The sequence below is a fragment of the Sceloporus occidentalis genome, unplaced genomic scaffold (genome assembly GCF_023333645.1).
Source record: "Sceloporus occidentalis isolate IW3139 unplaced genomic scaffold, rSceOcc1.0.p SCAF_17, whole genome shotgun sequence".
In the NCBI taxonomy this organism is placed as follows: Eukaryota; Metazoa; Chordata; class Lepidosauria; order Squamata; family Phrynosomatidae; genus Sceloporus; species Sceloporus occidentalis.
Window position 1 is genome coordinate 5264724 of NW_028316997.1, and position 980277 is coordinate 6245000.

Sequence of the window (980277 nt, forward strand, 5' to 3'; positions counted from 1 at the left end):
AGTGTAATTCTTAAAGATCCCACATATATTAAATTTACAGTATTTTACTTAAATCTTTACTAACCCAAAGATTTTGCATCTTCAAGGCCATCAAGTTCTTGGGAGCCAACACAGTCACAGGCTGCTCCTGGAACAGCTGGAGGGTCACCGATTTACCAACATTCATATACTTCTGTCAATATTTTGCTTTAGTTTTATATCATTTTAGTGTATTTGTCTAGAAAAGGTATACCTCTCTATGAACAAGTTATATAAAAAAAGTATTTGATTCTTTAGACACCAACCTGAAAATGGTTTTATAGATTTCTGTACCAATGTGCCTTCATAAAGATTAAAAAATTTATTTGGTTACTAAGCACATACGATCCATAAAACAAAGCAAGAATTCAGTGCATACCCAGCTAATACTAGTCAAGAAACACATAAGGCATACATTTAGGGCATTCCGTTACACTACACGGCCATATATTGCCGAGTCTGGCACTATGTCAAATTACCCCAACCATAAGGCTTGACCAGAACCTGCAAATATTCACAGCTCACAAAAATATGCTTTTAATGCTTCTGTATATTTTTTTTTGCTGTGTGTATGTGCAGGTTCTGATCAAACCTTAGGTGCTCCCTCCTGCCACACAGGTGCCTCATTTATGGTGTCAAGAGAAGGCATTAAATTGATAAGTCTCTTTTGGGTTAAAATGCAATGCAGTCACTGATTCAGCTCCTTAGGAGATAGACAGGACTCCCTAAACTTGGGGTACTTTGACATAGTGGCAGGCTAAACAATATACGGCCATACAGTGTGAAAACTGACCAGAAGACCCACTTTATCCCAGAGACTCTGGGTCAAGCCAGGAGAGGCCCCAGATACAGCCATAATATAGGACTCTGTCCACACAATAAAATATCCAGCTAGCCTAATGCGGCATTGTGCGGATAGGAATCTTATATTCTTGATCTATGAAGAATGTGTAAAAATATATGTAATATAGCTATATCCCAAAGTAACAATTAACAAATTCGGCAAATGATTTATCCTATATTTCTTTAGTAATCTTCATTGACTAATTTGAAGAATGTTTTAATTAACCTTTTTTAGTTAACTTTTCAACCCTTCTATTCTGAAATAAATCTATAGCTGCAATTATTCAATTGATGATAGCTTATGCTGGATTTTTCCAATAAAGCTTTGCCCTTTTCCATGGTGCTCGATATACGAGAATGACCTAATTTCATGAACTCGTGCCCAGTGTCTGGACTTTGAGGCTAATGCATTTTTAGCCTTTGAGGTAAAGATGACACTGTCTGCTACATTGTTTGCTAAGGCTGATACGCATTTGTAGAGAGCGAGAGAGAGGGATTGTGACTGTGGAAAGATATCAAAGATGTGCAAAATGCTTGATTTCTGAATATAGAGAAAGCAGTAGGAAAGAGTTAAAAAGAGAGAGAGAGAGAGAGAGGGAGAGGGAGAGGGAGAGGGGGAGAGAGAGAGGGAGAGGGGGAGAGAGAGAGGGAGAGGGGGAGAGAGAGAGGGAGAGGGGGAGAGAGAGAGGGAGAGGGGGAGAGAGAGAGGGAGAGGGAGAGGGGGAGAGAGAGGGAGAGGGGGAGAGAGAGAGGGAGAGGGGGAGAGAGAGAGGGAGAGGGGGAGAGAGAGAGGGAGAGGGGGAGAGAGAGTGAAAGAGAGATAACTGTGTACCCAATCACTAAACCACCCATTACCAATAAAATGTGTTTAAAAAAAACAAAAACACATTAAGGAAAAAGTGTGGGCCCCCCTTTTTATGAAAATAAAAATGTCTACCCCTGGAAATAAACTGGTTATTTTTAAATCACCCATCGCTTGCTTATTTTTAAAGACAAGTTCAGTTTAATGCAATTTAGTATTTAAAATAATTCACAAAAAATGAGGTTGAGAAATCATGTACTTGTGCTTTCTACTGCAGTCTCTGCCTGGCTGCATATGATTAGGTCTTCATTTATTTTGTTATGTAAGTTCTACATAGCTGGGCCTTTCCACTACACCAGATTCCCGCTAATTCCACATCAGGTTCCCTTCTTCTTGAATCGTCAAGGCTTTTGTACATATAAGTGATTTTTTCCTTCTCGAGGGGTTGTCCCTCCTGTTTCTGCTATGTGTATCAAGTTGTTTCCTACAATATCCACAGAAGTAATTAATGCTGATTGATAAACTTAAACACAAGCAGGGAATACTAATTGTATTTTTATTTATAATTAATTCAGAGCTTAATGATATATAGACTCAAACAAACCTAAAAATACATACCACAAGTATGTGACAATGTAACAATGGGTCAACTTGAGCTATCCTTCTACCTCCTATTGTGATTAAAGCAAAAAGTTCAAAGCAAAAGAGCAAAGGCATGCAAGATGGATTTTGTTAGAATGATCAACTATAATGAGGAGGCACAATAAAAGCAGCCTTACTGAATGTCAACATGTACCTTGTGCCAAGCCATTTTAACTCTTCAGGCAGCATATACATTTTCTATGTGCAACAAACATTTGCTGTACGCTGTATATATGCTGGATATTTGTTACAAAATGTATTTTAACACTATAAAGTAATTGATGTAAGGACAGATTGAACACTAATGTTTAAGAATTAGCTTGAGGGCATCCTATGCTTAAACAACAGAATGACTGAATAAGAAAAAAATCAAGGTGTTGCAATGAGTCCAGACCTCAACTCAATTAAAATGCGGCGGCCGGAGCTTAAGAGAGCTGTGCATAAACAAATGCTTGCAAATCTTAATGAACTGAAGCAACATTGTAAACTTCCTCCGCAACGATGTGACAGACTGATAAAGTCATACAGAAAACTTCAAGTTATTGCTGCTAAAAGGGGTTCTCTACAAGCTATGGAATCATAAGGTGTACTTAGTTGTTCACACATGGCTTCTCCATTTTGGCTTTATTTTGGTGGAATAAAGCATCACACGACGTGTTCTGAGGTTGTATTTACCTACTTTTTACACCTGCTAAGGAACAGATGATTGTTATTATGTCCTGATATGTAAAACCATAGAATTCAAAGAGGGTGTACTTTCACTTCCACATGACTATATTCATTTAAACATAACTATTTCACACATCATTAAAATGTCTAACTGGCAATGATACCTGTTTTCAATAAATACAAAGTTATAACAATTATTTAGATTTTTTTGCCCTTGACTGTGTATGTGCATATATATATATATATATATATATATATATATATATATATATATATATATATATAATTGATATAGGGGTGTTTAGCATCACCCTTTTATGCATCATGCTTAGAAAATTGAGTTATGGATTATAGAACATCCTAAGGATCATGGTCAGATTCCACAGGACCTAAAAAAATACATGTATCACATAAAGGACAAAAAAAGGAAATAGTAGGCTGGATCTGATTGGTTGCAGGTTCCTTGTAAACTTTTAGCATCAATCTAAATACTGTGGTCTCAAAGCTGATGTTGCATTTAGAAGCGATGCAGTGAGGTACCATAACATATCCTATTTAATTATTAAATCACGTCTATGCATATTGTATAAAAGATTATGTAACCTATAAGCAAATGCAGTAGTGCAAACATCTTGATTCATTTATGAAGAATACAAGTCTTTAGCCCTAGTTTATCAGGTCAGTTGCTTCCCCAAGTGATGTTTTATTAGGTTATTTATTAAACTGCAAGAATGTCTTAAAATGAAATTATTTGTAAAATAAATTAAAATTATATATGTTGTTGTATGTGTTGCAAATAAATGAATGTTATTCTTATTGAGTAGAAGTAGGTCACTTCAGACATCGTTTGTGTATCCACCTAAAAGGTGACACACAGCTACTGGAGGTTTTAATATATCTCAGCTGACCCCATAATCTGCATTTAAGTTAAATTGGTGAGAGCTTTGGAATCCTCTTGTTTTTTTCTGATCCACAGATAGTGGGAAAAGCCATGGGTGGTTTTAAATAATTCTCTCCTTTGATTCTAATGACTGATGGATTTGTCTGTTATGTCACAGACCATGAAATACCTAAATAAGATATCTAAATGTTCACAGCCTCTTAACAATTACTAAACACAGATAGGTCTGTGATCTACACAATAAGGTATGACTGCATATGAAAACTTCAAATCTTATTTTATAATTGGGTCATTTGTTCTCCTTTAAGAGGTGTGTGCTATATCTGCACAGTAACTGCTGACTGTCCCGGACAAAAATAGCTTAAAAGTTTTCTCAAAGTTACACACTATACATATCTGTCAACGTTCAAATATATTTGTGTTCTTTCACCGAAATGTTCGATTTCTAGCTTAGAAAAAAACAAAACAAAACAATGCCTAATGCTCATAGTCAGTCTCAATTATAGTTATTTTAATGGGAATTATTTTTCAGCTAGCAGTGACAGCATTTGAATATCTTTTCTCTGTTTTGTCACCATGGAAGTATAAACTATAATTATCTATTCTTTTAGCAGGTTTAAAGGCTTTATAAAATGCTGATGCTTATCAACAAGCCAGTGAAAGGCTTGGTCTTCTACTGGACCGTGAAAAATCTAAAAAGACATAGCACTCACAAATAGGTTTTCCAAGGCCAAATAATGTGAACATACTGGATCAATGTAAAAGGCTATAAGGGAACATGACAACACGTCAAATAAAAACACAGCGCACCACCAATTCTTTGAAATGCTGCCTACCTACCTACCTACACAGTATATTATTCTAGCTTTTCACACCTTCTACAACTACTGGTCCACTTTGAGCTACAATTATAACTAGGACTCTTGGCATCTGGTGGAAAGTTGGAAGTCCCACCCAGTGCTGACGTCTTATCCGCTGAAGTAACATCTGGGGTAATCCTACTGGGTGGCTTCCTATGCGTTCCTCACCTTGCAGCTGCTCCTCTCACCCCACAAAAGGTATGATCTTGCTTCCAACAACATATTCATGGTTCCATATTAAAAGATTGTAACATATAATTTAACAGTATATAAGAACTATTTGGCCTATCTAGTCCACCTATTTTTCCTGATGTAAAGGCTCTTAAAACTTTTAATCAGTCATTGGTCTCATCTTAGATTCATGATAGCTTTGTGCCAACGAAATGTATGTTTAAATTCTCTACCATGTCTGCTGGGAGGCTATTCCGCTTACAGTACCTAACTCTAAGCCTCTGACCCTCTAGACTTATATTATGATTTCTACTTCTAACATTTCTCCTCCTTTGAAATAAACTTCAATCCTTTACTTTTTTTAAGTTTTTAAACGTTTCTATCATATCTCATCTCTCCTCCAAGCTATACATATTGAGATCTTCCATAAGCGGACCAGCCTGTCAGAAATTCTCAAATCTCTCTCCTCTTTAAGATCTCCAAAAATATCAGCCACCTAGTATTTCACACCCACATATTCAGTTGTATTTATTTCCTTTGCATTTGTTTTACAATTAATTTGTTTATTCTTCTTGGCAAAATATTTTCTGAATAAATAAATAAACTATCATTGTTTGAGGATACACAAAATCTCCAAACTCATCCAACCATGTGCTTATGGACGTTGCTTTGTGCACTGGGGCTCAGTCATGCTGGAGTACAAAAATGCCTTCCCCAAACTGTTCCCACAAAGTTAGAAGCATACAATTGTCCAAAATGTCTTGCTGTGCTCAAACATTAAGATTTTTCTTCACTGGAAGGGGCCTTGACTATTCCCTAAAAAAACAGCCCCCAAACTTTACAATTGGCACAATGCAGTCAGACAGGCCATGTTCTCCTGGCATCCGCCAAACCCAGACTCGTCATCAGATTGCCAAACAGAGAAGCGTGAATTGTCACTCCAGAGTCCATTGGCGGTGGGCTTTACACCACTCTATCAAGCGCTTGGCATCCTACTTGGTGATGTGAGGCTTGCATGCAGCTACTCGACTGTGGAAACCCATTCCGTAAAGCTCCTGCCTCACAGTATTTGTGCTGATATTAATTGCAGACTGCATGGATAGGAGCTCGATGGGTCTGATTGAAACACCTGAATTCAGTAATTAAGAGTTTGTCCAAATACTGTTGTCCATGTACTTTATATTAGAAGCAGTAATATGATAGCTAAAAATACAGTGTCAGTATCAATAGTTTAAAATACAACAAGAATCATTTGTCGCTGTTTGGTTCGTGATTGATAATATTGCAGATTCGCTTGGTTGGAATAATATAAATGGGCATGTGTAATTATTTTGTGTCTGTAAGAATCACAAAAAATGACTAGTGTTGAAACATGTAGTCTGAAAAACAATTCACTAACTTGGGCAAGCGTGTGTACAATGCAAAGGATTAATGAGGGCAGCTTAGTTATCTATCCTTTCCATGTGGCTACTGAGTAGGCTGAACAGAGAATGAACCCACTTACAGCTGGTCTTCAAAAACAACTCTGGGAACTTCATTCTGGAAATGGACATTTCAGACTCAAGTCTTTGTAACGGCTGCTTTTAAAAATCTGCAATACAATAGCCAGCCTGTGTTAGCAGCACCGCTCATTAGCAATTCCTGTTGGAATACAGATTCATTTTGGTGTCTATAGGAGAATCAGCAACTTACCTGTTCTCTCATCCAGAAGTAATTTGCCATTGTCGTTAATACAAGAACATTTAGCGGTGTTAAAAACTTTGACCCATCAAATGTGACCTTATTTATCTTGTGGTCCTTTATTTTTTCATAGGAAGTCTTTGTACAGAATATGATAAGGGTTTGATGATCCCTATAACTTTGGTGTAGGGTTGCAAATGTTAATTTCTCATGTGACCATACAATAAAACGAGTAATCATCCTATTAAATATTTTAATTTATAAGAATATAGACATAACTCATGTTAATTCTGTCTAAAGATTCAGGAATTATTTTAAAATAATGCCATATTATTGTTACCTTGTTCGTTTTTAATGCAAACCCTTAGGATCTTTTCTCACTAGGATTAATCATTATTTTATTATATTATTTTATATTTTAGTATGAAAACCCTGAGCACCTGTGTTAGTGGCCACTGATGTTGGGGACACCTTTTTAAATCTAGCCCTGCAGCACGTCGGTCCTTCTAATGCTTATCTGTTTTTTGCAAACTTTAACAGGCTACCTGCTGAGCACATCACCTGCAAGATGGCAACCTGTATCACCAAGTGCTGATTTATTACTAAAACCAGCTTTAATTATACTTTGAGTTCTTCTTTCGTACCTTAATCCTCCTACGCACATAACGATATGGCCCATTTTATTTTCTGGTCCCCTCTTAGATTCCCAAATGTGGTCCTCAGGACATTTTATTAAAGTAATGTTTATAGGAGGTCCACACAGGGACAGGTGCTCAAATAAGCGTGTCAAACTTCTACTAATGAATCCTTCACAGTTTATGGCTCTTGTGAAAATGTAGCCTTCCATGTTATCCTATACCCTTCATCCCACTCTTGCTTTGCATCAAGTGTCTGTTGTCCCTTCTGTTTAACATGGAAAACAATCGCAGCTGCTATAATGAATCCTAGTTGCAAACTACATATTTTAATTTGTATTAATGTTTAAACTATAACATTTAACCTACAATATAATTAGATTTCTGTGGCTTAATAGCAATAAACAACAAGGTTTCAAGTACTACTACTTTTTGCTATTTATTTTAGCTCCTTGTAAAATCAGATTTTTCATTTACCCATCTATACGGAGAAAAAAAATAGATTATTTTTATTAATATTATTATTAATAATAATGATAAAATACATCCATGTCCTTGATATCTAAATACATGTTATTTGTTTTCTGGTGGGCTATAGAAGAAACATATAACAAGTGTACAAGAACATAGTGTCCAGATACCACCGTTGCAGCCCTGAATTCAGATAATGTCGTCTTTGGTGGTTGAAGCTAATGTTTATCATTAGGGAATAGTTTTGTGGAACATTTTTGATGCCGTGGGATATGTACAGAGAAAATGTGTAAGTGCAAGTAAAGTAATACATAATGATTGAATTAGACTGTGTAAACGGTACTGAGCCAATACATTAGCTGAATATTGATTTCCAACTCCCAGTAAAGCAGGCAGAACAGCAGTAAATAAGCACTCTAATAGATGGCAACATAGCTTTCTTTTTCAAATCAAACTACGGTGATCATAGGAACAAAAGATAAAATAACTTCCTCACAATTAAATATGACCATAACCAAACCTTCCCTCAAGGTTTGTAAACGTTGGGATTATCCCTCCGTTCTCCATTAGTGTGCAATACCCGTTACCCAGTGTAACAGGTATTATTACAAAGCAAGGTTACATTATATCAAGCCAGCCGTGGTAACATTACAGAGATAAATGGTGGCTAACACATCAGCATTTGCAATCAGTTTAATTAAAATCAAATAGCAAATTAATTAAATTAATAAAGTGAGGTTCACATTAAATATCAGATGCAGCATCATTTACATGTTTTCAAATAAAGAATGCTTACTTTTTTAGCGATAGACTCTAGTTAAGAGATAAAGCCAAGTTTTCAACCCACGCCAATAGGCACTTTTAAAAATCTTCTGTTCTAAAAGGCTGTGTACAGTGCCGTTCACACTGTGCTTCGAGTCCCTGGGTACGCTCTCCCTCTTCTAAAGACATTCTGTGGTAAGGACATAAACATGCTGGATTTTTGGTGTCTATTCTCCAACAAACACATTCCTAAAACATGGGGAGGGTAAAACAAAACCCCTCTTGCTTTGAGGCAGTCTTTTAACTTTGAGATCTCAACCGTGGGACAGATGAGATTATTAGCAGAGGTTCCTACTGCACATCTGACACATCTGAGAAAAATACAATATCCTGTAATTCTGTACATTACCAGTTTGCACCCTTTATATTCTACTATACAATGCCCCATTAAACATACTTCTAAAAGGGAATTTGTTAATTATTTTTGAATAGTAGATGATCATATTCTCTCAAAATACTTTTCCAATTGTTAGTGGTTTCAAGGAAAATATTAAATAGATATTTTTAAACTCTTCTACTCGTCATTATCCGTAGACATTAAATCCTTCATTAATGCATGTTAGTTAATTATTAATTAATCTGCAGTCTTCACATGTTAGGGAGAATCCCATGCAATGGCAATCCATGGGAGCAGATGCCGAGCCCCCCATGTCAGACATCTCATGTCATTTTGGGCAGGTGAGAGTCTTCCTGTAGGTATGGATACCTTGTGTTTACACCAAACATTGAGGCTCCAAGTGTAAGGGAAGAGAATGTTGCTAATTGGTCAGTAACATCATCAGCATATCACAGTATTAAAAAACAAAAAACCGGATACTTTCTAAAGGCAAGGATTTAGGTTCAAAATACCTGAAAATTGTGTTAGAAGAACGTTGATATTTTTTGCTCATCAATTTTATTATGAATTTCAGAACCCAAACCACTGCACTCACAGTAAATATTAGAAATACTCATGGTTATATAAAAATACTCATTTTGATGCAAAGTTTGAAAAGGCTTCTTATTATCATAGCAACCAACGTGGTACTCCAGCAGGTTAGAACAGCCCACTGGTTGCCATTTTCAAACTACATCAGAGTCAGAAGCAACTTGTCTTTCTTTGAAATTAGACATAAATCTTAAAGTGTAACAGTTCCAACATTCAGCATGGCATTCACAAAAGAAGTTAAGATCATCAACTTGTTCCCGAACATCGATGGGAAAAGCTGCAGGGTACAAAGTCCGAAGCCTCTCTACTCAGATCTCAGAAGCAATCTCATTGACATGACAAGTAGTAAAAGTGACACTATGAAATTCACAACCTTGCTCACAAACTGTTAAGACGGCATGCTTGAAAGTACTTTCTATGATGTGCTTAATGAGATGCATATCACTTCTCATCCAATCTGAGGAGATGGCCAGCTCCTGTCTGACAACATCTGCTCAACCACTACATGCTAAAAACAAAAAACAAATGTGAATTCTATGAAAATGTGAGTTCCTCTTGATATTTGAGTATTTTTTTTTCCAGTTTGAAATATAATTCAAATTTGCAAAACATTTTTTTTAAAAGCAAGTTTTTAATATTAGTTTTCATAGACATTAATTTTTTTTTTGCAATTTTGCTAACAATTTCTTGTACACAGTAGGAGCCACTGATGAACATTGACCCAAATTTATGTTCAGCAACATTCTCCTGATTACAGACATACCCCACATACATTGAAGGGAATGTTGATTTTGTGATCGTTCCTTATGTAACAATGTACCGGTGCTCAGGCCATTGCACACAATCAGTTGTCAGGATGCTGGCTTCTGCTGACAGGGGGAGTCCGGGCTGTCGATAGACAACCTGATCTCCCATGCAGAGGCAGGACATCTCCGGTGAGAAACGCATGATGTACAGGTACGTCCTAAAGGTTCTTCTTCCGCTCCACTTTTGGACGTATCTGTACGTCTTTAGGGTAATAAGGGCTATATCCCAAAATACTGGCTCAGCATCAAAGATATTACCGTGAAATGTTGTTGGATTGAAGGAAATTATAGTCTGATAAATAGAATAAGCGAACATTTCTGCTTTTTAATGCACATTTAGAAAATGAAATTTATTTATGAAATGCTTAGTTAAAAGGACACCATTGAATACCTGAAAACCACTGTGATCATGGCATAATTCTGGTATGTTTGGCTTCAAACTGGGTCATGCTAGCTGTCAAACTTGCTATTTATCCTCCATATGAGAAATCTCTTGGTTTCTTCCAAACCACACAACTTGGTCAACAGTGGAACTTTAAAGCAACCTTCCCTACATAAATAGAATTCATGTAGGCAGCAATGTACTAGTTATCTTTAATATTGTTGACAGAAAACCATTACTATCAGCAGGATGATTGTTCCATGCTACCGCTAGTTACATGTTTGGCCATCTAGATATACAGACAGATCACATGAGGGATGTACACAACATGGCAGCCTGCTGCAAGATGTTTAGCAAGAATTCCAGCTGGTTCTTATAACCAGCTGCTGAAAAGATCTCTACAACTGGCATTTATCCAATGATGATTGTAATCATAGGTCTTTACTATTTGCTATTCAATGTTTCAAAAATACATACCAAATGTGCTCCCATTAACTCCTAAGGATTTGGTTCAGTTACAAGGACATGATAATTCTTTTCAGAAATAACGATTTACAAAGCAGATAAAAGCTATTAGCACATATTCTGCCCATTACTACTATATGTTTTGCCACCTCAAACTTGGCCTTGTCATATCTTCAAAATAACCTTATCTCGTATGTGCTTAAACTACCTCATGGTATTATAGCCTCTGCCGCCAATAAAATAGGCCCTGTCAGTTTCTAAAATCCACCATTTCAGACATATTCTTAGTAATTTAAAATACTCTCTATAAATGTATTAAAAAAAAACTGTAGGTCAGCGATATCTACGCCCCAACCCAGTATTTTACTATTTTTCCTGCCCTCTGGTTTAAGCTTTAGGGGAAGAGATGAGGATACAGTTAGGTGAGTTCAGAAGCCATTGAACGACCTTGAGATAAGAGTCCATCATATTTAGCATATGTCTTAAAATTCTGAAATGTCTGTAAAGCTAGTCTAGGGAACATGTTCACTTTAGGTTCAAACTATTCCTTTTTTCAAAAAAATTACTTACAAAAAAAATAAAATTACAAACAAATGTTTGCATTGATTATTTATAGATGGTTTCCAGGAAAGAACACAAATATTATTGAATAAATGAAAATCGGTAGTATGACAAAAAAGAGTGGTTCCCACATGAGTTTTATGACACATCTAATTAACATGAAATTAACCAATTTCCTTTGTGCAACACTTAAATAGATAAAAGGGTGAAGTGGGGACTGTTATACTACTCAGCATGTGGAAATTTAGCTGGGGTTGCCAGACATACTCCCTTTTAAGTCCCGTGTTCATAGGAAGTGCTCATAGTGCTTTTTACAGAGTAGGTCTCTTCTTGTGTCTCGCTCATCTCCCTTTGTATCCAGTAACTATACTAGTTTTTGTGTACTGTATGTATGTATGTATGTATGTATGTATATGTATGTAGTAGCCACTGACAAAATATAATCCAAATCTACTAATATATGCCAGACTGCATTGAACATTCACCATTCAAAAAGGAATTCACGTTCACTGTAATCAAGATCATAATAAAAATATTATGTTGTCATGTATATTTATGCATATCCCAAAATAGCGTTAATGTTGTATTTATAATCTATCAGAGATAAATAAACTAACAGAAAAATGTTCATCCAACAAAGGACTCAAATTGTGTGTTTTCTCAGTTGCTTCTCTGCTGATTGACAAGATGTATACATACACATCTAGCCACTGATAACACATATAGGATAACACACATTAAAAAAAAAAAAAGACAGAATAGATATACAATAGAATGGATAACTATGAAACCAATTGTACATGTAGAGACTTCTGTGAACAGCCGTTACTGAAACACGGTAATTTTATATCACAGTAACGATATCAAGTTTTGGTCTTTCCTCCTGCCATTGTTTGCAAATAATACTATTGGAGATTCCCCAGATGAATTGTTCAAGCGATAGTAGATAAATAAATCTGAGCGTCATCTTTGTGGAGTGATTGTGATCAGTGGGTATGGATTATGAAGTCGGATTTCTTTTTGTTGGGAACAGAAGCTTTTGAATGTTATGTTGCAGAAATATAAAATGTCAAATGCGTTGCTGAAAAGCTGCACGTAATAGGATGAATTATACGTAGTTCTTCTGGGAACGCATATCACAAATCACTTTAGCATCACATCCTACTCTGTATGATCATAATAGCTTACAAATGGGATTTAGAAGTCTCTCAAGAATAAAACATAATCAATAAGTAAGCTTTGCTGGATGTGCTGTTTACTGAACATTGTCTATAGCTGTTGGACGAAAAACCTCTGACGCTGAGTCCATGGCCTGAATGACAGATCAGAGGAGACAGTCGGAAAAACAAAGAACCCACAAATGTGTCTAGCTAGAGTAGCATTGCCTCAAATCAGCATTTCTCCTGGGACAGTAAGGTTTAATACTGAGCAGTACACCATATAAAACTGGTGGATCATTTGTCATTGGGAATTGAAGACCAACCTTATTAAACCTATGATATAATAACGTAGGCATTGTGTTTTTTTCAAAAAGGCTGTAAGGTCAACCTAATCCCTTCTGGGCATAAATATTTGTCATAAATCTTAAATCAGACCATCTGCTTTATAACATGCACTTTCACCCCATATAGCCCATGCCTTAGCAAACCTAATCCTGAACTTAATAATTGTATAATAATGGTAGGAAAACATTTAACTTAAACGTTACACTTATATAACCAATATTTAATGTTGAGAAACAAGAATTAAAAAGAGTACATTAAAAAAGTGCATTTTAGCATCAACTGCACCTGCTTGAAACAGACAAAATTTGAATCAGACAAGGTGCTAGAACGTAAACTAAAATCAGCATGCAGTTAAACAGAAATGATAGCAATAACACAAAGTAGGCCTATTGTCGATACCACATTTGTTCAGTATGCCACTTAGCAAAAAGCTCATAAAACTCCAGTAAGATAATGTCATCCATTTGAAGTCCTTCAAGAGAGGGCACATGAGATGCCACAGGATGATTGTGAAAGCAGTTCATTTCCCTCAGATGTCTAAACAATATGATGGATTATACCCAAAACAACTGCCTCTTCTTTGCATTTTCCTACTGGAGCTTTCAAAGCCAACGTCCTATTGTTTTTCTGTAAAGGGTTTTGGAAATGAAGGGAGGTCAGCATAAAAGCTACAGATAAATGTAACAGTGAATGCCTTTGGGGGAGTTTTGTGCCTCCTGAAAGCATGTGTCAACACAAGGCCAGAGACAAGATAAGCATTGGTGTATAAGAACTGTAGGAAACCAGCTACAAATGTTACCATCCCTTCCAGTACGCAAACAGTGACACTAACACAACCAATACCGATAGTAAAGGATTTGCAAAAATGTTTAGAACTTTTAAGAAAAACACAACTGGACAGAATTCCTCTACAACAAAACAAAAAAAAAACATTTCCTTGCCAAGAAACAGATGTTTAATATTCAGCTTGTACATTGCTTCAGAACGTGGAAAATGGAAATGGGTGCATATCTACTCTATACAAGCAAGATATGAACAAAATAGGCAACAAAGTTACAACATTTAGAGAATAAGCAGACAGCATAAATATCTTAGCTTGGGTTAACCTAACAAAAAAAGGAGAAAACTAGCCCAGAGTATACTCTCTCGCATTTAGGTTAGCACAATTAAACAAGCCAAATGATTAGTAATTACCATGTAAAAAGTGATCATCTTCGCAGTCAGTGGAAAAGCTGGAAACCTGATGAAAGTGAGTCTTCACGTAATCCCTGCTGACAAGACTCTAGCTGATCCCTGCTGTTACCCGAGTGAGAGCAATAACATGCAGGGAAAAGAAAGCTTCCAGCAGCCAATCAGGAGGCACTCAGACCTCCCAGACTTCTCCTACTGATCATTTCATGCTTCATGCTAATACAATAGGGGTTTCACATCTTCTGTGTTTTTATTTAATACAACATATCAAGGGATGCTCGGCTAACAAGATCACATTAGAGAAGACACAATACAAAAATGTATCTGGCTTAAAAAAAATGAGGTACTGTTACCAATATTTAAGACTATTCCACATAGATACATACATAGATAATGCAGTGAGATATAGACATATAGCTTGATATATCTCTTGTGTTGATATCTCTCTTTCATTATGATAATTACTTTAATGGATGATCTCGATCTCTTGACTATGGGCACCTTTAAAATTTTTACAATTGTCCAATGTAGCTTCTGACAGCTGTGTTGCGACATTCTTTTGTGTTGGCAGACTATCACTTTGTAGCTAAGGGAGATGAAACATTTACATTTAGCTGGTCAAAAGCTCTACTTTTCCAAACCAACTCATTACTACAATCCTTCATGAAACTATAGGTTTAAGATGCTTGGCTTGAAATTCAACTTCCTTTCCAAATACAAATATTTGGTCACAAAATATAGACTGCTACTGCTAAGTAAATACCAAGTTTAATCAATTCAATGTTGTGTGCTGTGTTTGAGAAACTTAAATGGAAATATTTTGGCTTTCCTCCCATCAACAAATATTTAGATTGGTCTAACAAAATTTAACAAATTACAGAAACCTGAAATAAATAAGTTTTCTATAAGGAGTCAATGTACTCAACCCTTTTATGGGGTACATTAGAGAGGCGTAACCATAGTCAACAAAAACTTCAGTGAAGCATTATGGTCTTTTTTACAGCTAGAAGCTAGACTGATCTTAATATGACCAGAGACAAACTTTAACTACAAGTACCCAACTCTCAAACATCTGAAATAAGCAACATATAATGCTATCCAACATATGTTATTATTCTTTTGTTAAATGAGCAACTTAACATATAATAAGACTGGGGGCGACTAGTTCTTAAGCTACACCAATGTATAATAGTATGTCTGTAGGAAAGGGCACTGTCCCAATGACAGCACAATAATGCCTGGGTTTATCCATTATTGCAAAACCAAAAACTCATACACTGCTAATGTAACCAGCACTCACCTGCTGAATCATCAGTTTTTCTTCTTTTTTGTACTCAATGCAAACATGACAGCCACTGTTGGTTGTATTTTAAAGGGGGATACTGTGATTATCAGCTTGTTTGAAGTTCACGAAGAGGACCTGTGCCTTTTAGATGAGCAAATACTACAGAGCATAGGCAACGTGTACAGCTTGTATAGGGTGGCACAGAGAAAGGAATCAGGCCCTTCTGATTATACTGCTTGATTGACCAAGTCTAATCAGAATTATTTCTGCACACTGCTTCACTACGGCAGCAGACCTATTAAACACTTACTGCTTCTAGAGATCCATTCCTTCGGAGCCTCCTACTGAGATTTATTGCTCCTAAAAACACTAGCTCTCCAGAAGCCTACTCAAAACACAAAAAAATAGAATCTACACATTCAACGGATGTGTCAAAACCGAAGTGAAATGTTTCACTTTATGGCCATCATGACAGTTATCATAACAAAACATTCTCTTTAAGAAAAAAACCCTTTCTAGAAAGCCAATTTATCTGAAATAAAAGAATGTCAACAAGAATTTGCCCTAAGAATCAGAATGAAATAATGATGTGTGTAAGAAGAAATTATACACACTTTTTTGCAGGAAGGGGAAGGAATAATTTCTTATTTCTTACAGTATGAAAGGCTTGGCTTGTGCAGAGCTTGCACCAGTCAGCTCACCTGCCTCTAGTGGATAGCGATAATGTACCCCAATCACTCACTCCACCTGTACCAAAGTTCCTTAACATCAGTCTTCACATTCTCAAAACAAGCCTTAAGGATCCCCTTACATAAAAACTGGAGAAGTGTCTTAGTGTTTCAGACAGACACACCTGCAATAGAAAGTGACATGTGCTAACATGAGTGGGTCCTCTTTCTTAACCTAATTCAAGACGAACCAGAAAAGTTTTAAATTAAAAGGTCGGCCTGTTAAATGTAATTGAGGGCATCACCAATGAATTGTTTATGATTAATTTCTTTGGTATCAACTTATTGGAAGCTGAATTAGCCAAGAGGCATATCAGTCCAATGAAACAGCTGAACAGATAAAAGCAGCTATGTATATCTGGCCCACCTTGTACAGAAAACCCATATGTAAAAAACGTATTTCCTTTCTTGTGGCCGAATTTGCATTGGCAATGAAGCACCACCCATTGAATTACATATAATCTAATTCTTTAGACCTTTTATTTTATTTTTGTCAGTAAGAATGAAATGACTGATAATTTTGTAAAAATAATTACTTCTCCGTCAACCACTTCCTGGGAATTAACCACAGTAGGCTTTGTTAGGTAATTGTATTTCTCCAGGAATGACACAATAGGAAACAGTCGGAGCTGATCCAGTTTGATTTTTAAAGGTCAAGTGAAGCAGTTTCAGATAACATCTGGGAGCTGCATGGCAATTAGTTTGTTGAAGCTAAGAGTTATGTCATGTAATGGTTTTTGAAATTTGTTGCATTCTTGGTTTAACACGCTGGCCCTCCTTCAGATTTTTTCTCATAATGTTAAAAAGATGAGCTAGGCGTTCTATCCCCTTTTTATATATAAGATCCCAAATAAGGTGTTTTTTCCTGATAAACAACATGCTTGCAAACTAAAATACAACTGTGAACAGCTAATGTAAACTAATAATAGCATTTAACCTTTTAACGCGAAACATCTTTCCATATGATAGCTTCTGTAGTCAATTTCAATTTTTGTATTGTGTCCCGCTTGAAACTCTATGGGTTTGCCCCTTCCCCAGCTATTTTCTGTGCATGATATACACTCGCCACATCTCAGCCCAAACTCCTATGCCATTGATTTGTGGAACAATATATTCTGAAAGTGAAGTAAAGTGAAGTTTAAGTATGGTTATTTTATGGATACTACCATAGCTTGTGCTTTGTTTGTCACAGTAATTGGTTTGGATATATATGTACTGCAAAAGTTCTCCTTACGGAAGCGGAGATAGGCAGCAGTCTGTGGCAGGGCCAGCATTATGGATTTTCCGTCCAAACCTTACAAATGGCTCCTGAACAAAAATTACGAGCTAAGCAACACTTCAGAGGAGTATAGTTAATGGGAAAGAATAATCAAACATAAGATTGTAAAACTATGGTATTTGTATAAGGTATGGTTATAATAAGCACACATAGCTTATTTTAATATAGAAACACCATTTGTTCAGGGCCAAACTGGGAATAAGGAGGCAGCGTACTTTAAGGCAGATGGCTGCCTAATCGCGAAAACAGGAGTGACCTCTGGATATGACAGGGCCAACTTTATGTTCTCATGGTCACGTAGCATGCAACTTGGCATATCCAACCAGTGGGTGAAGTGGTAGATCGGATGGAGTGGCGTCAGGAAGTGGCCAGTCCAGGCCTGGGTTTGTATATAGAACATAGATGTAAAATGTAGGATTTGGAAAGTGACACATGCTACAAATCTGAGGTTGCAGAGAGTACATGAGGCATATGTATTTAACAAAATAAACCTGGCTAGTAGCATTTGTTTGATTAACTTGCCATGAACAAACCAAATGTATTTGCTTAAACACAGTGCTAGCAGAAAAAAAGTGTTAAGGCTCAGGACAGGCTCAGCAGGTGCTTGGGTCCTGGGGTACCTGAAGAGCTAGAACACAATGAATTATTAATAGAACTGCCAAATTAAATGTGTTCTGCAAAAACAATGATTTAGGTTTCTTAGTGTCAGCCGGCATTCCCCTGTTCCTTAAGATCCAGTGTTTAGCAGTCACCTTATAATCAAGGTTGCCTGTCTGAACAAATACAATAGATGGCTAGCAGCATTGTCTATGTACTCCAGAGCATTCAAGTACATCTTCTATGGTCTCACCAGTAGAAATATTCCAGATACTAATGCACTCAGATCAGCCAGTATAGGTGACATCTGCCAATATTACTCAATTGAGTCATCCTGCTTTTAAAAAAACCCACAAAACTAGCAAATCTGGCAACTGCGGTACAACGATTTTATGATGCATTTTAGAATATTCCAACGCAGACATTGCACAGCAATATTAAAGGTTAAGAGGTTTAAGAAGGCTTCAAAAGCATTGGATGAGAATAAGAGAATGTCAGGAAACAAAATGTTATTCTGATTTTGCCGTATAGCCTAGCTTTGCTTAAGTGAAATAAACCCTTGCATTTAAAACAAATGTTTTTGATTTCGCTGACCAAACGCAAACTTTACCTTATAGAATGAATGTACGCCACAGTGTATATTTAAACATATGTTGATGACAGACCTGTATATCCCCTTGATGACAATTGCCGGTCCGGGCACGTCACGGAAAAACATGTCGTGCCAGGACCGTCATTTGTTAAAACGGGTAAAAAAAAAACAAAACGATCCGTGATCGATTTTTTTACCCAGACGGCGTTGCTGTAATGCCTCGACCTCGAGGCATTCAGCAACGCCATGATCGGAATCAGGGGCCATGTCTGGCCCCTCCCCGGGGCGTCAACATCCGCCATACAATGTATGGCGGCGGCCGGCCGTTTTAAAAGCGTTTAGGAGGCGATCAACGATCACCTCCTAAACTTAAATGGTGTCGCTGGAATGCCTCGATCAGGAGGCATCCAGCGACACCAAACACTTACCTCTTTATGGACTGTGACCGCTCCGGAGAGCGGTCACAGCCGCAGCTGCCGGTGATCTTCGCCATCAGCAAGATGGCGGCGGCCCGGGAAAAAAAATAATAAAGATGAAAAGGTTCGCTAGACGGTCTCCAGACCCTCTAGAGAACCCTGGCTCCACTTGCAGGTTGAATACAGGTACTGCATTCAACCATGCAAGTCAATGGAGCTCAGCTTTCTAATCACAGTGTGATTAGAAAAAATACATCAAAAATAAAATAAAATTAATAATAATTAGAAAAAAAATAGTAAAAAACCAGTAAAATTTAAAAATTATTTCCCTCTGATGTCACTATCAGGGGAACCTTCAAAAATGTTTCAAAAAAGGCAAAAAAAATTAAAATATATATATAAAAAATATATTTTTGTGAGCAAGTCCTAAAATTAGCACATTAGCTTAAAACAATTCTCGCATGGAAAGAGTTAAAATACTGGAGTTAAAAAATGTATGATTTGATGGGGTAAATTGAATTGGCCGGATTCAACAATGTCCCAATTAACACGGGGGGGAAGGATGGCCACACATCTAATTTCCAATTAAAAAAAATGCACACGTACCAAATGTGGCCTTTTAGTTCCCCCCAAAAATGACAAACCCATGCATGTGGGTTATCACTGTACTCAGGAGATGTTGCTGAACACATACTGGGGTGTCGTGTGACAGCGGCATATACCAGGAGCTGTAAATTCATACATAAAGTAGGTGTGTGTGGGAAAAATACACACACAAAAATACTACTGCAAACTTTGAAAAAATGCTGGTGGTAAAATGTGTGCATGCAAAGAGTTAAAATACCAGCATTTAAAATACCCTATGGTGTCTAGTTTTCAAAAATATATGGTTTTGTTGGGCACACTGAAATGGCCCGGCTCAAAGATGTACCAAATAGGGCATGGGCAGTGGATCCCCAAATGCCAAAGTTCAACATTGAAAAATGTGCATGCCCCAAATGTGGCCTTTTTGCCCCCAAACAGCCAGGCAAAATCATTCATGTGGGGTATCACTGCGCTCATGAGATGTTGCTGAACACATATTGGGGTGTTTTGTGATAGTGACATATACGAGAACTTTTTAATTGATACCTGAAGTAAAATGTGTGTGAAAAAACAATTGCAAAAAAATATCTAATGTGTGTGGGTTCAGTAAATGGGAAAGAAGAAAATTACAACTAAACACGAGCAGCGCAGAAATGTTAAAACGGCCATTGTCACGAAGGGTACAAAAAGTAAAATCAGCCTTTGTCACGAAGGGGTTAAATATATATAATACAGCTGTACTCGTTCTATTTGCTTTTTCCCCATTATCAACAGTGTATACGCTAAAGATGTACATATAGACGTTTTCACAAAGTTTCTTTCACAGCATATAATAAAACCATGGAAACCAGAAAGGAGAGAATTGCTGTTTACCGTGCCAAGTTGTTAATCTATAATCATAGTCAATCCATGAGCAATGCGCACTAACAAGCAGAACAACTAAATTACTGCATTTCAAAGAAATAACCTCATTTTAGGAAAGTATAGCATTGTCGGAATGTAATCTCAGAGGCGTCAGGCACAAAAACACATTTTTATAGGAAACAACGTTAGCTTTCCGTAAGAAGTTTTCTACCTTTTTATCAGTAATCAATAAATTATCCATGCTGCACTTTGCTTCCGCTTACGACAAAAACTGCTCACGGAGTGCAAAAATACAAAAGCTGCTCAGTTTATAACTATGCTTTTTGGGGCAGGAACTTTTTTCCCTGAACGTATTCATACTTACGTACTGATCAATAAGGTGTATTGGACTACTGTACTTATTTTTTTACTACATTGTATGTCCTCTTTATTATACTGTAAACTGTAAAGCACTAAGTACATCTGTTTAATGGTAACTAAAGAAAAAAATTAACATGCAAAAATATACATAAATATCAGCAGCCCCATATAAATCTCCAAATGTAATCCTGCACTACCTGATCTAGATTTTGATCATCTGTACTTTTTCTTAAGGTATTTGTCTCAACAACTACATTACACAACGCTTGGTTTACTTATGTGCCATTGTGATATCTGGCCTTTAAGAAACTTCACACATTGGCATGTTTTATTGCACGTTTTCTTTCCATTTGGCTTAAGACTATTCCACCTGCCCAAGTAAGTAAAATAGATGTGCTGTAAAAGCATGCCCTATTCTAAATGAAATTAATATCAAGAGGTAACAATATTTTCCATCGGGTTGAACGCCCATTTACATTGTGTTGCACTTTTCTTTGTGGGCATGAGTATATTAGGTGTGTGTGGATATGATGTTTCCTGTACAGAGCAGCACCCGTTTGGAATGACTTATGTTTTTCATAAGGGCGCCAGCTCATTTTTTCCCCCAAAAGCATTTATTTATGAGCCCTTTCAGGAAGATCCCAGCTGTACATTGCCTTGAAATTAGGAACATTTCATCTTGATTTATGTCAGAGTTTTTATTCTATTGTTTAGTAATACATACTTGTAAAATAAATTGAGGAAATTCAATTTTCAACGGCAAAGATAAGAGAGGATTCCACTGCCTCTGGGCTATACGGCTCAGCTGCATGGTATTTAGGGGTTTTATTGGCATGAAATCCTTGACAAAATGGCTTCCCATGAAATATGAGATTGTGTACCACAGAAGAACATTCATGTTCAAAATAAAGAAGCCATTTATTTTAAACTTGGACACTTTTAGTAATTGCAATGAATGGTTTTGGTCTTAGGAACTTGGATCTGCCTTGCCCAAAATCATCATTACTCTAATGTGTATTACTTGCTGATGCCGGTTGAAAAGAATCATTTTTTATTAACTGATTAAGATCATTGCCTATAAAAAGTTAAACATTCTTACTACCACCTTTGCTTTTAAATAACTCCTTCAGGCTATGGTTCTGTGTGCTAATTTCAGCCAAGCTCATCACTATGCTCAGAGCTTCACATCCAGTGTAAAGTCCCAAAACAAACTACGCCAAGTATCCTGTGACAAGTGTATCGCAACAAACGTATCCCTACTTAACGTACACTAGATAGCAGTGGTGCCATCGACTAGGAGGTCAACATTAAGATTAAATCCTAAAGATAGATGAACACATATAATGTAATATTTACATTAGAGCAAGCTAGCTGTGGTGTTGATACAAAAAGCTTTTCCTCCAATGAAAGCATTGTTTAAGGGCCTTTCCTTACTGTTATGTTCCGGATATATTAGAGGCATTTTTAATTGATCAAAAATAACGCTGAATCAACAGGATAATCCCTAATGGCCTAAATTGTAAATGGTCTTTCCCGTGTATAGATACTAAAAGCTTTATATGAAAAGGTACACAAACAAAGCACTTTGTCAGTTTATTGTTATACATTATTCATAAAGTCTTAAGATTTTGAAAGTATCATGCAATGAGAATATTAATCAATCTTTAACACCACAAGGTTAAAACACGAATGAAAAAGTCAATGCTTTAAGTGGCTTAAGTAAATTAAATCAGTCACATTAGATGAAGTGTCTGACTATATCCACTTTGGAATGGATGGCGCCATATTGAGATATCAAGGCCCATATTGAGTCACTAAGAACATGCCAATGAAAAGTAATCTAATATGCTCCCAGGTAAAGTATATAACTATATAACTGGGCTCAACAACACCCTCCAAGGTTTTTGCAGGACAAGGGGGTAAAAACTGGTCAGGGCTGTCATTGTGAATGCACACCCTAGGCTTTCCTGCGGGGGGTGGTGAAGCCCATTATGTGTCCCTGCCTTTATGTGACGCTGCCTCTCAGCAGCCTCTTCACCGCGCCTTCGCAGAAGAGCGTAGGGTGCCAGATTCATGATGGCGAAGGATAGGCAGCAGTATGGCAGATCTCCAAGTGGTGAGAGGGTTTCATTCAGAGTAGTCACGGGAAAGCTCTTTCAATTTAAGTGATCATCCTAATATAGCTAAATTTGTTAGATGATACATTTCATAGTGCCAAAATGGAAAATTTGTTGAGCCACACAAACCTATACTCTCTTTAGCTACCAAATAAGTAAGAAGGTGCACCTTATTAAGTGAACCATGCTTGTGTCAGGTGTGGTTTTTTTCTCACCATGGTTCAGTTTATTCTCTGTGCTTCAAGTTCTTCCACCATACCATTTTCTAATGACAGGTGTATGAATCTGCACCATTGTGTAATCTATACAATAAACAAAAAGCTTGGGTCAGCCCCTATGGGAGGCAGGAGAACAGGTAACCTCACATGTGAGAAGGGTCCAAGACAGACTCCAGGTAAGTATATGAGTAAGTGAGATAGCATTTGTGTCAGTGTATATCAAACCTTTTCTGATTCTTGAACAAAACAAATCCATAGAACTAAATTGAATGTTAGACTTTTCAATAGTATAACGTTAAATGGGAATGGGTGGCGCTAAGTAATCCTGCACATAGAAACTCTGTGCAGTCTATGGGGAGGCAGAAATTAACTTCACATTAAAGGCACAGTTCTGTTCAAAATAATCACAAGACTATTCCTTTAAAAGTTACTCCACCTTTGGACTGTTCACTATTTCCCACATTATTTACCACTTCATGACCAAGGGCTTTACTCCAATAAGTGACCAGAGATTTTTTGCTATTTTTAGCATTCCTTTGTTCAACCATGATTCCCCATTTCCATGTTTAGTGTATCCACACAAATTACCAGTACCTGACTTAGCTGTGTGCTACTGGCCAAGGAGGATACTGCACCTTCTGTCTCCATTTGGGGCTGCCCACTGAAAACACTCAGGGCTATAAAGTGGATATAAAAAGTCTACACACTCCTGTTAAAATCCCAGGTTCTTGTGATGTTAAAGAATAAAGATAAATCATGTCAGAACTTTTTCCACCTTTAATGTGACCTATAACGTGAACAATTAAATTGCAAAACAAACTGAAATCTTTGAGGGAGAAAAAAACCTCACAATAACCTGGTTGCATAAGTGTGCACACCCTCTTATAACTGGGACTGTGGCTGTGTTCAGAATAAACCAATCACATTTAAACTTGTGTTAAATAGAAGTCATTACAAACCTGCCATCATTTAAAGTGACTCTGATTAATCACAAATAAAGTTCAGCTGTTCTTGTAGGATTTACCTGACATTGGCTTAGTTGCATCTCAGAGAAAAAGCCATGGTCCGCAGAGAGCTTCCAAAGCATCAGAGGGATCTCATTGTTGAAAGATATCAGTCAGGGGAAAGGGTACAAAAGAATTTCCAAAGCATCATGCTTTGGGGCTGTTTTTCTTCAGCTGGAACCGGGGCCTTAGTCAGGGTGGAGGGAATTATGAACAATTCCAAATACCAGGCAATTCTGGCACAAAACCTTTAAGCGTCCGTTAGGAAGCTGAAGATGAAATTCACCTTTCAGCACGACAATGACCCAAAGCACACATCCAAATCCACAAAAGCATGGCTTCACCAGAAGGAGATTAACGTTTTGGAATGACCCATCCAGATCCCAGACCTGAATCCAACTGAACATCTGTGGGGTGATCTGAAGAGGGCTGTGCACAGGAGATATCCTCGCAATCTGACAGATTTGGAGCGCTTTTGCAAAGAAGAGTGGGCAAATATTGCCACTTCAAGATGTGCCATGCTAATAGACTCCTACCCAAAAAGAATGATTGCTGTAATAAAACCAAAAGGTGCTTCAACAAAGTATTAGTTTAAGGGCGTGCACACTTGTGCAACCAGGTTATTGTAAGTATTTTGAGTATCCAATATATATATATATATATATGTAATGCTAATAAGGAGAAAATATATTTCTTTTTTAGGAAGTTCTGCTGTATTTGCTTTTACTATCTCACTATAATTTGTGTTTTAGTGTGGCAGAATTTGCATTGCCTGAAGCACCGTGCATACTGTAAAAGCCTTGAGGTGTGACTGGAGGCATTTATAAATAATAATCTTCATGTTCCACCACACATTGCTTTATGTTCTGTTTTTGCTAGGGCCCAGAGCAGGACAGTGTGATGCCACTATGGGCCACAATGAAAAACAAGAGAAGATGCATGGCCTTAAAATCACCCTCTGCAAAGTTACAGGGGAGTAAAATGCAAAGTTCACAAACCTCATAACACTGACCAGCTCTGTGAAATGAACCATTTTAAGAAAAGGTCACATCAAATACATATGGAAATTACCATACAGCATACACACATCATCACTTAGTAATGGAAGATAATTTACCCTATAATTTAGCTACTAAAACCAATAAATTACTTCTATCACATCCCCAAAGGACTTAGTGGTATTTACTTCTTCAAACAATGGGTGCATTTGGGTGTACAATGGGAATGCACACTGAGGAATCCAATACCGTGCATGGACACTCAAGGTCCCTGTATTGTTGGTGGCCACTTCTGTCCAACCTAGAGAGATGATAAGCGCCACAAAGTGGTAATCGGATGTTACCTATCTTTTTTTATTGAATTTATTTTAGATAACAAATGTCCAAACCTTACTTTTAATATAAGTATTTTGTGTTTACTAAACCACACACACACACTCAAACATACATGCACACAATGTATTTACTGTTGCAATGATGACCTCAAAGACTGTTAAACAGTTGCATCTATCTGAGAAGGAAAAGTAACATATATATATATACCGTATATTCCGGCGTATAAGACGACCCCCAACTTTTCCAGTTAAAATATAGAGTTTGGGCTATACTCGCCGTATAAGACTACCCCTCTACCCAGTATACAACAACAACAACCAGCCAATCACGGCAAGCGATGTACCTTACCGGTTGTTGTATACAAAGCCTGCTTGGATTGGGTGGGTCAGCTCTCCCTAACATATGCCTGTCCACACACACATGTATAGACATACACTGCCCTCACACAACCCTTCCTTTACACACATATACACATACACTGCCCTTACACACACCTGCCCTTACACACACACATATATATATATATATATATATATATATATATATATATATATATCTCTACACATACTAACATACGCCTGTCCATACATACACATTTATACACTGCCCTCACACACCTGCCTTTACACACACACACTTGTATGTATATATATATATATATATATATATATATATATATATATATATATATATATATACACACATACATATACACACACACACACCAGCTTACAAACACACAAATACCTACACTGCTCTTACACACACCTGACCATACACATACGCTGACCTTACACACACATATATATACACATACACTGCAGTTACACCCCTTTCTCCCCATCTCTTACCTTTCTCATCTTCTATCTTCCATCCAGTTATGGGAGCGTGAGGTCTGTCATTTCAGACCTCCGCTTTACTGCTCCCTCATCACTACGCGCCGGCAATTGATGCCGAGCACTGGGATATGACCTCATCCCCGTGCTCGGCATCAATAGCCGGCGTGTAGTGATTAGGGAGCAGGGAAGCAGAGGTCTAAAGTGCCAGACCTCAAGCTCCCTAATGTTGGGCTAGTTAGAGGGAGGTCGTGATCTCCCCAACCAGCCCTGCTCATCCGGCGCCTGCTGATCAGGGCTAGTTGGGGAGATCACAATCTTGCACCTACCTCGCGCGGCCCTGAAGACCGGCCCAGGGGAGGCGGCTTCTCCGCTCACCCCTCCCCTAGAGATATGTGGCTTCGTGGGGAATCATGATTCTACGGCTCGGTAAGTTTCAGTACCCGGCGTATAAGACGAACCCCGACTTTTGAGAAGATTTTTACAGGTTAAAAAGTCGTCTTATACGCCGGAAAATACGGTATATATGGGTGAGCCGAGACAAACAAAACATCTTTTAATGTCTGGGCTATTATATCTATGAATAAAAGACAGTTAAAGAGGTTACAATAGTTATAACAAACAATACATTAGGGCTGCAACAACTAATCGATAAAATCGATAATAATCGATAATGAAATTCGTTGGCAACGAATTTCATTATCGATTAGTTGAATCGATTATTATCGATTATAAAATGAGGGTTTTTTCAGAGCAAACGCTCTGAAAAATCCCCCTCATTATATAATCCGTTTAGTCTGACTCACCGTCTCACAGCAGCAGCTCCTACTTACTCCCCCTCCCTGTAATCACTGTGACAACTGGCCCCGCCCCTTCCTTCTCCAGGCCAGAACCAGATGGCTGTGACACTCATCTAACTGTAAGTATATGTATATATATATATATATATATATATATATATATATAATGTGTACATATATATATATATATATATATATATATATATATATATATATTTGGGCTACTGAAAGTTAGGGGAGGTGGGGGTTAATTTAGGGGCAGTTATGGTTAGTGGGGTGTTTAGGGTTAATTTAGGGGCAGTTATGGTTAATTGGGTGTTTAGGGTTAATTTAGGGGCAGTTATGTTAATAGGGTGTTTAGGGTTAATTTAGGAGCAGCTGTGGTTAATTGGGTGTTTGGGGTTAATTTGAGGCAGTTGTGGTTAATGGTGTGTTTAGGGTTAATTTAGGGGATGCTGTGGTTGATGGGGTCTTTAGGGTTAATTTAGGGGATGCTGTGGTTAAGGGGGTGTTAAGGGTTAATTTAGGGGCAGTTATGGTTAATGGGGAGTTTAGGGTTAATTTAGGGGAATCTAAATCCTGGGGGCAGTGAAGTGACATATCTGGGGGTATAAGGCATATACAGTATATAAGGCATATGTGGGGAGGGCAGTGTGGCATGTCTGGGGAGGACGGAGTGGTGTATCAGGGTGTATAAGGCATATCTGGGGGTAGAGTGGCATATCTGGGGGTAGAGAAGTGGCATGTCTGGGAGGCAGGGTGGCATGTCTGGGGAGGATGGAGTGGGGATATAAGGCGTATCAGGCACAGTGGCAGATGTGGGAGGCAGCGTGGAGTGGCAGATGTGGGAGGCAGCGTGGCATATGTGGGAGGCATTGTGGAGTGGCAGATGTGGGAGGCAGCATGGCGTGGCATATGTGGGGAGGGCAGGGTGGCATGTCTGGGGAGGATGGAGTGGTGTTTCAGGGGGTATAAGGCGTATCAGGCACAGTGGCATGTGGGGGGTAGAGTGGAGTGGCAGATGTGGGAGGCAGCGTGGAGTGGCAGATGTGGGAGGCAGCGTGGTGTGGTATATGTGGGAGGCAGCGTGGAGTGCTGTGGTAGGCAGCGTGGCATATGTGGGGGGGCAGCATGGCATGTCTGGGAGGCAGCGTAGCAAGCCTGGGCTCAAATGTGCATATATTGGGGGGCTGGTTGGGAAATAAAGACAAGAAATGTATTATCAAAGTTTTTTTATTCTGCTGTTTGTATTTAACATCATTTGTTTAGTAAATTATTTTAAATAAATGAAAAATTTACATTCATTTTTTTTATCCGATTAATCGATTAATCGAAAAAATAATCGGCCAACTAATCGATTATTAAAATAATCGTTAGTTGCAGCCCTACAATACATGCATGCTGAGTCTGGTACAATATGCCGATTGTCTTTACATTTAACTCTAAATGTCCGTTAGTTTGGAAGAGAGGTTCATATTTAGGAATAGAATTGACATTTTTATATTTAGGTTATTATAAGCCTGTTTAATTGCCAACAAAAACATAAATATTTAGTTTACTTTCAGATGTCCTCATTTTTACAGTATGCTTAAAAGCCACAGATCTCTTCAACTGAAATATCACAACACCACAGCTGCAACTGCAAACAAGCTACATTTTGGTTTAGTTCCTGGCATAAGGACAACAGACTACAAAATGCTGAGGCTGAGATTGCGCTGGGCGAAACAGACAAAAAAATCTTTATCTAAGCAAGTTTTACTATGACACGGTTAGGCTAAATGGTCTGACCAAAACAAGAATGAAGAGTTAAAGGGTGGCCCATAGGCATTCTTTTTTTATGGTCTATACAGGTTATATTGCGACAATGTGCCTTTACTGGTATGTTTTATGGAATGGGAATGCTCATGTTTGGATTACATCTACGACTCAATGTCAAGAACTATGGTCTCCTTAAATGAAGCATGCAAAAGATTTGAAACTCAAAAAGGAATGGAGTCATTATTTCAAAGAGGGTCAGTGCTTTCAAATGCAAGTGGGTGAACAATGAGGTTTTATGCGTCCATAAACGTCTTGAAAAATGCAACTACAAAAGGGAACATTCCCATAGACTCTGCAAAAGGGAAGCCCCTTTGATTTTTTGCCCAAAATCCTGTTTACTTGTAAATGATTTGAATCTGACAATATGCAATTTAGCAGGTCATCGGATGAATAGAGCAAGAAAAAGACTTCACTAACTTTATGACCACCTGCAGTCTCCTATTAATTACCACTGCCTCGCATGTCATAAGAACACTGGTCGCTGTGTAAAGGGCACTTGAACATACACAATAAAGTTTGAAATACCTAGTACGGATTATCAGATATATGAAAGACTTATATTATCCACGTGCAAGAAGGTAGACAGCAGCATCACTGCCTATGTTCGATGAGCTTGACTTCACTCAATGAGACTGATCTGAAAAGTCACCTAAACATTTATTATGAATAAATGTTTTGATATATTAATATATTGATCTAACCAAGGACATCTAATCACCAAGTCTTGTCCAGTCACCAGTGAATTTATCATTTTTTTAATTCACAAAACACAAAGAATAATAAGACGAGCATTTTTGTGCATGTTAATAACTGCAAAAGCAAAAGGATTAAGGACTTATTTTCTGGGCACCATGGCAATAAGGATAGTCATATCCTGCACATATTACTCCAAAAGACTCAAAGGTCCTTCAAACTAGATAATTTTAGTAAGCAAAACAATGTAAGATTCAATGTATCCTATAAGGAGCACACCTCCATCGCTCCAAATTGACGGTGTCCCCTAATGCTGTCCATGCCCTGTCGGTTAGATTGGCTAATATTTTGCCCCTAAAAAATTCCTATGGACACCCATGCATATTGGCGGGTGTCCATTATTTTGGAAGCATGATCACCAGAGTGTCTGTGTCCAATACGGTTCAACTCAGGATTAATACAAGTATAATTGTTTGTCACTTGAATGCCACTGTTGTCTGTGATGGATATGCATTATGAAGAAATCATTTGTGACTGAGGTTTATCTAGAGAGATTTATTTTTATTCAAGCTGGATATACATTTCTGTTGTGGGTAACGTTAGAGAGATAACCAGACAGATATGTATTAGTCCAGTGGTGGAAAAAAACTACTTCACAATTCTACCCTGTTGGTAAAGGCACGTAGTACATTTGGCAGTGAATGAACAGCAAACAAGAAGGTTTTTCAAATTCCTATGTCTAACAGCAAAGCAGTCATGGTCCAAGGCATTATTTAGTCCACAGGGAGCGTCATTTAACTATAGGTACAGAGTTATTTAATTAACATGCTTTCAGACATTTACACCTGTAAATGTATTAAAACTATATATTTAAACTTGTTTAAACTATATGTAACTCTAAAGGCCAGCAAAACCAGTAACGTTGCACATTGTGCAGACCTGAATTATGGTGCAAAACCAAGAAAAATATATTTTAACTATATGATGGAAATTTGATTTGTATTTTCACAAGGACTATAGAAAGCCCTTTCTTTATTAGCATGTCTATTAGTTAAACAATTTAATCACAGTGTGCAGCTAGAAGCACAGTTTGTCATGCCAGGATTTAAATCCGCAGCCTTTTTATACATGTCCAATTGATTATATATAATCAGTGTGACGAAAGCTTTTTATTCTAGACACAATGAATATCTGGTAAACTGAACCCTGAGTCATGACCTTTTTTCTCCAGAGAAACATTCTAGCACTCAAGCCCCTTGCAGGTGAAAAGTGAAGGTTGGTTGAGTGAACCAGGTTTTGGTTAACCCCCAAACTGCGTGTTCTTTAGGGTATGTTTCGTGAACAAAACACAATCTTTCCACACTGTTCTGGAGAGACTGTAGCTTGTTAGATGCTTATCAATTCGACTTGGGCGCTAGCCAAGTGTTCGTCACGTGTTCTTTTCCAATAAATATTCGTGTACGTTCTTAGTGTTTGTTTTTTTCCTTTGTTTTTTTGCCGGTTTTCAAGCAGGGGTTAATACGGGGTAAAAGCGGCAGGGGCCTCCTCTGGCATCAACCAATGAAGGGCAGCTGCTCTTCATTGGTTGATGCCAAATGGGCCCCCCTGCGGCGACCAATAAAGTCACTCTTACGGACCTTTTAACTCCTAGTGTCGAAGCCATTAGTCTCCCCAGGCCAAGTTGCTCCGAGGTGTGCTTTGCCCTGCCCTTTGCCATGGGGACTCAGATCCCCGTCCTCAAGGCCAAGTTGCTCAGAGTGGTTGCCTCAGACTCATACAACCGTTCTGAGCAACTTGGTCATGAGGAACGGGAGATTTGAGTTCCCCTGGCAAAGGGCACAGGAAGGTACACTTTGAAGCAACATCGCCTCTGAAGCGACCAATGGCTTTGGCGCCAGGATTTTAATTTTAAAGGTCCATAACAGCAACTCTATTGGTCCCCGGCAAGGATCTCCTCTGGCATCAACCAATGAAGGGCAGCTGCCCTTACATACAAATTTGTATAAAACTGATTATGCATTTCCATTACATATAACAATTCCTAATCTCTTTCTAGCAGTGGTTGGCTATGTGGTTGATAGGTCTTATATTTTCTAAAAAAAAACAAAAAACTGCATTGTAAACATGGAATTTGACGGCAGATAAGAAATAAGAACAGTCGTGTGCATCCAGTTTGCCCATTTTGTCTGACAGAAACTCAGACCTAAATCAGTCCATGGTCTTGTCTTAGATTCAGGATAGGCATGTTTAAACGTAATATCAGAAAACATTTATCAGAAAATGAATCTTTTTTAAAAACTATTAAAAAATAAGCCAAAGGGTTAGAAATCATAAACACAATAAGCCACATAGTGTTAATAATATTAATATACTTACAAGCACCAATGACTTTCTCAAAGCAAACTGGAGAATGCTGCTGACATACACAATGTTGGACCTGCAAAATACAGGAGTTTTTAAAACTGCGCATTTCACTTTTACATTTTGAAAGAAATGTAACAAACAGATGCTGTAATTATAAAAATACATGTGTTTCATTCTTTGAGCCTCTTGCACCCACTAGTGATGGGAAGTTCGGATCATTAAAGTGAATCGGATCATTTCGATTCGTTCACTGAAATGATCCGATTCATGATCCGGATCTTCGGATCACTCAGTGTGTCTGCACGGAGTTACTGTTTTCCAGTAACTCCGTGCAGGCACACTAACGATTGGCCCCGCCCCTTTCATTATGAATCCTCCCCCCTGCCTCCAGTGATGTCAATGAAGGCAGAGAGTCGTTCAAAGATTCGGATCTTACAGGGATCCGAATCTTACAGTGATCCGGATCACTGTAAGATCCGGATCATTGTAAGATCCGGATCTTTGAACGACTCTCTGCCTTCATTGGCATTCTAATCATTCAGAGAATGTCACCACACTGTTATAAATAATACATTAATAATCACTGCCCCCAGGATTTACATTCCCCTTTACCTGCAACTGCACCTTAAGCTAACTTTATTAAATTAATTAAATTAACCCTCACCATTAAATTAACCCTTAACACCCCATCAACCATGACTGCCCCTAAAATTAACCCTTAACACCCCATTAACCATAACTGCCCCCAAATTAACCCTAAACACCCCATTAAGCATAACTGCCCCTAAATTAACCCTAAACACCCCATTAAGCATAACTGCCCCCAAATTAACCCTAAACACCCCATTAAGCATAACTGCCCCCAAATTAACACTAAAGACCCCATTAAGCACAACTGCCCCCAAATTAACACTAAAGACCCCATTAAGCACAACTGCCCCCAAATTAACACTAAAGACCCCATTAAGCACAACTGCCCCCAAATTAACACTAAAGACCCCATTAAGCATAACTGCCCCCAAATTAACACTAAAGACCCCATTAAGCATAACTGCCCCCAAATTAACCCTAAACACCCCATTAAGCATAACTGCCCCCAAATTAACCCTAAACACCTCATTAAGCATAAATGCCCCTAAATTAACACTAAAAACCCCATTAAGCATAACTGCCCCCAAATTAACCCTAAACACCTCATTAAGCATAACTGCCCCTAAATTAACACTAAAGACCCCATTAAGCATAACTACCCCAAATTAACCCTAAACACCTCATTAAGCATAACTGCCCCTAAATTAACACTAAAGACCCATTAAGCATAACTTCCCCCAAATTATCCCTAAACACCCCATTAAGCATAACTGCCCCCAAATTAACACTAAAGACCCCATCAACCATACCAATTTATTAGGTAATTTATCTGGAGTACATGCAATTAATTTAGGGGCAGTTATGGTTAATGGAGTATTTAGTGTTAATTTCAGGGGCCGTTATGGTTAATGGGGTCTTTAGGGTTAATTTCAGGGGCCGTTATGGTTAATGGGATCTTTACGGTTAATTTCAGGGGCAGTTATGGTTGATGGGGTATAAGGGTTAATTTTATGCTGATGACTGAGGGTTAATTTAATTAATTTAATAAAGTTAACTGTAGGTGCAGTTATAGGTAAAGGGGGGCAAACTCAGGGGAATCTAAATCCTGGGGGCAGTGTGAACATTATTAATGTATTTATTTATAAAAGTATGGTATCAGTGATATTCTCTGAATGATTCGAATCTCTGTAAGATTCGGATCCTTGTAAGATCCGGATCCCTGTAAGATTCGAATCATTCGACTCTTCGGTTCATTCGACTCTTCGGTTCATTCGACTCTTCGGTTCATTCGACTCTTCGGTTCATTCGACTCTTCGGATCATTCGACTCTTCGGATCATTCGACTCTTCGGATCATTCGACTCTTCGGATCATTCGACTCTTTGAACGACTCTCTGACTCTATGAGTCATCGTTCCTGTGTGAATTAATGAGCTGTAACCTGACCCCAGAGTGCTCTGCAGATGACTCACAGCTCTAGGATCAGGTTACAGCTGCATGATTCACAGACTGAACCGCTACAAACGAATCGTTCAGTCTAGTGAACCGACTCATCCGGATCACTAAAAAGAACCGGATCAAATGAACGATTCGTTCATGATCCGGACATCACTAGCACCCACTGTGCTGCTGAAACGTCAGAGTGAGGTTACTGGTCATTTAACTCACTTCCTGCTACTAACCACAATGCAACAGGCTATGCTTCATATAACCTTTCCTATTAGAGGCACACATCACATGTATGTTATAACATGCAAGGCAGAATGACCATGAGTCTCGTATAACCAAAGGGGCTAATAAAATGTATTATACGGTGCAGCAATGCGTTTTATGCTTTCCTGCATCTCCATTTACACAGCAGTTTGATTATTCTACTATAAGTGGAGTAGTCCAGTATGAAGGCAGTTAAAATGAGAATTGCAATGTCCCAAAAATGTGGCTATATTTTAATTATTAACAAACACCAAAAAGAACCTATGTACATTTTTTAATATATACAAGAAATGCTATTATGTCTTAAGTTCCCATACTGCAGGGGTGTCCAACCTGCGGCCCTCCAGCTGCTGCGGGACTACATCTCCCATACTCCTCAGCCAGTCCCTTAGCTCAAATATTTCCATCAGGTCTCCTTCTAGTGACACACAACTAGTCACTTGTAATATTGGCCTGACCCAAACTGGTTTCCCCTTCTCAATAAACAGAATATTGAGTAGGGCCCAGTGTGGTACTCTGAAACACATATAACCCATGCTCTGTTTTAAGCAGGTTTCTCCATTTAAAGCAGGTCTCTCAATCAAACATAATACATATAGCAGGTCAAAGCACAAACTTTATTGCCCTTTATAGTATTTCTTCTTCAAAGTTTTATTTCAACATCAGGAATACAGATATAAATGCAATTTCTCTGCTTACATTTAAGAAGAGACAAAACCCAATTTCACATACATGCTTTCACCCATGGAGGGTAGGACTTAAGTCAATCTCCTTGAGAACAAGATGGACTTAGTAGTCACGATAATTAAACTTTTTGTGTATCGGTAAAGTGCTAAGCGTCAGAGCCGGCCTTAGGTGTTCTGGCACCCTGTGCGGACTACTCCTCTGGCGCCCCCCCATCCCAAAAAAAGAAAGGAATAAAAACAAAACCCCAATCACTATATACTATGCCAAACATTGATGTGGTCTAGGCCTACCACTTAATTGTCTGGCTTAGTAGTAGGGATGCACCGAAACGAATTCTGGACTGAAACCGAAAGTGCAGCATTTACCTGGCCAAAACCGAATATGACCCCCCCCCAACAACATGAAAAATCTAACACTTTTATTTAAAGTAAGTAACACACCAAAATAGGAGAAAACAATTAAATAATATTATATATATAGTCCAAAAATAGTTACCGGCACTCCAGGGACTTTCCAAATAACCACACAAACAACTTCGGTTTTCAAGTCTATATATATATCATATATATATATGATTAACAGCAATCACATTCCTATCATGCCCAGGCATACCCAGATTCCAGGATTTACTCGCAGACTTGGCATGATAGGAGTATGATTGCCCTATCTACCCCTTCTCACTCTCTTCTGCCGTATCTACCCCTTCTCACTCCCTTCTCCCTATCTACCCCCTTTCCCCTGTCTCACTCCCTTCTCCCTATATACGCCCTCCTAACTATCTACCCTTTCCCTCTTTGAAGTTCACTTACCTTTCAGGAGTCCTGCGGTGGGGGTGCAAGGCCTCTGCCTCCCAGCTCTGCCACTGTATGGAACAGTATAGAATGATGGGAGTTATGATGTACTTTTAGAGCATAATTAGATCATGAAAAAGACATTGGAAATGGTACAGCATAACACCCATCACTCTCACACACTTACCAATCCACATGCATACCAATCCACACGTATACCAATCCACACGTATACCAATCCACACGTATACCAATCCACACGTATACACTAATCCACACGTATACACTAATCCACACTTACCAATCCACACATATATACCAATCCACACGTATACCAATCCACACGTATACCAATCCACACGTATACCAATCCACACGTATACCAATCCACACGTATACACTAATCCACACGTATACACTAATCCACACTTACCAATCCACACATATATACCAATCCACACGTATACCAATCCACACATATATACCAAACCACACATATATACCAATCCACACATATATACCAATCCACACACATATACCAATCCACACACATATACCAATCCACACACATATACCAATCCACACATATATACCAATCCACACACATATACCAATCCACACACATATACCAATCCACACACACATATACCAATCCACACACATATACCAATCCACACACATATACCAATCCACACACATATACCAATCCACACACATATACCAATCCACACATACATACCAATCCACTCTCACTGAATGCTTTCCTACCTTTCCTCTTTTCTCCTTACAGCTCCTTTTCCTCCTCTTCGTTCTTCTTCTTTAGTTCTTCTTCCGGGTCAGAGGGCACGGACAGCGGTGGGCGCGGCTTCAGTGTTGTGCGCCGGGATCTGACAACAAACCCCGGCGCACAGCAGCTGTTGCCGCGCGGATCACAAGGGAGCGGTATCGGAGGTCTTTAACAGACCTCCGGCTCCCTTGAGTGATGTTAAGCCGGGTTCAAGGGAGATCCTTGAACCGGCTTAAAATCACTCAAGGGAGCCGGAGGTCTGTTAAAGACCTCCGATACCGCTCCCTTGCGAGCCTGCTCCTCCAGCGGCGGACATTACTGTCCGTCTCTGGAGGGGTGCCGGGTGCCCCCCTGATGAGCGGTACCGGGTGCCGCTCGCCCCCCCGCTAGGTACGCTGCTGACGGCAGCGGTACGCTACGGTGGCGCCCCCTGGAGTGTGGCGCCCTGTGCAGTCGCACAGGTCGCACACCCCAAAGGCCGGCCCTGCTAAGCGTCCAACAGTACTAAGCACGATCCTAAAATGCATTTTCATCCTGAATCAGGAAAATTCAAATCATTTGAGGAGGTCACGCAAAATCAAGCTGATTTTTCCAGCATGTTGGCTTCAAGTTGATTTTATGAAGAATTGGTGGCACTGAAAAAGGGTCTTGCTTTATCTTGTCTCTTTTCATTTGAAATCCAGTTGTATTTTTGGCACTGCTGTCACACTGTGTCAATTTATTTGAGCTGAGCAATATTACTCTCTGCCAAGATTCTTGGTAATCTACCTTACAGATACCCAGAAGTCTGGTCAGAACTTTGTTATATGTTTCAGATCTATGTACGGTATTTTAAACTCAATGGTCTAATTAGTGGTTATGATCTGCAGTCACAAATTAATTAAATGCTTCCTGTAACTCATAACATGTGACATATTCCATTAAAAACATAGCATATTGAATGTTATTTAATAAAAATGTATCCAACTGTAGCATCACAATTAGTTTATGTACATAAAATAGATGTTTTGGAATGTGCCATTTTTGCCAACATTTTCATTTTGTATACGCAAGTACAGCAAGAGTCTGAATTTTTTTCTTCATATCATAATAAAAGGCTATTATCTTTAAGAAGTACTAGTATTGTATTATATATTAATATTAATTATTTCTCAACCTCTCAATTCTACCTTACACAGCACAAGTACTCTTCTAAGTATGATTTATTCAGGACACTGAGGCCTGAGAGGGATCAAAGTGCCTCTTTTTTTCCCAGCCGCTTGCCGCACTTAATTATGTGGCTATCTTAGGCCTTGACCTTTTCAGCTTTTTCACGATCATCTCAGTATTGCTTTAAGGATCCTGAATATAAGACAAGCCTAAGGACCAATTAAGGTTTGACTTTTTTCCAACAGAAATAAACAAGCAGGAAAGATGGGCTGAATAGTTCTTATCTGTTAAATTCTATGTTCGTCCAACACTCAAAACGGGATTGCTTTAAAGATATCTGAGTACTCAGTAAAAGATTATGACCCATGTCATCATCACAGATTTGCTGTGGCCCTGCTGGTTGAGGTTTATGGACCTACATTGAATATGACCATAAAAGCCTAATTAAATATATACACACAAACTGCTTTCCATATATTTAGAAAGGTAAGTATCTCCCTTCCAATGCCCACACTATTAGATGTCTGACACTGTTAATTTAGCCCTACGGGTGCCAAACGCATAAAGAACAGTTCAATACATGCTGGAACTATATTCTATAGTTACTTTATATGTTGCAACACCAAGACTACAGATCTCTTTAAATGGCAATAGACAGGCTACAGAGAAATCCAACGAATAACAGTGATATTTATCTTCTTCTGACTTCTTCTCGTGACCTGGAAGCTTCCTAGAGCTTGGAAGACTGCCGCAATGATCTTGCACGGAATGTAGACTACAACTTTGCCAAACATATGCCTACTCAGCATACCAGGTACACTACCAACAACACAGCAAGGGGAATAATCTACTTTTTTAAGGATTAGCTAGTAAAAAAAGTTATGTTTGAGTTTAAAACATACGATACACTAGAAAAGTGCAAAAGAGTAGGGGGACTGCATGGAACAATATGGCATACTGTGATGAATGGGTAATTGTATGTGTTTTCTCAGAACATGTTAGGGAGGTTAGATGAAGAGGCTGATGAAGAGTTATATTCACATCAGCTTTCTGTATAGAATTTTATACAAACTCAAACTATCAGCAGTGTCCAAAACAATAAAGTATATCACATGCATTAACATTTGTGCTTGAAATAAGCAGTGCTCAGACAGAATCTAATACCAAACTACTGTTCAAAATAAGCATTTTGTATCAGTTGATAATTCAGCTGTCTAAAAATTCTATGTATTTTACATCAATATTTTCTCCTTTGATCGTATAATTCACACGTCTCATCGTTCTTTTTTGATAGAGGTCAAATAACTTATTATATGCAGCTGTACAGATATGCGTTTTTTGTGCTTAAATATATAATTATCTTTTAATTACAGTGCAACAGGGTTGTAACAGCTGGGAAAACAACAAAATGGATTGATTGCATTAAGCACCAGTTAAAGGCAATACATCATTAAAATGTTCCACACTTATTTATGTAGGTGTATGGCTACTGCAGATAAATAATACTCAATTCAAAAGAAAAGGCAAGAAGAAGATATTATAAAAGCAAGAAATGATCTGAATATATGTGATGTTGATCATGATCTTTTCTATTAGTATTTATTGGTCTTTCATGAAATATATTGTTTATAATAACAAAGGGAAAGTAGCCTGTAACACACAAGGGTGGACATGATGGATTTGTGATTTATTTCACCCTGAATTACTATGTTAACAGAAAAAAAGGGCTGCATGGTCACAATGATAATGTACGTTGGCTGGAATTTGTGTTACATTTATGAACATCTTTCCACTTTTCTGTTAAGACATGCGCACTTGTTTTTGATCTTCTTTTGTTACGGCTATGACATCACAAACAACATCCTGCCAATATTACAAAACCATGGAGTAAGATTGGGAGATAGTAGTTTAGTGAAAGGGAAGTTGGAAAATAATTAACAATTAACACAGGTCTATTATCATATACCTAATAACAGTGCTCACTTTGTTATATTTAATTCTTTTTTATGGCTTATCCATGTCCTTGACAAGTTTACGTTGGTCACAAAAGCTTTACTTAATTTGTCATTGCACGACCTATGAGACAACATTTCATCTTGAGGTTTGTGTTAAAAACTGGAGTCAGTATTAATTATTAATGATCCAGCCAGAACTGTAGGCAAAAATATTGCAGATTACAGCTGAATGTTATGAAAGTTGAAGAGTCATGAGTATTGCTGCTAATACCAATTACACATATCCCCATAAAACATCATTAAAAATGCACCAGCCAATATATTGCATTTATCATCTGAGCCTGCATGGCCTATATGGAGATATATATCATTGAGGTAATAAAAAAAATGTAGATACAATCAATTGGTTAGCAGAAAATAGCATCAACCTGTCAAGGACAGTCTCATCAAATATTGTTTGTTCAGTATAGCTCTGTTAATGATCACCAATTATTTTATTTTATTCTTAATATGTTTTTGGGGTTCTTTTGTGTACATTTAGCAAAAATCAGGCTGTTGATTCTGCAGGAAAAAAACAGGAGAAGAATATTAAATATATATGTCCTTTATCACCTAAGTGTAATAAATTGCTTTTAAACATACATCCATCCATTGCTAAAATAAAGTATGGATTTGTGGAGCCGTTTTGCTTTGTTAAAAATCATTCAGCCAACATTTAAAGGTATCTGTTGAATTTGATATGTGTACAACATCTTTTTGCTGCTTTAAGTACAGTCTTTTTTAGTGAAGAGGTCATCAGAGCGGTTTGTATTGTCCTATTATGTATTTCTATTATGAAATCATATCTCTACTAAGATTACTTTTACCTAATGTAAATAGATATGTTTTCTTGTCTTTCTTCATAACTAAGGTGTTCAATTTCTCTTATTAATTCTGTTGCTTATCTCTGTTCTTTCAATTTATATATGGGTTTTTTTTAGAACAGGTGCCTAGACTTGAACTGCATATACAAGGTGAGGTTTTCCCAATGACTTATACAAAAGGCAAATTTATATTTTCCTTATGTGAGTCAATACCCCTAAACATTGTGAATGAAGTTTACATAGGAAGTAAGGGATCCAACAATGAATATAACAAAAAAGTACACAAAAGCGTAAGACCACCAGTGACAGGTGAGATCGGTTAAGATAATACATTTTTGAAGTTTTTCATTCTAAACAAAGCCATGCAGGTGGTAAACCTGTTTTTTTCAACTCCAATTCTTCTCCCAGTCTTTCCCACAATTTAAAGGTCATCTAATATCTTTGGATTCCTTTTAGACAAGTCAATTAAACACACTGCCAAAGGAACACGAAAAACAAATACAAAACAAATCTTGAAAAAGGAACAAATACGTAAGAAAACTGACTAGGATTCTACATTATAAAATTACAGCAGAAATGTTAAAGAATACAACAGACTCACTTCTTTTTATATATTACCTTTGAGTGCAAAGATGTGTCAGTCCGAGGGTTTTATTTGCTAAACAAAACAAAAAAAACAACTCTTTAACAATTATACCAAACAGGTGCTAATAATCAACTTAATATGTAGGTCGAACCACAATCATTAACTGAAACAGTTGTGTAAGATGAATAAAGCTGGGTGGGGGACCATTAAACTTACTAACAAGTAGTGCTGCAACAACTAATCAATAAAATCGATAGTAATCGATAATGAAAATCGTTGCCAACGAATTTCATGATCGATTAGTTGAATCGATTTTTATTGATTATAAAATGAGGTTTTTTTCAGAGCAAACACTCTGAAAAATACCTCATTATATAAACCGTTTAGTCTGACTCACAGCAGCAGCTCCTACTTACCAGTCCCTCCCTGTAATCACTGTGACAACTGGCCCCGCCCCCTTCCTTCTCCCAGAAGGCCAGAACCACATGGCTGTGACACTCATCTAACTGTAAGTATAACATTAATATTTGGGCTGCTGAAAGTTAGGGGAGGTGGGGGTTAATTTAGGGGCAGTTATGGTTAATGGGGTGTTTAGGGTTAATTTGGGGAAGTTGTGGTTGATGGGGTCTTTAGGGTTAATTTAGGGGCAGTTGTGGTTGATGGGGTCTTTAGGGTTGATTTAGGGGATGCTGTGGTTGATGTGGTCTTTAGGGTTAATTTAGGGGATGCTGTGGTTAATGGGGTGTTTAGGGTTAATTTAGGGGTAGTTATGGTTAATGGGGTGTTTAGGGTTAATTTAATGATGAGGACTGAGTGTTTAATTAATTTAATAAAGTTAACTTAAGGTGCAGTTAGAGGTAAACGGGGGCAAACTGAGGGGAATCTAAATCCTGGGGGCAGTGAAGATTAACCCAGTACTTATTTATAAAAGTATGGTGTCAGTGTGATGCGAACGGGTTTGTGAGTCTATGAGGGGACTATGAGATATCTGGGGGGTATAAGGCATATCTGGGGAGGACGGAGTGACATATCTGGGGGTATAAGGCATATAGGGTATATAAGGCATATGTGGGGAGGGCAGTGTGGACGGATTGGTGTATCATGGTGTATAAGGCATATCTGAGGCCACAGTGGCATATCTGGGGGTAGAGTGGAGTGGCATATGTGGGGAAGGCAGCGTAGCATGTCTGGGAGGCAGTGTGGCATGTCTGGGGAGGATGGAGTGGTGTATCAGGGGGTATAAGGCATATCAGGGGCCACAGTGGCATATGTGGGGGTAGAGCGGAGTGGCATATGTGGGAGGCAGCGTGGCATATGTGGGAGGCAGCGTGGCATATGTGGGAGGCAGCGTGGCAAGCTCAAATGTGCATAAATTGGGGGGGGGCTGGTTAGGAAATAAAGACAAGAAGCATTTTATCAAAGTTTTTTTTATTCTGCTGTTTGTATTTAACATCATTTGTTTATTAAATTATTTTAAATAAATGAAAAATTCACATTCATTTTTTTATCCGATTAATCGAAACAATAATCGGCCAACTAATCGATTATGAAATTAATCGTTAGTTGCAGCCCTACTAACAAGGGGCAGTTGCAGAAGACAGTTTAATGTCAAAAGTCATACACTGTGAGCAAGACTCCCAAGCAGTTTAAGGCAGACAGGGGTTTCCAGATGTTCTGTCCACGCTAGGAAGCAGTCCAGCAGATGAAAGACACATCATGCTTACTTCCCAATCGGAAGAAGTCCAATGGTGCCATTTTCTCAGCATGGTTTATTTCTTGTTCAAGTTAGTGATAATGGAGGCTTTGATCCTATAAAAACAGCTACACTCCAACATACTATACCATACCGAGATATGCAGAACATGTAACATTTCCTTTTAACTGGATAAAAGAGGTAAGCACTCTAATGAGACATAAAGGGGTTAATTGTATTGTATGTCTATTTCCAGCTTATTGTTCATGGCAGCGTCCAGTTGTTGAATGTATACATCAGAATCTAGTTTCACAGCCTACCTCACTGGATGAGTAGTTGGCTATTGATTTGAATTTACATTATATTAAAAAAACTACTTTTTTGTCTCTGTTCTGGAAATATTTTAGCTCTAGATGCTAAAACAGCAAAGGCTCTTATGGCAGTAAGCTGCTTAGTTTACTCTACAAGGCAGTTTTGCCACATACGAGATTCTTATGTCTTTATACTGTCCTCTTACATTAGTTCAGCTTTACTGGAAATCAGTAACTACAAATGGGGCAAAACAACTTTAGATTTCATGTCCTGTTTACCCTTTGTACAACACTGTGGAATATGATGGTGCTATGCAAAACAATAAATAGTAATAATGCCATATCATTATTGTATCCTTCCTGTTGCTCTGCATAGATGTACATAATCTCTAGCACTAAAACAACTCATATTTAATATTCTGGCTATGCACACTGGAGTCTGATGTTGTGTCCTAGATAGGAAAGATAACCTAATGTGATAACCTAAAAATGGGACGTAAGTGACGTGTGGGACTGCCCCACACAAGCATGCAATCCAAATCTGCATTTCCACTGCTTTTTGCCAACTACAATTTTGTCTTCATCTACCGCAACTGTGTAGACCATCAGGTCATAAAACAAGCTTAAAAAATGGTCAACCATTTTAATTCAAGAAAATTATATAACTGTGTAGAAGAATTGCATTAACAATTGCAGAATTAGGTCAGATTTCTAGTACTTTGGGCAGAAATACTTCTAAGGGAATTAGCACCCAGCTGCTTGCTTTGACCTAAAAATTATCTTTCAAAAAAAATATTAATTTTGTTTAAACAGGTTTTCCCTCTACTGATTAAGAAAATTAAATCAATTTACATAATATTTCTGCTCCAAAAATAAGGGGTTTTTTGTGCAAGGGTTTTATTTTATACAGAATTAAAGGTATTAAAAATGGGCAATAGTACAGTGTACTATGCAAAGTTATTATAAAAGTTCACAGAAGTCAAAAAAAATGTAGGTGATCAAAATGTCTGTTTTATTTAAATATCCCTCTCTTGGTGAACAAATCTCAGCAAATAAAACATACCGAGCGGAGGCGGCAATATTGGAGAGGTAATTCCAATAATAAATGGAGTTGAAAGCACATTTGGAAGACAACATACCTAAAATCTACTATTTAGTCTCATTCAAACAAAGCAAATACATTAAAAACGTATAAACGTAGTACAGAGAGTAATCAGACAACGAGTAAATCTTCCCTAGAGCCCTGGGGGCTGTAAGTGGAATTGCAGGGAAACACATAATATGAAAAAACCCTGTGTAAATAGCACAGGGTTACATGTGGTTGTTGGGGAAGCTAAGGATGTGAAGGGGTTAAGTCTGCAGGGGTCAGGCAAAGGACAGCCTGGTTTGTGTTTTGCATGCGCTCGCGCCGCTCAGTTTTGCCCGCCTTTTTTGAAAAGAATGTTCTGGTGGCGGCTCGCGCCGCTCAGTTTGCCTCGCGCCGCTTAGTTTTCCTCGCGCTGCTGCTTTTTGTTGCGCTCGCGGACAGCTCGCGCTATGGTTTGGGCGGGATTTTGCACTATATAAACGCTGTGCCTGAGGCGTTTGTTTCACTACCCCAGGCTGCGTTAACCGACTGCACTGACCTTTATTGCGTCTGGTGAGCAGCGGTTTTCAGCACGGCTTCGGGGGGCAGCATGGAAGAGCTGCTGAATTGTCGCCCGCCCCCCCTCCCTTTTTTATTTTACGTATATGTATTTTTATTTAAAAAAAAAAAAAGAAAAGTATATGTCATGTCGTGGCTTTTATTGGGGTTAAGTTGCTTTCTGTAAAGAGAGTGAACATAGGGGTTGTTTCAGTGGTAGGCCGACCGGCTTTGGGGCAGTCGGCCTTGTTTTAATTTATTAACTCTGTGGTTTGGGCCAAGAGTTGTGGTTATTTATGAAGTTGATACTAAGTTATTGGTTGAGTGTTTATATGGTAAATTTGTTATAAGCTAAATAAAAGACCACGGCCTTTGTTCATCCAAAGAAATTGTATCTGTGTTTTATTTATTATCTGGTTACATTGTAATACACCATACAACCACATGTATCCGGCAGGGGACAAAAGACTTTAAATCAGAGCAGGCGAGGGGGGAACCCACGATGAGACACTAAATGACTAAAAGTATGTGGACACCCTTCCTAATTATTGAGTTTAGATATTTCAGACACACCTATTGCTAACAGGTGTATAACATCAAGCACATAGACATGCTATCTCCACAGACAAACTCTGGCAGTAGAATGGGTGGTACTTTGCGCAGTACCACCCATTGTTGTGCAGTTTGTGAAAAATGATTGTCCTGCTAAATCTGGCCAGTTGACTGTAAGTGCTATTATAGTGAAGAGGAAGCATCTAGGAGTAACAACAGCTTAGCCATGAAGCAGTGGTGTAATCACAGAGCGGGGTTGCCGAGCGGTGACCTGTGTAACATCACTCGCTACAAAGTTCCAAACTGTCCCTGGAAGCAAAATCATCCCAAGCACTTTGCATCTGGAACTTGATGAAATGAGTTACAATGGAACAGTAGCTGCACGCAATCCAAAGATCAGTATGTGCAATGCCAATTGTCGGCTGGAGTAGAGTAAAGCACGCACTAATAGACTCTTAAGTACTGGAAACATGCTCTCTAAAGTCTAATGGATGAATCTGGGTTTGGTGGATGCCAGGAGACTGCTACCTACTGCAAAGCGTAGTGCTACTGTAAAGGTTGCTGGAGGTAGGATAATAGTTTGGGGCCATTTATCAGTGTTTCTGCTAAACCCCTTAATTCCAGCAATTAAACCATGGTATGCTTCCAACTTGTGGGAACAGTTTGGAGAAGGCCCAAGCATTGCAGCTTAACTGTGCCCAAAAGGAAGGTCCCTGGTTGGATGAGTTTGGTGTGGAGGAACTCGAGTGACCCAAACAGAGCCCTGACCTCAACACCATCGAACCCAGCTGGAATGAACTGGAAAGCAGATTGCGAGCCAGGTCTTCTCGTCCAACATGAGTGCCTAACCTCACAAATGCTATTTTGGCAGAATGGGCAAACACTCCAAAATTTTGTGGAAAGCCTTTCCAGAAGAGAGATGTTCAAAAAGCTAAAAGAGATGTGATCATAGTGTCAACATACACTAAGGAGAAAAAACTGAAAACGTAGTCAGACTGGCTAGAGTTCACGGCTGCCAGCAGGGTTTAAAAATAGTTAAAAAAGGTAGGTTGGGTGCCAGGAGATCAGTCCATACAAAAGGCCAGAGACAATAAGTGCAACAAAGTAGGGAAGAAGGGGCAAGCTGGGTTTTATATGTCCATGAATCGGTCACATGACTGTGTGTATCCCCCCCTTTATGTAGCATGCCGCATGAAATAGGCTGTAAATTTGCAAAAACAGAACCCTGTTCATCAATATGTCTTGTGTTTTTCCATGTTAGTGCTAATTTTGTATACTGCTTAATTTGAATCCTCCATCATTGTAACAGCACTAGTGAATCTGCTAGTGCTCTATAAATAAAATGTAACGCAAATACAAATTACTATGTAGTTTTATTTTTCATCCTCAGATGGTATTACTAATATACTTTATTTATATAGTGCCAACAATTTACGCAGCACTTCTTACAATAAATAAATTCAAGGTGAATGACGAGACTACAATTGATAGGCTAAGGCAAACCAATGCATTAGGTAAATAGGGCCCTGCTTGCAAAGTTACAACTAGGCTTTTAAGTGTTGTAAAACCTTTCAGCATATATATATATATATATATATATATATATATATATATATATATATATATATATATATATAAAAAATAATGGCATCAGAATGCTGCTTACTGTAAACCCTGCTTCCTGTAGACTAAAACAGTACAAATCCAGTCAGGCGCATACTGGCATTTTGTGACAGACAATTACAGTAATTCTACTAATCGCCTGAACAAAGGGAGATGTACAATCTGTCAGGACATAAACAATGACCCGAGGATTCACAAAGGGGCTCGCTGCTGAATCTGAAAAGGCATGTTGCAAACAATGTCCAAAAAAACATTTCAACAGTCAGCACTACAAGCATGTGCTACAAGAAAATGATGCTTAAACAAACAAGAGCATCGTCCTCTCATGTAATCTCCACCAAAGGTCTTCAATGGGCCATTGGCAATTTTTGCATTTTCCTCTGAAATCACAAAAGCCAGATGGTTACTAAAATACAGCATGAGCTCAATTTAGAGCAAAGGAAAAATATCATCCCTTCTATCACATTGTAAGGTATGGTATCCTCTGTTGCCTCAAGCACATCCTATAAAGATACTATAGGAGGTGCATGCTCAATAAGGCATCATTATTAATAGGGTATAGTTTCACCCATCAAGACAACAGCATATATACCATATCTCAGAAAATACAAGTGATTAAATAGTTACACAAGTACATCAACATTTGTATGATTGCTTCAGATCTTAAAATACCTTAATTTTTATTTAGTTCTAGTTAGAGTTCTACTACAGAAGAACGTTCAGCATACTTGATGACTTCTTAGGAAGCCCTTCGTCTTTTCAAAATGTTTGCCCATGGAGGCAGCTACAGAAGATATTTCAAACCGACATATTATCTAAAAGGAGCATCTAATTTATTCATAGAGGCCCACCAGTTAACGTTTTATACATTTATTCCGCATCATGGGGCACTCTGGCTAACACAACTGAAATCAACCACTTAATGCAAATGGCTGCTCACAAGGGTTATGGTAAAACTGCAACTTGTTACTATATACACTGAAAATAACGCTGCTTTTAGACAGAGTTAAATCTTTGCTTCAGGATTTAATCATGCTGCATTTCAAAACCACATTCAAAAAGCGTACAGACCTGAACCCCCGGGATAAAAATGACATCAAAGACCAGCTTAGTACAATGTCCATTTGATTTTACAATCAATCTCACTTGAAATGAGCAGAACACAAAGTAATTCACAATCCTCAAGTTTCCCTGGGAGTAGTGTTACCCCAGAACAAGGATGTTAACATCTCCGCTTTCCCTTCTAGGGAGTGGCAGACGTACGGCATTCAATTTGAGGGAGCTAACGAAATGACACGGTCACACGAACCTGCATCACGGTCACCTGCGATTGTTCCTTCCGTAGCATGGTCTATACAATTGGGTAATAGAAGCATGTAATCAAAATGACAAAGCATAGCTACTACACGGGGGAAGGCTGGTGTGCAACGTATAACATTTGTACACACAGACAGCCCTTTAGTAGTTTTAACACTGATATAGTTTAATCACTCATATACTTTATATTGCATCCACTTAAATGAATGTACTCCTATTTCCAGGGCGATGTCCAATCTATACTTCTGAATTTCAAAAAATTGTAACTAAATGCAGAACTAAAACCACCATTCTTTGGATAAATGCCCAAACCCTTCCCAGAGATAATCATGTAATCATGTAAAATGTTGTCTCATTTACACTTTGTGCTTGGTTCAGTTGTTCAATTGTTGTGTGACATAAAAGTGTTTACTGACGGCATGTTGCCATAGAAACTAAAAAAAACCAAAAAAAACCCCCAACATCTTGGATGTTTGGGATGTGTTTTTTTCATTAGATTGGATTTTAAAAGGAAACTATAAAATGACGAAATTGAAAGTGTTGTTTGCTTAAGATACAAGAGTGTAGTCAATGTTTTGTCCAAGTGGAACAGCAGCTTTAATATTACATACCTTAACCCCTGCTTGCATGAATTTAGTTTGAGTTATAACACTTGTTACGCTGAATGCTGATAACTGATATGCTATATCCATTTTTCACAAAATGTCTCAATTGGAATGCCAGGAGAAAATGAAACCTTCAATGTATGTTTGTTATTTTTGTTAGATTTAATAAAGAACAAAAAGTGTGCTTTCATGGACAAAAACAATGCTAAAAATTATAAAGGATGTCGATGATACTTCATGATGCGAAACAAAACATTTAAACGGTTAAAAGGAGAGCCTAATCAAAAAATCGATTTCATCCAAAACTACTTCTGTATGAATCTCGCTGTAATCTGATTCTCAGGGTGTAGGACCAAAGGCTTGTTTAAATGCTTTAGCCTGGCAATCTCCCAGAGATTAGTCAAAACACCTGCAAACATTCCTTTATTCTAAATCCACTTAACCATTCTTTAAAACAAATACATTCATTGCAGGGATATAGACACCCGGATACTAAACAATTAGAGTATTGTTGGGGGGGCATGGGAGGAAAACAAAAAGAAGATAAAGAAAGACAAAATCAGGGAAGGTTAATGGAAACTTATCAAAACAAGTACTGTAACGTTAGCATCAATTAACAAAAGGGGTAGCAGCGCCGTCTTTAATGTGGGGTAAAAGGTGCACCTGCCCGGAGTCCAGTCACAGCGCAAAAGCAGTGGTCGGTAAAGTGTCCGCACATCCCGTGGCCTGGTCTCTCTAAACTGCGTGCCAAAAAGTGATGTCGTTTCCAGGCGAGCAGTGCATTGAGAGAGATACCAAATACAGATACAACCAGTACTCACTAGTGTAAATGTGATTGGCAGATGCAACTCCCATCGCCTCGAATGGAAGCTCTACCGAGCATGTGCACAAAGACTAGACGCCAATTCTTTCTTTTTTAGTAGCTGGCGGCTGGGAAGAGTTACAGTATCTCACAAAAGTAAGTACACCACTCACATTTTTGTAAATATTTTATTATATCTTTTCATGTGACAACACTGAAGAAATGACACTCTGCTACAATGTAAAGTAGTGTGTGTGTACAGCCTGTATAACAGTGTAAATTTGCTGTTCCCTTAAAAATAACTCAACACACAGCCATTAATGTCTAAACCTTGGCAACAATAGTACACCCTAAGGGGAAATGTCTAAGTTGGGCCCAATTAGCCATTTACCCTCCCAGGTGTCATGTGACTCATTCGTGTTACAAGGTCTCAGGCGTGAATGGGGAGCAGGTGTGTTAAATTTGGTGTTATGGCTCTCACACTCTCTCAACATGGCACCTCATGGCAAAGAACTCTCTGAGGATCTGAAAAAAAGAATTGTTGCTCTACATAAAGATGGCCTAGGCTATAAGAAGATTGCCATGACCCTAAAACTGAGTTGCAGCACGGTGGGCAAGACCATACAGCGGTTTCACAGGACAGGTTCCACTCAGAACAGGCCTCGCCATGGTTGACCAAAGAAGTTGAGTGCACATGCTCAGCATCATATCCAGAGGTTGTCTTTGGGAAACGGACATATGAGTTCTGCCAGCATTGCTGCAGAGGTTGAAGGGACGGGGGGGGTCAGCCTCTCAGTGCTCAGACCATACGCCACACACTGCATCAAATTGGTCTGCATGGCTGTTGTCCTAGAAGGAAGCCTCTTCTAAAGATTATGCACAAGAAAGCCCGCAGTTTGCTGCTGACAAGCAGACTAAGGACATGGATTACTGGAACCATGTCCTGTGGTCCGATGAGACCAAGATAAACTTATTTGGTTCAGATGGCGTGAAGCATGTGTGGCGGCAACCAGGTGAGGAGTACAAAGACAAGTGTGTCTTGCCTACAGTCAATCATGGTGGTGGGAGTGTCATGGTCTGGGCCTGCATGAGAGCTGCCGGCACTGGGAAGCTACAGTTCATTGAGGGAACCACGAATGTCAGCACGTACTTGTGACATACTGAAGCAGAGCATGATCCCCTCCCTTCGAAGACTGGGCCGCAGGGCAGTATTCCAACATAATAACGACTCCAAACACGACCTCCAAGACGACCACTGCCTTGCTAAAGAAGCTGAGGGTAAAGGTGATGGACTGGCCAAACATGTCTTCAGACCTAAACCCTATAGAGCATCTGTGGGGCATCCTCAAATGGAAGGTCTCTAACATCAACCAGCTCTGTGATGTCATCATGGAGGAGTGGAATAGGACTCCAGTGGCAACCTGTGAACTCCATGCCCAAGAGGGTTAAGGCAGTGCTGGAAAATAATGGTGGCCACACAAAATGGACACTTTGGGCCCAATTTGGGAACAGCAAATTTACACTGTTATACAGGCTGTACACTCACTACTTTACATTGTAGCAGAGTGTCATTTATTCAGTGTTGTCACATGAAAAGATATAATAAAATATATACCTTTTTTATATATTTTGTGAGATACTGTATTTAGTGAGATACTGTAGAAGTCTAATTTTCGAACCTCTATAGTAAAATAACGCCTGCACCAGTTTACATGCAATGAATGCACTGCGGATCGTGCAAAATGATCTCTAATATGTATTTACCATTAAAATGTGGCTGCAGTAGAGCATTGATATTAAACAGTTACCCAAAATATCCAGTATAGTGCTGTAGTACAGCAATATAAAAACTAATGGCCAGGACATGCTTCGCCTACACAATGACAACTTTGTAAACAATAGCAATTGCCATGAAATTGTAGGTTCTATACACTGCAGCATTCTGCACCTTGCAGGCTCTTTCAAGTTCTGACATTAGGGGATTTTTTCTGGAAGTATTTTTGTTTTCTTTTTTTCTTGTTGAAAAGCATACGAGATAAGATGTTTACCAACTAAAGCTCATCACAGTATAAACTCATTTGGAACCGAAAGATCAAGTAAGCCGTACTGTACATCTCCGCAGTGCCATCTGTCACCTCAAATACTCACAGATCAAAAAAAAAAATCCTGTGAACACACTCTTACTCAAATTGTATAATTCAGATTTCAACAGTCAAGCTTGAATGTCTTTTCAGTGTTCTTCAACTTTGACCCAGCACTACCCTTCCTCCAGTGAAAAGGGAAAAAAGACAAAAAAGACAACAGCCCAGCAAGTGGGACACAGAAAAACAGACAGTCTTTGTTTGGTTTTTTTTTTTCTTTCCTGGCCTTTTTTTCCTTTGACGTAAAAATAACTGAAAAGGCGTAAATGCAGCCTTTAAGGAACTTGCAAAAAGCTACAGATCTCTTTAGATCCACCTTACAGTGTGACAAACCTTTATATTAGAAAGTATATCCGCCATAAACATAAGCACGTTAGTTCAGTTAATCACAAGGACCATAGTGAAAACTTGCCACTCGACATAAGAGGAATTGGCGATAGGAGTCAGCTTGATATATAAGGAGGAATATCACTTTGCTAAGGGATAATCCACTACTCACTGGGTGAGCTCTTCTGCGCTCACACTACAAATTCTTGTTTGCTTACCCATCTTCTCAAGCATATGAAGTTGAAGGGATGGTGAACCTTTCTTGCCTGATAAAACATAGTTTTTATAAAGTAATAATAACTAAACAATGCAATTATACGGCTGTGACAATTTCTCACATGGTATTGCATTTTACACTTAACAAGAAGCACATTTTAGCAAGCCAGTAGTTTGATGCAGGTGCCTGCATTGCTCTGATAAGAGTAACTCCAAGCATGGCTAAAAAGGATGAAATTGAGAGTGTAATTAAAGCAAATTGTTTGTATCTTTGAGCAGGGAAATGGTCTTTGGTGTGGCTAACGATATGAAAAACCCCATGACAGTCTGGGAAAAATGATGTATTCTGCATTGTTTGAATGCCGAGCCCACTAAAGGATTTCAGATTCATGACATCTTTCATAGCTCTTGATCTCCCACAGTATTCTCCCGGCTTTCAATCACTGGGATTTATTGTGCTTTCACTTCAGCACGGCCATTCAGACAGCTTTTATAATGGGCCACATACGAAAGCACTAAGTAATGCAAAACTAAAATGAAAATACCTTGTTTCCTATCAGGTTGATAGACATTGTTCCAGGAATGGAGCTATTAACTAAAAGAGGGACTTGAACAATAGCAATAAACTCCCTCTATTAAGAACAGAAGTTTATATTTTTTAATGTCTCAATTTGCACTTTGAATATTGGCTTACTTCTAATTCTTAGTCTTTAAATTAAAAAAAATAAGAACGTCAAAGAGATTTAGAAAATAAGTCCTCGGTCTTGTGCTTTAAAATGTTTGAGATAAAATGGCTTTATAATTTTCAGGAAAAAAAAATAGAAATTATAATCCTTTAGTGGGCTTGTTATTAGTAAACTAGACATTTAAAAGTTGGCAGAAACATTCTCAAAGGAGAGGAGAGACTTTTTCGAGCATATAGTTAAATAGCATCCGTTAAGTTTAATCTGACAAGCTCATAATACATCAGTAGAATCTGCATAGCATTCAAAAGTTGATCTTGTTTTTATTTTCCCCGGGAAAAACTTTTGCACTCTGCCGTCGGCCTTTTCTTTGCAAATTGGGGAACACTGGATACATTTATATGCAAATCCCTTCAGTATTGGCCGTTAACCAATTAACTGCTAGGTCATCAGTCCCTCATCAGATCTTTTTTGAAAAATGAACTACATATTTAGTCTTTAAAAATAAAATATTCTTTGTACTTTTGCAAACATGTTTTGGACCCCGTCAGGCTTTGGCATAGTTTCACTAATTCAGCATATTATTATCGTGTAGGTTTTCGTTATTCCCCAGAAACATCCTAAGTGTACCACAATGGCACTGCTATAAATGCTAATGTCTGATCTTGGTGCAGCCGTGTGCTTTATACTCCAAAAACACACATGCTTGCCACGGTAAGGGCTGGTTCAATAAACGGTTTGAAGTTTGCAGACTATGGTCTCGATAAGTCTGTGTTGGAATGTTAACAGATTGTTGCACTCTGGTGAAAAACAATAACCCAAAAAGTCAGTATTTAGAAACCACCGACATCTTTTTTTCAAATGAACACAACATTTAAAGTTTTCTTTTCTCTATTTTTGATTTAAACATGCATGTTTCAATGTGAAAGCTCGGCTCACATGAATAGTGAAGAGTAGCTTGTATTATTCAACTGTGTAGTCAGTAAGTAAACAAGAAAAATACTAATACATGACTGCATAGTGCATGCCATGGTGGAATAAAATTGTCTATCTGTTAGTGCAACACACTATATGTCTAAAGAAACTAACTACATGAAGCTGTTATTTATTTCAGCATTCTGGAAACAAAAATCTTTATTCATTTTAATCTGATGTCAGTGTTTCTGTGATTCATACTCATTGAGCATATAAGGCTTTCCTCACATCAAAGGTCATGTATGAAAGGAACAAAATCCTAAATAACATTTCCAGTGGCTGTTAGACGTCTGCCTTTTCTTTAATCCCCCAAAGTAACGTGGTTCTGAGAGAATGATGCCTATCGGCGTTTTGTGCCAGTCAGCACACTGGGGCACGCAGAGACCATGTATCTCTCTGCTTCTTCTAAGCAACTGTGATGTATCTTGCCCAAGTCTTACTTTTAATTGTATGTGTGTGAATCTTTACTACAAAAGTCCAAAAATATAAAGCAAGTGTGATGTGAATTTATCATTTTATTAAAAAGCACACAATTATAAACAATCACCACTGCCTTTAGTTGAGGGTGATACCTTTTATTGGACGAACATATATATATTAAGGCTGCAACTAACGATTATTTTCATAATCGATTAGTTGGCCGATTATTTTTTCGATTAATCGATTAATCGGATAAAACATGTAAATTTTTCATTTATTTAAAATAATTTAATAAAGTAACGTAGGATGTAAAAAAAAACAAACTGCAGAATAAAAATAACTTTGATAACTTTGTTTTTATAACTGCCCCTAACTTTCAGCAGCCCAAATATAAATTTTATACTCACCAGTTAGATGAGTTCTTGAGCCATGTAGACAGTATATGAAATGGGCGGGGCCAATCGTCACTTTGGCCCGCCCCTTTCTTTCTCCCTGTCCCTCCCTGCAGTCACTGCTGATTGGCTGCAAGGAGGGACAGGGAGAAAGGGGCGGGGCCAATCGGCAGTGACTGCAGGGAGGGACTGGAAGAAGGAAGTGGGTGGGCCAATCGGCAGTGACTGCAGGGAGGAACTGGAAGAAGGAAGTGGGTGGGCCAATCGGCAGTGACTGCAGGGAGGAACTGGAAGAAGGAAGTGGGTGGGCCAATCGGCAGTGACTACAGGGAGGAACTGTAAGTAGGAGCTGCTGCTGTGAGTCAGACTAAACGGATTATAAAACGAGGGGTATTTTTCAGAGCATTTGCTCTGAAAAAACCCTCATTTTACAATCGATAAAAATCGATTCAACTATCGATTACTTGTTGCAGCCCTAATATATATTAGGGACTTCAAATGTCTCTTCTTCAGACTCCAGAGATCCCAACAGCTTATGGGAATCTACATTTGTTTCTACGCTTACCCACTAAAAGGTATCACCAGGAACAAAATATCCCATCTTTGTCTATTATGGTTATTTCCATCTTCCTGTTTTGGATGGCATAACAGGCATCGAACACTTCTGAAACTGCTGATATGCTAGTGTTCTTTTGTGTTCCTGATGTCAAAACCAATGGAATACATTTAATTACACATTATTATTATCTTTTATTTATATAGCGCCAACAATCTACGCAGCGCTTAATACAATACATATATTCAAAGGGTATGACAAGACGAGAATTGACAGACTAAGACAAACTGATACATTAGGTAGAGAGAGCCCTGCTCGTTTGTGTGTGAACACAAAGAGTATTTGTTTTGTCTGTTTTGTGGTATTTAATGTATACCAGTTTTGTGGATTATTTTGACCCTTCTATTGAATTGAAGACAGTAGTTAGTTTAGTCTGGAATTCATGGTTGGAGGAAGTACTGTATATTAGCTCAGTTATCCAAAGTTATCAAACAATCATTTTAAACTTGGATAGCCTTCCCCAGACATAAATTTTCTCTACATGAAGTTGTGCTTTTTCCACAGCTGAATACAACATTAGCAGCTAGTATGGAGATGGTTTATGTAGACTTCTGTGGTCATACGAGTTCATGTTGATTAATATGTTATTTGACTATGTAGAAATATTATCAAATAACCCACCTGTAATATATATCCAATGGTCCAGTTTTTTAAACTAATAAATAAATGTACAACAATGTAGGAACTATCTTTCTTTGTCGACCAACATCAAATGTGCATATAATCTGTTTGCCATTGGCCTTTCAGGAATGAGAAATATTTCTCGAATTTTTTATTCTTTTAACACAATGTTTTACAGTGAAAAAATGTACACTGTATTGTACTTTATAAACATATGTATTTTTGTTTTTGTGTGTACAACACAGGTGCAAACGTCAATGGTCTTCTCAAATGACACAAAAAAACATATTGGGATATTTACAGAACTGAAAAACATTCTTACAAAAAAATCTGTGTCTACTCAATTGACCATCCCTGCTTAGCATTATCTGACCTTTAGTTAAAACGGAGAGTCAGTGTTAATAGTCTGTATTTCCTCGGTTTACTGTATTTTCCAACCACTCGCTTGTGCTTCATACTTTCTATCTGGCTGGGTGGTGCTACAACTGCCATAATGCTCAGACAACATCTAGTACAAGTCCATGTTAATAAAACATTAGTTACATTTTTAAGCAAAAAAATAAGCATTGAGAGGGACACTCCACTGCCCCATGTAGCAGCAAAGCACTGGTAGGAAGGGGCTTCGGTTACACTTTGAGTGCATGAAGGGTCTTGTTAGCCCCCTGAAGCCAGTGCTGGAGCTGGCTGGCTGAGAGTATAACGCATGTGTACCCAGGCAATCAGATGCGTATGACCAAATGCATCTCCTGCAAGCCATGCAAATTCATAGGGGGGGGGTTCTGATGAATGGGGAAAATGTTAACTTAAACAGGACACTGCAAAAGGACATTAAAGTATATACTGTATGATGGCTTTGTGTCATTTAATAAAGCAAATGTATATAAAAAAAAAATCTAAAAATAAATAAATAACAATTAAAACAACATTATATATAAGATGAATATTTACAATACTTTATGAAACCATTTTAGCAAAACTGATGGTAAATGTAAATTGTCAAACAGGTAAGAAAACCAATTACATATACAAATATTTTCTTGAAATTCACTGATACAGAAACCAGACATACTATATAGCGCACCCCTTCAGCGATGCGAAGCTGTCTTTTGAGCCCAAGCTTACTTTAAGCCGTTTTTGCGTATCTCACTCTGATGTCCATCAGTGCTTTAAGCTGTTCTTGAGCATCTCACTTTGCTTGTCACGATTGTCACTGTATGCGTTCCTGTCTCTTTTGCTCTCACGCTCACTTACCATTTCTCACTATTTTCGGATGTGATATGTACACTTGACATAAATCTTCTTAGTAATTCTCTCTCGAGCGGAACAAAGTTCAGTATGCTTCCACGTATTTACAACTGTGTGCGTAAATATTACAAATGGCAGCTTGCCACGACAGCTGTGGTGTCAATAAACTGCAGGTATTGGAATGTCCGTCTTTAGCTAACAACATTTGAGAGAGAGTTGCACATCCTGGAAACTACTCTTAGAAAGTCTTATATGGGAAAGGCACAGAAAGTGAGGACATTTCATAAAAAAACAGGTGCACATACAATTTATATCAGCATCGCTGTGTCTATTTCATCAGTTCAGGGAATTGAAATCCATTTTTCAGTTGTACGCAAAACCTGCATTACTGTTTACCTCCTCGATTCCCATGTTGCTCATTCACATTCAACAAGAGTAACTTAACAAAGGGAATAATCATTCAGAGAACAGGAAATCATGACAACCTCTTCCTGTAATACATACATCAGATCGGTTCCACACACATCACGCTAATTTAAATCCCTAGGCACTTCATGATAGCATGGATGTCTGTGACACATGAGTAAAGATTATGTCAACTTTCCCATCTGAGTTTGTCTCCATGGTGATATAACAACAGCAACCAGATAATATATGTCAACCTGGGCTGTAGAAGGCATTCTATGTAACAAATAACATGGAAATCCCAAAGCGAAATAAATATGCCGGTTGATCAAAATATCAATAACATTGTAAGGATGGTTTGAAAATATAAATACCCTGCTGACTCCTACGCAACTTCCACACCGGCACTTGAGGTGTACAATGGCAAAGTATCTCACATAGGTTACCAACCAGAGAACAAGATGTCCTAGCAGTTTAGAAATAAAGCAGGTGCCCAACTATCCAGGCATTTTATCAGCCCTTCACCGGGATCAAACGGTTAGACCACACTCATAATTATGATCCTGAATTGAAGAATGGATGAGTCAACCGCAAATTCTCTTCTAAGTCATCTTTATCACATTTTAGTTTCCCTGTGCCTGGTTACAAACAGTAGAGCGCTGACTGTCAACAGCATATTTCACCAAACTAGCGTGCACTGGTCAAAAGGATCCATCAAACTTCACTTAGATTTGACACAAGCAAAGCAGAGAGAGAGAGAGAGACGACTTCTAGTCTGTGAAAATCATATATATCACATTTTGTTTCCATAGGACAAACCGATTCATCAAAAGCTGTGTGTCACATAAGAAGCCAAGATAAGACTTGTGGACAAACCGGAGAATTAAGATCTGATGGCAAGATACAATACGGAGTGTTCCAAATTACAAAAGAAAACTGAAAATGAATAGGATATGCAACACACAATACAAAAACACCATTGTCTGTAAAATGTCAATGTAAAAACCGGCATAAAAATGAGGAAAGTTACTTTGAATCTCCAGTTTTTCTTTTTAAGCAATATAACTCACTCTTGCACTTCGGTAAATACGAACGCGGATAGGCTGATAACCGCCCTTATGGCAGTAAATATGTAGAAAATCTTTAATATGAAACACAGGCGTATCACTACCTCATCGCCTAAAGCAACAACAATAACCTTTACAAATCCATAAACAAAGAGGCGAAAATAAATGAAAAGAAAATAGATCTCCCAAGAGGCAAGGGTAATGAACACAAGCAAACATACAATACAAACAACGTGTTGTTTACGCATGTCTCCAACCTTCATGAAGTCCGCTTCCAGTAACACCCAATACCTTCTAGTACGGCCATTTTGGTGTGTAGGTATATATATGTGTGTGTATGTATGTATATATATATGTGTGTGTGTGTCTTCAAGAGCCACAGGTATGGGTTGCTAGTGCCACATTAACCATCAATGATGTGTGACAATTATTAAAATCCCTGAAAATCCTGAATTTTATTGGCTGTGTCACATGACTCTAGGGCTCTCTAACCATAAGGTCCGTGCGGAAATGCCACTAATATCCTGCCCTGTGTGGGCAAGCGGGTTACCCAGCAGTGACAGGTACTGTAGCTGGATGGCTGCCATTAGATAACACTGGCACGCCACTCAATGCCATAAACCAGACCATCACTAATGCAAGTCGATCTCCCCCAGGAAACCCCCATATGATCTGAGAGCAAAGCAAGTTTGCCTAATCGATCTGCTCGTTATTAATATTCACAGCCTCCTATGGAATAAAATCCTAGACCCGGGAGCTGCCATCACTGCGCTCCCCGGGCGACAAATTATTGACACATCTGCACTAGGAACAAAATAAGAAATGATCAATGTAATTAACTCGGATTTTTAACCCTCTGTGAAGAAGAGGGGTGAGCAATACTCTAAGGCTTAAGAGCTAGATGGTCATCTCCTGGGCCAAGGCCGGCACTGCAGTCACCAGAGGGGTCATTAAACTTCCTAAGGGATGGTTTTCCTACCAGAGACGAAAGGCGGGTAGAATAAATAAGGTGGCAATAAATAAGGTGGCAGACATATAGCTATAGCACAGGCTTAACATGACTGCCTCATCACCAGCACATGAGTAAAACCGATTACTCCTGTCTGCAGAACGCATCTGTTGCCTTTGCAGCACATCTAGCCCATAGGTAAAGGCTCTGAGCGCCGCTGACAGCGTAACTCCCCACCCACAGACTAATGCCGACCGCAGGCAGGAACAAGAAGCCGGTGCGCACTCCCGCCTTACCTCCCGGGTGCTTTAATGCCGTTTCGGGTGCTTGGAGACGGTGCAGGGTGTAGATGCTGTTCTGTCCTCGGGAGCTGGACGCACACAGAGCCGCCTCTGCAGCTTCAGCTCAGACCAGCAGCATCCTCCACACGGAGCGCGCCTCAGATACCCGGCTCTAAAGACAGGGGACGCGCAGCAGTACGGGGCTCTGCCAGGCTCGTACCCTGCGCGCGCGTCCCTGCTCCCGCCCGGCCACCTCAATCGATGGGCTCGTGCCCGTGAAGAGCGCGCTCCAGACGATTAGGGATAAGCGTGAACTGCGCGCTCCCCAGCACCTGCTTTATAATGCGGCTGCATTTGTACAGAAAGTATCATTAATTTATTAAGTAAAAGCTATTGCAGTCTGAATGGTAAAACCACCCAGATTCATCAATTTTTCCGTCTGTTGCAAAGCAGAACACTTTGATCTACACAACATTAATAATAATCATTATAATAAATGCAGTTGCAATATTGATGTTATCAGGCCTAATGATATGGTGAGGGTGATGTATATGCTCATAATAATTTATACTGGTGCCTCCTAAAAACATTTTAAACATTTTGTGTAACAAAAACTAACACAAACACACACTAACATACCCAGACTAATACAAATGTTCACACATTAACACAGCCAGACACACAACATGTTAACATACATGCACGCAAACAAGAATACCCATGCACACATGGGACAAACATGTTCACATACTCACAGACACATACACTCTGACATACCCAGACAAAGACACATATTCACACACTAACATAGCCAGACACACACTTTCACTAACACACGCTAACATACTCACAGACCCAGCTACACACTAACACACACACTAACATACCCAGAAAACATGCCAACATTCCCGCCGAAACATGTTCACACACTAACATACCCCACCACAAACACACACAAACATACCCAAACACTTATTCACACACAAGATACATGTTCACATACAAACATACCCAGACACACACAAAATAACATACCCAAAAATAAGTTCACACACTAACATACCCAAAGACACATGTTCAAATACTAACATACCCACACACACTGTCATGAACATACCTAAACATATGCAGACACCAACACTAACATACCCAAAGACTAATGTTCATATACATACCCTCTTTGACTAACATACCCAGACACACATGCTGGCATACCCAGACATACACTAAAACACCCATATACACAAACATACCCACAAACATACCCAGACAAAGACACATTGTTCACATAATAACACACCCAGACACACACACTAACATACCCAGACACATACACTAGCTTACCCAGATACACACACACTAACATACCCAGACACACACACTAGCTTACCCAGATACACACAAACTAACATACCCAGACACACACATTAACATACCCAGACACACACACACACACACACACACAAGCGACTCACTTACTCCTTAAAAGCCCCAGTCTGTGTTTGATGCAGCATGCAGAAATGGGACTCCATCAGGTATTTCTTGGCCTACATATATGAGTTACCAAGCAGACCACAGCTGAAGCTGAAGCCAAATCAAATTGTAGCCCTTCTTGAGGAACCTTAACACAGTTGAGACTAGGAAATGCAATACATATGTCCAATTGTATGTTTCTTTGAAAATAAAATACACCACAATGAATTTACAGTGTAATGTATTGGGGATTATGTATAAAACATTATTCTGTGACAATGTTTGAAATATGGTCTTATCACGATAGATACAACTAAAATGGGAAAATCAGCAGGAAGATTACACTGGAGTCCCATGTCAACAGAAGCCAGCATTGCTTACAACATAAATGCCCGATCATAAATACACCATAAATACCTGATCACGCGAACAGTGTGATCAGGCATGGCGTCAATGCTGACAGCCTGTCATCAATGCTGCCAGAAGGTCTCTGGAGGAGAGAAGAGACACAGCAGTCTGATTGCTCCCCCTGCTGGCTGATCGCACACAATTTGATCAGCAAAGTAAATCTATGGAGCCCTGCTTGCTGATTATAGTGTGACCAGTGGGAAGAGAGAGAAAAAACATCACTACCTCCAAATCACAAAAGCCAGTAGTATTAAAAATAGTACACTATAGGATAATTATAATATGTCAACGATGGATGACCCTTCCTAAAACCTTATTAACCCAAAATATGTATGTGGGGTATTACTGTAATAAGGGGATGTTGCCAAACATAAATTGAGTAAGTGTTTAATATGTAGGATTTTTACACATTAGCATATTAGTTTTTGTATGTTTCTATGCAGCAGCGTACCTAGAGTATGTGGCACCCCCCCCTACAAAAAATGAATGTTGGCAAGAATATTTATTTCACAAATTTGTAAACTGTATGTAAACTGGAAAAAAATAGAAATGTGGAAAAATAAATTATAAACTTATAAATTAAATGCGTTTAAATAAATAACATTTACTGAACAGATATGGTACAGCATAACTCCTATCACTAGCCAGACATTGATGGTGGTACAGAGTAACTCCCATCACTATACACCGAGCCAGACATTGACAGTAGTGCAGCATAACCCCTAACACTATACGCTAAGCCAGACATTGACATGGTAGGCCTTTACCCCTAAAACAGCCTGCCTGTGCCACCACTGCCCCTAGGACAGCTTGCCTGTGCCACCTGCCTGTACCACCTCTGCCCCTGAAGCAGCCTGCCTGTGCCAACTTTGCCCCTGGAACAGGCTGCCTGTGCCCATTCCGCCCCTTTAGCAGCCTGCCTGTGCCACATCTGCCCCTTAAGCAGCCTGCTCATGCCACCCCTGCCCCTGAAGCAGCCTGCCAGTGCCAACTATGCCCCTGAAACAGGCTGCCTGTGCAAATTCTGCCCCTTTAACAGCCTGTCTGTGCCACCTTGGCCCCTGAAGCAGCCTGCCTGTGCCACCTCTGTCCCTGAAGAAGCCTGCCTGTGTCACCTCTGCCACAAACCCTTACCTCTCTTGCTGATATCACTGGTCCAGGGGAAGCAGGCACCCCCCTGATGAGTTGCACCCCGGGGTGAACCCCCCCTTTAGGTACACTACTGTTTCTATGGTCAACTACTAAAAAGATGAATTTCGATTAAACCAAAATGGCAACAACAAAAAAATAGTGTACTAAAAACTGGTACTGTAGAGGGGGTAAAAACATGTCCGAAGAGTAATTTTTTGTAGGCTCTCTAAATTAACGTTTAATCTTTTATTTATTTATAAAGTACATTTTTCATCTTGCAATCACTTACCCCGATATACCGCTATCTCTTTATACCCCTCCTTTTGTCTCTGTTCCCCCATATAATTTCATTTAAAATGTAAGATCATGAACAGGGTCATCATAAGCTTACCATTTGTGCCAGGAACTTTGTATGAAAGTGCCATAAAGCTACACTGGAAGCTAACAGACAGGGTCCATGTAAAAATTATACAGTGTTACAGAATATGTTAGCACCTACCAAATAAAGAATAATCATAATAATAATTTCACACACATGGATATATCACTCACATGGTTCCTCTGCTGCATCAATATTTTCAAAATTTTGAAATAGACTTATACTGAGCAATTTTAAATACTAGAAGACAAATAGCTAAACCTGCTGCGATGAACCATCCTGAAGCAAGACCCGCACATGAGTCGATGCAGCTCAAGTTGTTCAAAGATTCCAACTTTGCATGATGGTACATTAGTGAGAGAGATAAGAAAATATTGAAATGAATGTAGTACAGAGTTAAGACTCTCTGTAGCCATTGGGTGCATGTACACACACACAATTACCTATCAAGTACATAGCTCCACTCCAACTTTAACCCCACAGGACCTGCTATCCTTGTACTGCTAAGTGCCTGCACCTCCTAGGTACAGTATCCTGCACAGTCCAGCTACTACTATGTGACTGTTGACTTTAAGCTCTTTGCTGCAATTATTCCATGGCTGCTGTCATTATGGTAGTGTGGATAATTGCAGGTCGCTTGTGAACACATCTAAACTCATAATTTCAGTACTTGATACATTTAAATGGTGCACACTTCTATGGGGAAATTCAGCAAAACTGTCTTTTCTACAGACGATGTGGCTACCTAAAATAAATTTAACATTTTGTAAGGATTGGTCCCAAAACACCCACACATTGCTTCTTGCATTTTGCAACTGATAATAAGTATTATTAACAGTGTATTTAGTCACCACAGGGATTCAAAAAAAGAATCAGAGAAAGGTCTGAGCTGAAGTCAGGTGTTTCATTCATCCTTTTTCATAACCTTTCATACATTGTCCAGACTACATGATTCAGCACAAAGGCTAGCTCCCCATTTCAGTCCCGCTGCACTCAATCATTTCCTGCTATGCCTGTCATTTTTAATAGCTTCTCAAAGAACTTGTTTTTGGCCTTCTTTAAATTCTCAGTCTGCCTTTCTCAATAGGAGACTGATGTCTAGATACTACAGAGTATATTTAGAATGGGTACACATTGTTGGTGCACAGCAGTTTTATTATGAAGGGGTGTTGAAAACAAATTGGGAAGAGGAATACTATGAAAGGTAAAGGTAATGATTTTGTACTCATGTACAGGTCTCTGTGCACATTAACATCAAAAAGCATGTATTCCTGTTGTGGCACAAGACAAACATTTTACAGTACACAGTGTGTTATTCTTACAAATTAATGTGCAATCAACTCAATGTCCTAACCACAGGTGAGGGCAGGGGCATAACTAGAAACCATGAAAAGTTGCCCTGGGCCCCCCAACTTCAACAGCTACTCTGTGCCATTATTGCCCCCGCGCAACTGGCCTGTACCTTCTTTGCCCCTTGCCCCCTTCCAACATACAACATATTTATACAAATTACAATTACTTACTCATACTCACTAACACACACTCCAACTCACCCCACTTACACAATTACATGCTCACACACACAAATAAGTACACATGCATGCTCAAGCACACACACAAAAGTACACATGCATATATATATATATGCAAACATATGTACAAATATTCCACCTCCTGCGCCCGCTTGCCTCTCACCGCTCCTACACGTTAAGTCACATGACCTCCGATACGCTCCTGGGCCAGTTCAAAATAGTTTAGATAGGGCCCTTCCGACATGGATCAGTGCAGTCCAGGTTGGAAGGACCCTTTCTAAACTATTTTGAACCGGTACGAGGAGACAGGAAGAAGGGGTCGCAGGGGTCAGACAGTGCCCAGAGTCTAGAGGCACGGGCCCCTGTTGTTATGCCTGCGGGTGAGGGTGGACTTGTAGTTTGCTGCCCTGTGCCATGAATTTGTACTTAAGTTTAAAAATTAGACTTTCTCTTTACAGCACTTAAATACATACGCCAGCTGCTTGTTCTCTTGAAATGCACTTGGTGTCCACCTTGTACATATATCCCTCTTATGCATTTGGCCCTTTTCCCACCCCTCAGGTATTTTCCATGCAAGAGATGTGTTTTTGCTCCATGCACAATGATATACTTACCGCCTGTCAGTTCCAGCTGTGGCTTGGTTCAGATCCCCTGCACAAATGCAGATAGCAACCCTATTGATTTCAAAGAAAACGCTTTCCTGACACTGATTAGCTGATCTGTTGGACCAACAGAGAGCGAGGGAGAGCTGGAGTTCTACCTTAGGTAAGACTTTTTTTGAGGTGGGGTTAAAGAATGCATAATAAAATATGATATATAATAAAGTACTATAATGCACATTCTTCATCAATAAACTGTCCCTTTAAACTATGCATGCATACAAGAGAAAAATATTTACTAAATATTCTAGATCTACAACAATAGATAAAACAATAATTAACAGTTGTCCATTTGGTATCATTTATTGAGTTATAGTTATATAGCCAAATTCAATCTGCCCAATACATCTCTAGATTAAGCCAGATGAAGATAATCAGAACAAATGGCCTTATTGTGTTTACGGCAATTATAAAATGGGCTAAACACATTCTAATGACTCCAAGGGCAAGCAGAATAATCCTCAAACTAATCTTTCTTTTAATTAAAATGTCCGGCATGATTAAATTTTCCCCTTTTTATATGCTATATTTTACCACAGGCAATATCTCACTATAATTGTTTTTTTGTCTTTTAACAGATAATCGTTGAGTATAATTGGGAGTGTTTGGGTGTTAAAATAGTTGAATGGTTATGGTTGATCAATAGGCTAGGTTGTAGTTAATGGTGTATATTCAGAGTAAGGTTTTGTTAATAGTGGGGAGCTAATGTGCTTTTTAATATTTTATTAGAAACAATACAAAAGGTCATAATGGTAAGGAATGTCTTTTTTGTGCAAATATAAAAAGGTCTGCAACAGGGGAGACATTTCGGGTGGAACAAACCAAAATGGCAAGTGATTTAGTTAAACTATAAAAAATAGTTGAGAATGTGGCAGCTGCAGTTTACTGTTGATAAATGTCAAATAATGCACTTGGAAGGTAAAAACATCAGTCTAAGGCTAGGTTTCCACTTGGGTATTTTTCCTGCGTTATTTTCTTGCTACTGCATTTTCCTGCGTTTTTTCTGGCGTTTTTCCTGGCGTTTTAGCCTTTCTGTGGAAATTGTTTTTTTGAAAGGTAGTTTTTTCACCCAGCTAAAAGGGATTCGGATAAATGGCAAGTATCTGCCCTCTCCTGATGTCATTTCCTTGGTAGAGCTCTACTTAAACACGCCCCGGCGGACCCTTTTGTCTCTTTTCTGTGGTTTGTAAGGCATGCTTTATTCCGAATGTCTGCTCCTCTAAGAAGATTGGCCCCAAATGATGGTGCAAATTGCAAGGGATACTCACTAGTTGAATAAGCATGGACACATCAAAGACAATTCTGGATGCCATGCTGCTAATAAATTACACAGAGACAGCACACAGTGTACAAGCAGATAAAAGTTTTACCACAGTACTGGGAAAATGGCAGCTCTTCCTCTTCCTGGGTCCTGCCCCTGTTTTGTAACTGTGGAAAAAAACGCCATAAAAAACCCACATGGCTTTTTCATGGCGTTTTTTCTCTCCCATAGACTTCTATTGGAGAAAAACGCCAAGATTTCCTTGCAAAAAAACGCCAGAGTGTCAACATGCTGCGATTTTGAAAAACTGCCACAGAGCCCAAAAAAGCAGTAAAACACCAGAGGATTGAAAAAACGCCAAACAGAAAAACGCCAAGTGGATATGGCATTGTGCGATTTCCTATTGAAGAACAGCTAACATCTGGCCGCAGCGTTTTTTCACTAATAAAACGCAGTGTGGCTGAATTGGCGTTTTTATGGGCGTTTTTGCAAAAAATACCCAAGTGGAAACCTAGCCTAAGGCATCTCAATATTTTTACCTTGGAAACATTTAAATGAAGGTTTTTAAAAAGGGAGGTTTATTTCAGAGGAGAAATGTTACAAGAGGCCATAATCTAAAACTGGAGGGCCAGTGGCTTAGATGTCATATATGGACATTTTACTTTACAGAGAGGGTGAGAGATAAATGCAACATCTACCCAGCAGAAGTGGTAGAGGCTAATACAATGAGGGCATTTAAACATTTATGGGTTAGGCGTTAGCTATCTTGAATCTAAGTCTCTACATCAGGAAAACTGGGCAGACTAAATTAGCTGAATGGTTCTTATCTACCTTCAATTTCTATGCTTCTAAGTCATAATAAAGAATGTTCTTGTTGGTAGGTATGTGGTTAATACATTATATGCTTGTCTTGATTCATGCAATAATTTCATCTGCAGAAAATCAGAATCACCAATTATATTAATGTATTGACCTGTATCCTAATAGCTTCAACTGGAAGCATTTTAGGTTATTGCCACTAGACCAAAATGCTGTTAGATATTTGTAATAATAAGAACAAGTTTCTCTTTTGCTTGCATAGGATAGGTTTTAGACAAACCGTACATTACAACAGCTAAAAGTTTTAGCCAAAGAAGGTCTTTGTTGCAGGTGAGCTTAAACATTGCAGAGCGGGCATTAAATAGAAGTAGGATAAATATTAGGGAAACCCTTTTAGAATACTTGATTGGACATTATTGTTTTTTAGTATTATAAAGATTTCCTGTTCATAAAGATGCAGCGCCACTAATGCTTCATTACGTTTCCATTTAATTTACGTTGTTGGAAGACCCAACAGGTTGGCATATCTGGGAACCTGTTTTGATACGGAGTCTCCATATGTCTCTGAGTCATCTTCCACTTTGCATGGTATTTGAACTCATCTACTATATTATTATTTACATTTATTGAGAGGCATTACTAAAGCCCACTACTTTTTGTGGTCTGACAATCTACATTATGTCGGCTGTAAACTTGCTGGTTTTATGTTTAATTCTTCTCATCGTTTTCACGTAACATACAGATACATATTCAATAGGAAAATATTTCTTGGGAGGTAAACTTTAAAACAAAAAAAAAAAAAAGCACTACTGTGTTCTGAATAAGGTTGAATTAATTTGAGAGACTCAGGGCTGAAATGTACATAGGCACCAGAGTCTCCAGAACTTTTTTTTTTCTCATGGATTGTATGCACATTAACCTCCATTAACTTTTATCTTTGAAGTTAAGTTGCTGCTTGTAACTGATTGGTTCAGGCAGCCTTTGTAAACGTGGATGAGGAGATAGATATATTATTAGTGTTGGAATACCAACATGAGACAATGATTTCAGCACCCTTACTCAAACAACATGTATCAAAAAATATAAGCTAAGGGCATTGTTAATTAATTTAGTAATCCTAAAAGCTGTGACATCACCAGATTGTGTTTCAATAGCTCTATTTATAGATAGCAGTTGTAACCTGTATTATGGAGAATATGTAAAAACTCATTAGTATATTGTGTACTTTTTAATACAGTCAGTATGTTTACTGGTAGGTTTGAATAACTATTATAAAAGCATAATCAATGGCAGCTTATATGTACCTCCGAAAAGTCCTGTTTTTTGTAGGACAGGCATGGTAGCCATGTCAGGCATATTTTATAATTAGACTCTGTACTTCATATTGAAGTGTCTTCTGTTAAGCATAATGCATGTATTGATTTGTGAATCATTTACAATTTACAACAATCCAAGGAGAGTGCTGCATGGAGCAGCGACAACAAGTTAGCTAGAATTATATATTTTTAAAACATTTTTACTTGACAATTCTTCGTAAAGTTTCATGCCTTTCTAACACCTGACTCAAGAGTTCCTCAGGCATTTGTACATTCAGGACCTCGCCGACTCCATTTTTTTGCTATGGTTTTCAGTTATACATTTTTTTTTTCCCATGGAACAAAAAATTAACATTAACTTTAAAATTCTAGACAACCTAAAAAAAAAAAAAAAAAAAAAAAAAAAAAAAAATGCAGTATATAGGCCAACATAAACTCAAAAGAAAATGAAGAAAATACAAATAGGTATCATAATATTTCGACATTTGAATATATTTAGTACATGGAAAACTTTCAGTGTAAGATCAATTTGTAATATGTAATCCATGCAGAAACAAAGGAATGCGTGCAAAGATGGTCATGTAAATCATGTACTTTTGGAAGAAGAACTTTTTTTTTTAATGCGCCACACGGTAGTCCTTTAGGAAATGTTAAAAAAAAATTTTTTTTATTGTGCTGGATTTAACGAAATAATTGAGATAATTTGTGAGCTGGGGTTGGCTTAAACATATAAGTATACTCAGCTCCTTAAGATATTTATTTCAATTTAGTATTCCTAAATATTTTTTTTTTATATAATTATGTGATATTAAACCGTAATTACTTTTGTCAACAAAAAATAAAATGTACTTTGGTGAAACAAAATAAAGTTGCAAACATGTTATCAGTATATCAGTGCACCAATGATATTCGCCCTCTAAAAAAAGAAAGCTGTGTATGAAGTAGCAGAGATTTCCATGCATAACGAGGAAAGAAAGACCGAGAATAAGAAGAAAGGGAGAGAGGGGAAAACACTGCACATTGTTTCATGTTTAAACATTTAAGATATATTTTAAGAGCACATCTTGTTTAGGTATAAATACGATTAGTGAGGACGGAATATGTTGTTCTTGATAACTGCTAAGTGATGCTTCAAGCTTTAATTGATAGTGTGCCCTAAATAAATAATCAGATGTAAGGTTGCATCCAATGAGTTCACTTGGCCAATAAAAACAGAATAAAAATCAGGATAATATTCACAATATTTACATTCCATTGTCAAAATATAATGTTTAACAGATCAAACTGTTTTCAATAATACACATCTCTTTCAGTGGAAAGATTTCCTCGTCTTTCAGACCATCCTGGAATAAATACAGTGTCTATAATAATCCCTTTAACTCTTGCTACCAAAGAGGCGTAAAATGCAACACAGGTATGTGTGTTAGAGATCAAAAGTGTAAAACTTTCTTATAAACCATATTGTCAAAGTTACAGTTTTGAAAAGGGTGGAAGGCCGTCATACATGTCTCTTTTTAATTTAACCCAGTCACAGATCTGTTGTACTGTTGTTTTTTCTAACGCCAATACTTTAGCAGCTTTCTTCAATTTTTCTTCGTTTCTCTGTAAATAAAGCATGCCATCCATCTGTAGTTGAGCGAGTTTTTCTTTGCGGTTTTCATCCAGCATTATGTCTTCAGTCATTACAGGATTGAAGCGGAAATAAGTATCTGGTGGCAACAGGGCATCAAGTGTTTTGTGAACCTCTATAGTCATGGGGAAAAAAATACAGAAGTTGCTTATTTATATCAATCACAGCACATATACACTTATTTAATCCTGTTATGTATCTAGATAGGGACTATATTTTCAAGAGTTTTTTTGTTTGTTTGTTTGTTTTTTTAATGTTGCCATTTTGAAAATTATTCGACATGCACGGATCATGCGCTCAGCACAGAAGAATGAACACAGTTAGTGCTAATGCTGCAAAGATGTGCAGAGACACAGCTGTGTACAACACATTTGCATCTTTTGGCTTGTATTGCTAAATGAATATACAGGCATACCCCGCTTTAAAGATACTCGCAAGTAAGGACATAATAGAATAGCTGCGCTGCAACCGTTTACAAATGCTTGCTTCGTAAGAGTGGACATTGCCTGTATTGCCTAAGATCCTTTTTGCTATTCCAGTAGCTCAAAGTTATCCAAAGAGATCACACAAAAGTCAGGATCATAGCATTAGTTTGGATAGGACCAAAGGTTTCTGGAAAGAGTCCCATGATTTAAAGACAGAGCTACTGTATCTGGTGGACTCATACACACACACACACACATATATATATATATATATATATATATATAATACACACACACACACACACACACACACACACACACACACATTAAAAATGTTTACCCTGGGTCAGAGGGGTGCTAGAACTTTCACAAGTTGTCCCAGTTAGAATTGCTTTTAATGCCATCTATTGTGGCACTTGAGGAGTTTTGGCATACATGTGAAGACAATTGTTTGTCTTCCAAGTCCGAACCACATAGTTAATGCCCTTCATCTTGGAGTTCTAATACACCTTCTCTATATACATTATTCCTTCCATATAAGGGGGCATCAAAACTACAATATTCAGAATTTAATAATAGCTGTGCTCTAGCTCAAGAAACATCTATTCTGATTTTACTTCATTGGTAGCTTATGCCATACAATCGTTAAAAATGTTGTAACGCCTATGTGAAATCTAGGCTTCAGGAGTTGCAAAGATGAAGACTCAATTGCTCAAATATGGTTATTTTGTAGGTTCCAAACTTCCCTGCACTAGCTTAATCATATTTGGGGATATTTTCCCCTATGGTAAGAGGCCAATCCACTGGATATGACAAACAACCCAAATGTAAAATGACCTAAGCTCTGCAATGCGCATCAGGGTGAGGTTTTATTTGAATTAGCTACCATCAATGCTTAGTACAGCATTCCATTCACTTCAGCGCATGCTGAGCAAGCAGAGAAAGAAAATCAGTAGAATAAAAATAGCCTCAACACAATCCCCATTGTCACAAGATATAGTGAATGAGAAGTTGTAGAAGCAAAAACAATGTCATAGGAAGAACATTTTAATGACTGATAAATGTGGGTATTGGTATTTTAGATGTACCAAGTCTATCATTTAAATTGACTAAATGTACAAAAGATAATTGAACTGTGCTAATGCTGGGTAGCCACCATGTGCCCAGAAGAATGCTTATGTCTTGGTATATGCATTTCATATTACACCAGGCAGTTGGTAAAACTGAGTAAAAAAAAAACAGTGTATTTGAGATAAACAGATAAAAGTACTAAACACAGATACATTAAAAATATCTGAACAACAAGTTTTGGACAACAAAGGAATACACAGTAATTACAAGAATAAAGGAACACAGAGTCAGGTTGGTACATGCCTTACATCTAATTCTCTCTCAATATTGTGGATGGGATAACTAATGAAGCTTTGTAAGCAGCAATGCAGATATATGAGGTCAAAATTACGACGCACCTTGTGTTCATTCAGGGAAGAGTCTTAGCCACTGCAGGCAAATGCTACTGTATACATAAAAGTGCCTTATTAAACATGTTCCCTGTGTAACTAAAATTAAGAAATAAATACAAAGTAACTCTTGGCTCAGATGGGTTCTCACCTTCCGTGTCTGTTGCACTGCTGATCACATTCGTGATTTTTGCTTTCAGGCTTGTGTGCGTCGCATTACTTTTCCCAGCACTTTCATAACGTCCCGTACCAAGTGACACCACACATTGCAGCGGCACATTTGGCCAAAGACACTTACATTCATGAAGTGCCAGTGCAGATGGGTTATTTATAAGTAAACCCCCGTCCTGGAAGAAAAAGAAAATGATGTCATTAGACACGTTACAAATAATAAGACATTGATTCTAATGCGCAAGGTATATTCTCCTTAGATTTCACTCAATGTCTCCAATCATTAGCCTGCATCCCGTGCCTGTTGAGCTGCTTTCATTTTTTATATAGGGAATTGAAATGTGAACTCTATTTGTTTCACTGTTTGGACACCAAATAAACAGTTTGTCCACAATGAAGACAACAAGAGTACTTCAATATTTGTCCTCTGTATGACTAGCCCCTGGCGTTTACTTATCTTTAACAAGATGGCCAACATTACCATACAATATATATATATATATATATATATATATATATATATATATATATAATATAGTATGGTAATGTTGGCCATCTTGTTTATATATATATATATATATTACTGAAAACACTGTTTTAGCTGAAAAAAAACGATACATATTTTATAGGCTTAATGCTCAATTTTTTTTGGTATATTACAACTAATCAAGGTACATTCCAGCCTCATATGTACTTTAATGAGACAGACCACTGAATTTTCTTCATACATTTATAAATTCTCTATACACCCGGGATACTCAGAGCCAGCCAGCTTCAGCAATTCCAGAGGGTCTAACGCGACTTTTGGCACACGCGCCACAACTTGTACAAAACACTTACACCGGAAGGACATTTCGGCAAAGAACTTTTTTTTCTTCTTTAAACAAAAACAATGAATAATGGAGTATCTACTAAGCAGCGTAATAAGCATTTTTTATTGGCGGGACAATACTTCTTATTTAAATCAGAAAATGACAAACAAAGTTCTCTAGAGGTTATCTTATGCATGTTAGATTTTTGTTCTAATTCTAGCAGTAGATAATTGAAGGGATTTCATTCAATCCTCAAATCTCTTGTATTCTGCTCATTTTCAGTATATGAAAAGAGGCAAATATTTTTTTCTCCTATTCTGTCCCTCCAGATCAGGTTTCTGCTTTTGATTTCTTGTGAAGGGAACCTTAACGAGAGTTTGTTCAATTATTTAACACTGATTCACACCGGGAGAAATCTCATTTTACTACAGCTGCACCCGATAAAGAAGTGATGTTAAATTGCGCAGAGGAATAATGAAGCATCGTGGCAATATTTTCTATTTGTCTGTAGAAATGATGTTAGAAAAAGTAGTCCGAACGTTGTTTTATTAAACAATCCTTAAAGTGCAGTTCACGCAGTCCTGACGTGAGGTTTCAAAAAAATAGGCATGTGACGTTCTTACAAACCGGCAATAGAAATTTGTTCAAAGTAACTACATGCAATATCAGACAATTGCAAATAAATCACCGGTTGTTGAGCTTCTTGTGTACTATTTGACTCCGATTACCCTAATACATTTTGCTTTAAAAGTCATTTACAAGCAATCAAGATCCATGAAAACCTACTTATTTTTAAACGACATGCAATACATTCACAAGAGGCAAGTTGTATTTTATCTTACCAAGTAGTTTTTGCCCAATTTCTCTCACTGCAGAATTCATATTTTAACACCTACTCAGTATAATTTGACATGGTATCAATAGCAACATGTTGTCTACAGTTGCTTGTTGATGCATTATGCAGACACGTTGGTAAAAGCCTTTCCAGTAAGCAATATGCTTGCTCAGAAATGGTTGGAGAACTGACAATATTTAAATACATTAATACAATCTTAAAAGGATATTTTATTAAAAATACTTTAGCATTTGTTTGCTTGTTTTTTTCCTTCCAGGGTCCTGCCATCCACAGTGATGCAAGGAGCTAATTTGTGACTCCCTCTACATGATCAGGCAAGCCGATAGCACAGACAGGTTGTAGTTGGTAGCCCAACTTATGCTTGTTTAGCTGAAATTAAGTTACCTAGCACATGGTATTAAACAAGCACAAACCTTTAGTCCAAATTTCTCACTGCAACACTCTATACATTACCAAGTCGGACAAAACAATGTAACGAAAATAAATACTGCAAATTTGCAAGGAGGCAGAAACAGCAAACCAGTGGCAGCAAATTAAGATCAACTTAATTGAACAATTAGGCTCAATTAAGCTAAACTAGCTGTGAAAACGTGTTTATATTCCCTTGGAAGACAACAAAATATTGTATCCATGTAGGGTACAAGAGGGCTTTCGCCAATCATTAAGATTTACCTGTCAGGGCTTCATGCCAGAATTGTGTAAATGTGAGTTTGTAAAACCATTTGTAATTTGCATGGATGCACCGCAGGAAGTAAACAACAAAAACATGCAACAACGGGGAAATAGGGTTTTTTTTAAAATAATCCTTGGAATGCTGGTAGCTTCCTAAATTGTGTATTTTGATATTTAATTTGTAGGTTTTTTTTTTGCCTTAATCAGATATCCTTTGTTGCAGTTAAGTTTTATTAAGCAGTGGTATTAGTATTAGTCATTTTTTTTAACTAAAAACAATTCTTAACTACGGTTTACATCAACTACACTTCTGTATGGTTTTGCAATTCTGGCACCTTTAATTTCATCTGGTAATAAAAGGGTAAATTTGGGTTAAAATGCATTGCGACTCCACTTGCACAAGCCGAGTATTAGTTCTACCTTCTAACAGCACATTAATTGCGTTTAGGCCCGTCTCCAAATTTGTAGATGTAGTTTTTGATGGTCTAAAAAAGAACCTAGGCAGTCCCATCACAGTTGGCATTTTTACTAAAAGACAAGAAGGAGTAAGATTTCACACCATGGCTTACATCCGCCATGTGAGATGCCAAGAATTAACATGGTTTTCCAACTGGTGGAAATGTACCAATTTTTTGCAATAATGAAAGCACAATTTGTCATTTTTTCCCCTCTCACAATAACGGTTCACATACAGTGTGAATACATTATCCTTTAGAATTACAAAACCACACTAGATGAAAAATTGCAATTGTTGAAAAAGCTTTTAGCGCGTATCCCCTTGGACTTATAACTAGGTACAGGTCCATTGAGTGAAATTGCTGGAAGATATATAACTTGGCACGTCGTGCACTAATATTTGGGAGCGAAGTCTTCAGACTCCATAGTAACCATTTCAACTTGCTGCGCTGAAAGACATGCTTTGCATTACTAGTTCCTTTCACTGCTTGCATGCTTTGTTGGCCAGCAATAAATGTAACAAACAGTGAATCATCTGCCAACGCGTATTCCTTTTTTACTAAACATTTTTATTGCTATTACATAACAATGAAACCTTAAATATTTTTGGTTCAAGGGATATAACTATAAAAAGGTATTTGAATATAGATGATAAAAGCGGATGGGACAAGTTAAAAATTATAATTCTAGTAGTCATATATTTAAAAAAAATCAAATAAATTGGTAATTAAAGAAGTGGCTTTTTCATACAGACCATAAATGCACCCGACGGCTCACGTTTAGGTAAACACAGGAAAACATAGAATTTAGCCCACCTAGTCTGCCCAATTTTGATGTAAAGACCATAAACCTTATTCAGTCCTTGGCCTTTTTTCAGGACGTCCTTAGGTATATTCCATGTCTACTAGTATTCCCTCACTATATTAACCCTTACCATTTTTATTGGGAGAATGTTCCACTTATGTATCACCCTCTTACCTTTACACTTATCTCTTGTATATATGCAAATGTTCTATCACATCTACTGTCTCGTCTCTCAGTTATACCGAGATCCTAGTCTTTTTTATATCTTGCAAACTATTTACAATTTAAGTAGCTTCCCTTTATACTCTCTGTAGAGTCTCAATATCATTCTACAGATGGTCTCCAGAACTGTACACAACACTCTAAGCAAGGGCTGAGGAACATAACCATCTCCTATTTTGCACTTATAAAGTCTCTAGCTATACAACCCAACACCCTACTTGCTCCCCCAAAAAATGTTGCATTCATTGCCAACCTTTAACTCAGACTTAAATACCCCCCAATGTCCATTGTTGTCACTAACAGCGTTGTACCCCAAATGCTATATTTTGCCTTGGATGTTTGTGTCACAACTGCATTATTTTAGTTTATTAACACTGAATAGTATAGTACAGGCAGAATATGTGAACAGGCTTACAAAGCTGGCTTGTTTCTTATAGCAGATTTTATTAGAGGCATTGCTGGCAGATTCCATCCATTTAAATTCAGTTTAGATTTTTTTAGCTTCATGGACACAAGGTCAATCATGTAGTCTGAAGATGGAACACGACAAAGAGGATGTTCTTAACAAGATTAACAGCCAAACCTCCAGGCATTCAGGAAAATGTAGTCGACTGAAGACATTATGATATAATTCAGCAGTTCACATCCACACGGTTCAGCTACAGAAGCCTGTCTCACTGTGTGCAAGCGTCTATACTCATAAATAGACGCGTTCCCCTCAGCACTTTCTCTAGACCTGTAATGAGGCGTCTACTGCATGGCAGAGCACCCTGCAGAATAGAACTTAGTGCCTTGAGAAATACAAGAAACGCTTATTAACCCAGGATTCAGAATTACGCAGGTGGCAGCAGTAATCAGTGTTCAGACAAAGGTTATTGGGCTAACAAAGAAAAATATGTAGAGTCACACAAATGTTTGGGACCTTAGGGCTCTCTCGTTGATCCTGGAGAATGGACCTCTGAAGTCTACACATCTTATGTAACTGTATTTTTACCTTTATTGACCCAATAAAAAGGTATCATCATCTTCCACTAAGCATCAAGTAACATGGCACTGTTGAGGTTAGCACTATATAAACTTACCTGGTGCAAGTCGTTTCCTAGAACATATTCCTGGAAGTATCCAGGAGCAGCAGAGGAAGCTCTTATAGCTTGCCATAGATTATACTGACATCCTCCCATGTAATGGGGACTTAACACCTGGAAAATGGTTGTAGTTCCTGAAAACATATGCTTTTAGCGGTAATCCTCTGTTCACAATAGTGCTCACTGCCGAAACCTATAGAAAAGGAGAGAAAGGTTTGTAAAGCATATGGTAAACCAGTAAAAGAGCTATAAAACTGTCCATTACATAAAGTGGTCTGATTATCACAGAAAGAAAGTGTTCCTGCTGAACTCCATTTGTTGTGAAGGTATATGTAAAAATTGAATCACTTTTTATATATAATTCTACTGTATGGAAAAAAAATTATATAAATTATAGCTATCATACAATTTACAGGAAGGGAACTCTTGCTACATATGCCAACATCCACAACATGTTCAAACACGTTAAAATAGATACTCCAAAGACCCGTACAGCCTCGACAATGAAGGCTGTACTCTTAAGGTATTCAATGGGCATTCTTTGCTTGTAACAAAGAAGAAACCCTTACCCGGTGATAATATATCGCTAATCACATGCATTAGTTAACTGCATACGACGGCTGGTACGTCCCTTTAACGGCACCTTGCCAATAACTACATCTCTCATCTGTGCGGCTGCCATGCAGAGATGGTCACACAGCCCGAGACGGGAAATGCTATTCAGCATGTGGATTATGAGTATAGAGCACCAGTCACATATAGTCACACATCTTTAACAATGGCAAGTGTCTTCAAGGGCTTTTCCAGCGATACACAGGACGTCTGACATTCACGGAAACGGGACGTCTGCTGTTTGAGTCAATTGCGTTTCTACTTTGCAATAATATATAAAGTAGCCTTTGTGTTTTTTTACAGAAGCCAAAGAAATGACATCAGGACTCGATAAAGCAGAACAATAAACTCCCCAGCCCACAGATGTATTATAATAACTGCATAATTGACTCACATAATGGTAAGTGATGCTTTTCAAAGCACGGAAACAACTCAAAGAGCCTATTATTATGAAACAGTAAAGGAACACAAATAGTCCGTTATCGTATTTTTCGTTTAGGTAATAGGTCGGTATTTTGCGTAACAATTTAAGTAAAATCCAGATTTAGGTGTCGTAAGGAATTCATCAGCGCAGAAGAGATAACTAACTTAATGGGCTGGGGGGGGGGGGGGACTAGTTTGAGTCTGAGAATGAGGAAGACCCTGGCAGGATTCTCTTTTGACAAGGGTATTTCTGATCCATCATACCACAGTTGATGTAGCAAGATTAATTTTTCATCTGACGTAAACTGAACACTAAATTTGCCTTTATGAGAAAAGGTGAGAGTTGACACTTTGTGGATGAAAGCAGTCTCCACAACAAAGTAAAATATCGGTGGAATATGGTCTCATATTTAAGGATTTGAACAATTTACGTTCACATATAAACATTTTTCCGCATAAAGAAATAAAGAAAAAAAACACCAAAACATATGAACTGGTGAAAATAATGCATCACAAAAAAGTAAATACTTATTATACATATGGTAGGGAAATGGTTACACTATGACAATAGGGTTGAGAACAAACACTTACTTTAGGGCACAAAGGATTTCTCGCTGTCTCAATTAAAAGATCCGAACCCATTCTTTCCCTTTGGAAGAATAAAAAGCATAGATTTTACACAAACAGGAAGCAAGAGAGCAGACTGCTGCAATGAAAACAATAAGGGAACAAAAACATGGCAACTTTTTGACTCATCTCATTAATCTGGGATTTGAGATAATTTTTCTCTCTGGCAGAAACCAGGCTGTATGCCCGATTCTCTGACAAAGTAGCACACACTGCAAAAGACCTCACATGGTCGGGCTGGCCTGATTTCTATGGTATTCAAATAAAAAGGTACCTTTTTATTGCTATGCCAGCTGCTGGGATTTATTACTACTGCTGATCTAATCTAGGAACCTTTATGAGCAGGGTTCAAAGTAAAAGGTTACTAACAGCGAATAATATGCTCAGATTAGCATGAAAAGATAAAGAAGGTATGTTGCGCAATATTCCCTCATTCTATCACCAAGGCTTTTGCCTGGTGAGCTAGCCTGTTTAAACCAAATTATTACCGTATTGGCTCGGATATAGGCCGCACCCTAAAAGTTTGGTGCTTTTTTAAAGAAAGTTTTTTTTCTTTAAAAAAGCACCAAAAAAAAAAGCTGCCGGGACATCTGCACGATGTGCCGGCAGCGGAGGCGGTTTACCCGCATCGCCACAGCCGGTGACCGTCCGCACGCTGCGCTTAGACAACCTCCCGTGCTGGCACCCCCCCCCCCTGTGGAAAGTGCTGGCAGGGGAGGCTGTCTGAGCATATCGGAGAGTAGGATACGGGTCCCCTGCACCACTGCGGGGGATCTGTATCCTAACCTCGCTGCCTGCCCGGGACTGCATGTCCCGGGCGTCGGGCGCTAGACCCCGAATATAGGCCGCACCCCCACTTTAAAGACAAAGTGGGGGAAAAAAGTGCGGCCTATATTCGAGCCAATACGGTATATACTAAAACCGTTGGAGGAACATGTTGCATGTGCTTCTGGTTCTTACTAATAAACAGTACTATGGAAGTACATGGAAAACACACTTACTTTAGCATTTTCTCCCACATCTCACTGTCATAGTAGGCATGGTTCCAGCCCATTTTAACAGTTCCAAGAATAACGTTCTGTTTGAACACATCCTTTCCCAGGTTACGATACAGCTCTTCACACTCATCAAGTGGAATACGAAACAGTCCCAACATAAATCCAAGAATAGCACCTGCAAAAGGGAAAACAAGCCGTTACATTGCACATTCCACCATCCCAACTAAATCACTAATATATATATATATATATATATATATATATATATATATATATATATATATATATATATATATATATATATATATATATATACACACGATGTCAAAAAATAGACTCTGAGACTCAGACTCTCAGGAAAGAAAAACATTTGAGATGAAAATGATTACACATTTTAACACCATAAAAGAGGGACTTAATGTGGATTCTGGTTTCCTTACACACTACCAGAACTTCATATGAACTTCATCTAGTCATCCAATGTCTAATTGCTGTTATCTTTGATGTTTTACTGTGGTTATTGGTTCCCTAAGTTTATTTATTCTGTCCCTGGGTTATCTCTCCACCTCTCTGCATTTCTCACCTCCAGACCTATTATTTACGACACCCCACTCAACCCCCCCCCCCCCCCCTTATACCATCACTTGTTTTAAGTTGTAACCTCTATCATGTTGATTAGTATTGCTTCGGACCTGATGAAGGGAGGATAACTCTCGAAAGCTTGTCTTTTTAATATTATGTTAGTCCAATAAAAAAGGTATTACCGCATACTCTGCAATACTCTATTTTTTGACATCGTGTCTGCTGGACTAATACGGCTTCACCCTTTTACATTATATATATATATATATATATATATATATATATATATATATATATATATAACACAGATTAACAATCTCCTAGCTTCTCATCTCACTATGATGGAATAGATTCATAAAACATACGCAATGGAAAGATTAAGAATTTATGTACAAGAGAAATGTCAATTCTACAAAACTAGTAAAAATGTCCCTGCAGCGCCCTCTAGTGTGCACATGCATTACAATCAATAACATAATGGAAACGTTCATCAGTTACAGGAAAAGGCTTGCACTTGCAGGAGATGCATCTTTAATCCCACTTTGTTGTTCGTATCACTACATCTAGACCCAGTGTGGGAACGTACATATAAGTCAAAGTGCATAAACTGTTTGTGGCAGCTGCTTTGCCTTCCAAGATGAAACACATTTTGATAGCGCTGGTCTAATATGCAAAGGCTTCAATGGACTAATAAAAAAAAGAAAATAGGATCCAGACGCTGATATATTCAAAGATATCATCATAAATCTTTAAACAATGTCTACCTGACTCATATGATTTGTTCAAACCCGCCTTTTACTTTCACAAAAGAACTGATGAATTGTATGTTCTGCCAACTTGTTGACTCGCATATGCTTTCTGAACCAGACCTGTAGGTACTAATGGGCACGGCTGCCTTCGTACAAATAACACAAGCAGCTATTTCAAGCTCTTTCATGTACTGTTTGCAATCATGCTAAAGAGCAGTGCAAAAAAAAAAAAAAAAAAAATCTAGACTCCGCAATACTAATTTCTCCTGATTTAGATACTTATTTTAACTATAAACATATACCATGTAGGTATAAAGGCCAACACATGAGGGGGCCAATATATATATTTTCCTGAACTTTACAATATTCTTCTTTTAAACATTAAAATGGAGCTTATTTAAATTTGCCCTCCCTTAGTTTCCCTGTCAATACTTGGCATACACTGGATATGGTTAATTTGTACAGCCCATGTCAATATTTATGCTAATTGTAAGATCTGTTTCTCAATTGGCACCATTTAGTGATCACCGTCTCGATATCCAGTCATAGGGCCCAACAGAGAGACCTATGCTACAATAAACTTGTTTTATAGGACTTTACACTGCAAATTAACAGAGACAGACATATCGTAACGCTTAGTATTGAGTGATAACAGTCCTAATGGATAAATGAATTCCTTATTATGGCAAGCTCTCTGCAGGCTTACACTAAAAATGACACACGTTTACCTGTGCTAACGCCACAAATATAATCAAAAAGGTGATGAATAGGTTTTCCAGTTAATTCTTCCAGTTTATGAAGAGTCTGTAGAGCTACAATTCCTCTGAAACAGTTTAAAAAGGAGAAAAACAATTATACATTTAATACGTCTTGGCTTTACGAAACAAAAAGCACAAAATGTTGCATAGCATCTCACTTAGAAGTGGTGTAATTAATGTTTCTAGTATATTGTGCGTCTCTAAACTGTTCTTAAACAGAGTTCATCCTACTCAAAGCGTGCTTACCAAACATCACACAGAAAAAAGTTTAAGCTTTTCTGTTGAATATATTTAAAAAGGTACAGTTAGATCTTCTTATGGATCTTACAAAAACGACTTTACATTACATTTGTGATTTGTCATTCTCTTTCTTATTTTTATTACAAATTAGACATTCGGATTCATACGAATTGCAATTTTTATGAAATCTGCCCATTTCGGCAATTCATATAAGTCTCCAAAAACGAGGAGAGCAAAGAGCTCCAAATTTTTGGTTGAGTTTCGTTGGTGCTTTCACTCTCACACTCAACCTCTATTACTCAAGCTCTCTCAAAATGCCTCCCCATCTTCTGTGCAGACGTCTTCAGTTTCCCGGTCTCTGTGCAGCTTCTTATCTTGCATCTTCTTTTTCCTCTATCTTTCTTCGTCCGCTGCTCCAAAGCGGCTTCTTTCTTAGTCCACTTCTCTGTGACAACAGGACATGACCTCCCAGTGACCTTTTCGAAAATGGTGGCGCTTCCTCCCCTGATCGGAGAAGTTTAGCGTGAGGTTATGATGGGCAGAAGGGCGATGTGCCGAGAAGCTCCACCATTTTGAAGAAGTTCACCGTGAGGATACTTCTGGCAATAGGGCATAGAAAAGAGGAACCGGGATTGGAGGAACAAGGGAGAGGATGTGCCAGGAAGCTCTGGCTCTTTGCGGAAGTTCATGGGAGGTCATGTGCACAGAGAAGCAGACAAAGAAAGAAGACTAAAGTACAAGACAATCAGGAAGATGAAGAGTAGAAGCGGAGCTGTGCAGCACGGAGCCAGGGACATGAAAGCGGTCTGCAGAGAAGGTAGGGAGACATTCTGAGAGAGCGTGGGAGAGATTGAATGAGAGCATGAGAGAGCCTGAAAGAGCATGAGAGAGTAAATGAGGGTGACTGACAACAAATTTCATTTCCCAATCTAAAAAGCCCCCCCCATAGTCATCCGAAACAATTGAAAAGGAAACAGAATTTGTTGTCAGATAACAAATAGAGCAAAACCGAAAAATTTTAATCATTTTTGGCTCATACGCACAAGTCTCTTAAAAATGTACTTTACACTGACACGGTACCATCTTTTCACTTTAGCTTTTGGAAGGTAATGACATAATTTTAAACCATAACAAAAAGAAATGTTAAAACCTCATACATCTCATGCTCTTCATACCTAGTTCCCCCTCCATCAATGGTTAGAACTCGAATCCCTCTTCCCTTCACAGGGTCATTATAACCGACCAAGGCTAGAGCTTCTCTCACAACAGCCTGAAGGGTTTCATCGTGAGCTTGTCGAAGTCGCAACAAACTAGGAATCACTCGTTCCTGCAATGAAAAAGAAGCAACTTACCCATGAAAAAAAGGTTTTTACACTTTTAGTACATCCACTTTATTTCTGATGCACCTAAATACATGGTCTGAATATGCATTGAGGTCTTCATGGATCTTGACTTTATAGTAACATTTAGGTGAATACACACTCACTACAATTACTACAGACTTTATACAGCAAAATAAATGAATTTGTACGATTGTGCTGGTCGGATGCGGGCAGGGTTCAATCATGATCCCTGCTGTTATTGAGAATAGCACCAGCAGATGTGATATGGGGTTGGCAAGGCAGACCCCCAGTAGGCCACCAACTTACTTCATTTTGGAAGTTTACTCCTACTGCACGAGTAGTCCCCAATGAGGTGTCATTATTATTGTCAATTTTGGATGTTTTATGTTTTGCTGTGTGGCCTCATTGAACATTTGTTTTCCCCCTTACAAATGCATGGAGGGATAGTGAAGAACCCCCAATGCATCTTACTTTTTTTTTTTTTTTTTTTTACTTCACATAAGCAACTTGTCCTGCAGGAGATGATTTTGGCCAAACATGCGTCCTGCTGCCTGTGCGCACGCATTCTCCACATGTTACCACCAGGTCCAGCGCTGGCTTGTGTGAGAGTTCCAAGGGGTGTATGGAGAACCCCATGCGCATGCCCAGGATCTGCTCCCACTGATTTCAATAGTAGTATGTTGCAGCATATATTGTAATATGCACTCTGTTTTTTTAATACATGAACCAAACCTACTCTACAAACTTCAAAATCATCTTACTGCGTGTAGCAAATACAAAAGGTGCTATTTTTAATAGGTATTGTTCTTTTTCTTATCAAGTGAACTCAAATTTAACATACTGCTACAACAATGTTTGGTGTGTTAAAAAAAAAATAAAAATAAAAAAAAAAAAGGAAGAAGAAGAAGGGAGCTGTGAGCAAGACAAACTATAAAATAAATAAAAATAAAAAAAACACAAACAATACTAAACACTGATGGTTGGAATTTAACACTAGGCTGAGTAAGCAACTAAAATCTCCAAGCCGGTCATACCAAAAACCAGCATCTCTGCACCACAGCACGTAGATGTGACAAGTAAATGAAATGACAATTACCAAAACTAAATTTCCAGGTGGTTTTCTCAAGAAACAAGCTTTTAAACAAAAAAATAAATTACAAAAATGTTTTACACTCTTTCAAACATTTACTAATGCAGCAAGTGATTCACAAATATAGTTTTATATATATTCTCTACCTTTACAGCAACGCCTCTGGTTTCAGGGAACTCTAGAAGGTGACAACTCAACTCTTCCACTCGGCTGATACACAGCCGACGGTCGGTGGCTCTATGCAGGGACTGCACTAAAGCTCTGGTCCGGTTATCAACACTCACCCGGGCAATAATCTGAATTACATATAAAGAAAATGTCACAACTATGAAAAAAAAAGGCATCCTAAATTGTCATTAGAACAACAAACATCATGGTAGATCAAGTTAATTATTAATTATGAATTTTACTTGATTAAGGAACAGATTCTGGGAAGACATGACAATTAAGTGTCCCCAGCTAAAATTATGAATGAGACAAAACCTAACTGATTAAGTAACTATTTTTAAATGGGTTTGGGGATTCGGCAACATTAACAATTATATTTTTATTGCTCAATTTAGTTACAAACATGTTACCTTTAGCACAGGTGGTAGAACACTTTACAAAGTATACCTGTCCTATAACACTAAACATGCATTTAACAAAACAAATAACCGCCGCTTTTCAGCAGTATAATTATTTTGACTGGTCTCTGGTTTAAACGATTAGGCATAAATATTTACACCTATCTGCTATCTACACACTTTGGTCAGAGTTCTAAGTCTATTTAACTCTGCCTCCAGATAATGGCACTTTAGACTTTTTTGTCTGTTATTTCTTGCAAGCTTGTTTGAACAGACCGTCATCAATGTTTGTTTCTGTAAACCCCAAAAAAGTGATGCCTTATAGACTTTGATGATGCTAGGTATTCAATAAGTAACAATGTGCTTTAGATATTGCTTTTCTGAGGGCATTTTACACATTCACCTAATTCGCAAACACAAGATGTGGTCCAACGATATTACCAAGGATGATGTACCAACCTTTTCCCTTTGTAAAGACAGTCTCTTTGCCCTCTCATCTGCTCCCTTATTTTCTTTCGTTGCATCTTGTTCAGCTTTGTTCTCAGGTGCATTACATTCTAGTTCTTTTGCGTTCTCGTCTAAAATGCTGCTTTTTGGTTCGGATCTCAGCTTTGGCACCAACCCGCCTAAGTAGCTTCCCACAAAAGCATGGACATTATTTGATTGGTTGCTTAAAAAGTTTGAGATGCTCCTCTTTGGGGAAGGTGGGGCGCACTCTTCAACAACTACCCCTGAAGTAATGCCTTCTTTGTTTGAAGCTACACTAGGTTCCTGTGTAATTTTATTCTTCTCCATACTTGTTTCACCAAAGTAATACCAGTTTATGTGATTAGCTACAAAGTTGTAGGTCTCCCCGAAGCTACTAGCAAAGTAGTTTGCATGGAACAGGTTTGTTTTTGGATCAGTGCTCTCTTTTGTAGGGTCCTGAGAAACGTCCTGCTCGAGACAGGGTTTTGACTGTGCAGTATTTTTTGGATCCGACACAATAAGCTTTTGTTGGACGCTTTCCTGAGCTTTTGGAGTAGGGAGATCAGGCTGTGGTGCATCACTCTGGTCTACCTGGGCATTTTCTTCTTTACCCCCACTGGCCGGATTTGGCTTGGGACGTACAATACGCGATATTAACTCGTTATGTGTGCTAGAGACAGCCTTGGAGACAGAGTCAAAAGTGTTCTTAATTCGTGACATAGACTTCTTTGCTATTGTTAGTCCCTTTGAAGTAGTAGTGCTTAGTTTAGCAATTCTTGAAAAATCTCCAGACAGGTGTTTAGTAATAACTGTTCTTTCCCCACCTTTGTTGCAAAGTGGTTTGTGTTGCTGGGAAGAAAGGAAGAGCCTTGGAAAAATGTGAACTTGATTACTATAACAATATAGAAACCTGAAATTTGGGCTCCTCCAATTGCACCGCCTAGAAGTGAGTAAATAAAGATAGGTATCCAAAAGCATCAATACTGACATTACTTAGTAGAATATTTCCTTTTCTATACATAAGATCCACGCATCAAATTTCATATCTGAAATGACAAGAGCATAAAAGTGATCAATATAGTTGCTAATAAACCATGTTACACTTCATAGAGACTATAACAAAATCTTTGTGTTCTAACACACAAAAGTACAACAAAAATGTCTCTCGTAAGAAACTTAGTTTTAATATATTTTTCCCTAACTGAAAATGAATGTAATGCATGCAATCAGCCAGCAAGGGAAGCCCTGTTCTCCCGTGACCTTCCAAGTGGGTGTCAGCAGTAATGCCTACCAGAAAGGAATGCCTAATCGCAAATCGGGCATTCCTCATGTAACAGCGTACCAGCAATCGCACGGAGCGCCGTTATACACAGTCAGCAGGCTACTAACGAGTCAGGACATACCTGTACCTCTTAATGAGCTTCTTAGCACAGCTTTAAAAGGACGTACCGGTACATCCATATGGTCAAGGAGTTAATGGCCGCAGTTTTTGGATACCACAGCTTGAGCAAAGGCATCCCCAGTTAATCACTCACTAAACATCTTGTCTTTAGGCAGGGATACACAGAATTACTGGCCTGTTTATAGCACCATAGGATCAGAGTTCTGCAGTCTTGGGATATATTTTTTAGATAATTTTTTTTTTTTTTTTAAAGATCAACATTATTTTGAATTAAAACATTTCTACAAACATTCTTTCATATTTATAAAACAAGCGAACAGCTTTCACTATTGATCTGATCATATTTCTCTTACATGCAAAACTTACAATACAAACATACAAAATTTTAAATGTATATTACAAAACTTTTAAATATGTCCACAAAGCAACAGGTTTAATTAACTATTAACTATCTTAAAACAGTACCCTACTGATTTTACTATTTTCTATTATCATTTTTATCACACTGTGTAAAAGCATACATTTTATATTTTAGAAGTTTTGGCCTACAATTTGTAAATAAAGTGGATTTTGCCATTCTGGTCTCGTAGAAGACGTTGTAAAAGTATGTTTAGAAGCTTGTTATATACCGGTATAAAAAAGACACACAAACACATGCCACAACGAAACATGCGCTTTTCATGATTGTAAAAAGACATACGCACATCAGAACACAGGCATACACATAGTGATATACACATTGCCATAATCACCAGCGAAGTTCTCCAACTTCTTCTGCACTGAACTTAACCCCTTAAGGACCGGGCTATTTTTTTCTTTTTGTACCCTGTGGGACCAAGGCTGTTTTAACACTTTTGTGGTGCTTGTGTTCAGCTGTAATTTTCTCCTCACCCATTTAGTGTACCCACATAAGTTATATATTGTTTTTTTCAGGACAAGATGGGCTTTCTTCAGATACCATTATTTTGATCATATCTTATTTACTATTAAAAAAAACAAACAAAAAAAAACATGGTGAAAAATTGAAAAAAAAAAAATTTATGACTTATTTGAAAAATCTTTTACTCACTTAAAAAAGCAAGTAAAAAAACTAGCTAAATAGATTCTTCTACTTGTCCTGAGTTTAGAAATACCCAATGTTTTTATGTTTTTTTGCTGTTTTTTGTAAGTTATAGGGCAATAAGTAGAAGCAGCGTTTTATGATTTCCAAACCTTTTTTAACAAATCTGGTCAGTCTGCCTCCATCTCCTCTTTGGAACATCTTTGAAGCCAGTTAACTCAATTTAACCCATTCAAACCATATATTTTTGAAAACTATACACCCCAGGGTATTTCAAGTGTTGTATTTTAACCCTTTCCATGCACCAATTATACAACCACACTTTGCCAAACTTTGTAATAGTAATTCTTTTTAAAAAAAATTCCACACAAATTGTAATTTAGTTATAAATATACAGGTTCTGGTATATGTCACTGTCAAACAACCCCCCAATATGTGTTCAGCAACATCTCCCGAGTACAGCGATACCCCACATGCATGGGTTTGTCAGATTGTTTGGCTGGTAAAAGGCTACTTTTGGGGCACGCATAATTCAGGTTTTCAACACAGACTTTTAGCATCTGGTCATTCTGCCTCCATCTCCTCTTTGGAATATCTTTGAAGCCGGTTAACTCAATTTAACCCATTCAAACCATATATTTTTGAAAACTAGACACCCCAGGGTATTTCAAATGCTGTTATTTTAACCCTTTCCATGCAACAATTACTCAACTACACTTTGTCAAACTTTGTAATAGTAATTTTTTTAAAAAACATTTCCACACAAATTGTAATTTAGTTATAGATATACAGGTCCTGGTATATGTCACTGTCAAACAACACCCCAATGTGTTCTCAGGAACATCTCCTGAGTACAGCGATACCCCACATGCATGGGTTTGTCAGATTGTTTGGCTGGTAAAAGGCTACTTTTGGGGCAACACAGACATTTAGCATCTGGTCATTCTGCCTCCATCTCCTCTTTGGAATATCTTTGAAGCCGGTTAACTCAATTTAACCCCATCAAACCATATATTTTTGAAAACTAGACACCCCAGGGTATTCCAAATGCTGTTATTTTAACCCTTTCCATGCACCGATTATACAACCACACTTTGTCAAACTTTGAAATAGTAATCTTAATTTTTTTTTCCACACAAATTGTACTTTAGTTATAGATATACAGGTTCTGGTATATGTCACTGTCAAACAACACCCCAATGTGTGTTCAGGAACATCTCCTGAGTGCAGTGATACCCCACATGCATGGGTTTGTCGTGTTGTTTGAGATTTAAAATGCCACATTTGGGAAGTGCGCTTTTTTTCTCCATTTTGGTCAGTCTGTACCTATGGCGGATGTTGACGCCCCGGGGAGGGGCCAGACATGGCCCCCGATGCCGATCTCGGCGTCACTGAATGCCTCGACATTGAGGCATTACAGCAACGCCGTTGAAGCGAAGAAAGTGATCGTTGACCACTTTCTAAGCTTATTTTATTTAGTGACGGTTCAGGACCGTCAAAGGTCGTTAAGTGACCTTTTTTGCGTGACAGTCCTGAATCGGCAAAGGTTGCGAAGGGGTTAAGGGATACCATGCAATCACAGCAACCCCTACCCACGATACCCTGCGCGCCTGCAAACGGCCCTGATTAGACCCTCTATTACAGGTGTTATTCTTCCAAGAACCAGCGAGGGATAAGTCATAGAGCGCAAGCAAAAAGGCATATAGTATTCCGGAATTCTACCTATTCTGTTAGGTATAACTAAATATAGGTATTGTAAACATCGTCCACACAGCATCTGAAAAAACTCTGTGTTAATAATTCCACAATCAGATTAAAGCTGGCCAGCTATCTTGAAAAGTATTATGATTGCTCCAAAGGTCTGTTTTTGACTGCTCTCTTAGATTAGGCATTCAGTCCGGATTCAGAGTAAAAGAGCAAAATAAAACAGCTATGTTGCACGGTTACATACCAGAAAATCCACCTTGTTCAAACATTTCAAGCCTTAATTTTGTATTAAAACATGCAAATTGCCAAATAAATACTGTCACTAAACAACTATAAAAAGGACTATATTTACCTGGTCAACACCAGAGTATGTAGCAGACTACAGCATTAGGCGTGATCGCTATAGAATCCAGCGCAATGTTTGCCGTAATGTATGCAACCATACTAATAAATAAATCCTGCTTTATCCAAACACTAGGATAGTTTCGAAATCCCACAGCAGGAGTTATAAACATAGGATACCATGATCTCTACAATAAGAATCTCCCATACTAAGCTTGATTACACAAATAGGGGAACAGGCAAGGAAATCAAGCTTATTGATGCTTACCCTGCATCAAGAGGTCTTAACCAGGTTATGAGAAACAGATGATGGGCCCTGGATCTCTGAATATTTCTTTTCAAAAGTTGTTAGATCACAATCTAATCTGTTTTGTTAAATGACCTTTTGTTACAAGGGAGTGTCTTTTTTGGAATAATATTTCTCAGATACTGTTACTTCATTAAAAAAAAATATTTTTCTATTTGAAATGTGTTTATTTTTGACATTGTAACTTGCATTTTTATATAGATACGCTAAAATACTAGCTGTCAATATGTAAAGTAAAACCAAGCTATTGACATCTTTTGAAGTCATACTGGTACTGTCAGATATTTTATGATAGAAAACATGTATTCCATATATTCTATATTTTACATGAAATCAAAATGGAGTCAGATCCATTTTATTTTACTTAATCATGTAGTGATGATTTCTTTTTGTCCTTGTTCCCTCTATAATAGAGAACAAAGGAGTATTCATGTATAATGATGTTTCAGCGTATGTATGATACAATTAATGTTATCTTCCATGTGAAGTTAAGGAGTAGACGCTGCATATCTTTAGAAATGTAACTTGGAATGGGGGATACATGGTAAGACTACCAAGGCCTGAGTTACTATCTAGGAGGTAACACCTGGCGATTAGGGTAACCAAGGATAAATTCCAAACACATATTTAATGGTTTTAAGTTAATTCTTAGACCAGAGCGTCTCTCACAGGTAAATTAAGAAATTACAACGGTGTAAATATGAGTAGAAATCCTAATTTTAATGGGTAAAACCCACCGTTATGATTGGAGAATTCCAATCAAGAGGTGGAGGCTATGATAATAAGCTCTGTTTTTAAGCTTATGTCTTGGATAATTAAAAAAAAGACGGACCTTAAAAAAGACAGACCCGGACGGACTTATTCACCAAATTTACCCCAGAGAATTGGAATCTTAAGATTCTGGCACCATATTTCACTCTTGAAGTTACTTTGAGTTCTAACCTATATAACTGGTAGAAAGTTATATTCTTTTCCACTTAATTTCTTGCCAATGAACCTGGATTAACTTCTACAAGTACCAGTTGGACAACAGCAACAAGTGGTGGTAATTATAATTGTTTTATTATTCTGAATAGAGATGAATTTTGTCTTCTTCGTATAGAATTCCCTGTTTCTGGGAAGTACTATATTGCATTATTGTATATGGCGGCTTGTGAGACTGCAGCTTATAACCCGTGATAATAACAATAATGAAAAGGTATTTTTACCTATAGATGAAGTTTGACATCATTTGCATCTATTAGGAATTTCACTAATACTCGTAGACATTATTAAATTATTTTTAATTTGTCATAGTAGGGACACAATATGTATATAGGTTGAACTTGATGGACTTTGGTCTTTTTTCAACCTTATGAACTATGTTACTATGTTACTATATTAGTTTAACTAATATAAGAGAAATAGTGATATTTTTATTACTGCCCTGATTATTATCAATTTTTGGTTGCTGAGTGGACTGGAAATTAATTGTGTGTTAGACTCATAAAGTACTAATTCATATTGATAACTATCGATAATATATTGTATTTGAATTGATTCATTTTTGACATGTTTTAAGAACGTTGTGTTTTATATTATGCACTGTGTGACTCATACATAGATTTTATAAATTGTATTCACAATAAATAAATATTTTTGATTGACTACCGTGGCGATATCTATCTAATTTGAATTATAATTTTCGGCGATCTGAAAGAATTTAGGATCGGAGATAAAATATAGGGTATCTCCTTAAATTCATATTGTGGATGTGGTACTACAATATTTGATAGCGTCGTTATTTTGCGTATGTGATAAAATATTGGTTTTGCCTATTTTGTCTCATTAATATCCTTAACAGTACCTAAATAAGGGCTACCAATGATTATTTTGGCATACTAGGGTATATGGGGACACATTGGGCAATCCACTGCAGTCTGGAACCCGAAAAAAAGGTTAGCGGAACCCCTGCTCTAGACCATCCCTCAAGGAGGAAGACATAACTGCAAAGTCTAAGCTGGCCCTGCCCAAAGCAAATGTTGACCGATTACCACGAGGAAATCGGATTGCTTTAGCTTTGCAAAATGCAGACCAGTTCACCTCTGTGTGCCTCTCAACGGGCCTGGTCCATTATTTTGTTTAGTGAGCTCTGCCACAAACTGCTGCTTTAGTCAATAAACCCAACGTTCATTGCGGTCTTCTCACCGGCACAGCTATCTACTGCTCGGTCAAAGCTCTGTAATGTAAGCTGGGAAAAAGCAGAATGTGGAACAATAACCCAAAAGCCTTCCATCTACCTATAGAACAATAACTGCTATAGTGGGAACCTGTTTAACCTTGACTAATTAAAAAAAGGAAAATACTGCCACGTACACACGCAGAGATTTACTGTTTGCTGAGCATGTATAGTTATTGTGAAGAGCATTTCACATGACGCACAGGCTAACAATAGCCCTCATTTGGCATTCATTCAGAAAAAAAATACTATACGACTACTAGACTGCTTACACATTACAGCCGTTACGCCACGTGCATTCAGAACCTGACCAGCACCGACAAGCAGCAACCAATTACAAAAAATAATATACTTGAACCCTTCTCAAAAGTATACGCAACCAATAAAGAGCAATTCGGACGCAAAGTGGTAAAAAAACAAACCCATTATTATAAATGTTTCCTTAACATGCCGCATTTTAAGAATGTTCTTGACTACAATTTGAGCGTACATGACTTAACTGCATACCAAATCCCACACACGTTAATGTTATTTACCATAGGAGTTCTCATCCGGAACATGTATTCTCTTAAATAGCCATTTTGTTAAAGTGGATTATAGATGCACAGAAAATGATGTCAATCATATGGTTATTCTGAATCCGTATTCTGAATTGTGTACGACTATGTGTCTGCTGTGAGTTTCTCCGCACCCTTACTCTGTATTCATTAAACTGACCCATCCTAAAACTTTGGGAATCAATCATGGATGACTTTTAATGTTAGTACTAATATCGTTCAGGCACTTATATAGATATCACCAGATGGAAATCATCTAGAATTGCCATACCTGTTTCTATACAATGTCTTAATTACTCTCCTAGTTCCCCATTAGAAGAGAAACTCGCCCTATTTATTAGCAAATTCCCATTCTACTTCCTCAAAACACATCATTATATCTATGTAAATTAAAGCGTATGGTGTGATCCATCCTGTCGCTATTTGCTTAATACATTAAATACTTCCTGTATGGCAGAACAGTCATTCCTGATGTGACATATTTCATTTACTTTCCTATAATAAAAAAATGCATATTCAAAAAAACAAAGTAATAAAAAAGTACTTGAATTTGCATTGTTCTTTTGTGGTCTGTAGGAATTAGACTGCTCCTTCAAGTATCGATAGCACAATGTTGTCCTCAAGAAGCATTACAAGTGCTAGATGTGTCAGTGAACGGATTTCTATGATCACTGGGCTATAAAAGTTTATGTTCTATAGCTTTGTGATATGTTAGCTGAAGAAACTAACAAATATAGTGAAGAGGATATCTTCGTTTACTAACTGAATTCTATCAGAGGGCAAGAGCTACACAATCATACAGCCGGGACGGAAACTGCGAATATAATGTATATGCCGTCAGAGACAGAAACATAGCGTGAAGTAAGATTACATTATCATCACCTTAATTCACACTGTATATGTCTTACTCCGAGTGTCTGCATGTTACTATATAAACGTATGAGCAATCCCAGCTTCAACTGTATTGTACGACTACATCACACTATTATTCAAAGGTTTGGGGTCACTTAGAAATGTCCTTTTTGAAAGAAAAGCAAAATGTGTCCATTAAAATAACATAAAATGGATCATAAATACAGTGTAGACAGCGTTAATGTTGTAAACGAGTATTGTAGCTCCAAACGGCTGATATTTAATGGAATACTTTCATAGCTGTTAAGAGGCGTTTTATCACTCCCATCTCTCCAATGGCAGGTTGTGTTCACAAATTATTATTGCCTTTTAGTTATTATTTGTATCTTTATTTATTAAGCACTGTACAATTGAATTGAGGCAGTTAACACATACATAACAAATATACATTAATACAGACACATCAGGAGGTGAGAACCCTGCCAGTGAGTTTGCCATCTAGCCTTAAGTGCCTGGTTTCAGATGGTGCTTCGCTAATCCAAGGTTAAGTTTAAAAAGCTAATTTATCATTAGAAATCCTTTTGTAAATATGTTAAAGCTAGAAATGTCCTTTTTTTCCCATGGCCCCAAACTTTTGAATGCTAGTAATCTAATGCAATTCAGTTCAAAGGTATCATTATTATGGAATGTGTCCATTACAGATACTGGCATATATATATATATTTATTATCTATCTATGTATCTATCTCATGGTGTTATTTTCGGTGTAATGCGTATTTGTGACTTTTGAAACATATAAAGCGCTGCGTGTAAAAATCACAGATAAACTCAAGTAACCCTGTGTTGAGTAGCATTATTTGACAGCACACACAGATGGAATGTAACTAGAAACCCGCGTGAGGATCCCTGTCCCTGAACACACCACCGACTACTCCCAATCATAAACCAGAACACGGTCAACACCTCCGGCATCTGACAGCGTTACTGCACACACACACACAAATAAACCGCAGTGACATCATCACCATTCTGAACCAATGACTGCATCAGAGGATACAAGCAACGATGTGACAAATATATTAGCAATACTTTTTGGGGTGTTTAAGAAAAAGCTGTTCATTTCTTAACACGGCTTCTTTGGCTTAATTTAACCATACTTGCAGCATATACATTTTTGGGGGCAGCTGCCCACTAAAAACCCCAAAACAATAAAATAACCACTTTTAATTCTAAATTAATTGTAAGCAAAGGGGTGAATTATGAAGAAGAGAATTAACAAAATAATTTTTACTTATGCTTTATATTTAATGACATTTTATTCAACTAATAAAACCCAAGAAATGGACCCCAGTCAGTGTGTTTATAACTCATCAATTGGGAGGATTATATCCATTACACACTCTATTACAATTCTACTAACTTCAAAGCACCTTTAAATCTACTTTCTAATAGCTAGATGGCCTCTAATTAGACAAGTGAAACGGCCACCCAGCAGAAATGGTAGAAGCTAATATAGTGAGGGGATTACGCAGGGTAAGTTTTGGGCTACACAACAGATCTAGCTGGTACCATAGCTTCCATTATTCCATTTGTGAGTTCACATGATGCTACAGATGTCAGCTTATCACAGCATCCATCCCCTGACAGATCCCTACCCCACGAAGGCCCAATAGTCAGTTCATGGCCCTTCGCGGCTCCTGTACCGGAGTCCCGGCTCGAACCGAAGGCATATTATCACGCTGCAGCGTATATAGGCACATATACATTGAATAAAAATGCTTTTCGCGCTTTGACATACCCAGAGTTTACAGCAAACAGACGAACGAGAGTTAAAACCTCTATAAGATGCAGTATACACATATATATATATATATATATATATACACACACACACACACATATCAAGCCAGGCGGCCAACAAGATGGCGAAAAAGAAAGGCGCGGCACTCACACGACTTACTGTCGGGATGTACGGGATCAGAATACTCAAAGCCAGCCACACAAAATCCTCGCTCCGGTGCCTGTCAAAACTGCCCAATGTATACGGCTGTTTTCTTTATTGAAATGTCACGTGACGTGCCTCAATCCAGGAACTACGGGGAGCCGAGAGGAACACAATGCATCAAATAACCTATTCGCTCACGTTACTAGGCTCACCGTATTTTTTCCGTAGGTTAATTTGAATGACGGTGCGTGCAAAGCGTCTGCGTCGTTGCATAGGATGATATTTAACAAGAACGTGGTGCCTAAACTTTCTATAGCTCTCGATAACTACATGATTATGCTTCTAAACACATTACTTAATGATCTAAATAGTTTATGGTAGGTCACAAAAAAACCTTGACAAAAAACCCTTACCCCTAAGAACACCTCTACCTGCACTCCAAAGCCCCCACTTTGGCCATAAAAAGGGTATGTTTGTGTACACCTGCACATTCAATTTGGGCAATCCTGCTGGCCTCTCCCATTGCTCCCTCTGCTGGCTGATTGCAGATATTGCAATGCACAGGCAGATCAGGAGGAGGAGATGGAAAAACAAGGTCTCTCCCCTTACAAAAAAAGAATAAATATTTGAAAAATGAAATAAATAACATTTTGTGGGAGTCCAGTAATGTCACCATGGGGCATCCATATAAACAGAAGAAAAATAGAACAAAAGGGTAATCAGTATGAGCAACGTTTGGCCTTTTAATGTGTGTATGGTAAATAAACAGGTTCGTTGTATAGTCAAAAAGACATCAAAATGCGATGTCAAATTAAACTAACAGAACGCATGTATGTTACCAAAAATGTATGTTGCTATAAGTAAATGGTTTGGGATCTTAATGTACTGATATCATTAGTTGCTACAAAAGATGATGAACAAGAGGTACCCAGACATCTAAAACAGTCTCATTCATGGAGTGGCTGACGCAGAAGTGAACCAATGCACTACATCAATATAAAGGAAACCTCTTTGTATACCGCTGCAGAGCACAGATGCTTCTGTTGGTAACCTAGAGAAACAAGGTTTGCTATCCATAATCAGATGTAAACATCAATGCAAGGGTCATTTCATTTATATACCAGAATGAATCCTATGGAGACTGCTAATTGAAATTGGTGGAAAATGTACACAAGATAATGCATCTAAGGGAAATTGCATTCCAAAGGAACATGAACTGATTTACCGGATTAAAATACGGTAGTTACAAGGCTGTAGTTGGCTTTTTATTCAACCAGCTTCTTTTACCTTAACTTCGTATTTTGCCAGCTTCTTATTCAAAACAGAAAATATTACCGGTATGTATTATAAATCAATATCAAAATAATATTTTTGCACAAAACAGATACTACAGCCACATCCACGATCCATAGACATTGCAAACATGTCTGAAATCATTGGTATGTACAAATAAAAATGTGGCACACAGTATAAATTTACATAAGGTTTAACCCCTTCGTGACAAAGGCTGATTTTACTTTTTGTACCCTTCATGACAATGGCCTTTTTAACATTTCTGCGCTGCTCGTGTTTAGCTGTAATTTTCTTCTTTCCCGTTTACTGAACCCACACACATTAGATATTGTTTTTTTCAGGACAAGAAGGGCTTTCTTTAGATGACATTGTTTTGATTGTATCATATTATTTAGTATTAAAAAAAAGTATAAAATATGGTGAAACATTTAGAAAAAAATGACTTTCTAACTTTTAGTTGAAAAAACTTTTACTCATCTATAGAAGGTAATAAAAAAACCTGCTAAATAGATTCTACTATTTGTCCTGAGTTTAGAAATACCCAATGTTTTCATGTTTTTTTGCTTTTTTCTACACATTATGGGGCAATAAGTACAGGTAGCGTTTTGCTATTTCAAAGCCATTTTTTCCAAATCTGGTAATTCTTCCCCCATGTGCCATTTCGGGTATCTTTGAACCCGGCCAATGCAATTTACCCCATCAAGTCATATATTTTTGAAAACTAGACAGCCCAGGGTATTCCAAATGCTAGTATTTTAACCCTTTCCAAGCACTTATTCTATCATCAGCCTTTGTCAAACTTTATGGTAGTAATTTTTTTGCATTTGTTTTTTCACACACATTTTACTTCAGGTAAACACCCCAATATTAGTAACATCTCCTGAGTACAGCGATACCTCACATGAATGATTTTGCCTGGCTGTTTGGGGGCAAAAGGGCCACATTTGGGGCATGCACATTTTTCAATGTTGAACTTTGGCATTTGGGGATCCACTGCCCATGCCCTATTTGGTACATCTTTGAGCCGGGCCATTTCAGTGTGCCCAATAAAGCCATATATTTTTGAAAACTAAACACCCCAGGGTATTTCAAATGCTAATATTTTAACTCTTTCCATGCACCATATCTACCACCAGTCTTTGTCAAACTTTGTGGTAGTCATTTTTTTGCATTTGTTTTTTCACACACATTTTAATTCAGGTATGAATTAAAAAATTCTCGTATATGTCACTATCACAAAACACCCCAATATGTGTTCAGCAACATCTCATGAGCGCAGTGATACCACACATGAATTATTTTGACTGGCTGTTTGGGGGCAAAAGGGCCACATTTGGGGCATGCACATTTTTCAATGTTGAACTTTGGCATTTGGGGATCCACTGCCCATGCCCTATTTGGTACATCTTTGAGCCGGGCCATTTCAGTGTGCCCAACAAAAACATATTTTTGAAAACTAAACACCACAGGGTATTTTAAATGCTGGTATTTTAACTCTTTGCATGCACACATTTTACCACCAGCATTTTTTCAAAGTTTGCAGTAGTATTTTTGTGTGTGTATTTTTCCCACACACACCTACTTTATGTATGAATTTACAGCTCCTGGTATATGCCTCTGTCACACGACACCCCAATATGTGTTCAGCAACATCTCCTGAGTACAGTGATACCCCACATGCATGGGTTTGTCATTTTTGGGGGGAACTAAAAGGCCACATTTGGTACGTGTGCATTTTTCTAATTGGAAATTAGATGTGTGGCCATCCTTCCCCCCGTGTTAATTGGGACCTTGTTGAACCCGGCCAATTCAATTTACCCCATCGAATCATACATTTTTTAAAAGTAGACACCCCATGGGCATTTAATATGCCAGTATTTTAACTCTTTCCATGCGAGAATTGTTTTAAGCTAATATGCTAATTTTAGGACTTGCTCACAAAAATATATATTTTATATATATATATATTTTTTTTTGCCTTTTTTAAAAAAAAAATTTGACATTTTTTTTCAACTTGAAGGTTCCCCTGATAGTGACATCAGTGGGAAATTATTTTTACATTTTACTGGTTTTTTACTATTTTTTTCTAATTATTATTAATTTTATTTTATTTTTAATGTATTTTTACTAATCACACTGTGATTAGAAAGCTGAGCTCCATTGACTTGCATGGTTGAATGCAGTACCTGCAAGTGGAGCCAGAGTTCTCTAGAGGGCTGGAGACCCTCTACCGAACTTTTTCGTCTTTATTGTTTTTTTTCCTGGGCCGCCGCCATCTTGCTGATGGCGAAGATCACCGGCAGCTGCTGCTGTGACCGCTCTCCGGAGCGGTCACAGTCCATCCCCAGGTAAGTGTTTGGTGTCGCTGGATGCCTCCTGATCGAGGCATTCCAGCGACACCATTTAAGTTTAGGAGGCGATCAACAATCGCCTCCTAAACGCTTTTAAAACGGGCGTCCGCCGCTATACAAAGTATGGCCGGGGAGGGGCCAGAGATGGCCCCTTTGTGCCGATCATGGCGTTGCTGAATGCCTCGAGGTCGAGGCATTACAGCAACGCCGTTTCGGAGCAGAAAGCGAAAATAGATCGCTTTCTGCACCCGTTTAAAGACATGCCGGTCCTGGCACGTCAATTGTCTTTAACGACTTGAATTCCGGTGACGTGCCCGGATCGGCAATTGTCATCAAGGGGTTAAATAAGAAATTAAAGATTATGAGAGGTTTAAATCTATTTCAATTCATTGCGTACCTATGGATACAAACAGTCCACTACCAAGCTGACCCATTTTGAATAAGTAACTGAGGCCATTAGGCCACAAATACGACCGGTCCCCTCCCCTACATAAAACTCAGGTTATTTCACCCTGGCCCAAACATTGTTTTGCCCACTAAGCAATTGATGAGGGCTTAAATCCATTAGGCCACCAACATTAGGTAACAGAAATGACCAGTCCCCAAAATAAAACCCAGCTGCTCTCAGTCTGGCCCAAACACAGGTTTGCCCATAAAAAGGGTGCCCACCCAGTGTGCCAACACCTAAATTGTTAGCATTTTGAATAAGTGACTAATTTAAGAGTTTAAAACCCAGATTACCATTAGTATATGAAGGGCTCAATGCCCTCCATAAAACCCAGCTGATTCCAGCCAGGTCCAGAGGCTGCTTTGCCCTTAAAGGGTGTCCAGTGTTCCAACCGCTAGGGTTGTAAGCATTTTAAATAAACAACTGGGGATTTAAAGAGCAACTTTTTAATGCAAAAACTGTGTTGTCACTCAGCAATGTTGACTGTCTCATGTTTCACACTCAACACACATTAACATAGCAGTGCCAGTTGCAACAGTAGCCAACTAGCCACGCTGTTAACCTGGCGTGACTGCTTGTGCTAGGTTGTGGTTGAATCATATATAAAATTAAAACTTCTGGGAGGGATTATCCACAGAAGTAGACCGTATCAAAATATCCAACACAATGTGGTTTAACTGGCAAAAGACATTAGACAGACTAACCATTCCCGGTTTTACAACAACAAACACTTTGTTCAAGACCACAAATAATTGTATTTTATGTTTAGAATTTTACACTGTTTGTGGATTGCAGTGATGACTTAAAGAACTAGGTTTGACTGTAGAACAAAGTGCAAGTTTGGGTCTTCGTAGGATAACCAGCCCCATTCATGCCATTGTTTAATTAATCTGGTACTTGCTCTTTTGGTTGGTAGAGCATCATAGGTTTACTAGCGCAGTCTGTTTCAATTCAAATTAGAAATCAATTTCAGGTGATGCCAAAGTGAGACATCATTCCAGACTCCTATTTAGCCTGTGGTCTGATGGTGTCTGCAGATAATGTAGTGCTTTAATTCTGATAACATCTCACGAATACATCTGAGCTTTATCCATTACAAGGAAGTACATCTAACACTGAAGAGATGTAAGCTTTTGACAATGATGTATTTTAAGTCTTCAGAACTGAACATCAAGACTAAAACCTAGTAAACAGAATGTTGTGCCTAAGATACCAAATAGCTTAAAAAGCAACAAATGCTAAATATAAAGCTCATTATCTGAATACAGCGTCCTCTTTAATTTACAGCTGAAGCTGATGGTTCTGCAACATACAGATCCTTCCTAAAAAGACACACGAGCCCCATATTTTGTGGTGTCCTCTTGCAAATGCATGAGGGAATTTTGCAGAAGCCCCCCATATTAATTCCCCCCTTTGCCCGTTCCCCCAGCTACGTTCTTTGCAGGAGATGTGTACAGCCGCACGCGTCTTCCTGCTCGTGATATACTTTCTGCTAGTTAGCTCCATCATTGCCTCGGTGAACATTGTATGAGCGTGCATGGGTGGAAAGCATCTCCACCAATCTCAACTGGAGCACTTTCCTCCTCAGACCATGGAGAAGGATAGCAGCTACAGATCTATATCAGGAAAGTGCTTTCATTATTTTTTTTTATTTTGGAAGAATGGATATTAAAATACTGACAGAGCACATAGAAATCATTTTTTTGGAGGGGCCATAGGGTGTCAGGAAAGCATCAACCTTCTGACACAATGCATGATGGTGCAGTTCCCTCTTATGTTCTTTCAAGCACATAGATTACTGTCTGTCCAGTATGGAATACACATTTTGATGATATACAGAAATGGAATACACATTTTGATGATATACAGAAATGGAATACACATTTTGATGATATATAGAAGTACACTAGATGTCCTCCATTCAGGAGACCTTAACATCACTTTGGAAGACCTGTGAAGGTTGCAATATTATGCGCATGCATCTCTACCAACATGTCATGATATACGGTAATCTCTGAAAAAATGATACCATAATATTTAACCTAGACTACAAGATATAGCACTTTGTATAAATTTAATACCTTTAAAAATGAGTTCATGAAGGTGAAAGTCTTCATTATAAGGCTTAGGTTAGATGTAACTTACAGCATCATACATTGAGAAATCATTTGTGGCTCACTAGAATGTAGTAAATTTGTTCTAAGTATTCCTGGTCTTTAAATGCTTTAACAATCTATGACGTCTTCTAATAGGATGTAAAGGTCTGTGTGGCTGCTGGGAAACATAAGTGGCTACAGTGCCGTGGCAAAAAAAAGCATTATGGTCATATAATTAGTGTTTTACATTGAACATGCTGACATATTTGTTGCAAGAGAATTTTAGAGAATATAATTAATTTCCCAGAAATCATTACAACAGATGGTTTAAAAGAAGCAATTCCAAGTAGTGATTTTATTTTAATTGCCTCATTCTGCGTACATTACATTCTACCTTCTATGAAATAGATATAAAATCAAAGAACATTTCCTTTTCTTTCCAAAAAGCCAGACTCATGAATAATACGGCTTGCCATAGTGTAAAATTTATAATGCAAACAAGAAAAAAATTAAGATAAATACTATTTATTTTATTATATGTTTTTTAATGGTTTGAGCGTGTCTCCAAATGAAAAAGGGAGGATAAAAGAATGATTTTGAAATGAACCAACAAACAAAACGGACATGGCCCTAAACAAAAATACTTAAGGGACTTAATGCATATGCTAGCTGAGTGTTCCCGTTACATTTCTGCAGAATCCTCCCATATGCATTTGCTCCGGTCCCTATCTCCACTAGCTATTTTCTGGGCAGGTAATGTGTTCAGCAGAACACATCTTCCTTCATGTGATATATTTACTGTCAGCTCCAGCACTGGTTTGTGAACACTGAGGACAAGGGTCTATCAAGGCATGCTGAAAGATTTTCCATTGACTTCAATGGGAATGCTTCCTGGCCACAGACTAACTGCTTGAACCAAAAATCAGTGTCTCAAACTATTGGGGCACAGATGAGGCGTTGTGCTGCAGCTTTGGCCATAGTAATAATCTGGTCAATAATAGTGTGCTTTTTCCTTAACCAGAATAACTATACTATATATATATATATATATATATATATATATATATATATATATAGACACACACACACACTGGTCAGTTTATTAGGTACAGCTGTTCAAATAGCTAATCAGCCAATCACGTGGCAGCAACTCAATGCATTAAGGCATGTAGAAGTGGTCAAGACAACTTGCTGAAGTTCAAACCGAGCATCAGAATGGGGAAGAAAGGGGATTTAAGTTACTTTGAACAAGGCATGGTTATTGGTGCCAGTCGGGCTGGTCTGAGTGTTTCAGGAACTGCTGATCTACTGGGATTTTCGCGCGCAACCATCACTAGGGTTTACAGAGAATGGTCCCAAAAAGCAAAAATATCCAGTGACCGGCAGTTGTGTGGACAAAAATGCCTTGTTGATGTCAGGGATCAGAGGAAAATGGGCAGACTGGTTTGAGATGACAGAAAGGCAACAGTAACTCAAATAACCACTCGTTACAACCAAGGTATGCAGAATACCATCTCTGACTGCACAACACATCGAACCTTGAAGCAGATGGACCTTGAAGACCACACCAGGTACCACTCCTGTCCAGGGCCGGCCCAACAATGGAGCCGAGTGGGGCAACCGCTCCAGGCACTTTGCCGCCCCAAGCCCCTCCCTTTTTTTTTTTTTTTTAAAGCGAAAGAGAGAGAAAAGGGCGCCGAGTGGTTTTCGCTTACCAAGCTGTCAGTACCCGCTCAGTGCCCCTCTCTCTCTCCTCTGCGGCAAGTCTCCCTGTTCGGTCTCGGTGCCGGCTTGTAATGCTGAGTGCCGGAAGATTATCTAATTTCCGACGCACAGCATAACAAGCCGGCAACAAGACGAACAGGGAGACTCGCCGCAGGACTGCTGAAAGGTAAGTACAAGGGGGGGTAAGGGTAGATAATAGGGAGGGAGTGAGAAGAAGGGTAGACAATGGGGGGGCGGCAGGGACGGAGGGAGAAGAAGGGTAGATAAGGGGGGGGCGGCATTTTAAAATTCGCCCCAGGCGGCATTTTGCCTTGGGCCGGCCCTGCTCCTGTCAGCTAAGAACAGGAAACTGAGGCTACAATTCACCAAAATTGGTCACAGGGCCGGCCTTTGGGGTGTGCGACCTGTGCGACCGCACAGGGCGCCACACTACAGGGGGCGCCGCCACGGGGTCCGACGCCGCCGTAGCGTACCGCTGCCGCCAGTAGCGTACCTAGCGGGGGGGGCGGTCCGCACCGGGTGCCGCTCATCAGGGGGGCACCCGGCACCCCTCCAGAGACGGACAGTAATGTCCGCCGCTGGAGGAGCAGCTTTGCAAGGGAGCGGTATCGGAGGTCTTTAACAGACCTCCGGCTCCCTTGAGTGATTTTAGGCTGGTTCAAGGATCTCCCTTGAACCTGGCTTAAAATCACCCAAGGGAGCCGGAGGTCTGTTAAAGACCTCCGATACCGCTCCCTTGTGATCCGGGCGGCAACAGCTGCTGTGCGCCGGGATTTGTTGTCAGATCCTGGCGCACAACACTGAAGCCGCACCCACCGCTGTCCGTGCCCTCTGACCCGGAAGAAGACAGAAGAACTGAAGAAGAGGAGCGAAGAGAAGGAAAAGGAGCTGTAAGGAGAAAAGAGAAAAGGTAGGAAAGCATTCAGTGAGAGTGGATTGGTATATGTGTGGATTGGTATATGTGTGGATTGGTATATGTGTGGATTGGTGTATGTGTGGATTAGTGTATGTGTGGATTAGTGTATGTGTGGATTGGTATATGTGTGGATTAGTGTATGTGTGGATTAGTGTATGTGTGGATTGGTATATGTGTGGATTGGTATATGTGTGGATTGTTATGTGTGTGGATTGGTATATATGTGTGGATTGGTATGTGTGTGGATTGGTAAATGTGTGGATTGGTATATATGTGTGGATTGGTATACGTGTGGATTGGTATGCGTGGGGATTGGTATATGTGTGGATTGGTAAATGTGTGGATTGGTAAGTGTGTGGATTGGTGTAAATGTGTGGATTGGTAAGTGTGTGGATTGGTATATATGTGTGGATTGGTATGCGTGTGGATTGGTATATGTGTGGATTAGTATATGTGTGGATTGGTAAATGTGTGAGAGTGATGGGTTTTATGCTGTACCATTTCCAATGTCTTTTTCATGATCTAATTATGCTCTAAAAGTACATTATAACTCCCATCACTCTATACTGTTCCATACAGTGGCAGAGCTGGGAGGCAGAGGCCTTGCACCTTCAAAGAGGGAAAGGGTAGATATTCTAAAAGGCATATCATGGGGCACAGTGGCATATAGGGGGTATAAGGCATTTCTGGGGCAGATGTGCATAACTGGGGGGCAGGTTGGAAAATAGAAGTAAATAAAAACCAAAATATTTTTCTCAATCATAGCTTTTATTAAAAAAAAATAGTTTATATGAATTAACATTTACTGGTAAAACTTTTTTCCTATAGGGTCGACTTATAATCGAGCAAATACGGTAAATTTCATCAACTTATTGTTATATGTTTAATATATTCTGTAAACACTTTCATATGTATAATTCCGCATCTGATGCGCCATTGTAAATTGTATTATTTGCATAGATCTAACCGCATTACAAAATAAGATTGCTTGTATTTGTACTTCAAAAAGAAAACATAATTTGTAATGTAATGCCCATTTTAATGCAAACGCCATTGCGAAACCCCTTGTATGCTTCACTGCAGCCAGTTATTCTATCTTTTTTTACTAAGTATTCAAGTGGAATTGGTATTATCTTACTCCAAATATTCAGATCAACAGTGACAGTATATAATATACAGAAGGAAAATTTTAAATGAAATATCAATCATTATTACATTTTTTTATTTGTTTTGGCTTACAACTACACTTGGCATTTTATATAATGTAGCTCCAAATGATTCTGGGCAGAACAGATATTGTTTTTTCCACATATTTTCTGTTGTAGGACAGCCAAAATTAGTTATATCCTTAATCTAGGAATAATTATATTCACAGGAGATCACTGGTAGTTTTTGTGAACTGAAACATGAATGTGTAAGTATAAGTGTGTCTCTTAGCATGAGGGTGTAGGTGTGTGTGTTAGAACGAATGGCTGTTAGCAAGAGTGTGTATGTGTAAATATGTGTGTAAGCATGATGTATATATGTATGTGTATTAGCATTATTTTGTGTGTGTCATAGGGAGTGTGTATGTTAGCATTAGTGTACATATGTACATATGTGCTAGATTAAGTGTGTTAATGTGTGTAGCATGAATATGTATGTGTGTGTAAGTATGTGTTAGTGTGAGATTGTGTGTGTAAATATGTGTGTCATGTAGGGGATGGAATTTATGGTGGGGAGGCATGATGATGGTGGGATTATGAATATGGTGGTTTGGGATAATGATTGTGGTGGGGGATGGGAATAATTTATGATGTGGGTGGCTATGGTGATGGACAGAGGCAGCTCTACACATCCATATATACATACACATGCACCACCACTAACACCTTTCACATACATACTTACATACACACACACACACACAGTCACTCTAACACCATACACTTACACATTCATCCCACCCCCACTCTAACAGCACACACTTACACATACATACACACATGGTCTCTCTGATCATCTATGGAGCTTATATACTTCCCCTCCCTCTTACATTTTTAGCTCTACATTTTTAGGAGAGCTTATATGTTTATTTGCCTGTTTATTATTTACTGTACAAGGGATTTCTGTGTTTTAAAGAAATATGTATTCAGTAATTTATTGAAATACATTTGAAAAAGATTAATAGATTTTTATTCATACTATACCTGTGCCCTCCCAGTTGGTCCCAAGCCATTATATGATGTCATTAGGCACAGAAAAATTAAGACTATGCAGGGGTGTACCTAGCATATTTAGCACCTGGGGCAGATCCTGTATGTGCCCCCCCCAAAAAAACCTGAATGTTGGCAAGAATATTTTTTTCACAAATTTGTAAACTGCATGTCAACTGGAAAAAACTGGAAAAAATAGAAATAAGATTTACTGAACAGATATGGTACAGCTTAACTCCTATCACTAAATACTGTGCCAGACATTGATGGTGGTATAGCATAACTCCCATCACTATACGCTAGACCAGACAGAAGCCTGTCTGTGGTACCTTCACCCCTGTAGCAGCCTGTCTGTGCCAACTTTGCCCCTGAAACAGCCTCCCTGTGCCAACATTGCCACTGAAACAGCCTACCTGTGTCAACTTTGCCCCTAAAAGAGCCTGCCTGGGCCACCTCTGCCCCTGAAACAGTCTGCCTGGGCTACTTTTGCCCCTGAAGAAGCCTGTCTGTGCTACCTTCACCCCTGTAGCAGCCTGTCTGTGCCAACTTTGCCCCTGAAACAGCCTCCCTGTGCCAACATTGCTACTGAAACAGCCTGCCTGTGCCAACTTTGCCCCTGAAACAGCCTGCCTGTGCCATCACTGCCCCTTTACCAACCTGCCTGTGCCATGTTTGTCCCTAAACACCTCTGCCCCATTACCTGCCTGCTTGTGTCACCTCTGGCCACCCTAAACAGCCTACCTGTAATATTGCTTCCCCCTAAATACTCACTCACCAATTCATTAATTCACCCATTCACTCTCCCACACCTCTTTACCTCTATTGCAGATTTCACTGGTCCTGGGGCCGGCCGAGCATCACTGGGGCTGCAAAGATGTCTGTGTAGCCTAACGGCCACCTAACTCAGGCCCACAGCTTACCGCAGTGGCGCCTGCACACTGTGTGAGGAAACTCTCTTTTCCTGCCCAGGGAAGCAGGAGAAGAGAATTTCCTCGCACAATGCGCAAGCCCCACATTGGTAAGCTACGGGTCTGTGTTAGGTGGCCGTTAGGTGGCCATCAGGGTACACAGACATCTGCGCATCCCATTAAAGTATTCTGATAATACAAAGATGGTACATTTCCAATTACTTCTCAATATATGGTACACAATGTGCAGAATACTCAAGAGTGCTAAAAATGTTAACCATAACTGTATTACTGCTTCAAGTAATAGCAAAAACTACCTTTCCCTATTAACTAACCTATAATTATCCAGGTGTCTGCCATACCCTGCATATTGTTTGTATTTGCAAGCAATAAAGATACAATGACTTAAGTTATGGTGTTCTGATTTTAGCTTTATTTCCTAGTGCATTAGGGTTGTCATTTATGTTAATTAATTCTTCCTATTTCACTTTGCCTGTTTTATTTTTTATTTTAATTGTTGGATCAGGAGATAATTCTAAAGCAAAGTAAATGAGAGCTGAACAAAGCTAATAAAACTGACAAGGAGGAGGAGCAGAGAGAATCAGAGCTTTCAATCAACACGCACGACCACCGCTGCAGATTCATTTATATCAAGAGGTTTCCTGCGTCTTGCTCTTTGCATTAAGACTGTTGCCTGTAACTGCTCGTGTAAAGGCACCATCGTTAAACAGACTTGGAAGGCATCAGTTACGCTGCCTCTCTTTTTTCAGACATGAAGAATTTTTCATTACCTTGGCAAGAAAAGGCATATCAGACAGAAAGCATTTTTCAGGACAGTAAGTCAAATATGAGTAATAAAACTAATTTTATTAGCAGGTCTGAGCGAGATGAACAGTTAGCTCATACAGAGATTTCTGTTCTGAGTGTCATATTCCTAGCAGCGTCTGTTGGAAACATCACTCTTATTTTGGTTTTGTGGCAAAGAAGGAAAAAGTTGTCTCGGATGTATGTTTTTATGCTTCATTTAAGCTTAGCTGATTTAGTTGTGGCATTTTTTCAAGTTCTCCCACAACTGATTTGGGATATTACGGATGTCTTCATTGGCCCAGACCCTGTATGTAGGATCATTAAATATTTGCAACTGGTTGGCATGTTTGCCTCTACATATATGATAGTTACCATGACAGTGGACAGGTTTCAAGCAATATGCTACCCCATGGTTAGTTTCCAGAAGAAGAGAGCTCTGTGGAATGCTTCAATCTGTACAAGTTGGTCTATTTCTCTGATCTTCAGTATCCCTCAGGTATTTATCTTCTCAAAGGTGGAAATTACTCCAGGTGTTTTTGAATGTTGGGCTGAATTTATTCTACCTTGGGGTCCAAAGGCATATGTGACCTGGATTTTTGTAGTGATCTTTTTCATTCCAGTTGCTATACTTACTGCATGCCAAATACAAATATGCTACACTATTAAAATGAACATATATGTGAAGCAACACAATGGTCTGGAACTTAGAGATCAACATCAAACATTGGCATCCAGAACGAGTAGTATTAACTGTATCTCCAAGGCTATGATAAAGACTGTGAAGATGACAGTGGTTACAGTATGTGCATACATTTTGTGTTGGACACCTTTCTTCACTGTGCAGCTGTGGGCTGCTTGGTCTCCCAGCGGTGTGACAGAAGGTAAGATTATTTCCCGTTCCATGCCGTTACGGTGCATTGTAATGTACTACTGATATTAAATATTCTATGGTAAAAGAGGAGGAAAAAATACAGATCTTCAAAGACTCTGGATTTTACAGTATAACTTGATAAATATAATATTTTGAAAATGTTTTACATTTTGTTTTAAAGCGAAAGAGAAAAAAAGAAATAGTAGCAATACCAAAACTTAACTAATTTTTGGTAATGCAAATATAAGGAGAGAATATTGCACCTATGTTTGGTCGATAAAACTGAGATCATAATGAATCCTATTAATAAATATTATCATATTGCATAAATTGCATAAATCACTTCTGCAAATTAAAATCTAAATAGATTTTGGGTCATTACTGTCTACTTAAATTGGTATTAATATCCCAAAGAAACCAACTATACATGATATGCTCCCATAAGATAGTGTTCAAATCTTTTTTTTATTAGTAATGAATATGTCACAAACTGTAGAAATAAAAAAAATGTATATAGCAATAATGTGACATATTAATTTTTTTTTACATAGCTACATAGGCTGAAAAAAGACATGCGTCCATCAAGTTCAGCCTTTCCTATATCTGTTAATTTGTTGCTGTTGATCCAAAAGAAGGCTCTTTCCATATAATTGATCTACTTAATGCTCTTATGTTAGAAACATTTGTATAGATAGATATACTTTCCTTACATTACTTATATGCTATTAATTATAATGACACAACATAAAAATAAACACAAAACAGTATCAATATAGGCACAACTATCTACATTACGATAGCTTAGTGTTGAGTTGGGGTTATACCTTAATCTCAGACTTAATATATAGATTTCTTTGATACAATACATATATGCTGATGATTAAATCCAAGAAGCCCAAGTATTCCTATAGTATTTTATTGGCATAGAAACCATTTTCCATTATACAATTTGTACTCTATATGTAATGAAACATGCAAAAATGAGGTCCCATTTATGAAACGTCTAGTATGATCGGATTCATCATTAGGCAAAAGCACAATTTAAGTCTCTGATGGAAGCTGCACTTCAATCACAGTAGGAATATCACACGTTTTCCCATACATAATAGAATGCAAAATAGTGACAGACTTAATCAACACAATAGAAAAGTAGAAAACCCAAATACAATACTGCAAATAGCTGCTTGTGGTACTTGAATAAATATATCAATGTCTCAACCTGCTCTGTCATAAAAAGGCTTGATATAAGAACTTATTATGTCTTCTCCTGGGTCTCAGAATGTATATCTGTTTAGTTTTGTTTAGCTAATTTAAGAAGGAAAGCAGAATAATAGAGTGGGACTGACTTTTTTTTGTCAGCCTACATTCTTTAACATACATTTGTATATTTGGCTTTATCCAATATAAAAATACAAATACAATATTGTACAAATATGGTACCATCTACAGAACTATCTGTCCTAATATGCTACAAAGATCACCTATTGACAATGAACAAATCCAACATATTATAGTCATAAAATTGTATATCCACTGAAACATATATATATATATATATATATATATATATATATATATATATACGTATTATCATAGGCTGCTTTTACAAGATTTGTATCTCGGCAAGAGCATTTACGCAGATATAGATTATGTGTCTATTGTCTTGAAGTTGGGATATAGAGTGGACAGAGCATAGATAACAAAAGAAAAAAAGATAAGGCTACCATTCAGCACACACGTGCCTTCATTACAAAGAACACAGTGATACCCACTCACATCCACCAAACATTATGAGCTCCTTGAACAAGTACACATCAGGGGAGGAAAAACATACAGGCAGGTTTGAGTCTCAATTGCCAGGAATGCAGCCTGTGAACAGCAAAGGAATACCAAAATAGTATTTACCATATTCACAAATAAAGCTAATTTGTCCACGTAAACATTATATATATATATATATATATATATATATATATATTATATCTTATTCTTAATGATAATTACCATATTTGTCTTAAATTATATTAAACATATTTTTTTTAAAAATACTTCACATACTGTATGACAATCATTTCAAATACTACTAAAAGGCAATAATACAATGTGAGAGCCATATACTGAATTCAATTTGATTCCAGATATTTATTATTTTCGTAATCTTTTTTCCCCCCAGGTCCTGTCTTCACCATTCTAATGCTACTTGGAAACCTGAACAGTTGTGCCAACCCTTGGATATACATGTATTTTTGTAGTCACATCCCGTATTGTATAAATAAACCAAAAAATCTTTCTGGGCAAGAAGAATCTGCAATTACTGCCAGCATCAATTTGGGAGAAAAAGGTTGTGAAGAAAGAGGCACTTTTGTGTAATTTCTTTATTGTAATATAATAAGGATAATTTATCTCTCTCTGAACAGATGTATTAGTGTGGCAGTATAGGAAAGTTTACTTTTATCTTGATTACCTCTTATAATGAAGTACATACTAACACATATCAAACCCAATCCAATCCAATCCATTACAGTCTTATTAAAGTAATCAAAACTTCTGAAATACTTACATTATTGAACTGTCGCGTATTATTATTTATTATTTATTGTTTTATATAGCACCATCAAATTCCGTAGCGCTGTACAATGGGTGTAGGAAAATGTCCACCCCACTGCAATACAAGATTTCCACAAAACATCGAAAACTGGAGGACATCTACTGAAGTAGAAGCCAAATTGGCAGAAAATGTTCCAAGAAGAACAGCGACACAATCAAAGAGTTCTTGTGTTCCCTACTTTCCTGTCCTCGTTTCAAACTGCTGTCCCCCTTTATTTTTATCCCCATAAACATTTGATTTTACTCAATTTCTTAAAATGTGCTCCTTACAATTGTTTCTCTGTGTCTTTAAAATGCCTTGCGGGATAACTGGAAAATTGACATTGGGGGAGATGACCCCTTGTTCCTCTGACTGTGGATGCGCACAAATGCGACTACACTTCCTAGAGCCAGAAACCTTATGATCGTCTTATTTTCTATAGATTTTCTGGAAATCTAATTTAGACATGTAATGTTTTGGATGGTAATGTAGTCATGCCCTTTCACAGAAGACATATTATATGCCATTATATCACACAACTATAAAGCAGATCTATAAAAATATGATATGCTTTATAACCAGACTGATATACTTGTACACTTATATTGAAAATACTCTATTTAAAAGGGATGCTCCACTTATGCAACACATTAATTGCACTCTTTAGTTAGGCAAATGTAGATCTGCCATTTCATTCGTACCTCTGATCAAATAAAAATAACAGAAACCTTTAAGAGTTTTTCTTTTTACATTGCTATGGCAACAACCTATCAGTATCTGCTTTTGTCTTTACAATTACGTTTTCCTGGCAAATAAGGAAATATTTTGCTTCTTTAAAGAACTATTTCTGTTTGGCCATTCAACGGTATTTGGAATGATGTTTCTAATGCAGCATTTTCTTACAAAAATATTAACTTCAGTAAATGGAACAGCACCTTTAACCAAGAAGGATGAATATTTTGGGCACAGGGCCAACAATCTCATTGAACAAGATTATGTTCCAGAATGTTTGTGTTCTTGTCGCTAGTTTATTATTAATATTAGTTCATTTGGTATAGTTCTTGTGGGTGTTTACTATTGCCTTATAGAATGCATGCAATTTGTATTTGTAAATATTTAATTCATAAAATAAATAAATAAATGTGTAATAAAATGTTGTATTTCTTGACCTGATCAAGAACTATGAGAATGGTTTTGACTGAATAATGAAACTTACATTTTCCATTGTATAAAGAACATTTTTAAAATACCACAATTACATGACTGAATAGCAAAAGTAAGTTATCTCTAAAGCATCTTGCTTGATATGGTTCATTAATACAACAGTATTAGAAGGATTTATCCTTAATATAATAAACACTGTTTAAGGTATGTATGCTTTTTACAGAAATAAACAAAGTAAAAAAAATATTTTATTAATTGAAAATAATCCGCTTGATCTCATATGAAGCAGAGATACTGGAGGTACATACAGCATGTGGCTTTGAAGAAAGTAGTACAAGGGTATGTAACTGTCTATTAGCCTTGGAAATATAAGAGGGACTAGGGTACAGGGGGCGTGTCTAGCCGCCGAGGAAGATGGCCGCATAGTCTCCCAGCTCCGCCGCTACTCGCCCTTTTTCAGCCTGAAACCTGCCTTTACTCGTCTCTATTCTCACCATGGGACGCAATAGGAAGCAGCCCGCGGATCCTTCTACCCCGGGTGCCCGCTCCCGCTCGACTTCGGCTTCCCTGCGGGAGTTTTTCCGCACCCCGGCTGATTTGGCCACGCAGGCCTCTGGGGACCACGAGGCCCGGTCTCCGGCCAGCTCGTCTTCCTTTGAGGATGGCGCCACTGCACCACCCCCTCCTCCTCTACCTGTTACGCCTGAGGTCCGTCAACTGTTCTCCTCCGCTCCCTGGCGTACGGACTTTTCGACGCTGATTCTCGAACTTAAGCAGGTGGTGAGGGACGAGGTTTCCGCGTTGCGGACAGACTTAACTTCCCTGGAGAGCAGGGTGGTTGCTCTGGAAGCCGCCTCATCGACTCAACACGAGGCTACCCGCCGGACTCAGCAGGATACTCACCAGTTTCTCCGGTACCTGGGCACTCTTCGTCGTCGGGTTGAGGACCTGGATAACAGAGGTCGCCGTCATAATATTCGGATCCGGGGTGTTCCTGAGTCTGATGCCTCTGAGGACCTGCCTGTGCTGCTGTCATCCCTAATCTCCGGCCTTCTGGGACGCCCGTTTGATGCTGCTGGGGCTCTGGATCGTGTTCATCGGGCCCTGCGGCCCAGAGGTAACCCGTCCGGCCCTCCGAGAGACATAGTCTGCCACTTCACGGACTATGCCCTCAAGGAATCTGTTATGGTGCGTGCTAGAGAGGTGGGCTCGTGGCCTTGGCAGGGGCATCAGATCACGTTCTACCATGATGTCTCCGACCTCACCCTCCAGGTGCGGCGGGCCCTACGGCCATTGACGTCTGAGCTGCAGCGTCTGCGTATCCCCTACCGGTGGGGGCACCCCTTTGCCCTGGTGATCCGCCATGCCAACGCCTCCCTTGCGCTTCGGTATTATCATGAGCTCCCTGATGTTCTGCACGCGCTTGGACTGTCTACCCTGCACGTCCCCGACTGGACTTTCCTGGGCCTCGAGCCTGATGGCGGGTCTTCGCTATCCTCCCGCCCGCGTGGGACCCCGCGCCCTCGTCCTAGGGGAACCCCGCTGGACTCCGCTGCGATCCCGGGAGCGTTGCCTTCCTCGCGGGCACGGTCTGCTGAGGAATAATCATGTACGTTCCTGCCTCATATGTTGCTTCCATGCTGGGTATAGGACAATGTTGTTGTGTTTTTTTTTTGTTTGGTTTTTTTTGTTTTTTGTTTTGTTTATTTTTTGTTTTTTTTTGTTTTTTTTTTTAGGTGCTCTGTGCCACACCCCCTATGACACTCTGAACCTGTCCCCTTTAATGGGTTTATTTGAGTCCAACTGGACACGGGGTAAAAGCTTTGCTACGGACAGGAGCTCTTAAGCAGACACGAGTGCTTCTCTACGGGAAATATCCCATGCTGTAGAACGACACCACTGGTTGCCTCCTATTCGACAGGCTTCGCTAACTTTCTTACACCTGTTGCTGTATATGATTGTGCAACACCGAGTACAAACTTCTGGCTTTACATAACGAGGTTCACCTTTGGGGCTCAATTTGTTGCTTCAATTGACGTCACAACGGTCTGGGCATGCAAGATACCATAGCCAGTTACTGTCTTGTTGTCTGTTTCACCACTTTGCAAATTTTGACAGATTACCACACATGCTTTGGGATGTTCCCTTGGCCGCCTAGTTGTTGGTGACTGAACCCCGAGTGATCTGGTTTGATGGTACCTCCATCTTGTTTGGTTTGCTTATATTGAGGCGGAATCAGTGTCTGTGGTGCTATATTCTTTCTTATGATTCTAAATTTATTTTTCATTCATGCTGTGTTTTGCGACATTTTAGCTCAAAAGGAAAGGAAGATTGGTATTAGCACCCTCTATTGTATGTTACCGGAGGGGCTCATGCTCTGGAGAGGTTTAGCTGTATCTTTCTCGATTGCCCTCGCGTGCCAGCGCCTTGGCGCGGTCTGGCTGCCAGCTCCCATGCACACACACTTGTCTGTACACACGAGGTTTTTTTTTGTTTTTTTTTTTCTTTTTCTTTTCTTATATACATATACTCTCTTTTCCGCGCATGCTCCTCGGCGCAGGTTGCCATGCGCTTACAGGGTGGCCCGTTCCTTCACGGGGCTGCCTGCTCTCACGCACACACACATTTGTTTCTATATGCATATTGAGGCCCTGACGCCTTGCGGTACCTACTTGCGCCCTCTCTCCCGGTGCTCTGCATGATGCACTCGCGCGTCTCCCACTGCCTCATGGGAGCTTCTGTGTGCTGTTCCACCACTCGGTGGTCTGTTTTATGTACATTGTGACTGTACCCATGGATGTTTTTTCACTTATGCCTATGCTGTTCTGTATTCTCAGGTTATTTTGTGTTTCGTTCCGCTCAGGTTTCCTTTCCGCACGCATATGTTCGCGTGTGGCGGCGGGAAGGGTCTCTCTTCCTTGTTTGGTTGTTCACCTCCCCGCACGTATCGCCTTTTTTTTGCCGACTCGGCCCCACCTTCCCTCTTTTGGGGGTGGTTCCTTTTTTGCCGTCTCGGCAGGCGTTGGGTGTGTTTCAGTCCCCTACCTGGGGCTCCTGGTCCTTCCATCTCCCCCCCCTTTTTTCTCCTCCCTCCCTTTCCTCTCCTTCCTCTCTCTCTGCTAACCCCCCTTCCCCCCTTTTTTTTTTTTTTCTCTCTCCCCCTCCCCAGTATACTGTCCCCACTGCTGCGATGCAGGCTCTCACACTTCTCTCTATTAACGCTCGGGGTCTTAATATCCCGGAGAAACGTTCCCACCTGCTACGCGATTTACGTAGGGAAAAGGTGGATATAGCCTTTATTCAGGAAACGCACTTCTGCAAAAGTCGAGCCCCTAAGCTTTCTGACCGGTTCTACCCTACTGGTTTCTTTAGCTCTAACCCTGCCGCGAAGTCGAAAGGAGTTGCTATCCTTCTCTCTAAATCTCTCCCCTTTCAGGAATTGGGTGTTTGTGCTGATCCGGGCGGGCGTTATCTGTTTGTCAAGGGGACTCTGGCGTCACAGACCTATACTTTCGCCAACCTTTACCTCCCTAACCGGAGTCAACATGTGGCTCTGAGACAGATCCTAGCTTGGCTGCGGGACTTTGCGGAAGGGGTGCTGGTGTTGGGAGGTGACTTTAATGTGGCTCTACACCCCTCTGTGGACACCTCCTCTGGCCACTCCCGTGTCCCTCACCGTGTCCTGCGCTCCCTTCTCTCTCAGCTTTCCGCGTACCGCCTTGTTGACTGTTGGAGGGCTCTTCACCCTTCTGATAGGGACTACACTTTCTTCTCCACCCCCCACAACTCCTATTCCCGTATTGACTACTTCTTCGTCCCCTATCACCATGCTGACCTTCTGCGCCGGGCTGATATTGGACTGACGACGTGGTCCGACCATGCCCCTGTGATGTTATCCCTGTCCTCGCCTCTGACTCGCCCTGTGGAGCGCTCCTGGCGTTTGAACGACGCAATCCTTTCCGATGAGGTGGTGGGCGCCGAGACCGCTCAAGCTTTATCCCTTTACTTTGATGAAAATGCGTCCCCCGAGGTCCCAGCGCTTACAGTCTGGGAAGCCCATAAAAGTGTGATCAGGGGTCACTACATCCGGCTCTGCTCCCAGCGAAAGAAGGCGGCGGGGGGGGAGATCAGCTCCTTATGTGCGCGCATCGCGGTGCTAGAACAGGCCCATAAGGCCTCTCTGTCCGGGGACGTCTTGCAGCAACTCACGCTTCTTCGTGGGAAGCTGGCCACGATCCTTAACGATAAGCATCACTGCTCTTACTTACGGAACAAAGCGCTGTTCCGCGAACACGGGGACAAGCCTGGCAAGTATTTAGCTCGTGCTCTCCGTGGCTCCCGCCGCCTCACCTATATCCCTAGCGTTCGTTCGGCTACTGGCCGTCTCCACCTCCACTCTGATATCTCGAGGAGTTTCCTTGATTACTACACGGGCCTTTATAATCTCCCGTCTTTGGATGGCGACCCCTCCCCGTCCGGCGGCCATTCGGGGTTGAAGGACTATTTAGACCGTACCATCCATACGGGCATCCCCGCGGCCGCTGCGGAGGCGCTGGATGCTCCTATCTCTCTGCCTGAGTTTGTTCACGCTGTGAAATCCTCTAAAACGGGGAAGTGCCCGGGGCCTGATGGTTTGCCTTTGCGGTATTATTCTAGATTTCGGGACACACTTGGCCCTTTTTTTGTTTCGGCCTTCAACTCCATCCTGGAGGGCGGCCAGATTCACGCGCATACTTTGTCGGCTTCCATCTCCCTTATCCCTAAAGAGGGTAAAGATCCGGAGCAGTGTGGCAGCTACCGCCCCATTTCGCTCCTCAACTCCGATCTGAAGCTGTTTGCGAAGATCCTCGCTACGCGCCTAAAACCGTTGCTGCCCACTCTGGTCCATCCGGACCAGACCGGTTTCGTGCCGGGCCGGGAGGCCCGGGACAGCACCATTCGTGCTCTTAATATATTGCACTATGCGCGAGTCACCTCTACGCCTACGGTCTTTCTCTCGACTGATGCGGAGAAGGCTTTTGATAGAGTTGACTGGTCATTTCTACTGGCTACTCTCCGCCGTATGGGTTTTGGTCCGGGGTTCCTCGCTTGGGTCGGCTCCCTCTACACGTTCCCCTCCGCGCGTCTCCGCATCAACGGTTCTCTTTCTGACGCCTTTCCTATCCGCAATGGGACCCGCCAGGGTTGCCCTCTCTCGCCGATGTTATTTGTGCTCTCCCTGGAGCCTTTGCTGCAAGCGATACGGTTGAACCCTGATATTAAGGGCCTTCAGGTGGGTCATACCTCTCATAAGCTGTTGGGATACGCGGACGATCTCCTTTTTACGGTCTCTCAGCCTCGGATTTCTCTTCCTTCTATATTGCGGGAGCTTCAGTTGTATGGCGCACTCTCCCACTTTAAGATAAACATGTCCAAGTCGGAGATCCTTAATGTCAACTTGCCTCCACGGGATTGTAGTGCTTTGAGTGCTGTTTTTCCTTTCAAGTAGTGTGCCTCGAAGTTGCGCTACCTGGGAATCTGGTTGTCTGCTGACCTCACTCAGCTTTATGCTCTCAATTTCCTACCCCTGCTGGCGTCTCTGAGATCTGATCTGCGACGGTGGTCTGGGCTTGCGATCTCTTGGCTTGGGCGTGTTAATACCTTGAAAATGACTGTTATGCCCCGACTCCTATACTTGTTTCAAACCCTCCCCATACATATCCCTCTTTCGTTCTTTGCTGCTGTCCGCTCTGCTTTTCTTGGATTCGTGTGGGGCCGCCGTTCCCCTCGCGTTAGCTTTAGTACGTTGATCCTCCCCAAGTCGAGAGGGGGCCTCGCGCTCCCCTGCCCTCGCACTTATTATAGAGCCTGCCACCTTCTTCGAGTCTTGGAGTGGGTGCATCGCCCGCCTCAGAAGTTGTGGATTGGAGTGGAGGAGGCTCTTTTGGGCTCCCCTGCCCGGTCCCTGCCCTGGCTGGCGATTCACGCGGCTAACGGGCGGGCTTCCCATCATCCGTTTCTCAGGGCGACACTTCGTATCTGGCACTCCTTGCTGCGAAGCACTACGCTGTCTACCATCCCTTCGCCGCTCACCCCAGTGCGGGATAATCCGGATTTCCCGCCTGGTATGGGTGTTGACCTTTTTCCCGCGGCCGTTGCGGTGCGGGGCTCTGGTATACGTGCCTACCTGTCTCGTACTGGTCTTGCGCCTTTGGGGGACCTGGTGGCCCCTGGTCCTCCGACCCTCTTGGCCCGGTTCCGTTATTCGCAGCTTCTTCACTTTTTTCGGTCCTTGAGTCGGCCCCATCATGTCCTCAGGGACCTTACCACGTTTGAGCGCTTCTGCGTTACTGCCTCGCTCCCTGCACATGGCGTCTCCCTTCTCTACGGTCTCCTCCTGACAGTCTTACATCCCACTCCTCCCCCCTTTATGGGCAAGTGGGAGTCGTCTCTGCACGTTGTTTTCTCGGAGGGTCAGTGGGAGAAGATGTGTATCCTTACGCACCGCTGCTCCATCAGTAATAGGGACCAGGAAATGTGCTACAAACTGCTTGCTCAGTGGTATCGATCTCCTGCTTCTACTGCACGCTACAATCCTGCTATGTCGGACGCGTGTTGGCGGTGTGGCTTTTCGCCTTGTACCATCCTCCACCTCTGGTGGGACTGCCCTGTTCTACGCCCTTTCTGGACGACTGTGCACTCGTACTTGCAGACTCTATCGGACGACACGATTCCCTTTACCCCGGAGTTTTTGCTCCTTCATCACATGTCCTACCCGATTTCTTGGTATAAAGCCTCTGTGATCCGCCACTTAGTGACTGCAGCGAAGGCCCTGATCCCCTTGCACTGGGGAGATTCTGCCCCCCCTACGATACGGGAGTGGTTTCAGCGTGTTGAGAGGACGCGAACCCTTGATGAGCTGGTGTGCTTCGCCTCGGATGCAGTAGATAAACACCTGCGCACTTGGTTCTATTGGATGCGGCTCCTTTCTGATTCTCCGGTCAACTCCTTATTTGATTCTCCCCCCGTGTGAACTCGCCAGCTCCTAACTGGGCCCCCCCCCCTTTTTTTCTTTTTTCTTTTTTTTGTTCTTCCCTCTTTTCCCTTCCCGTCCTTCCTCTTTTCCCCTCCCCCTCCTCCTTCTTTTCCCTTCCCCCTCTCCTTCTGGGAACCACGCACCTCCATGTTATGCCCCGTTTTTGCAACCGTATGTCCTACTTTTTGTGCATTGTATGCCGTACCATTTCGAGTGGTCTGCTCCTGAGCTGTGAGGTCTATGTATGGGTTTGGCATTCCTCCCTTACTGTACTGCTATTCTCTGCTGCTCGTGGGGGTCGCACCCACGTGTATCTGTATTTCCCACACTTGTGGGCGTCATGGGTTATTATGCGCATGTATGCTACCTACTGTAACCTCTGGCATGTTGTATTGCTGCCTGTGTTCCCTTCCCCCTCTCCTTCTGGGAACCACGCACCTCCATGTTATGCCCCACTTTTGCCTTCGTATGTCCTGCTTTTTGTGCATTATATGCCGTACCCCTCCCGGTGGTCTGCTCCTGGGCTGTGAGGTCTGTGTATGGGTTTGGGATTTCTCCCTTACTGTACTGCTATTATCTGCCGCTCGTCTGGACCGCGCCCTCATGTCTATGCTTCTTTGGGATGCCTCAAATGTATTTCCCACACTTGTGGGCGTCATGGGTTATTATGCGCATGTATGCTACCTGCTGTAACCTTTGGCATAATGTATTGCTGCCTGTGTTCCCTTGTTTTCCTTTCCCTTCCCTGATTTTTCCTTTCTGTACCCCTGATTCCTTCGAAAATCTCAATAAATATTGATTTACCCTAAGAGGGACTAGGGTAAGCTAATAACCTTACAACCTCACTTTATGGTTGTTCTAGTTTTGGTGAGACTATCCCAAAGTAAGTCTTCATGTTGCCGTTACATCAAAGATGAGCAGCCCTACATATATCTGATGGCATCTGTAAGTGCATTAATACAAGTAATTAGTTGAAGAGAGACGTTTAATGACCCCTGTCCTTTGTAGATGGTACAAAAGATATCATTATTTTGTCCCCAGTGGAGAGATTATTGTTTTGTTCTAACTGCACATTGGTTACGGATTCAGTTACGGATATTCAGTGCAAAGGCATCACGTCCCTCATTAAACACCAGCAACAATGTGCCTTATTACTTTAGGGAAATAAAATGCAAAATAAAGCTGGATATTACACAATATATGATTGTGATTATTAGATCCCATTATGCATCATTGCTTACTGTAAAAAGAGCACATTCAGTACGTATTATTATGGAGCAAAGACTGAAAAACATGAAGGATACTTTACATGTTCATGTGATAAAATGACCTGAAGGCATTATTCTTAAAAAGAAAATGTATTTGGTAATGATAATGTTGCTTTGGGGTGTGAAGTTTTTTTTATACCTACTCATTGTGAAACTGAGATAGAAAATATTTTAACCACCTTCATATTCTAATACACTAAGTTTGTGTAAGAATGGCACAAAGAAAAAACTTTTTTCCCTGCATTCTTTATAATGGCCGTCTACTTTTTTTTTCCTTCTAATTCTTTGGCCTTGAAAAGTTAAGGTTATGGACATCCGTATGGTGTCCAAAAACCCCCAAACAAAAAAACAATAGTCAATTGCAATTCCTAGAAGTGATTTTTTTTTAATAAAGTCTAGATAAATTCACTAGAAATTTATTTTGCTGTTGGGCTTAGAAGGCTTTATCTATATATGTTTACATTAACAGGGCTATATCTAGTATGAACATATATTATAAAACATATACTCACTGGCCACTTTATTAGGTACACCTTGTTAGTACCAGGTTGGACCCCCTTTGCCATCAGAACTGCCTTCATTCTTCGTAGCATACTTTCTACAAGGTGCTGGAAACATTCCTCAGAGATTTTGGGCCATATGGACATGATGGCATCACACAGTTGCTGCAGATTTGTTGGCTGCACATCCATGATATGAATCTCCCATTCCACCACATCCCAAAAGTGCTCTATTGGACTGAGATATGGTGACTGTGAAGGCCATTGAAGTACAGTGAACTCATTGTCATGTTCAAGAAACCAGTTTGAGATTATGTGAGCTTTGTGATATGGTGCATTATCCTGGAAGTAGCCATCAGAAGATCATAAAGGGATGGACATGGTCGGGAACAATACTCAGGTAGGCTGTTGGGTTAAAATGTGCTCAGTTGGTAGTAAGGGGCCCAACATACGCCAGGAAAATGTCCCCCGCACCATTACACCACAACACCAGCCTGAACTGTTGATACCATGCTTTCATGTGTGAGTGTCACAGCTGGAATCGAGAGTCATCAGATCAGGCAACATTCTTCCAGCCTTCCATTGTCCAATTTTGGTGAGCCTTTGTGAATTGTAGCCTCAGTTTCCTGTTCTTAGCTGACAGGAGTGACCTCCGGGGTAATCTCCTGCTGCTGTAGCCCATCTGCTTCAAGGTTCGAGGTGTGCATTCAGAGATGGTATTCTGCATACCTTGGCTGTGATAAGTGGTTATTTGAGTTACTGTTGCCTTTCTGTCATCTGGAACCATTCTCCTTTGACCTCTGACATAAACAAAGCATTTTTGTCCACACAGCTGCTGCTGGATATTTTCTCTTTTGCAGACCATTCTCTGTAAACCCTAGAGATAGTTGTGCGTGAAAATCCCAGTAGACCAGCAGTTTCTGAAATACTCAGACCAGCCCATCTGGCACCAACAACCATACCACGTTCAAAGTCACTTAAATCCCCTTTCTTTCCCATTCTGATGCTTGGTTTGAACTTCAGAAAGTTGTCTTGACCACGTCTACATGCGTAAATCCATTGAGTTGCTGCTATGTGATTGGCTGATTAGCTATTTGTGTTAACAAGCAATTGAACAGGTGTACCTAATAAAGTGGCTAGTGCGTGTATGTCAAACAATACCTCAAACAAGGAATCCCTCAATACAGTTTTTAACTTATAGCTTCTTTATAGTAAATTGGTGCTGCTCAGGTCCTACATCTTTCATAAACCTTGGTCAGTCCAATGCATGATAGGAATAATAGTTTAAATACAGAAAGTAGTCTGTTTTTGATAAGCAATGACTTAACTTCCTGGGCAAAGGGCAACATTCTTAAATAACTTGAATTATGGTTGAAAAGTGCTATACAGATATTTATTAGCATTAAGTGGAATACAAAAAAAGAAAAAAGGATTAGAACATGTTTCAAAATCATTTTTGTGTACCATAAACACAAATATGGTCTCAGTGTACATAATCTTTCTATGACTTAAACCTACTTGATGTAAAACAGGAGAGAAGGTAAACCTAAAGGTTGCGCAATGTGAATTGTATATTTATAGACGACTACGTGTAGCTATGTGATACTAGCTTCCTCCAGCAGTTACTATAAATGAGTTAACAGGGAAAAGAAAAAATGTCGGTGCGCTAAGCTAGTCTCAGGCTCAAATAATACAAATGTATAATATGAGGCCTACCAAACAGTGTGAGCATGCTGCAAATACAGTGTGTTGGCTGTACAATGTATACAAAAAACAAAATACTGTCTGCGCTTCTCACCCTAATAAAGTTGGCAACAAATATATAAACATAATATAAATGAGAGGTTTTGGTTATATGAATTGGCCAAAGCATAATTAAGCTCACCCGCCACGTCAAGGCACACTCTCAATAGGGTGAGAACCTACTCTCACCTCCTACATAGTGGGCACACAAAGCAGTTTATACTGCTACCAAAACCAGATTAATGTATTGGGGGAGGTGCAATTAAACCTCCTCCCATTTAACCCCTGGACAGCAAGCTGCAACCAGACTGATGAGGAGCCAACAACCTCAAATATGTGCAAACAGGGAAAAGAAAAAATGTCGGTGCGCTAAGCTAGTCTCAGGCTCAAATAATACAAATGTATAATATGAGGCCTACCAAACAGTGTGAGCATGCTGCAAATACAGTGTTTAATTGCACCTCCCCCAATACATTAATCTGGTTTTGGTAGCAGTATAAACTGCTTTGTGTGCCCACTATGTAGGAGGTGAGCGTAGGTTCTCACCCTATTGAGAGTGTGCCTTGACGTGGCGGGTGAGCTTAATTATGCTTTGGCCAATTCATATAACCAAAACCTCTCATTTATATTATGTTTATATATTTGTTGCCAACTTTATTAGGGTGAGAAGCGCAGACAGTATTTTGTTTTTTGTATAAATGAGTTAAAGCCGAACTACAGGAGCAGGTAGAGCCTTTCTTTACCTAAAGTGCTTTAACAAAGGTCTAATTAGTAGGAGCATGAACGTCTAAGAATCAATATTTAGCCTACAGGTTTTTCCCTAAGATATAAAGATAAATAAAACCTTATAATAATACTTAGAAAAATATACAGTAACAAAAGAAGCAAATCGATCACTCAGCTCTCAGTGTCACTAGCTAAACCTTTACTGATTTTTTTATACCTAATAACAGGAGCTTTTTTTGCTATTTTAACCATAATGTCCTTTATTGTGGCTAGAATTATATGATGGCAATGGCATTATCCCTCCTGTACCGGAAGTGAAATTTCCTTGCTGGTGCAAAATATATAGGCCATATGATTGTCCTAAGCATACCTTAGGAGGTAATAGTATCCTAACATTCTGAAATTTGACATGATCAAGGTTTTTCATACCTTATTCGAAGCTTTTTTTTTTTTTTGCCATTGTTCCATCTCTTTGTTCAACTATGATTTCCCTTTTATGTGTTTAGTGCACCTAATCACAGGATACTTGTTTATTTGAAACAGTGAGCTTTCAAAAAAAAAAAAAAACTACTTTGGATTTTCTTTTCACTGCCAGGAAAAAACAATGTTTTTTTAATAGTTTTTTTAATTTTTTTATTATTATTTTACTTCTACTACCATCTTTCTTGTATCTAGGGGGTACTCTCGATGAAGTCATGGTGACATCACTAGGGTCCCTAAAATAATGTTATTTTTCCTTTTTATTGTAACTTTTTTTACTTTCATTTGTTTTCTTTTATTATTGTTTTCATTTTTGGAAGAAGGAAAAACATATACCGTATTTGCTCGATTATAAGACAACCCTGATTATGATGACCCTAGTCATATACCCCCTATATGCCACTCTGCCTCCCTGATATTCCTTTTAACCCCCTATATGCCATTCTGCCTCCCTGATATTCCGTTTATCCCCCTATATGCCACTCTGCCTCGGCGCTATTCCTTTTAACCCCCTATATGCCATGTGACGGCGGCGCTCAGTCATAGAAGCCCCGGCAGAAGCGCAGGTTGTCTGCGCGCATCGCACAGACCTCCACCAGCTGCCGGAGAGGAGGATCCAGGTGCCCTGCAGCGCTGCAGGGGATCTGGATCTTAGTCTTGTAGTCAGACCTCTATTTGAGGTTTGATCAGAAAACGACCTCGAATATAAGACTATTTTTTTTTCAGAGCATTTGTCTTATAATTGAGCAAATAGGGTAACTTTGTCCTAAGGGTCTTCATGGCTCTTTTTAAGTGGATGTGATATTATGTCAATAGGGTACTTAAGGAGTTATTAACCATTGCTTATATGTTGGCATGGAAGCCTGGGTGAATTAGTTAAATTTCTATATAATTAATACTAACTGATTGCAAATTTCACAGTGAAACCATTTATTGATTTGAGAAGCTGCATGGATGCTGAAATTATTTTATTACAGCTTAAATACCCCGCTTTATCCCTTTTCTTCGAACCTTTTGGCTTGTTTTATATATACTGGAGCTCCATCTACTGTTAACACAATGTTAGTGTAGACAGATGAGTTTTTTAGCATCCTTTAAAAAAAATTGCAGAAATTTAACAGTAGTTTGAGGGCTTCTTGATAAATTGAGCCATAATAATCACCATTTGCACACCACCCTGTTGCAGTCCAGCTTCCATAAATTAATTAAAGGGAGACGCCAGCCTTTATATGCACTTAAATGCACATCATAGCTGAGCGATTCCTTATAAATTACGTTTTTTTTTATTGGAATCCCATTTCCTCGATTCCCTAAAAGAACACGTTGTCTCCACAGTAATGCTCTTGTGTAGGATACTCACCGTCAGCCAGCTCTAGAAACCCTCAGGCGCATGCTCAGTTTACTTATCAATTTCAATAGAAGTACTTTCCTGCCATTTATGAATACAAGGAAACTACTGCTATATATGTAAGAAATTAAGGGTGCCTTTAAAATGGGACATTACATTTATTGCATAATGTTTTGGGGACGATTTGGGTTTCTATAAGGTGAGATATCTGGTTTTACAATGTAAGGTAATTTGCATAGTAATGCATTACAAAGGGTTTGGAACAAAGGCTCCAACAGAGGTGGGATACCCCACAGGGGGTCAGACAACTGAAGCCGATGTATATTAACATAACTGTGTGCATGTTTGCATAGACTACCTGTCTCCTCCATAATTGGGTCATACAGGAAATGTCTGAAAAGAGGGGTTGGGTGAACCACTTTCTGGGAGGTACAAGGAATTCTGGGATGACTAGTTAGGGGCTGCAGGAGAAAGAGCAGTCTGAGAAAAGGAGAGTCTGAGAGAAAGAAGAGTCGGAGAAAGAAGAGTAAGAGAGAAAGGAGAGTCGGAGAAAGAAGAGACAGAGAAAGAGCGCAGTGAACAGAAGTGTCCTGGGTCAGGAGACTCAGAACAAAGCTGCGCAAGATGGCGTTCGGGAGAAGCCTGTGAGCTGAGAGAGGTTTCCCAAGAATGTGCTTAAGTATCCCTTTTGTTTTGTATTATTATCAAACGTTTTCTGTATGTTATATGTTTTATAACCGGTAACAGTAGCCTAATTCAATATCAATATACATTTTTCTATACGTTTGTATTTGTGCTTTATTCGTCACACATTCCCTAAAAGAATATCCCTGGGTAAGAGGGTCATAATTTCTTACATATTGGCGAGCCAGGTAGGAGGGATTTAGTGTGATTTATGAGTATATTTATAAGTGTATATATTGTGTGTTGAATTGGGATAGTGTTCGGGTTTTGCATATACAAATTTCAGTGAATTCTGCTTTGTTAATGATGGAGGGTTTATTGAAAAAGGTTGCTAGGGCCACAAACCCCGATGGTATTATTCAGTATATAGTAGGAACCTCAGATCCATGGTTCCAAGCTCAGGAGTATGTGGCCAAGGCAATTTATGAAAAGAAATTATCCAAATCAAAGGGGAAAACTGTTCTGGATTTTGCTGCCCGTTGGATAGCGGAGCAGTACAAATCAATGAAAGAGCAAAAAGAACTTTTGGAAGCAAAAGTTGTAAGTGTGAACATTGAACTTGAAAAGTGTAAGATTTTTGCACAGAATGCTGCAGCTTTATGTGTAAGCAACCAGCAGACTTTGCAGGAAAATGAGGAATTGCGTAGTGCAAATGAGCGGCTTACTCAGAGGCTAAGGGATGCAGAGGGGGAGATTAGGACCCTGGCAGCTTGCGGTAAGAGGGAGGCTGATCGTGTGCATTGCACAGCTAATGGTAACACCTTAAATGTACAGCTACAGAAAAGAAATGATGTTGTGGCTGCAGTCAAAGTGTTAAAAAATGATGATGTGAATGAAATAGATGGGCAAGGTTTAGATGAGAAGCACAATAATGCTAATCATAAAGTCATCCGAAATCACAGCAAAACCATTGCAAAGCCTGTGTCTATATTAAGCCCCTCGCTTCAGAGACAGTTATATCAAAGCAGGCTCCAAAACAATCAAGGACCCATAGGTAAAAGGGAAGCCTTTAAATGTTTTGCTTGTGGTAAAGTAGGGCATTTTGCCAGAAATTGCCACTCTCGCTCTGCCAAAGAACACCATGTTCAGGAAAGAGCCATGGTTGATAATTGGAGGCAGGGAGATAAGATTTGTTTTAATTATACTAGGTGGGGATCTCAGGGAAGAGGTAATGGTGTTAGAAAAGACTACATGAAGCCCTGGGTTCCTTACAAGGTTATTAAGGCACACAAAGAAAGAGTAGAAAAAGAGAAAAATGAGCTACAGTGTAAAGTAACAGAGTATATGAAGGAACTGGACACTGTAAAGACAGAAGTGTCCAGAATAAAAGAAATGCTAGGAAACAAAAAGATAGCTAAATCAGAAGAAAACTAGTGTGCTCTTCTAGATTTGTTGTAACATATGATGCTAATTTATTTGTTTAAAGTTTTGTTTTTCAGACAAAGAGACGATACTAAATGAAAAAGGAAAAAAGAAAGGAGACAAACCTGTGAGGAGATCGGGACATTAACACGTGTGATTTCTTGCAGGAAATTCAAAATATTAATAGAGGACCTTAATATCTATTTTTATTTTTCTTAAGGATAAGCCTCTAAATTTGTTCAGTACAGTCAGGTGGGCAAAATTTCAAATGATTTTTGTTTTATTAGTTTAGGACGCCTGCACTGCCAGCTACAGATACCTTAATTTTTGTTTGTTGCTGGATTAAATACATTTAAAATCATAGATTAGGTGAATTGTTGCCAATATGGGGTTTATGTTTTGATCACAGTGGAGAGATGTGATTATGTAACATTATTGTTGGTCTTCAGCAGTATATATTTTTGCTGCTCTAGATTTTTGTTTTGTTTTAATTTTTGGTTACAAACAAAATATAGCCTCAATCTGATTTTTATTCATATTTCTGAATGGCAACAGACTTTTTATATTTTATTTTATATAGATTGCATTCTGCCAAGACATTGTGAATGTAATGGTAGCATTCAGTTACCTTTTTGTTCTCTCTCCATCTTCGTAGGGATTGGTTAAAATTAACATTCTCAAAGTGGATGCCGAAGACACCACAAGGTTACTGTTATGGGAAGTCTTAGTATTTTAGTATCTGTTATGTACTGTATGTATGTTTTGTGTATTTTATGTGTTTACAATGTTTTAGATCTGTAAAACCAGATATTAATGCTGAGACAAGAAGGATAAGAGAACCACTAGTAATTTGGGCAAGATAACAATACACACTTTCTGTGTAGAGTATCTTTTAATTTCCAGAAGCCATGGGCAAAGTATCAAACACCTTCAAGGGCTGAAGCACAAACCCACTCCAGCTATACAGGTTTCAGTAAACGTGCGCAAACACCTTCACGAGTATTACCACTACACACATTCAATAAACCGAGTTTCTCTCTGGTGTGGTCTCTTCGATACACTGTGTAAGTGAACAGCAAAGGGAATGCTGTTGGTGTGAAAATACACCAGATGTCACGGTGGGCAGAGGTCAGAGGCCTAGAACAAGGCATGCAATTTGAGGGTTAAAGGAAGCTATGGTGGGAGCAGCGTTGGTGGCACAGGTACCTGAGAGTGATGGGAGTGAACACAAATGGTTGCAGTGATGCCAAGTCTGTGAGGGTAATGGAAAGTTAAAGATATGGCTGAAGGAATTCAAACTATTAGTGAAAAATGATAACTGTGAGTGCCTCTATGATTTGGATAAAATATGCCTTACAGTACCCTAAATTTTAAATATCTGTGGTTGTCAGGTCACTCGTGTCTCAGTGAAAACATACAATCTTCAAAGCACACGTGGTAAATGTACTCATTTATTTGAGAGGGCTCATTTTCTATGGGAGTCATTCGCCCTCTAGGTGGGGACTGTAAGAAATTAAGGGTGCCTTTAAAATGGGACATTACATTTATTGCATAATGTTTTGGGGACGATTTGGGTTTCTATAAGGTGAGATATCTGGTTTTACAATGTAAGGTAATTTGCATAGTAATGCATTACAAAGGGTTTGGAACAAAGGCTCCAACAGAGGTGGGATACCCCACAGGGGGTCAGACAACTGAAGCCGATGTATATTAACATAACTGTGTGCATGTTTGCATAGACTACCTGTCTCCTCCATAATTGGGTCATACAGGAAATGTCTGAAAAGAGGGGTTGGGTGAACCACTTTCTGGGAGGTACAAGGAATTCTGGGATGACTAGTTAGGGGCTGCAGGAGAAAGAGCAGTCTGAGAAAAGGAGAGTCTGAGAGAAAGAAGAGTCGGAGAAAGAAGAGTAAGAGAGAAAGGAGAGTCGGAGAAAGAAGAGACAGAGAAAGAGCGCAGTGAACAGAAGTGTCCTGGGTCAGGAGACTCAGAACAAAGCTGCGCAAGATGGCGTTCGGGAGAAGCCTGTGAGCTGAGAGAGGTTTCCCAAGAATGTGCTTAAGTATCCCTTTTGTTTTGTATTATTATCAAACGTTTTCTGTATGTTATATGTTTTATAACCGGTAACAGTAGCCTAATTCAATATCAATATACATTTTTCTATACGTTTGTATTTGTGCTTTATTCGTCACACATTCCCTAAAAGAATATCCCTGGGTAAGAGGGTCATAATTTCTTACATATATTATTCCAATTAAAGGGTTAAAGAAAACCCCTAACTCTTTCCTATACCAGACATACGTATGCGGTGCATGAAGGAACATAAGCCACTTTGATTATGAATAGCAGGGTGTTTACCTGGAAAATGATGCGTTTCCCTAGGGATACAGCTGATTGTAAGAGCCTGAGGCAATTATTGCATATGAAAAAAGAAAACAACACACACACACACATATATATATATATATATATATATATATATATATACAGCTACAATTTTATTCACCTGTAATTACTATTGATGTCAACGAGACAACATAAAAACAGTTGTGATCCTTTTATACTGTTATGGTAAATGTGTTACACACATTATTTTATTAGCTATTTGCACCGATTTCAATGGACAAGCTGAGGAAGGTAAACACTTTTGAAGTTGCTCTGGCTTGAGCCGCACATAATAAAACATCACATAGGCCGGTACTGCTTGTTTCCATGACATAAGAAATAATGTCACATCAAGGCAAGAGTCTCTTAAGGACAGCAGGTCCCAAATGATGCAAGTATGGCCGTACATTGCGTTCTGTACTCTTGTATTATGTGGTCGAGTGTATCCCAACAGTATTTAAGTATGTTGCCCTTTGCCCAGTGTGCCAGATGACCAGTCCAGGCCTTGGAAGATTGGTGCAAAAGTAAAATAAATATAATAAAAGTTGTGATTTTTAAAAGGGTTTTTTTTTTCTTAGGCATATATGAACTTCCCAGTTTTAACTATGTGAACCTATTTCTAAGTGCTACATGTTGTGACATCTCGACTGGGTCGAAAGCAATATTCCACTAACTGATTGGGTAATTCTCCTGATTTAAAGCCCCATCCAATGCTGTTTCGATAGAAATGTTCCATGTAGACAAAACATTAATTGCGCTAGTATGGTAAGTAAATAAACCTTGTCATATTATGGTTTCGTCTGAAACTTTAATCAGGTGAAATTCAGAACCTTTTAGAAAGCTTTGCAGTTTATATGGCAACAACCTATCACTGCCTACTTTTGGGTCACATGACATAAAATCAGAAAACCAGGGCATGCGATTCAAACTGAAAACGATGTCTTGGTTCTAAGTACTTCACACACACATTAAGTAGGCAAAGTTCGGTCACTGCTACTGAATGGGACCTGCAAAGTAGGCCCTCTTGCCTTGATGCAAATAAGTCTGTCCCTTCTTCGCTACGTTTCTGTCTTAACCCCAAAAAAATAACTATTGCATAAAAGTCTATGCACACTCACTATGTGACATAAAGACTTTCAGGAAAGAAATGACACAAATATGTCTGATAAACTTATTTATTAGAGGTATTTTAAGAAAAATGACAACAGGACTGATGTAAAATGAATAATTAAAAATGTTGTTATGAGATCATAAATGTTCCAAAATGCAAACAGACTTAGGATGTTAAAATACAGAAAGATAACACAGGCACAACTTTTAGAAAATGTCGGCAATGCTTTGGTCTAATCACACAAAGAACATCACTGAAAGCATTACACATAAAACATTCTTTATCTAGAAGTAGAAAAGTTGGATATGATATGAATAACATTTCATGAATGTGTAGGGAAACCACAAATATTGCATCTAATCAATGCACACACACTTCTTACAAAGGTTGGTCTCTAGTACCATAGGCTTCATTGCAGATCTGCTGGGCAAATTCTATAGGTGCCTTGCATGACCAATCAGATTTACTGCTGAACACCCTGTCAGACACCATACTGCATACAAACATGTGGGCTGTGCCAATAGAAGATGGCAGTTTCAGTGGAAACAAAATACGCCGGAATCCCGTGAACAGGAGGGTTCATTCATTAAAGGGAGCTTTGTGATCTGAATGAATTTCACTCTTCATTATGAACTCTAGCATGTTTATCCAGCAAGAAGGGTTAAGCTTGCCTATAATGAACGATACAATGTGTATATAGACTGATTTCACTATACATGTCAGAGGCACAGCCAAGCACTTCCTGCACCCGGACATTAAGCCTATTGTAGAACACCATTTACAGAGCAGTGAACACTTTGTATCATTAACTGAACACTGCTGTGTAATTATTCACCTGCTTTGAATATTAAATTAACAGAAATAATTACATTTTAGACACTGTCCCCAGGTCAGTAGGTGTCTGCTACTGATGGCTGCATCAATACAGGAGTGCAACTGAAACCACATTTTATGTGAGTCCACACCATTAACTGTCCAATAACACACTGATGAGGGCAGTCCAACAAAGGGACATTCCTTGAGCACAGGTGTGGGTCCCCCAACTTATTTAAATTGTGTATATACTGTAAAATCATAACTTTGCCCTTCCTAATGCATAAACTTTAATAGCAGAACCCTGTAATACATTTTAATGAAAAATTCTAAATTAAACGATAGATGCAAATTGGCTGAAAAATGCCCATTTCACGTTTGTCAGAAAACCATTATACGTCAATGCATTTGTATTCATATATCACACACTCGTAGCTTGCATAGAATTGTGTATCACTTATCAAAATCACACAGAAAGGTCATATGGCTATTAACAAATTCATGTGAAGAATATAAAAAAAAATGGTTTTGTTCAACATTAACACACATACATCTACAATCTTTAGCAAACAGGCTACCCTTTGGTCAATGCTAAATGTCAACTATTTTAAGTTTAGATTCCTTTATTGATCGGTATTATAGTGTGACATTGTAAGGATCATGATGAGGGTCAAGCTTTGGTCATCTCGATGAAGTAAGTCTATTGTGAAATCTATTTTCAATCATATTTATCAATAATGTCATTCTTTGTATTTGGATGTAGTTCAGTGCACTCATGTTTTAGTAGGTAAGGCGGTCTTAATACTGAACTTAAATACTGCATTTAAATCTTCAGTGCATAGGACTAATTGATCCATTGAGTTAAGAAGAAGCAACCCTGTACTGTAAACTATACTATAGCAATATCTAAGCTACCGAAACACTTTTCAACTATTTTCAACTTTTCGGCAGATAGCGAGTTTTCCTTCTTTAATTGTTTAATGAAAGTTTCAAGTGATTTTAGGCGGGACAAAGTAGTATTTTCCTGTACTTCAAGCAGTGCAATTTTGGATTTCAGCTGGGCAATTGTGTCCCGGAGCTGATCCCTGCTTAATTCCTGCCTGCAATATGAATGTTCACTTTCTAAAATTCCAGCACTTTCTAAATCAGGCTGTGCAGTATTTGTGTAATGATGATCATTAGCAATAACCGAAAGAGTGGAAGGAGGCGGCTGATCAGAAGCCTCTCCTTGTACGACAATTGAGACCACAGATCCTTCAGGTGCACCAAGCTGCTCAATGGTCTGGCTGACAGAATCAAGATGTTCATATTCAAAGGCTTCTTGTGCATTTCTATGGGGATCTCTTTGGAGCAGAGTCAGAGTGTCTATCATGAAACCATCTTGTTCTGATGTCTGATTCTCCAAGCCTACGTTGTCGTGCTCAGAGATCAAACAGGGTATTGGGCTAGTGGTTGCATGATACGTTTCCAAATTCATTCTCTGGCAAATGGGCACCTGATGTATTTTTCCTGACTGTTGACAATGTACCTCTTTTGATCCAAGGTTCAATACTGTATTGTTGTTTGTCAAGTTTAACAGGTGAGGCTGTTTAATGTTAGCATCGTTAGATACAGTCGGTAAAACAATTTGAGTCTGTGTGCGATGTGCTCATTTTTGGCTGGCAAAACTTAACTGACTCTTTCTTATCTCCTATTGTTCCTTCCTCCGAGCTCGCGTTCAGGTTCAAATGAATCTGATCCTTGGGAGAGAAGAAACAGAGTTGTGAAAATATAAAGTCCCTGTTTCATTCAATTCTATTTCTTCCTTCGTAGCATTTGTTTTAGTTTAAACGATTGTTCACATTCAGTTTGAATAATAATAATATAATGCTTCCACATGGGTATGTACAGTGAACATTTTCAACATAAAAATTGTACAGAAGAAACAAATTATTTTAATTTATAGCTTTACACACAGAAACCAATGAATCCCATACTCTTCAACGACTCTTAATTTTCTTTAAATGTGAACTAAGGTCTTTTAAAATATGGATAACAGTAAAACAAGAAACAGTGACAACTATGACTTTCTACCTCTGAATTCTGAGGCATATATTCAACAGCCTGGTAGTCTGCAGGACAAACATTTCATACGACTGGCTAAATTCTGCAATGATCAAACCCGCTGAGTTCCTGTAAGAATGGCTAAGCTTGCCCTGCGTAATCTGTAAATGGCCATTCTGGCCATATATTTATGCGGTCCATTTGGCATGAGTTTTGCTACATGCCTAGGCCCCCATTGACTTAAAGGATGTACTGGAACTATACTTAACTATCCTTCCTACTTACATATCCTGGCTTCAGTAAATGAAAATGTCATGGGGGGGGGTAGCAACCGGGTGAAAAGGATGCAAAGGGATAGACGGTGAGTCTGTGTGCCCTGCTGCGAGGACGATGGGCCTCCAAACCATCTGCATGCACCCACCTGAGTGTTTGTGTGTGGGTGGAGGGGGGGGGGGGTCGCAAGCGGTACCCTGGATGAGTTTGAGAGAAGATGTTTCAACTGGGAAGGCCTCTGGTGGGAGGGTAAGCAGTTTTTACTCTGCTTGCTTGCTTAGTTAGCTAACAGATTCACTGTTTTTTCATTAAATATAGAAAATGTCACATAAATGCTTACCTGGAAACTAAAAATAGTTGGAATAGCATTGTGTTTTAAATATCGAACACCCCATCTGATATTGAATGAGTCTGGGGTAAAATGGTCACTGCATAGAACCTGGTGCTTGGTAGGATACCACTTGCCTTGTTTCATATTCCGCAACCATTCCTGTAGTCTTCTTTTGTCATGAAGCGGAAATCTATACAAAAGCGAAAATATCAAAAAATCAACAGCACTGAAACACCAAATTCATAATGAAATTAATAAAGGGAAATAAGGCATAAAAACATGAATAGTGTCTTGACCAAAAAGGTTTCCAAGTTCAAAAAATATGCAATTTTGCTGGCGTTTTGCAGTTTGGTGGATTCAGAAGAGTACAGCTCAATAGCAGATAACTTGTTTTATACATTAACCTATTTATTTGCCGCTCAAATAACTGGATAGCTTTAAAAACTCCCTACATTACATATGACAAGAGTGAAACGTATTTACAGTTAAAGGACCGGTCAGTTGAAGGACTTTACTAGTATGAGTTATGCACCTGATTAAAGAATTTAGAAGAGTAACAAATCTAAACTATTTCCTGAACAACCATGTTCTCTGCTCCTTATATACACTATTGTGACTATTAAGGATGTAGGACACTGATACGCGACTACAAAAGAACATTAGGTGAGGAAAAAGGGACAGAGGAATTTGGGTCCTAAAATAGGACAGTATATAGTAAATTGGGACACCCAAGAAGTATGTAGTTGGAAGAAGACAACAGCGGAGCAGTCAATCAGTAAATGGAAAGAGCCCCAAATGAAATCAATTGAGGCCCTTTTTATGCATGCTCGGGGGGGGGGGTGTTTGAACTCCAACCTGCAGCTTTCCCCCATCCAGCCCTGAACGGAGGTGAGTATATCACATGCAGGGAGATGTGTTGGGCATTTAGTTGGGGGGTGGGAAAGGGGGAAATTATCATATTCATTAAAGTGCATAGGAAGCCTGCAGTGCCCCTCTAATTGGTATTGGATAGCTAAGTCTTACTTGGTCTTTTACTAGCAGTACCCCAATAGAACAATGGAGTCAGTAGATGAGTTATTTCCAAGGTTATAGCAAGGACAGAGTACACTTTAATTATTTATATGTCAGCAATTTACAATACATAGGTATTTTCAAGGGGTATGACAAGACAAGAATTGACAGACTAAGACAAACCGATACATTAGGTGTAGAAAGCCCTGCTCACAAGCTTACAATCTTGACTTTAACACGACTTTCTGTTAAAATAGAGGTATTTACAACTTATTGTTTGAAAGCGTTGGTCTCATTTTTATTTTAAAAAGCAGAAATGATCAATAAAGTGGAGGGCTGCGTGGAGTCGTCACATCAGGCATTGCTGCTGATCAGCGGATATAAAGTACTACCTTCTGGCATGTGGGCTGAAGAATGTCCTGGGAAAATATGGCAAATCTAGCCAATCAGCGCCAGTCTAATCAGTACAAAATGTTAGCATTAGCCGTAGAAAGAATTAATTTGGTAAAGATCATCGCTAAAGTATAATAGATTGCAAGCTGTCTAGACTAATACACCCGAAGAAGAGACCTACATAGTCTGGAAAACTTGCAATCACTTAGCTGAAAAAAGGCATCACCTTTATAAATGTACTTAATATTTACTAGGCTGAAGGGGAGCTTTGGAAGTGAGTGAGAAGGCTACCATGTTCATAGAAAAATGTGGAGTCACTTTTGCTTTCAAGACCTCAGAGGTCCCTTCTTCATATACCATCTACAGTAGAAGAGGCGCTGGCATACCCAGGATACCTGCACTGTACATATCTGTGGGGGCACCCACGACACGACTTTCCGTCCTGGGGGATCAAACTCACGGATAATGGGACACTCTGCGTTGTACGCCAAGCACCCGCCCTCCCCGGTTTCTGCAGAATGAAGCCGAGCAGTACCGAGTCATGATTACACATCACCTTTCAACCACAGGGACTGCTTTCTGGCATGATTCCGCATCCGGGCCCCCGAAGTGTGTGTCACTGGCAGTGGCGAAACTTAAGGACTAGTCTGCCATGTTGGATCGCCTGTGGAAAGTACTATCAAATACAGTGCGGGAGGGTGGAAGTCATGTACTGTGCTATTACACTATTTTATTTAAACTAAGCTTCGCCAAAGAACACACTCTGAATACTTAAAAGACCAGTCATGTAAACCGGTGCCCGATTAAGACATGGCCGCCGTAAGCGCATCTTTGGTAAGTGACGTCAGCGCAAAGCTTTGCACTTCGCACTCTTTTCTAGAAGGCATGCGGGTGCTCGTGCTTTCGCAATACACCCTTCAGATTAGACTCGAAGACCAATTTAGTGTCCACGGAATGGCTTCCCCAATAAAACGCCAGTCTCAGCACCATACAATTAAACGTATAACTTCATTCCACTCCGGTGATTAGAACTCATTACCAATTTACCTCTGCGAGACTAGGTAAGGACATGTCAAACGGAAATGACGTTTCTGCCTGTTCGAAGTAACAACAGCTTTCCACGTGCGCTTAAGGTCACGTGCTGCTTTCCACCCAATGGCCGAGCGTGTCGTGTAGCAGAGCTGCTGGCGCGGGTGCAGGCTGTGGAGTGGGCGGGGTGGCAGCAGCAGTACAGATAAGTCCTTGCTTCGGGGCAAGCTGCGGATAACGGGTGACAGGTGAGTACATGTGGAGTGCTGTTGGCTGAGGGCGCGTGTTGGCATATGTTGCTAGGGGCTTTGTGAGTGAAGTGCGTATTATTTAGATACCTGCAAGCCGGTTTTAGCAGGCCTTGTAAGCCCCCTGACTTTGATATTAAGTATGTTTTTGAGGTTTATTCCCTAAAGGCAAAGTTGTGTTCTTAAACGCCCTCGCTTCGCTATTCCTTACGGAGCTAGCAGGCTTGTCCAGCAAGAAGACTTATAACGTATAATTCAGTGTGTGAGAAGACTTTTAAGAACCCTTGGTGGTTTCACAATTCATTCTGCCGAGGTAGCCAAGCTCTTCCTGCTTTAGGAGCTCACTGTGGTTGTCCCTTCCTAATGTATAATGAAGTCAAAAAGCTGAAACACAACTCTTCCTTTATTGAATAGCCCCCTCTGTTTGCTGAAACTTTGTCTGTACTTGGCTTGTAGTGTGTGTATGTATGTATGTGTATATATATTGTGTGTATGTATGAGTAGAGGTTGTAGCCGTATTAGTCCAGTGGTGTCAATATCAAATAACAGATGACATAAGTATCTTGTGGTAATAACTTTTTTATAGGACTAGCAGAATTTTGGAATGACAAGCTTTCGGGAGCGTTTCTCCCTTTCTCAAGTCTAAAACATTTCTCGTGGTTTCTCAATGTTTTAGACTTGAGAAAGGGAGAAGAGCTCCCGAAAGCTTGTCATTCCAAAATTCTGTTAGTCCAATAAAGAAGGCATTATCACAAGATACTTATGTCATCTGTTATTTGATACATACACACACGCACACACTACTGTTGGGAAAAAAAAATGGGGTCACTTAGTGTCCTTGATTTTGACGGAAAAGCGGATTTTGTCCATTTTAAATCATTTAACATAAAATGGATCATAAATACGGTGTAGATGTTAATGTTGTAAATAACTATTGTAGCTGGTAACGGCTGATTTTTTTAATAGAATATCTTCATAAGAGTACAGATGCCCTTTATCAGCAGCCATCACTCCTGTGTTCCAATGGCACGTTGTGTTCATTAATCCAAGTTTAAGTTTGAAAGGCTAATTGATCATTAGAAACCCCTTTTGCAATTGTTATAGGTAGAAATTTCCATGCTTTCCCTAAAAACAGCAAGTGACTCCAAACTTTCGAGCAGCAGAGTGTGTGTGTGTGTGTGTCTGTCACACATATGCACCGAGTGTTGTCCGTTGCTATGATTTTGGCTTTAGAGTGACGTGTTGCACCCCGTTGTTTAACATTCCTCCGCATACCATTGCTGTTGTGACAGCTATCGTAATTATGTTAATTCTCAAGGATTCAGCAGCTTTTGTGTGTTGCAAGTACATATCTAGCAAATCTGCGTTAGTTGTATGACCCAGATAATAAACAACTACACTGCCCGTGGTTGGAGTGGATAGGATTGCGTGTTCTTGTGTTTTAATTGATTTGGGAATAAATGGCACAAGATTCTCTTCTTTGCAACTCTGATGCAACTTTAGTCATCCAGGTGCTAATTGCCTTAAAGTGAATATATATGATTTACAACAAGGAGTTCTAGCATGAAAAAAGAACTGTCACTAACAGTATTGAGAATTTGAGCTATATATATAGGAAAGTCAGAAATGACTGAACCGTTGACTTTATTTGAAAAAGAGAGATTGTTAATTTAAAGACCTGGAGTGCTGACCATCTTTTGAAAGTGCTTATATATATATATATATATATATATATATATATAATTACACTTGATAATACCTCATATGTAATGAGAGCTACTTGGCAATATAACTAGCCTATGATAGGTATTCATTTTCTGGTTTGGTGTGAGAATAATACCAATCTTATTGTAGCGACATGTGAATGTCGCTTATCGAGCGGCTATAAAGCGTAGCATATGACCTCACTTTATTGGGTCATTAACCAGAAGGAATGCAGGTTGTAAAACCGCACTCACCTTAGCTGTTGCTGATTATGTATTGGAAAGCCTCTAACAATATTTTGGACTTTTGTAAAGAAAGGGTCAATCACGGAGCATTTCTTAGTATGTGATTCAATAGAATTCAGTAGCAGTAGTGTTTAAGAACACAGGTTAGCTCTAATAGTGCTTGTAGCACATGTATAAAAATGCTAAATCACAAATGGTGGCATCCATTTGTTTTGAACTTCCGTTTTATGTATGAATGTAGAGACAATGCTAGACTGTTAATGGGTACAGGAGTCCATAAACAACTTGGTAACTTATTATCCAGGTATCTACCACTCTGCATAAGTATATATTCATGATCAAATGTCAAGGGACCATACATGCTTAAACTGTGTACCTCAGTTGTCTCCCCCATCATTTACACTTTAAAGATTAACATCCAACTGTGGTTCTTGATGTGAATTTCTGAAGCGTTTTTATTTTCCTTTAATTGCAGTATCCCCAGACATGGCATCCACGCAGTCTGTGATCACGTTTGCAGTTTGCATCCTGTTGATCTCTGAAGTAATACTTGCAAAAAAGACTTATTATGACATATTAGGGGTTCCTAAAAATGCCTCGGAGCGACAGATCAAAAAAGCTTTTCACAAACTTGCAATGAAATACCACCCTGACAAAAATAAAAGTCCGGATGCCGAAGCAAAGTTTCGTGAAATAGCTGAGGGTAAGTGAAATGTTTGTACTGTTAGTTAAGATGCTATCTGTCTTCTGTTGTGTCACCTCAATGGGGACATCAGATGTGAAACAGCAAGATCCCTGTAAAGTATGTCAAAGCGACACCATGTTTTATTCTAGTAAATGGGGTATTGTAGTATTTCCTTTAAAAATAAACATTGGTATTCAAACGAGTTCACATTCTTGCTGTAACACCTCTCCTGCCCTAGTAAGCCATGGTCCACTGGTACTGGCAGAGGGTTTCCTTCCTCGCCTTTGCCTTCATTTCTGTATATCCTGTTATTGTCTTTAAGATTAATAACTATAATATATTTTAGTGCTAATTATGATGTATGTCACTTTATATGAATTTAATAAAAATGAAATATGGTATTACAATCTATTGTTAGTTTTCTTCTGTAGGTGAACACTAAAAAAAAAAAAAACAGATTTAAAATTCTAAAATGTAACGTTCTCCTAAATTACTTTTCTCAGTTTTAGGATACGAGTATACTATTCTATTAGGTTATAATGGTTTTCATTGTAAATGCACTGCTATGTAATTAAGTCTCATGTAAACATATTTTGCAGCATATGAGACGCTTTCTGATGAAAATAAAAGGAAGGAGTATGACCAGTTTGGACACGATGCTTTCACCAGTGGTGGAAGGTCAAGTAATGATCAACATTTCCATCAGCATTTCAACTTCAACTTTGATGACCTCTTCAAAGACTTTGATTTTTTTGGTGAGAGTCAAAACTCTAGATCGAAGAGGCACTTTGACAGCCATTTTAGGAATCATCAAGAATCTCACAACAGGCACAAGCGCCACTTTGAAGACTTTTCTTTTGGCGGAGGACTGTTTAACGATATGTTTGAAGATATGGAGAAAATGTTCACATTTGGTGGCTTTGATGGTTCCCAAAGACACAATGTTAGAACAAACAGTGGATTTCATGGGTCCAGCAAACACTGCAAAACAGTTACCCAACGCAGAGGGAATATGGTTACCACCTACACAGATTGTTCAGGCCAATAAACTGCTTTTCTTGGTACCAGAGCTTAGTTTCCACAAAACAAAAGTTGAGTTCCTGTGAATGTTTTGCTATAAAAGGTTTATTCTAGAATATAAAAGTGCTAAGGTGTGCTAGCAAGGATACTATATTTATAGCAAAATACAGGAAAGCATTGATTACAACCAGCAGTCCACCATGGAACTTAAATATTAATAGAATGCAAGAGCCTATTAGGGTGCTAAATATTTTCAGAATGGCTATTTATTTCAAGATCTGTCTAATCGGCTGAATGTGTGTGGGTTTTATTTTAAATAATGCAATAGGTTTGATAATCCCCAACATGTTTTCAATGTAGGCAATAATTTAAACCATTTGTGGTTAAATACACATCTCTAGAAAACTATGCAAAGTAATTCTCACTTTGATGGCTAACCCCCAATGTTTGATGGACAGAATGAGGGTTCTCATTAGTGGACTTATACTTCCATGAAAATGCTGTTGGCCGGCCAGCCTTTGTCCCTTACTAATGCCTTTCTGCCCTATAAGCATGACTAAAATATATATATCTATTTCAGTTAAGCACTTTGTCTTTGTGTGACATTAATTAAATGATCGTACTTCCTCCTCACACTACCCCCCTAAACATTCACTTTGCATGGAGAGGCTACAGCCAAATTACAGTAAATAACCTTTGATTCCTGCAGCGCCTGCATTTTGTTAACAAGGTAACCCATTTTAGTTTGTCCAAAAAGATAGCTTATTTCTGTTGGGACATACTTGGGTAATGATTTCACTAAGTGTTGGATAGATATTTCACTGCCCAGAACGTTTTAGCATCTTGGGCTCACAGGTTCACTATGTTTTATGAAGGGTGACGCGTGGTAAGTTTCTATTGCAAGAAGTATGTGGTTGGCTGTATAGTATATAACTGATCATATCAGTATGATCTTGAAATTCACCTTGCCAATTAACAATACCTTATGCATTGTTAGTCCCTCATAGTGCATTAAGAAGTCGGTGAGTTGAAATTGCATCTCAGCAGCGAAGCTCCCTCTTTAGTCAATAAACCCTAGCGGGTCCTCCCAAATGTAAAAGTGTCTAACTCTTAATGCCTGCTTAAACACCCACTGCTTTCCAAGAGTATCTGGTGATCACATTACTTCAGATGTTTTAGTAACAACTAACATGAAGATGTAACTGGTGTACACCTCACTTCTTGGTGGTGTATTGTAACACTTGTAGACTAGCTTCACAGAAAGTGATTTTTCTCTGATCTGTGAACAGATGGAGAGAGTAAGCTGCAGTGCTTCTCCCTACAGATAGTTCTGTGTATAGCGGGTTATGTGAAGCCCTGTTCTTGAAATGCATCTAGAAAGTGCTTCCATCTAATGGAAATGTAATCTGTCAATTTTTTAATTTTTTTTTCCCCTTTAGTTGCCAGGGATGTACGACCTCGAAACCGAACAAATATGTAAACTGTGTAATTACAAGAATACTAATTTAATAGCTGTTCTTTTGAAATGTTTGTGATTTTATTATATTGATGACTTATTTCTGGTTTTCTTCCTTCGTGTAATTCTTACATCTGAGTGTAATGGAGGGAGCACGCACTCCAGTAAAGTTCTTGTATTACATACTTACATCCTACACTGAAACCCATATTGATTCTGCCTGGCTCTTCACTGAAGTACTTCAGGTGTTTTTAATTATTGTAGGGTAAATGGCTTCCATTATAATGAAGAATGGTGTTTTTATTATTATTATTTGCCTATTAACATGGAAAGTTACAATGTGCAATATTTTTTCAATACTTGCTTTTCTTGTATGTCTGCACAATGTGATCAAATGATCTGTTTGTTGCTTTTTGTGTTCAGTGTTTTTAATACTTCTGCACTTTCTTCTGCCATACTCCATATGAGTATTATTCCTATGGATGTATAAACAAAACCCACTTGTTATAGCTCATGTAATATGAGGTGAAATAAACATGAAATGCTTAACTGTTTTTAGTGTGACTTTCTAACGGTTTGGGTTGTTATCCTTTCCCTGTGGAAGCCTGGATTGTGTGACTTTATGCAATTACATGCTTTAAATTCACATGGAAGGGTTATTTGTTTTCACTAATTTATTCAGAAATGGCACAGGAGAAGATATCCTCTTTTGGCATACGAACACATGAGTTAAGTATTCCTCAAGTATTGTTATCCCTTTTATTGCCAACGTTGACAAAACCTAATGTGTCCGGTATGTTCGCTTTCCAGGAACACATTATTTTTATCCATCAATAATTGTCCCCTCAAGTCTCGATGGCATCTATTGAGTAAACTGTGTGTTTAAACACTTTAGTGGGATTGGGAAATTGAACCCTTCGTAACATTATCCTATAGAAAGTCCTTTAGTTGGCCCAGATAATCTATTCTATAGTTAACTGATATTTCTTGGATATTATGCTATATTCAATATTGAGAGGAATGTCTTCACACTTCATAATGCACCACAAAGCTGGAAAGGTGAAAGGTTTCATTTCCCTTATACGAATAACATTAGTAAATAAACACGTGTTCATTGATATAGTTTACCCATTTTGCCTGATTTATTTTATAACTTTATTTTTCTGGTTGGGTGGTGTGGGTGTATTTTTCTTCTTAATTATATTTCCCATGCTCCCCTCCAGTGGTCTATTTGTCGTTTTTTTTTTTTTTTTTTTTGTGTGAATATATTCTTCCTTGACCTAAAGACTAATGGTTTACCATGACGGCAACTGCATTCTTCAAAAGAAGCGGCACCGTTTGAGAAAGCAGCTTTTGTGTGTGTGTTTTGAAGTTACTTTCTGCTTCCATATTTCTGCCATGGTGACCTTTTCTGCAGCTTCAAAAATTAACATTTCTTTCCATACAAGTGGTAAAGAATAGATGATTAAATTATTCTTTAGAAAAAAAATTCACATGAAAAACCATACTCACCATTAAGGGATTATCGTTAATTCCAGGATATATGGGCAGAGGTAACTTTGTCTATAGCAATTCAACTTGCAAGAACGGGACAAAGAAGCTTCTTTCAGCTTAATTCATGTAAACCTCTCTAGCAGTGAGAGTCACCTTTTTTATATATACTGAGTAGAGACCGTTACTAGTCGACTTGGTTCTCAATTAAGCAACCATGAAGTAGTGAGCTTGCTACTCTGACGCACTAGATGGAAACTAGACTTGTGCATTCGTCTTCGGGCAAACATGAAAACGAACACGAAGAGTGCGTTTTCGTGTTCGTTCCGAAGACACACCGAAGAGAAGACATCGGCGGTAAAACGTAGGCGAAGACGAAGACACACACCACGAAGATCTTCGTGATAGTCTTCGTCTACCATTCCCCCTCCCCCTTCTAACTTACCTTGTCATCACGGCAGTTCACGGAAGTGGAAATCCGCAGGTTCGCCGTCACGGGTTACAGGGCAGTGCGAATGAGCCTATTGGTCGCCTAGAGGGACCTCCTCTGGCATCAACCAATTGGTTGATGCCAGAGGAAGACCCTGCAGGTGACCAATAGGGTCACTTGCACGGCCTTTGTAAGTTGTAACCCCTGATGGCGAACCTATGGATTTCCGCTCCCGTTAACCCCTTCGATGAGCGGAAATCCGTAGGTTAAAGGGCCGTGCAAGCGTCCAATAGGCTCACTCGCACGGCCCCTTAACCCTTTAAAAAAAAAAAAAAGTTAACCCCTAATAAAAGTTAACCCCAATGCTGCAACTTACCCAGCAGATCCCACTGGTCTCCCTGTTCTATCAGTTAAATGTCCGTACAAGTGACTTTATTGGTCGCTCGTACGGACATTTAACTGATAGAACAGGGAGGCCAGTGGGATCTGCAGGGTAAGTTGCAGCATTGGGGTTTTAAAAGTCTGCACGAGCGACTGTTGGTCGCTCGTACAGACTTTTAAAACCCCAATGCTGCAACTTACCCTGCAGATCCCACTGGCCTCCCTGTTCTAAGTTACGGCACCAGGAGTTTAACAGTCTGTACAAGCAACCCTATTGGTCGCCAGCAGGGGGCTCGTCTGCCATCAACCAATGGCAGACGAGCCCCCTACTGACGACCAATAGAGTTGCTCATACGTACATTTAAACTCCTGGCGCCAGAGCTGCGTTAACCCCGTATTAACCCCTTAACCGGAAAAAACGAAGAAAAACCGAACACGAAGAATGTCCACGAATATTCGCCCGAAGAGAAGACAGGAACGGGCAAATATTCGCGGAATGCGAAGATTTTTTTCCCCCCGAAGACGAGCACGAAGACGAACGCGAAGAGCCCCCTGGTGCCCAAGTCTAATGGAAACCTTCGACCATAATTTCCCTCTTTATCAATAAGTGACTTATCTTTATGAATAAAAGCGTGATTTTGAAAAGAGAAATTGTTCACAAATACAGAAAATGTCATTGCTTTGCCTTGATTTGAAAACCACCATATGATGAAGATGGAATTGGGATACATAATCCTTGCAATGCCAGTAACAAAAAAAAGAGGTATTAATTTAATCCTGCAATGAAAGGGTTAAAATAATGTCTGTCTCTGGATTCCTTTGTGCATATGCTGCTTAATTGTACGTTAAATGAGTTTACACCTGTCTGCAAATTTCTTGACCTGGTATGTTGTGTAATAAGGGTATGTTGCTAAAGATAAATTGGAATGTTGTTCATGAATTACTCAGTGTAGAAGTTTTTTTTTTTAGTATTGGTTTTAAATATACTAGCCTTTATTTGTTGTTTGTGTGTTTCTATGGCTTAAAAATAACCTTTTTTATTCTGGAGAATAAAAAGTTATATAATTTGGGTGGGTACATCAAACAGGGAAAGGGGAAATCAATATATGGTAAAAATGTCAAAAAAGTACAGTGTTTAGGGTACATAAAACAAGTCTTTACATAAAATGCCATCGAAACCCCACTTTATATACACTGCTCAAAATAATAAAGGGAACACTTAAACAACACAATGTAACTCGAAGTCAATCACACTTCTGTGAAATCACACTGTCCACTCAGGAAGCAACACTGATGGACAATCAATTTCACATCCTGTTCTGCAAATGGAACAGACAACAGGTGGAAATTATAGGCAATTAGCAAGACACCCCCAATAAAGGAGTGGTTCTGCAGGTGGTGACCGCAGACCACGTCTCAGTTCCTATGCTTCCTGGCTGATGTTTTGGTCACTTTTGAATGCTGGCGGTGCTTTCACTCTAGTGGTAGCATGAGATGGAGTCTACAACCCACACAAGTGGCTCAGGTAGTGCAGCTCATCCAGGATGGCTCATCAATGCGAGCTGAGGCAAGAAGGTTTGCTGTGTCTGTCAGCGTAGTGTCCAGAGCATGGAGGCACTACGAAGTGACAGGCCAGTACATCAGGAGACGTGGAGGAGGCTGTAGGAGGGCAACAACCCAGCAGCAGGACCGATACCTCCGCCTTTGTGCAAGGAGGAGCAGGAGGAGCACTGCCAGAGCCCTGCAAAATGACCTCCAGCAGGCCACAAATGTGCATGTGTCCACTCAAATGGTCAGAAACAGACTCCATGAGGGTGGTATGAGGGCCCGACGTCCACAGGTGGGGGTTGTGCTTACAGCCCAACACCGTGCAGGACGTTTGGCATTTGCCAGAGAACACCAGGATTGGCATATTCGCCACTGGCGCCCTGTGCTCTTCACAGATGAAAGCAGGTTCACACTGAGCACATGTGACAGACGTGACAGAGTCTGGAGACGCCGTGGAGAACGTTCTGCTGCCTGCAACATCCTCCAGCATGACCGGTTTGGCGATGGGTCAGTAATAGTGTTGGGTGGCATTTCTTTGGGGGGCCCCACAGCTCTCCATGTGCTTGCCAGAGGTAGCCTGACTGCTATTAGGTACCGAGATGAGATCCTCAGACCCCTTGTGAGACCATATGCTGGTGCGGTTGGCCCTGGGTTCCTCCTAATGCAAGACAATGCTAGACCTCATGTGGCTGGAGTGTGTCAGCAGTTCCTGCAAGAGGAAGGAATTGATGCTATGGACTGGCCCGTCCGTTCCCCAGACCTGAATCCGATTGAGCACATCTGGGACATCATGTCTCGCTCCATCCACCAACGCCACGTTGCACCACAGACTGTCCAGGAGTTGGCGGATGCTTTAGTCCAGGTCTAGGAGGACATCCCTAATGAGAACATCCGCAACCTCATCAGGGGCATGCCCAGGCGTTGTAGGGAGGTCATACGGGCACATGGAGGCCACACAAACTACTGAGCCTCATTGTGACTTGTTTTAAGGACATTACATCAAAGTTGGATCAGCCTGTAGTGTGGTTTTCAATTTTGATTTTGAGTGTGACTCCATATCCAGACCTCCATGGGTTGATAAATTTGATTTCCATTGAGAATTTTTGTGTGATTTTGTTGTCAGCACATTCAACTATGTAAAGATGAAAGTATGTCATACGATTAGTTCATTCATTCAGATCTAGGATGTGTAATCTTAGTGTTCCCTTTATTATTTTGAGCAGTGTATGTAAAGGGGGAAAGTTCCCCCTGGAAACCATCATATACATACACCCAAACAGAATAGAATTTGTCTATATTTAGGTACTGTGTGAATTGTCTTTTCTTTGGAACCTCACACAAACCTTGACCGTATAAGTATTCCTCTGATTAATAATAGGTTGTCAAGCTGTCATTAAGGAGCCCCACTGTGGTTATGTTTATGTCCGAATATAAATTCATGCTGGTGGAACAGTTCTAAATATTAGGCAGTGAATACTTCATGATGTCTTACCCCACTGAACATCCAATAAATTGTCAAATGCTGCGCCATTAAATATTTCGAACACATTATTTATACACATAAAGTAGACTGGCTCAGCGTCTGGATTGCACACTTAATTCATGGTTATTATTGCATTTGATCTAATACTACTTTGTGCCAGCAATACAGCAGGTGTATTTTATTTATTTTTATTCACACTACAAATTATTTATTCTAGTAAATGGCTGACTGCCAGTGTCAAGTTGTAAAACACCATGAAATAACATCTGCCATGCTGGAAATGATTAATATGTAATAGCTAGAATATGAATTAGTTTATTGATTGTAAATATATCTAAATGTGTCAGCAGCTAGATGCCCATATACTGTACGTGAATCTTTAACAATGCAAACTTGGAGAATTTAGGTTTGCAATATCGTAAGAACTGGTGTTTAGTCTGTATGAGCGGTTGTAAAGCTTCTGGTATACGTCACTGCCAAACAACACCCCAACATGTGTTCAGCAACATCTCCTGAGTAAAGTGATACCCCCAATCCATGGCCTTGTCGGGTTGTTTGGGAGCTAAAAGGCCACATTTGGGACATGCGCAATTCAGTTTTTCAACTTAGAATATCGACACATGGTTATTCTTCCCTCAAGTCCAATTTGGAGCATCTTTGAAGCTGGTCAGTTAAATTTACCCCCCTCAAACTATATATTTCAAGTGCTGGTATTTTTAACTTTTTCTGTGCACTAATTCTATCACCACATGGTAGCTGTTTTTTTGTTTGTTTTCACACGGCTTTTATACTTTAGGTATGAGTTTACAGCTCCTGGTATATGTGATAGCCAAACAACACCCCAATTTGTGTTCAGCAGCAAACCCTTAAAAACAGTAATACCACAGATGCATAGGTTTCTTGGGTTGTTTAGGGGATAAAAGGCCACATTTGGGAGGTGGGCATTTTTCATTTTTGAATTTTGAGATCTGGTCATCCTGCCCCATACCCTATTTGGGACATCTTTGACCCAGGTTAATTCAATTTACCCCATCAAACCATATATTTTTGAAAACTAGACACCCCAGGGTATTTCAAATGCTGGTATTTTAATTATTGCTAGAATAATGCTAGAATTTTTGGGAAGATACAGCACTAATATTAGCACTTGCTGGCAAAAATAAAGAGCAGTATCTTTTTAAAAAGGATTGGTGGCACTAAATTGTGGCTTCAGGCATCCCATGTATGATGACTTTTTTTTAGTGTACTGATGTACTCCCAATCCCATCACATTACATCAATACTCGTTAGAAAATCAGGAAAAGATGGACATGGATGGTTGGCGGATTTGGTGGTGCAATGGGCCACTTGACTAGATTTGCCCCCCAGACCTTAGGCTGCCAGGCCTCCCCTGCAGCCACTAACAGTGTGACTATGGAAAGTTTATGGAGGAAAAAAATGATTACAATTGCCATAAGAAATCAATTCAGTGTGGTCTTTCAACCGGGAAAGTCAATCCAAATATCACATGACTGACATCTATGGCAGCCCCCAGGTCTGCAAATAAATGACATTTATAATGTCATAATAAAACCTGATAAAAAATTACTTTATACAGTGTACATATATATATATATATATATTCTATATATGTATATACACACAGGGGACGGGAGTGTCATGGTCTGGGCCTGCATGAGTGCTGCCGGCACTGGGAAGCTACAGTTCATTGAGGGAACCATGAATGCCAACATGTACTGTGACATACTGAAGCAGAGCATGATCCCCTCCCTTCGAAGACTGGGCCGCAGGGCAGTATTCCAACATGATAACGACCCGAAATACACCTCCAAGACGACCACTGCCTTGCTAAAAAAGCTGAGGGTAAAGGTGATGGACTGGCCAAGCATGTCTTCAGACCTATATCCAATTGAGCATCTGTGGGGCATCCTCAAATGGAAGGTGGGGGAGCGCAAGGTCTCTAACATCCACCAGCTCCGTGATGTTGTCATGGAGGAGTGGAGGAGGACTCCAGTGGCAACCTGTGAAGCTTTGGTGAACTCCATGCCCAAGAGGGTTAAGGCAGTGCTGGAAAATAATGGTGGCCACTCAAAATATTGACACTTTGGGCCCAATTGGGACATTTCCACTTAGGAGTGTACTCACTTTTGTTGCCAAAGTTTAGACGTTAACGGCTGTGTGTTGAGTTATTTTGAGGGGACAGCAAATTTACACTGTTATACAGGCTGCGCACTCACTACTTTACATTGTAGCAGAGTATCATTTCTTCAGTGTTGTCACATGAAAAGATGTAATAAAATATTTACAAAAATGGGAGGGATGTACCTACTTTTGTGAGATACTGTATGTATAATATACACATAAGCAGGGTTTCTAATTTAGCTACCTAGCTGATTTTCAGCTGTATAAATGATTATCCCATTCAAGACCAGGACGTACCTGGTACTTCCTGGTCAAAGGTCACCGGCAGACCGGGACGTACCAGGTATGTCATCGATGATGCGCGATCCAACGTTGCTTTAAACGCTGGGATCGTGACGGGCGGCTGCTACTCACCGCTGGGTGTCCCCAGCTATCCGTAGCAGCCACTCCCCCTCAATTCCGTGCACGTGATCGCTTTGAAGCGAATCACGAGCACGTAATTTAAATATTTTAAAAAAAACTGCAGTTTTCAAGGTCCTGAAGGGGTTATACATACATTAATTTAATGACATCTGTCCTATGAAACACAAAATCCTCCATTTAGGTTTAAATATCAGTGATCAGCACAATTTTCAATTTCATGTTGCATTTCTAACATTATTATGTATTTATTTGCAATCCAATAATGTAATATCTACAATACACTCTCTCTATCTTGGGTTACATATTATTTTCTTTTCCAGGATTCAGTGATGTTCTGAAACACTACAAATCTCAGAAAGCACTATAACAGTGGCTGTTTATCACAATGATCTAACTCGGTGCTACATCTATAGCTATTACTCAGAGATAGCAGACAAGCAGGACGTAGCCACATGCCCAGATGGTACCTTTCAGATACATACATTTTCCACAGCTTGACATCTGAGACCAACAGCAGTTAGATGCTACATACATTTTTATTTTATGACACAGCCAAAGAGACCATGGAATTTCAACAGCATCCCACAAGCAGTGCAGCCTTAACAAAATAGTATGAAAACAATCTTCCAAAAAAAATAATAATAAAAAGCCCATAGCAACTGTTAGATGTTCGGGTGCATTGCTAACACTAGTTGGTGTGCCATTCTTTTTACTATTGTCAGAATAACATACACAAGCTAAACTGCTGGACTCCATTTTTGCTATAGCTGGAAATGCAGTTCCAAGTAGACTTGTGCATTCGTCTCCGGGCGAATATGAAAACGAACACGAAGAGTGCGTTTTCGTGTTCGTTCCGAAGACAAGCCGAAGAGAAGACAGCGGCGGTAAAACGTAGACGAAGACACACACCACGAAGATCTTCGTGATCGTCTTCGTCTTCGTCTACCATTCTCCCCCCCTTCTAACTTACCTTGTCTTCGCGGCATCGCGGTGTCGCGGAAGTTCACGGAAGTGGAAATCCGCAGGTTCGCCGTCACGGGTTACAGGGCAGTGCGAATGAGCCTATTGGTCGCCTACAGGAACCTCTTCTGGCATCAACCAGATGCCAGAGAAAGACCCTGCAGGTGACCAATAGGCTCACTCGCACGGCCTTTGTAAGTTGTAACCCCTGACAGCGAACCTATGGATTTCCGCTCCTGTTAACCCCTTCAATGCTGCGTTAGATAACGGGAGCGGAAATCCGTAGGTTAAAGGGCCGTGCAAGCGACCAATAGGCTCACTCGCACTACCCCTTAACCCTTTAAAAAAAAAAGTAAACTTAAAAGGGGTAGGATAAAAGCGCTAAAAGCAACAACAACCAAAAAAAAAAAAAAAAGGTCCTTTTTAAGTTATTGTAGATGATGATGTAGCAGCAGAACCACTTCCCAAGGTTTCCTCTTCTTGGCTTAGACAGGTAGAGTAGTTCACAAGGGGGTTAGTGGCTGCGCTCTCACGGATATATATGAAATATATAAAAGAAAGAAAAATACAATAGTGCAATATGTCTCAAAGCTTATTTTTGTTTGAAATGAAGGCCACAAAGGGCTACTCACATTTGGTGGGGGGCTTCTTCAGTTAGCCCCAAAGTATACGCTTGGGCGATATAATCCTCGCCTTAAAGATTTCTTTGGCAGCACTATGTAATATGGGCTTCTTCAGTTAGCCTCAAGATGTGCATTTAGGTGGTATAGTCCTTGCCTTGGAATATCTTTAGCCTCAGCCTTTGAAGCAGTCTGGAGTGTCCACAGTTCCTTTTTGGTGAGCAATGATAGAATTACTTACTCCTCAGCGCATAGGTGGTAAAATCCCCACCACGGACATTTATCTGATAGAACAGGGACGCCAGTGGGATCTGCCGGGTAAGTTGCAGCATTGGGGTTTTAAAAGTCTGCACGAGCGACTCTGTTGGTCGCTCGTACAGACTTTTAAAACCCCAATGCTGCAACTTACCCTGCAGATCCCACTGGTCTCCCTCCCTGTTCTATCAGTTAAATGTCCGTACGAGCGACCAATAAAGTCGCTTGTACGGACATTTAACTGATAGAACAGGGAGACCAGTGGGATCTGCCGGGTAAGTTGCAGCATTGAGGTTTTAAAAGTCTGCACGAGCGACTCTGTTGGTCGCTCGTACAGACTTTTAAAACCCCAATGCTGCAACTTACCCTGCAGATGCCACTGGTCTCCCTCCCTGTTCAATTAGTTAAATGTCCGTACGAGCGACTTTATTGGTCGCTCGTACGGACATTTAACTAATTGAACAGGGAGGCCAGTGGGATCTCCAGGGTAAGTTACGGCACCAGGAGTTTAACAGTCTGTACGAGCGACCCTATTGGTCGCCAGCAGGGGACTCGTCTGCCATCAACCAATGGCAGACGAGCCCCCTGCTGACGACCAATAGAGTTGCTCATACGTACATTTAAACTCCTGGCGCCAGAGCTGCGTTATCCCCGTATTAACCCCTTAACCGGAAGAAAACAAAGAAAAACCGAACACGAAGAATGTCCACGAATATTCGCCCGAAGAGAAGACAGGAACAGGCGAATATTCGCAGAATACAAAGATTTTTTTTCTCCCGAAGACGAGCACGAAGACGAACACGAAGAGCCCCCTGGTGCCCAAGTCTAGTTCCAAGTAACATTCTGGAGAAGGCAAAGCCAAGCTTAGCTGAGCCTTTAATCTATTTATTGATGCGTTTGGATTTTAATTATCTGTTCCTGCTTAAGACCCTATAATAAAACATAGGAGTGCATGATTCCAGGAACACAAGACCAACTTCTATCACATGAGACCAGAGCAAATCCTAAGGAACAGCTGTCACAGGTTTTGGAGAGATTCTCCAGTTCCCACTTAGTGTCTGGTACTTTGGTAGGAGTGAAACTAAAAGTGATAAGTGGACACTTAACAAAGGAAATGAAATAGTGACACTGTCTTATAAACTGTTCAAGAATTACACAGAAGCATAAACTTTGACAGGAGATAACAACCATTCAACTCATCTAGTCTAACGTTTTTTCTTGCCATAAAGACCCAAACCTTAATCAGTTCTCGATCTCATCTGTGATTCAGAATAGCCAAATGCATATAACATTCTTGTTTAAATCTCCTTACTGTAATAATTAGGTACAGATTGGCATGATGTTCATACGTGGAGGTGCTGAAAACCTGCATTGAATTGATTTAGTATTTAGATTACTTTAAAGTGGGTTTATTTGCCAAAGCAGGAGATCATCCTAATACATTCTATGGCAGTAAAGGAGTGTTTTCTACTTCCAAAGTTTGCAATGCATCATAAAAGTTCACCCACGGCTCATTTTATCTGCAAGAAGGGCCATGTAGACCCTGCAAAATGCGCAGGTCAGTAAGCCAGGTCATCTTTTTATAGATAAACCAGCTACAGGCAGAATTTTTTTCTATAAAAGAAGTTGGATGAGCAAAAATCAAAAATGTTTCTGGGAATATAGCCAGGAACATATAAAAATAAGTTAAGGTAAGGTTTCCTATTCTACTCACACAACAGGAAGTTTTATTTATTTATGTTCAAGTGGTTATAAAAAATGAAAATTGCTTACAGAGGTAGAAATAACTTTTAGAAATGTTCAAAAATCCTATTTGAAAATGTAGCAAGCATTTTATAAGGATGTACAAGCAATTGCATAAAATAGGGTACTTGAAGAAATAACTATACTGTAGGAAAGCTGGCAGATAACGAAATTAATAGAATAAAAACTACAATTATGGCCAAACAGAATAACTCCAAGTTTTGTCAACAAGCAGTGATGAGCCAAGATAAACTTATGGAACTTAAATTTAGCAGCGGCGTTTCCTGAGTTGCAGAGAAATACCATAACCAAAGTGTAACCAAACTAAAAATTGGCCATCAATTCTAAGCAGAGTCTGAGCTAACATTAGACAAGTTTAAAAAACATAACACAGTCAAAACAAAGATTTAAAAAATAACTCTTGCAGTGCTTGCACTTTTTTTGGTTGGTGGATTATAATATTTAATTAAACTGTCAAATGCCTTTTGCTTTAATGTCAACTTTACTCATGTAATCAAATATACATATCACATATTAAAGATACTGTTCCACATAGACATTTGTTCCCAACATTCATAGATTTTTGTGTTATTATGTACTAATATGGAATGCATCTTAAATAAGCTTATTCCATTATTTAAATAACATACCATTTTGTTGTATTTTCATCATTGTTAGGGCTGCCTATCTCTGACATCACAGAAGAGGCATTAGCTTTAAGTTCTTCTAATTACTATCATCACCTCTCATGTCTATTACACAGAACACCTTACTCAATCACACTCACTAGCCATCACTGTGTAAATGTGTATCTGTAAACTTTTGCTGTTGCACATGCAGGGCCATTAAATGGCAAGTGAAATGTCATTTAAAACCTAGGTGATCCACTGAATTGTGCCCATTGAGAGTAGATCAACAGGGATCCCAAGTAAAATAATAACAAAATAACTGCTTTTTAGCTGCCAATGACTTATTGTGCAAATCAATAACATAAACAGCTACAAAATAGAAAACTCTTAAGATTGTTAAGGTTAACTCCATGAAACAAAGATATTTTACAGCTGATTATAACCATTCAGTCCTTGTATTTTGTCCATTATTCCTCCTCTGGTCTTTTTTATATTCAGGATAGCCATATGGCTAAATCAAGTTAAACATGTGAGTATTTAAAATCTGGACTATTTTTCTCTTACCTGTAGAATAATTTTAATTCCATTGCTCCAAATACATTTTCAGAGATGATGAGATAAGCATGTTGTTAACTTAACAAACTGTATGCTAGAAAACTTAGCCTATAAAAGGTAATCAGAATGGTCCTAATTTAATAATAGAGCAATTATTGTACAAGTTTTGCATAAGAAACATTTACATATTGTAAAAAATATTTAAATGTCATCCTTCTATTCGAATAAAACATTTTCATATATAATGTGTAAGTGAAAAATAAGCATTTTAAATTTCTCTTGTATTGTTGAGGGTATGGGCAACAGGTATCTCTCCACCCATATAATTTTAGCTGCAACTCAAAAGATCCATAGTCAACATGAATACTACCAACTCCTGGCAATGGAGTTTAAGCTCAAAGCTCCTGTGTAGTTATTGTCTAGTTATTGGCTAGCCCTAGATAAACTAAGAGGTTGTAGTTGTTAGAACAATAGGTCATTGTCTAAAACTAGGTTGTCAGAACTTTAGATGTAATGTAATTACATTTTATTTTACTGTGAGGGGGGTAGATAATTGTACAGCGCTACAGAATTTGATGGCGCTATATAAAACAATAAATAATAATAATAATGAAGATAAACAAAACAGCTTCCCATCAGAAGTTGTAGAGGCTAATAAAGCAAGGGAAATTAAAGATGCGTGGGATATACATAAAGCAATTCTGAATCTAAGATACGATCAAGAACTGATCATCCTTATAGCCTTGTAGTATTAAGTGGTTAATCAATCAAGCAAGTAGAGTTAAATTTATTTTTCTTCAGTTGCTTTCCTGTGACAATAAGGCACTGAGAAAAATAACTATTTATTTTAATAAAACAAGGCACAAAATGTAAGTTATTATTGCTCTGAAATAATGATTGTGCCAAAGGGACTGCTTAAAACATAGGCAATTGGGATACCCAGTAGCTGTTTTTAATTGGCAGAAAAGATGGAATCTGATAACTGTTGGCAAGAAATTAAAATGATAAATATGTTGAGATGTGTTTGGAACAAATTCAAAAACAATAACATTGCAAGAATTTAGAAGCAAAGCAGCTTTAGTGAAATTAAAGGAGCACATACGGTTTTTCTACTGGAGGAAGGCAAAAGCAACAAATAAAAACAAAACTAGAATATAAATACTGGCACACCCTGATGGCAAATGCTATAACAATACCATATCTTGCTCAGAGAAATAATCTGATTAAAATTACAATTCCATTCATGGTTCTAAAATATGAAGCTTATTGCAGTGACAAATTCCTATGCTTAGCTAGATCTCTGGTCACTTCTCTACCACACCTGGGACCTTCAAAGGGTTGTCCCAACCTTCTTCTTCCTTTGGAATGGGAGTGAATGGAACCAAATACAACTCCCCCACCAACTGGTTAAATGCTGTCCCCAAGGCTTTGTAATTAGATCTGATTCATGTGGGATCTGGGTTAAGCCTGGGGCTTTCACAGGTACGCTCCCAATATATAAATAAGATAATGTGAATATATTTCATGAGAAATTAGATATATATTTTTTTGCTTTGACTGATGTAAAAGGCTGACACGATAGGACTCATCATGTGTCTTCAAATGAAATCTAAATCTTTGTTTTAAAATTAATAATGTCCTGAGGATATTTATCAATTCAAGTGCTAGGCATACAGTTGTCCAGAAAAGAAGAATAAGCCAAGGAAAACACTCATAAAGTATTAGTGCTTCCAACTCTTTTCTTTATAATATGTGCAGTTCCACCAACCAAAACCAGAGATAGTATGTATGAAGAGACACCTCCACCAAACAAATTATGTATTCCTGGCTATATATATCTAATAGTATACTATAATATACTGCCATTTATCACAGTGGCACCTATTGTAAACTGTCACTTTCATTTTCTGTTCGCATGATATATTCTAATAAATAATACTATAAAGTATGTACTCTGAAATATGTATAATACATATGATTAATTTGTAACTAACATTTTATTAAAAAATTATATCTAGGCCATGTTATTTTTTACTTATGCATAATATGATAATGAACATAAATCATCATTCTCATGTACCTAATTTTTGCATGCAATCCACAAGCTAAAAATTATTTCAAAAATGATTAGAGGGAATGCATGGATTTTGAGGTCTATGTAGCTGAACAGCACTTAGAGCATGTACTAAATATTATGTAATCATTAACATATAGGACCACATTTATTTTAATGTGTTACCTGTGCCATGAATTTTAAAATATTGCATTGGAATACAAATGTGTATGTGTATCTATCTGTATAAAACATAAGTATACTGGAAATCATATTTTGCGAGAACTGCTGTGCATTCAGACACTAGATGGAGCAGTTGGTTCAAAATGATTTTTGACAAATCTATGTAAAATGTTTTACTTATTATACTGCTTTTGCAATATATTTTCTGTGTATTTTCCTGTAGACAAATGATTTGTTGCCTTATACAGCAAAACAAAACACTATCTATTGATTTTTTTATTCAAGTAAGTTATAGCTATAACACTGGCTAACTTTCCCAAAAGTGCTGGTATACTATTCCTAAAATTTGTGTTTTTAATTTTCTTCAGAGTAAAGTTTACTAGTTAGGGACATTTTTAAAGGCATTTTTATCCTTTATATGATCATATCTAAAATAAAAGAGCCTTTTAATAAAAAATAAGATTTTTAGATTTCTCTTGTATTGTAGAGAAGGGTATGGGAAACAGATAATTCTTCAGACATATAATTTTAGCTGCAACTCAAAAAATTCATAGTCAACATGAACATGAATACTAACAACTGCTGGCAATGGAGTTTAAATTCAAAGTGCCTGCTTAACTGCTTATTGGCTAGCCCTAAGTAGACCAAGAGGTCATAGTCTAAAACTACAGGGTTTTAGATGAACCTTTGTAATGAAGTTTTACTTTACTAAGAGGGCAATAGATAAATGGAACAGCTTCTTGTCAGAAGTGGTAGAGGGTAATAGAGTAAGGGAACCTAAACATGCATGGGATATGCAAAATGAAATCCTGAATCTAAGACAAGATCAAGAATTAAGACCTAACACACATATCAGGAACAATGGACGGACTAGATGGGCCAAACGGTTCTTATCTTCCATCAAAATCTATGTTTCTATGTTTCAATATATAATGGTGAAACAGTTCAAGTTTGCTTAGGATATTTTACATCTTTCTAGACAATGTTTTAGAAAAGCAATGACAGATCCAAAAAGCAGACGCAGATATTGTGAAATTTATTAAATCTGAGCTGTAAAGTATCCTTCGTTGGCATTTAGGCTGCTTAAATTACTCTCATCTTGTTGCTCGTTCTCACCACTAATTGTCAAGAATAGTTTATACTAAATGAGCAGTTAATAGCAAGCAGCATTTAAGTGAATATTATAAACACATATGTTTATCTGTTATTAAGATATATTAGGAAGTAGCAAACCATTGAAAAAGGTCAATATTTTTTACAAAAACATTATTTATAAAAGTGAAAAAAAATATTTACCAGAGATGATACTTTTAAGTGAAGTTTTAAAAATAATTGTCCAAGATATAGTTCCTAACAAGAGTTACAAATAAGTGCATAGAGATAAAGCACTCATTGTAGAATGTATATTGTAAATGCAACAATGCAACATGTAAATTGGGGATTTTCTTTCCTTTGGCAGCTCCTCCACATAGTCTAAAGTTGGAAGTAAACTGTTGGAAGTAGCTCAGGGATTATGGATGTTATAGAGAGTTGGATCTGACAGCATTTCAGGATGAGAGGTTCCTTTGCAATTGAATGTAAGCCAGTTGAAATTACATTATCGTTTGTTGGACAGTACTTATCCGTATGTACTTCTGGTTACCATTCAGTGGTACCTTTTATGAGACATCAGAACATTCTCACAAACAAAGCGAATGTCTTATAGCACCTAATATTAAAATATAGTGCCTATTGTAATACCAGTGTTTGGGATTTTAAGAATTCATATGTTTCTTTGTAAGAAATATAAAGATTGATTTACATCTTGGCTTATATGAATGGTGAATTGATAACATGTTTTAATTTAAGTAGACACTGCTTAGTAAGAACACAAATGATAAAGTAAGAACATGTGTTGTAGATGCCTGTCCAGCAGGACCTGAGGATCCCAAAGCTTTTAGGGAAAAGCCATACACTTATTGTGAATCCTTTTGGGTAAATTATACATTATCCTAACAAATCACTTGTCAGAATATTATTGTATCAGTAAAACACTATTAACTGTTAGTCCCAGCTGGAATGAATCTAGCCTTTGCTGTTTGTCTAAACATTCCGACATTATAACTAAAGGACTATAAAATGTTCTTGTCTTCCCAGCTGGAAATGCAGACACAGCATATTAACAAGATAACAAGTATCTACTACAGTTATTATTATCCTACAAGGTAAAATATGCATAATATTCTTCAAATGGCTTCATTTCTATGCATTCCTGTGTCATTTTTTATTGTTCAAATGCTTTCATTTCCATCCATTCCTGTGTCATTTTGGTTTAATCTCTGTCTTTCCATTTAAAGCATTTTTAATTTAATAAGTGGCTCAGCTCCTAAACATACTAGCTCCAAAACCTATTACAATTCTAAACATTTACATATTTATTTCTATTTCCATGCCCCAGAGTCCAATATATATTTATATGCTTCTAGTATGTATTAATAACTCTATAATGTTCAGTGTGGTGAAATCTGTCACAGGGAATATCAATAGGTAAACAACAGACAGATTTATTTATATTCATTATCTTCTAATCTATTAATTAAGGAATTGTATATTGAAATATTTATCATGCTCCAGGACAATTCAAAACAAATTCCTTGTCTTTCTTATTACGAGTTTTTTAAACTTTGCCCTAGAATTCTTTCCTGCCAATAAATTTAGAGGCATCTTGACAGAGCAGCTTTTACCAACCCTAGTATCAGACTATTAAAACATGGGTAATATCATTCTTGACAGATCAGCCAACACACCATGAATTCTATGATTTTTCTGACCTTCTTTCATGATACTTTATTATGTACATATAAAATTACTATATACTAAATACTCCTGATGGGAAAAAAACCTAACAGCAATTTATACGACATTGATGTCACAAGAGGCAGACAGCTTTTTTCCAAATGATATGAATCTGAATTTTTAATTAAGAATGGAAATGCTTAATGATGCAGGTGCACCTGCTCCTAATTAACAAACTTGCGTCTGATGAGGAGATAATACCATCTTAAAAGTTTGTATAGAAGGATTATTCTGAATACCTAGATTTTGAATATATCATGCCCTCCGTGTGTTACACCATCTATCTGAGTTTAACCATTATCAATAAAGCTATATTTAATAGGGTGCGATCAATAAATGAAAAACTAAGAAACTATAGTTGTATAAAATAAACGCTCCCTTTTAGTTTAATACTGGAATGCAAAAAAAATAATCAAATTTTCTTCATTAAAATAACATGAAATCAGCCGTTGTTAAGGTTCTAAATGACTATTGTAGCTGGAAACGGCTGATTTCATCTTATTTTAATGGAGAAAATTTTATTATTTTTTTCAAAAACAAGGACATTTCTAAATGACCCCAAACATTTTAAGGGTAGTGTTGGTGTGCTGGTCAGGTGTCTATAAGATGTAAGTCACTTTTACTGTTTTCCAGAGATCCCCAGTTACATTGATCTAGACGAAGGTTAAATAAAATTAAAATCTGTACCCATGAATATTGTGATATATTTTCTCAGCCGCCGTCTACCTATGAAGATACACGGTGCCCAGGGAACAGCATGCTATGGAGGCTCTGCCAGCTCAGCACAGTCCTCTATAGTGCAAAGGGCTGGCTGGGGAGATGAAGAGATCTCCCTTACATTCAGCTCATTGAACAGCAAAATAGTAAATAATTATAACTTTATACGGATTTTTTATAAAATGAGAAGTTAATTGTGTTTGATTGTGTTTGTAATTTTAATGTAGTGGTTTTACATTAGTGCTTTACTTGCTGCACCACTAAAATTGAATAAAACACCTAATCTTTTTGTAAAGTGTTTTTCACACTTAATTATTAAATGTCTTAATTGCACTAAACTTATTATTACAATCAATAAATAACCCTGTTATAGTTTCTTATGAATGGGTCCAGAACCAGCAACCCAGAGACCGAGAGGTCATTCCCTGGCCTGTTTCCCCTCTCAAAAGCTCTGCCGTTGCATAGTTTTCGTTCTCCTCCATGTTCTCTGTCATGTACATCTCGGGTTCCTGGGACACCTGCTGCTTATTCACTAACCAAAGGTGCATGTCCATTACACAGAAATCTATGAAGCGACATACACCAGAATCACAATGAGGTTATCCAGACTGTCAGCAGACATCTGGTATCAAAGCTGACGTTCTCATTTATATATATACTGCAAGTTTCGGATAAATTGTATTGTATTTTAATTGGATTCAATTCATTTTATTGATTGACGAGAGTTATAGGAATTGAAGCCATTGGTTTCCATGATGCCTGCTGCTCATAGAATGCTAATGATGTCATAATTAGAAAGGTAGCCATGGCATTGAATCTTCACAGGGTTCACAAAGCAGCTTACAAGTACATCTCAGGCACAGTTCACAGTGTTTACCGGGTCATAGGTACCTAGATCCCAAAATCTGAAAGTATTACAATTTCAGTGATTGTGTGGACTGCGGTATCAATGGCCATAGACAGGCATTAGACCAGGCTGTTTGAGGAGGACTTTTTAGAAGAAGAAGATGTGTTCCTAATGGCTGCCCAGAGCAATAATACCTGCTCTTTATTATCATCTGGCACGCCCATGAAGCAGAGTGTTGGTGCAATCTTGAAGAAGCAGCTGCTGGAGGCTGAACAAGACATCAGCTGCCAACTAGCTGCGCCTGATCCCAGCAGTGTACCATCAAACTGGGAGTTGGAGCAGAATGCCACCAACAAGCTTCTTCAATGGTTTGGCAGGTTCATCTACCAGAGGTGCTTCCACATAATATTTTTGACACCTGAGGAGCCCATCTCCTGGATAAGAAGTGTGGATGTCTTCATTCTTGAAACATGGAAGACAGAGCCTTTCCTAATTCCATCAAACATCATCTTCCTCTTCATGATTTGCAGAAAGGTTATCTCCTCCAAACTGAACAACAAGAAGGACTTACGGGATAGGCTAATGATGTGTTTGTATGTCGCATATTCATATTCGGGTCCTGAGACCGGGTATCCCGTGAATTTCTTCTGTGCAGACGGCCGGAAGAAGGATTTCTATAGCAAGTGTGTTGCTATAATTTTTGCAATAAGCGGCAGAATGATGCGCATCAACAATGACCCCACATATTATGCCCAGACCTTTGGACACCTGAAGGCCATAGGTGACTGTTAAACCAGATCAAATCAGAGCACAACCATTAGAGAACATCACGCTGCCTATCTCAGCGACTTATGATACTGTAAAAAAGCATTCCCTTTACCTTTTACCCTTTAATGATAAATTTATTAAAAAAAAACAACAACCTTTTTTTGTATATTTGTGTATATCTGCAGGTTTTGACAAGACTTTAGGGTCACTTTAAAATAGAAAAAAATGACATTTCTAGCTGTAACATAATTGCAGGGTTTTCTTCTTTTAAACTTAAACTTGGATTAGTGAACACAACGTGCCATTTGAACACAGGAGTGATGGTTGCTGATAAAGGGCCTCTGTACGCCTATGAAGATATTCTATTACAAATAAGCCGTTTCAAGCTACAATAGTTATTCATAACATTACCACATTTGCGCTGTATTCCTCATCCATTTCGAGTTATTTTAATGGACAAAATGTAATTTCTTAAATTAAATTCAAAACAATGACTCCAAACATTTTGAACCTTGGTATATACTGCATATATATATATATGGACTAAAATATTGAGGCATCTCATATTAATATGAAGTTGGTCCACTCTTCAATTCTTCTGGGAAGGGTTTCTACAAGATTTACACTAGGATTGTTTTCTACAAAAAATGGTTCTTTCTTATTTCATATATGTTTACTTATACTTTTGGTATTATTATTATTAGTATTATTAAACATCAAATTTCCTCAATCACAGATCAACTACGCTAGGTTCCATGATGTACACAGATGAGCACAAGTTGATCAAATAGTGTTGATCAAGCACAGGTTTTAATGAGAAATGAGAACAGATTGGCTGGTACTGTATATAATCTAATGCTAGGGGATTCTTAGGAGATTAGTTTTGAGCACTTTCTAAAGCTATTGGACTTTTCTATATAGCATTACTAAATGTTTAATCAATAAAAAGGGATAAACTATAACACAAAAGAAATGAAACAATACTACTTATTGGCAGCATAGTTGAATTTATTAAAAGTATATCTTGAAAATGCAAAAACCTTTTTTAATGAGCCAAGAATAACATGTTGTGGTAGATATAAGTATCAAAGAAACAGTTATAGAAATCCTGGATATACACCAGTTACAATATTTTAATCACAACTTGGATAAATAGATTTTGGCAGTTCTTTTCTATGAAGGAAGCATGGCAGCTGTTTCCCACCATCTGACACTTTATCATAAATCTAGGATTGCTGTGTGGTGAATAACGTCAGTGATAGGCAACTGGACTCAGTGGGCGTCTTGTCACTGAGGATTCTTGCAACTGAAAGCCAGCTGGAAAGTTAACATTAAATTATCCTTAAACCGTATTTTTTTTGTTTTTTTGTTTGTACAGTTGGTTAATTATATATAACCTGCAGGATGCCTAATATGTCTAGCAAACATGGCCCAGTGGGTATTATGAAATAATGTTTTGAATTCATGGCAAATGAGTCCAGAAGGGTAGCTTGCTCCTCACGCATAAAAACCTGTTTTTGTAAAGTTATAGCAAAAGCAATCCAGAAGGAAAGCCAGTTCATCGGGCCTACAAATGTTTTTTTTTAATTAAAGATTTTTACCCTCAAATTAGATGGTAGAATATTCTCAATTTGGTAACACATTAAACTTTATTGGTAACACTAATTTTATATAGTATATTTCATTTTAAAAAAGGAATATATGATGATGCTATTTATGTGATGATATATTTCAAAATGAATAATATATATAATGCTGACAATTCAATTTCAAACAGATTGTTATTGGTGTAGAAGACAGGATCCCTATTTACACCAACATTCCAGATATGCACGTTAGCGTAAGAAAAGAGAGAATTGGGCTCCAAATCTGTCCAGAACAAAGAAAGTTATGTTTTCTCTTTTTGAGAAATAAATTATCCTGCAATGAAAAATGCATACCTTTTGTGCATTGTACCTTATGTGCCTTTGTTCTAGCAAAGTACATCCAAGTGCTCATGTAGGGAGGAATCATGGGTATTTTTTATGTTTTCTACATAGTGAATTGGTTACTCAATTTTTTTTATTAATGCATATCAAAATGGGGTAGTGACTACCAGCTGTGAATATAGGGCCTCAGCTCGGTTAGAATGTAACCACATGGAGCAACAGGTCAATTAGTGCATTCATTGCTTTTACCCTATTTATTAATGGGATCCTCAGTTCTTATGTTAACCATGAGAAACTTTATAAATGGCATTTAAGTGGGATTTTAACAGATTTAACTTGAGCAACCATGTCCAATAGGATCAGTGTAGCAGTCTCATGAACATGGTGGCCAGCAAGGTTGTATACACAGATTTTCACCTTGCTTGCTCATGGCTGATCGGTATATGATATCAACCAAAATATCCTAAAAAAGTGAGATTGTATAGAAATTACTCACAATATTATAAATACTTGACTATTTGTATTAATGATTACAAAGTCCAAGTTACGTGAAGCCATTTTCCACAGTTGCAGATTTATACAGTACCGTTTTTACCTACACATACTTGTAGTACTCAGTTCATTAACACAGTTATTACAATTTAAAAACCGACTAGTGACCCACGATACAAAAAAACCTTACTTTTTGTTCAGTTTCAATTAGAGTCTCATAATATGGAATCATGGTTGCCCACAACTGCTGATGCAGCACAAATGCAATTGATTTTAAATGTACATGAAATTTTGCTACACAAAGAGCTTCTATTAAGATGGAAATTGATCTCGCTTGCTTCAGATGATAGGTTAAGATAATGTAGAATCTAATAGTAAAACAAAATGATTTTTTTAATGCTCCTGTACAGCTGGCACAGCCAATGATTCTCCATAGAACAGTATAATAACAGTATAATATAATAAAAAAAAATAATTTATAGAATGAAACAAAAATCTGATAAAAATTATGAAAGTATGAAAGTAACACTGTACATTAATGTACTTAATGCTTCAGCTGAAATCTCCATAAGTAAGTTTTCTTAACAATTACCTACTAAAAACACATTATTATGCATTACAGTAGGTATGGAATGCCGATTGTAAGTCGCAAAAGGTGTGTGTGTGTTTGTGTGGGACAACTTCATATTAAAGTTTGAAGGTTTTTAAAAGGGACGTGCAACAACCTTATACAGGTGTGACAGTCATTAGTTCACATATGTTTGGCCATATAGTGTACATAAAATAAATGTTATTCTATATAAAAATCCTGACAAGGCATTAAAGGTGTTGATGTGGAGGAAAGGGGTGGGGATAAGGCATTGCTTGTTTCAGATGGGTAGGACTGGTCATGGGTACTCTAAATAATTAAACTTGTAAAGGTTTAAATCACTTATGGTGTATTTTTTTTCTTATTGTATTTGCTTTATTTGTGGACCTAGAGCGGTTAAGACATGTCATCTTTTATGTTAGATAAATATCCTCATTGAACCATCATTGGATTGCCAAATTACTTAAATAGGTCCAATCAAGCCTATGGACAACATTCAAGTCAATAGGGCGCATTCAATTCAATGGAGGATGCAATGCATATGCAAGTGTGTGTGAGATTGGAGTGTGTGTTAGCAGGCGTGGTGGGAGAGGGAGTGTGTCTGTTAGAATAAATGTCTTAGTAAGTGTAAGTAAGTGTGTGTGTTATCATGCGTAATTTGTGTAAGTGTGTTTACATATATGTGCCATAATTTATGTTAGGGGGCAAGGGGCAAAGGAGGCACAGACAAGCTGTTGGAGGGCAATGATAGCACAGACCAACCGTTTGGGGCAAAGATTGCACAAATAAGCTGTTTGGGGGCTCTTACAAGCTGGGAGCAAAAAATGGCACGAGCAGGGTTTTTGGATGGCACTGATAAGCTGCTTTAGGAAAAAGGCACTCACAAGCTGTTTAGTGCAAAGGTGGCACTGTGGAAATGTTGATTGGTGACGTTGGGGGGCCCCCGGGCAATTTTCGTACCAGCTCCCTGTGGTTTATTGTGCCTTAGTTTGTACTAGATTTTCCATAATTTTACACCCCTCCATAGGCTCTGTTTCTGTTATCAGAATTAATACTCTGTTTTCCATCCAATATATCTAATTATAAATGATTAGTAATTAAGAGGTGATTAGTCAATTTTGAAACAACTACTAAAATTATACTAATGCTTCATACATCAACTTGTTCTAAAAATAACTTTGCTTTACTTAGATTAATGGAAATGGTTGATAGGAATACATTATTATTTCCCTTTATAATGTTATGAATGTTTCATGTTTAACTTTTGTTTCTTATGTATGTTTTTGCATCATTGTGGATGTATTGGACAGTCTTGGGGGTACTTTTGTAATGGTATTTTAGACAATGTACATATTTTGGCCCCAGTTTTTCTTTATTTTCATCAATTACATTAACATCAAGCTGATTGTGATAAATATACAGTTGTTACTATTTTCTCTTTAACATGGTGTTATTCACTCCAATACTGTAGTAGGGTCATGGCAGACAGCAAATGTTTCCAGTTCAATTATATCATTGACTTTCAACGCCACTTTTCTGGGGATTCATTTTTTCTCATTAGTATAAATCGTACATCACAGTAGACAGACATAAAGGATCATTGGCAAATGTATGCAATTATACAAGCAATTTTTCATTATTAACAAATATTAATTCAAAGGTTTTCACCATTCTGACACTGCCAGCCAGATCTGTAGAGTCTCATAAACATTAAGGGCAAGCATGCTAATCAGCATGTACATCAACAGGCAGACACTAACATACCTAGGCAGACACACGCATATACCCAGACACACACAAACATACCCACACAGACACACACACACATACAAGCCGGCAAATGCAGAATTGCATGGGAGCAGTGAGACAGAGGTCTGAACAGACACTGCTCATTTTATTTAAGGCCTGTTATAGGGAGATCCATGATCACCCCATCTGGCCCTGCTCCTTCAGTGGATCTGCATGGGGGCGCCTTCTTTGCAGAGGACTGGACTGCCCATCCAGCCCACCTCACAGCAGACACCCCCATGCAGATCTGCGCTCTAGGTCTGTGCCTACCTTGCTTATAGGTAGTGTCGGGCATGGGCGTTAGCTCTCCACTGATCCAAAAAGTGGGAAGGGGGTGGCTGCTGCACTGCCCAGCCAAGAAACCTCATTGGTTCTAGATAAGTAGCATCTATAGAGTCTCCCTCATGCTATAGGTACACAGCTGCCTTTGCTGTTAGAGTCATTTTGTAATCCAAAATCATCTTTATAATAGCCTTCTCTGTTGCTGCTCTTAATAACTTGTTATTGTCTAAATCAGGGACCTTTCAAGACAGCATAAAGTATGACTGACAGAATGACTTAACTCTTTCTTTGTTAATTAGATTAAGTAGTTTTTAACAACTGTAACATAATGTTTACAAGTAAGGATGCTGCAAAGGGGGTGAATTATAAAATGACTCATTTCTGTAACAAACAGCTAGTGACAAAATGAATGGTAAATTAATTATGTTAGCAAGCTGACATTCTCAGTACATATTGGTAAAACTGTAAATATAATTTAGTGCATTAAAACTTTTTCAGAGTTTCTTTCAACGATTGGACTAAAGTAATGCACCAAATAAAAAGTCTTGTTTTTTTCCTAATTAAGGAATAACATAAGTTCCCCTGGGCCTCTCTGAGGTACTAGAGGTTTTGAATCTTATGTAATTTCTGTTTATAACATCTTTATATTTTATTAATTTGCCTAAGGCACAAATTTAATTTGCAGGCATTAACATTTTGGCAGAATATACATAAAATATCTTTGCTAATAAACAACTTTGTGTTTTTCCTTTTAATACATGACACCTGATTATGAGACTCATCAACACTTTAAAATACTTTTAATAAGTTTGCCAGAAAATACATGTTCTTTTCAAATCAAGGTCATAGTTTTAACTGGAGAACTTACTGATCCAGATAGTGCCACATATTAATTCATAAAGGCCAAATGTCCTATGCAAGAATATTCGGTTACTTGTCTTCCTCTGTGGTTGCACTGCAACTTCTGTCATTCGATTAGGCATACGTCTAAAAGAGTTGGTGGTCTACAATTCCCCAAGCGCGTCCTATATGAATGCCATGGTACTGAAATATCTAAAAAAAAGTTCTATTAAATAAATGTATTCTCTAATTCTAATAACACCTTTTTTTGTTATTGCAGTAGATTTATAAAAAAATTGTAACTGGTAGCTAAAATTAGGATAAAATACTTGCTCTTTCAATTTTGGTTTCATGAATCATAATAAAAATGGTCCAGCACTTACTAATGAAAACCTGAATTACAGGAAAATAGATTTATAATACAAAAATAAAATGCGCTGTGGAGGAGAATTTCTTATGTCTGAGCAACCTACAAATATAGCTTGAAACATAGTATGAAGCTGCATTACTTCACCACAGTGGATGTTATGGTGTTTCGGGTACATAACAGTGTTATTGGCAAATGCCAACACCAAATAGCTTTGCTATACACATACTTCCAAAGGAACTGTTCTTACTGGGTTATATCAGTTAGGCCTTATGGACATTAAAACTCACCCACACATTTTTTTTTTAAGCCTACTAAACATGTAGATGATCCTTGCATCCTACCAAGTTAACTCTACTGTTGTTTCATAAGCTTCACAAGTTGGTTTTGAGTTTATGATTGACCAAAAAATATAAGATTACTAACCAAAACTTGGCGACATTCTGGAGTAGACATATTAAACATTCAACATTAAATCTCTTGCAAACCCATACAGGCTTAGTTTCAAATTGATAGGATTCAATTAAAGCAGAAATATTAACTAAATTACATATTAAAACAGAGGAAATTATGTCTCGTTTAAAACAGAAATGGTATTGCAGTAACAACCGAATCTCTCGAGATTTAACAAATAAACTCAAAGCTCAAAATCAAAATCACAGGATTAAACAAATATGCTTTAAAGATAAAACCTGTCTGTCCCCGTCCCAAATTGGAGACGCCTTCAAAAATTACTATGAATCACTGTATAATCTGGAAGATTTAAATAAAACAGATGCACAAATATTTTCCTACTTGAAGAAGTTAGATCTTCCTCAATTAACAACAGAGCAATTGAATACATTAAACCAAACATTCTCTATCACAGAAATGGAGGAAGCCATAAATAGTTTGAAAGCAGGGAAAGCACCAGGCCCGGGTGGATTTTCAGCATTATTTTATAAAATCCTGAGCACGGAGCTATTACAGATTTTTAAACGACTCTTTGAAGAAATAGGAGAAACAGGTAAATTTCCAACTGAAATGTTGGAAGCGATAATAACTCCAATACCAAAACCAGGGAAAGATACATCAATAGTGACAAACTATAGACCAATTTCCCTTATAAATGTAGGTGTAAAAATCTTCTCCAAAATATTAGCTCAGAGACTTAAATTAGTTATACCAGATCTTATTCATCCTGATCAAACAGGTTTTATTTCAGGCAGATCGGGAGAAGACAACACCCGTAGACTCTTTGATATATTAGATGAAGTCCATAGTAAGAATATTCCCTCAGCTTTTCTAGCATTAGATGCAGAAAAAGCTTTTGACAGAGTCAACTGGAAATTTATGAAAGCAACCTTTCAAATATTTGGATTAAATGAAAGATTTTTAAGTTACATTATGGCACTATATTCATCTCCTACGGCTAAAATAAAAGGACTTGCTTTTGAATTTAAATCTTTTACAATTCGAAATGGCACCCGCCAAGGTTGTCCTTTAGCACCATTGATATATGCCCTGGTCATGGAACCTCTAGCAGCATCAATTAGAAATTCACAAAAGATTCACGGGATAAAAATAGGTTTTCAAGAACATGCAATTATATTATATGCGGATGATGTACTTTTAACATTGTCACTTCCAGAGCAGTCATTTCCTTCTGTGTTAGAGGAAATAAAGAAATATGCATCTTTTTCTAATTATAAATAAAATTTCTCAAAGACAAATATATTTGAATGAGAATCAACATAGATTTTTCACAGAAGGAAATTACGTAATCAAATCTCAGAATATAATTGAATATCTGGGCGTTAAAATTAGTAAAAATCCTTTAGCTATAGTTTCTCTAAATTATAATGTGCTGCTAGAGGAAATGAAAGAACTAACTTTAAAATGGAAAAAAAAATAACTATCATGGTAAGGAAGCATAAATATAGTTAAAGCATATTTAATACCAAAAATATTGTACTTGTTTAGAACTATACCATATAAGGTTCCTAAGAAAGTATTAGATGAATTTTCTATATTTGTATGGTCAGCAAAAAAACCTAGGATTTCAAAAAATATTTTAAGGAGGAGCATCTCTCAGGGGGGGTTAGGTTATCCAGACCTAAACAGGCTCTACGAGGCTTCCTTCATATTTCATATGATGGCCTGGGGTCAGAAAAACAAATATAATTTAGGTTGGTATAACATAGAAAAAAATTTAAGTAATATTAATGACCCATTCAATTTAATATGGTTGGATAGGAAAACAACGAAGGACCTAAAAATAGCTAGCCCTTTACTGAGAGATATCCTAAATATAAAATCCAAAGTTGGGAAAAAATATGGCCTATTAGCAGGTATATCTGATTTGACACCTATAGAAACCCTGAGTATTTATATTAAAGATTTAAACATCTGTGGTTGGAAACACAGTGGTATCTTAAACATCAGAGATATTATGGATGGACAACTGGTGAGGTCATTTGTTGATATTCAATTAAAATTTAATTTACCAAATAAAGAACTTTTTACGTACCTACGTATCAAACAGTTTTTGATACAAATCCACCAAGAAAACATGATATATTAGACGAACTTTATTTAGAAATTCCTCAATTGAATATAATTTCGAGGGTATTAAAAACGTTAACAAATTTGTTACCTCAGGAAAAATCCAAAACACTCTCCTTATGGGAAAGGGATCTCCAAAAAGAGTTTCAGCTGCAAGAGTGGTATAAAGCATGGCTGTACACCAGAAAAGCTGTTCACTGCCTAAATTTACATGAACAGTACTTTAAATTATTACATCGTTGGTATTAAGTAAAATGTACAATACTAATAACGGTCTTTGTTGGCAGTGTCATGAAGCCACTGGAACACATCTTCATATCTGGTGGGAGTGTCAAAATCTTAAAATTATTAAGGAAAAAGTAAGTCTCCTATTTTCATTAATTATTGGTAATAAAATCTGCCTGATGCCTCAGACCTTCTTATTCCACTTAAACTTACCACAAATTCCTAAATTTAACAAAATATTACTGATTAATATACTATTAGCATGTAAAATTTGTATCGCTCGACATTGGAAGAGTCAAAATATCCCAACGTGGGACGAAATTCTTAATCAAATTAAAACTCAGGCAGTGTCAGAGAGATACTTTTTCCGAAGTAATTTAGACTGTTATAATAAAATCTGGTCTAGTTGGAATTCTTATGCGATCGGGATCTCTTAAGTGAGTTTATCCCTAGTTTACTCCACCAGCGACACAAATTCCTCTCCTTTAAGACCTAAAGCTTCAACTCATTAGGATTAGTTATCATAGAGCATTGTTTATTGATTTTTTAGTAATTTATGTTAGTCATTAACAACGACTATTGTTTGTTGCCTATGTTAAGTTTGACTTATATATTGATTTGTAATATATGGTCATTTGTGTGTTATAATTTTCCTTTTTAAATAATCTAATAAAGAATAAAAAAAAAAAAAAAAAGAAAACTGACAAAACTCACCCACACATTTAATCACTGTTTAATGGCACAAGTATCAGCTGTGGCACCAGTCTGTAATTATGTTTGTTTCCTTCATATGACTAGTTAAAAAGTTTTAGTTCTACTCTTAGTATGTTTGGACAAGATTGATCAAATACATGACATTAAAAATCTGTTTTAGTTTTGATTGCTATCAAAACTAAAAATAACATGTTTTCTTCTGTGGAGGTATGGACTTTATTAGCATTGACATACAAAATTGGAAATTATTCTAGCCTAGGTGCACAAATAATTATAATTTTAATAAAGACATTTTGCATATCTTCCTTTACTCTCACAGTAGCAGCAAAGAAAGAGTTAACAAGATAAGTCAAAACAACCAATAGAAAACAGTACATAGGTGGTATATAAACCCCTAAACCATCCTCCTCTTCCTCTTTCGTCGCTGTGAACCGGACTGAAGAAAACGACCTCCAAACCGATCGATAGCGTAGAACCGACTACAACACTGAACAGAACTGGAACCGGAACCAGCATCCTCTTGGAACAGGTAGAGTCGCACCGAATTCAGCCAACAGAGCTCAAAAACGGGTAGCCGAGTCACGAACACGCAGTGATGACATCACGCTGAAACAAAGCGAAAGAACATAACAGGACCAGATCCTTCCAAACACGTAAAATGCCACATAAACACGGAAAAAAACAGGCATACCCGCAAGAAAATGACAAAAAGAGCATACATGAATATTAGAAAACATGCAAAAATAAAACCCATTCAAATTACCCAACACGGGAGGGACGGGTGGGAAAATACTCGCCTCCTGTCTTTATTAAAATTATAATTATTCGTGCACCTAGGCTAGAATAATTTCCAATTTTAAGACAGGAGGCTTCCTATTTTGCATTTTTAACGCCCGAAATTAATGCCACCGCCGCGGAAGATACCGGGCGAAAGTAAAACTCCCTAAAAGTGGAGGCCTGGGACCAATCGGCCGCCTTGAGAATGTCGTCCAAGGCAGCCCCGGACCGAAGGACTGCACGATGCAACAGCCCCCCGAACTCTGGTGGTATGGTGGCCTGTACGAAGCTTGTGCCTGAGGGAAGTTCCGGGAGCCTTGGGATGAAGGTCGTCCAGCCCTCCCAGAAAAACGGGGGTTTGGTTGAAAAACCCTCCTCATAGAAAGCTTGGCTTTATTCCAAGATGTCATCAGCGATAGGTGACGATTCAGTTCTTTGACAAATGAGTCTCCGAAAAGTAGGCCATTGGCGGCAGCTCCTAAATCTTTGGTGCCCAATTTAGCCAGGCGGGGGTCCATGCGTAGCAAAGCTGCCTTGCGTCGCTCTGTAGCTATTGAAACGTTTGCGTTTCCCAGCAGACAAACTACTCGAAGTGCCCAATCACGAATAATTTTGTCAAGGGGGGTGTTTTGTAAAAACGCCCTGTCCGCCAGGGATAATATCTGGGTGATCGGCCCCACTAGATCCAGGAGTTTATCCTGTGCCGACTTAAGGCCTTGCTCTAGCCCCTTTCTAGGATCCTTCCTATTAACAGATAACAGAGCGACCACATTAGGATCGAATTCCGGAGTGAGGGCCACTTTATTAGGGATGCACGGCCATGGGCATTCGGCCCTAAGCTTATGTGACGCATGGTAGTGGGGTCAAACAGAGAAGACTCTGTAGGGTCAAGGACCGGGAGGTCAGTGGATGTGGAAGCCGTATGGGTTTGTTGGGGATCAGCAAGGTGGGGCTCATCCACCAAGTACTCACGGACGAACCCAGAGTCTAAATCTCTGGACGAGACCAAATTTGCTGACACATCAGATGAATCTGCCCGCCATTCATCCACTATGGACAGTGGGTCATTAATAGGAGTGCCAAAGGTTTTGGGGCGTTTTGCGGGTGCTTTGCCCTTGCCAGCTGAAATGCTACTGCCCTTCCAGGGTCGCTTAGTGCCGGAAACTTCCCCTTCGGATTTGTTCTGACCCAGATGGAACCGTAGTGGGGCCCGGGGGGACAGGCGGTTGAGCCTGGGGGCATATTAGCCGACATTTTGGAGAAGAACGACTCAACTGAATTAGAAAATTTGGCTTCAAGCCAGGCCATAAAGGCATCTCGAGAGGGCAAATTATCTTGAGACATATTGTCTGTAGAGAGAAAAAAGAGAGAGGGTAATGAAAAAGGGGGGCAGTAGCAACAAGGCACACTATAATAAATTGTTTGTATCCACAGGGACTCAGCCTGGGAGATATATAGCCGATAAATGCCCAAATTAAATCAGTGAGAGAGTAATGCAGGGACTCAGCCTGCCTGATTATTGTCAAACAGGGGCTCAGCTTGTATAAAAAACCAATGGAGAAGGTGCCAAACACGGACACAACCTGTGGAAGCCAATGCAAATAGACAGGGACTCACCTGATGTGTAACAAATGAAGAAATGAATAAATTCGCAAAATTGCCGCTCTAATACGCAAAATCGCCTCTGTAATTGGAGAAAAAAACAAATGATCGTAGAGAAACACAGCAAAAATGTCGACCGGAACTCACAGGAGTTCCCAAGATGGCCGCGGTTAAGCCACGCCAGGAGAGGACACCAATATGTCCGCCGAGAGCGTGCGAAACAGGGAAAGAAAGATGGCTGCGAGGTCTCGCGTTACGAGACCCTGCCAAAAAATAGAAACCAAGGCAGAGGTGCCGGACCGTGAAAACGAAGCTCCCGCGAATGCGGGAGGATACGGAAGAGAGAAGATCGAGGGAGATAGCCAGAACGAGACCAGTAAGTATGGAGAAGCACTGATTGTCACAGACAAACGCAGGATCCACTGCAAATAAAATGAAGGTGGTCACCAGGAACCAGGAAAGGGGAAAAGGGAAGGGGGGAGGGGGAAAAGGGAGATAAAGGGAGACCCCAAGGATGGGGAGAAGAACCCCCCCCCACGGACCGGTAGCGTCCGGGGAGAAAACCCCTATACCAATTCAATCAGACAAAAAACGTATAGAATAAGAATACAATAAAATAATATCAAATAATATCAGACAATATACGGTATAGGTTAAATAATACCATACAGGTAATAAAGAGGAAGAGGACTAACCTGCAGCTACGGTGAGCAGCAAAGAAAGAGGAAGAGGAGGATGGTTTAGGGGTTTATATACCACCTATGTACTGTTTTCTATTGGTTGTTTTCACTTATCTTGTTAACTCTTTATTTGCTGCTACTGTGAGAGTAAAGGAAGATATGCAAAATAGGAAGCCTCCTGTCTTGCCTTGAAATTAGCTTGGCAATGTGTTTGAGTGAGCAAAGTCACTCAAAAATCACACAACAATGGTGGCCTCATAGTAGAAAAAAGGAAGTTTATTGGAACAAACAAATAAAACCAAGTTTTTTTCAATGCTAACCTACATTACTATATACATCACTATTTTATGCTCAAGAAGAATTTTTTTCATGAAACTTGCCCTTTAAAAAAGAGTCTACATTTGTTAAGTGTATACATGCCATTAAATGACTGTAGTAAATACATTAAACTGAAAATAAGTCTGCTTTTTTTATCATGGCCACCAAACCATCAATTGGGGATTTTTTTTATTTCTTTCAATCAGGACGAGAGAACAGAGTTTCTCAAAACTAACATATTGGAGAGCTTGTGAACACCTTCACTTCTTTACATATCTGTTTCTCTAATTAATGTTAACATTGTTGAGGATAAGTGTATTAGTCCAGTGGCAAAAATGCAACATAAAATGCAGTTTATGGTTAATATCTATTTTTATTGGAGTAGCCTATCCTCCTGTATACAAGCATGCTTTATTAGCCTTTACTGTGGCTGAATTGATAATGCTACTTATTAAAAGTTATACATTTACATACAGGGCACACCGAATGAATAGCATTTTTACCTTGAGCCCTGCCCTAGATCTGGGAAGCGCCTTTTCTCTAGCTGCAGCCTTCACTGCGGAGCGTCAGGATGTGATGTCATATGCCATCGCTCGGTGACTTAAAGGCATGCCAGGCCATTTAAAGTATTTTAAAGAGGTTCTGTGCCAGCTTGTCAGAACCTCCTAGGATAAATGGGCTGGTTGGGAAGATCAGAGATCTCCCTTGTACCCAGCCCATTGAACAGCAACAGAGCAGGGAGCCTGATCGGTTTTGCCGCAGGCAGATTGCGCTCCACTGGACCTGCCACCCTAGACAAGAATAAGTCGCTGCAGACATCTCTAACTGACGCTTTGTAGTACTATGATCATGTGCCAGACCAAAAAAATCATAGAACAGAGACTCTATGTTTTTTGCAATTTGCCTCATGCATCATTTTATTCCCATTGTTTGATTATAGGATTAAGGATTTTGCAGTCCATCATTTAAACACCGGTACATGTAAGAATGAGAATTCATATAATTGTATGTGTGAATTGGTATCTATGTATTATCTGTTCTCCGGCTAAATTGGTGCTAGCTGTCACATTGTATTCCTTGTTACTTCTCTTGCTGAATGCAGGTTTGCAGGTTTTCCTTATGGGAAAACAGAGTAAGGAAATGAGTACAGTTACTTAGTAACAATTAAACTGAAAAGTTTTACTTACCATGAACAATCTCTTGGCAGTATAATTGACACATCACATTAAAATGAGCATATCCCATCTGTTCCTGCGTGTGATTATAAATGCAAAAAAGAATGTGTTATAATTATGTCACTTAAATGTAAGAAAGGTATTATTTGAATGACTTTTATTCACATCAGCTTATGCAGTATGTGATGACCTGTCACTCAATTTGGTTGCACATCAGAAAAAATATATTTGGCAAAATTTTAACTATGGAAATTATGCCCTCAGTAATCAAACATAATGAAGGGTTCTTGAGTGGTCTTTAATTTTTAGGAAAAGGAACAGTCATGTAACAAAAAATAAAGGAGGGCATAACTTAGACAACATACCTTAACCGAAAAGAGGTGTGAGAGGTCAAAGCGAGGCATACATTAAAATATAAAATATATTCTTCAATTACCTGCAATTGTGCACAGTTGTAGCATACCAAGTTCTTTTCCGTTCCAAAACTTTAACACAAACTTTAACAGCAGACACTCTATCTGTGATTTTCACTACAGTATAGATTATTTTAGGATTATCTAGGACAATGTTATAGATATTTATCAGCTGCGATCTATTTATCTCATACACTGGCATCTTCAGAACCAAATACTTCTCAATGCTTTTAAATCTGGTTAAAGGAGACATTGGGTATGTTTGTGATCATCTACAATGGCTTGTGCATTAAAAATGTAAAAAATGTTGATTTTAATGCATTAGGAAATGAAGCACTTTGGATGCTAGTACATATGCACTTCAGCTCATTGAAGCTATGCATACATGTGAAATAGCAGTTATTTATTAGGAAGCTTCTAATGTATAATGAAAAAAACATTCAATTGGTGAATCCTTTTAGTTGCCATGTCAGAAATTCTGCCCAGGCCTCATAATATGTTTATATGGGTCCGTAAAGGAACTTTACATTTTATGTTAAATCTTTAAAATAGATTTTATTAATTTCTAATTCATTTGTGAGAATGAGGGGCAGGCCTAATATTATATATACAGTATGTGATTTGCAATTTTCAGTATTTGGGAATTTATATACAATAAAGAGCATATTTTTTTTAACAGTTAAATAGCAATTGTTATAGCTATAGGGAGATGGCAATACTTATTCAACTGACACATATGTTTAGGTGTCCACGGATGTTTATTTACCTAAGTGAAAAAGATGTCTATAATGGTATGGAAAGAAACACACGTACAGTATACTCACCATGTATATCTGATATAAGCACTCATTATGGGTTTTTTCACTAACAAGTTGTTTTGTTTGGGACGTTTATTCACTTATTTTTGGGCAAAGTGAGTGAGCACTTGCAAGGCATGCCTGTCCTTTACTTTGTCAGAAAGTGCTGACATTTCATTTGTTACAAATCTGCTGAGCAGAATTAAATTACTAAATCTGCTACAGTGCAAGTGAACTTGTACTCACCTTGTCCAAAAGAAAATTAAGATCTTGCCAGTGGCTGTCTTGCATCGCTATCTCTTTTTTGTTTCTTTGGAGGATTGGATTTTAAAGGACTTATATAAATAGCATATAAATCCATATATCTGTCCCTTGCCCATAACCTTCCCATTTTACCCTCAACAATCATGTAAATCCCTGGCCGCTCTGTAGCAACATTATTATATATCTTGGTTGGTTAGTCTCTCCAGGGCCAGCCAGGCAGGGGTCCACTATATTTTCGTCTTGGACAAAAAAGTTTGATCAATGGGCTACCAATTAAGCATGCCGCTGTTTTAAATGTCAAAGAAGAGCTACCAGAGATGGCGGAGTTTATAAACTAAAGTGAGAGAGAAATCACAGAAGAGTTATGGTTTCAACTCTCCATCATTATTGCATATTAGGAATGTCCATCCCCGGTGAATGTTTCCTGCAGGATGCCCTTGTCAGGCCTTGTATAATGTATAGTGAAATCACTGTGATTTCTCTTAAGTCATCTCATCTGCAAACTCTTACTTTAGTGAATAAACCCCTTCATGAAGAACCCACCTTTTTTAAATCACACTTTCAATGACAGCTTAAGATTTAGATCTCAATATAAAAATTGATGGATAAAAAAAATCTTTACGAAAAATGTTATTGCCTGTTGAAAATAACATACAAAAAACTGAAATAGGGACCTTGCCTTCAACAAAAATATAGGTTTATAGCTTTTTTGTGAAGTAACATTATATTTGTATATTTGTTGGCTAGTATTTCATGGCTGAATTCCTTCTTAATATAGAACCTGACTGCAGGAGTGAGTGACAAAGCACTGAGATATTGGTATATTTTTTTTACTTTATAACGTTTCTAGTGGAAACTGGAGTTTAGCACAGTAATACATGTGTGTTAAGTATAGTTAAAAATGGCTGTATACTGGCCATCTGGCACACAGAGAAAATGCCAATATGGCCACATGCATGCAAATACTGCCTTTCCAGTGGCCGATGAGGCCCCGCAGTGTGAGGCTGCTATCTGACTACATGCAGCTGCAAGCTTCTCGAACTGAAAAATGTACCGTGTGACTGCGTGTATCCAGCTAGTGGGCGATGACCTTAAAGTTTTTGCTTGTACTCATTTCCAGTATAGGAAGACATCTCTTGAATTACAATGGTGTAGTTTAGCCAAATATGAGGATTTAGTTTAGTTTCAAACCCCATTAACTATCTACTACACAGACAGGCCTTAATGTAATCAATCATGTAGGAGCAGGGCCCAATTCTCACCTCCATTCAGCACATGTGCACATAAAGGCAAGTGGGATTAAGACACCCAGAGTGTATTGATTTAAAATCAAGATTTTTTGTCTGCCGTGGCAGCTATATAGGTATTTAAGGCTCTCTAATCTAGGCCATAACATCTACAGGGTAAGAGGGGCAGCTGTCCCAGGTGGCACAAAGTGAGCAGGACAATGCCCCACATTTCTTTACACTACCCTCTGCTTCTGTAAATTGATGTGACCTCAACACAGGGCACAATCTCTGACCTCACCCCTAATTAACGCACCTGTCCAAAGAAAATATTTTAGAGTAACATCTCTAAAAAGAAACATAATAGTAAACAAGTTTAAGGAATTCAACACAAATAATATTATTATTAATTGTTTTATATAGCGCCATCAAATTCCATAGCTCTGTACAATGGGTGGACAGGACATAACAAGTAGTATGTAACATAACAATTAAACTTACAGAGACAACAGGTGAGGAGGGCCCTGCTTACAATCTAGAGGGATTTAGGGTGTATTACACAATAGGTAAAAGTGCCGCTGTTAGGGATAGACCAGTCACACTATTAAAAATATTGCAGGAGAGGGACTAGGAAAAGATTCATTTCAAAATCCTGACTTACTTAGGTAAGGAAAGGAAAGCTAAAGAAATATGGGAGGGTGTTAATGTGCAATGGTGTAAGCATCCTTAAAGAAGTGGGTCTTGAGAGATTTTTTGAAGGAATAAAGGCAGTGATAGGCCGGGGGAGAGCATTCCAGAGGATATGGGCAGCCCTTGAGAAATCTTGTAGGCGCGCATGAGAGCTAGAAATCAGAGGAGAGGATAGAAGGAGAACATTGGATGAGTGGAGAGAGTGTATTTAGAGATGAGTGAGGAGATGTAGGTAGGGGAACTGCTGTGAAGAGCTTTGAAAGTAAGAGTCAGGATTTTGAAATGAATCCTGAAGCGCACAGGCAGCCAGTGAAGACTGACGGAGGGGAGAGGTGTTAGTGAAGCAATGGGAGAGGAAGATAAATCTGGCAGCAGCATTCATATTATAATAAATCTGTGTAACATTGCACATGTCTTGTGCCTCCATATTCTGATATAAGCCCCATAAATCAACTGGGATCTTAAGTAGGCACTTTACTTATATGATTAGCACCACTTATATCTACTTCTTATCTTTGTCACAGGACTGTGCTATATGCTCTAAACTTTTTCATCCAAGTAAACAAGTCCTTAATAACTTGTTGCCTAACGTGGCCTTCTGGTAGAAGCATTCATTATGGCTGGTGCCCCTAGTGGCCTTGTTTAGGAACATTGAAATCTCTGAAACTCCCTGTCCTTGTACTGGACCAGCAGCCTTTGGTTTAGCAATAGATGCATAAGCTGCTTACGTGAAACCTCCTGCCTGATTTGCAGACATGAAGACACTCTTTTATTAGATTTGTTCTTTTATGTGTGGCTATTGTATACCCACTTACCTCAGATTATTGTGACTCATGGTGTTTTGCACTGGCCCAAATATACTATGATTTCCTACATTTAGAAAGAATAATGAAGGTTACAAGAATTATTAACACAAAAAGGAACTGCTTTTGTCACAGCTTTTCTGTTTCTTTGTCAGCTAATCATACGACATGCCTGGTATTGCTCTACTGAAACAGTTTTCAACAAGCTAACTTGTATTTCAAGATAAATAGAATGATAACAAAATAATAATAGAGTCCCTTAAAAGCTTGGCAATATCGCTGTGCCATTACATTTATAGATAAATACCATTTGTTGTCCCACATAAGTGCACTGTATTATTTTTGGGATCTGATCATTGATTTTCTTTTTTGAAGAATCTTCTGAAGCTGAGAACCTATAATTCTGAACAGGGTAATAAAGCCTCTGTTTATTGTCATTTTGTTAACCTTTCCAAATGTGGAAATATAACATTTTTATCATTTTCGCAAGCATTTCATATCTCTTTTTTTTAATACTATGGATTATGATTTATACATAATGATTTTGAGTTTCTTGGTGCAATGTTCATTTTCTTTTCACAAGAGGGCAGTGATGCACTAAGTAGTTAATTGATAGTAGAACAAATATGGATAAAAGATTGATGCCTTGCATTGTAGTCTAATCCATTGTATGAAACGTGTTATGATATTTTGCATAATTATAACTAAATAAAGGGAGGGGGGATGAAAAGGAATTTCTAAGCTCTGGCTTCCACAGCCATATTGCCAATATAAGAAATCTCCAAGTGTAAAAAAAGGATCATAGCATATAGTTCTTAACAAGTTCCCAATAAGAGAAAGTAAAACAAATGTTTATACTTAATTGAAAAATAGATATGTATTTACAGTATATTAGTAAAATAACTGTGCTCTTGATACTGAAATGTATCATACTCATTAGGTTGACATACTAATGAAATCAAGGCAACATCATGAATATGAAACAATACCATAGAAATAATAGGCTATATCAGAATGCATAAACATATATTCAAAAGGGAATAAATAGTCCACCCGAAAGCTTGTCACTCCAGAAAAAAGTGAACAGAATGTCTGAACTGGTCCTCCCAATAGCTATATTTTATATATACAAAAAATAATGAACATTCATTGGTCATATAGTGCCAAATTTCATCTAAGTTGAATAAGGACTACACATAGTGTAAATCACAAAAATATTTTTTTAAAAAGATACTGTGTAGTAACAGATGAGATGAATATCTTTCTCTTTAAGCTTGCTAATTCAATTTTTAACTACATAAAAAAACACAACTTTAATACAGGTGCTTTATACACTATTCATCTCACTGTACCCACTTATACAACACAGCAATAAACTTTTGTGGTAAAACAATCATGATCCTACGTCAGCAACTCAATTTACAATGTTGCCAATATTAATCCATAAAATTCACTTTACACTTATACATAAATAACACTTAGACAAATACCCGTTTCAATGTTTGTACTTGTATACACCCGACTTTACTGTCTTTCTGTTAGAATAGTAGTGTTGTATTTGAAAACCTTTATCTGATGTGTTCTAGCAAAAACACCATTGTGTAAAAAACTTCAAAACAGGTTCTCTAAAGTTATACATGTAAAAAGATACAAAAAGATACAAAAAATGTTTTGTAGACAGGGGACTACTTCCTATCCATTTTAGCTTAATGCTGCACGCAACAAAATAGATTATGAGAGATAAAGCTAGAATCAGAACGGTTGGACATTTTCTCAAAACTCACTAGAACAAGGCCTCTAAAAATAATGCTTTATGGAACTACCTAGTGTAGAGTATGTTCATTAGCCCTTCAAAATATATTGGATTTGACTCAATGAGCAGTCTAAACATTAATTGCTTTTAATGGAGGGGAAAAATCATGGTTAGTGATTCAATGACCTGTATAAAAAGAGGTTTTTAGCTGTAGAGTCTAGACTCTTACCGCTACGGTTAATGCTAGCGCAAATATTTCCACTCATAATTCAATGAAGTTTTGGAAAGTTAGAACATGTTTCATCTTGATACAATTTAGTCAGAATTTCTAGATGGCCAAAAACTAAGCATAGAAATCTGAACTAATTTAATGCATTGATAAAATATATTTGTATAAAAATACACAGCACAGTACAGAGTCTAAAGACACTTTAACACCAAAAAACCCTTTTTGTTTCCCGGTGAAATTTAATGTGTCAGCGTTTTAAAGCAATACATGTTAGTGTAGTATATAGTGGGTAGGGGTTGCTTCAATTTAATTAATTAAATAGGTTGCAGTTTTTCAAGGGTTATTTTTAAAACTATATTTTTTCTAAAAAAAAGATATTTCTCAGCAACTTGCATCCAATGTGGCATTTATTTAATGTCTTCTTGCATTAGTGTCCCTTTTCTTAGTTATTCATGCATTAATTCATTGCTCAATTGAACCCTAATATTTACTTGTTAGGTAGACATATAGTAGGTTGATAGTGGTTGGTGAGTGGACATGGGCAAAACTACTTCATTGCCCAAAGAAAAAGTAAACTAACCATAAAACAATGGGAAGCACCGGAGACTCCAGGTAAAACCAGGATAGTTCTCAGATATGCAGGTAAACACTACTGGAACACTGTCCATCCAAAGCAATCTGATCCCAGAATTGCTTAAGTTATTGTTAGAAAGTATTTCAGGGTGCTAATAAGATCAGTCCACTCAGAGTCATATTAAGAGGGAATATATCACCAATAGTTGCTATGAAGCACACTGCCTATTATAAAGTTCTAGCTTTGCTGATAATTGATTCATGTAATGATTGTATAACACACATGAAATGAGAAAAACATAAAAAGTAGGGAAAATTTAACTAGCAAAAATTTCATAAGTAATATGCTGAAATTAATACGTAAACAACATTTGTAAGTGTGACCTGTATGAAAACAAATCACATAAGAAATATGTTCTACTATTCATGTAATAAAACATGATAAAAATCCTACTGCAACGTATGTTTTTAAAAATATAACATAAACATGTTATGCATATGTAATTAAAATGCCCCTGAAGATATCATAAGCAAACTATGTAGAAACACACTTCTGGAATGTACTTATTTGGAGCTCATCTACAGGGATCTGACTTACTGTAGTTCCAAGTTTATTACTAGTATATATGAGTCAGCCATTAATTAGAGGGTAGCCTGTGAGGATTGGAACTCACTGTAAGGGTTTTAAGTATTTTTATTAAGTATTATTTATTTAAGTATTTTTATTAAGTATTATTCTTTTATCTACTAAATATTGGTATATGAAATAAAAGTTAAGTTTTATATTTGCATGATTTATACTACTAGTGTCTATAGTGTGCTGCATCAGGGTGTAATTACCACATTGGAATCCTATTGATATTTGATTAGTCAGCCTTTTTCTGTCCATTAACACTTATATAATAATAATTATCTCAAAAATTATGAATATGGGAACATTTTACATCATTAGACTCCAGCAATTAGCCAATCCAGCCAACTCTCAGCTTATATTTTATGCATTGTTTGCACAAAAATGCTCATAGGGATTCCTCAGTATCATCTCTGTACATTTGCAGTATATATGTAAGGACCTACAAGGGGCTGATGCTGTGAAAGGGAGCCCATTATGCAGAGGGGTTGCAGCAGTAGTCATTCAGTACAAGAACACGATAAATGCAAGCTATAATGACAGGATCCATGTTCAGGCCTGGTCTGATGGTACAGATGCCGAGGCAGGCATCACAAACCGAAGAGAAGAACATGGATACAGGCAAGCAGAAAAAAAAAAAAAAAAAAAAAAGATACTAAAGAAACATACAGGCTAGCTCTAGTAAAAAAACATTTAGTTGATCAATTTGCCATAAAATGGAACTTGCCCCCACTTTATGGAACTTCACATCAAGCAAGTCCTAATACTATATACAATACAAAATACTTCAGATGGGAGCAACAGGTAATTTTGTTTTGGCTCAGCTTAATTGGAAGCTGACAGTGCTCCGTCTAGGGTGATCCCAGAAGACACATGAAATATTGTCCAAAAAGTAAACGTAACAGGCGCTAATATTATCTTATGAAAAAGCTTCAGATTAAGGTAGGAAAAGTGTCTTTGTACCCTGTATGGGCTTTGAGTACACTCTTCAATTTACTGCAAAATTCTAATAATACATTTTCATGAGGCCTAAAAAAGTGCCTGTTTTGTTTACTTTTTGGACCTATCACTAGCCGAACACTAAACTAAAAAAACAGAAACAAAAAGAGGGGAAACAGAATCCAGATGCTTACCTTAGCAAAAAAGGAACCAAACCGAGGTACAGGTTAAATAAAAGAAACTTAGGAACATAAAATAATGCAGGATTAAACATACAGGAAACTGGGTTGCATAATACTGCGGTAGCTTTCAAAACATGTAGCTTGACTAAATAGGTTCCACAATACCTGTTCACCTGTGTGTATGTGCAGCTACTTAAGACTATCCTGCTCTAGTGCTGGCTCATGTGAGGTTAACATGAGGTGAAAAAATCCTATCTGCACCTAATGGCAGTGGATTAAGACATCAAGTTCGACGAGACGGTGTTGAGATACCACAATGCACCGGACTCACTAAATGGATGAAGCATGCATTGCATTCTCCATTGACCTGAATGTAAATAGCTTTGCTTACTTTTTGTATTTTGCATGGGGGCATTTTGCAAGTTCTAGATGAGGACATATGGGTTCTCCCTGAAAAAAATCAAAATGCACATACAGTATATTATTTCAAATGTAATAAATAGTGTAATTGCATCGTAAACAATACAATGAGATGTTTTGCAACCATGTTCTTCCACATCAAAATAGTTGAAAATAACATATAAATGCATGATAACACAATAATGTTAAACTTTGTCATACATAAATGTTATGTTAATATAAGAAGCACACAGATTGTGACACCTCAAGGTATACTATATGGACAAAAGTATTGAGACACACACCTTATTGAATTATTGCATTCAGGTGAACCCATTGCCACAAGTGTATGGGGTCACCAAAAGCTGAGGCCCATGGTGCGTGAAAGTCAACAACGCTCTGCGGATTCCATAGCTGAAGAGTTCCAACTGGCATTAATATCAGCAAGCCTGACATGACCAAGCCCAATGCCAAGCATTGGATCGAGTGACGAAAAGCACACCACCACTGGACTCTGAAGCAGTGGAAACATATTCTGTGGAGTGATGAATCACGCTTCTCTATTTGGGAGTCTGATGGGCAAGTCTGGGTTTGGCGGATGCCAAGAGAACATTACCTGCCTGACTGCATTGTGCCAACTGTAAAGTTTGGTGGAGGAGGGATCATGGTATGGGGCTGCTTTTCAGAGGTTGGGCTAGATCCTTCACTTCAAGTGAATCTTAATGCTTCAGCATACCAAGATATTTTGGGCAATGCTATGCTTTCAGTGTTGTGGGAACAGTTTGGGGAAAGCCATTTTCCATTCCAGCATGACTGTGCCCTTGTGCTCAAAGCAATGTCCATGTAACACATAAACACATGGTTAGATGAGTTTGGTGTTGACGAACTTAACTGACCAACACAGAGCCCTGACATCAACCCCATCAAACACCTTTGGGATGAACTGGAATGGAGATTGCAAACCAGGCCAACATCAGTGCCTAACCTCACAAATGCTCTACTGGATGAATGGGTGGTTTCCACAGAAACACTCCAGAATCTTGTTGAAAGACTTCACAGAATCGTGGAAGCTAATAGAGCTCCAAAGGGAGGGAGGCAACTTCATATTAATGTCTATGTATTTAGAATGCAATGTCATAAAAGTCCCTGTTGGTGTAATGGTCAGGTGTTCCAATACTTTTGTCCAATACAGTATACTTGATGTTAAATATTACTGAAGAGTCACATGCCCTTTAGAGAAAAAGTAATGGAATATGTAATATAGAATGATGCATTATCAAGGATGAAATGAGATCTAGCAGGTTTGTGTGTGTGTCAGATAAATGGTGATGTAATGAAACACCTAGGAGACCATAAATCCAAACTTAATATGAAGTAAGCTGGTACAATAAGTGTACAACACTAATAGATCAAACAGTCTTCTATTCATTAAAACATCAATGTTCCTGCTCTAAAAATCTAGCAAACTACTGCACAGTACACTTTAGAAAAATAACACAAAACCAGGAGCAATGTTGTTAGTCATAGTATGTGAACATGTTACAAAATATCTAAATAGAAAATGTAAACATAGGTAGATATGCTACACAGCATGTGATTTTTTTTTGTATTTTCAGAATTATCATGCTTTCTGTGGGGAGTATTAGAAGAGATAAAATGTGAGAACCTATAACTGGGAAAATCCACATGACTTGTCAAATGTGGAGGAGTGAGAACTGGGGTTGACCTAAACCACTCCTATTCTTTGTTAGTTTTGCCCTTGTGTACTTCTGTTTGGATATAGATGATGATTTTTATTGTCTGATGGATAAGTCTGTGTTGGCTTGTATATGGTTCAAGGAGTCAAACCCAGGGGTCAGATTCCACCCTGACTCCGCTTATTGATGTGCTGGAGTTAGCTTATCCACCTCTATGGTGAGTATTGGCTACTCAGTTTAGTGCTGCTTATTGGTAATGGGTTTCCTGATTTCTATACTTTCAAAACTCAAAATAAAAAAGTACGGTATAATTTTTTTGTGAAAGATCAGGATGTTGGTGTGTAGTGAGATTTCAAATATGTTCACTGACATGATGTAGCTCATGTTACACTACTATAGAATTGAAGTAGAATATTTAACAGTGGACATTATTATAGGTGCCTATGATTTAGCCTGAGTAGCACAGGTGAAACGTATTAGGTGGAGCCACATTAAATGGTTTGTGTGTCTTGGAGATCTGATTTACTGTGATTTTACTGGAAGCTCTTCTCACTTATTTCTTTAAGATCAAATTGTTATATATTACTTGTTATAATCTGTTTACCCATTGTATAGCACTGTGGAATATGAGGACGCAATCTAAATCAATAAATAATAATAATGTATCATTGACCCATTGAAATGATCATACATGCATGTTTCAACTTTTTTGCCCACTTTTAATCCAAACCGATATTTATTTGAGCTGTCAAAACTTGTCTTAAGCAAAAAAATTTTTTTTTTAAAAAGCATTACATTCTTGGCATAGAGACTAAAACAACATTTTTATTTTACTGTAGTATCTCCTACATATTGGCTAAATTACTAACAATCATGTCATTGCTATTAAAAATCTCTCAAGGGTCTGTGATAAATACAGTTACAAAACATTTTACCATCAGGTAAACATTTGTTGAAAGTACGGCATTCTGTTACCTTTATGTTAGAACTTAAAACCTGGAGCATAAACCTGTCTTTATTTATTCTTCAAGATCCTTGCTCCCTTCTTGTTTACTTCAGTCATTGCATTAAAACTTAAGTTCTGCCTTCCATCACCGCAAAAACAGTACTATGAGTTAGGACATCAAGAAAGACTCTGACAGCACTCTAGGGAATAGCTGTTTCTTCACTGCTACAGACTAAATGGTGACAAAAACTTTCCAAAATCTGGCACTTTGTTTTTTTCTCTGTTGAATATTGTAAGAACATGAAATAGCTGATAGCTATAGTTCCAAAACAAATGTAAATTTGTAATTGAAGAGAGATGAAGTACAAATCATATGAGTATGGTACTAATAGAAACACTAAAAAATATTTTCAAAAGACATTAGTAGGTATTCGGACAAATTAAAATAATATTTCTGAAGATTTTTAACATAGTATTGTGTAAATCGGTAATTACAAATGGGAGTCGAATTTCAGAAGTACTGGTTGCTGATATTCATACATCTCTGAAACTTACTTATGGAATACTTGCGATAATAGGAATTTGCGTACCAAAATATGTGGAAGTGTAGAGTGCTTAATTTTTTATGGTTTTTCAGTTTATTAAACTGGTCCTTCCAAGACTCGGCTGTGGTTATTTGACAAATGATAACTGTATCCTATGAGTAAACACAACTTTTGTTCTGAGCTTGAGAAATATAGGATAAGTAAAGGTAATAATCAATATTGTTTTTGTAGCAATTTGTAAAAGTTGTATTTAAAGAAAATTAAATATTAAAATGTAATAACAATTTTATACTTTTAATTCATTCTGGTTGTCAACTTAATACCTTAATGTCCTTTACTAATTCTAAGTACTTGAAATGAAAAGGTTGTATTGTTTCATGTCAACATGTTTATTAACATCTCAGCTGAAATTCCATTCATTTCATCTGTGCAATTACATTTTTACCATGATCCGTTCTGAACCTCAATGTCCTTTTTATAAATAGACAAAAAGAGAGAAAATACCTCTGTGCACACATCCAGATAGGCAGGCTCCAGGGATCTAATTATCGCAGCACCCAAATTCTTAGCTGAGTAAAATGTGTCATATGGTGTACAACTGTGAAAAAAGCAAAGGAAATTCAAACATTTCTGAGAAAACTGGTTTATGGAAGTGCTAGACAGAAAGAGTAAAGGTAGGGCTGAAACATCAACTTGCTTTACAACCTTAAAATCAATTTCTCCTCTGTGTATAGAACAATCATTACAAGGTAGAATAATATCCACTCTTCCTAGACATCATTAATAAGTTAATCTGACCACACCAGAAAAGTTAAACTATAGGAATCCAATTTTCACATATAGCTGTTTAAGTATACGAGAAATGGTTGCAGTGATGCTGACTAGGGTTGAAAACTTCATAACCAAGAAAAATGATGCAACAAAAATGTATGACACACTGAAAAATGTAAGTTTCTTTTAACCCCTTCAGTTGCGGAGCAATTTTGCTATTTTTGCGGTATGTCGGTTCAGTGATTATTCTCTTTTCCTGTGAATAGTGTACCCATGTAAACTATATATTGTTTTTTTCAAGGAGAGATAGAGCTTTCTTTCTAGTTAGATAATTAGCTGAAAATTTAGGATGAAAAATTTAGTAAAAACTAGCGAAAATTAGAAAAAAACACCACATTTTTTATAACTTTTCCCTCTGAATCTTCACAAAATTAGGTGATGGAAAATCCTCTCCAAGTTTATCAATTCAGGTGTCCTGATTTCAGAAATACCCAATTTATATAGCTTTTCCATACTTTCCCAGCGCTTATATGCTTATGGCTTAACGGGTTTGGGGGTTGTGACCGGGGGCAGGAGGGTTATACTGTTTAGATGTTGTGTTAGCGCAATGGGATGTAAGGGTTTTTTCTTTTTTATTATATATATATATTTTTTTTTAAATCACTAATCATTTTTTTTCTTCCTTTTCTGTTTCAGCATGGGAGGAGGGTGAGAAACATGGTTTACTATCACTATCAGATAATAAGTTGTTGCTAACCTTTAATTGGTTGTGCCTCTGCTTGAATTCCAAAAAAAGTTTATTATATATCTTTTTTCTTCTGTGCTTACGCATTAAAGAAATGCACAAAAACATCACCAGCCTCTATTGTTATGACTCAGAACAACAATTAATGATATCTCCAATATTCTTTCCTATACTTTGTAGGATTTTTCTAAGGAACATAGTCTTACCATTACTGCACAGGTATGGTCAATGGTAAATGGCAATTTGTAAATTATGGAATTTTAACAGCTGAAACTTTAATAGACTATGCAAAAATCAGTGTAGAGTAGCTCACAAAAAACCCCACAACCCACAAAACCAGATACTAAACCAGAAATATCTACTTAGACAAGTGAATATCCCAATATATATCTGAACAATTCATCCTATTTGGTGGCTGCCATGAACATGGAGGTGCGCGCCATGATGATGTCACACCACCCTGAGTGTCAGCAAGAAATTACGTATTACCAATGTAATAAAGATAAACGATTAAAAAATATTAAGGAAGATCAATATACAAAATTCATGAAAATAGCATAGGAACATGATTAGTCATAAATCAAAATAAAATCCAAAACACATCAATCATATTGTCCTTGTTATAAAACATCATGCCTGTATGCTATCAACCATGAGACATGTGCCTCCTCACATGTCAGTGAGAAATTGCACATGCATGTGTTGTAAAATAAAGATAAAATATTTAAAAATATCCAGGTATAAAACAGGAATAAACATATCGCTGGTCTGCAATGCTAAAAACTATAATTTTCTTTCAGCTGTCCATAGAATATATTCCCAGAATGATTGTGGTTTTACTAGATTAGTCAAGTCTTTTAATATTTTTTTTTACAGCTGTGAGATCCTCCTTGGCCTTTGCCCATAAAACCCTTCCTGGTTTAGTGTGCGGTGTGTGGTATGAGTTAAAACCATCACTCTAGGTTGTTCTATGTCAGTCTTCCTCCTGGGACGTTCTTGACAGTTCCAAGAGCAAATTGTTGTGTACATAGGGATGACAAGGGCCTTGTACTTTATGGAATTCTCTGTTGTCTTCACCATTGTGAAAAAGGGAACAGGGAATAAAAATGACCTTTTTAAGCATTAAAACCATTGTTGATTTGTTAATTCAAGCCACGTGGGCAGTGACAAGTTTTCACAGATTAGTCTAATTCTTCTTTTTAAACACATTTGAATTCTTTAAGTGGATGCCAATAATCATGTCATGGCAATGTTTCAATTTTTACACTTTTTCTTCCAATTTCTTTTTTTTATTATTTTTGTTGTGTCTTTTTGTATGAAACATATGAATGTATCTAGACATGGTGCATGGTGCAATAATGTTGACCATCACTGTATATCCGTGATATTCAATGCACTCGTTACATATTTTTTTGCTTATATATACTATTGATATATTATTTAGAGCATACTTTGCATGCTATATTGGTGTGCTGATCTTTTTTTTTTTACTTTGAGTTACTGGTTGGGTTGGATTGTGGGGAGAGATCCTTACACAGGTTACAGCATCCAACTTTATTGGCATTATTTTTCTTAGTGCCGTCCTATTCTACTTTTACTGAATGCAAAAAATAAAGAACATCAATTTTTCTATTGCCATACTTTACACAAATCTTTCTCTGACAATGGTTAATCTTGGCATACAGTGTGGAGTGAGAATCCCAATAGTACATTATTAAAATCGAAAAGAAAATATAATTATACTTTATCTTGATGCAGAGCAGACACATGTTGCTATGTACAAATAAATAGCAGGCAAACTATTACCAGAGACAATTATGCCTAACACAATTAGCATACCAAGGAAGAGGTTTTCCACTGAATAATATATGTATTCTGATAGCATTTATTATTTACTGTATATAAAGCCCTAAAAGACAGTGATAAAGATGGTGAAGATGATACTGCATAATATCAACCCACATTTGAAATGGCCAAAGAGCGACACTGTTGTTTAGGACTTGTGGTTAGAGGTGTTGATAGAGAGGCAGAGCTGTTTTGATGATGAGACACCACATCAAACTGGTTAGCTTATGTAACTTATAGAAACATCTATACTTTGCTCAGTCTATTTTTTAGCACATTTTCCCTAGTCTCTAGACTTACACAATTATTCAGCCCTCAATATGACATTTTACTATTACTCTAATGGTTCCCTACACAAGTGCTATATAGTAGTACTAGAGTCCAAAAGAATGTTATGATCTAAAACAGATACCTTAGCTATGTATTTTAAAGGAAATAAAGACATAATACTACAGAAACCAACACAATTATTTATTAATCTTAAAGTAGGCAAACTTCCACTTTCTGAAAATGGACCTGTTCAACTCCCCTCCTTATTTTATTCTATACTTTGTTTTTCCAAGGCATATACTGTATACATGACACGAGTTCCATAAACCTACATTTTTGGTTTGGTAGTGATATGCAAAAAGCCTACTACCATTAACATTGATGAGATTCTACTGAGAAGACTACATGGGTTGAACAGTTATTATCTTACATCAAAAGGTAGATATTCAGATTAATCCACACATATGCCAACAATGGTATTGTATTAATTTGTTTAGGGCTGAATTTGAGATTTGGCTTTATATGAAGTTGTTGGCTATATTGAGTTTTAGAATCTTACCTTATCTTTGCATCAATCTTTGAAGTAGTAGAATGTACTAATGACTTGTTTGAGATAATCTCATACAGAGTTTATTGTTTCTTACTATCTATTATAAGGATTTAATTCAGAAAAGCAGCGACTTATTGGCAATAATGGCCAGTTTGTGCATTTTGTGCATACCTTTTAACAGAAAATGAGGCATCTAGTGCAAATAAAATTGGAAACCCTATTTTAGTAACCTTAAATGATATAATGTCTCCAAACATAAATCCAAAATGTGGTTCATAGAAAAGCTTATGAAAAACATTTATCACATTAGCTATTGGTTTACTTTATTGTACTGTCAATAAAATACCATTATTTTTTTACAGTCTCTTCCATAAAACAGGAAATGCACACCCAAGGTTAAATCTTTAAATATCAAAGTCTGTAAAATATAACTTCTGAATTGCAAAGTGTGCTTCAAAGTAAAATTACTGCAAACCATCTAAATAAAATAAAAGCAAGATATACCCTCCCAAAAGGATCATAAAAGTTTTTAACGGTACCTACCAAGGTCTTGCACATAATAGCATCCACATATTACACAGATACATAGAAGCACATACCAGAGATTGCAATGATCACTAGATCACTAAATAAAAAAGAAATCCTAAAACCACAGGTACTCTATAGCATATGTAGTGATGTCCTTGCTTTTCAATATGTTGTTTCTCCTCTCTATCCAACATTGAGATGGGCTCAAGTCACAAAATGAAACACAGAGGTGCCATGTTATACTATGTACACTATGTACTAACTGGCATGTTGACTACACACATCTACATTATATAGACAAAAAGAAAAAATAATTTGTCCCAGTGGGGGAAATTATTTCAAATGAAACTACGTATAAATATTTTATCACTCTTCAATTGAAGTTGCATACATCAAAATGTACGTTTTCGTTTTGATTTATTTATTTTCAGATTTATGTTGATGTATTCTTCATGGCATTATTTCAGTTGTACTTTCTCTCCTCTTACAAAAAAACCCATAATGCACCCTTATGCACCAGAAAATGCTACTTTCTGTGTGCTAGGGGTGCTAAGGTTTGTTCAGAACCTGCAAATGTGCAAAAAATAAATAAAAAACAGAAAGGGATGCACACCCTTAAAAGCATACACATTCAGATTGCGTGGTGCTGCTGAAGTGACCAACATGTACACACAACAAAGCAAGAAATCAGTGCACACACAACAAATAATATTTTAAAGCACATATCTGAGATGTAAATTCTGGTGGATTCTGTCACACTATATGGCCATATATTGCTTAGCCGGTCATTATTAATAAGGCACTATTAATGGGTGCTTAAACCTAAGGTTTGGTCAAAACTTGCAAATATGTGCTGAAACGTTAGGTTTATGCACCCCACCTACCACACAGATGCCTCATTAATAGTGGCGGGCTAAGCAATCTCTGTGTGATGAAATTCCCAATATGTATGCCTCAGAAAGGTGCTTTCACATAGTATTTGGTGGCTATGCACTGAATGCTTGCTTTATCAATGATACCTACCATTTCTGGCCTGTTTTTCTCTCTCAAGGATTGGCGTTGTGCAGAACTGCTCTAAAGGATAATAATTACATTTTCATGTCATGTCTTTATGACAAACCCAAACTAGTGCAATTATACAGGCTTATGTAAAAAAAGAATCACACAAGGCGCCCAAGTAACATTAGTAATTGGCCATCCATACACAATAATAATTACAATGACTTTGTAATATGATTTATCCCAAACTCCATTACTATTTAAACCCCTTTGATAGAAATTGACTTCTAAATTAAGTTCCAGAGAGGCAATTAAAAAGAAAATGAGGAGACAGGTAAATAAATATCCATGCTATACAAACATTGCACAACTTGAAAAATAAGTTACATTAATTAATTACTTTTTATTCATAATTGCTTAACAGTGCATATATATATATATATATATATATATATATATATATATATATATATATATATATATATATATATATATATATATATATATATATATATAGTAGCGGAAGCATTATTAAACATAATTTAATTTATCTACACCCAGCAAACAAGGCTTGTTTTTCCCACAGTAATCTTGTGGTGCTGCCTCAACCACAGGGATTCTGGGTAGGCATCAGCACATGTGTGTGTGTTTGTATGAATATATATATATATATATATATATATATATATATATATATAAACTAAAAGGTATGTATATATATATATATATATATATATATATATATATTTGCTCTTGGCAAATTATCAAAGGTTTTAAATTATATTTCTGTTATGTTAGAGAAACAATGTCTGGTTACAATGAATACTGTTGCAGGACATCTTGCAATGCAATTTTATTCAAAATGAATTTCAGCAATTTATACCCTCATTTTTCCTCTGAGAGCAATATCAGCCGTATTGATAAGATTTCATAGTTCCCTTTCAGGCTTTCAACAAGGTTAAGATGAGTGCTGCCTCAGCAAGATGCTGAGAACTTGATTCATTCTTTTATAATACCACACTTGTATTACTGTAATTTGATTTTGGCTTGATTCCCAGACCATTCAATACGTAGATTTCATTTTGCACAAACACTGAGTGCTCAGTACCTTACAGTAATATGGTCAGACAAATTAAAACATAATACGCAAAACATAACAAAATCTTGTATTCATTGGAAATAATTAATAATTGTTCAGCTTAATGGCATTGCTATTTTTTTTAAATGCATTGGTAAAATAAGATGTAAAAATCCAAAATAAAGCTAGTTAATACTAAAACCACTCTATTTTCCAAATTATTACTTTTCTTCAGTACATACATAATATGACCTTCCTTTGTAGAGTCACTCCATTAAAAAAATTAAATTAAATAAAATGACTTATAAAAACAAAATACGATAAGGAAAATTATCATGAAATAATATAATGAAGTATTAGAATTCAAAGAAAAATCTATAGTATATTTTATGTTGTGACATTCAGTCTTTTTTTGTGACATTGTAAGATCAAATCAAGGGCTGAATTAAGATTCAATCACTTTACGGCCCAAATGCCAAAATGTTCTGATGCTTTGCAGATCACAAAAGCAATTGTGTTGACATATTAAAAAAAGTATATATGTATATATATCATAGAAAGCCACAATGTCATGTATAGCCATGTATTTTATGACCTGTAACAGCTTGCAATAAAGACTGCATCTGCATGTTGCATACAAAGTAACACATTTAATTAAACATAATACCAATATACATAGTTTTATATTTTTCATTCTCTATACACAGTACTGGCCACCTGGCACATCCCTGGCAAATGCCCGGTGAGCTGGTACCTGAGAGCGACGTGTACTCAAGTCCTATACTGAGTGGCTTTAGGCTGCAAGAGTATAAATGCATCATTTTGTGGCTGCTGGCCTTAAAGTACAAGGGTAGTTGTTTTTTTAATCTGAGTCAAGCCCTGATGATGTATGCAGGGGCAACATAGTTTTACTGTGACAGTAGCGGTTACATGACAGGGAATATAATATATGTAAAGTATGTTGATGTATGACCATTACCTAATGATAGTCATTTGCCTATGCAAGTATAATCAAGAACAAATAACACATAATAACACTGAAATATCACCACTGGATCTTTTCAAGTATTTTCTTGTAATTAGCAGTTTCCAACTCAAAACTCAATATGAATCCAAATATACATGGAAAGAGTATAAATAATTATATGTGATTAAAAGGGACAGTGAAAGAAAGGTGTGAAGTCCTACATTCTAATGTATTGCTTTACAGTGTCATGAAATAAAATCTATATTTAATTTCACACAATCTGTTGTTGCAAAAAAAGTTAATTATATGATTCTATTATTCACATCCTGTTTTTGTGATCCTTTACTTCCACCAGTTTAGGCGAGATTAATAAACATGATCATTACATTATTGTTTTTTTTTTTTCTTCAAATGCATCTGTATGATGAGGACATACAGTATAATATTTGATAAAGTACCAAATATTGTAAAGCATTCAGCCAGGGACGTGTTTAAGTTTACAATTTATTTACTCATTATGTAAAAGAAGGAAACCTGTCTTTTATGTTATTGGGATTTTTTTCTTAGCAGTTGCACTTATTTTATTTCTTTTTTTCTCCCAAAAAATCTGTTCAATGGTTTGGCAGCATAAGAAATAAAATAATAGTAACAATTTATTACACACAGCAATGTTAAGATATTTTTTTATCATAGAGATAGCAAAAAGCATTAGCAGGTGGCATTGATAGAACAGACAAAGTGGATATCTGAAGCTCAGAATGGTTGCCTTATCATATTTATGCAAATATTATGTCAGTTATTTGTAAAGCAATAACTTTCAGATGCACAATTACAGGGTAAGCAGCTGTTCATTCTGTGCAAGTTCTAAAATAATAGGACTGGCCACAGCTGTCATTAAATAAGCCTTTATACACCAGCTATGTCTTTGAAAGCACCGTGCTCTAATTTCTCAATTTTCTTCCTCAGGATGCAGTACCACCAGTGCCCATGATATCTTCAAATAAGCACAGGTGGCTCTTTCATTAGCTGAGATGAATCTGTCAAAATGATTGAGGCACCGATTGATCCAAACATGCTCTTGAGAAGATTTACTGAAAAATGTGTACGTAGAAGGGGACGGAGGAGATTTTTGGACTATGCAATGCTTATAAATGTGTTAGAAATGTGCAGCTATTAAACCGTTTTCCAAATTGCATCTGTTCACATAATAGCAAAGAAAAAAGAAAAAAACTTTACACATTTCATTGTGTATTGAACAATCTTTCATTTAGAGCTTCTTATGTTAATGAACAAATCTGAGCTACTATGAAAATATATTGCAAACAGTGAGTGGTCTTTTTAGTTTAAACATTTTGTTTAATATTTGGGGAGGTAAGAGTTATAGGGTGAGTGTGCAAGGTGTTTGGAACCCATGTGCTGCTGCCACCACCCTTTTCTGAAAATATGAGAAAAGAAGGGTTAAATATAATGCAGATTTTTGTGGAAGGTGTAACCAAGCCTGCACTACACCAGAGGTTGGCACCAACATGCAGTGTGGGCTCTTTGAGGTCTGCAACTTGGTTCATGGAAAATTAGGCACTCAGGCCAATAAAGTTTGCCATCACTACTCTAGCCCCCTACACTGACACTCACCCTCAATGATGTATCTTTGCTTAGGGGAGCAGGTCCAGGGGCATCAGTGCCCCAGCTGTACAGCTTCCATAGACTGCAGTAAAAAGTGCTGTGCAGCTTAAACATATACAGCGCCAGCATGTGACATCATATGAAGATGGCGGCCAGGGGTGGTGGAGAGATTGTGGCTGTCTGGTGATGCTGCCCCAGATCGTGAGCTAAAACACACATACATTCACTCAACAATCATGTGTTCCAATAAGAACTTCATATTTTTCATTGAAAAATGAAAGAAGTAATGCTTAATGCTGGGAAATAACAGCAACAGCAGCTTAAATGCCTGTATAAACTTTACTAGGACCACATGTTGGGATCACCCTAAAATGCTATTTAAGAATAAAATGTATGGACGTACACAGAATACTTGCATGTGACAACATTTTCTCAATATGAAACTTGTTTTGACACCTTCCGAAATATACATAGAAATCCCATTACTGATTGTTAAATAAAAAAATAAATCTTTTTTTGTAATTGAAAATATGTTACCAATTTACAGCTAAATAATAGAGTGGAACAAACATGGGAATGTTGAAAAAAGGTTAGACCTTTTGTTCAAATATTTTTTTCACTTGAATCAGAAACAAAAGAAATAAAAGTTTCTAACACTTAATTTACAGTGGTATGACAGCTAGAACTTCTCTGCAGAGAGATAAGAAGTGCTGTAATTTGAAAAAATAATGGCTGATATTTTTTTTCTATTGCTTTTGCAATGCAATATAATTTATAGGCTGAATCTTCTGTTGTAGATGACAGGTACAGTAATAGGAGATTTCTGTTAAAAACTTTGATATGACAATTTAGACTCTTCATACAAATTTTTGCTTAATCGGTATCCAGGCTTTCACTTTATATCAAAAGAGCGGCAGACATTGTTATATTTTTTGTCAAACATGCCAAATAGACAAGATGTTGTATATGTAAATGTAACAATGTAGATATTTTAAATAAATATTTGATCCATACATTCAGAGCTGACAGTACCGTGATGTTGGTCTATATTGCCAGCACCTTACCAAGCAAATACTAGCATTTCCTTCCTTATAGATCTAGTTAAAACCAGAGACTATAGGCACAATGTAGGGAGGGATAGCAGAGTTGGTTATTAATTTTGACTTATTATATTTCATACAGTTCCTCTCAAGTAAGGTGTCTGAATGATGGTCTGCTGGTCTGCATTACTCCTGTCAGGCAACATACTGTATACTAAGTGGAAGAAGGTACAATTGAGTCTTCAAAAGTCACAAGGTTATTATTACAGTAAATACCGTATTTGCTCGATTATAAGACAAAGTTTTTTCAGAGGTCGTCTTATATTCAAGGTCGTCTTATAATCAGGCCTCAAATAGAGGTCTGACTACAAGACTAAGATCAAGGTCCCCTGCAGCTCTGCATGGTACCTGGATCCTCCTCTCTGCCAGCTGCCAGAGAGGAGGATCCCCACAGCACTGCAGGAGACCTGGATCCTCCTCTCTGGCAGCCGGTGAATGTCTGCACGATGCGAGTAGACAACCTCTGCTGCTGCTGGCCGATACTTCCGCCGGGGCTTCTATGGTGGAGCACCCGAAGGTCATGTCACGCTTGACCCCAGGGATTCTGGAGCAAGAGGTACAAGTCTACGGCTGCATTGGTAAGTCGGGGGGTATAAGGCATATCTGGGGGGGCAGAGTGGTAAGTAGGGGGTATAAGGCATATCTGGGGGGAAGAGTGGCATATAGGGGGCAAAGTGGAATATAGGGGGAATAAGTCATATCAAGTTAGGCAGAGTGGCATATAGGGGGTTATAAGGCATATCTGTGAGGCAGAGTAGCAAGCCCACAGCTCTGAAGGGGACCTGGATCCTCCTCTCTGGCAGCCGGTGAACGTCTGCGCGATGCCTCCACTGCTGCCCAGCTAGTGACGGGCAGGAGGAGAGGTTGTCTCCGCGAATCGTGCAGACGTCCACTGGGTGCCCCCACTAGACACCAGGGAAAATGGAGCATGGGGGGTAAGTCTGGGGGAGCAGAGTGGTATATCAGGGGGCAGAGTGGCATATAGGGGCATATAAGGCATATCTGGGAGGTAGAGTGGAAAACCGGGGGGCAGATGTGCATAACTGGGGGGGCAGGTTGGCAAATAAGAATAAATAAAAACAAAAAATGCATTTTTCTCAATCATAGTTTTTATTAATATGAAACAAATGTTTACATGTGAATTAATATTTACTAATACAATGTTTTTCTTATAGGATAGTATTATACTCTGGCTTTTTCTTTTTTTTCTAAATTGATATTCAAATTTGGGGGTGTCATCTTATAATCAGGGTCTTCTTATAAGTGAGCAAATGCGGTATATTCCAATAGCAATGGTCTGTCACCAAAGGAGACCAACTGTTTTCATTAATGTCAACAAACATGCTGCTATGATTCTGGCCTTTTGGACATGTAAGAAGATATTAAACTTTTAGAAACATCACCACTTCAAGGTCATAGGGCTCCAGTCTACTCCTATTTTTGCTACCTTATACTCTTTTTGCAGCTCACATATTAATCTACAACAGGCCATTTAGAAGGTTAACATATAGATGTTGTAATTTGTTTTGTTTCTTGTGTACACAGATAAATTAAACATATCACATTTTAATATTTCATGTAAAACGTTATTCATCACTTCTTTTTTTTTATTAAACAACTTTTGATATATCTTTGCCATCAGGCACCTGACAATAATAGGATGTTTTTTTAATTTAATCTCAGTTATTCATAGGCCAAAAGGCTCCTTTTCAGTGGTAAAATCAGAAACTGAAAAAGCTTTTGACTGGCTGCTCTGGGGCTATAACTTTCAACCATAATACACTACATCTACAGCTAGACTACACTGAGTTTAAATTGGCCCTTATTAGAATCTTGAATGGAGGAAGTTGTACGTTACATCGATTAAGGAAGAGGGGAGGGTGGGTGGTAAACTGCTCCTGTGGTGCTCAGCAATTGCCCCCTGCATATATGCTTAGAGGGGCTTAATAGCCCTGTCCCCTTCCCCCTACAGTCACGTTTCTTGTGACTTCCTCGTGCTGACCCTTGCTGGGTTAACCGTTTCCTGCCCTAATACCATGTGCACCATCCTGTAGTGCTGGCAGGGTCATGTTCCCCTTTACGCCAATGACTCCAGGGTATCTTTCCTGTTCCAGCATGACTGTGCCCCTGTGCACAAAGCAAGGCCCACAAAAATATTGAGGATTTTAGTTCAGGGGATTTCAAGTGATCTTAACCCTATTAAAAACTTTTGGCATAAACTGGCATGCAGATTGGGAGTCAGAAAAAAAAAATACTGTCTGCGCTTCTCACCCTAATAAAGTTGGCAACAAATATATAAACATAATATAAATGAGAGGTTTTGGTTATATGAATTGGCCAAAGCATAATTAAGCTCACCCGCCACGTCAAGGCACACTCAAGGCACACTCTCAATAGGGTGAGATCCTACTCTCACCTCCTACATAGTGGGCACACAAAGCAGTTTATACTGCTACCAAAACCTTATTAATGTGTTGGGGGAGGTGCAGTTAAACCGACATTTTTTCTTTTCCCAGATTGGGAGTCAGGCACATTCCCACAGACACACTCCAAAATCTTGTAGAAAATCTTTCCAAAAGAGTGGAGGCTGTTATAGCAGCAAAGGGGCAGCTACATATAAATGATGAAGGTTTTGGAATGGGATGTCTAACTAAGGTGACCACATGTCCTGTATGGCTTGGGGGAATTGCACAATGGGACTTCATATCCCAGGTCCTGGGCAGCCTCAATCAAGACAATTCATTGTTCTTAAGTGAGAGCTCTCTGCAGAGCTGTATCTTGGGGTGAGTCTGAAAAAGAATTGAGCCTGTCCACTCAATAATTATGGTGGGCAATGATGGGACTGTTAAGTTGTTTGGGGATAAATATGACACTTGTTACCTGCTTGGTGTCGCGTCTGTATCACTAGAGGTACTCACCGCAGGAGTTATTCTGCCCAGAAAACCGCTGTATAGGGAGAAGCCCCAACAGCGGTAATCCAGGACTTGGATCCCAACAGTGAGACAGCCTCCGTGAACACAGGTAGCAGGTAAGTACTGAGTATGAAAAACAGGTCTGTAGACAAAAATGGCACTGGCAAGTAACAAGCTGTTTTGAGGCAAAGGTGGCATTGGGAAATTGTTTGGGGAAATATATGGCTGTCAGGGTCCACACCAGAGACCCCGACCTGGCTACTCACCTGAGTACCCACTAATTGCGGGTACCAGATCCCATGCCGCTGCTCCCGCTGCTCCCCCTGCTGCTCCCGCTTCTGCTCCGTCAGATCCAGGAGTGCGCGCGCGAGCCCCCTCTTCACTTTATCCATTCCCGAGTGGAGATGGCGGGGAACGTGCGCCGATGACGCCATGCACAGAGGCAGGTGACCTCTGGCGGCAGATTTATCAGTTCACTGATTCTATTACTTGGTTCATGTTGCTGACCCCTGGCTATTGATTACTGACTACGCTGCTCTCTCTGATCCAGACCCCTGGCTATTGATTATTGGACTACGCTGCTCTCTTAACCCTGATCTTTGGCTATCGTGACTGGACTCCGCTGCATTTAGCTGATCTGTCCCCGCCTGTTCTCTCTGCTTGTGAGCATCCTGCATACCGGGTTCCTCATCCCATCCCTGACAATGGCAGATGGAAGCTGTTTGGGCACAAATATGGCAGAGACAAACTATTTGGGCGAAAAGGTTGCATTGTTAAGCTAGCTGGGGACAAATTAAATTATGTATTTTTTTATGCTAAAATATACATTTAATATTTTTGCCTACCCAATTTGGGTAAACCAACATGTCCTCTATCCTTTCTGTAACTGCACACACACGATAATGTTATGCTGAATTAAATTGTTCATTACACATGCATTAACGAAGCATAAATTGTCTTTGCACTCATAGGCAAATTTTTCAACTGTCCTGCTATTTTTTTTTATAAGAAAGTGCCAATTTTGTTATTCTTTATTGCTTGGCGTCAGCACCATAAGATCACACATCTGCGACCTGAATCATGGACTGGTGCTAAAAATTTCCAAGATGGATACATAACTTTGATGCACTACACTAGCCAAAGTAAAAAAGTGAGTGTCACTAAATGGCATATTTATGCCCAACAAGTTCATATAGGTGTGATGATCAGATGTTCACATACTTTTGGTCATATAGTTTAGGCTAAACTCACCATAAATAAAAATAATGCAGGGAATCAAATATTTTTTATGCTTGAAGTGTGTAATTTAAGTTGTTGAGGTTCCTTTTATGGTTTCATCACTCTCAGGGTTAAGGCACCCGCATGGTCTGGTTTTTGCTGCCTGAACTTTAAAATTTAAAATTGCATCAGTGTGCAGATACTACTGCACACAGTTGTTGTGATAATCTTGTGCAATGAATGTATATGGGTAAAATATTTGTCAAAGCCTGTACTATTTGAGCATAATATTATTTTAGAACATTATATGCTAATGTATGTTTTATTTTACATAATTATGCCATTTGATGTAACAATTTATATTAACATACATTTGTTCAACGCAAACCTTAATAAATGCACAGAATTCTTTTTTGTTACGCTTATTGTAAAAAAAGGGCTGTTGGTAATATGCTTGAAACACTCAGGTCTGAATAACAGAAATACATGCAATGCCCATGTTTTACACACATTTATTGCATTACATTTATTAAACAGAGAAAAATGAAACATTACCCTTGAAGATTTAATTCCAAGTGAAAAACACAAATTTCAAACTACTTAAATGTTATTACAGTTAGATTACTTGTCAAGGATTTTTATGACCTTGTTCAAATGTCTAGATGTCCTTTGCTTTTATTGGGCTGGGAAACAGCAATATAACAGTTTGCTTGACATCGTATAGATCAGTATATTTCACATCTTGGAATAAAAAAGCACAATGTGGTTCACCACTACACTATATCAGGCCTGTTTTATATTTGAGGTTTATAGCATTTTGGTAATACATATGACTTTTGGTGGTGTGAAAATAACTCACCCTATCAAAGCTTTTCTTTTATTTAAAGAAATGTAATTGAGGTACCAATACAAAAGTAGATTATCATAGTTCACTGTTCAGGCTAAATATATGTAAAATGTGTACAGCTGATTTTGCCAATGCTTTTTACACATCTTCATTTAGAGGTAAATTATATCATAATAAGGGAGAAAAATCCTTACATTAAGAAGAAGCTGCAGCTTTAGAGATGCAGTGCAACATCCCCTTCGTGATCCCATTTTCACACTGCCAATTGGTTGCTTAAATAAATGGGAGCACTTTCTGTGGGCACAGAAAGCAACATACTGTATATGTTTGGCTGAACATAGAATCCACCCATGTATTTGCAAGGGACAAGAAAAATATCACAATATTTTCTTGATTATAAGACGTCCCTGATCATAAGATGACCCCCCCAAACTTGAATCTTCATTTAGGGGAAAAAAAGCTTGAATATAAGACTATCCTATAGGAAAAAGTTGTACTAGTATATATTAATTCACATGTAAACTATTGTTTTTATATATAATAAAAACTATGATTCAGAAAAATGCATTTTTTGTTTTTATTTCCTTTTGTTTGCCAACCTGCCCCCCAGTTATGCACATCTGCCCCCGGGTTTGCCACTCTGCCTCCCAGATATGCCTTATATGCCCCTATATGCCACTCTGCCCCCTGATATACCACTCTGCTCCCCCAGACTTACCCCCCATGCTCCATTTTCCCTGGTGTCTAGTGGGGGCACCCAGTGGACGTCTGCACGATTTGCGGAGACAACCTCTCCTCCTGCCCGTCACTATGACGGAGCGCCGGAGCTGGGCAGCAGTGGAGGCATGGCGCAGACGTTCACCGGCTGCCAGAGAGGAGGATCCAGGTCCCCTTCGAAGCTGTGGGCGATCTGGATCTTAGTCTTATAGGGAAAAGAAAAAATGTCAGTGCGCTAAGCTAGTCTCAGGCTCAAATAATACAAATGTATAATATGAGGCCTACCAAACAGTGTGAGCATGCTGCAAATACAGTGTGTTGGCTGTACAATGTATACAAAAAACAAAATACTGAATGCGCTTCTCACCCTAATAAAGTTGGCAACAAATATATAAACAAAATATAAATGAGAGGTTTTGGTTATATGAATTGGCCAAAGCATAATTAAGCTCACCCGCCACGTCAAGGCACCCTCTCAATAGGGTGAGAACCTACTCTCACCTCCTACATAGTGGGCACACACGGCAGTTTATACTGCTACCAAAACCAGATTAATGTGTTGGGGGAGGTGCAATTAAACCTCCTCCCATTTAACCCCTGGACAGCAAGCTGCAACCAGACTGATGAGGAGCCAACAACCTCTTAGTCTTATAGTCAGGCCACAATCTGAGGTCAGGTTATAAAACAACCTTGAATATAAGACGAGGGGTATTTAAAAGGACAACTCAGCTATCATATGCATTAACTAATACACTATAAATATAAGTATTGCTATAACAATGAGTATAAGGTAGAAAATATATTAGACCCCTTCTAGGCTAAGAGAAAATGTAGATATTTTTTTCTATACCACAGGATGATTACTAAATTCTTAAACCCAAGTTGGCATCATAATTGCCCTCTTATCAAGCAGGAGAAGTCATGTTCTCTACTCAAGGGCACTGTAAATTAAGAAGGAATCAAGTGGATGTCCTGAAACAATGAAAAGTTCTGTTTCATTGGCCCATCTTGGAGTCCTCTGTGAATATGGTTTTTCATATAAGCAGGGTATCTAAAGGATTATGTGCCATATATCTTGATGGACGCTGTGCTAATTTGTATGCAGTTTACATATTTATATATTACAGGTTTAAAATTGAAAAGCAAAATATAATTTAAACCTTTTGGTCATTGAAATGTCTAAAATGCAAAAATTCAGATCATACATCATACATGGCTTTTGTTTTTGTCTTACTTGGCACTTTATACCCATTGTATTTTCATATTTTCGTAAAACGTAAACAAAATTAGGATAATGTGATTTAACACCTGAATGGAAATTAATAGAATTAATTATTTCTGTTTGCAAAATAAAGGTTGAAAGCAAAGATTCCACATTCAGGACTATTTATCTGCTTTGCACTTCAAACAGAAACAGGGTAAGCTTTCCTCTAGGGCTGTCAAATTTAAATTGATCAAACTCTTCTACCAGACAATTGCTTAAAGATGTATTTAAAGTGCATTTAATATCTTACCAGTGGATCTGTAACATGAAATCAACATATTTTAATTTAACAACAAAGTTAAACATTGAAATGAAAAGAGTTTCAAAAACAAATTTTCCAGATAAATGGTTTTTTTTAATTTTGCCAACAGTTGAATACAAATAAGATCCAATTTTCTAAAAGAAATATGCTTATTGTCTCAATCGTTTTCTTTTATAGAAATAAAACTCACAACCACTGAAGTTTCTTTTTACTGATTAGTATTCTTGCGAAAATCATTACATATGTTAATTTTGCATTATAAAGTAAACTGTAGGATTTTAGAAAATTGATAGATAGGACAGAGCTTTTAACTGGATAATCCTATATATCATATGTTTGCACATTTCCCACTCCTTCCTTAACAAAACAGTAAAAACAGTATAGAAATATATATCTGCCTTTTCCTTTGAACTCTACTTTTCCTAAAGTTTTATGCACTTATAATCTTGGAATTTGAATAAAGTTTGGTACAGGACCAAACTGGGACGTAAAATCAGCTCTGGCACTTTAAGACAAGTGACCGATAAATTGGAGTGTGTGTATGACTGTTTGCATAGTTTTCCTTATTTACTGTTAATAGATGAATTCAGTGCTTTACAGTTAACAATATAATAAAGGGGAGCTACAATAAATGTAGTCACATGATAGTAGTAGTAGCACAACTAGTAGTAGTTATACATAACATGGAATGTTACTATAAAGAAATAAAATTAACAATATATGTTAGTTTCACAAAACTTCCCTGGGATGGTGAGAAGGACCATTGAATGTCATTAACAATCTATTTTTTTAGTAAGAAGAAAAAAGATATACAGAACTTATTTGTTAAAGATGAAAGCATTGGATACTATTGATGCCATTTTGAAGACCATTGTGGCTAAGTAGTATTCTACCAGGGGAGGGCTGGCAGCCTAAGGCCTGGGGGGCAAGTCTAGTCAAGTGGCCCGTTGTGCCACCGAATCAGGACACCATCCATGACCATCTTTTCCTGATTTTCTAATGCATATTGATGTAATGTGATTGGACTGGGAGTAAAAAAAATTATGTTTAATACATTAAAAACAGCTAATCTTTGTAACAAAAAAGATAAGCATCAAGATAACATTAACAAATTACAGTCCATAGTGAGCCAACTTTGTCCCCAAATAGCCCAGCGTGAGCCAATTTTGTCCCCAAACAGCCCGCCCTGACACCAGTACAAGCTCTGCCACACCGACACCCAAACACACACACCAGGACAGGCTCTGCCACACCGACACCCAAACACACACACAACAGGACAGACTCTGCCACACCGACACCCAGACACACACACACACACGCACACCAGAACAGGCCCTGCCACACAGACAGCCAAACACACAGACACCAGAACAGGCCCTGCCACACAGACAGCCAAACACACAGACGCCAGAACAGGCTCTGCCACACCGACACCCAAATACACACACACACACCGGGACAGGCTTTGCCACACAGACAGCCAAACACACAGACACCAGGACAGGCTCTGCCACACCGATATCCAAACACACACACACCAGGACAGGCTCTGCCACATGACACCCACGTCCAAAATGCTTTCCACACTGGTTTGCTGTTTGTTTGTATTTGCCCCTTGTGTATTGATGCCCCAGCCAGCCCCGCCCCTTGGTTTTAATGTATTCCCCCCCACACCCTTGTGTATTGCCCCATGTGGATATGTGCACCCAGCCAGCCCCACTTTGTACATTATGCCCTTTGTGTATTGCCCCATGTGGATTTGCACCCCCAGCCAGCCCCCTTTGTACATTATGTCCCAACACCCTTGTGTATTGATTTATGTGATGTCCCCAGCCATCCCCCCTCCCTTGTGTATTGATGCCCCCCTTTGCATTGTTAATGACCCATGTATATTGAACCCAGCCACCCACCCCCATTGTTGACCCATGCAGACCCCCCTTTAAATATGGCTCCCCTTCTGCCTATTACCCCAACAATTTTTTTATTCTTTTTAATACTTAAATTTTTGCTGTCATCCTTCACTGCTGCTTTCCTCCAGCATGCTCCTCTAGCTGTCACGAGGAGCTGTTCCGTGTGACTCCGCCCCCTTGAGCGGCCCAACACATTGACAATGTGACGTGTCTCTCAAGGGGGCGGAGTCACATCGAACAGGACACTGTGCGGCACTGTGCAGGCACGCTGGCTGCTTAATGATTTTAAAGCGGCCAGCGTGTCTTACTGCCGCTTTAAGACTCGCAGCCACATCGGCTGCAGTGGCATCTCGGTGTGCCGGCCAATTCGGCCGGCCCACCACGGATGCTGCGGGCATTAAAGTCGGCCCTGGCGTGGCCGAATCGGCCACTTAAATGGGCGGCCGTGCGGCCGTTTAATGTAGATTCAGGGCGGCTTGGGGGGCAATTGCCCCCCTGCCCCCCGGCCCAGCCCGCCCCTGTATTCTACACGGCTCTGGGAGACCCAATATATTTAATGTGATTGTATGCCTTTCACTGTATACATATTTTTTATTACCATTACCAACTAAATATTTTTTACTCTTGTACACGTTAAATAACATGCTTTAAAATAGTGTATCATTTGTTTGCTATGCACTGCCTGTCATTTCTGAATATCTAACATCACAGAAGAGGTGTGTGAAGATTAACGGGGGAATGGTTGGAGGTCAGATTGCTGCAATGTAATCCATTGAGTAGGGGTTTGGATGAATGACTGGACAGCTTCTAAGCAACTCTGGTATTCCAAAAAACATTTTAATGTTAGTGATAGGGGGTAGTGAGGAGAAAAATAAAATAAGTTTATATTCACATGATGCAGCACTTATCTGCTTATATTTTACATACAGTATATGTTTTTAATATTTTTTTTTTCTTGGTGTCACAATACCTATAATACCTGCTGAAAAATAATATATTTCTTCCATTGACCAAATTCTGAAAGATCACCTTTAGTTCATGTTATCTTTTTTGGATGAACATAATGATAGTAATAAGTATGAAAGCAAGATGCGTGCATCAAAGATAGGTGACTCTCAGCTGACAGATGAAGGTAGCTTTTATGTTCCTCACACTGTTTTCAATTATTAGGGGGTTTTTGTTTCTAAGTCTGACTGAGCAAAATGACTAATTAAGAAAAAAAAAACATCAAATGACAACCAGTAGTAAACATCTTTCTCCCTCTCCATGCTTTGCTGGAATAACATTACCCTACTGAAACCTGATGATCAAAATCATGTCACCTGAAATGGAAAGAAAAAAAAATTGGAAAAAAATTTGTAAATATTTATTTCTAGCATAAATTAGTTTTAATGCTGTTACATAAAACATTTTTTAAAACATGTCAACAATTACACTATAGTAATCTATATTTGAAACAGTCTTAAAACATTTCACAGAGCAGTACATTTTCTAGCAAACCTATACTATAATAATAAAAAAATGAACTATGGATGAAATAATTAAATTAAAAGTGTTTTTCTGGCAATTCATAGTATATACGACTAGACTGCTCAATCGGTAAGTGGTACAAATCCATATGGAAAACATGCCATGTTAAAGTTTTTGTAATGGAAAAGCTATTTTTAAAATATAGATGTGTCACAATCCTTGTGCATCCTCAGAAGTTTACATTAGTAGCATAATAGGTAATAAATTACAAGCAAAGACTTTTCTCCCTGTTGCATGTATTGACCTAAAATATATAGATAAGATATTCACGTTGAATAAGCATATTGTAACGTTCCACCCTTCGCTGTCTGGAATTGTTTAAACTCTGTGCTGCTCATTTTCTTTGTCAACCACTAGTGGCCGCCCTTGCCACTCTGAAGCACTCAGACCTGATTAACATGTCCAGCTGCACCTTATTTCCTGGATTACACAGCCTTTATAAACCTGCCCAGCCCTTGACATTAATGGGCCTTGACATTAATGTTTCTGGACTACCTGATCCTGATCCTGATCCTGATCCTGATCCTGATCCTGATCCTGATCCTGATCCTGATCCTGATCCCATGCAGAGGGCTACCTGTCGTGTGCGCCCCATCTTGAGGGTTTCCTGTCGGGCTACTATCCATGCGCCCCACCAGCGGGCTTCCAACCAAGAGACTTACCATCTGTATATGTTTATACTCTCTTTGGCAATACAAACCATATTATCATAATCAGTCTGTTGTTCGTTTCTTCCCGCCCGTCTGTAGTATCCCCTGCACCTGGGCTCCTGCCCTACCTGTGTACCCGGTCCGTGACACATATGGACAGTTTATGATGGAAAAAATACGAAATATCCAATTTGTTGCAAGAAATTTAGTCTGATATATATTATTTTGATGAAAGTAAAGTAGGGTCTTTTATTTAGGACTTTTTTTCAGCCAAGTTTGCTGAAGAAATTTCTTTACATTGGTTCTCTGGTGATTTATTATAACAAGATGAATTAATAATCTTCTAATTCTTTGTTGTACACATTTTACTCTCAGAAGAGAGGTTATTGGCGTGGGACATGCAAACTATTGGTCATTAATGTATGGATTAGTAAACAAAACTGAATATACAATAACAGAATTGATAATTTGGGATTAAATATGTATTTTTTTTTAAATTAAGGATCATATTTTCCAACAAATGGAAGAATGGAAGTGTTTTCCCCTGAGGTGCGGGTTATGGTTATCAGTGGACATAATGAAACCAAAATTGTTCAAAATCTAATTGAATGTTAACAGATTGAAGCATATTAAAGCCCTTACAAATCTAACAATCAGCTCTGATTTAAAATAACTCGGTTTTGCCAAAAGATGCTTTTAATATCTCTACAGAAACATAAAGTACCATATGCACTCTTAAGAAGAAGCTGATTGATTGGTTTCCTAATTATTATGATCTCGTTTTTAATGTGATAATTGTACCTTTGTCAATTGATGCAATAATAGACTTCCATGGAGCCTCAGCAGGCACTCTACATCATACATTATTTGTGCCCACGTTAGCTCACTACACGAACCTGAAGCATTGATTTATATCAACATAGAAAATAAAAAAGGACAGTTAGGCGCCTAATGAGCCGATTATATATATATTTTCTTTAAAATGTATCCTTGTTTCTTTACATTTGCGGTTTCAGGCTTTAACAAGCTAACCAATGGATGGATTGCTGTATCGGTTTAAATAGAATATGGGTGCACATTTTTACAGTTTCCATTTTGCATTAAAAATTTTCTAAAAATAAAATGATTTTGGCATTTCCAAATGAAGAGACCAAGCACATCTCAAGAGTTAATCATACATTTTTGCAGCTGGCCACTTAATATGAAGAATTCGCGAGACCAGATCATGTTATGGTAAGGGACACATGGATTAATGTGGCATATGGTGAGACTTAATTATAATGTACATATATATATTGGTGGGTTCTCCAGAGCAGTGGAAGACTGCATAACCATAACAAGCACAAGAGGTCATATACCATAACATCATGTATGGCAATGGAACCTGTACGTTTCTGACCATATGAGTTCATAATTATCTTTTTAATTTACTCTCCGATTTTATATTTTTTCAAATAAGGACTATATTATATATTAAATATATTCGAACAATTCGCCACTATTTGCTCCCACTTATTGTAAACTATTTTATAAAACATCTACAATTTAAAATAATCTATATTCATATTGTAATACTTTTTATAACACCACTACTGCAGTTGATGATGTTGACGTATGTTGGAAATTATGATGTAATTGTTTGATACAAGTATCATTCTTTCTTCATTATTATATCACCTTTTTACAAAAATAAGATAATTTCTGATAATGCTTTAAATAAGATAATATGGTTAACAATGTTACAGTAATTTTGGCACTTTGCCGATATAGTCCAAAATGCTTTGCATGAAACATTGTAAATCACATAAACCATTACTTTGACAGGGACAGTTCATTAGGTCAACCTGGTACTGATAATTTCACAGAATGATGTATTGTTAAACCTGCAAATGATGTATTCCTGAACAGATAAATCAAATTGTTTACTAAGTTACAAAATGTTCTATCATGACACTCTATCATGATACAATTTATTACCCTGCAAAGCAAGCAAATTATATATGTCTCAGTCCAAATGCATATTTGTGTAATATTGCCTGGGGGCCTCATATTAATACCTATTATACTTTTTGTTTTCAGGTGATGCTCCACCTATTAGGGTAAATTTGATCTTTTGTATTGATGTGCAGTATTAATGACATCATCCTTACTAACGCTGAATGTTCAAACTTTTCCCAGAAATGATTATTTAATCAAGTAAAATTTTGCCTCATTCCTAATTTTTGCAAGAAACAAAGTGCTTTATAGTAATTGGCTGCTTCAAACAACCACAATAGGTGTCAGAAGGAGGGGGCAATTTTTTAAACCTTTGCCCCTCTAGCTTAAGGCTATGTCCTCTTGTTGTGGTAGTATTTCTCCTTTTAAATAAACTCTCTTCCTTTATTGTGTTGATTCCCTGTAAGTATTTAAATGTTTCTATCATATCACCCTGCCATATCTTTCTTCCAGGCTATATATGTTAAGATCCTTTAACCTTTCCTGGTAAGTTTTATCCTGTAATCCATAAACCGTTTTAGTAGCCCTTTTCTGAACTTTATCCAACATCTATATCCTTAAGGAAATACAGTCTCCAGTACTGTACACAATACTCCAAGTGAGGTCTCACCAGTGATCTAGATGTATCTCACTACATGTGATTTATGTTTTTGTTCTTAGTTCTCTGGTTTTCTTGTTTTTTTTCTGTTTCTATCCATGACCCAGTGCTGGCTTTTCTGACCGTACTCCCTACTTTTACTTGGGGTTATGTCCTCTGATTTACTTAAATTGATTTCTCTAAATGTTAGAGGCCTACACAAGCCTGAACAAAGCTCTATATTAATGGCCCTTCTCCAATCCTCGAAGAGTAAGCCCTCATTCAGGAGACCCATTTTAAATTAGGCAAGGGATACAAGCTACTCAAAAAGAATTATACCCTCTCCTTTTTATCAAGCTCTCCCTCAGCTAAAACTAAAGGTGTAGCCATTATTCTTCATAAATCACTGCAATTCCAGAAACTGGAGGAGTGGAGAGATGCATCTACGTTAAGGACCCTTGGGAGTAGGGAGCAGCTAGGCGGACAAGGCCCAGGTTTGAGTGTGGGGGAAGTATAGAGAATTGAGGGGAGGTGGCTAGTGGCTAGTGATAGTGAGGAGGGGAGGAGTCCAGTGTAGTAGGACATATATGTGTGTCGCCTCCCCTCACCCTTCTCTCAGCCACTTTGAAATCAATGGCCTGGTAACAGCTTACCACCCACCCTCCCTCTTATTTCTTGGTTTGTTTTGTATGCTAATGTTATTTTTATTGTCACAGCTGGTGGGGGTGTCCTTGCTAATCAGGGTGGTTCAGAAGTTGATGGGGCTATCCCTCCCCTAGCCTCTGGTAATGGTACTGGATAATGGCCGTGCCCACTGAGCTAAAAGCCGGCTAGTGGTTGGCACTAATTGGAGGTAAGGCCAGGATTGGAGGCCAATTGGTGGGTGGATGAGGGGGGAGGGGATGCACCTGAATACTTATTTTATGTCATTGTTCATGATGGTTGGCAAGGACGAGTTATTCAGGGTTATTATATATTAATATGTTTTATGTTAAAGTGAACAACATTTTATTATTGGTGAATTAATAAACGCTGTGGCCTGTTTTCATCATAGATTTTGCGTGTCTCCGTTATCTAAGGATAGGTGGGCATTTTTGGTGTTGTCAGAGTCTCTATACACTGTACCCACTACCTTTACACAGGGCTATATTGGTTCTCAAAAGATTACATTAGCCAACCTCTATGTTCCCAGTAAGAACCAGCCACCATTTCTGACCTCTACGTTGATTAGGCTTGCAGATTTCCAGGTGGGCTTGACTTGACTTAAGACTTAACCAGTTAATTGATGCATGGAGAACACTAAATCCCGAGATACAACTATTTCTCGTTTAGTAACAATAGGTACACTCGCATTGACACCTTTTTAATTTTCCATTTTCACTTGCCATCGGTCCATTTGACTAGAATGGGGGAGACCACCATTAGTGATCATGCCCCAGTCTTTCTGATGCTTAACTTTGCTGATTTACCTAAAACTTTGTGGCATTGGCGCTTAAATGAGGACCTACTGGCTAACCCTCATCATGTGTCTGAATTATGCACTCACCTTTTAAATTATTTTAAAGCGAACAATACCCCGGATGTCCCACCTCCTATCATTTGCGAGGCCCATAAGGCCGTTATAAGAGGTCACTTGATTAGACTTGATTAGACTGTTAAAAAAATTGAACCTGGACACTATCCTTTTACTTACTCAGCAAATTGCTAGACTGAAGGAGCAACATAAATTTACCCTTCTCCCTTCCCTTCAGACCCAACTCTCTGCCCTCAGAACATGGTTGCCCTCCCTTCTTGATTCTAGGACAAAACTGAACTTTCTACTGACTAGACACCAGTTCTATGAGTTCGGTGATTAGCCAGGTAAATTGCTTGCCAGAGCTCTGAGGGCGAAAAGAGGGAACAGCTACTTAACAAGAATCAGAGATCAAAACAAGTTACACCTGTGGAATGTTTTAGACGCTACTACGCTTCTCTGTATAATTTACCGCCTGTTCGGGGTTATCCTTCTGAGTTGGAGGTGGCCACAGAGTCTGATCTACTCAGGAACCTTTCGAAGGTTCTTTCTGGGGATGATAGGGATCTGTTGGAGAGACCGATCTCTCTGCCAGAGTTAGAATTGGCTGTTAAAAACACCCCTACAGGTAAAAGCCTGAGCCCGGATGGCTTTACCATGCAATATTATAAAAAAATTCTTCCGGCACTGGGTCTTCAGATGTTCTCTTGGTTTAACTCTATTACTCGGGGGTTTCCGCTAGACTCTCATTCAGTTAAGGCTCACATAGCGGTAATCCCTAAACTGGGGAAAAACCCTGATTTGTGTAGTAACTACCTCCCCATCTTGTTAATTAATGTGGACTTGAAATTGTTTGCCAAAAATTTGGCCATGCATCCCTGACCTGATTCATTCTGACCAGGTTGGGTTTGTCCCGAACAGGGAGGCCAGATACATTAAGGTTATCAATATTATATCTTATGTGCAACAACATAGAATTCCTATTACAGTGGCTTCAATGGACGCAGAGAAAGCATTCGATAGGGTGCCCTGGTCCTTTGTTTTTAAGGTTTTACAGAGGATTGGCTTTGGGGAGAACAGTCTGTCCTGGATCAGGGTTCTTTACACTGCCCCGACCGCTCATGCCGCACTGAATGGGATTTTATCCAGTCAGATAACCCAGTCTAATGGTACCAGGCAGGGGTGCCCCTTGTCCTTGTTACTATTTATTTTGGTTATAGAACCCTTAGGGGATGCGATTCGTTTTAATCCGGGGATTGGGGGTGTTGAGATTCGTTCTCATACCCACAAGTTGTCCCTATTTGCAGACGACATACTGTTGACCCTTACCAACCCCCTCCGGCTCTCTCCTAGGCTGGTTAATTTTGAAAACAATGCATTTATACAGAAGTAACCAAATGTTATAAGGGGTCCTATGTATCAAGATGTAAGCAGCAATATGCTTAATTTACAAAGAAATATAAAAGAAACATACAACTGTGGGTTCTTTCTTACACATTCAGATATAGTTAACATGGATCTCAGAACCACATAGCTGATTCATTTGTTTATCACACCCAATGTTGGAATCAGCCTGACTCATGTAGATTTATTACACAACATAGAGAATGAAGTGATATTCTCATGGATCGTTTAGCTAGTAAACAGGAAAACAATATTTTCAACAGGGGACTTGCCATAGATCAAGGCGTTAAATGTTGTATGCCTCAGTTTAGCTGTTCTCTAGCTCATTTACACCTATTATGCATTAATAATATCTTGCATTGTTTAAGCCTTTACTTTCAATTTAATTCCATCAAGTGAGTTAACTTGTATTTTTTTAAATTTGTATTCAGCTCATCAATTGATCCATTGAAATTCAATGATTCTGTTCATTTTGTCTCTGTAAGTGGAACATTCTTTGAATTGTTAATTTTCTAATTATGTTCTATGGCCTGTCAGACTATTGTTTGGCTTATCATAATTTGTTTTTTTGACAAAAGATCCCAGATCTCAGAAAGCAGGATTGTATTCGGTTGGCTTTATTAGCTTCAAGAGAGTGGGTAAAGTGGTAGAAAGCTGGCACACCTGGGTAGGAAGTGGATGCAGCTCTCCTCCCTTCTAGAGATCAAAAGAAAGGCTGCAGATGCCAAGCAACTAACTCCCATACCCGGAGGCTTTGGGGCAAATTTTTGAAGTCACCAAGTTTGCCTATGCATTCCCAGTTTCATTCAATAGAGACGAATAAGCCTGTTAGGGAATTGTATGAGATGACCTAAACCTCAACAATTTTTTTTCATCTGTGTGTAAACCATGTTTAACATACGGGAAATCTCATATGCCTACTAAAGTGGGGCAAAGATTTAATTAGCTTGGCTCTGGTCATTAGCCAGGCTGATCCGATGGTATCAAGGCTCAAGCCTTTCTTAGTTCTATTAGTACTTACATTATCTGACACCAAAATGATTTGAAGACACAAAAAACTTGCAGCATTATACTTGCTGCCTTGGTCAGTGGCATTTTTGTGTGTTTTGGCTATGCCTCTCATCAACCATTACCCCCCCCATTTAACTTTAAAATAAGTACCAAAAATATAATTTAGGTCCTGGTTTGGAAACCACCTTATATACATATATATTATTTTAATTTATTGTATTTTTTTTTCCATTTTTTATTTATTATTTATTTCTATATTAACCCCTACCTCATCCCCCAACCTAATGCTCCACTATTATTTATTACTATCACACTATTTACAAAACATATAATGGCAACTATTGTCCTGCGAGAACCATATAATGTGTTTGTTAAAGATTACCATATAATTCATAAAATTAAAATGATTTAAAGTCTTTGCCATTTGTGACCCTGAAAGTCAAATCTTTTTCAACAGTTTGTGATCAATAAGGTGGTCAACTTGTTAAAAATACAAAAAAAGTCCCACCCTAAAATATGGCATATCTCATTTCCTGAGTCTCTTGACTCTGACTTTGCTGTTATACAATAATTTTTTTAAACTCATATTGAAATTTTCATTTGTCTTTTCTATTATATCATCTAGACTTAAAATATATTGGTAAAAAGGGCATGATTGGCCCTGTATAAGTGATATTGCATTCAAGTGATCTCACCATTGAACTATGCATTATACAGGACACCTCCGCTATACTTGAGTTAAAAATATAACTCTACCACAAGCTTTTCTGTCAGTCATAGTAAGATAATACTTAGATGTTAAGATCAAAATAATAGCAGTCATGAAAAACACTATACTGTTTTTAATCCTGACACAATTGATGCAATGCTATTGTGACTATGAACACACTTGGCTTAATTGTATTGTCAGTGACAGTTATATGATTTTTTTCTCCAAGACTATGAAGTTAAATACAACCCATTCATACATATTTACACACTTAAATAGATATATATACAAGAATATGGATGAGTTCAGGAGTATGGTATGCAAGAAATATATATAACAATGGAATTTAGAACAAAACATAGGAATAGAAAGGCAAATTAAGAAGTGCCTTTAAAATAATTTACATTTTTCTGTATATTGCAAAATGTGCTTTTCTGTGCAAATGTTACACATGGAAGAATTGGATTGCATTCAAACAAGCTGTATTTGAATGTAATCCATCTCTGAAGTCACAGTATTAAGATTAGGACAAACTACATCAATGCAGTATGTTGTCACCTTGAAACATGAGGGCAAATCTGTAGCAATGCCTTCATACATTTTCAAAGTATGACATAGAAGGAATTCTATTTACAGAAACAATCTTTGTAAATGTATCTAGTTAACTTCCATACGCATGCATTTAATCTGCTACTAATGAATTTGCAAAAAAGTAATACAGATAAATAAAGTAACATTTACAGTAAATGTACAGAAATTCTGCACTATATAGTAGTTTATGGCTACTATATCAGTAACAAGGCATGTCCATTTCAAATACTCATCATGTTATTTTGACCATTTTATGTTTCAAATGTAACTAGACAATAAATGCATCTCTGTTTACTTACACAATGGGTTGAGACAATGGGTAGGATTTGCTGTGGATAATATATGTGTATAAAAAGTAATATTAGTTAAAACTAATAAAAGAAACATTTATTAATATTTTAATGTTTAAAGTGACTGCCCTCTTTGGCTTTGATTTTATTATACATAATGTTTTGTCAATGACAACGAGGTAAATATTGATTTTTTGAGGTCATGCTTAGAACCAGTATAATTTAAAATGTTACAGGAAGCCAATAAAAATCCTTTTAAAAAAGTTTTTTGTTGCAAATGCTTGCATTTGGCTGTGGTTCATGTGATAATTTACTGACATACTATGCTAAAATAAGATGTAATAACAATCAAGTTATTTTATATTTTCTAACATATTCAACATCAATTCGCATTCATAGTCCTTCAAAATTATTTGCATTGGTATAAAAGAACATTTTAGTATTGTCGTGGTATTACAAATGTTACTATACCACGTAACTCAGTTGTAGTATCTGTTTACTTTTTTGCATTGTCATAATTTTTTAATTGTTTTGTTTATTTTCCTTCCAATAAGTACACATGGGGCAAGCCTTAGAGTTGCAACATTAATCTTTTTGGGTGTCCCACAATGATCTTAGAACTTTACATTACTTAAATTGAAATATATTTACAGTGCTGTGAACAAGTATTTGCCCCTTCCTAATTTTTTGTATTTTTGCTTATTTGTCACATTTAGATGTTTCAGATCACCCAACTAATTTTAATATAATACAAAGACAATGTAAGTAAACAGCAGCTTTTAAATGATCATTCCATTTAGTCAGTGTGATTAATTAATCAAACACCATATCACCCATGTGAAAAAGTAATTGCCCCTTTAACCCCTTAACGTCCATTGCCGGGTCAGGCACGTCATGCAAAACGGTCACTTAACGACCTATGACGTGCCTGACACGTCATCAGACTTAAACAAGCTTAGAAAGTGATCAATGATCACTTTCTAAGCTTAAACGGTGTTGCTGTAATGCCTCGATGTCGAGGCATTCAGCAACACCGAGATCGGCATGATGGGCCATGTCTGGCCCCTCCCCGGGGCGTCAACAGCCGCCATACATTGTATGGCGGCGGACGCCCGTTTTAAAAGCGTTTAGGAGGCGATCAACGATCACCTCCTAAACTTCAATGGTGTCGCTGGAATGCCTCGATCAGGAGGCATCCAGCGACACCAAACACTTACCTCTTGATGGACTGTGACCGCTCCGGAGAGCGGTCACAGCCGCAGCTGCACGCAGTCTTCACCATCCGCAAGATGGCGGCGGCCCGGGAAAAAAAATAATAAAGTTGAAAAAGTTCGCTAGACGGTCTCCTGACCTTCTAGAGAACTCTGGCTCCACTTGCTGGTTGAATACAGGTACTGCATTCAACCATACAAGTCAATGGAGGCCAGCTTTCTAATCACTATGTGATTAGTAAAATATTTAAAAAAAAAAAAAAAAAAAAAAAAAAAAAGAAAAAAAGAAAAAGCTTAAAAAAAACATGGTAACATTTAAAAATTATTATGCTTTAGAGGAACTATCCAGTTCCAGCAAAATGTAAAAAAAAAGTCCAAAAAGAGTTAAATAAATAAAATTAAAAAATAAAGTTTATTATTATGAGCAAGTGCTAAAATTAGCGCTGTATCTTCCCAAAAATCCTGACGTGGAAAAATTTAAATAAAAGCATTTCAAATACCCAAGGGGTGTCTAATTTAAAAAAATGAATGGTTTGATGGGGTAAATTGGAGTGGCCGGGCTCAAAGATAGGGCATAGGCACAGACTGACCGAAATGGGGGAAAAAAAGCGCACTTCCCAAATGTGGCCTTTTAACCCCAAACAGCAGTCAAACCCATGCATGGGTGGTATCACTGTACTCGAGAGATGTTATTGAACACATATTAGGGTGTTGTTTGATAGTGACCTATACCTGGAGCTATAAATGTATACCCAAAGTACAATTTGTGTAAAAAAAAATACCAAAAAAATACTAACACAAAGTGTGGCAAAGGCTGGTGGTAGAATCTCATGCATGGAAAGGGTTAAAATACTAGCATTTGAAATACCTTGGGGTGTCTAGTTTTCAAAAATATATGATTTGATGGGGTAAATTGCATTGGCCGGCTTCAAAGATACCCGAAATGGCACATGGGGGAAGAATTACCAGATTTGGAAAAAATGGTTTTGAAATAGCAAAACGCTACCTGTACTTAATGCTCCATAACGTGCAGAAAAAAGCAAAAAAACATAAAAACATTGGGTATTTCTAAACTCAGGACAAATAGTAGAATATATTTAGTAGGGTTTTTCATTAGCTTTTTTGGATGAGTAAAAGATTTTTGGGGTAAAAGTCAGAAAATGTGGGGTTTTTTTACATTTTTCATCATATTTTATTACTTTTTTTATGGGAAATTAGATAATATGATTAAAACAATGGTATCTGAAGAAAGCCCTTCTTGTCCTGAAAAAAACAACATATAATTTGTGTGGGTTCACTAAATGAGTGAAGAGAAAATTACATCTAAACACGAACACCGCAAAAGTATTAAAACAGCCTCGGTCCCAATGGTACAAAAGGTAAAACACAGCCTGGTCCTTAAGGGGTTAAACCTAATAACTGGTTGTGCCACCCATGGTGGCAACAATTTGCAATAACTGGGAATGTGTCATTCACATGTGGAGGAATTTTAACCCTCTCTTCTTGGCATAATTGCTTTAATTCAGCAACATTGGGGAGTTTATGAACATGAACTGCCTTTTAAGGCTGTGCTACAATATCTCAATCTGATTCAAGCATTCAGAGGCGGACTGATGTGCAGACATTCTCAACCAGAGTTTCTGTTAGAGAGCAGAATTCATGGTTCAATAATGGCAAGTCGCCCAGGTCCTGAAGTAGCAAAGCAGTCCCAGGCCATCACACTACCACCACCACCATGTTTGATTGTTGGTATAATGTTCTCATTGTGAGATGTTGTGTTAGTTTTAGTTTCCTTTGGGTGGGTGGGGGTTTGTTTTCTTATTTTTCATGTCTGCGAAGAGTCCATGCGATTTGGCTCTTTCTTCCTTATTTACCATGTTAGGTTGCTGGTGGGTAGACCTACCTGTTTGTGTGTTCGGTTTTGTTCACAGAGTGACTGCTCTAGTTGGCCCGGTCTTTTGGGGCTTTCGTAGCCCTTTTACCGTAGGTGTCGTTGGTTCGCCAGGGCGGCGTTGCGGAGATTTCCCGATCTCCCGTTCTTGTTCCTGGCTGACACCCTAGGTACTTGCTTCCTTTCCTCCTCCCTACTCCCTCTGTTCCTTACCCTGTCTTCCCTTGCCTGCTTTCCCTGTTTTGTTTCTGACTGTTGTCCTCTCTCCCCTCCCCACTCTTTTTTTTTTTTTTTTTTCTCTTTTCACTGAACCCTTGACTTGGTAGACATGGCTTTCCGTCCTGCCGATTTGGTGCTGTTCTCTCTCAATTCTCGGGGTCTTAATGCCCCCGAGAAGCGCTCTACACTGTTTCGAGACTTGAAACATCATCATGTGTCTGTCGCATTTCTCCAAGAAACTCATTTTTGCGGTTCCTCACACCCGAAGTTGACCACTCGGGATTTTCCTTTTGCATATTACAGTACAAACCCTTTGGCTAAGTCTAAAGGGGTAGCTATATTGCTGTCTAAACATTTCCCTTGGTCAGAAGTTGCATGCCTATCCGACGTGGAGGGGAGGTTCCTTTTTGTTAAGGGGAAGGTGGCTGACGTTATGTATACATTCGACAATATTTATGTTCCCAATACCAGGCAACATGTGTGGCTCTCTAACACTTTGCGGCGTTTGCGGGATTTTCACGAAGGAGTCCTGGTTTTTGGTGGTGACCCGAAGTTGGATTCCTCTACTGGCCTGTCCCAGACCCCGGCCTCTGTGATTCAGAAGATAAGAGCTGTTGTCAGGAACCACTTGTTTTCGCTGCCTGAACCATGGCTTTTTTTATACCTGTGGTATTTACATCTGTGACCACTAGTGGCCACCCTCCGCCCTCTGGAGCACTCAGAACTCAGGTGTGCCTTGTTACCTGGGTTGAGCCCTAGTCTACATCCAGCTGGGCCTTGTTACCTGGATTACCCTGCCTTTATGAACCTGCCCTGCCCTTCAGTCAGGGCCTTTGTATTGAAGTCTATGGACCTTCCTGCTGTGGCTCTGCACCTGTGCTGTTCCTGGTTCCCTGATATTGTGTCCTTCCAAGTGGACTCCCTGCTATTGTGTCCTTCCAAGTGGACTCCCTGCTTTTGTGTCCTTCCAAGTGGACTCCCTGCTTTGTGTCCTTCCAAGTAGACTCCCTGCTTTTGTGTCCTTCCAAGTGGACTCCCTGCTTTTGTGTCCTTCCAAGGGGACTCCCTGCTTTCAGTTACTTCTCTATCCCTCATGCACGTTATTCCCGCATAGATTGTCTGTTCCTCCCGCATTACCATCTGCCCTCCCTGGTGCAGGCCCACTATGGCTCTATCACTTGGTCGGACCATGCCCCTCTAGTGCTGTCCCTTCGCTCCTCCCTCCATAGACCTACTCAGCTTACTTGACGTTTAAATGAATCCTTGCTCTCTGATACCATGGTGTGTGACTCCATTGATTCTACCCTCAGGGATTATTTTAGCACTAATTTGACACCAAACGTACCTCTCCCTACAGTCTGGGAGGCCCATAAATGCGTATTATGGGGGCTTTTGATTCGATTGGGTTCAGAGAAGAAATGGGCCAACGCTCGTAGGTTCAGTGACCTTTACTTGCAGATAGCGCAGCTGGAAGGGATTCATAAGGACACGCTGCAGGATGCTGACTTCGCCAAGTTGTCTGTCCTACGTCGGGAACTCGCCTCCCTCCTTAATGACCGGGCTCGGAGGCATTATACTACGCTTAAGGCTATATACCATGAGCATGGTAATAAACCAGGGAAGTTTTTGGCTAGGGCTCTGCGAGCGCGTTGTCATCAAACTTATATCCCTAAGATTTGTGGCACTACCGGGACTCCCTGTCATCTCCCTCCTGATATAGCTACAACGTTTGTCTCTTATTATTCTGACCTGTACAACTGCTCCCCCTCGCATAAGTCTCCTGCCGGTGCGGGTGCTCGTGACTCAGTTATAGCCCAATACCTGTCAAAACACTTGACCCGCAAGCTGGCACTTCTCGATCTCGTTGGTTGAGTTGGAGACGGCACTTAAGCTCTCCAAGGCGGGGAAATGCCCTGGACCAGACAGATTCTCCCTTGTCTATTATAAAAAATTATTTGGACGGTGCGTCTTTCCATCCCCATACTCTAGCTGCCACTATTTCAGTGATTCCTAAGGAAGGGAGGGATGCTGAACAGTGCGGCAATTATCGCCCTATATCCCTTTTAAACGTGGATCTCAAACTGTTTGCAAAAATTTTGGCTTTATGGGTTGGTCGGTTTCTGCCGACATTGATCCATTCTGATCAATCTGGCTTTGTCCCTGCTAGGGAGTGTAGGGATGGTACTATCCGTGCCCTCAACCTCATTCACTTGCTCAAACGTTCGGGTCCTGGGGCTGTGCTTCTCTCCACGGATGCAGAAAAGGCATTCGATCGCCTTGACTGGTCCTTCATGTTCGCTGTTCTTAAAGGTGTGGATTTTGGCCCTCATATGCTTTAGTGGATTGCCTCCCTTTACTCTGTACCCTCTGCGAGAGTTAGGATCAATGGAGCGCTCTCTCCCTCGTTTCCCATAACCAATGGTACTAGGCAGGGCTGCCCCCTGTCCCCTATGCTTTTCGTCCTTTCTTTGGAGCCCTTTCTTGCGGCGGTGAGAGATAACCCTAATGTTACAGGAGTGCAGTGTGGGGGTGTTCACCATAAGGTAGTTGCCTTTGCTGACGACATGCTCTTTGCTCTTACGAACCCCAGGGTTTACTTGCCTGTGCTCATGGAGGAATTTCGCAAATGCGGCCACCTGTCAAATTTGAAAATCAACTTCTCTAAATCCGAGTTGTTGAACATCTCTCTCCCACCAGTTGAAGTGGAATCTCTGTCTTCTGCCTTCCCGTTTCGATGGTGCTCTTCTAAGATGCGGCATTTGGGCGTGTGGTTGGCTGTTAACGCTTCCCTTCTGTATACATTCAAATTTCCTCCTCTTCTTGAGGCAATAAGGAAAGATGTTTTGGCTTGGAACTCTCTTTATATTTCATGGGTGGGACGGATTAATGTTCTCAAGATGAATGTGCTCCCCAGAGTGTTGTACTTATTGCTGGCTTTACCCATTCGGATACCCCGTGCTTTTTTTTTCGTCGCTTAGGACACTGTTTATCTCTTTCATCTGGGCGGGTAAATCCCCGTGGTTGGCGATCTCTTTGCTACAAAAACCTAATGTTGAGGGTGGTTTGGGATTGCCATGTCTTCACACCTACTATATTGCTTGCCATCTACTACGAACGTTGGAATGGTGTCACCACCCGCCCCATAAATTGTGGACAGCTCTGGAGGCAGCCGCTGCCTCCGTCCCTATTCGTGTTCTGCCGTGGTTAGATCCGGGTGTTGCTCGACGTGCGGCTGGGGATAATCCTTTTGTATTGGTTTCCCTTGCGGTTTTGCATGTTGCACACCATAAACACCATTTGACATCGTATCCCTCGCCTCTAACCCCCATCCGCTATAATCCAGATTTTCCCCTGGGCATGAGTGGTGGGACCTTTTTATTGCTGCGTCCAGAGGAATCTATGCCGTTGAGTGCTTACATGAGTGGGTGTACACTCCGCTCTTTCTCTGCCGTGTTTCAGGGGGTCGCTCCATCTGCCCTACACTCCCTCCAATACCTTCAACTGCCGAATTTTGTTAATTCAATCCCGCAAAAACACAACCTCTCGCGACAGTTAACACCTTTTGAGATGCTGCATGGCCGGGATGCTCTCCCGCCACATGGGATCTCGCTTTTATATGGGATTCTTACTCAGGTGGTGGATGACTCCTTGCCCACGTTCACTGGGAAATGGGAACGTGATTTGGGGGTCTCGTTATCTAAAGCAGACTGGGAAAAAATCTTTCAGTTGACTCATGTATGCTCCATGAATACTAAGACACAGGAGCTTTCCTACAAATTTCTCACCATGTGGTACCGTACGCCGGCTTGCCTGCAAGCTATCTTTCCTGATCACCTTAACGTGTGCTGGCGTTGTGGTCAACCGGATGGCTTGATTTTACACATTTGGTAGGAATGTCCCCTTATTGTTCCTTTTTGGAGGGAGATTAGTGATACCATCCGTCTTCTCACTGATTCCCCGCCACCCTTTCAGCCTGTGTCTTACCTGCTACACCATACCTCTGCCTCGATTGCTACATACAAAAAATCCCTAGTGCCACACTTACTCAATGAGGCTAAAGCCTTGATCCCCCTGTATTGGAATCAGGTGTCGCCGGCCTCCTTTAGGGAATGGGTGTCAAGAGTGGAGAATACGCGGGTCCTAGAGGAGTTAGTGGCTGGGCACGTGGGTCGAGAAGCACAACATGGGAAGAAATGGTTCTACTGGTCTTGTTTTTTGGCTGGGGTCTCTACATGAATGGGTGTAGATTGATTTCTAGGTTTTCTGCTCAGCTCTGGATTGCATCCGGCGCCTTACCAAGCCAGGTATCTTATTATGTTACTACCCTGCTGTGTACTTTCTACCATGTCCGGTACTTTATTGTTGCTCTTTTATTGTTTCTTGTTCCTTCTGTACTATGCCTGGTCCTGTTGCGTCAGGGCTCCCCCCCCTTTTTTTTTCTGTATATCCCTCCCTTCCCCCTTTATAGACAAAATCAATAAAAATTTTGATTTACAAAAAAAAAAATGGGTTTAATGATCTGAAACATTTAAGTGTGACAAATATAAAAAAGGGAAGAAAAATCGGGAAAGGGCAAGTACTTTTTCACAGCATTGTATGATAATAAATATTTTAAAATGTAAATTGTAGCTGTTATTAAAGAGTTATCATGAATTGTCACACCATTATTATTGTATCGTTAGAGATACCCCGCATACAATTATAAAATTAAGCTGAGACTGTAATTATCTGCATAGTTTCCCAGAGCAATGCACAGACAAACTGTATGCTGCAATTCTTTAATTTCCATTAATACATTTTATACTGAACATCATAGAGGACTGTCCAATTAGTAGAGTTTGTCAGTTATTACTTCCACTTAAGTAACATATCATGACTGCCCAATAAAAATTATATGAAAATACACATAATTCAAGAAATTATATGGAGGATAGGCAATTACTGATGTTTAAATATAAATTGTAGCTATTTTATACTATTCACCAGCCAGTTTCTTGGTGTGTGATTGAATTGTGCAACTGATTATTCTACTTACTACCCTTTGATTTCTCTACAGTTCTATGATGCATAAATAAGACTTCCACTTTCACAAATCCCGGTTTAAACAGGCAATTGCTGCATAACCTTTTTGTGGTGTAATGTTTACATTACAATGCACATGCATGCACAAACAGTTGGAGCCCACCTGTTTTCAATGCATGCTTTTCTAGTGGTTCTTAAACCCTGTTGCATTCTGCCCAAACAGAAGAACTGTAATTTAACTCAATGACTTAATTATGCATTAGGAAGGGCCAAACGTGGAAAGTTTCTCCTCTGAGAAGGAATGAGCTACATAATTGCATAAGGTCAACAGCAGACCTCCTACAGAAGGAGTTCGCTGTAGACGGCCCTACTAATGTATAGCAAAGTCAGTGAGCTGTAACTCTCTTGTACAATAACGTGTAAACATCCACTTTACTGAGTAAGCCTTCCATTTGTGTTCTTTCAGGTGACTGGGACATATGGTAAATGATTTGTCTGTCTCATATTACTGTACAGTGTTTGAAGTGCAAAGGATAACATTAGTTATGCTTTATTTCATGCCTAATACACACATTCATATAAATAACACTTTACAAAAAATGATACTGTCCATTTGTAAGTATCCCACAAAATCTAAATAAAATACATCATTCACATTAAATATTTTTAATTTCACGGAAGGAGCTTAAAACAGAATAAAATTAACTTAAACAATTACTGAAAAAGAAAAGTGAGCCACAGAATAGCCTGAGTAAATTACAGTAAACCATTTTTCTCCTGTGTAAATGAAGTATAAAAGTATTGTTTTAACACTACAAAGTCATGATATTGTTCATTGTTATTTATATTGGTTCACACACACACATAAAGTGACTTAGTGACTGCAGCAATGTAACTGGTATGTACTATAATCGCACTGCTTAACACTTCATGGACATTTTGGCAGATTTGGTAAAACTGATACATTTAATGGCTAAAACAGAAAACCTCTTCTAGAGCCCTAATACTCTTGGAGCTACCTTGTAAATAGCTCTAAATGACGATAGGCTTACATAAAATAGAAGTATCTTAAATCAGAGTACAATAGAAAGATTCTTAGGGTTATGAAAAGTCATTTTTAAAGAGCAAAATTAATAAAACAAAAATCAAAAGTCTACTAAAACTGTACTTTACAACTAGACTAAGAATATGAATACGTTATAGAAAAGTCCAACCTATAGTGTTGTTGTGCATGTGGTATCTTGAGAGAACCAATTTAATAAATTTTTTTATATGTTTATCTCTATATGAATATTTACAAGTTAAAATATATAATGTAGTCACTAGACTGTATCTTTGGATATATTTACTATGCATAGGTTAAGGTTTATGCCATTACAACATGTAAGGTGGTGTTTAAACTGTTACATCATTACATCATCAGTTTTATGATTTATTTTAATACTCATTTTAGGTCAACTTCCAGTAGAAAGATTAAAATATGAAACAATATAAACAGCTATATCTGAGACTTGCTAATGAAATAAAAAAAAAAAAGAAAACCTGTTCCCTCTAGATGGATATTTAATAAAAAGTACTTTGCCCTTGAATGCCTATTCTTCATACAAGATCTGCTAATGAATGACTCAATGGTGCAAAAGATTACCTACATTAAGCTGAGTGGGGTGAATTATGATGTGCTTTAAATTATGAACAGTCGATAGCTATTAGATGTTTAATTATTAAAGAAATGCTTTGGTTAAATTAAAAGAAGAAGAATGTACAAGGAATGTGCTGGTTAATGACAACAATACCTGACAACCATTTTTCGACTTTCACAGGGGATACACATAAAATGAGTAAAAAAAATTAAGAAATCAATCAATCACTAGTGGTGTGCAGAATGCATGCTCTTTAAGTTATTAATTGAAGTCTTATGGGGCACACAAAGTAGTTTAACATTGTGAGCAACTCTTAGAAAGTGACAGAAGTATGCACATTTGCCTAGGTTGCACTATTAAAAAATAAAAAACAAGCCTACTTCTTCAAAGGGACAGAAAAAAATATGTATTTTTCAATCTACCTCTAAGAGAAGTTGCATGAGCATGGGGTCTCTGAAAATCTCTCACCTAGCCAGAACTGGAGCTACTTGTAGTGAGTGCAGCTGAACACATCTCCTGGATGCCAAGTAGTTAAGGGGTCAGGGAATGAATCAAATGCATGTGGGGGAATTCTGCACTATATCCCTCCATGCATTTACGAGGGGAACCAAGCATTTCAAGGGACTACTCACTATCATATATATTAAGTTTAAATTATGGCAGAGGTATTCCTTTAACATTACTTTTTCCATTCACACAATATATACTATTTTCCACCATTTGCATGGTACATTGTACAAAATTTCCTACATTCCACATTGTGCCAGATAATTCAAAGAGAGGCTAACACTGGCTGTGGTGCTATACATGCCACCAAAAGTGGAGCTATACAACTTTGTATGATGACACTACCTTATGAGAATGAATCACTACATAATGTAAGGCATTTCTCTATCATTAAATGCCATTTGTACTGCATATTAGCGGTATCTGCACACTAAGGTAACCACAGCTATGCAAGTACAATGAAGTTTTACAGTAGCCTTGTTTCTCCTTTGTATCAATAAATCAACACTTCCCCTATTATACTTTGGAATATAACGATTGCACATTTATGCTTGAAAATAATCTCAGAATAAATCTGATTAATGTACTGCATTAATGTTCCTGAAAATCATTTTGAAACATCATATAGAACAAATATTAACATCATTAGGGTATGGTTATTGTAAGAGAGCTGTAGTAACTGCCAGAGATCACCCACATGTATCCTCCTGTTGTCCCAGGAATCACTTCCAGCACCAGCCAGCATGCGCACCTTGGAACCCTGCTATGTGTACCCAATAAGTAGACACAACTACCTTGAACTTAGTACAGCAGGAATGAACAGTTTATTGATGTAAAACATGGACTCATATATCCACAGAACTTCATTAACATAAATTAACATTGATAAACAGGTACATGGAGACAACCCAACCTTTAATCCCCTTTAGCTACTGAATCTCCCCCTGGTAGCAATCGTGTTATGGGATTAGTTTACACAATAGAGTGCCTGCCTGTTTGGCAGCCAGGCTGGAGCCATCTCTGAGTACCTTGGGGCCCTGTATGACAGGTCATTCTGTCACAGTTATATTATAAAATGAAATCTAATTAAATGTATACTTTTTAAAGCTTGCTTTATTTTAGCCCTTTTGGAATATCTTTGATGATGTTTTCATTTGCCTCAAGATACCATATATTTGATATACAAAAGACCAAATCAATACTGAATCCAAGAATGAAAACTTAAAAATGTACAGAAAAATGAATAAACTGCATCCTGGACATTTACATTTATTACTTTGTGAAGAAATGTCCTGATATTGTTCCAGACATGAGAAGAAGAATAATATATAGTATTAATGCTAATGCAAGAGTGACAGATAACTTATGAGTCAGTATATTGTTAGAGAGTACAGAGTCAGTACATTGTTAATTAGCAATGACATCCATTATCATAAATTTCTGTTTTTATTATTTCTATGTAATAAAAAGCATCAAACATCTTGCATTGCCAAATGATATTAGATTACTGCAAAATAATTAATCTGTTTTCTGCCTCACTAGTAGTGGGATTTATTACTACTGCACAGTAGGGTGATCACATCACCCATTTGTTCCAGGCAGGGCCAAACTGAAGTTGACCAGACTTTTTAGGGGCACCAAATGTACATGTGACCAGTGGCTGGATATGCGTGGCTTCACGGGGCAGAACCTGATCTGCCTCTGCAGTTGCAGCATTAATACATTGTGCCAGATGGTCAGTCGAGGCTTGGTTCCAGGACACATGCAGAAATAAGAATACAGTTTGTTTGGACTTGGAGTTAGAATGCAGGAACAGAACGAAGTATAGGTTTGGATGCTACATTAGGATCTTACAAGTATTGTAATCAATTAAAATATAGTCCAGATAACAGGCCAGGATACCCAGCAAACAGTCAGTTCAAACTGTGACAGAGATATGAAGCAATAGCCAGAAATCACAAAAAAACCCCTCAGTACATGTCACCTCTAGAATTAAGAAAAAAATAAAAGCAGGCTTATAATGAAATCTTAAAGAAAATAACCATTATCTGTTAATATTTAGTACAACTAGGCTGCACTTAAAGAAAACAAATATCGAGTACCACCAGCACACAAAGCAAGGTACAATGCCAGAAGTGTGAGGTTTCTTAGTTTAATGCCAGCAGAAATGCTAGAATAGTGGTTTTTCAATGTCCCAAAATGACAAGATCAGTCAGGCACTGTAATTTGCTTATTTTCCTACAGTTTCTTTTGACTTGACTACGATTTGTAGAGCCAGTAAATGTATCAGTATCCGGAAAAGTTTCAATTGAAATACAGAAAGAAAAAACAAAATGTATTGATATGAAATCAAAGGAACTTAAACAGTTGTTCATTTTTGCTGGCCAAAGGAAGAACTGACATTACCAGATGACATCACAGCACGAAACAAAAGGCAGTTGTCCATTTCTGTCCTAGAATTATTTTTTTGGGGTCACAATTTATGTATATTAGTAGAGAGTGCAATATCGATAGACAGGGTATGGTGCACTAATTCCATGTCCTCCTCATTTGAAGTGCATGCAAAACATTCTATGCTTTCTCGTTTGTAAAGTGATACAGTATCTCAGATACAATTTAAAAAAATTATTTGTGCGCTTTTTAAAGATAAGATATTTCATTATTTTCTATGATAACCTTTCTTTGGGACTGCAATTTAGCTGAGACATTTCACTGCCACGACACTAGCTTGGATCTTTTGAACGTTATCGTTATTTTTCATGGTTGTGGATTCTACCTTCCCTGCCTATTTATCAATTAACAATATTTTAAATGTTTTATGAATTGGTTAATGGTTAAACGTTACCTATATATAGTGCTTTCTATTTTAGTATTCACTTGGATTAGATTTTTCTATAACGTTATATGAAGGCAGAAGGATCTTTGTCTTCAGATTATAGTCATCAGTCACCCAATTTATGTCTGCTACTGTCACCAACATGAAGCACAATATTACACAGTGTTAAGAAAGATAAACATATGTGTTGGGATAAGAGAAAACAGGTGTCCAACTTTCTTATTCACAATAATGAAACTAAGCAATATGGGGCTAATTCTGATTTGCTAACAAAAAACATCCAGCCCACATTTAAAGTCATCAGCTAAATTTGATAGCATAACTGTTGTAGGAATTGAATCCCATGTCTGTTGTTCTTGCTGTACATAACTACATTTGCTGTAAAAATTAATTTAAGCGTGGATGGATGACATTTGCTCTTCGTACAGTCCTATTAATGAACATGTTGTCAGGCAGTGGTTGTCATTGTTCCTTTATGTATTTGTATAATGATATCCTATCACCTCTAAGACAAATTTTTCTAGCTCTTCTTTATAATTAAGGTGTTTTGTGCTCCTTATTAATTTTATAGCTCATCTTTACAGTTCCATAGTGCCATTTTTAATTACAGCTGTCCACACTTGCACTTCGAGGTGTTGACATTGACTTCAAGATTATATTTTCCTCCTGTGTGCCAGTGACCTATTTTATACATGAGAGTATCTTACATTAAACACTGTTGCCACCATGTCTGCAACTATTCTTAAACTCTTTAAATTTAATAAATTGAACTCTATTTAAATGCTTTTGCAAAGTCTAAATAAATTGCACCCACTAAAGTTACCCTAATCTATATCCCCGCTCACCTCTTCATAGAATAGAATTACGTAAGTATAACACAACTTGTCCTTCATAAAACCATGTTGACGCTAATGATATTGTTGAACAAAAATGTATTTATGAATGTAATTCCTTTAATACTGACCACAGCTTATGTTTGCTCAGTAAGGGGTAAGCTCCTCTCCATATTGCTCAAATCAGGTCATTGCTTCTTGTTGCCACCTTAGATATGACAAAAGTTTAAACTTACAATATATACATTCCTCACCCATCTCTTTCAATTCTGTCTTGGCAATTAATGTTCAGGTTTCATAGTGTTGTAAAAATAGATCAGAATAGGTCTTTCTTTGCTTCTTTCCTTTTCTCTCCTTCTTTCTTTCTTTCTTTCTTTCTTTCTTTCTTTCTCTTTCCTTCTTTCTTTCCTTCTTTCGCTCTCTCTCTTTCTCCCCAGCACACAAGCAAAGAATAAAGAGTTTACAGCAAGTAATTAATTATTAGTTTTCATTTAGAGGTTTGCTCTTATTAGATTAGACAAAGCACAGAAGTGCCCTTACAGTATTGCTAAAATATAATGTGTTATATGTATGTATGTATGTGTATATATCTATATATCTATCTATCGAGCTATCTATATATCTATTTATATATCTATATATATATATATATATAGATATATATATATATAGATACATACATGTACAGTATATATACGTTTCATGGTTAGCTCATTTTTGGCAAAATGCTTGTATTAAATAATGGATCCCATAAAATGTTTTACTTTTTTAGCTGTCCGAGCACCACACAATCAGAAATAAAAAGAATATAGGCCACATGGCCCATCATTAGTCATAATAAGCAAATTGTTCTGAAATGTAATTATGTTAAAGATAATTTACACTCTAGAACAATGCATAATTCTAGTATTGTTTTTGACAGATTAATCATGGTAAACATACTGAATAAATAATGCTGTGATAAATCATAGATTATACATGGTTATTTAATTTGTAATAGTTCTTTAGCAGTTTTTGCCTATTTCCAGTATAGTTCAATTTCACTTTAAAGTCCATACATTATGATAACCTAATTAGCCTGTGTTGAAATATTGAATAGTTGCTATAAAATATTATGATCTTTATAATCATCTGCAACTTCATTATTAGGTTATTCATCCCTTGGTAAATTCGGAGCTCTAAAAAGTAATTCGTTTATTTTTTCTTTTATTATTGAAGTCTAGATCTTCCTGATATGAATACTTAATTTCTTCTAAAATGAAATAGAAACAAAATTAACATGGTTTGTGAAATAATTAACCATGTCCTTAAGTCAATCATAGTTAAGAAGCTATACTCGAAAAATAAAACTTGGTGTAATGCTAATATAAAATATTAACATATAGAATACAATGATAAAGAATACACCTGAAACATGTTATTAAAAATGTAATTGGGCTGCTTCCAATGATTTATGTTTATCTTTAGTGCCCACCGTAGCGATTCCTTGTACACTATATGGAAAAAAGTATTGGGACACCTGACCATTACACCAACAGGGACTTTGATGACATTGTATTCTAGATACATAGAATTAATATGTAGTTGCCCCCCGCCCCTGTAGCTATAACAGCTTCCACTCTTTTGGGAAGGCTTTCCACATGATTTTGGAGTGTTTCTGTGGAATCTTTTGCCTATGCATCCAGTAGAGCATCTGTAAGGTCAGACACTGATGTTGGGGTGAGAAGGCCAGTTTACCCGAAAGGTGTTCAGTAGGGTTGAGAACAGGGCTTTGTGCAGGCCAGTCAAGTTCTTCCACATCAAATTCATCCAACCGTGTCTATATGGACCTTGCTTTGTGCACTGGGGCATAGTCATGCTAGAATAGAAAAGGGCCTTCCCTATACTGTTCCCACAAAGTTGGAAGCATAGCATTGTCCAAAATGTCTTGGTATGCTAAGGGGACATGCCAAGAAATTTTGGACAATGCTATGTCATTGCTTTTCACTGCTCGCTCACGATGCTGCCTGCAATTGATGCTAAGCAACTGATGTAACGTCACAGCTTTCAGCCTCAGTTGCCAGCAGCATCATAAGGTAGCAGTGAAACGCAAGGTCTTTATGATTAAACCTCACCCTCCCTTTATTTTGTGCCAGTTAGAGGGAGATCTCCCCAACTGGTGGCCATGTGCACATTTAAAAAAAAAATTGTGTGTGCACATGCACAGCTTAGGGGGAACATTGCTCATCAATAGACACCAGGGAAGTGTAGCACCCAAAATATACCCCTTTAAAAGTGATTCCCCTGTTGTGGAATGTGAAAACTATGAAAGGGGAATTGCTGGTGAAGTGGGGACTGCACAGACTAATCTTGCACTATAGAGAGAATGACTGACTTGAGTCCACTAGAGGATGCTCACCTAAAATCTGCTTTTCTGTAAAAAAAACAAGGACATTTCTGTGTAACCCCAAACTTTTGAATGGTAGTATAAATACTAGGGTGTATGCCAGTTGCAAGGGATAAAGCTATCCCACTTTCCCCATTCCAGAGGGGGAGCAAGTTAAAAGCCAGACATGGAATTACTTGCCATGCCATTTTGTAGTTTCTTTCAAGGTCCTACCGTTCGATATTCTCAGCAAGGTTGGTATATCAGGTGCTTATTTGCCACACTTGGAAGGGTTTATGGGTATACATGACTGCGAAGGCGATGAATGCGAAAACTGTACTGGCAATGGCTCGACTGAATGTGACCAAAAGAGGCCATGTCTGAACCATGTATTACAGCATGGGAAGAATCTTGTTGCGCAGAACTTCCTTGTACATGGTAAGACCTCTGAGGCTCCATAGTCCAATTTTCTGTTCACTCTGCTTTCACTCTTTTTTTAGTATTGTTTAATTAAATACTAGTGTTTTAGGATGCTCGTTTACGTTATATGCAAATGTATTTTTTTCTTCTTACTGGGATTTTTGTCACGTATGTAAGAAGAATCATTTTTATTGTATTCCACTGCTGCTATGGGATCTAGAGTTGCCCCTTGAGAGAGTCGCACAACACTTAGAAGGATGTTGCTATAAACAGGAATTTTCCATATTCACGCTCTCACTGATACCGAAGGCTCAAATAAATACTGGGATCATCATTTAATTCCCAAACACCTTGAGGGAGCCTGCAAGAAAAGTGAAACGCATTGGGTGAGTTGGGTAATTGGACAGGACATTTTGGATACTTGAACTCTTTGGATTCATTCGTTATCTTACTGTGGATTTATTATGAACAGCTTCTGCGAAGGGAGGGGGGCATCTTCCTAATATGACCTAGCTGAGACTTTTACATTAACCCTATATAATATTAAGGAGCAGGCACATACACTAGAGGAAATATATGCTCTAGGAGAAATTGCTCTTCCACTTTGCACTATTACTGAAATAGTATAACAAATACTGTAGTTTTATCTGAACCTACATTGGGAATGAATTGCTATGAAGACCACATAAGGTTGATTTTTAATTGAAAAAAAAAGAGAAATGGAGAAGCCATGTGGGAAAAAATAAGTAGACCTTATGATTCAATAGCTTGTAGAACCACCTTTAGCAGCAATAACTTGAAGTAATTATTTTCTGTATGACTTTATCAGTCTCTCACGTTGTGGAAGAATTTTGGCCCACTCTTCTTTACAACATTGCTTTAGTTCATTAAGATTTGGGAGCATTTGTTTATGCACAGCTCTCTTAAGGTCCCGTTGCAGCATTTCAATCAAGCTGAGGTCTGGACTGGCTCGACTTCTTTTTCAACCATTCTGTTGTAGATTTGATGGTGTGCTTAGAATCATGGTACTGTTGCATGAGCCCGTTTCAGCCAAGCTTTAGCTGTCAGACAGATAGGCAGACATTTGATTCTTGAATACTTTGATGTAAGGAGCTCATGGTCCGCTCAATGATTGCAAGGTTCCCAGGTCCTGTGGCTCCTAAACAAGCTTAAATCATCACCCCTAGACCATGGTTGTTTTCAGCAAATGTGGCGCTGTACATTATGACCTCATGTCTCGATTTTGGAGCAGAAGTCTTGTGGTTTGTTTAGATGCAACTTTGCAAACATAAGCTGTGCAGCCATGTTCCTTGTAGAGAGAAGAGGCTTTCTCCTGACAACCTTTCCAAACAAATAATATTTTGCGTTTATTGAAATTGTAGCAGCTCCTTAGCCTAGTTTTCATTTCTGACTAAATCACCAGCCTAAAATGGTTTGTGCTATTTCATTTATAAAATACTTATATCAAATTAATTTGTTTTCCATTTCCCTCATGACCCAAAGGGTAACAGAAATCGTATACATTTCTGAAGCATTTATGAATTGATCAAGCAGTTATTTCTACAGTATCTGTTTGGGATAGCATCCCATTTGCAATACCTCTGCATAAAAAGTTATATTTAAATCAGCAGCATCCACCTTTAAACTAATGTTGATCCCAATTATTTTTAGTCTAGCAATTAAAAAAACACCACTATATCTAAACAGCTACCAACAAAGTTAAAATGAAGATGCTATGTATTGTATTCGACCCTGTCACCCTACACATTTTTTCAGAGATATATAAATTCTAAGTATACAAAAAATAAATATATATATATATACACATCATTAAAACATAATTAAAATATAACATGTTGCAGTACATTCAACACTGTGATAGCATCTCTCTTGAAACAACATTTCTGATATTTCATTTTTAAGTTAAAATAGAAAATATCCAATCTCATAAATATGCACCATTACTATTACAGTTATTTCAAAACATTTTGATTAGTGTTTACCTTTGCTTCAAAAGAGCCATTTAGCTAATTTTAATGTCAGTTTAATCTTCAAACAGAGTAGTTCAATGTACTTTGCATTAATGAGTTTTAAATCCAGAATTAAAATTGGTCCACTAAATTGATCCTGGAAAAAGGGAAAATAAATCTTTAGCTCCCAAAGCTATTTGAGATATATCTTGAATTAATAATATAAAATGAATTGTCTTATGAAGATTTTTAAACTTTGTTTGCTTTTCTTAATAGTTATTATAATGGCTAAGGAAGCAATTATAAAAGTAATATTGCTTGAGACCATCATCAATTTGTTAAAATATGTTTTATACCCACAGTATCTATTCCAATATACTGCAATCTATTCCAAGTTTATTAGATTATATACAGTATATATATGTATATATATATACCGGCAGAGGAGGGCTGGCAGCCTAAGGCCTGGGGGGCAAGTCTAGTCAAGTGGCCCATTGCGCCACCAAAGCGGCTGCGAGCGACATTGAAAGCGGCCGTCGTGAGGCAGTCACTCCACCGGCGCCTAATGAAATTAAAGCGGCCGGCGTGCACGCACCGTGCTGCCCAATACCCGTGCTTCAGCTCTTTATCCCACCCCTTTTAAGACGTGGGACGAAGAGCTGAGGAATGGCCATTGGGCCTGACTGCCGCACGACGCAAGGGTGTACCTAGAGTATTTGGCACCTGTGGCAGATCCTGTATGTGGTACCCCCCCACACACACACACACTTTAAAACTGCATAGTTTCTATGGTTAGGCAATTATTGACAGGGGTACAGCATAACTGTTATCATTATATACTGAGGCACACATTGACGGTGGTACAGCATAACTATTAATATTATATACTTAGGGATTACGCTGTACCACCGTCAATGTGTGCCTATACTTTGAGTCAGACACTGACAATACTGCAGTACAACCCCTATCACTATATACTAAGCCAAACATTGATGTGGTGTAGGCCTAACACTTCAATGACTGGCTTAGTACATAGTAGGGATGCACCGAAATGAAAATTCTGGACCGAAACTGAAAATTCAGCATTCGTTTGGCCAAAACCGGAAAAAAAACCCTTTTAAAATACTTTATTAAAAGTAACACACCAAAATTAGACAAAAAAAAAATCAATAACAATATTAATAAATATATATACATATATATATACATATATATAATTAACAGCAATCACAATCCTATCATGCCCAGGTTCTAGCATGTACTGGCTGACTTTACATGATAGGCGTGTGATTGCCGTTTGCAATCCTATATATCTATTAATACTGTTATTGAATTTTTCTGTCCAATTTTGGTATGTAATTTACTTTTAATAAAAGTGTTGTTAGCACACCACAGTTGGACAAAAAAACCCAAAAAACAGCAATCACAATCCTAACATGCCTAGACAGCCTCCCTATGCCATGCTATCCCCCCACACTTCCATGCAATCTGAAACCCTCAGTCACAAACATTCATCATAAACTACAGCATAACACCCATCACTCTCACACACTTACTAATATTTTCCTACCTTTCCTCTGGAACTGTCACTTTTCCTCCTCCTCTTCCTCTTCTTCTTCCTCTTCTTCCTCCTATTCTGTGTCCCGTCCTTCCGGTGCAGAGAGCGCGGAAGACGGTGGGCGTGGCTTCAGTGTTGTGCGCCGGGATTTGACATCAAGTCCCGACGCACAGCCACAGTTGCCGCGCGCATCGTTTTTGGCACGGCGGCCAGTCCCGGTAGCAGCCGCTTAGTTTTTAACTTTGCGGCTGCCATGAATGTTCGTTTACCGGCCGCCCGGCCAGCCCGCTGGCCCGGATTCAGGGTGGCCTGGGGGGCAATTGCCCCCCGGCCCAGCCTGCCCCTGTATACCGGTATATATATATATATATATAACTGAAATGCTGTTGATGCCTCTTACAATAACAGCAATATTCCTGTTTGCTTTTTAAAGATACAATCTCTAAGTATGCCACACTTACAGTCTGATGACATATATTTACTCTCTGCCTCTTATTTGGCAGCCAGGTTGTTTGTAAAGGCTAATAAAGAAATGGAGTATTAAAACCCCCATACTGGTAAAAATGTATGCGTTTTCGTGTCGAAAAGCTGAAATGCGTTCTCTGTCTTTTCCCAAAATATTGAGTCTTACATCTGGGGTCGATTCAAGTCTCTAGTGGGCCCTGGGCAAACAATATAATAGTGGGCCCCCCTCCCCTCCTGTAGCGGGGGGCAGGTGCTGTAGCGGGGACTACAGGGGCTGTAGGTGGGGGGACAGGGCTTTTAGTGGGGGGGACAGGTGGCTTGTAGTGGAGGGCCCACTAGCCCTGTTCCCCCCACTACTAGCATCTATTACCCCCACTACAGCCACTGCCCCCCCACTGGGGGCACAGGTGCTGTAATGGGGGGGATAGGTAGTGTAGTGGAGGGAATAGGTGCTGTATAGGGGGGATAAAGGATATAGTGGGGAAAAGGGGCTGAGGGAAAATTAGTTGATTATAAAATTCCAAACAAATTTTATTTAAAAAATTATTTGAATATGGCCACTGGACGTGTGGCCATCTTCGATTTCCACTACCGTGGACTGCGGTCCGCCGCCGTGGGTGATTAAAAGTGCAGAGGGGGCCCCAAATAGAGTGACCATATTTTTTTCTGCCAGATGAGATTACACAGGTATATATATATATATATATATATATATATATATATTTATACACTGATGCACACCGTCACATACACATAAAATACATTCTATATATTATATATATATATATATATATATGTACATATATATATATATATATGTATATAAATATATACACATATATATAATATATATGTAAATATACATATATATATGTATATATATATATATATATATATATATATATATATATATATATATATATATCTCACATACACCCTGATTCACATATACTATTATATATTAATTATTAAGAAGCCTCGGAAACCATGTTGATTTAAAATTTAATGATATACATACACTCATTACAGACATAATAGATATAGAATGTTAACCCCTCTAATACCAGGCATGAGTAGATTCAGAGAATTAACTCCTCTATTACCAGACATTACACACACAGTCACACAAACACAGTGACAAACACAGTGACAAACAAACACAGTGACAAACACAGTCACACACACAAACACTGTGACAAACTGACAAACACAGTCAAACATATCTGCTGGCTGCAGCTTACTCTAGTTGGTGTGAAGGAGGAACTCAGCCTATCAGGAGAGGCTTCTGAAGTCTCAGGCAATCAGGAGAGTTGAGAAGTCCGTCAATCAGACCCCTCATTCCAGGACAAGGCATTGAGGCTGCCCAGGACCCGAGATAGTGGGGTAGATAGTGAGAAGGGATGGAGAGGGGGTAGATAGCGTGAAGGGAGGGAGAGGGGGTAGATAGTGAGCTGGGGTAGATAGTGAGAAGGGAGGGGGAGGGGGTAGATACTTAGAAGGGAGGGGGTAGATAGTGAGAAGGGAGGGGGTAGATAGTGAGAAGGGAGAGGGAGGGGGTAGATAGCGAGAAGGGAGGGAGAGGGGGGTAGATAGCGAGAAGGGAGGGAGAGGGGGGTAGATAGTGAGAAGCAAGGGAGGGAGGTAGATAGTGAGAAGCGAGAGAAAGTGGGATAGATAGTGAGAAGCGAGGGAGAAGGGGGTAGATAGTGAGAAGGGGGTAGAAAAGGGGGAAAGGTAGATAGTGAGAAAGAGGGTAGTAAGTATATTGGAATAAATAGTGAGAATGAGTGAGAGAATAAATTAATTTGTGGATACATTGTGTGAATGAGTGAGAAAATAAATGAATGTGTGGATGTATTGTCTGAATGAGGGAGAAAATTAATGAGTTTGTGAGAATGCATTAATAAATGTGTGCATTTGTGTGAATGAGTGAGAGAATAAATGATTGTGTGAATTAATTATGTGAATGAAAGTGTGAATTAGTGAGTGACTGCAAAAGTTTTTGTGTGTATGATAGATGTATAATTGATTTGTGGGAAGGCAAAGATGGCACAAGCAGGATGTTTGAGCCTTTGGGACCAAGCTGACACAGGCAGGGTGTTTATGGGACAAAGATGGCACAGGCCGGGCTGTTTGGGGACAAAGTTGACTCATGCTGGGCTGTTTGGGGACAAAGATAGTAAGTCCTATGTGTGTAATCTGGGTGCTGGTCAGGTTCTATGTGGGCAGTGTGGACACCAGGGCTGGCTTTGGGTTGTGCAACCTATCATCTATGCCTGTAGTTTTATCTCTTGCTATGTTTCCATACATTTTTATTGCATACCGGCAAATAAGGAATTTGTATGTCTGATTCTATGCCTCCAGTGCTGAGTTCACATGTGAACAATAATAATAACAATATTAATATATATATATATATATATATATATATATATGATTGCTAACAGCAATCACACTCCTATCATGCCCAGGCAACCAGTACATGCCAGAACCTGGACATGATAGGAGTGTGATTGCTTTTAGCAATTACACTCCTATCATGCCAAGTCAGCTAGTACATGCTGGAATCTGGGTATGCCTGGGCAGGAGTGTGATTGCTGTTAACAATCATATATATATATATAGTTATTGAATTTTTTTTGTCCTATTTTGCTGTGTTACTTACTTTAAATAAAAGTGTGAGGTTTTTTTATGGTGGGGGGTCATATTCGGTTTCGGACAGGTAACATAGTAACATAGTAACATAGTTCATAAGGTTGAAAAAAGACCAAAGTCCATCAAGTTCAACCTATATACATATTGTGTCCCTACTGTGTTGATCCAGAGGAAGGCAAAAAACCCCTTATGAAGCAGATGCCAATTGCCCCATACCAGGAAAATTCCTTCCCGACTCCAAATATGGCAGAATAAATCCCTGGATCAACGTTCTGTCCCTATTAATCTAATATCCATAACTTGTAATATTATTGCTTTCAAGAAACACGTCCAGGCTCCTATTGAACTCTTTTATTGAGTTTACCATTACCACTCCCTCTGGCAGAGAGTTCCATAATCTCACTGCTCTTACTGTAAAGAACCCCCGTCTGTGCTGGTGTAGAAACCTTCTTTCCTCCAACCGTAGAGGATGTCCCCTTGTTATAGATACAGTCCTGGGTATAAATAGGTCCTGGGAGTGATCTCTGTACTGTCCCCTTATATATTTATACATAGTTATTAAATCCCCCCTAAACCGTCTTTTTTCCAAACTAAATAACCCTAATTCTGATAATCTTTCTGGGTACTGTAGTCCTCCCATTCCCCTTATTACTCTGGTTGCCCGTCTTTGAACCCTCTCCAGCTCCACTATATCTTTCTTGTACACTGGTGCCCAGTACTGTACACAGTATTCCATGTGTGGTCTGACTAGTGACTTGTACAGTGGTAGAATTATTTCCTTGTCGTGGGCATCTATGCCCCTTTTGATGCACCCCATGATTTTATTTGCCTTAGCAGCAGCTGCCTGACACTGGTCGTTACAGGTAAATTTACTGTTAACTAAAACTCCTAAGTCCTTTTCCATGTCAGTCGTCCCCAGTGTTTTCCCATTTAATACATATTCCCAGCCTGGATTTTTCTTCCCCATGTGCATAACCTTACATTTATCTGTGTTGAACCTCATCTGCCACATCCCAGCCCAAGCCTCCAACCTATGCAGATCCATTTGTAATCGTGCACTGTCCTCTATTGTGTTAACCACGTTACAGAGCTTAGTATCGCCTGCAAAGATTGATACTTTACTATACAATCCCTCTACAAGGTCATTAATAAATATATTAAAAAGAATAGGACCCAAAACTGACCCCTGTGGTACCCCACTAGCAACAGTAACCCACTCAGAGTATGTACCATTAATAACCACCCTCTGTTTCCTATCACTGAGCCAGTTACTTACCCACATACACACATTCTCCCCCAGCCCAAGCATTCTCATTTTATGTACCAGCCTTTTATGTGGCACCGTATCAAATGCTTTGGAAAAATCAAGATATACGACATCCAGCGATTCACCCCGATCCAATCTTGAGCTCACCTCCTCATAAAAGCTGATCAGGTTAGTTTGACAGGACCGATCCCTTGTAAACCCATGCTGATATGGAGTCATACACTTATTTTCATTGAGACACTCCAAAATAGCATCTCTTAGGAAACCCTCAAACAGTTTACACACAACAGAAGTTAAACTAACAGGCCTATAATTCCCCGGGTCACTTTGTGTCCCCTTTTTGAATATTGGCACAACATTTGCTATGCGCCAGTCCTGGGGAACAGACCCTGTCACTATAGAGTCCTTGAATATTAGAAATAGGGGTCTGTCTATTACATTACTTAACTCCCTTAGAACGCGGGGGTGAATGCCATCTGGACCTGGTGATTTGTCTATTTTGATTTTTTTTAGGCGGCACTGCACTTCTTCCTGGGTTAGACAGGCGACATGTACTGGGGCAGTTATCTCATCCTGCTGTATATTACCTGGCATTTCATTTTCCTCTGTGAATACAGCAGAGAAGAATATATTTAATAGATTAGCTTTTTCCTGATCCCCGTCTATAACTTCTCCCTCATTACTTTTTAAGGGGCCAACGCTTTCATTTTTAACCTTTTTACTATTTATATAGTTAAAGAACATTTTGGGGTTTGTCTTACTCTCTTTGGCAATGAGTCTTTCTGTCTCCACTTTTGCTGCTTTTTTTTTTTCCCCGATAGCTTTTTAGTGCTTCCTCACTGCCTTCCTGTTTTAGTAGCTTAAATGCCATTTTTTTGCCATTTATTCTTTTATTCCCATACGGTATGTACCTTTCACAGTGAGAATTTAAGATATCCTTAAAAATCTCCCATTGAGTGTCTGTACTCTTGTTTTTGAGGACATTTTCCCAATTTACAGTGTTAAGGGCTTCTCTTAGTTGATCAAACTTTGCCTTCCTAAAGTTCATGGTTCTTGTGGCTCCTCTAAGAGTTCCCTTATTGAAGGACAAGTTATAATGTATCATATTGTGATCACTATTTCCTAGATGCCCCCTGACCTGCACATTAGTTACTCTGTCAGGTCTGTTGGTTAATATTAAGTCCAGTAGGGCGCCCCCTCTGGTCGGGTCCTGTACCATTTGGGACAGATAATTATCCTTACTTATAGTCAGAAACCGGTTTCCTTTATGAGATTCACAGGTCTCTGTTTCCCAGTTTATGTCGGGATAGTTAAAGTCCCCCATAATAACCACCTCATTGTGATTTGCTGCCTTGTTTATTTGCTTTAATAATTGATCTTCTGCTGCTTCCATTATATTTGGTGGCTTATAACAAACCCCGATCAGTATTTTATTATTTTTCTTTCCATATATTTCTACCCATAATGACTCCACATTATCATTTCCCTCACATATATTCTCCCGCAGTGTGGCCTTTAGGCTGGACTTTACATAAAGGCAAACTCCTCCCCCTTTTTGTTTTTTTCGATCCTTCCTGAATAGACTATAACCCTGTATGTTAACCGCCCAGTCATAGCTATCATCCAACCATGTCTCTGTTATACCCACTATGTCATAGTTTTCTTCAGACATTATTAACTCCAGTTCGTCAGTTTTATTGGTCAGACTTCTGGCATTAGTAAGCATACAATTTAGAGGTGTATGGTTTTTTTCCCTATGAAGCCTATCCCTATTGACTATTCTAACCCCTCCCTCCGCTCCACCCCCAGGTACATTTATAAGCCCCAGCTTTCTATCTACACTATCTTCCCCTTCTATATTGTAGTTTCCCCCCCTTTACCTAGTTTAAACACTCCTCCACCCTTCTGGCCATCTTCTCCCCGAGCACAGCTGCACCCTCCCCATTGAGGTGCAGCCCGTCCCTACCGTAGAGCCTGTATCCGACAGAGAAGTCGGCCCAGTTCTCCATGAACCCAAACCCCTCCTTCCTACACCAGCTTCTGAGCCACTTGTTTAGCTCCCTAATCTCCCGCTGCCTCTCTGGTGTGGCACGTGGTACAGGTAATATTTCAGAAAATACTACCTTGGAGGTCCTTGCCTTAAGTTTGCTACCTAAGTCCCTGAAATCATTTTTAAGGACACTCCGCCTACCTCTCACTTTGTCATTGGTGCCAATGTGCACCATGACTGCTGGGTCTTCTCCAGCCCCTCCCAGTAATCTGTCAACCCGATCCGCGATGTGCCGAACGCGAGCGCCAGGCAGACAACACACTGTTCGGCGATCCCGGTCTTTGTGACAGATCGCCCTGTCTGTCCCCCTAATAATTGAGTCCCCCACTACCAGCACCTGTCTGGCCTGCCCTGCGCTCCTCCTTCCCTCCTTACTGGAGCAGACACCCCTCTGGTGGTCAGAGGCAGTGACTTGCTGCAGTACTGCTAACTCTGAACTAACATCCCCCTCATCTGCCAACTGGGCAAACTTGTTGGGGTGTGCTAGATCAGGACTAGCCTCCCTGGCGCTTTTCCCCCTATCCCGCCTTCTAACTGTAACCCAGCTAGCTGCCCGACTGTCCTGTACCTCCATCCCGCTATCCTCCCCCACCTCTACCCCCGAGAGAGCTTGCTCAGTGAGCAGCAGACTCCTCTCCAAGTTGTCAATAGATCTCAGTGTTGCCAGTTGCTCCTCTAGACTCAGGATTTGTGCTTCCAAATGAGCAACCCGCACACATCTCGCACAGCAATATGCACCCTCGAAGCGCTGATCAAGGATTGCATACATTGAGCAAGATGTACACCTGACCACATTGTCAAACATGGAGGACATCTTGGCAATATATATATATATAAATATATGGAATCACAAGGATTTATACTTTACCCTCCTTCTTGCTTTTTAACTCCTTCTTTGCTTGTAACTCCTCACTTAGAGATGTCATTTAGGAGATTCGCCCCAGCTCAGGATTCGCTTGTGTGTCCAAGCTAAATGCAACTGCAAAAGCCAAAAGGTAAATGCGGGATTTTCGGTTTCAGTCCAGAATTTTCGTTTCGGTGCATCCCTAAGCAAGACAATGAAGTGGTAGGCCTATACCACATCAATGTTTGGCTTAGTATATAGTGATAGGAGTTATGCTGTACTATTATCAATGTCTGGCTCAATGTATAGTGATAGGGATTACGCTGTACCACCGTCAATGTCTGCCTCAGTATATAGTGTTAGGTGTTATGCTGTACCCCCGTTGATGTCTGCCTCAGTATATAGTGATAGGTGTTATGCTGTTGTCATGATTCCACCCTGCTAGCCTGGACCATGCATAATTATTTCGCGGTCATGTCCGTTTCCAACCACTAGTGGTCACTCTGAACCACTCAGAGTGATTATCATATCCAGCTGCAGTGTATCACCTGATCAAGCCAGGCTTTATAAACCTGCCCAGCCCTTCAGTCTGGGCCTTGAGAATAACGTTTTAGGACTGCCTGTTTGGTTCCTGATCTGCTCCTGTTTGGTTCCTGATCTGCTCCTGTTTGGTTCCTGATCTGCTCCTGTTTGGTTCCTGATCTGCTCCTGTTTTGGTTCCTGTGTTGTTCCTGAGTTGCGGCCAGTGCCCCACTAGTGGACTCCCAAGATGAGTGCCCTGCATCCGGACTCCCAAGATGAGTACCATGCAAGTGGGCAACCTGCCGTGTGCCCTGCAAGTGGGCAACCTGCCGTGTGCCCTGCAAGAGGGCTTCCTGCCGAGTGTGCCCCATCCAGGGGGCTTCCTGCCGAGTGTGCCCCATCCAGGGGGCTTCCTGCCGAGTGTGCCCCATCCAGGGGGCTTCCTGCCGAGTGTGCCCCATCCAGGGGGCTTCCTGCCGAGTGTGCCCCATCCAGGGGGCTTCCTGCCGAGTGTGCCCCATCCCGAGGGCTTCCTGCCGAGTGTGCCCCATCCCGAGGGCTTCCAGCCAAGAGACTTTGCTTCTAGTTCTGCTCTTTGCTTCAGTTCTGCTTCCCTTATGAGGTGTGCCCCACTCATGTGTTCTGTTTGTCTCAGTCTGCAGTCTAAAGGTATGTCTCAGTGCTATGTGTTTGGATTACATGTTTGGTTTGTTCCGTGCCACTGTCATGCAGGGATTAGCGTTAGGACCCACTGTCATTTGAGTACTTTGGCGTAGTGGTGGGCTAAGCATACTATGGCCATAAGATGTGACGGAATCTCCAATAGTTATCAAATAGTCCTAGGCTAGTTTCTGTATAGGGGTGTCCTGTCTTGTACATGTCTGTAGTATCCTCTGCACCTGGGCTGCTTCTCTACCTGTGTACCCGGTTCGTGACAGCTGTACCCCCGTCAATGTCTGCCTCAGTATATAGTGATAGGTATAATGCTGCACCCTGTCAATGTCTTCCTCAGTATATAGTGATAGGTGTTATGCTGTACAACCGTCAATGTCTGCCTCAGTATATAGTGATAGGTATAATGCTGTACCACCGTCAATGTCTGCCTCAGTATATAATGATAACAGTAATGCTGTACCACCTTCAATGTCTGCGCCAGTATATAACGATAGAAGCTATGCAGTTTTAAAGTGTTTGTGGGGGGTGCCACATACAGGATCCGCCGCAGGTGCCAAATACTCTAGGTACGCCCCTGAGGTGAATTATTATTTTTATTCTTTTAGATGTTCAGTGTGTTTTCATCTACGTGATCAGGGGTGGACTGGCACCACTGGCCCATTGCTCCCACTCCCCGTAACTCACATACACACTAGCCCACATATTTATACACACACTCACATTTACACAGACTCATGCTAAAACACATACACACTCATGCTTACACATACACACTACCATAGTTATACACTCATGCTAACACATAGTCCCTCTCACACACTTACACATTCATGCTCTTGCACACTTACACATACACATTCATCCTCACACATTTACATGTACACATTCATGTACACAAACATCAATGCACATTCATGCTAACACACCCTTACACATACATTCATATTAAACACATACACATTCATGCTCACACACACTTACACATACACATCCATGTTCACACACTTAAACATTCATGTTAACACACAAGTACTTACACGTTCATGCTAACACACACACATTCATGCTCACGCAAACTTACAAATACACATTTATGGGAAAAGAAAAAATGTCGGTGCGCTAAGCTAGTCACAGGCTCAAATAATACAAATGTATAATACGAGGCCTACCAAACAGGTGTAAGCATGCTGCAAAAATAGTGTATTGGCTGTACAATGTATACAAAAAACAAAAACTGTCTGCGCTTCTTACCCTAATAAAGTTGGCAACAAATATATAAACATAATATAAATGAGAGGTTTTGGTTATATGAATTGGCCAAAGCATAATTAAGCTCACCTGCCACGTCAAGGCACACTCTCAATAGGGTGAGAACCTACGCTCACCTCCTACATAGTGGGCACACAAAGCAGTTTATACTGCTACCAAAACCTTATTAATGTGTTGGGGGAGGTGCAATTAAACCTCCTCCCTATTAACCCCTGGACAGCAAGCTGCAACCAGACTAATGAGGAGCCAACAACCTAAAATATGTGCAAACAGGGAAAAGAAAAAATGTCGGTGCGCTAAGCTAGTCACAGGCTCAAATAATACAAATGTATAATACGAGGCCTACCAAACAGGTGTAAGCATGCTGCAAAAACAGTGTATTGGCTGTACAATGTATACAAAACCCCTGTCCAGGGGTTAATAGGGAGGAGGTTTAATTGCACCTCCCCCAACACATTAATAAGGTTTTGGTAGCAGTATAAACTGCTTTGTGTGCCCACTATGTAGGAGGTGAGCGTAGGTTCTCACCCTATTGAGAGCGTGCCTTGACGTGGCGGGTGAGCTTAATTATGCTTTGGCCAATTCATATAACCAAAACCTCTCATTTATATTATGTTTATATATTTGTTGCCAACTTTATTAGGGTAAGAAGCGCAGACAGTTTTTGTTTTTTGTATACATTGTACAGCCAATACACTGTTTTTGCAGCATGCTTACACCTGTTTGGTAGGCCTCGTATTATACATTTGTATTATTTGAGCCTGTGACTAGCTTAGCGCACCGACATTTTTTCTTTTCCCTGTTTGCACATATTTGAGGTTGTTGGCTCCTCATTAGTCTGGTTGCAGCTTGCTGTCCAGGGGTTAATAGGGAGGAGGTTTAATTGCACCTCCCCCAACACATCAATAAGGTTTTGGTAGCAGTATAAACTGCTTTGTGTGCCCACTATGTAGGAGGTGAGCGTAGGTTCTCACCCTATTGAGAGTGTGCCTTGACGTGGCGGGTGAGCTTAATTATGCTTTGGCCAATTCATATAACCAAAACCTCTCATTTATATTATGTTTATATATTTGTTGCCAACTTTATTAGGGTAAAAAATACACATTTATGCTTACACACAAAGACTTAAACGTACATACACAATCGTACTCTCACACACGTACTCATGCTCACACACACACACTTATATTGTACATACTCTCTCCCTTAGCTTCACAATCACCCCCTTACCTTAATTGCAGCTTTGTTTAAAAGCCTTACGTTTTATAGAATGGTTAGATCTATGTGTAGTTCTTCAAAATATACAACAGCTATCATTTTAAGAAGCTTCCTATCACTAATTCCATTAATGTCACTTCGATATGTGTCACCTGTTCCACATGGTTAATTTAGCTTAACTATTGGTCTTTGAATTTGGGGGGGGGGGTGCCACGGGCTAGGGTGACCACATGTCTCGGATTGCCCGGATCCCTGGCAGCCTCGTCACTTTTTTTTTTTAAGCGGAGGAGAGAGAGGGGTGCCTAGCAACCGCTCGGCGCCCCTCAGTCTCCTTTGAGAGGCTTCTAACTCCGTCGCAGTGCCGGCATGTCATGCTGAGCGCCGGAATATAACGTCATATTTCGGCGCTCATCACTGAAGCTGCACAGCGGCAGAGCAGGATGCAGCGGCAGAGCAGGATGCAGCGGCAGAGCAGGATGCAGCGGCAGAGCAAGAAAGCAGCGGCAGTGCTGGAAGATGGAGGCGTCGTGCTCCCACCACAGGACTTATGGATGGTAAGTCCAAAACCTTTAACTACAAAGGGGGAGAGGGTAGATAGTGAGAAGGGTGGGAGAGGGGGGTAGATAGTGAGAAGGGAGGGAGGGGGGTAGATAGTGAGAAGGGAGGGAGAGGGGGGCAGATAGTGAGAAGGGAGGGAGGGGGTAGATAGTGAGAAGGGAGGGAGGGGGTAGATAGTGAGAAGGGAGGGGGTAGATAGTGAGAAGCAAGGGAGAGTGGGTAGATAGTGAGAAGCAAGGGAGAGTGGGATAGATAGTGAGAAGCGAGGGAAAGTGGGATAGATAGTGAGAAAGAGGGTAGTAAGTATATTGGAATAAATAAACAGTGAGAATGAGTGAGAGAATAAATGAATGTGTGTATTTGTGTGAATGAGTGAGAGAATAAATGATTGTGTGAATTAATTATGTGAATGAAAGTGTGAATTAGTGAGTGGCTGTAAAAGTGTTTGTGTATGATAGCTGTATAATTGATTTGTGGAAAGGCAAAGATGGCACAAGCAGGATGTTTGAGCCTTGGGGACCAAAATGACACAGACAGGGTGTTTATGGGACAAAGATGGCACAGGCCGGGCTGTTTGGGGACAAAGTTGACACATGCTGGGCTGTTTGGGGACAAAGATGGTAAGTCCTATGTGTTATGCTGTACCACCGTCAACGTCTGCCTCAGTATATAATGATAACAGTAATGCTGTACCACCTTCAATGCAGTTTTAAAGTGTTTAGTGTTTTAAAGCATTATATAACAACTCTTCAGCACTAGTAACTGGACCCATGTTCACCTCAGAAAGTTTTAAAATCAGCAATGGTACGAGACAGGGATGCCCTTTGGCCCCACTGTTATACATTTTAACAATCGAACCATTAGCTCAGGCGATTAGAAATTCATCCAAAATAGAAGGAATTAAAATGAGAGGCAATCAATATAAACTGACGCTCTTTGCTGACGATATTATTTTGACACTCCCCTATCCTGAAAAATCAATAAAATACGTGTTAGAAGTGATCAAAGAATATATTAAATACTCTAACTATAAATTAAATATTGATAAAACTCAAATCATTTCTATTCACCAAACGGAAGAACAAGCTAAAATTCTAAGATCGTACATTAATGTGGATTGGAGTAAAAATTCCCTTGACTATTTAGGAATACAAGTAAGATATAACTTGAAAGAAATGATTAGAGATAATTATTTAACATTACTTAATAAAATGAGAAATAAACTATTAGATTGGAAAGGACTCGAAATTTCATGGTTGGGGAGATTGAATGCAATAAATGCATACTATATCCCTAAAATATTATATACTTTAAGAGCCATTCCATTGAGAGTCCCTGATTCTATTCTCCTCCAAATCCAAAAGTTAATCCAAAAATTTATATGGCAAGATAGGACCCCGAGAATTTACTATACAAGATCAGCTAATAGTATACAAAAAGGTGGCCTATCCTTCCCTAATATAGAGTTACATGAAACCTGTATGTTTACTCATTTTCTGTTATGGGACAGACCCAAAGATGACAACACAGCATGGTTCAATATTGAAATGGAAAATATTAATCTTCCACAACCATTTAATTTGATTTGGATAAACCAATCAGCAGATTAACAACAGGGGTAAGATAACATACTCGGGAGGAATAATCATGCAGATCCTGAGAAAAAGAAACTGAGATCTCGGCTTAACCCACGGTATACATTTACAGTGGGTTTCTAATACACAGGCTGGCAACATTCATGCCAGGTGGCAAGTAAGCCATTGAAGTGTCCTATTAATGCAGTTGGTCAATACAGATTTGGTAGACTACATGCTCAAGGCACACAATCCACTACTGCCCACAACAAAAAGAAAATTAATAGAAACCTCTCTTTAGCGAAACATACGGGCTCGTAAGGACAGGTCCCCTTCCCCCTTCTGTACCAGTGTGCTTAAATATGTGTTAATGTTTTTCTCATTTTAAATTATCTTTTTTAAATATTTTCACTGTCCCCTGTTGTAAGAGCTCTATGGAATCTGCTGGCGCCATATACATAAGTGTAATGTAAATGGTGTTAATGTTGCCTAACGTCATTGTTATTATAGACACCCAGTGGCCAGATGTGGAACTGCAGGTGACTTACAGAAAACAATGCTTCTGGCAGTGGCTTTTATTTTAGCAAAATTACATACTGTAATTTAATGTATAGAGTAAAATGTAGGAATTTGACAGTGTGACATACCTGCTGTGGCCCTGCATCTACCGTTATTCCTTCAGCAAATAACCTTAGCAGATCAACAACAAAAAAAACAGACTAACCAGCCTAATCACCCACTAACTCAACCTCCCAGCCAGACCCAGCTACGCCAGGCTCTGGAAATCCCCCCAGACAGCACACAGAATGTTCAGGCAGGTATTGCCTCACTTGGCTCAGGGATGGTCTTGTTCAGGGCCTCTCCTTGCCCTGGGAGCACAGGGAAACTTCCTCTCCCCAACAGTCTCTCTGAGTATCAGGCTCCAGGGGTTTTTAATGCCCAGCACCTGTGCCTGATGCCGGCCCCATAGGAATCCCGGTCCGGATCCTGCAGACTTCTAGCCTTCTGGAAAAGCCGGCATGGAATTTCCACAGAATGGGGGAACAGCACCTGCTCTCCAATTGCTCCACCCCAGGGACCCATATTTACATTCTGGATAGCACCTGTACCCAAATGCCAAAATAAGCACCCCCCTGAGGTTTAGACTGTCACAATATATATATATATATATATATATATATTTATAAAAATTTCCATTAATGTTATAATAAGGCTTTGATTCAATAATTTGTACTTTGATACTTTGAGCAAGCTGTCGGAGGCAGTGTTAAAATCTTGAATTCTACATTTCAACAGACATCAGATTACCATTCCCAGTATTTTTATGGAAAATGTACCTTATATTTCAAGTTTATTATATAACTAAGACAAATATTGTAGTTTTCTCTACATAAATATGACAAAACTTTTTAAACATAATTTATTGTGTTTTCTTACCCAAAACCATTGAAAATTGAAATGCTGATTTTTTTGTTCACGTGAAAGTCAGCTAAAACTCTGTAACAGAATATTCAACCAATTTACAAAGCCTGTTCTTTCTAAACGTTCAGTTTTGGCTAGATGATGCCCTTAACATACATAAAAAACGAAAAAGCAATAAATCAAATTTTAAGTGGACAACATTGGCTCAGAACATAAATAACCTTCTGAAACCAGCAGATGATGTTAGGTTCTAAGACACAGTAGGTCAGTAATTGGGTCAACCTTCCATTTTTCAGCAGATGTCTGCAGAATTATCTATAGAATACAATGGGATAACAATGATAAATTATTATTGAGAATTCTGTCAGCTATTTTATATTGGCAATTTATAAAAAGAACAAGTTTTATATTATACTGCCCTATCAACAAATATATATGGTGGACTATAGAATTTTTCTGAAATAAATGTAGCATTCCACTATAAGCAAAGTTATTCTTCACTGAATATTTTCATATTACCCTTTTCTGTTTAAATTGAAAAGAACATAAATAAGGTACATTAAAATACACTATATTTTTTATTTTATTATATAGCAGCAGATTACATAGCACTGTTACAATATGGGACAGGGAAAATATTTAAAATCGGCAATTTTCACACTTTAAGACATACTGTAAATTCTCTGAAAAATACCCTTCGTCTTATATTCGAGGTCTGACTACAAAACTAAGTGCTGCAGGGGACCTGGATCCTCCACTCCACTCTGGCAGCCTATGCTGCTGCCTGCACTTCCTCTGGGGCTTCTATGACACCAGGGAACAAGTAAAGGGATGCACTGGTAAGTCATGGGAGTTCAATGGTTTTCTGGAGTCAGAGTTGCATATAGGGGGTTAAAAGGCATATCTGGGGGGAATAGTGGCAAATATGGGGTTAAAATGCATGTCAGGGGGGCAGAGTGGCATATATCGGTGTAAAAGGCATATCTGGGAGGCAGAGTGGCAAATAGGGGGTTAAATGGCATATCTGGGTGGCAGATGTGCATAACTGGGGCAGAGTGGCAAATAAAAGGAAATACATAAAAAAATTCTCAATCATAGAAATATTCATATTAAATATGAAAAAATAGTTTACATGTGAAATAATATTTACTAGTAAAACTTTTTTTCCTATAGGGTATTCTTACATTCAGGCTTTTTCTTGTAAATCTCTTGTAAATCTTAGAAACAAAGCTGCAAATTCTAGTCTCCAAAAAAGATGCCACTACCAGATTATGTGTGGCCTACAGGAGACTGACACATACCACATGCCACATGGGACAAGCAGTTAGACAGGAGGGCCAGAGGAAAGTTCCTAACTACCATTGATTTCTGTAATCAGCCACAAACTTCTTCCTCAGGTGGTGGGCTATGCTGCCATAGGTAATAATTGCCTGGCTCTTGTGTGGGCCCTGTGGAGACTTCAGCCCTACCTCTACGGGAAGTCATTTAATGTTGGGACACTTCAGGTTCAAAATTGGAACATGTGCAATACAGTTTTCAAACATGGAATATTGTCAGATCAGTTTGTTGGGTCCAGGTCTCATTTGAGACACAGTAGAGGTCCCATGTTTCATTTCACACCAGACCCTTCCAAAGTTTTCACATCAACTTTGCAGTTTCACCATGTTTATTTTTCTGAGTGGATGTGAAAGAACAAAATAGGTCTTCATTTGTGTTCAGTAACACCCCCCCCCCGCCCCCTGAGTACAGCAATACCCCCCCCGCCCCCTGAGTACAGCAATACCCCCCCCCCCTGAGTACAGCAATACCCCACATGCATGGATAAGTAATGTTTCTCAGACATCGTGGAGTCAAAACTGGAATGTGCACATTTCGGTTTTCAATCTTGGAATTTTGACAGATGACTTTACTGGTCCCATGTCTCATTTAAGACATTATAAAGGTCCTATATATCAATTTAACCCCATAAAACGATATATTTCCTGAAAGCACAAAGCCACTGATAGCATAAGGGGTAACACTAGTATTGTGTTGGTTGATAGTTATAGTTACATTTAGATGTTAGGTTACAGTACTATATAGTGTTAGGGATGATTATCAGATTAGGTCCCTGGCAATTAAAGTGCAGCAGTGCCTCTGCGATCACCAGGATGGAGACAGAGGCCTCAAGCTCCCAGTGCAGGACTTCAGGTAAGTGAATTAGAAAATGGGATGAGTGAGAAAAGAGAGGTAGATGAAGATAGTGAGAAAGGGGGTAGATGTAGATAGTGAGGATGCTAGGGCAAGTCCTGAGGGCAACCTAGGTGCTGTGGCAAGTCCTCTAAGAGCACCCTTGGTGTTGGGGCAAGTCCTCTGAGTGTAATCTGGGTGCTGGGTTACTCCTTTGAATAGAATCTGGGTGCCAGGGCAAGTACTATGGATGCAATATGGATGCTGCTGCAAGTCCTATGAGTACAATCTGGGTGCTGAGCAAATCCTGTGTATGCCACTTGGGTGCTAGGCAAGTGGTTTGGATGCAATTTGGGACTGCGCAAGTCCTGTGTATGCAACCTGGGTGCTAGGCAAGTGGCTTGGATGCAACTTGGGTGCTGAGCAAGTCCTGCTGTTTGGGGGCAAATATATCACTGATGACCTGTTTGGGTCCAACATGGCACTGACAAGCTGTTTCGGAAAAAGGTGGTGCTGACAAAGTGTTTGGGGCAAAGCTGGCACTGTGGGAAGTTAGTAACAATTTACATAGTGAGGCTGGGAGGCCTAAAGAGGTGAAGTAGAAAACGGGTGTGGTTGGAGGGGTTATGTTAAGGGGAGGGGTTAGCAATATTGCCACACCCACCTGGGGTCACCAAAAAAATTGCACCCAGGTGTCAGCGACCCTAGGCTCGGCCCTGCAAATATTGTTAGTCGTGGGATATTTTGGGTGACCTTTCCTGCTTAGATACAACACAGATCTGATCCATTAGGGCTATGCTAATTAAGTCTGATTTTGCTTAGACTTTCATTAGTCACCCAGCTGAGTGATTAAGACTGAGCTATTGTTTTGTTTACCAAGAAGTAAGAGTCAGGGCATTTGTCTAGTTCATTAGGCCAAGGTCACAAAAGATAAAGCATAGATAAGGCAAATGACCAACATGCAGCTGCCTGAAACTATTATATTATTCAACAAATTAAACTGTTTTCAAAAAAGAAAACAGTACAATATTTTTAAACTTTTTTTATTCTGATACTATTGATAAATATATGGTGGAGTTCCTCTTTAATACTGAGGTCTTAGAGTTAAGAAACAGACCAAGGGTCCAACCATGTTTGTTATAGTAACATCAGAATATTTATATTCCTGCTACTGCTAAATGCTAAAACACTTCCTACAAAAAAACTTTGCCTTATTCATACTTTTCCAAGAAATGCTTAATTGTAATGTGACCCAAAAGCAAACATGGATAGGTTGCTGCTATAGAAACTGATACACGTAGTGTGGAATCAGGATGACTTCAAGAGGATTAGGGGGTCTTCCACAACCTAAAGAGGCAAATAAGAGTAGAGGCTAGGGTCACAGTAAATTGGGATTTTTCCTTGCAAAATCAATGAAATGAGCTTTGCATGTCCGTGATGAATGCTCTTATTTTATTACTCAAAGAACATCTGCCGTTTCACTTACACTTATAGTTCTTTGTGGTTACTTCATTTTTAGACATAAGATATTGTTTAACTAACGTTGGATATTAGAGTAATAGCCATGCACAAATGTCAAATTATTTTGATTAGATAAACATAAGTATATGCAAATATTATGTTTTCCCGACATAGTGGTGAGCTAACCAATATATGGCCACATAGTGTTATGAAATACCCAATATTTAATATTAAAAAAGCATTCTAAAATGTGTATTTGTATGCTAAGGACATGCTTACTTTTTTCTACCTTTTATGTTTACTGCCCATGTTTTTTGACATTCAAGTGTAACTAAAACAAAAAAGAAAAAGAAGATTACCACATGCCATATATTAATACATTTCAATGTTGTTGTTTATGTAAACTAATGCAAGAGTAATGATTTTTTACAATGAGAATTCAGCAGGGTTTTTTTTATATAAATAACTAGCACTTGGAAATTGCTACTTAGCACAATTTGATCAATTTTATACCATCTGCTTATATAGCTTAAAATAGGTAAACAAAATCAAACTACCATCTGCCTTGAGATTCATTTTCTGACACTTTTTAATCACTTATTTGATCCAAACACTTTTTTTTGCTAACTAAAACTGATAAGCTGCTAAACTATGAATTATACTTGTAACATTTTATAAATATAATTGCCAAATTAAAATATTTGAGTAAAGCCATGCAAATTCATTTTTAATCCTAATATTAAATTCAAATTGTGCTCTGTTAAATCATATTCTTTATTGGCCTAAAAGCATGATATCATATTTTAACATAAGTAAAAAAAAAAAAGATGTAGGTTTATATTGTGAATAAGTTCAGCTTAAATCAGAATACTTGCCTTACAATGAAATATTCATAAACCTTTTTCAAAAACACTGACATTTTAAAAAGGTATGCAAGTAAATAAAAAGAAACTTAAATGGTGATACATAAATGTGAGCAAACCGGATTAATTTATATCTCACATTTCATCAAGTCATCAAACCATAGGGAGTTGAAGCTGTCTATTCAAATTTGTCCTATGCAGTCATACCTATAGCCTGATGACTTGTATGCAGTTTTAACGCTTAAATCAGTAGTTATGGAGGATAGAGTATGGAGGATTTATAATATTTTGTTTTAAAACCCCCTTATTTTAATCTTAAAACAAATATAGTTTGTGGTGACATTCATAAGACATGTGGTTAATATTTCAAGCACTATATGCCTTTCCCATATTATCTTTTTTAGGTATTGAGTAAACTTTGTATGTACTTCAAGTGCAGCACATGGAGCAATTGTTGCAGGGTTCTGGAGGGGTTGGAGGCCCCTCAATGGAACAAGAAGCCAAGTGATTGTTATACCAGCAAATTGCTTCCTGCCTCTGCTGTGATTTAAAAAAAAGCCTACTTAATAGCTCTTAATAAGGCCTCCATAAGGTCATGATGTGAAATGTCACTGGCGTTACAGGGGCACCTATGGACATTGCTTTACAGGGAGGGGCTGACCAGTGGAGACCACACAGCACCAGCACCTCCGAGCCCATACCATAGGGCCATAGGAAAGGTGAGGCGAAAGAGGCACAAGCCTCGGGCGCAGCTGCGAGGGGGCTCACAGCCCCTTGATCACCAGCTGCAGCCTGCAAGACTAGTTGGGGAGATTACAGATCTCCCTTACCAGCACAACATTAAAGTAGCACGCGTGAATGGGCTCCCTCTCACTGTGTACTGGGAGCCGGCAAAAGATGCTGGACAATGGGATATGACGCTTATATTCTGACCCCGGCGCACTGCACAGCGAGCGGCAAACCAGACCTAGTGTTCCAGTCCTACCTCAAGAGACGAGTGACACTCACACATCAAGACATGAGAAAAAGAGGGAGGGGAAAGCAGAAAGGAAGAAGAGAAAGGTAAGAGATGGGGAGAAAGTGGGTTAGGGGATAATGAGGAAAGATGTATCTGATCGTGAGAAAGCAGGGTGTATCTGATGGGAAGAAAGAAGGGGGTATTTAATGTGGAAATACAAGGGGGTATCTGATGTTGAAAGTAGTGGGTATCTGATGGGGAGGAAGAAGGGGTATCTGATGGGGAGGAAGAAGGGGTATCTGATGGGAAGAAAGTGGGTAGATGACGAGGAAAGGGTTGCTTAAGGCCTACATGAAAGCCAGTATGTGTGTGTGCATATGCATATGGTGAGGCATGTATATGGGGAAGCATATGTGTGTATAGGGCAGGTGTGTATAAAAGCAGTATGTATGGGCATATGCATGTATAAGGGCAGTATATGTGTGTGTTTATGGGCAGTGTATACGTGTGTATATAAGGAGTGTATACGTTTTTTAGTGTATATGTCTATGTAGGCATGTGCAAGGGCAGTGTATATGCATGTAAATGGGTAGGCATGTGTGTGCGGTGTGACAGGGCCAGGCTAGCTGGCTCATGTGTCATATGAAGTTTAGCCGGGTCACGGAGCACTTTTCTGTCCGGTTCCGTATACCATGACCCGGTAATATTTTATATTGTGTATTATTGTGTAACCGGCCCAGAGACTGATGTGGCTTCAGTTCCAGCCTTCAAAGAAACAATCCTATAATCTGGCTGGGGCTCTTAATCAGCCAACACAGCCCTGTCTGCCCAGACGGCACCCGCACTACAGGGGGGATAACACAGGTGGGGGAACCCATTGTATTCTGTAATCCCCTCACCTGATACATCCCCTGTATACTGATGGGATTTGTGATGGGATGTGGCTGATGGGATTGGGGGTTGGGTTCGGTACACATTGCATTGAGATTGTATATAAGTTCTGTGTGTTTGTAATAAAGAGAGTTCTTCTTGGTTTACTACGAATGGTGGTCTGGATGATCCATGGATAGCTGAGTGCTATCCGTATGAGGGACTGACTGGTGATTCCTCAGCCCTCAAACAGGGGTACCCAGCCTTGGGTACGGTGATCCTGTAACATGCGGGCAGTTTATGTATGTGTGGGCAGGCTTGTATAAGGGTAGCGCATATGTGTGTGTACTGGAAAGCATGTATGTTCAGGCAAGTGCAGTGTATATGTGTGTGTTTGTGGGCAGGCATACATAAGAGCAGTGTATGTGTGTGTGTATGGGTAGTTTATATGTGTGTATGGGCAGGTGTGTTGTACATTAAAATAAAAATTTCCTTAACTAGCAGCTGTGAAAATGTCTTCCATGAAATATCTCCAGGCCTATTCCTGGTAAAAGTGAGTGTGTGTCACTGTATACAGCATTTGGGAATATTACCGGGGTGCCACTTGGTCTAGGGCTCACCCTGGGCATCACTAATACAAAGCGCCACACGTTAAATCTAGGGATAGGCAGGGTAAGTGAATAATGTGAGTTTGAATGTGTGTCTGAGTATGATAATTATGTTTGAGGGTATGTTACTGTGCACATCTGTTTTTATGGGTATGTTATTGTGTTTCCAGGTGTGTGATTGTTGACACGTGTCTAGGTATATTAGTATGGGAATATTTCTGGGTATACTGTTCTGTGTGTGCTTGTCTGTGAATATTATTGTGTGCATGTGTGTGTATGCTATTCAAGTATTTAAGTGTGTGCACGAGTTAGTGTGAGAACATGTTTGACGTGTCGGGAGTCTTAGATGGTTCCGTCAATTCATCATAGTAGTCACCCTGGCTGTGTCCAGTGGGGTCCATGTGTGTTTAGAAAATGAAACAAAATTTTTTCACAAGAATACAAAGACACCATCACTGACACCAATCTCTTCATTAATTTAGAAAGACTTATGGAGAAAGAGATCAAAAGGTGGTGGGAAATCACCTTTATCGAACAATATATTAAAAATAAAACTATACCCAGAGGTTTACGAATTATAAAAAAAACCCAGCCTTTGGTCAGGACGACCAAGAATTTATGCAAAAATGGCACAACACGTTAGATGAGTGTTCCTATAAATTGATGGAACTTATTGTATTTCAACAGACAGAACAACTAAAACATATAGAAAAAGATATTCACATACTGGAAGAAGAGATAAAAACTAAGGTTGATCACACTACCGTTAAGTCCAATAGGGCAAACATAGAAAAGAAATTAAATAAAATTGAAGAAGAGATTATTTACAATAAAAAAAGAAAGTTCTTTAGGGATGAGGACAAAATGGAGAATGGAATCCACCAACCTAGGATCACTAACAACCACCACTACTGGCCCAATAGAAACAAATAGGATAGACCTGTACACAACCACACAACCTCATACTATAGGAAGACCCGACCTGAACCCAACAAGATATATTCAAGTAACCACACACGGTTCAGATCACCACATGCTCCTACAGGCCCCACTTCACCTACACGATTACGGTCATCACAAATTGACTATAAGTCTGCCCTCACTACATCTGCACCCCCACAACAAGAGGAAATGTTCACCAGAGTAAATAGGCACATTGAACAAGAGCAGACTTTTTTAGACAGGGAGCCATCCCGAAAGTGTGGCACAAAGAGAAAAGACACCCCCCCCCACGGAGGGAAGCGATAGAACTAAGAAACCGGTATATTCCTCTAGAGCGGAGCCCGTGGAAAAAGAGAAAATACCAAAAAGAACAAGAGGTCAGAGGGGCAGAGGAAATGAGAGCAAATGTCAACAGATCTTTAGGGATATGGAAAAATAGTGGTTAAACAACCGGACAAAGGGGGCGCCATAGTGGTTATGGATAGAGTATATTATATTAAAGAGGCAAACAGAATACTGGGAGACACCACTACATATAAAAAAACTGAACCAAGACCCCACAAATGATTTTAGTATTGTACGTCATATTAGAGGAGGGCCTACATTTTGGAGTCTTAAACAAAAAAGAATACTCGTATCTAAAGACAGAACATCCAAAAATTCCGGTGTTCTATTTTTTGCCTAAAATACACAAGGATCTTAAGGAACCTCCTGGGAGACCTATAATTAGTGGTTTGGATTCCCTAACCTGTAACACGTCCGAATACGTGGACCATTTTTTACAAAAATATGTACCCAACACCCCGGCTTTTTTAAAAGACACTACACATCTACTCAACACTCTAAAAGGAATTCAGTGGTCCCCTGGGTGGCTATGGGCCACCATGGATGTATCATCTCTTTACACTGTTATAAACCACACACAAAGAATTGAAGCAATTGATAACACACTTTCCAGGGATAGAAATATGGACCCTAGGCAAAAATCATTTATTCTTGAGTGTATAGAACATATTCTCAAATATAACTACTTCTGGTTCGAGGACACATTTTATTTACAATTATGCGGCACAGCAATGGGCACCAGGTTTGCACCCAGCTACGCAAATTTATTTGTAGCTGAGTGGGAAGATCAATCAGTTTGGAACAATAATCCATATGGTGCAGACCTGGTGCTCTGGAAAAGGTACATAGACGACATTCTTATCATTTGGAAGGGGACGGAGGACAAATTACAAGAATTTATAAAACACATAAATAACAACAATTTTAATCTTAAATTCACCTCCAATATACAAGCTACACAAATCGAATTCTTGGACGTAGAATTGTTTGTGGAAAATAACCTAATTCTATCAAGGAACTATACAAAACCCACGGATAGGAATGGTTACATTCATTACACCAGCTGCCACCACCCACAGTGGCTTAATAATATCCCTAAGGGCCAATTTACACGAATAAGAAGAAACTGCGCAAAAGATGATGATTTCATGAAAAAAGCGGATGAAATAACACAAAAATTCATGGATAAACAATATCCGATAGAAACTTTACGGAGCAGCCTCAAGGAATAAATAGGCAAAACTTACTTGATCCTAAGGATAAAAAACCTAATATAAAGAAAGACTACAGTTTTTCCTTTTTCACAAAATATAATACACACGCCAATCAGATAAAAAGAATATTTAACAAACATTGGCACATACTAAAAAATGACGAGATCCTGGGGAAAGCCCTACCGGATAAACCTCAAATTATCTTTAAGAAAACAGGTTCCCTGAAAACTATGCTTGCGCCCAGTGTACTCTCTAAACAAAAGCCAGACACAACTCCACATACATTCTTAGGCGTAAAACCAAACGGTTTCCACAAATGCGGACACTGTAAAATGTGTGGTCCACTCCCTAGAAAGACCAACCACTTTATAGGACACAAAACAGGTTTAACGTACACCATCAAGCACTTCATCAATTGTTCCACAAAAAATGTGGTATATTTACTTCAGTGCGGCTGTGGTTTACAATATGTTGGGATGACAACCAGACCCCTTAAAGAGAGAATTTTAGAACATCTGGGCAATATAAGAAATAAAAACCTCAAACACAGTGTCCCGAGACACTGCAATACATGCCCCTTGTTCTCACAAGACACATTCAAAATTATTGGTATAGACTGGGTCCCCAAAAATTGGAGGGGAGGCAACACAACGGAGAACCTCATAAAAAAAGAAACAGAGTGGATATTTAAACTAAAAACTTTTAAAAATGGGGGACTAAACATGGAATTGGATATTCTTGCACACATTTAGGCAGCATTGTATACATTACATAAGCATTCCTTTATCCCAAGAACATCACGCAAATAACCACCATTGTTCGGAAAGAATAATTTATTATATTTCATCTCATTTCATTTACATTTATTGTAGACGGAATATAGATATGATATAAGTTAATACAAATAGTTTTTTCATTTGGCCCCCCTATCCACACATCTATGACATTCTAGACATGTATACATACATTTTTATTTCATTTTATAGTTATACACACACTATTAGGCATTTTCTATGTTTCCCTTCCCCTTCACGCTGCCATTAAGCGTCGGCACATTCTTGCGCAATTTTATGTCTCCCGGTACCCCGCCGGCGTTTTCTTATGTTCCGTGCCGTTCCCAAGCCCTGTGTGCCGCCCTAGTCCTCGGCTCCTTCCTCCCGTATACTTATATCGGCGGGTCCATCACCGGCACTAACACCGGTTAAAATCGTTTCCTGTTAGGAGATGATATATCTCCGCTCCGCCTTCAGCGCGGATAACACTGCTCCGGTTTTGCATACCGGCATAGATGCCGGCTCGGACTTTTGTCCCGTACCACCGCTGTCCCCTTGGCTTTGTTTTTTCTACTTACCTTCTATTCTATGATAAAACGCATCCTCTGATTGAGACACCAGCCACATTCCAAACAACGACCTCTACCGGCCACATTCCAAACAGCGACCTCTACATGCAGGCGAATGAATGGAACCCGGAAGTAATTATCGTCCTGACGTCAGACGCCACAATACAGACAGCAGATGGCGCCGAACGGCTAACGGACCTTTCCACACGAGCAGAAAATACTCCTGATGAAGCCTTATATGGCGAAACGCGTTGAGTGACTTTTTGGACTACTTTTATTACTTTTTATTCGTACTAGTGCTTTTAGTTATTTTATTCATTTATTTTTATAAGCTGCATCTGTTACAGATCCAGCTCATTGTTATCCTGGAATAAATATATCTTTTAATCACATTCCTCATGTGGACAGTGGTTGTTTGATACACCACATACCCACTGACATTTATCACCGGATTCACCAATTTGAAGAGTATACGGATGTGACCAGACCATCACCAAGAACTATGGGCACCTTTACACTTGTGTTAGTGTAAGTATAACCTCATTCGTTGCGCCTCTAGCGATATATACAATACACACTATTGGATCCCTTTTTCTGTTCTCTTCTTCGGTATATATTTCTTATGCGGACCCTGAGGGTATCCCTGTGACGCATTGAAAAACACAGAAACACTGTGAGTGTGAAATCTGCGATACGCAGGGCACTTCATATTGTTTATACACCTGCACTATTTATATTTATTTTTATTTTGTTTTTGTTTTATTTTCATTTATCATCCATACTGAATGGAATTCACGAGCGCCCCCTAGTGAACTTTTTGCTGAAATTCTTCAACACCCGGAGAGTGTTGCATAAGGGCTGCAGCTGTGGTTCCATACACAAAAGGAAAGTCATTACGGCTGATTACTTTATTTGTTTACTATTCTGTTCCTCTTACTGGTTTTCTCACTTTTTTGCACATATCCATGTGTGTTTGTAAGCTTTTTTTTTGTGTGAGACATTTTGGACAATGCTGTGTTTCCAACTTTGTGGGAGCAGTTTGGAGAAGTCCCTTTTTGTAATCTAGCATGACTGGGCCCCAGTGCACAAAACGCGGGCTATAAAGACATGGTTGCAAAGATCCCCATAGAAACGCTCCAAAATATTGTGGAAAGCCTTTCCAGGATAGTGGAAGCTGTTATAGCTACAAATGGGAGGATCAGCTACATATTAATGTCTATGTATTAGAATGCAATATCATCAAAGTCCCTGTTGGTGTAATGGTCAGGTGCCCCAGTACTCCATATAGTGTACCTTCTCATAGAGATAACCCTCTGTGAACACTTGTCACTTACCTATAATGAGTAAATAATAAAATAGTTATTAATCTTTATTTACCCAACGTTATTGCTTTTTCTTTTTTTCTTTAAGTATTCAAACATGGTTTCATCTCTGGGGAATTATCATGAAAAATGCTTTCATTCTTCAATTTAAAGATTGTATACAAATTATCACTGAGAGCACTTTTTCAATACTATATAGCTTACTTTATTTTGTATGCAAGTTGTGATGATTGTAATTTATCACAAATAAGTTGCTTATGCTAAATTACATATTTTATAAATCTGTTCTAATATTATTAATGTCCTTATTTGTATCTACTTTTCACTTTGTGCTAGTACGTGTGTGTGTATGTTAGTATGTAATGTGTGTGTAGAATTAAATTAGGGGCCACCATCGTAGGTCTCACAGATAGGCCCTGGGATTTTTTGAAACACAACCTAAGCAACAACATAACATACATCATATGAACTGCATCCTAGAGTATATGCTCATGATCACTGCCGTTTGTGTTAAACTTTTTTGGTGCATTTCAAATTGGGAAGTTAGTCAGCCAGAACCGGATTAGTTTCTTCAAATCGGTAGTTGCAATATGGTTGTGATGTGCTTATGCTGCTCAAAAACAGATATTTATGGAAAAGGGTGTAATAAGAATTTGCATCAAGCACATGAGTTTGAGTTGTATCCGGTCAGGTGTTCAGTTGATTCACAAAGAAGCAGCCCCCTTTTGATCCACGTAGATGTCTGTGCATTATCTTCTTTTGAATTCTTTTGCGTACTCCGTACAGGGATGCAACGTTTGGATCCCAGACAGTTTGGTATGTAATTCTTTTGGATTGGGGCGGCCACAGAGGCCACATGTTTGAGTTTGGTGGAGGCGCTGGTAAAGAAGACCCTGTGCCATTTAAATTAATTGGTTAAGTTAATGAAGACATTGGTCTATATACATAGGGGCATCTATTTTGTTTCTGGCACTTTTAATCTCTGTTTTGATTAGTTGTTATTTAGGGTTAATTTCCCATTTTGTCACAGCGGTGGGGCTGGATAGGTTAATTGGGTTGAAGAGGGTGGTTGTTAGAGATAAATTATAGGTTCGTTGGTTGTTAGGTTGGTGTTGTAGATGTTGAGCTGGTCGATGGCTTATAACCTGGGTTGTAGGGGTGTCTGGGTATACCCGTATTACGGTTTTGCTCAAGGAAGTGATTGTCACTTTATGCTGTGTTTTTGTTTATGTTCAATTATGGTTATGTGGGGACATTGTCATTGTTAAGGAATGTGATGGGCATACCTGGGAACTTCTGGGCTCCGGCTACCCCCAACCCTTGGAGGGAGGTCCCGGTGACGTCAGTTGGAGGTCCCACTGACGTTGGGGGTGTTCCTGCTGATGTCGGGGGCGTTCCCGCTTTGAAACACTCCCATTCAAAGGGAAAATGGGCGGGGCGTGTCAAACCCAGAGAGTTCCCAGGTATGGTGATGGGGGATGTGAATATGTGATATTGTTCTGTTAAGTATGACAATTACTTTTAATATTTCTTAGAATTTATATTAAAGCTGTGGACATGTTTTTCTCTGTCTCTGTGTCTTTATTAGTCTTGTTTGTGGATCTTGGTTGGTTTATTTTAAGTGCCCCTTAGCAACTATGCATCTGTCATGTACTAAAAATAAACTCAGGATGAGGTGTTCGTTATTTGACACTATTTATTATCAAGGTCCCTTTCTTTGTTTTAAAGAAACAATACAAAAAAATATAGCAGATTTTGCATAAAGCTGATTTCTAACATATCAACTTTCACAAAAACACACTTCTAGAGAGGTTGTTTCTGAAATATTGTGAGGAATCCAGGGAATTTGTAGATGTGAATATTGTACAACATAATGGAAAGCTTTTATCAGGAATCTTTTTTTATGAAAATACCAGAACTATTGCAGCATAATTGCTAAACTATGACAACTATAAAATCAGCAAAAGATCAAATTACATGACCCTTGCACTGCCCATACCCAGGAGGTTCCCCATTTCCCAAACCCGAAATAAAAGACAGATACCAGGAGGATTGGATTTAAAAAAGGCCGAGACATTTATTTAACAAATGAATCGACATAACTTTATTTAACATCTTATAAATTATTGTAAAAAAACACTTTAATAATAACTTCTGTATACACCTGTGTACAAACAGCTGAGGGTTCCCAACCTAAACACAGACAATGGATTCACACTACCCCTTCCGCCGGATACCACAATTGCCCAAATGACCGCGGGTCGGATAGGGAGCTCCACCTTAAGTTTTTGCTTAATCCTGTACAGGGAGGGCATTAACTCTAACCTCTAACCAAAACCATCAACTCGCCACTCCCATTATCCTTCAAACTTCTCCAGGGAACTCCTCCGCCATCAGCAAAGAAAACGTATCCGGCCAAAAAAAGAAAAAAGAGGGAAAGGGGGAAAGAAAAACACCAGCCAACATGGAAACACAGAGCCAAAAAACAAAAGGGGAGGGCAGGCGGGAAACTGCTCCTGTGGTGTTTTGTAATTGCTCCCTGCACGTGTGCTTAGAGGGGCTTTATAGCCCTGTCCCCTTCCCCCTACAGTCACGTTCCTTGTGACTTCCTCCTTCATTCCCTGTGCATTCTCTCCTCGGGCTAACCCTTGCTGGGTTAACTCTTTCCTGCCCTAATACCATGTGCACCGTCCTGTAGTGCTGGCAGGGTCATGTTCCCCTTATGCCTATGACTCCAGGGTTTCTTTAGAACAGTGAGTGCTTCAGTGATCGATTTTAGAAGAGAAACTTTTTAAAATGTACTGTACCATTACTATGAATATTATTTTATGCCAATATCATACAAATTCCAATGCATTGAGAATACTGCATTGTGTCTGTGTTTTTAATGTTAAATCCAATATATGGCTATATTTTATACATTTACAGCATAAGCATATTTACATGAATATGAACAAGTGAAACACTGAAGAAAATGGTTACTCACTGAAGTAACAGGCCATAATTTATAGGGAAATGATGCATATCAAGATAAAAAACACATGCATTTTATTGTAATAGGTTATTGATTACTGTATCCAGAAATTCAATGAAATCTGACTCCTTCCAAGAAAAACTTGAAAAAGGTTTAAGATGAAGAATGTGCCATTTCAACAGTATTTTCAACATGTATTCTTTCTACAATAACAAAGATTATTGCTTTTGGTCCAACTTTAGAATTTATAGGCAACCTATTTGCAGATTTGGATTGTCTGTTTTTTGTTTCTTACTTGTTAAGAAGAGATAAGGGGCAAGTCTGTTAATTGTCAAAGTCTTTACATTGAGTACTTAATTTCTATTATTATAGTATCTTGAAAAAACAGGGGTTCCACAGTTAAATTATTTCAATTTATTAGTTTCATCTTTTTATGAGGTAGATTACAAATGTTCCCTCCTTCCTTTAGTGGGTGCTATTTGAGATTTATTCTTGTGCGTTTTCAATTAGACTTACATGTTTACTAACTTCTTCATAGCATCAAGTTTCTCATTTAAATGTGTCTTTTGTGCTTACATTATTCTCCTGGTTGGCACCAGCAAAAAGAATACCACAACCCTCAGGGATAGTTGCAAGCGAAATGCACACTTTTGTGGCATAAAAGATGGCATTTGATGTCGTATGCCAGCACTTTGTTCAGGAAGACGCCGTTGCCTGGTGCTTTTGAGGTTTGATGACATAAACAGATACTACTACAGGGAAATTATTCCAGATTGAGGGCATATTGAAATACATTTGGTAATATAAACATATCTGGGAACTCGCTTGTTTTTTTAACATAAAAACTGCATTTCCAAGGTTGGTATTTTCAGTCTACAGACAGGGGTATTTGGTCAATCCTAGTCTCTCCCCAGGTTCTGCCCATTACTGTCTACTTCCTCTATCCTTTTGATGTCTACCTGGGGCTAGCCTTGCTCCCGCACACACCTACCCCTGCCCCTAACTGCACCCACATCCCCAGGATAGGCAAAGCTGTGGGCAGCCAACCCTTGGATGTTCCCTGGTATATATATGAACAATGCACATCTGCTTATACATTAATACAGCCTCTTTGGATTATATGCACAAACAGAACAACAAATTCATTTATGCAAAAACAGTGTTAAAAATTTATAACTACTACTAAACTAGCATTCAAGAGTGCAATTCGAAATTCATAAAACAATTTGGAAAACTTTTGAACCTTGTTTTTGAACTACAAGTATATGCTAATTCCTTTTAATAATGATATATAATTTGAAAACAAAATCATTTTTTTAACTCTCTGAGGAAATTACAACATTGAAGCAGGGTCAAATTGTTTTAAAAAATAAAAATTATTTGAAAAAGTTGAGAAGCTAAATATGAAACTTAGTTTGAAATTATTTTCAATGATGTAATAGTCTTCAGGCAAACTTAATTTGTTCTGTAATACAGGGCAATGGAAACACATCTGGTTATTAACAGACAGAAGATCCTAAGAGAAATCAGGTTATATTTTGTCAGTTAATATAGACTGAAGCCTTGCAGCTGCATATGATTTAGCTTAATGTGACTGCTCTTCGTATCTAGAAATAGGATATAAAAACTTAATGAAATGTTGTCAATAAAACATTTGCATTAAAATATCCACACACATACCGGTATATAAAATAGAGTTTGAAATATTGAAACAAAAAAAGATGACACTAAGGAAATTTTTGAAAGCTTTGGGTAAATTGGGAATCTATTGCAACTACAGATTTTAGCATGAGCAAATTCATTTATTGAAATAATCCATAGCTTGTGGTTTTTATTTGCAAATTGGTGTTAGATATTTGTGAGAATATCTAAATGTCTCTGTGGCCAAATATGAAATTACAACTTGTATGTATTTTACATAGGTTTATTTCTTAGACAAGGTGCTGTAGCATACATACAGCACTACAATCGATGACAGATGATAGTAACATAATGATGGAGAGTAGGTATTATGGGCTATTAAAAAGATAGAGGAGATTTTTGTCGCCAGTACTATTCGCCTCCGTCCTGATTCATTGGTACCATGACAAATATTTACAGTGTAGGAATGTTGAATTGGGAAGGCAACAGTTATACTTTAAGAATTAGGTAGTGTTTCATGTATCATGGTTTCACAGCCACACATGAGATTTATCTAGTGTTGTGAGCTTTCTGCCTTTTCACTGTGGGTTGTGGGCAGTTCTTTGAAACTCCACCTTGCTCTGACCTAAATAAGCCTACAGGATTCCATCGCCCTTGAGTTTTGCTTGGCTACCAAGTGCGTTCTCGTGTATGACCTGACTACCCTTCCGGCTCCTGATTCCTGGCTATTGTACCCTGACACTGCTGACTTCCGTATTCCTGACTCTGGTTCGTCTGGCTACCTGTAAAATATGGAGATGTGATAGGCCATTCATTTCTTATGTACAAACAAATGCTTTGTCTTTGTGTTCCTTGTCTATTTTATATTTCGTACAAAAAACCTCTTCCATATGCACATTAGGTTTAATTACCTACCAGGCTAATCATGATACAAGTATCGGTTAGTGCAGTTGTGTACCAGTTTTTTAGATAGATAGTATATGGCAAGGTAGGTCCACAGTAACATGTGCAAATTGGCCAAACCCTACTCGGGGAAATGTATCGGTTAATTTTTGGCCCATTCATTTACGGACAACAAATTCCGTTGGTTACAGACAAAAATTAAGGGGGGGGCATTTTCGTAGATTTGTATGATTTTGTATGAAATTGGCAAATTTTGTTAAATTTGCCAATCGTAAAATATTTGAGCCTGGACCTAGCTTAGTGCACCAATATTTTTCTTTTCCTTATTTTTTATTGCAAACTATGAAATGATTGCTATTGAATTACATGTGATAGCTGGATCTATTGTTAATTAATTAGCAATAAATAAACAATTTCCTTTAAGTACTAAGTGTATCTGCAATGGATACAGGGGTTTATATAACAACATATTATAATATTTATCAGAGCACATATTTAATATTTCAGCAGAGAAGACAAACGTATATACAAAAGAAGATGTGTCTGTCAGACAATATCATTACGATAATAAAGCAACCACTAGTAAAAATAGCAGATACTTTAGAGATAAGGGTTTAGTCATTCCTCAGGAAATGATAAAATATATATGCCTGACAAGGTGATAACAATGACATCTATAGCTATTTTATATCAGTGCTTCAACATCAAAATAATTGATATTCCTAATTTAATAATTTTAAGTATGTGGACATTTTTGTTATGTGATTTTATGTGCAGCGTTATAATATATGAATATCGATTGTACTAACATAATAGTCAATTTATTTTAGTTTTCAGCAAAATAAACTGAGAATGAGAGATATGAGAGCAATATACGAAAGACAAAATGGATTTTATACAGGTCCTGTCACAACAAAAGTCATGTATTACTTGTCATTATGACACAGAAACATTGACATTGATCATTTTTTTAAAAATGATCTAGTAATCAACATAAGTAATTATGTGCAAAGTCATAAATTCATATAAATATGTCAAATATGCATAAGTGTATATATATATATATATATATATATATATATTTATATATATATATATATATATAAAAGTCGTATTGCTTCGGACCTGATGAAGGGAGGATAACTCTTGAAAGCTTGTCTTTTAAATATTATGTTAGTCCAATAAAAAAGGCATCACCGCATACTCTACAATACTCTGTTTTTTGACATTGTGTCTACTGGACTAATACGGCTTCACCCATTTACATTATATATTGTGGTAAAGTGTATGGGAGAGTGGTTGATGGGATATATGTCTCACCTGGTTACCTCAGCCAGGCCTGGTAGCAAACCCAGGTGCTCTCAGGTGAGGCTTCCTAAGCTCGTTACTGGGGAGGAGGCCTTAAAAGAAAGGGCTGTTAGGTTTTCAGAGGGAGGGAGACACTGAATGAAGGAGCAGCTACAGCCAGCGCTGCAGCCCACCAGGTATGAAGCTTTACCCCATACAAAACTGGTTACTTTGCTTTGCGTCAGACCTTAGGCTGCTAGAGAGGTATCCTGCTGTTTAGTTAGAGCCGGACAGGCTTATAGTTTGTTTTATTTACAAGGTGCTCTGTGATTACAACATCTCAATAAACACGCTTTTACGTTGGAAACCTGTGTGAAACTGTCATTGCCGCCCCATGCGTGAGCTGTCCCCTACAATATGTATATACACAGCATATGAATACCAAAGAGACTAATGAAGGTTTAGTATTGCAATGTGCAACATACGACCTGTCAGCAAAACAATAAAAAGTAGGCTGAACCATGCATAGCTATTAAAGGGCATAGTGATTAAATTGTGTGATTGCATTATGGATAATGTGGTAGTGTCTTCTGTGACTGTGTTCATAACCTGGAGAAAGCCCTATTGTCTATGCCCATGTGTTATAGCACCTGGCCTACAGAGAAGTCAGGAGAAGAAACGTGGAACAAGAAGAGGAGTAAAAGAAAAGGAGAATCAGAGACACAGAGAATGTAGGGAGACAATGACAGAAAGCATGAGATATTGTGTAAGAGAGTGAGCATGAGGAAGAGAGGCCCCATTTCCATAATAGTATCCTGATCCTGACCTTCAGCTTTATTCTGTCCTGCCTTGACTCCTCACGATAGACCTGCTGGCTTCTCTAGCCCTATAGTGCTATGTGATGCATGGTTTGCCCTAAAGTAGGTATCTATGGGTATGCTGACCTATAGAGAGATTTTCCCTAGATAAAGTGTAACAGTTTTCCTATAACTACAGCAAAACTACAAAAACGTCCCTGTCACTTATGGAGAATAAATCTCAATTCCCAATAGTGGAGAAATTAAGATATGGCTTTTATTCCATTGTTGAAAACACATCCAGAATATCATGTGGGGAAGAGTAAAATAATATTCTCTCACTGTATCCCAACAAGCATTGTTTGATGTTTCATATTTTGATGTCTTATCTTTAGTCCGGATTGAAACCTGCAGACAAAATCATTTATTAGTGAATTACAATTCTTATTCACTTTCAAATGTTGTGTATTTTAGGAATAATAGCAAATATATGAAAACAATTATGTTGAAACTTGTTTGTGTTTGAAAGAAAATACTATATTCTAAAGTCCACGTTTAATAAATTGCCTTTAGTGCTAAACAATTTATTGAACTTAAAATTAAATGGTACTAACCTAGTTTTGTATTATTATTATCATTATTATTATTATATTGTCATACATTTTGACAAAGGTTGGTGGTAGAATTAGTGCATGGAAAGCATTAAATTACTAGCTTTTGAAATACCCTGGGGTGTCTAGTCTTCACAAAATACGTGGCTTGATGGGGTAAATTAAAGTGGCTGGCTTCAAAGATGTCCCAAATAAGACATGGGGCAGTATGACCATATTTGAAAAAATGTTTTTAAATAGAAATATGCTGCTTGTACTTATTACCCAATAACGTGCAAAAGATGCAAACAAAGCATAAAAACATTGGGTATTTCTAAACTTATTAGAATCTATTTAGCAGGTTTTTTCATTTGTTTTTGCAGATGAGTAAAATATTTTTCAAATAAAATTCACCATATTTTATAATTTGTTTTATAGTAAATTAGATAATATAATAATCATAATGGTATCTAAATAAAGCCCTGTTTGTTATGAAAAAAAACAACAAAACAGCAACACTGCAAAAATGTTAAAACAGCTTTTGTCCCAAACGCTTTCATTAAGGTGTTAAAATCCACCAGTACCTGCAAAACGAATAGTAGAAATAAACTTTGGAAGGTACCTTTAAGTTGAGTTCACAATATGTGTTCATACAACACTGTTTATTACTTATTTCTGCTAATACTTTTATTTATTTTTTTACTTTAATTAATTGCAAATGATCACTTTTTGTTTCTGAGATATTTTAATTTGGACTAAACATGGAAACAGAGAATGTAACAGCAGATAAGAACAGTTCGACCATCTTGTCTGCCCATTTTTTGCAACCTCAAACCTTAATCAGTACTCAGGTCTCGTCTCAGATTCAGGTTAGCTATCTGTCTGCTCTATGTATGTGGCAAAGAAACCTTCACTTTGAAAACAATTTTGATCAACTTCTGAATACATACACCGATCAGCCATAACATTAAGACCACTGACAGGTGAAGTGAATAACACTGATAATCTTGTTATCATGGCACCTGTCGGTGGGTGGGATATATTAGGCAGCAAGTGAACATAGGCAAAGTTGATGTGTTAGAAGCAGGAGAAATTGGCAACTGTAAGGATCTGAGCGACTTTGACAAGAGCCAAATAATGATGGCTAGACAACTGGCTCAAAGGTTCTCCAAAACTGCAGCACTTGTGGGGTGTTCCCAGTCTGCAGTGGCCAGTACCTATAAAAAGTGGTCCAAGAGAGGAAAATCATTGAACCAGTGGCAGGGTCATGGACGGCCATGGGTCAAATCCAACAGACGAGCTACTGTAGCTAAAATTGCTGAAAAGGTTAATGCTGGTTCTGGTAGAAAGATGTCAGAACACACAGTGAATCGCACTGGAGACTAGTCAGGGTGCTCATGGTGACCCCTGTCCACTGCCGAAAGCACCTACAATCGGCACGTGAGCATAAGAACTGGACTACAGAGCAATGGAAGAAGGTGGCCTGGTCTGATGAATCACGTTTTCTTTTACATCACATTAATGGCAGGGTGTGTGTCTTACCTGGAGAACACCCATGTAACCCCACCATTTTGGATATAATTTTCAAATTCCATAATTATTATACAGTATTAATATTAATATAAAATGTTAAAAATGCATTTGGAAATAAAAATAATAGTGGTCAATGTTTTTATTAAAAAAGGCTAGAGAAGTATAAATTGTTTGAAAACAATTTACATTTTGTCTGTATCCATTAAGTGTCAATTATCTGTAAATGTATTTACATTATTTAATCAGAATATTTTCAAAGAAAATAATCTCTTAATTATTAATGTATTTAAATAACTATAATTTGTGAATAACTAGCTCTAGCCGATCAATTACATGTGTTAGTTGGTGCTATTTTTTCCCCCCTTAAACTACAGTACATTGGAAGTGTCAAGAGATGAAAATTATATGTGACAAATTTAATCATAAACACTGAGAAGGTGATAATTTACAGACCTTCAATATATGCAAAAGAATGCTAATGTAAACCTTTATTCATCTCTAGATCCCCAAGGAATGGCTAAAGCAAGATCTTTTTGTTTAATAAATGTTCCTTCAAATGGGAAAAAGAAAAGAACTAGAACAAAAAAAACTAGGACTGCAAATGAGGTTTTATATGAGAGTAATCAGTGAGATTACATACAAGAAACAAAAACTAGCTGTATATGCAAATATGTTACAGGAACATCCGTTACCAAAGTTGTTGGGGTTTTTAGTTTATTTTTAAGCACATTGGAGTCTTATTTTGCATAGACTTGCCATGCAATCAATGCACAAAACAAACTGTTTCAGCCCCACACTGGATAATGAATATAGCTAAGAATGCCCATTGTGGTGGCTGGCACAGAGTCTATATTTCAGCCAGTAACTATTTATCGTGATGAAATCCAGTTATTTATTATGCTACTTAATGTAAAACCAAGGGCTAATATATGTTCGGACAGAATGCTGCCCTCCGTTGGTTTTACATTAAGTAGCATAATAACTGGATTTCTTTCAAGCATATGGAACAATGCTACTTAATGTAAAACCAACAGAGGGCAGCATTCTGTCCGAACATATATTAGCCATATGTGGCAGTGTGCTCATTTGCATTTATTCAAATAAAATGCATTCCCATGATCCTTTCGTCTAACAGTTTAATACAAAAAACCCCCAAAATAAATAGAAAAAAAGAGTTTGCAAGTTCGACAGAATTAATGTCCACGAGTGCGGACATTTAACTCTTGCAGCGGAGAGACCAGCGGATCATGGGGATATATTTTATTTAAATAATTAAAAACACACTACCACATATGGCTAATATATCTTCGGACAGAATGCTGCCCTCTGTTGGTTTTACATTGAGTAGCATAATAACTTTGGATTTCAAGCATATGCTACTTAATGTAAAACCAACAGAGGGCAGCATTGTGTCCGAAGTTATAGTAAGTTATTTATGCTAAGTTAAATGTCCGTACCGGCGACTTTGTTGGTCACTGGCACTGACATTTAACTGACACAGCGGGGAGACCACTGGTGTCCCTGCTGTGTCAGTTAAATGTCCGTACCAGCCACTTTGTTGGTCGCTGGCACGGACTTTTAACTGTTGCAGCAGGGTCCCAGGTTGCTTTATTTTTTTTCTGACTAGCAACTAGTGGTAAGGGGCCGTGCGAGTGAGCCTATTGGTCGCTTGCACAGCCCTTTACCCTACGGATTTCTGCTCCCGTTATCCGACGCAGCATCGCAGGGGTTAACGGGAGCGGAAATCAGGAGTTAAAAAGGCCGTGCGAGTGAGCCCTATTGGTCACCTGCAGGGTCTTCCTCTGGCATCAACCAATTGGTTGATGCCAGAGGAAGACCCTGCAGGTGACCAATAGGCTCACTCACACTGCCCTGTAACCCCTGACGACGAACCTGCGGATTTCCACTTCAGTCAACTCCCGCGATGCTGTGAAGATAAGGTAAGTTAGATGGGGAAGGGACCGGGGAGAATAGTAGACGAAGGCGAAGATTCTTCGTGTGTGAGTCTTCGTCTTTGCCTACGTTTTACCGGCACTGCCTTCTCTTCTTCATGTCTTCGGAACAAACACAAAAACGCACTCTTCGTGTTCGTTTTCATGTTTGCCCGAAGACGAATGCACAAGTCTAGTACAAACCATCCATGAAGACACAACATCACAACTATAGGCATATGATTAAACAATGTTTTTGATTTAGATTTTTCTTTCTTCATTAATTTAGCAATTTGTTAAATGTAAAATAAACTATTAATATGACTTTTTATGAAAGCATTGTAATTTTACAGCATTGTTGTCACACCTGCCTAGAAATTTTGCACACCACTGTTTATTAACAGTCTTTTGGAATCTTTTGGACTATTGCAACCACGGTACGGCTTCCTATCTTTTCACTCTGCCCATCAATGACTTGGGCCAGAAGGGTTGTTATAATTCACTGATTGCCGGAAACACTATGGCATGTTTGAAAGACTACTGGCTCCTGTTTGTGAATATCATTAATTTTTAGTGTGCCCTTCAAATTCAACCTTTACCACAAATACAGTTAGATGCTGTCTTAACTTGTTTACACATAAAATTGGAACAGCAGCTTTACGTTTATATTTGAGGAATGTTTTTGCATACCTTGTATTCAAAGTGTATTATCTACCTTTTCTTTAGATGATTCATATTTTACTACAGGTGCCTGGGTGATGGACAGATTTTTTGTGTACAGGGCATTTTCCCTTTTTTCTGTTTGCTACTGTTTTTGGACCTTAGAATAGCGAAATGATTTGGGGGTGGTAATTCATGAATTTATTGGGTATGCAGAAGAATGTATTTTCATATTAATCATAAGGGGTCAAGAAGTGCTGATATTTGGAATACTTAAAAATCGGGGTTGTGAATAATTTGCTTAATAATTTAAATCCTGCTTAAGATAATTATTCTTGATTGATATCAGTTATTACATACTTATTAGTAAAAAAGGTTATTTTTCTGATTTCATCAGCAAGGAAGCAATCCTGGGTTTGTTTCATTACAATACCAATAACTCATAACTGGGTTATGCAGCAACTTATCAATAGTACCATGCGATCAATGCAGACATTCTTTACTTACTGGAGTTCGAAAATCTAATTTCCCAGAAGTCATTGCTCAGTTGGTCTCGAATGTGAAATTTATGTCTGCTGTGGTCACTTCCAGAGCTGAAGCTCATTACAGCCACTGTGGTACAGCGAGTAGGGAAAGTTCTTTGATGTTTGCCAATTTACTTTTAGGTTTCTCTAACTCTGTGATAAGTTAATAATTTTTGTTGCAGCTAATAACATGTATCAACTGATCAATCACGTTGAAATTTAGAATAAAACTTAATTACATTTATGTGTCAGACGTTGGGATGAAAGTGAAAATAAGAAACCTTCTTTATTGAAGTGACTTTGAACACAGTGTGGTAATAAATAAACCCATGTTACTTGCAATTCAATGTTTTATAGCAGAGTATGAATAGCATTGTGGCTTCATTTTTACACTACAGTCCATAGGTTGGCAGTGAAAGCTTTCAATTATCACTGGTGTAGTTATTTTGGTCTATCTAGACAAGTGTGTTTATTAGGAGCTTATGTCAGCTTTTAGCATTAGTGTGTTAATGTTAAGCAATCATTTCTTTCAAGTATATGTAAATGTGTCTCTCATCAAAGGAAAAGACAAAACTATAGCTTCTATATCTTTTAGACAGATTTATTTAGCTACGTGCCCACTGGAGACTTTGGAATGCTCTTCACTCTCTACCTGATATGTTCTTCTTTCAGTCATCATTATTAGAAATTGGAAAGCTCTTCAAAATCACATTTGCAGGTCTTCTTTGTTTCCCCAAAAATGAATTCCACAAAGTAAACCTAGCTTTTAGTAGTAGTAATGGAGTAAAGAAACCAACCCCGAAGGATAAATAAATACAATAATTATAAAAATGGTGAACAAGTCCCAAAAAAATCCACACAAAATACAAATAATATTCTCAAATGTATTGCAGCTAAAAAAAAAATTCCTCCCCCCAAAAAATCACAAAATGTGTTTCCCCCTATTTGGGCTTGTACTTGGCAAGTTTTTGAGTTGCAATCCTTTTATAGCGATGTTCCCAGTTGGCATCCTTCTGGCCATAGAGAGAGGATGGCAAATAATGTTGGACTTGACTGTATAATTAGGTCTGTTCATACTAATCTATATATAAGTCAAATTGCTTGTTACAGCCTTAAGAGCAGTTTTACTGCCAGCATTCATTTACATTCGCACTGCTGTATACTTTAATAAAATCTTCATTGATGTGTGTTAAGCATGTTTGTTTAGCGTCATACAACATTAGTACAGTTTGACACTGCCAGAATCAGATCCATTAATAACACTTATGGTGTCCGTGTGGAAGCAAATAAAAACAGTTAAGTGTGTGTTTTGTTTAGTTTTGGCAGAATACCCTCTGGCACTCACAATGTTTGGGTCATTATATTTTATTAACTTTGTTTATGCATGCCTATATAACCTATAATTGCCTTCAGTTCAACAGTGCTGCTAAATTTCAGATTCATTATATTACATAGTTTGTATGTATAGTTTGAAATGTATTATTCATTAAAGTAACTAAACATAATAATTACATATACAAATAGATATTTATAATACAATGAATACTATGACTTTTACTATTAATGCTTGAATAGTTCCATATACAATTGCACTAGTATTTTGAAATATGAGTTCCGGAAGCAGGAGCATAAGTAGAAACCACAGGTAATCTGTGTCATTTTTGCCCCTTGCCCCCCTTCCAACATATAACATACGTAAACACACTTATACAAATAGCATACACTTGCTCATACTCACTAACACGCACTCCAACTCACCACACTTACATATCCATGCTCACAAACCAAAGTACACATCCATGCTCACACAGAGGGGCGTAACAAGAAACCACGAGTCCCTGGTGCGAACAATTGCTCCATGCCCCCCAACTTCAACAGCTAGCCTGTGAAATCATTGCCCTCACAACTGGTCTGTGCCTTCTTTGCCCCTTGGCCTTTACAGCATACAACATATTTAAACACACTTACCAAAATTACACACACTTACTCATACTCACAAACACACACTCCATCTCACCCCACTTACACAATTACACATCCATGCTCTTACACACACACAAGTTCACACCCATGCTCTCTCTCACACACACAAACACAAGTACACACCCATGCTCACACAAAAACAAGTACACATCCACGCTCTCTCTCACACACACACACATACACACACACATACCACACACAAGTGCACATCCATACATCCAAACTATTTTGAACCGGTATGAGGAGACAGGAAGAAAGGGTTGAAGGGGTCACAGCGGGCCCCTGTAGTTACGCCAGTGCTCACACACACATACACACCACAGGGTCATGTGACCCCCGATATATGTCTGTTCAAAATAGTTTAGAAAGTGCCCTAAATGATATATAATGAAATCTTCAAAGTCATTAAAAATAAATCACTATCTGTCTTTTAAAAATAATAATTCCAAATAAATTTTGCTTTTAATATTTATGCTAATAAAGACATGGAATGTTACTGGAAACATATAAGTTTCATAACCCACAAAGTTGGCCATTTAACTAAGGATTTTCAAAATAACTTTATCTTTGAAGGTGAATAACTTATTTTGTGCATATTGGTCATTTCAGCAGCACTCAAAAATCTGAAAGTATATGCTTTTTTGGGTGTGCTTCCCTTCTTGTATCATTTTATGTATATTTGCAGATTCTGATAAGTCATTAAGGTTAGGCAACCCATGTACCACACAGGGGCCTCGTAACTGGTGCCCAGAGAAGTTGCAAGAGTCTTGTTGCAAGAGTCTTTAGTTGCAAGAGTCTTAGAGGTTTAAAAAAGTCAGTCCAACTGATTCAGTTCCATGGTAAGCGAAGCAGCCATGTTAGGATTACATAAGCATACCTGGGAACTTCTGGGCTCCGGTTACCCGGAGCCTTCCCTTGCGGGACGCGGCCAGGACTGCACACTGACGTCAGCAGGCGGTCTCACCAAACCATAAAAACATTGGGTATGACTAAACTCAGGACAAATATTAGAATCTATTTAGCAGTTTTTTGCATTAGCTTTTGTAGATAAGTAAAAGATTTTTCAAATAAAAATGAGAAAAAGTTTCCATAGGAAATTAGATCATGTGATCAAAGAAAGCCCTTTTAGTCCTGAACAAAACAATATATCTTGTGTGGGTACACCAAATACGAGAGGAGAAAATTACAGCTAAACATGAGCACTGCAAAAGTGTATAAACTGGTCACAAAGGGTACAAAAAATGAAAAACAGCCTGGTCCTTAAGGGGTTAATCTCTGAATTAGACACACTATAGTTTGTTAGTGTTATTATAAGATAAAGATCAGGAAGACAGATTTATTGAAGCTAAGATAATAGAGATGCAGATCTTACTTTCTGCAATATATTCATCCCATCAAAGTCTTAGTAGGTGCCTCACAGAAGAATGTCTACTTTTGTGCACTTCGACATCATTAGAACAGATTGTTGGGTACCCATCAACATAAACACAGTGTAGTCTATTACAGGGATGGAACACCACATGCTTGAAACCTCATGATCCGTAGTCAGATGCAATAAACTTGACTGGCTTTATTTTATCCCTTGCAGACTCAAATAAGACAGAGTAAATTGCTTTTCCTTTGCAAACAAATGCCCTTTGTAAGCTGAAATGATGTAACACCATGTTTCAGCAACTTAACAGTTTTTGCTAGCAGGTAACCCATATCCCAAGTATAACATGTGAATTCAGTCATAGCTCTTTTATCAGGACATTGACATTCTTTCCTGTTTTCAAAAACAAATAAAATGCTAAACCTGATGAACAAATCTGACATTCACAACAAAGAGAGGTACTATACAGTTTATAAGAGTCAGAACAATATATTTTTATTTTTACTTTATTAAGAATTAATTTATACAGGTTTCAACTAGTTAAGTTGCCGTCTGACTGTATACAGATAGAAATAGATAGCTGGGTAGATACAGAGCTAGTGTTAGTATCAGGCAGCCCGGGCAGGACATGACGCAGCCCTCAAGTAGAAGTGTCTGTGCACTGTAGTAAGTAGCAGAGAAATGTGTGTTTGTGTTAAACTGTGTGTGCGTGTCAACATACAGGGATAAACTGTGTGATAATGTAATGGTGTTAGAGTGAGTGAGTGCGTAGGGGTGTCAGAGTGTGTAGAAATAGTTAGGACACTAATATTGCTTATAATTAGTGGGATTAATTAATATTCATTTTAGAGTTTATTCATGTGGATTAACCACAAGATGCCTTGAGTTAGTTCCATAGTGCTCTACTAAATTTGTAAGGGGGCTGTCATGGACTAAAAACCTAAGAAAATGTTTGAGTAAAAATAGCAATGGTGTCATGGTGGTAGATACTTATGCTTTGGTCTCACTTGTATGATTCCTCAAAAAATCAGTAAAACTGTTGAAAACTAGACTTGCGCATTCGTCTTCGGGCGAACATGAAAACGAGCACGAAGAGGCCGTTTTTTTGTTCGTTCCGAAGACACGCCGAAGAGAATACAGTGCCGGCAAAACGTAGGCGAAGACGAAGACTCACAACCACGAAGAATCGTCTTCGTTTTTGCCGCGCAGCCGCCAAAATTTCAAACAGGAGTGAGCTGATCTCGTCTGTCCAATCAGCTCACTCTTGTGACGTCACGCTAAGGGTCTCGTCCAATGCCTGTGCTGCTGTTTTTTGAATTCTGAAGGCGCCTTTATAAGACCAGAGCTTGCCTGAGAGATCCATTCATTTTTCGCTGTGACTGCTTTGGCAACACTGCTGTGCTGCATCCGAGCGTTACAGAGAGATTGTTCTGTTCTGTGTGAGACTGGTAAGCCTTAGCCTGCCATTTCTCACAGTGTACTTCATCCTCACTTCAGTGCTACTTAATATAATTAATAATAATAATTTGATTAATTTAATTTTTTATTTATTTAATTTGTCATCAACTGTAGTGTAAGTGCTGTTGAGTTGACAGTGCACCCAGTGTCTCAGTGGCACTGGGGTGCCCTTGCCCTGGGCTGGCACTAGTGCCTACTGCCTGTCCTGCTTAAATAAATTAAATAGAATTTATAAATAATAATTTAATAGCATCTATAATTTAATAGTTCATTATAATATGATATATATATATATTTGTCAGTCATATATATATATACTATAGTATACTAGTGTAGAGTGTACTGTAGACATTCATCTACTAGTGTCTAATTTAAAATCAGTAATATTAATTAATATAATTAATAATTGAATTCATTATAAAATTATATATATATTTGTCAGTTATAGTTAGTAATAGTATACTAGTGTAGAGTGTACTGTAGACATTCAAGACATCTACTAGTGTCTAATCTAAAATCAGTAATATCAATAATTCTATAATTCTTTCTTATCTTAATAGTTAATTAAATTAGCTATAAATAAAAGTAATAATATTAATTAATTACTACTAGCGTATAGTTCAGCTAATCTTATTAGTACTGGTGCTGCAGCTCTATAGTTTGTGCTTTGTTTTAGCAACAGCAAGAGACCAAGTCAATTTTTCTTAATTAATAATCTTTCATTTTATTTCATTTGTTTTGCTCACCTCAGTCCATCAGTGAAGTGAACTTGTTGGGCTAGTGAGTGCAGCCGCATAAGTGCTGTGTTTTTTTTTGATCAGCAAGCAGTGACGTTAACTGTTTTGCAAAGATTTTCTCATTTATTTTACATTTTATTTCAATTTTATTAAAAGTACCCTTAGTGTTTTGCTCACCTCAGTCCATCAGTGAAGTTAACTTGTTGGGCTAGTGAGTGCAGCCGCATAAGTGCTGTGTGTTTTTGTTCAGCAAGCAGTGAAGCTAACTGTTTTGCTGTGACATTTTTTTTTATTTCTAATTCTTTTCAAGAAAAATTGACTGTGACGAGCTGTACTAAGTAAAGCTTCAAGCTACTAGCTGTAGTACTAAAATAATTCTAATCTTCTTTAATCTTAATCTATAATATATTATAAATAATATATAACAATATAAATTCTAATTCATAATCTATAATATAAGTAATTCTAATTCTAAATTCTAATTCATAATCTATATTCTTCTATCTATAATACATAATATATAAGTAAATTATTTCTAATCTATTAATATTATATAACTTAATATTAATTAATAAATCATATACTGAATCTGATTTAACCTCACTTTAGCTTAGTGGGTTTGAGAGCGTCTGCCTAGAGGTAGACTTATAGTAAGGAAATATAGCTTTAGGCTAGCATAGTAGTAGGCTAAGCTCTTAGGCCCGTGTAAATTCAAATTAAAAATAAAATACCGCTAGTTATTAAATAGTTAATCTTGAGTTAATAATTTAAATAACTTTAGCACTTTGGCAGATTGCACACAACAGCACAGTGCAGGAGTGCATAGTTTTACTTTTTAAGCAGTAGCACTGAAGAGAACTTCCTCTAATTTTTTTGTCTTTAATTCGTTTTTCCTTTTTTTTTTTTTTTTATAGTTTTTTAAACACTACACTACACTACACTACACACACAACACAACATTTGAAATGGATCCTCCTTTTGGGACTAAGGAGGGATAACCACCACCACCACCAGCACCACCACCACCAGCACCATCACCAGTTCTAAGATGCAGCCTTTGCGTCAGTCTAGTCGGCCAAGTAGGCCAAGCTCTCGCTTATCATTTGGGGAAGCATTGCTTGAAGGATCATCAAGTAAAGGAAAGGCACCAAAAGCAGGCAGTAGTAGTGCGGCTATGTCCTCCTAGTACCTCTAGCAAGCCACCAAATCCTTACAAAATTTTTGTAAAGACAGTTAGAGAGAGGGCTACACATAGTGGAACTCCACCTAGCGAGGTAGCAGAGGAGCCTGAGACTGAGAGGCCAAGTGCAGAGTCTATTCTTCCTGCTCGCACTACTACTAGTCACGAGTCTCACAACGATATCAGTCTTAGCTCCAGCCTAGCAGCAATTCCATTCGATCTGGCTAATGAAGAGCTAGACTATGAGCCAGAGGAAGTAGAGGAGATGAGTGGTCAGGAATCAGATTCCTCAGGGAGCAGTGTCCAAATGACTAGTGCACAATTTTCCCCTGAGCCTCCACCTTCTCCGCTACGATCATCACCATCACCACCACCACCAGCAGCAAAACCTAGCAAATCTAAAGCAATTAGAAGTCCCACTATGGCCAGTACTGTTACCACCAGTCCCACCACCACTAGTTCTGCCTCTGTTCATCCACCCCGAGCAGTAGGAGCAGCACCCAAGGCACACTCCAAGGCTATGCGCGCCCCAATTTGGGAGCACTTTGAAAATGTTGAAGAAGGGCGCTATGGAAAGTGCAAACATTGTGGGAAGCTAATAAGCAGAGGGAAAGTGTCTGGCCATTTTATCAGTGCTAGCATGAAGCATCACCTCAGCACTCAACACAACGCTGTGCTATTGGGGAAAGATGCAGAAGTAAAACTTAGTGCAGGCAGCCTAGCTGGTGGCCGTGGAAAAACCCCAACAGCTTCTTCTTCTGAGCCAATAGCAGCAGCAGCAGCAGCTAGTGCTAGCAGCCAGAGACCAAGGCAGGTTGGAGCACTGCATGTCCAGCCCACCCTGGAACAATTTGTGGCATTCCAATCCAAAAGGTCAATGCCCAAACAGCAGGCCAATAAAGTAACGCGACTGATTGGTCAGTTCATTGCTGTTGGAGGGGCATCCTTCTCTATGATCGAAGGGGAGCCTTTCAAACAATTGATGGCGGCTGTGGCTCCACAATATACAGTTCCGTCACGTTCCACTTTCAGCAGGAACATTGTCCCCTCATTGTATCGGTCCTGTGTTGCAGCAGTGAAAGAGGAGCTTTCCAAGGCTGCTGGTCAGTCTGTTCATTTCACTACAGATTTGTGGAGTGCACCTAGCGGCCAGCATGCCTTTCTTTCTTTGACAGCACACTGGTGGCAGCCCGGTGTGTCTAAGGAAGCTGCTGCAGCAGGCTATCAATCTTTCCTTCTCCATGCAGAAGTGATGGATGAAAAGCACACTTCCCAAAATATTCTGCATGCAATGAGGAAAATGTTTAGCCTTTGGGTGGGAGCAGAGGCGGGCACCAATGTTGAAGTTGGTAACTGACGGAGGTGCCAATGTGGTGAAAGCGCTGCGAGATGGTCGTATTGTTGGTGTGCGCTGTGCAGCCCACATCATCCATCTTGTAGTGAAGGCAGCAATGTCAGAAGGAACTAATGTGGCAGCAGTAGTTCTGTCCCGCTGCAGAAAGATCGCTGGGCACTTTCACCATAGTGTTAAGGCTAGCCAACTTTTGAGGGAAGAGCAAGAGAGGTCAGGTCTTCCCGTACACTGCCTACATCAGGATGTCAGTACACGGTGGAACTCCACGTTAGACATGGTGGAGAGGATTTTGGAGCAGCAGAGGGCAATCCATAATCTTGCCTCAGAGCACAATATTGGGATTACCTCTCCATTGAATATGGAGGATTGGACAGTGATCGCCCAGCTAGTGGCAGTCCTTAAACCATTCAATGATGCCACAGAAAATTTAAGCTCAAACACTGCCAGTCTGGCCCAGGTAATCCCAGTGTTCTCCCATCTAGGCAGCAAGATGGATGTGTTCCTTGGAAACCGTGAGGCTGTTCAAGGTGGCACTCTACATCCTGACGTAGCAGCCATAGTCAGGAAGCTGAAGGATCTGCTAAAAGTACACCTTCGCAAACGAATGGAAGAGAGTCCCGAAATGATGCTAGCGTGCCTTTGCGATCCAAGAATTAAGGGAAAGCTAGCTTTGAAATTTAATGTTCTCAGTAGCTACCGGGAGCAATTGGTCAACAAGGTACGTGACTGGCAGCGTAAAATGGGAATGCTGTCTGAGGAGGGAGAGGTGCAGGAGGAGGAAGAGATGATGTTGTTATTTGTCCTGGCCTTCACTTCTACACTCACTAGCATTAACGCTATAACTCACACTTCATACTATAACATTTTTCCATCCACATACCTGCCAACAGACCCAACTTTTTCAGGGACAGTCCTGCTTTTTTCCAGTCCTGTCCCATCTAATTTAGCTATCTAGGTATGCAAATACACGTTGGTAGTTATAGCTCGGTAGGTAGCACTAGTATAAACATGAAATAAATATTATAAAGTACTAAATAATAAATCTAACTTTAAAATACATTTAAATAAACCCCTAATTTTTTTTTTAAAACCCATTAAAATTAAAATTAAATTATTATTTAGACATAATACATCTTTAACCAAACCAGTGCACTGCTACTAATCTTAAACATAACCGTACATTAACCCTAAGCTATTTTTTAGTTCTTGTCCAACATTTTTCCATCCGCATACCTGCCAACACACCCAAGATTTTGGTGGACAGTCCTGCTTTTTTCCAGTCCTGTCCAGTAAAAGTTGGGTTGTTGCAAAGTATGCCATTGTGAATAGGTAGCAAATGTTAGGCATGTATTACAAGTGGTCCAAAATCAATTTAAAAATGTAAAATAATCCCTATTCTTTTATTAAACATCTATGGATGTGTGATTGTGTATGATAAACGGAGGCCAAGTTCCTTGGAGCATTTGTCTCTAGGTCATTTTGTGTACAGTACACCTCAGTACGTGTGTGCAACTCTATTGGTCGTTTCGGCAGGGGGCTGGCCTGCCATCAACGAATGAAGTGCGTTCTGCAATTCACTCGTTGATGCCAGACCAGCCCCCTGCCGAAACGACCAATAGAGTTGCACACATGTTCCTTCACGGCAGCTTTTGCTGCTCCGATGTGTTGTTAACCCCGTATTAACCCCTGCTAGGCAACCGGGAAGGAAACGAAGATTAAACGAGCACGAAGAATGTCCGCGAATATTCGCCCGAAGAGAAGACAGGAACGGGCGAATATTTGCGGAATACGAAGGTTTTTTTCCCCCCGAAGACGAGCACGAAGACGAACACGAAGAGCCCCCTGGTGCCCAAGTCTATTGAAAACCATGTACCATTTTTTCCCAAACAAACTTTACCCTTAATAGCATCTTCTTTACCCCTATAAGCATGTAAAATAAGTGAAAAAGAACAGTATGATTAATCTCCCTGCCACTACATTGACGATCAGACAGAAGTCAGCATCATTGGCTTTCTACAGAGCAATCATATGTAACGGCGATCAGGCATTGCCTTCCGATAGGTGTCACTTAAGGACAGGACAAACTCAGCAGGGTCCTTCTAGAATATTAGGAAATAAATAACGTTTATAGGCAGCCCTGTGATGTCACAATAATATCACTGGAATCCAAAATATATAAGAGAGATCTCCAAAGGGATCTCAATCCACAAAACACTAGAAACAGTACAAAAAATAAATTTAAAAAATAGTAAAAAATAAAATACATATTGGATTGTAAATATAAGTGACCCAATATCCCATAGCCATATCATTACTAATAAAAAATATATATTAAAAAATCATCTCAAAGAACCTCTTGAACATATTCAAAAGTATTGGAACATACCTATCAATTATTATGACCACAGAAAACTGTCCAGCAGGAAGTTTATGGAATGGGTTTCCATGGCCGAGTAGCACCATGCAAGCCTCACATGAAGAAGTACAATGCCAAGCATCGGATCGAGTGGTATAAAGTACGCCGAGACTGGACTCTGGACAGTGGCGGAACTACCGGGGTCGCAGGGGTCGCGACTGCGACCGGGCCCCGGCGGCAGGGGGGCCCAAGCCAAGGGGCCGCCCGAAATCTTTTTTACGTTTTTTTTTTTAAATAAGCGCAGGGGCGTCCAACATGCGGCCAGGGCAACCGATCTTACACGAGCCGCACCTCAAGCCCTGCTACTTACTTGTGGGAGGGTCTTCTGGACAGCACAGAGGAAGCGGAGTTCACGTGACATCCTACTTCCTCTGTGCTTTAGCAGAGAAGGCAGAGGGAGGCCGCGCCCCCTGCTGAAGTCTGTGAGCGGCATCGAGGAGCTGCAGTGCAGGTAAGGGGGTGGGGAGGGTGTTTGAATGAGTGTGTGTGATTGAGGGAATGAATCTGTGAATTAATGATTATATGAATAAATGAGTGTGTGTGTGTGTGTGTGTGATAGCATGGATGTGTAAGTGCTGGAACCTAGGCATGATGGGACTGTGATTGCTGTTAGCAATCACACTCCTATCATGCCAATCAGCCAGTACATGCTGAAACCTGGCTAGCTGCCCCCCTTGTGTAGTGATGCTGCCAGCAGTATGGGGTCTGCACTTACAGCCACCCTGTACCAGCATGTACTGGCTGACTTGGCATGATAGGAGTGTGATTGCTAACAGCAATCACAGTCCCATAATGCCTAGGTTCCAGCATTTACTGGATGGATGTGTAAGTGCTGGAACCTAGGCATGATGGGACTGTAATTGCTGTTAGCAATCACACTCCTATCATGCCAAGTCAGCCAGTACATGCTGAAACCTGGCTAGCTGCCCCCTTGTGTATTGATGCTGCCAGCAGTATGGGGTCTGCACATCACTTACAGCCACCCTGTACCAGCGTGTATTGGCTGACTTGGCATGATAGGAGTGTGATTGCTAACAGCAATCACAGTCCCATCATGCCTAGGTTCCAGCATTTACTGGATGGATGTGTAAGTGCTGGAACCTAGGCATTATGGGACTGTGACTACTGTTAGCAATCACACTCCTATCATGCCAAGTCAGCCAGTACATGCTGAAACCTAGCTAGCTGCCCCCCTTGTGTAGTGATGCTGCCAGCAGTATGGGGTCTGCACATCACTTACAGCCACCCTGTACCAGCATGTACTGGCTGACTTGGCATGATAGGAGTGTGATTGCTAACAGCGAGCACAGTCCCATCATGCCTAGGTACCAGCATTTACTGGTTGCCTGGATATGATAGGAGTGTGATTGCTGTTAGCAATCACACTCCTATCATGCCAAGTCATATTGCTAATTTTGTCCAATTGTGTGTTACCTACTTTTATTAAACATGTGAGTTTTTATTATTATTTTTAAAGGTGGGGGTCATTTTCGGTTTTGGCTAAGTGAACCCTGAATGTTTTGGTCCAGAATTTTCATTTTAGTTCATCCCTAGAATAAATCTAGGGAATCCTGAATTTGTAGTCGCAAAACTTTCAAGGCCCAGAAATCAGTGAGAGGAAGAGTAAAGGTTTTGTGTTATTTACTTTATTTTAATCTGCATATTTTATTAAAGGCCATATTTTTTGTCACAGTGAAAAATTAGTGCGGCCCTCGCACGTATACAATTCTGATGAAGTGGCCCACTGCAGAAAAAACTTGGACACCCCTGGATTATGCCCTTTGTACATGTGCCCCTTTTTCTTTGATTTTTTTTACAGATATGATTCAATATGTAAATTGAATTTGTTGAATTAGTTGAAAAAAAATTGTTGGGTAAAAATCATGTTTTTTTGGGGGGGGGGTGAGGGGGTGGGGGGGCCCTTAACAGATTCTCGCACCCGGGCCCTGAGGCGTCTAGTTACGCCCCTGACTCTGGAACAGTGGAAACATGTTCTTTGGAGTGACAAATCATACTTCTCTGTTTGGCATTCTGATGAGCGAGCCTGTCTGACTGCTTTGTGCCAACTGCAAAGTTTGGTGGATGAGGGACAATGGTATGCGGCTGTTTGTCAGGGGTTGGGCTAGGCCAGAAGGGAAATTTTAATGCTTCAGCATACCAAGACGTTTTGGATAATGCTATGCTTACAACTTTGTGGGAAAACTTTGGGGAAGGCTCCTTTCTATTCCAGGATGACTGTGCCCCAGTGCACAAAGCAAGGTCCATAAAAAACATGGTTGGATGATTTGTGTGGAAGAACTTGACTGGAAATTGCAAGTGGAACGGGAATTACAAGCCAGGCATTGGGGCCCAACATCAGTGCCTGACCTCAAAAATGCTCTACTGGATGAACGGGCAATAATTTCCACAGAAACACTCCAAACTCTTGTATAAAGCCTTCCAAGAAGAGTGGAAGCTTTTATAGCTGCAAAGGGGGTCCAACTTCATATTAATGCCATGAATTCAATGCCATCAAAGTCCCTGCTTGTGTAATGGTCAGATGTCCTAATACTTGTGTCCATATAGTGTATGTGTGTGGGTTATGACTGTATTCAGGGGATTTTGACAAATAAATATTGGGTCATTGTTCAAGTGTGCCACCTACTGTGTATAAAAAAAATCTAGGCAAAATTGCAAAACATTATGGAAGTCAATGGAAACTAAAATCAGTCATTTCACAAACCTATTTAAAGTGTTGTTCCACCAAATGTAACACTTTTGCCAAAAACCATTGTCATGTGACACACAAATTGACACATAGGTTGTTGCCACAGAAATGGCACAACAATGGTTGTTGTTCTTTGATTAAATCTTCAAACAGAAGAATCAAATGATAGATAACCTAAGGTTTATTTGCCTAGCAAAGTTCAACATGGACAATTTAAAAAGAGCTTTTTTTCCCAAAGTTAAATATAAATACTACAGTGCATTATAAAGATAAGTACATACAATAAGACTATATATAGTAGTGTTGTTAGATAGACTAAGTGATTTAAATAACTGATTACAAAAATTATGATGTTTAAAATCTCATTCATATAACAATTGCTTATGAAGTGATGCATCTGACTTTTCTAATTTGAAGGAAAATGTAGATACGCATGATTAGATACAAAATGTAAATGATTTCTGCATCTAGATTTTAATGAGCGTTATCATCTTAAAATGTTTCATATCAATGTAAACATGAGACAAATCAGAGCTGATGCTTCTGTCATGTTACATTATCTAAATAAGCAAGCAAGCAAGGAAGCTTGACAATGCACCTATTTGCCACTTTTATGCAATTTTAGTTTTATAATAAGAATATAATTTAAAGCAAATTACACTTTCAGGCCAGGAAGAAGGTATAATTATTAAGTGTCAATTATGCCAGTCTAATGTGCTTCCAAAATAACTCTATATTTTTCCTAAAATAAAAACTTTTTAATCAAAGTAGAAAAAAATAATAATTCCAACAATATGATAGCAATTTTGCAATTCTGAATTTTGACCCTAACTATAAGAGATGGGATTTTTCTAGAATTCTTACTGGAACTTTAAGGAACCTAAAATCTTGTGCAACCAATTACCTTCAAAAATTACATAAATAGTTAAATAAAGTCCACTGTAAAGGCCATGGAGCTCTCCAAACATGTCAGGGACAAATTTGTGGAGAAGTACACATCAGGGTTGGGTTATAAAAAATAGCCAAAATGGGAACATCCCACGGAGCACCATTAAATCCATTATTAGGAAATGGAAAGAATATGGCACCACAACAAACCTGCCAACAGAGGGTCGCCCACCAAAGTCATAGACCAGGAAAGGATGACATTAATCAAAGAGGCAACAAAGAGACCAAAGATAACTTTGAAGGAACTGCTTTGCTCCACAGTGGAGATTGGCGTATCTGTCCATAGGATAACTTTAAGCTGTACACTCTTTACGGAAGAGTGGCCTGAAAAAAAGCCATTGTTTAGAGAAAAAAATAAGCTGTTTACCAAAAGGCATGTGAGAGACTCCCCAAACATTTTGAAGAAGGTCTTTTAGTCAGATGAGACTAAAATTGAGCTTTTTGGCGAACAAGGAAAACGCTGTGTCTGGCACCTTTCATCACCCCAGAACACCATTCCACAGTGAAGCATTGTGGTGAGAGCATGTTTTTTATCCCCAGGGACTGGGAAACTGGTTGGGATTGAAGGAATGATGGGTGGCACTATACAATACTATACAATACAGGGAAATTATTGAGGGAAACCTGTTTCAGTCTTCCAGAGATTTGAGACTGGAACGGAGCTTCACCTTCCAGCAGGACAATGACCCTAAGCATACTGCTAAAGCAACACTCAAATGGTTTAAGGGGAAACATGTAAATGTCTTAGAATGGCCTAGTCAAAGCCAAGACATCAATTAAATTGAGAATCTGTGATATGATCTGTGGTTAGATTTAAGATTGCTGTACAACAGGATGCTCAAGGTTTTTTTTGTCTTTTTTCTTCTTTGTCTCACAATAAAAAAAGGTTTTGGATCTTCAAAGGGGTAGGCATGTTGAGTAAATCAAATGATACAAACCCCCCAAAAAATCAATTTTTCCCTAGGTTATAATGTTACCAGGTTGCCATGCTGACTAAAAACAATCTAATGGTGCCCAGGGTTTTGCAAGGGAGTAAAAACGTCCAGGGCTGCCTTTGTGAATCCACCACCTTATGCTTTCCTCTGAGGGTGTGGTGAAGCAGGTGCCATAGGTTACATGACTGTGCTGGGCGGCATATGGCACCCACTTCACTGCTCCCTCGCAGGAGAGCATAGGGTGCCAGATCCACGACAGCAGAAGATGGTAGGTATCCACAAGGTGAGAGGGGGAGTAGTGTATGTGAGTGTGTACTGTAGTGTCAGTGTGTATGCGTCTATATGTATAATGCTGGAGTCAGTCTGCGAGTGTGTGTAAACTGTAGTGTCAGAATTAGTGTGTATTTGCGTATATGTATAGTGCTGGGTTTGTTTTGTGAGTGTGTGTATTAGACTGGTGCATTTGGATTTATACAAATTGCAAATTTACAGAATTTTGGTAAATTCAGCAATTCATACGAATCCCTGAAAATGATGCCAGACTCCCCACAAATTAGATGAAAACTAAGCATAAACGCTCTCTCACAAACTCTCTAAATGTTTCCCTACCTTCTCTGCCAACCACTTTCGATTCTGCCGACCACTTCTGCTTTCACATCTTCTTCTGCCTCATCTTCTATCTTGTCCCTTCTCTTCTCTATTCTATCCTCAATCTGCTATCTCCTTTCTTCGAGACATAACTCAGCAGCAACTTCTGACAAAATTCCAGCAATGCGTTGACGTCCTCTTTGGTCCTCCAGTCGGGAAAGAGGACGCCACTGCAAGCACCACAGCTTATTTTACCGTCAGCTCACCTGCGGTCGGCAGAGAAAGTAGGGAAATATTCAGAGAACGTAAGAGAGAGTGAATGAGAGTCAGGGAGTGAGTGAGAGTGAGTGTAGGGACCATGCAACGAATTTTGTTCCCTGATTAAAAATGCCCCCTAATTTGAGTCCAAAAACGGTTCTACTTGTAAGCTTACTGTCTGGTAACATATACAGTCTCAGACAGTAATACAAGTCTGCAAGAACCCCAAGTCATGGTCTCAGTCCTTACGTTTCTTGGGAACATGAGTGAAACGTAGAAGGCAAGAAAAGTGGAATGTGAGACCTAAGCCGAAACCGAGACACTCAGTAGAACTCGATACAGAGCCACAAATGCACAAAACACTATCACAGGCAGCTCTCTGATGTATTCTGAGAGTTTAAGTAGCCTTCCAGTTCAAAGCCCCACCTCTGGGATATCTGTATGGAACTTGGAAGTGCTGCATTTCCATACAGCAAAGAGCTAGCTGATTTCCTCACTGGCTCTTTTCCTTCTGTGTCAATATGACTTAACATGTTTTAATGTTATTGTTAGTTTCACTTCTATTGTTAATTTTCACTCTCCCCTGTTGTATATGTGCTGCAGAATCTTCTGGTGCTCTAGAAATAAAATGTAATATAAAACCAAAATGTATACAGTTCTGTATAAATTATAGGTGGAGACGGAATTTCTCTTTGTAAGAAAAAATGTGTTAGGCCTTTTCTATAACATATCCTAATTACTGCAAACATGTATGCCATCAAGAAGATTAGACATAATACTGTAAATTGGGCAGTGCTATAGCTGGCAATTAAAATAGATGGAAAGAAAGTTAGAACATGGGATAATATTAGTAAATTCTATTTCCTGGGAAATTTATAATCCCTGTGTATCTATGCTTCTGTATTATTTGTGGCTATGTTATTTTTTCTATAATTATTACAATTACAACCAGAGTCACCAGAGTCCTGTTCCGTAGTAAATAATATATTTTTTAAATAATGAGGATATGGTCATCAATCTATATATGTGACTTTCTTTGACATTAACGTAGGAAGCCACACAGAGAAATAGTTGCAAGAAAATAAATTCCACATATCCTTTAATTGACACTGATCCAAAAGGCTCTAACAGTCTACATAACTATAATCCTGTAAATATTTTCACAACAGATGGGTCATTTTGATCTTTAATCCGAAATATTTCCTGTTTTCTCTGCAAAAATGAAATAATAACAATAAAAATGTGAGGTGGGGAATGTTTTGTAGAAAATGAGAATGCATCAGATTTCACCTTCGTGCCTTGTTCCCGCAAAATGCAATTACACTTAAAACAAACAGCACTTAAACTGTGATTGATGTGGTAGATTAGTTTATCCATACAATTAAATTTGGAGATTTCATTGTGAGTTGCTTTTTTAATTTAAATTTCTTCTCCACATTTTTGGCTCATGAAGCCTTTCTTTTTCTACTCTACTGTTGCTCACCATCTGTACATTATTGTTAACATTAGCTGTTGATTTCATGTACATCTGTCCTTCTTTTGTGTTGTGCTTGCAGTGTAACTTCTTAAATATAGCCTCTTTGTGATACATATGTTTCGGTATACTGGAGGAACTAATTATTTTCATGGTTTTTGTTATTATTATTTTTTACTCCCGGGAACATTATATTAAACTTTGATAAACAGAGTGCAGTTTTACCTATTACTGATATATATTTTTCAATCTAACAATGAATGGATGTCATATTTTGTTTTGGATTGGGTTGTGTCAATTTCATAATGGCTCTTTTGGTTGGACCAATTGGTTGGATAATTCAGACCAAGTTGCTGAACATCGATGAAGCAGAGGCTTGATACAAAATGTTGAGGACCATTACAAGTGCTGTTGAAGGGAATTTTTCTCCTAGTATCTATCCTATTGTAGATCTGAATGATGGAGGCTCTGGGTATATCTAGGTATGTGAACTCAATTATGTACTGTTAGGTTAAAGAACACATAAAGTCAGCGATATGATAACAAACAGTTTGCACATGCATGATAATATATAATTTAAAATATAACATCAGCATCAAATGCTCCGCACTTGTACACCAAGAAGCCTCTGGGGCCCATAATTTGCCCTAATCTAGTGGAAGAAAAGCATTTGTTTTTTTTTTGTTGTTTTTGCAAGTTGGGTCCCTTTGATGCAAACAAGGTAGACACCAATTTTTAGTCCTTGTCTGTACCCCTCAAGGGGTACAGACAACGTATACGTATTAAACGTATTCTGCTAACGTAACCCCCTCGATTCCACAGCCCATACAATTTTATAATTTATTTTAGTTTTAAAAGCTTCCTTTATATATTTGTTTGTATGGATATTTAATGTACAATTATAAAATACTTTTCTTCCTTGAGTTGTTTTGAGCTCTTAAGTCAAATAGTTAAATAAACAAACCATTTGAATAATTTCTATTTCTTAGATAAATAAATTATAAGCCTTCAACTGAATTATAATGGATGTATTTATAATTTGCATAGAATCATAAATATTAGCTAAAACAAATGTTTCCTTTAAATCTTAACATAGAAAATCAAACAAAATATCCATTTGAGAAATATAATTAAAATACTGCTTAGTCTTTAAAGAGATGAATTAAAATAATATGTCTTTTATAGTTTGGTGTTAACTGTTTTTAAAAAAACTATCAGAGAAATGCCCTTTGTGGATAATTTGTCAAAGAAAAGTGTCTGTCAATAAACAAAATCAGTAGAACAATACACTTAATAGAAAAAGTGTAAATTGCTGTGTTGTCATACAATTTATCTACATTGGTACGTGAATACTAATCATTCATGGATTATGTTTATGTTTCATAATACAAAAAAGCAAAATGGAAATTATAGATATAAAATGGTTTTGCTTTTCCTTTGTAAGTACAATGATGCACATAATTTTAAATGCTTTATTCTACGCTGCTTGGATAATCGACAGAGATTTAAATGCATAAGTGCATATAAATATGTTTTGTTGATCTGAAAAGGGAATCATTATTGTAAACAGCTAGATGATCATTATTATACTTAGGAAGTTTGATTTATGTGTTTTTGTAATATCTTTATTTTTAAACAATAAAATAATAAACAATATAGACAAATGCAACTTAAACAAATATAAAAAGAAATACAGATTAAAATACAAATTATAAAAAAATCCACAGATACTGGGAGGGGTGGGGCCCATTAAACTGGGAGGGGAAAATAAACAAAGCATTATTAGAATATTTTTCCAGTTTTTTTAGTTGGGTATCTCATATTTCAAATATTTTATCGGATGTATTGTTAATACACCTCCACCTTTTCAATATAAAATTGGAAAATTATTTGATTTAACTTATGAACTTAATTGTGCCCAAGTGAAGTTGACATTTTGTTGCCATTTTCTGGCAATAGAACTTTGGTTCCAAGCAATGAACAGTGATAAATATCTCAGCTTTATTTAAAGAGGGCCAATCAAGGTGGAGTAAAGCCACTTCCTGTTTCTTATTCAGAGCAATATTGGCCAATGTTCTGAATAAATCATAGGACATAGCCCCAAAGATTTTCATTTTCTCACAGTTCCACCGTATATTTAGGGGGAGGTTACCTACACAGATGTTACATCGTCAATATATAGTGGAGCTGTAAGAATTTATATTCTTTAGTGTAGTATGTACCAATTACCATCTGTTTAGGACTTTAAATTGAGTTTCATCCAAAGAATAATTGTGAATCTGTACAATCTGTCAGGGCAATTGATCTATTGGTCTTTTTCCTGCCTTCTACTTGGTGGACTGTGAACATAATCTTTACACCTACTTAGGTCTAAGCATTTAGGCAATACCTTATTGGGTTTCTCATAAATATTCTCAAACAAAAGTTTTATTACGCAGTCTCTGGCATACATACGTCTTTGCAAAAAGTTTTTAACCTTGAGGTAGTTGAATACTTCATGATTCGGCAGTTAATATTCTTGCATAAACTGAGGAAAAGGTTTAATATGAGAACTAATCAAAAGTTCTTGTAATGTAATTTCTTCACTGTTCTTGAATGTAGTTTATACCTTTGTTTCTATGTGATCTTCCAAAACTATGGTCCATTAATAAGAAGATCATGTTAAAATGTTATGCAACACTGTAAAAATCATTACTTGTGCAAGCTTCTGATTCAATTTTGTACCAGTCTTGATGTTACTAATTGCATCATATAAACATGGAGGATCATATTAGCTTTACAGTATTGCCAAATACTTGGAAACCCAGTGCCCAGAAGCACCCTGTGCTTATGTAGCCAGTGCTTTAAGGATTTGAAAAAGGTATATCCACTTAGGAAGTTTATAGGATTTAAGGATATTAATCTATCCCCACTGTTACATACCTGCAATCCGGGCACTCCTATTCGACATCTTCTCAAGGAAGAACTACAAAACTTGTTACACCACACTTAAGAAGAACACAGCTCCTAAATTTGAAACCACGCTCCTCCCTTCCGGCTCCTATTTAATCTTCCAGTTTACAGGACTCATTACCCTCTGATGGTCGTCTATGTTCATAGTGCTAGTCCTCAGTGCACGTCATCTTTGGTTGTCGCTTGTGTTTGACCTCGGCTTGCTCCTTGACTACGTTGACTCCGGTATCCTTGGTGTGTAGATTCTTGGTATCCTGACCTAGGTTTGCTGACGTTTTCGCTACCCTTGTGTTCTGCCTGACTCCGGTGTCTCCAACCTTGCTGTGCGTGACCACCATGTAGTTTCTATCTGTTTCCATGCTTTGTCTTTTTGTCTAATCAAATATTTTTCTTTGTCTAATTAAAGTCAGATAGTGTATGTCCATGATCTTAATAATATTCCTATGTATCTTTATTCCTAGGTAGTAGACATGTGCAAATGGGCCAAATGCTTCAGTTTTGGCCCATTTGTTTTCGGGCAATTTTGTTCCCTGTTCGTTCGGTTCATCCGAAAATTTAGAGGCATTTTTGATCCAGGAACAAAATTTGTTGCCCAGTGCCAACATTCATTCTCATTCACTCTCTGACACATTCTCTAAATGTTTCCCTACCTTAGCTTTTATCCAGTTGCCTGAATCCCAATAAAGTGCAAACAGCAATTCTCATACATTTTTTGGTTTAATTAAACACAGAATTGTGTGGACCCTTTTGGAGTAGTATGTGAGAAATGCAAAGATTTTTTTCAATTGAGGGATATAAAAAAAGATTATAACTCATTACTTCTTATTGTTTATTAATATTTCCCTGCTACAAACATTTTAAAATGCCAGATTTTATTTTCCTGACTATCCTGAATTGCAGCATAACATATGGGTATAGCTTTAAATAGATTCCCCCACTGTTCCTCTGGAGACTCTAAGAAATAAAATAAAATTACTGCCAGGTAACAATTCCTCATTTTCTTGGCTATGCATGACAGTATTACATATGTGCATAATACCAAATATAAATTAATGGAGGCAGTTTGCTCTATACATAACTGCAGCCTAATACACACCATAAGGTTCTCTTCTCAAAGAGACCCTGTAAAATACAGTGAAAACTTGAGAATTGAAGGTCTGCCACAGAAAACAGTTGGCACATTCATTTTGACAAGAAAACAAATTCAAATTGCTGCCATGCAAAAACTATTTTTGTCTGGAACTACTCTTGTTGATGAAAAAATTCAATATTACAAAGTTAATGTAACTAAAGACTGACCTTATCCTTTATAGACTAGCAGAACACTTAGGATTATCATGACTAAAAAGGGCCAAACACCACACAAGAAAAAAAAAAATTAAGAAGCAGCTTCTGTACACTGTCTCGTTTCCAATACAAATCTATAGAATAACATTTAAACAGGATGAGGATCAGTCTGCAATAGTGTGGACAGTGACATATTCTCGTCTCCTGTTTAACCATAATGCATCCTTAACACAACATATCAGATACCAGGCTTCAATAACACCCATCGTGTGAGTTTCTGGAAAATATCAATATAAAATGATAAACCTCCTGTCGACAGTGCATTTGAGTTTGTTTTTCAGAGATCCCAGCAAAATTACACTGCCAGAACCAGTGTAGCACAATGTATTGGCACAACTCCTAGCATGCATGTATTTAGAGTGAGGTCTTTCTGAATGTCCATCTATACCATATCTTTGTGTCTTTTAGTCAGCCTGCTCAGTGCCAGATTATTCCAAACAGTCTGTGCTGTGGCATCAGCGTACCATGATATCTGTTCTATAATGTCCTTGGCTTTGATAAATGTATTGATCACCCCAGGGGGCAAGTGCAGTTTTACTGCATCCAGTTGGTTCTCCTTCACAAATGAAGCAAGAAAACATGGGATGTGGAGTTCCCAGTAGAGCAAGTTGCAGTGTCTCTCCAAGTCTGATGAACATAGTTGCATTCAAAAGAGGCTCTCAGTGCATGTTTATGTCAGGCACTCCTGAACCACCATTGGAAGGTTCCTTGTAAATGACTATGTAGTTTTACTGTGCTGCATTGACTGCATTGACTGAATGTACCAAATAGAGAACCCTACTCATAAACTCACTGGTAACTCACTGGCATGGCCGGCCCGACAATGGAGCCGAGTGGGGCAACCGCTCCAGACCCGCTCCACTTTGCCGCCCCAAGCCCTTCTTTTTTTTTTTCTTTTTTTTCTTTTTAAAGCCGAGAAGAGAGAGAGGGGCGCCGAGTGGTTTTATCTTACCAAGTTGTCAGTACCCGCTCTGCGCCCCTCTCTCTCTCCTCTGCGACCCCTCTAGCTTGGTCTCGGTGCCGGCTTATAATGTTGAGCATTACAAGCCGGCACCGAGACAGGGAGACTCACCACAGGACTGCTAAAAGGTAAGTACGGTGGGGGGGGGGAGGAAGGGTAGATAATGGGGGGGTGGCAGGGAGAGGAAGGGTAGATAATGGGGGGGCGGCATTTTAACCTTCGCCCCAGGCAGCATTTTGTCTTGGGCCGGCCCTGCTCACTGGTAAACTAACTCTAACCTTATAGCTAATACCTTATCATCATTTTTATTCTATCATTATCTCCTCATATACTTTGAAGGAGTTTGGGCCAACTAGGTTAAACTTCACTTGTCAAGATTCTCCACTTTGGCATGGAAGATGATTCTAGTGGATTCCCTTTGGTGTCCTGCACTCACACTGCTTGTGGGTCCAGCAAGGGCTGATGTTTCTCTGTAGGTTTCTGAACTCTACATTGCTGTTATTAAAAAAATATGTGGCTTCAGTGTTAAAAGACAGTACGTTTGTGTATGTTTTTGTTACTTGCAAATATGTGTATTTATGTTTCTGTGTGTAACAGGAAAAATATTAGAATATCTACACACCATTCTTTTTCATACCCAAAAGACTATCAAACACAACAATGTAAGCAGCATACATCTGGATATATGTAAAGCAATAATCAGAAAGATTGACTCCACTTCAATTTTTGTCACCAGGATTATTCCTTAAAAAAATTAAGTGTACTATATTAACAAAGAGTTTTCCTTTTTTAAATTGTTTCTCAGCTCCCTTTATATTGTAGCAAAACAAAGTAATTATTTTTGGCCAAATTAAATGCTTTTTAAATGCCTTCTGAATTCATTATGTTCAATGAGGTCATAGTTAGACAATTGAAGTATTTTGGTTTTGGATTGAACTAATTACCTACCATAAAGGCAAAAGTTGGGTTCATTTCATCTGATTACGTACATTTTGCTGTATCAGCAGTATGGTGTTTTTGTGGAGAGAGGTAATTTTAGTAAGTTTAGAAAAACTTTAATTAGTTAACATAAAATATAGGAAGTCCAAGGAAACATACAGAAATTAAAAAGTGCGTATTCTACCATTTATATGTGGCTATGTGTGCTGTAAGTGGCTGATCAGCAGTTCAATAAATGCATTATAGTTACATTCTAGTAAAGTAGAAAATACCTGATTCTCCTTATCTAGGTCTAACTAGTAATTACAGATTCAATTATGAATCCTAAATTTACTTGCTGGCCCTTGCCAAGCCAAGTTGGACTTCTCCTGTGGATGCATGGTTCTCAAGTGTCTCCTACTTTATGTAGCTGAGAGACAAAGGTAGAAAGGAAATATGTATTTTTAGCCAGCAAGGTTTAAGTTCATCTCCTCTTGACAACTTATTAACCAATATTACATGTCTTACAACATTTCCTTAGCCAGAAATCCTCTTTATTATCCTCAGATAAAGCAATCAGCCAAGCACTACATTCCTGTTCATAACTGAATTTCTGAACATTGGTAACAACTTTACCCTTTTATTTTACTTTTTACAAGTGTTCTCAAATACAGCAAAAATCTCTACAAGAACAGAAAGATGAACAATGCAGTAGACAAAGAATACTTTATTGATAAGATTAACAACGTGTTGTATTATGGAAAACAATATACAGAGATATAAACAGCCATATGGCTCTGAAAATGAAGTCATCTCCAAGAAAGTTTTACATTAGTTGTCCTTCAAATGTAGATAGTTTATCTCATTATTGTGATTTAAAGTTTTGTACCTGTTAACAATTATTGTAACATTTAAAATTATAAGTACTGTGCAGTAATGGCTGGTAATGCGTTCTCTATCAAACATTACATATGCATTGCAAAACTTAACAATAGCCTAAATCTTTACTTTGTAAGAAAAATCTATATGGAATCCCTGAAGAGAATATGGGCACAATTCCAAGATTTTTACCGTCTCTTCTAGGTAGTGAACATACCCACCGAAATGTGCCAGGATAATTAATCACTTAAGTAGACAATGTTTGCTTGCATTAAATATGACAAATAAGAAAAATGCTGCCAAGTTCCAGCTACAACACCAGGGATCCCTTTATTAGTTGCATGTTACATGTTATCACTGACAGCGTTTTATTTAAATATATTTTATTACATTATGTGGGAAAATTTACAATAAAAAAGGTTGTTTGGTTTCTCAAGATTGGTTTCTATTTTATAAAAAGTAGCAGGAAAGTTTATTCATTTTTTCTTGTTATATTGGGCAGTGATATGGTTAATCCCCCAAGTCCCAAAAAAGTATCTGGTTTATACTTTATAAACTGCATAATTTGCCACTGATAGTGGGTGGGGGAGAGGGTAGATAGTGGGGAGGGGAGGTGGATAGGGTAGCTAGTGGGTAGGGGAGAGGGTAGATAGGGGGTGGGGGTGGGGGAGATAATTTGCAAAGTAAGGGAAAATTCCAAAACGGATGCTAAACGTTAAGACCCATATACGATATATGCGATACGGTGATTCCAAACTGTGGGAGCCACAGTGGAGCCGAGTCTCCAATCTTCATCCTCTGGGGCATGCACTTCCTGAAAGGATATGCATCCCCTTCCTTCCCACCGAGGCAGAAGCCTTAGATGGGCCAGATCTTCTAGGATCTCCCCAAGAGGAGAAGGCACCCCCCCACCACCACCACCAATACTGGACTGAATGTTCTGGGGCTCAGCTTCACTGTGACTTCAGGCGACCCAATGGTGGGTATATAAAAAGAGTGGGTATATAAAAAGGTGCATCATGAGGGATCCAAGGTGAATACAATGTGTTTATCAACCCATGCAAAGTGAATTATATGTGTCCTGGAAAACATGGCTGATGTGGTCACCCTATGTCAGCTTGGTAGAACCCTGCTTGCTGGCCAGTGTAAACAGCACAGGTGAGATCAAAGAGAGGACAGAGAGAAATGAAGGGTTGGATATGGCCCTCTAGAACATAAACTATGTAAGTGGCGTATTACTGTAATCAGGGAATGCTGCCAAAACTTAAATTGGGTCATTGTCCAGCAGGGACACCTACTGTGCAGAAGAAATTGTAAGTTGGATTTTTTCTTTTATTTTAGTATAGTTTTTGTTCCTTCACATATGAGCACTATTGCGTTTTATGTTTTATATATTTCTATGATTTTTCCTACTTGTCCTGAACAAAACAATGTCTACTTTGTGTGGGTAAAATAAATATGGAAAAGAAGAATTTAACAAACATATGGTAAACAGTTACAAACAACTCTGGTCTTTAAGGTATAAAATACCCCGTTCCCCAAGGAGTTAAAATGTTCTTCTTGAGGCGTGGCCGACCGTTGGAGAAGATGGCTGCTTGAGACCTGAGCTCCGTCGGTCCCCCGGTAATATTAGCTTTTATTAGCTATCAATCGCAACCATGGTTCGTAATAGACGGCAGTCCTCCGCCCCGTCGGTGCCTGGGGAGGGTGTCGGGTCGTCGGTGGCAACCCTTAGGGAGTACTTTCGTACCCCAGCGGCGCTGGCCTCGCAGGCGCCTGAAGACCACGAGGCAGCGTCGCCCTCGAGCTCCCGCGATTCCGGGGACAGGCGCGAAGATGCAGTGTCCGGAGAGGCCGGTGTACCTACCTGTTCCGCGGATGTTCGCCAGCTTTTCTCCTCTGCTCCGTGGAGGGAGGACTTTAGCACGCTGCTTTCGGAGCTTAAACAGACCGTGACCGACGCGGTGGCGGGCCTTCGGGCAGATCTGGACGGTGTGGACCGTCGCCTCACGCTCCGGGAGACTGAAGCGGCTCAGCAGGCCCAGAGGACATCGGCCCTGGAGCTATCCTCAGCTCATCATGCTTATTATTTGGCCGATTACAGGAGGCGTTTGGAGGACCTCGATAACAGGGGCCGACGGCACAACATAAGGATCCGAGGCCTTCCGGAGGTCACTTCTGACACCCCTGAGGATGTTAGGGGTGTTGTGGTCCGCCTGTTCAACAGCCTCTTGGGGAGGCCTCCTGAGACTGTGCTCTCTCTGGATCGGGCTCATAGGGCTTTGAGGCCTAGGGGTCCCCCGTCGGCGCCCCCGAGGGATGTTATCTGCTGCGTGACCGACTACCGGCTGAAGGAGCAGCTTATGAGGCGTGCGAGAGAGGTGGGATCCTGGGCTTTCGAGGGGGCCGGGGTTACCCTCTTCCAGGACCTGTCCGACATCACCCTGCAGAATCGCAGAGTGCTGCGACCCCTTACAGCCGAACTCCGGAGCCGTGGCGTTCAGTATTATTGGGGCTACCCCTTTAGCCTTAACATGCGCTCAGGAGGTTCTATTTTCTCGCTCCGCTTTCATCAGGAGTTGCCTGCTTTCCTCCGGGATCTCCGCCTGCCTGCTCTTCGGATTCCGGATTGGGACTTGCCCGCCATTCCGGCGGATCGTGCAGCTAGTTTTGGAGGGACTTCCCGTCGGCGGGAGCGGTCGCCGGGCCGTGTAGCCCGTCGCGGCAGGCTGTCTATGCAGCTTCCGGAGGCGACGGACCCGGAGGAATAACTTCAGGTGCTGCGTCCCTGCTGTTTTGCCCGCGGTCAGGCGTCCGTGTTGGTCTTGGGCTTCTGACTTACCTTCTCGGGACCTGTTTGGTGACTTTGGCTGGGTCTTCTTGGGCCCTCATGCCGCACTTGTGGACGCTCTCCTGATCCCGATCCTGGGCACTTTTGTCCTTGTGTGGAGCCTATTACCGTATCGCCGCGCACGTTTATTTACTTTTTGGGGACTATGTTTGTTTTCTTTTCCTTTTTGTGTACGTTGGGGGGGGGGGTTGTGAATGTGTACTTTTATTGTGTACGTTACATTCGCTGCCGGCACGCTCCTATATCTGTTGCTGATCTGGGCCCGGGGCTTCTGCCTCGGGTGTCCATGTGCTGGCTCTAGGTGTGGTTAGTAAGGGTAGGGGAAGGGAATCGGCTCTTTTGGGTGGGGGTTGGGTCGGGGGGGGGTTAGGTATTTTTTTTCTTTTTTTTCTTTTGCGCTGATAGTTTGGTTCTGCCTCTGACCTCTGTTATGCCATCTCTGTGGGAGTGCAGCGCTCTGCGCTTGCTCACTTCCTTTTTTATCTTTGGGTGACACTTCTGTGTGCATTTCGGCGTGCTCCCGTCCTGGTTGGGGGGTTCGGCTCTTTTGGGTGGGGGTGGGGTCGGGGAGGGGTTTATGTTTTCTTTTTTCCTTTTTGTTGCGCTACTGTAGTGATGCTGCCGCTTGCCCTCTGATCTGCTGTCTATGGGGGAGTGCTGATAGTGGTGACTGCTCGTTTTTTTTCTCCTTACGAGCAACACTTTTTTTTTTTTTTTTTTCAACGGGGGGGTGGTCCTCTGTTGGTAGGGGGTTCGGCACTTTTGGGGAGGGTTCGGGGGGTTTATAGTTTTCGTTTTTATTTTCTTTGCGCTGTGCTGTCGGCGAGGCCATTTGCCCTCTGCTTTGGTGTCTCTGTGGGGGGTGGCGTGCCGCGCTATCTCCCTCTTTCTGCCTGGGGTTCCACTTGCTCTCGCTCGTTTCCCCTTGGGGGGCTGTTGCTACGACACGCTACCTTTCAGGCCGGGGACCGATGGGTGGTCTCATGTTTGTTGTTCCTTTTGCGGGTTTTTTTTTTGTTTTGTTTGGTTTTGTCCGGCTTCTTTTTCGGCCGTTACTCCGCCTCTGACCGTAGGCGTCGTGCCGTGCTGGTAGTACACTGTGGTCCTTTTATTTTTGGTCCTACTGTGTTTCTTTTCCAGCTGACGCCCTTGGTACTTTTTTGGTAGGGAGGGTTTTGTTCTCCTCTCTTCTCCCTTTTTCTTGTTTGTTTGTCTGTGCGTTTGTGGGTCGGTTTGTACCTGCTTCCTTTCCCTTTTCCTCGTCTCCCATTCCTAGTGTTTCTCTCCTCCCCCCTTGTCTTTTGTGGACACCGTCATGGCTTATCGGCCTGCTGATCTCACGATATTGTCAATCAATGTTAAGGGCCTTAATGTGCCAGAGAAACGGTCGGCTCTATTTCGTGATCTGAAGCGTCACCGTGTCTCGGTGGCCTTTGTGCAGGAGACTCATTTTCGGGGCACGTCCCACCCTAGTTTGATGTCCCGGGATTATCCTGTGGCTTTCCTTAGCAATAACACCCAGTCTAAGTCGAAGGGGGTGGCGATCTTGTTTTCAAGACACTTTCCGCTTACTGATGTTGTGCACCTTGTTGATCCGGACGGTAGATTTATTTTTGTCAAGGGCCGAGTGGCCGGGAAGGCCTATACCTTCGCTAATGTTTACGTCCCTAATGTGAAACAACATGCGTGGCTCTCTAAGACGTTGCGGATACTCCGTTCCTTTCAGGACGGTTTATTGCTTTTTGGGGGCGACCTCAATGTGGCTCTCCACCCCAAACTGGACTCTTCTACGGGGACGTCCCAGACCCCATCTGGGGTTTTGCGGAGGATTCATGCTTTACTTACTGCTGACCAGTTGGTTGACTGTTGGAGGGCCCTCCACCCGACTGCCAAAGACTTTAGCTTTTACTCTGTCCCGCATACACGATACTCCCGCATTGACTGTCTTTTCCTCCCGCACTACCATTTGTCCCTTTTGAAGGAGGCCAGCTATGGTTCCATTACCTGGTCGGACCATGCCCCTCTGAAGTTGACGCTTGCATCCCCGTTGACTCGTCCCACTCAGACTTCGTGGCGGTTGAATGAGTCCTTGCTGTCTGATGTGGAGGTGCGGGACTCGATGACTGCGGCTCTTCGCGACTATTTTCTGACCAACGTTACCCCTGATGTGCCCCTTCCTACGGTTTGGGAGGCTCATAAGTGCGTGGCTCGTGGCCGGTTTATCCAGATGGGGGCTGCGAAGAAGAGGGCCTCTGCTCAGAAGCTTAGTGATCTTTCTGTGCAGATAGCAGCTTTGGAGGCAATTCATAAGGATACTTTGCGTGACAGTGACTTTAACCGTTTGCTTGTGCTTCGGGCGGACCTCGCCGATATACTTCATGGTCAATCTCAGAGGCATTATGATAGGCTTAAGGCCATCTTTTATGAGCATGGGGATAAGCCTGGGAAGTACTTGGCTCGCGCTTTGCGTCGGAAGAGGCAGCTGTCCTACATCCCCAGAATTCGTTCCCCGGGTGGTCGCATGCGTTATCTCCCATCGGCTATAGCTGAGGAATTTGTTACTTTCTATTCCGCCCTGTATAATCATTCCCCCACGCATGATGCCCCTGAGGCGCTTGAGGGCCACAGACTGGCTATTCGCCAGTATTTGTCGCGTTTTTTGCCGCGCCGTTTGTCCCCGACCGACTCTGAGCTGCTGGAGGCTCCGATCTCCAGTGAGGAATTGGCTTATGCGCTCAAGTCCTCTAAACCGGGGAAATGCCCGGGCCCGGATGGTTTGTCTTTAAGTTACTACAAGGTTTTCTTTTCTGTCCTTAGCCCCCAGTTGGTAGCTGTGTTTAACTCCATTCTTGATGGTGCGGGCTTCCACCCCCACACTTTGGCCGCTACGATCTCTGTGATTCCGAAGGAAGGTCGGGATCCGGAGCTTTGTGGGAATTATAGGCCTATTTCCCTTCTCAATGTGGACCTAAAGCTGTTTTCCAAGGTTCTCGCTATGCGTGTTGGGCGCTTTCTCCCTGGGTTGATACATCCAGACCAGTCGGGGTTTGTGCCTGGTCGGGAGTGTAGGGACGGGACCCTGAGGGCGGTCAACTTGATCCATTTAATTAAGCGGTCGGGCGCCAAGGCTGTCTTGCTATCTACGGATGCCGAGAAGGCCTTTGATCGGCTTGATTGGACCTTCATGCTTGAGGTCCTCGGGGCGGTGGGCCTTGGCCCGCATATGCTGCGTTGGGTGTCCGCTCTCTATACTTGCCCGTCAGCTAGGTTGCGTATTAATGGGGCCCTCTCGGACCGGTTCTCTATCTCTAACGGTACTAGGCAGGGTTGCCCGTTGTCCCCTATGCTTTTTGTCCTTTCTCTGGAGCCCCTTCTGGAGGCTGTTCGGGTTAATCCGGACGTTACCGGTGTGGTGGGAGGGGGCGTGCACCATAAAACGGTGGCTTTTGCGGATGATATGTTGTTCTCCCTTGTGAACCCACGTGTGTCCTTACCTGTGCTGATGGATGAGTTCAAGAGATACGGCTGTCTTTCTAACTTGAAAATCAACTTGTCCAAATCTGAAATTTTGAACATTTCCCTTCCTGTGGCTGAAGTGGAGGCTCTGGCTTCTTCCTTCCCATTCCGGTGGTGTGTGCGTAAACTGCGGCATTTGGGGGTCTGGTTGGCGGATGATGTATCCCTCTTATATGAATTTAATTTTCCCCCTCTTCTTGAGGCGATCCGGAAAGATCTCCGGTCTTGGGGTTCCCTGTTTGTCTCCTGGGTGGGCAGGGTGAATACTCTTAAAATGAACATCCTCCCCAGGGTGCTGTATTTGCTCCAAGCCTTACCGATAGTTTTGCCGCGTGCCTTCTTTTCCTCCTTGAGGGCGCTGTTCCTCTCCTTTATCTGGGCGGGACGGGCTCCGAGGCTGGCTCTGGCCTTGTTGCAGAAACCTAAAGAGGCGGGGGGCTTGGGCCTTCCCTGCATTCGCAGCTACTATTTTGCTTGCCACCTGTTGCGTACCCTGGAGTGGACCTACCGCCCTGCCCATAAGCTGTGGGTGGCTCTGGAAGCAGCCTCCGCCTCTGTGCCGCTACAGGTGCTTCTGTGGCTTGAGCCGGCTGTGGCTCGGAGGCAGGCGGGGGGTCACCCCTTTCTTTTGGCTACGTTGGCGGTTTTGCATTCTGTGTCCCGTAGTTCCGGGCTACTCACCTATCCCTCGCCGCAGACGCCGCTGCGGTTTAACCCTGACTTTCCCCCGGGTATGTCGGGGGGTTCTTTTCTGCTATCGGCTCCGGGAGATGCACCGACGTTGGGGTCCTATATGCAAGGGATGCGACTCCGCTCCCTGTCGACCATTGTTGGGGGTGTTGACCCGACTGCGCTGCAGACTCTGCAATATTTGCAACTCAGGGCTTATGTTGGGTCTATTCCTCAGAAACACAACCTTGTTAGAGACCCCACGCCTTTTGAATCGTTCCATTTGAAAGATGCTCTTCCTCCTCATGGGATTTCCCTGCTGTATCAGTTGCTCTTGAGGGTGGGGGATGGGGTTTTGCCGGCCTATGTGGGGAAGTGGGAATCGGATCTTGGGGTGTCCTTCACAGCGGTACAGTGGGGGAAGATTTTCTCTTTAACACATGGTTGCTCTCTTAGCACCAGGTCTCAGGAGCTTTCTTACAAGTTGCTTACGCGCTGGTACCGTACCCCCTCTCGCCTGCATAGCATGTTCCCTGACCATTCGGAGTTGTGTTGGAGGTGTGGACTGTCGGTGGGGTCGATTCTTCATATATGGTGGGAGTGCCCCCTTATTGTTCCTTACTGGGAAGCTATCCAGGCAGTCCTCCCGAATTTCACTGACTCTCCACCTCCTTTTCAGCCTGCCAGTTATCTGCTCCATCATACCACCACGCCTGTTAAGGTGTATAAGAGGTCTGTGCTTCGCCATTTGCTGGATGAGGCTAAAGCCTTGATTCCCTTGCATTGGGCCTCTGTCACCCCGCCCTCGTTTAGGGAATGGATCCTAAGGGTGGAGAGAGTGCGCGCTTTGGAGGAGCTGGTGGCCCGCTCTGATAGACAGGGGGAGCGCCATAGGCAGACCTGGTTCTACTGGTCCCAGTACTTTCTGGATCCCTCCACCCAATCTCTGTTGCCTTAATTGAGCTGGGGCCTTGGGCTTCTGGTGTTGGGGTCTCGTATTCCTGTCGTGATTCTACTGTTTGGGTTGTGTCACTGTGCTTCGCCCTGCTGCGTCAGGGTCTCGTGCTGTACTCCTGAGGTCATGCGCTGTCCATTTTGGTTTGTTTTTGTCTTCCTCCCCTTCCCCATTCGGTTTCTGTTTCCCCTTCTCACTTTGTGTTATAAAATGTTTGAAAACCAATAAAAATTTTGATTTAAAAAAAAAAAATAAAATGTTCTTCTTCTACTTCTGGATTATTCTTTGGAGGATATTTTATTTCCATTTGGTCAGTTACAAGTTAGCCCTTTTATCATATAGTTGAATGTAACTGATTTTCAAAAGCTCACTAAAATACATTATATACCACAATCAACATTATGACCACTGATAGGTGAAGTGAACAACATTGATCATGGCACCTTTCAGTGGGTGGGATATATTAGGCAGCAAGTGAACATATCATCCTCACAGTTGATGTGTTAAACGCAGGAAAGGGAAGCATAAGGATCAGAGCTGCTTTGACAAGGGTCAAATTGTGATGGCTAGATGACTGGGTCAGAGCACTGTAACCAAACATGTAGCTCTTGCGGGGTCTTCCCGGTCTGCAAAAGTAGTCCAAAATCGTTGAACCGGCGACAGGGTCATGGATGGACAAGACTCATTGATGCGCGTGGGGGAGGGTGAAGGCTGGCCTGTGTGGTCAAATCCAACAGATGAGCTACTGTAAAAGTAGCTGAAAAGGTTAATGCTGGTTCTGATAGAAAGGTGTCATAACACACAGTGCATCAGTTTGTTGTGTATGGGGCTGCATAGCTTGTTGTCCCAGGGAGCCCATGCTGACCCCTGTGTAATGCTGAAAGAGCCTACAATGAGCACGTGAGCAACGGGTGCATGGATGGCCGGGTGCATGTGGATCACTTACCTGGAGTATACATGGCAGCAGTATGCATCTATGGAGACCCCCACCTTGCAATGTCTTTTAATAGCTTCTTTAAAATTTGTAAAATGAACAAACTCCAATGGTGCAATATCATAGTAGAAAATTGAAATAAATGTAAAATTGCACTTACAACAGAGTGTGGCACAACCCAAAATGTTATGTATTTAGGCATTATATAGGTCCAAATGGTCATGATAAAAAGTCCAGACTTTCTGTCTAAATCAAGTATGGATTTGGCTTCCTCAGGAGACTTGTGGTGTATCATCCAATGAATAGCAGGATAAAAATAAAGTGCAGTGTATGTATCATCTGTTCCTGTATAGTGTCTTGCCGGCTTTTATTGACTGGGTACTTCCTGGTTTGATGTGATGACATGGAGGGTATAGCATTCAGCGAAAAATATATAATTATAATTATAATTGGAATAAATATATCAATATAAGAATATACATCACTATTAAAATATACATCACTATAAAAATATTAATTTATGAAATCAATTACATATAAATATATAATAGTAAAATCTGAATTCATTAGTACATAATTTAAATCAGGCCCGGACTGGCCATCGGGCACACCGGGCATTTGCTGTAATTGGGCTGTAACGAGAATAGAAACGCTCTTTTTTTTTTTTTAAGCAGAGGAGACAGAGGGGCACCTAGCAACCGCTCTGCACCCCTCAGTCTCCCCCACGAGGCCTCTACCTCCGTCTCGGTGCCGGTATTTCATGCTGAGCGCCGGAATATGAAGTCATATACCGGTGCTCAGCAGTGAAGCAGCGCGCGCCGTGGCAGAGCAGGAAGACAGAAGCCTTGTACTCCCACCGCAGTACTTAAAAGTGAGTGAACTACAGAGGGGGGAGAGGGTAGATCATGGGTAGGGGAGGGGGAGAGGGTAGATAGTGGGTAGGGAAGGGTGATAGGGTAGATAGTGGGAAGGGGAGGTGGATAGGGTAGCTAGTGGGTAGGGGAGAGGGTAGCTAGTGGGTAGGGGAGACGGTAGATAGTGGGTGGGGGAGAGGGTAGATGGTGGATAGGGATAGGGGAGAGGGTAGATAGTGGGTAGGGTTGGGGGATAGGGTAGATAGTAGGCAGGGGGAGAGGGAGAGGGTAGATAGTGGGTAGAGGAGGGAAAGGGGGTAGAAAGTGATAAGGGAGGCAGTAGGGGTAGATAGAAAGGGGGCAGAGGGTAGAAAATGTGTAAGGGAAGGAGAGGGGGTAGACAGTGAGAAAGGGGGGAGATAGGGGGTAGATAGTGAGAAAGAGGGTAGTAAGAATATTGAAATAAGTGTGAGTATGAATGCGTGGATGAATTGTCTGAATGTGGGAGATAATTAATGAATTTGTCAGAATATATTAATGAATATGTGTAAATGATTTGTGTGAATGTATGTGAGAATACAGTGAGTGACTGTAAAAGTGTTTGTGTGTATCAGGTGTATAATTGTGGAAAGGCAAAAATGGCACAAGCGGGTTGTTGGAGCCATGGGGACATGGCAAAGGCAGGGTGTTTTTGGGACAAAGATGGCACAGGCCGGGCTGTTTGGGGACAAAGTTGACTCGTGCTGGGCTGTTTGGGGCATGTCCTATATGTATAATTTGGGTTGGCTTTGGGATGTGCAGCCTGTGATCTATTTAGGGGTTTTATCTATACCTTTAATGCTGAGTTTTTTGAGCTATATCTGCAAAGCTGGGTTTTTTGGTTATTCTGTAGATCCATATCAGTCTACAGTCTATCAGTCTATGTTATTTCGAAATCATATTTCAAGAGATAAATACTTATTATGTAGTTAAAAATGCATGTCTAATTTGTATATGTGATGGGGCCATCACATAAATAAATAATAAAGGGAGGGGCTTGCTGGGGGCATTAATACAAATAATGCTGGCTGGAGGCGATCATACAAGGGTCTGGGGGCACCACATTAATCTATACTAAAAAGGTGCTGGCTAAAGCATCAATACACAAGGGACAAAAACACTAAGGGGGTATCAACAACAATGCAGTGTGGAAAATCCATCCTGGTGTAGATGTCTGTGTTGTAGATTGTGTCCTGCTGGTTGTGTGTTTTTGGTTATCAGTATAGCAGAGCCTGTCCAGGTGTGTGTTTATAGGTGTTGGTGTGGCAGAGCCTGTCCAGGTGTGTGTGTCAGTGTAGCAGAGCCTGTCCTGGTGTGTGTATGTGTGTATGGGTGTTGGTGTGACAAAGCCTGTCCTGGTGTGTGTGTATGGGTGTTGGTGTGACAGAGCCTGTCCTGGTGTGTGTGTTTGGATGTCGGTGTGGCAGAGCCTGTCCTGGTGTGTGTGTCTGGGTGTTGGTGTGGCAGAGCCTGTCCTGGTGTATGTGTTTGGATGTCGGTGTGGCAGAGCCTGTCCTGGTGTGTGTGTGTGTGTGTGTGTGTGTGTGTGTTTGGGTGTCAGTGTGGCAGTGCCTGTACTGGAGTGTGTGTTTGGATGTCCGTGTGGCAGAGCCTGTCCTGGTGTGTGTGTCTGGGTGTCGGTGTGGAAAAGCCTGTCCTGGTGTGTGTGTTTGGGTGTCGGTGTGGCAGAGTCTGTCCTGGTGTGTGTGTCTGGGTGTCGGTGTGACAGAGCCTGTGTTGGTGTGTGTGTTTGGTTATCTGTTTCCTGGCACATAATTTACAGTAGGAACTATTTCATTTTTACTTATCCAGAGATAAAATACCCTCCTGAATTTGTAGTGACTTCAGGGGACAAAACATTCAAGGCCCTGAAATGATTTAGTGGAAAAGATAAGGTATTGTGTTATTTACTCTATAATATTTATTTCAAGGATAAGTCGCACTAAATTGTGGCTTCAGGCTTCCCATGTTGAATGACCAAGTATTATGTATGTAAATGTATATATATGTTTTTTCATAAAAAATGGGCTGCTCAGTCTTAAATGCCCAGCCCTATTTTGTGTCCCAGTCCGGGCCTGATTTAAATGGACATATAAATACTGTAAACTATATCTGAGTTATAATAAAATGAGAAATCATGATATATATATAATTCATTGTGAGATAAATATTCCCTTGAGTGTCTGCAATAAGAGAAGAACATGGTAAGATTGTATAATACATGAGATACTATTTAACTTTTTAACTCTTTTAGTATCATAGAGAAAGTTAGAGGAATTGTGACTTGCAATGGATGAAATGTTTGATTTTATATTCCTTCCCCATTATAGTGCATTTAAAAACTAGGCCAACTCTTGTTGATTGCTTGTTGGATCTCCAAAACTCCAAAAATCTGGTCCCCATGGCCGTCCTGCATAACTGTAGATAAAAATTGTGGTTAAATAAAAAATAATTATGTTTCAGAATGAAATTAATGCAGTCTAATATAAATTTGCTTTGCAATGGATCCATATTTTCATCTTTTTTGAAGGACTTCATTAATTGCTCTCATACCCTGATCATGAGGGATCACTGTGTATAGTGACGAGACATCAATTGTTGCCGAAATGTGGTCCGTTTTACCACTTTATATCTTTTAAGGTGTTAAGGATATGTTTTGTGTCTTGTTCGTAAGAAGGGGCATATTTCAGAAGAAAAGAGTCTATATATTGCGAAGTGTTACTTGTGAGGGAATAGATCCCACTGATAATAGGTCTACCCGGTGGAGTTATTGGATTTTTATGGATTTTAGGCAAAAAAAATAAAAATGGCTGTTTTGGGGAATTTGATATTAAGAAAATTAAATTAGTTTTTATTAAGGATCTTATTGTTTTTTCCTTCCTATAATAAAAATCTCAGTTCATCTTGGAACTATTTGGTTGGATCTGCCTTTAGTTTTTCTATCTCCTAGAATGCGATCTGATTCTTCCATATAATAGTTGTTTTAAGCTTTCTTGTTCCTTCTTAGAAAGATTGTGTTGTTTTTTCTTACATTTTAAAAACCTCTATATGTTCACTTTTTTGTGTTCTGGGAACATTTTTAAAATTGGTTTTAAAGAGGTATGTGTGAAAGGATCTAGCTCTGTTTTTCCCCCCACTTCCTAAATGTGCTTGTTCTTTATTTGGAAAAAAATAATTTTGCTGTCATCTTTCTAAGGAATGTTTGAGTGTCCATAAACAAATTAAAACCACTTATTGGGGGCATATTTAAGACCTTTTTGCAAAAGTTGTATCTCCATTGTATCTAAAGGACTTTGAGAAATATGGATGATCCCTTCCCATCTACTCTTGGTCTAGATTTATTTCCCTGTCCTCTACATTCTCTAGGTCTCTGAATGTCTTTCATTTTTTTATGGGAGAGTGTAGGAATGTAAAAAAATTGATTTCTGGTTTCTGTTGCGGAAATACAATGGGTAGTTCTACTCTACATCGGTTCTTAAACTTCTGTCTTTATCCTCCTCTCTAGGGGATGATACCAGGTTCCATGTGTTCTCTTTAATTAACTTTTTGCTTTTAATTTCTATAACTTCTTCTAACTTCTGTATTTTACTTTTTAGATTCTCATTTTTATTTTTTCTATAACGGAGGTATCAAATTTATGGTGAAGCTCATCTTCTACTTGTCTAATCTCATTCTCAATAGTTGTTGGATTTTCTTGTTGGAATTCTTTTAGTAATCTCATGATACCTAAAAAATATTATTCCATTTTGTCATAAATAATTTATTATCCATACCAAAAGCTGGATTTTTTTGAATCCTAAAACCCCTAGGTACTAAATTAAGTTTAATATAGTGCTCTAAAAATGTGATTTCCCACCATAGGAAAGGAATAGAAAGGGGTTGTTGGCCTGAGGAATTCAAAGGACAAGTAACCCAAGGCAAAACATACAGACTAAAAGATAGAAGTAGGGTTTGCCAGTATTACATCATCATGTTTTACCCCATTTAAGGAGGAACATTTCTGAAGCCATCTCTACATTGTGCACCATCCTGGGATCTGACATAGAGAAATATAACAGTTGCATCATGGCACAAGCCCTAGCAAATCCTAAATACTCTACTACTCTATCTATAATGGAAACTAGACCAGATGCCATTCAGCATCCATTGTGAGGGAGCCCATGGGAAGTACTTTGGAATGTCCTAAACTCTACCAAGGCAAATCAGAGACCTGGGCAACAAGTAGATTATAAGGAGGTTGTTTAGGCTGATAATACCTATAATGCTTTTATTATTATTTGAATTTGAATTTGCGACTGCAGCTGGCAAATATTTTTGGACATGGAAGTCAAAAACAGCTACTCATTGGTGAATTGACCTTATAGATACATGGATATTAGTTGGTGGAGAACCACTGACATACCATGTTATAGAAATATAATATTATAATACAAGTTATCTGTTTTGCCAATACTTACTTACTAAAGCTTTTTATTAGCACAAACATTTTGCTGCATCTCTTTTTTCTGTGTATATTGATACCATTGTTTCAATCCATTTGTGGATTGTAATTTTCTATTGCATCAGTAATTTCAATCTCTGGAAATAACTAATTTTATTATTTTTAATGTGCAAATGTAAACACATTAATGTAGGTTATGCAGATTATTCAAATATGTTTTATTAATGTTTTATTAATTTTGATACAATGCAATGATTCAAAATATGTTAAACTGCAGTCAAGTTAACTGTTTAGTAAATGTAACATAAATTATACTCCCTATTATAACATTCTGAGTAACATTTCTTGCAGTCTGAGGCTGAGGCTACCTTGCAAAAAAAAGTGTGTTCTATGGGTCAGTTCATCAATGTCCACAAAATTAATGAAGCAAATCTCAATTCAAAGTATTCATTTTCCAACACTTGGCCTTTTCCATTGTCTACTTGGTGATTTAGCGATATAATTACTTTAAAAATGAAATGCTTATTCTATGAGGATTTTTTTAGGAAACGAATTTAAAAGAGACTAGTTATCTGTCAGCTGCATATTTTAAATGCAAGTCTTTTTTATAAATTCTGAAGTCTGTTTAAGAAACCATAAGCTTTTTCTACTGATTACATAAAATGCCGTATCCCTTAATATGCAATGTTTACTTTTATATGCTTTTATTTATTAAAGATAGATTTTTCCATAAAAAACAGGGATACAGAAAGGAAAAGAGGATATGGAGGTGTTACACAATATATTCAATAAGAGTATATTTGTCATACCAAGCATAGATAATAATCTATATTATCTTATTATCATATAAACCGCCATAAGACAAATAGAAAAAGAAAAAAAAAGTAATTAGCCGAGGGTATTTGTTATTAATGATATATATTATTTATTATTTATTTTAAGGATCCAGTCCTCATATATTGCTCTTCTTCTAAGATAAGTCTGACTAACCCAACCTAGTCCTTTTTCCATATATAATTGGAATAATATTTACTTTTATATGCTTTTATAACATTTTTTTGCACAATTATTATTTTTTTAACTAATTACGTGAACTTCTTTTAAAGGTAAGATAAGAAGACACATTATCAAAGTTGCTGTCCTTGGTACATCAATGTAACTATAATTTGATTACTAAAGCAAAAATGGTTTAGCGCACCCAGACACTTTCTTTTCTTTACATCTATACACTATATGGACAAAAGTATTGGGACACCTGACCAACAGGGACTTTTATGATGTTGCATTCTAAATATATAGACATTAATTTGTAGTTGTTCCCCCTCTTTGCAGCTATAAAAGCTTCCACTCTTCTGGGAAGGTTTCCCACAAGATTTTAGAGTGTTTATGTGGGAATATTTGCCGATTCATCATGTAGAGCATTTGTGAGGTCAGGCACTGATGTGGGACAAGAAGGCCTGGCTCTCAATCTCCATTCGCGTTCATCCCAAAGGTGTTCAGTTGTGTTGAGTTCAGGGATCTGTGCGAGTCACACCAAACTCATCCAATCATGTCTTTATGTACCTTACTTTGTGCACTGGGGAAAGTTATGCTTGTTGGAACAGGGCCCTCCTCACCTGTTGTCTCTGTAAGTTAAACTGTTATGTTACATACTACTTGTTATGTCCTGTCTACTCATTGTACAGCACTACCGAATTTGATGGCGCTATATAAACAATAAATAATAATAATAATAATAGAAAACGGCCTTTTCCAAACTGTTACCACAAAATTGGAAGCACAGCATTGTCCAAAATGCTATGTGTGACAGAATGACCTGTCATACAGGGCCTCAAGGTACTCAGAGATGGCTCCAGACTGGCTGTCAAACAAAGATAGCACAGGTATCCCATTAATAGGATTGCTGCCAGGGGAATTAAAGGTTGGGTTATATACATGTATCTGTTTATCTATGTTAATGGAGTTCTGTGGATATATGAGGCTATGTTGTACAACAATAAAATGTTCATACTTGCTGCACTCAATTCAAGGTAGTAATGTCTACTTATTGGGTACACATGGCAGGGTTTCAAGATGTGTTTGCTTTCTGGTGCTGGAAGTGATTTTGAGGACAAACAGAAGGATACATCAGGGTGATCTCTAGGAGTTACTACAGCTCTCTAGGTGAACCTGTTACACTATGCTTCAAAATACTTCTGTCCATATAGTGTGTATATATATATATATATATATATATATATATATATATATATATACCGTATTTGCTCGAATATAAGACAAAGTTTTTTCAGAGCAAATACCTGCAAAATACCCCTCATTTTATATTTGAGGTTGTTTTATAATCTGACCTCAAATAGGAGTCTGACTACAAGATTAAGATACAGTTCTTCCGCAGTGCTGCAGGGGACCGGGATCCTCCTCTCTGGCAGCCAATAAGCGTCTAAGTGATGTGCACAGACAACCGCCGCTGCTGCCGACACTTCCTCTGGGGCATCTATGACCGATCGCCAGCCCAACATGACTTTCCGGGGCTGCACCAAAGAAGCCCAAGGGAAGAGCCCAACAGAAGCAGAGGTTGTCTGCGCGCATCACACAGACGTTCACCATCCAGTGAGCACTGGAAGGTCATGTCACACGTCATAGATGCCCCAGCAGAAGTGCCTGGCAGAAGCAGAAATACGTCATACCTTAAGTACAATGTGTGTTAACAAAAACAAAGAAATTATAAACACAAACTTTGTAAACAACTAGTGGTAGAATTAGTGCATGGAAAGGGTTAAAATACCACAATTTGAAATACCCAGGATTAAAAAAAATATATGGTTTGATGGAGCAAATTGAATTGGGTTCAAAATGTCCCAAATAGGACATGGGGGCAGGATGGTAAAATTCTAAATTTAAAAATGAACACCTCCCAAATGTGGCCTTTTTGTCCACAAAAAAAAATATTTGAATTACAGTGGAATGCCCAGTTTTTAAAAATAAGATGTCTCAAATAGGACATGGAGGCAGGATAACCAGATGTCAATGTTAAAAGTTGAAAAATGCGCACTTCTCAGACAATGTATGGGTGGTATTAATGGGAGATATTGTACACTGGAATGTCTAGTTTTCAAAAATATACGGTTTGATGGGGTAAATTTATTTGGCTGGCTTCAAAGATAGAAGATATATAAAGTGTTGCGCAAGAACCAATATTAAAATTATATAACAACCATGTGAATAATTTTCACCAAAAGATATATATATATGATCCACCAAAAAATGTGAACACAGTGTATAAACCACAAAAAAATTAAGGTATATACTTATATTTCCAATTGTGTATATCTGACGTCCATCCGTTTTACAAAAACAAACAAGCATCATAGCCTGACCACTATCTAGATAATCACTGGCTTCAAAGATGTCCCAAATAGGACATGGGGGAGGAGGACAGATGTAAAAATGCCAAGTTGAAAAAAAAATGCGCATGTCCCAAATGTGGCCATTTACCCTCAAAAAAAACAAAAATGTAGATAGTGAGAAGGGAGGTAGGGAGAGGGTAGATAGTGAGAATTGGGGGGTAGGGAGAGGGTAGATAGCCTGAGAAGGGGTGGGAGGGGTAGATGATGTGAGGGGGGGTAGATTGGGTTGGGGGGCCTTAACAGATTCTCGCATCGGGGCCCTGAGGCTTCAAGCTAGGCCCCTGCAGTGAGTTCCTGTGGCAGGAGACCCCACAAATCCCTTCCATATGACAGGGATTCCCCAGCAAGGAAATGTCCATCCTTCCATATGGAATTTAAATCACCATTGAATGTAATGGCGGTCAGTTAGAGCACTGTTACATTCAATCTGACAGCTCAGGGCCAGAATTAGAGAGGAGACCAAGCTGTCATTTGACACCTTAATCTTCAATTTACCAGCAGGGATTTAGCCCTGCCAATGCAAAAGCTCCCTGGTCTCCATACAAGCAGTCCTCTCCTATTGTTTCACTTTTCCCACAACCACCAACTAGATTGTAAACTCGCAAGAGCTGGCTCCTCTTCCGCTTTTGGACCAGTTTCTTATTATTTATGATTTTAAATTATTCCACTGATTCTAACAGCGCTACGGAATCTGCTGGCACTATATAAATAAATGTAATGTAATATAATGATGAAGGGGAAATTTCCTTGGTCCTATAGGATCAGTCATTTGTAATGTATCCCCTATGTCCATGGTCACAGATATCTATTAATATTTGTTAAGCTTTTTATCCCTGACGACCTAATTATGTTATTAGTTAACCGCAAAGTGGATACTACATACTGAAATAATGCTTTATTTTACAAATTGTAAGCAAAAAATGTGCACTTTTTTTATAATCATAAAAATAAATCAAATACTACTCAACACACTTAAACAACAATATGGTTTGTGAAATCTCCAATTTCCCTATTATTAAAAATAAACAACCAAACAAATATAGAAATCCTAATATGTTTTATTTAAAAACATTTTATTACGCACTGCACATTTTCCTAAATTGAATCAAATTAATTATGTCTTTTAATTTATGATAATTATTAGCTTATAGAAACACTCAGTCTGATGAATAAAAGAATCGTTTTAAAGGAATTATTCATTGTGATTTGTTTGTAACAATGACTAATTGTAGAACATGACTATTCTTTTAATAAATTAACTTAAACTTGTATAAGGAAATGTATCTTATGACTAATTAATTTTAATCATCAATTACATTTATGTTCTGCAATAAAGTCAGCAATAAAGGTAGATTAATATATTACACTAGTTAATAATAATTTAAGCTGCACTAGTAGTATAACAATATAAATATTGGAGCGTTATAGTTTCTTGTTGAAAATGCTGGATCAAACAAAATATGCTTTTCAGGAGGAAATGATAGTGAAGTTACACGCAAATGTTTGAGGCAGTCCAGTGTCTGAAAGGCTACAATTAGTTGAATTGTAAAATACTGATGTTATCGCCCCAATAACCATAGTAAATGTATTTAAAAAAGAATATGTATAAAACTACACAACGCTAAAGTATTTCATAAATTTTTATAAAAAGTTCAATTGCAAAACTATGTCTTGAGAATACATTTACTATTAAGACATAAAGAAGAAACTGTACTACAATTGTATCACTTGTGATTGAAACAAATATGAGGACAAATAGAAAGATAAATTACATTTATTATTCAGTTGAGAAATCCTTTATACTTACCTCCCAACTGATCTTTTTACTGGACAGGTGCAATTTTCTGGGCAAGTCCTTCTGTCCCACAGAGCTGCCTCACTGCCCTGCTTTTGCAGCTGGTGAGGATCATAGGCTGATTGGGGAGATACTCTGATCTCCCTTGGAAGATCCAAAAAGGTATAGAATCATTACAAATCTTTGCTGTTACAGCACTTGATACATTGGGAAAATATGGAATAAAATAATTCATGTATCTCTGAATTAGTGACACTAATTTAATGTGGAATTGTTTTGTAGTGCCTTATTCTGGTATAGGTCAAGAGTGGCAGTTCCAGGCAGGGCCGGACTGGCCCACCGGGATACCGGGAAATTTCCCGGTGGGCCGGCAGGTCCGTGGGCTGGGCGGCAGGCAGACTAACCCTGAAGACAGCCACTGAGTGGCTGCAAATGGCATTGAAGGCCTCCCTCGGCGCCAGGGGCGGGCTGGGCAGGGGGGCAATTGCCCCCCAGGCTGCCTGAAATCTAATCAAAGCGGCCGCTGGGTGCTGATGCGGCCGGCCGGCATCAGCACCCAGCAGTGGTGTGCGATGGCCGTCTAGTGATGGGAGCAGCGTGAGGGGTGAAAGCTCCGCCCCCTCGCACTGACCTTTCACCCCTCACGCTGCTCCCATCACTATGCGGCCATCAGACTGCTGGGAATGTAATCTAAACGGCCGATGCGTGCTGATGCCGCCGGCCGGCTCTGCTTTAATACTTTTTTTTTTTTACTTTATATGGCAAGCCGATACAGCTTATATAAATAAAAAAAAAGTGTTAAAGTAGCTCCGGCCGGCGGCATCAGCACGCACCGGCCGTTTAGATTACATTCCCAGCAGTCTGATGGCTGCATAGTGATGGGAGCAGCGTGAGGGGTGAAAGCTCCGCCCCCTCGCACTCAGACTGCTGCAGCACCGGATGTCAGGTCAGTGACATCCTGTCAGCATAGAGGAGAACAGTGTGCAGCTACCAGAGGACGGAAGTCAAGAGAAGTAGAAGGTCAGTAAACCAATGTATTTTTTGTACTGTATAATATTTTTTTGTATTTGTTAAAAACAAAAAAAATCGGCATGTGTGTGTATGTGTAATAAAATGTATATAGGGCCAAATACAAACTTCAAATAATTGGAACACATATAAATGTATGTGCGTCAAAAATAGGCAGAGTCACTTAGATGCAAACAAAGGTGAAACATTTAATACGAACAAAAATAGACGAAGAATATAAAAAGTAGATAACAAAAATACGAAACAAGTCTTACAAAAACTTGGAGAGGAATTTAGTTCATGACATCTGTCCTATGCATTCCTGAGGATGGAGGGAGGGAGTGTTGGGACGTGAAGAGTCCGTGGATGGCAAGTACATCTTCTCTCGACCTCTCTTCCCATGCCTCTCCATGTCTTACAAAAGCCTAGCTTATATGTGGATTGGATAGTGATGTCAGGGTATTGGTCTTCACCTAATTGGGTAAACATGCTCACTAAGATCTTTGTACGTCGAAACCCTATTTTAGGTGGTCACTCTACGTATACTGTAATGCCCTTTTAGAGTTACAACTATACCATGCATTAGCAAGCTTCTATCCTATCTATAGAATGCCTGTTCAGCAAATCCTTCATTCTATATTTAAGGTCAAGGAAACCCTGAAGCTTATTATTGAAACCTATTAATATATCTTAATAATCATTTATTTATGAACAATGATTACATATCTTTGACTATTGCCTATACCAATAATTATATATGGTCCATTTCATATTACTAGGGTTAAAATAGATGTTAAATGTGTTAGAATCTTTTACAATTCCCCCTGATGATAGGATAATATCCTTATCATATATTTTCAAATACACACATTTACTCACCATTCGTATCACATTCGTATCACACTTATACTACCATCACATCACACTTTACTTGGGACCATATGATAATCATTAGCATGAGACACCCTTTTCTCTACATTTGTTATGGAATGAGAGGATTGTGCTCTTTTTATCAATTCCCTTAATATTCCATCTCCCTTATCTACTTCATACTTAACTTGTTTATACATCTTACTACACATACACATACACTACACATAAGAAAACTTTGATAGACAATACATAATAAAACAAGTATAGCTATAATAACAATCGGATTTGACAATATATTACCAGCTGCGGATTTTACCGAAGATTGTGACCACATATTTACTGATTTTTTTAAAATTTGACCAACAATTAACTCCAGACATATCATTCCATTGATGTTGAATTTGTTCTAATTCACCTTGTTTATGTTGGAAAACAATTTCTGCATCTTTCAATTGTTGCTTTAATATGGCCAATAATCCCTTATCTTTCTTTATTTCCTCTGTCCATGTTTTCCAAGGAAAATGGTCTATCTGTGTCAGATTAAATTGCAGAGGTAGTGTTCTTAAACGCTCTGTACCTATAGTGGAGACATTAAACTTTTTCCCATCTATCTCCAACTTTTTCAAATCACCTTCTATGCAATATAATCCTCTGTGAAGAGTTTCATTATGCATACAATTTGAAAAGAATGCTCTGACCAATGACTCTTCCTTCATTACTTGAAAACAAACTTTCCCTATCTTTACTTGAGTCATTAATTCATGCATAGATGTAACACTTTCAATCCTGGCCTCACATGATGAATGATTGTGAAAACAAGAATGATAGACCTTTTCTTGCCCTGGAAGACATATTACTTTAGAAACAAAATGAAGACAAGCTGAAACATCTAATTGTTCCAGATTTTCCCCATCAAATACAAAATCTGTATACCTTAAATTATAATGAATCAATTGTGTGTCACTGACTGGAATTCCTAAAACTGTTACTGGTACCACTACTTGTTCAACTCCTGCCACTGGGATTAAAGATGTCCCAATACAAAAATCCTGATCACAACCCATCCATTTATTAATCCACAAATCAATATGACCCAGACCAAAACTATATTTGTCAGGTAAGCTTTTCAACAAACCCAAAGGTGTAATACCACACTGTAAAGCCTGTGCAATCATCTTTAGATTAGTGGAATATTCTATCTGTATTTCCAGGCATGCTCTTGACACTTGATTCTCCTCTTGACTCTCTATTAAGTCTAAAGTGGCATCCTGTAAGTGAGATACAGACGACCCAATCACAGTAGCAGAACTTAGAACCATTTTTTCCAATAACTGATTTAACCCTTTTTGTACTTTTGCTCCCTGACTTCCAACATAACTCACGGATCCCAAATCGGATTTAAGAGTATTTATATCCATAGTATTAAGTAAGCTTCCTACCGAACCAACACCCCCCAAGATTCCCTCAATAATACCTCGTCTACTTCTTGCCATTCTCAATGGATTTTGTCCAAACCATTGAGCAAGACCTTTTTCCAGGTTAGTAAGGTGTGACAAACATTGAGGAAACCAAGTGGATATTTTCCAATCAGACATGTTAAAAGTCCAAACTAGGGTTACAAACGATCCATTCCTCAACAATGGCTTAGATTGAAAGTAATTAACCTGAAAAGGATTGGATGGTTTGAGTCTAGTACCAGTACACAAATTGTCTTCAGGGGACCAAACACTGACATTTGCTCTGTCACAGTGTTTGTAATCTCCTTTCAGTAATACACAACATTCATATATCCCAGAGTCTTTACGAGTTGGACTATCTATTCTAAGCATAAAATGTATACCATTCCAATGTACATCCCCCATTTGACCCTTATGAAGTATACGAGTTGGATTATTTGTAAAACTTCCTAAAGATGTTTTCCCTTTTGACCAAACGAGTGATGCTTCCTGGGGTAATAGTAACCTTGTCCCACATTGTAGTTCTATAGGTTCCAATTCCTCTTGGCTTTTCACACTATGGGGATTAACTCTAACTTCAGGTGCTATAGAATTAGTTACCGTAAATACAAAAGATACTTTGACTATAGCTATTTCTCTTTCCACCTGAAAGTTCCAAACCCTAGTCCAATCATCATCCCCTGCTGATATAGAAAGCAGTGAAGGATCCAAGATTTTACCATAAGACTGAGTCTTATACCAAATCTCTGTCTTTGATCTTCCCATTTTCCCTGATGTTAACATCTCATTGGTAACATCACCTGTCCATTGTGCATGTTCTTCTCCCTTAATTGTTATAAACCACCACATGGACTCAGTAGGATGACATTCCCAAACACCTGTCTGATTATTATGGGTATAATTCCCCTGTGACTGTGTGAATTTGGCTTTTGGTCCTACTGTTGCATGAACCGTTATCTCTGAGGTATGCTCAAAAAATATAGTCAAACAAGGTTGATCTCTGGAGCCATAACCGAATCTAATTTGTCCAACAATGTCTCTTGATGTATCAATGTCTGATGTCAGGAGTCGATCCACTCGAACTTCTCTTATCTTATGTGATAACAATGTCTCCTGTGGTAAATCCTTTGTCGGATCATCAATTTCAATTGGCTTTTGGTACTGTTCAAACATCACAGCTATCAAAAAACTATGCTATCTTGATGTCACGATTCTTGTATTGCTGTTTCTCTGGAGGTTCTCCTTTCAATAGTTAACTGCTTTGTTTCTCCATTTTCTTGCAGAACTGTGTTCCTACAAGAACAGAATTTAGTTAGAAACATATAATTTACACTGGTCAACATGTACCCACAGCTTCTGCTGCCTACGAGTATTTTTCACAGTCTTTTCTGTCCTTTGAACAAGGATCATAACTTGACCCATTGTGTCGATTATTTCAAACGGTCCTTCCCAATTACTTTCCCAAGGTCCTGCCTTCCTAAAAGTCTTAATCATTACTGATGCTCCTTTCACAAATTTAGATGAGTGAGGCGGTACCATAGGCTGCATTCTAGATGCTGCATGGGGAAGAATTGTTTTTAAATTCTCTTGAAGTACCTGTAACCACTTAGTTCTTGCAATGGCATCTTTCTGTGGAGTAGACAAAAATTGTTCATAAGGAAAGATCAATGGCATTTTCCTTCCTGTCATTAATTCAAAAGGTGTATACTGGGTAGTTGAGGAGCTTGTTCCCCTAATACTCGTCAATACCAGAGGTACTGCATCAACCCAAGTATTTCCTTTATCAAGTAACATTTTTGCAATTCTAGACTTAATCGTTCTGTTCATTCTTTCTACAATACCTGCGGACTGAGGATGGTATGGAACATGGAATTGTTGACGTACCCCCAGGATTGCGCAAACAGCCTGCATGACTTTGCCAGTAAAATGGCTCCTTCTGTCAGAAGCAATCATCCTTGGGATTCCCCAAGTACAACATGATTCCTTAATGCTTTTGCCGTAGACAAAGCATCATCATTCCTGACAGGCTACAATTCTACCTACTTATAAAATACATTTACCACAACCAATGCATACCTGAGACCTTGGTTACCTGAAGTAGGAGACCTATGTAGTCAATCTGCAGTATAGACCACGAACCATCTGCAGGTGCAATTCTTAGAAGTGGAGACTTTTGTCCTTTAGGCCTAGGGTTTACTTGAGCACAAATGAGACATGACTGAACAACATTTTGTACAGAGTGCACCTTTTTGTCCCAATAAAACTTCTCTTTGAAGTTTTCCAGCAACTTTTGCTGACCCACATGACCTAATCTTTACATCTTATAGCGGGTGAATTCCGTCTGCAAGTGTTTAGGCACAACTGGAAGTAAATTACCTTGCATCTCATAACACACCACTCCGTTCTCACAAACAAAGGGAGGTGTTATTTTATTCTTAGATTCTATAATGAACGCATCTTTCATCTTTATCGATGAATGAAGGTAAATTTGCTTCCTTACTCTTTACTGGTAGTACTTCCAACCGTTCTAGTTCCATCACTATCTCTTCTGTCAAAGCTGCTTCCTTTACTAGAGAATCTGCTTTCTCATTTCTCAAAGCTAAATCACTAGTCCCTCTGCTATGGCCTGGTACCTTGACAATAGCATATCGGTTAGGATTTTTAGAAGCAAGCTCAAAAATAGTCTGCAATGTATCAACATGACTTAACATTTTGTTAGATGAATCCACAAAACCTCGTTTTTTCCACACAGGTAAGTAGTCTGTTAGTGAACGTACGACATATGAACTATCGCTATAGATTACCAAAGGATCATTGTTTTCTTTCTCATTAATTTCCAATACTGTTTTAACAGCTTCAATTTCTGCTCTCTGGGCAAAAAAATGTCCTGGTAGTCTATGCTGAATAGCTCGACCTTTCTTTGGAAACCAAATGGCATATCCGGTATAATACTGTCCTTTCAAGCAAAATCTAGAACCATCTACAAATACAGGTTCATCAGTTTCCTCTACTTCTTTTCTAAAAAGAGATGGATAATCCCCCTGAAATATCTCAACACACTCATGTGATTCGGACTTATCAAAACTCCCAAGTACTGAACCTCTTGTTTCAGTAATTGGACCTTCCTTGGATTTAATTTCAATCCTGACTCATACAACAGATCAAACAATTCTGCTAACAAGATGAGGTGTTCCTCTCTACTCTCTGTTGCCAACAAGATATCATCAACATACTGTAGAATACAATCTTGCCTTGAGAATTTTGATAATACTTTTGCCAATGCCTGATGAAACAGACTAGGTGACATGTGTGCCCCTTGTGGTAATCTGCAAAATACATATTGCTCATTCAGAAAGGTAAAAGCAAATTTGTATTGACAACTCCTTTATCTGAATACTGAAAAAACCATTACTGATATCGATATCGAGGTACCGAGAAAAACTTTGCCTTAGCATTCAATCGAGACATGATGTCAGGGGTATCTGCTACAATTGGTGCCACATTTGGGGTACATTTATTAAACATACGCAGATCTAGAAGCATTCTATAAGAATTATCTGGTTTCTTAACTGCCCATAACGGATAGTTTGTCCCCGAATTTGATTTGCGTATGACGCCTTGTTGAAGTAGTTCTTCAATAATTTTGGACAAAGGCTCAATTGAATCTGGAGGCAATCGGTACTGTTTCTGAGCTATGGGATCTGTTCCTTCCACTTTGACAACAACATCTTTCATCGTCCCTACCTCATTCTTAGATTGAGCCCATAACGAGGGATGTTTCTGCACAATTTCTACAAGAGTCAAGTCATTACAATCCATTTGTGGCCATACATGATTTGGGGATACCTCCTCAATTAAATTGATAACGGCCACTACACTGTAGTCACTTGGATCAATTACTACAGGCCCTTTTAGGTTATTACTTCTCCAAATCACTTGATTCCCTAAGTCAATGACCCAGCCTCGTTCTCTCATTACATCAGCCCCTAAGATATTTTCTGAGCTAGGACAATGCCAGATATCAATTTCAGTACACAAATAGCCAGGAATCTCAAACAAAACACCAGTAACTAAAGTTGCTGAAGTATTACCTTTACCACTAAAACCTACAATCGTGCAAACAGGTGAATTAGATGTTATAGGTAAAGCTTGATTAGTCACACTTAATTAAGCTTCTGTATCAACCTTTGGTTAGTATTATCAACTTATTCAGAATTAGTAGGATTAGTTTGTGGCTTGTGACAGTCATTCTGAATTAATTCTAGCCGTTTGTCTGTCCATATCCCTCTCCAAGTTCTCTAATTGCTGAGCTAAAACAAAACAGTCGGGACAGCTGTTAAAGTCGTCAGTACTGTCATCAGGGTTAGATTCTGGTACAACTTTGTTAATCATGCAAATACTTTGTCTAGGCTGTAAATCCTCCACAATCAAGTCATTAAACGTTTTAAACATGCTTAGGGCATTTTGCAGTTTCTTCTTAAGTTTATCAATACAAAACAATTTCTTATCCAATTTCATATTTTCTAGCTCACATTGTTTGTACATACTAGCCCATAACTGTGCATTAGTAGGACAATTATCAAATTGAAAAGTTATTTTACTTTTGTTAGCATAAGTTTTTATAAAATCCATGACTTACTCTGTTTAGTGAACTCTCCGTGAGTGGCTGTTGTTTCACGCTGTATGGCTGTCTTGCGTCTGCCGTCAATAGCGTCTCTTAGCACTTGTGGTTCCAATAAAATCTGAAAGTCTGTATCCTCAAAAGTCCTTTTCTTAATTTTCTCCCGACAGTTTGCAAAAAGTGTACAGATATATCTGCCCTTCCCCCTGAGCAAGCTGGAGGGCAAAGGTCAGGAAGAAATACTCCTGGCTGGCTCGCCAGATATGTAATAAAATGTATATAGGGCCAAATACAAACTTCAAATAATTGGAACACATATAAATGTATGTGCGTCAAAAATAGGCAGAGTCACTTAGATGCAAACAAAGGTGAAACATTTAATACGAACAAAAATAGACGAAGAATATAAAAAGTAGATAACAAAAATACGAAACAAGTCTTACAAAAACTTGGAGAGGAATTTAGTTCATGACATCTGTCCTATGCATTCCTGAGGATGGAGGGAGGGAGTGTTGGGACGTGAAGAGTCCGTGGATGGCAAGTACATCTTCTCTCGACCTCTCTTCCCATGCCTCTCCATGTCTTACAAAAGCCTAGCTTATATGTGGATTGGATAGTGATGTCAGGGTATTGGTCTTCACCTAATTGGGTAAACATGCTCACTAAGATCTTTGTACGTCGAAACCCTATTTTAGGTGGTCACTCTACGTATACTGTAATGCCCTTTTAGAGTTACAACTATACCATGCATTAGCAAGCTTCTATCCTATCTATAGAATGCCTGTTCAGCAAATCCTTCATTCTATATTTAAGGTCAAGGAAACCCTGAAGCTTATTATTGAAACCTATTAATATATCTTAATAATCATTTATTTATGAACAATGATTACATATCTTTGACTATTGCCTATACCAATAATTATATATGGTCCATTTCATATTACTAGGGTTAAAATAGATGTTAAATGTGTTAGAATCTTTTACAATATGTAAGTGTCCCCCCCTATATGCCACTCTGCCTCCAGAAATGCCTTATACCCCCCTATATGCCACTCTGTCCCATGATATGCCTTTTAACCCCCTATATGCCAGAGTTGCATATAGGGGTATAAGGCATTTCTGGATGCAGAGTGACATATAGGGGGTCAAAAGGCATATCTGGAGGTAGAGTGGCAAAAAGGGGGTTAAAAGGCATATCACGGGGCAGAGGGGCATATAGGAGGGTTGAGGCATATCAGGGAGGCAGAGTGGCATATAGGGGGGTATAAGGCATTTCTGGAGGCAGAGTGACAGGGAGTAAAAGGCATTTCTGGAGGCAGAGTGGCATATAGGGTATTAAAAGGCATATTATGGGGCAGAGTGGCATATAGGAGGGTATAAAGCATATTGGGGAGGCAGAGTGGCATATAGGGGGGCATAAGGCTTTTCTGGAGGCAGAGTGCCCCATGATATGCCTTTTAACCCCCTTTATGCCACTCTGCCTCCAGAATGCCTTATACCCACTATATGCCACTCTGTCCCATGATATGCCTTTTAACCCCCTATTTGGCAGAGTGGCATATAGGGGGTTAGAAGGCATATCATGGGACAGAGTGGCATATAGGGGGTTTAAGGCATTTCTGGAGGCAGAGTGGCATATAGGGGGTTAGAAGGCATATCAGGGGGGCAGAGTGGCAAGCCTGGGGGCAGAGGTGCATAACTCGGGGGTAGGTTGTCAAATGAAAGGAAATAAAAACCAAACATGTCTCAATCATAGCTTTTATTAAATATGGAAAAAATAGTCTACATGAATTAATAAAGAAATAAAAGTTTCTTACCAGAATATCGTGAAGAATAATGTAATCAGTGTTTTGTTCCACTGAATAAAATGGAACTTTTTCATCTAAAAATGTTCGCAGTAGCAAATGTTTTGATCCCATTATGTGTAATGTATTTAATTCATTAGGGCCTTTTAACACTTTTGCTTTCTGGCATTTTAATACAAATAATGAGATAAAAAGAATGGCGAATAGTGTGACGCGGGTATGTATAAGGGGTGCTTGTGGGTATAAGAGCTTGACCGTGAGATAAACTATATGGGGCTGGTCTCCAAATTTTTCCAGGGCTGCTTTTCAGTCCCAGTCCGGCCCTGGTTCCAGGTGAAGGGCAATCCCTTTGCTCTGTAACCAGGTAAGATTGGCCTATTGGCTCCCTGGCACACAACTGCTGGATGGACTAATTGGGCAGATCCAATCCCCCTTGTAACTTGCCCGTATACACAATGGAGCATTATACCGAATCATCACAGCCCCATAGTGAATATACTCTGTGCCCTGCCTGCAGAAGACAGGATATGATATCATATCCCGCAAGTTTGGATATTGCTGCTTTGGGCCCAGACATCAGACATTATACCTTTACAGTTCTATTGCCGTTGCACTTAGACCATTAAAAAAGTTAAGATGATTATTTGACAGAGAGTGCACCTTCTTTTTAAAATATTTAAACTGGACTTATTATGATACCCTATTACATGCTTGATGCTGATTCACTATAAATTTAATCATTATAACATCCAGACTCGGACAGCCCCCGACCTGACATATACGATGGACTATATTCACTAAACACTCGAAATTCTCTTAGGACATACATTGTACAGGTAGCGACAAACGGGTAGACCAAAGTTTATGTTATTTAATATTTGTTTACATGTTTACATATACTTTGGCTCTCCTCTTCGTTTGTAGGATTGCCAGTAAATTTTCTGTAAATTGCATTATATTTTCAATAAAAAAATAAATCATTATGCTAAAATATTAAATTGATTAAGAACTGACAAGACAAGAAAGTGTTAATTTCTGATTTTACAGCTATGGAAGAATGTGACCTTTAGAATTTATAAATAATGAGAATAGTTTAATGTATCACTTATCCAGGTGAAAAGGTAAAGTAAATTGCACAGGAAACTCTGCATGGCAGCAGAATACATTTATATGAGTTCCTGTGATTCACCAATTTAGGTGATGGCCCATTCAACATACAACAAAAAAGCTATTTTGACAAGTAACTGACAGTTTAAGATTAAAAAAATGATGCTTCATTGTGCTTTTTTTTTTCTTCCAAGAGTATTTTCGGTTTCTTCTTTAGACAGGCATTCTGCCAGAACCATGCAAGCCTGGCTGGTACACCAGATGTCACTCGTTTTGCCCTTTTGCATTATCTATAGATTTCCAGCTGAAGTAAAAGTATTCAACAGAGAGATTTTACAACAAATAAAAAAACAGTGAAAATCAAAGCTATTTTTAAGGAACATCAACTCCCAGAGTTTTTGCAAAGGATGAAAATGGTTAGAATATTACAATAATCTAAGATCTTTGATAGATTTTTAAAGTTTAATTTTCCCATAAATGGAGTAATCTTTATTGAATTACTCTTTGATAATTGTATATCTTTTATTATATTTAGCCAAAGCAGCAAGATATTGCTTGCATGGTTCATTTTGAACAATACAGAAATAAATAATAATAATAACAATAATACCGTATTTGCTCGATTATAAGACGAGGTTTTTTTCAGAGCAAATGCTCTGAAAAATACCCCTCGTCTTCTAATCGGGGTCGTCTTCTAATCAGACCTCAAATAGAGTCTGATTAGGAGACTAAGATCCAGATCCCCCGCACCGCTGCAGGGGACCTGGATCCTCCTGTCTCACCCCCCCCCATCATACACACTTACCGGTGCTTCCTGCTGTATTGCCGGGGCAGCGGGTTGACGTCTACGTGATCCGCGTAGACAACGTCCGCTGCAGCCGGAAGGAGGTGTGGCTAGCAGCGGGGGTTGTCTGCGTCCGTCGCGTAGACCTTCCCCGACTGTCAGAGATCTCTGATCTCTGACAGCCGGGGAAAGTATACGCGACGGACGCATACAAACCCCCGCTGCCAACTCCACCTCCTTCCGGCTGCAGCAGAAGGCGACGTCAACCCGCTGCCCCGGCTGGAAGCACCGGTAAGAGAGGGCTGAGAGGGGAGAGAGGGGAGAGAGGAGAGAGGAGAGGGGAGGGGAGGGGGGGGAGAGAGTGTGTGTGTGTGTGTTAGTTAAATGGGGGCATAGGGCATTTCTGGAGTGGCGTTAAGGGGGCATTTAATAGAGCACTCTGCCTCCTGAAATGCCTTATACCTCCCTATATGCCACTCTGCCCCATAATATGCCTTTTAACCCCTTAAATGCCAGAGTGGCATATAGGGGTATAAGGCATTTCTGGAGGCAGAGTGCTCTATACAATGCCTTTTAACTCCCTTAATGCCACTCTGCCTCCTGAAATGCCTTATACCTCCCTATATGCCACTCTGCCCCATAATATGCATTTTAACCCCCTAAATGCCAGAATGGGATATAGGGGTATAAGGCATTTCTGGAGGCAGAGTGGCATATAGGGGGTCAAAAGGCATACCATGGGGCACAGTGGCATATAGAGGGTTAAAAGGCATATCATGGGCCACAGTGCCATATTGGTGTGGCAAGCCTGGGGGCAGATGTGCGTAACTGGGGGACAGGCTGGAAAATACAAGAAATAAAAACAAAAAAAATATTTTTCTCAATCATAGCTTTTATTAAAAAAAATAGTTTACATGAATTAACATTTACTGGTAAAAATTTTTTCCTTTAGGGTCGTCTTATATTCAGGCTTTTTCTTTTTTCCTAAGTTAATATTCAGATTTTGGGGGGTCGTCTTATAATCAGGGTCGTCTTATAATCGAGCAAATACGGTAATAATCAGTTGTTTAATGTGCACATATTTTGTTTAACTGTTTGAGATTAACATTTTCAAAAGATATTTCAAATGGCATTGTATGATTATGGCGTTTGACAAATAGTCATGCGATCTATTTGAACTAAATTATTTACTGCACTGATAAAGCTTAGTGCAGACATTTCACGAAAAAATCTTGTTTAGTTCAATAGAAACCCCCAGGGCAAGTAGCATCCCTGGGTCCTAAGCAAGCTGTGTGTAAGGGACACCATGCAACCTTCATTCTTCCATATCCTGATGCCCAACACTACATAGAGATAACTGTCAGGAAGCAGCCACCGGGCAAACTAAACTAAACATTACTACCCCAGTATTTTCCCATCCTTTTCTATCTTATTATGTTTCATTCTCTCTCTCTCTCTCTCTCCAATTAACACCATCTATTTTTAACACTCTCCTATCTTTCAACCTCCTTAACCCTTATCCTTGTCTCTACTTATACCTTTAATTTAACTTCCTCTAATCAGGCACTGGCATATCCAGCCATCTGCCCCACTTATGTCATCAAGTGCATCGAACATTTTTGAGAAGTAAAATCAAAAAATTATAAAGTGAAGTAGCCATCAATGAGGAGAAGGCTTCCATACTGGCCCCAGGAAAGGCAGCCTACCTAAAAAAGATTTCAGCAAGAATAATTACAGCTTAAAATGATACCTGATTAAGTGTATCTTAGCCTTCTTATAAGGTAAGCTGATCACTATTTTCTAAGAAACATTAACATCAGTGGCGGAACATCCAGGGTCACAGACCGGGCCCTGGAGTTCTGCCAGTCAGGGGGCCCAAGGGGTGGCGAGTGGTCGTTTTCAGCAACCGCTCAGCGTCCTTCTGTCTCCTCTGCTCCCTGCCGCCACCTGCCTCAGCGCTGCCCCAGCTGCAGTGGTAGGAGCGTGAGGCATCTGTCTTGGTTCTGGCACTTCACGAAAGGGGGTAGATAGTGTGAGAAGGGGTGAGAAGTAATAGATAGTGTGAGAAGGGGGGAAGGGGTAGATAGTGTGAGAAGCGGGGAGAGGGATAGATAGTGTGAGAAGGGGGAAAGGGGTAGATAGTGTGAGACGGGGAAAGGGGTAGATAGTATGAGTAGGGGGAGAGGGGATAGATAGTGTGAGAAGGGGGAAAGGGGTAGATAGTATGAGAAGGGGAAAAGGGGTAGATAGTGTGAGAAGGGGGAGAGGGGTAGATAGTGTGAGAAGGGGGAGAGGGGTAGATAATGTGAGAAGGGGGAGAGGGGTAGATAATGTGAGAAGGGGGATAGATAGCATGAGAAGAGGGGAGAGGGGGTAGATAGTGTGAGAAGGGGGGTAGATAGTGTAAGAAGGGGGGATAAGGATAGATAGTGTGAGAAGGGGCAAGAGGGGTAGATAGTGTGAGAAGGGGGAGAGGGGTAGATAATGTGAGAAGGGGGAGAGGGGTAGATAATGTGAGAAGGGGGATAGATAGCATGAGAAGAGGGGAGGGGGGTAGATAGTGTGAGAAGGGGGGTAGATAGTGTAAGAAGGGGGGATAAGGATAGATAGTGTGAGAAGGGGCAAGAAGGGTAGATAGTGTGAGAAGGAGGTAGAGAGTGTGAGAAGAGGGAAGAGGGGGTAGATAGTGTGAGAAGAGGGAGAAAGGGGTGGATAGTGTGAGAAGAGGGGGAGAGGGGTAGATAATGTAAGAAGGGGGAGAGGGGTAGATAGTGTGAGAAGGGGGGATAGAAAGTGTGAGAAGAGGGGAGAGGGGGTAGATAGTGTGAGAAGAGGGGGTAGATAGTGTGAGAAGAGGGGGAGAGGGGTAGATAGTGTGAGAAGAGGGAGTAGATAGTGTGAGAAGAGGGGGTAAATAGTGTGAGAGGGGGAGGGGGTTGATAGTGTGAGAAGAGGGGGTAGATAGTGTGAGAAGGGGAGAGAGGGTAGATAGTGTAAGAAAAAAAATCATGTTTTTTGGGGGGGGTGGGGGGTCCTTAACAGATTCTCGCACCGGGGCCCTGAGGCTTCTAGTTACGCCTCTGATTAACATGAAATGGTACATGTGACCAATTCACATGTGAGCTGGTGCTTTAAGTAAAACAAAACCCCAAAAACTTGACATAAGAGAATTATTTAAACTAAAGAAGTGAGTGATATAAATATATCCTATGGTACCTATATTCACATAACACTGAATAAAATGAAATGAATACCGGTATGTAAGGACATAAAGTTAGTGCCAAAATAATTGAAAACGTTAAATAGAAATATTGAATAAGAAAAGTGTTAACTAAAAAATTCAGAGTGATTAAATGACTAAAATAAATAAATCAAACCCATAATCCCGTAAGCCTCGATAGATACAATTCCTGGAAGTCTGTTGTAATAAAATTAGACTGTTTTCTTAATCGGATCAAAACCTTCAGATAGTATCTTAATTTGCAGTATATATATCTCACAAGTAAGTCTCACAAAAACAACACAATTGCACAATTTAGGGTCCAATCGTCCACCTCAGAACAAGTAATTTCCTTGATTCGAGTGAAAGGACAAACAGACCACCTGTATTGAAATAATGTATAATAGATAATAAAAATGGAGTTACAGGCGTAAGTAGAGAAGATAAACTTGGGGTGACAAGCTCAGTACAGGCAAAAAACTGAAAGCCCTCTGGCAGGGCACACGACATGAAGCCTTCAGGCAGGACACATGGCAGGAGCACAGCTGGAAGACCTCTGGCAGGGCCCATGGCAGGAGCACGGCTAGAAGTCCTCTGGCAGGGCACATGGCAGGAGCACGGCTGGAAGCCCTCTGGCAGGGCACATGGCAGGAGCACAGCTGGACGCCCTCTGGCAGGGCACACGGCTGGAAGCCCTCTCACAGGGCACAAGGCAGGAGCACGGCTGAAAGACCTCTGGGAGGGCACAAGGCTGGAAGCCCTCTGACAGGGTACACAACAGGAGCACAGCTGGAAGCCCTGTGGCAGAGCACACGGCAGGTGCATGACTGGAAGCCCTCTGGCAGGGATGCTGGCAGACCACAGCAGACTGGCAGGTGGTAGCAGAGCAACAGGAAACAGGCAGCACGCGGTAGTGGATGCTGACCAATGCACGGTGCAAAGAATGATCTGAAGAATAGTCGCAGTCCAACCTAAAAGTCAGAAACCAGAATATCACAATCAGCAGAGTAACAAGGGACAAACACCAGAGCGAGTAAAGAGTCCAATGCCAAGGATCAAATACAGAAGACGGATATGATGCAGAAAATCAGTAGCTCAGAATACAAGGCCAGGAACACAATGCTCTAATGCTGAGGCTAGGATAACGCCTGGTTTATATTGGGCCTTAATTGCCGGAATGAGGGGCAGGTTTGTCAAGAGCACGCAGGAATAATATGGCCAAGGAGAGGCAGAAGCTAAAAGCATCCCAAGCTCTACTCAGTGGAGTAGTGGATTTGTGATTCAACTGGAATTTAAAAGGTTGCTGGTTTGATTCTCTGTGGATCCTGACATAGTAATGTGAGATTAAAATGTATCAAGTTATAAATAAATTAATATATATCAATTTAATAAATACATAAAATTGCTAAATAGATTTATTATAAAAAATATCTATAAAATACAGTAAACCTGAAAAAACTAACATTATTTTAAGAAAAATTTGAGTTAAAAATCTATATTGAGGCCATTCTGTTGTAGTGTTTGAAATTTACAAATTCAAAATGTTAAGCACAAAATTCACCTCCTCTCCACTTTGTATGTACCAACTTGATAGCCATGAATTCTAAACCCCCTATTATGTACTAATCTAAAATGATCTGATAAGCCATTAGTTGTAAGTCTCTTTTTTATATTGTTAATGTGCTCCCACAATCTATCTTTAAATACTTGTTTAGTCCTCCCCATGTATTGCAGACTACAAAGACAAATTAAAAGATATATAACACCAATTGAATTACAAGTAATTAAACATATGAAATCAAATTCCTCTTGGATGGTTTTACTTTTGAAAGATTTCAAAGACTTACAATATTGTAAAAATATCTGACAATATTACAATCTTACAGCCTGTGCAAATCAAATTTGCTCTTCACATTAAGGGACAGAATAAATCTTAATTTGGGTGCTTTGAAATAAATATTATGTGGGTTATCATCAGGCTTCTCACTCAAGACTGGATCACTCTTTAATATTCTCCAGTGTATGTATAAAATCTTGTGCATCTGAGCAATTAATCAAGCCAGTGTCAATGATGATGGTTATTAACTGGCAGTGGCGTCTCCAGCTTTCATATTTAGGGGGGACAGATGGGGGGACAGGGACCAAAGTAGGGAGGACAATTATAAAACGGTACATACACACACTATATATACCGTATTTGCTCGATTGTAAGATGACCCTGATTATAAGACGAAATATCTGAATATTAATTGAGGAAAAGAAGAAAAAGCCTGAATATAAGATGACGCTATAGGAAAAAAAGTTTTACTAGTAAATGTTAATTCATGTAAACTATTTTTTTTAATAAATGCTATTATTGAGATTTTTTTTTGTTTTTATGTCCTTTTATTTTCCAGCCTGCCCCCCAGTTATGCACATCTGCCCCCAGGCTTCCCACTCTGCCCCGGAAATACCTATATGCCACTGTGCCCCATGATATGCCTTTAAACCCTCTAAATGCCACTGTGCTCCATGATCAATGTTCCATCTAATTTTTCTTTCACAGAGCAAAAATTTTGTGCTCACAATATCCGCGCCACATAAAGTTTAAAAAAAAATATTATTTTTTTCTTTTTTGGGGAAAAACTGTTGTGCGCAAAATTTTTGGACGTGTGCGCACAAGCGCACAACTTAGAGGGAACGCTGCCCATGATATGCCTTTTTAACCCTCTATATGCCACTGTGCCCCATGATATGCCTTTTGACCCCCCCCTATATGCCACTCTGCCTCCAGAAATGCCTTCTACCCAAATATGCCAGCTTACCTTATAAGAAGGCTAAGGTATTATTTTAACCCCTTAAGGACCATGCTGTTTTTTACTTTTTGCACCCTTTGGGACAAGGCTGTTTTAACAGTTTTGCAGTTCTTGTATTCAGATGTAATTTTCTCCTTACCCATTAAGTGTACCCACACAAGTTATATATTGTTTTTTTCTTCAGATTGTTTTGATCATATCTAATTTCCTATAAACAAATAATAAAATATGATGAAAAATGTAAACCCTTTTTTCTACTTTTATTTGAAAAATCTTTTAATCTTTTACTTTTTAATCCAAAAAGCTAATGAAAAAACCTAGTAAATAGACTACTATTTGTCCTGAGTTTAGAGACTCAATGTTTTTATGTTTTTGCTTTTTTTCTGCAAGTTATTGGGCAATAAGTACAAGTAGCGTTTTGCTATTTCAAAACAAATTTTTTTCCAAATCTGGTCATTCTTCAGACAACCACTCTGAGCAACTTGGCTTGGGAGGAATTGGGATTTCAGTCTTCATGACAAAGGGCAGGGCAAGGTACAACAATGAGCAATTTGGCCTGGGGAGACCACTGGTCTCCAGGCCCCAGGAGTTAAAGATCCGTATGAGCGACTCTATTGGTTGCTGGCAGGGACCTCCTGGCGACCAATAGAGTCGCACATACAGACCCTTAACTTCTGCCACCGAAACTTGGCCTGGGGGGGTTTCAGATGGGACAGCTGCCCTTCATTGGTTGATGCCAGAGGAGCTCAGTGCAAGCGACCAATCGAGTTGCTTGTATGAACCTTTAACTCCTGATACCAAAACTTGTTCTGGGAAGGCTCCAGGAGTTAAAGGTCCATGCGAGCGACTCGATTGGTTGCCGGCAACTGACATTCATTGCTTGATGCCAGAGGAGGCCCCTGCCGGTGACCAATAGAGTCGCTTGTACGGACCTTTAACTCCTGATGCCGAAAACAAGTTGTAAAAATGTTCTCGATAATAAATCTTATAAATTCAACCTTTCTATATATAGTTAAAACCCTACATATTTACAATATATTTAGATAACTGTTTTGCAGGTCCCTGAGTAGAAATTAAATGTGTAAGTTAAATATACAATTGAAGTCAATATAATAATTATTAGTCTTGTTCATTAAGATATGTGAAAACATTTTTAAATTTGTAACAAATAATAATTTAAACCATTAAAGTTTAAAATCACATACAATAACAAACTGATATAAAACAGGAAGAGGGCCCTGCTATTGCAAGCTTACAATCTAGTTGGTGGTTGAGGGGGAAGTAAAACATTAAGACTGCTTGGATGGGTAGTTGATAGGGTCTGGATGACCTGTAGAGGTTGTTGGTCATTCAGATGGCTTGATTGCACGGGGAGATTGTTTTGCACTTTCCCTTCAGTTTACCTCCCCTGTAACTCTTATCTGTCCACCTTTAAAGAGTTCACTCGGGACAAGGCTACTGCAGCTACATTTCCAAGCAAGCTTGTTTCCAAGTGAGGCCTATGAATTTATAGGGCTAGTTCACAAATGGGCAGATAAAGTGATTGTATATAGGATGCAGATATTTCACACTTTGTCTTAACAATTGCATTTAAGCTAGACAGGATGGCACCAAAGCTTTCAATGTAAATATATAGGCACTGTTTATTTTAAATCGTAAAATATTTGAAATGTTTTCCTTTTTTATTTGTACAGTAATATAAAGGGTTGTGATGTATGATTTGCCTTAAACTGTGAAATTATGAATTTTCCTAAAAGGATAGGATTCCATAGGTAAAAACTAAACTATTTATAAGCTTAAATAACTTTAACTCACCTAAACATAACTATAGCAGAACTATGAAAATTTGACCCAGAGTTTTATGCATTGATCCTGCATAAAGCACAGACGCATATACATGTACGTGTATGTTCACCATAGAATTCTGTATATAAATCATTATTATTATTATACTTTATTTATAAAGCGGCGACAGATTCCGCAGTGCTGTACAAAGATGAAAATATTACAGACAATGACAAATACAATACAGCAATTGACATACAGATACAAGAGGAATGAAGGGCCCTGTTCCCGCAGGAACTAAATTAAGGATTAGCAACCTTTCAAATTCAACATACTACTTTTTTTGTATTGTAAAAGAATTCAAAGCTATCTTTCTACATAATAATATAATGCATAATATCATTTTTACTGTATAAAAGATGATTTTTTGCTGAAAGCATTGACATTATTTACAATCTTTAACCCATCAAGTGCAAAAACTCAAACTTAAATGCACTATTTATATTATTGTGGAACCAAACAAGAATATTATACCATAAAAAAATCTGTTAAACACTGATTTATGATGATATATCCCCATATTATTGCTGGCAAAGCTGTAGTAAAGGAGTGTAGGCTGGAGCCAAGCCTGAAAAAAATACTTCTTCTTATTAAGGATTTTAGGTCTTTCAATCTGTTTATCTGATTTACAGTATGTATTTCAATACCTTAATTATTACATTAACTACATTTATGAAACAGGTTGTATAGCTACTGTGGATATTGCTTGTCTAATATGTTTGTTTCCCAAGTTGGGTGATCCCCTTTAATTATGTTTTTATTACTATGGTTTTTTATGCACATCTAAAAAAACTTTTTTAGAGCACATTGACAAAGTCAGTGCATTTGGTTGATTACATTTAAAAAGATAAATCTCAATATTTTGGCCTCAAGTAATTAATGTAAATTTAATACTCATTTTAGGAGATGATCTTATACAGGCTACATAAAATTTTTAAAACATTATCCTTATTTACGTGTTACTTACACTTGAGCTACATTACCAAATCTTTAACTGTATATGAAATAGATCTGACATGGCAAAAAAAACCAAAAAAAAAAACAGTGCCAATTGTTAGGTGCACGTTTTGATAAGAGGCATACAATATATAAACGTTGTTATTAAATTATAAAAAGGTAGGCTACCTAATCGTAGAGCAATAATGTGGACTTTCTTCCTATTTTAATTATCACATTAAATTTTAATAATACTATAACAAAATTGATTTTATCAATACATATGGAAGAAAGGTTATTTTATATGTTCTGTCTTTATGGTTGTAGTCTCCTAGCAACCAACTCCTTGGCATACTGTTCATAAACTATTGTGATTTTACAGCAAAGGCATTTGAAAAAAAAAGCATAATGATAATATCATCTGGTACAAACCACACACGCAAAGATACTTACACATATTTATCAAAGCAATGGAACCAAAACAACTTTTATTAAGGTAATATTTAGAAATACTTAGACTAATGAATGAATGCTATGGCATCTAACAATACTAGTTAAGCAGATGTTGTAAATAAATACATTTCTCTCTTAACATTTCTCTGTTAAAGGGAAACTAAAGTCATCATATGAACTTTAATGCATGTGGCAGCTGCATGGTCGCTTTTTTTGTCTTAATTTTTGTGGTGTTCCCCTTGCAAATGCATGCAGAGATTCTACAGCACTTTCCTGTCACTGACCTGCTGCTTTAGAGATTAGGGATAGACAGAGAACGGGAAGGCAAAAGAGAATGAGAACTGCAGACAGTAGGAGGGAAAGATGAGGAGATGGTGAGTGAGGATGAGAGAGTGTGTGTTTGCATATAAGTATGTATAGTTGTATGTTTTAGTGCGTGTATTAGTGTAAGTGCACAGTGTTGGGAGGTATGTTAGTGTGAGTGTATGGTATCTGAGTGTATAGCGTGAGTGTATGTCAGCATATGATCTCAAGGGTGAGCCTAGGCCCTTGCTGGCCCATGGGAGAGTGAAAGTGTATGGAGCATTTGAAGAAAATGGTGGTCCAATGCTTAATTTCTCCTCCCAGCTAAATTTTCATGACAAATTTTGCAAGAGACTAGATGTCTGCAGGATCCAGTCCAGGATTCCTATCAAGCCGGCAACAGTACAAATGCTGGACATCTAATACAATCAGAGAGACTGTTGAAGGTAGAAGTTCCCACGTGGTCAGAGGGCAAGGAGAAGCTCTGACCCAAGTGTGGCATTACCTGCCTAGACCCATGTGTGCTGTCTAGGGGAGGTTTTCCAGAGCCTGGCTTAGCTAGGTCTGACGGGTTGGTGAAGTTAGTGAATAAATGGACTGGTCAGTCTGGGCCAGCAATGTCTGGGCAGAGAGGGCTCCAATTGTGACCTAGACTTTTTTTTAATAATTTTGTTTTGGGGATATCTGTTATGTTTACTTCACACTTGATCAGAATACTGCTATTTCTGAGCCTTATTGCTCTAGACCATGCTGAAGAGCCGTAAAAATGTCTTTATTGACCCTCGGCTATAGGGTTTTGTCACAGGAGTGAGTTTGCATGTTAGTATGTGTTATTTACAGTGGGGAGGGAGCACAGAAGAAATACTGCACCCAGATGTCACTAGCCCCAGGATCATTGTCTGTCCAAGAAATATTTATAGAAAGACAACGCATAGAGAACCAGTCACCATTGTAAGGCCATCTCATTTTCTTCAATACATCCTGATGGCAATAGGTTATGTACCTATAAAACATTAAGTAGAGCTTAAAGTAGAATCTTCAGACCAGCTCAAGGGACAATAGAGGGGTATGAAGTGGTATGTCACGTAAGGTGACAGGGCTTATATATGTATGTTGATAAGGGAGGCATAGCCCATACTTCAGGTTCTGACTCAAGTCTTGCATTGTTTCTAGCTTGTCCATCTCTTGGCACCTGTTAATTTTCCTAAATTGTAGAAATAGTTAATGAAAACATATTTTTTCAGCTTTTTATGAAAAACTATACAATATATGGTTCATATACTAATTCCACTTGAAGCCCCTGATTTTGTTGTAAAGAGTTGTGACATGGTTTTAAGGCTTTCCTATTAAGGCTTAATGTGTGCTCAGACAGTATTAACTGAACACTCTTTTCCCTAAGACAAGTATCTTACATTGGATAAAAATGGACAAGCTACTGTCTACTGATTTGTTATGTGCAATTTTGTAGGATTCATCAATTGTTTGATATTATACAACAATTATGAACCAATAATCTTTATCCATAGAGATTGTTTTGGAATCAAAACGGAAGTCCTTTGAACAATCACTATATTCCATATTTGCAGCAACAAGTAGTAGAGTTTTATTTTAAACTTTATAAAGATGTTTGAACACTTATATTTTGGGGATATCATTGGCATACCCCTCCCTAGCAGATTAAAACAGGTTGATTTTTACTATGCACAACTTCCCAAGCCAATGTGAACCTTCTAAAGTGAAATATTCACATTAGTAGCACGCCATATATTATAGTAATATCTAACCATTTTAATGGTCTCAGTTTAAAATACAGAACAGTGACTATGAGTAGAGAATGAAAGTTAATAAGGACTTCAACTGGCTTCATCCTATTCAATGTTTCTTTCACTTTCAAATCTCATATTTTAGAAAAAGATAATCTTAAAAAGAAGTACAAATGACAACTGCTATTTCTTTTATAACAATTACATTTCTTTAGAAATGCATTCTGCTCATCAGCGATGAACAATGTAGCAAATGTTTCATTTCAGAATAATCTTTAATTACAATTTGCTCATATTGATCATGTGCCATCTCTAACATGGGGCAAAAGGGGCAGTTGGTCTCGGCACAGTAATTTCTGGGGGTCCATAGTAGCTGTCCCTTGAACATTCAGCAACCACGATGTCAGGGGATGTAACTGGGACTGGGCCTGCTACTCTAGGTGGCCCCAGTGACAAGGGGAAACAGAAATGCAGCGGGGTCACATTAGGTTACTTGTGAATGAGTATCTGTGAATGAGTGAATGAATGAGTATTTGTAAATGAGTGAATGAATGAGTGTTAGTGAATGAGAATCTGTAAATAAGTGAATTAATGAGTATGTGTGTCATAGCATGGATGTGTAAGTAGGGGCAAAGACTGGGGCAAAGATGGCACAGGGAGATTGTTTAGGGCAAATGTGGTACAGGGAGATTGTCCCCAAACAGCCTTCATGTACCATTTTTGCCCTAAACAAAGATTGCACAGGCAGACTGTTTGAAGACACACAGGATGTCCAGACCAATGCATCTAATATAGGTGTTGGGCAGGTCCTGTAGATGCAATCTGGGTGCTGGGACAGATTCTATGTGTGCAATCTGGGTGCCAGGGTTGGCTTTTGGGGTTTGCAACCCGTGATCTATGTCTTCAATTTGGGGTTTTCATGCATTTTTTATTTTATCTATACCTTCAATGTTGCATTTGCTTGTGATTTTTGAGTTGATTTATACCTGCTGATTTTGTGTCTTATTCAGTTGATCTATGCATGCAATGATGTGTTTGCATGTGTTGTTTTTTGATCTATAGATGAACTACATGAGGGAGGAAAAGATAGGTGTGGTACAGTGAAGGAGGGGGCAAAGGACTATTGGATTGATGACAGGGGATGGAGCACCACGAGTTGGCCTGCACAGGGTGCCCAAGCACCTAAAGCCAGCCGTAATCATGACCTGCACTCCATTTCAGGTTATTCGCCAGACCCGTGCTGTGCTGTGCCCTGCCCATGAGGGAAGACTGCACCATCTCCTTCTAATCTGTAGAGTCAGTACAGGTACTTTTGTTTTTTTTGGCTATTTTTGGTTTTAGAGTGGAGGGAATTTTTCAATGCCTGGAAATTTGGGATAGGGGGTACAAGCAAATGCCTACCCAGGGTCCAATTAGAATTAAAGACGCCCCTGGTCTGAATAATTCACCAATATCTGTCATATCAATAACATACTGTTTTACTAATGTACTACAGTATAATTGCCCACCCCTCACCTGACTATCTCTTTTTCAACAGCAATGTCAACATTAATACACATAAACTGTAAATAGTGAAGATATATAGGTACAAATATATGTTTTTAAAATCTCCATGGCTCTGTTTGCTATGTGGTATTAAATATATGTATCATATTGCCCATGCTGAACATCAGAACATTTCCTAAATGTGTTCAAAAGATTTCCCAAAGGGTAAAATTGTCAAAGAAATCAGGTAATAAAGATTAAGATGGATCAGTTTTTCTCATCCCCAACAATGTCAAAACCTAATCATACAGAACATAGCTGAGGTTTTTTGGAATATAAATTGTATTCTGACACCAATTATTCTACCACATTTAATGTAAAGGAATCTCTAAAATTCAAAGGAAAATGTACTTTCATTATAGAAAACTCACAATCTTAAAAGCAAACCAAAAAAAAATTAATACAACCCCACCCAGAAGGATTTTATAGCTGTTTCATATACAGTAAGGCTTTATTGTTATACCGGATTACCAGGAAGCCTTGATCAAATTTGCTAGATGCTCTTAAAATTTCTATTTTAACTAGATATAAATCCCAGACACTCTTTACAGCTGAACACCTTGCTAAATAATTGCCCCAACATAGTATAAACTGTGTAAAAAGGAAGGCATGATTGACAACCAACTGTATGCCAATGAAGTGAAATAGTGTTATGATGCGGAGATCCAATGGGCAAAGCCTCTCTATACAAGACCTTAAAATGGTCTCAAACATTAATGGAGATTCTTCTCTGCAGAGCACATGGCAAATCAGTTAGGACATTTGGTCACCTTCCACTCCCTCCCCCAGTGCAATGTCCTTTCCCTTTTCTATCACCTTGGTCTCTAAGGGTCACTGGAGAAGATAGGTTACCAGGGGAGTGTCCAGCAGAAGGAGGACTTATTGTGTTTATAAAGTCCTGCCAACACTCTCTCTCTCTCTCTCTCTCTCTGAGTCTGCATGGAGATGATCACAAGGGAGTGGTAATTGTATCACATGTTTACAGGCTTATCCTGCTGTTTCTTTGTTATTTCCATTCAATCAATGAATAGATAGTTTGGTAACAGCATATACTAACTTATAGTAATTTGTATATGTATTGTTAATTTGTTTAGCCTCTCTTAATAAATATTGTTAATTGCAGAAAACAAGGAGTGTGGACTTGACTTTACACTCAATAGTTAGTGGTTATTGATAGCATAACAGTGTATATATATATATATATATATATATATATTCATACATTAAATGTTATTCAGTAATCACAGTAAGATACAGACACGTTTTTCTTATTTATAACAAACTGCCTACCACCAATATTAGCTATTTCTAATACGCACACTATCTTTTTTAGGCCAAATATTGGTCATCCTGTTTGCCGCTCAAACCATTTTATCTAAGCATTTTGAAATATTGATCTATAACACTACAGAGCCTGGAACAGTGAAATATTATGCCTCAAGAGCTGCCATCCGATTCGTACTGATGATACCAGGAACCATTGCGCCAGCAAGATTTACGCATTTTTCTAGCACAATGGTAGACCAGATGCAATATGTTCTGGATTTAACAACATACTTTACTTCAAGCTGAATGTTGTCAGTTATAATTGCATCATTTGTTTATTTATTCTGTTGTTTCTTCCAAACTTTGGTGATGTGAGTGAGGTTACCAGACTAAATGTACTGTGTAAATCAAATGTATAAAATATCAAAATGGGCTACTATACATTCTGGTTTTTACATCTTGCTTTTACATCACAAAATGTGAAAAACAGTTGAAAGGTGTTTTTTGCCAAAGAAACACATCTGGCTCTCTTGATTCTCTAATTGGGGTAAATACATTCAGAAGAAGTTTTGCTCAGCATTCATTACTCAATAAGGTACTGAAAATTAGAACATTCAGCAAAATGTTATAAAGCATTTAATCATTTATTGCTCAGCATTTAATTATTCAGAGGTATTATAATTCCAGAGACAAGCTGCAACATCTAATCCAAAGGTAATATTCTTCAATCACTGAATACAATTGTTAAAACCAGTCCTAGTAAACTACCTTCTTCTCGACCTACAGCAGCCTCACCAGTTACAATCGTTTAATGGCTTTGAGGTCTCTGGCTCTATTTTGGGCACACCATGTAGTAGCCTTTTAACCCTTTAAGGACAATGGACGGTCCCTAAACCTATTGAAAACAATGCATTTTGAGCCCGTATATGTACGGGCTTTTCCATTAAGGGGTTAATTTTGAGCAATGGCAAATTACTTAACAATAACAACTAAAATAATAATATATCTCACCTAAGGATACATATCAACTTCTTTGTTAAAGATAAAAAAAGCCTATGCTAAGGATATAACTTCCTTAAGACTTTATAAAAATGTCTTCATCTGCCTTACTGTGGCTTGCTATCAAAAGGGTAATTTATTATCTAACAGCAAAGTACACCTGAAACATAACTTCCCAGCAGTAATGAATAAAGATTAAATTGTGACATCAGGTTGTTTACTGTTATTTGACATCTGTGCATGAACCAATATACATGATATGATTCAACTTAATAAAGTGCTTCCAAGTGCTCACAGTAAAAAATAATTTCAGTGTATTCATAAAAAGACTTGTCAATTAGCACTGAGATATTTCATTAGGAGCCACATAACAAATTTATGACAGTGCTAATATATAATATTTATCTTTCTAATTCTACTCGATAGCACATAAAACTGACCATTTTAACCATAATAGATTTTTATTAATTCATGCGAGGGTGTAAATCATACATTTCTCAACTTGTGAATTAGGGCAGATGCTTCCAGTGACCAAAATATGTTCTTTCAACAGCAGCCAAACTAGTGTCCTATTCACTACGGCACATTTATCCAAACCAAGCCACATCTGAAATAAAAGTATAGACAGTACATAATAATAATGCCTATATTTCAAAAATAAATTTGACTTGTTTTGACATAACGTAAACATATGTATTGCAAAACACCTATATGTTAAAATTCACAGATGGATGTTTAAGAAATGGCAGCATGCAAAAGTATCCCTGAATACATATAACATACAAACACAAAGCTAGTATTATGGTTACATGATAGATAGATAGATAGATATAATTAGATCTAATTCACATATACTTACATATGTCTGCTTGACTACCAAAACAGTATAAACCAAAATGTTCAAGCAAACATCACTGGTCCAAAAGTGGCAGAGCTGCCAAAGCATCCACTGTCTGACCTGAGTGTAACATTTCCATATAATACCTGTCCCTTATCTTTTAACGTTTACTTAACTGTATATATGGTTTCCAGAACCTTACCCCTGGCTGCTCGGCCATCTTTTTCTCACCTATGGTTGTGCTTCTTTATGTTGCCTGTGTATTAAGTTTTTGATTTTTTGGGTGTGAATTGATCGTATTCTTGACCCTTTTGGTTTGGTACCTGGACTCCTCTGGAACTAAGCCTTCCCCATGCTTTTGGCTTGTCACCCAGACTTCACTTATTTTCTTCCTGCCCTGATCCTTTAGCCTGATCTAGGTTTGTGAGTAGGGTTTTCATAAATATAACATAACGTAACATAGAGCTTCAAATATCCATTTAGGCTTACAGAAATAAATAGTGCGGATGGTTTTGCTCAAACAAAAGTGGCTTTCAATGTAGGATTGATTGTGAATTTGTAAAGCATTCCCACACAGGACACGATCATTGCAATGCAAATGTTTTACCATGATAATATACACAAGACTTGTGCATTCAGATGGATACACATTAAAATTTTAGCAAAATTTGTCAATTCATACGAATGTCCAAAAAATGAGGAGGGATGTGGAAAAGGAGACAGGGTGTCAGGGCACTCGGTGCCGGATCAGGTTGGCAGATTCACAACATGGCTGTAGGCAGGCTGATGTGTCCAGTTCAGGGCTGTGCTCTACTTTAGCTTTAGATTTTCTCTTGGGCGCCATCTGTAGGTGTTCAGATAGAGCAGGATAAAAACAGGCAGAAAACTGGAAGCCCACTGGCAGGGCAGACGGCTAGGAAGCCCACAGGCAGGGCACATGGCTAGGAAGCCCACTGGCAGGGCACACTACTGGAAGGTAGGTACGTCTGGGAAATGCCAGGGTCTGGTAAACAAATCTGGATTGTTGAAGCCAACAAAGCAATGTGTATTTGGTACAACTACACACTATATTGTCCACTTGTCAAAACATTAACACTGTGTCACGTACAAGTAGTTAGGAGACACCATGGTCAGGTAGGACTCCAGGACAGAACAGGTCAGACAAGCCGAGGTCAGGTTTCCGGAGAGCAGGATAGTCATATAACGTAGCCGAGGTCAGGATTCAGGAGAACAGGATAAACGTAAACGTAGCCGAGGTGAGGTAACAGGAAATCAACGAAGTCAGACAAGCCGGGATAATACAAGAGAAAACAGAATCAAAACGCTATCTGGGTACTAGCACAAGGCTTAGACAACCATCAGAAGGCAAGGTCTGGTTGAACTGAGGAGGTTTAAATAGGGAACCGCAGGGGAAGTTCGTATCTCCCGCCAAACCGTCATGACCTCACTTCCGGTATCTGGGAATCGCGGCCATCATATATGCCTGCAGTTCAGGAGTTCGCGAGCGCCGAAGCAGGACGCCGTGCCCCAGGAGGTCTGCCTCTCCTGCGAGGCAATTCAGCGGACGACGGAAGCGGCAGTGCATTGGAGGGGGGTCTCCCTTTCCTGCGTGGCGGCTGCTGCGGAGGTGGCCGTGCGTTGGAGGGGGGTCTCCCTCTCCTGTGTGGGGGCTGCTGCGGAGGTGGCCGTGCGTTGGAGGGGGGTCTCCCTCTCCTGCGTGGGGGCTGCTGCGGAGGTGGCCGTGCGTTGGAGGGGGGTCTCCCTCTCCTGCGTGGCGGCTGCTGCGGAGGTGGCCGAGCGTTGGAGGGGGGTCTCCCTCTCCTGCGTGGCGGCTGCTGCAGAGGTGGCCGTGCGTTGTAGGGGGGGTCTCCCTCTCCTGCGTGGCAGCTGCTGCGGAGGTGGCCGAGCATTGGAGGGGGGTCTCCCTCTCCTGCGTGGCGGCTGCTGCGGCAACGTGGGAGCCGAGGGCAGGTGAGTAACACACTGTTACATATTTTGGTGCTTGGTGAGTAGATGTATCCAAGGAAACAGTCAATACCACTCTGACATTATTATGTGAATATGCATAAAATTGCAATGATAATGTCTCTTTTTTCAGGTCACATGTCTAGTGAAAATTGCCTAGCAAAGCATGCATACAAATCAGTCTGAGATTTCCATTCTTATTTATAACACTTAAAAGGGGGTATTGTTGAAATTTATTGTTACTCATGGGCATGCAAGTGGGCTGTGGTTATATATATTTTTTATTTTTTACCCATAAGACTGGATTAAGGCACTTACAGTTGTCCCTCTATTGAAACTCAAATCATTTTGAAGACGGTATCCAGAATTATAAATGGTGCAAATATCAGATTCTTTCATTGCCGACTATTGCCAGATTTTTTTAACCAGTAATTGACCAGTTGGATGTAATTACTACCCCTACCATCCAAGAACTTGATGAAATTCTAATTATTTTACTTTTGCAAAGCAAAACACAACTTTTGTACTGGAAAAAACAAGAAAAATTGATATTCAATGCATAGATTTATTAAAAAAAGAATTCTCAGCTTGAGGATTTTATTTAAATAGGATCTCTTTGAACTTTTGTACTACACACCAAAGCATATCACTTTGTAATGATGTAGACTGCCATTTTTTTCTCATGGTAGATTCCTTTTAAATTTAAATAAACAGCTTACATTATAATTTCAAGTCTGTGAGTTATATTTTATATTTGTACAGCATTTTCTAAACAATGGACTTTATGGTTCAACTGATGCAAACATTTTAATAAAATTTACTTCATCTACCATGAATTTATCTTAAGTTAGAAACCTCATTCAGCTTTGTTAAAACACAACTAGTTATTCATCAGATCTGCTTCTGGCTCATATAAAATTACTTTTTATCTGTGTCATATGCCCAAAATTTTTTCTTTTGATGAACTCAATGTTATAAAAATGTTATAAAGAGAGGCTGATTCTTTGTGAATGTATTACTCTGTGATGAACAGGATTGATACTGAATGCGTAATTTGGAATGTATTTTGACCATAGATAAAAACAAACTAAAATACAGGATAAAATAAAACAAAAAGTGAAGCAAGGCTCATATTTATTAAAATGTGATTTTGTGGTTTAATTTCATTAACTTTTAAATCATAACATTCTAGCACAATAGCGCACAAGCCTATTAGTATAATACATACCCTTCAACATTTTGGGTGTACAACGGATCAGATCAGAGGATCTTTCCAAATGTCCCATTAGCTTCATTGGCCACAGAAGCAAGACTTCAAGTGTCTAATACCATTGGACAGTCATCTGTTTCTATATACTCTTCACCATGTAACAGTACAATTGAGAAACTAAGTAACATAGCTAGACTTGCACATTCATTTTTGTACAAATCAATTTTCATGCCTAAACGAAAAATGAATGTGCTCAATACGAAAATCTTTGTTCATTCGTTAGTCACAGCGGCCACCATTTTAGGTGTAGGAGAATCTCACTATTTTAATTCAACTTCTTCTACACATTTATTTCTTGTTTCCATGGCAACCTGGATAGACGAATGGGATTTTTCGAAAACATTGGACGAATTTCACCTGAACAGAAGGCGGAGACGAATGAATTTCGTCAAATACGAAGAAAATGTTTTCCCTAATAAAACAAACGAACACCAACTTTCCGTCGGTACCCAAGTCTAAACACAGTTCATCCAATGTATCTATCTACTTAATAAGTTTCTCATAAACCCTCAGTAATTGTAGCTTGACTATTAGACTAGTGCCATACATACCTTGCATTCCTCTTTTTCTCTGGTGTTTCCCTTTTTAAGTGTAGAATTAAGAGTTATTTATTAGGGAGTTGTTGTATTGACCAGTTGATTTTATTCCAACTCCAATAGTACTATAAGTGTTGCGTTTTAATTTTTTTTGGGGGCGTTACATTTCTTTCAAATTAAGCATTGCACAGATCTGAATGTACAATTTTATTATACTTCTAGACACTCATAGGTGCCTTACTGATTGATATACAGTGGGGCAAAAAAGTATTTAGTCGGCCACCAATTGTGCAAGTTCTCCCACTTGAAAAGATGAGAGGCCTGTAATTTTCACATCACATTGTAGGATTTCTAATGAATTCATTGGTAAATTCCTCGGTAAAATAAGTATTTGGTCACCTACAAACAAGCAAGATATCTGGGTCTCACAGACCTGTAACATCTTCTTTAAGAGTCTCCTCTGTCCTCCACTCGTTACCTGTATTAATGGCACCTGTTTGAACTTGTTATCAGTATAAAAGACAACTGTCCACAACCTCAAACAGTCACACTCCAAACCCCTCTATGGCCAAGACCAAAGAGCTGTCGAAGGACACCATTAACAAAATTGTAGACCTGCACCAGGCTGGGAAGACTGAATCTGCAATAGGCTAGCAGCTTGGTGTGAAGAAAGCAACTGTGGGAGCAATTATTCGAAAACAGAAAACATACAGGACCACTGATAATCTCCCTCGATCTGGGGCTCCACGCAAGATCTCACCCCGTGGTGTCAAAATAATCACAAGAACGGTGAGCAAAAATCCCAGAACCACACAGGGGGACCTAGTTAATGACCTGCAGAGAGCTGGGACCAAAGTAACAAAGGCTACCATCAGTAACACACTACGCCACCAGGGACTCAAATCATGCAGTGCCAGACGTGTCCCCCTGCTTAAACCAGTACATGGCCGGGCCCGTCTGAAGTTTGCTAGAGAACATTTGGATGATCCAGAAGAGTATTGGGCGAATGTCATATGGTCAGATGAAACCACGGTAGAACTTTTTGGTAGAAACTCAACTTGTCGTGTTTGGAGGAGAAAGAATGCTGAGTTGCATCCAAAGAGCACCATACCTACGGTGAAGCGTGGGGGTGGAAACATCATGCTTTGGGGCTGTTTTTCTGCAAAGGGACCAGGACGACTGATCCGTGTAAAGGAAAGAATGAATGGGGCCATGTATCGTGAGATTTTGAGTGAAAACCTCCGTGGCTGGGTCTTTCAGCATGACAATGATCCCAAACACACCGCCCGGGCAACAAAGGAGTGGCTTCGTAGGAAGCATTTCAAGGTCCTGGAGTGACCTAGCCAGTCTCCAGATCTCAACCCCATAGAAAACCTTTGGAGGGAGTTGAAAGTCCGGGTTGCCCAGCGACAGCCCCAAAACATCACTGCTCTAGAGGAGATCTGCATGGAGGAATGGTCCAAAATACCAGCAAACCTTGTAAAGACTTACAGAAAACGTTTGACCTCTGTCATTGCCAACAAAGGGTATATAACAAAGTATTGATATGAACTTTTGTTATTGACCAAATACTTATTTTCCACCATAATTTGCAAATACATTCTTTAAAAATCAGACAATGTGATTTATGTACTTTGTTGTCTCATTCTGTCTCTCATAGTTGAAGTGTAGCTATGGTGGAAATTACAGGCATCTCTCATCTTTGTAAGTGGGAGAACTTGCACAATTGGTGGCTGACTAAATACTTTTTTGCCCCACTTCCAGTAAAAAAAAAGAGTTGTTTCTTTGTGGTGCATAATAAGGATATGGGGATATAGGGAATATGAACGTCTCACTGCTGCCGACCTATTATATAACCACACACCTCTGCTCTGACTTTGGTAATGGTAAGAAAAAGCTGTGGTTAAGGTAAGTTAGGGACTATTCATACAGGGATGTGTATGTGGGTGTGAGAACAGATGTGTAAGTGTGTGTAAATATACATGTTTATGGGTAGATGTGTCAGCATTTATGTGGATGTGGAAGTGTTTGTGTATCAGCACTGTGTGTATGAGCATGTATGTTTAAATGTTCTGTGAGCATGGATGTTTATTTGTGTAAGTGTTTGTGTAACATGGATTTGTATGTGTGTGTGAGCATGGATGTATGCTCTTAAGCATGGATGTTTGTTTTTGAGCAAGGATGTGTACATGTTAGTGTGTGTTAGTATGAATATGTATGTGTAAGTGTGCATGTGTAAGTGAGCATGGGTGTATACGTGTAAACATACGTGTGTGAACAAAACTGTATATGTGTGTGAGAATGAGTATATGCTAACATGAGTATGTAGGGTAAAAGTGTATGTGGGAAGTATGTGCTTATGCATGTGTGGTGGTGAGAGTGTGTAAGGTTGTGCAAATTTCATTGTGTGTAAAAATATGTGCCAGTATGTGTATGTGTGTTTCTAGGGGCAAGGGGGTGTTCCTAGTAAATATAGGATCCAGGTGGCCAGGTTCATGAAGAAGGCACAGGAAGAAGTGGACAAAGGAAAAAGACAGAATAACAAGAAGAGGCAAGAGAAGAAGTGTAGCTGCAGGAAAGGAGACAGTGACACAGAAGCAGTCAGCAGGAAGGTAGGCATTAAGAGCCTGAATGAGAGTGTGAGAGAGCATGAGAAAGTAAATTTAGTAATCATGGTAGAAAATATGGGTGTGGTTTTGGTGGTGTGGTTGTGAGGGAGGGCAGCATTTCATCCTTGGACCCAAGAGCCAGCACTGAAAGATATTCCATTAAAAATCAACTGTTTCAAGCTACAATAGTCATTTATTTGATGTTATTTTAATGGACAACATCTACTTTTCTTTCAAAAAGAAGGACATCTCTAAGTGACACTGCTAAACTTTTCAATTATAAATATATATATTTTGACATTTATGAAATGCTTGTAATTATACTTCAGGATACCATAGTAACATCTGACAAAAATATCTAAGAACACTGAAGCAGCAAACTTTGTGACGACCAATACTTGTGTCATTCTCAAAACTTTTGGCCACAACTGTAGTTGCACAGAACACTTCAAACGTATGTCCTACTTAAGAGGACTTTGAGCAGAATTTCTTTTTTATAATTTACCATTTTGGCACCCTAAGAGCAAATCAATAGATTTACTAAGAGTTTTTCAAATGGGTGGAGATTTGGGTTAGGGGGCTTTTTCAATATAAACAGCGAAAGGGACAATCAGGACAGGACTGTCGGGAAGGTGTCAGATGCAATGCAACAGAAGAAGACATACTGTGTTATTATGCAGCACACACCTCATGTCTAGGCATAATGTGACTTAAAAGAAACCAACACAGACAACTTCTAATGATACATGCATACCGAGACACATATTTGTGTGTTCTGCACCAATCTTCAGTACAAAGCCCAGCCTAACGTCTTCACCTACACCTATTTATTAGGCTCCTTGGTATTGTATTTTTGGTTTTGACCCAGCTTTGCTCCTCACTCTGCAAACATGCACATGCTCCGATCCTGGAATTGTCTGACAATGAGCTGGTTTGCCCTTTGACTACCCTGCTGTTGGTCTTTCAGGACACTGACCTAAAACATCCTAGAGTTTGTGGTTCTGTCCTGCAACTGGGATACTCATGTTTTCCACAAACAATATGACAGAATAATTAAGTCATATTGTGGATCACATAGGTATGGCTAAGGCTTTATCAGATTAAAGTTCCTAACTTAATTATGCATTAAAACATTAGGGAAACACCAAAAACAGTCCTTGAATACAGGACAAGTTACATTGCAAATCGTATATGTTAATGAGTAAGATGAATTGAAAAGACATTTTAATTGGAAATATTAAGATTAGGTGACATTATGTTTTTTTTTTTAGAAACAACCCATGCACTTGCTGGCTACTTTATTAGGTACACTCTGCTAGTACCGGGTTTGACCCCCTTTTACTTTCAGAACTGCCATTCTTTGTGGCATACTTTCTACAAGGTGCTGGAAACATTTCTCAGAGATTTTGGTCCATATGGACATGATGGCATCACGCAGTTGCAGATTTGTTGGCTGAACATCCATGATGCAACTCTCCCATTCCACCACATCCCAACGGTGCTCTATTGGATTGAGATCTGGTGACAATTAACTCATTGCCTTGTTTAAGAAACGAGTTTGAGATGATATGAGCTTTGTGACATGGTGCTTTATCCTGGTGCAAGTAGCCATCAGAAGATGGGTACACTGTGGTCATAAAGGGATGAACATAGTCAGCAACAGTACTCAGGTAGGTTGCCGCATTTAAACGATGCTCAATTGGTACTAAGGGGCCCATAGTGTGCCAAGAAAATGTCCCCCACACCATTACACCACCACCACCGGCCTGAACTATTGACATAAGGCATGATGGATACATACTTTCATGTTGTTTACGCCAAAGTCTGATCCTGCCATCTGAATGTCTAGGCTGGAATTGAGACACAGGTGTACATCAGTCTTCCTCCTCACTGATGTTAGTGTCTCAATCGTTGCGGTGGTTTTCAGACGAGATCGTCAATAAAGCTTCTGGTGGTGCTCGTTTCGAGGGTATTTTTCGGGGGGAGAGAAAGAATATATCAGGGGTCTTAATGTGGGGATGTACATGAAATAAGACGTATCGGGGGAAACATGAATAGGTGTAGAGAGAGAAAAGAAGAGACTATACAAATATATATGGTGTAGAGATGAGACAAATGTAAGGCAATGTGTATGTTGATGAAAGTATTTATAGAGAGACATATATAGATGCAAATGTATAATTTTTAATTTATAATTCTTTTAGTGTATTGTTAAGTTTATGTTAAGTTTTAGAGCTGAAAAAAGATAGCTATTTCACATACTATTATTTATACTTTATGCTATGGTTAGAGAAGTATTACATTGATCATTCTATAAATTAATTAATACTAAATTAGGGTAGATAATAAATTTAGAATTGATGTTGGGTTAAAAATGAATACAAATAAATAATTAAAAACTGAAAAAAAAAATATTTTTTAAAAATATTTTTTAAAATGTAGGACCTAAAATGATGATTTAAATGAACTATAGATGCCTAAAATGAAACTTAAAAATGTGCAAAAATGTGCAAAGTGCTGCTGTAGGCAGATAACTGGATTATATAAATTAATTAAAAATACATAATTAGGTTATGTGAATTAATTCAAAAAATGAATTTAAAAAATTTAATTAGTGTTAATAATCAATCCATAAAGGTGAGTATATTTAGATCGGCGTTCAGTCCTCCTTTTTTATAGGTCTGGAATTTAAAAATCCATTCCGTCTCTTTTTTGGACAGAACTGAATTTATGTCGCCTCCTCTCCAGTGTGTTGTTACCAGATCGATACCCAGAATTCAATATTCTGGTAGTGACAACATTTTGCATGTATCACAGTGTCTGGGTACACTATGTTTTGTATTCTCATTACGTATTCCACCTAGATGTTCTAGTATTCTGACCTTCATTTCTCTTGTGGTGCGGCCGATGTATTGTTGGCCACTTTTGCACTCCACTAAATATACCACATTTTGGGTGTTACAGTGAATGAACATAATAAACCACATACATCAAATGATTTTAAGAAGTATTTTTTAGACAGGGAGCAATCCCGAACGTCAAGACATCTGGAGACAGATCAGTCCCACTACCCAATATTTCAGGACAGCGAGAGGAATTTCCCAACCTACATGGGTTCCCCAGTCAAAAAAAGAAAAGCCATAAGATACTCAGAGGATCAAGAGGACAGGGAAATAAACTAGCAAAAAAAGAACATAAAAAGAACGAAATAGTAAACCTATCAAAGCATGAACTAAGTCAAACGGAATTGTCCCTTCTGAACAAAGGCTTGAAATTTGCACCAAATAGAGGACCTAATAGCTTTCATTTATTTATAGTTGCCCAGAAATTTTTAAGGAAACTTACAATTAAAAGATTATTTTTGAAAAATTAACATACTAATAACATAAAACCCCTAGAAGGAGATCATTTTATACACACATCTTTAAAACCTAGGTCAAAATTCTTCCCTCAACAGGATAAAAGTGTCCATATTGAAGTATTTACAGATGTTACTCAAAGAATTTAGTGAAATAGAACAAAAAAACAAGAGACAACACAACCTAACTAAAGTAGAACAAGAAAGTCTGAGGGCCCTAAAAAATAATAAACAAATAGTAATTAAAGCAGCCGACAAGGGAGGGGGCTACGGTCATTATGGATAGGACTTATTATTTAAGTGAATCCTTACGTATTCTAAATGACGAAAACACTTATAAAAAACTCCATACCAACCCTACAAAATCATTCCAAAATGAATTGAGAGTACTGTTACAGGAAGGACACAACAATAAAGTTTTAAATAAAAACGAATTTAACTTCCTAGATACAAAATATCCAAAAATACCAATCTTTTATTTTTTGCCGAAAATACACAAAAACATGACAAGCCCTCCGGGACGCCCAATTATAAGTGGAATAGACTCACTAACCAACAATGTATCACAGTATGTGTATTTCTTTCTTCAAAAATACATAACTATGAGCCCTTCGTATATAAAAGATACAACACATACTAAAAACCTTGGAAGATATTACATGGTCGATGGACTATATATGGGCAACAGTGGATGTCACTTCACTATAAACAGTTATCCCACATGAACTGGGTATAGAGACTATTAGAAGTACATTAACTCTAGACACTAATATGGACACATTACAGAGCAAATTTATTACTGATTGTATACATTTTATCCTTACACATAATTATTTTTCTTTAAATTTTTATCTACAGACATGCGGTACTGCCATGGGAACCAGATTCGTGCCAAGCTATGCCAACCTCTATGTTGCGGATTGGGAAGCGAATCATATTTGGAATAAGAACCCGTTTGGCGCAAATCTGGTTCTCTGGAAAAGATACATTGATGACGTACTCATAATATGGCAAGGAAATGTTGAAGACTTACAGAATTTTATAGTATATAATAACCAAAATACCGTATTTGCTCGATTATAAGTCGATTGTAAGACGACCCCCCAAATCTGAATATTAATTTAGGAAAAAAAGAAAAAGCCTGAATATAAGACGACCCTATAGGAAAAAAGTTTTACCAGTAAATGTTAATTCATCTAAACTATTTTTTTTTAATAAAAGCTATGATTGAGAAAAATATTTTGGTTTTATTTCCTTCTATTTTCCAACCTGCCCCCCAGTTATGCACATCTGCCCCAGAAACGCCTTATACCCCCTATATACCACTGTGCCCCATGATATGCCTTTTAACCCTATATGCCACTGTGCCCCATGATATGCCTTTTGACCCCCTATGTGCCACTCTGCCTCCAGAAATGCCTTATACCCCTATATGCCACTCTGGCATTTAGAGGGTTAAAAGGCATATTATGGGGAAGAGTGGCATATGGGAAGGTTTAAGGCATTCAGAAGGCAGAGTGGCGTATAGAGGGTTAAAAAGGCATTTCTGGAGGCAGAGTGGCATTAAGGGGGTTAAAAGGCATTTCACAGAGCACTCTGCCTCCAGAAATGCCTTATGCCCCCCATTTAACACCCCCCCCAAACTTACCGGTGCTTCTGACTTCCCTGTCATGTACCCGGGGCAGCGTGTAGATCCCACGCACTTCCGCTGCAGCCGGAAGGAGGCGTGGCTAGCAGCGGGGGTTGTCTGCGTCCATCGCGCAGACCTTCCCCGACTGTCAGAGATCAGAGTTCCCCCGCAGACAACCCCCGCTGCTAGCCACGCCTCCTTCCGGGTGCTGCGGAAGTTGTCTACGCGAATCGCGTAGACATCTACACGCTGCCCCAGCTACACACCGGGGACTCAGAAGTACCGGTAAGTGGGGGGGGGCAGGAGGATCCAGGTCCCCTGCAGCTGCGGGGGATCTGGATCTTAGTCGTCTCATACTCAGACCTATTTGAGGTCTGATTATAAGACGACCCCGATTATAAGACGAGGGGTATTTTTCAGAGCATTTGCTCTGAAAAAAACCTCATCTTATAATCGAGCAAATACGGTAAATACAATCTTAACTTTACATTTTATGTGAACAAACAACAAATAGACTTTTTGGATCTTACTCTTTTTATTAAAGACAACAGAATAAATACTAAAACTTTTTTTAAGCCCACAGATGGTAATGGTTTTATTGATTTCTCCAGTCGCCACAATCCAAGTTGGCTTAGGAATATACCAAAGGGACAAATCACTAGAGTACGTAGAAACTGTACAAATGAAGATGATTTCGTGACTCAGAGTCACCTCCTGTTAAATAAATTTAGAGAAAGGAATTATCCGAAAGATCTCCTAACAGATAGTCTACAGACAATACAGAGTAAAAAAAGAGAAGGTTTCACGAATCAAAATAAAAAACAAACTAATAATGATGGCTATGATTTCTCCTTCCTCACTCAGTACAATGATAGAGCACCCCAAATTAAAAAAGCACTAAATAGATGTTGGCCCATCTTAAAGGAAGATGATATATTACAGGGCCACTTACCGGATAGACCTAAAATCATCTATAAAAAATTAGCCAACTTAAAGACCATCCTAGCTCCTAGTGTTTTACCTGCCATAAACAAAAAGAAAGATCACCAGAACTTTTTAACAGATAAATCTCCTGGTTTTCACCGATGTGGAAGGTGTAAAGTTTGTAAAACATGCAATGCTCAACAAAAGAAAATAACAACTTTTAAATGCAATAACACAGGGAAGGAATATCAAATAAAAAATTTCATTCACTGTAACACCAAAAATGTGGTATATTTACTGGAGTGCAAATGTGGCCAACAACTAATTTAGTATTAATTAATTTATAGAATGATCAATTTAATACTTATCTAACCATAGCATAAAGTATAAATAATAGTATGTGAATATAGCTATCTTTTTTCAGCTCTAAAACTTAATATAAACGTAACAATACACTAAAAGAATAATAAATAAAAAATTATACCTTTGCATCTATATATGCCTCTCTATAAATACTTTCATCAACATACACATTGCCTTACATTTGTCTCATCTCTACACCATATATATTAGTATAGTCTGTTCTTTTCTCTCTTTACACCTTCCCCCGATACGTCTTATTTCATGTACATCCCCACATTAAGACCTCTGATATATTCTTTCGCTCCCCCCGAAAAATACCCTCGAAACGAGCACCACCAAAAGCTTTATTGACGATCTCGTCTGAAAATCACCGCGACGATCGAGACACTAACATCAGTGAGAAGACTGATGTATGCCTATGGGGAGGAGTTACAGACTTACCCAGCACTACAGCGTCTAGGTTGCCTGGAGACGCCAGAGACATACCAAAGAAGAACTTTAGAAGCGTCCCGGTTGCCTGACAATGACGCTGACGACGTAGTGACGATATACCCGGAAGTCACAAAGAGGAAACAACGGACGAAACGGAACACCAATAGGACTTATAAATAGACGTTTAATCACCACGGACACTACAAAATCTTTACTGCAAAAGCTGAATCTACTGATTTTCTCCTGAGGAAGCCGAGAGGCGAAACGCGTTGAGAAGTACCTGAGGACTACCTGACAGAAGCAGTGCGTTTTGGATTTTTACCTAATCCCTGGACTTTTATGATTTGAAGTGCCTGGCAAAATCTGCTATCCTGTAAGTGTATTCCATTTTCCCTATAGCACGACAGGAGGATACTGCACCATTGGCCTCTCTCTTTAATATTCATTTTAGAAATAGAAGAAATAAAGAACATTTTATTCTGAAGAGCCTGTATACCATCTGTATTTTGTGAGTGCACCCACTACACATTTACACTATATTATTTACTTGATATAATTGCACTATTATTATTTTTTTTTTCCCTACATGTACATGCGCCCCTATATCCGTGTCTTGTTCTGTTGAACACTGAGAGGAGTGTTGTTTGGGCTGCTGCAGTATTGCGGGAAGTATTTTATCTTATTTTCCACTTATCTTTTGATCCACTACCTGGTGTTTATTTTTTACCTTTTGGTGTTGGAATTGAGACACATCAGACTAGGCAACGTTTTTCCAGTCTTCCATTGTCCAATTTTGGTGAGCCTGTGTGAATTGTAGCCTCAGTTTCCTGTTCTTAGCAGACAGGAGTGGCCCCAGATGTGGTCTTCTGCTGCTGTAGCCCATCTGCTTCAAGGTTTGACGTGTTGTGCGTTCAGAGATGCATACGTTGGGTGTGGCCTTTCTGCCATCTCAAATCAGTCTGCCCATTTTCTTCTGACCCCCGATGTCAACAAGGCATTTTCATCCGCACAACTGCTGCTCACTGGATATTTTCTCTTTAAACTGTGCGTGAAAATCCCAGTATATCAGCAGTTTCTGAAATACTCTGACCAGCCCGTCTGGCACCAACAACCATGCCACATCCAAAGTCACTTACATCCCCTTTCTTCCCCATTCTGATGTTCGGTTTGAACTTAAGCAAGTTGTCTTGACCACGTCTACATGCCTAAATGCATTGAGTTGCTGCCATGTGATTGGCTGATTAGTTATTTCTGTTAACAAGGAATTGAACAGCTATACCTAATAAAGTGGCCAGTGAGTGTGTAGGTCTATGTTATCGGCATTCATCATTGTTTAAATGTGACTTTAATACCTCAACGATATTCTAAAGTTCTATAATAATATTTTTTCTCTAATATTCACTGTTTTATATTTTTTACGTATTTATCACGTCTTATACAGTTGGTTATCAATGAAAGCTTAACTGTCTACTAGAAATGATCAGCAATTACAGTGCAGTGGATAGTTTTGTGAATTTGTACGAAAAGAACATGGAATGATGACAGAAAATGGTTGCATTCTAGAGATCATTCCAAGTCAAGAACATTATGTTTTTGGCCACTTCAGTCATAGAACAACAGATTATGTTACTTCTGAAATTAGACCAGTTATTGGAATCAGAGCCTACTTGCTTTACAACATATGCCAAACACCAGAAAGACTTCATCACACGTAAATATATTTTATTCTCTCAGCATAATGCTACACGTGAGTTTTTTTATGTTTCATAAAACCTATTATGACTTTGGAAGCTGAACATACCTAGAACTTCCATAGCATGCCAGTTGGCTTCTCCTGAATATAACCAGGTAGGAACTGTTAAATAACCTCAATTACATTATTTGTTAAAAGCTTATTAAGTGTGGATAAGGAAGTCCATAGGTACTTAATTGGCCCAGCTTGAATAATTACATTAGTGATGTCACACCAACTTGTGTAGTGCATACATGGACTTGCTACTTGGTAGAGATGGTATGGCCAATTTCAGTATGAGAGGGGTTAATTTGATTGTACAGTCATGTGGTGCCAAAAGGTCTTGTGAGATAAATGTGTCCTTTGAAGCTCGGACTCCAACCGGGGCCTTCTACAGGGTGTTAGGTCCTGCAGTGGAGCTGCCGTTTTGTCTAGGTTCAAATGTAGACGACCATATGCCTGTATCCCCTCATAGATACTGGATTCTTTGAAATGCTAAGTGACCACTAGCAGTCAGGAAAACCATCTCATATCCAGGTCATATCCAACACATATCAATAATAACTCATATATTCATTATCATACCTCCTTGTGTGCATACCTAGAACGGGGAAAGCGCACCCTACAAAAAGAGTACAAACATGGCGGCGCAACGTAAACGGTTTGGAAGGAATTGTGAAGTCTATGATGTTCAGTCATATGTAGCAAGTGTGACATATCTATGGACTTCACAATTTACAAGAAATTCATAAGCGCATAAATTATTACTGTGGCGAGCACAGGAGGGACGATAAAATGAAAATAAGTTATTTGGACTGATATGTTTCCACCACACAAGGGGGAGGTCACTTATGGTACACCTTCCCTCCGCTTATACCACCTCTGGGCCGGCTTGGAAACTCGAGATGAACTGGGAAAGAGTATAAAGTTAGTGAAAGAAGATTGGTCAGTGTGCTTACTAGGGGCCAAGATCTAATTTTGAGTAAGTCGCCATCTTTCCTTGCCGGAGCCCTACGGACAGAAAAACTGTTACTTGACCATTCAGTGAGTAGTTAGGTTTTCTGTAATTTTCTCCTTTTTTATTTTTATCTGTTGGTGTAAATCTGTTTATCATCTTTTTGTGTATGCACTGTGATTTTTTTATTCATAATAAATATTCGTTTATTAAGTTCTGCCTTTGTCTGGTAAAGACTCACGTTACCTGAAGAGACCGTTCTATTGGTAATTTTAAATCACATAATTATTGTGTTAAAATATACTGTGTGGGTTTTTTTAGTCTGATTCGTTTGGGGTACCAAGGCACCCCATTTCTAAATTGTCTTGGTGGTGGCAGCGTTATTTTGATATTTGTTATATCATTATAGTTAATCGCGGGTGGTATTAAGGGTGGATATTTGTATTTTTATCACTATTTTCGGTCTAGGGCAGACAGATAGTGAATTTTAACCCTTTTACCACCAGAACCAAGTCACGCGCACGCTTGGAGTAGAGTGCGTTCGTGACAAGTGATGCATCCAACATGGCTCAGACCTGAAACTTAGTGAGCAGAAGGACAAGAGAATATCTGAGGCAGCTAAAGTGAAGGAAAGGAAATTTTGCATGTCAAGGGACTCTACTGAATTAGAATGACTCATTCCACTCTCTTTATCTTATTCTACATTCTGCCTCTCCTGCTTCCAGACGTGAGTTCAAGTATAAACCTAGGAGGCAGTATGCTAGATGGATGAAAGGGACTGCAAATGGCACATAGATGCAGTCAGATTCTGGTCGAGGCATTGCAGTCTTGCTAGTACTATCAGCCAGTGAGTTATAAGTCATAACATCAAAGCAACTGTGAGATGCTTGCAGCATCAAATTGATGTTGTGGTGCTGCCTGATTCAGTTACTCCAGGGTAGGACATTTTTTACACACTAACATATAAATAATACTCTTTTATACACACACTTTCAAGTATATACTATGACCAGTGGAGCGCTGGCACTATCTGGCCCAAGGACAGGTAAAGCCAAGGGGTCCCATCATCTACTTGCATCCCCCTTGTAAATAACATACGCATCAGCACACACCTTTACACACATACTTTGACGCTAAACAGTCACACTTATACACACTCTTGCTAACACACACATTCACACTCATAGAAACACTCATGCTAACACACACTCATACACACACACACACACTCATACCACAGTGAATCCCACGCTTACACATGTTCAGTCTAACACACACTTACACATACCTGAAACTCTCACACACTTAAATATACACACTCAATCTCAACGATGGGGACAACGATGGGGACAACGATGGCAAGCCCTATCTGGGTGCTGGTCAGGTTCTGTGTGGGCAGCGTGGATGCCAGGGAAGGGGTTGGCAGCCTAAAGCCTGGGGGGCAAGTCTAGTCAAGTGGCCCATTGCGCCACCAAAGCGGATGCGAGCGACATTGAAAGCGGCCGTCATGCGGTAGTCACTCTGCTGGCGCCTAATGAAATTAAAGCGGCCAGAGTGCACGCACCGTGCCTTAGTTCTCCGTGTGGCGGATCCTGTATGTTGCACCCCCCACACACACAAACTTTAAAACTGCATAGTTTCTATGGTTAGGCTTACATTGACAGGTGTACAGCATAATTGTTATCATTACATACTGAGGCAGACATTGATAGTGGTACAGCATAACTGTTATCATTATATACTGAGGAAGACATTGACGGGGGTACAGCATAACACCTATCACCATATACTGAGGCAGACATAGATGGTGGTATAGCATAACCGCTATCATTATATACTGAGGCACACATTGACTGTGGTACAGCAGAACACCTATCATGATATACTGAGGCAAACATTTACAGTGGTATAGGATAACTGTTGTCATGATATACTGAGGCAGACATTGCCAGTGGTACAGGATAACTGTTATCATAATATACTGAGGCACGCACTGACAGTGGTACAGCATCACACCTATCACTATATACTGAGGCACACATTGACAGGGTACAGCTTAACTCTTATCATATACTGAGGGACACATTGACTGTGGTACAGCACAACACCTATCATTATACCCTGAGGCAAACATTGACGGTGGTATAGGATAACTGTTATCTTTATACACTGAGGCAGACATTGACGGTGGTACAGGATAACTGTTATCATTATATACTGAGGCACGCACCGACAGTGGTACAGCATAACACCTACCACTGTATACTGAGGCACACATTGACGGTGGTACAGCATAACTGTTATCATTATATACTTAGGCACACATTGACGGTGGTACAGCATAATCTGTATCACTATACATTGAGACAGACACTGACAATACTGCAGTACAACCCCTATCACTATATACTAAGCCAAACATTGATGTGGTGTAGGCCTACCACTTCAGTGACTTGCCTAGTATATAGGGATGCACTGAAATGAAAATTCTGGACTGAAACTGAAAATTCAGCATTCACTTGGCCAAAACCGATTTTTAAAAAAAAATACTTTAAAAGTAACACACCAAAATTAGACAAAAAAATCAATAACAATATTAATATATATATATATATATATATTTATACATATATATATAATTGATAACAGCAATCACAATCCTATCATGCCCAGGTTCTGGCATGTACTGGCTGACTTAGCATGATAGGAGTATGATTGCTGTTAGCAATCATATCTATATATATTAATACTGTTATTGAATTTTTCTGTCCAATTTTGGTGTGTTATTTACTTTTAATAAAAGTGTTAACACACCAAAATTGGACAAAAAAATATAGTCGATAACAGCAATCACACTCTTATCATGCCTAGGCAGCCAGTACATGCTGGAACCTGGGCATGATAGGAATGTGATTACAGCCTTCCTATGCCATGATATATATCTATATATATATATTATATATTAGACTTGTAATGGGATTACAGCCTCCCTTAGCATAGCAAAGGGAAGTTGTAATTACATTCCTATCTTGCCCAGGTCTATGAACATGAAAATGAACACGAAGAGTGTGTTTTCGTGTTTGTTCTGAAGACATTAAGAAGCGGAAATCTGTAGGCTCGCTGTCAGGGGTTAAAGGGCAGTGCGAGTGAGCCTATTGGCCGCCTGCAGGGTCTTCCTCTGGCATCAACCAATTGGTGTATGGGCAGTGTTTGTAAGCTAGTGTGTCTATATGTGTGTGTGTGTGTCTGTAAAGGCAGGGGAGCGCGAGGGCAGTGTATGTGTTTACATGTGTGTATGGACAGGCTTGTGTAAGGGCAGTGTATGTGCATATGTGTGTTTATGGGCACGTATGTGTGTAAAGGCAGAGTGTATGCGCAGTTTGTGTGTAAGAGCAGTGCAGGTATTTGTATGTTTGTAAGCTGGTGTGTGTAAAGACAGGGTCGTGTAAGGGCAATGTATGTGTATGTGTTTATGGGTAGATATGTGTAAAGGCAGTGTGTGTGTGCATGTGTGTTTAAGGGCAGTCGTGTGTAAGGGCAGTGTATGCGTATATGCGTGTTAATGGGCAGATGTGTTTTAAAGGCAGTGTATATGTGTAAGCGTGTGTAAGGACAGTGTAAATAAAATAACCTCTGGGAAAAAAAATAGCTGGGGGGCACAATTTTCCATTCTTGCTACAAGTGATTGATAAATTGCAGCAGAAACCACAAAGTGCAACAACTGACAACACATGTACAAAATTAAATAAAAACAAGGTGATCTGCACCAATCAACAATTATGTGCATTGTATTGTAAAATACAAATTATATTTATATTCCAAAAGTTATTTAATTTAATGTAGTGATCCACTTATATTTTTCTATTTAGAAAAAATTACAAAATAATTCATAATCGTCTAGAATCAGTAGCGTACCTAGCGGGGGGTGGGGGGGGCAGTCCGCACCGGGTGTCGCTCATCAGGGGGGTGCCAACTTGCCGGCACCCGGCACCCCTCCAGAGCAGGCTCGCAAGGGAGCGGTATCGGAGGTCTTAAAATCACTCAAGGGAGCCGGAGGTCTGTTAAAGACCTCCGATATCGCTCCCTTGTGATCCGTGCGGCAACAGCTGCTGTGCACCGGGATTTGTTGTCAGATCCCGGCGCACAACACTGAAGCCGCACCCACTGAACTGGAAGAAGACAGAAGAACTGAAGAAGAGGAGCGAAGAGGAGGAAAAGAAGCTGTAAGGAGAAAAGAGGAAAGGTAGGAAAGCATTCAGTGAGTGAGAGTGGATTGATATATGTGTGGATTGGTATGTGTGGATTAGTATGTGTGGATTGGTATGTGTGGATTGGTATGTGTGGATTGGTATGTGTGGATTGGTATATGTGTGGATTGGTATGTGTGGATTGGTATATGTGTGGATTGGTATGTGTGGATTGGTATGTGTGGATTGGTATGTGTGGATTGGTATATGTCTGGATTGGTGTGTGTGTGGATTGGTATGTGTGTGGATTGGTATGTGTGTGGATTGGTATGTGTGTGGATTAGTATGTGTGTGGATTGGTGTATGTGTGGATTAGTATGTGTGGATTGGTATATATGTGGATTGGTATATGTGTGGATTGGTATATGTGTGGATTGGTGTATGTCTGGATTGGTGTATGTCTGGATTGGTATGTGTGTGGATTGGTATATGTGCGGATTGGTAAGTGTGGGAGAGTGATGGGTGTTATGCTGTACCATTTCCAATGTATTTTTCATTATATAATTATGCTCTAGTACATCATAACTCCCATCACTCTATACTGTTCCATACAGTGGCAGAGCTGGGAGACAGAGGCCTTGCACCCCCACTGCAGGGCTCCTGAAAGGTAAGTAAACTTCAAAGGGGGAGAGGGTAGATAGGGAAAAGGGAGTGAGACAGGGGGATAGGGGGTAGATAGGGAGAAGGGAGTGAGAAGGGGTAGGTAGGAAAAAGGGAGTGAGAAGGGGTAGATAGGGCAATCATACTCCTATCATGCCAAGTCTGCGAGTACATCCTGGAATCTGGGTATGCCTGGGCATGATAGGAATGTGATTGCTGTTAACAATCATATATATATATATATATATATATATATATATATATATATATTAATATTGTTATTTAAATGTTTTGTCCTATTTTGGTGTGTTACTTACTTTAAATAAAAGTGTTAGATTTTTTTTTATGGTGTGGGGGGGTCATATTCGGTTTCGGCCAGGTAAATGCTGCATTTACGGTTCCAGTCCAGAATTCGTTTCGGTGCATCCCTACTACTAATTGTTGTATATACTTCTCCTCTCTCAAACCAATACCACCAATTGATATGCGTGGAGAATAATCCGCTCTGCGTTGTGTATTAATGATAAATGTAATACCCTTGTTACCTCCTCCAAGAACTAACATATAACCGTATCCCCTTTTCCAGATAATATATATGTCTAGTTCTACTAAGGTTTTCTACCTGATATTACAATAAAACAGCCAACCCAAGATTCTTACCAGAGAGAGAGCTTTAATTAGAATCTACCCAGATTAATGTTACAGCAAAGACAAAACCAGAGTTACAGTGATATACAGATGACAATCATTCATACCCACCACAAACATCCCATCTATATAATATCTGCTGCTAAGTGTGTATGCTGTGTGGGTGATGTGCCAAAGGTGAGACTCACCAATCCGGTCTTTTTCTATGTGTTTCTACAATGTCTTTTTAAGGGATTTCTCTATTGATGTGTAAATGAGATCCCTGTCCTGTGTTCCCAAGACCCCACCGTGTGATGTTATTGACTTGCTATGTTTCCCATGCCTCCAGGTGATGCATTTCCTTCCTTCTCTACATAGTGTATAGGTGTGATATCTTCTTACAGCTGACTTTCCTGTTAATTCCCCCCTAAGTGGCTTGCAGCTATCATACATACATATATACACACATAAACTTAATCAAGCACATATTAATTACAAATATACATACTTTGTATTTACCCCAACACTAATGAAGTGGTAGGCCTACACCACATCAATGTTTGGCTTAGTATATAGTGATAGGAGTTATGCTGCACTATTGTCAATGTCTGGCTCAATGTATAGTGATAGGGATTACACTGTACCACCGTCAATGTGTGCTTCAGTATATAGTGATAGGTGTTATGTTGTACCACCGTCATTGTCTGCCTCAGTATATAGTGGTAGGTGTTATGCTGTACAACCGTCAATGTCTGCCTCAGTATATAGTGATAGGTGTTATGCTGTACCACCGTCAATTTCTGCCTCAGTATATAGTGATAAGTGTTATGCTGTACCACCGTCAATGTCTTCCTCAGTATATAATGATAACAGTAAGTGTTATGCTGTACCACCTTCAGTGTCTGCGCCGGTATATAACGGTAGAAGCTATGCAGTTTTAAAGTGTGTGTGTGGGGGGGTGCCACATACAGGATCCGCCCCAGGTGCCAAATACTCTAGGTACGCCCCTGTCTAGAATGTAAACTTGCAAGCAGGGGCTTGTTTACGATTTGTATCGATTTGTCCTTCAGTTCTACATTTTTCATTCCACTTCAATATATGTGTTTTATGAAGTGCTGCATAAAGCGTTAGCACTGTATAAATAAATATAATAATATGGTTATTCTTTATTTGAAGACAAATTTCCACTTACATTATGCAGAGCTATCAATCTCTACAATGTAGTGAAACATTTTTGCCCCTTCTTTATTTCTTCCCTTAAATATTTCAGATAATCAAACCAATTTTAATATTAGGCAAAAATAACTCAGGTAAAGACGGTATGCAGTGTTTATCAGATGATTTTATATGATGATTTTATGTGTAGAAGGAAAAAAGCTATCCAACCTTACCTTGCCCTGTGAAAAATGAATTCCCCCACGTAGTTAATAAATCACCGACTAATCCAATGTAATTGATAATTAGTTTTCATTTCAGTAGACACACCCAGGCATGACGTTGCATTTGTCAACATTAAATGTCATCTGAAACTTTGCTGCCCAGTCCTTCCAATTCACCAAACATCCTTGCAGGGAAGTAACATCTAGTTTAGACTATGTTACCTTATCTAATTACATGAAATAATAATGGGCCTACCAGAACCCCGAGGAACTCCATTTACCATTTTTGTCCATTAACATCAACTCTCTGAATTCTGCCTTTAAGTCAGTATTAAATCCAGGTGCAAAAATGTTGCAAAAATCCAAATAAATTGCATCTACTGAAAAAAACATTATCTATATTTTTGCTCACATCTTCATAGAAGACATGATTTGTCCTTTATAAAATCGAGTTGACTCTTACTAATCATGTTATTGGACGAAATATATTTATGAATATTATCCTTTTACACGCTTTCAAATAATTTCCCCACCACTGATGCAAGGCTCATAGGTCTGTAATTACCTGGCTGAGATTTTGAATCGCTTTTTGAGGTATTGAGGCAGTATACTCAGTGGTAAACCCCATGTTACCCAGCCCAATCTTTCCTCATTAAATGAACACTTATTAGAAGGGTTCTATGATAATCAATTAGTGAATCAGCTACTGATCCAAGAAGGAAGTTTTCCATATACTAAATTGGGTATATGGACATGTACTTAATTGTTTAATTTTTAATCAGGATTTTTGAAAACATTTTTTCTTTACAGGGCACACAGTCTTTATACTGAAAATATACACAATGAATCTAATACTTCAACTGCATTGTCATCCTGCCAATATTATATATCATGGTGCACAAGGACATCACAGAAGGTAAATGTCATTTAAGCTATTGCAATTTCCAAATTGTTTTTACAGCTTGTACTGCTAAAATATTTATGAGATTCTTTAGGTTGCTTGAGTGATTTCCCATTAGTTCCTTTTGTTCATTTTTTTTTTCGAAACCAGTAACTACTGTCTACTACTTTCTAATATTAGTAAATGTATTTAAAAGTATGCCCCTGTATGGAGAATTATTACTTTTATTATTAAAGCTAGCTCATGGCCTAATTTTTATTTTGGTCTGTATAATCACATTATAAATGCTGTGTTAGTGATATATATATATATATTTGTACTGTATTTTCCAAAAATCCTAGCATGGAAAGAGTGAAAATACCAGCAATTTGAAATACCCTGGGGTGTCTATTTTTCTAAATTATACGGTCTGATGGGGTAAACCAAATTGGTCGGCTTCAAAAATGCCCCAAATAGGACATTGATGCAAAATGACCAGATGTCAAAAGCTATTAGCTTCCAAAATAACCAAACAAACCTATGCATGTATGAGTGTGCTCAGGAGAACTTGATGAACACATATTGGGGTCTTATTTTACAGTGACATATAAAAAGAGCTCTAAATTCATACCTGAAGTACTGTGTGTAAAAAAATACAGAAAAAATACTACCACAAGCTTTAACAAAGGCTGGTGGTAAAATTAGTGCATGGAAAGTGTTAAAATACTAGCACTAGAAATACCCTAAGGTGTCTTGTTCTCAAAAATGTATGGTTTGGTTAGGAAAACTGAATTGACCGGCTTCAAAGATGTCCCACATAACACATGGGGGCAGGATGACTAGCTGTCAAATTGAAAAATGTGCATATCCCAAATGTGGCCATTTAGCCCCCAAACAACCCATCAAACCAATGCATAGGTATTATCTCTGTACTCAGGAGATGTTTCGCAATTACATATACCAGGAGCTGTAACTACATACCTGAAGTAAAATGTGTGTGATTAAAAAGATCACACATATACAAAAAAAAAATATTACCACAAACTATGACAAGGGCTGGTAGTAGAATTAGTGCATGGAAAGAGTTAAATTACTAACATTCGATATAGACTGGGGAGTCTAGTTATCAAAAATATATGGTTTGATGGGATAAAGCTCCAAAGATGTCCCAAATATTTTCACCATATTTTACATATTTCTTTAGAGTAAATTAGATGATATGATCAAAATAATGGTATCTAAAGAAAACCATTCTTGTCCTGAAAAAAAAACTGTATATAGTTTGTGCATATAGACTATTGTTCAAAAGTTTGGGGTCACTTAGTTGTTTTTATGGAAAACAAGAACATTTCTAGCTGTGTAACAGAATTGCAAAATGGTTTTCTAATGATCAATTAGCCTTTTACACTTAAACTTGGATTAGTGAACACAACGCACCATTAGCTCACAGGAGTGATGGTTGCTAATAAGGGCTGTTTTGTCAACATCTACACTGTATTTCTGATCCATCTGATGTTATTTTTAATGGACAAAATTTGTTTTTCTGTCAAAAACATGGAAATTTCAGCAGTGTATATATATATATATATATATATATATATATATATATATATATATGTATATGTGGAATAGTCATTGTTTGATAACAACCTAATTTGCTTTCTTCTTCATGTGTTTTACTTATCACACATGCTTAATTGCATCTCTACTGTAACTTGGGATTAATCTAAGGCAACCTTACTTTACCTCAAAAAAACATAATTACTTCCATAGGGACAAGTTGCCTTGTTTCTTTTTGGACAAGGTGACTGTACTTTGTTGTAACTTGCACTAATAACTAAGGTCCATTCTTTAATAAGCAGCAAGTTTAACAGAATTCAACATCAAGTAAAATCTTAGCTTCATAAATCTTATTTAGAACGCTCTAATTGTGTACTGATGCTAAGACTCAGGACTCTTTCAGGGTCTCAAAGATCAGGGTAGGCTCTAAGTTTTTGGGGTTCTTAAGTGATAAAATGTATTGCTTATTTTATTTTCAGAATGCAGAATGTTTGATTAGAAATTATTTTTGGAGAAAAAATCACTTCAGTGATGTAACTGAGGAATCTGTGTCACACTTTAATGAGTTTCTCCCCTAAGGGGTCCTGTAACGCACTGTGCTAAATCTAATTGCATTGTAGCACCTCCCCTGTAAAGAAATCACAGCAATTAAAAAATGTAAAAGTTATTTTCATGTATTGTATGTTTTAAATGGGAGTATGTATTTATTCAGTTTTAATAAAGAAAGTAATAAAGAAACTGTTCAGTATTTTTTCTGTTCTCTAATGACACGCACAACCAATAGTCAAGATAGCATAAAAAGATGAGAGACTGCGGCAGGGAGCTTACCTTATGATTGTATCATCTATTACACACCTATCATCCTTCTTCTATTTTGTCAATGTATGTGGCAATCAAAACTGTCAAATAGAATTCGCCTATATATTTGCAACCAGGGAATTTATTAATTATATTGGGCAGTACATATAAATTTAGACTGAAGACGGTCATTAAAATGATGATATTACCTATCTGAGTGTTATACAATATGTATAGTTAGAAGGTTATAATGAATTGATTGGCATTGTAAACATATCATTTGAGTAATCTTTGGAAAGAAATGGAGACTTCTTAAGTGTATCATCAGTGTGAGTTCTATATGCCCCATGTTTTTCTATGAACCTTAATCCTACTAGTAGGATAGTATTTTGCTAGTATGAGCTGATATATCTGGGAAAATTTTACATATATTGCTTATTCTACTGAAAGACACAGTTTGCATTACTGTTTTCTAAGTAAATAAAATTAATTTTATTTTTGTTTGTACTTCAACATCAATTAGTTAATATTAAAACACAGAACTGGATGGCAGGTAAGAACTATTCCAGGCAAATAGTCTGGCCGTTTTTCCTCAAACCTTTATTTGCTATAAATTGCTCATTTTTTCAGCAGAGAAAATATAATTAGCAGTTTCATCAAGTGTTCTCAGATCTGTTTTTGAGTTGAGCTCAAAGCCACTCAAAAAGAGCACTAGTGTATGATGTAATTATCCCCAAAAGTGTCTAAATTCTTACATGAAAACTAAACATTTATTCCTAAAGTTAATTTTAACCAGCCATTGTCATTCTCATCATTCCATGCCTACTGGATTTCTTTTGTTGGCAAAATATTTTCATCAACAGACGGGAAGAAATTTAAGTCTGAACAAAATCAGCAGGAGATCAAAGCTTATCAACTGGCTCCCTACCAGTTTGTGTCATTTACAATACCTGTCACCATTTGAGTTCTATAAATTTTTAAAGAAAAATGATATCTACGATTTTGTCAAGAGCTTCCATAGCTTTTTTTTTTTTTTTTTTTTTAAATCAGTGCTTACACTAGAACATTTACTTACATTTTGACATATACAGTATTGTAATAAAATGTGGTATCTGATCAGTTCTCTGGTGGTTTTACTGATTTTCTTAGTATATGCGATCTAAATGTAAGAAAAACACTGCCTGAGCATGATGGCAAGACATCTCTGACAATTACTTTTTTCTATTTTTTCTTCTTTATCCTTTTTTCATTATTATAAATGTCATGTCTATATTTTCACAAAATTATCTTACAAAGAAATGTCCTAGATAGGAAAATGCCATGTGCCTTAAAAACATCATTTTATATAGTCTACTATAAACCATATTGTAGTTAACTACATTTACTAGTGATAGATGGCAGCCTAATCAGTATTATCTATGCTCTGACAAAAAAATGTTTTTTGTTTTTTTTTAAATGTGGAGTGTACTCATTTTTGTTGCCAATGTTTAGACATTAATGGCTGTGTGTTGAGTTATTTTTAACTGTATACACACTACTTTACATTGTAGCAGAGTGTCATTTCTTCAGTGTTGTCACATGAAAATATATAACAAAATATTTACAAAAATGTGAGGGGTGTACTCACTTTTGTGAGATATATATATATATCTATATCTATCTATCTATATATATATATATATATAGATACATAGATAGATAGATAGATAGATAGATAGATAGATAGATAGATAGATAGATAGATATAAGCATGGATGTGTACTTTTGTGTGTGTGAGCATGGATGTGTACTTGTGCTAGTGTGTGAGCATGGATGTGTAATTGTGTGTATGTGTACGCATGGATATGTGAATGTGTACTTTTGTCTGTGTGAGCCTAGATGTATACTTCTGTGTGTAAGCATAGATGTGTACTTTTGTGTGTGTGAGCATGGATGTGTAACTGGGGTGAGATAGAGTGTGTGTTAGTCAGTATGAGTAAGTATGTGTTTACATATGTTTTATGTTGGAAAGAGAGGGGGCAAGGGGCAAAGAAGGCACAGCATCATAGCCCGGTGGTTTCTAGTTTACCCCTGTTCAAGTTAATTTGTTTTTTGTTTTTAAATTTGCCCTTTTAAGGTGTGGGTGATTGAAAAGCATCCCAGGTTTCACGCAAGGCAGAGGTACTTGTACCTTTGGAAGGGCTCACGAAAGAAGGGAAGATGGGCCAAGGGTTGGTACATGGTTTTGGAGTGCAGAAGGGCAAGGCAGAATCTTAGTTAAGGCAGTCTGAAGTCAGGCATTCCGGAGCAGGAGACTAGTCAGTACAAAGGGATAAGGCAGGAACGAAAGGCAAGGCAAGGCAGAGGTCTGGTACACAGTTCAGGATCCAATGGTACAGCGAGGCAATGAACTGGAAACTGGACTCAGGAAAAGGCAATGGCAAGAATTAAAACTCAGAGACTAAAGATAGCTCTTACCTACCAGGCAAGTGAGGGTATATAGTTATAAGGGGAAGGAAGTGTTGATTACCTGAATGAAACATAAAAACAGCTGTGTAGGAGGAATAAAACTGGATGAGGAGCAGTCAAACCCACTAACAAAGTGAGGTTACTAAAGACAGTTTAATGCCAAAAGTCATACACCATACAGTCATACAAGGCTGAGCACAGCAACAAAACCCAAGGTAGTTATACAGCATCAGCAAAGGGCTCTTCCAGGGAGACATTTCAAGGCAGGCAGGGGTTTCCAGATGTTCCGTTGAAGCTCTTTTGAAGAAGCACAAAGAAATAGACAATTTTGAGAATGGTAGAAACAGTGGCCGGTCAAGGAAACAGCAGATAAAAGACACATCATGTTTACTCCCTTTAGCAATCGGTAGAGCAGCAGTGCCATCAGCTCAGAATAGGAAGAAAACAGTTGGACCCTGGTACACCCATTTACTGTCCAGAAAAGTCTGGTCAGAAGTGATCTTCATGGAAGACTTGCAGCCAAAAAGTCATATCTCTGACATGGAAAAAAAGGGCAATCAGCTTAGCTATTCACAATAACACCAAAACTGGAGTACAGAAAAATTTGAAATATTTGGCTATAGCAGAAGACAGTTAGTTCTCCAGAGGGCTGGAAAGCAGTACAAGAATGAGTGTTTACAGGCTATAGTGAAGCATGGAGGTTCCTTGTACGTTTGGGGCTTCATTTCTGCAGAGTTGGTTATTCGGTCAGAATGAATGGTCTCCTTCATGCTGAGTGCAGGCACATACTTATCCATCATGCAATACCATCAGCCCCAAATGTATTCTCAACCAACTTCCTAAACCATTTAGCTAAAGTCATTAAGAACTATCTTTAGAGTAAAGAAGAACAAGGTGCCCCGATTTCAACATTATCAAGTCTGTCTGCTATGAAGAGAAGCAACTGAGGCTGCCGAACAACCTACCTGCCGCATTCCTTAAAAGGCTATGTGCAAGTGTACCTTGAAGGATTGATGCTCTTTTGATGTGGCCACACCAAATACTGATTTGATTTAGATTTTTTTTCTGTTCATTTATTTTGTATTTTGTTAAATAATAAAAATAAACTATTAACTTGTTACAGCATTTTCCACATCTGCCTAAAACATTGTACAGTAATATATATATATATATATATATATATATATATATGTGTGTATATATTGATATTAGGTGGACTGCACTGTTAAATTCCTGTGTGAATGCCAGAATTGTCTTTATGACAGTTCATCTATAACAGCCCAGCTAGAACAATTCATGTTGCCAGAGATTTGAAAACTGAATCACACAGCAATATTTTGATCTTTAAGCTTTTACATTCCTCTTTGAAGATCTGAGTAATGGCAGATGATTAGCTTTTTTTCCATTATTGATCCTATAGCTAAATGCACCATGTAATACTGAACACCTTTGTTCTTACCTACATTCTGTACAGAATTAACTCAATTGAAAGGCTGATACACATGTGAAGCAATGTAACACTGTTACAATTATACTTTAAAAAGTATTCAGAAGTCATTAAACATATTGGCTTCTAATAGAGTGACTCTAGAAAACCATCTGACTTGCACTTTTCTTGGAGATCAATTAAATTCCTAGTTGTGCTGTTCTTATTGGTGGCAGCCTTGCAGAAAGTTTAATAGTAGTCTATTAGATCCCTTGCAGTTCAATATCATTAATAAATTAGCTGTGTTCAAAGTGACCAGAATAGTTAACTTTTATTTTTTTTATTTTGTGGTCGATATGAAATTCATTACTTTAATGAGAAAAAAAGGTCAAATTACTCTTGAGCTGTAAAATATTTTAAAACCGTCGTGCTGTTTCAAGGCATCATTTACAATGTTTTATAAAGTTTATCACATATGTATGGTAACATTTCTAAACTTTTTAGCTGGCTTCTTCATACTAACTCTCCACATCTATTCAGTAGAATGAGCTTTGATTCATCACCACCAATATGTATCATCCTCTAATGAGCAGAGGGGTATAAAGAGTCTCTTTGTTATACACTTACCTTGAACCTGTTCCCACGCTGCACATCCTCCCACTGTCAGGTTTGCCGCGCAATGCGCCAGTTCTCAGCCAACTACTTGGATGAGACAGCCGAACCAGAAGTGATGTATCGCGCAACCACCATGCTTTTACTACCTTCTATGAGCACCGCTATTTTGTTGGTGGATTCTTGTATGATGTCTCAGACACTCTATTTCAACCCAATGGTACACAATTGTTGAGCCTGTTTGTGGTATTTTTTGTTTGGGTGATTTCTCTGTAATTTTGACCTTGGCTAGTATTTGACCTTGCTTGACCGCTGCCTCTCCAACCTTTGCCTTTGTACCTCACTTTCAATTAGCAATAAATGATCAAAATGGTTCAGCCTGCTTTTAAACATACTTTTTATACACAACAATATTCAAGCTCTTTTTTACATCTGACAATGCAATCTAAAAGAACAATTAGCTTTCAAATCAAATATAAAACTGAGATAATTTCAATTCAGATGACATTCATCATAATAGTGTAGAAAATGCATCATATCACCCAAACACTTTGAAGAACAGTTGTTCAATATGGGCAAGGTGGTATTTAGCCCATTATGTACCTTTTAATTAACAAGCACAAAGGACACATCAGCAGTAAGAGGTTCTTCAAGGACAAGTAGGAAGAAAAGTGCCCATCAACTAAAACATATTCCTTACTTTTCTTATTGGTTTTGGTGTGATAACATCTAATGGCAAGCAAGTGAAGAACATTCTCCATCTCCAGTCTGAATATCAACTAGCCTTTCTACCAGATCTTAGCTGTTGCAGTACCTGAGGTCAGAAGAACATGGTAGCAGTCCATTGCAGGTGGAGGCTTTCCTTATTTTCTGATGTTTGCTGTCCCCTCAAAATAACTCAACACACAGCAATTAATATCTAAACCTTGGCAACAAAAGTGAGTACACCCTAAGTGGAATTGTGCAAATTGGGACAAATTAGCCGTTTCCCCTCTCTGGTGTCATGTGACTCGTTAGTGTTACAAGGTCTCACATGTGAATGGGAAGCAGGTGTGACACTCTCTCACACTGGAGTTCTTTTAAAGGGACAGCAAATTTACACTGTTATACAGGCTGTACACTCACTACTAGTGTTGTCACATGAAAAGATATAATAAAATATTTACAAAAATGTGAGGGGTGTACTCACTTTTGTGAGATACTGCACATGTATTGTGACAGGGTTTATGGGAGGGTTATAGAAGGAAAGTATAACTTTTCTCAAATAGCAGGTTCAACAACCTGTATATCCAGTGCTGTTGAAAGCATGGGGCAGAATGGAGTTTGATTTCCAGAGAGCAGGACAGGTAGAGCAATACAACACAACTGAACATTGTTTGAAACCTGTGGTAATTTTAATAGTTTATTACCCTGAAGTAGTCAGGGGATCTGCTATATGTAAGGTCAGCATTGAAGTATGTTTTTGATTGTAGATTTGTTATTTTAACTTTGTAAAATACTACCTGCTGACTTTAATTTATGAAAATAAACCTTCACGACTTTCTTAAAAGCTGTGGACTGTGTGTTATACCCATGTGGACCGTGCTTTCTGCCCAATATGTAGGGGACTGAGCACATCTGCCACCATCTTCCACCTGAGAGCAGAGGTATTACATGTTTAACTGCACATTCTAGACTTCCATTTATGAGGAAAATATCTTATTTAGGCTCACAAGAGGAGGCTTCCCCTCAAGGGAGTCAAGGGAACAGATCGAATCAACCACATAAAAGTAAAATAGTAAAATCCTGTTCTAATTTTTGTGAGACTAGCTGGCAAATATGCTGGAAAACTGATACCTGGTAACATGCATAGGCAATCCCCCAACTTTAACCCACTCCCTAATAAAAAAAGTAAAAAAGAAATGTATAAATACAAACACATGCAAATTTATTGACATATTTTTGTTATTAAAAAAAGGACCACAAGTAACATCATTCATCACAATGAAGGTTAGGGGTATGATTTAATGGTAACCTCTCACATACCACCCATTCCCTTACGTCCTAACTGGCAGCACAAGAGGGGTATTACTGCCCCTGTGAACAATTAGGACAGGTGGAAAATTAATGATTTACACAATTAAATAAACAATTAACCCCCATACCCCCCCCTATAAAGGGAACTCCACCCCCAGGGGAGGGCTGGCAGCCTAAAGCCTGGGGGGCAAGTCTAGTCAAGTGGCCCATTGCGCCACCAAATCGGCTGCGAGCGACATTGATAGCAGTCACTCCACCTAATGAAATTAAAGCGGCTGGCGTGCACGCACCGCGCCGCCCAATAGCCGTGCCTCAGCTCTTTATCCCACCCCTTTTAAGACGTGGGACGAAGAGCTGAGGAATGGCCATTGGGTCTGACTGCTGCATGATGCAGGGGCGTACCTAGAGTATGTGGCACCCCCCCCCCACACACACACACTTTAAAACTGCATAGTTTCAATGGTTAGGCAAACATTGACAGGGGTACAGCAAAATTGTTATCATTATATACTGAGGCACACATTGACGGTGGTACAGCATAACTGTTATCATTATATACTTAGGGATTACGCTGTACCACTGTCAATGTGTGCCTATACATTGAGCCAGACACTGACAATACTCCAGTACAACCCCTATCACTATATACTAAGCCAAACATTGATGTGGTGTAGGCCTACCACTTCAGTGACTGGCTTAGTATATAGTAGGGATGCACCGAAATTAAAATTCTGGACCTAAACTGAAAATTCAGCATTCATTTGGCCAAAACCGAAAAAAACCCCGTTTAAAATACTTTATTAAAAGTAACACACCAAAATTAGACAAAAAAAAAATCAATAACAATATTAATATATATATATATATACATATATATATATATATATATACACATATAATTAACAGCAATCACAATCCTATCATGCCCAGGTTCTAGCATGTACTGGCTGACTTAGCATGATAGGCGTGTGATTGCTGTTTGCAACCATATATATCTATTAATACTGTTATTGAATTATTGGACGGAAAAAAATAAAAAATTGATAACAGCAATCACACTCCTATCATGCCTAGACAGCCTCCCTATGCCATGCTATCCCCCCACACTTCCATGCAATCTGAAACCCTCATTCACAAACATTCATCATAAACTACAGCATAACACCCATCACTCTCACACACTTACTAATATTTTCCTACCTTTCCTCTGGCACTGTCACTTTTCCTCCTCCTCTTCATTCTTCCTCTTCTTCTTCCTCTTCTGTGTCCTGTCCTTCCGGTGTGCGGAAGACGGTGGGCGTGGCTTCAGTGTTGTGCGCCGGGATTTGACATCAAGTCCCGACGCACAGCCACAGTTGCCCGGTGGCAGCCGCTTAGTTTTTAACTTCGCAGCTGCCATGAATGGTCGTCTGCCGGCCGCCCGGCCAGCCTGCCGGCCCGGATTCAAGGCGGCCTGGGGGGCAATTGCCCCCCGGCCACCCGGCCCAGCCCGCCCCTGTCCACCCCTAACCACAGTGTGCTTTGGACATATTGGGACAGGTGTAGTCTCTCTTTGAGACCTTGTGTTAGCTTGCTAACCTTTATTTTATTTATTTTCTTTCAGGTGTTCTCCTGTTTGGATCTATACCTATAATAGTGTAGTATGATCTAAAAAATAGAAATATGTAAATGTGTAAAATGCACTCACAAACGGTGCCTCCACGTTTACGGATTACCACTGTGGATTACACCGATTTTCAACTTTATTTCTCCTGAGGAAGCCGTGATAACGGCGAAACGCGTAGAGATATAGAGGATTTGATCTGCATGTTTCTGATCCACTTCGTTGGACTCTTCATTTTAAATATTTGACCCGTTTGAACTCAACCATTCTGTAAGTGTTGTCTTACTTGCGCATACATCACCTAGGAAAATACTGCACCATATGGTTGTTGTCTCTGCTTTATACTTATAGAGCTTTTAAAGAATAAAGAACAGTTTTTTCAGAAGAGCTCCCTGTGCTGGCACCGTTTGTGAGTGCATTTTACACATTTACATATTTCTATTTTTTAGATCGTACTACACTATTATATATATTTTCTCTTCCCATGTACATATGCGCCCCGATTTCTATTGGTTTTCGTATCTGAACGCTGAGAGGAGCGTTGTTGTTGGGCTGCGGCAGTTATACATTGGGGAAGTACTCTTTACGATTGTTTTCTCCACACATTGATTTCCACACGTGTTTTGGGTGTTAAAGGCTTCGTTTTTTCTGGATCTATACCTGACTGGTTTGGATGTCTCCTCCCAGCTGCTTATCTTCATGTCTGCTGTACTCGTTTGAGCTGCTGAGGGGGAGGATTCCATTTCTTTCAGCAGCAGTAGTATCCATTAGAGATTATGTTCTTACTTGGATTCCTGATTTCTTTTGTGGCGTCTGACGTCACTTCCGGGGGCGTGGCTTCCCGTTTTGGCGCTCTGCCAGTGTATATTAACCTGTTAGTGTCCTTTAGGCTGTCTCTTGGTACAGCTATTAGTAGCCTTCCTAGAATCTGCTGTCTAGCTTTGGCTTTGTGTGTTATCCTTCCCTTGCATTTTCAATCTCAGGGTAGGTATAACTAATAAGATTTTTATGTTTAAATAAATCTCTTTATATTATTTTGGTCATCTCTTTTGCAGATGTCTTCCTTACTCCAGAGGATCCTGCTCCTGAGGGCCGCAAGTCCACTGCCAAGCGCAAGCATTTTACCTGCAGTGGGTGTGATACACCCTTAGAGGATGCTTACCCTTATAGTCGCTGCCCAAGTTGCAGAGATTCCCCTGAGGCAGAACCCAACATACGGGATATGATGATTTGGGTTAAAGATTTTGTTGGATCCTCTATCAAGAGATTTGAGGATACACTCCAGATAAAGAGACCTAGGGCCCAGTCCCCTGCAAGGGTGGTCCCTATGTCTGAAGACGCTTATCTCACTGTAGATGAGCTTGACTCTTCTTCTGAAGAAGAACCTGCTTCATCGTTCTAGCTTCCCATTGAGAAAACCCAACGGTTACTAAAGTCCATCCGGTCGGGGGACCAGGATGTTGACTCTAAGGAAGCTCCAGAGACCACCTCTAGAGGGCCAAGGGCCTTCAAAGTGGATGAGTCTCTCATTAAGTTAATGGAGACTGAATGGAAACTCCCGGAAAAAGGACCGGTTATCACCAAGCGGTTCAAATCTATGTTTCCGCTTAATGTAGACCAGCAGCGCCCTTGGGGTCCTCCCCCTAAAGTCGATATGGCCATCGCCAAGATGTCCAAGAGGACCGTGGTACCCGGGGATGATGGATCTTCTTTACAGGATCCTATGGATAGGCGCATAGAGTGTTCCTTGCGCCGCAATTATGCCTCTGCTACTGTGGCTATAGCCTCTACTGAGGTTACTAATTTTCTGCGCACCAGAATGTTTCAAATCCAGTCGGATATTGATGCAGGTGTTCCAAGAGACGATATCTTGAAGCAGTTCAAGACAGCTCAACTGGCTGTGGAATTCCTTTCGGATGCTGCGCCTCAACATCTGAAGCTAGCCTCCAAATCTATGGCGCTATCTGCTGCTGCAAGGAGACACCTATGGTTAAAACCCTGGAAAGCGGACAACGCCTCCAAATTTTCGCTTTGTGGGTTGCCTTATGAACCTGGCAAGCTGTTTGGCAGTGAGCTGGACAAGATCATGGAGGGCCTTTCGGACAAGAAAGCAAATCCCTCCCCCAGCAGGTTTCCAGAGGGAGGGGCAGACTGTCCAGAGGATCCAGGTCCCAGGGACCTTCTAGATCCCAATGGCGTCAGGGGACTCAGCAGAGAGGAGCAGGTCGCTCCCGCGGGTCCTATGAGAAGAGAAAGGACCTTTGACGCTGAGAGTCTGGCACCAGAGAGTCCGGAGGTAACCCCTCCTCCAGTACTAGACCCCCCGGTGGGAGGTCGTCTATCTTTTTTTCTGGAGGCTTGGGAGAGGTCCATACCAGACCTCTGGGTGTTAGATGTAGTCCGATCAGGCTACAAAATAAATTTTGTTTACCTACCTCCTCCAAATTTTGTTCTGACAAGGATTCTCTCGCGCGAGAGGCAAAGAGTCCTAGAAGAATCTATCCACACCTATATACAGAAGAAGGCTTTGGAGGAAGTTCCTCCAGAAGAGCGTGGATTCGGCGTCTATTCGCCAGTCTTCCTAGTGCCCAAGATCACAGGAGACTGGCGGATGATCTTAGATCTACGCTATTTGAACAAGTTCATAGCGAGAAAGAAATTCCGCATGGAGTCCATACGCTCTGTAATAAATATCTTACAGCCGGGAGACGTGATGGTCTCAATAAACTTGAAGCCTAAATATCTGCGGGTGGCTGTATCCCTTTGTGGCGTAGTGAAACACCTTCAGTTTGCTGCCCTTCCCTTCGGAATCTCCTCTGCTCCGCATACCTTTACCAAGGTTGTTGTTGCCGTGGTAGCAATCTTGAGACTAGAAGGCCTAGAAATCGTCCCATATTTAGACGATTGGCTTCTAAAAGCCGCTTCTGCAGAAATTCTGCATTCTCATCTTCAGCAGGCTTTGGTTTTTCTCCACCAGTTAGGGTGGATAGTAAACTACCAAAAGTCCGAGTTGGTTCCATCCACTTCCAGGAAGTTTCTGGGGTTCATAATCGACTCGAAACGGATGACTCTCTCTCTGTCTCTCGACAGACACAATCGAGTTGTCAGAGCCGCCAGTTCTCTAAGGACCCCTCAGTCGGTGTCCATCAGAACGCTTATGAAGATGTTAGGGCACATGTCAGCGACTGCGGATGCAGTTCCTTGGGCCCTTTGGCACCTACGCCCTCTCCAATCGGAAGTTTTGGGCATTTGGAATCGCAACCCTCTAGGGTTGAACAAAATGTGCACCTTGTCTCCTCAAGTCCGTCGCTCCCTCAGTTGGTGGGAGCATCTGAAAGATGGGAGGTCCTTGATTCAGCCAGCCTGGATTCTGTTGACCACGGACGCATCCCTTCTAGGTTGGGGAGCCCATCTAGAGGACATTCCAGTACGAGGTACTTGGTCCCGTCCAGAGAGCCTTATGTCTTCGAACTTCAGAGAGCTCAGAGCAATCAGATTGGCGCTCCTTCATTTTGCTCCGCAAATCCGCGGCAAAGTGGTGAGAGTTCGTTCAGACAACATGACGGCGGTTTATTACATCAACAAACAGGGTGGCACAAGATCTCAACCTCTCCTCAAGGAAGTGGGAATGATCCTATCATGGGCAGAGCAGAACCTCTCCCACCTCTCTGCAGTCCACATTCGGGGATCTCTCAATGTGGTAGCGGACCGTCTGAATCGGGGTCTCAGTGTTCCAGGCGAGTGGTCACTAAACCAGGAAGTATTTCATCAAATTACTCTTCGGTGGGGAATGCCAGAAATCGACTTAATGGCTACGAGGTTCAACGCCAAGGTGAAGATCTTCTGCTGCCTATACAGGGAGGACAATCCTTGGGCGATAGATGCTCTGTCCATCCCTTGGAGGTTCAGGCTGGCTTACATCTTCCCTCCAATTTCCATGATACCAAGGGTATTGATGAAGATCAGACAGGACCAGACCTCGATTATTGCGATAATTCCATTCTGGCCGAAGAGGTCATGGTTCACCCAACTCATGGGGATGAGTCAGGTTCTGTACTGGCAGCTTCCAATATCAGAGAACCCTGTGTTTCTGGGCACAGGGTCTCGCCTAGATCTGAGAATTCTCAATCTGACAGCCTGGAGATTGACAGCTCCCTATTGAAGGATAGTGGACTTTCTTCTGGGGTCTTGAGGACTTTGTCTCATTCGAGAGCGGAGTCTACTAATAGAGCTTACAACTGGATTAGGCGTATTTTTTCACTATGGTGTGCGAAGAACAAAGTGGGTTTCTTAGATCCCCCCATTTCTTCCATATTACAGTTCCTCCAGGATGGTCTGGATAAAGGCCTAGCTCCCTCTACACTAAGAGTGCACACCTCAGCCATATCGGCTTTTCTAGGAAAACCCCTGTCCCAAGAACCCCTTATCAGGAGGTTCCTTAAAGGAGCCGAAAGGTTAAAACCTAAGATCCTGAGACCAGTCCCTCAATGGGACCTTTCTGTTGTGCTCAGGGGGTTATGCTCTCCCCCCTTCGAGCCACTGGAAAGCGTGGACATGAAGTACCTTTCTTGGAAGGCTGCCTTCCTAGTTGCGATCATCTCTGCCAAGAGAATTGGTGAGTTGCAAGCTCTCTGTGCCTTTGAGCCTTACACCCTATTCCTGCCTGATAGGGTTCTCCTAAGGTTCCTGCCACTTTTCTTACCGAAGGTTCCTTCGTTTCAGAACATTAATCAGGTCATTTCTCTACCTGTTTTTCACCCGGATCCTTCAACAGAAGAAGAATCTCTTCTACATACTCTTGACGTCTCTAGATGTCTGCAGATCTATCTACAAAGATCCGGTGTCTTCAGGAAAGATGACAATCTCTTTCTACAGTTTTTTGGCAGGAACAAAGGATCTAAACCTTCTAAACCATCCCTGAGCAGGTAGATAATGGAAGCCATCAGAGAATCCTTCTCAGCTCAAGGCTTGCCTCCTCCCGCCTTTGTCCGCGCTCACTCTACCAGAGCGGTAGCTACCTCGGCTGCTGAGAGGGGCCTCATCCCTCTTCAACATATTTGTGCTGCAGCCTCCTGGAGTTCTAACTCCACTTTTATAAGACATTATAGGCTAAATTTAAGACGTTCGGAAGACACTGCCTTTGGGCGGTCTGTTCTGAACGTCGTTCAGCCGGAAGACCCTCCCTCATAGGTAATCTTCTAGCTACTTCCCCTCTTGTGCTGCCAGTTAGGACATAAGGGAATCGTTAATTTCTAACGATAATTTGTTTTCCCTTAGTCCTAACGGCAGCACACTAATTTCCCTCCCTCTTATATTTTTTTTATTAATTATTGTTATAGCACACTGTGGTTAGGGGTGGAGTTCCCTTTATAGGGGGGGGTATGGGGGTTAATTGTTTATTTGTGTAAATCATTAATTTTCCACGTGTCCTAATTGTTCACAGGGGCAGTAATACCCCTCTTGTGCTGCCGTTAGGACTAAGGGAAAACAAATTATCGTTAGAAATTAACGATTTCCACCTTGCTTTTGATCTTGCCAAATTTGTTTTAGCCTTTATACCAAGAGGCATATGGCCTATAAATCTAGGCAGCAATTTTAAAACGTTTTTCCTTTTGTCTATACATTTTCTTGAAGCTCTGCTAGTCTAATCTACAACTATTTATATGTTCTGCTCTACATACAATTATACTGTTTCCTGTCATCATTGGTATTCTGTAAGAACGATAATAAAATCTTGTTCTGATATTTCCATTGTTCTGTAAAATAAAAATGTTATTATAAAACATATTTCACTTTACTGATGTACTTTGTGTTCAGAATGTTTTTATGTCACATTCACATACTCTATAAAAAAAAAACCTCTACACATTTACGTGATAACATTGAAATGATGAGGGCCTTTTTGTTGTTTGTCATATAATGTTTTGATTTTTATATCATATGTAATCTTTCCCATCCTGGTACATGGCATCTAGTACAATAATATTTGCAGCAGTAATAAACAAAGACGACAGGAACTACAAAAGGGTATAATTTTAATGTATCCATGTTTCACCTCTACTTATATTAATGATTCTATTTCACACAGTACTATGAACATAGATTTTATACGCAATCTTATTTTTGTAACTAATTGGCTTAATATGAGTAAAAATAGATATGTAGCCAAACAAAACAAAACAAAAGGACGGTGTTCTTGTTTAACAAAAAACTTATGATTATGTAAATCAGTTTGTACTATAGAGCTTGCGAGATATCTACACATAAGCCTAATACACCTTTAGTGGAGTTACTAGTAAACAATGCGATAAAATGCTTCAAGACACGTTTTTACATTAACTGTGATTATATTGTGTATGTAACCACAACAATGTAACCACTACAGACACAGGTCAGACCTAGGGCTTCAGGTCTGTAACAAGGAGCTTGATCCAACTACTGGCCCACTATTTACATGGTTTAAAGGGAGATTACTGATCTCCTCAACCAGCTCATGAACACAGAATTGTCACAGTCCTCCATAGTTTCCTGCAAAGTGGAGCACCAGGATATGATATCATACCCAGACGCCCTGTAGAAAGGACAGAAGTGTGAAGAGGGTTCAAAGAGGTTTCCCTCGCCATAGCCTTGCAAAATATCCTCCTTATGGTTTTGATCTCATACATTTTTAACCCTTAGAATGTCAGTCAAACATGGGATACATTGTTTGACCAACTAAACCCTGGAGAGCAACCACCTTACCCATACGTGATGGCCATCTCCTCTCTTTCCCTTTTGATTGCTTTTTGCAATGAAATGTACAGCCAATCTGCTTGTCAGCATGCAGAACAATATCTAAGCTACTACAGCCTATGAAAGTGAGTTGTTTTTGATATTAACACATACAAGTTGTCATACATTGAACTGGAAGGGATGGGGGCTTTACATATTATCAAAGGCATGGAAGTCCTTGTTTTGTATGGATTAACAGATTTAAGCAGAAGGTGAAAATTTGCACATACCGTATTGGCTCGGATATAGGCCGCACCCGAATATAGGCCGCACCCTAAAGGTTTGGTGCTTTTTTAAAGAAAAAGTTTTTTAATAGATATGCTGCCACTCTGTCCCCCCCCCAGATATGCTGCCACTCTGCCCCCCCGAGATATGCTGCCACTCTGTCCTCCCCCCCGAGATATGCTGCAACTCTGTCCTCCCCACCGAGATATGCTGCCACTGTCCCCCCCGAGATATGCTGCCACTGTCCTCCTTTCCCCCCCCTGAGATATGCTGCCACTGCCCCCCCCCTACTTACCAGAGCAGACTCCCGAGTGTCTTGCGGGGCCGGCGGGGGACATCTACGCAATACAACTTCCGGTGCCGGCACTCAGCGGATGTGCCAGCACCGGAAGTTGTATACGCGTATAAGCGCAAGACACCCGGGAGTCTGCTCTGATAAGTCATGGGGACAGAGGTAAAACGCATCGTGCGGACGTTTACCGGCTGCGATGTGCTTTAACACTCTCCCTTGCCGGGACTCCACTCGTGGGAATTCCCGGCAAGGGAGATTGTTAAAGCACACCGTGCAGACGTGCCGGCAGCGGAGGTTGTTTACGCGTGCATCGCCACAGCCGGTGAACGTCTGTGCGATGCGCTTAGACAATCTCCCATGCTGGCACTCCCTCCGTGGAAAGTGCTGGCAGGGGAGGCTGCTGCGCGGGGGATCTGTATCCTAACCCTGCTGCCTGCCCGGCGCCCGGAACTGCATGTCCCGGGCGTCGGGCGCTAGACCCCGAATATAGGCCGCACCCCCACTTTAAAGATTTAAAGTGGGGGAAAAAGTGTGGCCTATATATTCGGGCCAATACGGTAATTAGAACCTATGTTTTATTTTAAAAAATAAGTATTTTAAGAAATAATATAAAGCTAAAATGAGTGCAAAAAACAGTAAATATACTAAAAATAATAATTGCCTGTATACGCTACAAGTTAAAATAAGCACAAATGGCATTCCATATTAACACAGTTAGCAGAGGGAGCTGTAAATGCTATTTCTGCAATTAATAACTGAGAAATGACACCATATATATTGCAAGCCAAAAGAAATACTAGAGATACGTAGAAAAATGGACTTCTGCCACTAAGTATATGAATCTAGACCCCCCAAAAAGAAAACAGTAACAATGTATAAAAAAAATTCTACCACAATCTCTAATAGCCTTCATAGAACATATGTATTAATGCACTTCATAGGTATATAATATGTGATTTCAGATTTCTTAAAAAAATGAGGTTTTTTTAATCATACACACGCTTTACTACAAATACTCAAGGGTCCAAATTATCTTACTTGCCTATATCAGAATAACTTGAATGCATATACTCCCAGAAATAAAAAAAAATAATATGCTTTTTCATAGTACTGGCTTGTATAATTACATTTTTGGATCTGGTTTCTTAAGTTGTGTGACACTAGGTAATCGCCAGTCATACGTTATTAAGTTATTATGTTTTTGTTTTGTTTTGCAAAAATAAAACAGCACTTGTTTGAACAAATGGGGCACCTCTAAACTATTATTTTTACTAACTATACTAGTTATTTTTATATAATTTATGCATTAACCAATTTTCCTAGACACCAGGAAGTGGTTAGAATGTTCTGGACCGCATTCATAAAGAAGTCTGTGAAATTTGGGACAAAGAAGGAAATATTTATCAATAACCACAGAAGCAATAAAATCTTCTAGCTGTTCTTAAGTAATTTGTAAAATAATTACTCTTTATACATATTACCTTCTGCTTCTGTAATAGTTTGCATCAGTATTTTTATTGGTACTGGTGCATTAACAATTAATTTAAAACATACAGTAGTTTTACTCTGTATATTCTGCTCAACACAGACAAAACGTAAACTGATGTTTATTAGCAGCTTAAACATAGTGAGGAATTAGCCAGAGCAGCCTACTACACTCATGACTGCAATTTAATTCACTCTACAACAGCAGGAGAGAGAATCATTAGTTTCAATAAGCATTAAGTATCAGATATTGTGGATGAAAGAGATGTGTTTTTTCCAACAGCTGCTCATCTGGAGAGGGAGGGAATAAGTAGATTTGGAACAATAAACCATGTTGAAGAGATGGCCTTCATCAATATTTAAAACGGTAAATGGGAAATCCTGTGACATTGGGTATTCCGTTCAAATAACAGCAAAATATCTAGATAAAAAAACAACAGATTGTACCCTAACAAGGCATTATTAAAACATGATTACTTGGCTAAAACATGTTGAGCTTACTTATAGTATTACGACATAATATTATTTTTATTCATTACTTATCACAGCCATTGTCTTACTTATATATACATTTTGCCTACTCCTACCAACCCAACTAGGCAATTTAAAAGGGATAAGGAAGTCCAGCTGCCTACTTACATTTCAAAGTTAAATACAGTAAATCAATCTTAATGAAATTGCAATAGAAGAACCAACTGCCTTATATACACCCAATGAACAAACTTTTGTCGGCAGATACTGAAGACGCATGTCTGCCACTGAATATTGATTCTTTCTTCCCATTTAAACAAAATATTAAATTGTTCTGCAAAGTACATTTAATTTCTGCACAACATGAGATGACTGCACAAATATATTTTATTGTAACAAAAATGAATGCGAACCTAGGTAATATTATTATTTACATCTGGGTGTAGTAAACAAATTAATTTGGATACATTTAATATGAGGAGGCCTTGTTTGCAGTTATCAGTCCGCTGCTGGTACAATTTAAACTGCAATTATCATTTCACTAATGTAAATTGAGATAAAATTTAAGGAAGTGTGAAAGCTTTATGTCTTTTAATGCTTAGCTGTGGAAACGCTTCCTTAATAAGATGCTTTTGGAATGCCAGAATATTCGCAGTACTTAAAAATACAGTATGGTAGCATTCAATTTCTGCAAGATATTTAAAGCTCTGCTACCTTTTCCACTAATTAAAGTTTGGTGTAGCTATGCATTTTATAATTAGCCTTATAATGGTTCATTGAATCAAAATTTTCCAGTTTTGTACTAAATCCAAATATAACACAGTCTGCTTGAGCAATGCACGTTTTACATTTTCTTTGGCATATAAAATCAATTTTAAATGTATATAAGTTCTCGGCTACGGAAATATTTTATATTACAAAGAAAATCACAGAGCATTAAAGTATGTGACAGAATAAAGGACTAAATAGGTCTGTTGATCTTTACGCTAGAGTGATATTTGGGAAACTAGGGAAAATTTTACTTGAGTCTGTCCATACCCTGCTGCCTAGCCTTGCACAAAAAATGACAGTTCTTTGTTGTATGAAAACCAATGTTAAAAATAAAAGCATGCATAATAGAAAAGCTGAAGTTCTTTTCTACATAAGAAAACATAATCTTGTGAAAACAACTGTATTAAAAAATATATTTCAAATGTTCTCAATATATTTAACCTTTTAATAGATTTTGTAACTTTCTATATTTTGTTTGGATAGTTCTACAAACCAGAAATAAATCAAAATCAAAGGTTTTCATTAGTTAGCTAATATTATAGCAAAAAAATAATTTAAGTTTATTTAGGTCACTCTGTATTATGTCCCCCTTCTCTATTGGGCATTAAATTATGCCACAGTCTTGGCTATATCTGAGAATCCAGAAATTGGCTCCAGATGTATACTATTTTAGAAGGTTCTATTGCAAAACAATAAAATATTTTTTTACATGACAACACATCAAGATTAATCCACCTACCACGATAATATAAAGTATGAGAGTGTAATTAGGATGTGTTACACAGAGACATGGAACTTGCCACTTGGTGCATATAGACCCATTTTTCTTGATGTAAATACTAAGACCTTCATCAGCTGCTTGGTATCACCATCCTCTGGATAGCTTTATGCCTATCCCATGCATGTTTGAATTACCCCATTGTTTTAGCCTCTACCACTTCTACTGGGAGCCTATTACACTTATCTACCATCCTGTCCTGGTATGTGTGTCTCGGTGTTGGTGTGGCAGAGCCTGTCCCGGTGTGTGTGTGTTTGGGTGTCGGTGTGGCAGAACCTGTCCCAATGTGTGTGTTTGGGTGTCAGTGTGGCAGAGCCTGTCCTGGTGTGTGTGTGTATTTGGTCATCTATTTACCGCCACCTTACTTACTATAGGAATAAATGTAACTATTTAATTTTTATTTATCTAGAATTAAAACACCCTCCTGAATTTGTAGTCACTTCAGAGTACAAAACCTTTACGCCCGGAAATCAGCGATGATTAGTGACACTAAATTGTGGCTTCAGGTGTCTTTGTAGATGCACTCCCAATTCCATTACTTTACATCAATATGCGTTAGAAAATCAGGAAAAGATGGACAAGGATGGTGGACTGATTTGGTGGTGCAATAGGTCCCTTGACTAGACTTGTCATGAGGCCTTAGGCTGCCAGCACTCCCCTGGATATGGAATTAATTCTAGGGCATAATCATGAAACATACCCAGTAGCATATTTAAGGTTAGGGCAGTATGTCCTGGGTGCCACTCATCAGGGGGGTGCCTGGTGGGCCAGCGAGCACCTATCTTTGCGGCCTGATGCCTGCCTAACAGGGCAGCTTAGCGCTGTGCGAGGAAACTCTGTAGGTCAGGGGTGTCCAACCTGCGGCCCTCCAGCTGCTGCAGGACTACATCTCCCATCCTCCTCAGCCAGCCCCTTAGCTGAAAGAGTATCATGGGCGATGTAGTCCTGCAGCAGCTGGAGAGCCGCAGGTTGGACGCCCCTGCTGTAGGTCATCCCAGTGATTCATGGATGACTCCCAGACCAGTTAAATTGTGTTTAGAGGGGCATAGGTGGCACATGCAGACTGTTTAGAGGGACAGAGGTGGCACAGGCAGGCTGTTTCAGGGGCAGAGGTGACTCTGACAGGCTGTTTCAGGGGCAGAAGTGGCCCAGTAAGCTGTTTTAAGGGCAGAAGTTTACCAGGTCAGTGTCTGGCTTAGTATATAGTGATGGGGGTTATGCTGCACGACAGTATTAAAGTGGGGGGTGCTACATACAGGATCCCCCCGGGTGCCAAATACTCTAGGTACGCCCCTGCACATAGCTTGGTTATAAGCAAGCCTTAGTTACATACAGCAGTATGTGTGCAATAAGAGTTAACCTAGTGGTACCATCATGGTTGTAAAGCTATACAATATAATCAAGATCAATTTCCAATAATACGCCTAATATTCTTTCAAAGAAACCTGGAGTGTTTGTAAGACACATTTTATCTTTCAACTTGCTTAAATGATGCTTGATTTCCCATGTGCTGAATTCGCCAAACACTAAAAATACAACTGCTTTATTGATTGCATTTGCATATCTAACCTAGCAATAATTCAGATGAAAACTGCATGTAGAAGAAATCCTACCACTTAGACATCTCTTAAAGAGAATGCACCTGTGAAGACAGTAAGAAATTGCATTACATTTTTTGTTTAGAGAGTACTAGCTGATTACTTAGCACTATTACAATAGCGGTTGAAAATTAAAAGTGATGTTCTCCCCAGAAGAAGAGGTCTCTGAGGTGTGAACTTATACATATCTTTTCTATACCGGTGCAAAAAACAGTATCGAACCACAACTAAAGATTTCATTTTCTTACGTTCTAATATATATAGATACTGTTTTTCTTAACAACAACACTGAAATTGGAGAAAGGAGAAAATGGTCCCAAGGTCACAATGTATGACAACTATTGTAACTTATATGTATTCAATGAGATACATTAAAGAACTGAATGAAAATTGAGGTTTAACCCCTTTATAACCAAAATGGACGTACCGGTACATGCTGAAAAGCTGTAATAAGAAACCCTGTAGAGCTTACTGCTATGTCCTGACTTTGTCGCAGTGGCAGGGACATTTCCCTGCCATTACATGGGAGACCAGGCTGGTTTCCTGACAAATTGTTTGTTTGTAATGGAGCTTGGTGCAAGCACCAATATTTTGCTACTGATGACCCCCAAGTGAGGTCACTAGAGGACAGGATATACCTGGCAGGGTCTGCCTCGGCCCTGCTGGGATTTCCAAATGCTGGCTATCAAGCCTTGCTTGCTGATCACATTGCAAAGTAACAACAAAACAAAATATAAATAAAACTGAGAGATAAAATAAATAAATTTTAAAAACACATCACAGGCATCACAGGCATACATATGGTGTACCTAAATGGATCTCTATCCATATTGGACCAACATTAATAAAAATATTTTTAAAAGCCCTTACAACCCATTGTCCTAGAATTACATTTAAACAATGGGCCAAAAGTATTAAAATACTATCCTATAAGGTACTATGTAATGGATGGATGTGACCCTCTAAAACATAAAAAAATATGTATGTGAGGTAAGTCTGTAATCAGAAGATGTGTCATTGTTTATCAGTGGTTTTGTAGAAGACATTCTAATAAAATTGCAAAAAAAGGATTTTTTACATTTTGTTCCTTTATTACGTACTAACACACACTTTTTATTTTATGCATGTTTCTATGGTTTCAAATGAAAGCCTTATTTTTATGAAAAAAAGTATAAATTGTGTTTGTAATATAAACCTATGGGAGTGACTCCTGTTTCAATTTTCACCTCTGATATTCATCATCAACTACCCCACCCTGACTTTATAGTCAAGTAACTTTAACTGATGGTCATAGTAAACAATAACTTTTGTTGAAAATGGCTCACTGATAACAATTATTTATGCCTACACAGTGTAAAATTACCTTCCAAACATCTGGTCATGTGAGTTTTTAAATTAAAAACTGAATAACTTTGCTAGTTCAGAATTTTCTGTTATGATGCCTTGAGACATTTAAATTTACTATTTTCTGGACAGTGCAGCCATAATTACAATTATGAAGTAGACAATTAGGTTATTAAAAAAACAAGACAAAATGATCTGATATTGTACACCAGTATAAACAAAGAAGATATGTTAATTAAAATATAAAGGGTAACTAATTTAAATAAAATTGTGCTGTAATGATATTCTTTAATGTATATATGAAAAATCAATTCATATTACATGTATTGTATTAAATATTTAATGTATTACAATTGATTTTCTGAGAGTAATTTATAATCTATAAATGTTTTCATGAATATTATACTATAAAATATTAGGAGGCTAGTATAGACCTACATTATCTTCTCTCCATTCATTGGTATTTCCTGTTTTATCAAATAATCAGAAAAACCTGAATAATTACTTATGGAGTATGGACATGCCTAGATACAATATAATTAATCAATACAAATCATTGTTCTATGAATCTAATTTTAACTTCATCCTACCTTTTATACATGTGCGAAGAAGCATCAACATTCTAATAAAAAACAATCTAAAATATATGGCCTCTAATAACACAAAGGATACTGTTTATACAATGTAAGTAATCTTTATTCTGCATATCATTTTCAAAAATCCTTCTCTGCACATTTAGTCTCTCCAGGGACATCTGGATAATGGGTAAAATGATATGCTCACATTCTTAACAGAAAGCAATTGCATTGTCTTATTTTCATTTTTTTTATTCAGTGCTGATTTATTTTTCCAAATAATCCAATTTTACCCTATTTTTTGCTCTTGAAAGGTGATTCAATTTGTGATCTTCCTATAATATATGCTGTAATATGTTTTAGGCTTCCCTGCAATGTTTTCTGCGGTTTTTCCCTAACAAGCTAATTTTTTTTTATTTCCACTGTCTATTATGCTTAGACTTTCAGACAAGAGTCCATGGTAGAGATAGGGTACCTATACCTCCAACATTTATGAGTGCACTTTTACCTATTGTGTAATACACCGTAAATCCCTCTAGATTGTAAACTTGTTTGAGCAGGGCCCTCCTTAGCTGTTGTCTCTGTTAGTCAATTTGTTATGTTACATACTACTTTTTATGTCCTGTCTACCCATTGTACACCGCTATGGAATTTGATGACGCTATATAATGCTAAGTTGCATTTAGCTTGGACACACAAGCGAATCCTGAGCTGGGGCGAATCTCCTAAGTGACATCTCTAAGTGAGGAGTTACAAGCAAAGAAGGAGTTAAAAAGCAAGAAGGAGGGTAAAGTATAAATCCTTGTGATTCCATATATTTATATATATATATATTGCACCTTACTGTCTGTTTTTGCCAGTTATTTGAGCTATCCCCATTGCCAAGATGTCCTCCATGTTTGACAATGCGGTCAGGTGTACATCTTGCTCAATGTATGCAATCCTTGATCAGCGCTTCGAGGGTGCATATTGCTGTGCGAGATGTGTGCGGGTTGCTCATTTGGAAGCACAAATCCTGAGTCTAGAGGAGCAACTGGCAACACTGAGATCTATTGACAACTTGGAGAGGAGTCTGCTGCTCACTGAGCAAGCTCTCTCGGGGGTAGAGGTGGGGGAGGATAGCGGGATGGAGGTACAGGACAGTCAGGCAGCTAGCTGGGTTACAGTTAGAAGGCGGGGTAGGGGGAAAAGCGCCAGGGAGGCTAGTCCTGATCTAGCACACCCCAACAAGTTTGCCCGGTTGGCAGATGAGGGGGATGTTAGTTCAGAGTTAGCAGTACTGCAGCAAGTCACTGCCTCTGACCACCAGAGGGGTGTCTGCTCCAGTAAGGAGGGAAGGAGGAGCGCAGGGCAGGCCAGACAGGTGCTGGTAGTGGGGGACTCAATTATTAGGGGGACAGACAGGGCGATCTGTCACAAAGACCGGGATCGCCGAACAGTGTGTTGTCTGCCTGGCGCTCGAGTTCGGCACATCGCGGATCGGGTTGACAGATTACTGGGAGGGGCTGGAGAAGACCCAGCAGTCATGGTGCACATTGGCACCAATGACAAAGTGAGAGGTAGGCGGAGTGTCCTTAAAAATGATTTCAGGGACTTAGGTAGCAAGCTTAAGGCAAGGACCTCCAAGGTAGTATTTTCTGAAATATTACCTGTACCACGTGCCACACCAGAGAGGCAGCGGGAGATTAGGGAGCTAAACAAGTGGCTCAGAAGCTGGTGTAGGAAGGAGGGGTTTGGGTTCATGGAGAACTGGGCCGACTTCTCTGTCGGATACAGGCTCTACGGTAGGGACGGGCTGCACCTCAATGGGGAGGGTGCAGCTGTGCTCGGGGAGAAGATGGCCAGAAGGGTGGAGGAGTGTTTAAACTAGGTAAAGGGGGGGAGGGAAACTACAATATAGAAGGGGAAGATAGTGTAGATAGAAAGCTGGGGCTTATAAATGTACCTGGGGGTGGAGCGGAGGGAGGGGTTAGAATAGTCAATAGGGATAGGCTTCATAGGGAAAAAAAACCATACACCTCTAAATTGTATGCTTACTAATGCTAGAAGTCTGACCAATAAAACTGACGAACTGGAGTTAATAATGTCTGAAGAAAACTATGACATAGTGGGTATAACAGAGACATGGTTGGATGATAGCTATGACTGGGCGGTTAACATACAGGGTTATAGTCTATTCAGGAAGGATAAAAAAAAAAAAAAAAGGGGGAGGAGTTTGCCTTTATGTAAAGTCCAGCCTAAAGGCCACCAAATATAATGGAAGCAGCAGAAGATCAATTATTAAAGCAAATAAACAAGGCAGCAAATCACAATGAGGTGGTTATTATGGGGGACTTTAACTATCCCGACATAAACTGGGAAACAGAGACCTGTGAATCTCATAAAGGAAACCGGTTTCTGACTATAAGTAAGGATAATTATCTGTCCCAAATGGTACAGGACCCAACCAGAGGGGGCGCCCTACTGGACTTAATATTAACCAACAGACCTGACAGAGTAACTAATGTGCAGGTCAGGGGGCATCTAGGAAATAGTGATCACAATATGATACATTATAACTTGTCCTTCAATAAGGGAACTCTTAGAGGAGCCACAATAACTATGAACTTTAGGAAGGCAAAGTTTGATCAACTAAGATTGTATAGTAAAGTATCAATCTTTGCAGACGATACTAAGCTCTGTAACGTGGTTAACACAATAGAGGACAGTGCACGATTACAAATGGATCTGCATAGGTTGGAGGCTTGGCCTGGGATGTGGCAGATGAGGTTCAACACAGATAAATGTAAGGTTATGCACATGGGGAAGAAAAATCCAGGCTGGGAATATGTATTAAATGGGAAAACACTGGGGACGACTGACATGGAAAAGGACTTAGGAGTTTTAGTTAACAGTAAATTTACCTGTAGCGACCAGTGTCAGGCAGCTGCTGCTAAGGCAAATAAAATCATGGGGTGCATCAAAAGGGGCATAGATGCCCACGACAAGGAAATAATTCTACCACTGTACAAGTCACTAGTCAGACCACACATGGAATACTGTGTACAGTACTGGGCACCAGTGTACAAGAAAGATATAGTGGAGCTGGAGAGGGTTCAAAGACGGGCAACCAGAGTAATAAGGGGAATGGGAGGACTACAGTACCCAGAAAGATTATCAGAATTAGGGTTATTTAGTTTGGAAAAAAGACGGCTTAGGGGGGGATTTAATAAATATATAAGGGGACAGTACAGAGATCACTCCCAGGACCTATTTATACCCAGGACTGTATCTATAACAAGGGGACATCCTCTACGGTTGGAGGAAAGAAGGTTTCTACACCAGCACAGACTGGGGTTCTTTACAGTAAGAGGGGTGAGATTATGGAACTCTCTGCCAGAGGAAGTGGTAATGGTAAACTCAATAAAAGAGTTCAAAAGGAGCCTGGATGTGTTTCTTGAAAGCAATAATATTACAAGTTATGGATATTAGATTAATAGGGACAGAACGTTGATCCAGGGATTTATTCTGATTGCCATATTTGGAGTCGGGAAGGAATTTTCCCCCTGGTATGGGGCAATTGGCATCTGCTTCATAAGGGTTTTTTTGCCTTCCTCTGGATCAACACAGTAGGGACACAATATGTATATAGGTTGAACTTGATGGACTTTGGTCTTTTTTCAACCTTATGAACTATGTTACTATGTATATAGCTATATAAAACAATAAATAATAATATTTATTTTACTTGTGGTATTCTACTCTGGACCTGAAATATCTGGATAAACTGGATGATCCCCCCCCCAATATTTGATAAAATAATTTGAGAAAGTGTAAATGAGCAGAGTAGAGGTTTTAACTGAAATACAAGGCACAAAAAAATAACATCTTGAATGTAATATGATTTCCCAAAATACTAAAATAATGTTCTCACCACACTGTCATAAACAAGATTGATGCAATAAAAGAAAAAAAACTACAGAAAACACCTGAGAGTGATCTTAAATGTTTTAATGGTCCTTGTTGTTGTCTGCTTTTGTTCGTTTATGACCATATGCTGTCAGGCATATGCCTTTGGAGTTTTTTCTGACCTAATTTTTTACATTTCCCATGACTTTAAAGAATGAATCTATAGCATATGCCCAGCAAACGACTCATATGAAAGCATAATCTGACATGTTGTGCTTTATTTTTGTATATAACGTACTAAATCAGATTACCCATTTCATCAGGTATTCTAAATATACTCATTGTACAGCGCTACGGAATTTGATGGCGCTATATAAAACAATAATAATAATACAGCAATCTATATACACTGATCAGCCACAGTATTATGACCGCCTGCCTAATATTATGTAGGTCCCACTTTTTCCGCAAAAAGGGCCCTGACCAGTCAAGTCATGGACTCCACCAGACCTCTGAAGGTGTGCTGTGGTCTCTGGCACCAAGATGTTAGCAGCAGATCCTTGTGAGGTGGAGCCTCCATGGGTTGAACTTGTTTGTCCAGCACATCCCACAGATACTCGATTAGTTTGAGATCTGGGGAATTTGGAGGCAAAGTCAACACCTTGAACTTGTTGTTGTGTTCCTCAAACCATTCCAGAACCACTTCTGCTTTGTGACATGATGCATTATCCTGCTGAAAGAGGCCAATGCCATAAGGGAATACTGCATCCATGAAAGGGTGTACATGGTCTGCAACAATGCTTAGGTAGGTGGTACGTGTCAAAGTAACATCCACTTGATTGGCAGAACCGAAGGTCCAGCACAACATTGCCAAAAGCATCTCGCTGCCTCTGCCAGCTTGCCTTCTTCCCATAATGCATCCTGGTGCCATGTGTTCGCCCTCCACGTGATGAAAAAGAAAATATGATTCATCAGACCAGGCCACCTTCTTCCATTGCTACATGGTCCAGTTCTTATGCTCACATGCCCATTGTAGGTGTTTTCAGCAGTGGACAGTGGACACCACGGCACCCTGACTGGTCTGCGTCTACGTAGCTCCATACACAACAAACTGCCCTTTAAAGTTTGATGCTATAGGACGTCCCTGTTGGCAACCAATAGAGTCGCTCCTACGGACCTTTAACTGCTGGAACCTCCCCATGCCAAATTTCGGCGTCAGGAGTTAAAGATCCGTATGAGCGTTTCTATTGGTTGCCTGCACTAAGCTCCTCTGGCATCAACCAATAAAGCACGAGTGTCCTTCATCGATTAATGATAGTGGAGGCCCCTGCCGGCGACCAATAGAGTCGCTCATACAGATCTTTAACTCCTGATGCCGAAACTTGGCCTGGGCGGTTCCAGGAGTTGATCCCCAGTCCAGTAGTACAAAAAGTATAGTCAAAGGGAAATAAAGTAGTCAATGGAAACTAGTTGATGGCCTGAGGTGTAATTAGGTGTAAGTAAGAAAGCAGATGGCAGGGCAGAATTGTGGAAAGATGGAGGATTGTGTTGTACACTTTTAGGGTTGCAACTAATGATTATTTTCATAATCGCTTAGTTGGCAAATTTTTCGTTTATTTAAAATAATATAATGAACAAACTGGGTGTTAAAGACAAACATCAAAATAAAAAAACTTACAATTTACATTAGCATGTCATTAACCCTTTTATCTCTATCACAATGGCGTTTCCCTAATTGCCTTCCTATTTTACTGGCATAATAATAAAAGAACCTAAACACAATACTTCTCAAACTAGGTTTTAATAACATCTGACCCCAGGGATGCCTTATACCTCCTATATGCCACTGTGCCCTCCTGATATGCCATATACCCTCTATGTGACAGATCGACCTGTGCCCCAGACTGGACACATCCGCCCATCAGCTCCTTTTCTTTCCCAGTAAGCGGACACGCTGTGGCTGTCCGAAGAAAGCAGTCACAGTCCAGCATTTCCCTCAATCATGAGACAGGACTTCATGCTTTGAGGTTAAAACAGAACTCTCTTTATTTGGAGACACAGGGGTATTTAATCAGTACAAGGGACTGAATTTCATCCAATAGCCACACAAGGGAATTACATCCAATAGCCACACAAGGGAATTACATCCAAGAGACAGACACGATTCTTCATCCTGCCCTCCTTTGCATATGACTATGAGTAGTAGCACTCAGCCCAGTAGGGGGTCTCTATTGTAGTCTGTATAAGGGGGAGGGGGACAGGAGATGTGGCACTTGGACAGGGTAGCACACGAGGAGAACAAAAGCACACACCATAATTACAACATATACTGGGAAATGCAGGTATCACAAACAATAACTATTACAGATGGCACCGATTAACCCGGGGCCATCACATCCACCCCCTGACCCATAGTCCGGCAGACCCGCCCGGCTAGATCCTTAACGGGTCAGCTTGGGGCTGTCCGGGAAAGATAGGTGGGTATTATATACCTTATATCCCCCTATAAGCCACTATGCCCGTGATATGCCTTACATCCCCCTTATATTCCTTATGCCCCCCCTATACTCCCTGGTGTCTAGTGGGGGCAGCCGGTGAACATCCGCTGCTAGAGCTTCTATGACTGAGCACCGGAAGGTCATGTGACACTGGTGCTCCATCATAGAAGCCCCAGTAGAAGTAAAGGACAGTAGTGGTGGTTGTCTGCAGGCATTGCACACACACCCACCGGCTGCCAGAAGGGAGTATCCTCCTCCCTGGCAGCTGGTAGGCGTCTGTGCAATGCGCGCAGACAACCTCCGCTTCTGCCCTCTATTTCGGTGGAACATCCGCTGCCCCCACCAGACACCAGGGAGTCAGAAGCACTGGTAAGTGGGGGGGGAGTGTTATCTAGGTGGCATAAGGCTTTTCTTTTCTTTCACAGTGCCTCATGATATGCCTTTTAACCCCCTGTATGCCACTCTGCCTCCAGAAATTCCCTTTAACCCCCTATATTCCACTCATGTCCCATGATATGTCTTTTAACCCCCTATATGCCAGAGTGGCATATAGGGGTATAAGGCATTTCTGTAGGCAGAGTGGCATATAAGGGTTAAAAGGCTTTTCTGGAGGCAGAGTGGTATACAGGGGGTATAAGGCATTTCTGGAGGCTGAGTGGCAGATAGGAGTATAAGGCATTTATGGAGGCAGAGTGGGATATAGGGGGTTAAAAGGCATATCAGGGAGGCAGAGTGGCATATAGAAGGGTATAATGCATATCAGGGAGGGAGAGTGGCATATAGGAGGGTATAAGGCATTTCTGGGGGCAGAGTGGCAAGCCTGGGGGCAGATGTGCATAACTGGGGGGGGGGCAGTCACTTCAGACCTAAGCTTTTGTGCTCCCTAATCACTACTCGCCGGAAATTGATGGAGCAGAGTGGCATATCGGGGTCAAAATCATATCAACGGGGGCAGAGTGGCATTTCATGGGGGCAGAGTGGCATATAGGGGTATAAGGCATATCTGGGGGGCAGAGTCGCAAGCCGTGGGGCAGATGTGCATAACTGGGGGGCAGGCTGGCAAATAAAAGGAGATAAAAACAAAAAAAAATCTCAATCATAGTTTTTATTAAATATGAAAAAATAGTTTACATGTGAATGAATATTTACTAATAAAACTTATATTTAGGCTTTTTCTTTTTTTCTAAATTAATATGCAAATTTGGGGGGTCGTCTTATAATCAGGATCATCTTATAATCAAGCAAATATGGTATTTAGTTCTTTCAGTGGCATGATTTAGTACCTCCTATATGCAAGTCTGCCTCCCAGATATTCCTTTTAACCCCCTATATGCCACTCTCCCTCCCTGATATTCTTTTTAACCCCCTATATGCCACTCTGCTTCCTGAAAGCCCTTATTCCCCCCCATATGCCACTCTTACCCTCCCTGACATACCAGTGCTTCCTTAGACTTCTCCCCGTGCTTAAGATTACTTGTTGTGTAGTGATGGCAGCCGGTGAACAGACAACCTCCGCTGCTGCTGTCAGAACTTCTTCCAGGGCTTCTATGAATGAGCAACTGAAGGTCATGTGACGCCGGTGCTCTGTCATAGAAGCCCCGGCAGAAGTGCTGGGAACAGCTGAGGAAGTGTACGTACATCGCACAGACCTCCACCGGCTGCCACAGAGGAAGATCCAGGTCCCCTGCAGTGCTGCGGGGGATCTGGATCTTAGTCTTGTAGTCAGACCTATATTTGAGGTTTGATTAGAAGACGACCTCTGAAAAAAACTTGTCTTATAATCGAGCAAATATGGTATAATTGTTACGTTATATACTACTTGTCATTTACTGTTTACCTGTTGTACAGTATGGACTATGAGGGTGCTATATAAAACAATAAATAATACTTATTCCTTAATAAATTCAAAATATGAATAATACATTTTCTTTTGCTTAGAAAAATATCCACCTTGTAATGAAAATTCAACAATTCCCTAAGCTTCTAAATGTTAACAAGGTTCTAAGGTATGCTTTTAGATTGTACACTTGTATTTTATTTTCAGGATGAATTGTCATATATAACAGCTTGTATTCTTGCTTAGGTATTTATTTGAAACCGCAGGCTTTCTTTTTTCATTTTATTATTCTGCAGTATTCCTTGAAATTTCAATTTCTACTTTATTTTTTTCTCCAAGAGTTGTTTGTAAAGATGTACCCTTTTACAATGTTATCAAACGCAAGTGATGGCTTGATGTCCGTAGCGTTTGAGGCAGTTTGTATAGCTGAAACATAGTCTGTGTAGTTAATTGATCAGCTTTTCAAGGTCCCTAGTGCCTTAGAGAATTACCAGCTTCGGTCACCTACAGCTTGTGTTCTGTTAATCATTTGCACTTTACTTGACAAGTACACCAGACAAAGTATATGTGACCTATGTCAAGATTGTTTTAAGGAACACGACAATTCACTCTCATTCTCATAGTTAGTAAGACTTACATTTTTGTTTTATATGAAACACTTTGATATTGAATTATTTTTTTACACGGAATAGTTTATAGTATAAGCAATACACATTTGTAAAATATGTTGAAATGCGACAGATTCTTTTTTATTGTTTTATATAGCACCTTCATATTCTGCAGAGCTGTATAAAGGGTAAACACGATATAGCAAGTAGTATATAACAGAAACAAGGGTCCTACTCAAACAAGCTTATGCGCTAAAGGCCATAATACCATTATATTTTTCTTATAAGAAAAAGGAAGACATATACTTTAATACACTTTTAATATGTTTAAATGAGATCATTATCAGAGATTAAAATACACTACTATTAATGATAACAGTGAGAATAGTAATAGTAGTAGTAATATACACGCCCACAAACAGAGACACATAACTGGAATTGTTACTTTTGGAAAAAAAACGTGTGTTTTGATTGTACAAAATATTGTTTTCTTACACTTTATTACTTTTGCCCGGGTTAGTTGGTCATCCATTAAATGTAAATTTTAATTATCAATCTTATGTTTGTAGAGAAGACAGCACTCACACCAATTAAACATTGACAGTTAAGAAAGCATACCTTATATTCTGGGATCAACTTTTTTTACCCAAAAAATGCCATGACAGATTGCCAATATGGAAAAGGACACTTGAGTCTCTTCACTTAAATATATTAGTATTAAGATTAAAAATTAAAAAAAGAGGTTAAAAATTCTCTCTGGTATGACTGTGCAAAACCCCATTAGCTAAGCCGACCCTGTATAATGCTTTGCTAAATCAATGGGGAGACATTTAAAAAACTCCCATATTAGCTATGCATTATGCATCCCTGTCACCATGATCAAGGCACTAGATACATTTGTGGGTCATGTGGAGAGTGTATGTTCAATAAATAACGACAGACACCAAATTGGATTTTGAAAGGCCACAGTTTTATTTATGAAATACTGTGACACGTAAAAAACTTTATTCAAACTTTAAAACATACATTTTTCTTAAACTTGTGTAACCTCCAACCTTAGCGTACGAACCGCCAGACTTAACCCTTTAGAATCAAGGAGGTTACAACCACCGACCGTGCGACAACTAAGTGCTTAACATCGATACCTCAACACAGGTAACTCACACCAACATGTTGCCGCGTACACCAACCACAAGCCGTAAAGCTGCACTAGCTCGTGGTGTAAACGAAGGCCCTCCCTTTCCCATGGGACCCTGCCCGTGGAAAAAAGGCCCACCATAACTCACAATAACCACGGATTCCATACCTCGGATGAAAACCGCGACAATTTCACCCCGTACCATGAATAAACCGACCATAAAACCTGACGGGAACCTCAGTTCCCCGCCACACCAAAAACCGTCAGAAAAAACACAAGGGGAGGGTGGGAGGGAAACGCTTCTCACTGCCTCTCCTTCCTGTTTAAAGAAAAATGGTAGAGGGTCAGAGAAAACAGCCACTTTTAAAGACCCTTAACCCCACCCCCACCATAAACTTTTGACCTATGGCAACCTAGCCATGAGGTGATCATGCCCCCCTAGCATGATCCAGGCCTGATCATGCGGCCCCTTCTTTGATGTTTGTGTCTCCGGGGCCCACTTGATCAAGGCACTAGATACATTTGTGGGTCATGTGGAGAGTGTATGTTCAATAAATAACGACAGACACCAAATTGGATTTTGAAAGGCCACAGTTTTATTTATGAAATACTGTGACACGTAAAAAACTTTATTCAAACTTTAAAACATACATTTTTCTTAAACTTGTGTAACCTCCAACCTTAGCGTACGAACCGCCAGACTTAACCCTTTAGAATCAAGGAGGTTACAACCACCGACCGTGCGACAACTAAGTGCTTAACATCGATACCTCAACACAGGTAACTCACACCAACATGTTGCCGCGTACACCAACCACAAGCCGTAAAGCTGCACTAGCTCGTGGTGTAAACGAAGGCCCTCCCTTTCCCATGGGACCCTGCCCGTGGAAAAAAGGCCCACCATAACTCACAATAACCACGGATTCCATACCTCGGATGAAAACCGCGACAATTTCACCCCGTACCATGAATAAACCGACCCTAAAACCTGACGGGAACCTCAGTTCCCCGCCACGGCCAGCGCATTCGACCCCACTTGAAAGCGCTGGCTCCTCCACAAAGACACCGCTTTCTCCACGCCACACCTAACGTCTAGCAACCATATATCCGAACCAATGTCGGTCAGGTGAACACCATCCCTGCGAAACAAAGCCGCATTATCGCCCTCCAAATCAGAGTGAGGCACCACAATACCTCCAAAGCGGGACACAAACCTAGACACCGCCTTGTTGACCTTAACCCTGACCCTGTTAACCCCCTGTAAGGACCGGGCACCGCGCCAAAAAAGCCGAGGAGTGATATGGGACCAAACCACCACCAGCCCCGGAAACCGCGTCCACAACCGCAACAGATCACATTTAATGTTCCGAATTAAAACCCTCAACGGAACTCCACAAAGGTCATTACCACCGCCATGCAATACCAAAACATGTGGGGGAGAACCGGACCGTGCCCTAGCGTAGAATTCGGCGATCACATCCCCCCAGGGCTTGCCCCGAAAACCGAACCAGCTGACCTGAGCGTCGTCAACGGAAAGGCCCAATTGAGCACCCCGCTCCCGAACAGCCGCCCTCCTTTCCGCCCAGTAGACAAAGGAATGGCCAAAAATCCACACCTGGCAGCAAGCATGATCTGCAAAAACAAACAAACCAAAAAAACCGGTTAACAACAAACCAACAGAAAGGAGGGGGCGAAAACAACAACATCAGACAAGCTGAGGCCGGACGTAAGACCGAAACCTAGACGATCTCCACCTCCCGATGCGCTGAATGGTCTCATCAGAAAGGCCCCACCGGGCCGCCTCCGTGGCCGCACCAATCCGGAACGAGTGAGACGCAAACGCCCCAGGGGACAGCCCCAGCCGCGCAAGCCCCTTACGAAAAACCGCTACAAACTGATAGCGCGACAAAAATGAGCCATCAGCGTGCACAAAAAACGGCCCCTGTACATCAGGGCGCAACTGTAAAAAACGGGACAAGCACACCACCGGACACAAGGACGAACCGGACAACTGAAACAAAGACACTGTAAAACCCTTACCCAACTGATCCGTCTTGGACCTCCGAACAAATAACTTCACCACGTCAACCCCAAGCAACACGTCCTGCAAGCGCACACCACCACCGACCCGACGCGATGGACTAACAAATTCGCTGATGCGTAAGGCCCCGAAGAAGGCCACCACAAAAGCAGCACGAAATAAGACAACCTCATATGAGTCCCTACAAAACGCATCCAAACCGTCGCAGAGCCCACCCAGTATCTGAAAAGTAACCGGCCGACGAGAGTCCCTCGTCTGAAAACCCTTGCGAAAACCCCTCAAAGCCTGTTGGACCACAAAGGCTTTACAAAAATCCGCCTCACCCATCAGTTTACAACGAAACGAGAGAGCCGAGACTAACTGGTTTACCTTGGAAACCGACACCCCGTTTTCAAACGAGTCGCCTAAATACCTCAGCAGCGCCAGCACCTTGCCATCAGTAGAGGAGGGGTTTCCGCAGGTCCCCAGGAAAGCATCCCAATACGCCCAAGCCGTCTGATAGGCCGTCCAAGTAGAGGGAGCCAGCGACCGACGTATCAGGTGCAAGGCGCGACGTCCCCCATCGTCCAAAGCCAGGACGGGCAAGGCGAGCCCACCGGAAGGGCCGTAGGTGCCAGCTGTCGAAACCGCGACCACTGCTGTCGAGACAAAGCATCAGCAACAGAATTCTCAACACCGGGTATATGGACAGCCGACAAAAACATATTAAGTTGCAAACAGCGCAAAACTAGATGCCGCAACAGTGCCACGACCGGGGGCGAAGAGGCCGACACGTTATTAATGGCCATCACCACACCCAAATTGTCACAATGCAAACGCACTCGCTTATTCTGAAACAAATCGCCCCACAACTCCACAGCCACAACCACCGGAAAAAGCTCGAGAAACACGAGATTCCGACAAAGGCCAGACTCCCTCCAATCCGCGGGCCAAGGAGAGGCACTCCACCGGCCCCCCAAAAAGGCCCCGTAGCCGTCGCCACCAGCGGCGTCCGTGTAAAACTCCAGATCCACATTCGAAACGGCCTCATCCATCCAAACAGTTCTCCCATTAAATTCGCCTAAAAACACATCCCAAACCGCCATATCCTCGCGCAGAGCATGCGTGATCCGGATAAAGTGATGGGAGGCCTTAACCCCGGCCGAGGCCATCGCCAACCGTCGACAAAAAACCCGGCCCATCGGGATGATGCGACAAGCAAAATTAAGTTTTCCCAAGAGAGACTGCAACTGCTTCAGAGTCACCTTCCTAACCGAACGAAAATGACCAACCAAAAAACGCAAGTCTGTCACCTTATCCAGGGGTAACTGGAAAATCATGGCCACCGTATCAATTTCGATCCCCAAAAACTTCAACTTAGTCACCGGTCCTTCCGTCTTGTCGGGGGCCAAGGGGACCCCAAAACGCCTCATGACACTCTGGAGCGTAGACAAAATCATGGCACAGACCTGTGACCCCCCGGGACCAACACACAGAAAATCATCCAAGTAGTGGATAACAGAAGAAACCCCAGCCTCTTCCCTGACCACCCATTCCAAAAAACAGCTAAAGGTCTCAAAGTAAAAACAGGAAATGGAACACCCCATAGGGAGACACTTATCTATGAAGTACTGTCCTTCCCACAAACAACCCAGAAGGTGAAAACAGTCCGGATGAACAGGAAGGAGCCGAAAGGCCGACTCAATGTCGGTCTTAGCCAACAGCGCCCCCCGCCCACAACGCCGAACCCAGTGTAACGCCGAGTCAAAAGAGGCATACGAAACGGTACACAGCTCCTTGTCAATCCCGTCGTTCACGGAACCCCCTTTAGGAAAGGAAAGGTGGTGAATCATCCGAAACTTCCCGGGTTCCTTTTTGGGAACCACGCCTAAAGGCGAAACACGCAAATGGGCAAGTGGGGGGGTAGGGAAAGGGCCCGCCATCCGACCCAGGGCAACTTCCTTCGCCAATTTTTCCCCCACAACCTCAGGAAAGGACAGGGCAGACTTCAAATTCCTAGGAATGCCACAAACACTAACGTCAGTAAACGGAATGAAAAAACCCTCAGAAAAACCAGCTTCCAACAACCCAGCAGCCGGCCTGTCAGGGTAACGAGACAACCAAGGGAGCATTTCATTTAGCTTCACTGGAGTCTTCCCCTTTTGAGCCAGACCCAGACCCCTTTCCCCCCTTTCCCTTCTTAAAGCACTTGGACAGGGGGTGGGACCCGGAGCATCCGGAGCACTCGTGCTTAAACCTGCAGCTGGTACCCCACTTGCACTGCCCTTCATTAAACTGCCAGCAATAGCCTTTTTTGAGTCCTGCCGGCGACGAGTTGCTGGCCCCGCCGGCAGTCCCTGAAAAGGGCTGCCGAACAGGGGCCGTGACCTTAAGCCACAACGCAATGTCTTTATGGTCCCATCGCATGGACGACCGCACCGCCTTACGCTGACGAAACTGTTCATCATAGCGGAGCCAGGCTAACCCCCCATACACTCTGTGAGCTTCCCCAATACTGTCCATGTAACAGAACAGCTGGGAACACTGGTCTGAGGCTTTCTCCCCAATCACGCTAGCTAGGATAGCAAATGCCTGCAACCAATTCTGAAAAGTTCGAGGTATCAGGCGATACCTCCGCCTTTCCTCGTCCTCCTTCTTTTTCTCATCAGACTTAGAAGACCTGTCTAATTGAAAACGCTCCAATGGCAGAAGGGTAAAAATATCAACATACTCCCCTTTCCAAATCTTTTCCTTCACTTCCTGCTTTAAATGAGCCCCCAAAGGACCCTCAAAACAGACGTACACCTCCCCCTGTGCCGTATCAGACGGACGCACTGGATCAGCCACAGCGGCCGCCGCCACCACACCAGAAGCACCAGAAGCCTCAGGTGAAACGGAAGCCACAGAAACAGTAGCCGCAGTGGGCACGGTGGTCGCAGCAGGAATGACAGGCGCAGCAGGCGCAACAGGCCCAGCAGTAGCTACAGCAGCGGGTGCAACAGGCGCAGCAGGCGCCGTACCACAGGTACCAGTACCCCACACCACTGTCGGCGACGCAGGCGCAACCCCAGAACGGCCCGGAGATGGGGCCGGGAAAGTTTGTAAAAGGGAAGCTAACGCCCCACAAAAGAACCCCAAGCCCCTGGCTTAACCCCAGGCACATCCCCAACCCCCGTCACAGATTGTGAGCATGGTAAAGGTGCAGCCAAATTAACCCCTGCGGGACCAGTATCCCCTGCAGACTCACCAGGCTGGCCAGGTGGTGTCTGCTCAGCCGTTTCCGAAGTCATCAGAGAGCCCTGGGCAGGAGTGGTGAAGAGGTCAGGAGAGGCAGCCAGCCGTTGAGAAGATGAAGCCCGGCTGGACTGCCCAGCAGCCGGTACAGATGAAGGGGCAGCCGGTACAGATGAAGGGGCAGCCGGATCAGAACGGCCACCCGCACTGGAACGGGGAGGAGACGCCCGTCGAGAACCGGACCGCCGTGAGGAGCGAGTCCTGCTCCTGCTCCGGTCCCTGGAAGCCGCGGCGGACGAGCGGTCACGTGACCGGGAGGGAGACCGCCGTTCAGCACTGCCGGGTCGCCGGGAGTCCCGCCTCCGGAAAACAGGCTCCGCCTCCGCCCGCCGAGATGAACTAGGAGCCGGGGACAACGATACACGCCGTCCCCGGCCGTCTCGCCGCACGGCCGCTCTGGTGCTCCTGCGAGCCGCACGGGGCTCCGGCACCACCACGCTCACCTCCTCTGGACGAGATCTTCTCGGGCTGACGTCCGCCCGACCAGCAACTCCGGAACCCTGCCGCCTGCCGGTGGACCAGTCTGGGCTGAGCCTCACGGGGGGTCGTGCACGCCTCGCTCTGGTAGCCCTCTGCGTCGCCGCGGGAGACCCAGGTGCTGCTTCTTCCTCCGGCCGCGAAGGTCCTCCGGTCAGCTGCTCCAGACGTTCTTCCAGCCACGACGTCCCCAGCTGCAGGGCCGAATCCCGGATCCTGGACAGCATCTCCTCCAAATCAGCCATGGTAAGTGGCAGAGCCTCACTGGAACACAGGAACGCCGGAACACCAGAACGAAACGCTTCTCACTGCCTCTCCTTCCTGTTTAAAGAAAAATGGTAGAGGGTCAGAGAAAACAGCCACTTTTAAAGACCCTTAACCCCACCCCCACCATAAACTTTTGACCTATGGCAACCTAGCCATGAGGTGATCATGCCCCCCTAGCATGATCCAGGCCTGATCATGCGGCCCCTTCTTTGATGTTTGTGTCTCCGGGGCCCACTGTACAGGGTCTTGGAAACATTTGGTGCTATACAACCTCCCCCCCCCCAATAATAAGTATGCTTGCATGTATGCAAAAGACTGTGTGCATGCTTAATATATGGTACCAGAAATGATAAGTAAAGAAAAATAGCAGATCTAGATGTCTGTGCCATTACTAACCCCCCTATTTTTCAATTCCTAGGATCAAAGTGGGTAGACTAAAACATGAAATCAGTGACTCATGATCACAGACCCAAGTACAGCAAAGCATATAGCAAGACCTCATTAGAGTTTCAAAATTTTAATATGTGGAAGAAAAATTATAAATCAATGTGTTCTGAACACATTTTCTTTTCTTTATATAACATCTAGGAAATATTCCACTAAATTGTAATGGGTATTCTATATATACATGCTCCCTATATGACATTAAATTGTTTTGAAAATACTTTGTACTACATATCGATCAGATTTAAGCATTTTTATTCAATTCATTTGCAGCTTGATAGATGCAAACATTTTATGCTTTTCATATGCATGGAGACATTTTTCACAATTGATGCTTGATAAATTAAGCTTTTGGGTGGATATTGTGGATGCTGGTGCTGAATGAGGATAGTGCAAATCTTAAATAAAGCACAAAACAAGTTAATGTGTGCTGGTTGGCTATGTATATGTTTGCTTCAAATGTCACAATCATCTATCCACACACATCATCAGTTTTGTATTTAAAGAGAAATGCTGGTGTGGAATGTTCGCCCAGTAAGTATTATTGCTATTATTAATAGTCTTTAGTTCAACATATATTCAAACAGCAATATTTGTATTACATTATGAAAAGGGTTAAAGGGGTAGATCTCACATTAGTTTTGGAATACCCATCTAAAAACACTCTGTGTATATACCATTAACAGCCTATGAAATAGTACTGCTTAACAATGCAGGGCACAATTCAGATTATTGGAACAGGGGACCTAAATTAGAAATTGTATATACTAAATTTATGCATTCGGATTTTTACGAATTGCAAATTTACAGAATTTTGGTATATTTGGCGAAGACTTGTATGAAGGCTCGAAAATGAAGCCCCACGAATAGAACGAAAACAAATCAAAACGCTTAGAATTTTTGTCCAACATTTGTGGGTCCACATTCACCCATACTCTCATTCTGATTCCCTCTCTCCCTCGCGCTTTAAATAATTCCGTAACTTGTCTGCCGACAACTGCCGCATCTTCTTCTCTTCATCTTCTCCCTTCTCTTCTATCCTCAATCTTCAATCCTTAATCTTTTTTCTTCGCTCGCATCCCCCTGGACATAACCTGATAACTTCTACCAAAATGGAGGCGCTGCAGAGGCATCCTCCCCAATCCTCCAATGGAGGAAGAGGATGAAAGCGCCAACTAAGGAAAATATGGTGGCACTTGCAGTGACATCCTCTCCCCCGATTGGAAGATCAGTGAGGGCATCACCACAGCGCTGTCATTTCGGGCAGAAGTTGCCAGGTTATGTCCATGGAGATGCAGATGAAGATAAAGGATGAAGGATTGAAGACTGAAGATAGATTAGACAAGAGAGAAAAGAAGGCAGAAGACGAAGAAAATGCGGAAGTGGACGTAGTCAGCAGAAGCGGAAGTGGTCGGCAGAGAAGGTAGGAAAACATTTAGATAGTATGAGAGAAAGAGTGAACGAGAACTAAAGTGTGAGAGAGTGAGTTAGAGTGAATGAGAGTGAATCTGGGCACGGGGCAACAAATTTCATTTCTGAATTAAAGAAGGCCCCAAACTTTCAGCCGAACGAAATGGGCAGAGAATGGAAATCATCACCTGAAAATATATGGGCCAGAAATTAAACAAAAAATTAGTCCAAATTATTTTTGGCCCATTTGCACAGGTCTACTATACACATTAGACTTGTGCATTCAGATTCCAATCGGGGGGGGCGGACATCAGCGAAAGTGTCGTCATTTTGCCTTAAGTTAAGCTTAGGCCTCTATGGCGCTGGTTCCAGTGATGTTCTCTCAGAAGCACCAACATTTTGGCAGAAGTTCCCGAAGGTAGGGAAACATTTAGAGAGCATGAGAGAGAGAGTGAGTGAGAGTGAAAGTTGGTACTGGGCATTGATTTTCATTCCAGAATTAAAAATACCCCCACAAACTTTTGGCTGAACCAAATGGTAGGGAACATAATTTGTTTGGCTGAAAATGAATAGGCCAGAAACAAACCAAAACTTTTGTCTGAATCGCTTTTGGCCCATTTGCACATGTCTAATATACATGACAGCCTTTACTCATTTACATGGATTTAGCATGTCAGCATCTATACATTAAACTTTAGTGTTTCAGTATATGAAATCACAGTTGATACTTGGTCTGATGTCCATCAATTTCCCTCAAATGTACATAATTGCTGCAAGACAAGTAAAGAAACCCCCATCAAACCCCAAATAACCATGCCGTTATCTTTCAGAACAATACTTCACATTGCATTTTTATTCAGTGAGAGAAATGCACTACACTATGATGTAGCATAATTGTCTTGCTAGAATTACCATTCATGTTCCTAACAGGAAACTTCAACCATAATAATACCACAAGTAAATTGTTACTAAATGTACATACTAAAGAATACCAAATAGGTATTTTACAAAGGAATTGTTAGCAGATGTATCTTTATGCACAAGACACAGAAATTAGTAGCAACATTCATTCAACAGTAGAGGATTTTTTAACAAAGGTAATATATCAACTGACAAATATTGCTTCTTGAGAAATATTTTTTTTATCTGTACCACGACAATGTTATATTAAGGGTGTGTTCAGGTTAATATTTGTGATCTAATTGTGCTAATTTAACTTGCACATTAAATATGCTACCTATGGCCAATATACTGTAAATGACTCCTTCCTTTAATTTCTTGTATATTTGCCACTTTTTTCCCTTGTGCTGTTCATACTTACAGGGGCCTCATTGATCACTGACAATAGAAAATGGGTTCATGTTTTTAGCATTTTTATACTAAATTATACCTGTCAAACAGAGCTCACTGAGCAGCAAATATAATAGCTTCCCTATATTTTCAATGAGTTTGCAGTATCAAACCTGTAAAATCAGCACAGATGTTTGTTGCCTTAAAAATTTGAGATGGTTGAATAATAATTATTTTGGTACACACAAAAAGCCATGGAAAACCTTTTGTACTTAGAGAGTGATGCAAAGTATATGCAAAGTAATTATAACATAATTATCACTTTATATGCAGTGGTGTCTATTCAAAGCAGGTGTGTTATTCCATAAATATATATATTTTTTCAGTCAAACAGTGATCTTTTCTCATGTGAATTTCAAAGGTAATTACAGTAAGATCATTGACTACTTTGGTGAGTACGTAGTGAGTCATAGATGAGTTACCTTGTTGGTTTTAGTGAAATTCTATTTAGTTATATATATATATATATTTATGTATATATGTTTTTCTCTTAGGTACATTTTTCTAATTTACATGTAGTGTACGTCTCCTTATTTCCCCTTCCTTGATACTCTTTAATTTGCATCACACCTGCTATGTTTATTACTTGTAACATCTGCTGTGTAAGGTTTTTCGTTTACATGCATGTACTATCCAAATGAATCTGCACCTATTTATATATTACATAGCTGTTAGCATTCCATCTGCCTATAGTTCTTGAAATGTTCTGATTTTATACCATTAAATATATTTCTCAGCTTAATATCTCAAGGGCCAATAGAGGGAAAAGAAGTACCTCATACGCTCACTTTCTATCGATGTTAATTGTTAACACAAAGCAAACTATCTTCAAACATGGAAACAGAACCATCTGTTAGGGATTTCAATGTCATGTTTGGTCCCATGATTTAACAGACTTTTCTTCTGTACTCCTTCAAGCAATTTAGGCCGTTGTCCAAAGATATAAAATGAGCAGTTCAGAATATTTTGAGAACTGATGAGTCTAAAAATGTTTATAAACTACACGTGTTTACTCTAATCTTGACTATTGTATCATATATGTTTTTTAGTTATTATACAGCGAAGTGTCATATAATGATCTATTGTAGGAAAGAATCTAAAAAGGGATTTGAAAGCATGTTATATACCTAATAAACTATCTAAACTATTTTTCTCTTTCTCAATATTTAATAATATAAACCAGAACTAATTAAATCAATTTAGCCTTACTTTTTATGTAAAAAGCAAAAATAAGCACCTGTTTGTCTATACATTTGTGTCTTCATTGAGAATCAACATTTGGTGATTCCAGGAATTAAGCATAGGTTTATCCCCTTCATGACAAAGCTCACACATGTAAGGGCTCACAATGCATTGTTTATAATGGGTTTAAGGAGACTTTTGTTGTTTTATTGACCAAAACATATATGAGCCCTGTATATATTGGGCACCACTGATTAGTAGTTACCATATAAAAAGAAAGTAAAGAGAATCACAAATCCCATGATTACAACTATCCACACTGCAGATTATTACTGTCAATATCACATGTATGGTAAGCATTTCATATTTTATCTAAATGAAACATTTTGAAATATAAGTCTAAGTGAAACAATCATAGTTGTAGATTTATTTTATGGATTATTGTTGACATTCAGTCATCATGGTTTTGTACAGGCGTTCTCTCCTGGGGAAGTAGAGATTTCAATTTCTGCCATCTATTAGGAGGCCAAAGGATATATGTAGCTTGTGCATGCAGAAGACCCAGAGAAACCTGTAAAAAATGAAAAATAATATTAATTCCATATGCATGTATTATTAAGGATTTTCTTCCATATAACATGACTCATGCTCTCTAGAATATAAAGCAAAAAAAAAAAGCTTAGCAAAAGTCTCATTTTATTTTTTCCCTCTCAAAGTTTAATCACATAAAAAAAGCTTTAAAGATCCCTGAGATTAAGACTGGTAATATATCTATGTGCTTTTGGGCATATTTGGAAGACAAACTGACTATAAAAACAAACCTTTTTTTATCAAGCATTTTTGTTTTGCATGTACACCACAGAATACAGTGCTAGATGTATTTTTTGGAACCAAACTGGGGGTATGTTTAATTTTTAATAGTTTTAATATGTGGGTTAAGGTCAATTTTAGGTAGTAGGAGAATGCTAGTTAAAACATATTTCCCTATATGTGTTCCAAAATTTTTTTTTTTAAAAAGGAAAAAATGTTCTACCTCCACAACATATCACTTGTCACAAATAAATAGGAGCATTTGTTCATATCCAGAATTATATAGTATGCATTTACTTGTGCATGGTATATAGACAACTGTACTTGTACAATGCATCTGAAAATGTACATATGTAGAAAGTAGATATGAACATGTAGAACGCACACCTCAAAGCCCTCCTATGGTAGAAGTATTCGCTTGTTTGACCAGTGCCCGTCTCATTCTTGTATCTGTAACAATTAATAACACTCACCATCAAAAGTCTAGAGTCACTTAGAAATCTCCTTGTTCTTGAAAGAAAAGCAAATCTGGTCCATTAGAATAACATCAAATGGATCAGAAATACATTGTTAATGTTGTAAGTGACTATTATACTGTAGCTGAAAATGGCTGATTTTTAATAGAATATAGGTGAACTTCATAGGTGAACTTCATAGGTGAACAGAGGCCCTTTATCAGCAATCATCACTCCTGTGGTCCAATGGTATGTTGTATTGGTTAATCCAAGGTTAAGATTAAAAAGCTAATTCATCATAAGAAAACATTTGCAATTATATTAAAACTATCCTCGTTTTCCAAGGAAACAGCTAAAGTGAGCCCAAACTTTGGAACACTAGTTTATGTTCAATTTGCTCATTGTAGAGCACTGCAGAATATTATGGCACTATAAAGGTCATTAAGCAAAAATAATGAAGTAGACACTCTTTATGTACCCTTCCAGTGCATATCACAAGAAATACAGAATTACAAATATTGACAATTACAGTAATATGCAACTGTGACATTTGTTTATTGCAAAAGTACTCATAAAGTTAAAAACACAAAGGTATTCAAGGAAAACATATTCCATAAGAACTACTTAACCAAATGTCAAGACAAGCTGTTTCTTTAGGATTAATAGTTACAAAGATTAAATTATATATTTCCCAAAAGGAAAAGGATAACTTTTATTCCTATTACTACGTCTGGGATAATTATCATGCACACTTTTCAAACTTGCCCTATACTTTAAAACTACTGTGCAGAATATCTGTGTCACCAGCAGTTTGACATCATGCATCATTTTGAAACTTTTCAGTAAAGTAGTTTTCTGTTCTATATGAGAAAAACTAAAACAACTGGCGGAAAAGTATAGCATATACAGAATACAAAACTCTATTACAACCGCAAATTTTTCAAAAATTTATTCTATAAAAATTAAAAACTTCTATTGATAAATGTGGAACCTATGCAGCTTGGGTTATTCTACATGGGCATTGCTATAAACAAAAATATACACTGAAAGGTATTATATTGTCCTTTTTTAAGTTTTAAGGTGAGCCACGTTGTTCAAATCAACACTGTTGTACTGCAGGAGATTTGGTTGTCAGACTGGGATTCTCAGAGAAAAGGACTACATGTTTTTCTGGCATGGAACATTACTTGTACCACAATCTCACCATCGCCAAACCATTCGTACAAATAAAACCTCAGCACTAAGTTTCCTAGAAGCAGCCTCTCACTAAGTACTGGCACCAACTCAACATGATTATCATCAAGTGGACTGCCTTGAAGTGTGTCCTGGTTACTTGTACTTTCCACTGTGCTGACTACAACACTGATCTCTCCGTGGTGTGCAACAAGATGAGGCAGAAAACCCCCTGCTGCAGGACAGAGGATAAACCTAACATATGAGCAAGATTGCACATTGAGAAAAGGCCGAGAAAGTTACCCAATCGGTCTCTGGGTTTCTGGATTCTACTCCTCGCAGCAGCTGCTCCAAGGAGAGATGGGGTCACATCAGGGACACAGTATACAGTGCAGCCATGAAAGTCTTTAGAAATACACAAAACAAGAACCAAAATTGGTTTGAGACCAGCACCACTAGACTTAATAACAGCAAATTGCTCACTTGGGGTACAAGCAACCCCCCCAGTCAAAGGATTCTGGACGCGTACAGCTCTGGCAGGAGAAAAATACAGAGGCTAACAAGGCAGTGTGCAAATTACTTCTGGCTCCAGTTCTACCAGAGGATTCAGCTTTCAGCTGTCACTGGAGACATCAGGAAGATGTAGGATGGCATCAAGAAGACCATAGGACCCAACAGGTGAGATCAAACGGGATAAGAGCAAGCAGCAGGATAGATAAGTGGAGCACTATTCTGAATTGTACCCCATGCAAAACACTGTCTCTGAAGCCACCCTCACCACTATGATTGGTCTTCCCATTGAAACTAAGCTGGATGTGAAGGCCACCACGGAAGAACTAAAGAAGGTCACTGAGCGCTAGTCCGCAAAAAAGCCCCAGAAAATGATGGCATCCAGCCAAAAGTCACCGAGTGTGATAGTAGCGTCCTGCTAGAAGACCTTCAAGACCTCCTCTGCTATTGCTGGGATAAAGGTGCAGTACTTCAGGACATGAGAGATGCCAACATCATGAGCCTGTATAAGAACAAGGGTGACAGAAGTGACTGTCATTACTACAGGTGAATACCATTGACAGGATTTTCTGTGTAAGACAGCTGCAGGAGAAATGCAGAGAACAGCCGCTTCTCCTTGCCTTCATATACCTGATCACGGTTTTTGACTTTGTGAGCAGAGATAAGTTATTCAATATCCTGGCAAAGATTGGCGTTCAACTAAAGCTGTTTAGCATAATCCAGTAGCGTAAAACAAGGTTGCATTCTTGCTCCTACACACTTCATGATAGCTTCCACACTCCTGCTGACACGTGCCTCCACTGAGGTAGTTTATCACTCACGGTCTGATGGGAGAGTTTTCAATATGGCTCGACTAAAGGCAAAGATCAAAGTACGGGAGGTAAGCATCAGAGACATTAAAAACTGGGATATACTTTATGACAGCTTGATGATGAAGACAAGCACCAAGGGAAAGGAAACAGAGTCTCAAGGCCACAGCTGCCACCGTCTTCAAATGCAGCAAAGGCTGCCAATCTTATTTGGGGATTTAGCCACAACAGACTATGTACAATGAAATTAATATTAGTCAAGGGTGCATATCCATTGTCTCCCAAGACTAATGGAAGACAATAAAAGAGATACTATTGAAATCTTCAAATTACATATTTTCCATTTGACATATGTAACTCAAACAGATGGTAGTTGTGAGGAAAACAAGTGTGACAACAAGCTATACATTTATTGTTGGTAACTAGCCCTTAGAGCACACTGGGTAGCAAAAGGTATAGAATAGGTTCCAAAAAAAATCAGTAGAAATGTATAACAGATGTTACTACTCCTTTTTGCCAAATTATCAGAAGGGTTATATTCACACTAACTTGATCAAATCTTATTTTTGGCTTAGCTCTAGATATAACACAATTGAAATAATTGGACTGCATAATAGAGACAAGGGCACTAACATGGATATGTAAAGGTAGCCTGCTCAATTAAGTGGGAAAGATTAATCAAGAACTATCACAAAGGGAGAAAGAGAATGAGAAATATGAGATCATCTATTTCAAAGTGTATATATAAAATTTCAGGCCAAATAGATTTTTCACAAGATGTATTCTGCCTTTATAATCTTTTTTCCCTGTAATTTACTTATTTCAAGTATTAACTTTGGATCATTGTTTGAAATGATAAAGAATATTTTACAAAGAGATTAATCGGTATATTTTAGAGAAAAATTTAATGATTTAACAGTGGTTTCATTCTAATATCTTGATATTCAAATAATGAAAACAGCATGAAAACAAAATAATATTTACTTGTAGTTTAAAAGCCACTTATTTTTTATCTATGATAAATAGTAATATTGACACTCTCTGAGTAAACAATATTTTGTTATTTCTGTTTGTATTAATACACTTCTGTAATTGATAGAACTTCTTATTATAGACCAGGGAGGCATCATTTGTTCTTGGTATTAAAAAAGATGCTTCTTTGTGTTTCTCCTATCTTGCTCAGCTATGGAACTATGAAGGTTGGCACAAGGTAAAAACAAGAAAAGCTCACTGAAATCACAACACACTGCAGAAGAATGATGGAATCTTTCTAGCATGTATATTAATGAAAGCTCATTGTTATGTACTAGCTACATTACATGATTATTTAAGCCCTGCTCCCCTATGTTGTAAGCTCTGAGGTTGCATGTTTCTGCCTCACAGTGTATTTCAACCCCTTACTTTTAAATGGTTGGAATATGATTCTATGTTAGCAGTTGCCCTACAAGAAAACATCCTATTCTCACCCTATTGAGAGTGTGCCTTGACGTGGCGGGTGAGCTTAATTATGCTTTGGACAACTCATATAACCAAAACCTCTAATTTATTTTATGTTTATATTTTAAAGTGAAATATATCTTTGTCAATAGCAATTTTGTGCTATGGTGTATAGGTGTAAGGTCTGCTTAAATGTTTAATTTGCATCTGATTGAGGCTTTAGGCATGGCTGTCCAGGTGCAGAATTATGAAAATTATTTTTTTTTATTATGTCACAGTACTTAACCGGGGTCAAATTCTCTTTCAACAATGACAAGTCTATTTTCCATTAAATCGTTTATCTTTCTTTTTTAAAGAATGTTATACATTTAATCAATTTGAGACTGCTTCTGACTAATATTATTTCAACAATAAACACGTATTTTGCTTTTGGAAATAACAATTGCTTCCAATAATGCTATTTATGTTTGTTACATGAACATAAATGCAGCAACGGATGTTCTTACATGAACAGAAATGCAGCAATGAAATGTAAGAGAAAATCAGTTTAATAACATTTCCAATGACTAGATTTTGACTCTTCTGATCATTGAGCATTCTATGTGAATTAAATTATACAAATTCTGATTATCCTATGTACATAAAAACTAATTTGCTATTAGCTGTCAGCCTGTTTGCTAACCCTAAATATTCACTGCATATACTTGTCATAAAGTTAACTGTGCTACAAGAACAGACTCCAAAATAAATTGGATGTTGTGTATTGATATGTATTGTAATATTTATATTTTTGCCCTTATGATTGGCAGTTTTCTTTCTATTATCGGTAAGAATGCATAGAGATGCCCCAAGCTGTTGCTATCAGAAATTCTGTCATATCAGTTTTCCTTGAAAACAGATGCTCCCTGTTTCACAAATCCTATCAGTTATCACACATGCTTCAAATTTCTAGGTATAAATACTACCAAGAATTATGTGTTTCCTAACTGTCAGGGGAATCACAACCCACATTCCAAGGTAATGGGTTCTCTAACTAACTGTGTTAACTATGCCTTTAAATATGCAAATTAAATTAAATAATGTTTCCTACAAAATAAGGCGGATGAAAGCAAGGCAGATTCAAAATGAGAGCAAATATAAATGTAAGCTGAAGGAGGCAGATGTATTATTAGATGCACTAACACACACAGAGGAGAAAATTGCCAGGTTAACAAAAAAGAATGATAAAACCTTGTTAAATACATAAGTGAAGGGAAAAAGTAAACACAGAATTATTAGAGTAAACACAAATAATGGGAGTTATATAAAGTAAGATAAATATCTAGTCATCTGCTAAAATACATACTTTTGTTTAGTTATGACAGAGAAAGGTGAAGGGAAGGCACCTCAGAAAGGAGAAACATGGAAACATGTCAAGCATTTATGTTTAGAGATGAGCATCAATGGCACCCAATAGGAAACAACCCAAGTAATTAAAAATATCCTGTCAAATCTATTAGCATATATATAACCAGTCACTACTGACAGCAGTAGTCCCCAGGAGATTGGAAGCTGGTAATTGTATTACTTTGTCATAAAAAAAGATAGCAGGAAGATTGGGCCAACTACAGACCAGTAAGTCTTGCATCAGAAGGGAATAATGGTAACCATGCTAAAGGAAAATATTCTTAAATATCTGGATGTAAATAGTTTGTAAGATCAGAAGCAGCATGGGTTTATCACAGGGAAATCTTGCCACTTAATTAAACTTATTTTTTTTTTAATGGGAAGCTAAAATAATAGACCAGAGAAGAGCAGTTGATATAGCCTTTCTAGATTTCAGAAGACTTATAAATAAATTGTAGTGTTTGGATGTTAAAATAGTTGAATGAATAAGGCAATGGTTGAGTGATGGGAGATAGAGGGTTGTTGTTAATGATGCATATTCAGGCAAAGTTATTTTTACTAGTGTGGTACCCCATGAATCAGTTTTGGAACCCGTACTTATTAATTATTTTTATTAACAATATTACAAAAGGTTTCAATGATAAGGTATGTTTTTTTGCAGATGATGCAAAACACCTGTAGAAGAGTAGACCATTCTTGGTCGAACAAGCCAAACAAAAATTGTCAGACTAGACGGGCCACATGGTTTTTATTTGCCGTAACTTCTACATTTCTGTACTGAGTTTGCAAAACTTCCACTCAGTGCTATGCATCCTTAAAGGTCCAAGCATTATATGATGTTATATCCCGGCACTGAGCAGGACAACAGCAGAGGGACAGCTGGTGGTGCTGCCAAGGATTAAACCTAGGGCAGTGCTGAAGATAAATAAGGCCCTGCCAGGGAACCTAGTGAGACCGCTCGTGTTTAGATGTAATTTTCTCCTCACTCATTTACTGTACCCACACCAGTTATATATTGTTTTTTTCAAGAAGGGCTTTCTTCAGATACCATAGTTTTGATCATATTATCTAATTTCCCATAAAACAAATAGTAAAATATGATGAAAAATTAAAAAAAAAAATGATTTTCTGACTTTTACCCGAAAAGTCTTTTTCTCATCCAAAAAAGCTAATGAAAATACCTGCTAAATAGACTCTACTATTTGTCCTGAGTTTAAAAATAGCTAAATTTTTTTTATGCTTTTTTGTTTTTTTTCTGCAAGTTATTGGGCAATAAGTACAAATAGCGTTTTGCTTTTTCAAAACCATTTTTCCAAATCTGGTAATTCTTCCCCCATGTGCTATTCCGGGTATCTTTGAAGCTGGCCAATGCAATTTACCCCATCAAACCATATATTTTTTAAAAATAGACACCTCAAGGTATTTCAAATGCTGGTATTTAGCACTAAAATTGAGCTTCAGGTATGGATTTACAGCTCCTGGTATACATCACTATCAAACAACACCCCAATATGTGTTCAGCAACATCTCCCGAGTACAGTGATAACGCCACATTCAGGAAGTGCGCATTTTTTTACTTGGAACTTTTACATCTGGTCCTACTGTCCTAAAGGTCCATGTCCTAATAGTCCATGTCCTAATAGGGCCATCTTTGAAGCCGGCTAATTCAATTTCTGCCGGTGCTTCTCTGTCATAAAAGCCCCGGTGGAAGTGCCACCAGCGGAGGTTGTCGTGCAGACGTCCACTGGCCGGCCCCGCTACACACCAGGGAGTCTGGGGGGTGCATTGGTAAGTCGGGGGGGTGGCACTTCTAGAGAGCAGAGTGGCATCTGGGGGGGCAGATTAGCATATCTGGGGGACATAAAGCATATCTGGGGCCAGAGTGGAATATCTGGGGGGCATAAAGCATTTATGGGGGAGCAGAGTGACATATCTGGAGGTAGAGTGGCATATCTGGAGGCAGAGTGGTGTATCTATAACTAAGGTGCATTATGAATTAAGGGGGGGGACCTTAAAATGGCTATGGGTTTTCTGTTGATCTATAACATATGCTCACTAACTGCATAATAGATATAAAAATGTTACAATACATGCATTCCTTTTCATTAGATAAAATATTGTTTTACCATTCCACTAATGTGTATTTTTTCTGTAAAAATAAATTTTTCTTTAAAATAGTAGCCTATAATTGGGTGCGGCCTTTTTTCGAGCCAATATGGTATTTATATTTTGTGAGGCTGTTTGAGGCAACAGACAGTCTTTTAAAAGTGTTGGGGTAAATACAAAGTATGTATATTTGTAATTAATATGTGCTTGATTAAGTTTATGTGTGTATATATGTATGTATGATAGCTGCAAGCCACTTAGGGGGGAAGTAACAGGAAAGACAGCTGTAAGAAGATATCACACCTATACACTATGTAGAGAAGGAAGGAAATGCATCACCTGGAGATAGGCATGGGAAAAATAGCAAGTCAATAACATCACACGGTGGGGTCTTGGGAACACAGGACAGGGATCTCATTTACACATTAATAGAGAAATCCCTTAAAAAGACATTGTAGAAACACATAGAAAAAGACTGGATTGGTGAGTCTCACTTTTGGCACATCACCCACACAGCATACACACTTAGCAGCAGATATTAGATAGATGGGATGTTTGTGAGTGGTATGAATGATTGTCATCTGTATATCACTGTAACTCTGGTTTTGTCTTTGCTGTAACATTAATCTGGGTAGATTCTAATTAAAGCTCTCTCTCTGGTAAGAATCTTGGGTTGGCTGTTGTAATATCAGGTAGAAAACCTTAGTGCAGGGGTTCTCAAACTGCGGCCCTCCAGCTGCTGCAGGACTACATCTCCCATAATGCTCCTTCAGCTAAGGGGCTGGCTGAGGAGTATGGGAGATGTAGTCCTGCAGCAGCTGGAGGGCCGCAGTTTGAGAACCCCTGCCTTAGTAGAACTAGACATATATATTATCTGGAAAAGGGGATACGGTTATATGTTAGTTCATGGAGGAGGTAACAAGGGTATTACATTTATCATTAATACACAACGCAGAACGGATTATTCTCCACGCATATCAATTGGTGGTATTGGTTTGAGAGAGGAGAAGTATATACAACAAAAATATATTTATACTGAATTCTGTCTTTTGGTATTTAACCTAAATGGACTTTTTAATGTTTGTTTGTTTTTTACTTTCAATATGTATTAAAATTCAGTAACTCTTCTGATTTATTCTGCTTCCTCTAGATGTATTAATTTTGTTTCCGTCACTGGAGGTTAGTGTTAAGGTCACAGTGATACAAATTAATGTTTCTTTTTTCAATATGGCAGGCATACAAAAATACCTTGGGATCACTGATCCAGTTTCTGCAACACAATTCACTATTGTACATTCTGGTGTTATTTTGTTGTATATCTGAATGAAAATGCTAAATATTAAGCTCTATATCTTAAAATGATGAACAAAACATAACAAATAATGCATTGTAATTTAAATGTTGAATAGTGCCAAACCAACTACATTAAAGGCAAGATAAGGCCCATTCGAAGTTCTTGTGGATTGAACAGATTTATCTAAGCTTAAAAAAATAGACACGTTTTTCAACATATAGCCCAACTGACATATAATATAAATTACATAAGAAACAAGAAATAACAGAACAAATAATCATTATATATCCATGCCAGGTATTGTAAATTATTAAAAGTAAGAAGCCAATCCACACATTTGCAAACGTATGAGTCAATAAAATCTTATTTAACTTCCTGTTGGGTCTATTGATTCCGGTGCTCCAAAATTTGCAACTTTTACTAGGTGGAAGTCAAAACTGAAGTTTAAAAAATAGCACAGCATCAGATTTTTTTCAGCAAAGAAAGGAACACAACAGATCAGCATTTTTATTTTGTTATCGACATCTAAGAAATACATTTTAAATGCTTAATGTTTAGGAGAGGAAGAGAGCGGCTTCACTGCACTAAAACTATTTGGAGGTTTTTTTTTCTAGAGCTTAAGTTTGAAATAGTACATCTGAAAACATATAAAGTAGTGTACAACTGAAGTACCATAAAGAACCACATCTTTTTTGGAGCTGCCATGTTTCAGTACAATAACACTATGTTTACACACATGTTTAATATGTCATACTTCCATCCTACATGTTATGCCCAACAAAACTCTCTGGGTTTGACCCAAAGTCTCTGAGTCAGTTTCCTCTGGTGACGGACACTCCCTTCCCATGTACACTGCTCCCGTGTGCAGTTATGCACACCACATGCATGGTATTGGCATGCATGGACGTTTCCAGGTATGCGTACATTTCGTCACACAGGATTATGATTATTTCTCGTTTGCTTCCGTTTTTACAACTCCTAGCGACTTAGACTTGTAAATATAAAAAATTATGTGCTTCATTTTAATGGTTAAACAGTATTTTGTCCCCCTATCCTTAATAAATGGATGTGTTATTTAATGTGCACTTATATTTTCTGACACTTACTCCTGTTGTATTTTAGGAGATAAATCATTTTTGTTCTTGCGGCACAGATAAATGGAAATCTTGCTCTATGTCTTGCTTCCCTTTCAATCACTGACAGAAATAAAACGTAGATAAACCACAGGGATGAATGTTTAGTCTGAAATGCTATCATATTTCTCTACGGTATTTTTGTCAGAAATGAAATTGGCCCAATAGGAATAGCAAGACCTCCAGCTCTTCATGATGTAGAAAGCAGAAGAATGGAAAAAGTTTTAGCATTTATACAATAACATCAAGCTCTAACAGAAAACCTAACAGCACATAATTACATTCTGACTTATTTTAGAAGGTGAGAAAAGTGGCAATATTACTTTTTTTAGAACAGAGATTAATGCTAGGAAGGTATAACAAAGGAATATCACAGACTGTTTCATTCTTTGTGCATATTTAACATTTAATAGCTCATCTGTGTAAAAATATTTTGTAATATATTAAAATTTTACAGTGATCAAGTAATTTGATGCTTTCTGCATAAAATTGTCTGCACTTTGGCACATTCCTTTAGTGAATAGAGTGATTGTATCTTAGTTTATTGTTTGTGATGCTATGTATATTGCATTAAAAAATAATCTATATCTATAACTACTTTATCTTTCCTATTCTTTATGAAAATGTGTTTCAATATAACACACATTATATAAGCAAAACAAAGATTGAATGCCAAACAAAAAGAGTATGATATCCTCACCAAGTGGGGATTTACCTATGAAGTGGCTGCCTGTTCTTGGTGAACATCTCAGATCTCATGGGGTTCACCCCTGGTTTAAAGGTGAATCCAGATGTGGCCCTTTTTGCTCTCTTGTGCCTAGAAGGATACCAACCATACACCACTGACAAGGCCAATGAAGGCTGAAACATACATCTGGGGTTATTGGTTCCTTAGTGCAGAAGAAATTCCCCTGGTATTTTGGTTCTGGACTGCCCTTTTGGGCAGGAACAGACTGTTATGTAGATGGATATTTTTCCTCTGTAATGGCCCAAGAGAGCTAAAATTTGAAATGCTCCCAAGCGGGGGATGCATCGTAGGACAGGCTATGAAGCAGCTGTCTGCTCTTGGTGAGCATTTCATACTCTTTTCATATGGCAAACAAATATTTAACTGATAAAGTGGAAGTAAAATCACTATACATGACAGAGGTTGCTGCATAATTGAAAACATTTTAGTGTAAGTTATAGTAAAATATTGTGCCACATTTTAGCTTAACATCGTCATGCAAAAACTTTAGTAAAGTTAGCAGAATCAAACCACATTGTCACTGCCCCCATAATATTTTAAGTCATATTATCATTTAATAATCATTAACAATGTTGAACATTATTTTATTTCCAAAAGAACAGCTACTGTGGTAATATGTCATTAAGGCCATCACTAGTAAGAATATAGACAACTGTAAAAATGAACCAGCTCAATAAGGAATTAACTAGATTTGCTGTACAAAAAGAAATGGATGGATGGGAAACCATTTCTAAGAAAAATACTGGTATTCAGCAAAATGAGTACAGAATCAATTTATTGATTAAAAGCAAATAATTCTCTCTATTATGAGATCCTCATTGTTTGAGACATGATAATTGTTAAACTGCTGCATTGTATACGTACTTAATAGAGGAAATCAATGAACCACGATTACATAGCTAGGCTTCATTCTCCTCCGCTGGTCTTGCATAAACGGACAAACATAGTGGTGAGCAAGACATACAAAAAATGTGCAGCATATGACCTTCATATGCTATTACAAGTGGTAGATTTAGCTCTATACACATCCACACTATGTTATTCCTCACATATACTTATATCTATTTTGTGGAGACTAAGGAAATTATCACAATTGTCACTATATGCCAAGGAAAGAAAATACTAAGGGGTTTTGTGCTAAAAGTCACCTGTATTTTATTTTTTGTTAAGTGGTAAAAAGGGGCGGTTTATACATGTTCCAAAAAAGCTTAAAGATACATTTTGAGAAAAGTCACATGCATGTCAGATGTTTTATATTAGGTTTTAATACCTTTTGCCCGGCCTTGTGTCCTGCCGTACACTGTTGCTCTCCTGTATTCCTGGGCCCCTGCCCAGATGTGTTCATGGATTCTTGTGTTCAGCTGTACACCTGCAGTGTCCCTTCCCTACATTCCCTACTGGGTCTGATATTCTTTCTTTTACTCGATCTGGGTGTGCAAGTCCATGCTCAGGTATATTTCTTGCTAAATCTCTGCTTTCCAAGAAAATACATATATATTTAATATATACTACTTTTATATAAAATGTTGTTTTGTTCACTAGGTGGCCCTTGTTGGTCAGGAGTATGCATACCAACTACTTTGCAACAAGCTATGATAGTTATATTTTTGTCATCCAACAATCATTTTTTGTTACCTAATCACCATATTTACTGTTAATTATTTTGACAATTCCTTCCCACTGGTTAAAAATAAGGGCTGTAATATTGGATCTGCATTTAATGGTAACATTTTCTGTTCTTTCCCTCTGGGTAGGTGGACAATGAATTTCACTATACATCCCTAATAGGCCATTTAGGAAAATACTGCAAGCCTGTAGCAAATAGCTGTGAGAACTAAATTACAGGTGTCATTGCAACTACCTTACAATCTTAATATCACACTAGGAACTAGAACTATTATTTACATAATGCAGATTGCAAATATAATGATTGTTGAAAATGACAAAATACATTATTTTTGCTTTGCACTATTCCTTTTTTCTCTTGATTTACCACCCCATTGCAGCATTCGCTAGCACAACCCAACAACCCACCACTATCGAGTAGCTGGAGCAGAAATAAATTAGGCAGCCTACTTGCAAAGATTTCTGTGAGGCCTGACACTTACCTTCCCACATCCAATTTTGGTGGTTAATTCCCCACCAAACACTGTTTAAGATTCTGACACCTTCAGTAAAGTGCTCATTTATCTTTTGAGCTTGCTACTGCAATTGGACTTCCATGTCTCTGCCCTTCTTACTACCCTAAGTTCTGCATCAGTTAATTGTTCCCAGCCCCTACCTCCCCTGCCTCCTGTACACCTCCTGGTTGCTGTTAAGGTTTTGACCTGGCTATTGTATTGACTATGCTGCTGACCTCGGCTTGTCCTCTGATTTTGCTCTATGTATTGTTTCTACCTGGATTAAAGTCCAGTTGCTGACCTCGGCTCGTTTCTACTCTGCAAGAAAAGTCTCCGAAATGCCAGATCCAGGTAGCTTCACTAGCTATCTCCTGACAGTCTCATTTATCTGGATCATTTATTTAACCCCAGTGAAGGAATATGATATACTAAGTTTTTCTTATGTGTTTCTTAAAACTAACTGAAAAGCAAACAACTAGCACCTTGATAAAGATCTCACAACTCATAGCTCTGTTTGCTTCAGCGTAGTTGTAATTCTCTGATAAATATTGTTGCAGCTGTATTTGCATAAGAAAAATTGAGCCAAATATAAAAGCCCAGCAACTGCTCTAATGGCCTTCATAAATTCTAAACTCATTAAAGACAATAGCTAAACTTTGTTTTGTACAAAATATGTAACAATGGCATTCTACATTAATTATATCCACAGTTTTCACACCCTTACACATAAGAAATAGTGCAGTTAGTTGAAGGAAAGAATAGAAATGGCCCTTAGTATTGTAAAATAATGCTTGCAATAAATTATTGCTATGCTGAACTTATAGTTCACCTAAACCATTTCACTGTCAAGACATTTTTAAATGTCCCAGGCCCATTTTGTAGGGACAATGTTAACTATTTTGGTTAAGCTTTGTATTGTCACATTCTTTTATGTTTGCAAACTACATAAAAAGTAGTGGAGAGTTTATTTCCAGGAGAGGTTCAGCTTTTCACAGACACTTAACATGGATTGTAGCAAGAGATATGCATAGCTGGGAACTCTGCTGTGGCAACCCACAGTCTCCAGGTAAAACCTCTGCTTCAGTACATCAACAATGGGGCACATTTACATATGGGGAAAAATAAAAATACAATAGTGTAATATGTTTAAATACTGGTAGTGTTTGTGTGATAAGGTTACACTCACAAGTAAAACATCATAAGTGGCTCATGAAAGGTAAAAGGTGGCAAAGTATCTTTATTTCTTCCTTTAAAATCTAGAAGACAGATAGAAACCAAAAATGGTGCAATATTTTCTTGTAGATCTTTAATATAAAAAACAGAAAACTTACAAAAAGGTTGGCATAACAGGAAAGTTATGCATATGCGCTTAAACGGGGGGAAATCCCAACCGAATCAGGATGGTGATAAACGTCCGTTATTTCTTCAATATCTAAACACGTTTCGCCAAATAAATGTATTGGCTGCCTCAGGAGAAAAATATTTAAAATATCTAAATATGAAAATAACATCCAATAAAGTTCTGCAGAGTCTGTGTATCCTTATGCCACGCAGAACACTATAAAAACGGAACAGCAATTTAAAGATACACAGACTCTGCAGAACTTTATTGGCTTTTTTTTGGTATTTAGATATTTTAAATATTTTTCTCCTAGGGAAGCCAATACATTTATTTGGCGAAACGCGTTTAGATATTGAAGAAATAACGGACGTTTATCATCATCCTGATTCGGTTGGGATTTCTCCCCCGTTTAAGCGCATATGCATAACTTTCTGGTGTATGATAGCATGGATGTATAAGTGGGGGTATGGCACAGGGAGGCTGTTTGAGGCTAGGATGGCAAGTGCTATGCTCCAATCTGGGTGTTGGGCAGGTAATGCTTCCAATCTGGGTGCCATGGCTGACATGATACTAAAGGAGAGAAAAAAGCAAGGCTATGGGGGCATTAACTTTTACTGCTGACAAGCCCATATAAAATGCTGTCCTGCAGTATGGAGGATGTATAGACTTATGGAACAGAACCAACTAGTCAGATATGCATCCCCCATACTGCAGGGCAAAAGTTTATCTGGGGGGGGCAGCATCAATACACAAGAGGGGCAGCTGGAGCCATTACATAAATCAATACTAAAGCGAGGGGCAAGCTGGGGGCATAAATAAATGCTGTCTGGGGGTGATACACAAGGGTGGAACATACTTTTTTGTAGCTTAGCCCCTCCAGATGTGGGTGTCAGTGTGGCAGAGGCTGTCTTGGTGTGTGTGTGTGTGTGTGTTTGGGTGTCTGTGTGGCAGAGCAAGTGCTGGTGTGTGTGTTTGGGTACCGGTGTGGCAGTGAGAGGAAAATACCAAATACACTGCATATATAGTTTTAAGAACATGTGCTTATAAAATACTTTCTGACTCTTTGCCAATTAAAAAAAAATGTCCCCGGATTTCACAGGTCACCTTACCTTAAGTAGAGTAGATGATGTAAACAAAATTATAACATACCAAAATGTGAAAGAGGGACACTATTTTTTAAAAAAAAAATCTTGCGGAACTCACCAATACAGGCAATGGCACCTTACAATGTCGTGCTCGCATCGCCACTATAAACACGCTTCGTTTTTGTCAGCACAGTCTTGCATATTAAAAATAACCAGCACATTGAATTGAATTCCCATGAGGCTCAGCCAGACATACTACTTCCATGATGCTGCCTGAGCGTCATGGGAAGTGCAGCAACAGTAAAGCTGCAGATGCTAGCTGTGAACTAATATTCCCATGATTCTCAGCCAGCCAGGTGTCCACCATAATGCTGACTGAGCATAATCAGAAGAGTAGTCCACAGCAGCAGAGATTTATTTTTTTTTATTAAAAAAGGCTGTTAGCCTCCCTCCCAGGACCCCTATACATACCTTTACACACACCACTGCCTTTACACACACACATATACACTTACACTGCCCTTACACACACACATACACTTCAGACCTCACTTTACTGCTCCCTGACATCATAAGTGAAGTGACAGACCTCACACTCCCTAATGTTGAGCCGACTAGAGGGAGATTGCGATCTCCCAGCTAGTCTGCAGGCTGCATCTGCTGATCGTGCGGCTGTGCGCCCCCCGCAGCTGCACCTGAGGTGAGCACAGATTTGACCAAATGCGTTAAATGTAATATCCTGGTTAACATGCTAATATGATAAACAACCATAAAACAAAATGCAAAATCCTGTGAAGAAATATTGTGATTAATATCTACATAACAGCATAGCTATAAATGCTGCCAGTATTGCATTATTAATGTAAATTATTAGTGCTTACAGATGTTTTTGTCCCTACAGGAACTCCGTAAATCAGTTAAAATAAGATTTTATGTACACTTTTCTTTATTTCATGAGCAAGTTGATTAATTGGTTCATTTGTTAGTACATAATTGTCACAGCTATTCCTACTACTATGCTCTAACGCTTGCTATGGGAACCTACTTCACTTTCCTTATCTCTTCCTTGTTGCCTAAATGCCTCTTCAGTACCTTCAGTTCCTTTCTTCTCCCATCACAACTATCCATTCCACCAACCTTGCTGGCTCTTACTTTGCCACCTACTTCAATAATACAATTTAAACAGATGTGAAATATCTCCCTTTTGCCCTCCCTCCCTCCCTCTCGTACATTGAACTCTCTATCCTCTTTTACATTAGACAAGTTCACTCTTGTTAATGAAAATTAGATTTTTCTTCTTCCTTTCTCTTGCCCAACCACATGCCCCCTGGATCCTATCCCCTCTTATCTCACCCAGTCTCTCTCATCTACTCTTGGGTGACACTAACTAAGTTTTTCTATGTTGATCCTGCTGGACCTTTCTGCTGCTTTTGACATTGTGGACCACCCTCTTCTCCTTCAAACACTTTACTCTTGGTCTCCATGCTCCTGGTTCACATCACATCTTTAGCGTCTTCTTTTCCACTTACACTTCCTCTCACCTTCCTCTCTCAGTTGGTATACACCAAGGCTCAGTTTTACAAACCCTTCTGTTTTCACTTTACACTACCTCACTTGGCAAACTAATCTCAATATTTGTCTTTCAGTGCCACTCGTATGCTGATGACACTCAGATCTACCTATCGTTTCCCGATCTCCCTCCCTCCCTCTTACTGTGTCACTACCTGTTATACACTTACTTTTTACTTGTTCACACTCTCCACTTCCTTCCAAGATCAATACTTCTTGACTGAGAAAAGGAAACCATAAGTGACATATCGCACAGTCACCATGTTTTTGGTATCTTCTATGGGTGCCGACATTTTGTTGGTGGGTTTTTCTCAATCTCCCCTTTCAGTATTTAAACTCCTGGCTTTTAACCCAACAGCACTCATTCGCTGTACTAGTGAGCAGTATCTTTGTTTTTGGACCTTGGCTTGTTTTTGACCCTGCTTGACCACAAAATGGTGGTGCCCATAGAAGATACCAAAAACATGGTGACCGTGCGATACATCACTTCCACTTTTCTTTTTCTCAGTCAATAAGTCCTGATCTTGGAAGGAAGTACAGCATGGGAACGGGTAACAGGTAAGTGTATAACTTCTGTTGTGCTTCTGTTTCTAACATGATGGCTGCACAATTCCTAAAATTCCATCTCTGAAAAAAAAAATTCTTATCTTTCCTTCAATGTCAATGGTGCATTCATCAACCTGTCCTCACACACTCACTGCTTTGATGTCACCCTTTCATTCACCGCTCACATTCATTCCATTCCAAAAACTGCGATCTCCATCTTAACAACCTTGTCTGCATTTGTTTCTTCCAACACAAGATGCAACAAAGGCTCTTGTTCAAGACCTTGTTATCTCCCATGTTGACTATTGTAACTCTGTTTTAGCTGGTCTCTCTGATACCCATCTTGCCCCATTATAATCCATTATTCCCCCCCCCCATTGTTATATTAACACCTTCTCCCTCTGCCAGTCTCTTCACTTTTTGCCTGCATGCTTGAAAGCTCTTAGCAGTGGTTCCCCTACTTACATCTCCTCACTCATCTCCAAATACACTCCTACCTGGTCTCTCTGATCATCTATTCTGTGCTCTGATTTCTAGTTATCATGCATGTTTACAAGATTTCCAAAGGACTGCCCTTCCCCAAGTTATCCATCTCCACTTCTTTAGAGACACATAAGAACTTGTACGTTAACTTTATTCCTCTTACCTACATTTAGCTCACATTGTCCTTCTCCTAGTCTCTTATCCTGATTTCAGTGAATACTTATGCCTTAAGTGCTCATAAAATTAGACATCCTTTGATTTCTTACAACCTAACTCAATATCTAACCCCACTTATTAGGGCTGGCTGCTAAAATACTTAAATCTCTTAAACTCCCCTCCCAATAAGGGCTATTTTGAAACCCCTTTGCACAGAGCCTCTACTCCAGAAAAGGAAAAGACCTAGGTAGCCTTCCCTAAGAAGTTCCAAGGTATGGTAAAGGCTAAACTGCACACTGTGAAATATAGCTAAAAAGGCACTTGGTTAAATTGTGCTATTCGTTTAGGTACTGATTTAAACAAAACAACCCTATCCAGTTTTTTAAGTTAATTTTCATTGCCTGTCTCATTGTTTATTGAACAATAATTGCAATGAACTGAAAGTATTTGTACTCCCAGTTACAAATATAACAATATCCCTATTGTATTTTCAGTGACAGACAAGGAGTTTACAGTTACCAAACATATTTCACTTTAAAACCCAAAGCAGGCATTAACATAGTTTACATACTGATCCAGAAAAAATAGAACTTGGCACATGGCGAAATCCTAGATGTGTGTTTTCAGGAGAATGAATGTTGTCCTGCCAACAAAATAAATCAGCTTAAGTACACATCAAGGAATGTTTATTTGTATTTTCTGATGTTGCTTCAACTGCTGAGTAAAATGAAAAACCCAGTGTTTCCATGGTATGGTAATATTTAATTTGCATAGTTGTTTTAAATGTGTTCCCTCTTAAGACTGAATTCTAATTCTAATGCATAATTACCAAATTCTAAAAACTCAGCAGTGTAAACTTGTAATTATCATCAACAGAGGATGACTAAAGGGAGTGTGATTAGAGGGGGAAAAAAGTTTAATATTACGTGGTTATAATCTCCCTCCACTTAAACGAGTCATTGATTTAGAAGGCTGTATTTCACATGACTAACCAGAGGCACAGAAATATAGTCACTAAACACGATAAATCATAAAGACGTTCAATGAGCACTTTATTGAAGCATTAAGCTACAACAAAGCGTGCCTTAGAAAGTCATTAAAATATTCTCCTCAACTTTATGCCTGAAACTGTTGTCATCATCTCACAATGATTTTTCTTGGTGTTATACTTTTTTTTTTTCAGACAAATTACTTAAAAAGAAGACTCTTGTACAAAATAGTTATTCCAGTTTTTTAAAAGATGACATAAAATGTGTTGCTTTGTATTCTTTTCATATATAAACTTCAACTGTTATTTCTGAGAAACATTATACAGAAACTACTTTACAAATTATTATTTGTAAATGCACAGGCCAGGCACATGGTTAATCTGAATAAAATATAAGACTGAGGACCAAAAAGATTGAGGTTCTTACAACAAGGGAAAAAAGCAGACTGAATGCATATTACCTGCTGTCAAAGCTTATGCTTCTTTGTATCAAAACCCACCAGAAAACCATTTCAAATCAAAACATTGTCATGAATTGTTGTTTACATCCAACATGATGATGATGAATCTAAAAGACCAGCACCAGTCAAAACAGACCTTCAAGCTGTGAGGGTGATTATAAAGACCAATTCCAAAAAAACAACAATAAAAAATCATGAATCATGAAACACCTAGGGAAATATAATAAAAAAGTAGGAATTTCTATGCTACCAAAAACCAAAATGATTTTCTATTTCTTACTGCTCCTTATTCTCCATCCTCCCAAACCCTTCCCTCAAAGAAAAGAGCTGTTTTGTTTGTGCCCTTCGTGACAAAGGCTGTTGTAACATTTTTGCAGTGTTTGTGTTTCATTTTTGTCACTTACTGTACCCACATAAATTATACATTGTTTTTTTCAGGACAAGAAGGGCTTTCATTAGATCAATTTTTTGATCATATCATCTACAAAAGCTAATTGAAACCTGCTAAATAAATCGTAATATTTTCAGAATTTCGTAAATCATACAGTATTTGCTCGATTACAAGACAAGGGTTTTTTTCAGAGGAAATTCGAGGTCGTCTTGTGATCAGACCTCAAATAGAGGTCCGACTACAAGACTAAGATGCAGATCCACCACAGCACTGCAGAGGACCTGGATCCTCCTCTCTGCTAGCCAGTGAATGACTGCACGATGCATGCAGACAACCTCAGTTGCTGCTGGCGCTTCTATGACGGAGCACCGACGTGATGTGACCTTCCGCTACTCCACCATAGAACCCCCCGGCGGAAGTACCGTCCAGTAGCAGCCGAGGTTGTATATGCGCATTGCGTAGAAGTTCCCCAGCTGGCAGAGAGGAGGATCCCCCTCGCAACGCTGCAGGAAACCTGGATCCTCCTCTCTGGCAGCCAGTGAATGTCTGTGGGATGCATGTAGACAACCTCCACTGCAACCCGACACTTGACGTGACCTTCTGGTGCTCATAGAAGCCATGGCGGAAGTCCTGGGTTGCAGCAAAGGTCTCAGGGAGTCTGGAGTATTTGGGACAAGTCGGGGGGGTATAGGGGGTATAAGGCATTTCAGGGGGGCAGATTGGCAAATAGGGGGGTGTAAGGCATATCAGGGAGGCAGAGTGGCAAATAGGGGGGGTATAAGGCATATTTTGGAGGCAGAGTGGCATATAGAGGGTATTAGGCATATAGGGAGGTATAAGGCATATATGGGGGGCAGAGTAACAAGCCGTTGGGCAGATGTGCATAACTGGGGGACAGGTTGGCAAATAAAAGGAAATAAAAACAAAAAAAATCATTTTTTCTCAATAATAGTTTGAATAAATGTGAATTAATATTTACTAATAAAACTTTTTTCCTATAGGGTAGTCTTATTCAGGCTTTTTCTTTTTTTTCTAAATTAATATTCAAATTTTGGGGGGTTGTCTTATAATCGAGCAAATATGGTAATTTGAGTTTAGAAATAACCAATGTTTTTATGTTTGCTTTTTTGCAAGTTATAGGGCAATAAGAACAAGTTGCATATTGGTATTTTCAAAGCTGGTTGTTCAAACCCAATGTCCTATTTGGGACATCTTTGAGGCAATTCAATTTTCCCTATCAAACCCTATATTTTTGAAAACTAGACACATCACAATGTTTGAAACACTGGTATTTTAACTTTTTCCATGGATTAGTTTTACCACTAATTGTAACAGTGACAGTCACCCTTCAAGGTGTATCATTGTACAAAATCTAATTTGATATTTGATTTAAGTGTTCATATATGAACTTTTTAAGAGAGAACAGAAAAAATACATTTCTAAAATGTCACTGTTATGCCAAGAGTTGTTTCATTACTCATCTAAGGCTTTTTTCTTATTATATGTCATTAGGTTTGGGCTATTTTCAATCTTTTGATAAACACATTTTAATAAGAAAAACAAAATCAACACTTAAATCACTTCACTAGGGCAATAAACATTAGAAAAGCTTAATTTACTTTAAAAAAGATGATTGTGTGATTCATATTGTTTTGTTCCAATGAAACCATTTGAAGCAGTTTCTGGAGTGACAGATTATTAATATATGACTTCCCACTCAGTGGGTGTTAAATACGTATTCCTGAAAAGCTGTGTAAAATCATTCATCTCATAAATTTCATACTCTCATTAATGTGACTGTTCAGAAAATATAATTGTAATCCATTAACTTCTAAGACTTCCAAGATTTTACTGCACAGTTCACATTAGTGTATTTTATTTTCACAATGGGTCTTACTATTATTTGCAAAGAGAAAAAGACATCTGCCAGAATTCTAAAGTCATCCTCACTGCTCTTGAATGGATTTAAAAGGAGAATCTACTTTAAACCTTGTAAAGAATAAGACCTAACATGATTCATATGGAAGTCTCAGGCACTTGGGTTATAAAATTACAATCATATTTTTATGTCAGAAAATCAAAATGAAAGAATTATTACTGTGAATTGTCAGGTAATGCAAATATTTATTATTTCCTTTGTACCTATAATTTTGGAAATTCAAAAGTTTTTTATGAGGTACTATGATGTCACATTGGTTAACACCTCCCGCTGATTTTTTGTCCAATCCCGCCCGCTCCCGCAATGTGTGTGTTCCACTCCCGCCCGCTCTGCTGTGTTCCTGGGCAGAGCAGGAGAAGCTGTGAGGGAGCAGCGCAAAGGCAGCCTTGCGGGACTGCACGGGATTACCGGGACCCGCAGGTACAGTGTCTGACCACCCGCTCCGGCACGCAACACCAGCAAGACCGCCCGCAAGTTTTTTGGCGGGACCCGCATGCCAATGCAGTCCTCTAGTGTGATGCCTCGCACTGTAGGGTTAGTGAGGTGGGTGTGTCTGGGTGTGTTAGTATACATTTTTCTGTGTCATTGGTCTCTACTAGCCTCTTCCCTCAATTTTCTCTATTCTGTCTTTCTCTCTTCTCACCCGTCTATTCTCTTTCATTCTCTCCTTTCCTTTCCCTTTTTTTTCTCTTTGCGATTTCCTCTCATCCCCTTTTACTCTTATGTCCCTATTTTTCTTGACTGTCTCTTCTTGTTTTTCTTTCTTTCTTTCTTGATAACAAACATAATTTTTGTTCTCAATTATAAAAACACACCCCAAACTCATCCTGTTCACAGCCTGGGAGCAAACCTTCAAAGATTGTCAAGGGAATAGGTCTGTAAAAGGTGGCATCATTAGCTGGGAACCAGGTGTTCACTGTTACACAAATATCAATTTTGATGATTAAAAAGAATGTGTTATCTGGGATACATCTGTAGCTGAAGGCTCCAGCAAGCTTCGGAAAAAGTTTGTATGTCATAAAGCCTGTAGTCACTTAATGTGTAAATTAAGTACATTAATGAGTAATGAGTAAACTGAGATCCTGATGAAAAGAGGTATTTAACATGTTAATATGTTTTGTTTGCAAGAATTGGATGTAAGAATGGTATGGTGACTTCATAGCATTAGCTTAGCAACAGAAGCTATTTTAACCCCTTCAGCCCCCTATGGACGTACCGGTACGTCCAAAAAGCGCATCCCAAGAATCCCCTATGGACGTACCAGTACAACCTGCCCTTCTGCACAGGAGATCATGCTGTATCATGCATGGTATCAAAAGAAAGCTCTAGCTCTCCTTCAAAAAACAATATATAGTTTACATGGGTACACTATTAATAGGAAAATAGAATAATCACTGAACCGACATAGCGCAAAAATGGCAATATTGCTCCAGGACTTGAGGTACCAAAACCCCTGGGATTGACGGGGTTAAAAGCTGTCAGTAAAAAGTAAATGTTCAGTAAATATGTATCATCATCCCATACAGGTAATGACTATTTTGCCAATGCATCTTTCAATGTGTTCAATATCAATTTTAAACAATAGCCGTCGTCCTAATGCATGCAAACTCACTACTGTATAAAAATGATGCTATAATTACAAAATGCCACTCAATGCAATGATGCTCATTAGTCTGTTTGCCAACAGAATTGAGAATATAAATTTGTGCAGTGAAGGATAATGAGCCATTTATTGCTATTAAAAACACCAAAAGAGGAATATTTTAATTCAATGACTTGCTGTGACAAATTAATAGGCTATATGTGTTGTTTCAATGAATATCCTTGGGGTAGAAAATCATGTGTGATATTTACCTTGTAAAACCTATAAACAGAATAGTGAGTTTCCTATAGTCATACAAATGTTTGCATTGAAATTTGATGCAGGCAATAATGCTTAGATTGATACGGGAAATTTGTGGTTACGGTTTTTGTGGCATACAGACAGAAGTGTGGGATGCTTATTGAACTGCAAATTTGTCTTATGAGAATTGCTGCAAGTAAACCACTCTTGGATTTGAAAATGTACAGGGGCAGGCTATACAACAGGAATGGAATGGAGAACCTCATTTATGAAGAAAGACTAGAAAAGTGTGTTTACTCTTATATAAGTAAAAATAAAAATGTATCTTATAAATTAATCTTATATAAGATATGCTAAATTTTAGAAACACACATAGGAGCAATATAAACTGTCATCTGATGACCTGTTTGCTGCCTCGGTGAGAAATCAATTTGGAATTATAAATGTGAAATCACAAACTAGTGCTTCTGCACGAAATATGGGTTCACCTTGATGGACTGGTGTATTTTTTTAAATCTAAATTACTGTATAACTGTGTAGTGCTCACATATTAGTAAGCAATGACAGATATTTGTTTTATTTTACTAGTTTTACAGTAATTTTAAATCAAACTTGTATACTGTAATGTTTTTTTCTTTATTTTTGAAAGGCTTTATCGTAAATGCATTTATCAAAATCATTTTTTGTAGCCATATGCTAAAAGACAGATAATATTCTTGAAAGTTCCTTTATAAAAGCAGATCATAGGTACCAGGCAGTGCAATGATCTGTAGATCACACTCAGTGGACAAAACATAATGTTCTTCCCAGAAACTGTTTCTTTGTAAGTTACCATGAATGAATTCCACTGAACATCTGTACAATTTTATCAGTGAGGAACCTCTTTCTACCTGTGGTTAAATACATTATATTAAATATGAATTGTCAATATAATGATTTAAAACATTCAGAAGAACTGTTTGGGTTAAGAAGCAGCTTTGTGTTAAATGACACCTGTAAATGCAATGCATCAGATATACTATGGTTCTTTTGAAGACTTGTCTGTCTAAATATCACTGATATTAGCAGTGCTTTGAAAGCTTTTACACTGAAGACCTAAAATGTAAAATGTTTTACTGCATAGGTGCCATTTTTAGTAGCGTTTATATATCGCTAATGGGTTTGACGTTCAATGGTCCACCAATAGATGCAAGACTGTATCTCCTGTCATCCTTGCCTAAAATTATAGGATATACAAGGTGATTTTTTTTTTGGTGAAAAGCATTATATCTGAGAAGATGAAACAGAATCTAAATTTAAAGATATTACTCCAAATCATAGATTAATAGACAGAGACAAATGACTATTGTTTTATTTTTAAGTATTGACTTGTGACACACAAAAGATGGTTAAAAAATATAAAAGAGGGGGGGCGTGGTCGGCTCGCGGACAAGATGGACGTGTGAGTCCGGAGCTCTGGTACACCCGGCCCGTATTATAGCATTTATTCTGCTTCTACACGCACGATGGGCAAAACAAATAAGCCACATTCTACCCCGAAGACTGCGGGACCGAGGGACAGGGGTTGGCTTGCCTCGGTCCGCTCGTACTTTGCCGCCTCCCCGGACCGAGATTCGAGGCATTCTGATCACAGGCCGCCTTCTCCCGCCGCAAGCCTGGATAGCGTGGCGACTGGTGTGAGTGCCCGGAGACCGCGGCTGCCTTCCCCGGGTCCGGAGGATCTCTCCTGAAAAGAGAGGTTAGATTTACTCCCGACGAAAGCGGACATCGCCGATATTGTTGACCAAGCGACCAAAGGGATACGCTCAAGTCTTACCGCGATTCAATCTGATATCCGCCATATTGGCGAGCGCGTGGCGACACTTGAGGAAGACCAACCCCGAGTGCATGCGACAGTGGACTCCCTGACCTTACATCTCCGAGAGCAGTCCAGTCTCATACAACACCTGTCTCGAAAGTTGGAGGATCTCGATAACAGGGGACGCAGGAACAATCTCCGGGTACGGGGATTGCCGGAGTCGGTGGCGCAGGAAGAGCTACCTGCCACTCTGCGGGCCATCTTTAACAAGATCCTCAACCGGGAGGACGCAGCACCGATTGGGTTCGACAGAGTGCATAGGGCCCTCAGGCAGAGGCCTTCTGTCTCGCTGCCTCCTCGCGATGTGGTTTGCTGTCTGCAGGATTTCCCCTTAAAGGAGGACATTGTGCGGGCGTTTAGATTTCGCCCTACGTTTACGTGGGACTCTCACGCCATTTCAGTTTTTCAAGACTTGTCCCCCGCCACGCTGCAGAACCGACGTGCGCTTCAGCCACTTACCAAGGCTCTTCGCGCAGCGAGCATCCCCTATCAGTGGGGCTTCCCCTTCGCCCTGCTCGTGCGGAGGGGCTCTACCACGCACGTGGTCCGTCGACCCGAGGATGTTTCGCATCTCACAGAAGCTTTGGGTCTGCCGCACTGTGAGGTTCCAGCCTGGGAGTACTCCTTCTCTCCGCCTGCCAGCCTCTCCGACCCCGCCAGGGAGTGGTCCCCGAGGCCTCAGCGTCCTAAGCGCCGACGACGCCCGGACGACGCCATGCCCTGATGACACCCTTTCCGCTCTTCAGTGGTGCAGTCTTCATTCTTCTGGTGGAGCTTCTCGTGGACGCCGTCGTCTCCCCGTTCTGCTCTTTGGAGGATTTTCGCCGTGCGCCTCACCTGCTGGATGTCGCCATTTTTCGATCATCCTTCCCGTCGCCTTCCTCCCGGCCTCTCTGGGTCTTTTCCCGGGACTTTTTTCGTGGAACCGTGAGTGGGACAGCGGGTGTGGGGACTGGTTGAATGGGGGCTCCCGCCGACTGGAGTATCCTCTGTGCCGGTTGTTACCCGTTTGACCGTTGCGGACGGGGGCACCTGTCTGTGGGCACTGTGATGTCCTTTTTATGGCTATGTTCGGGGCGCTGCCCGTTTGTCCACTTTGCTCTCTCCGTTTCTACGCTATGGAGGGGCAGGTTCTCTCTTACGATTTTGTGTTCTTTTGTTTTATTTACCGCCGCGGATCGACTCGTTTCTGATTTTATTTTGCCTTTTTACATATATTTTTCCGTTCGCACCCGTTCGTTTTTCCATACGTTCTCATTCACATTCACACTTGCACTCATTCACGTACGCTCGTTCGCAGGCATTGCCTCTTTCACACATATACATGGTCGTGCGGCCTATGGCGCATGGCCCTCGTAGCCCTTTCTCGCACACATCGCTTCATGGGTTCGCCCCTTCGGTGTCCTGTTGCACTTGGTTCCTGCAGTTAGGCCCTTCGTGTGGTCTCAGGGCCGGGTGTGCCTCTCCTCTCAGATGTGAATCCGTTATGGTTCCCTTCTCCACCCCCCGGAGCCGTCCTGTCTCCCTCTCCTGTCGGAGTGGAGTGCAGGTTGTTGACCTTCTGTTTGGTCGTTGGGCTCGTTACTTGGTGCCTCGGCACCCGGGGTCTCTTGTGGCCCGTGTTGTGTCTACATTTGACTCTAAATGTTTATGTTTGCAATTTCGGTTTTCTTGGTTTTATCTTATTTTCTCAGTTTGTACACTGCGGGAGTCTCACTGGCCTCCCCTGCTCTCTCCAGATCTCCTTAGATGGTCCCTGATTTAGTTAATGTTGCCTCTCTTAATGTCAGAGGCCTCAATAAGCCCCAGCAATGATCCAAATTGCTTCACAGTCTCCACCTATTTAAGGCGCATATCGCGTTTTTACAGGAGACCCATTTCAGGTCTTCACGGGAATTTAAACTTACAGACCACCGCTATACTCAGGTGTTCTTCTCTAGCTCTCCCGACTCCAAGACTAAGGGGGTGGCTATTGTGCTTCATAAGTCGCTTTCTTTTCGGCTGTTGGATCTCTGGAGGGATGCAGATGGCAGAGCTATATTCCTGAAGGGTTTGGTTGGTAATTGTAAAATTACTCTTGGCAATGTTTATGCACCCAACCGCGGGCAACACCTATTCCTCTGTCGTATGTTGTCTAAGTTTGCGGAATTTCAGGAGGGTTTAGCTATTTTTGGAGGGGATTTTAATATGACCCTCGACCCTTTAAGGGACTCCTCAGCGCACTCCTCGCATATTCCCTTTACTCATATTAAGAAAGTGAGGAGGGCCCTGCATTCTTGTCAGCTGGTGGATGTCTGGCGTTCGCAGCACCCCCAGGGGAAGGACTATACGTTTTACTCTGCAGTTCATAACCGTTATACCCGCATAGACATGCTTTTTCTCTCCCATCACCATTTACTGCACTTACATTCGACTGACATTGGCATCCGCTCGCTCAGTGACCATTCCCCAGCCCTTCTCTCTCTTAAGTTGTCTCCGTCCTTCCGCAGGCCCTGGAGTTGGAGGCTTAACGAAAATTTGCTGGATAATCCCTCGTCCTTAGCTGACCTTTCGGGCCACCTCACTAACTATTTTAAAGATAATGACTCGGACGTGGTTCCCTTTCCCACGGTTTGGGAGGCGCACAAAGCATTTATTCGGGGGCACCTCATAAATCTTGGTGCCACGCTGCGGAAGCTTCGCTTAGCCGACATTATGGCCCTGACCGCTCGCATTCACCGCCTGGAGCTTTCCCATAAAGCTACGTTGGACGCGTCTGTGTTGTTGCAATTACAGACTGCTCGGGGTCAACTGGCCTCCCTCCTGGACGCCAGGGTGAAGCGGTCTTATTTGCTGACTAGGAAGCAATTTTATGAGCTCGGCGACAAACCGGGCAAGCTGTTGGCTCGCGCACTTAGAGCTAAGAGGTCAGCCGCGTTTATTCCTAAGGTGCGTGATTCTACGGGTTCGCTTCGGTTTGAATCCCATGAGATTGCTCGTTGTTTTCGTGACTTCTATAGTTCCTTATACACTTTGCCGCCGCCGGACTTGGACGCGTCCCGTCACTTGGCTAGGATGGGGGAGTATCTTCATAAATATTTGCCTCGGCGTTTAGATGTCGATGCCTTAGCTGTCCTAAACTCCCCGATTACGTGTGATGAGGTCAAGACGGCGCTGAAACTCACCCCTTCGGGCAAAAGTCCGGGCCCCGATGGTCTGACCAGTGGTTACTACAACCGCTTTTTCCCGGTTCTGGGGTCCCCCCTAACGAAATTTTTCAACCAGCTCGCTAGCGGTCGCATCCCCGATCCCCACACTAACCTTGCCCACATTGTCGTTATCCCCAAGCCGGGTAGAGATGCGGATTGTTGCTCCAACTACCGCCCCATCTCCTTGATCAACGCAGATCTGAAATTGCTCGCCAAGGTGATGGCGCTTCGCTTCCAACAATATATACCGGGCTTGATTCACAGGGATCAGGTCGGCTTTGTCCCCGGGAGGGAGGCCAGGGATAACACCATTAGGGTGTTGAATTTGATGACGTACGCCCATGCCCATAAGCTTCCCTATGCGTTAGTATCCATGGACGCCGAGAAGGCGTTTGATAGGGTTGCTTGGCCCTTCCTCTTTCAGACGCTGGATGCTATTGGCGTGTCGGGGAATTTTCTTAATCTGATCAAAGCCTTATATTCCAATCCCACAGCTCAAATCAAGGTTAATGGTGTCCTCTCCGAAGCCCTACATATTCGCAACGGTACGAGGCAGGGGTGCCCCTTGTCCCCGTTATTGTTTATCCTGACCATGGAGCCCCTTGCATGTGCCCTGCGGGAGAACGCTGACATTACTGGCATCTCCGTCGCCAACCATGTCCACAAGCTCGCTATATACGCGGACGACATGCTCTGCATGATCACGCAGCCACACTCCTCCCTTCCTCAGATTGTGGCGGAGCTCGATTCCTTCCAAGAGCTTTCGAATTACAAAATTAACCTTCAGAAGTCCGAAATTCTGGGCATTAATGTTCCGGACCCGCTTAGGGAGCGCCTTGCACGTGCCTTCCCCTTTAAGTGGCGGCCGGTGGCGATTAAATATTTGGGGTTGATGCTTCCCTCGGATCTGTCCCAACTCCGCCAGTTGAACTTCGATGCATTGCTCTCCGCGGTTATCGCGGATCTCCGTAAATGGTCGGTTCCGCACATATCCTGGTTTGGTCGCACTGGCGTCCTGAAAATGAACATCTTGCCCAGATTTCTATATTTGCTACAATGCCTGCCGATCTCTCTCCCCAGGGCGTATTTCAAGACCTGCCAGAGGGTGTTTCGTAGGTACATTTGGGGGAATCGGAGCCCCCGGTTGGCCCTCGCTCATTTGATCAGACCCAAACACAGGGGGGGTCTAGGGGTCCCGTGTGTGGAGTGGTACTGGATGGCGGCTCACCTACGCCGCATAGTGGAGTGGTCCTTGGAGGTCCCGAAGCTTTGGGTGCCCCTGGAGAACTCCTTCCTGGCGCATCACATTGCGGCGGTGCCGTGGCTGCCGGACCGTTATCACGCTCTGACGGTGTCTTCTCATCCCACTATCACGGCTACCTTACGTGTTTTTAAACGGCACTCCTCCCGTCGTCTCGTTTCGTCGTGCCCCAGCCCCCTTTTTCCCCTCTCGCATAATCCCGCTATCGATCGCAACATCCAGGCTGGTCTCCAGAGTTTCTGTACGCAACTTCGTACCAAGCTTGTACGCATTTATCAATTACTCCAGGGTTCTCAATTTCGGCCCCTCAGGGTCCTCTTACGACAGACTCCGTCCTCCTTTTCCTGCGTTTTCCTGCATCACCAAATTAAGCATTTCATTGCCTCGCTGCTGCCGAACGCACATCTCACTAGACCTCTTTCCCCTTTTGAAAACCTATGTGTGGCTACTAGCGAGCCCTCACACCTCCTTTCGCAACTCTATAATATTCTGGTGGATGAACATTGTAAGACCAAGCCGTTCTTCCTTAGCCTGTGGGAGAGGGATCTTGCCTTGCCTGCCCCCTTTTCTGAGGTGGAATGGGACAAGATCATAGCGCTGATACATAAAGGCTCGATTTCAAGCAAGGTTCAGGAGTGCTCCTATAAGCTACTCTCCCGTTGGTATAAGGTCCCCCAGGACCTCCACCGCTACGTACCCCAGATTTCTCCTCTATGTTGGAGGTGTGGCGTGGATGTTGGCTCTTATATCCACCTTTGGTGGGAATGTAGGGACGTCAGGCCATTCTGGGATACTGTGGGCGCGGTGATCAGGGAAGTTGCGGATCCCGACTTCGTTTCTTCTCCGGCGGCTTTCTTGTTCCATCACAATCGCGCTTCTTGTGGCTCCTACAAGCGGTCCCTAACCTTCCACCTTATCCAAGCGGCTAAGTCAATTATTCCACGTTTTTGGAAAACCCCGGGTCCTCCCCCCGTCCAGGCCTGGGTTTCCAGGGTGAACATGGTTTCCCAGATGGAGGATATGGTTGCCTCCGCCAGAGGGGAGGAGTATCGGAATTCCCTTCGGTGGCTACCGTGGTCGATGTTTCTCGCTTCCCCTCGCGTGCGGGTCCTGGGTCTGGTTCAATCGCCTCCACCCTGAATTGGTCCTCTCAGCCGTGTGTTGTCCTTGATGTTGGCTGGGCTTTTCTTCTCGGATGGAGATTCTGGTCATATTTTATGTGCTGCCCGCACACTGGTGTGGGTCGCCGTGTCTTTAACGAGGCGATCGTGCAGTGTACTTTTTTCTTTTTACTTTTTACTCTTTGTTTTGTATTTCCTTTGTCACTCTCTCTTTGTTAGGGTTTACTTTTGTTTATTCACTGTCTCCAGCATTCTCCGCGTTTCTCCATGCTATTATACAGCGGCACTTTCCTATTTGTGTGCTTCTCGACCCTGGTGTGCCGGTTACATTTTCACGCAACCCGGTGCTCTCTACCTCTGTACCGACCGCGATATTTGGCTCTAGGTCGTCTCTGGAGCGTGTTATGTATGTTTGGTTTTTTATTGTGCACGATACCTGTACGACTTCTCTGTACGCTCTTGTTTTTATTGTAGTGCATATTTTCAATAAAGGAGAATTGATAAAAAAAAAAATATAAAAGAAAATTCAAGTGTGTGTTCATTTATTTCATTTGACAGTCATATTATATGTAAATACATTGTAGTAGAATTGTTACTATTAAAATGTGTTCTGCAGTTAAAAAATACTACCATATACCTGTTCAATGGTTTCTTTTATGTTCTAAATAATGCAAATTACATTTCTGCACTGACATTGGGAAAATGTTTGCCCTTCATGAACCTTCTCATCTACATTTTAGTCCCAGTAAATGTAGATCAGATTGAGATTTATGTAATGTTTTATGTTTACCACAGGTAGCATATTCTAATTGCTTTTTGCACTGTTGGATACAATTGAAACAATCTAAAAACACTTGAAAATAGATGGAACTGATATACTTAAGACATAGATATAACTTGTACACTTAAAAGAATAATGGAGTTTTAGATGAACAATAGCTTCATAAAGAAACAAACAAAAGCTTTTAGAGATGGAATAAGTAAAGAGTACAACAATTAATCAGTGAATGTGTGTTTTATAGAAACAAAAAATGTATAGGGTGGTAGTTTGAACTAGCAAATCTGTATTATTACAATCAATCCTCGTTATTTGTGATAAAGTAAGGTTTTCAATGAAAACATAGCTATTTACCATAGCTAGTCCTTTGGTAGTGGTAGAGGTGTATTTAGGTTCCTGCCCAGATCACACATCTTCCTGTTTATGATTCACCCATTTGTCTTTTAGTCCCAGCCCTCCACCCTTTTCTCTTTGAGTTTCACCTCTTCCTCTCTGTATATTGAGCGTGGATACCAAGCACAAACTTGTATATTTTGTTTTTTTGTGCACCATTTCAAATGTTTTATCTATTATTTTAGAGAATCTTTACATAAAATAATGAAAAATATAAATGTATCTATTTTCACCATCCTTGTTGTCACCCATGTCAACTATCCTAGAAAGATCACAGACACTCAAATTGGTTAAATTAACACATGGTCAGTCCATGATGTGAGCAGTAACACAACATCAAGGCTTCAACTGCTGTATTTTCACACACCATGTGCCCCCCTACATAAAGCGAAGGAAAAAATGATTTGATCCTCTGCTGATTTTGTATGTTTTCAAAAAAGTTATCAATTGATTTGAATTTTACTCAAGTATTTGATCCCCTATCAATCAGCAAGGTGTGTGGCTCCCAGGAGTCAGTTATACAGATAGTGACCCGAGATTAGGAGCACTATTTTAAACTAATCAGTTTGTTACCTGTATAAAAGACACCTGTCCACAGAAGCAATCAATCAATCAGATTCCAAACCTCCACCATGGCCAAGACCAAAGAGCTGTCCAAGGATGTCAGGGACAAGAGTGTAGACCTACACAACACTGGAATGGACTACAAGACCATCGCCAAGCAGCTTGGTGAGAATGTGACAACAGTTTGTGCGATTATTTGCAAATGGAAGAAACACAAAATAATTGTCAATCTTCCTCGGTCTGGGGTTCCATGCAAGGACAGGACAAATTCATCGCAATGGATGGGGCCATGTACTGTCAAATCTTGGGTGAGGACCTCCTTCCCTCAGCCAGGGCATTGAAAATGGTTCGTGGATGGGTATTCCAGCATGACAATGACCCAAAACACACGGCCAAGGCAACAAAGGAATGGCTCAAGAAGAAGTACATTAAGGTCCTGGAGTGGCCCAGTCAGTCTCCACACCTTAATCCCATAGAAAATCAGTGGAGTGAGCTGAATCTTTGAGTTGCCAAACGTCAGCCTCGAAACCTTAATGACTTGGAGAGGATCTGCAAAGAGGAGCGGGACAAAATCCCTCCTGAGATGTATGCAAACCTGGTGGCCAACTACAAGAAATGTCTGACCTCCTTGATTGCCAACAAGGGTTTTGCCTAAGTCATGTTTTGCAAAGGGGTCAAATACTTATTTCACTGAGTAAAATGAAAATCAATGTATTACTTATTTGAAATGCATTATTCTGGATTTTTTGTTGTTATTCTGTCTCTCACTGTTCAAATAAAATTATAGACTGATCAAAATCAGTAGGGGATCAAATAATGTTTTCCTTTACTGTACAAAACATATAAACATATGCATAATTGTATACTAAATGGTTTGCTCAGCACAAAGGGAACTGTAGTCTACAGTCTGGAGCTCAATTCGTGCCTGTTTAGACATGTAAACATACATAGTATAATCTCAATCAAGCTTGTTCGGAGCACTATGCATAGGTAGCAGTGAATACTATGAATACTATGTTTGCCCCCAAACAGCTAGTCACTTGCCAGTGCCACCTTTGTTCTCAAACTGCCTAACAGTTCACAGTGACACCTTTGCCCCCAAACTGCTTAAGACTGCCACTTTTGTCCCCATTGCCACTCTTGTGTTAAAACAGTTACCCAGTGCCAAATCTGTACCCTAATAACTAACCAGTGACAACTTTGTCCCCAGCTTACCATGCTAGTAGTTCCTGATTTTGTAGCACACCTACCCACCCGAAGAAGAGTTGAGTCCAATCACTCAATAATTTTTGTGGGCTGCACCGCTCATTTTCTGTGGGTGGCGCTGTTCAATAATCTTTGTGAGCAGCGCCAGCCATGAAGAGCTTGGCCAAAATACAGCTCTGGGCGAAGGAATACGTAATGTCATAGCTGGGAAATATAAATCCTGAAATTCAACATGAAAAATAATTTATGCAATATAACAAGTTACCAATTCCATGAACCAAAGTGAGAAGAAGATGTGAAGAAATAAATTGAAGAAGAAGTGAAAAATTAGTGATAAATAAATATTTCTCCTACACGTTCTGCAGCTCCCAAAAGAAAAACACTCCTCACAAATGTTCAATACAAGATAGACTTCACAAAATTGGGGCGCAAGGACATGTGGAAAAAACAAAAACAACAATAATAGTTGTAATAAATATAAGTCAACTATTAATCTCCAAGGACAACAGCTGGCTCCCAACACAATGGGATTCCTCTTGAGTAAACCAGTTTCAAGGAATTACACTAGTGGCGAAATCCAAATGTCCAGGAACTCACAATACATCAAAGCGCTATCTCTCTACCAGGTGGGAACAATAAACAGGAGATACAATCTACAATCTCCTACAACAAAAGGACTGCAGGAGATAGTATCTGGGCTGGAGACAAGCACATGTTTCTCCTACAACAAAAGGATTGCAGGAGACAATATCAACCCACCCTGAATTTGCCCTGAGGACCATCAACTTCATTGTGGGGGCAATCTAACTTCCTGGACAAGAGCGGTCTCTACAGGCAGCTGGTGCAGGTACAAGATTGTGCCTTCCTAAGGATGAGTGGACACAAACTAAGAAGATGATTGGCTGGGACTGTTTGGGCATAGTGGCTATAAAGGTGTTGTGTGAGCAACAAAGACAAGAGAGAGAACCAGAAAGAAAGAAGGAAGGATAACATCAAGGTGACAGGGACACTCCATCCTTACATGCACACATAGAGTCATTAGCATAGTGTAGTTAGAGTCATAGAGCCTTGTATTTCAGACGCTTCTCTGTATACTCATATATATGTATTTGTTATTTTAATAAACCCATTGTTTTAAGCCACTGGTGTAAGTGGAGTTTCATACGACGAGGAATCTGTAGTAGTTAAAGGAAAGCCAGACGGGTGAAGGTTATATATCCCGGGATTTAAAGGTGCTTTCTACATTGGCGAGCCAGCCAGGAGGTTAACGTTCCAGTAAAATTTTTGAAGACATTCCTCGGTTGGCCCAGGACTACGTCGTGAGCATTTTGGAGGGCGGAATTCGTATGAAAACGGAGAGATTCGGTATTGTGAGTATATAAGATGGAAGCTGTTAATAAATTTGCGGATAAGTCAACTGTTGAATATGTATGTAATGATAGGTTAAATGCTTTACAGTTGTTAAATGATTTACTGTTACAGTTTGAAAAGGCTAATAATAAGATAGGAAAATTTGTAATAGATAAGAAAAAGAAGTATGCGGCTAATTTAGCTCAACTAGTTTTACAGTATAAGTGTGCATTAGAAAGGATGGAAGGAAAGGTCATGCCTAATACCAATGTACAAATAATGCCTTTAAATGTCTCTGTTGTTGGGGTAGATGTTTGTCCTACATGCCAATTAAGTAGAGAGGATGTAGAAATGTTGGGGGAACAGTTTGTACAAAGGGGACATATTATAGCAACACTAACTCAGAAACTAGAAGAGGAACGCTCTAGGCACAATACACATTTTCCTGTTTATACTGCAACAGGAGGTGAGGAAGCACAGTGTCACACTCCACCAAATACAACAGGTCACGATACAGTACAACATTCGCTATTTACTAGATCTGAGACAACCCCAAGCACGTTGCCACGAACACATAAGTTCACAACACTTACTAGTTTTGCAGAGGACCCTCATAAGAAATATGCTTGTGAAATTAAAACCCTCATCACACCTTTTAATTCAAGTGCTCACATGGTAGACAATTTAGTTACATTTGAGCAGTTTGTTACCCAGTATAGCCTTGATGACCACACTGCCTGCCAACTGCTTAAAATTTGGTTGCCTCCATATTATAGTAATTCATTAGAACTCCAACAGCAGTATGGCTCTTGGGCTAATAAGGAGGAGCGCAATAATCAGATTATGGCCCTTACAAACGTAGATACTGCGGACACATCCTTCTTAGATAGTATTTTGCCCCAGCCCAATGAAGACCCTTTTGCATTTTGCACCAGATTTCATGAGGTGTATTGCAAGGTTCATAAGAAAACAGGTTTGCAAATAGGAGACCCAATAATGTTACGTATACTAGCAGGAAAATATAAGGGTATGGATTCCACTAATCGTAACTTATTAGCTACAGCTCGTAATTTTCATGAATTCCTAAGAATGTTACATGACTGGAGGAAGGATCATACACTTAAAACAAACTTCCAACATATTGCTTTAGTAACAAAAAATGAAGGTAACAATACACACCTAGATAAATTAAGAACAGGCCGCATATGTTTTTCATGTGGGAAAATTGGACATATTAAAAAACACTGTTGGCAACGCAGAAATAATCAGGAAAGAAGGGGTCAGGTACATTCAGGGGTATATCACAATACTGCCAGAAACAACACATGGCATTCCACACGACATAATCCCTACACACAAGCAAGAGAGCATCTTAAACAGATTTCGGAAAAAGAAGGTTATAACTCTTATCCCACCCAGGTTAGAACAGTAGAGGATGCGAAATCTTCCAGCCAAGTAGTAAATGAGATTCCAACTGCACCTCTAAGTGATCTTAGGGATGAGGGGTGCACTGTACTCTCACCATAGGGATGTCAGGCCCCTGTTAAAATGGAACCTATCTGCAAATTGCAGAAGGACCATAACAGTCGCCCTTGTGTTTCAGGTGTGGTCGGGGGCCATCACACAAATATACTACTGGACACAGGAGCTGCTGTTAGTCTAACATCTTTACAATTGTTTGTCTCACCATTAGCGCCACAAACTCACTTAATAGGATTAGGGGGAGCCCAAACAAGAGCAGTGTTAGCACCCTCTGTACCTATACAGCTGAACTCTTGGAGTGACGTATTTCCTATGTGGTGCCCCTCACAGGGTGAGGAAACTATTCTAGGTGTGGATATAATGCGCAAGGCGGGGATGCTTATTGATTTGTGTAATGGTATGTTATGGAAAGCCACACGTAATCGTAAACCAGTAATCTTGGATTATGAACATCTCTCCTCAATCCCAGCTATACACAGCGTGAAAGATGCACCTATACAATTGTCATTTACAGATAAGGCAGTAGTTAAATCCTTAGTGCACAAGTTTCCAGAGGTGTGGACTCAAGGTAAGAATGATTGTGGAGTTCTCAAAGGAAGTGAAATTTTGGTTCAAGGGCCAGACCCTCCCCCACAAAGACAGTATAGGTTTCCAAGTGAAGCTATTGAGCCAGTAAGGGAAATATTGCAGAAAAATTAATGTAAAACAATATTTCATGCTGACACAATTAATGACTCTGCACATGTCTTTGTAGATGGTTCACGGTACTGGAAGAATGGTAAGTTCTACACGGGTTGTGCGGTGATCTGCCCCTCCAGGAATTTTCGTCTTTTAGTTAAACTCCCATCATATTGCTCAGCTCAAAGGGCAGAATTAGAAGCCATTTACTTGGCGATTAAACATTTTTCAGATGAGGATTTAACAATTTACACAGATAGTTCCTACATGGTTAGATCTCTAACAGTACATCTGCCACTGTGGGACGCAAGGGGTATGGTTGATGCAGCTGGCAAACCACTTGCACATACTGAACAGCTGACAGAGCTTATAGCGTTAGGCCAAAAACATAAGGGCAAAATAGCCATTGTAAAGGTAAAAGCACATTCTAAAGATACAGAATATCTTTTTTATGGTAATTGTGAGGCAGACGAAGCCGCAAAAGAGGCTGCAATAAAGGGTACAGTGATTCACCCTGAACCGTTAATTGCCAAAATTTCTCCTTATGAGCTTATGACTGGAAGAGTTATGAACCTCTCGTATCCTGATGAGCCTACACTTTCAACCCCTCTCAGGGAGGCAATATCAAAAGAACAGTTTCTTAAGGCAGTGCAAGACCAAGTACGAGCAAATTTACAATTTGCAGCAGGCAACATGGCAAGACCATGTAAAGAGTGACACAGGCGACCCGTCGAGTCTATTTGAACCAGGCCAGTTAGTCATGGTAAAAAATATAGGACCCACAGCGCCATGGAGTGCAAACTGGGAAGGCCCCTATATAATAAATAAAAAGCTTGGCTGTACAGTCATGCAAGTAGAAAGCAAACAGAAAACCAAGAAAAAGAGAAAACAGCCAATGAAATGGGTACATATTGATCAGTGTAAATTGATTCAAACAAGTGGTCTATGATTTTGAAAAACCTCATTAACTTTTGGTTCTTGTTTTGTTTCTCCTTTCTCTTTCTCTCTCTTATTCCTTTTTTCAGATGCATCGACTCAAGGCCAAATCCTTAATGCGAAAAATTACTTGTATGCTGACTATCTTGGGACTCTGTCAGTGTTCGATAGTTCTAAAGCCTGTATCAGAGGAATATTATGTATATACAGCATGCCAGAGCTGTTTAGGCCAAACTGGATATAGTATAACTGCACTGGCAAGACAGAATAATAACACCAGTAGTTAAGGGGATAGTTAAGAATTACTTTGTTTGTATGATATGATTTCCTGGTATTTCAAAATGGTGAATGGGTACAAATGGATCTTTCTCTTGGCGGTCTACATCCTGTGACAAAAACATATGTCTGCACACTGGGACAGTATAGGGAGGTATACACTTCATGCTGGCATAATAATTCACTGTGTCAAGTAGGGGTTGAGACAGTCCCTACTTCTCAAATTGTGTCATACATGGGATACGGCAGGGTGTGTTACACGTTATTACGGAAGATCAATCAAGTTGAATGGGTTTCTTCTGATGGGTGCTGGGGTAATTACAACTTGTCTAGAGGACTCTATTGTGGGGATAATTTGACTATTTTTCTCTGGCATTCTATTTAGGGTTCCATTCATCAGTTGACATTCTGTTGAATACCTCCCTTCTATAAACATTTCGGCGATACCTCCTAACCTCAGGGATGCTACTATTCTATTTAAATGGAGTAAAGTATTAGAATCAGACATTGGCCTACTTAAAAAAATGAAAGAATCTGATGATCAAACCAAGGGGAAATTGAACAACTAATTCCTCACATTTATTCTATTTCCACAAATAATCATTGGGATCATATTTTTGGACAATCATTTTCTAAAAGGAATTTTATGTATTATATGTTTCATCCTGTTTTTATTATGTTCATTTGTACTATTATATGTTTTATTGTGCAAATCATTCTTTGTAAATCACTGAAGCGCCTGACATCCAAGGCTAGACATACTATAAAAGAATTTAGATATTTACATTTAAGTTAGACTCTCTAAAAGATATGGTATAACTACACTATGGTGCCACGGAAATCCAAACATACAAAACCACTAATCTGAAGAGGACCTGCATTATGGATTTTATTCTTGACCATTTTGAATGTTTTTCCAGCCACAGCAAACTGGGTTTACGTGTGTCATTCAGAGACAAAAGGGGGGAGATATAATAAACATAAGTCAACTATCTCCAAGGACAACAGCTGGCTCCCAACACAATGGGATTCCTCTTGAGTAAACCAGTTTCAAGGAATTACACTAGTGGCAAAACCCAAATGTCCAGGAACTCACAATACATCAAAGGGCTATCTCTCTACCAGGTGGGAACAACAAACAGGAGATACAATCTACAATCTCCTACAACAAAAGGACTGCAGGAGATAGTATCTGGGCTGGAGACAAGCACGTGTTTCTCCTACAACAAAAGGATTGCAGGAGACAATATCAACCCACCCTGAATTTGCCCTGAGGACCATCAACTTCACTGTGGGGGCAATCTAACTTCCTGGACAAGAGCGGTCTCTACAGGCAGCTGGTGCAGGTACAAGATTGTGCCTTCCTAAGGATGAGTGGACACAAACTAAGAAGATGATTAGCTGGGACTGTTTGGGCATAGTGGCTATAAAGGTGTTGTGTGAGCAACAAAGACAAGAGAGAGAACCAGAAAGAAAGAAGGAAGGATAACATCAAGGTGACAGGGACACCCCATCCTTACATGCACACATAGAGTCATTAGCATAGTGTAGTTAGAGTCATAGAGCCTTGTATTTCAGACGCTTCTCTGTATACTCATATATATGTATTTGTTATTTTAATAAACCCATTGTTTTAAGCCACTGGTGTAAGTGGAGTTTCATACGACGAGGAATCTGTAGTAGTTAAAGGAAAGCCAGACAGGTGAAGGTTATATATTCCGGGATTTAAAGGTGCTTTCTACAATAGTGCAGTAAAAAATGTATACACTTAATAGTGTAGGTGTGCAGTGCAGTGCACCACGCCACCAGGAAATTATATAAAAACGGACTCTTACCCCGGACTGTTTTATCTTACTTTTCTCCTGAGGAAGCCGTTTATTAACACGGCGAAACGCGTTGAGAATTTAATTTATTTTATTGTCTACTATATTATCTTTATGATATCTCCGGATCCTGATTCATCTATGGATGTTTGATTTTTGTTCAAATCTCGGGATTTATACACTTTATGGCTGGTTTTGCATAACATCATTTGAGTTATGCCACCAATTTTGTAAGTGCTTTTACTCTTTATTATTAAAACTTGGATAAAAGATATTGCACCATTTGGGTCTCTGTCTATACATTTCCAGATCATAAGAAGAACTCAAGTCCTTGCTCTTTTTTGATGAGCTTCCCATACTGCTACACTTGTGAGTGCACTGCACACCTACACTATTAAGTGTATACATTTTTTACTGCACTATTATTGTTGTTTTTGTTTTTTCCACATGTCCTTGCGCCCGAATTTTGTGAAGTCTATCTTGTAATGAAAAATAATTTATTCAGACCAAAAAGAGTTAATATTTTCCCTTAAAAACATAAAAAAACATTTAAATATAAACAATGTTTGTTGCCCTTAACAATATTTGTAACAATTCTAAATGTATCCAATACATCTAAAAGGCTAGATAATCATGGGAATTCATGGGAGATAAAGCTAGGGAGCTTTAAGTTGGCTACTCCTGGAAGTGATTCTTTTTAAGCCTAGTTATCTTTCCTGATCATTGCACATCATGATGCTGATTTTGATCTTTGATTTTAATCCATCTTTGTTCCTAGACTCAGTATTCAACTGTCTGAAAAACCCAAATAGTCTTTATCAAAATATATTATGTTTAAAAATAGATAAAGATGCTGAAATAATTGAAGTCAAGAAGTTTAACTTATGCACTGCCTGTAGGCTGTATGGAAGATAAAAGTATACAGGCAGCTTATAATTTTTTTTTTAAATTTTAACATAAGTATTTTTTATTTCACTCCCAGTGAGCTAAACACAAATTGTTTTTTCGGAAATAATACTGAAAAAGATTACAGCAGTTTAAAAACCACTCAAACAGTTGAACTATTGATTAAACAAATTCTCATAAAATAATCTAATTCATTTGTTTTGTATGATGAATTTACAGCACAGATTTCTGTTATTTTCAACAGGAGAATATTGCAGATTTTATCAATAGATGTAAGGCAAGGATGTGGCTTCCCATTACTATAGGCTTGCCAAAAGTCTTTGTTTAGTGGTGAGCAGCACTACAAATGAAGTCCATACTTTATTGCAGTGTTAGATTTGGCCAATTCTTGCCTCTTGTATTGTACACAAATTCACACTGTCTACATAATGCTTGTTCCCATTTTGATTTGTCTGCCAATTCCTTTTGATCTTGGAACCAAACACAGAAAAATTATTTTCAGTAAATAAATGAAAATATATACTCATCTAGCAGCAAGCATAAATCACATTAACAAAATTATTTGATGCTCCAAACAGAGGCAGGCATGTTTTATAGCATGTAAGTAGCAGAATACTTTCAAGAGTTAATTCAGAATGTAAACAGCTCAGTAGCATATGATAGCCGCTTGGTCCCTTAAATGTATGTGGGATATTCCAGAATCTCCCCATTTGCACTTGCTCCTTCATCAGTCCGCAGCTATTTTCCACGCAAGAGATATGTTCGGGAGAACACATATCCATGAACGTGATACACTTACCGCTGGTCAGCTCGGGGCACTGGCTCAGCAAACGCTGCTCATACACAGAAAACATTTACATTGTCTGAAAACAGAGAAGGAGGGCAGCTTCTACATTAGGTAAGACGTAAACTATCCCTTTAAGTTTAAGCTTGATTGATCATAAAAATACAATGAGCTGAAAATCTGCATGCAAGTTGCACGTAAACAGAAATGTGGATTACAGCTGTAATATTCAGCTCTGTACATTTAAAAGCTACCTTAAAAAGGTATGAACCTATGGTCGCTGTAAAAACAAAAGGGCATCTAATCATTATTTCACCATCACATGAGCAGGTCTTCTAAACTAAGCATTCATAGATGCTCAGTGCATAAAAAAACAGAACAAGTTTTGACTTATTTGGCATTTATATAACTCATTAAAAATGTGTTTTTTAAAATAAACAAAATGTCATCTGGGCCCAAGCCTTCTTTAGAGACCCATAGAAGTTATCTTTTAAGCCCTCTCTAGAACCATTAGCAGCACACAGTGCAGTTCCAGTGGTGGTGATTACTTGCCAGTGGCACATACTCTCTAAGAGCATTCCCAATGTTGCACATTGCCAGGGTAGGATATTTCTGAAAGACCGCATCAGGTGGTACCCTTCCTTTAAGTTGGACTGGAGTCTGTGGCCACTGCTTTCAATTTAAGGTGCCTGCACTGTCAATGAATCACTCATACATAGAACTTGCTCTTATATAAATATATATAAATGTGTTGGACATCCCTTGGGCAAACCATGGACATTAATATGAAGTCCCCTCCTTTGAGACTATAACAGCCTTCACAAGATTTTTGTGCCCATTCCACCAAAATAGCATTTGTGAGGTCCGCCACGGATGTTGGTTAAAGGGGCTGGGCTTACATTTGCCATTCCAATTAATCCCAAAGGTGTTCAATGAGCTTAAGGTGAGGGCTCTGTGCAGGTCACTCGAGTTCCTCCACATCAAACCAAATCATTATGGACTTTGTGTTGTACACGGGGGCATAGTCATGTTGGGATTGGAAAGGGTCTACCTCAAACTGGTGCTGCAAAGTTGGAAACATACAATTGTCTAAAATGTTCTTGTATGCTGTAGCATTCACTTCACCGGAACTAAGGCACCTAGCCCAATCATTGAAAAACAAGCACAGATCATTATCCCTCCCCATCAAACTTTACAGTACGCACTATGGATTCTGGTAGGTAGCGTTCTCCTGGAAATTGCCAAATCTAGATTTGTACATCCTCCCTATCTTTTAGATAGCCAACCACGATCCATCACTACAAAAAATATATTTACACTGCTCCCGTGTCCAGTGGAGATGTGTTTTACATAGCACATATGGTCATAGCACATATAGCTGTGGTCCTGCTCTGTCAGAATGCATGGTCTATGACTTTACTCTTAGACTCTTCCACTTCACAATAATAGCACTTACAGTGGACTGGAGCAGATCTTGCAGGGCAGAATCTTGTGATATCCTATGACAGTGCAACATTTAAAGTTACTGAGCTTTTCAGTCCAACCCATTTTACTGCCATTGTTTGTCTATGGAGATGGCATGGCTATGTTTTTGTTTTTTTACTCCTATTAGTAACAGCCATACCTGGGAACTCTCTGGGGGGGCCCCGAAGAACTCCGGGAGAAGTGCCGCTTCTCCGGCTCAACACCAAAATCTGCGGGGTCGTGAGAGCAGGGTACTGACACGTCCCACTCCCTGCCCATTTTCCCTTTAAATGTGGGTGTTTCCCGTGATGTCAGCTGCTGACGTTGGCGGGAACGCCCACTGACATCAGCAAGACCGCCCTCTAATGTCAATTGGAAGACCTAGCTGCATCCGGCAAGGGTAGGCTCTGGGTAGCTGGTGCCCATAAGTTCCCAATAATTAGGATAAATATACAAATATACACAAACATATCTGGTCTCCCAAAGCACCTTGGGCCCTAGACAGACACCTGGGCTCTTTGTCCAGGACCCCATTACTAATTAATACAGTCCAGCCACAAATATTAGTTACACTTTAATAGTGCCCAAATATATTAAAATTACCAAAAAAATTGTAGCACTCTTAGCGAACAATGTTTCCATTAACTGCAAAATGTAATCAGACAAGTCATGTTAGTTCTTCTGCATAATGTGGCTTCAACCCTTAATCAAATCTCTGCAAAGACTATTATCATGGAATATCATTTTAAATAGGTTCTGAATTTTGCTTTTTTCTTCTTCCTATTTTAAACATCTGAAATAGGCCAGTCTTTGAAGAGAAGGATAAGTGAAAGGGAAGAGCACTATATTAGACAAATCACAGACAGGATAGAAGTTAGTTTCTACTCTGACAGCATAAGAGAATTTTTGCAAATATGAAAATGCATTTGTAATAAGAATGGCGAAGAAATAAGAAAACGCTAGATGAGAAGTTTTTTGTACTATTTTGTAACCTAGCATCACATATGTGGCATTTATTCTTTTTAATATATTGAAGAGCAATTGTTGCAGGAATAAAAAAAGACTACTACATAGGAGGAGTTGAATTGTTAACACACCTTCTCACAGCTAACTATAAATAATCTATATAATAATTAGACTTGGGCACCAGGGGGCTCTTCGTGTTCGTCTTCGTGCTCGTCTTCGGGGGGGGAAAAACCTTCGTATTCCGCGAATATTCGCCCGTTCCTGTCTTCTCTTCGGGCGAATATTCGCGGACATTCTTCGTGCTCGTTTAATCTTCGTTTCCTTCCCGGTTGCAGGGGTTAATACGGGGTTAACAACACATCGGAGCAGCAGCAGCTGCCGTGAAGGAACGTGTGTGCAACTCTATTGGTCGTTTCGGCAGGGGGCTGGTCTGGCATCAACTAGTGAATTGCAGAACGCACTTCATTCGTTGATGGCAGGCCAGCCCCCTGCCGAAACGACCAATAGAGTTGCACACACGTACTGAGGTGTACTGTACACAAAATGACCTAGAGACAAATGCTCCAAGGAACTTGGCCTCCGTTTATCATACACAATCACACATCCATAGATGTTTAATAAAAGAATAGGGATTATTTTACATTTTTAAATTGATTTTGGACCACTTGTAATACATGCCTAACATTTGCTACCTATTTACAATGGTATACTTTGCAACAACCCAACTTTTACTGGACAGGACTGGAAAAAAGCAGGACTGTCCACCAAAATCTTGGGTGTGTTGGCAGGTATGCGGATGGAAAAATGTTGGACAAGAACTAAAAAATAGCTTAGGGTTAATGTACGGTTCTGTTTAAGATTAGTAGCAGTGCACTGCTTTGGTTAAAGATGTATTATGTCTAAATAATAATTTAATTTTAATGGGTTTTAAAAAAAAATTAGGGGTTTATTTAAATGTATTTTAAAGTTAGATTTATTATTTAGTACTTTATTATATTTATTTAATGTTTATACTAGTGCTACCTACCGAGCTATAACTACCAACGTGTATTTGCATACCTAGTTTAGCTAAATTAGATGGGACAGGACTGGAAAAAAGCAGGACTGTCCCTGAAAAAGTTGGGTCTGTTGGCAGGTATGTGGATGGAAAAATGTTATAGTATGAAGTGTGAGTTATAGCGTTAATGCTAGTGAGTGTAGAAATGAAGGCCAGGACAAATAACAAGAGGAAAGGTCCTTGTGATTTTTGCATTGTACGTGTATGTGTTATGTGTGTTATGTGTGTTGTCACTTGTCACTGTGTTATATGTGTTATGTGTGTTATGTGTTATGTCACTGTGTTATTTGTGTTATTGTGTGTGTTATGTTTGGTTGGTTGTGTATCAGAAGGAAAATAATGAAATGGAAATGGAAAAGTGTAAGAAATCATTTTTATACTTTTATTTTGTTCTGCACATTTTAGGCCTGAATGCAACTTGAGTGCTAGGAACATATGGTATCAATTAAGTGACGTAGTTTAGAGGGTCTTCTGTGGAATGCCGGTGTATCCTATTACTGTTCCAATAGGATTCCTTTACGTATACCCTAACCAAATGTAAAGGGGTATAAATTGGCATGACTACAAGGACAAGGTCTCTTTCCACGCTCTTTCCACGCTCTTTCCACGCTCTCATCTTCATCTCACCAAGATACTTAGCCTACAGTACCTTTTATCAACATTTGTTCCAGCATTGGTATTGTATGAATTAAGTAATTTGTTATCGAATAAACCTTATTAATAAGACATAGAAGCTGTGGTCTTGATTGCTGTTTGATCACTGGAGAAGCTTAGATATTCAAGACAAAGAATATTCTAACAAATTGACGAGCCAGCCAGTCTTTAGTCAGTTTTCTACGGCGAGCCTTTACTGCACGTTTGTTTTTTACTTTTCCTCTTCCGACAAAGGGGGGATAGTGTGCAGTTGTCTGAAGAGATCAAAGAGATCCTCTGACTAAAAAAAAAAAAACCTAGCAGTGTGATCAGAAGAAAGTGTAATTCGACACTACCAGACCATTACCAGACCACGTGGTGAGAAGCAAGAGCATTCCAGAACCGTGTATCGTAGTGAGAGCAGATTGAGCAAGCAACTGATCTACGGTAAGTATGGATTTTATTAATACTTTGTCTTCCGGAAGTAAACTTGAATTTACGTTTGTTCCTTATACGGCTAGTGATTCAGCTTTGTGGCATGATTTATGGCGTCAATGTGAAGATGCAAATAAGAAGATAGACAAAAAGATATTTTCTGTGAATAAGGAGAAACAAAAGTTGAGAAACGTAATGAAAATGATTAAGATTTTTAATACATTACTTGATGGTGGTGTTAATCTGACTAATAATGATGTTAGTCAAAGTAATTCACAGAGTAGTGACATGGTTAAAAATGAGATGCACAATGTGTGTGCAATAGAAAAGGAATGTCCTAAATGTGATTTATTAACTGAAGAGATTTCTGATTTGTCGGATTGCTTAGAAATTAAGAATTTGTTAATTACAAAATTGCAGAAAGATTTGAAACAAGTTTGTGTAATTACAAGGGGAGATAGACAAAGACACAGCTTAATTCCAGAAAATGTAGAGGATGAACCAGAGGTCAGTTCAGAACAGGAACTGCAAAGGAAGAAGCTTAGAAATAAAGCAGCAAAATTAAAATTACAGATACAAAGCGAATTAATGAAATACCGCCGTATGATTCTAATTTGGATGCATTTGGTAATGCAGATGTATTTGAATCGAATACAGAGAAGCATAATTTGGCTAATGAACAACGAAACAGATTATTTAAAATTTGGTTGCCTACATACATGAGTAGAAGATTAGTAGCTCCAATAAGTACTCCTATAGTGGAGGATGATGAAATCATCCATGGAACAGATAAGGATAGACTCCAACAGTTGATTAAGTTTACAACTGGAAATGAAAATCCAACACTTGACATACTAGAAAACCTGAAACCTACAATTTCAGAGGATCCATTTTCTTTTTTGTTAAGATTTGAGCAGGCATATAGAATAGTTTTTAAAATTTCTGATGATGAATGTCCTGCTTCTATGATACAAGTGTTTGTTAAAAAGTTTAAATATTTGGATCCTACTAGTATTGCAATTGCTTCGGATATGCAAACACTTGAGGCTGCTGCTGCGTTTATTGATAAAATCAGAAGGGAACGCAAAAATGAAAAGGTTAAAATGAATGTGGCTGCTATTAACAAAAGTTTTTACACACACAGAAAGGAAAGGGTTAATTCCTTTCATCCCCCTTCCCCTCCTCAGGAGTTTAAAAGGAACCACATGTTGGCTCCCAGGGGACAAAGGATTTGGAACAAAGAACCTATACAGTGTTTCTATTGTAACAAACCAGGTCACATTAAAAAACAATGTCGTAAACTTTTTTATGATATGCAATGTAAAGGACAAGGGAAATCAAATGGATTTATTCACACGTCTGACCAAATAGATAGAAGGAATCCAGTACACACTACATCACAGAGAGAATCTCCATATGCACCACTCATTAGAGAAATCAGGGAGATTGAAGTTAATAAAGAAGATTTACCTAATACAGGAACTACACAGGAGTATGTTTGTTGTAAGTGTCGCGAGAGCTATAATACGTAGATCTATGTTGATTCAGTATAGCTAGTATAGCAATTAACTCTAATTCGTACTGTATCCCTGCACTCTGTCTTCTATGAAGATGTTTTGAATAAGTTAATTTATTTATAAGAAAAACTATATGAACATCAGATGTGTTATATGTTAAAGTTTTGTGTTTTGTTTTATTCTGTAAGTTAAGATCCTGTAATGTTATATGTTGTATATGTTAAACTGCAACTACATAGTGTCCATCATTTGCAGAAGTACAAGTTAGGGATATTTCCTTTCTTGCTTCTCAGGTTGATTCAAAACCTTAATTTAGTTCATGAGAACAGGGTTTTGCGTCATGACTAAAAAGGATTACTATGTATTGTATTGTATTGATCAAATATGTTTTTCCGTAATCAATTGAAGTATTAATTATTTACTATTGTCCATATTCTTAAATTCATCTCATGATCCAAATTCATGTGTTATAATTTGCTATTTGGTTATTTGATAAAATGATGCGGTCTTTAATGTTAATCATTTTAAACAATTTCTTAAGAATCATATTAGAACATTACATCATGTTTTATAGTGAGGTGCTACAATAATAAAGGTTTTGTATCAGCTAAGATTTTGATGCTGCATATCTGTTGTGTTTTTTAGGTTGTATGTAAGAATCGAATGGACAATGCAAATTATTAAAAAGTCTATCATGGCAAAGACATCTGACATTCAACAAGAGACAACCCTTTTTGTTTCTCGCAGTTCTGACGGCGACCATACTGATGATTGATGGTTCTAAGAAAGATCTACAGAGTCAAGAAGATATACAGATTTGACAACCAATTTATAGACAATTTAACAATACTCAAGGGTTCCCAGACATAATTAAGAAGAAAAGAGAAATTGATGATTTTAATGGTCATGTGTGTTTTGGTGTAATGAAAGGGTACTTATTAGTTTGTAACATTAGAATTAACGTCACTAGACAAAGTAATGTGAGGTTAAATGTTACGATAGGGCCTAAACATTTATTTAGTTGGACTAAAGGGACCTACACACAAGATGATAAATTTGGGTTTTGGGAACATATCATAAACAAAGTAGCTTTATTGAGTATAGTAATAGGATGCAGTAATAATGTATGTGAAGGTACATGTTTAATACCTATGGCAGATAAAGAAGAAACATTGTTTCCTATGAGAGTATTGGGAGTACCTGTCAGTAGTACACAATTATTATTTTATAAATTAGAGTATCCTGATTTTGTTTTTTCCACAGATATGTCAGAAACGGAACAGTTAGATTTGTCTGCATGTTTACATTTTGTGTCCAAAATTATTTGTTTGTCTTATCAAGCTGAAACTATATATCATTCATGTTTTCATAACCAGAGCTCATGTTCAGGTACAATTCAAAGTGTGAAAACATCTAACGATCTTGTAACGCCTATAGAGAAAGGTAGAGTATGTGTACAGGTAATGTCTAATGGGGAATTGATTAAAGCAATGTTTCCTAAATGTACGCATACAGAAATATTATCGAAAGGTCTGTATTGTATTGATGGCGATCCAATAGCAATCTATATATATGGAACTCAGATTAATGTTTCTCAAATTAATTCTCAAAAATTAAATGTTTTGCCACTACAGTTTAATTTATCACAAGTAAGTGAATTTCCATGGCAAAAGTGGGCAAATGAGATAAGGAAAGATGTAGGATTTTTAAATGTCTTGCAAAAACAATTAAAAGAAGCACAGATTGTATTTCAACATGAGCAAGGTAAACTCAAAAACATAGAACATGAATGGTCAATAGTCTCAGGTACATCTTGGTGGAAAAACTTTGCTAAGTCAACAGAAATTATGGCAAAATCATCTGTTGGCTCCGGTATCACCAATGTTTTGTTACATCCATTTATTATTGTTTTATTTGTGTCTTTTATATGTATTATTTTTCAAATATGTTTATTATGTAGAATAAGAAAATCATATTTAACTATTCGAGAAAAGATAAAGCAAGGAGAGATGATATTAAGGGAAACTTTAAGACGTAGGATGCATCAGTCTTCCACAGATTCTTTTTTATAATATTATCGTTTACATATCTTCCTGCACTCACTGAATGTGATACGAATGTGATACGAATGTTGTATGAATGGACAGCAAACATTTATTTATGGTACATAACCATAAACAGGGGGAAGTGTAAGAAATCATTTTTATACTTTTATTTTGTTCTGCACATTTTAGGCCTGAATGCAACTTGAGTGCTAGGAACATATGGTATCAATTAAGTGACGTAGTTTAGAGGGTCTTCTGTGGAATGCCGGTGTATCCTATTACTGTTCCAATAGGATTCCTTTACGTATACCCTAACCAAATGTAAAGGGGTATAAATTGGCATGACTACAAGGACAAGGTCTCTTTCCACGCTCTTTCCACGCTCTTTCCACGCTCTCATCTTCATCTCACCAAGATACTTAGCCTACAGTACCTTTTATCAACATTTGTTCCAGCATTGGTATTGTATGAATTAAGTAATTTGTTATCGAATAAACCTTATTAATAAGACATAGAAGCTGTGGTCTTGATTGCTGTTTGATCACTGGAGAAGCTTAGATATTCAAGACAAAGAATATTCTAACAAAAAGGAAATGGGAAAGGCGAATGAGTGGGCAATTGGCGACCCACTCACCTGTTTCACCCCAGAGCAAAGCATCCAAACACTGTCAGTCCTAGACGTTTGGCAGCGGACTTCCAGAGCTCAGACACAAGGCCCTAGCGTAAGCTGGCCACTCCGGCGGAGGTAGCAGGCGTTGCCACACCGCAAACAGACGCAGCCAGGGGGGAGAAACTGCCCTTACCATTAGGGACATTTGAGGCATGACACTAGCCAGGAAGCGTACTGGCATCGAAGAGACGCTGGCACCAGCAGCAGCAGCAGAATTGGGAAAGGCGAATGAGTGGGCAATTGGCGACCCACTCACCTGTTTCACCCCAGGGCAAAGCACCCAAACACTGTCAGTCCTAGACGTTTGGCAGCGGACTTCCAGAGCTCAGACACAAGGCCCTAGCGTAAGCTGGCCACTCCGGCGGAGGTAGCAGGCGTTGCCACACCGCAAACAGACGCAGCCAGAGGGGAGAAACTGCCCTTACCACTAGGGACATTTTGGGCATGACTCTAGCCAGGAAGCGAACTGGCAGAGAAGAGATGCTGGCACCACCACCACCAGCAGCAGCATTGAAAAATGGGAAAGGCGAATGAGTGGGCAATTGGCGACCCACTCACCTGTTTCACCCCAGGGCAAAGCACCCAAACACTGTCAGTCCTAGACGTTTGGCAGCGGACTTCCAGAGCTCAGACACAAGGCCCTAGCGTAAGCTGGCCACTCCGGTGGAGGTAGCAGGCGTTGCCACACCGCAGACAGAGGCAGCCAGGGGGGAGAAACTGCCCTTACCATTAGGGACATTTGAGGCATGACACTAGCCAGGAAGCGAACTGGCATCGAAGAGACGCTGGCACCACCACCAGCAGCAGCAGCAGAATTGGGAAAGGCGAATGAGTGGGCAATTGGCGACCCACTCACCTGTTTCACCCCAGGGCAAAGCACCCAAACACTGTCAGTCCTAGACGTTTGGCAGCAGACTTCCAGAGCTCAGACACTAGGCCCTAGCGTAAGCTGGCTACATTGGCGGAGGTAGCAGGCGTTGCCACACCGCAGCAAGTGCAACCAGGGGGGGAGAAACTACCCTCTCCATTAGGGACATTTAAGGCATGACACTAGCCAGGAAGCGAACTGGCAGAGAAGAGACGCTGGCACCACCAGCAGCAGCAGCAGCAGCAGCAGCAGCATTGGAAAAGGCGAATGAGTGGGCAATTGACGACCCGCTCACCTGTTTCACCCCAGGGCAAAGCATCCAAAGACTGTCAGTCCTTGGCGTTTGGGAGCAGACTTCCAGAACTCAGACACTAGGCCCTAGCGTAAATTGGCTACACCGGCGGAGGTAGCAGGCATTGCCACACCGCAGCAAGTGCAACCAGGGGGAGAAACTACCCTCTCCATTAGGGACATTTGAGGCATGATTTCAGCCAGGAAGCGAACTGGCAAAAGATGCTGGCACCACCACCAGCAGCACCGTTGGAAAAGGAAAAAGGTGAATGAGTGGGCAATTGACGACCCGCTCACCTGTTTCACCCCAGGGCAAAGCATGAAAGTCTGTCAGTCCATGGCGTTTGGGAGCGGACTTCCAGAACTCAGACACTAGGCCCTAGCGTAAATTGGCTACACCGGCGGAGGTAGCAGACGTTGCCACACCGCAAACACGTGCAACCAGGGGGAGAAACTACCTTAAACATTACAGATAAAAAAAATTAACTTTCCAAGCTAAGAGCTGGGTAACCCAACTTGGGCAGATTGAATTTAAGGAAGGCAATCTGCTCCATCAGATGAGGTGCCATGCGTGAGCGCTGTGGACTCAGTATGTTTCCAGTCATAGAAAACACGCGCTCACTTTGAACAGTGGTTGGCGGACATGATAGTAGCTGCTGCGCAACCCATGAGAGTGCAGGCCACACACTCTTCTTTTCATCCCAGTAGCTAAGAGGATCAACATTAGGCGCAGAAGGAACTTCACAGAGGTAAAGTTTGACCATTTCAGCAGCACTACTCTCCTTTCTGCTGCTAGCTCTGTCAGATGGTCCAACTATACTCCCAAGTGCCTCTTCCCAAAACGCAGCTGCTCCACTCAGCTGTGTTGTGCTGCTTGTGGCACTGCTGCTGATGCTGCTGCTAGGAGTAGCAGACCACATCATCTCTTCCTCCTCCTGCACCTCTCCCTCCTCGGACAGCATTCCCATTTTACGCTGCCAGTCACGCACCTTGTTGACCAATTGCTCCCGGTAGCTACTGAGAACATTAAATTTCAAAGCTAGCTTTCCCTTAATTCTTGGATCGCAAAGGCACGCTAGCATCATTTCGGGACTCTCTTCCATTCGTTTGCGAAGGTGTACTTTTAGCAGATCCTTCAGCTTCCTGACTATGGCTGCTATGTCAGGATGTAGAGTGCCACCTTGAACAGCCTCACGGTTTCCAAGGAACACATCCATCTTGCTGCCTAGATGGGAGAACACTGGGATTACCTGGGCCAGACTGGCAGTGTTTGAGCTTAAATTTTCTGTGGCATCCCTGAATGGTTTAAGGACTGCCACTAGCTGGGCGATCACTGTCCAATCCTCCCTATTCAATGGAGAGGTAATCCCAATATTGTGCTCTGAGGCAAGATTATGGATTGCCCTCTGCTGCTCCAAAATCCTCTCGAGCATGTCTAACGTGGAGTTCCACCGTGTACTGACATCCTGATGTAGGCAGTGTACGGGAAGACCTGACCTCTCTTGCTCTTCCCTCAAAAGTTGGCTAGCCTTAACACTTTGGTGAAAGTGCCCAGCGATCTTTCTGCAGCGGGACAGAACTACTGCTGCCACATTAGTTCCTTCTGACATTGCTGCCTTCACTACAAGATGGATGATGTGGGCTGCACAGAGCACACCAACAATATGACCATCTCGCAGCGCTTTCACCATATTGGCACCTCCGTCAGTTACCACAAAACCAACTTCAACATTGGTGCCCGCCTCTGCTCCCACCCAAAGGCTAAACATTTTCCTCATCGCATGCAGAATGTTTTGGGAAGTGTGCTTTTCATCCATCTCTTCTGCATGGAGAAGGAAAGATCGGTAGCCTGCTGCAGCAGCTTCCTTAGACACACCGGGCTGCCACCAGTGTGCTGTCAAAGAAAGAAAGGCATGCTGGCCGCTAGGTGCACTCCACAAATCTGTAGTGAAATGAACAGACTGACCAGCAGCCTTGGAAAGCTCCTCTTTCACTGCTGCAACACAGGACCGATACAATGAGGGGACAATGTTCCTGCTGAAAGTGGAACGTGACGGAACTGTATATTGTGGAGCCACAGCCGCCATCAATTGTTTGAAAGGCTCCCCTTCGATCATAGAGAAGGATGCCCCTCCAACAGCAATGAACTGACCAATCAGTCGCGTTACTTTATTGGCCTGCTGTTTGGGCATTGACCTTTTGGATCGGAATGCCACAAATTGTTCCAGGGTGGGCTGGACATGCAGTGCTCCAACCTGCCTTGGTCTCTGGCTGCCAGCACTAGTTGCTGCTGCTGCTGCTGCTGCTATTGGCTCAGAAGAAGAAGCTGTTGGGGTTTTTCCACGGCCACCAGCTATGCTGCCTGCACTAAGTTTTCCCTCTGCATCTTTCCCCAATAGCACAGCGTTGTGTTGAGTGCTGAGGTGATGCTTCATGCTAGCACTGGTAAAATGGCCAGACACTTTCCCTCTGCTTATTAGCTTCCCACAATGTTTGCACTTTCCATAGCGCCCTTCTTCAACATTTTCAAAGTGCTCCCAAATTGGGGCGCGCATAGCCTTGGAGTGTGCCTTGGGTGCTGCTCCTACTGCTCAGGGTGGATGAACAGAGGCAGAACTAGTGGTGGTGGGACTGGTGGTAACAGTACTGGCCATAGTGGGACTGCTAATTGCTTTAGATTTGCTAGGTTTTGCTGCTGCTGCTGGTGGTGGTGGTGGTGGTGATGATCGTAGCGGAGAAGGTGGAGGCTCAGGGGAAAATTGTGCACTAGTCATTTGGACACTGCTCCCTGAGGAATCTGATTCCTGACCACTCATCTCCTCTACTTCCTCTGGCTCATAGTCTAGCTCTTCATTAGCCAGATCGAATGGAATTCCTGCTAGGCTGGAGCTAAGACTGATATCGTCGTGAGACTCGTGACTAGTAGTAGTAGTGCGAGCAGGAAGAATAGACTCTGCACTTGGCCTCTCAGTCTCAGGCTCCTCTGCTACCTCGCTAGGTGGAGTTCCACTATGTGTAGCCCTCTCTCTAACTGTCTTTACAAAAATTTTGTAAGGACTTGGTGGCTTGCTAGAGGTACTAGGAGGACATGGCGTGGCGGTACCAGTGGGAACAGTAGGCGCAGCACTAGTGGTGGTAGAGGCGGTAGAGGTGGGGGTGGTGGTGGTGGTGGTTTTCCCTACAAAGGAATGAGATCGCTTTGGTTTGGGACCCCTCTGAGTCTTGCTGCTAATTTGGCTCTGCTTGGTACCTTGCATGCTGCTGGTGGATGGGGAAGATGCTGCTTGGGGCAAAAGGCACTTCTTTTTAGTCACTGGGCTGGTACTACTTGTGCTACCCTTTAACTTTGAACGTGCTTCTGGTGCTTTAGGCTTTCCGTAAAAAACCATAGAGCTTGTGGGCCTAGCCGCACTACTACTGCCTGCTTTTGGTGCCTTTCCTTTACTTGATGATCCTTCAAGCAATGCTTCCCCAAATGATAAGCGAGAGCTTGGCCTACTTGGCCGACTAGACTGACGCAAAGGCTGCATCTTAGAACTGGTGGTGGTGCTGGTGGTGGTGCTGGTGGTGGCGGTGGTAGATGGAGCTTGTCCCTCCTTAGTCCCAAAAGGAGGATCCATTTCAAATTTTGTGTTGTGTGTGTAGTGTAGTGTACTGTTTAAAAAACTATAAAAAAAATAAAAAAAAATAAAAATAAAAAAAAAGGAAAAACGAATTAAAGACAAAAAATTAGAGGAAGTTCTCTTCAGTGCTACTGCTTAAAAAGTAAAACTATGCACTACTGCACTGTGCTGTGTGCAATCTGCCAAAGTTATTTAAATTATTAACTCAAGATTAACTATTTAATAACTAGCAGTATTTTATTTTTAATTTGAATTTACACGGGCCTAAGAGCTTAGCCTACTACTATGCTAGCCTAAAGCTATATTTCCTTACTATAAGTCTACCTCTAGGCAGACGCTCTCAAACCCACTAAGCTAAAGTGAGGTTAAATCAGATTCAGTATATGATTTATTAATTAATATTAAGTTATATAATATTAATAGATTAGAAATAATTTACTTATATATTATGTATTATAGATAGAAGAATATAGATTATGAATTAGAATTTAGAATTAGAATTACTTATATTATAGATTATGAATTAGAATTTATATTGTTATATATTATTTATAATATATTATAGATTAAGATTAAAGAAGATTAGAATTATTTTAGTACTACAGCTAGTAGCTTGAAGCTTTGCTTAGTACAGCTCGTCACAGTCAATTTTTCTTGAAAAGAATTAGAAATAAAATAAAATGTCACAGCAAAACAGTTAGCTTCACTGCTGGCTGCAATCACTAGCCCAACAAGTTCACTTCACTGATGGACTGAGGTGAGCAAAACACTAAGGGTACTTTTAATAAAATTGAAATAAAATGTAAAATAAATGAGAAAATCTTTGCAAAACAGTTAACGTCACTGCTTGCTGATCAAAAAAAAACACAGCACTTATGCGGCTGCACTCACTAGCCCAACAAGTTCACTTCACTGATGGACTGAGGTGAGCAAAACAAATGAAATAAAATGAAAGATTAATTAAGAAAAATTGACTTGGTCTCTTGCTGTTGCTAAAACAAAGCACAAACTATAGAGCTGCAGCACCAGTACTAATAAGATTAGCTGAACTATACGCTAGTAGTAATTATTTAATATTATTACTTTTATTTATAGCTAATTTAATTAACTATTAAGACAAGAAAGAATTATAGAATTATTGATATTACTGATTTTAGATTAGACACTAGTAGATGTCTTGAATGTCTACAGTACACTCTACACTAGTATACTATTACTAACTATAACTGACAAATATATATATAATTTTATAATGAATTCAATTATTAATTATATTAATTAATATTACTGATTTTAAATTAGACACTAGTAGATGAATGTCTACAGTACACTCTACACTAGTATACTATAGAATATATATATATATATGACTGACAAATATATATATATATAATAATGAACTATTAAATTATAGATTCTATTAAATTATTATTTATAAATTCTATTTAATTTATTTAAGCAGGACAGGCAATAGGCACTAGTGCCAGCCCAGGGCAAGGGCACCCCAGTGCCACTGAGGCACTGGGTGCACTGTCAACTCAACAGCACTTACACTACAGTTGATGACAAATTAAATAAAAAAAATTAAATTAATCAAATTATTATTATTAATTATATTAAGTAGCACTGAATTGAGGATGAAGTACACTGTGAGAAATGGCAGGCTAAGGCTTACCAGTCTCACACAGAACAGAACAATCTCTCTCTGTAACGCTCGGATGCAGCACAGCAGTGTTGCCAAAGCAGTCACAGCGAAAAATGAATGGATCTCTCAGGCAAGCTCTGGTCTTATAAAAGCGCCTTCAGAATTCAAAAAACAGCAGCACAGGCATTGGACGAGACCCTTAGCGTGACGTCACAAGAGTGAGCTGATTGGACAGACGAGATCAGCTCACTCCTGTTTGAAATTTTGGCGGCTGCGTGGCAAAAACGAAGACGATCACGAAGAATCTTCGATTCTTCGTGGTTGTGAGTCTTCGTCTTCTCCTACGTTTTGCCGGCACTGTATTCTCTTCGGCGTGTCTTCGGAACGAACAAAAAAACGGCCTCTTCGTGCTCGTTTTCATGTTCGCCCGAAGACGAATGCGCAAGTCTAATAATAATAATGAATGTTAAAACACCTTTAAATTCCTTTTAAGGAATCTTTATACTTGATTAGAACGTTATTACTGTAGAGGGATTATTCTGACACTTTGGTATATTTAAAATTCAAAATGGTCATTTAGAATAAGATTCTAAATATTATTTTGGTAAATAAATCTGTATTATTTTAAGAGGATAGAGGGGTAAAATAAACAGGGTACAGAACCAAAAAAGGGAGGAAGAAATTTGCAAGGAACAATGGCGTCAATGGAAACATTACAATATCAAAGAGACATGGTAGATGTTGATGACAACTGAATGAGACATCTTGATCTTATGCCAGTTGGATTGGAATTAATATAAAGTATTAAAGAATAAACAAAATGGAGTGCTGAGAAAATCTGAGTGAGGGGGATTCACAGTGCTGTTTTCCTAATGAAGTCAGGGAGGTCTGGGTTCAGGGCCTTCACTAGGAGCCCATACAGGAGGGCGATACCATGTGTGGGTATGAAGTCCACAGTGCATAATGTTTCAAAAGTCAGAAGGTCTCTGAACAAATGGCGTTGCTGAGGGATGGCATGGAGAAAGTTACAGAGCTTGACATAATTGAACCACTTGAGACCAGTAGGCACTCTGTCTGGGACTATCTCTGTTAGGGGCCTATGCGTGGCAGAAAATATGTTCGACCATCAAGGTCAAAAGTCCAATTACTATTTTCTTAGTAGTTTCTATAATCATAATTAAGTCTTTCATATGTACCCCTAAGTCATTATTAATTTTAGCAATATTGTAAACACATTGTAATGAAGAAAAAAGTAACATTTACAAAAAGTAGTTTTACATTACATCCTCACTGAAGAAATTAATGAAAAGGCCACTATGCACACTGTCAGGACCCTGATGTGAAGTTGCACCATGATATGAAGCAAGAAAAAGTGTAAAGAAAACAAAGACACAATCTATCATATATTATATAATAAAGTATAATAAATTATTTTGTTGACTGACTGAGAAAGCTTGAAGCTACAACTCACACTTATGTTGTCTAAAACAGGTATACATTTCTAATATGTTTTTAAACAAGGACAACAAGTTGCGCAGCTAGAAGTTGACACAACAACCAGCAGAACCTTGTTGTTTTGTTTATTTTTTTATTTTTTTTACTAGCATCCAACCTCTCTGCAAGTTCTGTTTTTAGTGGTCTGGTGTGATGCAAAGAGATCTGGCCCCTCTGTAAGTGACACTGGGAGTATTGGGTTATTATATCATAATAAACAGTGTCCAACATGCCTGTGCCGCACAAAAAGAAAGTGAAGTGAAATTAATGGCATTTATTGGTTGGCGCTTGCAGCATCATAATCCCTGCATGGTAGGAGGGATCTTTTTTTTTTCTATTGTGACACTCACAGTACAGTAGTAAGCAGCCATATTACTTTTTCTCTCTTACAGAAAATCTTGGCAACACTTTACATCCTGTTTTCTAATTTTATAACTATTGTTTTATTACCTGTAATTATTACTGTATATAAACTATATTCTCAAATATGAATACCAAAAAGATGAAGTGCTTCATATTCCATAAATCAAATACACATACATTTTTGATACAATTTAGCCATTGTAATTCACAAAATATAAAACAAGAGGTAATGCCTATTTTGTATAGAATGTTATGTTAAAACTGTATGTGCTTGAAACTATATATATTTCATGTTTACTCGTGTTACTCAATGGGAGCACTTTCCATCCACTGGAGTTGATGGGAGGCGAATCTCCTCCACAGTAAATAGCTGGAAGAGGGAAAAAGGGGTAAATGCATATGGAGTGATTCTGCAGAATCCTGTCATGCATTTGCATGGGGTGCATTGCAAAAACTGAAAGGGACTATGCATCTACTAGATGCATTAAAGTGCATATGATTGCTGGAGTGTGCTTTTAAGGATACCTGGTTATTGTTCCCTGTTAATTAATTGCTGTTATACATTTGTGGCCTATTACCAATGAACTGAGCTCATGCCTATTGTATGACACTATTGACACAATTGGTGCCCATGAAAAAGTGGAGTTAGAAGGTATCTACTGCATCTTACAGTGACTCCAGCTTAGAATACTCCATGATTTTCTATTGATCTGATATTAATGTCTGATACCACCAATTACTCCAGCAAAAAAAATGATCTCAGTTTATAACTGAATTCCTCTCAAATGAGTATTGCTGGTTCGAGCACAAAGCCCCAGTTGTGGCTATTTATTTAGTAATGTCAATTGTTTGTTAACATAATTTATATAAAAAATACCCATAGAATATTATCTCTCTTACAATTATTGTTATTTTAACAATACGCTTATCTATGATTGTTTGAGGGAAAACATAGATTTTTAGTGGCAACTTGAAATATTACTGTTAAGCTAGTTAATACAGCTGGGACAGAGTAGGAGAATAGAACTCAATGGAGTGTAGTGATTCATTCAATTGTGTAGTGACAGCCATCAAGATTATTTAGAGGTGTTCATCAATAACAAAGTCAAAATCTATTTCTAACTCAAGGCAGATTTTTTTTAATATGATACATTATAAATGTACCCATTTTTGAGATAAAACATTAAACATTGCAACAGATTACAGTTGTTGTTGTTAGTACTACAATCCAAGCACTAAGAATAAAACTAAATAGTAGAAAATTACAAATTTAATAATGTTATTTTTTTTATACATTCATGGAATACTGTGATACATGCTAAGAAGGTAAATTAAAGGAAGATACTTGCCAGTGTGGCTTCTATTCAAGTAATAATTGTACTTATGCTACAGAATGTAATTTGTTATATCCCATCATATCTTCATTACCAAGGATAAAACTACCTTCCATGAAATATTCTAATTTTCAACAGCACCTTGCAAAACATTCTTGTTCAGTAATCACTTTTTTGTATATTATCTCATATACTAGAGAGCATAGGCAGGTTTGTGGCAGCCTAGGTCAAGGATAATGAATCTTGTATCATAACTCGCAATAAATCAGTATTAAAGCAAATTATTCTCTAAAGAGAACGATGTAAATTTATATATATTGCAACTGAATTCTTAAAACATAGCCTCTTTCTGTCCTGTTTATAATAACAAACATGCTCCTAATAGATGACCGATCATCACTGTTTTTAAAAAGTACTCTTTTAAGAAAATCTTGAATAAATATAATTTGTTCTAAACCTAGTGGGGAGAAATTGGAAACACAGTAACTAAACATTAGTAATATTTCCCTGTTTAGGAACTGAAATGTCACTTTTTTAATAAGTTGAAAAACATTAAGAGGTTTTTCACATTGAAATATAAAACTGTTCAAAACTCTGAAAGTCAATTTTAATATGAGTGCCTGTTCGGGTATGCAACCAATAAATGTCAGTGCATGCATTGTTTGAAGCTTACTGTTGACATTTTAAACATTTTTTCTCCAATCGGTGCCTGTTCTAACTATTACTGTTTTGAGCAATAATAATAAAAAACACATTACATTCTACAAGACATTTTTTTAAATGTGATATTATTAAAAATACACTAAAATCTTTTTCCTAGCCATCATAGGTAAAGGAATAATCATCTAGTGCTGGACACTGAGGTCCATGTTAAATAAGTATAAAGTATAGAATACAAACTTTAGTGTATTCAAAATTCCATAAACAGGACATAGAAATATATACATTATACCTTTTGTGCAACTACATACACCTCACAGATGCATAGCTGGGTAAAACGTGTGAGGTCCATGTATCCTGCTGTTTGCCATTTACAGAACCCGAAATATAAAGTCTTAATATTTGAAAATGGTCCAGTATATATGTGTTAACTCTGTTTATTTCAACAAATAAAGATATATTGCTTAATCAATCCCATTATTTGGGTTACACATTACTTTTGCAAGTAAAACATCTAAAAGTCTTGAACCTTAATCAATCAGAAGAATAATTCTATGTTAACCAAAAAGTTTATATATATTAAATACTATTACTATGGTGTTTAAACATGCTTTCTCTCTTTCAGAGGTCAGTTTTATGTTGTATCACAGGTGCACTTAAAGCTTTATTACCAAAACTGCAACATGGTTAAGGTAGTAGGGCTTACAAGAATTGGGTGCAAGAATTGGGTGCACTGACACAAATGCTTAACATTCAACATTATAATACATAGTAGACATGTGAATGTGGATTCATAGTAACTTGCTTTTTTAAAAAAATTGCCTGTTTTCTGCATTCTCTAATAAGAAGGAGAGTCCCAAACAAAACAAACTGGCAAAACCTATGAAGTGCCATTTATTGCCTTTGGGTGGTATAGCCATCTCCCTCTCTCACACATTTTCGGGGATGTTACCTTTTCTGGGGTCAGACAGGCTTAAAAAACGCTATGATTAGCATTTTTTGCAGTGTTCCCAGAAACTGTGGTTAAGGTTCAAAGTGGGTAAATGTGTTAAGCATTCTATTATTGAGTATTAGCAAATGCAAACTCCCCAGGAAACAATTAATGACAGAGTGCAAGAGGTTTTATACAGCTAAAAAGCTTTAAAAAAGGCTATAGTTAACTACTGCAATGCCAGAGATATCTATACTAAAAAAAATCCTACCTCGGATCATTTTAAAATTAAACTTTTAATCTTATCTTTAAAAATATCAATCGAAACACTAACTTAGTGAGGTGCAAAGATGAGGAAAAGAAACAATAAAGTCTCAGGGGATCTCAAGTTCTTTTCAAGTTCTTTGGATCTCAAGCTACTTCTGCTGGAAAGCTGTTTCACATACCCACCACCGCCGGAGTAAAGTATATCTTCCTTACATTAAGCAAACCCTTACAAAAAAAATACTGCAGCTTTTCTGAAGTAATACTGCAGTTTTTTGGACATGAAACTTTTACTGCAGTATTACTGCACATTTACTGCAGTTTTACTGCATTTGTACTTCACTGTACTGCAGTTGTACTGCAGTTATTTTTGTACGGAAGTACAAATTCAATAAAGCTACAGTACTTTGAAGTACAACTGTAAGTTTGCAATATAAAAAAAAATTGCAGTAAATGTGCAGTAATACTGCCGTAAAAGTGCAGTACATGTGCAGTAATACTGCAGTAAAAGTGCAGTATTGCAGTTTTTTCATGTCCAAAAAACTGCAGTATTACTTCAGAAAAAACTGCAGTAATTTTTCGTAAGGGAAACCTTATTACATTTAATAATAATATGCAAATTCTAATTAATAATTTCAGTGCCTATAAGGAAAGCTGTGCATTCTTTTAAAATGCTCTGAAAAATACCCCTCGTCTTCTAATCGGGGTCGTCTTCTAATCAGACCTCAAATAGAGGTCTGATTATGAGACTAAGATCCAGATCCCCCGCACCACTGCAGGGGACCTGGATCCTCCTGCCCCCCCCCATTTAACACCCCCCCACACACACTTACCGGTGCTTCCTGCTGTATTGCCGGGGCAGCGGGTTGACGTCTACGCGATCCGCGTAGACAACGTCCGCTGCAGCCGGAAGGAGGTGTGGCTAGCAGCGGGGGTTGTCTGCGGGGAACTCTGATCTCTGACAGCCGGGGAAGGTATGCGCGACGGACGCAGACAAACCCCCGCTGCCAACTCCACCTCCTTCCGGCTGCAGCGGAAGGAGACGTCAACCCGCTGCCCCAGCAATACAGCAGGAAAGTGGAAGCACCGGTAAGTGTGTGTGTGTGTGTGTTAAATGGGGGCATAGGACATTTCTGGAATGCCTTATACCCCTATATGCCACTCTGGCACTTAGGGGGTTAAAAGGCATATTATGGGGCAGAGTGGCATATAGGGAGGTATAAGGCATTTCAGGAGGCAGAGTGGCATTAAGGGGGCATTTAATAGAGCACTCTGCCCCCTGAAATGCCTTATACCTCCCTATATGCCACTCTGCCCCATAATATGCCTTTTAACCCCCTAAATGCCAGAGTGGCATATAGGGGTATAAGGCATTTCTGGAGGCAGAGTGCTCTATACAATGCCTTATAACTCCCTTAATGCCACTCTGCCTCCTGGAATGCCTTATACCTCCCTATATGCCACTCTGCCCCATAATATGCATTTTAACCCCCTAAATGCCAGAATGGGATATAGGGGTATAAGGCATTTCTGGAGGCAGAGTGGCACATAGGGGGTCAAAAGGCATACCATGGGGCACAGTGGCATGTAGAGGGTTAAAAGGCATATCATGGGCCACAGTGCCATATTGGTGTGGCAAGCCTGGGGGCAGATGTGCGTAACTGGGGGACAGGTTGGAAAATACAAGTAAATAAAAACAAAAAAGAATTTTTTTCTCAATCATAGCTTTTATTTTAAAAAAATAGTTTACATGAATTAACATTTACTGGTAAAACTTTTTTCCTATAGGGTCGTCTTATATTCAGGCTTTTTCTTTTTTTTCCCCCTAAATTAATATTCAGATTTTGGGGGGGTCGTCTTATAATCGAGAAAATACGGTATATTATAATTTAGGGCAGATTATATTGCAGGCACTGTGTGTGTAGATTACATGACCCTCCCTTTCCTCCTGTATTTTTTTTTCCTAGCAGCAGGATACACTCTCACACATTTATCCCCCACCCCTCTCTTACTCCCCCTTCCTGTCGGCATGGTCTCTGCAGAGGCAGAGAGAGATCAGAGGAGACCAGAAAACAACTGGAGAAGATTAGTGAGCAGGCGGTGGGTATAAACAAGGCAGGGGTGTGCAGGGGGCACAGACAGGACTGGGGGACACAGAGAGAGAGATGTATTTTAAGGTAACAAATTTTATTTCTGAAATAAAAATACCCCCCCCTCGAATTTTGTCCCAACCAAAAGGGCAGAAAAATGAATGAGCCAAAAAACAAATTACTTGTCTGAAATGATTTTGGGCCTTGTCCACAAGTCTAATAAACAGTTTAAACAACATTTTACCAAATTAGACAATATTTTTAATTACATAAACTACTTTAGCATTCTTGTATAATTTATTAAAAGCAGTACACCCCTAACTTGAATATACTAAAAACTTCCTCTACTCAGTAATAAGAACAGAGTGGGTCAGTGACTTTAAATGTCATATAATGTAATGTATCAGTTTATGAAATTTGTTCCCTGCTTGCTCTCCTCTCTACTGTAAGTGTTATTATTGCGGAGTGGAAGCATCTAGGAATAACAATAGCCACAAAGGGTTAGAACACGCACAACAGAGTTATGCCACCAAGTGCTGAAGTATGTAGCACCTAAAAAATAACCTGTGTTCAGTATCATCACTTACTACAGAGTTCAGACCTGCCTCTGGAAGCAACATCAGCACAAGTACTGTGCGTTGGAAACTTCATGAAATAGGTGTCAGTGTCCAAGCAGGTGCACAAAAGCAAAGATCACCATGCACATTGCCAAAAGTTGGCTGTGGTGTAAAGCAGACTGCAGCTGAAGTATGGGGCAATGGAAAAATTGTCTCTGAAGTGATAAAGTTATCACGGAAGTATAGTGGATTAAACTAGGTTTAGTGGATGCCAGTAGAACACTACCTATCGGTTTGCACAGTGCCTACTATAAAGTTTGGTTAGGTTGTTTTCCAGGGTTTGGGCTAGGCTCTATAGTTCCAATGAAGGATAATGTTGTATGCTACAGCATACAAAGACATTTTAGACAATTGTATGCTTCCAACTTTAAGGCACCAGTTTGAGGAAGACCCTTCCCTGTTCCAGCATGACTGTGTCACTGTACAAAAAGCAAGGTCCATAACAACATTGTTTGACAAAGTTGGGGTGGCCTGCGCGGAGCCCTGACCTTAACTACATTGAACACTTTTGGAATGAATTGTAATGCTGATTATGAGCCAGGCTTTCTCGTTCAATATCAGTCGTTTACTTTACAAGTGCTTTTTTGGCTGAATGGGCACAAATTCCCACAAACACATTCCATAATCTTGTGGAAAGCACTCCTAGAAGAAAGGGCCAGGTTAACTGACACTGTACACTAGGAAGTGACATTATTTCCATGCAACGCAGTAAGGAAGTTACAGGCCACAATGTTTACAGGATGTGGCCTGTAGCTCAGACACTGTGCTGTGTGCCCATTAATTACATCAATGAGTTTCAATGAGTGATTATGAAGGACTAGCTATGAAGGACATCCGGGAGGCAAGCAGCGGATGTAGTAAGTACCTTGAGGGAGGGGGGAAGAGCCTTAATCTGACCTTGCTAGCAGAGCAGAGGTTGTTATAGCTGCAAAGGAGGAGGGACAACTCTATATTAATGCCCATGGTTTTGGAATGGGATTTCCAATAGGTGTTATTTTATATATAAAAAAAAAAAATATATATATATATATATATATATATATATATATATATATATATATATATATATATATATATATATATATATATATATAAAATCCAATGATAGTTACCGGCACTCCAGGGACTTCTATAAATAATGACACGAAACCTCCAATTTTCTGGTCAACTTTCAGTCTTTTTTATTGTAGACTTTCATCAGGACCTGATGAAAGTCTACAATAAAACAGACTGAAACGTTATCACAAATTTCACTTCATTTTGGGGTCACTTGCCGGAGTCCCACCATTCATTTGCTATTGCTATAGTATTGTGCGCCTCCCCTGCCCTGCATGTGTTATGTGAGGACATAGGAGTCACGCTAGGGTCAGAAGGAGGGAAGACTGCACTGACTCTAACACTCTCCTCCTATCTGACATCAGCTTATCAGTGCCATTCTTACCATCTTTGCCCCCAGCTTGTCAGTGCAATTACACATCCATGCTCCCATACATATATATACAAACATAAACCCCCCACCCTTCCCCAGTTACTTTTCCCCTCCTTAGCATCTTTCTTTCCAGCTGCTCACACACTGTGACATGATGTGACATAATGTGACCCTGATATGTTCCTATCTCCCCTTACCGGTTCAAAATAGTTTAGAAAGGGCCTTTCTGACCTGGAAAATTTTGAATGGGTATGAGGAGACAGAAAGAAGTGGTTGCAGGGTCGCCCTGGCCTCCTAGAGGCACGGGTACATCGTAGTTACACCACTGGTCCAATCAATATTAAAGATGGCCATGGTTAAAATATATTTTATTCAGCCTGTATTATTTGTTTTAATGTTAAAGTAATAACTAATATTTGTTGTGTTTCCTATTATATAAGATACAGACAGAAACTTTTTTATCACAGTGGAGAATTGCTATTCTGTAGCTCTCCTTATTGTGTCTTCTCCCTCTGTGCAGTTGTTCTAGGTTTTTAATGTCTCCATTCCTGTGAATGTGTTTCGTATTTCTGGTTGTTTGAAATCTCATCTGAGTACAAATAAAATGAAATTCTTCTCTAGATTCATGGTGGCTCCTGAATGGATTAGTTCAGCAGGGAAGATAGTCAAACTTCTTTGGAAAAAAATGAGGTCTACGTGAGCAAGATTAGATTTGTTTTTATCACAACACCCCTAAGGAGACATGTTTACATGATATGATAAAAACACTTAATAACTATTGCTATTATTCACTGTATTGATATTTCATACTCATTACAGTGTTGATATTTGTGTTTAATTCACAAAGCAGTACACTTTTTTATTTCTACTATATTTCTATCCCTCATCCTCTCTGTCTGTAGACAAATATACACACCACAGTCCCTCTGGGATCCAAATACCTCATCCTAGAATATTAGCTGTGTATGAGTGTACCACAGTTGTCTGCGTCCCTAATATATAAATAAAAATAACTTGCATACAAACAAAACCGAAAATTTGTATTACAATTAAAATTGCAATATTCTTCTTGGTTACATAAAAGAAACAGTGTTGGACAAAAAGTGAAAATGGGCAGATGATGTCATATATTTTACCTCCTTCAACAGTAGTTCCCACACAAATGTAGACAATTGCAAAATCAGGGGGAAACTAATAGTTTCTGCTCATTTCTCTTGGAATGTTGTGTTTCTATGTATGCCAAACACCCATCATAGCCCATATTTTAAATGTAAAGCAAACATTTTACAAAAGCTAATATTTACCATTTGGCAGACCATTTGGTATTGTCACAATTCACAAACAGATATACAAATTATGTTAGAAATATTAACACAATTTCATGTTACAATACCATGTTTCACATACAATGTTATACTTAATTCTAAAAAGGTTATTCATAAAGATTTAAGATACCTAAAGATAATTTATGCTAGCTATTGAATTCAAAAGTATCCCCTTGTGATCGGTGCCTGTGAATTGAGCTTTTGTCAACCATTCAAACTATAAGATATTATTTAAAATTGGGTTATCACTTAACATTTTTTTGTAAGACAAGTAAAAGGTAGGTATTTGATTTTCAAAACTGAAAGTTGAATGTCTCCAAATAAAAAAAAATCATTAACAGAACAAAACAAATAGGTTGCCCATTGCTATATGAAATTCAAACTAAAAAATATATATATATTAAAAATAGACATTGGTTTTGTAGTTTGTGAAATGTGATTGTAGTAAATGTGTAATTCATAATAGGATGGGGTGTTCAAGCAGCTATTACCTGACCTTCGTACTTCATCCATAAAGGAAGCTATTCTGTCCTCATTTCTTCCAGTTTCTAGATTGTCCCATTATCATTGCTTCAGTCACATTATCTTCACAATGTCCAAGTCATTTTATCAACTTCCCTCAGTTTGTCTCACTTTTAACCATAAAATCCCTCTAACACTTATTTCTGTAATTTTATCTTTTAGTTGTCTGTCTAAATCTAAGCATTCAAAGAGCAAAAAGAATGTGCAATACCTTTATTCACAACATGCATATAAAGATTCATCTTATTACCAATATATTCAGTTTTGAGTTTATATGATTCACGGTTTCATTCTCACAGTCAGCAATGATTTCTAGTATGCCTCATCCTGTGTAAAACCATATAATAATTAATTCTTCTTCTGGCCAATAATAGTTTGACTGTGACCAGTAGCTGTTGGCATGTGGTCATCATAAAATGAGTATTGTGTGCTAGGTGTTCTTTGGAAAATGTTACAATAAATTTAGTTTTTGCCATACCTTGGGATATCATACAGTGCAATACTGTGATATGGCAAGATGAGACTTCACTGGAAGGAAATTATTAATATTTATATTGCACACATCAGCATCTGCACCAGGGCATTTGTCCTACACTTATTTGGGGTTTTGTTTCCTCTACTGCACTGATGAAACCATTTAGACTTAGGCTCCATTTAATTCCTCACATTTAGATATTAATTTTCTTAACTGGAACAAATTGTGCATCTGAAAAAGCATTCATGCAATATGCATATGTGGCATGTCACTGTGCTACTTCTGTAGGCATTAATTGTATGGTTTATTGTTGATATATGGCCTAACATGTGAACTAAACTATTGCACCTATAGCACCATTTTGTTGTCTTCTTCTAGATCAACAGCAAGGTTAAACTTGATAGGATTGTTGTTTTTTTCCCTCAAAATAAATGAAGTTACAATGTTACCCTGCTCCTTTAATTCACCCTTGTCTGCTCTACAGCTTGACTTGTCTCTTCAGGCTGTGTTCTCATAGTTACTAATTGATTATATTTAATCTTTCCGTATTTCATTGTCTATATGTTGACCATATTTTAGATTGGTCTGCCCTATTGACTGTAAACCTAAATTACAAACTTTTTTGCTATTGACAGTTTTACCTTTGGCAACATACGCTACCCAGCAATCACACTAGCATAAACATAGGCTCTCAGGGTTTGAGGTTGTTGTTGTTAGCACCTAACGACTGTGGAGTAAACCATTGTTACATCCTACCCCATTCTATCAGGTCTCAGTTTTTAGTAACTGTTTAGCAACTATATTAAAAATAGAATGATAAATTCAAGTAATTAAACAAATTAAAAATTAGTTATTTCTTATACTACTTAAGTGTTTTTTAAAGCTAACATTTTACATCTATAAAATATACTTATCAGGCATTATTGAGGCATGACATTTTCACTGGAAGGCAAATTTAACTGCAGAAACCAGAGGCTAAATGATTAGTCTTGAAAACTAAAAATTATAAGAAAACCATACATCTGGCAGTTTGAAATGTCCTAATTAGATTTAGAATAAGATCCAAGGCCAGTCTCACTAACTCAATTGGAATAGACAGTTTTAATTGTTCTAAACACAATGTATTTTTATCTCTGAAGCAAGAGACCATAAGGCCATTCATTTTATAACAGCCTTTGAATCAGAATTAAATAAATTTAACTGTGTAAATATTAAAACCACATTGAAACCATACATGTGCAAAATATTTTGCTAAGGCTTTCACGCTTAAGAATTTATAATAAAAATGTAATTTTATTTTAATTGAAATTGGCTTTTTTCATTGTTTTTTTTTTTAAAAAACATCAAGAGCACACTACAGCTATTATATGCATATGATAGTTGAGTGACCCCTTCACATTTTCGTGGTGTTCATTTTGCAAATGCATTTTCCCCTTCCCCACCCCAGCTATTTTCACGCACGTGATATATTTACCTCTATTCAGCTCCAGCCTTGGCTTGGCAAACTCTTGGTCGTGTAAGTACCCCGGCAAACTTGGGGTACTGTGATGTAGTGGCTGGCTTAAAAATATATGGGCGAATAGCGTGACAGAATCTCCAATATTTATGCCTTAGATAGGTGTTTCTTGAATGGTATTCACTGGGCATTCAATGAATTCTTGCTTTGTTTTGTGTACTTATTGGTCATTATTATTCTAGTAGAAACCCATGTGGTGCGCTCCTCTATCTTTGTATTTTTTTTGCGCTTTTGAGCTCAGTGACTTTAAATGTGGCACCAGGGCCAGCCCTTAGGATGTGCGAGCTATGCGGCCGCGCAGGGCACCATGGCAGCAAGGGCGCCAGATGGCCGTCCCATCAACAAGGCAGCCTTCAAATCGCCCAGTCATTCACGGAGGGCCCAGAGTAGCTGCCCTATGAGCTTGCGATAAACAAGACCCTGGCAACACAGTTCATACTTCCCCTGCAGCGCTGACAGAAGATCTGTTTGAACAACATGGGAGTGGTCCACCAAAAGCTGCAGGCGACTGGCGAGGTAAGGGGGCGGAGACTCTATGGAGAAGAGTGGGAAAATATGAATTAATGAGTACGATAATGAATTGATTAATGTGTGGATGAATTGTGCAAATGAATGAGAATGCATTAATTAATGTGTGGCTGAATTGTGTGAAAGAATGAGAGAATGAATGAATGTGGATTAATTGTGTGAATGAATGAGAGAATAAATGAATTAATGTGTGGATGAATTATGTGCATTAATGAGAGAATTAATTAATGTGTGGATAAATTGCTTAAATGATTTGTGAGAATGCATTAATTGATATGTGTAAATGATTTGTGTGAATGAGTGGGAAAATAAATGATTGAGTGAAGGAAATATGTAAATGAGAGCGTGAATGAGTGAGTGACTGTATAAGTGTTTGTGTGTATCATAGCTGTATAAGTGATTTGGGGAAAGGCAAAGATGGCACAGGCAGGGTGTTTGAGCCTTGGGGGCCAATATGGCACAGACAGGGTGTTTATGGGACAAAGATGGCACAGGATGGGCTGTTTAGGGACAAATATGTCTTACACTGGGGCTGTTTGAGGATAAAAATGGCTGACACTTGACTGTTTGGGGACAAAGATGGCTCATGCTAGGCTGTTTGGGGACAGAGATAGCAAGTCATGTGTGTAATCTGAGTGCTGCCAGGTTTTACATGGGCAATGTGGACACCAGCGCTGGCTTTTGGGGTGTGAAACTTGCGACCTATATCTGTAATTTAGGGTTTTTTATCTATACTTTTAATGCTGAGTTTATATATGATTTCCAGCTGATCTATACCTACAAAGCTGGGTTTGTGTGTTATTCTGTTGATCCATACCTGCTATGCTATGTTTCAATACATTATTCATGTATACCTGCTAATACTGGGTTTATATGTCTATATCCTTGATGTATACCTCTAGTGATGTCCCCATGTGTTGTTTATTTGATCAAAACCTGAACTACAGAGAGGAAAAGAGAGGTGTGGCTTGGACTCAAGGGATGATTACGGGGAGAGGACCTCTCAAAGTCATGGTAGGGTTAAAAGGACTGCACTGACTCTCACACAGAGTCTCTCTAATCTGCAGAGCCAGTGTAGTACATATTTTCGTGTGGGAGCGGTTGGAGTGATTGCATGCTAGGGAGCATGGAGGGGGCCTAAGGAAATGCTTGCCTAGGGTCCAATCTAATAAAGATGGCCCTGGCAGACACAGCTTGCTGTCAATCACATCTCTCACAGACAACCTCCAGGCTGCCATTACACACTGATCACAGCCGCTGATCATCTTGCATGGACCGCAAGTAGACACTTGGTTTAGATCAACACTTAATTAACACTAATAAGAACTAGTTGTCTGTTTTCTTTTCTTTTTTATGTGCCGGGGGCCCAGCAGAGGAGTAATCTGCACAGGGCGCCTTAACACCTAAGGTCGGCCCTGTGTGGCGTTGTTAAATTATGACAGTAAAATTTCTGCCCTGCTAGATCTGCCCCGCTCCACTCTATTTGTAAAAAAGTGTGAATAGCCCACTCACACTCACAGAGTGGGGCCGCTAAGTGCTGAAATGTGTAGTGTGTAAAAATTACTTGTCCGCTGTAGCATTACTCACTACAGAGTTCCGAATTGCCTCTGGAAACAACATCAGCACAAGCACTGTGCATCAGGAGCTTCAGAAAATTGATTTCCATGGCCATGTGGCTACACACAAGCCAAAGGTCACTAAACTAGCAGAGGGAGACCTCTGGGTAGACCTAAAGTATCTCACAAAAGTGAGTATACCCCTCACATTTTTGTAAATATTTTCTTATATTATTTCATGTGACAACACTGAAGAAAAGACACTCTGCTACAATGTAAAGTAGTGAGTATACAGCCTGTATAACAGTGTAAATTTGCTGTCCTCTCAAAGTAACTCAACACACAGCCATTAATGTCTAAACATTGGCAACAAAAGTGAGTACACCTCTAAGTAGAAATGTCCAAATTTTGTGTGGCCACCATTATTTTCCAGCCTTCCTGCCTTAACCCTCTTTGGCATGGAGTTCACCAGAGCTTCACAGGTTGCCACTGGAGTCCTCTTCCACTCCTCCATGACGACATCATGGAGCTGGTGGATGTTAGAGACCTTGTGCTCCCCCACCTTCCATTTGAGGATGCCCCACAGACCTAAGGTTTAGGTCTGGAGACATGCTTGGCCAGTCATCACCTTTACCCTCAGCTTCTTTATCAAGGCAGGTCGTCTTGAAGGTGTGTTTTGGGTCGTTATCATGTTGGAATACTGTCCTGTGGCCCAGTCTCCGAAGGGAGGGGATTATGCTCTGCTTCAGTATGTCACAGAACATGTTGGCATTTATGGTTCCCTCAATGAACTGTAGCTCCCCAGTGCCGACAGCACTAATGCAGGCCCAGACCATGACACTCCCACCACCATGCTTGACTGTAGGCAAGACAAACTTGTCTTTGTACTCCTCACCTGGTTGCCGCCACAGACGCTTGAAACCATTTGAACCAGATAAGTTTATCTTGGTCTCATCGGACCACAGGACATGGTTCCAGCAATCAATGTCCTTAGTCTGCTTGTCTTCAGCAAACTGTTTGCGAGCTTTCTTGTGGATTATCTTTAGAACAGGCTTCCTTCTGGGAAGACAGCCATGCAGACCAATTTGACGCAGTTTGAGGCGTATGGTATGAGTACTGACAGACTGACCCACCCCACCCCTTCAACCCCTGCAGCAATGCTGGCAGCACTCATATGTCTGTTTCCCAAGAGCAACATCTGGATATGAAGGCTGAGCACGTGCACTCAACTTCTTTGGTCGACCATGACGAGGCCTGTTCTGAGTGGAACCTGTCCTGTGAAACCGCTGTATGGTCTTGCCCACCGTGCTGCAGCTCAGTTTCAGGGTCTTGGGAATCTTCTTATAGCCTAGGCCATCTTTATGTGGAGCAACAATTCTTTTTTTCAGATCCTCAGAGAGTTCTTTGCCATGAGGTGCCATGTTGAACTTCCAGTGACCAGTATGAGAGTATGAGTGTGAGAGCGATAACACCAAATTTAACACACCTGCTCCCCATTCACACCTGAGACCTTGTAACACTAACAAGTCACATGACACTCACTGTTGTTGCCAAGGTTTAGACATGAATGGCTATGTGTTGAGTTATTTTGAGGGGACAGCAAATTGACACTGTTATACAGGGTGTACACTTACTACTTTACATTTGTTCAGTGTTGTCACATGAAAAGATATAATAAAATATTTACAAAAATGTGAGGGGTGTACTCACTTTTGTGAGAGACTGTGCACTGGGAAGTTCCCAGGTATGCCTGTTGTGCCCAGCCAGCAGAAAAGAACCATAACTAGACTTGGGCACCAGGGGGCTCTTCGTGTTCGTCTTCGTGCTCGTCTTCGGGGAAAAAAAATCTTCGTATTCCGCGAATATTCGCCCGTTCCTGTCTTCTCTTCGGGCGAATATTCGCGGACATTCTTCGTGCTCGTTTAATCTTCGTTTTCCTCCTGGTTGCCTAGCAGGGGTTAATACGGGGTTAATAACACATCACAGCAGCAGCAGCTGCCGTGAAGGTACGTGTGTGCAGCTCTATTGGTCGTTTCGGCAGGGGGCTGGTCTGGCATCAACGAGTGAATTGCAGAACTGCAGAATGCACTTCATTCGTTGATGGCAGGCGAGCCCCCTGCCGAAACGACCAATAGAGTTGCACACACATACCGAGGTGTACTGTCCATAGATGTTTAATAAAAGAATAGGGAATATTTTACATTTTTAAATTGATTTTGGACCACTTTACATGCCTAACATTTGCTACCTATTTACAATGGCATACTTTGCAACAACCCAACTTACTTATTGGACAGGACTGGAAAATAGCAGGACTGTCCACCAAAATCTTGGGTGTGTTGGCAGGTATGCTGATGGAAAAATGTTGGACAAGAACTAAAAAATAGCTTAGGGTTAATGTACGGTTATGTTTAAGATTAGTAGCAGTGCACTGGTTTGGTTAAAGATGGATTATGTCTAAATAATAATAATTTAATTTTAATGTTTTTTTTTTAAAAAAAATAGGGGTTTATTTAAATGTATTTTAAAGTTAGATTTATTATTTAGTACTTGATTATATTTATTAAATGTTTATAGTAGCGTTACCTACCGAGCTATAACTACCTATGTGTATTTGCATTTTGCATACCTAGTTTAGCTAAATTAGATGGGACAGGACTGGAAAAAAGCAGGACTGTCCCTGAAAAAGTTGGGTCTGTTGGCAGGTATGTGGATGGAAAAATGTTATAGGGTGAAGTGTGAGTTATAGTGTTAATGTAATGCTATTAGTGAGTGAAGGCCAGGGCAAATAACAAGGAAAAGGTCCTTGTGTTTTGTGCATTGTAAGTGTGTGTGTATGTGTGTTATGTGTGATGTCACTGTGTGTTATATGTGTTATATGTGTTATTGTGTGTGTTATGTTTGGTTGGTTGTGTATCAGAAGGAAAATAATGAAATGGAAAAGGAAATGGGAAAGGCAAATGAGTGGGCAATTGGCGACCCGCTCACCTGTTTCACCCCAGGGCAAAGCACCCAAACACTGTCAGTCTTAGACGTTTGGCAGCAGACTTCCAGAGCTCAGACACAAGGCCCTAGCGTAAGCTGGCCACTCCGGCGGAGGTAGCAGGCGTTGCCACACCGCAAACAGAGGCAGCCAGGGGGGAGAAACTGCCCTTACCATTAGGGACATTTTGGGCATGACTCTAGCCAGGAAGCGAACTGGCAGAGAAGAGATGCTGGCACCACCACCAGCAGCAGCATTGAAAAGGCGAATGAGTGGGCAATTGGCGACCCACTCACCTGTTTCACCCCAGGGCAAAGCACCCAAACACTGTCAGTCTTAGACGTTTGGCAGCAGACTTCCAGAGCTCAGACACAAGGCCCTAGCGTAAGCTGGCCACTCCGGCGGAGGTAGCAGGCGTTGCCACACCGCAGACAGAGGCAGCCAGGGGGGAGAAACTGCCCTTACCATTAGGGACATTTTGGGCATGACTCTAGCCAGGAAGCGAACTGGCAGAGAAGAGATGCTGGCACCACCACCACCACCACCACCACCAGCAGCATTGAAAAATTGGAAAGGCGAATGAGAGGGCAATTGGCGACCCGCTCACCTGTTTCACCCCAGGGCAAAGCACCCAAACACTGTCAGTCTTAGACGTTTGGCAGCAGACTTCCAGAGCTCAGACACAAGGCCCTAGCGTAAGCTGGCCACTCCGGCGGAGGTAGCAGGCGTTGCCACACCGCAAACAGAGGCAGCCAGGGGGGAGAAACTGCCCTTACCATTAGGGACATTTGATTCATGACACTAGCCAGGAAGCGAACTGGCATCGAAGAGACACTGGCACCACCACCAGCAGCAGCAGCAGCAGAATTGGGAAAGGCGAATGAGTGGGCAATTGGCGACCCACTCACCTGTTTCACCCCAGAGCAAAGCATCCAAACACTGTCAGTCCTTGGCGTTTGGGAGCGGACTTCCAGAGCTCAGACACAAGGCCCTAGCGTAAGCTGGCTACATTGGCGGAGGTAGCAGGCGTTGCCACACCGCAGCAAGTGCAACCAGGGGGGAGAAACTGCCCTTACCATAAGGGACATTTGAGGCATGACACTAGCCAGGAAGCGAACTGGCAGAGAAGAGACACTGGCACCACCACCAGCAGCAGCAGCAGCAGCATTGGAAAAGGCGAATGAGTGGGCAATTGACGACCCGCTCACCTGTTTCACCCCAGGGCAAAGCATCCAAAAACTGTCAGTCCTTGGCGTTTGGGAGCGGACTTCCAGAACTCAGACACAAGGCCCTAGCGTAAGCTGGCTACACCGGCGGAGGTAGCAGGCGTTGCCACACCGCAACAAGTGCAACCAGGGGGGAGAAACTACCCTTACCATCAGGGACATTCGAGGCATGACACTAGCCAGGAAGCGAACTGGCATTGAAGAGAGACACTGGCACCACCACCAGCAGCAGCAGAATTGGGAAAGGCGAATGAGTGGGCAATTGACGACCCGCTCACCTGTTTCACCCCAGGGCAAAGCATCCAAGCACTGTCAGTCCTTGGCGTTTGGGAGCAGACCTACAGAACTCAGACACAAGGCCCTAGCGTAAGCTGGCTACACCGGCGGAGGTAGCAGGCGTTGCCACACCGCAGCAAGTGCAACCAGGGGGGAGAAACTACCCTTACCATCAGGGACATTCGAGGCATGACACTAGCCAGGAAGCGAACTGGCATTGAAGAGAGACACCGGCACCACCACCAGCAGCAGCAGAATTGGGAAAGGCGAATGAGTGGGCAATTGACGACCCGCTCACCTGTTTCACCCCAGGGCAAAGCATCCAAGCACTGTCAGTCCTTGGCGTTTGGGAGCAGACCTACAGAACTCAGACACAAGGCCCTAGCATAAGCTAGCTACACCGGCGGAGGTAGCAGGCATTGCCACACCGCAGCAAGTGCAACCAGGGGGAGAAACTACCTTAAACATTAGAGAGAAAAAATTTAACTTTCCAAGCTAAGAGCTGGGTAACCCAATTTGGGCAGATTGAATTTAAGAAAGGCAATCTGCTCCATCAGATGAGGTGCCATGCGTGAGCGCTGTGGACTCAGTATGTTTCCAGTCATAGAAAACACGCGCTCACTTTGAACAGTGGTTGGCGGACATGATAGAAGCTGCTGCGCAACCCATGAGAGTGCAGGCCACACACTCTTCTTTTCATCCCAGTAGCTAAGAGGATCAACATTAGGAGCAGAAGGAACTTCACAGAGGTAAAGTTTGACCATTTCAGCAGCACTACTCTCCTTTCTGCTGCTAGCTCTGTCAGATGGTCCAACTATACTGCCAAGTGCCTCTTCCCAAAACGCAGCTGCTCCACTCAGCTGTGTTGTGCTGCTTGTGGCACTGCTGCTGATGCTGCTGCTAGGGGTAGCAGACCACATCATCTCTTCCTCCTCCTGCACCTCACCCTCCTCGGACAGCATTCCCATTTTACGCTGCCAGTCACGCACCTTGTTGACCAATTGCTCCCGGTAGCTACTGAGAACATTGAATTTCAAAGCTAGCTTTCCCTTAATTCTTGGATCACAAAGGCACGCTAGCATCATTTCGGGACTCTCTTCCATTCGCTTGCGAAGGTGTACTTTTAGCAGATCCTTCAGCTTCCTGACTATGGCTGCTACGTCAGGATGTAGAGTGCCACCTTGAACAGCCTCACGGTTTCCAAGGAACACATCCATCTTGCTGCCTAGATGGGAGAACACTGGGATTACCTGGGCCAGACTGGCAGTGTTTGAGCTTAAATTTTCTGTGGCATCCCTGAATGGTTTAAGGACTGCCACTAGCTGGGCGATCACTGTCCAATCCTCCCTATTCAATGGAGAGGTAATCCCAATATTGTGCTCTGAGGCAAGATTATGGATTGCCCTCTGCTGCTCCAAAATCCTCTCTAGCATGTCTAACGTGGAGTTCCACCGTGTACTGACATCCTGACGTAGGCAGTGTACGGGAAGACCTGACCTCTCTTGCTCTTCCCTCAAAAGTTGGCTAGCCTTAACACTATGGTGAAAGTGCCCAGCGATCTTTCTGCAGCGGGACAGAACTACTGCTGCCACATTAGTTCCTTCTGACATTGCTGCCTTCACTACAAGATGGATGATGTGGGCTGCACAGCGCACACCAACAATATGACCATCTCGCAGCGCTTTCACCATATTGGCACCTCCGTCAGTTACCACAAAACCAACTTCAACATTGGTGCCCGCCTCTGCTCCCACCCAAAGGCTAAACATTTTCCTAATCGCATGCAGAATATTTTGGGAAGTGTGCTTTTCATCCATCACTTCTGCATGGAGAAGGAATGATCGGTAGCCTGCTGCAGCAACTTCCTTAGACACACCGGGCTGCCACCAGTGTGCTGTCAAAGAAAGAAAGGCATGCTGGGCGCTAGGTGCACTCCACAAATCTGTAGTGAAATGAACACACTGACCAGCAGCCTTGGAAAGCTCCTCTTTCACTGCTGCAACACAGGACCGATACAGCGAGGGGACAATGTTCCTGCTGAAAGTGGAACGTGACGGAACTGTGTATTGTGGAGCCACAGCCGCCATCAATTGTTTGAAAGGCTCCCCTTCAATCATGGAGAAGGATGCCCCTCCAACAGCAATGAACTGACCAATAAGTCGCGTTACTTTATTGGCCTGCTGTTTGGGCATGCCCCAAATTCTTCCAGGGTGGGCTGGGCATGCAGTGCTCCAACCTGCCTTGGTCTCTGGCTGCCAGCACTAGTTGCTGCTGCTGCTGCTGCTGCTGCTGCTGCTATTGGCTCAGAAGAAGAAGCTGTTGGGGTTTTTCCACGGCCACCAGCTATGCTGCCTGCACTAAGTTTTACCTCTGCATCTTTCCCCAATAGCACAGCGTTGTGTTGAGTGCTGAGGTGATGCTTCATGCTAGCACTGGTAAAATGGCCAGACACTTTCCCTCTGCTTATTAGCTTCCCACAATGTTTGCACTTTCCATAGCGCCCTTCTTCAACATTTTCAAAGTGCTCCCAAATTGGGGCGCGCATAGCCTTGGAGTGTGCCTTGGGTGCTGCTCTTACTGCTCGGGGTGGATGAACAGAGGCAGAACTAGTGGTGGTGGGACTGGTGGTAACAGTACTGGCCATAGTGGGACTGCTAATTGCTTTAGATTTGCTAGGTTTTGCTGCTGCTGCTGGTGGTGGTGATGGTGATGATCGTAGCGGAGAAGGTGGAGGCTCAGGGGAAAATTGTGCACTAGTCATTTGGACACTGCTCCCTGAGGAATCTGATTCCTGACCACTCATCTCCTCTACTTCCTCTGGCTCATAGTCTAGCTCTTCATTAGCCAGATCGAATGGAATTCCTGCTAGGCTGGAGCTAAGACTGATATCGTCGTGAGACTCGTGACTAGTAGTAGTGCGAGCAGGAAGAATAGACTCTGCACTTGGCCTCTCAGTCTCAGGCTCCTCTGCTACCTCGCTAGGTGGAGTTCCACTATGTGTAGCCCTCTCTCTAACTGTCTTTACAAAAATTTTGTAAGGACTTGGTGGCTTGCTAGAGGTACTAGGAGGACATGGCGTGGCGGTACCAGTGGGAACAGTAGGCGCAGCACTAGTGGTGGTAGAGGCGGGGGTGGTGGTGGTGGTGGTTTTCCCTACAAAGGAATGAGATCGCTTTGGTTTGGGACCCCTCTGAGTCTTGCTGCTAATTTGGCTCTGCTTGGTACCTTGCATGCTGCTGGTGGATGGGGAAGATGCTGCTTGGGGCAAAAGGCACTTCTTTTTAGTCACTGGGCTGGTACTACTTGTGCTACCCTTTAACTTTGAACGTGCTTCTGGTGCTTTAGGCTTTCCGTAAAAAACCATAGAGCTTGTGGGCCTAGCCGCACTACTACTGCCTGCTTTTGGTGCCTTTCCTTTACTTGATGATCCTTCAAGCAATGCTTCCCCAAATGATAAGCGAGAGCTTGGCCTACTTGGCCGACTAGACTGACGCAAAGGCTGCATCTTAGAGCTGGTGGTGGTGCTGGTGGTGGTGCTGGTGGTGGTGGTGGTGGTGGTAGATGGAGCTTGTCCCTCCTTAGTCCCAAAAGGAGGATCCATTTCAAATTTTGTGTTGTGTGTGTAGTGTAGTGTAGTGTAGTGTAGTGTAGTGTTTAAAAAACTATAAAAAAAAAAATAAAAAAATAAAAATAAAAAAAAGGAAAAACGAATTAAAGACAAAAAAATTAGAGGAAGTTCTCTTCAGTGCTACTGCTTAAAAAGTAAAACTATGCACTACTGCACTGTGCTGTGTGCAATCTGCCAAAATCCTAAAGTTATTGAAATTATTAACTCAAGATTAACTATTTAATAACTAGCAGTATTTTATTTTTAATTTGAATTTACACGGGCCTAAGAGCTTAGCCTACCACTATGCTAGCCTAAAGCTATATTTCCTTACTATAAGTCTACCTCTAGGCAGACGCTCTCAAACCCACTAAGCTAAAGTGAGGTTAAATCAGATTCAGTATATGATTTATTAATTAATATTAAGTTATATAATATTAATAGATTAGAACTAATTTACTTATATATTATGTATTATAGATAGAAGAATATAGATTATGAATTAGAATTTAGAATTAGAATTACTTATATTATAGATTATGAATTAGAATATTATTATTTATAATATATTATAGATTAAGATTAAAGAAGATTAGAATTATTTTAGTACTACAGCTAGTAGCTTGAAGCTTTGCTTAGTACAGCTCGTCACAGTCAATTTTTCTTGAAAAGAATTAGAAATAAAATAAAATGTCACAGCAAAACAGTTATCTTCACTGCTTGCTGCACTCACTAGCCCAACAAGTTTACTTCACTGATGGACTGAGGTGAGCAAAACACTAAGGGTACTTTTAATAAAATTGAAATAAAATGTAAAATAAATGAGAAAATCTTTGCAAAACAGTTAACGTCACTGCTTGCTGATCAAAAAAAAACACAGCACTTATGCGGCTGCACTCACTAGCCCAACAAGTTCACTTCACTGATGGACTGAGGTGAGCAAAACAAATGAAATAAAATGAAAGATTAATTAAGAAAAATTGACTTGGTCTCTTGCTGTTGCTAAAACAAAGCACAAACTATAGAGCTGCAGCACCAGTACTAATAAGATTAGCTGAACTATACGCTAGTAGTAATTAATTAATATTATTACTTTTATTTATAGCTAATTTAATTAACTATTAAGATAAGAAAGAATTAGAGAATTATTGATATTACTGATTTTAGATTAGACACTAGTAGATGTTCTGAATGTCTACAGTACACTCTACACTAGTATACTATTACTAACTATAACTGACAAATATATATATAATTTTATAATGAATTCAATTATTAATTATATTAATTAATATTACTGATTTTAAATTAGACACTAGTAGATGAATGTCTACAGTACACTCTACACTAGTATACTATAGTATATATATATATATGACTGACAAATATATATATATATATATAATATTATAATGAACTATTAAATTATAGATTCTATTAAATTGTAATTTATAAATTCTATTTAATTTATTTAAGCAGGACAGGCAATAGGCACTAGTGCCAGCCCAGGGCAAGGGCACCCCAGTGCCACTGAGGCACTGGGTGCACTGTCAACTCAACAGCACTTACACTAAAGTTGATGACAAATTAATTTTAAAAAAATTAAATTAATCAAATTATTATTATTAAATATATTAATTAAGTAGCACTGAAGTGAGGATGAAGTACACAGTGAGAAATGGCAGGCTAAGGCTTACCAGTCTCACACAGAACAGAACAATCTCTCTCTGTAACGCTCGGATGCAGCACAGCAGTGTTGCCAAAGCAGTCACAGCGAAAAATGAATGGATCTCTCAGGCAAGCTCTGGTTTTATAAAGGCGCCTTCAGAATTCAAAAAACAGCAGCACAGGCATTGGACGAGACCCTTAGCGTTACGTCACAAGAGTGAGCTGATTGGACAGACGAGGATCAGCTCACTCCTGTTTGAAATTTTGGCGGTTGCGCGGCAAAAACGAAGACGATCACGAAGAATCGAAGATTCTTCGTGATTGTGAGTCTTCGTCTTCGCCTACGGTTTGCCGGCACTGTATTCTGTTCTACGTTCCTTCGGAACGAACAAAAAAACGGCCTCTTCGTGCTCGTTTTCATGTTCGCCCGAAGACGAATGCACAAGTCTAACCATAACCACACATTCAATCTATTTGCCAAAAGGAGAGCTGACAGGACCCTTTTCAGGAGAGTTGTGTTTCAGCTCTCATCCTCATCTGCTACAGGCAGAGCTATGGTAGCCCTGTAAAATGTGTAGTTAAATCAGTGAGATTTCTTCAATACCTCCTTACCCATTAATGCATAAACTATGCATTATGAAGGGCCATCTAGATGGAACATGGAATCAGGACTAGCTTTAATACTGTTAGGACCCTGGGCAAGCACTTCCTTGGGACCCCCCTTCACTCCCTAGCATGCAATCACACCCTCAACTCTGACACCAACCCCCCACAAAACAGCTTGCCCTTCTGAGAGATTGGGAGGAAAATGTCACTGCAGTCTTACCTCTTTCTGACCCTAACATGACTCCGTATGAGATGTCTCTCCTGGATTTACACATGTTGTACCCACTCTCTGTAATTGTTTACATTATATCATATTTATTTAGGTAGTGTCTGGGTTTCATAGTACTGGTACAATAGGGAACAGTGAAATTAAAAATGACAGTAATATTAACACATGTTAAAACACACATAAAAGTGTGAAAGGGCTGCTTGGGTGAGGATGACTTGCGATATTGATAACTTTGTGTCGATCTTGCAGATGAGCATGGCGGATGGCTTCTTTAGGATGCTTTGTTAAGAGTATTAGGAGTGTGGTAACTTGTCTTGTCCCCATAAACATTAAGGTGGGCATTCTTAGAATCCTTCCCTCCCACAGTTCACTAAAGGAAGTGATGAAACAGGATGTGATGTCAAATGAAGGGTATATAATATAATGCCACACATGAACTCCTTCAGTTCTTTTCCTTTTCCTCCATGGTGGATGTGGTAAGAGTCAGCTCCCAGCAGTGAGCTATTATCGGATCTGGTGGCTTAACAGTGGGTGAGCTGAAATTGTGTTGAAGGGAATTGTTATATGTACAGAGAGAGAGATAAAAGGGGGTTGTTGTCCTGTGGGGTTTGGCTATGCGTGTGTATATGAGATAAATGTGTTTGCTGTGTTGTTACCTTATAATAAATACCTTTGAATGTAGACGAACCATTGTTATATTTTTATATTTGGTTTAAACACCACAGGAGGGGCATTGTACTTTTTTGGAATAGGTGGGTGTTTAGCGAGCAGTTACAATTAGAGTAAGTAGGAAATGACTGAAAGAACAGAATTAGACTCTCTCTTACTTAGTCTAGCTTTAAACAATCACTAAAAACCAATCTGTTCAGAGATGCATAGAATCTAAAATACCCCACATTCTGGAAAGAACCAATTTGTTTCCCCATCTCTTAAATCTCCAGGCAATGAATACAGTATGTAACCTTAGCTTGCCTAAGTCTTCTCATTCAACCTACTAATTGACTGCAAGCTCAGAAATGAGCCTCTTATCCTCCTGTACCAGTATGTATTATGTGGGTTCATGTAATTAGTCATGGGTTCATGTTATTGTAAATGTTGTAATCTTCACAGAGTATGATACCACAACATAGTTTGCTGGTGGTTCATAAATAAAATTAATAATAAATCTAGTCTAACCAAAGCAATTTATAAGGCACATCATGACTTGTAAATGCTAATCATTATTGCCATTGTATTGATATTGTATAACCACTCAATGTTTTATTAAGTATAACACAGAACTAAAAACGCACAAATATTATTTTGTAAAATACTGTTTGGTTCACATATGTGGGCTATTTAAAGGTGAAAATTCTCTAACCTAAATAAGGTAACAGTATGCAAACGTATTTAATTAAAAAGAGAAATTAGCAGCTATCAGACATTAGCATTAAAACTGTGCCAAACATTCCTTTAAAGCTTCATTCAACTCTAAAGTCAAGATACAAGAAATATCTCTCGTAAGCCTTCAAAGGAGGCTTTATTCCACTGTGTCCTTTAATATATATATATTCAAACCTACTGCAGATTTTACTTTTATGTGGGAATCCGTGGAAAAAAACTTGTAAAGTAAAATTCTAAATACAAAGTATGCATTGAAGTTCTTTTGGTAGATTAGACCTGACTTCATTAAGACATTCCTCAGACCAAATTGAAATTCATAGATGGCTTGTGGTAAGTGCGACAAGCAAGGCAAAAATTTTGGGTTCTCCACTGCTCAAGCGTATCACATTTAATAAATGAAAAATATAAAAGATCTAAAAGTTTAACAGACACTATGCAGAAATATAGCTACATATATTGATATAGTTTTTTTTCTTTATAAAGTGGGGTTTATTTGAAAAGAGGCTTCATTGATGTGGCATTTGCAAATGAAACATGTAAATGTTTTTATATATATATATATATATATATATATATATATATATATATATATATATATATATTGCATAGATAGATAGATAGATACATACATACATATTTACATATTTAAACTTTGATTAGCTAACACAATGTGCTACTGGAACACAGGAGTGATGGTTGCTGATAAATGGGCTCTGTATGCGTTTTTTATTTTATATTCTATTAAAAATCAGCCGTTTTCAGCTACAGTAGTTATTTACAACATTAACAATGTCTACACTGTATTTCTGATCAATTTCATGTTATTTTAACCCCTTCAATGTTTTCTTTAGATACCATTATTTTGATCATATCATCCAATTTGCTTTAAAAGAAAATATGAGAAAAAAATGAAAAACTTTTCTTACTTATATTTGAAAAATCTCTTTACTCATCTTCAAAAAATAATGAAAAAATGTGCTAAATAGATTCTGATATGTGTCCTGCATTTAGAAATACCCAATGTTTTTAAGGGGTTTTTTTGCAAGTCAAAGGGAAAAATGTACAAGTAGCATTTTGCTATTTCAAAAACATTTTTGTTCAAATCTGGTCATACTGCACCCATGTCCTATTTGGGACATCTTTGAAGGCGGTCAGTTCAAGTTACCCACATGAAACCTAATATGTTTGAAAACTAGACACCCCACGGTATTTCAAATGTTAATATTTAAACTCTTCCCAGGCTTCTACTACCAGCCTTTGACAAACTTTGTGTAGTAATTTGTTTGTGGTTTTTTTTCACACATTGTAATTTATGTATGAATTTACAGCTCCTGGTATGTGTCACTGCCGAACAACACCCCAATATGTATTCAGCAACATCTCCTGAGTACAGTGATACTACCCATTGCATGGGTTTCTCAGGTTGTTTGTGGGATAAAAGGCCACATTTGGGATATGTGCATTTTGGTTTTCAATTTGGAATTCTTGACATGGGGGCAGGATGACCAGATGCCTTGTTTGAGGCATCTTTGAGGCCAGCCAAATTAATTTACTCTATCAAACCAATACTAGTATTTTAACTCTTTCCATTGACTTATTCTACCACCAGCCTTTTTCAATGCTTGTGGTAGTAGTTTCTTATGAGATTACAGCAAAACCGTTTCTGGAAGAAAGCAATCTTTGATCGCTTTGTAAGCCTCTTTAACCTCATGGCGTGTCAGGTACATCAACTGTTGTTAAGGGGATGCATTTCTGTGACATGTCTGGCATGCATTTGTTATCAAGGTGTTTATGGACAAAACATTGGTTTCTTTCAAAAATGTCTAAGTAACCCCAAATTTTTGAACAGTAGTGGATTTACAGTACTGTGCAAAAATTTTTGGCAGGTGTTTAAAAGGCTGTAAAGTAAAGATGCTTTCACAAATACACATGCTAAGAGTTTACTTTTTTTTTTTTTTTTTTTTATACTCAAATTCCGTTTATTGATGGTACAATAAATGCATGACATTGTCCACAGACAGGGAAAATAAACAATAGAGATACAGACTCTAATAGGTATACAGAAATACAAATAATGCTTGCATATGGTGAAATATACATCAAGCAGGCATGTCAAAAACCGGCGCATACAAGAGGCACAAGATAGATGCCCCCTAAATTAAAAGAGTGGCACAAAAAGGGCATACAATTCAAAAGGAGTACCAGGCTTCTCCCACCGAAGCCCATACGACGTCTGTGGAACATTGCGGACAAAAAGAATAGCAAAAGGTACCATCCTAAGAGAAAATAACCACAGAATCTAAAACATAAAACAAAAAAACAAAACAAAACAAAAACATAAACAAAGAGACGTATACCGCCAACCCACCAGTTAATGAGTCATAATCAGGACTACAGAAAGTGAAAAAAAAAAAAAAAAACAACAAAAAAAAAACCACAAAAAAAACAAAACAGTATTGTGTAAGTGTAAGACTAAGTCCTATGGAGATAGGCCCAAAATTCTAGGGAATTCAGGAGAAGAAGTAAAATTCTTCCACCAAAACCACCGGCGCTCATATTGGGGGGCTTTGCCTCTAGAAGACCAAATTAATTCTTCCATATAGGAAACCCGCTGCATCCTCGTAATCCACGCCTGGATTGGAGGGGTGCACTGTTGTCTCCAGAAGCACGGAATGACCGCCTTAGCGGCACTTAAAACGTGAAACGTCACAGAGTGTTTATACTGAGCGAGGGAGAGGTCAGTGTGATGCAATAAAGCAGCTTCCGGGACCAGTACGTAATTCGGATCTCCAATCTCCCTAACAACCCGTTCAATAATGGCCCAATAGGGCACCACGAGAGGACACTCCCACCAAATATGGAGGAACGTACCAGGACCCGCCAGACACCTCCAACAAAGGTCAGGGACCTGAGGCAAGAAGCGGTGCAGGTCATGCGGGACCCGGTACCACCTAACTAGGAGCTTATAAGAGGCCTCCTGTATCCTACTTGCCACTGCCCCTTTATGAATCAAAAGAACAACTTTGTCCCAGTCCTCCGCGGAGGAGAGGCCAGGTAGGTCCGTCTCCCACAGAGCCATAAAATAAGGTTTAGTCGCTACACGCGGTGCCAGTAGCATAGCATATAAGATTGACATCAAGTGGGCCGGTTCCCGTCCAGATGCGCACAGTGACTCAAAGTCCGTTAAAGGTCTACGGTAATTAATGTCCCGAGGGAGGGAGGTGGCGAAATGAACGAGCTGTGCATATAAAAAGGAGTCGTGAGCCAATGGAGGGGACAAGCGGAGCAACTGCTGCAGAGGTGCAACACCGGCCGCTGTAACAAGGTGGTGTAAACGCAGGACACCAGAGGGCAAAGGGGAGAGCCGTGATATCCTACGGAGTACGCATCCCGGTTGAAACGCAGGATTGCCAGACAAAGGGAACAGAGGGGAGGGGGAGGTCGTTAGTGCCTTCAGAGACATATATTTTTTAAGTATTGTAACCGTAGGGGAGATAGTGGTATGCCTGAGAGAAGCAGCGCGCTTATGTAAGTCTGGTAACCAGGGGTACGCATAAATAGGGTAAGGTGTCACAGCATTCTCAATATCTACCCACTGCTTGGGGGCAAGAATCGACCACTCCACCACCCTGCGGAGATGAGCCGCATGGTAGTAAAGCTCCAAGTCTGGAACCCCCAGACCCCCATTCAATTTGGGGCGGGTAAGGTGATGAAAGCCTAATCGGGAGGAGCCCGAGGCCCAAATATATTTAATAAAAGTCCTTTGGCACTTCCGAAAGTAAGAGCGTGGAAGAAAGATAGGGAGGGTGTGAAAAAGGTATAAAAATCTAGGCAAGACATTCATTTTTATAACCGACACCCTCCCAAACCAGGACACATGAGGGTACGCCCATTTACAGAGGTCCGCAGATACCTGATGAAGCAGGGGAAGGAAGTTTAAGTCAAATAATAAGGAGAGGTCACTCGGGATCTTTAAACCTAAATATTTAATGAATGTCTCGCACCACTTAAAGGGAAAACGAGTACGTAGGGCCAATTTAGCTGGGTCAGACAAATTAACACCTAAGATTTCTGATTTGTCCAAATTAATCTTATAATTAGAGAACTTCCGAAAAGTGTCCAATTCTGCAAGAACGTGAGGTAAGGAGCTCTGGGGGTCAGACAGAAGACACAACATGTCGTCTGCGAATAAAGAGAGCTTATGCTCCTTGTTAGCGATATTTATCCCCTTAACTTCAGGGTTATCCCTAAGAGCGTTGGCCAGAGGTTCCATACCCAAGATGAAGAGAAGTGGGGACAAGGGGCATCCCTGTCTGTGACCGGCTGGGACAGGAAACCATTCACCGAAATCCTGGCAGTTGGATTATAGTATAGTGATTCTATCCAACCTCTGAACGTCGGGCCCAGTCCTATTTGGCGTAGTACCGCAAAGAGGAAAGGCCAGGCCACCCTGTCAAAGGCCTTCTCAGCGTCCGTAGAAACTAGGGCCATGGACACATGAGACTTATGTGCATGAGACAACACATCCAGCACCCGTATCGTGTTATCCCGTGCCTCCCGACCCGGGACAAAGCCCACCTGATCTAAGTGGACAAGAGATGGGACATAAGGCTTGAGGCGAGTGGCCAAAATCTTGGCCAGCAATTTAACATTGGTGTTAAGAAGCGATATAGGGCGATAATTACCACATTGGTCACCATCCTTACCGGGTTTCTGAATCACAGCTATATGAGCCGTATTAGTATGTGGGTCCAAATGGTCCCCTTTAACGAGGCCATTAAATAACGTAACCAAGTGTGGTCCTAAGATATGAAGGAATTTCACAAAGTATGGCTTTGTGAGCCCATCCGGGCCAGGACACTTCCCATTAGGTAAAGAGAGAATAGTCTCCCGTACCTCGTCCAACGTAATAGGCGACTCCAACAGAGCAGAGTCCGCCCCCTTCAAACGCGAGCCCAAATGCTTATCCAGGTATGACTGCAAGTCAAGGCGAGATGACAGAGAGGATCCCGAGTCAGGAGGCAGGTTATACAGAGTGCTATAGTACCGGTGGAAGCAAGCCGCTATCTTAGGAGTAGAAAAGTGAACGTTACCTTCCCGATCCATTATCTTGGGGACAAAGGCGGCCGCCCGTTTGGCACGCAAGGCCCTAGCCAAGAGCTTACCAGCCTTGTCACCAAATTCGTAAAAGCAGCTACGGGTCAACAGAAACTGTCTCTTAGCTCGAGCATTAGTAAGGGCAGCTAATCTGTCCCGCAGGACAGAGAGTTGTGTTAAAACATGGGGGGCCAGGGTAAGTTTATGTGACCTTTCCCAGTCTGCTATTTGTGCCGTCAGGAGCAGAATCTCACCCAAGGCCAACTTCTTAAGGTTAGCACCCATTTTAATCAGGTGCCCCCTGATCACCGCCTTATGAGCTTCCCAAACCGTGGAAAAGGGAACATGAGGCGAGATGTTGTCTGCAAAATATTGTGTGAGTTCTTTACCCAGAATCTGAACGTTAGCGGGTGTGGACAAGAGGGAGTCATTAAGCCTCCAGGCCCAAGCCCTAGGAGGGAGATTGGCAAGGGACAACGTAACATGAACAGGGGAATGGTCACTAAGTATCGAGGTTCCTATGCTAGAAGTAGAGAGCATTGGTAAATGAAAATGGGAAAGAAAAATTGAGTCGATTCTAGTGTATCTAGTGTGCATGGGAGAAAAATAAGTAAAATCCTTAGTAGTCGGGTGTTGCGTTCTCCAAGCGTCAGCTAATTGTAAATTATGAAGTTGGCGCTTAACTTTAGCGATACGGGAATAAGGAATGTGCGACGTACCAGAAGAACTATCAACCCTAGGGTCCAAAATCATATTAAAATCACCCCCCAGCACCGTAATCCCTTCCTGAAAATCAGCCAACTTATTCAAGGCAGAAATAAGGAAACTAGTCTGATTGCGGTTGGGCGCATAAACACAGGCCAACGTAAATTTGTATGTAGCAATATTCCCTTTAATAAAAACACATCTTCCCTCTTCATCCCTCCAGGTGTCCAAGTGTTGAAACGGAAGAGATTTATGTAATAGAATTGCAACACCTTTCGTTTTGGAGGCAGGTGAGCTAGAGAGAAAGACATTGGTATAGTATTTAGAGAAGAATCTCGGTTCAGAACCCGCTTTAAAGTGCGTTTCCTGTAGGAAAGCAATCTTAGTCTTCGTAGTATACAAGAAATGGAACAGTTTAGAGCGTTGTTCCGGCTTATTGAGCCCTCTGACATTTAAAGTAGTAAGTTTAAGTGTGGTTGAGTGCATGAAGAACACCTGGAGAGATCAAGGAGTCGGCGGCGAGGCGGTACACGTCCGAAAAACAAAAGAAAAAAAAATAGGAAACAATTCAAACAATTGAAAACTCGAGAACACCCGAGGAACCAGCCGAAGCTAGCCCTAGGGAGAGACAAGTGTCCCAAAAGGAGAGCCATCGAACCCGAAGAACGGGGAAAGCCAAGAACCAGGACCACAAGTGGCCCGGCCGGCCGGCTCGGAGGGCAATTTCGCATACTCATGCAAAGAGAGCAAGACCTATGCGCAGTATGCATAATAGGGAAACCACGAGAACCAACACGGGTCCGAGACCCACTGCTTGAGCAGATATGTAACAGTCTGGGATGAGGTGCATCCCAGAGAGTACGGAAATAAAAAAGACATCATAGCAACACAAGAAAAAACAAAGCAAATAGCACAAATCGGTACAAAAATATCCAAATACATACAGAATAGGGGCTAGCCCCACAATCACTTATAGCACTGTGTGGATGGATAAGAATTGCCAGAAACAAAACAAAAAACAAAAAAACAAAAAAAATCAAAATAAAAAAAACCTAAAAAGGGAATGAAAAACCTCAGGAGACCCAATCCAGGAGGAAGGGGTCAGCCTTCCCACCAAACACACCAACGCAACACAGTGTAAATGCGAAAAAAGGCCAAAAATCAGTGTGTGATGCAGGTGAAACAAACCAATGAGACCTTTGATGCCACAGGTAAGTAATGTATAACTCGCGAATGTATGGGAGATCCGAAGGTGTATACCAGCTGAATACGTGTGTCACATGTCTGGGGCGCAAAAACTTAAAAATTTTTAGCATCGTAACATAACACTGCGACAAATAGCACTCAGGAGAAAAAAATAAAAAAAAACAAAAAACAAAAAAAAACAAAAGGAAAATGTCCTGGAACCTGCGACACATAAGTTGCGAGAAGAGAGCGGAGCCTACACTGCAGCACCGAACATCATCAGGCATGGCGGCGAGAAGATAGGAGAAATAGTGTGACACCTCCCTGGCAACTCAAATCCTCTGGCGGCAGAGACGGCCGGTGAGGAAGGGCCAGGAGCCATGCCCAGGATCCAATAAAGCAAAAGAAAAAAGGAGATACATAAACATAAAAATAAAAAATTAAAAAATAAATAAAAAATAAAAAGGTCCATCCAATAGTCAAAAAGGCAGTTCCGAACATCAGTGACTGTAGGATAAGCATCGAAACGTAGAATAGAGTCACCACCACCATTGTAACCTTCAAGGAGCCGGCGGAATAGGGTTCCTAGGACGCCTTTTGCGCTGCGGTCTAGACGACCAAGCCAAATCCGGGTTCGACAATTTAGGCGGCAGAGTGCAGGAATATTCCCAGTCAGGGATCAAGATGTTAGGCAGTCCCAAAGCATCAAGTACCGCAGGAACATCAGTAACATGGCGGATGATGTGACGATCCGAGCCTTGCCGTATGATAAGGGAGAAGGGAAACCCCCATTGGTAAGGAATCATAGCCTCCCTCAGCGCAGTAGTAACCGGGCGCAATACCCTTCTGTATTGCAAAGTGACAGGGGACAGGTCAGGAAAAAGCTGTATCGAATGGCCTTCCCATTCCAAGGCACTAACCTTCCGGTAAGCCGCCAAAATGGCCTCCTTCACGGTGTAGTCCTGGACACAACACACAACATCGCGTGGAGGCTGAGGTTCAGAGAGACGAGGCCGTAACGCGCGGTGAGCCCGGTCAAATTTAAGCTCTGCATCCGCTGGTCGAGATAGCAATTTAGTAAATATGGAGCGAACAGTGTTCGCCAACTCCATTGGAGGAACAGATTCGGGAAGGCCTCGGACCCTCAAATTGGAGCGTCTTCCACGATTGTCCAGGTCTTCCACTTTCTGTAACAGGCTGGATAAAGTGTTAGCTTGGAGCTTAAGCTGATCCGATAGAGCATCAATTGTAGATCGGGTACTAATATTATCGTGTTCCAACGAAGCAACGCGCTCACCGATCTGATGCAAGTCACGTTTTATCTCCAACAGGTCGGCCCGGAGAGGGGCATGCGTCTCAGTAATGATCGCGACCAGGTCCGCTTTCGTCGGCAAGTCGTGTAGAGAGGCTTGCAAAGACGAGCCTACCTGAGATCTTGAACGCAGGCTCGAGGCAGATGGCCCCTCATCCAACGCGTCCTCCGACAGCGCACTTCGCGGGCTTTCTGGTGGTGAGGGCCGCAACATGGAGTCGCGGGAGTCCGTGTCATGAACGCTGTGAAAAAACGCTTTCACTGAGGTAGGTGCGGACTTCTCCTTTACCTGAGAGGCTTTCGGGGTGGTAGACGGTCTGGTATGTTTGCCCATCTTGAAGTTTAGTACCGATCCGCACGAGTATAAAAGCAGTGGGTCATCGGAGCTCGAGTCTCAAGCAGCCATTTTGGTGAGCAGCAAACCACGCCCCCCAAGAGTTTACTTTTTAGCATTTTACAAAATACAAAGTGAGTGAAAGTCTAAATCAAATCAATATTTGGTATGACCAACCTTCACCTTCAAAAGAGCACTATAGTTAGGTGTAAGATTAAACAATTATACCAAAAAAGTGCTAATAATCAACAATTTAATATGTAAGTTGAAACATAATCATTAACTTAAACAGAAACAGCCCTTCTCCTCCAGTTCATATACAAACAGTCTTATTGAATGGGAGGCTATCTCACTTGTCCCTGAGCATTCTGGATGTTCAGAACAATGTCAAAAGGCTGTCGAGAGCAGCACAAGAAATTGTTTGGGGCTGCAGTTCTCCTGCATGTTCTCCTTAACGCCGTGGAACAGGCATGTAAAACTGTGTGCAAGTGTACCTAGAAGAACTGATGGTGTTTTAAAGGCAAAGGATGGCCACACCAAGGATTGAGACATTTTGTTCACACCTGCCTTTAACTTTTGCGCAGTACTGTGTATATATACATATATTCTGGGGTCATACAGGCTTAGCTATGATTAGCATTTGTTGGCAGCAGTCCCAGAAAATGTGGTGAAGGTTCAAAGTGTGTACATGTGTTAAGCATTCAGAGTCAAATAAATCAATAAACAGGAGCTACTTATGAAGTACTTGCAAATGCAAACTTAATAAGAAACAATCAAGGTGCAAAAAGTTACCCACAGCAAAAGAGAAAAATTGCAATGTGAGACATATCTACACTGAAAAATATCACTGTAAAATAAACTTTGTATTTATCTTTAAAAATCTCAACACAAACAGAAAGAGAAGAATCAGAAAAGAAGACACAGACACTGAAGCAACTGGAGGAGAAGGTAGGGAGACACGGAGAGACCAGGAGATAAAGTGAATGAAGGTGTGAGAGTGAGTGTGAAACTGAGTAAGAGAGAGTGACCGTGTGAGTGTGAGAGAGGGTGAGTGAAGACAAAAAAAACCCCTCTGACCCTGAAAGGACAGAAAACTAAATGAACTGTCCAAAAACTAATGAACCAAAAATTAAATTTAAAAAAGTCTATTATTTCTAGCAATGTATTCAACTTGAAAGTAGTGTAAGCTAACATGCATGACCAGTTATACAAAAGTAAGTTTAATGTGTTTGATTTCAAAGATGGAAAAAGTGTCAAGAGCAGCCTTACAAAAATGCAAAAGTTATTTTGTGATTAGAATTAACGTAGTGTGGTAAAGTGTATGGGAGAGTGGTTGATGGGATATATGTCTCACCTGGTTACCTCAGCCAGGCCTGGTAGCAAACCCAGGTGCTCTCAGGTGAGGCTTCCTAAGCTCGTTACTGGGGAGGAGGCCTTAAAAGAAAGGGCTGTTAGGTTTTCAGAGGGAGGGAGACACTGAATGAAGGAGCAGCTACAGCCGGCGCTGCAGCCCACCAGGTATGAAGCTTTACCCCATACAAAACTGGTTACTTTGCTTTGCGTCAGACCTTAGGCTGCTAGAGAGGTATCCTGCTGTTTAGTTAGAGCCGGACAGGCTTATAGTTTGTTTTGTTTACAAGGTGCTCTGTGATTACAACATCTAAATAAACACGCTTTTATGTTGGAAACCTGTGTGAAACTGTCATTGCCGCCCCATGCGTGAGCTGTCCCCTACAATAGGAAAATTAAAGGGGACAGAAGGTAAAAGATTGCACCTTAAATGCTCAACATTAAACTACGTTATGATAAAGTGTATGTGGTACCCAGTCTGCAATAAGATTAAAATACATTTTAAAAATGTACACATCTGCTGTTTTTTCCCTACCCTTCATATTTGATTTAATAAATAGCACACAGACATTTACTTTTAACATTTGAAACAAAATCAATATGTATTCTGAACTTTGAAAAAACAATTAAAATCAAAGTTTGTATATACTCAGATAGGCATGTAACATACTCAACGGAAATTACTTTTAAAAGAAAACATATTTTATATCTCGTAAGATAGAAGTCAAATAAATCATCAGGGTAAGTTACTGTTGCATTTTTTTCCAAGGCAATACTGTCACAGGAGTAGTGATTAATCCCTATCCAAGAAGAAATAATAGCACCATGGATTTATATGTTCTACTTGTAGCTAAAATAGCTTAAAGGTAGTTACATTTTGTCAAGTCATCTTTGCAAGCACTACCATGGTTTTATTTATTTAATATTTCACAACAATTATACATATTTGACACTGCAAGATGTGCTTTGTGGGGCATATAAAATGTTTCATCTTCATTTTCTGCTATTCCTTTTTGTTTATATGCATGTAATGGTGGTTATAAACAAATACTGTATTAATACCCATGTGTCCCTGTCTCTGCAGTGTCGTGTGCAGCTGGATGTGACGTGGTGAAATGTGCATCCTCCCTTATAGACTGGTGACCTTAATTGCTTAATTATAAACTAAGGTGAATTAGAGGGATGTGGCTGTTAGTCTGCATCTATGAGGTATTAAATTTCAATATTTTTTTTTGTAAAAATCAAGCATCAACTGCAACGAAGGTTCCAAAAAGAAACTTTAGCGATACAATAAAAGCTGTCTAAACAAAGCAGCTAAACAGGATATTTTCAGTTTCTTAAACAAGTAAACAAGTGTTCTTTAAAGCTCAATGTCAAACACAAATTTGTAACTGACATCCTAATAGCATTTTACTTTAATTGCTGTTAGCTAGAATGAGTTCAGTGAAGGACATTTCAGAATTAAACTAACAGCAGGAGTTACTTCCCACTTTGCATCTTGCAACATTCAAGTGTTTAGTCGGATTTCATTCTTTTTTGTCCCACTTGCCACACAGGTTTGCATAGAATAAAGATAGATCTGGCTTCTCATGACAACCTTGCCACTATTGCAACTTATGTGAGCAAATTAATCAAGAATGTCTATTTTAGACAGAATTAAAACAACTCAGTAAATAAGCCCAATTAAATGTCTCCAATTTAAATTACAATGACATAAAAAATATGCTATATTCTGACAGATGGAATTTTACATTTTAAATCTTGGTCACCTTTGTGTGCAGCAAGTCAAGTGGTGATTATACAGGAGACTTGTGGACAAGACAGACTCTTCTGGGTCTCTACTACTCCACTAAGCCCTTCCTACATTTGATCCGCATTAAAAAATTAAGTGTGCTGGTGCTCACACCAAGAGCTGTTACACCAAAACGGTTAGTCCAGGCTATATTTAGAAAACATGGTGTACCACAGAGATCTATTGTACACTGGTTTATAGAGGAAAATACAGAAAGTACAGCTTCTATTTTACAGTGAAACATGGTTTACACATGTGCATTGGCCAGGCCTTAGATTAGGTGGGGCACCTAATGTATTATCAATGAGCAGGTTGGAATCTGAATGTGTGTGCTTTTTAGAGTGTGTTTTATTCCTTTTGTTTTATTTTGAGCATATTTGCAGGTGCTGATACAATTGAAGAGACCCTTCCTGCCACAGAGGTGTCCAATGAAGGCTTTAAATTGCTTGAGAATCTCATTTGTGTGAAAATGCAGTGCCGTCCCACTGATTCAGCAACTTATTAGCAATATAGCCATGACGATAGTTACATAGTACATAAGGTTGAAAAAACACCTAAGTCCATCAAGTTCAACCCTTCTACCTAACCTTCCTACTCTTGATCCAGAAGAAGGCAAAAAACCCTAATGAATCTACTTCAAATTCTGCCATCAGGGGAAAAATTCCTTCTTGACGACCAAAGGCAGATTTCTCAAAAAAAATTCTAAAAAATATCCGACCCCTTTTGAAGGCATCTAATGCATTTGATAACACCCTTGGCAGATAATTATTGTCCTTACTGTAAACAATCCCTTCCTTTTTCATCTATGAAATCTCCTCTCTTCCAGTGTCAGAGGGTGACCTCTTGTTCTTTGTACATTTCTGTTAATGAACAGGTCACTGAAGAGCTCTTCATATTGGCCCTGCATATATTTATATAATGTTATCATATCCCCTCTAAGACACCGTTTTTCTAGTGTTATATAATTTTAACTAATATTTTCCATAATGTCCTTTTTAAGGACCGGTGCCCAGAATTGCACCGCATATTCAAGGTGAGGTCTTACCATTGACCTGTAAAGAGGCAAGATGATATCCTCCTCCCTTTAATCAATACCCCTTAATTGGAGCTTGCAGCTGATTGCTGGCATTGCGCACTGTCTACGATTATTCCTAAGTCATTTTCATTGGTAGTTTTCCCCAGGGATATTCCATTCATACTATAGGTTGCATTATTATTTTTACCATAATTCATAACTTTGCATTTATCTATGTTGAACCTCATTTGCCCGCCCAGTCCCCAACTCTGTCTAAACCCTGCGGCAAAGAAGAAACATCAAGATTAGTCTGAGCAAAACCTGTGACATGGCTCTTAATGCAGCTTGAGAGATCACTAATAAACAAATTAAAAAGAAGAGGACCCAGGACAGACCCCTGAGGCACTCCAGTTAATACCTGTGTACAGTCTGAAAAACATCCATTCACAACAACTCTCTGCATTCTATCTTTTCGCCAATTTTTGATCCAAATAGAGACATTTCCACCTAAGCCTTGTGCCAATCTAATGGCACTATGCCTGAATTGGGCTTACCTCTTTAAGTAGCCTTGGGTGTATACCATCTGGTCCAGGGACCTTGTCTACCTTAACATTAACAGTATTTAATTGCTTGAGCACTTTTTCTTGCGTCAGCCATTTAAGATGTCAGCTTTCTCTCTGTCCTCACTAACAAAGTTTTCCGTTTTAGATAATAAAAAACCAACATTATCTACCTTTACATTTTTTTCCATTTACATACTTAGGACTCGATAAACTTGGGGTACTTTGACGTAGAGGTGGCCTAAGCCATATATGGCCATATAGTGTGACGGAATCCCCAATATTTATGACTTGTTTTTATGTTGTGTTTTTTGAATGGTATTCGCTGGGTATGCACAAAAGTTGTGCTTTGCTTTGTGTACTTATTGGTCATTATTATTCTAGCAGCAACCTGGGTATCGGAATATATGCTTTTTATGTACTTTTATGCTTTTTTAATCTATTCATTTTCCTGCTTCTTTTTTATCTCCCGGCTTTCCGATGCTCACAGCTGTCCCCTGCATTATTCTGGACTCTTCTGTGTACTTCTCTAACATACCCTATTCCCTGATTGAAGGAATGGTGGATAGGCTGTCTGCTGAGGCTCCGACCTGTTGCGGAAGTACTACACCAGGACAGGATAGCACAGTGGACAGCCGGGACAAGCAGATCACAGAAAAAAAGATAATTAAAAAAAAATTCCGAGCTCTCTGCTTTGTTTGTTTCGTTGGGGCCCCTCCTCGATTTGTTCAAATTAAAATTTGTACAAATCTAAATGCAATAAATACAATAGTCTAAAGCCCAATACGTATTTTACAGATTTAAAGCGTAAGAAAAAAAATCTTCATCAAAAGCTTCCATAAAAGATTTGGGATTCTAAGAAAAAAGTGTGGTTTGTTGAATAAAAAAGAAATATATATGTAATGAAAAGTAATTCATAACAGGTTGTGGGTATTTACCGCCAAAAAAAAGAAAACCTAACATTATTTTGGAAAAACAAAGGCATACAATTTTTATCAATAGATTTTATAATTTAACATAAAATGTTTGTTAAGTATAGCAAAGTATGTGAATCTGATTTGTTCTACTAACTAATAACGTGTTGACTAACATAAGCAAGATCATTTTTAGCAGGTATAACCATATATATATATATAACTCCATAACCGTAATTTGTAAACTGTCACTTTACAGTCATGTGCTCCTTATTTATCAAAGTGCATCCCTTTAATAAGCAGAACATGCCACAATATATAAATGTTGTAGTGCATTGCTGGGTTGCTGACTTGATGAACTGTCAACAGATTATTGATCTGACAATATTACACTATAATATTTTGCTGATGCTGTATCTTTATTTAGTCATAATAAAGTCAATTCAATGTTACCCTGTAAAATAAATTGTCAAATAGAATGCTTCCTAATAAAATCTGGCATTATACTGTATATTTAATTGTGTGAGTTTTGGAGTTAATCAAAGTAAGTGTTATTTTTCACATGTAAAGTTAAAGCTAAATAACTGGCATTGTAAAAACATTTTGTAATGCAATAATTTCAATCACCTTTAATTTACAACTGCTACTAAAAGTGGGAAAAAAAATCAGAAATACTTCTGGTGTTCTCCTGCTTACATATTAAGTAAAATAATAGAGTTATAATTCTATGAGACCTATGTGCCACATTGGATAATGTGTTGTGTGCCATAAGACAGAGAGGCTGATGGATATTTATATACAGTATTTATGAGCATATAGGAGTACATTATCAATATATATTATATAATCATTTTTAATTTAAAAATGGAAACAATGAAAACATTTACCAACATTCCAATCAGTAATATCTCAAAAACATGCACGTTTTTTAAATGATATAATATTTTATATGTTGAAGAATAGAAGAACATCAATGCCAACTCTTTCTTGCAAAGGCCATATGTTTTGCGACATTGAGTCTCTAATGTAAAAATCCACTTAGCAAGCCTTATATTTATGTCTTTGGACTGTGAGCTGATTCCACAGTTCTTGTTAGATCAAAGTTTGATTATTATAACTGACATGGATTTGTAATTTAAAGCTTTTTTCACTGTATAGATCCATCATCACCCCTATAGCTTACACATATGGACATTTATAATACACTGTATAGATAAAATAAAGTGATACATGACTATATAATAACTTTGTAGAATGAATGTACAATGCACTAGGGGCAAAAAAGGCTGTATTTACTACCAGATTCAAAATGGAACATTAAAAATTCCAGGCATTTCAATCACAGTTTTGCTACGCATGGATAGAAGAAGCAGCCACCATCCTTGCACACCAGACATCTGTCTATGGTTGGTTTGGCATTGTGGGAATTAAAGTAGTGATAAACTTGGAGAACTAGTGTTTTACAATATAAACACAGGTGCTTAAGGAAAATGCATACTGCAAGATTACATTAAAAAGTATTGCTTATGAATACATCTCTGGGAGTACTTAGACCTTTACAGGAGCTGCTTTTAATTTTGTACAGACTTGAATTCAACACAAAATTTGCTGGTGCTGCAACTCCTCCAGATTGTTACTCCCTTTGTAGCAATAACCCAATAAAGAGCCATATAGCCATGAACCCAGGAATAAACCTATTTTATCTAGGTTATATAAACATGACAAATATGTGACATCATGATACATATAAATGCCCCTATGTGGCTGGCACTAGAAAATGCCTATCATAACCCAAGGATTAAACACATTGGTAAGGTATCTTTTTGTAAAAAGTGAACATAGTCTGTATGTTTGTTTTTATTAGGGATATATACCATCATCATAGCAATTTTTATATATTTATGATAAACCTACAGTAAATAGATTACAATATAACAAGGTAATTTACAAAAATACCATCCAACATGAAAATAAGGAAAAGAAGATCTAGCGATATGCAGAACTATTTGAGTCTATTTACTAAGTCAAATGGTATTCAAATAATTGCAAAAAACATACATATTCAATAGCATGCAAGCGCATTTTTAAGTTTCAGACTACAGCATTAAAGGGATTGTGCATATCCTTGCAATTCTGACATTCAACCACCCTCTTCCCTTAAGCCGTGTGCTTTGTGGGGTATAGTTCCCAATTATTCACTCATATACCTCATCCTGTGTTCCCCTTGGGGGCATCTCCTTGCTTCCTTCATGGATTTGAATCAAATGTATTGACCTCTGTTCTCTTCGTTAATTTTATGTTTGTCAATGAGTCACCTTACATCCTCCTTATAACTTACAAGGTAGAAAACTTTTTTTCAAAGCCAAAACAAGTTAAATAAAATAATTGCATTTAAAATTCTAGGTAGTAATTTGCTAAGATAAAGTATGCTGTTATTAATTATAAAATCCACCAAATTCTAATTCCCTGCCTCTTTTACACATTTGTATTTTATTATCACTTCCAGGAAAGCAATGGCTTCATGAGAATTAGAATAACCTTGTGGAAATAAACAAAACAATATTTAAACAATTTTTGTAAATTGTAAATTGTAAGAAAGTTATGCTTTAAACACATTTTATTACATTTCTACCAAGTAATTAAGACATAAAATAAGATATAATATTGCTCAAAATAGATATTCCCATATGGGAGATATACCACTCAACAAATAAAAGCTTACAAACAAATTAACACATCTACACAAGATTTCCGATGTATGTCATTTGCAGAAATGCAAGACATCTGTTCTACCAAAGTAATTATTATTTGATGTTACCTGAATGTAGACTACGCATTGCATTAAACACACAAACAGCTGTGAATTACTTAGCCTACAGTATGTACCAAGAAAACAGTCATTTGGGATGGGGAAAGAGTTTAAGACATGTATGTGGTATAATGTGATGTTTATTTGTATATTGCAAGGATTTTAAACTACCTAGATCACTAAGCTGCAAATAATGGATTATAAACCAATTTTGTGCAATTGACGGGCATAATTCATGCAAAAAAGTCTTACTGTCCTACATAGAATTTGAGCTAATTAATCTACATATTGGGAAATAATCATAATGGATACATTAAAATACATCTGTTTAAGTAGCCATAAGGGTACAGAATATATTGGGCTCTGTTAAGGAAAACTATTTTACTTAATATATTTTTCTATTTGTATCCTAATGCAACACTTCCACATCAAAAAGGTTAATCTGGTTTCAGAAGAAGAGCCTGCTATGGTTCTAATGCTTACAATTCAGAATGTTTAATATGAAAAATATATCGGCCAATTCTAAAGTACAAGAACACAAAATCACAGAATGACTATCACAAAAAGAAAACATGAGCAGCACTATTGTAACTTATAAATGTCTCATGATAGAATGTAACAATGTGATGAATCAAACGCCCAACGATGAAATGTAACAATGTGGCAAATCAGGACGACAATAACAACTGCTTGTTTTTATTACACATTAAGGAGTAGTTTTAATAATAAAAAAACAGATTGCACCAAATCATCACATTTTGACTGATTATGTACTGTGGTATAAGAAGCATCATTAATTTAATTAATCTAACACTTGTAGAGAGATGAGAAACTAATGCGTTTAAAGCCAACTGTTCAAAGTTCTTTATTGATCCTTTGCTTATGTAAATTGTCATAAAACGCAATTAACACATTATTATTATATGCAATCTCGCAATTGCCTCTTTAGAAGTATAACTTAAATAACAATAAGCAAATCAAATTGTATTTTGAGTGTTCAAGTTAGTCACAATATTTATATATATTGTAGGGGACAGCTCACGCATGGGGCGGCAATGACAGTTTCACACAGGTTTCCAACGTAAAAGCGTGTTTATTTAGATGTTGTAATCACAGAGCACCTTGTAAACAAAACAAACTATAAGCCTGTCCGGCTCTAACTAAACAGCAGGATACCTCTCTAGCAGCCTAAGGTCTGACGCAAAGCAAAGTAACCAGTTTTGTATGGGGTAAAGCTTCATACCTGGTGGGCTGCAGCGCTGGCTGTAGCTGCTCCTTCATTCAGTGTCTCCCTCCCTCTGAAAACCTAACAGCCCTTTCTTTTAAGGCCTCCTCCCCAGTAACGAGCTTAGGAAGCCTCACCTGAGAGCACCTGGGTTTGCTACCAGGCCTGGCTGAGGTAACCAGGTGAGACATATATCCCATCAACCACTCTCCCATACACTTTACCACAATATATATATATATATATATATATATATATATATATTAATTAATTCGCAATAAGTACAGATATAACAGGAGCGGCAAATGAGTAACTCCCGTAGGAATGACTCTTAATCTTTCTGTTCTGCATATATAAGTATCTTTTAAGTAAACTGAAAAATATTATTTATTGTCTCAGCAAATATAGGACACAACCATACTCCTCAAGAATTGTGTTACCCTAATTTTAAGAAACGCTTTTTGTTCCACACACTTTGTTGGTTGCTATTCTGTTTCTACTCTTTAATGCAGACTGATCAGTGGCGAAAGAGAAAAGCAGAAACACTTCTCTTTTTATGCAGATCCGTCTGCATTATTCTGGCTTCTTGGTGTACTTCTGCAACAGGGCAGAGCTTCTATGCACATCATGGGGGAAAACCTCTCCACAGTTTTCAATCAGAAGAGAGAGTGTGAGGGAGTTATTCACTCACACATTGGTTTGTGTAGTTGTTTACGGACTAAAAGGCCACATTTGGGACATGCACAACTTAGTTTTACAATTTTAAATTTTGGCATCTGGTCATCCTCCCCCATGTCTTACTAGGGAAATCTTTGAAGTCGGCCAATTAATTTTACCCCACCAAAACACATATTTTTGAAAACTAGACAGGATATTTCAAATCCTAATATTTTAACTCTTTCCATGCAACACTAAATGAGCTTAGGAGGCTACCATTGATCACCTCCTAGGTTTTTTTGGGGGGCCGCCGGGCACCTCCATATTTGAAAGGCATACAGCCTTCTATTGGCTTTGCTGAGTCCCTTGATGTTGAGACATTCGCGTAACACCAGCTGAGCGAACATAACCCCATCACGTGCTGGGCACATCAACTGTCGTCATGGGGCTACAGCGGCTTGAAACAGTAAAATATCTGCTCAGAGTTAAGTCCAAAAAGAAGATTCACCAACACAAAAGGTGAGAATACAGCATTCAGTTATGAGATGTGCACGAGCCAGGGTACCACCAGTCCCTCAAATATATAGAATAAAGAAGCAGAGGCTCAGCACTTCAATAGTGAGGTGCGTTTATTTCACACAGGCAACGTTTCGACACACAGGTCTTTCTCAAGCCGACGATACAGATGTAATATGAGTCCACTACAGTGGCGGAACTACCAGGGTCGCATGGGTCGCAACTGCGACCGGGCCCTGGAGTTCTGCCAGCCAGGGGGGCCCAAGGGGTGCTGAGCAGTGGTTTTTAGCAACCGCTCGGTGCCCTTCTGTCTCCTTGTGCCCCACCACAGGACTGGCCTGTAAGTGACCTACAAAGGGGGTAGGGAGAGGATAGTGAGAAGGGGGTAGGGAGAGGGTAGATAGTGAGAAGGGGGGTTAGGGAGAGGGTAGATAGTGAGAAGGGAGAGGGTAGATAGTGAGAAGGGAGTAGGGAGAGGGTAGATAGTGAGAAGGGGGTAGGGAGAGGGTACATAGTGAGAAGGGGATAGGGAGAGGGTAGATAGTGAGAAGGGGTAGGGAGAGGGTAGATAGTAAGAAGGGGGTAGGGAGAGGGTAGATAGTGAGAAGGGGGGTAGGGAGAGGGTAGATAGTGAGAAGGGAGGGAGAGGGGGTAGATTGGGTTGGGGATGGGGGGCCCTTAACAGATTCTCGCACCGGGGCCCTGAGGCCTCTAGTTACGCCCCTGCTCCACTATCAGTGGTTATCAGTAACACAGCTGTCATGTACGATGTATCTATATAACAAAAGATACCAGAAGCATTTTTATTATAGTGTAGCCAATGTAAAAACTATCCTATTGTTTTGACTATTGCACGTGACTGTAAAAGGAATATATATTACACTGGGGTTAGTGCAGTGAGAGTTGAGTCAATTTGCAGTTAAAAATGGTGATACGGGAAAATCTTGGAGCCTATAAAGTGCTGTGTAGCAATTATTTATTGATATAAAGCAGTGGTGAGTGGGATGAGGTGGTTGACCTGTACATTCCGACTGTAGAGTCTGATAAGCCAGGGTATGAAATTCCAAAGGATAGGCGAAGCCCTTGAGAAGTCTTGTAGATGAGCATGAACCGTAGGTATTAAAAAAGATGACAAATCATCAGATGAGCAGAACAGCCGGGTAGGTGAGTATTTATTAGACAAATGAGAATGTGTATGTGGGGGAACCACTATAAAGGCGTTCTTATATGAGAAACATAAATTAAATTGAATGTAAAAGCATACAGGTAGCCAGTGAATAAACTGACAGGGGGGATGTTATAGTAGAGAGATGGGTAAGGAATGTAAGTCTGGCAGCAGCATTTAGGTTTGGTAACAAAAAATGCAGAGCGAGAGATGCTCATTTATAGAACTAACAGATTTGTTTTCAAGGCAACCGCAATTTTTTAATACAGTCAACCCTGTAGTTCCCATATGGGCTCATGAACATTGATACTAATTTTACAAACCAAATACATAGCTCAAATGCTCTGAACAACAAGTGTTGAACCAGAAGTCCCACAACTACAGTTAACATGATATCATTATAACCCACATGTAATGCAAAAGCTATGAGCAAAAATATGCTTTCCTATTCAAACTCATGCTTAAATAATATGTGGACCATGTTGCTATTTTCTACAGAGACAAGAACAATGCAGATAAGGTATGTAAAGTAAATAATCGCATAAAAAACATTATGCTAAACCTTATAATGCTTTTATTTAAAACAGAGGTTCTTAAAGCATAAATTCTTAGCCGATACCAAAATGATCTCCTTGCCCAGTTACTGTGACAAGCAGAAAAAGTGTAGGATATTCTAAACAATGAGGATATGAGTATGGCAACACCATATGACGTAAAGAAAAAAGGAAAACCATCTGTACAACAATTAGTACATTTAAATTTTCCTTTGCTATTGCCAAATATGTGAGCCAATTAGTGATGCATTTGGCATTGCTTTATGCATTTATCATTCCATTACACTACAGTTAAAAATATTTTATGCATGCAAAAGCAAAAACTGCTTAGAATTAACCTGTATTTTGGAAATTAATCAATATAATTAACATTTAAAATATATTTCAGAGCTGTTTTCCATAATGCACCTAGCATTAGAAGCATTTAAGGATTATATGTTAAGAAATTGTTCATTATTTGTTTCTTTGTATATTAGTGTATTTGCTATGTCCAAACATCTATCATGTTTTACTTATATGCTGCTAATTTGTTAATAGCATTAGGGATAAGTAGCCATTTCTCCATACACTTGAAAGTATGCCATTGTATAATTCTTTGTAGTCTGTGTGTTTTACCTTTTATATAATTATTTGTACTATGCTGCATGTAGATTAAAATAGGTGCTCAAAACTGAAATCATTGGAATGAAAAAAGTTTGTGGTAACATTTATCCAATACTTAACCCCTTAAGGACCAGGCTGTTTTTTTTACTTTTTGTACCCTTCTCACCTTCTCAGAGTACAGTAATACCCCCCATGCATGGGTTTGTCGGGTTGTTTGGGAGGTAAAACATTTAGGAAGTGCGCATTTTTTAACTTGGAACTTTTACATCTGGTCCTACTGCCCCATGTCCTAATAGGGCCATCTTTGAAGCCGGCTAATTCAATTTACCCCATCAAACCATCATTGGAATGAAAAAAGTTTATGGTAACATTTATCCAATACTTAACCCCTTAAGGACCAGGCTGTTTTTTTTACTTTTTTCTCACCTTCTTCAAGTACAGTGATACCACCCATGTATTGGGTTGTCTGATGTTTGGTGGCTAAAAGGCCACATTTGTGAAGTGCGCTCCCCCCCCCCCATTTTGGTCAGTCTGTGCCTATGCCTTATCTTTGAGCCCGGCCACTTCAATTTACCCCATCTAACCATTCATTTTTTTAAATCAGACACCCCTTCGGTATTTGAAATGCTTTTCCTTTAACGCTTTCCATGACAAGATTTTTGGGAAGATACAGCACTAATTTTAGTACTTGCTCATAATAATAAACTTTATTTTTTTATTTTATTCTTTTTGGGCTTTTTTTTACATTTTGCTGGAACTGGATGGTTCCTATGATGTATATTTATTTTTAAATGTTATCACTTTTTTTTTAGGTTTTTTTTTATTATTGTTTTTTAAATATTTTACTAATCACATTGTGATTAGAAAGCTGGGCTCCATTGACTTGTATAGTTGAATGCAGTACCTGTATTCAATCTGGTAGTGGGGAAAATTTTTAAATAAGAATGCTTTCAAAAATAGACATTAATAGTTTATTTTTATCATTTAAAAAATGCAAAGCGAGTGAACAGGCCACCATTTGACTTCAAAATAGTATCATTTGTTCTAGGTACACTTGTACAAAGTCAGGGATTTTGTAGGCATATAGCTAGGTGTATAGGAAAAACGATTATACCAAACACGTGGCAATGATCAGCAATTTAATATGTAGGCTAAAACACAATAATTAACTGAAACGGTTGTGTAACAATGTGAGGTTGTTGAAGACCAATTAATGTCAAAAGCCTTACACATGGCTAGTCTGAGCACAGCAACAAGACACAAGGTAGTCAGCATTGTACTGCACCAACAAGGTCTCTGCCAGTCAGAAATATCTAGGCATACAGAGGTTTCCAGATGTTCTGTCCATACTCTTTTGAAAGAGCACAAAGAAACGGACAGTGATGAGGACAGTAGATGTAGTGGTTGGCCAAGCAAAATAAGAACTAGACTTGGGCACCGGGGGAAAGTTTGTGTTCGTATTCAACAACTTTGTCCAACAACATCTCCATATTTAACAAAATTCGACAGGCATTTTCAGTTTTGCAAATCTCATTCTTCCATCCAGGTTGCCATGGATGTGCTACAGTATGTTCCATTGAACACCCAGCATTTGACCTCCTGCTTGCCTTTTGGATAACCCTGTTTGTCTTTGAGCTGGACTTCTGCTTGACTGTTTGGATTATTGCCGCCTGCATTGACCTTTTGGACTGTTCCTGATTTTGTCTGCTGCTCATACTTTTACTTTTGCAGTTACTACCACAGACCACATGATGGGGATGCCTGGCAGACATAGTACTTCCTGCTCTATGCTCCTACTGAAACCCTGACACTCTGCTTAAATGGAGAGAAAAGCAACTGAGCTGCCTAAATCCACGGAACTGCTTTTTGTTCTCCAAGATGTTTGGAATAACCTAACTGCCAAGTTCCTTAGAAAACTGTGTGCCCAAAATAATGCTGTTTTGAATCCAAAGGGTGGTCAAAGGGCGTAACTAGAAGCCTCAGGGCCCCGGTACGAGAATCTGTTAAGGGCTATCTACCGCCTCTCCCCCTTCTCAGGCAGTCTAACCTCTCCCTACCCCCATTCTCACTATCTACCCTCTCCCTACCCCCTTCCTTCTCACTATCTACCCTCTCCCTACCCCTTCTCACTATCTACCCTCTCCCTTCTCATTATCTACCCTCTCCCTACCCCCCTTTGTACGTCACTTACCGTGCAGTCCTGTGGTGGGAGCGCAATCATATGCCGGCGCTTAGCATGAAGCGCCAGCACCAAGACAGGCGCCTCATGCTCCCACTGATGCAGTCAGGGCTGCGTTGAGGGAGGTGATGGCAGGGGGAAGAGGAGACAGAAAGACGCCGAGCGGTTGATGAAAACCCCTTGGGCTAACCTGACTGGAAGAACTCCAGAACTCCAGGGCAGTCGCGACCCCTGCGACCCTGGATCTTCCGCCACTGGTCACAGCAAATATTGATTTGATTTACATTTTTCTTCTGGTCATTAACTTTGCATTTTGTTAAATGTCAAAAAGAAACTATATACACATACAAAAGTATAAAAATATACATATCTGTACATACATACTTATATATACTATATATATTCCAGTGTCTCAGACAGGAATATCAAATGACGATTAGCAAAACATATAATTTAATACACAGTTTAACTGTTTGCACACCTCATATTACTTATGTGAACAATGTAGTGGAATTGTGGTATACATAAGTAACCATTATAATATGTCAGACAGAAATATGGAATCACAATCAGCAAAACCTATTTTTGAAACAAATGTAACCAATATTGCAAGCATTATATAACTCTGATTTGGAACAGGCATGGTTAAAACTTGTATGAAATAATTTAGCAATCACACTAAACTACTTAATAAAAATACCACCACAGAAAGCCGAAAACAACTTTGTACTCTCTAAATCTTTAATCTACTTTAATTCCCTTGCAGAACAGCTGAAAATATTCCTTCTGCTCTAACATCTTCTTTGCTTGCAGTATGAAAATATACCCTGTGATATAATGACCTAGTTTTATCTTTTAAATACATGACATACCATTTTAAAATGGTGATACCTATTACCTCTGTGAAATGAAAACCTACAACATTATTTAAAAAAAAGCCTGGTAATGCTGAAACCGCTTCAATTGCAGAGCTTCCGGGCACATCCTCTTCCCTCATAGGAGGAATGGGGGAGAAGCTGTACCCATGGCTTCGTCTTTTTGCGTTGCATACGAGGTCAGATATATTCACAAAGAAAGAGAGGTGCAGAACCACTTTTCCTCTTCCATCCATTAAGAAACATGTCTTAGGGTGGCAATTTTCCCCTGTCATAGTGCTGCCTGGGTCCCTTAGACCCAATGGGAACATGTAAGGGCCGACTCTGCTCTTACCTATCAAAACGTAGGTACTTACGAATGGCTTCTATGAAGAAGACCAAGGCTACAATCTGGCACTTCTACATCTGCCTGCTCCATGACGATTTCTAAGCCTAACCTGCCTGACACATAACCCGCAGTCATGACAGTAAGTGAGGCCTGCAGTTTTGTTCATGTTAGTCTGGGGTTTTTTTGTGACCTTCTGGTGATGTGTCAGCTGGACACTCCTGGGAAGGTTCACCACTGTCCCAAGTTTTCTCCATTTGTAGATAATGGCTCTCACCTTGGTTCACTGAAGAGATAGCTTTGTAACCCTTTCCAGACTGATTAATTTCAATTTCATCTCTTCTTGAATTTCTTTAGAGCGTGGCAGTGTGCTGCTTTTTGTTCCTACTTCACTTTGGAAGACAAGAGAGCTAGCAGTAATCATGCCTGGGTGTGTCTAGTGAAATTGATCCCAATGATGAAATACATTTTGGTTAATTGGTTGATATGTTCTTTTGGGATACATTCATGGATAAAGAGAACAATTTCTGCACCTCTCTTTCTACGTGAATCTATTCTGGCCTCTCTGTGCATTTCTGCAAAAAAGTTGGTGTTTCAGGAAGTGTACACGGAGGCCAGTTTCACAGAGGAGCCCTATGAAGACATAAGCTGAGGGAAACGGACCCGGAAACGGTCTGCAGAAAAGGAAGGAAGACATTGACAGAGAGTACAAGAATCAGATTGTGACAGAGTGTAAGAGAGTGTAAGAGAGTTTGAGTTAGTGTTGAGAGAAAGTGAGTGAGAGTATTAGAGAGCATGAGATAATAATAAATAATAAAAATACAAATAATAATAAAACTCCATTCCAAAAAACCTGTCCCTCCTTGGACATTTCAAATGTTGGACAGTGTGAAATTGTGCTATTCAGATTTCATCCCTAAAAGTAAAAAGTAAAAAGCTAAGAAATATGTGTAATGTCACTCAAGCCTCCCTTCCAGAGACCCATACATCAGACTTACACATGGTCTGGGAACAACATACAGAAGATAGATCTTACATGCAAAGTGTGAAATCAAGCAGTGAATACAGTGCACATACCAACATAACTGCATAGATAGGAACAAATGTAATAAGTTAATGTGTGTGTGTGTATATACTAAACGTGTGTATGTAAAAGATATAAATATATATATATGTATAATTTTTTAAACACACGTTTAGTGTAAGTGATACTTAGCATTATTTATCTGCCAGGGGATATCTCCAACATTTTGACTTGGCAAGAGATAAATACAATATATTATGTCGAAAATCAATCTATACTACTAGAATCAAAGTAACAAGCCTAAATTTAAAAGTTAGCAATACCTGCAGGTTGTGCTAGCAAGCAATGAAACACAAATTATGACGTTTTAAAGAAATAAACAATAATCTCCTTGAGGAGTTGTACAAAACAGCAATACACCATACATTATAACAACAATATTGTGAATTTAAAAGAAAGGTCCTCCTGTCATAGTGAAACAACAATAAAACCGCAGAAGCTTGGGTAGAACGAAACAAACCAACTTCCTTGAATTTACTGATTGTTATTTTTACAAAACACTATTGCCTTACTTGATATGCTGGCAAAAAAAGCATTATACAATAATTATTTAATGCTCATTAATGTGCATTAGCAAATAGATAATAATACTGTGCATTGCAGTAAAGGTTAATATTGTTGTTCTCTAGGTCACATTATACTCTGGCTTTATTGTAAATAGTAGGTCACTGGACAAGTGTTCAACAACCTGGACATGACAAATGGTTTAAGCTAGACTCATCTTCACAGAAGACCCTCCAAGAATGGGTACTATACTCATATGATGGACCTGGAGTGAGGACTATAACCCAATAATGTAAAATCATTATTATGAAATATACATATTAAATATTTATAATATGAATGCTGTAAGCTATTAAATATTAATATAAAACTAAATAGTAATTATAATCAAATATTAATATTTTAATATTCATATTTTAATTAATACTACCCATCTGTTGCGGGAAATGCTGTAGGTTGTAAGAAGCTCTAAGCTAAATTTTGTAAGGGAACCATACTAATATGCACATACACAGATCTAGGTTTAAATATACATAATCAAGGGACTAAATAAATACATTATATATATATATATATATATATATATATATATATATATATATATTAATGTTAAATAAAACATGTTAAGTTATGACACAAATGTGTCACTCATGTAAGTCTTTTTCACTGTTCTATTCACAATCAGGGCACTTTTATTTACCAGGAGCCCCTACACAATTGCCTAGGTTTACCACAAGCCTATATTTCAGTTAAAATTGAAAACTGTATTTGCCATTTGGTATTAACAGTTTTTGTTGCCCTTTAGGAGACAATGTTTACTTTGCTCCCTTCTATATGTCAAGCCTTGTGCAAGGTAACGCAGACCCTAATAATTGCGTCTAGAACACATTTGTGTACCAGGGACTGTGATGCAGCAAGTTCCCTGCAAATTGTACTTGGAATTCCAGTTCCTATTTGAATAAATTGTACCGTTTTTGGTTAACAATGAACAGTGTTGCATTTCAAACCAGTAAATCATATGACTCAAAATTCACAAAGGTTTACTATTTAACAATATTACATTTTGTTTTATATTAACTGTGGGTGGCAAAAACAAATAACGCAAAACATTTCAAGCTGTGGTTCTTGTTGTTACAACATTTTCTGGATGCCCTACAAACATTGTACCAATGTCTTGTAAAATTATAAAACTTTTATGAACATCAGCCAGCATTTGACTGCCCCATTAGCAAACCATTATGTGCTAATTTGAAATTGTGTGCAACAATACACCAAGCAACATATGACTTAGTATTGTTTAAATGGGCATTTGGAAACTGAATAGAACTTCCAAAACAGCTAGGGGGCTGACTGCCAAGCTTGAAACCTGTAAAACTTGGTTCTGTTCACAGTGTCACAAATTCAGCATCAGCCATCAAGACACATGAGAATTGACATCATAAAGTACCAAGAAAATTAGCAGCTTCAGTGACACAGATAATCAACTTCAATCTCCCAGACATCAGACTTATGCCAGCTTTCTGCAGTGAGCAGAATGGGAGTTGCAGCCAGCAACAGCAGTTGTACCAATCTTGTGAGAGTTGCAGTTGACCTCAACATTGGCTGTTGTATCAGTGGTTGATAACAATGGAACTATTTGTTGCCAATGCTTTCTATCATCTAAGCTAGAAGACGGACATGCATAACGTGTGTTAACTATTAGTAGGGTTAAAGCAACTATCAAAAGAAAAAATAACATTTATACACATTTAAAAACAACAACTTTAATTATAGAGCTGCCTTTATTTTCATACAGCCTCAAAAGAGTTAAGGGATGTGATATGATAAAGTATTAATAAATCTTACCGGTCCAAAAGCATTGCTGTCAAAACTATGTCCATAATGGTCACCTTCCACCCACATATGGCCTCTGGGGATTTTGATGTACCTGTTTTTGTGTCCCATCGTCCTATTTAGAAAATAAAAAATATTGAACGTTATTACTGTACAAATTGAATATATGGTCCTGTTATGATAACTCATGTTATGTTATATAGCTTGTTCAGTAATGACACAATAAATCACAGTTCTCTTCAAGCACACTTGCATATGAAGTTTAAGGGTGATACTTAAATATAAAATTAGGAATTTATGATATATTTGGTTTTCAGGTTTTTGTAAAGTAGGTTTGTTTTTATAGGTAATTCAAGAACCCCCATGTACTTTTTGAAACCTATTTTGTATAACACATAGCAATCTTATTAGAACATCTCCAAACAATACAACATAAAATGTCTTGAAGCAAGAAAAAAACATATCTTATCTTATTTTTTTTTTAATTATCCTATTTTGATCTAAAAAATACATTGCTAGTGATGCATACAATTAAATTAAAATCTTGTTACTAAATGCATGTAGCTCATTATAATCTATGCATTTCATAAAACCAAGAAAACAAACTTACAACTGTTCTTTAGTAAAAGAAGGGAACAGAAATAGGGTTTCGATAACAGCCAACATCAGCCCACATTTCAATGGCCCACATACATTTCGTATGTTCCTAACCAGCACTAGGGTTTATTAAATTGCAATATGCCAAATATATAAATGATTAATTAACTTTCTTCTGTGAGTTTATACATCCCACCAGTGGCGTCTCCAGGTTTCATATTTAGGGGGGGCACATGGGGGGCCAGGGACCAAAGTAGGGGGGCCAATTATAAAACGGTACATATACACTATATATATATATATATATATATACACACACACACACACACACACACACACACGTTAGACGTGCATTTTTAACTACATAATATGCACTTATCTCTTTGAAGTAAAGACTGTGATTAAAATATGATTTCAAAATAACAGCTAAAGTGACAGTTATTTTTCATTATTTAATATTAGCCCCTGCTGACAATATATATAAATATTAGACCCTGCTGCAGATATATAGAAATATTAGACCCTGCTGCAGATATATATTAATATTAACCCCTGCTGCGGATATATATTAATATTAGCCCCTGCTGCGGATACATACTTATATTATACCCTGCTGCCGATATACATAGAAATTATACCCTGCTGCCAACATATATTAATATTAGCCCCTACTGCCGATATATATTATTAGTCCCTGCAGCCAATATATATAAATATTAGCCCCTGCAGCCAATATTTATTGATAATAGGCCCTGCAGCCGATATATATAAACATTAGTCCCAGCTTCCGATATATATTAATATTAGCCCCTGCAGCCAATATATATTAATATTAGACCCTGCTGCCAATATATTTGCCACACTGACTGCAGATCAGGGGAAGACAGTGAGAGTCAGTGCAGTGTTCCCTCCTTCTGACTGCACCGTGACATTGAGAGGTCCTCTCCCCTGTAATCATCCCCAGAGTCCCTTTGTCCCCTCATTCACTAAACCATAGCGCTCTTTTACTTACACCCTGTAGTTCAGGTATAGATCAAATAAACAACACATGGAAACAGCACATGCAACTGAATGAGATTAAAAAAAACCTTGTATTTGCAGGTATACATAAATAATGTATGGAAACATAGCATTGCAGGTATAAACCAACAGAACACACAAACCCAGCATTGCAGGTATAGATCAACTGGAAATCACATGTACACTCAGCACTGAAGGTTTAGATCAAATAATCAACACATGGAAACAGCACTCCAGGTATTGATCAACTGAATAAGACATGCAAATCCTATATTTGCAGGTAAACATTAATAATGTATGGAAATATAGCCGATACAGATGAACAGAATGACACAAAACCCAGCTTTGCAGATATAAATCAATTGGAAATTACATATAAACTCTGCATTAAAGGTATAGATAAACCCCCCTAAATTACAGGCATAGATCACTGGTCACACACCCCAAAGCCAGCCCTGGCGTCCACACTGCCCACATAGAACCTGACCAGCACCTAAGTTACACATTATGTCAACTTTGTCCCCAAACAGCTGAACGTACGCCGTTTTTGTTCCATAAAGACCTCTCCCTCCCAATCTATCCTATCTACCCCCTCTCCCTCCCAATCTATCCTATCTACCCCCTCTCCCTCCCAATCTATCCTATCTACCACATCTCCCTCCCTATCTACCACATCTGCCACATCTGCCTCCCAATCTATCCTATATACCCCCCTCTCCCTCCCAATCTATCCTATGTACCCCCCTCTCCCTCCCAATCTATCCTATCTACCCCCTCTCCCTCCCAATCAATCCTATCTACCCCCTCTCCCTCCCAATCAATCCTAACTATCCCCTCTCCCTCCCAATGTATCCCATCCACCCCCATCTCCCTCCCAATCTACCCCCTCTCCCTCCCAATCTATCCTTATCTACCCCTTCTCACTTCCTATCTACCTCTTCTCTCTAACCCCCTCCTAACTTTCTAACCCCCCCTTTGAAGTTCACTTACCTTGGGCTTGTCTAGCGGTGAGATCGCGAGGTCTCTGTATCCCTGGTTCTGCCGGCTTCACTGCTGGGCGCCGGATATGACGACATATACCGGCGCTCGGCTTGAAATGCCGGCACTGCGAACCAGGAAGAGGCCTCGCGGTCGCGGAGAAGAGTGAGAGAACGGTTGCTCAGAACGTATTCCTCAGCAACCGCTCGGCGCCTCTCACTCTCTCCTCCGGGTCTATTAAAAAAAAAAAAAAGCCGGCGTTTCAATTGGGGGGGCACACCGGGGGGCACAGCATGATGTAGGGGGGGCCATGGCCCCCTCTGGCCCCCCCCTGCCGACGCCACTGCATCCCACACACTTCAAAGCAGCACGTTACATTTACAAGTAAGGCAACATATGAAATGCCAATGTGGTTACCCAGAGATTGAGGTGTATACACTGAACATAGTTTCCAGTTGACTTTCAACTTAACAACGGCAGTATGCATACGTAAGGACCATCTCCATTGAGATTCTTTTGCAATAAGCTCTATCATGCCCTTGGCATAATTCATAGTTAATTTGATAACGTTTATTGTGTAGAAACTAATAAAAACTGTGTGTTTATGCAAGTAGTATTTTTCATAGTAGCTTTAAACTCCTCTCTTACAACAATAAAGACAAGTTAAAACTAGGAAGAATAACCCAACAACGTGGTGTTCAACCAGAGATTATTGCATCTTCAAGGAACAAACACAGCTTTCTTATTATGAAACTCCCAGTACTTAAAATGTTAATAGCTTCAAAATCCTGGTTTATTATCTTTTTCCACGCTGTTGGTCTGTAGGTAACAGTCATGAGATTAGATTTAGCAGAAACACTATAAAGGGCACAGTACTGTTCAGAAACGTAAACTCTAAAAACAAAAACCTTGCCATCCCAGTGGCATATGCTTTAATTGGGCACACAACCTGACACAGCATGTGCTCATTAAAATTTAAATGAGCTCTCTTGATGATATGTGTGCTATATCATGACTGCTAAAGTAGATTCCTCCCAGGACACTGGGAGCAGAAGAAAGCTTTGCAGGGAAGGCAAATTCAAACAACACGGTGCACAGGCGTGCGTTAACAGGGATGTCTTGCAGTTAGATTGAAGATACAAAGTAATTCACGCAAGAGACACACATGTAACTGAACAAGCTGAGTTTAATCATTTTATTTTTAAATCTTACAAATCTATAATTCAAAACAGAAACCATATGAGACAGAAAATATGGAAGTTGATTTATTCAATTGATTTATTGTGTTCTCTTACAAAAATGTGTCCTATTTTCCTATGCTTATAAACATCAAACTCTCCAAGGATGCTTTGATTGAACCATATCTGTCCATTGGATCTCTGCTAGTCCAGCTAATTTACTGCTGAACAAATTCCCCAATACCATTGTGTTTATCTAAAGTCTTTGTTAATTGTGCTTTTGTATTTAGAAAAGTCTGTGTTAGCTTCATTAATGCCTGAGGAAGAGACCTAACAACTTGGTCTCGAAAGCTCGCAATTAAACTCTCAGCCAATAAATGGTATCATTTTAACTATACTTTTCTCCTGTTTTCTCAACGGCTAACACGGTACAAAACCTTTTTATCATATAAACATCAAAATAACATTCAGTTAGTACAGTAAGACAAAATCATCCCAATATACAAATCTTACTAATTAAAGTAAGCTTACACGCTAACCTTGTATCCTTGCCATATCAGCTTTTTTCCCCAGGACACATAAAATTGTTACATATTTATGACTACAGCCTGTAATTTGCTTCTCTGCATCATGGAGAATCTGTAAACTTGACTAAGCAATTGGTTTCCTTCTGTGATTTTACACATTCCACATAAGGGTGGATTGAACTATAGATGGTTATCAGCTAAATCTAAAACTTACATGTGTTCTGGTCTGAGCCTAGGTATAGCATGATATATAACCATTTTGGAAAGTACTAGAAGAAGAGCTCAAGTTTTGAAATTATTGATAGGTGTATTACAATGGATGAAGACTTGGGAGTTTGGATTATTGTTTCTATATGTGAGTAAGGGGAATAAGGTTAAAACAACATTGGTCTAATAACAAGGTTTGGAGGATTTGAAATAGAGGTACCCCAAATGAACAGAGGTTTGGGATAAGGAATTATAAAAACAAGCACAAAGTAGTTTTGTGACCTTTAATACACTAATAAGTGAGTTATGCATTCATTTAATAAATAAAAAAATAAAGATACAATGTGCAGCTGCCCTTCACCATGAAAATTTAGAGGCACTACACAGATATCATATACATTAAAGTACATAAGATAATCTTTTGAACAGCAGCGAACACAGCTTATTATCTTATTAAGAAAATAATATTACAAAACATTTTCAGTTGTGCTATAATAGTGCTGACATTGTAATATATGTTTTGTACTTATTATTTGACCACATTCTATATAAAGAGGCAAGAAAAAAAAGCTGAGCTGTGGAATAGAAGACAAAGAAACATGGAAGCAGTCTGTGGAGAAGGCAGGGAGACTTTGAGAAAGAGCATGAGAGATCATGATTAAGGATGAGACAATAAATTTTGTTTCCAAATGGAAAAAGCCCTGCCATTTCAACTAAACTGAAGGGACAAGAACACAATTTGTTGTCCGAAAATAGACCAAAAATTAAATAAAAAATTTGTCTGAATCGTTTTTTGCCCATTTGAACAACTCTAATTAACTGATCTAATAGTGGTGTTTATGAGAACATTACAAATGTTTGATATAAAATGATTTATACACAAAGGGAATCTAGAGGTGCTTCCATCCCTTAGCTTTTCTGGTGTATAATCTTGAGTCTATGAGAAGTCATATTTTAAAGGTTGAGCACCTTATTATGGAGTTATGTGACACAAATGGGAGTGCATAGCAGGATGTATCTCTCTCTCTGCTGTACTGTGCCTTTCTAAATATTAGTCAAAGCTCTAGTGTAGCATAGCAACCATTTATGAAATAAAGTCACACAGCTAAGGTTAAATACATAGATCATAATATATATACTGTGTATACCTTTATCGATACAGTGCCTTGCAGAAGTATTCACCCCCCCTTGGTATTCTTCCTATTTTGTTGTAGGAAACCCTATGTTTTGGGTTATTGACCATCTGTAAAGTGAAGCAGCATCCAATAAACTTTGCTGAATATGGTTGAATCTGAGGAGACAATATATCCCTATACACTTTAGAATTCATTTGGTTGATTCTGTCTTCTGTCACAACAATACACACTAGTGACTCAATGCCATTGGAAGCCATAGATGCCTATGCCATCACATTACCTTTACTGTGTTTTACAAATTATGCAGTATGCTTTTGATCATGAGCCGTTCCAAGCCTTCTCCATATTTTTTATCAGACAGGTTGATCTTAGTTTCATCTCTCCAAAGAATGCTGTTCCACAACTGGGCTTCCTTTTACTTTTGTGAAGTCTTCAATAATGATGTCTACCTTTTGGAGAGTCCTCTTCACTTGACTGGATGTTGTGAATGGTTTTTTTTTAACCATGGAAAGGATCTCATGATCATTCACCACTGTAGTCTTCTATGGGTGTCCAGGCCTTTTTGTGTTGCAGAGCTCACCGGTGCAATTGTTTTTTCTTCAGAAAGTACCAAAGTGTTGACTTGGCCACTCCTAATGTTCCTGCCATCTGTTTGATGGATTTATTTTTTTTTGGCAGCCTAAGCCTGTTTCACTTGTATCAAGAGCTCCTTTGGCCACATGTTGTGGGTTCACAGCAACAGCTGCCAAAGGCGAACGCCACACCGCAAATCAACTCCAGACCTTTTACCTGCTTAATTGATGAAGAAATAACACATAAATAGCCCACATCTGTTGATGAAACAGCTTTTGAGTCAATTGTCCAATTACTTTTGGTCCCTTGAAAGCAGAGGAGAATACATATTAAAGAGCTGTAATTCCTAAACCCTTTCACCAAATTGGATGTGAATACCCTCATATTAAAGCTGAGAGACTGCACTATAAGCCCATATTTATTATTTAACTGTAACTCAACCTTATTTTGGTAAACAGCCAAAAAAATAAAACTTGTGTCAGTGTCAAAATTTCATATATATAATATATATTATAATGTATATAAAAGTTTTAAAAAATATAAAGATTATAGGGGCAAGGTACCTCAGTAGAAAACAACTCAAGGTAATACTGAAACAACATATTTACATCCTCTTGATGTTTTAAGGATTACATAAACACAGTTGAATTATGATGTATTTATTTGAGATTACTCATAAATCATCTTATTCTTGACATTTTTCAAATGAGAGATGTTTTGAAACTTTCACCCACAACATACAATATGAGAGAGGTCTGTTATTACAGAGCAGACATTCATTGCCCAGCAGATGAACAATCACCTCAGATATGATCTGACATTGAAATCCAAATTCACTGTAAAGGATAAAGGATCATTCTTGTGTAAAATCGCTGATGTGAAAAAAAGCAATACACAGAAAATTATCATTGCTACAGCTATGAGTTGAAGAATTTTAAGAAATAAACAAAGACTGCTGAATTAAAGCAACATTAATATTTCCAAATCATGTTTCTCAAGATGTCTAACAACAGATGATTATGACATAATGACACATATAATGAAATATGAGCGTAGTGATACTTTACTCAAGCCAATATAGAATGTTTTGAATTGCTCCAGTGTTACACAGACACCGTATTTCTACGTTTTACACAATTAGACTTGTAATAACAATTAGACATAATACGCCTATGGGGTTTATATATTATTTTAAAAGATCTGCTGTCATGGTTTGGCTGAACTGCTCTGTGTTTTTACACGCAGTTGACTTTTCTTCCCTGTGTTAGGCTGACTCAGCTGATGTTTAACAAACTGCCTTTACTCATCTGTTACCAGGGTTCTCACCAGATTCTTATTAGCCTATTCCTTCCTGGCTATTTAAGCAGCAAGGCCCATTTCCTACTTGCCCTTGTGCTGTTTCTGGCTGGAGGTACAGTCTCCTGTGTTCTGATTATCTGTGCATGGCCTGGCTTTCCTTGACATCCCTTCCGGCTCTTTATTTCTGGCATCGCTGATCTCCGTATTCCGGACCCCAGGTTCTCTGAGTACCCATCTCAGTTCCTTACCCCAGCTTGTCTTTTGGTGTACGCTCTTGGATGATGATTTTGCTTTGTTTGCTTGGTTATTACAAGACTGTTTTGCACACGTTTTTTTAGTCCGTCTGGTTCCCGGTCCCTAACATCTACCTAGTTTGTATATACATGTAAAGGAAATAAAATACTTGATCTCAAACTGAAGTAGATACAAGGTTTAATCATTGTGTGTTATTGTGTACACATTCATACCAAATGTAGCCAATTTATGGTCAGTCCACATTTTGATGTATAGATAAAATAATAGGGAAGAAATATTAAAGCAGAATAAGAAGGATAATCCATAGCTAGTTATGGCATGCACCCATATATTCAACAAATTGTTTTGTATTTGAGTTTTATATGGCCATTTCAAATTTTCAAATTAAAAATGTATAGTTCTGGAATACACCGTAGGCTACTTGTCTGTTCAGAATGTAGGAAACTGTGTAATGGTTACCAATGTATAAGAATTTCCGCATGACTCATGTACCCAGTTGTAATGGGCTATTCATCATCAGTCACATTTAGTGAACATTATTGCAGATTTTCTTTTATCAGTGACTGAGTAATCAATGTAATTATTGCTTCTTCAAATAACTCTGTGTGCTCTAAAGTTAGCCATGTCATTACATTTACATTTTCTGAAACAAATCTCCTTTAGAAACTTAAGACCTTCTATAATTTGTTAATTCCTCTACCTTTAATAAAAGTTTCAAAGCTGCCTAATCACAATACACATATTTCTAAGTCACATTATGAAAAACTAGTAATTTATTATGTCTTGTACTGGTGATTGTATCAACTAGTATTTACTTAATACGTATTTTACTATTTAACAGACAAATGGCTACATAATTTTTGTTCTTGGTCTCTTATAACTAGCCTTATATGTATGTAATACACATAACAACTAATTTTCTCTTAAAATTGCTATCAGCCATTATACAGTATGTGAACAGCTGTTTTTGTGTATTTATACTGTAAGCTCTATAGGGCAATGACCTCCTTTCCAAATGAATTCATACATATTGTACGGCCATTTGCTGTCTGTTTGTTTGTCCTGATGTAAATACTCAAACTTCAATCAGTCCTTTGTCTTTGTGGACCTAAAATGGTCATACGTGGTCATCTGCCTAGCCCATGCATGCTAATAATTTCTTAGTGTATTAACCTCTATCACTTATGGAGAGAGACTTTTCCATCACTTTTTGTAACTCCCCTTTATTAAACTGCAAAACTGTTAAAAAATGTTAGCATGAAAAAATTATATGCATAAAGTCTAAATACACATAATAAAAAAAAACCACAAAAAAAACATACAAACAAGCAGAGACTACCTAAACAAAATATTTGCTAGCTTGAATGTATGGTATCCATACATTTTAACACAGCATTTAGAACGAGAGGTGATCTTGAAATAAATATATCCTAGCTTTTTTGGAGGGTAGCACCTTTCTTTTCTTTCTATCATGTCATGTCTTAGTGGCCTTCAGTCATTAATGAGACATACGCAGAGGCGTATCTACTGAAAATAGCGCCTATGGCAAGCACTGAAATTGCGCCCCTGTCCAAATATCTAAAACCCATTTACTAGCCCCTGCTGCCCATATATATATATATATAAATATTAGTCCCTGCTGCCGATAGCAGGTATAGATCAACACACAAACCCAGATCAATTGAAATTCACTTGTGATCTCAGCACTGAAGGAATATATACCCCCCTACCCACTATATACCCTCTCCCCCCACCCACTATATACCCTCTCCCCCCACCCACTATATACCCTCTCCCCCCCACCCACTATATACCCTCTCCCCCCCACCCACTATATACCCTCTCCCCCCTACCCACTATATACCCTCTCCCCCCTACCCACTATATATCCTCCCCCCTACCCACTATATACCCTCTCCCCCCTACCCACTATATACCCTCTCCCCCCCTACCCACTATATATCCTCTCCCCCCCTCCTACCCACTATATATCCTCTCCCCCCTACCCACTATATATCCTCTACCCCCCTACCCACTATATATCCTCTCCCCCCCTACCCACTATATACCCTCTCCCCCCCTAGCCACTATATACCATCCCCACTATATACCCCCTCCCCCCCGTAGTTCTCTCACCTTGAAGTCCAGCGACGGGAGCACGATGCTGCTGTCATCCTGCACCGCTCGCTGGTGCCCGCTGCTTCACTGCTGAGCGCCGTAATATGACGTCATATTTCGGTGCCCAGCAGTGAAGCAGCGGGCACCAGCGAGCGGCTTTTAAACGCTGTCTTCTTTTTTTTGATGCGGGGGAGAACGAGTGGCGCCGAGCGGTTGCTAGGCGCTCCTCTCTCTCCTCCACATCAAAAAAAAAGACAGCGTTTAAAAGCCGCTCGCTGGTGCCCGCTGCTTCACTGCTAGGCGCCTAAATATGATGTCATATTACGGCACTCAGCATGAAATGCCGGCGCCGGCACCGGGACCGGGACGGAGGTAGAGGCCTTGTGGAGGAGAATGAGGGGCGCCGAGCGGTTGCTAGGCGCCCCTCTCTCTCCTCCGCATCAAAAAAAAAGACAGCGTTTAAAAGCCGCTCGCTGGTGCCCGCTGCTTCACTGCTAGGCGCCTAAATATGATGTCATATTACGGCACTCAGCATGAAATGCCGGCGCCGGCACCGGGACCGGGACGGAGGTAGAGGCCTCGTGGAGGAGAATGAGGGGCGCCGAGCGGTTGCTAGGCGCCCCTCTCTCTCCTCCGCATCAAAAAAAAAGACAGCGTTTAAAAGCCGCTCGCTGGTGCCCGCTGCTTCACTGCTAGGCGCCTAAATATGATGTCATATTACGGCACTCAGCATGAAATGCCGGCGCCGGCACCGGGACCGGGACGGAGGTAGAGGCCTCGTGGAGGAGAATGAGGGGCGCCGAGCGGTTGCTAGGCGCCCCTCTCTCTCCTCCGCATCAAAAAAAAAAAAAAAAAGACAGCGTTTGAAAGCCGCTCACTGGCGCCCCCTTCAAATGGCGCCTATGGCACGAGCCATAGGTGCCTTACCCTAGATACGCCTCTGGACATACGTATATTGCAGCAAAGTAGCGAAAAGCATTGACGAAAATCTCCAAAATCAACATATACTACTTCAAAAGGAATATTACAAAAATGATCTCCTTCTGTGTAGTCTAATAGCTACATACATTTATTAATGCTTCTAAAATGTATAAACCCATTGATTACTCCTTTTATCTCCTTAGGTTTTTGCTTTTCCTGGGCATTTGTGTGTCCTCCTGAAATGAGTATCTATTTTTAAAGTATATGGTTTTAGGAAGGTGTTTTGTAGCTCTGCATTAATAGAAATACATTAGATTGAAAACCCCTGTCAGCATCATATTATTTGTATGCTACAATACCTTTGCAGCTGAAAGGGAGCTAATTAGGTATTTCTGGCTCTCGATCCATAAACACGGTTCTTTTCTAGATGGATTTCAAAGTATGGTATCTATGCATACACACAAAATCGTGCTATGCCTAAATTGCTGGGATACCATCGGAAACAGTTTTTTTTAGAATAGGCATCTTTTTTGGAGCACAGATGTATGTATAGGTTCCCATAATTAAGCCAGAAGGCAGAGTTGGTTGTGTTGCTTCCTGACTACAATGCAGCTTTAGGAATGATGTATACATTTAAACATTTGGCCAGTAACCCATAAAATAAATATACAGTTATTGGGGTTAATGTATAAAGAATGCTTTTGGAGCAATGCAGCAGGTAAAGCAATCACCGTGGCAACCAACATAATTCTCTGTTAGTTATTTCATGTTTACAGATTTACACAAGAACCGCACTGAACAAAAGTAACATCTTTTCTAAATAGCACAGCTCAATCATAGATTTAGCAGCAACCATGCAACATTCGGCATGTATATCTTCTCATAAAAGAGCTTATGCATAAATGTAATTTTCTTTCTTATTCCTGAGCATGTAATTTTTTGCAGTATGCATCACTTTTCACAGAAAAGTATTGCCTCCTTTCTTCTTCAGGAGGTTATTTGAAAGATTTATTTTTTAGCTCATGTTGACTTACTTCTTAACCTTAAGGCAAAACATTCAGTATCATTCAAACTATGGTGGACTATGATATATATACACCCAGATGCGCAGAGCATGTATTCTGATAAGATCGTTTTCTTTACTTTTTTGTATAAAGAATATCTGGGATGATGAGAACAGTGCACCAGTCCCATATTTCTAATCATAATTAATGCTTGAGCACAGACTACAATACTAAAATTGATTTAATAAAAACAGTATTTCTTTTGGTGTTGCCCATTAGATCATCTGCATATATGAAATTATTTGATAGTTTTTTCTTTTTTTAACCTGTAGCTGTTCCATTCGCTCAGCCTTGTTTTGAATTCACTTTTGTTAATGTATCAACTTCTAGTCTATTTAAGTACCTCTTCATTTATCTTTAGTGCCTCATCATTTTTTGGGCATAGTATTGCATGGCCCAAGAACAGCAGTACATCTGCCAAATATTTCTTCAACAAAAAAAATCCATTATAAATGAAATTCTCTGAGGTTTCAATAGTCACCAATCACCAAAAAGTTCCCCGTTACCTAGCTTGAATAGGAAAGTTCTAAAAGCCTTTTCTTCTGCATCAGTTCTCATGTTCTCAGTACATTTTATTTCTTGGAAATACCTCCAAGCTTTCATGCATTTCAAAGAGTTTTCAATAGTTGAAACTGTTTCCATGTTTGTACCATTACTTTAGCTTTAATAAGCTGTTTAAGTTGTTAATGAGCTCTTCCATTTAAATAAAATTACATACTTTGTTAGTCTGTCTTGTTATAAAGATGACTATTCCATGTACAGTATGATGTCTATAGCCTCTTGTCCAGTAGGAGTATTATTCTGTTTCCTGTTCCTCGCATCAGCAATTTTTATTCCCTAAGTTTAACCTAAGTATTAGCTCATCCTATAAGATTATCATTTTTTTCTCTTTATTCTGTTTATGAAGGCATGCACCTCTTTCTAACGACCATCATATTAAATGATAATAATAATAATAATAATGGCACTAATATTATTTTTTTAATTATAGAATTAGATTTCGCAGCACTGTATAATGGCAAAAAAGGGACATAAGAAGTAGTACTGAGCAATGAAAAACCAGTTTGTTTTAGGGCAATTATGTTTGAGAAGTAGTAGCTATAAATCTTATTTTGGATCTTTTTTTTTAACCCCTTAAGGACAATGGGCGGTCCCTAAACCCATTGAAAACAATGCATTTTGAGCCCGTACATGTACGGACTTTGTCATTAACGGGTTAATATGGCAAAACCCTCAATTTAAACATACAATGTGTAATTTATGTCATGCCTATAGTAAACAGCAGCCAACATATTTGTAATTATTTTATATTACTCACATTTTTAAAGAAATAATAAAGGAACATATACACATATTAACTGGCGGGTCATCAGAAGGAGGAACAAGGTTTTTCTGCAGGTGCTTCCACTTTCAGAGATGGGTGATTTTTCTACCCAGTTCTACTGACAAGGGCACGGTTCCCCCTGTTCTCCACTTCACCATTATGGAATTGAGTGATTTTGTTGCTAAAAGATGAAGGAAAAAGATGCAAATAAACAGATGCAGGAGCATGGAGCCCTGATCAGTTTGTTATACTTTTGATTGTGTCTTTTCAACTGAACATGAAGGATGCCTAAAATTCAATGTGTTCTCAATTTCTCATTATTTGTATGCAAATGCAACTGTGACTCTTGGATAACTCGTTTATTTTTTTAAATATTGCAAAATGTACATACAAATCGGAGAGCTCCCTGATAGTATATTACATTTATTATGAATCTATTGTTAAGAAACATTGTCCTTTTAAATGTGCTCTACTTTAAAGAAATTCCAGTACAATAAGATGTGTTAACACTGGATCATTAGAAACACAAAACAAATGTAGTACTATATTGATGAGCCATATAAAGTAGTGAAAAGGTGCCTGTGGAGTCCTTTTAATCTGTTAGAGCGAGATAATTCTACACTAGACTAAGATGCGTTTGTTTTGCAATTTATTGAAGGCTTTTAAAACAAGATGCCTACCGTATATTTACGCACAATCTTCCTTGTGCTTTTATCTCTAATTACCTAAAGGAAAGCGTGCACTTAGAGAAAAAATAAAGTAGCACAATGATGTTAAAATGTATGTTCAGGTTATGCAAATGCACATCATTCCTTTTTAAAAAAAAAAAATAAGGTAGTTTTACTATATTAATTTTAACAATGAAATGCATCCTATCAGTCATGGTAAAAATAAAATACAGTGTAATGGTAAGATATGGATCTCCACGGCTTTTATCTGGAGTTTTTTCAGTTATGGTCAAGGATTCACTGACTAGAACATACAGTTCAGTAGAGAAAATAGGCCCTGGGGTTAAACACAGGTGTTATATACACTGTAGACATGTCTAGATTTTATAACTATGGAAGCACCAAGTGCCGCAAAGCAAGTTTGATGATAGATTTTAATTATTAAGATATTTTCTCTACAGTAGTAAGAAGTATAATATTTTATGTGAAAACAAAAAGCATTTCACTGTATAAGTGTATTATATATTTTCCCCTCTTAGCTTTTAAGTTTACTACTATATATATATTGTCCATTGGGAATGCAATGCATAAAATATTTTCCTGTGTCAGGCTCCATTCAGGCTGTGGAGCTGCTTCTCTCTTTTTTTTTTTTTTTTTTCAAATCTCCGTTTTATTGATAAGATGTTAACAGTGCGTACAGTCGAGGAAAAGATACATCAGGCGTCATGCAACAATAGCACATCGTACATCAGGCAAGTTACAACCAAGAGAAGGGATAGAACCAGTGGTTATTCTATACAGCAAGATGTGCCGCACGAGCGGAATATACAAGACGCCAACATCGGAGTAACACAAGCAATGCCACAGGCGTAACGCACCGGAAACCGCCTGCAGGCAGCATCATCCCGGAGAATGTCAAATACAGAACAAAAGTAAACAAATAAAACAAAACAAATCAAAACAAAGCACGTAATTGCAAATATATCAGTGAATGCATGTGTGGATGCTCGGGCGGTTGAAAAGGTGGATGGAAACGAAACGGGCAGGCAGAGCGCCGTCTGTAATCGTCCACAAAAAAAAAAAGGAATGTAGCGGACTGACTATAGGGTCGAGAAAAGAAAACGATGGAGAAACCCGGAGAAACTTGCGGGGGGGCAAAACTGCACAGAGAGGAAGCCCACTTAAGTGGTGTCTGGGTCAGGGGGGGCAACGACAAGATCGCCCAGTACAGTGCGAAATGATGGAGAAGCCAGGAACTCCCTCCAAGGCAACCATTTTAGCCCGTTTTTATAGCCAAAGCCTCTGGAAGTCATTACCAAATCCTCCATCTGGCAAATAAAGCCTACCTTTTTAAGCCACACAGAGACAGGGGGGATCTAGCCTGCCTCCAAAAGCAAGGAATGGTAGCCCTGGCCGCGGCGATAAAATGAATGGTGAGTGACCGCTTATAAGCACCCACACCAGAGGGGATGTGGTGCAACAGCATGGACTCAGGGGTGGATCGGAAGTCGGGGTCGTCAACTGTCCTAATCACCGCGGACACAGCCGACCAGAAGGGCTGCACCAGGGGGCAGTGCCACCAGAGGTGCAAATATGTGCCCTCATCAGTCCCACATCGCCAACAGGACGGGGAAACGTGGGGGAGAAAACGGTGCAAGTCGGCAGGCACCCTGTACCACCTGGTGAGGAGCTTGTAGGCCGACTCCTGCAACTTGCTAGATGTGACCCCCCGAAGGGTGAGCAGTATCATTTTGTCCCACTCGTCCCGCTCGAACGTGCGGGTCAAATCCCTTTCCCACAGACTAAGAAAAAACGGTTTCCTATGCGGAGAGAAGGTGGGAATGCCTGGAGGGGTCCGTAAGGAGTAACTCAAACACCGTCAGGGGTCTAGTCAGGTCGGAAGCGGGGGACAGGGAGGACAGGAAATGCTTAATCTGGTGATACAGAAAAGATGCCCCAAAGGGCACAGGCGCACCAGACACAAAGTCCGACAAGGGGCGGAGAGAGTCCCCTGCGTGAAGGTGGGAAACACGAAGTACCCTTTCCCGTGCAGGCACAAAAATCTGTATATCAGCATGAGACTGACCAGGAAGGAAGTCCGGATTGGACGAGATGGGGGTCAATGGGCCAGGGCAGGACGTTATGGGGTACCTGGCGAGGGTCCTAGAAAATACCCGCAGCGTCGGAATAATAGTCGGGTGGCGCGGTAAGGCGGGGAGGCGATGCTTCCGCGAAAGCCAGGGCACAGCAGCAATGTCGGTGGGAAAGAAGGTGTTCTCAAGTTGAACCCAGTGCTTATGCGAGTGAGAGGACCATTCTATAACCCTCCGAAGGTGGGAGGCAACCCAGTAACCCTCAATGTCCAAGAGGCCCAATCCGGCACACTCTTTAGTGCTGGTCAGGTAAGAGAGAGCCAGTCTAGGGGAACGGTTAGACCAAACGTATCTCGTAAAGGTCCTAGTCCACCTTTTAAGGAAGGACTGAGTTAAGTACACAGGGAGAGTTTGCAGGAGATATAAAATGCGAGGGAGGACATTCATTTTCAGAACGCTCACCCTCCCAAACCAGGAGATGTGGCTGAAGGACCATCTCCTCAGGTCCGTGGAGACTGACTCCAGAAGAGGGGCGAAGTTCAAGTCCACCAGGGTGGACAGGTCGGCCGGGATGCGCACCCCAAGATAGCTCAGGTACGCATCCGACCAGCGAAAGGGGTAGGCGGCCTGTATCTGCGATTTCATAGGGGGAGGAACATGTACGCCCAGGATCTCAGATTTTTGCAGGTTAATCTTATATTGAGCTAGATCATGGAACTGCTGCAACTCAGAGGTAAGGTGTGGGAGGGAAAGCATAGGATTAGTAACGAAGCACAGCATATCGTCAGCGTATATTGACAGCTTGAATTCCTGACCCGCCGCCGAGAGGCCCGAAATATGGGGGTTGGCCCGGATAGCGTTGGCCAGGGGCTCAAGCACAAGAAGAAATAACAAGGGTGAAAGGGGGCAGCCCTGCCTGGTGCCATTGACCAAGGTGATCCTATCAGAGAGGAGGCCGTTAACGCGCACATGAGCCGAAGGCAAAGAGTACAGCGAACAAATGTGTCGGAGGAACCTGGGACCCACAGCTAACTTGTTGAGGACATGAAGGAGGAAGGCCCACGAGACCCTATCGAAGGCCTTCTCTGCATCCATGGACACCAGGAGGAGGGGGGTTTTGCGCGAGTGGGCCAACGCCAGGAGGTTCAGGACCTTAAGGGTATTGTCCCTGGCTTCATGGCCAGGCACAAATCCCGACTGGTCACCATGAATGCACTTGGGAAGGAGAGGGATAAGTCTAAGAGATAAAATTTTGGCCAGAATTTTAAGATCAGTGTTGATCAAAGAAATCGGGCGATAATTGCCACAGATTTCGGGGTCCTTACCCGGTTTAGGGACGACTGTGATGTGGGCTGTATTTGTTTGGGGATCAAGAGGCGACCCTTCAGCTAAGGCGTTAAAAAAGGTCACCAGTTGGGGGCCCAGAGTACGGAAAAATTTGCTATAGTACAAAGGGGTGAAGCCATCTGGGCCGGGACATTTTCCCCTCGGTAGGGACTTGATCGCGCGCTCCACCTCCTCCAAGCCAATGGGAGAGTTAAGCCCGACCCTATCTTCGGCGGTGAGCCTGAGCTTGAGATGTTGATCTAGATACGCTGCCATACAATCGAGAGTCGGTGTGTCGGGATCTCTCCCCCCGCTCAGGTTGTATAATTCAGAGTAATAGTCAGAAAAACAGCGAGCAATAGCCCCCGTTTGATGTTGCAACGTGCCCGACGCATCTCTAATCTTAGGTATGTAGGTGGACGACCTCTTGGCCCGGAGGGCCCTGGCTAGTAGTTTCCCAGGCTTATCCCCCAGTTCGTAAAAATGTTTCCTAGCGAGGAGGAAATTGCGCTTAACCCTAGAGTCGAGGAGGGAGGAGAGGTCGGCGCGCAAAGCCTGGAGCTGTACATGGGTGTCATGGGAGAGAGTAAGCTTATGTCTGAGCTCCAGAGTTGCTATTTGACGCGTGAGAGAGATAAGGGACAGGTAGTCCAAACGTTTCAGTTTGGCTCCAAGCTGAATAAGACGGCCTCTCATTACCGCCTTATGCGCCTCCCAGACCGTCGGGACCGGGGTACCTCGGGCAGAGTTGTCCTCGAAGTAGTGTTTGAGGTGATCCTCGAGTTCCGGGAGGAACGTGGGGTCATTGATCAAGTTGGGGTTAAGACGCCAGCACCAGACCTTAGGAGGGTGAGAAGGGAGCCGGAGGGACATATGGACGGGGGCATGGTCACTGATCGCCGGAGTCCCAATGGAAGCGGAATGGAGGTAGGAGAGGTGGTGGTGGGACACAAACAAGGCGTCGATACGCGTATATTTATTATGTGGAGGGGAAAAGAAGGTGTAGTCGAGGGTAGTAGGGTGACTGGCTCTCCAGACGTCAACTAGTTGGTTAAGGAGGAGCGACCTTTTTACTTTCTTAATTTTACCGTATGGGAGATGGGACGTACCAGTCGAGCAGTCGAGTCTAGGGTCCAGAACCATATTTAGATCCCCCCCAAAAATCGTCAGTCCCTCCTGGAGGTCCGCAAGCTTAGATAAAAAACGCACCAGGAAAGGGATTTGGTCCCTATTGGGGGCGTAGACAGTGGCCAGTGTGATCTTATGGGAACCCAAAAAACCTTTAACAATCAGACTCCTGCCCTCCGTATCCCTCCAGACATCAATAAGTTGAAATGGGAGGCTCTTGTGCAGTAAAATGGCAACGCCCTTGGTCTTGGTAGTGGCGGAGCTAGAGAAGTACGCCGATTGGAAGTGTCTATGGGTGAGCCTAAATTCTTGCGCAGCCAGAAGATGGGTTTCTTGGAGGAAGGCTATATGGGTTCTATAGGAATGGAGGAGCAGAAACAGTTTTGACCTTTGCTGGGGTTTATTCAAGCCTCTGACATTCAGAGACGTACAGGTAAGGTTACTGGAGGCCATAGGACATTAAGGGCCAGGGCACCGTAATACATAATAACGTCATCCCGTAGCATCCAAGAAAAATGCAATATGACGGCGAAGAAAACAGAGTATCGTACGTGCATAGAAACAAAACCAAAAACCGAAAACGAACTGGGCAACGCGTAACCCTGATGTAACAACATCGAGTAGTGAGCCGAGTGACCATACTAGTGGTCAAAGACCTAGTACCCAAACCCGAAGGAGACGGCAGGTAGGCTCTGGTAGGGGTGGTGGTAGAATGCGAACAATGGTGTGTCATGTCAAATAGGGAGCGGTGGTGGCAAGACAAGGTGCAAGAGCACCCTCTCCGTGTCAAGTGGAGGGATAGTGTAAATGCGATAGCGTGTAGAAGTGTAAGATGATATATGTATGGGGAAAAAAAAATAAAAAAAATAAAAAAAAATAAATAAATGTATGACCTGTGGTGTAGTGCATCAAAGGAGCGAAGGTAGGTAACCACATCGTGTAAGGCACACAATCAATGATCGTCGGCAAGCGAGTCCGCGTCCCTGAGGCAAGAAGCCGTATCAGGACATAGAGGACCGCGGGCGTGGAGGAGAGAAAGTATGTGCACAAGTAGATGGAGTCGTGTGCTTGCGGAGGGTAGAGTGTCCCCATACACATCGGAGTACAGGGAGAGGAACCCAGCATCCCGAGAGGCATGAGTAAAAGCTAATGGGAGAGCCCGTGAATGTGTGTGAGGGAAGGAGAGTATAGTATTGGTGTGCATGCATATGATCACATAGATGCAGGGGGAGCAAAATGTCAGCAAGGGCCAGAGGAACAGGGACAAAGGCTGGAGTAAGCCGACTGGGTACCCCCCAAGGGGAGCGAACCTAGGACGACGGGAGCCGTGCAACTCAAGTAGTGACAACAACAGAAAGGGTGCACGGGGGGGAAAAGTAAGAATAACCAAACAAAAGAAAGGCAAACCGTAGATCATATGAAGTCAGCGTTGAGTCCAGAACAGAACCCAGTGCTGCAGAGCGTCCAAACAGAGGATCGTTACCGAAGAGGCGACCCAGGATAGAATAAATCAGCTGGCAAGTGCAGGATAAAGCAGTTCAACCACCGACGTGACTCCGGAACCTGGGGAACACTGGATTCAGCAGAGCGTTGAACCGGCAGGAGAAACAGCAGCAGCAGAAGAGCCACAACCCAGAGCAGCTGCAACACGGTACACGGCTAGCAGCCCCAGGAAGAGAGGAGAAGTCACACAGGAGCAACCAGAAGAACTTGGGGAAGCAGACCGGCCGGGTCAACAGCAGTGTGGGCGCACAATCCGAGTCCTCGTAAACGGTCGAGAGACGGGAAGAAAAAAAAAGAAAAAGAAAAAAAAAAAAAAAAACCACGAACGGCAGATGGTAAGCCAGAAGGGGAAAGTGTAGCAGAATCAGCCGCAGCGGCACATTGCAAGTTCAAGTCGCCGGGAGCTTAGGGCGTTTGTGTCTCTGAGGCCTGGGCGACCAGTCCTTAGCAGGATCTCGTAGACGGGTGGGAGCAACCAAGGTCGATTCCCAATCCGGGACAGCAACAGGAGGCAGGTTCAGGCTTTCCAAGAAAGAGGGGGCATCCGAGGCTTGTCGAAGGACGACCGTGTCAGAGCCTTTGCGAGCGATGAGCGCAAACGGGAACCCCCACTGGTAAGGAATCGAGGCCTCCCGCAGGGCAGCCGTTAATGGTTTTAGAACACGTCTGGCCTGCAAAGTGGTGGGGGAAAGGTCCGGGTAGATCGTGATGGTATGACCGTTCCAAACGGGGTCACCCCTCGTCCGGCAGGCTCTGAGGATGCTCTCCTTCACGGTATAATAGTGAAGTCGGCAGACGACATCTCTCGGGGGGCTGTCAGCATTACCTCTAGGTCTGAGGGCCCTATGTGCTCGATCGAATTCAATAGATATATCAGCAGGGCGCTGAAGGAGAGTATTGAAGATAGTCTGAAGTGTCGGAGAAAGCGCGGCGTGTTCTATGACCTCAGGGATACCGCGGACACGAAGATTGTTGCGCCTACCGCGGTTTTCGAGATCCTCTAGTTTCCGGGCCAAGAGACGCAGGGTTAGAGAGTGTTCAGACACACGCGTAGAAAGTGCGTCCATTGAGTCGGTGATCTTCGCGGTGTCCGTCTCCACCGCCTCCACGCGGTCTCCGAGTTGCTGTACGTCGGCCTTAAGTTCAGTTAGCGCATCGCGGATGCCTTGAGTGGCTTTTTCAATAAGAGGCACCATCTCATCTTTTGTCGGCAGGAGACGGAGAGTGTCCTGAAGCGAGGGATAGTCTCGGAGGTCGGAACAGGAGTCATCAGGGCCCTCAGCCGTCGAACTGGCGGGAGAAGGCGCCATTTTGTGGAGCGAGTCCCTGGAGTCCTGATCCTGAGATCCTTGGAAATAGGAGCGGACCGAGGTAAGTGGAGGTTTATCCCTACATCCCAGAGGCTTAGGGGTGCTAGGGGCTTTGTTCGTCTTGCCCATAATGGTAAAAAAATCACGCTATTTCGTCGAAGACACGGAGAGGGTTAGCAGAGCATAAGACCTAAGCAGCCATCTTCTTCCGTGGCTAACCACGCCCCCCAGCTGCTTCTCTCTTGTCTCCCCCGTCTCGCTAGAGTTCCCCCCGTCTCGCTAGAGTTCCCCCCATCTCGCTAGAGTTCCCCCCTTTGCTGTAATCCTTTTTTTTTTGTAAGGTAGTAAAATGCTTTCTTACATACTACATTATTTTTACTTAATTTGAATTTTGGATTGGGGACAAATAAGGGGTTATTTTCAATTTATATTTCTAGTGGGATGGGCAAGAGGTGTTTGGGCACCAATTTTTAAAAGTTTTCCATTTATTAGTTTTAATATTAATATTTTTTTTTACTGTGATCAAAAGGGATCTCTCTTGGAACTAGTTGGTATTCTCTTATGATGTCATTGTGACATCACTGGAGTCCATTTATTTATTCTTTTATATATATTATCCATTTATATATTAATTTATTTCTATTTTATTATATTTTTAATGGTTTGTTTTTAAAAAATAGATTTTTGAAGAAGATGAAACACAGTTTCTCCATATTTTCACTATTGCTGCTAATCACAGAGTGATCAGTAAGCAGGGCTCAAATGCCCTGCATTTCTGATCATGGTACCTGCATTCTTCGTTATTCTGGTGTAACCGGCTCTTGCATGTGTTGTTACATGGGATCAGTCTGTAAGAAGTTAGTGGTGCTAGCTCTTGCTGACAGAGGAGGCCCCAGGCTGTCTGAAGACATCCTGATCTCCCGTATGCTTGGTTCTGATGACGCTGGTGCAAAAACCATAGGACATACTATTATTTCCTTGGTCATCTAGAGCCTATGGGACTCATCAGCATGAGTTTGGATAGTAGCTTACTGGCTGTGGCTTGGAACAATATGTTAAGCACACACAAAATATGTCGTGGTGGGGTAAAGGGAATGAAGTCACAAGTTGTGGTGGGATAAAGGGAATGGAAAACACAAGTCACAAGGCTTGTCTGGTGGTTGTAAGGTTTAATAATCCCTCTGCTAAGCAAATAAACATGCAGGAGTCCAGCATCAATCCAGTAACTGCACTTAGTCATAAGCATCCAGAGCATCTGCTTCACAGGACCACAAATAAAGCCCCTCAAACATGAAAAAAAGTCTTCGATTTGTAACTCCTGATCACCATTAAATGTCTTCAAAATTTTTGCCTATAGTGGTAACTGATGTATTGTATCCAGCGCATAACTACGTGTAACTAGTTTGTCTAATCAGGTTGCTGTATTAAGAAAATTTACTCCAACAAGCAAGTGGCACACACTGTATGTCGAAACCCATCTCCTTGTAGGCACTCAATATATTCCTCTAGGGTCCTTAAAATTAAACATTGGATTCTCCACATCTAGTGTTGGTACTGGTTTAGCTAATAATAATCATTATGTTACGGAAACCAACACCAACGCGTTTCACTAATGCTTAGGGCTTCTTGCTGACAGTTCATCATTATTATCTTTGTGACTAATTTCTGTCCCTATTTTATTAAGATGTATATATGATTGATGTGCCTGGTTCTCTCCGGTTTTTACAAAGAACCTCATATAAAGAAGGGAAATAAATGATAACTGGAATGGTAGGTTGAACAATAAGAGAATATGATAGTTCAAATTTAATGATTTCGTAAAGAAAAAAATGAAAAAGAATACTTGGAAATAAAAGTATTGGAAAGAAGCTTTTACTTTCAATTTGTTATGTCAAAGTGACTTCTGCATCTTCTAACAACCAATTCTTAAGCATCAAAATCCCAGGAAATCATATTTCTTTGTCCTAAACAAAAGTACTTATACAGAATAAAAAATAAGTTATATTATTTTCTTGAAAAGGAAAACTTTTTGAAATGACCCCCTATTGACTACATTTAATTACTAATTCTTCACTCAAGTATCCTACATTTCTCTTACTCGACTGGCTTTTCACACTTAAAAAGGAAATATAATATACTAATAATTATTAGCCCATACAAATGAAAGACTTCCAAAGTTGGTGAGCTATCATTGCAGCAATACATATGTTAGCTGCTGCCATATGTTTTTTTTAATGTATGATAATTTAAAATTTAACTAATCTACCATTTATTTCATTCTAATATTGGGGGTAATTAATTTCCACATATATATAAAACTGCAACAGCCACTCACAAAGGGTCCATGGAAACCTATGTGGTAAAGAAGGCTATAGTAGACAATCATGCTCCTTCTGAAAGCACAATTAAATAAATTGGATATCCTATCAAAATGTAAGCATTATAGTGGTGATAGAATAGCATTTTATTCTGTTCCAGGAAATTACATGGAACCACTCAGACACCACCAAGGAAGAAAATGCCCAGAACGTTTACTGTCCTTCTTTAGTAAAGCTATTAAAATATTATTTGATTATGGTCAACTCTATAATGGGTAAGCATAGAATTTAATTAAATGTCAATTCCATACACACTGTTATTTAAAAGCCACACTTTGTGACCATTCTGATATAAAACTTTAACCTAGAAATGTGTAATGGTAGGTTATTCTTAATATAATTAAATGTGATTTTCTTATTTTACAATGACAAAAGTTAAAAAGTAGTAGATAAGTAATTTGTTGTCACTAGAATACAGATTAAAACAATTTGTCCTTGGCATTTGTCTTGACCCTGCTCCTGAGTATCCCCGTTCTGTCCCCATGTGTTCAGTTTGTTTTACCTTCTAATACGCTAGTGGTTTTGGTGAAGTGTTCAAGGTGGGTGCAGCTCTGGGGCTCAACCCTAGAAAAAAAGGGACTGTCCGTAGTGAAAATCGCCATCTGGACACTGACCCATGTCCGCATAGAGGGTCCAGTAGGACACCCCTAACATACCATTTTGGAGAAAAGCAAGACCAGAAATAAGAACAGTGTGTAATTTTATGTATTGTAAAAGTAGAATGTAATTAAAACAAATTTATAGTATTTTATTGTTTTTTTTAGATGTTCATATAGTCCCAGATATGAAAGCATGTGATTTCATTGTTAGCATTATTTCTTGTTTGGGCACCAATTTGGCTGGCTACCACAGAAGCCAGCCTTGTACAGCACGCATACAAAGTTTTAAGTGGCTAATATGAAATAATGTTTCATACATCTTCACTCTAAGCCTGTTAGTGTAGTGTTAGTGCAGTGCCTAAATTGAAGCAGGAAGCTAGGAGAAAGACCAGTCCAAGCAGGGGACTGCATGTCCTATGTAGCGCCACACAGTTGGCGGGGGAAGCAAACATCATGTTGGGTTGTCATGCCCCCACAGAGACACCCTGCTTTAATGTGATATTATTTACCATATGGTTATAATGGAAAAGGGATTTAAAAATTGAGCTCCTGTAAGTCCTTAGTATATAGAAATAAAATTGTTTTGTGAACTTTGTTTAATTTGTCAGCTTACTATAAATATACATTCAATAAAAAAATCATAGTCTTTGCAAATATGGTTTTATCTTAACTTTATCTGCCGCTGCAAAATGCACAGATCATTTAAAATCCTTTAAATCACATTGAATCTGGAAAAACTGATAATGTATTTTCCCACATCCATTAAAATTGCACATTTGATGCTCTACTGCTGGTGAATAGATCAAAATATACATCTTAACGTTCTAGAATTTCAATTGACTCTATTGAGACAGACCATTCTTTTTTTGATAAACCCCACTGTTTTTTTGTTGTGCACATTTGAAGTATCAAAGCTCTTTGCGGTTACTGAATCATGTAGGCAGAATGCATATCCTCAGTGATGGCCCCAGTATTTTGTCAGCTTTACAGCAAATTTAATTTTAATACACGGAGAATATCATGCATTCTCAAAGCTTTGCCACCAACTTTATTACTGACCTTGCGTATAGCTGGACTACAAAGTACACTCTTGGTTTTCTTTTTTTTTCCAAGCTGCAGCTACAGGCAATCTTTTAATCATGACAGGAATTCCAGCTAAAAGATGTTCAATTCCTTTTCAAACTAGAGTCATTATTTTAAGAACATTAGCCACTGTGAGGATTGAACCTACTTTTGTTTATGCTTCAATTACAGTTTTATAGGTAAGGGTTAAATAGATTTGCTATACTAGAATACATTTTAATGCATGCTTTGTCTATTTTTTTTTTTTGCTACCAGGCCTATTTATCTTTATAATCTATATATAGAAATATTTACATAAGCCTCCATTACTGTATGATTTTATATTTATTTATAGATTTAGATTCTTACACATGGATTTTATAAATGAGAATCATAAGTAATTGTTTTAATAGCTTATTTCTAGTCAAATGAATGAAACCTAACATTTAAATGTTGACTCTATTTAAAGTCAAATGTATTGTAAGTGTTATGGTATCGATATTTTTGCCAATTAAATACTTTCAATAGCCTACCACCAAAAAAGTTATTTGTTACCTAAAAAATGTGTACTTTGCTTAGAACCCCAAGCAATTCATCATGTGAAAGCAAGTACACTTTCATTCAAGAGATGCCCTATCACGGGATTGGGCATTCCCTTCTGGTAAGTATTGCTGCTGACCCCACCAAAAGTTCACTTGAGGACAGGAGCAAGCCAGCAGGGAATTTTTAAACCCTGCTGGGCTCTCCCATTGCTTCCATTGCAGTGGAGCCCTGCTTGCTGATCACAGTGTATCAGCACAGAGAACTAGGAGGAAGAGAGGGAGAAAAATAGTCTCTACCCTTTCCAAAAATAAATAAATAAATAAATTAGATATAAATGAAAAAAAAACATTTGCCCTTCCATATAATATATAAAAAAAACATTACCTCAAACCCAAAAATCAGGAGATGTTGCTCAACATAAATTGTGTCATTGTTCAGCTGTGGCACTTACAGTATAGAAGAAAATGTAAGCAATACTGCAATAATTTGATGAGGGACTGATGGGTTTAAAGCATACCAGCCAATATGTTAGCCTAACACCTGCTAACATATAGGCTGTTATTCTGCATTTACCATCTTTGCCTTAAAGCCCGCCTAAGCACTATATTATTTGATACATATAATGTGCAATTGCAAACTATATTTATATGCTGCATTCAATTTGCCAAACTAATGCTCTTAAAGCCATGTTACAAAAAAAGTTAATTCCATTATTGAATGCCTTTAACATTAACCAAATCTACGTGATCGCTATTAGTTGGTTTGTCTGAGCTAATTCATCTCAATTTAAATAATTACATTCATTTGTAAAGGTGAACTGTTAATTTTGGGAAATTAATGAAATCTAACCCTGTCTTTCAATTAATTAATGTACTTTCCTCATAAATGAATATAGCATATGGTTTATTAAATCACAAGTGAGACTGATGACTAACCAGAAAGTGGTAAACCAGCAAGACAACATTGTGTGCAAGATTGCAGGGGGCAGTCATTTTGCTTTTGCTTATATACCCAATAAGATTTTGTATCTCTCAGGTATATGTTTATTCAATATTTTACATACCAGTTATTCTATCTAGTAAAATGCTATTCTTGTGATTATTAATTTATGTGTCTAAGCAGCATACAATGTTAATGATATGAACGTGTTATGTGATCATTTTAGCAGCAACATTGTGTTAATAACAATAATATGCCTTTTGGCTTACTTTATTCATGCTTTAAAGGCTCAAACCTTAATCAGTCCTACTTTTGTAAACAAAAGTGTGCCCTTTCACTGCCTTTCATTTATAATTCCTATTATAAATACACTTCTATATATTTCAAGAAGACTTTTTATTGAACTTTAAATTTGTAAAACAATACTAATTCATTATTACTGGATCAGGGGTGAATCAAAGTGAGAACTCCCAAGTGAAAAAAATATATTGTGGGATTTATATTTGGGATTTTGGTTAATGCCACTCACTACACTTCTTGTAAAATGTATGCACTCTTAGAGCAAGTTCCATAGGTGCCAAATCACAGTTGCAAGTGTAAGCAGGTTGCTGCATAGGAATGTAACATACTAGATCTAAAGAGGCAAGTGGCAACACTGAAGAACATAGACCTCATGCAAATGAGCTTACTGCTTGAAGAGCAAGCACTGACTGGGACCAGTGGAGAGAAGGGTGCAGATGGAGGAGAAGAGGTTTCTAGGTTAGAGAGCAGGGTTAGTTGTGCAAGAGGTACTTGGGGTCAGAGACCTTGGAAGGCTCGTTCTCAGCTAGCTCACCCCAACATGTTTGCCAGTTTGTGTGAGAATGCTTTGGAGATAAGCAAAGAGGAGGAAAATTGGCTGAAATAGCATGTGGTCAGTCCATAATGTGAACATAATCTGTATAACAGAAACCGCTTTTACTGTACATTAATACACCATTTGTGCCATACAAATAGTGCCGTCTTTGTGCTCAAACAGGCTGTTTGAATTAGCCTGCTTCAAAGATGTCCCAAATAAGGTATGGTCACAGAATGGCCAGATGTCAAAATTCCAAGCTGAAAAATGGAATTGTACATATTCCAAATGTTGCCATTCAGCCTGCAAACAACCTGACACACTTATGCCTGGGTAGTATCACTTTAATAAGGAGATGTTGCTGAACACATATTGGAGTGTTGTTTTGCAGTGACATATACCAGAAGCTGTAAATTCATGCCTGAAGTACAATGTGTGTGGAAATAAAACCCAAAAATTAGTCCCACAAACTTTGAAGAAGGCTGGTGGTAGAATTAGTGCATTTACAGTATTAAAATACCACCATTTTTCAGAAATAAATGGTTTGATTGGGGTAAATTGAAATGCCAGGCTTCAAAAGATATAATGAATAATGGTTTTGAATAAATGGTTTTGAAATAGCAATATGCTACTTGCCCTATAGCTTGCAAAAAAACATTAAAACATTGAATATTTCAACAAATACTACAATGTATTTAGCATTTTTTTCCATTCCAGCTTTTGTAGATAAGTAAAAGAGGAAAACAATATATAATTTGTGTGAGTACACTAAACGAGAAAGAAGAAAATTACAGCTAAGGAAAGTTTAAAAAATGTCCTGGTCCTTAAGGGGTTAAACCTACGATCAAGAAGTGTATGTCAACTGATAAACCAAAAATAAGGAGTAATCTTAAATGCTTTTTAGCAAATGCAAGAAGCTTGACAAATAAAATGGATGAGCCTGAGATATTGGTAAGTGAGAAACAGAATTAAGACACTTTAGTTGGAGATTAGCATAGACATGAAAAAGAGTCACACATTACTTATAGGTATATGTTAAAAGCCGCCAAACATTAGCATTGATGGGGAAGATCAGCTTTTATGACAAGTTGAAAACGGTGCAAATGTGGGTGAAGTTTTAATAATATGGTATTTTTATTAGCCAGAAATAGATTGAAATTGTAGAACAATGAATTCCGCTAAGGGCAGCAAGTTTCTGAACCTGCTTGATTATTATTATTATCTTTTTTTTATATAGCACCAAATGAATTCCACAATTAGCAGAGATTTCAACTAGAAATGATGCCTATCTGGATCTGGTAAAAACTAACAATGAGGAGCTTATCTCAAGCAAAGTACAAAAACACATCAGAAATAGTGACCATAACATGGTTACATAGGAGAGTAAAAAAAAAAAAGAAAGAAAATGGCATTCAAACATTATAAAAAGGAGGGAACCTCAGCATTATTGCCAATTATATTATATGCCAACAAAGCTTGCAAAAAGGCGATTAAAATGGCTTAATGAAAAAACAGATTGACAAGGAGAGCGCTTTGTCCTCACCAACTAAATTTCTCATATTAAAGAGAAGGCAGATATTTTAAATATTTTTTTTATTTTTTAAATACCAAGGAAGAGTCAATAGCTAAGCCACTGCTAGCTGATTTTAGGGAACTGTTACAACAAACATGGGATTGGCTGACACAAGAAAAACTTCTTAAAGTAATTAAACATTGTTAAGGTAGATAAGGCCCCAGGGATGGATGTTATATACCCAAGGGTACTTAAGGAGCTAAGCTAATTCTGGCCAGACCATTGGTTTTAGGGATTTTGTTTCAGTTCAGGAATAGTATTAATAGACTGGTGGAAGGCAGATGTGGTGCCCAGATTTAAAATCTTAGCCAGGCAATTATAGTCCCCCTGGGGGGGAAAAACTACTAATCGGAAGGATTTAGAAATAATTGTAGACAACAGACATAGCAACAGCACGCAATGCCAATCAGCAGCTGCAAAGGCCAATAAGATATTGGTATATATAGGGTATTATTCATGGAAGCAGGATATCATCTTGCCTATTTATAAGTCAATTATAAGACCTCACCTTGAATATGCGGTGCAATTTTGGGCACCAGTCCTTAAAAAAGGACATTATGGAACTCACTGTCAACATTCCTCTTTAGATAACCAATTCCTTTCAACCTTACAAGAAGCTGCGATCTCTCTTACCTCTCATTTACAATCAATAAATTGGGAATCTGCCAGCAGCATCCCTTGTCACCCACGATTCACCTCCACACAGTTTACCCATTGCAATCCACAGTAAGTCAGCCCCCCCTACTATAAAGTCCTTATGGTTGCTCCCCAAACTCCATCAGAATATCAAAACATTAGTTAATTTGACCAGTTTATGGCTCTATAACATAATACTATGTGTATGGTTTACATTCTAAGCCCATGAGGCTGGTAAAAATGTGCTTTATTTTCACAATTTATACATCCAAATGCCATAATTATATTTGTATAGTAAACTGCTCTGCAACTAAATTGGATTATATAATGCACTCATATAAGTTGTTTGTCTACATTGTACCAACAAATCCCCATGTGAAAGCTAAATTATCTCCTCGTGTAACGTGTCCTGTATATGTTTATTCGCAACAAAATCATATATTGTTACTTACAACAAAAAATGTATCCAGACTTTTAGCAGTTCCACAAATACAAATACATCCATATCATCTTTGTCCCTTTGGCTCTTGTCCCTCATTCTCCCTTTTTCATTCTTCCCATCTATTCAAAACACAGAGTGAAGCAAGTGTGATTTGTTAGTGACCTCTGAAGAAGCGCCACGGGCGAAACACGTCAGGTGCACAACATTTGCCCTTATTGTCACTGGACAATAATACTGACATTTTCATTTATTATTTTGCCAATACATTTATTTGATGATTTTTTAGATGTTTATCAAATATGCATTCAGTTTTTAAGTCTTTTATATATGTTTATTACTCCCTTTTATCATTGAAGCAATCACATCAATATATTATTACGATTGGGAGATTTTAGTTATGGAGAGTGACAAAAAAAATAAAAATTGGGCCTTAGAGGTGATATTATAATGTTGTATAAAAAAAGAGTTCTTCAGTAACCTGTTGATTAACAGACATGTACAAGGAACAAAAGGTCGTCCACTGAGACGGGAAGAGAGAAGATCTTATTGAAATCAAAGCAAGATATACTTTACAGTAAGGGCAATAAAGGTATAGAATTCACTGCCAAGATAGGTGGTGCTCTAAAATACATTAAATGCCTTCAAAAGGGTCTGGATAGAAAAACAGGATATAACTGACAGAATAAACATTAATATTTAATCCAAAGAGAAATCTGATTGCCCTTTGTAGTCAACATGGAATTTTTCCCTTACAGTGCAAAATTCGAGAAATCCCTTAATTGGGGGAGGGGTTAGCCTTCATTTGGATCAAAAGCAGGAAGGCTAGGTAGAAGTGTTGAAGTTGATGGACTTAGGTCTTCTTGAATCTAAATTACTAATTTACTATATTTTTTCACCAAAGCATATGAAGCAATGTTGTACTCTGAATATATACGCTCATATTTTAAATTCTAAAGTTCCACGTTATATAACAACGTATATCATTCCAATTAAGTTGAAGGCCACTTAAATCTACAAAACTAGACTGCACCTTTCCAAATGTAAAAATGTACCTCCTAGAGTCATTTAATTATACTTGCATTTCTGGTGATGGTAAATGTACCATATAACACTGCTTTGGAATATTAGATAGTGTTTCTGTGATTTAATTGATTTTCAAATTTCTTACACCATTTTAGTTTTAAGGAATTAGTGAAGCATTGCAACAATATCGATTGTAATTTTTTCCATGGTTCCTTTTTCTGTCTCAAAGGAGAGGATTATTTAAGATTAATAATAAAATGGAAATTCCCAAATGCAGGCTGGCTGTTAGATCCTGGTCGAGATGGTGGATATAAATTGCTAATCCAACACTTTCTAATTAGTTGTACTGACTCACAATCCTATCTAAATTTGTACACATACTAAAATCGATGTTAATCATTTATGTGAATCAGGAACTAATGGCACATTCCGTGCTGCACAATCAGCATATAATTATAAGGCAAAAAATTAATGTGTTTAATTTATGTGGTGTGTAAAATCCAAGGTATGATGAATCTATAATAGTTTAATAATGGTACAACAAATTTTTTCTTTCTTTTTTTTTTTTTTAACTAAAATAATGCCAAAGCTATTGATATCTCGGCGTTATACATTTTATTTAATATCAGCGGCTTTATGTTTGCCTTCATTAACAGACAAGGGCACAATTTGATCCGAAGTCCATTTTAACCAGAACAAAGAACAGTTAATCTAGATTGTGTTCTGGTTACTTTGTCGATAAATGTAGCAATTCAAACTGACACAGCTTAATCCATCAAATCACTTGGCATTTGTGGTCCAAAAAACCCTTGGTCAGTTAAAACCTATTAGTCAGAAAAGAAACTGCCAAATCATTAATCATTTTTAAAAGCTGGCCTTCTTATGAAATAAAAATTGACTGATATCACAACTTTTCTAATAAACATCCCAGTTTCAGTTCTAGGGTAATACTTTAAATTGGGGTAGATTTATGAAAGAGTGAAAGAATTGGGTATCTTTTACACACCAAACACAGTAGAGAAAAATATATTGATATTGATACATCTATATCAGTTAATCTCTGTTTATCTGTATCTGTTATCTGTATATACAGTGCTGTAAAAAAAGCATTTGCTCCTTCCTAATTTCTTCTATTTTTGCATAATGGTCACACTTAAGTGTTTCAGATCATCAACCTCAGCCAGAGAACACTTTTAATTGCTTGATAGTCTCTTTTGGGTTACAATGCAAATCAGTCCCTCTGATTCACCTCCTTGGTATGCAATATAGCCATGGAAAATTAGATTGGACTTGCCAAACTTGGGCTACTTTGACACAGTGGCGGTCTAAGCAATATATGGCCATATAGTGTGACGGAATCCCAATATGCCATAGGTGTTTTTTTGAATGGTATTTGTTGGGTATGTGGTAAATTCTTCCTTTGTTTTATATACTTATTGGTCATTATTATTCTTGCAGCAACCTAAGAACCTGAATGTTTATGCCTTTTATGTATTTTAGGTTGTGTGCTCACTGATTTCTGTATCATTTTAATATTAGACAAAGATAACCAGAGTTAAACACAAAATGCAGTTTCTAAGCCATTTGGCCTACCAAAATTCCACCAACAGGGTATAGATGGCTTATCCAAGAGGCTACAAAAGAGACCAGACTAACATGTAAAGAACTGCAGTCCTCATTTGCCTCAGTTTAGGTCACTGTTCACAATTCGACAATAAGAAAAACACTGCTGACCAAAAAGAACACTAATGCTCATCTCACATTTTCAAAAAAACATCTTGATGACCCCCAAGACTTTGAGAATAAAAGATCAACTTTTCAGAAGACATGGATCCTGTTACATCTATTGTAAAGCTAACTCAGCATTCCACAATATGAACATCATACCAACAGTCAAACACGAAGGTGGTGTGATATCAGGGGCAGCTTTGCTGCTTCAGGATGTGGGCAACTTGCAGTAATGAATGGAACCATGAATTTTGCTCTCTACCATAAAGTCATGAAGGAGAATGTCTGGCCATCAGTTTGCGACATAAAACTCAAGTGCGGTTGAGTTATACAGTAGGACAATGATCCGAAACACACAAGCAAGTTACACCTCTGAATGGCTCAAAAGGAACAAAATGAAGTTTGTAAAAGACTTGCAGGTTATGGTAAAAGTTTGATTGCAGTTGTTTCTGCCAAGGGTGGCACAACCAGTTATTAGGTGTAGGGGCAATAATTTTTTATATGGGTCATATAGGTTTTGATTAACTCTTTACCTTCGATAAATGAAGCTTTCATTTAAAATCTGCATTTTATGTTTACACACATTGTTTTTGTCTCATATTAAAAGTAAAACTTATATACAGATACATACACCATATATAGCTTGGATCAGTGTTATACCAAATGATCTAAAGATTTTATTCAAAATGTGTCAGGAGTTATTTTACCCTCATTGATATGGACACTAAGATTAAAGAATCCTAAAACCTTAATTATCAGTGAATCTACAAAAAGTGAAACATCAATAACCCTCAATTAAACGTAAAAAGCAGATGTACAGTGACAAACCTCTCAGCATATTCTCTCATTTAGCACATAAAAGGATGAAAAGTAGATAATGAGTAGATAAAAATTGTTTAAGAGACTTTCCAGTATTTGTCATTAAAAGCCTTCAGCGCATAAATAGCAATTGATTTGTAAGGTATTTGTGACCTTACTATGACAATGAATTAAACTGAAATAGCTATGAAGAACCATCATAACCTATTAAAGTTACAAGTGAGATCTAAAGAAGAAAGTTGACCTCTACAAATATGAAACAATTTTTTAGCCGTATTTACATGATTATGGTTCATTTTATAGTAATCAATCTGTAACCAGACTCACTCAGCACAGTATTAATCAGTCTATTATAGAATAAACTAATTCAACTCAGTTATAAAATCCAGAAGATCAAAATATGTTTTATCAGTCTTGGCTAGCATTCCATATGCAATGTGACAAACCTCGGAACTTTATCAAAACCTACAAACACTTGGGGCCCTTTATGGCTTGCATTAATTTATTATTAAGCAATACCTCCATTAGGTGCAAATAGGTAAACTGCTATACTCAAATTATAGAATAATTTAATATTTGTGCAAAATCCACCACTGTAAAAATACTTGGAAGTCTACAATGTGACCAAGACAAGTACTCAAACAAGTGCACACATGACAAAGCTAGGGTGAAATAATCAGTAAGCCCATAATTGTTGCATACCCTCAGGATTTCAGACACTCAAAGCAGGACACTTTTGTGAATTATTCCAAATTGTCTGTTTATTTTTTAGATTTTTTGTCCCTGCCATGTTATACACTGGCCTCATTGTCTATGTTGTTTTTTTATCCAAATACAGAAAATAGGTAATTTTGTGCAAGCATAAATAAAATAAATACGTTTTGGATGTTTGCTAACAAAGAAACCAACCAATTCATTTATTAGTTATTAAAGTTTGAATAATTTATCTTTCAATTAAAATTGATAGGTAAATGTGTGTTAATAAGAGACCCTGTCTGCAGTATGCAATTTTTGCTCAGGATTCATTTTTATCATAACATGGGATTGATTTATTAACCCCTTTGTGACAAAGGCTGATTTTACTTTTTGTACCCTTCGTGACAATGGCCGTTTTAACATTTCTGCGCTGCTCGTGTTTAGCTGTAATTTTCTTCTTTCCCGTTTACTGAACCCACACACATTATATATTGTTTTTTTCAGGACAAGAAGGGCTTTCTTTAGATGACATTGTTTTGATTGTATCATATTATTTACTATTAAAAAAAGTATAAAATATGGTGAACAATTTAGAAAAAAATGACTGTTTCTAACTTTTAGTTGAAAAATCTTTTACTCATCTATAAAAGGTAATGAAAAAACCTGCTAAATAGATTCTACTATTTGTTTTTTTTGCTTTTTTCTACACATTATGGGGGAAAAAGTACAGGTAGCGTTTTGCTATTTCAAAGCCATTTTTTCCAAATCTGGTAATTCTTCCCCTCATGTGCCATTTCGGGTATCTTTGAAGCCGGCCAATGCAATTTACCCCATCAAGTCATATATTTTTGAAAACTAGACAGCCCAGGGTATTCCAAATGCTAGTATTTTAACCCTTTTCAAGCACTAATTCTACCATCAGCCTTTGTCAAACTTTATGGTAGTAATTTTTTTTGCATTTGTTTTTTTCACACACATTTTACTTTAGGTATGAATAAACAGGTTCTGGTATATGTCACTATCATAAAACACCCCAATATGTGTTTAGCAACATCTCCTGAGTACAGCGATACCTCACATGAATGATTTTGCCTGGCTGTTTGGGGGCAAAAGGGCCACATTTGGGGCATGCGCATTTTTCAATGTTGAACTTTGGCATTTGGGGATCCACTGCCCATGCCCTATTTGGCACATCTTTGAGCCGGGCCATTTCAGTGTGCCCAATAAATCCATATATTTTTGAAAACTAGACACCCCAGGGTATTTCAAATGCTAGTATTTTAACTCTTTCCATGCACCATATCTACCACCAGCCTTTGTCAAACTTTGTGGTAGTCATTTTTTTGCATTTGTTTTTCCACACACATTTTACTTCAGGTATGAATTAAAAGGTTCTGGTATATGTCACTATCACAAAACACCCAATATGTGTTCAGCAACATCTCCTGAGTACAGCGATACCTCACATGAATGATTTTGCCTGGCTGTTTGGGGGCAAAAGGGCCACATTTGGGACATGCGCATTTTTCAATGTTGAACTTTGGCATTTGGGGATCCACTGCCCATGCCCTATTTGGCACATCTTTGAGCCGGGCCATTTCAGTGTGGCCAATAAAGCCATATATTTTTGAAAACTAGACACCCCAGTGTATTTTAAATGCTGGTATTTTAACTCTTTGCATGCACACATTTTACCACCAGAATTTTTTCAAAGTTTGCAGTAGTATTTTTTTGTGTGTATTTTTCCCCCACACACCTACTTTATGTATGAATTTACAGCTCCTGGTTTATGCCGCTGTCACATGACACCCCAATATGTGTTCAGCAACATCTCCTGAGCGCAGTGATACCCCACATGCATGGGTTTGTCATTTTTGGGGGGAACTAAAAGGCCACATTTGGTACGTGTGCATTTTTCTAATTGGAAATTAGATGTGTGGCCATCCTTCCCCCCGTGTTATTTGGGACATTGTTGAACCCGGCCAATTCAATTTACCCCATCAAATCATACATTTTTTCAAAGTAGACACCCCATGGGAATTTAATATGCCAGTATTTTAACTCTTTCCATGCGAGAATTGTTTTAAGCTAATGTGCTAATTTTAGGACTTGCTCACAAAAATATATTTTTTATATATATAATTTTTTTTTTTTGCCTTTTTTAAAAGTGACATCAGTGGGAAATTATTTTTACACTTTACTGTTTTTTTTACTATTTTTTTCTAATTATTATTAATTTTATTTTATTTTTTTATTTATTTTTACTAATCACACTGTGATTAGAAAGCTGGGCTCCATTGACTTGCATGGTTGAATGCAGTACCTGTATTCAACCTGCAAGTGGAGCCAGAGTTCTCTAGAGGGTCAGGAGACCGTCTAGCGAACTTTTTCACCTTTATTGGTTTTTTTCTCCGGAGCGGTCACAGTCCATCCAAAGGTAAGTGTTTGGTGTCGCTGGATGCCTCCTGATCGAGGCATTCCAGCGACACCATTAAAGTTTAGGAGGTGATCGTTGACCGCCTCCTAAACGCTTTTAAAACGGGCGTCCGCCGCCATACAATGTATGGCGGTTGTTGACGCCCCGGGGAGGGGCCAGACATGGCCCCTGGTGCCGATCGTGGCGTTACTGAATGCCTCGAGGTCCAGGCATTACAGCAACGCCGTTTGGGTGCAGAAAGCGAACGTAGATCGCTTTCTGCACCCGTTTAAAGGCGTGCCGGTTCTGGTACGTCATTTGTCATAATCGACTTGTTTTTTCCGTGCTGTGCCAGAACCGGCAATTGTCATTAAGGGGTTAAATTAATGTTTTCCTTTCTGCAATTAATTTTGTTGCTTAAAAACACATTGAATATACATTTTGAAGGGAAAAAAAAAAGATATGGGATTTTTAGTATCCTACATTTAATTTTGCTAATGGTACATAAATTGCATTCAATTTGTGTATGTTGCATGCCTTCAATTACACTTGATTACAAATTAAATTATGCAATGATGCATGTGATATGATGTGTATGTCGCTCAAATAATGAAAAATTCTTCTTTTTCAACATATAACTAGAATATTTATTTTTAAACTTATTTTACCGATTAATAGATAGAGGCTAATACAAAATGGCACTTGAAAATAACACATCTAAATCTAAACACAGATCATCTACACTTGATACAGTTCTGCTACAATGCTTTCCACACTCACCTTTACTATGTAAGCAAGAAACAGAAGTGTGAATATACATATATTTACAGATCCATTATTTATTTCATTTTCCCTATACTTCATCATTCATACACAGCACATTTATTGTATACCTCCTTTATTTGTAAGACATGAATAACACAAAAATAAGCAAGCATATTCTGTAGTTTATTACTTGAAAGAGAGTAGCAAATATTGTGTGCATTGTGTTGGGTTTTATGTAATTGATGTAAAGTTAGATGAGTTTTGTGTGGAAGAACTTGGTCTGCACAGAGCCCTGACCTCAATCCCACTGAATATCTTTGGTATGAACTGGAAAGGATATTGCAAGCCAGGCCTTCTCATCCAACATAAGTCCCTGACCACACAGATGCTCTACTGTATGAATGGGGGAAGATTACCACAAAAACATTACAAAATATTGAGGAATATTAATGTCTATGTATTTAGAATATAATAAAAGTCCCTGTTGGTGCAGTGATCAGGTTCCCAATACTTCTATCCATATAGTGTATCTATAGGTGGATAGACCCACTGGTACAAATGTAAAAGCGATCATGGAATTCACATTTGTTATCAAGGGTGGCTAAAGGGCTGAATTTCTAATCATTTAAACTGTGTAAGATGTTAAATATGTAAAAACTTTACAATGTGTGTGAGATAGTGATGTATCCATGGATTATTTGTAAAGTGTCACCGGGTATTTGTTTGGTTTATGAACAGGAGTCCTGTTAAAGCTAACTTGCTCTGCTGATGGAATTCACTTACCTCGGGGCTGTCTGACAAGTATCTATTTATTTGTTTCAGAAATACAGCATACATGATGCTTAGCTGCACTAGAGTATTGCATACTCTATATGCATCTTATAACATAGAAGTCTCAGTTCCAGAACAACTAAAGCACTAAATGCTTGATTCTCCATGCATATTTCAGGTATTTTATTTTATTGTGTACCAGAAATATATGAGTATGCCAGTCAATCCAGCAATAATGAGTGTTTAAACAAATACTGCCAATTATTATATATTTTTTTGTAATTAAAAAATGTACCACACTTATCAGAGTTATCACACTCAGATAGTACACAGCCATATTGTTAATGCAATTATAGATTTGATATCAACTGTATTATCAAAATTTAGAAATGTTCATTTTCCTAATATCAGTTCTTCACAAAACTGAATGAATAATGGTTTTTCTCTTGTCTTCATGTATAGCGTCAACTGTCATGCAAATATTTTGGGATGGTATCCAAAAATGATTAGATGTCAATTGAATAAAAATGTATTTTTCCTGGCACACTTTCCCTTGATTAATTTAGGAACAGGGTAAGTGGATACCTGCCAATGCCAGTTCATCAATCCGAATGATAGAAGCAATGTATTCTGCAACACTCTTCTGGTTGGCATTCCACTGTCTCGACTCTCTCCACTACAGTCTATCCTTAATGCCGCTGCTAGGCTCATCTTCCTTGCACGTCGCTCCTCTTCTGCTTCCCCCCTCTGTGAAACCCTCCACTGGCTTCCGATTACCTTTAGAATTAAATTTAAGATCCTGGTACTGACATATAAGGCCATCCACAATACCACTCCTCCGTACATTTCTGACCTCATTAGCAAATACTCTCCTACTCGATCCCTACGTTCCTCCCATGGGCTAAGGCTCTCCTCCTCACTCATCACCTCTTCCTTTTCCCGTCTACAAGATTTCACTCGAGCTGCCCCATATCTCTGGAATCTGCTCCCAAGGAACCTTCAGAATTCACCCTCCCTCCCGACATTCAAGAAACATCTAAAAACCCACTTCTTCAGAGAAGCATACCATCTTAGCTGCTAGAACATCCTTGTCATTGATACCCCCACAATACCTCTCACCCTTTCTCTATGCCTTATGTTTATCACCCCATTTTCCCTCTAGATTGTAAGCTTGCGAGCAGGGCTCTCTCCACCAAATGTATCGGTTTGTCTTAGTCTGTCAATTCTTGTCTTGTCATATCCCTTGAATTTATGTATTGTATTAAGCGCTGCGTAAACTGTTGGCGCTATATAAATAAAAGATAATAATAATAATAATAATATTTGATCAGTGTTGAATTTAGTCCTATTTGCTAAGAAAAAAAATGTGGAGATGTAGTTTGTGTCATCACCTACATTCTTACTGCCAATCCGTGGGGATGTTGAAATATAACTATATGATCCTTAGTCTATAGACAACCAACACTGGCATATTCAATTTAACAATGGTTGGACAGTTATGTGATAGCTAAACAAAACACAGTACAACAGGTAATTTTCTATGTGCCTGCCTATCTAATATGTATGGCAAAAAAACAATGCCCTGTCTAAGTTATAAAGAGAAACAGAGCTAAACAGCTCTCGTATTTGCTTCTATGTATTTGTCCAAGCAAAGCTTTTACACAATATACGCAAGAGGGGGGAAAATAAATGAAAACGCAAATCTTCAAACAGAAATCTAATCCTTTTAAGCATACAGTTCTCCTGAGGATTCACATCCACAATGCACCAAAGACACTTGATTTGTAGCTTGTGCTTGCAATGAAAGAATATCTAGCAATGTTGAGAACAGACAGAAATCCAAATTTACATTTTAAACAAAAGGCTTTGAAATAATCATACTGCTTATTTCTCCGTAACTGTAAACTGCCCGCATGTACAGGCTGAATTTCGTTTACAGGTTGAGTACCAATGAGATGGATAGTGTTTTGTAAAAACACGGTATTAGTACATAAGTACCCAGGCTATGAGTTACATTATCCTGGCAAAACTATACTAATCCCTGAAACTCAGTGATACTTGAATATAGGTTTAAATAAGAAGACCCATGGAAAAAGACAAATCTCCTTTAGTACAGTGCTGTGTACAGTAATGTGGGCTAGAGTTGTCAAAAAAATTATTTTATCTCATTTTGTTCCAATAAACCTTTTATCTATAGATGGAAGACTGTCATTGTTGTGAGTGGTGCCATTTTTGGGGAGGCTTTCACTGCTCCAATACCGCACTGAACTGATTAATTATGACAATGTTAACAAGGACCTTTATTACATTGCCTTTCATTAGTCAGAGTGTCTGCCTGGGTGATTGACAATGAGCCATTCTACTGATTACCACAGACAGTATGATAAGGCGTTTGCTTAGTAGCTAACAGTGCTAGAAAACATACAAATGGCTAACACACAGCCTGGTAACAGTATATTATACAAAAAAGAAATACAAAAGTATTTTTAAACTGATACAGGCAATACTAGGACGTACCCCCTTTAAATACCAATTAGATTTCATGATAAGTTTAATTGATGCTCATACACCTTTTTTCTGTATCACATACATATCTCACAATATGTGTACAAATTGGTTATCACCAAAACTGGAGAAAGGTAACATGGAGTTTTAGAATAGCAGATTTAAAAATGAATAACTTCAAGAAATAAAATGCTTGGAAAGCAGACCATGTATAATTAAATCACTCGATTATGAAGATACACTGTATTCATCTTACTAGCATACAGTGTAGGGCTGCAACTAACGATTATTTTAATAATCGATTAGTTGGCCGATTATTTTTTCGATTAATCGATTAATCGGATAAAAAAAAACAATATGCAAATTTTTTGTTTATTTAAAATTTAATGAACTGAATGTTAAAAAACAACTTAAAATTTACATTAACATTTTTATTTTGTTATGATGTAATAAAAAAACAATATGTTCAAAGTACAAAAACCCAAACACAATATTTATGAAACAAAATAACACCAAACATTCTGAAAAGAGGTGGACTATTACTGTTCAAGAAACTTTGCCCTGGCACTTTGCACCCAGCACTTTGCACCCAGCACTTTGCACCCAGCCCTGGCACTTTGCACCCAGCACTTTGCCCCACCCCTGGCACTTTGCACCCAGCACTTTGCACCCAGCCCTGGCACTTTGCACCCAGCACTCAGCACTTTGCCCCAGCCCTGGCACTTTGCACCCAGAACTTTGCACCCAGCCCTGGCACTTTGCACCCAGAACTTTGCACCCAGCCCTGGCACTTTGCACCCGGCACTTTGCACCCAGCACTCAGCACTTTGCCCCAGCCCTGGCACTGTGCACCCAGCACTTTGCACCCAGCCCTGGCACTTTGCACCCAGAACTTTGCACCCTGGCAATTTGCACCCAGCCCTAGGCACTTTGCACCCAGCACTTTGCACTGTGCCCCTGCACCCAGTCTCCAACTCTGCCCTGCACCCAGCCCTGCCCCCACATTCTGCCCTGCCCCCACACTCACACCCTGCACCCACTCTGCCCTGCACCCACACTCACACCCTGCACCCACTCTGCCCTGCACCCAGTCTCCAACTCTGCCCTGCACCCAGTCTCCAACTCTGCCCTGCACCCCCACCCCCACTCTGCCCTGCACCCAGTCTCCTGCCCTGCCCCCACACTCACACCCTGCCCTGCATCCCCACCCCCACTCTGCCCTGCACTCAGTCTCCTACCCTGGCCTGCCCCCCCACCCCCACTCTGCCCTGCATCCCCTGAAACCCCACCCCGCGAATCGCTCTGTGCGAAGGGAGCCACTCGCACAGAGCGAACCGCTCTGTGCGAACGGAGCCACTCGCACAGAGCGAACCGCTCTGTGCGAACGGAGCCACACGCAACTAAAAGAAGGCGGAGAGTGCAGCGGAAGCGGGGAACGCTCGCGGAGGTAAGTAAAAGGAGCCGAGTGCTCCAACAACGAATCGATCACTCGATTAATCGATAACGGAAATCGTCGACAACGATTTCCGTTATCGATTATTATCGATTTTATCGATTCGTTGTTTCAGCCCTAATACAGTGTACACAAAATGATATGCAGATTCTTTAGCCACATAAAAACAAAGCTGTTTTTTTATTTTGTGTAGCCTTCGTGACAATGGCTATTGTAACTTTCCGCAGCGCTCGCATTTAGCTATGTAGCATTTTTCTGGATAAGATCTATAGATACCATTATTTTAATCATATCTTATTTACTAGTAAAAGATATATAAAATATAGTGAAAAATCACTTTTCCTTAATTTATTTGAAAAGTATTTTACTCATCTATAAGAGCTAATGAAAAACCCTGATAAATATAGTAGATTCTACTATTTGTCCTAAGTTTAGAAATACCCAATGTTTTTATTAGACTTGGGCACCAGGGGGCTCTTCGTGTTCGTCTTCGTGCTCGTCTTCGGGAAAAAAAACCCCTTCATATTCCGCGAATATATCGCCTGGTCCTGTCTTCTCTTCGGGCGAATATTTGTGGACATTCTTCGTGTTCGTTTTTTCTTCATTTTCCCCGGTTAAGGGGTTAATACGGGGTTAAAGCCGCTCTGGCGCCAGGAGTTTAAATCTCCGTATGAGCAACTCTATTCGTCGTCAGCAGGAGGGCTCGTCTGCCATTGGTTGATGGCAGACGAGCCCCCTGCTGGCGACCAATAGGGTCGCTCATACAGACTGCTAAACTCCTGGTGCCGTAACTTGTCCGGCAGATCCCACTGGTCTCCCTGTTCTAGCATTTATTAACTGATAGAACAGGGAGACCAGTGGGATCTGCCGGGTAAGTTGCAGCATTGGGATTTTAAAAGTCTGTACGAGCGACTCTGTTGGTCGCTCGTACAGACTTTTAGGCTCCTGGTGCTGTAACTTACCCGGCACATCCCACTGGTCTCCCTGTTCTATCAGTTAAATGTCGTTCGTACGGACATTTAACGGATAGAACAGGGAGACCAGTGGGATGTGCCGGGTAAGTTGCAGCATTGGGGTTTTAAAAGTCTGCACGAGCGACCAACAGAGTCGCTCGTGCAGACTTTTAAAACCCCAATGCTGCAACTTACCCTGCCGATGCCACTGGTCTCCCTCCCTGTTCAATTAGTTAGTCTGTGCCAGGTTAAATGTCCGTACGAGCGACCAATAAAGTCGTTCGTACGGACATTTAACGGATAGAACAGGGAGACCAGTGGGATGTGCCGGGTAAGTTGCAGCATTGGGGTTTTAAAAGTCTGCACGAGCGACCAACAGAGTCGCTCTTGCAGACTTTTAAAACCCCAATGCTGCAACTTACCCTGCCGATGCCACTGGTCTCCCTCCCTGTTCAATTAGTTAGTCTGTGCCAGGTTAAATGTCCGTACGAGCGACCAATAAAGTCGCTCGTACGGACATTTAACTAATTGAACAGGGAGGGAGACCAGTGGGATGTGCCGGGTAAATTGCAGCATTGGGGTTTTAAAACCCCAATGCTGCAACTTACCCTGCAGATGCCACTGGAATTCCATAGGTTCGCTGTCAGGGGTTAACTTACAAAGACTGTGCGAGTGAGCCTATTGGTCACCTGCAGGGTCTTCCTCTGGCATCAACCAATTGGTGGATGCCAGAGGAGGTCCCTGTAGGCGACCAATAGGCTCATTCGCACTGCCCTGTAACCCGTGACGGCGAACCTGCGGATTTCCACTTCCGGGAACTGCCGTGATGCTGCGAAGACAAGGTAAGTTAGAAGGGGGGGGAGAATGGTAGACGAAGACGAAGACAATCACGAAGATCTTCGTGGTGTGTGTCTTCGTCTTCGCCTACGTTTTACCGCCGCCGTCTTCTCTTCAGCGTGTCTTCGGAACAAACACGAAAACGCACTCTTCGTGTTCGTTTTCATGTTCGCCCGAAGACGAATGCACAAGTCTAGTTTTTATGATATTACTTTTTTAGCAAGTTATATGGTAATAATACAGGTAGCATATGGTAATTTCAAAACCATTTTTTTCAAAACTGGTTATTCTGCCCCATGTATTATTGGAAACCTGCCAATTTAATTTACCTAATATAATATATTTTTGAAAACTAGACATTTACATGGTAATTCAAATTCTGGTAGGTTAACTTTTTTCATGCCAGGATTTGTGGGAAGATAAAGCACCAATTTTTGTACTTGCTCATAAGTTTATTTTTTCTTTTACATTTTTGGACATATTTTCTTTGAACTGGATAATTCCCCTTATGATATCATGGTGACATCACTGGGGTCTTTTAAATTTTTAAATGTTATTATATTTTTATTTTTTAACAAGTTATACCCCCATAAAGGTACATCAATTGTCGTTAGGGGGTTAATTACTATTTTAGTATATATACTATGTTACTGAACAATATACCGTATTTGCTCGATTTTAAGATGAGGTGTTTTCCCAGAGCAAATGCTCTGAAAAATAGCCCTCATCTTATAATTGGGGTCGTCTTATAATCAGACCTCAAATAGGTCTGACTATGAGACTAAGATCCAGATCCCCCGCAGCGCTGCAGGGGACCTGGATCCTCCTGCCCCCCCCCCAACTTACCGGTGCTTCTGCGTCCCTGGTGTGTATGTGGGGCAGCGTGTAGACGTCTACGCGATTCGCATAGACAACTTCCGCTGCAGCCGGAAGGAGGTGCGGTTAGCAGCGGGGGTTGTCTGCGTCCATCGCGCAGATCTTCCCCAGCTGTCAGAAATCAGAGTTCCCTGCACCGGTGTCAGAGATCAGAGTTCCCCGCACTGGTAATTCTCTCTGACAGTCGGAGGGTGTATGCGCGATGGACGCAAACAACCCCCGCTGCTAACCACACCTTCTTCCGTCTGCAGCAGAAGTTACCTACACAATTTTTTTCCTATAGGGTCATCTTATATTCAGGCTTTTTCTTTTTTTCCTAAATTAATATTCCGATTTTGGGGGGTTGTCTTATAAACAGGGTCGTCTTATAATCGAGTAAATACGGTATCTACAACCAAAGAACATATACAGAAACAAAAGAACTACAAATTAGAAACATTGTGACCTTATCTGTGCTATCTCAGGTTATGTGATTTTATAAGATATATATACTGTATTTGCCCGAATATAAGCCACACTTAAAGTAGGGGTGCCGCCTATAATCGGGGTTTAGCGCAGGGATGCGCAGTTTGTATCGCCCGACGACCCGGGACATGCATGTATCAGTAAATACAATACAAAAATACAAATCTTATGATGTCATATATGAGTCATGTTGGGCTGTCCCTTACCTGAGAAAGATAACACAGCTTCTTAGGCTATTAAACACTGAATGTTTTTTCTTTCTATAAAGGCCAACTGTCACACTGTTAATTTATGGAGATGCTTTATATGACCTCCAGAATCCCTCATGCATTTGCAAGGAGGGCAATTTAAAGGGATCTCTCAGCTATCATGGGCATCTACGTGTTTGTGATAGATGAAGCATCCTTTTGATTTTGTTTTTCTTAGATATGCAAGGCCCACTCTCTTAAAAGATGGACGGCTGAGGGCATCCAGGCACTGCACATGTATGGATATTTAAAACTGCAATGCATTTATTTTGGATATAATTTGTTTCATTATTAGGTGAGTTGACATTATTTGACACAATGTAACATAAGTTTGAAACACTACTTATATCCGCAGTATATTGATTCAGAATATGTGCAGCAAACAGTTTATGCCTTTAAAAATTGGGCCTTACATGTAAAAAAAATCTCTTTAATGACTTAAATCCCATCATGCCTGAAAACCATTACAGCTCTATCACATCATTTACTAAACTAAAATTGTGTCAACAATAGGCAGCTTCATGATAATCAAAAAAAAGAGAAGTAATTTTCACTCTTATTCATATTTGTATCTCATAACCACCAGTGAAAGCTATTTTAAAACCTCATTAGTTCTGCTCATATGAACCATCAGGACTCTTATTTCGAAATCACCTCCTGCCATAAAACCAAGTAATATTTTTCAAAATTAACCCTTCACAGTGACTGTAGCAGCAGCAGAAGCAGCAGATTCAAGTTTTGTTTATGAAAATTAGATGATTTTGTTTTAACAATTAATAAGTTATACTAAAATTAATACGTTAATTCCAATATATATTATGTATATATTTCCCTGTCTCTATCCCTCTATATATATACCATATATAACCATATAAAACACATTGATTTGGAGTGATTTTCATCAGCTGTCAACAATTCCATTGAATTCTATGTGTTTAATATAGGTTTTTGGTGATTTCTTTGATATACAGGATATGGAACAAAATAAATGGACATTAAGTCAAAATGTACAACTAGTACAAAGAGAAAAACACAAAAAGTTTTTTATTATTAAGGTACAGCATCTAATGCTAGTAGACTGATGTTTTATATTAAAATAAATAAATATAGATCAAAGCATATTATTGTTTCCTATACAGTAATAAATACATTGTTCTCTTTCTTGATTTATAGTCACTAGATACTCCATATGAGCTCTTTGTTTCTTGGGGCACTGTGCCCAAGGAGAAACCTCCACAATAGGGAACCTCCAGTTCAGGGCTGTTGGATCCAAAAGAAGCTGAGGAACAAACCTTACTGGTTCGTTTCAGTTTGAGTGTGGTCCCATTGCCTGGTTACAACTATATTTCTGCATGCATCTTTCTAGTGAAGGTCTGTGCAGCTCAGAAAGTAGCTCCAGTAGATCAGTACCTGCTCTGGAGAAGATTCCATGGAAGACTTATACTAGACTTGTGCATTCGTCTTCGGGCGAACATGAAAACGAACACGAAGAGTGCATTTTCGTGTTCGTTCCGAAGACACGCCGAAGAGAAGACAGCGGTGGTAAAACGTAGGCCAAGACGAAGACACACACCACGAAGATCTTCGTGATCGTCTTCGTCTACCACTCTCCCCCCCTTCTAACTTACCTTGGCATCGTGGCATCGCAGCAGTTCACGGAAGTGGAAATCCGCACGTTCGCCGTCACGGGTTACAGGGCAGTGCGAATGAGCCTATTGGTCGCCTACACGGACCTCCTCTGGCATCAACCAATTGGTTGATGCCAGAGGAAGACCCTGCAGGTGACCAATAGGCTCACTCGCACGGCCTTTGTAACCCCTGACAGCGAACCTATGGATTTCCGCTCCCGTTAACCCCTTCGATGCTGCGTTAGATAACGGGAGCGGAAATCCGTAGGTTAACCCCTTAAGGTGCAACAAGTGCACCAGGAGCCTAAAAGTCTATACGAGCGACCAACAGAGTCGCTCGTACAGACTTTTAAAACCCCAATGCTGCAACTTACCCTGCAGATCCCACTGGTCTCCCTGTTCTATCAGTTAAATGTCCGTACGAGCGACTTCATTCATCAACCACTGGCAGACGAGCCCCCTGCTGACGATCAATAGAGTTGCTCATACGGACATTTAAACTCCTGGCGCCAGAGCGCGTTAACCCCGTATTAACCCCTTAACCGGAAAAAACGAAGAAAAACCGAACACGAAGAATGTCCACGAATATTCGCCCGAAGAGAAGACAGGAACAGGCGAATATTCGCGGAATATGAAGATTTTTTTCCCCCCGAAGACGAGCACGAAGACGAGCACGAAGAGCCCCCTGGTGCCCATGTCTAACTTATACAGCAATCTGTCCCCTGATACTGAGTGAACAGAACAGCTGATTCCCAGTACAAGATATTTCTGCATTCACCTCTAGTAGTGTTACCTGCAACAAAGGCCCCAAAAAGTGCCTCAAAACTGGGGGCCTAATAATAAAACAATTTGGGAGGGGACTGGGCTGTTGGGGAGGGAAGCATATTCTGGGTGATGGCCACTGCTTCACAAAACTGTATGGGGTGGTCTTGTATGTATTTATTACTCTTATTGCTTTAAAATCTGGTTAAATATAATACATAGGGGGATTTCATAGCCCTACTTGGGGTCTATGTATCTTTCAAATATAATCACTATAAAGCTTCTAAAAACTCTGCAATAGAAAAAAATATTAACTAGAATTAGTGAGCCTTTTCTCTGTATTTTCACAATTCAAAACTTAATTCATATTAATTGGTATTAAAAGGAAAAAATGCATGCTTTTCACTTATTGAGGACCATGTGATTCAAACAGCTATTTTGTAGGTTCAGGTACATCATACTAAAAGTCCATAAGACACACATCCTTTATTGTTTTTATTCTATCATAACGTGTAGGTAAATTTCTGGGTAGAGATTGTTGCTAACTGTGCAAGAGGTCTGGCTCAAATTAACTATGATTTTTTTATGTGGTCATATTGGCACCAAACACATCAACTAAATTGCTAATTGAATATAATACTCAAGGTGCCTGTTGTACAAAGTCAAACCTTCCTCAGGGTGTTTAGAACATTCATTATTCCAAACTATGGGTCAGGATGTATAAAAGAAAGATATGAAAAATACAATTTTAGCTTTCTTCTATTGATTGTAGGAATCAATATGATAGCTTGAAAAGTGTGCTCTAAAACCACATAGTTTTGATTTAATTTACAAGTCTTCGCAGACAAAAAAAATAAATCCCCAGAGCTATTATTAGTCTTGTAAATGAAATAAAAATCACAATTATTCAATATATTAGCATTTATTTGTTTGTCTATTTTTTACAATTATGCTACCTACAAAATTAATAAAAGGAATGGAGCACTATAGTTATGAAGAAAGGTTAACTAATTTAAATCTGTTTAGTTTAGAAAAACGTCGCCTCAGAAGGGATATGATAACATTATATAAATATATTCGGGGCCAATACAAACATCGTGTGGAAATCTGTTCATAAACAGGACTATGCATAGGACACGTGGTCATGCGTTCAGACTGGAAGAAAGGAGATTTAGTCTAAGGCAGAGGAAAGGGATTTTTACAGTAAGGACAGTAAGGATGTTGAATTCTCTGCCTGCAGAGGTAGTTTTATCGGAGTCTGTACAGACGTTTAAACTGCAACTGGATGGATACCTGGATAAACATAATATTCAGGGATATAATCTTTAATTATGGGGAAACAACTTATTGATCCAAGGAGAAATCTGACTGCCATTTTGGGGTCAAGAAGGAATTTTTTTCCCTGGTTAGTGCAAAATTGGAAAGAGCGAAACCGGGGGTTTTTTTGCCTTCTTTTGGATCAACAGCAACAAATTAACAGATATAGGAAAGGCTGAACTTGATGGACGCATGTCTTTTTTCAGCCTATGTAACTATGAACTGCAGTTTCATTATGACAGACTATATTGAAGTGAATTTCAATGTGTAACGATGGGAAAACATTTACTCATTTCCATGTAATGCATTCTATTTACATACTTTGCTTAGAGGAACAAAATGGTGTCCCACACAGCTTCACCATATTCAACACTTTAATATGCTTTATTCAACCTGTTACACAAAAGATAGTCACTTGCCTTTAGGAGAAGCTCCAGATCCAGAAACGCAGTGCAAGCTCCCTCCAAGATCCCATTTTCACATGACTGACTGGCTGCTTGAAACAGCCAATCAGTAGCAGTAAACCAATGGTCAAAATCAATCATTTTACTATAAAAAAAGTTTATGTGGTGATATCACAAGTTTATCTCAATGTAACTCATCTACAACTTAGTGTTCAGTTAATAAACCCCAGAGGAACATTATTGCATTATTTGTCCTGAATTTGCATGATCTGTATTATGGGAAAGCTTTACTTATAGTAATACTATATGACTTATTAATACAACACAAACTTTCAATAAAGAAGAATTTACTTTTTGCTACATAGTTGTTATGTGGAAATCATATACATATATTGTCTGTAACTTACTTTATAATGTCTCCTTCAAGAGCAATTACTCTTTTAATAATCTTCTGTTCTGGGTTCTTTGGCGATCTGGAAAAAAAAATATACTATTAAACATCAGTTTTATCTTTTGACATTGTACTAATCCAGCACAGTTTGACACTAAATATATACAATCTAAAGACTGGCCTAATTAAAAGAACACGCAAATTCTTTAATTCTGAATATTGACTGATATTAATTTTGTTCATACACGCATCTTATTATTAGAGACTTGCTTATGCTGTTGTTTTTAAAAGTAAAAAAGTAAAATCTTTCTCTTTCTATCTAATTCTAGTATTCACTAGAAATAATATATTTACATTAGAATTTTGGAGTTAATCAGGCAGAGAATTCTCAGATAAAATGGAAGCTTTTGTACAAAACAAAAAATAGATCACCATCATCTTACATCGTTTAGGTTGCTATTTGTTACATTTTCCCTTGGCTAAATGAGCAAGAGATCTAAACACACATAAGAATTACATAGGATATAGTTTACGTTGGACATCATTGGACTGTTTCAGTAGAAAAAAAATCTTACCATTATAAATACTAATTTACTCTGAAATAGTGGTTCATATGCCTCCATTAAACTACATATAGATGTTTCACTGTGGTAAGCAATCGCCCATGTTTGTGGATGCCAACATGTGTAATAAAGAAAGAACAATACACAATTTTGCGCACATAAGCAAGATTTTGCAGAATCAAACTTTTAGGGTTCAAATCCAGATTGACATAATTGGAATAGCAATGCCACAATCAAGGTGGTGGTGTGACCACATAATAATTAAAACAGCTAATTGATGTTGTAAGTCTTGACTGATATGCATTGAATTAACCATTATCCTGTGCTTTCATGACAATTAACATAATTTGAGCTCCTCTGGCACTTTTAACATAATATCTGAAGTCATCTGTACAAAAACACCTTTTTTTTAACCACAGCTATTGCCTCATAGGGTCTTTATAGATATATTCATAAGCAAATTTAGTTGATTAGTATGTATACTATGAAAGCTAATTACTGACCTCAGTGTTAATTCACACCCACTCAGCAATAATTGTAATGACCTTCACTGCGCATCAGCGTAAATCTGTGCAATGAATGTTCAATCACCAAATGGTAAGTTTTGCCAATAATTATAATAAAGTACATTTAAAAAGCTGATTTATCAAGGATCCTCCAGGGAAACCTTCCTATATATAAATGATAGTTCTTTTAAAGAGCTAAATGCAAGATTAGGCAATGTAATTTAATGAAACTGTTAAATTAAAGATTTAACACATTTGAATTAATAAGGTTCAGCAATAAGAGTCACTGTACTGCATAATAGGTGTATCGATCCTGTGCTATTAATTCCTTCACATTTGCAGTGAAGTAAATAAATATATATGTGTGTGTGTGTATATATACATCCATCAACCTTTTTTCCCCGCCATAACTTATATTATTTGTGGGAACCACTTACTACCCAAAGCCATAAGCAATAAGCCTGAATCCAACCTCATGCTGACCATTCCAATTAAGGATAAAACAGTTGTCCATGAGTGGTGATCTGGCTATCTCGGCCTTATCTCGGACATTTGCCCTAAAGTTCATCATAATTCATCTTAACATAATTAGATTATGTTAGAAGAGAAAGGACCACTAAAAAAAACGAATAACCTGTAAACTTCTAATAATCTAGTTAACATTCAGGTTAAAATGGACAAATCTTCCTTAATATATATATTTATATTCTAAATTTGTGTAGAATTCTTTCAAACACAAATTACAAATAATTAGAATATCATTATCATTCACCCAGAATTTCAATGTCAATTCACTGTAGCTTTCCAGATGCATAGCTTGGAAGATGCATTACCAGCCTGCTTAGAATGCAGGCAATGTAACTACTATCTTTATGTGTACTTGACCTCTTTTATGTTAACAGGGAGACTCTATTAATTATTTTCCGCTTAAACCATGCGTTTAACCTCTTTTGCTCCATCGCTAGACCCCATGGCTTCATGAGTGTGACCTCGACACAGACGTTTTGACATTCAATATCCTTGCTGCCTGATGCTAAGCCTGAATGATCCAGTACATATTTGTTACAAAAACCAAAGAACAAAATTTCTGTATAGAAGAAATCTATGATTCTATGTAAGGGTTTTACAAGTGAATAAAGTCAATGGAGACAGTCCATTTATCTAATGTAGTGGTTTTGAAGATTAGGTAGCTTAAATCTAGTGTTTTTGGCTGTATTACTAGAGTGAAGGAATTGCATAGGTACCAAATGAGGACATACTGCCAATGTGTGAGGACATATTGTATGCTTTGTTGCTGACAATTACATGATCATAACATCAGCCAAAATAGCAAGTGTGTGTCTAACATGATGGACTATGAGGAAGCCTAGGATGTGTATTGAAGCCCAAGGAGATCACCATCTACTACAAAACTGGAATGAATAGTCAGGTGCAGTCTCAGTCAGATACAGGTAACCTGACAGTGTGGTAATACCCACATAATGTACTTTGGCGGATTTAAATGTTCTCTTAGCCCTAAATACTAAAGTAGCCTGGAGTGAAAATATATTATTTATTACACACATACATTGATATTTCCATGTTGATACATTCCTACTATTATAAATAAGAGTTTGTTCCTATTGTGTGACCTGCTGTAAGTATTACTGTGACAATGAATAAGAATATCTGTGTTTTGGGGTTCGTGTCACATCTGTGTACATTCTTCTGCGTATCACATAAAGACCCCACTTATATCACTTTACTACGACTTATTACACTCATACTTATATCAATGCACAGCCACTAATTACTTACAGACCCCACTTATATCACTCTACTGCCTTACGGACCTCTCATATGCCCTATCTTCCATCCATCCATCTATCCATCCAAACATACATACATAAATAGATAGATACATTAAACAAATGCAAGATTAGACACTAGACTTCAATTATTAAAATAGCTACAACCTTGGCCAGATAGTTGGCCGGATATATAAGTTTGGGTTTTAAATTAACTGCTAAACATTTAATGGCTGATTTATTTAAAACGTAAGAGTAGCGACAGCTTTTTCACACTATACAAAATTATATATTTTCATGGTGGTACCTAAGCTATGGGAGGTTTTTACATCTTAGATGCAAATAAAATGCTTTCCATAAGCACATTTTCCCTGCCTTACTGATACACTGGTAGTCTTTTTCAGATATGCACAACTATGCAAAATAAGTGATGCTTGCATGGATTTACTGGATAAAGCCACATGTTCAGGTGTTGCCAGCATTCTGTAGAATAAAGCTCTAAATAAATACACTACTTGCTTTACTTGAACATGTTGTCAGCTAATCCTTAAGTGGAAAAAAATAAGAATTCTCTAAGACTGATACCACTTTTTTTTTCCACTAAAATGCTGTATGTCATTCATAAACCAATTTGGTGCAAACTTATGATTCTATACATCTTTTTATCTTGTAATCCTGCATCAATGCCAAAAACTAGAGAAAGCTGGAAACCCCAGGTTTTCCCTTCCATTTTGTTTCCTCTCATCTGTAATGCAATTGTTGAGCTAATAAGCAGAACTTATACCCCTCTGACCCTTGAGAAAGTGGATGTTCAATGCACTAGTACTATTGTAACTGGCATCACATGCAACCAGGAGTGGAGCCAGTTATCTTATAGGGGGGCGAGTTTACAGAGTGTAGGCTGTACTTAACCCAGGTCTGCATTAAAAAAAGGCAAAGCGTACATATGTCTAGGGCCAGCGTGCAACAAGGGGCCCACCAGCAACAGGAAACCCACCAGAGCCGGCCCTTACATAGGTCCCTCTGGGTTACGGGCGCCAAAAGGCACTTTAATAGGGGCTGCAATATTCCACCCCAAGACATGTTCTTTCGGGATAGAGTCATTGAGAAATTGGAGCATCTTTGCACCTCTCTTTCTCCACAAATCTCTCTGCATTATTCTGGCCTCTTGCAGAGCCAGGGGGCAGCCTCTACCTTCCATTTAGTCCAATTCCATCCAATTGGGGAAAAGGGTGTGTTGGAAGCTTTTGTGGAAGTGCACCATGATTATCAAAGAATATGAGGGGTCTATTTGGCCCATTCCAGATGGAAATGTTTCTGCAGTCATTGAAAGCCATATGGATCACTTTTTAGACAATCAACAGAAGTAAAATGGTGGATTAACCGCACTAAAAACCTGTTAGTTGGCTTGAGTGTGCCTCCCAGGACATAAGGAACCCAGGAGTTTGTGAGAAGACCCATTAAGGTATAGTGTCCTTAACTGTTCTGTAAATATAAAATGTGGGGGTTTGGTACATACACCATAAACTCTGTTGGATGTACATTGAACACATTGTCTCTTGGAGACTGAACTAAATATACAATGTAATGTGTCATAGCACTTCATCATACCCTTCTAAAAAAACGAAGGCAAGTACCATAGGATACATAACACATGTATATTAAACCATGCATTTATCATCAATATTATTGGTACTTTAGCTTGAACAATTTGTTAACTCAGCTAACAGACTTTTATTGGTATTAACATTAATTACATTTGCAAGCAGCCACAAGACTTACAGGAAGCTTAATGTAATGTGAATTATTACACCTGAAATTGCCAGTGGGAAAGGTAGAGAAAAAGGTGAAAGTCTAACTCTAATCACCTATTTCATATAAATAAAATTACAAGTGAGGGAATGACTGTATGGTTTAGCTCCTGAAAGCAAATCCTTTAAGTGTGTCTGAAAAGGAAATGTCATGGTTCATTGAAATAAGACTTCACCTTTGTTTTACAATCTTATATTTCTTTATGCGGATATAGCATAACTGACACTAACACAATTAATTGTAAGAAGGACTATGAAATCATTTAGAACTTCCATCATACTGTAAGAACATTGCTTTCATTTTTCTATTCTCATAAATATTATATATGAATAGATTTAATGAAAAGCAATGCCATTCGGAAAAGATAATTGCTGTTTAGTCCCGTGATGAAGTCATATCAATTATTTGAAATGTTTAGTCACCGTAACCCAGAATACCTGAAGGACCAGCTACCCTTTAATGCCTACGACATGATAGTTTAGAAGATAAAATTGTAAGCATCAAGGAGTTTCAAATTTGACACTCTGGTTCCTACTAGATGCCTATTCCAAAAGAACATTTGATACCCCTAACCCTATGCATAAAATTGGAAACAAGAAGCTGGGACAATCAGCACTGTATCTGAATGCACATAATATTTCTTAATGTTGCTTTTTTGCTTCTTTGTTTTTTGTTTTAACTGTCAACATTTTGAAGTTTTTCTAGCCACCTGTACCTATGCCAATAAATCCATTAAGCATGACAAATTATCTTAGACCAGACAATGTTGTATATAACATTGGCTTTTTATTCATGTTCGGTGACTGGGAATGCCCATTCATTGAAATACTCTGGACCCAAGCATTCCAGCTGCTACTCTGCTTGCTAAAGATCTTTGTCTGCCTCTTCTAATCCGGTCACTACAAGGTTCATCTAAATGGTCTAAGAAACGGATCCAACATATTTGTTTAATCATGTAAGTGTGCATTGCTAGATGTTGGAAAACAAGAGTAATTTTCCAACTGGATAACTGGAAACTGTAATTGGACATGTAATTGACTCATACAACAATGGATTATATTGTTCAAATGTGGGGGGGTCATATCACAGATTGGGGATACTCAGGAATCCTTTCTGAAATTGTGGATGCCCTGTCATATATTTTCCTTGTTGATTTGATGTTTTGAATTTATTGATAAGATGGCGAGGGGGGGTTACAATTTCCTTATGTGGATATCCCTTGAGTAGCAGGTCTGCTGTTAGGATGGTCCTCCTTGGGTACATAACCTGGTGCTTTTTGTTCTATTTGTCATATGGATAATTTTGTGGTAGAACTTATTGTAGTGTGGCACACTGTCTCTGTTGTACATCCATTTTTGCAATTTGTTTGTGGAACTGAAACCTTTAACTGAAAATAATGTGTGATTTTCTTAAGAAGTTATGAAAATATTTTACCAATATTAATTATTTTTAGTTGTATATGTTCTGCATATAATTCACTTCTGTGTATTTAGAAATAAACAAAGTTTACTAAAGACTTTTTTCATTATTTTTAAAGAAAGTTTATTTACTCTTACTGTGGTATGATCTCATGTTAATATTAATCAAGTTCTAAATGAAGGGCTGTTATTAAAGGGACAACTCTAGGGTGAAATCTTTATATGAATTTGTAATAATGGTGTAGATGATTAAACTATTTTTATGCAATCTAATATGTCTGACCACTATTTGTAAAGTCCATTAATTGTTGTTGTTGAACGTTATCTCAGTAACCTCTACTTAAATTTAAAAAAAATATTTTTGGCTAATCATTAATACATTATTTTTGAACATAGCTAAATTTGTCTTCTAGTGTCAACCATAATTTATTTAAATGTATTAAAGAAAATATGTATGTAAATAAGATTTACTTAAATTGCCCCGAGTTAATGTAACTTTGTTATTTTCTTTTGACTAGTTTATTATCACATCCATGCCATGAAAACAACAGAGTTTAAAATCTACAAATATGACTGTACTTTATGAAATATTTAATATAATCCACAGAGTATCACAAATATTCACTTTATCCAATATTCCTCAGTAGTACATTGTTGACTCAATAATTACAGTTACACCAGAATAAGAATCTAATTTCTTACAATACATGTATTACTATTGTACTTACATACCATGTAAATAGATTATTGCATTGTGTGCTTCATTATATTTTTTAGATATCAGTATAAACTCAGAAGGCCTGTGCTATCTTGAATTTGCTAATAGTATATTTTGATATTAAGCTCTCATTTCAATTAGAATATTTAAAAGATGAACATTAAAAAGAAATTACAATGGCATTTCTATTGTCAACTGACACAATAAAAAAAATCAAATTAGAGTCAGTGCCACATTTCAATTTTAAATGAAATCTAGCTGAAGAGTAAATAAATTGAAATGCGCTGTATTATTTAAAGATTCTTAATTAAAATATTTTGTACTCAGAATGTGAAGCTCTGCAAACATTAAATATAGATCACTATATCTGAAGAAGTATGCCGCAAAAATTAGTTAGTATCTAGTCAATTGTCTGCATCCTCCAGCTTTTTAAATAGTTTATCAGCCCCTAATATTTATAGAATTTTATGTGAATTTGTTGAAGTTACTTAGCTATTAAAAGGCTTAAAATACACCATACTGCTCATTTTCTCCCATATTTGGTGTTTTTTATTTAGTGGTCTAATTTGCAATGTTTTCTGTTTAGTATTGCTTTGGACTAGATAAAAGGAAACTGATGCTATTGAAATACATTCAAAAAATGAAATAAATGTACTACTGTATGCACTTTGGTGAATGGTTATTCTGTGTATGTATGTATATATGTATGTGGTAGATAAAAAGTCAAAACGCAAATGCATAGTAGATTTAAAATTATTAATAGATTGTATATTTGGAGATGGCATCAATTATTGGCGCTTAAAATTATTCTCTATCACATACTATATCACAACCAAGAGCAAGCAGAAAAAAACAAGCAACTCATTTCTTTATATTGCTACAGAATCATAAAATTAGAAATAAAAGACATGAAAAAGAAAGTGTTGATCCGTAACAAAACCTTGTGCTCGGCATGAAAGAAATGCACAATATAAAGAGACAATTTACAACTTTATGCTCTCATAAAAGAAAGTTGTTTTATTATACACTCATTGACTAGAAACCATCAGAATGTGACTTTGTGCATATATAATGCAGCATTATACCTTACCTCTATCGTCAAACAAGAATGTAAATTGTATATTTTTAGCTATCATTCGAATATTTTGTTTGCTGGCTTTATGAATATTGTGTCATATAGATTTCCTGGAAAGTGACATTTTACCATAGGTCTAGGGAAAAAAAGAACATGTTATATCGTTATGTAAAAAGCAGTAGGTCAGGTAAATAGCTGAACTGCAAATCAATTTACTTGTGCCAGTTTTTAGCACCTAATAAACAAGAGTTTAGAACCACTAACCTATACATGAGTGCATTGACTTTAACAGTTAAATTAAATTAGTGTTCTTCAACGAGGTATTCTTGGTCTCTAAAAGAGGAGAATTGTCACCTTCACATCATTAAGCACAACAAAGTTAATTCACTAAAACTAGCTAAAAGTATAATGGTTTGGGAAATGACTTCCTCCTCGGTAAAACAGAAAAAGCTAGCATATTAATCAGTTTTCTGTCCTGCAATCAGAAATAATGTGACAGATGTGTGACTTCCATATGTCACAAAAAGGTAGGGTTGACATGGTTGACAGGGTTGACAGGTTGACACCCGATACATTGGGTGGAGAGAGTCCTGCTGGCAAACTTATAATCTTGAGGTAATGGGGTAAGGACAAACATAAGGGAAAAGGTGAAACAGTTTAAATATAAAGTAATTTTAATAGCTAGTTTCTGTTCTGTAGCGCATTTTAGCAAAAGGGTGCGGAAATCACTACTACTCATATACCATACACAAATATAGGCAACTGGACCATGATGCTGTCTCTGCCTGTAGTTAATTCATTGTCCAATTGTTCCTGCAGCATGATAATAAGGCTTCGTAGTTAGGGTATGTCATCATGTTATGGGAACAACATTTCACTTTTAGCTCAGTTCTATTTATGACACACATTATTGCTTACTGTAAGATGTATACACCATTACACCATTATTGAGCTGCAGAACACAGAATCTGGAACAGATACATATACACCTTTAGAATATATCTGAGAAAAGTATCTATGACCCGGCTAGTCCTAAGCATCTGTGATATAGAAACACTACATCATAAAACATAAGTGGTTCTCTAGGGTGCACTCCACAGAGGGACCGGTGGGCCGAATGTATATGTTGTTTAGCACAGATGCACGAAGAACACAATCTACTACCAGCCCTATTTACTAAAGGCCAAATATTACAAAGAAAAGGTCACATATGAGAATTTTTATTTTAGGGTATCCACTGTTGATAATTTTCCTTTTTAAAAGGAGAATCATCCTAATTCCAAAATAGCATGTAGTGGTAAATCAGTGGTTATTAAACAAGTCAGATATATACTTATTATATATAAGTATATGTTTTTTTGTTGGTTTTTTTGAATGTTCCCTCTAGATTGTAAGCTTGCATGAAGGGCCCTGTTTTCCTAAAGGAACGGTTCATCTTAGTCAATTTTAGAAGGTTAGTCACATCCTTTGAATATATCTTCTGTAAGAAAGGCTATGTAAGCTGTTGAAGTTATAATAATAATAATAATAATAATAATAATAATAATAATAATAATAATAATGTCATGCACACTAACAGTAATACCGGTAAATGAAATCAAGGGAACAATTTTTCCAGAGGTATGTCACCACCTTAACAGGCAAGATTTACAATGATACAACGATTCTGTATTTTAACTAGTGGATCCTTTGAGTATACATCTATCCACAGACTTGTAGTTTTGCATCAATATGGAGACTATGACAGGGTATCAACTGAACTATTCTCAGACAAAACCAAAGGAATACTAATATAAAAAAATGAATGCAGTTGGCGGAAAAAAAGAAACAGCACAAAAAAACTCCAATGCTGCACTTTTGAGTTAATCAAATGCACTGTTATCTGACAAGGTCTTGCAATAGCTGTCATGTCTATATTAGCAATTCAAAGTAGGTACCTCATTCTCCTGCACACACAGAATTTAATATGCTCATACTGCGACACGTGCACTACAATAGTGGATAAATACTGCATTCTAAATAATGAAGAAAAGCCTATAACAGACTTATGTACTCATTTAATAGTACTATTATCTAGGATGCAGTAATAATAATTAGATGCTTCAGTTTGACAATGTCTTGCAGTAGCTGTCACCTTCTACTGTTAACTGGGTAGGTTCACACATATTAAGAAGCACATATCATTTTTCTAAATTTGAATTTTATTCATAATGCCTAAGAATAATAAATCCCCTCGACACTGGTCACATAGGCACATAAGCCTAGTTCATGGGCATCTGTGCAAATGGGGAAAAAACGAGGTGCTACTGGGTTTATTGTGTAATTTACTATTTTCAAGAAATTGAGGTTATTGAAATGAAAATAAAAGTAAAATTAAAAATGAATAAAAGTGAACTTTCCAATCTCCAATTAAAAAAGTTTACAAAAAAAATAATTTAAAGGTGCTGTTCCACATAAAGGTTTTCCGAAACTTTTTCGGATGTCAACATTATTATGTGCTACTATGGTATGTATCTTAAATAAGCTTTTTCCTTTTGTTCTATTTTCTTGTTGAAATCCTTTCCGCAGGGCCTATGAATCCTATCTCTTTTCAATGCTCAGCCTCGCAATCTCTGACACCACAAAAGGGGCGTGACCTTTAGGGTCTTCCCATCAGACCTATCACACAAAACATCTGTGGTCAGACTGCTGTGATGTAATACATAGAAGAGGGCTTTGGCGGAGGGACATATCCCTTACAAAAAAATTACTGCAGTTTTTCTGAAGTAATACTGCAGTTTTTTTGACATGAAAAAACTGCAATACTGCACTTTTACTGCAGTATTACTGCACATTTACTGCAGTTTTACTGCATTTGTACTTCACTGTACTGCAGTGTTACTGCACATTTACTGCTCTTTTTTTTTATATTGCAAACCTACAGTTGTATTGCATTTGTACTTCCGTACAAAAACAACTGCAGTAAAACTGCAGTACAGTGAAGTACAAATGCAGTAAAACTGCAGTAAATGTGCAGTAAATGTGCAGTAATACTGCAGTAAAAGTGCAGTATTGCAGTTTTTTCATGTCCAAAATACTGCAGTATTACTTCAGAAAAAATGCAGTAATTTTTTCGTAAGGGATATGACTTTTGAAATATTACAGTAACCTAGAAACAAACTTTTAAACACAGCTTTTAAGAGAAAGGGATCATTAAGGAGAAAACCACAATGCCAGATAGCTTTCTTTTACTTCCCTCTACATGATACAGCACACATCTGGGTATATTTTAAGAAGCCCCTTAGGTGAAACAGCACCTTTAACTACGTCATTCACATTCATTTACACACTACACATAGAAAAGTACTTGAGCTATATCGAGCAGATTAGCAGCCACGCACCCTTTAATCATTAACTAAAGTTGTGTCAGGACAAGACAAGACCAAATAGGCATCTTTAGGTGAAAGCTGGTAGTTGAAATGAAATGTGGTAGGTTTACATTAGACTTGTGCATTCTGATTCATACAAACATGTTTTTTTTTAATGGAAATTGCCTGTTTCATGTGTTCGTAGAAATCTCTGATAACCATAAGGGTCCCCCAAAAAATGACGAAAATGAATAGCAAAAGTGCCAAAAAAGTGTTCGTCATTCCTCTAACCACTGCCATTACAAGCCATTTTGGCACCATTACAAGGCTTTTAGCGCTCCTTGGTGAGGTAAAGTGGGAAAGGACTGATAGGTGGAAGTACCCCAAAAAAAGGGGGGATAGTCTGATTGATTGTTATGGCTGTGATTGATGGGTCTAGCAACCTATGGGTTTTCTCCTTCCTTTTTCACTCTGGCCAATCAGCATTTACAAGGGGAAGGGACAGGCATTAGATATATAAATGTGCAGATGCCATTTTAACTTGTCAGTAGCAGTTATAGATAGTGATGGGAAGTTCGGATCATTAAAGTGAATCGGATCATTTCGATTCGTTCACTGAAATGATCCGATTCATTATCCGAATCTTCGGATCACTCAGTGTGACTCACAGGAGTTACTGTTTTCCAGTAACTCCGTGCAGGCACACTAACGATTGGCCCCGCCCCTTTCATTATGAATCCTCCCTCCTGCCTCCAGTGATGTCAATGAAGGCAGAGAGTCGTTCAAAGATTCGGATCTTACAGGGATCCGAATCTTACAGTGATCCGGATCACTGTAAGATCCGGATCACTGTAAGATCCGGATCACTGTAAGATCCGGATCACTGTAAGATCCGGATCTTTGAACGACTCTCTGCCTTCATTGGGATTCGAATCAGTCAGATAATATCACCATACTGTTATAAATAAATACATTAATAATCACTGCCCCCAGGATTTACATTCCCCTTTACCTGCAACTGTACCTTAAGCTAACTTTATTAAATTAATTAAATTAACCCTCACCATTAAATTAACCCTGAACACCCCATCAACCATGTCTGCCCCTAAAATTAACCCTTAACACCCCATCAACCATGACTGCCCCTAAAATTAACCCTTAACACCTCATTAAGCATAACTGCCCCCAAATTAACCCTAAACACCCCATTAAGCATAACTGCCCCCAAATTAACCCTAAACACCTCATTAAGCATAACTGCCGCTAAATTAACACTAAAGACCCCATTAAGCATAACTGTCCCTAAATTAACCCTAAACACCCCATTAAGCATAACTGCCCCCAAATTAACCCTAAACACCTCATTAAGTATAACTGCCCCTAAATTAACACTAAAGACCCCATTAAGCATAACTGCCCCCAAATTAACCCTAAACACCTCATTAAGCATAACTGCCCCTAAATTAACACTAAAGACTCCATTAAGCATAACTGCCCCTAAATTAACCCTAAACACCCCATTAAGCATAACTGCCCCTAAATTAACACTAAAGACCCCATCAACCATACCAATTTATTAGGTAATTTATCTGGAGTACATACAATTAATTTAGGGGCAGTTATGGTTAATGGAGTATTTAGGGTTAATTTCAGGGGCCGTTATGGTTAATGGAATCTTTAGGGTTAATTTCAGGGGCTGTTATGGTTAATGGGATCTTTACGGTTAATTTCAGGGGCAGTTATGGTTGATGGGGTATAAGGGTTAATTTTATGCTGATGACTGAGGGTTAATTTAATTAATTTAATAAAGTTAACTGTAGGTGCACTTATAGGTAAAGGGGGGCAAACTTAGGGGAATCTAAATCCTGGGGGCAGTGTGAACATTATTAATGTATTTATTTATAAAAGTATGGTATCAGTAATATTCTCTGTAAGATTCGGATCCTTGTAAGATTCGGATCCTTGTAAGATCCGGATCCCTGTAAGATTCGAATCATTTGAATCATTGAATCATTCGAGTCTTCGGATCATTCGAGTCTTCGGATCATTCGAGTCATTGAACGAGTCTCTGACTCTATGAGTCATCGTTCCTCTGTGAATTAATGAGCTGTAACCTGACCCCAGAGTCTGTGTGCTCTGCAGGTGACTCACAGCTCTAGGATCAGGTTACAGCTGAATGATTCACAGACTGAACCGCTACAAATGAATCGTTCAGTCTACTGTACCGATTCATCCGGATCACTAAAAAGAACCGGATCAAATGAACGATTCGTTCATGATCCGGACATCACTAGTTATAGACTGATGAGAGTTGACTGTGTGTGGCAGTCAGTGACAGCATAGGTGAGATTGATGATGATTGCTCATCTACCATCCTGCAAGTTGATTAATATTTCATTTTAGTGCAGAAAAGTTATTAGGGTATGGTGAATTGGAGAAGCTGCAGTGTACAGTGTGCAGACATTTTTCCCCATTTATTTTAGAGCTTTTTTTCTCTTTAAACATTAACAGAGGCAAAACCTCTAGTTTCTGGTTAATACAACACCATAATATTTTTGACACAATCATACTTTTGACTGTGCTTCCACACATTGTGTTTTAGTTGTTTATTAAATATATACTGTTCCTAAGTAGAGTTTAGTTGATTAAGGCAATTGCCTATTTATGCTAACTTGCCAGCCAAACCTCCAATGGTAAAAGTTGTTATGGATGGGGACTTTGTGAGTTTGCGCTGCGCAGCAGATACTGTATACTACACATGGTGGTAATGGCAGCTATTCTGACTGACAGGCAGTCAGTAAGCTGTCAAAACTGAAAAGTGCCCTAAGATTGCCAGGAACTATTACTGCAGCATGATGCCAAAACCAGCAGCTGGGGGGCCAGGAGAAGGCAGGTATACATCACCACCATCTACTGCTTGAATTTCACCCTGTACATAATGGAGCGGATCCTAGAGCAGCAGTGGGCTTTTCACTCCATGTTCTCTAGCAAGTGGTGGTCCTAAAGCCATTCAGGGATGTCACCAAGAACTTAAGCCAGGGTAAATGCAAGCTATCATGGACACTTTATTTGCCAGTGCCTGCCTGCCTAGGCCAATTGCCCTGCTGGTGCTGCTGCTGCGGCTCCTCTCTTACCTTGGGGGCTAGTTTTTTAAACTTGTGTAGTATTGGGAGAATTCAGTCCTGTACCAACATATAACATAAAAGAAATATAAGGAACAGTGGTGAAAGCATATTATAAATGCAGATATGGTTGCATGCCTGCCTGCCCAGGTCCTGTTCCCTGCTCCTCCTCTCTCATTCATAATTTTTTTACATTTCTATAATAGAGGGGAAAATCTGTCCTGCATCAACATATGAAATAATAAAAATGGTAAGGATTATTGGCAAAAGCATATTATAAGAGGATCTGGACCCTGCAGGTAAAATACTTCATACAGGATGTTAAAGAGATGATAATGCTCAACAATTGGCCAAATGGATACTGCTACATACATTTGCAATATAACAACATTGATTTGGTATAAATCATTCCTGTCTTCCTCCACAGGATGTTTTACTGGAAGATGTCATAATAGAAGGATGTATGCAGGACATAAACCTCTGAATGTCATGTTAAGTGCATGTGGATGTACATTACGCTAGTAATTGTTGCAGTTGTTCATCATACCACACACATATAGTGTAAACAGTAGTATGTGTTATGACATAATTGGGCCATGAGTTGAAGGAATTAAGAATCCCATGCAGATGGGCCGTGCCTTGTGCTGCCCACTGATGAGTTACAAGTGGAGACCACAACTCATAGTGGACAGGGCAAGAGAACAGGTGTGTCTGGTGGGATACATATGCTGATGACTCTGGTCAGGTAGAGGCTCTAGACTGGTGACTTAGGTACAAGTCTCTTGGTGGGCAGCATGGCTGGATACTGTCAGGAGACAGGATACTGCAGATGTTTCAGGCAGGAGTAAAGCAGAATACAAAAACAAGGAAAGAGAACAGATCAGGGTTAAACCAGAAGGTTAATTCAAAACCCAAGACAACAAGTGAATTCCAAATGCAAGTTGGTACCAGAGAGTGAAGCTGAGGGCACGGGAAAGGCACAGGGTGGAATTTTCTGTAATATTGGGCAAGTTCAGTACTGCACCAAGAGGCTGCATATGCCTTCCACCTGCAAGTGCCTGCCTGTCCAGGCTCAGTGTCTCGTTGCTGCTGCTGCTCCTTTCTCACTATCCTTACTCTGGGGAATAATTTTTTTTAAATTTATGCAGGAGTATTGCTAAGGGGAGAGATTACCAGGGCTCAAGCCCTGAATGGAGACTTTCTGGCTAAAGCATACTTAATGCCAAAGTCTCCATTTGGGGCTATGGGCCGGTTGTGGAAATCATAGATCTCTCTGTAACCAGCCACCAAGCTAATCCTGAGAGCCAGGGTATAACGCCATATCCTGGCACTTAGCATCAGTGGCATTTGTAGGTGGGTGGTCCACCCTGGGTACCATTCAACTGCCCCCCTCTAAAATAGATCACAAAGGACCAGTCCAACCTGGTCTAAGCTGCTCCAGGTAAGACCAGCCCTTTTTTAACAATTTTGGACTGGCCCAGGGAGGAAAGAACAGTGCATGGTCATGTAAAGTGACGAGCAGCAAATAAAATGTACAGCTGAGCTATAGGGAAGGAAGGAGAGGGGAATGGGGGAAAGAGTGAATGTGCTTGTGAGCATGCATGTATGTTTGTGTCTGAGCATGTTTTTATAAATGTGTGAACATGTATGTGTAAGTGTGTGGACCATGGATGTGTGTGTGTGTGAGTGAGCACGGATGTGTGTGTGTGTGTGTGTGAGCACGGATGTGCGTGTTTGTGAGCACGGATGTGCGTGTGTGTGAGCACGGATGTGCCTGTGTGTGAGCACAGATGTGTGCGTGTCTCTCTTTATTCTTATTATATATACTCTTTATTGAGGTAATGGAAGAGTAGCACCAAATTAATCTTCACAACAATATCGCAAAGGAAGTATAAAATATTATACTGTATCTAGCTTGAAAAATCAGAATATGTTACTGTACAGTTAAAAAACAGACATAGTACCAACTACAACGCCACTTTAATTTTAAGAAATATTCAGTATTTTTAAACTTAAAAATAATTCTTTTAGGTCACAAATAATATTGTAAAACCTGTTAAGCTTCCGGCAAACAGGCATCTTATAAGTCTGTAAACAAGAGGACCAGCAGAAACACATGTGGCTTGCCAAGGTGCTAATGTCTGACCCTTGCACACCAATGTCTGCTGCATGTTTATCTACTTTGAGTAGCCCAAGGTCCAGCTCAAACTGTCCCATGTCACTTAAATGGTTAAAGGATGATGTTACGAGAAGATAGCTGGAAGCTACAATGCATTCTAGTCTTCGGTCTCACATGTCACATTACTAGAGCTAATAAATGTCTTGGAAATAGCCTTAAACATCTTGATCCAAATAAAAAAAATAATTTTACTTAAAAATGCTGTGTATTGTAAAATTTTAAAAAACACTACTTACAAGACTAGGTTTCATAGGAGTATAAATAGCTCTTTACTCAGAAGAAGTTAATTTGTTTTTACGCTTGTCAGATCTGTGTTTAATCTAAGCATGCTGAGACTCGCGATTAGTACATCTCTTTTTCAGTGACCAGTTATTGAAATGTCAACCCAGCCACTGAGTGCTTCCGTTTGCTGTAATGCTTGATGCAACATTTAAAAAGATGAGCTCCCTGAAACGAATTGTCTATTAGTCACTGAAACATTACCTCCATTAACTGTTCATGATGTAATCGCCTTTGAAAGTCGCAAAAGAAAAACTCTCAATGGTTTGGGTCGAAAGAAAACAAAACGGCCCTTCACATTTTTTGAGGGAACAAAAATAACATTTTCAGTATCTTTGCTCGGGGGAAACTAAAATGATTTCAGATACTGGTGTTTTTTTCCCACAAAGGCTGTAAAGCTCCTCTCTAAAGACAATAGGCTTATAAAAAGGGAAAAAGCCAATTAAATATATATTGGGCTGTATGGCGACATTATGTCTGTGTCTGATGTATACTTGATAAAGCAATCAGATTAAAGTAGCTTCAGTTAACTTGCTGTGTTTATAGGAGACAAAAGCTTTACATTTAATCCTTTAATGACAAGACTGTTTCTTACTCGTAGTACATTTTGGGACAATGGGCTCTTAACATTTTTTCGATGTTGCTGTTTAGCTGTGATTTTCTTCTTTCTCATTTCGTGCTCCCACACATATGATATATTGGTTTTGTTTTTCAGGACAAACGTGGCTTTCTTTAGATACTATTATTTTTATCATATCACCTAATTTACTATAAAAAATGATAAAATATGGTGATTTTTTGTTAAAAAATTACCTTTTCTCACTTTAAAAAAAAAACTTTTACTCATCTGCAAAAACAAACTAAAAAACCTGCTAAATATATTCTACTATTTGTCCGGAGTTTAGAAATACCCAGTGTTTTGGGTTTTTTTGCCTTTTTTCTGCACATTATGGGGCAATAAGTACCAGTAGCGTTTTGCTATTTCAAAACCATTTTCTCCCCAAAGCTGGTCATTCTGCCCCATGTGCTATTTCGGGTATCTATGAAGCCAGCCAATTAAATTTACCCCATCAAACCATATATTTTTTAAAATAGACACCTCAAGGTATTTCAGATGCTGGTATTTTAACCATTTCCATGCACTAGTTCTACTATCATCCTTTGTCAAACTTTATGGTGGTAAATTTTGTATTTTTTTTTTTTACACATGTTGTAATCCAGGTATAAATTTACTGCCCCTGGTATATGTCACTGCCAAACAACACCCCAAATATGTGTTCCGCACATGCATGGGTTTATTGTTCTGGGACTAAAAGGCCCTTTTTGAGAGATGTACATTTTTCAAATTGGAATTTTGACATGTCAAAAAGTCTGCCCACATATCCTATTTCAGGTATCTTTGAAGCTGGCCAATACAACTTACCCCATCAAACCAAATATTTTTGAAAACTAGACACCCCAAGGTATTTGAAATGCTGGTGTTTTAAACCTTTTCATGCACCAATTTTACCACCAACCTTTGTCAAACTTCATGGTAGTACATTTATTTTGCATTTTTTTCACACACATTGTACTTCAGGTATGAATTTACCGCTCCTGGTATATGTTCGTGTCAAACAACACCACAATATGTGTTCATTAACATCTCCTGAGTGCAGTTACACCCCACATGCATGGGTTTGTTGGGTTATTTGGGAGGTAAAAGGCCACCTTTGTGAGGTGTGTATTTTTTTGCCATTTAGACATCTGGTCAGTCTGTGCCCACGTCCCATATTTGGTACCGTATATTCCGGCGTATAAGACGACTTTTTAACCCCAGAAAATCTTCTTAAAAGTCGGGGGTCGTCTTATACGCCGGGTACTAACCGAGTACCGAATACTTACCCAGCCGGAGAGTCCCACGAAGCCACAAATCTCTAGGGGAGGGGCGAGTGGAGAAGCCGCCTCCCCTGGGCCGGTCTTCAGGGCCACGCCGAGGTAGGTGCAAGATCCTGATCTCCCCAACTAGCCCTTATCAGCAGGGCTCGTTGGGGAGATCACGACCTCCCTCTAACTAGCCCGACATTAGGGAGCTCGAGGTCTGGCACTTCAGACCTCGGCTTCCCTGCTCCCTAATCACGACGCACCGGCTATTGATGCCGAGTGTGGTGATGACGTCATGTCCGGGCGCTCGGCATCAATTGCCGGCGCGTAGTGATGAGGGAGCAGTAAACAGAGGTCTGACATGACAGACCTCGCGCTCCCACGACTGGATGGAAGATAGAAGATAGAAGATGAGAAAGGTAAGAGATGGGGAGAAAGGGGTGTGAGTGCAGTGTATGTATGTTGGTGTGAGATGGTCAGTGTGTTTGTGTGTTTGTAAGCTGGTGTATATATATATACGGTATATACATGTGTGTGTGTATATTTATATATACATGTGTGTGTATACATGTGTGTGTGTATGTATATATACACATATGTGTGTGTGTGTATATATATATATGTATATACGTGTGTGTGTGTGTGTGTGTAAAGGCAGGGGTGTGTGGTGAGGGCAGTGTATAAATGTGTATGTATTGACAGGCGTATGTTAGTATGTGTAGATATATATATATGTGTGTGTGTGTAAGGGCAGTGTATGTATGTATATGTCTGTATAACAACCAGCCAATCACCGGTAAGGTACATCGCTTGCCGTGATTGGCTGGTTGTTGTACGCTGGGTAGAGGGGTAGTCTTATACGGCGAGTATAGTCCAAACTCTATATTTGAACTGGAAAAGTTGGGGGTCGTCTTATACGCCGGAATATACGGTACATCTTTGAAGCCAGCCAATTTAATTTACCCCATCAAATCATACATTCCATGCAGGAATTTTTGTGAAGATATAGAATTGTAGGACTTGCTCATGAAAAACGTATTTTTGTTTATTTTTTGGGTGACAGTGGGCTATTTCTACATGTTAAATTGTTTTTGGGTTGACATCTTGTGAATGGCAGCAACGTCATTTACATGATGGCACTTGTGGTTGCTCTTCGGAGCAATCACACGGCTATTGGGGTAGGGGGGTTGTGTTGCTACATGTCAGCAACACCGTTTATGCTTAAGAAGCGATTCTGATCACTTCCTAAGCTGTTTTAGCCGGGCGACATTTTTCTTGCAGGGAGGGCTTTCCTCCCGAATCCACGGTCAGGTTCACTTGTGAGGCTTCCATGGATGCTGCAAAGCCGCCAATCGCAGCGATCGCAGCAGTTAAAAAGCCTAATGATTTACATTACATTTATTTATAAAGTGACAGCAGTAGAACAATTTCACATACAAAAACACATACAATAACAAACCGGCGCAAAGGAGAAGAGGGCCCTGCTCTTGCGAGCTTACAATCTAGTAGGTGGTTGAGGGGGAAGTGAGACAATAGGAGAAGATTGCTAGGATGGGGATGAGTTGCTCTGGTTCCAATGATGTGTTGAAGCTGTTGATTGTACAGATGGCTTGATTATGATGGTTGGGAGTACTGGGAAGGAATATTGTATGCTTCCCTGAACAGGTGGGTTTTCAGAGGTTTTTAACCCCTTAATGACAAAGCCTGTACATGTACGGGCTCAAAATGCATAGTTTTCAATGGGTTTAGGGACCGCCCGTTGTCCTTAAGGGGTTAAAGTTGGTTATGAGACAGAAAGTCTGAAAGGAATGGGAAGGGAATTCCACATGAGGGGTGCGGCGCGGGTGAAATCCTGCTTTCTGCTGTGGTACTTGGTATGTCGTTTTCCTCCGGTTTAACTTCAGTGTAACTCTTAACTACCCACTTATGAAGAGGCCAGTTGGGAAGAGGCCACAGCAGCTACATTTACAAGCAAGCTTGTTTCCAAGTGAGGCCTAGGAATTCATAGGGCTGCCTCACAAGTGGTCAGATAAGGTGATTGTATACAGGAGGCAGATGTTTCACACCTTGGCTAACAAATGCAATTAAGCTAGACTAGAGGGCACCAAATTTGAGGGCAGTAGGGTATGGAGACATGCAGGATAAAGACATACCGCGTGGAAACAGGGGTAAATGCAGGAAATGAGGGGTTCAGGTGAAAGGTGTGATAGTCATACCGGGTGGAAAACAGGGGTAACCGCAGGAAGTGAGGGGTTCAGGTGAAAGGTGTGATAGTCATACCTGGTGGAAAACGGGTAACAGCAGGAAATGAGTGGTTCAGGTTAAAAACAGTGTGGAAAACAGGGAAAACAAACAAGGGTTACAAACAAGGGTTACAAACAGGGGTTTAGACATACAGGCTTGGAAATCGTTAAAAATTATATTTAAAAAAATATCACTTTATAGAAAATGGTGCCAGAGGTTAATATGTTGTCTATGCAGACTAATCATTTTACTTAATAGGTCAATAGTCAGTGACTAGTTTCTTTAAAAGAAAAAAAAATCTATACCCAAACCACTTTCACTGCCATGCTTCTGCTTATATTAATCATGGCCTGTTTTTATAGTGTCTACATTAGAATTGTGCTATGTCACCGAGTGATGAATGCCTTACCATCGTTTTGAGCAGAATCATGTTAGTCAAATCTGGCATTTGAGAAAGGCAATGGTTGTTGTCATTTGTATCAATTCCAATTTGACATATAATGGCATGATTAGGTGCCTAATGAAAAACTATTGATGGCCACCAGACCAAGTCAACTATAGGCTACAGTTTTCCAACTACCTACATGGCATTAACACAGTCACCCTGAATGTCTACAACTAAAAGGGGACTTACTGATTATTATTCACTCCAGAATGCAAAGTGTTTTTTTCTTTCTTTCTATGAACACCACCATATTCCTGTCTGGAAGCCATGTCTGCTATATTTTCTGCACTAATATTGCTTCCTTATAGACATATAAATATATTTTTTTTACTTTACCCAAAGTAAGTAGCATGCGAGTATGTGCTCAGGCGGCCTGTGTTTCCAATTTACAATTTATCTCATTATGGCATAGGCCTTCCTCTCATTCTTGTTTGGTAATTTGTGCCTATTCCTGCCATTACAAATGGCCTTTGCTTTTTATCTTCTTCAACCTATATACATCTGGCTGCACATTGTTACTATTATTATTTTTTACATACACAAGAGGGTTTTGTTCAAAATAGCAGTGTGTGTATGTGTGTTCCTCTGACCCCAACCAGCAATTGTCAGCTTCAAGCTAAGAAAAATATTGTGCAAGACTAGAGTTCAAGAAGTTAAGCTTTGAGTAAGAGTGGTAAGATTTAGTGTCTACTTTCAAATGACAAATAACAATACTATTATTAGGTGACCATTGATTTCCTGACTAAAGGGAATTAAAGTATACCTTTGGCAAAAAGGTCAGCAGAAGGATAACTAAGTAAATCCTAATATAGATGGTCATTTAATGCACTGCAGCAGTATCATATATTGGCTTTCATAGGAGGTATACTCTCATGTTTAAAATGTATATAAACAAAAATAACCAGCCTTCAAAACTAATTTTGGGTTCTTTTGAAGAAGCTAAATGTATTTTTATTATACACTTAAAATGAACTTTATGTGTTAAAATACACTTTTTCTGAAAGGCAACCATATAGTATTCTGGTTACAGGCAGTCACTCTGCAATCATTCAATTTTGACCTACATCAACTACGCTAAATTGGAGTAAAAAATAGAGCATTTAACATAGCCGGACCAGACATCACTTGTGTTACCCCCCAAAATATGACATTAATTCTATGAATAGACGTGAGCTCTATTCATTGTTCAAGTGCTTGAAGGGCTGTTGGTAATCGCAAAATGTGACGCAATCATACAAATCATTAAGTGGTTAGACAACTACAATTCACTATAATTTTAGAACTATGTAGGCTGCAATGATGAACTTTTGAAGGAAAAAATAACTAAAAAAAAAATTGTATGGCATAAGCAAACAACAATAGTGATAATGTAGAAGCAGAGTGTAGGTGGAAGTGTGTATCACATTGGTTAGTCTATTGCCATTTCTCTAAGAACTTTCCAGTCTTCATTATCTATGTATAAGCCAATGAGCAGTGATTTTAAGGGGTAAACAACATGGAGTGAATATATTATTTCAAAAACATAAAATTGTGTCAATATTCCTTTAAGTGACACAAATTGTAAACTGTTTAAAGGCTTCTTTAAAGTTTTCCATGGTATATATTTTAGATAACACTTTTCCACACTTTGCAGATTTGTTCCTCATTGATTTATTGCTGTTACGAAACATACACAGAATTTCAATTGAACAACAGACTGTCCAAAATGTGAATAGATAAAAAGGTTTATTAAAATTGAATCCAGCACATACATTTGACATCATTTTTTAATTACTGTGAAAACTGAGAAAAAAAAGTAGAAATGTCATTAGACCAAACCTTATATGTAACTATATTGCTTTATCAGAAAGCTACTATGCTATTGCCATGTTGAGAAGCCTTTCTTTAGTCAACCACAGTCTGTTCATAAAAGGAACCTTTATTCAAGGGAAACAAGTGGTTGTGGATTCTAAAATGCTACACTGAAATCAATAGTAATACAACATAATACAACTGCTTGTAAGCAATTCCACAGTAAGCAGAGCACATATAGCCATCCATCTTTAAAATACCTGCAAAATACAGTAAGGAACAGCGGCAAAAGCATTATATAACTGGAGATCTGGACCCTGCAGGTAAGCTATTTCATACAGGATGTTAAAGAGATGATAATGTTCAACAACTGGTCAAATGGATACTGGTACATACATTTGCAATATAACAACATTGATCTTCTATAAAATCATTCCTGTCTTCCTCCACAGGATGTTTTACTGGAAGATGTCATGATGGAAGGATCTATGTGGGACATCAACCGCTGAGTGTCATGTTAAGTGTATGTGGATGTACATTACCCTAGTTATTAGTGCAGTTGTCCATCATACTGTTACTGCTCCCGTCGCGTTGCCGCCGGCAGGGACGCCGAGACGCAGCCCGCGCGGTCGGCTCCCTGCTCGTGCCGTCGCGGTGAGCTGCCGCCGGGTCCGTCCTCCTCCGAGACACGCGTCCCCGGCGAGTTCGAGGGATATCTTTCTGGTATTGACTCCTGCTTGAACCTGACCTTCGTTGTTTCACTGCCTGCCCTGATCTTTGCTTGTGACCCCGACTACTCTATTGCCTGACCCCTCGGATACCGTTGTTATTTTTTATTTTCTGTTCCTGAGTTTCACCCTTTCATTGCTCTCAGTGGTGAACGGCCCGTATCTCCAGTGCCCTGGTGGCAGCGCGTCCTCTCTCCACCAGGAGGCGCCGATTCTGCAGTGCAGATCCAGAACCCGTACCCTGGTCATGACAGTTAACACAGGCCAGCAATATGGATCCCGCAGAGTTGGCAAGGATGTCCAATCATCAAGAAAGACAAGATCAAGTCTTAGCCGCTCATGCGTCTCAGCTCCAATCCTTGGAACGAAAGTTGGATGACGTGGCTGCAGTCTCCCAAAGTGCATCTTCAGACGCCTCACCTCCTGCGCCTGGAATAGGCACTTCAGTTAAAGCACCAAAGATGCCATTGCCTGAAAAATACTCTGGAAACCCACATGAGTGTAGAGGGTTTCTGAATCACAAGAATCTGGTATATATTGAAAAAGCCAAAAGACTTAATCCCAGACAGGCTTGATGGGCATTGTTTTTTACCCGTTTTAATTTCTCTATCTCATTTCGTCCGGGTTCAAAGAATCGTAAAGCAGATGCATTGTCCAGGAAGCACGAAGCACCTAATTTTGACACCCCTGTTGAACCAATCATACCTCCTACCAAAATCATTGCCACCATTCACAACACCCTCATGTGGCACATCTCCAAATCACAGACACCTCGTCCTAAGGGACTGACACCACCTCCTGGGAGATTATATGTTCAACCACGGTTTCGTAAAGCCGTTTTATCTTGGGGTCATGCTTCTCCAGTAGCGGGTCATCGGGGAATCCGGAATTGTGAAATTTCTTCTTCAGAGACATTTTTGGTGGCCTTCTATGACTCGGGACATTGTAGACTTTGTACAGGCATTTAACGTATGTGGTCATAATAAAATACCCCGCATCACTACCCGTTCCAGAACAACCATGGCAACATATAGCCATGGATTTTGTTACAGACCTACCTCCCTCCAAAGGCCACACGACAATTCTGGTTGTAATTGATTTGTTCAGCAAGCAAGCTCATTTTATCCCTCTCTCCAAACTGCCGTCTGCCAGTACCTTAGCCGAGATCTTCATGAAAGAGATTGTACGTTTACACGGTGTACCTCAAAGAATAATTTCCGATGGAGGATCACAATTCATTTCCAGGTTTTGGAGAGCCATGTGTAAGCTCATGGGTATCGAACTGCATTTTTCTTCTTCACACCACCCACAATCCAATGGACAAGCTGAAAGAGCTAATCAAGTACTGAAACAGTATCTTAGGATGTATGTCTCAGAAGACCAGTCAGATTGGTCTACATTGTTACATCTTACAATAGCTAATTTCATGAATCTTTAAGGATGTCTCCTTTCAAAGCAGTTCATGGATATGAACCCCAATTATGGCCTCAGGAAACCAGTTCCACAGGGGTTCCAGCGGCGGAAGCTCAATTTTGAGTTTTGCAAGATCATTGGGCAATACTGGCTGAACATTTAAAGCACACTAAAAGACTGCAAAAGAAGACAGCTAACTCTGTGTGGCTCTCCACTAAATATCTGCATCTACAGCAAGCTGCCAGAACTTTAGGACCCAAACATATTGGGCCGTACAAGATTAAAGCAAGAATTAACGAAGTTACCTATTCCCTGGTTCTACCTAAAACTTTGCGTATCAATAACGCATTTCATGTCTCGTTGCTTAAACCAGTGGTGACCAATCAATTCTCTTCCTCGGTCCGTGTTCCTGAACCAGTAATGATACAAGATGAAGAGGAATATGAAGTACAGACTATCTTAGATTCTAGAAAGAAACAGGGGCAATTACAATATTTTATTAGATGGAAGGGATACGGTCCTGAGGAGAGTTATTGGATTCCGGCCTCTGATGTTCATGCTCCTGCCAAGATTCGTTCTTTCCATTCCAGATTTCCACAGAAGCCTGCTCCTGATCGCCAGGATGGCTCTCGTAGAGGGGGGGTACTGTTTCCGCTCCCGTCGCATTGCCGCCGGCAGGGACGCCGAGACGCAGCCTCGCGGTGAGCTGCCGCCGGGTCCGTCCTCCTCCGAGATGCGCGTCCCCTGCGAGTTCGAGGGATCTTGACGGGGCGCGCGCCTCCACGTCGTGAGAGCTGTTCGCGCATGAGCTAACGAATATTCATGTCACTCTTAAAGTGACATTTATCATTTTTCCTCCTCCCCCTAATTAGGAGGGTAGGAGGATCTGTATTGTTGGAGGGATATTTAAAGCCTCATTTGGCACTACACCCTTGCCTGTGTTAGTGCCTTTTTGCCTACACTAGCGTTTGAATCCTGATTTATCTTTCTGGTATTGACTCCTGCTTGAACCTGACCTTCGTTGTTTCGCTGCCTGCCCTGACCTTTGCTTGTGACCCCGACTACTCTATTGCCTGACCCCTCGGATACCGTTGTTATTTTTTATTTTCTGTTCCTGAGTTGCACCCTTTCATTGCTCTCGGTGGTGAACGGCCCGTATCTCCAGTGCCCTGGTGGCAGTGCGTCCTCTCTCCACCAGGAGGCGCCGATTCTGCAGCACAGATCCAGAACCCGTACCCCGGTCGTGACACATACCACACACATAAAGTGTAAACAGTAGTATGTGTTATGACCTACTTGGTGCATGACTTCAAGGAAGTAGGAATCCAATGCAGATTGGCTGTGTGTCAGGCCCCATCCAGGCTGCTGAGCTGCATGTCTTTTGTTTCCCTGTCTCGCTGGGGTCCATTTCTGGATTTTCGTATGTTCTGTCCTGAACCTCTGATTCCTAGATTCTAGTTCTCCTCTGTTCTGACATCATCCCCTGCTATGTCAGGGCGCTGGTATGTGGCTGCTCAACACCCTGGAGAGTGCAGTCGCCCTGTGCACCAGGCCCTGTTACGAGCTTGGTATTGCACTCACATATTCCATAATACGTATGAGCTCTTCATAAGTCTTTTCGTGGGATCTGTGCGCACAGATTTTAAACTTTTAATATTTATTTGGAAATAAATATTTTCTCATTTTTACTTTGAGTATGGTCCTTCTTTCGTCACGGGAGGTTTGAAATCGGTGGAGGACTCTCTGGAGACAGAGTTTGAAGATCCTGGATGGCGAGGTCTCAAAAGTTGGAAAACCAATCCCACGAAAAGATTTATGAAGAGCTCATACGTATTATGAAATATATGAGTGCAATACCAAGTTTATAAAGTGGATTGTGCTCTGACTATATTACACTATTTTGTGCTCTCTGTTCCTTTTCTCTTTCTTTCTAAGATATATTATACCAAGAGGTTATCTAAATTCAGAATCAATAAAAGTAGACAGTCTTAGGTCAAGGCAGGCAGCAGGAGACATAATCCAGAAAACTATTCCAAGGGTCAAACTGGGGTCACAAGTAGGGCAAGGGTAAGGCACATTGGCAACAGAGGTAGGACAGCTTTAGCTGTGGCACTGGTATAACCAAGCACTGCTTGTAGTGCTTGGCAGGTTTATATAGTGTCATCTGTTAGTGCTAAAGATTTAACAGATGGCTTATGTACACACTGTCACAGCCATGTGAATGGGCACGCGTGCCCTATGCTATGCTCTCCTGGAGAGGGCAGACAACCTACACCACGCTGTCTGGGAGGACAACCACAGAGATGGTATTGGAACCCAGTTAGGACACTGCTTTACTGAGTAATACATCATAACCTGATGCAATGAAGCTAGACATTATAGGTACACAATAATTACAGAAATAGCTCACAGATGTCATATATGGTAATATTTAAGTACATTCTTAACCTACGTTTTTCCCCCAAACACAGATAAAACAGCAGTGCTTGCCATCAATTAAAAGTGTAGCCAACAAAGGTAAAGATTATTGTGGAAGAAAATGATAATACTGTACTAAAGTCATAAGAAAACCAAAATCAAAACACATGTATGTATTTGACTACAGAAACATTATCCTACCTCCCAATAGTCTTGGTTTTTGCGGGACGGTCCTGATTTTTGGACACTTGGTCTTGCTGTCCTGGGTAGCTTCCCTAATTTCCAAGTTTTGAAGGCAGTGCAGATCATGGGCCAAAAGGGGGGGATCTTCTTATCTCCCCTGACTGGGCCAGGAGTTCTAAAATCAGTGGAGATCTGTGCTGTTGCAGCATAAACCTCCACTGTATCTCCCATGTGATTACCTCACAATCAGAGGCGTATCTAGGGTATGGTACCTATGGCTCCTGCCATAGGCGCCATTTGAAAGGGGCGCCAGTGAGCGGCTTTCAAACGCCGTCTTTTTTTTTTTTTATTCGGAGGAGAGAGAGAGAGAGGGGCGCCTAGCAACCGCTCGGCATCCCTCATTCTCCTCCATGAGGCCTCTGCCTCCGCCCCGGTGCCGGCACCAGCGAGCGGCTTTTAAACGCCGTCTTTTTTTTTTTTTTGATGCGGAGGAGAGAGAGGGGCGCCTAGCAACCGCTCAACGTCCCTCATTCTCCTCCACGAGGCCTCTGCCTCCATCCCGGTGCCGGCACCAGCGAGTGGCTTTTAAACGCCTTTTTTTTTGTTGATGCGGAGGAGAGAGAGGGGCGCCGAGCAACCCCCGCATCAAAAAAAAAAGACAGAGTTTAAAAGCTGCTCGCTGGTGCCCGCTGCTTCAGTGCTGAGCGCCGAAATATGATGTCATATTAAGGCGCTCAGCAGTGAAGCAGCGGGCACTGCGGCAGTGCAAGAAGGCAGAAGCCTCGTGCTCCCGTCGCTGGACCTCAAGGTGAGAACTACAAAGGGGGAGAGGGGTTAGGGAGTGATAAGGGAGGGAGAGGGATTAGGGAGTGATAAGGGAGGGAGAGGGGTTAGGGAGTGATAAGGGAGGGAGAGGGATTAGATATTTGGACAGGGGCGCAATTTCAGTGCTTGCCATAGGCGCTATTTTCGGTAGATATGCCTCTGCTCACAATACTCTGCAGCTGAGTGCTGCAAGGAAGATCTTTAGGTAAGGTGGGCCACATGTCCAGACCTACTGTCTTCCGGTCCCACTCAGTCCACTTCCTGCCTTGTGACACACCCCAAAGACAGGTGTCCCGACCAGAGCCGGCCTTAGGTGTTCTGGCGCCCTGTGCGGACTACTCCTCTGGCGCCCCCCATCCCAAAAAAAGAAAGGAATAAAAACTTTTAACAAAACTTGTAAGAAAACCCCAATCACTATATACTACGCCAAACATTGATGTGATGTAGGCCTACCACTTCATTGTCTGGCTTAGTAGTAGGGATGCACCGAAACGAATTCTGGACTGAAACCGAAAGTGCAGCATTTACCTGGCCAAAACCGAATATGATCCCCGCCACACCATAAAAAAATCTAACACTTTTATTTAAAGTAAGGAACACACCAAAATAGGACAAAACAATTAAATAACAATATTATATATATATATATATATATGATTAACAGCAATCACATTCCTATCATGCCCAGGCATACCCAGATTCCAGGATTTACTCGCAGACTTGGCATGATAGGAGTATGATTGCCCTATCTACCCCTTCTCACTCTCTTCTGCCCTATCTACCCCTTCTCACTCCCTTCTCCCTATCTACCTCCTTTCCCCTGTCTCACTCCTTTCTCCCTATCTACCCCCTCCTAACTATCTACCCTTTCCCTCTTTGAAGTTCACTTACCTTTCAGGAGTCCTGCGGTGGGGGTGCAAGGCCTCTGCCTCCCAGCTCTGTATGGAACAGTATAGAATGATGGGAGTTATGATGTACTTTTAGAGCATAATTAGATCATGAAAAAGACATTGGAAATGGTACAGCATAACACCCATCACTCTCACACACTTACCAATCCACACATATACTAATCCACACATATACTAATCCACACGCATACCAATCCACACGTATACCAATCCACACGTATACACTAATCCACACATATACACTAATCCACACATATATACCAATCCACACACATACCAATCCACTCGTATACCAATCCACACGTATACCAATCCACACGTATACCAATCCACACATATACACTAATCCACACATATATACCAATCCACACATATATACCAATCCACACATATATACCAATCCACATTTACCAATCCACACATATACACTAATCCACACATATATACCAATCCACACATATATACCAATCCACACATATATACCAATCCACACACATACCAATCCACACACATACCAATCCACACATACACCAATCTACACATATACCAATCCACACATACACCAATCCACACATACACCAATCCACACATACACCAATCCACACATACACCAATCCACACTTACCAATCCACACATATACCAATCCACACATATACCAATCCACTCTCACTCTCACTGAATGCTTTCCTACCTTTCCTCTTTTCTCCTTACAGCTCCTTTTTCTTCTCTTCGCTCCTCTTCTTCAGTTCTTCTGTCTTCTTCCGGGTCAGAGGGCACGGACAGCGGTGGGCACAGCTTCAGTGTTGTGCGCCAGGATCTGACAACAAACCCCGGCGCACAGCAGCTGTTGTCGCGCGGATCACAAGGGAGCGGTATCGGAGGTCTTTAACAGACCTCCGGCTCCCTTGAGTGATTTTTAGCCGGGTTCAAGGGAGATCCACACATACACCAATCCACACATACACCAATGATGAGCGGCACCCGGTGCGGACCGCCCCCCCCCCCCCAGGTACGCTGCTGGCGGCAGCGGTACGCTACGGTGGTGTCGGACCCCGCGGCGGCAGCAGCGGACCCCGCGGCGGCGCCCTGTGCGGTCGCACAGGTAGCACACCCCAAAGGCCGGCCCTGGTCCCGACTTGAACATCTGAAATGTTGGAATGAGGTATGCTCATTGTTATCCAGTACAAGAAGAACACATGTCCAAAAGGGTGTAACCCTGATCCACTTTCATTGATTCTGATGCATTTATAAATTGCAAAATTTAAAATCATAGAAGTTGAGGCATACCAATTACATTAGCTGTACTGTGCGATATCATGTGCATCATTAGCTGGTGAGACTCTGAAGATTCTGTTTATATAAATAAAACATCTGTAATCACATTCCAATATATGTTATGTTTAGGTGAATGTTAATTGCATTGCAATACATAACTGCTATGTTTTGAACATGTTATTAAAAGTACTTTTAGTGCATCAGTGCAGTTTTATGCTAAATGATTTTGTAGATGACGAAGGGTATACAAAATACTAAAAAAAAAAAATCTAATTCTAGTATCTCCTATCTACCCCAGAGGTCTTTAAACTCAAATATACATACAGCTGTTTATAAATGTAGATCAAGAGTAATCAATGAAATCAGAAAGTCCAGTAACTTATTTAATGCACACTATGTTTAGCTCATCATCAGAAAACTTCTAATTTAGAAAAATGCTTTACTTTAGTAAAGTAAATTGGCTGCAGGCAAGATACACTAACAGTCAGCAAGTCAACGTGTAAAGGGAACATCAGTTTGACATTTAACATTCACACAATGTTCCTCTAGAGAATCCCTATATTCATGATATCTAATATTGTTTGAATGAGCAGAACACTTCAGTAAGTCATCTTGGCAACAAAGAACTTGTGCTCAACATAATGAAATAATGAGCATAACACACCTGAGAGTAATAAGAATCCATATGTCAGTGTAGAAATCATGATGTGGAATCAAGTCAAGCTGGCCAACTAGCCATTCACACACTCGAGTGCAAATTAAGGAAGTGTTAAAGGAGCCACACCTAATTCAAGTCAAGTGCTCTGACTTTAAATTAAACAGGTGACACTTGTATTCAGGTACTCAGTTGTGTTTGTGCCAGCACTGCAACCAGGTATTCTTTGCTGCAGACCCAAGTTACCTTGTGTTTTCCCTGATCCTGCTAACTGCTCTCCCTTTGCTGACCTTTGGTTTGTTTTCACCATGGATTCCTGATACCTTGTCCGACCTGTTGCTGACCTGTGGCTTACTTATTGGCTCTGTCCCTGTTCCAGTTTCCCCAGCACCTTGCCTTAGTTATTTGGCTGATCATGGTCTTGTCCGTTGGCTTGTCTTGAGTACACTAAAGTCTCTGCTGCTCCTTGACTGGGATGCCTGAATTTACCACCCAGTCCCATCTGAATGTTGCTAGGTTCCCAGAGTGCTACCTTCTGTCTGTCCTGTTGTATCATGTGGATTACCTGCATCTTGCTGTGTTATCACTATTGTTCCAGGATTCCTGATGTGTTCTGGCTATACACCTGTAGTGTACCTTCTCTGCCTTAGCTCACCTAGTCCAGTGTTCTTACGCTCACTAGACCTAGATTTGCAAGTGTTTGGTTGAGGCCATTATCTGCCACAGGCTCCCAACCTGTTCCTACACTGTAAGTGCTCCTAGCGGGGTACTTGACACTTAGGTAGCCATCTTGTGTGTCTATTTGTTAGGCCCTGGTAACAAACACAACTTTACCAATGTCTACGTTATTTGTCTATAACCACTACCTTTGACTCAAAGCTTACTTAAGTGATTTCCCTTCAACCCCCCTCCCCCAAAATACAGTCTGATACTCATATGCCTGTGAGCTGCTTGTGAGTGTGTCAAGAGGTGTCTATTGCCTATAGAAAATGGTATGTCTGGAGAGCAGGAGGAATATGGGTGGCAGCATTTATTTTTTTCATTTACTGGATCATACTCCTTTATCAAGGGACATCTGTACATATAGAGGGGTGGGTTACACCATAACCTCCACAATTTCAGGCATCTAGAACAGAACATCTGTGTTGGGTGGTGTAATAAGAGTCTAAGAAGTGGGTGAGGGTACAGGTATAGTGAACTGCCCAAATGACCACATGGTAGCTGCAACAGCACAGACCTTCCTACTTTTCATTTTCCTTGATCTGTTAGGGGAGAGCAGAGGATCTCCCCAGCCGTCCCATGCTGCCCACTGCCCGCAAAAACAAGACGGTGGAGCAGCTACTGGGGGCGGTTGGGAAGTATGTTACATGCTTATGTCAGCTATTATTATTGTTGTTTTTTATGGTGCCATCATTTTCCACAGCGCTGTACATCTACTCTGTTCACTCACTGCTACTCTCTGAGGCCCATTATTAGGAAATGCCAGGTGTGGGCTCATTTAACCTTCTTAGGTTAGGGAGGAGTCGAGCAACTACAGGCCAGTTAGTCTTAGTGGGGAAATTAATGGAAACAATGTTAAAGGAAAGGATTGTTGAACATCTGAAGTCACATGGGTTTCAAGATCAAAAACAACATGGGTTTTCCTCAGGAAGATCATGCCAAACAAATCTTATTGATTTCTTTGATTGGGTGACTAAAGTAATTGATCAAGGTGGTGCAGTAGACATTGGATCTGGATTTCAGTAAGGCCCTTGACACTGTCCCACATAGAAGACTTATAAATAAACTGCAATCTCTGGGTTTAGATCCCAATGTTGTTGAATGGGTTAAGGACTGGCTGAGTGACAGACAACAGAGGGTTGTAGTCAATGGCGTATACTCAGAACAAGGTCTTGTTACCAGTGGGATACCTCAGGGATCTGTACTTGGACCCATTCTCTTTAATATTTTTATTAGAGATATTGCAGATGGTCTTGATGGAAAGGTATGTCTATTTGCTGACGACACAAAAATTTGCAACAGGGTTGATGTTCCTGGAGGAATCTATCTTTCTTGCCTATTTACATTATTTTTGGCATTATATTTTTAACCTAAAGGGTAACGGTATGACACTGACAAAATAAGAATGGTGACATTTCACTAAGCACTAATTTTATAAATGTAACAGTCTTTTTAGCTATAAAAGAACCAGCAGGAGGCCACAACATGTACTTTTCATTGAAGTTATGCATTAAAATACCTTTGTTCAAAGTTTCATTTTCACTAATTAAAGGCATCTATTATAGGAGGAAGAGACCTTTACAAAACCACTAATGGAACTGATCAAAGAATCGTCTCTCCCTACAAATATGAGCGGCTTTAGTGTGGCTTTGTAACGCAATCAACATGGCAAGACATCAAGAGTTTCTGCATCTCCATCATCTCCCTGTACTATTTTTAAAAAACTGCTTCAATCAATGATTTTGTTTTAAAGCTAAGCAGTATCGAGAAGCTAGAGACAAATTAAAAGACAAATTGAAAGCCAGTCAAGTTCTCCCACACCAAACTCATCCAACCATGTCTTTATGGACCTTGCTTTGTGCACTGGGGCACAGTCATGCTGGAATAGAAAAGGGCCTTCTCCAAACCCACAAAGATGGAAGCATAGCATTGTTCAAAATGTCTCAGTATGTCCCCTTCAGCATGTGAGAAGGGAAGAGCTGGGGGAGAGTAAAAGCTTAGGATGAATCGAGCTGTGAGAGGGGGACAGTTGAGGTAAAGACAAAGCTATGGGATATGGAGATAAATGCCTGTGAGAGAGGAAAAAAAGAGGGACAGGGAAAGCTGTTAGACTGAGAACTACGAGAGCTGGAGAGCTTGTGAGAGTGAATGTGTGGTGTTAGAATGAGTGAGTGTGAATGTGGTATGTTATTGTATCATGTGTGTAAATGCATGATGATAGTCAGCATATGTGTCAGAGTTATTCAACTAATGCCTACTGCCATGCCTCCCTGAATATGCCTGATTTTGTCTGATCTTGGAAGCTAAGCAGCATTGGGCCTGGTTTTTACTTGAATGAGAGACGTCTTGGGAATACCAGGTGCTGGTGCCTGACCTGGCTTCGTCTGACTTCCCTCCTGGCATCAGTACCCTGGCTTTGCTGGTCTCCTTACTCCCGACCTTGTTTCGTCTGATACCCCGCTTTGGTTACTGACCCTGGCTTGTTTTTTGTATTACATCTTTTGACTCACGATTTTATTACCTTGCTTTATATTTTACATTTTATGTGTCCGTCTGGCTCTTGGTCCCTTACATGTATGTTAGTGTTTGGATTTGTCAAAAGTGTGTGTCAGGACATGGCATAAGAGTGCCAGGGTTTAGTGGAGCCTGGGAGGGGGGAAAAGAATGGGAGAGATAAAGGAAGAGAGTGAGTGCATGTGTATGGTGTTTGGAGCATGTGTTAATGTACAATGTGAGTCAATATATGTGTTAGAGTGCGTGTATGTTGTTGGCATGAGTATGTATGTCAGCATATGGGGTTAGTGGAGCCTGGGAAGGGGAAAGACAGCGTGAGAGAGAGGAGGAGAGTGTGTATATATGTAAAATGGTGTTAGAGTTAGAAAAGTGTCAGTTTCAAATCTTCTTAGACAGAACCTCTGCACTTATTTAACTATGCAAATGCATGAGCCATTTCCCCTGCCCCAAACTATTTCCAGTGCCAGAGTTTAGTTCTGCCAAACAAATCTCGTCACACAGCTTCAGCGCTGTCTCGGTGAATGCTTCTGACAAGGGTCTCTTCAGTCCCCAATGCACATGCATGGAAATTGATCCCATTGATTTCAGTAGAAGCACCCTTCTGCCACTAATTGGCTGCCACTTTGTGGTAAGTATAGTCATGCCACAAATAATTCTTTATAAAGCATTTTATAGTACTGTTTTACTTTAACCTTTATCAGGCATAAAAAAGATGTTTCTCATCTGAGGGCAGCAATGCATTCTATCTTAAGCCTAGGATGGCAGGTGCGGGTTGCAGTCTCTCTTGTGCAAAGCTAGGGGGCAGAGTGCCCTCTTGGGCATAAGAGCCCTCGGCTCACCACTGCTGTATGGGCCAATTGGGTTCTGATCTGCACTGAATCAAGTGTTGGGTCTCAACATAAACTTCCCCTGGGTCTCAGAGGGCTAAATTATCATTTTAGTCTTTTTCTTGCCTTACATTATAAATAGTTTGCACAGAGAGTCCCACAAAGAGGAGCTATATAAAAAAACAAGTACTCAGTTTAACTCAGCATAAATTTAAGAAAAGAAAAGTAAGGATGTCAAATTATATCTTTTTTACAGAGCCAACTCTAGAGAGCCAGAAGACTTATATTCGGTTGTAAAAGGTTATGGGCATATACTTCTAAGGCTGAGTTATTTCTTCTGAATCTCCTCTGATGTTTGTGTATTTGGCACAAAGCAAAATAACCACTTGTTTACTACAGCATGTGAGTAAATAATGTAACATTTGTGCCAAACAAACCCACTCAGTTATTATTGAACATGTGGCTTTATCAATGAATACTTTAAATATCACATTTAAATAAAAGGTCTACAGTCCATTCCATACGTCATTTAATATATCTATACATTCACTGCTTAAATATCGTCACAATGTAGCACTTGAAAGCAACTTTTAAAATTTAGAGTAAAAACCAGAACCTCTTCACTTCTGAAGCACCAAAATGTAAAATTTTCAGGCAGAAGTGACTCCGAACACATCAGCTTTGTCTTTTTTTACTCTTCTCCATTACATAGATCAATAAATCTTAGTTTTGTTCAAATGGGAAAACAAAATCAATATCTGTTGCGGTTTTGTTTTTATTTCATATTTCAGTTTAAAAATAACAATGTATTACAATGTGATACACAAAATAATGTATTTGCAAAAAAGTGGCATTGGTGTTGGCAGCAAATACAAAAAATTCTAGAATTAAAAGAAGAGGGGTTTTTTTGTTTTTTGTAATTGAAAGTCTGTTTAATAGGATTATCTTTGCTGATGTTGACACAAGAGTGAGAATGAGACGATCAAGGTATGCTGTGCTCATTCACATAAACTAGAGGATGCCCTACAATATGTATGTATGAATCCCCATCATTGTCTGTGAACCTCAACCAATGTGATTAATCTTAAATCATTGCTAGAATGCCCAGCAAAAATATCATCTCAGAGCAAAATAATGTCATTTACATGTAAGTTAATTTACCTAATCTCACCTATCATAATTAACACATGATATGAATACATCTAACACAATCGGAATTACAATTTGACTACACCCATCAGATGGCCAGTCGGGGCTTACAAAGACATCACGTTCCATGGGTGTTCATACACACGGGCGTATAATTTATTTTACTAATCTTACAGTCTTCCTTTTATTAATACTATTTCTGCTACATGACTTTAAAAAAAAAAAAAAAGTCCAATAATGTCAGATGTAGAAGTGAGTTTCCTCTCTTTTATTTAAAACTGTGTCCTTGATATGAAGGGCAGGCTTTATTTGTTGTCATTTTGTTTCCTTTCTGGCTTTCGAGACAACTGTTCTCTGCTCAGCTGTTATGTCATGTTTGGGATTGTAGGACTTGGAAAATAGCAGCATTCAATCCTTGAAGCTAAATTTCCTTCTTTCTCGGTTATTGCATAGGAAAATTATGTTGACAGAGGGATCAAACTGTTTGCCCTCAAGTGCCACAATGAATGGAGAGTGGTAGAAGAAAATATGCAACTGATATTGGATTACTAGCAGCTCTAGAACACTATTCTTTTGCAGATATGGAAATATAGGCTATTTACATATAAATAGCCAGGGAATTCCAAAACAAATTTTACTCTAAAAAGTGAATATGGAATTCAGGTAAATGGAGGCAAAATGTATGCTAATTTAATTTCAAGTTAATTATAGTAAATGTGCTATGAATCATGAGTTCTGTTTTTATGAATCATTTGCAAAAGTCCTTAAAATTTTTCTTTCAAAGTATATTTCACAGCAAAAATGCAACTAACGATAGGTAATTTTCTATACAGTGATTTATGAATTAAGGAAAGATGATTCAGCTCTCTGACCCTCCCTCTCCACTGCCCAATGTGGCTTAAGTGCTACAGAAGGATGAAATGAAGCAGGGAGCAGCCCTCGGGTCCCAGCAGGATAAAGCAGTGAAGTAACATGTTCAGAAGTAATATTTAAATCTGCGGCTTCAGTTACCTATTGGGATAACAGACACCATTGCTCTCTTAAACAAGACTATAGTAGAAAAAGAAACAGGGCCCATTAGGGAGATCATGGATCTCCTTATATCAAGGACTGTTTCCAGCAATTGATGTTGAGCGCCAGGATATGATGTCACACCCCAGCACTCAGCACTGAAGCTACACCACAAGGAGCACTAAAGCAGAGGCGTGAAGAAACAGACCTCGAGCAGGGCACTATTTAGTAAAAAAAAAATTATAGGGTCCTTCAAGATGCTGTGCTGCAAATGTATCTACCACATACCAATAATGTATGGCAGTGTAGGCGGGAAGTTGGTGATATATTCTGCACCATAATAACTAAGTGGAGCTAAATGATGCTAATTATATGGGTTGCGAAGAGTGGACAGAGCTTTGGGGCAAGGGGTGTGATACATTTTCAAGCAAGTAATTGATAGCTGTTTGAAATGTTGGCAATTACATAGATCTGATCAGGGAGTGGGTAGTACAAATGCCACAATCCTAAATAAAATACTCAGACCTGGAAGCGTACCAATACGTTTTGGGATAAATCTGGAGAGGCTTATTCTCAGATTTGCCCTGGGGGGGTTGGAGAAATGGTTTCATCAGCCCCCTATGTGATCTCATTTTCTTCCTCACCAATGCCCAATAAAAGTTGGTTTATATAAACATTAAGTTAATGAAGAACAGCTCTACATCACACATAAAATATGAAATACACATGCAGTTCACTCAAAAATCACCAGTAAACAATGTGACTTACAAATACAATAGAACTTTATAATGCTAGGACACTGAATACAGAAGGTACATTCACAATGTGTCCTGATTAGTTGCACTTGAACCTGGAACATGTTTAGTAAGTATTTTAAACTTTTACAAATGCATTACCGCATTTCTCATTGCTGTCAACTGAGGCATCCGAATATCTTGAACTTCAAACTATATTATCAAAAAATCACTGGTTTTATCTCAAATTCTCTCACAGAGCAAAAACAATACTTTTTTTCTTTTGTAAAGCCTTATCCTGAAAATATGTACTGGTAGTTAAAATAATAAGAAGAAAACAGAAAGTGCATTAAGAAGCATGTCCTCTGTGAGCTTACTTGGGGTTAAGATTTAAGTTAATCATTATAATATCTCACACTTTTATATTTTAGGCAATTGCAAACAGCACATTCATCACTGCTATCAAACCCACTATGAGCCTGAGGGTCATTTTCACAGCCTTCTGGTGAAAACCTTACACACTAATTACCACCCTATTTATTATATGATACTATTTTTGCATGTAGAATTGAGCTAAAAAATATTTGTTATTGTCCCCTTAAAACATAAGGAACAAGATTTTTTTCCTCCAATGAGCTTTAAACTGACATTAAACCCAAAGGTTAAACTATGCATTATGCAAATCCGACTTGCTCCTTATAACTTGAGTTGCCCATTTAACAATGCATAGTGAAGCTAAAAAGATGATCACTTAAACTCACATTTTAGATAATAAACTCCATAGAGTGTTAGTTCTGACAACACATTGCAGATTTTTAAAGTACTGCGTTGAAACATAATATTCTTGATAACAAAGTATACACCTTTTTGGTATAGTATGGGCATGTAAATGTTAAAAACGAAAGATTCTTATATATCTGAATAGGTTTTATTGTTCCATGCAAAATACCCAATAAGATGCGCTCAATGCCCTAGTCAATGGCAATTGATTTATACTTTTAACACTTAAAATGTGTTTTTTCCCCTAGATCAATTACTTTATTTATTGGTACCTGGTAAGTGCAGCAATTTAATGATTTAGCAGTAGTTTGCAATATGCACAGTACACTAATGTTATCCCAGATAAATCAATAAAGAATTAAACTGTCTGTTCGTTTGACCTTACAAGACTTTAGCATAATAACATTAGTTTTAATTACATCTACAAATGTACCATTGTCTTTGTACAGACATAATTCACTAAGCAATAGACTTGGGCACCAGGGGGCTCTTCGTGTTCGTCTTCGTGCTCGTCTTCGGGGAAAAAAAAATCTTCGTATTCCGCGAATATTCGCCCGTTCCTGTCTTCTCTTCGGGCGAATATTCGCGGACATTCTTCGTGCTCGTTTAATCTTCGTTTTCCTCCTGGTTGCCTAGCAGGGGTTAATACGGGGTTAATAACACATCACAGCAGCAGCAGCTGCCGTGAAGGTACGTGTGTGCAGCTCTATTGGTCGTTTCGGCAGGGGGCTGGTCTGGCATCAACGAGTGAATTGCAGAACTGCAGAATGCACTTCATTCGTTAATGGCAGGCGAGCCCCCTGCCGAAACGACCAATAGAGTTGCACACACATACCGAGGTGTACTGTCCATAGATGTTTAATAAAAGAATAGGGAATATTTTACATTTTTAAATTGATTTTGGACCACTTTACATGCCTAACATTTGCTACCTATTTACAATGGCATACTTTGCAACAACCCAACTTACTTATTGGACAGGACTGGAAAATAGCAGGACTGTCCACCAAAATCTTGGGTGTGTTGGCAGGTATGCTGATGGAAAAATGTTGGACAAGAACTAAAAAATAGCTTAGGGTTAATGTACGGTTATGTTTAAGATTAGTAGCAGTGCACTGGTTTGGTTAAAGATGGATTATGTCTAAATAATAATAATTTAATTTTAATGTTTTTTTTAAAAAAAAAATAGGGGTTTATTTAAATGTATTTTAAAGTTAGATTTATTATTTAGTACTTGATTATATTTATTAAATGTTTATAGTAGCGTTACCTACCGAGCTATAACTACCTATGTGTATTTGCATTTTGCATACCTAGTTTAGCTAAATTAGATGGGACAGGACTGGAAAAAAGCAGGACTGTCCCTGAAAAAGTTGGGTCTGTTGGCAGGTATGTGGATGGAAAAATGTTATAGGGTGAAGTGTGAGTTATAGTGTTAATGTAATGCTATTAGTGAGTGAAGGCCAGGGCAAATAACAAGGAAAAGGTCCTTGTGTTTTGTGCATTGTAAGTGTGTGTGTATGTGTGTTATGTGTGATGTCACTGTGTGTTATATGTGTTATATGTGTTATTGTGTGTGTTATGTTTGGTTGGTTGTGTATCAGAAGGAAAATAATGAAATGGGAAAGGCAAATGAGTGGGCAATTGGCGACCCGCTCACCTGTTTCACCCCAGGGCAAAGCACCCAAACACTGTCAGTCTTAGACGTTTGGCAGCAGACTTCCAGAGCTCAGACACAAGGCCCTAGCGTAAGCTGGCCACTCCGGCGGAGGTAGCAGGCGTTGCCACACCGCAAACAGAGGCAGCCAGGGGGGAGAAACTGCCCTTACCATTAGGGACATTTTGGGCATGACTCTAGCCAGGAAGCGAACTGGCAGAGAAGAGATGCTGGCACCACCACCAGCAGCAGCATTGAAAAGGCGAATGAGTGGGCAATTGGCGACCCACTCACCTGTTTCACCCCAGGGCAAAGCACCCAAACACTGTCAGTCTTAGACGTTTGGCAGCAGACTTCCAGAGCTCAGACACAAGGCCCTAGCGTAAGCTGGCCACTCCGGCGGAGGTAGCAGGCGTTGCCACACCGCAGACAGAGGCAGCCAGGGGGGAGAAACTGCCCTTACAATTAGGGACATTTGAGGCATGACACTAGCCAGGAAGCGAACTGGCAGAGAAGAGATGCTGGCACCACCACCAGCAGCAGCATTGAAAAGGCGAATGAGTGGGCAATTGGCGACCCACTCACCTGTTTCACCCCAGGGCAAAGCACCCAAACACTGTCAGTCTTAGACGTTTGGCAGCAGACTTCCAGAGCTCAGACACAAGGCCCTAGCGTAAGCTGGCCACTCCGGCGGAGGTAGCAGGCGTTGCCACACCGCAGACAGAGGCAGCCAGGGGGGAGAAACTGCCCTTACCATTAGGGACATTTGATTCATGACACTAGCCAGGAAGCGAACTGGCATCGAAGAGACACTGGCACCACCACCAGCAGCAGCAGAATTGGGAAAGGCGAATGAGTGGGCAATTGACGACCCGCTCACCTGTTTCACCCCAGGGCAAAGCATCCAAGCACTGTCAGTCCTTGGCGTTTGGGAGCAGACCTACAGAACTCAGACACAAGGCCCTAGCGTAAGCTGGCTACACCGGCGGAGGTAGCAGGCGTTGCCACACCGCAGCAAGTGCAACCAGGGGGGAGAAACTACCCTTACCATCAGGGACATTCGAGGCATGACACTAGCCAGGAAGCGAACTGGCATTGAAGAGAGACACTGGCACCACCACCAGCAGCAGCAGAATTGGGAAAGGCGAATGAGTGGGCAATTGACGACCCGCTCACCTGTTTCACCCCAGGGCAAAGCATCCAAGCACTGTCAGTCCTTGGCGTTTGGGAGCAGACCTACAGAACTCAGACAGAAGGCCCTAGCATAAGCTAGCTACACCGGCGGAGGTAGCAGGCGTTGCCACACCGCAGCAAGTGCAACCAGGGGGGAGAAACTACCCTTTCCATTAGGGACATCTGAGGCATGATTTCAGCCAGGAAGCGAACTGGCAAAAGATACTGGCACCACCACCAGCAGCAGCGTTGGAAACGGAAAAAGGTGAATGAGTGGGCAATTGACGACCCACTCACCTGTTTCACCCCAGGGCAAAGCATCCAAAGACTGTCAGTCCTAGGCGTTTGGGAGCGGACTTACAGAGCTCAGACACTAGGCCCTAGCGTAAATTGGCTACACCAGCAGAGGTAGCAGGCATTGCCACACCGCAGCAAGTGCAACCAGGGGGAGAAACTACCTTAAACATTAGAGAGAAAAAATTTAACTTTCCAAGCTAAGAGCTGGGTAACCCAATTTGGGCAGATTGAATTTAAGAAAGGCAATCTGCTCCATCAGATGAGGTGCCATGCGTGAGCGCTGTGGACTCAGTATGTTTCCAGTCATAGAAAACACGCGCTCACTTTGAACAGTGGTTGGCGGACATGATAGAAGCTGCTGCGCAACCCATGAGAGTGCAGGCCACACACTCTTCTTTTCATCCCAGTAGCTAAGAGGATCAACATTAGGAGCAGAAGGAACTTCACAGAGGTAAAGTTTGACCATTTCAGCAGCACTACTCTCCTTTCTGCTGCTAGCTCTGTCAGATGGTCCAACTATACTGCCAAGTGCCTCTTCCCAAAACGCAGCTGCTCCACTCAGCTGTGTTGTGCTGCTTGTGGCACTGCTGCTGATGCTGCTGCTAGGGGTAGCAGACCACATCATCTCTTCCTCCTCCTGCACCTCACCCTCCTCGGACAGCATTCCCATTTTACGCTGCCAGTCACGCACCTTGTTGACCAATTGCTCCCGGTAGCTACTGAGAACATTGAATTTCAAAGCTAGCTTTCCCTTAATTCTTGGATCACAAAGGCACGCTAGCATCATTTCGGGACTCTCTTCCATTCGCTTGCGAAGGTGTACTTTTAGCAGATCCTTCAGCTTCCTGACTATGGCTGCTACGTCAGGATGTAGAGTGCCACCTTGAACAGCCTCACGGTTTCCAAGGAACACATCCATCTTGCTGCCTAGATGGGAGAACACAGGGATTACCTGGGCCAGACTGGCAGTGTTTGAGCTTAAATTTTCTGTGGCATCCCTGAATGGTTTAAGGACTGCCACTAGCTGGGCGATCACTGTCCAATCCTCCCTATTCAATGGAGAGGTAATCCCAATATTGTGCTCTGAGGCAAGATTATGGATTGCCCTCTGCTGCTCCAAAATCCTCTCTAGCATGTCTAACGTGGAGTTCCACCGTGTACTGACATCCTGACGTAGGCAGTGTACGGGAAGACCTGACCTCGCCTGCTCTTCCCTCAAAAGTTGGCTAGCCTTAACACTATGGTGAAAGTGCCCAGCGATCTTTCTGCAGCGGGACAGAACTACTGCTGCCACATTAGTTCCTTCTGACATTGCTGCCTTCACTACAAGATGGATGATGTGGGCTGCACAGCGCACACCAACAATATGACCATCTCGCAGCGCTTTCACCATATTGGCACCTCCGTCAGTTACCACAAAACCAACTTCAACATTGGTGCCCGCCTCTGCTCCCACCCAAAGGCTAAACATTTTCCTAATCGCATGCAGAATATTTTGGGAAGTGTGCTTTTCATCCATCACTTCTGCATGGAGAAGGAATGATCGGTAGCCTGCTGCAGCAACTTCCTTAGACACACCGGGCTGCCACCAGTGTGCTGTCAAAGAAAGAAAGGCATGCTGGGCGCTAGGTGCACTCCACAAATCTGTAGTGAAATGAACACACTGACCAGCAGCCTTGGAAAGCTCCTCTTTCACTGCTGCAACACAGGACCGATACAGCGAGGGGACAATGTTCCTGCTGAAAGTGGAACGTGACGGAACTGTGTATTGTGGAGCCACAGCCGCCATCAATTGTTTGAAAGGCTCCCCTTCAATCATGGAGAAGGATGCCCCTCCAACAGCAATGAACTGACCAATAAGTCGCGTTACTTTATTGGCCTGCTGTTTGGGCATCGTTCTCTTGGAGTGGAATGCCCCAAATTCTTCCAGGGTGGGCTGGGCATGCAGTGCTCCAACCTGCCTTGGTCTCTGGCTGCCAGCACTAGTTGCTGCTGCTGCTGCTGCTGCTATTGGCTCAGAAGAAGAAGCTGTTGGGGTTTTTCCACGGCCACCAGCTATGCTGCCTGCACTAAGTTTTACCTCTGCATCTTTCCCCAATAGCACAGCGTTGTGTTGAGTGCTGAGGTGATGCTTCATGCTAGCACTGGTAAAATGGCCAGACACTTTCCCTCTGCTTATTAGCTTCCCACAATGTTTGCACTTTCCATAGCGCCCTTCTTCAACATTTTCAAAGTGCTCCCAAATTGGGGCGCGCATAGCCTTGGAGTGTGCCTTGGGTGCTGCTCTTACTGCTCGGGGTGGATGAACAGAGGCAGAACTAGTGGTGGTGGGACTGGTGGTAACAGTACTGGCCATAGTGGGACTGCTAATTGCTTTAGATTTGCTAGGTTTTGCTGCTGCTGCTGGTGGTGGTGATGGTGATGATCGTAGCGGAGAAGGTGGAGGCTCAGGGGAAAATTGTGCACTAGTCATTTGGACACTGCTCCCTGAGGAATCTGATTCCTGACCACTCATCTCCTCTACTTCCTCTGGCTCATAGTCTAGCTCTTCATTAGCCAGATCGAATGGAATTCCTGCTAGGCTGGAGCTAAGACTGATATCGTCGTGAGACTCGTGACTAGTAGTAGTGCGAGCAGGAAGAATAGACTCTGCACTTGGCCTCTCAGTCTCAGGCTCCTCTGCTACCTCGCTAGGTGGAGTTCCACTATGTGTAGCCCTCTCTCTAACTGTCTTTACAAAAATTTTGTAAGGACTTGGTGGCTTGCTAGAGGTACTAGGAGGACATGGCGTGGCGGTACCAGTGGGAACAGTAGGCGCAGCACTAGTGGTGGTAGAGGCGGGGGTGGTGGTGGTGGTGGTTTTCCCTACAAAGGAATGAGATCGCTTTGGTTTGGGACCCCTCTGAGTCTTGCTGCTAATTTGGCTCTGCTTGGTACCTTGCATGCTGCTGGTGGATGGGGAAGATGCTGCTTGGGGCAAAAGGCACTTCTTTTTAGTCACTGGGCTGGTACTACTTGTGCTACCCTTTAACTTTGAACGTGCTTCTGGTGCTTTAGGCTTTCCGTAAAAAACCATAGAGCTTGTGGGCCTAGCCGCACTACTACTGCCTGCTTTTGGTGCCTTTCCTTTACTTGATGATCCTTCAAGCAATGCTTCCCCAAATGATAAGCGAGAGCTTGGCCTACTTGGCCGACTAGACTGACGCAAAGGCTGCATCTTAGAGCTGGTGGTGGTGCTGGTGGTGGTGCTGGTGGTGGTGGTGGTGGTGGTAGATGGAGCTTGTCCCTCCTTAGTCCCAAAAGGAGGATCCATTTCAAATTTTGTGTTGTGTGTGTAGTGTAGTGTAGTGTAGTGTAGTGTAGTGTTTAAAAAACTATAAAAAAAAAAATAAAAAAATAAAAATTAAAAAAAGGAAAAACGAATTAAAGACAAAAAAATTAGAGGAAGTTCTCTTCAGTGCTACTGCTTAAAAAGTAAAACTATGCACTACTGCACTGTGCTGTGTGCAATCTGCCAAAATCCTAAAGTTATTGAAATTATTAACTCAAGATTAACTATTTAATAACTAGCAGTATTTTATTTTTAATTTGAATTTACACGGACCTAAGAGCTTAGCCTACCACTATGCTAGCCTAAAGCTATATTTCCTTACTATAAGTCTACCTCTAGGCAGACGCTCTCAAACCCACTAAGCTAAAGTGAGGTTAAATCAGATTCAGTATATGATTTATTAATTAATATTAAGTTATATAATATTAATAGATTAGAACTAATTTACTTATATATTATGTATTATAGATAGAAGAATATAGATTATGAATTAGAATTTAGAATTAGAATTACTTATATTATAGATTATGAATTAGAATATTATTATTTATAATATATTATAGATTAAGATTAAAGAAGATTAGAATTATTTTAGTACTACAGCTAGTAGCTTGAAGCTTTGCTTAGTACAGCTCGTCACAGTCAATTTTTCTTGAAAAGAATTAGAAATAAAATAAAATGTCACAGCAAAACAGTTATCTTCACTGCTTGCTGCACTCACTAGCCCAACAAGTTCACTTCACTGATGGACTGAGGTGAGCAAAACACTAAGGGTACTTTTAATAAAATTGAAATAAAATGTAAAATAAATGAGAAAATCTTTGCAAAACAGTTAACGTCACTGCTTGCTGATCAAAAAAAAACACAGCACTTATGCGGCTGCACTCACTAGCCCAACAAGTTCACTTCACTGATGGACTGAGGTGAGCAAAACAAATGAAATAAAATGAAAGATTAATTAAGAAAAATTGACTTGGTCTCTTACTGTTGCTAAAACAAAGCACAAACTATAGAGCTGCAGCACCAGTACTAATAAGATTAGCTGAACTATACGCTAGTAGTAATTAATTAATATTATTACTTTTATTTATAGCTAATTTAATTAACTATTAAGATAAGAAAGAATTAGAGAATTATTGATATTACTGATTTTAGATTAGACACTAGTAGATGTTCTGAATGTCTACAGTACACTCTACACTAGTATACTATTACTAACTATAACTGACAAATATATATATAATTTTATAATGAATTCAATTATTAATTATATTAATTAATATTACTGATTTTAAATTAGACACTAGTAGATGAATGTCTACAGTACACTCTACACTAGTATACTATAGTATATATATATATATATGACTGACAAATATATATATATATATATAATATTATAATGAACTATTAAATTATAGATTCTATTAAATTGTAATTTATAAATTCTATTTAATTTATTTAAGCAGGACAGGCAATAGGCACTAGTGCCAGCCCAGGGCAAGGGCACCCCAGTGCCACTGAGGCACTGGGTGCACTGTCAACTCAACAGCACTTACACTAAAGTTGATGACAAATTAATTTTAAAAAAATTAAATTAATCAAATTATTATTATTAAATATATTAATTAAGTAGCACTGAAGTGAGGATGAAGTACACAGTGAGAAATGGCAGGCTAAGGCTTACCAGTCTCACACAGAACAGAACAATCTCTCTCTGTAACGCTCGGATGCAGCACAGCAGTGTTGCCAAAGCAGTCACAGCGAAAAATGAATGGATCTCTCAGGCAAGCTCTGGTCTTATAAAGGCGCCTTCAGAATTCAAAAAACAGCAGCACAGGCATTGGACGAGACCCTTAGCGTTACGTCACAAGAGTGAGCTGATTGGACAGACGAGGATCAGCTCACTCCTGTTTGAAATTTTGGCGGTTGCGCGGCAAAAACGAAGACGATCACGAAGAATCTTCGATTCTTCGTGATTGTGAGTCTTCGTCTTCGCCTACGGTTTGCCGGCACTGTATTCTGTTCTACGTTCCTTCGGAACGAACAAAAAAACGGCCTCTTCGTGCTCGTTTTCATGTTCGCCCGAAGACGAATGCACAAGTCTACTAAGCAATGCCTTATCAATTTGCAGATCACATCAGTAGATCAGTAAAAAGAAAATCAAAAGTTTTGTCTCACCATAATAGGCAAGATCCTGATCTCACACCAGTGACACATACTGTGAGTTTCTAAACTGTTTTGTTAACCTACACTTTCTTTAGTATCCCTCAAGACATGGTACAAGAGTTTGTCTTTAAAGGCAAGTGTCTGCTGGACTCTAAAATAAAGCAGCAGTTTATCTTATCAATGCCTTCGTATGTACACTTTTTACTACATCTTTCACTGCATTTGTGACTACTTGTATTGTAAATATTGTTGTCTTTAGATGACAATATTTTTGCTTAGTTTCCCTTAACAGAGCAGATGCTCTGTTGTTGGTAGCGTACTGCTTGTTAGACCTATTACAAAAGTGCAATTATTGTCTAACAATACAAAATCCTAAAATATAAAATGCTGATATTCTATAAAACTAATTGTGCCATGTATTGCCTAAGAGATGTTGATCAACCCCCGTGAGTACAATTTTCATTCATTTAGCACAGGTATTAAGCAAAATACTGTCTCTATGTCATGAAAATCATAATCATGCACAATAAATTCTAGTGAAAGCTAATTGCAGTTTTTGCAAAGTAGACCCCCTATAGTGCTTGATTAAAATGTGTTTGAATGTGGATCTGGCATTAGAATTATTTGATATATTAAATGATTTCTATAGTTTATATAATGTGTATATATATCTCTATATATCTATCTATACACATCTATCTATTTACCTGAAAAATTAACATCACACATTGGTTGAATCCACTCATTAAACTGCTACAAGACTTCAAAATGTTTGCAGAAGATGAAATTTTTTTTAACGGTCTACTAGAAATTACATACTATATATAGAATACCATGCAAAAAAGAGAAATGGAGATTAGATTCAGATGCCTGTTGAACTACAGCTAATTTGCATGTAATGATTGGTAGAGATTTTGCCATTTCACAATTTATCTAGCTTCATTTTACAGAAACATTATGGTTCTCAATTCAAAACATGACATTATTACTGGTATATCGAGCCCGGTCCCAAAATGAAAGTCTAAGCAGGTCATTTATCAAAGTGTTCGCGCTGGGGCAAAATTGAGAAAAAAGCCACTGCATCATTTTTGGCTATAATACTTTTACTTATGTGTCAAAGGTGTGATATGTATATATTTTTCAGCTGAACACATTTTCCATACTCTAGGAAAAAAATTCATGATCTATGCATCCCGAAAAATACTTATATTGTATATGTATCTATTTTTTTCCTGTCCCAGATTTTTATTTTTTCAATATTTTATATCCAGCTAAATGTTAACATTTCACAACATTTTTAATTTTACCAACACATATAATTCAGATATAATTTTGAAATATGTATTTTAGACTTTGAAGCTCTACACGATATAGCAATAATAGTTGTGTTTTTCATTAATGTTATTGAATTTTGTTTTAAAACCATGCCATTTATTTGAATTATTGTTCTAAGTTCTATATAAGTTCTATATTTGAGGAAGGTCCCTATTATCAGTTGCGTCTACTTCCAAAATGCATATCATGTTATTTATTCAGAAAATGTTTTTGCCACATATAACTTTATATTAATGATACTTACTAGACTACAATTACAATACTATATTTAAAGGGAAACTGACAAGTTTGAAATAAAGCCATAATTAGTGTTCCTATAAATATTATTTTTGTCATTAAAGTTTCACTTTTTTGGATTTTTTTCCATCTTTGAAATTATTTTTTTTATTATTTTCCTTCTTGTGCTATTAATGGCAACACCAAGACAGGTATACAATATGAGTATAAATCAAGATAGCTGAAATGAAAAGAAACAAAAGCAAGATGATTTCTTGACTGGTGGAATGTAAACATGGCTATCATATATATGAAATAATTAAACAGATACAGATGCAAACTGTAATCAACTACGAATCAACTGATAAAACATGTTAGCTTAAAACTTGCTATCTTGATGATTGGCTAGAGCCCCTGAGACAACTGACTACATAACTTCCCCAGCACGGTGAACGCACTACTTGCCAATCAACAATGATTCAGCCCACAGTGAGTCCTGCACTTAGTTACCAGTTTAAGGGCCACCCGAACTAAAAATACCTCAGACACCTAAGTTCTGCACCGATGCCAGAACCGATCCTGATTTGCAACCATATAAAATAGGGAGGGAGTTAGGGAAACAAATCCTTGTGGCAGATTTATCCAAAGAGGTCTGAATACAGTGAAGCTCTACTTTTTATACACCTCCAAGGATTCCAGCTCACCAGTCCATCTCCCAGTTAAGTTTCTCCTGCCCTAAGCACTGTTTATGCTAATGATATTCCATGCCCAATACAACACCCCCCTTTTGATGCTGAATCATGGGCTGTGATCTAAACACCACTTATCATGTACCTATTATTTTGTATTTCCATCCATTCAAGCAGCCCTGTTAATGTACCTGACTTTATTAGGATATAGTAAGGCAGCTCGTTTGATGGAGCTTGCTGGTCTGTTATAAGCTAGCAATCCTAGACTTTCCTAATTGCACCCTATGCTGTCTACTCTACTGTGCACCAATATACTTTTATCGAAGCCTGACCAATAAGCTGCATGCACTAAAACTAGTTATTTATATGAATTGACTATTACATGCATCGTCATGCAGCCCCTGCTTCAATTCTTAATTCCAGGGCTATTTTTATTGTAGCTGTATCATTACTCACATTTCTTTATGCCGGTATTCATACCATGTGTACATCACTTCTGAATATACTATTACTTTGTTGTGATGAAGAAATGAAAAAAAGGGGGGTAAGAAGAACATTGCCATACAAGGGAGGGCAAATATTAGAATTTAATAAGATTAATTTCATGACAAGGTCTAGCAAACAAAGGTGAAATTGAGAGAAAGGTCTTCAGAGAAAAAAATGTGTAGATGTAAAGTTTTCTGTTTGGATCCACAGAAGAAATTTAGCAATGCCTACCCAAAAGATTATGGATGAGAAGATGTTATGAAGGCATTTATGTTCTTTTTCCAGACATCAGTGAGGGAAATATGTTTGCTTCTCTTATTTCATTTTTTCTCTGAAACAAGTAGTGCCTCATTTACAAATATCACTTTTTCATTGTTTCCAAACCAACAGTACTGTCCATCTGCACATATGCACAAAATTTGTACTGGTCTCCGAATATATTTACAGCCATACCAAGACCATGGTAGGCTGCTGAACAGGCTGGACAAAAAAGTATTTTAAAGGATTTCTGGTTGGATCTGGTGGTGGGGGACAAAGAAAAGTGTAATTATACTACTGAATAAGAATTACTTTCCATAAAAAGCATCTCATCAATCACTGACATCAGCAGTGATGTTGCAAATGTGTGCGGAGTCATGTAATGTCATCCCATGCAAGATGCTGCCCCTCGCAAAATAGAGAGCGATCATGATCTGTCCATTACATAACTTCTCCTCCAATGAGAAATTATGAAATGGTGTGCGGGAATCTGAAAGAATCAAGATTCTGAATGAAACTGACTCGAGCTGTATTTTTACTGGACACTGGCAGTTTGTGGTGTAAATAAAAAAAATACATGTTTGTATACAAGCTAAGAGTATATCTGTATGCCTCAGAAATGGGCATTTTCCCTGGAAAAAAATGTCAGTGTAAATTGGATATGTATGTGAGAGACAAGATGATGTGAAAGTGTAAAACTGACTCAGAATATATACTAGTGTGAAAAAATCTGTATGTGTGAATGAACCACTGGCAATATATAAGCGTGTGAGAGGGCCCCTAATGCCTGTGTAGCCTGCTAGTAAATCGAACGCTTCATCGCTTGAGAAGGAGAAATGACACGTATAAATTAAACATGTGTTATGAAAAACCTTAGTGCAGCCCTGAAAGGTGTCTGCAATAAATAAATCATGATATAGTATATGTGGACTGCAGTCTCTGTGTACTGAGTAGATGAAAAAGACAAACATGAACATGCCTCACAGATCCCTTCTTAACCTTGTGTTAAATTTGTTTTATCATTTTATTATTTGTATTTTATTTGTCATGTATACTCTTAACAAAAGACATGGGGTCATCAGTTGAGACTTGAGGAAATGAGATTTCAGCATCAGCATAGGAAAGGGTTCTTCACAGTAAGAACAATAAGAAAATGGAATTCTCTGCCTCAGGATGTTGTATTATCTAACTCCGTGGATATTTTCAGGATTAAGTCTGGATGCTTTTCTGGTTAAGCATAAAATAAAGGGCTACAACTGTTAAAAGGACAGTCGTTTCAGCAAGTTGATCCAGGGAGTAATCTGATTGCTACTATGGAATCAAGGAGGAATTATTTCCCTGTTGTGGCACAATTGGTAATTGCCCCACGTAGGGTTTTTTGCCTTCTTTTGGATCAACTTTAGAAGTAGGTATGTGTGAAAGGTTGAACTTGATGGACTGAAGTTTTTTTTTCAACCAACTATACTATACTATGCCACTGCAAATCTGTTTGGAAAAAAATCTTTCTGAAAAAAGACCAATAACATTCCCAACATTTTTTTACATTTATTTATTGTAGCATTTTATGTAAACAAAAGCAGCAGCAAATACATATTTTACATATGTAAAATTGTATGCAGGCTCTGATAACATATAAAAGAGAGACAGAGTGAGATCCAACACTCTCTCAATTCTAACCTACTGCCTCCTTACACTTCGCCTCCCCTTGCGTCCAAATCTCTTTCCACAATTTTGTTGTTTAATATATCCAGCTCTCCATTTTTGGTTTATCTTTACATAAACATGACCCGTCTGCAATAGAGGTTGCGACGGGTGAAAGATTCCAGTGTACTGAAGGCATTGTATTTGTGCTTCCTTACAGTGCCCATGTGCCTGAACTCTAGTGTTATATTCAATCTTCAGTTCATTGATAGACATCTTTTCCACAGAAAGTACAGACCTCATTTGGCAAAACGCTTTAGTGGATTACTACTTTACTGTTACCGGTGACAACTTAAAGAAAACGGATCCCCTCATCTTGTCAAAACAGACATTTCTCGATTGACCACCCGTGAGAGGATTGTGGTGACAGTAAAATCTTTACCAAACACCTGATGAACTCATTTTTACATGTTTTATTGTGAGTGCAATTTCAAACATATCATAAGTATATACTAATACACAGTGTACACTATGATGATTTCCTTTCTCCTTTTTCTTGCACCCAGATAAAAATAAAATGACTATATATCTGAAAAATTTGGATGAGATTACAAGGAGCTATTTCTCACCCTTTATTTGTGAGTGCAACCATAAAACATAGTTTAGGGCACACTTTTTAACACAGTATACACTATGATTTCTGTCTGTCTTTTTTTTTTTTTATTTGAGAACCACCGTCTGAAAAATCAGGTTATTATAAACTGGTCATTTCTTTCTAACACTTTTTACACTAAGTCCATGTAGACAATCGTATTTTTGTGCCCACTTCACTTATTATCTTGTGTAATATTCTGTAACTACTAAATGGTCAAAGTTATGTTTATGAACAGCTGGATCTCTAACAGTAAAGTCTGGATTTATAAAATATTCCTCTCTACATTAGTTGTCATCTTGAAAACTTAACCGTTTCTGATTTAAACGTTTATATTTGCAATGATTTAGCTATTTAGACACAAGCAATATAAACTCTAAAAATATTTACGCCATTTCTAAATTTGTGTTCATGCTGACAAATCTTCCTCAATATAAAAAAATTATGTGCACAATTGCTAATTTTGTTACAGAACGGGAAAACAGCTTTGCTCTTGGTATTATATTCTCCTACCATTTCTATACATTTTAGAAAACCATGCTGTTTATTAAACACCAGATCAAAATCTCTGAGCTTGTTATATTAGTTAAAAAGGTAACTTGGTGTACAGAAAATATAAAGCTATTGGGATCTTAAATTCTCGTAAATAATGCAATTCCAAACATACAGTGCTATTATAAATGTGCACTGCAAAGCCCTGGAACAAGTCTTTCACTTTTTGTGTCATCTTGACTTTTTGTTGTCTGTTTAGACTTCTGTTCATTTAGCTTTTAGTCTTGAATTTTTGTGTGTGAAGAAAGTAGAAAGTGAACATTCGGGTCATTTCTTTCAACGTGCATATCCAAACACATATTTTTCCTATTGTCATCAACACTGAATTTTTAAAGGTCAAATGCAATCAACTGCATCGGGTACTTTCAATACATTATATAAACAACAAAAATATTTCAACGTGTCTATGTTTAGATGTAAACCATAGTAATTTGTAATTTTCTATTAACTGATACCTGTTTAAAGTTTGAGTAAGCTGTATATTTTTCAGAATTAGAAGTTTATGGCACCACATAGATGTTATGAAAAACACTCATTGGTATCTATAGGGCAATTCTGCATGACTTTTGTGGAATCATTTAACACCACTGGGATAAGAATTAATTTATCTCATGAACACTGATAACAATATCAATCATGTCCAACTTTTAAAGGGCATGCTTATTACATACAGTAAACTGTATGGTGCCATTTATGCCTTCAGCACCACAGTCTAATATTAAAATAATTTATACTAAACCTATGGGTTTTAGATACACACAGCCAAAGAGAGTTAAGTCATTGTGTCATATGAGTTTCTTGATGATGTCATTGATTTACAAATACACATTTAGGTAAAACCTTTTAAAAATAAAATATGTGTAAAATACCCTTTTCTAAGTGCTGGAGGAAATGTAGCACAGCACATCACTTTCTATAATGTTCATAGGATTCACATTATATGTATACTTTCAAAGTCAGAAAGGAATATGAAAAGAAAGAAGAAAAATCAATCCTATGCTATTTATATTAGAAGGCAATGAGCCCAAGCAAACTCTTAACCAAACACACTTTTTCATTTTTCAAAGAATCATCATTCTATTTGAGACATAAAATGTGTTATTCTGAAATGTCTTCATAATGAAGGACTTCTCAGAAAGCCTATACTAACTGTGAGGTACATACCATTAAAATGAATGAAAATTTATATTTTACTTCCAGCTTTAATTCCATTGGTGTCTCAAAATGTCTCAACCTGTAATATTGTGCTACTCTAGGCTGCTTTTGATGATATGCTGTCAAGTTCTGGTATAGTATTTTGTCAAAACTACCATGCATGGCATGCTTCATCAATTAACATAGCTTTATTTTTCACCAATAGATGTCTGAAGTCTATTTCGAAATGTCCTAAAATGTACTTGCCTTAACAAACAACACAAAGAAAACATTGTGCTACAGAGAATATAAATAATAATTATTTCGAGTGTCCAATTAACTTTAGAACGTATCACTTGGTAATGAGGTGGAGTTGAAACAAGTAAAACATGCAGAACCTTTCCTGCTATCCTTTAAAAAATGTGTTACCCTAATAGGGATTATCTTGAGAGTAGTTTGGTCCACAAGCCAGAATGGAAGCAAGTTAACATATATTACTGTTGGTCACACATATTTTGGCCTACTAAATGTGGTATCTGAAGGTTGATTGGTCTTCTTTAAACAAATCTATGTATAGTATTCCTCTATCAGAGGTTATCATATGCCAGAGGGACAATGATTAAAAAGAGCTCATGATATACAGAGTTTCCCCATGTATAAGACACACCTTTTTTCGAAACTTGGGGTCTAAAAACTAGGTGCGTCTTATACAATGGTTGTAGATTGCAGTTACTACTGCCCAGTCCCTCCCTGCAGTCACACTGTCATTTGGCCCTGCCCCTTTCTGAGTAACAGTCCCTCCCTGCAGTTACACTGATGATTGGCCCCGCCCCTTTTCTTTTAGCATCCACATGGCTAAGCAAGTCATCTAACAGTAAATAAAACATTAGTATTTGGGCTGCTGAAAGTTAGGGGAGGTGGGGGTTAATTTAGGGGCAGTTATGGTTAATGGGGTGTTTAGGGTTGATTTAGGGGCAGTTATGGTTGATGGGGTCTTAAGGGTTAATTTAGGAGCAGTTATGGTTGATGGGATCTTTAGCGTTAATTTAGGGGCAGTTAATGGGGTCTTTAGGGTTAACTTAGGGGCAGTTAATGGATGGGAGTGATGAGGATGATGAGTATGAATTTTATGATAAATAAAACTTGAGTTCAATAACTATGTAATACATTTTTTTCAAATTTCGGGCCTCAAAATTAAGGTGCGCCTTATACATGGGAGCGTCTTATACATGGGGAAATACGGTATATTACAATCTAATTTTCACCAGGACAGAGTATAAGCCACATTGTTTGGAAATGTTACTTAATATTACATTGTCATTCATGTTCAATCATTGTAACAAGAATAAAAGCCTCAATACTTAAGGACAAGTGTTATATATCTTGTAGCACTTGTCCCAGTGGAAATATTAGTGAAGTATTGATTGATGAACAAGTACCAGAGTATACAAATAACTGCCTATTAGAGGATGAATTTCAGTTATAGAAGTATGGCCCATTTTATGGCTTTGCTAGAAGATACATCCAGTGACATAATTAGTAAGAACCACAATGACAAAAATAATAGTTATCAATACTCTTCCAAAAGGCATGTAGATTTTTTTCTATCTTCACTATGCAAACAATACGATACATAATTCCTGAAAAGGAATATCTCTCTCTTCCAGGGCCGGCCCAAGGCAAAATGCCGCCTGGGGCGAATTTTAAAATGCCGCCCGCCCCCCCTTATCTACCCTTCCTCTCCCCCCCCCCTTGTACTCACCTTTCAGCAGTCCTGTGGCGAGTCTCCCTGTTCGGTCTCGGTGCCGGCTTGTAATGCTGAGCGCCGGAAATCTTCCGGCACTCAGCATTACAAGCCGGCACCGAGACTGAACAGGAAGACTCGCCGCAGAGGAGAGAGAGAGAGAGAGAGAGAGAGGGGCGCCGAGCGGGTACTGACACCTTGGTAAGCGAAAACCACTCGGCGCCCCTTTCTCTCTCTTTCGCTTTAAAAAAAAAAAAAAAAAAAAAGGGCTTGGGGCGGCAAAGTGCCGCCCCTTCAAAAGTGCCGCCTGGAGCAGTTGCCCCACTCGGCTCCATTGTCGGGCCGGCCCTGCTCTCTTCATTGATGTAGCAGATGAGCTTATGTGCTTTGGCCAAAATAAAGTACTACAGCCATATTAAATTTAATATATTAAATCAACATCAAAACTGACAATATACAAAATTACAATAATATTAATACAAGTTAAGGCATACTGTTAAGAAATGAGTGTCTTGCTCTAGGGCTTTAACAATCTATCTGAAATCTATATCTATATTTATATTCAAGAACAGATGAAATACATTGTCATTGACATCTATCAGTTTGGATAGGGTTTCAAGGCCATTTCTAAGGCTATGGAACTCCAGTGAACCATGGTAAGAGCCATTATCTACAAATGATGAAAACTTGGAACAGTGGTGAACCTTTCCAGGAGTGGCTGGCCTACAAAAGTTCCTCCAAGAGTGCATCAATGACTCTCAACCAGGAGGGCACAAAAGAACCCAGACCTCACTTGCCTCAATTAAGGTCAGTGTTCACAACAAGAAAAAGACCATGCAAAAATAGCATCCATCAGAGAGTTGCAAGGCAAAAACCACAGCTGACCAAAAAGAAAGCAAAGGGTTGTCCCACATTTGCTGAAAAAAACACCTTGACCCAATGCTTTTAGGATGATATTCTGTGGACTGATGAGTCAAAAGTGGTATTTGTTGGAAGACATGGGTCCTATTACATCTGGCTTAAAGTTACCACAGCATTCCACAAAAAGAACATCATACCAAGAGTGAGACAATGGTAGTTGTGATGGTGTCTGGGGCTGCTTTGCTGATTCAGGACCTACATTCCAAGCACAGTTGGGTAAAGCAGCAGCACAATGATCTGAAGCACACAAGCAAGTCTGGCTTGAATCTGATATTGATGCTGTGGCGTGGCCTTAAAAAGGCAGTTCATGCTTGAAAACCCTCCAATGTTGCTGAAATAAAACAATTCTGCCAAGAAGAGTGGGACAACATTCCTCCACAGCAATGTAAAAAACTCAATCACTCGATATTTTCTCTTTTTCAGACCATTCTCTATAAACCCTAGAGATGATTGTGATTGAAAATCCAAGCAGATCAGCAGTTTCTAAAATGCCGGCACCAACAACCATGCCATGTTTAAAGTCACTTAAATCCCCTTTCTTCCCCATTCTGATGCTCAGTTTGAACTTCAGCAAGTTGTCTTGACCACGTCTGCATGCATTGATTTGCTGCCATGTGATTGGCTGATTAGCTATTTATGTTAACAAGCAATTGAACAGGTGTACCTAATAAGGTGGCTAGTGATTGTACATAAGGAAGGGTAGACACTCCTGCTGCAGTAAGGGTTTGGCTGGTCTTGTATAATGCATAGTTAAATCAGCGGGGTTTCTTCCCCCTTTGACTTATGCATTATACAGGGCAGGCAAAAGGTTTTTTTTCCACAAGGAGAAACTTGCCAGTGTTGCCCTTCATAATAAATTATGCAAATAGTCTTGGCAACTCTTTCTTTGGGGAATAAACCCCAATGTATACTTGGTATCCTAAAGGACATTTTGTCACTATTATCCATCAGTGGTAATATGGTGCCCTAAGTACAGAGAGTGGCAAAACACATTTCTTCGAAACTACTGGCAGTCTTATCAGAAAGTAAAGTGTAAATATTGTGATAGAAAATAGCAGTTAAAATTTGAAGCCTTGAACAAAGCTTTATAAAGACTGCAAGGGTTATCTGAAATCATTATTTTGCATATGTCTAGATAACCTTAAACACGTGAAGAACCTTTAAGCACCGTGCCTGGCCCTACAGTTTCAATCACTCTTGACAGTCATCTTACCAGACATTATACATTATTGTTCTTTCTCTCTTTTTCATTTATTCATGTATTGATTGAGATATATTTGCAGACAGAGGTCTGCATTATGTTTGTTTCTAAAGCAGATACAGATTGTTAAAGTGCTGTTTCTGTTTACTATGCACAGCGGTATATAGTTTGAAGAATCACACATATACCTGTAAGTTATGTTGTACTGTATATAATAAAGCAAATGTGTGCTATGAGATTGGCAGCAAACACTTACATTTGGCATTGATTTATATTTTCTGTCTACTCTGCAGCAATGCCTCATAACTGACAGTATAAATGCCAGTAACTAACCTTTCACACGGAGAAAATCACTGCATTGAACGTGCAAACAGGGCGTGCAGTTCGCAAGCTTTTAGCAGACAGGTTTTAACAGCTTTAAGAATCAGCATAGTATGCTCAGCGTTCTCTCTCTCTAATTACATTCCATCACTGAGGGAGGCTTGACTTGCTAAGTAAAGCATATGGCATCGATATTACTATCTTTATGTTACACTTGGGAAGCAGCAAACCTTGAAAACAATGCTCTAAAACCCCTAGAATGTGTCAAGATCAGGTCATTGTTTCTGCTCTTTAAAGTTGAAATGACAAGTAAAACATTTTTACGTCATATTTCATAATTGTCCATTAACAAAACATAGGCAAACGCATGTGGTCTACATTAAGTGCCTACATCCAAAACAGTATCACAATATAATTTAATCTTAAACAGACACAGTTATGAAAACAGTAATATAGTTACTGGTTTAATGTAGATTTGGATTAAAGATTAAAAAAAACCACAAAGCTATGTTTAAAAAAATGTATATACAATTTAGAAATATATGATGAAAGCAGCAGAGCCAGAATTAAACAAAAATATTTCAGCTCAAAGCTCAATTTTGTTTGGTTTGTTATTTTTCTTTTCAAGTAGAAAACATCTAGATTCTAAATGACTGACACTGACAATCACATTAACAGATGCTAATAAACAAATAGCTACTTTTTAGCTGCTATAAACTAGAACAATCGCATTAAAAAAAAACAAGCTACATACAAATATGTATTTTAATTATCATTTCATATAGGCTGAGAATTACTTGAAGCATTACACTTTGCACTGTCCTTAATTTGATTCCGAACATGGTTGTAGGACAGGTTAATCAAAAACCTGAACGCAATCTTGTGGTCCAGCCTGACACTTTAATTCCTGCTGTGATTTACTGTTTAACATAAGACAAGGTTGTCTAACGGGTGATCCTATATCTGCTCATTTGCGGTCCATGGCAACCAGCAGTGGTGGACTGGGGGCAATTGCTCATCAGGCCAATTTAAAAATGTATTCAATTGGACGACCCACCCAGAGCTGCAAGAACAGTGGGGTTATGTAGCACAATATTATGCGACCCTATGGTAATATCATGACTGCTCACACAGTGTGTATGAACAGCCATAAGGAAAAGCTCTGGGCAATGGTGTGAAGTGTTAAGATTGAGTGGGGATGTTTTAATGTGAGTATTTTTTAGAATGAGAGTATATTAGTGTGAACATGTGTGAGTATGTTAGAGTGAGTGTGTATATGTAAGTGTATGTGCTAGCATACATGTAACTTTACCAGAAGGGGCAAGATCCCGGGGGGGGGCTTTACCTTCCCTCTAGCCAGAATATGATGGACAGCACTGAGTTAAGAGATTCCTTACTTATTTCTGTCTATATTGTACTATGCAAAAACATTACTGTCTGCAATGCATACTCATGCTGACTAGCTGAATGTCCATCAAAGTAACATGACTTGTCTGGATTAGTTTGTAATTGAGAACTTCAGGGTTATGATGGCTGAAAATAGTTTTGATCCTCTTTACTCCTATGCCATTGGAGCATTCTGATTTCAGCATTTGTTTCCTTTGAAATATACGGTATTAATGCTCTTGCAAGCTTTCATAGCAATTACACAATCATTAGATAGGTAAAACACGGTTTGGTATCTAAAATGCTTATTATTCCACATCTGGTTTCTCTTTATGATATTGCCTGTAAAACGATAGCGCAAAGGGATTTATCAACTGATTTATGTGCTATGGCTACAAGATATGTGGATAAAGGAATTGAATTGTTGTTATCAAGGGGCTCATAATTCCAAGACAGCAAATAGTGTTTGTCATTCATCCCTATACAACATTAGAGATATTCAGAGAGAAGAGATGGTAAATAATTCCCTTGCTAGCCTATGGAAGCTAAGTACAAAGAGAAAATCTCATTTTGTAGCTAGTGAGACTTGCAAATAGGCTCCCAGACAATCACAATGACTAGTTACTTTTAACAGATGCAGTCAGCTCTGTATTGTCATTCGTATCTTTGAGTGTATAAGTAATGTCATGATATCTGTTCCCCTCTGTGTTTCATACACAGCAACAAAGACAATCATTTATAGTAAACAGTGACTTGATGCCGGATGCCTAAATATTAAATTATGAATAATGAGTCCACATTTTAATGTATGTCAAATTATGCAGATGGGCTGCTTACGTAGGAAGCAGTGATAGCTGCAGACATCCATATTTTATCAATTTAAATAGAGGATACATAGAGGGAAGATTATGTTGGAGGAGAAATGTTCTAAAACTAGGGGGTAATATGCTTATTTATATTGTAATAACATTTCACTTCATTGGTAGGGTAGTGGGGAAATGAAACAGGCTTCCATTAGACGTGACAGGAGTTATTTTTCCATTCCCATATAGTCTTTTCTAAAATTGGCTTTTTGCAAGATTGTTTGTATACTTAAGGCTTGCTATATATATAAGAGTATAAATGTCTCACTTTTCACAATATTATTACATGGTAATATTTAGTCATATTTTCCATTTTTATCTTTGGTAAAGCACAAAAAAAATCATTTCCTGTATCTTGACTAGACATTTCCACTATACTCAGATTTTAGTTTGATTTTTTTGAGCCATGCATTTGAAAGTTTGTTGGAGATTCTAAGATCCAAATGATCAGTGTTACATTGCACTTGGCTTGGATTCAGAACTTAAGGAGTTGTGGTGCTGAGTACAGTGTGCTATGCATCACTCTCCATGGTGTAAATGGGCCAGTTGGGAAAGCAGAGATCTGTCTAGCGGCCAGCTCATTGATCAGCGGTACATCAGTGAAGACTGAAGGCCCATTAGGGTGATCTACTCCGGCTTTTTCAGAAGATGGACTACTGCTCCAGATGTATGCCTAGCAGGCCTACACCAGAACTTGCCACTAAGTATGGTAGTTAACAAAGTTAGCAGCAATTCCCAATGACCTACGCCAACCTATTTAATATAGTTTACAATGACCCATTAAAATTTCAAAAAACACTGAAAGAAACAATTGCAACATTGTCAAGTAAGCACATTTCAAAGAATAATGTAAACTGTGTCTGTTTTCCTAAATCTAGTGCATGTGTGTGGATTTTTCTTTTTTTATCTACAAAAGTAAGTGAATATTACTTTATTAAATATTGGCATGCAAGTTTACATCATCTTCTTCTCGTGCAAGTGCGAACATAATTATAGCTGCAAAATATCTTATTCCTTTCAGTTCTCATCAACTGTGACATTTTTCAGACCATTCAAATATATTTACTTATGTATCCTTGTACGACATAAATATGCAGATATCTCAAAACAATCATCATAGATATAGGCACTACTTCGTTACAAAAATGAGTTCAAAAGTTTCCTTTTTGAATAACACTGTTTAAAGTATATATTTTCCCAGCCTGCCATTAAAATGATGGTTTTCTCTTCTCACTAATAGTGTAAATTATCAGAGGGAAATAGACACCATAATTTTCAATGCCTTTGTGTTGAAGAGTGTGTTAATGTGTTATCATATGCTGGCACTTGGGTTGATTGTGAAGCATGTGTGAAATTAACATAACCTAAGGAAATGCATATATATATGCCTCACTTCAGTTATACATTATAATAACACAAAAAGTACCAATTTAAGCAAACATGTTATTTGCGTATTAAAGGAGATATGTCTTAGGAAGAACTGTCTCCATATTGTATGATTTAGTTTATTAGAGACTCACATGATTTACTTACATAGTATATAGCAGGTTATTGTTTTTACTCAAGAGATGAAAGTAATTTCTTAATGATCAGTTATTATTCTAGTCTTAGTATGATCCCTTTCTCTGCCTTTCTCTAAACAATTGAGAAAAACATTTCTCCTTTATAAACTCAATCTTTCCTCTATTTTCTTTAGTGTAATGATATATGTACGTATGCACTCATACACAAGTATAACCATATTTCTGAGTACACATGTCACAGCTGTGTAACCTGTGGTTACATATTTGTTGCAGCCCTGCTATACCTTAGTGTTGTATCACCGGAGTTGTGCTATTATAAATTTTGAGTCTTGTATGCTGTTTGAGATATTGAGGACAAATCAATCCAGTAACAGCATGGAAATATAGCCATATGTCCAGAAGCATCCCGTCATGCTACTTATGATGCTATAGTTTGCGGAGTTCAAAAGAGGATTTAACAAAGTAAAATCTATTTCGAAGAAGTATTAGAACAAGAGGTCATATTCTAAAACTACAGCCTCAGAGGAAATGCAAGGAAATTTTACTTTACTGAGAGGGTGGTAGATACACGGAACAGAGTAGATGGATGAAATGGTTCTTATCTGCCATCAAGTTCTTTGTTTCTATAAGCATGTGTTACACTATAAGCAGTTGTGTGAATAAATATGTATATGGACACGTGTATGCGGGTGTATGGATGTACATGTGTGTAGATATGCATATGTAGGTATGTATGTGTATGTGTATATATATATATATATATCTATCATGGTTTCTGTTAATACTAGTTAAATCAAGATGCATGGGATGTGGCCGGGAATGATAAATATTATAGATAACACTGATATGCGTGATGAAGGGTGTGTGGAAGAAAGACAGGTTTTCTCATGAAACAGATTGAATCAGGTCAGGAGATCTTTGGGTTTTACTGGCCCATGATTGTAAAGACCCCAGGGTGTGGTGTTGGCCAAAGGGAATAACTTCAAAGGGTAACTACGGCAACCACAGGGTCCAATCAGGGATCTCCCAGTAGACTCAATTGGGACCCTCTAGTATATCAAGGGACAGGTAGTGAAAGAGAGAAGAGGAGAGAAAGTAAAGAGACAAAGGAACATCACTAACCTGGAGCTCTCAGGGAAGGTAACTATGAACATGCATGTTTGAATATTGTAAATAGGAACTTATATGTATTTGTTGTAAGTGTGTCAATTAATGTGGGGATTATTGTTATTGTACTGTTATTTGTATTGTTTTATATTTGGAACGTTCTAGTAAAAGTTTGTATTGTTGTATCATAGCCGCATTGTGGATTCTTGGATATCCTGTTGTTGTTTCAAAATATTCTGTTGCATTCTGGAAGAAGCGAAAGTTTTCAGTTCAAACCTTAAAAGTTAGAAGAGATAGAACAGGGATTGTATAACTTAATAAGCCAGTGGGTGGGTTTATCGGTGCATATTTCATAAGTGTACCCATACACCTATTCACCTGGATAAGTGTAGTTATTGTAGCTAGAAAACACATTAGCCTTCAGGAGATATATCCGAATACATATTGTGATTTCATTGATATGTGTTTGGATGTATCTGTTGTTGGATCAGTTGTAATCTTAAGCACATAACACATTCATAAGTCTTTTAGATGGTATGCTGTAGATAAAGCATTAATCCATCTGATTGATATTTTAATAACACAATTCCCTAGTTCCCTCAAAAGAAAACTTAACACATGTTTAACAAGCCCTGAGTGTTATATGTGGTATGATCTATACCTATGAACAAGTGGACTCCCCCTAGAGATAATTAGCTGTCTTTGCCCACAAGCTTTTCCATGCACACCAGTAAAGCAGTAAAGACCTGGTAGGAGCCAGCCTTATCACAAGCAGAGAAAACCTCTGCTTCAGTATGTGGCCATGGCTATGTTGTGGGTCCAACTCACACCACAGGTACAATTGTATCAGTAGTTGTATCAGTAGTTGTATCAGTATATAAAGTGTGTATATGCCTAGTGTCTCCTTTATTTTGGTCCTTTAATTAGCTTATCTCACTTTGTATTCTTTATAGTCAATATTTGTTTAATATATTCTACTGTTCCTTGCATACCAGTGTCAGGGACTGGGTCCATACAGACGACTGTGATGACCCAGAGGGCCCAAAGATGGTGTTCAGGAGTGGTGTGCCGTAGCGGAGTTGAATAGGGCCTGGTGAAGGGCGACTACACTCTCCAGGGTGGGCATCTAGGGTCTAGTGTGCAGCCACATACCAGAGCCCTGAAATAGCAACGGATGTTGTCCAGAACAAAGCAGATCTTGGAGATATCATGCAGGCACCCTGGAGCAGGCATGAGACATAGCACAACAGACAAATGTGCAGGATGCTGCAGGCTGGGAGTAGGGAAGCTAAGCAGAGTAAAAGCAGAAACATAGCAAGCAAATGGGACAAAACGAGCAAGGGACAGGAAGACAGAGCAAGAAACATAGCCAGACGAGACATACATGGTACAAGACACAACAAAGGACAGGGAACAAGGCAAGGCACACAGGGGATGAAGTAAGGAGCCGAGATCCTCAGACGCTTCTCCTTTAAGCGAGGATAGGAAATCTTAACGGGGACATGGGGAGAGGAGAGAGGAACCAAGATCCTCAGGTGATTCAGGGAATAGAGGGCAAAGGCACATAAGATATAGACAAACATGAATACAGGAACTAGCCTAGGACTATGTGATAACAATTGGAGATTCAGTCACATCATATGGCCAAAGTACTCCAATATTCGGTGGGTCCTGATGCTAAACCCTGCCTACTGAATTACGAATAAGCTAAAACTAAACATTGAACCTAAACACAGAACCAAGAAGGACATACCTTTAGACTGCAGACTGAGATAAACATAACACATGGGTGGGGCACATCTTATAAATGAAACAGAGCTGAAGCAAAGAGCAAAACCGGAATCAAGGAATCAGAAGCACAGAACAGAGCATTCCTGGATTACAACAAAGGGGAAATTCTAGCGAGACGGGGGGAATCTCTAGCGAGACGGGGGGACAAGAGAGAAGCAGCTCTGCAGCCTGAATGGAGCCTGACAACCAGAGATGCACATACAAAATGTTAGTAGCGAAACATGACTTTCATTTTGTTTCAATTAGTTGTTTTTTGTCCATAAGACCTATTTTACCTTTTTGTCCATAAGACCTATTTTACCATGTATATGTATTTTATCTATTTACATTTTTGTAAATACATAATGTGCATTTCTCTGACTGTAACTCTACTGTAGTGCAGAAGTCCCAACATACATGCGGTATAAGCATTTATGAGTTAGTAGTCCCCACATTCTAATATATCTGTTTATGCCTTCTTAGCAATGACATGCTGTTATTTTACTAAACCGTGTGTACTGCTATGGGCCTATGCATATGTCTAAAAGCAATTTCCAATAAGTGTGACATATTAAATGTGTCTGTACTTAGTTCATGGGTGTCTTAACTGTATTACATATATTAGTAACTAGACTTGGGCGTCGGCCAACTCTTCGGGTTTGTCTTCGTAGGGAAAAAAACCTGTGTTTGGTTCGGGCAAATATTTGTGTACATTCTTGGTATTCATTTTCTTTTCTTCTTTTTTAAAAAAAAAAAAGGTTAATACGGGGTGAACTCAGTATGCAGCAGCTTCGGCGCCAGAATTTTAAACAAGCAACTTTATTGGTCACCGGCAGGGGCCTCCTCTGCCATCAACCAATGAAGTGCAGCTGCTCTTCATTAGTTGTAGTCAGACGAGCACCCTGCCGGCGACCAATAGAGTCTCTCGTACGGCCTTTAAAATCCTAGCGCCGCAACTCGGCCTGGCACCAAAACTCTAACTCTCCAGGAGTTAAAGGTCCATACGAGCACCCTTTTTGTTGGTTTTCATGTTCGTCTGAATACAAATGCACATGTCTACTACATGTTGATGTATGAGGTCATATCTGTAAACTCAAGCACCCGACATACGTCATTTCTTACACATATTATTTAAAGGGAGAGAGACAGCGTTAATAGGGATTTTATGTAAGCAAGAGACTAGAAATGGGTTTACTAATGGCCCAATTAACACAGGTAGTGCCTGAGTGTAAATGGTAAAAATTACACATTTGTTATACCCAGTTATTGTGTAAGGAGTATTAAGTTACTCAGTACTCCACTTGGGAACTGGATGTAGCCTGCTGTATTTTACTTAAACTTAAACGTTATACATTTCCCAGTATACTCATAACCTATTTTTGTACTGTCTTCTAGCTGCGTATACATTTTTGTTAAATATGAAATTTCTAGTCCTTTAAGGCTTAAACCATTATGTTTGTCCATTCTGTAGCAATTATAAATAAATTAAAAGTTCCCTTAAAATATAAACCAAACTCACTAGCCTACCATTCTATAATATCTGACCTAGAATGCTCATTACACATACCAGGTATATGCCCAATGGACTGGTACAGTTGCATTTGGTATCAAACCTATAAATACCGTTTCACATGAGTAACAGGAACAACCAAGTTCCAGGGATGACCAAGAAGATTTTTTTACATACAAGATTTAAATAGTCCACTTTTTGCATATATGTATTATAAATCTCTTTGCATGCAAATGAAATCAGTGCAGACAAACCAAATTATTTAGGCGTAACCTAACATGTCAGACAGAATACTAAATTATTAGACTTTCTTTGAAACTCAGTTAAACTTCATTAGATCTTTTAAAACATTTTGTTCTGTCAGAAGTTATTTGATTAATTCAGCCTTCATTATGACAAGTGAGGCAACTTAAAGTACAAAGAGACAGAACTTGTCACAAGCTCAGGAACCAATTTAGAACATTATTTGAAAATTGCTAACCTAAACGCAGATCACTTGATTAGGTGCCAGTGTTTTATGGCGATCTTGAGGGTCATTTTAGAATATTATATTCCGTAGTTGCTTCCCCAGACATGCATTAATATTTAGGTGAGATATGAACTAATATAAATTTGTTGGAAACTACAATATAAAATTAAAAAATGGGTCTTGGCACACTGTGCTTTAATTTAAGAAGATGCATTTGACCGCCAGAGCCATGGCCTCCTATAATCAAAGAGCAGGAGTAAACTGAAATGGAAGTGCAGAAAGAGCACTAGCTATTAAGGATTTCAGATTTATCCATTACTGAAATTATTATTCTCCAGCCTAACATAATAATTTCCTTCTAATAATGGATGAAAGCAGAGATAAAAGCATGTGAGTGTTACCTTTAAAAAAAACTCCAATTACTGTTCACATTGGTCTATAGATAGATGACATCCAACTCTAAAACACTGAAATTAGGAAGCTGAATGTATTTGCAGAAGTCAGGATAAGAACAGGAGCCTAAACAGCCTCTTGAAAATTGTCTTACACAGTTGATATAAAAAATATATACCATACTTGCTCGATTATAAGACGACCCTGATTATAAGACGACCCCCCAAAATCTGAATATTAACTTAGGAAAAAAAGAAAAAGCCTGAATATAAGACCACCCTAAAGGAAAAAAGTTTTACCAGTAAATGTTAATTCATGTAAACTATTTTTTTAAATAAAAGCTATGATTGAGAAAAATATTTTTTTTGTTTTTATTTCCTTGTATTTTCCAACCTGTCCCCCAGTTACGCACATCTGCCCCCAGGCTTGCCACACCAGTATGGCACTGTGGCCCATGATATGCCTTTTGACCCCCTATGTGCCACTCTGCCTCCAGAAATGCCTTATACCACTATATCCCATTCTGGCATTTAGGGGGTTAAAATGCATATTATGGGGCAGAGTGGCATATAGGGAGGTATAAGGCATTCCAGGAGGCAGAGTGGCATTAAGGGAGTTAAAAGGCATTGTATAGAGCACTCTGCCTCCAGAAATGCCTTATATCCCTATATGCCACTCTGGCATTTAGGGGGTTAAAAGGCATATTATGGGGCAGAGTGGCATATAGGGAGGTATAAGGCATTTCAGGAGGCAGAGTGGCATTAAGGGGGCATTTAATAGAGCACTCTGCCTCCTGAAATGCCTTATACCTCCCTATATGCCACTCTGCCCCATAATATGCCTTTTAACCCCCTAAGTGCCAGAGTGGCATATAGGGGTATAAGGCATTCCAGAAATGCCCTATGCCCCCATTTAACACACGCACACACACACTTACCGGTGCTTCCAATTTCCTGCCGTATTGCCAGGGCAGCGGGTTGACGTCTCCTTCCGCTGCAGCCGGAAGGGGGTGGAGTTGGCAGCGGGGGTTTGTCTGCGTCCATCGCGCATACCTTCCCCGGCTGTCAGAGAGAGTTCCCCGCACCGGTGCGGGGAACTCTGATCTCTGACAGTCGGGGAAGGTATCCGCGACGGACGCAGACAACCCCCGCTGCTAGCCACACCTCCTTCCGGCTGCAGCGGACGTTGTCAACCCGCTGCCCCGGCAATACAGCAGGAAGCACCGGTAAGTGTGTGGGGGGGGGGAGACAGGAGGATCCAGGTCCCCTGCAGCGGTGCGGGGGATCTGGATCTTAGTCTCATAATCAGACCTCTATTTGAGGTCTGATTAGAAGACGACCCCGATTAGAAGACGAGGGGTATTTTTCAGAGCATTTGGTCGGAAAAAAACCTCGTCTTACAATCTATCAAATACGGTATTTTTGTTGTGTGTATATATATATATATATATATATATATATATATATATATAAGGCAGCCACTGTTGGTCTGAGACCAATCCTTGCTCTGTGCCTGTTCCTTACCCACTTTCCTCCTACTCCTAACTCACTAAAGGTTGTCTGCTGCTAGTCCTGCCCCTGTTCAAACACATTCCCCCAGAAGAACGAGAGGTTCTCAAGTATGCTGTGGTCCCAACTCACCCAGTTTAGCTCATTCTATACCACTAACCAGCTTACCAACCTTTAAATCTGTATGGTGTTTTTGTTTCATATTAGTCCAATCAAGTTCTTTCTTAACCATTTCTATTGGGTGAGTTTACCATGTGTAAGAGCAAGCTTACGTTTTTATTTGTATTACAGCTGTAGTTTGTGATACTTCAATTTTCTGTTGCTTAATGGGCTATGTTAAGCGCCATCACAGTGCAAAAGTAGTACACATTTTATAAAGCATCCCAATTTCACATTAACTCAACAATTGAGTCAGTATGCAGTGAGTGGTATCTAACATTATCATGGTTATAGTCTTAGGTGCAAACATCTGATAGGAAGGTAAATTCTGATGAGAACTGTAAGGAGCAGCACTAACACATTTCTGTCTATACTGGAATTACTCCTAATACCATCTAATACCAAGACCCATTTTGAACCAAGGAATGAATTTGACCTTTTTTTTTTACAAAAAGTAATGCTCATAACATAGTAGTTCTTCTGTTTGCATTACTTGTTCTTCTGCAGCTGGGCTGTCTAGCAACCACCAGGACTTTTAATAGAGGAGCTGGCTATTCCTCTTACTGTATCTCCACTTGCTGCTGCGACATGCGAGTTGTTACACCAATCAGGGGGGGAGCAAGAATCTTACAGGGGTTTTTGTTCTTAACTGTAATTAAAGGTATAGCACTAGCATATCAAACCTAAGGGCCACAACACACCACAAATACTTTAGGTTATGGGGGTTGGAGGCAGCTAAAAGGAAATCTCATGGGACTGAGATGCCAGAGATGGTATACTCAACTGTTTAGACTTAGATGTGGTATGTTATATGCAGAACTGCTCTTATAAAATTTTTATTGTTTTTTCAGTCCAATTGTTATTGTGTTGTACTACAAGGTCTTGGTTCGGAGACATAACCTGCATTTTAGGTTTCTAGGTAGGTGGACCCACTGCCAATGACCCAGACACCCCAATCTTTCAATGTATTGCAGATGCTTAGGATTCCAGTAACCGTGGAAACAGATTGTAAGTGTAGCTCATCTAGTTAGGAAGGTGTTTTATATATTTATTTATGTTTTAAATATATCAAGCATACATCGCTTCACAGGTGGCAAATTGCAGATGTTTCTTTTACTGTGACTGAAGGATAGCTCTACAATAGACTACACTATATTTCCATGAATGCACTTACACCTACACCTATTTAAGTTAGCCTTATTTCTTCCTCCTGCTGGTTGTTTCTCTGCTGAAAGCAGGAAGCATACATACTGCTCACCAACAGCATTTGATGGACAAAAATATAATACAAAGGGTAGTACTATACTAGAGCTGTGAAGGAATAGAATCAATTCGTTTAGGATCATTAACCAGCTGAAAAATTATAAGAATGATCAAAATATGATAAATTCTAAGCTGCCTGAGTGCACTAGAGACCAGGTTGATTAGCTTCTTATCTTATCAATGCTTTTGCTCTCTAATTAGTTATAGTATAAACAAAGTAATACAAAGATAGACAGAGAACGAGAAATGGCAAAACAGGTTTTGAAATAAAAATTGGCATTTGCCAGTATCCACGGTACATGTTACATGTTACCAGGGCACCACAGCATACACAGTGATGTGAAAACTTATTTGCAGCTTCTCGATTTCTTCTATTTTTGCATATTTTTTTATATTTGCATTTTTCAGATCATCAGCTTATTTTAATATTAGGCAAAGATAACCCAAGTAAAAACAAAATGCAGTTTTCAAACGATGATTTCACCTATAGAAGAATAGGAGTTATTCAACAATACCTGGCCCTATTTGAAAAAAGAGTTGCCCTCCTAGTTACTAAATCAACCAGTTAACTGAATCTAATGATAATTGGGCTTGATTACTACTAGTCTTGTTGAATTTAAACATTAATTAAATAGAACTTATCTTGCAAAGTGAAGTAGGTTAAGAGGTCTTAGAAATTCAATTTGTCCCCAAACAGCTTGTCTGCGCCACCTTTGTTCCCAAACAGTTTATCAGTTCCCCCAAACAGCTTGTCTGTGCTACTTGGTGTCCCCAAACAGCTTGTCAGTGCAGCCAACCAGCTCGTCTGTGCCCCAAACAGCTTGCTAGTGCCTCAAAACAGAGTGTGTGCCATTATTGCCCCAAACAGCTTACCCATGCCATTTTTGCCACTAAACAGCCTTTCAGTGCCCACAAATAGCCTGCCTGTGCCTGCATGAGAGGTGTGTCTCCCTCCATGCTGAGTGCAGACTGATCCAGCATACAGGAAGTGGATGTGCTGCACGCTAGATCAGATTCAACGTGCAAGGAGAGAGTGTGAGAGTACACTCCCCGTGCCGCTTGCTGTGGGTATTTCTTGCACCTAGAGGCTTTAAATAAGTAGACAAGTGGCCATGATTGTTAACCTCCTGGGGAAATACATAAAAGAATAATAGATAATAAAAACAAAGTCCATCTTTAAAATGCTTTGGTAAACTGTAACAGGACAAAAAAATAAGTGTGATTTGCTTTGTCTAGTCACTATAATATGCCAAATTTGCATAAGTACATTAATTAGTCTTCCTTTGTTTCTCTCTAAAGACATATTAAAGTAACAGATGCAGCTGGCTTCATGTGAGATAAAATCTGTGTCCTTTATTATTCATGATGTCACTTTTGTCAGAAACAATTTTCAGTCATCATATTTCCAACAAAGAAAAATTCAATCTGGCATAGAAAAATGCAAGATCTTTTTCTGAACTAATGTAATTAACTCCTTTGCCGGTCAAAGCTGTGATCCATACTGCTCGAAAATCTGCTAGGGAGTTTTGATGTCTGGGGGGATGAAGTGTATTTGCAGTGATGCACAAAGGGTGGTGATATTTGTTGGAAGCCAAAGGCCTAAATCATAAAATCAATTACAAGCACACATATGCTTATAGATTAAGCACTGTGGGCAGTATTGTTTTTTTTTTATCTATTATTTTAGTAAATATAAGTGATATTAGCTTTATTTATATTTCCAATTTTTGGTATATTTTAAAGACTTTTTAAAAAAATTATTTGCAAATATTTCTACAAGTTAAATCAATATGAGTGCACAAAACACATAATAAACTGGATACAAAACACTAGCGATATTGGTAAAGAAAACAGCACATTTTCTATGCATGAAATCCTTGAAACCTCCCAAATATTCAATCCTCAGGCATTTTTAGTAAACTGCGCCTATATAAAGTGACATAATATAGGGTAACACAAGAGGCATGAGTAATTATAGATGTGCATTACCAAGATATTTTTTTAGAAGGAATACATTAAAGTAAGTCCTACAAATCAATACAATCTTCATCATTTACCTAGGTGAAACCACAAAATAATCATACATGGCTATACATACACATGATAAAGAAAGCATACAGAGAACTGTTTACATATTTTACTGATATACATGAATGACACACACTCATAACTTGTTACAAAATATAAAGATGCTTAAAAATGTATTAGATTACAAGTAACCTGAAACTCGATATCCTCAACAGATGTTTGCTATCCTTATCTGTGTACAGATACGAACATAGGACACATACAGGCGTGTGAAAAAGAAAGTGCACCCTCTTTGAATTCTATGGTTTTACATATCAGGACATAATAACAATCACCTGGTCAAAAACTTAAGTAAATACACCCTGAGATCAACAACAACACATGACATATTGTCATGATTTATTAAAAAAAAATAAAGCCAAAATGGCTCAATGGTTATGCAACACTGCAAACACAAACATTTATGTATGAATTTTTCTTTTTTATATTGAATTACAAAATATTACCTTTTAATTGCTGGTGCATGTCTTATCTTATCAGAGCTACTGTTTGGGAGTAAGCAGTAACAGCACATGAGAGTTAAGTATAATACATCTTTGGTGTAATTATAAGGTGCAAACCCTACCACTTTGATGTATATTAATACTTTTTCTAGACTCTCGAGATATGTGGTGCTGCTGTGTATGTCCTTTTTTTTTTTTCTTAACACATATAGCCTGACAGGGGGGATATGATAGATACAATTAAATAAAGGGAATCAACATGATATGTTTATGGTGGAGCAGTTAACATTTCAACAGTGTCATTAGATCACTCAAAAGTGAATGCATAGGTATGCTGTAACTGTAGAGAAGACAATAGGTATTTAAGTGATTTTTTTGTAAGAAATGTAAACCAAAGGACGTCACTGTACATGTAATTTACAAAATACAACATTCTGCTTTGGAAAACTATAATTATGAGTGAATGAAATGTTAATACACATTTAAACCAACTTTCTCTGTACATGACTGGAAGCAGCAATCTTGAGCTCAAGTATGGAGATTGGAAGCAATCCAGAGAAACGTTATACAACATAGACAAAAATTAAATTCATCAGGTGTGTATTCATCAGAGGTGTATTAGAAACTAGTATTTAATTTTAATGTCGCAAACAATTATCTTGATTAACCCCTTAATGACAATTGCCGGTCCTGGCACGACACGGAAAAGCATGTGCTTTACGACAATTGACGTGCCAGGACCGGCACGTCTTTAAACGGGTGCAGAAAGCGATATACTATCGCTTTCTGCACCCAAAAAGCGTTGCTGAATGCCTCGACCTCGAGGCATTCAGCAACGCCGCGATCGGCACGAAGGGGCCATCTCTGGCCCCTCCACGGGGCGTCAACATCCGCCATACTTTGTATGGCGGCGGACGCCCGTTTTAAAAGCGTTTAGGAGGCGATCGACGATCGCCTCCTAAACTTAAATGGTGTCGCTGGAATGCCTCGATCAGGAGGCATCCAGCGACACCAAACACTAACCTTTTGATGGGCTGTGACCGCTCCGGAGAGCGGTCACAGCCGCAGCTGCCGGCAATCTTCGCCATCAAGGAAGATGGCCGCCGTCCTGTAACAGGAACCACAAATTTTAAAAGTTCGCTAGATGGTCCAGACCATCTAGAGAACTTTGGCTCCACTTGCAGGTTGAATACAGGTACTGCATTCACCATGCAAGTCAATGGAGCCCAGCTTTCTAATCACAGTGTGATTAGTAAAAATAAATTAAAAAATAAAATAAAATTAATAATAATTAGAAAAAAATAGTAAAAAAACAGTAAAATGTAAAAATCATTTCCCACTGATGTCACTATCTGTCACGTTTCACCATGCGCTAGCTGGACTTGTTCAAACTTTGTTTTTCCATTTTCATTTGCCGACCACTAGTGGCCGCCCTGGCCATTCAGGACCTCTCAGACTAATTATCAGGCCCAGCTGCAGTGGCTTACCTGATCAAGTCAGCCTTGATAAACCTGCCCAGCCCTGCAGTCTGGGCCTTGACATTGAAGTTGGAGGACTACCTGTTTGGTTCCAGTACCTGCCTTGGTCCAGTACCTGCCTTGGTCCAGTACCTGCCTTGGTCCAGTACCTGCCTTGTTCCGGTACCTGCCTTGTTCCGGTACCTGCCTTGTTCCGGTACCTGCCTTGTTCCGGTACCTGCCTTGTTCCGGTACCTGCCTTGTTCCGGTACCTGCCTTGTTTCAGTACCTGTCAGTACCTGCCTTGGTCCAGTACCTGCCTTGTTCCAGTACCTGCCTTGTTCCAGTACCTGCCTTGTTCCAGTACCTGCCTTGTTCCAGTACCTGCCGTGTTCCTGAGTTGCGGCCTGTGCCCCACTAAGTGGACTCCCAAGAGGAGTGCCCTGCATCGCGACTCCCAGGATGACTGCCCACTAGCGGACTACCCTGGTTGAGTGCCCTGCAAGTGGGCAACCTGCCGTGTGCCCTGCAAGTGGGCAACCTGCCGTGTGCCCTGGAAGAGGGCTTCAAGTCGTGTGCCCTGGAAGAGGGCTTATCTGCCGTGTGCCCCGCAAGTGGGCTTATCTGCCGTGTGCCCCGCAAGTGGGCTTATCTGCCGTGTGCCCCGCAAGTGGGCTTATCTGCCGTGTGCCCCGCAAGTGGGCTTATCTGCCGTGTGCCCCGCAAGTGGGCTTATCTGCCGTGTGCCCCGCAAGTGGGCTTCCAGCCGTGTGCCCCGCAAGTGGGCTTCCAGCCGTGTGCCCCGCAAGTGGGCTTCCTGCCAAGTCGAGTGACTCTTTGTATATATTGTTGTACCACCGCATTCAATACAACTCTTAATCCAGATCTGTTGTCTGTGGTTTATTCCTGCGCCTGTCTGTAACAACCCCAGACCATAATGCATCGTGGGGTACAGACAGAGCCCCTCGTATCCCCTGCACCTGGGCTCCTTATCAACCTGTGTCCTCGGTTCGTGACACTATCAGGGGAACCTCCAAGTTGAAAAAAAATGTTAATTTTTTTTTTTTAAAAAAAAATAAAAAAAAAAAATATATATATATAAAAAATATATTTTTGTGAGCAAGTCCTAAAATTAGCATATTAGCTTAAAACAATTCTCGCATGGAAAGAGTTAAAATACTGGCATATTAAATGCCCGTGGGGTGTCTACTTTTAAAAAATGTATGATTTGATGGGGTAAATTGAATGGGCCAGGTTCAACAACGTCCCAATTAACACGGGGGGAAGGATGGCCACACATCTAATTTCCAATTAGAAAAATGCACACGTACCAAATGTGGCCTTTTAGTTCCCCCCAAAAATGACACACCCATGCATGTGGGGTATCACTGCACTCAGGAGATGTTGCTGAACACATTATGGGGTGTCGTGTGACAGCGGCATATACCAGGAGCTGTAAATTCATACATAAAGTAGGTGTGTGTGGGAAAAATACACACACAAAAATATTACTGCAAACTTTGAAAAAATGCTGGTGGTAAAATATGTGCATGCAAAGAGTTAAAATACCAGCATTTAAAATACCCTGTGGTGTCTAGTTTTGAAAAATATATGGTTTTGTTGGGCACACTGAAATGGCCTGGCTCAAAGATGTACCAAATAGGGCATGGGCAGTGGATCCCAAATGCCAAAGTTCAACATTGAAAAAAGCGCATGCCCCAAATGTGGCCCTTTTGCCCCAAAACAGCCAGGCAAAATCATTCATGTGAGGTATCGCTGTACTCAGGAGATGTTGCTGAACACATATTGGGGTGTTTTGTGATAGTGACATATACGAGAACATTTTAATTCATACCTGAATTAAAATGTGTGTGGAAAACCAAATGCAAAAAAATGACTACCACAAAGTTTGACAAAGACTGGTGGTAGATATGGTGCATGGAAAGAGTTAAAATACTAGCATTTGAAATACCCTGGGGTGTCTAGTTTTCAAAAATATATGGGTTTATTGGGCACACTGAAATGGCCCGGCTCAAAGATGTACCAAATAGGGCATGGGCAGTGGATCCCCAAATGCCAAAGTTCAACATTGAAAAATGCGCATGCCCCAAATGTGGCCCTTTTGCCCCCAAACAGCCAGGCAAAATCATTCATGTGGGGTATCGCTGCGCTCAGGAGATGTTGCTGAACACATATTGGGGTGTTTTGTGATAGTGACATAAACTAGAACATTTTAATTCATACCTGAAGTAAAATGTGTATGACAAAACAAATGCAAAAAAATGACTACCATAAAGTTTGACAAAGACTGGTGGTAGATATGGTGCATGGAAAGAGTTAAAATACTAGCATTTGGAATACCCTGGGCTGTCTAGTTTTCAAAAATATATGACTTGATGGGGTAAATTGCATTGGCCGGGTTCAAAGATACCCGAAATGGCACATGGGGGAAGAATTACCAGATTTGGAAAAAATGGCTTTGAAATAGCAAAACGCTACCTGTACTTATTGCCCCATAATGGGTAGAAAAAAGCAAAAAAACATAAAAACATTGGGTATTTCTAAACTCAGGACAAATAGTAGAATCTATTTAGCAGGTTTTTTCATTACCTTTTATAGATGAGTAAAAGATTTTTCAACTAAAAGTTAGAAACAGTCATTTTTTTCTAAATTTTTCACCATATTTTATAATTTTTTTAATAGTAAATAATATGATACAATCAAAACAATGTCATCTAAAGAAAGCCCTTCTTGTCCTGAAAAAAACAATATCTATTGTGTGTGGGTTCAGTAAACGGGAAAGAAGAAAATTACAGCTAAACACAAGCAGCGCAGAAATGTTAAAAAGGCCATTGTCACAAAGGGTACAAAAAGTAAAATCAGCCTTTGTCTCGAAGGGGTTAAACCTCAAATACAACATGTATAGGCAGTTTTGTGTTTAAATATCTCTGGTGATATGAAAAGCTAGGTGATGGCTCCACTTCGAATTTTCACTTAGTTTAAATACGTTTATATACCACAACACCACTGCAAATAGTTATTGAGAAGCAAAGCAATACATTAACTCTAAGAATCCCTCCTTGTCTACAGTTTACAGTTATAAAAACATCTTAAATAACACACTGTTAAATAAGCACATATTGGTAACCATGATACCCATTGCTAGTCTAAAGATGGCCTTCGACCACTAACATGGGCCCTCATTTCCTAGGAAATGCACACAAACATATGCAAAAGTATGCATATTATGTTACAATTTAGTGGGAGAGGCAGTAGGAGTAGGAAGGAAGTGGGTAGGAGTAGGAAGGAAGTGGGCAGGAGTAGGAGTTGGGGACATTCAGCAGGGACTTGTTATGACCAAACGCCCCTTCCCTGCCTGGAGGAAGAAGCAACTGGCCCAGAGAACTTGTTAAGCAGGGCTTTACCCGCAGACTCTGGGGTCAACCCTGGAGAGGTACCAGATATCTAAATAACGTTCCCACCCCCAGTATAACCTGTATAGCTACCCAAATGATAGCTACATTGGGCCAACATACAAAATGATGATAAATTAATATTTTACTATATTATTTCATGTACTTTACATACTAAATGTCAGACAGGCTGAAATAGTTCCAGCCTACCTATCAGTTGATGGCTACATTGGGCCACCATACAAAATGATGATACATTAATATTTTGCTACATTATTTCATGCATTTTAAATACTAAATGTCAGGCTGATCAAAAGCACCTAATTTTGGTTAAATAAGTGATTGGACATGTGTAACATGCTGAGTAAGCTGGAAAGCATGTGATCATGAAGCCATGTTCCTAAAAGTGAAGATGATTCTGTATGTTAAGAAATTAAGAAAATATACTTACTTTTATGTTTATTTTTTTACTAAATTTACATGCATAAAGCTTGCAATTACTGAATACTAGCTAAGCAACATGTTGTCTTAGTACTGTGATTAATTAGTATATTTTTCCACCTAATGCATAAAGTGGAATTGCAGCAAATCATGAAAATGGAACCACTGTCATAAGACCTGCTTCAGGAAAACATATTGCGAGTCTTCATCATGCCCCAGTGAGGGATTAAAGATACATGATTAGCATTAAAGAAAAAATAAAATCTTAAAGTAAACTAAATCATGCAGAGGAGAAAATAAGGTAGGATCATTTGCAAGTAATGTTCTCTTGCCCAAAGAAAAAGAGCATTTTTCACTATTAAAGTTGTGTGAGAACAAAGAAAATATTTAAGGCTTTGGAACTTTGTGCTCATGCTGGTAATTTTGGACATGTAGTCTGCAAAAATATCCCACAATATATGGCAGGTTCATTATATTAAAGGGGCACTCCAGTCGTTATATGTACTTTAATGCATATGATAGCTGTGTGGTCCTGTGGTTTTCTGTTGTCCATTACAAAAAGTGCATGTGGGATGGCTGAACATATCTAATGCAAGTCATTTAGCTGGCAGGAGTATGGAAATAGGAAATACAAATGGGGGATTTAGCAGAAACCTTCCCATGTATTTGCAAAACAGACACAAAAGTTTAACCCCTTAATGTCAAGACTGTTTCTTACTCGTAGTACATTTTGGGACAATGGCTCTTAACATTTTTCACTGTTGCTGTTTAGCTGTTATTTTCCTTCTTTCTCATTTTGTACACCCACACATATTTTATATTGGGGGGTTTTTCAGGAAAAACAGGGCTTTCTGTAGATACCATTATTTTTATCATATCATCTAATTTACTATAAAAAATTATAAAATATGGTGATTTTTTGTTAAAAAAAGTTATTCATCTGCAAAAACTAATAAAAAAACCTGCTAGCTAGATTCCACTATTTGTCCTGAGTTTAGAAATACTCAATGTTTGCATGTTTTTTTGTTTTTTTCTGCATGTTATGGGGTAATAAGTACCAGTAGCGTTTTGCTATTTCAAAACAATTTTCCCCAAAGCTGGTCATTCTGCCCCATGTGCTATTACAGGTACCTTTGAAGCCGGCCAATGCAATTTACCCCATCAGTGATACCCCACATGCATGGGTTTTTACAGGGACTAAAAGGCCCTTTCTGAGGTGTGCATTTTTCAGATTGGAATTTTGACATGTCAAAAAGTCTGCCCACATATCCTATTTCAGGTATCTTTGAAGCCGGCCAATACAACTTACCCCATCAAATCATACATTTTTTTTAAACTAGGCACCCTATGGGCATTTATAATGCCAGTATTTTAACCTTTTCCATGCGGGGATAAAGCTACGGAGCCATGTTATATAACTTAAATATTGCATAGCAAAATATTAAAATGAATTGGTATAATTATCTGATCTCCTTTGTTTATGATCACCTGTTTTAAAGTGTCTCTTAATAATACTGCAATTTAAGATGCTGACTTCATTATTACATAGAGCACATAACATTTTCCTGGATACTGAACCAAATTATTTGCAAATACAAAAAGGAAAAGGGTTTTAACGAAAGATTGTCACATAGTTTTATCAGACTTTAGACATACTGTACATGAGAGAAAACAGCTGTCAGTTGTTAGAAATTTCATCACCCTGGCAGTGAAGAAGAAAGGAGAAGGCATATCATATTTTACGTAAAGCAGCATTATCTGAACATATCTCACACACAAAAAATAGAAACTAAACTGTCCTAATAGAGTTTCTCTATTTTTAATATCAAGTCTACTAAATTTATAACAGATAAATGGTATACATGATAGGATAAAACATGATGGGGAAGGACAGAATAATAACAACTCCAATTACAAAACTATATGACAGCAAATGAAGAAATATATGTCAATAAAAACAGAATGTCTAGTGTGTATAGTAACAAGTGAATTTTCCTTCCATTTATGGTCACCACCACAATCTACTGTAATACTGGTTTTTAAAAACCATTACTTAAATATGGGCTGGATTCTTTGTTTTAACTCCTAAAATACTGGATGTAATCAGTATTTTACACAGGGTTGCCACCTTTTCAGTCTAATAATAAAGAGAAGTACAACAAGGGATCTGAGACCATTCCTCAATACAGAATTTCACCAGATCCTTCAAATTTCAAGGTGGTCTCTCCTCTTTTGTTCACCCCACAGGTTTTCTATGGGGTTCAAGTCAGGGGACATTTTTGTGTAAATTTTGATGTACGTTTTGCATCATTGCCCTGCTTCTGTCAAAGGCAGTCAGGTATGCATTTAATATCTGCTGATATTTGATAGAGTTCATAATGCCATGTATCCTAATAAAAATGTCCAAAAAAAGAAAAACAACCGGCCTCTGGTGTTTTTTCCCTAAAGCTCTATTTTAACTATAGAACCTGATCCAATTTGAAGTTCTAATAATGTCTGGCAAACTGAAGATGGCTGGATAAGAGTAAAGGCTTTTTTCTTGAAATTTGTAGTGATGTAGGTGACCTTGGATTGTAGTTTCAGAGATGTTCTAACCACAAGATACAACTAACTTCTGTGATTCTTCAGCTGTGATACTTGGAGATTTTGTTCCACATTGATTCATAACATTTTCAGTTGACTGGAACTTCTTAATTTTTGTCCTTTTGGTAGAATGGGCATTTTCCACGCTTTTGCTATTTTCTTATACCCATTCTGTGAAGCTCAACAACCTTTTCCATACATCTGAGTTATGTTTCTTGGTCTTACTCATTGTGATGAATAACTAAGGGAACTTGGCCTATGTGTTACCTAATATGTATATTCCTATGAAACAGGAAGGCATGGTTAAACAATTTCCTGTTCCTAGTACCCAGGTGTACTAAAATTTTAAATATCAGTGGGAATATACTTCAAATATATTTTTCTCATCTTAATTCATAGAGGTGGCAATTATTGTTCTACACGTGTATTTAACATTTTTCCTTTTTTTTCTTTTCTTATAAAACCGTGTTGTGCTTACAAAAGTTTGATAACTATAACCTATAACTTCCTGTTTTGTCTCACAGAATCTTGTCGAATTTTTTTTCTTCACTACGGAATTACGTTTAGGAAGAGTTTGGGCATTCAGCAGCACTAACAACTATATTTGTAATGAAGATCTTTATTACACATAAAAACTTCAATATAACTGTAAACTGAGTCTCTGGGCAAAGCCTTAGTTCCAGTAACTTTCTCCAGAAACGTGAGCAATGTTTTGCCACTCCCACTCCACACACAATTAAGGCTATCTTTGGCTAGCCCCACATCCATGTATGTCAGTATGCAAGCTCTGATTAAAATGTTCTCTCTATTAATCTCATCCCTGCTAATTTAATATTGTAAACAAGTATTTTGACTTATGCAAGTGTGGGAGGGAGGGAGGGAGGGATGGAGGGATGGAGGTAGGCAGACTGATATATCCTTAACCCTTAGAATGTCTGGCATGGAGCCCCATTAGCAAAGTTGTATCCTGACCATATTTTCATAATTTGGCTATAGTTACATTTAGCTGACATCTGTTTGATTGGTTTACGCTAGTCAGGGCCAGCCTCCGCTCTTTAAGTTGTTATGCTCACATAATGTCCAACCAGGTATATCTAGCCACTGGCTGCAAGCTGTGGCACCATATCTGCCGCCAGTGTGAGCGTGACACAGCCAGCGGCTTACTGGGCTCACCCACTGACCTATGATAGGGCTGGTTACATTGACATACAGTAAGTCTGAATCCACAATATTTTTATAGAAAAGGTGGAATTTAACATGTAATTTAACATATACATTATACAGGGATTAATATACACTTTAGCTTAAATGGATACATGTGTATTCATTCTCAAACACCACAACATTATAGATTAAACTGCTACTTAAAACTGCTGCCAATATAACTGGAGACCATAATGAATAATGTTGCCAAACCTTTGGCTCTTTTTATTTTTTTATTGCATTTCAATTTGAGTATTCATTTTTCTTCTCTTAAGTAGAAAATATTGAAAGTGATCATTAAAAACATATTTGTTTTATCACAAGCCCGCATGTTGATAAAGGTTTCCAAGGAAACAACGTAGACCTTTTTTTACACAAGCTGTGAACAGTGAATAAGGTCCTACAGATTCTTTTTATTAATCTATAATTCCCACAAACAATAAAGAATTCTCTGACTATTATTCATTTGAGAGATGAAAACCACACAGTATATTGTACAATTATTATTTAAACAGAATAAAGTAAAAGAACCTACTTTAGCAACACACCCCAAAAATCAAAGAGATTCCAGATCAAGTGGGCTGTACATGGCACAGCATCCCATTCTATTTAGACATCAGTTAACCTGACTCAAGAGTATAAAAGCTAATGCTTAGACAAGAATAAAATACTAAAAAGAGAGTTCAGAATCAAGGGTTATAAAGGTTGATTAGAAAATCAGGTACTTGCGAGTTACCAAGACACAAAGAAAGGTCCTTCTGGAATACAAGTGACAAATAAAAATCAATAGAGTACTACTCAGTACCTGCAAAAAAGTAGTTATTAAGAAAAACTGTAAGGGAATTACAACCATTCCTCTTATGCCAGTTAAAAGCCTGTATTCTGGATCTAACTATTCTTATATGCAGACTCCACCCCTGGAAAATATTGTCGCAGAAATATTTTTCCCAAACCAACTGTAAGTTGTAAAGAACAATTTGTTACTGTTTTACTAACCAAGTCTCAGTCACAAATCTGTGGTTCGGTTGGGGCATGTCCATACACACGTCAGGTTTTTGGAAGTCATGGCTTTTAACAAGCTTAGAAAGTGATCTAAGATCCACGTATGGGTAGACTAAATGGGAGAGATGAAAATTACAGCTAAACACAAGTACTGCGAAAGTGTTAAAACAGCCTTGGTCACGAAGAGTACAAAAAGAAAAAAAAGTCCGGTCCTTAGGGATTGTGATTAAAACTCCAAATTGTATGCGTGTTGTTAATAAAGGAATTGTAGGTTTCTAACCCGAGCCAGAGCTCCTAAAGAGGTCAGAGGTGTGACTTAAAAACACCACCTAGGTAGGGATAGTGGGCAAAGAAAAACAATGTCTAGCGTAGGCGATAAGGAAAATACCGTATTTTTCGCTCTATAAGACGCACCTGCTGATAAGACGCACCTAGATTTTAGAGGAGAAAAAAAAGGAAAAAATATTTTGAGCTAAAAAATGGGCTATAAAAAAAGGACATCATCCTCCCGTCATGCCTGCACAGAAAAAAGCTGGTCAGACATGATGGGAAGTGTAGTTGGACTACAAGCGCCATACTGCGCATGCGCCGGCGCCATACGTGACACGGCGCTTGCGTCAAATCCCCCCGTCCTCTCCATCCAGTCCGCCCTTAGCCGTCGCAACGGACCAGAGAAGAGGAGAGGCGGCGACAGAGGCGGCGGTCTCCAGATGAAGACCTCCCCTGGACGGCGAAGCGAGACAGAGACTGTCCGGGACACTTTTGGTGAGTACCGTATTGGCTCGGATATAGGCCGCCCCCGTATATAGGCCGCACCCTAAAAGTTTGGTGCTTTTTTAAAGAAAAACTTTTTTTCTTTAAAAAAGCACCAAAAAACATACTGCCACTCTGCCCCCCCCGCCCCCCGAGATATGCTACCACTGTCCTCCCTCCCCGAGATACGCTGCCACTGTCCTCCCTCCCCGAGATACGCTGCCACTGTCCTCCCTCCCCGAGATACGCTGCCACTGTCCTCCCTCCCCGAGATATGCTACCACTGTCCTCCCTCCCCGAGATACGCTGCCACTGTCCCCCTCTGCCCCCCCCTCCCCAACTTACCGGAGCAGACTCCCGGGTGTCTTGCGGGGCCGGCGGGGGACATCTACGCAATACAACTTCCGGTGCGGCACATCCGGCACCGGAAGTTGTATTGCGTAGACGTCCCCCGCCGACCCCGCAAGACACCCGGGAGTCTGCTCCGGTAAGTCCGCGGGGGGTGCAGAGGTAAAACGCATCCGCACGATGCGCTTAGACAACCTCCCGTGCCGGCACCCCCCCCCCCCGTGGGAAGTGCTGGCAGGGGAGGCTGTCTGAGCGTATCGGGGAGTAGGATGCAGGTCTCCTGCACCGCTGCGGGGGATCTGTATCCTAACCCCGCTGCCTGCCCGGCGCCCGGGACTGCATGTCCCGGGCGTCGGGTGCTAGACCCCGAATATAGGCCGCACCCCCACTTTAAAGTCTTAAAGTGGGGGGAAAAAGTGCGGCCTATATTCGAGCCAATACGGTATATCGTTGCCCCCCCCCCCTCCCTGCCTGCATCTTCGCTCCATAAGACGCGGCTGATTTTTCATCCTACTTTGGGAGGAAAAAAACTGCGTCTTATGGAGCGAAAAATACGGTACATTTTAATAACAATGTAACACAGATAGTGCTTCACAGAGCGAGGTCACAAAAAGCCCTTCTGAACTCACTTCCAGGATGCAGGATGTACTGCATACATTAAAGCAGGATGCATTCCACTAAATAGCCTTTACATTTGTGTTTACTTTATATAATTTTTCCATATATTTAAAGAGGTGCACGATTTTAGTTTACACTCTGCTTTACATGAAGAGCCACTGTGCACTCAGCATCAGAACATCGCAAAGTGATCACATGGGAGCTGGAATGGAGGTCTTTGCTCCAACAGAACAGACCGCCACTGATTTCACAACTTCCTCCGAGGATCTTCCCAACTGGCCCATGATCACAACTGCCCGCAAAAAGCTGGAGGGGGGGGCAGTGCCTTAACATCAAGACATAGATCATGCGCTGATTGGGAGTGCTGGAAGATATGCAATCAGGGAGATGTATCCTGAAAAGGGAACACCAAGTGAATTTAACTTTATAAAGACTTCAAAATCTGATTTGGTGCAAAGCTTGTCTAGATCATGAAATTTACAAAAGCCGAGGTAATTGAGACCACACACATTAATGTGAACATATTCTAAATTAGTAGTATTTTTGTTTCTTCAAATACACAATGTAGGTTGTCATTTTCAATATTTGTAATTCGTAATATATATATATGGCATTAAATACCAAGTTTGTCCTTCCAAACATACCCTAATAACAGTACATTTGTCTTAATGCAGGTTAAATCCCATTAAACTAGCTACTTTGTACAATTATTTTGTTTTTGTACAAATACAAAAGTTTATTATGTTCCCTGTTTATTTGGTGGCTGCTACGGCCATTTTCAACGTTATATAAATTATATTTAATATATAACAGAGGCCACTCTCTATTAACATTAGCATTAATCTCAGTAGAATCCTTGGTCATTCTACTCAAGGACAGAGTAGGCATATAAATTGCATTTTTGCAATTCCTTATTGACCTTGAATAACCAGAGGCATTACAGAACGAGTGTTGCTGAAGTGATAAATGAGATAAGGAGTGACACCAGTGTTATATATGTAAGCATGGTGGATAATGTAGTATATTACAGTACCCCTATGTGTCTTACCAGTAAATGTTGAATACATTCAAACCTTTTTTCTTTAGAACCTTGGTCTCCTTTTTTCTCTAATGGACCTGAATCATATATACTGTATGTTTGTCTCTTTCACCTTTGCTTTCCTCCATATGCTTTACCATAGATCTGTAGCTCTTACATTTTTCCTGCATCTTAACCACTATCTTACTCTTCAACAGGCAGGGTTCACCCAAAACAAAAACATAGTGACTGCTAATGATGTAGGTTGACTATGTGGGCTTTAGTTGAATGCAAAAACTGGTACAGTTGCCTATTTTGTCCAGGCGTGAATGTGGCCTTTAGAATATGCTAAAAGAAATAAAAATAAATACTGTCATGCTACCATGCTCATCTACTTCCACTTAACAGATTGCATCATGGATGCAAAGGAGGAAAAGCAAGTGACCAGTGTGTCTTCTCAAGAAAACAATTCAAAAAAGGTAAAATAAAATAAATTTATTTAATGAGAATAAAACCATTCTCTTGAGCCCACATTTATCACTGATATGCCCTGAGATATAAAGCCAATCTTTGCTTTTTCATATGTAAATCTCATATGGAGAACTTGCCTTGGAACGATTTCTCAGGGTTTCAATCAAACTTTCAACCGGAAAAGAAACCGGAAGAGCAATCCGGGTATTGCATTTTGGTGCTGACAAAACCATGTTTGTTTTTTTTAATAGGAAAACTGTAGCTGCAAATTGGAGGTCAGGTCTTCCAGGCATTTTAACCTGCAGATACTTGAATATAATTAGAGCCACAGTGTGCCTGCAGGAAGGTAGGAGGACATCAATTTCTAATTAGCTATGGTGGGAGGGCATCTTTGTGTTAGCAACCTCAGGAGGACACTTTCAGTGTGGTTTAGTGCATACTGATGCTACCTCCCTTGTGCATACTTAACCAAACTGCAGACAAACAAGATCTTATTATAAACACCAATAGAATTACCAATGCAAAAAGCTTATGTTAAATAACTTCCATAAATCTCTCTGAATTGTGACAGATACAATTACATTATAGCGTTCCTGCCTATTTTTCAATACCCCTGACTGCTCTTTCCTACTTCCTTCATTTCTGTTTACCAGTCATTTATACATGGTTTTCCTTTTTTCTCTAATATTTCATCTGTTTTTCAGTTTGATTCATTTTGTCACTTTCATCTTCATATAAATATTTTCTCTGTCACAAAACTCCCCTTTGTTAATTGGCAGCTTTATCTTGCGGAACCACTGCAAATCCCCGTGATCTCCCACTTCTTCTGATCATCCTCTTTTTCATTGTCACTCTTCTCTGTCTTTCTTATCAAGAAAAGACATGTAGGATTAACAACACATCCACCTAGGCTACTGCCTGGAGCCCATGTTTTAACTGGTATTTTATGATTAAAGAGCAAATATAAGGACCCTTACTTAATACCCTGAAATCTTAATCTGGTTTTACACTAATCCACAGTACAAACGTTTCCAGGTATTTTTTCCTGGACAGAATTATGAATCATTGCTCTTGTTTTGTTGCATATAAGTGCCCATACATGGATTCACCTAAGATAGACATAATGATTTCTCCTGTAATGTCCTTATTCTTCTTCAGGTCTTTGCCCCTGACCATAAAAAAAACCAATGGATTGCCAGTTTTCTAGTCTCTTGTTAAACTGCCTTAATCCTGGTAGAATACTGGAAAATAGAAATACAGGCTAGCTAAGATCCCAATACTACTGACAAAACACTAATGGTGGAAAACAGCAATGAGTTTGCAGGAAAGTGGGACATATTTGCTCCCTGGCTTTAATATTTATTGCCAATGGGCAAACCTCAGTAAAAATGTTACAATTAGTTTTCCCATATAACCTATATGCTTTAGTGGCATCACTAAAAAGAATAATGCACTGTATGGTCAGTTTGCTGAAATATTTGTCAGGGTGCTATCTTTTATAACGAATTGCACAGTAAATAAATAAGTGAAATAATAATAATAATAATAAAATAAGGTCCCCTGTCTAATATGTATAAGGATCTACGGTAAATCCATTTGTAGACCAGTTTGAGGTCCCAAAAACGTATGTAACTTTACATTATTTTCTAGACTGCATCTTCTCTTGGACTAAGACTGCGATATGCATTTTTTTCATTAAATTACTTGTTATAGATGTATCTCTGGTCTTGAATTCAGCCCATGCCTTTAATATATAGAAGCTATTAATATGGAATCATATTTTAGTGGCAGTCATTTTTTCTGTAGGATATATTTTCATAAACCTATTTCATATCTTTATTCAATTACTGTCACTTGAAAGCATTAGTCACTGATCTTTCTTCAAAAAGGTGAAATACTAAATTACAGAAGAAAACATGACCTTGTGATTTTAGAATGCCCTTTTAGCACTAGTCTTTTAGTTGTTTTCCAAAGTCAATAAGTGGTTAGTAAAGCCTGTACAAGGTCCAATCTTGTCAGAAATGATGTCCAATCTACAGCCCATTAAAACTTGATATTACGGGAATACGTTTTGGACTATTGGTTTCTTCCTAGCACATGTATATTTTCACGTTACAGAGGTTTTATGGTACATTATTAATGTCAATACTCTGAAAACATAATATGTCAACTGTCTCAAATAACAATATATCATCCAAATGCTTGTCTTTTTTTGTTTTATAACAGAGATATTTACATGCTAAATGAATATTTTAATGAGAAAGTAGCTTGCGTAACATTGATTTAGTATTCACAGCAAAAAACATAAAAAATAGGGGAGCACACAATCTTAAAAGCATAAAAGGCATACACATTCAGATTCCTGGGTTGATGCTAGAATAATAATGAGCAATATATCCATGAAAATTTAGATAACCCCTGTCAAACTTGGGGTACTTTGATGCGGTTGCGGGCTAAACAACATATGTCCATATAGTGTGATGAAATCTCAATATATATGCTATAGGTAGATGTTTTTTACATTTTATTTGCTGGATATGCCCTGAATTCTTGCTTTGTTTTGTGTATTTATTATTATTAAAGAAATATGTCCAAAGATATGCTGTTATTAGCCCTATAGGTTTTTCAGGTTCAATAAAATAAATAATAAGTCAGAAAACATCTAGTTGGGGCATATGCTACCAATGAAGAAACTTGTACACCAAAAGTTAGGGCCAGTTCTGAGATTCAGACCATGATAATAAAATGGTCCCTTTAGGTCAGTCTGGCAGGACTAGCAATTGATGCATATTATTTTATCCAGTAAAGGGTGTTTCAACTCCTTGACTTCATTATTCATTATGATGAAAGGACATCACTGGCAGGTCTCTCCAGGAAGAAAATGCTAAGCTGACCCTGTGGTATACATAATTCAGTAAATAACTGACCAAGCTCTTCCTCCAGCAGAAACTCACTGAGGGTGAACCTTCATTCATATTGTATAGTGAAGGCGCTTAAACACAGCTTTCCTGATAACTCTCCATTAGTGAAGAGGCCCCTTATACTGTATGTATTCTTAGGGTCTGGTTTCCCCTTTGTGGCTGCTGGCACCTCACTGATAGATAAAACGTAACAGTGCCCACAGATTACATTTAAATAGAATGCAGGGAGCAGAAAGCATGATTGTAAGAAGGCAGATACAATGTAGGGAAAACATTTTAACTAATGCTTGGAGCACAACTAAGTTTCACTCTGTATGTGTAGTTAACCTTTTTGATGTTAAAATGCAAAACGTTTATGTGTATACTTACCCTCTGCACTGTTGAAGTACAATAAAAATACAAAATAAATCCATAAAAAGCTGAAGTGCAAAACTTGCACATGTAGTTAACCTCTTAATTGCTGGAGTGTACAACATCCACATATAACCTCCTAAGCACTTTATTAAAAACCTTTGTGAGTTTGAAGGAATGTTTTTTAAATATGCCAAATTTAATGATGTGTATGTCGACCCATGGTTGCGATTTGGTGTACCGTATTTGTTCGATTATAAGATGAGGGGTTTTTTGGTTTTGTTTTTTTTTTTTTTAGAGCAAATGCTCTGAAAAATACCCAATGTCTTATATTCTAGGTCATCTTATTATCAGACCTCAAATAGAGGTCTGACTAAAAGCCTAAGATCCAGATCCCCCGCAGCGCTGCAGGGAACCCGGATCCTCCTGTTTGGCAGCCAGTGGACGTCTGTGTGATGCGGGCAGACAACCTCCGCTGCTACTGAACACTTCTGCCGGGGTTCCTTTGTAGACCTTCCGGTGCGCAGCTATAGAAGCCCCGGCAGAAGTGCCGAGTAGCAGCAGACGTTGTCTGCGTGCATCGCGCAGACGTCCACCGGCTGCCCCCACTTGACACCAGGGAGTCTGAAGCACCAGGGACAGGTCTAGAGATGCATCGGTAAGTTGGGGGAGGGGCATATAAGGGTAGGGGTATAAGGCATATTGGGGGCAGAGTGGCATATAGAGGGAATAAGGCATATGTGGGGGCAGAGTAGCAAGCCTGGGGGCAGACGTGCATAACTGGGGGCGCCATTTTTCTCAATCATAGGTTTTATTAAATATGAAAAAATAGTTTACATGTAATAATATTTACTAGTAAAACTTTTTTCCTATAGGGAAGTCTTATATTCAGTCTTTTTTTTCTAAATTAATATTCAAAGTTTGGGGAGTCGTCTTCTAATCGAGCAAATACTGTAATAATGGGGCACTGGGGTACAGTTCCTAATATTCTGTGCTGAAGCCATTTTTTTACTTTTTGAATTTGGCGACCCTAGTCTCAGTGGATTTAAAAGGAATACAGTATCATTGGTTTCAGCTCCAAAGTAAGCAACACAGACATGTTAGGGTTAAGAAATGACTCATCAAAACTGGGGTATATTCATGTAGTGGTGGACAAAGCAATAGATGGCCATAGATTGTCAGGGAACAATTATTTTCCTCAATGTTTCTCGCTACTCTATCTTAAAGTAACAACTTTGCACTGCCTCTGTCTCTTATAATGACAACAAAAATGCATGGTGTTTTCTTTGTCAGGCATCAGGGTGAGATCAATGTCATCTGAACCTTCTTGTGCAATTGCATAGAAAATGAGCAGCTAGCAGGATAGATGTAGGTGTATTGCCATCTTGTCATCTTAGTGTGGACGGGCATGATAATAATTTGTCTTGGCATTTTTTTTGTTCCTTTTTCGTCTTGGATAATTTGCTTCTGTTTGTAAAACAGTGTTTTCAATAAGACAAGAAGAAAGTGACTGCATGTCTGGAAAACAATATCTAATGCCAAAGAAACAGAGTGCAAATGTAAGGCTAATGTGCAGATAAAGATGCATAGGCCGAGACGCAGGCAGAATGCAATTGAACCGGTCATGCTAGATGCTTCCCTGCTTTCTGTTGCATTAGCTTGTGTGTTGGTGGGGTCCAGGACAATATAAACATCAAGGCAGGACTACACCAGAGACTGAGACAGATGCCTCACTTAAAACGATAGAATACTTCCCATACAGTACTTATCTGAAAATTAATACATTATTGATGTGCAAGGACAGTACCTCCTTTATTTTTTTTATCAACACATTAGATTTTTATTATTTCCACAGTAGCTTATATTAGGTTTCTGCACATAGTGTCTCTAATATGCCAAAATATTTCAATATGAATACAGAGATACTATGACAATAAAGCTTCATCATATTCTGAAGTGTTGTATAAGAGGTATATAGATACAGAGAATGAATAATAAATGAAATACAAGATAAGGGCTTTTGTCCATTATAGTTCGCCGTTTTAATTCTGAAGACGATACATCTCTACATTTTGAGTTCTACTTAATTCAGCCATATAATTAACTGAATTATCAATGAAAAACAATTTTTAGAGTTGCTAAAGATTCTGTGATGTTTGGTGGTAAAAATGTTACTCTGTTGAGTGTCTTTTTTTCACATTCCTGCGGTTACCTTATATATTCAAATCTAATCATTTTGAAAACAAATTCATATTTCCATGATGTCTAACATGACAGGACGCTGCCATTGTGGAATTTCTACGTTGACAGTTGAAAGTTACTGAAAAAACAGCGAGATCTCCCCTTTGAGACGCAAATAGTATGTAGTTAAGAAACAGACCTTATTAACTATGCATGGTGAAGAGTCAACCCTGGTTGAGTCTCTGTTATGGGAAGCGTAAGCATATAGGTGACATGAAATGTTTTCTCTTATCACAACTCAAAGCCTGTGACGTATGCAGATATGTCAGAAACACACAGGTATATGCAGATACACAGAATCTTGCGGTCCTGACAGATGGGTTACAGCTCAGTACAACAATATTTTGCTGTGCCTGACACTTTAGCTTCCTCAACAAAAATTGTGATGTTCTCAAATAGAGCAAGCAGATTAATGTGCCTTGTCACCTCAAAGCCACTTTTATTCAGTTCAAAAAGATAGATGATTTTATATATTTATTTTTCTTATTTAACAAAATACAAATTGTGACCACTCTTTGCCTTCCAAACTTGATCAATTTTTCTAGGTACTATTGCACATAGCTAGGTGATGATAAAACAATTTTACCAAACAGGTGCTAATGATCATCAATTTAATATGTAGATTGGAATGCAATCAATAACTGAAACATAAACAGCTACGTAGGAGGAGTAAAACTGAGTAAGGAACTAACATACACTGTGACAAGACTGAGCACAGCAACAAAACATAATGTAGTTATATGCATTGGTAAGGTCTCTCCAAGGTACAAATTTAAAGGCAGACAAGGGTTTCCAGATGTTCTGCCCAGCCTCTTTTGAAAAGCACAAAGAAACAGGCAATATGGAGGACCAACAGTGCCATCAGCTCAGCATTGGCAGAAAACAGTAGGACCTGGGTATACCCATCAACTGTGCAGAGAGGTATGGTCAGAAGTGGACTTGATGGGAGACTTGCGGCCAAAAAGCTATACGTCTGGCAGGAAAACAGTGCCAAGCAACTCAACAATTCACAAAAACATAGGAACTGGAGTGCAGAAAAATGTCAGCATAGAGACAATGAATGAGACCTGGAAGTGATGGGATCTCAACATCATAGACTCTGCCTAAATCCCCATAACTGTGGTTAATTCTCCAAGATGTGTGAAACAAGCTACCTGTCGAGTTCCTTAAAATACTGTGTAAGTGTACCTAGAAGATTTAATGGTATTTTGAAAGCAAAGGGCAGTCACAACAAATTTTGATTTAATTTTATTTTATTTCCATTCACTAATTTTGCTTTTTATTAAGTGTTACAAAAAATAAATGATTAACATGTCTATTTTTAAAGCTTTCTTACTTTACAGTGTTTTTCACAGTAAAACAGTACTGTAGGCAGGGCCGGCCCAAGGCAAAATGACGCCTGGGGCGAATTTTAAAATGCCGCCCCCCCCTTATCTACCCTTCCTCCCCCCCCCTGCTGCCCCCCCTCGTACTTACCTTTCAGCAGTCCTGCGGCGAGTCTCCCTGTTCGGTCTCGGTGCCGGGTTGTAATGCTGAGCGCCGGAAATCTTCCGGCACTCAGCATTACAAGCCGGCACCGAGACCGAACAGGAAGACTCGCCGCAGAGGAGAAAGAGAGAGGGGCGCCGAGCGGGTACTGACAGCTTGGTAAGCGAAAACCACTCTGCGCCCCTTTCTCTCTCTTTCGCTTTAAAAAAAAAGTGCCGCCTGGAGCGGTTGCCCCACTCGGCTCCATTGTCGGGCCGGCCCTGACTGTAGGTAGATAGATCGATCGATAGATCGATAGATAGATAGATAGATAGATAGATAGATAGATATCCTTTAAATAGGAGCCCCAATGTAGATTAGCATTGTAACAAACCTGGTATCCCTTTTTGTTGTTGGTAAATTTTATGTGATATTTTGGGTGACCTTCTCTGTGCAATCACCACACTAAGCAGATTGTTCATAGACTTTTATTAGTCAGAATGTCCAGTTGGGTGATTAACAATGTGCCATTGTATTGTTACCACAACCAGTTGTAGAGTGACCACATCAGCCAAATTTTCCAGGACAGATATATTTTTTACATATTGCTGATTAGCACAAATAAAGTGCTGCGCTGCAGTAAGGCGATGTATATCTTGCTAATTGATTCTCTTCCATGAGTCTATACATCCCACATACTGCAGAGCAGGACTTTATCTGTATAAGTAAAAATTCTATGTGTCCTGGAAAACATGGCTGATGTGGTCACCCTAGGCAGTAGGATTAGGAGCCCGGGTGTTTATCTAGAAGACTGGGTAAACTTAACAGAGCTAGAACATATAAATGGTTAATACAAGGATGTCTATAAACATAATATTATGTATAAAAAATAGAAATGTTTTTAAAAATAAACCAGCACAATATTTGTGAAAATGTATTTGTAAACGTATGCTAGTAATAAAAATGGTAGGCATTCCACTTTAAGGTAGTCTATTTGATAGAAAGAGGATATTGCTGAATAACCTACAACACTAGTTTTGTAAAAAGACGGTCAAGCATGTTAAAACACAGAATTTCAACATAAACATTTTAAGAGGCGTAGAAGACACCAACAAAATGTGAATGATCAAATCAATAAAAGACTCAGACAAAGAAGAATAATGTGTTTCATTTTTATACCAGGTTCTCCAGTTTTACCTAAAAGAACTTGTACTGTTTTCTTGTATATTTTATGACTGGTGACAAATGATGGCATTAAGCCCAGAAGCCTTGCTGTGTGTAAGGTGCATATTAGTAGTAGTCCTATCTGTTTGGTAAAACTGGGTAAGCCAGAGGGAACTCGAACTTGCATCCATGATCATTTGGTCTTTGTTAGGAGGCGAGTTAGTTCAGCTCATGTCCAAACTTGGAGAACCAGGGTATGAGTCCACTACTGCTAACTCACCCAACTACTGTATGGAAGGATAAGCAGAACTTAATATTTGCAAGCTCAGACCCTGCATAATAAGGTACAATTTGTGTGGGCATTTCATTTTTGCTTGTAAGCAGAAAACATATACCATAAGATTATAGCACATCCTCATACCCAAGAACTCGATGGGTCAGCCATTTAAGACTTGAGTAGGACAATTGCTTCCATGGCAGTCCTTTGTTCTCTGTTGGAAAGAAAAGTGACATATAGCTCTGGTAACCAAGTTCTGCCCTTCTTTAGAACCCAACCAACATGTTCCAAGATATGTCCTTGACACTACCTGTGATTTTCTTCTAGATACAAAGTCTTTCTCACATGCTGATACGATTGTACGAGAAAAAGTACTAAATGCACATTAATATGTTTAGTTAATGCACTTGCCTTGCTTTTGAAATACAAGTAAAACATGTCTTTGTTGGTCCCTGACTACCAGGACATTATGATTGAAACATTTCTGCATTTAATGAATAAATTGACACTATACTATAAAATATTTAATTTCTTTAACAAAGAAAGGGGCTATAAAATGACAGCTGCATTTCTGAAACGCAAAAGTTCTAGTTTCTTTATAGTTCCTCAAAAGATCAATAAAAATATGAGTGTACAAAAGTAATAATCTACACAACACATAAAATAAAATGTACTAGGGAATAATAGTAAGTTATTGAAAATGATAAATTGAAATTTATTTTAGTTACAAATCCACATGGCTGCATCAAACAGTATAAAAATATTTTCTGGGGTCAGTATAGATTATCTGGTTTGGCAGCTGCCCATTATATGCTCCTACAATAGGATGACCACATAATTTACATTGCAGGGCCAGACTGGGGATTCTTTTGTGGATCAACTCATATCTTTTTAATCGTTCTTTCTCAGTCATTTTCTCTGACCAGATATCTTCACCACTTTCTGTTGATATCCCCAAGAAGCAATCATAGGCCTTCTGCTCTTTTTCTCTTTACACTTCATCCCTTGGAAAACAGATTCATTTGCGTCTAGTATCAGCTATATGCAAATGATAATCAATTCTGACTACCCTCCCCTGTTCTCTCTCTTTCTCTCATGTCTCATATTACGAACTTCTTTGGGCAAGAATAGGCAAGCAAGCTTGCCATAGTGAGGGACAAGCCATACCTCTGGGCCTTACAAGTGAGCTGGGCCCACTTATTAGTGACATTAAGGGGATAAAGCTTTTTAGCTGCCTTGGCTAATGCAATACCACGCACACAAACACCTGCTACATGGGCTGAGCCAGACATTGAGTTTAAGCTATCTTTTCAAGTTCTACTAGCAATTGTGTCATTGTATAACATTTAATTCTACTTTATAAAGTCTGTGGTTTCATCACATCTGCATAAATACTGCAAAACACCAGGAGAATCCTTTAAAAGATCAATTTATCTTGCTCCCTAGAAATGCATAATATCTTTCCATATTCCCACTTTAACAATATTATTCATAAAACGTAAAAACAATAATTATGCAGATAATTGGTTTAATACATTTGTCAGTAGGATTTGGGGCCTTTTAGTTGATACTGCCTCGATGAAAGTAGCCTATAATTGTATCTTGCCTATAACATTCTTATGATTAGTTGCAAGATGTGACAACCTCTAATGCATTTTTGATATACCGTTAAATAAAACATTTTCGTTTTTACCTCTTGGAAACAATGAACACCCAGTTCCGTTCACAAAAAGAAAAAAATCAATCTCACAGAAAGTGTGATTTGTGTCATGAAGGGCATCTTCCTGCTGTTAAAAATATTAGAGTACAAAAATCTTGCATTATTTTCTAAGCATGTAACTAATATTTGTGTAGAAAATGCAGATGCCTTTCTTTAGGTTACAATTGTTCTTCTATCACTGCTAGTTCTAACAATGGAATATGTATACATACACATAGGATTTTTTTTCTGTAGTTTGGCAAGAATATTCCAAAGATCACAGTTACCACTGTACTGATTATGTTGTTATATAATGATTTTCGTATTATAGTGGTTCGGTCACATGTGCTGTCTCCTAGTGTAGAATACACTACATAACAAGGCCTACCTTGGACTGCTAAAAAAATAATTTGGGTTCCATCCTGTGTACCTCATGGGTGATTATTAGAAGTCCCACTAGCTCAATGCCACATGGTTCTTGGATTTATACTCTCCTCTAAATACATACAGCTGAGGTAGTAGACAACAACATAATAGTGTAAATCTAAAACAAGAAAAAAATCTGCCTATCATGGAACGAGCCTGGGTGATGCCATTGATTGAACAGCCCAGTGCAAGAGGTAGAATAAGAACTAGTGGAAGCATTGTTATGAAGGAGATGCTACAATGAGCTAGTCACACTGTAGCAACCAAAGCTGGGGGCTTGTCTGGGACTAGCCATACAGAGGTGTAGCTACCTTCAAAATCACAGAAAGTATGCCGGGTGGACATAGAAAGACACGTCTTCCGACATTGACCAATTAATGTGCTTCTGTATTAGGCACTCCAAGATCCATACACGGTTTCCAGATTAGAGACAGAGCTTTTTCAGTACCTCAAAATTAGACACTTTGTGAACTACACAGTGCCTGCAGTAGACAATCAAAGTGGTTTCCACGCTGGAGCTGGTACGTGGATCCTCACCAGCTCCAGCTCTGGTCTCCCAATGCAGACGGGTCTTTTTGGCTAGGCTGCGGACAGCTCATGGATTACTTTCATTCCTGGTGGTCATACAGGGCGGTCATGACCTAGAGACTCATGTTTACAATTATATCTAAAATTCTAGGCTGCCTAGTAGCTCTATCACCCAAGGTGGTGCTGCTTTTCCTGAACACAGTGAATCCCCTTGACGAAATTACAAAACCATCTGATGCATAGGTGAAAAGGATGATTGCCGACATTACTAACATATGGCATATTTTTGTTATTGAGAAACTTACTGCCGGACTGCATGATAAGATGCCTACATTTCAGGCCATATGGGAACAATGGATACAAGTTCCCTTTAATTAACATGCACACGTGGAGATTATGCAACTTTAATCCCTTCACGTCTGGTGACGTACCAAGTACTTCATGCCCAAGTGGGCTCACTGGTTCTGTGACGTACCTGGTACCTCATGAAAAAAAAATGCCCCCATGTCGCAAAAATCCTGGTGATTGCGGGCCACTGCTGCTGTCTGCCCAGGTGTCCGGGCAGACCAACACAGCCACCCAGAGCCATAGGATAGTCCAATATGCCCCTAACTAGATTCCTTGAGCTGTCTAGGTTAAAATGAAATATGGGACCTCTACTGTGTCTCAAATGAGACCTGGATGCAACAAACTGATATGTCCAAAAAAATGTCCAGGGCCCCCCAACTTCAACAGCTGGTCTGTGCCTTCTTTGCCCCTTGCCCTCCCTTCCAGCATATGTATACACACTCCATCTCACCCAATTACACATCCAAGATCACAGACACAAGTGGCCACTTTATTATCCTTTCTCATCTCTGACCCTAAAATCTGTTTGTGTTTCTCATTTATCAGCTTGTTTAAAGCATTCTTAAATCCAGCACCCTCTTATAGGAGCGATCAAAGGCTCGGGGGGGGGGGCATTTTATTTTCATGATGTACTAGGTATGTCACATACCCTCTTGGTGCACATGGACCTCATATCTTTGATGAAATTCTACATTCTCTCAAGGAATACATGCTTTGGTGAAATTTGGGATATTATGTCACTAGGAGATACATCAACATACTATTATGTAGTGATAGCAGGGATATACATATATGCCCTTGAAGTAGTTCTGCTCCATTGTCTTCCCTATGGGGAGAAGTTTTGTTATACCTGCCAGTTTTTATCTATAGCAGACCCTAAGTAGCACAGCTGATATCCCTAGCTGAGGATCAGTGGATTTTTAGTCCCATGGCAAGATCAAAAAAGCTACATATTCTACACCTTTACCAGACACATAAAGAAATATCAGTTCATGGGAGAAGATAGATGAGTTATTTGGAATTGCAGAGAAGACTGCATCTGAATTCTGTAGGAAAGCACTGTTAAAAGGTCATACACCTATTTGCATTACAAAGATCATCACTTGTGTATATGGATGCCAATGAACTTTACAGTTTCCTAAGAGAGCACTCCTACAAAGTATTTATTGTACTAAACTGCCATCTGTCATCTGAAATAAAGTTCCACCACTCTTTATGTTTAAAAACTCCCGGTTGCATTTGTCTCATCATTTCTACATGTATTGATGCGGTACTGAGGTTTAATAAGGGCATAAATCAACATATTGACTGGAACACTCTACTGAAAGATATTGTTAAGAATCTCTCATTACCAGCAAGGAAATTGTAACATATGCATCAGTTACGACTACACTTGGATATACTGTTTCAGCAGTAGAAAAGTACCATTTTATATTTTCAAGAAATAGCAAAGCTTTTAGTGATGAATATCACACATTTGTAAGTATTTTTCCAATAGGAAAAAATAAAAAAATATATAATTGTGCCTCCAATTGGGGAAGAGGACATTACCGAAAGTCCCAACTGAGGCGCTTGCTGTGACTTGCTGAAGTGGAAGTGGTCGGCAGAGAAGGTAGGGAGAAATTTAGAGTGTGTGAGAGAGTGAACTAGAATGAGTGTGAGTGACAGCGTGAGAGAGAGCGAGAGTGAATGTGAGCACCAAGCAAAAATTTCGTTCCAGAATTAAAAATGCCAGAGATTTTCAGCCACACCGAATAAGCAGGGAACAAAGTTCGTTGCCAGAAAAGAAATTGGACAGGAGGTCTTCTTCTAGTTCTGTCATAAAAAGATTTGCGTATTGTGGTGCTATTCATGTACCCATTGCAGTCCCCATTTTCTGGAGGTAGAGGTCCTGCTTAAATCTGAAATTTCAAGTATTCCTGGCATGCTGGCATGGCATCTGTGTGGGCAATGTTAGTGTACAGGGAGTCAACATCCATGGTGATCAGGAGGTCTTTCTTTGAAAGTGGACCCAGGTCTACTAGTTTGTTTATGAGATCTATGGTGTCTTGAAGGAAGCTATTTATTTGTTTAACCAGTGATTTCAAAGTTTTTCTATCCAGCCAAAGATATTATCTGCAATTGTACCAGTTCCTGAAATTATGAGTCTTCCTGGGTTCTCTTTTTGGTGGATTTCTTTGTGGGAGCATGTATACTATGATGTTGTTCACTGGTGTTGGTATTCTCATTCCTCACTCTCTCATGGAAGAATTTTCTGAAAAATTATTCCACGTCACAGCAGAATGTTACATTGTCAATCTGACTTTGTCGGGGTCTGGTACGCAGACCCTGACAGTGACCAAAACACATTTGCGCATAAAATGGAGTTTGTTGCCAGGAAAATCTCCCTGCTGTGAAACATAATACCAATTTCTGATGTAAATGTACATATTTAGGAGATTGCTACAGCCATTATAATTCCTAAAATGCTAACACTATAGATGGCTGTGCAAAAACACTATTACATTTACAAATATAAAACTTGACTTAGACAAAATAATATCTTTGTATTAGAGAAAGGTGGTTGACAATGTATTTTTAAGGAAAATACTTGTACACGTCTTAGAAATGGAATTCACCAAGATTAGAGACATAAGGAAATAACATTTCCGGCTCACATTAAATCCATTTGATTGTTCTGTGTGGGTTGATTTAAGAAAATCCAGTTATAAATGCCAAGTGTAAGTGTTTTCATTGTTTTAGTAGGATATTGTGACTTACTACCAAGTAACGCCAAAAAGCCAGCCTGAAAGAAATAAATGGTAGTTCAATTCAACCAATATAATGTAGAATTTTGGTATTCATGCTGTCATTAATCTTGTTAAAAGCCATCAGGGCTCTGGTCTCCCTTGAAACTGGCCAATATACACTATGAACTAGGAACTTATTCTTATGTCTTGCGTCTTAAAATTATGTCACATTCTGGGATTCAGCAGAAATGACAGCAGCTGAAGAGGTAACTGCTGAGAGGTGGCTGGGATTTTGCTCTAGGTCAGGTCGAGGGCAGCACCCAGCCAAAATGCTTAGTCAGTTATAGTGTTTGCAGTCAAGAAATGGACACCCAGGGGCATGCAGTTAAACTGTTAACTGCCAGTGGGCTTGGAGAAAAGCTCTTAAGATTTACCCAGTCTTTACGTCATTACGTCACATGACTGCAGGGTATGAAATTAATTTGTGTAAAGATGTAATGAGATCAACTGGTTCCATGGTCACTATGTATAAATATTCAGTATGCTCCTAGTGATACAAGGGTATATTAATGTCATAGCCATCACAATAACATTATTCTTTCTCTAAAAATAATATGTATCTTTTGCTATAATTACATATGGATGTGTGAATGTAATTTCCATTGTTTTTAAGCAGAACACTTTCAAATTAAAAATAGGTCACATTGAATCAAAGCGCATTAGAATGCATAAACAAACTTTCCCGTTCCTCCTAGAATATAACAGATCTGTAAACAAGTATCTCTCTGAAACTATAATCGTGTTGCACAATGGTTTGAATTATAAAGGCTATTTTTTATGGAAGAATTTGTCAGCATTTTAATATCAGCTTAATATAATCCTTCTTAACAATTTTAATTAAATTACTTTTTCTTTAGCTTAAGTACATTTTGTTTGTAATAATAATGTAAAACTGTAGAAAATGTAAATGGTATATATATATATATATATATATATATATATATACTGATATTAATATTTAGTAAATATGTATATCTAAATATTTGTTAGATGTATACTAATCATTAGGTCTAATAACACAAAGCCTATGGCTCAGTAGTTAAGATACAGAGGAAGACCCCTGGGATCCTATGCATACATAACCTTGGCCCGTCACTATGTTTAAGCTTTAGGCTCCACTTAATTATTTAATTACTTTAATTTATCTGTTACCTTTTGCTAAGGTTGGTAAAGGTACATGACTTGCATGTCGTCTTATGTAATACACTAAGTAATGAGATAAATACAGTCAATCAGTACACCAAAAAAATAATACAATAAATTCTACCAGGACATGACTGTCCTTATAAAGTCTATGGACCTAGGAGTCAATTGCAGTCGGCATTTTTGATCTCCAGTAATTACCGGAGATCATCTTTAGTCAAAGGTTATGCCTTTTAGTAGGCCAATAAAGAAAAACAATGTAGAATCACATAAGCTTTTGGGAACTCCAGAGGTTCAAGTAGAATGCTGCATCATTTCATCTGGAGAAGACCTCTGGGGCACTACATCTTCTTCTACATTCACCCTATAAAAGGTATCATTTACTAAAGACTCCCCCTACCCTTGGAGCAATTAGGCTATACTCGTTTGGCTTATCAGAGATTCAAGACATTGTTGCTAGACTTGAAAAATGATTACAAAAGAGTTCTCCACATATTTGCTAAAAATAGGGCAGGATATGAGCAAAGAGGATTCTCAGTAAAGACAGAAATGCTGAAGACTCGGGTCAGGTTGCAAGGCTGAAACTTTAGAGTGGTGACTAGGTAGAAGCTTCTTGGAAAGTGGCTTAGGCAGAAGTCTCCAGGCAGTGGCTTAGGCAGGTAGTTTAAGCAATTCCAAAATAATGCCAAGGGTAAGTTACAACTGCAAATAAACCAATCCCGTTCCCGGGATCAAAAAATACCCTTATTATAACCCCACCCTAAAAAATAACTTTTATTAATATGTTTATTAAAAGGTATAACCAAAAAAAAGATTTTTAAAAACACCAGTGTCACCAGTCCTACTATGAAAGGTATACCTCACTGTAACATAAGCTGTGTAACACTAATATTAGGTCATACATGCTGTTGATGGCTGCAGTCCTAACAACATAAATAATTCAATTATGACCAGTGACAGAGGCTAATTAAAAACTCAGACAAGTAGCCCCCCTGACATGTTTCGCTCCTCAGAGCTTCATCAGAGGTCTGGGCTAATGGCTTCCAAAATGGAGACTGTTTGGCCTTATATCTCCTTTGTTAGTGACATCGCGGATTCGGGGAGGGAACAATCATATCCAATGGTTACCGATGTATTAGATGTGTTGCCAGATCCAGCCAATTGCTTTAAAGGTGACTAAGCATGACATTCTCACCAACCATTGATGTTCCTTTCCACTCAGAACCACTCCTATTACTAGATCTCCTACCCATTGTAATTCTTATTATTCACATTACACCCGGTTCACCAATGCAAATTGCTGGGCAGCACAGTGGCTCAGTGGCCTATACCGTTGCCCTGCAGCACTGGGGTCCAGGGTCCAAATCCATATATTTTGGATATGGGCAATATCCATATGGCTGGATCTGGCAACACATCTAATACATCGGTAACCTTTGGATATGATTGTTCCCTCCCCGAATCCATGATGTCACTAACAAAGGAGATATAAGGCCAAACAGTCTCCATTTTGGAAGCCATTAGCCCCGACCTCTGATGAAGCTCTGAGGAGCGAAACATGTCAGGGGGGCTACCTGTCTGAGTTTTTAATTAGCCTCTGTCACTGGTCATAATTGAATTATTTCTGTTGTTAGGACTGCAGCCATCAACAGTATGTATGACCTAATATTAGTGTTACACAGTTTATGTTACAGTGATGTATACCTTTTATGGTAGGACTGGTGACACTGGTGTTTTTAAAAATCTTTTTTTGGTTATACCTTTTAATAAACATATTAATAAAAGTTATGTTTTAGGATGGGGTTATAATAAGGGTATTTTTTGATCCCGGGAACGGGATTGGTTTATTTGTAGTTTAAGCAAGTGTCCCTAGGCAGGTGTGACACATATACAAAAAACAAGGTCAGACAATTAGCAAACCAGAAGATAATCCAACTTTTAAGGGTCATATAAATTACTAGGACGCAACGCCTTTAAGAGACTCCTCTGCTTGTGCAATGCACGATGTGCCACACAGCAGGATGGATCTTCAATTAGTGGGTGCACGGCCGACCTGCTGCACAGGTAAGTCTGGCTCCTAACAAACTAACCATGGAGAGGTTTGTGCCAGCAGTTTCACAGATATCTACCTTGACTATGGTGGCAGCTGCTGCAATCATCTAAAATAAGCCTTTAATCCAATATTAAAGACGGTACTTGTAATTAAATTGTGCTTAATAAAGAATAGTCGATGCACAAGCTATTCACCATTCAAAAAAAGTCCTATGTTTTTTTTTTGTTATAGACTATTGATGTCAACACACTTTAATCTTTTATCCTTGAAGGAGAAACGATTGAGGCAGCATCAGAACAAATAAGGTATCAATTAAGAGCTTGGGAGATTCTTACGCCTTAAAAGTATAGAGGATTGAAATAGTAGTACTTGGTAGTAGTGTGGCAGCTCAAAAGAAAAGATCAAGTTCTATGCGAGGTGAGTGATCCAGTCTATGTTGCAGGACTGGATCACTCAAGAATGTGTGTAAGTTGGTGGGTGGGGAGGAACTTGGCACTACATAGCCCCCAGGTCAAAAGATACCAGCCCTCTCCTGTATATCTGTGTGAAAATGTGACACTTTTAGCTCTTGTCTTACCTAATCACTTTTCAAGATGGAAATATATTAGTACACAAGGGCGTAACTAGAAACCTCAGGGCCCCGGTGCGAGAATCTGTTAAGCCCCCCCCCAAAAAACCATGATTTTTTTTTCTCATACTATCTACCCCTTCTCCCCCCTTCTCACACTATCTAAACCCTCTCCCCCCTTCTCACACTATCTAAACCCTCTCCTCCCTTCTCACACTATCTAAACCCTCTCCCCCTTCTCACACTATCTACCCCTCTCCCCCTTCTCACACTATCTACCCCTCTCCCTACCCCTCCCTTCTCACTATCTACCCTCTCCCTACCCCCCTTCTCACTATCTACACTCTCCCTACCCCCCTTCTCACTATCTACCCCCTCCCTTCTCACTATCTATGCCTCACGCTCCCACCACTGCAGTCGGGTGGTGGCAGGCAGCAGAGGAGGCCTGAAGGACACCGAGCGGTTGCTGAAAATTACCGCTCGCCACCCCTTGGGCCCCCCTCACTGGCAGAACTCCAGGGCCCGGTCGCAGTCGTGACCCTGGATGTTCCGCCACTGATGGTACATGACAAAGAAACCAGAGATGCCCTTTCACTGTAGTGCAACTCTGTCCACAATCTCTCTGTTCTATCCATTTTAAAACTTATTTAGCCTTAATATGTTTTATGAATCATTTGTAAGAACCAGATGTCCTGTTTTTGAAAAAAAAGAAAACTGTGAACAAAAGTTGTGAAATTGCCAGCCCCGAGAATCTGAAGTTAATTTACTTGCTTATTAACAGATTATACATGGGCATAGCAATTAGCCACAGATCTCTTTGAGCCTTTCTCCTGCTACATAGCACAGCTTTTTAAACATAAAAAATGATGTGAAAGGCTTGGCCAGCAAACCCACTCAAAAGCTGCTTGTAAGTTTTCAGGCCACATGCTTCTAACCCAGGCAGCTTTTAAAAAAGCAGAGGTATACCACAGACAGCACTAACCCTTTGAGCTCCCAACCAGAGAACACAGGCACCCACAAGTTGAATAGATGTATGAAGACGTATACATTATATGTTTTGCTACCCAGGCCCTTGAGTATGTCTCCATGTGTGATTATGTGCTAAAGCAACATTTCTGGACATGTAATAGTCACGAAGAGTTTGATAATTATGTTTTATCATATCACTACAAGAAACCTGGGAATAGGCCTGAGTAAGAGAGAGGAGGAAGAAAGGAATTGCTAACAAATTAGACACTGTGTGGGAGGATGTGGCAGCTATTCCTTATTAGCAAAAGCTGAAGAATGGGATTTTCTAGCTGCTTCTCCCCCTCCCACCATGGAACCACAGAATACATCTTCTCATACGTCTCGTTCCGGAATATAAAATGTAAGATAAAGCTCTTTTGCTTTCATTACCTTGCATTTTTAACCAACACATTTCATATACTTTTCGTAATACATTTCATTCCACTGAATAGCTGAGTCTTAATTAGATAAATTATACATTCCTCCTGCACAACACCACCAATATTTTCCATGATGCCCACATATAACAGTACGAGATTGTGAAGATACCAGAGAATTCCGAACACAGCAACGATGAGGATATTCACATCTAGGGGAGCTCGCTTTACATAAGTTGGTTGCATACTGATTTGGGCAGATTCAGTAATAACAACTACCAACATTGCGAGCTGTTTCCTTTTTACTTTCCAAGCCAACTGAAGCAGCACACCTGCTAAATACTCTATTCAGCTTTTGTCCAAATCCTCATGAATTTAAAAATACATATGACATAAAATTGTTGCTCTCTGGTTGTCCTTGCTCCCTACAGTTACAATCCTGGCTAAAGTATATAACTCGCAGAAGCTCAATCCTTTACAGTATGTAATGTCCAATTGAGTTCCATTCCACGAACGTTGCAAACACCAAATTGCACATTTTTTTGTGAAACAATAAAATTCTATTATTTCTTACGTAGAATAATAAGGTGCAATTTTTCTGCTACAAAATTGTAACTACTTGGAAATCCATTTTCAACACCATGTCTGTGGAGGTCAAAAATTAATTTGGAAGGTGAATAACCCCTATTACCCTTATTCCAGAAGGGTACAGGCAGTTATAGCAAATATGTAACAATATCTCATACAGAGAACCCAGAAATAGATTTTTGTTTTTGCTTATTTCTAGTAAAACACCTCATCGAGCTATGATTATATGATTCAAATGTGTGAAACTCCTTGGGTTTTATTTAGCAAATCTCATATTTGATGTTGTTCAAACTAGATGATACAAAGGTGCCAAAAGCTTATTATAACAAAAAGTGAAATGACACAATTGTTTGCAGAGAAGTTTTCATTCCCTGCTGTGTAGAATGATTTCGTTTTCAGTAAGATGTATTAATGACATATACAACAGTACAACTGGCACCTTATAATTGTGTATGTTTAACATTTTAACATTAAGACCACTGGTGTGTGTGTGTGTGTGTGTGTGTGTGTGTGTGTGTGTGTGTGTGTGTGTGTGTGTGTGTGTGTGTGTGTGTGTGTGTGTGTGTGTGTGTGTGTGTGTGTGTGTGTGTGTGTGTGTGTGTGTGTGTATGTGTATTGTGACATTCATGTAGGATTGGTGGTGGAAGGGAGGTATGTTTCTCCTAGATTCCTTTCCTATGTGAAGTAACACCTGAGTCTTCCACCTGCTAGGTGATTAATTTAGGTGAATGAGAGGGCGGATATAAAAGGGAAGCCAGGAGGGCAGGTAGCTCTCTGGCTGAGGACACAGAAAGCCTGTCTGTGGGAGAGACATGTGAGTAAAGGTTGCTGGACATATTATGTTAAGTTGGCAGAAAGAAGCTCTCCAGCTGGTAGTGAGGGACATCCCTTGTATAGTAAGTGCTGGACAGGCAAGGTATTTCTTTTGTTGCTGTGTTACATTTCTTTTGTCTTTGCAACCTTTCTAAAAAACCTGACCCTGTGTCAGATTGCACGAACTTACTGCTGTTTGCCTGGTTTGAATGAAGATGGGCGCTTGTCCCTTGACCTCAGCGAGGGGCGATCCCAGACCTATCTCACAATATATATATATATATATATATATATATATATATATATATATATATATATAGTTAGATTACTGATCAATCCACAAGGGGGAGATAACGCAGCTTTATAAATATCTTTATTGTGAAAATGAAGTTATAGAATATGTTCACTAAAAGTATATATATTTTTTTTTAATTCATTGCACCACCTTCAATAAATAGGCAGAAAATGCATTATTGTTCATAATTCATGGTGGGGAAAAAAGTATCTGCTTTCAGAAGCACATAATTAATGCTGATATCTTTATTCATTACTGCTCATTTGTACTGAGGTTTAAAATAGCATATGCTTCAATTGCTATAACTGGGAATGCCATCACTTTATCAGGGGCAGTAGCAATAAAAGCTAAATCAATGATCCATAGACATTGTTTTTTTCAACGTGACTTTTTCTTTCACTACGCACTGTATATAGTAGTTTGTGAATAGTTGACACAATTTATACATTATAATTGCCTTATATGAACAATAATGTTGTTGATGTGTAGCTTAGGCACACAATGTGATGTAAGGTTCCTCTTTAGAATGTAAGCTCTGTCTGTGGTTCCCCCATACTCTCTCTTTCTGTGGAAATATGGATGGCCCCCGCTGCTGTATATGCAGGCACACTAATAAATAAAAGATCATAGTACAAATAAGAGTATCTACAGTAAATGTGAATATATCATTTTTTTGTTTTATAGGGGCACACAGTATATGCATGGGGTGGAGCTAGCTATGTATATCTGTGAAGCCAACCCTAAGCTGCCTTACATGAAATAAATGAGGATGGAAAGTGGGCAGAAGTGGGCATCATCATGCACCCATCACCTGACTGGAGAAAATGGCCCAGAAATCCAATGAAACAGCGCTTCACCTGGAAACTCCAGGTCAAACCCAGGGACCTCTCAGGTGTGATAGTTATGTATTAGTTCAATGAAGGCAACTGTATTCTACCAACATCCTTTGACTACATGAGTTTACACTGACATCGAGGAGAAGGGACAAACATACAAGGCAAGCAAACTAAGGGTAATTAGGTGGTGGTAGAATACTAAGCTGGTACACAAGTCTTTTCCAGTTATTTCTGCTCAATGACCTTTTAGTGCATTCAGTGGGATTGCTAGAGGTAAACAGTGCCCAGCATACCGAGAAACATTTTCATACCAGAGCTGACGACCTTTAGTCCATTTCTTTCCAGTAGACCGGTTAAGTATTCCGACCAAGAAAGAGAAAACAAAATAATTCACTTGGTTAATTATCCAGATACAATGGATTCAATCTATGAGCAAAAAGACGTATGATTTTTTTTAACTGATGTCATATTCCATGTTTGTTTGGGAAAGAGCAAGTTGAAGGTACAATGGCGCAGGAAGAAAAACTAAGAAAAATAAGGCAGAAGTGAAAAAAAATGAAGGCAAGAAAAAACAACTAGAAAAATTAATGGAATATCACAATGACTGGGAATAATGTATTGATAAGGAATGAGGTAAAATTTTAATGATGTTTAAAGGCAATGTTCTTCAAAATTCCATATATGTAAATTATCATACTAATTGGCTTATTTTATTGAGCAAACGAAAAGCGGCTCTAAAGTAGCAGGGTAATGTATTCTGTTTTTAAAAAATTAAATAAATAAAAAAAAAAGATTTTGATGACCTCACAGTTTGTGGGAGTAAAGCTGTAACTGAAATGGAATTGTGTTGCACTTAGCTGAACTGTTTGAGTCACAAGCTTCGTCTTTTATTGTGTGTTCTTCTCTGTCTTCCTGTAGGTGCCTTTGTCTGCTATGAGGCCATTAAATTGCAGTTAACTATAATGCCCCCTTTAAGAAAATAGGATAAGGGTAAATCGTGAAAGGCAGGGGGGAAAATTGCATATGTTTAGTCATAAGGTAAGATTGAGAGGGTAGAAGAAATAGAATGTTATATTTATAATAGTGTAACAATTTATTTAGTGATATTTTATTAAAAATATTTGACATAGTATTTTTTGTTTAATAGGCACATTTGTTAATCAGGAAATTGCCACAAACAAAGCAGATCATCTCTACAAGTACCAAATTCATTTCATGCAGTTTCTTTGTGCATTTCATGGTTTCTGTAACAGAATAAACAAAAACAATAGCATCTGATATGGGACTTTGCTACCCTCCAAACTGAAATGTTACCTAGAAATGGGGGGAATGCTTATTTTATCTATGTGCACCTAAGCAGTAATGTCATATAATAGGCATGTTGTTTCAGCCAACCAGACTAGCACAGCTGTGAGTACTGTATCTTGGCACTGTGTAGCTATTGGCTCCTCTCTGGGGAGTGGAGGGTGTTCAGTTATTAATGATCACTGAGCAGGCAGTACCATGTCAGTGTGACAACTGATCTGGTGAATGATGCAGCACTAACCACCAGTACCACCATAGACAGGAAGAGAAACAGGCTACACAAGCAGCTTCTCTGTACTGGATTGTCAGCAGCAGCAGCAGCCAGAGAGAAACAAAGCACTGGCAGATAGAAATGATTTTAATGGGCAAGCAGCTCCATTCATGCTGTAGGATGTGTGCATTCACAGGGAAAGAAAAAACTCTTAATGTATCTGCTCACATCCTGGTTTTAATGCAAGTGTACTGTAGCCAGAACTAAGGATACTGATAGAAGATACTGGGACATTAAAGCTGATGGTGGGTAAGTTGCGTATTTTACCTGTATACTCCTTGCTTGTTTTTATTCTCTCTCTCTCATTTATTCTCATATATCCTCAGTTTAACTGCTTGCATTTTCTAATACACAATTGTTCAAGTGAACTGTGTGTGTGTTTTATCATATTGTAGCCTCTAAAGCACTACTGATGAAGAGTAACAGTCTTCTCTTTCCTATGGTAAAATAAATAGATGATGGTTGATCTGTAACCAATCAAATAATGAACAAAGAGTGGATGTTTAGATAATTTTTGGTGTATTCAAGGATACAATTTCAGAGATCAGTCTGAATGAGCTGATCACACACAGTGATTGGATTTCTGCCAGGCTACATCATAGGGATGGTGGTAAACGACTTCTCCTAAAACATATCCTCTTGCCAGTCTGGGGAGACACTGTACATGGCTATTTTCTAATACAGTTGCAATTGATGTATGTTAGAGACAAAGACATTTATTTATATTAACTGATTTTCTTCAAGCATTTTCAACGGTTTACAAATAGGCAATGCCCCTTATAAACAAACTGTTATCATCATACTGTGTGTGTGTGTTTAGCAAAAGTTATCTACCATAACCCTGATTAAAACATTTAGGGAAACTACTTCTCTTCTTTCATGGGACATTTACAGATTCCCATCAGAACCCAACACATGACCCTTAACACCAGGAGCACCAAGAGGATAAAGAAGAGTAGATGTAATCAAAATGCTTATGAATGTTGGTTTTCATTCTCTCCTTTTACAGGAATAATTTGGTTATACAAAATAATATATAAAGACATATAGATGTACTTAAGAGTATGTTTATATTAGACTCTAAATGTATCTGCTAAAAAGAAACATTAAGATCAAAGCCTAGAGTTTGTTTTCTGTGGGACTAAACATTTGCCCAGAACAAGGTTATTAAAAGCATTTTTTTCCTGCCATAAAAAAAAATAGTGCATGTCTTCCCTTCCCTGTCTTTATGGAAGTCAGCTATATCCTCCTGTAAGACATCAAGATCTTGTTTCTACAGCTTCTATTAGAAGTTATTACTCATACAATAACCCTGCTAACTAATGCAATATATAAAAAGAAGTCTCTCTAACACAATCACAAATCTATTAGCGTGTGAATGCATACTGTGTGCATGGACAGAACAATGCAGCTGATGTTTGCATCTAATCATATGCAAAAGCATACAATTTCCAGCTAGTGCAGGAGAACCTTGTTGTACATGGCTAATGAGCAAGCTCTGAGGCTTCAAATGTCATATAATTAACCGTATAAGGTAGTCGCCCCCCTCCTGGCAATCTGCACTTTAACCCAATAAGGTCCAGAAGGAATAGCAGTGCCTTCCATCCCACAGCAGAGACTTGAGCGGTTAATGTTCTAGCAGCAGCAAATCGAAAGATGGTATAATAAAATGTTACGCTTTTAAAATACTCGTAACCTAGATACAAAGCTTCTGGTGTTCTGTGCAATGTACACATTTTTTTGGTTGTCTTCTCCTGTGATGCTTGCATTAGCAGTATGGTTCAACTTGACTTACATTTGCCAAGAAACTGATGTTAGATTTGGTTATAATAAATAAAATAAGAAAAAAAAAATTTCAGTTGGGTACGGCCTTAAATCTTTGAAAAATACATATACATTGTATGCCTAGTGTATCTAAATACACTCATAGCTATTTTGCAGTGTAAAACACATTACCCAGATGTCTATGGCACCTTAATCTAAACAACCAAACCAAAGTATTAGTTTAGAAATTTGCAGAAAGTCAGGGGACTGTTGACACATCCACCCAGGTAAACAACATTTGCCTTGAGTGATTTCACTCCACTCTGGAACCAGGCAACTATGAAGGTGATATATGTTAGTTTATTGATTTAGTCAGGATTAGATGACACAATTTAATCAGATTCTGGACATTTTCCAGATGGAGAGCTGTGTAAGAATTATGTTGCATATCCGTATCTAGTACCCTGAGCAAGCAGAAGTGCTCCTAGGGAAGGATATGCCTTGTGCTTTTGGATCTACAGTATATCAATGGTACTGAGCTTCTGTTAGATATACAGTACATGTATATTGTCTTATCAATATAGTCAAGAAGTAAAATATTGGAAATATATATGGAGAGCTGTATTGTATGGTAGCTAACAAGAGCCACTGCAGGCCTCCTCTGGATTAGCTAGAGTTCCAAGACTCGAAATTAGAATTATGACTTGTGACAACCGGCAATAGTGGGAAATCCTTCATTTTTATGTGCGAGGGTGCAAAATAAATGTAAAAAAATAAACAAAAAATACTAGCTGGCTTTACATGTGAGTTTATTGCAAGCCGTTAACATGGTAGAGTCAAGCTGGCAATGTCAATGTTACCACAAAGAGATATTAGTGTATATCGAACACAAATATGACTTTATTGTATTTGTCATTACGTCTTTTAATGTAATTTCCGGTGTGAATTTCACAATAGTATTTAGTTTAGAACACAGAACAAAAGGGCGAGAAATTAAGAGGCATGCTTTTCTATATCAGTAGTATAAAAGTGATTAACTCACTTAGAGTACAATACATTGTTCGGTCTCTGGGACTTAAGGAATTGTATATCTTTTTATTTCAAGTACAGCTGCATGTTCTAAGATTATGGCGTTGTGGTTTTTTTTCTCAGTAGAATACTTCTGAAAGCATGCTTGAAATAATCGATGATATTGTGGGGCAAAATACTTGATTTACAGCTCCAAATTTAACATCATACCTTGCTTTGACTGGTGGATCCTTAATGTTGTATGCAGACACATTTTTATATCTTAAAGTGATGATAGCAAGAGTATATCAAATGACAACTTCATTGAGTTGCAGATACCAGATGGTTGCAGATGTTCATTAATGATTGAATACAAAGTAGCTATCCAAGCCTAACTAAAATGAGGTGAAAATAAGCAAAATGAAACAATACGGTTATTGAGGCAATGGAACAATTTCTCCAAGATATTGATTTAATGGTGCTTAAGTAGTCAATAACTGGGGTTTTAATGCGTCACAAATGTTGAATAAGTGTCATCAAAAATGTTGAAGAACTGTTAACGTGCAACATCAAGATGCTGTTTAGTTTCAGTGGAGAATTTGCATGTGTTCACAATCATCCATGTAATTAAATCAGTGTCATCAACAACCTAGCAAGCAAGAAATGCAAAAAACAGCATACCTGTTAAATCTCATTCTCATTTTAGTAGATAAAACCACTTTAGATTCTAATTGGTTCTCACTGAATTTCTTTAAATATCTAATCAAAAAGAATCCATATCACTTGAGAGCTAGTCACCCCTATGAACCTTATGCCATTTTATCAGCTGACCCCTTAGCCCTCAGTGGGTCATTTTTATTGTCTTAGGTCAAAGGTGTCATTTTAAAGGTCAGTCTGAGACCTTCATATCAGGAATCATGATGTTTCTTGCTAAAGAGTTTTATTCAATGCCATAGATCACAGAGAAAGGTTATGGTTAAAAATTGGATATTGTATTTGGACATCTTAGGATGTTTCCTATAGGTTATCACAAAACTTAAAAATTGAGTATGAATAAGCGTTAAAGTTAGAACCATTAAATTACTACATATGTATTTTTGTTTTTTTATAATAATATTTTATATGTGTATCTGGTTTCTGTATGTGTGTATTTGCAATACAAAAGGCTCAATGAACCAGCCACCAAGTGAGGTATAAATCAGTTATTTGATTAAAACAGTTACACTGCTTGTAAACATCTTCCCGTTTATGAATGTGTATTTTATTTTATACCTTGTTTTGCAATTTTGCAAAGACAATAGGAAAGTAATGTAAAACTCTACTCAATTAAGAACGCCACTCAATTTAAATGTGCAAATATCCTCTAAAACTAGAAATGCAGCTGATTCATAAACACACATGATGTAAACACTGATTAATATTTGTATACATTTAAAACATTAGCAGCATTCTAATAATTATGATTAGTACATTTTGTTCACATCAATCATACATTGTGTAAATAGACAATTAAACATGGTTTTATAACCTAACAGATATTTTGGTGCTTAATAAATGCCTAAATCCATGGGTGTCCCCAAAATATTTTCCAGGTGGAGGGGGTGCAAAATATCCATCCATCTTTATTTTACAATAGCTGGTGTGGTAAAGATTACCCACAACTACCCCAGCCTATAATTCCTCTGGTGTTCAGCCAGTAATGGCTGACTGTATTTCATGGGAGCGGCAGTCAACAGCAAAGTTAGTTTGTAGAGTAGACTACCACAAACCCAGTCTATAACTATAATTCCCATAAAGTTCAGCCAGTAATATGTCTGGTGAATATTATTGTAGATGCAGTCTACAAATGCAAAAGTTAGTATTTGTACTGAAGACTTATTGTAGCCGCCTCCCCGGAGCTCAATCTACATTTACCATCTTCTATTCCTACTATTGCTGATTCATCATCAAGGGGAGCAGTCAAGAAAGGTTTATGTTGTGTTGTGTAAAGTGCCATTCTGAGGTATTACAAAAAGGAGCATAAAGGCTTGGAACCAAAGTAGCACACGTGGTCGTTTTCCGGCAGTTGTTGTAACATTTGACACTCAAAGTGCTGTTACTACATTTTTCATGATGTTAAACCAACCACCAGCTGCAGTGCCAATCCATAAATATCTAAAAACTAACCTATGGCACTCCAGTTGTTGAGTACTCACTTTTGCAGATGCTTAACATACCAGCCTGGCTGAAAGTCATGGGGGCTGGAGAATTAACTGACCCTAGGTGCAATGAAATGAAACTACCTTGTGTCTGCAGTCTGCAAACTGTGTCTCTGTCCAGGTGGGGAAGAGAGACAGCAAAGGGGTGTACATAATGAAGACTACCTGGTGTTTTAATATTTGGTAAGATGTAGAATTAGAAATGTTAACGGAATTCAATGGATGGCCTGCACAGAACACCGTAATGTATGCCGTTTAACCCTTCACCTTCATTTAAAAATGTAAAAATCAAAGCAAAATAAAAAGGGATCACTGTTCATATGGCCATCTATCTAAAACATTTTACATTCAATAAGTACTTGGGCATAAGCTGTGTGAAAAATGTTAACCAATATGAACATTAATGGTCTGTTCATGTAAAAGTTTAGTTTTATTTAGTTTATCTTTTTCCATAAGAATAATGCTGTACCAATACCAATGTTAGACAAAAAATAACTGCAGCAAAACAGGCATTGAATAAAAGTAACCTAAAACAAAGATGATCTTTGGTTTGTTCAAATTTGAAGTCTAGATAATGATCGGTAATCAAAATTATAGATAAAAACTGCTCTACACTTTGTTCCAATTAGCATAGGGCACTATTAATTCCTCCTAAGACCTTAGAACCAGAGAATGGCTAGAGACCTAGCAGAAGTGTTTAGGGAAGGAAAAGTACTAAGATAGACAAATACTCCGCCACAGTAAGATGAGCGTAACAGATAATTCATGTAGATTTTCTTATTATTACCCGCAATACAAATAAATTTTTTTCAAGTTATTGTTTTGTGTAGCCAAAGCACAACAGATGTTCACACTGGATAAACACTCACATTCTCTAGACTGCATTTAAATGAAATACTACTTAGTTATCTATACCACATACCGTATTAGATATAAATAGGGCAATCTATATGGTGATTACAATAAAAAAATTATAATATTTCTATCTAGACAGACATGTCTGCTTTCCCAAAGTTCTGAAGGTTAAACTAAACCCAAAAAGAAGGAAAAATGCAAAGAAAGCCTAGAATACTTCATTTTATAAAAGTAATCATGTAAAGGAACACTGAAGTGAGTGGGATTAAACTGACATAGAGGTGGCAGCTGCTGAACGTTGAGAGCAAATCTTATGTCAATACTGTGATTCATAGTCAGTTCTATAGGAGCCTAAAGTTGAGTCTACAATTTGGCAATATTATTAACATCTGTGACTCATACTTCTTAGAAATATTAAGAACAAAATAATGTCTTCTATATGTTCCCTGGCATTACCTACCATGTTGTCATCTGTTTGTCATGCTGTTCCTAAAGTAGTCCAAAAAAGCTCAATGTATGTTTTGTGACATAGGAATATGTCAGGAATAGTTAAAGGTTGAGTTTTTTTCTCTAAAATGGAGTTCTCAAAAACATGGCACTTGTGGCTCAATTTGAAATAATCCAAAGAGCAAATGATGTGCAGCCGGAAATGAAGTTGATATATTTCCATTGCTGTGTTTAAAATTGGATTAGTTATGGGAAAAAGAGGCATTTGCCTTTTGGGCCACTTGTGAGGAAGACCCTCATGGTGGCATGCAGCAGACAAAAGGATTTTGAAAGCAAAACATGTTTCTTAAGCAAAAATCCATGAAGGGCCTGCAGTGCCCAAGAGATACAGAAAACCATAACTGTTGGGGTTTAACGATGTTGGGGACCTCTGCTCTACTTCATAAGTCTACTACAAACAATCATAGGTGTATTTTTTTCTTGTTTATGTATTGATCAGACCCTGTACAAGAATGCATTTTACTAATGAAGCAGGGCTCTCACACCGTCTGCATGAGCATACTAAATCATGACTGTAATGCTGTGATATACTGGCACTGGAAGGAAATTATTTACTTATTTATTTAGTCATGTATAAAAATAAACATGTAACCTCACATCCCAGAAACAGAGATTTTTCTTCAATTTACAAAACAACCCATGATGTGAAACCGTACATTCCAAGAACAGGTCTATATGAAAACACCATAGACTGATGCTCAATTAACCTGTATATAATCCTCAGTTACCACCGTTCTTCATTACGGATAGAATGAAATGGACCTTATTCTCATTACTATGCAAGAAATCAAATCCCTTGTACCTTCTTGATATATTATAGACCCAAATCTTAAGTAGTCTGTTATTTTTCCCTTTCCTTGGAACCAGTCATCCACAAATCACTTATGAAAGTCTAAGACAGCTGCTTTGAACATACTTTATAATATGTATGCCTTATTACCATTTTCTTTAGAGTTTTATGCTAAGCTGTTAAAGCCACTCACCGTGTATTCATTCACATTTATGGTAAAGATCAACTGAAATACATATAAAATAGCTTTAAGCTGCTGTTGGAGTCAGGTCTGCAGCTGTGGTACTATTGTTAATTTTTAGACTTCTTTAAAAGACACAAGCTCTCTTTATTACCTAGGCAATGTTTTGTCCATTTACCATACGTTGATTGGTCATTTTCCCAGTAAATTCCTTTATTTTATATAAATCTGAATTATAAAAATCTGAATTTCCACTTAAATCAGCTCGAAATAAAAGTACCAAGTAGTAGCGTTTTTTTAAATCTCTATTATTGAGAAGGTGCCAGTTATCATCACTGATTGATCTTTGGCAGGCAAGATATTTATCTTTCATTTTGGTAACTACCTGTATATCATCATAAACAGCAAATTGAAGTACCTTAAAGAGAGTTTATCTTACTTTATCGAAAGAAGTTTTTATGAAAATAAGCTTACTGGATTTTTTTTAAATGTACCTGAATATAATACACTAGGGCACAATTAATAATTTGTGTTCGTCATCTACTGATAAAAGCTATGGGTTTTGCATCCAAACTTATATAGACACATCACCTATATGCACACATGCAACTAGCTATACATAGGTTCTTACATACATGCAAAGTATCTAATTAAGGCATTTGTTTCTTGGTACATATCAAAATGTCTGTAACATTATTTCAAATAGCCTCAAAATGAAAATAGAAACATTATTCTCATCCCCAAATTCCTCAGACATCACATTCTATACTTCATTATTCAAAGCTGCCTCTAGACGATGTCATGCTAATAGCAGTAAAAAATATCCATAGTGATGTTGAAAGGTCAGTTTAAAAACCAAACCCATTTATTATGCTAACCTATTTGTATTCTTCAAGTGCCCAGAGCACAACGGTAAAAAAAAAAATATAAAATAATTTCCATGAAAGCAGATAGCTAAAGATCATTAATGTATGAAAACCCCGAAAAAGAGAAATGGGTCATTTGGGGAACAATGTTTAGCACCCATGAAAGGAGGTCCTTAATCATACTCACTTTCTCATAAAGGTTTATCAGGTAAAAGGTACCAGCAAATCTTTTTTTTAACCTTTAACGTTGACTTGGTTGGAGGTGCTCATGCCCACTTATAGTTGGTAGGTTACCAAAGGTCTAAAAATTATAAGATGTAATATATATATATATATATATATATATATATATAAACATGCCAATGTTCAATTCTGTTTGTCGTATGTGTTTTTTGGACAACTGATCTATATGAAGGCTGGATCCCTACCAAGAACCCTGGCCCTAGGAAACATTGTAAGGAATTAATGCCTTCTTGTGAATTTACATAGCAAAGCTAAAGTAATTCTAAAATTCTGTCTGGACTGGGAGTCCTCAAATGATTTACATGCTACCAACATTTCTAGATCATGTATAATAAAGAGGAAAGGTTATTTGATAGTTCCTAGCCCCAAAAGTGGTTATGTGGAATAACAAGAAACACAGAAAAAAATATCACCACCTCCTACACATACTTACACCTATGGGACCCAGCTATTTCCTTTAATAAGTGAAAATATATTCTGTTTAACTTATCAGCATTACCTGTTTACACATTCATAGGAATAAATCCATATCCAACTGTAAAATAAAAACAGACCCACAAATTGATAAATGTCTCCTTAGTATTAAAAGTCATGATGTTTTTACAGCTAGCCATTAGTAATTTAATGCATCAACAGCTTTACATCAGTGGCCAGTTACCAGCAATACTGTTTATAACTTAATCTAAAAAAATATAATGAAAACAAGAGGTCCAGTAAGACTCAGAACTATGAACAATCATGACCTGAAGCCTGTAATGTTAAAAATGATTAATGCAAAGATATATATTATACATGTCTTGCTACGCTACGTGCTGTGACCTGGTAAACCAAGGCGTGAAATGCTTTTTTTTTTATTAAGAGAAACTCTTGGACACTACGATTATAACAATGTTTATTATGTTAGGTTAAATATATTTTCCTATTTGTACATCCCTGGAGTATTATTGGTCTCCACTAGATTAGTTCAGGTATTATGTACTCTCCTGCAAATATAATACCTAGAAACAATATAGACACCACAATCAAGGCTAACACACATGGCAGACCTTTCTCGAGAATGTTCTCTCTCGAGAACTTGCATTCAAAGCAAGAGGAGCATTCCGCACAACCTGTATCTTCCATAATATTTTTATTAACGTCAAGAAACTTATCAGACACTGGCATATTTTTTTACTTTCATCGACAGAAAAAAATACCACATATTGTGTCAAAAATATACATTGGGAAATATTTCATTCCGGTTCATGAAATATTAACCTCAGATGCAGGGTATGGCAAGGGAAATATCACTTTGATATAATGACGGATCATTGTTACCATCATAAAGGTATTTATAATGCACAAAGATGTCCCAACGCGGACGTAAAGTGTTCATATTCTCAGTGTTAAATAAATGCACAATAATTAAAGTACCTTTATGAGAGGGAGAGAGAGGGAGAGGGAGAGAGAGAGAGAGAGCTTGTAGTTCTAGAACAATATTACAGTAAGTGGCTCCTTTGCTGGGTTAAGCAGGCAGTCAGGACCTGCTGCTTTCCCAAGCAGCATGTGGCAAGAAGATGGTTCATGGGGCCAAACACAATAAAGAATTCAAAATGCAGGATGAATCACCCAGTGTTCAATCCCAGCAGCCTCTGCATTCAATTTTAAAGCAGTAATCTATCTGATCTATTTCTAGAGTGCTTATAAAGGCAAATCCTGCAAACCCAGGGTAAATAATTGCTACTTATGTTTTGCTAAGCTTAAAAGCGGAAGTATCACTTTCAGAACTATACATAAGTTATTGTTCATAGCTACAGTTTGTGCTTTGTGTTAACCAATGTAATTATTTTCAATATATATTTGGTTTAAATGTTAGGGACTATTTAATGGAATCTGGGATCTGTAAAAAAAAATAGGTCTAGCATCTCAGTTCTTTTCTCATACCTCTCATTCCCAACCCTTGCAAAGGCTACCAGAACAAAATCAAGCTTTTGTAAAGAGCAATAGAGATATACTTAAGGAGGTATATACAGCAGAATATATATATATAAAAAAAATCTGCATACATGGCAATGTATTTGGTTCTTCTGGCAGTGGTGGAGTTAAGGGCATGGTATGGGTCATATTGACTCAATTTCGCGCTGTATTGTTAAAATGAGTACATAAGATGAATGTGACCCACATACATTACTAAACCACAGCGATATTGAGTCAAAGCCACAAATTTCAGATATTATGAACAGTCCTGATAAGAAGGACAAATAGTTCAATCTACATTCGGAAAAAAGGATTTGTAAAATAGATGTTGATAATATAACTCATTGTTCGGGGTCAAGAAGGAAGGAAAAACAAATCTCCTGTTCTTTAAACTGATTTGTATCTGGTTTATTAAATAAATGAGACTGCAGGGTGTTCTCACATACTAAAAAAACAACAGAAATCATCTGGTTAGATAAAGTGAACAGGATCACTACTGCTACAATGACATGCTTTTCATAATATGACAACAAATTATTTGGTACTCTTTACAGTTTCTTTTAATGAAAATAAAGGGAGATATCCTAGTTTTAAAATGCCTTAAACCCTTCTTCACCAGAATGCAAACATTTTTCATGTGACCACTCCCTTAGTATACCTCAAGGGGGATCATAGTACCGCCATTCACTGGCCTCATTAGCATAATGGAGACCCCTGCATTGAGGGCCTCTCAAGTGTGGGCCCCAATGCCGGCACCACAACCCTTTATACCATGCATACTGATAGGCCACTGCCTCACTGAGTCTGAGCGTCAGGATATGACATCAGTTTCAGTGATGCAGCTTGTGAGAACTGAAGAGAACAAAGAGAGAGCTCTCACCAGCTGGTGGACTGCCCCCTCCTGATAGGGGGGACATAAAGCAGGGGTATAAAAATACAACAAAAGGAAGTAAGAAAAAGTGTTTTTAATATAACAAATAAATTAAGACAAAGTAAGTTGGGAGGGAAAAAAGATAGCAGAAGTAGTAAAAGAGGGTTAATAAAAATAAAAAGATTAAAAAAAATAGAGCCCAAAATAGCTGATTTGGGAAAATCTCAAATTCAGTTGTTATTCCAATTTAGCTAGTTTTGCCTCAATTTGGCAATTCTGTTGCACATCCCTTGAAATTCTCACAAATCTTTTGCTAAGTGAATAGAACCTAGAATGTTTTATGTTATATGTTTATTGATGTAAAAAAAAATACAAAAGCTTTTGTATCTTTAGTTGTAGCTACTTATATAAGCTACCTTACATTAGGACCCTTAGCTCACTAGTATCCTTAGCTTAGTATCAATTTATATGATTTGTCAAGAAATTTAGGTGACTGACCCACAATTAATATTTTGGTCCCAAACATTTAAAATATTTCCTTAATAAATATGAACAAATGTATTCTTCAAAGAACCATCAGGAACACAGCTTTCACTAAGAATTGATTAGTATTTTATGAGAGATTCTGTTAGCTACTCTCTCGGAGGCTGATGACATCATGGGTCTATTTAGTGGGTCAAAACCACTTACTAAGCCTTAACAAATCATTAACAGTCATTCTAAACATAGTCACTGGCGTGATGGACTGGTAGTCCATAACAGCTGAAGTACCAGTTGTTATCTCTTCACAGATACAATGATATCGTTAAAACTGTTTCATTAGAAGTCTTCAAGAATTATGTATACCAGGAATTTACACCTTCACATACACTGCACCATGTGTGTGCTAGAAAATAAATCTGTGTAGGATGGAAGTATTTCTTATAATTATATTTTATAAATTATTCATAAGAGGTATAAAACTTTCAGAAGTAGAAGTAAAACACTATGTGAAAATATAGACACACTGATAGGAGGCGGCTTCTCTGTGTTATAGAGGGGAAAACAGATCTAGACACAGATGGTACAGGTTAATTTTTTGAGTATGCAAATATTATTCACAGTTCATTTTACAGATGGGTAGTTCTAAATGACTGCCGAATATGTTATTTTTTTCAACTTAATGTGCATGAGTTAACACAAAATAGTGTTTATAAAAATGTGATTTAAATATCATGCCACTTCATAAGTCCCATTAAATAAGAAATTAAACTTATTAACCCCTGTCACATTAACAATGCTAATTATGCTATGAGTGTTAAAGGATGAGAACAAACTAATGAAAAGTCAAAGCGTTTTTTTTCCCCCATGCAAAACTCTCGCAACTGTGGCATGCTAAAACATGATTTATTCAGGAGTGGATTTAAAACCAGAAAGGCAAAAATCTTTGGAATTTGACATTTTTTTGAAATATGAAAAAGGCTTATTTTAGCCAGTACTTTCTAGACAGTGAGCTTGTTTCAGCAGAGCACCCCACCTTTTGTTTTTATCCAAATAGTTAAGTGCTGCACTTCTTGTTATGTCCTTTTTACCCATTGTTCACCACTGAAGAATATGATGGAGGTATATAAATCAAATAACAACAACAATATTTAGGCGGCGAAAGGCTATGTCATGTGGGTGAGATTTTCTGCGGTGGGGTTATGGTTTTAAAAAAAAAACTATAGGTTCTTCCCATACTTCTTTAGCTCAGAATGTTTGGTGGCTACGATTGTATCAGAATCCCACAGTTTCACAGTTCTACAGCAAATCTATGAAAAAATTAGTTTGTTTAAAGTGGGAATTAATTAGGTCAATGAGACAAGTTTTTCCAGTGTTCTCCAGAAAGAACCAGCAGCTTTCTTTAAAGCTAACTCACTGAGACCCTTTTCTGACTTAATTACAGACCTAGTATGTAATAACATCAACTTAAAGTTGATATTAGGTAGTACTCCTTAAAATAAGTAGATAAATGTGTCTGTCTGTCTGTCTGTCTGTCTGGCCATGTGAAATGATGGAGAAAGTATGGTCTCTTTCTCCATATTGACAGAATCATCTCCGGAAGCATTTGCAATCTCACACAAGAATAGCTGCCAATATGCCAGGAGTAATAATTAATGGGATACAGTAGCAGAGACTTGTTGCAGGTATCACACAGTGACATGTACTAGAGGCCTTTTGTTTAACATTATTGTGAAAGGCACAGCAGGACTAGTTTAAATCTAGGCTTCAAATTGCACACACAATACAAAGTTAAAATGTTAAAGTAATTAGTGCTACAGAATCTCCTCGTGCTCTATAAATAAAATGCAATATAATTTAATTATTGTTGGGGGAGAGGGAATTAACTGGAAAAGCACCTTTAAGCCACTCTAGCAAGATGTATTTATATAAAACATAAAGGCAAACGTTTAAGCAAAATTTCCGTTTTCATACATTTCTTTGCGGGTATTATTTTAATTTACAAAAAAGCTTAACATACCCAATTAATTATAACTTCTTGTAGTTAAACTAAATTGAAGTTAAACATTTTTGTTTGGAAAAGCTCACACACTGTTACTTATATAAAGTGTATTTACCCATTGATACATTTTATTGTTATTAGGGTACAGTTAATTCTGTGTCCCCAGGCTACTTTTGTGGACTAAGCCACAAGGAAACCACCACAAAGGTATTAAATACCATAGATATGTATATAAAAAATAGTACTATGCTAAAGTTTTAGGCAGTGTGGAAAAAATGCAATAAAGTTAAAATTATTTTAAATATAGACATGTTAATAGTTTATTTGTATCATTTATCAAAATAGGTATGCTTGCACACAGTTTTTAAGAAACTAGCCATAGTTCTTCTGTGGATTTAGGCAGCTAGGTGGCTCAATGATGTTAAGATCAGGGCTCTGTGGCTATACCATCATTTCCAGGACTTCTTGTTCTTCTTTATGCTGAAGATAGTTCTTAATGGCTTTGGCTATATGTTTGGGGTTACTGTCATGCTGCAGAATAAATTTGGATCCAATCAGATGCCCCCCTGATGGATAATATCTGCCTGTACTTCTCATCATTAGGGAGACCATAAATTCTGACCAAATCTCCAACCAAATCCCCAACTCCATTTGCAGAAATGTAGCCCCAAACCTGCAATGAACCTCCACCATGCTTCACCGTTGCCTATAAACAATCATTCTTTTGTTGTTCTACAGTCCTTCAGCAAACAAACTGCCTCCTGCTACAGGCAAGAAAACCCGCTGCCATTTTCTGTATCACGCTTCCTCTGTTTTCATGAAAAGTTGCTTGGCCTTATTTGAATGTCAGAGGGATTTTTGGCCACAAGTCTTTCATGAAGACCACTTTTGACATTACTTCGCAGATCAGTATTTCAGGGGCCACTGTTTTTGCCTATGTTGAGCAGATAGCTCAGCATGATAGCAAATAGCACTGTTGGACATCTTTTAATCACAAAGGGAAGTAAGCATGATGTGTCTTGCATCTCCTGCACTAAGTTTCCTTGGCCAAGCAATACATCTACGTTTCTCAACATTGCCTGTTTGTTCTTCTTTAAAAGAGATTGGACGGAACATCTTTAAACCCCTGTGTGTCTGGAAATTTGTCTTGTCTTGCCATGGTATTCGACTTTTAACATTGAACTTGTCTTTAGCAACCTCACCTTGTTAGTGAGTTTGGCTGTTTCTCCTAAACAGCTGTTTCAGTTTAATTTGATGCTTGTGTTTTAACTTACATATAGTATATGGATTTGTACCAACAAAGGTACAAACCTTCACCAGACCACTAAAATTAAAGAGAGAGCTCCATTTACACTATAGAGAATGTTCCATGCCAGCACACCCTCCGTAGCACTTGGCTTTGTGCTTCCTTTTCAGAATAGCAACTGGAGATGACATCATATCCCATAACTAAGGAAGAACAGCCTCTACGGCAGTGGGTGCTGCCCTGTGACAGGTCTGGGGCAGCACCTGGCATAAATACGCCATTGCAAGATGGGCCGAATGGTACTTACCTAAAGTCAAATTCTATTTATAAACTATTTTAGTTGCTAATACTAGTTTGAGTAAGAGATGATGATATAAAGCATAGTGGATTTTACCTTATTACATTTTAAAGCACTTTGTCTATGAAGCGCAAATTATAACCCATTATGGCTAATGGCATCATCTTAAATTAATCTAATAATGAAAAGTGCACTGGAGGCAAAGATTGTTTCATTAGTGGATTGCTGATTCAAACAATTGCCAGGCCCAGACAGGTGATATTTTCATTGCTTTAACCTCTTGGTACTTTACTATTTTTCTAACATTCTAGGGGCTCTTGTATGTACACACCTGATTTTGTTTACCTTCAATGACCTAATGCCTTTATTGTAGAAAACCAGATGACACTGCATATATGTTTTGTTGGGTCATTTTAAGTTTCCCTATATGCCTTCACACATTTTATGATTTCTATTATTTTTAAATCTGTACCAAATATCCTTTCATCGTTAGCCCTCCCCTAGACAGTCATTCTGTCCCTTGGTATTACCATTGACTCTGACCTCTGATTAATCTCTTGCATTTATTCTTTTTCCCCTACTTTTTAACCCTTTCAATCCCCTATGGACGTACATGTACATCCTAAAAAAGCATCAAGGAAAGCCCTTTAGGACATTCCGTTATGCCCTTACTTATCTTCCACTGACTCCCTCCTTTCTTGTCTTCAGACACCTATCCTCCTACCACCTAGTTTCCTAGACTGACTCCTGCTGTGAGATGTCTCCGTTCTTACTCTTTAGTCAGTCTATATGTATGTCTAGTATTCCATTTACTTAAGTAATGTTGACATTAATATACAGTTGTGTGGTCAGGTTGTACCTCAAATATTTGCACTTTCCCACCTTGTGTAATATACCTCCACTATAGATTGTAAGCTCTAACTTGAGCAGTGCCCTCATTAAATGTTTTCCTCTGAAGTGAAATTGTCATACACTGTCCTGTTTCGCCATTGTAGAATACTGCTAAATAGAATGGTACCATATAAATCAGTTATTTATACTAATAAACAAGGGGCATAGAAATTAGGCAAAACAGTCACACAAACACCGAAAAATAGTTACCTGCGCACTATCCCTAACACCTGTGCTTATTTAGACAAATGGAGGTTTTTAGTTTCACTCCAATGGCCAGTAAAATGGAAGCTCGCCTGCCACGTCACGGCAAACCTCTTAGGCGAGTCCTACACTATACAATTCACCTCGCTGCTGTGAGCTAAAGGTAAAAATCTCTAATGAGACAAAGAGGAGTATTCTCTAAATCCCTACACATTTATTAGCCCTAAATATGGACCACATGGGGTGGGCGGCAGCAATAGCAACCTGGCTGTGAGATACAAAATTGAGACATAAACACACAAAAGAAAGCACTGCGCTCAAACTCCCATCATTCTTGGCCGGCAGCAACGGCTATAGTATTCATCATCCCAAAATACATAGAACAAACACCGGAAAATAGTTACCTGCGCACTATCCCAAACACCTGTGCTTATATAGACAAATGGAGGTTTTTAGTTTCACTCCAATGGCCATTAAAATGGAAGTTTAGAGAATACCCCTCTTTGTCTCATTAGAGATTTTTACCTTTAGCTCACAGCAGCGAGGTGAATTGTATAGTGTAGGACTCGCCTAAGAGGTTTGCCGTGCCGTGGCAGGCGAGCTTCCATTTTAATGGCCATTGGAGTGAAACTAAAAACCTAAATTTGTCTAAATAAGCACAAGTGTTTGGGATAGTGCGCAGGTAACTATTTTTCGGTGTTTGTTCTATGTATTTTGGGCTGATGAATACTATAGCCGTTGCTGCCGCCCAAGAATGATGGGAGTTTGAGCGCAGGGCTTTCTTTTGTGTGTTTGTGTCAAAACAGTCACACAGCATGTTCAAATGGCAATGTCCCATGGTTCCCAAAAAACCTTGGTTTCTTGTATTAGCACAGCAAAAAATTATGATGTAAGCCGCACTGCAGATTTCAGTTTAATAACAATATTGAATGAGGAAATGTCCAGGATGTCTAGACAAAGAGGATTTTAATATTATTTCCTTTATGTTCTTGTATTCAGCTGAATAACCGTGACATTGTACCAGGGACTGTAATATTAAATCTAGGTTTGTAATAACACTACTAATAGTATTTATTTCCCCAAACATGATTTTTTATTGATATATTTGGTCATGGGGTACTGATGGGGTACAGAAAAAAGGAGGGAGAGTGAGAAATAACATATCTGAATGAGCAAAAGTAACAAATACACATGCATTGCATACGATGTTGTTATTGACATAATACAAAAATAATAATAATATCGCATTTGCTCGATTATAAAACGACCCCCCAAAATCTGGATTTTAATTTAGGAAAAAACAAGAAAAAGCCTGAATATAAGACTACCCTATAGGAAAAGTTTTGTTTGCCAACCTGCCCCCCATTTATGCACATCTGCCCCAGGCTTGCCACTCTGCCCCCAGAAATGCCTTATACACCCCTATATGCCTCCCTACCTCCAGAAATGTCTTTTACCCTCCTATATGCCACTGTCCCCCATGATATGCCTTTTAACCCCCTATATGCCACTCTGCCTCCAGAAATAAAAGGCATATAATGGGGCACAGTGGCATATACAGGGGTATAATGCATTTCAGGAGGCAGAGTGGCATATAGGGGATTAAAAATAGTGGCATAAAGGGGGTTATCATTACAAACCTTTAAAAAAAAAAGCTAAAGACCCACCTCTTTTTGTCAAGTATTCAGTCAGCTTATCTGACCATCAGGAACTCTTAATTTATATGTCTGTTTCTATATTTGTAAAGTGCTTGAATTGCACACTAAATGTCATTATGTATCCCAAAGAAGGGCTTTAAGAGCTAACCATGGAACGTGGTGGCTGTTTAGATACCTGTCAATTCACAGGGATCAATTCTTACCAATGAATTAGATGTCAAAATGCCATATGAATGGGAACTAAAAGATAGACATAGTGCAGGACAAAATAAATAGAAAGAGACTGTTGAGTTCCAATGGAAATCAAATCATATTTTAAAGCAATTTAGTTTTTGGAATATGTAGTTGTATGAAAAATAACAGAAATTATTGCATATTAACTTGTGATTCAGATATTGAAAAATGTATGGATCATTTCTTTCTGAATTTTACTTCCTCCTCCTTCCTCCATACACCGTTTTCTTTTACTAACAATTATTAAAAATAACAATTACAAATGACTTGTCAAAACGAGAACTTAATGCTTTTGATGGATTTGAGATATGAATAACAACCGCCATAATGAATATTTTAGAGCAAGTGGTAGGAACGGAATGTAGCCATAAAGTGATCAGGCTTGGTTATATAAATTACCACACGATACAAATTGAATTTGAAGAATGGCAGATCACTGTACAAGGTCTTGATGAATAAATGAATGGATGAATAATTGCAGTATCTCGGCGGGGAAAAAAAGCCTTCATGAAACAAACCAAGTAAGCCAAATGTCAAATGGGAATAGAATTCATTTCCAAAGGCATGTTTGACTGGAAATCGTATTTTAATAGCAAAAAGTCTCCTTCATTGATGTTATATGGAACCTTTTACTGTGGTTATCTGATTTTACATTTCAGATTGTTTATAAGCCTCGAGTATTAGACAAATGTGTGACCTAATATTGAATTATTGTTTTCTTTTTCTTTTTTTGCAGCAAATCCTTTTTAAATTTATAAAAACCATGGAATTATTAAATAAATGGTAAATTGTAGTTTTGAAAATGTGTTAATCACAATCAGCCAGCTTAAATTGAATTACTATAAAAAGTGTTACGAATACATAAACATATATGCATTGGCTTTATTTTCTAAAAGCCCCTTTTGCATTTGTTTTTATTACGTGTAGGGATGGGGCATTTAACCTGTTGGTAGTAAGTGGGTGACCTGGAAATGCATGCCACTGGAATAGATGCCTCTTACTGTTTTCTTCTGGTGCTAAGCTTTGTCAGAGTCCATGTAATGGTTTGTTCCACAATGTGGTGCTCTCTTTTTAGAGCTTACATATTATGACACAGTGAGTAGGCATCTGCAGTGACGTGACTAGGTCCAGGGTGGCAAGTCCAGGGGAGCAACAGCCCCTTGGGCAGTCAAGACCCTGATGTCATGCTGCACAATGGAGCGGTTACAAGGGAAACCTTTGATCACCCCAACTGGCCTATTTACCTTATGGAGGCTGTGCTGGCTCAGCACAGGCTCCATAGACTTCATGAAAGGCACGCCAGCATATAATGTCATATCCCAGCATTCCATTTCTTAAATGTGCAGAGCCTTTTATTGTAGTGGAGATGCTAAACACAGAGGTGAAGGCAATTGGGGGCACTGCCCAAGGTTGTGCCAAGGGTGGCCTCAAATGTAAATCCATCCAGCTGTTTACCTCGACTCACCGCAACCATGGACTGCATTATGCATCTTGTATCACATTGGACATTTACTTCACACAGGGCTAATTTGAAAATGTTCATCTTAGGCAACAAGATACAATTGCTTGGCTTTATACCTGTTCATAATGACAATAAAATACACAGTTTTTTTTACCTGATTAGGTTACTTATACTGGTGCATTTGTGAGGTGAAAAAAATCAATGCAAATGTTATCAGAACAGTTCCATCAGAAGACTAATATCAGTGAAACTCATAGCTAAGCCATCATTTTCCACTAATGCTGGACAGGATCTGCTGAGTAAGAACAACACCTTTGCTTTCACCTCAGCCTTGAAGGGTTCTGTTGTCACTTCAGCTAATATTAAATGAACTGAATTAAAGCCATAGGGAACCTACTAAAGTAAAACATCTGATCACATCAGCTGTTTGCAAATCGACCCCCGAAGTCAAACAACTACAGAAATGGCTTTAAATGCTTTCATACAATACATATCTTGCAACTGAGAAAAGTCAGGCAATGATAGATAGATAGATAGATAGATAGATAGATAGATAGATAGATAGATAGATAGATAGATATTGGTCGACAATGGGTGTGTAGTTAAAAAATAATCTGACGTGGTCTGCCTGGGTTCAAACAACCACTGTTTTTATTGCTTGATGGAAATGCTGGGTAGTTAGTCAATTCTTTAAACAAGCATTGAATGAGCTTTATTGTCTGCTAGCTGTTCTTTTTTTGTGCTTGTTCATGAATGAGAGGACTAACAGTATCCTCTGCTTGACTGCTTCACCAAGTCCTAATGGTCAATATCACAACCTATCAATCAGAACCAATACTTTTATTGGAATTGGTTTTTAAAACACTATTTCATTTAGTAAATGTCAAACAAATCAAGCGGGCACTCAGAGGATCACCTTTTATTGGCTTTGTGTAGGGAACATCTGAAGGGCTGTTGTCCAGTTCAGCTGCTTAAAATGATTTTGATGGCAGAAACTGAAGAGGGAGGGCTCGCTCTTTGTATGTTTTCAAAAGACACCTTTGTGAGAACAGCTGTGTTGTGATAGTGTTTGTCACCTCTAAATTGATCCTCATGAAATGAACTATTTGCCTTATTTCCAGCTTGGCTCATTGCAGTGCAACTGCTGCAATTTTATTTTCATTTTTTAAGCTCTGTCTCTCTATTGAAGTGGAAAAAGATAGATTGCCAAGCAATGATGTGCTTCTTTCCCCATTTTGCCCAGTGTGACTTGGCTCTTAGATGTCTGTTGCTCCAGTGACGAGAAACAATAAACAGCAATTCGTGCCCTGAATGTCTTTCGTTATAAATACAAGTGACGGCCTCTTGTCAACTGATGTGTAAGCCATCAATGAAACACAGCTAATTAAGGCAAACCAACCATCCCCCATAACAGGAATAATTAGCCCTCACAGGGTCTAATGGGCTCAGACATTTCATTGTTTTTTCATCTGTTATGAAAAAAAAATGTGTTATAGAACATAAATGCATTTTAAATATATAGACTCTCGTGGACCCTGTAGAAGCAAACAAAAGCTCTCATGCAATAAACAATTACAATTGTTATCCTCAAAGAAAATGAAGTCTTCTCTTGGGTTTGAAATTAAAGGGAAATTATCACTTTATTGTATATGATAAGAATATTGCATGGTAGGAAATGCAACACTGAGATAGGATGAAATCTTAAAGAGGTATACTAAGGTTACATTATATCAGTAGTACTGTATTGGCTCTAATATAGACCGCACCCTTAAAGGTTGGTGCTATTTTAAAGAAAAAAATATTTTTTAAAGAAAAAATACAAATTAGTGGAATGGTAAAACAGTATTTTATCTAATGAACAGGAATACATTTGTCAGAAAATTTTATATACAGATAGAAAACCAATAGCCATTTTAAGGCCCCCCCCTTAATTCATAATGCACCTTACTTATAGATATGCCCCTCTGCCCCCTGATATACTACTCTGTGCCACAGATATGCTTTATGCCCCCTAGCAGTGCCACTCTGTCCCCCAGAAATACCACTCTTACTTCCTAGAAGTGCCCCCCCCCCCCGACTTACCAATCCACCCCCAGGCTCCCTAGTGTCTAGCGCGGCCAGCCGGTGGACATCTGCACAATGCGTGCAGGCAAACTTCGCTGCCGGCACTTCCGCCGGGGCTTCTATGACGAAGAAGCACCGGCCGAGGTGCCAGCAGCAGTGGATGTCTACGCGCATCACCGCAGCCGGTGAACCTCTGTGCGATGCGCGTAGACAACCTCCGCTACCGGCACTTCCGCCAGGGCTTCTATGGTGTAGCACCGGAAGGTCATGTCACGCCAGGGCGTCAGCGGAGGTTGTCTAAGCGCATCGCGCAGACGTCCACGGCTGCAGGAGAGGAGGATCCAGGTCCCCTGCAGTGCTGTGGGGTATCTGGATCCTAACCCTGCTGCTTACCTGCAGCAGGGATAAATGAAAAAGAAAAATAACACCCTCCCGGCGCCCGGAACTACATGTCCCGGACGTCGGGCAACACGAACTGTGCATCCCTGCGCTAAACCCTGAAGATAGGTTGCACCCCCACTTTAAAGACCTAAAGGGTCCTATATTCTGGCCAATATGGTATTTTCTTAATAATGGCCTTCATGCTCTGCCATATCCTTCTCTGGGTATCAATACATTTGTTAAAAAATGATATGCGTGTTAGACATTCACTTTATATGTACTTATCCTCAGCATAACTCATGCATATATGTAAACAAAGGCATAATATCTGCACTGACAGACTGGTTTCATCCCCATCTGCAAAGGCTGCTTAAGGACCAGTACTTTTTTAAAGTGTGATGCCTTTGGTCACTTTAATAAAATGGAAGATTAATAAAGATTAGTTTTAATATGACATGTGACATTGGCAGTCTATAGTCTCTAGATGTCAAGCACCAATAACAAATTAATGTGAATGTATAAAAAAATATCAGGAAATACCTGTCAAATTGCTTGTGGGGAATATTCACTAAAGAGAGGCTGCAAAAGGAGTTTGAACATTTTAGCTCCTTGGTGCCACTATGGATGATCAAGGTCAAACCCCAGTAAATGTGTCCTGCAAGATATCAGAGATGGTCCTGCAAAATTCATATGTATTATGGGAGCTTTTTAAAACTCTCCTTACTGATATAAGTATTCATTATAAAGGGAAAGATCTTCTTGTGTGTTAAGGCAATGTGTGATAAATCTACCTTTTTCATGAATAGACCTCTGTATGTGTTGTACTTTGCAAATTGGTTTATTAATAGGACCTAATTTGTACAATTGTTTTCAGAAGACAGGGGTCAACAAATTTGGTTTGCATCTAAGAGCCAGGAATTTGTTTTTCCAATCATGTTTTTTTCACATATTTAAAGTTTCGGTCATATTATTATTACCTTTGATATATTAAGCACTAACAAATTGTCCTGCGCTGTTTATATTGTCGTATGTCCCCCTGTCCCTTTTGTCTTCTAAGGCTCCACCATCATATGTCCTCTTCATATTAAATGTATTTCATAAGGAAGAAATATCTTGCATTTTAAAGAATGAAAATATACACAAAATATATGTAATAAATAATAGAAACCGTTTTTTTATAAATACATTGATCAATACATTAAATATTTGTCAAATATGTAATAATGATAATTCATTTAATAAAGAAATAACTAGTGAGAAACATTAATCCATTTAATAAGATAATAAATTAACATATTACATTATTGGTAAATTAATTTAAATAATTGATACATATTAAATTGCTAAATTATAAACTGGGGAAAATTGGTTTAATGTCCAATAAATAAAGTTGGTAATGCACTGGTATATCATTAAACATAATAGAAATAACCTGAACGAACATCTGTTCTCTGTTATATCCTAGGTGCTTGCACGTGTCATGTGACCCCGTGCAGCGAACATGCGTCAAGCATACTTAGACTTCCGAAAGTACAGTCCTCTAGAGTACACTCCACAGTCCAGAGCTTCTAATAAGGTTGTACATTTTTATTTTGACATTTCATAAGTCACAACAAGCAGGTAGGATTTTACTAAACAAAACAAAACACCACTGGGCACAAATTACAGGTGTTACTCTGTGGCATGTTAGTATTTATGCCTTTAATCGGTTATAGTCCTGGGCTTGAGTGGGCTTAGTCGTAACAGTCTTTTTGAGATTCCCACTTAGACAAGGGGCCAACAAGCGAGGCCGCTGCTCAATCGACCATCCTTCTCTGCCAGCAATCCTGTCAAGATGAGGTAGTCCTCAACATCATCTGCCTTTTTATGCAAAAAGTCAATAACATACATGTGGTACCCCTATCCACAATGGAGGTAGCTGCACTTGCTTGTAGAGTTTGCTGCAGCAAATCTGTCTTCATGATGGGTCTCTACAATAGTTCCAATTTCTGCAGCAGGTGGGCAGCAGTAGCCTGTCGCCGATCTGTGCTCTAAATATATATATATTTACGTTTGTGTGTGAATTAAGAGGGTAAGTGAACAACTATTTATAGATTTGGATTGATCGATTTTTGCTGCTTTCGTATATCGCAGGCTGCTATATTAAAATATATGTAGTATAACATTACAATAAAATTATTTACCCTTTGCTAGCCATGATTACTATGCGCGATCACTAATTTATTTGATTTATGGTGTTATAACACCATGAATGCTTATTTGTTATTTTTGGTGAGGAATCAGATTTAGACTTTACGTCATCAGTCCATACACAGTTTAATCCGAATTAAATACTGATGTAAGGAATGCTAAATTTAACATTTTCATTAACTGATGATGTCAAATGTATATGAGAGAATCCCACGCCACATCCATAGTGAGAAAATGCAATTCAAACAGTGGCTAATCTTATTGTGTTGCATACTATACTTAGTAAACAGTGTCCAATTAACAGCTAGTCTTCATTATGCACCGCTGATGCAAGATGAGGTCAATAGCACACAATGTTAAAATTAATCCATTTACCTGAGAATTGTGTTTCTGGAGGTTAATGGACTCATTTCTTCACTACATCTATCTGTATCATAACATATAACATTATTTCTGGTTTTGAAGCACTGCAGCAGTATACATCGATCAATGACAAAAAGCCAGTATTTTAGAGTGTTCTAGTTGAGTAAGCAGGGACTATCAGAAGTTGGCTAAAAGCTGTAGAAACCAAACAAGCAAAATCCTAAAAAAAATATTTCCTACAATACTACTCCATGCACAGACCTTCACAAATGTCTTGGTATGGTATGATAAAGATCTCAAGAGTCAGAAAGTTACCACTGTTTGTGTGTGGACATCTCACAACTTGAAGTGCTGAGCCTTCCTTGGTTTATTTGTTATTAAGGGTCCTGGTGGAGCCCGGCTCATGCACCTGTTGAGGTTTTTGTGCTGCTGACCACTTCTACTATTGGTATGGAGTATATGTTTTTGCACAAAATGTCATCATTTTTTGTACACTTTACCTTGTTGCAGTTCGTCTGAATCCCTTCATCACAGAAATTTCACAGATATGAATATCTTCATTATTATTAGAATAAAACATTTTTCGGGGATTTTGCATATGGGATACAGGCTTCCTAGAGTATATCATTGTTAGGAATACAACCAGCTCTGTTCACAAAATATAATTTTCTGCTTCGGAGTGCAACATATTTTTGAAAATTTTTATTTTGAAAAATACATTTACAGATCCTCTTAGATGTTATAATTAAATACTGTATGTCTGCACATAAACACATGGTGTGTAATTTTCACAAAGACAATGGCACTTTTAATATAGATGAGCCAACCCAGATCTCAACCCGAGGAGTGGGTAATTCCTTTGTGGGATCATGCAAAATTGCATGACACTGCCACATGTTTGCTGCTAATGTTAGCAGATTTAGATATTTTTTCCATCTTACATTGGTTTTAAAGAATTTAGAGGTCTCTTCTGATTACTTCTTATGACTAATAATGTGGTTCTTCTTCTTGTTCTATACAGTATGTTTGGAAGGTATAATTTACATTTATAGAAAACGTTAAACTGGTAAGATTCTGTTGTTTTACCATTTGATCAGGTTATGGCATGTGTGAAAGGAAATATATGTACATATAAAGGTACAGACAGTAATAAATACCTTCACATGAAGATAATGATAATGTAAAGTAACAGCAGCTATTTAAACAATATCTGTTCTTTCAAGCTTTTCTTCTGCAAATACATATGCGTATTAGGGCAACAATGTTAGATAATACTGTAACCACACATAACTATATAATTGTAAATGCAAGTTTCTGTGCTCGCATACAGGCCAATAAAATAATTGTACAATATATATTATATAAGTATATATGCCCATCATTAAAATAACATGACCTTTTTCTCTCTTTCACCGCCCCCTCTCCTTCTCTGTCTCTTTTTTTTCTTTATTTTCACACCTCAAAACACACAAAAACACTGTGTAGCAGCGCCTCACCACATGCAAACAACATTGTCACTGCTCCACCCCTCCTGCACATAACACCTTTGAGTAGCCCCTCTACTCACTGCACACAGCACCACCAGCATCTCTCTTTTCTGCGCACAACATAATCGGGCAGCCCTCTCTGCACACTGCGCTATCCAGAAGAGCCTTGCTGTCAATTCTCAGCCACGCACTGGTCCAATCATACTGCACTTTGTATTAATTCCCACCCAGCAAAACTGACAATTGCCATGGTGACAAAGCTTTTATATGCATAGAGGGAGATGTGTATTCGCAATCAGGAGAGAGGAGAAACGCAGTGTCTCTGTCTCATTGAATAAAATGTACTACACAAATGTACAATGCTTTGTCCTTGGCATCACATGGGTGAATTTCACTTGTAATTGAACTGCAGGCTCTATAACAATTGCATTTTATGGTGTGCTAAATTCACCATTTGGTGTAAAGTTCAGCGCCTAAATAATCTTTATCCACTACTGGCAGAATCATTAGTTATCCCTTACCTGCTACACTTTCAAGATATTTAGAACTACATAAAAATAATACATTAGATTTATCCTTAGTTGCAATAGAATGATTAGGACAAAGCAGAAACAGAGGGGTTTTTTTCCAGGTGTAAAGTAATTTCTGCCAAACATTCTCTAATTACGGTGAATTATCTGCCGGTTTTACCTTTTACTTTCACAACATGTGGTATGTACAACATTTAATAATTGGACTAATGCTCTTAATCCAAAAGAGGACTTTTTCATGTTCTCTTGAGAAACCACTCTGCAGGTTGGCTTTGTTTATTAAAAAAAAAAAAAAAAGCAAGTAATTGATTTACAAAGTACAAAGGATTGTTAAAACATGTTTCACAGTATGTATATGCCTTACTCTTGCATTCCTATGTGTTTGTATTCACATAAAGTATTATTTCCAGGCAGCATGTTGAACAGGATAAAGCAACTATCAAGAAACCATCTGGTATAATGCAAAATGAAGCACTGATATAACTGTTTTACCATGATTGTTCCCTCTCAAACTCAAGAGGTCAAGTGCTGTGTGTTATGAACTGGACAACCTTGTAGAAATAAGAGAAAAGTTGCAATATAATTCTTTAATTGCGCTTTACTTTTATTTCTAGTTTTACCTGTTATGAGCATACCTGGGAACTCTCTGGGTTTCATCCAGACACTCCGACTGCTGATACCAGTCAGACAGCAACACTATGTATCCAAACTCTCAATGCATTATTCCCTGTAGCCCAATTAGTCATCAATAACGACACCTCTAGTTTACATTTTTATATAAATATGATGTGAACACGTCTACTGCTTGAGAAGTTTGTTTTGGTATTATATATATTACATTTAACTGTTACAATAACTTGTTTAAAGGATATCTTGTTCATCATGGGAGAGTATATATACTATGTCCCTATGTGTATGAGCACTAGCCCTATGAGCCCTTGACGTTTACATTTTTTCTGAATTTTATCCCAATGGTTCATTTACCCACAAATGTAAAGTAATTCCACAATTATGTTTTGCAAGAACATGTGTCAAAATATAATTTTGGTAGCAATTTGGCATTATTAAAAATAATTGAAATAATTAGAGACATTTGCTATTCAAAGACTTTTTGTCAAATCACTAAAATCCCTTTTTGGCACCAAGAACAAAATATTTATTTGTTTAACTCCATGTGACAATGAAAAGAAGAAAACAGACCTAACTTAAATGTTGACTGTTCTTCAATTGGTTTAATCATTTATTTTATTAGCGTTGAGCATGCACAGTTCAAGCTCTTGTTTCATATTCCTAAACATAATTTTAAAACTAATCTGTCTATTTTCCTGTTTCAGATAACTCTGCTTGGACCAGTGACCTTGCAAATATGGGAATTTACATTAAGCCTTCGCTGTCTACCTACTAAAAAACCTTTTATATATTGGAATAAATTATAAAGCATGTGCTACCAACGTGGAAGAAAAACACTACCTTTTTGCGTGATTACTAAACACAAGCAGCTTTTCATAAAGTGACTATTTCCTTATAACAAGAAAAAAACAACAAGAAAAAAACCTTGATTTTGTATAGCTCAAAGACTTTACAATTTAACAATGATAAGAGCAATGTTGCTAAGAATAAACTTCCTGCTTGGACTTGCTACTGCTGCAGTGGTGCAGAATACACAGAAGAAAGTAGACTGTCCACAGTCGTGCACATGTGAAATCAGACCCTGGTTTACACCAAAATCCATTTATATTGAGGCTCTCACAGTGGATTGCAATGCATTAGAACTGTACAACATCCCAGACAGGCTACCTGCAAACACGCAAGTCCTACTTTTACAAGCCAACAACATTGAAGAAATTAAAAACACAGATAATTTCCCCGTGAACCTCACGGGATTGGATTTATCTCAAAATAATTTATCTTCGATGGTCAATATCAATTTCTCCAATGCACATCAAATACTTTCAGTGTACATGGAAGAAAACAAGCTTGTCGAGTTGACCGAGGGCTGCTTTTCTGGGTTAAAAAATTTGCAAGAACTCTATATCAATCATAATTTCATATCTTCAATTTCACCAAGCGCGTTTATCGGGGCGGGTAATCTACTCAGACTTCATCTTAATTCAAACAGATTGCAAGTGATTAATAGTAAATGGTTTGAAGCAATGTCAAATTTAGAGATTCTCATGATTGGTGATAATCCAATAATGAAAATTGAAGACAGGAATTTTAAACCCCTTATCAACCTGCGCAGTCTGGTTTTAGCAGGAATAAATCTTACGCAAATACCGGATGATTCCTTCATAGGACTTGACAATTTGGAAAGCATTTCTTTGTACGACAACAAATTTGTTGAAGTCCCTGCAGTTACTCTTCAAAAGGTTCTGAAGCTCAAATTTTTGGATCTAAATAAAAATCCTATTAGGCGAATACAAAGAGGAGATTTTAGAAATATGATACACTTAAAAGAGCTGGGAATTAATAACATGCCTGAGCTGGTTTCCGTAGATAGCCTGGCCATTGAAAATTTGCCAGACCTCAGAAAAATAGAAGCAACCAATAACCCCAAACTGGCATATATTCATCCCAATGCATTCTACAGACTCCCTAAACTAGAAACACTCATGCTTAACAGCAATTCACTGAGTGCCCTATACAGGAGTACAATAGAAGCTTTGCCAAATCTTAAAGAAATAAGTATACATAGCAATCCCATCAGGTGTGACTGTGTAGTTCGTTGGATTAATATGAATAAAACAAATATTCGTTTTATGGAACCAGATTCATTGTTCTGTGCTGATCCTCCAGAGCTTCAAGGTCAGAACGTCAGGCAAATTCATTTCAGAGAAATGATGGAAATATGCCTTCCATTAATTGCGCCTCAGAGCTTTCCATCTGATGTGGATTTAAAGTCTGGTAGCTCAATTTTCTTACATTGCAGAGCAACAGGAGAACCAGAACCAGATATCTATTGGATCACACCATCGGGGTCCAAACTTTTACCCAACACAGCTTCTGGTTTATTTTATGTCCACTCAGAAGGAACACTGGAAATCAGCAATATAAGTGTTTTAGAAGCGGGGCTTTATACCTGTGTGGCTAAAAACTTGGTTGGGGCAGATTTAAAAACGATTATGATCACTGTAGATGGGTCATTTACCGGGAATATTAATGGCTCTCTGGAAATTGATATTAAAGAAATACAAACCAATTCAGTCATGGTGTCTTGGAAATCTGAATCCAAAATTCTCAAATCTAATGTGAGGTGGACCACTTTTCGTAATGATGAATTGAACAGAATTGCTCACAGCGTTCGAATGCCATCATACGTCAAACAATACAACTTGACACGTCTCAGCCCACTGACTGAATACAAAATTTGTATTGATGCTCCAAACATCTACCAACACATTGAAAAGCAATGCATTAACTTCACCACCAAAGGGATTGATAGAATAATGAAACACAATGAATACATCAATACTACAACTTTGATTATAATTTTGGGAGGTCTTTTTGGAATTATCACAGTGGTCTGTTTTTTCAATTATACGTCTGTATACTTGAAACGTAATTTGGATGGAAAGCTTATTGGGAATACATTACAGACACCAGCATTTGCTTACAATGACCTTTATCCTTCTCTATTAAGTCTTTGGAACACAGACAATGAAAGCACAGCTCTTGAAGTGAAAGCCACTGTTATAAAAGTACCATCTAACATGCCATAAAACATCATTCTGACAGAGCTTAATTTATGGAATACAAACAAGCACAAGGTTCTAGTTGTGCTACTTTATCAGCAGGAAGATGTTTTTTTAATAAACAGTGTGACTTCGCTGCTGCTCTGAGAAAAAAGTGAAAACAACTCCACATGGGATCAGCTTAAAACATTTTAAGGAACTGGCTTTACAGTAGTAATGTTAAATTAACTAAGAGTTTCAATAAATATAACGTTGGGGGAAAGTACAGCCCTAAAAAGGAAAATGGACTTCATTTGACAAAAAAACAATAAGAAGAAATAGCTTTCTTTTATGTATTTTATTGTTTTTGATTTGTTGTTTTGTTTTATTTTATTTTTTTTTACACATACTATAGTTTAACTGAGCAATACCTCCTCCTGTGATGTATTACACATTTTAGCCAAGAGTTTTGAAGTGATGAGGAACTAGATTTGACATGTGATCTTACAAAATGGACATATCTATGTAGTAGAAGCAGTAAATATGTAAATCCTTTTTTATGGAAAAAAAAATACATTTTTTGATTAAAATAATTTTTTTCTTGTCCCATGACTATTTTGTTAAGAAGTAAGATTATAAAATTGCACTCTGAAGAAAGGGAGAAAAAAGTAATTGTGTTACTTGGAGGGGGGCATACCTATTAAATGTATTACTTTTTTGAATTTGGGTATACCTACAATGTATTAAAACCAAAAAATAAAAAGATTTTAATTTGTGCACAAGTTAGTAACACAAAAATTTCCAGACAATATCTGTGTCTGCTGGCAGAACATAAAACTGGCAAAATAAGTTTTTCATTCTTTATCCGTTGGTAAGCAATAAGTGAAATATTGAATGGTTATATTTGAATATATTAAAAACTTGTCCAACATAATAATTGCTCCATTTTTACATGAAAACCAAATGAGGGCTTATGCATGCAAAACAATCCTAGTGCAAATTTAAAAATTGGTCCTATTACCATAGCAACAAATTTTGCTAAATGATCCATACAATTCTTTGCTATAGTGATATAGCCTCATTTTAAACATTGTGCCAAAATCACTTTTTGTATATAATCCCCATTTTGTTTAAGTAATTAAATGATGAATTATTATTTATAACATAAACATAAATTATGTTAAATGTCAGGGTGGTTTTATTACCAAGACATGTTATGCACATAGAACATTTCCAACTGATTTATACATTTGACATAATAATAAAAATTAGATATTATATATTAGGTTTTTATACTTTGGAAAACAACAATATTAGTTACATTTGCTTTCTTACAAAAATCATAAATGAAAAAACAAATTAAGAAAAAATATGTTAATATCCTGCAGAGACCATGCTTATCTTAAATGAATATATTTAATCAATGCACATGAACATATCTAGCATTAAACTGGATAAAAACGGGGGAATATATTTAATTAAGAAGTGATAAATATATATATATATATATATATATATATATATATATATATGTGTGCGTATGTGTGTGTGGCAACTTAGACTACAGCTAAATAACATTTTACACCTCCTAGTCCTCCTATTCAGTGTGCAGTACCCTACAGTACCCATGGTCAGGGCTGGACCGTCGATGACCTGGCAGTCCTGGCACTTTAAGGCATACGCAGCCTCTGGCCGCACGTTGCGGCAGATTGGGTGAGTGTGTGGCAAGATCACCTGACTGGGCCTGCCCGTAGTACAAATAAAAGAATGCTTTGTCATAATTGACCATGTGGTTAACATTTCAATGCAGGTAAACATTTATAATATATGATTGCAAAGATACATGATAATTAAGTTTAATTTTAATTTTGAAAACAAAAATACAGCACTGTCTAAAGGTACTTGGCAAACCATTGTCTTATGCCTAATATATATATATATATATACACATACATACTGTACATAGTTGTACATGTTACACACTTGAACAGCCGATACATGGGCAGTCCTCCAACTTGCCGGTCTTGCTGGGGTTGCAGGCGGGAGCGGGCGGTCAGGCACTGTACCTGTGGGTCCCAGTAATCCCGCGCAGTCCCAAAAGGCTGCAATCTCGCTGCTCCCTTACAGTGTCTCCTCTCTTGCTCCGCCCAGTCACGTGATGTGATGTCACTTCCCGTGACTCTGCCTTGTTTCTGGGCGGAGCAAGACAAGAGACGCTGTGAGGGAGCAACTCGAGGGCAGCCTTGCGGGACTGCGCGGGAAATCTGCAGTTCAGGTAAGGAGGTGGGCTTGATTGGCCACAAATGTGGCAGGAGCGGAACACCCACATTGCTGGAGCGGGCGGGATTGGGCAGAAAATCAGCAGGAGCGGGATTAAAAAAGCAGTCCCGCGCAGGGCTCTACAACAGGTCCATAATGGCCCACATATATATATATATCAATATATGTAAGAGATGCTGGGGTTTCTAAATGCCTATACCTAGGTAGACAAAAAGCTTAAATGAAAGAATAAAAAAAAAAGAAGGTGGTTAACTGTGAGATATTTTCTGTGCACAGGTTACAGGCTGAGTCTCAGATTCTTTGCAACAACTCCATAAAGAACTAATCATTCTTCACTCACTTGCATCTGTAGCCATACCAGGGGTAAGCTGCAAACTATGGTATGGAGCTTCGCCATTACGGTAACTGAGAAACAGACATACTCTGTCACAGCAAGCAATCCATGCCCAGTCTTGAAAGATTGAGTACATTGAAACAAAAAAAAAGCAATTAACCCAGAGGTAGAGGTGGAATGTATACCTATCCTTTGTTTTACCTATCCTTTCCTGAAGTTTCTTTGCATTGGCACAGACAGGCCCGTGCAAACATCTTCTGTAATACTATCACGTATAAGGAAACATATTTAAACATAAAATATATAAAAGTAACCCCTAATAACTGAAACATTATACTCTCTTGCTTTGAAGATTTTACTCGTATATCTCTTTAAAAGAAAACAGTTTAGAATAATACAAGTTCCTTTTTATATGCTGGGTATGGCTTGTAGATGTTGACCATTCATAATAACAATCCATTCTGTTTCTTTTAGGAGAAGAAAATTAGCTTTAGTTCCAGGTCATATTTTTGTCATGCTATCATGTGTCTTCTTACTGTTTTTAAATAAATCAATATTACTTTATATCTCTGCAACAAAATGGTCTATGTTTTAATGCTATATTAAGCACGTTATAATTCATCCATTTATTGGTCTTTCCAGCAAGACACCAACCAATAAGGCTTACATATATAATGCCTAAAGCTAATATTCAACACTTAACATTTAAATCTCTTAGAATTTCCCTTATTCCAAGAACACAATTTTAACATAGTTGATGAATCACTGCTGTGCACGTAGTGACATTAGAATTTATCAGCTAGACACATTCATCAATCATGAAATATTTCAGTACCATGGACACAGCTTTTCATTCTAAGCTATTTGTCAGAAACAAAAGGGGTGAAATACGACCTATTGCATTGCAGGTACTGTATAGGTCAGCAAAATCTGTTCATATGTCTTGAATGTTTCAATTTCTATTTCCAAACACATTTAATATTTTGTACTTGATGCCATTTAAACAGGATAAGTCAACGTATTTTAGTCAAGCCATGTGACACCACAACTTGCAGAATATAAAATAACGTGTATAATCTCTCAGGGATACATTTTAAGAAAGGCTATATATGCACAAAGAAAAGAACATTAGGAGTAACCACAAGTGCCTCTTGAATACATTAAATGAATGATACATGGCATTCTGTTAATGCTACGATTTACTACATTTATATTCCTTCAGAACAGTATGTACGTATCTCATGTGTGATTCATTCCTGTTTGCATTTACGTTTCTTTTATTCTAGTAAAGCATGTCCTTCTCCATTAACACAGTTAAGTGGATGAAGCGTTGTCTAAGGGGTATAGTATGTATTAACAAAAGAACAAGCAAAATAACAAAGGTATTTGTACCTTTCATTTACCAAATGCACTAGTAAATGGAGAGCCGACTAAAGTACCTGATACTCTGACATTTTACTGATAGCACCCATCAAGATAAGGATCTGATCCAGGTCAGAGGAGGTGTTACCAAACATTGATAATCTGACACTTCATTCTTCTCTCTTAGCCTACTATCGGCATTGCACAGGTGTGGACTGTATATGTTTTCTGTTATTTAGCCTTTTTTCCTTTGTTGTTAGATAATAAATATTTCACCTTTTGAAGACATGCAAGACTCCCTTTTGTCATTCTAAATAATACTAACCAAGGCACATTTTTTTCATTTGTGTAAGAAAATTACACTTAATGTAAGTAACCACATTAAGATACAATCATGTATCACTAAACTGTATTACTGAAGATATATTAGCTTGTAATAGATAATACAAGGTACAAGCAAATGATGAGAAACAGACATACTAAGAATTACAATTATATGATGTTTCTTGTAACTGCTCTTATATATTGTAACAGATACTTACGGACAGAACAGTTTTCAGTTTTTCTTTATATTGATCAAAAGTCTGGATTTGCTTTGTGTGTACAAAAACGACTCATATTCCAAGACAAAACTCTGAATAAACAGCGCTTATAGAGGAACAAGAGACCTATTTGAAAATGCTATTTTGGTCCAAGTATACTCCATTGTTTATATCCATGATAAAAGGGAGCAACATAAAAAGAATGGTAATTTATGTAGTGCATTATTCTCCAGCTGTCTAGCAGTATACAAAGCTAATGGTCTTCCCGCTATTTATAAATCACCAAGAGTAGTATGAAATATATATATATATATATAAGGGGTAGTAGAAGTATTATTAAACACTCATCTACAGACACCAGACAAGCCAGAAGGCTTGTTTTTCCCTCAGAAATCTCATGGTGCTTTCACAACTACAAGGGATTCTGGGTAGGCACATGCAAATAAGGTTCACAATTATCACCTTTGCCTCTATATCCACTTTATACATGGATCCCTTGAAAGTAATTGCCCGCTGTACAAGACAGCCTTTAGACAAAACTCGGGAAGAGGTACAATAGCCAGATCACCACTCATGGACAGCTGTTTCGTCCTTCATGGGACTCGTCAGCATGAGGTTGTATAAAGTGGATATAGAGGCAAAGGTGATAATTGTGAACCTTATTTGCATGTGCCTACCCAGAATCCCTTGTAGTTGTGAAAGCAGCATGAGATTTCTGAGGGAAAAACAAGCCTTCTGGCTTGTCTGGTGTCTGTAGGTGAGTGTTTAATAATACTTCTACTACCCCTTAAATTTAAGTGGAAGGGTTTCCATCACCTTTTACCCACCATAACTTATATATATATATATATATATATATATATATATATATATATATAGACATAATCAGCAAAGATTATTTACTAGATAAGAAAACGTAACCAATTAACACCTTTATCTGTAAGCAAAACAGTTTTATAAAACCTCTAATGCCACATACATGTTTGCTCATAATCAAAGAGACATTAGGATCTTGCCACTAAAGTTATATTCCCTGCTCAAGTAAGTTAAACAAGGTAACGGAAATGAATGATTTTATTACAGTGCTGGCTGCTCATATTACACGGTTCCATCTAATTTAAGCAACTAAAGCAGCAACAACTTTTCCAGTCTGAGTTTCTTGTCACAATTGCGCACCATGCAGACAATAAAAATAAATATCACCCACATGCCTATGTATGCAACAAGCTACATTTTATTCTTGCATAACGTATATGGGCCAATCAAATTAAAACTATTGACACTGGCCATGTTTATACTGCTTCCTAACATACAACCCATTGTTGAGGGCATGGTCTACAGACATGGGCACCACTGAGGTCACAATATGTAAAGAAACAAAAAACAAAAAAAACACAAACAAAAACAAAAACCCATGGTGCAGAGCTGTACAGGTGAAACATTAAAGTGAACATTCTGTCTGATATCATTGTAATTGTAACACTTAGCACAACAACAATTCTTTCCACATAACACACACCTTACCATTTGTTTCTGTTAGTTCAACTTGTTTTGCTATGTGCTACTTGTTATGTCCTGTTTATTGATTATATAGGCTATATAAATCAATAATAATAATAATACTATTATAACTAAGAAGAATCCATTGTCAAAACTGGTATGACGCTAAGCAAACGAAATTGCGTTTTATAGAGAGAGTGCCATCAGTTTCTATCGTGCTGTATACTGTATTATAATAGAGGAGTGTAAAAAAAAAACATTGATAATAACAACATACAAAATTCGCAATACGATTAGCACACATCAAGACAAATCAATATGAGATTAGCTTTAATCTCTTAAAAGCAAAATCTCTAAATAAAGTGAATAAGAGAAGATGTTTTCCTGCTGTTTATGTGTCCAACTGCACTCTATCATGTACCGAAACATAATAGTAACTTGTATTGATACCGTATTAGGTAATGGGAATTCAGAAATTCTGGGACAGAGTATGCAATAAATGGTGTTAAAATTACAGTAGATGTCATCAAAGTGAATTATCTTTTAACTGGTCTGAAAGGTATATAGACATTAGAAGAAAGGAAATAACTGCCAGATTGTACATGTGCTTAACCCGTACTACAAAAAAAACTGTGGGGAAGTCAATGCCAAATAAGCAAGGTAAGAACAAGTGTATTTATAGGGTGTGCACTATAATAGGAAGCACAATAGTACAAATTTAGAAAAAGCACAAAATGCCGACAAAACAAATTAAACAAAAAATGCGGTGTCAAGAAAAATGTGTCAAGCCACATTTTTTCTTCACTCTGGAGGGAGGTTTCTGCAAAATATTATTATTATGTAAATATATATTAAAGGTCAACATGAGGACTTCTCAGAGGAATAATTTATCTCATGGATTGAATAGCTTTATAGGACAAAAAAAGCTGTATCAGCTTTAAAACAGACATGTTGTCTAAAAAAAGCTATACATCAATAAAAGCATAAAATGTCTGAATGTTTATGTTTAAAACCGTTGAGGATCTTTTAAGCATTATCAATAATGTTTCATTGAGGTCTTCTTATGCCTACCAACATGCATCTAATTCCCCTTTCTTTCAGTCCTTGGTCATTTTTTAGTCCAAGATCAATTTCTTTGGAGGTAGGCTGATCTGTACTGTTAATAATTACTTGCAGCTCCTGAACTAGCTACCTCTTTTGGTTTGTAGACAATCAAAACTGCCACCAGTGCAATTCAATACAGATCCTCAAACCCAAAAACTGATGTTGAGACAAAGACATGATGATTTTTGCTTTTTTTGTGTACAGGTTATTCATTAATACCACAAAAACATTGGAAGGTACCATTTCAATAATCATTGAAATCTGAAATCGTATAGACTGGTTATACAATATTGGGAAAAATAGAAGTTACATAGGAAATATAATTTTAAAATGTCACCAAAAGTATTTCTCCTGGACAACCTCTAAACATAAAACAATCCAACCAGGTGCGCTCGTGTTAACCGATAAAATAAAATAATATGAAAAAAATAATAGTGTAGACGTATAGACAGTAAACTTGACGGATAGATATACTGTATGCACTCACAAGTGTACGTGATGTTTCAAAGTGAAAAAGAAGTCCTCTATAGACCTGTCTGTCCGCTTGAATATGTGGACAAAACACAAAACCAAACAAACATGGGATGGTATCTTTCAGGGAGAGAACACCATAAGGTGGTGGATGCACTTACTCTTATGTAGAGAATGTTCAGCGTTGGATTTTCCAGAAGGTCTCTCCTGATCAATTCCTCCTTTATGTTTGTCTGCAGTTTCGTATTGGTCTTAGTAGATCTTCCCCAAAAATATAATCAATATCAGGAACTACCATAAATTAGTGGCCAACCAGGTAGTTAATGAAAGAAAAATTTATTTGAGGGCAAAGCCCTATATAAATGTTCCAATGGACTACAGGTACATGATTTTCGAAATAAATAAATAAATATCGCTACAATAAATAGATAAATATTTAGAAGTCAGTCCGTTTGGTCCAAAAATAAAAATAAATAAATCTAAAAACCAGTATTCAGTGTTAATAAAAGTACTGGAATAAAAAAGTCCTCTCTCTGTTTATTTATTTATTTAGTTCTTCTTATACACTTAATATACGGTCTGAGACTGGTTTTTCACAACCTTTCACTTCTTCACACAACCTCTAAACATGAGCAGAAGCCACATTGCCAAATCTAATACTGGTAACATCAACATAAAATATATTCCTATCTAATCAGTATATATAGCGCTTGGGTTTGATTGAAATTAATCAAACTTGAGACTATTTTGCTTTAATGGTGATCAAAATTCAATTTTATGAGTTTTCTGCTAGACACACTGTATTATATGATGATTCGGGGGGAGGGGGTCAGTACTATATACTCTCCCTGAAGCAATACAAAATGCATTTCCAAAATGTTCATTTTGAATTTATGCAGGTGAATGTGGGGAATGTTTCATAAATTACCCGAAGGCCCAGAAATATGAAAAATTGCTTTCTCCCAACAGAGAGAATTCAAATCTAGGATATTTATTCTTTCATTCACATGAATATTTAACAAATGTCTGATCGTAAGAACATTGACATCATAGTGGAATTCTATAAGGAGTAAATATACATTTTATTTATTTATCTTATCAAGCAACTTAGCTAACAAGCGATTTGTGACCAAGACATTTTCCTTAAAATTAATTTTAGAGCTAGGGTACATTTCGGTGTATTTGGCACACATCCCATAACCCTGTTTAAAGGGTTAAGCTGTGCTTATACTGTAATGACCAGTAGCTTTTCTATTTATTTTAATAATAAAAAAAAAAAAACTAAAAATATATTCTTTGGAGCATGCTGGGAGTGAATTAAAGTGCTTGCCAGCTGGGATGCTGGTAAAATAAAATACAGATCCTTGCTACCATGCAGGGATTAGGGATTGTGAGGTCACCAGTGCACCTCGCTTCTAAAACCAGTACCCACAATTTAAACAAAAGAACACAAGAAAATATAACACATTAAGAAAACTTTTTCAAAAATAAATATGGTCAAAACAGGCTATTAAATAGACAGTGTTGTTATGTAGAAAAATTGTTACAATATTGGTGATACAGCGGGAAGGTAAACAAGGTAGCAATTCAGATGGCCAGAGAGCTAAAGGCTAGCTTTATCCAGTGACCCTCTTAGTCAGTCTTCGCATAGCAAATGCTCACTGCATTATTTCAGCCTGCATTTTGCAAATGGAATCAACGTTTCAATGGTTTAATGATTTTTTCCTGCACATGGGAAATGTAAAACAAGCATCACTTTGACTTCTTAGTGTTTTACATAGGTTGAGCATTATTTTCTTTGGCTCAAGAAACAGACTTCACAATTAATACCTCATAAAATCTGGATCTGTTTTTTCTTCTTCTTTTTCTATAGAAATAATGTGAAAGTTAATGATTGTATTAGCATTAAACGGAGAGTCACATCTGGCAAATAATGTGCTGTACTCTTTCATCAACCACTCAGACTTCTACAAAGTGGTACAAAAAGGCAATTTGAAGCACAAAAGGCAATGGCCCACTGGGCAAATATGAGTTTTATCAGATGGATGACCTAGGCCTGTTTAAATGTAGAAAACAACAGCAAGGAAACCATTCAGAACTGTGGCAAATGCCCTGAACAGCTCACCGCATCTCTGGTTTAAACCATCTATCCCACCAAAGACCATCCTAAAATGTATCTCCTACATTTGTAACTGAAAGCATATTGCAAAGTGTATTGATGTTGTGATACACAATGTCTTCTTAATGTTGTCCATATGTTTTTATGCTCTTATTCTGAGAGCTTGACACTGACAAAAAACGTGTTTGGTGTGTCAATTTGTGCACTTCAATGTTTCCATTATATCTCACCTCTCCTACATATCTCCAAACCTGAAAATTTTATTTTTTAGTATTTTAATGCCTACGTTTACCTATATTAGCAGAATACTCTGTTTTTGTATTCATTCATCTTCTCCTTTCAAATGACACATACGCACAACTTTCTATATCTTCTGGTTGCCATAAACATAAAAAACACATGTAGATTTTATCTAAATTCAACCCCTATCTCAAGATCACAGTGACAAGAAAATGTATGCCTCATTGAACAGAGAAAGCATGCAAAGTAAAAATAGCTTTGTAGCCTCATGTCTATCATATCACATAAAACATAATAAGGTGTTTTGGAAACACTGTCATCAGTGGTATAGTTAGTGGTGTAACTATCCCTGGTGCTATAGTGTTTTACACTGTGCTGTACTGTGGCTGTATCACCAATCTTTCCCCTAAGGCTCTATGTCAGTCCATGTCCTACTTGGGACTTATTTTACAACCATCTATCTCTCTTTGTGGAGCATATTATATGGTATAATATACGAGACCTAGATAGAGACCTAGATAGCCTTGAAACTTGAAATCCATTATATGTAAGCCAATAAAGGTATCATCTTTACCAAATGCGTTTTCTAAATAAGCTTATGCAATGGTTTTTATAGATTAATAAACTTACTTTATGGCTATAAAATAAATGAAATTACTTTCCTTATTGTAATACAGCAATACTGTATTGGGTATTGTAATGGGAAATGAGAAGATCCTGGGAGGAGTGGATTATTCTTCCTATACCCTCAGCTCAATCTTCTATAAAAGAACACAGCGAGGCCAGAAGTTCTCTAGTAGCTTGTGCATATACTGGAGTGAAACAATGTACAAAGCAAAGACACTTGAATATTATATATTAAAAATACATGTGCAAAGCAATGTGCCATTTATCTTGCTATAATAAGAGGCCAAAATTTATATTTGGGGGATTTTTCTGCATTATAATTCAGGGACAATATCTAATGAAAATTAAACTTAATATTTTCAACTCACTTGTATTTTCCTTAAACATTTTAGAAGAAGAATACTTTGGAACATTTGAATATTTTCCATTAAACTCAACATACAACGATATATGTGTTCTCCAGTTAATGCTCTAAAATGTAGAAAACCACTTGGCTTTAAGTGTCAATAAATGTGTCCTGCTGGGCTTCACCATATCTTGTAGTCTGGTACTTCTGCTTAATAAGACTGTAAAGGTCATGTTTATCTTTAAACACAGTGTTTAACAGCAGCCTTACAGACATGGTCACAGACATATCTGTTGTTTTTAGAAATTACATATTCAGTGTATGCTTCAGGATTTCTCCTAAGGTCATGTTCTCTTAGTTTTTGAAAGCAATGACAGAGGAATACTCACTGTTATGATTTTCTGTTATTTAGAAAAGAAAACAGAACGCTCCATATACAGTACTGAAGCTCCACATGCTTCCGTTATGTTTGCAGAACAAAAATAAGACAAAAGGCTTGCATATTAATAAGGCTCTCTGCTTGGCACCTTACCAGTTGCGTTTTCCATACTATACCATTTTGGCTCATAGAAAATTCTGTCTTTAAGTCGCAGAATGACACACATTCAGATGATAATACACAATACCGTCCTTTGTCGTCACAAGACTATCCCAGAGGATTTAGATTTGTGTGACTCAATAGTCTTTGCCTACCTCTACCTGGGGGCTACCTGGGGGGCCAGGAGGAGAAAGCAGGGTCAACACATTTGCGGTCAGGAAATGCCCCCTTTGCCTTTCATTACATATATTTGGCCTACTTAGGAAATTTGCCCACATCTCTTGTTTTTCTAAAAGCATTTATAGACTGCCCCTCGAATTATGCTAAGTTACAGTTGTACACTCCACAACACAGGTCTCCCCATTTGGACACCTGAAATTTTGTCTGGTATGTAATCTTGTAAAGACTTTATCCAGGTCTGCAATAGGTATATAAAGTTTGTAAAATTATAGAAAGTTGGAGATCAGTTTTAAAAACACTTTATGGTTGTGGTATATGTAATAACTTTATGTGCAAAACTGCTACAAATTTAAATGGAATTGCATAAGAACATAATAGGTATATTCTTAATTGCATTTCATGGCTTTATTCTTTCCTGGCCTTGGTGACCTAATGCTTATTTTTGAGAAAAAAATGAATAATATACAGCTAATAATCACCAGTTTCGTGAACCAGAGTGAAATAAATATAAAGTGTAAAGAATCTAAAAATATATATATATATATTTCTCCTACACGTTCTGCAGCTCCCAAAAGAAAAACACTCCTCATAAATGTTCAATACAAGGTAAACTCTACATGCACTATACATCCACACTATTAAGTGTACTTTTACTGTCCTTGCGCCCCAATCCTGTGAAGTTTATTTTTGAGAAACCTGCTTTTCAAAACCTTCCAATGGCATGCTTAAAGTGGAGATATATGTATGTATGCACATGTTGGCACCATGCACAATGGTATATTTCACTATACACAGATGGATTTTTTCATCTGTGAATTTTAGATCAGTGGTTCTCAAACCAGTGAACAAGAACCAACTGTACTCAAATGAGATGAAACAGAAAACCTACAGTACCGATGGAATTGTAGAATCAATGTTACATTACGTCAATTTAGAACCACCAGTATTTTCTGAAGCAATGATGCACTGGAAAGTGGAAAGTACATGGGCCTATGAACAGGGTGTCACCACCAGTATCGTGTATGGCAGTGTAGCGGTTCTTTGATAGAGGAGTTGGTAGAGGTGACAGGGTTCCTAGGTCTTAAGTGGAAGGAGTTCAAGCAGCACAGTGGGGAAACTTGGCATGACTATGGGACAGTGCCTGAAAACTGGGGCTGTTCCTCTTAAAATGGTGGAGTTGTGGGGTATTGGTTACAGAGGTCATACAGCTTGTTAACATGTTATCATTAGGATGGGTTGAGGTTATCATATTTTTTTTTATGATTGTTTTTAAAATAATTCCTTGCCACACCAGAAACACATGACCCAGTTAGGACATCTAGAATGTTGAGGGGCATGCTGCAGTTTGGGTAGTGCATTAGTCAGTGTGACTGTGTGCTCCCTTAAATTGAAGCCACAAGCTACATTGTACCTGATTTCCAAACATAAAACATGGTCACCCTGTGTCCCCCAGTCTTACCGGTCCAGATCCATGTTGTTTTGTAAAGGGCTGAACTCTAATGTGGAACCATAGTTCACATAACCACAAAAAGCAGCAATAATAATTTATTTCCCTACTTTCTATGATGTCTATAAAACTAAAAAAATGTGTTATATGGCATTACATACTTACACTCCTTTGCTTCTATAACTCTCTCCTTTTGGCAAGGTGTCATATGCATAACACTTGGTCATGTACTTATTCTTTATTTTATACTATTAATTAGATAAAATGTATTTTTTCTCTATCATCTGGATCAAAGCATGTGTCATGATAGTGTTTTAAAACAACAATTTTAAAAAGCTGTGCAAAATCAGTAGTGGAAATTGGCCGCACTAAAACCTATTTAATCATTTTAAAAAGTTGAATACAACCAGAGACATCGTACCATCATCTTGGTCAAATGACAACAAATCTGATCCATATTATTTGATTTCCCAAAATCAATAATAATAATGATTTTATAATGTACAGAACTGTCACTGAGCTTATATTTAACTACTTTAAATGAAATCATTCCAGTGCTGCTCTTTATAGAATCATGTTCTTCTAAACAAAAATTAAACATAAATCTATGTAGCAGAATCCTGCCAGAAACCTAATTACTTTTTGGTTTCTACACTTAGCTGATAGCGAGGTCATTCACAGATTATAGAGTAAAACATCCTTCCTCTGTGGCAAGGAGAACAGCAGAAATAATAAGAAAAAAAATACAGGAAAATAATTGCCATGGGTAACTTTTTCATAGTACAGGAAACGTCACGTTTTATTGTGGGGTCAAAATGTAAATTTGTAACATTGGGTTATTCAGAACTTTAATTATAGCTTTTCAAACAATCTGAACAAATGTGTTAGGGTTATTTTATTTTTCAATTGTTTTAAATTTAAAACAGAACAAAACACAAGTTTGTATAATATGTTTTATGGTACACATCAACCCAAAAGTCCCAGTTTTTGAAGAACAGCTTCAATTTTCAGGCACAGTCCTGCTGTCTTGGATAGCTGGCTTATTGCCCTGCTTTTGCAGGCAGAGGAGATTATGGGCCAGTTGGAGAGATTTTATGATCTCACTTGACTATCCCAGGGAGCTGTAAAATGTATAGAGGTCTGTACTGTTGGAGAGCAGACCTCCACTCCAGCTCCCAGCACTCCTCCACTCCAGCCATGCATCCAACCACAACCACACTTGCCTACTATCGCACCCACTCCCACCTAGAGCCACACCAATCATGTCAATTATTGCCTTCTCAATTCTTATCCTACACTACATACACTGTGCAAAGGTTGTATCCTGCAGTCAAGGTTCCTTTGCAAAGAAAATAATTTGTAGATCAGAATGATTCCTTTCAATGAATCAAATAAAACAGCTCATAAAACTGAAAGATATGTTTTTTTGTTAAGAAGATAGTATTAAAGTAAAACTGGCATTCAAAATGTTACATTAAACAGTGGTCGGCTTTATTAGTCTAGAAAGTTCAAGATTGCAATGAGAATGAAGGACTTCTAAAAGCACATTATGAGATCGTTTGTTGAATCGGTCTCATTTGGAATTTTGATGACCAGTTAAAAGATTTTACATCTGAAGGATGGAGTCATAACATTGGCACTTATTATACTTACTAAACATTTTTTTTTAAAAACAAAAAGGTAATTAATTCTTTTTGGTAGAGTTTACTAACAGATTAGTTAGGAATATATGGATTTAACAACTGGTGCTCACTATTTTAAAGCTTATTCAAGTGAATACATAACTTAATACTTTTGATTCTTAAGATTCAATTTTCTTGGTTATGCTTTTCTTGTCACTTTCTAGTATAAATCTAAGCATGTATTAAGTCTTTTGGAAATACATATTTCCAAGCTTCACTAAGCAGATTGCAGTTTCTCCAATATTTATTTAGAATGAAAAGCAAGTTAGGGGCAATAGAGGCAGACAATGCTATGCGATCAATTCACTTGTAACCAACTCCAACACGAAGGTTACAGAACATACACAAGGCAGTTTTAACCTTTCACAAATCTTTACTACCCATGCTCAGAGGCATTTATTTTTCTATCAGAGAAAAATGACTTTAGAGAATTCTAAATTTAGAGAATTTATGTCTGAATGCTAATCTAATCCTAACTTTTCAACAAAATCTCATATCTAACAAACCTTATGACTTTGTATAACTGGAAAGTCTATATACCTACATGTTTTTTTTGTTTTGTTTTTTATAATTCCAATACTAGAACCAAGTATTTCTATTCATTATCAAATAGTATGGTATGCTTTATCTTGGTCTGAGTATGTTACAAAGTTTGTATTGTATATGCAATTTAATCCTTTCTCCAAGCAAAATTCTCATAGAATTTCATTACATATCAAGTTTACAGTTTTTAATGGCCTACATATTTTCAAATGCGATGCATTTATAGCAAATGAAAATAGGTATACTGGTTCATAAATAAAGTTCATTTTTGGGAAGAACAATACAAAGTTTCTGTATTACAGAAATAGAATACAAATCCTCCATGAGTGCCAGTACATTTTCTTTTAAGTGAGAAAAAAATCAATTGTTCTCTAAATAACACTTTACGTCTGGAAAGCATGAATTATTATCGTATTACTTACCAATGATTTTCCCTAACAATGCAGTGAAATGTTTCAAATAGGTTATTGAGGAAAAGGCCAGCAGATTTTCCAATGTTATTTTATGTTCACTGCGTATACATTTTTCTGTCAATTACCATTCACAACATGGTCAATATCACATGGTAAGTTTTTTGTAGGCATGGTTTACTTGTTGTAATAAATCATATTCCATGAGGATTTTGCTTAAATGGTTATTTAAGATAAAATTTATATTTAAAACAAAAAAAAACTAATTAAGAGCATATAAAAAGTATAATGTACAACATTTGCAGGTAATGATTGGAAAGAACTCTACAGAAATGAAAATCTGCAGTTCGATTTTGCTGCAGCCATATACTGTCTATGTGAGCTGTTAACCCAAGTATAAATGAAAGTGTGATAGAATTAGAATAATTCATCAATGTGATAATCATCATTTTAAAACTTGTTGCCCACTTATAGCAATTATTGGCCCATGTCAAGTATATATCAATGCACTATAATGTTTCTGTATGGTGTGTGTATGCGCAGTAGATTCTATGCATAGTTCTTTAACCCCTTCGCGACCTTTGCCGGTTCAGGACCGTCATAACAAGAAGGTCACTAAATGACCTTTGACGGTCCTGAACCGTCAAAAAATTAAATACGCTTAGAAAGTGATCAAGGATCACTTTCTTCGCTTAAACGGCCTTGCTGCAATGCCTCGATGTCGAGGCATTCAGCAAGGCCGAGATCGGCATCGGGGGCCATGTCTGGCCCCTCCCCGGGGCGTCAACAAACGGACGCCCGTTTTAAAAGCGTTTAGGAGGCGATCAACGATCACCTCCTAAACTTAAATGGTGTCGCTGGAATGCCTCGATCAGGAGGCATCCAGCGACACCAAACACTTACCTCTGGGTGGGCTGTGACCGCTCCGGAGAGCGGTCACAGCCGCCGCTGCCGGTGATCTTCGCCATCAAGCAAGATGGCGGCGGCCCGGGAAATAAAACAATAAAGACGAAAAAGTTTGCTAGAGGGTCTCCAGACCCTCTAGAGAACTGGCTCCACTTGCTGGTTGAATACAGGTACTGCATTCAACCATGCAAGTCAATGGAGCCCAGCTTTCTAATCACTATGTGATTAGTAAAATATTAAAAAAAATAAAAATAAATAAAAAATGGAAAAAAAAAATTTTAAAAAAAATGTGCTAACATTTAAAAATAATTATGCAGTGATGTCACTAGATGAACCATCCAGTACCAGCAAAATGTGTAAAAAAAATATAAAAAAAGTATTAAAAAAATAAAATAAAATTAAAAAATAAAGTTTATTATTTTGAGCAAGTGCTAAAATTTCTCAAAAATCTCTGCACTCAGGAGATGTTCCTGAACACACATTGGCGTGTTGTTTGACAGTGGCATATACCAGGACCTGTATATCTATAACTAAAGTACAATTTGTGTGAAAAAAAAATAAAAAAAATTACTATTACAAAGTTTGACAAAGTGTAGTTCTATAATTGGTGCATGGAAAGGGTTAAAATAACAGCATTTGGAATACCCTGGGGTGTCTAGTTTTCAAAAATATATGGTTTGAATGGGTTAAATTGAGTTAACCGGCTTCAAAGATGTTCCAAAGAGGAGATGGAGGCAGACTGACCAGATTTGTTAAAAAAGATTTGGAAATCATAAAACGCTGCTTGTACTTATTGCCCTATAACTTACAAAAAACAGCAAAAAAACATAAAAACATTGGGTATTTCTAAACTCAGGACAAGTAGTAGAATCTATTTAGCTAGTTTTTTTACTTGCTTTTTTAGGTGAGTAAAAGATTTTTCAAATAAAAGTCATAAAATGTGTTTTTTTTTCAATTTTGCACCATGTTTTTTTTATTTTTTTTATAGTAAATAAGATGATACGATCAAAATAATGGTATCTGAAGAAAGCCCATCTTGTCCTGAAAAAAACAATATATAACTTATGTGGGTACACTAAATGGGTGAGGAGAAAATTACAGCTGAACACAAGCACCACAAAAGTGTCAAAACAGCCTCGGTCCCACAGGGTACAAAACGAAAAATGAGCCCGGTCCTTAAGGGGTTAAGCTATACAAGAGATTCAAAACATTGGTAACATGAAGAAGTAGGTGTATAATCTTTATTATAACCCCACAAAGAGATTATTTTTTGGAAAAAAATCCTTTTGACAGAAACTGTCAATCTAAAAGCAAATAGCAAAAAGTGCTAATCACATATAACCACATGATATTTTACAATTAGAGCTAAACATCCAGTATAGAAGACACCCGATGAGAAGGTGTAAAAGTGGTATTCCGCAGTAGTAATCCAAGCCAAATACTGAAATCATAAAGCATGTGTAGACCATCTGCTCCTTGTATTCAAAGTAGCCACACTTCTACAGCAAAAACAGCTTGACATTTCCACAAGCTAACACACAGAAAATTCACTCCTGGAGTACTTACAAAAAGGTATTTGCTTGTGTTAATGTTAAAAAAGAGAACAAGAAGTGGACAGAAATGATAAGATTGGGAATATGTAACAATATTCCCAAAGGGAAAGGTTATTTTTTAAAAACAGTACTTTTTCTACAGTACCTTAATATCATTGTGTCTCACATACATATTTGTATGTTATGTACCATTTTTTATGAAGGTTCTTGATTTTTTTTAAGGCAGATAAGAGACAGTTTTGAGGGAAGCAGTGATCTTGGATACTACCCAACAAAAGCCATAAGGAAATATAAATAAGAATTTCACATTTGAAATGACCACTTTTGCTAGATTTAGATACATTAAAATGTGTGGCTAAAGAGCACAAATACCTTTTGCCTATTGATAGCTGTTTATGTAGCTTATGTATTTACAAGAAGACTTATAGTTTCACAACAGGGCTGGCCCAAGGAGTTAATGCTGCCCCTCCAACTAAAACCATACTCACATCCATTATGTTATTTAATGATTAATAAATTCACTCTCTCGCGCTCTCTTTCACATGGGGGGGCAGAGGCAGGTAGATACAAAAACACCTCATGCTTCTGACTCCCCTTCCAACGTACCAGTTACCTAATATAACCATTTATTTGTATAGATCAACTTATGCAGTGTTTTACATATTACTTGTTTTAAAAAATATGCATTCTACATAGTGCAGCTCTGGTTGGATCTGTTTAGTCCACAAAGCCTAGAAACAGACCTGGAGGATAAGGACATCCTGCCTACCTACCAAACGACAGTAGATCTACAAATGATTTTAAGATGGCAGAATTTCCCTGTCATACACCTCAGAAATATTCTATCACACTCTCACTCACACTCGATATTCTGTGAACCTCCCCTCTGGGTGCACTTCTACAAAAAGGGGGAGCTTCTATGCACACCCTCTACCTCAATTGGACAAATGGTGGAGAGGCTGTCCCCGTGGCTCTGCTCTTTTATGGAAGTACTCAGAGAGGCCAGAATAATATAGATACTGTAGATTTGTCGAGCAAGAGAGATGCAGGAACGCTTCTCTGTTCCTGAAGGAATATACCTTTGGGGCTGCAAATTGCCATCTAGGTCTCATGGAGCCACTGGCCCATGCAAGGGCTGGCTCTGTTATACAATTTAATAAATATTTTCTGTTGTTTATTTACATATTTTTGCATTATAATGACCCTTTAATGCACTGAGAAAATATTACAGGTAATTCAAGGGCCTGGGGGGGACTTTGAGTTTTAAACTTTGAGTTTAAATGTAAAGCTGTATGTAAAATGCAATCTCATATATATTTTATTGTTATTATCCATAGCAGCTCCAGTTAAAATAGTAGATAACATTGGTTGACAGTGACACACATGTTCTGTAGAACAAACATAGTTTCTGGAAATATCACAACCAATATACCCCACTAGTTCCAGACCCCACATAACTCATCTGTGTGATAGCACTTTCTAAATTGTTAATATACCACCCTGCTTTACACCAGCCACTGGATTCCTCAATTCCCTCAACACCAATAATATTTTGTGTTTAGTATGCCATGGCCTGGTTTCATTTACCATATTTATACCTATAGTGTGACAATAATCAGAGACAGAGGTCTGTGAATATGTCATTCTGTGAAACATCTTCCTACATACTATTGCCTCTCACTTTGTGGGGCAGAGTTACTCTCATTTTCACATTGTGTTGCTGCTACTCTGATTGTCAAGTGAGAACACTGAAGGAAAATATGCTGCAGACCGCTTCATTAGGCCTTGTGTGTTTTATAAAGTAAACGGGGATACAGGACTTGTTTGACACCACAATCTGAGACGCAAGTTTATTTCCCATTGCCTACATCAGAGAAATTATTTTTCCCCTACAGCTTGCCACACAACCTTGATTTGCAAAGGCTTGTAAGGTTGGTAAGGGGGCAACTACACCCTAACCAGGTTGTTTTTGTGTTCTCTCTGCAGTCTTTTCATTCATGTGTATTGGGCATAAGACTACTTAAATACTCGAGAGCATTTACTGGCCCAGTTGGCTAGGCATGTCTGCTGTGCTAAAAGCTCCTAGTCCTCCCCTGGATGCATGGTTTTACGTTTTCCAAGGCAGTACAATATTATCAGGTATAAAAGTTTAGAATTCATTTCCTGTTAAATTTGTTTTAATGTACAAGACTGATTCATGTAAAAATGATTTCATGTATGATAACCGACCATATGAAAATACATAATATGCAGTTTGTAAATGCCTGAACACATTTTTACATTTGGAATAAAGGGTTCTCCTTTCTGTGTGATAAATCAATATGCATATTATGCAAAAATAATGTGTACTGCCAGTAATACAGACCACTCTACATGTAACATTTGTAAATAACCATTAATAAAGTGCACTAAAAATCCCCCCCCCAAAAAAACTGGGTCTATTAATTTTACACACCATTACGTGCAAATCAGAAAATACCAATCATTGTATGACAATCATATGAATACAATTTACAAGCAGTTTATTTAGCCAGTTAGAAAAGTGGCATTTGCTTGACAAATAACACACTTACAATTTATGAAATTAAATAGTGGAAGCAAAATTGGGCTTTCTGCACCAGAACTTTCTGGTGCAAAGTGAGGCAAGCACTCAGTAGTGAGTTTCACAGTTTTGGGGCAAACCAGAAGCATACCTAAGAATGATGATGCCCTTCCATGAGCTTTATCTGTGCCCCATTATGCACATACACACATACATGCACACAACCTCCTAAATAGGGGTGATGTACCTTTAAGTATTTTTATTACACCGAGTGTGTGTTTGAGCCTTGAGCATATTGAAAGCTCTTAAGTAATTTACGGCTTTGCTGAATAACAGAACAAGCTGTAACATTAAATGTTTGGCAGCTTCTTTCTATTTTGTGTTCTTTTTTAATGAGATTAAGAGTTTATAACAGGATTAAATTGTTACACAGAACACATTATAAACTTTTCACAAAACTCATCATAGAGTATTCAGTAGAGCTCTCTGTTACCTATTACACTGTTTAGGAGAATGCACCTCATCTATCTATCATCTATCTATCCATCCATCCATACACCCATCAGTGCACACAACTTTTGAGACTATATTTACAGAAGCAAATATATTATACAATTAGAAAAGCATGCACTAATATGTCCGGTACATAGTATAAGCATACCCGGGCATGCACTTGCTTACCAACTAAGGAAGGGGCATCATTACCCAGGGCGACCATCTAGTTGCCCTATATTAGAGGACCAAGCTACTATGTTTTGCTATAGTTGCTGCAGAATGGAAACATAAATACACAACTATAAATGTAATAATTAAGCACACTTAATGCAAAACACATCTAGTGTTTAAGCTTGTGTCCTGTATTTGATTGTGTGCAGTGTTACATTATCTGTTCAAGGACTTTAGAAATGTTTTGTTTATTCTACGGACCTGTATCCTTTTTTGGTCTGGTGTTGGCTGGCACAAAGTGGATTGGCCCCAAAAAAATTTCTGCAACATGACTAAGGCCAAAGCCATTAAAAACGACTATATTCCTGGAAGTGATGGTATGATCCTCTCAGAGCCCTGATCTCAACATCATCAAATCTGTCTGAGATTACATAAAGAGAGAGAAGCAATTTAGGCTGCCTAAATCCACAGAACTATGATAAGAATACTGCTGTATATCAAATATTTATTTGATTTAAATTTGTTTGCTACTGGTAACTTACATTTTGTTAAATGATAAAATATTAACATGTCTATTTTTAAAAGCATTCTTACTTTACAGCATTTTTCACATCTGACAAAAAACAATGTATTTTTAAAATTAAATATGTTACATGCACGGACTAGTTTGTACTTGTTACTTATATAAAATATACTTATTTTGCCTTGCTTTCATAATGAAATATGCACAATGCATATATACATACATACTTTTATTGGCATAAGGTTTCAGGGTCTAAAATGTACAAATTACAAGCATTTAGCTTGAAGAATCCTATCTTTTCTATACACTATGTCACCTTCAAATCTATAGAACCAAATGGGAAAAAAAAACAATGTTCTTGGATAATATGTCCATACAGACTGAACAATCTAGTAAAAACAGTGAATTAATGCTCTCTCCATTCTTTCGCAGACTGCAATAAATTTAGTGGATTACCTTTTAGACAAGCTTACGGCCCAGCAATATTACATAGTGGTTTGCTTGAAAGACTGGCAAACTGAATCAAGGACATTCATTATCAGGAGAGATTTCATTGCCCTGATCAGACAGCTTCCACAGTCTCTTGATGCTGCATAAGAAATGTGTCCATTTTACTTTCAAACAAAATCTTTATACAAGCCTACTTTGTGAAGTCAAAACTCTATTTACACTTCTAACGTTACCCAATCATCAGGAGTTTAAGCTACAAACCCTTTAGTCAAGACGCTAAAAGCTCATATGCAGATTAAGAAAGGACTGTTTTATGTGGTTTTACATATTTATTCGGATTTAACAACTAGTCCTTTTTACATTTTGTTATAACAAATTAACTAAGTAAAATATTTCAAATATCAATATAGAGGCACAATAATTAATTAAGACATATAAACCTTTTTATGTGATCAGTCATGGTAATTGGTGGAACCTCTCCTGCATGCTACATGGAGATCTAATCTTCCTTCTCGATATGGGAGCCAGGATGAAGTAAAGCTAGGTAGAGGAGTCGAGTGTTAAGCAACTCTTCTGTGGGGCTGGCGCAGGAACATTTCTTCAGCTGCCCCATGAGTAGTTGGCACCTTAACATTTCAGGACTGCCTCCGAGGCATTAGCTGCTACTTGGAGCTTACAGGTGAAATTTGGGGAGCTTACAGGTGAAATTTGGGGAGTTTCCAGGTGTGTTAATAAAATATTACCACTAATACTCTGTTGTGACTTGCCTTCTCTGTAGAGACTTTGTGATTTCTTTACCATAAAGTAAGGATTTTAGTTTGTTCTAGATCTATGCATAGTGCCACTGTGAGACTTATTTTAATATGTGTTTTTTCCAGCCTGTTTTCCTCTGGCAATCTACTTGCTAAGTCTAGGATCCTGAGGTTGGTGCAAAAACAGTGCATTTCAGTATAAAACATGTGCCAAATATATGTGACCCCATTCTGTATGGATTTGACAGTAACACACACAACTACAGTAGATGAAAACCAGGCATGCATGGGTGATGGAAAGGAAGTCAGCCTAGTTCTGAATGTGTAGTCATTCCAAATGTTAATATCCTTATTGTATTTTATTGGTTTTATGTATCACACATATAGCAAAAACCTCAATATACCGTATTGGCTCGGATATAGGCCGCACCCGAATATAGGCCGCACCCTAAAAGTTAGGTAATTTTTAATGAAAAAAGTTTCTGCCCCCCCGAGATATGCTGCCACTCAATCTCCCCCGAGATATGCTGCCACTCTACCCCCCCGAGATATGCTGCCACTCTACCCCCCCGAGATATGCTGCCGCAAGACTCCACGGGGTCTTGCGGGGCCGGCGGGGGACATCTACACATAACACCTATTCAACTTCCGGTGCCGGCACTTCCGCCGTGGGAAGTACCGGCAAGGAAGATTGTTCGCGCAGACGTTCACCGGCAGAGGCGATGCGAGCAGAAACAACCTCCGCTGCCGGCACGTCTGGAAGATGTGCTTTAAAAATCTCCCTTGCTGGGACTCCCCCCGTGGGAATTCCCGGCAAGGGAGATTGTTAAAGCACAACGTGCAGACATGCCGGCAGCGGAGGCTGTTTACGCGCATTGCCGCTGCCGGTGAACGTCTGCACGATGCCCTTAGACAATCTCCCGTGCCTGCACTCCACCCGTGGGAAGTGCTGGCAGGGGAGGCTGTCTGAGCGTATCGGAGAGTAGGATACGGGTCCCCTGCACCGCTGCGGGGGATCTGTATCCTAACCCTGCTGCCTGCCTGGGACTGCATGTCCCAGGCGTCGGGCGCTAGACCCCGAATATAAGCCGCACCCCCACTTTAAAGACTTAAAGTGTGGGGGGGAAAGTGCGGCCTATATTCGAGCCAATACGGTAATAGACTGCATTTTTTCCAATACATAGTTCAAAATACACAGAATCCAGTCTGAACTGAACTAAATTGCTCCAAAATCTCTTGTTACAAGCCTCATTCACAAAGGCAAAGTATGCTACAGGAGCAAAACTATACTTAAACTTTATTCAAAGCAAGTCATAAAAAGAACATATTTTCCAGTATTTCTGCAACCAGACAGACTACTATGATAGGTCTTGTTTAAAATGTCATTTTTTTAGTTCTGCACATTGACTGTTGCATAATGAATTGAATGCCACAACCAGATTTTATAAAGCATTACAAATGTCTTGTCCATTTGTTTTTCTGTTTTTTTAATTTGTAGCTATTGGACACATTAACATTGGGTACATTGATGCTAATACACTGAATTCCAAAGTGTTAAAAAATAAAGCAAAATGAAGCTGTGCTAGCATTTATGATGTGTGTTTTGCGAAGAGAATAAACTGCTGGCTTTTTTGTTTCCTAGAAACAAGAGACTTATAGCTGAACAATGATCAGAAGTGAGATTTGGTTATCTCTTTTTCACAATTAATATGTTAAAATGTATACATTTTATATGTTTTCAGTCAGTGCAGGCAATGATTATTACAATTATGCTTGATTAAATAATAATTTAAAAAAACAGCTGCATATTCAGTGATATCTTGATACCTTTTCCACTGTACTTTGTAGATGATCAAAACGCCACAATCGACAAAATATGTTAGGACACCATATACAGGTGATATAAAACTGCACTAACTTCATATGACCACCAAGACAAATGAACATGAGTGTAAGCAAAAAAACACTAGTCATCATGATACAAGCCCCATACACAAATTTCCAGATTTCACAGATCCTTTGAACGTCTCATGAACACAATGTGCATAGTTACAGCACCTTTTGACATTAAATTCTTTTTATGCAAATCCATAATTTTCTGTACTCAAAAAATCTTTCAAATGACAAATACATAATAAATATGACCACATTACTCCATGTTAAAAGAACTGTCAAACAATGCTCAGTGTAGTCATACAATAATACTTGTTAGTAGATTTGTGCATTCGGTTTCATAAATTTGCCGACTTCGTCAATTCGTAAGAATCTCCTAAACTAGTCCAGACTCCTCCACGAAAGGACAAAAACTAAGCACAAAGCTCTGAATTGTCGTCTGAAATTCACCCTGTTCTTTCATTTCCACTCTCACACACACTCTCTGAATGTCTCCCAACCTTCTCTGCTGAACACTTCTTCTTCCTTGTCTTCCTCAACCCCATGAGAGAGACGGGACGAAAATGAGAGCACAAGAGAGTGAAAGTCAAAGTAAATGTGGCGGCCGGACAACAAATTTGAATCTAAAATGGCTCCCGAATTTTCACCGGTAACGAAGCGGGAGGAAACTGAATTTGTTGTACCAAAACTAGTGTGCCAAAAATGAATCATTCTTGGCCTGTTTGCACGTGTCTACTTGTTAGGCCATTGAGAAGGAACACAGAAGGCTGGATAAATTAGACTAGTAAACACTGGCCATGATGATGGAAACTGGTTAAGGGAAGAAGCAATGCTGTTCCAGCACAACTCCATATGTGTATGTGGCAATCACAGCATCATCATATGAGGATGACGAGGCACCTCTGCTACCTTTCCTGTCTGGACTGGATATGAAGTGGAAACATATACAAGTAAGACATAAGCCAGAGTGTATGAGGTTATACAACAGGACATTGAGCCCCATTGAATTTAAGGTCAATTGCACAACTGTTTTATGTCTGACTTTTGGTAAAGTAGGATTCTGGCTAAGTATGGGGGTTCCATCAGATGTATTAAATATTTTAAAAGAAGCAGAAGAATTAGGCAACTGGGTATTTCAAATAATTTGATATGCATTAAGCCACCATGCAAAGCTAGAGTTATACATCTAAATGGATTTAATCAATTCTTGTTTGCATTACTACATAGAGGTTAGCCGGATCTATCCTTTGTCAGCAAATACATTAAAATGATCTTTCTTTCATTAAAACCAGAGAAACAATGAACCATCTTTATACATTCACACAGATCGTTTTTAACAATTCCGTGTTATTGAGCTGAACTCCTGTGATGATAAGTTGTGTTACTAAGGAATGATCTGTAGCTGACAAGACTCAAACAAAAGAAGTAATTAAATATACAATAATTAGATACAAATATCTGGGCCAGAAAACGTATGTGGCACTAAAAATCTGCCATGTAACTTAACTCACCTGTGGCTCTTCTATTCTGAGTATGAACTTCAACTTGCTCTTGAAGTAACACTTGCAGTGACTTTACTATTTGACAGCCTCCTGCGTACCCCTAGAACACTAATGACTGAACACTATACTAGATATTCCTTTTACGTGCAGCTACACCTTGCAATTTATAGACATCACTTGCCAGTGAACAATATGTAAAATTAAAGACCATGTCAGTGCCAGCTTGGGTGATGTTTTTAAGATATACACAAAGAAACACGAGGAACTAGAAAAAAATAAGAATTTAAGCATCTTTTTATAATCATAAGTATTTGAGGTTTCCATGGTTATTAGAGACTAAGCTTGATTCTGGGAGTTGTACATTTTCACCTCTATGACAATTTCTCAGCTATTCAGATTTCAGGAATGACGTTTCAAAAGAGCACTGACAGGCAAGATTATATATTTATTAATAAATATAAGTAAACTGTACCAATTAGCTAGGTCACAAGTATCTGTGTTTTGCTAACTGTCAAAAGCATGAACTATGAGAAGTCTACTAATGCACACTTTTTAAGGTACCATTACCTTAAATACCCTATGATTAATTATTATTATCTTTTATGTATACAGCACCAACAAGTGTTGGTACATACAGTACATACATTTGAAAGGTAAGAAAAAGACAAAACTAGAATTTACAGACTAAGATAAACCGATAGATTAAGTAAAGAAGACCATGTTGGCAAGTTTACAATCTAGACTGTCATGTTTTACCTTGTATTTTTTCCTATCTTTATATATTGTTGTTCCACAGCTGGCAAATGAACCATCCCAGACATGTCATGCAGTTATTGTATGTAACTTGGGACCGTGTGCCATGGTCTTGCGAAGGGACCATTAAAACTAATTCTAGTACTACCCAGTAGAGATTTTCAGTATTGAACCATTAAGCGCTCACTTGGCAGCAAAATCTACCAGTATTCTTTTACCTGTGCTCAGGGAAGCCTCCTGATGACATAACCCTATATTAACTGTTTACCATATGATGAATGTAACCCCCTTCAATGTCTTCTGAAGGTGTTCACCACACACACCCAGAAGATACCTGAATCATGGGCATGTTAAATACAGCTTGAGCGCCCTTCGTTTATGTCATCACTTGATAAATCAGAGACAGGGGCACAAGTCATCCTAAATTGCAGTGTGATGTAGGACTTTGTAGCAAACTGTTTGGAAACTAAAATCGGTTTGAACACATTTTGTTTATAATCAAGTAAGTGCATATTATTAAGTTTACCATTAGCCAGTGTATATATGTTACGTAAGGTTGGGTAGTGAGTTTTTGGATTGCATGCATTTGAGAATAAACATAATTTTGATGCAAAGTCTGATCATATTAAATTTTAGTTGGTTCACAATTTCACAGTATCAGTTGGGCTTGTGTTTTAGTATTTAGATATTTTTTTTGTGGTTTGCACGTCCTTTTATATTTATTGTTGGTATAGTGTATTTTAAAGATTATAACAATTAAAAAATTACACATAAGAGTGACTTACATATATCTACAAAGCTACGCAAAAAAGTCTTAAACTATAAAAACACAAACATAACCCATAGATAAAGTTCATTAGTGGATTATTCAGATGTTCATGTTTGTGTACATGTAAGCTTACAAAAATAATTTATCTTGATAAAAGCTTACGCTAACCCTCTTCATAAAAACTATATGGGGAAATGTTGAGTGATATCTTTATGTCTCAGGCATTTATTTTTTCATTTGTTGTCTGGTGCCCAAAACTCTACTGTATTCTCAAGATGTAATATTACCAAGTACTATTACTAAGTATAAAGAGAGAATATTATGTTCTCATACTGTACACTAGTTCCTTATTTAATACAAGGTGACCACTTCAGCAACTCTGGGAGATTGCATACTGGTGTAAATTCAGGTATCAAAAAGTACCCCCAGATCCTTCAGCACATTGGATTTCCCCAAAATGCAGCCGCTATATATTTATCCTTGTGTAACAAAGAAAAAAAAAACAGAACCTTTCGTATTCTTATATTTGCAATATTGTTGCCTTCACAACCATATTAAAAAGCTCTGGTTTCCACTTCCATTAGAATTCTAATGACTTATTGCTTAAGAAATGTAAGCCATGTTCCCTATTGAGTGACACTTTTAGTTAGCTGGGTTACCTGCGTCACCTGTGTCCTTGTCCATTATAAAATTTAATGATCAGTGCAATCATGCCAGTAAAACACAAATACTGAAAGATTGAATGCTGTGACATTCACAGTATCCCACCATTTATTACAAGCTGAGAATTTTCATCCCAATTTGATAACTGCATTGGCATTCAAAAGCAAAAGGTCATAAATGCCGAGAAATATCTATAGGATGCCTGAATAAGATTATTACCTATTTCGTTAATGCACACCAGTAAAGATTTCTATATAAATTATAACAGTGATCATTTATAGTGCATTTGTTGATCTGCCATAAAACAGCTGGAAAAAGCATCCTTACGACTGATCAATAGATGAATTGCACACAGCCACAAGATGGCAAATCATCAATAAGATATATTGCCATTATCTGCTTGTTTGAAACTCGCAAAGAAAAAATACCCTTAACACACGAGAATTTTTTCTAAGCTTTTTGCATTTCACTATAGCTTGCCTGGAAAAGAAGGAATTTAATATGAATTCACTTGGCTTTGATTCATCCCTCTTGTCCCTTTCTGTACCCACCACATGTCATAATTCTTTACACTGAGTATGATCTTCTCAGGCTATCCATTTATTCAGAACCACCTGTCAGCCATTTCATTTTTTTGATACATCTCTAAGAAGCTGTTAAAGTGGGGCAAGAGAATAAAATCAATGAACTTTTACACCTTGTCACTGACTAAGGGACGTCCTAATGAAATAGCTTAATGGCATTTTCAGCAGAAAATCTATGATTGTGAATAGTTACTGGGACTGTAGTTTTTTATGGATGCATATGGGAAAAATATTAAAATATCCGTTAACTTAATAAAATGAAGGCTTTCCTGACAATGACAACAGTAATGGGAAAAATCATTAATATCAAGACTATACTTAAGTTACTAGGAAGAATATATATATATTTAACACAATTTCTAATGCTATGCAGGTAAAAGTAAAAAAAAAAAAAAGGAAATGTTGATTGGTTGGTTTGTCCAACACTGCACCATCTTCCTATTTTGTGGTCGACCACAAAATACGCAGAACATCGTCAGTGCCAAGATGGCCCCCTATAAAATAACACTAACTTTTCAGCCACTAATAATACTACTTTCTTTCAGTACAAACCTATAGGCGTAAATAGATTTCTCCTGGTGTTTTAATGTGATAACCCCTTCAGCCTCTTACACACAATTTCCATATGTCCGCAACTGAATATTTTCCATTCGGTTAGCTGCACCTCTTTACCATCAGGGATATCAATAGTCACCACTTTTGAAAACCTATATTTATAATATAATAATAATATATATATATATATATATATATATATATATATATATATATATATATATAGTTATACCTTGTGTCTGGCTCTTACAGATGTGGACTAATGCGATCTGCCCATATTAGAGAGGGTTTGCATAACATAAAAGTTAGTGCAAATCAAAACCTACCAGTGTAAAATCAAAACCTTTGTTACCTGTAATATAATGATTTCTTCTGTAACCGCCCTTGAATTACACTTTACATGTTCGATGTACAAGTGGTTAATCATTTTTAAGCAAAAGGTGCAGGAACAATTCACTCAAACGCAACGATATGCGCATTTCACATGAACATAACATAAAGGACCAACTCTAAATGATACAGTCATTCTTAATTCCATGACATAAGCAAGGATAATAGTGTGCTTGTATTAATCAAATCTTAAAATGTTTCTTGAGAAAGAACAGCACCAAACCTCTGTCTGTTCATTTGTATCAGCGTTATTGATTACTTCATAAAGCCCATATCTTGAGTGCTTCCAGATGGCTTATCTGTCATTGCAGATATGATGCAAACTGGCTTTACAGAAACCAGTGTGGAGACATGATACAGAACATTTCCGGTAATTCCAATTTGTTTTATCAATGATCCCTGTGCTGTGCAGTTCATAGGAAGCAAGATGGTATTTGTTTATTACAAATATATAAGACTAAAGTAATCATTAAAAGGAAAATACCAACATCAATGGAATGAGATGCAAGCAAACCATTCTCTAGTGTAGGAACAGCTGGCAAGAGGGCAGTGGGCGTTATACCCACTGGGATACTTTCATGTGGTTTTTTTTTCCCCCACTTAATTTCACTGTGCACTCTCTCTTTCCAAGTGCTTAATTAGTAATGTGAGTACTAGTGTGTTTTGGCTGCAGTACATTAACCGTACAGTGGTATTCACAATGATATTTGTGTGGTTGGGATTCTATATTACTTTAAGTGCTAGATTTAATAGTACTGTAAAGTGCAAAATGCAATATATAAAGATATTTTTTAGGAAACATCTTTATTATTTTTAATAAAATGGTTTTCAACATGGCAGAGACACAAATAAATGATGGCGACCGAAATGTAGTCAATGTGCATGCCTCTTATTAGACTTAAGCTTCCTGTTAACTTGCGGGTGGAAAAGTGAATATCTGAGAATAATAATGCTAGGAGTTATAATAGTAATAATTTTATAGCAATACAATTATGCAGAGGAAATAAAAATTGAATCATGGGTTTAGCTCTGTGAAGGATTAATACAACTTTTTAAAACAATCAGATGCTAAAATTACAATAAAAGAGATAAGATCTTTTATACCAACTGGACCTTGTAACAGCCTCCTTTCTTATATAACCAACCTTGCACTACCCATAAGAGCCATAAAAGATTTACACCCCTTCCAGCAAGTGGAAAAGGTACATTAAGTTAAATGTTAAATCATCTTCAAAGATCCAATCTTCTTTGATCTTCATAGAATACATTATAGGACCCAAAGAAACAAATCTTAATATTTTTGTGACTCAATGATGGGCATAAATGAACAACTCCTCACCAGAATAATTGAATTTAAAACTACTGAAAAGGATAAGCATGTGTCTAAAACCACAGTCTGACACAATGAAAAATGAAGATGACCAGTATAATATGATTGTCCGGGAAATTCACTCTGGACTCAGCATTAGAGGACACAACAGCCATGTACTTTAACGGATGGGTTTCTTTAAATTCTCACAGTAACCCATTGCAAATGTATTTGCCTCTTTCACTCCCTGCCTATAAGACACTTGTCGCTATATCCTTCCTGCGTCATATCAAACCTGCTTCTGATCTCTACTTACCGGAATGATCTGGACTGCCTGACTACGCTCCCTGACTACTGACCTCGGCTTACCTGACTACGCTTCTGCATTTTGTCCCAGCCTCTCAGCTCTGCTAAACACCAGATTGCCACTCGAAGCTAAGGGGCTCAACCACCTGGGTAACAAGTGGTTACTTCTGGCAGAAGACCTTGGCTGCTGGACTCCAAAACCTGCTTACAGCAGTATCATTACAGCATGTCAGATAAAAGTCTTCCACTCAAAGTCATTCTACTCCCTGGGCTGAATGTTAACAGGCCTCTCTTGATTACCAGTAGCAGCTTTCTGATGATATTGTTTCAGTAAATTAACCATTTTAGCTAGAAGGTGCTGTCATGCAAGTACGGTAGAGGTCTGACGCATACCATGCTTCATGCATGTCATATGTTTTAATGGTATGATTTTGTCCGAAAAGTCACAATTACTTAAGACTTCCCTGACATCACCCAGAAGGTCAACGGAGGACAGGTTATCCCCAGCAGGGTCCGATCGCTCAGATGAGGCACTGATCACAGACACTGTGATCTCTTTTCAAGTCTATGGGGACTTGCATGGAGATCACAGTGTGATCGGTGCAGGGAGGAGAGTGAGAAATGTTTGTCACTCTTCTCACATGCTCAAATATGAATAAAAAAAGTGTTAGTGATTTTTTAACAATAAAAAAAATCACTAATATAATACAATAAATAACAATAAACAAAAAACAAGTGAGCTAAGTGATGTCATTGTGACATATCTGTCATTAATAACATGTTCAAGAGGTCCCTAAGAGGACCTCTAACCATACTAAATAAATACAGTAAAATAAAAATTAAATTTATAAAAAAAGAAAAAACCTTACATCTCACTGCCCTAACACAATATCTTAAAGGTATAACCCACCTGCCCCATTCACAACCCCCAAACCCGTTAAGCCATAAGTATAAAAAATACTACCCTATAGGCAGTAGTGGAAATCCAATTTATTAGTAACCACTTCCGAACTTTCTTAGTAAAAAATTAAAGCCACACACACACACACACACAGACTCAGGCAGTCTCTCACACACACAGAGACTCTGGCAGTCTTTCCACCACACACACACACACACACACACACACACACACACAGACTCGGGTAGTCTGTCAGACACACACTCAGGAAGTCTCACACACACACAGATACTTGGGCAGTCTCTCTCTCACACACACATACAGACTCAGGCAGTCTCTCTCACACACACACAGACTCAGGCAGTCTCACACAGACGCAGGCAGTCTCTCTCACACACACATAGACTCAGGCAGTCACTCTCACACACACACAGAGACTCGGGTAGTCTCTCTCATACACAGACCACTAAACATTGTTTTTTTTTTAATTTACTTCTTGGAAACAAGGTGAAAATGTACATCAAGAAACAATTTGACTCAAATAGGTATATGCTGTTTTCACCCTTTTTCATAAAGTATATATTTTTGTACATATCTATAATGCCTCTTTTGATGTTTTATCAATTGCATTTGTCATATAAAAAAATATCAATCAATCTAAAATGCACCAGTGCATACTTTTAATTACCATTAATTAATGCTAATTACCATTATATTAATAACAAACATTATATATTTATAATATATATACATTTTATACATTTAACATTAATAATAAATGTTTATTTTATTATTTTTGTTTATTTTATTAATACTAAGGAAAAAAAAAAATAAGCAAATTATTAGTGTAATACCAGAGTCAAATAACAAAAAAAAATCACAATTAATCTAAAAAGCACCAGTGCATACTTTTAATTACCATTAATTAATGCTAACTACCATTATACCATATTGGCTCGATTATAAGCCGCACCCTTAAAGGTTGGTGCTATTTTAAACACTGCCCCCCTAGATATGCCACTATGCTCCCCTGATATGCTTTATGTCCCTTAGATATGCCAATCTGTCCCCCTTATATGCCACTCTGCTCCACTGATATGCTCAATGCCCCCCTGATATGCCACTCTGCCCCTTAGATATGCCACTCTGCTCCCCTGATATGCCACTCTGACACCCCCCCCCGACTTACCAATACATCCCCAGACTCCCTGGTGCCTAGTGGGGGCAGCCGGTTTACGTCTGCGCCATGTGCATAGACAACATCTGCTGCTGCTCGTCACATCCACCGGGGCTTCTATGCCGGCGCTCCATCATAGAAGCCCTGGCAGAAGTGATGGCGTGCATAATGCAGACGTAAACCGGCTTCCAGAGAGGAGGATAGAGGTCCCTTGCAGCGCTGCGGGGGATCCTCATCTCTGGCAGCCGGGAGAAGTCTGCGCTCAGACAACCCCCGCTGCTGGCGGCACTTCCGCTGGGGCTTCTATGGTGGAGCACCGGAAGTTCATGTAATGCCGTCACTCCTTCATAGAAGCCCCGGCGGAACTGCCGGCAGCAGCGGGGGTCTGAATCGCACAGATCCATCTAACTATGGTATCAAAAGAAGGCCCCCCTTTTCCTTGAAAAAACAATCTATAGTTTGCATGGGTACACTATTCACAGGAAAGGGGAATATTCGCTGAACCGACATTCTGCAAAAATGGCAAAATTGCTCCGGGGTTTTGAGGTACTAAAAACCCCTGGGACTGAAAAGGTTAATTATCAGTGGTATCTTTTCTTCTTTTGAAGATTTGGTTTCCATAGTTGTTTTTTTTTTTTTCTACAATTAATTTAATAGTCTCCTAAATTATGACAATTAACTAAAGGCACGGATTGGGAATAGGCATATTGCTTTCTGGACAAGTAAAAATTACATATGTGCAAATTATTCATGAGATCCAGAGTGGGTCAGACACGCTTTGACTTGCTGTATTAATGTAATACATTTTCTGTCAACCATTGAAGTATCTTTGCATACGCAAAAATATATATCCTAAATCTGTCTTAAAAAACCCAGCATGTTACAGCATGTGAAACATTAGTGCTATTTGTGGAAGTCTTAATACAGTTTGCATAAAATGAAAAATATGCACATAGCTTCTAGAAGACAAATCCAAAAATAACAAGAAAAAAAACAATACTGTAAAGATCTATTTTACCTATATACTATGCACTACCAACGTTTCTACTCAGCCTTTAATTTCACCTCCAGTTTATGACTTGGGCACCGATATGCAACCCATCAACTCCACATCCTAGCACAGAGCATGTTCATCTTAATGACACTTGTATAAATTATACATACAGCACTAAATGATCAGTCACTGAGATAAAAAAAATATACTGAATTTGCATGCTAATATCTACACATGGCTTAGTGATAACATGGAGACAGTTGTGTCTAAATAAATATAGCCCAAACTAATGATATATCAAATAAAAGAACATTTTTGCGTGTGTCCCCCAAGGATAGGTTTCGACCAGTTGTGCTATTTACCGGAGACCGTGCTTGCTGAACAAACTCACTTCTACAACAGTGAGTATTTATCAGTAAGTGCATGGTCTAGGTGTTAATGAGAGGATTGCATTCACGGTTTGCGTTCCCAACCCTTTGAGCATGGGGAATTTTTCGGTACCGAGTACCCATTTTGTGTGCGAAATTTTGAAAACGTTGCTTTATAATGATATGTCCCTATAAACATATTATTCATGTGACACCTTGTTGAAGAATATTAGGTAAATAGCCATTTGTGTTAACTTTAGGTTTTCTTGTGAGTCCTACTTTCAAATAAAAAGTGAATCTTCTAAAGTCTAACATTGCTTAGTCACTGGTAAACTTCCAAGTGCTCTCTACTTACAATGTATCACATCAAACCAGTTTACCATCAGCTAAACTAGAAGTGTAGTAACCAAACCCGAAAGACATAATTGACATTTTTTTTTGTGACAGTATAGCAGAAAAAACAGTTGGAAACAAAACCCTGGTTCAGGACTACCAATGTACTTGACAGGGACACACTCAATAATACAGTCTATGACTCATTAGCTAATATATTAGTTGTGCATAGTTTTCTGTATGTGTGGGGTTGTAAATCAATGAACTGCCAGCACCACAATCTCGGTGACCAACAAATTTATTTAAGTGCCATAGCCTCAGTAAAGCAGATTAGGAGATATATACTTGAAGTGTTTCCTGCCTTGGAGTTTAATCACAAGTGTAGGGTTGTAAACCTAACATAACAAATACCTGGACCACATCTAGAAAAGAAAAAAAAAGTCATGGGCCGTGTATTTATGGCTTCAAATGTAAAACAATGAGTGTTCTATTCTGAGTGATGCATAATTTACTACTAATAAAAAAGAATGTGAAATCAATCTGAACCATTAATAATGTTAAAGCTTAAGGCATTCTGATCAGCAGTTCATTGTTTTATAGTAAGCCGGAGAAGAATTTAATTTCACTTTTGGGTGGTTCTTTTAGAAGAATTTTTTTTTTTACACATTAAGCAGCATGATGCACACAATGAAGAACCACTTTTACGTTGTCTAAAATCTCATTAAATCGTCCAAGTATGATGTTTATAATTGTGTTCCCTAAGGTCCTAGCTGCAAGTATCTATATAACAGTCGCTACTCAACACTGTGCATCAATGGTATATGTCACAAAAAGAAACAAATCATCCACTGGTGTATATTGCCCAGGGCCCCAGGCAGTTTGGAAAACCACCAGACCTCAGTAAACCAGACCCAATAATAGTCTAGTGATATGAAATTAGAAAAGTGTAATTAGACCCTGAAAAACCAAGAGAAATGTCATTTCTTATTTAGTGTGGTTTTTCATGATCAAGCACCACAGTGAGCTGATTCTACATAGCAGTGTTAAGAAGATCTACTTTACAATGAAGTCCATTCCTTTCAAGACTTTCAGACGTTCCTTGTGAGTGACTGAGCCATTCTGTTGTTTATCACAAGACAACATAATAAAGAGTCAATGATTCTAGCAAAATAACAAAGCAGTAGGAATGCTTGGTGGGATAGAGACCAAAAAACTATGGGAAACAGCACTTTTGGAAGGTAACTATGTGATACATTCCTACTCAAGAAGCATTTTAAGCTCCTAAAAGGAGAGGGGGAGAATTTTGGTCTCATGTAATTATTCGTAGCATTACATTGTTAAGAAAATGTAATGAATTCCATCAGCAGTGGGCGAAAGATGTCCAAGCATTGCTTCCTCCAGTGAAAGAACATATTACTACAGTAGATGCCTTATTATAGACAGGTGCTTTATTACAGGTTGATGTAGTTATGGGAAGCATTACTTACACAATGGCTTTCGAGTAAATTAGCATATGGAAGCAATGCAGGTAAATATACTTTTTTCTACAAATAAAACAATTTAGTTTGCAGTGTTTTAACCATATTCACAATTTTCTTTGCAAGAGCATTGTGTACAATGCAGACCTGGTGACTCGGTACCTGTATGGTAGAATCAAAGCCACAGCATCTCCTGCACTAGTTTCCATGGCAACGAAACTACTAAACCACACAAAAGAAACAAATGCATATTTTAACAACAGATTTGAGGACCATACTTTACAATAGAGTTGCTACAATAATTACCAGTTACAGTTTTATGAGTATAAAATAGTTGCATTAATGTACCACTATTTATTTTAGTGACACAGCTATAATTTATACATCTCATTAATTCAGCTAATAAAAACATGTATTTTTATGAATATTGGCACATTATTCCTGATGAACTTTACGGGCATATTATTTATTTGAATACTTTGTTTAACAATAGAGTTTAGTCTTTCAAGCAGGAGATTTATTTTGACTTATATATTAGTGTTGTTGACGTTTTAACAAACGCTCGATTTCAAGGTCTCCCCTCACATCTGTTTACTGGAGATTATATTGCTTTGTTTAAAGCAACAGTAAAAGATAAATTAATGATGCTATATTAAAAAACTGCATGCACCAGTGTTTCTTTCTTAAATAAAATAAAAAACCCAGTCTGCTTTATGGCAACATCTGATGACGACGCACAACTTAGAAAATCTAGAGTGACCTGAAATTGTTGTTTCACGGGCTGATTGTCAAGGCTCCAAAGAATCAAAATGACATGCTAGAATACATTTTACATTCTTCCTACAGGAGGACACCAAGGCATTTTTACGGCGTTGAATAAGAGTAGATTTAACATCTTTATTTCTAAATTTAGCAAAATTCTTCACAATGACCTCCAATGGTCCTCTGTTCTACACTTCACAATAAACTGTAAATAAGCACTGGAAGTAACATTACATTTGTTTGTTTTCTTGTACATAGTTAAGGCCATTTTGTCCATAGAAAAAAATGACTGTACATTCTGTTTTCTTTTCTAAATGCGGCTTTAACAAAAGAAAGCAAAACCTCCGTAGCTGCAATCTTGTTATCAGAGCAATTTAAAGATGCCTAATTTAACAGCTTAGTGCAGTCCCACAATAGATTTTGTGTAAATCGACAGAAATATTGCATTGTACAAAAAACGATGTTGCTGTTTCTAACAAACGTGTGGGCCCAAATTTGAATTATAAATGACACTATTGGGTGTTCGTTCTTTGCTACAAAAAAAAAAAAGGTTGATTTTCAATACCACTCTATCAAATAGAGAATCAACTAGTTATGGAGGGCAGAGAGAATTCCTTCTGCGAGGCTGGTCCCAGGAGGAGAGTGCTCAGTGGGGTCACGTAATGTTACTGTAAAGATCAGAATTGAGCCAATTCCTAGGGTCTCTGGGATTCTATTTAAGACCCTAACACCTCCGGTTATGTGCCTGATTGTCTCAGCGTGTTATTGTTCCCAGGTTTTGCCCAAGTTCCTTCCCTCCCAGAATCCGTTTTTTTGGCTATTGGCCTGGTTGCGACTACACTCTCTTGTGGTACATTTGCTTGAACCATTAACCTGCTGCTGACTTTGGCCTGCCTCTGACTCTGCTTATGAAACGATGTTACCGCACCAATAACCTATTGCTGCCCTTGGCCTGCCTCTGACTCTATTTATGAATTGTTGGTCTTGAACCATTAACCTATTTCTGACTTTGATTATGAACTATTGCTAATGACCATTAACCATTGCTGTTCTTGGCCTTACTCGGTCACCTGGAGCACCTTGTTTCTGTCCACACACCTCGTTTAGCCCAACACGATGGCTCCTGCACTGCCAGGCCTTCTGCCATCTGTTTTTTGAGGGGGGGGGGTTAAAGGTAACTCCAATGCAAAAGTTCCAGATTGGTGAAATCCAGGGAGGCTCTATACCTTTTCTGACAGTTACCTCACATAACTATAACTTTGTCTTGTAAGAAGGGGGGGTGGGTTACTATATTGCTTTATACATTGTAAAACAGTATCTCATCATGCTCCATCAACTGACATTTTCTTTTTATATCTATCTAAAGCTCATCTATCATAGCTCATGATATAACATACTTCTGCTTTTACTGAGGTGTAGCATATATTATGATCTATGACACCCCAACATTTTACTATGCTTTGACTTATTTCAATTTGCGTGATTGTAGTTCATGCCCTCAAAAGGACTTCCAGAATTCCATATATTTTTATGTACTTGTTCTGTATGGAGATTTGTACAATGTAAACAACCTGGGGTCTGTAATAATGCCGAACTGAAGAAAGCATTTGGTGGGATTGTGTATTAACAGAAGTAGGCCCTTAATCTATACTTAACCTAAAGACTAAAATGTACCAGCCCTCTGCTTGTTGGCTATGTGCCAAAATGACAACTCATGGTACAATTGGTAATTATGGGGGTTTGGAGCAGAAGCCCAGGAACAGTAGGTAGACAATCATGCCCCCTGATTGAAGACAATGCTTTAACAGAAAATGAAACTAAATCAGTATACAGCCCAAGGCCAACAGATCAACTTTAGTAAGCAATTGATTTAGTCAAGGATCTAGGTTAAAAAAAAAACAATAAATCAGGACATGGTTGGACTCCCAAAGAAGTCAAAGTAACAAAGCCTGGGGAGTTAAACTTAAGCCAGAGATCGCGGATAGATATCAGGAAAAGTAATACCAATCATAGTAACTACCGGAAAACTGATCAAATCATATCTGTAAGGAACAAGTAGTAGGAACAAGCAAATCGATTTTCAGTTAACCACCTAAACTGGAACAGAGGCAAGTATAACTTTTATAGTGTCGGCTACAAACAACAAAATGGTGGCATTCCCTGGGGTGTTTCTGTAGTGTAGTATGGTAGCATTTCCTTGCCTACCCTGGAAGAATTGTTGTGTGTTTAAGTGTACACAAGAGAGATCATTAAAAATGGATGCCTCACATCTAAGTGTAAGGAGCTCAGTTCTGGGAAGAGTGAATGATGCCGATAGGAAGCTTATCCTAGAGTATAGATGTATAGCCGTGGTAATCATTCACTAACATGCAGGAAATAAACATTTGATCCCCACAAAGACACTATAAATGCTCCTTTCCCCAGTGGCGGAACTACCGGGGTCGCAGGGGTCGCGACTGCGACCGGGCCCCGGCGGCAGGGGGGCCCAAGCCAAGGGGCCGCCCGAAATCTTTTTTTTTTTTTAAAATAAGGCAGGGGCGTCCAACATGCGTCCCGCGGGCCAAATGAGACCTCGAGGTGCGGCCAGGGCAACCGATCTTACGCGAGCCGCACCTCAAGCCCTGCTACTTACTTGTGGGAGGGTCTTCTGGACTGCACAGAGGAAGCGGAGTTCACGTGACATCCTACTTCCTCTGTGCTTTAGCAGAGAAGGCAGAGGGAGGCCGCGCCCCCTGCTGAAGTCTGTGAGCGGCATCGAGGAGCTGCAGTGCAGGTAAGGGGGTGGGGAGGGTGTTTGAATGAGTGTGTGTGATTGAGGGAATGAATCTGTGAATGAATGATTATATGAATAAATGAGTGTGTGTGTGTGTGTGTGTGTGTGTGTGATAGCATGGATGTGTAAGTGCTGGAACCTAGGCATGATGGGACTGTGATTGCTGTTAGCAATCACACTCCTATCATGCCAAGACAGCCAGTACATGCTGAAACCTGGCCAGCTGCCCCCCTTGTGTAGTGATGCTGCCAGCAGTATGGGGTCTGCACTTACAGCCACCCTGTACCAGCATGTACTGGCTGAGTTGGCATGATAGGAGTGTGATTGCTAACAGCAATCACAGTCCCATAATGCCTAGGTTCCAGCATTTACTGGATGGATGTGTAAGTGCTGGAACCTAGGCATGATGGGACTGTGATTGCTGTTAGCAATCACACTCCTATCATGCCAAGTCAGCTAGTACATGCTGAAACCTGGCTAGCTGCCCCCCTTGTGTATTGATGCTGCCAGCAGTATGGGGTCTGCACATCACTTACAGCCACCCTGTACCAGCGTATATTGGCTGACTTGGCATGATAGGAGTGTGATTGCTAACAGCAATCACAGCGAGCACAGTCCCATCATGCCTAGGTACCAGCATTTACTGGTTGCCTGGGTATGATAGGAGTGTGATTGCTGTTAGCAATCACACTCCTATCATGCCAAGTCATATTGCTAATTTTGTCCAATTGTGTGTTACCTACTTTTATTAAACATGTGAGTTTTTATTATTATTTTTAAAGGTGGGGGTCATTTTCGGTTTTGGCTAAGTGAACCCTGAATGTTTTGGTCCAGAATTTTCATTTTAGTTCATCCCTAGAATAAATCTAGGGAATCCTGAATTTGTATTTGCAAAACTTTCAAGGCCCAGAAATCAGTGAGAGGAAGAGTAAAGGTTTTGTGTCATTTTACTTTATTTTAATCTGCATATTTTATTAAAGGTAATATTTTTTGTCACAGTGAAAAATGAGTGCGGCCCGCGCACGTATACAATTCTGATGAAGTGGCCCACTGCAGAAAAAACTTGGACACCCCTGGATTATGCCCTTTGTACATGCGCCCCTTTTTCTTTGATTTTTTTACAGATATGATTCAATATGTAAATTGAATTTGTTGAATTTGTTGAAAAAAAATTGTTGGGTAAAAATCATGGTTTTTTTGGGGGGGTGAGGGGGCCCTTAACAGATTCTCGCACCCGGGCCCTGAGGCGTCTAGTTACGCCCCTGCCTTTCCCCATAAAGTCCTGGACCATCTCAGGAAAACCACAGTTATAGCTAATATTGGGAAGGGCAAACTGTACACTTTCTTTCATAAATTAGTCTGCAAAAGAAAAAAATCAAAACAAGTATCTTATTGCACTACAGTATGAACTTCATTGAATGTTGAATGCTAAAAAACGGAAATTTTTACTCACCGTAAATTCCTTTTTCCTTAATACAGTGGCAGTATGATGGGTACTGTTCTTTTCTCGGGACAAGATGCATCTAAAGATAAACAAACAATTAAGTGCCCCGGGACCCCTCCTCCTTACCCATAAAAACCGGGGCCGAACCGGAGGTAGACAGTAAGTAACAAGACAGACACCAAATAGCTTGCCAAACATAATTTATTACATAAGGGAGGGAAACTGGTACTGCCACTGTATTAAGGAAAAAGGAATTTACGGTGAGTAAAAATTTCCGTTTTTCCCAACATACAGTGGCAGTACGATGGGATGTAGCAAGATCCCAGAAATGGGGGGGCCATATCAGGAGACCACCGCCTGGAGCACCTTACGCCCAAAATCCGCCGCAGAGGAGGAAAAGATGTCTAGCCGATAATGGTGCACGAAAGTGGAAAATGAGGACCAGGTAGCAGCCGTACAAATGTCCTCAGGAGAAGCTGCAGCTTTTTCAGCCCAGGAGGCCGCCATAGCCCGAGTGGAATGTGCCCTGATGGGCCATTGTAGAGTGAGACCACTAGAGTGGTAAGCCATGCGGATGGCGTCCACCAGCCAACGAGAAATGGAAGCTTTGGAAACTCCCGTCCCGGCCGACCGCCCAAAAAATTTGATAAAGAGCTGGTCTGAAGAACGGATGGAGGAGGTACGAGCAATATAAATTTCCAAAGCCCTCTTGACATCTAACGTGTGCCAAATCAATTCATCAGGAGAAGAAGGACACGGAAAAAAAGTAGGAAGAACCAAGGGCTGACTAAGACTGGACCGGGAAATGACCTTAGGGAGAAAAGAAGGTTTAACATGGAGAACAACTTTATCGTCATGAAAAATCGTGAACGCCGGAGAGGACGACAGCGCCTGGATTTCCCCAACTCTCCTAGCCGAGGTAATAGCCACTAAAAAAACAGTTTTCAGCGAAAGAAACTTCATGGAAACCTCCTCCAGAGGTTCAAAAGGAGCTGAACACAAGGCTCGAAGCACAATGGCAAGATCCCATGATGGAAACAAGGACCTCCTAGGAGGACGGCGAATAGTAGCGGCCTTGAAAAAACGTCTAATAAGTACGTGAGAGGCCAGATCTAAAAGAAAAAAATGACTAAGGGCCGAGATCTGCCCTTTAAGGGTCGAGACACTAAGGCCCAAAGTCAGACCTTCCCGTAAGAAACAAATGACGGAATTGATGGCAGGAGGAAAAATGGGAAGGTGCCTAGCGGTGCACCATCGGAGGAACTTGGTCCATACCCGAAAATAAATTTTGGACGTTGAACTCCTGACTGAAGTCAACAAAAAGTCTGCGACGTCTTCGTTCAAACCCCGGTCACTCAAGATCAGCCTTGCAACAGCCAGGCTGTCAAACGGAACATCTTGAGAAGTTCCGGACGAAGGTCGATGTTCTCGAGAAGATGTGGAGAAATAGGAAGCTCCCAAAAGGTGACGGTCAACTGCCGGAGGAGGACAAACCAACCCCTGTTGGGCCAGTATGGAAGGATGGCCAAGACCCTGGCCTTGTCGTTTCGGATTTTCAGCAGAATGCGAGGAATCAATGCCACTGGCGGGAAGATGTAGGCCAACCGGAAATTCCACACCATGGAAAGACCGTCCAAAAATCGAGGAAGATCCCATCGGTTGAGGGACGCAAACACCGGGACCTTGCGGTTCTTGCGAGTCGCCATCAAATCCACTTCTGGAAGACCGAAGAGTGACACCAGAGTGGAGAAGGTTTGCGGGGTCAAAGACCCTTCTGTCTGTGACCATTTCGCTCTGCTTAAATCGTCCGCGATTAAATTGTAGCGGCCTCTGATGTGCGTCGCTGAAATATCCGTCAAATGAAGTTGGGACCACTCCATAATAACTGCGCACAGGATCTGAAGACTCCGGATCCGCGTGCCGCCCTGCTTGTTGATATATGCGACGGCCGCTGCGTTGTCTGATTGGATCTTGACAGCTTGACCCTCTATCAATGACCTGAAGGCCAGGAGAGCCAGAAGAATTGCTTTTAGCTCTAGGAAATTGGACGAGCGGACAGCATCTACTGGAGCCCAATCTCCCCTTCGAAAAAGGGAGCCCAAATGGGCTCCCCATCCTCGGCCGGAGGCATCCGTGGTGATAACAATCCAACTTCTGGGACGGAAAGAGAGTCCTCTGGCGAGATGGGACGACTGCTTCCACCAATTCAACTGGGAGAGAACCTGGCCACTTATAGCGAAGGATGTTTCCAGATCTTCTTCTTGCCTGGACCAGTTCGAGAGGATCTGCCATTGCAAGGGACGAAGCTGACACCTTGCCCAAGGAACCGCCGGGATGGCAGCGGTGAGAAGACCCAGAATGCTCATAGCCTTCCTGACCGAGCAAATTGGATTTCTTTGCAGCGACGAGATCTCTTGTTTTATCTTGAGGCGTTTGGAACGCGGAAGATAAATGCAAAGGGACATTGAGTCCACAAAAACCCCCAGAAAAAGAGTCCTGGAAGCGGGAATGAGGCAAGATTTTTTCTTGTTGATTAACCAGCCGTGGAGTTCTAGGAACTTCATAGTTGCGGAAAGGTCTGACAAAAGTTTCTCCCGGGAGGCCGCCATGATCAGCCAATCGTCCAGGTAAGGAATTATCGAGATATCTCGTTCTCTGAGATGAGCTGTCAAAGGACAAAGGATCTTTGTAAAAACCCTTGGGGCTGATGCCAGACCGAATGGAAGGGCCTTGAACTGGAAATGATGCACCCTGTGATTGATGCGCAAAGCAAACCTCAGAAACTTTCTGGACGCTTCGGCTATAGGTACATGAAGATGAGCGTCTTTCAGGTCTAAGGTGACCATCAAATCTCCCTTTTTTAGCACCTGAGTGACTGAGGTGATACTCTCCATCCGGAAATGCTGGTAGGGGATACAGCGGTTTACTGACTTCAGGTCCAGAACCGGACGCAAGGAGCCATCCGGCTTTGGTACCAGAAACAACCGGGAATATACTCCTTGAAATCTTTGGCGAACAGGAACCTTCTCTATCACCGCTTTTCCCAGAAGCTTCATGCTTTCGGAAAAAAGAGTCCAATTTTTCCTTTCCAAAGGGTAGGACGAAATCAGGAACTGGCGGACCGGAGGCTGAACGAACTCTATCCTGTAACCCTCCGAAATAATCTGACGAACCCACGGATCTTGTGTGGTCTGTTCCCAGGATAGGCTGAAGTGTCGTAGGCGTCCTCCCACCTTGCAGTCAGAACTTTCTTTTATCCTGCTTTTTCGGCCGATCTTGGAATTTTTTATCTCCAAATGGCCCACGAAAATTCTGAGATCTGGAGGATTGGAAAACGGGTCTCGGGTTCCTATAAGGATATCTGCGGTTCCACCTTGGCCTTCGATCCTGAGGCAAAGCTCTTTTTGTATCCGAAATCTGCTTAATAAGATCCTCCAACGGAGCACCAAACAACTTCTTACTCTCTAAAGGTAAGTCACAAAGAGCAGATTTAGAAGCAGAATCCGCCGTCCAGGAACGTAACCAAAGGGCTCTGCGTGACACAGACGACAAGGCCATGTTCTTGGCCGAGAGCTTAAGGGACTCCTGAGCTGAATCCACAAAAAAATCGTTGGAAAGCTTTAAATTCTTCAACAGTCTATTAATCTCAGAATCAGCATCATCCGCAAGACGATCTTGCAAAAGTTGAAGCCACATGTGCTGGGCCCTAGCCACTGCCGCACTAGACACCGCCACCTTGCATTGAGCTCCTGCCGCTTGGAACACACGCCTGCATGAAGTCTCTGATCTCCTGTCCATAGGGTCTTTGAGCCCGGACACTTCACCGATAGGGAGAGTAGTCTTTTTGGAGAGCTGGGCCACTTGTATGTCCACTTTGGGGGGATCTTCCCAAGAATATTCCCCCTGAAGCCTGAACAACTGCTTAAAGCGTTTAGAAATGAAGGCTCTTTTTTCAGGGTGCTTCCATTCCCTGGCGATAAGGTCATCCACTTTAGGGAGTACAGGAAAACCTTTAACCTTCCCCACATCACCCACTAGGAGCATACGAGTCACCTCCTTGGTGAATTTACGGAGATCCTGGGAGGGGAAAACCATCTCTTCCTCCGAACTATCACTAGAAGAACTAGAGGACCGGGAGACCTCACCCGAGGAAAGGTCTGAATGAGAGGAAGACCTGGATCTCTTGCGCTTGTGTGTGGAATCCAACTTGACTCTCTCCTGAGATTGAGCTGCCGAAAATTGAAATGCTTCAAAAGTTTGCGCCAAATTTTCCTGGAACCACCCAAGGAAAGATTGAAGGTCTTTGCGCTTCTCAGCAGCAAGCTGGGCAGCAGAGCAGGCGTTGCACACCTTTTTCCTGCAGCCATCCGGCAGTGGAGTAGCACATTCAGCACATGACAAATGCTTAGCTTTGGAAGTGGCCTTTTTGGGAGCGGAAGCAGGTCTTTTATCCTTATCCGGATTTTCTGATGGTAACGGAGTAGACATCTAATAAAAAGAAAAAAATGTATATTAAAAGAAAACAATTTTTTTTTTTATTTTTTTTTTTAGGAGGGAAGAGGATAGGAGAGAGCCAAGATAAAGAAAATATCTTACCCTAACCTCCTCTGAACCGTGTGGGGGGGCTGGTGACACGGCTGCACTGTACTGACGAAAGCTCCAGCAGTCAGACAGGCAAAGCGCTTAAATGCAATTTTTAAAATTGCCGCCCTCCGGAAGATCCGATTCGCGCATGCTCAGTAGCGCGATCGGATCTTCAGTGGAACGCTACGCCACCCGGGCGTGCGTTCCACCTAAACTGCGCATGCTCCCACTTCCTTGCTCAGAAAAGGAAGAACACCATTACATCCTCCGTAACGAGGACCGCTACGGAGGGAAGCCTCTCTCTGCTCACCACCCGGGGAGCAATCGGAGGCAACGAAGACCCCCAGGCAGCAACCCGTGCGCCTCACCAGCTGACGAGATGCCGAACTCCTGTCCGGACCGACGATACACCCTGTCCGTCCCTGAAAGGGACCAGAAAAGAACTGTCTACCTCCGGTTCGGCCCCGGTTTTTATGGGTAAGGAGGAGGGGTCCCGGGGCACTTAATTGTTTGTTTATCTTTAGATGCATCTTGTCCCGAGAAAAGAACAGTACCCATCGTACTGCCACTGTATGTTGGGAAAAAAGTAACAATTTTGCCTTTTTCATTATAAAAGTAAAAATGTACATGTGTATACAACAGGGTAAAATTATCCTAAGGCCATATCATTTAACCATATCACTATGAAAATGGCTAGTGAAGACATTTTGTATTTTCATTTTTATTAAATTATTATTTGTGTTTATTCTAATTTTATCAATTGAATAAAACTCCAGAGAACATGGAAACAGAGTTGAAGCATTTAATATACCACAACTATGGCATTCAGAATAAACAAAAAATTAATTATAGTGGGACAATGTAATTCAGCATCATTCCCACAAATAACTGGCATCCATTTCTCTTTCTTATGACACATACTTGTTCTTCAGCATTTATTTTCACTTGGTAACTATTGAAGAAGAAGTCTGTCAGACACATTAAACTGGAGGTAATCAAAATCCATACAAAATCATGTATTTTCTACTTAAAATGTGTCTGCTAGGTTTATATTACATTAAAATAGCTGTAGGGAGAACATTTATTGTCACAGAGAATTATTGTTTTGCATTAAAAAACGGAATTTGTAGAAATTAATGACAATAATAGAATAAACAGCTGTTTAGAATTGTTATGTGAAACAGCTAAAGGCAATAGATTTTGAGCATTTTAAAAGTTAATCTCATGTCTCAGACAGTGATGGAGCTAACTAGGGGTAAGGCCTTACTGGACCTTGTGTTTTTAATGATCTAGAGATAATAGTTATTGTCCAAATTTGGGGATCAGTGAACATAATACGATTTCATTTAACATTTGGTCACAAAGACTGCCTCTTACGAGATTAACAAGCTCCTTATTGTTTACGTAAAGGTTACTTTAAACAGGATGGCCCATAAATGCTTTTGAGAATCATGAGACGCAACAAATCATATGGGTGACATAAAATATGGACCCTTTCAGGGTCAGGTAGGTAAGAATTAATGGGTAACGAAAAATAATGAAGTTTCACTGATTGACCATTCACAAAACAGTCTAAACATTTTCAGTGGGAAACGAAAGAAGGTATCAAAGGACGATGGTTCCTCAGGAGTTTTGTGAGGTTATTGTAAAGTCCTTACTTTTATTATTCAAGGACTTTATACCGTGTTATGTAGTGCCATATGACTAGAGAAATGATAATGTGATTACATTATTTATAAAGGGATCACAAACACAATCAGACATTTATAGTATGTTTATTATGACAGGGCTAATGTGACAGGGTTAATATGACAGGGTTAATCCAAATTGGGGCACAATCCATTCTTTCATCAGAAAGGACATTAAAAAACATTATAATGCACAGTTGTCATATTCTGAACACAAGTGAATTGGAGAAATTTCATAATCCTACAAGACTCAACAGAGTTCAGGGTCAAACAATATTTTACCTGTGAAACCTGCTTCATTATAGACATTTAAAATGTCACTGAAGATTACCAGATCTATTAAAAATGGATAGGGGGACATAAAGATTTCATAGGCTTAGCTTTAACCATTGTTACATCGACTTATGTGGCACACCATTACAGGAGGTTTGGTCATAATGTTAACTTGGCTCAACATAGAGGTATCAAGTATGAAAAACAAAGATCACTGAGAATAAAAAGGCTGTATTGCCTGTTCCACGGGGATTGAATGAAGATTAGGAATCATGTCATTATGACTAAACATTAAATCATTAACCTTTTCCCCTTGTGGTTAGCTGCTTCTTTTATATTTTTACTAAGGGATAGATTTTTTTATCTAGCCTCCTGAAATTAACTGCTTAACAGTTTTTTTTCACTCCTTCAGGCTTGGGAGCTGATTTATTATGTCAGTTTTGTTATGTGTGTTGTGTATAATATAGGGCACAGCTTTTTCATCTGGTAGGTACAGTTTATCATTTTTATTACACTAGTAAGTATGTGAGGAAAATAAAAATAAATAAAATTAATCTAGGGATTGGTAAGACGTAGGTCAAATTCACATAATACATTATGAAACAACACATACCCTCAATATCTAAAAGGTATGCAAGCTCTTTCTTGAATGGGGCCAGAAAATGACATATGGTCTGAGCACATGTAGCCCACTATTACAGGCTTACATTGCATTATACAAACAATAATTAACTAGTAAAAAAAAGGAGAAGAAGGTCCTGCTCTTGTGAGCTTAACAATCTAGTCAGTGGTAGAGGGCGAGTGAAACAGTAGGGGAGAACTGCTTGGATAAGGATGCGTTTATCTAGTCAGGATGATCTGTAGGGATGCGTTGGTCTAGTCAGGATGATTTTTAGAGATTGTTGGCCATTCAGATGACTTGATTAGAATGCTGAGTGTTAGAAAAAAGCTTGTATACTTCTCGAAAAAGGTGAGTTTTCAGAGAGCTTTTGAAATTTGCGTATGAGGGAGAAAGTCTGATGGATGGAGCCAGGGAATTGAGAGGTAATGATGATGATAGAAGAGTGATGCAGGTCATGAGAGGAGTGAAGATGACAGCTAGGGGTGTATTTGTATAAGAAGGTAGAGATGTAAGGTGTGCAGAGTTGTTTAGGGTTCTGTAGGTCTGGTTCAGAAGTTTGAATTTGATTCTGGAGGGTATGTGGAGCCAATGGCACAGTGGAGCCGCAGATGAGGAGCGGTGGCAGAGAAAGGTTAGTTTAGCTTCAAGACTGATGGGAAGCTTAGTGGCATAGGAAACATATGGCATATGGGCACCCAACTGAATCTAAAAGACTGGAACTTAAACGGGCTGTACATGAATATATAATCCAAAATCAGCTTAATCACATAAGCATGATTTTAATTTTTATCACCTATGGGTAAATCAATATACAACCTTTCCTAACCCAGCAATGCTACAATCTCAACATATAGCTACGTAAAATAGGTTTGCATGCCTAAAAAACTATAGTCATCAGGACACTGTGCACCATGCATAGACTCACTATGCATCTATACATTTTGAAAACAACATTCTGTTCTTTAGATTAGACATTTTGGCCAGACTGTCATTTAATTCTATGTTGCTATGTAACAGATAACATATGAAGATAACTCTGCTCAGGCTGTCAGGTAGCATGATTTACATTAGCTCAACAAAATACTTTGCGTTTTTTTGTGGGTTTTTTTTCACCAAGAAAACTGCAATGTATGTGGGGCCACCTAACTTACTTTTGCCTCTAGTACTTTACATGGACCATTTCAATAGTAGTTGCTTCTACCTGCCATCATTCTTAATTGTATGTGCTGTATAATCTAGTGATCTGTATTAATAAATAATCTCAAAAATAGAATCCATGGGAGCTGTGTTTTAGTTTTGTGAGAGCAGATCTTGCAAATAGCTGTATAAACAGAAATAAGTGACACCAATAACAAGGCTGATGGCAATAAAGACTACACATTATTAAATGTAATAAAAATTCCACTTTTAGTAGAATTTATACTTGAACTTCTTTTCAAGCATTTGTTTCCGTAGACTGGTTGGCAGTATGCATATTATAATATAATCACATAATTCCTCCAAGCAAACAGGAAACCATCAACTAACTCTCAAAACAAACACATTCATATAACATTTCCTTGATTTGCCTAATGGGGCTGGTGCAATCTCAGTGATGCAATTTAAAACAAGATCCAACATAACTGCTAAATACAGGTTACACATCTTACATGGTGTAAAATACACTGACATAATAACAATTAGGAATGTTATTAATTTTCCCGATAGAGAGGTGGAACAGCCTCCCAAAATAAAGAGTTTGATAAAGTAGCTGGAGCTATAAAGTTCCCATGTATGTTTTATATCTGCTTTCAAATTCAATGACAGGTGAAAAAGCATTACACAATGGGTTACCCAATAGAGATTGTAGGCTTGAGAAGCTTTTTTAACTGTGTGCATTATTTTGAAGCTTCTGCACTGTATGACCACCTCCCAACTTGCCAGCCATACAAAAATTGCATTTGATGTTCATTTGCATAGTTGTTGCTAAGGATTTGGTCTATGGTCCTTACTGCAGCTGAAGCCACCTCTCCATAGTTAATGATAAATATGTACTTTAATCAGATAGCACATGTAAATATGTGTACTTGGATATGAGCTGAGCACCATATATACCCACTTCGTTGTTGAACAAAAATTAAGCATTGATAGTTTCATTTGATGTGCGTGAATTAAAGTAAACTTGAGACACATATATTGTGTCATATTAGTAGCATATTTCAGGTGTAATCCTTGTGGTATGACTTTCTTCTTTGGTGGATATACAGCCTTTTTGAGAACAGAAAAACAGTAGTAACAAGAAAAAAGTTCATGTTGCAGTTATGTATCCTGCTACACTTGCATTTACACATACATATATACACACACACACCGATGCACAAGCACACACACACATACATACATACAAGCGCACACACACACACACACACACACACACACAGTACTTCCCATATCCTCAATTTCCCTCCTGTAGGTTCCTTGGGGCTTGTAGCTCTATCGCTGTGCTGCTGGCCCAGAAAAGGCATAACTCGGCGAGCAGTATCAGTGAGGGAGGATAATTGCTGGAGATCCAAGGAAGAAGACATCATGGGATAGGTAAGAGGTATGGGCCCATCAGAACACTGGGTCCCTGGAGCAACTGCTGCTCCTGTAACCCCCACATGGATTACATAGTTACATAGTTATATAGGCTGAAAAAAGACATGCATCCATCAAGTTCAGCCTTTCCTATATCTGTCAGATTTCTCCTTGGATCAATAAACTGTTTCCCCATAATTTAAGATTATATCCCTGAATATTATGCTTTTCCAAGTATCCATCCAGTTACCTTTTCTCTTTCGAGGAGTAGAAAGAGACAACTAGCTCTTCACTTCATTCCAGTCATGCCTGCGTTGCATGCCTAGGACCTATATTAATGTTTTTATCATGCCTAGGGTGCAAAATGCAGCAATGCCTAGGATAAGGATGCAAATCAAATGACCAAATTAGCATATGATTATGCTCTGAGTTACCCCTGAATGTACCTTCTGAGTTCAGAGTTTAGATCCTCTCACCTGCACCTTTTTCATAAGTATTTTCACCAAACCATAAAACACTTGTGTTCTCTAGCACATATAATTGGTATTTCATTAAAAACCATACTGCACGCAGCATGGAATCACCATGTCTTTGTATCCAGTTATTACACATTGTTGAATTATTTTATTTAAAAAATCTTCACCATTCAACAGTTCAGGCTGCACCTGGTTCCTATGTCTTCCACCTAACAACATCCCAGCTGCACACACTGTACCAACATTGCCTTCTGATAACAGAAGACAATCTATCTCTACAGCAGCTTGGAATCCTATAGCTAATGTGTGCAGGTGGAAGATTGATTGCGCATTTAGTCTTCTTAAAACAGAAAATGTAATAATTGTATTGCTATTTTGGTACAAATGCTGATATGCGTGGATTTGCCATAAAATGCACTCTGGGGTTTATCCACTAAGCAGCAAGTTGTAGATGAATTGCAGTGTTTTGGGTCCTCCTCATAACAGATCCAGATTAACATATTAGGTAACAATAAATCACAATGATGGCGTTTTTTTTAAACTGCTTGATAAACAACACCCCTAAAGAAATATTTTGGATGTTACAAGCCAAATACGTACAAGCCATGTGAGACCAACCTACGGCGATTTACTAATACTGGAGTGAAAGGATTAGTTTACCAAGACAAGTATAAGTTATAAAGTGAATTTTGGTTGTGATGTCAAAGTGTATGCTTTGGCAGCACATATACGCTGTAAGTATGGAAAGCATTGATCAAAAAATACAATGAAACACTTGCAGAAAGGTCTCATTGTATAAAAACTTAATTGGTTTTTACCCTTCAAGCATAAAACCAACCACAGCGAAACTTGGACACAGATTTCCTAAAGTACGACTTCTAGGAGTGGGACTTTATGATTTGATGACCAAGCATTTGCAACACACCCTCAGAATAAAGATTACATTTTCTCTCATATTACATTTGCTGCACACTGATTTCATATAGTATTCTGCATATCGAACTGTATAGTTATGAGAATGATCGATCACTGAGATGGTCAAGAGATGGCAAGTTTACAATGTAATAGGTGCCAGGAAAGAATCGTGTGAGAATGTATTCATGCTGAAATTGTTCTAAAAATAATACAGCTGTAATAGTTAAATTACTATAAATCTAAATAAATGTTATTTAAACTACATCAATGAACTCACTGGTTTCCTATAGATATTTGTAATGCCATTAAAAACCCTTAAATGCACAAAAAAGTCTACTTTGTAAGTACGATTAATTATAATTGTCTTTCATTATTAAAAGGTATACCATCTATTATAATGCCTTCATCAGTTTCCATGGATACACGCTGACCTTATGCTAGTCTTTTTAGCTACAAATCTTGCTATACAGCATCATGCTAGTAATGCTTGTCATTTCAAAAACTCATCCTGGGAAAAGAAAAAATGTTGGTGCACTAAGCTAGTCTCAGGCTCAAATAATACAAATGTATAATACGAGGCCTACCAAACAGGCGTAAGCATGCTGTGCTTTTTTTTTTTTTTACATACTCATACTCTTCAGCATATCAAAAACATAGTTGTCTTTGAACATTGTAGCTAAATTTTAGAATTAGAGTAAATGTAACCTTCTAATCAAAGCTTATTGCATAAGGCAGGGGTGTCCAAGTTTGTTCTGCAATGGGCAACTTCATCAGAAACGTATGTGTGCGTGGGCTGCACACACTTTTCACTGAGAGAAAATCTGGCCTTTTAGCTTTATAATGCATATTAATACAAAGTTAATTTGGCAATAATGAAAAAAGCAGTGGAAAGATTTTTTGATCAACTCTGCCACACCGACATCCAAACACACAAACCAGGACAGGCTCTGCCACACTGACACCCAAAGAAACACATCAGGACTGGCTCTGCCACACTGACACCCAAACACACACACCAAGACAGGCTCTGTCAAACTGACACCCAAACACACACACACACCAGGACAGGCTCTACCACACCGACACCCAAACACACATACACCGACACCCAAACACACACACACACACCAGGACAGGCTCTGCCACACCGACACCCAAACACACACACACCAGGACAGGCTCTGTCACACCGACACCTAAACACACACCAGGACAGGCTCTTCCACACCGACACCCAAACACACACACACCAAGACAGGCTCTGCCACACTGACACCCTAACACACACACCAGGACAGGCTCTTCCACACCGACACCCAAACACACACACACCAAGACAGGATCTGCCACACTGACACCCAAACACACACACCAGGACAGGCTCTTCCACACTGACACCCAAACACACACACACACCAGGACAGGCTTGCCACACCGAACCCAAATACACACACACCGGGCCAGGCTCTGCCACACCAACACCCAAACACACACCAGGACACACTCTGCCGCGCTGAAGCATAAACAATGTATTTTCTACACTGCTTTGTCATTAACTGCCCTTTTTGTATTTTTGCTCCCTTGTGTATTGATGCCCCAGACCGGCAATTTGTGCATTTATGCCCCCAAACCCTTGTATATTGATGTATGTGATGCCCCAGCCAATCCCCTCCCTTGTGTATTGATGCCCCCACCCTTTTTGTATTGGCTAATGCGATGCCCAACCACCCTCTTGTCTATTGATGCCCCCACTGCCATGTGTATTACCCCCAGCCAGCCCCCCCTTAAAATGTTCCTACATCTTGCAATGAAAAAGGGAAACATAGGATGTCCTATGAACAGGAAATATTGTTTAGCTCTTATTCCAAAAGAACCGAAAACTTTAAATTTCACTTTCATGACTCCTAGTGGCAGCAAATCATAGGGTTCTATCCTGAATCCATTTGTATGGACGGGATCTGAAAATAGTGTAAAAGGCACACTGCTCATCTTCTTCCCCCTCCTACAGGCTATAAAGCCTGCACTAACCCACAGATCCCTCCAGAAAGTAAAAAACCAACACACGTACAAAGCAAAAATAATTTTATTAAAGGGGGAATCAAGTGCTGCCACTTGGAGATGAGGAAATTAGATTTACGGGAAGGAAAATCTCTCCCTCCAAGCTTAGGGGGATTAGAATGCTTCACCACTTCCTGCAAGACTTTATGTTCAAAAGCAGCATCCTCAGAGGGCAGGATGTTGAGCCTTCAATGTTTAGAGAACATATGGAGAGAATACGAAGTTGCGGCCTTTGCCGATTTGTTCTGGAGAGGCAAATATTGGAGGGGGAAGAGGAGGAGCAGTGTGCCTTTAAGGAGGATGGAGGAAGGAGGATGGAGGAAGGAGGAACCTGACATTTTTATTGTGAACTCCACAAAGAAAAAATAAATAACATAACAAAAGCCAGTTTTAAGACTGACTGGCAATTAGTATATAATGTTGGTGAAGGCAGCAGGAGCATTCAGCAAAGCAGATCTTCTACAAGCCAATTAGCTTGGGGTGGTGAAAGGGGCACATGCATATGAGGGGATTCTACAGAATCAAAGGGTTAAATCAAGTCCAAAATTGAACCTTTGTTTGTTTCAATAAAAATAGGACATAAAGTAATTCAAAAGGGGGTTGAGTAGATGGGCCAGTTGGCTCTTTTCTGTCAACATACACAACACAAACGTACACTACAATCATAAGTTTAGTTCCCAGCTCAAACAGCGTGAAATATGTATTTTTAAGAAATACATAAATATATTTTAAGCATACACAACTGACAAAGGTCATGAAGATGTAGAAAGTTTAGAGGAGGAACACAACATACTGTTGAGTGTATCCATATTTATCTCAGCTAGAGGTCAGAATTTCTAGAGGAATCCGGTACACCTACAAACCCCATGTGTCCTCCACTAATAACAAAGGTACTGAAGTCGAGTTATATTCTAAGCAAAATTTTTCAGTACATCGTGTCAACATGCGTTGCTGGTACACAACACCCCTAGCAAAAGAAGCAGACACAGAGTGCTTGGCAAACATTTTTGCATTTTGACAGTTTATATGGTCCACTCTAACTAAAATTTAGAAATAGCTAATATGTTATCATTATTCAAATAATTAGTCTTGGGAGCCATAGATTTTTTTGTAATTAGCTATCTATAAGCAAGTGTCATTATATTCTTCTAATTATCCTGAGAGGCAGCAGGATGTAAAAATCCTTTAAACATTCATTGCCTTGGTGATTCAAGCGCAGTCTGTGTGCATAGTATATCATTTAATGAAAGAAATGAAAAATAAAACTTTCAACAGAGAATTCTTCACAACTGATAAAGAACGTTTTATTTGTCCAGCAGTACATGAAAAAAAACACAAAAAAAAGAAACTAGTGCCTAATTTTATATGCAGAACAAGAAATGGTAATTTCCTGTCATTAATGCATCAACAATGTTTATTTATGAACAAGGACCTAGTAAGGAATCTGTTTATACCAGCAGAATCACAGTATTAATGTGTGATTATTTATTAATTAAAAGAAAGAAGGAAAACAATGGAAGTAATCAAAGGAACTGGAGGTCCTACAGTGTAAAAATACATTTCTCTATGTCTTTCAAGTTTTATTGCTATGTAATTCTTAATTGAATTTTAATAGTGAGGTGCCAGTCTGCCAGTGAAGAGATGGTCTCAAATGGGTTTTAATCTCCTTTAATACATGACAAAGGCTGTTTTTTTTTTTAAATAGTACTTTACTTGGACTTTCAGCATTAGCCTAATAAAATTTTTGGAGTTTATGATGCACAGTGATCCTGAGCTGTTCTCATCCATGGCAACATAACTAATAGTACGTATGGGGTATATAATCAGTTATGTACGCCAAAATCCCGCCATCCCTGTCCACTAATTTGTGTTACCATTTGGCAACCCAAATGGGGAGCAGAACCTGGCCTGGTAGCATTTAAAGCAGTTATTGGATGATTTTTGGCAGACCAAAAATGAAAATATTCATCTAATATAGATGATTAACACATCTTTAGTATTACATCTTTGAACATATAAGCAAATGGGCATGAATATTACAACATAAAAATTGAGATAGGCATACTGGTTCCTGACAAGACAATCCTAAGACGTTTGGAAAAGCTTTACAGGAACAACGGACATAACATAAGATGCAGAGTCCCAAAAATAGTCAAGACCTCAGGGGGTGACCACACCTGAAGAAGGGTCCCCCAATAAGTAGAGTCACATAGGCTCTCAAGATCTCACTCTATGAACATTAATTGGACAGAAGGTATTACACTTATCCTATGACTAAAACAACAACCTTAAAAGTAGACTTGGGCACCAGGGGGCTCTTCGTGTTCGTCTTCGTGCTCGTCTTCGGGGGGAAAAAAAATCTTCGTATTCCGCAAATATTCGCCTGTTCCTGTCTTCTCTTCAGGCGAATATTCGTGGACATTCTTCGTGTTCGGTTTTTCTTCGTTTTTTCCGGTTAAGGGGTTAATACGGGGTTAACGCGTACCGCAGCAGCTCTGGCGCCAGGAGTTTAAATGTCCGTATGAGCAACTCTATTGGTTGTCAGCAGGGGACTCGTCTGCCATTGGTTGATGGTAGACGAATCCCCTGCTGGCGACCAATAGGGCCGCTCGTACAGACTGTTAAACTCCTGGTGCCGTAACTTGTCCGGCAGATACCATTGGTCTCCCTGTTCTATCGTTTATTAACTGATAGAACAGGGAGACCAGTGGGATGTGCCGGGTAAGTTGCAGCATTGGGGTTTTAAAAGTCTGTACAAGCGACTCTGTTGGTCGCTCGTACAGACTTTTAGGCTCCTGGTGCACTTGTTGCACCTTAAGGAGTTAAGGGGCCGTGCGAGTGAGCCTATTGGTCACCTGCAGGGTCTTCCTCTGGCATCAACCAATTGGTTGATGCCAGAGGAGGTCCCTGTAGGCGACCAATAGGCTCATTCGCACTGCCCTGTAACCCGTGACGGCGAACCTGCGGATTTCCACTTCCGTGAACTGCCGCGATGCCGCGATGCCAAGGTAAGTTAGAAGGGGAAGGGACCGGGGAGAGTGGTAGACGAAGACGAAGACGATCACGAAGATCTTCGTGGTGTGTGTCTTCGTCTTCGCCTACGTTTTACCGCCGCTGTCTTCTCTTCATGTTTGTTTTCATGTTCACCCGAAGACGAATGCACAAGTCTACTTAAAAGTGCTTTATAGTCAGAAATTATGCTAAGTCATAACAGCAACATTATTTGCAACCATATGCAAATTCCAGTCAATGTATTCTGGTACCAGGAAATGCTCCAGGGGAAGCGGACGGTAGATCAGTGTTATAAGCTCAAGGTCCCTTTCTATATATCATATTCACAGTTCTATTTCAACATAAAATGCTCTGGACAAACCTCTGCTTCAGTGCTCTTTAAAACTTTCAGTGGAGATTACTGTACATTGGCAACCTGATGTTTATGGTAGGCAAAGACATTTTTACCCTTTTCCTTTCCTAGCCAACAAATCAAGACTGGGCAAATGGGCCTCTGTAGGCTTTTGTATTTGGTTGGGTCCTTGACTGAGCCCTTTCTGCCCTGTGGACATGATGGCTCTGATTGGGTTTACAAGTTTTAAAAGGAAAAAAATTATATTCTACTCTATTGAAACTACATGATAGAAGCTTTTCCCCCAATGTAAAAGTAGCCAGGCAATTGCTTGGGATACTGCTGACATCCACCATATGGTTTTGGTGACCTAATATCTTCTATACATAAAACCTACTTTAATCACAATTCTAATTATGTCTTAATTAGACTAAAATATAAGAGATGCTCTGGATTTCATATCAGGTTAAAAGATAAACCAACTTTGGTAAATTTGTTCTAGATTTTAACAAAATTTGATAAAGAATCTTAAGCCAAGTCTCACTCAATTTGGGGAACTTTATATACAAAACAGCAACACATTCAGCTAAACATTAATATTACATGTTCCTTGGGGGTAGACAAGGAATGCTTAAGGCAAGGTTTCAGAAACAAACAAGTTTATCTATATACTGCAAAAGTGTTCACACATATATTAGGCTTGAAGTGTTTCCTTAAACAATACTTTATCATTCTCTTTCTTTTACAGATCTAAAACCAACAAAAACAAGTTGAGAAATACATGTTAACACTCCTTTTAAAGAAACTGTAAGGGAGAGATAGGTATATATATATAGGAATGAATACCATATCTGATTTTAAAATCAAATGTGCTATCGACAGAGGATTATAGAGTTGTCTTTTACTGTGGCACCATCAATGAATGGAAACATATACTGGCAGTCACAGTAGATTAAGAATCTTTGGGCCATGGAGCAATGTTGCAGGAGGGGCACCTCCTCTAGATTTTAGCCCATGTTTTCTGTATCTTGTGGTCTTTTTCCTTCTGTTCTAATCTTTTCTCCCTCTTTGGCAATTAATGTTGCACCTCACATCGCTACACATTTATCTTTTTTCCCTTTTTTGCTTTTATGTTGCTTGTCTGCCTTTTACATTTTGCACTTTTGCATTTGGCTAGCTTCTATTTTTCCCTCCCACATGCACATACACATGCTCACATATACACATACATAAACACATACACATATATAAACTACTGTTCAAAGGTTTAGGGTCATACCTGGGAACTTCTGGGCTCCGGCTACCCGGAGCCTTCCCTTGCGGGACTCGGCCAGGACTGCACACTGATGTCAGCGGGTGGTTCCGCTGACGTCGGTGGGTGGGAAGCACCCCCGTTTAAAGGAAAAATGGGCGGGGAACGGAGCAAGTCAAGACCCTGCTCCCGCGAACCAGAGGATTCGGGTCTGCTTCTCAGGTTCTCCCCGGAGAGTACCCAGGTATGTTTAGGGTCACTTGGAACTGTCTTTGTTAAGTTTAAAAGGCTTACTGATCACTAGAAAACCCTTTTGTAATTAAGTAAAAAAAATTTATTCCACAAGTGTGTCAACTGTTTTTGTACTTTTGATTGTAGAATCATCACATTACAGCTATAATAGGCTGCTTGCACCTAAAGGCAGTGACTGAATGTAATTTTTTTAATTTTTTTTATTTTTAGCTTTGAGAAGCTGCTGATCTTTATCATCAGTTATTGTTTAGCAGTCATGTGGTACAAATCATGGACAGAGTAAAACGAATGCTTTATCATGTTCAGAGCGCAGGTGGTTTTTTATAATAAATTTCTAATTAATAATCTTGTCTTGTAGTACCAATTATTCTTATATGCACTTTGTGTCCAGCTGGATTTATTTTTAACTTTCACTTATAGCAGCCATGATTCACATGCCTCATCTGAATAGTGGTTAAAAAGTTCTTATAAAATTAATTCCAGGTTTTTTCATAGTGGGTAAAAATGTTTGTACTCTGGACTGCACTGGATCAACACGCATTTTATAAACTAATGTAGCAGCTGCAGAATTATGAGAAAACGAATCAAACCTTGAGGCGACTCCTAGCAAACATATAAAATAATCGACGTTTTAATTGGACTCTTGTGCTACAAATTTCAGTGAAAGCAATTATTTCCATTATAAAAACATAAACAAATACCTGATATATCATTTTTTATATATATCTATGCCGTGGATTAGTTGGCGGCTGATGTTGCGTGTTTGTTGTCAGAGTCTATAAGCAGGAATCCTACTGACTCAGGGTTTTTTATTTAATTACTGAAATTAAGTCAGTACCCTTCTGGCTATGGTTCTTGAGATACCTGCATCTGTGCTATGTCTAGGGAAATAAAAACACATAACTGGTTTGATTTAGACTTTTTTTTTTTAAACAATGAAATAGAATGGTTATAACCATGCTTCTTTTCTAAACCCATAAAATAAATTCTGTGTGAGTTAAGACACAGCTGTGGGAAGGATATTTGTAAGGAATGTTGATATGTTAGTATTCTACGGAGGAAATAGTACACTATTTCCTCACTTTACATCACAATACTATAGTGAAAATTAACAATATATAAATTAATAGCATTAACACATGTTGAGACATACTGGTAAAGAAAGAGAGGAGAGCCTTAGATGGTTGCTTGGGTTAGGATGGCATATTTGTAATGAGGGTGATGTGTTGTAGCATGAAGATCTTGAAGTTGGGGAAGACTGATGGTTTCTTCAGGATGCAGGTTAAAGGTATTAGGAGGGTAGAATAAATGTTTCTCTGAAAAGGTGGACAACCTAAAAGATAAAACTCATCTAATCTGTTCATCCATAATATTTCAGAATCAAAATTGAATAGGGAATTGTTGAAGGGCTCATAAGGGATAATATTCAGGAATTCATTAGGAAGAACAGTGTTCTTAGTAAAAATCAGCATGGTTTTATGAAACAGATCATGTCAAACTAATTTAATTGCATTCTGTGAAGAAGTAAGTAGAAGTATAGATCAGGGTGTTGCAGTGGATGTAATCTACTTGGATTTTGCCAAGGCGTTTGACACGGTTCCACACAAGAGGTTAGTATTCAAACTGAAAGAAATTGGTCTAGATGCTAATTCTTGTTCTTGGGTTGAACATTGGCTTGGTGATAGAGTACAGAGAGTTGTTAAAAATGGTAAATCTTCAAGCTGGACAAAAGTGGTAAATGCTGTTTCTTAGGGTTCTGTTCTGGGACCAATTTTATTCAACATATTTAGAAATGACCTTGCAATAGGCGTTGAAAGTCGTGTTTCTGTATTTGCAGATGACATTAAACTCTGTAAAGTATTACAGTGCGAGCGGGATATTACTGTGCTGCAGAGGGATTTAGATGGACTGGGGACTGGGCACACAAATGGCAGATGAAATTTAATGTAGATAAATGCAAAGTTATGCACTTCGGGGTAAGGAATGCACAAGCAACCTACACCCTAAACGGTAGTGAATTAGGGGTAACGACAAATGAGAAGGATTTGGGAATTGTTATAGACAACAAACCAGGAAAAAATGTGCAATGTCAGTCAACAGTTACTAAAGCCAGTAAGGTATTGTTGTGTATAAAAAGGGCACCAATTCACAAGATAAAAATATAATTTTGCCTCTGTATAAATCAATGGTAAGACCACACCTTGAATACGCTGTGCAATTTTGGGCACCTATTCTAAAGAAGGATATCATAGCACTGGAAAAGGTGCAGAGGCGGGCTACAAAATTAATAAAAGGAATGGAACACTTTAGTTATGAAGAAAGGTTAATTCATTTAAATCTGTTTAGTTTAGAAAAATGGCACCTCATTATGTGGAAATCTATTCATAAACAGGAGTATGCATAGGACACGTGGTCATGCATTTAGAATGGAAGAAAGGAGATTTAGTCTAAGGCAAAGGAAAGGGTTTTTACAGTAAGGACAATAAGCAGTGGCGGATCTACCGGGGTCGCAGGGGTCGCGACTGCGACCGGGCCCTGGCGGCAGGGGGGCCCAAGCCAAGGGGCCGCCCGAAATCTTTTTTAAGTTTTTTTTTTTTTTTTTTAAATAAGGCAGGGGCGTCCAACATGCGGCCCGCGGGCCCTCGAGGTGCGGCCCGCGTAAGATCGGCAGCCAGGGCAACCGATCGTACACGAGCCGCACCTCAAGCCCTGCTACTTACTTGTGGGAGGGTCTTCTGGACAGCACAGAGGAAGCGGAGTTCACATGACATCCTACTTCCTCTGTGCTTTAGCAGAGAAGGCAGAGGGAGGCCACGCCCCCTGCTGAAGTCTGTGAGCGGCATCGAAGGGAGATGCAGTGCAGGTAAGGGGGTGGGGAGGGTGTTTGAATGAGTGTGTGTGATTGAGGGAATGAATCTGTGAATTAATGATTATATGAATAAATGAGTGTGTGTGTGTGTGTGTGATAGCATGGATGTGTAAGTGCTGGAACCTAGGCATGATGGGACTGTGATTGCTGTTAGCAATCACACTCCTATCATGCCAAGTCAGCCAGTACATGCTGAAACCTGGCTAGCTGCCCCCCTTGTGTAGTGATGCTGCCAGCAGTATGGGGTCTGCACTTACAGCCACCCTGTACCAGCATGTACTGGCTGACTTGGCATGATAGGAGTGTGATTGCTAACAGCAATCACAGTCCCATAATGCCTAGGTTCCAGCATTTACTGGATGGATGTGTAAGTGCTGGAACCTAGGCATGATGGGACTGTGATTGCTGTTAGCAATCACACTCCTATCATGCCAAGTCAGCCAGTACATGCTGAAACCTGGCTAGCTGCCCCCCTTGTGTATTGATGCTGCCAGCAGTATGGGGTCTGCACATCACTTACAGCCATCCTGTACCAGCGTGTATTGGCTGACTTGGCATGATAGGAGTGTGATTGCTAATAGCAATCACAGTCCCATCATGCCTAGGTTCCAGCATTTACTGGATGGATGTGTAAGTGCTGGAACCTAGGCATGATGGGACTGTGACTACTGTTAGCAATCACACTCCTATCATGCCAAGTCAGCCAGTACATGCTGAAACCTAGCTAGCTGCCCCCCTTGTGTAGTGATACTGCCAGCAGTATGGGGTCTGCACATCACTTACAGCCACCCTGTACCAGCATGTACTGGCTGACTTGGCATGATAGGAGTGTGATTGCTAACAGCAATCACAGCGAGCACAGTCCCATCATGCCTAGGTACCAGCATTTACTGGTTGCCTGGGTATGATAGGAGTGTGATTGCTGTTAGCAATCACACTCCTATCATGCCAAGTCATATTGCTAATTTTGTCCAATTGTGTGTTACCTACTTTTATTAAACATGTGAGTTTTTATTATTATTTTTAAAGGTGGGGGTCATTTTCAGTTTTGGCTAAGTGAACCCTGAATGTTTTGGTCCAGAATTTTCATTTTAGTTCATCCCTAGAATAAATCTAGGGAATCCTGAATTTGTAGTCGCAAAACTTTCAAGGCCCAGAAATCAGTGAGAGGAAGAGTAAAGGTTTTGTGTCATTTTACTTTATTTTAATCTGCATATTTTATTAAAGGCCATATTTTTTGTCACAGTGAAAAATGAGTGCGGCCCGCGCACGTATACAATTCTGATGAAGTGGCCCACTGCAGAAAAAACTTGGACACCCCTGGATTATGCCCTTTGTACATGCGCCCCTTTTTCTTTGATTTTTTTACAGATATGATTCAATATGTAAATTGAATTTGTTGAATTAGTTGAAAAAAAATTGTTGGGTAAAAATCATGTTTTTTTGGGGGGTGTGAGGGGGTGGGGGGGCCCTTAACAGATTCTCGCACCCGGGCCCTGAGGCGTCTAGTTACGCCCCTGACAATAAGGATGTAGAATTCTCTGCCTGCAGAGGTAGTTTTATCAGAGTCTGTACAGGCATGTAAACAACAATTGGATAAATACTTGCAAAAACATAATATTCAGGGATATAATGTTTAAATTATAAGGAAACAGCTTCTTCATCCAAGGAGAGTCTGACATTCTGGGGTCAAGAAGGAATTTTTTTCCCCTAGCTTGTGCAAAATTAGAAAGAGCCACAGCTATGTAACTATGTAAGACAATGTAATTATTTATAAGCAATGTTGAATTTTACATTGCATTACAATTACAGGAATCAACCACTAAAGAATATGCCAAACATGTAATACCCGTGTTTATGGTTCTTCTCATGAAAAGATTTTAAGGAAACAATGTTTTCTCGAGTCACCAGATACCCCCAGGCATGATAAAATTTTGAGTGCATATTATAATTTATCAAGATGTCAACGCGCGCACTCAGAATAGCACTCTACAATAATTGCACTTGATATTTGTAGATGGGGGCAATAAGGGTATTCGCTATAAATGAGGATCTTGTGAAAATGTATATACACATCATAAAGTCAACAGGCCATTGTGCAAATAATATATGGAGGGACATTTTAAACAAAATGCTCTGTGATGAATACAGTATCCATTTATTCCTAGATGAGGTCTTTGAGATTTATTGCAAATGTTAAAAGACTTTACATGCTTCTACAAGCTCCATATATTACTGAAATAAGCTGTGTTTCTGTCACTTTTCACTAAACTACCTTTGTGCTATGGCTATTTATGTCACTCTGCCATGACAGATGAGCAGTGATACACATCATTATTGCTTTTATATAGCATGATGCTATTATTTGGACCCACTTAACAGGGCCAAGGGCACAATGACAGCAGAAAATGAGCAACTAAAAATGGGCAGTAATAATGTAAAACACAAATAGCTTATCATGTATCATATACCCAAACCAGAAAAATTCTGCAAAAGAAAAAAAGCTTTTCTTACATGTTTATGTGTCATTCAGAAAAAAAGTACAGAATGTTTCAAGCATGAAACAAAAGAAAGTGATATCTGAGGAAAAGAATAAAGGATTTTAAACACTATGTGATTTCCTACGTATTTTTGTCCTTATTCTTATGTAACCTACATTTTCATTAAGGACTTGATGTTCCTTACATCTTGCAGCAAGCATCCTTGCATCTGCTGTGTTGTGGATCAAGGTTCACATTGCCAGAAGGTAGCTTCAGGTTTGAACAGTGTAACATAACGTACCAAACCTGTCACACTGGATCCAAAACTCAGCAGTGGTGTGCAGATGCATGGTCTTAGGAAGAACAAGACAGAACTACAAGTTATGTGCCCCAGTGATGGAGGGTTCCGTCTATATATATATATATATATATATATATATATATATATTGTGACAAACCCTGTAGCATGAGGGGCATAAATGTCTCATTTAGGGGTCCTAAGCACAGTCCTCTAGGGCAATCAGGGTCAGGAACACCAGCCTGTAACAAAACAGCGCTTTATTTATTTATTTTTTAACTGCTCAAACCCCAAGACCAAATCATTAAAAAAAAACCTAGCTCCCAGTTGGAGCCCTCTCTAACTAAACCATGCTGGTCCAGACTGACCAGCCTAATTACCCACTAACTCGACCTCCCAGCCAGACCCAGCTAAGCCAGACTCGGTCCCATCACAATATATATATATACTCACTGACCACTTTATTAGGTACACCTGTTCAATTGCTTGTTAAGACAAATAGCTAATCGGCCAAGCACATGGCAGCAACTCAATGCATTTAGGTATGTCAGCTAAGAACAGGAAACTGAGGCTACAATTCGCAAAGGCTCACCAAAATTGGACAGAACGTTGTCTGGTCTGACGAGTCTCGATTCCAGCTGCGACATTCAGATGGCAGGGTCAGACTTTGGTGGAAACAAATGGTGTAGGTATTTACACTCACTGGTCACTTTATCAGGTACACCTTACTAGTACCGGGTAGGACCCACTTTTGCCTTCATTCTTTGTGGCATACTTTCTACAAGGTGCTGGAAACATTCATCAGAGAAGTTAGTCCATATGGACATGATGGCATCAAGCAGTTGATGCAGGTTTATCGGCTACATATCCATGATGTGAATCTCACGTTGCACAACATCCCAAAGGTGCTCTATTGGATTGGGATCTGGTAACTGTGGAGGCCATTGGAGTACAGTGAACTCATTGCCATGTTTTAGAAACCAGTTTGAGATTATGTGAGCTTTGTGACATGGTGCATTATGCTGCTGGAAGTAGCCATCAGAAGATGGGTACACTGTGGTCATAAAGGGATGCACATGGTCAGCAACAATACACAGGGAGGATGCCACATTTAAACAATGCTGAATTGGTACTAAGTGCCCAAAGTGTGCCAAGAAAATGTCGCCCACACCATTACACCACCACCACCAGCCTAAACCGTTGATACAAGGCAGGATAGATCCATGCTTTCATGTTGTTTACTCCAAAGTCTAACCCTGCCATCTGAATGTCGCAGCTGGAATTGAGACTCATCAGACCAGGCAAAGTTCTTTTGTGAGCGAATTGTAGCCTCAGTTTCCAGTTCTTAGCTGACCGGAGTGGCACCTGGTGTGGCCTTCTGCTGTAGCCCATCTGCTTCAAGGTTCGACGTATTGTGCGTTCAGAGATGCTATTCTGCATACCTTGGTTATAACTAGAGATTATTTGCGTTACTGCCCAGTCTGCCCATTCTCATCTGACCTCTGACATCAATAAGGTATTTTCGTCCACACAGGTGAAGCTCACTGGATATATTCTGTTTTTTGGACCATTCTCTGAAAACCCCAGAGATGGTTTTGCGCGAAAATCCCAGTAGATTGGCAGTTTCAGAAATACTCAGACCAGCCCCTCTAGCACCAACAACCATGCCATGATCAAAGTCTCTTAAATCCCCTTTCTTCCCCATTCTGATGCTCGGTTGGAACTTCAGCAAGTTGTCTTGACCACGTATGTATATGCAAATATATACCAGTAAAAATGTTTACAAACACTTTGCATAAAAAAGAAAATATAACCAATGTAATAAAAAAACCCACTTACTTCTCATGTTGTAAAAAAAACAACATGAATCATACATAACAAATAACTATAAACATGGTATACTTTGTGTTTACATTTAAAACAATAGCATTTTTCCTTTCCTAATATGTGAAAACTACAGATGCACGAGATGTATTCATTCCTCCAATAAAGGAACCTGAGCAGTGAGACAATTTCATTATGCTGTTTATTGAATAAATAATATGAATCACCTTGGATTCTCTGGCAGTAAACAGTGAATCTCTAACTCTGCATTATTTAAAAAAAAAAAAGTAATTTCATACACTGTAATACTAACTTATTTTTCTCCTGGAGAAAAAATTTTCTTTTACAACACTTCATCTCAGACAGTGTCAGAAGATGACTCACATGTTTTAGGCGCAGGTCTCTTTAATATGACACAGATCTATTATCCAGGGTGAATTGCTTTCAAAAGAATATAACATAAAAATGCACGCTAAGACTGCACAACTCCAGTCCTAGTAGTCTAATAATTATTTTACTTGTGTCCACTTGTAAATAAAAATGCACAGTTTGCTTGAAATCCATTGTTTCCCTATATTGTTGCTTAAGATCCATATTCTTGGAGTATTGGTAATACTACTTAAGTTACATTTTTCATTAATGATAGAGTTTAACCCCTTCGTGACAAAGGCTGATTTTACTTTTTGTACCCTTCGTGACAATGGCCGTTTTAACATTTCTGCGCTGCTCGTGTTTAGCTGTAATTTTCTTCTTTCCCGTTTACTGAACCCACACACATTAGATATTGTTTTTTTCAGGACAAGAAGGGCTTTCTTTAGATGACATTGTTTTGATTGTATCATATTATTTACTATTAAAAAAAGTATAAAATATGGTGAAAAATTTTGAAAAAAATGACTGTTTCTAACTTTTAGTTGAAAAATCTTTTACTCATCTATAAAAGGTAATAAAAAAACCTGCTAAATAGATTCTACTATTTGTCCTGAGTTTAGAAATACCCAATGTTTTTATGTTTTTTTGCTTTTTTCTGCACGTTATGGAGCAATAAGTACAGGTACCGTTTTGCTATTTCAAAGCCATTTTTTCCAAATCTGGTAATTCTTCCCCCCATGTGCCATTTCGGGTATCTTTGAAGCCGGCCAATGCAATTTACCCCATCAAGTCATATATTTTTGAAAACTAGACAGCCCAGGGTATTCCAAATGCTGGTATTTTAACCCTTTCCAAGCACTTATTCTACCATCAGCCTTTGTCAAACTTTATGGTAGTAATTTTTTTGCATTTGTTTTTTCACACACATTTTACTTTAGGTATAAATAAACAGGTTCTGGTATATGTCACTATCAAAAAACACCCCAATATGTGTTTAGCAACATCTCCTGAGTACAGCGATACCTCACATGAATGATTTTGCCTGGCTGTTTGGGGGCAAAAGGGCCACATTTGGGGCATGCACATTTTTCAATGTTGCACTTTGGCATTTGGGGATCCACTGCCCATGCCCTATTTGGTACATCTTTGAGCCGGGCCATTTCAGTGTGCCCAATAAAGCTATATATTTTTGAAAACTAGACACCCCAGGGTATTTCAAATGCTAGTATTTTAACTCTTTCCATGCACCATATCTACCACCAGTCTTTGTCAAACTTTGTGATAGTCATTTTTTTCCATTTGTTTTGTCACACACATTTTACTTCAGGTATGAATTAAAAAGTTCTCGTATATGTCACTATCACAAAACACCCCAATATGTGTTCAGCAACATCTCCTGAGCGCAGTGATACCCCACATGAATGATTTTGCCTGGCTGTTCGGGGGCAAAAGAGCCACATTTGGGGCATGCACATTTTTCAATGTTGAACTTTGGCATTTGGGGATCCACTGCCCGTGCCCTATTTGGTACATCTTTGAGCCGGGCCATTTCAGTATGCCCAACAAAACCATATATTTTTGAAAACTAGACACCCCAGGGTATTTTAAATGCTGGTATTTTAACTCTTTGCATGCACACATTTTACCACCAGCATTTTTTTAAAGTTTGCAGTAGTATTTTTGTGTGTGTATTTTTCCCACACACACCTACTTTATGTATGAATTTACAGCTCCTGGTATATGCCGCTGTCACACGACACCCCAATATGTGTTCAGCAACATCTCCTGAGTACAGTGATACCCCACATGCATGGGTTTGTCATTTTTGGGGGGAACTAAAAGGCCACATTTGGTACGTGTGCATTTTTCTAATTGGAAATTAGATGTGTGGCCATCCTTCCCCCCGTGTTAATTGGGACCTTGTTGAACCCGGCCAATTCAATTTACCCCATCAAATCATACATTTTTTAAAAGTAGACACCCCATGGGCATTTAATATGCCAGTATTTTAACTCTTTCCATGCGAGAATTGTTTTAAGCTAATATGCTAATTTTAGGACTTGCTCACAAAAATATATTTTTTATATATATTTTTTTTTTTTTGCCTTTTATTTTTTTTTTTTTAACATTTTTTTTCAACTTGAAGGTTCCCCTGATAGTGACATCAGTGGGAAATTATTTTTACATTTTACTGTTTTTTTACTATTTTTTTTCTAATTATTATTAATTTTATTTTATTTTTAATTTATTTTTTCTAATCACACTGTGATTAGAAAGCTGAGCTCCATTGACTTGCATGGTTGAATGCAGTACCTATATTCAACCTGCAAGTGGAGCCAGAGTTCTCTAGAGGGTCTGGAGACCGTCTAGCGAACTTTTTAGACTTTATTGTTTCTGTATTGAATTTTCCCGGACCGCCGCCATCTTGCAGATGGCGAAGATCACCGGCAGCTGCGGCTGTGACCGCTCTCCGGAGCGGTCACAGCCCACCCAAAGGTAAGTGTTTGGTGTCGCTGGATGCCTCCTGATCGAGGCATTCCAGCGACACCATTTAAGTTTAGGAGGCGATCGTTGATCGCCTCCTAAACGCTTTTAAAACGGGCGTCCGCCGCCATACAAAGTATGGCGGATGTTGACGCCCCGGGGAGGGGCCAGAGATGGCCCCTTTGTGCCGATAATGGCGTTGCTGAATGCCTCGAGGTCGAGGCATTACAGCAACGCCGTTTCGGTGCAGAAAGCGAAAATAGATCGCTTTCTGCACCCGTTTAATGACGTGCCGGTCCTGGCACGTCATTTGTCGTTATCGACATGAATTTCCGTGACGTGCCCGGACCGGCAATTGTCATCAAGGGGTTAAAAAGGAGAACCATTGCGACTAATCTTTTCCTTGATTATGATTTATTGAGAATACTAAAGGGTTCTTTTACAAAAGCAACTACATTAGACTTGGTCTTTGATGGTCTTTTAAGATACATGAATCGCAGCTGCTAAAAATGATTCCTAAATGTATGTATGCACTGCAACAACACTTCCTTTAATATACATAAGGAACATGTTAACAACAATTTGCATTAATAAAATTAATCTTAAATACAAATAACTGCCCCAAAAAACTGCCAGCTTTTTGAATACAAGAATATAAGAAAGATGAAATTTAAACTGAAGATAAAATCATTCCCCACAGACTATGGCTGGGTGAAAGACAATATCTATATCATCAAGGTAGAGTTTGAATCAATACTATCCAGCTGTTGTTGCATACGGACGTGTCCATGCCACTCGATCATTATTACTTTGTTGTTTCACTAGAGTCTGCTACCATACCAGTATATGAGTCTAAATGATTCACAACAAATGCTATATTAGAGCTGGTAAAACCCCTCACAAATGCACCTTCAGTTTAAAATGTCAGCCTTTCCTATTAAAAACAAGACTCACAACATTTTAAATAATCATTAACAAAGATGCTCCCTGGGACATAACAGGCTGACGCTATCAAATCCCATTCCTAATCTCCAGGGTCTGAGATTCAAAGTTACTCCAGCAAGATATATTTTGATTTAATAGATCCCAAGAGCTTAATGGACATTCATCTATCACTTGGACTAAAATACTTGGTCTGCCCAGAGCACTTCATTAATATGTCCAGTTAATCAAGGATTATGAAACTTGCAATAGTGTCCTGCCATGGCCTAACAGATTCATGGCATTAATATCCCTGCATTCCATATAACTTCCCGTCATGAATAAATGAGAAGTATGATGGTTCGTTAATGTTCTAAGGGGGAAACGCCCATTTGTCTTCTTGTCTCAGAACTGTTTTATTAACTTTTATATTACAATATCCATTAATCCACCTAGTCCAGATTTATACACTTCATTTATACACTTCAGTATATGAAACTAAATTTATAGAAATTTCTTTTATTCAGTCATTATGTACAAAATGTGTCCTTGGTTTCACAGACACAATGTGGCTCTCTGGAATCTTAATGAACGCACTTAAAGAGTTTCCAGTGATAAAACAATGTGTAGCGCTACTAAACAGTCTAATTGTCCTGTCAACCCATATCATAAAACAAACCATGTCCTTTAACAGATTTATAAAAGGAATGGTCATGCAATTTTATTGTACAGGACTCTTCCTCGAACATGAAAATATAAATTGCCAGAGGCTCCCCCTGCATGTATACTCTTTGTATCTATTGTTTTAGATTGAGTTCAGGAAAGAAACTAGTAACTGCATATAGTATATTAAATTATAACAATAATCTTATTTTGTGGAAAGAGTTTTGTGGAATGGTGAACCTTAGCCCAGTAATGCATAGGTCAATACTTCACTTTACCAACGCACAATGATTCACTCCCCTATCTCAATTAAAAATCTTCTTTGGGTTTCAATTTATTTACATAGCAAAAATAAAATTGTCTTCACTTATAAAACAATAAAAAAACATTCTTATAACGCCAGGAAACCGCAGTAGTGGTAAATTAATGGATGTTTTGCAGAATAGCTGATTACGGCTCTTTTCACATTAATAAAATGGACACGGCTCTTCTGAGCTCATTCTTTTTCCTAAAGGTTAACTTTAGTAATTGCTTTCTTAAACATTTCTCTAGGAATTGTTTTTTGTAAACTGGTATTTTCAAGAGCAGAAAATTAAATTCTTCATAGAATGGCTTGGTAAAAACAGGTCTTGTTAAAAATGACCCATTTTCTGAACTCATGCTATAAACTGTGTTTATTTTACCATCCTATACATTACAGAATAAAACCATTATTCATGTTGAACACCTACCACTAATGAGGGACACAGGACCATAATACCTATGAAACAGACTTGGCATGTGGAACAGAGCTTTATTAGTGTTTATGAATAGGAAAGGATATTGTGTTTGCCCGTTTCTGATAATGTATTACCTATAATTAATATTTAACCCAGTTCCAACAGTTTCTTTATGATGTATAGAACAATGCTAAGTGATTGCTTGCCACTAAATTCACTAGAGAAGGCCTGGCACTCAAGGTATGTATGTGGATGTAGGCTCCAACAGACTTTCGCCTGCCACCAAGTAATGAAACAGTATTATGTAAAACAAAGAAAAGGATTGAATTGACTGTGAAGTTATTACAATTAATCTAGTGCAGCATGGTACTGAACACAAGCTCACTAGCACAACATATAGTTATTATACCATCAATAACATATAAAAGGAACACAACCTCATGTATCATCTTGTATACTTAGGCTGCTATAGCTCAACATTAGAAGGAAAAGATAATCAGGGCATAATGAGCTGGAAGAACTACTTCCCACAGTGGACCATCTTGAAGTCCATCTGGACAAACCTATAGGAACATGAATCTGCTGATACTTAGCTCCATGAGCCAGACTCGAGTCCAATTCATTTTTGCACATCACCCATTTTACTAATGTCTAACTTAATGACAGAGACTTGATTTAAAGTATACTTTACATTACAAAATGATAAAACTTGCTAGGGTGAAGCTAGAGAGGATAGGCTGAGGTTCCAGCTTCACTTTCAGACTTCTCACAATAGATGTTCACCCTGGGCCTTTCCCAGAGACCTTTGATTCTCCTCAACTACCCTTGTGAAAAGTAACACATACTAAAGACTAGAGAAGCACTAAAGAATCTAAGTACTTGGCTCTTCCCTCCTGTCACCTCCTAATTTCCCTTGCCTGTCAGTGGCAGTCCAACCCTACTCTATTTGCCATTCCTGGTACCCTTAAGCGCATTGAGGCTGAAACCGATTCACAAGGTTCCCAAAGCATTCTTGTGTGCATAAAATGCAGACTAGGGAGATCTCATTTGCCATTTTTTCCAGATACTAGTAAAGTACTGCCCTTCAGTATGTGGGGTACATAAACTTACAGAAGAGAATCAATGACTATATATGTTCATGGAAAACAATGTTGCATGTGCTGGACCTAAGACAAGACCAGGTACTGATTAAGGCAGTAGCGTACCTAGCGGGGGGCGGGGGGGGCGGTCCGCACCGGGTGCCGCTCATCAGGGGGGTGCCAACTTGCCGGCACCCCTCCAGAGACGGACAGTAATGTCCGTCGCTGGAGGAGCAGGCATCGGAGGTCTTTAACAGACCTCCGGCTCCCTTGAGTGATTTGTGATGAATTGTGTGAATGAGTGAGAATTAATGAATTTGTGAGAATGCATCAATGAATATGTGTAAATAATTTGTGTGAAAGAATAAATGATTGTGTGAATGAAAGTGAATTAGTGAGTGACTGTAAAAGTGTTTGTGTTAATCATAGGTGTATAGTTGATTTGTCAAAAAGGCAAAGATGGTATAAGCAGGGTGTTTATGGGACAAAAATGGCAACGGCAGGGTGCTTATGGGACAAAGATGGCACAGGTAGCGTGTTTATGGGACAAAGATGGCGTACACTCGGCTGTTTGGGAACACTGCTGACTCATGCTGGGCTGTTTGTGCTGGTCAGGTTCTATGTGGGCAATGTGGACGCTGGCTTTGGGGTGTGCAATCTGTGATCTATGCCTGTAATTTAGGGTGTTTTATCTATAACTTTGAGTTTTTATGTGAATTCCAATTGATCAATACCTGCAAAGCTGGGTTTGTGTGTTAATGTGTTGGTCTATATCTGCTATGCTATGTTTCTATACATTATTTATGTTTACCAGCAAATACAGGATTTGTATGTCTTATTCAGTTGATCAATACCTGGGGTGCTGTTTCCATGTGTTGTTTATTTGATCTATACCTTCAGTGCTGAGTGTACATGTGATTTCCAGTTGATCTATACCTGCAATGCTGGGTTTGTGTGTTCTGTTGATTTATACCTGCAATGCTATGTTTCCATACATTATTTATGTATACCTGTAAATACAGGATATTTATGTCTTATTCAGTTGCACGTGCTGTTTCCATGTGTTGTTTATTTGATCTATACCTGAACTACAGGGAGTAATTAAAAGAGAGTTGTGGTTTAGTGACGTAGGGGACAAAGGGACTTTGGGGATGATTATGGGGAGAGGACCTCCCAATGTCACGGTGCAGTCAGAAGAAAGGAAGGCTGTACTGACTCTCACAGTCTTCCCCTGATCTGCAGTTGAGGGCAGTACAGCATAATCCCTATCACTATACATCGATCCAGGCATTTACAATAATGCAGCATAACCCCTACCACTATATACTAAGCCAGACACTGAAGTGGTAGGCCTACACCATATCAATGTTTGGCTTTGTATATAGTGATATGGGTTATGCTGCATTATTGTAAATGTCAGGCTCAATGTATAGTGATATGGATTACGCTGCCCCACCGTCAATGTGTGCTCAGTATAAAGTGATAGGTGTTATCCTGTATCACCGGCAATGTGGGCCTCAGTATATAATAACAGTTATGTTGTACCACCGTCAGCGCGTGCCTCAGTATATAATGTAAACAGTTATGTTGTACTACTGTCAGTGCGTGCCTCAGTATATAATGATAGCAGTTGTGCTGCACAACTGTCAATGTCTGCCTCAGTGTTATGTTGTACTACTATAAGTGTCTAGCTCAGTATATATAGCGGTTATGCTGTACCACCATCAATATCTGGCTCAGTTATAGTGATAGGTGTTATGCTGTCCCACTGTAGTATCTGGCTCAGTGTATAGTGATAGGAGTTATGCTGTTTCACTGTAATGTTTGCCTCAATATATAATGAAATTACTTAAGCTGCACCACCGTCAATGTCTGTCTCAGTATAGAGTGATAGGCATTATGCTGTACCACCGTCACTGCCTGGCTCAGTATATAGTGATAGGTGTCATGCTATACCACAGTCAGTGTCTGGTTCATATGGTGTATATATAATCATGAGTAGACATGGCAACACCACTATATATGCAAATGCTTAAATGAAAAGAGAACAATGTTATGGTGACTCCTGATTATAATATCAGAATTTTTTTTAGTTTATAGTGTCTTTAGCTGCTTAGCCAGTACTTAATTTGTAATGTTTGTCACTCCTTTGTTAGGTCTTCTTAGAAACTTTATCAGTTAAAATGAATCTATGTAGGAGAAATATAGGACAGATCCCCTTGAATGACCCTACAACAGAAATATATTATGATTTTTTTTCAGAAAATACCAATATGAAGAGAAATCGACCAAGTGGGTTTCAGCAACGAAAAATGAAGAAGGCGAGAGAAAAGTCGGCTGAGGCAATGTCTGGATCAATTTTAAAATATGTGGTACCCTCAACATCTACTGAAGTAGGAGAAGATACTGAAGACATTCAATCTAGTGAAACACCAGAAGTATCTTCTCAAGGTTTATATAAAAATATACAATAATTGGAGGAGGGAGATGCCAGCAAAAGTTTGCACCAGGAAGACTTTGTTGAAGAGGAAGAAGAAGAGGAGGAGGAGGAGGGAGATGCCAGCAAAAGTTTGCACCAGGAAGACTTTTCTGAAGAGGAAGAGGAAGAACAGGAAGAGGAGACTGGTAAACCATCAGTTTATTCTGATATTGCTGCTTGGCCAGTCCCAGTTCCAGATGACTTAAAACTGGACCTCATTAAAAGGGGAAGTGAACCTTTCCAAAATAGGGATGGGCCTTTCAGTGTGGTTCAAAGGCAAGGAGAGAAATCAAAAGGGACGAGTCGACAGCTGACCACATCATGGTTCTATAAAGCTCTGCCAAATGGAGAGAAAGTTCTTAGAACGTGGATGGTGTACTCTCCTTCAAAAGAAAGTTTGTTTTATTTTTGCTGCAGACTTTTTGCTGTTAATGAAGACACAACCAGAACTTCCAGTTTTGTCACTGGGTTTCAAGTGTGGTGGAAACTGAACCCAAGGGTGCCTGATCATGAGGCTTCTGAACTGCATCTTACATACTTGGAGAAATGGAAGACCTTGAGAGCAGGATTGAAGCTACATAAATGCATTGATCAAGTCCATCAAACAACTATGGACAAAATGAAAAAGACATGGAGGGATATTTTGCATCGCCTCTTGGATGTAACTTTGTTTCTGGCTCGCCAGAATCTACCTTTTCGTGGTCATAGAGAAACCATGGCATCAGCAAACAAAGGAAACTTCCTGGAATTGGTAGGCTTGCTCTCAAATTATGATCCAGTTTTAAAAGAACATTTCATAAGACTTAAACATTCTATTACATCTGGGAAGAGAATGTACTCCTATTTGTCTCCAAAAATTCAGAACGAATTCATTTGTCTCCTGGGGAATCACGTGAAAGAGAAAATAGTGGCTGACATCAAGAAAGCAAAGTACTTTGGGATTCTTTTTGACAGCACCCCTGATGTGTCCCACACTGATCAGATGTGTGAGGTGATTAGATATGTCCACATTGAAGGTGACCATGTTGAAGTAAAGGAATCTTTCTTGGGCTTCTTCCCTATTGCTGGAAAAACTGCTGCTGACCTCACAGAAAATATCCTAAAACATCTGGAGAAAGATGGATTGGACATAAGCCTTTGCCGTGGTCAAGGATACGACAATGCTGCAACTATGGCAGGAATTCATGGTGGTGTTCAGGCAAAGATAAAAGAGATTAATCCAAAGGCTTTGTTTGTGCCTTGTGCAAACCATTATCTGAACCTTTGTGGGGTGCACTCATTTGGAAGTGTTGCTTCCTGTGTGACTTTTTTTGGAACATTGGAGAGATTGTATTCCTTCTTTTCATTTTCCACTCATCGTTGGGAACTGCTGATGGAGAATTTAGGCATGACAGTGAAAAGACTTTCCCAGACAAGATGGTGTGCACATTATGATGCTGTGAAACCTGTGAGGGCAAATTTTGAAAAATTGACTTCAGCCCTTGAAATCCTGTGTAATCCCCAAGAAAATGTGGACACAAGAGGATCAGCTCAGATGTTGCTGGCTGCTGTATGTGATTTTTCATTTTTGTGTTACCTTTCTTTCTGGTGTGAAGTTCTGGAAGAAATTAATATCACACAAAAGTATTTACAAACAGTGGGAATTACTCTTGAAAAGTCAGTTGTGAAGCTACAAGCACTGAAATTGTTTCTTGCAAATCAAAGAAATGAAATTGTGGAGAGGGCCATTTGTTATGCAACTACAATGTGTGAGGAAATGAACATTTCTATGGAGAGAAGAGGGAGAGTAAAGCTCAGGAAAACAATGCCAGGCGAGAAGGCAAAAGATGCTGGTCTCACATTGCCAGAGGAAATTAAAAGAGCTATGTTTGAGTGCCTTGATAGGTTTCATCAGGAGTTGATAATTCGTTCTAAGGCAATGGAAAAAATCCTTTCAATCTTTGGGATTATTCAGCCAAACTCTTTGGTTGTTACAACAGAAAAGGATCCTCGGAATTATACTCCAAAATTGAGTGAGATTTTTGACGAATTTTCAGATGAAGACATCTATGTGGAAATTGAACGCCTTCGGAGGCATTTGGAAGCTGCCAAAATCAGCTTTGAAGAAGCAACGAAATGGACAACATTGCAGTTCCTAGAGTTCATTGTGAAATGGGATTTTTGTGAATCTCTGCCAAACTTGTCCCTGTGTCTACGATTCTTTTTGACTCTCTGTGTATCCATTGCTTCATGTGAAAGAAGTTTTTCGAAATTAAAATTGATAAAAAATTTCTTCCGTTCCACCATGAGTGAGACAAGGTTGACAAATCTTGCCATACTTTCAATTGAACATGAATATGCAATGAAGATTAGCTTTGACTATGTCATTGATCAGTTTGCAGAAATGAAGGCTCGAAGGAACAGGATGTAAATCCATTTCCCTTTGCAAAATCGAGTAGTCACTTTGGACCTGTGTTTGTTGTTTTTTGGGGGGTTATTAAAGAAAGCACTATTATATGTTCAGTATATGTTATTTAAACATATTTATTTTACTTATAAGTTATTAATTTATTTTTTCAGATTTCTTGTTGTTTACAGTTGACATACAGTTTACAAATTTGCGCAATAAATATTCTTGCCAACATAATTTTGTAGATGTCTTTACATTTGGGGGGGGGTGCCACTTACAGGATCCGCCCCGGGTGCCAAATACTCTAGGTACGCCCCTGGATTAAGGTTTGAGTTCTTACATCAGGAAAAACAGGCAGACTAACAGAGCCAAAAGGCTCTTTTCTTCCATCAAGTTCTGTATTTCTATGCATACACTGTGTACCTGAGAGGCTCACTTATTGAAAATAGTCTAACTATGCTCTAGAGTACATGATTGTCAGGCTCCTTGGCCTGCTTCATGATGCTCCCTACCTGCAGCATCCGCCACGCCGCTGCTCCATCGCAGGGTTGGCCGCGTCCCGGGCCTCCAGTTCTTCCTGCGTCTTATGCCGCGCTGCCTCTACGTCGTGGTGTAGGCCGCATCCCCGTTCTCTCGGTGATCGTGTGCCGTGATCCACGAGCGCCTCATTGCTGGTGACAGCAGGGGTGGCGTGTGTTGGGGTAAATACAAAGTATATACAACAGCGTGTCCCCACATCAGTGAACCCTATCTCATTGGCAGGAAGCGTGGAGAGAGGCTGGCAATCCCTTAGGGGAATTGCATATTACAATAGGAGAGGGCGGGAGTACTCTAAAGCTAGAGGGAGGGGCTTTAGTTGATAGTACATATAAAAACCCTGCACACCCTTATTAAGTGCTTAGTTATTGAGCCCTCTAGCTGGCTTTGCTCTGCTCAGACCCAGTGCCTCCCGTGACCAGCCTACGCTACTTGACAGACTTCCTGGCAACCGACTTTGGCATCGCTTTTCTGGACTTCGTGTTTCTCCCCTATCCTGACCCGGCTCATTACTCGTTGTTGCACCATTGCCACCTACCCTGATCCTGGTTTGCCACCCGGACTTCACTTTAGACTTTGGCCTCCTACTTCTCCACCCTGCACTAAGATCCCCAACCTGACCTGACAATGACGCTTTTACTGGTGCTTAAATTCTTGATAGATTAATTGCAGCTTTAAGACTAGTATGGAATGCGGTGTACAACCAGAGTGTGTATTTTCCCTGATTTTCTTATGTGTACGCTATTCATAGATAACTGCATGTGGGATTTTTTTTTGGGCAGTAATACTTTTCATAGTATTTCCTACAATCAAGCTAAATTACAATGTGTTCCTACTAAGGAATATTTAATGTCTTAATTGCACAGTAACAGAAAAACCCAGTGAGGGATAGATGGTTTGCAATGACATATATACATCTTGGTCTGGTGTGGGACTGTTTTGACTTATATATATATATATACACTACTAAAAGTATTTTATATCCTTTTTTTCTGTTACTAGAAATTTCATACGGGCATCTGCATGCTTTATATAATAATGCATTTATATAATGATTAGATTATTTATGTGCTCCTACTGAGTTCCAATTGTTGGGCTGCTATAGTCCTGGGACCTTCGGATGCGAATGCCCCCTGGGTTGAAGGTCCAGCTTTCCCATAACAACGCATATAATAAACTAAAGTAGATATAATTTATTCAAAAAACAAAAACTGTCTGCACTTCTTACCCAAATATATATTTGTTGCCAACTTTATTAGGGTGAGAAGTGCAGACCGTTTTAGTTTGTATTATTTGAGCCTGGAACTAGCTTAGCGCACCAACATTTTTCTTTTCCCTGGATATGATTTATTATTTTGTGGTTTACCATGTTATGCTTAGTCCTACAACGTAACTGTAACAAAGCCAGAAACAGCTTGAGATTTTTTTTTCAGTTTCTCAAGTATACTTCCAGCTGTCCGTTATATGTTTATCTGTGGTGTCAGTATTGCTCCTAGGACAAATTGTGAAACAGCCTGAGGTAGAGAGTATGCATACACATATACACACACTTTGTGTGTCACCTTAGCCTATAAAGAGGGGACACTAAGCATATAGCAAGCCTGATCAGGTCTGCTTACCCAGAAGCTTATTGTTTTATAACTCTGTTATGTGAATGTGTTAACATGATGCCAGAGGACATTATGTACAAACAAAAAGCATAGTAATCATAATTTGTCTTACTGTATACCCTGTGTTGCTCATTGAAAGTTTCATAAGATACATTATTTCCATGCAAGGTATTAAACTTTTCTAACACTAAAGGATAAGAACATATTCATGTAATGTTGTAATAGTACAAAACAAAACGTGTGCAGCACTACCAAACTTTTAACAGCCTATAATATGGTACCTAAAAATTATACAATCAAAAATAATGTTTAACATGTGGTTGTTAGTATATTTCCCTGCACACTTGTTAGCATAACAAGTCACCAAATCCAAATTCCCACAGGCTTTAAATTAACATTGTTTGGGGTTAGCAGCTGTAAAGTAAATGTTCCTTTTAAAAGAAACGCCAATTTCATAGATACTACTTCCATTTTTCTTTTGTGTTTATTTTTCAGATTGTCAAATAAAGTAAATATTGCTTGTCTCATGCTACAAAATCCAAGACTGATCTTTCTGTAGGATGAACATATACTTTAATAACATGCAATTTATCAAAACATATACCATCTAGGCTGCTACTATGAATGGCATGTGGATGTGTAAAAGTTGATGCACAGTACCGACAGTCTTTATGTTCTAGTTTCGCAACCGTGAGGGTTGGAAGCTTGAGTGCATCGCCTCTGGCACACATACTCTACATGTAGAAAACTATTAATGCCAAAGAACAAAACAAGCTAGACTGCTAGGGGGAATTCTGTATTATAAATGTCATCATGGTGCCTGATCCTCAACACAAAGTGTATTACATAACTTGTTTTAGTCATTTATGTTAAATACACATGAACGCTGCTCCTTTTCCCTCTGAATAAATGGTTCAGTAATCAAAGACAAAACTGTCTTGTTTAGAACATCTTTATTTAAGGAGCCGAAAGAAAGACATAACATGGGAGTACCTCTAAAGAATTCTGTAATTCTAATGATCACTGCTATGCTTACTTAATGAAGCCAGACTGGATATTGAACCTGGGAATACATTTGTAGAAACTACCGTACACATGATTTCAGATGCTATATAGAATAAACTGTTACACCATCTACCAGTCAGACCCACTCTCAGTACCATGTGTAGCCCCAATTTGGAGACAGGAAGACTTAAACACCCTGTAAAAAAATTAAATATTATATAAAGACCCATAACTAGCACTAGCAAAGTGGGGTAGCAAATTAACAGATCAATAGACCTCTTTAATCACCTCCGCCATGTGCATTCCAGAATATATGTAAATTATATATAGCTGTTCCTGTCCTTCCAATTAAGCTCAGTTCTCTGAAAGACGTGTTTCTTTTAATTTATCAGAGATTGTTTCCAATTCTACTCACATACTCTGGAATATGAGCATCATTAAACTAAATAAATAAAATAAAAATGTTATTGTACAGCTGGCGTAATGAAATAAAAAGAAATCAGAAACTGATAAGATATTTTTGGGTATTTTATTTATTTCCAAGAGCTCTGCAAGCCACCCACTTTTATAAAACCACTTATCCTATCAATTTGATTTATATTAGTGCCATGTTAAATTATATTTTGCTAAATTCTGTTGTACAGAAAACCAATTTAATCTTGTCAGGACAATTATAAAAAAGGCATCCAATGTGTACGTAGCATCACAGTAGTCTTCAGCCTTGATTTATGGAAGCACATTTTGTTTGCATATATTTCACTATTTGTATAAAGCTAATCATGATGCAGCTATATTTAAGTTTGGGTTATGTTTAAAAATGTCAATTCTGAATCATTTCAAAAATATATATTGATCATTAAAATGGAATTCCATTTGAGTTCTTTTATTTTAGGCTTCTTATTTCACACAAAACTGTTTTCAATTTGTAATACATTTTAATTTTGCCAGGGGGACTGCTATATGAAGCAATTAGCACATTCAAATATTGGAGAAGCCATTTGAAAGTTAAATGTATATAAAACGACCTTAGATTTATAGTTAACCCTTTTGGAAATGTTTGCGCCTTAATAAATATTATATAAAAATGAACCTTCCATCTGTACTTTGACCAGTTCCAAGATGCAACTAGTGCCCTGCCACCCCATACTGACTCTATATTGTCCCAAACAGAAGAAAACAGTTATCAACTATACCACTGTGTATGGATTGCAAATTTGACTGTACTTGAACAAGCTTATCAAATGATAAATGATCAAATATATGCATTGAATATGTCAGGATCATTTAATGTACGTCCTGACAATTTCTACAATATAGATATAGTCTGCGTGTGTTAAAAGATTGTACCATGTCCATAAAACAAATATGGTACAGTTTTTGTTTATCTAGTACAAGAAGTAGATGATACAAATGGGTTTATTAACTAAAGGGCATTAACAGGATTGTGAGGACTCAACTGACATATTTCAGTATGCATTATTTTCTAACAAAAGAGCTAAGTTGCCCCTTAGTTCTATCACTGGGGTGAACTTGAAGAACCCCCATTGACTAAACTATGCACTATACTGGTCCAGCCAAGCACTTCTTACAGGAGAAAGCCACTGGTGTTGGTCTTCAGTGAATATACCCAAAAGACTTGCAAACCTAAGCATAGCTTACCGTTATATTTGTGGTAGTAAATATCCTATTCTAGTATGTCCTCATGCATGAACTCATGCATATTTCAATACAAAATGAAACATTACATTAGCTGTTTAAGTGGCGTAGATAGGGTTAACTTAATGGAATCTACAATCTTGATGTATTGCCACTTGCCCATGAAAAGAATGAAGCAGATCAGCTTGACATGACAAATGGATAAGAGTTACATAATCAGCATTACATTCCCATAATCAGCATTACCTTGCCACTGCTGACTTGCCTCATTAGCATGGCTGCTGCTGATTGATACATCCAGTATAAGAGTGTGCAATTTACTACAAGTAAAATGAAAGCAATGAGTGGGCTGAAGTTCCAAGTCATATTATTATGGTTATTTACAAGCATATTCACTCAATCTACTCACATTTGTGTTTATTCCATATGGGTACTGCTAATAGTCCATATACAAAATACATAATACCTAATACTCCATAAGGTTTTCCATAAAGGCTACAGTCACATTGTTCAGTGATTAACAATGTTGGTTAGGGGGGGAAAAGTTAAAAACGTTGACAGGTTATTCATAAAGGGACAGGTTGCTGTCCTGTGCATCAGTGGGGGGAAATAATTATCGTACTACTGAAATCTTCTTAGACCCCTTAGAACTAAACACAGTAAAATCTTCATAGACCACTATGCTGTGAGTAAACATATCACAGTTGTGCTTGTACAAGTTGAGTATCCGTTACTGGAAATGCTTGGACTATGCTTGGGAAATGCTTTGGATTTCAGATTATTATGGATAAGGGATACTCAACCTGTACTAGCTGTTTTGATGTCTGTGTTCTGAGAAATTGGGGGGAGGGGATCTTTTCCTTTGATCTGTGCGAGAGTTGCTTCAGCTTTCAAGATCTCTAAGGGACCTTCTTTAGATAGGACATCTGAGATATTGTAAGTGCAAGTGACACATAACACTCTGTGAATATGCTAGTCAACTGTAACAACTACAGAATCTATCTTGTCTTGGACCAAAATGCAATATACATTTTTTTTCAGATATAAGTCCCAGCTTGACTAGTACTTGGTTTTTGCACATTTACAAAACAGTTACCCTTTGGGCTGATATGGCCTTTTCATCCCTTTGTCTTAGTCTTAACAAAATAAACAATGATTACAGAAAATCATTTGTATAGGAACGTGAGAGCCAATTTTACCTCTGATCTAAGGTGGGGGATATTACATATGTATCAGGTCTGTTTCTACCTATTGAGGGCCATACTGCCTCAGTCATAGGTACACACTGCAATGCATATGGCACAGGAGCATAACTGTTGCTAAACAAGCTATACAAAGATATGTGATGCAAAGCATAGGGAACATTTTATCTAATTATATTCCATTATAGGTATTTTTGGTTATATATTTATATAGACACACACATAAACACTCACACCTCACATAAACATAAGGTATTATTAGTCAAGTCTAATCATATTGTATTGTTTTTTGGCTATGGCTATTGACGGATCAATCTTTCAGAACAAAGTAGAATCATATATTCCTCCAGGATTTTGAACCGCAAAAGCTGTGTCTTTGAATGTATTAGAGTTCTTATATATAAGATATCAGGCTAAAAAAAAAAACTTTTAAAAATAAATCAGTCTCTGATAACTATAAAAATGTGGCTGATCTGACCTGACCACAGGAAATGCAGACTTTAAAATAACTTGTCTCCTAAAAGGAAATCAGGAACAGAACAGAGAAATCATAAACAGCAGTTTCTTTAGGGTGTGCTTTAGGAAATGGAGATAGTTATAACAAAGCAGGACAAGGACAGGTGTGTGCAGCACAGCCATCATTTAACTCGGCAATAAATTTCCAAAATCCAATCTCCTCCACAATAATTTATGACAAAGAGCAGCTAACTGGAGCCCAATTTGTTTGCAGAATTGCAGTCATTCCATTTCATCTAAACAATAAATGAATCCCGCACTCATACAAAAAGCCCAGAAAAACAAGTTGGAAAAAAAAAAATGTATCACAACAGATACAGTTCATTTATACACCAATCGAGCCACATTTAGACAAATGACTCTTAAAGTGAGGTTTTAAGTAGAGAAGTGGTTTATCTGTATATTGCAAAACACTATTGCAAACTATAGATTAGCCAGCTCCCTGCAATAAAATCCGGAAGAAATGTTATCCCTCCGGAAGCTACAGGGCACAGTAAATCAATTCTGAAACAGAAGAAAACCTACTTTGAGAGAATGCTGCAAACAATATCCTCCTTTCTCTAAACAAATCCATCTCTACTGAACCAAATAAAAGGGGTCAGAATACAAATGTGTTATTTCCTAAAGCAAAGTACTTAAAGAAACTTAATTAATATACTTTACCAAAAACATGTAGCTTGTTCTTATACACCAAGTATCTGTTGACTAATGACAGTCCACTAGATATTTAGCTAGCCTTGTATGAGATCTTCCTCACTTGCACAATAGTGAGGAGTGTAACGTACCACGTATGGGAGAAGTAATCAGGCTAATTAAAGGTAACCCACTATTTAACAAGAATAAACTGCTATCTACTATTAAAATATGATGGCTGGTGTGAAATACTTATTTTCTAGAAAAGGTCTTACTCTGCCTATCTACCCAAAATATCTCCTTATTGCCCCACAAATCTCTCCTTTTCCATACCTTGAGCATGCATTGGGCTTTAGCAAAGCTCTTGAATTTAGCTCAAACTTAAATCAACCCAGTAGACATTTAAGGATATCACAAGTGTTTATTAAAATAGTCAAACGGATGAGCGCTGGGACAATGCAATGGGTCCAAGAGGACGATGCAGTTGAGTGACCTAGCGACTATCCAGGGCTAGGAAAGGTGAATATTTTTTTGCAGCCCTCTTTATGTAAATTTATGGTGGTCAGAACTGGAAACTGAGTGAATTGTATCCAAATATGATTAATTTAATTCAATGGGACTCTTAGCTGGGTTCCCCCAAGCTAAACGAAGGCAGCCCTCCCCTGGTGAATATCCTATGCAAATACTGCAGCAGTAAAAAAAATTTACTTTTAGCTTACAGCTGTTTGTAATATAATGACAAATAATTTACAGCTATATTTAAAACTTATCTATACATCTATCGTTCTGACTTGAGTCCTAGACAGGGTAGCCAAAAAAATGAATTGCAAAATATATATGCAATTTACTTTCCTTCCTCATTTAATCAAGTTTTACAGTTATTTGCATAAATCAGAGTACTTCAGGTGGCAGATAAACACATTTAATTAAATGCCCAATGAACAGCACTTTTAAAATGTTTGTAACCAACTCAACAACAGTAATTCAGCACTGTCATTTTAATATACAGCGAAGGACTCTTAAACGCTATCGCTGGCATCAATACAGCATATACAGAAAGATGTTACATAGAATAAAATCCCAACATTTAAACGCAGTTGATTGTACACAGCAAATGTAAAATGTTGGACATTCTCTCAATGGGAGCGTTAGAAGGTCAGAATGTATACCACAGTGCATTGTCTTAGGACCAGATTGCCTGTGACATGGGTCAGTTTTCCTGATAATGGGACGGTGTCTGTCTGTGTTAGTGTGGCGGCTGTTGGACGAACAGACATGTTCCTGGAGCTTCCACTCCATCGGTCCTTGTGTTAAAGTGACCCTGGGGTTCCTTATGTATCAAATACTGAAATATATTGGGTGGGGGTTTAAATCTTATATGCAGATTGACCGCTGTAGAAAAATCTGAATTTGATTAAATTATAAAATATATATGCCAGCCTTAGTGAAATACTGAATGGCATTCATTAGAAACTGACTGCATTGACTACAAATTTGTCTGTTTTTATTCCCCCCCCAGAACATTTTACTTTTAGTTTTGCTCATCTTAATGACATCCAATGACACAAATGACTGATGTTTAAATAATTGTCAAAAGCTTTTAAGAAAAAAAAAATCTAACTTTTACTTTACTGCAATGCTTCCAATTTGAATGTGATGGTCCATTATGGCTATATAGGGAATATGCTGGAAACATGGCATTTATTTATTGACCTTACCTTAGTTGGACAACAATTTTAAGCTAACGATCATGGAATAATCCTTGAACATCCCTGCTTATTGGGTCCCATTGAGCTTTAGTATCAAACTCATGCATACACTAAATAAAATAGTACATTTTTTTTAAAATTTGATTAATTTAATTTGGTAAGCAATTTTGCTTTAACTTTTTAAAAGACCACTACAGGTCCTTTGAGTATAAAATGCATTTTACATTCCATTTTGCAGCATGTTTAAATGCACTGGGCAATAGCATACCTACAGTATCAGTTTCAGGGATGGAAATTCCTCTGTTGTTGCAGATCACTCTATTTGGCGATCTGGCTCCCTGGCACACCACTACTGCACATGGGTCAGTTGGAGAGATCTCCCTTGTAACTGGCTCATATACACTATAGAGATCATGCGCCATAGCAAACTTACTCTGCGTGTCTTTAAAATGCAGCAACATCACATAGGACTACGAGGCTCAGCATAAAGGATGGTAATTGTTAGTTAAGCTGGGGAGCTGGCTTGGGTCAGGCCTAGGGCAACAACCTGATAAAATACGTCACTGGTACCTGGATACATTCAAAATGGAGTCCAATGTGTATTTTTGGACCAAATAGGGTCTGGGGTGTTGATCTGAAACAGCAAAAACAAAACAATGTTTTTGCATTTGAGGCATCTACCAATTTTGATGCTTGTTGAGAAGAATCACTGATCCACTAGACATAAAAGGCATATTGAAAATGTGGAACAACGAGTAATTAACTCTGTACATGAAACATAATAAAATGATTCTTATCCTTGCATGAATAACAGATATGACGCCAATACACAGCATTAAAATATAATGCTTTGTTTCTTCACAGAGAAGGTTGATTTTATCTGCTGCTTAATTAAACATTTTTTCACTTTCTAAACATGCTAATGCTACTTTAAACAACTTTTCACCCGCATTTGCACATTCAGATATAAGCCATTGTTTATAGCTGCTGGTTTGGACACAATTATTCATACAACATTGGTCTAGAATCACACTGATATATTCATTTTTAATGTACTTTGATTCAGTGACCGACAAAAGCTACCAGGCATTCATTCAACCTGTGAGTCAATAATGGAGCTGCTCAATCTTCTAAAGCGGCCTTAGGTTTTAATCATGCCGCGTCCATTTTAACTATTTTGGTTTATAAAAGGTATTTATTTATTATGATAGACCTTTGGTACATCTGCAATATATAGCGTGTCAGTATTTTTGCTCTTAAACATTGCTTAGCAGTGTAAAGAAGCAATATAATATATTTCGCTATGAAGAAAAATATCAAATAACTACAGTGATTTAGAAATGTATAGTAGAACTAACAAAGAACATTGTTGATCCGTATAAAATCTGGTATAAAAGGTCCACAGTTTTGTTCATAGAAGATTTCTTGAGGATCAGAAGATTCCCTGGTGAACGTCTTTGTGATGCAACTTAAAACAATTTTTCTATACACTTGAAGCAGCCACGGCTTTCACTAAGCTAAGAACTTAAAAATAATATTTTGTTTCTTTTGCTTGGCCTCACAGATCCTTCAGATGACAAATATGCAAACATGGGTAACACAGTATATTTAGCAAGCTCCCACTGGGTGGCTACTGACAACAGGCTTCTAACTCCAGCTACCTGATTATTGTTTATTATTATTATCTTATTTATATAGCGCCAACAATTTACGCAGCGCTTTATACAATACATATATTCAACGGGTATGACAATACTATAATTGACAGACTAAGACAAACCGATAGGAGGGAGGGCGAAAGCTGAAGGTTCGGTGGAAGTAAATTCCAGAGATATAAGGCAGCACAAGTAAAGTCCTGATCCTTTCCCCTTTGCTTTATCAAATACTTTGCAATAAGAAATTAAGCAGGTTTTGATACCTGCCTTCACAATACCATTTTGTTTCAATGACTGTTCTGTATGGTTTCCTGCTCAAAGTGATTTAAGACTCAAGCTATTTATCACTACTGAAAAAGTATACACACAGTACTCAGATGCTCAATGGTACAAAACTAAAACAATAGTCATGTGTAAGACTTGGGTGTGTAATATCTGTATACAGTATGTAAAGGTGTTTTAGCCAGATGGTATTGATCCTTAATAAATAAAAACTAGTGTTAACAATGGCCCATTACTGCCCACCAGACTAGAACAATACTCAAAATAAACAGCAGCATTGTGCTGAGGGTTTTGCATGCATCATTTAATTACGTCTGCCAACACATACAACTGTAAGGCAGTCCTCATCATTCTTGAAATAAGGTAGACTTTGAAAATAATGGTATTTACCTAATCAGTTAAAGGGTCATTTATCATGTACTAAAGCTGCCTGGAGACAAACATAGGGAGATTCTACCGAAGAAAGGAGGAGTTCAGAAAAGTTCATGCAATCTGGCCTAAAGAAAAATAAGTATCATTAAATTAACGTTGTCATTTGTTTTCAGTGAATAAAAACAGACATTGAATCTAATTTGTTTCAGAATTATATGCCGTTGCTTTCAATTACAAAGCTTATCATTACAAGTCCAGGTACTGTCGATATTACCATTTAGACATTTTACTTGAATCGGAAAAATATATATAGATAATATTCGAACCTGGTCAGGATTTATATTAGCACAAATCAAGATTACATTAATGGGTCTTGAGTCAACAAATGTTTTAAAAAAACATGCTATCTTATAATTAATTTTAATATCTCATTTAGTGTACATAATATTGGGCATCACCCATCCCATGCATCATGGAATTCCACAAAACCCAGAATGGATTGCTTGCCTTTAGAAGGACAGAGTTTAGAAAAGAAATTATGTAGGTAATGTCATGGGATGTATAAGGAACTGGGTATTCATTGCCTGCTTAGTACAGTCTGTACAATCCCAAATAAGGGGAAATATATACCAGTAAGAAATTATTAAAGAATGGTAACATAGCAAACACACTCAAGAAAATAATGATTTTTTCATTTATTGCATTTTTTTGTTATATTTGGCGCAAACAAATGTGAATTCATTTTGCATTTGAAGACTATATTCATTTTAAGTCACAAAGAAAAGTGTCAGTTCTATTGTAAAAGGTTAGTCATAAGTAAACAAAATGAAAACAATACTAATTAAAAAAAAAACAAAAAAAAACGTGAGCACAATAGATGATATTAATTAAAGGAATGAGTATATGTACATAGAATGTCAAAGGTATTTTAATCACTGCAAAACAAATTCAATTATTTCTGTGGCAAATGAAATACATCTCTTAACTATAGAAGAGAAAAGCTGATGGGACCACAGCTCTGTCACATAGAAATATGTCTTCTCATGTGGCACCCACAGTAAGTGTTATTGTGAGTCTATATTCTGTGTGATCTCACTACCTGATGGAACAGTAGCATACCATACACAAAAAAGGCAAGCACTGAATCTGCTCGGCTATCTAGTTATTCATCATCTATCTTCCCAACATCAATTGCTTCAAATATTATCAACAATTTATGGAAGGTGAGGGACTGCCAAGAATTCTGCTTTCCCCTGGATCAATACATTGGTAATTTATTGTTTATTCTCTGCATAATGTTTTCTTTAGGTTGTCATATACTTGCAGGGTCAGATTAATGACAGAGCACACAAAGCAATTGCGCATGTGTATCCTGAGGGGCTCTGCACCTATTGCTCCAGGGCCCTGGCTCACCTGTCCCACGAATTGCCGATCCAATCGGGTCCTCCTCCATCATTGACACTGCGCTGCAGGAAATGACATCACTTCTCTGCGTGCAGTGTCAGTAAGGAGGGATAATTGCCGCACATCGCAACATACACAAGAGAAAGGATGTAATAAGTACTGTTTATGTATATATTTGTGTGTATATGTAAGTGTGTGTGTTTGCATATGTATATATGCGATGTGTGTATATGTACACTGTGCCTATATATCTATATACACAAAATTCTGTTAGTCCAATAAAAAAGGTATTATTTCATCTGTTATTAGATAGATAGATAGATAGATAGATAGATAGATAGATTAGATAGATACACACAGCAATCAGCCATAAGATTATAACCACTGACAGGTGAAGTGAATAACACTGATTAGCTATGGCCTTCAAATTCACCAGATCTCAATCCAATCGAGGGATGTGCTGGACGAACAAGTCCGATCCATGGAGGTCCCACCTCACAACTCACAGGACTTAATGGATCTGCTATTAACGTCTTGGTGCCAGATACCACACAGCAAGGTCTAGAGGAGTCCATGCAGACAAGCAAGATAATTTAAACAATATGGAAAGAAGAAAAAAAAAGGAGGAGAAGATGTCAGCAAATGAGATGGAAAAAAAGAGATAGGTCAAAAGAAATTGCCAAAGAAGGAGGAAAGAGCAGAACAGAAGGAATAAATATTTTGGGGGCCTGTATTAAAGCTCCTTAATATGGCCTTGCTTGTTTGCCAGATAAAAAAAGAGATTTAAAACTATATTGAATAATGGCTTTTGGGAATAATAAAGTTTTATCAAACATTTTCTTTAAAATTTGTTTTTTTCAATAATCATAATAAAAGGTCATCTGCAATATTAAACAGTCCAGTGAGTAAAGGCAGAAGTCAAATGAATAGTACATTTTCTTTACTAATTACAAAACCTTTGTAACCTTTGGGAGATTTGAAATACTCAAAATCTTTGAAAACAAATAATATACCTCTCAACATTCCCAAGAGACGCACAATAAATCACATTTTAGAAACACAAAACAAATCTATACACTGAAAGAAATCATCCATTGGGAAACTTTAAGATACTTCATTGCTGTAAACGATTTCTATGTTTTTTTATAAAGATAACACATATACCCGCATTGAAAATGTATAAAGTAATATCTGATGTCAATTTTGGCTATTGAAAAAAATATATTTTGAGTTTTTTTAAAATGGATATGTTAAAGACTACATTTATATATTGCATAATCATATCTGAATGTTCCACAGCTAAACATGTACTCCCAGTTGTGCTTAAACATTTTACACATCTGAGCAGTTGTGTATATTGCCTTTTAAGTTTCATTAACGATATTTTTAAGTCAGTATTGTCAGTCAACTGTTGTTGGAAATTAAATGATTGGTTACAATCACAATCAAGGTAGTTTGTTTTTAAGAAATCTAAATATGTTTGGACTAAGCCAGGCATCCAGAAAGTCATCAAATTGGCTAAGCCCCACTCCAACTTGAATTTGGAATTTTGGCGCTTTATAAATCACATTATACTAATTTTTCTTTTGAAGTCCATATAAGGATTGCTGTTTGATTACTTGTGAAATAATTATCTCTGGCATTAAATCGGGGCTGATCTGCCCTGTCTGACAGAATCACTTTTTCCAACGTACTATTATTTTGAGACTTTGCTAGAGTGAGTTACTAAGTTACAACTTTGCTAGGGTGTTGTAAGGATGAATATTTTAGTGGCCTATCATAAAAAAAAAAACATTTTTGAAAGAAAGTTAAAGCTTAAGAACTTTTTCTTTAGCATTAAAGAACATTGTTTAGAGAGACGGCGCTGATTAGTTACCAAAATGGATAAAGATACCTTTTTGTTTTGCATTTTAACAACTGATTTTATTATTATTTAAATAGTAGCCTTACTATTGTGTCATAGTGAATGAATAATTCACTATGTGAATTCATAGTGAATAATTTCCTTACATAACACAAAGCGCTTGTGTCCACTACATGAGATGAAAAAGCAGATTCATACCACAAAATATAATTATTTTATATATCTGTAAATGTATGAAGCATTGACAAAGAGCATCAGGTAACTTTGAGATTACCCTCCAGAGGGTAAGGCACAGAGATAACACTGTGGGTAATATCTACTTACATAGTGCCATTGGAGAATTAAAGCTGAATTAATTTTGGTGCAGATAAAACCAATTTATGGTTTTAAATATTTTATCAAAGGATTTTTATCCTGTAAGAGATATAAATCCGGTCAAAAGAATGGCTTTATTCTTGGTGTTTAGGGACTATAAAAAATAATGTCTGGTGTACATGGAAATTATATAAATATGCAAATAAATATAATTTTATTTACACAGCTATCCAACCTCGGCTTTTTAATCAAAGTATACCTTGTTTCTATTTTTAATTTAAGTATCAGGTTTAATAAGCTGAATTGACAAGCAGGTTTTCATTTCCTAACTGGTTGAGTGGTTTCTTGGAGAAAGGTTTCATATTAAATATCAGTCCCCAGGCAAATCACGCTGAAACCCAACCAATGCAAAGAGCACAATTAGTCTGATATATTCCGTTAACCTCTTTGACAAGTGTAAACTATGCACAAGTAATAAAGAATACTAAAGTTACATGTGCCTAATCATATACTATACTGTTTAAGTAAAACATGAAAACCAATAAACAAGTCATGTTAAGCATTACTGCATTAAAAGAACCATGCTAGACATGAAAAAAGCTCTTTAGAGTGAAATTATTGCCAAGATGAAAAATAGTGCATACAGTAATTTCCTTCAATCATCTAATATTAGGATAACAAGAAAAAATATAGGGAACAGCCATCTTGAAAACAATGGTACATGTAGTGCAGTGAATATATTTATATCTATATATATCTATATCTATATAGCTCAACATTTTAGTCAATCTTGGACTTTTATCAAGAGAGAAATATTCTTTTGATATGATACATATTACAGATAAAATATAATGTATATGCAGTATATATATATGTGTATATAAGAGTGACTTAAAATAAAAAAATAAAAAAATTGCATGTGTTTAATTGTCCTAACAATGGACAATTGAACACAGGCAAAATCCAACCTTGTTTTAATCCTCAATACCCAAATTTACAACCATGACATTTGCAGTTTAAATTGCTACATTTCATACCTGTCAATAGGGCAGGACAGACAGGACTGGGCATATCCAGTTGTTGGCTGCACACCGCAGCACCTGATCTGCCGCTAGAGTGGCAGATTAGGTGTGTGTGTATGGCGTTGTCGGCCAGTCACCCACAGGGCATTTGCCCAGCATGCCAGATGGCCAGTTCTGGCTGTCAACAGTCCAGGCTACATGGCTTATGTTCTAAATGTCAGCTGTCGCAACAAACTACTTGTTTATTAGGACTGCCATCAAGAATTTCATGCACATTTGGAGAAATCATCTGAGCTGTCTATTTAAAGGGTTAAATGGGTCAGGTCTATAAAGCCCTCCAAATTTTCAATAAAGATCCAGTTGGTTTGGATATCTAGCCATGCTGTGTATGCTCTTACTTATAATGTCCTCTTCTCATACAGGATGTCCTGGAGTGACAGGCAAGCTTTTGTGCTTTGGCCAACATACAATAGTAGAGTGGTTTGATTTGATTTAAATGCTTTGTATAGAACTCGGAAGAGAGCAACTATACAAATTGAAAAAGGTAAAGACAGTAGGCACACTATTTGGTATAATGGTAATTAATGTTAAATCACTTTTCAGCTATAATTTCACTTTAAAGGTGTATGTTAATGAATAATTTAACACACTTCCGCAGTGTTTTTAACAGCAGGTTTTTAGACTGGGAACACTGAATGTGTAAATAATTTAAAAATTGATTTGTAGAGCATGAAAATATGATGTGAAAAAAAAAAAATGTGAGTAAAGATTTGCAGTATCTGAAAGAAAATGTTAAACTGCTAGCATTTACAAAAAGTCAAATTTGCAGGTTAAAAGTCTAGAATTGTATCAGACCAACATCATGCACTTTAATGCAGCTATTTTGAAAAATAAATCTGCCCTTTAATACATCGCTAGTGTTTTTGCTAAAACGTAGAGGTGATATAAACACCGGAGAAAATCTCTTCAAAACAATGGGGTTTTTTTTTTAATATAATGTATGTGCCATTTAACATTTGATTTATAAGGTAAATATGTGCAGATTCTGATTTACATGCCATTAGGAATCTGTACTTGAAAAGTGATTTAGAAATTTTTTTCATACTGTAATATTTTTTACAGGACCTGGACTTCTGGATGTGAATAAACCATATAGAGCATTTATATACACTATGAAAGAGAGGCAGACTGTATACCTCCCTTGTGCCTTTCTTTAGGTGAGACAGTCCCTCTTGGGGACCCAAATCCTCTCTACTCCACTGATGTCTCTTTTTGTCTGCACACACAGAATGTTTGACTGAGAATGAGTAGGAGTGTATCACAGCCCTTAATTAATGTGTTTATACATAACACAAAATGTGTTTGTAAATTATTATTCTTCTAAATACCTTGTTCAGTTACATTAATAGCTAACAATTGATCATAATAAAAAATCACATAAAAAGTATGTGTCGAATATAATGAGGGAAGAACTCTAGGAGAAGACAGCTCTGAGAGTTGCCCATGCCCAGGTTACCCAATGATTAGGCTACTATAGCCAACCTCAAATTTAAGGCCATTGGTTTTTTTGTTAACACACTTGTTTTGCGGTCTTCTTTCTATTTTTTATTGCGTTTGTACTGTCTTGGAAATATGTTGGCAATGTAAGTGGAAAGGAGTGTGCCCCGCACTTGTTTGGGAGGAGATGGCTTTATATGATTGTATGTGGAGTTGTATTCAATTCTTATTTGTATTAGCTCAGCCAGATATGTTTCAACTCTGTAAGCAATTCAGACAAACCAAACAATTATGGGGCGCAGGTACATATAAGGGAAAAAAACCAAAACCAATATAGTGTAGAATGTAAAACCAATTTATGTGTGGATAAAGTGTTGCACTCACAAGTGAAATAGATGATTCGGACCCATCTAAGTCACAAAACTGGTGGACTTTTCATTTATACTCCCCAAGCACTTTGGGTGCACGGACTAAACGTGAGTGCATTCTTTACTGGTGACATTAATCCTTTACTCGGATATTGCACTATTTTAAGTTTATTTTTTAGAGCCAACGAAGATTATTAAAGATATTATTGCATTCAACTTAGATGGGTCCGAATTAGGGCTGAAACAACTAATCGATAAAATCGATAATAATCGATAATGAAAATCGTTGTCAACAATTTTCATTATCGATTAATCGAATCCATTTTTATCGATTATAAAAATTATAATCCGACCTCAAACCGAGATCGGATTATAACACTAGAATCCAGATCCCCTGCAACGCTGCAGGGGACCTGGATTCCCCTCACTGTCGGCCGGTCTCTCACTTCCGTCTCTCTCCCCCTCCCATACACCCCTCTGACTCCTCCCCCCTCCCATACATCACTCTGCCTCTCTACCCGGCTCCGTTACTGACTTCATAGAAGCCTCAGCGTAAGTGAAGGGCAGTAACGGAGGCTGTCTGTGCGCATCGTTTAGACCCCCACCGGCTGACAGAGGATCATCCTCTCTGTCAGCCGGTGGGGGTCTGCATCGCACAGACAGCCTCCGTTACTCACCTTCACTTACGCTGAGGCTTCTATGAAGCTGCAGTGAAAGTTCCTGTCAGTAACGGAGCCGGGTAGAGAGGCAGAGCGGTGTATGGGAGGGGGGAGGAGTCAGAGGGATGTATGGGAGCCACCCTCCCATACACCACTCTGGCTCCTCCCCCTCCCATACGCCACTCTGCCTCTCTACCCGGCTCCCTGGTGTCTTGTGAACCTCCGTGGCTGACAGGAGGCAGAGTGGAGTATGGGAGGGGGGAGGAGGCAGAGTGGAGTATGGTAGGGGGAGGAGCCAAAGTGATGTATGGGAGGGGGAGGAGGCAGAGTGGTGTATGGGAGGGGGGAGGAGCCAGAGTGGTGTATGGGAGGGGGGAGGAGCCAGAGTGGTGTATGGGAGGAGGGAGGAGCCAGAGTGGTGTATGGGAGGGGCAGGAGCCAGAGTGGTGTATGGGAGGGGGGAGGAGCCAGTGGTGTATGGGAGGGGGAGGAGCCAGAGTGGAGTATGGGAGAGGGAGGAGCCAGAGTGGTGGATGGGAGGGGGAGGGGCCAGAGTGGTGATGGGAGGGGGAGGAGCCAGAGTGGTGTATGGGAGGGGCCAGAGTGGTGTATGGGTGAGTTATAGTGGTGTATGGGGGGTATTATGAATTTCAGGGCATATAGGGGGTATAAGGCATATCGATATTAGGCATATCAGGGGGGCATAAAACATATCTGGGGGTAAAATGTATATCAGAGGGCTCAGTGGCATATAGGGGGTATAAGGCATATCAATATTAGGCATATCAGGGGGGCATAAAACATATCTGGGGTAAAAGGTATATCAGGGGGCTCAGTTGCATATCACTGGCATATAAGAGGTATAAGGCATATATGGGGGCAGAGTGGCAAGCTGGGGGTCAGATGTGCATAACCGGGGGCAGTTTGGTTAACATATGAATTAATATTTACTAATAACTTTGTATTAAAACCTAGTTTGAGAAACACAGTGTTTGGGTTCTTGTAGCTTTTATTATTATGTCAGTAAAATAAGAAGGTGAATAGAGAGAGGCCATTGCAATAAAGAGATGAAAGTGTAAATTGTACGTTTTTTATTACATTATTTTAAATTGAATTTTTTTTTTATTTTTTTATCCGATTAATCGGCCAACTAATCGATTATTAAAATAATCGTTAGTTGCAGCCCTAGTCCGAATCATCTATTTCACTTGTGAGTGCAACACTTTAACCACACATAAATTGGTTTTACATTCTACACAATATTGGTTTTGTTTTTTTCCCTTATATGTACCTGCGCCCCATAATTTTTTGGTTTGTCTGAATTTCTACACCCTGAGGAAGAGTGTTCGTTTTTGGGTTGCTGCGGTCCTATTTGGGAAGTATTATTTGTATTTACTTTTCACTGTATTACACAGCACGTGATTTTAGGTTTATCCACGTTTCTTTGTATAACTCTGTAAGTAATGTCATTATTTATACTTTTTTTTTTTTTTAAAGAAATACCATTGGAACAAAAAAAGAATGAGTCAATCTCTACCCCCTAACCACACATCTTACCATACCTCATAAAACAAATGGCCCTCATTGGTATCTCATAGGGAGGTATATGACTGGTATATATATTATATATATATATATATATATATATATATATATATATATATATATATACATATATATATATATATATATATATATATATATATATATATATACATATATATTCAGAGAAAGTTATGGGATAGTGCAGCATGTTCATTATGAGACACCTTCAGACATAAGAGTGCATATGGCAAAGTCCCATGGAAATTTAAATATTTTGTAGTGGATTAAATGCAGTAATATAGTGCAAAATTGCTTGATATATTTTATTGATAAACCTTATTTTTATGTAGAACTTGATGCTGTGTTGAATATTTCAGTGGCATTCTCTACTCCTATAGAAGCTATTTCCCCTACAGACAACCATAAGTCGGGTAGTCCCAGAGGTGAGGCTGAATGTATGTAGAACGTACTATGTAGTGTGATAAGAGTGTGTTTAATGTATTTGGTTTGTATTAAACACATACACAACTACCTGAAACATTGCTTATGTGAAATCTGTAATAGAATTTATTAAAAAGACAATAATTTTTTCCATTAAGCCTAGTAAAAAACAAAACCGAATAAAAACTAGATAGCATGACCTATTGAGACTCAGATAAAACAATGCAATTTTAGTGAAAATTACCATATAATATATTTAATGCAGAATGAATCTTGTCACCTATTATTTTTTTATTGCAATGGTTGCCTTTTTGCTAGGCAGTTACACAACAGCATAACTTCTTAAACGCCAGTACTATCTCATTGCATTCATGATACTAGACTCTTATCCAGTTGATTATAAATATCATGCTATGCACAGTTGTGAGACTATATATAGGTTAACTTTTCTCTTGTTACGAACCTGTTCAAAATCATTGGGGGTTTCGTATAAAAAGCCATTCTGATAAAAAATTGCAAAAGTCGTTTTATCACCATGGCAACCAATAGAACATCCATCCTAAATAAACCTTTACATTAGTTGCAATGGTTGTTAAATGTGAAAAGATCTAAAAATCATGGGCCTTGATCTGAAAATTTTGGTCCAGTTGGGGAGTTCTCAGACCGAGTGATCCAGCAAGTTGTGAAATTGTGCTTTGTGTTTTTTCATCACAAACCTCAACAATGCTCACATGGCCACCTTGTGAAGAACTTCAGCTGAGCACACCAAGGTGCATGGGCACATAATAGAATTTGAGAACAATAGTTGCAGTATTTTGTCCTTTTAAAGGCCTCTGTGATTCTGTCAATCACATATGCCCGTCTTTTCGGCTGGATTATAAGACATATTGAGTCCACCTTTGTCTTGCCTATTATGGGCAGTGGATCCATGGACCGTTAAACATAGCATTTTGTAAATAAGCCCAATGTTTCCATCCCTCTATTTAATTTCATTCAAGCTATACAAATTGAGATCCCTTAGTCTGTGCTCATTCACCATTATAGAAGCCCTGTAGATGGAGGTCTCCAAAATTGTATGCAATGCAAGTAAGGTCTGCCAAAAGATGTGCAACGTGGCATAACCAAATCCATCTTCCTGCAGCTAATGTCTCTATACAACACAGAACCTGTTGTTTAGTTTTTAACTAAATGTCGGTAAACCATGATTTCCCTTGTCCATATTTGGTGGACTCACAAAAGTTATACATTGTTGTGTTCAGAAAAAGTAGGGCCTTATTTTAATAATTATTAGTGCTAATATGTAAAAAAAACTAAAATAGGAAAAATGTTTTTGCTATTTTGCTTAGGATTCCCTCAAAATATGTGGTGCCGCTGCTGAACAATGACCCAATTTATGTTCGGCAACATTACCCGATTCATTAAACAGCCTAATCTCCCAAGCGACAGAGACATCTCAAAAATCTGCAAAAAAAGTCACGAGGCACCGGTACCTCCTAAGGGGCATCCTGTCACATTTTTTTGTGGATGTACCTGCAAGCCCAAAGGGGTATAAAGGGGTTAAATACTTTCACAGACAGAACAGTGCCACCAGTGCTATATTCTGCCTTGGGATTTTAATGTCCCAAGTGTATCATTTATACGTTTTGTCTCTTCTCTTTGCAGTTCGAAATAGGCAGGTGTGATCACACTGTAGTCTTCCAAAGAAACATCCAGACCCCATGTTGTTATGTAAATAGACCTTGTCCACATGCCCAATGGCTTCTTTGCAACGCAGGTGTCTCATTATTAGCAAGTCAACAAATTGGATAGACGATACAAGAGGCATAAATGTTTGCAGTTGTACTGCATTTTTGACCTCTATGTAGCTGGAAGAATTTCTAAATCCTATATTATCTTTTAAGAGAGAAATAAACATAGAAAAACTATGGATCAAATATCTGTTTAATATTAAAATTCATACATCTACTAAATTAATTTGAATATGTAAACGTTCCAGAATATAAAACAGTGATGGCTAAACGCAGCACAAGGGCTAAAGCCTACAGAGAGCTCAAATTTGCTATCCCGCTCTGCTAAAAATAAAGCTCTGGTTTTGAAAACCTACTGGGATTCTATCAAGGCTTTATCACAGAAACCTTATCATTTCCTACGTATTCATGAGGGAAACACTGTGGAAATGCAAACAGAACAGGAAAATATTACATCTATTTGAAAGATATTTGGACAAAGAAGCTCTCCGGAGCCTATTTGACTGTACAGCAAGTTAGCACTAAAGGGAAGAAGAAGTGAATGCATCCAGAAACTGTCTGATCATTATGTTCGAAAATAGTCTACAGGTATTATTTGAGACAGCATAGTGCAAAAAATTGCAAATAAAACTGAAAGGCAGCAAATTACATCTAAAACTGCACATGGAATGTTAACGTAAGTGGTCTGCAATGTACACGATTTTTAATAACACACGGGGCAAAAGGAGGAGTATTTATAAGCCTTAAAGATGTTGCTATTATAGATGTGGCTCAGACTTTTCCACTATGGTACTAAGTGAAGCCCTATAACAAAGAGCATCCATGGACAACATCCAACTTCCAACATCTGCAGCATCTCACTATCAACATAAAATGGAAAAACATCTAGCACAACAATTTTACTAAAATAATTGTTATTAAACATGCATGAGTTGGTGTTTTCATGTGTTAAACAGCTATAAGATACTATATAAAACTAAAAGCCAGGAACAATGCATAAACCCAATGGTGCTTTACCACTTAGAAAATGCATTAATTGACCATTCTAGTATGTTAAGATAATACACCTTGGCAGATTGTTTCCTATGAAAACAGATTGTTTCGTATGAAAGTCACTTCTCAGAGCTTGTTTTTTATCACATGGCAATTATACATTCCTTGAAAAATTATAAATCAAGAAAAAATATACATATTTGTAGAACGTCTTTTGTCATCCAACAGCACTAGGAATAATGCTTCCGAAGCTACATTTAGTAGAAAAAAAACATTAACCCAGGAAATCTATTGAAAGCACTGCTTGGGGTTTATTCATCTAGCACTGGTGAAATTATCCTGCCAAAAATCTCATGCTGACCATTCATAATACATAGTTAACGCAGTGAAATGAAATAATTTAACTCATGACCGTTCCTCCCAAACTGACTCAATTAGCAAATAAACACCACTTGGAAAACTGGGAAACAAATCACTGGTTCCTCAAAATATATAGCAAGGAAACAAGCAATTGTGCTGCTGATGCAGCTGACGGTGAAATATGTCTTCAAGCAGAGTCAGCCACTATAAATCAGCATCCAGAACAAAAAAGAGTGCTCCAGCAAGGCAGGTGTCAACCTGCAAAGACAAGCTATGTTTGGATTCATTGAATTCTTACCAAATAATATATAAAGGTAAGGTTGGGAAGGACTAGATCTGCTGCATCATAATCCCGATCCATAGAAGTCCCAGACTAGCTAAATGGTTAAATACATGGGCAATGTACTCTATTTAATCAGGGAATTATAGGTACTATTCTTTTTTGTGAATGCATTTTGTGTTAAATAACATGCTAAAATTAAACACACCTCTTGCCACATCTTAGAATCTAGGATGGGAATAATTAAATAATACTGAGATGCACCAAAATCCCTTTTACATGTTAACTGGATTTTTAGTAACTGATAATCGTCTTACCCCATAATATTTGATTCCCCTGAGGTCAGAATATTAAGCAGAGTAAGCTTCTTATAACTGGACTTACAAACTTCAATTACAAGCAGTTTCCACCTTTGGCCAAGAAGATATTTCAGCTTAACTCTCCCATTTGATGTAAAGGTTTTGGGGTTTTTTTTTGCATTCTGGTATACTACTCTGCCTGATATCACTGAATACTTTACCCTTCCGGACAATAATTGGTCAGTATGTTTCCAGCAAGTACTTAGGTTGGAGCAATGTCTTTCATTTCAAGTGAATAATAAGAAGGTGGATAAATAACTCCAATTTCAAGCCGGTTTATGTTGTTCTATAAAAAGACACAAGCTAAATAAAGAAGAATTTGTTGAAAATGCATTAGTGAGTATTTCACTGCACCACCAGAACATACCATTCATCTTTCTAGCAATGCAGATATTGGCAACGAATGCATGTTAATTGAAAATATTATTTAAGTGAAAAATGGAGATAGTAATGAAGTGAACATTTCTGCCCTATCATCTTGTGCTTAATTTAAAGCGAGATGTGTATATTCAGATGAAGGAACAGTGTCATTAATGTAGCTGTGCATAATGATGAAGGAGGAAGAAGATACATTTCCATTTGCAGCATTAGGAAAAGTGTCAAAAGCTTCATTTCACAAAAATGATGGCATTTAACAAGGGTAAAGAATTAGCACAAAGGACAAATATGACAGTTTTTGTTCATTCCACCTAGACACAATATTAAAAATGGGCTGGTTTATTAGAAGGCTAATGTAGATAAATTCGGATTCTTAAAGAAAGAAAACAGGCACAATTATATGACATGTAATTTACAAAATGTAAAATATAGTGTTACAATAAATAAGGAGATTGTTTAGTCAAAGTTAATACATTTAAATGTATTTATATGAGCAAGATCTTATTCCACTTAACATACAAAGAACAGACCATCTTCTTTGAAGAGGAGACCTTTGAGTTATAAAAAGCTTAGGTAACTGTACGTCTTTCTGTATTGGACCAATAAAAGATATCAACTTCAACTAAAGACTCCAAATTACAATGCAATGATACATTTCAGACACAGTGCGGGAATATATGATTGGGTGGTGCAGAGATGGACAATGCTTTAGGCATGCTAGGAACCCTAGATATTGTAGACCCATGTGGATAATCTGGCCACCGCTCCAGATGCACCTTGGCAGCAGCCACACGGACCAGGCTAATGAATCTGGCATGCGAGTACTCAGTAGGGTCAGACCATGATATTAGTGAGTACAGCAACTCGCAGCATTAAAGAGTTTTTAAAGAGCAACAACAAAAAAAACTTGTATATTAAGGGACATATTAAACAGTTTAATACTCTGAGGACTCTACCAAACGATACAGAAACACTATCAAAGTTAAATTATTTCTTCTCAACCAAAATTGTTATTGACAGGATGCAGAGGTGGTCCTGTACCAACAAACACTTAAACTGGATCTATCACATTCTTCCAAATTCTACCAACTTTGAAATTTGCAATGAAAAAAGGCAATTTAATTAATTAGAAACTACAGATTAACTTGCTTATTGGTGGTCAAAGTAGCATACTTTCTGAGTTTTGGGTGGTTAATCCTTGCAGGGTCAGACTGAGGATAACCAGGCAGTCCTGCCGCCATGTAAACGTCAGGAAGTAAACAGAGGAAGCAAAACAGGAGGTAATCAAATATATTTAATCCAAAACAGTGATGTACAGTAAATGGGCTATAAACAATTACTTTTATTAAATACATATTAAAAGTAACTAATATGTAATGAAGATGCTGAATCAACAATAAGATTAAAAGTACAATGGTTCCAAATGTTCTTGCTTAATACAGACATTTAACCTCCATTTAATGACAATAAATAAAGGGGATCTATGATTTCAGCACTGATAAACATGCATAGAAAGGGGTAGCCTGTTGGTGCTTAAGAGACAAAAATAAAATTAACCCAATAAAGACCAGTGGAGATAAAAGGAAATCAACACACTTATAGACTCTTTGAAACAAAAAAGAGGATCGTAAATGCAATCACCCTAACAAGTCACCAAATAGTAGACTGGAGTCAAGATCAAGATCTTCATTGCAAATAAAAAGAGAAGAGCGCCCAACATGCATTTTATCATGCTCAACGTCAGTTTCATTTTATTTATTTTTTTTATTACATATTAGTTGTTTCTTTTTTATTTAGTATATTATCTTTTTAATATATGTTTAAAAAAATAGATTTTATTGGCCACTTATTGTTGTCAAGCCACAGCATTTTTTGCACTCCTAGAAGAGTTTTCATGCGGCCTCACATCTTCTTATCTCAGTTTTGATGACCTTCAGGTTTGTCAATTTCTATTAAGTTTAAACAAGCTTCTTAAAATTTCACCTTTTCAAAAAAGCCTAAACCCATTAAACTAAAACCTACAATAAGCACTTGCAGATACTATCTGTGTGGCTGCTTGCACTGTTGCTTGTGTTTCTCATTTCCGCCATTCTGCTCGCAATGTAAATTTTCATACCAGGTGCATTGGTCTTGTCTGAGTGAGCGGATTGATAACGTTGATAAAGCTGATAACATCACACGGCACCTTTTAAGCAACCTTTGCATCATTGCTTTACGTTTGTAATCAGTAGCTCAAAATAGTTTGATGGGGGCTTTATTGTTGATTATCAGTGACAATGTGGTATGTGATGATTTGTTGAGTTTTAGTCTTTATAATTGGAGCCCTTGTTCCAGGGGTATTCAATGTCCTGACAAGTACACGTCTGGCTATTTTCCAGTTTAACTTATTTTGTTGCTGGTAATGTTTTTAGTGTGGTGCATTTTGACATTTAACTTTATTTTGATTGTAGGATGTTACTGAGAATAAAGTCTGAAATATACCAATTATTACTTGTATAGAGCACGTTGAAGCTTAAGGTTTAAGGCTCTGATGTTATTTAATCAGCTATAACCTGTATATCAGTATCAGGACTGGGGGTAGGTTTTATTTATGCATGTGATTGTCAGGACTGGCAAGGTCCAACCACCAAGATCCAAAAAGCCCAGCCAATTGTCAGGGCTACGAAAAACAGAAAAGTCCAAGAAGCAAGCCATTGTCCAAAATTAAAGCTCAACGCACAGGGTACACCAAGTCTTTATACTAACAGCACTAGAATGGTACAACTCCCTTCAGGCTTTTTTGTTGGAAAATAGTAGTCTTATATATCTACAACATATGCCTTGGCATCTGCATTTTAGCAGCCACGTGTAGGTGTCTGGATCTGCTGAATGCATACACATGACTACTGTACTAAGACGCATACCTTAGCTTGGATACTCTGGTTGCGTATGTGAGACTTGTGGGGTATCCCTAGTAAGTGAAACAGACTATAGTCCATTCAAAAATATGGATACACAAAGCAAATAGATATTTTTTTCATTTGATAGATTTCGGTCCTTAATAGATACAGATGTACACAATGAGATTAATATAGTTCCATCTAAAAAGCTGTACCACCAATTAATTCATACCATTCCTTACTGTCTCATCTCTTCCGGCCACATCTACCCTGGATGTGGCAATATTTCCAAGCCACCATCTTATTCACATGTTCTTCACCGCTATCAAAAGTAGACCCATTAAACCTCTGTTTACCACTGTAAAGCACCTAATAAATCTTATGCTTCCAAGATCAGAGCTCCCTTCTGTTTCTGTACCAGAAATGACATGACATGATTACTGTTTAATTATTTATTGGAACAGCACTATGGAATCTACTGGCATTCTGGAAACAAAATCTAATAATTATAAAAATAAAAAAATTAAGAGTGGAAATTAGTAGGTATTATGATTAACCGCCACTAATTTTCTCTGCTTATACGCAAACATAAAATACTATAGTATGTGTACATCAATACACATAAATGCCAAAAGCACAATAGTTTTTGTACTCTTTAATTGACAAAAATTTGACTTCAAACTAACCATTTACAGAAAAAATCCTTAACCCCAAAAATACACGCAGAAGTTATGTCTGGTGCGTTACATTATTTAAATTCAGTATAGGTGCGATTAGATATATAAATTATTTCAAAACATCTGGCAGCAGATTTTATATTTACACTAAAACACATTTTTAACACTAAAGTGCTACTTAAGTTTTAGAATGCATAATTTTCATTATTATTATTATTTTGTTTTGCTTTTAGGAAAATGATTAAGTAAACCGTACTTTTACTATATGGTGTGTAGTCTTTTTCCTTAAGAGTTTAGGAGGAAACGGTTTACTTACCTGCTGTTGTGTCCCTGATCTTTGCTGCAGTGGACTTGCAGGTGGTAATAAACATTGGCAGATAAACTTACTTTTAATGTTTGCTTGTTTGTTTTATTAAGAGCCAAAGAAAAAATTAATGTGAGTAATAAAAATACTACCACCAATAGAGACAAGTGTTTTATAAAGTAAACCTTTACTTTGGAAAACTGGACATTTGTTATGATTCTAAATAGTGATCATGTTAATCCATCTTTGTGCATCCCTAATTTTAGTTTTAGAGCCTTTTAAAATATATTTTATAAAAGAATAAGAAAAACATATGCTCTACCTTGTTCTAAGTTGTTTTTTTTTGCCTTGATTCATGACGGCTTAAGATAATGAAATTAATTTTAGGTTTGTTCATGGTGTAAAGCAATTTTAATTGGTTACATTAGCTTTTCATTAGAAGTCTTGGTACCACTAGAGAAATAACAGATTTCTTGAGTGTAATAATTAATATTCTATTATGGAATTATGAATTAATTATTCCTAAAACCTTGGTTACATTCACTATGTCAAATTCAGATTTCTTTTTTTTTTCTCTTAGATACTGTAATATTTGCATAGCTTGCTAAATTATATTTTGGTCAATTACTCTTACAACAATTATTATTAATATATTCCCAACTGAGAGAGGGTTGTGGAGGCAAATTAAGTAGATATATAATATAATATAGTTTGGAATGGGTTAAAATGTTTTCTTATGAAGGAATCAAAACGGGTATGAAACAGAAATATTGCCTGGGCTTTTGTTATTTCATTGGAGTAGCACACCAACTATTCCTCATGCCTTTTAAGCCATTATCTCTGCTTCTAAAATCAAAGGTTGCAAACCACTTGCAGACAATAACATAGATATAAAAAAGGCAATGTCCTTACTATAAATTCATTAAGAACATCTTAACTCAATGTAAACCCAGTATCTCCAAACTGAATGAACTGCCTACAGATATGAATGGGAATTTTTTTTAGAATCCTGACATGCAGATGAATGAGAGCTAGTGTCTCACTTTAGAAATCAATGTAAAATGTAATAAAACTACCAGTGTGGGTACTGGCAATATACAGTTGCCTTAAAATCCTGTAAAGTCAAAAGTAATACTAGAAGGACACTGTCTCCCTGTTATTAATTACAAAATGGATCATGTGTCAAAGAGGTAAATTCTATATATAAAAGGCTACACAGTAGTGGGCATCCTAACCGAGGACAGAACACTGGCAACTATTATATGGAAGGCAGGTTTAGTGCATGGGCAGATCCAGAGTCTGACCTCAGGAGGGCCACTCACACTCACACCCAGCCACTTGCACCAACACAACTAGATTTTCAACACACACCAAGACACTGAGACTAACACACACTCAACACTAACACACATGCACACTCACACTAACATATACAAAGATACATGTTCACACACTAAAATACCCCTACACAGACTCAGACATACCCACACACACAGATACAGTACTAATATAACCACACATGCTAACATACCCAGATACACAAATTAACATACTCAAATAAATGTTCACACACTAACATACCCACACGCGCTAACATACCCCAAGGCACACCTTCACACACTAACATACCTAGGCATACACGCTTTCACAAAAATACCCACACACTAACATACCAACAAACACTCACCCAAAGACATATGTTAACGCACAAAAATATCCACACCAACTCACATACCAGACATACACACTAACATACCAAAAGACACATTCACATATTCACATACTGATATACCCAGGCACCCACACTAACATACCCAAACATGTTCACACACTAAAATACCCCCACACCAATATACCCAGATACAGACTAACATACCCAGAAAAACCTGCATAATATAACTAGACTATAGATTCATTATTAATAATCATAACGCTAATAACTATAGCATTTCAAGAATGAAATATATAAGAAATTATCACTCTTATATGAAGGTACAAAATAGGTTTTGTAACTACCTTCTCTGGCCAGACATCCTCACCCCTTCCACTTTCACTTGGCGTCCCCCAAGGTTCAGTCCTTGGCCCTGTGCTGTTCACTCTTTATACTTCATCTCTTGGCAAACTAGTCAACTCATTTGGCCTCCAGTATCTTCTATATGCAAATGACAACCAAATCTACCTGTCTTCTCCTGATCTCTCTCCGTCTCTCATGTCCCGTATTACCAACTGCTTGTCTGCTATTTCTTCATGGATGTCACAACGCTACCTGAAACCTAATCTGTCTAAAACTGAACTCATTATCTTCCCTCCTTCCATTTCCACTCCACTACCTGAATTCACTATCACCATTAACAACACGACTATCTCTCCTACTAACCAGATCCGATGCCTTGGGGGTCATCCTTGACTCAAACCTCTCCTTCATCCCTAACATTCAGTCCCTAGCAAGATTCTGCCGCTTGCACCTTAAAAACATCTCTCGCATCCGCCCATTCCTCACCCAAGAATCCACAAAAACTCTGGTTCCTTCACTTATTTCCCTTCTTGACCACTGCAATACTTCTGGTCATTCCACTGTCTCGACTCTTTCCTCTACAATCTGTCCAAAACACTGCTGCTAGGCTTATATTTCTTGCACGCCGCTCCTCTTCTGCTTCCCCATTCTGTGAAATCCTCCACTGGCTCCCTATTACCTTAAGAATTAAAAATCCTGGTACTAACATTAAAGGTCCTCCTTAACACTGCTCCTCCATACACTTCTGCCCTCAAACAAAAAAAACCAAAACCCACGTCTTCAGAGAAGCATACCATCTTAGCTGCTAGAACTTCCTTGTCACTGATACAACCACCACACTGCCTCTCTGTTCCTTAAGTTTGTCCTCACCGAATTCCCTCAGGATTGTAAGCTTGCGAGCAGGGATCTCTCCACCTGATGTATCGGTTTGTCTTAGTCTGTCAATTCTAGTCTTGTCATAACCCTTGAATATATCTATTGTATAAAGTGCTGTGTAAATTGTTGGTGCTATATAAATAAAAGATAACAATAATAATAACTAAAAAGTAAGCCAATGTTGTAAAAAAATATGAAACAAAATATACCTTGCATTAACAAAGATCCATTTAAAACAAAAGATAAAAGCGAATAAAAATATTCAAATTCAAGAAGGATAATGTGTTTTCTAGTGATTTCACAGCAGTTATGAAAGCATTAACAGCTAGGAGTATATGATCCTTAAAAATGGCAAACAGAGCTTAAATTATAATGTATTATTAAATAGTGAAAATTTAAATTAGTCAATAAAGCCACTGGTAGCAGGCATTATTGGCCACAAAAGAATGCTAGAAGCCACAAAACACCTGGGAAAAAGATAATTATTATCAATAGCTGTGTAGCCGATTAAGGGTTTCACTGCCATAATAAAACATCTAAGAAATGTCTTTCCAGCGCTAAATGCTTTGTTGTAATGTGAACTTGCAAAATACTAAATGTGACTGAAAGTTTGATTAAACTTACCCTTGAGAACAAGTAAACTGTTCATCACTTGATCTTTAGCAAGGTTCAAGAGTAGCAGAACAGCAGTAGTGAGTCAACAGCACTATAAGCAGTATTCAATGAGAGAACATGGGGACCTCTTGATTAAATTCCGGTTTTGTCAAAGCACTATGCCCTGAAGACAACATGTAATTTTATTGAATCTGAAATATGTACTTTAAGCATGCAAAAAAACGGGGCTCTTGTGGAAAACAGTATGTCTATATTCTTTTAATCAATTCAGTTTCAGTAATACAAGCACTGAAAATGCCATGCATAGAGAAAAAATAATAAGAAAAAAGCAAGTCTCCTAACAAAGTATATAAAAAACACAACAAAACAAAAACTTGACATCTCCAGTAATGCATTTAGTTTGAGTGATGTCCTAAGCGTCATCCAGGGCAGCGTCCCCAGCCATCTAACACAGCTTACATCCAAGGCTGCTGTACTCTCTGTCGAGCACTGGGAAATTACATCAGATCACTGCTTTCTACCTATGAAGGATGTGTGGCTATAGGTAAAGATACTATCAAGGTAGTGCTGAAGATCTCTGATCTCTCTCTCACAGTGGCGTCTCCAGCTTTCATATTTAGGGGGGGCACATGGGGGGCCAGGAACCAAAGTATGGGGGCCAATTATAAAACGGTACATATACACTATATATATATATATATATATATATATATATATATATATATATACACACATATACACACACACGTTAGGCAGTTATTTCTCATTCTGTAATATTAGCCCCTGCTGATGACAATATATAGAAATATTACACCCTGCTTCTGATATATATTAATATTAACCCCTGCTGCGGATATATATTGATATTAGCCCCTGCTGCGGATATATACTTATATTATACCCTGCTGCCGATATACATAAAAATTATACCCTGCTGCCGATATATATTAATATTTGACCCTGCTACCAGTATATATTAATATTAGCCCCTACTGCCAATATATATTATTAGTCCCTGCAGCCAATATATATATAAACTTAGCCCCTGCAGCCAATATATATTAATATTAGCCCCTGCTGCCGATATATATATAAATACTAGACCCTGCTGCCAATATGAATATAAATACTAGACCCTGCTGCCAATTAATATTAATATTAGCCCCTGCTGCCAATATATGTTAATATCTCCCTCTCCCTCCCAAACTATCCTAACTACCCCCTCTCCCTCCCAATCTATCCTAACTACCCCCTCTCCCTCCCAATCTATCCTAACTACCCCCTCTCCCTCCCAATCTATCCTAACTACCCCTCTCCCTCCCAATCTATCCTAACTACCCCCTCTCCCTCCCAATCTATCCTATCTACCCCCTCTCTCCCTCCCAATGTATCCCTATCTACCTCTTCTCACTTCCTATCTACCTCTTTTCACTCTCTACCCTCCTCCCCCCCCCTTTGAAGTTCACTTACCTTGGGCTTGTAGAAGTCCAGCGGCGTAACAGACATTACCATTACCCCGTTGCTTGGTATGCATTAAAATATAATAGAAAAAACACGTGTATATAGAACAATATAAAAACAAAGACACTTATCTATTAGACTGTAGGTAAGAGTTATTAAAATTGTTTAATTCAGTTCACAGTTGTTGTTTTGTATGTTATGTTTAATTGTAAGATTTGTAGCTTAAGAAAACAACTCTAATTCACAATTTTCGTAACATTGCTTCCTGCAAAAACAACATTTCTTTGCTCCTGTGTCTTAATTAAGACATCTCTGATATTATATTAGCTAATGAGACATTAATTAGAATGCTGTACTTACAGCCGAGCAAAAAGATATCTTGCTGAAAATATTGTAATAGTCAAGAAAATTTTTCATTATACTGATCCATCTGCATAATCCTTGCCTCCTGGAGCACATCTGCATCAAGGCGGAGCCTCTGTACGGACTATAGAAACATAGAAAGTGATGGCAGATAAGAACCATTCGGCCCATCCAGTCTGCCCAACCGCTGAATAGTTTAGCCTTATGCCTATCCCATGCTTGCTTAAATGTCTTCACTGTATTAACCACCACATGTGGAAATGCTTTAGGAGGCCGGTGGATGCAGCGGATCACCAGAAGAAGCTGAGAAGAAAGAAGAATGAAAATGTGTAGAACGAAGCAAAGAACAAGAACCTGAGCTGTGGAAAAGGAGATGATGCTGTTAGAAATTCGTAGAAATTATTGAAATTTCATCAAAATATTTTTTTTTACAAATCCAGATCCACAAGTCTAATGTATATTTAAATTCAGATATATGTTCAATGACTAAGAAGGGAGGATATATTTTAACAGCATCGTTTTAACAAGTATTTGCAGATGATGCAGAAAGGTCAGCTCCACTTTTTCCTTATGACTATTGCTTGCTACTAAATTACAGCAAATGAGTAATGGATGGTTATGACAATGCTATGACAACGTCTATTTAGTATGATATAGAACCTTGTGCATTAATACATGAGAAAAATACTTTCTGGAGGAAGCACACAATCGATAGATAACCCATAACTAAGACCTTTATTGAGTGAAAGTATCCATTTTTATTGGCCTTGTTTTAATTAACCTGTTATACAGGATTTCCCAGTAAAATCTCATTACTAGCACTTAATTATAACCACTTAAAGTATAGGTAACTCTATCCAAAGATTAGCTTACCTGGGTACTTACCAGATCTAAGCCAAAGGCAACTGAGTTACAAGCCTATGGGCAGTCCTTTGATCTAGGGGTTCAGGTCTTGTTTTGTTCAGTGCATCCCTTGCCTACTACAGTCTAGCCATGGCTTTAACAGTACAATGGCATTTTCTGCCTGCATCCAAATGGAGAAAAAAAATCCAGGCCATCATACCTAGCAGGTCAGCAGATCTGGTTCTGTAATGCACTACTGCATTCTCTTTATGTCTATGGAGGCACAAGCCTCTTTCTTAAGTTCTACTATTATGGAGTTTACCAAGAAAATGATATAAACTACTATCAGTGTTCAGCTAATACTCATCCCAAACTCACCATTGGAACATGGCATTTGTAATGTCTAAGATGAAGGGGGTCTATACACAATACAATCAGCAGATGGCCTCAAGAAGGAACACTAAGAGGTGCCAGTCTGCCAAGTGATATCCGGTACCTTCTACCTTCCAACATCCTACAACTATGAAGTATTGGTAATATTTTATTTGGAAAAAAAGTTGTGGGCAACTGTTGTGACAATGGGCCTACTAATGAGACATGGGCTTTGAGCTTTAGCGCTAACAGCCACTATGTCAATGTAGCCCTCTTCACTAGATATATCCTTAGCCTCAGTTCTAGGACCTCTTCTGTTCTCACTTTACATGCTGTAGCTTTTCTTTGAATAGTTATTTTGTCATTTGGCTTACAGTACCCAAACAAAGAAAATGAATCCCAGCACTCCAAACAGCTTCCAGTCTCTAGGACACTTTATTAAGCAAGAGCAAACAAAAGCAACGTTTCAGCCAAACAGGGCCTTTGTCAAGCCATCGTACCATCTTACTTTCGGCACACAATCTCTCTGCTTTGCTCTTTGATAATGTCACTTATTGTCTTGCCTCTGTTTATAACAGGATGTCTGCATGCTTCCTAAAAAGTAAATCTCTCCAAAACTGAACTCCTTACCTTTCCTCCATTCATTGCTAACATTGCTTCAACAGTCTCACTCAATCTCAATGATGCTACCATCATCACTACCCCATGCACTTGTTGCCTCGGTGTCACAACTAACTCCAAGTTATTTTTCATTCCTAGCATTTAGTCTATTTAAATTGCTACCTACATCTATGTTGCCACTAAACATCTTGACTATGCACTCATTATTTCCTGTCTTAACTATTGCAATTCAGCCTTAGCTGTAATTCCCCCTACAACCCATCATGAATGCTGCTGCCAGGCTTCTGTTTCTTACCAATCTCTCTAATACATATCTCCTCTGTCCTCTTCACTGGTTTCCTGTATGTATGAAGCTTGAATTTATAATCCTGATCATACCTACAAAGCATGTCATAGAAGTTTCTCTACCAATATCTCCTTTCTTTTTTTCAAATATACAGCTACCTAGTTTCACTGCTCATACGATGATCTTTGCTTTGTCGTTTCCTCATCATGCTTCTATGCAGGACTTCTATATTATCTAGGCTGCCCTACTCCAGTTTATGAGACCCTCCTGTAGTCTCCAATCTTTCAAAAAGTCTCTCAAGACTTGTTTCTTAGGCATGCCTATCATCTGGCAGTCTTATGCAACCAACTTCTAACTCTGTTGACATTAACATACAGTTGTATGGCTGTCATCCTCAAACATTTGGACTTTTACCCCGTGTAGTATCACCGCACCACTTTCTAGATTTTATGCTTATTTTATGCTCACATTTTGTTTCTGAAAATCCAAATTGTACAGTGCTGCCAAACATGATATGTTTATATGAAAAGATACATATCAAATAAGTTTTCTTATACCTCGATTTAGCCATTTTAGCCTATTTTCCCCACACCTGACACATTTTAACCCCTTTATGACAATTTCCATACATATACATTGTCCTTAAGGGGTTAATCCTGTTTTTTCATTGTCTGCATATAGCACTGATGGCAAAAGTATTAAAAGAGGGAACAAATGAATTGTGACATTTGACACAAACACTAAAAGGACAGAATTGTAAAGTATTACATACTGTAGAGCATTACTACAGTCTATTTGATACATAGCCCCATGTGAATTTGGCAGCGTGCAAGCTGTGTAGTCTTGCTAATGAACAACAAATTGAATGCTGGTCCAATGTGAGCTACTTTATACAGCACCATTGGTTTGCTTTTCTCTCCAGAAAAGAAACAAATTCTGCAGGTGAGTTCCAAAGTAAAATGTCAAACACAATCAGTACAGCAGCAGACAAACGCTTGTATTCTTGTCCAAGATTTTGAGCAACAGTATCAGGAAGAGGAAGAAGACTCTCTCAGCATTACTTGTGTGATGCCTAGTGAGGCCTGGATTAGCTGGGTCTGGCAGGGTGGTATTTGTTCAATTACAAATAAAAAAATCACTTTTCAATAATGCAGTTCTGGAGCCTTATTGCCCTAGAGCATCCTCCCAAATCCAGGAAGAGGACGTCATCAAAACCACCAACTGAGGGCAATATGACGTCACTTGCGGTGAGGTCCTCTCGGGGGTCCAATCGGGGGAGATGACATCACCGCAGCCCCCTGTATTACCCTCAGTTCACCTGAAGGCAATAGTGGCGCTTGCAGTGACATCCTCTTCCCTAATGGGGGGACCGGCGGGTGATGTCAATGCATGCACTGCTGTATTGCCCTCAGTTCACTGGATGCCACTCATCGTGTGCCCCTCCAGAGACAGTCTATACTGCCCGCTACTGAAGGAGCAGAGCCAGTTAGGTCTAACCGGCTCAAAATAAAGGGAGTGGGATATCCATATCCTGTTTCCTTGCGATGAGTGCCAGCTACTGACACAGAGCACCAGGATATGATTGCCTGTCACAGGACCTTAAAGAGGTCTGGAGTGTCAGCACTCTAGGACTCATCATCCTTTCATGACCATCCTGTTAACATGCAGATATTCACCCTATTGAGGACAACTGATCCCTCTTACCCTATGAACTCTTTTGCTCCCTATGTTAGTTGTACATCAAAGCATTAGACATGCTGACCTACTGTTCTTCTCTGTATGTTTTAGGGTAAGCCTTCATGTTTATAATAGTTTTTGAATTCATATTTGGTAAAACTTTTCAATTTGAAAAAAAATAGTTTGTGTCAAAATCTTAAAATGCTTTCACAATGAGCATGTGTACTTTCTCTTTTAGTTCTTGTTTACAGTAATAGTAAATATATTCACTGTAATATTTTTCAGATTGAGTTTCTGTATTTGTTTTTACATTATGTGGCAACTTTTGTTGTATTTTTCAATTATTATTATTCTATTTCATATTATTTAATAAGAATTATATTTCTTGTGGTGTGTGAAAAGCACACATTTATTAAAGGGGAAACATCGCTACAGGGGGCCCATGACTTTTTATTGCCCTGGGCCCTAGATGGACTCTTGATTATTGTTTTTATTTTGCTGTCTCATTCACACAATTAGTCGACTGTACAATAAGCCCACTTCCACACCATCAAATCTATATTGTGCTGGGGAAGCATCTATGCTATGATAACTTTTATGTCATGCAAAGCAAAAAAATCAAAATCGTATTGAAATATATGTATATTTAGGGTTAATAGGGATTCAAATGAACAATAGTTCATAAACTAGACCATCGGTGCATTAATAGTTTAGTAGCTGGAGAAAAACATGTTGTTTGTAAGGTAGCACCACTATATTTTTGGATTGTATATATACAGTGTATGTGTGTATATATATCTTCTTGAACAAGGTGGGTTTAATTGCTATAATGTTAAATTATATGTTTTATTCAACCACTCTTTATGTATAAAAAGGGAAGTTAGGTCACCACCGTGATGGAATTCAATGTACTATTGTTTCATTAGCAGACAAGTACCTTCTGAATTTATTAGAACATAATTCACACTTCTTCTGGTTACCTGAATTATACAGTGTGACATGTCCCATGGGTAGTTGTAATTTTGTTCTTAGTGTGAAGAAAAAGCAAAGATCAGTTTCCATTATATGTTAGCCACATGTATTGTTTAATAACCAATAGGCCTTGATTAAAAAAGTGAACTTTTTGTTAAGGGCTAAGAAACTTTGTGGACATAGGTTCAATGTAAACTAAAGGAACTTTAAAAACAATGCAACTCTTAGTAATTATTTGGAATATTTGAGCACTTTCTACAACAACCTTAATTTAAGCTAATTAAATTTAAACAATAAAGGACATTCCCTGGCATCTGGAAATTTAGTTCACGATATAAATGACACGGGCAGCAAAAATGTTTTAAGCAATGTAAGCCTAATTACTAGAAAACATTAGGAGATTTTAAAGAGAATTTAGCAACCTACTTCACACTAATGAATCCCAGAAGCTGAACTATGACTTACTTTATTCATTCAAATAATTGCTGAAACAATTTAATTATGACCAATGTATTTCTGTGTTTCTTAGCTCCAGTTCCTAACTACAGTACCTCCCACAGAACTTGTTTTCAGTTTCATTTCACACGAGCAGATGTGGCCTATTAAAACATAACTGCAATACTAGACTAGGTATGAAAATCAGTGATAAAACAAACTCCCAAAGACTGTGACAGCATGTATCCCATGGCCACACATTAATTTCATGAATTGTCTTATTATAAAGTGGACATCCTATCAACAGTACCACGCTTAAGTTTACTGAGCTCTTCGGAACGACCCATTTTTTCACAAATGCTTGATTTAATACACATTTGGCAATGGGTCTGATTGAAACACCTGAATTCAATAATTAAGTTGCCTGAAATGTAAATCCTTAGTGATTTTCTAACTTGCACAATATATTAAAAATGTGTACTGTGGCATCTGCTATAACTATCAAAAGATGTGTTCATTATTACTTTTTGAAGACTTAGATTTGGTATCCAATACTAGGGCTAGACAGGGGATAATGAGTAGACTTGTTCATATAAAGTTATACAAATTTGTTTTAACAAATTTTGTTAAATTCGTCAATTCATATTAATATCTGAAAACAAGGAGGGGTCCCAACAATACAAACAAGAACGAAGCAGAGGGCTCTGAATTTTCTGTTTGCCTTTCTCTGGAGAAATGGGGGAATGGTGGAGAGGCTGTCCATGTGTTGTGCACATGTGTTGCGCACTGAGGCTCAGTCCTGATTGCATACGTACTACACCAGAATAATGCAGATGGATCCACAGCAAAAGAGAAGCGTTTCTATACTTAAAAGTGCTGGATACTAGGCTTGCACATTCAGATACATATTCCAGGCTCCTTGTAGATTCATTAAAGGTAATTAACCTAATTTGGACTATGTTGGCAGATCTGTATGCAAGTTTATTAATTCATATTTTGTCATAGTATGCATTTTTTCCATGTATACATACAAAATAGGACTTTTGGAGATATTGTTTATTTTTGATGTTTACCTTTTTAAATATTACTCCCTTCCTACACCCCCTCCAGCCTCCTACAGTCATAACTACTCTTTCCCCTCTTGTAGCTATCCTGAACCACCACCACCCCTCTGCAAGTCACCATCTTGACACAAGCACTCCTGAAACTAATCACCCCAAATTACTGCTACGACAGAGCTACTACTTCATCTTTTCACCCCTCTGTTTCAATTACCCATACTATTTCTTTACATTTACATACCCATACTATTTCTTTACATTGTATATGAATGTCTGGAAATGAGGAGGGACCCAACAAAACAAATGAGAATGAAGGAGAGAGCTCTGAAATTTAGTTTGAAATTTGTCTATTTTTTCCTCACACTCTCTCACCATCTTCTCCTACAACCACATCAGTGTCTCCACTTCCTATCTCCACTCCTCAGTCTCCAATTCTGATGGAACCCCCGCCTACTACACTGGGACATGTAGGTTGGAACTCTGGTGAGTGCTGTGCTCGGTTGTGTACTCTCAAGAGTAGAGAAGAAGCAGCGGAGACGGAGAAAGACAGGGAAACAGTTGTTGGAAAAGGTGTGAGTGAGCGAGTGTGAGTAAAAAAAAAAAAAAAAAAAAAAAAAGCCCTTACAATTTTTTCCGAACCGAAAGGGTAGGAAACCAAATTTATTTTCTGAAAATGAATGGTTCAAAAGGGAAATAAAAATTAAATTGAATCATTTTCAGCCCATGTGCACAAGGCTGCACAATACTTCTTTAGCAGGACAGATGTACACACTATACATACAAACTGGCACATACAAGACACACAATGTTAACAAAAGTGTGCAAATTAAAGATTTTAATTCATTCTTATATTTCTTTGGTAGATAGCTCAACTCTTCAGCATCAAATGTCAAAAATTTAAATTCAAGCTCTTGCGCTTCTATGGCATCATGACACAGACCTAACCAAGCGGTTAAATGACAGCCATTAATTTAATATGATCCCCAGTGGATTCATATATTTCCTTTGTAATGTGAGAAACACAGTTTTAATGAATGACCATTTTGCTTGGATACAGTTGAATGAGCAATTTGTGAGGAGCTAATTATTGCTGCCACCCTCTAATATCATTCAGCTCATGTTGCTGCCCATATGTTCTTTGGTTAAAAAGTACACCCTAATGACTAAGGAAAGTGCGAGTCATTTTATCATCTATTACTAACCTTTTGTAAAGTGTGTAAGTCAAGCTTTATCATGAAACAGCTGTTCAAAAATACTGAAAATGGAATGCAGACATTTTAATGCATTTATTAGAGATACCTCAAGAATATAACCCAAACATTTAATTAAAAAAAGAAATCTATGTTATAATAGAATGTTTATAAAACATATAAAATAATACTATTGGCAATAATAATATTATAATCTGATTTCTACTATAGCTTGCACAGACATAGTTTTGTATCATCGATACTAAAAATAAAAATTAGGCAAGAAAAGCCGTAACTACGGCAACTATTCAAGGGTTGTATGTGTAAACCAAACAAACTTCTTGAGAACTTCACTCTGAAATGTTAGGTTTTTGGGTGCTTAAGTTTAAAAAAAATTGGAGAATAATAGGCTTCGCACGCTGATGATAATTAACTTGTCACTGTGTGACATCACCTAAAATAGCTTGTGTTCTGTACTGATGAAAAAATATATATTAAAAAAAAACATTTTCTAAAAAAAATCATACGCTTTATTTCAATAAATTGGTTATGGAATATTATTTCAGATACAATGAGGACATGTTCATGAGTATGTATGGCATGTTAGGACAGGCCATTTGGAGTTAAACAGTAAAATATTGAAACAACATTTGTGTGTATTTGGGGAGGGTAGGATACATTGTAACCTTTAAGGAGTCTTTTACAAACATACCCAGGGCAGTAGTTTTTCACTTTCTAGTGACCAAGCCTTTTTTTCTTTTCTACCATATACATGTTCAATGATTCCCCTTTTTATGTTTAGTGGAGCCACGCAATTTAAGTATTGTATTTTTTTTTTTTAACTAAAAGCTATACTACCCTTATACTGCAATTTTTTCTAGAGGTAAATGGTGTGTAGTCACTTTTTTGGACATTACTTTTTTAAATGGACATTTTTTTAAAATACCGGTTTCTTTTTTTTTTTTTTTTTTTTTTATTACTTAAGATCCCTATTAGGGTCCTTATAGACCTCAAGGTTTTTTTCTCTTAACTAGCAGTATGCACTATGATGTCATGGTGATGTAAATGGGGTTCCAAAATATCTCACCAGCGACTGAACAGGAATACAGGCATTCACACGGCATCGAAATGTAACCAGCACTTGCACCAATGCAAGTGATGCAAGTGATGCTGGCTTCTGCAATCATTAGGCTGCTTGATCTCCCATGCAGGGATATGGAAAGATCCCTAGCTTTGAACTATTAGGTTTCTAAGACCGGCAATAGTATGTCCTAAGGTCACAAAGCAGTTAAAATGGACTATGGTGGTTCAAATTGTACAATTTATATGGAGGCCCTAAGCAACTAATATAGTAGCTTTTCTGTACAACATAGTGGGTATGTATTTGTGTACAAGAAAGACACAAAATAAAAGGGGTACATACACCAGTTTTAATATTAATGTATAAATTAAAACATAATCAATATCCTGTTTTTACGTTTGTTTTAACGTCTGAAGATGACATGTTTTTTGGGATCCAATATCTTTCTAAAAGAAGTTCAGAGCAATCTTCAGATTTTAAGATCTAATGACCAGGGCTCCACCATTGTTTATATAGTGAATTCTGCAGCAATATACATTTTTTTTTGTTTTATTATTCACTGCTATTCATGCACTTCTATTCCAGTTTGAATTGGTTCTCAATAGATAAACATTAGCCCAGTTCCTCACTTGCAATGCTTTAAATGTAATACATTGCTTCTTGAAACCCTCACAATTAAATGTTGACAAATTTGTTCTCTTTGTGCAGCAAATAGGCTCTGCATGCAAAATTATGTAAATAAACTCAGCAAAACCATTTAGTGACAGACAGATATGAATCTTGATAAAACATCTTACCGCCTGTAATGTTTCCTGTTATTGATGAATTAATTCAGACTGTATACATATCTACTATCTAAGCACATCAATACATAACTGTTAAGAACACATCAGTATGAATACATTTTAAGACGCACACAATCTAATATCATTGATAGCTTAATAACTTTGATCCAATACAAATTTTCATCTTCGAAGATGACCACTTCTGATTTTTTTGCTCATTGTGCTGTTCTTCGGGTTAAATAACAAGTAAAAAAAAAAAAGAAATATTACCTATGACTAGAACTTCACCCTCTCAGCAGAAGCCAGTATCACGGTTTTCCTGTTGACCTATTGTTTGTAATGGCTGCCGGTGTGAGCACCGGTAAACTGTTACATAAGAAATGCCTGATCACGGTATTGGGCATTACCTTCCGGGAGACGTCAAATGACTGCTGACGTCAACTGAAAGCTCATTGGAGGACAGGATATCCCGTGCAGGGTCTGTCTAGACCCTGCTGGTATATCAAATAACACACATTGCAATCCTAAAGGAAAACTTTTGGAGACTTGCTTGGTGATCACAGTGGGATCAGTGCAGGGGGATAGGAGGGAAGACAGTAAGAAATAATTTTTCTCCCTCTTCCCACAAGTGGAAAAAGTATTATTGCTTTCATATTTAAAAAGTCACGAAAGATAATAAAATTCAAAAATATCAATAAAGTGAGCTAAGTGATGTCATTGTGACATCACTGGCATAATAACATGTAGGATAGGTCCCTAGAGGGATCCCTATTCATCCTGCACACATTAAAAAACCTTGCATTGCCCTTTTTCTACATGTAAAAGCTATAGCCCCCCCGCCCTCGTTCACTACCCCCAAACCCCCTAAGCCAAAACTATTAAAAATACTACACCATAGTGTACTATGCAAGGCTTGGATGGGGCCCTCTATAACATAAAAAAAACTACTTATGTGGGTTGTGTCTCTAATCAGGGGAAGTCGCTGAACATAAATTTGGTCCCAGGGGCACCAAAAGTGTAGAAGAAGTTCAAATGAAATTTCAGGTTTTTAACATACTAGCACTTAGAATTACAATTTTTTGCATGTTTCTATGGTTTCAAATGAAAGCCCTATTCGTTCTGAAAAAAAGGGATGAGTAATTTGTGTGTGTACACCAAACACGGAAATAGGGAATCTTAATGAAACCTAAATATGATAAAAATTGATAAAATAGCTACAAGACCTAAGGTACCAAGAAACACCCTGGGACTGAAGGTGTTACTATCTCCTCAGAGACCAGGATGTATACATAGGGGGCAAAGAGAAAGGAACTTAGCATAGCACTTTATAGTACAAAAGTAGCAGAATCCCTGCTTCAATCGCAAATAAAAATGCACTGTTCAAGTGCAAACAAAGCATATAGACATGCAGGTTAACAGTAAACCCAACAAATCGCATATGACGTTAAAGACACAGCTTGATTTTATTATAGTTTGTTTGATGTTACGTGCAGCGTTCCAGTTAAGATTATAATATGCTCTCTGATGCGGGAGAGACCCAGAGGTGGTGAAAACATATGATATCCTCTGATAAAGCATATAAACATGCAGGTTATCGGTACACTGTGGCTTTGGCAGAGGATATCAATGTTTTCACCACCCCTAGGTCTCTCCCACAGGCTGGAAAAGATGGATATTTACAAAAAAAAGCATTGGTTATCTAGATCTAAATACATTTTTGACAGATAACATGTTGTAATTCAAAAATTCTTTTTCATCGTATATTCTTTTTTGCTCTTCAAAATTTCTTCGGACTTATTTTCCACTGAGCACAGAATACTGATTTTAAGCAAATATCAAAGTATCAAAGCAAATCAGATTGTAGCATGTTTAGTTTGAAGATGGGAATGAAGAGTATAGCATAAACTTACTGGTTAGCCAGTGAAAAGTTGAAAGCTATTACAGAAGCATTATTTCAGAAGCACCCCCACATATTTGACAGAATGTTCTACTTGCATATTGCCATTTTAATTGCAGCATGACACAGTAGAATAACAAGAACAATAAAGATGGGAAATAGTAGACAACAATCACCATTTAACTGGTTACTTTAAATATTTGCTTTTTCATAAGAAAGACCGGACTGGAGATGTTCTTATGCTTAGTTAGCCGGGCACAACCAGCTGCTGGCCACGCACTACAGCAGCAGACCAGGTAAGTGTGTGGCTTGAATTGAGACGTTAGACTATTATATTTTTCATTTTTTTCTTTTTATTTTATATATTGCTGGTATACAACAAAATTTAGGGTGATAAATACAACCTTTATGTTAGATGTTGCGCTCTTTAGTAACCTTCAATTTGTACAAGTACGTGGCTCTGAGCCTGGTCTTAAGCAATAACCAAGGCTATATAGGCAGCTATAGGTTGACAGGTAGGGTTGTACAGAGAAGGCAGAGTTTAGTGCTTTGCTGTGCCAAAAGTATTTTCAATGTATCAGCTACATTCTGTGGACAGAAGGGGTGTAAATATGAGCACTGTTAAGATGTTTTTGACTGTAAGGCGCCAACTATGCTGGCTTCTAGCATGAGATGTAAGACCACGCAGTTAGAACACAGCCTTCTCCGTACCGAGCTGGTCAGGGTATCCAACTGGCTTTACCAATAAAAAAATGATCAGAGAGTGACAGAAATGCAGAGAGATTGGCAAAAAACCCTCAGTGAGATTTAGAGGAACAAAGGGAGAGGAACATACATGCAGACAAAAAAACCTTGTGATTCTTTTCTACATTTCAGAGTGTTGGGTGGAACCTTGCTAGTGCAATTAAGGTGCTGTCTGACCGTCTCCGAAGCGTGTACCAATTTGGAGGCACTGAAATACCGCATTTGCTCGATTAAGACGACCCTGATTATAAGACAACCCCCCAAAATGTGAATATTAATTTAGAGGAAAAAAAGGAAAAAGCCTGAATATAAGACTACCCTATAAGAAAAAATGTTTTACTAGTAAATATTATTTCATGTAAACTATTTTTTCATATTTAATAAAAACTATGATTGAGAAAAAAGATTTTTTTGTTTTTATTTCTTTTTATTTGCAAACCTGTCCCCTGTTATGCACATAAAGGTCAGAAGAGGAAATGTAGATTAGAGTGTCATGGGTGTATAGGTGGTATTTCAAGCCAAAGAAAGATATGAGTTATTCAAGGGAAGAGGTGTAAATTGAGAAGAGTAGAAACCCAAGGACTGAGCCCTAGGAAATACCAATAGATAGCGTTAGAGGAGAGGTACAATTTCCAGTGAAGGAGACACTAAAGGTACAGTCAGAGAAGTGGGATTTGAGCCAGGAAAGAGCTGTGTCATGAATGCCATGAGCGTCAAAGGTTTGAAGGAGGAGGGGGCGGCCAACTGTCTGACAAAAGCCTGGAGTGAGGTAGTGGGAAATGGCCTTTTTCTTTTAGCTGTGATGATGTATCACATTAAAAATCATCCATTTCCAGCTACAATAGTCATTTACATCTACACAGATCCGTTTGATGGTATTTTAAAAAACAAAATTTGCTTTTCTTTGTAAAAGTGACCCCGAACTTTTGAAAGGTAGTGTATATACTGATCTCTTAAAATGCATGTCTCATCTGTACATTGAGCTTTAGACCACATTTATACTGATTCATCTGAAACAGCTTTCTCTCTTCCCAGAGCCAATCCCTTTCCCTCTCTCTACTCTTCACTTTCCATGAGCATACATCAATGCAGGTTATGCATATTTCTCTGAGTTAATGTATATTTTGGCAAGCGCTTGTTCATTTTTACTGGTCTTACCAGAAACATCCTTAACACATGGAAACTGGCATATGAGAACTGCTTCTTTACGATGGAATAAAATCCTTTAAAAAGGCAGCCTGTAACATTTGCAGTGTCATTCTAATTTGCACATTTCCACCTATTCTCCTAACATTATTTTGAGCCGAACAGCTTTTATTTGGAAACAATGCTGCTATATATGCACTGATTTATGACATTTGTATGCATAAGCAAATTACCATACAGTCCCATATAACAAAGAAATTAGTATTGCTAATTACACTTATACCAAGCAACATTCACTAAAGAACCAGAAGCATTTTGTAGTAAATTAATTAGTATATGAGGGATTCACAATGAGCACATCGCACATTCTGTTTTTTGGCACTGCTCACAAAAACAAAGGCCACAAACCCAAATGTTCTCATCTGCCAATCCTTCAAGATGCCGCATTTACAAAATTATTTGGCTTGACTTCAGAGCAGCGTAAAGATCTCTTTGCGCTACGGTATTAACAATTACTCTGTGTAAATTATGGCAGTTCGGGAGATAGGTCATTTAGCACTAAAATGTAATGTGCAGGATTTGTGACCTGCTTTCAGTGAACGAATAACATCTGTCATGATGCACAATCATGCATCATGGAGAGAAATGTTGCAAAAGTCTGATAGGAGGGCATAAAGGAATACATTCTGTCCATTCTGCTGTAAAAAGGACATGTACTAGCATATTAATTTAGCTCGTCGGTATGTGCTCAAATAAGAAAATATCCCTGGTTTAACGCTCAATAAATTACTTAATGATAATCCGTCACCAAAAATACATAAATATATTTTGTTTATTTTTTAACTTTCCATTTACCACTGCAGCATGAAAGAATGATATTTAGGTTGACATATTTAGCAAACTGTCAGTTTTTAACATATTTCAATAATACATTTCCACTTGCCTGCTGCAGAGTTTCTTTACTGGCATGCTTAGTGTTCTCCACATGCCGTGACACGTATCTGCTATTTTGTCCCTATTATTTGCCCACTATGTCAATTTCAACTCTTTATGTTTTATTATATAATGACTTTGGCGAATCATTATAATGACTTTGGCGAGTAGTGTGTAAGATTTGGTTAAAAGAGTGGATTAATTCTCTAATATGATGAATTTGCTTAAAGGGATTTAACAATGTGTAGGAGGGATGTTTATTTCCAAAGAGTAGAAATGTTAAACCATCATCTAAAGTGGGTGCAAGGAGGGAGAGGCTAATACAGTGAAGGAATTCGAACATGAAATTGGATAGACATTAATATATCCTTAATATAATACAAGACCAGAGTCTGATTAAAATTTGAGTCTGTAAATCAGGAAAAATGGGCACACTAGATGGTCTTATCTGCTATCAAATGTTCTGTGTTTCTATGCTTGTTTTTAGTAACGTTGTAATCATTTCTGCCTGTCTGGATTTCAAACATAGTCATCTTGCCTTGTCTAATCTCTGGGCTTTCACAAAAATAGGGGATGGCAAGAGGTAGATCTCCAGGAATTACAACCCACAGCCAGCATAACAATAGTGTATCAATGGATGATTGGGTCTCCTGGTCACAACCAAAAGAACTACTTGAAAGTTAAAAAGTCATGAGTTAACCTCCATGTTGGCAGGGCCGGCCCAAGACAAAATGCCACCTGGGGCGAAGTTTAAAATGCTGCCTCCCCATTATCTACCCTTCCTCTCCATGCCGCCCCCCCATTATCTACCCTTCCTCTCCCTGCTGCCCCCCCATTATCTACCCTTCCTCTCCCCCCCCCGTACTTACCTTTCAGTAGTCCTGCGGTGAGTCTCCCTGCTCGGTCTCGGTGCCGGCTTGTAATGCTGAGCGCCGGAAATGGCATCATCTTCCGGCGCTCAACATTACAAGCCGGCACCGAAACCGAGCTAGAGGGCTCGCAGAGGAGAGAGGGGCGCCGAGCGGGTACTGACAACTTGGTAAGCGAAAACCGCTCTGCGCCCTCTTTCTCTCTTCTCGCCTTTAAAAAAAAAAGGGCTTGGGGCAGCAAAGTGCCGCCCCTTCAAAAGTGCCACTTGGAGCGGTTGCCCCACTCGGCTCCATTGTCGGGCCGGCCCTGCATGTTGGAATGCAACAAGCAAAAGAAGCTCCTAAGTGATTCTAAACATTTCTAAGTCAGGTTAAACAATGTTGTGTTTTGGGACCTGTCCTTTACAAAACAGAAAACAAACATTAGAAGAACATACAATAATGCCAGAAGTAATCCAGAGGTTCCCATCAACTAGGAGTCTTACTAAAAATTACATCACCACAACAATGAAAAAGTACAACAGACAGTGATTCACAAGGGATGGCTAGCTTTCTCCATGTCAAGAACATTTCTTCAATTTACGTGGTTTACCTTTATTTACGTAATGATTTTGAAAATGGTTCAACCAACAATGAACTAGGGGCAAAGGTCATTATTATTTGCTCAGTACTACAGTTTTTAAAGTACAGGACCAGTTAAAGGAAAATTCTGAAATCCAGCTTTTGTTAGAGGCTCCTAGTTAAAAACAGTAACAGTACATCTGTGTACCTGAATTGTTTATTGGAAAGTTATAAAAAATAATTGCATTTACCCTGTTCCAAGCGTGCGTCCATGTAGAATTACAACAGTTCCACATATGACCTTCTTTAGACATTAGAAATTCTTTGGTTGAGTAACTATAATTTTAATTTTGGTGGAACAATGTAAATTACATTTCTGCTACCTTAGGTATGGATTCATTAAAACTAATCGTGATAAATTCCAAATGGCTCATTAGGATCAGCACTTTGTTGATGAATTAGGAACTAATGCATAATGATGGGATACTGAATGCATTACCCCCTTGCAAGTCTTCTTGTACATAGAGGGTTTTTTGTTTTTTTTAAGTGAGTTATTACAGAAATACTTACCCCAGAGGAAACTGCTAACACAATTATTCTCTGCCTCTGTAAAATATAATTCCATTACCTTCAAGAAACATTGCTGAATTAAATGACAGAAATTTGGTTTCACATCGGGTAGAACCAAAAAGGTACATTCTAAAAATGTTTTTTTTTAAACTGAAAAAACAGGGTAGCAGAATCAAAAATGTAATGTTTGATTAATACTTTCTACCTGATGTATGAAATAAAAATATTTATTTTGCAAAGAGTAACTTGTTCTCCCACTTTGAACACTCAACACTGAAAAGTTATTGTTAATGAATTCTGTCTTTGCTTTTTTTGGTGTGAATGGTGTGAATGTATTAATCCCAGAGTAATTACGTTTATGATGCAATGTTCCATCTCAGATCTATTCTTGGGTCAACTAGGTTCTACTGATTAAAGCCCTAAGAGTCACAGATTGTGTTAGCCAAGGGTATTGAGGACTCATCCAGACCTCCATTGAACTTTATATGAAGGACTCTTTCAGCTTGTTCAACTGAACCTGAGGCTGACACAATCCACATGCTGGATGCGACTTGACAGGTTTGCCTGGTTGACTCCAGCAGCTGTACTGGCATAGGCCCACTAGGTCACTAAAATAAACTGGTGGTTAAAAGGCATAGCTTTGATCTCCTTTGCACTCTGGAGGTCTTTGCTGAGTAAGGAACCTTTGTACAGTATGTTACCATGTGTCTTTCTCAGGGCTGGTGCAAGGATTTTTGCCACCCTAGGCAAAACATAATTTTGCCACCCCCTGGCTCCACCCCCACAAGCCCCTCTCCTTTTGGCATAGTGACCAGGAGCCGCGCTTACTGAATGACCGCAGCCAGCGGCTCGCGGCTGCAGCCTGCACGCCTCCCATCAAGTGACCGGGAGCTGCGTCCGCGCGTCTAATGAATGACCGTGGCCAGGGGTTCGCGACTGCAGGCTGTGCGGCTGCTGGCACCCCCTCTGAGTAGGCGCCCTAGGCTAATCAATTAAATTCATTAACTGTGACATTGTGTATAGGGTAGCTGTTTCTGTGCAGGTATTACCATCCATTGTTTAGAAAACATATACATAACTACAGTACAAATATCTTCCTTCCAAACATAAAAAGGGAAAATGGGTAAGGATAATGAGTTTAAAAAACGTTGTGATGAATGTATTACTCACAATTCAATTATGTTAAGTTTGTTTTTCTCTATTTCTGCTGCTAAGAAAAGGAAGCTAAGATGTTTCTCTGATCAGCTAAACAGAAACCTGAATATAAATGAATTCCACCATTGGTCGGATTTGCTAAAGAACGGTGACAGGGGATATGCCAAAGTGAAGTGTATGTAAATTTTCTGTTGGTAATATTCAATAGGCTATTCCTGTTCTTGTGCACAAGACAAGCTATATGCAAATGAAGAAAAAGCAGTTTCACAGCACTTCTGAGTCCTCCCAAAGCATTTCTTCCTTTTTAAAACTAAAACGTAATGCATAAATTATAGAGCAGCAGTTGGCTTTTTCTTGTACATATTAAAAAAATTAAATCTTAAAGAAATAGCCATACTCAGCTATGAAATTCATTGTAAACAAGCTATGTTAGTGAAACACCCTGTGGTATGGTGCCCATTTTTTTCACAATATAAGGTTATAGCTCAATCAAGGATTTGCAAATGATATGTTAAGATACATTTGGATACATTAAAGGATGTAAATGAACAGTTATGTATAAAGAATCACCTTTTTCCTATTTCACACAACATCTGACAATCCCATAGCAACAGAGGCTGAAAGATTTGAAAGAGATCTGAGGGTCATTACTACTGACGAGAGGGCACATAACCAAATCTTTCCCAACACTCAGTTCAGCAGAGTACTGCCACGTAGGCTGTACCCAGATTACACCTTGACTGGTAGTGGTGATGACAGACACACACAATACAAATTGGCTTAATTATAGCAGCACTGGGTATGTAACACACAAAGACAAAACCACATAAAACACTATGTAGACAGTCTACAAATATCACAAGGGAGACTTTCTACAGCTTCCAACTCCCAACCTCCATGGTTGGGTTCAGTGCTTCTAACACATTTTGCATAAAGCAATAGAGGCTGCAATAATTTGACAGAGAATAAGTTCAAAACTAAAATAAATACCGTATTTGCTTGATTATAAGACGACCTCCCAAAATCTGAATATAAATTTAGGAAAAAAAGAAAAAGCCTGAATATAAGACGACTCTATAGGAAAAAAGTTTTACCAGTAAATGTTAATTCATGTAAACTATGTGAACAATTTTTTTTTAATAAAAGCTATGATTGAGAAAAATATTGTCTTATTTCCTTTTTTTTTCAACCTGCCCCCCCCCCAGTTATGCACATCTGCCCCAAAAATGCCTTATACCCCCTATATGCCACTGTGCCCCATGATATGCCTTTTAACCCTCTAAATGCCACTGTGCCCCATGATATGCCTTTTAACCCTCTATATGCCACTGTGCCCCATGATATGCCTTTTGACCCCCTATGTGCCATATTATGGGGCAGAGTGGCATATAGGGAGGTTTAAGGCATTTCAGGAGGCAGAGTGGCGCATAGAGGGTTAAAAGGCATTTCTGGAGGCAGAGTGGCATTAAGGGGGTTAAAAGGCATTTCACAGAGCACTCTTCCTCCAGAAATGCCTTATGCCCCCCATTTAACGCTCCCTCCCCCTCCCTCCTCCAAACTTACCGGTGCTTCTGAGTAACCGGTGCGTAGTCCGGGCAGCGTGTAGAGCTCTACGCGATTCGCATAGACAACTTCCGCCATCGCGCAGACCTTCCCCAGCTGTCAGAGATCACGGGGAACTCTGATCTCTGACAGTCGGGGAAGGTCTGCGCGATGGACGCAGACAACCCCCGCTGCTAACCGCACCTCCTCCCGGCTACAGCGGAAGTTGTCTGCGCGAATCGCGTAGAGCTCTACATGCTGCCCAGACTAAGCACCGGGGACTCAGAAGCACAGTAAGTTGGGGGGGGGCATAACACAGGAGGATACAGGTCCCCTGCATCGCTGCGGGGATCTGGATCTTAGTCTCATAGTCAGACCTATTTCAGATCTGATTATAAGACGACCCCGATTATAAGACGAGGGGTATTTTTCAGAGCATTTGCTCTGGAAATCAACCTCGTCTTGTAATCGAGCAAATACGGTACATAACATTGCCTTTAGTTCAACACAATCTATACAATCCATCAAATATCTGAAAACCAGACATTATGTATTTGATGTTCAACTTCCATACAATACTAAACAGGCCTATTTCACACAAGTGAGCAAAGAGATGTAAGAGCAAGGAACAAATTGTACACAGGAAACCTAGCATTCTTCAACAGCACCATAGGCAGACAATTCAATCGACAAAAAAAATTAAAATATTTGATCTAAAGAAATCTGTATTAGTCTGAGATATACATGTTGTCACCAAACGTTTGAAGCAATAATTAGTTTAACACAGCTACGACTATAACCTGTGCTACTTCATCTTATCGCTTTCTACATATGTTGCAGGACCATGGAAATGCTGACTTTTCCCTCTGGCAAATTATGAGCATTCAGTAATAAGTAGGTTGGTAACCATGATATTCTTCCCTTAGGCAGTATGTGGAATTGTGGGCTCTGACAGCCTGGCCAGTACAGATAACATAGACCCAATTTCCTTACTCAGACGTTGTGTGGCAGGGGAACAGACAGTAGAGGCTATTGCAGTTCTCATGCAACATTTTACAGATGTTTTGTGAAACGCACTCCAGTACTTTCAAGCTCAACACTCCAATGCACAAGGCATACACGTCATTAACAAAGTCTTTGTTAGGCGTTCTTAGCAGTGTTACACATATACCTACATTTTGCAGTTTATAGGAATTAAAGCACTGTATTAAAATATAATGTAACACAGTATGAGCTATGAAATCATTGGCAGAGCAGGTCCTCATATTCACACACTTAGATTAATAGATTAAATTACACAATGTTTACTCAAGATCCCCCAAAACACAATGATACTGCTATCCATATACTTCATAGTAATGCCTCACATACCCCAGTAAGGGGTTCAATGCTAAGCCTCATCCCATTAACCACCATCTCTAACATACAACAGACAGAAAGATATTAGTCCTGCTCAAACCTCTCAAAAAGAGACACCACAAACTCTGCTTTCTCCAGGCACCTCAAATGCAGAGGTCAGCCCAATGTCAGGCTAGAAAAAAACCCAATCTTTTAGCAATGAGAGTTTATATAGTCATGTATATTTCACTCTAATGGTTTGTGGTACCTGAGGTTCTTTCTTTAAGCAATGTGTTTTGTGGTTCTAACCATTTAAAAGAAAAGAGAGAGAGAGAAAGTAAGTTGTTTAGCAACAAGAGTGTCTCAATTTTTAGAGGCTGTCATGGTAAATTTATATAACCTCTTGAATAAAGGAGGAATTTCTTGTTTCTTTGCTTGCAAATGATGTGTAATAAATTAACGATTCTCCATATCCTGGAGATTTTCCTGTATATCAGAGTTTTGCTAAACTTCAAGAACAAATACTTTTTTAAATGTATCACCCACAAAAGTGTAGATTATGGGATTCAGATAACAGTGACTATGCACCAGGGTTTGTGTTGTGTCCTATGCCAATTCCAAATTCGGATTTTGCAAACATTTTGTAAAACTTGCAGAAAGACCTGTTGAAGGGACTCCACAATAAAAAAAATAAAACAGAAAAAAACAATAAATACTAATTTAAGGGTGTTTTGCTTCTGCTATTTTGTAAATTCGTATTAATGTTAATATAGGAAGAGGAATAATCAAGCCAAACACATTTTTTGCTGGTATAGAAAAGCAGCTTGCAATTTACAGCCCTTTGCTTTGGAAAAGAAGGGGCATAAAAAGAAACACCATGAATATTTTCATTTACTTGGTGAACAAGTAAGACTGACAATGACAAAAGATCAAAAACAAATCTCAGTATAGCCAATCAGATGCTTCCAGCTTTCACTAACACAACATGGACGACTACAGGGAAATACCGCTTCGAACTCATGACTATTACAAAGAATATGCCATTAAAGAATGCAGTGAAATACTTTGCAGATAATATTTCATACATTGTGTTTCCAAACCTACATGGGTCTTTGGCTGTATAGACCAGGAGGTGCAAACACAACACAAAGCAGAAATCGCCATGTTTAGGAGGTATAGATGTGTCATTGTGCAAAGCTTCTTATAGCATATCAGCACAACAATGACTAATATTTCCCACTAGTTCAAAGTAAAATATAATGCAATACAAAGAAAGACTAAGTACTTTCAATGTTGGAGACAGATAAACAGGGATAGTAATATTGTTCTGTTTGTCAAATGAAGCTTCCTCTAGCTGTAACATTCAGCCTGACTTCAAAAAAAATAAAGAAAATGAGAGGAGAAACATTTATTTTCTTTATGTGCTTGTTTAAAATTAGCAACATCATTTTACAGTTAATTACCTCTTTCTGCTACGCCAAGGGACCTCCTCTTTTTCATTTAATGACATTGCTGGTTTAATATTGTAAATTAAATGTGTTGTTATTTATTTTGTTATATGAGGTGTACATAAAAGGGAAAACAGATAAGAAAAGAGCAGATATAAACACTTGAGTAATTTTAAAGCCGCAAAAATGTATAGGCGTCTAATTTTATCACATATGATCCATGTTTGTGCATTTGATTTTATTTATATGTCACTTACAGCTGGGGACAACTCACTTTTATAAGGGCAATTGAATCAGTCAATCTACAGCTGCAGCGCATTATTCAATATTTCCAAACCCAATCGCCTAGTCTTCTAGCTATGTTCTGTTTAAGTTTTCCTTCTCAGTTCAATAGTTGACATTTGTTGTGGCAGATTTTTTTACACCAGAAATAGCATAAAAAATAAAATACTTTATTATTCACTTACTATATGCGGCTGCTGGTCTGGTATAGTCACCAGCAGGTACTGCTCAATGTCCCAGTAACATCAGAACGAAGCCAGAAGGAAAGGGTTATAATAGAATTTCATATGGAAATGCTGTTTTCATCCACCTATTAGCAAAACTGTGGCAGTGGAACAAATCTTGTTTTCCCTTCACTGATCCCTGGAAAAGCAGGGAATGCTTACTTTACAGACCTATTTTATTGACATTTCATTTAGATGGATACTGAACTCAATTAGCAGTCACTAGTCTGGTCAGTATTTCTGATGTGAATAATTCTTTGTCAAGTGAAAAACGGAGCACAGGGAGCTGAACCTGAGGCTTAATCTCTACAAATACTAAACTAAATTGAGGTAGCCTTGGAACGTAGAAGATGGTGTAATAAATAATAACTATGAGCTCATTTACAGTAAGCGCAAAAACTGAATGGTACTTTAGATATCAAACACATTAATATACAGTGGCAAGAAAAAGTAATTGAACCTTTGGAAATTACCAGCATTTATGTACAATTGTGTCTAAAACTATGGTCTGATCTTCATCTAAAAACACAATCTGCTTTAACTAATAACACACACATTATTGTATTGTTCTTATGCATATTGAATACATCATTCAAACATTCACAGTGTGGGTTGAAAAAAAGTATGTGAACACCAAGGCTTATGACTTCAACAAAAGCAACAGTAAGCAAACCCTAGACTGTGAAAACAGCCAAAGGCTCGAAGGGATCATCGAAAGTTGTTATCATCTCTGATCATGAGTCTACATACCCAAAATATTGAACAGGCATGGAGTCCATGGCAACACACCACACAGGAAGCCACTGGTTTCTTAAAAAACACCCTGTTTACTAAGAAATTTGGGTTTTTTTGGTTACAATTTTAGAGTTCATTGGAGGAGATGACTGCATGAGAGGCTGACAACACAGTGCAAAGCACACACATAACCTGTGCCTGGTGTATATTAAGTCTTAAAAAAAAAAGCAAGTAGCACTCATTTGCATGGCTTTCCCAGTGAAGTCACCTGATCTCAACCCCATTGAAACATCTTTGGGAATATTTAAAATGTCAAAACGTACTGCAACATTTCTAGACATTATCTGGAATGCAAATGAAATAATGTGGACTGAACATATACCAATCAACAGTGGTACATTGGGCATAAAGTACATCTTGCCTGTGTCAGACGAACAATGATGTGTCTAAAGAAAGTGGCTGTAATAACACCTTTACAAACCACCAGTTTTTTTCTTTTCATTTAACAGTTTACACACTGAAACTCAGTTGAATGCTTGCCAAAAATAGATATAATGAAATCATTTGTCTCCCAGGAGAGAACTTATGTAGCTATCTAAATTATTAATAATAACATAACTACTGCATTAAAAGTCTTTAATTAAGTATAAACGTTTTGTAATACACAACTATACATTTGCGAGTAAATGACAATAGTGCAAAACTAGCTTATGTGTTCATCATTAAAATGATCGTAGGCATGGGTGAGGGTGAAATCATGGAAAAGCCCAAGTCAACAGAGAGAGATCCAGATCCACAATCTATCGCTCGTCTATCGTCAAAATTAAAGATGCGGGACCAGAGATACAATTTTTATATTTTCTGGAGTTATTTCTTATTTTTTTTAAATGTACCAATTAACACCAATAATTAAAAAAACAGCAATAATTTACTGTAACTGTGAAGTCACACGAACAAACAAAAGTCATTAGGGGCCCAGATTAAACTGCCACCGTGGGTCTCAGGAATTATAGATTCAACACCTAAATTGTTCAACCACAATTTAGGTGTTGAATCTATAATTCCTGAGACCCACGCTGGCAGTTAAATCTGGGCCCCTAATTACTTTTGTTTGTTAGTGTGACTTCACAGTTACAGTAAATGACATCATGTTTTAGCATCCTTGACACAATAAGAGAGCAAAGTCAAAGAACATGGCGCCACTTGCTTCAAAGAATCAGCAAGAGATTGGGTATGGATTCCAAACTGCATTGTCCTCAAGTTTGTGGCAGCGGCTCTGACAGCTCATGTTATTTAGAAAAGTGCAATGGAAAATATGTAAATGACTAAACAGTGCACCTGGTGTTGTGGGAAAGGCACACAGTGGATAAACTTAGTCAAACGTACATACAAAAAGAGCCAACAGAATGTACTGTCTTACAAGGATGTACCATTAAAGCACTTTTTGGCGCCCATTAAAATTTGCAAGAAGTGTGGATCAAGGGGATGTGAAACTCCCAGTCAGACTATCATGTTTTTTACTCCATAGAACTAGATGAAATTCATAAGACTACTTGTGGATTCAATTTTTAATTGTTTAGTTTAAATATATGGTCCATTGTGAAGTGAGGGCAGTACCTTGATATCATAGTCTTACATTAGAGTTTAAGTTAACATTTATTTGCTACAAATCACAAGTCCACTTGGGTACAAAACACAAGGGAACTTTGTAACTGTTCTTACAACAAAGACAGTAAGGACTAAGCCATTTGTAATGCAGAAAATATAACATTGACTCTCTTTCTTTAGCCCTGTAAACAGAGGGATGTACAGAAGATAATTTTATGTAATAACTATGTGATATATATTTGAGGATAAGAAACTATTGCATAAATGAAACACACAATATAAACATATTGGATTTGTGTTTCAATATATCTTTACATTGTTATTTTTGCAGTTCTGTAAACAGCTGCTTGATTCTGCCCTTTTCTAATCATAGCAATTTGTACGTCTTGGGGGCTTTGCAGAACATTACTTCCTTATGACCACATTTAAACCTTGAAATATTCATGTAGTCAGTGTTGGCACATGTAAATCATAGACATAACCTGATGAATGACATATTTCTGGCCCTCATTATCAAGGTAGTGCTATGCAGCATGGAAAATTCATTGGATTTCAATTCATACCTTCAAAGGCTTCCTTAACAAAAAACAAAGTGAATACAGTTAAGTGCAATCAATATACTTCTAGATCATAGTTCAAGCCAATCAAGACATAGACCAAGACAATCTGTAAAAAAGCTTTTGAAGGAGATCGTCATAAACCATTATACATACAAACACATTCTATACATGCATTATATATATATATATATATATATATATATATATACCGTATTTGCTCGATTATAAGACGACCCCCCAAAATCTGAATATTAACTTAGGAAAAAAAGAAATAGCTTGAATATAAGACGACCCTAAAGGAAAAAAGTTTTACCAGTAAATGTTAATTCATGTAAACTATTTTTTTAAATAAAAGCTATGATTGAGAAAAATATTTTTTTTGTTTTTATTTCCTTGTATTTTCCAACCTGTCCCCCAGTTACGCACATCTGCCCCCAGGCTTGCCACACCAATATGGCACTGTGGCCCATGATATGCCTTTTAACCCTCTATATGCCACTGTGCCCCATGGTATGCCTTTTGACCCCCTATGTGCCACTCTGCCTCCAGAAATGCCTTATACCCATATATATCCCATTCTGGCATTTAGGGGGTTAAAATGCATATTATGGGGCAGAGTGGCATATAGGGAGGTATAAGGCATTCCAGGAGGCAGAGTGGCATTAAGGGAGTTAAAAGGCATTGTATAGAGCACTCTGCCTCCAGAAATGCCTTATACCCCTATATGCCACTCTGGCATTTAGGGGGTTAAAAGGCATATTATGGGGCAGAGTGGCATATAGGGAGGTATAAGGCATTTCAGGAGGCAGAGTGCTCCATTAAATGCCCCCTTAACGCCACTCTGCCTCCTGAAATGCCTTATACCTCCCAATATGCCACTCTGCCCCATAATATGCCTTTTAACCCCCTAAGTGCCAGAGTGGCATATAGGGGTATAAGGCATTTCAGAAATGCCCTATGCCCCCATTTAACACACACACGCACACGCACACTTACCGGTACTTCCAATTTCCTGCTGTATTGCCGGGGCAGCGGGTTGACGTCTCCTTCCGCTGCAGCCGGAAGGAGGTGGAGTTGGCAGCGGGGGTTTGTCTGCGTCCGTCGCAGACACGCAGACAACCCCCGCTGCTAGCCACACCTCCTTCCGGCTGCAGCGGACGTTGTCTACGCGTAGACGTCAACCCGCTGCCCCGGCAATACAGCAGGAAGCACCGGTAAGTGTGTGTGTGTGGGGGTGGAGACAGGAGGATCCAGGTCCCCTGCAGCGGTGCGGGGGATCTGGATCTTAGTCTCATAATCAGACCTCTATTTGAGGTCTGATTAGAAGACGACCCCGATTAGAAGACGAGGGGTATTTTTCAGAGCATTTGCTCTGAAAAAAACCTCGTCTTATAATCGAGCAAATACGGTATATACACACACACACATATATATAATTCAGACACAAAATCAGATGTGGAACGCCCTAACACACTCTATCTACAAATGCATAGACAACAGTTATTTTGCCCTATTTGTTGTTATAGTTGTATGTATGTGTTGTTATTAGGGTTTTGTGTCCTGTTATTTTACTCCAGCTGCACACATGCACTTTTTCTATAGGCCACCTTTCATCACCACTTCATTTTACCCTATATACTACACAATGAGGAATTCTATATTTTTTGTATATAAGTGCCCCACGAAATTCCAGAAATTGCAAGTGCTGAGCTTATACTTGCATGAGTACCATACTTTTTCACAATGTTCCTTAAGTGGTCATGTAAACTATTTTATGCCAAGGATGTGCAAACATTCAGGTCAACTCCACATCATTAGAAGAGTCTGATGACATATTTAGAATGTTAAGCTTTTCCATAGCAGGCTTGTCACATGGAATTAATGTGTGTTACAGGAATTTATCATTGCAGCTTTATCATGCTGTATTTTATCAGTGGCATAGTAAAATTTAGTGTGCATATTTTAAAGAAAGGGAGGATGACAAGCTGTCCATCTCAATTTTATCACTATTGTGGCTCATATCAAGTACACATCACTTGTGACTTACTTTGTTCTGCATATCGGAAGACATCTGCTCAGCTCACTGCTCAGTCTTTGGCATGTGATTTATTAAAATATCACAGGATTATGATTAGCCTGCCACTTCACTGGAGAATGATGTGCACTTACCTATGCTTTATTAGCATTTTACAAGCATGATATCATTTGAAAAGAACCTTTTAAAATTGTACAAAAACAAATTTAATAAACAAGTAATGGAGCAATAGACTAAAAAGTATGTAAATGTCTTAACATTCCTTCATGTGTAAGAAATATTAACTTGAGGACACTAATTCTTTAATTTATAGGTTATGCCATGAACAGGGAGAGTTACCTTTGAGGATTTTTTCTTTGCCAAGTATTCAACAAATTCATTTTCAACAGCATGTCACACTAATTGAAGACTTTAGGGTCTGTTTCCTGTCTTAGTCCAATAAGTTAAACTGGAAATTTTCATCATAAGGTATTTACAAAAGTGTTTAAGGAGGTTATCAGGATCTCAGAACCCAGTGTGTCTCACTTGTGCCCATTTGTAGCTCACAGAAAATTAGCCCAAGTTTCCTATGAGCTGAGCCTTCAGACACATCAATATCGAACATGTTAAGCATTCAACTCTACAAGATACAGTCAGCAAGATCTAGAACTAAACACTGTACACTGTATCTCTACCTTTCACGGTATCTATGCACAGATCATCAAACAATAATTTGAGTACAGGAAGCCCGGCCACTACCATGGCTGATAATGGTACTTAAATCCATCATTTGTTGAGGGACCATGAGTTACAGAGGAGAAAAAATAACTATTTCGTGGACATAGATGTAATAACCAAATTGGAGAAAGTAATTCTAAAGGAAATGGTCTTTTATTCAGCCTCATTACGAACAAAATGGAACTTGAGAAGAAAATAGTAAGAAAGTGGCGAGATGGCTTTTGGCGTGGGATTCAATCACAACTTTATCTCTGATGACACAGTACCTCTTTAAACGATTTTTAATAAAATGACAAACGCTCTATTATCTGAATATTTTATACTGAAGCACCATACTTCTATATTGCAAAGATACATGTATTCTTTATGGCAATAGTTCCAAACCTACTTATGTATTTAAGTGTCTGAAGTTGATTTCCAGCAGAAATATAATTAGGTCAAAATTACAATTTGAAAAGAACGGTTTAAAGCAGAATCTTGTAGGCACTTTAAAAGCTCTGATACACAAACTGCAATAATGTGACCTGAGCAATTGTACAATAGTATCCTGAACTAAGGCAATGAGCAGTTGGCGTTGCTTAGAAGTGCAAACACTCACTCAATATATCTCTTTAAATTTATTCCGCATTCTTTGTAGAGCAATAAGTTAAGAATAAGTGGTAAGAAGCAATATTGTATACTATGTTAAATTTTAATAAAGCTGTTTAGGCGTTCTGGATATTACCTACTATGGAATTAATTTGCATCGGATAGTGGCTTAGTAGCCTGCCCTACAATGCATGTGTGACTTCTCCCTTCTAGGATCTCTTGGGGCCCATTCCAAGTGTGAAGGTGAGGACGCTCTTTGTTCAGTTGTTGCTTAGAGGGATACCAACCGCACTCTACTGAAGAAGCCCATGAAGGCGGAAATGTACACCTGGGCCTGTTGGTTCCTTTGTGCGGAGGAACTTTGCCTCACATTTTGGTTCTGGACTCTCCATGTGGGCTAGATCAGACTCATATGCTTTTCCTCTGTAATAGCACAAGTGAGCTAAAACTTGATACACTGCTGAGCGAGGCACACCGTAAGTCAGGCTATTAAGTCACTATCTGTGTTCAAAATGTTTGTGTGTGATTACCTGTTAATTAACCATATAGGTGTAAAATCAATAATTCACTTGTCACTTAAAAACTGCAATATTTATTTAGTGCACAACTGTTTCATGTGTGAATAGAAGAAGCATATACTAATGTGATCACCCTACCTGGTGTAAAGATACCTTTTTAAATAATGTATAGGGCTGCTTTTGATACACTATTCAGAGTACATTTAAAGTGAGCTGCTAATTCCTAAATTTCTTCTAAACAAAGAAAATAATCAATTCAAAAAAGATTATGAAAGTAAATCAGCCAGAACAGATGAGGATGACCATTAACACACTTAAGAACATGCTAATTTGTGCACTCTCAAAGCATGCCTAATTGTCACATTAACAATACTAAATTCATTCTCTGCAGTAAGCAGGATTCTTTAAGACATCAGAACAATGTCAAGTGTATTAACCTACATCTCTATGTGGCATTGGATCTAATTAATTTTTAGTAGAGTTAGGCAAAATTTTAGCACAATAATTAAATTAGACCACTGAAATAGTTTGGCACAGTTTTAGACCAGCTCTTCCCAAAGGGTTTCCATTCTTAGCATAAAATTCCACAGTAATTTTAATGTACTTTCATCCATGTCACCCTGCTTAGCTTCTTGCCCTATTCTCTTGGTGATTGAAGTCTTCATCTTGGCTCTGTGCTATACACAGCCAATGTTGATATGAATGTTGTGTTTTGTGAGTTTTTTTTGTTCTGGTTTTAATACTCACTTCACTATTATGAAGGGTTAGTGCTCAAAAACTTTTCCTGGTTGAAGGGCTAAGTTGGCCCTGTATAATGTATAAATCAATGTGTGTCTAAAGAAATCTCACAAATTTTATAGAGGTCCAGCCAAGATCTCCCTGAAGCACAAGCCAACTGGGACTGGACAATCATAATGTATGGTGAAGTCGACACAACTCTACAAAAAATATAATCCATTGTGTTTGGATGCTTAAAACCAAGAAGTGTTTCAGCCTGCAAATGCATGTTTAATAGAGATAGAAGTCCAGTTTTACCCAAATTTATTGTACATTGAGACTTCAGTGGGTGGTAACAGGTTTGTTATTTAGATACTTTGTGATACATTTAATATGTATGTGTTTCATAGCATAAATATATAGAAAATCTACAAAAAAGTAATGTAATACTAAATTCATGGTTCATATTAGAATGCATATACAAAACCCTCTATTTTTACATTTTTTTTTACTAGTGTCCATGTAAATATATATTCTGTTCTATATCCACAAGCTGCAAGAATGTTTTAGATTACATATATGTCCAAGAGTTGAAATGTATAAATGAATACACACACATACACAAAAATATGTTTATGATATTATATATTACACAACACACACTATAATAGACAAAAATGAAATCTAAAGAAATCTAAAGAAATATGCATATCACGTCTGAGGCAGAATATATTAACCTTTCAATGAGGTTGCTAATTTCTTTCTATTCTAGTTTTGCTCTTTTCTATTTGTATCAATCAACATGAATAAGCTTAAAAACATGAAACCATTTTGGAAGCTAAGTAAAAAATATGTAATTGACAGCAAAAGGCAATTAAACTTAATACAACATGAACAGCACGAGACCATGAAATCCTGAGATGGTAAAACTAGGCTGTTTGTTTCTTGAACAGAATTTTATGAAGACATGCACTAACCCAAAAATGCCATACTTGTACCCAAAATCTAATGTTTCAAAGATTCTGCATTCTATTCTAAGAACTATTCAATTTTTTCTTTTAACAATAAGTCCAGAAAAGATAATAATCACTGGTTTGAGGTTTTTTTGTTGTTGTTTTTTTTTTTAACTCAAAGACTTAAAGTAGTCCTATGGAAAAAATATTTATATTTTATGCAGCAATGTAGGTTAGAGCTGTAAAAAAAAACAACTGATTATCTTATCATTTCGTTCCAATAAACCTCATTTATTTGCAGACACGGAGGCTGCCGTTGCTGTCAGTCATGTGATACTTTGGGTGAACACCACATTAACTAAAGAATTAAAAAAACTTTAGGATACCATTAAAATATCAACATGGTTATGTTACTTTGCAAACCAAATATATTTGCATTAATCAAAACCAGGAGTTTCATCATATAAATTAAGCAAATGCAGGTGAGGAAAATTAAAAGAAAAACCCCTTCATTTTTAAATTTTAATAAGTAATGCTACAATGTTAAGATGACCTGATAACTTCACTGATCATTTAGGGGCATTATGAACCCCTGCCTACAACAGCTAAAAGTCTGAAGCACTAAAACACTATCTCCCCGATATAATAATTAAAAAAAATTTACACACCTGATAATTCATAGTTTTTAAAAAATAAATCTAGCCTTTAATATCTGTGATATACATTAGCCCCCCCCCCCTTTCATCCAAACTTCTAAGCCTTGATTCGTATTTAAAGAGGGGGAGAATTAACTCCTCATGATGTCTTTGGTATTTATTTTGTAAAAGTTCTCCTTAGGGCAAAATAGCAGCCAACTTTCATACGAACCAAACGGGCAGGGAATGTAATTTGTTGCCCAAAAACAAACCATAAAATGTGTCCAAATTGTTTCTGGCCCATTTGCACACAGGTGCCAACTGACATTGCGCTGATTTAGTTAAATAAGTACCCCCGCTATTCGAAAAATACTCCCCGAACAGATATAGGTTTCTTTTATCATCAGCTGATCATCTATCTAGGCTTAGAAGATAAGATTATAAACAACTATGACCTAATTCAGTCATTCTACCTTAAAGATCATTAACTAAAGCTGCTTAATGAGATCTTCCAGTGCATAGTATAAATCAGATATCCCATCCTACATGCATGTCTCAGAGGAGATAATATATATTATTAAGGATGGAAAAGAGAAACGTTAATTTGACAAACTTTCGCGAACATGCCATAGGACCACTAAATGAATTACATCCCAAACTACTTAAATGTACATTAATATGATAAATGATACATTTCCCAACACAAACATATATTACTCTGTAAACAATAAAACAGCAGCAAGTTTATTTTAAGAGACTCGAACATGATAAACTATACAGTCTAGAGTAGAACGTGTTCTTGATTTATTCTTTTATTTGCTTTTCTAAAACATCTGCATACTTAATCCACATATCATTAGTCTCTTAAGTTTAAACTTCCACTTGGAACATTCATTGGCCCAAATTGATGTGTTAATACTTTACCCTACCTACAGGAGTCCTTCTCTGTGGTCCGGTGATTCTTTTCAAGGAAGGAAAATATTGTGGATGGTTCTAACGTGCTCTTAAACAAACTTACAATGCAAAGTCAAACCGGGAAAATCCAGGAGCCCAAAGTACATGCGGTGATTCACTGAAGTCACAACTAAGTGCGAGGATGCACAAAATGTTTCTTTTACACCCCACTGGATATCTGCCGTGGATTTACGTATTTTATTTAGTCTGCAATAAAGGATTTTGTTTTTATATTACATCAATTTGGTGAGACGGCATCTTTCGCTCATTCTTTTCACTGATTGGCTGCAGGAAAGCGCTGCAATTGAAATCAATGGGAGTGCTCTCAGTACAGGTGCGCAGGGGCCTGAACAGATTCCATCCGGATTTCCTGTGCCAGCAGTTGAGCAGGTGAGCGGAGATTTATTCAGCCAAACACACCATATGGATGGCAAATAGCTGGGTGTGGGAAAAGGGAAAACCAACAAGTGCTTTCCACACACTCTTCCCCGAGCCAGCAATGGAGGTGACCATATCACGTGCAGGGAGATGTGCTCGATCAAAAACATCTCCTGCGTGGAAAATAGCAGTCAGTGGGGAAAGCAGCAAATGCATTTTGGGAAAGCCAAAAATATTCCAAAAAAGTCTTTAAGCATGTCAAAATTTTGGCTCATTCACCTTTTTACCCCAGGAACATGTGTCATGCGATGCAAAACAAGGAACAGTGTCTGTGCAGCTTTTTCCATTTCAGAGCAAATAACAATACGAAAGATCTGCTAAGATTTGTTTGGGTAACATGCTAGTGGGTACAATTAATGTTTTGTCTCAATAGAAGACGATCTCTAAGTCCCTGGTCTTCAAGAAAGACCTGCAAAAATCATGTTTTTATATATTAAACAAAATGTTATCAATAAACGAGGTGATTGTAATTATAGGCTACACTGTATGCAATCAAGCAATCCTTTACACAATGTGCATTTGATTTCTTATGTAAAGCTCCTCTTATAACTTTGTATTGTTTGTATCTATTTAAATGATCTAAAAGATATGCAACGTTTTATTGTAAAGTTTGCGACCGATATAAAATGACCATTTCTCATAATGCAAATAGAACAAACAATTCATGTCATTATTAAAGTGAATCAAGCATTAATCATTAGCAATATGCTAAACAAAATACCTGACTAATATTAGGTTTAGAATAATATTGGAAATACAGCATCCATTAACTTTAGCAGTTCCATGAAAAATAAGATACAATGTGACAACAGAAAGCAAACGATGCAGCATTTGTTACTAACCTTGATAGTCAGTTTGATACAGCTCACTAGTAGGATGATGTTGATAAAGAAGGGAAACGATACTTGTTTAACGTCATTCAACATAATTAGCAAAGCTTCAAAATACATTTAAGTCCGCTAATCTTTAGCTCTGTAAAATGTACACATTATGCAAGAACACACTTCTTTTAATCTGATACTAGTAATAAAACATGGTGGGTGTTCCTCTTTAAAAACAAATGTACATATCTCATGAGCAAATGTGTAGCTATATTGTACATGAACTCACCCAGTTTTATGTACCATGATTCATAAACCCCACCATCTCACATTTAATATCATCCTTCAAAGCATATTTACTCTTAATTTACTACAGCTTCTTAACTGCTCACCCATCATTTAACCCTCATGCAGCTTCTTAACCTCACGTCTCAGATTGAAAGGGAATTTACTGATGTGCTGAGGGACGTATAGAGCACACCTTTTTGGCTGTGCAATAACAGGTGGTGGTAGTAGTGGTAAAAACTATATTTGCCCTTGATAAGGCAATCCTATCAAAAAACTTTCAGGCACAGTACAATGTCATACAAATCTATGTGTCTGCTTTAGAATGTTAGGGGTTAAACTGTAGGTCATACACCTTTCTTTTCCTCAATGCCAGCTAAAAAAACGGACGTCTAAATGCAGTACAAGCAAAGGTTTCTTCATGCCAGAAGGCTTAATCACAACAACTTATTATGGATTTGGAGGCATCATTGCCTTATTGCTCATTCTGGCACAAAATAGGTTTTACAACAGCCTTGTGTCACAGTGACAGCCTGTCATGTTCTCTAATTTTGCTGGCCTGAAGTATATTGCGTCACTGATCCGTACACTGTCACAAGGATTAAGATTAAAGGGTCTGTTTCTCCTAAAAAAATATTTGTTAAACCAGTCCTTGCAAAGAATAAATCTGTATAAAAAGAAACCATCATGCTCCCTTTTTCAATAAAGATAGCATAACCTTTTTTTTCTCTTTTGGGCCTAACCAACCAAAGTAATCTTAAAAAAGCATGTTATACAGTTCCAACATGGGCCACTGCTTTGTGAAAGAGGGGAAAGGAAGAACTACATTAATACTATGTATTGCCACACCACTACAAGAAATAACCGATCTTTACTCCTTACTCCTTTTTCATTTGATAACGTGTTATTAATAGAGTTATAAATGTGTGGCGGGAATAGACATTTTACAGCTATTGAACTGTTGAATAGGTATCAATATCTTTGGGAGAAAGTTGGGTTGTGTAGTTAAACACAGTAAACACAGGCCAATGTAGTGTTCCAAAGCCCCTGGACAAATAGTTACTATTTGTTATAATGAAAATAATCCTGGCAATGGTTTTGTTCCCAACAAGAACCTTCTTGCCAGCTGTTGGTAATGGTCTTGTTCCTTGTTCACAATATGAACCTAAATACTGGCTGTTGGACATGGCTTCATGCACAACAATAAATTACATATGGTCAACCTTGGTTATTATATGCTATGGCGACTGCATTACAGTCAGAAGTACATAAACTGACTCTGTACACAACAAAGAGCAGATTCTCACAAGGTAGGATAGCCAGGCATGACCAAGTCAAAAGAATGCCAAGCACTCTGTGTTTTAAGTAGACAGGGCCCCAGCTGTGCAAAGGGAAATTATGAGGAAGAGGTCCTATTCCAGGAGAACATCCAAACGCTGACCAGGAATAAACTACAAGACAGTCATTCAACCGCCAGTCTTACAGAGGAGCACAAAGAAATGAAACGTCACATTTATAGCAGTAACCTATACAAAACAAATACAGTGACCAACAGCCTTTTCCTCAGAATTACCAACAGACAATAATGGGTTTTATATTGTTATAAATGTAGGTTTTTAATATATTAACAATGTTATATATATATATATATATATATATATATATATATATATATATATATATATATATATATATATATACTATTTGCAGTGAAAACTTAAAACCATTCAAAAACTCTATTTAGCACATCTGTCTGAACTACTATTCACCCTAGTCAAATTACTGGCACATCTGTACTTTAAGATATATTGTTATTGAAAGATATTTGCTATGCCATCTGCATATTTGATGGAACATTGGTTCACTTTAATTACTTTATTTTCTAGCCCTTTCTTTTCTTGACTTTCCACACACATTATTTTACATTTAAAGTTTTATGAGAATGTGTGACAGGCTAGTAATCTCTCTAGAGAGGATCATTATCATGGGATTTCACAATTAAGTATTGATGAATATTAAGCTAAACTTTTAAAGCATGGCGTTCTATGAAATGAATATGACATATATTATACAATTACATTAATCGCACAAGTTATAGCCACATGCCTAGAGCTAACAATGTGACATATATAACCATATTAATAAAATGATCATAGCCACGGGAGATCCCATTCTTTTTATCTGACATATGGGATTAAGGATGTGAAGTGATTTTGGATTTTATTCTTCTTCAAGAGAACTGTCCCCAGAGAATCTTGTTTTGCCTCTATACAGAAGAATCAATTATGTTGCCAGAAATAAAAATCAGTCTCTGCTTGGAATGTTTGTTTTACCTAATAAACAGGAAACTACGACTTCACTATTAAAGTCATGGTGCAGCTAGCCTTTTCTCCAACAGGTAGATCTAAGTTGCAACTAAATATTATACACAAGAAAAGCCAAAGGCATTTTTAACATGTCACAAGGTTTCTGAGAACACATGGTGTATACTGCCTACTTCTTCACTGCTAACCAGCTGGAGGTACGTGATTTCATCTGTGATTCTACGGTATATATTTCAAGAGCTCAACGTCTAACGGTTTTAAGCTAAAGTAAAGGCAAAATTAAACATGGCCACAGAGTTTTAACTATTAAAAACCATTTGAAATGCAGTAAATTTGAAATGGTTCCAACAAAAACAATTACCTGAAACATGAGAATTGATGCAGATGATGCAAACGTATAATGTGATTTATCTTCTAGAGTGGCCTCCAACAAAAAAGTGCTAGGCCTTTAAAGAAAAAAAATATGGAGCTTATTATGACGTCTTGTTCTAACATTTCTCCACTGAAATAAACTTCCTTGGTACTGTATGTATTTAAACATTTATATATATTCTCTCTATCCTTTCCTCCAAGCTATACATATTGAGATTATTTAGTCTTTCTGATAAATTATATGTCAATAGTTACTGCTATTATTAATGTACAATGTATTAATGTACTAATGTAACTTACTCTATGTGTTGACAAAGTAAAAGTAGACTTGGCTTCTGTTAACATACGTGCTTAACCTATGTCTTATTATGTAAAATATTCATAAACGTAAATATCCCACATAAAGGTTTGCACAGGTCAAGCCACAACCTTATACTCAGTGGTAAATAAATGGACATTTCCTCAGCAAGGCATTTTTAAGCAATTGTGGTTTTTACATAAAAAACGAAAGAGTCAATGTGATTTCCCCCTTTTTTCCCCAAGCTGTGTATGCTTTAATTACAAACTCATATAAAGTCAGAGCCTTACTAGCCAGGGAGAAAAAATGTAATGGAAAAAAACTAGAGTATAGGAAGTTTGACCTAGTAAATTTAACTAGGTTACAAGAATAGTCTTCTCCAAAATTCATTAAACTGTAAACTGCTGCCACAGCTTTGTTCAACATCTACATTGGACCATTAACTTCATGGTCATCAGGAAAATTGAATAATTAATGTTACTTTGACCCTTGAAAAATAAAAATTGTACAGTACTGAGCAAAAGCTAGTTTCATATTTAGCTCTAAAAACCTGACAGTACCCAACGCATTATTTAATATTGTGTGTTCCATAACAAACCAATGGAATGTCAGAAAATTCCCTAAAGAAACACAAAATAAGAAATATAAGCAGATATATGTTTTACATCATTCCTGCTGCCACAAGATCCTTTTTTCTTGAAATACTAGAATACTGCATAATTTAACCAATGCATGGCCAAGAGTTTTCAGTATTCGTAATTTGCTTTATATTCAACTCATATTGTTATTAAAATAAATAGTATACCTAATTTAAGTAGACAATTTATCTAAAATTAGGTACCATGTGACAGTGGGGAAAAAATTGTAACATTACACACAATGTAAACTGGTGTAATATGCCTGCATCTCATTGGCACGTTTCCATTATCTAATAAGCAATATCCATACTATAAAAAGGCCATTCAAAGAGAGTACAACAGGGACTAGAAAGTATAGTGCCCAATATGAAAAGCTCTGCCCAGATCCTACCAGTGTCTTATAGTGAAGCTGCACATAGGAGCCACATGGGTGACCTTCCATAACTACTTGCATGTTTACATTCACTAAATATTGTTGATGATAAGTCTAAAGAGCACAAAGTGCTAACCAGATCATGGTCGTCTGAAGAAAAGTTCTGGTTTTATTAATTTGTTACATCACTACACACAAGCTGACACCACAACATGGCATAAATTTATGTTTGGGAGAAAATGTGGCAACCCTACAAATAAGTACAAATATTCAATTATAGAAGTATATGCATGTAAGGAGCAGTAGAGAAATGCAGTGACTTGTAAGTGTTCCCCTTAAGGATAGTAAGGTCTCCTCAGATACGGTTTTCCCTGTCTTATCAGAGATTTTTATGAGCTTATTAGTTTACGAAGAAAGGACTTCACATGATTTATGCACCTGTTGTAAATAAAAACCAGATTCAAGAATACAAGACACCACTTTAGAAACCCTACTACTGGGCATAAACTGCTGGTATATTATATAAAACAAGCTCAAAAGGACTAAAATCTGATTAATTTAGAAAATAATCTTTTGGCATAGCATACAGATTGTAACCTTCATTGAGTTCCATGTGCTGCATACTAAACTGTTCACCACACACTTATCTGGACACTTTATCAGTACATTTTGAAGGGGAATAGTTTAAAAAGGTTAGTGTATAAATTTGACTTTGCATAATATCAGTTTGTCAAATGGGAGAGTGATTGCAGTAAAAATGCAACATCAACAGGCTGGCAAATACCAAGACTAAATCATTATCGCACCAGAAAGAAGAAAAAAGAAAAAAAACCATAATAGAATATCCCTTTGAAGGCTGTCTGTATATTTTTTCTTAACAGGTTGTTGTATTCTCAAGGCAGAGTTTCGTTTTGAATTTGTGTTTAAGGAAGACATTTCAGATTCTATTTTAATATATTTTAACGGGGTTTTCTTGGACTGCAACTGAATCTTTACTTATAATTTATGATTGTGAGCAGGCTTCTAAAATGTATATTTAATCCAATACAATCAGATATTTATTTACGTATATAAAATTGGCCCAAAGTTATATTTCTGTAGATAGTGAAAGATATTCCAATGAATTTATCATTAAAAATAGTGACAAAAAAAACCAAATTGCTTTTATAATTAATATTTGAACTCAATGTAAACTGCACATGCATTTATTCAGTAATTGTTATCCCTTCAGATGCCAAATTATGTTTTTACCGATCCTATTTTTTGTATAATTATTAACTTTTTTATTTTTATAGCACCAACAATTTACACAGTACATACATTCAAAGGGTATGACATACAGCACTTCATCTGTTATTCACAAGAGAAGAACTAACAAGCGAATTATTAGTACTTCTTGTGAAAAATAAATGCAGCTATCAAGCACCTGTACCAGGAAAATTCATCCTCATCCTTGCCATTCAATGCAAACAAGGCATTGAACACACAAAAAAATGGTTGTTGTCTGCTAATACCACTTAGCAAAATTTGAATGCAATAAAGACTAAACCTATTTTATGTTAGGCTGTCTGCATTAAATATTAGATTCTTTTTTTCTAGAGCACGTATTTCCACATTTGTGCTATGCTAGACCGCGATCTACAATTCTCCCGAGAAATAATGTCAATTGGCATTTTAAAAATGAATTCAGTGACCTACAGTAATCCGAGTTTCTTATGCACAGTATTTGTCAGTGGGTAACACAGGAAGTTCAGAATTCATCTAGAGTATCTGGCTTTGTAACAGCAAACAAAAGATTCTTTCAAATCCTTCCCCTAACCCGATAAGAATCCTATCCTTGGTGGTTATATGTAACGGTTGAATAATGAAAACGGATGTCTGGTGAATAATTGTAGTATTTTCCTTTCCCTAGGTAAGCAATAATTTTTAAAGCATCCATTGCACAATGGCAGCTATGTTTATGTGTGCAGAACTATGTTCACATTTCACTTGTATAAAAGGGAGAACATATAAATGTCATAATTGTAATGAAAATAAGAGATATAACAGTACTCACATAATTAATATTTCAGTGATAGATTGCTAAACGTGTTGTGTTTCTTACTGCTGTTGGAATTAAACATGTTTTGTTTTTTTAATGCTGGAGAACCAAGGAGACAGTATTGGGAATATATTCATGCCTCATATGGGGGTTTCCCAAGTAATATAAAAAGGTACATTTACTAAAAAAAACTAAGTAAGGAGACATCTGTATTAAAATAACTCAATGTTACATGTCTTGTCCACTTGGCATATTTCCTTTTTTTAAGGAAAGATTGCCTAAAAAAAGAAGAAACAAAAATACCAATTCAGTGTTGCAGAGAGCAAAGAGTCAGGGTAAACATTGAAGTGTAATTTACCTGATTTAATAGCCCTTAGAACAGCAGCTAATTACCCTACAAGGTCACCACAGCCACTGCTATGCATTCAAAACATGGAAAGCAAGAAATAAAAAAAAGATCTGTAAATAATAATTTCTGTGTTTATGCCCCTTTATGCCATGTCTTATAAGAACAAAACTTGAAGAAGAAAAAAAGGTTAATTCTGCTGAACTATGTTAAATCACTTTGACTTTGCTCCTGGGTGAAGTACTTGTTTTTTTATGTTTTAACAGATGGGCTCTGCAAAACATAAATTTTTTTATCCCAAAATTTGTAAAAAAACAAAAACAAAAAAAACCAAAACATGACATTTAGTGTTAAAAATAGTTTAATTATATTAACACATACTCCCTCTCACACAAAGACATCCATGCTCACATACTCCCTTAGCCCCTCACTCACTATAAATATATGAACCCACCCATGTATCTGATTATGGTCCATATGAGCTGCAACATTAGTAAACCATGCACACTTTCAAAAATACTTTTATTAATTGTAAAACAAATAATCACATTACAGATGCAGTTTACTTCAGACCTCTAATTTTAACCAGAATATTGTAGATCCCCGGATGTACAGTCCTCTCCTACATCACTGATTTCTATTTTCATCTGCTGTTATAGCGCTATTGCCCCTTTTTTCTGTTTTGTTCTTCCATATTTTTGAGGCTTGTTAACTGATTTACTTTTCATATTTTCTTTAATGCTCCTCTGCTTCAAAATGTTGCAAAACAGAGAATTAAAAGACACAACCATTAGAAATAATGTTATTCCTATGTGTATTCTGCTGGATTTATCATTTATTTTTACGTAATGCACACATCAGCCACATTATTCCAAATAACACGTTAGGTCACACAGAAAAAAAAGTTCTGCTGTGCTTTTGGAGCAAAAAGTTTGTCAGATAAAATATCGGGAATTGTGTGAGTTAGTCTATCAAAATCAGAACAAGCATCCAGAAGGCGATGCATTTTTAACAAAAGTATATCAGCTCTTTACCGAAGCCTTGCAAATTACCATTTAGGGTATTTTCAACCAAACGCATGTCTAACAATTAAGCTGGTAATATAGGAAAAACATTTAAATCAGATCCTGTTAAAGCTGAATAAGCTTACGACAATTTTCAACAGAACTTTGACTTATTGTCAACACAATGAATGTGCGTGCAGTACACTTAAGACGGCCATTAGTTAAACCAAGTTTTCTTCAAACTACAATGCCAGGTACAGCCTCAAGTGTTTTAATTACTATGTCAGCTATCACAAGCTTAGAAATGACATACGATTTCTTCATTCAAATACTACACCTTTTGTTGTTGTGACATTTGAGGCTATCAGAAATCAGTGACCTAAATAAGTGGCATTGCAGTGCTTTGGGCACAAGGGATGACATTTAAATAGAAAGGTTCCTAACTAAAAAGACAGAACACATTTACAGGGCATTAAAGTGTCCAAAGTAGTTAACAAAACATGGTGTGTGTATAGATGTAATAAACGACATGCTGAATATGTGGATTATATCAAGGTAAAGCTTTTTTTATTATTATTAACCTGACATTTTCCCCTCAGCATTGTTTAATTAGTAAGTGATATTAAAGAGAGGAATATCAAATTGCTATGATAGTAATAAAAATGCATGATAAACATGCATATAAGCATTACAAAGATTATCATATACTCACATATATATATATATATATATATATACTATATGTAGTATATATGATATACTACATCACTAAAAGTATGTGGATACCGAACCATCACACTATTATATTATCGTGGTGAGCGATGCTACAGTCGGCAGACAACTTTTACAAGCTTCAGCACTTAGCAGCCCCGTTCTTTGCATGGTCCATCACTTCATAGCTGAGCTGTTACTCCTAGATGCTTCTACTATAAAATAATATCACTTACAATGGGCCAGGGCAGATCTAGCAGGGCAGCAATTTCCTGAACTTGTGGCAAAGGTGGTGTCCTATAACAGGGACATGTTTAAAGTCACTGTGCTCTTCAGTAAGACACATTCTACACCCAGTATTTGCCTATGGAGATCGCATGCCTATGTGGTTGATTTCATGTACCTATTAGCAATGGGTATAACTGAAACACCTAAACTGAACAATTACGAGGGGTGTCCACATACATTTGGTCATACAGGGTACATACATATACAATATCTCACTTCAACAGCAGACCTAGGAACCATATATCTTCGCTTCAGGTAAGGAAGCAGGTTGCGGGGTCTGTGGGTAGCCATTTCATCTCAGGATATTGGTAGCGGAGGATCGTGTCCTGCACCACCTACTCTATTTCTAGTTTAGCTTACCTCCTTGCAGTTTTTCTCTACTTTTTCTCCTACTGACAGCTTCCTGTCTTGTAAAAAAAAGAGGGAGGTGAAAACTTCCATTGGATTATAACCACATAGTTATAATTTCTATAGTTTTACTTTATAAACTGCTGTACCAATGCTAAAAACTATAGAGGGACAGATTTTTTTTGTCAACTACTGACTTCATTCTTTCATTGACGAAAACTTACATTCCATAAATTTAAGGAACCACGATCCTATCCATCAGTTTAAACTACAGGTTTTGAATGTGGTATCATAAACCGTTCTGCTTATCTCCCCTTTCAAGGAGACATTTATTTAGTTGCAGCAGAATTGGGTAGGAAACTATAGGGCAGTTTCAGAACAATGATAAACTAACATTTAAATGCTCTTGAACGGATTGGATGTAAAAAGGTACAAAACCCCTAAAATATTTTCTTTAAGAGCTGTTTCTTTTAATATTGCTTTTGTTAGCCTCCCACCATCACCAACAATTTGCTGAACAGAATTTTAATTCCCCTGTGCATTGATCACTTTTTTTTCTTCAAACTATGTGAAAGAACTTTCAAATTTGTTAATCCAATTTACTCTTACTTTTGATGCATGTGCTGAATTTGGTGTTATGACAGGATACAGATCATCTTCCAATTAGCCAGCTATCCTTTAATAAAGTTAAAACTGTAGGCATTATACAATTCTCTACAACAGATCTATTTCATTAAAGAGAGAAAAAACCAACAGATTTTCTTTGCTATAAAGCGAGTAATAAAAATAACAAAACTCAAGGAAAATTGAAATAGAAACCATCGTTGATACCTTATATTTAAATATAGTAAAAAAATCACAGTCCAAGACTAAGGATGGACAAGCGGCCACAAGGTACACATTTATACTTGAGCAGCACATGGTCATGCATATCCAGCCGACAACTCTTATAACAGATGGCCAGTCTGAGGCTGGCTTTCTGGACCTCAGAGTTCTCTTCCTCAGATGGATTCATGGGGCTTACAAAAACAACTGTCGTGAAACTACAATCCTCATGACGTTCAGCCAGCCACGCTACGTTTAGTTCAGTTAGAGTGTTGTCTGTTAAGCTACCCCTCTGGCATCTGTCATAACATATAACCCAATGCTATCTCATTAGCCTGGATCCAAAAGCAGACATCGGTAACGTTATAAAGTTTGTGGCACAGTCAACAAAGGGAAAGAAATCAATAGCGCACGGAGAAAAAATCATTATGTAGCCTAATGAAGTTCACTATGAAACTTTATGCATGCCTCTGAAAAGGTCATGTGCTAGCTGCTTGTAGCATCAATGGATGATTCCCTAGGAAAGGCACTTGATGAAAAGCGTGTTGTAAAAAAACCACTTCCAAATAATGGTGTCTGTCATGGTTGTTTCTCCACGGGCCATGCATAATAACATATATTTCACGCTTTTAACTTTATTCTCTGCGATATGTTTGAGTGTCTATATATTGCAGTGTCACAAAGTCACAGTGAAACGGCACTAATTTTAAAAAGCCGGTTGAGACATTTATGATTAGGGATCTAATAAGTCATGTTAAACTCCCTGAGTGCAACACAGGGAATCAGAAAATGTCCTGCTTCATTGCCTGGCAGCAACGAAGGGAGGGGAGGAAATGCATTTCATACAATTGCCATTGATCTAAAGATAGACTAGATTAGAGGTTATCTCGCATACCCTTGAACACCCTTTGCTGTCAGATTCCTTCCATTGATAACAAGCATTATCTTGCCATACAGATGTCTCCCTTATTACAGAATATTGCTCTTCCACATTAATTATACATTTGCCAAACACACCGACTTAAGACTGAGGAAACAATTTGTTATTATTTGCAACACAGTCATACGCAGAATTATCTCTGGAAGCTAGCAGAGTAAATCCAGGCACCCGGAGGAGCACAAAGCTTGTTAAACTCACCTTCCATTTAATTATTTTGTCTGAGTAGTCATTCCTCACAACACATTACAGGGCAAAGAAACAAAACATTACTCTTCCAGCTGTATACAAAACTCTCTGTTTTACTTCTCATCAGTAATTTCAGGCCATTTTAAATAAGAGCATAAATCAAATTTACAAATAACTGCAAGATTGTTTTTTTTTTTTCTCTCTCCAAAGAGTCAGCAAGTTTTTAATTTTCCCCGTACACAACCGTTAATGAATCCTCATTTTTAGGCATTATGATAGACGGCCAAAAGTATAGACAAGGCAGCAATAATATTAAAACGCACTTTGGTAATTAGGTGATGAATTATCATAGTTTTTATGCATCCTAAAAGTTTAACAGAATAGTGGTAGCAAGCTACAGCATGCCCAAACATATCCAACTAACAGCCCTATAAATATAACATATACAATGTACCGTATTCCAAGAGTTTAGTCCAAATCAAGTGTTGCTTTTATTTAATATAAAAATGCTACCCCTGCAGACCACTAGGTGTTTCCTCACAAAAGCAAGCCTGCTCCAAAGCAAAGTGGACTACAAAGAAGTCCCTTGGAAACTTTCAAACCAGCGGGCTTAGTCACACAGCTGCAGTATTTGGCTATATGGCAACCATCCAAAAAATGAATCACCACCCCTTTGCTGACATTGACACTTGGATTTATCTGATTATGCCTTTTAGAACAACTGTACAGAAAGTCATGCAATGCTGAACCATGCCCATGATGATGTCTTTGGAGGAATTTATTCACACAATGAAATATTTTGAATTTTACATTTACTAGTGATTCTGCTAACTCCAAGAGCAGGTTAAAAGCAAACTTGCTAAAACAAATTTCCTATGTACAATGAAGAACGTCATAGTAGCTAAGTTTGGACCTCAATACATACCTCCCAACACTCCGCGGGTTTTAAAGGACAGTTCTTATTTTCTGACTCTGTCCTGTTTCTGCAGAGAGTTGGAAGCATGGATCGGCTTGGGAGATCCTCTGATCTCCCACAGCCAGCCCAATCAATGGAGGTCTATGCAGTTTACCAGTGGTAAAGAACTGTCAAGCCTTGAATATATATATATATATATATATATATATATATATATATATATATACATATATACACACACATGAATATACACGGTATATATATATTATTATTTATTTTATTTTTTTCCCCCCACAGTGTAAAGTCCTACATACATCAACCATTCATTCATTTTCCAGGGAAGTGCATGATTCCAATTTTGTGTCTGTAGGTAACTGAACATAGCTGCTAATAGCCAAGTATGACACATTCAATAACATTTGCACATGTGAAAATTTCTAATGCTCAGTGGTCATAGTAAAAAGATAATAAAAAATTGATGTATGGGCCCCAGGAGTACACAGAGTAATCAACATCACAAATGCATTCAAAAGGAATTGCACTAAGATGGTGATGATGTCAGTGGGAGCTACTACGCAGTCCAAAGGCAGTTTACATTATTTATAATTTACAGCCAGGCTCAGGTTAAGAGCAATACATCAGCTGCAGGAGAATGATCCGCTCAGTCATGCCTGTCAGTTGACATGATACACAAAGCAGGGCTGACTTCAAACTCTCCTTTTCCAGGAGCCTATTTTGCGTAATGCTCATTAAAATGTGAGGCAAGGACAGCAGCATAGAACACTGTAATTATAAGGCCATGAATGGACTGATGACAACCATCACATGCATTTGCTACAGGTGCTCTGACCATGAGTACTTTTTCAATGCAAGTATGATGCTATTATGACAGCTCTTTTCACATAGTAATATAGAATATAGATGCAGTTAGGAACCATCTGAACAAAAACATCTCTATTCTGGGCAGGTCTGGTATATTGAATGCATATTCTCTCTGCCCTTATTACTACCCCCAGAAATTCAATATATAATTATTATCAGTTAACATTCAAATACACATACTGATGAGACATGCCATCTACATGACGTACATTACTGCCAAATCAACGAGGACTTAGAAAGAGAAGAGAGGAAATTATGTTAGGGGGCATAAGGGCTGTTCAGCCACTTGGTCAGGGCCACCTTAAATAATTTTACCAGACCTTGGCATCATTTTTAGTCAAGGGTCCAAGGTGTCACTGCAATCCATAATGTCGAGAGGGTTTCATAAAGACCAGGCCTCAGGTGGTCTGCCCAGGTCATCCAGTTTAATTTGCACTGTGCCTCATTATCATTGGCGGCAAGAACCATTTCCTCCATCATGCGGATAAACGGTATCTTATTTATCCATTCCACTTATGTGGCATGGATGTAAGATTTCCATCTTAATGGAATTAAGGATTTTGACACATTCAGTAAATGTAAGGTCAATGTTTTTAATGTTATTTTGAGATCGACATGCTCGTATGGTGCAACAATACCACAGCTGGGGGAACTATAAAACTTGGGTCTGCTATCTTATAGATCACCCTGAAGACTGATGTCCAGAGCTTTTTTCAGTTTAGGGCAGGACCACCAAATATGTATATACGTCCCTGGCCCACCCAAACACCTCCAGCATCCATCTCCGAAATCAGGAAAGATACGGCCACGATCTGTCAGGAATCTGCACCACATTGTCAATAATTTATAGGCCATTTCCTGAATCTTGCTATTGATGGAGCATTTTTGAGTCAAGCTACATGTCAATTTTAAGTAAACTGCCCCACAATAGATTCAAACAACAGGCATTAAGCCTGGAAGCCCCAATGGTACCAGTAGAACTGTCAAAGTGACTGAAGCATGGATTGAATTACTCCACTTGTGTTCATGTGAGAATTACATGAAAAACCACACTGGCGGGGATTTCCTGGAGAAGAAAAAAACTTGGTATGTTTAATGCATGACATCTTTTACATTGCTACCGCAAGAATCTATTTGGTGATAATATGATAATATTAATTACCTTTGCAACAATAATGTAACAGTATTGATATATATATATATATATATATATATATATATATATATATATATATAGTGTATATATACACAGTATTGTATATATATGTATGTATATACCGTATTTGCTCGATTATAAGACGACCCCCCAAATCTGAATATTAATTTAGGAAAAAAACCTGAATATAAGACGACCCTATAGGAAAAAAGTTTTACCAGTAAATGTTAATTCATGTAAACTATTTTTTTAAATAACAGCTATGATTGAGAAAAATATTTTGGTTTTATTTCCTTCTATTTTCCAACCTGCCGCCCAGTTATGCACATCTGTCCCAGAAATGCCTTATACCCCCTATATACCATTGTGCCCCATGATATGCCTTTTAACCCTATATGCCACTGTGCCCCATGATATGCCTTTTGACCCCCTATGTGCCACTCTGCCTCCAGAAATGCCTTATACCCCTATATGCCACTCTGGCATTTAGAGGGTTAAAAGGCATATTATGGGGAAGAGTGGCATATAGGGGGTTAAAAGGCATTTCACAGAGCACTCTGCCTCCAGAAATGCCTTATGCCCCCATTTTACACTCCCCCCCCCAAACTTACCGGTGCTTCTGACTTCCCTGTCATGTAGCCGGGGTAGCGTGTAGATCCCACGCACTTACGCTGCAGCCGGAAGGAGGCGTGGCTAGCAGCGGGGTTGTCTGCGTCCATCGTGCAGACCTTCCCCGACTGTCAGAGATCAGAGTTGCCCGCACCGGTGCCGGGGAAGGTCTGCGCGATGGACGCAGACAACTCCGCTGCAGCGGAAGTTGTCTACGCGAATCGCGTAGAGCTCTACACGCTGCCCCAGCTACACACCGGGGACTCAGAAGTACCGCTAAGTGGGGCGGGCGGGGGGAGACAGGAGGATCCAGGTCCCCTGCAGCTGCGGGGGATCTGGATCTTAGTCGGCTCATAGTCAGACCTATTTGCATTTGCTCTGAAAAAACCTCGTCTTATAATCGAGCAAATACGGTATATATTACACACAGTATTGTATATATGTATATTGTATATATAATGTAACAATCTTTTTAGTTTTCAACTACGATCTCTTTCCGACTTTTCTTGCATGGTATTTGGTGAATTCATGTGTTTGCTGTTTATTTGCCACATGTCAAACTAAAGTCAGTATCTTCATAATCCTACTCGACTAATTACCTTGTCAGACTTAGGCCCAATTATTATACACATTCCTTCTACATTTTCTTAGAGAAATAATGTCAGCACCACCAGAGACCTATCGGAACAGACAGAGCTTCACATTACTGGAAATTTAATCAGCTGACCTTCGGTCAAGCAAGCTATAGCTGAAAGAGACACTTTGTTATTGCTAACATTTCAAACTCTTATTCAAATAAACCTTCACATGAAAGCCTAGGGTTCAAGCAGGTCATGTATATTGCAGACAGCAATTAGTTTGTAGCAACACCTCATACAACAAGGTAAACATTTTAACTTGTCATTGCACTTTTCATTTACTATTTTTCAGCAAATAAACAAAAGTCATGGTTCACCGAGCCCAGATTCTTATAATGAGTAAAAAAAAAATAAAAAGAAAAAAAAATGGCAAAAAATGGCATCCAGCTCATCACACCATGAGTATATGCATTTAAATAGGCCTACAGAAGGAAAAAGCAACTTATCGCTTTTGAACACCTAGAAGAACCATATATGAGATATACAAGTTAAAGTAAGAGTTTAAAATATCCTCCATCAGTTCCCAGGTACCTCACTAGATTCCAACCCAGTCTATCCATAGAGAAGACATTTTTTACCAATCAGGCCCAGGTTTGTAACTCCTATTTTCAAAGTGTGTGGAATATTGAGTCTAAACGTCTTGCTAACAGAGTGTTAGCTTCATTAGGGAAACTCAAATCCTGCCGGGTTAACTGTTAATTTATCTTCAGATGGGATGGAGTGGCCTGGGGGACAGGGGGCTATTCCCCCATGGGCCATCAATTATTGCTCAAATGGGACTGGCTCACTCTCAGAGGCGGGGGGGTGTTAATGCAATGCAAGAGCATGTGCGCAGCTATTAGAAAAAGACTCCAGGGAGGTAAGGTAAAGGTGTGATGAGTGAGGTGTGAAACAAGTGAGCCACATATGAGAGCCAGAGTGGAGTATGATGCAGTGGGTATGTTTTGGTTAATGTGTGTATGTGTTATAGTGAGTGCGCTAGTGTGTAAATTAAGGGGTGGCCACTCTGCTATACCTGCCTTGCCAGCCCCCTCACCCCTTATCTTCAGTTAAAATTTGGTTAATAAAACAATCAGGGAGTGTGGAGTAAGTGGCTAATGAGCTTTGCATAGACGTAGTGTTCAGATGGCAGGTCAGAAGGTGATTCAAGAGGACAATAATTGAGGAGCCACAATCTGAAAAGGCAACGTTTCAATAACCTGAGAAGATGTAATTGTGCATATTAATGGAGTTCCATAATAAAGCACAGCTCATTAGACTACTCTTAACATTATTGTTAATTTAATATTATTTTCATTCCCTGATTAGCCTAAGGTACCAAACACTACTCAAGGTATATCAGTAACATTATTAATACCGAAGTGCAGTCGCCATAGTATAACAAGCCCACCTCAGAGGCGCAAATAGAGAATATACTAGACGAGTCAGAATAATGCAGACTGATCCACAGAGAAGGAAGTGTAGAAATGCCTCTCTGCAGATCCGTCTGCATTGCAGTACTGTAATACTTCCGCCACAGGGTGGAGCCTCGGTGCACAACAGCCTCCCCATTCCTTCAATCTGGGGTATGAGTGTGCGCCAAGGTGCCGCCCTGACGCAAAACTACCACAGCAGGCCTTAATAACCGTGGAGAGCTGGAACAAGAGCACCACCTGAGAAGACAGAGAAAGAAGGAGGTAGAGAAAGTGTTGTATGAATGGAGTGTGATTAAAGCCACCATTGAGGCTATTTGGGAATTAAGTACTCAAGGATCACACTCATCAAGGCTCATGCTGGAGTAGAACTGTATACCAGGCTCTACCTTGCAGATTATATATTCTTATGTTCATCCTCAGAAGTAAAATATCAAGTATACCAAATGTTGTAAACTTGTGAGCAAGGCCTTCTTTTACCCTTTTGATTCAATTTAGATTTTTTTCTGTTTACTTACTTTGCATTTTATTAAATGCTAAAAATAAAAAAAATTAACGTCTTTTTTTTTTTTTTTTTTTGCTGCCTAAAACTTTTGCACAGTATTGTATGATGTATAATTACACAAAAGGATTCAAATGGTAAAAAAAAAGATGTCTTCCTTGCTAAAAAAAAACCCCCAAAAAACATAATTGTTGCATACATTACAAGGACAAGAAAATAGTTAATCAGTCAGAGGAAAGTGTTCATTGCAACAGTGTGACTAGGTACTTTACAGACACAGCATGATGTAAAATGACTATAACCTTTTCCCATCTGGTGTATGTACTTTTTAAGACAAGTATGATAAAGAAAATTAATGTGAGAAGATGACTTTTTCAGCAAGTGAACACGTTTATTTCCATATGTCACAGTAGAAAAGCAATTTTGCCAAGAACATTTATCTATACATCATTTATGGGATCTAGGTGCTTCACGATAATTTGAAATACATAATTAAAGGTATCAGTTGTAGCCCAAAAAGGAATGCTACATGTTTTCAACCGTCGCGTGGCGTGCTGTCGCGTAGCGCGACCCACACACACCCCCATGGTGGGGATAACAGGAGGGAGTGTCCTGATCTCCGTGGACCCTATCCCATTGGTGGAGATGGGGGAGACGGAGAGAGAGAGGCTGGTAATCCCTTAGGGGGATTTCATAACCTCACCGATGAGGAGTCACCTGTGAGTTATAAAAACCCTGCACACCCTTCAGTCTGTGCTTAGTTATTGAGCTCTATGGTTCCCTTAGCCCTGCTCTGACCCGTTCCTTTGTGTATTCAGCCCTTGCTATTTGATTGACCTCCCGGCACCTGACCTCGGTATTGTTTTCTGGACTTCGTGTTTCTCTCCTATCCTGACCCGGCGGGTCTCCCGTTGTTGCACCTTCGCTGCCTGCGCTGACTCGGATTTGCTCTTGGACTTTTGTCTTTTGTTCCTACCCTCCTGCTGGGCCACACTGCTCTACGCTCCCAACCTGCTAGAGACCGACAACCAGGATTCATACAAGAGGACAGGGAAGGACATTTATTCAATGTTCTGTATATGATGTACTCATACATGAAATTGTTCCAGGAATGCTTCCTTAGAGCTTGGCTCATCTTTATAGAGCAGCTGGTAAGGGGCAGAACTAGGCAGCATTAGGAAGTCTCAGGCTCTATTGGATGCACGGATGATGTGAGGGGGCAGTAAAAGACAGACACAGGCTTGATGGAGGCACAATATGGTGAGACATTGATATCCTGCTTGACCAGAAAGCAGCACTTTACCTTTACTAATATTTTTGCCACTGTCAAAAAGTACCTTTAGCTATCCTCATCATAACATGCATTGTTCATGATCCAATGTATCTATAATGTATCCTTCTACCAGTAATATAAGAAGTGGTCGAATGTTAAAATAAGCTGTGGTCCCAGAGTTTAACGTTATTGGGTTCTTAGGTTTTCTACAAGTGAAAACCAGAAGATTGTGAGCACTAAGGAAAAAACTAAGACAGGGTCAAGTGAAACCCTGGACGAGACTAGAAGCCAAAATTAATTCCGGATAAGGACACAAATATGTGAAGGCATTTTAGCTGGCTAATATTCCTCCCCTAATGACAAGCCAGGCTAAAGTCTACAATGGATTGTCCACCTTTAAGGAAAGTGAAGATATCTGGGCCTCTAACTATAAAGTTCTCATTTACTCTACTGCCTTGTCCTACCAGTCCTCTTTGAGCCTGAATAAGATATCATGACACAAAACTTCATGTTTTGTTACTAGACTATATGTAAGTTACTTTTAATGTGGTGATATCAAAAATATTTAATGCACACCATGTAAATCCTATAGACTTGTCATAAATAATATGATAAATAAATGCAGTTAAAATGTTTGTATAATCTGCATTTTATCCACCAAAACTAGAAAATGTCTCAATCCTTTTTCTGAGTATTATTCCATGCATATTTTGCTTATTGATATTTGAATAACATGACGCCTAAAGATTTGTAATATGAAAGATTAACAGACTAACGATCTTTTTAAAATGTGACACAACAGCGATCATTACACATGATAAAGCTTCTGTGTGTAATTAAGCACAGTTTGATGTAACTAGTAATTTATCATAATGAGAGCTCAGAGAACAAGCTGGCACGTCTTCAGCTTTTTGATAGGAACACAAATCATTTAACCACCTTCATTCTGGACATCCATACATAGTAATCCCCTGCCAGCTATAAGAACTGCTTTCCTAGCTGGTAACATATCACAGGTCTAGGCAAGAAAGGGAGGTGGCATTACCTATTGCATTCTGTATAAAGCCCCACTATATATTCAAATATGTTAGTATAAAGAAAGCCAAGCATTGACCTATTGTCAAACCTATCTTCTACACAGGGTCCTGAGATGCAGAGGCATCTTTGCAGGGGCGGGCTGGCAAAATTGCAAAGAAATTCTAGCCCCACTAGCCCTAGGCTTGCATTGGTATATTGCTTTATGTTATAATATATTATACTATATTGTAAAAGTCCATGGTGCATGCAGCGCATTCCATAAAATCTCTATGACAACACCTGCTGAATATTTTTAACTTATATGCTCTTCCTTCCTATAAATTCATAAAATGGAAAATGTATGAAAATGATTGACTCTTTTCAATATCTGCTTCTGTATAAGTGTCAATGTTAAAGCAAATGCTTTCCTTTCAATAAAATGCATTCATCACAACACACACACCCAAGGTATGTTGCAGAGCTGTGACATAATGTTATACCCTTAATGCAATGCCCTTCAACTACCAAAATCTATTTAGCCACCAACTAGTACTGAGGCTCTTAGGACAGTAAGCTAGAGGGGTTGATGGACATCTATTTTACTATCATGACCATACTGTAAGTTTGCAATATCTTCCAGGTTAAATGTATGCAAGTAATTTTGGAAGAAAATAATATGAAGTGTTTTGTCCTCCCTACATGCAGTTAAATTAAAGATTGGCTGAAATTTACGTGTTCTGATGAAGACTCAATTTGATTGCATTACATGAGTAAAAAAAATATTAGGCAAGATTCTGCAAAGTAACAGCATTTAAAAAAAACTATTTAATATAATTTATTAAATTTATTTATTTATTATTATATTTATTATTAGTTATAAATTTATTTAAATTTGTAACTAATTTATTGCTACGTAAAGAAGGTGAAGGGGATATACACATTCTGGGGTTGGTAAGTATGATCTGCTGATAACTGTCAACCCCAGACCATTTATTCAGACCATAAACGTTATATGAAATCACAAATTCCCATTCAAGACAAAAAAAGACATCACACTAATGAATCGGGCATAAACACTGTCTAGATGCGATCATTTTTGTAAAACAGTTCAGTAATTTCAGTGGTATTTAACCTACTTGTCAGAGAACCTGTTATGCTAGTTTCATTTAACGTGAACATATACAACCCTAACTTTCTAGACGCATTTCTTCTCTATACCAATTATGAAACAAGTTAAAACATTTTAAAGTAAATACTAAAAGCTGAATTATAAATACATGAAGTCAAGATGGGCATATAAGCAATAGGAAGACAATAACCAGAACCACAGTGTCCTGATCACCCCCCCCCCCAAGTAAAAGGGCAAAGCGTTCCTCAAACTAGCTTAATAAATAAATAAAAACTAAAATGGACCAATCATTAAAAAAAAAAATCAGGTTTTTGGTTTCTTTTCTAAGTAAATCTAGAATACCCCCATTTTAGGTGATAATGTCACTAGAGGGATCTCCCTTAAGTCCCGCGCTGCTAATTATAACATCTCCGCGTAGGACTATTAATCCTCAGCGCACCTGGTGCAAGGTAGAATATTTAAACGTAACAGTTTTTTGTTACATATTTTGAAATATTGGCTATATTATCCCCTGCTTTCAAATCTTTGTTTTGGATAAGGGAGAAATTATTTATAAAACACAAAGCCTGTCTCTAAGTGCTTTTGCTCATTTAATTTGTGTCAGCGGCAGAAAAGCTAGACAATAGCTACGTTATGTAATTGCTACATTAGAAGCTTACTTCAAGAGGTTTCCATCTTTTCAATTTACATTGTCTATGTTCTCTCCAGGATTCATTTGTTTATGCACATCATAGCGCTTGGACATTACGCATATACAATGATTGAATAATCAATCTATTTTTATTTGGGCTTTTTGTTTAATATGAGAAACTGAAAATCAGATTACATAATAAATCGACTACGGCGACTAAATAAATTGAGGACACAAATAAAGTCAATTCTTCTTTTAAGTAAGTTTGCCTTTGGTTAGGAAAAAAAAAATAAGAAAAAATAATTAAGATAAAAAGTCATGTATTGTTATTCACAAAAATACGCAGCAACTTATGAGTCAGGCAATATAAGCAGAGACTGTAGGGTTGTTATAAAACATAGATGTGTCATTCACACAGCTTCCTCCCAGTATGCTGCAAAGCCACCGATTGCAGCCATTTTCCGTAGATGCTGACAATTTTAGGGTGGATGCTGCAAAGCCACAGATTGCAGCCATTTTAAAGCAGCCGTACATGTACATGCATTGTCACGAATGCATTGCATCATGAGCCCGTACATGTATAGACTTTGTTTGGAAGGGGTTAAGTTGGCAAGCAGACAAGCAGGCCAAGGGTAGTCAAGGTGTGTGCAAATAATACAGGCTTCTGCTTATTAATCCACATGTGGCTTCCTATCCTAAGTTATATCAGACTCCCAGACTCCATATATACATACACATACATACTGATGCACCCATTATAGGTAGACATTCTCCGTTATTCATTTAGTTTTTTTCAAGCAGCTTTAAAAACTGCAGTTGGGGAACAAAAAAAGAGGCAACATTTCCTTTTAAGTATAACAAGCACAGAAATAGTCACTTCAACTTCTATTTCCTACAGGGCAAAAGATAACTTTCATTGGAAGATTCATTAACCTTCTGTATTGAAAAATGATTGCACAAGTACACAATAGTTTCAAAATGAAAATACAAACATAATAGATCATACAGAGCCTGCAGTTACTTTGGGAAACTATGTTTTTTACTTTACTTGTTTCTACTTAAACATCTCCATACAAGCTAAAGTGGGCACCCGAGATCTAGTGTACATAACAGCCCAGGTGTGACATTATAAACCTAAGTATTATGCCATTAAAAGTATTATACATCCTTCATCACATAGTATTCGCAACATAAGTGTGCAGTTTGATAAAAAAAAATTGTATCCATATTTTTTATTCATTTGCATAACATCATTTAAGTTAAAGGTGCATGGTCATGTTGGTAAGGATCTTCCCCAAACTGTTCCCAAGTTGAAAGCATAGCATTGTCCAAAATATCTTAGTATGCTGAAGCATTAAGGTTTCCACTCACTGGAAGTAAGGGGCCCAAATCCTGAATAATTATGGTGCACAAACAAGGTCCATATAGACATGGTTGGATGAGTTTGGTGTGGAAGAACTTGACTGGCTGCACAGAGCCCAGACCTCAACCACATCAAACACCTTTGAAACCTCCAAATTTACCGCACTATTTTCCAAGGGACATGATAGTATGTTTTCAGAATGCATGTGTCAGAGACTTGCTCCTCAAAGAATACAAAAATGAATGCACCTAAATGTGGAAGATTTTGTATTGTAGCACTTTCAAGCTACAAGACATCTTGGACAATGCTATGCTTCCAACTTTGTGGGAACAGTTTGGGGAAGCGTTTTTCTATTCCAGCATGACTGTGCCCCAGTGCACAAAGCAAGGTCCATACAGACATGGTTGGATAAGTTTGATGTTGAAGAGCTTGATTGGCCCGCACAAAGCCCTGTTCTCAACCCTACTGAACACCTTTTGGATGAACTGGGACAGAGACTGTGAGCCAGGCCTTCTCACCCAACATCAGTGCCTCAACTCACAAATGCTCTACTGAATGAATGGGCAAAAATTCCCACAGAAACACTCCAAAAGCCTTCCCAAAAAGACTGGATAGTGGGGGGGGGGTCAACTTCATATTAATGTCTACGTATTTAGAATGTGATGTCATAAAAATTCCTGTTGGTGTAATGGACAGGTATCCCAAAACATTTTTCCATTTAGTATATATATAAATAATATGGAAATAGCTCAAATGTAGAACTGGCCTCCACTTCAGATGATATTCACACTTTTACAAACTAACTCTATCTTATTTCTTCCCTTTCTCTTATCCTAAAGAGGTACAATATGTAGACTATATTATATATACAACAATGTAATGTGTAAATTAACCAGGTTCTTCTTATAGCTAGTTTTTAATATTGGGGTAATTTAAGTAGATTCATCATAGAAGATATGGTAGGCATACCTTTAAAACTCATTAGTCAAACTATTGAAATTATCTTAAACCCTACAGCAATATTCAACATATCCTGTATAAATATTCTTACAACAGATTACTTTTGGTACTTTCAAAGTAATTGAATGATCGGAAATAATAACATTTGTTCAGATAAAATGCTGCATTACTAATTTCTCAAAATACATTGTCCTGTTAGCTAGTATAATCCAGGCTGGCAGCTAGAATGTTTCCTATTTCTAAACTGTTTTTTGTTTTTATAGGATAAATTAAATTATGACTCAAAGAATGTCAAAGGCCACATAGTTTCAATGCTTAAAACATAAACCTATGCTCTCTCTACTATGCCTTCCTACACAGTCCTCCTTCTTACTCTTCCTCACTATGAATCATATTGCGTTGCCATCATTTGGATGTTGTATTGTTTTTACAAACTGCAGGACTTGAAACTGAGCCAGGGGCAGCAATATTAATGCGTGTTAGAATGGTTTAAATTATTTTATAAAAGAACAGTTCTAAGAAAGAAAATACAATTTTGTAATTATTTTATGATAGAAAGAAAAAAACACACATTTCCTTTGTGCAAGTTATACATGTTTGCAATAATTAGCAATATCTTTAAATGTTGTATTATTGATATAGAAATGTCTAATGCATAGTAACATTGTTATCTGGCTACAAAGTAGGACAAAAAGGTTAATACTAAGTCAAACTTACAGATACATGCAAGTTCTTAGAAGACACATTTATGGTTTTCAGTATTGTTCAGACAGCTGGAAAGGTGTTCTACAACCCATGTCAAGTTATTCATATTTTAGCCAATTCAGCGTGCTATTTATTACCGACATCTTTATGGTCTAACACGGATTTTTTTACCAGTCATTTTGTTCTGTGTGGGTTAGATTTTCACACTCTGTAAGCCTTTTCTTACCTAAATTGTACAACCCGTATCTCTGGGTCAGCAAAAGCGACATCTTATACCCTGACAACCTCTATAAAATTCATTTGTCAAAAGATAGTGTTTAAAATGAAATGCTAAGTTAAAAAAAATGTGTTCCTTTACGTAGAAGTAACCCCAAAGCCAAAAAATGATGCAGCATGTCCAGCCCATACTATTTTATTTATACAAGTTATTCTTAAAAAGATAATAAATTCAGGGCTAGGTGGCTGCAACATTTATTATGAAAAACATTGACCCCAATACAAATTTTTATGAATAGAAATTTAAAATAGATAGGCACTTGCTATAGGAGCAGATACAAAGTGGGACTGCATTTGTTTTAAAGAATATACAAGGTTTAGAAAAATGTTACGTGCTGCATACTAGTGCATGTACAACAATGGAATTTAAGAGACCAAATGGGTAAGCAGCACAGTGGGTATTTTATATAGCTTATGTCACAGGAGGGGTTTGTAGGAGTTAAGCTGATGAAACAATAGAAAAAAAATGTATGCTTTATTATGCAAGATGTCTGTTCAGTGAAATAGATGAGCTGGAAAATATATCCACGAATGAACGTTATCACACAATTGGAATTACCGAGATGTGAAATGATGATTACTCAGGATTAAGCCATTGATTTGAAACAAAGGCCTACCCGTTAAACAAGGCCTATAGAAGACATTTTAGGTCTCCTGTTTTGTAGCTCCCCATATCCTATGGATATTACCTGTTACCCCACTGGTGATATGATCATACATGCAATAGTGGCCCACAATGGGAAAAGGTCAGGACATATAGACATTAAAAATATACTGATTTTACATAGGTATAATAATGTTGTTAAATGTGACAGGAATTCATGTGTAATGGAATGCTAAAGTGGTATAAAGTTACATCACAAGTTTTAATAGTCAGTTAGTGGGGGCAGCACAAGCAGGGAGCAGGCAATGTGTGTGTGCTACTGGGCATGTGAGGGAACTATCCAGCCAAAGCCAAACTGTTGAAAGGTTGCACCCTAAGAGAGAGAGATGATAGGCCAATGGTTACTAAATCAGCTGCAAGGGACCACCAACTGTCCAGGGTCTCTGGTCATCCCTTATTAAACATACACTTAAAAACCTGTAAAATTTGTAATAATTAAAGGGACTTCCACGACCCTGCCCAAATGAAGTCCAACGTCCCATAGGCAAGATGTGTATTGCAGAAAATGCTACAGATTGTATTGGCCTTATATTCAGCAATACTTCACTCAAGGGGCATTTGGCATCATCAGAGGATGACCTGGCCCAGTTTGCTTGTAGTCTGGCTGGGAGAGACACTGGAGTGCCATGAAGAAACGGCAGCTTTATCTAGCACAAACTAGCTAAGCACACAAACTAGGTACCCTACTGACTACACAGCTACTGTAAATAGTTAACAATATATTATACATACACATACATACTGTAATACAAACACACTTGCAAATGTTTTAAAACATAACCCATTCAGTGCTGCTAGACATTATTAGATAATAAAAATTAAAACCACTTTACATACACACTGCATAAACACCAATCAATATTATTATACTTATTTATAAAATGTAAGGCTTATAATTATTGGTTTCTAAAAAAAAAAAAAAAAAAAAAAGAGCCGCAGCTGCCTTCCTCCTCTGATGCAGAGCCGCAGCTGCCCTCCTCCGATGATTCTTGCCAATGACTGGCTGTGTACAGAAGGTAATAAGACTCTCATCTGCAGACTGGAGGCACGCCTATCTCATGCAGGAAAATGTGACAAATCCATTTTCAAGTTTTAAACACTGGGATCTTTCCCACAGACATATTTTCATCACTTATCAACCCAGGGACAACTAATTGGGAACTATATAAGTGTTCTGTTGCACATGCAATAAAGATTAAGAATCTCACAAATTACTTCATCATCCTATGTAAGTAAAATGAAGAGTAACATAAAACCATTATTCAGGCTCATTACCTAATCCTCATATGAAGAATATATGACTTAGTGTTAACAGGTAATCATACAAAAGGCAATTAATTCTTGATGGAAATGCCACCCTTAAGGGATCTTCGTTAATAATCCACTTAAATTCTTCAATTGGAATTCTTTAACAATCAAAGGGCAAAGTAAATCTGCTTCTGCATAGCACAATGAATAGATGTTAATTTCAATTAGGAATGGTGTATGTGTAATGTTTATTGTCATTTTAATTTGTTGATACCATTTGGTGCAACGGAAGGAAATAAATCATGCTTGGTAGTTCTTCAGAGATTCAACATTAAACTTTGTCCCTTGTGATTTAGCATTTTACAGATTGAATGCCAAATTATCACAGTTCTGTAAAATGAACTTACATAATGGAAGTGGGTTTTACACTCTCTCTCTGCTAGCTGTATACTTAGGGCTTAATCACAAAAACCTAAACACTCCGCAATAGGATGACCGCATCAGCCATTTTTCGAGGACACACATATATTTTGCATTATTGATCAGCACCTATAAGTACAGCCCTGAAGTATGTAGGATATATAAGCTCACAGAAGGTAAACCACGCCAGCACTTGCACTAATCAGCAATGTGAGAAATAGGTGTGTTCCCTTATACGACACCAAAAGGAAGACAGAAACAGGAAAAACCAAGCCTTGCAGTCAGTATGTTACCATTTGGTACTTATTATGTGGCTAATCTTTCTGTTTCCACTACTAGGGAAATAATCACACAATCACACAATTCCCTGACAGCTTCATTCCAATGTTCTGTAAATTAAAACAAACATATCTCTTGGTGTTCAAAAAAATCAAGAATGTAGTACTGCATTATAAGAAAAGAGAACAAAGTTATGGCACAACAGGAATTAACAGAGGAAACAATGGACTGCCAATGCCTTAATCAGTACATTCTACTATAGGGCAACCTGTTTATGTGCTGTCAGTTCTTGACAAAAGCTATTGTTGTACCATTTTGTATTTAAGAGTTTTATCAGTCAGCAGAAAGTTCCCTTTAGCCAACCAAAAACATAAAAATGACACCAACCCTGTGTCCATATTACTTTAAATTGCTCCTTACATTTGAGTCCTTACAATGAATCATTACATTTCCTACTATGGTTGTCGATGATGACCATACTCAGTGGAAGTGTCATGTTTCACCAGTTCTGCCAATGCAGATAATCTTTCATAAAGGAAAGCTCCCTTCCATTGTGATGATTGGCTGTAGGAAAGGAGAAATCTAAAAATGCCACAGCATGAATCTTGTCACATATTGCAGGTGAGTGAGTATTCGCTCAATAGCATGCTAAGTGTTAGAGTAACCTTGTAAGACGAAAGACAAAAGAGTAATGGAGCTTCCAGGGAATAATCCAGTTACACTGAGGTTTTGACAACAGCATTTGAGCTAAATCTGATTCGCAGAAAGAACACTCAGTCAATAAGTCAAACAGGTCTAATATTTACTGAAATGATTCTCTCTGCTAAGAAGACAATCTCTATGGAGATTTTTTCTATTTCCATAGACATCTTGTTTCAGCAGAATACACAAATACTACCATCAAGCGTAATCACTGAACATTTAAAAAAAATGCACAGAAAACATGGAAAGTGAACATTTCCAAAGGTTATAGTGATACAATTTAGATTTTGCACACCAAATACAGATCAAATGTCATTAGAAAGTTTACATAATAAGAAGGACCTTGTGTATCTTTGACACTTGACCATGTTATGACATTGTCTCTGTTGTCTCCATTTTCACCCTTTAATTTTGTTTCATTATTATTTGTGAAACAGTGCCATCTTTTGGTCCTACACCTAGACCACACACATCTACAAGACACATGCAAGCTTTGTATCTTAATACCAACTCCGTTGTAGTATTATATAAGGAACAGCAGGTAGCAAAATAAAAGTTCAAACCATAAACAAGTCTCAATAATAGCTTTTGGCTATTTATCTAAATAGTAAAGACTATAACACAAAGAAAATGGTACGAAAAAAGACTAACAAACATTAACAACAAAGCAACTCAACCAATCAAAACAAGCATTTGGAAACCTCAACCACACAACTATTATCACATATATGAAAACCCAATATATGACTAATTTTAAGAAAACAATGAAAATACATCATGGAAGTTAGTACAATAAAAATTTAATCTGACATCAGTATTTATGATATGGGATAAATGAATATCCATTGAAAACATACAAAATGATTCATAGTCTTGCAATCATGCTAAACAAACTAACAGAAGTCTGTAAGCAGATTAGAAGCAATAACAGCCTGAAAGATGCTTATGTACTTCCTTAGAGACCACAAATCCTCTAGAAAAACGATTATAAAAACAAACAACCAAAAAAGAATATTAAATCATTTCTACTTACACTAAAGAGACAATGTCCCCACGTTGAACTTCATAATTACGAACAGTCCATCGGTTCAAAAGCACTACATCAGATTTGCTTCTTCCAGATGGATTCAGTGAAGGCTAAGAATAAAAGAAGACCAGTTATGTTTAAAAAACATTTCCCTGCTGATTTTCTCACACTTCTAGTCTATAGTATACATAAAAGACAGAACAGGAATATGTTTCTCAACATGAAGTATTACTGTGCGTGAAAGAGGGAGACGTACATTGGCTTCAATTCAAATTTCCCACAGGGACTCTAAAACTTACTAAAGGATGAATACAATTATTTAGCTAGTGTCGACCCCAAAAAAATCCGATAGATGTTGTGAAGCGTTTAAGCCACCGTGGAGATATATCCACAGAGAGAATTGTATCATGCATAATTCTTTTTTTTTTTGCAATTGAAATGCTAGAGATCTGATCTACTAATATTACATATTAAGAGTTTTGTATTCATTGAACAGATAGTTGAGAAACCCTGCAATTCACCAAAAAGGACTGACCCTGGTCTGAGTATCTTGCAAGAAGGGTTTGTTTAGGCTCTGTATAATGCATAGTTGCTGTACAAACTCAGGGTAATATGCACGCATATGTACTTCATGGGTTTAAGGTTAAATAAAAACCTTAAATACAGATTTGTGTACCTGTCATGTGTTACTATTTCATATTATGTTATTTTAAATATTATATGCCCTTTCGGGTGTCCCTAAAAAGGAAGAAAAGGTAAATATTATTTGCGACATTAAATATTTGTAGCAAATCACAAAAAATTAACTTATGCAGCTTAACTACAAACACTTGGCTTTTAAAAAAAAATCTGGATTGAAAGTTTTATATTTTGATAAAACAGGTAACAGCTGCATAGATTAATTCCTAATTTCTCTGCACAGTTTTTTTTTTCACTTAAATAACACTATTGAAAAAAAAAATACAAATTGCTAAATCCCTTAAATGGACTCTCCAGTCATCATATGGACTTTAATGCAAATGATAGCTGATAGTGCCTTAAAACATGTGTGGTGTTTCCCCTGCAAATGCATGCAGGTATTCTCTCATATGATACTTACCACCACTCAGCTCCAGCACTGGCTCAGTGAGCGATCCGGGTGAAGGGTCTAACAAGACCCCATGTGCAGAAAGAGCTCCTACTGGTTTTAATGGAAACTGTTTCAAGCTGCAAGTCAGTGATGCAACGGCAACAGAGGTGTTCTGCTGCAGCTTCTCCTCTTAATTGTATTTATTAGCTTTAGTATATGCATATTAAAGTAATATAACCTGTTAACATCTTCATGACGTTCCATGCTGTTATGAAAAACATGGCCCAAAAACCTTCATGGAACATCATGAAGAAAGAAGCTGTGTGCGGTCCTGTACACACTGCTACCAGGCAGTTCCTGGTGCAGGGGAGTGCCTCGCATCTGTGACAGTCTTTAAGAACCAACCATTAAAACTCCCAGTGCCACAATCACATGAGACTACCATGATTAATGGATCTCTCATGTTCTCAATGAAGTGAGGCTCCATTCATGTGTAGTAAGACTTCTGATCACTCAGATACAGATGAGCTGCCTCAGTACAGTTGTTTAAAAGAAAAATTAAGAAGGCTGGATCGCTGTGAACAACGGTTCTTGGTGCAGGGGACTCGGAAACCACCATTCATGCTTCCACGTCCCTCAATTAATGCAATGCTCCATTCAACTCAATCTGAAGAGAGGCCCTTACCAAAATCAAAAAAGATATCTTGAAGCATCCTAAGCCCTCTGCAAACCACCATCTGAAGAGAGGGCCTTGGAAGAATTTAAAAGGTATTCAATCTCAAATGGACTTTACTAATCCATGTTTTCCTGTATATGTACCAAATATGTATCTTGGGGACATTGTTTCTTTTTGGCCAAATGATGCTTACATTGGGATTCTGCATTCTTTAATCTATAAGAATATAAACCACTATAAGAATAATCTAAAACTAACAAAGTCTGTATATGTATGCATGTGTGTATAATATATATATATATATATATATATACATATATATCTGTATGTGTGTATATACATACATACACATGCACAGTAACACAATATATAGGTAATTATGTTATAGAATCATGCTGCTCACGACTGAACAAGTTGGACTTGGAATTTGTTGATCAAAAGAAATACTTTAAGAAGATTTATTAACAACACTTTTAAAATAAAAGCTAATCCTTAAAAATAACTCCATTTTAATGTTCTTGACACTCAGGCAGTTCAGGGACTTTAGCTGCTTCCCTGCCAATAGTACAATGGTGAATGAAACACAGCTACTTACTGAACAAAAAAAACAAATTTAAATGAGTGGTGTTCCAAGCTGAAGCAAATGTCAGCCGTCAGGGAATGAGGTGCCATTTAACTGTAAGATTACTATCATGAGACACGCTGCCAGTTTCAGCTTGAAAACACATTATTGTGCTGGACAGTGACCGGGTCAGAACACTTTAACAATATGTTTACTGCACCTGCTGATACCACTTGCTCCTAATAAAAGTTCATGCCTTTCCTTCTGGGAAAAACACCAAAAGTTTCATTCTATAACCACCAACTTTTTTTTAAAATGTGAAGGATGAGCCACCTCAAAAGAAATGACAATAATAATATAAGCAAAAGTTTATGGCATAGCTTTACAGTCTTATTTTTTATTGTTGGTTTATCATATGACATAACAAATAGTGCAGAAACTTCAGACTTCCTCGAGGGATATTTGTGTAAATTAGTAAATGGACAACTAATTTGATTTCAATAATGTAAATAGGAGTTCATGTCAAAGAAAGATATAGCAAACAATAATTCTAATAGGCTAATAAATTATATATAATTGTTGGCTATGACCACAAGATTTTTCAAAATAAATAAGAACATTTTATTACCAGTATTTATGTGAATCATTTTTGAAACACAAGTGCATGCAAGAATATTGGTTTTTAATGGATTAATGTAAGTGCCATTCCATTTAATACATATTGAATCCTTGTAAATATTTTAGGTTGAATTGCCAGTATAAAACGCTACAGGTACCTTACATATACACTATATGGACAAAAGTATTGGGACACCTGACCATTATGCCAACAGGGACTTTTAGGACATTGCATTCTAAATACATAGACATTTCCACTTTTCTGGGAAGGCTTTCTACATGATTTTGGTTTCTGTGGACATTTTTTTTGCCCATTCCTCCAGTAGAGTATTTGTGAGGTCAGACACTGATGTTGAACCAAAAGGTCTATCTCACAATCCCGTTCAAGTTCATCCCAAAGGTATTTGATGGAGTTAAGGTCAGGGCTTGGTACGGGTCAGTCAAGTTCTTCCACACCAAACTGATCCAACCATGTCTTTATGGACCTTGCTTTGTGCTCTGGGGCACAGTCATGCTGGAATAGAAAAGGGCCTTCCTGCAAAGTTTGAAGCATAGCATTGTTCAAAATGTCTTGGTATGCTCAAGGGGACATACTTTTGCCCACATAGTGCACCTTACACAGACATAATTCCCTCTTTATTATATTATTATATTATATATTATATTGTTTTTTATTTAATACCATCTTATTAAGGGAAGTGATGCTAACAAGATTCACATCACAGGCATATAGCAAGTTAAATGAAATACTTTCTGTGGGTTGCCATGATGTGTATCTTATAAAACACCAGCCAGTTCTGACATCCACAAACTTTCTCGTATTATCCTATCCAAGTCCAGAGAACACTACCAAGTTTCAGTCTCTAATTACTACTGAAGTGCCAGTACAAGATGCACTTACATATCTAAAAATGTCCCGTTCTTTTTGACAGAACTTTTAATTTCAAACACAGTACGAGGTAAGATAATGAGAGCACAACACTGCTGGCAGTCTAAGAGGTTTATTAGAAATCAAACTCTCAGGGATCACACAGAGCAAGCTTGAAGTTAAGACTATGAAGTGCCCTATGGTGGTACACTGCCTATTGATAAAAGGCCACACGCTGACCGCACTCCCTCCTTCACACCCAACATCTTTCAAGTGTTCAACATAAATCATTCTAATATACATGAGAGTGTGTTGAATAATCTTCTGGACTTGTCTCTTCCAGCTATAATAACATTTAGTCTATCTGACATGAAAGTAATATCAGACCTTCTCAAACGATTACCCTTTTATTTTCATCCCATTCTTATTTTATTCCCAAACCAAATTTTTTATAAGACTCTTATAAGGTCTACGCAGCACAACAAACGTATTACATTTTATTTTCCAGGCAAAATATACAAAAAAAAGTATAATAAAACAAAAAATAAAATCACTATTGTATACTATGAGTCCAAGCTTTTTAATATGGAAATAACACAAGATGTTATAAGGGCTTTGGGAAAAACATACCGTATTTGCTCGATTATAAAACAAGGTTTTTTTCAGAGCAAATGCTCTGAAAAATACCCCTCGTCTTATAATCGGTGTCGTCTTATAATCAGACCTCAAATAGGTCTGACTATGAGACGACTGAGATCCAGATCCCCCGCAGCTGCAGGGGACCTGGATCCTCTGATATTCAGATTTGGGGGGTCGTCTTATAATCAAGCAAATAAGGTATATCTATGTGTTTACTCTCTTAACTTCTAGTAGTAAGAATAAGAAAAAACAAAAGTTGGTAAAAAAAACTAAAGCTGGCAAATTCTTTCCCAGGCTGCTAAAACATGTGAAATCTTAATTTGTCAATGTTTTCTAGGTTTACAAGGAAAATGAAAATAATGCCATTTCAGACAAGTTGTTGGTGCCTCAGAATCATAGGTAGTATGCCCAGTGAAGTACAGGTCCCCTTGCCACAAAACCAGGGGCACATCACCCTAGGCCTTTTACATGAGTAACTCTGATCTCTCCAATTGGCCCATTTACACTATGGAGGTTTGTGCCTAGCTGGCATAGCACCCATAGTGTGTTGTACCAATGCCACATGATCTCAAGTTTCCAGTTTCCACCAAGATATGACATAATACTGGCAACCAGCAGTAGGGATGGAGCAACTTATGCAGCTGGAGCAATTCACTGGGTCAAGCTTAGAAATGATTTGCTGTTTTTGGATGGCAGTTGAAGCTGGTTCATCAAAACATTAGATTATTAATATTCATTCCGATGCCAAGGATATCTACTAATATCAACATAAATAAAAGACAGACTTAAATTTGGATGCATTTTTAAATCTAACCCAGACAGAAACTCAAAGTTTTTATACTTCCACACAACTGATATAGTTTTCATAGATATACCTGCATTGAAGCACCTTCCACTTTTGCCACGCATGCCACTCGATCAAGAAAAGTTACAGTTACTGGGACAGCCACAAAAAAGCCACTGACAAATGCTCTGAGGTATCTTCTTCCGTACAGGTGTGCCATATCCTGATCAAAAAGGGAAACAAAAAGGCATAATTAACAAATATTTCTTAGTGATTTCGTCAGCCTAAAAAGACCTTTTCATTATGGGCTAGTTGGGACTAGGAATAACCCATATGCAAAAAAAAATATTCACCTCAGCAGGTTCACATAAAATTGTTTTCCTTCAAACAAATACTTTCAGCAGGACGGTTATACGCAGGAAGTACAATAAAGAAAAGTTCCTAGAGAAGAGTATTTGGTTTTGGTCCTCATAGAAGCAGTAGTTTTTTTATCCTAACCTACGCTTGGACGTCAGCATTGCTTCAACAACCATTTAAAACTAGACACCTGTCAATTTTACAGATTGCAGACCAACATATCATAACTTCAGCCCTGAAACATGTCTTCTGACTGTAACAGCCCTGCGGAATCTGCCGGTGCTCTATAAATAAATGTAATGTAATTATACATGCTGTTAGTATGTTTAAGTGGCACTCCAGTCACAATATGCACTTCAATGCATTTGAAAGCAGAGAGGTCCCTTGAGATTTATGTGGTCTCCCCCTGAACATGCATTTGCCCCTTTCCCAACCTCTCAGCTTTGTGCCATGAAGGAGATGGTTTCATCGGCAAAACACTCCAACGGATGGTTTATCGAGACTTCAGTGTTTATGCCTGGAAAGCAATCTCATTGACTTCAACAGGTCTGCTTCCCTCTCACTGATTGGCTGCTCCATCTGCATTGTGGCGGTTTCTCCATATATATGCATTGATTATTTAGGGGGATCCCTAGGACACTAGAGTGTCCCTTTAAGTGTGCATGGAAACATCCCTGCCTATGTAATTTCATATAGGATAATTTTCGCAACCAGAGAGTCCTGTCAGTCGTATACAACTTCAATTCAGAGATCAAGATTTAATTTTCTTACAGCAGGTATTAGACAGATGAGTTCTCATAAAGAAATTGCCTTAAGAGACAATCTAGAAAAACATAAGAGCATTTATAGTTAATATTTCTGTCCACAGATGGAGGGCGAGTTGTTGCGGACTGACTGGAAAAAACAAATGGCTGCACGTCACCACTGCACAGCTGAAACTCCAGCTGAAAGCAAAAGTCCAGCAAATGAAAAAAGAAAAAAAAAAAAGAGAGAAAGAAGGCAGACAGTTAAATAACTGGTATTACTTTTCAAAACAAACTACATCTGTGTTCTTTGTTTTGCTCATTGGTTCCTTAAATTGCTTCTTTTATTGCTCCAACGAGCTGGCAGTGTATATTTGACTGGTCAAGCCTTAAACACTTTATAGACAACACTGAAGTTGTGTACTGAGACAGCAAGGCCAAGTTTCTGTAATCCCCACCACCATTTTGCAGTAGCTCTCTTTAACAAGATCCTCCCAAGAAACATTTAGAATGCTTAAGACGTAAGTGTTGGACCCTAAGCGAGAAATCTACTACTGTCGTTTCTTAAACATTTTCTGCTTCTGCAGGCTTGGAATGCAAAAAACTAATTCAAACCTGATCTCTATGAATGTGTTAAATTCATGAAAGACATGAAAAACCTAAAGCAAGGTGTCCTTGATATGTATCAGAAATACCTCCTGGAGAGCGATGTGGTGAGTATGTCTTCAAGAGTCACACTGTGTATCCGGCCTCCTGGCACAAACAACAAATAGACAATGTTCTTTCCTCATTTGAGACAGACAGTAGCTTAGATCTGAAAACAACAGACACTGTGGTGTGGTTTTGTTGGGAGCTGTGCTTATTTTATTGGTCATAAATTAGAGTTATAATTAAGTGGTCCTAACTCCCATCCCTCCTGTCATTAAGGCAGATACGATTGCTGAAGACCACAGCGGGAGCACCTGGACCATACTGTGGCCACTCTACTGAGGAGAAGAGAAGCACAAACACAAACCCACCAGCCTGACCTTGTGCGGTTTATTATTATTATTTATTGTTTTATAGAGCGCCATCAAATTCCGTAGCGCTATACAATGGGTAGACAAGACATAGCATGTAACATAGCAAATTGACTAACTGAGACAACAGGTGAGGAGGGCCCTGCTCAAACGAGCTCATGGAGGTATTTATCCCATTATATTAGTTATTCACTAGTGAAATACCGTATTTGCTCGATTATAAGACGACCCCCCAAAATCTGAATATTACCGTATTTGCTCGATTATAAGACTCTGAAAAATACCCCTCGTCTTCTAATCGGGGTCGTCTTATAATCAGACCTCAAATAGAGGTCTGACTATGAGACTAAGATCCAGATCCCCCGCACTGCTGCAGGGGACCTGGATCCTTCTGTCCCCCCCCCCATTTAACACTCCCACCCCACACACACTTACCGGTGCTTCCAATTTCCTGCTGTATACAGGGGCAGCCGGTTGACGTCCACGCGAACCGCATAGACAACTTACGCTGCAGCCGGAAGGAGGTGTGGCTAGCAGCGGGGGTTGTCTGCGTCCATCGCGCAGACCTTCCCCGACTGTCAGAGATCAGAGTTCCCTGCACCGGTGCCGGTAAGTGTGTGTGGGATGGGGTGGGGGGGAGACAGAAGGAAGACTGCTGCCCCGGTATACAGCAGGAAATTGGAAGCCCCGGTAAGTGTGGGGGGGGAGTGTTAAATGGGGGCATAAGGCATTTCTGGAGGCAGAGTGGTCTATGAAATGCCTTTTAACCCCCTGAACGCCACTCTGCCTCCTGAAATGCCTTATACCTCCCTATATGCCACTCTGCCCCATAATATGCCTTTTAACCCCCTAAATGCCAGAGTGGCATATAGGGGTATAAGGCATTTCTGGAGGCAGAGTGGCACATAGGGGGTTAAAAGGCATATCATGGGGCACAGTGCCATATAGAGGGTTAAAAGGCATATCATGGGGCACAGTGCCATATTGGAGTGGCAAGCCTGGGGGCAGATGTGCGTAACTGGGGGGCAGGTTGGAAAATACAAGGAAATAAAAACAAAAAAATATTTTTCTCAATCATAGCTTTTATTAAAAAATGTAATCGTTTACATGAATTAACATTTACTGGTAAAACTTTTTTCCTATAGGGTCGTCTTATATTCAGGGTCTTTTTTCCCTAAATTAATATTCAGATTTTGGGGGGTCGTCTTATAATCAGGGTCGTCTTATAATCGAGCAAATACGGTAATTTAGGATTTCCAGAAATGCCCTATGCCCCCATTTAAAACTCCCCCACACACACACACTTACCGGGGCTTGCAATTTCCTGCTGTATACCGGGGCAGCAGTCTTCCTTCTGTCTCCCGCTGCAGCCGGAAGGAGGTGTGGCTAGCAGCAGGGGTTGTCTGCGTCCATCGCGCAGACCTTCCCCGGCTGTCAGAGATCAGAGTTCCCCGCACCGGTGCGGCACCGGCACCGGCACAGGGAACTCTGATCTCTGACAGTCGGGGAAGGTCCGCGCGATGGACGCAGACAACCCCCGCTGCTAGCCACACCTCCTTCCGGCTGCAGCGTAAGTTGTCTATGCGGATCGCGTGGATGTCAACCCGCTGCCCCGGTATACAGCAGGAAATTGGAAGCACCGGTAAGTGTGTGTAGGGTGGGAGTGTTAAATGGGGGGGGGAGACAGAAGGATCCAGGTCCCCTGCAGCGGTGTGGGGGATCTGGATCTTAGTCAGACCTCTATTTGAGGTCTGATTATAAGAAAGCCCCGATTAGAAGACGAGGGGTATTTTTCAGAGCAAACCTCGTCTTATAATCGAGCAAATACGGTACTTAACGCTGGACGTAAAAAAAAACCACATATAAGCCATCATAAAAGTTACACAGCAAATGTTTTTTTTGTATAGCAAAAAAACATGCTAAAGGAAATAATTGATACATTAGAGGGAGTGGAGTGCAGAAAAGTCCATGACCTTGAAGAAGATAAACACACCAGAAAGGGGTCTTTGCCATCCCCAAAAGTAAAATGCATCTGGAATTCCCTCACATCCTAGAGATTGTTATCTGATCAGTTTGATCAAATGTGACACCTTTTTGTCCTTTAACGATACCACTTACCCAAAGAATCTTAAGCAAAGAAATCTAGGCAGATGTGCCTTGTTTTCGTTTCTACGGCAATAACCTATCAGTGCCTGCTTTAATATAACATGATAATTTTCCAAACACAAAATATGTATGTTCTTTTACTTTAGAAATGTTACTTTATTAGAGAATTATTCCTGAGAAGGTTTGGGCAGTTCCAGTACTAGGAATGATGTTTGTAATGCAGCGTTTAGTTTCACAAGTCTTAAATTTAACAGAGCAAGTGGAACAGAACATATAAATATTACATGCAAACTTGTCTCAGTTTCTTTATTCTGCTCTTTCTAAAATTTCTTCCATTTTAAGCAGTCTGCCTCGGATTAACAATCCAGAGAAAACAGCCAGGAATGAGAAATGAATCCGTTCATCCTATATTGTTAAATTACCCTCCATCTGAATAACTAATAAACTCTGACGTTAGTTTTCACTCTAAACATAATTCAGCTGTTAATCGAGAAGGTTCCGTACCTTCATGATGGGTTTTGGGACTTGCATTTGAAGTTTTTATGGGATTATTATGAATTACTTATCTATTTATATATCGTCAACAAATGACGCAGCGCCTCTTACAATACATATTCAGGGTGTATGACAAGACTAGAATTGACAGACTGCGACAAACCGATACATTAGGTAGGCATGAAGGCCCTGCATGCGAGTTTACAATCTAGAGGTTATTCTTTAATAGGAATGTCAGGGAAATTAAGATGTCCATTAACAATTAAAAAAAAAAAAAACACATACAAATGGTACGCATCCATAAAAAGTATTGTGCGGCTTATAACCATTAACCCCTTCGTGACAAAGGCTGATTTTACTTTTTGTACCCTTCGTGACAATGGCCGTTTTAACATTTCTGCGCTGCTCGTGTTTAGTTGTAATTTTCTTCTTTCCTGTTTACTGAACCCACACACATTAGATATTGTTTTTTTCAGGACAAGAAGGGCTTTCTTTAGATGACATTGTTTTGATTGTATCATATTATTTACTATTAAAAAAAGTATAAAATATGGTGAAAAATGTAGAAAAAAATGACTGTTTCTAACTTTTAGTTGAAAAATCTTTTACTCATCTATAAAAGGTAATGAAAAAACCTGCTAAATAGATTCTACTATTTGTCCTGAGTTTAGAAATACCCAATGTTTTTATGTTGTTTTGCTATTTCAAAGCCATTTTTTCCAAATCTGGTAATTCTTCCCCCCCCATGTGCCATTTCGGGTATCTTTGAAGCCGGCCAATGCAATTTACCCCATCAAGTCATATATTTTTGAAAACTAGACAGCCCAGGGTATTCCAAATGCTAGTATTTTAACCCTTTCCATGCACCATATCTACCACCAGTCTTTGTCAATCTTTGTGGTAGTCATTTTTTTGCATTTGTTTTGTCACACACATTTTACTTCAGGTATGAATTAAAAAGTTCTCGTATATGTCACTATCACAAAACACCCCAATATGTGTTCAGCAACATCTCTGAGCGCAGTGATACCCCACATGAATGATTTTGCCTGGCTGTTTGGGGGCAAAAGGGCCACATTTGGGGCATGCACATTTTTCAATGTTGAACTTTGGCATTTGGGGATCCACTGCCCATGCCCTATTTGGCACATCTTTGAGCCGGGCCATTTCAGTGTGCCCAACAAAACCATATATTTTTGAAAACTAGACACCATAGGGTATTTTAAATGCTGGTATTTTAACTCTTTGCATGCACACATTTTACCACCAGCATTTTTTCAAAGTTTGCAGTAGTATTCTTTTGTGTGTATTTTTCCCACACACACCTACTTTATGTATGAATTTACAGCTCCTGGTATAAATGCCGCTGTCACACGACACCCCAATATGTGTTCAGCAACATCTCCTGTGTACAGTGATACCCCACATGCATGGGTTTGTCATTTTTTGGGGGAACTAAAAGGCCACATTTGGTACGTGTGCATTTTTCTAATTGGAAATTAGATGTGTGGCCATCCTTCCCCCCCCCGTGTTAATTGGGACATTGTTGAATCCGGCCAATTCAATTTACCCCATCAAATCATACATTTTTTAAAAGTAGACACCCCATGGGCATTTAATATGCCAGTATTTTAACTCTTTCCATGCGAGAATTGTTTTAAGCTAATGTGCTAATTTTAGGACTTGCTCACAAAAATATATTTTTTATATATATATTTTAAATTTTTTTGCCTTTTTTAAAACATTTTTAACTTTTTTTTCAACTTGAAGGTTCCCCTGATAGTGACATCAGAGGGAAATTATTTTTACATTGTACTGTTTTTTTTTACTATTTTTTCTAATTATTATTAATTTTATTTTTTAATTTATTTTTACTAATCACACTGTGATTAGAAAGCTGGGCTCCATTGACTTTCATGGTTGAATGCAGTACCTGTATTCAACCTGCAAGTGGAGCCAGAGTTCTCTAGAGGGTCTGGAGACCCTCTAGCAAACTCTTTCGTCTTTATTGTTTTTTTTCCCGGGCCGCCGCCATCTTGCTGATGGCGAAGATCACCGGCAGCTGCGGCTGTGACCGCTCTCCAGAGCGGTCACAGTCCATCCTAAGGTAAGTGTTTGGTGTCGCTGGATGCCTCCTGATCGAGGCATTCCAGCGACACCATTTAAGATTAGGAGGTGATCGTTGATCGCCTCCTAAACGCTTTTAAAACGGGCGTCCGCCGCCATACATTGTATGGCGGATGTTGACGCCCCGGGGAGGGGCCAGACATGGCCCCTGATGCCGATCGTGGCGTTGCTGAATGCCTCGAGGTCAAGGCATTACAGCAACGCCGTTTGGGAAAAAAAAAAAAAGCGATCACGGATCGATTTTTTTTACCTGTTTTAACAAATGACGGTCCTGGCACGTCATTTGTCGTTAACGACATGTTTTTCCGTGATGTGCCCGGACCGGCAATTGTCATCAAGGGGTTAAATTAATATGTAATCTGTTAGTAAATAATAAAACAGAAACCCACTGACCTCCCGAGGGTTGAGTTGGTAACATAACAGAATGTATTTATTAACAAAATCTATAAACAAATGCAAGTCACAATATTCACAACATTAAAAAAAAAAAAAACAACATTAGCAACATAAGCCTAGGATGAAATGTGCTGTCAGTTTATCATCATCCAAATTATATTCACTGATGCACTATAATGCCTGGGGCCGGGTTTGCTACAAGGCAGGTCAGGTTCTGCTTAGATCAAGCGTTACCATAAAGTTCAGTTAGTGGTCTAAATACTTTAAACTGGAGCAGCCCAGATTGCCCATTGACCCTACTTGGCTGCCCACCTCCCACTACATGCATAAAACACACTAGTTTATTTAAAAAAAATAAAAAATCCCTATCATCTTAGAGCCTAATGAACTACGTTGCATGACCTCAATTATTAAGCCTGCTAAAGTTACAGATGTGTTACAGGACACCGCAAAGGAGAGAGTGTGAAAGTGTTGCTTTGTTTTGATGGCTAATAGCTACACATAAAAGTTACCGGTGTTAGAATCCCAACCTGCAAGAGTTAAACACACCTCTCCATTACATACAATCGGTATGAAGTGTGTGTAGAAAGCATGCCAACTGCAAACCACATGACAGCCAGGAGCTGCCCCAAAGCTCTGCAGCTAGATCTATCAGCAAGCGGAAAGGGCATTGTCCGGAGAGGTTTGGCGTGAAGCTCCGTGTTATGCTTTGATGCCACAGTTCTTTCTTTGTCTATGTGTCCTATGTGTAACTGCACAGCCCGCGTCATGCTATTGACGAGCGCTTGCATTTCATTACCTCGTTTGCGTCTTCCTATTTACCCCTCTGGCCAGGCTGCTTCTACCATGTGCAGGGTAGGCGTGCCTCCACAGGGTCACCCCGCCCCATACTGGGGGTCTTTACTGAGTGATAGGGCACTGAGAAGGAGGGGGCGGGGCATGACGAAGCTTCAAGACAATAACAACCTGGCCAGTGACAGTGTGAGCAGGAAGCGAAGTGGCGTGAGCTGCGCGCCTTTCTCGGCATTAGGGCAAAGTACATCTCTGTGCAGGATTCTCTATCACATGGGGTGCAGCCAGCTGAGTAATTACTATAGATTGCTTACAAAATAAGAATATATTTATATAGAATACATGTTTCATTGTTAAAAATATTTTTAAAGCATAGATTATGCTGAACTCAATCTGAAAACAAACTTGTCCTTGACATATATGTATATAGAGAGTATTTGTTTGTTGGGGTAAATAATGTAACAATAAGGTATGGGTAAAAGATACATGTTACAAGTTTATAAATATTTGTAATTGGAAGATTATAATCTACTTTGTTATTCATTTAAAACCACATATGGCCTTTCTTCTTGGCTAGGATAAAAATCACAGGATCCTCATTTTCAGTTATTTGTGAGGTAAATTCTACTATTTAGGTGGAAACACATTTTGAGAAATGCTCCCGCTACTGAACACAGCTGCATCCCGTCTATATACAGCTAAAACCTTTAAAGTTTTCTCTACAACTAAATGATGCTGAAGTTGGCTTATTATTCATCCAACTAAAGGGTCAAGGTCTTAAATGCATAATACTGATGTGTCACAGATAAGGCCGACCCTAGGGTCACTGACGCCTGAGTACAAGACTTCACCAAGTAGCATGTCACCCACTTCCCACAGTGCCATCTTTGTCCCTAAACAGCCTATCAGTGGCAAATTTGTCCCCAAACAGCATGTCCGTGCCATTTGTGCCTCCAAACAACTTGTCAACGCCATCTTTGTGCCCAAACATCTTGTTAGTGGCATTTTTGCCATCTTTTAACACCCACCCCAAGCAGCAGTGCAATAAATGTGTCCAACTTTAAAGAAAGTGCTGAGCGGGACAAAGTTTATGCCGATTTAGCCAGCACAGATTTCATCTCTCATGCTGCGCTCCCTCTGCAAATCCAGTACTCGACACCAACCAACGGTTCAGGCTTTTTGCACTGGGTCCATTTTTAACACCCAGAAATCTTACAGACTTGCTTCAGTTCATCGAATTTGCCATACAGTAGCTAAAGGAAAATACATGATTTGTCATATCATGCAGTGTTGTTAAACTGAGACGCCATAGCTTAGTACTTAACCTTTGTACTTGTCTCGTTTTGATTTTACCATTACATCCCTTAATGCATCATCAGACCGCAATATCGATTGAGAATTAGTGAATGTGCAGAAATACTAGAAACAACTTGAAAACTGCTCATAAAGGATCACTTGAAACAAGAAAATAAAGGCAGTACACCTATGACTGCCAGTGACATTTTTACCCAGCTCATAGTTAACTCTAAATAAGTCTCTAGCTTATGTTTTAACCTTTCCTGGGATTCTTTGGTGAGGTATGGCTAAAAGATCCTATTCTCAACACGGTAAGCAATGTGTTCCTATCTGGTTTTGTTTTCAGCATGTGCCATAGGGGTATTTAACTGATCTAAACAGGGGTTAGGGATGTTGGAATGTTGCTAACTCCACCATTTAAAACTGGGTTGATTATTACCAAGTGTTTACCTTAAACACTGTTTCATTTTTGTGACCATATATATAAATGAATACATGTGCTTCATATGGTGTGCTGCTCCTAATTCTTCAGTGCATTTCCCCCCCCCCATGGTGAGGACACCACAGATCCTATATATCACTAGATTTAGAGGTTATTTTTTTCCTAAAACTGTAGAACATTGATAGTTGTCATTTTTCCAGTTGTTTCTTGTCTTGGGTTTTGACAAAGAAAGTAACATAGTAACATAGTTCATAAGGTTGAAAAAAGACCAAAGTCCATCAAGTTCAACCTATATACATATTGTGTCCCTACTGTGTTGATCCAGAGGAAGGCAAAAAACCCTTATGAAGCAGATGCCAATTGCCCCATACCAGGGGGAAAATTCCTTCCCGACTCCAAATATGGCAATCAGAATAAATCCCTGGATCAACGTTCTGTCCCTATAAATCTAATATCCATAACTTGTAATATTATTGCTTTCAAGAAACACATCCAGGCTCCTTTTGAACTCTTTTATTGAGTTTACCATTACCACTTCCTCTGGCAGAGAGTTCCATAATCTCACCGCTCTTACTGTAAAGAACCCCCGTCTGTGCTGGTGTAGAAACCTTCTTTCCTCCAGCCGTAGAGGATGTCCCCTTGTTACAGATACAGTCCTGGGTATAAATAGGTCCTGGGAGTGATCTCTGTACTGCCCCCTTATATATTTATACATAGTTATTAAGTCCCTCCCTAAGCCGTCTTTTTTCCAAACTAAATAACCCCAATTCTGATAATCTTTCTGGGTACTGTAGTCCTCCCATTCCCCTTATTACTCTGGTTGCCCCTTTGTACCCTCTCCAGCTCCACTATATCTTTCTTGTACACTGGTGCCCAGTACTGTACACAGTATTCCATGTGTGGTCTGACTAGTGACTTGTACAGTGATAGAATTATTTCCTTGTCGTGGGCATCTATGCCCCTTTTGATGCACCCCATGATTTTATTTGCCTTAGCAGCAGCTGCCTGACACTGGTCGCTACAGGTAAATTTACTGTTAACTAAAACTCCTAAGTCCTTTTCCATGTCAGTCGTCCCCAGTGTTTTCCCATTTAATACATATTCCCAGCCTGGATTTTTCTTCCCTATGTGCATAACCTTACATTTATCTGTGTTGAACCTCATCTGCCACATCCCAGCCCAAGCTTCCAACCTATGCAGATCCATTTGTAACCGTGCACTGTCCTCTATTGTGTTAACCACGTTACGGAGCTTAGTATCGTCTGCAAAGATTGATACTTTACTATACAATCCCTCTACAAGGTCATTAATAAATATATTAAAAAGAATAGGACCCAAAACTGACCCCTGTGGTACCCCACTAGCAACAGTCACCCACTCAGAGTATGTACCATTAATAACCACCCTCTGTTTCCTATCACTGAGCCAGTTACTTACCCACATACACACATTCTCCCCCAGCCCAAGCATTCTCATTTTATGTACCAGCCTTTTATGTGGCACCGTATCAAATGCTTTGGAAAAATCAAGATATACGACATCCAGCGATTCACCCCGATCCAGTCTTGAGCTCACCTCCTCATAAAAGCTGATCAGGTTAGTTTGACAGGACCGATCCCTTGTAAACCCATGCTGATATGGAGTCATACATTTATTTTCATGGAGATACTCCAAAATAGCATCTCTTAGGAAACCCTCAAACAGTTTACACACAACAGAAGTTAAACTAACAGGCCTATAATTCCCCGGGTCACTTTTTGTCCCCTTTTTGAATATTGGCACAACATTTGCTATGTGCCAGTCCTGGGGAACAGACCCTGTCACTATAGAGTCCTTGAATATTAGAAATAGGGGTCTGTCTATTACATTACTTAACTCCCTTAGAACGCGGGGGTGAATGCCATCTGGACCTGGTGATTAGTCAAGATCCCCTGATATGCCTCTTTTCTAGAATATTTGCTGTGTATGAGTGTATCACATTGTAGCACAGTTCTAACAGTCACACATAATGTGTATAAAAACAGCAGGAAGTAGGCTTAGAAATTATACAGCGTAAATAAAATGCATTTACACTTCTTCGAAATGCCTTACTCTGTCAGATCAAGCGGACACAAAAGTCACAAGAAAAAAAGTTATGCTGAGTTATCAGCTATTATCTTGTCTCTGTACTGTCTTCTTTAGATTTTGTTAAGGAGCAGGGCACAATTCTGTTCTGCCAAATACCTGCCTATGCACTTAACTTTCCTCACCCCCGAGCTTCTTGGCTTGTATGGAGATGTGTTTGATCAAACGCATCTTTTGCTTGCTGCTGCACACATGTAACATACTCACAGCTTACTAGCTACAGGGTCTGCTGACTGGAGAGTTCCAGGAGATCTAATGAGACCTCAGAAGAAAATCTGCAGAAAGCAATCCTATTGAAATGGACCACCAAGTGGGGAGTGTGCTGCAGCTCTGGTGCCACATCTTATCTTAAAAGTAAGTAAGTAAGGTAAGGAAGTAAAGCATTTACAAAGTGGTGGGGTTGCATAAAGTCACATGACATTAACTGTCATATGACACAATAGCAGGCACTGTTACTTTGCGTCTTAAAAGTTTGTGTACCTTGATAATGACAGCATAAGACAACCAAATGGCCTATATAGCCTGCCCTTTTGAAATCACCTTTTACTTTATGCACAACCCAAGCATTTTTTAATTCATTTAACATGTTCACATTACTACCCTCCTCTGTAAAGCAGAATTTTTTTTCACGTCCACTGTCTAACTTGAAATCACACCCTGTAGTTCTGGTACTCTTATTTTTACTAAAAATACCTGCCTCTTTGACTCAGTTTGCCGCAATTCCTTAAACACGACAGTGAACTTTACTACATGATATTATATTTGCAATAATGTGAAGAAAATAAAGTTCTGCAACATTATTAAGGAACTAACTGCATGTCCTATAAGTTATAATTTAATTACATCAACTGGAGTACTAAACATGCTATGAATATTAATATAGTCGAGGGCTCCCAGTGAGCCTGTGCAGTGACTTATTAATTCAATTATAGATTGTAGTCCTCTGGGAGTCCCACGAGAGTATGTATATCCACAAGTAAATGAATCACTGGCTTAACACTTGGAAAGAATCGCTGGCATTTCATGTGTGTTTTCAACCTGCCCTATACTTTTCTTGTCCCTGAGGAATGGAAGTTTAAGTTCTAATTTTAGAGATATTAAATGTGATCATAAGCAGAATTAATCAAAGCTCTAGTGGCTTTAGTAAATATTAGATTGATATCTTATAGCGAAATATTCAAGGTCCATTCCAGTAAAGAATATGAGATGTATTTATGGCAAAGATCTTAGTTGATTAATAGAAAAAAAAAGATTTTTTTTTATTTGTTTGCATTTACATGGAAAATAAAGTCCTTACCCCCATGGTCTCCCTTTGCGCTGAAAAAGGTATCCATGCAAAATATAGCTGGCTAGTGTGCCAATGACACAGCAGGCTCCAATTGGGTTTAATCCTGAGCCTAGACTCTAGGTCTACCATGTCACTTAAAGCTAAAAATCCCTCTTAGTAAGATAACAATTGGAAGCAAAATAATTGTCTGTGTGCATTTTATCATTAAAAATTTGCTTCGCTTGCAGCTATTTCCCTCATCTGATTACATGCCACACAACAGATTCAAACCTCCATTCCAGGTTTTTCTGATTATCCGTTATTGCCAGAAATGTCTGGAAGTGAAATAAACCTCCGTCACTGGTAATTCTATTTCTCATCTTTGCACCTACTTGGTCCCAGTTCAAGAGTCAGAAGATGGTGATATTTAATCCATAGAGCCTGGCTCCATGTGATTGAAAAGGGAAACCATAAGTTATCTGGTTTAGCAAACTGGAATCTTACAAGGAATGGTTGGGGCTGCTTTTGTGGAGCCTGCTGAGAGTTTGGAGACATACACTTCAGATAAATAGAAAGTAAAGTAATCATGGCATATAACAGATAAGCATGATGGAAACATTTTGGTTTATCATTTAAAATTATGGAAAATATTAGGAGAGTATATATCTGCCACAAATGTATTACACATGCGGGATTAAGACATCTCTTATAAGCTTTTGCATTTTGTTCAAGGATTTATAAAAGTCCTAACTCTGGTAACAGGCAACACATTTTTTGTGTTAACCCCTTTATCTAACTTGTAGACTTCTATTTATCTTGTTCATAGATCATATACTCTATATCAGGGGCGTCCAAGTTTTTTCTGCAGTGGGCCACTTCATCAGAATTGTATACGTGCGTGGGGCGCACTCATTTTTCACTGCGTGGAAATATGGCCTTTAATAAGATATGCAGATTAAAAAAAAAGTAAATAACACAAAACCTTTACTTTTGCTCTCACTGATTTCTGGGCCTAGAAAGTTTTGTGACTACAAATTCAGGATTCTGGATAAGTAAAAATAAAATAGTTCTATTTATTTTAGGGATGCACTAAAATGAAAATTCTGGACCAAAACCAAAAATTCAGGGTTCACTTAGCCGAAACTGAAAATGACCACCCCACACACTTTTAATAAAAGTAAGTTACACACCAAAATTGTACAAAAAATTATATATTATGATTGTTAACAGCAATCTCAGGCATACCCAGATTCCAGCATGTACTGGTTGGCTGGGCATTGTACCGGTAATTTTTTGTCCAATTTTAGTGTGTAACCACGCTTTTATTAAAAGTAACACACGACAATTGGACAAAAAAAAATCAACAATATGACTTGGCATGATAGGAGTGTGATTGCTAACAGCAAACACTTTTTATACCCAGGCAACCAGTAAATGCTGGAACCTAGGCATGATGGGACTGTGATTGCTGTTAGCTATCACACTCCTATCATCCCAAGTCAGCCAGTACATGCTGGTACAGGGTGGCTGTAAGTGCAGACCCCATACTGCTGGCTGCATCGATACACAAGGGGGGCAGCTAGCCAGGTTTCAGCATGTACCGGCTGACTTGGCATGATAGGAGTGTGATTGCTAACAGCAAACACACTTTTTATACCCAGGCAACCAGTAAATGCTGGAACCTAGGCATGATGGGACTGTGATTGCTGTTAGCTGTTAGCAATCACACTATCATCCCAAGTCAGCCAGTACATGCTGGTACAGGGTGGCTGTAAGTGCAGACCCCATACTGCTGGCTGCATCGATACACAAGGGGGGCAGCTAGCCAGGTTTCAACGTGTACTGGCTGACTTGGCATGATAGGAGTGTGATTGCTAACAGCAATCACAGTCCCATCATGCCTAGGTTCCAGCACTTACACATCCATGCTATCACACACACACACAAATTCATTCATTCACAGATTCATTCCCTCAATCACTGACAATCAGGCATACTCATTCACACAACCTCCCCCACCCCCTTACCTGCTCTACAGCTCTCGATGCCGCTCACAGACTTCAGCAGGGGGCGCGGCCTCCCTCGTTCTCCCCACAGAGGAGGCAGGACTGGAGCAGAGAATAGACCCTCCCACAAGTAAGCAGCAGGACTCTTGTGATCCTGGCTGCCGATCTCACGCGGGCCGCACCTCGAGGTCACATGTTGGACGCCCCTGCTCTATATGGACACCTAATTATTGCCACAGGTGTATAAAATCAAGTGCCCAGCCATGCAGTCTGCGTTTACAAACCTTTTTGAAAAAATGAATTCCTCTTAGACAAAACATTGCTTGAGCAATAAATATTATTTTTGAACATACTACTTGACTGTATACTCTTGTCATTACATACACCTCTCATGTGGCATCTCAAATACTATCAAACTTTTAGAAAGAAGTGTTAAGATCAGGGCGGACTGGTGAGTTGGCCCCGGCACAGCAAAGTGGGCGAGTATGGGCCACTGTCAGCCAATGGCCCACCATGCATTTGCCAGATGGCAAGTTTGGGCCTGATTGAGGTAATGCATCTTGAGAAGGCAAGGTTATCTGAGTGGAAAACAGATGAGATAGAGAACATAGCTATAACACCTGCTGATAAAGTAAAGAAAAGAAAAAAAAAAGGAAGGAAGGTATAAAGCAGCGGTCCTTTTTCGCATTGTTCCCTGAACTAACAGCTTGTACCTGCAGCCCAAGGAAGAGGTGCCGACAGGCTCCTGTTCAGATCAATGGAGTGTCAAGATACCTGGTGAGTCCAGGAAAATCTTTCTATGCAGTGATAGCTTTAAAAAATTAAAACATATATACAGTATGTTGTTGTATATACTTCTCCTCTCTCAAACCAATACCACCAATTGATATGCGTGGAGAATAATCCGTTCTGCGTTGTGTATTAATGATAAATGTAATACCCTTGTTACCTCCTCCAAGAACTACATATAACCGTATCCCCTTTTCCAGATAATATATATGTCTAGTTCTACTAAGGTTTTCTACCTGATATTACAATAAAACAGCCAACCCAAGATTCTTACCAGAGAGAGAGCTTTAATTAGAATCTACCCAGATTAATGTTACAGCAAAGACAAAACCAGAGTTACAGTGATATACAGATGACAATCATTCATACCACTCACAAACATCCCATCTATCTAATATCTGCTGCTAAGTGTGTATGCTGTGTGGGTGATGTGCCAAAGGTGAGACTCACCAATCCAGTCTTTTTTCTATGTGTTTCTACAATGTCTTTTTAAGGGATTTCTCTATTGATGTGTAAATGAGGTCCCTGTCCTCTGTTCCCAAGACCCCACCATGTGATGTTATTGACTTGCTATGTTTCCCATGCTTATCTCCAGGTGATGCATTTCCTTCCTTCTCTACATAGTATGTAGGTGTGATATCTTCTTACAGCTGTCTTTCCTGTTACTTCCCCCCTAAGTGGCTTGCAGCTATCATACATACATATATACACACATAAACTTAATCAAGCACATATTAATTACAAATATACATACTTTGTATTTACCCCAACATATGTTTGTATTGTTCCCAAAAACAGAGAGCTATAGTACAATTATTACATTTGAGGTGTATACAAGTATGTACAGCACTGCTCTGTGGGATATGATGGTGCTATATAAATCATTAATAATTTACCCATTGACCAAAAAATTTAAATTAAAAGAATCACTATTTTCCTTATCTGCTTCACCTGAACAGGAGATAGGTTAATTAAAAAATCTGTCTGCCAGTTACTGATATTCCTATTTCCTATTGTCAAAGGCCCTCGTTGGTATGAAGTGCTTTATTGTATTTCAGGAAATGTATAAATTGTAATGATAATCTCCTTACAATTGATGTGCACAAAAGCACATTTCCCAATCTTGGTTGCTACATGATCTCAACTGAAGGGTATTTCGCCTACAAGTTCCCATTGAAGTAATTGAGTCCCCAACGAGTTCAGCTGAAGCTTTGCTTAGCCAAGGCTGATAAATCAGATCCGAAGTAAGAACTGACATTAAATTTTATTATTCCTTTTTCCACTTAAGCATCTTCTTAATATGAGGTTGTAAGATGTTTCTGAACTTTACATTTAGAAATCAAGACTGTATCCCAGCAACCAAGGTGAATGCTCTTTGCCTTTTGAAAGAACATCTCTGGAATGACAACAAACCCTTTCAAAGATGCATTGCACTCATGAAATTCATCTATGTACACATAGTGCATCCCATCTCATAACTGTAAATGCAGTCTCAGCCATTCATTTTGTGAAGCACATATTTAATTTTTACGCCATTAACTCAAAAGCATGAACCAGAGAATTGACCTTTGCTATATTTATTGCCAGAACATTTTTGTTATTTGTATCTTCCATTGCTATACTTTTCTTGTTAAACTTTTTTTTTGTTGTTGTTGTTGTTGTTGTTGTTGTTGCAATGACTTTACTTCCATTAGTCGTGTTTTTTTTTTTGTTTTTTTTTTAAACCACTTGGAATGATAATATAGTCTAGAATGGCTGGAAAGTCAACCTCATGTTCATTGCAGGTCAGAGTACATGCAAGTTTACATTATGTAGCACAGAGATAAAGGCAGATGGAAAACAGCATTATCAGGATTGAAGAACTTTACACAAAAGGCCCATGGATTATAATGAGCCTGTGTGAATGCCCAAGCGTTTGGAGCAATGCTATTTCAATCTCTCAACCCTCAAATACCTGTTTTGGCTTTGATGTACTTGTTCTCACAAAATACTGTGATCAGTCTAGGAAAACAAGATAAAGGCATTTTACTAAATCCTGCATAAACTCTAACATTTCATCTCATCAAACTATTTACAAAAGAACCTGCATGCATTTGTTACATAAAAATAAGACTACATTTTGAGCTTTTCTACATGTATTTTATGATTTTTTTAAATTGCTGTTATATTTGATTGTGTCTTTTCATATTTCAGCAATTCAGTTAACCCTATATCCCAACATATCAGGTTTTAAAATCAGACGTCTGTGTTAAGAGGTGGGTTGACTGGCCTTGGGAGGGCATGGTCGCATACCATACCCAAAGAGCCACATTGTGCCACTAAGCTACATAGCATTACAAGGTGGCCATGTGGGAGCAGCAATAAACATTTTGGCTGCAACAGCCCAGACCTATATTGATTTTACAGCTTCCTGTTCACACGATCTTCCCAACCAGCCCATGGTCAGCACTACTTGCAAGAATTGGACAGAGGTGCAGCTATGCGGGATAGTACCCAAAAAACAAGATTGTCCTCCAAAAAAACAAATTATGAACTAGATGATGGACAAGGGCTTAAAATACCTAATGAATTTGCAACATACCTGCCTTTGACTAATTCATTAGAATATGCTCTAGACAGGTCAGAATCTAAGCTATTGCTCCTGGGTCTTTGGCATGTTTGATTAATAAACGTGAATACTTTGTTTTATAACAGAAAAAAAAGGCAGCATTAAACTTTGACAGCAGATGGGCAGCTTTATGCCTATCCATTGCATGTTTAAATATTTCACTATATTAGTCTACCACATACGCTGGAAGACTGTTCCACTTCTCTTTCACCTTTTTAATAAAGTGAAAGGGGACATAGCAAGACATTTTGGAATATGCTATGCTTCCAACTTTGTAGGAACAGTTTGGGGAAGGCCCTTGAAAGCATGACTGCGCCTCAGTGAACAAAGTAAGGTCCATGATAATCCTTTGGGATGACTAGAACGGAGATTGCAAGCCAGGCCTTCTTGTCCAACATCAATGCCTGGCCTCTACTGGATGAATGCTCTACTGGACAAATGGGCAAAAATTCCCACTGAAAAAACATCTTGTGGAAAGTCTTCCCAGAAGAGTGAAATCTGTTATAGCTGCAAACTTCGGGACCAGGTACCTACTAATATCTTTGTATTTAGAATGTGAAGTCATAAAAGTCCCTGTTGGCGTAATAGTCAGGTGTCCCGATACTTTTGCCCATATAGTGTATTTTTAAACACTTTATCGCATTGTCCGTTTACGTCTTGTCTGAGGTTTCAAGAATAAATTATATGAATTATTAATATTGGTTTTTTTTTAATTTTCAAATAAACTCCTACAATAGGATCTGAAAATATGTTGTTTTGTGAAGTAGATAAATTATGTTTATTTCTTTGGGGCTATTATGCCCATCTGACTGGTGCTATATTTTGCATTGTTTTATATATGTTAACATGGACATAGTAGAAAACAAGATAATTAGATTGTATACCATTCTAAAGCTGATTCTTGTACTGGCAATAATACAACTTGAGCCTGAAGTCTTCCAATAAAATTTGAATCGTACATTTCAGCAAAATGCTGTTATGTTCTTCAGAGGAATTGGAAGTTGCTGTTCATACTGATCACTTAGGAAAGTTTAGCTGACAATCTTTCATGTTTCGCTGTGGGAGATAAAATGGCACCAAAAAATATGGAAATTAAATATAAAACAAAAATATTTTTTTAAAAAAATGGCAGTGCCAAGAGATAGATATTAATGCTGATTTACCTATTCTAAGCTTTTCTAAGCAAGAATGCTTAGAAAGTGTTGTTCTTCTGTTCCCTTTACTTTGAAATGTCAAAAATAAAAATAAAGAAACTTTGATTAACCCTAGAAAGTGTTAACTGTACCCTTGCTCTTTTTATGAAACATGTTATGTTTGTTTTGAGTTTCTTTTTTGTCATCACTGCTTTTGTGTGGGACTGTTATCTGCATGATACTTTACTGTAAGTTTATTGTGACTAGCTTTTGTTACGAATTTAAGATAAGACAGCAGCCCAAAGTTAGGAAAGAAGCTTGTCACAGCTGACGAAACCTTTTCTTCCATAAGCATCTTCTGCAAAAAACAACTATTGTAATCTAGCCTTATGATGCCAACATAATGGCATCATAAAGACAAAATTTACATTGCTAAAATACAACATGGTTGTATTTTGGTTTGGGGATTGTCAATATTATGGTGGCATTGATAGGTTTCTCAAAATATCTGAATCTTTGGTTAACCTTCAGAGTATTTTGCGAGAACATTAAACGTGAGAAAAGTGAGACAATTAGATACAAGATCTCTGCTACAGTCTCCCTACTCCTCTCACTTTCCCCATGACTATCCTTCCTTGTTAAATTAAGCAAGTCTTCTCCAGTCAAGTGAGGTTTTCCACTCCACTTTCTTCTTGCCCAACCACGTGTCTAATCCAATCCTGTCTCACCTTATTGGGTCTCTTGCCCACTCTTGGCTCCATTCTAATATCCTCAAGTTCTCCTTCCCCGCTGGATTATTCCCATACTCCTTGAAGCATGCCACTATAACTCCCACCTGAAAAAAGCCCTCCCTAGGCCATACTGGTCTGTCAAACTACAGACCGGTATGGTCCAAGGAGACCCAATCTTCTTGGCTTATATATATACCTGACTAACTTGATCTCTGGATTCCGACTGTTTACTTGACCGTTGTCAATCTGGTTTACACTCTCTACGGTCGTTCTTGCCAATGTGACCGATGATGCTAAATTTAAGTGTTGTTACTCTTTGCTAATCATTTGGTACCCTTAGTTACATAGGCTGAAAAAAAGACATGCGTCCATCAAGTTCAGCCTTTCCTATATCTGTTAATTTGTTGCTGTTGATCCAAAAGAAGGCAAAAAAAACCCCCACTTTCCAATTTTGCACTAACCAGGGAAAAAAATTCCTTCTTGACCCCAAAATGGCAGTCAGATTTCTCCTTGGATCAATAAGCTGTTTCCCCATAACTTAAAGATTATATCCCTGAATATTATGTTTTTCCAAGTATCCATCTAGTTGCTGTTTAAACGTCTGTACAGACTCCGATAAAACTACCTCTGCAGGCAGAGAATTCCACATCCTTATTGTCCTTACTGTAAAAAACCCTTTCCTCTGCCTTAGACTAAATTTCCTTTCTTCCAGTCTGAACGCATGACCACGTGTCCTATGCATAGTCCTGTTTATGAACAGATTTCCACACAATGGTTTGTATCGGCCCCGAATATATTTATATAATGCTATCATATCCCCTCTGAGGCGCCGTTTTTCTAAACTAAACAGATTTAAATTAATTAACCTTTCTTCATAACTATGGTGCTCCATCCCTTTAATTAATTTTGTAGCCCGCCTCTGCACCCTTTCTAGTGCTATGATATCCTTCTTTAGAATAGGTGCCCAAAATTGCACAGCATATTCAAGGTGCGGCCTTACCATTGACTTATACAGAGGCAAAATTATATTTTTATCCCGTGACTTGATGCCCCTTTTTATACACGACAATACCTTACTGGCCTTAGCAACCGCAGACTGACGTACATTGTTGCCTAGTTTGTTGTCTGTAACAATTCCCAAATCCTTCTCATTTGTCGTTACCCCTAATTCACTACCGTTTAGGGTGTAGGTTGCTTGTGCGTTCCGTACCCCGAAGTGCATAACTTTACATTTATCTACATTGAATTTCATCTGCCATTTGTGTGCCCATTCCCCCAGTCTATCTAGATCCCTCTGCAGCACTGTAATATCCCGCTCGCCCTGTATTACTTTACCTAGTTTAGTGTCATCTACGTGGCTAAAGTCATGGTGTAGGAAGGAGGGTTTTGGCTTTCTAGAGCACTGGGCTGCTTTTGTGCTTGGGTACAATCTTTATAGCGGTGATGGATTGCACCTAAACGGAAGAGGGTCTGCTTTGCTAGGGGAGAGGATGGCTAGAAGGCTGGAGGGGTTTTTAAACTAGTGGTAGGGGGGAGGGACACAGAGATCTTGAAAATGGAGATAGCGCAGAAAGGAGAGGGGCTTCAGATCAGAACAAGGGGGTGGAGATGGGGGAGGGGCAAGATCAGAACAGAGGAGGTATGTATTAATAAAAATTCTCATAAAATTCAAGAGACTCAGGGTAATATTAAATGTATGCTTGCCAATGCAAGGAGCCTAAATAGCAAAATGGGAGAACTAGAGGCAATAGCATATACTAACCAATATGATATAATAGGCATACCCTTCTGCCACTTTTACCACTATGGACCATCCTCTTCTTTTACAAGCTTTTCACAGATTTTGTTTCTGTGACACTGTTCTTACCTGGTTCTCATCCTACCTTTCTGATTGTACATGCAGTGTCTTTTTATCTAGAAGCTCATCCACCCTGCCTCCTCCCCCTTTATTCTTTTGCCTCTGTTTCTAAGTAGGTGTCTGCACTAAAACCTCATCTCTCTAAAACTGAACTTCTTATGTTGCCTTCATCCCAAAGCTAACATTCCTTTCTCTCCACGTCAATAATGAAAGCATCATACCCACCCCACACACTCACTGCCTCTGTGTCACCATTGACTCCAACCTTTTCTCTACTCAAAGATCGACTACCTATATCTTAAAAACATTGCCTGATCTTGCTCATAACACAAGATAAGACTAAAGGTCTTGTTCTTGCACTCATCTACCAACTTGACTACCGTGACTGAGTCCAAGTTGATCTCCCTCATAGTTATATTGTCCTCTAATAATCTATCATGAATGCTACTGCCAGGCTTATCTTCCTTAACCATGATGCTACTAACACTTCTTCTCTGTCAATCTTGTTTTGGATACTTTCCAATAAAGCCTTTCTTCAATTGTTGAACTGCTCCTAATTATATAAATATAAATGTACGTGCACGGAGAGAGAAATAAGACACACGACACACTCTGGGTCAGGTCCAAAATCACTCTGTTTAATTATGTTCATGTTATAGGTTATATAGTGTCCGGAAAAGGACGTCAGGTTACATGAAGCATATTAATTGGTTAATCCTGAAACTATGCGGAAATAGGCAGAAAACCGTTAGAAACAAATGTTGGGTAATTTCCTGTAACTGAGTGCGAGATGTTAGCCGGATATCTTTGCGGTTAGCAAAACATAGATGAAATATCTGTTAACCAATATTGAATGTACTAATATACTGCTACTTGCGTCTCCCGCATGTCTGCGTGGGGTGTGACCCTTTATACTGGTCGAAGCCAACTTATATTCATTAAAGCAATAAGTGTTTCTTGCTGATATATTTTGGTTCCATAACAGTCCCCCCTTGAATATATGATGGCCGACTGTCCCTATTCCTGACAGATCCTACCGGACATGATCCCGCATCCTCTTCACCTGCAGTGGCGACAAATTATCCCTACTGGATAAAATCCCGGTTTCAGGTCTTGGTCATGTCCCTCGGATCTATATGTCCCTACACAGGGCGGGGACTACCGTCAGGGGGAACTATCGAACTGAATGGTGTTTCATAGGAAGGTGCAAGGCTTGGCATCGTCTCATTGTACATAAACATTAATAGGGTAGTCTCGCCTACTGCAAGCATCTTATCACATAGGCGTCGAAAGCAAGGGACTACACATAATAGCATAAAAGCAACAATAATCAGTAAAATTATTCCCAGCAGGACCAGGGCTTGCTTCCATCCTTTGAGCCATCCAAACCATTCGGCCCATGGATGATCGATTCCGGAGTTGCACTTTAATTCGTCTCCTAGAGAATTTAACTTTTTAATAACCATGGTCACTTTTCCGTCGGGGCCTGTATTATCTGTATTATACAACAAGTTTCTCCAATTATTTGACAGACTCTGCCTTTTTCTGCCAGAATCATATCTGTGCCATGTGATTCTGAAAAATCATCTGGGTTGCGGCCTCCAATTGAGGTGTAGTTGACAAATCTCTGCTGATTATAATAGATATAGTTAAGCCAGTCAACATTTTTATTCACAGTAATAATTGGCCAAATAGATTCAAAACCAGCAGCAACTTGGTCTCGGGCTTTGTATTCATCTGGGACCCCCCGAGGGACTCCTATCGCATCTATATATACATGGGGGTCGAAACTTCTTTCGGGGGTCTTCGATGTACTGCGTCTTTTACGAGATAATATGGACTGGACTTCAATAGTTTCTGGCTTTTCCGACATTATAAGTAGTGGCATTATAGCTTTGGCCAGCGCACATTCGCCAGTCCAACTACCTTCTAACCTGGTGCGCAGTTTCATGTCCCCACATAGCCAATAGATATCTCCCAGGGAATACACTTGATTTTGTGTGAGGGAACCGGTCAGATTACTGTACTCGGCACAACTACCATCTGAGAAATTATCAAAAAATTTACCAGTTCCTTTTGTGTTTGAAACCCAGGTATAATTACCAGAATATATGGTGATCCCTTCCTGTGTTTCTCTGCCCGTAAATATTCTGGAGTAGGTTCTAGAAACACAATCTATAATATGACAGTGTTGAAACGAAAATGTGGCTACTGGAGTTGTACCAAAAAGTGGGAGGACCTGCCTGTCGTGCGTCTCTTGTAATGGCTACCTGACCCCCCTGGTGACTGGTAGCTTGAGCCATAGAACCTGTGTGTAGAACCTGTGTCCCCCACATATACGGCAAAATGATTAATAGCAGCAATGGGATGCCCACCCCCTTGTAAAGGATATGCATTTTAGGAGTTAATTGCTGGAGAATCGTATCCTTTGACTCTCTTGCAGTGTGATGCGTGTATTCACGTGGGCTTCTCTTCAACTTTTACTGAGATAAAAATTGTAAGTAGCACTTGATAAGGGCCCTCGAATTGCGGTTCCAGAGTGGATCGGACGTGTTTCTTCACGACCACCCACTCCCCAGGCAATAGGGAATGGGTACCTTCAAGAGTATTGGGATCTGGAATAGAAGAGAAAACTTGGGCATATATATTAGATCACTGAGTAGTCAAAGCAATAACATATTTTGCAATTGTTTCATAATTCATTTGCAACTGCTGTGGGAAGTACTGTCCTAGCCTGGGACTACTTCCAAAAAATATTTCATGTGGAGTAAGCTTATGTGACGCCTTTGGCGTGTGTCTGATCGCAAAAAGCACGATGGGTAGGCATTGTACCCAATTTAGACCAGTTTCTTGAGTCATTTTTAACATTTTTGACTTGAGTATACAGTTCAGTCTTTCCACTTTCCCACTACTTTGAGGTCGGTAGGGCGTGTGGAAGGCGAGATATGAACCTATAATTTTCCACACTTCTTGAGTGATGTTTGCCGTAAATGCAGGTCCTTGGTCGCTTTCTATGATCTCAGGGACTCCAAAACGGCAAATAAATTCTTGAATGAGTTTCTTTGCGGTAGTGGGTGCAGTTTGATTTCGTACTGGATAGGCTTCTGGCCATCCGGAAAACACATCTACCACTACCAGTACATATTGAAAAATCTGACACATTGGCATTTGAATATGGTCGATTTGAATCTGTTGGAAAGAATATTGAGCTTTTGGTAAACATTTGGACGGAGTTGGTTCCGCCCTTCCAGTGTTGCACTGAGCGCAGATTAAACAGGATTCGGTGATGCGTGCCAGTATTGGAGTGATTCCTGGAGCAATCCAGATTTTGTCGATGATTTCTTTCATAATGGTTTTAGACTGATGTGTAGGTCCGTGAGCTAACGATACAACTTAAGGATATAATGTCCGGGGTAAACAAAGATATTGGCCTTGTGCCCAGGCTCCCCACTCATCTTTAGCTGCTCCTTCTTGTATCCATTGGTTTTGTTACTTGGTTGAAGCTTGTTGTTGTAATTGAATTAGAATATCCCAGTCTAATTCCATTACTGCTTCCTCGGTCACCGTCATTAGAGGGACCGTTGAGTCTTCATTGAGGGCTGCTTGCTTGGCTGCACTGTCTGCTAAGGCGTTTCCTTTTGCTTCCATAGTGTCAGCCCGTGAGTGCGCCTTAATTTTGATCAATGCAACTTGTTTCGGGAGTAGGGCCGCAGTCATCAAAGCTTCTACTGCTTTCCCGTTCTGGATTGGAGTCCCCGCTGCGGTGATATAATCTCTGCCTTCCAGATGACTCCAAAATCATGTACAACTCCGAAGGCGTACCTGGAATCCGTATAGATATTCGCGGTAGAATCTTTGGCCATAATGCAGGCCTCGGTGAGGGCAGCTAGTTCAGCCTCCTGAGCCGACTGATCCGGTCGTAGAGCTTTTGCACATAGTACAGTGGTGTCAGTCGTAACCGCCATTCCCGTATGGAAGCGACCCTTGTCATCGGCATATCTGGAACCGTCCACAAAGAGGGTCCATTCTGGGTTCGAGATTGGGGTATCCTGTATATTCGGAGGTGAACCGACTTCCGCTTGTATCATGGTCAGACAGTCATGTGGATCGTCCTCGGGAGGTACATCTGGAAAATCGACATTAGATGACTGTGTATACCACAATAGCTGTTCTTGAAGATCTTCTTCTGTGGCTAGATCAATAAAATCCGTAGACGGAATATCAGAATACTCCCCCCTTGGAAATGGAAGGAGGGCAGCCGGATTGAGAACATTGCATCGTTGAATAGTAACATTGGAGACGAAGATGACGCTGAGCAGTGAGATGTCTGGGTTGAGTCTGTTGTAAAATAGCTGAGATATCATATGGAGCTAGAATTGTCAAAGGATGTCCGAGAACAATATCTGAAGTGACATCTAGAAAACAGCTGGCCGCATCAATAGCCCTTACACAGAAAAGTGCTGCGCGAGCAACTGGATCCAAACGTTTGGAGTAGAATCCGAGGGGGCGATGTCGACCGCCGTGCATCTGAGTGAGAACGCCTGTGGCATGGTCTTGTCGTTCCATTACATATAGACGGAACGGAAGAGAATAGTTCGGAATTCCCAAAACTGGAGATAAGGCAATCATTTGTTGTAGAGCGTAGAAAAAGACTAGGGCTTCTTGTGTGAGATAGAAAATTGCTGGGAGTTCTCGAGGAATACAGTTATATAGAGGCTGCATCACGACAGAAGCATCAGGAATCCAGGGACGACAGTATGAAATAAGACCCAGAAAAGTCTGTAAGTGATAGAGTTTCTGGCGGGGCCAACTCTAGGATAGCCTTCTTTCGTGCCATCGTAAAATATTTGCGGCCTTTGGTAATACAATGTCCCAGAAAAACAACTTTTTGAAGACATAACTGTAGCTTTGATTTGGAGACCTTGCAGCCAGCTGTGGCTAGAAAATAGAGCAGAAACTGGATGGGCTGTTTTGGGCTCCTTGAGGCATCACAGTCCAGATATACTGTCGACCAGTGTGGGTGAATGCAAAAAAATATTGACACGAAGGATGCAGTGGAATGGAGAAAAAGGCATTAGCAAGATCAATTACAGTGAACCAGGAAGCCGCAGGCGGAATACTGGACAAAAAAGAGTATGTGGATTCGGCACGATGGGGGCATCCAGAACCGTAGCTTCATTGAACTTGCGCGTAGATCTTGTACCATCTTGTACACTGGAGGTTGTCCTTTTATTTGTTTTTTTTTCACTGGGTACAGCGGAGTATTGCAAGGAGAAGTGGTAGGTATTATTGCACCTGATTCTAGAAGTGCAGCTACTTGGGTGGATATTGCATCTTGTTGGGCCACTGATAAAGGATATTGGGCCTTGTATGGAAGAATGTTAGGATCCTTAAGCACAACTTGTACTGGTAGGACCAGGCAATTGGTGGGGATTTTCCACTAAAGACAGTTGGTGAAGTGCGTCACAAGATGGCGCTGGTGTCTGTGCCAGACACGACATGGTAGCCAGAGTAGACAGGGGGCGGGGGGCCTCACAGTACAGACAAAAGCGACGGCTTCCTGACGTCATTGCATTACAGGCTGTGCAGTTCCATCCCTTGTCCGACAACTCGGCACCATTATAGGGCGGTGGCGTATGAGACACTGAAATTTTACACAGATACCTTGAGTGCTTTTCATCATACGTTTCTTTGCCATCTAACGATTTAAATTCTTTGCTACAATCTAGCCAGATTTTAACAGTATCTTTCAATCCGTCGTCATTTTATTTTTCCTGCCTTTTCATTTAGGAGGTTTTGCCAGGTGCAAATCGATAAGGTTCCTCCTTTGGGTATTTTGTATGGTTTTTCCAACTTAGATAACTGCTTAATGTACTTTTTCCCTCGTCTATTCGCAACTATTTGGGAGGGTGTACAATACCCTTTTGGAACGCTGTTATCGTTCCCCATTTCGCAACAATATCGTAACCTTGTCCGCAACCGTTCCGAAACCTTCAGATACGAGGCACACACACACACACACTGTAGTAATATAATATACTGGGGACAGGCAACTGGGCTGTCCAAATTAGTGTCAGTCTCACGACACCGTCTGGGGATCAGAGCAACTGGGTTGATCCGGTGTAGACTTGCAACACTTTACCGATTCCTTCCCACTACAGTGTACTGGGGACAGGCGACTGGGCTGTCCAAATTAGTGTTAGTCTTACGGCACCGTCTGGGGATCAGAGCAACTGGGTTGATCCAGTGTAGACTTGCAACACTTTACCGATTCCTTCCCACTACAGTGTGCTTGCCAGAAAAGGGAGGCACCACAGTTCAACAAGTGACTACGACAGTATATTTACATGGGGTTCTTTTATTGCCTCTCGAGGGTGCGTCAACCACCTGAGTTCCCTCCTCCGAATACACACGTGAGTAACGAGTGACACACAAGGTAGATAAGAAACGATCTTACCTTGTAACTGGGCTGCAGTCCCAGGGTCCAATCGTCAGCTCACGGCGTGAACTCTCCCCGGGAGGGACCTCCGACGGGTACGGCTTCCTCGAGCCCCACGTTAGGCGCCAACTGTTTTGGATACTTTCCAATAAAGCCTTTCTTCAATTGTTGAACTGCTCCTAATTATATAAATATAAATGTACGTGCACGGAGAGAGAAATAAGACACACGACACACTCTGGGTCAGGTCCAAAATCACTCTGTTTAATTATGTTCATGTTATAGGTTATATAGTGTCCGGAAAAGGACGTCAGGTTACATGAAGCATATTAATTGGTTAATCCTGAAACTATGCGGAAATAGGCAGAAAACCGTTAGAAACAAATGTTGGGTAATTTCCTGTAACTGAGTGCGAGATGTTAGCCGGATATCTTTGCGGTTAGCAAAACATAGATGAAATATCTGTTAACCAATATTGAATGTACTAATATACTGCTACTTGCGTCTCCCGCATGTCTGCGTGGGGTGTGACCCTTTATACTGGTCGAAGCCAACTTATATTCATTAAAGCAATAAGTGTTTCTTGCTGATATATTTTGGTTCCATAACAATCTCTTCATTGGCTATCTACATTATATGGACAAAAGTGTTGGGACACCTGATCATTACACCAACAGAGACTTTTATGACATTACATTCTAAATACATATACATTAATATGTAGATGATGCCCCTTTGCAGCTATTACAGCTTCCAGTCTTCTGGGAAGGCTTTAAACAAACATTTGGGATTTTTTGCTCATTCATCCAGTAGAGCAGTTGTGAGGTCAGGCACTGATGTTGGACGAGAAAGCCTGGCTTGCAATCTTCGTTCCAGTTCATCCCAAAGGTGGTAGATGGGGTTAAGGTCACTATGGACCTTGCTTTGTGCACTGGGGCACAGTCAGGCTGGAATAGAAAAGGGCCTTCCCCAAACTATTCCCACTAAGCTGGAAGCAAAGCATTGTCCAAAATGACTTGGTATACCCCCTTCAGGGTATCAAAGCACAAAGCAAGGTCAATTTTTAAAGAGGAAGCCCTGAAAGCATTAATATGGTTACCTTAGAGGAAAAAACTCTCTGCAAATGCTATTTGGAAGCTACAGGTTGCAGATATACTTTATTTTTGTGTTTGAATGCAATGTCATGTTATGTTTTAAGTACATAGACTAGCTGAGTACTTGTCACAACTAGGGATTGGGCAGGCAGAAGGAAGCCTTTGCCCTGTTTAGTTCTCCAAATAAGAGATTTTATATAGGTTAAAGAAACCCCATGGTACTCTGCAGAAGTGGCCAAAATTGTAAAAAAAACAAGAAGTTTGACTTTAGTAAATACAAAAATACACAAATTGATGAAGATAGATCGATAAGATTAGGAAGAAAGAAGCAAAGCAAGTTATAAGAGCTGCTAAATAAGAAAAAGGATTAGGCAGATTTTAAAACATAAGAAGGAAGGTATGTAGTAGAGGATAAAGGTCTAGCTGACTGACTCAATATTTCTGTTCAGTTTTTACAAATGAAAATGAGGGAAAGGGACCTCAGTTAGGAAAAAAGGCTAAGTCATTTGATTATTTTCACAATGTGATTAGTAAAACATAAAAAAAAAAAATACATAAAAAAAATATATAAAAATGTGGTAACATTTAAAAATAATTATGCAGTGATGTCACCATCGGGGGACCCATCCAGTTTGAACAAAATTTTAAAAAGTAAAAAAATATAAAAAAACAAAATAAAGTGTATTTTTATGAGCAAGTGCTAAAGTTAGCGCTATATCTCCAAAGAAATTGTGACATGGAAAGAGTTTAAATACTATCATTTAAAATATCCAAGGGGTGCCTACTTAAAAAAATAAATAAATAATAATAATGGTTTGGTGTGGTAACTTGGAGAGGCCGTGTTCACAGATGTCCCAAATAGGGCACACACTGACCAAAATGGAAACAAAGCGCACTGGCCAAATGTGGGCTTTTAGCACCAGACAAAGCCATGTATGAGTGGTATCACTATACTAGGGAGATGTTGCTGAACACATATTGGGGTGTTTGACCGTGACGTATACCAGGAGCTGTCAATTCAAAACTGAAGTACAATGTCTGTAATAAACCCAAAATAAAATACTACCACAAATTTTGACAAAGGCTAGTGGTAAAATTAGTACATGGAAAGGGTTAAAGTACCGCCATTTGAAATATACTGGGGTGTCTAGTTTTCCAAAGTATATGATTAAATGAGGTAAATGAGGTGGCCTACTTCAAAGATGTCCCGAATAGGACATGATGGCAGAAGGACCATATGTCAAAGTTCCAAGTTAAAAATGTGCATTTACCAAATGTGGCATTTTACCTTCCAAACAACCTGACAAACCCATGCATGGTTGGTATCACTGTACACTGGAGATGTTGCTTAACACATATTGTGTTGTTGTTTGACAGTGACGTATACCAGGAACTATAAATTCTTGTCTGAATTATGATTTGTGTGTGAAGAAAAAAAATACCAGCACACACTTAAAAAATAAAGTTTGTAAAAGAGTGGTAATAGAATTAGTGCATGTAATGGGTTAGAATATCAGCATTTGAAATACCATGGGGTGTCTAGTCTTCAAAAATAGATGGTTTGATGGGGTAAATTGCATTGGGCCGGCTTCAGAGAATAATGGTTTTCAAATAGCAAAAAGCTACTTGTACTTATTGCCCTTAAACTTGCAAAACACATAGAGACATTGGGTATTTCTAAACTCAGGACAAATAGTAGAATCTATTTAGCAGGTTTTTTCATTAGCTTTTGTAGATTTGAAAAATGTTAATGAAAATTAGATGATATGATCAATAAAATTGTATGTGAAGAAATAATATATACCTTGTGTGGGTATATAAAATAGGAGAGGAAAAAATTACAGCTAAACACGAGCACCGGAAAAGTGTTAAAACAGCCTTGGTCACGAAGGGTACATCAAATAAAAAAACAGCCTTATCTTTAAGGGGTTAAGAACTTCTTCAGGGAACCCTTTTGACTGACTCCCCTCCTCCCACCTACTTCACCTCTGCTGTCAGGCCATACACGTATATGGTAATATTAGTTAATCTATGTTTACACTTTTGAGGCTGGTCTACTTCAAACATTTTTACTCTCTATTGTGTAAAATACCTCAACCTTCTTCCAGCTTCAAGCCTAGAGAGTTTAATATTTTTTGCACATTATCATTCATAGCCCTGGAGAACACTTAACGGTTATCAGATATATACGGACCATACGTACCGTGTAGGTACTAAACATGCTCACTAACTTAGCACAAGGTAATATCCGTCAGAAGACAATTTAATAAAACATGTAACATAGTAAAGACAAAAAGAGGATCTGCATGCGGATTTGTTCTGTGTGCTTTTAACACAAATCAACGGGAGGCCATATCCTACATTATACTGCAATGCTTGCAATGACCAGGCTTCCAAAGGTTTACTTTTTTATCCAGATTTGAAATACTTTTTTTTGCAAAGGCCACACTTTTTATATATGCTGCATGGTTCAATTGGAAAATACTTATCTAACATCCAAAATTGCAGGTGCATTTTTATATCTCCAGATACAGGGAAACTAAAATTGTCAAATACTAAATCTTGGACTTGGATGACTTTTAAAGTGTTTCCTGGAAGCTGTTACCATAGCAATAATGGTTCCGTTATTTTGACAGCTGTAGATATATCCCATTTATCTTTTTCATTTGAAATAATTCCCAAACCTTACATATAAATGGCACAGCCTGTGATGTTAATACATCTGTTTGTGGGATAATTTGAAAATCACATTAACCACTGATCCTCATGTATGTAAATTTGCTCCACTGTGTGCTAGTAAATATGATTTTAGATTCTGAACAGAAAAGTATGTTAGTATGCAGAAGGTTAAGGCAACAATATTGAATGCGAAATACTGCACAGTTACTTGAAGAGCACAATTGGAAAATAGAATGTGTACCAGGGGTCATTTTTTAAAACAGTGTGTGATTTTGGCCAGTCAGCATTGCTTAGGTTACTGTTTCCAACTTGCTAAAGTATAATGCAGTTTGGGTTGGAGGGAAAACAGTAGTGACGTATTCTGGCCTAAGCCGACTTGGACTACTGCATCTCGCTCTCTGCTAGGCCCCAGCTCAGAGTGCTAGTTAAGGCAATTCATTAGCTTTTGTGCTGGGCTTCCTCTTCTTGCTCAATGCAAGGAACATGAGATGATCTGAGGAGGCAAGGGTTGCTGCTGTGGGTTAGACGTAGTAGGGCTGCCCTTTTGGTAACTACTGTATGTTACTGAAAAACAATAATGTCCTTCAAGTACAATGCTTTTATCTCTCTTCTTAAAGGAAACCACACAAGCCCTGCATGGCACATGTCGAAAGCCGAAAAGTAGTGGGCTCCATGAAGTAACAACAGAGCTTTCCTTTAGCCCCTTAACGACGAGTGAATTACCAGGCACGTCAACCAAAAATAGTCAGCTGATGACCAATGACGTGCCTTACACGTCATGGCATTAAACAAGCTTAGAAAGTGATCAAAGATTTATTTCTTCACTTAAACGGCGTTGCTGTAATGGCTTAATTTTCATAGATTAAGAAAAAACCTAATTGGATCTTACAATTTTCAACATTACCCCATAGCTTTTTTCAGCGGTTTTATAAATGAGCTCAAACTACATTTTGTAAAAGTAATTATATTCCGAGGCCTACATTTTCTAATCTGTTTAAAACACTTGGAATAATATTTTTAAAGGGTTTAAGAGATAGAAGAGTTGTATATTAGTATATAGTATCTGCTCAGCAGAAGAGCAAACTGTATTTAGAACTATATTTGGAAACAATAAAATGACAATTCTTCTTAATATGATTTATATAAAATGCTGGAGCACTCAACAAACATTTTACCTTGATGGAAAAGCCTCTTCAAAATTCCGCCAATAGGAACTAGAATGGAAATGCCAAACGTTGAAGATACTATTATCACACAGAAGAATTGTGTAACCTCTGATAAGGTTGGTCCTTTTGAAGTCTGCCCTAGATGTGGATGGCAGAACCAGCCACTTTACTAAAATCCATTATTTTCCCTTATCTGTTTTCCTTGAGCACTGTGGGGGTTTAAGAAAGCCATTTCATAGAACCTAATAAATATACCACCTATGTTTACATGTTTGTTCTAATTAAAAAGATCAATGGTAGCAATATTGGTGGCACTACCATATAAACAGATTAAGCAGCTGTTTAAGGCCCCCAGTAGTACAAGGGGCCCCTTTACAGTTTGGCTGAAATACACTTATAAAGTGATAGATTCCTGAAAATGAATTTTACTGGAACAAAAAAGAAAAATTGTATTTTTCTATAATGCTTTTTTTTCTGACTTTGTAAGTACCATTTTCCTTTGTGTTTGTGTAACTATTCTTACCTGTGTTAAAAAGGAGGCCCCAATATTTTTTTTGGTTTAGGGCCCTATACAGGGCCGGCCCAAGGCAAAATGGCGCCTGGGGCAAATTTTAAAATGCCGCCCCCCCCATTATCTACCCTTCCTCTCCCTCCGTCCCCCCCCTTGTACTTACCTTTCAGCAGTCCTGCGGCGAGTCTCCCTGTTCGGTCTCGGTGCCGGCTTGTAATGCTGAGCGCCGGAAATCTTCCGGCACTCAGCATTACAAGCCGGCACCGAGACCGAACAGGGAGACTCGCCGCAGAGGAGAGAGAGAGGGGCGCCGAGCGGGTACTGACAGCTTGGTAAGCGAAAACCACTTGGCACCCCTTTCTCTCTTTAGCTTTTTTAAAAAAAAAAAAAAAAAAGGGCTTGGGGCGGCAAAGTGCCGCCCCTTCAAAAGTGCCGCCTGGAGCGGTTGCCCCACTTGGCTCCATTGTCGGGCCGGCCCTGGCCCTATAAGCCTATAGCCACTTCTGAGTATCTTCAACAATTCACTCAATGATCTTTATTGTTCTTCATTTTCTTGCTACAAGGAAGCATCCCTATTAGTGTTACTCTTGTTGTAATCTGTTATTATTCTGCACTTACCTCTCTCAATGGATGTGAGTGGATTTATTCATTAAAGTGACACTCCAGCGTCTTCAGTGGCAACTCTAGGAACAACATCCCCTCATATCCCAGCGCTTTGTATCAATTGCGAGCGCATAGTGATTAGGGAGCGCCGAGGTCGAGCCGCTTCGAGGGGGATTGTGATCTCCCCAACTAGCCTTGCTTATTGGGGAGATCACAATCTTATACGTGCCTCGGTGTGACCCTGAAGACCGGTGTCTCTGCTTGCCCCCTCTCCTGTAGACACGCTGTTTTAGGGGCATTGTGGTGAATCACATTGCTGGCAACAATGTGATTCACCATGGGGCCCCCAGTGTGCCCATGCGTTTAGATGGCACTGTGCTATTAGGTCCTGCAGCTGGGGAGGGCTCCAAATTCGGTGGGGGGGGTCAAGGAATAATCTAGGGGGGGCAATTGCCTTTGTAAGTACTTTCATATGCATTCATTAACCGCTTCACAATGGCTTACTTTACTGTTTTAACATGTCTGCGGTGCTCAGGTTTAGCTGTAAGTTTCTTCTTTCTCTTTTAATCTACCCACACAAGTTATATATTTTTCAGGACAGGAAGGGCTTTCTTTACATGCCATTATTTTGATTGTATCATATATACACATCATATTACTATAAAAAAGTATAAAATATAGTAAAAAATTTAGTTTTCTGATCTTTACTTGGAAAGTCTTGTACGCATCTACAAAAGCTAATTAAAAAAACCCTGCTAAATAGATTCCACTATTTGTGCTGAGTTTAGAAATACCCAATGTTTTTATGTTTTTATTGCAAGTTATAGGGCAATAAGTACAAGTAGTGTTTTGCTGTTTCAAAACCATTTGGTTTTCAAATCTGGCCATTCTGCCCCCATATTCTATCTGGGACATCTTTGAAGCCGGCCAATTAAATTTACCCCCATCAAACCATATGTAACGGGTTCACCAAGAAAGCTGTAGTAACTCCCAGACATCACCCAGATGTATCCTCCTGTTGTCCCCGAAATCACTTCCAGCACCAGTCAGCATGCACACCTTGGAACCCTGCTATGTGTACCTGTGATCCTGCACCCACACAGGGTACCAAACAGCACGGTCCTCTAGGGTATTAACGCCACATTTCAGTTAGATAATCAACCACGATTTATTTGTAGTCCACGTATGAAGATATTTACAGGATTACATAGTACACAAATTCCCTACAAACAAAAGCCTAGCTCGTCTGAGCACTTACTAACATATAACTCCCTCACTACTAAGGGTCTAAACTAAAACAAAACATAATCCCACCAACCTTTTTGATGGTCTCTTTTGTGCATAGCCAGCCCTGCTGCTTCCAAACTCTCTCTTCCTCTGTCCAACAGGTCAGGTTATATTGCAGCTCATTACTTGCAGCTGACCAGTGCATTGGAGTCAGCTTAAACTCCTGGCCTGGATCCTGTGTCAGTCCAGGTGCATGTAAACTACGGGGTGGAGCACCAGCCTGCCCTATATGTCATATAAAACCCTGCAAAATCGCGGGGGAATGTATACCCCTTCCACAACAACACCCCGCACCTTGTTACAACCCAATTGTCACGACCACCACCACACTGGCACTTACCGCAGAAGTTTTTCTACCCAAAGTACTACTGCTGAAGGAGAAGCCCCCGGCAGCAGCACCCCAGGATTTAGAGGATCCCAACAGTAAGGAGGCCAGGTAGAGGTAGGTAATACTGGAACGGAGTTGGATCAACAAGGTATTGGTAAAGTGTAGAAGGATCTGGTAAAGGATCCCGCAGGGTGGAGATGATGCCAAAATGGTAGTCAGGAAAGCTGGGTCAGAGCACGAAAATCGGGTAGTCATACAAGCCGTGGTCAAAATCCAGAGAGGGTAGTCGAACAAGCCGGGGTCAAAATCCAGAGAGGGTAGTCAGACGAGCCAAATCGGTAGCCAAATCAGAGAAGGTAGCAGTACAAAATCAGCAGGGAGACTAAACAGCACGGTGCACACAGCAAAGACCACAACAGGGTAACTGGGAGGAGGATTTCCGGATTTTTAAATCATGCGCCAGACCTAAGCTCCGCCCACTGGATGACATCACTGATGCAGCTTCAGCCTGTCATCAAGACCACGCCCCCGTCTTCTACTCAGGAACCATGGATGTGCCGAGATCGGGTAAGTACTTGTCTCTGGGGGTCTCCACCTTGTGGTGCCCGTCGCGCACGGGCATTAGCTTGCCCGTGCTTGCCGGGACCCGGGACTGTGACACCAATAAGTAGACACAACTTCCTTGAATTGAGTACAGCAAGAATGAACGCTTTATTATTGCAAAACATAGACTCGTATATCCACAGAACTGCATTAACATAAATTAACAGATACATGTATAGAACCCAACCTTTAATTCCCCTGGCAGCAATCCTATCAATGGGATTAGTTTATCAATGGAGTTCCTACCTGTGCTATCATTGTTTGACAGCCAGGCTGGAGCCATCTCTTAGTACCTTGGGGGCCCTGTATGACAGGTCATTCTGTCACACCATATATTCTTGAGGTATTTCAAATGCTAGTATTTTAACTCTTTGCGTGCACTAATTCTACCACCAGCCTAATAATTTCTGCAGTTTTTTTTCAAGACACATTTTACTTCAGGTATCAATTTACAGCTCCTGGTATATGCTACAGCCAAACAACACCACAATATGTGTTCAGCAACATCTCCAAAGTGCAGTGATGCCACCCATGCATGGGTTTGTTGGGTAATTTGGGAGGTTAAAGGCCACATTTGCAAGGTGTACATTTTTTTTAGAATTTGGACATCTGGTCAGTCTGTGCCCATGTCCTATTTTTAGACCATCATTGAACCTGGCCAATTAGATTTATCCCATAAAATCATACATTTTTAAAACTAGACACCCCATGGGCATTTAACATGCGAAAATGTTTGTGAAGATATAGCGCTAATTTATATATATATATATATATATATATATATATATATATATATATATATATAAAAGGGGTAGTAGAAGTATTATTAAATACTCATCTACAGACACCAGACAAGCCAGAAGGCTTGTTTTTCCCTCAGAAATCTCATGGTGCATCGACAACCACAAGGGATTCTGGGTAGGCGCATGCAAATAAGGTTAACAATTATCACCTTTGCCTCTATATCCACTTTATACATGGATCCCTTGAAAGTAATTGCCTGCTGTACAAGACAGCCTTTAGACAAAACTCGGGAAGAGGTACAATAGCCAGATCACCACTCATGGAAAAACAAGCCTTCTGGCTTGTCTGGTGTCTGTAGATGAGTGTTTAATAATACTTCTACTACCTCTTAAATTTAAGTGGAAAGGTTTCCATCACCTTTTACCTACCATAACTTATGTAATGGTATATATATATATATATATATATATATATATATATATATATGTATGTATATTTTTGGACCTTTTTTTTACATGTTGTATGGTGACATTAGTGGATAATTATTTTTACAAACTATTTTTTTTAACTTTTCTTTTTTTTTAAACTTTTTTTTTACTAATCACATTGTGATAAAAAAGCTGGGTTCCAGGGTTCTCGGGAGGGTCAGGAGAGATCCTCTTGGAAACTTGTTTTTTTTTTTTAAATAATGCCACCATCTTGGAAGAGGCAAAATCTCTCGAAGTGGCACTTGTGACCGTCAGCAACAACATTTTAACTGAAGCTGGAGATTACTAGTGGTAAGTATATTACATGACAGGAGATGTGTTCAGCTGAACATGTTTACTGCACAGGAAACGGCTTGCCGTGGAGAAAGGAGAACATTCAAGAATCCCCCAATGCATTTGCAAAAGGAGACATCGTGAATACTTAAACGGACCTTACCTATCATATGTATTAAAGTGCCTATAATGACTGGAGATTCCCTTTAATTTGCTCTATTTCAAAGCAGTAGATATGCTTGTGACTGGGGACTTCTTATCCAATAACACCTATCCAATTGGTGTTGGTAAGGTGTAACCACTAAATTATTTCTGCTGAATGCCTTTGGAATCTTTTTTTCTAAATATTGGCTTTATCACAGGTCTGATCTTTTTTGTATTCCTTTATATTTATAGTTGATGAAGGAGTCATTTTGGCAGTGGGTCTCTTGGCTTGTTTATGAAAGCTTTATTTGGATTGATGTTTCCTTAGGCTGGAACCTATTGGTGCTGTCCGTAGTTGGAGGGTTTTGTGGCTTTGCCGTGTTACATACAGTGGGGCAAAAAAGTATTTAGTCAGCCACCAATTGTGCAAGTTCTCCCACTTAAAAAGATGAGAGAGGCCTGTAATTTTTACCATAGGTACACTTCAACTATGAGAGACAGAATGAGACAACAAAGTCCATAAATCACATTGTCCGATTTTTAAAGAATTTATTTGCAAATTATGGTGGAAAATAAGTATTTGATCAATAACAAAAGTTCATATCAATACTTTGTTGTATACCTTTGTTGGCAATGACAGAGGTCAAACGTTTTCTGTAAGTCTTCACAAGGTTTTCACACACTGTTGCTGGTATTTTGGACCATTCCTCCATGCAGAGCTCCTCTAGAGCAGTGATGTTTTGGGGCTGTCGCTGGGCAACACAGACTTTCAACTCCCTCCAAAGGTTTTCCATGGGGTTGAGATCTGGAGACTGGCTAGGCCACTCCAGGACCTTGAAATGCTTCTTATGAAGCCACTCCTTCGTTGCCCAGTTGTGGTGTGTTTGGGATCATTGTCATGCTGAAAGACTCAGCCACGTTTCATCTTCAATCCCTTGCTGATGGAAGGAGGTTCTCACTCAAAATCTCACGATACATGGCCCCATTCATTCTTTCCTTTACACGGATCAGTCGTCTTGGTCCCTTTGCAGAAAAACAGCCCCAAAGCATGATGTTTCCACCCCCATGCTTCACCGTAGGTATGGTGTTCTTTGGATGCAACTCAGCATTCTTTCTCCTCCAAACACGATGAGTTGAGTTTCTACCAAAAAGTTCTACCTTGGTTTCATCTGACCATATGACATTCGCCCAATCCTCTTCTGGATAATCCAAATGCTCTCTAGCAAACTTCAGACGTGCCCGGCCATGTACTGGCTTAAGCAGGGGGAAACGTCTGGCACTGCATGATTTGAGTCCCTGGCGGCGTAGTGTGGTAGCCTTTGTTACTTTGGTCCCAGCTCTCTGCAGGTCATTCACAAGGCCCCCCCGTGTGGTTCTGAGATGTTTGCTCACCGTTCTTGTGATCATTTTGACACCACGGGGTGAGATCTTGCGTGGAGCCCCAGATCGAGGGAGATTTTCAGTGGTCCTGTATGTCTTCCATTTTCAAATAATTGCTCCCACAGTTGATTTCTTCACACCAAGCTGCTTGCCTATTGTAGATTCAGTCTTCCCAGCCTGGTGCAGGTCTACAATTTTGTTTCTGGTGTCCTTCGACAGCTCTTCGGTCTTGGCCATAGTGGGATTTGGAGTGTGACTGTTTGAGGTTGTGGACAGGTGTCTTTTATACTGATAACAAGTTCAAACAGGTGCCATTAATACAGGTAACGAGTGGAGGACAGAGGAGACTCTTAAAGAAGATGTTATAGGTCTGTGAGAGCCAGATATCTTGCATATTTGTAGGTGACCAAATACTTATTTTACCGAGAAATTTACCAATGAATTCATTAGAAATCCTACAATGTGATTTCCTGTATTCTTTCCCCCCATTCTGTCTCTTATAGTTGAAGTGTACCTATAATGAAAATTACAGACCTCTTTCATCTTTTTAAGTGGGAGAACTTGCACAATTGGTGGCTGACTAAATACTTTTTTGCCCCACTGTATATCTGATTAAATTTATTCCATTGAAAAAGACAGGCCTAATTTCATATATTTAAGCAGAGTGACCTGAAAGTAATAAATTAGTTAAAAAATGTGTACAGTTCAAATATACATAACTATTGTCTTGGGGACCTTTTTAATTTTATGTTTTAGAATATGTTAGCATATTTTATTCCCGTCAGCTATTGGCATTTAAAAATAATAAAGCCAAAAATGGTTTAAATATCACTACCGACAAAATGTCATTGCATTATGTTTCCTAATATATTGTGGTTTATTTTTGTCTATAGTATTCCACTCTGATAGTCTATTTAGTTTACTAATTAGCTAAGATTATCTGATCATAGCAAAGGTTTTTGGCAATCTTCAGAATGACAGGTTTATTAAGAAGATCTGTTAAGAACTAGAGAAAATTTGACAGCTGCTCTACCTGACAATATGGAAAAAATTTCTAATTAGATAACTGTAGCTAACAAGCTGACCTCACCATCTGTTGTCATTTATGATACTTTTGTAGGCATTTTATTGTATGGTAATTTGTTCCCTCTCTCAACAATTAAATACCTATTTTCAGTTCTGGACAAAATACAAATTGTTCCTTAAGTCACCCCAGAAGGACTGTAATGACTCATTTTATTGGATATAGTACTGAAACAAAAAAGAGTAAAATTATCAATTCAATATGCCAAATGAGATACATCTCTGTCTGAATTATATTATAAAGAACAGAGTTCAAGGATATGACGGAAGGGCCAGTTATTGTAAAATAAAATAGTAGACCATTTTGTAAGAGAAAAAGAACATTTTCAGTTATAGATTATTAATAAACCACAATCCCATCCTATGCAAGAAACATCTGTCATGAGTGCTGCAACCTATAGAGACAAGTTGCAATAATATATAATTGTCCATTTGAGTCAAAACATTGTTATTTTAGTTAAAAATATTACTATTTGCGTTTCCACAAATTTGAATGCATTGAGAAGCTATGAGCAAGCTATACAGTTTAAAACATTGTTTTTTTAAGTAGCTAGGTCGTAGTGAGATTTTTAAGTCTGGCAGACTCATTTGCTGTATGAAATGCTGTTTGTCAAGCCTTCCACTGGCTCCTTCAAGAATTCATTTTAAAATCATGTTAACATACAGATCCCCTCTCCATTCGATCTTTATGCTCCAACCTAATCACCTGTTCATTTGCATGCCTACAGGCAGGCGCCGACTGGCCATCTGGCACACAAGGCTGGCTGACATCACCCTATGCTCACCAGACTGCATGCTGCAGTGTGCAGCCAGTGGCTAGATATGCCCTTCCGCACGCTGCATGAGCGGAAAAAAGTAGACCGCAGCACATCATTCACAAGACCCATTACCCCCACGTTGACGGCACCCTTTGTTCTTTCCTTCACAGTGCAATGCCTTCTCCCCATGTAGTACATCAAATAAACCCCAAATAAACCCCACATGGAAACACAGCATTGTAGATATACCGTATTTGCTCTATTATGAAACAAGGTATTTTTTCAGAGCAAATGCTCTGAAAAAAAAACCCCTCGTCCTATGTTCGAGGTCGTCTTATAATAAGACCTCAAATAGACATCGGACCGTAAGACTAAGATCCAGATCCCCGTAGCGCTGCAGGGGACCTGCATCCTCCTTTCTGGAAGCCGGTGGACGTCTGCACCATGTGCGCAGACGACCTTTGCTGCTGCTGACACTTCTGCCGGGGCTTCTATGACTGACTGCCAGCGTGACATGGCCTTACGGTGCTCCTCCATAGAACCCATGGCGGAAGTACCGTCCAGCAACAGTGTAGGGGACGTGGATCCTCCTCTCTGGCATCCGGTGAACATCTGCGCTATGCGTGCAGACAACCTCTGCTGCTAACCGAGATTTCCGTTTTCTATGATGGAGCACCAGCGTGACGTGACCTTCCAGTGCTCAGTTATAGAAGTCCCAGGTAGCAGCGGAGGTTGTCCACCCCCAACTAGACATCTGTAAGTGCATGTAGGGAGGCAGATGTGCATAACTGGGTAGCAGGTTGGCAAATAAAAGAAAATAAAAACACAAACAATGCATTTTTCTCAATCATAGTTTTATTAAACTATGATTGTTTACATGTGAATTAATATTTACTAATAAAACTTTTTGCTTATAGGGTAGTCTTATTATTTTTTCTAAATTAATATTCAAATTTTGGGGGGTTGTCTTATAATCATGGTCATCTTATAATTGAGCAAATACAGTATATCAACTGAATAAAACATACAAAACCTATACTTGCAGGTATAGATTAAATAAATAACTCATGCAAACCTAATATTGCAGGTATAGAGTAACTGAACAAAACATCAACCCAGCCTTACAGGTATAGGAAGGGTGAGGCTAGAGAGGAACTCGCCTCGGGCGCAGCTGCGAGGGGGCGCACAGATCTCCCTTACCAGCCCAACATTAAGGTAGCCATCAAAACGCATAGGCACATTGGGCAGTTGCTCAAGAACCTCACATTCTAGGGACCCCGTGGTGAATCATAGAATTCATACATTACCCTTTGAAACCAGGGGGAGGCACCAACATTGCTCATGGTGAACATTTACGGGGGTCTGTGGTGGACAAATTAATAATGTTCTGTGAACCTTCACAACCCTTGCCACGGACACTTGTACGGACACTGTGCCTATCCCTGATACAAACACCTGCACAGAAACGCATAAATATAGAAGCATTTTTTGCACTTGCCCCTACACATCTGTAGTTTATCCCTAGTTTATCTGTCTAGCTCTAGCCTATTCCTTAGTGGAGAGCGGGCCTCTGGACTGGCTGTTGTGTGGCTGAGCAACATTGAGAGGTGCCAACACAGTTAATGGATGTAGATATATCCCTGAGTTCTTGGCAGACCTGACAGCGGGTTTTTTGGCTCCTGGACTTTCATGGCATTGTCTGCAACAGTTTTAGGCTTATTTCTAGGCTCCATCTCAAATAGTCACAGTCTAAGCCAAAGATCAGAGCCTCCTGTGGCAAGGCTGATTGATGCATAGTCTGCCATGTCTTTGGGTATGTTGGCGTGTGTGTCTAGGTATGTTTCTCTTATTTCTCATTATTTTCCCATTCTCTATTGCTCCCTCATATATTTCTCCATTTTTTTACCATCTATTCTATATCTATCTCTCACTTATCTTCATCTCTTTCAGCATTCCAATGATGGCTATATCGTGGGACATCCCACCTCGAGGCTGAGTGCTGGGCTATTACACCATACCCCTGTGCTCAGCATTAATTGCTGGCAGCAGCAGGAGAGTGGTGTCACTGCTACTTTGGGATGCAGCCAGCAAATAATACTGAGCAGCAGTGAGGTCGGGCACACAGCCGGTTAGAGGGAGATCTATGATCTCCCCAACCAGCCCTGCTCCTCCAGTGGTGGACAATCCAGAAGGCGCCCCTAACTTATCTGCACCCTAAGCCGTCGCCTGTCTTGCCTATAGTGCCGACCCTGACACTACCTCTTGCTCTGTACTTTGTGATTTTATACCCTATACCCTTCCACATCCCATTACCTCTGTTATGAAAATGATTTTCCTAATTTGTGATTTACGTCATAGACAGCAGAATGACAGCAGAATTAATTTAATATAAAGGCTGAACTATTGACCTACTGGTCAATAGTTGTCCTAGGATCCCAACAACAACAACAACAAAGTTGCTATACAACCTTTCCTAGCCTGAGGCGATAACAGCCAGTTCTTGTGTTATTGGTGTTGCTTAGTTACACATAGGCAGAGGCACATTTTGTTTTATTCACATGTGTGTAGGTATAGGATGTGTTAGTGATTCCGGTGTGCATGGTTACAACCGAAATATTGTGCACCTTTCAACCGAAAAAACTGTTACTAGTTTACCATTGATACGGTTGCTATTTACATAGCAACCTATCAATACTATAGTAAAAAACACCTTAAAAAGAACCATACACCATGTGCTAGTGGAACTTCAATCCAGGGCTTGACGGTGCCTGGATCCAGAGGGCTTCACCTGTTTGTAAGCGCCCTGGGTTATAGACCGGAATCCTTCCCACGTTTCATCAAGTAGTCGTTATGACCAACGGAGTTCCACTTGATATTGTTTTGCTGGGTTTCTTCATCATCTCTGTAAGCTGACCATCTACCGAAGCTAAGTATTATTGTTATGTTATTGCAATCTGTTAAGACTGGTGTGTGATTTTAATTCTGCTTATCATTAAAGTATAATTACCATTCACCACAGTATTTAAGTATTTCTCACCGTATGATCGACTGGAATACCTCATATTATATACCATTTGTATATCAAGATACAGAGTGTATATAGATTTAATAAAATTTATTGTTGTTATTAAGGTTCCCTGATTACCTTAATTAAATAATTTAAAGTTAGAATCAGGCCACAACCACAACAATTGGCGTAGTCGGCAGGATTCACAACAATTGGCGTAGTCGGCAGGATTCACAACAACCTCCTATACCCTTTCTAAATAACATTAATAATTTATTTTACAAATATAAATAGCTATCAACAGTACATTACTATGTTTTTACCAAAGTATAATAAAGTGACTGTCCTATAAACAGCACTTATAGCACGAATTAAGAACATACAAACATATCTTTATATTTATATATGCAAGAGTATATCTATATACTGGTTTGCAAGAGGTGGTTGTGTGGTAATTGAAGAAGTGCAGTTAAGCAATCCCCTCCTTTAGTACATGCCTTTGTTTCTTTGTAGCTATAAGAACCACAGCTGTAGTCTGCCATGTGCAAATTAAATCGGCAGTAACATTGTTTCCTCATTTTCTCCATCATTCATGTAAAGGAGAAACCTTTGCCATGAGGACTACTTCAAGATATAGTAAGCACTGAAGACGGAGCACAGAAACCAGCCCTCCAAAACGCAAGCCCAAGGGGCCCATATTTTATTATATTGATGCTAGCTGCCGATTCTGAAAGGACATTTTCTCTAAGATACAGTTACGCTCTAAGTGGTGTAATATGTTGGGCGACTGTGGGATCTCAGCAGATTTCCAATTCAGAGCAATTCACAATTTCATGAGTAGAAAAAAGTGTAAAATCAATTACCTTGTGTGGGAATGGATGTCATCTGCAAACATATGAAGCAGTGCCAGTTGTGGCGAGAGGGAGATGAACGTGCGGTATATCTTCAAGTAAGTTAAACACCCTCTTCCAGACCTCAAAAATTGAGGGGCAGGACCACCAGACATTTAGCATCGTGCCCTCATTGTGACAGCCTTTCCAACATAAGATGAGCAGGCAGTAAACATATGTGACAATCTCTTCAGGGTAAGATACCACCAACATACAATTTTTTCTGGAGTTCAATATGGTTTGAGCAATGCGAGACACCCCTCATAGCCTCCTCAGCCTCCAGCAGGAATGTAGATTGTAATTCCCTCACCCACGCCAACATATGAGAGAGGTTATTTTATCGCCATTCAAGTAATTTAAACCTAAGTGACTTACTGTAAAATTCAAAGCTAAACATAAGGTGATGAAAGAAAGAACGAAAGAAAGAAAGAGAATTCTTTTGCAGCTTGACATTCTTAAAATACATTATTTATACTTATTTTTGCTTTAATCCAATTAAAACAAGATTATACTGGAAAAGATTCACTATATAACAGCATGTGAGACATGCTGTAACATATTGTCTAATGCCCATATTACACCAATAAAATCAATAAAATGTGGATTTACTTTGAATGTTAAACACTCAAGTTGTGTTTTTTTTCATTTTTTTACGTTATTTTTGTACTTTGCTAAAAAAGAAAATACATGAATATATTTTTTTTACTTCACTGTCTAAAGAGATTGTGGTTTAAATTCCACTACAGCCTAGTTAGTATATTTGGTAAACTTTCAATTACATTATCAGCAACAACACATTACTCTTGAGTAGAAAGAGACAGAGAATATAAAATAAAAAGAGAAGGGATGGAAGAAAAAAGGTACTTGAAATTAATAGGTGTTATCAAAGTTCATCAGGAGAGGAGGCGACATGTAGGTGGAATATTGTGAGGGTATCTTAAGTAAGGGCTATGAGATGTTTCACTTCTATTGTATCAGATTGCAATTACTGTTTAACGTTCTCTTTTTGATAGGGAAACACTGGGCAAAGTGTTTGTTTTCATCATATGGCAATGGGTTCCCTATTCTAGAAGAAGAATATGGGTTTACACAGGGTTGGAGGAATCAGGTTTTATATGAAACCCCAAAACTTTTTAGTATCTTGAACAAACACTATGCATGGATATTGATAAGGGTACCCCTTAATTTTAGGTGGAAGGGCTTTCCATCACCTTTACCCACCATAACTTTTGTTATGGATATTTATAATACAGACTTCAAAACATTTCATATAATCAGGAGAAACAGCTTAGCAAAATTATTTCAAATTATTCTTGTTAATGTTTCCCATATACAGATAAGTGAATTGATGCCCCAATATTCAAACAATCTAGGGCAAGTAAAGATTTACTTTGCATGTGACCATGTATGGGATATAAGAATATATGGATCTGAAAGCATTTTAAACACAAGCCGTATGCAATGAGTATAAGATTCAGGTTCTGTCTGAGCCAATGAATAACAATCTGCAATTTAACAATAGTCGAGAGAGAATCTTGCAGATCCTTTGAAAATAATGTTAAGATATTGTGGTAGACGCAAAAAGTAGATGTCCAGTACGTCCTTGCTTATTTTAATCTCTAAGCACACTTATCTGGGTTTATTTCTTGTGGAGAACTGGAAATGTAGTCTTTGGGAAATGTGGCAGATTTGCTTTAAGGCAAAAATGTTTGAAAGGCTGATGTATGCAAGGCAGATACTGTGCACATAAACAACATCAACTGAAATGTGTTCCATTATTTTATGATGTTTGACTATATCACTATAAAGAAAATTTCAAGGTGAAGTACCAAAGGATTTTCATTTTGTCGTGTAATAAAAGCTTCAGTAATGGTACTCTTGTGTACACTTTCTTTATTGATTTTTATTTTAAAAGAGCAAGAATGTTAGAACTTTAAATACAATCTATATAAAAATGCAGAATTTTAGCTTTTCTAAATCTGTACTGTGATCACAGCCGACAATTGCATAACTAGAAGCATTAGGCTATATAGTTAGATTTGGCAGGGATTCAACTAACCTGTAATTCAGACTTTGGTTAATAACAAAGCTGTGGGATTTATGTATTAAGCCATCATATCCCTTTAAAGGTAAATGTTGATTGATGGACAGGGGTAATTTTACCAATATGTCCATAATAAGATTAAATTATCTTGTTAACACCCATAATAGGTGGTTTAAAAGTACAAATACAACCAACACTGTCTGCCATTCTATAGACCAGGGATGCTGTCTAATGAGTTTACATTGGCTTTTATTGTGCTTGCCATTACAATTGCTTTAGAAGGACCCTTTATATTATAGGATACACAAAACATTTAAACTTCCACTGTTATTACACATTTGTTTATTATTAAATTATCTTAATGATTTTTGTTAAATACAGGTACCAATATACAGAAGCAGGTGGCAGCCATGCTGTTTTACTGTACAATTTGTTAATATAACAAAGCAAGAAATCGCAGCACACCCTGCCAATACTATTTCAAATCTTCTATCAAATGGATCTATCCAAATAAATATTGGGTATTCCTTCACAATATGGTCATATATTGCTTAGCCCACCATTACTTCAAGGTATCCCAATTTGGGTGATCCTATCTAATTTCACATGCCTATATTGCTTACCATGGAGCTGAATCAGTGGGACTGCAAAGTCTTTTAACCCACTGAAACTGTCATACAATGTTAAGCCCTCTCTGGACATCATTAATGAGGCACCTGTATGGTTGTTGGGGTGCTTAACTCTAAGATTTGGTCTGAACCTGCAAATATACCCAAAAAGTAAGGAATCACATCCTTAAAAGCATATAAATTAATGTTCTGGGGTGACATTGAAATGGCCAACATGTATGTACACACAGCAAAGCAATCGGCATATACCCAGCAAATACTATTTAAAAGCTTCTATTTGAAGGATAAATCCTGGGGTCATATATTGCTTAGCCCGTCCTATGTAACTTTGAATAGGAATGTAAATTTTAGGGTGTTCTTCCCTTTCTGTATTTTTTGTTAATATCAACAAAACCATTTCTTTTATATTTAGGTAATATGTGATATAATAAGTGATGAATTTGTGATTGTCTTAAAACTGTGTGTCAGTGCTAAGCAGAGACACATTCATGTAATTTTAATTCAGTTTTGAATATTTAAAAGCAAATCTGTTTTAATGTTTACAATTTGTTAAGTGTGTCGACACAGACATTTTCATTGTGTCTGGGCTTTTGTCAATGCTTGTTCATTATTTGAAAAAGACAGCTAAGTACTGACACTAAGTAAGTCATGAAAATACCAGGTTAGTTCCAGTTTGAATAGGCTATCCTTCCAGAGGTATGGTAATCCCGGTCAGCCATGACTGCTTATTCAACCTCAAGGTCACCCTGAGAAAATGTTAACTTTACAATTGCAGATCTTGAGATGGATATTAAAAAAGGAAACTTAGCCCCAATATATTTATTATATATATTATATATACTTGGTCCATATACATACTTACCTGCAGAGATTTAATCAACTCTTGTACCATTGCATTATATAACACGATTGATGGAATATTTTTATTAGTGTCATACAGAGATACCATTAGTGTGATTATGTGATACCAAGGTATGTTTTACCTCATTGCAAATTGCTTTGCTATATAAATGGGCTTCAGAATATTTAAATATGTTTCTAAATTGTACAAATACAGATTGCACAGATTGCCTTTTAAACATTTTATGGAAAAATAGGATAATAAAACGAAAGCTTTTATGCCATTCACAAAATTATAATCTTGCCACAGAGGCTCTTATACAGCATTCAGGTTTATTATTATGCATTTCCTTGTTTTTTTTTATTCAAGATACTTTTTATTACTTTGTATTTATGGGTTATTTGGAATGTTTATGGCGTCAGTCTCACGGTTAAGTAAATAAGTACATTCTATTGAACATAACTTGCAAATTCAGAGATTATAAATATTTTTAAGTTATTTTCTCAAAACATTAGCTGACTTCTTTTGACACTCCATAATGAAATACGGCTCTACGCTCTCCTACGTTTCCGCTCTGCATCATCATACTTCTTGTCTTTTGTCAGGTCATCTGCAGCAATTTTATGCAAGATCGAAATGTCCTGGTATTGCATTTTTACTTCCAATTGATTGAAATTGAGGAAAGAACAAAATATATGACAGGAACCAGAATCTGAAATACGTTTACGTATGCATAAAGGCTTTCAAAGGTATTTTGTTATTCATCAGGAAAAAGTGATTATATCCCAGGGCCTCACTATTTCTCTTGCAGCAACTATTAGTGTGTGTCTTACCCATATACATACAATAATGACAAAACAATAAAAAATGTATGGCTACTAAAGTGTGCTTTAGTACAAAATCTAAAATTGAGGTAATATTTACCACCTTTATTGAAACAAATTTTAAGGTGGTAAATTTAACCTTATTTTTAGATTTTGCACTGAAATTAACTTTAGTAACACTTTTTTCCTGTTTTGTTATTATTGTTTATTGGTTTGATTTTATTATTTTATCCAAGGGTATTGTTATTGTAAATCCTTAAAAAAAGTTTATAGGAGAACTTCCAGATAAATCTGAGAATACATTTATTTTAGGGAAATAAGAGCTTATGCTTGATGTATTCTATACATTAGAACAATGGATCAGAAAACAGAAAGGAGCCTCATTCTCAACCAATTACATTTCTGACATAAGTATCTTAGTGGGGAAAGTCTAGCCATTTAGCATTGCCTATTCTTAGCTGATGTCAGGGCCCCACTGGCACACCGGGAGGAAGAGTATGTACCTGCAGCACTATTAAAAACCCCTCATTCCACATTGCTCCAGTGTCCCAGACTTAGGTTCCTGTGTACCCTCTGCTGTACTATAGTATATCTTTTGGATTACCTGGTATTTGACCACTTGCTTGCCACTTGGATTTCCCTATTTGCTTTTGCCCTTGACCTCTGCTTGACATACTCTTCTCGATCGATTGCCGCCTGCCTTGACCAGGGCCGGCCCGACAATGGAGCCGAGTGGGGCAGCCGCTCCAGGCGGCACTTTTGAAGGGGCGGCACTTCACCGCCCCAAGCCCTTTTTTTTTTCTTTCTTTCTAAAGCGAAAGAGAGAGAAAGGGGCACCGAGTGGTTTTCGCTTACCAAGCTGTCAGTACCCGCTCCGGCGCCCCTCTCTCTCTCCTCTGCGGCGAGTCTTCCTGTTCAGTCTCGGTGCGGGCTTGTAATGCTGAGTGCCGGAAGATTTCCGGCACCGAGACTGAACAGGGAGATTCGCCTTAGGACTGCTGAAACGTAAGTACAAGGGGGGGGGTAGATAATGGGGGGGGCGGCAGGGACGGAGGGAGAGGAAGGGTAAAAAAGGGGGGGGGCGGCATTTTAAAATTCGCCCCCGGCGGCATTTTGCCTTGGGCCGGCCCTGGCCTTGACCATTTGGACTGTTCTTGATTACCACTATTGCTCAACCCTTATTTTGCACACTTGTGCTTTCACCTCTAAATAGGGGTACTGCTGGTCTGCTACCACAGAAGACCTCATTGGGGTATTTGGCAAGAAATAGCACCTCCTGCGCCTAAGTTAACTCTCAGAGCTAGTCTTACATACTAGGGGTTTCTCCGAAAGAGTCACAAGTAGGATTAACCATATGTCTTGGGTTGTTGGATGTGTGTTTTGGGGGAGGCTGCCCGTTCATTAGCGCTGTCCTCATGTATGCATTATATATATATATATATATATACCGGTAATTTATTTATTTTTAATAACCATTTTTGACATTTTGAGCATAAGTACGGTATCTGCTTTGGTGCAAAAAGAGAATAGAGTACAAGATAGAGAATGAAAGAAAAATAAGAACACCCAAGGGTTATAGAAGAAGCTTGCCCGTACATATAAATCAATAGGCACCTTAATTGACATCCTGTGTATCAATAAATGGTTGAATCAACTTGCTCGCTGCATAAGCAGTGAATGACAGAGACTGGATTACTATCTAAAAATAGTGCTGGTTGCTCAGGGAAAGCCAATTATAATTGGGAAAATTAAAAATTCCAAGGATATTATAAAATTAGTGCTCGATTCATTCAAAGAATGGAGCAGATCTATGGCACATCTAAGGGAATGGATAACTGACCTTCAGGAGAGGGACAGTAACTTTCAAACACGGCTAGGTCTACCGAGGGCCCAGTGATATAATGAAAGAAAACATATTTGACAGACTATGTGCCCAATGCACAAGATCAAATTAAAAGTGATGCAGGAAGGATGCCAAATTTCTGCTGCAATACACAGTGAGAAAGTCCAAAGTTTCATATATATATATATATATATATATATATATAATGTCCCTGATATTTATGCCTTGAAGCAAAAGGTAAGGAGCAGCAGTTTTTTCAAGTGCATCTAGCCAAATCAAGTTCTACAATTCTAAATCAAAGGGAATTGAAAAACTATAATTATCATATTACTTGAATTCATTTATGAATAGCCTGTCTTGCAGTCTTCTTTTGTGCTGATCTCTGATTCACCCACCACATTTGTGTCTTATTTTTGTAAGTTCTTTTTATTTGCTTTATTTGTGATACAGTACTACTTTTGATGAAAGGAACAGTTAATTAGTGTGCCACAGACCGAGCATTCTCTTATGATGAATAGCAGGGCACCTGCATGTAGTTGAAATGCATTCTCCAGCTATATGAGTGCTTTTAATACATAGTATTTTTCAAGGTTGTACTTAACCCCTTAAGGACCGGGCTCATTTTTCGTTTTGTACCCTGTGGGACCGAGGCTGTTTTGACACTTTTGTGGTGCTTGTGTTCAGCTGTAATTTTCTCCTCACCCATTTAGTGTACCCACATAAGTTATATATTGTTTTTTTCAGGACAAGATGGGCTTTCTTCAGATACCATTATTTTGATCGTATCATCTTATTTACTATAAAAAAAATTAAAAAAACCTGGTGAAAAATTGAAAAAAAAACACATTTTATGACTTTTATTTGAAAAATCTTTTACTCACCTAAAAAAGCAAGTAAAAAAACTAGCTAAATAGATTCTACTACTTGTCCTGAGTTTAGAAATACCCAATGTTTTTATGTTTTTTTGCTGTTTTTTGTAAGTTATAGGGCAATAAGTACAAGCAGCGTTTTATGATTTCCAAATCTTTTTTAACAAATCTGGTCAGTCTGCCTCCATCTCCTCTTTGGAACATCTTTGAAGCCGGTTAACTCAATTTAACTTGTCAAACTTTGTAATAGTAATTTTTTTTATTTTTTTTTCCACACAAATTGTACTTTAGTTATAGATATACAGGTGCTGGTATATGTTACTGTCAAACAACACCCCAATATGTGTTCAGCAACATCTCCTGAGTACAGCGATACCCCACATGCATGGGTTCGTCAGATAGTTTGGCTGGTAAAAGGCTACTTTTGGGGCATGCGTAATTCAGGTGGTCATTTGGTCATTGTGCCTCCCTCTCCTCTTTGGAATATCTTTGAAGCCGGTTAACTCAATTTAACCCATTCAAACCATATATTTTTGAAAACTAGACACCCCAGGGTATTCCAACTGCTGTTATTTTAACCCTTTCCATGCACCAATTATAGAACTACACTTTGTCAAACTTTGTAATAGTAATTTTTTTTATTTTTTTTTCACACAAATTGTACTTTAGTTATAGATATACAGGTCCTGGTATATGCCACTGTCAAACAACACGCCAATGTGTGTTCAGGAACATCTCCTGAGTGCAGTGATACCCGACATGCATGGGTTTGTCGGGTTGTTTCAGATTTAAAATGCCACATTTGGGAAGTGCGCTTTTTTTCTCCATTTTGGTCAGTCTGTACCTATGCCCTATCTTTGAGCTCGGCCACTCCAATTTACCCCATCAGCCATTTTTTTTATATATTAGACACCCCTTGGGTATTTGAAGTGCTTTTATTTTAACTCTTTGTTGAGATTTTTGAGAAATTTTAGAACTTGCTCAAAATAATAAACTTTATTTTTTAATTTTATTTTATTTTTTTAATACTTTTTTTATATTTTATTTTTTTTACACATTTTGCTGGTACTGGATGGTTCATCTAGTGACATCACTGCATAATTATTTTTAAATGTTAGCACATTTTTTTTTAATTTTTTTTTCCATTTTTTATTTATTTTTATTTTTTTTTAATATTTTACTAATCACATAGTGATTAGAAAGCTGGGCTCCATTGACTTGCATGGTTGAATGCAGTACCTGTATTCAACCAGCAAGTGGAGCCAGTTCTCTAGAGGGTCTGGAGACCCTCTAGCGAACTTTTTCGTCTTTATTGTTTTATTTCCCGGGCCGCCGCCATCTTGCTTGATGGCGAAGATCACCGGCAGCGGCGGCTGTGACCGCTCTCCGGAGCGGTCACAGCCCACCCAGAGGTAAGTGTTTGGTGTCGCTGGATGCCTCCTGATCGAGGCATTCCAGCGACACCATTTAAGTTTAGGAGGCGATCGTTGATCGCCTCCTAAACGCTTTTAAAACGGGCGTCCGCCGCCATACAATGTATGGCGGCTGTTGACGCCCCGGGGAGGGGCCAGACATGGCCCCCGATGCCGATCTCGGCCTTGCTGAATGCCTCGACATCGAGGCATTGCAGCAAGGCCGTTTAAGCCAAGAAAGTGATCCTTGATCACTTTCTAAGCTTATTTAATTTTTTGACGGTTCAGGACCGTCAAAGGTCATTTAGTGACCTTCTTGTTATGACGGTCCTGAACCGGCAAAGGTCGCGAAGGGGTTAAAGAACATCTTGCTCTCCCTAACCAGGGCAAAAATACTTTATTTCAATACTTCTACTATAGAATGCAAAGTGAATTGTGGCTTTATTAAACCCTTGTTATGTATAATTTACAATTTAATCCATAATTTACTGTCAGAGGTTTATAGAAATTCTATAAATTCTCATACTACGGGAGTCAAAGAAAACTCTCCCGACCTTATAACAGACTTGCTACCAAACGTCAATCAATGCTTTTTCTATTCCGAGAACACACACTGTGCTTAAATCCAGTAGCGTTTCTAGTTAAGACTGTCAAACCTGTGGTGCACTGAACTTTTTAATCAATACATTCATTCTCTGAAGTTGTGATGCATTTTAATTAGAAAGATTTTATAAAGTCCATATTATATTTTTCTGAACTGTATTTTCCAATGTCAGTAGATGTATGACTGGAAAGAGGCATTCAAGGGGTAGAATTCTATTGTGAGGGAATGCAACTAAGATGAAATCACTGCTCTCACTTAGACCTGACTTGTAGAGAAAATCACTTCAAATTATTTATAGTCAAAAATTGGCTGCAACGTTTAGAAATCCTAGCATGAACACACAGCGCTCAATCGAAATCTTTGATTACATTTAAGCAAGGATATATAGTAGACTTGTGCATATAGTATAGTATATATATACTATAGTATACTAGTGTAGAGTGTACTGTAGACATTCAAGACATCTACTAGTGTCTAATCTAAAATCATTATAGTAATATTATATAATTCATTTTAGCTAGCTTAATAATTAATTAGCTATAAATAAAATTAATAATTACTACTAGCTTATAGTTCAGCTAATCTTATTAGTACTGGTGCGGCAGCTCTTTAGTTTGTGCTTTGTTTTTGACCAAGTCAATTTTTCTTAATTAATAATATTTAATTTTATTTCATTTGTTTTGCTCACCTCAGTCCATCAGTGAAGTGAACTTGTTGGGCTAGTGAGTGCAGCCGCATAAGTGCTGTGTTCTTTTTGATCAGCAAGCAGTGACGTTAACTGTTTTGCAAAGATTTTCTCATTTTACATTTTATTTTAATTTTATTAAAAGTACCCTTAGTGTTTTGCTTACCTCAGTCCATCAGTGAAGTGAACTTGTTGGGCTAGTGAGTGCAGCCGCATAAGTGCTGTGTTCTTTTTTGATCAGCAAGCAGTGACGTTAACTGTTTTGCAAAGATTTTCTCATTTTACATTTTATTTTAATTTTATTAAAAGTACCCTTAGTGTTTTGCTCACCTCAGTCCATCAGTGAAGTGAACTTGTTGGGCTAGTGAGTGCAGCCGCATAAGTGCTGTGTGTTTTTGTTCAGCAAGCAGTGAAGCTAACTGTTTTGCTGTGACATTTTATTTTCTAATTTCTTTTCAAGAAAGATTGACTGTGTGATGACAACAACTGTACTAAGCAAAGCTTCAAGGTACTAGCTGTAATACTAAAATAATTCTAATCTTTAATCTTAATCTATAATATATTATATAACATAATATAATATAAATTTTAATCCATAATCTATAATATAAGTAATTCTAAATTCTAACTCATAATCTATATTCTTCTATCTATAATCCATAATATAAGTAATTCTAATTCATAATCTATAATATATATAAGTAATTCTTTCTAATTCATAATCTATATTCTATATATAATCCATAATATAAGTAATTCTAATTATTAATAATATTATATAATTTAATATTAATTAATAAATCATATACTGAATCTGATTTAACCTCACTTTAGCTCAGTGGGCTTGAGAGCGTCTGCCTAGAGTTAGACTTAGAATAGTAAGGAATATAGCTTTAGGCTTAGCATAGTAGTAGGCTAGGCTCTTAGGCCCGTGTAAATTCAAATTAAAAATAAAATACTGCTAGTTAATATAAATAGTTAATCTTGAGTTAATAATTTAAATAACTTGAGCACTTTGGCAGATTGCACACAACAGCACAGTGCAGTTGTGCATAGTTTTACTTTTTCAGCAGTAGCACTGAAGAGAACTTCCTCAAATTTTTTTGTCTTTAATTTTTTTTTCCTTTTTTTTTTTTTTTTTTTATAGTTTTTTTTAAACACTACACTACACACACAACACAAAATTTGAAATGGATCCTCCTTTTGGGACTAAGGAGGGACAAGCTCCATCTACCACCACCATCACCAGCACCACCAGCACCACCACCAGTTCTAAGATGCAGCCTTTGCGTCCGTCTAGTCGGCCAAGTAGGCCAAGCTCTCGCTTATCATTTGGGGAAGCATTGCTTGAAGGATCATCAAGTAAAGGAAAGGCACCAAAAGCAGACAGAAAAAACTTAAAGCACCAGAAGCACGTTCAAAGTTAAAGGGTAGCACAACTAGTACTTCTACTAGCCCAGTGAGTAAAAAGAAGTGCCTTTTGCCCCAAGCAGCATCTTCCCCATCCACAAGCAGCATGCAAGGTACCAAGCAGAGCCAAATTAGCAGCAAGACTCAGAGGGGTTTTCCCAAACCAAAGCGATCTCATTCCTTCGTAGGGAAAACCACCACCACGACCACCTCTACCGCCTCCCACCGGTACCGCCACGCCATGTCCTCCTAGTACCTCTAGCAAGCCACCAAGTCCTTACAATATTTTTGTAAAGACAGTTAGAGAGAGGGCTACACATAGTGGAACTCCACCTAGCGAGGTAGCAGAGGAGCCTGAGACTGAGAGGCCAGGTGCAGAGTCTGTTCTTCCTGCTCGCACTACTACTAGTCACGATATCAGTCGTAGCTCCAGCCTAGCAGGAATTCCATTTGATCTGGCTAATGAAGAACTAGACTATGAGCCAGAGGAAGTAGAGGAGATGAGTGGTCAGGAATCAGATTCCTCAGGGAGCAGTGTACAAATGACTAGTGCACAATTTTCTCCTGCATGCAATGATGACAATGTTTAGCCTTTGGGTGGGAGCAGAGGCGGGCACCAATGTTGAAGTTGGTTTTGTGGTAACTGACGAAGGTGCCAATATGGTGAAAGCGCTGCGAGATGGTCATATTGTTGGTGTGCGTTAGTGAAGGCAGCAATGTCAGAAGGAACTAATGTAGCAGCAGTAGTTCTGTCCCGCTGAAGAAAGATCGCTGGGCACTTTCACCATAGTGTTAAGGCTAGCCAACTTTTGAGGGAAGAGCAGGAGAGGTCAGGTCTTCCCGTACACTGCCTACGACAGGATGTCAGTACGTGGTGGAACTCCACTTTAGAGATGCTGGAGAGGATTTTGGAGAAGCAGAGGGCAATCCATAATCTTGCCTCAGAGCATAATATTGGGGTTACATCTCCATTGAATAGGGAGGATTGGACAGTGATCGCCCAGCTAGTGGCAGTCCTTAAACCATTCAGGGATGCCACTGAAAATTTAAACTCAAACACTGCCAGTCTGGCCCAGGTAATCCCAGTGTTCTCCCATCTAGGCAACAAGATGGATGTGTTCCTTTAAAACCGTGAGGCTGTTCAAGGTGGCACTCTACATCCTGACGTAGCAGCCATAGTCAGGAAGCTGAAGGATCTGCTAAAAGTACACCTTCGCAAACGCATGGAAGAGAGTCCCGAAATGATGCTAGCGTGCCTTTGTGATCCAAGAATTAAGGGAAAGCTAGCAATGAAATTCAATGTTCTAAGTAGCTACCGGGAGCAATTGGTTAACAAGGTGCGTGACTGGCAACGTAAAATGGGAATGCTGTCCGAGGAGGGAGAGGTGCAGGAGGAGGAAGAGATTATGTGGTCTGCTACTCCTAGCAGCAGCATCAGCAGCAGTGCCACAAGCATCACAACACAGCTGAGTGGAGCAGCTGCGTTTTGGGAAGAGGCACTTGGGAGTATAGTTGGACCATCTGACAGAGCTAGCAGCAGAAAGGAGAGTAGTGCTGCTGAAATGGTCAAACTTTACCTCTGTGAAGTTCCTTCTGCATCTAATGTTGATCCTCTTAGCTACTGGGATGAAAAGAACAGTGTGTGGCCTGCACTCTCATGGGTTGCGCAGCAGCTACTATCATGTCCGCCAACCACTGTTCAAAGTGAGCGCGTGTTTTCTATGACTGGAAACATACTGAGTCCACAGCGCTCACGCATGACACCTCATCTGATAGAGCAGATTGCCTTTCTTAAATTACATCTGCCCAAGTTGGGTTACCCAGCTCTTAGCTTGGAAAGTTAATTTTCTTTCTCTAATGTTCAAGGTAGTTTCTCACCCTGGTTGCACGTGTTTGCGGTGTGGCAACGTCTGCTACCTCCGCCGGTGTAGCCAATTTACGCTAGGGTCTAGTGTCTGAGTTCTGTAAGTCTGCTTTGGATGCTTTGCCCTGGGATGAAACAGGTGAGCGGGTCGTCAATTGCCCACTCATTCACCTTTCCCAATGCTGCTGCTGGTGGTGGTGCCAGCATCTTTTGCCAGTTCGCTTCCTGGATAAAGTCATGCCTCAAATGTCCAAAATTTTCAAGGTAGTTTCTCCCCCTGGTTGCACTTGTTTGCGGTGTGGCAATGCCTGCTACCTCCGCCGGTGTAGCCAATTTACGCTAGGGCCTTGTGTCTGAGTTCGCTCCCAAACGCCAAGGACTGATAGTCTTTGGATGCTTTGCCCTGGGGTGAAACAGGTGAGCGGGTCGCCAATTGCCCACTCATTCACCTTTTTCCGTTTCCAACGCTGGTGGTGGTGCCAGCATCTTTTGCCAGTTCGCTTCCTGGCTAGTGTCATGCCTCAAATGTCCCTAATGGTAAGGGTAGTTTCTCCCCCTGGCTGCGTCTGTTTGCGGTGTGGCAACGCCTGCTACCTCCGCCGGTGTAGCCAAATTACGCTAGAGCCTAGTGTCTGAGCTTTGTAAGTCCGCTCCCAAACGCCAAGGACTGACAGTGTTTGGATGCTTTGCTCTGGGGTGAAACAGGTGAGCGGGTCGCCAATTGCCCACTCATTCGCCTTTCCCAATGCTGCTGTTGCTGGTGGTGGTGCCAGCGTCTCTTCTCTGCCAGTTCGCTTCCTGGCTAGTGTCATCCCTCAAATGTCCCTAATGGTAAGGGTAGTTTCTCCCCCTGGCTGCGTCTGTTTGTGGTGTGGTAACGTGTGTTACCTCCGCCAGTGTAGCCAGCTTACGCTAGGGCCTTGTGTCTGAGCTCTGGAAGTCCGCTCCCAAACGCCAAGAACTGACAGTGTTTGGATGCTTTGCTCTGGGGTGAAACAGGTGAGCGGGTCGCCAATTGCCCACTCATTCGCCTTTCCCAATGCTGCTGGTGGTGGTGCCAGCGTCTCTTCTCTGCCAGTTCGCTTCCTGGCTAGTGTCATGCCTCAAATGTCCCTAATGGTAAGGGTAGTTTCTCCCCCTGGCTGCATCTGTTTGCGGTGTGGTAATGTGTGCTACCTCCGCCAGTGTAGCCATCTTACGCTAGGGCCTTGTGTCTGAGCTCTGGAAGTCCGCTCCCAAACGCCAAGGACTGACAGTGTTTGGATGCTTTGCTCTGGGGTGAAACAGGTGAGCGGGTCGCCAATTGCCCACTCATTCGCCTTTCCCAATGCTGCTGCTGCTGGTGGTGGTGCCAGCGTCTCTTCTCTGCCAGTTCGCTAACTGGCTAGTGTCATGCCCAAAATGTCCCTAATGGTAAGGGTAGTTTCTCCCCCTTGGCTGCGTCTGTTTGCTGTGTGGCAATGCCTGCTACCTCCGCCGGAGTAGCCAGCTTACGCTAGGGCCTTGTGTCTGAGCTCTGGAAGTCTGCTGCCAAACGTCTAGGACTGACAGTTGTTTGGATGCTTTGCCCTGGGGTGAAACAGGTGAGTGGGTCGCCAATTGCCCACTCATTCGCCTTTTCCATTTTTCAATGCTTCTAGTGGTGGTGCCAGTGTCTCTTATCTGCCAATTCGCTTCCTGGCTAGAGTCATGCCCAAAATGTCCCTAATAGTAATGAGTAGTTTCTCCCCCCTGGCTGAGTCTGTTTGCGGTGTGGCAACGCCAGCTACCTCCGCCGGAGTAGCCAGCTTACGGTAGGGCCTTGTGTCTGAGCTCTGGAAGTCCGCTGCCAAACGTCTAGGACTGACAGTTGTTTGGATGCTTTGCCCTGGGGTGAAACAGGTGAGTGGGTCGCCAATTGCCCACTCATTCGCCTTTTCCATTTTTCAGTGCTGCTGGTGGTGGTGCCGCCAGCGTCTCTTCTCTGCCAGTTCGCTTCCTGGCTAGAGTCATGCCCAAAATGTCCCTAATGGTAAGGGTAGTTTCTCCCCCCTTGCTGCGTCTGTTTGCGGTGTGGCAACGCCTGCTACCTCCGCCGGAGTAGCCAGCTTACGCTAGGGCCTTGTGTCTGAGCTCTGGAAGTCCACTGCCAAACGTCTAGGACTGACATTTTTTTGGATGCTTTGCCCTGGGGTGAAACAGGTGAGTGGGTCGCCAATTGCCCACTCATTCGCCTTTTCCATTTCCTTTTCCATTTCCATTTCATTTTTTTCCGTCTGATATACAACCTACCAAACATAACACACACAATAACACATATAACACAGTGACATAACACATAACACATATAACACAGTGACATAACACATAACACACATAACACACACACATAACACACACACGTACAATTCACAAATCACAAGGACCTTTCCTCCTGTTATTTGCCCTGGCCTTCATTTTTTCTACACTCACTAGAATTAACGCTATAACTCACACTTCACCTGCTTTTTTCCTGTCCCATCAAATTTAGCTAAACTAGGTATGCTAGTGCACATAGGTATAGCTGGGTAGGGTAGCACTACAACATTAAATAAATATAATAAAGTAAATAATAAATATACTTTTAAAATAAAATTAAATAAACCCCTATTTATTTTTTTTAACACCCATTAAAATTAAATTATTATTTAGACATAATACATCTTTAACCAAAACAGTGCACTGCTAATAATCTTGCACATAACCGTACATTAACCCTAAGCTATTTTTTAGTTCTTGTCCAACATTTTTCCATTCGCATACCTGCCAACACACCCAACATTTTCGTGGACAGTCCTGCTTTTTTCCAGTCCTGTCCAGTAAAAGTTGGGTTGTTGCAAAGTATGCCATTGTAAATAGGTAGCAAGTGTTAGGCATGTATTTAAAAGTGGCCAAAAATCGATTTAAAAATGTAAAATAATCCGTATTCTTTTATTAAACATCTATGGATGTGTGACTGTGTATGATAAAAAGGAGGCCAAGTTCCTTGGAGCATTTGTCTAGGTCTCAGACAAGACAACTGCTCGGAGGAACTTGGCCCTCAGTTTCGGGCAATGTGTATTGTGTACACCTCGGTACGTGTGTGCAACTCTATTGGTCATTTCGGCAGGGGGCTCACCTGCCATCAACGAATGAAGTGCATTCTGCAGTTCTGCAAATCATTTGTTGATGCCAGACCAGCCCCCTTCCGGCGACCAATAGAGTCGTACACACGTACCTTCACAGCGCGAACGCATCTGCTGCTGCTGCTGCTCCGATGTGTTCTTAACCCCGTATTAACCCCTGCTACGCAGCTGGGAGAAAACGAAGATGAAACGAGCACGAAGAATGGCCACGAATATTTGCCCGAAAAGAAGACAGGAACAGGCGAATATTCGCGGAATACGAAGGTTCCCCCCCCCGTAGACGAACACGAAGAGCCTCCTGGTGCCCAAGTCTAATATATAGAAATCTTTGTGTTTTTATATCCATGGAGGCCTAGTATTTGACACCCCTTCTCTAGACTGTACTCTATGATTTCTCTGGCCTGTATAACATTTTAATGAGAGCACCTCTAGCCCAAAATGTGATGCTGACACTGGACATACTTTCCTGATATATGTAAAATGTGTCGGGGTTTCAAGATATTTTAAACCTCACCATCTGGCAGTCTTATCCTACCACTTTGAGTCTAAGAGGCAGAACAACCAGGGATAGAACCAACATAGTTTATTATATACTGTTTCTCATCCATATCAACTGAGTGAGTAAGGTATTCTCCCAACATTTCAAAATGTGAAAGAGGGACACTTTTTTTTTTTTAAAACTCTCGTGGAACTCACCAGTACAAGCAATTGCACTTTACAATGTCGCGCTTACATCGCCACTTAAAACACGCTTCGTTTTTGTCAGCACAGTTATGCATATTAAAAATAACCAACACATTGAATTGAATTCCCATGATGCTGGCTGAGCATCATGAGAAGTGCAGCAACAGTAAAGTTGCATATACATGTACACTGCCCTTACACACACCTATACATGTACACTGCCCTTACACACACACACATATACACGTACACTGCCCATACACATATACACATACACTGCCCTTACACACACACACATATATACACATTCACTGCCCTTACACACACATATACGCGCACCCTGCCCTTACACACACACACACACACACACACACACACACACATACACTGTCCTTACACACATATACACATACACTGCCTTTACACACACATATACACGTACACTGCCCTTAGACCAGGCCCGGACTGGGACAAAAAATAGGCCCGGGCATTTAAGCCTGAGCAGCCCATATTTATTTATTTATTGTTAAAGCCCACCCTTCATGTACCATCTTTGCATTTAATCATTCACACAAATCATTAACACATTCATTAATGCAGTCTCACAAATCATTCAAGCAATTCATCCACACATGAATTCATTAATTGTCATACGCATTCACACAATTCATCCACACATTTATTCATTCATTCTCATACGCATTCACACTACCCCCTCTCATCATCTTATCTGCCCCTTCTCACTATGTTCCCCCTTTTCACTATGTAACCCCCTTCCCCACTTCTCAATATGTACCGCCTCTATCTATCCCCTCTCCCCCTTTCTCACTACCTAACCCCCCTCTGCCCCTTCTCACTGCAGCCCCTTCCCTCACCCTATTTACCTTGTTGCCAGAGCAAGCAGCAACTGCGACCGCACCTGTGGCAGGGCAGGATTGACTTAGGGGCTGATGGAGCTGCAGCTCCAGGCTCCTACCTTAAAATAGGCCCAGTCAGGACCGGACTGACTGGGCCTATATGGCCGCATTAAGGCAGAGCCCCTTAAGCCCGCCGCAACTGCAACCGGGTCCGCCACTCTAAGGCAGAGCCGGCCTTAGGTGTTCTGGCGCCCTGTGCGGACTACTCCTCTGGTGCCCCTCCATCCCAAAAAAAGAAAGGAATAAAAACTTGTAACAAAACTCCCCTTTCTCACTATCTATCCCCCTGTATCACTATCTACCACCTCTGCCTCTTCTCACTGTTATCATTATATACTGAGGCAGACATTGACGGTGGTACAGCATAATACTTATCACTATATACTGAGGCAGAAATTGACGGTGGTACAGCATAACACCTACCACTATATACTGAGGCAGACAATGACGGTGGTACAGCATAACACCTATCACTATATACTGAGGCACACATTGACAGTGGTACAGCGTAATCCCTATCACTATACATTGAGCCAGACATTGACAATAGTGCAGCATAACCCCAATCACTATATACTACGCCAAACATTGTTGTGGTGTAGGCCTACCACTTCATTGTCTGGCTTAGTAGTAGGGATGCACCGAAACGAATTCTGGACTGAAACCGAAAATGCAACATTTACCTGTCCGAAACCGAATATGACCTCCCCACACCATAAAAAAACTTATTTAAAGTAAGTAACACACCAAAATAGGACAAAACAATTAAAAAACAATATTATATGTATATATATATGATTGTTAACAGCAATCACATTCCTATCATGCCGAGGCATACCCAGATTCCAGGATGTACTCGCAGACTTGGCATGATAGGAGTATGATTGCCCTATCTACCCCTTCTCACTCCCTTCTGCCCCATCTACCCCTTCTCACTCCCTTCTCCCCTATCTACCCCCTTTCCCCCTATCTACCCCCTTTCCCCCGTCTCACGCCCTTCTCCCTATCTACCCCCTCCTAACTATCTACCCTCTCCCTCTTTGAAGTTCACTTACCTTTCAGGAGTCCTGCGGTGAGGGTGCAAGGCCTCTGCCTCCCAGCTCTGCCACTGTATGGAACAGTATAGAGTGATGGGAGTTATGATGTACTTTTAGAGCATAATTAGATCATGAAAAAGACATTGGAAATGGTACAGCATAACACCCATCACTCTCACACACTTACCAATCCACACATATATACCAATCCACACATATATACCAATCCACACATATATACCAATCCACACCTATACACCAATCCACACCTATACACCAATCCACACGTATATACCAATCCACACGTATATACCAATCCACACGTATATACCAATCCACACGTATATACCAATCCACACATACACCAATCCACACGTATATACCAATCCACACATACACCAATCCACACATATATACCAATCCACACATATATACCAATCCACACATATATACCAATCCACACATATACACTAATCCACACATATATACCAATCCACACATATATACCAATCCACACATATATACCAATCCACACATATATACCAATCCACACATACACCAATCCACACATATATACCAATCCACACATATATACCAATCCACACATATATACCAATCCACACATATATACTAATCCACTCTCACTGAATATTTTCCTACCTTTCCTCTTTTCTCCTTACAGCTCCTTTTCCTCCTCTTCGCTCCTCTTCTTCAGTTCTTCTGTCTTCTCTGTCTTCTTCCGGTTCAGAGGGCAGGGACAGCGGTGGGCGCGGCTTCAGTGTTGTGCGCCGGGATCTAACAACAAACCCCGGCGCACAGCAGCTGTTGCCGCGCGGATCACAAGGGAGCGGTATCGGAGGTCTTTAGCAGACCTCCGGCTCCCTTGAGTGATTTTAAGCCGGGTTGAACCCGGCTTAAAATCACTCAAGGGAACTGGAGGTCTGTTAAAGACCTCCGATACCGCTCCCTTGCGAGCCTGCTCCTCCATTACTGTCCGTCTCTGGAGGGGTGCCGGGTGCCGCAAGTTGGCACCCGCTGATGAGCGGCACCCGGTGCGGACCGCCCCCTAGAGTGTGACGCCCTGTGCGGTCGCACACCCCAAAGGCCGGTCCTGCTCTAAGGGGCCGGGAAGCCCCCACCAGGGCCGGCCTTAGGGGTTTGCGGCCGGACAGGGTTTAAATTAAAACATCGGGGTTTTTTTTCAACTTTATTTAACATCCTCCATGTTAAATAAAGTTAAAAAAAACTTTATTTAACATGGAGGATGTTAAATAAAGTTTAAAAAACCCAGATGTTTTAATTTAAACCCTGTGCGGCCGCAGACCCGTAAGGCCGGCCTTGGTGGGGACTTCCCGGCCCCTTAGAGTGGCGGACCCGGTCGCAGTTGCGGCGGGCTTAAGGGGCAGGTGCCCCTTATGCCCTGCGTTAATGCGGCCGTAGGTAGGATAGGGGCCTGGAGCTGCAGCTCCATCAGCCCCTAAGTCAATGCGGCCCTGCCGTGGCCCGGCCCACCGGGCAAATGCCCGGTGTGCCCGATGGCCAGTCCGGGCCTGCCTTAGACACACACATATACGTGTACACTGCCCTTAGAGAGACGCATATACACGTATACTGCCTTTAGACACACATATACATGTACACTGCCCTTACACACACATATACATGTAGACTGCCCTTACACACACATGTACATGTACACTGTCCTTACACACACACACATATACATGTACACTGCCCTTACACACACATACATGTACACTGCCCATACACACACATATACTGCCCTTACACACCAGCTAACAAATACCTATACTGCTCTTACACACACCGGCCCATACACACACACACACAAGCTTACAAACACATACATACACTGCCTTTACACCCATTTCTCCCCATCTCTTACCTCTTACGTCTTCCACCATCCTTCCTTCTGCCTCCATTTTGTATCCTGCATCCTGTGGTGGGAGCTCAAGGTCTGTCACTTCGGATCTCGCTTTACTACTCCCTTATCACTACAAGCCCGCTATTGTTGCAAAGTGCAGGGATGACGTCATATGCCTGTTGAGCCGACTAGAGGGATATATACACCGATCAGCCATTATGGCCACTGACAGGTAAAGTGAATAATAATCTTATTATCATGGCACCTGTCAGTGGGTGGGATATATTAGGCAGCAAGCAAAATTTTGTCCTCAAAGTTGATGTGTTAGAAGCAGGAAAACTGCAGCTCTTGTGGGGTTTTCCCATTCTGAAGTGGTCAGTGCATTCAAATGTGGTCCAGGGAAGGAAAGGCGGTGAATCGGCCACAAGGTTATGGGTGGCAAAGGCTGGCCTATGTGGTCAAGTCCTACAGATGAGTAACTGTAGCTCAAATTGCTGAAAAAGTTAATGCTGATTCTGATCTAAAGGCTACAGAAAACAAAGTGCATCACAGTTTGTAGCATATGTAGCACAGTCAGGGTGCCTATGCTGACCCCTGTACACTGTAGAAAGTGCACATGAACATAAGAACTGGACCATGGAGCAATGGAAGAACTGCTGTGAAAAAGTATTTGCCTCTTCCTGATTTCTTCTTTTTTTGCATATTTGTCACACTTAATAAAATGTGAAAAAGTAATTTTCCCCTAATTTACTTAATCAACCTATTTACCAAATATCATTGAAACTTGGGTTCAGTTTCACTAGAAATGCCCAGGCATGATTACTGAAGTGGGCTAAAATGTCTCAAAAAAGCATAACATAAATTCCAAAACAGATGAGAAACAAAGTTGACATTATCAGTCTGGGAAAGGCTACAAAGTAATTTCAAAGTGAAACTTTTTTGGCAGACATAGGTCCAGTTACTTCTGACAAAAAGCTAACACAACATTCCACACTGTGGTGATGATATGATAGTGCGGGGCTACTTTCCTGCTTCGGGACCTGGGCAACATGGCATTATCATTGAATCAAAAAAGCCCAATGAAGAATCTCCGGTCATTACTTCATGACCTAACACTCAATGGTTAGTTGGGTAATTCAGCAGAACAGTGATCCTAACCACACAAGTCCACCTCTGAATGGCTCAAAAGAAACAAAATGGAGGTTTTGGCTCCAATGTGGCTGTATTAAAATGACTTATTGTTGGTTATCCCTACTGTTTGATTGCAGTTGTTGCTGCCATGGGTGGCACAACCATTTATTAGGTTTAAAGGGGCAGTTACTTTTTCACATGAGTGACATGGGTTTTGATTAACTCTTTACCTTTAAGAAATTAATACCATTTTGTGTTTACTCACATTTTTTTTCTTGGATGATCTGAAACATTTAATTGTGATAAATAAGCAAAGACAGAATAAATTGGGAAAGGAAGAATACTTTTTCACAGCACTGTATATGTATATGTATGAGACTTGTCTATTCTGTGCATTTGAAACGAAAACTGCAAAAACTGCCAACATTTCGTTAAGTTCTGTTCCTTCGTTTGCCTACTACAGATGAGTCATGTCTCCTCACACATTTTCTAGGACGGTTGACATTAATTACAAAATGTTACTTTTTCTGAGGTCAGGCAGGCTTAAACAAGCTATGATTAGCATTTTTTGCAGCATTGTCAGAAAATGTAGTCAAGGGTCAAAGTGGGTATACTGTGAGGTGTTTAGAGGCAACAGGTGCTGCCTATTAAGTATTATCAAATGCAAACTGCACAAGAAACCATCAAGCACAAAAGGTTATATGATGCAAAAGGAAAAAGGGCTATAGTTAACCATTGTAATGCCAGACATATCTATATAAAAAAATCCTCTGATCGCTCTAAAAATAAACTTATTAATAAGATCTTTAAAAATCTTAACCAAACACCAACTTATAATAGAGAGGATCCAAAGATGAGGAAAGGAAACATATAAATCTCAAGGGTTCCGTGAACCTAATGTGTCGGGTTTAGTAGTCGGAGCCCAGTATGCAATACTGGAGACGTGGGTGAATCAAAAGCGAGGTACCGATAGGGATGAGACGTAGACAAAGTCAGGGTTAGCAGAGGTTAGGACGTGTTTCTTGAAAGCAATAATATTACAAGTTATGGATATTAGATTAATAGGGACAGAACATTGATCCAGGGATTATTCTCCATATTTGGAGTCGGGAAGGAATTTTCCCCCTGGTATGGGGCAATTGGCATCTGCTTCATAAGGGTTTTTTTTGCCTTCCTCTGGATCAACACAGTAGGGACACAATATGTATATAGGTTGAACTTGATGGACTTTATGTCTTTTTTCAACCTTATGAACTATGTTACTATGTTAGAGGTTGGTTCAGGCACCGAAGGGTCAATATCCAATGAAACAATGATAATGCAGCACTGCCGTGTATACGTATAGCGCACAGTATATCTGAGCACTGAGTAAATTGAAGGACACAGATTTATAGGAAGGAGGGAGGGGTACTCCCTCTGATGTCAAGATTAACCTAATTTCATACACCTGAGAATGATGCTGACTGTGCCTTTAAGAAGAGGATTTGTATGAGCGCGTGCCACTAGAGGGTGTGCGGGAGACGGAACGTGTTCTCCGTCTCTGTTGGGACGGCCCTGCAGTTGTGTTCCGGCCGTCCTGAAGATCACGGTGCCGGGAAGAAGATCACGGCACAGTCAACGCCGGGGAGTGAGCGGGTCTGCCACGTTGGACCCCTCTTCGTGCGTCGCCATATCGGCGGCACGGGTCGGAAGGAGGATGCGGCGTGGGACGGAGGTGAGTACCGCGGTGGGGACCTGACATCATGTTACTTCTGCTGAGAAGCTGTTCCACAAGTCTGTTATACTGTTAAACTGTTATAGCTGCAAAGTGGGATCCAACTGCATATTAGTGTCTATGTAGTTAGAATGCAATGTCATCAAACTCCCTGTTGGTGTATGGTCAGGTGTCCCAGTACTTTTGTTCAAATAGTGTGTGTGTATGTATGTATATAAATAAATACATATTCTTACTACATAAACAAGTTCTGCAGCCTGTCATAGCAAATGTCTAACATCTAGTCAGCTCCCAGAAAGATTACGTGCCTACCATGACATATATTTCTCTCTTGCACATTAGCTTTGAGCAAGAAAAGGAGAAATCAGCTGGATGTCAACCACTCCCCAGCCAGGATTAAACAAGGTTTACTGCTTTGGCTAGTGGAAGAACAAGGTTTTTTATAAAAATAAAATTAGATGTAGTTTTCAGGAGTATTAAATATATGCTGTAGCAACAGACTGTGTGAAATTCTCACATTCTGCAGTAAATATTTTTAGCACTTTTACCAAACCCAACACCTGTTGTTTAAATCTGATGAAAACTTTGAAATGTCGATGGACACTAAATAATTTACTTTGTATTCCTGAAAGTCAGTTATTGATTGTAATGCTTTAGAAATATTGAATATTAAGTAAAAGCTTGAAGGAGTATCTCAGTAACTGATACTTGGCACAGTCACTTTGAATTAATGGAATGCTTTTTACTCGTTCAATTCACAGTGAAGGGGCTGAGTTTAATGGATTCTAACTTACACTATATATTCAATTAAAAGTGGTATAATTGTATTAACATACAAGTACTATTACAGTATTTAGTCACAGCTTTGTATCTTAACAATACAATACAGTTATAATCTGTGGACATTGATGGGGATTTATATAGGAGAAACATATTAAGACAAGGTAGGCATTTTATGTTGATGTTAATGACAAGTCAGGCCAACAACCTACTGAGAGGTAGGTAGATAAGTGAAACAGCCTTCAAGCAGAAGTGGTAGAGAATAATACAGTGGGGGATTGGCATATGGCTATAATGATCCTAAATCAAGACCTAGGGCCGATTAAGGCTTGAGTCTTTTTATCATGAAAAAGGGCAGACTGGATGATCCGAATGGTCCTATTTTATTTACCAGCATAAGTACATAAATTTTCCATTTTTTCTTTGTGAGGAATCATGCAAAGGGGTGAAGTTAAAAATAAATATATACCGTATTGGCTCGAATATAGGCCGCACTTTTTCCCCCCACTTTAAGTCTTTAAAGTGGGGGTGCGGCCTATATTCGGGGTCTAGCGCCCGACGCCCGGGACATGCAGTCCCGGGCGCCGGGCAGGCAGCGGGGTTAGGATACAGATCCCCCGCAGCGGTGCAGGGGACCTGCATCCTACTCCCCGATACGCTCAGACAGCCTCCCCTGCCAGCACTTCCCACTGGGGGGGTGCCGGCACGGGAGGTTGTCTAAGCGCAACGTGCGGATGGTCACCGGCTGCGGAGGTTGTTTACCCACATCGCCGCAGCCGGTGACCATCCGCACGATACGTTTTACCTCTGCCCCCAAGACTTACCAGAGCAGACTCCCGGGTGTCTTGCGGGGCATCACATCATCTGAGTGCCAGCACCGGAAGTTGTATACGCGTATTGCGTAGATGTCCCCCGCCGGCCCCGCAAGACACCCGGGAGTCTCCTCTGGTAAGTCGGGGGGGGCAGAGTGGCAGCATATCTCGGGGGGGGAGGACAGTGGCAGCATATCTCGAGGGGGGAGGAGGACAGTGGCAGCATATCTCGGGGGGGGAGAGACAGAGTGGCAGCATATCTCGGGGGGGAGACAGAGTGGCAGCATGTTTCTTTAAAAAAGCACCAAACTTTTAGGGTGCGGCCTATATACGGGGGCAGCCTATATCCGAGCCAATACGGTATATACACATTGCTGTAAGAGTGACAGTAAAATATAGTGGTGCACACAACTACTGTAGACTTATAGAAATTGAAAGGTAACTACATGTATTATAACAAAGATATTATATTAAATACAGTTTGATTGTCAAGTAGAGCCCTGCGCGGGACTGCTTTTTTAATCCCGCTCCCGTAGATTTTTTTGTCCAATCCAGCCCGCTCCCGGAATGTGTGTGTTCGACTCCCGCCTGCTCCTGCAACATGTGTGTCCAATCCCGCCAGCTCCCGCCACATATGTGGTCAATGCCACCCGCCCCCGCCACATATGTGGTCAATCCTGCCCACCCCTTTACCTGATCTGCAGATTTCCTGTGCAGTCCCGCAAGGCTGCCTTCGTGTTGCTCCCTCACAGCGTCTCTTCTCTTGTTCTGCCCAGCAACACAGCGGAGTCACAGGAAGTGATGTAATATCACGTGACTCCGCTGTGTTCCTGGGTGGAGCAAAAGAAGAGACACTGTGAGAGAGCAGCGCGAAGGCAGCCTTGTAGGATTACCGGAACCCGCAGGTACAGTGTCTGACCGCCCGCTCACGCCCGCAACACCAGCAAGACCGCCCATGCCCGCAAGTTTTTTGGCGGGACCCGCGTGACCCTCATCCCAATGCAGTCCTCTATTATCAAGTACACTCTTAAAGGTATTTTAAAGCCCACACCTCTAAAATCTTCTGAAAGCTCTTTTTCAGGATGCCACCAAAGTACAGCCGATCAAGATTTTATTTCAAGCATTTTGTAACGTCAGAGTCTCTTAGCGCAGAGATAGCCGTATGTACATGGAAACAGAGACATTGCTCCATGAAGTTGGAGATTGGAATGACTGCAGTGAAAGTGAATGGGTGCACACGGGCGATAATTCCTTAAAAAATTTAATAGAAGAGGATGGTAAAAATGAAAGCAGAGATCAGGACTGGCAACTAAGATTCTAGATCAAGGAAACAAGGTAGCATAAATAATTAATATAACGACAACTGGGAACTTTAGGAACAACAGGTACACCGAAGGTAGCTTAAAACTAAGAAAAGGAGGCACGGCTGTATACAGGCATCAGGGCAGGTACCACGTGGAGAAGGTCTCTTTAATTGATTTGTTGCTGCATTACTATGGCATCTCCCTAGCAATGCTAATACCCTGTCTATATAGAGGTAGGAGCCAGGCCATTCCCCCCGCCTCAGCAACCCGTGTGTGGCAGCATGCATACTGTGGGCATATTCCGATGATGACCATCACTCCCAAGAGGTGGGTAAGAGCAAGTTTATGCTCATCATCTTGGATGTTGGCGCAATCGCCCTTTTCAAGCTTTGACGGAGGTAAGGTAGCTGAAGACATGACGCATTCCTAAGTACAATTTATTTTAGGCTGTAGTGTACCAAATTGATGTCTTGTGAAATATGTTTTATTTCCATCAGTTAAGATGGTCAGTGTTTTAGAGATAAGCTTTTTTTGTTGTAAGGGAATGTTAGCCACAGAATCCTGTTAACAATCAAATGAGGTTAACAAACCTCATGCTACCATGTCTTTTAGTACATTTTATTTACACCTTTAGATCTAATGTAAATCTAGATCTTTACTGATGGAATGGCAGGTTTATTCAAGCAATTTTAAAGTAAATATAGGCTATAATGAAGTAGAAATCCAGTAATTAATTAGGCCAGATGTTCGCTTAGTGCCTAACAGTCAAGATTCATTTTGCTTTCTGGAAATAGTAAATCAGATACAGTTGTAACACCAAATAGGAACAGGTTTCATCCTGCCACAAAAATAGAAACTATTCCACATTGTGGCAAGATGGTTTTCTTTGTCAGAATAACACAAACAGAACATTTTATTTATTATTCAAGAGATATTGTTTGATTGGTGATTGTTCTTGCCAGCAGAGAATGCAGTGTTTTTTGAATGAAATCACAATACAAGTAAAATGATGTAGCCAAATGACAAATTGCCATCTATATTAATGGGGATGATGAATCAGTCATGAATCTTTTAAATTTATGTAGGAGAAAAAGATTACATTGGATTTATGCATTGAAATGGCTTTTAAGGCTTAGTTCTCTGAAGGGGTGTTTGTTCATGTACTTTTCCGGAAAGCTTTTGATCATTGGGATGTATACAGATGATGAAGACTAATGCATGCCAAACAAGTCAGTTTGCTTTGGAACTCTCTCCGTAGATGTATATTATACCTGGTGTATGGCCGAGATAGCTGAGAAAACATCATTGTGATGAGTGCATCAACATTCTGTCAATACAAAAATATTTCCTACTATATAAGTGTTTGGAATTTTCAGCAAATGATATCTACTTTATCATGCTTTATTATCTCAGTGATGGGTTTTATATTAAAGAGTACCTTTTTGTTTCTCCTCTGGTGGGCCCTTTATTAACAATGTTCACTATAGACAGACAGTGAATAGTCCATCTGTGGGTGTGTGGTGAGACCCTTCAAACCCTCAATACAATATCGGAGGATGACGCTAAGATACCTTGCTAAAATATTCTTAATGCTTAAAGCCAGTTATGATCACTAAACTAGGTACCAATAAACTCTATTTTGTAATACTCACCAATGTAAATTATAGGTAATAATTAATTATTTTTATTGTCTTAGTGTTTAATATACTAAACTGTAGGATATTAGGTAAACTATTTCAATGTCTCACTGTCCTGATTTAGAATTTGTGTATAGCTCAGCTATGTAATTATGTAATTAGCTATAGCTAGACAAGCCAGCTCGGGCATAAGTCCAATGCCTGGCTCTCACGTGCTTATCAATGAGGGAGGATTGTGAGCCATAGCTCAGCTGGCTAAAACACATAGCCGTTTCTGGTAGTTTTCTCTTCCAGCAAGGGTCTAGAAATGTCAGTGACCTGCAGAATCTATTATTGATGCCAAGCATACAAACATCCTACCTGGTAACATTCTACACTAGTTAGTTTGTTTAATTTCAAAATGTAGATTATGAGTAACAATACATAAGCAGGAAAGGTTCATTTTGGGTCTTACGCTTTGTTTAAAAAAAATATGTTGAGTGTATTGTGTTTAGCAACTCAATAAAAACATCAAAATGAGAAACCAGTTAGTGGAAATGTGGGTCATCATTAATGCCCTGTGTGAAAGATCATTTAGCTTGATGTTTTAGAAAACAATAACTTGTGAAAGTAATTTTTGAAAACAAATTATTCCAAAACCTACCTGCTGTTTTCAATTTTAGCAGTATGTTGCTCCTCATTAGACGTGGTTTGAATAACTGGGTAATTGTGATGCAATGTTGTTTATTTGATGAACTATATTAATCATTTTTATGTTGATTTTATTTTTATCTCTGTCTGATATCTTTGTAATTGAGATAAATCTGATGAAGAAAAATGTTTTGGGGAAAGAATAGTGATTTTTTTTATCAGAAAATGTAGGGAACCTGGTGTAAGTGTCACTACTGTTTGAGTTATCAAGCCACCACTACTATGCAAATGAGGAATACTACCTTTTTTCTACATGTAAGTTCCTTCAAAAAATGGTGTAAATCCAAATTATTATGTGATGTACTACTTGTTGCCGCTCCACCTTGGTGCTCCGGCCACAGACTGGCACTCCATCAGTATATGGGTCTTGTCTACCTCTTTGCCCACCAGCAGCCAGAACCCAAGTGTAAAGGTTCAACTGGTGGAGCCATGGAGCAAGGGTAGGAACAAGAGCCCAGGAGCATCATCCAGTAAGAAAGCTGG

The 980277-nt window shown here is 38.9% G+C and overlaps 6 protein-coding genes and 1 pseudogene across 6 annotated transcripts; 4 read left to right on the plus strand and 3 right to left on the minus strand.

Moving 5' to 3' along the window:
* Positions 1-70675: 70675 nt before the first annotated feature.
* LOC149302776 (calcium-independent phospholipase A2-gamma-like) lies at positions 70676-109297 on the minus strand. Its single transcript, XM_089481977.1, is given in 11 exon segments — positions 70676-70950; positions 72872-73067; positions 77796-77900; positions 77902-77991; positions 79425-79482; positions 80462-80633; positions 82518-82612; positions 83963-84114; positions 85367-85516; positions 86246-87103; positions 109202-109297. Coding segments are annotated over 11 exon segments (2247 nt in total).
* Positions 109298-109348: 51 nt separating this feature from the next.
* LOC149302777 (oxytocin receptor A pseudogene) lies at positions 109349-112624 on the plus strand (annotated as a pseudogene).
* Positions 112625-134332: 21708 nt separating this feature from the next.
* LOC149302778 (THAP domain-containing protein 5-like) lies at positions 134333-134920 on the minus strand. Its single transcript, XM_089481978.1, has one exon. It carries the CDS (start codon positions 134918-134920, stop codon positions 134333-134335), a length of 588 nt encoding a protein of 195 aa, XP_089338104.1.
* A 6286-nt stretch (positions 134921-141206) lies between these two features.
* On the plus strand, positions 141207-142453 carry LOC149302779 (dnaJ homolog subfamily B member 9-like). Its single transcript, XM_089482195.1, has 2 exons — positions 141207-141423; positions 142005-142453. Exons 1-2 carry the CDS (start codon positions 141207-141209, stop codon positions 142451-142453), a joined length of 666 nt encoding a protein of 221 aa, XP_089338321.1.
* A 20945-nt stretch (positions 142454-163398) lies between these two features.
* On the plus strand, positions 163399-163968 carry LOC149302780 (cyclin-dependent kinase 5 activator 1-like). Its single transcript, XM_089481979.1, has one exon. The coding sequence runs from the start codon at positions 163399-163401 to the stop codon at positions 163966-163968; it is 570 nt and encodes a 189-aa protein (XP_089338105.1).
* Positions 163969-420846: 256878 nt separating this feature from the next.
* On the minus strand, positions 420847-905489 carry LOC149302781 (mitochondrial inner membrane protease subunit 2-like). The gene is made up of 5 exons (XM_089481981.1): positions 905361-905489; positions 900060-900163; positions 584978-585043; positions 534685-534787; positions 420847-420966 (listed from the first exon to the last, which is right to left on the minus strand). The coding sequence occupies exons 1-5, from the start codon at positions 905487-905489 to the stop codon at positions 420847-420849; spliced, it is 522 nt and encodes a 173-aa protein (XP_089338107.1).
* Positions 723610-725736, plus strand: LOC149302782 (leucine-rich repeat neuronal protein 3-like). The gene has a single exon (XM_089482171.1). The coding sequence runs from the start codon at positions 723610-723612 to the stop codon at positions 725734-725736; it is 2127 nt and encodes a 708-aa protein (XP_089338297.1).
* Positions 905490-980277: the final 74788 nt, after the last annotated feature.

Bases quoted from the DNA above. Each gene is read 5' to 3' on its own strand.
- LOC149302778 (XM_089481978.1), bottom strand. From the start codon at position 134,920: ATGAATTTGGAAACGTATCATGCAACCACTAGCCCAATACCCTGTTTG.
- LOC149302779 (XM_089482195.1), top strand. From the start codon at position 141,207: ATGGCATCCACGCAGTCTGTGATCACGTTTGCAGTTTGCATCCTGTTG. The intron at 141,424-142,004 runs GTAAGTGAAATG...CATATTTTGCAG, and splicing joins GTTTCGTGAAATAGCTGAGG to CATATGAGACGCTTTCTGAT.
- LOC149302780 (XM_089481979.1), top strand. From the start codon at position 163,399: ATGAAGCAGAGTGTTGGTGCAATCTTGAAGAAGCAGCTGCTGGAGGCT.
- LOC149302782 (XM_089482171.1), top strand. From the start codon at position 723,610: ATGATAAGAGCAATGTTGCTAAGAATAAACTTCCTGCTTGGACTTGCT.
- LOC149302781 (XM_089481981.1), bottom strand. From the start codon at position 905,489: ATGGCACACCTGTACGGAAGAAGATACCTCAGAGCATTTGTCAGTGGC. The intron at 585,044-900,059 runs GTAAGTAGAAAT...TTTTTTTTCCAG, and splicing joins GGGGACATTGTCTCTTTAGT to ATCGCCAAAGAACCCAGAAC. The intron at 420,967-534,684 runs GTAAGATTTATT...CATTTTTTACAG, and splicing joins ACAGCAATGCTTTTGGACCG to GTTTCTCTGGGTCTTCTGCA.